Source organism: Podarcis gaigeae, assembly GCF_964106915.1.
Source record: "Podarcis gaigeae genome assembly, chromosome: 3".
Classification (NCBI taxonomy): domain Eukaryota; kingdom Metazoa; phylum Chordata; class Lepidosauria; order Squamata; family Lacertidae; genus Podarcis; species Podarcis gaigeae.
The window spans coordinates 55,637,662-56,791,094 of NC_139680.1; the positions used below are offsets into that span (position 1 = coordinate 55,637,662).

Sequence of the window (1,153,433 nt, forward strand, 5' to 3'; positions counted from 1 at the left end):
GACTCCTCTTCTCATTGGCTTGGGCTCCACTTACTGCTGGTCTCTTAGCTTTCCATCCCCCAGTCCTAATGAGCACAGACTGCCACTGGCAATCTGGAGAAGATTTTGAATTATGAATAGTATCATTATCAGATAAGGATAACTAAAATAAATGGGAAGCGGTGTTGAAATAATCTGCATTTTATTTAGGAGAATAGGTGAGGCCTTCTAAAATATGAATCACTGACACGTTTTATAACATTGGGCAGTTTGACATAAACCAAACAGTGCATTTGTTTGTTAAATGCCTCTTTGGGTAAGTACAACCTCAAGTTTCCAAACAAGCATCTCAAACTAAAGGATGATATGCCCCCTCCCTCGTCGTCCCCCCAAAGTATCACAGAATTAATTACAACATTTAGGAGATGACAAAATATCTGCTATATCAAATATATTTTGAAGAACAAAGATATTAAGGAGACAAACAAAAACAAAACAAAACATTTCCTGTCCTTGGTTAATTTTTCTTTTGAAGAGCCTTTTGGATGCAACCTTCATCACAACAAGAGCCTATTTCTTGCAGCCCACAGATATACAATAGTGAAATGAATTGGGGGTGTGGTGGGCAGGACTGAAATGTTCTTTTGTGTGTGCGGGAGACTATGTTTCTAAATCAGGCACCTGTAATCAACCACTGAGTGCCTACTAGGGCTAAATAATAATGCCCCATTGTCTGTTTAAATTCCATTATCATGAAATTAATCAGAATTTCCAAGAAAATGAAATAGGCATGATAGGCTTGATGTCCTGAGATCTGGAGAAAGCCTTGAATCTAGTTGTGGCTTTGCCTCAGCAGAAAGTTCTGCTCACACAATTTCTGTGTGGAAAACCTCTGGAGAGAATGCGTATGGAGTGATGACCTACAGGACATACAGAGGGCTGGTGGAAACCAATAACTAATAGTGATTTAACACTAAGTGCTAAGGAACATAGCATAAACCCATTGTGGGAGCTGCACAACAGCACTATCAAACCCTGACAGTGTGTCATTGTTTCTCAAAACTCAAGACCAAACATTTCACTTTCTCATCCAGCTTATACTCAGTGTCTGCATGCCCTTCACTTTCCCTGTGCATCTTCTCTGAAATTTTCTCAGCATTCCTCTCCCAACTTCAAAATGGTGATTTGTCCCTGTTTTCCCCCTCTTACAGCCACTTTTTATGCTTTCATCTTATGACTCTGTTCCCCTCCCATTTGTAAAACATGTCCGCTTCTGTTCACTGTGTAATAATTCTCAGATCTTGTGTCCTTTTCACATAGCTTCCTAGCCATATTTATACTCTCCTTATTTACACACAAGTGCCTCTAAATCTACCAATTCCCACCATAGTATTTCTCTTTGCTTATGCTTGAGCTATTCCCAGAGTGACTCATGTAGTGCTGCTACTTGGGCAACTGGGAGATCCATGTGGCACCTCATACACAGAGGAAGTTGTGGAAAACCAGTTTTAGGTCGTATTCAAATGTTTACCTATCAACGTAACATAATTTTCTGTTACCAATAGCTCTATTTTAATTTTATGTGTTCCTCCCCTGACCTTTCTTTCCTTTTCTTGAAGCTCTTAGAGTGCAGTCCTAATCTGTTGATGTTAATAGCTAGAGTAGGGTTAGAACAACACTTTGCTTCCTCTGTGCTAGTAGGGCAAAAATACTGCCGGGCTTCAGGTGATAGGCCACAAAACAGGGTTTTCAAGGATGGGGGCAGCTTTGGATCTGCCGGATCCAGTCCCCCCATGGACTCCCCAAAGGGCTACATCTTTTGAATCCCTCAGGTACACCAGCACATGGCATAGTGAAAAGGTTAGGAAAAAACATCTACCACCCGCTTCTATCCTAGTCATTGTTAGCTAGCAGGACCTGATATGTGATGTCTGCTACTCCTTCCTGAATCTACCTAGGGATGCTATACAAGATGTCTAACAAAGCTTTATGCTTCTAATCCCTGTCAAAAATTTAACCATAACATATTTATCTTAAAACACTGGGACCTATATTTTTGTGATGAAGATTTTGTCTTTTAACACCAGGTCTCGATGCATTCTGGTAAGAATAGTTCTTAGACAACATCTCTTGTAGTCTTTGCTCTCACAAAAAGCATATATTTTTTTAGGAGTAAAGGATTTTGGCTAAAGATGTTGAGTGAATTTGTAACAATGCACACATTGATCATGACCCATGTAGAAAGAGACTCATTATATTTAATTCTTGGTGATAACAATATGAGCATGGACAGGAAATTTGTTTAGAGCTATACATAAACAAAGGTACTTTTAGGTGCCCCCCTCCCAAATTCTCACACTGATAAGAATGTACCACAGCCACTAGGAGACATGCATTTTGTTTTGCAAAGTCCCTAGCAACAAATATACCCATCTTTCAAAGTTAAGTTTCTCTGGATAAAACATGCAATTCAAGTAATGGTATATCAAGGTTTCAGATTAATTGGTTTTATGAAGCAACATTCAACTCATCTGCAAAGCAAAGCAATTAATATTTCTGAGATCAAGGGCCAATGTCTGATTCATACCTCTTTGACATTGTGATTAAGGCTAGCTATTTATTTCCTGGTCTAAGCCCTTCTGGTATTAGAAGGAAAAAAGAAGGAAATCGGTTCTCAAATGCGCTATGGTACTTTCTACAGTTAACACTGAGAAGGTGAAATCTTCAAAAAGCCCAAATTAAAAAGCTAAAAAAAGTTTTAACTGAAACTCGCAATAATGAGCAACAAATGAAATCCTCAGGAAAACTTGTGCTAATTCTTTGGCTTAAAGAAAGCTAAACTGGCAGGTCTTTGGAAAGCCAATTCATCTATACTACACAATAGACAAAGCTAAGAAAAAGAAATGACAGAACCTTAAGGTTCTGTGTGTCATAAGGTTGGAGGTAGATGCTATCCATCTACAAGAAGCCAGATCCTGCATTTAGGGTCTGAAACCTCTGCACTCATTGTTTAGCATAGTTCATTCCTGATCTAGGTGGTCTGGTGACAAATTAATCTGACACCAGCTCCGCAATTTCACATCTTGATCAGGCACTGTTAAAAGTCTTGATGTTTCTTATGAGGTATAAAGTATGAATTATTTCACCAAGCGTGACATGATATCAAAAAGGTCAGTCACTTTTGTATCTATAGATACAGTTGCATTGAGAGATATCAGAAATGCCTTTTGTAGATACACTGAAAAGGCACTAGAGCTGTTGTTTTCGAAAACAACTTTGTTGGTTAAAGTTGTTATCCTTACTCATTTTACTTATCCATGGAAAAGTCTATAGCAAAGGAAGCAGTCCTGCAAGTCTGTACTTCCGATGAGCTATTCTTCTCACTGGACAATTTACCATGTAGTTAAATTACTTGGGTCTCTTTTGATTTAGGCTTCTATCTTATACCCAGTGTCCTGGAAGTAAGCCCCGCTGAACTCAGTGGGACTTACTTTTGAGAAGCCATCCGTAGGATTGCATTACCAGGTACCAGTCCAACACATAGTGGACTTCCTCCCTTCCACTAGTGGCAGTAATTGGACTGTTATGAATTCCAGTCACTTCTAGCTTGACCTAGAGGTGAAAAAAAGAGATGTCCAAACATTGTCGTGAACTGGTCAAGTCTTTTAAGGCACAGTTAATCTGAAGAATTGTACCTTCCTATAAAAATAAATGCCAGTTCTATGGTAATGTTATCTTCCTTCTGGAAACATAGTATACACAATAAAGTTTACATGTGTTAAGTAGATTTGTCTAAAGAAGTATCCTACAAACATTCATGAGGTTTGACATTGTAACTACAAGTGTAAAACAACATAGACAAAACACGACTATATGGAACAACTTGTTTGCAAGGACACATTATTATTTACAGACTTACTGTGACTGGCAATTGGAATAATGATATTCCGACATCCTCATCTAGACCAATATTGTGCATTTCATTTTGATGCTAAGAAATCAGTCTCGAAACATAAAATGAAGATAGATTAGGAGTTAGATGCTCATTTCAAGTCTCCAAACTAAAAGTAATTAAGAGTGTAGTGTTTGTGGAAATGCAGCAAAACTGAGAATAATCTTACTTTGTCTAATTGGGACAGTACAGCACAAAATAAGACATATATAGCTGAGTATATAATTTGCTTCAATAATAGTAGCATAGTTTCCCACTGTATCTCTACAGGGCCAAATAGTTAACTGGTTTTTCCCATTTATACATTGTATGCTAATACTGAATATGATTTGGAATAGTTTGGGGATAATGCATATGAAAAAATTTAAAACACCAAGTCCATGTCTAAAAACCCCTAAACCCTTTATCCTTCATTTAGTTCATCTCTGCTAGCCTGGCATATCCTTGATTTTTTAAAAGAAAACTGGGAAATAATTGAATTTATCTTTACGGATACATAGAAGCAAATATATGGCAGGTTTTCTTTGCATGCCTCCAAAGAGATCATCAGATTGCTATACAGTGTATTCTTTAAGGACAAAAGAAAAGCTCCTGAAACCGAGTTATGATTCAGCAAATAACTTTGGCATTGATCCATTTAAATGAACACAAGCATAGACTGAGAATACTGTCACAAATTTTTCTTCCTATGCCTAAGTATTTTTGAGTGGGACAATTGTAAATTGATACTTGGAAAATGCTTTTTGTTCCAACAAGACTTGAAAAACACAAGACAGAAACATCTGTAAGAACATCCCTCTACACACACACACACACACACACACACACACAACTTTACTTTTTGTCAAGTACTATTTCAGCACCATGCTTCCCTTCAGGAAAGGAGTACTTGGAGATTCTCTAAAATGCTGTTACATCTCCCCTCTTTTTGCCTCTGCTCCTCTGGAGATGAGCAGACAACCTTTCCAAGTGCATGTGACCTATTGGATCACATTTCTATGATCACAGGTGCCAATGGATTTCACGTGGCCCTCTGTAGAGGGCACAAAGTGCAAAATTATCATAATGTCGCAGGTTGCGTGACTCTTATTGTTTTGGTGCCTTGGTCTTTGGCCCAGAAGTCTTTGGCTGTCCAGCCTTCCCTTTGTAGTCTGGAGCTGGAGTAATAGGGTGTTGGGATTTATGCCCATTGTATCCATTTACAAAGACACACTGATAGTAGCGGACAGCAGCTGGTAAGGAAAAGAAAAGAAAAAGAATGGTCATTAACATTTGATTTTGGTCACTATTGCATTAAAATGGCATTACAGTGGTACCTCGGGTTACATACACTTCAGGTTACATACGCTTCAGGTTACAGACTCGGCTAACCCAGAAATAGTGCTTCAGGTTAAGAACTTTGCTTCAGGATGAGAACAGAAATCGTGCTCCGGCAGCGCGGAGGCAGCAGGAGGCCCCATTAGCTAAAGTGGTGCTTCAGGTTAAGAACAGTTTCAGGTTAAGAATGGACCTCCAGAACAAATTAAGTACTTAACCTGAGGTACCACTGTAATTTGAGGAAACGCAAAGTTTACCAAAGTGTAGGCTGGCATTCCTACTTTACTTCTATACTGACTGTTGTTTGACTCTAACTCCCATCATTCCTGACCATTCGCCATGCAGGCTGGGGATCAACCACATCTGGAGGGCCACAGGTTCCCCACACTTGATATATAGTATACTCAGATGGCTCCCATATAAATCTATAATATTGTCAGGATTGACTTTCTTCAACATAGTTAGACCTGGTGCCACCACACCAAGGTGTAAGCTAACCGCTCCCCCCTGCAATCTCATCTCCCCCATGCTTGTTTACCTCTACACAACAAATCCAATATTATGACCTAGAAATGACATGATCTTTCAAATCAAACTGAAATTGAATCTCACATACACCATTCTGATTTTATTAATAGAAATAAGATACAGTAAGTAAACATTCCAGTTACAAACTCACATTTATCTTTCTTTGTTGCACTTAGATCAGTGTGTCCCTCTATAAAAAAAGTAGTAAATACAAGGTTCTTTAGTAAAAAGAAACTTAAAACAATCTCTGTGTTTCTAGGTCAATGATGGAAAAGGGGGAAAATATAAAATCAGCACTATTTGGAAGATAGAATTCAGATATTGCAATAGAAATATAGTTCTTGACGATTTGCATTGATTACTAATTTGCTTCCAGGTATGGCTCAAAGTGCTGACCATACACTGCACACAGGTGATGTAGTGACAATAAAGGATGATGATGATGATGATGATGATGATTATTAAACACAGACACTGCAGCAGGGTGGCTAACCTTCTCCTGAGTCTTACAGTCAGTTCCCAATTCTAGATTCAGATGACAGAATTGGGCTGACAAGAGTCTGAAAAAATCAGGCCTCTAGAAGGAAGGCAGTATGTGACAGGCACAACCCCAAAACTATGTATTTACGAGGAACTCTTCCTTATCAAATATATATATATATATATATACAAATATATATTTTTGCATAATAATTATTTGGACTTTCCATCATCTTCTGAAGCAACAAAGCTAAATGGAGTATACCAGTGACCCTGGTTCCTGCAGCTAAAAGTGTAAGCCCTTAGCTGTATGTGTGTGTGTATGCTGTTCAGTTACCATGTATTATACATGTCCTTTCTCATCTGCTCTTGTTTATCATAGAATTATAGAATTAATTGGAAGGGACCCTGAGGATCATCTAGTCCAACCCCCTGTAATGTAGGAAAATGTAGCTGGCCTATACAGGGATTGAACCTGAAACCTTGGCATTATCAGCACCATGCTCTAACCAACTTACCTATCCAGGCCCTGCGTATCAACACAACCAGTCAAGTTTTCCAAGAAAGCTTTCTTCTTTTCTTAAATCCTTGTGCCATGCATTTGTTTCTTGCATGATACATTTTGAACTTGGGCACATACATCCAAGAAAAGATTCTCCATACAAGGGGGAACCTTTATGTGAGTGAGCCTCTGGTGAGGCTAGCCTTTGCAGCCCCACAATGCCCCTCGTGTTATTTCAGTGTTTGTGGAGGGTCACATGAACCTCCCTAAAGACACATATGCATACATTCTCACTCAGTTAATTATTGAAGACACACCGATGAATAATAGCCACTTTCCCCTACACACAAAAGGAAGCCAGGTAAGAATGAGGCATCTGTACTTGAGCATAAAACATACCATAAGAAGCTGCCCTGTACCTTCACTAAACCAATTAAATCCCTGCTCTGTTATGAAAACGCCATAAACTATTGATGCTGGTCTTCTTCAAAGTTGTTTAAAGACTGTAAAAAAATAAAATCATGCCATGAATCTTGATTTGAATATAAAAAACTGTTATTTTGGCTAATTAGAGGCATCTCTGGGCAATTCCACCATGAGCAAAATATGTAATGAGTTATGTGTGTCAGAAGCAGGTCACCCAGCAGACAGTTTTAATTAAAGCAAAGTAGTTTGGCAGAAATGGCGATGCAGACAGGTTTTGCTTAAGAGACAATGTGAAAAAACAAAATAATTATTCATTTGTATTGACACGTTAATTGAAGACAGGATCAACATTATGGAAGGAAAATTCAACATAGTGCTAAGGATTTATTCAGCACAAGGATTTATTTTTGCACAAAGGTAAATGTCCTCCCTTTCCTCCCCGCCCTGCACCCCTGATTACTGACCCTTTATTTGGGTTAAGTCATTTTCTAATGAAATCAAACAATTTCAGTAAATCTATAGTGATGACAGGGCAGAAAACCTCCCTGGGCCCCTGCCTAGTCTACATAGTACTCAGCCTGGGCATTGGGAGTGTGTTCACCAGCTATTATCCCTTCTTTGAACTCTTCAAATGGTGTGTGAAGGATACCACTGCAGAAGAAATAAGTTGACCAGGAACAAGGGGGTTTAACCAAAAGAAACTGAGCTGTCCAAGAGGTGGGAGCCCCTGAGAAAGAAGAGGAACAAAAACTCTGCCTCCATCACTGGCAAGCAAACAAACCCTGAAGTCAGGACTGGTAGTCAAAAAGCAGATCATGGAAGATGAAGATATGACAAGCACAGGTGACAATAAGGGCAAAATACAGGCAAGAAGTCAAAAGGTGCTAAGACCTAACCACTCTCAGCACTCTTAACAAACTACAACTCCCAGGATTTTTTAAGGGAAGCTGCAACTGTGTAAACTGGTAACATGAGTTGAGTGGAGATTTGGACCTTAGTCTAGTTCTACGTGCTAACCAATATATGGTCCCTAAAACATATGCTGCTCCTTTGACCATATTGCAGGGCTAGAAGGAGTCCTTGACTTTTCTTTACACATTTTGTTTAATAAATTAATGTTTTATCCTTATTTCTGAAAAAAACTGACTCATAAATTAAGGGTATCTTGGGGTGCAGCTAAACCTATTGATTTTGTCTTCATTTGGCAACCATGACAGGTTAATTATGGGGATGGCGGGTCTCAATGAAACATGGTTTTATTTGCTAATCATAACATTTGTTTTGTATTCTCTTTATATCAGGTCAGTTTTTGTTGCAACATCTAATTCATTGTGTAATATTATCCCTTGAGAATGTACTTTATGTGGTAACAGCTGTGAATCCCCCCTTTTTCGCACAACTTTTCCTTTTGTTTTGTTATTTTATTCTATTCTTTATTTCTTACCAGATTTCTTTTTTTTTAAAGGAAGATGGAGGTCCAAAACATCGGGAGGGGAGCCAGTTCGTGTGTCTAGTTTCAGAACTCACAGGGTTAAGGAGTTCTGAGTGACGTCTCTCCATTCCTGAGGCGTGTCTACTAGGTGGGAGTGGCTTTATCTCACTGCCTGTTTGTCTCTGCTTCCGAAAGAGACGGAAGCAAAATGTGTGAGCTGAGTCCAGGAAAGCTCTGTAATTGTTTAACTGCTTGAATAAAAACTGAGTTATAAACACATTGACGCCTAGGTGTGTTTGATCTGCTTAACACCGGGGAGCAACAGCACGCTGCGGGTAAAAGCTCTGCATTTGTGGCTGACGAAGGACGAAGGACCGGGAGCAGAGGCGCCAGACGGAAGTGTGCCGGGCTTCCATTCAAGCAGCTGCGCCTAATTGGGGTCCAATCCAATTAGCCACGGCAATTATTCAACAGTTGGGAAGGCTGGTTTAGATGCTTTATTTATTTATTTATTTATTTATTTACTTTAGATCCACATATACTTCTACAGCCACCCTAGTCTTTATTGTTCACTGGCACTACAGCAGGAAAAAAACCTTCAACCTCTAGGCCACTGTTGGCATATTTCAAGATGCTGGAGGAGATGATGAGCAAGTTCTACCTTACATATAACAAAATGAAAGGTCAAAAATGTTCCAAGACAATTCACCCACCTTTTAAAAATGGCAGTCCCTAGAAATACTAAATGTAACCTATTAGGTAGTGGGTTGGGGAAAGCCACCCGTTTTTGAGGAAACCCCATTATCCTCTTTTCTGTCTGGAATGTGCACTAAAAGAAACCCTCGAAAAACCACACGCATCTCTAATAGAAACTGATGGCTTGTAATTGAAGCACAGTATCGTATGACTTTATGCTGGGAGGTATTTTGCCTAGCTTGGGTTCATGGATGGATGCCTAATGCTGCAGAAGTCTCTCCCCTCCCCTGCCAACAACTGAGGTTAACCAGAGTGTGGTTATATAAGACTCTCTCTGTGTTCTTCTGATGAAAGGCAAACAGCATTAGGCTGTTTTGTGGGGGGTATGATGGAGGGAGGGGTTTTTTTTTTGGGGGGGAGGCTGTTCTTTACATGAGGAACACACACACAGCAAGAGGCAAGCACCTCCCTCCCCGGCTTCACTAATTGTAAAGGGGCTGCCATATTTGTAATCAGGTAGGCCAGTGAGCAATATTTAAAGGGTTTCTACAACGTGGAAGATGTACCTTTTTTAGATGATCAGGAAACAATAACTACCATTCTGCCGGAGTCCAAAAAGGAAACGAGATTGTCACACCCTCCACACAGAGATATCCTCAGATAATTGCACAGGACCTTAATCTAACGTTAATCTCAACCCCTATTTGGAATTGAAAATATGATTCTTGGTTGTGCAGCGTTTATACATGCGCAGTTTTTAAAGAGTGTTATTGTCCTCCATTTTACTCTGCCATAGGTTGGGTATTGAACAGATCACCTATGTTTGGGGTAGATAAGAACATAATAAAAACAAAACCAGGTCTAATCATTTCTTCAACATGCAAAGTTAACTAATTTGTCTTAGAGCCAGTAGAGGATTATATTCAATACTGGTTTGCAAAGTGCAAAAAGATACACACAGATACCCCTCTCTGTGACAATAATCCCCATCCATTTAAAAGAATGAAAATGCCATCACTGGCCTGTGAATTGCATCATTAAGCTGTCATCTGTCAGATCTCTTCTTACAGTTTGTAAGTCTTACATTTGCATTGCCCTGAACCTAAGCACTGGTATCAAAGTGGGTTGGAAATTTGTAGTTTTCTAACCTACTAGCATAAGGGATTTAGTATGCCAAATTATAAGAAAAAAACCAAAATATATTGCAGGATAATGGGATGAAGACTCATGTCTTTAAGGCAATTCAGTCACTGTAACATTCAATTACCTGCATCTTTTATTTGGTAGGGGTGTGCATTTGTTTCTGTGGGCTTACATTTTCTGTTTTAGCTACCTGCAAACTGCCACCAACCTTAGCAGCAAAATTCAGGAATTCTGTCAAAGCAACTGCAGTGTTCCATGCACCAGAAACCATTTAGTCATGCTGGCCACATGATCCAGAAAAGCTGTCTGAGGACAAATGTTGGCTCCCTTGGCCTGAAAGCGGAGATAAGTGCTGCACCCCATAGTCGAATCTGATTGCACTTAACTGTCCAGGGGTCTGTACCTTTATCTTATTGGAAAGCCTGATTGACTGTCTGGTGTGGTCCACATGGAAACCACAGTGTCTAGAATTTCCATTATTTCTCATGTGCAAGTGGCAACAAAACAAAACCCTTCGCTCTTCTGAAAATTGACTTCTTGTTCAAATCCCATAACAGAATAGCAGCATCAGGAGCAGTACATTTATATTTTAGGGTTAAAAATGTATTACATTTCCTGATAGACCTATGAAGTTTTCAAGGGCAAATGACTCATTCTTTCTCAGTCCCTGACAGAATAAATAACAATATTTTTTGATAACCCAAGTTGTGTTTTGTACAATACTGACATGTACTATATGTCACCTGAGAATCAAAGAAGTTTACAGTGTTGTTAACCCTAAGCAGAACTTACTTGCTCTTGCAGCTTTTGAAATCTTGTCTGCAAAGGAAAGAAAGTTGTATGTCAGAGAGACAGAGAGAACTTGAAAGACAATTGAACAACATAACAGCCACCCTCTTTGCTTATTAATACAGGTTTTGATGAAGTTAACTCAGATGAATATATGAAGTTGTCAGGCAGTGATGATGACAATATGCCCTTGAACAAATTCTTTGATAATGTGATTGGAGAATGTTTTTTTGCCCAGGTAAACATCTAAGAAACCCTACTGTTATCTACCACGGTGGGTGCAAAGGGTAAACGTGTTTGAAAAAACAATAAGCTCCAGCAAGAGACACAGCTTCACTTGTCTTCCTACTTGCTACCTAATTCATTCATCTTTCCCTGGGGTGCAACTTTACTTATTAGAATAAAGAGCAAATGTAAAGCTCCAATTTATGCGATCTGCACTCAGACTGCAACTGATTCGTAATACTAATTTAAGAAAACACCTTTAATATGATCTAAACATGCATTAGGCAAGTAAAATGGCACATAGGTTGTTATGTAGGGCAAACAGTTGGCTTCTGCCACTGAAAAATGAAGAGAGCCATTGTTGTGAGTGGTGGGATCCTGGGCATGTACCGCACTTGGGAGTGATTATGGGGCTGGCAGATTGGCAATCCAAACTCAAAGTATACATTCATAAACATGCACTTCATTTTTTATTATAATGGAGTCCAACCTGCTCTGGTTGTAACTCCCAGGTCAGCCAAACAACTAGTGACTACATCTCTTCAAAACCAGTCTATGTTTTATAAACCACATGAACATTTCATTCCTCACAGAATGCTATGGGAGAATCCTGGGTGTGTGTGAATTGCACCAACTCATAATCTATCCCTCTATACTTTGGGAAAAGAAATGTGCAGTTAGGTGGATTTGTATTGTAAACAGTACCACTGAGGATTTCCTTCTTTTTCTCATGTGTTTTTGTAGGGTGGACAAAAGGGGAAAGAGGACACACTTTCTGTATTAATCTGTTTTGCTCACTAAAATCCAGCAGGGATATAAGAAATCTGTTTATCTCCAACTACTTCAATTGACATATGTGGTCAATAATTTCAAGGGAATAAGGCTGATTAGCAAAGATTATAATCCAGTGGGATCATGTGCAGGAACATAGACCATCAGTACAGTGCTGTCAAGTAACATGGGAAATCTTATCTGAGCAAAAAAATCTGGTAAAGTAGGGGAGGGACAGAGTAATCCTCGCCAACACACATGACAGTACAGGTGACCAGCTTGCCAAAGTAAGAAACACTGAAAACAAACATGGGAAATCATCATGTATGATCCTTGTCTCAAACTGAGAGAAAGTTGTTGGTAAGTTCCATTGAATTCAAAAGTAACATTCAATTATGGCATATTATGCCCATTAATAGACAAAACCCATTCATTTTAATTGGATTTAAGAAGGCTTATTTTCTCTGGGTTGGGTAATGTTTATATGTTCATCCTTACTAATATTCAATTTGAGCAGTACACATGTAGCCATTAGAGAACTGGGTGACTTTGGAAACTTAGAGCAAAAAACTGTTGATTACCTGTTGTCACATTGTGATGGTAGTGGGTTTCCTTTACTGCTGGGACTGTTAAGCAAAACAGAAAGATCCAATTCGTTTACATTCCCAAGGTCAATTTAGGCATTAAAGTTCCTCATTAAACCTACTATGTTTTATATATGTTGTAAGACACCCAGAGTGCCTGTGGAAACCCAGCCAGATGGGCGGGTTATAACAACAACAACAACAACAACAACAACAACAACAACAACAACAACAACAACAACAGTTGCATATTACCCCCTTAAGTCACATGCATTGTGCAGGTTAAAACAACAACAGCAATAATATTTCTGATGCTAATATCACATTTTGGTGCCCTGTTAAACACATTTTAATTTCTTAGAAATAACTGGAATTGGGCATTTAAACAAAATGCTCAATTAAAACCAAAACACAAAAAAATAAGGAAAGGGACATTCTTTTGGCAATGTGCTGCAGGATAAGAGGTTCTAATCGGATACTTCACAAGAAACTATCTAAGCAGCATGATCCTATATAGATTTTGGGCCCCAGAGAGATCAGATTGGCTTCGACCAGAGCCAGTGCCTTTATAGCCGTGGCCTCGGTCTCGTGGAACACTCTCTCACAAGAGACTGCGGGATTTGACATCTTTACGCAGGGCCTGCAAGACGGGGCTGTTCCACCAGGCCTTTGGTCTGACTCATTTTCTCCTTGTATAAGAAGAAGCATGATGGAGGTTCCCAGCCCGCTCACAGGTGCTTATAATATCAGTGGAAACAGTTGGTAACAGCCTTCAATTTTAACCTGAAGATTGCCACTTGTCCAGTTTTAATTTTAATTTGTTTGTATTAATTGTGGGATGTTTCTTAATTTATTGATCACTTGTTTTTTATGCATTGTTTTACTTGTATGATGTTAGCTGCTCTGAGCCCAGCTTTGGGTGGGATATAACTAAATTTATTATTATTATTTGTACCAATGTCTCTAAACTAGGGCTGAGCCCAGGTTTCATGTTAATTTTCATGCCAAAATCTGTATTTTAACTAGATCAAATCTTTTGCCAAACATGCCTACAAATTACACAGAATCACAATATGTTTGTTCACCCCCACCCCGACAACACAGAGAAATAGGACTGTAGAGAGGGAGCTTTGTAATGCTACTGTTTAGTTAATGGCAGTAGAAATCTTAAAGCTTCAGTGAGATGAAGGGATACAGCTCAGGGAAGCTCCTGAGCCTTGGTAACTGTGAAGTCCCTGAGCTACTCCAGAAGTTGTAAGTTTCATAAATGCTACTATTAATATCTGACATTGTACCATCTTGTGAACATCCACACTTAACAAAGGAGGTCATCTGCAATTCTTCTACAATCTGGACATATGCAATCATGGTTACAATGTGCAGAATTATGGGGAAGAAAAAGCACATCCTGGTCTCTTGGAGCTATCATTCTTGGGTTAGAGAATCATTTAGAGATTATTACTTAAGAGCAGAAAATGTTTCAATTGGCTGCTGAGAACTGAAAATTAAGAACATTATTTCTCGCCTTTTAAAAAGAAATAAATGAAGGGATGCATCCAATGTTATATTTCCCTAGCTGTCATTTGAAAATACTTATAAGGAATCCACTATTAAATATCACACATTGCTTTCTGTTCTAGTAAAAAAATTATGGGGAGTGCATTTGACAAAGCTCCCAGCAGCACCTCCAAAGTTGCTTCCTCACTAGAATCTTGTAGAATTTCTGAGGTGTTGCACTCCTAGGGTAATTAGCAGAAAGCAGAATTTAAATGGAGCTTTTACAGAAGCTCTTTATACAGCATTATAGCCCATTCCCCCCATGATTAAGAAGTTTCTATAATGTATGTTCAAAGAAAGTCCTGTTGACAGGGCCTACCCACTTAGTGATAAAGAGCCACACTATTGTGTCTCATTCCATTCTCATTGGAACATCACAACAAAGTGTGCCAAAAGCTGGGTTGGTCTGAATTCGGTGTGTGGAGATGGCACGGATTCATTTCTCGAAGCATTGGTTGATATGTAAGGTTTATTTGTGTGTGTTTTTGCTGCCACAGGTTGGCCCAGCACACATTTCCACTATATATATAAGATGTACAGAGAGATATTTTCTTCAACATGGAATGTAAATCAGCTCATCACTTCTGGGCTGCCATACGACCGATACTCATGCTTCATACTTCTTTCTACACAGAGCTGTTCTCCATTCAGGAAAAATAAATAATTGTGTCCAATGTTCCTGATATATCCCGATGATGGAGGGCGGATGGCATATAACAATGTGATGTGCAGGCCAGATAATTCTTTTGAGTATACAGGCATAGAAACATGTGCGTTAGCCATCTCTGTTGGGTGAGTTCTGCAGGAGTTTGATTTAATTGCTTTGTAGGAAAGCTAAGCACACCCTTATTATTTTAGCTGAATTTAATACTCTAGAAATTTGCTGTTCTTCCTGTCACTGTAAAGAAAATCCCATGAAATATAAAACCCCTGATTTAAGGCTTATGAGGTTTTATATGTAGCTCTTTGTATTACCTGTGACCTTTTTTTCTTTAAAATGTGCCTTCTCCACTTTTTTCCCTGTGTAGACAAAGAAGTGAGAAATAAAGTACAGTATAAGAAGCTGAAAATCAAAATACGCAATGCACATTGTTGATTCTTTTTTCGGGAGGGGGGGAGGAATTTGCACATCTGCAATATAACGACCGTTTAAAGAAATCGAGCCCTTACCTTCTTTTTCCTTCAAAGGCGTCTCTTTTTTCTTGGCTGGGGAGATTTCCAAGGCATAATGATTAAACCTTAGTAGCCTTGAATATTTGCACACTTTAGTTTTAAAAGCACCTGAAGGACATGTCTGCTGTGTCGCTCCATCAGCAGTAGCAAGAGCGAATGTGACCAGCAGTGGCCTAGTTACTATATTTGCACCATTCTGTGCCGCTCTATGGACTTCCATTGAGCCATATCTCAAAACCTTCTGGAATACACATATGCTCTTTTTCAGGCTTCTGAGAACAGAGTCAATCATCTGTGTCTTCACACAAGGAGGCAGACTGAAATTAACAAAGGTGCAGTGCTGCAGGCACTTTCGCCATTCCCTGCTGAGAACAGCAGCAATTATCTGGCAGTCTGCCTTGGTTCATCCCCCCCCCCCCACCTGATCTGGCTCACTTTAATACAGATTGGTTGAGTGTCTTCTACAGCACAAACCATCTGCTAAACTTCAAGCTGGGCTGCCAATAATCAGACCAACCCAGATCAAACTCCTAAGGACCTGGCGTGCCCAATCCTATGCAGAAGCAAATCCCACTGATTTCAATAGGACTTGCTCCCAATAAGTCTCGAGTTACAGTTGCAGCAACTGTGAATGAATAAAATAAACTGACAGTTTCAGCCAAATCCTTTGATAAGGCAAGTCTAATCAGTTTTCATGGACCTCAGTGGATATGGCAGTTTTTATGAGCTAAAGATCTAGAAATGCTAGGCTCTGTTAAGTCAAACGGTGAACCTGTTCTTATTGCTCAATATCTAAGGGGGGGGGGGGATGATGTTTACCTGCTACTGTGATTTCAGCTGATGGTTCTTCAAGGAAGGTATGCATGAGTATATGGAAATAAGAATAAAAAATTAGAAAAAGAGGAAGGAAATAAGCGGAAGATCTTGATAATTGGATACGATGACACTTTTGTTAACATGTGCATGAGCTATTAATTTGACACTGGGCACACGACTTTCCTGGGTCCATGCATAAAAATATCACATTTTAAAGGTAAGCACTACAACCCTGTGGGGTGTCGCTACCATGCACAAGCACATGTTTGGATTCAAGTCTATGTAATTTGGGAAATGCAAATCTTTAATAATGGGCCATCACAATCCTTTTCAGACTCAAAACACTTAAGTCAGACGTTATTCTCCCATGATATAATGAAGCATTGTTTCTGCTTTGGTACATATTCTGGTTTCATTGTGAACCTTCCATCTCTATTACCTTTGAGATCACTGGAAAGAAACAAAACCCAGCACTACCTTGTTCAAATACTTCTTCCAAAACAATCTTGGCATCAATAATGACATTTCTATGATAATGAGATAATCACTGTTTCATTAGAAAAACATTGTCTCCTATTTTAGGCATCAAGTCACAACAGAACTTCTTTTAAAGCAATCAGCATGCATTAACAATTATTTTAATGTGAATAAAGCTTCTGATGTTGCAAAATTATCAACTCGTGCCACAGGCAATTAATTAAAGATAAATGGAAATAGGATGAATTAGTAATTATTTTTTTAAAAATACAGTGCTAATTAATTTCCTTGATTGCTATTATTATCTATGTGTAGATAATTTAGGGTTTCCTTTAAGTGCAAATATATTTGCATGATCTAGCACAAAGATTACAAAGAGGTTATAAATCCATAGTTAATTAACTTGATATATTTTGAAATCCTGTGCTACAACAGTCTGTTGTTATACCAAGAGATTTGGAATAGTCACTGCATTGATAGATTTGGTTGTATAAATATTTTTGAAGTTTCACCCTTTCACTTCCCAGTGAGATGCTCAGCAAATCTTTAGTTAGATTGAGCCAGTAAAAAATGTTGGTTGTCATATCAGTAAACTAAAACTACATGAACACACTCTCTGTGTGTTTCCTAGGATAAGGCAGAACAAAGTATGCATTTTGTGGCAATTCTGCTAAAGTCTTTAAAACAAACATTCATAAGGATCGCTGCCACCTGCTGGCTCCATTGGGAATAGCACAGCAAGGCTTTGCCAGAAAATTTTCACCAGTCATTCTGTTTTCTGTTTTTTGTTTTGCAGCAAAGTGCTATCTGACCACAGTAATTCTCTAATGGATACACACTGTTTCTAACCCACTGGGCAGTCTGCATAAATCATAAAAAGGTATACCTACCAAGAACAGCAGCAGCAGCTCATATTCTCTCACGTAATCTATCCAAAACCCCGTTTAATTACATTTAGATTGCAGTGTGGCCAATTCTTCCTATTTTACTTAATATTGCTTTCCGCAAAGCAGTGAATCATTATACATATTTCATGGACTTTCATCGATGGGAATTGAATCAGGAGTTCTAAATCTAATCTAATGCTGTAGGCCGTGTTATTGCATTTAAATCTCACCCTTCCTCCAAGGAGATGGGAAATTTCTCATTTTACCCTCATGTCAAATCTGTGAGGGAGGTTGGGCTGTGAAGTGGTCAGTGCCCAAGGTTAGTGTTCTTCATGGGCAAGTGGGGCTTTAACTCGAGATCTCTTTATTTTTAAAAAGGCATATGTATAAAACACCTCCTTATAAGTGCAAAAAGTGCAAAATATTCTTCTGCATGCAAATTGCATTTACAGCACAATCCTATGCATGCCTGCTCAGAAGCAGAACTCAGTGAGCCTTCCTTCTGAGCAGAAATGCATAGGATGTGCCATAAACTTGGGAGGTTGGATTCTTTTTACTGCTAGTAGCATTTGCTAAGTTAAGTTCTACAATTACTACTACTACTACTACTACTACTACTACTACTACTACTAGCCCACCCTTTACACTATGCTTCCAGGGTGGGTTACAACAACACAATGCTAATATTAAAACACAATTTTAGTATTACACAATATTAAAACCAGTTTTAAGCAACCCAATATTACAGAAATAAGGTGGGTCCTAAAAATATCAAGATGTTCTTGCCAGAGAAATGAGGGTAGGGAGAGGCGTTTTTGCCAAGTTCCCTTTCCTTTTGCAGCTCCTAGTGTCACTCTCCACACTGTCCTGAATAGTAACCCCAGTATCTGGAACAGATGTGGGGGCTGCAGGGGGAGGGAGGTAATCAGTGAAATTGCTCCCCCCCCATTTCACCTGTGGAATCCCTCTGCTAGATCAGAATCTTTTGCACTTATTATTATTATTATTATTATTATTATTATTATTAAATTTGTAAACCACCCAATACCTGCAGGTCTCAGCAGTAGCATAATTAGCACAACTATTTCAGAGGACTGAATGAAGAAAAACAGAGAATGGCTCTGTTACCATGCATGCAAAGTTAGTTTTCTATTGTTATAAATGTACTATGGCACATACTTTTAGTTTCTTTAGGCTTGGCTGGAAAGAAAAAGAAGAAAGAAGCATATGAGAACGGAATGAAGTGAGAGAGCTAATGCTGAGGTATAGGCCTTGGTTTGAACATACCGCACTGTGTATATTCTTGACATACATATTAGAATGTGGCGGTACCCTTTAGAAGCATAATTTTAGTGTGATATTTTAATTATTTATTATTATTATTATTTTTATTATTATTGTTTAAATAATAATTAAAATATCAAACTAAACAGTTCCAATAGCAAAAGGACTTTTAGCTGGGCAACAGAACTTTGTCCTTCCTCACTTGCCACCACATCTGGTCCTCCCTCAAGCCTCCAGAACAGATTTGGTTTTTTTGGGTGGTGGTGGTGTGGCAGCAGCGAGCTTGTGAGGAGAGGAGGGGGTTGGGAAGTTAAAACTCATTGTGCTAGTGGAATTGTTTAGATGGATACCACACATTATATTTATGATGGAAACAATCACTACGGTTGCTCAGATCCCTGTGTAATTCTGTAGCACCCTGCTTGTGGTTAACACTTAGCTGGAATGAAATATTCAACGCAGCAATAGAGAAATTAAAATAGTAATTTATTTGTCAGACAAATAAATGAGAGGCACAGTGGTATATGGTTACCAAGCTCTGGCCTGGCCTCCTGCCATTCTGGCCAGCACTTATATTTCCTTAATCCAGCCCCCTTGCTCCTCCTGTGGCTGCCTCTGTCCAATCAGCCTGGTTGAAATTCCTATTGGCTGTTTGCTAGAACCAATCACAAAAGATACACCCATTTCCCTTCCCTTTTATGGGAAACAAAAAGCTATATATTCTTCTATCTATAAATGACAAATAAGTAGTAATATATCTTACACTTGTCTCAACAAGGAACCTTAATTACCAGCTCACCTCTTGCCCTCCTTGCCCTATTGCCCTCCAAAACAGATGGTTAATCTTAAATTTTTATCTTAAAGAGATGTCAAGGATCTTGAGTTCACATCATCATTGAAAGATCTCCTTCTTTTGGAGGTCTTTAAACAAAGGCCTGACAACCATATGTGTGCTCTAATGATGTTTCCTGCTTGGCAGGGGGGCTGGGCTGATGGCTGACTTAATTTCAGGATAGTTACAACTCTTACAACTATATGAAATAAGAATCCATCATTTCTTAAATCCTTTGCATAATTACATTTAAGCCAATATATTTCATACATTATCATAGGTAGCTTTTTAGAAGAATAAACCTTCTCAAAGTAAAAAGGAAGGTTTACAGCCTCAAAATAAAAATAAAAAGAAGCCTCTTCTTCTGTTTACACCCCTCCTTCTCCAGCCAAGCCAGTTGCTTTTTCCCATTTGCTCTTGACCTTTTAACCTTAGGAAAATATGGCTCAAGTTTAATGGGAGGCACATGATTTTATTTTACTATTTAACCACTCTTACAGCTTAATTGTACTTTGCAACATGCAAGGTCAGTGTCCTCGCTCTCAGGCTGTAATTCCCTTTTTACGACTTTGAGAATTGTTTTCTGCTATAAATCAGGGGGCCCCCTTGTCCAGGAGGATAAACATTGCCAAGGTTCTTAGGCAGCTGGTCTTCTGCCTGGCATAAACATTTGAAAATCTTTAAGCTCATTTTAAAATACAGGCCCTGATCAAAAATATAAGCTTTGATCAAAAATATAAGCTTTGATAAAAATGCAGGCTATGATTAGATGCCTCAATTCACCTGATTTTTCTGTCCCATTGGAGTCCACCTATACAACATTCCAGAGCATCTCTTGAACCCTCCAGAGCATCCTTTGTCTATGTGTGCAAGGGAAGCAGCCAGAAAAGGACTGCTGTGCAAGTAGAGTTCTGCTCAGTATTCTCTGGATCTAACCAGACACATCTTTTGTCACTCAGTGGGGTTAACCCATTCTGCTACAACTAACTAAAGGAGTTGTTGTTGAGAACCTGACCAGAGTAGGGCTGTGACTAGCTGGGCTTCCTCTAGCAGCCACGTATATCCTTTAAGCTCTAACACTTAAAGTTTAAAGGGCCAATGAAGGTTTCTGATCATGTTAAGGCCCTACAAATGGACCCATTATTTTTCCATCACCCCAACTCCTAACTGTAACAGAAAGGAATAGCATGGGGGGGGGGCTATCAAAGCAGTCTGGATGTATTTTAGGTGGGAGCTTGTTTCTAACGAAACTGGAATGTGTCCTGTTTCAGGAGAATACTCTTAATATTTTGCATAGGTCAAATACAATTAGCATTTTTGGTATCGTATATACCACGTGTAATGATATGAGTCAAATGTGTAAGAGGGAATGTTGAATTCGTGGACCGTACTTTCATATGTGGTGAGACTTTGTAAAGGTGTCCAAAAATTGGTCTGAAGTATATATCAGAATATTCAGAATTACTGGGTGGATGATACAGATCTTTTCAAATAATCTGACAATCTTTCCAGGGTGTTACTCAAAGATTTGACTGTGTTTGTGCTCATATCCTCTAGGCTTTGAAACATTGTTTCTTTGGCTGTTCTGAGAACTTCTTGTCTGACAACAGATGATGTATAGAATTGCTGGGAAAACTTACCCATCAGCACTGTCTTTCCAAAAGACTAATCAAGCCAAATGCTTTGTATTCAACATGACACCTCTCTACCTGGTAAAAATCTGCCAATCCTTTTGGAAATACTTGTTTTGCTCACTCCTGTCTGACTTTCATCAGAAGAGTTTTTTCTTTTGATCTCCTAACCAATTTCTGTTGGGTTTAGTATTCTTTCCCTTGTTCCCTTCCCTTGTTTCATTGTTTAATTATGTATCAATCGTTTTAAAGATATATGGTAAAAAGAGTTTAAAAAGAGTTTGAATATAGAATGATCACCAAACAATCTTAGGTAACTGGTAAACATTCTCTATGGAGGTCATTACTGATTTGATTAGAGATGGGAAAGCAGAAGAAGCTGTTTGCTTGCTTGCTTGTTTTTTTGGCATACATTTATGTTGAACAGGAATAATGCCAGGTGCCCAAGGACATATTAGTTTGCTGGATTAGTCAGCTCTCCTTCCTGCTTTGCCAAGTGACTGTGCAACTATTACAATTTTCTTGTTTGTTTCTGTGTATCAAATGGCACTATTTGGAATGGATAGGCACTGAAAATAGACTATACATTAGGTGTGGAGGAGAATTTTGTTTGGTTTGCATTTCAAGCAAACCAATTTAATTCACACCTCCCAGACTAAGGGGACATAATTATCCTTCTGATTTCACACTAGAAAGATTATGGGAATATTTCACTGTTGATCATTCCACCAGCACAAGCATATTTACCCGCCAGATGGAATAATCTACTCCTATCCTCCCCCCATGCACTGTACTGTGAGTCGCCCCCCCCCCTTGAACTGATAGGGACACACACTGTGTGTAGGATAAGAAGAGGGGGAATAAGTCCCATTGCACTAGCAGCACTCATTGTGCTGGCTCCCACTAAACAACTGTTAAGTTGAATCTCTGCCGATGCAGGTAAGGATAAAATACATTTAGTGATGCATAATTTGGGATAAAATACACATTTAAATAAAAATGTCTCCACTTTTTTTTAAAGTAATAGATCAACAGGAGTTACAAATGAGCAGGAATGAAACTGAGATGGAATCTACACACATATATAAAAAGCACTGTGAAAATGCTTTTTTTAAAAAAAGTTTTGAAAAATACATTCAATTTGGCATAGCTCACTGTCACCATCTAGTGTCACATTTGTATATTGCACTTTACAACACATTTAAAATGTTTTATTTGCAGCTGAGACCTAACATGGACTGGAAATCCTTCCGTGCTTATACATACCTGGTTTTACTTGAGGAACTTCTTTTTCATGCTTAAGGCTTTCTTGTTCTACAAGACGGAAGCAGCATAAAATAAACAAGGACCAATTTGTCAAATAACCCCTGTCATGTGTCATGAAGAGGCATCACAGGATAACTGCATGTCCCATCCCCAAATGAGCATGTATTGCTATGCTCATGTATAGAACTTCCCTATGCAGACTGTCCATCCCAATGTGTTGATGTCTAGGGATGAGCCCAGCACCAGGCAAGACACGGCAATCTTAAGATTCATGCAAGAAGGGGGCTTCTTTCTATTCTACTTCCTCTGAAACTAGATAGGACCCATTCAGGCACCAAAAAGACAATATTGTACTGTAGAAAAACACAAATACGAACATTAAGAAATGCTAAAATATTTTCAAATATAAATTTATGTATCCCTACACTACTCCTACCCAAAGTCAGTGGAATAACAGAGGAGGTTACATTACAGAAGGCGGGGGAGGGAAACACAGCATAACTTCTATAATCCAGATGTACATTCCAGAAACAGTTTACTAAAAGAAAAAAGGCAACTACTTCATACAAGAATTAGCGAAAGCTTATTTCTGTAAATGGAGCCCATCTTTCTATCTTAATGGGAGTACAGACTTCAAATACTTCTGTTAATCACCTTAATAGGGTAAAATAAACTTGTTAATTTTCCTTTAAACTCCAAAGCCCCAAGAACTGTAATGCATAAACAGTGGACCCCCAACCATGGTTATGATCCAGAGAACAAGGAATTGTATAATGGAAGCAACTGGGCTTCCATTTGTGTGATAATTAAACTTCACATTACTCAAGGGAGATTTAAAGTGAATTGGTTCTGAGGAATCATAATGGATTGCCAATTAGGAATGGCATAGAAGTACTTTTTTATCAGAATGAATCTAGTTAATAAGGACCAGTGGAAGATAGATAATGCTGCTTAAGTCCAAGCAACCATCAGCTGCTACTATAGAGAGAGCATGTTTATATGGCAAGGCCATAATATCATACAAGAATGGTTTGAAAACACATGTGTTAATAGCAAATAGATTTTTCCTACATACTTGCTTTCAAATACAGGTTTGCTTTCAAATTATCACTCAAATGTATTTGCAATTCTAGTGTTTTCGATATCATTTTAAAAAATGCAGCGATTCAGATTCTGTCATGGTAAGATTTTCAAACAGAAAGAGGAGGGGAGTTATTTGAGCTGCCTTAAGAGAAGGATAAAAAATAGATCGATTTGTCAGCTCCAATTCATGATACAGTGGCAGAAAGACCCTTGTAGCCCTGAGAGAAGAGGAACACCAGGGAGGTGGACAGCGTCATTTCATATTTAGGATTGAATTTTTGAAAAGTGTTGCATGGGTTTTCTGAAAGCACCAAAAAGCTCTTTGTCTATTATTGTGCTGTGGAAACCAGGAAATGTTATTGACGGGAGGCAAAATCTCTATTCCAGCACCAGGACAGCATAGTTCTGGGTCCTTTTCTGGAGCAGGCCAGAGGAAGAAGGGCTTTTTGTATCCTGCAGATTGCAGACCACTCTGCCCCAGGATGCCCCTATTTTTTTATTATTTCATTTTATAAAGTATATAAAACAGAGCACATATAACAATGGATGAAAATTAAAAGTTGAGAAACAAAACTGCAAAACAGGCACATAGAATGCACATGAGTTAATATAACAAAGTCCAAGCAAAAACTATCAGTGTTATCAGATCATCAGGTATGGCTCCAGATTTACCAGGCTTGTGACGAAGACAGTATTGAAAATGATGATTCTGCTGCACATGTCAAATAACACATTCCTTAAAGCTGCTCTGGAGTGCCGGGGGAAACCCAGAGCAATTTTGTGGGGAGAGTACAGGCAATAAAATCCACTGGAATTTGAAAGAAGGCTTGGCATAAGAAAAAACTAACAACCTCTTGCTTTAATATTCAAAGGAAGGGGCTCATCTATATAAAAAACATAAAGCAAGTGCCTTGTTTTAAGGCGCATGACATTAGCACAAATAAACTACAAAAACATACATTGACTTCTCTTTAAACTAAAACTGAAAGTCAATGTGTTGGGGAGAAGGTGTTTTCTATTTCCCCCCAGATTCCTTTCTTTAATTCCTTATTGAGCTCCTTTTGTTCTCTAACACACTTGCCAGCTGATTGTAAGAACTGCATGCTGCAAACTGTGCACTCAGCTCCATTGCACAGCTGCATAACTCCAACTGACAAGGCAGTTTGGATAGAGTCAAAAATATGAGGAAGCCACTGTTTTACATATTGCAGCTCTTGTCACACATCAGCTGAATCCTCAGTGGATTTAGATTTACCTGACAATTTTAATAGTGGATAGAAGAGACAGCACTAGCATATACGGTAATACCAGGGGCAAAATGAGGCAAAGCAGCAGCAGAGGTTCAAAACTATTGCTTAGCACACGAGGAATCTGCAAGGAGTAGCAGCATTTATTTTATTGATTTTATATCCTGCCCACATCACAAGTAATCACAAGTCACAGTGATTATGTTGTTGGACCCAAAGCATGGTGCTAGGGGGAGAACAAGAGGACTAAGAAAATGGACTAAAAATGGCCACAACTGTATTGTTTATAGGTTGTGCATTACTTTGGCCAAGGATCCAGACACTGAACACTCTGATAAGTGAGCCTGAATGCCGGGAAATGCTAGTGGGAGCAAGGTGAGATCATGGCCACTCAAAGGCGGGCAGATACCATGGATATTGCATTCCCAAAACCAGGATTAGGGTTACTAATATGGAACATTTTCATTGACCAAACAATGGCATCTATGACCAGTATGTATAAGCTAAACAAGCTATAAGTTAGGGCCCCACTCTCTTGGCCCCCCAAAAAACAACAACAACAAAAAACAACAACACTGGATGTACATTTCCAAAATATAAGATAAAAAACAAATAAATAAAATAAAACCTACATATAGTAACAGTGTTTTGTGTTGAATAGGCTCCTATGATGTAAGTAATGGGCCCCACCTGCTAGCCTGCTCCCTAACATATCACTGGTTTGCTCATTTATATATATAGAGTGCTTACATAAAATATGTATTTTATGATAAAATACATATTTTGTTATGTGCAAATGGCTTTAGATACCTATTAGGTCAATAAATTACCATATAGCATATATTCAACACAAAAAACTGTGACAATTTGTTGTTGACAAAGGACAGCTGGACATATAAAGGGCCCCATTACCTTCAGTAGCTTAGGGCCTCATCAAACCTAAATCCGGCCCTGTCTATGACAACTGTTCATTCTTTTTTTTTTTTTTTAAATTCTGCTATGCAGTTTAGCAACTTACTTGCTGGTTTGTGTTCCACTTTCTTGCCTAGAAAAATACAAAGACAACAGTGAGCTACATTCATTCATAAAAATAAAGACTGCAGATGAAACTCATTTGAGCTCTGTAGCTTTACACTGCAATAAGAACACACACCAGGGGAGCATTTGGGAGACATGGTATAGCCCTGTTTCCATGGTGCCACATTGCTGTTGGAATTCCTTTCCCTCTCAAGTATGACGGATATTTGGTGCCAGCAAAATACTTCTTTGCCCAGGCCCTGTACAATATGTACAGATATATGTGAAGTGACAATTGTCTGTCTGTTGCATTGTTAATATTATATCTTTTATGCTTTGGTTTTAAATGTTATATTTTAATTTATAGGGTGTTATGCACCCTCCAGACTGTACATAGAAGGGCCTACTTTGGTGATTTTATGGCATGGGCACGTATGTAGCGGCAGAAGTGTGCTTATTAACACAATGCCTTTTTCCTACAATTGTGTGGGACTGACCCATGCCAAATGCATTCTAGAGCTCTAAATCCTATCTCAGTTGATAGAGTGCAAATGGTGTCTCATGCTCTTAGCATATCACTACACAGAAACAGCACAAATGGTTGGTTGTGTGCACAGTTGGACAGATAAGTCTTTGTCAGCTCTGCCTTTGTTCATTCATAAATCCACCACGACTCATTTCTACATTAACCTGCATGGTTTATTTATGTTACAAAGGCACAATAAATAAATAAATACACATGTAGATGTGTATTTTTGATTGTATCTTTTTACAAAGTGCACAGCAACAAACATATTTTCTCTCAATATGGTCTTTTAGCTGACAACTATATCTCAAAATTCTGAAAAGGGCACATTAGCACATTAATCTGGGAGGTGCAGATCAGGCTAGTTCTTATCAGAATTCACAAATAAGTAATTCCCCAAGCATCCCAAGTAAAATGCCAACCACACTGAAATGGTTGGAGAATAAACAGGCATGGCTTAAGGATGAATTGATCCTTTTGCAACATGCAGCATCATCCTATTACTTTATCAGAATGCCAGAAAGATATTAATATAAACAGCACCTTCCCCTCCCACCCATGGACGAATGATTGGGATACAGGATGAAAATCTTTCAGCCAAGTGAACCATAAATTAGTAAGGCTAAAAACAGAACATATTTTTGGTAACTTGTCAGTTACTAAATCTGTCTGTCGTTTAACAGAATGAATGCCTGTGTCTGTTGCACTTGTGTTCATGGCTGATGCATGCAGTGAAAGAAAGGATTTGTTAAGACACAGAATAGCAGCTATTCTAGAATGGGAGTGGGGAACCTCAGGCCCAGTGAGTAATTGTGGCCCTCCAAGCCTCTCCATGGGGGTCATCAGGACGTTTCCCAGGTCACACCACTTTCCCCAGACCTACTTCACACCCTCCTTGAGTGTTTTTGCCTGGCTGTGGTGTGCCCTCAGGTAATGCTTCTTACTTGCCTGAATGGAGGATTGACCGGGCTGTGTGTATAGGAACTAGCCTACAGCACAAAGCTAAAACCCACAAATTAACTGCTCTGCCCATTGTTGCTTCTGGCTCTGCCACTTAATGGTATGTGGCCTCCAGAACATTTTCCATAAGGGTATGCAGGCCTTCAGCTAAAAAGCCTCCCCACCCCTGCTCTAGAACCATTATTTTTATTCATAAGAACCTAAGGAGAAGCTGCAAGATCAGGCCAGATGCCTCTCTAGGCCAGCATCCCATTCTCCCAGTGACCAACCAGAACGTGACATAATGGGCTACACAGCTTTTCAGATATATTTGGTTGCTGGTGCAGTTTAAAGAAAACGGCTTAATTTATTAATAAATTCTTTTTAGTTGTGCAATGCCCTCTGTCAGTTACCATGGCTTCATCAATTCATCATTATTTCTAAACTGAGACAATCAGCCAACATTTCCCCCTCCCTTCATCTTGGCCTTTACAACATGATCCACAAAACCAATTAAGAGCGTGCCAAAATAACTGAAAATGAAGTAAGACACATGTCGGTATACTTTTGAAAAGTATCCATCCAAAACATATAGCTACTAGATGAAGATAACTTTGTTGCAATCATTTCAATGGTCAACAAAAATTAACACAGCTGTTGGTGTCTGGATTATTTATAGCAACAAGGAAAAAGACTTTACAGGGCACGAAAGGGTTTGTCTCTTGATACTACAATAGTTTTACATGCATTATGTCTATAAGTTGTATCTTATTATCGCAATGGCCACTGCTTAAACCAGAGGTAGCCAAATGGTGTGTTCCAAGTATTGTTGGGCTGAAATTCCCATTATACTTGCCCATTGGCCATTTACTGGGGCTGGTGGGAGATAGCAGGCAACATTTGGAGGGTACCACAATAGCTATCCCTGTTTTAAACAATACAGTTGGATTTGGATAAGCTGCATTATTATAATGCAAATATGACTGAATAAAAATATACAACTGAACAAAAGTATTTTGAATGCTGGTGTCGCTCCACTGAAAATGTCAGGCCCAATTACAAACTTGTGAAAAGTTGTATCTATACAAACAACATGCACATCTAATTATAATATTGCTCTTGTTTATGCAAACATTATCATGGATGAGATTCTGTTGAGATACTTTTGCTTTCAAAATTATTCTGCCACTTGGAAAATAAGCTCAATGACCCTACTGGGGGAAAAAACTGCATGGCCAATTTGTGCATTGCACTGATACCACAGTATTTTAAAATGCCATACTGGTTGACAGCTAAGCAAAATGACATGAGTTTGTGAGCTGACATTATGGTAATACATTTGCATGACACACAACATGCAGCAATGCCAGGTCACCCACCGTTACATTTTTATTTTGGATAATAGAGGCTCACAAAATTGCTGCTGAGATGTTGAAGGTCTCCCATTAGAGAAATTAAGAACTGTTAGATATATTGACATTTTCAAATTGAGATTATGCCCTTCAAATTGACCAATGCAATGGTTTATCTAGAGGAATAATTCAGTCTGTAGAAAACACAAATGCTTTCTGTTAAATACAAAAGTATCCCATTACCTGTTTTAGGTAGACTGACTTCCTTTTTTATGCCAGGTTCTGAGGTAAAAGAGAAACAATTTGTTTAAAAGTCATAACTGCTTGCCATAATTCATTTTACTGTGCTCATTATTTCTTGGCTTCCTATATGTGATACTGGTTTTATATTGAGAAATTATCTTTAATTGTTAAGCATATTCAATATAAATGTTGAAACAAGCAGCTCAGCTCATAAATCACACAATGAATTGAATCTTCACCCCCCCCCCCAATTATGGAAAGAGATTTGATAAGGTGAGGAATAAGCACCATAGTATCTATTTTATTGTTGGGTGCCTACATGCTATGTAACATTGCCTTGGATTTCCAGTTGCCCCTCCATTAGCAGAAGTGCTTCTCACATTCACCAGTGAAACCAGGGGGAGGCAATTTTTGCTGTTCTGGAAAGTCCCCCAGCCCTGATTTTTTGGAAGGCACGGGGGGAAAGGGAAGTTAGCAAAAAATATAAGTTGTGTGGGAGGGCAACCCCAACTTTTCCACAAGTTCCGCACTTGGGAAGTTAGGGTTAGGGATGTCAAAGATAGAAATAGGAGCAGGAATCACCAGCCAATGTTCACTTATTCGTCCAATGTCTAGAATTGAAATCAATACATTTGTTATTACCACTTTCAGGCTACAAAGCTTGTTGCTTTCAGTTCACACACATTATGTAACTGATTACTTCTCCCCCCCCCCCCCACTGAAGTTGCACTAGGTTTCCTTTGCATTAAAATGAATGGGATGGAATAACATAATGAGAATGTAGGTAACCCATGGTAGCTACCCCATGTCAACAGAAAGGGAAGCAGTTTTCCCAACCTTACCTTTCTGTAAAAAGGTAAAGGTAAAGGACTCCTGACAATTAAATCCAGTCACAAACGACTCTCGGGTTGTGGTGCTCATCTTGTTTTACTGGCTGAGGGAGCTGACGTTTGTCCACAGACAGTTTTTCTGGGTCATGTGGCCAGCATGACTAAGCTGCTTCTGTTGAACCAGAGCAGCACATGAATCTTTATAGTCACCAGAGCTATTCTTTCTTTTTGCAAGGCCCTTTTTAGACCCTATTTTGTAGGATCTGTGTGGTATGTCACTTATTATTGTTTTTTTTTAAAAGAGAGGTCTAATAAAGCACAGCACTGCACACAAGATGCTTGCAGCCAATTTACACATAGGGGTTATGTTTTTCTGACAAAATGTCAGTGTTCTGTCACAGACATTCAACATCACGGTGCACATTCAGTTTACTCTGGAAAATACTGCGTTCATATTATATAAATTCCAGCAGATAAAAATGACTGAGAGCTGGTTCATTGAAATCCCTTGTGTGGCACAAAATGGTTTGAAAAGATGCTTGCATGTGCCATTGTGTAAACAAGTTCATGTGTGAGTTGGACCTATTTGCTCAGTATCTTTGAATTTCTCCATCCTACAAGGATCACAGATCTTGGACAAATTGTGCATATGTTCATAGGCATGAATGCTTGACTCACAAATGTGACATAATTTGTGAAGTGCCAGGTATAGATATTTCCAAGGCCCAGATATTTCCATCTATTAGTAAGACCTTCCCTTCCCAAGCTAAATGTCTCAACCTAATTCCATTGAACTGAAAAGGGGAAGTCAACAATTCGTCTCCAGATCATATTTCAAACTGAGCCAGAGAAGAATTTGGGGGGCATGTAAACATCACCACTACTTTGGAGTGGGCTATAAGCAGGGGATCTCACCTAATAACATCAGTACTGAAAAGACAATATAATAAGAAGCTAACTTTTTGAACCCTCCTCACCACCATATGCTTACATTCTGGAAGGAAAAGCTTTATTTAAGTTGACAGAAAAGGAGTGTTAAAACATGGATCTGAGTGGGATTTTGCTTAACATATAACATAGCATGATAGTTGCATTTCTGAGAAACTAGGGTCTTCCTTCATTTTTGCTGCCTCTGGAAAAAAAATCCAATTTTCTTAGTTTACAAATATGGAAATGTTATGGTTTAATTAGGTGCACTCTCTGCACCCTGGGAAATAATATACATTCCAGCTTAGCATAAAATGCTTTAGCTGTTGCAGAATGGGTGCAACGGTGCTTCTGCTGGATTAGAATATAGCTAAAGTTGACCATGAAAGTAAAAATTGAAATATACTCCAACATCCACCATTTTTTCAATAATGGAGTCACGGTAGCAGCTCTATAGTCAAAGTGGGTGGGCTTTTCAGTCATTTTGGAACCTGAACATTCTGTTCATCATAAAGTCAAAACAAGTTCATCTTATGATAGATGTTTCGTTTGTGTGCCTTTAGTTTCTACAGCGAAAGCCCATTATGTAGTCCTAAAGTTTGTGGAGAGGAAGACAACTGAGGTTGATGTGTGGCTGAATGGAGTCTAAGTTGTAAGTGAGCATGCCTTGTGTTTAGTGCTTAAAAGACACAGAAAATGTGGCCTGGTGCCCTGTAACCAATAAACACATTCTACAGTTACACATACTGTGCTCACTTACAACTTAGCTGACATGCAGTTCAGTTATACCTTTCCTTCGTTTTTATCGACTAGAGTAAAACATCCTTAAACTTTTGATAATTTCTCTGCTTTCCGTTGTGTGTGAATTTGTATATGTCTTAACTATCAGCAACAAAAGTCATTCTAATCTTAGAATAGTTCTGGTAAATAAATGAATAACACGTTTGCAGCTATCAATTCTCCATGAAAGAACTCATGAACTTAAAAAAGTATGGAACTTTACAAATAGCACCTTTCTCTTTGGCAGCAACTGGAGGCTTCACTTTTTCTTTTGCAGCATCTAGGGGAAAAACAATCATTAATCCTGTGCTTACAAAATGTTTCTGTGAATAGTTCTAAGTGTTCAGTTTTCAAACTTGCATTGTGAAGTTTTACAGCTTCAGAGATCAACAAGCTCAGCTGTACTTATGAGATGATTATAATAACAGTCAATTTGTGTGCCCTGAATATTTCATTTGATGTAGCAAAATAATCTGGCCACATGAAGTGCCAATTTTCAGTAATTCCTCCCACTAATGGCTTTCCAAGCATCATAACTATCCTTGGAGGCTCAGGAAAGAGATTGGGTCGAGGAAGAAGACTTAAGATCTTTAATGTATACCATTTCCCAATTCCCATGGGGTTCTGGAGTTTTCAGGGGGTTTTTTGTTTTACAGCATCTGTGAAGAACTACATTTAGCAAGTGTTAGTCAAACCCAGCCCAATACTGAATCTATGTAAAACAATGTGAAATATTTTGTGATTGAAACAAAAGGACATTGAAGGATCCAGAAGCTCAAAGCGAATGGAAATGGATAAATGAGATACTAAACTGAGTATTTTGAAAATTGTAATCAATTAACTTCGTAGTGTAAAAACTAAACATTATTGGTCCATGAAAGCAAGGAGCTTCCTGTTATGGAAGGAGAATTGCATTTGTGGAAGGGGCCTTTCCATTCAAATCAATTCAATTCTCCTTCCACTTCTGTCTGTCTGTCTGTCTTACCCCATCCTCCACGTGTTGACTTAAGGACTTGCCATAACTGTGCTAATGCAGACTAAATACGTACTGAACACAATTTAAAAATATGGGTCTCCATGCCTTCCTTAAAGTCCATTCATGTCTCTCAGTGTTTTAGGTTGGAATTCTATATTTTGCTTGGTAAAGGCTAGAGTTTTGTATTTTCTACGTAATTACAGGGTGCACCTATTGTATTGTTTTATTTTGCAGCAGCTGTCTTCAATGCAATTTAACCAAAGCTGGCACTGAATTTTGGCATTTAAAAATTGCCATGACCTTGACACTGCAATTATTTTAGCAATTGAATAAATAGCATGTGGTTCAAATCTTGCTAAATGTCATTTCCTGTTGGTGTTGAACCACTGACCTTTCACATGCCGAGATCAGTGATGCTTTGGTAGGAATAGATTGGGACTGATGTGTCGGAAGACGCAAAATCGTTTTGGGACTTCCTGAATATCACTTGGTTGGAGTCAAAGAATGCTGTAGCTTATAGCAGCCCTAATTGCATCCGATTATAATCTGCTTGACCTGATATGGTATTTTAAATGCAAGCCTTCTTAAAGGCAATGAATAGGCAAATGTCAAGACAGATGAGCTTCCCTATATAAACTAAATGTACAAATGATCATATTCCTTGTTATCTCACATCCTATTGATACGTGCAAATACAAGACTAGTTATGCTGGGTCAAGGCCAAATATTTATTTAGTAGCCTTGGCAGCTTTGAATGGGACAAACAAATGAAAAGCTGTAGAAATTTTCTACCCATGAAACTAACTGTAACATGTGTAGAGGGAAGCCACAAATATATCTTAAGGTGAGAAGAACTGATATGACATAAGTTCTACTTATGAGTTGGAATGGAGAAGAAATTTGATTCAGTATACATTTAAAGCAAAATCTATCAAATTCACACTTTCTAAAACACAAACTAAAACACAGCTATCCATTGAAGATCACACTTAACTGAAATTTATGATGCAGCTCTCCAACCAACCAATGTTTACAAAAATACATATATTAGGGGAAAGTGTGCATACAAATGAGGATATTAGTGAAAATAGCATACAAATATACATTATATTAGGGGGAAATCCTTTAAAAAATGAGTACATTAGCCAGAGATGCACATGAAATATGTTTATTGGGAGAAATCCATACCAGTATGCTGATGAATTTTCATGAGGAATTTTTAAATCAAGAAATTGCAGATTGCTACAAAATGTGAAGAACTGAATTTAAGACTGGAAAAATGAGAAACTGAAATAAAGGAAATTGACAGATCCTAATGCATGAGTATAATATAAGATTGGGAGATTGCAAGGTAAGTGTCTCTTAGCGGTGAGCCTGGTGACACAGGGATTTTAGATTAGAATGGGAAAATGGAAGTCAAGGATATCTGGTCTTTTAACAGACTTGGGTATTTAAATGGTTAGAGTGAGTGTTTTTTAGCCTCTGCCTTTATGAAGTCCTGAAGGCATGTCGGTCTCAATCACACCTTCACACCAACCCATATGCTGCTGTTTGACTCCATTTATGTTATATTTGGTTTAAACTGTATTTAGACCTCTCACACATGTGCAGAAATGTGCAGAAATGCTTACACTTAATTTGTGCAGAAATGCTTATATTTAATTTGGCTTAGTCAATTTTGCGTGAGCTATTTTTCAATTATAGTTTTGATTGCAATCATTCTGACTTACATCTTTGTTTTCGATTGCATGGCATTACCTTTGTCTTTCAATGCTGGATGATGCTTTATTTCTTTTTCTTTGGCATCTTCTGAAAAAAACAACCCACCACCAAACAATTTTAAACCAACAATAGACTTGTTAAAATGTGTGTAAATACATACTGACCAAATGACAAGTAATTTAAGTGGGAATGAATCATTATGAGTGGGATCCAAATTGGCTGTTCTGCAAAGAGCTCTTTCTGAAAAGTTCATTCTGTTTACAAAAAGCTCAGAGATCCAGCGGAAGTTCCCTGCTGGTCAAAGGAGGAGAGAATCTTGACAAGTATCTCTTCCTCCTGCTGCCCACTTGCACCACCCCAATGCTGCTCTGAAGAGTACCCCAACCTTCTGGAGTAGCTTTTCAGGGGACAAAGGGGGGTGCAGGGGAAAGGAGGTATCGGTGCAAATTGCCTCCCTAGCCCTTTCCTCCAGTGCAAGTAGACCTTGCTTCTTCATTTAAAAACATAAAAAGGTAATACACCCAGAAGCCCAATAAAACAGTGAAGATGTCCAATTAGGCAGTTTCTGGAGAATTAGGTAGTTTCTGGAGAAGGTTCCATCTTAGGGAAGGTGATTTCTGTTGGATTCTCTGCTGCCCCATCTTGCCACCTCCCATGTTGTTCTGGAAGGGCTACAGGGAAGCAGGAGTCAACAACAACAACAAAAAAAATCACCCTCCCTCTTCAATAGGCACATCCCATGAACAGCATTCCGGTAATGAGAATTCCAGATCCAAGCTAAATATCTTAAGAGGGCCTACTTAATATTGGGTTGTGACCATTAGCAAAGGTGGTACATCTGAATTTTGATTGTAATTTTTTTTAAAAAAATATTCCTATGATTTTCCTTGATGTAAAAAATCCTCAGCTCTCATATACCATGCACACTGATCCTAAACACATCCTCTTCCAAGATTTCAAATGAGCTAGTTTTTACTGAGGGTTTTATGATTTTTCTTCTGTCCTCATGAATAATAACATTTAAGTAGAGCTTCCCAATTTATTTCTGGAAACTGCAATATTAAAAATCATGGACTAACTTAGCTTATCAATTCAGAAATTTTCTTACAACCGCCAACAGGAAATATGCACTGCCATTACTAGGAAAAGCTTTATGGCAATTATTTCAAAGAAAGTCATGCTGATTACTTGATTTTAGGAGATCAAACAATTTTGGAGCCTGACTCATTACTGATGTTACCTTAAATCCCAAGTGATCTGATAAACCAGAAAATCATGCCAGAAATATTTCAGAAGCTAATGTTGTTTGCAGCAGTAATTTAGCATTTGTGATGCTGTCTTACATGTGCAATACAAATGTGGCTGAGGAACTGGAAATAAGTGATTATGGCTAGCTCAAAAAGAGTTTATTTCAGTAATGAAATATATGACTTACTTTTTACATATATATATATATATATATATATGCTTTCGTAGATTTTCACGGGTACAGGAATGCAGGTTTTGGTGTCCTCGGGTGTCTTCCCGTGTAAAAGTTGGGGTGTCTAGGCGACGTTTCGACGAGGTCTCACTCGTCATCTTCAGGCTGGTGCTTTCGGCTTCTTGTTACTAGTAACAAGAAGCCGAAAGCACCAGCCTGAAGATGACGAGTGAGACCTCGTCGAAACGTCGCCTAGACACCCCAACTTTTACACGGGAAGACACCCGAGGACACCAAAACCTGCATATATATATATATATATATAGTCTTTGCTTGATTACATCAGACTACATATATTGCCAGCAAACCTTGCTGAAGCTAACAATTTGAACTATATTTCACTTAAAATTGAAGTACTATGATTTAGGCACAAATCTAAGCACATTTTCTTGGAAGCAAGCACCACTGAAATAATTGTAAATTAGGTAAATCTTTTTAGGACAAGATAAAATAGGAGATACATTTAATCAGTGCTTTTTTCTGAGGGGACACATACCCCTAAATATTTTGTGAATCTAATTTTAGTCTCATTGAGGGGCAGTATTTCAATATGAATAGGAAAACTAGAGTACCCCTAAACATTTTTTTTAGAAAAAAAGCACTGCATTTAATTATCACACATGGAACATCACTCCCCTCATAACTTTTATGGAAAATAAAAATCTAATTATCTGAAGTTTGCTCCTCCTGCAGGACAGGATATAGATATATGTTTATTTATATGCTCCTTTATATGGTGTTTTATATTTTGACTTGTATCTATCTGTCTATCTGAACATACTAGGTGAGATTCACCTAACAAGCCTTGTCACCACAAACCCTGTGCAAGGCCTTCTGCTTGCACAATGGAGTTCCCCTTTCTCCTCCCTCCGTGCCCTTCTCACCCCTGAAATTGGCTCAATGGGGTTGGGAGAATTCCCAGAACATCATGCAGGGGGAGGAGAGGGGGAAGAGTTCCATCTGGCAAGCTGCAACATTTGCAATGATGAGATGTTCACCATAACATGACGTTGAATTATATATTTTTTCCACCTACCAATCTAACCAGCAAATCTATCTATCTACACTAGTACCTCAGGTTAAGTACTTAATTCGTTCCGGAGGTCCGTTCTTAACCTGAAACTGTTCTTAACCTGAAGCACCACTTTAGCTAATGGGGCCTCCTGCTGCTGCTACGCTGCCGGAGCACGATTTCTGTTCTCATCCTGAAGCAAAGTTCTTAACCCGAGGTAATATTTCTGGGTTAGCAGAGTCTGTAACCTGAAGCGTATGTAACCCGAGGTACCACTGTATCTATCATCTATCTATCTATCTATCTATCTATCTATCTATCTACTCATATGAAGTTGTGACCCAGATATTACAAGAGACAAGAAATATGAGATGGTTTTTTCATATTGTGTCTCTTTGCAGACATAAAGCTCCTCGATTCCATGGAAGATTCCATCGGCGGAAAAGGAGGAGGAGAATTTTGATGATTTCCCCTTCTGTCTGCACACACACCCTGCACTCCCAAATCTGTTCAAGAGGTTTGTGGAACAGTGTGGAGATTGCTCAGGAGACGGAAGGAGAATATGTGAATTTGCAAAAGTTACATCCTTACTTTTTGGCATATAGACTGCCTCCCCCATACCAAACAGGAAATTTATGGAATAAAATTAGTGCAATGTGGTTTTTCTAATTGTGATGATTATTATTAAAAATCACAATTACAACTATCACACTGCACTTTTGAAATATTGTTGAATTTACCTCATAATACGTGCTTTTTGTGTTGTGGGTTAGCAAAGTGAGCAATTGTGTTATGAATAACTATGCTTTTCGCAAGGCATACTGCATTTACTTGTTGTGCTTCAATTCATGCCTTATTTCTTGTTTCAGTAATGTTCAAGATGAAACATTTGTTGAAACAAAAGAGTTTTTGAACATAATAATAATCCTGTGTTATTCTGTGGTTCGTTCAAAGAATGTGTTTACGCTGATCTTGCTGTTTCTTAAAAGGTAGAAAATGTGAACAAATAGTATATACAGGAAATGTTATTGCATAAGTGATATACAAGAGTCATAGACAATGTCATATGGCTTACTTGATTCCTTTGGTTTTGGTTTCTCTGCAAAAAGGAAAAAAAAGTAACAATCCCTCAATTCCCTTCAAATTACTAAGGCTTATACGGTAATTTATTGTCAGTTTAGGGTTAAGAATAATCTGTTTAGAAATGTTGCATTTGCAGAATAATTTAGTTGCTTCATACTGTTTACTTGCTCACCAACACATAGCAAAAGCTCTTGAGCTTCTATTTCTTTCAATCAGATCTGACTAATTCCTTAACGCAGTGTCAGCCCCAAGAATCATCATTGGACTGAAACGATGACAGTTGAGTATGATGGATTTCTAACGTTACCCAATGGCATTTCTCTCGGATGAAATGAAAGACCAAATATTTTTCACATAATATTTTATTTCTGTTATTGGTGGTTCATTTCACATAACCAATGTTGAAAGGAAAAGGTCACCATTATGGATGGGACAATTATTTGAATCAGAGACGCTAAACAAGGAGAGAGCCCTGCTCTGCTTGAATGCAGGTGGTCCCCTTTTGAGGCAAACACAGTCCGCCCCCCCACTGAACTTGTCTGGATATAAATTGGGACTTGTGACCTGCTTCAACAAACATTTGCAGCTGAATTATTCAGAAAATAAATTCTACAAATTAGATTAGTTAAAATAACTAGGGCCAGAAATGTGGACCATGTCACAGGTAAATAGAATAGTATGGCCACTTCTCCATGTACAAAAATGTGGACAACAGCACCCACAGGTTTGTATAAAATTTGGAAATGCTGATTTATATGTATAGGTGCACATTTAGAAATAATTACCAGTACATAATGGTAGTTTCATTAGCAGTTTCATAGTGGGGAAGACTGCATAGTGTGGCTGCTTAGCCTGCTGTGCCAACTGCTGGTGAGGCTCTTTAATGATCGCTGTGTCCGCTTCTCAGGAGTGGTGCCCACCCTGTGGAACGCCCTCCCATCAGCCATCAAGGAAATAAAGAACTATCTGACTTTCAGAAGACATCTGAAGACAGCCCTGTTTAGGGAAGTTTTTAACGCTTGATGTTTTATCCTGTTTTAATATTCTGTTGGGAGTCACCCAGAGTGGCTGGAGAAACTCAGTCGGATGGGTGGGGTATAAATAAATTATTATTATTATTATTATTATTATTATTATTATTATTATTATGTGGATTTAGAACAGGCACCCATCAAATAGAGGACTGTCTTCTGTGAGGTAGGACACCCCAAACTGAAGATGCCTGAATGGGTTAATTCCAGTCACTGCAGAAATATGATTAGTGACACAGAAACTGAATTTCATCAGAAACTTGATCCAGAATTATCGGTCAAGAAAGAATACTAATAGCTAGAGAGACAAAATCAAGATGGTCTACTTTTTGAATGTGATTTTATTTTTAATCACTATGGTGCTCTCTTTAGATAACATCAGCTCCACTGAGTTTCTCCTTACCTTTCTCTACCACCTTCAACGGCCTATCTTCTTTCTTTTCATGTACCGCTGCAAAACAAAGATAAGGCTTTTGTAACACTTCCAGTCTCAGGAAGAGTGGCTCATGCAAGCTTTCTCAAAGCACTGAAAACACTGCTGCTTATTTGAAAGCAACTGACATTATCCTGATATTGATCTAATCTACCTTTCTAATAAATGTTATAAAACTGTAGAGTTACTTTTTTTTGCCTTCCGATAAATCTGCAGGAAGAATGAAGCCTTGCACAGTTGCAAAATGAATCATGGAAAAGTCAGCTTCCTATTTTACCATTATAAATGCTGGTATAAAAACATAGGAAGCTGGCTTATGCCGAATGAGACCACAGGCTCACTGGTTCATGAACGTCTACAATGGTTGGCCATAGTTGTCAAGGGTTCCAATCAGCTTTACCTGGCCATGCTAGGGAGAAAAGCCAGGACCCAGCTGCACCCCATACTGGTTGAAGGGAGCAAAGCAGCAATAAATCACAAAGAGTTGAAGTTAACTCTTTGTACTGCGCTGACCTCATCACCATCTTATCCTTGCTCCTCTACCGCCCATACCCTGCTATCTAGTCTGCTACTGATTCATCTGCTTGAGCATGGATTAAGGTTCCAAGATCATTAAATTGCATGGAGGTCCTTCCACAAACCCATCCTATGTTCAGCTTGGCCATGGACTCAGTCCAAACACTATATATTGTGTACATTTAATTTTACTGTAAAATGTAAACAGTACTGACATTTTGGCTTATGAACTTCTGTGGTCACTGTGAAATAAAACAGAAAAAACATTGTGAACATTTAATGGACCTCTAGGATTTATCCAAAACACTCTTGTTAGGGGCAGCTGTGTAAATGGAGAAAATAAATCAATAAAAAGCAACAGCTTCGAGTTGCTGCAACAAAGGTTTCCCTTCAGTTTTAGCAGAGCTTTCAATGCAAATCCTTTCCTGGTTCAGGAAAGGGTTTGCATCAGAATCCCCTGCTAAAATGAAGGTGGTGGTGGGGAAAACATTCATTTTAGCAGCACCATGGGGATCTGGGTTGTGGAGCAAAAAAGCTTGTGCTTTAAGGAAAATGAATATGCTTTAAGGAAAAGGACAATACTTGAAGTAGTAGAGCACCTGCATAGCCAGTAGAATGTCTCTGACACCTCCACTTTTTAAAAAGGAGAACTGGTAGCAAGGCTGGGGAAACCCTTTCCCTAATACAGTGGTACCTCGTGTTACAGATGCTTCAGGTTACAGAGGCTTCAGGATACAGACTCTGCTAACCCAAAAATAGTACCTCGGGTTAAAAACTTTGCTTCAGGATGAGAACAGAAATTGTGCGGTGGCGGCGGCAGCGGGAGGCCCCATTAGCTAAAGTAGTACCACAGGTTAAGAACAGTTTCAGGTTAAGAACAGACCTCCAGAACAAATTAAGTTCTTAACCCAAGGTACCACTGTACCTGATATCACTGCCAGGTTGAGCAGCAGTGGATTAGATGAACCCATTATCTGTCTCAATATAATGAAGCATGTGATAGTACAAGAAGACATAACATTATACTGTACATATATTTGGGATATATATTTAAATTTTAATCTCTCAACTTTTGGTTTATGAGCTTCATGTGTCACTGAAAAATTAAACAAAGAATTTCAGTGTGTTCAAACTACATATATACAGCTCAGGGGGGAAGGGGGATGGCTCAGTGGTAGAAGTACATGCCTTGAATGAAGAAAGTCCCAGGTTCAATTCCTATTATCTCCACAAAGGAGAAGGAAAAGATCCCTGTCTGAAACCTTGGAGAATTACTGCTAGTCATGGTAGACAGTACAGAACTAAATTATAGATCATTTGGTCTGACTCGGTATACAGCGGCTTCTTATGTTCCTATGTGTCATGGCCACCTGAAACAAAGCTGTCGTACCCAAGACCTCAAGCAAAGATGCTTTGAACAAAGGATCCACCAGTAAATCATCCCATTTCAAACTGGCGTATTAATAGTATTGAGGGCCACAATGTATACATTGTCTGTATGAAATTTACATGCCTTAAAAAAAAAAAATGGCCTGCTGGGAACACTGTGATGGGGGAAACCATTGCAATGAACAACAGGTTATGATATTTGCTTTTTGGTTAGTTAGTTAGTTTTAGAAATATTTTTATTGATTTTTAATTTCAAGTAACAAAAGTAACAAAACATATCCACACTCTTGTTGATTTGTTTGCTCACGGAATTTAGATTCTACTTTTTAACATAAAAAGCACAGGGAACCCATGGTGGTTAGAATCTCCTCCAAATTATTTCTAGCCGTGTTCTCCATTTGAATTCACTAGTTAATTGTTGTATGGCATACTGAATTTTATAGCATTTAGTTAATTTAAAATTTTAGCTTAGAGATAAAATAGGAGAGCATTATGTTCTATGATAACGTTTCCCTCATGTCTTACCAGCTGCTTTGACAGGCACATCCTTCTTTGGGAGCTTGGCTGAAACACAAACATAAAAGGAGAAATAGTTGGTTATTGCATATCTGGAACAGGTGTATTATCAGTATGTTTAAAGAAAGCAAAGATTTGAAAATATAAGCATATTTACCTGTTTCTACTGGCTTTTCTTTTTTGTGTGGTTCTACAAAGTTGGAGGAACAAAGCCGGATAAATTATTTCTGCATTTTGAGGTTCACAGTGAATATTAGAACCATTACACAGAATGAGATAGCAGACTGAAATTGCACAACTTTCAAATGCATTACTTTAGCATGCAGGCAGGAGGCCATATTTTGAATGTTCCCCCCATATAACCAACTTCTGCATGTAATAAGTTGGGGCATGAATGAGCAGGCTATGCAAAATATTTTTAATGTACCAGTTTACTAGATGCATGGAGTGGGCAACATTGAGAAATACCTAAACTGAGTTTAATATTGTACTAGCAGTAGTTTGATTATGATCTTGATCTAACATGGTAGAATGCGCTCAAGCACTTTGTTGGATTCCACTCAGAAGTGGGGAAAGGGTTTTTTTTAGCTTGAGGGATGGATAATTGTGGTGGCCATGGCCAGAGACAAACATGGGTGGGGCCTGAGGTAAAATGGGTAGATAAATAGATGTGATGTTTTGGCTCCGGCTACTGAGTGCTGAGACTCTTTTGGTTCCCCCAATGGTTGTTTTTTTAAAAAATGGGCCCGGCCCTCTAAATGTTCAGAGGGCATTCAGCTTCAACCTCTGCGCGATGTCAGGACATTGCAGGATGCCACGCAACATCACGTGCATGACATCAGGACATTATGTCAGGCCCCCTCAATCATGTTGAGAAGATGGCACCTCTGTTACAGCAGGTTACATTCCAAACATACAAAATTCAAAGGTTTCTGCACCCAGCTGTAGAAACATTATCACAGTTCAAGAACACACTGCAGTTAGGTAAAAGGACTTGGGGAACAGCACCAGAGAGGGGTATGGCCTAGGGCAGGCACGTCCAACTCTCAAGTGACAGCAATCTACTCACAGTATTAAAAAAACAGGCAGTGATCTACCTCCATTGTCATTGGAGGATGGACAAGAGTTGTTGAGCTTCTTTTAGGAAGCCAGAGTTGTTTTTGGAGGAATATCACTAAGGGTTCGAAGATCGACCAGGATCAACCAGGGCACCCTGCCATTGACCAGTGGATCGCGATCAACTTGTTGGACATGTCTGGCCTAGGGAAAGCCCTATGTTCCAGATGGAGAGGCCTGGAGGGCCTTATGTAACTGTTTCTGTGTTTATTATTTTGAAATTCCTCATGTCATTGCCTTTGATTAAGATCAAACTACGTGAACACTTCTCTATGAGCAGACTCTTATTCATTGGGCTCACACCCCACCTGCCATCAATGGCCTTCTATCTTCACACTAGGGGAAGGGATAGCAGAAGGAGTATGGGTCATGTGTGTACATGAAAACTGGCAAGAGAAGAGAGGATATTTGGGTGTCTGGTGAAGATATGCTTGCATGATCTTGAGGACTTGCTAAGCCAATTAGGGAGTTGTTTGTCCTTCCCCATGAGAGAAGCCTAAGGTTGTCTACTACGTTCAGGGAAGCTATGAACCAATGACTTTTTAGATCACAGCTCAGATCTTAGCCTGCATGCTAGAGTAATTCACACACAGCAATAGACTAAGTACTTGGTTCTAAATAGTATACCTTGTTTGCAAACCAACCAATTCTCAACAATCTTAATGTATGTTTGGTAGCAGACATGTCCTTTAAATAACCTCTATTGTCAAAAACGCTGATATGTCATTTGAAAATCTCATCAATATAGTTTTGATGTAAATTCATAGTTTGCTGAAATATGCTTCAGATTTTTTCTCACAGCTAGCTTGCTCCCCCTGCCTGATTCATGCAGAAATCTCATTGTTCAAGTAATGTTTTCAGTGTACTCAATATGATTACTGAAAAACATGAATCATGGCATCACATCTGTCAGCTTCTTACAACTGCCCCTGACAACACACACGTATGCTCCCAGTAAAATTATGATAGGAGAAAGATGTTCTGAAGTAAAGCTTTAAATGGAGTTTTGGGCAGATCACTATATATACACCTATGTCCATGTTATTAATAATTAGAGGGAACCAGATTATGTTGCTGAAAGTGCTGGAGAAAATCTATAACACACTCTAGGCACTGAGGTTCCATGATGTCCAAACATGGTTTCTTGGAAACAGAGGCATTGGGATTTAGTGGACTCCACAGAAGGACCTCTGTTAGGCCTCTGCTACTGCCATGAGCCTGCACTGCAGTAGCCAAGGCCATGAGGAACTTGGGGAAACTTTGCAGTACATGTTTCTGTACTGCAGTAGCCAAGATGGTACCCACAAGATGTTACTCAACTCCACCTCCCATTAACCCTACCCAGCATGGCCAATGGTAAATAAGTGGGAAGTGGATTAAGGCATTTCTTTGAAATCCTATCCCCTCTTCTTTATAAGCCTCTTTAGGCCACAAAATATGGGTATTTAAATGTTTTACAGAGTTTATTTTACGTTTTGCAATTTCTTTTAAATCCTGTATCACTCATACAGTTTTAAATTAGATAATCCAAATCTGCAGCTTTGAGTGCCATAACTCTACAAAATTCATCTTTCAGCTTAGACATTTAATTCTTTCAAATTTTCACATTCAAATATCCTCACACATAACTTCATAGTTTCAACACTGAGGAATGAGAGCTTAGGCTGTAATCCAACCCCTTGGCTGGCAGCAACAGGGCTTGATGGAATGGCATCACCCATGGTGAAGAGGGTCATATTGGACATGTTGCCAGATTAGACATCATGTGGCAGAAGCAAGGCTGGCTCAGAATCCAGCAGATCCTATGCTGGCCCAATCCCACCTCCTTCCTTTTTTGTTTTAGGGGGATTTCATAGGCTGTGGGCAGTGGTGATACCACCAGAGGTAGCTTCTGCCTGAGCACTGCTTGGACAGGCAAACTGTGGTGTACTTTTGTTGGTGGGGATTTACCACTAGCAGAGGCTGGTGAAGCCAGGCAAGCCCCACCCCAGGCAGCACAGTTAGCTATTTTATTTTTATTGTTGCATTCTGGCAAATCATCTATCTTAAAGCAGCATGGTCCTAGAAAAAATTCACAAATTCCGGCTTATTCTTTTAGTAGGCAAAATATTAAAAAAACAGAGATTGGTTTGCATAGCCTCTGCAAGCCTACCTGCTATTGACTTCTTGGCAACTGGGGGGGGGTGAATGGAAAAGGGAAATTGTTTATTTTTCTTGTATGTACCACAGTGGAGTTTTGTACAGGAAATAGTAATTGCTTTATAATATAGATATAATTCTGCTGTAGGATGTCTTCGTTCAGCTGAGAAACACTTATACAATTCCCCTGAACATGCTTTAAGTGTTGATTTTATATTTCCAAAGGAAACATATACTTCAGAATGCAAGGTCTTCTTTAAAACAAAGGAATCATATGCTGTCAAGGAAGAGTAGTATTTGGCCCCCAGGAGCCTGCAGTTGTTTCATGCTATGCTATCTAGGGAACAGAACTATTAACCATAACTTGCAGTACATTTGTCAACTGCTATGAAGGCTATCCTGGTCAGTAAGTGGCGTGCTAATGAAGTCCCTTCTGACACACAGTGGTTAGATAAAGTCTGGGATATAGCCTATAATGTGGAATTGACCCATCAAAGGTTAGTAAGCTTAGACAGGTGTTTATGGCTCATTTCTCACACATGGATAGGATTGTGGTTTGCTGTTCCCATTTATGATAGGGGAGGATTAAAGCAGAAATGCACTCACAGCACACATCATTGTGTGCACCATGACATGTGAATGCTGTCAACAAGAAGCTCTCCATATAGTCTTTGTTTTGCGCTTATTGATCACTGACCACTTTGTAATAATTTTTGTTGCCATTAGGCTGACTGCACCCTTTTCAATTTCTGTCTTAAAAGTTTTATAACTGCTGTTGAATCCATCTGTTTGGTAATTAATTAATAACACAAGACTTACTGCTAATGTCTCATCGTGTTGGGTAACACTGTATCCAGTATTTTGAATGAATCTATCACATTATGTGGATTGTGTGATATATATTGCTTGCAAAAACTATAATAAATCAAGTGTGTAAAAAAATTCAATAAAGTTTCTCTTCCTTAACACAGTGGGAGGAAAATAACATTGTTCTGATGTATTTCATTTTGGATTAAAAATAGTTAATTTGAGGACAGATAAGTACAACTCCCTCGAGGGGGGTATCTCAAGAATGATACCTCATTTGAAGCTCCACCCAATTCAGTCTTCTTCATTGTAAAAAATGCTGTCCTGACAACATGCAGGATGGACAAGAGGGGAGGTCTTCACACAACGCATAAACCAGGCATAGGCAAACTCAGCCCTCTAGATGTTTTGGGACTACAACTCCCATCATCCCTAGCTAACAGGACCACTGGTCAGGGATGCTGGGAACTGTAGTCCCCAAACAGCTGGAGGGCCAAGTTTGCCTATGCCTGGCATGAACTGTAGCATTTGCTTCTGCAAAATATTGTGGTGACTACCAATTTGGATAGCTTTAAAACGGGTTTACACAAATCCATGGAGAACAAGGCTATTGATTGCTACTAGCCATCATTGCTGTATGCTACCTGCTGGTATCGGAGGCAGTCTTCTTCTATATATCAATTGCTGAGGAGCACAAGAGGCAAGAGGGTTGTTGTACTGATATCCTGTCTGAAGGCTTGCCATGGGTATCTTGTTGCCCATTGTAAGCCCAGGATACTAGCCTAGATGGGTTCTTCTCTCTGCCTCAACCTTGCCACCAGCCTGCTTCATCCCAGCCCCATTCAGGTAAGGTGCACTGACAGCAGTGTCGAGAGGTCAGCTCCATGGCTCTGCCCCACCACATAGGCTGTTATCATTTAATGGTCAGCAGACCAAGTTGCTAAGTGCCTCTTTTGAAATAGAAAATACAAGGAAATGGCCAGCAGGCGTTTTTTCAGTAGCTGCCAAACAGCTGGAAAGTCTTGGACTGTTCTGCCTCTGTAGCTCAGTATGATGTGGTCTAAGTCTGTGGGTGATATTCAACCACGTTTCATTCACAGTTGGCCCACTGAAGTTAATGAACACGACTACATCATGTCTTCTAATTTCATCATGTCTGCTCTGAGTAGAATACCACCCTGTGTGTCTATGAAAAGGAGTGGGGCGGAGGGGAACTTGAGTGTTGGTGTCAGAACTGAATCAGAAGCAGAAAAATGGCTCTGGCCTCTGGAAGGCACCTTTGGGTGGGGCTTCCTCTCTGGGGATGATGAGGAGCAGTGGGATATACTGCAAATTATACAGTGAGTTGACTTGGGTGCAATACATCTATTATAGAAACATTGTAAGTCTCTGGCGAATTCTTCCTCCAAAGGAAACTAGTCCCTGGTAAGCACTGCTACTGGGGCTTCCACACTTATCAGAAAGCATGTTCTCCTTCATGGAGAGAATGTGTTGCGGTGGGGTCTGCTGAGCCACCCCTCTGTTACCAGGCAGGGTCTCTAAAGATGGCCTGGGGCAGCGATTGGTTCACTGGGTTGCTGGGGTAAAAGTTATGTTGCAGTTTTGGTGGGAGGGGTAAAATGTTTAAATACTCTGCACGCAGCCTGGAGCTTTCTCTTTGCTGCATGCAATGGATCATCCGCCCACCCGCCCTTGAGTAAGGGGTTGTTGCATTGACCTTGCTATGCCTGTCATGGGGTCGTCTGCCGTTGGGGCAGGGGCCTGGTAGGAATTTTGTCCATCTGGCTGATTGGCTGGGCCATTTGGTTTTTGCCTACTGCGTAGCAAATCGTCACAACTTGTAAGGTTGCAGTTAGGCACTGGTTATAAATTGGTGGAAGAGGGGTTAGGATAGGCTGGGCCTGCCCCTCCATGGTTGCTGCGGAAAGGGAATTCCGTTAAAGGAATCCTGGGGCTTGCCATCTTTTCGTCCAATCCCTGGAATGGGACTAGGGCCGGCAAGCCTTCAGGGAGCATGTGGATGAGAATTGAGGGTCTGTGACTCAGCTCCATTTCTCCCCGACTTGCTTTCCCCCACACTGTCTTTCGGTGGTGCCCGGAAGTCAGTTCTGTCCCCAGGCAGGGGGACAGATAGTCTTAACCAATGCCTAAACAACCACTCACGGTTTGGTATTTAAATAAAGTTGTGGCCAAAATTATGCCAAAAACCTTAAACAAAAATTAAGTGTACATTGTGAGTTATTTGGGGGGTGGCTTGGGGACCTCGACACGCATAGGTTGTGTGTACATATATCATCAGTGAAGGATTTTCTTTCTTAACATGCAACACTTGTTATGACACATGTTAGGAACTACCCAACACAAACCAAAAAGAACATTAACTTGCAGAACCCAGCAGATGGTGCTATGATGCAATGAAATGCACCATAACCAGAGCAGTTGATTGAATACATTGAAAATAAAGCAAGAGAAAACAATTTAATCACTTACCTGGTGCTGCTACTTTTACAGAAGCTGGTTGGGCTGCAGGAGCTTTTGCTGGCTCTTAAAATGAGAACAAATTAAAGCAATTACTACAAAGCATTCTACAGCAAAAACACAGGGACATGGGGAAATTTCAGATGAAAAAGATTGCCCTTAGCATCTCTTGCATAGGTGAGCAGAGAAAGAAGATTATTAAAAACAAAGTGCCTATCTGCATTCTACTCAATCAAAGGCATGGAAAAAGTAATGAGCAAAAATGGTTATTTGGAACCACTTGATACTTGCTTTCATTAACAAATATGGTTTTACTATTGTATCACTCTGCGCTGCATCTTAGTACAGTAGTAGTTTTCTTAGTCACATGCAACATTTGCATATATGGCAGAAATAGTTATGGGGAAATGCTCCCCCCCCTCAAGGAAAGTGCAACCTTCTGAAAACACACAGCATTAAGAGTTTCCAGGATTCTTGAGGATTCAGAAAAAAAATAATACTACTACAGGCTGTTTCCTGAATCTCTAGCCTAGATTAGAGTCACCTGTGCTGTGCTAGTGTCAGAAACACATAGAACTGTGAGGGTAATGTCACTGCAGCAGGAAACAGAAGATGTTTCGGTTGCCCTTGTTTTTGTCACAGTTCTCTTTCCCCCTTTTCTTCCGCTGGAATACACGTCTTAAACAATAGGTTAAATAAAAAGAATCCCTTTCGCCAGTCCCAGCCCTACCCTTATGCTGAGCGAGGCAGCTACCTTAGGCAGCTGATTTTGGGTGTCATGAAAGGGAAGCAAATTCTTTGTTGTTTGTTTTATTTTATATTATTTTAATTGCCTGGGAGGTGGAGAGACAATGGCGGGATTTTCTGCCTCTGGTGCCCAAATAACTTGACTGGCCTTGGATATATGCATCCTCATGGCATGGGGTGGGAGTAGCATTGGGTACTCTGCCTCAGGCAGCAGAATGCCTTGGGCCAGCTTGGCCATCCATTTTGTGAGGGTGGAGTTAGTGCTAATAGCACAGTTCTATGCATGTTTTCTCAGAAGCGAGCCCCACTCTGCTCAACAGGGCTTATTCCCAGGTTGCAATAAGAACTGTTATTATACCTCAAGTCAGGTATAGGGAACCTTTGGGCCTACACATGTTGTTGAACTACAACTCCCATCATCCTTGGCCACTGGCCATGCTTACTAGGGCTGATGGGAGTTGTAATTCAGCAACATCTGGAGGTATCTTCACACCATTATATTATACCTGTGTAAATAATACATAGAAAGGACTTTAATGAAGAGTCACTTGTTTCCCACTGAATACAGCTCCACTGAAATGGAGACTGAAGAACAGTCAAGCTTAGGCAAGTGCTTCCTATATGTTTAAGGTCACGTCATACACAGAAAAGCACAGATGCACAAGCTTCCCAGCTTTTCTTTCCAGTTCTTGACCACCAAGAACATGTTCAGCTGAGATCACAGCTGACATTTCATTCCCCATGAAAGCTCTGCTTTTTCGAGACGTTAGATTAAAAAAAAAAATGAGGAAGGGAGGCAATAACTGTCAGTCACAAACAGGAATGCGGAATTGGAAATACAGTGTGAATTGATTTAGAATGGAAGAGGCAGCTGAAGTCTAAACATGTCATTTTAGAATTATAAATGGTGTCACCACCTCCTTATTTGCATCTTCTTGCAATTTCATAGCACTATCCTATGAATGCCTCTTCAGACATATGTCCCATTGAGCACAATGGAACCTGCTGTCAGGTAAGGGAATAAACGAACGAGCTGTTTTTAATTTGAGTACATTGAATCGCTATCATTTGGGTACATTGGAACAGGCTGTTTTAAAACTGAGCTATATAAAAAACAGGAGTACAACCACAACTAAAAACGAGACATACTTTTGAGGTCTTTTGTCAAAACAGCTTCTTTCTTATCTGCAAGAATAAAACACACACAGAGGAATTAGCAGCGGCACTGTACCAAATGCTATCACATATATTTACAAGTGATTCGATAACACAAATGCCCAAAGAACACATTTGGAGTCTTCATCCTTCATTTTGCAACACAGCACAACCTCAGGTAGAAAGACAGCCAATAGGATTTATCTGATCATCACAAAAAGAACCATATTTATTGTTTTATTTTTCGCAGGATTCCTATTAAATGCCCTTTCTTTGATCAAAAGCAATAAAACGCCTAGAAATTTCAAGGGGAAACTCAATTATTCTTGGGTGTACGCACACTGCTCTCTGAACTAAAAATATTCCTGGGTTAATCTGCTGCCTCTACTAGCATGTTTTCTAGGAATCACTTCAAAGCATGCTAATTACCACATTGAGATGAAATTAATCATAAAGCAGCTTTCGGCCATGGGGGTCTGCTGAAGCATTCAAGAAACGCTTTATAGTTGCCAGATATGGAAATTTTAAAAGGTGTCACTTGTAGTTGATATGAATCATTTATCACAATAATCTGCCATTACTGGAAGCTATAAAACCTGAATACACAGGCAGCATTATATGCAATACCAGATGTGAGCTACAATTAAATACCCTGAGCTCACTCAAAAATATTCTGAAATATTGGGATAGTGTGATATATTTTGGATAAAGAATATATTTTAAATACCTTCTTCATAGCTTCATAGTCCATACAAGTGTATTTCATTGTTGGCCTATTTTTCATAGTTAACATCCTGATGCTCCAAAAGAGTCAAATAAGGAGGTGATGGAATACTGCATGAACACTCAGGAGTATTCTCTCTCGCTTTCTTTTTCTCTATCTCTCTACATATATATATGAGGTTTACATAAACACAATAAAATACAATGGCATTTAATAAAATTTCCTTTAAAATAATAAAAATGAGTTTAAAAACAAAATTATGTAGCACAAATAAAATTTAGCAGTGTTTTAATAAATTAAGTCTACATCTCCTTCGAATATCTTAATGGTTATCTTGGACTGTGAGTACTCCTCACTATACATTCATTATATGATCAGTTCCTTATTCAACATGCATTGTATCTATTGGAGAATGAGGATCTTAAGTTTTCAAAACTGACCAGTAGTGAGATACAACTATCTGAGCTGCAACTATGAAAAGAAGTTCAATCGCAAATCAGATGTTTATAATGTTGCCAGGATTTTTAGTATGCTGCATGCATTAGTAAATTACTCATCAGTAAATCTCATTTCTTAATAGTTCACAGGTTTATAAAGTAGCTTCCTCTCGCTCCTGTCCAGTGATGTTGAACAAATACTGGAGAACTTAACTGAATTCCCATTCTGACATGGAAGTAATATAACAATGAAATTATGGCCTGGACAGAGTAGCCACCTTTTGACGAAGGAATCAGCAGGCCACCAGTTCAAGCAGTAAAACTGAAGTCATAGAGGTATATTGTGCCTGACTGACAAAAACAGACCAGGATTTCTTAAAATAAGCAGTACTAGCGAAAGTAGTGAAACTAATTATACTGGCACATTTGAAAAGAAAAGTAATGCTTTATGAGGGGATCATAAAAACTAGGAATAGTAGCAATAATGTGAACGTTTTCAAGAAATGCAAGCCACACATTAATTATAATGGATTAGGAAATATCAATCATTTTAGCAAGTAGGAGGAGGGAATTATATTTTGCAAGGTCAAGTATAGTTTGTCACCTTGCATCCCCCCACCCCAAAATTCTTACATCAAACATGATATTATTATGAACTCTAGAGAAGGGCTTGCCAATATTTTGGGGTCTGTGGACACATTTACAAACTGAATAAACTGCAGTGGGCACCATACACATGCCACAACTCTCTTCTATATCCCCCCAAATCCACCTGACACAATTGGACTTGAAAAAAGCCTTTTGTTGCCTAAGGAAGGCTTCTTTGAAGCATAAATTCAGCTGAGGGACAGGTGGACGATGGGACCCTGCAGGCTCCAAGGCATGGGAGTGAGGGACGGAATATCAGGACGAGGGACGGAAGTACTATCTTCACAGTAGTAATAAAAACAGCTTGACTACTTTTTTCCAGTTGGAGAACAAGTGGTTCTAGAAAAGAAATACTGTACAGGTAAACACTCTGTTTCTTCATTTTAACAAGCAAATATTTTGACAAACATGATCTGTCTATAACCGTGTGTGTGTGAATATATATATATGAAAACAGAAAAGCTCAGTCTCTTTCTTTCGGCACAAGCCACTCAATTTTACCTCAGGCCTTGTTCAACATTCCTTTGAAGTAAACTAGCAGCAATACAGTAGCTGCAAATGACATCTAAACAACACACAGGGTGATAAAAACTAAAGCCCCCCCTTTGTGTCTTTCATACAACTATATCCCTAGGTGGTTTATAATAAACTGCTATGCGATACTGCTATTTTTCAGAAAATAGACACTTGGAACATATTTTTTTTAACTGAATCTTGAGTGAGTGTGAATCCCAGGTTTATGTTGCCAAGCCTTCACAAAAATGTTTTGGAGAGTGTGCAATTTAGGACAATGACAGACCAGCTTAGGCCATCTAAGACAGGGATGAGAAACCTTTGGCCCTTCAAATGTTGCTGGACTACAAATCACATCATCCCTGACTATTGGCAATGCTTGCTAAGGTTGGTGGAAATTGGAGTTCAACCGGATGTGGAAGGCCACAGGTAGATTTCCAACCTCTTGATTTAAGATTTCATAGAAAGGCAACTGTCCAAGTAACTATGATGAGGCTTAAACTCAACACCATTCCATTCCATTTCAGCTACCACTATAATGTTTCTTTTGTTTAGTAAATAGCCATGGCCATGACTCTCTTTCATTATGCAGACTTGGGCCAAAGTGTTGACAGATAAACTAAATTGTTTAATATGTTTCTAGAAGATGAGCAAAAACAGGGAAATGTCTTTCTTCTTCCCTTCCCGGGTTGGAAGTTTGTATCAAGGGGTGTATGCAAGAGGTTAATAGTCTGGCAGTCCTCGAAATGGGTCTGAAAGACACACAGAAGACTTGCTCACTCTATTAAGGCATTAGTGTTTCCCTTGGAAATCTGATGGGGAGCAATATCTGTTGGTGTTCATGCCAAGGACCTTCTGCCATCCAACATATATTGTAAATAAAACCTTGCATGACAGAACTCGTGTCCTATACAACTTGGGATGTAAGTACCTAAAAGGGCACATCCCCCAGTATTGACCATCTCAGGTCCTACAATCAGTAGGTGAGGGCCTGTTGATGGTGGTTCAATTGGCTACTGCCTGGTTGCACTGATGCATGTCAGGACCTTTTTGGTGGTGGTTCCCCATTTGTAGAATGTCTTCCCTGGTAAGGTGCATCTGTCTCTGTCATTAATGTTAAAGTTAAAAACATTTCTGTTTGTGCAAGCATTTGGTAGCTGGAAGAGACATTCCTGACCATATTTTGGGGGGTGGGAACATTCCAGCTGTGAGTGGGACTGAAGTCAGTTGAGGGCTTGGCCAGACCTGAAACTGAACAGTGTGCACTCGGCTTTCTCACTCTCCGTTTCTGTCTCTCTCACTCCTTTTTCTTTCTCTCTTCCCTTGCTCTTGCTTAAAAAAATAAATAACTCTCCTGGCCATTCACACGAAATCAGGCTGAGGGCTGTATGTGCCCCTGGGTCCACAGGACACCCACTGTGCTGTAGAGGCTCAGGTGCTCTAATGGACCGGGAACATAAGAACATAAGAGGAGCCTGGTGGATCAGGCCAATTGCCCATATAGTCCAGCATCCTTTACTCACAGTGGCCAATGAGAAACCCACAAGCATGATCTGAGCACATCAGCACTGCTCCCTTTTGTGCTTTCCAGCCACTGGTATTCAGAAGCCTACTGCCAGAATGCCAGACATGCTAGAAATAAAGAGGTGCCATACAAGATATTTCACTAGGGAAGGAAGGATCATTTCCCCCTTATATTTCGAATCCATACAGTGCAATCCTATGCATACTTACTGAGAAGTTCCATTTTGTCCAGTAGAACTTACTCCACTGGAAGTGTGCTTAGGATTCTGGCCTTACTGCTATTACTGACTTGCTGCAAAAATAAATTACTAATGAAATGACTGAAGTCTTTCCGACTTTCGGCTCACCGTCTATAAACCGATCAGTGGTTCCACTTACATGGTTATATAAATCTAGCATAACCACTTCCAAGTGCTTCCAAGAAACTAGATAAGCAGAAGGTTTCTAGATACAGTATGTCAGCCACATGTGTGAAATCATTTCCTGCACATTTGACACATTAATGGGGGCTTTTAAACCAATACATCATGCATGGATGGTACTTAACGTTCCATTTGCTGCCCTGAGCAAAGTGTCCAAATGTGTTAAAATAAAAGCAGCAGCAGGTGGCATACATTGTCTGAAAAATAGCTTAGCATCTGAACATTTTAGTCAATGAGAGGCCATTCTTCATACAGACCAGTCTTAAATAGCAGATTTGCCTGACTTTATATATTTGTTGCTGAGCAATATATTTTATTTCTATCCAGCGATCTAAAAGCTAGATATCTATCTGGCCAAAGTCAAGAATGAACTAAAATTAAATCAAAGCCATTTCCAAAGCAACTGCTATCAACTATACAGCAAAACTCTACATCCATGTCTGAGTGTATTTGAAAAGCCTGATAAGAAGAACTTGTTTATATTTGAGATTATGTTGTTGGGATGAAATCAGGGTTATCAAACATACATTTAGGGTTATTGTGGTGGTGGTTGGTTGGGAAGAGGCCTGGTTACAGTTATTTTGTTTTCAGCTGGATTTTAATTGAATATTTTTCAGGCAAATCCAATCTAAAACTGTCTGTTTAGAGCTCAAATATACAGCAAGCTATACATTTTAACATATAATTACAAGTGTATATTTTCAATGTGATTGCAGTGATTTGCTGCAATTCACAAGCACTCCTGTATACTTAGGCTATCCTATTCCCTGTAATGGAAGATGTAGCACTAGATGCATCTCTCTTTCTGCACTGGAAACTGCCCTGCAGTTACTGGGAAACCCCACTTGTGCAGAAGCTCCAGAAGTGACCATAAGATGCACCATAAGAAAGGATCTTGATCTAAGCATTTGTTTTCCAATTAGATGCAGATTGACTGGATAAATTGTGATGGAGAAGCTGCTGTTGGCCTGCATTTGTTTGAGGATAGTAGTGGCTTCCTAAGAACTTTCAGTGCCCTTAACAAATAACAGTTCCCAGGATTCTTTGGGGGAAGTCATGGCTGTTTAAACTGGTATAATACCACTCTAAATATACAGTGCAGATGAGGTCTCTGTATTCATTTACAGAACCTCCATTTTTAATCAACAATAAGGATACTCAACACATCATGGCTACGTAAAAATGATTGCCTAGAACATTAGAAAAAAATAAATTAGAAATATATCTGATTACTTTTTAAAATTGTAGTGGGTTACTTTGATTTTTGCCTTGTTAATTTTTGTATTAATTTTATATGTGTTAATTAATAAAACATAGCAACATCCAGAAAGCTATTGCATATGACTCAAAGCAAGATGAGCAAATAGAAAACCATTTCATTCAAATATTTTATGAAAGAAACTATCTGTTATGTGACATTGACCTGTGTTTCTATTTTGCAGTGTTTACTGCTGCTTAGCTTAGAAAATCTTTAACTAAAAAGGAATGAGTATTACTTCCCGTTACTCCAACAGTTACACAAATGGATCCTTGTATACTAGTGTCGCATGTAGAACCCTGAAACTGCACAATCTACAGTCAAGAAGATGAGGACTGAATTCCCATAATGTATTATCTATTCGATGCTGAGCTGGGCAAGTGTATTGGCAAAACAGCAACAGCAATGGCTCACCTCTCTGAAATGGTATGGGAGAATGAGATGCTAATGTTCAATAACAAGACGAAGATCTACCAGGCTGGCATGTTGAGCACACTTTATGGAAGAGATTCGTGGGCAACTTACAAGCGTCAGGAGCGACACCTCAATGCCCGGAAGATTTTAGACAGGATGCTTTTTCAAATAAGGATGTGCTCTCCCAAGCCCACATTCCCAAGATGTTAATACTCCTGTCTTAGCGACGTCTCTGCTGGCTAGGTCATGACCACGATGTCCCAAGATTCCTGAGAATGTGCTCTACAGGGAGCTGGCTTCAGGCACCAGGCCCATAGGCAGACCAACTTTGCATTACAGAGATGTCTGCAAACATGACACGAAGGCTGGAGACATCAGCCCCGCCCTGTGGGAATCTCTTGCAGATGATCGCAGTGCCTGGGACAGACAGGCTGTGTATGTATAGCAGAGATCAGAGGAGGAATGACCATTGGGAGATGAACAGAGACCATTGAAAGAAATGCCATGGTGCTGTAAGAGACTTCAGAATACAGACCAGAATGGAAAAATCCAGGCAGCAATATCTTTACAGAAAAGGTTTTTATTGGCTTTGGTTTATTTGTCAGACAAGCAAAGCAAAGGGGTGCATTCAGCCAAAATGAGAGAATGCCCACCGTCACTCAGATGCAGACAACCTTTATGCTCTAAGGCAAAGCAACAGTTCAGCCCCCCTTTCCACCTCCCAGACATCCTCCTTTATGCATATTCATTGAAGCTCAACCAATTAAAAAATTGATGGTGGCCTTTCGGTTCCAAGCTGCATTCTCCACTAGGTGGTGCTGCGAGCTTATAAACTATTTGATCTTCTTACTAATTCCTAGGAAAACCACTTCTGACCGCATGCATGTAAAGATAGCTACTCACAATTCCCAGTAAAAACCACTTGACCCCCACCTGTGTGTGTGGTTTTAGCAGTTGCTCGGCTTAAGTCTGCTTTTAGAACTTTGTGGTGGGCTAGACATCCTGGGCAAACAGACAGTTTCTCAGAAACAGCTCAGCTACCATCAAAATCCCCTGACCGCATCCTCTTCCAAACTCGCTGTGTTGCAAAAATATTGTCTTTGCAAGCAGGGGCAAGCAGAGGAGAGAGAAATGTCTTTTTAGCTTTTAGTTTGCTTTCTAAGATGGCTTTCAGCTTATAAAATGGCTCCAGCCTGGCTCTCCAAAGTGGACCTCTGGTCTCCACTCCTTCAGTGCATCTGCTGCAGCATAACTGGATGCCTTCATCTGCCGCAGCTGCAACCAAGCATCTTTCTCCCATATCGGTCTCTACAGCCACAGCAGGCGCAGCGACCTTCCAACAGTTTGATCTCACTGCCAGAGGCACACTCCTCCATTGTATCCCAATGCCAACAACAACAACAACAACAGTCTATTTGATATTTGCCACTATTGCTTTGTAAGTTGAAACGAAGGTCTTACCGTCTCCTACCAAGTCATGCACTTGCTTAACAGTTCAAAGCAAGCAGCGGGTTGCTTTATCACCACACGAGCTGAATGTAAGACCTTGCCCCAAGTAACAAAAGGATATAAAGAAGCCACTTGCTCAGGCAAAGTCTCATTAAAGTCAACAGGAGTACATCTGCTGAGGGTCTTCTCTGATATCTGTAAAATTTCAAAACTAAATGAAGGTTTGAGTTTGCAACAGGAGAAAGGATCTGTCTGATATTCTTTTGATCCAAAAGGGAACAAATACCTGCTGATTTTTTTTATATTTGCAGTGGGCATGATTGCTTTCTGCTAGGACATTGCAGCAGAATCGTTAAGAATTCTGTTATAAGTGTAGTGCAGCCTTTGCTGTGCCCATTAACCATCACAGAAGAAGAATATGCAATAATTATGGTTTTCAGTATATTATATCCCAAGCTGTCTCATTAAACCCACAAACATGCTTTGATCAGGGGGGGAAATATTATGAAAGATGTTCATTCTATGCCACAAGACTAGCTCTTCAGATCCTGCCTATCACATATTTCCTGATTGTGTGCATCTCTATGCACAAACAGGGGGGAGTTCAATGCTAATCTAAAATCACTGTTTGTTCATTAGTGCCTATTTAACTCAATTTTGGAGTATACTGTCACATTGTACACAATAATTTGCCAAAATGTGTATTTTATGTGTACTTCAGAACTTTCACACAAGAGCAAGTATGACTAAAATGGTTTCTACTGGCCCATTTTAGAAAGGGGTGTCATACATACCGGTAATTAGAAGTGCACTCTCTTAAGTGCTCAACCACATATATTTACTGCAATTATTTTCAGAACATCTGCACATACCGCTAAGCCAATCATTATACATAGAACTTAATAGAACTTCATAGAACTTAATAGCTCCAAGTCATCAAAAAGAAAAAATGGAGGGTGGCGCTGTATGAAAAGGAAGAGAACTACAATTCCAGCTGCCTAAAACTGGGCACAAATTGAAATAATCACATAATTAAGGATGCAATGGAATACCTTCCATTTATCTCTAACAACTTGTGTTGTTTCCATTGATCTCTCAAAGATGAGACATTATCAAATTCAGCAGTACATGGCTTAACATGCAAGAGCTTCAAAGGGACAAATTTCACATAGGACAAAATGGCGGAACTGTGGTTTGAACCACAAATTCTGCACCTGTGGTTTGGATTAATGCACATTAAAATGCAAAGTAAACATAATTCCTCCCCACTACCTACTTGAAGGTACGCATGAGTAGTTTTTAAGACCTCTCTAGTCCTTTTCAGGCACAGAAAAGCATATGTGGGGGCTCAAACTGGATAGGAATGTGCCCATCCTACTACCCAGTTTGAGTCCATATATGGATGAATAGAGCTTCTGGAAAATTCAAATGTACAGGGACACAGATCTGAGCTATACAGTTCAAAAGGATTGTGTGATTCATCTCTTGCTGAGCAGTAGGGATTCAGGCTGTTGAGGACTGACTTACATGTTTGAAAGTTCCATCAGTACCTACATGCTAACTTGAGGTTTGAAGTGGTACAGTCCAGCAGGACTTGCCAGAGTCTGGAAATGGAATGGTTAACTCTTTGTAGTCCTTGATAAGATTTGGTAGTTTTGTCTGAAGTTAGTAACTTGCTTCTAAATATTTGCACCCAAAAAATTATGTGGGTCATCACTGGGATTTTTAGGTTATCACCTAGGTACCAATTTCCACTGAGAGGTGGTGGGTGTGTATCTGTGTGTGTGTGTGTGTGAGAGAGAGAAAAAACCCCCAAACACTAGTATTTTGTTGTGGTGAGATTATATATATATATATATGTGTGTGTGTGTGTGTGTGTGTGTGTGTGTGTATAGCATTCCTATATCTGAAAGCAGAAAGGAGCAAAAGCTAGACAATGCCAGAAAACATCAAATGAAGAAAGCTTTGCAGGTGCAGGGGAAGAAGTGTGAAGGAATGGAGATGATAATAGTGCTAAGGGCTAGTTGTGAAGTAAGGATGAATCAGTCAGCAGTCCACAAGCTAAAACTCAAAAGGTAAGAGCATCAGTAAACCCAGATAGCCAAAATAAAAAATTATGCCTTTTGTTGTTATTTGTTATCTCAAATCTTCAAATACCGCAGAGGCCTTAACCCAGTCTCCATTTCATGCTGAGCACTATAAGATATCCCTAATCATCAACTGAACTCTTTGATCTCCCTTCCTCATAAACCACTTGCTTTAGAATATAGTGATATTTAATAGGAAGAAAGCAATAGCATAGGCAAATAGAAAAGCCCAAAAGAGAGTAATGGATATTTAGCCACAAGGGGTCACCAACATTTCTTTTGTGAACAAAATCAAATCTATTAACATAACGAAAGTTACATGAGACTTTAAAGAGGTCCTTTCTCCTCAAAACATCAAGAAGTTTAAAAATTGTCACAGGACTTTTTTTAATGTGTCTATAAAGCAGAGTAACAAAGGCCAACTTGCGAGAGAATGGCTTGGCCTTTTCTCCTCATTTCCCATGTATCGGTGCCCTTTTGAAAGCTGCAGAGATTGGCATTTCAACATCACAGTATTGATGACAATATGCCTGCTGTCATGCTATGCAAAAAGGCAGCAGGGAATGCAAACACAGGCTTGTCTCTGAAGCCTGTTCTGTGCTCAGATGGCAATATGGTAGATCCAAATATAGCCAATGATAGCCACGTATCTCCAGGTCGTAGGACTTGTTAGGCCTAAGCTACGTAAACTGTTCACCATGTGATAAAGCCATCCTTGGACTACACCACTTCAGACTACAGCTCATGTTAATGAATGAACCCTAGTTGTGGTTCCAGTTACAGATAGGTAGCCGTGTTGGTCTGCCATAGTCAAAACAAAAAAAATTCCTTCCAGTAGCACCTTAAAGACCAACTGACCTAGAACTGACCTAGTTGTGGTTGTTATTGTTGTTATTTTTAAAAGAGTTTTAAAGTTCAACACTGGGGCTTTAAACCAGTCCCAGAACAAACTGTTATCCATTTGTTTTGGCATTCTCTTCTTGTAATATGACCAGAAAGCATTCACTTAAGAAGATGGAAGGGATCTTTGAGCTCATGTAGTCCAATCCCATGTTCCCAACAGGATTTATAATGCAGGTTGCAACTACTGCATCCCAGACAGACAGCTGTCTAGAGTGAAGGAAAGCCCACTACCTCCCAAGGCAGTATGTTCCACTGTCAGGCAACTCTTACCATTAGAAAGTTTCTTTCAATATTCAGCCCAAATCTGCTTGCCTGTGATTTCCACCTATTGGTTCTAACCCTGCCCTCTGAAGCAACAGAGGACAAGTCTACTCAATCAAAGATTCAGGCTTTTGACAGTCACTTAACACTCCAACAGCTGTGAAACAATCTGCCATCTAGACTTGCCTGTGCAACTATCATGCCATGCCCAGAGCAGTAGAAGGCTGGTCTATGTGGATTTTCAAATAGGGTTGTGCCAGATATTTGTTTTGCCGGTTATGTTTGTTTAAACAAGGCTTCCAAGTCAACAACAGAATTGTCTGGTGTTGTGATCGCTGTGTGTTTCCTCCAGACCAATTAGCACCATGTTTTTGCATTATTGAAGGTCAGAGGATTAATGTGTTTTATCTACACGAACATTTTAAAAAGCTAATTAACAATCCTCGGGTTCATTTTGTGTTGAAGAGTGAAACATTCAGTGTTAGTTTACACTGCAGGAAATGAGAGCGAATAGAACGAAGACTGGAATAGAGTAAATATGAATGCAAATACGTCTCGCATTTAGAGGGATTTGGTTCAGTGATGCACCATGGATGAAAGAGCCCTATTTCTGAATTGGCAGAAATCTAAATATGTATTTGGCAATTAGAGGAACCTTTTAATGAGCCTGCAAAACAGTGACCTTTAAATACAGAAAACCAGAAGGGTTTTCAGAGAGGTTTTGAAAGGGTGTTGGCAAACCATTTTCTTTTCTTAAAAAAAATAATATTTTAGGTGACTGCCTGTCAAAATAGTCTTATATTTTCCAAGGAAAGATGGCTAATGTATGAAATGCAAGAACTCATAGAAGCAACCAGCATATGTGAAATTTGGCAGGGCAGATAGCAGAAGAGGAGCAAGAAAGCTGTTATAATTGACTCCTGTCTTCACATATCTCAACCCTAGGAAAGAAATCAGTATTTTCTAACTGAGCGCCATCTCTTTCGTTTCATAGATTTTCTGTCTGTAGATGTCTCTGCCTTCTCAAAGCTAGTCTGTAACAACTTATGCTTTCCTCCCCTCACTTATATGAAAGCTCTTTCCTGCTTATTTCCCCATCTGTTCCCCCAGCAGAGTCTCCCCACTTCGCTCTTTACCTCCTTTGACCCCTATCTAGTATTCCAAGTCCAACACACTCCTGTGTTTGTGCCCTGGAAATTCAAAACCTCCTCCATTCCTTCCATCACACAGGCTTCGGTTACTGCTAGTTTTTGCTTTGATAATAGTGCACAATCAATATTAAAGAGAACTCCTGCCAAGGAAGGCATTAGGGTAAAAAGTCTTCACAAAGAGACACAGCATCGCCTTCCTTTAGTTTTTTTCTTTAGCACAGATGTTGAACTGAAGGAGGTGCTCCTTTCAGCAAGCTGCATTTTTATTATTTTATTATCAGGTTCTGCCTGCCTGCCTGCAAAATGCTATATGAGGGATTTAAAAAAAAAGAAAACAACTGGGAAATCGGTAGATATTTGTGCATGGAAGTGATATATCTTTCATCAGTTCCATATTCATTCATTCATTCTTTCTCATCCTCCTCACAATAAAGCAAATAGGCTGCACACCTACACACACTTACTCATGAGTAAGCCTCACTGAAATTAGTGGGTGTAACACAGAGAGAATGAACACACTATTTAAAGACTTGAGGCATTACCTATAAAAGTAACTTAAACACATGAGGAAGCCAGTGGAGATGAGCGTGCAAGATCATAGGGATGTAGGACAATTCCAACAAAAATGGAAAATTAAGCAGAAATTCCTGAAGTTTCCAGGTTCATCTGTGATCAGAAATGGGAATCAACTGAGCAAATACAATTGGTGTTTGTTCACATCGCTGGCTTTTAGAAGTTCACAAATGATGCATGGGGGTTTTATACATTTTTTAGACGTTTCCTTTATATTTAATTGTATATTTATATTTTTATTTAAATAAGTGTAAATTATGTAATGTGTGTTGCATAGCCGACAGCATGACAGAAACATAGTATTTGGCAGATTATTATTTGATGTATAATTTGACAGAAACCAAACTGCAAAAGAATGGAAACAGTGCTGACAAATACATGTTGGAACAGAAATCACGGCCTTCTAACACCCCTACTAGCTCCTAGCATCCAGGGAGGCTACCTGAATATTTTAGAACCCTGGAAAACTTACAGGAGCCTCCACAAATGCAATAAGCTCCCTACTTCAGACAGCCACCCTCCAAAAGTTATAATAATAATAATAATAATAATAATAATAATAATAATAATAATAATTGTACCCTGCCCATCTGGCTGGGTCTACTCAGTCACTCTGGGTGGCTTCCAACAAAGAGTAAAAAATATATTAAAATGTCACGCATTAAAAACTTCCCTAAACAGGGCTGCCTTCAGATGATTTCTAAATGTCAGGTAGTTGTTTATCTTTTTTGACATCTGATGGGAGGGCGTTCCACAGGGCGGGCGCCACTACCGAGAAGGCCCTCTGCCTGGTTCCCTGTAGCTTTGCTTCTCGCAGTGAGGGAACTGCCAGAAGGCCCTCGGCGCTGGACCTCAGCGTTCGGGCAGAACGATGGGGGTGGAGATGCTCCTTCAGGTATACTGGGCTGAGGCCATTTAGGGTAACTGAAAGGCAACTGAAATGTTGACAAAAGGGAGAGGAGCTAGTGTGCTTCTCCCCATAGCCTTGCTACTGAGACTGCCTTGATTCAATCTTATTCCCTATGCTACTTAACATCTATATGCTATTTTTGTGCTTTTATATTGTAAACCACCCTGTGATCTTCAGATGAAGGGCAGTATAGAAATTTAAGTGACAATGTTACCGTAATAATAAAAATAAGATGATGAAGAAGAAGAGGATGAAGCCACTGGTTCTGTCACTAAGGGATTTGGGGGCTGAGATATTATTATTATGTGGGCTCTAATTCCCCCCCCATCTGAATCAGATGTAGAAATAGAGTGTAGACAGTATTGGGCAAGGTGGGCCAATGGTCTCATTAGGCTCAGTTTAAAGCAGCTTTCTATGTTCCTATATTCCTAACTCTTCTTTATATAAGTTGTGTGCAGATGACTCAATGGGGACAAATCAATGTGCATGTGTCTGAGACCGTGCCCTTGGCCTCCTCCCCAGCCTCCATAATTAGGTTTGATCTTCTCCACAGACCCCCAAATTGATTTACCAGCATGAGTTGACTGCACCGGATAATATGTGCTGATTTAATGGGCAAAGTTTCTTTCCTTTGGCAAAATCATTTCAACAACCCTTGATAAATAAATAAAAACTGTTAAACACAAGAAATATATATTCCAAAATATGTACCACAGACTCACAACTTTAATTCAGCTTTATGTGCTTGGCTAATAATAAATATAATAATGATAATAATAAGTGGGTTGGCATCTGCAAAGGGTATGCAACCATCCATTGCACGCACCTTGGGAGAGTATCTGGCGGTGCATGGAGAGTATTCAGTGGCACTAGTATGAGCAATCGGAGGTTCCGAGAGAGTCTGTTTTGACTATATACAATTTTGGCTTTAACCCCCATGCAAGTTGAGAGTTGATTGTATATCAGCCATTAAACTTCCGGAGGCGGCGCAAAATAGCAATGGCGGTCCTCTTTACCTGGTGAAGAGGGGCTCCGCGAAAAAGGGTCGTCCGCTACGGCAAAGCGGAGACCCATTAAGAAAAACCGCAGGCAGAGCGAGCCTGCGGCCGTGGGACTCGGCGGGCGCCCAAAGCCCCCCCGGAAACGAAGAAGGGGCTCTGTAAGGGGCTCCGGAACGCGAAAGGGGGAGCGGCGCTGTGAGTTCATCGCTCTTTTCGTGGATGCAAAGCCGCGCTGCTGCTGCTGATGAGCGCCGACCTTTCTTCTTGAAAACATCAAAATTGGCTGCTACATACCCGTGAGTAAGGGGAGCTAAACATCGGAAAATTTGGGAATTTGGTTGAAATTCGGCTGAAAACGGGAGGCGAGTAACAGGAAGTCCGTCTCCCGATCCTGCTAACCAGATTAAAGCAATTGCGCAGAAGAGCGCTGAAGCGCTGAAAAGGGACTGTAAAAATAAAACGAGGGTGTATTTGACAGACTTTGTAGCGAAAAGACAAGCAGGAAATCTTTGTAAAAGTTGTGGATTTTATTTTTGGGACCTTCTTCCTAATTTGGAGCTATGTGGAGTTAAAAGAGACAACCCAGCGATCGGGCTGTCAGCGTGCAAAGGAGAACTGTCAAACTGCTGATACTGTTATTGGAGCTTAACTGATACATAGACTGAGACATTAACGTTTAAACATTGTTGCTGGGACCCTTCTTGACACCTTGTGGCTTTTCTTTAAGACAAAGAAAGCCTGTGGAAACTTCCTTTTGTGCTCTGGAACTATCAAAGACTTAACATAGGGAATATAAGAACTTCAATGGCGGACAAGAGCTCTCTCCTTCCTTGAAACTTTGAAATACCCCCACCTAGAGGATTGTGGAGATATAGAGGCCTGGGAACTGTACTTTATTGTGATTTTCTGTGGTTAAATTGTTTACACTCTGGACTTTGTCTAACTTATGAAACAAAAGAAAATTTGACCTTGAACAGAGGCAGGTGTGGAATGAGTGGCACAGGGAGAACAAGAGCAGCTAAAGCTAAAGAGAAAGAAAAGAAACCAGGGCAACTTGTTCAAACAACCCTATCTCATCAACGAAGATCATCCGTCCCAACTGTGCTGACAGCACAGGAGGTGGAATTTGAAGAGCCTGCTGCAGAGCCCGTTGCAGAAGATATGGCAACTGGAGGATCTGAAATAGTTCTGAAGCAAATCTTGGAACAACTTGGAATTTTAAATCAAAAAGTGGACAACCAATCATCAAAAATTGACCAAGCTACATCCTCTATTACTAAATTATCTGAGCAAGTTTCCCATCATACTCAGGCAATTGAAAAATTACAAGGGGCAACGTCTGAAAATTATAAGCTTGCGGTGGAAGCTTGTCAAAAAGCAGAACAGGCGAACAAAAAGGTTGATGAGATTAGGGGGGAAGTAAGGCCTCTGAAAAGACAGGTAGGGGAACAACAAGCCTACCTGTCATTGGTTGAATTGAAAAGTAAGGAAAATAATCTCAGATTAAGGGCTATCCCAGAATTGGAGGAAGGAAACCTACAGGGATTTTTAACACTTTTGTTCTCCAAATTCTGGGGGATAGAGGAAGATAAGGACTTTAAAATTGTGACTGCCTTTAGACTGGGAAAATTGATAAAGAAGGACAAGTCCAGAGACTGTTTGGTTATTTTGAGATCGAGAGAGGAAAGAGACAAGATACTAGGCCTACACTTCAAAAAATCCTTGGAGATAGAAGGAAAAAAGGCTGAAATTTACAGAGATATACCTAAACACCTTTTGGACCTTAGGACTACTTATACAGATTTGACCAAATTGTTGAGATATAACACAATCCCTTATAGGTGGGAGTTTCCGCAAGGACTATCATTTACCTACAAAGGAAGGAAAGTAAGAATTAAAACACCGGAGGACCAACAGAAGTTCCTACACGACCACGAGGAGGACCTCCAGAAAGGAGCCGCAGCTTCTTGGCCTCCACCACCACCGGGACCATCTCCAAAGCCTACACCGCCTGGATCTGGACCAACATTACCACCTCCGGGATCGGAGGGAAGCCTAGACACCCCATTGTAGACCCACCAATTAGACCAGGATGTCGCTGCAGCTTCTTAGTTGGAATATAAATGGCGGAAATTCTCCGGAAAAAAGAAGAAAAGTATTTCATATTTTGAAAAAGAACAATTGGACATTATTTGCCTGCAAGAAACGCATGTGACAAGGCTCCACAGAAAAGTGCTAATTAACAAAAGATTAGGCCAAGAATTTATTTCTTCGGATAAAGTCAAGAAAAGAGGAGTGGTGATATATGCAAAGGAGAGCCTGTCACCGAAATTTCTATTTAAAGATGAACACGGCAGAATTTTGGCGATTGAAATCCAGACACAAGGAGAAAAATTTTTGATATTAGGAATATATGCTCCAAATGAAGGAAAATCGGAATTTTTCAGGAAGCTGCATGAGATTATGCTGGACTACTTAGATTACAACAACATCATCATGATGGGTGACATGAATGGGGTTGTGTCTGTAAATATGGATAAGTCGCAAAGCGCTAACATAATGAAAGATGGCAGACTACCTAAAACTTTTTTTGAAATGACTGACAATGTGGACTTAATTGACATATGGAGGGTTAAGAACCCCCTAGGAAAAGAAGGGACTTTCTTTTCTGAAGCTCATCTGACATGGACACGAATCGACCAAATATGGATAACTAGAGGACTGGCACCCAAGACTAGAAAGGTGGAAATCTGCCCAAAAACCTGCTCCGACCATAATGCTTTGAAAATGGAATTGAGACTAAATACAACCGGATCCTTCAGATGGAAAATGAATGACACCTTATTAAGGGACGAGAAGATTGTTAAGAAGGCCCAAAAAACTTTAAAGGACTATTTTGAGATAAATTTAAATACCACTGTGGAAAAAAGAATAATCTGGGACGCAAGTAAAGCAGTCATGAGAGGGTTTCTAATACAACAAAATACGATCAAGAAAAAATTCTGGAATGAAAAGAAGGAGAAGATATTGGAAAAAATAAGAGATGGAGAGAAAAAACTAAGATCCAGGCCAAAGTCGAAGGAGGTGCTGAGAGAAGTGAAATTTTTCCAAGCACAATATTTGAAACTGATAAATCAAGAGGTGGAATGGAAAATTAAACAAATGAAACAAAGATCCTTTGAATCAGCAAATAAGTGTGGGAAACTGCTAGCATGGCAGTTGAAAAAGAGACAAAAACTTAATACTGTTACAAATCTAGAGATTGAAGGGAGAATGGTTCAGAAACCCGAGGAAATTAGAAAGTGCTTCCAGAGATATTTCAAAGAACTTTATTCACAAGGGCCACAGAAAGATTCGGAGGTGGACCAATTTCTTAAAACCAACGGATTACAGAAAATACCTCAGGAAATGAGAACAACCCTGAATAGTAATATCACACAGCAAGAAATTGAAAGCGCCATTCAGAACCTCCAATTAGGCAAATCTCCAGGCCCTGACGGACTTACCTCCAAATACTATAAGGTTTTGAAAGACTACTTGATACAACCTTTGTTGGAGGTCTGTAACCAGATTATGGAGGGGAGGAAGGCACCGGAAACGTGGAAAGAAGCCTTCATCACATTGATACCCAAACTAGAAACTGAAAAGACTCAGCTGAAGAACTACCGCCCCATCTCACTCCTAAATGTGGATTACAAAATTTTTGCAGACATTTTGGCAAGTAGGTTTAAAAAAGTGCTTAATGAAGTGATCCATAAAGACCAGGCTGGCTTTCTCCCTGGTAGGCATTTGTTTGGCAACACAAGAAACATTATCGACATTTTGGAACTTTTACAAACAAAACTAAACACTAGAGCGGTGTTAATTTTTATTGATGCGGAGAAAGCCTTTGACAATATTTCCTGGATGTTTATGAAGAAAAACTTGGAAGGGATGGGAGTGGGGCGGGGGGTTGAAAATGGAATAGAAGCAATATATTCAGAACAAAAAGCGAAATTGATAGTAAACAATGTGGTGACAGAGGAGTTTAAAATTGAAAAAGGGACACGGCAGGGGTGCCCCCTATCCCCCCTATTGTTTATTTCAGTTCTGGAGGTGCTATTGAACATGATTAGAAAGGACCGGTTGGTACAGGGAATTGAGGTCGGAGTGAAACAATATAAATTGAAAGCATTTGCAGATGACCTGGTATTAACATTGCAGGAGCCTGTCTCTAGTACTAAAAGAGTGTTAGAATTAATTTCGGACTTTGGTCGGGTGGCGGGATTTAAGCTGAACAAGCAAAAAACTAAGGTTATAGCAAAAAATTTGACAAGTACAGAAACAGATGAGTTTGTGAAAGAAACAGAATTAAATGTGGTTAAAAAAGTAAAATACCTAGGGGTGTATCTGACCTCCAAAAATTTGAATCTGTTTAAGGACAACTACGAGAAATGTTGGTTAGAAATCAAAAGAGATTTGGAAACATGGTCAAGATTGAAACTTTCCTTGTTGGGCCGAATAGCAGCTATAAAGATGAATGTATTGCCAAAAATGCTATTTTTGTTTCAGACCCTACAGGTCGTGGACAAGGTGGAATGCTTTGGAAAGTGGCAGAGGGATATTTCTAAGTTTGTTTGGCAGGGCAAAAAGCCCCGAATAAAGTTTAAGATACTAACTGATGCGAAAGAAAGAGGGGGATTTGCCCTGCCAGACTTGAGGTTATATTACGAAGCTGCAGCCTTCTGCTGGTTGAAAGATTGGATTTTACTGGAAAACACTGATGTCCTAGATCTGGAAGGGTTTGACAATGCTTTTGGGTGGCATGCATATTTGTGGTATGACAAGGTTAAAGTGCACAAATTGTTTAAAAACCACATTGTCAGGAGAGCAATTTTAATGGTCTGGACAAAATATAAAGACTCATTGGAGAGTAAGACTCCGAGGTGGCTCTCACCGGTGGAGGCCAAGGCACGTAAGAGACCTAATATGGAAGCCAATTGGCCTAAATATGGGGAAATTATTGAAAAGATTGGAGACAATTGGAGGTTGCAGAGCTTGGAAAAACTAAAAAACAAGGTGCGAGATTGGTTGCATTATGCACAAATTCAAGAGGTCTTTAAAGTAGATAAGAAGGTTGGATTCCAGGTGGAAAAATCGAAACTAGAGACAGAATTGTTAGAACCAAAAAGTAAACTACTTTCGAGAATGTATAACCTGCTGCTTAAATGGAATACTCAGGATGAGACAGTCAAATCCGCCATGATAAAGTGGGCGCAGGATTTGGGGCATAACATTATGTTTGAAGACTGGGAAAGGTTATGGAACACCGGAATGAAATTTACGGCATGTAGTGCCTTGAAGGAAAACATTATGAAAATGATATACCGGTGGTACATGACCCCAGTCAAGCTTGCTAAGATATATCACCTGTCTGATAATAAATGCTGGAAATGTAAAGAGGCGGAAGGGACATTCTTTCACCTTTGGTGGACCTGCCCGAAAGTGAAGGCCTTCTGGGAAATGATTCATAATGAACTAAAAAAGGTACTGAGATTTACCTTACCTAAGAAACCAGAGGCCTTCCTTCTGGGCATGGTGGACCGGAGAGTGTTTAAGAAGGACAGAACTTTTTTTATGTATGCTACTACAGCAGCAAGGATTTTGATTGCAAAATATTGGAAGACACAAGATTTACCCACACTGGAGGAATGGCACACGCAGTTGATGGACTATATGGAACTGGCCGAAATGACTGGCAGAATCCGAGACTTGGGAGAAGAAACATTCGAGGAGGATTGGAGAAAATTTAAAGACTATTTGGAAAAACATTATAAGTTGTATGAATGTTAAAAAACGCACCTTTTAGGAAATTCTAGCTTCAGTAATGTTAAATTAAAGAAATGGAAATTAAGGTACAAGGAGTCAGAGATAGAATAATGAAACAACTTTATTGTGTTAAAATGAAAATGTACATGATTTGGGTTATAATACATTTGAAATTGGGTAACATGATAAAAAGGAAGATACAATAAGTATTGAAATAAGTTAACAAATTGCAGACGTTATGCATCACAGAGAATGCAGGGTTGGGAGGACGTGGGGAAGTCCAACAGATTTGGAAAAAAGAGTAAGAAAAATTTGTAACCTTTCTTTTTTACTTTTATAATACGTTCTTTATTCTTTTTTCTGTATTTTATAAAACTAATAAAAAATATTATAAAAAAAAAATAAACACATACACACAGTATCAGTCCCAACAAATGCTTTGATTTAGCAACTGTTGCGAAAAGCCACAGGCCACGACACAATTAGAGTGTGGACAATGGCCTAACAAATAGACAAACCTTATTCCAACTAAGATGCTGCACTCTTATTTAATCCTTCCATCTTGACTGGGTCACATATTACCTTCTGATTACCATGTCCCCCACTCTTACGATTAGTAGTTCTTTCATCTCTGTCTGCCTTTCTAATATATACACCAGGAGATGTCAAATTCCCCAGGTCTTAGTCATATAAGCACAACAGAATGTTGGGACAGTGGGGTGAAGTATTGATAACCAATGGGGGAGGGGAGAGAGAGAGAGAGAATATCTTTGTATTCAAATCATTGAGAAAACAATGACCTCTGGTTTTGAACTGGTGCACAACCAAAGGGATGTAAACAAATAATTATTTAGCAGTGTTGCCCTCCGAGGGGCATGCACCAGAATAAGACAAGCACTGAAGAAGTTTTAACGAGCTTCTAAGGTGAAATTCCTGTCAGAAGCAGCGTTTATACTTCTGTGTTTGACAGATTGCGTTCCTTTGTTTTTAGCAAAATGCTGCAAATAAAAACCAACAATTTATCTAAAAGAATCCCACAAACCATCTCAGGAAATGAGACCTAGTTGCTATGACCACACATTAAAAAGTGCAGTTTGTGCTGCATTATCTGAAGGGTAAATGTGGCAAGAATTATTGGTGTATCAAATCAACAAACAGAGAGAATTTATTTAAAGTGTGACATATATGCAGCATGTGTACCTAGAATATATATAGTTTATTAAATTAAGAAAAACACAGATCTGTAGGGGTGGCTTATATCATGTTTTGGCAGATTCTTTTGGAAAGTGAGTCATAAACTGTTAGTAACTAGACAGATGAATACTTTTATTTCGTATTGCATAAATCTCTTCAAGTGGAATATGAAGGGGGAAAACTGCATTCTTACATAATATGCAGTCTGAAATACAATAAATTGTGAAATGTTGATTGTGATGATCCATTTTAAAAAGGCAGTACAGAATTGGAAAGGTACATTTTCTAAGTACTCATTTGAAAAAAAATATTGTGAAGCAGATTAGAGAAACAAACTAATACACCACTTCTACATCTAATTAACTATGAAAACTCATGCCATTATAGGCAAGTAATCCTGAGCACATGTACTAAGGAGTAAGGCTCCATGAGGAAAGTTGTGCCTACTTCCGATTAAAGGTGTCTGGGATTTCTCTGTTGCTGCTTTCACAGAACACACAGAAGTAACTTTTGAATTTTGGGTACCTATTTAATGGTATTTTTATCCCACTACCTTCATTCAGATTTTCCAGTTGCCAATCTGCCACAGCCTCACAGGAGAACCAAGGGAAGGAGCTACACTCAGTTAATTAACATATATTGTTATAACTGAATTAGAAACTTGTGACACCAGATAGCGCTGTGGAGCAGTCAAAAATAGCCTATGGGATTTTACATTATGAGCTTTATGACGTATCTTCCTGTAACATTTTTTTAAAAGACATGTCTAGATCCAGCCAAGGTCTTTGAGCAAGGGCCTATTATTCCTTTTTCAGACTTGTGCCTCTCAGAAGCACATAGATGTGTTCATTGGTTAGATCATGTAGCTGAAACAGCTAGATAGTAGCACTTGCATTTAATATAGCTGTTTTCTGTATTCAATTCATTGACTGCTATTTGTATGGATTACAGTAAAATGCATTCTCCATGTCACTTTTGTTAAGAACTCTTATTATTTATGGCACCACAGTGTTTTGTTTCTTGCTGCTAGACTTACATTATTCCCAGTATAATATTTCTAGTAAGTCTCAATGAAAACATTACTATTTATTGATGTGAGTGTGCATTTAGAAAGGCAATCCAAAGGGATGATTCACAACTAATTCATATGTGGGTACAACTGTTGGAATCAAAAGACCAAGTTGTGGCCTTTGCATGGTTCCCTAGTGAGGCTGTTCCAAAGTCAGCAGTTTGATGAATGCAGCTTAGTACTGTATTTTTCGCCCTATAGGACGCACTTTCCCCCCTCAAAAAATGAAGGGGAAATGTGTGTGCGTCCTATGGGGCGAATGCAGGCTTTCGCTGAAGCCTGGAGAGCGAGAGGGGTCCGTGCGCACAGACCCCTCTCGCTCTCCAGGCTTCGCGGACCTCTCCGCAAGCGGGGGGAGCGCTCCCGCTGCTTGCGGAGAGGTGCCTGCATGCGGAAGCCTGGGCGCACTGAGCTCAGCGCGTCCAAGCTTCGCGCACCTCTCCGCAAGCGGGGGGAGCGCTCCCACCGCTTGCGGAGAGGTGCCTGCATGCGGAAGCCTGGGCGCACTGAGCTCAGCGCGTCCAGGCTTCGCGGACCTCTCCGCAAGCGGGGGGAGCGTTCCCGCCGCTTGCGGAGAGGTGCCTGCATGCGGAAGCCTGGGTGCACTGAGCTCAGCGCGTCCAGGCTTCGCGGACCTCTCCGCAAGCGGGGGGAGCGCTCCCGCTGCTTGCGGAGAGGTGCCTGCATGCGGAAGCCTGCGCGCGCTGAGCTCAGCACGTCCAGGCTTCGCGGACCTCTCCGCAAGCGGCGGGAGCCAGCCCTGGGCTCCCATGGCTTGCAGAGAGCTGCCTGTTTGGGGGCTGGGGTCAGGGGAAGCTCCGGCGGGCCTCCCCTGCCCCAGCCCCGCGCCTGGGGGGGAAATATTTTTTTCCCCTTTATTTCCCCCCCAAAAAACTAGGTGCGCCTTATGGGACGGTGCGTCCTATAGGGCGAAAAATACGGTAAGTAAGCATTATAGACCCTGGTATACTTTTCAAAGATATTTTAATCATTAGGAGGGAGGATCTCTGTACCAAGTGATTTTGCATAGGCCAGACTGAAATGGTTCACTGGAAACTTTTCTAGCAAATTTGGGAGATTCAGTGATGGGTAAAACGTCTGGAAGGAAATGGGATTGTTTTGAAGAACCACTTCAAACTGCTGCAATCGGCAGCCAGGCAGGCTGTCATATTTTCCCAGCAGAGGCAGTTTCAGTGTAGCACAACTGGTTCCGTCGCACTGGGCAATGTGCTGCAAGGGGTGCCACAACAATACTGTAGAACAGAGTGGGGGGGCACCAAATTTTAGCACCATACAGGGTGCTGCTTCCACCACTGCTTCCAGAATGCTTCAGATGCAACAATGCTCTGTCATAATGTGGCATCACTAATTCAGGTACTGTTAGAGAAAATAGATGGTGGCTGTCACTGTTACCCAGGAAGTATTTTTGGACAATTCTGTAAGGTTAGGAGAGAGTTCTGTTTCTAGATTTCAACGACAGCCTTTATGATTTTTAGCTGGATAAGGGTTAAATGGCTGTAGCAATGGTTTCAGTGATCCAGGTAACATATAGCTGCATGGTTTTCAAATACTACATTTTGAGAGGCCTGAGCCTTTGTTGAGTTAAAACTCCAAATAAATGGAAGAACTAACAGCTCACAGTGCTAAACTCCTTTGCATGTAAATAAATATACTTCCCCCGCTTAATGAAACTTAAATCTGGGTAAATCATGTCTAATACTGAAGCTTATTATTGCTTAAGTGCAAGCACACTGTCATTTTTATTTTAGTTTTTTGCTTGTAAATCATAGCCATGGGCTTAGTAGCTATGGAGAGGCTGAATTAATTTGTCACGATTTTGGACTGGTGTGGAAAAAAAGAGCTTCAGTTCCACATAGGCAAACCAATTTTTATATATGCCTAGTAGCCATATTGTTATAAATTATATTATACTATAATATCTACATATGACATTTACATAATGTTACAAAAGCCGTTTCTCAATTAATTTTTTTGCCTTCTGGAATTTAAAATGCACTTTCAATAACATCCTTCTTTGTGCAACGAGCATGAGCTTATATCAACATATTGTAATGACTGGGAATGAATTTGTGTAGACACTCCCCAAATCTCCATAAGAGATCAGCTGCTACAGGTATGAGTGGCTTCCCCATTTATTGCAATAGTGAAGGTAGCTCTGTGCATTTTGGGGGGGATACACATAGGAGGCGGACTCCAATTCTGCATTGAACAAGGAAGTTCTTAAGAATGCAAGAACTCTGCTGGTTCAGACCAGAGGCCTATTTAGTTCATCATCCTGTTACCACAGTGGCCAACCAGTTGTCTATGAGAAGTCCACAATCAGTACATGAACATACTAAAACTGCCCTGCTTGTGTTGCCCAGCAACTGCTTTTCGGAGGCATGCTGCTTCTAATACAGTACTGGAGATTAATAGTAGCTAGTGGCTGTTGATAGCCTTATTCTTCCTGAATGTATCTGAATCTCTTCCACAATCATCCGAGTTGGTGGCCATTACAACATCCGGAGGCAGAAGAAGGACCAACTGATGCAGTGCTGCCTAAGTTTTTATCTTAGCTGGGAACATCTACTTTGGGGAGATTTAGATCCAGTCCTGAGATGACTTTTTACACACATAAATTGAATTAGACTATGAAACCTTTGCTTTGGCAACTCACTCAAGGTAGGTAACACCAGTTTACCTCCAAAAACAACCATACTAGGCTAATACATCCACTGACAAAGTGACATGAAGGCTAGACACCCATTTCACTCACTTAAGACAATGGACCATCAACCTCACTGCCTAACACCAAAATGATATTATTTAAGTATCACAGAACCAAACAGTGTGGTGCTTATGTGGTTTTCGAGTTGACTGCTAAACAGCAAAGGTAAAACTCAAGAGTCATCTTCAATGATAAAAACATTTCAATGGTTCTAAACTACAGCAGTGTCAAAACTAAGAGCAGATGTTTCACATGCAGAACCTGGCAGGGCAGAGAAAGCCTGATGTCTAAAACCCTGGAGAGCCAACACCAGTCAGTATCCCGTAATATTGAGCTAAATGGCTTTACAGTGGTGCCTCTGGTTACGTACTTAATTTGTTCTTCAGGTCATTTCTTAAGCTGAAACTGTTCTTAACCTGAAGCACCACTTTAGCTAATGGGGCTTCCCGTTGCTGCCACGTCGCCGCCGCACGATTTCTGTTCTCATCCTGAAGCAAAGTTCTTAACCCGAGGTACTATTTCTGGGTTAGCGGAGCCAGTAACCTGAAGAGTCTGTAACCTGAAGCATATGTAACCCGAGGTACCACTGTATTCAGTATTTACGGTATCTCCTTGGGCTCTTAATAATAAAATTAAAATGAAATGATCTCCAGGAACTATCAGCACAGCTGGTGGGTAGGATGGAACAATTTAACCAAATGCAAGTATTCTGAGTATATGGGAGGGAGATATAGCCTCTGCTGGTTCCTCCCAGTGCTCCCAAGGCGATCAGCACAGTTGAGACTGGCAGTGCTCAGTACTAAGTGCACAGATCTTAATCACCAGCCCCAGCTGCTGGATCCAGCAATGGGCATTATGCACAGCACCCTTTTATGAATGAAGCTACTGTGCCACAAGAAGATGCACATGCAAAAGCTTGCATCTATATGAAATGTTGTTGCTGGATGTTTGCAGATGTCCTTGTAGCTAAAAAAAGTTTAACATGTTTAAAGCAGCATGAATCTGTGAGCAGCTAAGGTGAGCAAAGGGAGCGGGTGGCGCTGTGGTCTAAACCAATGAGCCTCTTGGGCTTGCTGATTGGAAGATTGGTGGTTCGAATCCGCATAATGGGGTGAATTCCTGTTGCTCTGTCCCAGCTTCTGTCAACCTAGCAGTTCGAAAGCACACCAGTGCAACTAGATAAATAGGTACTGCTGCAGAAGGAAGGTAAACAGCGTTTCTGTCCGCTCTGGCTTGCGTCACGGTGTTCCATTGTGCCAGAAGCATGCTGGCGACAGGACCCAGAAAGCTGTCACACCCCAAAGTTGCCTTTGACTGGAATTAACTGTCCAGGGGTCCTTTACCTTTACCTTTTAAATCTGTGAGCACAAACATTCACATCTATTTCCTTCTGTTCATTAGGTAACTAAGTATGTTGGTTGGTATTGTGCTCATAGTTATTCTTACGTAGGACTTGGCTTTTATGCTCATTATTTCATCTAAAGAACTGCCTGCATATGTCACTCTCCTAATAGAAATCTTCAACTGACACCTAGAAGTTATTTTGTTTTACTGATTGCAAGCCTAAGCAGACCTGCTCTGTAGATGTAGAGGGTGTAGCAATTTTAAAATATTTAATACTATAAAACAAAATAAAGAACATATTAAAATGCAGTTTAGCTATAAAGCAGAAAACTAGATAAAAGTGAGAAGCCTTTCTGTCAAAAACACTGAATTCATAACATTAAAAAAATCAGAATTTAATGAGCTCATAATTTACATACCTACCTAATTTAAACTTTTAATGTCTAAAAATGTACACATATAATAATGGGATTTCAGAGAAGAGAGTGACAGATTGATATTTCTTACCTGCTTTTTTAACTTCGGGGACAGCTGTCTTCTCAGGAGCTTTCTTTCTTTCCTCTTTTTTTTCTAAAAAAATAATTAAAAGGAAGCCATTTTATATGTTAGAAATATGAATCACACACTTCAATGTGCATTCAACCAAGCACAAGGAAGAAAATGTGACATTCTCTGATCTAAATAGCTTCTCCCTGACTATTTTAGTTTCCTAGTCATAGAACAAGTTTCCCAAACCAGATCCCTCTGGGTCAAACTAGGGTCCTATCTGCACTATATATTTAAAGCAGTATCATGCCACTTTAAATAGTCATGGCTTCTGCCAAAGGAGCCCAGGAATTGTAATTTGTTATGGGTGCCCAGAGTCGTTACAATTAGGAGACCCTTCTCCCCTCAGAGCCTCAGTTCTCAGATTTCCCTGGAAAGCGGGGGGGGGGGGGTCAGTTTTTAAACCACTCTGTAAATTGTAGCTCTGTAAGGGGAATAAGGGTCTCCAAACAACTCTCACCGCCCTTAATATACTGTAGTTCCCAGAATTCTTTGGGGAAGCCATGACTTGTGTGGTACTGCCCTAACTGCAGAGTGCTACATGGGGCCTAGATATCACAACACTTGCGGCAGGAGGTGGGCAAACTGGGGAGGCTCTGAAAACAATGCCTTGGTCCTTGGAGGGGCTTACACCCTTTATTCATTTTGGGTGGACCAGAGAATTAAAGTTCTCTCTTAGGTCCCTCTCCATTCCCTCTCTCTTCCACCCTCCCAGTCCTTTTCTGATAGACAGGGAGGAGGGCAAAGAGGCGGTCACCACTATGGGTTAGATGTGCAGCACGTTTTTCGGTCCACCCCCAATACAGGCACAAAGGGCTTGAAACACAATCCGAAACCCAGGCTTGTGCCCTGCTGATGGGAGTATATTCAGTATATTGGGTGGGTACATTAAGCATTGAGAGGATTCGTCTATGCTCATCCAGGCTGCCCTTTGCGCTTTAAAAAATTTCTACCCCCTGCTTTATATACGATTGGGCAGACCCAGCTTAAATAAATTATTCTGCTGCCATCTTGCCTAGTTTGACTTTAAGTCTGTCTCAACACACACATGAAGAAGGTGGGCATCCCTTATGGAAATCCCTCATCCTTAAATTAAGAGGACACTTTATTAATTTGGAATATTGGAATGATAAAATGGAGAGTACAAAGGTGTACAAGGCAAGATATTAGACCAAATGTCATGAAATGGGAACTGAAGAACAGAGGCATGGAGACTCTGAATTTGGGACTGATATCTTTTGTCATTCCTTAAGGGAAAATGAAGGTTATAACATAGCTAGAAACAGTTTAACTAGCAGAGCTACCTTTAGCGGGATCCTGGAATAGTCCCCTGAAAGTAGTATTGTACCTCATTTGATATATGTCTATACCAATATTTGCATGGTAGAGAAGTAAGACCCCCACTATTTTGTCCACAAAAACAGCTGACTGGGCTTCTTCAACAAAAAAGGGGACAGAAATCACCCAAAAAACATGACTTTTCTGTGCAAGCAAGAATATATCGTACAGCAGAGGTCAGCATACTTTTTCAGCAGGGGGCCGGTCCACTGTCCCTTAGACCTTGTGGGGGGCTGGACTATATTTTTTGGGGGAGGGGAATGACCCAAGAGCACCACAAGCCCCAATGGCTGCTTACCTGTGCCTTGCGAGTAGCAGGGGCTGGCGGCAGCGGCGGCGGAAGGATGATGAGCGGCACGCAAAAGGGCTCCGGAGAGGGGCTGCTTAAAATGGCAGCCACTCAAGCGCTGCTGCTGCTGGCACCAACAAAGCACAGCCCCCTTCCTCCTCTAGGCAGGGCGGGGAGAAGCCAGGAGGAGGGAGGGAGGAGGCACTGCCACCACTGCTGAGGGAGGGAGAGGGAAAGAATGTGCAGGCAATTGGGCCTGATCTGGCCCATGGTCCTTAGTTTGCTGACCCATGTCGTACAGTATGCTATTGCTGTTGTGAACACACCCACCCCAACTATAACTGGTTGAATAATATAATATAAAACAAGCACATTCAAATAGCCCACCTTTTGGTTGAATTTCAGAAACAACCTTCTTTTCATGGGTTACCACCTCCTTTTCTTTTTCTGCTTCTAAGAGACAAATAAAAAGATGGCTTTGTGTCATAAGGACCCCATGTACCATTTTTGGTTTCATAACAGTTAGACAAATACGTCATAGGAGCAAATGGGATTTTTTTTTTGTGTGTGTGTGTGTGTGTGTGTGAGAGAGAGAGAGAGAGAGAGAGAGAGAGAAAGAGAGAGAGAGAGAGAGAGTGTCTGTATTCCACCCCAAGGCTCACTGGTGCTCATGCATATGTACTGCTAAACCATAGTTTCTTGTTGCATCTTGGTTCCAATGGATGTGTTTGTTTATTTTGAAATGCATATCCTGCTTTTCTTTATAAAACAAATGCAAAACAGCTTACAAAAAAGTTTGTAGACTACATAAAGCCCAGTAAAACAGTCCAAATCACTCAATATTTAAAGGCCTTAATGCCAGGTAGATGTACAGTAAATTCCCAGGCAAAACTACACAATTAGGTCAGCACTATACCCAAATTGTTTACACATGCTTCGTTCTTTATGGGTGAAATTCAGCTGTGTCAATCTGTCAGCAGAATCAACACCATCATCAGAGCAAATTCCCTCCCCAGCCTCACTGTACACCCCAAAATCTGCCCCAGAGGGTTTGAGGGAGCTATGCAGAAGATTTGGGGCATGGGGCTAGGTGTGGCAAAGTGTGTTCTCCATAGGAGAGAGCACGTGTTGCGGTTGGGGATACAAGCCACCCCATTGTTGCTGGGCAGATTTTGGAGCAGGACCCAGGCAGCAAAATTGTTAAGTTAAGTTACTGGGGAGAATTGAATGTTGCCAAATTTGGAGGTGGGGTCAGAGGTTTTAAATGCTGGACGCCCAACTCTGGGTGTCCTCTTGGCTGTTTGCACCGGATCACCCGCCCACCCTCCCTGTAATGAGGTTTTTTTGTGTGTGCTTGACCTTGCTATGCCTGTCATGGGGTCGTCTGCCTTGGTGCAGGGGCCTGGTAGGAATTTTGCCATCTGGCTGATTGGCTGGTGCCATTTGGTTTTTGCCTACTGCGTAGCAGATCGTCACAACTTGTAAGGTTGGCGGTTAGGCATTGGTTAAATTGGTTGGTGGAGGGGTAAGTGCCTACCCCTCCAATGGTGGTGCGAAAAGGGAATTCCGTTAAAGGAATCCAGGGGCTTACCATTCTTTCCGTCCTTGTCCCTGGCATCGGACTTGGGCCATGCAAGCCCCACAGGAACATGCGGGTGAGAAGTGAGGGACTGATGCCCAGCTTCATTTCTCACCCAATATTTGTTTCCCACGCTGGCTTCCGCTGGAATCCGGAAGTCAGTTCTGTCCCTGGGGCAAGGACAGATAGTCATAACCAATGCCTAAGCAACCACTCACATTTTCTGTATTTGAATAAAGCTGTGGCCAAAATTATGCCGAAAACCTAAACAAAAATTGATGTGTGATGTGTAAATTATTTTGGGGGGTGGCATGGGGACCTCAACACGCAAATACAATAGCTGCCCTCCCAAGACTGGCATTGCTGTCATTTACCTGGATGGTGCAGGAGCAGGTCAGTGGTGAGGCCAGCATTGCACATGTACATTGATGGGAGCACCAGATTGCCTCTGCTAGTCCACCCATAAAGGCTTGACCTCACCACCACACCACCCACCCTATTCAGGTAAGTGGCAGCAATGCTGGGGTCAACAAGGCAGCTCCATTGCACTTCCCCTGCGGGGGGGGGGGAGGAGAGGAAGGGGCTGAAGCGACTGCTTATCTGAATCCATCCAACGAGGCAAGTATCTATCATACAAATTCAGTTCAGCAATGATCTAGCAATGTCATACTTGTGCAGATAGCTTACCTTTCTTTTTAATTTCAGGAATAACTCTCTTTTCATGTGTTACCTTTTTCTTTTCTTCCACTTCTAAAACATGAATCAAAAGGTGATGATTTGGCTTTGTATCTTACGGAATTACAGCTCTTTGAACATCAGGCCAATTAACTGCCACATCTTAAAACCAGAAACACCCTACCTTTTGTTTTAACTTCAGGAATAGCTTTCTTCTGTTGAACCACTTTTTTTGCCTTTTCTTCTTCTAAGGAATAAATGCAAAAGGCACTGTTTCACTATGCATGTCTCACTTAAAATGTATAGATCTTTTATTTTGAGGATCAATTTCCATACTTGAGGAAAAAAATAAGAACTTAACAGGACCCAAACCCAGAAAGAATGCAAAGGTAGAAAATGTTGCCTGGCCAAGTTGACAGCACATATCAACACAAGGGGCGGGATTCAACTAGGTTGTTGCATGTGTGGAATCTGCTTGTGCCATGGAGCTTTTCCCCATTCTATTCCCCGTGTCCCCTGAATCTGCTCTGAAGGGTTGAGGGAAACTCCAGAACAGGCTTAGGGAGCATTTGTGAGGCCTGCAGAGGTGGAAAGGGTGGGAAAGTCTTGTGTATGAGCAGACTTTTATCCCCATGTGCATACCCACTAAGAGCCACATTGAATTCCAACCAATATATGCCAGGGCTGCAATTCAGTGAGGCATTTCCCTATTCATTTTAATGGGGGAAGGAGATGCCTGCAGCCCTTGCATTAGCCAATCTGCTTCTTCCCTTGAATTTAATAGGACAGGGCAAGATGTCCAAATAAGAATACGGTGTGTGCATGGGGAGCTCTGAATAAGGTTGTGTATCTCCGGTGCTTTTTTTTCTGGGAGGACGCAGGGGTATGTATACCCCTAAACATTTTGTGAAGTTTGGCCTCAGTATGAGTAGGAAAATGAGAGTACTGTACCCCTAAGCACTTTTATTCCAATAGGTTTGCTTATTGTTCAGGTAAGCAGTCATTTACCATGTAGTCTTACTGGAGAAACACTAGACTAGCAACACCTGCAACTATTGAAAGTAGAAGATATTTATTTTGCATTATCTCCCTGCTTCCACCCTGGAACAAGTTTGATGAAGAATGTGTGTGAGCTCCTGACTCAAGCTTAGTAAACCGTAGCATCTGGCATGGTCACTGACACATTGCCAATAAATTATAGATAAAAGAGACACAAATTTACATTAAAATAGCTTATGTATATGTATAGGTGTAAATTAGGAAATATTTACTTTCCTTTTCAAGAGAAAAGTATAGTATAGCTCACTGCAGTGAGAAAGATATGGACAGTAACCTGTGTGTCTACTGAGACTGCTGTCTGAATACTAGTGGTCAAAAACCTAAAACACCTCCTCTCCTCCCCTTCTATGGTTCTTTAGCTTTTAAACTGGGCTTGAACTGGCCAGCCCTTAAAGGTAAAGGTAAAGGTACCCCTGCCCGTACGGGCCAGTCTTGACAGACTCTGGGGTTGTGCGCCCATCTCACTTAAGAGGCCAGGGGCCAGCGCTGTCCGGAGACACTTCCGGGTCACGTGGCCAGCGTGACATCGCTGCTCTGGCGAGCCAGAGCCGCACACGGAAACGCCGTTTACCTTCCCGCTGGTAAGCGGTCCCTATTTATCTACTTGCACCCGGAGGTGCTTTCAAACTGCTAGGTTGGCAGGCGCTGGGACCGAGCAGCGGGAGCGCACCCCGCCGCAGGGATTCGAACCGCCGACCTTTCAATCGGCAAGTCCTAGGCGCTGAGGCTTTAACCCACAGCGCCACCTGCGTCCCGGCCAGCCCTTAAAATAGAGTCAAATAAAGGAATGTCTTCATACAGTTTTTCCAGTAGAGAACTATACCCTGTAAAACAGTATACATGCCACCCAGTCTGTGCCAGAGTTTTACACCACTGGGCTGCAGATGGTACGTATATAATTGGATGCTCCCATACCATTTTTTAAATCCCCTACATAGAAAAAAACCTAGGTGTCAAGATATAGTCAAGGCCAGATTCCTTCTCCCGACGCCTGATTTTCTATGTGCATTTGTGTTGGGATAGTGATGGTGTGCAGCCATTGGAGCTGTCATGACTGAAGTAATACACTTTAAGCCCTGTTCATGCAACTGAATATGTGGGAAGAGGAGCATGGGAATGCAAGAGGAAGTCCTGCCCCTGAATCTATTCACATCCATTCAATTAATAATGTGAACAGGCCCAGTGTAGATTAACACAGATAATCAGAAACTCTGTTTTTCTTTTTCTTCTCTCTTTATCTCTCTCTCTCTCTCTTGCCGTGTGCCTACTCAAATGAGGAAGAACATGCACACAAGGTTTTTGCAGGGTTTTTATCTGTATGTGCAATACAATGCAAACCAACATAGAAATACCAACCCAGCAAAAAAAGGGGGGGTTAGATCCATATTTTCATTTTGGGGGGTGATGGCCTGTCTAGAGTAGCATAAGAAGGTGGCACAAGTGGCTGCAGTGAGGAGGTAAGAGAAAGCAGCAAATATTCTCATCCTCCTTCCTCTGCAAGGGAACCTCCACTGGATCGCAGTGCCTTCCATGAATGGAAGAAGCCCTTTGCCAGATGGCCAATTTGGATCCAATCCAGTGTCTCCAATAAAACAAACAGAATCTACATGCTCTCAGTATGCATTAGGATTTCTTCCTGTGAGCAATTAATGATGCACAGGTCAAGAACTGAGCTTGCTGTTGAATTCCTGCTTTATTCATACACACATGTAGTGTATCTAGACTAGTCATATGAAGAGAGCTTCAGTGAGAACAAGGTATCACTGATAACCTAAAAACAAAAGAAAACAACAATTTATATTACTTACTTATTGGCTTTGTAGTTGTCACATTAGGTTTTCCAACTGCATGAGCAAAATAATATAAATATTATTTTTTAAAAATATATAGTTAAACCAAGGAATAGAAATAATAAATTACAAAGGCTGAAAAAGCACAGCGTGTGCTCAGAAGCTCTAGCAAATGTGATTGAGAATATTATAAAACAGATATTTTCTCAAGAGCTAGAAACCACATAGTCATTTTGCATATTGCTTCCATAAATATAAGCAAAAACTAGGGACACGACAGGGCTGCCCGATTTCCCCCTTGCTGTTTATTTCTGTCCTGGAGGTGCTCTTGAACTTGATTAGAGGGGACCGGTTGGTGCAGGGGATTCAGATCGGAGCGAAACAATATAAACTTAAAGCTTTTGCAGATGACCTTGTTTTGACATTGCAAGAGCCAGAATCTAGCACAAAAAGAGTGTTACAATTGATTCAGGACTTTGGTCGGGTAGCGGGCTTTAAACTAAATAAACAGAAAACTAAGGTGTTGGGAAAAAACTTGACAGATGCAGAGTCAGAACGGTTTCAGAGAGAAACAGAACTAACTGTGGTTAAAAAAGTAAAGTACCTAGGGGTAAACATAACAGCAAAAAATCTGAGTCTATTTAAGGACAATTATGAAAAATGTTGGTCTGAAATTAAGAGAGACTTGGACAGTTGGTCAAAATTGAAGCTTTCTTTGTTAGGCCGAATTGCTGCTATTAAGATGAATGTATTGCCTAAGATGTTGTTTTTGTTTCAAACATTGCAAATTGTGGACAAGACGGAGTGTTTCAGGAAGTGGCAGAGAGATATTTCTAAATTTGTCTGGCAGGGCAAAAAGCCCAGAATTAAGTTTAAGATATTAACTGATGCGAAAGAAAGAGGGGGCTTTGCCCTGCCAGACCTAAGGTTGTACTATGAAGCCGCAGCTTTCTGCTGGCTAAAAGACTGGCTACTTCTAGAGGACACCGATGTGTTAGATTTAGAAGGTTTTAACAATGCATTTGGTTGGCATGCATACTTATGGTATGACAAAGTTAAGATCAATAAGGCCTTTAAGAACCATATTGTCAGGAAAGCAGTGTTTAATGTCTGGACAAAATACAAAGACCTATTGGAAAATAAAACTCCAAGATGGCTATCACCTCTGGAGGCTAAGGCCCGAAAAAGACCCAATATGGAGGCCAAATGGCCGAAATATTGGGAAATAATAGAGAAAGAGGGCAATAATTGGAAATTACAGAGTTTGGAAAAAATGAAAGACAAAGTGCGAGACTGGTTACATTACGCTCAGATTCAAGAAATTTTTAAAAAGGATAAAAAGTTAGGATTCCAGGTGGAGAAATCGAAGTTGGAAACAGAATTGTTAGAACCTAAGACTAAAGTACTCTCAAGAATGTATAACTTGCTGTTGAAATGGAATACACAAGATGAAATGGTTAAGTCGGCCATGATAAAGTGGGCACAAGATATTGGGCATAATATTATGTTTGAGGATTGGGAAAGGTTGTGGACCACGGGGATGAACTTCACGGCATGTAATGCTCTGAAGGAAAATGTAATGAAAATGATATATAGGTGGTACATGACCCCAGTTAAACTTGCCAAAATATGCCATGTGCCAGACAATAAATGTTGGAAATGTAAGGAAAATGAAGGAACATTCTTTCACCTCTGGTGGACTTGCCCCAGGGTGAAGGTCTTCTGGGAAATGATATATAATGAGCTGAAAAAGGTATTTAAGTATACCTTCCTTAAGAAACCAGAGGCCTTCCTCCTGGGCATTGTCGGCCAGATGGTGCCAAAGAAGGATCGAACATTCTTTTTGTACGCAACAGCAGCAGCAAGGATACTTATCGCCAAGAAGTGGAAAACTCAAGATCTACCCACTTTGGAAGAATGGCAGATGCAGCTGATGGACTATATGCAACTGGCTGAGATGACTGGCAGAATTCGAGACCTGGGAGAAGAGAGGGTTGAAGAAGATTGGAGGAAATTTAAGACTTATTTACAAAAATATTGTGATTTGGTGGAAGTTAAGTAGGATGTTTGATCATAAATAATCGGCCACCACAAAATCGGATCGGAATGGGATGTAAAGTGAGATTAAGAGAAATTAACTTGCAGAGGATTATATTCAAATAAGTGGTTATAAAATTTGCAAACTAGATGATAAATTGCATGGAAAAAAAAAATTTATGATGATGAAAATGGTAGCGGGAGATGTGAGGAAGTCCAAAGAAGTTATGAAACTCTGTTAAAAGTAAGGTTGTTTATTGTTTTTGTACTTTATTCTGTAAAAACCCCTAATAAAAATTATATTAAAAAAAAAAATAAATATAAGCAAAAACTATAGGGAAGGGTAAGGGAGTGTTTAGAAACTTGACAGAATTTGCACGAAAACCAAATTGAATCTGCCTGTATGACAAACAATACAGTTCGGTGATATCTAAAATGCAATGGTATCTCCATTAAACTGTTTAGTCACATGAGTAACTCCATCTTAGACCATTTTTCTTTTCACAGTGCATGGGCCAACTCAGGTTGATCAGTTCAATCCACCACAAGTATATCTACAAGACAGATATATTCTGCATGTACAAAGGATACTGCTTGGATTCAAAGTCCTCAAATCTAGCACCTTGGTATAAACCCATGGTTTTCAGAAAAAGGCCATCGCTCTGTGGCAGACCAATGCAGAAGGACCTAGGTTTAAACCCTGGCATCTCCAGATACCTCTTGGAAAAGAGTCCTGTCTGAAATGCTGGAGGGCTGCTGTGAGTCAGTATAGACAATACTGAGCTAGGTGGGCAAATGCTCTGAGTATAAGGCAGTTTCTTACATACTGTCAGGGAACTGCCATCGGAGCCAAGAGTGGAGGTGAGGCTCCCGAGCGATGCAGGAGAAGGGCCCAGCCGGGAAAGAGGGAACACTTCATCGGAGGAAGGAGATCAGCGTGACACCAGGAAGAAAAGAGAGCCGGAAGGGACGTCGGAGAGATGGCTCCAAGACTCTTCCACAGAGACCAGCGGGGAGAGCCCAGGACCTCCGCTGGCCACACCCACTCTGCGCAGAAAACTTCCACGCAGGGAGGCTAGGTGGAGACTTGGTGTCAAACAGCTTTTATGTTGGAAGAAGTTCAGGAAACGCCCACTGACGGATTCTGCCAGTGACTGACACAGCCACGGAGAAAGTGCCGTGCAGCCAGGGGAAAGTTTAGCCAGGGAACGTTGCCAAAAGCAGCGGCCACTTACGCACAAGCAACCCCCAATTCCCTTTACACATACACATGCTTGTTAAGGAATGCTTAATATTGTAAGCTCTGACTGTTTATGAACATGTAATGTTTCCCCTTGTACGTCCAACAGCCGATCTGTACTATTAGACTTAACAGCAACTACCATCTGTTCTGTGTATGACTGGATTTTTGCCAAGGCCCACTTCCCCCTGCAGCTCCCATGTTGCCTTCCATCTTGTTCTAGAAGATGCCTCTTCTGAACCATAAGTCCTTCCATGTGTGCAAGGACACCAGCTGGATTCCACCCTGTCTGTATAGTGTCCTTACATAGTTTAGTCACTATATGGAACTGGACTTAAGTTATATCTGGATGGTGTGTCCTGTAAGCTTTCATAGACCGCTCCAAATACATTGGCAGTCCCAGGAACATCTTAAGCTTATTCAAAGAAATATGAAGTTTGGAGTAAGAAATATTATGCAATAGGCACTGATGTGGGAAGATTTAAAAACAAAACATGGAAGTATGATCTTTGGAAGTGTGGGAGAAATGTATTCAGCATCTGATGGGAACAGGGAATTTTAAGAAGGGCACATTGTGTTTTCTTACAAGCAAGTAGGCTGAAAAGAACTCAGTCCAAGGTAAGTGTACATAGGATTTGCAATCCAGGCCTCTTACATGTCTAGCCTCTTTTTGGAATCTTCCATTGCATTAGCCTGTCTCTGTCTCCCAAACATGTCACGACAGCTTCTTCTTTCACTCCAAGCCTGACACCTCAGAGATGCATAAACGGGAAGAATAAAGCATGCTAACAGCCCACATAAAGAATTACTGGATCAAGGAGATTGCACACTCAGTTTGCCACAATATATGCAGCTTATTTAGGCCTTAGCAGCATTTCCAAGGGTGATCTTCTGTGATATCAAAGAACTGTTTTTAAAGTTTCCCAAACCGCATTTTCTCCTGCAAGCCCTATCCTACCTGCTACTGTGCAGAATCCCAGGTTTATGGGGAAGGTTCCTGGGAAATTGCCTGAATCAAAAAGGTGGTTTTCTAAAGTGAAATTTAACTTTTAAAAGTCACTGAGATTTATTTCTGAAGGAGTAAAGGATTGAAAGATGTGATGAGAAAAATAAGAAGGATTTAATGTTAAGCCTAAAAAGGTCAGGCATATTGTGCTGAATGGTCTTTGGTGGCTTCTGCAGCATCTCATGTTTTCCACCTGTGATGTCAAGTATCTTTTAAGAGATGGAGAGGAGGAGGGGAGTAAGAGTGCTGGCTTTCAGCCAAGTGTCCTTCAAAGTTGATTTGAGTGTAACAACAGCCTGTTGATCTGCTGGTGATGGGAAACTCTAAATATAGCAATGCACTTGAGTTACAAGGCATGGTGTTACACAAATGAGACCCTCTTTGGAGAAATGCACTGCAAGGATCTGTATTTTCACACTTAAACTTCAAAGATGATACAGGTAGTAAGTCATATTAATGCTGACTCTGAAAGAGCTTGCCTGCCCATCCATCATCTGCAAGAGGAGGAGGTAAGAAAGGTGCTGAAAAAAAGCTATCCTCAATATGCTGTGTTGCTGGGGTAGGGGTGGGGATAACCAGAAGCAAAAATAAACTACGCAGGAGTGAATGCCAAAAGGGCCTACTAGGTGGTCTGGTTCACTTAAGTCTTTGATGCATCAAATGCTTATCTTTTGCTTCTTATCAAAATCCCTGGAAACCGTTATGGAGAGACTTTTGTGGGAGATATTTTATATATTAGCTCAGCTTTTGATAAAATATTGCTTTGAAGTTAGAAATGAAAAAGTACAGGAATATAGAAATGAAATGTATTACTATTAACAGAGCCTTTCAAAACTAATCAGCAACATGCTTTGTGTTTGAGATAGATGTCTGTCCTTGCACTAATCTATATTCATGCCAACTCCAACAACATTGTGTTTATGTGACACAGAGATATTATTAAGCATTACATAAATCTTTAAAACTCTACATTAAGACTATAATTCATTTTGGCTAGGTCAGGCCTATTTAATGGTGCAGGTACAGGTAGCTATGTGCTACATGTTTTTGAACTTGATTTTGAGGTGAGATTGAATTAAAGCCCTGTGGTTTAGGGGACATTTGTAGGAAAATACCACACATCACAAAGGTGCCCCTGGATAAGTATGATGAAAAATTTCAGAAGGATTGGTGCATGTTTTAAGAGTTATGATGAATAAAAACAATTTTGGGGGGGGGGGTTGTTTTCTATCCAGTAGACAAGACCCTTCCTTCTACATCCGTCCCAATGATTGGAAGTAAAAAGGGGAACCCTGAAAAAGTTATTTTCTAGGTGGACACTAGAACTGACAGAAGACTACACCCCTCATCTCCTTCCCCACTGTCCTTAATTTGAGAACTTGGGGATATGTTAACAATATTAAAGAGGCAGTCTGAATCTAAGTTCTTTGGGAGCTCTGAAGCTCCGAGACAGCCATGGGGCTTTGAGAGCACCCTACTTCCATTTGGCACACCTCAGAGATCATCTGTTTTGCCTCAGAAGAGCTCCCAATTCCTGTGTTGAGCTCTATGCATGCAGACCAGAACTGGGGAACCACTGGCGCATGGGCCCACCAGACTTCCCCATCTGACCCATGAGGCTATTTTGGTCAAGCTATACCCACCTGCCCCTATACCTGGTATCATATATGACATCGTGTAGGGCAAGTAGAGATGAATCAGCTGGCCGCTGGGACTTTGCCTGTACAATTTGATTTTAAACTGCACAGGCCAAAATGGGTCACCTGACTTCACTGTGATGCCAGGTAGACAACCCTACTGACCTGACAAACTTGGCCCAAGTGAGAATGTGAGTGGTAAGTCTCTGGCCTGCCAACCAGACAGACCCTTTTCTCCACCCCTGATGTAGATATTGTTTGCATGTGGACATGCTCCTCACTGAATGTCAGCTCTCTCCGATTTATTATATGTAAAAATAGGGCATAATACACACACGTACTGCTCATGTCACACAAAAATAGTTTACTAGAATCCAAGCTCTGTATGTATCTCTGTACTAGTTTTTTAGAATGAATTGCCCTGTATGATATGCACTATCCTTTCAATTCTTGTTAGCAATGAGGTAAGGGAAATTGCTGCAAATGTGAGCAGTACAATTATCCTGATATTTTACAAATCCAACACTTGCAATACTATGATTATATATGCATTTATCATCTCTCTCTTTTTCTTTTTTAAAAAATCCCCTAAACTTATGAAATAACTATTTTAAAACTACAGAAATATTAAGGCAATCTGCGAGCCTTTTAATGTAATTGTTAATGCTTTGAAATGGAAATTTCCCAATACATGCCATGCTGCCCCTGCCAATCAAAATATAAAATCAATCACTTTGATTTGCAAGAGAGAAAAAACTGTAGAATGACAAATGCTTGAAACAGCTATTGTTTGCTGTCATAGAACAAGTCTTAGAGAATTGTATAAAGAAGCATGTTATATATATAATAAGCTTTGTCACACACATGCATAGACGCACACACACCACACAAATAACTGAAACAGTAAGCGACAAGACTGCTGTTCAGTAATGATACAATAGTTAACATATCATTCAATTTCAGACATTTCATTTGATTTTTATTCTTCAAGGGACTGTAGATTGATTGACTGAGAACATGAACAGCAGAGTTTTTATTCTCCATTCTGTATCACAAATCCACTTTGTGTTAGGCAACTTAGTCCCAGGGAGGTTCAAAAGTGTGCACTAAAAAAATATACTGGCAAACGGAGTGCAAATGTCCTATAAGATGCCAGTTGTCTTAGCTCAGGGATGAGCAAATCTAGGCTCAGGAGTCAAATATACTCCTCCAAACCTCTCTTATTTTTCCTTCAGGGCTTCTGCTAGGGCCACGTTCCTCACCAGCCCAGTTTTGCACCCTCCTTGGATATTTTGCCTGGCTGGAATGTGTCCTTAAACTCAGATAAAACCCCTTACTTGCCAAAATGTGGGATAGAGGGAGCTGTGGGAGTATGTGTAGAAATTGCCTGCTGCATGAAGAGGGGGAAACTTGAATCTTTTCAGTGACAGTCCTGTATTACGTGTGTAGCTCCCACCTCAATGAGCTCAAAGTCAGAAATGCTCTATTTTCCATGAAGAAAACTGTCATTTATCTCTCCTCTATTTTGTTGCTTTTTTTAACCTACAATTTTGTATGTCAGTTCAGCAAACTGTTTCGTTAATGCTCGCTTTCAAAGAAATAATTATCCTCCCATTTTTAATCATTATTTTGTTCATCTTTGCTCGGAGCTTTTCAAATGCAAAGTGTCACTCTTGTTCCAGAGAATACTAAATTTATCTTTCTTGGTCTCTAGAATTATTACTTAGTGCTCCATAATTCCAGACTATGCCCACATAGACTATCCATATGAACCACATTTCTTTCTCAAACTTAAATGCTGGACTACAGCCCCAGACAACCAACTCTACGCAACATGCTGTTTCTTTATGTCAAATTTTGTAAGGAGCTCATTTATTGCCTTCTTTTGGCTCTCCATTCTTGAATAAATCCCAATGACTTCTGATAACTGAGTTCTTGGGAAGAAAATATGGCCTATTTATTTTTCTACAAGGCGCATGGATTCAGCTGTGTATGCCTCATTCACCATTACTACAGTTCATGCATTAAGTAGCTAAAACGATTGCATACAGCCACCACTGATATGAAACATACATTGTTCATTCAATAATGGCTAAAACTCCTCAAGAAGATGCAGAAGTCATAATTCTCAAGAATAGAAACTAAATATTAATTTCATTACTTTTAAAACTTAAAGTAGTGATTACATCTTAAGACAATGTATATTTACTATTATGACAAACAGGTTGAAACAGCAGAATTCAGTTCCTAAAGGATATGGATTTGCTAATAAGCAGAGGAGGAGCAGAACTGTTGCATCCATCAAAAACAATAAGAAAAAAAATCTGCTTAACACCAGACATTGTAAGGTTCAAACTGGGGATCAAGGATTGGTTTTTTCCCTTGCTCTAGCCATAGGACAGTCTGTCAGAGGAACTTGCTTTTTAATTAGATAGCTAGATGATAGCTAGATAGATAGCTAGATAGAGATAGATAGTGTATGTGTATAGATAGATAAATGATCCTTTAAAACATGCTGATCATTACAAGAAAAGCAGTCTGCTTTCATTTTCATTTTTAATGAATATTTTATACTATTACAAAAACCAAGATTATTATTTTTTAATTAAGTGGTATATAAATCTTCCTAAATAATATTTAAAAAATCAGAAGGGGAGATTTTCACAATGCTTCAACAAAACTTTATTACATTTTCCTCTTGCCCATCTTTCAAAGAGCACAGGGTAGAGTATATGATGTGTGTCTCGCACACTCATACCCTGTGGCCATTTTACCCTGAGAGGTTTAGGCATATTGCTGCTGTGTAGGCTGCAAAATGAAGCCTTGAAACATGAAAGAGAATTGAGTAGCTTCACAGATATTACACAAGATTTAAAGGCAAATTGTAGGCAGAGAGTAGGCTGAAAAGATGAGGGAGATAACAGATGGAGTATTGTATTCAGTTCTGAAGAGCACAGTTCAAAAAAGAACATTATTGACAAGTTGGAAGAACTATGAGGATAATAAAAGTTTTAGAAGACAAATCACATCAGGAAACCCTGAAAGAGCTTGGTATGTTAGCTTAGAGAAAAAGAAGATTAAGAGGGAATATGTTAGTAGTTTCAAATTATTGCCAAGAAAGGAGAACTGTTTTTCACTCTACCCAGTGTGGACAGGAGAGCAATGGATTCAAATTAAAATGCGACAGATTCCATTGAAGCATTAGGAAACGTTTCTAGCTACAAGGATGATTCGGCAAAAGAATAAACTTCTTTAAAAGTTGCAGAATCTTTGGGGGGGCAGTTTCAATACAAATTTGAACAGAGTTGTCAGGGCTTGCTATTTAGTTATGGCATGGGACACCTCTATTTCAGAACACATGTTATTATCATCCAGGCAAACCCTATTATTTCTTTCCTGAAAGGGCACACTGAACAACTGCTTTCTGACTCAGGGAAATGGGCCTTTGTACTACATACAAATCCCTTTACTTCACAAAGGGTGACTATACTGTGCTCACAACATTGCCATAGTTATTATGAAGTGTGAAATATGATTGCAAAAAATGCTCTTAAAAAACGCTGCTGTCCTCCCCTCATCAGTAAAAATCTTTGAAGACACCTGCTGTCCAAAGGCCTATGTAGTCCAACATCCTGTTTCTCAAATTAGTCAATCAAGTGCCTCTGGGAATCTCATTAAACAGGACATGTTGACAACAGCCACAACCTAAATGTGGATCCTGGGTGTGAAAAGGTTGAAGACAGGCTGCCTTCATGTAGAAAACAGTTCTATGACAGACCTTCAGTGAGAGAATTGTATAAAGTCAGACACAAGGCCAGCCTGTTTTGCAGTTAACCTATGAAGCAGCATTTGGTGACTGTTTTCAGACTGAATCCAATTGAATCTATGCTGTCCTCCTACTCACAGAAGCCTCTTTGATCCAGCAGAAGCTTCTGTTAATGGAAGGGGGAAATGAGTGGATTTTTGAGAATTCACCCTTTCTCCTGTAGTCCCCTGTTTCCCCTTCCACAGAGAGTTTCCCAACCCTCTTGAACAGATCTGGGGTGGCAGCACAGGGAATTGCAGAAAGAAGAGAGGAATAATCGCCTTCCACAAGGGGTACTGTTGGATACAGCTCCTAAAACTGCCGAGAAAAATAATGTATTGATTGAAAAATATGGATGCTTAGAGTCAAGTGTGATTAAGTGGCGCAAAAACTGCTAAAATAAGTAAATATTCAAGGCTGTTAATCTGCAGCATGCAGTCTAAAGCAATAATCTTAAGAATGCAGTAGCAAAAATGAGTGAGGATCTACTTACCGTATTTTTTGCTCTATAAGACTCTCTTTTTCCCTCCTAAAAAGTAAGGGGAATTGTGTGTGCGTCTTATGGAGCAAATGCAGGCTGTGCAGCTATCCCAGAAGCCAAAACAGCAAGAGGGATTGCTGCTTTCACTGCGCAGCGATCCCTCTTGCTGTTCTGGCTTCTGAGATTCAGAATATTTTTTCCCCTGTTTTCCTCCTCCAAAAACTAGGTGTGTCTTGTGGTCTGGTGCGTCTTATAGAGCGAAAAATACGGTATATAACTTGAACCTGTTTAAAATCCACTAAAGTTATTGGGTTGTTGTCAATACTGTGTGAGCAGAAGGCAGATTGTGCAAGGGTTAAGGCCATTGGAAGAGCCCTGCTGGAGCAGAAGAAGGCCTTTCTAGTCAAGTATTTGCTTCTCAAAGTGGCCAACCTGATGCCTGGGGGAAGCCCACAAGCAGTGGTGTAGCGTGGGTTGTCAGCACCCGGAGCAAGGCAAGTAATTTGTGCCCCCTAACCCGTGGATTTGCGCCCCCTAACCCTAATCCCCAGATGTTGCGCCCAGTGCGGCCGGCCCCCCCTGCACTCCCACGCTACGCCACTGCCCACAAGCAGGGTCCTAGCACAGTAGAACTCTCGTGCTCATGATGCTACTCAAAAGCATGATGTCTTCGATCCTAGACGTAATATAGCCATCATGACTAGCTGCCATTTTCATTCCTGTCTCAGCTCCCTGTACTCCCCATGAAAAGTCATCCCAGAGTGGTGGAGCAGGACAGGCAGGCAAACATTGTGGACTGCGTCATCTGAGGAATCCACCTGAAAGGGGGTGGGAATCCTGCTCTACTTGCTCAAGGTTCATGATTTTGAGGTGATTCCAGTGCAACCTTCAAGACATAGCCCACAATGTTCAGTAGAACCCCTCCCCCTAAACAGCCCTAGAGACTTTATGGGAAAGTCATACATTATGTGAGCTTCATTTTTGCTCACACAACACTGGATACAGTTCATAAGGCTGGCCTCAGTAAAAGCAGGGTTAGGCTTCCCCATAAGAATCTATGAGTAATTTTTTAAGAACAGAAACTGAACTTGCCTTCAACAGCGGGGATTGCAGGTGTCATTGCTGGGGTCTGTGGAAACCAAAGGTGAGGAGGCGGCCCTGCACATAAGACAGGAATGAAAGAGCATTGATAAACAAAAAACAACAACATTATTTTCAATGTAGTGCCTACTTAAGCACACATGGAATGCACTTTCTTTTTAACAGTCTCTGAGCAGCCTGGACTGTCTTCTGAGTTGTTTGTGTTTATTACTAAATACCTATCAGCAATGGAATGGAATGGCAGAACAAACAAAACTCATCGGTTCTGTCTTTTAGATTGCTAAGCAAGAAATTGCAGAAGTTAAGTAAAACAGGAGAAACTTATTTCTTGAATTATTTGCCATTCAATATTTCTTCAGGACTAAAGAACACAAAAGGTCTTTTAAAAAAATAAATAAATTATTAGGTTTTACATTTTAGTATTCAACACATTTATCAAATAAACAAAGAAGATAGAATAGATAGAAGACAGAAATTAAAACAAAACCCCACCCTGTGACTTCCCTCAACACCCCCTTCTGGTTACTTTGTTACTTCTGCTTGATTTCCCCCCTTGTTTTTCATCTTTTAATTGCACACTCTTATATTCTTATTATTTTTAAACCAAATTTTACATCTTACATTTAATTAATTTTCATATTATTATCTCTTAACTTTTACCCTTGTTTTCTTAATTGTAAGTGTTTACTCAAACCCTTCTCTGAGTAAAGAACACAAAAGATCAATATAATAAAAAGCTTTCACATTCATGCCTCCTTTTATGAACGACAGTACACTTTCTTCTGCTTTTAACATAAAGGACCAGTCACATTAACCAATATCCAGTGGATTGTACACTTTTTAAAATGCAATAGTTGTTTCCTATTATGTATACTGTTCCGCCTAGAACTATAGTGCTCTGATGATCTAATGGGCTGCTATGTTATGTTCAGATGGTGTGTTCCTCTCAGGACAGCTTTTTACATCACATAGAAAGAAGAAGGAACATGAATGAGTCTCACTTCCATTTATCACACTTATGAAATAATATGCAATGGAGAAAGCAATGTATTTCCCACAGGTGTCCGTGCATCATTGGATCATTGTACAGCATGGTAGAATCTACACACATATTTTTTTAAAAATGCTGCTAAATGCTTTTTTGAAAAAACGTTTTGAAAAGTATATTGAATTTGGCATAGCTCAGCGTTGCCATCTAGTTTTATTTGTAGCTGTATAGCTGAATCCTATGTCAGCCTGCCCCAATCTAGTGCTTTCAATACGTTATTGGACTCCAGTTCCTATAAGCTCTGACTTTTGGCCCTACTGGTTGGGGATGATGTTCAGGTGTTTGCCCAAACATGTGAACTGTATCTGTGGACTAAGGGTGGGCACCTACACACAAGCCCCATCCTAATGTCCCTGCATGCACCATGCGCTATGCTCAGTTCCCATCCTTCTTGTGCTGAGCATGGGTCTTTTACTTGTGTTTGCTTGAACATGAGTAGAACTCTCCACAAAAGCTGGGTCTCCTGTTGCACAGCATTCTAGTCATGTTCAAGTGAGCTTGAGTAGAAGCCCCCTGTAGACCTTCACTGCTCAACAAGGAGATGGTCAGGGGGTGAAAGGTGTGTCTGATGGGTGTGAGAATTTAGCAATGGAGCTTCAGCATGTGCCCCTCCCTCCTTCCACTGATAACAGTGTTTAGAAGTTCAGGCAATGCCTCAACACACCATATCCTTTGGGGCTTAAATAAAACAAAACTGGAAGTAACAGCTTCTTTCTGAACAGCAATCCATGGGACTAGAATATTCTTGCTCTCTGCTAGTAAACAGCTCCGTCCATGCTTGGAGGGTAATTACAATTAAAAAGTTGATTCTTCACCATCCCACCAGCCCCAATTACATTTAAGATGTGTTGGCAGTCAGTTTGGCAATAAATAGTTCCTGCACCTGTTGGATTTGGTCTCATGCATCTTTCTACGATATGGTACCCCCTTACTCCTTTTGTATTTTCTTTTCGAAACAGATATATTACCCTTTAGCAATATTTTCATAAATATTGAAAACAGGTGCCACTCACAAAAGGAATAGTAATACTTATGACCCAAACACCATGGTGTAATATGGATGCAGAGTTAGGACACTTTTATAGCAGAGATTTCTGCAGGGATTTTTAACAGAGTAGCAAAGTAGAAAGTTTCAGAAGCTTTGCTTCTATCATCACATAACGATATTTTTTAATGCCCACATTTGTGGGAAATTATTTTGCAAATATACATTTTCAACTTTCTTTCTGGTATCCCAGCTTTCAGGGCAGATAATGAATGAACAAAGGTGTTGTTTACATATTTTGAAAATAGATCTGACAGTTGATCTAGCGTTTGAATCTGAAATTCCTAATGCTATCCTGAACACACACCAAGGCAATCCTATACACACTTACCTGAAGAGAAGAGTTTGGATTTGATATACCGCTTTATCACTACCATAAGGAGTCTCAAAGCGGCTAACAATCTCCTTTCCCTTCCTCCCCCACAACAAACACTCTGTGAGATGAGTGAGGCTGAGAGACTTCAGAGAAGTGTGACTAGCCCAAGGTCACCCAGCAGCTGCATGTGGAGGAGCGGAGACACGAACCCGGTTCAACAGATTATGAGTCCACTGCTCTTAACCACTATACCACACTGGGAGTAAGTCCCACTGAACTCAGCAGAGCTTTCATTTGAATAGATATCTATAGGATTGCACTGTTTAATTCAATAGCTCAATCTTTAAGATAAATATGGCAAGGTAACCTATTTTACTTTTTTCCTGGCCTTTTTTCTGCAGAATTTGAGTTGAGAATTGAACTGTAGAATTATATCCTAAAGGTGTATACTAAACTTCACCCTCATTCAAGGCAGATGTTTAATTACAATCGATTTAGCACACAGAAACCCAAAACACAGAGATGGAGGAAGGATGCTTATTTAAACCTGAAATACAGAATTATGAGAATAATTGTAGCCAATATCATTCTAATTTCCTAATGTTCAGCGGAGCTATCACATTATCATCAAACCCAACAGAATGCATATTGGGCCAGTAGTTATAATACCACACTTTGCTTGGTGCATATTCCCCAAACTCATGCAAATTCATGCTTGCATTTGCATAAAACACAAAACATGCAATTCATTTAAAAATGTTATATCCAAATTTATTTTAAAAGAATTTATGTATCTGTTTTGGTGACTAAAGCTCCTACAAAAGTTTTTTGTTTCTGTTAATAACGGGGAAAGGCTGCATAGCTCAAGGGGAGAACACATGCTTTTCATGCAAAAGATCCAAAATTCAATCCCTGCCAGCTCCAGTTGCCGCTAATCAGTGTGGACAGTAGTAATCTAGAGGGACCAATGGCCCTACTAGGTGGAAGGCAGCTTCTTATGTTCCTGTGTAATCAGAATACTATGTTCACTGGAGAATTCTAGAAGCTAATGAACCTCCCACACTTTTATACTTTGGAATATTGCATGGAAGCTTGCAGGCGTTTGCTTGTTAAGACATTGCCACAAACATCACAAACATTACCACTATTTTTTATATATATATATATATATATATATATATATATATATATATATGTGTGTGTGTGTGTGTGTGTGTGTGTTATTTATTAATTTATATACAGCTTACACACCAGAATGGCTTCTAAGTGTTTTACAACTATAAAATCATTTCTAAATACATACATAATTTATATACACAACCAAACAGTTCTATCCAAACAGCAAAACATGATGAATTAAAATACAAACAAAACAAGGCAGTTAAAAACATATAGCAACTAAAATGGTTTAGAACAAACAAACAAAAAATAGCTGGTGGGATGCCAATGCTGATGGCGCCTCTTGTATTTCAGCAGAGAGGTCATTCTGCAATACTGATGCCACCAGTGGAAATCCCACCTCTGTGTTACCAAAAAGCAATCATCATCAGGCCATAGCAAAACTCAGAACTTTGTTGTTGCAGAGTTAAACCAGATGTCATCCAACTTTGCCACGGAGAGCTGCCTAAACCCATTCTAGAGATGCATGTCTCACATTAGAATACTTCTGAATACAATTCATGAGGAATTTTGACCCATGACTTCCCAGCTATTGCCCAAATCTTAAAAACAAGACTGGAAGGCTTTGAAAGCTAATGGTGAGTACATCAGAAGCAATTATTTGCACACATGAATTATTTGCTATAGGGAAGACTAATGATGTTACCAAAACCTAATTACCTGGTTCAGAATACAAACCAAACAGTATTCTTAACCATGCATTCTGCCATCAGCTGATCATACATCCCCCAACTAGCTGCATTTTAGGCCCTTATGCAAAAGCTCTGATGTTTTACTCTGAAACTATCCTAGATTACTGCAACATGAAGTGAAGTAGGTATGTGTAGACTGGTTTTTCTTGCCCAAACTCTTGTTGATTACTGTGAACTGCTTGCCTGGACCACCTGACTAATTCTTATATTCCATGAGTATTTTTCTTTTCAGTCAAATGCATTTAGCTGTTTTCGCTATTTCTATTATTGTTGTACCCAATCCAGATCTAGAACCATCTTTTATTCCTGTTTGTTTTGGGAGTTAGGGTGGTGCTTGAATTGCTAGGCACCATACTTGACAGTGTGCAGAAATGGCACCATCCATGTGTACCAAAAATACACGCTAGGAGAGAACTGTAAGAAAATAGACGAGTTCTCTCATGCCTGCATACCCCAAAAGCTAAATGCTCACTGAGGAAGCCAGTTCCAAAAGGAGTTGATGCATTGCTACATAAAACTCCTCAGACATTTCTTATAATCGGACACCTCATCCAACATGGTTCTTTCAAAGGAGGCAGATTACGTATTCAGCTGCAAATCACTGAATGTTCAGTAATCAAGTGTGAAGATATCAAGTGGACTATGGCCAAGTGTGAACCATTCCGAGGACAGCTGAGGACAGGTGAGCAGAGATCTCTTGTGACTTTCAGGAAAAGTTTTAATAAAGAAATTGAGCTAAAGGTTTTTTTGTGTGTGTTTTTTTTAAAAAATAGTTTGCTAAAAATTATTTAAAGCCCAATTAGTTTGCCCATTGCCATGCAAAGGAAATGTGATAAATTACACAATCAGAATTAATTTTTTTTTATGGAAGATGATAAAGGGCTGATGCTCAGGAGGTTGAGTAAGCCAATAATGAAAAAAGATGACTGATCATTAAACTGCCACAGACTTCCCCAGAAGAGGACATGGTCTAGCACCTACAGGTGTTTGCTTTAGGGCCTGAGTATATAAAAAAATTAAAACAGAAAAAAAACCTTCAACTTGGCAGATGAGAAAAGACCCCTAGGTCAAGATGTTTCTTTTGAAAGGGCCCTCTTCTATCCTGATAAAAGGCCTATCTTATGTTTCCATGTGTTATTAAATGCCTCTCTATTCACTTTGATGAGGAGACACAGAATAGAAGAGCTGAATTAATATTTTATCCATTCTTTTGATTAAATATGTTAAAGGGGGTATCCTAAGTCAATTTGCCCTCCCCTGAATAGGTTCAAAGCACAGTTTTAAATTACCTCATAGCCATACTGAGAACTGAGAAAGTGGAATACAAATATCATTACAGTCCATGTCTAAATGGTCCTTGACATTTATGCCATGCTGTATATAAGAAAAGGCTGACCACCCACCACTAGTAACCCTGCTGTTAATAATATTGCAGTCAATCAGATGTTTATTGGAAAAATAAGTGGTGGTCACTCATATTATAGCAGGACCTTGTGGAAAACATATCCATTTAGAGCCTTTGTAATTTTCAACCACGTTGAAAGATTTGAAACCCTTTGGGTAATATCCCTAAGTCATACTCATAGCAGACCCATTGACTAACCACCTGATAACTCTTGCTAGTTAACTCGGCTAACTTGCTAGTTAACTGAAGCATAATTTTTTTCTGTTATTCCTATCCTGCCTAATTTGCCTTGGATAATTAAAACTTAACAATGACAGCCCATCTTCAAAGCTAATGTCAACAGTGACTGGTCCTAATCTGCTAAATACACCAAGCCTGAACCTACTAGCCATGTTTGTCCAAGACTTGCAAAGCTAAAAAAAATTACTCTAGAGAGAGGCTGTGCCTATGAGGAGTTTCAGAAATCACCCACCTAGGTAAAAGGCTGCTTACCTCTGGGAGTTGTCATTTTTAGGGCCTCCTCAGAAAACTACCTTCCCTTCAGAGAAAGATATTATAATTATAGTAACCTTTTATGTTCATTTCTAAATTGTTTGCACTGATTAATGCCTCTATCTCTCAATAAAAATATCATTTTTGGAATAACTCTGCAAGCTCAAATCTAACCCCACATGGCTACATCTTCAGGTAACGATAATGATCTTCAGAAGACCATATACATTGAGAATGCAGAAAGAAACCCAGCAACCCAAGTACACCTTCTTTAGTGGTCTTTCCAAGATGTCCACCTTGAGGATAGGAAGCAATTTAGGGGTACTAGTTGCAGCTAATTACCTCTTTGGCATAGTTCACAAATCGAGGTCTTAGAACCTACAAAATCCAGTAAAACAGGGGCATTCAAATCCTCCTTCATGGTCAGGTTTATGACAGGAGTAATCAAAGGTAAAGCTAAGGCTTTGTACCCAGCCAAAAGGTGAATGCTGCTGATGTTGACAATGTATACAAAACACACATGGGAGCAGGGGAGGTACTTTGAAGGGAAGATAAGAAACCCATTCTTTGGTGTTGTTTGTTAATGATGAACTAACTATCCAAGCAGAAAGAGCAGACAGGCAGTGCTGAGAAACATAGCTGGGTGGATGGCGTGTAGAAAGAAAAGAGCAGAAGACCAATAATATACTCCTGTTTCATGAATTCCAACAGATGGAAGGCCTATTCCTGAAGAGGATACAATGACTGAAGAGAGGAGCTGGATTAGAACTGATACATGGAAAGTTAAGGCCTGGTAGAAGCCAAACCAAAGAGGGTACTCAAGTTTATCATCATGCTTTCTCAATGCATCATCTCAGTGCAATGGAACGAGGATACATTTGCAGATACTTTCTCCAAGAACATGAAGAATAAATGAATAAAGTTAACAGCCATCCACAATTTTGCTGATACAGGGAAGGCTTTCCTACCAAACTGCTAATACTTCTTAGTCTAGCTTCTCAGCTGACACCACACTTTTATTTAGATAATGGCAAGTCATAAGTTTCTGACTAACTTTGTATCACAAAATCTCAGCTTCTAACTATTACGCAGTGTATTCTCGTGGTTTAAAAGTGGAGTGGTGGGTGAAAAACAAGGAACTCATAATTATGGCTATCTTTAGGAGGCTCAGAGTAGATACAACTCCCATTGCAACCAACTGTTCTGTGCAGCTCAGAACCTTAATTAAAAAGATTATTGCTGATATTACAGTATCGCAACCTCTAATGTTCCATGAGGTCAATGTATCCTGGGGATGCTGTAATAGGACTGGTAAGCTCAGCTATAACAAGCAGCAATGCAATTAATCATTTAAATGTTTATAATCTGGTACACTTGCTATCTACCAGGGAGCACGCAAGCATGCTAATAGGATGACCCCTGCCTCCAGTATGAGGGATTAGATATTGACCATCAAAATATTCAGTATGTTTTGCTTGATTTTTTAAAAAAGAAAATATTTGAGCCACTGGTGGAGGAAGAGGAGTGCAGAGGGAGCTCACTGCCCCCGGCAGCACGATTCTGGCAGGGTGCCATCGTGGCTGCACCCCCCCGCCCGTGCTGGTCGCCCTGCCCCTGCAGGCATCGTTCCCCACCCCCAGGATGTGCGTCAGCCCCGCCCCCACCTGCTCTCCACCCCCCGGTGCCAGAGCATGAAGCTCCACCACTGATTTGAGCCCAACCTTTCAGAAAATTCCAGGCAGATTCTGGGAAAAAAGAATGGAGTACCATCCTCTTCCTAAACAGCAGGAGACAGGGATAAAGCATGATTGTGGACAAGTGAACACACAGATATATTTTAAAAATGCTTTATACCAAAGCAGACCCTTGGCTAATCTAGCTTTCTATTGCCTATTCAGACTGACAGTGGCTATTCAAGGACTCAAACGCCTTTCTTAACCTTGCTATATAAGAGCCTTTAAGCTGAGCCCTGAGCCCTTGGACCTTCTGCATGCAGACTCTATGCCACGTAAACACATTAACATGCTTTATACCAAATCAGACCATTGGTCTATTTAGCCCACTATGATGTACTGGTGCTCTCTAAGGTCTCAGGTAGAAACCTTTTCCAGTCCATTTTTCTTTTAAGTGAAGATCCAGTCACTTTAAAGTGAAGCACCTAGGTCCTTAGTGCAAAACCTGCACTCTTCTCTTGGGCTATTTGCACTGATCTAGAGCTAGATTGGGGCATTTATATTCTGAATAATTATATTAATATATTTTACTATAGGGAAGAAAGTTGTAAAGCATATTTAGAATGAGAAGATGAACATAAATGCATTTCATATACAGTATTGTTCCCAGTTGTGAGCTAATCTCTTCAGATAATGATTGCTGATGGATACATTTTTCAGATGTATTTTCTGAATGGTGCACATAATATGTCATTTATTATTGTGCACTGCAGCCTTCTAGAATTTCTGATTGCAGTTTACAGGATCAATTAGGCACTCCTTGACACAAAGTTTTTGCTCTGGTGTGAACTGTCAGCTTCACTAAGCAAATATAAATGAAGCTACCACGAAAGACCAAACTATTTTAAGTCATAAACCAAAGAGGGCAGGTGTACACAATGAAGACAAACTTTAAAAGAGGAAAGCATTGTTTTGAAGAAGAGACATAAGTTGAGACAATTGCTCGCGACACTATTTCTGGAGCTAATGTGAAGCAGCAGTGGTGAGAATTTCTATATAGCTAGAAAATATTCCATGAATCCTAACAAGATGGATTTAATATGACAAGAAGATGTCATTTGATTCCCTGGGATTCCTTTCTCTTTGTCCCCTCTGCACTCCAGTGGCCTTCTTTGCTGACAGAAGAGCCCTAATATGCAGCACTCTTCATCATGCTCACACTGCTCAAAAACGACAAGAGCCTATGTGCAGTACTGAAAAAAGACAGCATCTTTTTATGCAGTTGCCAATACTAGCTAATGGCAAGTTCACTAAACTGAAAAGAAAACACAGTGAGCAGGACTTCATTTTCAGGACTAAGCTATAAAAGCCAGGGCTGCTTAACTGGGGTACAATTTATAGAGGTCATCATCAGCATCATGATCCCACCCTTCCTTCATTGAGCTCTGCAAGCATGCCTGGATCTTCACCATTCCATTCTCACAGCAGCCCCATGGTGTAGATCAGGTTGAGTGACAGTGGCTAGCCCTTGCCACTCAATGAGAGTCATGGCTGAACAGGGTTTGGATCACAGGCCACTCTAGTTCTAGTCCAGCACTGCAACCACTATACAACACTGGCAAGTGGTAGGAGAAAATCACACCACACTTCTGTTTCGGATCACATATCATTCTATAAGGAGCATATATATCTGTTGACAACTCACTGGTTCTGCAGACTGAGCAACTATTGTTAGAAACATGCATACATTTGGAGCTTGCTTCAGGCAGTCACTTGCAAACTTGTGAAGTAGCTTTGCAGGGAACCTGTGGGACTAGCTCCACTCAGCCAGTGATGCCACACCTGCCAGCAATACTCCTGAGCCAACACGTGATTTTCTGAATCTGAAGGAGAGCACCTTCATTACTTGCAGGGTTTCCAACACTGGGATGGGAAGCTTGTTGGGCAGCCTTGAAAGATGGTGCTGGAGGACATCTATGTGATGCCCTGAACACTGGCCTATGTGGTTCCAAGCGGTTCCAACTTGCCCCCCTGCTATTTAATATGAAGGAGCGTTTCCACCCCCATCGTTCAACCCGGACACTGAGGTCCAGTGCCGATGGCCTTCTGGCAGTTCCCTCCCTGCGAGAAGTGAAGTTACAGAGAACCAGGCAGAGGGCCTTCTTGGTAGTGGTGCCCACCCTGTGGAATGCCCTCCCACAGATGTCAAGGAAATAAACAACTATCTGATGTTTAGAAGACATCTGAAGGCAGCCCTGTTTAGGGAAGTTTTAATGTTTGATATTTTACTGTATTTTTAACCTTCTGTTGGAAGCCGCCCAGAGTGGCTGGAGAAACCTAGCAAGATGGGCGGGGTAGAAATAAATCATCATCATCATCATCATCATCATCATCATCCACATGAAATTACTGGGGAGAATCATTCAGGGATATAGAGTTCAATGCCATCAATATCTGAGTGACATTCTTTGTCTGTCTCTCCTTTTCATCTTTCTCTAGGGAGGCTGCTGAGGTGCCAAACCAACGTCAGACTGAGCAGATACAACAAACTGATGCTTAACCCTGACAAGGAAGCTTATCCTGTTCAATAGAGCTGATCCAGACATGGGGGTTCAATCTGTGTTAGATGGGGTAAGGAAATGTAGGTTCATATTTGGGAGGTTTCTTGGATCCAACCCTGACCCTGGATGATGATGATAATTTATTTATTTTTGTACCCCACTCATCTGACTGGGTTTCCCCAGCCACTCTGGGTGGCTTCCAACAGAAGATACAAAAATGCAACAGAATGTCACACATTAAAAGCTTCCCAAAATACTAATAAAGGAAGAAGGAGAAGAAGAAGAAGAAGAAGAAGAAGAAGAAGAAGAAGAAGAAGAAGAAGAAGAAGAAGAAGGAGAAGGAGAAGAAGAAGAAGAAGAAGAAGAAGAAGAAGAAGAAGAAGAAGAAGAAGAAGAATTTGTTTGTTTCCACAAGATCAGAAGTGCCTTAACCTAAGTGAGGCTAGTATGATAACTGTGACTTTTGAAAACTGCCGTTTTGGCCGGAACAGCATGTGTTACATCACCCTGAACTACTGTAAAAATGGACCCATGTAGGCTACATAGGAAAAGTATTTGGAAATGGCAATTAGTCCAGAACACTGCCTGGGTTGTTATATTTAAAAATAAATAATAGTGGGCCACAGATAGGGTGCACCTAAGCCCTTTATAGAAATAACTGCACTGGGTTCTAGTGGCTTCATTTGCATTTGGAAGCAGAACATTTGAGGAAATCCTATTTCCATACCAGCTCCCCCCCCCCACTATTATATTTATCAGAGTTCCTCTTGTGTGCATCTGCATTCCCAGATGTATGCTTAGCTGAGACCAGAAAGAAGGTCTATTTAGTGACTGCAACCAGACTTTCCACCAGATAACTAAAACCTATGTAGGAGAAACAGCAAAGAGTCTTGTGGCTCCTTAAAACTATTTATTTTTAAAGGCATAAGGTCTTGTTGGTTTCATCCCATGCATGAAGTGAAGTATTAATTGGCAGCTATATTTAGGAAGGCTTTGGGAATGTTAACAGTTTAAGATTCTGAACTGATTTGTGTTTTAACTTGCTACACTGGGGCTGTTTTTATCTCAAGAGGATGTCTATTCACACTAATGGGTACCTTTTATCTTGTTTGTACTCTGCTGCTTTTTGTAATTTTGTTCTTCACTTACTACTGTCAGCAGCCTTGAGAGGTGGGCTATAAATGTTTCAAACAAAGAAATCTTTGACAAAGAAGATCTACAGTGCAGGGCGTAATATACAGAGATGTTTCTTTGCCCAAGCTCCACTGAACTGAACAGGAGCTGGGTGTAGTTCTGCTACATTTCAATGGGGTTTGCGCAGAAGTACTTCCTGACAAATTGTGATCAAAAAAGGGTTGACACAAAGTAAGCCACTTTTTGATATTTTTTTGCATAACTGAATAGAAATATAAAGAAACGTCTCTGGTGCTGGCAATTGTAATTACAGAAAGAATGGTTCGTGATAAATAATACCTGATTAGACTTAAATGATTCAGTGATTAAGTCTTAATTTTCTATGCTTCTCCTAGAATGTGCTTGAAATTATTCTGTATTATGCCTTCCCTTTCAGACAGATTTAAGAATGTGCAGAGAAATGATCTCAGCGTGGTATCAAAGGAGGAAAAGACAAAATGTCAAACCAGCAAATAATCCCCAATTTCTCATTTGGATTGGGGAAACCTGGGTAGAAATCTCAGCTCAGCCATAAAGTGATTTGGGTGGCCTTGGGCAACTCACCATTTCTCTATCTAAACTGTTGTTGTGAACATCAAAAGGAAAAAATAAGGCCACACAAATTACCCTGACCTTCTTGGCAAAACACTGGGATACAAATGTAGTGGCTAAATAAAAAACTAGGGCGTTGCAGTGACCACAAGATGTATCTGTAGCATTTGGAAGCAGCCCAACCTGTTTTAGATCCACAATGTGTCATTCCAATTTTATTTGTTACTTGGGTCTGAATCTGATCTGGTAAATCTGAAGCTTTGTTTCATTCCTGTTACCTATAATGAGGAATCTAAAAGCATCTATAAGCCCTTTTTTTGTTTTCACATAAGTGGATGAAACGTTTAGGCAAAGTCCCCCCCCCCCTTTGCCCCAAGTGAATTCCGGTAAATCCATAGGAAACATCAGTTTTAACTTACAGTCTCTTCACAGATCTCTCACATGCCTTAGAAGCACCTCTTATAACCCATGTCTGAGTCAGGCAGTAGCTTAACATGGAAGAATTTAAGTGCAGCCTTGAGCCTATTCATTTACACTGACTGCAAGTAATCAAAGTCAGCAACACTCTCCCATGGCAGGCAGCAACTCAGATTACTAGGAACTGAATCACCATGGGTATTTTTAAGGTCATATGATAAAAGAATGCTCAATGAAATGTTTCTTTTAGAAGCAAACAAGGGCACATGTAAAATGTACACATATATACATTTGTTGTAAGGGAGCCATATTTTTTTCTTGTTGGATTTGTGTGCATGAGAGGCAGGAATTCAACAAGGCCCTAGGAGCGGGAACGAGACCATGATGTGACTACACAGGAAACCAAACAATGATTACAGGTGAACAATTCTGTTTTCTTTTCTCCATTGTAGCTTTTGTGCAGTCTCAGATATGAGCTATATCAGAGTAGCGTGCTTCCTTACCTGAAAAGGGAAGTAGATAGCTTCCTGAGGAGAAAACATCAACATTCTCTTGTTGCGTAGTTCCTCTCAAAGACAGCAGAAGAGGACCATTGGATGGCATTACTTATATTGAATATTATTTTACTCTCCACAAAGGAGGAATGGTTAGTTAATGGGTATTTGATAAGAGATTCTGAGATGATATTGTAAGACTCGTCTTTAAAACCACCACCACCACTTCCCCCAGTGCTAAATAAGATGCTGAATGTTTTACATAAGTAGGAGGAGAGTAGTCTTCTGAATGCACGTGAGTGAAAGTCTTTGTGTTATTTGGAAGTGTGGTGGTGGGAGAAAATCCTGTATGACAATGTCTTGCAGATAAAAAAAAGTTGTATAGCAAAATAAGATGTCTCAATACCTCCCATGAGAAAACCACTGTAGCCTGACCTTGCAATGCAAGGGCTAATTGAAGTGTTTCAGCATATTTTTAGAGTAATTTATCTGGGCTTGACTGTACTGTTGGGATATTTTGCATTTTCAGAATTCTGTTAATATATTGGTATCCTTTATTATATTTTATTTAGTTATCTATTTGCACTTTTATAAATTTGTTGTATGCTACCTTATACTTTGGGGGGATATAAAAGAACAAGACAGTGGAACACAAAACATTAGGTTGTATCCTTCTGCATGTGCAACAGAACCTCCTCTCCAGCCCCCCCCAACCCCCCCAAATGGATACATAGGGTTAGGGGAGGAAAGGAAATGGAAGTCCTGTTGCATGTGTGCAAATCAGCTTGTGTAGTCTTGGATAAATCACTAGAAGGAATTTATTTAACTTCTCTAAGTTCAGTTTTTACACAGCATGAAGAACTGTGAAATGCCCATAGTACAAAAGCAATATATTTAGGAGGCATTAATTACTGTTAACTTGGTAAGAATAAGCTAGCAAAAATAAATGGAAGCATCTACCATAATGGTGGAAGTAGTAGTATCTGGGTCCTGATATGGTGGAACAAGTCGCTTGTTTTTTGCCAAGATTTAGGAGCCTCACTTTAGACATCTGGCACTGATATTTTTGGCTTCAATCCTATGTGCCTGGGAGCCAGCCCCATGAAACATAATGGGACTTACTTCTGAGCAAGCATGCACAGGATTGTTCAGTTTGGCCAGCTTTCTGTGGAACAGACATTCAAAAGTGCAATTGAAATCAATGAGACAAGTAGCTGTGCTGCTCCTGGATCACGAATAGCAACTGTTTTATATCTAACCACTACATTTATTATATAGAGGATCTGAGTTGTTTTCAAGTTTCTTCCATAATTTTCTTGCAAAATTTTTCATTGAACAGTTTCCTAGAACATATTCAGTGAAGGGGCATACCTTCTTTATAAGTGGTCATGGCTCAAACATCAGAATCTCATAAATGGGTGTTTTGTCTAAAGATTATTTATATTTCACATGGGCAAAAAGGCAGATTCTTTCTTCACCATTCATTCTGGTGGTAAGCTCATCACAGAATACAGTTCATTCATTGATACATACCCTATGCACATGTTCAAAGCTGATGCCTGATGGAACTGATACCCTCAGGTACCATAAGGCTTTAAGTTCACTGACAGCTCCAGCATGCAAAACCATCTTAACCAGCATCCATCACAAATTAACAGCAGTGAACACTGGAATGACATATGATGAATATACTCCTTGTGCTGAAGATCCCATTCTAAATTTTTAACAGATGCGTTTCATATGAACGTTGAACATCTGCATGTAACAAAAGGAGTAAGCTTAAATGTGGTGGGCTTTCTCATTTTCTTTACACTTTTGAAGATGAAGTAAAGAAATTTAAACCAAACCACCGCTTAACTTTACACATCTATCCCATCCTTTCTATGGCATAAATGCATGCAAAAGATCCAATTGATGGTTAAGGCAAATGGTTTAATTCTTTCTTAGGTTTCCACTGGCGTCACCTTTTAAATCACCATTAATCTCAATGCATGCAATTATAGAAAAGAGTATTAGAAGCTTTAATAATATAGCCATTAGTTGATATGCTTTATTTAAACTCTCTTTGCACAGGCTTCATTTCCGCTTTTAACAAATGAAAAAAAGCACACACATTCCAGGAGCACAACAAAGCAGAAGCTCTCCGCGAAACAGAGAGTGCAATGATAGAGTTCAGTTCAAGTACCTGTATACAAATCCCCGTGCGAAAACATGTCAATCATATAACGACAGAATGCATATTGATCTAGCAGAACAGAAAGGGGGGGGAAGAGTAATAAGACACAGTTTACAGGTCTTTTTCAAATCAAGCACTAAAGAGAGAGCTTAGCACTAAAACAAAACCTTTGCCAGTTTTTTTATCTCCTGCTCAAAGTAATCAATAACCAAACAGGTGGTGAAATTCATGTTTCTGTTCCTCTTTTTTTAAAAAAGTGAGCTGCCACAGGAAATGCCTTCTGGCTCTCTGCACAGTGATCCCATGATAGCTCATTGCATCTAATCATGTAGCTGCCAGGACTAGATTTCAGAGGCAAATCTCAAATACAGGCAGATACTCTTACACACTGAGGGTGCTACTAGTTTGGAAGACCCCACCACAGCCAGGCTGTTAAGGCAGGGGACTTCTGGCCCAGGGAACAAATGCTGCTCACTATTTATCTGGCTCTAGGGGTTCTCACCAGGTCACACTCCTTATTGCCCCTGCAGCACACCCTTCTCCAGTTCTCCTGCCTGGCTAGCACATGCCACTGAACTGTCACAATGCATCTTCTGTTTGCCTGGATGGAGAGATGTATGTATGGAACCTCTGACTTTTTATGTGGCTAGGCAATAATCTATGGTACAGAGTCACATCTGTTGCCCCACCCACCAGTGGCATTTGGCCCTCTGAAGATTGCCCAGTATGGAATGCGGCCCTTGGGCTGAGGAAGGCTACCTACCCATGCTCTAAGGGAAATAAAAATGGCCTGTTTTGAAATATTCATGGGGCGGGTTAAGGATTGTTCCTCAAACTTCTTACATTGTGATTTATGTTACTGTAAGCAACTTTTTTATTTCATCAACTAATGACTTTGGCTATGCAAACATATAATATTGTTCTCTCTCTCTCTCTCTCTCTCTCTCTCTCTCTCTTGTCAATGTAGAAAGCCAGAGAGAGCCCTGTGCTGGCATTTGCTCACATTATAAACTGGACCATGACATTCTGTGGACTGTGCCTCTCATGTTTTACATACAGCTTCATATACACAAATGCATGCTCCAATGCAGGACGATGTGTTAAGAATGTCACATTATTGTGTGTTACATGCCATCGTTGCCTGATACTCATACGCTGGGTTATTTTCACTGAGCTGAAGAAGAGCCCTGGCCATTTCCAGTATATATTTTAAATAAGTAAATAAATAAATAAATATGCAGGCCAATGCAGAACGTCGGGCACACCATCATTTTCATTCTACAAAACACACACAGATTCATCAATGAGTATGCATGTATCAAAGAATGAGAAGAACTTACTGATACAGCAGGGAGGTGGGATGGGGGTGGGAAAGGATGCAGTAATCTGAAAGTATTTGTTCAGAAAGCTAGCCAGCCAGCCAGCCTGCCTGCCCTGAAGTCTTAGATGAATTTTGCCCTTGCATCAGTGGACCCAAGGCTTCATGTGTTACCATAACGCTCCTGTCAATGGTCTGATTCATTTATCTAGCAGTGATAGGTGACAGTTTTGGAATCAGTAATGACCATTTGACTGTCAGCAGGGTTTGCAACTGACCATTTCAGAATAGTTTCAGTTTCCTCCTCTGCTAGAGCTAGCAGCTTCCCCTTAGGCAGAATTTGTGATCCAGTTATATATTTTCTAAGCTAAGTTATGCAAGCCACTAAGAATTAAGTGTTCAGAGATGACAGAAAATTAACCGCATGATAAATTCATGTAACAGAAGTGATATATTACTGATTCTAATTCATTTTCATTTTTCATTCAATAAAACAATATGGGTTGGATGCAGATTTAGTTATGGCTGCATCCAGCCTTGTATTTTTTAAAAAATAAAAAATCTGCAGGTGCTACAAAATAAGTAAACAACTGTACTCAAGAGATGGAGAATTCTGGATGCTTAACTAAAGAATTTAGATCAAGTTTATCTTTCTGAGCTATCACAGTTCCAGAAGGAATTTCCATTAAGTACTACTTCTGCACCAATCCCACAACATAGAATTGAGCTTCAGACAGCATAAGTAAAGCTTTGTGGATCAACTCCTGTGATACTAATCTGGAATAGGGATGTGTAAAACCACTGCCTTTAGTATCACTGATTTGTTTGAAGGGGGGGGGGGACTCTGCATGTTCGAATAATAATAAATAAATAAACCAAAGAGAAGTTGCACACATTGTGTCAAAGAGCTGGTACAGGCCTGTTCGTATTTTGCATGCACTAATGCATCTGCAACATTTATTTTATTTAAGATATTTACACTTCTGATGGTTCACATCATGACTGAGATATCCAGCACCAATTTGCAGTACCCCCTCTTCTTCCACAGGATGTAAGGAATAGCAGTAAATCTTATACACTTTACAGTGGGTCCAGAATTGATACTATATCTGTATGTGGAATCTGTTTTGGAAAACTACCACAACATTTGCAATCAGTAAGGATTATTTTGCACTAGCAGTTTTCTGACACAGCATTAAAATGAATGAAAACTGTTAATCAGAAGCATGGGGTGATTTCTAATATTTAAGCACACAATCTAAATGACATGAAAGTGACTGGTGGGGGGGAGCGGGAATCCCAATGTTTTGACAAACATTAAGTCTTAGATTGAAAATACATATACATGCCTTCTATGGAAGCCCCATTAAGTCCAATGGGACTTTCAAGGAACTGTGTGTAGGATTTGCTCATTCCTTCTGAACACAGAAGGAGTGCCAGAGGAGTCAACAGACACCCTCGTATTTAATTAATTTTATAAATAATAATAGATTTGTAGAGTTGGAAAGGATCCTGAGGTTCAGCCGAAATGCAGGAAATCTCAACACGTGGTCCCTTATCCAATTTGAAACCATACTGGCTCCAACTTTGCTTTACAAATATGCTAGAAGTTTTAAATACAGTGGTACCTTGGGTTAAGTACTTAATTCATTCCGGAGGTCCGTTCTTAACCTGAAACTGTTCTTAACCTGAAGCACCACTTTAGCTAATGGGGCCTCCTGCTGCTGCTGCGTCACCGGAGCACGATTTATGTTCTCATACTGAAGCAAAGTTCTTAACCTGAAGCACTATTTCTGGGTTAGCGGAGTCTGTAACCTGAAGTATATGTAACCTGAAGCGTATGTAACCCAAGGTACCACTGTAACACTTAACTGCAATAACCTCTAAGTGGCTTACAAGGATTCAATACAAAAAAAGTAAATATCAGTTAAAACTACAAAAACAAACTTCAGTTAAAATCCTGCTAGATTGTTTTGTTTTTTAAAAGAAGTATTCTGTAGGCACCACAAATTCAGTAGGGAGAGATCCGTTTGACCTCCGGTGGAAATGAGTTCCATAAAATTGGACCCATAATATTAAATGCATGGCTTCTGGTGGGTGAAGACTGTGCATCTGAGCCACAGCATTTTGCACTGGCTGGAGCCTCACACAGAGCACATTGCAATAATCTAGTCTTGAGGTTAACTGAGCCTTGGTATCCTACACCTCTGAAGGCACATTAAGCCATGACAGAGAGCATTAGGCTCAGATGACCTGTTATATTCATAGCCAGTACAAATTACTCAAGCTCAGAGCCCACAACCCTTTTTGGTATGAGCACTGGACTTGTGGCTCCACATTTCTATATGGAGCATCTAAGAAAAAGACAAGCATACTAGTATAGTTCTGGCTGGGGGTGGGATGGGCTATGGAGAGGCAGTAAGAATGTGACCATGTTCTCCTGTTAAATATACTTTCTACAATAGTGCAAAATATTTCAAATAAAACAACATTTTGCAATGTTTGCCTCGTGTGCCACAGCTAAAGATTCATGTTAAACAAATACATCTTGTGGAAGTAAATATCCGTGATTCAATTAAATCCTAGGAAGAAATTTGCAACTGAAAAGCTAAGGGTTTTGGTCTAACAAATGCCCAAACCTCAAACCTGCTGGTATTTGTTTTGTGCTCTACACTACGGTAAACAGAGCAATTTTTATAAGTTCTGTGCAAATTTTCTTCTCATGTATACCTGTTATCTTTTCTCAACTAGTCATGCTGATAAATTTCTAAGGAAAGGACAATTCAAGATTGCAGGAGCCTACACGCCATGCTTTGCCGTTATTTTTGAGCAATTATTTTTCAGTTCTTCAATGACATGGAAACTGCAACAGCTTACAAATCACAGAGGCCAGGATGCCTAGCTGCACATATAAAAGACGTTCACTAAAGACAGATGCTTCAGAAAGACACAAAAAGCACAGACAGAAGCCTAGTGGGGAATTTTCAATGCTTTGAAACATATATTAATCCAATATATTAATAGCACCTCATTCTTTGCATGCCCTATGCAGCCAAAACAGTAATATCCATGCATCAGAGGAAGGATTGAAAATTTGAGGAGATCCTAAAGTCTGCAGAAGCACAAAATATATTTAGGACAAAACTAAGTAGCCGCACCGAAAACTGCTTAATGAGGATTGAACGTTCTCAGTGGGATGACACCAAAACTGGTGGGAAGAGTGAATGGAATGGAGAATCTTGAAAGGGCATGGCTGGCCGGCTGGCATCCTGAACAGGAGTTAAGGAATGGAATGGGTGGTTTGGCTGGAACTGGCCAGTGAAGTTGCATGCGGCTGCAGCTGGCAGGAGAGGCTAACCTGAGAGAGAAGTCACAGTGTACAGAAGAGCAAGGCAGAAAATGGAAGCTGGGAAGCTAGTGGCCCCTCTGTAGGGAAGCTAGTGTACTGCACCCGGCAATCATTCAAAAAATAAAACTTTCTGCACAAGAGGGGAGAATGGCTTGAGCAGGGACTCTTGTCTTTGATGCTGATTTTAGCCCACTCAACAGAGACACATTTTTAAACTTGTTTCATATTAGACCAAAAGTAAAGGAGGCTGGCTTCCTAATTGGTGGTGTCGCAAAGGGACCTAGAACAGCCATGTTCTGTTCCCCTTTTGTTCTGGTTTATGAGGGAGGCCCTCTCTCTGTTGAAAGGTTTCTAATTCCTCCAACTCTCTTGATTACTGTATGGTCTCTCTCTAGCACCTACACAGCAACATGAGAAGAGCCCTCCTGGTTCAGGCCAATGGCCCATCTAGTTTAGCATTCTGTTCTCCCACACACCAGACACCCATGGGGAAATATGCAAGCAGAATACTTGAGTGAAACAGAACTCTCCCCATTTGAGCTTCCCACTGTCTGGCATTCCGAGGCACACACTGCCTCTAACAGCAGAGCTAGAACATAGCCACTGGGACTAGCAGTCACTGATAGCCACATCTCCATGAATTTGTCTAATCCTCTTTTAAAGCCATCCAAGTTAGTGGAGATCACTACCTCTTGTGGGAGCAAATTTCATAGTTCAACTCTATTTTATCCCATCCTGAATCTTTCAATATTCAGCTTCCTTGGATGTCCCTGACTTCTAGTATTAGGAGAGATAGAGAAAAACTTCTTACCCAACTTTCTCTACATCAGTTTTGTTGACCTCTGTCATGTCCCCACTTATTTGCCTTTTCTCTAAGCTAAAAAGTTCCAAATGCCATAACCTTTCCTCACAGGGGAGTCGAGGAGATGTCTGCCACTCATGCTGGCGAAACAGTTCAGGAGGAGCAAGGAGACCCACAGAGCTTAAGAGAGTGGAATATTATATAAATGGACTGATGACATAGCTCCTTCTTTCAGCTAAGACGAAAGCCTTCTTCAGTCTTATATTGGGAAACCCTTAGGAATGGAACATGTGTTCCTTAAAGAAACACGTGGATTGCAGAAAGAATCATTAGTCAGAGGAGCAACACATTAGCCTTCCCAGGCATTTGGGTTTCATTTTCATTTTAGATGTGCTAGAATCCAATGCATTCTTAACATTATTTTCATTCTCATGTGTTAGGGGTAACTCTCTTTTTTAGGAGTATGTGTATGTATCTGGACTACTTTTAATTCGCTGTCTGAATTTCTTTACCCATGCACTTCAGAGGTCCTCTGCTGCCGTCTGCTAGCATTGTTTACCTTTCTTCTCAGACTTTTCTGTAACCACCAGTGCTGTCTCTTCCTTTGCTTTGACTTTGGCAGGCGCAACTACCTCTGCTTTGGTTTCCTTATGCTTCACTCTTTCGGGTGCCTTGGATTCTGGTTTTCTTTCCTTCACATCCTTCTTAGCCTTGTCTTCAACCTTTATGCTCTTCTTGTCTGTAGATTATATATATATATATATGTAAAAAGTCAATATAATTTTTTTGTGCCTGTAGGAAATGTATTTTCAGTAGCTCTTACTGTCCATGCTGCTTCATAGTTTACCGTTGATTTTATGAATTGCATATTGTCATTTGTATTAAAAGAAAAGGAAAATAGTCCCCAAAGAATTTTAATTATTCTCAACAAACTCCTGGACATATTGAAGAATAAGGAAAGGAAATACCTTTCGGAGCAACTTCCCCTCCTTTTTTCTTTTTCAGGTTCCACTTATTCTGTTACTGAATTATTATTTTTAACCCCCCCCCCCAATTGTTATAAAGACTTATATTAACTTACTTTTGAAAGGGAAAAAGTAATTGACACATACTGGGAGACCCATGTCTATAGATATATTGATTTCTTGTTTGTTTTTTGAAAGCTAATTCTATCTAAACTTCATCAGGGATTTTGGTGCACGCAGACTTGTACAGTACACTTATAGAACTGACAATGAATCAGTTCACAATTAGTTTCCTTTTAAATGCAAAAATGATGTCTTATCATTTTTCAAAATTGTGGTGTTAAAATTAAGCCATATTTTATAGGAATCAGATTTAAATGACTGTGGCATAACTTCTGCAATAACAATAGCTTTAAAAAATCCTATTTCCACTAGCAATACCAGGAGCATTACACAGGACATATTTATTTTTCTTATGGGGTTTCAACTACATTATTATCATTTCACATTGCATTATATTCAACAGTAGCTCAGAGCACATGGCAAATGCAAATTAGTGCTGTGCTGAAACCTTTCCACCAATTTCTCAAAACCTTTTTTCCTGTGCCAAAGGAGTTCCCATTTTTCCTGCCTCTTTCTTAGAGCACTTTACAATTTGGGGGCATGTGGGGTTGAGCTCACCTCATTATTGTAAGGTGGCTGTGGGTGGTGTGTGTTTTTCCTCCTGGTCTGAAGAAGCCACATAGGGAAAAATTCTTCTTCAAGCTTTAATCAAAGCATAGGAAGCTGGGGAGATGGCTTCTGAGTGCCTGAGATAAGTGTACCTGCTGATTTCATATTAAAAAAATCTTTCTGCACTGATTTCTTTAAAAGTAAAGAAGACTGCAATTTTTAAAAAATATCAGACACCCAGCTGGCACCCTATCCACCTTCCTTTGCATAATGGAAAGCACAGGATTATCAGGAAATGGGGGCACTCAGGAAGGCTGAACAGTGCAGACCACCAGAGATGATTTGTAGAACTGGAGAAAGGGCACTAAAAACCAACAACATTTGGCCACTCTGCAACTAAGGTAAGTGAAAACACAAACAAACAAGCATCCATCCCACCCATGAGAATTCATCTGAAATTTTCCTGTCCCCTTTAATAAATTTTGATTGCATTTCCCCCCTGATGAATTGCTGGAGAATGGTCAAAAATAGTGGGGAGAAATTTTCAACATAGCACCAGTGCAAATTACAGATGACATGGAGTTCTATTGCATGAGCAAAGGTAAGTTGTTTTCTCATACACTTCATAGAAACGGAACATACATTTAAATTCCATTTAACACTGAGGTCTCTAAGAAGATAGCTTGGGCCCCACCACTATCTGAAAAGGTCAAGGAGATGTAGGCTAGAGAACAAGAGAGAACAAATAGAAAAGACTTTGGAAAATAAATGCTAAGATTTGGCTGAACAGTTTCTCAGAGCTAGGTCAAATAAGCTCACTGACTCCACTGTTTCTCCCTATCCCCATAGGCTCTGGAGTTTTCAGGGCTTTGCCAATAGTCACCAAAAGCCTTAAAAATCTCCCTTTGAGGTATTTGCTTATCCCTCTTTGAGAAGCATTTTGCACCCACAACTTGAACAAAAATGTAATAAAATGTAAAACCATGTCATACAGTGCAGGAAACACCATGAGTCAATAATATTCTATTTTTCAAATATTCTTAAATTGGTGACCCATTTATGAATCAAGCTGAGGGGAATTCACCCATCACTAGAGGGTGGTGGAGCTTTGAAGGAGGCTCGGTATCACCATATCTAATTAACTAAGGATGTTGGAGCTTTTGCCTCTATCCTAAAACCTGTTTGTGGAAATGGTGGTCAAGGGTGCATAGCTGTCAACTTTTCCCTTTTCTTGCAAGGAATCCTATTCAGAATAAGGGAATTTCCCTTAAAAAAGTGGAAACGTTGACAGCTATGCAAGGGTGTGAGGGCGAATAACTTAGAGTTGAATTTAGAGAAAGGAGAAGTAATGCCAGTGGAGAATGCAAAGGCCTTGGAGGGAGTTAGCATGCATGTTCTGGATGAAATGGAAGTATCACCATCAGAACTTATTTAGAATCTAGATGTTCTCTTGGGTCAATCTCTACTCCTGGAAAAGCTGGTTGCTCTGATGGCCAGTGGTAAGTTTTGCAGGCCCTTCTTGGAAAGGGGTACTTTGTTGCATGCTTTTGCAACCTCCAGGACTGATTCTCCAGAACATAATTCTAGACATGTCTACTCAGACTAAGTCTCACTGTTCAGTTGGAACAATTCCCAGGTAGAGATGGACAGTTTCTCTCTCACACACCCATCTTAAGTTCCCTTAAATTTCCACAAAGGTTTGTGCTCCCTATGCTACAAAAACACACCTGTGAAAAGTCCCAAGTAAATTCATCAGAATGGAAAACCATCAGCATTTAGGTGCATAATTCTCCTAATTTTACCGGTATATGCAATTTTCACTCACATGGACATTTTTATGTGCATTTTCTTTTAATATATCCATTTTTCTACAAGAGAACTAGATTGCAAGCAGAAGTTTTGAAGGACAGCTGTATTTCAGTTTGTGTATTGTTTTGGGAAGTGCAAATTAGGTAGGTTCTCATTAAAATGTGAACTCCCCCACCCTTACTTCCAGGAAATTATGAAAAGGGGCTGCAAACTTAAATAAAAATTGTTATCCCATTTGTAAGGGGTTTTTGTCCATCACAAACTTTACCAATCATACATTTAAAGGCTGGAAGAAAATTAGATTGATGAGAAAACCTAAAGCTTTTCTTCTTTCAAAGTAACTTTAAAAATAGAACAGAAAAATGAAGAATAGAAGTCGTCGTCCTCCTCCTCACAGCCCACTACCCTAGAATGTGTGTGGTAATTTTGAGATAGAAGCATCTTATCCAGGCATCTTTCCTCGCCTTGCTGTAGAAAGAAGTGAAACTGTCAGTGACAGAAACACACATAATCTGCTGGAATGAAAAAGTTGGTGCAGTAAATAAAAGAGGGAAAATGAACGCCTATTTTTAGATGCTATGAAAGTCACAAACAAAGAGATGGTAAACAACTCCAAAAACATCTTGATCCTCACTAAATAGAAAACTGATACACAGGTAGAAAAGCTTTGTTAGAAACACATCCCAGAAACCAATTTTGGAGGGGTAAGGTAAGGGAAAGGACAACAACCACCTCTTATACAATACCCACAGGATATTACCAGAAATCTCTGGATATTCCCTGTGTTTCCTAAGAAGAAGCACTTCATGAAATGGATATGCTATGTATTAGTACTGGGTGTGTGGGTGGCTGCCGGTGAGCTATGGACAAATGTCATGCAGCTGCTCTAAAATGAACACAAGCCCAGGGAAGGTTATTGCAAAACAAATTTGTTACGCTTTAAGGTGCCCCCAGGACATTTGATCATAATAGAGAAATGTGAGTAATGAAGGGATTAATAGTTCTTCATCAAAACACAACACCAAGTATACCAAACCAAAAATGTTAAATTCATGATGGGCAGAAAATACAAAATGGCAGCCACTGGTGAACAAAATGACAACACTGGGAAGTTGCACATGAATTGGAAGCTGCTCATGAATTGGGCACCACAGACCAAGCCTCCTTGCCTTCCATTCTGCCACAGTTAATGACACCCAAAATCCGCTGCCTGATGTAGGCCATTTTCACTGTGCCTTATGGTAGAGCGACTTCTCCATGAAATATAATGAGCATTACCTTTTGGGGAAGGCGGTACTTTCTTTTTAGGCTTTTCTTCCTTTGCAGGTTTCTCTTTGGGGGGTTCTAAAAAGGAACAGACACGATACAGCACTTATACAAAAAACAGCAACTGAAATCCATTTGTTTCAGTGGGTCTACTCTAATTTAATTGGGTACAATCCTAGTTACATTTTACATATCACCTATGAAAATCCACGTGTAGTTTGGTCTATGTTATACACTCTATGCAATGGCAAACAGCCAGGGATGCATTAAGCTACTTTTAAAAACAAACTAACTAACTAAATCCCACCAATCAGCTGTTCAGGAGGGCATTGGGGGGTGTGGATTCAGTGATTGCAATCTAACCTGAAATCTCTCCAAAGAGAGAGATTTCAGAATTTAAACTAAGTATATAGGCTCAGCTACAGCTCATCTTTACACCTCCGTTTGACTGCAGTCATACGTTTGAACTTCTTTTCAGCAGAGAGGGTTATTTGAAACAACCAGAAATTAAAGCTCAACACAACATAAATATGGATTATCACATATGCCTGTGCCACACAGACACTGATAATGAGAACTGGAAATCCTTTTAAACCCTGGTTTATCCATTGAAGTTATTTCAGACAATAGCTGTTTTGTCAATCAATAATCTCATTCCCTGCAGTGTATGAACTTTAACCCCCAACTGGCCACTGCAAATACTGAAACATGATTATGCTGGAAGGAAAGTTTAAATTCGATAAGCTAAAATGAAAAATGACCGTAAGTGCTCCTGCAAATACCACATGTCCACTTGCCTTAAGCAAGTCATTTCCTTTTCAGGCAAATACAGTGTAATTAGTTTTTCTTTAATTATCATCCATCAACCTTGGAAGTAGAGCACGAGTGGATTCTGTGCCTGGGAGAACACTGTGTTTTCATGACAGTTTCATGGAATAGTCTTATAACGGGTACCCCATGATTTCTGTGGAATCAGTTAACATAACATTGGACAAGTTACCCCACCTGAATCTTAGAACAGGTATCATTTCCCTGTCCCAGGGAAATCTTGTAAATACTCATGGGAATAACTTCATCATCATTTCCATTTTCCAGATGGAGATCTGAAGCTGAGGAATCAGCTCAGTTCATTCTCTGTCATAGTTCCCATTTATTCCAATGAATGGCACTTGTGCAGGAAGCACTCTTGGTGCATTGGGCCTTTGGTCAATAAGATACAATTCTAGCTATATGTAGATAAAAGTGCTTTTACTTTTCTGAGCCAATGTGAGGTATGCCTGTGAAGCCATGCACCTAAAAATGATTGACAGTGTGCACATGCATTGAAAACTTGTAATTTGTTACTCAAGTCCCTAAAGAATAAGGCAGTTAACATTTTACATAACACTTATCTATAAACAATCCGGCAATCACTAAATTAATTAGCATATCCCCCCTCCCCATCTACTGCCACTGTTGCAACCAGGCTGGCTCATTATCTTATTTAATTAAAACCAGTGTTTCATATATATGTTTTCACCTCACTGGCCTTCCCATAATTTTGAAAGCTTGAAACTAATCAGATAAAGTTTTAGGCTTTGCACATATGAATTTTTAAATCTGAAAACAACTACCAAAAAAGTCTCTACTCTCTTGCAGCTGAAAGTGTTAGCTTCCTACAAAAAGCAGCATTGTGGCTTGATACCCATTTCGAGTAGGGAGCCACCTGAGAAGGTTTGCCACCATCAACAGTCATTCATAACAAATGAGATTTACAGCTACAGCAAATCCTGTTGCCAGCTGATAGGAGGAGTGTCCCTGTTCTGCAGCCTTGTAGCACACTCAGGAGCATGGGTAGGCAAACGAAGGCCCGGGGGCCGGGGCCGGATCCGGCCCAATCACCTTCTAAATCCGGCCTGTGGATGGTCCGGGAATCATCGTGTTTTTACATGAGTAGAATGTGTGCTTTTATTTAAAATGCATCTCTGGCTTATTTGTGGGGCATAGGAATACATTCATTCCCCCCCCAAAAAAAATATAGTCCGCACCCCCCCACAAGGTCCAAGGGACAGTGGACTGGCCCCCTGCTGACAAAGTTTGCTGATCCCTGGAGTATACAGGGTCGGGAGGCCCAGGAGGAAAGGAAGTTTGCATAAAGCTAATGAGGTAGAAATCACAGATCATTCAGTAGGTGTCAGTCAGCAGTCCAGTCAGGTGGGCGGGGTACAAATAATAAAATTATTGTTATTGTTATTATTTTTATTGATTAGAATGTTGGACTAGGATCTGAGAGACCAGGGTTCAAATCCTTGTTCAGCCAAGATGTTCACGGGGTGACCTTGGGCCAGTCATGATCTCTCAGTCTAACCTATCTCACCGGATAGTTGTGAGGATAAAATTGGGAAGGGGAAGAAGCATGCATGCCACGTTGAGCTCCTTCGAGGAAAGGTAAGATGTAAATGTAAAAAATAAATATAGTTCGTGGAACGGGAAGAGGCACCAGCTTACGCTTTTCCCCAGGCAGCAAAATGTCTTGAGTTTTGCCCTGGCTAGAGTGTCACACAATGGCATTGTTTCACTCCTCCCCAATCTCAACAGTGTGAAATTCCAGGGATTCCAGGCACTTACCCAAGGTCTGGTTTCCTCAGAATGAGGGACAGCAAAGACTGTGGTGTCGTCAGGATATGTATTTTTTTACACAGATATACAACCTGAGCCTACTATGGAGGGGCTCGCAGCATTAACACACTAGAAGGTCTTGCTTCTCCCATAGCCATAGCCTTGGATTCCAGCAGAAACCAGGCATGGCTCTCACTCTCTGGCTTCTGCCTGAAGCCTGTTTCTAGATTTAGTTCACACACATGCCTTTTTCCTTCTCACCAACAGCCAGGTGAGGGAGGGGTCTACCCATTTGCCCTCTGGCAAAAAGCCACTTCTGCTGCTACCCTAATGAGCCCTACATAGGGGACTACTACCCCTATGTATGGCCTGGCTATTCCAACAATTGAATCTTTGCTGGATCCAGGAATTAGGTGGGTCTCAGGCAGACATACAGCCTAACTCTCTGACCCTCCAAACTCACAACAGTATTTACCCCCCCCCCCCCATCCCCTGGCAAACGTAGAGCTTCCTCTCAAAGTAGGGCATCATCTCTCCATATCCCTGGTGGTTTATTATATGAGTCAGAACTCTTGAGTTGCTCTTTATAGAATTCATGAAAAGCAGCGATTACCTTTGGCTTTCCCCACTTTTTCAGGTCGTTCAGGTTTGCCGCTCCTGTCAGGCTTTTCTTTCTTTTCGGGCTTTTCATGTCTTTCGGGCTTTTCTTTGTGTACCGCTACAAAAGGACAAGCATATTTAGGTACAAGATATAAAAACAGCATCTTGGTCAAATGGTACCAGAGCACAATGGGACTTTCAGACTAAGCTGAGGACAGATAGCACCCTCCCCCCCCCCCCCCGGGAACTGCTGCCTTTTACCTTCCCTTTATTTCAATGAAACTCTGGCATGCTTGCTGAGGGAATCCCATTTAAATGAATGGCTACGGCACAGCAGCAAAGCATAGGGGAATTTGTTCCTATCTCCCATCTATTACTGGGTTGACCTGCTGTTTGTTTGTTTGTTTAATATGGGAAAAGCTAATTATCATTGCCATTTTTTCACAACGCACTGGCTTCCAGTATCTATTTTCCTGACAAAATTAACTACTGACAGCTAGTTTTAATTTTTTAAGTATATCCACACACACACACATTGCTAAGCTACTAAAACACACACATATAAACCCCATAATATAAAACTGGCAGGTGTGGGTGCTAAGAGTGCCAAGAAAAACTGGCTGAGGGCCCAAACAGATGTAGCGTCATGGTCTTGAGGAATTCACACACACACACACACACACACACACACACACACACACACACACCACTATTTAAGGACAGGAGGAGAGCTCCCATGAGTGCCAACATAAACGTCCCTCCTAGGATTATCAGGAGAGAGTGCTGCGCTCAGGTTCTGCATGCAGCTCCCTATAGGCATCAGGTTGACCATTGTGAGAAGAGGATGCTGGACTAAATAGGCCTTTGGCTCTTCTTATGTCCCTATGTCCTTCAGGGGAAGCATTTTCATCAGGACCATATTGTGGGTGGAAGATTACCCCGCTTCCCTGTGTCCCATGTTCATGGCCCTGCAACCCACCACCACAGTTGTTGTCTTGAAATAAAAAAGCCCACATTAAATTCATTTGCACATTTAGCATCATGTCTATTTCTGCCCCGAACCTCTTGCATAAGAATGTCATTTGAGCTTTTGCTACTATGCAGTAACAATAACAAATCATCTCTAAACATGGCAGAAATGTCCTAAACCCTGGTCCAGTGCTTTCAGGGGAAATGGGCATTTATGTATTTCCCAGTCTGGCTACCTTTAGCAAGTAAAGATCTAGTCCAAATGACCAGTCAGGGAAGATTTTATAAGCTTGAAAAGAATCATAGACTTGTAGTGCTGGAAGAGACCATGGCGGTCATCTAGTCCAACCCTTAGCAATGCAGGAATCTTTTACCCAATGTGAGGCTCAAACTCACAACCCTGAGATCAAAAGTCTCACACATTACCCCAAGAGTTGTTCCCATTTTCATTTTCAATTGTCTAAGCAGGAAAGCAAAAAGGGTTTGTTGGCCAGCAACTTTTGTGGATTAGAATGGGGCTGACCACACTGACATCACTAGGATTTAGGTATCAAGGTCTGCAGCCGATAATTGCAAGAGATGGAGCTTTAGGTAAAAATCTATATTTTGCTTATTTATATATCCCTCCCTACTCACTCCTTCAGAATAAGAGGTTTATTTTGCCTGCTTGCTGTGGAGCGCTGGAAGCCTGGGGTAGATGCTTGAAAAGCAAGTGGAATGAGGGTGGGGGAGGGGGAGCGGCACAGTAGTAGACATAGTCTCAAATGACTTAAATCAATTTCAGTCAGATCCTGATTCAGGGAAGCAGTTCAAAATGTCAATAAGTGTTTTCATTAATGAATGATCCTGTTCACTGCGGCATTATGGTGGTGAAAAATAGCATGCCATTTTCAATGAAAACTATTATCAGTGAGCGGCTTTGCTGGGGTCTAGGACTTTAAGAGAATAGCAAGTTGATACAAAACTGCTTTGTCCAACTAGACCACATTAAAAAAGGCTCGCTTGGGGTGTGCTATTTTCACATCAAAGCAAAAGCGAGAGAGGAGGGCTGACTCCGTCTCTGGCCTTGATTAACAGTATGATTGTTGCAGAGCATGCAGGAATGTGAGTGCTTGTTCAAACCAAGCAAATGACGGATGTTTGTGGAGGCAGTTAATTACCCTCCAATTTTATTCTGGTTATTGTTTTTACACCCGCTTCTTAAGCACTTCACTTGACTGGAAATTAAAACCAGATATTGCTTCCTCTCTGCTGAGTCAAATGAAAGCACACAATACTGTGGCTTTCAGAGAGGAATCTCAGTGGTGCCACTGGCACAGTGAAGAACTGCACTCTCTGGCACATCGGCCGAGAAAGACTAAAACACTTTTTCATTGGCCTGACTTGCAAAGCATGATAAACCAGACCAGGCCATACCAGAGGGGCACACACATGTGGGTGCCCAGAAGGGAGCGCACACCTGCTTTCTCCAGTCTTTTTTTTAATCCTGTGGCATGCTGAGCTAGGCCAAGGCTAGGTCTAGTGTGTTGTCCAAACCTAGGCTCATGCTTAAGCTTGCTAACCACAATCACAGATTCGGTTGACATGCTGAGCTCTTTCCTTGCTAACCACAAGTTGTAGTCAGGAATGAATTTTGGGTGCAGTATGTGATTAGCAAGGAGAGAGTGTAACCACATGCTTAGATTCAGATAACACCCTAAAGTGAACCTTAGCTTAGCTCAACGTGGGAGTAATAAATACCAGGAAGGAGCAAAGCCAGTGGCAGACCTTCATGCTCCAGCACTGGGGGGTGGATAGCAGGCAGAGGCGGGGCTGGCGGGTGTGGCACACAACCTGCGGGGGCATGGCGCCCAGTGTGGGCGGGGGGGGGGGCAGCCCCAATGGCACCCCACCGGGAGCGTGCTGCCGGGGGCGGTGCACTCCCCCCGCACTCCTCTTCCTCTGCCAGTGAGCAAAGCAACTGTGAGCCCTTCTCCAAGAGCCTGCACATTCGCAGAAAGTCATAGTTTGGCTTATCGTGTTGTGTGAACCAGCTCACTGTGTTGGAATTTGGGTCATGGCAATCTTTTATTTATAGCAGCTGTGTTCCTGTGGTTAAGGTCGTCAGGTTATCATCATTGGTGCCCACAGGGCAAGACTCTGGCGCAGGCATCCAGGGCCCCACTCAGCAAAATGAACAGGAGGACCACCAAGCACAGCACACCCACTGTCATCTGAAGAGGGACCATTTTGCTCACTCACAATACTTTCTCCTGTGCAGAAGTACAGGGGCACGTATGCACTACAGCTATGTCCCTCAACTAACCACTTACCTTTGGAGATTTCTCTTTTTTCAGGTTTTTCCACTTTCTCTGGCTTTTCAGATTTCTTAGCTTTCTCAGGTCTCTCAGGCTTCTCTGGCTTTTCAGGTTTTTCTTTGGGAATTGCTAGAAATAATAATACCAATATATTCATGTATCTGAAATATGCATATAATATATTTTATTATATACATTCATGTATATTCATGTATCTGAAATATACATATATCTTAGAGGGGAACACCAAAGAATGGTATCTAACTTGAAAACGTGCACTCATAGGTCCGGTGATGTCTAAGACATTGAGGAATAGTGACTTGCAGTACAATCGTAAGCATTTTTATTCCAGACACTAATGCACATGAACAAGTGCACACCTGCACCCTCCCTCTGCTTTACACACACACAAGCACACACACAAACAGATGGACAGACACACATTCTCATGGGTGTGCAAACAGACACAACTTGCTAACTACAATATTGTAATTTATATTGTAATTTAATGTTGTGAACTGCCCTGAGTTCCACAGATGAAGGATGGTATACAGCTGAATGAGAGGGAAGGCAAGTGAGGGAGTTGTTACTAATTAACAACTCCCTCCCTTGCCTTCCCTCTCATTCAGCTCCCCAATCAGCTGTTGAATGGAAGAAGGCACACAGTGTTAACAAAGAGGGTGAAGATCACCATCGTGCTCTTTGAGTTGTTCCATCGGTTCAAGCCTTGCAGCCAGATGAAACAATTGCCCCTCTCCTTTCCATGCATGCTGTTCCAGGGGTTCTCCTAACTCTCACCCAAGCAAATTTCAAGGGTGCCGGGCATCAGAAGAGGCGGGGGGAGCACTATTGTACAAGTGTAAATCTGTGTGCAGAGCTTCTACTGACAGGAATGGTGAGGTGAATTCCACCTTATGATGCCACCATGTGCCTCTTCAGCCAATTGATGTTGGGAGGAGCTGAAGAGTTCTCTAGTTGGTGTTTGAACACTGACAGTTGTTTGGCTGGCTGAGGAGAATGTGATTGCCATCTTGAGGTGCATGTTGTGGGACATCTGGGCAACCCACAACCAGGCCCCAAAAAAGGTCTGTGAGGGCCACAGGAAGTAGGTTGCCCTCGTGTGTTTTATAAGTCTAACCTATTCTGCATTGGTGGTGGTAGTTGTCATTAGAAATTAGTTTAGCTTCATGATGGTGAATTAGCAACAGTGTTCATGGCCTGCCACACAGAACTAACACCCACAGACAGCTGCCAGCTTACACTGGTTTTGCTGCAGTTCCCCGTTTCTGCAATAAAGACATTTAAAAATCTTCAGAAACTACTTGGGAAAATGTTCCCTCAGTGGGGGAAAGCAAGACTTTCCTGATGAAAATAACTTTCCCTTGAACTTAAGCAATATTCCTTATCACAAGAGAATGACTGGTGAGGGATGAGTCTGATGAATTTAGGATTTTAGGCAGCCCTTTCTCCCTTCTTGCAAAAGCTTCTGGCAGACAGCAGAGGACAGTTGTTGCATTATTCTCACCCTGCCCTGAGAATAAACTCCCAGATCCTAGATTTAGTTCCTCAGAGAATAATAACAACGCACCATCAGTTTATAATGAGACAATAAGAACGTGCATGGAGTTTCCAGAAAGAAAACTATGGAGGGGGCACTGTAATGGCAACAAAGGGAGAAAGGTCCTTAAATAAAAAAGGATGCTTCTTTTTTTGAGAAGCTTTCTTCCTTTGCCTGCAGGAGCTTCCAAAACTCACCCCATCACAATCCATCATTTACATTCTCTGCCGTATCTCCAAGCCATCACCTAAGAACATTTACACCACCACTAACCCAGCATGACACACTCTCCTCCTTTTTGAACCCTTCTCCTGGTTCCATCCTTCAAGCCTGAATACAACCACCACCATAGCAATCCTTCTCCCACTCCAAGCGCTCCTTAACAACTGCCTGTTCTGGGCTCTGAAGTGCCACTTTAACAACCTACTTTTTGTTACTTGTGGCTTCAGGGACACTGAATCTAGTGGGTGGTAGTGGGTGAAAGGTGGAGAACCACCGACTTTCTTTATTTTGAAAGTCATGCTGAAGCCCCGGCATGCCTCCATAGCCTTGCCCCAGAGAATATTCCATGTCACCAATCCAAGCGATGTCAAAATGTTTAATCATCCCTAGAATTTGAAGTCTCCTATTTTGGCAGCACCTGCCATTCTCAGATAAGCGCATAGCCTTCAGACACGGCTCTTTCTGCATCCTTATGAGGAAGTGGTGGTCACTGTTGTCCTACAATCCAAGATTAGCATATTGTGCTGTGAGGATGCTGCCAAGGCTAACCAGGCAGGCCTGGAAAACTAATTAGAGCAATCCCTTATCCTATATTTGGTGGCAGGAAAAGAGATTTGCTCATCATGCCAATACATTCTGCAGTTATCCACATCCCCCTCTGTTTACCTAGCTAATTGGTTGCACCAAGGAGACCTCGATGCTGCGTAATTCTTTTTGAAACATTTTTAACGGCAAACTGTGTAAATGTTACTGGTCAGTATAAGTGCAAAACGAATGCTTTTGGAATTGGTCCTCTGCATCACAGTAAATGTTTCCGTTATGGTTTGCACCATGGTTGATTTTAAGCCAGCCTGATGTTTGTTTATTTATTTTTGCCCATGGCAAGTTTTTAGTTCAGCCTCCGAAAGGCTGCTCAGCAACACAGAGAAAGGTCACTCTGTGTTCTCACTGCAGCTGCTTCTGTCTTCACAGGAGAGTGAAAGAGGCAAGATATTTTATAGTGCTCTCCAATGCCTTATGAACACAGTGTTTGCAATGAAGATTAGCACCTATGCATTTTGCCTCATATATCTGGTTCTACGGGGGCTAAAGACTTGCTTTTTGAGCATAAAAATGAAAGCACAGATTCCTGGCCAGCCAATGAAGCTAACAGGCACTTAATGCTGGGTTAGCAAGTCATATGACTGAGCTGAATGGACTTTGAGTGTAGTCTAATATCCATTAGGGTCAGCTCATCTGGCCAAGCCCCCACTGAACTGGATAACCTATTGATTGGTGGGTAAGGCTTTTCCCTCCCAGAGCAGATATTTGTGTGTTTTCAACTGTTTCTGAGGAGTTCTGCACATTCTTACAAACAGAACACACTTGGAATAAAATACATAAAAATCATCACCTTTGGGTGGAGGCTTCTTTTCAATTTTCTCATGCAAAACACCAATTAGTTCCCGGAAAGCAATTTTAAAAGTACGTTGGAAAAGCAACAGTGCCAGTTAGCTAGTGCACCCAATATTTGAAATTATTACCCTTCTTTTTTTGTTTCAAAAAAGTATACCCTACTTTTTTTCCATCCACAAAGATGCTGCTCAAAGAGGTTTGCAAATATGCAACAATGATCTAATCATTAAAATACAAATCATGAAGATAGTGAAAACGGCCACAAAAAGTAAAACACAGAAAAACACAACCACTAAATGAAGCAGCAGGATAATTCAACAATGCTTTCAACTGTTGGCAGAGCAGAACATAATTAAGGGGGAAGATGTCCCAACAAACTAATAGGGGGACAGACACAAAGGGTGCAACTGCCTATCATAAAGGCTGGGCAGATTCACAGAAGAGGAGGTGGTCCTCCAGGTAGCCTGGTTACTTGAAGCCCAGTTTAGAACTTTATTGGTAATATCCGGCACCTTTAATTGCACGCGGAAATGCACTGGAAACAGAAAAAAGAGAAGAAAACATACCCATAATAATTTAAATAGAAATTATTACCTTTGGGTGGTGGCTTCTTTTCAGTTTTCTCTGGTTTTTCAGGCTTATCTATGTGGATTTCTGGAAGCAAAACATCACTTAGTTATTGACAGAGATACTATTGTCGCAGGAAGGCAGTGGAGAAAATACGTCAAAAACACATCAAAGTAACCTAGCTTAGAAAGGAAACTTTTGAAATATTGAAAAAGAATATATATTGCCTAGACACAACAGTGTTCTTGATAGTATTGCTGTTTTCAAAATCCAGTATTTATTCCATGGGGACGGGAGGGGGGCAACAGTTCACTCTGTAGGGTCAAGCTAACAAGGAAGTGGAAGGGAAAAAGCCACTTACGAGGACAGGGAAGGGAAAGGCAGTAGAAAGGTAGCGGATGCACAGATGCTCCTGAAAGCCAATCCAATGCTCCGACTGGCGCATCCACACACTACAATGCCAGTAGCGGAGACAGGGGGTGCGGTGGGGGTGGGTCGCCCCGGGTGTCATCCTGAGGGGGAGGTGACATTTGGCGCGCCGCTCACCCATGACTCCCAAGCCTATCCCGACTCCTGAGCTGTCCAAAGGAAGGGGGAAGACCTCCAGCAAAACAACACAGCTCCTCTCTTCCCCCAGCAGCTCAGGGTAGAGTCCTGAGCTTTTGGGAGAAGGGTGGAGCTGTGCCGCTTTGCCGGCGCCTTCCCCCTTCGTTCTGACAGCTCAGGAGTCGGGGGGGGGAGTCGGGAGTGGGCAGCTAGCCCCTGTGCACAGCTAGTCCCCCTGGGACACATGCAAGTAGCCCTCCCCCGGGATGCACACAGCTAGCCCCGCCCCCGGGTGCTGGAGATTCTAGCTCTGCCTCTGCACACTGACATCTCACACTCTCACCCAGTAAACAAATAATATATATATTTAAATGAATTTATTGTTTCATTCCTTCCTTTAAATTTTCAAAATGGTGCAAGGATGAAATTGTGTGTTAGTGCAACTGAGCAAGACCTCTTGCCTCATGAGTCTTTAGCAGTGAGTTGCTCTTTGCTCCCCACCAGACATTTTTCAGGTGCAGCCTCTTTTGAGCTCCCTATTGATTTAATATCCAGGGCTATGCATGTAGAACAGACTCCATTGCAAATGACTAGCATTGAGTTTTATGGGGCCATGTTCACAGAGAAGAGACAAATTCCTTCATCGCTCCTAAGAGCCCTGATGTTCTTGGGAAAAGGCACTGATTTAAACCCACTACCACATTTGGGTTCCTGATACAACCTGACTGCTACTCATTGGGGTCAGTTTTATAGCCGAAAAACAGCATCCCTAAAGAACTTGTAACATTTAAGGGGGGGAGAGAAATCACATCCCCCCCCATCAGCTTCCTTTCAGTGCCTTTTTTAAACAGCATCTGCTTTATTCTCTATGACAAATAGCTTTAATTTTCTGCTAATCACATCATATCTTTTTTGCTGAGTTGCCAAAGCAGTTGTATTCTCATAGAAGACTTGCATGGCCAGTTGAAAGGATGCAATTTATCTCCATCAGAGAGGCATATTGTTAATAAATCCTAAATATTATGAATTCATGTTTAGAAAACTGACAGAATCCAGCAGCAGCAATGATAATCTCAGTCACCAAGGCAACCATCCTGATTCTCTATAAGATGACAGTACAGTTTATTAAATTATTGTGAGAGAGTATGTATTTTTAAAGAAGTATTTCATTGCTAAATTTTCATTAGCTACCAAGGAAATCCAGAGGGGGGGGGGGGGATCCACAGCTTTCTTTTTACATTGCTGGTTTCACAGCAGTTTAGAATTTTATTTCTTTGATTGTGAATATCACCTTTTCTGATAATAGAAAGATACACATCACCTGTAGGCAAATAATTATTTTATATTCTCTAAGATGAAAAATCAATAACCTGTTCAACTACAATTTTAAAATATTGAGGAGATATGGTTCTATAAAAGTTTAGCAGATCAGCATAGCCTTGCACTGCTCCATTTGGAATTCCCAAGCCACGGCACAGATTTTACAGATTGTGATATGAAATTGTTTTCCACATATACACTGAGGTATTTAATCAGACGGACTATTCTCCCTGCATTATTGTCCAGGCTTAAACTACAATAGCAAGAAAATGCTTGTGTGCAAACTAGATATATAGATATAGTTTTTGCTTAATTATTATGTTTCATGTATAATAACACAAAAAGTATGGTTCAGCCAAAGTTCAGCACTAATCTCATCCACATGCCACAGTAAGACATAAATTGTGGCTTGCTGTGCATGAGCAAATGGGTCTTACTTCTTTCCATCCTGCTCTCCTGGCCTGCACTTGGGAGAAAACAAACCATGATCCCTGACTCAGCATTACATCTGAACCAGGGTTTGTTTCACTCCCAATAAACAATTATCTATAGCCAATGTTTAGGTTGTTGTTTTTTAGCTTTCTGATCATGATTTGTTGGACTCAAACCAAACATGATCTCAGCTTCAGTTGTAATATGAACATAATGTAGGATCCAAAATTGCACGGGCAAACTTCCACTTGTGCAACAAAACCATACGTTTTTCTCCTTCCCCCTGTAGACCCCATGTGCCACCAGATCTTCTCCAGAGTGCCACCCAATCCTCCAGAACAGCTTTTAATGGCATGTGGTGGATGCAGGGGGCAGAAGGGGAGGAAGGTGAACTTCTGTTGCACAAGAAGTGTGTATCTGAAGAAGTGTGCATGCACATGAAAGCTCATACCAAGAACTGACTTAGTTGGTCTTTAAGGTGCTACTGGAAGGAATTTTTTTGTTTTGACTATGGCAGACCAACACGGCTACCTATCTGTAACAAGAAGTTTGTTTTGCTCACAGATGGGCAGAATTAGATACAATCCATGGTTTGCTTCTTCCCAGCTTGGTGCATTCATGGTAAACCATTAATTAAGTTTCACTGTGTTGCATGAACTGAGCCGCAGTAAAGTTCCTCCATGCGACAGTAGAATTTCAACTACTTAAAAGCACCTGAGATCTATGGCTATAGGGCAGCATGCAAATTCAGGCATTCAATCAGTTAATTAATAACTCTCCCACTGAGATCAATGGAACTCAAAAGCACAAATATTGCTTGGATTATTCCAGTTTTTCAATACAAAATCCTGGAAGATTGATTTCAAATGATGAAATATAATCTTACATTGACCAGCTTCTGCACCAATATAACATGAACTATTTAATTTTGAAGCTCATATTTGAGCATTTGGGGGTGAATTCTGACAGCAATATGTCTGTCTTGATTCTTTCATGTCAAACGCATATACCAATATAGGAAAAGGCAGAAAGAAAAAAGCCTATATTATAGAAGTAGTTTGGCAAACAGTGATCAGAATAATTTTAGCTAACCATTGTTCCTCTCCTCTGACTGCAAAAGTGTTGGGCTCAGTGAGTGGGAAATAATATCTTTAGCAATCTAATTAGCTTGATCTTTTTGTAGTTTTAACCACAGATTAACAAGGGTTTATCTCTATGCTGGCTTGCTGCTTTGAAGTCCTATTTTCTGTCAATTCAGGATGCTAACTGCCCCATACTGATGTCTACCAACCATTCAAATTAGAAAAGGATATCAGATTTTGCCTTCTGACATCCAAGACCCCATTCGCCTGTCCTGTAGACATTTTGCTGCTGCCTTCTGAACCACCTTTGTTGCCATCACTGTTCTTGTCCCCTCGGCCTTCCAGTTTAGTCTTTTCAACATCTTCGGGGTGTTTAACAAATGGATAGTGAATGAACACAAGCTGCAACGCAACACTTGTGTACTTGGCATAAAAAGTCAACTTCTGCTGACTTCTGTATGAAAAATGCATTGGCAATCAGCCAATGTACATTCTAGATTCAGAGCAAGCAAAGAGCAGGAGATAGAGGGCATGTGAACATGCATGTTGACTGGGCACATGAAAAACATGGAGCATCTAGAGGATGAATAAGCATGTCTTTAGAAGATGAAGAAAACTAAAGGATGAGATTGAGAAAGAATGGGTGGAAGAATGGTGGTGGCAAAAATCTTTAAGAAACAGAGAAATACCATAGCTAAAAACAAAGACAAAGTGTATTTGTGTAGGTTAGCAGGGTTAATTTTGTGGTCCCAGTCACAGTGCCACCCTTCCCTAGGTAGTGACTAAAGAAAGGTGCGATAAAATAACCCAATCAGATGATGATCTGGATTAAAATGGCCATTAAAATGTAGGAGGAATTTGGTTCAGGCATTGGGTATATATCCATCCCAGCCTCCTTGATACTTTTTCAGGGCCATGTCAAGGATTATGGTTTCCCCAAAATGCTGATCTATTAAGATGGCTGTCCTAAGATAGCCACTGGAAGCTCTATGGCCTGTCTGCCCCACACTTGGCTTCTGGACATATACTTCCACCAAGACCCCTCTAACAGTGTACCCTGATTACACTTCTGGTTCAGGACAGGGTGATGCACCACTTCACCCAAAAGCAACTGCACTGTGGAAGACACACACAATCAGCTTTTATGTGTTGGCACTGCCCATCCGAGGGGCCTCTGATTGGCCCATTTTGAACTTAAGCTTTTGGCAGGAAGTCATGCCCTGTGACCCTGCAGGCTGGGGAATTCCCAAGCGGCCAGCCCGCCACATGTATTCTGGCTGCCAGGAATGGTAGCTGAGGGTGAGGGACCGCAACTATTGCTCACCCAAGAAAGGGGTGAACGGCCATTTTGGTCTTTTGAAGACACAGAATTACTTTTTTGTGTTTATAGCTATATAAAAGAAGCCCGTCAAATGTGATGTACAGTGGGCAGTTTTGCATTCACGAAATATTTATGTAAATGTCTTTTATGACTCTAAGCTATCCTCTTAAACCATAACAGAGCACCTCAACTTCCTGTAGAAACACACAATGCAATTTCAATACAGGAATTCAAAAAGCAGATAAGTTATTGGTAAAAAAAAAAAAAGGTAAAGGACCCCTGACAGTTAAATCCAGTCGCAAACGACTTTGGGGTTGTGGCACTCATCTTGCTTTACTGGCCGAGGGAGCTGCTTCCGCAGAGAGTTCTTCCAGGTCATGTGGCCAGCATGACTAAGCTGCTTCTGGTGAAACCAGAGCAGTGAATGGAAACACTGTTTACCATCCCGCCGCAGTGGTACCTATTTATCTACTTGCACTTTGATGTGCTTTCTGACTGCTAGGTTGGCAGGAGCTGGGACCAAACAATGGGAGCTTACCCCGTCACAGGGATACGAACTGCCGACCTTCCAAACGGCAAGCCCAAAGCCACACTAGATATTTGAAAGGTCACTTGACATGCAGCTAATCCAGAGTCCCCACTACAAGCTACACTCCTCCATGTGACTCAGTATGATTGATTGGTTCCTTGTGTTCACTATCAGGCCATTTGACTTTCCACAAGATTCCACTGACATGATGGGAAAGCGAGATGAGCTCCACCTTTGACTGGACTTAACCGTCCAGGGGTCCATTACCTTTAGCTTTACATGCAGATGATTAGAGTTTGTGATCAGTATATGCCTTCTTACTGCTGTGCTGGACGTAGTGTGCTAAGATCAAGCTGTTTGCTCTGTGTACCACAGTAAACAAAAATACTATGGCTGAGAATCTTAACTGTTCTAAAATATTTCCATTGCAGTCCTGGAACCTTTATACAGCACATCCTTCCCTCCCCGAATTACTTTACTTGGATCCACTGAGAAGCAAACAACCACTTTCAGGTCTTAGAAAACCCAGCAGCTCTGTGTTTACCAAAGAGATAGTTGAAATAGTCTGACTTTATGATGCATTCAAATACAAGTCTATTTTGTTTTCAGGAAGAGAGCAATACAGATTTATCATGGATTAAGGCTTTACTGCTGAGAATTTTAAGCGATTTCCCCACTGGGGTGTAGCTCTATTGAAGCCCTCAGTGATGAAAATATTAGTGCCAGCAAGTCAAACACATCCCTTCTTCTCCACAGCAGCAGGTGTTTTGATTTGAGAGATAATAGTTTTGATTGTTTCTTTGTTGGGCAATAAGGCAAAAATGGGAGAACTGCATGAAAGTACTTTTGATCCCCCAAAGGGGAACAAATATCACAACTGGAGAGAGACCTGTTGGAATGTAATGTGAAAGTGCTGTCTAAAATGCATAAAATATTATTGGAATGGGAGACAAAGGATGAGCAAGTAAAACCCTCAATGATACACTGGGCAATAGATATTGGTCATAATACAGATAGGGAAGCATGGGAAGGATTGTGGAATATGGATATAAAATTTACAGCATGTTATGATCTAAGAGAAAATTATATGAAAATGATATAGCGATGGTATCCAACACCAAACAAATTGGCAAAAATGTATAAATCTAAATCAAATAAGTTTAGGAAATGTAAAGAGAAAGAAGGTTCTTTTTATCATATGTGGTGGTCTTGAAATGAGGTTAAAGCTTACTGGGAAATGATACATAATGAAATGAAAAGGATGTTTAAAATACTGCTTGTAAAAAACCCAGAAGCTTTTATTTTGGGAATTGTAGGGACCAAACTACCTAAACTGTATAAAAACTTATTCATGTATGCTACTATAGTGGCAATAATGTTAATTCAGAGCTAGCCTAATCATGTGGTGACATAAAACAAATGTTTCAACTGGAGCTGACAATACTGGGCTGTAGTGGCAATTAGTCTCATCAGTAGTAGCAGTCAGTGTGGAAGGGTGGTGGTGTTTTCCTGACCTGTCACTGCCGTTGTATACTTATCAACAAGGGAAAGGGTCAAACATTAAGGAGGTCAGCATGGTGCACCAGCAGTAGTACTGGATTGGCTCTGCTGGTGCACCAACCTCCCTGCCACTGCACCAACCTCCCTGCCACCTCATCCCTCCCTGTTACCCTCCCAGTACAGCGATGCTGGTGGCAGAAGGTCAGGTAAACACCACCGCCCTTCCATGCGGACTGCTACCAAGGCTGCATTTACAGGGCAGTTTATTCCATTTTCATGATGTTTTCCACATTATAGTAGAGCTTCCACACAATGTAAAAGCCTTTTGCTCTTCTGTTTCCTTTCTATTCTCACACCAGAAGCTATATCTCTCTTCCCTGTACCTTCCTTAAATTCCCATCTAATAATTCTGCATAACATAATCTCAGAATGTTGCCTTCTTTTTGCCTAGGGTGCAAAAAGAGAACAGGAATTTAAGCTACACCTCCTGTTTTAATTAAGCATACTGTTTTCTTTGACTGAACATGATAATTTCTTTGCTCAGGTGTGGTCCTTTACTCTAGATGTGCTACTATGGTACAGATGGATCCATGCTGGATTCATTTATGAAGGACATTCATTTTGTGTGTTTTTTTCCTGATGCCTGAAAGGTGGCCACTGATTTCAGGAAGCTTCCCCATGCACAGTTATGCAGTACAAAAACAGTCATGCAGTCCTGCAGTCTTCCAAAATAAAAATGTGTATATTTTAACACAAAGTGCTTTGCAGGAAGATTCACAAAACTGCCTTCCGGTGAGTAGTAGTTAAGAGGCAGCAAGCCCCCATTGCAGTCCACGGTAAAAGCAATTCACATACAAAAAGAAGCACAGTGCCATATGGAGATATAAAGAGAAAATCAGCTAAACTCTGAAAGCACTAAATATGCAAATTGGGATATTCTTTAGAGACGAGTGAATGGAATAACTAATTACCCAAATGGTGCCAACATCAGCCATACTGGCAAACTCTATAAAACCCCACAGGTTTCAGGAGAGCGTTGTGCTATTCTAGTGCTTGTATTTTAAGTGGCTCTGCAGTTTGAAAGAGGGATTTTGGATTTAGATAAGGATTGGTGTTTTTTGTTGGCTGGTTAAACAATTTCCATAAACATGAACATTACCAAAATGTTACTGCCACCCCTGAATATTATTTAAAGATTGTTGAAGTCAAAGGAGAATAAGAATTTTCAGTCCTAAGCAGGTGGACAGAAAGGGGACAGCAGAATGTCAACAAGGTGTTAACATTTACAGGTGTGTGACACATAGGCCCTGGGACAGTGCAGAGGCCGTATAACATTAGATTTTGTTATGAAAGCAAAGCATTCTCAGTAGTCTTAATGGCATATTAATTTTATTTAACATCTCCTGCATTACACACAGAGAAAGACACTTTTTCACAGAGCAACAGATCAGAGGTGTGACTCTAATTCAGGAGTGGGGAACTCGAGAGACATATTTCTTCTTGGGCAGCCTCCTGGATGGCAAAAGTGGGTGTGGCCAGACACACAGCGCTTTCCATCCTCCATCCAGGCAAGCAATGGGTATTATCACAGGACACATTCTAGCCAGGTAAAATCACTAGAGGAGGACACAGACCTAACAAGAAGGGTAGCAGAACAGGCCAGGTAGAGAGGATTGGCAAACCACATTCAACCTCTAGGTCTGGGATTCCCCAACTCTTCTCTAAGCAAGAAAGCAGATTCTCAAGAGATTAACTGGTACTGCATATTCCAGTACATTACAAATCCCCTGATCCTCCCTATTCCCCACCACCCTGCTCTGCATCCCATTGCAGGATTCAGCACACATTACAAATTCACTTGCAAACCCACAAATCTCCAGATTACACTACTATGAAATGGCAGTATTCTGATGTTACAAGTACAGGTGTTAGCATTCTTTACTAAGAAGATCAAAAGCTAGGGAGAGGGCTATCATCATCATCAACAACAACAATTTGGTCCAAAGACCCACAAGGATAGGGCTATCTGCGGACAGTAACCATCTCCAGGAATTACATTTGCTACTTGTTTTGGATGTATGGAAGTGAGAGCTGGACCATAAAGAAGGCTGGTGCTGGAGGAGACTCTCGAGAGTCCCATGGACTGCAAGAAGATCAAACCTATCCATTCTTAAGGAAATCAGCCCTGAGTGCTCACTGGAAGGACAGATCGCGAAGCTGAGGCTCCAGTACTTTGGCCACTTCATGAGAAGAGAAGACTCCGTGGAAAAGACCCTGATGTTGGGAAAGATTGAGGGCAGAAGGAGAAGGGGACAACAGAGGACGAGATGGTTGGGCAGTGTTCTTGAAGCTACCAGCATGAGTTTGACCAAACTGCAAGAGGCAGTGGAAGACAGGAGTTCCTGGCGTGCTCTGATCCATGGGGTCACAAAGAGTCAGACACGACTAAACAACAACAACTTGTTTTGGGAAAGATTTAATTTCCAGGCCTTTGCCTAGGTTTTTTGGTTTATGGAAATGAAAAAAGTTGAAGATACAGAACACCCACTGGAAAAAAGTTATCTGGTCTTGATGTTCTTTTTTATTGAAATTGATATGTTTCCCAAGCAGGAAGCTCCAGATTCACCTCCAAGCATTTTGATGTGTCACAATATGTGGAAATGTTATTATTATAGCTGTGGGCAGGGGTGGGGTGGGTGTGATACCTTAATATTTGGTGGAACTGACTGCCATTCTTCATGCATTTACATCTTAATGATTTCAAAGAGTAATGGTAATGGGGTGATGGATTCCAATGGATAATGGATTTCATGAATCCATAGCACTTAATTTTTAAAAAGGTCTTTGGTCAATATTTATTTTTACTTTGGGACAGCAGTGTCAGAGTCTAAATGGAATCTCCATATTTATAGCACAGCCCTATGCATGTTTACCCAGAAGCAATTCCCACTGAGCTGAGTGAGACTTAGTACCTAGGAAGTTAGGCAGGCTGATACAATAGGTATTAGAACACTGCAATATTTAAAAGAAATTACAATAAATAACTTTTAAGCAGTAGACAAAGCCTGCATGTGGCCATAACTTTATCTATTTCTATGTCTACTTCTTTCTAACATCATTTATTTCCTAAACATTATAACTAGTGAGCCACACACCAAGTGATGGGAATATGTAGGAAAATATGGCTGTATGATGGAGCTTGTGGATGACTGTCAACCCCACAACCTCTCTTCCCATCTGCTTTTGGCCCACTTTTATTTCCCTTGTTCCTCTCCTCTTCCACACTTGCTCTCCATTCTCTGCCTCATCTTGCCTTTTCCCACCTCCACTTCTATTTCAGCTGTGGCCTTTCCGTCTGAAGTCAGCCACCAATGTATATTCAAATATAAGCATAGAGATGAACTGTAGCTGGGTTAGAGGTAGCCCATCAAAATTTGGCTTTGCCTCCTCGCCCATTTTCTTGGCCTCTACATCCTGCAGCTTGTCACTTCCCGCCCCCCTTTTACTGCCTTTTACTGCCCTTGCCACCTGATAGGCCAAATTAAATATCTTATAGCCATTTTGAAATTTACAGAATAGGCCAATTTAGCAATTGCTGTTTAGAATGCTTGGTCATGCAAAAATGGATATACTGGTTGATGATGTCACAACTGCCCTTTAACTCGGCTCCTAACAGTTTTAACAGTTCTCTCAAAGGCAAAATCTCACATGTTATCCAGATATGTTATATCCACTCTACCATTGTTATCTTTCTGAAGGCAGCTCTCTTGCCCATGGCAGTGAAGCATTTCAGCAGGGATAAGGCTGGAAAATAGATCCTCTCATTTTTGAACATCTGAAATCTTATAGTAGAAGATGAAACTAAACTAGCTTTGAAATTTGCTTACCTTTCTTTTTGACCGGTGGTTGGATTCCTTCTAAAAAGAGAGAGAGAAAAAACATAAAGTAAGGTTAGTTTGGAGTTTAGGTATATTTCAATAAACTGTTCTTCTGCGTTCCAGTCATAAGCTGTTCATGTAAAAGTAAGTTATATTGGATCCACTTCTGTATGGATAGAGAATGAGGTTATGCATTAGTGGCTACCTTTTGTATCTGAGACACTATGCTGAGAAACACAAGCAGGAGATGGCTATTGCTCTCATGTTCTCCACAGGCATTTGGTTGGCTACTGTGAGATCAGGATGCTAGACAGGATGAGCCTTTGGTTTCACCTAGAGCGGATCTTCTTATGTAGAGTCAGGGTACTAATTGCCAATGCTTTCTCTTTTACCATTAAGCACTGCTTTAGTATTAGTATCTCTGAGATAGTGAGATAGGAACTGATACCTGGGCACAGAAAAATATACAATAATGTATTAGGAGTTGGCCAGACAATAGAACAGGGATGGGAAACCTGTGTCCCTCCAGCTGTTGTTGAACTCCAACTCCCATCAGCCCCTGCCAGCATGGGCAGTGGTCAAGGATGGGAATTGTAGTCCAGCAACACTTGGGGGCAGGGCACAGGTTCACCACTGCCCCTGCTGTAAATGAAGGCCCTATCCACCTATCTCAGCTCTGCATGGGTCTGGGGGGGGGGGAATGCAGAAATCAGAATGGCTCCCCTTGCGATCACAGCTCTCGTGTCTGAAGTTTTCATGATGGCAGGAGCTGAGCCACCCTAGCTCTGCTACACTCTCACGTGTCACTTGAACTTGAATTCTCATTGTTGGCTGATTCTTCCTACCTCATTCTCACTTCCTCTTAGCTCAACAGATTCAATATATTACATTACTCCTCTTCTGTGCCTTAAATAGTTGTGTAGGAGGGAGATCTTCAGGAAGCGGATATTTTCCTGTCATAGTACTTCAGGAGAAGTGACACTTGTTATGTTATATGATGTGTTATAGGGTTAGATCCAGACATCCATTCACAGAAGAAGGACTGAGATCCAGCAGAGGCTCCTGCTGTTCTTGAGGGTCTCCCAACCCCCCACAAGAGTTTTGTTTGTTTGTTTTGAGGATCCAGTGGGCTGCAGGGGAAAGAGGGGAATTAGTGAATATTCCTCCCTCCTTTTCTTCCAGTAGAGCATGGGTAGAGTTCTGGATCAAGCCCACGGTTTATTTCTTTGCTGACATTCAGCTAAAAAGAATGTGGTATGTATATTCAAAATTCAAATATACAGCAAGCTATACTTGATACTACTTATTTTCCTTCTGTATAACAACAAGAGGAGCAGAAGGCGTGTCCTCTGTTGATTCTGGCAACCATGTTTCCTTTCCATCCCTGCTCAGTACAGTGGTACCTTGGGTTACATACGCTTCAGGTTACAAACTCTGCTAACCCAGAAATAGTACCTCGGGTTAAGAACTTTGCTTCAGGATGAGAACAGAAATTGTGCTCCAGCGGCGTGGTGGCAGCAGGAGGCCCCATTAGCTAAAGTGGTGCTTCAGGTTAAGAACAGTTTCAGGTTAAGAACGGACCTACAGGTGAATTAAGTTCTTAACCCGAGGTACCACTGTATATTGTATTGTGTTCTTCAATCTTGGATCCCCCTGTCTTTTACTGCAACTCACGTAATCCCCAGCCAGTTTAGCCAGTGGTCAGGGGTGGTAGGAGCTCCAGTCCAACTACATCTAGGAACCCAAGGTTGAAGAACACTGGTATATTGCGTTGTCTCAAGGCCAGGTATAAGCTTTGAATGATAGCACAGGTACATTTTTGTGCTAATTTCTATACCATTTAAATTGTCCCTCTTCAGCACTCATTAAGGTGTCCTGTAATATCAGGGACCAAGGCTTTTGGTGCCAATAGGAGGCTGTTCAATCTGATTGAAAACGGATCAGGAACCTTTAAGGGCAGACTTTGCCAAATCAAAATGTGGGTTTGTTTTCATTTCATCTAGTCTCCCCTCTGTTCTGTTAAGATAACAAGTCCTGACTACTTGAGCAATGAGTTCCCAAGTATTTCTGCCATGCTCTTTTGCTTGTCAGCCTGTGTATTTGTTCAAGGGACTTAGGGAAACAATCTCTCATTTTTTCCTGCTTCTTTGGGGCTTATTGCCTATAACAGCTGGAAAATAGGCAGAATCCAATATGCTTTTTCCTAATACACTGAAGGGGGTGGAGGGAATCTGCTCTTGAATTAATAAATGCCAGGCTGCTAAAGATATGGGAACTCTGCCAGAAAAAACAAACAAACAGAGCAGTCTAATTCAGGTGTTGTTATTGCAGGTTAGCATTGCATAGGATGCTCTGAAAATGAACTCTAGTTGCAAACCCTTTGGAGCTTAGTAGCTTGTGCGCATGTATTGTCTCCATTAAGCAGTATCCCTTTGACACTCACATTCAGCAGTCCAGCTTGATACTCCGTGTGTACAGCACAGGAACAAACTATCCAGCATGCCATGCAAATGATTTTAATCTACAGAGAGGATGCTCAATTAGTAGAAAGATGTATGTAATTAGCAATAAGCACTGGCAGCATACAGCTGCCTAATACCCATCTAATCAAACAAAGCATGTGACCTTTTATAAAGATGAGCAAAACCAACCTTTTATTTTCAAGGAAGGCGCCACTTCACCTAAACCAAGAGAGAAAAGAATAACCAGATGAATAGCAGCATAATCATATATTAGCAATATATATATATAAAACTCCATCTGGGTTATCTTCATATTTAAATGCACTCAAGCATTATAAGTTGGACAATGAAAATAGAAAGACTGAGAGATTTTTATTCTGATGCTTCTATTTTCATATGTAGATCAGGGAGTTTGTAGCTTTTTTTGGCTCATGCTTAATGGGAGTTTGAACATTATACCCATGTGGGTCAAGATACATGTGGGTCACATACACTGGAACTGCCTCCCACAATTTCCTATTCCAGTTGCACTCTTTGTGCTCCCCCAAAGATACCACTCCCCGAACTCAGGTGGGGTGAAGGGACTGCAAAATTCCCTACATTTTTGGATCCCAAAGAGAACTTTGATGCCTTGATAACTTGAAATGTGAAACTGCAAGAACTAGTCATCGTGTATTGAGTCATCACATATTTCCTCCTAAATTTAGAATTACCGAAATCCAAACAGACCATCCTTTTTAGAATGTAGAACAAAACCAAAAATAAAATAAAAATGTATTCCATGCTAACTCTTAAAAGGTATAGGATCTCTTTCAGATTCAGGGCTTGATAAAGTTAATCTCCCAATCCAGATTTTCTAGGCAGACTGGTTCATAATGTGAAGTTCTTAAAGTCATAAAAGTAGCCCTGAAGTTATTGTTCTGAGCTGTCTTGGTTTTGATAAATTATGACAGGCTTTCTATAATGTTCACGTTTCCCTTTGCAAGTATGTTAGCATTATTGCATTACCTTTGTGTTTATTTCATGATTTATACATAGTATGCTTTTCCCCAGAAGCAGTTTCTGAGATTAGAGCAGAGCCCCAAAAGCCTATTGTTGATGCATTCAAAACTAAAAAATTAAAAATTCTATTTCAAGTTTGCCAAGGATTATACTGAGGAACTGCAGAAGTACACCACAGAATAGGGTCTAGTGTCAGCAAGACCTGCTAGTTAGTATTCACATGTAATTCTTATTTAAGAGCTTTGTGGTGGGAAAAACTGGGTACTATTTCAAACTGATTAATCTTATTTGGAGGAACCCATTTTTTAATTCCGGCTGGGTCTTTTGAAGAGTGCTTTCTGAAGCTACAAAACAATACAGTCATACATCAAGTTGAATGTGCTTCGGGTTGAGCACGTTCGAGTTGCGCTCCACGGCAACCTGGAAGTAACAGAGCACATTACTTTAGTGGTTTCACCACTCACACATGCACAAATGCTCAAAATGATGTTATGCACATGCGTAGAAGTGGTGAAAAGCGACCCGCGCAATTGCATCTTACATTCGGATCCCGTTTGCGTCCCGAGGTATGACAGTAATGACCAGAATCACAGAATTGTAGAGTTGGAAGGACCCATGAGGGTCATCTAGTCCAACCCCCTGCAATGCAGGAATCTTTTGCCCAATGTGGAGCTCAAACTCATTACCCTGAGATTAAGAATCTTATGTTCTACTGACTGAATAATAGGCATTACATACGTCACCTGTGACCCAAGTACCTATCCACTACAAAACTGATTATCGTTTGATGTTCCATTAACAGAGTCTCACAGTAGACTGCAGTCAGGGGTAATGCATTTTAATTACAATCCTAAAGCAACAGAAACACATGCCTACAGAGGCCTTTGATTATTTTGCCCAAGTTGCTGGCTATGCTTACCTGCATTGCAGGAGTTTTTGAAGTGAAATTAACAAAAGGTTTTAAAAAGTGCTAGTTATGTGCTAAGGAGTTCCATTAGAGTTGCACAGGAAACAACAGATATCAGCTTTTTACTTCTTCTGTTTAAGTAGCCCCTGTCACATTGCAACAAAATAATCAAAAGCCTCTTTGGGCTTTCAGAGTTAGTTGTGCAGTTTCCCTGGATTCCAGCCAGTGTTTTTATTGCCTAGACCACAGGTAGCACATTAGAACTCAACCGCTATTGTCAGTTCCAGCCACAATGCCAACTACTACTCAATATCAAATACGAGGTTGGCCTTTGAATTCTAATGTATCCAGTGCCCATTCATTGCTCAAAGGGTACACAAAATTAAGTAGAGAGCCTTGGGAATAGTTGCTACTGTTCCTTGAAGTTAATTCTTTGGCTCTATGCTTGCATTGTACTTTTCCAGTTTTTGTATAATCTAGCACAACTAGAGTTTTAAGTAAAAATAACGGCAACATTGTAATTCTGGCCTCCTTTCCATAATTGGAGTATTAAATACCATACAAGAGCTGTTCAAATGAGAGGTCAGCTGTGAGGCTATAGTGGTCACTTGATGAATTCTTGCCTCTTAGCTATCTATTTTGCTTGACCCTACTGGACGGCAGGATAAGAATGCAGCTGTACAAAACCAATCACTTGAAAGCATCAGAATACCTCTTTCGCTCTCATCTTCATCTTCAAATATGAGGTCAGTCAATAATGAAAGAAAGCCATACACCCAGTCTGTTGTATCTTCCACTGCACCATGTACAAGTCTCAGTGGATCAGTGGTGAGCTTGTTTACAGATTGCCCTGAATGCAAAATATAAAGAAGAGAAGTTTGGGAAATAAAACACATTAATTTGACTGACTGATTGATAGCCTTTCGATTAAAAAAAGTTGAATTCTCTAAAAAGTTGACTTTGATGAAGCAATCCTAAATGTGTGGGTGCCTTTTCTTTTGTAGACAACAGATGTGATCCACAAAAATGTGAGCATATTTAAGGCACCAATAATTTGCCCCTGGCCAGATATGCTAAATACACAGGCAGATTGTTGCCTACCTGATACCACAGACCCTGTTTTGGATCAGGAAGAGTATCTTTAAAAAGTGGAGTGCCCTAACAAATAATCTAGTTACCATATGACGACTTTACTGCCTCAGCTCAGTTCCTATAACCTCAGGGTAGCTAAGATCAGAAGTTACGTTAGTATAAAGCCAATTGGCTTGTTGCTGAATTAGTGATTCTGCCATCGCAGGTCAACTTCTAACAGATATTCTTCTTCAGTCCTCCAAGAAACAAACTTTCTTGCTTCCCATTCCACAGATGGATACAACCCGAACCAATTTGCTGTTTATTAAAATGCCACATGGATTCTATTTGCACTTCTTCAGAGAACCAAAGCTTTGGCCTAGAGGCAGCCTGTCTATGTATCTAGCATAGACTGGAATAAACCATTGTTATGCTTCCATTATTTGTACAATACTGTATAAAACATATGGAATGAAAAATAAAGTATAATGAAAAAGAAAATCTGATTAAGAGAATTGTAAGTCAGCTGTGATACAACTGTGCAAAGGGAGGAGCCTGTGGAAGGCAGAACTGTGGTAAACAAAAGGGGAATAGCGCTAGGAATGATGTGTGAGATATACGTATGTACATGCATACATACATGCATATATAATCCTGGGTGTTCAGGTTCGTAGGTCATCAATAAAACAATAAATCACCCAAGGCCAGTGAAGTTAACTCTTTATTCAAGGGAACAAATCACAGCTCAGGCCTAATAGTCTCAGCAACTCTTGCCAGGAGGTCTTGCCCCAATGAAGCAGTTGCGAGGACTGAAGGTCCACACCTTTCCTCCGCTCTCTAAGGCTCCTCCCCTGGTTCCTTCCCCAGCAGCCTTAGGCTTTGCCTTCTTGCCTCTTGTTCCTCTGCCCTCTTCGTTTCTCTGTGTGTGCTGCGATACCAGAAGGCAGGAGAGCTGGGTGCAGCAGGATGAAAAGACTTTCTGTTTCCTTCAAAAACAGCTCAGAATTTCTAGTTGGATCAAAATAGGGCTACTGGAGCTGGCTGATGAAAAACATTCAACTAGTACTTTTCCACCTACACCAGACTCATTTCCAGACTCATTTCAAAGTGTTCATGTTGCTCTTTAAACTCCTAAACAGCTTTGTCCAAAGTACCTCAAATACTGTCACCTTCCTGGACTCTTAGGTCATCTGCAGAGGTCCCTCTCAGGCTGTCCTCACCATTTAAAGCCCAGTTTGGTGGCAGTGGCACCTTGTTTCTAGAATGCCTTCCCTAGATAGGTTCCCCTTGCACCTACTTTATGATCCTCCACAGAACAGGTCTTGCTGCTGCTGTTTTTACGCGTTTTAGTTTTGTGTTGTTTTATTCTTGCTTTAATAGTTATGGTTTAATTGTTCTTCTTGTTCACCACCCAAAGAATGTTAGGTATTGGGCAGTATGGAAATATTGTTATTAAATAGTCTTAATACTAGTAGAAATAAGTAATAAATTAAAGATACAAGAGTCTGGTCTTATTTCCAGCAGAGGAGCAATATTAAACTCTGTGATTATGCACATTCCGTTATCATTTTCTTTTTCACAATTGTGATATCTGAGTATTCAGAAAACCACATACAAATCTGTTTTCTTGTTAATTGTATACCTAATGTTCACAACAAATACTAGTACCACCACTTCACCACCTTAAGCTCCTTACGAATTAAAATATATACCACATAATTTGTGAGTTTTTTGAAGAAGACCATAAAAGGTTCTCAGAAAGAGGTAGAAAATGAAGGTTAAAATAAAATGCTGAAAGAAGAAGTAGATAGATAGATAGATAGATAGATAGATAGATAGATAGATAGATAATAGATAGATAGATGATAGAAAGAAAGAAATAATGACATACAAGTACTCTAATAAAATATGGCATAATGAATTTAATAATGTTTTAAGAACAGTGTTTGATATGGGTGCACAGTAATAAATTGGCTTCTTGCTGCCCAACAAATGGCTGATGGAATGGGAGGCGAGCCAGTCCCAACCCCTTCTAAGATAGGTATCTGATGTTGCAAACCTGACACACTAATTCCAAATCCAGTGTCAGGCTTCATTTGCAAATGATCTCAATAGCTATGATTCAACTCCAGAAACCATGTGCATAGCACACCTTTGTGTATATCGTACTTCATCCAACAAGAAAACACACACACAAAACCCTGCCCAGTTCTACACACACATCACCTTTGACAGAATACAGAGATTGTCAACACACTGTGTCAGGTGTGGGGAACCTTTGCCCCCCCCCCGTGCTGTTGCTGAACTACAACTCCCATCAGCCCCAGCAAGCATGACCAGTGGCCCTATGTAGTTTTCAAAGGCATTAAAATGACTTTTCTTTTTTAAAAGAAGAAGAAGATGGCATTTTCGTGCAAATAAACCCTATCTATTAATCATATTTATACCACCCTTTACCCCAAGGAACTGAGAGCAGCTTACGGTACTTGTGATTCCCAGGTGTCTTCGGTTCAGCATTTGAGCTGTATTTTTTCAACCATTCTCAGAGCTCAGTTACAGTGTACTTAAGCCGAAGTATTTAATGTGATTTAATGCCAATTCGCAAATGTACACATAACATTTGTTTTCTCTCCACGACGACTTCCCACTGAGTGTGCAAATTGACTCCATTTACAAGCATTGTGTTTGAAGTGCTATGAAAGTTTGCTTTGTGCTGCTTGACTTGCTATGGTTCATTCATGCATGCAAGCCCCTACTTAATTTTACAGTTATCAAATATAAATAAATGGATGTGTGACCCAGTCCTAATAGCTCCATTCTCTTCAATCCGACTACATTGGCTTAATATTTAAGTCTTAAATCTCCCTCCCGGTCTTCCTTAACTGCTTTGTGGATCGGCACTTGTGTCGGTTTTACTCCTTTTACCTCAGAGCATTTAGTTCCCAACAATGTATACTGAAGGTTTATTATGGAGTGTCTATATATGTCCTGTAATTTGGAAAAACAAAAACCCTTTGCAGCAGTTGTGCAACTCAATACGATCAAAGAGCATGACAGATATGTTTGAAACGTGGAAAAAAAAATAAAATGGGTTCCTTGCCTCTAGGGATCTCAGCTTTCCCCACATCTTTGTCAATATCAAGTTGATGTATTCCTATGAGAACAAAATACACATGAAGTAAGAGTAAGAAGAGGAAAAGTTAAACCTGCCTTCCCAAGCCCCTCCCCTGTTGGCTTCCCACTACCCAGTCCTTCTACTGCCTTCCCAACCCCCCCAGGATTACTGAGCAGTGGGGATGAGGGGCTCACTTGTTATTATTCTTATGGGCATCCAGGGACACTGCAAAGCAAAGTGTCTGCCTGGAGCCATCTACCATCTTTATATCCCAAGGATACCTATGGGGCCCAAAGGCATTCTGGGAAATGAATATGATAGGGGATAGGGACCAGTGCTTCGCTTTGAAATGATCCCAGCTGCCCAGAGGGAGGAAAAAAACCTAAAACTCAAAAGGAGTTTTGCTGGGCAGCAAGGGTGGTATCTGTAGGCGCTGTGGCAGCAACAGCTGCTGCACTGGGAATCCCAGGGTAAGGCTACATACATTTTATATATGCCATTTTATCTATCCCCTAAATTTTCCTGGTGAGTGCTACCCTTCCAATCTACAGAATATTCCAGGTCAATTTTGAAGATACACTGAAGAAATGGGGAATTGAGAAACAGGGCCTGTTACACGTAGGAAAGCAGGGTCATATGTCACTTGGTAATTGGAGTTGTTACATGTTATAAGTGAAGACCAATGGAAACATCTTCCACAATATTTGCACATTTCACCAGAAGACCAACCTCTGGATTTGGGCCAGGGCAATGCTTCCAACAAAGTCCTTAACAGCTTGGGACCACTTGACTTCCAAGGTTGCCTTGTGCACTATGTGTCTACTTGACAGCTTCAGTCTGTGGAACTGGCACTACTACAGGTGCCCCATGATACTCTGTGCACAGTTGTAAGAAATTATTATTTTAGTGTGGCAGCAGCTACACTTTGGATCTCTGTGCCTACTGACATTAGGCAAACACTTTTGCTGTACTCTTTCTAGTACATGCTTAAAACATTTTTGTTGAGGCAAGTCTATCCAGACACATAGATGTTGATGCATTTTAATCTCTTTTACTGTTAATTTTAAAAGCTTAAAATTTTTAAAAATTGATCTAAATGATTAATGTCAATTTAAAGTGTTTTAATTGACCATTTTACAGTTCTTGTAAAACGCTTAGAGGTTTTGTTACAATTAAGCTGCATATAAACTTTGTTATATACAATAAAATAAAATATGATAAAATAAGATAAGATGAAAGGTTATATAGCTGGATCTGCAAATGCAGGTCTATGCAGGGCTTTGTGGATAAAAGTTTATTTGCCTGATTCTCAAGGCTGGCTAGTTCTGCATTCCACATGAGATCCAGCCACCTTGGAAAATAGGCAAAGAACCAAGGAAGAGAATCATTCCACCTGAAGTTCCAGCACCTGAAAGATTCTTAATTGTCAAAATAGCTGGATGGTCCAGCATATAAGCAAGTTTTATCTGTCCCTTTGCCACCTCCAATTATCGATACTAGATTAGGGCTGAAACAAATGCAAATAGACAAATTCACTTTCAAAATGCATTTGAGAGTCACACCACAAAGTTCACAATGCCTGCAGAATCAACAAAGAGTGGCTTTAAAAACAAACCCCCTGTAATGCAGGAATATGCAGTTGTCCCATAATGGGATTGAACCTGCAACTTTGGCATTATCAGTACTAAACTCTAACTAACCGAGCTATCCATGTCTGGTCTTAGTCAGAATTAGATCTGCCAGAGGTTCCATTACTTTCTTTCTTTCTGAATTTAAATCAGACTTCTCCAAATTTTTTTTTTAAAGAAGTAGATACCAACCCCCCCCCTCAATTAATTGCCAGTAAGTCAAGTCAAATGCAAGTTTAACATAGTATTTGAGCCATATCAGGCAAAATTCCAAATTATGCCTTTAGAGAGCTTGTGCTGCCCATTTGCTGCAAGAAAGTTGGGAATTTGTTTTGATTTTCTTTGATAAACACATTCAATATGGGCAAAGGTTTTCTTTATCTTCTAGAAATTGCTGTGAGGATTAAGCAATGCTGAATCTCATGAAACCCCAGATGGATTTGAAAACTAGTTCTCATGCTTATTATATCCAAATTGGATTAATCTGTTTCTTTGTCTGTGGTGTTCCATCACTGTTGCTGCAAAGACTGCGATTTGGTCCAAAACGTGACAGCAAAAATGATGGTATATTCCCAAAGGAAACAGCCACACAAAATACACTTCTCCAACTCTGAATTATTTGTCTCACTTTTTCTTCCTAAGTAGCACAATCTTAAGCAGGTTTACCTGGAATTAAACACCACTGCATTTAGTGGGCGTAGTCCACAGGTAGCCCAAATGATAACCGCCAGACACTGTGGACTACAACTCACATTATCCCTGACCATTGGCTATGTTAGCCGAGACTGATGGGAGCTGTAGTCAAAACATCTTGAGGGCAAAGCACTGGCTTTTCCTGCCCTAGTTGGTGTGCTTAGGATTGCTGCTCAAATTATTTTAAAATAAAATCTTACATGTTTTTAGTTAATGAACTGGTAATGAACTGGTAGAGCCGCACACTGGGGCTTCATAGTTTGAAGTACAACACGCACGTTGCTCAAAATCCATAAGATCTCAACCTGAGCATTTTATATTGCTATTTTGCATTTTGTCACAAAGCAATTTTGTTTTAGATTCTACCACATCACCACTCGATGCAGGTCTAGTCTATTTTGTTCCATTCAAGAATGCACCTCATATGTGTCAAACAGTTTGCCTGAATTCTCCATTTATATCGTATTAATACAAAGCTTTTTAAAAAGCTTCTGCCACCTCCCAATATACTTTTCTCTGTTTCTCTTTCTAGTCCTGGAAACAAAAGCCCCTAAAATCTGATTTATAATGAGAAATTAGAGAAATGTGCAGGCTTGATTTAGCCCACCACAGCACACAGCTCACAGATGTTCCCAAACTTTTGGATGAAGGGATCTGTACAATCCTGGCCTGACAGTGGCTGGAGAAGCTGCCAACATGACTGAGCTAGAGCTAGAAGAAAGTCCTTTTTCTGGCTATGGGGAATCTGATGCAAGCTCCATATCCAGCCATACCTGAAGTCACATGGCCATGGCAGGATGTGGGAGAGGACAGGTGTCTTACACAATGGATATCATTCAGTTGGGTGAAGCTTACAAAACAATCCTCATGAGAGGCTAGAGACAACCTGAATGGCAGAGCCATCATTGCATCTGAAGAACCGCTAAGTTGGGAAGGCAAATTTGAGGGCCCTGTGTGGGATTTGTGGGGGTTTTGATCCCATGAATGCAAAGCCTCTGGTACTCCAGTCTATCTGGCTGAGGGGAGATCTATCTCTCCACCAATGGGAGCATTGCTGGCAGCAACTTCCTATCTACTATGGCAGACTTGGCAGAACCTCCCCCCTCCTTCCATCTTGTTCTTCGGCCATGACTTTTGACTTGGATGTTATTTGTTTAGCTGTTTGAAGAAAGGTCATCCCTTGATGAGTATGCAAATTTCAAAACAAATCTAGAAATTCACAATAGTTCAGCACAGCCCTAATGAGTTCTCACATAGAAGCATGTAAATGACTAACAGATTGGTCTGTGCAAATTATTTTGCTTAATTTTCTAATTTTAATGAGAGCACAGTGGATTAAACCTTGGTCTTCAGTTCATTTCTGTGATTGCTAAATAATTAGAAGAGTCATATTTTAACTGGCTTTGGATGGATTGCAAAGATTTGTTTAATAATTGATTTTTTTTCAATTATATGTGAAGATATCAGTATATTGAGTGCAATTAAAATAACTGTACAAATGAGGGTACTTTATGCAGACAGATTTATTTATTAGATACAATCTAATTCCCTAATAATGGCAAGCTATTGTATGTGTGAATCCTTTTAGACTAATTTCTGTCAGACATGAAAGATATTTAAAGCATTTCAATAGAGTGAGTACTCAGAAGCATTTTAGTAGAGCTTGCCTGCCTGCCTGAAATGAATATACAGTGTTTCACCTAATTAATATTTTGAAAGACTTACATCATTAATGGTATTTAAAAGAAGACCAGTGTATCTTATATGAACCTATTAAATTGAGTAGACCATTAGAGCTATCCCATATCTTGCTTATTAAATTCCATTTAAGTACATGAGGAACACAAACCTTCTACATTTGAAAACCCCCTCAGAAAATCAGAGGGTTTGATCAGATTAACATTTAAGGGAATAATCTGCTGACATCATCTCACAAAGAAAAATAATTCAACACATATGTGTGTGTGTGTGTGTGTGTGTACATACACACATACACAAATTCTTTGAAACAACCTATGAGAAACATATATAGCATAATGTTTTCTGCTCTAGACTGTTTATAACTTATTTCTTATCTCTCTGTCCTGCCTGACACTGTAGTACCCCATCACTGGGAATGCAGAAGCTAACATCTACAGTATTGTACAATAAACTGATGGGAATATTCTAGGGGAAAGCTTGTACCTCCCACTTTCCCCAGGACACCATGTTAACCACTAATCATCTACATTTGCAGGCCTAAAATAACATTCGTGATGTCAATATAATGGCAACCTCTGGATATAAATACCAGCTGACTGTACTGAATCTTTTAAAATTAGACAATATACTATTTTCAATTGTTCACTCCCACACTTAGCTTGGAAATAGCAGTCATTTAGTGGTTCTCAGAAGGACCTTACAAACTGTATCTACTTTGAAAGTGATTACCTTACATTTTGTAAGATATACGAGTCTCACCTGCCAGGGTTTTGTAATCTACCAAGTCGAACATGACAATGGCCACAGCTGACCAGGTAACAATGAGTGCAGCGACAAGTAGCCATGCTGCTGGTGAGCTGAATGTGGTGGCAAAGTCTTCTGAAACTTTCTTGGACACTTTCACATGTGGCATGGGGACTGTTCCATTCTTGTTGTCTATCACTGTAGTGGTGGACACAGGTCCTAAGAAAAAGGTAAAAGAGATGCTATAAATGCACAAGTCTTGACGGTTGCACCTCCCAGCATTAAGGAAACATTTATACATTTGTAGAATTTAAGGCACAATAAAAAAATGAGATTTTGCTCTCAGAGCTCAACAATAACAAAGCTGTGGATGGAATCATGAGAAGAAAATTCAAATTGCATATATCTATAGCAGAGCTTGTTTGAAGGACTGGATCACCATGGCTTAGTTCTTGAAACTGCCTTCAGTTCCAGAACAGGTAGAAGGCTTTTGAGCATGAACACATGTTCTCTGTCTTGCCACAAATTAACAACATCTGCTGTAGTCTCCACATTTAGGACTATTGGGGCTAGGGTTCAAATTAAACCAAAATAAGTCTTATTGTACAAGCCAAAGGCCATGACAAAGCCCTACACACACTGTCAGGAAAAGAAATAACTGTATATAAAAAATAGAGCCACTGCCTGAAGTCTAGGGTTCATAAGCTGTAGGGCATGATTGCCTGACACCTTTCAAGTCCTGGCATTTCTCCAGATTCTACTATAGTTTAAGAAATTAAGCACTGATCAGAAGCAGTAAGTATATAACTTACAAATGGGCAATCTAACAGCATGCTATTATGTACGCAAGTGCAAAGATAACTGAATTCTTATAACACGCTGACACAGCTGCTGTGTTCCATCATATTACTTCCACAGAAAATAAATTTAACATGGGGAAGATGTCTCAGTTGCCCCTTGACCCTTGTATTTAACTAAAATCCTCAACAGAGTTTGATTCCCCCCCAAAAAAGGTCATATAATGTTCATGGTGCAAGTGAAATAATGCCAAATGAAGGCTACACATCAACTTTATTTTTGACTTTTTAAAAATTGGACCCTGCCTTTTCCCTAAGGAGCTCAGTGTATTGTGGACTGCATTACACACTTGTATCTTCACAACAACTCATTGAAGTAAGGTTTGTATGAAAGAGAAAGATTGGCTCAATATCACCCAGCAACCATCATGGCAGTAATTTCTACCCAAGTCTCCCTAGTCCAAGTCCAATGCGTTATTTGCCTCATCACACTATTTCTCTAAATATATGCAGATCTAAAGTTATACATTTAAATGAACCTCCAGACCCTTGGAATAATAATTTTAAAAATCACAACATGTCTATCTAACTGGTAACCCCTGAACGTCTTTCAAAATATGAGAGCTAGCTAAGCTAAAGCTCAAGGCTAGATTTCAGCAAAATATAGTAAGGTAATGCCATATGCCAATTTCAAGAAAGTCATCGCCACCTGTCAGCTGGCTAAGTGATAGCTACATCTTTATGACACACTAGTATTTAGTATACTTCCATTTTAGCAGTTAAGAACACTATATTCTGCACACAGTTCAAGAGAGCGGTAGTCTCTGGTTTCATTATATAATATTCCATAGTGCTAAAATTAAAATACTTAAAAGCAACAAGCAGAAGGGTACTTTCACATGTTTTTCTCTACTCTAACTACCCCAACCCCACCTTTTTGCTTTTTGTAATGGGAGTGGTGATGCCTACATACATCCACATGGTCTGCATCAGTTCTCCATTCAGTTGGCAATGCCAGCAGTCCATTGTGAGCCTCTGTGTAGCTCTGATTGGCTAAATGTTGTCACTGTTGCCAGGATAATGTCCAGGTTGAAGACCAATAAGGCACCAAAGCTGCATCCAATCAGATCCGGCTATGTGACTTGATGGCAAAGCTTCTTAAATAGGCATTGTACTCACTTTAAATGATTTCTTTTGCCCTCTGTGAGCCACAGCTGCGCCATGTATTTAAGGCACGGGACGCAGGTGGCGCTGTGGGTTAAAGCCTCAGCGCCTAGGACTTGCCGATTGAAAGGTCGGCGGTTCGAATCCCTGCGGCGGGGTGCGCTCCCGCTGCTCGGTCCCAGCGCCTGCCAACCTAGCAGTTCGAAAGCACCTCCGGGTGCAAGTAGATAAATAGGAACCGCTTACCAGCGGGAAGGTAAACGGCGTTTCCGTGTGCAGCTCTGGCTCACCAGATGCAGCTTTGTCACGCTGGCCACATGACCTGGAAGTGTCTCCGGACAGCGCTGGCCCCTGGCCTCTTAAGTGAGATGGGCGCACAACCCCAGAGTCTGTCAAGACTGGCCCGTACGGGCAGGGGTACCTTTACCTTTACCTATACCACTTTAGATGATGCCTTCCCCTAAAGGATCCTGGGAGCTGCAGTTTGTTAAGGATGCCGAGATGTTTTAGGACACCCCCTCACAGAGCTACAATTCTCAGAGCAGTTTAACAATCTTCTTCACAGAAAACTCTGGGATTCTTTGGAAAGAGCTGTGGCTATTAATAAAGTGGCATATAAGTGCTTTAAATGTATGGCTGATATGTATGGCTGACAATGATATCAGCGTTACCCAGATAGAGAATTATTTTGGGAGAAGGAGAAGATTTAAAGCAGCAGACATTTGGACTGTGAACCCCAGAGAAGAGATGTGAAAAAGGACCACTTTTGTGGTCTCTCCAAAAATGTTTCGGATTCTTCCAAAGCCTTTATTCCTTGGCTTTAAAAGCTGCCAAGGAAGATTAATTATCTTCATATTGATAAAGAAGTAATCAACCTGACAACAATTGTTTTCAAAGCTACAGAAAGCCCAAGAATTCACACTTTCCTAGTGATCCATTTTAGGAATGTCCTAGTAATTGTATGTTTTTACATTATGTGGATTAATGCACTACCATTTAATAGTCTGCAAAAATATAGCACTAAAACAAATTCCGCATTCAAAAGATTGTAAGGTTGGGTACAGAGGGAAAATGATGAAGATGATGTCCCATTAGAATTCAAGTGCTATTTTCACAGATTGCCTATTACCCTCAGAGCTAAAATCTTGGAAGCACTTGACTTTCTTATATTAGAAGGTGAGATGCTTATGGAATGCTTCACTATCAAATCCCTCCACAATTTTACAGGATAAAATGTGAATTTACTTTTCTGGAAATGTTTGCTATGAGTACTGTTAGAATCCATGGCTCTTCTGGGCTGAATTTTTGAAGTGGGTAGCAGGTTGGAAGTGGAGGAAGAGGTAGTGGTGCTGCAGTTGTAGAAACCTATTTTCACATCTAAGGAAGTATCTCGACCTCTTTGTGTAAATAAAAGAATTTAGCATGCATCCTAGGGTTAAGAAGCCCTAGCAAGGCTCAAGTCCTCATGAAAATAATTTGATTCTCTGTTCAGCTCAGTATTTCAACATGCCTGCTATACTAGGGGGTGGGGAGAGTACAACTTGGTACATATTGGGACAGTAGCACTTCTAATAGGTGCTATAAGGTAGAGTCTATGGGAAAGGTAGGCAAGGTTTCTTGAGATGCCCAAGGGATCATTACAATGTCCTCTACTGGCAGCAGATACCTGCTGGTCTTGCACCAAGCCTAGGCATTCAGTTTTGACTGACTGGTATCCAGGAGGATCAAGACACCTCGAAGGCCCACAGTCATGGACTGGAAGTCAATCTTCACAATTGGAGCTATTGTCCTTACAATCATTTGTGAAGATCACAGACTCCCTCAGTCTCACCACAGAAGATTCTAATGGTTTTCAGAGCTGACAAAAGCTATTCTAATTGGCCTCCTTGTCAGCTCGGCAGTTCTAACCCATTTTGCTTTTGTACACAATTTCCCTTGTTCTTTGTCCTCTTTTCATCTCACATTCCTTTCAAACATCCCAATGCTGATCAAGTGATTTGTTTTACACTCAAGATTTCTAACTTGTGATGTCGTGTAAGCCAAACAAGATTGGCATGCTACATAGCTTTTGCCACTTACATGAAATGTGGTCTTATTTATGAATGATGCATTTGGTTCATGAATACTGTCTCATATACTTAGATACAATCCATATGCTTATTTCTTTTTCATTTTAAATACATCTCATATTCCATGTCCCTAAGCATAATTTTGGTTCAGTCAAATTGCACCAGGAGGGAAAGTCTGCTGAGTAACAAACAGTTATAAAGATCTACTACACAATGCAAAATTACAAATCAGTAACATTACACATTCAAAAGTTGAATGTTGGTGATTATGAGAGGTGAGTGCATAACTAATTCTTCTGCTGCTGCTACAGTGACTGCTACTATATAACAGTTATATAGGTCCATTGGTGCCAATATACGTACAGCATTACCTAAACCAAATAACTAACAGTTTGAAAAATCTACAGGAGCCACATCTTATATTGAACATTAAGAAGCTAAGCATGAAAATCTAGTGTCTGAAACTCTCCTGATCTGATTCACAGCACCACCAAATTTTGGAGTTTCAAGCCCATAGAAAATAAAAGTACAGAAAGGGGCAAATCATTTCATTCCTAAGTAAACTCACCTGACTCCCCATATTTCTCCCATGGAATATCCATATGGTGTCCAGCTTTTTCCAGCTTCACTTCAAGACACAAGAGGTTGAAGAGCAAAGATGCTTGCTAGGCGGAGAGGTGAATCAAGTCTGAATTACATTGCTTGCATGATTGTTCTTCAAACATAAAAAATGGAGTACTGGGGATAATTCAGTTCTTTCCTCCTGTGCCTCAGTCTCAACAAAAAGCTCCCTTCATCCAAACTGTTATTCGGTATGGTAGGATACTCCTGTTGCCCTCATAACAAACAGCATCTTTAGATGAGTATTTTTTATATATATATAAAAAGATGTAACCTTGTGCACAGGGCTACAAATGATTTCTACAACACATATCCTTGTTTATTGGTACCAACTGTTGTGAAGTCATCACACTAAAAGCTATTATTAGTTACTAAAAAGCAGGGTTGGATTAATTGTTCTGCCGATAGCACAGTGCTAGACTTCAGTTGAATTATGAAAGGTGTTATGTATTTATCTGGAGCTCGCAGTGTACTGGCTTGCTCATCACTGCAAGTTTCCCCTTGTGGTCTTCAAATGCAGGGTGTGCTCTGGGGGTTGATTTCAGAGTAAATACAGATGACCATTTACCAAGATGGTAACTTGCTAATGCTGAGGAAGTTATACCATTCACCAGGATGCTAACTTGCTGTGATAAGGATATAATCACTGGGAAAACATGTATCATTTTGTCAGATGGGGAAGTAAATCTCATCCATATGGGGACAGAGCTGATTTGAGTTCTCACAAGGACTCCACTCAGGTCTGTTCCCAGGGAATAAAAGGGAAAACGCACTTCACCTTCCTCCCATACATCCTCCCTGTAGTCAGGCTTGCATGTACCCATCATTGGGGCTAGTGGTTTTGTTTTGTTTTTACCTTGCTACAGATTATAATCAGTTGTGGTTATTTTGGGCCAGAGAAGAATTTTTCCTTCAGGTAAATTGGCCAACATGGGGTTTCTGCCTACCTCATAGCAACTGTCACAACTTTAGTGGGTAAGGCATTGGGTGAAGGGGAGGTTGTAAACCTCTGCCTGCATCTCCAAGGGAATGAGATATTCTGTTAAAGGGATCCTGGAATAAGTGCTCCTCTCCAAATGCCGAGACAGGGACTAGGGTCATAGCATTGCTTCAAAAGGCGAACCACATGGGGTAGTACCTATTTCATGTATGTCTTGGATTTCCTCACCACTGGTTCAACCTCTGAGAAAATCATCCAGCAGGTGGGCTGGTTGATACGGGTTACACCCAACGCCTAAGCCCAAATGCCTTACATCTATAATCAATAAAATTGTGGCCTAATTTGAACCAAAGGATTGTTGTCATGAGCGGTCATTCAGTTACATTGTACAGAGCAGGTCGGCAGGCTCACGTATTCTGGGCATGCAAAAATTACCTCCCTTCCTTTTCCATTGATGGAAGTTTCTGCTGGATCAAAACGTTTTCCATCAGCAGAGAACTATGATGCAGCCAAAGTTTCAGGTCTGGAAATTTAAATGTCATGTTCCAGAATGTGCATTGCCCACTGTACAACAAAACATTAGTGAGATCCTGTGCTGCATGAGGGCCTTTGCGAATGAGGGTATGAGCCATAAGCTCCAAGTACCTATAATTAAAAGGACCTGAGGAAATGCAGTTGAGAAAAACTTTTGGCAACGATTGCCCATTAGAATAAAGTAGACAATACTAGGTTGCATGTTGTATATGGCAGCTTCATGTGGTCATACTAATGCTTGCAGAGGAATATGTATTATGCTTCCGAGATGAGGGGCAATTCAGAATATGGTTTTATCTACTGCAGGATTAAATAGAAAATTGCAGTTAACAAATGAATGTACAAGTTGTCATGTAAAATTATACACAAAACCATCTTTCCTACATAAAGGCCTAATAGGGCTTTGCATAGGAAAATCCTACACAGAAGAAATTTGAGAACTGAGCTTTTAAAGGCAGGGGACTACAGACAACACTCTTTAGAAACAGTTTCTGATCTGCTTATTGCCTCTGCCTTCTTTCTTTTTAAAAGGCATTTGCATGAAAACAAGATCTCTCTTTCTAAAGAGTTCATCAGCTCCCGCTGCTTACATCCACCTGGAGTCATAATCCTGCCTTTGTGATATCATAATCATTTTCACATCAATATATTGTGAGGATTATGGTTACTTTAACTGAGAATGAAGCAGTGGGGACATCTGGTTTTTGTTTTTGTTTAAAAGCAGTATACTATTTTAATGCAAATATGTTTAATAAAAGGCCAAAAATGTAAACTGTGTGAATGTACTTTTCTTTTCTCCTAAACAGAATATTTTTCAATGGCTCCATAGTGCATTCATATCCTTACAAATTAAAAAGCAACAAAAACCAGAGATTTCCAAAACTTGATAGCCATGTCTGCATTATAGCGGGGGCAGGCAGAAAACTGATGAGGCTCTAACGGTAGAACTCAGTATAATGCACAGTAGATCATCATGGATTTCTGATTCCCAAATACGTAACAATAGCAACTACAAAACAATGTTTGTTTGCTTTATTCCTAATTAGTCTGAAGATGAAGAAAGGCAGTAGTGGGGAGACCAATAATGGGTTTTTGTGATAAAATGACTGTGTGCTGATTCTGGTACCAAAAAGAATTTCTGCATGCGTTCAGAGGCATTCTCTGTCTTAATGCTAACTGCACATCCACCCAACACCCCCAACCACTATTTCACACCTGGTTCTGGTTGGTGGACATCAGCACTGTAATAAAAAGCAAAGTAGTTTTCAAAAGCTTAAAATCTGCTCATCCCTGATCTGAGGAGTATAGGAAATATCTAATTCATGTACCTGTTTCCTAGCATGAAATAGAAGCATCCCATATTCAAATATATTTATTTATAGCCAGCAAAATTCTTGCAAGTGCAAGGGGACTTTCCCTCCACTCCTCCCCACACGTGCCCCATAATCAGCTTCAGGTGGTCAAGGGGACCCCCAGAACACTGAGTACTGTATAGAGAGAGCAAAAGTGCAATAAGATAATTTTCAGAGAGGAGAAACACTTGCACTGATGCAACGATCTCCTTAGTGCTATGTTGCACACAATTCTTAGTATGGCATAAGCTTTCATGGACTCAATCCAACTTTGCCAGATACATGGGCTTGAGTCCATAAAAGGTTATGCCTTAATAAATGTGCTAGACTTTAAGGTGCCACAACACCTTTAGATCATTTTTGCTGCAAGAAACTTAACAAACACATCTCTGGAAATTTATTTTAAAGCATTTTAGCCAATAGCTCCTCCAGGAGCTTAAGGCTACATACATGCTACTTCTCCCCCTGTCTAAAAAAAAATAAAATCCTTTGAGGTTGATAAGGCTAAGAAAAAATAACTGGCATTAACTCTCTAATCTATAAGAGCACAGTCACATATTTCTAAACCTCATCTATAACTTCCAGATGGCAAGCATACCACGGAAAAAAGTGATCTGGAAGACTTTTTCCCCTTAAAATGATTGGAGTAGTAATTTTATGGCCCATTCAAAGGAGAATTTTGAAAAGCACGCTCAGTTTATTGTGAATGTATATGAAGATGAATACATTTCCAATGAAGACATTTGGACCCCTCTTTTTATGCAACCGTAGGATTTTATGTAAGGGCTTTTTATGCGCTCCAGCTTTATTCAATCGTTACAACTTGGGAAAGGGGATTAGCATCAAAAAGTCTTCAGACGCTATTGTTGATCCTGTCAAAACACTCTCGCACAATTGTGAGTGTATTGTATAGTCCCACACAATCATTTCTGCTTTAAATGACTATGAAGAGAGCAAAGTCCTAAAGCCTAGGTTTCAAATACTTAAAAGAACATAATAGCAGGTTTTAGGGGGATACTGTGTACACAGTCTATGTCATCTGTAGCTACATCACCTTTGGCAGGTAATCTCTGCAAAGACCACGAGATCAGCAGGATTAACAGTAGCTGGTCCAAGTATTCTTAATAGCACCTTTTCTCTTCAGCAGCATGAAATACTGTGTAGGTTTAAGAGAGCAAAGCATTTTTGAACTTTTGGATGGGTAGAAAGCAGGGCTATACAGGAGGAAGAGAGAAAAAGAAATTCCAGAAGCCTGTGGTAGAATGAAAATAGGCTCATGAATCCAGAAACAGCAGTGTTAAATGGCAGTAGCCACGTTATTCAAACTTCCAACAGACCCAGCCAGCAGGGCCAATGGTAAGGGTTAACAGAAGTTACAGTCCAGTCAAAGTGGAGGGCAGACGATTCCCCATCTCCGATTTAAAGGTAAAGGGACCCCTGTCCATTAGGTCCAGTTGTGACCTACTCTGGGGTTGCGGCGCTCATCTCGCTTTACTGGCCGAGGGAGCCGGTGTACAGCTTCCGGGTCATGTGGCTAGCATGACTAAGCCGCTTCTGGCGAACCAGAGCACCGCATGGAAATGCCGTTTACCTTCCCGCCGGAGTGGTACCTGTTTATCTACTTGCACTTTGATGTGCTTTCGAGCTGCTGGGTTGGCAGGAGCAGGGACCAAGCAATGGGAGCTTCTGATCGACAAGTCCTAGGCTCTGTGGTTTAACCCACAGTGACACCTGCATCCCATCTCCGGTTTAGATGCCAGTATATAGTTGATTATGAAATGAAAAAAAGGAGAGTCAGCATTCTAGTTTGGCTACATGGATGAATCTGTCAGTTTTGGTTTCTCTCCATTTCCTATTTTTTCAGTTCTTCACATATCCGAAGAAATTTGTGGTTTGCTTTTATTTATTAAGTTTTTTAGTACTCATGAAAATTTGTCAGCATTTTTGTGATAATTTCTCCTAATATATACATTTTTGTATGCAGTTTTTACCAACGTACATATTTGTAAGCAACTTTTCCTAACAGAATGCATTTTTGTATGTTACTTTCACTAAAATATGCACTTCTACACATGCTTTCACCCAGATATAAATAGTTTCTTGTTGGAGGACTGTATTGCAAAATTCAGTGCAGATTCTGAGCAATAACTGTTTTCTTTCATGCATTGGTTAAGAAGTAAGCAAATGAAAATTAATTCCTCGCCCCACTCTTCCCCCAACATCCACTCTGTTCTTCAGGGATGAAACAGAACTGATTCATTCTGGAATCCACCAAAACAATTTTGCCTACTCAGTTATAGTGGACAAGACGAAAGTTTCCAAAACTTTGCCTTTTTGAATTTAAAATAACCTGCTGTTATCCTAGCTAAGTTGAAAATAGTCTTCCAAAGTTTCCTTATTACTAGCACAAAACTTTCATAATAATAACTTCACCAGCCTGATGATATTATTCAGATCTTAATCAGTCTGTTTGATATTTATAATAAGAATCAAAAATCTACTTATTTATTCAACGTACACCTCTGCATTTCACAGCCTACTGGATTGTGGTCATTCATCATGTCACCTTTCTTTATTCATTTCCTTTCCTGCTATATAAATAGTGCTGGACTTTGACATTAATTAGATAAGCAATAATCATAAAAAATGTGTACTTCCAGTTTTATTGAAACTGGGTATTCACAATACTGTTTTAGCCTCTCACAACTTACTGTTGCATTACAGCTTTTACCGTTTACTTCTTTCTTTTCTTTCTTATTTCTTCAAAAGTAAAATAATTATGGGATAAATCCAACCCAGATAATTTTGTAGCAAAATGAAGAGCTTTATATGTGTGGTATAAAATAAATTAACAGTAATATGGGCTATCATATCCACAAAGCAAAATAATCAGAGATTCAGTTCACAAGAGTACTCCTGTTTTGCCATAAAATTAACGAGCCATAGTCCTGAAATTACAATGAGCTTCTAAAGATATGGAAAACCATCCACTATCTGCATATTCTCCAGAAATGTCACCTGAATCCAATGGAAAATAAAATATAAAATAATGAAACCTTGATTCTCTAGCCATTTGAGCAAGAGCACTTAAATAGACTCACTTAGCTCCACCCAGGAATGAAGAGGAAGAGGGGTGGCAGACTGAATGTGGACTTTCACAGTTGGATTCCATATTAAGCATGGAAGAAATATAGGGATTGAAAGCCACTTGAGAATAGGGATTACTGGTAAGTAAGAAGACTGAATCATCGCATATTTCCTATAGACCCCCTTGAGTGTTAAGATCAGCAGTGGGGGCCCTTTTAGTAGTTCTACCACTCTCAGACATTTGGGGGGTACAAGCCAAGAAAAAGCATTCTCTATGGTAGCACCTTAGCTGTGGAATTCCTTCTCCGCAAAGCATCTTCACAATGTTCATTTTGTCGGATGCTGAAGACGTACCTCATTATCCTGGCCTTTTACACCTGAGATATATATTTTTGGACCCACCTTATCTTCTTGATTGTAATCAGTTTTGCCCGCTTTGAATGTCTTTTTTAATTGATGTAACGTACCCTGGGACCTCACGGTGAAAGTCAAGTAAGAAATTAATAACAATATTCATTACTCCTATTCTTAGAAGAGAAAATTGTAAAATAAAGTGCAGCTAATCTAAAGAACATAACTTAAATGGATAAAAAGCCAAAGAGAAATATTTGCAAACAGAATGTACAGTGGTACTTCGGGTTACAGACGCTTCAGGTTACAGACTCCACTAACCCAGAAATAGTACCTCAGGTTAAGAACTTTACCTCAGAATGAGAACAGAAATTGCACGTGGCAGCAGCAGCAGGAGGCCCCATTAGCTAAAGTGATACCTCAGGTTAAGAACAGTTTCAGGTTAAGAACAGACCTCCAGAACCAATTAAGTTCTTAATCTGAGGTACCTCTGTTTAAGAAATTGTTCATAAAGACCAGGTCATCTATGTGTAACATGTTATGCAGCGAGTTGTCTTATGTTTACATAAAATACATACATTGGTGGAGACACATTTCATGTTGAAAATAGCCATGATACGTTGCACTCAAAAGGTCTTGCCAGCTCTTGCATACTTAACACAGGTGTAATTAGCTCTTTCAACTTAATTATATGCTCCTCTCATCACAAATTGGGTAACTGTAAATTGCACAACTTATATGTCCTCTTAGAAACCATATACCTATTTCTGTAATGTATGATCTTCAGAAAATTCAGAGCAGTTCATAATGTGTATCCAGATTTCATAGCTTATTATTTAGTTGTTCCTTGATTGAACAATTTAAAGAAAACCACATAATCAGCAGACCATAATAATAATGAACAATTCATTACCAATTTGATTTGCAGATAATGTCTGAGGGGATTACAAAGTCTGGTTTGCAGATTGGCAGAAGATATAAAGGGTTTAGTTGCATATCCATCTTAAAAGAATGAGTAATGTTTGCTCAGTCTTGAAAAATAAGCCGAATGATTTCAAACAATGGGAAGATTGCAACTGTAAGGCATGGGCCCTGATCCAGATCCAGAGCGTGTTCTGGATTAGACCCCTGTGACTTTTTCTTCAAAACAAAAGAAGCATGTCCCCACTTCCCCTCCCCTAGTATTTTTTTTATTGTAAATCGTAATTTGACCCTGTGATGTGACTCCTTTCCTCCACACCCTATGCTCTGCTCTGCTCTCCCTTGCCACTTCCTTATGACATTGTGCTTGTATAGCACTTGTAAAAATTAAAAGATATATTTTAAAATACAGTTGAGTACATAGGAACAAGAACTTACAATTTCCCCATCACTTAGATGTTTATAGGTTTAGATACACATGCTTTTATCACCTCTCACTGCCAAATGCATTAGTTTATTCAAGCTGACAAGCAAAGGTATGGCAAATATAATTTTGCGAGGAACATTTTTTTAATCAGCTTTAATGAGGAAAGAAACCCCAACACATCACTGCCTTGAATAATCACAGAAAGAGTTACCTTAAATAAATTTATGCTAACTAAATATGATTTTGTAAACCCCTAGAAATCAAATCTGCATGTGTTTATGTGTGTGTTTTCCCTTAAGGCAGCTTTCAACATCAAAAGAATTTTTAGTTGATAAAATTGTTGTTGTCACTGTCAGCAGATCCTCTTAAAAATCAAATAAAGTAACACTGTTTTGTTTTGCTCTTTACAAGACAAAGGGAAAAAACAATCAGCAGCAGCAGCACTTTGGTAATGAATTGCTGTTGAGTGGGAGGGGTGAATTGGCCCATGCCTTTTTAATGTCCAGGACAGATCATTACAATGAATGCAGCAGTGGTGGCACTTGGGAAGAGTGGAACAGCAGCCATCTCCCAACACCTGCACCATACTCACTAAGAAAAGCAGTGGTAAGGCTGGGAGAGGTACAAGTCAGTGGCAGCCTCAGAGGTGTGCATTGCCCCAATGCAAAGCTATCTGGACCTTGCCACCACTTGGACCCAACCCATCAGGGCAAGTGCAGCACCGTGGCTGTCCAGAGGGCACTGCTTCTGCTCCACACACACTTATTCACATGCCACTGCTGTTATAATGCATTCTGTATGGGGCTTCCTATGGGGGAAAAAAATGAACTGGTTCAAAATACAGTAGGCAATAGTTAAAAACCTTAATTTGCTACCAGTTCCCCTCTCCTACCCTGGGAATAATTCAAAGAGATAGTTTTAACCTAAAGAGCTCTAAACACACTGGGACCAGAATATCTTAAAGGCAGCCTGCACCAGTCTGAACTTGCTCATTTGCTAAGACCTTCAACTGGGGCATGTCTGTAGGTTTCCCCACCTCCTGGGAATAGTAGATGGGTGCTTACAAGAACAGGGCCTTTCCTGTGGTGGCCCTCAGACTCTTGAACACCATTTCCAAGCACATCCACACAGATACCTGCTTTAATTTCTTCTATAACGAAGAGGAAAACAATGATTTTCTCTCTCAAACCTTTGGCAGGATATATGAAGCTACCTTATATTGAATCAGACCATAGGTCTACCTAGCTCAATACTATCAATACTGACTTGCAGCATCTCACCAGATTTCAGACAGGGTTCTCTCCCAGCTATATCTGGAGAAGCTGGGGACCAAACCTGGGATGTTCAGCATACAAGGCTGATGATCTACTGCTGAGCTACGACACCACTACAGAAATGGCTTGCTTAATTTTATCTGCTGGTATGATTCTTGTTGTTGTTTCTATTCTATTGATTTTAATTTTTCGATTTCTTTGTCCTGTAATGCTTGTATGATGCCTTGAAGACTGGCCACCAGAAAGACTGTATATAGACAGACAAATAAATGCCTAAATCAAACTAAACCAATCTGTCCTATGCCTTAATCCTCTATCTATACCAAGCCAAAGCTTAACTCCCATCACAGATACATTCTGCAATATTTTCCCACCGGGGCAACTGCAGCTGCTGTTGATGTAAAACTGTCTGTGCCCCATGAGAGAGGGGAGCTCCAAAGAATGTGTCAGTCCACAATTTTACAAAACTGGGTGCTGACCCATCCTCATCATGACGATTTCCATGAGCCAAAGACCTCAAATTAGAAGTCGGGTGGACTAAGAAGTCTATTTTAATGACTCCCTCCACTCAACGTGTGACTTCAAGCCAGATTGCTGAGAACTATTAGATTGCATTAAACATCTAAGCATATGTCAGTTACATTTCTGAATACCCCAGAGACTACAGGCAAGATCTAGTGTAAGACTTTACCCGTCTCTTGATTTGTTCTGTTTTATGCCTGTGGCAACACTATTGTGGTATTGCAGCAGCATTAAAATGAACGATGAATTACTTCTATGTATCAGTGACAAAGACATTATATTCCATTTATGTGCCACAATGTATAAAATAAATCGTAGTAGTAGTAGTAATCCAGTGGTACCTCGGGTTACATATGCTTCAGGTTACATACGCTTCAGGTTACAGACTCCGCTAACCCAGAAATAGTGTTTCAGGTTAAGAACTTTGCTTCAGGATGAGAACAGAAATCGTGCTCCGGCGGTGTGGCAGCAGCAGGAGGTCCCTTTAGCTAAAGTGGTGCTTCAGATTAAGAACAGTTTCAGGTTAAGTACGGACCTCCAGAACAAATTAAGTACTTAACCCGAGGTACCACTGTATATTATTTATACTCCGCCCATCTAGCTGGGTTTCCCCAGCCACTCTGGGTGGCTTCCAACAAAAGGTACATTAAAACATCATTCATTAAAAACTTCCCTAAACAGGGCTGCCTTCAGATATCTTCTAAACATCACGTAGTTGTTTATTTCCTTGACATCTGAAGGGAGGATGTTCCACAGGGCGGGCACCACTACCGAGAAGTCCCTCTGCCTGGTTTCCTGTAATCTCATTTCTCACAGGGAGGGAACTGCCAGAAGGCCCTTACCACAGTCCTCACATCAGGTAGACACGTTGTAACATGTGTGTCCCAACATTCTTGTGGTAATGTCACAGAAGCTGTCATCTAGGCATAATATCTTGCTCAATTATTTCTGTTACAGCAATTAGATAAGCACTTCTCAGTTGTGAACTAGGGACCATGGGTGGACCTCAGCCCACTTTCAGGTGGGCATCAGCACTGCAGCCCACCCTCTCTCCTTTCAGCTTTTTGATTACACAGAAACACAAGAGCCAGGCAATAGATCAATCTAACTTAGTACTGTCAACAATGGCTCTTTGGAATTTCAGACAGAAGTCTCTCCCAAACCTACCTGGAAATGCTGGAAACTGAGCCCAGGACCTTCTGCATGTGACGCAGTTGTTCCACCACTGAGTGAAAATCTTCCCCCAGATACAGGAAGCTGCCTTACACTGAACCAGACCATTGCTGTAGCCCAGCAACAGTTCTCCAAGATTTCAGGCTAGGTTTCTCTCCCAGTGATACCTGGAGGGATTGAACTTGGCACATTCTGCATCCAAGGCATGTGACCTACCACTTACCAATGCCAACATCAGCAGTCCCCCTGCCCCCATGTACAGTACGTAGGCATGCATGGGAGTGAATGCTGCGCAGGGGAAATAGTGAAAGAATGGAGAGGAAAGAGAGGAGAGGGGCAGGTGGAGAAGACTAGGAGAAGCCAGGCTGCTACATGTTGTGTCTCTGTTACACACAGACACACCGAAAGCGCTTCTCCTTCCTTCCCACTCAGCTGCCTGCCACCTCAGGAGAAAGGGCCAAAACAGGGCATTGTAGGAAAAGTGAAAGACTTAGTACAGTGGTACCCCGGGTTAAGAACTTAATTCGTTCCAGAGGTTTGTTCTTAACCTGAAATTGTTCTTAACCTGAAGCATCACTTTAGATAATGGGGCCTCCCGCTGCCGCCACGCGATTTCTGTTCTCATCCTGAAGCAAAGTTCTTAATCCGAGGTACTATTTCTGGGTTAGTGGAGTCTGTAACCTGAAGCGTATGTAACCTGAGGTACCACTGTATTTAAAAATAAATAAAGAAGTAAATGTGGAATAGAGAAGAATGGAAGTTGTTGCAGGAAAGAAGTGGATGTAAAAGGAGCAGGGAGGAGGGGTGAAAGAGGGACATGTAAAGAGAAGGGGATAAGAAAAGAAAGGTGAATACCTTGAGAGGTATTTCAGGGAAACGGGAAAGTAGAAAAGAAAATTCTTCATTCAAAACCTCTGCACTGACAAATTCTGCCTAAAATGACGTAGGCTCTGAACATCTGTTCAGAGCAGGTGAGCAGACTGTTGTTATATTCATGACCTGCTTGCAGGCTTTCCATAGGGATCTCTGTGACTACCATGAGCACAGGCTGGTGGACCAGGTGGGACACTGGGCTGTTTCAGCAAGCTCTTATGTTCTTAGGAATCATATCAGCAGAAAACTATTGCTGATACACACCGTTGTGTAACTGGCTCCACTCTGCAGCAGCATTTTGTGACTGGTAGGCCTTAGTTCAGCTTTCTCAAGTGGGCCCTGGTTGTAGAAAGTCTGACACCCCTGGCCTAGATGATACCTGCGCAGCTGTCAGTATATAACGAAGGGATAGACGGATAGATGCATTTAAGAATAAAACAAAAATGCATATCCAGCTTGTGAGGCAGTGCTTCCATCCCCGGTGTCTCCAAGTATGGCTGGGAAAGGCCACTATTTGAAACCCCAAATAGGCTTTAAGTTTCACTGAAGACAAGGGAACTAAATGGACCAGTGGTAGCATCCTACGTTCTAATGGTTCTTAGAGACCTAAATTCAATACACAGCCAGTTTTTAAACCTTAATAGATCTAACTACTTGGAACTTTTTTTAAAAAAAATGGGATCAATATATTTCTTCCCAATAGCTTTGAAAATCTGGTGCAACCTACGTATATGCCAAAATTCACACTTCTCTGAAATGGAAATGTATTTCCACCAAAAGGCCTCCCATACTCTCCATGGTGCAAATTAACAGAAGTTGTAGCAGCAGAATCGAGCCTACAATGCAAAAGATAACTTTCTTTCCCATAATTTATATCCTGCCCATCTTCCAGTACATTCAATCAAAGCTTTAGATTTTAAATTTCTAATTGCAAGACTCAAGCAAAAGCAAATTAACAATGCAGATACTAAAATAACTCACCTTGTACAAATGCCCAACATATTTGTTTTAACAAAAGAAATAATACTTAATTACAATTTGTTTTACTCTAATTAAAGATCACTCAGATATGACACTTTATTACATTTTCCAGAATTCCCCCCCCTTTTTTTAGCAACTGAATGCTTGTGTCCCTCCATGTCAGCTTTATCTAACGTAAACAGCACTCCCATTTTTCCAGACATTTTTGAATTGCTGCTTCTCCCTTGACCCACAAGCAGTTAGAATAGGAATTACAAAGTCAAACTGTCTACAGAGCTGGCACATTGGGAATGCTTTACAGTAGGGATCAGCAAAAGGATGTCTCTGGAGCCAAACAGACACACAGACACCTTTCTGCTCAAATCTATCTTGCCTCTGGCTTAGCAACTCGTGTGTGTGTGTACTTGTCAACCCACAAGCTAGAATTTGGTGAATAGAGAACTTGTTCTGACAATGGGACTTGCCAGCATTCTGCTTTAGGAAGCGGGTTTGCATAGTGGTCCACAATCTTCTATAAACATAGCTACTGGCATAGGAGCCAACTTCTAGAGGCAGAGTTTACTTTGCCCCCCCTAAAATATTTGAGGGGGCCGCCTCTGCCCCCCCCAGTTGATGGGCATTGCCATTCAAATTGTGTGGGTGGGTGTCACGTCTTGTGACTGATTATGTGGGGGCAGGGCTTACCTGCCCCCCCATATTTAATTCAAGTTGTCACTTGAATAAGTTCTTGCCACTTTCTTCCAAATCTATTCATGAATAAAATTAATAGCTTCTTTCTTTCTTTCTTTCTTTCTTTCTTTCTTTCTTTCTTTCTTTCTTTCTTTCTTATTTCAAAATGTCCGTAAACCTAAGCCTCCTTGAGTCAGCAATGCAAAAATAAGCTATTAGAGTGAAATAACTTTAAGTATTTTTTATGAAAATGATCTGTCCTTCTGCTCTCTTGCCACACTCTTACTTTTCATCTGCATTTTCTCCCACAAACACTATGTAGGTCCAGGAGACCTCTGATGAAAATTTATAACTGCATCAGCTTTATTATTATTATGCAATGCTATTAGGAAATGTACTATTGACTATGAATATGAGCAAAGGTTCCTGGGCTCCATTAATTTTGCAATCTTTACAAAGAAACAGATTCAGTCCCTAATAATGCTTAACACAAATCCTCTTACATGAAGCATATTTTGCTTTCATATTTAATTAATAACGGCAGTGACTTGGGGCACAGTGCCTTGGTTTGGTGAATAAAAAGTGCACAGAATATTATCTGAGAGACTTTTCTTTATATAAAAAAAGCACAGTAATGAGCTTGGGGAAAGAAAATGGAATGATCCACAATGGAAAAGGCTAGTGTTATAATTCCATTGTAAAATTGAATATTTGATTTTTAAAAGCCTGCATTTTAAGGGGGGAAAAAGATTCCCCTTTTTCATTCTTTTGGATAAAATGTTATTTGTATATATTAATGGTCAGGACATATTAAAATTATTCATGAACTATTCATATTTCCCAGATAACCATTTCTTTATTTATAGGATCAGATCTCATTCTTTTTACCCGCTGCTTAGGCAAAGTTCTCAAGGGACTCTAAAAGTGTATTAATTGCTTAAGGCTTCCAGGATTAATATTGTGTAGCCTTGTATCAAGAACTGAACTTATTTTCAATTTGATATGACACATTATGGCACAGTCTGCTATCTTTAAGTCTTGATCATATCTTTAAGTTACCGTCTCTCGGTAGTTAGGATCCCAGTGTTTTGCTCAATCTACTTCATCCTGCACTGGATTAAATATGGAGAAATGGGACAGGGGGGAGGTTGTGGGTGCTCCTGTTTTGAGGGACAGTCCTGTCAAGTTCTGCCCTGGAAGGCACATTTTAAAATTAAGGTTTGCAAGCCTATGCACATTAACTGACAGCAAATCCCATTGAACTCAATGTGACTTACTTCTCAGGAGACATGAGTAGGATGGCACTGTAAAAGTGTTCCATAACTGCTAGGCAGTAAGTCAGCCAACACAGATAAGAGAGAAACAGAGAGATAAGGGCCTCTTTACTAGGTATAGGCATATCTGTCCATTTTTGTTTCACTAGGTTTTTCCAGTTCAACTCCCTACATTTCCACATCACATTCTTTAAAAAAGTTCATGAAATTCCATGTGCATTTTAGTGTGATTTCCCCCTAATGTATGCAATTTTGCCCAACATATACAGTGATACCTCGGGTTAAGTATTTAATTCGTTCCGGAGGTCCGTACTTAACCTAAAACTGTTCTTAACCTGAAGCGCCACTTTAGCTAATGGGGCCTCCTGCTGCCGCTGCGCCGCCAGAGCTCGATTTCTGTTCTCATCCTGAAGCAAAGTTCTTAACCTGAAGCAATATTTCTGGGTTAGTGGAGTCTGTAACCTGAAGCTTATGTAACCTGAAGCGTATGTAACCCGAGGTACCACTGTACATTTTTGCAAAGCATTTTCTCCTGATAGAAAGCATTTCTGTATGTTGCTTTCACTAATATATGTATTGCTATGCATGCTTTACCCTACCACGCATTCTGGTACACATTACTTGGCTAGAGAACTGCATTGCCAAATTCAGAAATGTGTGGATCTCAAAAAGTGGCTGTGTTTCAGTTTGCATTTAAAGGGGAACTCGCCTTATTCGCACATTTCAGAAACAATATACTAACTGAAACACAGCCATTCTTTGAGATTCACACATTTCTGAATTTGGCAATGCAGTTTGCATGTTGTTTCTGAAAGTGCAAATAAGGCGAGTTCCCCTTTAAATGCAAACTGAATTCAATTTGTACCTCATCATTTGTCTTCACACTCTACTTTTTTTAAGGTGCACACATCATATTTTATGGAACAGGTTATTTTTAATCACTAACCTAAACATGTAAAGTTATGAGCAGTGCAAAGAGAACCTAAAAACATGTGATCATATAGGAGCCTACTCATCAGAGTATCTCCCAGTGGAAGCATAGAGTTGGAAGGGACCCTGCGCGTCATCTAGTTCAACCCCTTGCAATGCAGGAATCTCAACTAAAGCAGAGTGTGTGCACTGTGGCAAACTCAGCTTTGATGTTCAGCAATGTGTGGAAAGGCAACATTGTCAACTTATAGGTGCAAAATGGAATTTATGAAGCAGGAAAGACAAGGTAATGTGGTCTCTTAAAAAATAAGTTATTCAGCAGGTGAAAGGCAAATTCAAAGAGAAATAAATCTTATTCACAAATGTGTGTGTAGCTCCTACAAAAAGCATGAGCACCAAACAAGAAGCTAACAAGTTATATATACCGTATCTATATCTGCAACGTCCAGTTTTGAGATGCTTTATTTCTCCTTACTTTAATCTCTGCGCTCTCTGCCTAAGCGAGCATTGCTGAGGTTATGTGACCAAGGCTATTTTTAGAGGTGTATGATGATCAAGCTTTACTAACTAGTACAAATTCCAGCTGCCGTAGAAGAGCAGCTTCTTGCCTTGAAACTCGCCCTACAGCAAAAACTGCAATTCCCTAGTAGCCAGAGATCATGCTCACAGGCTGAGTCTATTAAAAAATGTCAAGGCTGAAATCTTTTTTATTTCCAGGCAATTAGAACATCAAGATTGTTACAATACCTTCTGCTGTAATCTCTGTCATAATGGTGACGGCAAGGAACACTCTGGTGAAAAAGGTTAAGTTATACTGGCAGCTGAGAGGATGTGACCAGGGTCAGCGCTGACTTTTGCAGGAGACGGCAAATTGAAGGATGGGAAGTCCTCTACAGTTCTGATTTTTCTTTGGGGGTCTTTTCTTCTTCTTTTGAGCTATCTTCTTAGTGAAGCCCTCCCTCCCCACCTCCCAAGACACTAACCCCTTTCCCAAGGCAATGCCTGCAGCCCAGACTAAAGTATCAGCTCCTTACAAAAATAGCCGTGGCTCTCAGCAAATCTCTAGCGCGGCTTTTTTGGCATCCTAGGCACCACGTTCAGGGACCAACTCTTTCCTTGTTTTCTGTAAGTGTCCAGACCCAAATAAGACAGCAAAGCAGGTCAAAGCAGCAGCAGCAGCAGCACAAAGGAACTGAAAAGAACTGTTTTAAGCCCCTGCAGCTTCTTAAATATTATTACAGTTCTTTTGAGGTCTGGGTCACAAAATATGAAATATAGACTTGACTGTAATCTTATCCAACCAAGCTCAAATGTATTCTTAGCACACTCTTAGCACATTCTTTCCGGGCCTTATTTGGGTTGGGGAGGGTGCTATGAAGGCAGCCACAATGACTAAAGAAGAAAACAAACCTAGGTAAATTTCACCCTGTTAAATTGCCCGTTGACACTTAAAATCACCAAAGTACAACATTTTACCCTCTGCTGCTTCTTTTTTAGTTGTGGCTGTTGCATTAGTTCATAAGAAGAAGCCTGCTGGATGTGACCAAGAGTGCATCTATTCCAGCAACTTAATCCTTAAATCTGTGAGCCTGCATATTTAGAATGACAGAGTATAAGCTTCTAGTATGCATTTTAACAAGCGTTTGAGCAGTCAGAAAAATATTAAGCAGTGACTTCTTTGAGATTCAAGTGCACTTATGCCTAAGGTATTTTGTATTAAAAACATGGAGTTTCAAGGGTGTTAATAGATGCATACAACTCCTTATTAAAATACAGGCTGTCTAGTGTTCAGCTTTTAAGCTCACAGAAGGATCCCAGGTAGCTAATAAGAATTTGCAAGGTATTGTCCCGATACTCTGGAGGGCCACTGTGGTCAATGACCAGGCTGGACTGTATGTACAAATGGGCTGATTCATTATATTGCAACTTCATACGAGTTTTGCAAAATTAGAAAACTTTAGCTGGATCCTCTATCACTATCTCCTTTCTAGCAAGGAAGTCAGAGGTGGCCCAATACGATTATTACCCCAGCGGCATAGTATCTGCTGCAGCACTAGGGTGGCCATGTGTCCTTATTTGCAGAGAACAGTCCTCTGTTTGAGGGGCTTTTAACATGCAGCCCTCAAATGTCCAATCCAAGTTCAGTGTAAAGATAAAGAACCCTACAAAGAGAGGCTTGCAGGGGCCTTGAGTTGCCCATCAGCTGTAAGCACCTAGACAGTAGACTGACGAGGCACGCAGGTAAGTTCGTCACAGTTATCCACTCTATGGGAAGATATTTCTATTTAAATAATAGCAATCATTTCTAAATTTGCACACATTGCATGTGTATTTTTGTGCAAATGTGCATCCTCTTTTCTGTCAATGCACTCTCTCTTTTTAATGTGGTATAAGTAGTTCTTCTGACTGGTGCAGCTCTTTCCTCCAGGCCATCAAGAACCCTGGGCCCTGGACCACACAAAAGAAGCCCATGCTCCAGCATCACTATTATTATTATTATTATTGTTGTTGTTGTTGTTGTTACTACTACTACTACTACTACTACAGCACGATCTCACATACTATAACATACCAGATTTTTCGCTCCATAAGACACACTTTTTTCCTTCTAAAAAGTAAGGGGAAATGTCTGTGTGTCTTATGGAGCTAATGCGTGGTCCCTGGAGCTGAATTGCCCAGGGGCAAAAAGCAGATTGCGCTCTTTTTTTTTAGAAAGAAGGAAGGCAGTGTTGAAACAAAGCTGCTGAGCAGCTGATCAGCAATCGATCGGGAGGAGAGATAAGGGACACTAGAAATAAAGAAGGCTGCCTGGGAAGGGGGAGGTAAAGACAGCGAACTTGCAAGGAGAGGAGACAGGAAGATTAAAGCAATGAGGAGAGAAATTAGAAGAAAAGGAGGAGCAAAAAACTGGTCCAGCTAAGGAAAAGGCAAACAAGAGGGAAGGGGGTGTTGAAACAAAGCTGCTGAGCAGCTGATTAGCAAGGGATTGGGAGGGAGATAAGGCCTCTAGATATAAAGGAGGCTGCCTGGGAGGGGGCAGGTAAAAGCACATGGATCCTCAGGATTTTTGCACTAGATCACCCCAAATTCACTATCAGATCACATATCATGTCCATGGATACAGCCTGCACCAAAAAAACCATGCACCCACTCTTTCATGGGGCCACAATGGCACAAAAATGTGGTCAAAAGCACGGATCCACATGGATTCTCAGGTTTTTTGCATTGGGCTACCTCAAACTCCCTGTCAAATCACATATCATGTCTGTGGCCACAGCATGAACCACTAAAATCATACATCCACTGTTTTGTTCAGAATATTTCTTTTCTTGTTTTCCTCCTCTAAAAACTAGGTGCGTCTTATGGTCAGGTGTGTCTTACGGAGCGAAAAATAAGGTCTTTCTCTCTGTATTTTATTTTATTTTTGTTAACTGCCTTGCTGAAGGGCGACATGTCAATCTTTAAAATAACTCATATACATAAATGAGAGTGCATCATCTGGAAACTGAGTTAACTGCTTCCTCCAACCCAATACAGTACTTCTCTAATAATTCAGTAGCCCTGTAAGGACCAGCACCATTGCAGTCTCTGTTCAACTGGAATAACGTAAGTTGCAGCACATATCAGGGGCACCAGCAGAGAATGCCACCTGTTTCCCTGGCTGGAGCGTTGGAGTACTGCTGCCACTGCAGTGGTAGAGCAGGCTTACAGCATCATTACCCTTGCAGGAAGATAATAGTGACATGCTCTGGCTGCTATGAGTTCTCTCTCTCTTCCATCCACCCGCCCACCTCTCTTCTGGCAGAGAGAGGACTCACGCACAGAAGAAGGCAGAGGGAAGGGGATCAGCTAGCTAAGAGCAAGAAATGGGCAAACACCCAGGAGTTTTTTTTAAAGGCCATGCTATCCTTTCTCCCACCCCCAATCCCTGGCACTACCTGACTGCTTAATGGAACTCTGGGCAGGCATTCGCCTCACTGTAAAGGACCCTACTTCCTCTTTTAGCAGTGTAGCTTGCTGACCTTTCATGCTGTGCAGCCAACATTTTGAGTGACGGAGCCCCACACAAAAATACATATTTAAATATGTATTTTAAATGTGCCTTTAATTATGTATTTAAATTCTTATTTTAAGTACACAGTTAAATGAACACTCTGTTTCAAAATAAGCATCCAAAGACATTATTTTGATACATTAAAAACTGCTGCGAACCGATTTGCAACATCTGAAGAAGTGTGCACATTGGTAGATAGCCTAATTCCATGCTTTAGTCTAGGAGGTACACATCAGGTCATTTTATATATATATATATATATATATATGTATATAGGAGTTTCAGAAAACTAAATTCCTCAATTCCTCAACCACCCTTAAATCAGATTAGATTGGATCCTAGAGGGGTATGATTATATGGCTGGTGGAAGACAGCTAACAATTCAGTCCTAAAAATACAGTACTCCTGTAAATGGGTTGATAAAATAACATTCATGACCTGCTGCATTACACTAGCATCATGAACTGGTTCTGAGTGTTATGCCTGACAGCATCAGTAACAGAAGCAGCAACTTACTATAAAACTAAATTCTTGCAAATCACAGATATGGAATATTATTTAAATATCCAATGAAACCTTTCTACCAGTTGGGTCTCCTGGAGCAGGAACAGCTGGTGGGAGGCTCAGGATCCCAAAGATATTCTGTCCACCACTGGAATCCTCATGTCCCGACCATCCTACACTTGTAGGTCACAGTATGGTACAGGAATTGAATTACGACTGACGTACAGAATGCAGCATGGGTGATGACAAACTCTGTGGCTATTGCCAGCACAGACATTTCAACCCTTGGGTGAATTCTTAACACCCCTGAAGTTATGGACATTTTTAACCATCCCCTTATTAAAACCAAGGATTACACTGCAACTTGGGTCTGTTGGGCTGTTCGGCTGACATAGTGTAAAATTAGTCACATACTTATTTTTAGTTTCTGAGATACAATTAATGCCTCCAGGTTTCACCATCCTGTATTTGTATATTGCAAGTAGAACCGTAAGTAAATGTGTGTGTGTGTGTGTGTGTGTGTGTGTAGGCAAGGCAATATCAGCTTCTCAACATTGCAGTATATCACCAGCCAAACATATATGACACTACACCACAATGTTGATGAAACAAGTTGCATTGGCCTCAACCTACGAGGCGCCGGGTGAAATTGCCACAGCTCTCACCACGGAGCTGAGCCAGTGTGGTGTAGTGGTTAAGAGCGGCAGTCACATAATCTGGGGAATTGGGTTCGCGTCTCCGCTCCTCCACATGCAGCTGTTGGGTGACCTTGGGCCAGTCACACTTCTTTGAAGTCTCTCAGCCCCACTCACCTCACAGAATGTTTGTTGTGGGGGAGGAAGGGAAAGGAGGTTGTTAGCCGCTTTGAGACTCCTGAAGGGGAGTGAAAGGCGGGATATCAAATCCAAACTCTTCTTCTTCTTCTTCTTCTTCTTCTTCACCCCAGTGCCTAGTGGGCTGGGACAAGGCAGCTTCTTTGTACAGCTCAGCTGGGGCATGGGAGGGCTCCCAATCCCCAGCTGAGCCATCCCTGCGCTGCCCCCACTTGCGCGGGAGACAACACCGGGCTGGGGTATCATTTAACTGCTCAGCTGAAGAGAGCTGCAACCGCACACTTCTCAGACGAGCAGTTAAAAGATGCAGAAGGAGGAGCAAGCTGTATTGGTGTCTCGTCGATGCAACTTTTTTCTGCCTCTGCACAATATTAGGGCAGAGTGGAATGGCAATGTTCACAAGAGAAAGTCGCTAGCAGAGGGACTCAGGAGCAGTGACAGTTTCACCAGCGATATGCCACTGAGTGAAGCTGACATTGCGGTCTGCTCCTCATACTGGTCCTGGGTGATATATTGATATATCGCCCAGGCTACACACACACACACACACACACACACACACACACACACACACCTTGCAAGGAGCTTAAGTTAGAGAGAACATGGAGTTATTTCATTTTAATCTCCACTAAAGATCTATTTACATTAGGTGGAGTTATTTGTGCAGTAATCTGATCATTTTTAAAGTGATCAGAGCTGATCATTTTTGCCACATCGGATTCTGTAACCATTACCTGCTAATCACATTTCTGTAACTTCAAATTATACCACCATCCAAAGTTATATAGAACACAGGAATGATCTAGAACTTATGGTACCTGAACGTTTAAATAAACATATACATATTTTCAGAGAAAAGTTATGCTTTTAAGATAGACAGAACTACAAAATTCACAAGAGCAGGAAAGACAGACCTTTGTTATGACCAACCAGTGTTCATTCACTGAAATATGACCGATTTCAGGATACACAGAACTGTTCCTCACAGCAGATATATGCCCACAGAGTGCATTGTAAGCATTGATAAAGGTATTATTTTGCAAATATAAGTTGAGTTGTATTTAAATATATTATTGAAGTGTTATTGTAATATTGTAATTTTATATGCTTATATTTTGTTTACTTTCTTGAGTGGAATTGGTCCTGAAAGATAGTTAATATGTATTTAAATTTAACTGAACTAATCCTGTAGATTCTGTGTTTATGAAGCAACACAGCCCTCTCTTTTAATCTACTGGATGGCATCCAGAAATCATCAGTCAATAGTCTGAAGGCAGAAGATGTGGTTTTGTTCTACTGAAACTAGGCAGGCCTGGCCCTGAAAGTGGCCTTGGACCCATCTGCATCCCTCTGGTGAAAGAGAAGGATCTAAGTGGTGAGGGAATCTGTTAAAGTCATTTTGTTTCAGAAATAGATGCAGGTGACAATGTGAGGTGCTCAAGGTCAAAGCTGAAATTGCCAAAGTCAAGAGTCCACTCTCACTTTTGTATTGAAAACCCTGAATGGAGAGCCTATTTTATTTGGCAAGTTGTGGTCTTTGCAGAGTGTGAATGGGAGTCGTGAATTAGCAGATCCTCAGCGTCTCAAGGCAGCTGCAGCTGTTCTGAAGGAGGACAGTGAATAAAGGGCATTTTAAGAGAGGAAGAGAGAGAAAAAGGAGGGGCTAGTTCCTTAATGGCCCTGTCATTCAGTTTGGCTTATGTATTAGTGTCCCTGAACAATATGTCACCACTTGTGATTGTCAATCAACATAAATTCTTGACCACACTCCAATACAGTCAGCTCTGTAATGCACTTGAGCATTTTATAATATTGTGGTCCAAAGAAACAAATCTTTCTTTTTCTGTTCCTCATGCCCATAAAATTTCATTTGGAAGTGTGATACCAAGATTTCAGAAGGAAGCAAATAAAACCTTAAAAAAAATACCCAGCTTAATCTAGGAACACAGTAAACTAAATTTATGTAATTTTCCAACAGACAGGGTAGTTTAATACTATATCTTAGTTACAGTTACAGTAACCCTATTAAAAAATAGCACTAAACTGCTATTAAGGTGTAAGGAAGAGCCAGGCTGTCCTATTCATCTGAACTTACAAAAATCATTAACATCCACACAAATGCAAAATACGGTAATGTAGACTATTGCCTCAGAGTTGGCTCACTATCTGCCTTGCTGGTGAGGACCAACTTGCATGTATAAGGAGCACTGATTCTACCAAAAAAAAAAAAAAAAACACAAAAAAACCACCACCCATCTGAAGCTCCTTAACTACGTATCAGATAACTGAAGCAAAACTAGTTCAAATTTTAATCAACATTCATCAATGTATTAAATTTTATTAGCATTCAGTTGTATCAATATTCAGTATGCAATAGGCAAACTGAGATTAGACCCACTGAAATTGATGGGCATGACAAACATAGTTTATTAATTTAGCTGTGTCTACTTTGAGTAAAATTTAATTGACTACAGCCCATAATCTTTGATTTCAGACAACCCAAACTGAAAATGTAAGAAATCCATTAAAAGATCCAACCCTATTTTAGTTAGGTTTAAAAATAAAAACAAACATTGTAGCAATATCAATACAAGAGAACAAAAGCTTCATAGTATCTCACAAATAAAGGCTGTATCATTATTGTGTAACAGAGAAACAATACTTTGAGCTCAGGGAGAAGTTCACAGGCAAGATTGTTTCAGAGTCATTATGGTTATGGTTGTGCTTTTTGTGACAATGTCTAGAGTGGCCAGGTATTTGAAAAGTGTAAAGACATTTTTGAGACAAATATTTTCATTTCATTGCAGGTTAACTGCTACAAATCAGGATGTACCAAATGCACAAATATAATGCTTTCAGGGGACATCTGCACCCAAAACTAACTGGTGTTTTTATTCATGACTGTTTACAGTCACTGTGTTTTCCCTCTCGGCTTCTCCTTCAATCCTGTTTTTACTGTTTTTGCTTTACTGCGCTGCCATGTAAGGCTTAGGGAGCTTGCCAGAAACCTTGACAATCACTCTATTATCCCTCCCCAACATGAACAGAACAAGAAACCCCAAGTCGCTGATATGACCATGTAGTCCAATGCCACCTGGTTACTCAACTATATAACAACATTATCCACAAAACACATGATCATCAAGCTAGGGATCACCTACTGAACATGAATTACAGTGGTACCTCGTGTTATGTACTGTCCCCCTTACGAATGCTGCGGGTTACGCACTCTGCTAACCTGGAAGTAGATGCCCTCTGTTGCGACCTTTGCCCCAGGATGCAAACGGAAGTCGCGTTCTGGCAGCGCGGCAGCAGTGGGAGGCGCCATTAGTGAAAGCGCGCCTCATGTTACAAGCGGTTTCCTGTTATGAACAGACCTCCGGAAAGGATTAAGTACGTAACGCGAGGTACCACTGCACCTCAATGCCATGCAACCAGACGGACTTACTACTATGACGACACCACCAAGGAAAAAACAAAGTCCCTTTGTGAAGGCCATGCTTCCAGTATCACAATGCTCTCACTGGCCAGGAGAAGTGTGGTAGAAATAGGGGACATGGAGGAAAGGGGGGCATCAGTAAAAGCTGGACCACTCCAGGCACTGCAGACATTTCATGTCCCACGATGCTGTGATAGCATTTGTAACTGGAAAATCAATGGTTTGGGTGATGCAGGGTAAAGGAACAGGAAAAAGGAACTACCTTTTCATTCCTTTGGAAAACCATGCTTAGGTAACATGCTTATGGAGGAAAATTAAACTATAATGATGGTAAAGAAGAAGAAGAGGAGGAGGAGGAGGAGGAGGAGGAGTTTGGATTTGATATCCCGCCTTTCACTCCCTTTAAGGAGTCTCAAAGCGGCTAACATTCTCCTTTCCCTTCCTCCCCCACAACAAACACTCTGTGAGGTGAGTGGGGCTGAGAGACTTCAGAGAAGTGTGACTGGCCCAAGGTCACCCAGCAGCTGCATGCGGAGGAGCGGAGACGCGAACCCGGTTCCCCAGATTATGAGACTACTTTTTTAAAAAAAAATTTATTAGGGATTTTTTGTTACAATAGAAAGAAAGAAAAAGAAAAAAAAAGAAAGAAAAGAATAACATAACAGAGTACAAACAGTATGCCTTCTGTTCATTATTGGACTCCCTCGCGTCTCACACTCCTACTTTCCAAATTTATAAAACCTTAACCAGCAAATTATCACCTTGTTTCCATTCTTATTGTACACTTTTCCAATATTTTGTCCCTAACTTTGAATAGTTTTATCTAAATCTTAAATCTCTAATCTTACCACAATATTTATTCAAAATCTATTTTTCTCATAAAATTCACTCATTCTCACAATCTTTTCACCAAATCTTATGGTGCCCAGTTGTTTTCAAATCTCTCATCCTTCTCAACTCTCGTACAGTTTACAGTGCTTTTGTAAATAGTCCTTGAATTTCTTCCAGTCCTCTTCCACTGCTTCCTCTCCCAGGTCTCGAATTCTGCCAGTCATTTCTGCTAACTCCATGTAGCCCCAGATTATGAGACTACTGCTCTTAACCACTACACCACACTGGCTCCCAGTGAAGTATTGTCACTCTCTCCTCTCTCCTCATAGCCTTCATTTCTTTTCCTTCCTTGCTTTGCTCTCTTCTCTTTCTTCTTTATTGTTGTGTTTATTGCTTTTTTGTGTATGAGAAAATGAAAATAAATAAAAACAATTATAACAAAATAACTGTTTCAAAAAAATCTCAGCTAAGCACCATTTATAATTTCCACTGTTTATATATAGACTTTGAACAATTATTCAATTTTATTGACCAGCTAATCTATTCTTCCTTCACACCAACTTCCCTTCTCATTTATCAGAACTAGTTATTTTCCTTTACCCTTTGTTCTTTCTGGTTTACATGGGCTATGAGCCTATTCATATGACATCATTCTCCTGTTACTATTCAACTTGATTAAGTTGGAGCAAGGTGATTTTACTAGGTCAATTTCCTATGGTGAGAATTTCATTAGAAAGTGCCCTCATGTGGTGAGCAGTAGTATTTAACACATTATCTTACATCATGAGGTCACAAATCGAGGGTTCTTTTGTTTTGCTTTTTGCTCTTTACTAGATATAATATTATTAGATCTGTTGATTGTTATTCTTTATAAAGTGCATGTACTGCCTAAAGACACTTAGCACATGAGCATAGTAACAAAACAAAAAACGTATTGTCTTCTGCACATACCATATAATAGTCAAACATTAAATTTGATTGTGTTGTCTGATAATCACCATAAGGAATATTATTGCATATATGTTTGTACTACAAGTTGGAAGGACTAAGAGGAACCAAACTGTGAAAAGCATGGCCACCTCAATTGGGGAAATCTTTAAAAGGCAGGCTAGCACTACCTCCAGCAACTGGGGCATTTACTTGGGTATAAGATTGATGGAACTCAATGGAGCTCACTTCTCAGTAGACAATTTCACTGCATCTTCAAGAGCAAATGGAGAGATTTTTGTCAGGAAAATTGCCTGCCTGCCACAATTCTGATCATGAGAGGGGATTATTGCATTGCTATTTCTCAATAAACCAAGCCCAGGAAAGATTGTTTCAAGTAAAACAGCTATTACCCAAGGCAAAATTGTATACCCAATACCAAATTCCCCAGCATGCACCTCTACATTCTTTTAAATCAATGCCAAAATATACAAATTGGAGAAGGCCTTGATCATGCATACTCACATCTGAGTTTGCTAAATCCATGCAGTGGCCTTTCAACCAAAGTGAAGCTGTACTAACAGGCACTTAGGTTAGGATGCCATCACAACCAGTACTAGCTACCTTGGCAGACACTTTGCTCAAATATAATTGCAGCTGGCATGCACAAACCTGCAGTGACTGCTGCAAGGACAAAGCTATAGCTTTGCTGGTGTGAGTTGATGTACAGCAAGTACATATGTGATAAGGTATCCATCATTATCCATGGAATGCAACTCAACTAAATGCAGAGGTATCACTGTTTCCCTCCCCCATCTGTTAAACCTTTTGAAGCATTCCAGACTCTTTATTTAAGTGTTTCCAGGCAGAGGGCCTTCTCGGTAGTCACACCCACTGGGTGGAACACCATCCTATCAGATGTCAAAAAGATAAATGATTATACAACCTTCTGTAGACATCTGAATGTGGCCCTGTATCAGGACACTTTTAATGTGTGATGTTCTGTTCTGTTGTTGTAGTTGTGTTTTTGTATACCCTGTTGGAAGCAGCCGGCAGTGGCTGAGGCAAGCAGGTCAGATAGGCAGGGTACAAAAAATAAATTAGTAGTAACAGTAGGAGCAGAAGTAGTAAAACCACCACTAAGTAAGACTGCTGCTCAACATCAGAATGACATGGAGAAAATTCATCTGCTGCTACTTCATAAAATATATTAAGCTGGAAGCACATTTTAAGAATTCTAAATGCTTTGACAGATTTGTGAGAGGAAAAAAACCCAACTCATACAAACTACTTTTCAAGTTATTAATGTTGATGATTTCACTAGTAAAATGATTATATGTATAATTTTTGAATATATAAATAACCCAGTGATTTGAATGAACACTTTAGCTTTAAAAGAGCTTCTTTTTTTAAAAAAAGCCTTTCAAATCAAGTAGGTTTTTTTTGTTTTTATAACACAGTGGAAAACGAAAATAAATTAGCACTAAGATGCTGTTAGCTGTTATTCCCAACCAAGCCTACACAAGTTGCAATGTAATCAGTATTGAAGATGACAAACAACTATCTCTCACAAGCTATCTGAATCATGAGAGGCAGTTCAAGTGCAGGAATGATAGACGGGAGATGGTAATGGGCTGGATGTGAGTCAATGAAATGAATCCAAAAATGGTGGTGGTGTTGGTGGTGGTGTGTGTTGTGGGCTCTTGGGCCTGGAGAGTAAATAGATGCCTTGCTCTGGAAGGAGGAGCATTCCTTTGGAAAGATCAGGATAACAGTTTAGGGGTACTCCTTGACACAGCACTGTTGCTCAAGGCCAAGGTGGCTTCAGTGGCTAAGAGAGCCTTTTTCTGACTCCAGCTAGTTCATTTACAGAGACAGAGACAGCTTGGCTATAGAGCTCCATTCTCTGGTCACTTCAAGACCAGACTAGTTTTCAAAGAGAATAGACCCTGAGCAAATTTCAGCAAGTTCAGGACACTTTGGTCTAGAGCAGCATTTCCCAACCTTGGGCCTCCAGCTGCTTTTGGACTACAACTCCCATCATCCTTAGCTAGCAAGACCAGTGGTCAGGGATGATGAGAATTGTAGTTCAAAAACAGCTGGAGGCCCAAGGTTGGGAAACACTGGTCTAGAGAACACCTCTAGAGATGTTTTTTGGATGCATGTTTGCTCAGTGTGTCTTGTTTCCTCAGGATTTCACAGAATGTTTAATTTATTTGTTTAAACTATAAAGCTTAATGAGGAAAATGAGAAAGATCATTTGGAGAGGTTTGTTTTTTGTCTGCACCTGTGGAATGCCCTGCAGCAGTTCCATTCTTCTGGCAAAGCAAAAGTGGTCTGAGCTACAAATGCAGCAGAAAAGGGTAGGAATGAGCTCGTAAAGCTCTAAAGTGGAAGAATGGACTATACCATGTCAAACTGCAAGTGGTAGAATCATGTTTATTAATGTCCTTGAAAAAAAAGCCCTAAAAGTGAAAAATGATGACAGTAAGGAACAAGCTGGGATAGCACCTCTATCTTGCTGTGCTAGAGTTTTACTTGCAGGCACATTTTAAAATTAACCCTTTACCTAGAGTCCGATTTGGAATAGCCTTTTCTAACACCTCAGGATTTCCCCCTTTGTTCTGCTGCTTGCGTGGATAGATTAAGTCAGTGTCCAAACACCAGATAAAAATGATAAGAGCTCCAAAGTTAAAGTCTTCACTTGTTTTGGACCACAAATGCAGAAATCTTAAGTACTCTGTTCTTAGTATACCATGAATTGTCTCAAACTAGCTAAGGTTATAAAACAAGGCTGAATAAAATACTTGAATGAAAAGCACGTATGCTCTTCAGAGAAAAGATGAGACTCTAGAATAGTGGAATGAGAATTAGTTATTTGCATCTCTTTCCCGTCATTACTGACCTTGATTTTTAAATTAAAACCACAGTATGTCTTCTGATTAGATCTGTAGATGGTCCAAATACAAATTGCAGGCAAATGGAGTTTAGTTGAAGACTCCTTAGGAGAATCCAGGTCTCTTTGGCAAAAAATGCTGTTGCGCTTTGCCACTCGGATATTTTGTCTGCAGCTGCCCAAAGTGCAATTATCTCTTTGTGCATACTCAGAGACAAGGCTGCTCTGTCGGCTGTGCCACTGCAATCAGGGCAATAGGAGAGCACATACCAGCCAAGCAACAAGGGACTTGCCCTTGATGTGGATCCATGGCAGATGACCTAGCTGCTGGTGTCTGTACCTGCAAGAGGCAGAAATTAGCAGGCATTCACTTCCCAGCAATATTGATCTAAGTATCCCCCATGCCCTCTGGGAAACTCTTTGCTCCTTGAAGTAAGACTGGGCTCCAACTGAGGAGCACAAGCATTAACAACTGTTTGTGTATTGTGCTTTTGGTTTCTGTTTCAGACAACTGTTTGTGTATTATGCTTTCAGACTCACCTCTGCACTGAAAATCAATGGCCGGGTACAAAGAACATCAGGCTGATACACTGAATGCCAAGAGGGTTCTGAATGGCAGTCAGGGATGGCATGACATAAATAAAGAGCAAATTTTTCTCTCTCTTTCTCTGCAACATGCCGGGAGTCTCTAGTGATACTTTCCACCCAGTATGGAATCATGGGTGCTGCAATTTCATCTAGCATAGTACTCCCATGTGCTCATAAGCACCATTCATCCAAGGTTGCAAGACAAATCTTGTGCATCTTTGCAATCTTGTGCATCTTTGCAATTTAGCCACTTCATCATCAGATTCCTCTAGGGCATGTTTGCCTGTCGTACATTTAAAAAATCAGGCCCATGTAGTCCAGTTTGAGGAATGAGTTCAAAATCTTCCCCATAATTTGTAATATCCAGAATTTCTTTTTTAAAACTCCTCTTTCTGTTTGCTAGTGGGGGGGGGGGGAAGGTCTGTAATTGCCTTTTTGTAATTCAAAGGAAGCTCAAAGTTCCCTTATTCCAAGGCTTTCTAAAGAAATCTATTTTTAAATAGCAGCGTATCACCTCTCTTTCCAACTTCAGAAAGACCTACCAGCCTCAGATTTAATCTTTTTTCTCGTTGTCTTCCAGAGCTACATTTTCTTGTGAGCCTTAACAACAAAAGATTGATTCCAGAGAGTCTGACCTTATTCTGCAGTCTATCTACAATATCACCAAATAAGCTATCATGCTCAAAATGTTTTGGGACATTTCATATACACCAGTTGTTGGCATTTGTTTGTAATTAGTGCATTAAAAAAAATAAATCCTTAAAGGCAGTCAGTAGAGACTAACTGGGTGGAACCTAGACTGGGTGGGGTGTCTAGGAGGTCATGTATGGGCAACATCCAGGAGGTCCCCATACTCCTTTCTTGAAAAAGTAGACAAAAAGTAGCATAGCATCAGCTTCCAGCCAGAAATTCTGGGATTAGTAGTCTCAGCCCTAGTCCCTGGTAGAAAAAAAGAATGCTCTACTGGGATCCTGGGAGTGCTCTCTGCAACCTCCACCACTGCCTGTACCTTCCTGGATATGCTCTTGGGTTGGGGAAAAGGGGGAGAGGATTTGCAGGATCCAGGTGAAAAAGGAGAGAGAGAGAGAGAGAGAGAGAGAGAGAGAGAGAGAGAGAGAGAGAGAGAAAGCACATTTGAAAGCCTGCAGCACTATACTTAAATGCAAAGAAAACTGCATTGGCTATCTAGCATCAACAATGTACTTCCCATGCATTTCAAGCCCCCAGAAGCCTCTGTTCTGGCCTGCCCTCATTTGGGAAAACTAGGTTCTTTAAAAAGGCTCAGACTAAGAGAAAGATGACCATGCTGGCTGAGCAGAGACCCTAGATTTCTCTGCCGCAGCCATCTTCCTCTCTACGTTTTTAAATGCTGTCTCCAGTTCCTCAAGAAATGGCCACAAAGGAAGGCAATGCTTTCCCTATGCAGGCAAGTCTCCCCTTTCTCACAACCCATCTTGGCACAAGAGGAAAGATCTGCTGCTTCATGGCCGCCATTTCTCTCACCCACCCTAGTTTTACAATAAAAGCAAAGGGCTTTACAAGAAAGAAAACGTTTTTGCCTTCTTGCCTCAGTGAATAGTTGTCCCCCTGACTGATGCCTTATGGTCAAAAAAAGAAAAATGGAAGCTAATCTCTCTCTTTCTCTCACTGCTACAAGCATATGAAATTAAAATGGGCTCGCATACTATGTGTCTTTCTCCACACATACAGTTTTGAGAAAGAAATGAAGTAAATAAGTTTACTACATCCTGGCTCCAGGTGAATTGTGTATATCCTAAACACTTCTATTCAATTGCAGTTTTCTTTAAAAACAAATTTAGAGTTATAAGCTTTGCTGTTGCTGCTGTTGTTCTAAGTAATTAGCACTCATAATTGTCAAAATAACCCTCAATTGCAGAGTGTCTGGATGTCTGAAAAACCCAAAAGCAAATAAGGCAATTCTGAAATGATCATTCTCATATGTTGTTATTGTAAGCCTTCCAGAGAGCTTTGCTACTGAGTGGCATATAAATGCTGTTAATAGCAAAAGCAAACACACCAATATTTCCCAAGTTCAATTTACCGTTTTGAAGAACAGTTATGGAATGTTTAACATTTAGGCTCAGCCCAGCAGTTTGGAATCTTAAATGGTAAAAGGGGGCTTGTTACATGATGGAACATCTTGCACAGCAGCCATCAATACTATAACATTCTGTAGTCTGCATATGTAACTATGTTTGGACATTGGGGGGAAAGGGTGGGTGTGCATGAAAACAGCTCATGAGACATTTCTTGGATAGCTCAATTCCAAATTATTCCAGCCTGATTCTTCAGTTTCATTTATGAGGCTGAACTTCCTCCTTTGCAGTATGCAGAGTTTTTGCATACTAATTAGACTGCATCCCACCAAAGGGCCCTATTAACCTACTCATGCTGCATTCTAAAGTAAATTGCTTTTAAACTCGTCTTTGCTGTAGATAACAAATGATGATAGCTAGGGGTGTGCTATAGAGACTCCTTTCTTTCCAGATTCCTTCATTTCAGCTCTATGTTTTAAGATATCCACAAAAAACCTATCAATGTCTTGGTTATCCTCTTTTTCTTGAACAACATCTGCACATGTAACAATCCTTGTTATTTTGTAATCACAAAATATCAATTGCAAACATATATTATAGCATAGGGGTGCAAAAACCATGGCTCTCCAACTCTCATTAGCCCCAGTCAGCATGGCCAGTGGTCCAGGGGGATGATGGGAGCTGCAGCCATGTTCCAGCAAGTGGCCAGCCATGAATGTCAGCATTTTACATGTGAAAATGCATGCGCACCATCACCGATTGGTTAGATAATGTTCAGTTAGCACTGAATATATCAGTTACCCTACAACTTTGAAGTGAGTCTGAAACCACTTCACTGCAGTGATGAAAAGAGGCTTTCTAGGGAGAAAATGCCAAGGTGAGAACAAAGCTTTTGATTTTCACCACTGCTCTTTGCAGCCTCTGAAGATAATTATTCAACCTTGTATTAATCATCACTGAATTTCCAACTGCACCTCTTTTCCCCACCTTCTGTGACCAGCATGCATGTGAGGGTTTGTTGTTGTTTTTTGTATTAAATCTCATCAAGGTTTTCAGTATTGCAATACAATACAAAAAAGGAAAACAGATATAACTTAAAACAAAACACACAAATAGCAGGCAGAGGCAACTGACTTGTCTGGATGATATATATAGTGTTACAAGTTTGTGGGTGCTAGACAGCCTACATTCCTGGAACCAGTATGTGTTAGAATTTAATTAAGGCTCAGGGTGTTAAAACGCTGGGTGCAAGATCAATGTGTATTAAGTTGGGTACTAGACACTTATTGTCCTGGAATCACCAGCTAATTAATCCAGGTTAAGGTTTCTGCATGAAGCAATAGCCTGGGGAATGAGCTATTAAGGCTAAAAAGGTAAAGGACCCCTGACAGTTAAGTCCAGTCACAGAGGACTCTGGAGTTGCAGCGCTCATCTCACTTTACAGGCCAAGGGAGCCGGCGTTTTACCGCAGACGGTTTTTCCGGGTCATGTGGCCAGCATGACTAAGCCACTTCTGGCAAACCAGAGCAGCACACGGAAACGCCGTTTACCTTGCCACCAGAGCGGTACCTATTTATCTACTTGCACTTTGGGGTGTGCTTTCAAACTGCTAAGGTTGGCAGGAGCTGGGACCGAGCAACGGGAGCTCACCCCATTGTGGGGATTTGAACCATGACCTTCTGATCGGCAAGCCAAGAGGCTCAGTTGTTTAGACCACAGCACCACCCACGTCCTGTGCCACCCGCATCCTTAAGACTACAAAGGATCAAATGAACTCTGTGTGAGACAGTAAATGGGAGGGGGCCCTCCCTCAACTCAGTTACAAGATAAAGCCAGAACTTAGAGCTTAGAGTTAGGAGTTATGTGACCAGGAGAAGAAAAATAGCAGGCAGAGCACAATGATTAATGGCTGCTTGAATCTAGGGCTGCACATATGGAAGAAGTAAGATCCTCTTGGATTGTTGATGCTGTTAACCTCTGTTGTAGGCTCAGGTTGTAGATATGTATAAATAAACCATATATCATGAAGACACCAAAGTCTCCGCTGTGCCCCATTCCCAAAAAACCCCACGACCCCTGGGTGAACCCCTGGAACCTTGCACCACTGTGAAGATTGGGGTGGCATGCAGCAATATCAATGAATAGAAATGAGAGGGTAAAAATGTGAAGGAAGAAGTCGAAGTGCAGTAAGTCTTTGCTGTCTTGCAGAACAACTCACCCAGAAAAAACTCCCCCACCCAGCCTTGAAAACAGAACGGGATCTGGACTTGCTGGGAACTATCCTGGAAGAAATAGCAATAACTTTCAAAGAACATACCGTGTGGGTCATTGAAAATATGAGTAAAATTATTCCCCAGCCATTTATATTTAAGTTGCCCCTTACTAGATTTTCATTCTGCTTCAAAAAACAAAAACAAAACCCCACCCTGTAAAAGAGTTTATTTTTTATGACTAATAAGGAAGCAGGAATTGGAATTTTTTTCTTTTTTAAAATGATATTTTGCTTTTTCCAGTTGACCATGATAACTTGAGATATTTTCAGCTTCCAAGCAGCAAAAAAATGTATTTGCTATGTTTTCAATGCAAACTGTAATTTGGCGCAAGTGTTTAGAATTCTGTTATAAGCTGCAGCCCATCTCACAGATCTGCAGTTCCTGAGTTAGCCTGGTGAGAATGAATGACTGTTAAACAAGTTAAGTAGAAATCTATGATGTAAATATGACCTAACGCTTCCAATCTTTGTTGCAAAATCAACTTATATAAAAGCTAATGGAAAAAGGAAAGCAGCAAACGAAAGTAATTACAGGTCCCTTTCTCAGCACCGTAGCTTTGCACTGGGTTACACACACAATTTTGCATTTCAGGGCTCAGTGTGAAATTAGGAACAAACTCAGTGCTATAGCTAGTTTCCAGGAGATAACATGCAGTTGCCAATCTTGTTAAGCAAATCCTTCATATCTAGAACAGCAGCTATAAATAGCTTTTGACTATTAGTCATACATTTCCATATAGATTCCCTTTAGAGTTTATATTATTCCAGCTCTATACATTATCTACATTAAAGTTATGGATTTTGCTGTCACCAAAAGATGATATGTAGTAACCACTATTTCAGGAAACCTTCCTGCAAAGTCTGATATGAATCAGGACTAGTAGTAGTTCAGCCTCCAAATCTGGTTTTCAGTGCCAGGAATCGCCTCTTGAACACATGCATTTCAGCAAAATAGTACCCATAATCATGTAAAAACAGCTTTTCAATAGCACCAAGCTAACAATACTCATCCCTTGTATTCCCAGAAGTGGCAAGCCTTTCTTTTTATTCATTCAAATAGTATTCACATTTGAATGTATTAAGTAAAATGATTACTAAATATTACAGAGTGCATCACAAGTCAGTCCTAATATCTTGATTTTAGGTCCAGAATATATGATGGGGAAGTATCCAGAATCTTCCCATATGTTTGCCAGTGGAATCAAGGCATTTATCCTGAATTCCAGACTCCAAAACAAGTGACAGACCTTCATCGAATTACTAGACAATAACCCTGGGTCCACCACACCCTCTAGGATGAAACTAACTGGTTCCTCCCAGCTCTTCCTCCAGCTCTTGGACCACAGTAATCCTAGTTTAGTCTCAAAATGCCCTGAAGCTAATAGAATAACTGATGATACAAAATTATTAACTGATGATACAAAGTTATTTTATATCACAGCTTGATCCTTTAGGCCAGGGGTCTGCAACCCGTGGCTCCGGAGCCGCATGTGGCTCTTTTACATCTTTGCCGCAGCACCGGGGTGGATACTAGCAAGGAGATGAGGCGCATTGTGCGCCCTGACACTCTCCACTGTGGCGGGCGCTGTACTGGCTATGACATAGCATGGGGGTGGTGCGTGTGTTAGCCACACACCGCCCCGACGTCACCTTCCCGCCCGCTGTCAGATCAGAGGGCAGCGGCGCGCATGCTTTAAATGTCGCAATGGTTTTGCGGCTCCCAGGTTTTTTTCTTCGGAAACGGGTCCAAGTGGCTCTTTTTGTCTTAAAGGTTGCAGACCCCTGCTTTAGGCAACTGAACAGGCTATTTTACACTGTGTGAAATGCAAAGTCATGACACCTCTGACTGCTTTGTCAAAGCAGCCAAGTTAGTGCTGTCTAAAGATACAGATTCAGTATAGAAGGCTTGTGCAAAACCACTGGATAGACCAAGTGATAGCTAGGAGGAAGTATAAAAAGAAGTGGGAGGTTTGGGACTAGCTCTCCTAGGTATAATGCTTAACAAACTTTTTAATGATGCCCTTTTGGAGCAACACCTTGGTTTAAAATGTGCTGACAAATTCAACACTGTGGGAAAACAAAAGTTGTGAAACACTAAGTACCACACCCCGCTTATTTTATTTACCATTTCCCCAATTCAAAAGTATGCCACATCCCACTCCAAAGGGCCAAGAATGCTAAAGTTAAAACAGGCAACAAATTCTATTAATATCTAAGGTGGGGGGGGGGGGATAAATGAAGCAACACACAACAACACTGAAAGCCCAACAGACTACTTCCAGTCTACACAATTTGTGACCTGCCAAACAAAGTGTGGCTTACCCACTCTGCACTATATACACAGGGCTTTTAAACAAGTTTTTAACAACAACAAACCCGCCTGACAAGCGAGTAGAATTTTACCTGGCCAGTCATGCAACCTCTGTCCCCAAATTCACTTGGAGACACATTTAAGGGGGGGGGGGAATTGTTCCACAGAGAAATCCCATGGAGCGGGTTGGTGGTGTGCAACCCTTACAGCCTGGTTGAGTCAGAGGAAAGTTCCCATCATGCTTCATCAGCTCCCTGGGTCTTACCTTTATGCAGAAGTCCTCTTAGATCAGGCACCCCCAAACTCAGCCCTCCACCTGTATTGGGACAACTCCCATCGTCCCTGACCACTGGTCCTGTTAGCTAGGGATGATGGGAGTTGTAGTCCCAAAACAGCTAGAGGGCCGAGTTTGGGGATACCTGTCTTAGATCTAGAGGGGAAAGCTCCTCTTTCAGCCCCAAAGAAAAAAAACAAACTGAAATACAAGCTAAAGAAATGCCTTAATTTTCCAGTAGATTTGTACTCCTTCCCCCAGGTGGAGATCTTCCCAGTCATGAAAGAGGCAAGACCACTAATTAGCGAGAGGCGTGAGCTTTCCTTATGGGGCTCTTTAATCCCTTAGTTCTTCCTAAAGGTAAAGGTAAAGGTACCCCTGCCCGTACGGGCCAGTCTTGACAGACTCTGGGGTTGTGCGCCCATCTCACTCAAGAGGCCAGGGGCCAGCGCTGTCCAGAGACACTTCCGGGTCACGTGGCCAGCGTGACATCGCTGCTCTGGCGAGCCAGAGCCACACACGGAAACGCCGTTTACCTTCCCGCTGGTAAGCGGTCCCTATTTATCTACTTGCACCCGGAGGTGCTTTCGAACTGCTAGGTTGGCAGGCGCTGGGACCGAGCAGTGGGAGCGCACCCCGCCGCAGGGATTCGAACCGCCGACCTTTCGATCGGCAAGTCCTAGGCGCTGAGGCTTTAACCCACAGCGCCACCTGCGTCCCTTAGTTCTTCCTACTTAAGGACTAACCATTTCCTGCTAACCTGTCTGCTTCCCCCTTCCCTTTCTCCACACACACACACACACCACTTTTTCCTCCTCCTCCTCCTCCTCCTCCTTGGGAGGGGTTCTACTCTCTGTTAGCTACCCCGCCCCCCTCTGCAGTGGTTCTTCCCTTGGAGTCCTTGCCCCTTCTTTAACCCTCTCTGCTCCTGATTTGGGCAGCTCTGTGTGAACATAGCCACACATCTTTGAAAATTAAGGGCCTCTGCACAGAGCCCTCCAACATGCAGGTATATGAGAATTGAGGATTGCTCAGTGCAGTGCATAATCCAACAGAGTGGGCAGCAGTAAGCTAGCAGTAAATCAGAAGAAGGAATGTGAGCAAGATGATGTGCTTTCCTGCTGTCCCCCCCCCCCAAAAAAAATACTTGTGGTTGTTTTGTTTTCATCTCCCAGCCTCACCCTTTCAGCAGTGCCTAAGAGAAGGGGTTTCCTTTTTCCTAGAACACTGTCACCGATGGCATGGAAAGGGCTGAGTGATGTTGCAGCAGAGCAGGGGCAAAACCCTACAGTTGCTAAAACTGTATTTGCTATAGAGGAGCAGCTGGTGTGCCCTTGATTGCCACTGCCTGAATTCAGTGGGACTTATTTCTGTGTAGACATGGGTAGGATTGTACAGGAAGAGGAGGGGTGCAGGAAAATACCATGAATTAGGTCTCTCCCCAGCATACTTGTACAGGTTCACAAGGGTTCTGAAAGGAGAGAGAAGAGATAAAACTGTGGACATATGGACAGTTCCCCTCTCCCACTTTCTCATCTAGAGGTGCTGGCTCTGCCTTCATCATTATTATACCTGCTCCCCGAAACTTGTAGAGATGTAACAGCCCAAATAGAGGACTCTATTGTACTGGCAGAGACTCCTCACACATCTTTAAAGCATTTTCAGAGCTGTGAAATGTACAGGGAGCGTCCCCCAATACAGAAGTCTCTTCACTTCAGGCTGTTGAACTCTAAATTGTGGAGGTTTGGTAACAATGACAGCAAAGGGGAGCAGAACTAGCACACTTCTGTCCAGATGCCTGCTCATGTGTTTCCTCTACAGTGTATGCTAAGGATGAAGGAGAAAATCCAGGTGAATCTACCTGATTTGCACTTTCCAAAACTATACGAGAACCCAAACATAAGCATCCTTTGACATTTCAATTTCTTTGAATTTTGCAATGCAGTTCTCCAGCCAAAGTAACATGTACAAAAATGTGTATACACACACACACACACACACAGAGAGAGAGAGAGAGAGAGAGAGAGAGAGAGAGAGAGAGAGCGCGCTAGGGTAAAGTGTGTTTAAAAATGCATATATTAGTGAAAATAAAATTAAAAATGCATTCTGTTAGGAGAAATTGCTTTGCAAAAATGTGTATATTAGGCAATAAAACTGACAGATTTACCCATCTCTACTCTATACTGAAAGGCAACACCTGAAGCTGACTTAGGTTAGAAAAGAAAGTGTGCGACAGACACCAACAGGGGCTCATGGATCACTGTGGAAAGATATGGAGGACTGACAGCCTAGGAAAATATGCAATGCTTGATCAACTACTGATTACATAGTTGTATTTACTGTTGTTGTGTTTTATTATTACTGAAATTAAAAATTGGTCATAGAAAATGAAGGGCCTTTGAATGGAGCCCTTTGCTCTCCCCCAATATACGAGAATCAAGTGAAATGTGTTCTTGGGCAGAAAAGTAGCAATTTCTGTAGTTGCCAGTGAATATCAAACAAGAGTAAGTGAGGTTTGTGTGGTGTGCTACAGACTGTAAGCAACATAGAGGACTCAGATTAAAATCATAGACGTGGGCGGTTCAGTATGGATGCAATCTACCTCAAAGGGTTGTTGTGAAAACAAAGGAAATAAACATGCCAAGCACTTTGTTTGTACACTGGAAAGTGCTAGAGAAATGATTTGCAATCATTTAGGCAAGCATGACTAAGCACTCAAGTGCCTCCATTCGGTGCTAATGGCTATTATGTGCGAACTTCCCCTGAGCCTTGGTTAACAATTAAAGTTATGTAGTTATTTATGAATCCTCAAGAGTTTAAGAAGTGGACACTTATGGGTTTAGAAGCAACACAAGAGTAAAGAGGGCTAAGAAATAATTATTTCAGCATATCAGTAATTACAAAATTGGCATTTCACTCTACAGGCACTGTGAAGGAAGGAAGGGGGGAAGCAATTACGAACGTCAAGACAGTTGTTGCTAGAAATAACATTGGAGAGAGGTTAATGAAGGAAATTTCTTAAACTGTAATGCAGGCAGATTGTTGTTGAGAGTGTACTTTTAGAAAACAGTAGGCGGTATCAGTGGAGAATGTGATAACAGGATAGCGGTGGGAATTCAATTTGGAAGGAGCTGCCGCATCCTCCATCTGCACCTCTATTAAAGAAAACCCATTTTAAGATTGTTGACAATGAGAAACTCATAGTTGTGAAATTCAAAAAATACATATGGGCAAGGGGTAGACATCCCATAGGTTGAACCACAAAGGATTTTTCTTCTTCCCATGACAGATGGCGAGAATATCTGCATAGTTTGTCAACGATGGTGAATCCATACATATCAAAAATCAGATCTAAAATAATGTTATGACTCAAAATATTCCGAAGCATTTTGGTAACAAGAAGTATGTTTATTGTTTATGAAGTGAGCAATTAATTTTGCATTTTCTTGTGGCTACCAGATGTTCAGTTGCAGGATCTGAAGGAAGCTGTAGGGGCATGAATAAGGAAGAATGTCACAAACCTTTGCCTTGTTGGTTTCCAGGGTTTCGAAACTCCCTTAGCATTCATTATTTATTTGTATTTTTCCTACATTCTCTGAGGGTAGAGGAGTAGTGTTGGGAAGATAAGAAGGCAGAGCATAAGAGTATCAAATGCTGGGGGGGGGGGTGCCAGAGATTTTGTCACAAAGATCTAGACACACAAGTTGGAAACAACAAACATAAAAGAAACGTTTTCTTCACACAATGCAGGATTTACTTTGAGGTGTAAAAACATGAGCCCTCAACATAGGATAACTGGTGGCCATTTCCTATACCAGAATTGATCCCTTGTAGAAGTGAATACTACCTGCACATCACCCTGACAAATGGGCATATATGTTTCACTTCTACATGAGTGGCACACTACCAACCATCACGGTTTCCTGCTATGTGTACACACAATTAGACTCATTCTGCAGTTATCACACATATTGAGAACAAAGTTTCAATTCTTGGAGAAGACCAAAAAACTGGCATTCCTAGCACTGCAAGCCCAGATCAACTTGAGCTAGGTTCTTGCAGGTTAGGTCTCAAACCCCTTGTTGCCAAGGTGGTGGTGGAAGGCAAGTACCTGAATGGGACTGGAAGAATCATCTCACTACTTTGAATAACTGCTTCACCTCCTTCACTCCACTGGAGCAATGGTCTGCGAGATTGCATATTGTTTAAGCATTGCCCTTCTCCACCAGCTTTTTCACCTTTATGGTAAATCAGGCTATTGGAGAGGTGAGCCCATTTTTTTAATGAATCACAATTAAATCTGCATTCCCTCCCATCCTATTCTCATACATACACCATTGATTAGTATAATACAGAACAAAATACACTGAAACCTGGCAAGTTCTTCCCGCCCCATATTTTAACATTAAAAAAACATTAAAACATAAGCTTCAAAGAAGTCCCTCAATTTAAATATCAGAAAGGAGAAAAAATAATTAAGCAATAAAATACCAGCAAGGCAGCTATTACAACATGATAATAATTCTCCAGGGTGTTTTCAGTGGTCTCTAATCCCAGCTATAAATAGCATAAAAACAAATACTGAAGCTTTCGTTTTGCATTCTTTTTCTGTTTTATAACTCTGCGATGCAGGCAAAAGGATGCAAGATGGTGAACGTTTAGGATGGTCTACAAAATGAGCAGTAATGAAGGTAACAAGGTTCAGCTGGGCTTACTGAAACCCTTAAAATATATTAAATTTTACCATTGTTTATCTTACATTTCAGATCAAAACATACACAAGACTACTGTCTATCTGTATGCATGTTTTTCTTGGAAACAACTCACCCCGTTGCGGGGATTCGAACTGCTGACCCAGCAAATCCTAGGCTCTGTGGTTTAACCCACAGCGCCACCCGCGATACTAAGGATTAAAAGGACTGCTGCTAATATTTTCTGGATGTCTTTGTGGCAACTGTAATAAGAATCTTGATTCATATAGCTGGGCAAAATCGCTATGTAGTTTTCTTATAACCACCAGATCAAAGTAATGGTGGCTTGCTCCTAAGTTCTGTTTAGGACTTGGAAAGGGACCATAGCTATGAAATCTACACTCTTGATTGTCACTATACCTGCATAACAAATCAGTCTTTGGCCCAACTCTTTTTCACATGGAGGGCTCCCATGTGTTGCGGCAGGAGCAGGGCTTGTTCTTATCCATGCCTGATATTGCATCCCTGGGCTAGTCCTGCCCCCCAATGTCTACACATTGAAATGGTGTCTACACATTGATGTCACCTAACGTGTGAGCAGCTGCTGATAAACAAGGGCTCCACATGCTTGGAACACCTACACAATTAGGAAGTGGTTTCCTGCTTACGCAGTCAGGACACCAACATCAAGGTGCCTTTTCAGACATCCATACTCATTGTGAGGCTAGCCAACATTGGTGTTGGGCCAAGAGCACAAGTCCTTTACACATGAGTGCTTTGCACATGTAACATGTAGCCCTAAACAGGGCTACAAACAGTTAAATAAGTGAAGTAGGAATGAAATAATCTCTGTGCACTTAGAAAAGGAGGATTAGACAGGTATTACACCTGCTACCTTTACCTACAAAATTAATTGGCTTAACCTCCTCACCTCAGGCATCCCTACTGCTGCTGAAATTGAGTGATTAACAGAGCCATTATCTAATTAGTGGATGATTTGGCTAAACTATGGCTGCTAGTGGATTTACTTAAAAATAAAGACTGTGACAGTCATATTTGCTCTGATAGGTATTGTTCATAGTCCCATAGAGAAACTTAGTCACCTATGAATGATCTCAGCTACTCAAAATCCCCAGTGTGGGGGACTCATTTTGGTGTAGGCAAACTCCATTTGGATTCGGGGAAAAGCTAAGCCAACATAGCAAGTTTTGAATAGAGAATTGAAAGTAGAGATGTGCTTCAGGAGAAAAAATCCACCTGCTGGACCTCTTGGTGGCTTTTGATACAATCAATCATGGTATCCTTCTGGGCTGTCTGGTCGGGATGGGACTTGAGGGCACTGCTTTACAGTGCCTGTCCACACACATACCTATGAAAACAATTTATCCTACAACCTAAATGACAGCACCAAAAAGAAAGAAAGAAATTCCCTTCAATTTGCACTTACTTCCCTCCTGAGGGAGATTCTTATTTGCCCAAAAGTGACCAGAGGAACTGAATAGCTGTCTTATATGGCCTAGTGGCACAACATTAAATATGTGCTTTTAAAAGTTGGTTTCAGAATGGGTATGGACACTGTGTATTCTACATCTTTAGACATGACATTAATAGTTTTACCAAAGAAAATGAACAAAACAGGCACTTAAAAAAAAACCAACCCAACAAGACTTCCTGCATGATCCTCAAAACAAAGCCAAGCATTGTTTTGTATGGTAGGTGTCATCAGGAGATTGAAATATGTGTCTGTGATTATGATCTCAGAGACTCAGGCTGAGACAGAAAGGCACATTTCAGCTGCAAATATGTAGCAATTACCATGAAATGAAGTTCCTGGCACTTTTTCTTGTTTTTCTTTTTTTCTTTTTGCTAATCACCATGGAAACCTGTATTTGGTGGATTCACCCAGGAAACACTTTAAAGCATTTTAGGTTTTATGACTGAACAGTTTCTTAGAAGTATGATACTGCAGCCTTGCATTTTTGGCCAATAACCTTTGCATATATCTAGTGGAACTAAACAAATAAATATTGTGAATGCCCCCAATTGCTTCATACTTTATTCAGATTACAGAGGGGAGCTTTATCTGAATCAGAATTTCAGAACACTCATGTACTATGCTAATTCCCCCCCCCCCCAATTCTCTTTCTTTTGGGAAAGCTGAAGGTTGTCTCTTTCTCCCATCTATCAATTTTATGCTAAATCTAAATGCACAGTTCTTACTTTTTAATAAAGACAAGAACAAATAGCCTTCTCATCTAGAACATTATTTGGAAAAAGTATTGCAAACCTGGAAATAGAAAGAACTGAATTTGTATTGAATATGGTCTTTCATGTCATTATCAGGAGCTGTGCAAACCACAGAGGTGTCTATGTAGCTATTTCAGTCACAATTTTGGAGGTTTAGCAAGAAAGTCTGTTTGCTTCCACTGTTGGGTGAAATTGAGCAGCATTCATTCTGCTCACATCTGAATCTGTGTTCTTAATCTTTTGTATATATGTATATGCTCATGTATGTAGATGCACATAAATATGTATCTATGCATATCTGACCAGCAACATGGAGAACTCGCCTGGGCAGAATAAAATTGTGAAATGGAAGAACTCAGAGCAAGTAGTGTGATTCTGTTTAACACAGAACTTTATTTGAAATAAAGTTAAAAATACAGACAAGAAAAAAGACAAAGATACTTAATAATACCAATGATTTCTAATAAAGTGGGGGGGGGGAGAGACTCATTGAGTAAGCTTGTACCACAACTGGGGTGATATAACCTAAAGACTATTGCCCATTGAGAGGCTCTGTGTAATTTATATATATATATGGTTGAAAAGTGATCAGAAGCTTAAAAGACTTCTACGTAGGAGAAAAACAGTAACACAACATCTTTGGTTGACATAGATTTTACTTCTTGTTGCGCTTGCTGAATTAAGGAAGTACAGAATCATGATGTCCCATTGCGCTGTTCTTTATAAAATTGCTTGGGAAGTTTCCAAGCGCATGACTTAGCTGCTGTACTGTTGTATACAATTGTTTAAGGAAGTCTTTATGCAGGAATTCAGGATTGTTAAGTTCAAAGTTATGAGAAAGCATAGTTTTAGTAGTTACCTGCAATCTAACGTGGATAACTTTCTAACAATAATTAGTAGCTATGTTCTAGATTCTAGAACATTTGCACTGTTAGACATTCCCACTCAAAATGAAATTATGAACAGACTAATCTACACCTGTTCCAACAATACTAACTATAGGTGCATTAGTTATTCTTTTTAACCATACCCAGTCAGGTCCCAAGTTAAATAGTTGGATGAATATATGACTTCATTACATCACATGAACCTTTAGCATAATCTTTTCAAAGGACTTATACTCTGGCACATGCCACCCAACAAAAATCTAAAACCATTGCTATTCTTTTTACAGTGAAATACAGTGGTGTCTAAATTAAAATTACTACTAGCTAAGCATTTAGTATTGTCAGCCAAATAACAGGTAAAGTGTAGCAGCATCATGATGTCTGAGTGTTCCTAATATGAGAACATTTGCATAGCAAACCAACTGGGATTGCTATACTGTCAATCTATGCACCTAATAAGGGTTTTCTTTTTGTTTCAGAATAATTATGTATATAGAGATTAGTGCTTAAATAAAAAATAAAAAAACAGAGACATGAATTGCCATACTAACACATATTCTCTGAGAGGCACTGGTAATCTAAATTAGGTTCTATAGGGCAAAATCACATTTCCCTGTAGATCCGAATATCAAAGGAAACTGTACTTAGAGGTTGCATAATGTTGACTCTTTTACCCTTGAGACAGATGTGATTGTCTTATCATTAGTGAGGAAAGAGCTAGCCAGTCATTTGGTGTCAATCAAAAGCTACAAGACATTCACAAATTAGTCCTTATTGATATATAATGATATATGAATCAAAAGCAGGAGAAGGAGCAATTTGTCATTCTAACAGCCAGGTTTCCAATTAGCCTTTTTAGCTATTATTTGCTGCAGATGCCATGCATTTTTTAAATAACTCAATGCATTTTAATTGAATATCAAAAATGCTCAGAGGATATGATATTAATCCCTACCAAAATCTTTGTTTTTAATTTAATAAAGGAGAAGCACTTCTTTTGTGTATTAAACAGAATTATAAAAGGGGACAAAACACTCTTTTCTGATGTTATTCTACACCTAACTTCAGGAATTACTTTGAATTGCTGTGATACTGGGGATTGACCCTGGAGATGTTGCCCTGGAGGCAACATTTTAGGACCCAGTTTTGAATGTTGAGTGGCTGCTGGCAGGAGTGTGTTGTGTTCAGGAGTAGAAATCCATTGTTCTCAATGTTACGATCATAGCTTCATTTTTGAGGGTATTATTGTGAATGCTACCCACACAGACTTTTCTTGTAGTTTCTTCTGCTGGCCTCTGGACATGAGGAAGAGTCGATATTGAGACTAGACTTCCTAGCTGCAACAGATCCATTGAAAACGGGAACTGCATATAAGGCACTGATGCTGTGCCTTCTCAATCCCTGTCCACCATGACTGATAAAATCTAGCAGGAGGGCATTGACTGGATGGGCCCAGGGAGTGTTTAACACATGCTGTCAGTTGGGGACATATTTCCAACAAAGAACAAGGAACCAGGGAAGGACACTGACAGTGAGACATGGCAGTGCCAACAAAGCACATCCAATATAATATAGAGAATGATCTGTTACAGTGGAAAATACCCATAATTTTGTTTGCATTTGTGGAGTTTTATCCAAAATACCTAAATCAATATTTGACCAATATGCTTTTCTGTGAAGAGGCCATACAAGAAATCCTTCCTTTCATTCCCAGCAACAAAATAGAAATGGTGTATTCCCAAGAACTAAAAAAACAGGTAAGAAATGAGACAAGACTAATGAGACAAAACTGGAATGACTGGTTCCTTTTTTACTGAGTCCTGAAAGTGCATAAATAATTCTCCCAAAACTGGGTTGAAAGCCACAGAAAGGAGGATAGATAGTTAATGTTTTCTGAAAATGATTCTTCTGTTTAAGCTATACTTTATATGGATTGTGGCTTCAGATCAGCAAACCTTTTGATCCTTTTTATTTTTTAAAAATGCAAACTTTCTGTGTGTATTGCAACAGTCCAGTAATCCTACTTAAATTATCCTGAGCTGGTATTATTGTAAATTCTAGCTTTTAGAGTTTCATGTCTCAGCTTTGCAAAAGCACACAGAGTTGCCATTTCTTCAACAACTAGGACTCACAAACTATGGAAATTTCATTAAGAAATCTTTGGCATGTTTTAAAATCAACGTAATGCTAAAAGAGAATGAGATGCATATATTTTAAATTAAAAGAATCTGACTAAAGCCTAAACTTTTAGCCACTGAAATGCATTAAATAAATGCATGATACCGTTGAATAATCACAAGTGGGGGGGGGGGACACACCAGATAAGATTTGTACAGATGAGGATCTTGCACCTTCCCTCTACACACTGCCATGTCCCCTCAAATTGGCTTGGGGTGGGGAGTTCAGAAAAAAACCCCAGAACAACATGTGTGGGGAGAAGAGTAGGGATTGTTCTGCTTTAGCACAATGACAAATTTCTCCCCTTATTTTCTTCATTTTAATATTTTGGTGGACCTTTTTTGTTATCCCTTCATGTCAGAGTTTTTCAACCTTTTTGAGTCCATGGCTCCCTTGACCTTCTGTGGTTCTGCTGTGAGGAAACAGGCTTTGGGCCTCAGAAGCCCAGTTATGTCACTCCTTGCCTGCAGAGCCAGCAGCCCTTCACCCCTTTTTGAATCCCCTCCCTTGTAGGCTGTTCCCTCAGCCTCCTCTCCCCTCTCCTTGGGAGTCCCCCAGGCAGCCACCACCTCCCCTGGTCTCTGAGCTACCCCCCCCCCAAAGAGAGGTGTCTCCTAGGGGCACTATTTCCTTGCGGAACTTGTAGCCAGGACTGCTGCAACAAACAGCTGTGCAAGCCTTTGGGAGGCAGAGACATGAGAGGGCATCAGAGGAGGGAGAGAAGGAAAGAGGGATAGAGGCCAGAGTTGCCTAAGGCACCCCTGACCATCACTGAAGGCACCCCAGGGTGCCATGGCACACTGGTTGAAAACCACTGCTTTCATGTTAAGGTATGCCAGCACCTTGATACTCATTCAAGTGTCCTCTGCGTCCCCTATTATGTGTGTGTATTTGTTTTAAAATGAGTAGAAAGCTGAACTGAATGGAGATATTCAGTTCAGTTTGCTTTTGTACCAAAACAGATACCACATCTTGTGAATAGATGTGAATGAGGTTCATCACGTTGCCTCATTCACACCAATTTGTCACTTATTAGTGGAGGGTTTCATTGTTCAATGGCAAGAGAGGTCTTTTTGGCAGTTGCCTTCTTGCAGCTGCCATTTTTATTTCCCAGAATGCCCCAGACAGTGTGAATTCTGGCTACATATACCCCCAAGCAATGATGGACTTCTATGGTTATAAGATGAAACCAGAAATTTTAGGGGGAAATAATCACCAAAGCCTGCATGGTCCTATCAATGCGTTTTGACTAACCAGACAAATTGATCTCCCTTCTCCTTTCCTGTGTGTACTGGTGGGGGCATGGAAGAATAGGGGGGGGGGGGAGTCCCATTCTGCTAGTGGGAGACCTTGAACTGTTGGTGGCATAGTCTGTCCACAGTTTCCCATTTCATCCAAACCAGGGAACTATGGTTAGCAACTTCAGAACAAGCTAGGATATTAAGCCAACTTCAAACCCAGTTTAATATCCTGGCTTGTTCTGAAGCTTGTAACCAATTTCCTATTTGGGCAAAAGTGACAGTGAATTAGAGCTTCCTGGTTTATTCATGGTTCATACAAAAGGAAGAGTAAAGGAGCTCAGGACACAAGAAAAAGGCTCATGCACATTTCAGCTTAATAAACCAAGATATGATCATCCAAAGCAGCTATTAGCAACTTCCTCCATTATAGTGATAATGAGTTTTTCTCTTAATTAAAACTGAACTTGATATATGACTTATCTGATATCTTTGACTTTGGGGAATATAAATCTGAAAACTGTGCTTCACATCATCTTTATAACATTTGGTGTCAAAATACAATCACAACCTTTGAAGTAGGGTTGATTAGCAAGGGTCAATCTGTAAATAAAATGACTAGTTAACACACTTTGTACTAACCTTGGTGAAAAGCCACATGTACAAATCTGCAGTTACCAAGTTGTCTGAATCCTGAGAAGAACTGTGAATGGATGGAGCACTAATTTACTGTCTCGTGCAACTTACCTCCTTGTGCATTCAGCATGCTTACCATTATAGCGTAGCAATGGCTCATGCTATTTGATAAATATGAAAGAAGAAAATCTTAGTACTTTGTAGACTGTGGAATGTGCTCACAGCCCAGCAAGGGACTGGTTGCCATGACTCCTGACTATAAAAGCAGCTGATTATAGCAATATACTATCTATATACAAGAAAATAAAAATGAGACAGAGAAATAATCTCCATATGTTTGCCTTCTGATGGCATCAGTCTTTGTGGGATGAGCTCTCGCTTTTTTTAGTCTTGTGTGCCTACTCCCATTTGTGCTACTCACAGACCAGTCACTCTTCCCAATGGGATTGTGAACAATGCAATTCTGACCTTAGGATACACCTACTGGGTGAGGATAGGATCATAAATCCCTTGTACTGGCATCACTCAAAGGTGCACCTGTGAAAACAGGTGTATAATATTTATTTATTTATACATACATATCCCACTTATCTGACTGGGTTACCCCAGCCACTCTGGATGGCTTCCAGCATAAGAAAAGCACAGAGAAATGTCAAACGTTTAAAACATGCCAAGAAAGGGCTGTCTTCAGATGTCTTTGGAGAGTTGTGTAATTGTTTATCTGTTTATCTCTTTCACATCTGATGGAAGGGCGTTCCACAGGGTGGGTGTGGCATAGCAATATTATTCTCCTGGCATAATGCTATCTGATGCTGGCAGGACACTGCTTCCAGAAGGACTGAATTGCATCATGGGATAGTACTTTCGGTCAAGTCAGTCTTGCATTTATAAAACCCCCTCTATGTGTTATACATGTGAAAGGGGATCCACATTATCAAAGAACAATGAAGCCACAGTGCTAGAACTGGGCCTCTCCCAAGTTCCTCTGAGGTCCATACATAGGCATGGTCACCTGCAGGCAGAAAGTGCTTACGGGAGCTGGAATTTGTGATTGCTAATACATGGACATTGGGGGCAGGGGTAGAGGCAGGACAAAACCACATGATTTCAAGGGCAAAGCATGTAGTGTGGCCCCACTGACCCACATGGACAATGGACCCTCCAAGTGTCCCTATTTTCCAGGGGCATTCCTGATTTAGAGAAGCCATCCTAGTTTCTGATTTGTCTCAGAATGTACCACTTTTCCTTAGGCTGTCCCTATTTTCATTGGAAAAATGTTGGAAGGTATGGAGTTATCTGACCTCCGAGCCACCTGAAGGCAATCCTGTATAGGGAAGGGTTTTTTTTAATGTTTAATGTTTTATTATGTTTTTATATATGTTGGAAGCTGCCCAGAGTGGCTGGGGCAAACCAGTCAGAAGGGTGGGGTATAAATAGTAAAAATATCATTACAGAATGGGACATCCCTATTTCCATCGAAAAATGTTGGAGGGTATGGGACAATCCTTTAGTCAAACAGCACATGAAGGGAACTTACGTCCAATTGCAAATGGAAGTCCTAAAATTCTGATTTGAAGTAGAAAAGATATATAGCTCATTCAGTCTTATGTCAGTATGGCTTATGGAAGCTGTTGTGAAAAGTATCCCACGAGGGACCTATGGGCCAAGAAGCCAGGGCAGCATAATGCTTAGATCCTACAAACCTTCTTGTATCTTAAAAAGTTACATGGAAAGGAAAGTTGTGGAAAGCCAGTTGTGGTTCCACCATTGCTACAGCACTGCGAATTTCTAAGACTAAAGGACAGTGTGGCTTAAGAGGTAGCAGGATGGGGTGAAATACCATGTTGCATTTATTGATTTGAACTAACCAGCCTATCCTTGGCCTGAAGCTTTCCAGTCTGTTAAGTACATATTCATGCTTAAAGTGTTATAGTCTCCCTTTTAGTATTCACACACACACAGTTTACAGATATTATTTTTTTTGTAATAAATCTCCTTTTAAATTTCATTTCTAAATACAAATTCATGGAGGTGGCATGCATATTTGTGGTATGACAAGGCCAAAGTGCACAAATTGTTTAAAAACCATATTGTCAGAAGAGCAATTTGGAGGGTCTGGATAAAATACAAAGACTTATTGGAGAGTAAAACTCCGAGGTGGCTCTCACCGGTGGAGGCCAAGGCACGTAAGAGACCCAACATGGAGGCCCACTGGCCTAAATATTGGGAAATAATTGAAAAAACTGGAGACAATTGGAGGTTGCTAAGTTTGGAGAAATTGAAAACTAAGGTACGAGATTGGTTGCACTATGCGCAAATTCAAGAGGTATTTAAAATAGATAAAAAAGTTGGATTCCAGGTGGAAAAATCGAAACTAGAGACTGAATTGTTAGAGCCAAAAAGTAAACTACTTTCGAGAATGTATAACTTGCTGCTTAAGTGGAATACACAGGATGAGACAGTCAAATCCGCTATGATAAAATGGGCTCAGGATGTGGGGCATAACATTATGTTTGCAGACTGGGAAAGGTTATGGAACACCGGTTTGAAATTCACGGCATGTACTGCCTTGAAGGAAAATATTATGAAAATGGTATACCGGTGGTACATGACCCCAGTCAAGTTAGCCAAGATATATCATCTGTCTGACAACAAATGTTGGAAATGTGGAGAGGCGGAAGGGACATTCTTTCATCTCTGGTGGACCTGCCCGAAAGTGAAGGCCTTCTGGGAAATGATCCATAATGAACTAAAAAAGGTATTGAGATTTACCTTACCTAAAAAACCAGAGGCCTTCCTTCTGGGCATGGTGGACCAGAGAGTGCTTAAGAAGGACAGAACCTTTTTTATGTATGCTACCACAGCAGCAAGGATCCTGATTGCAAAATATTGGAAGACACAAGATTTACCCACGCTGGAGGAATGGCAATCGCAGTTGATGGACTATATGGAACTGGCTGAAATGACTGGCAGAATCCGAGACGCGGGAGAAGAAACAACTGAGGAGGATTGGGAAAAGTTTAAGGACTATTTGAAAAAACACTATAAGTTGTATGAATGTTAAAAAAAATAATGCACCTTTCAGGAAATTCTAGCTTCAGCAAATGTAAGTTATTGGAATGAAAATTAAGACACAAGAATTCAGAGGTAAAATAATGAAATAACTTTATTGTGTTTAATATAAAACATATAAGAATTGAGCGACAGTAAAATTGAAAATAGGGAACATGATAAAATGGAAGTTACAATAAGTTTTGAAATAAGTTAACAAATTGCTGATGCTTTATAAGACAGAGAACGCAGGGTTCGGAGGATGTGGGGAAGTCCTATAGGTTAGATGGAAAAAGAATATGGAAATTTGTTATTTATATCTTTCTTTCTTATAACCACTCTTTATTCTTTTTTCTGTATTTCTGTACTTTTAAAAAAAGCAATAAAAAAATGTTTTAAAAAAATAAATAAATACAAATTCATGGAGAATGAGGTTCTCACTGGCTACTAACCCTGATGGTCCTATTCCACCTCCACTGCCAGAGGCAGCATGCCTCTGAATACCACTTTCTGGAATGGATGGGAGGGGAGAATGCTATGGCACTCTGGCCCTGCAAATCTGCCTCCCACGAAATCTGGTTGGTCCCTGTGAATATAGGATGCTGGACTTGCCTCATTGACACACACATTTTTATACAACCAAAGAACTGACGCATCAGAATTGCTTGCAGTTGCTTTTTCTTTCTCATTAAAGAGAAGAAAAAAGAACTCGCCAATTTCCTCTTAGTAATTTCATAGATCGCCAAATTAGTTACAAGAACAGAACAGAAAAGAAAAGTTGTTATCTTCCCTCCACTGTATACCAGCTCTATTCTTTCTTCATTCTCAGAACAAAAGTTCAGAGGATGGTTATTTTTTTGATAGCCCAGTCATTACTGATGCTTGTGTGGTGTCAGTTTGCTACAGGATTACAAGAAATTTCATGTTCAGCTACAATGAGCTTCAGGAAAACCAGTTGTTTTCTGAGCTTTAGCAGCAACCAGGTAAGTTCCAAATCATTACCCAGACTATATTATATTGCCACAAAGGTATAACGGAAGGGTCCCATTCTGCTTTTCCATTTATACCAATGAAGCATCTGTCATTTGCTTTTAGATGGGCTAAATCAGACCCTATTTGCACAGAGATTAGCATCGCAATCTTATGCATTTCTGCTCAGAGGTAAGTCCTTTTAAGTTCAATGGGATGTACTCCCAGGCAGCCTAAAACTTTTTATAGAGGTGCGTCCTTGTATTTCTGTGCTGTGCAGTGTAGATAAGTATTAAATAGCATGAAGCATAAGGAAGACCTTTGTTATAAATGTATTTTATTTTTATTTAACAGAATTTTTATAACATATAATTATATAAACCTCTCAGCAGTTTGCATGAAATATAATATATATATATTAAAATCATCAATAAAAGTCGAGTCAAAAGGAAGTTGACCTAAAAACATTCAAAATATAAATAAAATCAGTAGTTAAAAATCCAGGGTGGAATTCAATACCACACTATATCAATACTTGTCAACTTTATAGCTTCCTATTAAATGGCCTTCAAGGATCTTCCAGCTCTACAATTTTATACTCCAGGAAAGAGCCTCCATGGAAGCAAAGATATTTACGCATAGGGGGATAGTCTGTTCAGGAAAATAGTTAAAATTTAAACACATTTCAGCTTAGAGATCATGATGACTAAGGACTAAGTCTTGCTGAAAGAAATAGGACAAATTAGTAATGAATTGTTTTCAATAGAGCTTGGCCATGACTTAATTTTAGCTGCATCAGGCTATGTTATCTTGATACTGTGTAAAGTGAACACTCTTTGTAGCCCTAGTGGAGATCTCAGAAGGCTACTAATGATCATACCAAACAAATGTAATGCATGTCATGGAGAGCTCAGCAGTTGTGAAGGCTGGGGATTCTTGTTGACCATCCGCTGTCACCAAGATTCTTCTAAGACAGTCCTTATACAAGCAGCAGCAACACTGGCACAGTAAACATTATTTCAGAGTGAAGACTATTATCACAACGATCCTCTTATAAATTCTTCTATGGACAGCTGGTAAAGATGGAGCTTTTCCTTTTGATCTGTATGTGATAAGCATTCATCCCTAAAGCAATAGCCACATGAGGTCACTGTTGTTCATATGAGAATTCCAAGTTGAGACCTTTATAGGCAAGTTGACTTTTCCCAGTATGAAATAAACTAATAAAGTCAAGTAGACCATGTAGCAATAAAGGAGATTTCAACTGCTTAAAGTCTGGTTTGCATCTACAAAGGATTAGAATAGGAAGCCAATGGACTAGAAAACAAATGAGAATGCGCAGTTTAACTCTCTTGAAATTGTTGTATATATTTCAGGAAAATGTTGTAGAAGTATTATATTCGAATTCTGAATTTCAGTGGTCTAGTTCTCCTCATGCTAAAGCAAACCATGGCTTAGCATGAATGCATTAGTGTGTAGGTTCCCAGGAGGATTTCTCTGCTCCCCCCATGCAGTGATTTTGCTGAGCTAACCAAGTTTTGTTCTTAGCTTAAAGCTTGGGATATGTTCAGGACTGCTAAACCACCAGGTCATGTTTAGATGACACACTGAGCCAAGCTATGGATTAGCTGAGTATGGGGCAGAAGCAAAATGACTGAGAAGGAGTGAAGTAGCTGTGATCTCATCTCTGGGAGCCCACACTCTTGCATGTGTGAACCAAGCCAATAAGCAGAAAATGGATTTGCATAAACTGCTGCCTTCACCTTGGGGCTGTTTGTATAGCCATAGTCATTAGTGTTATTGTGTCATTTGTATGTGTCAACACAGTTGCACCACAGAAAGGAGGCTAAAGAATGAGCCAGCAGCACGAGGGCACTCATGACATGGAAAGCTAGGCTAGCTCTCCAACACTGCTGCTACTATTTCTTTCTTGAACCAAACCAATATACCTGCAGATGTTCAAAAAAATGTTTTGTCTAATTATACACCAAGTCTGTTGTCTTATCTCCTTCCTGCCCACTGGAATTCCAGTCCTTTCTAACTGGTATATCACATGAATTAGGAACGTGACATTTTGAGAACACATCGGTTGCCCTTCACTGCCTTTCACATCAGCTTAAGAAGTCAATTCTAACCTGCTTGACATCTAATTAAGGCACTGCTAATGAGGCTGTAAAAAATGGGGTCTCTAGAGAGCAGCTACTGACATCCACTGCTCCCTATATCTGAGCAATATATAGCTGTCTGTTTTTGGTCATTTACAGGGATAACATCCCCTGGTGTAACTTCATTCAGTGGTAAGTTTTCAAGGGTGTAGCTATCTGTTGCAAGGAAAAAAAGAACAAAGTAGCGAAGCCAAACAAACTTGTGTTGGATTTGTGGTGGTCTGCACTTTGTATTCAGGCAGAGAGATAATATTTGTGATGTGACTGTTGTAGTTTCAGCACAGCTTGATAGGACCATATCCAAACAGCGTTCAAAGAAGTGACTATAAACAAATGCATGCTGATGTCATTCTGAAGAATTTCATATGCCTGCAATTTTCTAATTAGGAAAATGAAAGTTATCTAAAAGGCAACATATTGTTCTATGCTAATGGACCATTATGGCATAACTTATTTACTTAACAGAGTTATCTGCTCAAGCTTAAATTCAATTTCAGCAGTTTTGGACACAAAAGCCCCATAGGCTTTTGCAATTTACGTGTCATAAAACCACATCCAAATCCAAGTCACTCTTCGTGTTTTTTTCCACCTCCCTAAATCTTTGCTAGCAAAGCTCACATATAATGCAGTCTTTAGTAATATATTTAGATAATATAATTTTCCACTCTCGAGGCATTACTGTTGTGGCTATCAGCTCAGAAAACTCACAGCACCAAGAGTCATGTGCCCAGGCATACGCTCACATGCAATGATGAAACAAGTCAGAACAATTGGCACCTTATTACTCTTGCCTCTTGTATTCTGCTTACTTTTCTGCTGGTTTATTTCTTTGCATCTTCCCACTTTCTCTTGTTCTCTGACTATTTCAAGTCTCCTTTTTTGTTCTTGTTGTTATCCTGTAAGAGTGATCTTTCCCTCCATCAGGAGCTTGGAAATGACAGGGCTGAGAAGCAGGTGATGCCGTTGGCCACAAGCCAGGTGGGAACTGGACGCAGACAAGAGGTTCCTTAACCCTGATGTAAAGTGTCATTTACACTGATGGGTCTACGTAGGAGTCCTGTTACTCCCACTGCTCTACTACTATTACTAACAGCACAGTTCATATGCATAGCTACTCAGAAGCAAGTCTCCTTGAATTTAATTAGTCCCAGAAAAGTGCATACTGGATTGAAGCCTAAGTAAATAATAAGGCTTGGGGGAAAGTTGAATTAAAAATACATTTCTGCAAATCAAACTGAAAGAAGCAATCAAAGATTTGACTGATCTGCTGACCAGAAGGTATAGTACATTCTTCCATTAATGATCATATCCCTCTGTCCTATCCAGCAGGCATTCCCTTTTGTAAAATGCTGAGCCCAAGGCAATGCACTAATTCAATGTCCTGAGTATAACAGAATATTCATTTCACATGTTTCTTAGGGCAATTTAGTTGGGCACCTGGAAAGCTTGTGTAAGGGCTATCCAGCCTTCCTTCTGTGCCACACTTTCCAGGCAAACGTCCATGCTTTCCATGTACGTGTCTGAGAGGTGTGTTTTTTTATTTTTGGTCCCAGCACTTTTCTCAGGAAACCCACTGTTTACTGCTGAATCAGAACAAACAGCAATTTGTAGGCGCTCACTTTAAGCTCCTGACAGTTCCTTTCTAGTCGCATCCTTACCAGCCCCACAGCTAACATCATATATTATGCTGGGCCAGATCAGGCTCATAGGCCAGCAGTTCTCCACCCCTGATATAATGCATCTGAGGGACCAAGATAGGAAACTGGGAAGATACACCTTTTTCACATTTGCAACAGTGACATCTCATTGCAAGCACTATATGCTACCACTGCCAGAGACTACCTGAGAGCTCTTCAAGGAACAAGGACCCTGCTTTTTATTACACCTCCTAACCCTAGCTGCTATCAGGGCTAGTTGAACACTGCAAATATGAACAGGCAGGCACACAAGTAATTCTGTTCTGCAGTCCCTATTTAGCCAGTGGTTACTCTATGGCAACATCCTGCCATCAAAATCTCTACACAGTTCTGCATCAGTGCAAACCTGACAGTCAGCTGCAAACCTACTCATGCTAGTTTGATCCTATTCCCATAAATATCTGTCAGTCATCCTTCAGTTCAGCAAGAAAAAGCAAGAGGGATGGAGAATGCAGATTGGCCATTAAGAGTTCTTTGAGGTTTCTTTCTGTATACAGTACATGGAATATATATGTTTGGGGTGATGAAGCTGACTGGTTAATGTACATAACTGGCCATTGTTCACATTCCCCATACTTCATGTAGAATTTGCACATGCCATGAACAGTCCACAAAGAGTGAGTTGTGCACATTTCCTGGTCAACATGCATACTCTCCAGCATCTTGACAAATGTGTATACCTCAACAAGTTGTATATTCCCTGAACATTCTGCATAATCTCTAACCGGCCTTTGGACAAAGTGCATATCTGACTGCATTTTGTATATTCTCTGGGCAATGTGCTTACTCTCCAAAAAAATACACCCTGTAATTCAGGTCTAGGGTACCTCATTCTCTAATTTATTGTGGCTTGTGGTACCCTCTTCTGTCGAGTATGGCTTCAGCCTCTTTTCCCTCACTGCCCAGCTATTCCTCAACAATCCATTGAGATTTTGTGGTGGGCAGATGATTGTAAGGTTAAACCTTCCTATACTTCTGAAGATCCCCAGTGCATTTTAGTGGCTGCAGCCCCCTTTTCCTGCTGCATACGTGTTCCCTGCCAATCAGTTGAGCAGCATGGGGAGGGATGCAGGACGAAGGACAGTTAAACCAGGGAAACAAAGAGTTAAAGTTCTACCCATGCTGCTCAACTGAGCAGTGGGAGAAGGGTGACAAAAGGCTGCAGTGATGCCTTCCCCCTGCTGCTTTGTTGGTTGGTGGAAAAGAGACCACGCACTACATAAAATTAGACACTGCCTGCAGGAAATTAGGCTACCCACTTCTGAATGAGTGACAGAAACAAAGGGCATGTTTCTTAGAGAGTATTCATACTGTTTAAAAATATACTGCATGCAGGAGATATGCACATTCCTCAAAGCTTATTGGAGATTATGCATAATGACCAGAAAATGTGCATATTTCCTTCTACACAGATACATTATGTGCACATTCTGCATGAAGTATGGTGAATATGTACAATGACCAGTTGTTAAGCACATTAACTCCTCAAGTCCCATTATCCCTAACGTATATGCAATGAGAAATGCCAGAAGATGGTATGTCATGCCTTAAAAGGTAAAGGGAACCCTGACCATTAGGTCCAGTCGTGACCGACTCTGGGGTTGTAGTGCTCATCTTGCTTTATTGGACAAGGGAGCTGGCGTACAGCTTCCGGGTCATGTGGCCAGCATTACTAAGCTGCTTCTGGCGAACCAGAGCAACGCACGGAAATGCCGTTTACCTTCCCGCTGGAGCGGTATCTATCTACTTGCACTTTGGCGTGCTTTCAAACTGCTAGGTTGGCAGGAGCAGGAACTGAGCAACGGGAGCTCACACCATCGCGGGGATTTGAACCGCCGACCTTCTGATCGGCAACTCCTAGGCTCTGTGGTTTAACCCACAGCGCCACCCGCGTCCCATGTCATGCCTTATCAGAAATATATACCTTATGCACTATGCAGTATGCAACTTTTTTAAATGTTTTAAGTAATTTTTAAAAAGTAGAATAAGTCTGAAGGTGCTCCACCTTCTTTTCCAAATCCCCATTAAAATGTACCCTTCTTATAAGCGCCTTGCAATAAAGGCTTTTCTCTAGATTTCGCCCGCTCCCATTGATTAACATTGTTAAAATAATCCATTGTTGTTTTTTTACCCAGGAGCAACTTGACACTCAGGCTATGAATGCACACCACACTTTAAAAGCACTCCTTTGCCTACAAGAATACTGGGAACTGTAGTTTAGCCATCACACAGCTACTTTCCCCAGCACCCTGAGCACAAATTGGTTTTATCTTTGGGAATTACCACCATTCAACCCAATTGTGGAACAGTCCGCCTCACAAGTTGATCTTACTGCCTCCCACAAGTACGGTTAAACAATCCAATAAACTGCTCAATGACACTGGAGAGTGCAAAAATTAAATGTGGCACTGGGCTGTTTAGGATGAGTAATTTCTTTATACACAACCCAGTGTCTTCTTGAAATCAGTCCTAAGCTATTTTTATTTCATTATAGCCTTTGAGGGAACTGGCTAAGTAACATTTTATTTCTGCTAACTCTCGATGCTTATTAATTTTTGCCCTCCAGTTGTCATTTGTAGTTTTATTGTTTAATTATAACCCCATTTAGAATCTTCTTCAATGGTATTATTACAGGAGCTGCCTTGGGGATGCTCTGTGGGCTGAAACAAAGATTTCAAAAACAAATAAATGACATATTTTAGTATCATATTATAAATTCCGTTTATACCCCACTGTCAGGGTTTGCTAAATACAAATATATTTGCTAGTGAGATGAGAAGCTCCTACACCTGTTGACTTCCTCTTCCATGCGCAAGCTGGCAGGGCAGCCATTCATGCCTATGATGGGATGGCATTAACATTCTTGTGGGCTTCCAACATGATTAGTTGGAATTCTTTGATTAAAGGAGATTATTACGTTTGATCGTTATCCATTTAATTCTGTTAGTGGGGAAGCTGTCCTGTATTATTATTCTGAATTTCTGATTAATGGTCAGTTCTCCAAGAGAAATGTCAATTATGCCAATATTCTAGTTCTCTTGGTGTTTGTCTCTCACCTCTCCTCACTAGTGTATGCAGGCTTAAATTTAGCAAATATTGTGGTTTCATTAGTACCCCAGTCTTCTACTCTCACTTCTATATTGTTAATGAAGGTGTTAAAGAAGATTGACCTATCACTGACTCCAGTGCCACTTCATCATTTTAATTTATCATTACCCTTTGTTTGCAGTAATTTAGCTGGATTTCATGCCATGTGACATATTCATTATTTTCAGATCTACACCAATTTGAATTAACTTGGGCAAGATTTTGTTAAAGGGTTACTCTAATGCATCACATAAATCAAAATATGCATCTATCACATTACTTACACCCAATATTTCTGTAATTATCAGGTTTGTTCAGGAGAGCCACTTTTAAAGTCACACTGTCTGAAAAACAACATACACTATAAATAAACATGTGATCATTTGTGGAAAAATTTATAGGCTCATAAGAACATTAAACAGGACACACCTTCCCATTCATGGAGCTTAGGGTGAGAAAATAAGTTTTTAAAAAATCCAGATAGTTAAATTTTTGAAGAAGTATTGGAATATGAAAACTCTCATTGTATCTGAAATATTAAAATAGAGAAAAACAATTCAAAATATAATTGCCACTTAGATTTGAGGCATTTACTTCTAATTTACAGCATTAGCAAATTTCAAAGTGATTTGGGACTTTATGAAGATTTTAAAATAGTTCCCCAAAAAATTTCTTACATAAAATGAAACTGATGGGGCATAACAATATGTCTGTCTCTGTCCCCAAACATTGAAATGTGTGATTTGGACCATTAAACCCCACCCTCAATGAGCTATTCATGAATTTACCAACAGCATCAAACATATTAAATATAAATAATTAGCACAATGCGAGGCTCTTTGTATGTTCTTATGACTAGCTTAAATTAGGAGTAAAGAATTCATCAGTCCCAAAAGATCAGGAAGGATTCTACCACACAAGCAACAGCTCAGACCTGGGTAGACCACCTCATTTGAGAATTAGAGCTGAGAGTGATATGCCTGAGCCTGTATTCTATACTCACTGGCCTGAGTGTAAGTCCCATTGAAGTAAGAAAATGCTTACAGGATTGCATTGTTAATAGGTCACAAGAATATGAAAGCTTGCTATTAATTTGGCAGGTGCATTGTCTTTTTTGAAATGTCAGAGATGAAATAACGTTGCATCTCTCTCTGCTTTTCCTGAGACACTCTAGATTTTTACATCATGTTAAAATGATGCATGTGTTGTAAGAAATGGGCTTGAAGACAACTAATGACTAAAGGTACTTTCTACGGCAGCTGAAAAAAATGTTCTGCTTTATTGGAAAATAATGATCATGTCTAACAACAAAATATTATACCACTGCATTATTTACAAAGCTTTGAGAAGACATATTAGAATACTCATTACTAAGGAAGCTTCTGTGTCTCTTCTCCCAACACTTTGCAAATTTAAATACTCCATGGGATAAATATATACAGTATTTGTAATACTGTTTTGTCATCTACCCGGCAGGTGGCAAGCTGCAGTATCAGTTTATAAAAAAAACCCTGTTATTTCATAACATAAATCCCACTACTCAATTTTTGATACAGTTTTTCTTTCTAGGACTCGTGTCTGTATTTTGAGATCAATCTAGCCTTGTTTGATTAAACCCTATCCCCACAGTCAGAACAATAACAAATCAGCAAAATGCTCACCAAGTGGTGGGGATGTATATGTAACAGCTACGTAGGTTGTTGGGTACCTCTGCGTTCCCAAATTCATTCTTTGCTCCTTTGCTCCTTTGGTCCCTGTGTTGGTTACTGGACATGCAGATATGTCTGAGGGGATGGATATCACTGATGCCTCCCTAAAGAAGGAGGAAGCAACAATATACCACAGTGCAGGGCCAAGGATTAAGGGACATTGGTGAGCTCTCTCCAGGTTAAAATGTTCAGGTTACCTAACCACATTCCCCCTTCTCTCTCATTGCAGATTGTACTTTTCTGACCTAAGTCAACAAAGACATTCAGTAACAGGAGGAGTGAGTAAAATAGACCTGCATGCAAATAGACCTACAGAAAATTGGAACATGATTTTATTTATAATAACATCAGATGCTGGGAATTTGCATAGCACTTCAGAATATCATTTATTTATTTATTTATTTAAAATATTTTGATACCACTCAGGGTGGTTTACAACACACAACAAAAACACACAATTAAATTTCAGGAAATGCAGTAAAAACACCTGGACACAGTCCATGGTCACTTCTCAATAGAATTTCTATCAATGGCTAGAAATGACCTGAGCAAACAAATATGTTTTCAGGAGGTGCTGAAAACTTAGGAGCTTTGGTGCTTGCCTCAAGCTATGTGCCTCCAGCATATTCAGGAATCCCTCAAATTCCAGTAAGTCCTGGGGGCTAATCATCTTAATGTGGGTCCCACAACTGTACTGGGAAGACTACTGGTAAGACCAAACTTCAGCAGAAAATATTCTGACCATGACAAGCCACTCACTATCTCCATACCATGCTTCTTGCACTCTAAGGGAAGTACTAAACTGAGGTTATGTCCTGTTCTGTGTGTATAGCTGTTGTATAGGCCATGAAGTCTTGAGGTGGCTTTGGTGTGTATGTTGAAATATGTATGTTTCTCCAATACTGCCCACCCACTTGAAAACCACTTCTTTCAACTGAGCTGCAAAGGCTGCTAGGCAGTAGGGTGCGTCTTCCACCAGCAGCATCCCCAATCTGTATTGGTGACCCAACATCTGGTGCCACTGCTTGAAGCATAGAGGTTCACTGCTAAGAGACATAGAACCTTAAATGGACCACTGCAATTTCCTCCAGCCTTCCCAAGCTTAATTGGTGCTGCATGGAGGCACAGCTGCGTTGTATTAACTCCATCCAGCTTGCCATCCAGGTATCCATAATATATGCCAGGTCAGCTACCTCAAATCTTGAATGACTGAGACCTTACTGAAAATTGATTTGGCAAAAAATAACAGTGCCACCAGACTGAAAAACAAAAGAGCAACCCAGCACCTGAAGAATGGAGGAGCACTTCATATTCACTACCTCAATAATTCTGACAACAGCTCTGTGAGATGCTTTTTTTTTTTTTTGCATACAATTGTACTATGCAAAAATATCTCACAAAAGACAAATTAAATGGTTAAGCTACAAAAACAGTCCTTTCATATAAAATTGCCAGCTTCATTCTCCATGTGGTATATTCTTTAAAAGATGAAAAGAAAGAATGCAGAACCAATTGAAAGTGTAAGTATGATATTAAATTTCAACGCATAGCCCAAAGCCCAATAAATGGTGAGTAAACAATGAAGCCTGAGGTCTTTCTTTTCCTCTGAACATTTTTGAGTCACACTGATTCTTTCCATCTGTAGTTTGCATTTTCTGAAATAAAAAGCGTATTTTACTGCTGGGCTCCACCTATATAAACTGTGGTTCCTTCTTCTATCTGTGGTTGCTTAGCTGTCCTAACTAGTGTGTAGTTTAAAGGGTGTGATTATGACTAATAAATTTAGCCTTTGTCCACTTTATACTTCCTCTGCCACTGGGGTGGGGAGAGGGAGACTAGCAGTGCCTGTGTGGCAAATAGTACTGAATTAAATTCACCCAAGAAAGGCATCTCAGAAAATATGCCCACAGTTACAGAAAAACAGATAAATGAAGCATCACAATCTAAAATGTTAAGAATGTATCACGCTCATCTTCTGCTATCCAAGGATGAATTCACACAACAAAGTAATTTATTTTATCCATCAGCTTGCAGAGAGAACATGATTCTGAGGCTTCCTTTTGTATTGAAGCCTGGAAATTCAATAAGATTCAATTGCACTGGCTCTCAACAAAGGACAATGAAAATAAAACATGCTGCAGCAGGGGGAAATGTCATATACCTCTCAGGAATACCTACTCCTCTATAGACCTTCCCATTCCCAGACTAGAAGATAGGTGAATTATCCCTGGCTTCCTCCCCTCAACATTGTGAAATACTTTGGTTTATATCTGAGCCTAACTGAACTCTGGAAACAAGTCATGTCCTCCAGTGAGTCTCACTCCATGAATCACCCCCCTCCCTCATGCCTCCATAGCCCATTTATTTGCTTGTTTGCAAGCATGAATTAAACTGCTTAACATTTTGTACATCTCTTAAGTGGTGCACAGTCTAAAAGCAAGCACTGCCATTAAAACAAGAAATGCAACCTAAAACCAATTAAACAACATCATGAAAGAATATAAAAAGAAACCGGCAATGGACTTGGGTCATTGAAACACATAAAATGGGGTCCAGTCTTGTGGGTGAGGGGAAACCTGGTGGAAATGATAAGTTTTTACAGGGCTAGCTAGCGCAGCAGTGCTCTGGAGCAAGTGGAGACAAAAGCCCCTGGTAGACTTTGGGAAATGGAGTTTTTCCATGGACTACTACACTGACAGTATTGATTGGGGGATCTGCATCTCACTGGGCGAGGGGAGCCTGGTGGCAGAGAGGAGAAATGCCTCCATTCCTCCCCTGCACTGGCTTGCAGCTAGAGTGGCACTGCTACAACCAGAAAGGAAGGTAGTTGAGGCAGTTGCAGAGCTTCATGCTCCGGCACCGGGGGGGGGGGGGGGGAGGAGAGCAGGGGGGCATGGCTGATGCATGGCCCGGGGGTGGGGCACGCCACCTGCGGGGTCAGTGCACCCAGCGCGGGTGGGGGCAACTGCGATGACACCCTACCGGAATTGCACTGCCAGGGGCGCTGCCCCCCCCCCGTACCGCTCTTCCTCCGCTAGTGAGTTGAGGTCCTGGGACTGTAATGTTAACCTCCTTCTAAGGTAAGCAATTGGAGAATCCTGTTTCCAAGCCTAGAGGTTTCACATAACACCCTCGTATATGGGGAGAATGTGCCCACAGGCTAGCCCTGCCCCCCCCCCCCGATAGCTGATGTGCGCAGTGGCTTTGCTTTCCTGCTGCCCGTGCGTTTTGCTGGCATGTGAAAAGGATCCACATCAACTCAAGTGCAGAGCTCTTTCTCAAGTCAGCTGAACATGGGGGCAGGGAGCTGTGCGTGTCAGTCTCCCACTCAGGCATTTTAGTGTTACTGAGTGAGGAGGTCATCTGGACATGCTCCCCCCCCGGGGGGGGCATCAGGTAATCAAGCTAAAACTTCTCTGTGTAAAGTTAAATATGCTTGAAAGCAACTTGGGGTGTTTGAGTAGCAGCATCTAAACCCAAAACAGCCTTTCCAATGACATCTATAAGGCCTATCGGTTAGCTGCCTTCCAACAGCAAGCTATGTTATTTTCATTTTCAAAAGACTGCTTTTTAATTGAATTGATATTTCACATGTTGCCTTTAGATTATGCCATTTTTAGTTATTATTATTTATTTTGTTGGCCAGTATGTGTTATTTTATGGGGAAAGTGATCCGTGGTTGCTGCAAACAAAATAGAAATTGCAGGCACCTTGGTATGCAACTTATAATGGACCAGGCAAACCTTAACAAATAACGATTACTGTAGAGTTGGTTTTCCAACACAGTCTCTGCCTCGAGACCTTCATGTTTGCCAAAAGATTAGGAACAGTCAGACACAAGCAGAGCTATGGAGCCACTGCATGCTAATTGGAAAATGGGCCCTTGATGTTGTGATGACCAGAAGCTGTTGCCAGGGACAGGTGTAGTATCCCAACATGTTGAATGTTGCAAGGAGCCAGAAGCTAGCACAGAGAAAGATGGACCATCTGGTGCTATTTGGTAGCTTATTTCCCACACTGAATTCCATTTATCCATATAAATGCAAGTGATTATATTTTTATTTTCTTTTTAAAAATCTACATATAAAGACACTTAACCAAAGGACACTTAAAGATGCTGGCAATATCAGAACTTTCAGTGGCCAATGCTTCAATCTATGACGTACTTTCCCATGTCATACATTTTATTTGATAATTGGCAAGAATAATAGATAGATAGCCTTTTATATCCCGAAGAGTGCTTCTAATATATCCATTGGCATCCTTTTAAGATGGCTAACTTCCCCTAGAGGGTCAAGATAGATCATCAATTTTTGACAGCAAGATGGTAAAGCTTTTAAGCATTTTCTTTCACAGAGTGCTTAGATCAGGAAAAACTGGGGAACATTTAGCCCTGAGGATGGAAAAGGGAAAATATATGTCAGATTCAAAATGACAAGAAAAATAGAACCACCCAAAATTTATTTATTTTTTCCAGATATATCTGACTGTTAAAATGTTAATAGCAAACTAGCTAATTTGCACTAGGGCTTCATCCCATTTTTAGTGGTCTGGCTCAACCATAGAGTGAGTATAGCAATGCCTCTGGGCTTGTTCAGAATGCCTGCCTCTAACCACACAACTAAAGTTCAGGCAAATGGATTACAGGGCAGGGGTATAATTTTTAATATTAGCCTTTCCAAGCAATGTGCATAATTATTCATTTGTTGCAGGGATACTAGGCATTTTGGGTAGCACTTCTGCTGCAGGGATATCAAATTTTCTAAGCACTGAAGTCACAAAATGTTGCTGCTTGAAAATGCATTCCTTGCCCTAGATTATCAGGTCTGCTGCGATTGGGAGTGATGTGTGGAATGCAGGTGCACAGGTATCACAAGTCCCTAATAAATAGATCTGCAGCATGCTTCAGAGAGAAAAGCAGCAGGCAGCAGGTGTAGCAGGTGTAGGATTGGCCCATTACAGGACCTTGGACAGTTCCTTTATCACACAAAGAGAGCACAAGAGAGTTGTTATATGCATACAGAGAAGTTGTGACTAGATTTCTTCTGGATATGTCACTGTGTGTGCTGGTGTTTGAGTTTTGTTTGGAAAAGAGAGGTAGCAAAAGGCCCCAAAACAGCATGCGTTAAAACGGCTCCAGGGAAATGTGCTGCAGAACCTTGACAGAACCTTGTTCAAAACTCTGACACCCAGGAAACCTGAGGTTATGGTGAGGTAGAATAAAAATTATAAAATAAAACAACCGTCATATGTGCAATTGGCATTAGGCTGCATTTGACACTGTAAAGGAGGATTTGTGTGTGTGTGTGTGTGTGTGTGTGTGTGTGTGTGTGTGTGTTTAAAGCAATATGTCTTCATGGAGTTTTAGCTATTTAGAAGAGAAGCAACAATTGTCATGGCATCATTGCTTTCAAATCACCAGTCATTTAGCTTCAGTACAGGATAATAATTCGCAATACTATTGGACTGTAGGAACAGTCTCAGGATAAAATTCTGTGCACAGTTCCATGGAAATAAGTGACACTGAACATAGCAGGAATTTCTTCTGTGTGAAAATGCACAGGATCGAGTTTTCTCATTTTGCTAGGCTAAACAAGTAATTTGCTAGTTGGTGACAGATTACTTGGCATGTCTAATCAATTTCTCTACTAATTGCCACTACCTTGACCACATGGCATACTTTTTGCTGTTTTTATGACTGCTTTTCCAGCTTCTTCATGTCCCACCTTTCTGCAGGTATCAGCATAGTTCCTCATTACTATTTGTTTTTGCTTCAAGTAAATATATATTTACTAGGCCTTCAGGCTTGTTCTGCCACCCACAGTCTGTGGATTATGTGAATATTCTGCTCCAATATCTCTCAGGCTATTTTACTGTGGGGTTTGCTAGGCACCAACACAACTCTGACAGTTTCTCTTGTAGCACTCAAGTTCCCATCTTTAGTGCTCACCAGTAAATTCAGGCTACTATCTCTATTCAGGACTGAATTAATTTAAAGCCCTCATAATTAAGTTCACTATATCTGCTGAAAACATTTCCCCCATTGCTCATGAGGTGCAGCCTTGCCCTGGCAGGAATCCTGTGTTAAGGAAGTTCAGATTGTGGCCGCAGGAACTGAATGTCTCTTGTCAACACTGTGTATGTGGCCAGTAATCCACCTTAAGCATTCTTCTCTGTTTGTAGCCATCTACTTTTTGAGGAACAATGACAGGAGCCCCACCTGAGTCCCATGGTCCTTTATTTTCCTCCCCAGAGCATAGAGCAGCAGGCAAAAATGTTTCTCTAGAACCAAACCTTTGGCAATTGAACATTCTATGGTCTTTCAAATGGGGTTGCGAGAGGGAGGTTATTGGTTTGTTTCTGTTTTGCTTGTTTAATGACACTGAAATAGCTCAGTCAGTAGTGCATGATACTCTTAAGCATAGGGTAATGGGTTTGAGCCCCATGTTGGGCAAAAGATTCCTGCAATGCGGGGGGGGGGGGAGGAGGTTGGCTTAGATGTTCCTAGTGGTCCCTTCCAACTCTAGCTCCTAGCTCCTAATACTGCACACCTGAGTAATGTTTGGACGGGGATTAAATGTAGGTATGCATCCCAAAGTCACCAATCCAAATGCTTCCCAGAATGGTAATGGATAGATTTGTGTTGATGACATTACTGCAATGGAGATTATCAGTTTCCTTTTCCAGTGTTGGTCCTGCTGCCCCTAGCCTCTTCCCTCTCTCTGCCTGCTCCACCTGTTGCAACTTGGACTGGGCAGGAGGCAGGTAGCCTCCTTCTCAGGAGCTTGTGGTTAGCATGGTTCCTGAACATCACCTTGCCATAGGGCAGGACCAAAAGGGTTGGTTCTTGGTAATCCCTGGCAGTCCGTCAGAAATTCTAACTATGCATAGGATCAGGCTGTTGGACACTACTTGAAATCTAGAACCTTGATGACGTCTAAGATTTACTGTTCACTCAAATAATGGAAACATTATTTTTTTAAAAAAAAATGGGTTACCATCAGGAAAGCAAATTTCCTCCAGTTGATGACTAACTGGTTAAACAATATTCTAAGCTGTAAAGGGAACAGGTAAATTGCTTCATTTTTGTATTGCTGTCATGTCAGAAAATTGTTGGCATGGATGCACTGAATTTGATCACATATATCTTGAGTAATAGGTAGACCCATATTTCAAATTAACAAATAGAATGCCTATTCTGCAAGTATATGCTTTCTAATTTGAAATAATAATATTCATCTATGTTTATGTGGTATATTAAGCCTTTCAAGGAGTAGCCCAGACACATTTCAAGCACTGCATCTCCGTTTCAGAACCTCACCAACCGTTAAGGATTCAGAAGTCATGCCTCCCAATCCTTTGTGCTGCATCAAACCCCAAAAAAGTCTATCAAAGGAAAGGAAAGACAGCGAACACCCACCCTTTGGCTAGAAGATTGAGAAGACAGCACCCTTCTCACCCAGCACAAACTGAATTAGAACTACCAGTTGTCATCTTGATTGCTGCAATCACAATTTCTGGATGTTTGGGAGCTCTTCATAGTTCATTGGTGGGATGCTACTCGAGTTAACAGAGCTCCCTCCGTCCCTCTGTGTGGTTACTGCATGTATTTTCTCCCTCCTAACATTACTACACCTGTGCTAGGTGTAGTTCCTCCCTGATCAATGTGCAGGGGTGGGGTGGGGAGTGGGTTCAGTATCCTGTCTATCAGCAAGACATCTACACTAGCAGGAGTTTTTCTGGATGTAAATGCCATCTGGCTTCCTTTAGTTCTCTATCTGCAACTGTAACTCTCTTTGAATCTTAGGATAGAGTAAACCAAATTTTGAAAAATGATAAAGAAACCCACAATCCACCCACCACCAAACATTTTTGCAATTTATCAGCCAAATATGACCATCTGGATTACTATATCAATCCACTCATGATAAAGAGTCAGTGTTAGAAACTGAGATATGAAAGCTAGGAGCTAAATGGCACCTTAAACCTAGGTTGTGGGTGCAACAACGGAATGTCTAGGCACATTTTTTTATAACAAGAATACAAAGCTGTAAGTGAATGAACTGCAGCTAAAATCTTATATTCATTTTTCACATGGTCTAGTCCTCATCTGAAGACTGCAAAAAACAAAGCCATGCTTCCCCTGCCCACCTCCCTAATATTCTTAAGAAGGTCTCTTCTCCAGTCTTCAGAGAGTGGATGGAAATGGGGAAACAGAAAAAGGTCCTCCTTTCCTTCTACTCTGCAGTTTTAATCTGAAACCTTAGGCGCAGCACTGTGCCCAGAGTTCAGAAACTGCTCGTGCTAATGAAATTCCTTGTCACAAAATGCACCTAGAACAATGGGAGTTTCGAATGCTGAATAGAGGATTTCTGTTGGTGACTGTTTCCCATAGAAGGTAGGTGAACTGAGCAACAAATCTGTTTTCTTTCACATTACTGGCTAAGTAGTTAAGGCATCAATGATGTTGAAGAGCACAAAAGGTCTCCAGCATGTTTGCAGTTGTCAGAACCAAAGAGGTACCATATGTTGATTTAACTGTTGGAATTTTTGTAAGCTGCTTGCTACAAACAGAAGTCAAGAACACTCCACCTTGCAGCTTGTTTTGTCACCAGGTTAAACTCCCTTCATAAGGTTTTTTTTAACTCCCCCCCAACCAATTGATGAGTGATTTAATGAGTAAGCATCACTTAATACATCTTGCTGTTTAGTTAAACAAGGTATTTCATAGGGAACTTCCATATTCATAAAGCCATTTTAATGCACTGAGTATCATCATTATTTTTTCAGCAGGATCTGTTACTTAGTTAAATGGATTTGAGACATCAGACTATTATATGACAGACGATTTTGTCACTATGCAAAATGTGAACCCTGTAATCAACTTGTTATGGCATTTCACAAAAGTATGTGACAGTAAAATAAGTAAACTGTCATTTGGGCAATCAAGCTTTGAAATCCTTCAGGATGAGGAAAAAGGCATTTGACACAGTCTTCATCGTAGCAATGAGGTTCAAAGATAATTTAAGACTATTACAGTCATACATGACTGCATAGCTGAATACAATAATATAACAGAATGTATTGGAATAGTTGCCGGTGACATAAATGTGAATTTCCAGTAATTTTTCATAATATTTTAATCACATTTTCCTCTTGATTTTAACCCACATATAACAGTAACTATAGACAGATAGAAATACAGATATATAATTGCATGCAGAGGGTGTGTTTCATGAATAAAGGCATTATTTTCCTTTCATGGCGGTCACTCAGATTCATGGAGGTTTTTGCTAGAGGAAGCTGGGGAGGGGTTTTTCTCAGTTCCCCTTTAACAACATTCTAAGAGCCTGTTGGATCAGGCCAATTGCCCCTCTTGTTCTCAGAGAGGGCCAACCTGTGGGAAACCCTGAAGTAGGATTCAAGCACAACAGCACTCTCCCCTGCTGTATTCAGAAACATTCCTGACTCCAGCTGTGGAGGCACAGCATAGTTGTCATGGCTTTTGTTGTTTAGTTGTTTAGTCGTGTCCGACTCTTTGTGACCCCATGGACCAGAGCACGCCAGGCACTCCTGTTGTCACGGCTAGTAGCCTTCAATAACCCTCTCCTCCATGAATTTATCTAATTCTCTTTTAGAACAATCTAGGTTGGTGGCCATCACTGCCTCCTATACCACCTCCCATACTGTTCTGGTGGGGTCTTTCAACCCTCTAAAACAGTTTTTGAGGGGACAAAGAAGGCTCTGCAGGGAATTCTTGGAATAGACATGCAATGAACTACCAAACAAGCTATGATTCATACTAAAATTACTTATGTGGGCAAGTATCTATCTTGGAACTGTCTACCCAGGAATCAAGATGCATGAATAGGTGAGAGACATGCCTGAATTACTTGTGTTGATATGCAAAACACCCTCTTGGCCACTGCAGATGCAGTATTCTCCATCTGCAGTCTATAATAGCTAATGCTGCAAAATGTAATTCATTTCAACTGCCTGAATGGTGCTTGCTTTGGGCTGACATCATCTTGGTATGGTCTTTAACCAAAGATGGGGGTTTTTTTGTAAGCTTGCACAGAATTGGTTCTAATCTTCCAAATGAAAATATAAGGAAATATTTCCTATTGTGATTAAGCAGTAGCCCAATGATGTGTTGAATTTCCTCTCGAGTAAGGTGTCATGAATTACTTTCATGCCTTGATGATGCAGGAAAGAAAGGCGATAGCTTCAGTCAAGGGCAGGAAAGACAGAAGAGAGCAGCCTAAAGCAGAGCAGCCTAGAATGAAAAGGCCAGGAGAATATAAGCACAAAAGGAGCACTGACATGTGGAATAAAAGGAGGAAGATGTATGGATGGAATGAATGAATGTGGGGAAGAGAGCTGAAGATTCAAAGGGTAGGAAGTGGAGGGGAGAAGTAGCAGATAGAACAAAGGAAATTGGAAGGCTGACCTGTAACTAAGGATGGATGAATCTGCCCATTTCAGTTTCTCATTTTCCCAATATTAAATTTAGTTTGCCACACTTCTGCATCACTTTGCACATTTTTTTAAAAAAAACTTCTCACACATCACTTTATTTCATGTGTATCCTAATATACACATTTTTGTAATCAGTTTCTGCCTAATGTACATATTTTGCAAGCATTTTGCATAATATAATGCATTTTGTGAATGAAAGTGTTGTTTATGCATGCTTCCCCCTAATATACTTATTTTTAGTTTGGAGAAGTGCATCACAAAATTTGGAGAAGTGCAAGAATCTGGAGAATTTCAAAGATAGCTGTATTTTTTTTGTTCATGTACTGTTTTGCAAAGTTCAGATTAGGTAGGGTCCCACTGAAATGTGAACTAAACCAAATTCCTCCCTTCCATTCTTATCTGCATGAAACAGACAAAAACAAAAATGTTGCTAGAATGATTAAAGATGAGTGAGCTTACCCTGAAAATGTATGAGCACCATTTCAATGCTTCCTCCACTTTCCAAAGAGTCGGGAGAAGGAGAGGTCTGGCAGTCCTCTCCCTTCTTTAAGGGAGCTTTCTTCCACCTGCAACCCATTCCTTGGCTCTAAGATAAGTTTTTGCTCCTTGGGTGTGGAGGACAGGAGCTTGAACAAAGACATCTTAAATTTGAGCAGGGGTGTTTGCATATGCAAAAGCTCTACTGTGCACATGTACCCCATCTCTGTCAGAAAACGAAGGTAAAAAAATGAGTAAACACCATCTAGGTTCTGTGAATATCTTTGCTTTCATTTGACAGCTGAAAATTAATTCAATTTAAAACACATACAACTCTGTTGTGTTGTCTAAATCCTGACCCCGCCCCCTCCAAATTTACTGATTCAGGGTGTGGCTGCAGTAGCTCTCTACTGGTGGAGCTCTGACAACAGGCAATGAAGTACGTAGAGGCCCCCACCACACCCAGAGAAACCTGGCATTAGACCTCCAAATGGAGCATTCCAGGGACACGGTGGATCCAGAGCCCCTCTATTCCCTTGAGAGATGACAGCCTGCTGTTAGTGTGGGTAATCTCCCCTCAACAATCCATTGCAATGTTTACTTTAAAACCCTATCAGGGCTAAAATAAAAAAGCACATTGCTTTCCGCCTCTCACCCTTTCTGGTGTAAGCTGGAAGGTCTTTTGACAAGAAATATCATTAACCACTTCCCTCCCGCTTAGGGTTGCTTAGTAAGACACTTATAAATTCATTTACGTGCCAAAAAGCATGGGAATTATGCCATGTAAGCAGGAAACACAATTCTGCAATCTCTCACAATTGTGCTTGCTTGCTTACAATTTAACATCTACACAAACACACTTGTATAACAATACATGCTATATAACATATTTGGTTGGTTGTTGTTCATCCATTTATTTTTAATAAAATATAATATTAATGGAGTGAGTTGGGACATTATTGTGAGGTAGATATTTTTAACATGTTACTATAGGAAAGGATGATTTTGCCTCAGTAATTTTCTGATAACTCAAGCATCCTTTTTCTTAAAATAGATCCATCTGCAGAGACCTGCTCAGCTGCTGAGGTGGATCGTCCACCTGGAGTCTCAAAGAAGACTGTTAAATGAATGAACAGGCATCTTTTATCTCTGTCAATGCAGAACCATGGGCAGAATTAGAGTGTCCTTAAAAAGCAGTATTGTAATGGCTCCTTTTGTATAAATATAAAAGAGAATGTGTATATATAAAAGGGAGATGCTATATATTTTCCAGTAGCATTTTCATTTGGAATTGAACTCTGTCTCCCACTGACAACAGGCATAACTATATGGGGTTGTCACCCTTTCATTGGGTTTTCATCATCCTTTGACCAGGTGGAGGTTTAACAAATGTAACAGTAAGTCATCACTAACTGTAGTGGCTACTGTTAACGAAAACTGCAAAATTCACTCAGGCAATACTTTCGATGGTGAGGCTGAACAGAATGGAAGAATGCGTAGAAATGCCTGTCCATTCATACAAATCACCAAATAGCTCTAGTTCATGCAACTCCTGGTACTATTTTATGGGTTAGTTTTCTCAAGATACTACATGTGCACTTATGCACAAGTGAACCATGTAATCTGCTCTGTTGTATATCAGTGCATTCAGTGTAAAACCAGTAATCACCACAGAACGATACCTGGGCCTGGGCCAGCTTTGTTGGTTGTTGTGACTCACAAAGGATATTGGTGAGCTGGAAAAGGGCAACCAAAATGGACAAGAGGTTTCAGAAGCTCCCCTCTGGGGAAATGTTGCTTATTTAGGGCTTTTTAGTTTAGAAAAATGGAGTGCAGATTTGTATGAAATTGTGTGGTGTGGAAAAATGGAGAAAGAGATTTCAGAATACTGTAATCTATTATTATTATTATTAGTAGTAGTAGTAGTATTAGTAGTATCCTGTCTTTTCCTGAGACTGGGACTCAAGGCAGCTTACACAAATGATAACATAGATAAAATACAAAATGCTAAAAACATTTAGAAGTTAATAGAGAAAAGGTAATTAAACACTAATAGAATTAAAGCAATTAAAACAAATTTATTAAAATACAGATTAAACGCAGCACTCTCAAAAACCCTTAAAAAACAGTCATAAATCATTTCATTGCTTTTTTTGGCGGCAGCGGGGGTTCCTATGATTTTGTTTCTTGCTTTTCTCTATGCATTAATATGAACATAAGAAAAGGACATCTAGTCCAGGTGCTCTCCAGAAGCTGTTGGATTCCAGTTTCCAAAAACCTCAGTCAATGTGACCAATAATCAGGAATTAACGGAGCTGAAGTCCAAAACCTTCTGCAGGGCACCAGGTTGGCCTCCCCTGATCTAGTCTAACATCCAATTTCCTATGGTAGCAAATCAACTGCCTCCAAGCAGCCTGAAGGAGGGCAAGAAAGAACTAGTCCTCCCATGCTGTCAGTATTTATATTGTACCTGAAAGCTGAGGTTATTGGTGTTATGTAAGCAGCTGCGAGATCCTTTTCAAAAAAAGCAGCTGTAGTATCTTTTTTTGGTGTTGATGGTGTTATTATCATGTCAAGATGTTTCATGGAAACCAATTCATAAATCAAAATATAAATACATAACAGTATCTTCCATTCATCTCCTCTTAAAGCAATTGCAATCAGTTATCGAACTTTGCACTTTACTGTGTAGGTGGAAGAATACCACCTCTGAAATGTAATTGTTTTCTTTTTGTTTTGTTTTTAAACTCAATGTTTGAAGTGGCTTCTTTCAAAGTCCCCACAAAAATGAACCAGGCTAGCCTTCTTTTTCTCCACCTCAGAAAAATAAAAATGACAGCTGTGTCTGTATCCCCTTTGCAGTGTGGGGTGGGAAGGGGGAATTCAGGGGGCCTTGGTAGGTCCAACCTACCTATTCTTTTCTTGAGGTCTTGGTATTTAAACTTTCACTGAGGTTAATAGAAAATGTAGACTTAGAAAGTCAACTCTGTTTGTAAAACTTAATTTCAGTCAGAGTCATATACATAGGGATACACCCTCACACTTCATTAAAAAGACTGCAGCACATTGCAGAACGCCTCGTTTTGGGGTACCTGTATGTCTGTTTGGCTCGCCCCATAGCCTGGGGTCGAGGAGCCCCACAGTTTGACAGGATGTGTTGGGCACCTCATTGTCATCTATGGGGACCTACCTTTTTCTTGAGCCTTTCACAGGTGAAAGGCTTTCACAAGTCCTTACTCAAAACTTAGCCCAGCTTTCCTCCTTCAGGAGGGCAAGAATGACAGAGACGTGCTCAGGCAAAAAAAAAAAAAACACAAAAAACACCGAAAATGGAAAAGTTGGACTCCTCTGCGGCTGCTACTGCTTTCGTGTTTTGTTTTGCTGTGGCCACTGCGGCGGCGGCGGCTGCTTCCTCGCCTAAGGCCCAGCAGGCGGCAGCAGAGAACTCTGCGCTGCTCAGCCAGTTTCTCCGCACCTTCCTCCAGAGGCGCCCCCCCGCCCCCATTTCCCCAAGACAGCGAGAGAACGCTCAGAACCAAAGCAGCGTCCTCACGTGCACCGGGTGGGCGCGCGTAGGCGTGACCGCTGGGCGGGGGCGGGCAGAGTCTCTTCCCGCCAACTCAGTACAGTTGCCGGGGCTGGCGAGCCGAGAACAAGGATGCCACCGGCTGTCTGTGTGGGTCGTCGTCTCTCAAACGTCCTCTCCTCCCGCTGCCCGCCACCTCTTGTGTGAGGGGTGAAAAACACCCTTCCAAAGCGGCAGAACATCAAGTTCGTTGTTTCCTCAGCGACGCTGACGGGGGTGGGAAAGAAAAAACCGGGGCGGAGAGAAAGAAAGAGAGAGGAACGCGAAAGCGTGAGCGGAGGCTGTGTTGGCGCGCGCGCGCGCCTGCCTCTGACAAGGGAGACGACCCCGAAGTCTAGAGCAGAGCCAAAGTCATAAGGGGATTGGGAGGTCCTCCTCCGCTCCTTTCCCGCTCCCCACCCCACCCGCCGCCGCCCCCTCCCCGCGTTCTCCAAGCTGGGCTGGAGCGGCGGCCGCCGTTGCCTTGCTTACATGGAGAGACAGCGCCTGTCATGCTTGTGAGCAGCGGCAGCCGTCGCCAGCTCCCTGTCTCCTCCTCCTTCTGTTGCTGTGCTGCATTGGGAATAACCGCTCTGCCATTGACTGGAGGTGGACTCGAGCCCTCGCGAGGGGAATAATACCTGGCCGAGCGCGGAGCCTCGGAGGCTTCTCGGCCGCCCGTCTGAGGGGGCACGACAACAACAACAGCAGCAGCAGCGAGAAGTGCCCGCGGGAAGAGAGGGGGCTTCCCGGCCGCCGGAATGAGCTGAGTCCACTTTCGCCCGCCTCTCTGCCGGAGTGGGCTGGATGGCTCGCGGGCTGAGCGCAGGCGGCTGGCAAACTTGCAGGGCCCGCCGAATGCCTTCGGGGAGCGCCGCTGCTCCCGCCGGCTTCCGGGACGCCGCCACCGCCGCCGCCCGCGCCGCTCTTGGCGGAGGCATCTTGGCACAAGGGGAGTGAAGGCTGCAAAGGCGGCTGCTGTCCGCGCAGGGGGTGCTGCTCACGCGGTCCTAATGCCTGTCACTTCTCGGGACGCGCTGGTGGCAGCGGCGGCGGCGGCTGCAGGCGGGAGCCCCCCGAGTGCTGCTCCGGCTTGCTTGGCTTCTTCCGGCATCTGATTGGATACGGCCGGGCTCTGCGTGGGACAGCGGAGCTGTGGCGAGGGGCCTCCGAGAAACAGAGAGAGAGGGGAAAAAAACATGGGTTATTGCAGCGGCAGGTGCACGCTGATCTTCATCTGTGGCATGCAACTGGTACGTGAGTCGCTGGTCTCCTTGATTTCCCTTTTTTCCTGTCTGAATCCTCTCTCCAATAAAACAAAAGTATAAACAAACCCCCGAGAAGCAAGAGGCCAAATCCGATGGCTGTTTGTCGTTCGTGAGGGGAGAAGAGGTTAGAGAGGAATGGGCTGCAGGAGTGAGCTCAGGGCATGCCTACTCAGAAGTAAGCATCCTTGTTTTCAATGGAGTTTGCTCCCTGGCATGTGCGTATAGGCATTGCGGCTTGTGTTGTAACAGGGACTCCCTGAGTGACATTCACGTGGGCACGGGGTAAACTTGTTTGAGGGTGCAGTTCTGAGCTGCTTTATTTGAGAATGGAAGCGATTGGGACGTAGTTCTAAGTGAACATGCATAGGATGCGACTGCTAACCTTAAAAATTGACACACACACCCGCCCTTTCTCCTTGAAAGCTCAAGAGATGTCAAAGAGATTTGGGAACTTTGAAAGACTGAGCATGGTTTTTATTTGTTTGTTGAAAGGGAAGGCAGTTCATAGGTAATTACTATGGATGGAGTGGCTGATGAGAAGCATGTAGCTTTGCAGTGAGGGATGAAAAGTTAACTCATCTTAAGAAAGGTATGAGGTAGAGACTAGAGATTTCCTTAATTAAATGGAATGAGCACTGTTTTAGGCATGGTTATGAACTTGAGCCAAGATAATCAGATAAGAGACAAAGGGTGTGTATGAATTCAGCAGGATGATTGTTTTGAAGTATGTGGTAAAAGCTTTCATTGTTTCCAAGCAGGGCTAAAATTATGTTGTTTCCAAACAAACAAAAGAGAGTAAACTGTTCAACTCTACAGTGGCCACATATTGAAGATGAGATACTAACTAGAAAATCTGTTGCAGTGCCTATTTTATGCATGTCTAACTTCACAGATGGAGTTTTTCTGAACACCCTGAATGGATGTTGCTGTTATGCAGTTAGCCTCAGAAGATGCCACATTTCTGAATGTACCTTGAATGAGTTGTCTATGGTAGAACAGGTTTGGAATAGGGCCTTAAGGGTGCAATCCTATACACTCTTGACCTGGAAGCAAATCCCATTGAGCTCAGTGGGACTTACTTCTGAGTAGGCATTCACAGGATTGCAGTGTTAAAGCAGTTAACCTTGAAAAGGGAGAAAACAGTTACAGTACACTCTTCCAACTGGCAGAGTATCACCAGTTTTCCCAAAAGACAGGTGCTTAAGAAGACTGCATGGGAAAATAAAATTACCATTCTGGGAACAAAATCAGTACATGGGAAAGATTCACTGGCCGCCGCAGAGCCTACACATCTGTGATGTTTCAGTGAATCTATCATCTTTGTGTGTAGCAGGAAGCATTCTGCTTGTCTAAACCCTGTTCTTCACATCTGATCCTGTGTGTTTGATTTATTCTTGTGCAAGTTATTTGAAAGAAACCCTCCCCCAACCCTGTTAAATGTAAACAAAATTGTTGGAACGCAAGCTGTTTAACATTATCACTGGAGTTCCTCCCCCAAAGCTAAATGGAACAATAGTTTTAGGCTTTCTATCCCAAAAGTCAGAATACAGAAACTGCCCAGCTGGACCAGACCAAAGATTCACCTGGTCCTGCATCCTGTTTCCAGCAATGGCTAGATAAATGCTTCTGGGAACTTCATAAGCATGATGAGGGCAACAGCTTTCCCTTCCTTGCTGTCCCCAGTGTCTGATATTGAAAGGTTTGTGCCCCTTGTTGACTTGACCCAATACAGCTACAACAATGTAATTAAAGGTAGCCACAAGAGTATTCATTGTATCCTAGAGGTTGATTATAAACTTCTGCATCAACATTAGCTTGGGAGTGAGATGGCAAAAGGCAGATAGATATACATTTACCATTTCTTGGGGTCTGTGAAGGAACATAGATTACAGGACTGAGTGTGAGAATAAAAAATACAACCATCCTAATACTGGAGCTTATGAAATATGCCTTACTGTTATTACTTTAGCTCTGCTGGGCCCTGGAATGAATCAAATGTAAATGTTACATGGCGCTCATCCATAGAGAGAGAGAAAAGATTTGGTATTTTAAATTATAGGACATAATGACAACCTGGATGGTTAGACTGTTTATAATGCAGGATAAGTAAATATCTTACAGATATGTTCAAGTATTGAAGCAGATTTCATGAACAGAGAACAATGATGGAGATATGTTCCTTTCACACTAAATAAAGCTTATCATTGCAATGTTGGATCTGATGGAGTTAGGAACTGCAATTGGCTTTCAGTGACCACCAAATTTTATTCCCCAATTCCTCTCATTATGCATTGGTTTTCAAATGCTCACTCATAAGTAGTCTCAGCACTATGATGGATTTCAGTGTGCAAGATGCCACATGTGAGTTCATATTGGGTTGGGGAATTATGAACAAGGCAAATGCCATGCATACAGCTGTTCTCATATGAAAACCATGACTGGCTGCAGCTTCCTGTTGAATGTACACTTGGTGACAAGCCTGAGATTGATGCCATATAATGTGTGGAATAGCCCTTAAATGGATTGGGTTTGGATAGTGGTCATCTTGTGAGCCTTGTGAGATACTTTGTCTACTATGCTTATCAGGTACTGGACTTGCACAAGAAAAGCTTGAAGAGAGGTGTTAATTTGTAAGAGACTTATTGTGTGGATGTTGTATGTGTAGGTCTATGTCCAGGAGCAGAGATCTTGTCAATATTATCTCTATGTTCCTACCACTATTAATCATTGTTGTACATTCACTTCATACTCAGTTTGTTGGGGAAACAGGTTCATGCTAAAAACAACACCAGGTTTAAATATAAAATTGAAGCAATAGTTTGTTGTTGTTTTTTAAATGCACTTTACAGTTTGATTTGTTGCAGTGATGCACATGGTTGCTCAGAAGTATTACTCACTCAAGACAGTGTGACAAACTTATGAGCAACTCTGTATAGTGGGTTTCAGAAACCTGTCACCTTCCAGGTGTTGCTGGATTCCAACTTCCATCCTTCCTGACCATTGATCATGCTGGCTTTGGCTTATGGGATTCAAAGTCCATAAATATATGAATAATCACAGGTTCCCCACCCTTACTGTATAGGATTACAGTCAATATTATGTATGTATGTATGTATGTATGTATGTATGTATGTTTGCTTGTTTGTTCAGCCTGAAGGCAATGTGTTAATTTCCTCTTTCAAAATATGTAAGTAATTACTGTGTGGGTAAACATCTGATATAATATATAAAGTGGGTTTTTTCTCTCTCTTTCCTTTGTCATGGTAGGATGAGGAACAGTATTATGCACTGTATAATGCTTTAAAATTTGAAGAAGAATCCACATGCTTGTCTTAGTTGCATTCTGTTCTTTCTTCCATTTTCTTGTTAACACATACCCACATGCCAACCAGCTTTCATGTGTGTCATGGAAAACCATTTCTGACAGCTCATTTTCTTCTGAAACCTATATGAGAAATATTAGAAAGTAATAAGCTTAACCTGCTGATATCTAACGCTATTAATTGAATCAGCATATTGAAATTTCCTCCTAATTTCTCAAAGTTGTTAAAGTGAGAGGCTATCTTGAAGAGAGGTGATATTGTGGACCAGAGTGGAATATGAAATGCTGTTGTTTATTTTTTCTTTCAAGACTACAGCAGTGGAACACATTGCCTGAGGCCCCCAGTCTTAACACTTAAAACACACCATAGTGAAATCAGAGCAACTTTAAATTGAATCCAGAAACAAAAAATGAGTAGTGAAGGCTGCTGATACAAAATTAGTAATTGTGACCAGGCTCTTTTTTATCCAGATCTGGTTGCAGTTAGTGAACCAACCTAACCTGGTAAAAGACACACCTACCTACTGTGATTGCCTGTGCCTCCATAGATAACACTGGATCCTAGAGTACCTCTAAACTGCACAATAGTGCATCCAAAACCAATTGCAAATCTCAATCTAGTTCAACTCACAGTATTTCTATCTTATTTTGATTAAGATTTCAGTTTGGCTGCCTATTCTGGAATAGCATCCAGGCACCTGGTTTCTGTTGCATCCCTGTATTTAGTAAATCTGTGTACCATCTGCATACTGCAGATACCTCAGCCTAAACATCTAGATAACCTCTTTGAGTGAAACTCTGTGACACCCCCAATGCTGGTGGCCATGAGTGGACATAGTAGTCCTTCAATGGAGTGTTCTGGACTCATCCAGAAAGGATTGTTGTCACTGTAATTCTGTGCTTCCAGGCTCCACTCTGGCAACACAGTCAGATGGATACTATGGCTGGTGGTTTTGAAAATCACCAAGAGCTCCCGTGGTTGTTCTTCTTTACATCCAGGGGTGCCAACTTGTGAGAGAGATTGGGTAGGGAGCAACATCACACATGTGACATCCCAATGTTGCATCAAGGCATCAGAGGAGCCAGGGGGCAGAGCTGAATGTGGCAGCAGTGCAGCTTCAATGGCAGGTGGCTCTTTCTTCTGCCACCACCACTGGCTTCCCCATTCTTTCCCTTCTGTGGCAGGAGGAGGAGCAGGAGGAGCCAGTCACTGAAGCTGTGTGATGCTCAGATCCATGCTTGTGCCCTGATTTTTTTAAAACATTGCCCCCACCCCTATTGGGGGGATCCAAAAGGGTTGGGCTTCTAGGAGTTGGTGCCCCTGCTTGCATCCATCTCCTGATGAAGGTGATTAAAGAGGGTGACCCAACAATTTTAGCCCCATAGTCAGGGTGAAGCAGACTGTGTCAAAATAATCAGTGCCATTCAAAGCTACCTGGAGTTGAAACATGATAATCTGCTCCCCTATCTTGCCCAAAAGTAATTCTGTTGCTGATAAAAGTTTAAGGGAAAGTAGAGGGATTTAGCTGGGCCATTTTATATTAATGAAGAAAATACAAGTAAAATATAAATGTAAAAGACATAATATGATAGTGTTTACTAATAAGAACATTGTCACTGGCCAAATGTTATGTAGGTGGTGAGTGGTATTTTTAATCGCTATGCACACTGCAAGTTTCTGCAGTTTACTTTGTGTATCCCTCTTTGAATGCAATTTTGTGAAAGCTCTTACGTAAGAGTACTCTTGGAAGTAACAGCCTTTAACAAAATGACTGTGATTACAATGAGTCAGGCACGTAAGTAGCTGCTTGCTTTGTCATCTTTGAAGAAGAAAACGTAGCTCTACATGACTAGGTTCATAAATATTTTACAATTGTTGAAACTGTCTTGCAGTTTTGAAGGGGAGGACCAAAATTATGTGGGCAAGTGGATCAGTAGAAACTTTGTGATATCGTCACTTTCATGAGTCCACTGGCAAAGTTAAAAGGCAGTTAAAAGATCCACACCTATAGTTGTATCTGCAAAACCCCTATTTACTGGCAGGGTTATCATTGTATCTGTGCCTGTGCCACAGCAGCTTGTTATGTAGACATCAAACACAGTAATTGATTCTTGTTATTCAGTTTATACCCCACTCTTCCTTCTGAAAGACCTTAGGGCAGCAAACACAGCATTGGTTACAAATTTTTAGTAAAATTCTAAAAACAGTCAAAAACATTCAAAAATAGTTAAACATTCTCTCAGCCAGTGATCTCATGTTTGCCAGAAACAGTGTCCTTTAGCCATAAAAAGCTCAAGTGAATGCCAGTGTAGTGTCATGGTTGAAGCGTTAGGCTAGAACTTGGGAAACTGCCACTGAAAATACCATATTATGGGTAAACACCAATTGGGCAATCCTCAGGCACCACCAGCAAGGGCTCACCTGCTGATTGTAGAGTCTGAAATGGTGATACTGTTTCTCTGCATACTCTGGAAATCTTCCACTGTTGATTTCTCCAACAGCTGTGCTGTTAAAGGCACAACAGCAGGGCTGGCCAGTTTTCTTCTTCTTCCCTCGATCAATTGGCAGAAATAAAAAAGGGTGTGCTTTGCATGCAGAAGGTCCTGGGTTCAATCCCTGGTACTTCCAGGCAGGGCTGGGACAGATCCCATCTGAAACCCTGTCAGTGTAGACCAGGAAAGAGGAAACTGAAGAGATGGGCCCTTCAGCTGTTGTTGGACTCCAGTTCCCATCTTCCCTGGCCATTGGCCATGTTGGCTAGGGCTGATGGGAAAGCCAGCAACATCTGGTGGGCAAAATATTGCCCATTGCTCATGTAGGCTATACTGAGCTATGAGAGCCATTCGTCTGAAGTATGAGGCAGTTTCCTGTGTTCCTGTGGCAGCACTGTTTACTAGAATTCATTTAGACGCCCACATATAGCGTTATGTAAATATGTCTCTGGCTAATAGGACTTTGGTTTATTTGGGTGCCTGACTATTCCCACACCAAGCATGTCTCCTTCAGACCATTGGAAACTACCATATACTGTAGGTAATTTACCTCATACAAAATGTTCTGGGAAACATTCCCCCCCCCCCATTTTTATTCTCTTTTTCATGGTAACCACAAGATTTTATTTTCAATAGTATGTAGAAATGTAATTTTTAAGGATAAAATTATTTATAGTGTACTGTATAACCCCCCTTTTTTAATGCAACTATAACTCACACTTTCCCAGTCTTTCTTCATGGTGACATATAATCTGAACATTCACTGAAAAACATTTCATATCTGGAAAATGCTTTCATCTGAAAATATTTTAGGGCACATTTCTCTACCTTAGTAACTTAAAAGTTACTTTTAAAACTTTATTTAATTGTCATTGCCTTACACAAGTTCATATACTTGGCTTGCCACAGCTTTCATCCCAGGAACAGCTTTTACAATGGAGCCAAGTTTCCTTTGACATTCCCATGATTCCTAACATGACAACTAACTTGCTTTAAATTCATAATGTCCTAAAGAATTTGAAAACCAATTATTGTTGAAGTTTTCTTGGGTTAAGCAGCAGAGCTGGGACTCGTGAAACCAAAATTGGACATATTTGGTTACTGGTAATTTGTGTGGTGAAAACAGTAATCAATTTTGTTTCATATGGAGTTTCTAAAGTACTTCAGACATCAATACAAGTACAGTTACCAATCTCATGACTAATTGGAATAATTCTACATTGAACTAAAGCCATAGTGTATATGAGTACAGTACTAGCAGTAGATGTATTATTTGTGGTTGCTAAGGTATTATAAACTTGCTTATAAAGGATGGCATATGTATAATATTATGTTTGTGCAATCTAGCAATATCGTCAGAGGCATCTAATCTTCAGAAGAGACAGTACAATTATTCATGTCTTACAGCATTTTTAATTGTCTGTATTGCATAAATGGTAAAACAATGACACATTTAACCACATAGAACAGAACTTGATTCTCTATACAACAAGTATGTCTTAGATACCATTTGTGCAAGGGTTATGACATAACCCATTTTTGGCTTAAAGGGCACAGAATCTCATTGTTCATTTAATGTCTCACAAAGCATAGCACTCAGAGATTCATTATTTCTTTCATATGAGACATTTATGAAATTGTCACAGTTCACATGAGAAATTTTGAGACTGCCCATGCCTCAATGATAGATTCAACCAGCTTCATACTATATCATATATTCATGTAGAGTGGCACAGTTTGGTTAAGATGAGTGGGGCTGTTCAAGAAAAGGCTATGTTTCATTGTCAGATAGTTTATCAGCTACTCTTGAGAGATGGAACTGCCCATGTCACAGGTGATGTTACTTGTGGAGCAATATCAGACACTTTGCAGTTGTATACTTCCCATATAATGTCTGCATGTTCTACAGGATTAAAACTAACCTGTCTCCACATCTTTATAGTTTGGCCATGAAATATTATCATTATCCTTTATTAACATATTTGTAAGCTGCCTTCAATAAGAATTTTCAAAGCAGTGAACATTTTACAACAAAGTACAAAAATAATGCACCAGCAATAAAAACATAATACCATAAGAATTATCAGTTATCGGAATACGTAGTCACAAAGCAACAAACAACTGTGTGCTCATATACTCCCATATACTGAATGAAGCGGACATATTTTTCAATAGGTGAGCAGAAGATACCAATGAGAACTCCAGTAGGAGGGAATTCCACAACTGGGGAGCCATGACTAAGAAAGCCCCTGTCTATGGCCAGAACTGGCTTTGTCATACTGCATACTGCAGTATTTGAAGGGAGGGCCACTCTGTCTTCATGTGACTGAGATAGGAGCTGGCAGCCTATGAGCCAACACCAGCAATACTTACCATTCAAATGGACAATGTAGCCCTATGCATCTTTACACAGGTCCCACTCTGTTCAATGACATTTACTCTGTGGTAGTCAAGGGTTGCAGCCATAATCTTAATTGAGAAATTCAGTTTTAAGGCTCATCTGTGTGCTCTTTCTTGTATTATGAAGCAGTGCTGGGGAAAGGACTATTGTATTATGAAGCAGTGCTGGGGAAAAACTATTGGGGAAAGGACATTTTAGTTTACTTGCTTTTGATATCTCTTGGGTAAGAGGGCAAATCATGCATGTCAAGTTGTCTGCAATGCAAAGGAGAAAATTCAAAGAATTAATATCTGGTAATGAAGGAAATCCTTGGAGGGAGAGAGGAATAAAATTAAGACTGTGTTCTGTTCTCTTCTTGAAATTAAATGCAATGCATTGATAATTATTTACTTCATGAGACTTGGAGGTTGTGCATAGTTCCAAATAAGGAAAGTTTATAAGCTATTTAGGTAGTGCTTTTTTGTATATAGATAGAATGCAAGTCTAACAGTGCAATATTTACAGTTCAAGGGGACTTCATTCCAGATAAGTGTGCATGGGACTGTAGTCTAAGTGACATTTTTGTGTTTTGGTTTTTCCAATACACTCTGCTTATTTAATATGGAGGCATTCACCTTGTGCTCAAAGATTCAGACATTTGTCTAGTACAGCCTAGCGGCACCTGGTGTCCTCCAGCTGCTTTGGATGCAAGTCACATAAACCTTGACCACTGGCTAGGGTTGATGGGTTTTAGACTCAAACACTATCTGGAAGGTGCCACATTGGGGAGCGTTGGGCTACCTTGTAATATTTTCACAGACTTCTATGGAATATTGTTGCAGTGATACTTTTAAAAGACATCTGAAGGCAGCCCTGTTTAGGGAAGTTTTTAATGTTTAATGCTATATTGTGTTTTTAATATTCGATTGGGAGCCACCCAGAGTGGCTGGGGAAACCCAGCCAGATGGGCTGGGTAATAAATAACAACAACAACAACAACATTACAAAGACCATCATTACTTTACCAAGCAGTGCTTCTGTATAGTCAGCCCTCATTCATTTCAATAGGCTATTATTTGTAACAATAACATATTATTGAGTGTTTCCATTAGGTTTCATAAAGCTCATTTCAGGTTTTGGACCTGCAGTCACAGTAATAATAATAATAATAATAATAATAATAATAATAATAATAATAAATTTTATTTATATCCCGCACTCCCCAGCCGAAGCTGGGCTCAGGGTGGCTAACAATAATCAAATAATCAAACAATCAAATAATCACACATTCTAAAAATATTTCATTATAAAAAATAATTAAAATCAAATTAATGGCAACCGATTAAGCAAAATTCTGTGCAGGTTGCCAGAGGAGGGAGTCAGGCTGCGCCCTGACCAAAGGCCTGGTGGAACAACTCTGTCTTGCAGGCCTTGCGGAAAGATGTCAGGTCCCGCAGGGCCCTAGTCTCTTGTGACAAACCGTTCCACCAGATTGGAGCTGCAGCCGAGAAGGCCCTGGCTCTAGTTGAGGCCAGCCTAACCTCTCTGAGGCCTGGGACCTTGAGGATGTTATTATTTGCAGACCGTAGGTTTCTCTGTGGGGCATACCAGGAGAGGCGGTCCCGTAGGTACGAGGGTCCTAGGCCGTATAGGGCTTTAAAGGTTAAAACCAGCACCTTAAACCTGATCCTGTACTCCACCGGGAGCCAGTGCAGCTGGTATAGTACCGGATGAATGTGATCTCGCAGCGAAGACCCCATAAGGAGTCTCGCCGTGGCATTCTGCACCCGCTGGAGTTTCTGGGTCAGTTTCAAGGGCAGCCCCACGTAGAGCGAGTTACAATAATCCAGTCTGGAGGTGACCGTCGCATGGATCACAGTGGCTAGGTCAGGGCGAGAAAGATAAGGGGCCAACTGCTTAGCTTGGCGGAGATGAAAAAATGCCGCCTTTGTTATAGCTGTAATCTGCGCCTCCATAGAGAGGGAGGTATCGAAGATTACACCCAAACTCTTAACGGACGGTGCTGGCACTAATTGCACCCCCGCAAGAGATGGGAGTTGCCCCCTCAATCCCATATCGTCCCGCCCCAGCCAGAGGACCTCTGTCTTTGAAGGATTTAACTTCAACCGGCTCCCACGTAACCATCCAGCCACAGCTTCCAGACATCTCGCCAGTGTGTCTGGGGCCGAGTCAGGATGGCCATCCATCAACAGATAGAGTTGGGTGTCATCAGCATACTGATGGCAACCCAGCCCAAAACTCCGGACAAGCTGGGCGAGGGGGCGCATAAAGATGTTAAAAAGCATCAGGGAGAGAATCGCACCCTGAGGCACTCCACACACCAAGGAGTGGCGCAATGACAATTCCCCCCCAAGCGCCACCCTCTGTCCCCGACCAGAGAGAAACGAGCGCAGCCATTGAAGGACTGTGCCCTGGATCCCCACGTCGGCAAGGCGGTGGTCCAGGAGTTCGTGATCGACCATGTCGAAGGCTGCTGACAGATCTAGAAGAATCAGCAGCCCCGACCCGCCTCGATCCAGCTGCCTACGGAGATCATCTGTTAGGGCGACCAGAGCCGTCTCGGTCCCATGACCAGCGCGGAAGCCGGACTGGAATGGATCCAGAGCAGATGTTTCATCCAGAAACCTACCAACCTAGTAACCTGGTTGATGGAACTGACAAGGCCAGAAAACGCAGACCAGCAGAATGGTTTTCTGGATCTGCAGTCCATGACTGGGCTGTTCATAAGGCTGCATGTTTTTTGGAATTTTATAACTTTTTTTGCTGAAATATTTAGTCCAAGATCCAAGAGCCATGCCAACTGTTTCTATGTGCCCAATGCTATATGTGTCAGGGCTGGTTCAGCTGCAGGTCAGCGGGGAGATTCAGAGACGAGCAGTAAAGTTGATTCTTTATTCAAAAAAACTGAATACAAACAGAGAAACCTATGGTGAGACTGGCCCCAGTAAAGCAGTTGCCATAAGGAAAATCTGGGCCTCCCACTCCCCCCTAAGTCTCCTCTCCATCTGGCTGTTTTCCCTGGAGTCTTAAACTCCATCAGTCAGGAGCCCCCTGTGCTTTTTGTGCTTGTTGCTCCACTACATCCAAAACTCTTCTAGCTCTATATTCAGGAGCTCTATATTCAGGAGAGCTGAATATAGTAAGACTGGCAGGTTCCTGTGAATCTGTTGCAGCCTCAGCTCCCCGCCCCCATCAGCTGCATGTTGTATTTCTGTAATGTTTTTTGCCTCATCTTCCTCTCCATCACTATTTCCTGTTGCATGTTGAGCATCCAACCATTCTGTCCCCATTCCTCCTCTGACCTGTTTTCATTGTCCCATCACCAGTGGTGTGCAGTATTTTTTTTTTTATAGGGGAACTGTTTGGGTCAGAGGTGCCAGCTTGTGATTGGGGGGGGGGGTGCAATGTCATACATGTGACATTGTGACATCCTGATGTCATGCACATGACCATCACGCCTCCCTCCCTAAGCTGGTCAGACGCTTCATGGGCTTTGTGAAGGAGGTGCCAGGGCTCTGACAGCACGCTAGAGCCCTCCTGCCGCCTCCTAAAAGCCGGATGGGTTTTGGGAAGATGGCAGGATGGATCTTGGACCCATCAGAGTCTCAAACTTCCCTCCCTAATCAGAGCAGAAGCTCTCTGGGCTTTGGGGAGGAAGCACCAGGTAACATTTAGGGGACTAGCCTAGTTCTCTTAGTCCAATGACCGCACGCCACTGCCCACTCCTCCTCCCCTGCCTCTGAGCCTTAATCTTCTAATGCTTCCCTATGGGTTCTCCAGCTTGAGCCTCCCACCACTACTTATCTTCCAGCCAGTTCCTGACATGCCTATGTTTAGTAAAATACACAACCCTTTTTGTATTTAGCTAGGTTATCAGTGATAGAATATTAATCACTTTTTCTCATGTTCCTCTGGCTTACTGTTCAATGTATATTAAATCTAACAAATAATAAAACAGATTATTGTACTAAATGCCATAGCTTTATGGAGGAAAATTTAATTGGCACTAGCATAAACAGCCAGCCATTTAACTTTGCTCTGTGTTTAACTCCAAGTAAACATGGATTGGGCAGCTCTTAGTATTAGTTTGCTGGTTCTCAATTTGGATGAAGGAAAGGTACTGTATTCTATAATTGGTTTTGAGCACTCTCTATTCGCAATCTGTGAGATATTATATATATGGATGTGTATATATATATATATATATATATATATGAGAAATACTGGAACAAATTATATATTCTTTGACATTTTGCTGGTGGAAATGATGCTGGGAGAATGAAATTGCCTGTCTTTGTACTTGCTAAAAAGTAAACATGCATAGTGAATAGTTCTATTTCCACATGTATCCCACTTATGCATTTTTAATAATTTCTTGATTTCAGTTCATCCATAACTTATGAGAAATGTTTATCGGTTTACAACTCTGTGAAGGTCCCAGGTAAAATGTGCACACATTTTCTGTATCTCTCAAGTGTCCTTTCTTTTAAAAGCATATTTACTGTTACCATACATTCCCTGTCTTGCATATAAATTGTGGCATAATGCAAATAATTGGGGAGCGGACCATAGCCTAGTGATAAAGAACACAATCTGAATTACAGAAGATCCACATTCATTCCCTGGGGTCTCAGGGGTGGAAAAAAAGGAGGAAATATGTATTTGTGTTCTGAAAGGTCCCTCCCTGTCAGTGGAAGGTGATCTGCTAAGGCTGTTGGGGCACAGCCCTTCCAAGGAGAATGTCAAAGAATAAAAAACGGCCTTCCCCCAAACCCCCTCAAAGCTGAACACCAGTTCCTGTCCCACACACATTCTATATTTCTATTTGAACTTGGAGAAGCTCTGCAAACATTTCTGTCAATCGGTAGCACTCAGCCAAACCTAATCCAAAAGTATAGCTCTGGCAAAGAGATCCTTCCCATGTGCTCTAAGCAGGAAAACAACAACAACAACAGCAACAAGATGTGATTGAACTGCTTGTCAAGGTTGCCCCACCATAAAGGCTTCCATTCCATCTCTGCTTATGAAGGCTAACCAGTACACACAGTATTGGTCTACTAGGGCTGCCTTGAAGGGCAGTCTGAGATTGCTCAGAGCTCTTTTCTTGAAAGCCACTTCTCAAAGCACATTCTTTATAACTAGCCATGAGAACAGTGTGGTTGTTAGTTTGACAAGGTTACTTTTCTATTTTAAAAATTACTATTTCTTAAAACTGAACAATGGTGAACAGAGTGTGTATCATTCTGTAATATCTTTTTTTTATTTAATTAATAATTACATTTCTTATTGTAAATGAGGAGGATTGTGATGAGAAATTGTGGGTGGCTTATGTGTGTGTTGCAACTTTCTACACTTTCAGAATGGTAGGGTTCTTTATACATGGGACTTCTTTTAAAGGACTCACCCTGTACTTGAGAGAAGTACAGTGGTACCTCTGCTTAAGAACTTGATTTGTTCCGGAGATCTGTTCTTAACCTGAAACCGTTCTTAACCTGAGGCACCACTTTAGCTAAAGGGGCCTCCCACTGCTGCAATTTCTGTTCTCATCCTGAGCTAAAGTTCTTAACCCAAGGTACTACTTCCAGGTTAGCGGAGTCTGTAACCTGAAGCGTTTGTAACCCAAGGTACCACTGTATAGAGATTTTTCCTTTATACATAGTTTTCTTTAGGTTTAAAAATGCTGTGTATGTTTGTTTGGCTTCTATGATAACAGGGTGCTGGGCTATATGGATCTTTGGCCTGATCCAGCAGGATCTCTGTTATGCAGAGCAGACCCATTGTAGAATCACCTAATGAAATACAGTCAAAGCTTTCTCATTGATGAGGCAGATGCACTCTGTGCATGCTCATGCCACTTTTTTTCTGAGGTTCATAGTTCCTAATCAGAAGTCTGTAATAGGCAGTGGTTCTTCACAAATAGGACTTGCTAGTACCAATAGTTAAACCTCTTTGGCTGCATCACACTTTGACTGGCTAGAATATTGCCTACACTTTTTCCTTCTCAGTAAACCAATTGTCAAGAGACTCCTTACTTCATACTTAGAAGAAACAAGCACAACAGAGGATCTTCAGATGACTTTAAAACCCTCCTCTCTGTTGCTGGCTCATTCTGTGGTGTTGGGAACATTATCATGGTGTTTTTTTCAATCAAAGGGGTAGCCAACTAGACATGGCTTGTAGCTGAAATTGAGCAATAGTCAATCAACACTTTAGAGGTTAGCTCAGGTTGTATATATGTGTAAATAAACCATATATCACAAAGACACCACAGGCTCCGTTTTGCCCTGTTTTCCAAAAGGCAACATGTACTGTAGGTAAGCACATTTGGAACTTCCTTGAATTTTGCACTGCTCAGAGACTGAGATGGCGTGCAACAGTATTATTCCATAAACCTTCATGGATTACCAAGAATGGTGCATCTGGTGGACTTTAACCCCCAAAACCTCATGCCATTATGAGTTTTGATAGTGTTTAAGGTGCTAGTACTGTTCTTTTTGTTATTTGCTAAACATGCACTATGGTCTATTTTAGAGGGTTGTTCTGGGGATAAAAATACTATAAGACACTCTAGCAAACATAAGATGCTGTTACAAAAAGTATGGTGGTGCAGAGGATGGTTCAATGAGAACAAAGTGTGTAGAGCCTATATGTAGTAAAGAAAATTGGATTGCACCTTGTTGGCACACTCTACCCCGGGAAGTTTGTCCTAGCAGACAAACAGTCCCTTTATTCCAGGGACTTGTGCATACAGTTCAAAGTTTGTGGCCCTGAATATTCTGATTGTGTCCCAGATTCCTTTTTCTTTGATTTTTAGGTAAGGCTCTTTTTTTCATGACTCCAAACTTGCCCCTCTTCCCCAAAAATCAAAATCAGGGGCAGGCAGCCTAGAGGGAATTTATTTTATTTTGTTCCTTATGAAGATTTCATTCACTTTGAAAGCACTTTGCAAATGTTAAATATTATCATTACTTATTGTTACCCAAGTGTGGTATATAAGATAGTTTACTATAAAACTTCATTATAGGAAGTAGCTTTGTTATAAAACTCTTCCTTGGGGCATTTTCTTTTCTTATTTCTTGCAATAGACAATAAGCTTTTGTTTATGCACTAGTTCTCTCTCTGTGTAGCACTGCATCTGTCACTCTTCTATGGAGAATCGCTAAAGCACAAAAAAGTGCTAATGCATTAGCATGTGGTACATCTTATTAAACTATTTACTGTCTTTCGGGGATCTATCAGTTTGATCTGGCATGGACCCCCCCAAGTGCTCTGTATTTATTATGCATTGTGATTGGATCATAATTCTGTATTTTTATTTTATTTTACTGCTAGTGGATTTCTATATTTTTTCAGTTTTATGTTTTGGTTTGTTTTAACTTACTTTCTTTACATTTAGTTGTCATTGCTTCTGCTTTGTCCAATATTTAGATGACATATTCCAGCATTATTATTTTTTAGAATACTGTATCATAACATTGTATAAACTACAGTCACCGTCACCCAAATTAAATGTGGATGTATTAGTCTTAGGGTCTATCAGTAGGCAGGAACTAATGCCAACACACGGAGCACAATATTATTCTAGGACAGTCTTAAGGGGGGAAATTGCATTGACATTTGGCATTGCGTACTTCCTATTTGCAGAGTAGATATAGCCAGAGTGACCCCATGATTCTCTCCCACCCACTGCAGTTGCTCCACTAGGGCTAATGCTGACATAATGTAGTAAAAAGTTTGTGCTCAGCCAGCAGTAAAATCAGAAGCACAACAATATCTGCAGAAACTGAGTGCCAACTGAGCAATGCAGATACATTCTCACTGATTGTCTTGGTAACCCAGCTGCCACCACAAAAATGAGTCCATTCACTGACAACATCCTACGTTAGCCATGCAGGGAAGGTACCAATCAACACACGATGGTGGCTCTCTGACCTCATCCAGTATGCACATAGCTTCCACAAACAATGTGTAATCAGGCAGCTAGAAAGAATCCATGAAGCCTGCTGCTGTTTGGAGATACAAGATTGAATCACTTAGCAGTCCAAACATAAGCAGCTTGCGAAGAGTCACCCTTTTGCTAGAAAAAACAGCCAGGGCCACAGGTCACCCACTGAAGTAAGGCATGCCGTTCCAGTTGCAACATCCAGCCAGTTCCAACAAGTTTGAGACACAAATGGAGTGTTTCCCCAAGAGAATTGTTGCAGCATTGCTAAGCAGTCACAGATGAACACCTAGCAGAACATTGCATGCAACTCAGTTCTATTTTCTGCCTATGTGAAGGGAGCTAGTTCTGTTTTTCAACAGAGAGCTGTGCATCAACTAAGAGCTGAAACTACACCACTAGACTCACAGCAACAAACATGGAAGGCTACTTGATGATTCAGAGCATTGCAGTAGAAACTAGGAGCTATAGGTTGAGTACCACCACAGGAAGACGTTCCAGTAATTGTTAACAAGGCAAAGCTTACTTCTGGGTGTTCTGCTAATTCCCCTTTCCATTCCTGAATCACTGTTGCTGGTAGAAATTGAAACCAAACACCCCACTTTACAGAACAACTCCTTAATCACAGGAAAGGACAGAAGACAGAACCTTTAGGCTTCCTTTGTAGAATGAAGTATGTATATCAGAGGCTCCCTTGAAATATCGCCACTAAATTATAGAATGCCTTCCAAAACATGATTATATTATTCATAGCACCTGTGTAATTTCAGAAATTCATAAAACAGTCAGTTTGGTCAAACTACCATAGTTGCGTAGGACAGAGTCACTCCTATAATGGAGTGATCAATATTTCAATGAAGCTTCTAGCATCCTTGCTTCCTACTATAATCAACCATGTATGTGGTTAATTGCATTTTGAATAGGCATTTACGATATTCCCTACTCCCTGCCCTGATAAGTGTTAGTTTATTCACAGGAGCAGTTTACTCTACATTCATGGAGAAACCTTGAAGTAAATTGTGGCAGGGGCATGTTTTTGGTCTTGAATTTGCAGCTGGCAACAAAGGTGGATTCTTTACTGATTTCAGTAGTTTTTTAGGGGCAAAATTTGGGGTTTGTGTGTTGTGCCATTGCAGCAATGATGGCAGCAGTTATATAAGTGGTCCTGAATAGTGACTACGCTTTTTCAGAATAAATCCTGTAATGTGATGTCATGATATAGGGAGATGTTAAAATAAGTTTTACTCAGATAAGAGCCAATGAAATTAATCACATAACTTATGTTCATTAATTTCAGTGGGTCTACTCTAAATAAAATTACATTGAATACCACCCATAGTGTTTTCTAGAAGGAAATATGGGTTCTTAAAAATATTATTAATTTTATTTATAGGTACCTACTACAAAAATAGTCTGAAGGTGGCTTACAATATACCGGTACATTACAATACAAAATATACAGAAGGTTAAAAAATAGCAAAGCACTATAAATAGTTGGAGATTAACTCTAAAATAATAATGAACTAAACCCTCTCCATCACCAAGAAGGTAGACAGTTAAAACACCTATTGAGATAATAAAGAGGTTAACAGTAAAATGCCTGCTAGAAGAGAAAGGTCTTTGCCAGGCACAGAAAATATGTTAATGTAGGTACCAGGTGAACATCTTGAGGAAAGCATTCTACAAACGGGTGACCACCACTAAAAAGGCCGGAAATGGCCCCTATTAATAGTCTGGCTTCTGACTTCAACACCAGCTGTAGGTTCCATACTCTCCAAAGGCAACCCCTCAAGCACATTGCAATAATTTAATTGTGGGTAGGGATGGCTGAGTCTGTCACTTTCTGTTTCTCTTGATTTCTCAATTTTCCAAACTTCAGTTTGGCTGACTAACAGCCATTGATAGCTTTGCCCTTCATGTATTTGTATAACTCCCCTTTAAAGTCATCTAAGTTTCCCTAGTTTAACTACAAGCTCACAGTGGAGACAAGTTGCTTAGATTGAGGAGAAAGCTCTGAGGCAAAAATTCAGCTGGGAATGATTGATAATGACAGGCCCAAGGAGTCATCTTATAATACCCTGGTAGGCTGGTACTGTATTTCAGTTTAGATGGTGCCCATGAGCCTCAGACCTCAATCTTGCTAGGAGTCCAGAATGCCTGTGGAATACTGCAGGATGCTTATTTCAAGCCCTTTCCCACCCCTGGAGCCCTACAATTCAGCAGTGAGACAACATTAAAACTAAAGAATAAATAAATTTTGTATGTTAAGAATGCATACTCTTTGATTCCTGGAATATTTTTGTTGATCAAGATAAAACATAGTCCACACATATCTTTGAAAGGTCAAGAAATAAAGATGATTTATTTCATTCAATTGAAATTCAACAAGTCTCGTGTGTAGGAAGAAAGAAATCTAAAATGTTAGATGCATTCATATTTTTCAGATTGAGAACCAATACTTGAAAAATGGTTCAGCCACTGCTGCTTTGCAATGAAATAGCAAATGTCCAGAGCTGCATAAATATTTCTCAGTTGTAATATATTTTGCTATAATGAAGTGCTCCAGTTCCTTTCCCCCCTCTTTTTTTGTCTTTGACCATCTTTCTTCCCTGCCCTTCCCTTGTTGATTACTCGCCCACTCTTAAGTAAACCGAATACACTACATGTAAGGATGCCTTCAAAAGAGCAAGATCTGCTTCTGCTCTAGGTGGATGGTAGCAGAAAGGTGGGATGAGTGGGTGTTATAGATTTAGGGTAAAACCTAGAAATTAATACAATCTAGGATTGTATTTGGGGTGGGGTGGGAAGGGAGAAATATCAGTTGCAGAGGAAGGGCCATTAAGGGAACAATGAAGGGCTATTGAGGATAATTGCCAATGCAAGAGAACTCCCCCAATCCCACTCAGCAGAGAGAGGGGCAGGCACCTGGCTTTTGTAACAGGTGAGAAGTGGGCATTTCATTCTTTCCTTACTTACTTATGCTTTGCTTCCATTCTCCCGCAAACAGCTTCCTGCATAAAAGGGTTTTAATGTGTATTTACCACATTTCAACATGTCTATTTTGGGGGAAGGGGCGATTACAGTTTGGAGTGGATATAACCTTTCATGAGGTTGGAGATGTCCAAGTTTTTTTAGTTTTTTTCATATATATATATATATATATATATATATATATATATATATAGTATTTGGCCACTTAGCTACCTAGTGTTTTGTACTTATAATTAAAATTCCTCCTAGATAACACTGCCATTGCCATTGCCATTACGCTTGAAGTGTGATGTGGTTGCATGAGTATTATAGGTTTTATTATTAAGTATTATTATTAAGCAAATAAGCAAATCTTAGTAGTTCCTTAGTAGTGCAGTTAGTAGTACCGTATTTTTCGTCCCATAGGACGCTCCGTCCCATAGGACGCACCTACTTTTTGGGGGGGGAAATAAAGGAAAAATTTTTTTCCTTTATTTCCCCCCCCAAAACCAGGTCGGGGAACAGTGGGATGGCGGTGCTGCGCCTCCCCGCTGTCCCCCGAGCTTGTGGGGCTGGCCCATGTCTGCCTGGCGCGAGGGGCGCTCTGCTTCAGGGTGCCCCGCGCGTTGGGCGGCAGGCTACAGTCCGCAGCATGGGGAACCCTCTGTTTCAGGGCGCCCCACACGCCCCCCGGGTGCGCAAGGCTTGCCAACACCAGCGCGGAGCACGGGGCGTCCTCCGAAGGGCGCCCCGTGCTCCGAGCTGCCAGCTGCCGCCCGCAAGCCTTGCGCTCTCGGGGGGAGATCCCCCGGGTGCGCAAGACTTGCCAACACCAGCGCGGAGCACGGGGTGGCCTCCAAAGGGCGCCCCGTGATCCGTGCTGCCGGCTGCCGCCCGCAAGCCTTGCGCTCTCGGGGGGAGATCCCCCGGGTGCGCAAGGCTGGCCAACACCAGCGCGGAGCACGGGGGGCCTCCGAAGGGCGCCCCGTGCTCCGTGCTGCCGGCTTCCGCCCGCAAGCCTTGCGCTCCTGGGGGGAGATCCCCCGGGTGCGCAAGGCTGGCCAACACCAGCGCGGAGCACGGGGCGGCCTCCGAAGGGCGCCCCGTCCTCCGTGCTGCCGGCTGCCGCCCGCAAGCCTTGCGCTCATGGGGGGGGATCCCCCAGGTGCGCAAGGCTTGCCGACACCAGCGCGGAGCACGGGGCGGCCTCCGAAGGGTGCCCTGTGCTCCGCGCTGCCGCCCGCAAGCCTTCCGCTCCCGGGGGAGATCCCCGGGTGCGCAAGGCTTGCGGGCACCCGGGTGGAGCACAGGGCGTCCTCTGGAGGGCGCCCCGTGCTCCGCGCTGCAGGCTGCCGCACGCAAGCCTTGCGCGCCCGGGGGAACTCCCTCCGGGCGTGCAAGGCTTGCGGATAGCTTCCTGGAGCCTGGAGAGTGAGAGACGTCGGTGCGCACCAACGCCTCTCGCTCTCCAGGCTTCAGCGAAAGCCTGCATTCGCCCCATAGGACGCACACACATTTCCCCTTCATTTTTGGAGGGGAAAAAGTGCGTCTTATAGGGCGAAAAATACGGTAGTTAGTTTCTCCCCTGCATATCTGCATAGATTTCTGGACCTTACATTTTCCCATGTGGCTATAGATCTTAATGGTACATGTGGGCTCTCTCCCACCTCTTTGCTTGTTCAGAGTGAAAATGCACTAACAGCAAGTTTGTAAAAAAGGACAAACAGATTCATAGCCGATGGTGTTAGGCTGTAAGCCAGCCTATCCAAATCTGGTGTCCTCCAGATATTTTGAACATGGACTCCCATCAGTCCCAGCAAACATGGTTAGGGATGGTGTGAGTTGTAGCCCCCAACATCTGAAGGGCACCAGATTGGGGAAAGTTGCTGTAAGCTTTGCTCAGTTCTTACCGTGCCTGAATTATTTAGCACAATCAAGTTCTAACCAAAGGGTGTATAAAGGAACCTGTTATATGTAAATATATCTCTAATTCTATAAAATGAACTGTCAGTAATTAATGATGGGATGCTAAATTTGTACTCTGGTAGCCCACTGGCCTACTTAGTTGTAAACAAATGACTTTTCCCAGTGCAGTCATGAACTGTTATGACTTAAATATACAATAAAAGTATTAGTAATGATTTCACAGCAAAATCTTTAATTGACTCATAACTGGTTGACTTTACTCGTGTGGATTTATGGGCAAGGTTCAATAAAGTTTTATGGCTGGTTTTATATTTAATGCATAAATCAACAATACAAAGGCAACATTTTTCCACCTGCATTTTTTCTGCTTGACTGAATACAGATGTCAATTCCCACCTAATCAGTACTGCTCAGTATTGGATAGAAATCAGAAAACTGAATGTTGGTAGAGTACTGTGAGTGTAACTATTCTATATTAACCGGAGCTGATAATTATGTAACCATTGCAATAAAATATTCAAATCATGCTGAAACTAGGGATTAAGGTTAGAACATGTTACTTGGTTGCTTTGTGATGGGATTTTAAAACAGGGGAAGAGGTCAGCCTAAATACTTGAACTAATGACTTTATTAGATGCTCTGTTAGTAGGGGGGGGGGCCTTCATGGATCACTGCCTTGCCGTGGCGAAGGGGCTTGAAGAAGCACCAACTACTTGTGCTGAAGAAACTGAAATTGACCAATTCTATGAAGACTTACAAGACCTTATAGAAGTGACACCAAAGAAGGATGTTCTTCTCATTATAGGGGATTGGAATGCTAAAGTAGGGAGTCAAGAGATAAAAGGAACAACTGGCAAGTTTGGCCTTGGAGATCAAAACGAAGCAGGGCAAAGGCTAATAGAGTTCTGTCAAGAGAACAAGCTGGTCATCACAAACACGCTTTTCCAGCAACACAAGAGACGACTCTACACATGGACATCACCAGATGGGCAGCATCGAAATCAGATTGATTATATTCTCTGCAGCCAAAGATGGAGAAGCTCTATACAGTCAGCAAAAACAAGACCTGGAGCTGACTGTGGCTCAGATCATCAGCTTCTTATAGCAAAATTCAAGCTTAAAATGAAGAAAGTAGGAAAAACCACTGGGCCGGTAAGATACAATCTAAGTCAAATCCCTTATGAATACACAGTGGAAGTGAGGAACAGGTTTAAGGATTTAGATTTGGTGGACAGAATGCCTGAAGAACTATGGATGGAGGCTCGTAACATTATACAGGAGGCAGCAACGAAAACCATCCCAATGAAAAGGAAATGCAAGAAAGCAAAGTGGCTGTCCAATGAGGCCTTACAAATAGCGGGGGAGAGAAGGCAAGCAAAATGCGAGGGAGATGGTGAAAGATACAGGAAATTGAATGCAGATTTCCAAAGAATAGCAAGGAGAGACAAGAAGACCTTCTTAAACGAGCAATGCAAAGAAATAGAGGAAAGCAATAGAATGGGAAGAACCAGAGATCTGTTCAAGAAAATTGGAGATATGAAAGGAACATTTCGTACAAAGATTTCCATAATAAAGGACAAAAGTGGAAAGGACCTAACAGAAGCAGAAGACATCAAGAAGAGGTGGCAAGAATACACAGAGGAATTATACCAGAAAGATATGGATGTCTCGTACACCCCAGGTAGTGTGGTTGCTGACCTTGAGCCAGACATCCTGGAGAGTGAAGTCAAATGGGCCTTAGAAAGCACTGCAAATAACAAGGCCAGTGGAAGTGATGGTATTCCAGCTGAACTATTTAAAATTTTAAAAGATGATGCTGTTAAGGTGCTACACTCAATATGCCAACAAGTTTGGAAAACTCAGCAGTGGCCAGAAGATTGGAGAAGATCAGTCTACATCCCAATCCCAAAGAAGGGCAGTGCCAAAGAATGCTCCAACTACCGCACAATTGCACTCATTTCACACGCCAGTAAGGTTATGCTTAAGGACAGATTGTGAAGCTGAGGCTCCAGTACTTTGGCCACCTCATGAGAAGAGAAGACTCCCTGGAGAAGACCCTGATGCTGGGAAAGATGGAGGGCACAAGGAGAAGGGGACGGCAGAGGATGAGATGGTTGGATAGTGTTTTCGAGGTTACCAGCATGAGTTTGACCAAACTGCGGGAGGCACACGACTAAACGACTAAACAACAACAACAACAACAACTAGTAGGGGGGGACGACGACACATGATAGAAATCTGAAATTAATAGGAAAAAACAGCATAATCAGATGAATTTGTTTTATCAAACTATTTAGTAGACAGGCATAGCTCCAAGATATTGCAAGTTTGGATTCAGACCACTGCAATAAAGCAAGTCATACAATTGTGTTTTGTTTCCCAGTGCATAAGTTTCCCGGTGCCAAGTTATGCTTTATATGTAGTCTGTTAAGCCCATCCTACCTGGCTGAAGGAGCTGCAGGAGAAAAACCTGTCTCCAACCCTAGCCAGCTCCATTCCCCTGGGCCAGAAGAGGGATGACAATGGTGACTGGGGGTCAGACTGCCTGTATCTGTACCAGTGTCCTCATAAGGAACAATATGTGTGAAGTGCAATAAAGTGAAGCACAATAAAATGAAGTGCATAAATTTTGGACAGCCTCCAGATATGTGCAGATTGACTGCTGCTATTTTTATATCCTTAATAAATTGTGTGATACAATTTGAGAAAAACTCATTTAAGAAATGTTGAAATTAGTATATTAATAACATGTAAGTTTGCAACAATCATATTTTTTTCATGTGTGTGGAATTTTATCATGTACCATCAGTATGCTAATTCCTTAGTGGTAGTCATAAGCCCTTTTATACCAAGAACTGAGGTGTGCGAGTAAAGCATTATACATCATGACTCAGGACTGAAGCCCATGAAGTGGAGGACTGGATGTGTCATCATATAAAATCCCACCAGGAAGAGAAACCCTGAACAAAAACTCGTATCACTGAATTTCTAGTTATAAACATTCTGACAAGATCTTTGTGTATTTTTCCCCAATGAGATTTTTAACACAACCAACCATAAAAAGAGAAATATTCTAGAGAAGTATTCTACCATAGCCCATGTAAGCAGCTCATGCACCCGTCGAGTGAGGCTGTGCAGGTTCTGGACCAGTACCTGGCTCTTATAATAGGTGGCCCAGTGGGATGAAGATGAAAAATTGAAACCGAATCACCATAAGATAGAGATGTCATGATCTGGTGGCTCCCAGGAAAGGGAATGAGGTGAATGGTCTATTCTTGAAAGAGCAGTTGTGTACCGTGGGTATGTACACCTAATTTCTACCCTGTCACTGAACACCTAGGTGTCTTCTGTGACTCAGAGTACCTTTCTCCAGTTCCTGGACAGAGACAGCCTGGCCACATTAATCCATGCTCAGATAATTTCCTGTTTGGACTGATCTATGTAAGGTGGTTCTTGAAGATGTCCTGGAAGCTATTTCTAGTGCAAAAGGTGGTAGCTTGACTTCTGAGCGGAGTTGCTAGTCATAATACCCCTAGTCTCAGAGATGCGAGTTTTCAAAAAATCTTGGATTGGTGGGTTGTTGTTGTTGTTGTTTGCAATTCAAATTGGGGTAACTTCATAGTGTAATTTGCAGGGGATGGGGGGCTTCCATCAGAAAAAGATTCTGTTGGCATTAGAAAATTTTCTGAAGCCCTAGAAAATGGTTTAATTTAGGATACTTGTTTTATTTGTATTTCGTAAGCAAAGCCAAAAACTTTGAAGCTGCCAAGCTTGCCTACTATTTATTTACAATTAGTATCCATCCATTGTTACTAATGGACTGCTAAAATATTTCTCCCCACAGAAGAATAAAACCCAGAAAAATCCTCCCTTAAAGCTTTGGTAACCAAAATTTGTTCCTGCCATTATTCTCCCCTCTACTCCATCTGGGTCACCAATGGCACATTTAAGGAGCAAAGAATTGCAGGTTTCATGTCTTATGGTAAGGAGAACATGCAGTGATTGATAATGCACATGCCAAAGAAGAGAACATTGCATTCTTGGGGATGGGGGTTGTTCATGGAAACTTTCTGCACAGTCTAAGCACTCTTATTATTTAAAATTATTATATAGGAAAGCAATGGAGCACACTATTTTGCCTTTTCTTGAGACTAATAAGTGTGAAAGTAATTTCAGAAACTCAGCCTGATCATTTAAAGTTCTCAGCTGGTTCAAGCCCCTAGTGTATTCACTGAAATGAAATAGTCTAACATGGCCAGAGGGAACCAATATTTGCCAGCCTATCTCACCTATCACATTTTAATCTTTGATTAAGTGAACCTCACAGGATAGTGTGATTCTAATAGCTATATTGGAGTTTTTATCCTCTTAAGTTCTAAAAGATAAACATGACGTATTTAGTACATAAAGGTAAAGGTACCCCTGATTATTAGGTCCAGTCACAGATGACTCTGGGGTTGCGCGCTCATCTCACTCTATAGGCCAAGGGAGCCAGCATTTGTCCGCAGACAGCTTCCGGAGATCATGTGGCCAGCATGACTAAGCCACTTCTGGCAAACCAGAAACTTTCCCCTTAAAAATGGGTTTAGTATTGGAGGTTAATTTAGGAAGTTATTTTGCCCTTATGAATAAATGGTGTCTTGATATTCAACATCTTTGCATGCCTGCAAGGAAAGCGAGTCCTTACATCAATAGCCAGTCCTTGCATTCCAAAAAGGGATCTTTATTATGCTGCTGATCATCTAAAACTAGAGGCTATATACTGGCTAAGATAAAGCTTATGAGAGCTATGCAGTGTGGATGTTTGTCAAATGCAGATGGTCCCACTGTTCCAGGTTTAAAATAAACTGGTAGGAATGTTCATCTTCTCCATAGCAATGGAATCAGAACACTGTTTCTGTAATTATTATTATTATTATTTGCAATTCATAAAATTGAAATCTACATAGTACAGCTGTGACATGCAGTTTAGGAGCCCTGGGCAATCTTTATCAGACTGGTTGGAATAAGTTGGGCCCTGTTTTCCATGGGAGACTGAAATGTAAAAAAGAAAGCCTTAACAAAGCTGTAAGGATACAAATATGAAAGAATGGGTGCTTAAGTACTTGCATTCCACTTTGAACATATGGAATCTCCTCTGTGGCCCCAATGCAAAAACAAAACAAAAATTCCCCCACCAGACAAGCAACTGTTGGAGATAAGCAGTGTCCAGTGCACAGCGGAATGATGAAAAGTACGTGCCAACATGCTCTATATTACTTTATTTACACTTCAAAACTGGTAATTTACAGAAAAACATTTTCCCTCTGCCGGAGCAGAGAAAGGCATCCTCTCTCCTCTAAAGCACGGAGAGAATCACACCACTGAACTGCAAAGAACAGTGAAAAACAGGAAACCAGTGTACGTCACATCCAGTCTCCTTTCCCGTGAGAAAACCCAACAGCACTTGACTGTTGAATGTAAACATTGTCTTGTGACAAGCACTTCGCTGCTCAGTGAAGGAAGCAGAAACCAACATCCTCCCCCTTTCTGTGAACATCACTGGGCAGCGTGTTCGTACAATATTAGTACAAACCCAACTTCTGCACATAGGTACAGTGTTGATCCCTTGATACAATCTTGGACAATACATCAGCAGGAATTTCATTACCTGGCATATAGGACACCGTTACGAGTCCCTTTTGAATACGTTCCCTAGCATGTTGCAACTTCAATTGCAAGTGCTTTGTGCTTTGCTTACAACCTTCAGAATTCAGCAAAGCCAAACATGCTTTGTTGTCCTGGTAAACCTGGATTGGACATTTGACAGGAATTTTCATGTCTTTGCACAATTGTAACAACCATTCACAATCCTTAAGTGAATAAGACAGTGCATTCAGTTCAGCTTCACAAGTACTTAAGCTAACTGTTGTTTGCTTCTTGCATGACCAATCAAATAGACCCTGATTGTACTTATAGCAAACTCCAGACGTACTTTTCCTGTCTGTAGTGTCACTTCCAAAACTTGCATCTGCAAATATCTCAAGACCACCAGACTTCTGATTGTTAAATCTCAGTCTGTAATGCATAGTGCCTTTCAAATACCGCGCTATGCGTTTCAGAGCTTTCCAATCCTTAACAGTAGGATTGTTGACTTGTCTGCTTAGCAAATTACAGCTAACAGCAATGTCAGGTCTTGAACATCTGGCAATGAAGTTTAGCTTGCCTAGCACACTTCTGTACAGTGTAGTATCAGAAAATGCTTCTTCAGTGTCATCTACCTGATAACCTGTTGTCATCGGTGTGTCTACAGGGTTAGCATCCATCAGGTTTAGTTTGCTTAACACATCAGCAATTTTACGTGACTGGTGTATTAGAATGTTACCATCTTGATCTCTCTCTATTTCCAGAGATAGGTAGTTGTTTACCTCACCAAGATCTTTCATGTCAAAGTGCTCTTTCAATTGAGCTAGGGCATTATTGTACATTGTGACATCTTCCCAAAAGAATAAAAGATCATCAACATAAAACAAACAATACAGTTTCTTTTGCCCCTCCTCTTTGACAAATACACATGGATCAGCTTTCCCTTGCTTAAAACCTAGAGAAAACAATACTTCAGTGAGTTTTGTGTGCCAACACCGTGCACTTTGTTTGAGACCATAAAGGGACTTCTTCAGAGCACAAACAAATCCCTGTTTTACCTGTACGCCATCAGGTGGAAGCATATAAAGTGATTCATCTAGAGATCCGTACAGAAAAGCTGTATTCACATCATGGTGACTAATGTGTAGATTTTCTTCTGCAGCTAGCTTGAGCATAAGCCTAATGCTCTCATACCTCACGGTGGGTGAGTAGGTCTCGTGATAGTCTTCACCTGGTACCTGTGCAAAACCTCTGGCTACCAATCTGGCTTTGTGTCTGACTATCTTGCCATTTTGATCTGTCTTCGCTTTGAAGACCCATTTGCTTCCAAGCAGTTTCATTCCTGGAACTACTGGAACAAGGTCCCAAGTTTTGTTCCTTTCCAAGGAATCAAGCTCAGCCTTCATGGCATTTAACCATGGCTCAGCTTCCTTTGAATCCAAATCCTGGATTTCTTGGAAACTTGAAGGTTCAAACACCTTCTTGGAGCTTTTAACAGCTGTTACTGCTATCTTAGCAAACTCATCAGCAAATCTCTTTGGAGGTCTGCCTTTTGTTGCTCTCTGTGACCTGCGAATTAGCCTTAAGTCTTCAACACTCTCCTCTTCCTTCTTAGGAGAAAAGTGACCTATTGTGAACAATGGTTCCTCCAATTCTTGATCAGAGCTTTCAGAGGGTCGCATAGAGGCTTTCGCACTCTTGAAATCCTCTGAATCACCCGATTCAGTTTCAGACTCAGAATCAGAACCTTCATCAGTGGGTGTGGGTTGTTGCGGTTGCTTTTGACTATCCTCAGTTTCATCAGTGTCATCAGGATAACATTGGAAAATTCCCACATTCTCCCCCCACTTGGCATTGTACTCAACACTTCTTGTGAGCTTAATTTCCTTAGAGTCAGTCATCATTATTCTGTAAGACCCTTTCTGATAACCTAGAAAGATACCATGCAATCCACGCTTGTCTAACTTGGAGCTTTGTGGTGAGTGAACCCACATGTCAGAACCAAAAATTTTCATGTGTTTGATGTATGGCTTCTTGCCAAACATCTTCTCATAGGGGGTACAACCAATCGCTGAAGATAACCTGCGATTATAACTGTAAGTGAAACATGAGAGAGCTTCGGCCCAATAACTCTCTGGAAGATTGGCATCATGCAGCAAGGTTTTTAACCCTTGAAGCAATGTCTGATTTGCTCGTTCCGCAAGTCCATTCTGCCATGGCGAGCGAGGACTAGACAAATCGTGTTGAATTCCTTTCTCAGTCAGAAAAGCTTCAAACTGCTGAGAAGTGAATTCTCCCCCGCGATCACTGAAAAGAGTCTTTACCTTCTTACCATGCACATTTCCCAACCAAGCACAGAATTCCTTGAACCTTGGAAAAGCCTCTGATTTCTGCTTGAGATTGTACACATAAATATACCTGGAAAATGCATCAATGAGAACCATGAAGTACCTGTTTCCACCTAAAGAGGGCGCTAGTGGTCCAACCAAATCAGCATGAACAACCTGGTATGGTTCTGTAGCTTGCCTACTAGACACCTTACCTTTCGCAGCCATTTTTACCTTGTTTGCTGCGCATGCCTTGCACTTCATGTGGTACCTGCAGGGTTTAATAGTCATACCTTCAACCAAGGCAGGCATTTTAGATACTGCCTCAAAATGCAAATGACCAAATTTTCGATGAAAATCATGAATACATTCTGCATGCAAACTTTTGTTAGAACCTGCAATGCAACAAGTGTCATCCTGCACAACATCATCAAAATACAAAACATACAAACGATCAACATATTCAGCATGCAATACATAATCATTTTTCTTTGTGATGATGCACCTTTTGTTCTTAAAGGAAACGTCAATTTTCCGCTCATTCAGCTGTCCAACGCTGAGCAGATTATGCTTGGCATCTGGCACATAAAGCACATCCTGTATCGATAAGTCCAAACTGTGAAGAACAACAGTTCCGTAGCCTTTACTGGGAATTGTGTGGTCATCCGCCTGGTGAATCGCACCTTCCTGCGGTGTAAAAGACACGAACAGTCGCTTATCATTGCACATGTGATGCGTTGCAGCCGAATCAACAACGAAGAAAGATCTAGACGTCTTCTGGACCTCTGCAACCTTTGGAGTGAAGCGTGAGACCATTGCCTTGTGCTGCGTTGTCCTGGACACCGGACCTTTGCCTTTGCCTCGGCCTTTTCCACGCGATGAGCTTTCGCTGCGCTGCTCTGTCTTGGCCCTGGGATATCTGCATTCCCTCTTCATATGGCCTAGACGTCCACACGTGTAGCATTTCACTGCCTTCAAAGCTTTGGCGCCATCTGGTGGTTCCACTGCACTCTGGGATGACGTCTGTGAAGACTCCCCCTTGCCCATGCAGCTATCACCCTGGCGGTCTGCTTCATTCTGAATCATGGCAGTATCACAGGCTACTCTGAGTTGAGCATTTGGCTGATTGGCATCAAATTCCCCACTTGCCTCATCCAGCCTTCTGCAGCTAGCCATCATGACTCTGGCATTAGCCTTCTGTTGTCTTTGCTGCTTTAAATCAAGCTGCTTTATACAAGCTGCGTCTGTGTACAGCTGCTTCAATCCAAAAGCAAATTCAAAAGTACTTTCGATTTCCAGCCTCTGCCTGTGAGCCTGTGCCTTTCTGCTTAACTGCTTTGCTTATCTGCAGCTGCTTCAAACCGCATTCCAAAGGCAAGTTCAAAAGTGAAAGTTCTCTCTGCTGTCTTAAATTCATGCTGCGACACTGCTGCAGCTGCTTTACTTTCGATTTCCCCCAGCATAGGAAAAATTTATCCTTCTAGCCTTTTGCCTGTGCCACGGCAAAACCGGCTATAAAAGTTCAAAGTCCAGCCATAAAGCCATTAATTAGAAGCTGGCAGGCTGCCCGGAGCTGTAGCACATACCTCATCAAATCATCTTGACGTGCAGAGCAGATTCCGTTCCGATCTGTCCCTCTGCATTCCGATCCTTTGCCGGCACTCCAATTCTTTGCTCCTTTGTTCCTTTGCCAGGAGCCCGACTTCTGGAGTCCATTCTCAAAACACTGCGTTTTTCTGGGCCCGGAACCAAATGTTGGAGATAAGCAGTGTCCAGTGCACAGCGGAATGATGAAAAGTACGTGCCAACATGCTCTATATTACTTTATTTACACTTCAAAACTGGTAATTTACAGAAAAACATTTTCCCTCTGCCGGAGCAGAGAAAGGCATCCTCTCTCCTCTAAAGCACGGAGAGAATCACACCACTGAACTGCAAAGAACAGTGAAAAACAGGAAACCAGTGTACGTCACATCCAGTCTCCTTTCCCGTGAGAAAACCCAACAGCACTTGACTGTTGAATGTAAACATTGTCTTGTGACAAGCACTTCGCTGCTCAGTGAAGGAAGCAGAAACCAACAGCAACAGGGTGGAAAAGAATCATAGATGGAATCATAGACCGATTGGCTAACAGAAAGAACTGAGATATACTGTAGTCTGACCCCTTTGCAAACTATGTTAAAGTGGATTACTGTAATTAGAATTGTCCTGAATTCCCTCAGTGCAGGCATGTCTAAAGTCCATTTTGGGGGTCTCATCCGGCCCACCGGTCGGTTTAATCCAGCCCCTGTGGCAGTTTATTTCCTGGGGTAAGATCCTCAAAAAAACCTCAACAGCTTCAATCCTAAAAGAAGCTCAACTCCAACCCTAAATAAAGCTCAACAACTTCAATCCTAAAAAAAAGTCAACAACTTTGGTTGGCGCTTTGGTTGGCCCCCATGGCCCTCTTTGAAAAAAGTTTGGACATCACTGCCTCAGTGGAAAAGATGACAGCAAGGTACAGCCAGGTCTTTGGCGAAGGATGGGGTCACTCCTTCCCTGGTTCAGAGTTTTTGGAGGGATTAAATTTCCACCTGGTGCTATAACCCTGCTTTGAATCCTAGTGACCCTGAAATAGACTGAGCAGTACTGACTCACATTGACACCACTTTAACAGTTATGGTTTCCCTTAAATAATTACGGGAACTACAGATTGTTAAGGGTTCAGGGAATTGTAGCTCTGTGAGGGGTACACTGCAGTTCCCAGGATGGGGACATAGCCATCTTCCCAACACTGGTGTGGCTGTAGCTTAACTAGATGAGGCTTGAATGCAGGGCAGGTGAGGTCAGAGCCACATGGTTGGATGATATAAAGTTTTATTGAGTTGCTGGTTGTCCATTTGATTGCACATACAATTTATTATATCTATCTAATGAATAAACAATGTTTTCCCCGGTGTTGTACAAAGACTATATACCAGCAATCTTCAAAACTGACAAAGATTATATTTTGTGACAATTGCAAATTAATATTGACTCATAAATCAAGATTCTAAAATATTCACTGCCACTTTAGCGGAGCAATTCAAAGAGTAATGAAGACTATAATTCATAACAATCAATCTGGATTCATTAGAGGATGACAGGGATCTGATAACATCTGTCGGTTGATTGATCTGATTGCTATCACTAAACACAAGTGAGACCCAACTGCTGTTTTATAGTAGGATGTGCATAAAGCATTTAGACGCATACCAATCTGAATTCAGATTGGAATTAATATTTTTTGTTTGCTCTTCTAAAATATGTCACTTTCCTGAATTTTAACTGGATTGAAATTATTTATAATTCTCTAAAGAATTATCAAATTGATTATATTATGTGGCTTTTCTACTTAAATGTGGTACAAGGCATGGATGCCTCCTCTCCCCTATCTTGTAATCAACATTTTTGCCTGGTCAGTTGAACAAGCAGGTAGTACAGTGGTACCTCAAGCTAAGTAACTCTGAGCTAGGCATTTTTGACCCTTTTTTTTAAGGGCACAAGCATTAGAATAAGTAGCATCCAAGTCATTTCCACAATTGCTGATGCTAGCCTATGGTGTGTAGGGTTGACACTTAAAATCTAATCTCTAACTCTTAGAATCTAATTTAATAGACCAATCCTGACCTGTTGATATGAGGCAAAATATTAGACCACTTGAGAACCTACTATTTTCAGTGAACTAAATGGACCTGGATTTTTTGGGATTTTACTTACATGTGTGTGAGCTTACTGGGATACCCCAAAAGCAGTATATCCCACTTAAACAACTCCCTTACCTCTACATTTGGACCTCATGGTCTTTCTCTTGTTTCCTGCTCTTGAAGTATTGTTCCCAAGCCTACAATATGTATTAATGAGAATTAATGGCATGTTCTAAATTTGACAGAAATAAATGCTGAGCACACTGGGAAGAAGAATTGAGGTCATACATATATATATAAAAGGAAAACAATATTGTTAGCCATAAAACAATTTAGCCTTGATGTTAGATGAAGATTGATCCAGCAGAAATTAATTTGGAGAGGCTATTGGTATGCATAGAACAGGTCCTTGTGCAGCTTTGAGTGAGGCATTTAATCCATATGATCTCATTCTGACAAATAACCCAGCCCCTATGGATGGAAAAACGGGGCCTATGTAGGAGCTTGAACATAATTTTGGAAAATTCACTAACCTTCAAACAGCTGTTCCTGAAACTTTGACTTCTATCTGCATCCTGAACATTAAATGGGAGAAATTTAACTTTGTTAGGGTGTGCTTTGATGGCTACAAGAGACTTCAACTACAGTCTTGGAAGCTTTGAAATTTAACATAGGAAGTAGCCTGATATTTGATAGAACCTAGAGCCGATCTAGTTCAGTGTCCTGTTCTCACAGTGGCCAAACAGATGCCATTGAGAAACTCACAAGCAGGAACTGAGTACAAGAGCACACTCCCCTCCTGTGATTTCCAGCAACTAGTATTCAGAAGCATTACTGCCTTCAGTCTTCTCTTAAATTCTGTTGCTGGATTAAAGAAGTGCCTGCCCTTGATTATACTTGATTAAGTCAAGTATAATCACAAAATGAAACTGGACACTTACCTTTCTATCTGGATATAATAATTAAGACATTAACTTATTAGAAGCACTGAATTATAAACGAATATACATGAGTAGCCAAAGGATGCCGGGAGATAGTCAGGTAGGCCAAAACTCAGAATGAGCTCAGGCTTGCAAGAGAGGTTAAAAATAATGATAAAGGTTTATTCAGCTATTTTTCAAACAAGATGAAGAACAAGCAAATAATAGGTCCTCTGCCTGAAGAAGACAGAGAAAAGGCAGAACTGCTCAATACATACTTTACCTCTGTCGTCACCCAAAAGGAAAGCAATTCCCAAGTTGGTGATAACAGAATGATGCAAGGAGGGAGCTGCAGCAGAAAATAGGAAAAGAGATGGTAAGGGAACACCTAGCTACTGTAGATGAATTCAGATCTCCAGGACCTGATAAAGGTAAAGGTAAAGGTACCCCTGCCCGTACGGGCCAGTCTTGACAGACTCTGGGGTTGTGCGCCCATCTCACTTAAGAGGCCAGGGGCCAGCGCTGTCCGGAGACACTTCCGGTCACGTGGCCAGCGTGACATCGCTGCTCTAGCGAGCCAGAGCCGCACACGGAAACGCCGTTTACCTTCCCGCTGGTAAGCGGTCCCTATTTATCTACTTGCACCCGGAGGTGCTTTCGAACTGCTAGGTTGGCAGGCGCTGGGACCGAGCAACGGGAGCGCACCCCGCTGCAGGGATTCGAACCGCCAACCTTTCGATCGGCAAGTCCTAGGCGCTGAGGCTTTAACCCACAGCGCCACCTGCGTCCCCCAGGACCTGATAAGCTGCACCCAAAGGAACTTGCAGGTGTAATCTCTGATCCTCTGTCTATAATTTTTGATAATTCTTGGAAAACAGGTGAGGTTCCTGCAGACTGGAGGTTGTCTCCATCTTCAAATACGGAAAAAAAGAAGATCCAGGTAACTATTGACTGGTCAGCTTGATAATGATACCAGGAAAGGTCCTAGAACAAATAATTAAACAGTCAATATGTGAACATTTAGAAAAGGATGCTGTGGTTGCTGAGACCCATCATGGGTTTCTCAAAAACAAGTAATGCCAGATGAATCTCATTTCCTTTTTACAAGCTTGGTGGATCAGGGCAATGCTCGGAACGTAGTGTGCCTTGATTTCAGTAAGGCTTTTGACAATGTCCCCTGTGATATTCTTGCAGAGAAGCTGGGGTAACAGTGAGGTAGATTTGTAGCTGGTTGATTGACCAAACCCAAAGAGTGCTCACTAATGGTTCCTTACCAATGAATTTCAATAGGGACAATTGTAAGGTTCTATACTTAGGCAGGAAGAACCAGCTGCATGCATATAAGATGGGGGACACCTGGCTTACTAGTAGTGCATTTGAAAATTATCTAAGTGTCTTAGTAGGCCAGAAGCTTAACATTAGTCAACAGTGTGATGCAGCAGCAATAAAAATGCTATTCTAGGTTGCATCAACAGAAGTATAGTGTCATGATCGAGGGAAGTCATAGCTGTGCTCTAGTCTGCCTTGGTTAACCCCACATGGAGTACTGTGTCCAGTTTTAGGCATGACAATTTAAGAAGGATATTAACAAACTGGAACATGTGCAGATGAGAGCAACCAAGATAAAGGGCCTGAAAATCAAGCCTTATGAGGAATGGTTGAGGGATCTGGGTATGTTAAGCCTGGAAAAGAGGAGACTGAGAAGAGATATGCTAGCCATCTTCTAATTCTAAAGGGCTGTCACATGGAAGATAGAGCAAGCTTTTTCTCTCCTGCTCTGGAGGCTAGGACCCAAATCAATGACTTCAAGTTACAAGAAAGGAGGTTCTGACTAAACATCGGGAAGAAGTTTCTGATAGAGCTGTTTGACAGTGGAACTGACTCCGAAGAGAGGTGGTGGACTCTACTTCTTTAGAGTTTTTAAAGCAGAGGTTGCATGACCATTTATCATGTATAATTTAGTTGAGAATCCTGCATTTCATGGGTTGTATTAAATGATGCCCTGGGTCCCTTCCAACTCTACAATTCTATGATTCTCTAAGGGCAAATAAGGTTCTGAAAGGTCAAGGTCTATCATGCACATGTTGGTTGGAGGAAGAGGAGAAATCTCTTTAGAAATGGTAACAGCAGCAATTCGAACTATGGTTTTTTGACCAGCACCACCAACTGCACTTGTCTGAAAGATGATTAAAGGAGCCGTGACTTTTTTAAAAGGGAGGGAGAATTTTTCTACCAATGTCTCTTAGTGTACTCTCAAGAGACATGGCTCCAGATTTCCTGTTACCCCTATTTCATCTCAGTAGCCCTGGGCATGGGGAAAAAACTCAGAAGAAATGATCCATACATCTGCTCTTCTTAGAGGTAAAGTTGCATCAGTATGATGATATTTATCATTTCCACTTGAAAAGCAAGAGTATAAGAGCTATGAAGAGTACTTGTATTCATGTGTGCTCCTTTAGTGCAAGAAGATCAATGCTTGTTTTTGGTAACTGCATTTAATCTCTGAGATGGTGTTAGCTGCACACTTTTGTCAAAACAAAGTTCTGTCTAGTCAAGTTGAGTGGGATCAATTCCAATCTGTTACCTCCGAGGATGTGGACAGGCTGCTTGGACGAGTGAAACCAACCACCTGTCTCCTGGATCCTTGCCCATCCTGGCTTATAAAAGCTAGCCGGGAAGGACTGGGCGATGGGCTTCGTGGGGTGGTGAATGCTTCCCTCCATGAGGGTGCCTTCCCAGACCCACTGAAAGAGGCAGTTATTAAACTGCTTCTTTAAAAAACATCTTTAGATGCGGCCACTATAGCCAACTATCGCCCAGTCTCAAATCTTCCATTCTTGGGCAAGGTGATTGAGCGAGCGGTTGCCGAACAACTCCAGGCACTCCTGGAAGAAGCGGACCATTTGGATCCCTTCCAGTCGGGGTTCAGGCCTCATCATGGGACTGAAACTACCTTGGTCGCACTGGTTGATGATCTCTGGCGGGCTAGGGACAAAGGTGAGAGCTGTTTCCTAGTTCTGCTGGATCTCTCAGCGGCGTTTGATACCATCGACCATAACATCCTTCTGGACCATCTTGAGGGACTGGGAGCTGGGGGCACTGTCATACAGTGGTTCCGCTCCTTCCTCCTGGGCCATGTTCAGAAAGTGGTGTGGGGGATGAGTGTTCAGACCCCCGGGCTCTCACTTGTGGGGTGCCTCAGGGTTCTGTCCTCTCCCCCATGCTTTTCAACATTTACATGCAGCCGCTGGGAGAGATCATCAGGAGGTTTGGGCTGGGTGTTCATCAGTATGCAGATGATACCCAGCTCTACCTCTCTTTTAAATCAGAACCAGTGAAGGCGGTGAAGGTCCTGTGTGAGTGTCTGGAGGCGGTTGGAGGATGGATGGCGGCTAACAGATTGAGGTTGAATCCTGACAAGACAGAAGTACTGTTTTGGGGGGACAGGAGGCGGGCAGGTGTGGAGGATTCCCTGGTCCTGAATGGGGTAACTGTGCCCCTGAAGGACCAGGTGCGCAGCCTGGGAGTCATTTTGGACTCACAGCTGTCCATGGAGGCACAGGTCAAATCTGTGTCCAGGGCAGATGTTTACCAGCTCCATCTGGTACGTAGGCTGAGACCCTATTTGCCTGCAGACTGTCTCGCCAGAATGGTGCATGCTCTGGTTATCTCCCGCTTGGACTACTGCAGTGCGCTCTACGTGGGGCTACCTTTGAAGGTGACTCGGAAACTACAACTAATCCAGAATGCGGCAGCTAGACTGGTGACTGGGGGCGGCCACCGAGACCATATAACACCGGTCTTGAAAGACCTACATTGGCTCCCAGTACGTTTCCGAGCACAATTCAAAGTGTTGATGCTCACCTTTAAAGCCCTAAACGGCCTCGGTCCAGTATACCTGAAGGAGCGTCTCCACCCCCATCATTCTTCCCGGATGCTGAGGTCCAGCGCCGAGGGCCTTCTGGTGGTTCCCTCATTGCGAGAAGCAAAGCTGCAGGGAACCAGGCAGAGGGCCTTCTTGGTAGTGTCGTCCGCCCTGTGGAACGCCCTTCCAGCAGATGTCAAAGCGATAAACAACTACCTGACATTCAGAAGACATCTTAAGGCAGCCCTGTTCAGGGAAGTTTTTAACATGTGATATTTTACTGTATTTTTGGTTTCTATGGAAGCCGCCCAGAGTGGCTGGGGAGGCCCAGCCAGATGGGCGGGGTATAAATAATAAATAATAAATTATTATTATTATTATTATTATTATTAGTGAAAAGCAAAAGTGACAGAAATTATGGGTGTGACAATGCTAAGTACTTAAAAGCATACATATCTGGTATAACTGATGACTTGGAGATGGATGCGTTGCAGTTTGCTTTTTTTGGCTGCAGTGTTGAGGATATGCAAAGCAGCTCTTCTTATCAAGCAGCTTACCTCTTACAATACCTTCATGACTGGGAGAAACGTAGCAGCTTCAGCATTTTCTGTGCTGGGAAAAGCTCCACCTGTTGTATACAGCTTTTTTAAAGGCGTAGGATTCCTGCCAGGGGCAAATTAGGCAGCAAACCAGGGGATTTGAGCACATGACAAACAATAATTGTTTTATTTCTAACCCACCCCAAGACAATATCCACTTCTCCAACCTTTAACATCAACCTTTAACATAAAGAAATCATGCAGGTGAAGCTTTTCCTAGCATGAGATAAGGTGATTGGGAAAGCTTTACTCCTCTTATGTTTAAAAATAGGCAAAACATTATAGTAGGTAATTGCATAGGCTGGACAGTTTTAGAAAGCAGAGATCCACAGGTTACAAAAGTGTAAGGTGATCATATACTAAATGGAAAAGGTATCTGTGTCTTTAAGTGGTATACAGAAAGTAAAATTCCACCATCTGCAGCTTCACCTGCTTTGATACACCAAAGAGCCACACCTGGTATAATTTTCACTTCTATGCAGTTCTTACCAGTGAAATTTTGGACAGAGAAGCTCATAGAGACAGTGTGGAGGTAAGATAAAAACTGGAAACTGATTTTTTACTAACAGTTTCATTAATCTACAGAGGTAGGACGTCAGGGTGGCATGGTGAGCTCTAGTTCAGGTTACGCCTTTGCCCTGCAGACTGGCTCTATTTGTGGAACACATAAAGGGTCTAGTGGTTAGCTTGTTGAACTAGCACTTGGGAGACAGAGGGCCCTCTGTAAATTAGGATATATAGTTACCCTACCCTGAACTCCTAGGAGGATGGATGGAATAAAAATATGTGTTAGGGACTGCCAGGGCTCTGATGGATGTGTAGCAGAGGCAGAAGAGGGGAATAGTGACTTATGGGGTGAGATGCTGCCTGCAAGGCAGGATACAAGGAAAGTCTGAGCAGACTGAGATGGACAAAGGTGTGCCAGATGTGGTGGAAGAATAAGAGGCTGTTCAGCTGATAGAGGTGTTAGTAGACACACCACCTTCTCCCACCCCACTATCTCCTAGGACAGTGCCTTCTGTGTAGGAGATATCTCAGGTTGCAGGCATGCAACCCATCATGGGACGGTATATCAAAGCTGGCGAAGGGGTGGGACTCCCCTGTTGCTTCAACTGCTCCACTAGGGCCCAGCTGCCTAAAGGCTAGAAGTGTGTATGAATGCATGTATATCTGGAACACCTTATCTGGGATGGGCCGTGACAAATGTATTATTATCATTTATGAGAAACCAACATGACGGGCTTAGTTTGGCTCATTCCCTCTGTATCTGGCAATAGTTTTGCTGCTTGAGATACAAATTATGTTATTTGTTGGAGACTGGCAAGGTGAGTAGGAACCCAGGACTCCTCTTGTCTCCCCTCATGAGCTCAAATCCACAGATGGGCCACAATGGTGGCTCTGGCCTTTTGATGGCATGTATCTAAAGTTAGCTGTTGAAGCATCAATTAGGAGTAACAATTCAGTGTCGTGTTCTGTAGCACTTCATCTTTAATTTTATGATGTAGTATAAGTAATATTTCATTAGCTAGCTCATTTGTCAATTTACTCCAAGATGCAAAGAACCTATTAAAATCACCAATAAAAACCATCCCTATCAATTATGCTCTTTTTTTAAAAAAAAAGTGTCGCCAAGTCAAAAGTGTAGGGCTTCACTCCAATCTCTATAATTGTTATCTCTCTGCTAAATAGCAGAAGTGCCTTGTGTCAGTAAAGAACTAATGTGACTGTATCTTTTTTAGATAGCTTTCCCACTGATCTACTTAGTTATTTTCTACCGAGACAGTATCAAATCAGAACATGCATTCCCCCCCCCTTACAGAATCTGTCTCTTCCTGATTCTTTTTGTATGGCTGGATTATTTGAATACTTTACAATCTAGTCATAAGTCTTGAAGTGTCTTCACATAATTGCATAGCACAGGCTATGCAGATGAATGACAAAAATTCCAGTGCAATATTGGATATTATTACGTTTTGCTGGCATTGCAGCTGAATATGTTGGAATAGGATATATGTGTTAGTACTGTTACCCAGCTCAATCAGCAGCACAAAACCAATTTACAAAATACATTTTCTACATTTTTTCTAGAACGCTGCACATCCCACCATATGAATTCTGCTTATACAAACAACAACCCTCCCAACTTTTATTTTACATATACAGTGCTCTCAAAGAAGGATTTATTTTTAAACCCAGAAATCTGCTATGAATATTTTGAGTGTCCCAATGTATAATGAGCAAGTTTGTGCTGTTCATGACCTCAGTTACTTGTAGTGGAGTGTTGGAGAATATAATGGTGCAGGTGTTTGACTTGGTTTCCACCCACAATCCTAACCTTCATGTTCCAGAGCAGCTGAAATCTCAAGACAGCTGCATCGGCTAATAGTAGGGAAATAGCGTGACAATCACTGTGTGACATTGTTCCACTTCAGGGGTATAGCTGTTGTCAGAGATAAATGAACACTGAGATGATTTTATTTTTGTCTCTTAGGATCAAATGCTTCTCTTTTTGCCAGAGTATTTATAATATATGTTTTCCACATGAGTTGAATAAATAGTGGATTATTCCATTTTTTTGCAGAATATATATATATAACCCTGTTTTTATGGAATCTCTTGAGTCTTCTAGAACCTCCTTAGTGTCTCCTACTTGAGACACACTCCCTTCCACAGACATGGTAGATGCACAATAGTTGCTCTTGTTTTTCACAGTCTGTCAGGAATCAACAACTGAAGGATGGAAAGTGTTTCTGGAATGTACAAAATAACTCTAAAGAAAAGTATTTCTGAGCATGTGTAGACTACCTTGCACTTCAGAAATGCTGTATTTAAATATTTAAAAATCGGCGTTGACAAATCCACAATGGTGGGTAATTATATGCAGCAGCATATAATGCTATATATATTAAAAAATACAAACTAAGAAAAACTATCAGCACAGTTTAGTGAGGTGAGATTTGGTCCTACTCTCCCTGATCCTTCGGTTTGGGTATTTAAGGTGAATCATGAACACTGCTTCTCTGTGTCTCTGGAATGGCAAAGTATTATTCTTTTATTTAATGTAAATCAGTATTCAATACCACAAAAGAGTAATGACGCCAGTATATGGGTTTAGCTTAGGGGGGAAATCCTATATAAAACAACTGATATGATTAAATAACACTATGCTAACTGATTCAGATATTTTTGCATAACAATTACTTTATCACTTTTGGTTTAAGAACAAAACAAGAACTTGTTTCTGCCTTTCAAATATCGTACTTATTAATATGATATTTGGCTGCTTGAAGGTGTGGTGTCCTTGGCCGTGTCCACTGAGGCACCACAAAATGTACTCCGAGCAATGTTTCATATACTTCTTTCTGTACTCTAATTTCTTTTGCCGCTTTGTATTAGTTAGTTTTATTCCCCCATAAGTCATTTTGAATTTCTTAAATTGTAAAGTTTGATGTCATTTTGAAATGCTGCATTTTTAGCAAATTGGGAAACTTTTCCTTTAGGCTTTAAAAATTTGCAGTCTCTCTGGCAGACCACAGTGACAGGTGAGACACCATTTGATACCAACAGTGTAATAAAATAAAATGAAATGAAAACCTGATGCAGTGAAAAAGTACAGAAATTGCTAAGACAGCACAGTAGTTTGAAAAGTACTCTTCTGTAGTCAAGACAAATTCTTGGACCGCAGTAAAGGAAATTAAAAGAGTTTAGAATGAATTTATGAAAAAGCCTGTATACAGGTACAGCTTTTCCTGGAAAGGTGCCAAATTCAGTATGGGTCAGGTCTGTGATTTGTCAATTTGGACATTATGCCAAAATAAAATTGCAGTGAAAAGTGTTTTTAAACCATTTGTTGTTGTTGTTCTGGTTTGTTGTCTGTTTGCAAAGAATGTGCTGCAATATGTTCATCATGCCTAAACTTACCTAAACTTCCTTAAACACAAGCCTCAACTGCGCCTGTGAGGAGTGAAATTAAACCCTCTCTTGAATAGAGGGGGGGAAGGGGGAGGAAGTTGATTTTTATCATGTGATCTCTTAAACAGGTACAATTTTCCTAGAAGGAATCTGGGACATTGCCTTTATCAATGATTTAAAAATGGTAAACAGCCTATTAATTTCTTTTGCCAGAACATACAAACCTGCAAGTGTTGTGAATAATTATTATTATTATTTTATTTTCAACATCTGTTTATATAGCACCAAAAAATATGTGTTTGGTAAGGTACTGTTTTGTGGAGTATTGAGCCAGAATATTGATTTTATAAATCAAAATTGCCATAAATTTCACCACTAAAAAAGAAACTCCTTTCCCCCCCATTCTGCTATCTTTTATTGCATACATCTCTGGCCTTGAGAAAACCACACACTTTTTGCTTGGGAGTCTTCTCATGCCTCTGGAGAATGTTGTATCACAAGTGGTTCACAGTATGCATTATGAGATGTAAGTCAGTCAGTTGAGCTCACAGTTTGGTATTAGGTAAACTGTCACTTCTTCCCCGCCCTTTTGGTAAAATGTGGATAAATAGTGGTTTGTTATTGAGTTAGTATAGGAATTACTGAGGAACACTCCACCACATAAGTTAAGCATTAAGTCCCATCAGTTTCATGGGGTGTTATAGCATGTATTAAACTCTCTCCCTCTTGAAATAAATTAACTGTAAATGATCTTAAATTGATGGGATCCTATACTTAGCATTTATAGAACTGACCTTTTTTTTACAAACCTAGGAATAATGTTGGCCCATCTAACTCAAAGTTGTCTGCACTTGCTGGCAGCAGTTATACAGGTTCTCTCCCAGCCCCATTGGGAAATGTTGGGCATAGAACTAGGGGCCTTCTGTACACAAAGCTGATGCACAACCACTTAACCACAGTCCTTTACTGGGTTGTTTTTCCCCCATATTGCTATGTTGCATTGACTACCCACAAGGTGGCTGGTACTGATAAATCCATTTATTTTCAAATGCTCTGTACTGAGGGAAGAGGGCACTCTGGTGGTGGCACCAAACATTTTGGTTACTTCATTGGTACTGATGCTGCAGATCCAGGTATGAGATAAAGTGCGGTAATTGTGTTTGAACCAGTTTTTCAAAAACAGATGAGAAAGCAGTATTGCAGAATAATCCGGCTGTATACACCACAAGCAAAGTCGACTCCTTCATACCACTTTCTAATGTTTCTCCAGCCATAACCAGCTACGCTGTCTCTTATTTCTCCCTTCCTAAGAAACCACCCCAGCAGTTTGGATTGACTGGCTTGGGTTATTTTATTTAATCTTGTTTCCTAGCCTTCTCTATTTAGTTATTTAAATTCCTTACTCTTTTTTTAATATAAAAAGGGCATGGATGCTTATTCCACACCTTATGTGTATTTTTAGCTGAACAAACTGATAACAAAACCTCCTGACAATTGTTGATACCAGTGGCAGATAGTAATTTCCATTGTTGCCTATGATTTGAACATTTTTGTTCTTTCATGACTTAGATCTCTAGCCCTTTAAAATGGTTCAGAATTTGACAAAGAAAACTACTCAGAGGAAAAACACCCTTTTAACTGTTTTTGCTGTCATAAAGCATGACAAGAAGGTTCCATTAAACTGACCTGAATTTGTTCTAAAATAGACTTCAATTGACCCTACTTATTTGAAGACATTCATATATTTAATGGATGGGGGGGGGGGAGAACAGTTTGCTTTCACTTTGATTACTGCAGTCGCTCCCCTCCCAACCTCTTGAAATATGTTGATGATTTTATTTATTTTTTGTCCTCTTATGCTGCCAGTGATGACCACAGAGGCCTTCTTTCTACAACTTTAATTCCATCTGATTGTCACAGGATGTAAAAGCTAAATTTTATTGCCAGCTGTATTCAAATAACATTTAAGGTTTAGAACTATTTTATCCAAAAGTTAAATCTAAAGACCTAGATTGCATCCTATGTATGATTTACAGATTATGCATTTTTGTCCTGAAATTTTCAGTGATGCCCCACCTTCTAAATTATTTCAGTATATTGTGAATCTTTTCTGTTTGGTGAATATGTTGTGTATCTCTCTCTCTCTCTCTCTCTCTCTCTCTCTCTCATTCTCTCTGTTTTTACACAGTTATGCATTTGCACTGAAAACTACTTATTGCGGCTAATAATTCTACAGCCATAGGCTACTGCACTTAATCCTTCCAGATGGTACTGACCAATCCAGTTTTAGACCCTATGGACTAATTCTGATGGCTGGGTTCAGACAGTGGTTAACAAGATATTTTATACCACCCTTCAGACAAATTCTATGTCACTGTACATCAAAAGAAAATATACAGCAAAACAGTTAAAACAGCATATTAAAAATACAAAACAAGCACACACACACACCTAAAAATGCATCACTTGACTCAGTTAGATCTGAGGAGAAGCCCCCCCTTTTGTGGTAGCCACTGACTTGGCTTCTTCTCAGTCACAAAGGTAATGGCCTTTTTATTCATTCAGGGTTTTACTTAGTAAAAAAATAAACCTATTTTGTAGATGCTTGGGGTGGTGCCAAAGGTTGTAATTCTTTGGCAACCCAACAACTTAAAATTTGTAATGATTTTAAGAGGGCTACTTAGTCTAGATTAAATTGCATGTAGGAAAAAGTTGGATCCAAAGCACATTTATTTGGAAGTAAATCTCATTTGTTTAAAGTGATGGTTATTCCTACATCCCTCACATAAATGTGGCATTAAATAGTTCTGACATACTACTGCTCAGGTTATTGGCATTGGATATTGCTTAGTACCATCCAGAAGCTGACTGGGGCTTATTGGAGTTGTAGTCCAGATGTTGTTGGACTTCAACTCCCATCATTCCCAATTACCAGAGATCCTGGCTTGGACTGTTGAGGGCTGGAGTACAACATCTGGAGGGCCACAGGTTCTCGCATCACTGCTTTGTAACAACAAACCCATTATCTCTATATAATTATTCATCAGCACCTGTAGGATGCATAGTAGAAAAACAGTCTAACTGAAAATGCTCACAATGCTTTGGAGTTTTCTTCCTTCTTAAGTCCTGTGAGTAGTCTAAAGCAGTCCAGGCCTGCCTACTGAGCAGGCTTCAATAGCTAGCTCCAGGAACGGAAGAGTAAATGCCACACGTTATGATGGTAAATACAGACGTGCTGGGTTTCTGGTTAGTATTGCTACTAACACAAACACTTTGTTATTATTTATACCCCACCCATCTGGCTGGGTTTCTCCAGCCACTCTGGGCGGCTTCCAACAAAATATTAAAAATACAATACAACATCAAACATTAAAAACTTCCCTAAACAGGGCCGCTTTCAGATGTCTTCTAAAAGTCAGATAGTTGTTTATTTCCTTGACATCTGATGGGAGGGTGTTTGACAGGGCGTGCACCACTACCGAGAAGGCCCTCTGCCTGGTTCCCTGTAACTTCACTAATAATAATAATAATAATAATAATAATAATAATAATAATAATAATAAATAGCATGGGTTATAGTATGTTTACAAATTAAATGTGAACAACCTGCCTGAAAGCTAATTAGAAGGGGTAATAACATTAGATTTTGCTGGTATGCACGTCTGTGATTTAAATGGCAAAGCTGGTTTGAAGAGCACTGAGGAATTTACAGAGAGTTACTTTAGTGTTATGTCTGTGTTCAACCATTCTCAGTATTGTAAATGTCCTAAGCTCTCTTGCCCAATTATGGATTTTCTCTTTGCTTATCTTCACACAACATACTGAAGCCTTAGCCTGAGCTGGCAAGTTATTGGATTTTTCATTGTATGCCTTTTTATCTAAAAGTGGTGGTGTTCAACTATATTTTGATGGAAATAAACTGTTACTACAATTGTGATTAATCTGTTAGTTTGTTCTTTAAAGGTTTACATTTTCCCCCTGTACTTTTCTTTCTTTGGGATCCAGCTTAGAAAAATTCGTTTTTGGAAATCCTTCTTAATGCTGTTTAAACAGGAGGTGTTTGATGACAGGCCAATGCAATTTCAAACCAGAAAGTTTATCACTAATATCTGTCAGAGGGTTAAATGGACAAGAGTCAAGTCCTGCCATTCGAATGATGGTGCCCTAAGGATTGTTCCAGGTTCATGCTAATAAGCTGGAACTAATTTGACTTGGCGTCAGATAAGTTAGAAAAAGAGTTTTTCATTTCCCTTTCAATTCCAAAAATGTTAAAAGACAATTTAACTAGCTTATATCAATGTCACACACAGCCCTTTTCCTACTGTGTGAAGCTGAAGGCTAAGAATTAAGTATTCATTCCTTGCTCCTGTGGGTTAGGGCAGTTCGAGATCAACTTGGAAAATGCCAGTTGAATTCCTTTCTTCCATGTTAGTTTGATTTTCAAATCAGGTTGTAATGTGTTAGCTACAACTATGTTGATTAAGTGGTCTACAAATTGTATGTTGTGTAGAAGAAAATAATCACTTTTCTAGTCTTCCAAAGACTGTATAGTTGAGAAGTTTTTTACATGGACTAATTTGATTACAGTTTATAGCACAACCTCTAGAGCAGAGATTGGGAACTTGTGGCCCTCCATATATTGTTGAAATCAAACTCCATCTAGTCCTAGCCAGTATGGCCTTGGGCTAGGGACAATAGGGGTTACATACTAACAACTTGGGGGGGGCACAGGAAGTTATGATAGTGGGTTTCCATATTTGAGGATACTTGGCAGTCACTCCAATCTGAATGGCTTTTTGTTGATAACTACTTAGATTGCGGAATCTGGATGGCTTTTAAAATGTTGTAAGTGTCAAGAGTTTATGACTGTATTTGATTATGTGAATAGCTTCAATGTATGGATGAACCATCTCACTTATTTGATGCCTGATTTGAGCTTTTTTTCCCTGCCCCCCATTTCTATATGCAGTTAAAATATTATTTGCTTATGATAACTTGTCCCAAGATATATTCAAAGTTCCTTAGTCTTAATCACTTATCATCATCAACAAAATCATTCACCTTTTATAACTTTAGATGGAAATTGTGATTGCTTTTAATAAAAAAAAAAGGAATTCGAATTACGGAACAAAAAGCACTTACTAAAGCAGAGCATTGTAAAAATCAATAAGCTTGCTAAATGGCTATGTGAGGTTGGGTGGGAAAAGGCTTGAGAAAGTGTCCAGGGCCTTTGGGGATTTAAAGGCATGGACTAATCCTAGTTTGAGTTCAGTACTCCGTGTGTGCAGCTGAACTCCTGCCTTGTTCATTCTTAATTTGGCTGGGACAGGATTGAGCCAAGCCCTTTTAAGACCCATTTATTTCTTTTTTTTTTTTTTAATAAATTTTTATTAGGGGTTTTTACAAAATAAAGTACAAAAATAAACAACCTTTCTTTTATCTCAACAGAGTTTCATGACTTCTTTGGACTTCCTCACATCTCCCGCTGCCATTTTCATCATCATAAATTTTTCCCAGCAATTTATCATCTAATTTGCAAATTTTATAACCACTTATTTAAATATAATCCTCTGTAAATTAATTTCCCTTAATCTCACTTTACATCCCATTTCGATCCGATTTTGTGGTGGCCAATTATTTATGATCAAACATCCTACTTAACTTTCCACCAAATCACAATATTTTTGTAAATAAATCTTAAATTTCCTCCAATCTTCTTCAACCCTCTCTTCTCCCAGGTCTCGAATTCTGCCAGTCATCTCAGCCAGTTGCATATAGTCCATCAGCTGCATCTGCCATTCTTCCAGAGTGGGTAGATCTTGAGTTTTCCACTTCTTGGCGATAAGTATCCTTGCTGCTGCTGTTGCGTACAAAAAGAATGTTCGGTCCTTCTTTGGCACCATCTGGCCGACAATGCCCAGGAGGAAGGCCTCTGGTTTCTTAAGGAAGGTATACTTAAATACCTTTTTCAGCTCATTATATATCATTTCCCAGAAGACCTTCACCCTGGGACAAGTCCACCAGAGGTGAAAGAATGTTCCTTCATTTTCCTTACATTTCCAACATTTGTTGTCTGGCACATGGCATATTTTGGCTAGTTTAACTGGGGTCATGTACCACCTATATATCATTTTCATTACATTTTCCTTCAGAGCATTACATGCCGTGAAGTTCATCCCCGTGGTCCACAACCTTTCCCAATCCTCAAACATAATATTATGCCCAATATCCTGTGCCCACTTTATCATGGCCGACTTAACCATTTCATCTTGTGTATTCCATTTCAACAGCAAGTTATACATTCTTGAAAGTACTTTAGTCTTAGGTTCTAACAATTCTGTTTCCAACTTCGATTTCTCCACCTGGAATCCTAACTTTTTATCCTTTTTAAAAATTTCTTGAATCTGAGCGTAATGTAACCAGTCTCGCACTTTGTCTTTCATTTTTTCCAAACTCTGCAATTTCCAATTGTTGCCCTCTTTCTCTATTATTTCCCAATATTTCGGCCATTTGGCCTCCATATTGGGTCTTTTTCGGGCCTTAGCCTCCAAAGGTGATAGCCATCTTGGAGTTTTATTTTCCAATAGGTCTTTGTATTTTGTCCAGACATTAAACACTGCTTTCCTGACAATATGGTTCTTAAAGGCCTTATTGATCTTAACTTTGTCATACCATAAGTATGCATGCCAGCCAAATGCATTGTTAAAACCTTCTAAATCTAACACATCAGTGTCCTCTAGAAGTAGCCAGTCTTTTAGCCAGCAGAAAGCTGCGGCTTCGTAGTACAACCTTAAGTCTGGCAGGGCAAAGCCCCCTCTTTCTTTCGCATCAGTTAATATCTTAAACTTAATTCTGGGCTTTTTGCCCTGCCAGACAAATTTAGAAATATCTCTCTGCCACTTCCTGAAGCACTCCGTCTTATCCACAATTTGCAATGTTTGAAATAAAAACAACATCTTAGGCAATACATTCATCTTAATAGCAGCAATTCGGCCTAACAAAGAAAGCTTCAATTTTGACCAACTGTCCAAGTCTCTCTTAATTTCAGACCAACATTTTTCATAATTATCCTTAAATAGACTCAGATTTTTTGCTGTTATGTTTACCCCTAGGTACTTTACTTTTTTAACCACAGCTAGTTCTGTTTCTCTCTGAAGCCGTTCTGACTCTGCATCTGTCAAATTTTTTCCCAACACCTTAGTTTTCTGTTTGTTTAATTTAAAGCCCGCTACCCGACCAAAGTCCTGAATCAATTGTAACACTCTTTTTGTACTAGATTCTGGCTCTTGCAATGTCAAAACAAGGTCATCTGCAAAAGCTTTATAAGACCCATTTATTTCATTGGTAGGGTTCAGCAAATGCTCACATCTTTCCTATTGAAACAAAAATGCTTAACTTTGGCTAAATCATGCTCTAGAACATGCTTCTTCAAAGAAGCATAATTTTCCAAAGCACCCTCACCTCCAGTGATGACTGATCCTGCAAATTTTATTTTTAACATGCTGTAGCTTGAAGATTTCTCCTTCAGAGTATAATGCACTCCTCTGCCTTTTTTCACTTCAGTCACTACCTTGATATGAAGGTATCTTCATCCTCTGCCCTTTTGCCAGGGGTGAATTTGCCTCACACCCTTTCTTGGGATAAGACACAATTCAGTCTATGTAATGTAGAGTTGTTCTTGGGGACCACATGGCAGCAGTGTCCAATAGGTGGGGAATGATCAGACTCCCATGTAAGACTGCTCTGCCTTCACCCCTTCCTTCTTCTATTTTGTAGTGTTCTCCTACACTCTACAATTTGAGGGTGGTTTGTTTTTTTCCTAGTAGCCTTTTCTGGGGACTGAGTACGAAGGTGGTAGCCCCTGATTGGACCTTGGGACTTTTTGGGGGGTTTTGCCTACTGTTGCCTACTGAATAGTACTGTTCTTTGATTTGCTTTTGATATATATATGGTCTGTTTTGCATTCAGGGCAGGTAAGTAAGGGAACTTAAGAACTTAATTGGCAGGCATGCTGAGGCATTAGGGAGTTTAAGATAACTCTTGAGTCACCTTCCACAGCCTTGGGCTTGGCAAGCCCTTAGGACTGCCCTTTAGGCCTAGCATGTGCACTGTGAACATGTTGGGTTCACATAGGTCCACTTAGGAAGCAGGGAGAATCTTCTCCCAATCCCTTATTGGGGATCCAGGGAATGCCTGGTGGAGTGGAGGGATGCTGCTGTCATATATGAATGTCAGTTCAAACCCAGCTGCCCATGCTAGGTAATTTGGGTATTGTTTGGCAGATCTTCTGTTGTTATAGTTGACTAAATATGACATTTTCCACCATTACTCTGTCTCTCAAATCTTCTTAGATGTTGTGTTGGCAAAGCTTCCTGGGCTGCTTTTGAAAACTATTATTTTTCTTCTCACTCGAAAACTGTTGCTTCCTTGTTAATTTAATCCCAAACTGATTTAATCGCACACTGGTCTATTGAGGCCTTTGCTACATGATAGTGTTGCAGTTCAACTTCCTATTTACCTCCTCTCTTTGGTAAACTAAATGCCTAGAAACCAGCAGTGACTATCTAGTGTCAGATCAAGTTAGGCATAAAGGTGTCAGCTTTAAAAAAATATTACCTTGTGCTCCAAAAGTCTGCCATTTTTGCTCTGTTATGTTTAAAATTGCTGAATAAATTCTGTAATGATTTTGAGGGGAAAAAGATAAAATGTTGGAACCAATGTCACATGGGCGGATGGCTGCTACACAGTAGATCATTCCCTTCTCCCCTCCACACACCCTGTGCCTCCACTGGGAAAGTATGGGAAGTGGATTGAACAGCACAGACAGTGGAGTGAGGGTCTGCAGTGGCAGTAGAAAATTGTCCACATGCCCAAGTTGTATTTGCATGTGCTGTTCTGGTGAAGCATTTCAAGGGGTGCAAGGGACTGCCTGGGGAAAGGCAGGGAAAATCTATTTTATGAGTGGTCCTGCACTTGTTAAGTTCTGGATGCAGTCCACTGCTTCATTTTGTTTTGCCTAACTTTGATAATTTCTTCAGCTCTGTTTTCTATGAGGAGCTGCAGTGTGCTCTTTTGAACTGAAGGCCTGAAAGGTAGAATTTCCTTTTGGTAATAAATTTCTTTTTTTTAAAAAGAAACAACCCAAAAAATTGACTGTAGTTTTCAGACTACCTTTAATGACTATAAATGAGATTTGCATATTTCATTTTTAAATAATAACATTTCTATTGCTTCCCCCTCATTAAGACATTATTATTAATCCATTCTTAATAGAATGCTAAGAGCTAGCACTAAAAATAGCATCCTAGATGCCTTCCCACCTAAGGTTAAAGAACCGAGCAGTCTAAATCTGAACACTTTAAGCTATATAAGATAATATCAGCTCTGTCTTTATTATTTGCCCTCATTTGATATTTCCTATTGGACCTGGTCTTGTCTTGTAGGCAGCACGGCTTGGTCAATAGAATTCTGAATCGCACCCCTTTTGTTCTGCAGGCGAACATCCGATTGTGCTGCACCAAAAAATGTATATGTCATAAAAGCAAGACAGCAATGCAACAATATATTTTTGTGCAGTTATGATACCAAGTAAAAAAAATAAACACATGGTGCTTCAAGTCTGAACTGCTTGTGTATTTATTTTCAGCTTGTCTTTTTGTAATACATATGGTTCACTTATCACTTACGTGGCTAAAAATACAAATGTGTGGTTCAGTTATGATGCATGGAATGCAAATGTTCAAGGATACACATTAAATTCAAAGTGTCTCCAAGGGCTATGAGTCATAGAGTTTATGGCTCAATATCCCCACCCCACCCCATTGTCACAATTTTCCATTTATTTTTCCTAAAATATGGTTCTCATTATCACACCTATATTGTTTTCTTTCATTTTCATGAGTTTTGAAATGCTGATTCATTTGTGCAATATAAGGTGTACGGCATCTGCTATGTAGTTCTGAAGCTTTAGGCTCATTGTGTTAATTTGGGAGTAGAAATTATCTTCATTTCCTGAGACCTACATGAGTGACATATGCTTGGTAGGATAATTGAGGGGAATAGAGAGCAAAGAAATTTATTTACCTAAATCTTAGAAGTTCAGATAAGACATTCACAGAGAAGATGTAGAAATTGCTTTCAACATTACTTGTAGGATAAGATTGCATGCCTCACTGCATAGAATAATTTCCTGTGCCAATTGGATGCTGCATTTGCAAGTCCAAGTTATTTCTCAAATAGTGCTTGTTCAACCTCTCTTTAAACGTAGTAGATCTTCCTCATCCTTCACTGCCTACTTAAGTATAGAAATCTCTTTGGTTAAATCTGTCTAGCTCATAAAACTATCCCCTGGGCCAAATCAGTCACTCTTGCCTATAATCACTTATTCTTGCAACCTTCACAGTTTGAAGTGGTGTGTGATATGCTATCCTGTTTCTTTTTAATGGATGTAAAACAATATCAGGACCCTATGTAGAGCCACCCAAGGTCTAGGCTTAGGTTTTGGCTGAAACAGCAGCTGTCTATCCAAGTGCCTGCCTGCTGACTCCACAAACAGCTGCAGTCTAGGCAAACCTAGAAGATGGAAGTGGGACCTGATGAATGCTAAATGTGATAATATTCGAAAGGACCTTCAACCACTTAGAAACAGCTGATAATACTTCAGTCATGTTAATGACACATTTTTAATGTGCATTCAGTACTATATTATCTCTCTAATATGAAAACATTTTTTCTAAAAATAGCATTCAGTCTGATGCGTATCAGCTTGGCCTTCCACTACAATCATTTTATGCCTGAAGCTTATGTAAAATGTTTGGAAAATGGACAGTATCATGCTGAGTCTACTTTTTTTCTGAAATGAGGGAGTGAGCACTATGGATGCTATCCGGTGAATTGCCTACCCAAAATATCCTCTAGAGGATTAGGAAAGCCGCATAACAGATTTAGGGAGCATGGGGGAGAGAAGAAGGTGGGGAAGTTTCATTGTGATGCCAGAGGTCCTTGCACTAACAACAGCACTTTGCTGGATATTGCCAAAGGAGAATATTTGGAAACTTTTTTGAAGGCATGTTGTATCTAATATTTAGACACATCCATTAGTGTGTTTGACTTCTTATATAGTGACTCTGTTCATTCTTTGGAATAACAATTGACTACAACTATTTCAAAGCATTAGGAAAAGGGTATGTAATTATAAATATGGTAAGTGGACCATTGCCTAAACCGAGTCTCCCGAGTTTTACATGGAACCATCTCACTCCCTTCCCTCTTGGCTGAGCACTCTCCACATTCCTTTGCCACCTCACTTTATCATTTTCCACAATTAACTGAGACTGCAGTATGAACTCCTCATTCCTTTCTGAAATCCTAGTGGATTTGCAGGCTGCATGTTTGAAATCCTTAGCTGTGACAGTTTAAATCATAATGTTTGTGCTGTGCTGCCCTTCTTCCCCAAATACTTCAGAAATATATTCAATAATATTATAGGTTTGTTTTCTGGCCCAATTTAAAGTGCTTTAAAGCCCTGCAGCTTTGGACCTGGTTAACTGAAAGACTGCCTCATTCCATATCTATCTTCCTAAACCTGAAAATCCTCTTTGGAGTCTCTATTTTGGCTGCCTCTGCCAAGTGAAGTGAGGAAGGTAACTACTAAAGAGAAGTTCCTTTTGGTGGTGGCACCCTGCCTGTGGAATAACTTCCACAGAAAGGTTCACCTGGCACCTTTTATATTATATTCGTATTTATTTAACATGTTTTATATACCACTTAATTAGCAAGAACAAGTAAGTGGTGTGTGTGTTAAAAATGTGAACTATATATAAGAACAATACCAACAAAATCAAACTTAAAAAACATATTTTTTAAAATCAAAGATTAGATAAAACCTTATTTGGCACCTTTTAATTCACCTAGGCTTTTATATTGTATTTTAAAACTAGCCTTGGGCTGCTGTAGCTTAATGTGATTTTAATTTGAGTAGTAAACTGTGTTGTCTCCGTTACAAGTATTATTATTTTTGCTGCACAATATTGCTTATTGATGATTTTTAATTATTGAAAACAGTGTATTTTTAATACTTTATTGTTTGTAAGCTGCTCGGTGAATATTTATTGATGGGTTGTGATGTAAATTTAATAAATAAGTGAGAATGGGTATAAAATGCCAAATAGATTTGAGTTGGGCCACATGTAATTAATGAAAACGTTTTCTTCATTTATTGCTAAAAAATTTTTTGTTGAAGTGGTGGAGCTAACTTAATGTCACCCTGTGCAAGTAAAGAGATTGTGTGCTTTAACTGGCAGAAGCAAAGCTTCCTTTCTGGGAGGTGGGAGGATGCCTGGCTCTGATGTGTAACTGTTTCAGCAAGGAGACAAACAAAATACCTAGCAGGAGATCATTAAAAAGTACCCTGTCACTTCAGGGAGACCATGTATTGTAATGCAGATTATATTGATTTTCTGCAGATTCATGTGTGAAACTAAAGGCTCCTCCAAGTGAGCATAGGTACTAAATCTCTTTGAGTTACACAATGGGAAGCGGCAGGATGGTTGATGTGGTGCTTCTCTTATCCAAAAGTTGAGATCAGGAGGTTAATAGTGGGAAGCTTCTGGACTTCCTCTTGAAGGCTTAATAAATTATTGCATTCACACTTGGTGGATTGCTAAAATGAAGAGATTTGGGCACCAGGGTATTGAGCTTTTTAGCTGGAAGTATACAGTACATTATTATTCTTCCTGCCTCCGCGCCCCGCTTTTGTGCACATTAAGTCCCTTTATCTGGGGAGGAAGAACATTATCCTAGATATAAATTCAGAGCTTGTTTTCAATCTGTCTCTATAATTACCAATGCTGATTTACCTCTGTCCCCCACCCAAAAAGTATACTCATTTTTTAATTTGAGCTGTGCATTTCCAGCTCTCATTACAATTAGGCATATGGAACTAGAGATCATTTTACTAAGAAAAGCTATTGGACAACAGTAGAAAAAGCAGAATGAAGGAATCTTACACTAATAAAAGTGGGAAATTATTTATTTTATTTCATAAAATTTATACGCCGCTTCAATGTAAAAAACCACACACCTTGAAGTGGTTTACAAAAAGGTTAATACAATAAAATAAAAAATTACAGCCCTACTTTAAAACATACAAGATTTAAAATACTAAAACAAGTTAAAAATGCCTCAACTTTCTAAGCATCTGGATAGGCATGTCCAAACAAGAATGTTCTTTGTTGTTGTTTAGTTGTTTAGTCGTGTCCGACTCTTCATGACCCCATGGACCAGAGCACGCCAGGCACTTCTGTCTTCCACTGCCTCCTGCAGTTTGGTCAGACTCATGTTTGTAGCTTCGAGAACACTGTCCAACCATCTCGTCCTCAGCCGTCTCCTTCTCCTTGTGCCCTCTATCTTTCCCAACATCAGGGTCTTCTCCAGGGAGTCTTCTCTTCTCATGAGGTGGCCAAAGTACTGGAGCCTCAGCTTCAGGATCTGTCCTTCCAGTGAGCACTCAGGGCTGATTTCCTTCAGAATGGAGAAGTTTGATCTTCTTGCAGTCCATGGGACTCTCAAGAGTCTCCTCCAGCACCATAATTCAAAAGCATCAATTCTTCGGCGATCAGCCTTCTTTATGGTCCAGCTCTCACTTCCATACATCACTACTGGGAAAACCATAGCTTTAACTATACGGACCTTTGTTGGCAAGGTGATGTCTCTGCTTTTTAAGATACTGTCTAGGTTTGGCATCGCCTTTCTCCCAAGGAGCAGGTGTCTTTTAATTTCATGACTGCTGTCACCATCTGCAGTGATCATGGAGCCCAGGAAAGTAAAATCTCTCACTGCCTCCTTTTCTTCCCCTTCTATTTGCCAGGAGGTGATGGGACCAGTGGCCATGATCTTCGTTTTTTTGATGTTGGCAGTACATGCACTTTGGAACTTTAATGTTCTTAGCAGGTGCCAAAAAGAGTAAAGTGGAGGTGCCTGCTTGATCTCAATAGGCAGGGAGTTCCAAAGTGTATGTACTGCCACATTAAACAACCGAGTTCTTACAAATGCAGAATAGGTATTGTTATGTGCCGGCGTGGTTGCTTGAGAGCAAACAGGCAAGACTCCCACTGGTCTTTTCCAGGCTTTATTATCTGTACAAAAACATTTACAGTGCAGAGCGTCTCAAGTCCATGTCTGCTCAGTCGCTAGCAGAATCTGGGAGTGGGCGGTCCTTAAACCTTCCCCAGCATAACAGTCTTTTGACCCCCACTCTTCTCCTCCCCTCTCTGTGCGCAAACCTACTGCGCAGAGAGGGCGTTGGCAAAGGGGGACTTGCCTCCCCTCCGCTTTGCTCAGGCTTGGTGTTGCGGCTCTCCCTAGCATCTTCTGATCTCTGCATCCCTTCCCCACTGGAGGCGGGGCTTCCCTCCTCGCCAGAGGAAGAACTGCTTTGCAAGATCTCCGGAGGCTCCCTGTAACACAACTGCTCTTCCACCTCTTGCCTTTGAAGTGATGGCAGTTCCCTGACAGGTATTATGTGACACATGTAGTAGTGCCAATTCCGCTGATCAGAGCAGCTAAGTGGACATATGTGGGGTAAGGTGATATCATAAGTAAACTGGTCCCAAGTTGTTAATGGCTTTATATACTATTAGTAACACTTTGAATTTTGCCCAGTAGATTTCTATGTAATTTGCAGTAAATTGGCAAGGATATCAGATACCAAATAGTTTTAGTACTGGGCCATATTATTCAGTCCAGACTAGTTTTTAGCATTTTGTGGGTAGGGAGTGGATTGAAAACTTTCAGCTGGAGTTAGGTTAACTTTTTAAAGATGAAGTGGCTGAGGGTCTTAACCTTCCTGGGGGGTGACTTTAGCACCCCCCTACCATCCTGCTAGCCAGCCGCTATCCTGTACCTGATTTGGGTTGGTCAAGCTTGGGGTTTAATTGAAAACGGATCAGCTGTTATTTTATTTACTTGCTGCCATTGTCTTAATTTGTACAGTAAAACTTTAAGGTATAAAAACCTTGCAGATGCATTGCTAGATGGCAAAATAATTTAATCATTCACCTGCACACAGTTTTGGACAGTTGTGGCATGTTAACAAGATGAAAGAAAAATACAGTGCCAATTATCTTCCAGTTTACAACAAAATCTATGCATGGTTGGCTGGCAGTGATAATTACTTTCCACAGGTCACACCAAAGCTAAATGGAGCTGGCCAGACCATGTTTTCTGCATTTCGTCAAATGTTGAGATGGATTGATGGAAGGAAATGATAAAATAAAGCATGACTCTGTAAGGCAAAGGGGGAGAGTGCCATGAAACTGCTGGCGAACACAAACCCCTGTGTTGCAAAATCTACAAAAATGGAAATGTAACACGTTGGCTAATAACTGTTAGTGAACATATACTTGATTATGATGTCATTCAAAATATACAAATATTGTATTTTTGTGAGATGTGTTGTATGATATATACATCATTTTGAAGTGGCTTACTCATATATTTTGAATGACATCATAATCAATTATATATTCACTAACAGTTATTAGCCAGCATGTTGCGTTTGCATTTTTGTAGATGAAACTGCTGGCGGGCACGTGAAATATGTTTTGGCTTTTCCTTGCTTGTTTGCTCCCAGTTTAGTGGCTAACTTTTGTACCAGGACAAGTAGTCATTGACTGGAGACTCTGCCCATCTTCTGGCTAGGTAAAGGGCCAGTGCAGCTGTGGACTCATTCTGGGTGATGGGGTTTCCAGTTACTGAGATCTTTTCTTGGGGCTCTCTTTATCCCCCAAGGAACCAGCCATCTGATTCTACTGACAGAGGTGTCTTCTCAGGCCTCAGGGGATCAAAAGTAATGCAAATGCTAGTTTGGTTGTATGAAATACCTAAAAATGCCCTACGTATCTTTTGTATAAACAATGGCATTATGGTTCTGTTGGAAAAGAAACACACACCAGCAAATAAAAAAGAGGACACAGAGTTATTATGCTAACTACATTTTTCATAGTTCTCTACTCTAATTTGCTCTTCTTGCACATACTTGGTGTGTTTGTGGATTGTGTTGTTATTTTCGCTACAGGGTAGCACTGGACTTCGTTGTATCTGGGTGGAGTGAGGAATTACCTGCTGCTGTTGTGTTCTTGTTTAATGGACATACTAAGGTTCTTATCTGGCTTTCTGACTAGTGTGTCCTCCAAGTCTTCCACCCTTTAATTTAGTACCAGAATTTAGTTTTAATGAGCTCAGTTTTGTCTTGGAATGCAAATGCAAATAGCAAACTGTGCAATTTCTAGAGATGTCTTGAGGCATGAGGAGAAATTTTTTAGCTGTCACTTTGAACTGCTTCACTTTTATGTAATGGGTCTGCTATAAAAGAGGTAACAAATACTACAATTGGTGTATTCAGAGGGGATTATCTGCTTCATATGCAGTCTTTGTGGGATTTAGAAAACAGCTGTCAGACAAAATAAAAATACATGATTTTTTTTGGACTCATCTCTTTAATTGATTTTAATCTATTTGCATCCGGCCATAAAAAGTTCCTTGTTGATGATATGGCAAATAGTGTGAATGTAATTAGTTAGGAATTCAGTAAGCCTTCCGGGGGAGGGGGGGAGACCTTTCAAGCCTCTAAAAACAGCTATTGTGAGTTCAATCCTGAGAAAGTAAGCATTTCTAGGCCTTACAGAAATCAATATTTGCATCCACAGTGAGGCACTTACTCTGTCTTTTGCTCGTAGTTCAGTTTTCTGAGTAGCTTCTGCCCTGTTCAAATGTTCTGTTGAACACACAGAAGGTGTGAAATCGCACATACACTGTCCTGACTCCCAATCCTGTAGTATTAAGCATTCATCTTAATGTTTGTAAGAACCTGCATGTGTATAAACTGTACATATATCATGCAGATCATGCAGATGTTGAGTATACGAAAGTCAGAAGTAGAGACAGACTGTGCTTTTCTCCTAGAAAAAAAGGTGCCTGTAATGTGTGCCCCAAAAAAAATCACTGGAGAGAGACAGCACATGAAATCCCACTTCATATGTTAAATGTAAATAGGCCGAACATTTTAGAGTAGAAGAATATAATGAGATATAATAATAATTGAGTTAGAACTAGCATAGCAATTACTAATTTCTGTACAGCTGGGGTACCAAGAGAGACAATGGAGACAGCCAGTAACATAGCAAGCCGGGGGGGGGGGGGTTACTCCTCACCGGATGGGAGGTGTGTAGGGTGTCATGGGGGTCTGTAAGCAGCATTGGGGTCTGTAGTGTGGCATATTGGCTGCTGTGCATCTGAGGGTGGGATTCTGGGTGACAGGAGCTTGAGGGTGGCACATTGGTAGCTGTGTGTTTCAGGCACTGCGCGGGGGGGGGGGGGGTGCGGAGTCACTTCCTGTCCCTGAAATGGGCAGCTACAGAATTCTTGTGTCTGCCTTGGAAAAAGCTCAACAACAACTTTTATTTTCTAAGAAAAGCTCAACAACTTTGGTCTGCTCCAGGTGCTGGTGGGTTTGCTATGCCGCTAGATACAGCCATGTAGTCAGAAGTGTACTAGGGGCTGGTCAGGTTGGCCCCTGCTAAGTGCAAGGAACAGAAAAACTGTGCATCTCCTGGTGCTTGGGAAGATAAATCTGGATGCTGGCATGGGCCGTTGCAGCAGCCCTGTGGAGTCCCCTTCCCAGTTGGCCCTGGCCTCTGCTCCCCCAACTTGCCTTGCTGTGGTGATGTGGTGACTGATAAATGTCACGTCAGGCTATTAATTTACCACAGCTGAGTTGCTTTTCCCTGGTGTTTTTCCTGCATGTGCCACTGCATGCTTATCTCAAAGAGGAGGGGCCATTTATTTAAGCATGGTTTACTTCCAAGTAAAGTGTGCACTGTGGCACATCCTCCCATTTAGTTCTTTTCTGCTGGTGCCTTGTTGGAAGTAACAGGAAAGGCATGCAATATATTGTTAGAAGTTCCTGCCTACGGCTTGCTAGATTTAGGCTGCAGTCCTGTACCCACCTTTTTGGGAGTACGCCCCATTGAGCTTGGTGGGATTTACTGTACTTTTGAATAGACATTTGTAGGATCGTGCTGTTAAACACCAGTTTAAGAGTAATTTTAGACGATTTAATTATGTCATTTTTTTCTGGACATGGTGGGGAGAGTGTTGATACATCTCCTTACCAGGAGCGCAAGGGAGCCCAGGTACACCTCTGCATGTAGTTGAGTGCATTTTTCTCTGGAATCGCATTACTTTCCTTATCTGCAACTTTCCAGGTTCCTTTAGTGTAAACAATGAGCCAAGCTGTCTGAAGATTGATAGTACTTAGTGAAGTTTAACAGACAAGCAAAGTGAATTCCTATCTCAGATTATTGGATCCAGGAAATCGTACTAACATACCAGAAATTCATTCCTGTGGTGCTTTAGGTTATTTTTCTCTCACACACTTTTGTGATCTTATTATTTGAAACAGACAGTCATTATTTCGACTGGAGTGTTCTATGGTAGGTATAGATTTTTGCTCTAGATTCATGGTGCTACTGTAGTACCTTAGCCTTGAGCTCATTTAAGGGCAGAGGCAAAAAGAGTGGTATACTGCTGCATTATTCCAGCATTGAACCACTAGGATTATGAGAGTATGTATCATCAGTGAGTCTCTTCTTTGGTTCACTGACTTGAGTGCTTGCAGGAATAAATCATGTTTTGTTTCTACCCCAATTAAAATGATGGATGTTTGAAACCACTTGTACAGGTTCTACATCCTCTAATCTAATGAAGCCTGTATAAATGAATAGGTGGTCTAAGGATGAGTTTGTGGGGGAACAAAACTTTACTCAACATTGCTGTCTACTGGTAAGTATGTTCCACAATTAAATGAATTAGCAACAGCAAACAGATTACTGCCAGTGTTTTTATAACCCTCTTTAAAAAGTTTTGGGGAAAATGCCAATGGAAACAAGAAGTTACCTGTGTGTTGTATTCTATAATGCTCAACATAGTGAATGAAGGTTAGGTCCTGCATTCAAAGATGTTGGCCTGTTCCAGTTCCCAGGTTGCTTTTTTGTTGAGTTCTACAATGATGCAAAACATATCATGGATTGTCATGTTGAATAGCGTTCATCTGCTTTAATTTTTTTTAAAAAGCATAGTCAGATAATAAGTATCTCAAAGATATTATTACTTCTGCCATCATGAGCAGACCATGTGGAGTTAACACTGTTACGCAGAGACAATTGAGTGTTTTTGAGTCCCATTGAAATCCACTGAAGCACAGTTCTACTGCAAGCACCACTCATTTCAATTGGTTTTAAGCCCCCTTCCCTTTCTCTAGATTAGATGTTGCCAGTGCAGTGCCCCCCCACCAGATGATCTCCCATCACCCCTGGTTGTTGTTGGCTTATGCTGGCTGCAACCAATAGGAGCTGGGAGACAATATGTGAAAGGCACCAGATTGGTTTTCCTCACTCTAGATCAGGGCTGCCCAATCACAATCTACTGGTCGATCGCAGGATGTACGTGGTCGATCCTGGTCAATCGTGCCCCCCCCCCAAGCTCTACTGCCAGTTTTTTTAATAGTGGAAGTAGATCACAGTCTATTGGAAGTTGGACAGCCGTGCTCTAGATTGTGCTCATAGGTTTCAGATGCAAATAAAAATAAGAGACTAGCATTGGGAAAGGAATTATACAAAATCAAATTTGCATGTGAATTCACTACACCATCCTAACCAATTTGTGGATTTGATGTCTGTTGGATGTCAGCTTTCCAGATCACCTAGTTGCACATCTTGTATGAAGTGGGCCAAGGGCTGACTTGCTTGTGCTTAAAGAGGAATTATAGCAGCCTACAAGTGGCTAACTAGCACGTAGGGATGCTGTCACATATTGAAAGCATGGCAGCAAATTCCCCTGGCAGTGACACATCATTACTGCCATGTGTTTTCTATACAATTTCTCCAGAGAGTGAGTGACAACATGTCATAAAGTCCTGGGGGGTGGGGGCCTTGCGGCTATGTTTTCATTGCTTTCAAAGTATACAGTGGCAAGAGCCCCACATTTGTACACAACTGTAATAACATTTTAAACACAAGTGAGAGAAGGCAGACCAGCTCAAAAGCATGTTACTAGATTCCTGTAAACTAAAAACATTCTCAGGTGGTGGTGTTTTCTTCAATAAATAATTTGTGCAAATTCCTTTTAAAATATCTAAATATCTGCAGGGAATCAGGACAAGGCAGGCATTACACCAGTCGCATGAGGAACTAGGACCATCTAGAATTTGCTCTTGGTCCCATCCATACTTACATCAGAGTATGGATCTTCCTTGAAAATGCTCACTTCCAAACTTTGTCTATATATGTGACACCAAAAGGCAGAGGTGCCAAGGAAAACTCTTCATCTTCTTTATCTGTGCTTGACATTGACACTAACTCTCTGTGTGGCTCCCCTGTAACTAAGCACCCATTAAGATTTCAGGACTGTAGTTTTGTCAGGATTATCTCACTGGTCAGAATTTCAAATAACAAAGTAGGTGCTTCCCAAAAGCCATTCCTTTGTTCAGAAACTTCCATATGCAGATATACACAAACTAGGAACTGATTCAGCTTGACATACTTATATCTACTATGCAAACAAGTGTGTTGGCATGTAGTAGTAAACCTTCCTCTGTTACAGTACGGTAATTTGTTGACTGAAAATGGCAAGACAAGAAATGGCTTTGGAAAGATGGCTACATGTATTTAGCTTTTTTCTTCCAGGCTTGTTTACACAACCATTTGACATCATTTAATAGGAATATCTGGCTTAAATGTGAATAAATGAGCCAGAAATTCCATTAAGGAATAGCTTCCATACTTCCCATGAGGTTTGCGAGAAGAATTGTCTTAGGTGATCATCATTGGTATAGTCTCACCCAACTAACACAAAAGAGTCACGTTTGATTTTGCCAGATAAAAATCTCATACTATGTAACCTTTCTTTGTTCCATTGAAAAATGAGCCGCCAGCAATAAAAAGATCTAGAGTTATTTTGATTTAATTTCTTCATTCTGGTCCTGAAACAAAGGTAAATGTAGGGGGGAAGGTAAAGGACCCCTGGGTGGTTAAGTCCAGTCAAAGGCGACTGTGGGGTGTGGTGCTCATCTTGCTTTTTAGGCCTAGCGCAAACAAAATTAGGCGGTGAATTGGATGAATTCCTTTAATCTCTTTGAGTACCAGAGACCAGAATGCTTGTATTGCTTGAGTTTTCTGCATTCTAATCTTGACTATTATGGGTTTTGATGCAGTGGGATATTCTCAGTGTAAAAACAGCTGGTCACAGACAGGAGTTGAAGGCTCCTCCCCCCACATACTGAATTCTGTCTCTGAAATCTTTATAAAGTATGGGTATCCAGCTCATCTTACTTTATTTATTGGGATGAGTGTACTGAAAAAAGGGTGTGTGTTTGTGCTTCCATAGTGATTGCTTGAGAATACATTGAGTAAATTCCGTTTAAATAAAAACAAGGCTCCCAAGCCAGCAACTGCAGCATTCTTTGAGCTCAAAATTTCATGGCAAAAGTAAAAAATCCTTCCTTTTAAAGTCTTGTTTTAAAGTGAAGCCTTGCTCTAGGTGCATGTCACTGATGCTTATTTCACTGGAGGGTCTACATTTTGTAATGCCAGAGCAGTAAATCAAATTCCAGAAGATAAATTAACATGGAGCAAATTTGTACTGGCTCTGTTAATAACTAATCTGGCATTAGGTTTTTATTACATGCACAATAGGAGCTTTGAGAAGCAAAGAGGATGACAAACAGGCTCATACTTTGGTATTTTATTTAAAAGTTAAAACTCTACTTGCACAAGCACACTTGTTGCTGTTGTTGTTGTTGTTGTTGTTTTCAAAGTGCTGATGTCTGCTTATTTCTCAAAGCATATATTATTGATTGTCCCCCCTACCCGCATTGACAGACTTTACAACTATTGTTGGGTCTGCCATATATTTCCAATTTTTCCTCTTTTGGAAAATGAAAAATAGCAACTGAGTGAACATCATGGTATTTCATGACATTTTCAAATCTGAACATCTGGGAAGTTGAGAGTGACACTGACAACAAAGCTGACAATAAGGTTGATTGTTTTACAGCATGTGTATATAGCTGTGTCATTGGTGCCTGCTTTTTTAAAAAAAACACCAGCTAACTACAGCCTTTCTGTTTTTGCCTTGAATATAAAATAATATACCACATTCATTTTCAGGCTTTACATAGAAGTTTGTGTGTCATGTGGTTCAAAAAGAAAGCAATGCAGATATTCACTAGGGGGAGGGTTAGGCATTATTTTATATTGAACGAGGGGAAACTCAGCTGCAGAATTCAGTATAAGTGATGACATTGGGAGGATTTTGACAATCAGACATTTTTCTGCCTAAAATGAAAATGAAGCAGCTAAACATTAATTACTCGTACTATGACTATTATATGTTGTGATATAGAAGAAGATAAAATCAGAGATGGGGAAGGTTTCCCCCCACCCCTGTTATGTTTTGGAAGTCTGGATTGGTTAGTGGGTTGAATAAGTAAGAGGTTTAATAACAATCAAAAAAAATATTTGATAGGATGCAACGTTTTGTAAACTGCTTTGACAATTTTACAATTTTATTACAATTAAGTGGTATATAAATGTGAAATCAAACAAACTGGTAGAGAGGGTTGAAATGGTTAAATAAAAGAACTGATTTGTCTTTTTCTGCTGTATCTTATGTTAAATATGATTTTTAGTGCTCTTTTGTTGTTTTGTATGTGTGTAAAAAAATACTTTTTTCATTATTATTATATTTAATAAAAATTTAAAAACAATCTTGAAAGGAAGGGAAAGTGAAGGCTGGGGAATTAAATGAGAATAAAAACACTTATGTAATTTTACTAGTTGCTATATTTGCATCAATTGTAATATGATTTGTTGAAAGCTCTAGATCAGGCTTCCTCAACCTTGGCCCTCCAGATGTTTTTGACCTACAACTCCCATGATCCCTAGCTAGCAGGACCGGTGGTCAAGGATACTGGGAATTGTAGTCCCAAAACATCTGGAGGGCCGAGGTTGAGGAAACCTGCTCTAGAGTTATATGGCATGTATATGTAACCTTACTCAGGCTGGGCACCCCATAACCTGCCTCACAGATATAAGAAAAGTGTTTACGTTCCTGGATATGAGCATCACATTTTGCTGGAAGATCATCATTCTCTAGTGTTAGCCCTTCTCTCCCTTTGGACAAGGATCATTGCTCAATAAGAGGGCATCTGCTTTACACACAGACAATATTGGGTCCCTGGCAACTGCATCCAAAGACCCCTATCTGAAACTCTGTGATCAGTGTGAATGATACTAAGCTAGATGGACCCAATGGTCATGAAGCAAGTTCCCATGTCATACAAGCAGGAACAAAATGGCTCCTCCATAGCTCAAACAAAATGGCATACCAGTTTATTAGCTCTGTTAAAATTAGCAACTGGTACTGTGGTACCTCAGGTTACCAACACTTCAGGTTACAGACTCCACTAACCCAGAAATAGTACCTTGGGTTAAGAACTTTGCTTCAGGATGAGAACAGAAATTGTGTGGCGGCAGCGGGAGGCCCCATTAGCTAAAGTGGTACCTCAGGTTAAGAACAGTTTCAGGTTAAGAACGGACCTCCAGAACAAATTAAGTTCTTAACCCAAGGTACCACTGTACTGTAATTGGAAGGTCGGTCACATCATACATGACATGCAGATAGGGTGACCTGGTGTCGCATGTTGAAAATATGGTCCTCTGTTTGAATGGCTGTTAAATCCAATGTTGGTATAGTGATAATCATTAGATGGGAAAGCAGGGATACTGAAGCTGCCCATCAGTAATTAGAACATGGATATTAGAATAAGCAAGCACACAGGTCACCAACTCATACCCTTCCCAATTATGGTGAGATTGTTTTTTTTAAAAAATTATAGTAATTATTTCTAAATTTTCAGCTATGCATATAAATTAGGATATAGATTTAAAAATAAATAAATGTAGAGGTTGCTTTCTTCCCAGGAAGGCATTTTTTTTCCTTAAAAAAAAAAGAAGAATGGGCTTACTGGTCATGGATACACAATCTTATGTAACAAAATCAGTTGCAAAATATGTATTCCATGCTATAAAGGTTCGTAAGCAACTTCTACAGAATTGATAGGGGTACTGGCTTTGAGTTTGCCCTAATTTTTTTTTAGTGCTACATGGAATCAACTTTATTTTGAAGGTCTGCGGACTATTAATACATTTTAATACCAAATTCCTTGGAGGCTTTCTGATTTAGTCTTCTGTGAGTTTTGTCACCCTAATCGTATGGTTTTACAGAATTGCATGCATATGAATTATTAGTCAGCAGCAACAGAACTTTGCATAAGAACATGTCTTGTTTTAAATGTAGCTACTCTGCCATTATACAAGGATGACTCAGTGGAGAGGGTGGTTGTATGTTGGTGAGTAGCAGCTAATGGATGAGTTGATTTCTGAAAATGATAAGCTCTAAAAGGTGTTACACAAGTGGTTGGATTTTAAAAAGTGCATTGCCTACTTGCCTTAGCACTTATATAAGTCTTAAAACATTTATTGCAGTAAAAAAAGTATTTATAAAATTGCATGGAAGGAGGAAGTGTGTGTGGTTAATTCTTTAAAAATGTACAGTACTTCAAACCTCATTGATTTTAATATTCATAATTTTGAAGGTAACTTGCATTATGATATTGCCAAAACAAAACCAAGCTACTGATATTTGAAGTGCTAGGGTGGTATTTGACTAAGTCATACTTGGAGAAGTCCTATTTCAATCAACTGAGTTAGTTCATACACAAGCATAGTCTATGACTTTGTTGGGTACCATCCTAGGCAGCCTAATATATTGAGTTTAGAGAGGCTTTGTCCTTGTTTTCTGTATTAAAAATGCTCCCACAATTCCTATTTTTTTGGGGGGGGGATCCACAACAAGAAAACCAGTTTGCTGTAGTTATCATCAATAATTTTCAGCAAACAGGGTGCTTCCAAGAACCATCTATGGGTCCCTAGACATTAGGATTAATTCTGTTAGGGCTGGGAAAGGCTCTTGTCTGGAATCCAGGAAAGCTACTGAGTCAGTATGGGGCAGGTTTGTCCAGTGTGGAATCTCCAGATCTTGTTAGACACAGGCTCCCTTCGGCACCAGCCAGTATAGCCAGTGGCCAAGGAAGTGGGCTAGCCTTGGTTTAGACAGTACTGAGCTAGATGTACAAATGATCTGATTGAGGAGCATAGAGCATAAAGCAGCTTGCTATGATATTGTTAGGGTAACTGCTGTTCTAGCTTTGCTTACCAACAAGCATAACAATGCAACATATTACATCTATCAGTGACAAATTCCTGCTGTACACTGAGGTACAGTTATAGGTTATTTATTTTTATAATACACTTTTTTGTTTTTGGGGGGGAGTTTTTCCAACTCTTTTAAGCTTCCTTTGAAAACAAATCCTACTTACTGAACTTTCTAGTTTCTCTATGCTTAGTCATTTTAACTGGGAAGAGTTTGCAAAAATTATTATTCAGCCACCCACATCATGTTTTGCACTTTCTAGCACCATTTTGGATACATTGTCTGCTGTCTTATTTTTACCAAGTATGTTATGATGGTTTGAGTCATGGGTTTTTCAAGGTGTTTCTTTTTTAAACAAATATGTGAAAGCTTGTGTGGAAAACACATTGCAGTATGTATGATCTGTTTTAAGGGCTTACAGCCTAATCCATATCTTGATTTAGCCAAACTGCTTGGGTTTATGTGAATTTTTGACCATTAGTGGAGCCAGCAGTTAAAGTTTTTGTCCTACAATACTGACCTAATGTAATGGATCAGGATAAAAAGAATTTGAATTTCCTCTGGGCTGGCATGTGTTTTCCTTACAATTATAGCTCCCTATACCACACTAGAGACCACTTCCAAAGTTCTATTAAAAGAAGAATATAAGAACCTTTTTGGTTCAGGCCTATCTATGGTCAAGACGGCCAACCCAGTCAGTTGTGTGAAATGCTCAACAATATTCTCCTGCCCATGATGCCCAGAAATTATTATTCAGTGGTAATATAGCTTTCATAACTAGTGGCCATTCTTTGCATTATTTTCTATTGATTTGTCTATTCTGCTTCCAAAGCCATACAACTGGGTGACCATCACTACATCATGTGGAAGTGCATTCCATAGTCTACCTGTTACCTATGTCCTGTTTAAAGACCTACTTCCTCCTGCCTCTCCAGAATCCTCCAACGTTTTGCTTAGTTGAACAATATCCAGGTTCTAGTATTGTCAGAAAGGGAGAACATTCTCACCATCTACTTTTCTTACACTATACACACTTTTATACACTTCTGTCATGCCCCCACCATTACTCACATATATTTTTTCTAAATTAAAAAGCCTCAAGTATTCTAGCTTGACCTAAAATGACAGTTGCTGATTATTTTTATTTGCCATTTTCTGAATCTTTCCCAGTCCTACAATATCCTTATCTTGAGATGTGGTGACCAGAACTGGTGGCCAGAACTGTACATAGTTTTCCAAGCATGGTCGGAATATAAATTTGTATAATGGCATTATGAAATGGACAGCTTTGTTTTCAGTCTCTCTTCCCAATGATCCCCAACATGGGCTTCACCTTTTTCACAGCAGCTGGGCCAACATTTTAATTGAACTATGCACTATGGCCCAAAAATCTCTTTCCTGATTGGTCAGTGTGGATTTATATCCCGTTAATATGTAAGTGAAGTTTGGGGGGGGGGGAATTTGCCCCAATGTGCATCACTTTACACTTACTGATATTGAGTGATTTCCAATTTTATTGCCCATTCTCCCAGTTTGGGGAGTCCCTCACAACCCCTTTCAGTTATGAACAAGTTAAAAAGCACCAGTCCTTGAGGCACCATACTTCTTACATTTCTCCATTGTGAGAAATGTCTATATATTCCTGCTGTTTGCTTCCTTTATTTTTAGCCTGTTACTGAACCATAGGAAGATCTGTCCTCTTATCCCATGACTGTTAGCTTTATTTGGAAGTGTTTCATGTGGAACTTTATCATGAGGTATTTGAAATTCCAAATATAGAACATCTACTGCAGCCTGCCCCAATGTTGTGGACTCCAGAGGTTTCAGACTATGAGTTCTGTTCTGGCTGTTCTGTTCTGGCTGGGGCTGATATATGTGGCTTGAGGTTATCCTTGGGGAAGGCTGGTGTCCTGGATCATCCCTATCCACATGCTCTGAAAGGTTAAAAGAATGAAGAGTTTTGATGTGACACCTTAAATGCATAAGCTTTCATGGAGTAGACTCCATAAAATATCTAACATATTACCCTGAGTTACAGGTGCATATACATGTGGATGATGGTGGTGGAAGGGAACTTAAATGCCTAATTGCACAGATGGTAAATTGCATAAGTAACAGTGATAATTCATAGCTTGAGATGTTTACTCAGAAGTATGCAGCAAGGCTTATTTCCATGTAAGCATGTACAAAACTCAAGTCTTAAAGCTCATGTTAATCTGGAGTTGAAATCTTAACGTTCAGGCACTGTTTACGGCATACTGCCTAAACTTCCTACATACCTCCCTGCCCCCCTATAAGTGCTCATGTAAAAATATCCCTGGAGCAAAACTAGCACATGTAGCACTATAAATACTGTGAATTTAGTTGTCAAAAAATGCTTGTGGATCTTTTAAACCTCTGAAGCAAGTTGGAATGAATAGGCTATAAAAGTGACATAAAGTTGTGTTTTGCTTTCCATCCTTCGGCTACTAGTTGTCATCTGCCCAGTGAAAATGGTATATAATGAGACCAGCCTTGGTTTAGATTGAAGTTGCAGCTTTCCTTTCCTTGTACTTGCATGTTTTACAGCCACTGTGCAACAAACTGAATTTCTCTCCACTCAAGCTGGTGTCTTGATAGTAGGTTACTTTATAAGTCATTGGACCTAATGCACAGTTCTCTGTCAACATAAAATAGAATCTGAATGGTAACTCTTAAGATAAATTCTCTTGTATCCATTATCAAAAAAGACTATTTCCATATGAGGATAGAAGTTTTAAAATATTGCTATTTAACCTAACACTGTGTCATTGAGTGGCTGGCAATTCCTGATAGAATTGCTTGTGACCAATAGTAGTCCAATCCAAACTTTTTATTTGTTATCTTATAATTGTATACATAAAATCAACATAAAATAAGATAACAAATTATAAAACTGTCATAAATATGGGAAACCATGAGTAAATGACAGCTCTGTCTATATGTTCTACCTTTATAGCTATTCAAGCATGTGTGTGTGCGCACACACGCACACACACAAATATTCAGGCGTGAGCAGATTTTCTTTATTATTCTTTTGGATTGCTCACATCTGCATCTCACATTCTCTAAAAATTAGTTAATATACATGGATTTGTAAAAATCAATCCCAGAATTTGCTTGAAGAAATTGCACCGGTTTTCTCTATTATGTGTATAGGTGCATTCATAAAACAATGCTCCTGTTTTGTTATTCTTGGCATGCTTACATGTATGCATGAATACAAGGTCCTTTTGTGAGGTGTTTTAGTGATACACGTGCTGCTGCTGCTCAGTGGTTTAAACATTTGTGTGTGTGTGACAAGTTAAAGGCCAAACTAGATAGTATGGTAGCTTGATGCCCTTTTAGGGCATTTTCTGAGTCTCTGCTCTTCATTCTGTGGGAGCTGCCCATGGACTACTGCAACATCTGTGCTGCTGTTGCAATATTGCCTGGGGTTCTGTGAACCCATCTATCTCTGCTGCAGGGCTGCACAACATAAATTCCTAAACTTTTATTTTCTGTCGGAATAGAAGCAACCCTGAAAACCTTATCACAAAGTTAGATTGCTGTGAACCATTCCTGTTCATGCTGTGAATTGCTCTGTCTCTAGGTTTAGCTGCCTGCAGTGGCAAGATCAGTGTTTTCCTTTTTAAGTTGCAAGTTTAAATAATAGGTATAAAAAGATACATTACAATAGATCCAAAGCCTTTATTAATTCTACACTTCAGTGAAAGTCAATACCAGCAGGATAACAATGGCACAGCAGAAATTTATTCAAACTGTGTTAGTGTGCCTAATGACAATGCTCTATGGAACATGTATGCCCCCCTTTTTAATATATATTACTTATTTAACCAACAGGTACAGATTGTTGTACACACACACACACACACACGGTTCTCCCCCACCCCCGTCTATAACATATAATGTACCTTGTAACCAAATACTGTGGCATAGCAGTATGTTAAAACCGGTATTCCTCACTTTTTGAACCAGGGTCCACCTTCTGAGCTTATTCTACCCTGTGTCCCACCCTACATCAACACCCAAAATATATTTTCAACAAATTTTGAACTAAAATTTCCACATTGTTTGATTATAGCTGCCATCTGAGAGGTAACAAAGGTGACTCCTCTCTCTCTCTCACCCACAAAATATTTCTACTACTGCTGAAGCATGTGCAACATGATCCTTTTCCCTCTCCTGCAAGCACTTGGAGTGCCTGGGTTGCTCTGGTCCATGGGGTCATGAAGAGTCGGACACGACTAAGCGACTAAACAACAACAACAATCTCTTAAGATGAGAGCTGGTCCTGCTCCTAGGCATGAGGCAACAATCTCAGGCAGTGGATGTGGAGGACAGGGTGGGAGGGAACGGCAGCAATGTGTTGGAGGACAAAGTGGTATGTTTCTGCCATGTGCCTCCTAAGCTAGTTTGCTTCTTTATGTACAATGGAGGAAGCTGTCCCGTTGCCAATATTGAAGTAAACTCCAACTACCCATCCAGTTGATGTTTTAATCAGGAAATGTAAGGTGATGTAGAATTGAATAAATAAATAAAATTATTAATAGTGCCTCGGTGGTTAAAGAAGCATTTGCAGAAGTCTGGTGAAGAAATTTATATCTGTCTTCCCTGCATATGTTACATTGGCTGTGAATGTACAATGAGGGAACCAAGATTTTTTTTTTTAAGCATTGAGATAAATATAATTAGACAGACAATAGCTTCTGTTCCAGCAAGAGACCTCTTCTCTGCTTGATGGTGAATGGCACCATCTTCAAACCCATAGCAACCTTCCTTCCATTCCATGAGTAAGATATGACTAGCCAAATCGGACACATGCCGAACAAAAATTTGGTGTCATGTTAATGTGCAGTGAAACTAAGTTTTACAAGATGGACCACAGAGAGGTTTGTTAACTTAAGAAGTACATCATAAGTACCTTCTTGCAGAAACAGACAGCTAATTCCAAGAGAGAGGCTATGCTGTAAAGCAGAACTTGGAACCAGAACGCTTAGAAACTGGCAGTTCATATGCAATACCTGCTTCCACAGGAACATAATGTCAAGTTCATTTGGAACTGAGTGAGAAATGATGGTTCATATTTTTCTTCCTTAAAAAAGGGTATGTAGAAAAGTGAATGGAGAACCATAACATGATGGAGGCACCTTTTCTCCACCGCACAATTGCGTTTAAAGGCTCAGGGACTGATATCAGAAGAGGTGTAAATCCTAGATGTACTGGAGTTTCTTTTCTCTGAGTTCTATAGCTTGAGATTGCAGCTATCACTCTCAGCACTCAGAAATGCACGCCAGTGGTTGTAAATATGGAATCGACTTTCAAGTGAGATGGAGCAGTAAAAATGTAAAGCCATAATCATGCCTGTTTCTCTCCAGTGCCCAAATTTTGGCTTCAAAGAGGAACATATATTAGAAACACACACAAACTCTTTCTCTGTCATGTTTTACTATTTCTGCTTGTGAATGATTAAATACTTCCAGGTATGGAATAATATTTGTTGAGAAATGGCAATAGAATAAAGGCAAAGGAAACAATAACAGAATAATGTGTGCATTTTAATTCTATCAATCTGTTTTATGGGTTTTCTACATAATTATTGTAAAGTCGTATTACATGTGTGCAATTCAAAGTTCTTGTTTAAAATAGAGTAATCAATAAAATGCACACAGAGGTTATATTGCCCACATACCTCGATTATCACATTCCCTGTAACCTCAGTCCACCCCACAGCATTAAACGTCATCTTCTGGAATTCCCAAAAACATTTCTTTAAAAATTCCATTTTAAATAGGTATTTAAATTACATACAGAGTACTGATACTGTAATAAATTGGTCGTAGAACAAAGTATCAAATGGTATTTTGAAGAACTAAATCCACTTGACAAAGCATTGTGGATTAACAGGATCAGTAACCTGATTCACAGAGCATGCTGAGGACGCATTTGGTTCATCCTTAAGCTACACAGGTTGAAAAAGTGAGACCAAAGAAATTATAAATCTTAGAAAATGTGAACACAGCAACTCAAAGTTCAGCATCCCTTATTGCATTGCTAGCAGTTCTCACCTCACTAATGAATTACACTTTGCATAATTTATTATATTTCTGCCCTTGTATCTCAGTAACAGGAAAGTAACATAGCCATGGAAAACTCTGCGCTGAAGAAGCCATTCTGTTTTAACCCACTGTGTAGCCCAAGGAAAGCCAACCTGGTGTCCTTCAGCTGGTGTTAAATTCTACCTCCCATCTTCTACAGTCAATATGGGCAATAGCTGAGGATTATGGGAGCTGAATCCCAACATCTGAAGGGCTGCATGTTGGCTATCCCCATTCAAGCCTAATGTTCTTGAATGACTTGAGCTCAGAGGTTGAGGAAAAGTTCCAAGGTTCAATCCCTCGCACTTCGAGGTAGGTTTGAGAGACCAACCCTCTCTGAAATCCTGGAGAGCCACTGTCAGATAGTGTACTGTAGACAATACTGAGCTAGTGGAAGGATCAATGACCTGACTCATTATAAGACTGCTTCCTATGATTATGATTCAGTTTAGATAATAATTAATCATATTGCAAATAAGCAGCACTTTCTTAGAAGGAATTTTCCTTTCAGTGCAAGATTAGTGTCCTTCTCACACTCTTTGCAAAACACTTGCCAAGGGGATTCTTCTGAGCATTACACTGAAGATTGCTTCTTAAGTGGCTACAACAACTACTTTAAAGAAACTGATCCGTAGTACAGTGGTACCTCTGGTTACGAACTCAATTCATTCTGGAGGTCTGTTCTTAACCTGAAACCATTGTTAACCTGAGGTACCACTTTAGCTAATGGGGCCTCCCGTTGCCACCATGCCGCCAGCACAAGATATCTGCTCTCATCCTGGGGCAAAGTTCTTAACCTGAGGTACTACTTCCGGGTTAGCGGAGTCTGTAACCTGAAGTGTTTGTAACCTGAGGTACCACTGTAATATAAAGGGCTGGATTCTTCCCAGTCTTGTCAAGAGAGGAGAGCAGATGCTGCTGCAGATCATACTGCAGATGTGGAGAACATTTTCACCCCTGTTCTCAAAAAAGGGATGATGTCCCTTTTTTTGGTAAGGTTTATCTTATGATGTTTTTCTTACATTCCCCTTGAGTCTGAACTCCATGATGTTTGGGAATATATCTAACTATATGCTCATCTACATTAAAACCTATTGTAGTTATTTAGGATAGACAGCTGGCAGCCTAGGGACTCATGCTGGTAACCACGGTTTCCCCATGTGGCTCCCAATACAGCCTCAATCATCCAGGCTCCCCTGATTAAAATGTTCACACATCCCTATCTCATGTGTTGTAGGTCAAGTCACAAAGTTCTCTAACCCCCTCTCACTGTGAACCATCAATGAGATCTTTGGCAGAATCCTTCTCTTAATATACTCCTCTGCTTTCTGGATCCAAAGGGCTCCTTAATCCTGTGTGAAGAGCACTTTTTTTTCCAGAATATAAACTAAGGTACTTAAAGAGATAAGGGATGTGTGCAATGATAAAACACAAAGCACCATTAAAAACAATATAAGTAAGCATTAAAGTGACTGACTAATAAAATAATATTAAAAAAAATAAGCAATAAACCTGTTTGCATAAAAAAATTCTTCCAGAGATGCCTGAAGTTCAAAAGGGAATCTCCACAGCATGAAATTGGCAACACTAAGTGTCCAAACTCTGGTTGAGGCCAGTCAGACCGATGTAACATGGGGGATAACCAACAACATTCCTAATGAACTCAGTCACTGAGCTGGGATGTAAGAGCTTAGGTGGTCCTTAAGGTATTTGATGTGTTTGGGAATAAAGTTATATATGAGTGAGGCAAGAAAATAGTAAACCACAAAAAGCTAGATTGTTTCCTGTTGCATATTCGTAAGTAACCTTACAGATATAGACATACTGTATCTGTAAAAGTGATGCTTGTTGGGGACATATGGGGTGTTAGAGGAGGGGAAGTACTTCTGCTGGGGGACACAGCATGCTCCTTCTAGGGTAGTTTGTTCATCTTTGGTCCCCACCCTGCAGTCAGCTCCTAGAAGCTGTCAGCTTGCAACAGCCACCAGACACAGGGAGCAGCTTCAACTGATTGGCTAAACCAGGTGAGGGTAGCCAACGGGTCTCAAACCCATGGTGAGCCAAGGACTCCCCCTGCATGTGAAGCCAGTCTCCATGGATTGAGCAGATGAGACTAGTAGTGGGTTCAGCAGTCAAGAAGATGGATTCTGCACATGCTGTAGAGGGAAGTGAGGGGCAGATGAGGCTTGTCAACCTGGAATGTAGCCCATCTAGGAGAAGGAAAACTCTGATCCTAAGCCTCTGCGGCCTTACAGGATATCTTCAGGAGGATAAAAGACTAAGGAGCAAATCCTACACAGATCCAGAGTGGAGTCCCTAAGCTGATTGGATGGCACCTGTATGCCTCATTCTGGCAACTCCTGCAGCCAAGCTGGTGCCAAATGCATTGCTGTGCTTTCCTTTGGGCCACATTAGTGGGGCCAAGAGGGGGGCATGGGCATCCCAGACTTCCATATACACTGCTCAGGCTTGTACTCCAGAGAGGTCGCTTGGGTGCTGCTAACACAGCGATTTGACTTCATCCCTGGAGATGCATTCCATTGTCTCTCAAGACAGATGGATGCCAACAATTATGCTTGTTGAATGATATGTGCTGTCTTCTCTTCTCTTCTTTTCTTTCTAATATAAGCTTTTAAAAACTGACCTGGAATTTCTTATTTTTGCATCTATTTATAACTGGTATTGATTCCAAAAGCATGAAATGATGACATCTTATATTCATTTCTGCTTAAGTCATTTTAAAATGACCCATGCTTACTTGGTGTATCAGCGTTTTACTGTGCTGCAAATAATATGAAATTATGCTCACAAATTTTACTCAATGAAATTTGGGTCTGAATGCTTTAGTGGTTGGCAGGAATATTATCACAGAACATGCAGAAAAGCTTGAAATTGCTGGTATTAATTTATTTCACAACAATGTATTTTAGCCAGTAAAAGTGATGGGAAAACATAAAATATTTCCAATCTAACCACAGCTGAATATTTTTTATTGCTTTATTGAATATAATTATATATTGTACAGGGATGTATATAATCCAAAAATGGAATCATGCCTAGGTATGAAAACTTAACTGCTAAATTTCCTATCTTTTGAGTAGGAAGCCATACAATTTTATCATTCTTTTGAAAGAAACCATTTGTATTGCATTCTAAAGTATCTGGAGGATTATGAAAACTAAATCCCTTCAGAAATAGGTTACGCTATACTGGATATGACATCAGACGGAAAACCCAAATCAAACTCTTTCTAATCCAGACTACTTGCCATATCCATCACGCTAATGGGTAGGGTAAGAAATCAGCCCAATTAACAGTTTCGTTAGACAATTAGACAATATATTTCTGACTACTACACTACTTTAGATTTCTTCAAAGGCAGATTCACTGGGGTCTTTTTAATGATGATAATGTCTTCTGAAGTCTTAAAGAAAATGGAATTGTATAGTCTTATTTAAGACTCCATTTGGTTATTAGATTTCATTTCTGAGCAAATGATCGCTAATTAATTAAGAGATGGTTTCTAATGCTAGAACTTCCTTCTTGTTCAGGTTCATTTAGATCGGTTATCAAGTTATGAATTTCCACCAATATAGTATAGGAGGAGTGTACGGAATGTTAAGTCAGCTTCATCATGCTAATGTCTTGGCCTCTTCTCTTGGTGTAGTAGGAATTAGTTTCATAGTCAGCACATGCCTCTTGACACCTATAAAAAAACAGAAATGTGTGAATACTTAATTCCAGAAGCTGTGATTCATTTAGAAGAAAGTGGCATGGAAAGTCAGAAATGACATTGTCATGTTCTGTCATTTCTTCTGTGCGTGTCTCAACATCAAACCCAACCAAATCCTTATTCTTCCCTAGCAAGAGAGCTAATACCTATCCCAGGAGTTAATTCCCAGTCAATTATTTTAAGTTGGATTTAAGTGAATTCACAGTATTTTTTCCAGTTTGACAACATGGTTAGTTGTTCTGCAGCTGCTGGTTTCCTTGCAGCTAACTAAACAAAATGTACCTTACTGTACATTTTCTACTATTTTCTACTATTCAGCTCTACTATTTTCTACTATTCAGTTCTACACACAGATTTGAAGTTAATTCTCCTAATTTCCTTTTGATTTATAGTGTGGCTTAAATTTGTGTTAACATTAAAAAAGGAAAATTATTTTTAGTTTCTTTGTTTCTTAAGTTAGATTAGCCAGAAATCTCATCTGTAATGACATAATTTTTGTATAAGATAATGTTACTCCTGGAAATATGGTATATAGGAAAATAAAATAAATACAGTGCTGTGAGTAGGGACACAAGAAGGCATCATTTTTTCTCATTTCACCTTGTATTTGTCACATGCAGGACTGTTTTCATTCTGCTGCAATTCATCTTTCACCAAAAACTTTGTTGTCTCAATGTTCACTGTGTAGAAATTAGGTATTAATTACCTAAGTTATGTTGCCATAATATTCTTCCACCCTATTCAGATCAATGCAGAGGAAGTGCAATACAAATGGGGGGGGGGCATAATCTATTTTGATTATGTGAACTCACAAGAAATTCCTGAACCATATAAGGATAACAGAATGTCTGGCTATGTCATCTTATGCTTATGTTAATTCAGAGTACTTGTATTTGTAATTTTCGAGTTAGAATGATTGTGGCTATGTTTGTATCATAGCAATTATATTGACCCTCAGCTTAGTTTCTAATTGAACATGATAGATTTTAGATCTTAAAAAACAAACAAACAAACAAACAAACCAGAAAATGTTCCCCTCAGTATATAAACATGCATCTTCTGAGGCTAAACATAACCCATGAATTTAGAGACACACAAGAGAATTGATATGCTAAGTTTCAATAGCTTTGAAGATTATATGAAGAGAATGTGGAAGCCAGTGAGATTAATCATAAACATAGAGAGTGGATATGTTTGGCCAACAATACAGATAAATAAATTAAGTGAAATTGTCAGACTGAAAGATCTGGAACAGCAGAAAGTGAAATTTAGAATCAAGTGGCAACTTTATTATTATCAATAATAGTTTTGTTGAAAATTTACACATTTATATTAATATCTAACAATTCCTTTAAAAATTTTCACCTCTATGCCTCATAAATAATTAAAATAACTATATTTTAATGTGTGTTATTCTTTTTATTTTATTAATCTATGAATTACTTTATGAATTTGTTGTTGTTGTTTAGTCGTTCAGTCGTGTCCAACTCTTTGTGACCCCATGGACCAGAGCACGCCATTTAGACAACCTATTATAAATAGTTTTGGAAGACTGGATATAATATTATTTGGTTTCTAATTAATTGAATATTAACAGTTCATTATCATTTAAAACATTGACATTTTGATTAAATGGATTAAACTTATTTATAATGTTTATCAATCGTGTTATGTGATCATAATATTCAGGGTGAGCAGTATGAATTAGGTCTTGAAACGAATTGAAGTGTGTGGACTAAGAAAGAACAATGGCAAAACAATGCAAGAAATAATAGCAATCTGAGGATAGGAAAAATAATAGATTTTGAAAATATGAAGATGGAGGTGCTGAGAGGGGAAAATAAAGAAATAAGCCAGTGCCAACATCAATATTGGGAGCTTGTAAAATGAAAAAGGCAATAGTGATACTGAGAAAATGAGAAAGGAAAGATATGTTAAAGGCGGTGGGGGGGGGGGACTGTATGATTTTAGAAAAGTTAAACTGAAGGGAAGGTAGGATTAAAACATTGTGGCTGAAAGTTGTTAGCATAAAGGTAATGCAGAATACCTCTATTGGTAGAGTAAAAAGGTAAAGGTAAAGGGACCCCTGACCGTTAAGTCCAGTTGCGGATGACTCTGGGGTTGCGGCGCTCATCTCGTTATACTGGCTGAGGGAGCCGGCGTACGGCTTCCGGGTCATGTGGCCAGGATGACTAAGCTGCTTCTGGCAAACTAGAGCAGTGCATGGGAACACCGTTTACCTTCCCGCCGGAGCGGTACCTATTTATCTACTTGCACTTTTGGCGTGCTTTCGAACTGCTAGGTTGGAAGGAGCAGGGGCCGAACAATGGGAGCTCACCCCATCATGGGGATTTGAACCGCCAACCTTCTGATCAGCAAGCCCTAGGCTCTGTGGTTTAGACCACAGTGCCACCTGTGTCCCATGTTGGTGGAGTATGAGGCTCTTAATCTCAGGGTCATGGCTTCGAGCCCCACCTTGGGCAAAATATCCCTGCATTGTAGAGGGATGAACTAGATGACCCCTGTGGTCCCTTTGGACTCTACAGTTTATGATTCCATGAAATGGTACAGCTAAGGAAAAACCATGGTAGAGAAGACCCCAAATGGAGTGTTGAGGCTCATATAAGGGCAAGAGGAAGGAAGAGGCCAAGTAAAAGAATCTACAGAACTGCCTGCGTTAGGTACTAATACATAGTATTAGTAGTATAGTAATAGAGTGGCAGGTGAGTTAAGCTTGAAACCACGAGAAAACCGAACTTTTGAAGAATATGACTGACAATGTCAAAAGCAGAAGACATTTTGAGGAGGAGCAGAACAGAGATGTCTTGAAATTCGTCCTGAAGAAGATTATTTGAAATTCAAGCCAGACTGCTTTTTAGTTGAATATACAGAGCAAAGCTCTGATTGAAAAGGATTGAAAAGGATTGAAAAGAGAGTGACAGAAAAATCTGAGTGAGAGAGAGACTGGAAATAACATGTTCTTTGAACTCAGGAAGAAAAGGAAGGACAAATGGGCGAGAAATAAATGTGAATACCTGCTCTGCCATTGAAACATCATTCTAGTACAGATATAACATCAGATTTTGTTGTTTTTAGTATGATTTGGTTATAGTTAAGGGGGGGAATGGGTAAATCTTTCTTATTTGAATCAATGGGACTTAAATTCTTAAATTTCACAAATCCCAGTGTATTTGGAGTTTGTCTTAACTTTATTTCGAAAATGCTCTTATTTTTAGGATGGGGGTGGGATGCCTTGCTGGATCAGGCCAATGGCCCATCTAGTTGAACATCCTGTCCTCATGAAGGAGTGAGGACCAGGGGTCCACCTGGGTCCACTTTGGAGAGCCAGACTGAAGCCATTTTATAAGAAGCAAGCTAAAAGCTAAAAGCTATTTCTCTCCTCTGCCTGCACACAGCATTTTTGTAAATGCAGCAAATGTGGTCAGAGCACTTCACACCTGCTCTAGCCGTTGACCCAATTCCAGTAAACACACCGAGAATAGAGCGAACAACAGGAAGATGTAGCCCACCACAAAAATAAGGTGAGAACACAGATGGTCAATGTGGTTTTACAAGGAATTGCAAATAGGTTAAGAGGTTTATAAGCTCGCAGCGCCACCTAGTGGATAATGCAGCTTGGAACCGAAGGGCCACCATCAATTCTTTAATTGGTTGAGCTTCAATGAATATGCATAAAGGGGAATGTTTAAGGGGGGTGGGTGAAGGGGCTGAACTTTGCTTTGCCTAAGGGGATAAAAACTGTCTGCCCCTGGTGTTCGGGGGCATTCTCTCATTTTTGCTGAATGTACCCACTTTGTTTTGCTTGTCTGACAAATAAACCAAAGTCAAGAAAACTTCTTTTAAAAATATTGCTGCTTGGATTTTTTTCCATTCTGGTCTGGATTCTGAAGTCTCCAATACTCACAGTGGCCAACTTAACATATATAGGAAGCCCACAAGCAGAAAATGAATGCAAAAGGGCTCTCTCTATTTGTGCTCTCCAGCAACTGTTATTCAGGCTTACACCACCTCCAATACTGGAGGGAGTACATAGCCATTATGACTAGTAGGCCCTGATGGCCTTATTTTCCAAGAATTTGTCTAATCCCTTTTTAAACTGGGTGGCCAGGATTGCATCTTGTGGGAGAAGTGGAATTACATAGTTAAATATGTGCTGTGTGAAAAATGTTTCCTTTTGCCTGTCTTTATGTATTCCAACATCCATTTTCATTAATGGTCCCAGGTTCTGGTATTTTGAAAGAGAAGATTTTCTCTTTCCATTTTTTTTAATACATTATGTGTAATGCTGTGCACAGTCGCATCACCCAACTTCCCTGCTCAGAGGGCAGTTGCTCCAAGCTTTTGATCAGTTTGGTTGCACTTTCTGCAACTTTACCATCCCTATCATACCTTTTGGAGGTGTGATGGACACAAGAATATAATGGTTTCCTCTCCTAATTATTCCTGACACAGAGTTCACTTATTCTACAGCTGCCGCACACTAGGTCAATATTTCATCAAGCTATTCATGACAGCCCCATTATCTCCTTCCTGGTCAGTCACTGCCAATTCAGATTTTTTATTATTTATTTATTTATTTATTTATTTATTTATTTATTTATTTATACCTTTCAGTAGCAGGAGTCAGGGAAGGGTACGGCAATATAAAATTCAGAATTATAAACAGTTAAAATAAACTGCAGTCACAGGAACATGGAGCACCCTGAGCACACATATTTCAAGTTTCGAAGTCCAGGATAAAGAGGTACATCTTTAGCATGCATTAAAAACTGTACAGTGAAGATTCCAGGCGCATCGTTGTGGGGGGTGCCACAGAAAATGTTCTAGGTTACATTCTAGGTGCCCAACTTCTGAAGTGGTGGAACTACCAAGAGCTCCCCCCCATGGTAATCTTAACACCCAAAGGGTCTGTAGGGAAGTTAATATTTACTTGCCCCTGTGTGCATCAATTTACACTTGCACTTGAACCATATTTGCTGCTTTAATGCCATTAAACCCAGTTTGGAGAAATTCTTTTTTTGGTTTTACTACCACAATTTTGTGTGTGCCTTCGGTGTTTGGCTACCTTGCTGTTTATCCCAACTCCAGATAATCTGTGAACAAATTAAAAAAAAACAAAACATTGGGCTTAATACTTACCCTTAGAGTTTCATTCCCATTTTAGAAATGATGAAGGAATCATAAGCTCCCAATGGGTATCAGGGTATCACACTCCCATCATTTACTATGAAGATGTAGCATATGCCGTATATATTTGTTCTTTCGAAGTTAACTTTTTCGATATCCTTCTTTCATGTCTTTATTCAGATTTGATGCCTGTAGGTGCCAAGAATGGTGTGTAAAACCATTCTGAATACGTAAGTGTTGAAGCACCAAAACATAGCATTGTGAAAATTAGGGAATACCAAATGTGATCTTTAAATAGACAGCCACTCTACTGAAAAGAGAACATTCAGAAGTCAGCAGGTCAAGGAAATCAGGTGGCTAGGCCATTTTCAGAAACCATTTCTATTCATTATACCAGGTGGAAATTTACAAATCCTCTTGTTCTCAAGGTCCACTTTAAATAATTGCAAAGTTTAGAAACGGAATGAATGAATCCCAGAACAGATGTAAGGCTGTTCATTCAATCCAAGGGAAGGTCAAAAGAATCTCAAAGCACAAAAGTATATCTGAAAGTACATATCTTTATTTAGCTATAATGGTTTATTAGAAGAGGAATAGGCAGATCAAAGGAAAAAATGAAGATAAAATTGTCACTTCATATTTTTACATTTACAATATGCTCAGAGCAAGGAAGAACTATTTGTCAGTAATGTCATTTGTCTGGGATTCTGTAATGAAGAGTGTAAATAGGAACATTTCATTTTCCTCTGTGCAAGTTATTTTTCATCAGTGGACACAAACAGAAATATGCTTGTGCAGAGACTAGAATGTTTATTGGTCAGAATATTCTAAGCCTACTTTACCATTTATATTCCATAATAATTAACATGCTGAACATTTCCATGCCAGTACCATATATTTTAAATATCTTGCACTAGAACAGATACCGTCACATGCAGTTCATGTGGTGAGAACCTTGTATAATTTTATATGGTCGTCACTTACCCACATGGTAAGAAGTTTCAAAAGCATAATTACAGGGCATATTTTCACTGGATGAACCTACCTGGGTTATGCAGTTTCTGCAATATTTGCTTTATTTACAAATACATGAACAGCAAATAACTTTTTTTGGAAGCGAGTAGGCACTGCTGCTGCAGCCAGCAAATCTGAATTCCAGAAATACCCTCTACACAGCAAAAATTATACCATGTCAGCCATCCCATAGCTCATGTGTCCCGTCCCTGTCCCCCACTGTGTGTGAACTAAACCTGCAGTCTGTTGCTCCCTCTCTCTAGTTGGAGGGTGTAACTTTTTGAACTTTGGTGAGTCTTACATTCAAAGACTGGGTAAGGATTCTGAGATACTCTTCTGTTAAATCCCTTGCTCCCATCAGGCAACAATTTGTGCAAAATCATAGTGGTAGATTGACATAGTAATCAAAAAGGCCCAAATAATCATATTACAGTGAAATATGCCGTCCTTACAGTGTTGTTTTTTAACTGCAGCTTCCAGTGCTTGCTTTGTTATCTTTATTCATGTGTAGAAAGTGGCAACATTCATACATCATGTTAAACAATAGTGCTTGGTTAATGAGTCGTTTATGGTTTACCATGAACATTGAGATCACTCATGCTTTTCTCCAATAAACAATGGTTGGGAAGCCAAGAACAAACATTGGCTTCATATTGTGATTTGTTTGGAGCACAGGAAACACAATTCCAGGTTCAGAGATAATACTAAGCCAGGGATCATGGTTTGTTGCTCCTGCTTATATGGGGGCGGGGCAGAGGGACTAACCAGGAACTGCTAAGAAGAAGCCATCTGAACATCACAAACCATAGTTAATGCACAAATGCAGTAATGAAGAACTCAATTATCTGTATAAGCATACCTTAAAAAGTATTTGACGTGGGACAACAGCATTAAGAAGGGATTTTCCTGTTGTTCTTTTCTTTTTACTGACATACCCTAGCAGTCACCAAACATTCATTGTTGTTGTTTTTAAAATGCCTACTTGCAATAATATTAAGTTAGTTCTCAGAGACTATGGGGAGTGGGCACAAGTTATTTCCAAGGATGTGAAGACAAATATTCAGCCAGGGATTTTATAAAGCAGTAATTAATACAAAGTGACAGCCCTTCATTTTCGTTGTCCTCTTTAGAGCTAAAGTTGGAGTGTAAATGCAACCTCTGAACAGCAAACAAACAACCCACCCCAAACATGATACAAAAAATAGGAGTTCTTTGAACATTCACCTCACTTCTGCTTCAGGACTGGCATCTACTTCTCATTGCTACCTACTTTTCAACATGATGTGCTATGATGCTGTCCACTTGTGCTATGCAACAAAGCCAGGTGGTCACATTTCTTCACATTACACCAAAAGATAGCCAACAATGCTAACTGTATATTGCTAGTATCAACTTCATCCATTTCTTGCTGCATATCAGATCCAATTCAAAATAACTGTTGGGTGGTGTGGCCCCCCCCCCCAAGTGCTCGAAAATGGATGAACTTTCTTATCTTAGTGCAAACCTCACCTCAGGCAGAGACCAAGCTTGGAAAATGTCACTATGAAATATGACTGCTTCAGAAAATGATGAGTGACAGAAATCATAGAAATGCAGTTTTGTGCGTCAGTAAAATATAATAAAAGCAACCTACACTTTTTATTCTGGGTCTTGTGTGCAATGTTTTACATACATTATCATGCAACACTTGGATAACACAGGGTGACTGTTTCTGTCATTTCTCATCAGCGCCAGAAAACAGCTTTATATTATGCAATCATGAAACCAAACACTAGCTGTATTTTTTAAAAAATGTTTTAATTATAGTGCTATTATGCTCTGGAAAATATTTAGTTATAAATGCACTTCACTGATCATTTAAATTCTAATGCTATTTAAATATCTGGGCACTGGATTTACTTAGTTACCTCTGCCTTAGCAAAGTTTCCCTTGATCATATAAAAGAAGCATGATTGGAGAGAACAACAGAAAATTGTAAGTTTTCAGAATACTGGCAACATCTGTTAGCAGAACACTGCAGCTGTGCTATGAAAAGACAATCGGAACCTCGTTGTTAGTGCTTCTCAAAATAAAACTATTTCACAAAGTGTTTCAGCACATACTGTTGATGGAAATGTGCTATTGTGAAATGAAAATATTGTGATGCCACCAAATACCAGAAAGCAAGCTGCTTAGAAGATTTTCTGGCCCAGGGGGGAAAAGAGGTGCACAAAATTCCAAGCAGTAGTTCCTCAACTCACCCCGCTCCACGTACCACGTGAAAATTGCTTGAGGGTCTTGGCAGACGACTTTGTGATTTTTCTGCCTTTTGTAACAATTGCAATGCACTGTTGTTAGATGTGGTATGATTTTTAATTGTATTTTTATTGCTTCTTCTCTTTCTTATCTATTGTATTTTCTTATGTTAGAATCCAAATTACAATAGAAAAACAACATAAGAAACAATAGAAGCAATAAAAAAAACAAAATAAATATTTAATTTGATAGGTGTGCCAACTCCCATCTTCAACTACAAATTCACAGACAATGTGCAGACCACCTGAATGAAGCTTCCAGGCCACTGGTTGTTTGTGGACCACAGTTTAGGAACCCCAGTCTAAAGCATTAAAAATATAAATAGCTGCATCATACCTGGGTAAAGCCAACAGAGAGTATCTACTAAAACAACCCATTTCATTCCATTCTGAACTGAGACTGTATATATCTTGAGCTCAGGAACAACAGATTCTGTGCTACATTTGAGGCCTTTCTCTGCTGGCAGATGAGGAAGAGAGAAAAAACCTAATGTAGAGCAGTGCTTTACTTTTTTATTCACTGCAGTTGCCCATGCAATGACCTTGCCAGGCTGCATGGGAGCCTCACTACACTGAATTCAAGCCCAGGAAAAGCTTCAAGTGCTGGCCTGTTCTTGAGGACTTTCCTGCACAATCAAACTCATATAATAACTGATAAGCTCTATCAGCTTTGACAGTGCTAGGGATGCTGTCAGTGCTGGCCCTGCCATGAGCAGTGCCTCAGGTGGCAGGCGCTAAGGGCTGGAGAGCAGACAGATTTGTGTGAACCATGCAGCCTGCCCTGCACCCCTGGATGCAGAGGAGGACTCTTTCCCATTGTCACTGTTAAATCATTGGTGTTGCTCATGATTGACTGCCCTGGAAAAGCAACAGGTTTGCAAAATGTTTTTCTCAAGAAAAAGCAATGACTTGATGGTGTTATAATTAAGCCATTTGTGTTTTGATTTGGTTTTTTTAAAATCAGATTGGGAGTTTGCTGTGTGTGTTTTTCCTAGGGAGTAAGGTGCAAAATCTAAGTCTGCACATTTCAATAGGAACCATGCACAGCCGGGGGGGGGGGGGCGCACTGGTATGTACTGGGACCATGGTGTGGAAAGAACAGATCTTAACTTCTCCCTACTGCTTTCCTGCTGAAAATCCCCCCTCCCAAATGCTACTATTTGCTTGCATTGCAGGTGCAGAAACAAACAGGGTGTTCAATATGGTTTCAAAAGTTAAAGGGGTATGCAGTGCAGTTCAAGGAGGATATATAGATACTCAAACATGTCCAGAGAACGACAAGTCCTGTGAGGAAAGGCTGAAGGAATATAGAATTAATGGGATGGTGATTCAGTGAAGAAGGGTCTCCTGTGCTCTTTAATACTGAACTGCCATTAATGATTTATAATGTGCCATTCCTATCAGATCAACTTCAACATAAAAGCCAAAATACTGCCAGTAAAAAAAAAAAAAGGAATTGTACAGCATGGCATTTGGGGGACAGTGAGTGTGCCGAGCAGTTAATGAGACGTAATAGCTTCCTTTTGAAATGGAGACAAGTTGTTTTAATCAAAAAGGTCATGCATGTCAGATAACATTATTGTTTTCGATGTTAGCTTGACTTAACCTCAATCTGTGGGAATTAGTTTTCAGCGTACATTACTAATAGAAAATAAATTTGTCTGGAGATGTTGGTAGAAGTGATTTTGCTGAAGCTGTGATGTCAATAAATAATAAAGTATTGGCATCAAATTTTAAATTAATAGAAAATTTTGTCCATTGCTAAAGTTCCCAGAGACAAGCAAGTATTAAAAATGCAACATGGAAATGACTACGCACCCACCCAAACCCACACACAGCAGAGATGAATGGCATGAAGTTTCAAGGCAGCCCCCTTGGAGTCAAGTTCCTTTATGTTCCAATAACTTTCTGTTGTTCTCCATATTATTATTTGTTCATGTCTTTTATACATGTTGAATGGGTTACCTCCCCACTATACACTTAAAGCACATTCAGTGCACATTTAAAGCACATGACTTCCCCCAAAGACTCCTCGGAACTGCAATTTGTTAGGGTACTGAGAATTGCATCAAGCTACAATACCCAGGGTTCTTTGGGGGAAGCCATGTGCTTGAAATGTACTTTAAATGCACAGTGCTGAAGTGGCCCTAGTCTTTATATGTCCCCAAACGCATCTGTCCCCAGAAGCAACAGCAGCCTCAAAGGTAGTCTTCTCATAAAGTCATTAAAAGTTCAGGTTTGAACACTAGAATTATTTTCTTAGTCCCTACCCATGGAGAGGATACAAATTCTAGGAATTGAAATAGCTAATTAAGCCTATTAAGCAAATCATGCAAATTAAGCCAGCATGCAAAGTAAGGGAATGACTATATTTTGGATTTTGTATAGCTTGATCAAGCCATATCAAGCTATACAAAATCCAAAAGAAAGTCATTTTGCATGATGAGATATTATGTTCCATAATAGCATACACACTTTTGAATGTGAAGCAGAAGCCAGTTGCTTTATCCATCATGTGACCTGACATATTTGTTAACGATAGTGATAAATATTTAGAAATGAGTGGAGATTCTTTGGAATACATTTTCCAAAGGAAATTTCTGAGGTTTTTCTTTTTCCACCCACACAGAAAATTTCCTCAAATATTGTCCACCATTTTGTGGGTGAGTGTGGCAGTATCAGTCACCTCTCATGGTGACCTAGAACAACTCTAGACCGGGTGCATTGTGGGGGATACGAAATGATGGCCAAGCCACCAGTTCACTTGTGGTGGTCATGGTAAAACACTGAAGGGGGGGGGAGAAGTTGTGCAATTGCTACTGCAAAAGCTGAGCCCCACCCTCAAATAAATGTTGAAGAATTTCTCATTCCCTGGATAAATTTGGTGAAATGATTCCCCACCTCTGCTACCTCAGTTTCTCTGCCAGCAAACAGAGTGGAGAACACTGAGATGCTATTCATACACAGCTCTTTATATCCTTCCCTTTAAATAAACCCCCAAATTCCAGTTCCAATACAAAATCAAATACATAAGAAAAAAATAATTACAGACAACACAAAACTGGCTTACGGATGGCTAAGGGGACTAAAAGTGTTTTGTGAGCTCTCCACCCGCTCTCCCAGCAGTTGCTTTTTGGCAGTTGCCTGAATTGGTTTTTGAGGACAGAAGAGAGAAGTGGGAAGCTAAAACATGACTAAAATTCACAGGTTCATTAGCATCGAGGATCCATCTATTCACATCCCTCTAAGATTTGAAGTGAGGTCAGCATCATGCTTGGTGGCGGTAAAGAAAGATGATAAAGTATAAGATGGCAAACTGTTGCCTCCAAAAACTGATGCACTGATTCTTATCATTACTTAGGAAAGATTGTGGATGTATGTTCCATTCTATAGTCTCCTTTGCTGATGCTTTAATCTTTGCCACCCCCTACCTGTTATAGTTCACTCAAGTGAAAACTGGCAGGTTCTTTCCAATTTTATTCCTCTCCTTCTTTTATCTAGAGTTTTTCTCCCCACTTGGAAAGGAAATTGAATCCAGATATTTTTGGCTATAAGGAATGTAATCCAGTTTACAAAATGAAGCCTAGTTAAAGTATTGGGAACTAGAAATGAATGCCCATATTGAAGAAAGTCAGGCATAGGTCACATTGGCTTATAAAAAAGATATGAGTATACTGGATACAGTATTGCATTTTTTAAAATGAAAACGTAAATACAGTATGATAAATGAATGTGAACAGTACCTTTGACTGTAATGCTGGCTTTGGGTGGCAACGGGGATCAGAAGAGTGGGACAGCTGTATCTCTTTTCTAAAAAACTGGGGAACTTAAAAAATCTTTCCCTGTATTATTTTTTGAGGATGGAATTTGTCATTTTACAGTGTACAGAGGTTAATGCACAAAAAAGGTTGTGAATGTTGCTGAGTTATTAAGTGGCGGCATGGTAAATGTGAGTTTAATTGCAAACTGGGTGCCACACTCTGTATAGGCTTATTCTACTTTCACTCAATACACCAGTTTAGCAGTTTAATTTGCTCCTGAACTGACAGCTGAACAGTAATACAAACACCTTGGACGATCCTGATCAAACACAGATCAATGCCAGGTCACATATTCCAAGGTAATAAATGTGGATTGTAGTGCTTTACTCAGCTATTTATGAGGGGAGGGGAAAGAACTTTAAAGGGGAATTATACAAATCAATTGTAAATAGTAGAGAAAATGGCCAAATGGCTCTTGACACAGAATCAGTGGCTTCAGACCAACTAGGCAATCGGTACTGAATTATATTAAGATGAAGTTTTGTTCTGATACTAGTAATTGGATACCCAGGATTCATCTCCCACCCATGCCTGCTGATAATATGGAAGCTATGTAATGTGAGGTGTTATACACACACACACACACACACACACACAATCACTGCATACATGAATATATCCTGGTTTTGTTATCCCAGCACCCCCTCAAAGTAGTAACAATAATGTAATAAGAGTGTATGTCTGAAATCCCAGACTTCTCCTTTGTGCTTGAGAATATCAGGAAATAGTTTTTAAATGTCCTCACGTTGAAATGTTATTCCCTGGGGGTTAAGAAGACAGAGACAGAGAGCAGGCCGCAACTGATAACCTGATGTCTCAAATGAGCATAGGGACATGCTGCTGAATCCTAACTTGGCTGCAAGTGATGGAATAGCACTGTAGGATGCCTAGTTAAAAGCAAGTTCAGTAATGAGTCTTATGATTCTGTGGTCATGCTTGGTCTTAGAAGGTTGTTAGCGAGGCATCCTGGGGCTTAGAAGGAGTTAGCTGGTGCACAGTTTTTTACTTTTAAAAAGCCAATGTGTCTATAAAAGTGCACAGAAGGATGGCACCCATTTCATACGTTCAAAAAATGGGTGAGGAGCATTACACTGGGGAGCAGATACACTGGCAACACAGGATTCCAGATTGCAGGAAAGCTTATATGCACATTCATTCAATCAACCCCTTCTCAGACCTTTCAACTCAACATGGGATGCTCAGGGCTGGAGTAGGCTTCCTCAGCTATCACGCCTGTGTTTAAAGCCTTACTCATTTTTTTGAATGCATAAGTAGAGCCATGGGCACATGTTGATGTAATTCTACTCGACCAGTGTTATGTTTGCTTAAAGTGTTTGTCAATCCAGATTATTCACACAGGCTATCTAATTTAGGGCTTATCCACACTCCCCCCCCCCCCACTTTCCAGGCACTGGTCCACACTTTCAAGCTCAGTGCACTCCCCACCATACCCCCCCCCCCCCGCTGGAGCTGTCCCCTCAAAAGCCCACTCTTTAAAGCTGAAGTGCAACAAACTATAATTGGGGTTTTCTGCTGCTTGCCATTTGCTCCAGTTTAGCGGAAAAGAGCAGGTTTTCATGGGGAAAGCTCCAGAGCAAAAAAATAGAATTAAAAGTCACTCAGACACAGAGCTTTAAAGTGTGGACCATGACTGGAAAGCACGAAAGAAAGGTACGCGTGGATAATATGTAAACCATATAATGTGGGTAGTGACAATGCTGCTAATTCTTGTTGAAGGAAATGGCACACTTGCTAAGCATGTAACATAATTGTTGTTGTTAATGTTATTGTTAGGACTACTATTACTACTTTTTAAAAAAACAAGTTTGAATAATACTTCCTGGAGAAAAGTTATGGGTTATTAGGTAGCCTGCTTTCAGCATTTTAGATGTTAGTCCACTCAATAAAGTTATTGGTTCACATGCTTTGAATAATATCTGCATTCAGTTTCTCTACTTTCCCCTAATGCTGGTCCAGTTATATTATTTTTTACTTATTTCTCACTTGCTCCCACATATGTCAGCTCGCCTTTCTGTATCGCAACAGTGTGCTTCAACTAAGAAGGCAGCCATCCATACTTCATACAGTCAAGGGCCCATTTGTAATTAGGATCAAAGTCCTGCTTACAAGAACGGCAGTCAGCGATGCTTCAATTCTAATAGAAAGAGCATATAAATCCATAGGATTCATTAGCCTTTAAGGCATCTGAAATTAATTGGCTACCATACTGGAGATGCAGATTATCTGTTGCTTTAAAATGGCTGAAGCATTCTTTAGAGTGATCTAATTATCCAAGATGTTCAGATAAGTTCTAAACATGACACGGAGCATATGGCCATCCCTGTGGGAGTTCTCTATGGCCCTCATAATCTCTTTCCATATGACATGTGTCAGTTTAAGTAAGATGCCATCTGTATATTGGATAGCAGAGAAGTATACTATTTACATAGCTATACCATTTTCTTATACAAATGAAAGCCCACATGCAGGTTGGTGCTCGCCTGGTGTAAGTAGCATTTGCAACCACCTTAGAAGAATGGGAATGACATCCACCCCACCTCCCCTCAAGTTTCCCCTTTTATAGTGGACTTTCTGCCGCCTGAAAAAAGAAGAGGAAAACTGTTCTAAATGAAAATTTCTAGCCACTGTTGCAGCAATGTAGCACATATAATAGTCTGGATCCTAAATCACTTGCTGTAAGGGGCTTGTAATTTTCATCCCACCTTCCAGCTGCACCCCCCATTCCATATCCTGTACCATTCACATGGGTCTCCAAACTCCCCAAATATATATATTGTTTCCATGCAGGCAAAAGGGTCTGCAGAGAAAAAGAGGAAAAGTTAAAGTCCTCTTCAGTGAGCATGAACACTGTTCTGTTCATTGAAATATAGGATTCATAACAATATGGATTCAGTGCTTGCCCACACCAGGGTTTACTGGTTTTTTGGCAGCTGTTTGCATTTCCATTTAATTTGCACAATCCACATGATGTTTCAGACAAAACCAGTTTAAATGTAGGTTTACACGATATGGCGATAATCCCAAAAAGGGGGCAGGACATCAAGCTCCAAACTGCTCCACTAAGTGTTGCAGACGATGTGTTTTAGGATGGTGGATTACTCATCACTTTCTGCTATTTTTCTTTTCACATCCACTAGTTCCTCAGGGTTTCCATTTCTTTTCTGGCATACTCATCACTATTTCTGATGCAATCTGGGGGGAAATATTTTGAAATATTATGCAAATATAATATTTTCCATTATAGGTGGGGGGTGTGTGTGTGTGTACATATGCACATACTTGGCGAATGATGCTTGTTTTTGTGCAGCTGAAGGCTCTCCACATTTACTTATGTTTACTAAGTTCCATGGAGTTTGATAGTAGTTACTTCCAGCTGTGCATAGAATGGCAGCCTTAATAATTATTAGCCCCCTATACATCTCTTTTAAAATGTTTAGTAGTATTTTTGGAGTTTTGGGGTTAAATATATAATATTGTAATTTAAAAGAAACCCCACTTTCCAAATTAAAAGCTTCTGTGACATTAGCAGCATTAATTACCGTATTTTTCGTCCCATAGGACGCACCTACTTTTTTTGGGGGGAAATAAAGGGGAAAAAAATTCCTTTATTTTCCCCCCCAAAACCAGGTCGGGGAACAGTGGGATGGCGGTGCTGCGCCTCCCCGCTGTCCCCCGAGCTTGTGGGGCTGGCCCATGTCTGCCTGGCGCGAGGGGCGCTCTGCTTCAGGGCGCCCCGCGCGTCGGGCGGCAGGCTACAGTCCGCAGAATGGGGAGCCCTCTGTTTCAGGGCGGCCCACGCGCCCCCCGGGTGCGCAAGGCTTGCCAACACCAGCGCGGAGCACGGGGCGTCCTCCGAAGGGCGCCCCGTGCTCTGCGCTGCCAGCTGCCGCCCGCAAGCCTTGCGCTCTCAGGGGTAGATCCCCCGGGTGCGCAAGGCTGGCCAACACCAGCGCGGAGCACGGGGCATCCTCTGAAGGGCGCCCCGTGATCCGTGCTGCCGGCTGCCGCCCGCAAGCCTTGCGCTCCCGGGGGGGGATCCCCCGGGTGCGCAAGGCTTGCCGACACCAGCACGGAGCACGGGGCATCCTCTGAAGGGCGCCCCGTGCTGCGTGCTCTGCGCTGCCAGCTGCTGCCCGCAAGCCTTGTGCTCTCGGGGGGAGATCCCCCGGGTGCGCAAGGCTGGCCAACACCAGCGCGGAGCACGGGGCGGCCTCCAAAGGGTGCCCCGTGATCTGTGCTGCCAGCTGCCGCCCGCAAGCCTTGCGCTCCCGGGGGGAGATCCCCCGGGTGCGCAAGGCTTGCCGACACCAGCGCGGAGCACGGGGCGGCCTCCGAAGGGCGCCCCGTGCTCCGTGCTGCCAGCTGCCGCCCGCAAGCCTTGCGCTCTCGGGGGGAGATCCCCCGGGTGCGCAAGGCTGGCCGACACCAGCGCGGAGCATGGGGCGGCCTCCAAAGGGTGCCCCGTGCTCCGCGCTGCCGCCCGCAAGCCTTCGGCTCCCGGGGGAGATCCCCGGGTGCGCAAGGCTAGCGGACACCTGCGCGAAGCACTGGGCGTCCTCCGGAGGGCGCCCCGTGCTCCGCGCTGCAGGCTGCCGCCCGCAAGCCTTGTGCGCCTGGGGGAACTCCCTCCGGGCGTGCAAGGCTTGCGGATAGCTTCCTGGAGCCTGGAGAGCGAGAGACGTCGGTGCGCACCGACGCCTCTCGCTCTCCAGGCTTCAGCGAAAGCCTGCATTCGCCCCATAAGACGCACACACATTTCCCCTTCATTTTTGGAGGGGAAAAAGTGCGTCTTATAGGGCGAAAAATACGGTAAATTAGATTCTGCTAGTCTACATTTGTAACTGGATGAGATTTGATTTCATGTCTGTGAAGTTCTTCAGGAAAACCTGAAGAATGATAAATGGCAGCATTATGCCATTATGATAAAATATATCAGACGTGAAGAAAACCCTACAGAAAGCCTAGAATTCATTAATGGAGTCGTCCCCCCCCCCCCCTTCCATATAATACAGTTGCCAAAACAGCTAGCCGCAACAGCTGCTAATGGATTTAATAGGATTGACCACTGGGTTTGAATACTTGAGCATGCAGTGCCTTAAAATGAAAACTGTGTTACTACCTCAGGACAAACTGTATGAATTTTTAGTGTTCCATTATGGGACTCTCCACAGCATGGATATAATCTCTAATTCCTTGAAGATTCCATGCTGCTTTTAAGAAGCGTAGAAGTCTGTTTTGGTGCAAATAAAACTCCAGTGACCTTTTCATGCAAAAGGGAGGCTTTCCATTTAGATAAGCCCTTAAAACCTGAAAAGGTTGTGGAAACTAAGGGGAATAAAAATAATGAATTCTTCGAGTGCTCAGACAAGGGATGTTTTAAGGAGCCAGCCTGTCCAAAGCTTTCACTGTGTGGTATGTGTATTTCTGCCCAGTAATATCCTTTCCACAGATAAGGATATTGAGTACAACTCATGTTTAACTTTAAAACAACTTGCCCCATTTTAAGCCACTTTTGGGGGCACTCACAGTCTCCATAGGGGCATAGGCTTATTTTGTACTAATTGTTATTTACCAGTATTTGAATAGGCTTAATGGTAGGCAACTCAATGTAGTTATCTGTGGTGACAGGTTTTTTTTGGGGGGGGGGATTTATGCTCCATCAACAGCTAGAGGCCACCTTTCTTTGCTGTAGCTGCATAGGAAGAGGACTAGAGCCCTATTCTTTATCTTGTCCACTTCTGTGTAATATAACTATGTAGAAAGCTTACTATGGTTTTAATGCAGACTCAGTGAGAGGTCAGACTACAGGGAAAGGCCCTTTTTGGTAGATATACATAGTAGGTGGGTTCAGGTTTGGGGTAGAGGCTGGATGGTTGAGCTACAGAAGCTTATCAAGACCAATAGAGGCACTTACTGAAAATTGTGGTAGTCATATTGGTTGATATCAGCTATTTTCTATGTGTTTATTTTTCCTAACACAGTTCTATAATTTGAAAACTGTGTCATGATCTTGATTACATAAACAGGAATGTGCTGGAAGTGAATATTGCTTGCCTTACTTCCTCCTTGCTTTCTTCAAAATCTTATTTGGCCATGGTGGCAGCATTCTGAGCAGTGCCTGAATAATGCTCCAAGAGCCAGGGCCCCTGAGATGTGTTACACACATCATGTGTAACAGGGATTTCAGATGTTCTAGAAGCCACGCGTCCCAGATCTCCTTGTTCCTTGTTCCTGGTGTTCTGCTAAGAAACTCAGAACAAAAGGATAAAGAGCTGTGTGCCATGCAAGGTGCCTAAATCCCTACTGGAAAGCTACACATTTTCAGATTCCTTGTTGACTTGTATATACTCTGTATCTCAGTTTACATTCACAGAGGGAGCAGAAATTTTCAAGGAAATTGTGTTCCCTTTGTAGGAGAACAATATGCCATGGACAAAATTGTACCCTTAACAAGGTAAACCTGAACTTCAGTGACCTATCAAACTCTGATACAGATAGGAAATGCCACAAAGAGGATGCTTATAGAAATGAATAAATCTTTTTATTTTGGGAATTGATTGGAAATACGGCTAGGACTATGGCAGGACTATAATTTAAATAGCTCCAGAGCGCCAAATTGCATGAGTGTTACTGTATCTTTGACCAAAGCCAGAAATTCAGGAGAAAAATTTGCAGCAGGATTATTTTGGGATTTCACCGTTGCTTATTCTGGATGCTGTACACCTTCAAAGATCTGACCCAAAGGGCATATCATTTGAATATGACTGTGAGGACTGATTAGTTGAGGAGGAGGGTGGGGAGTGGAACCAGGGATTTGTCCATGAGCTAGAATTTGCAATTGTATGATAAGAATCATCAACAACATGTAGTGCTCAACATCATTTTTAATTAACATTGCTACCTTTGTCCTCTGAAACTCAGGAGATTAAAAGTCTGTTCTACTAGGAAAGATGACTTTCCCAATCAGCATCTTGATTCGTAGTTAATCAAGACTGTTGGAAAATGGCAATGGCAAATAATATATCTACAGCAGGGACAGTGGCAGAGAATATATATAGCATGGATCTTTCAATAAGATTTCTAATGTATACAAATATTTATAAACTGACCATGTATAAAATACCAAGGTGCTGTACAGCAAGGTAAGCATGAAAACAGTACAAAATAATAGAATTATAATGGGCTCCTCTTAAGAAAAGTTAAGGAACTGAATAGGCCTCCTGGCACAAAAAGGCAATCAAGAGATGCCTGAAAATTAGCAGTGAGAATGCCTGTCAAATATTTGCTAGTAGAGTAACTCACACCATGGGATGCCTAATTTCTAGTTTAAGCTCAATTGGTCATCTGAAACACAGTAGACAACTAACAGCACTCTTCTGGATGATCTCAGTGATAAAGCTGGGATATAAGGGCTCAGGCATTCCTTAAGGTATCCTGGTCTCAAGTTGTTCAGGGCTTTTTATATTGATACTATAAATTTGAACCTGGCCTGATACCATATGAACAGCCAATTGAGATGTTTTAGCAGAGGTGTTACATGCTGTCAGCTGTCTGCCCCCACCAACAGTTTAGCTGCTGCATTCAGCACTAGCTGGAACTTCTGGGCCAGGCCCAAGGCACTGCAGTACTCTGGTCTTCAGGTTACTAATGCATGGACTCCAGTGGCCAGGCTATTCTAAGCTAAATGCAGCCATAACACATACCAGATAAAGTTGGGGCATCTGAAGCAAATATGTTTCTAGTAGTACCCAACATACATGGTCTTTCATAGGGTGTGTACCCCCATCCAGAGCAGGCAGTTGACCTGTCTTTCAGACATGGGAACCACCTACTGCTGGAGCTTCTCAAGATTCAACTCACTTTATTGGCCTTAATCCAGTCCACCACTGTATTCTGGCACTTGTCCAAGCCTTGAAGAGCCTTTGCTGATTCAGATATTATGGAGAAACAGAGATACATGCCAGCAGCATACTGATGACACTGTGCTAGAAAACCCCTAAGGACCACTCTCAGTGACTTCATGCACATCTACTAAGAAAACAACCATCTTCACTCCCTCCAAAGCCTCTCTGGAGGGTCAGAGGGCCTCTAGCCAATTTGGGTGATTCTTTTCTAGTCCAGCATCACTCCCAATATCATCCTATAATATTTAGAAGGCCCTCAACCTTGGTAAAGGTTTTCAGAAAGTTACACTTCCTTGGGTAAATATAAACATGCCTGTGTATCTAATTACTCTGATGCTTCCTGAACTAGACATGCATTAATGATGTTTTGGTGGTTTTGAGGAGGAAATGTGTTGGGGGGCGGTTATGCCATCAGAATAGAATTAACCTATGTGAATAATTGGCATAACCATCAGCATGAACTGAGAACCCAAGAAGGCTTGTGCTATGCATTTATAAGCACACCATAGGTGAAAACTGAGTACACTTACATTATGACCAGGCCATTAGTGAGCTTTGGACTGATTGCATTCTACTCCAAGTTTCCAGCAATATGAGGAGATTTGAGGTCCCAGCTGAGAGCTTTAAAGTGGGTTAAGGTAATCAAATTATAGTACTGTAGTTCTATTTGAAGCTACAAGAGAGAGGGAACAACACTTCATTCTGCTGAAAGTGAAGGATTGCACTGGAAGCATACTTAGCTCAAACAAAGTCCTCATTCTGTCCTGTATAAGAAGTAAAACATAGAAAATCTTTTTTCCCCCAATCCTGTTCCCCAGATAATTTATTTGTATTCATAGTTTTGTTTTGTTTTTACTTGGTGCTATTTGTTCAGTTAAGAAGACATTCAGAAGAGGGGGGGGGGGGAATAGCACCAGGTTGCATCTTGTATTGCTCTTCCAGGGCATTTGATTCAACAGAAATCTCAAGTAATGGGAGGGGGAAGATGATTCTCACAAATTATTCTGGTACTGCCTCTTACATTGTACTGCTTGTTCTGCCAACCATCCAGAGCAGAAGAGGAGCTAGAGATGGGAGGGGAGGAATCTGTTAGCATTGGTCTTCACTTGATCAAAAGTCCTTCCACAAGTGGAAGGACATTACTGACTACAACTCTTAGTGCACAGGTTGCCAACGCAGGACCCATGAGTGTCAGTGCACCTGCTGAAGACTTGTATGATTTTTCTGAAAGTTTTCAGGAAAATCCCCCCCCCCCAAAACCCCCAAATCAATTCACAAGACACTGTTTTACTGTTTGCTAGATTTCCTCCCAGATTGAGCATACACTCTTAAATATAATTGGATGGCAGGATTGGACTCCCTTCCTCCTGTATGTTCAGAACTTTTGAGTGCTGTGGTGGTTGAGTAGCTTCATTTCCTTTGATGGTGGTAGTAGTTGATGAAAGAGCCTGATGGAGGCAGTTGACATTGCTTGACTGATTTAGGTGGCAATTGGCGACAGGTTGGGTTATTTCCCATTATCCTAGCCTTGCTATGTGCTCAGTGGATCCCCACATCATAGCCAAGTTATGATAGGCCACTTCTTGCAATAGCCATTGTGAGGGTCGTGTCCACAGTATTCTCTCAAATATCCAAATGTGTGCCTAGGCTCCAAAAGGTTGGCAACCAGAGCCTTAGTATTCCCTCCTCCTCGTGTTTTATTACAGTCTTGCATTGTGTTAATAATTGAAGCTATAGAGGAATACAGTACTATATAACCTTTCAGTGCTTGTTTCTGCACTGACCTTTTACATCAGTTAACACTAATCTCTGTTTGTCACACATCTAGAAAAGCTTTCCCCAGCTAGGATCTATTGCAAATAGTAGAGTCAGAACAAATCCTCATCAATTTCTAAGCAGAGAAACATTGTTTCCCTTATGCCATCAGAGAAAGCAGCAAGGAAGCTTCAGAGGGAATGGCCTTTTAAAGGCCTCTTTGCTCTGCCTTTGTCTGAAGCAAAACTGACTTCCCATTTAAAGTGTCAAGGTGCTCATTCTTGTGCAGTCTTTTCCTGAAACTGAAAAAAGCAAATATATAGTTGCTTTTTACACAGGTATTTCTATGTATATATTTGCTTCTGTCTTTGTCCCGTTCAGCCTGTAAGTGTACTACGGCTCCTAAATTTTAAAGCAGTTGGTTTACAAAAGTGGTAGCAGACATTATAACACTAGTGTTAGTGAACTTTATAGCACTACTTCAAGGAATAGAGTGGGATATTTGTGATCATCCTGTATTAGGCATGTTTTCCGCTGACACGACTATTGAATTTGGGCTCCACACAGGTATTGGCAACTAAACAAATTTATTAACAGTGTCCACCTTGCCAACAAAGGTCCGTATAGTAAAAGCTATGGTTTTCCCAGAAGTAATGTATGGAAGTGAGAGCTGGACCATAAAGAAGGCTGATCGCCGAAGAATTGATGCTTTTGAATTATGGTGCTGGAGGAGACTCTTGAAAGTCCCATGGACTGCAAGAAGATCAAACGTATCCATTCTTAAGGAAATCAGCCCTGAGTGCTCACTGGAAGGACAGATCCTGAAGCTGAGGCTCCAATACTTTGGCCACCTCATGAGAAGAGAAGACTCCCTGGAAAAGACCCTGCTGTTGAGAAATATGGAGGGCACAAGGAGAAGGGGAAGACAGAGGGCAAGATGGCTGGATAGTGTTCTTGAAGCTACCAGCATGAGTTTGACCAAACTGCGGGAGGCAGTGGAAGACAGGAGTGCCTGGTGTGCTCTGGTCCATGGGGTCAGAAAGAGTTGGACACAACTAAACAACTAAACAACAACATCATCCATGATCTCACTACAGACCTGTAGTAGTATTCCTCTTAGTCCATGTAAAGAGTGGAGGGGTGAGGGGATACATCTATCTTGGATTTAGGGGGATGGTGCACAGTTCATTCAGGGTGCCTGAACTAGGGATGAATGAATCTGCCAAGGTTTATTTTCCTGTTTCTCATTTTTCCACACTTAGGTTCAGTTCACCACATTTCCACATCAGTTTCTGATTTTTTTAAGACATTATTTTGCAAAATTGAGAACATGTAGTGTGCATTTCTCCTAAAACAACATCTTTTACTAGCAAATTTCTCTAGGATAATGAGCCCTTGTATGCCTGCCAGGACTTGCTTGTTGTTGCAGCCAATCACGGGTGAGCAAGGGTATGTGGCTTGGGAGTGAACCAGAGGATGCAAAATGGTAATATCTCTTTATTGATATTAGATCCAATTGGCTCTTATCAGGAAAGTAATACTAAACATACAAACCCAATAATGATAGAATTCTATTTGAAATTCTTTTCAGCACATATTAACTACAGCCTGCTTTCTGGCTTTCAGGCAGGCTTGAATCCCATTTCGTTTCATTAAAAATTATTCTCAGATGCCCTGGTGACTGTTGTAGGATGAAACTAAGGGGACATGGCTACAGCCATCTTCTCTGTTGTTACTGTAGAGAGGTTGGGTGTGTATCAAAGATTTGCTTTACAGTTCCAAACCTCTCTAGTATTTTATATAAAATTTAAATTATAATATATACTAATTTACTGCTGTGAATTTCAAGGAGATTCCCACTGAGACAATTCAAAGTCTCTCAATATGAGAGCCCTAGAGAAACTGAGAATAGTTCCTCAATACCACTTTGAAGTGCCATCTAATTCAGAAGTCCCTCAAAAATCCAAAATCCTATTTTGCAAGATTCATAGATCTTCCTTCTCAAAATTACCCTGAACAGCACAAACAGAAGTATGTTGTAGCTATACCATTATAATATATGTTCCTTACATAGTCCCTTTCATATACCATATAGATGACTTTGTGGGATAATAAGCCTTCTGTATACACTTATGTGAACCAGGTGCTTAGTGTTGCTCTCTCTCTCATTTCTTAAGACCTGGTTTAAATGGAAAGTGAAAAGACTCAGAGCAAATGGCAATGAATTTCCATACCTGCTCTTCACTGTGAGGTCATCAGGCTGGGTTGCAATAATTTAAAAATGTAATATTAAAAATGCAATATGGCCAAGAGAACAGGGTAGTCCTAACATGTGTGTGTGTGAGAGAGAGGGGGGGGCATCTTAAACACATAATAAAAGTGACATAATTAAAATGCCTGGTGAACCTCTACAGCTTTGGGGCTGCCATTGAGAATGCCCTTTGGTGCACTGTCCCAACACCCAAATTTCTGAGGGCAGTGGACCTGTCACTTCCAGGGGAGTGCAACCCTGTCCAGAATATCCATCAGGTTATCTCTCCATTTCCTGGATTCTAGAACTTGGAACACAAAACACCTCTATCTTTATAGGATTCAGCTTAAATATATTGGCCCACATCACCACCCCTATGCATGATTTAACACTTCAGCTGCCTCGCCTGTGTCAGATGGAACAGAGACATGAAGCTAGATCCACTGTGAGTAGAGCTTCTGCTAGAAAAGCGTGTTAAGGATTTCAGTTACACAAAACAAAGTGCAAAGGGATTGAACTCATGGTGGATACTTTAGACTTTTCAAAATAAGAAAACTTTTCTGGGGACAGTAGGAGATAATTGTTCGGGAACCATTCTTAGTGTGGCTAGGGTTGTGAAAAACTTTGGACTAAGCTGTTTAGAACAACAACCAATTCTTTAGGTCTGCATCCTCAGATGGTTCCCTGATAAAAAATTATAAAAAGTAAATAGATCAGAAATTGGTATTAAGTGATTGACACTATTCCATGTGGGTACAATGTTATTTTATTTATTTATACTTGTTATGAATAGCCAGTTATGAATAGCCAGGCAAGACAAAAAATGAGGGGCAAGAGTTGATGCCCAGAAGACAGACAGATGACAAAAATATACATCTCAAGTTAAATAAACTTGTTTTGCTGTCTCCCAAAAGAGGGGTTTGACACTGTAAATATCAGTAATGTAATCAAAAGGATCACAGGAGAATCACCTAAGAGCCTCACCAAGTTTTTCATGGCAATTGGAAAACAGCCTCTTTAAATGAGCATAAGAACTCTTTCTTATGTTCCGTTATGTTCTCTTCCCATGTAGCTAGTAGAGGCCCCTTGCTGAATCCTGATGAGAAGCTTTCTTTAATTTGACTTTCCAGTCACTGCTGGGATCACTCAACATTCTGTTCCCTGCAGGAAGTCAATGTCACCAACCACTGCCTTGGGGAGGGTACTCAGCAGCCGTTTCAGCTAGAGTGTGAAACCTGCTAACCCTTCCTTGCTTTTTCCCTACATGATATTCTTTTGATATCATTAAGTGAGCTGTGGACAACCCACAGTATACTTGTATCCCTGAGGTTCTCTTTCAAGAATAATAAAAAATGACTGAAGAAGTATGGAGTCTCTCAAATATTTTAAGAGGTTTTCCAGACCTGAACAGCCATAGAGTTCTTAAACCAGTCTGCCCCTATAAGTCTTAAGATTTGGGAAATCAGAGTAAACTCCACAGATAGAATGCATGTGGGGGGATTGTTTTAAAAAAGGAAATAAGATCTAGTATTTAGTCTATGCTGTTTCATACTGGCCTAGTTTGCACATAATGCTAAGCCAAACCCCAGTTATATGTGAACACAGAAGACTACAGGTACTCTCAGCAAAAATTGTGGTCACTTACCGCAATTTCCTCCCTGATCTTTCTGCTATCACTGTGCTATCCAGAACTAAGTCCTGGTTTGGCTTTGAATTACATCTGAATCCAGGCTCATGTTTTGTCTCACTTCAGACAAGCACAAGCTGTAACCAAAGTTTGTTTTTGGTTTACCACTTATAGTTTGTCTAGGGGAGATAAACTAGAAACCTGGCTTAAAATGTAACACTAAACCATACCAGGGTTTAACTCTGACAGCAAGAGAAATTGATGAGGAGTGACGGAACCGTGATTTTTGCCATGAGTACCCACACACTTGTGTATTTGTACTTAGCCATGTTATGATCTAACTGGTCCACTGTGTCAAATGATTGGTCCAGAAGCATTGAGTGAATGTTATATTCCCTAAATTATGTCAGATCAGCATTAATTCACCCCATCCCAAACACTTATTTGCTAGCATAGCAAGTAAGAGATTGCTTTGTTTGTCTAGGGATGGGTTGATCTGTAAATTTCAAATTTCTTTCAGTTTTTTCATTATTCCAGTCTTAAGTTTAGTCCCCAACATTTCTGCATCAGTGTGCAAGTAAACAAGTGTCCTTGGATACCACACTTCTGAAAATACTTGAAAGGGGTAGAAGGAAATGGACAACATTACAGGCTTATCTGAATCTAGTGGTTTGCTATTTAAAGCCCATTAGGAAACTGCTAGACAGGAAGGAAGCAATATCTATAATTTATCACAGTAATTTATCTCTGTGTTAGAACTATATTTGCTATTGATATGCTACGCCAGTTTCACCCACAAGGTCAGAAAAACAGAGTGAGGTGATAAGTCAGTGTTAAAATGAAATGAAAGGGTTGGGTTGAAGTTGACAAGAAATTTTGTAATGGGCACAAGGGCAAATAGGACTATGCACATAGGTTCTGGAAAGACCCAGTTCATGAAGCCTTTTTGCAAATCAGGTTCAGGGATTGTAGTCCCAGTCAGCTGTTTTGCTCCCATATTCCGGGTATTTTCTGGCCATTATTGTGTTGTGTAGGTGCCATAGTTGCCATATTGGACACAAATAGGGACCTCAGGTCCCCAAACCAAGTGTGGCCCTCCAGGCTTCTCTATGTGGCCCTCAGCACTTTCTGTAGGCTACATCCCTCACTGGCCCCGCATGGAGGATGGAGGGGTGTATGCAGTGCTTTTTTCCTGGGGGGATGCATGGGTATGCATACCCCTAAACATTTTGTGAATCTAAGTTTGGCCCCATAGCGGGGCAGTATTTCAATATGAGTAGAAAAATGAGAGGACCCCTAAACACTTTTTTAAAGAAAAAAAGCACTGGGTACATGTGTGCATGTGAATCTGTATGGCTATATGTATATGTATGTACCTCTGACTTTTGCATGGATTGAATGTATTCAACTAAATCTAACAGACATCTTAACACACACGGGCCTAGCAACCGGTTTTATCACACCAGCCTTAATGATATCCTAACACTAAGTTGATCTGGAGTATAGGGTGCCCTGCACCCACAGATTCAAAACACTATGAACTAAACCATATTTCTCCTCAGTCTCTTTTGCTACACACACATTCTTCTAGGTTGAAAGGAGAGGATAAAAACAGTAAAAAAAAGTTTGCAATTGTTTCAGGTGTAAAAAAAACACCAAAAGATGAAATGGGGCTTAGGGAGCAGAGACTGGTTAAAACATTGGCCTGCAGAATTGGACACGAGTAATGATTTGGAATCAATACAAAAGGTTGACTGATGCCAATAAGTGGTTTATGGAAGCAATTTATTTTAAAATTAGAATGAGAAAAATTGCACAGTCTAAAGAAACTGCAGCAGATTTTCTTCAAAGCAAAATGAAAGAATAGGGAGCAGTTACATGATTTAGAAAAGAGCAGGGCAGACTCAGCATAGCAAAATGCCAGACCACTGCCATCAGTTAGATATTTGTGTTATAAGTGTTAAGAGTAGTATTTTGTACTTGAACGTATGCCATTTGTTCTGCAGGATTGTAATACTATGTGATTATGAATTTATCTGGAACTTGAGGGAATACCATAAATCTACTTGACTTAGTTAACATGACTGAAAGATGTGGCAAAGGAAGGTGCCCTCTCTCTCTCTCTTTGGCCTCGGTGTTAAGAATGTCTCGTGAAGATGCTACCATTCCCTTCACAAGTGTCTCCATTTTGCAACTCCATGTTGTTGAAGTCTCAGACAAAGAGTTTAGTATTCCTACTTTTATGCATATCCAGCACCAGCTGTACAACTGAAGGAATACAACAAGTAAATGGTAGCTGTCAAAAGGAAAATTATAATTAGCAGCATTTTTACATATTTGGCTATGTTTCTACTCTAGGCTTGGTACTTTTTCCTACTGATAAAAGAGTAATTTAAATGGAAAACAGATTTAAAATTTAACTGTTTTTAAATAAATCTCAGTTAGTTTCAAGTTGTCTGCAAGATATGTAGCACACAGAAAATAACAACTTCTTTAAAGAATACCCAATGAAACTGTAGTTATTCTGTGGCCCCGTGGGAGTGTAACTTGCCTGTGCTTTAGAGTTCTTCCAAAACTTCCAAAACTTTTTATGTCATTCTGTGGGCCATATACCTGCCTAAAAGAGATAAAACACCTCTTCTTAGGATCAAAGCTAACTTCAAAATGAATATGATCACCACGGCTTATTTCATTGTGCTTTAAGCTTATTTGTTTCCCCTTCTTTTAGTACCACAATTTTTCTTATTAACGTTTTTTCCCTGGAGTGGAGCCACACCTCCTATTTAAAAATAATTTCATTTCTGCTTCCAGCTCAGTGGTGCAAGTTGATTCTCATTCATCAACAAGAACCAAATTTCAAAGCAAATCTCTCCCCTACTGAACTTAGTAAAATGACCCCCACTAATATCTAGTTTCTTAAACAAAGGAGGGGAAGTATCAGACTAATGACTGCCCACTGCATAATATTTTATATGATTCACATTTTCTCCAGGTTCCCAGATTTTGTGGAAACACTGGAGTGCCGGTGTGGAATCTTATTTGGACTGTGTCTCCTATTTCCCACTTTCTCTCTACACATCTTCTTCTGTAGGTACTCATAAGGAGGATACATTAGCCACTTTCTCTTTGCGATAATCTTTAAATTTGAGGGACTTTCCCCCTTCTAAACAATGGAGTAGTATATGAAAGCAAGGGGAATTCATTGAGCTGTTGTAGGAATTTGGGTTTGTTGCTAAATCTAGAATCGTGAGAATTAAAGCAGTGTAAATATCACTGCTGATACTATGGTTCCTTAAAAGTCATTTAGAGCCAAAAGATCCTTACATAACATGCATGTATCCTATCTGCATTTGTGAATCAGACCCAAGCACATTCACTGAAAAGAGCAGAACATAGGACTTTACATACATAGCAGGAATAGGAATGGTTTTACAGTTCTTGTTGTCTCCTGTCTAAGGATATGATTTTGTCCATTAGATTGCTGACATGTCAGGATCCACTGATTAACACTAACCTATTAACTTGGTGAAATCCACTTTCATTTCAGCTAGACCAAAACAAACTGAAAAGCAGGGGTTGGGAAATGTAGACTCTGTGGCTGTCACTCTCCTGTTAGACTCTTCATCCTATTTAGCCTTAGAAAGTCATAAATTGCTTAGGAGATTAGAAGTGCCTATTGGTAGAGTTGCCTTGACACATGAAGTGGGACACACAAAGGCCATTGGCATAAAAGCATCCTTCTGGGAGTATGGGAATAGTCAAGTCCTCTCCCCATTGAAAAACAATTTGGGGAAAGTGGCACAGGGAAAACACAGGCTCTGTTTGAAATGCCAGGACCCTGGAGGTTCTGTGGTACTTTCTTCTCCTATCCTGAGCTGAGCTTCCTTGATCCAGGTTTGGTTAACTGTCTGTAAGTGTTGATGACAGTTTTTCTAAACATCAGACACACACACAGAAAAAGGGTTGTGTGTATCTGTTCTGGATGAAGATACAGTAGGAACTGGAGAAGTGGCAAAATTTGTCCTACGCTCCAGCGATAATAAATCTAAAATATATTATTCTATGGTAAAATATTTTTTCCAGTATAAACTGTTCACATAATATTTTTTATAGGATACTAACTAACTAACTAACTAACTAACTAACTAACTAACTAACTAACTTCATTTTAGCTCTTAAGGATTTTGATAGGTATTGTGCAGACTCCTGTATTTTTAAATGAGGTAGCATGCAGTGAGATGAGAGATAGGCAGAGCGCTGGTGAGCAGAAAATTCCTATGCAGCAGTATGATAGTATGTGACCTCTGGAATATTCCTAGAGTAGCACTGGCAGACTAATGGAATAAGCCATACATGTGTGCCTTGGTCAGGTATTTTCAGCTTTAGCATGGCATGATACAATTTTAAATAACTAACAGAATCTAACTGGCTTCTGCATATAATAAACTATTCCATGTGTACCTACTAATAAAGCATTCTATTTGTAACTTATATCATTTTTCTTTCACTTTTCTTTCAGAACTCATTTCTGAAAAACAGTTTCGGGGTGTGTATGTGTTTTGGTTGTTTTAAAAAGCATGAGAAATAATAGCCAAGGTACTGCGGGAAAGAAATAGCTCTTTGTGTAAGTGATGTGTTCTATCCTTTGTTCTCAATGTTATTTGATTGAAAGGCATCTGAGGTGATTTAGTTAATTTAACAAAGCTGACATCACATCACACTTGGCACATTAAGATAGAGGACAGAGAGCTGTTTGCTGGTGGTTCACTCATTAGTGACAAATGCCATTCCACCCAAAGAGGGAAACAGACCTCTGAATTATTAAACATCTGGATCAGCAGCTCAGTTGGGAATTTTCTTGGGTCATGAATGTTGGCAGGTTGTCAAGGAAACGGGAATAATGCAACTACATGCTTAGGTTTATTGTGAAATGGCTTCATCTTTCATTTTTTGCTTTTGATTACTAATACTGTCTGCTAGACGAGCTTAGTTAACGGCAAGAAAATAAAACTAATGTGCTTTTTATTTGCTATCAACACCTGCTATGCAATAACATTCATGGGCTTTTTTCTGTTTGTTTTCTTAAACTTTTACTAAATACTTCATTTTAATGTGGCTCTGAATGGCTAATATTCTCCTGTATTTTAATGGCGGTGTAATGAATTAAATGAAATCCTGCAGATTGGGGGCAGGATTCAACAAATTAGTCCCATCAGTGGAAGCCCTGCACAAGGACTTATTGCATCATGGAGCTTTTTCTCTTCCTCCTACATGTCCCCTGTGCCACCCAAAATTGGCTCGGGAGGTTAGGAGATTCCCCCAGAACAGTGCACATGGGGAAGAGAGGGGAGATCATTCCATTTGGCAAGTTAATATGCTTGCTCTGGCACAATGATTGCCTTAGCACAATGTTAAGCTCTTCCATTATTTTTTTGCTTTGCGCAATATTAAGACTCAGCTACATTGGCAAAGAAAAAGCACTTTATATGCGTTGTATACAATATGTGATATAACACTGTGATACCAGATGGCACTGTGGAGTCCTGTCTTTCCCTAACAGATTTTTCTGTATGAGTTTAAAACACATTTAACCGAATTGCTTCTTTGACATGTCTAGATCCAGCCTTAGAACACCAATTCATTCAAGACATCCACTCAAGACAGCTATCCTGTAGTATCAGTACAGTGGTACCTCTGGATGCAAACGGGATCCATTCCGGAGCCCTGTTCGCATCCAGAAGTGAATGCAACCCGCGTCTGCGGGTCATGATTCGCCACTTCCACGCATGCACGTGATGTCATTTTGACCATCTGCGCATGCGCTAGCGGCGAAACCCGGAAGTAACATGCTCCGTTACTTCCGGGTCGCAACCCTAAAATACTTATCCTGAAGCTACTTCAACCCGAGGTATGACTGTAATAGATTTATAGCAGAGAAAAAATGTCCTTTAAAGGAAAGGGATCACATTTGATTCTCAGTTTTTGTTTAAGTGAAAACAGAAGGGGAAAATGTGCTTAGATGATTTTAAAAGGGAATTTAAAGAAATGTATGACATTTAATTACAGTATTTAGTATCAAGTGCAGCAGAATGTGAATTTGTTACTAAAACACCAGAGGTAGTGCAGATGAAGCAGAAATGCCTTATAAATTGCAGCTACTATTTGCAGGGTTACCAACCTTTGGGGGCCAGTGGGCTCTTTTGGGATTTAGAGAAAGTGCTTTGGGTGTGAATCAAAAAGCATCTGTCTTGAAGGCATGGTACAACACAAAATAGCTGCCATGAGTCATAACATAACACAGGTGCAACGAACCTGTGGCTCCTACAGATGTTATGGTCCCCATTATTCCTGACCATTGCGTCATGCTTGTTGGGGCTGATGCAAGTTGCGGTTCAGCATCACCTGTCATTACACAAAATGACTGTGGCATCTAAAAGAGCAGAGAAACAGAAAGGGCCACATTGGTATGCACATGCTCCCCTCCCAGAAACCCCTCCATCAATGGGAAAAAGCACCAGCACCAGCCACTGCTATAGTCCTTCACAGAAAATAATATCTTTGCACATCTCCTGTGATCAGAACAGAAGGGAGAGAGGGAGAGTGTCTAGTCCTGGCACCCAAAGAAATACAGGCATGCTTAAGAGGTTGTGCTTGATACAGGAGAGGCTGAGTTGTTGCAAAGAGGCACCAAGCAGGAGGAGCAAGCAGTCCCTCATGTGTTGTGGATTTTTGAAAGGTTATTTACTGAGACCTTTCACAGACACCATCTATGTGTATCTGGTGGTCCTGTACTGTTGACATCAACATTTGCGTTGTGTTGTCAAGACATGGACTGGATTTCCTTTGCTGGGAACTGGTTGAAAAGAGGTTAACATATATCACCTCTATTTATTGCACAATAAAATATGTGTGGGTAGAAATCTCAATTTGTAGACCATTGTAGTTGTCAAGTCGTATGGCCGGTGTTGCTGTCATAAAATCAGTGGCGTAACAGTTTATCACTGAGATGACAGACTGTGGTGCTGTTAATAATAATAAAAATACTAATTCTATGCTTGGAACTCCCCCACAGAACAAGGGACCTCCTCTACCTTCTGTCAAACTTCTTCTTAAAACTCTTTACAGGAAGGCTTTGGCTTATCCCCTTAATCTTCTTCCCTAAATGAAATAGACTCTTGAGTCCATTTAAATACAGTCATCCCTTTGCCTTCTCCACTTCTCTCCTCCCATCTGTGATTCAGGATTGTAACTGTTGGATCAGGAATCTGTTTTTGTTGTTACTTTATAAAGTGCCAATTATGTTGATGGCCCTGTATTAGAAGAAGAATAAACAGTCTTAAGTCCAGGACAATATTGCTTTTCACTGGCAGGTTTTGCAACGAAAATCACTAAAAATAGCTCTAGCATCCCCATTTTTATGTTCACTTTTCAATGCCCCAGTTCCTCTATTTAATTCCTGTGTGAATTGTAGCTTTTGTACATCAGACTTCTCTGGCAGTGATTTCACACCCCAACCTGTGTTTTTGAGATGTGTGTTACCCTTAAGTAATGCTGTTTTCATCTCAACAATTCAATTGCACCAAAAACTAAGAAAATGTCATCTTTTAGAAACCAACCCTTTTATCTCATTTTGTGTCTACATTTGAAAGATCCTTGTACTTTCATTTGACAAGCTATATTATCAATTTCTCTGATAATCTGTTCTACATTACCATATACTGTTTAGTTCTTTACAAGCAAACCTTTTTACAACTATAACAACAGCAAATTTAATTCCCTGTGTTGCCTGTTCATAAAAACTGGGATACAATCTGTACCCCATAGCAATCGGTATCATCAAGCCCATTTCTTATCTGTTTCAAAGGAGTTTCTTTAATGGCTAATGAAAGCTTTGGAAAGATTAGCTTTTGAAGAGGAGAGAAGCTTTCGTTTATATTTCTTCTTGTATTCCCCTTTTGCCATCAGCTAAATTTTATAAACCATTTTGCTACTCAGTATTAAATTCAACTGATGCACTATCAAAGGGTATCTTGGTGATCAAAGTTTCATTTCTGTTGTTATCAAATGGCATTCCCAGGCGGAAACTGGTCAGCCCAGATCTCATAGATAGCCAGTTTCAGTATAAGCGTCAAAGGCTATAGCAGTGAATAACACAACTAAAATTACTGTGGTTATAGTTGTGGAAAATTTCATATGCACAGGCACTGAAGAATAGTTTCACTGCTTCCATTAGCGAATGGAATGGAATTCACTAGTCGGAGAGTCATGCTTCTCCATGTAATTTTCATGTAAACAATCACAGTGAATAAAACTTACATTATAAGTAATGTTCATTATGCTCTTTATGGCGTTGATGGCATTGCATATACAGGTTCAAAGAAGACAAGTAATAAATAAATGTTTTTGTTTCCCAGTACAATGCTATGAGGAGCTGCCTTCCCTTTTATATTTCAAAAATAGTAATTGGTCCCAACACTCACAGTTACTAAGAACACCACCCCCTGGTCAAAGCTAACACCCAAGAGTGCCTTTAGAGAAGGAAGCATTCTTCTAGGTGCACCCTGGGACTTTAAACACCAAATGAACATTTTTAATTGGGTCCAGAAACAAACTGGCAATCAGGGCAGCTGCTTTAACGCAGGAGTTATAGGAGTTCTAAATCCACAAACTTCATTTTGGAACAGTGAAGTTTCTGAGTCGTCTTCAAGAGCAACTGTATGTAGAGCATGTTGCAATAATAAAATCTGGACATAACCATGGCACGACCAAGTGATCTCTGTTCAGTAGGATCCAAAATGATATCTCCAGGTTGGATGAATAAGAGAATGTGAGTTGATGTAAGCAAATGTAAAGTGATGCACAGATTTATTGTTGAGGTCTGAACTGGCAATGAAACCAGCAAGGGAAGGAATTGAAAACTGCCAATATCATAATGCCATTTATACAAATCTATGGTGAGACCTCACTTAGAACACTGTGTACAGTTCTGGTTGCTATACCTCAAAAGTAAAATTGTAGCTGGGAAGGCAGTGTTGCCTGTTGGAAAGTCCTGTAGGCCACACAGAGAGCCATACTCATCTCTCAGGCCTGAGATCCCCCACCACTGCTTTAGATCTTAGGCACCTCCAATGACTAGCCCTTATTTTCTTTTCTTTCCTGAAAACATCTAACTGCAGCTAATCTTGTCCCAGTTTGCCTGTATGGTTCAGGGAATGAACTTAAGGCACACTCAACTTTCAGAGTTCAAAAATGCTGACTGACTGTAATTTCGGAAGAACCTGAGGTAGATAAAGAACAATTCAGCAAGTATTGACTAGGACTGACCTGAAATTGATAGATAGATGATGATAGATAGATAGATAGATAGATAGATAGATAGATAGATAGATAGATAGATGATAGATAGATATAGATAGATAGATAGATAGATATAGATAGATAGATAGATATAGATATAGATAGATATAGATAGATGATAGATAGATAGATGACAGATAGATTCTAGATAGATTCTAGATAGATATAGACAGACAGATACATACATACATACATACATACATACATGCTGCTCCAAATGGCTCCCCACTCATTCTTGACATTTATTTGTTACCGTACTCTTTTTGAAATGTTTGCCTACATTTTTCTGTATTTTGAAGTGCACATGTTTCCTTTTCATTGACAAATTGTATAACACTGCTACAACATGTATGTTTGTGTGGTATGTCATTTAGTTCTTTTGTTATACAGTACATGACTTCTGTACTACACTGGCATAGGAATACTGTAGTCATGTAATGTTATGTCATTTCCAAGTGGACTACGTAGACTGATATGATCTGTTTTGAAAGTAAGCCAGCAACATGTTGTAGGAGGAAAAATGATTTAAATTATTAGAAAAACTGATACTGTGTAATTGAAAAGTTAAGTATGGGGAATACTGCACTCAAAAGTGCAGTAACATAGTATTATAATAAAAGAAGATGTTTTGAAATGGTTTTGCATATTAAGAAAAAATTGTGCCCTTTTGAAAAAGCAGGCTAAAAATCAGCATGGGAAAAGTAGTACTGTCCCTGAGAAAAACAATATTTATTTCAATTGGGACTGCATAGAAGGAGTGCTGCTGAGTGAATTAAGGCATTAGTGTCATCATTTACATGCTGAAAATAACAAAGACGTTTGTACATTAAAAGGACTCAATACACAAGAGATCCAAAAAGACTGGGCACCTTCAGGTGGGTGATAGATTTTGTGTTAACTTCAAAGACTTAGCAGCAGAAAGGTGTTTCATTTACTTTCATTGGTTTCTTGGGCCATCTACAAAAGCTGTTAAAACACACTTTTCTCCTTCTTTCACAATTCAGAATGGAAATGGAATTTTTTGTAAGAGTTTTATAAATAGTAATTTGCATATTTATTAATTAAACTGAACAATTATACAGTTTAGCCATCTATGGTTATTTATTCCTGTTGCATAGTGTTGAAAAATGTTCACACACCATATATTTCACATATTTTAAGATATATGACTAGTTAGTAAACTGGCAGCGCTTACTATTTAAAATTACATCTGCATGGAATTATATTATGAAATGTGACTATTGGTCAATATTATGTATAGCTTCATCAGATGTATGGATCAGTTTATATAATCCTTCTCAATTATGTCACAGAGGGTACTAATAAGTTACTGTACATAGGCAGATAAATTTTAAGGCCTTTATTCACGTGCTTTTCATCTGCTTTCTTTCCATAGTGCATATTTCAATTTGTAGCCTCTTAAGTTTACTTCATCACAAAAAGTATCTTAGTATCTCATTAAAGTAGTAGGTGCATGGACTTTATAAGGCATTAATAAATGGGAAAAGGAAATAAAGAAGACAGTCAATAACACTGTGCATAGATGCCAACTCACTGGGGCCACTCACAAATTTTGGTGCTAGGGCCATGCATGCTGCATGGCCCCCATGGCCCCAGGCGCCCATGATCATGGAGCCTAGCTGACATTCCTGACACAGTGAAAGCTCAGTGAGCCTCAAACCTGGAATAAAAAGCCAGAATGTGAGTGATGGGTGAACTAACTTTATTTAATTTTAACACAACTTTATTTAATTTTCACAATGTAAATCTGCAGCAAAGGCATAACTACCTGTGCAGTAATTGGCTAAGACATTGGTCACCTTGCTGCCTCCTCCTTACCTGCATTTTGTGAGCAATGCTAAGCCTGACTAGGCTAATATTGCCTTAAGCATAAGCAGTAGATACCCCCAGTTCTGTCTGACAAGCCACCCTCTCATATGAGTGGGGCTGGCAAATACAGTTCATTGTGAACAAGTGTAAAGTGATGCATAAAGTGGGGGTGAGGAGGGCATCTTAATTTCATATATACGTTTATGGGGTCTGAACTGATGGTGACTGACCAGAATGAGACCTTGGGATCATAGCTGAAAGTTTAATGAAGATGTTAACCCAGAGCATGGCAGCTGTGAAAAAGGCAAATTCCATGCTGGGATCATGAAGAAAGGAATTGAAAATAAAACTGAGATAAGGCCATTATATAAATTTAGAATGCGACTGCATTTGGAATGCTGTGTACATTTGTGGCTGCCTCACCACAGAAACAATCTTGAAAAGGTTCAGATAAGGGTGACCAAAATGATCAAGGACATGGAACAGGTTGAAGGATTTGAATCTTTTTAGTTTAGAGTAAAGGCAAAGAAGATTCGACATGATAGAACTTTATTAAATAATGCATGGCATGAAGAAAGTGGTTAGAGAAAAGTTTTCTCGCTCTCTGTGTGCAGGATAGCAACCTATGAATTACTGGATGTAAATTATGTTTCATCTGCTTACCCATTGAAGACTTTCTTCATGCCCCCTTCCTTCAATCTGATTGATGTGCAATTATAAGATAGAGGACATTTTCAGTAGTGCCAACTTGTATGTGGAATTCTGTCTCCAGGGGAATTTGCCTTGCACTAGTGCTGATGTATGTGAGATAATGTTGCGAAGCACATTACAGCAAAATCACAAGCTGATGTGGAAATGTGGAGAACTGTATTTAACACTGGAAAAAATTGAAACTGAGAGAGAACAAAATTGGCAGATTCATCCAGCCCTTCTGGTACTCACGTCCTTCCATTCTGTTTGGTTATAGTTTTTTAGCTACTAAAGCAATACATGCTGCTGAAATTTAGGGAGAGGAGGAAGAAAGGGAGAGGTGAAGGAAAACAGGCCAGATATTATAATCGCAGCACCTCCATACCCCCCAACATTGTGAAGCCCAAATGCAGGATGCCATCTTCCCAGATGCCATCTTCCTGGACTCCCTTTTCTCATTTTTTTATCATGAGATCCCGACATCCATTTGGGTTGCTCTGATCTTGCACAATTTCACACTGTGGTCCCCCCCCCACCCGAAAGCCAGTGTGATGTAGTGGTTAAGAGCGGTAGATTCATAATCTGGGGAACCGGGTTTGCGACTCTGCTCCTCCACATGCAGCTGCTGGGTGACCTTGGGCCAGTCACACTTCTCTGAAGTCTCTCAGCCCCACTCATCTCACAGAGTGTTTGTTGTGGGGGAGGAAGGGAAAAGAGAATGTTAGGCGCTTTGAGACTCCTTAGGGCAGTGATAAAGCAGGATAGCAAATCCAAAACTCTTCTTCTTCTTCTCTTCTCTTTGGGGCATGGTGCCCCAAAAACACACATTTTGGAGCACCATAGCAGATCTCAACACTGGAAAGGGTTTTTTCCCCCCGCAGGGGGGAAATGCACCTTGAAATCGTATTTGGTCTTGACAACCAAAATGGCTGCTGTTCTCTCACGATAAAATATGGGATGCCCTTTTTTTCTGGGACACATGCAGGGTATGTACCACTGGTTTCAAACTTCTAGGAGCCATGCTGCTGTTAGTTGTGCTTTCAACAAATCTGCCTAAAAGACTGGCTGGCACAAACAAGCTTTATGTATTCCAGGGATATAAGCACTCTCACAGTATTTCAACAGTAAATCGTTCATATTCCCACAAGGCCTGATGACAACCATCTTCACCTGTAACAGTTGCAAAGCATGCTGCCTTAGGGTTACAAAGCCTTGATGTGATGCAACCATGAATGAAGTGTATGAGCTCAAAAGCATCCAATATATTAAGTGAAGAAGGAAAAATGCAAATAGAAACCATGTGAAATTGAAATAGGCAGCTTTTATTTTTTATTTTTTTCCCCTTGCATAAGAGGCCTGCTCAGGGACAGGAAAAGGGAATTAGAAATATAATTCTACCTATAGGCTTCAGGCATAATTACTTAATAGTGCAGTCTCATGCATGCTTACTCAGAAGCAAGCCCCACAGTTTTTCCTTAGGTTTCCCCCCAAGCAAATGCCCATAGTAGGACTGCTGCTTAAAAGCAGTATGTTGCAAAGATTTTGGCCAAAAGGTATGTATATGAGTTGCTAACTGTAATAACCATAGGGAGCAAGCAGGAGACTAGTGGCTCATCTGAAAGATGTGTTGGCACAAACAGTTATTGTGCCATCACTTTTATTTCCATGAAAATGTAGGGACTAGCAGCTGCTATGCATAATACTCACATTTTCAGCAGATTTTATTCATGTCTGCCCTTGTCTGAACAATCACTGCAAGCATCATGAATAACAGCTTAATACTTAACAGAGGGGGGGGCAGGGATGGTAACCTAGTAACCTTTGTGTAGTTGAAGGCTTAAAAATGAGGCTAAGTGGTTCTTTCATGGCAAGAGTGATTATAGTGTTGCAGCTTATTTCACTGTGTTACATTTTACCCACATTTTTAAACAAAGTCGATGCATGGTTTTCAGAACCTAATTCACTAGTATAACTTACTGTACTAGTAAAGTTACAATACGACTCAACATAAAAATGGCTGAGGTTACCATGTGGATGGCTACTTTGATCTGCCTGCGTCATCCTCAACCACTAATAATAATACTGTACTTTTCTGTGTATAAGATGCACCCTATTTTTTCGAATCCCAAATTAAGAAATCAGGCCAGACCCTGAACCCGAGCCCAGGCCATCCACACCAGAGGCCAAACCTGAACACCTGTGCATTCACTATTCATGTACAGTGGTACCTTGGGATGCGAACGGGATCCATTCCGGAGTCCCGTTCGCATCCTGAACAGAATGTAAGATGCGACAGCGCGTCTGCGCATGCGCAGGTCTTGTTTTGCCACTTCTGAACATGCGTATGACGTCATTTTGAGCGTCTGTGCATGTGCAAGAGGTGAAATCCGGAAGTAATGCGCTCTGTTACTTCCGGGTCGCCGCAGAGTGCAACCCGAAGGTGCTCAACCTGAAGCGTATTTATCCTGAGGTATGACTGTATAAGATGACCCCTAATTTTTTCCTATTATTTTTTTAGCAAAAAACATTGTCTTATACATGGAAAAATACGATATATTATTAATCAGACTAAATTATACGTGTTAAACAAACAATGCCAAAACACAGTCCATCCAAAGCAGGATCTAATAGTCTCTTCTTCACCTGCCTCCTTCCCTTTCCTGCTTGGCCTTTGATGCCCCTGTGGTAGGGGACAACCTAACTGGAAGTGTCTGATCAGAGTACCTTTCACATGAAGGGGTCAATGTTGCTAGGGACAATGGAACTTGTTGGAGAAAAGCAAATACATTTTCTTCTGAACTTCTAGTTATTGCATGTGCAAGTTTAAATCACACAAGGGCACTGTTTGTGTAGCAATATAGCCAGCATTTGTTTGTAAGTCTCTATGTTTATGTTAACCCCACCTCTAAAAAGCTGAGATTGTTTGTTCTTCTCTCCAGATAAGATATCTGCTATTTATTCTCTCTTATCTCCGCTCATACTGTAAATGGTTTCTGCACGAATAAAGTTTTTGAATTCCAGAAACAGTGAGTGGTTATTTCGGTCTAATTTAACCCAAGGTCTGCAGTGCTAACAGAACTTGCCGTTGGTCCTACTCCTGATATTACATAGCCCCCTGCCCTCTGGCATCCATTTACTAACTGTGGACAGCTGAGTTGATAGGCTGCATGCATAGGCAGTTTGTATGGTAACTGGAATCCTGTGCAATCGTGGTTCCACCTTCCACAGTCTATGTAATAAGCTTCTCCAGCTCAAGATGCCCATGAACATTAGAGGGTGGGGCCAGGGAGCTTTGCAACCTCAAAGACAGGTCCAGCATCAGGACCAAGATGCTAGACACAGCTCTGCCATGGTTTGTTTAGCCAGGGTGTGGTGTGTTTGGAATATTCCATGGTTCATTTTCTGACTTATGGTTGTTGTTAGCTTATAAACCATGGCCTGCTTTTAACGATAGTTTGCTATTGTGCCTGAACCCATTGCCTTGTTTAATCATGGTTTATTTGGCCATGCCACCCCAGACAAGCTCCAGAGATGCAAGAGCATCTGGAAAAGAAGCCGAGCTTTGGAGACAGCTTGTGGTTTGTTGAATAAACTGTGGGTTGTTGTTTTTTAAAAAAAATATCTTAACAATGACACAACCATTGTCTGGAATAAGTCTACCAGGAAACCAGCTTGAAAATTTTGAATGAGAAAAGTTGCTTTTCATTTTTGCTTCTTATGTTTCAGTACTAACCCATAGCACATAAAGTAGGTAGCTGCAAAATGAGGTGATGATTTTTATCATAACCTTTCGAATTATGAGCAGTGTGTTCCTCTCAGACCTCTTGCTGTGCAGTCCAAAAATGATTTCAGTGGCACAGACAAAATGATTTACTACCACCCAAATAATGAATTAAAGAACATAAGCAATGAAATGAATGTGTTGAGGTATAACAGTAGGTCGTCTTTACTTAAGAGTTGTATTTATGAGGGAAGGAACCATAAGTAAAGCAAATAGGTGATTATACAGAATAATCACATCATAAATTGAATATAATCTGTTTTTTATAAGACAGATTTTGGGTCTCTTCTACAGAATCCATCTTATTTAGAAAAGTTTATGGTTTTATTACTTCCTAAGGTAAAAAGTGATACATTTTTAATGTTGGAAAGACCATGAGATGAATAGATTTTCATTAGAATATATTTCTAACTGTGATTAGGGATCTCCAAGGAAATTTCCTCACAGGCTCAGAACACTAACTCTTGATCACATGTATGCAAATAAACTTGAAGAAAGGAGTCTTTGCTCTCATCTAAATAATTCACCTTCAGCTGGAAAGAATAATGGAAGCTGCTAAGGAAGTGCATAAAATTAAATGCAGAGTTTGCTACCATATTTCAGCCACTGAGCATGAACAATTCATCCCTACCATCCCTACCATACAGTATACAAAAGTAGTTGTAGAGAATAGTAGGGATGCTAGATTTCATTTGCAAGGAGACAAGTTGTCTCGTAAAACCCAGCCATGCTTAAGGACGAGGACATGGGGAGACATGAGGAGCATTCAGGCAACAATGGTGTCACCTAATTTGTGGGTAATACAAGTTACTTGAGACAGACCTTGCTGGTTTTCTCAAATATATATATTTTAAAAAAGGATTGTGGAATGAAAATAAAGCAGTATTGCTGAAAACCTTTATCTGAACCATTCAATAGGAAGGGATTGGTATCTTGGTTTGATGAATTAGAATTTGTCTGTGTGTCAGTTTTTATCTTGTTTAATAAAATGTGTATTTTGCAGAACAATTCTTATTTTTTGTGAATTAGAAAATTGTGGGGGAAGCCATAGATCACTGAATTTTTAGAACAGAAAACTGATATTTGGCAGTCATCAATAAATCCTATGTTTGTTGCAATGGAAATACTTTCATTTTATTTGAGTAGGACAAAACTTTCTTCTGTAATATAAATGAGATTGATGATCAACAGTGATCTGTGTTAACTTTTAATAGGTATGGGCAATGCCCTTCCAAATTGCTTTGTTTCTCCATTTGTTTCCATTATATTACAAAAGCTTTGGTTTTATCGCAGACATTTGCTTCCCTCCCCCTCCATTCCCATTTATTTTTGTTACCATTTATTTCAATGTGAAAGCCAGATGTTCTGCTGGTGCCTTTATATTCGGTGTTTTTCATACTATTGACACATATTTTCAGGCATGCTACTTCCTATCCCCCCCCCCAAAAAACCCCCAAGGGATCAAACCTGCAAAATTTCAGAGAGGGGGAATCCCAACTTATAAGCAATTAAAATGGCACACTATCTGGGTACCAGGCTTAAGATGGCAGATTTTACAAGAAAATGGGCACAAATAGGCAGACATGGGGAGCAGACTTGACAAAGCAGAGGACAGAGACAGATTTAGGGGAGTGCAACTGGTTCAGTCGTACTGGGTGTGGAGCCATGCGGCCTCTGCAGGAGTTGTTGCAGCTATGCAGTAGAATGGAAGGCAAGGTGGGGAGTGCTGAATATTGGCGTCGCACAGGCACTGCACAGACACACATAAGCAGAAGACAGCATGATAGTAAAGCAGCATTCTTACAATGGCACAGAAGCTAATATAGAGGCAGGCCTAGAAAGCAAGCTAAAAAAGCATAGTCTGCAGGTGCACGAGAGCAAAGGCACTGTGAGAGAATGCTTCTCAGATCATCATAACTATACACAGAGGAAAGATAAATATGTGTGTAGGGTGGTTGTGGATGCAAGCACTTCCCTTTCAATTTCCAGAAGTAACTTATCCCCGCAGCAGAATGATAACAAGAACTTTCACGCCAGACTATTTCAGCCAGGCAGCGTTGCCGTCACACACACTTCTTGGAGCAGCTTGGGATCAATGTGACAAGTTGCATTGCTCCAAAGCCACTCTAGGAAACTCAGCTAGCAGGAAGCAACCAATCCACTTAGTGGAATGGTATGGAAGCAATACATTGTGACATTTCATTGAGCTACTCTAGGAAGTGCAGGAAGTGAGATGAGAGAAAGAGGGCCCCTTACCACTGTGAGCAACATGGGACCCTTTTTAAAATGAAAGAAAAACACCCCTGCCTTGTCACATGGTTAAGGGAAGGGCATCTCCCTCCACTCTCTAACTACTTAACAGATAATTATCCCATGCCATATAGTCTTCTGTTTGATTAAACACACACTTAAAATGTTGACCCAACCCACGTTGTGGGTTGTTGTTGTTTACCATACAATGCAATAAACATCCCCTATATACCTATCATCATCATCATCAGTATACAAGATCACAGGGTGGTTCACAAAATAAAAATACAAAATGAGAACACAAAATAAATAATAAATACATAATAAGACAAGGACAAAAACAAACCAAAAATCCCCTCCCACAAAAACATTTAAAAGGCCATGGAATGTTCTGTCAGCCAAAGGCCTGGTTTTTGCCTGCCACTTAAAGATATGTAATTATGGAGTACAAAGACAATTTAAAAATAAATAATTTCACAGAGCAATCAGGTGTTTTCGTCAATACTAAATTAAAAACTACTGCCTGGCCACAACTTTTCACTTTCTCTGGCAAAATGTGTATTTTATTTTCTCATTTTCTCATCACCTCAAAACAATTTTTAAGATTAGTTTATCTTCTCTGAAAAATACCTAGTATGTCTTTATCTTTAAAACATGATTTTATAATGCAGGAGTATTATAATGCATTGTGTTAAACCACCTGTTGTTGATGCAGATTTCCTGCCAGATCAATCACCTTTCTACTTTCATATACATTTTTGCCTCTGGCCACAAGTGATTGAAACCAGTGTCTATCTTTGTTTAATTTTCATTGAATGATAAAACATCCATGTCACTCAATACTCTGCATATTTACTTGGAAGTAAGTCTGCTGAGTTTAATGAAGCTGGCTGCCATGTAAGAGTGCATAGGATTTACAGTGATTTGATTTGATTTATTATATTTCTATGCTGCTTTTCAGTCAAATGAATCACAAAGCTGCTTATGAACAATAAATAACAATAACGTAACAATAACATAATAGACTATCACAAATACAACATAAATCACATAGAATAATTAACAAATCATCAGTGAAACAATTAAACAGTCTATAAAACATTATTAATAAAACAATTGCATACATGTCATCCCCCCACCCCCCAATGGAGGACCTACTGTGTTCACTCGGACTTAATTCAAAGTGCCTCTCCCCCTATGGGTGCCATGGGTAAACTTACTCAGGTTTCCATGTTCCAATAGGTTCTGCATTCCAGTATGCACTCAGCAAAAATGTCATGTACGTTTACAAAACAGCTTCCTTAACTTGAAGCACAAAAAGACAATAACTTTCCTGTAGATAAACCAAGCAGGTCATGCTATCCACTTACACCAACATTCAAAGGAGAGTCCACTACTTTCTAAGACAGACTGCTCCACTGTTAAACACCTTATACAGTGGTACCTCAGGTTACATACGCTTCAGGTTACATGCACTTCAGGTTACAGACTCTGCTAATCCAGAAAGAGTACCTCGGGTTAAGTACTTTGCTTCTGGATGAGAACAGAAATTGTGCTCCAACGGCGTGGCGGCAGCAGGAGGCCCCATCAGCTAAAGTGGTGCTTCAGGTTAAGAACAGTTTCAGGTTAAGAACGGACCTCTGGAACATGTAAAGCCTATGTAATTAGTACTTCCATTTATGTGAATTTAGATCACCTGAATGTTCTGGATGTCATCCAATATATAAAGAAAAATGAAGTGATCCAGCAATGCCTCTAGGCTCCCATCCATCATGGTCCATAGTAGTCTCATTGCAGCCAGTATTGGGATCTCCATTTTGTTACACAGCATTCAGATTCACATGAAGATAGGGGCCACATTCAGTAAAAGGCTTTTTGGGAATTCCCTTTCTAGCTAGCAGCAGAGAAGTCCAGTACATTGGTCATGTGAAATCTCTTTTATATTCTAAAGGCCCTTGATGAACTGTGACCCTTCTCTTGGCTGTGGTGACTTTTGGGGGGGGGGGGTTGAAGGTTTCCTATGTTTAAAGAGCAGTTTGCAAGCCAAAATCTCCTGATTATCCTCTCCCCCAAATTCCTATGCTACATAGCAAATCCAGTTTTTAGTTTTGCCCATCTGTTGTTTCACTGCCACACCATTATTCTCCAAATATTGGAGATGAAAACAAGTCTTACATATGAGGTAGTTACTCGTACAGCTCAATCTCATTTGTGTTTACTCAAAAATAAATCCCACTTCATTTAATGGAGGTGACCTCTAGGTAAGTGTGCACAGCCCAAATTGTTATGCTGTGTTGTTCTAGTAGACCTGTGTAATCTTTTACTTTTATGAGGTAACCTGAATCATTACTCAGTTAATATTCAGGGAGGGGGGATATCAAAGGTAGTCAGATAACAGCTTGAATGTAGAACATCTCTTTACTGCATTTTTTTTAAAATGCTTTCTTCTGTAGACTTAAGTTCAATTAAAAATATGTCTAGATATAATAATAAAATATAATTCATGCATATGTGTGTTTGTGTGTGTGCAGTCGCTCTGCACACACTTTCCCCCTTAACCCAGGGGTTGACCACCTGGTCGCTACCGCCCACTAAAGGGTGTTTCAGGATTCTAGGTGGGCAGTAGGGGGTTCTACGACACAAGCTGAATCCTCCTTCCATTGAGCACTGGTGGGCGGTAAGGAAAGTTTACCATCAAGAAAGTTGCATTAGTGGGCAGTGGGTATAAAAAGGTTGACTACCCCTTCCTTAACCTGTGTTTTATCTTGTGAGCCACATTGTATAAAACAAGGCTGTGTTTCCACCTTCATTATAATAGGGTTGATACCTTTCCCCCTTTTGACCAAAGTGGATGCAATTTACATGTACTGGTACTTCTCCAGATTTGCTTGCCAATTGAAGAAAAATAGGTCAAGGGATAATCCCTTATGCAGGGAAGTGGGTTATCTATTTCTTCTTTTAAAATAAGAGCTGGTGAAGGTGTGTGCATTCCTGCTTGTACATTTTAAAAAATATGTTGCAGCTTTATACTGGCCTATTTTCTAGTGGTTTCTTTGTGCCCTCCAATAGGCTTTGCAGCTCTTTGATAGGCCTTGCAATGTGAAACTTTCCAGAATGCTGCCTGCAGCGTTCTGAAGAACTCTCTTTATTGTTCCTGTTAAAGCAGAACAGTGTAGGATTCTTTAAAAAGTTAGATGAAACTTCTAATTTCAGCTTTAAAAAACCTTCCAGTGCTGTGCTACAACAACAAAACAACAAAAATCAGGAGCTCTTTGGTGCTCCACAGGGAACATTTTCAACAGTGTCACTTCTTGCAAAGCCCATGATTCTAAACAGAGATACTGCGTGGAAAATCATAGTGCTGTATATGCTCAGAAACTATGCTTTTGTAGAGCTGTACAATCTAATTTAGGGGGCAGTTAATGGCATTGCACTTAAACTAGGGAGTGGCCTCGTTCAGTATTCTAAACTTTCTGTGCAGTCACCCAAGTTCTTTACACAACTACACTCTGTTTGCATCAACAACAAAGGCTATAAAGGTATGTCCTTGTACCACTTAAATATGTTGACGTTAAGGAGGGTGTTGGAAAGGCAGCGGTGCTTTTTTCATGTGGAACACACAGTGTCTAAATATAGGCAAATAATAAATCTGTATCATTAATCATTAATGGGTTAGTAACAAAATACAGGCTCAGCATAATCCCTTTGGACATTGACAAGTGCATGCTGCCACCTTAAATAATGGCATAAAAAGGCTGCACAGCTACCCAATATAGATTTACCATAGCAAATGAGTTTGCGTTACTGTATATATTTTGTTGTACATCCCTCTATTATCAATAACATTCTTTATGCCTCATAAAGGGCAGCCCAAGCAGGAAAAGAATAATTGCCATTCTGCATGGAGTCGGTTTATTGATGAGGTGGACAGAAGTAATATTTTTAGCCTGCTGGCTGTCCATCTGTAAGCAGTTTCCTGGAGCTGCCACTTCTCCTTTCTCAGGAAACTGTTATGGCTTTGTCTACCCAAGGAAAATAATGAGACCCATCTATCAAATGGCAAGCAAACAATAAACTCTATACCTTCCAATTAATTTGTTTTTTCACCTCTGTTTACCAATGTGCATGCAGTTAACTATCCATCATATTATAAGCATTTAAAGAAGTACATTTTTCAAAGGCTGAATCCATTAACCCCTTTGCTAGCAAATATGTCTGAATGCCCTCCAGCTAAAGAGGGTATTTTACAAAATCAGTCATTTTAGAGAGGCAGCAACTTAACCATACAAAGTGCCTAGTGAAGCATACTGAAATGGTCTCAATCAAACCCATGGGGTGGCCAGGTCTTTATTTTCAGTGAACGTTGGTTTTAAAATGCAACACATGCTAGATGAGTAAATAATACCTACTTCCTTTTCTTATTTTGTACAATGACACCTTTGGATGATGCTAATACTAGAATTGGGGGCATTTGGGGATTGGTACACACAGATCTACTGGTACACACAGATCTACAGAAACGAATAGTAGAGGACTGTTTCTTAGCAGAAAATGTCCCGTCCCCCCCAGATTCAAAGTGCCATTTCAGTTTACTTTTGCTACCACCTCTTTAAGTCCTTAATAGACTTCACATGCCAGCAATAAGTTCTTGGAAGGTAGTGTGCAAGCCACCTGTGCAACATTGCTAAAGGCAGCATCATGTTGCAGGCAGCTGGTGCAAGTGTTTGATTGTGGCCTGGTAAAATGCTTGATTTACTCTTCATTCCTAAAATACTCATGCCAACAAATAAGTGCTTAGCCTAAGTAGCAGCTGCTACACCCCCACAAGGTCAAAATTTATGACTTGCACCTTGAAAAATACAAATAAACAGCTAAAAATTTCCTTGGTGGCCTTGAACACTGATGAACATTCCTCACATAGAAAACCCCAATGGTCCCCACACACCCATCTTCTCTGTCTGTTGCAGATTGCAAGCCCTCCTTTTCTGCATCCACTAGAGCATATAGAGCACTGTACGCCAAACAAATATTGACAGAGTAGCAGAAGCTGAAATATACATGAAATCTGGTCCACCTAAATGGGGCTGCTTAGATTTTGTCATTATTAGATTTGGGGGGGGGGGGGCATTGTGAAATAAGCCAATCAACAGAGGTACTGTTGAACATAATTGCCCGGATCAGAAAACTTATTGTAGGTACCCCATGGTATTGTAGGTAGACCATGTCCCCTACAAAATATATAGTGAATTATTTTTATTTACATATTCCATATATAGTAAAAGATTTGCCGTGCCATTGGGATAAGGGAGGAGCTGCTATTTGCGAAATTCAAGCCTAAGTGTGCAGTTCTTTGGAACGCAGACAGTGGTATGAACAATGGCAGATGCAGCTTATCACAGTATACAGTAGTAACAAAGGAAAGGAGGACTTATAACATCTAGCAGTATTTGCAATTTACAGTCTTAGGGTGAAACCATGTATGAGAGTGAGTGTTGTCCAGGCATGAGTAGAACAGACTTCTGCCCACACAATGGAACTGCATCTTCATCTCCTCCTTTCTGTAGCTCCCACCCACCCCCCAAAAAAAATTTGTTCCGGGGATCAGAGCATTGGATTGTGCCCTTGGTTCATTTTTCATTGTGCCTAAGATTGGGAATGTTTCCTCTTGAGGTGCAGTGGTAAAACTGAAGTACACAATGTCATGGTGATAGCCCCTATAAGCTATGTCCTCAAGGTGAGACAAGCCCACAAAGAGATTTCAGGCGACTGTGTTGATGCAATATGTGAAACACATACCAAAGAACAACCTGACATACTATAATGCCTCAGTGCAATTCCGCACATAGCTTCCTGGGAGTAAGCTTCACTGTACTCACCGGTGCTTACTTCTGACTGCACAGGTTTAGCTGCATACATAAAACATACTGCATTTTAGCAAAAGACCTGAAATGCATCCTTTTCCATTTAATTTGAAATGCAATTAATATTGCAAAGTAGTACTATTTAAGCATAGCACGTAGTAAGAATGCCATCAAAGGAAAAGTATCTAGCCTTTGCTTCCTCTGTGCTAATATTTCAGAAATAGCCTTGAAAGCCTCATTATCACCTTGTTCACTTGCTGGAGCAAGGAAGCTCTATCACATGGGTAGGCAAACTAAGGCCCGGGGGACAGATCTGGCCCAATCACCTTCTAAATCCGGCCCACGGACGGTCCCAGAATCAGTGTGTTTTTACATGAGTAGAATGTGTCCTTGTATTTAAACTGCATCTCTGGGTTATTTGTGGGGCATAGGAATTCATTCATTCCCCCCCCCCCAAATATAGTCTGGCCCCCCACAAGGTCTGAGGGACAGTGGACCGGCCCCCTGCTGAAAAAGTTTGCTGACCCCTGCTCTATCAGTTACCAAGTACTCTCTGGCAGATGATATCATCACTCCTGCTCTGAAGAAAATTGTGAAGCTGTATTCTCTAAATATCTAAATGATATTCTTCCCACATGTGGTGAATGAGAAAGATTGATATTTCACATGCCAGACAACCATACAAAGCTGTAATATTTAAGTAGCACATACATGCGCCCAGCTGAAAAGCACAGTTCATTTCCCTCATAAAGCCAAATCTTGGCATAGATGTATTGTTGTAAAGAGAGTATTGCATATTTGGTTGTTGCTTTATTTTTGTAAGAGTTTGCAATGGTTTGAAAACTATTATATTACTGATTTTGTTGTTGTTGACAGAAATACACTTGCAGAAAAAGTCAGATAGAGGTCAGCTCAGTATACGTTAGTTAATTAATGGGGCAGATGTATGACCTGGGAAGACATCCAGATCCATCTTTTTAAAAAATGAAACTGTTCAATATTGGCTTCACTGAACAGTTTCCCCTCTATTGCTATGCCACTGCAAGTGTAACTAATGGTGTTCAAGCCCTTTGACAATAATCAGCAGTAAAAATATTCTGTCTTTATTTGCAGGTTATGTGCATGTGTGCTTTCTTTTTATTTAAATATGCATTATAAACAATAGCTTCCACTTGTCAAAATTCACATTACTGGATTCCAATCATTTAATGTATGTGTGAGGCATAAGTAGTTTAATCCTGCTGCCTTTGTTGGTGGGCACACATTTTCTGTTGCTGCCATGTCTGGAATTACAAAGGTTAATATGGATTACCCATAATGGGAGCAGCAGTTCACACAAAGGGATGCAGGTGGCACTGTGGGTTAAAGCCTCAGCGCCTAGGACTTGCCGATCGAAAGGTCGGCGGTTCGAATCCCTGTGGCGGGGTGCGCTCCCGCTGCTCGGTCCCAGCGCCTGCCAACCTAGCAGTTCGAAAGCACCTCCGGGTGCAAGTAGATAAATAGGGACATCGCCAGAGCAGCGATGTCACGCTGGCCACGTGACCCGGAAGTGTCTCCGGACAGCGCTGGCCCCTGGCCTCTTGAGTGAGATGGCCTCTTGAGTGAGATGGGCGCACAACCCCAGAGTCTGTCAAGACTGGCCCGTACGGGCAGGGGTACCTTTACCTTTACCTTTACCTAGTTCACACAAGCATTGGGACAGTTTTTGGGCGGGGAGTGGGGTGGGTGGGTGTGAAAAGAGCTCTGAAATGAACTCTCCAAACTGTCTGAAGGGAAACAAAATGGCAAAAAAGATTCAATGTAACTTCTTTTGTTCCAGATTGATTAACAGTATCAGCTATTAGCCCTGGAGGAATACTTAGAAGGCAAGAATAAGATTTCATAAGAAAAGACCACAAACCCTGTTGTATTCATATTATGTTTAAAGCAATATAATCCGTTGTGATCAATTGCAGATTTTTTTTTTCTTAAAAAGCTCAAAGGCTGGGAAGTATTTTGTGAGAAAAAAAATGCAGTGTGTCTTCTGCTATTAAATAAATAATTAAATAAATGGCACAGGAAATCAGTGAAGAATGAGCTCTGTTTAAGAACAAACCTTCCAGGCAGCTGACGTAGATTGAATCCATGTTATGCTGATAACTACCAATTGATGTAGGGTCATTTTTGAATGAGACACACATTTAACCCCACAACACAAGAATAAATCTCAGTAAATGCTCAGTACAGATGGATCACACATTTGTTGGATTGCTGTAGGCACTTCCCATGCTAGTTTATCTATTTTTCTCTCACAGGCCCTATATTGGCCATGATTATTGCTGTTTTGAGTTGTGTAGATGGTTGGTTCACAAACCGTGCCTAATATTTTGGCAATATTTAGGTGCTTCGGTGGTTGTGGAGCTGGGGTAATGCAGATCTACTGGGTGGTATTAAAATGCTATTAAAAGTGGACAAATCTCTGAAACAGATTCTGGACAAGGTGTCAGCCTGTTGTTCTTGCCGCTTAGACTATTCTCCTTCCAGTGATTATATTTTTGCCTGCTTTGACTACTTGATTGTGATAAATAGGTTTATCTGACCCTTTCACAATGAGAAAAGGCTGCAGTTTTGTATGCCAGCTTTCAGTCAACATTGGATTGCAGTGGAAAAGCTGAAGGTTCTCTTTTCAGTAAATAAGTCAGATGGATCCATTTGCCACTAGCAGCGAGCAGACCAAATCTAAACTGATTTCAATATTTGACAGAAAACTGGTAAGGAAGCCACTCATCTCTTACAAAGTTACACATCTTCAGCAGCTTTCCAGTTGAATCACCTGGTGGATTTTACTTTTAAGTAATACAGTAACATAAAAATTGGCCACCAGTAGACCACCTACCCACCCTGAACCTATTAGTCTGAATTTTGGCATGTTTTATCTACTTTTTGAAATTTGCATGCAGGGTAATTCCATCAGTTTATGTAAAAATGTGCTGGTGCTGGTAGGAGCTAAAACCATGCTTTTGACTTCCCAGTACTGCACAGATCCAAAGTTGAATCGAGTAGTCCTTTAAGCACTTTGGATTCAGGTGGTCTGTTTTCCAAAGTGCAAAACTAGGTATTAAACCAATTTGTTTGATCAGTTGAACCCTAGTATAAAGTTTTGTGTGAAATATGCATGTATAAACAGATAGATAGAACTTAGCTTCTCAGAGATCAGCTTAATATGTGCTGGCATATGTGAGGGGGGGTGTGTGTGTGTTGTGTGTGTGTTAGGGTAAGAAGTTTGAAAATAGTAGCTGTATGTAAGAACAGCCTTGGGTGAAAGGGGTCTGTCTCAAACATTTGTGAGGTCAAACTCTTGATCTTCACAGCTGGCTTTAAGGAATCATTGTAATAGCTTCCCATCAGCCAATTAACCTAAGTCCAGGAAGAATCCCCTTTCTTCATTGCCAAGTAATCTACCTTTAGTACTGCCTGCTGGCTGGTGACTGTGGAAGGATTTTTGAAAAGCTCCTTCCAGGTTTAAAGGATTGGATTCTCTGTTACTGTAGATAATACTTAACACATATAAGAAGATAATGTTTGTAAACATCAAGGCCTGTGCTGCCTGATAAATAATTCTACTGAAATAGTAAAGGACTGTTCAAGGATTGCTGTAAATGTCAGCATCTTTCCTCTCACGACATTCCTCAAATTGACTTTTGTTCACAGGAGAAATCACAAATGCCACTATATTTAAAGATGGTATGAACCATTTTAATAATAATAATTGAAAATTCATTCCATCAGAAAAAAATAAACAGAATTTTGTAAGTAAGCAAACAAACAAACAAACAAAGTATATAGGAAGTAGATCATTTCATTCATATAAAATTCAAGGTCATATGTTTCAAAACACACTCACTGTTAAACCTGCAAAGTTTACAGCCCTTGTAGCTTTGTGTTGTTGGTCAAACTGAAACTATAAACTAAATATGAAAAATACACAGTTGTCTAGGTCATTTCACTTGCCAGGATTTAGAGAAAGTATAAAGGAAGCAATAAACACAAGCTCTTATTCTTTCTAAATCATGGTTTTTATAGCCTGCCAGCATTTGGCCACTTACAGAGTAAGTTTATTTGGGGTGATGTCTGCAGCCTTTGCTTCTGTCATATTCCTATCTCAATAAATACATGCATTCTTAAATTAATATATGGCTCCCCTTAAACTCTTTGTAACACTATATCCATCAAATAGATTGAATAAGTAAGTTAAATGACACAAACTCTTAGCGCTTTCCCCCCTTTTTTTGTTCTAGGTACAAACATAATTTTCTGTAGCCTTAGATTACATTCATACAACCTTTTAAACATATTTCCTGCCTCTACTTCTCTGGGCAGTGAAGCTTAGCTATCTTTTCAAGGCACAATGAGTTAAAAGGTCATGTGAATGCACCTGTTGAGCATAATTGTGTGCGCACAAGTGTATGTGGTTCTTAATAGTACAAAATCTGCCAAAATCAATTCATTCTAAATTTGGGGGTGATAAAGCCTATTGTTTAGAGGAAACATTCAAGACACATCACCAGACACCAGATGGTAGCACAGCCTGCTGTCAGTTTCAAAATTCCTAGCCAGCACTTGACACAAAGTAGCATGGTGAGATTAGCATGCCTTATTCATTGGGTAGGAATACTGACAACTTTTTTTTAAAGTAGTTTTTAAATGCTGTTTTAATTTAAAATGCAAATAAATGTCATCGTCCCCCCAAATTGTAAAATAAAGTTTTCCCAACATCAACACCTTTTGAAAAGTTGCAAATTTAGTTGTTAACAGACAGATCTTAAACTTGGAGGCATCATAGGGATATGCAAAACTTTCACTTTCATAGATTTATTTCCAGTTACCCACATGCTGATGGAGCAACTATAGCAATTAAACTCTGCCAAAGTTTAAATCCGTGTGCATATCTGAATCATTATTGTACATACATGCTTTGTGGGGAATTCTTTGTAGCAATTGGATGTGGTTAATATTTCAGTATGTCCAGTTGAGAAAGAAACAAGCACAGAAAATTTCACTATTGCATGAGAACTTGTTCATCCAGTTATCACACTGGCAGAGCCAAGCTGCCCTCCTGCCAGTACATTCACACAACTCTGACCTCCCCCAACATCTCCTCCTCCCCTCCCCCTCAGAAGTTGTAGTACTTCTGATTATAGGAGGCTACTGCAGCAGCTCCCCCTCAATCAGCAAGCCACTCCTGGTAACCACCAGGACCTTCAGTGATTAATGCTTCAGGATTAGAAGTGGAATTGAAACACCTCCTCTCTGAAGCCCACAGGCGGATGCAAAGGGTCACATGTTACTTAAGAAGTTTGAATAACACTGCTTCCCTCAAATTTCTATTGTAAATTCTGGTTATTTGGGGTTTAAACATTTCGCTTAGTATAATACGGCATGTTGTTGTTGTTATTGTTTAGTCATTTAGTCGTGTCCAACTCTTCGTGACCCCATGGGCCAGAGCATGCCAGGCACTCCTGTCTTCCACTGCCTCGCGCAGTTTGGTCAAACTCATGTTGGTAGCTTCAAGAACACTGTCCAACCATCTCGTCCTCTGTCGTCCCCTTCTCCTTGTGCCCTCCATCTTTCCCAACATCAGGGTCTTTTCTCTTCTCATGAAGTGGCCAAAGTATTGGAGCCTCAGCTTCAGGATCTGTTCTTCCAGTGAGCACTCAGGGCTGATTTCCTTAAGAATGGATAGGTTTGATCGTCTAGCAGTCCATGGGACTCTCAAGAGTCTCCTCCAGCACCATAATTCAAAAGCATCAATTCTTTGGCAATCAGTCTTCTTTATGGTCCAGCTCTCACTTCCATACATCACTACTGGGAAAACCATAGCTTTTACTATACGGACCTTTGTCGGCAAGGTGATGTCAGCACAATACATTTCAAATTCAGACCAAGAATATGGCATTGTATTATCATTAGCATTGTAAAACAACTTACTTTAAGAAGATGCTTTTCATTAAATTAAATAGGTTCATTAATGTAAACTAATTCATTGGAATGCAATTTTGCACTGGCAATTTTGCTAGTGTGTTTTTGTGTAAACTTCTATGGGACCAGAAAAGCAGCAGATTTTGTAGTGAAAAGATAGTCATCTCTAGAAATACTATGTTAGGTCTTAGTATTATTTAATAGTATAATTTTGCAATAATGAAAGGAAAGTAAGACAAAATATCTTTTTTTCTAGAATATCATGTAGGCAAAATGGTAGAAATGCATGTTTCTGTATACAAGAGATCTAAATTAATCCTGGATGGTAGCTGTGTGTGTGTGTGTGTGTGTGTGTGTGTGTGTGTGTGTGTGTGTTTAACTCTGCTGCTTGTTAAAATGTCATATGTTTTCCTTGGGGAAAGAAAGAAAAAAGCCTTCCAGGGATAAATATATTAGCAACCTTGAAGTAATTGTGTGCATGGACAAGTTAGATGGCTCATCTGAGTTTGGTTTAAAAAGGAAACAATATATTAAAGTAATGTAATATGGAGGTGGCAAGTAACAGGTTTGCAAAAGTGCATTTATTTTATTTTTATTTTGCTTTGAGATGGCATAGACTGTATGAAAGAAAGAAAAAAGTACTCTCAACCCTTTCCCATCTTGGCTTATAAGATCAATGGATGGGCCCAATTGGTGGTGCAGATGCTTCCATGTGGCAGGGAGTTGTGCTGTCTGCCTTGAAGGGGAGAGTGGTACATCTTCTCAAGAAGACCTCCCTATCACTCAGAAGTGTGACAACTACTCTCTGGAATTGTACTGCTGATCCTGCCAGATGTTGCATAAACCCACCCCAAACATCCAAACACTAAGTATGAACATCTGTAAAAGGAACTCAAAATGCACAGATCCTCTACAGCAGGGGTAGTCAACATGTTGCCTTTTGATAGACTACAACTCTCATCACCCCTGACCATTAGCCATGCTGACTGCAGCTGGTGGGACTTGTAATCCAACATCTGGAGGGCAGGATGTTGCTTTCCCTGCTTTACAAGACCTGAAATCCTGCACAGTCTCATTTGACATTTTGAACTAGAAACAACTTCTAGAGGAAATAGCACTAAGTTTGTATTCCAGCAGAGCATTATGAACTGCACAGATTCATACACCAAACTAGGTAATTACAGTTTCTGGTGTCATCATTGTCTACAAGTTAAGGACTGAGGTACTAATGTTTCAGCAATCAAGATACTCTCATACATTCTGTGAACATGTTATAAACCAGTCTTTTCTTAGCAGTGCTACATAGAGTTATATTGTGCTATTTCAAACTTGCAGATTGTTGCATTTTACAGGGATATCACATTTACGTCTAAGTGCTCTCTCTCTCTCTCTCTCTCTTTGAAGGCGTTTATCAGTAATATTGTAAACAGCTCTCTGGGGACTTCATTTTTATTTTCCTCCTTTAGAAAATAATAGGAAGCAATCATCTTTTTCCACCAAGCGGCACTGTATTAAGCATCAAGTTCAGCAGTCCCCTTGGGGAACTGTTGAATGTGTTGCCTTTATGGCTGGTTTAGAGATTGAAAAAAACCATTTGCCAAAATTAGTGTGTATTGGCATGTGGTTACACGTAGTTATGGTGAAATGCATCCAAGGCTCCTTGGATGCAATTGCTTTCATGGGATAGTTTATGGACCCAGCAGCAAGGTCATTTAAAAAGAATCAGCAGCACTTAGTGCTGAATGCCAAAAGAAAATAAAACCTTGAATACACCAAGCATTTATCTAATGAAGTAAATAAGCGTGTTTGCATGAATAAGTTATTGCTCTGTCTCCTTGTTAATCTGTTTGACAGCAGGAAACCAAGGTGATGTATTAGTGCTGTAGTTCTCCTTCTGTTTTAATGTCATGTACTAATCCCCTTTGTATCAGATCAGAAACGTTTGACACAGTATTTTCTGATAACTTCATTTCTCTTATGGTCACTAGTAAATTTGTATGAAAGGCTGTAATAATTTAATTGAACACAGGTGCTTATAGAAAGTGATGAATAACCCCAGGTGGAGACTTTTGATTTATTTATTTTTTTAACCAAAAGCTTCATTAGAGAAATAAACAATGGAATCTAAAATTTCATTCAGTTTATCTATGGCAAGAAGTATGAGGGTCTAAGATCTGTTCAGATGTGTTTACCACAAAGTATTTGGCAAGCATTTCCCCCTCACACTTTTGTGGTCAATTTTTGTGGTCTTTTTGGCAAACAATTTCTTTCAGACCTTGTGGTCAGTTACCTTAAATATTTATTTGAATACTGGACAAGATCAAAGTCTAGCTGGATCTCATTAGAATGTGTTTTTAAATAATTGACTCAATGAATTTTCCCAAGACAGGGATGTGGCACTTGCAGCCTTTAGGCCAAAATAGCCCTTGTGGGGGTCTTAATTTGGCCTGTGAGGCTGTTTTCCTGAGCCACCAATATCACATGTAGACTATATAAAGTGTGGAGTGGGACAGGTAAAGGACTGATTGGAGGCCTGATTCTTCCAGTTATTCATCTGCAAATAGGGTTTGCATTTGACACTTTGAAAATCTGGTGCCAAACAGAAGCACTCCTGTGATCAGCTCCACTCAGGAGGAATGATTAGAGGTCCCAAGTGGAGCCAAATTGCACAACAGATGTTTTGGGGTTTTTTTCCTTTTAAGACTGACTTGAATTCAGGCCAACCTGCAAAAGGAAACACTTTACATGATGTCATATTGTCAACATGTGATTGGCAGGTGGGTGGTGTTAAACCATCACAGGACCTTCTTGGTAGTGCCCTGTTTGTGGAATGCTCTCCCTGATGAAGTGTTATCTGTCTTCCTCATACAACATCTCTGTTTACCTGGGCATTTGATGATTGAAACACTGTTCCTGACAACCTTGAAATCATTAATTGTTAGGGTATGTGACTGTTTTACATAGTTTTATGAATTCCTAATGTTTTCAAAGGTTTTATTTATTTATTTAAAACAGTTTTGCTTTATATTTAATAGTATTTTAATCGGTTTGGTGTCTGTTGGCCTGGGTATCTTTGGGAGAAAGGGTAGGATATAAATTTAAATAAATAAATATCCCAGGCTGTTTTGGTGCAGGTTTCCTCTGCATCTGAGGATCCGCTTCCTAAGTCCCTTACCGACCCACTTCATAGACCCGCAAAGGTTGTCCCTCTGATGCTCATACAGTGCTGAGGCTGACCTTATATTCTCTGTTCAGCAGGATTCTCTAGTCAGTCAACATATTTCTGCAGGAATGTGACCTATAATTATGGTCCAGTAGGTTTGAATGGATTGTCAACTCAATGACCAATCATAAGCTGGCCACTTTGGATCCTACTGCTAAATACATAAAAATGGAAGTCTTGCATGGTGCATCACTATCTCTTACACAATGGTAGGGAACTCTGGCAGGCTATAACCTCAACAAAGGAAACTAGCTTATATTTTAATATTAGTTGGATCCAGAGGTTAGAAGGATTTCACACGCAGCCTACTCCCATACCCCCCCCCCAAAAAAAACCACCCTTCATAACAGTAAGGCTCCACATAATTGTAATGAAGCATAACTATATAGGAAAAACACCACAGATCTGATGAAGATACACAGAATGTATTTCCCATTCGGGCTGAAAATGAATAAATGAATGTCATTAGGATGGTACACATTATACCAGGGTTTCTACTCAGTAGTTTCTAAAAGTAAATAGATATTTCACATAGGTATCAGGGGAAATCCCAACGGTCTGTAAAAAGGTGAGTTTGGAAAAGTATTAACTGCATTGTCTCAAAACTTTGCAGCTGCTTATTTTTGTGCAAAGGAAGGCATCCCACAGGAACTGCTCTTCAGATTGAAGACAATAATTATATGTTTAGGACCTCAGTAGTGACGGAGCTGTGAAAGAGTGTTGGCCCTGGGGAATGTGTGCTTCGTACTCTCAAACTTCAGAGACCACAGTAACTTTTAAATTGCATCCTATTTTTTATTTGTACACTGCAAACTGATATGTGTGTTTCAAAGTAATGGTAATTTGCTCATTCTTAGCAAGTGTTGATCTTTTGAATTGTAATAATATTTATTTATTTATTGATAGATTTGATTTCTTACCTGCCCTTCACCATGAAATCCTAGGGCAGGTAACAACAATATGTACAATTATAAAACAAATACAACTGTTAAACTATAACACACGAAAAGTGTAAAAACAATTAAAAACAGTTTTATATGTAAAATAACACCAAATCCACACACACACACACACACACACACACAATGCGAAGAAAATGATTCCATATATGATTCCAAATGAATAAAAAATAATTCCAATACAGAAGCAGACTGGGGTCTCCACTTAAAATCCTTATTGAAAGAACGAAGGGGAAAAACACAACAGAGAAGGAAAACACAATTACAGAATGCAAGGACTTTCCTAAGGGTAGGTGCTAGCACACTAACACCCCAGTTCTTAAATAATAAAGAACAGACCTCCCATACATCTTCTGCAGAGCATAGTAATTGATTAGGTATCTAAGGGTATATAATGATCCTTTAGATATCAAAGTCCAAAGCTGTGCTTGTCTCAGTGGCTAATTGGCAGTCAGCTCAATTCTTTCTGCAGTGGTGTAACATGATGATGATCAGTGCTTTTTTCTAGAAAAAGAGGTGCAGGAACTCCCACCCTAAGTTGTTGAGCTTTTTTAACATCTGATGCTGCAGCGACTGCGGCACTGCCAAAAGCCTCCTCCTATGAGCACCGTTCCAGCAGCAACATTAAAAGATGCTAGAACGCACCAAGAAGGTGCTGGAACTCACCATGGAGGTGCCGGAGCTTAGTTTCAGTGAGTTCCAGCTGAAAAAAAAAAAGCCTTAGTGGTGATAGTCTGCTCTGGTGAGATTACCCACACATGGATGACAGTGGTCAGGCAATCTTGGTCCAGAAACAGCTGTAGATGTCCAACTAAGACACTCCTAGCTGCTGAGGTCACCGGGCCTTTAGTGACTGAGATGGATCTAGACTATGAACATGGTCCCTTAGAGGGAATATGATCCTGCTGAAAGCGACATGTTATTTTCACACATCAAGCTAAAGGTTGTTTTGCCATTCCACACAAAAGTGTGTAATGCCTACGTTGTGTAGAAAGTATGTTTAATATGAAATATACTCCCTTCCCTTTTTTGTCCTGTGTTAACAACTTTCACACAGGGACACAAATAGTTCCAGGGATATTTTGAGGATTTCTTAGTGGCAAGTGATGGAGTGTCATTAAATTGTTACTGTTCCTTCTTATAGCAAACTCACATAGTGAGTGTCAGTAGGGTTTTAGCCAAACTGGGATCACAGAGAAACTAGAGGGAGGTATCAGCATGCTTGGGGAAACTTCGAGGTGCACAATTTATACTTTTCTTTCTTTCTTAAAAAAAAACACCAGTCTTTATAACACCTAACAAGAGTCCAAAGAGGACCAAGCATTCTCAATAGCCATAGAAGTCATAGAAACACAGAACTGGATGAAGCAAGGAAGAGTGGCAGACACTGGTTAGAGGACAGATGCAGGTCCCACTTTCACTGATTGTTTTAGCATAGAATATGTTCTCTGCAAGCATAATTTGCTTGATTATTGTGTGTTTAGAGGTGTTGTTTGGTCGACATATTGCTTGAAGTGCTGTTGGCAAGATCAGAAGATGGCTTTTTCAGTTTTGTTATCCTCTCTTTGGAATTCCTTGCAACGTGAGATCTGTTTGACCACTGCTCCTCTGGTGGCATTTTGGTGTCTCTTGAAATCTTCTTTATCCAGGCAGGCCTTTGATTTGAATGTTGATTGATTTTCCTGGTTATCTTCAGTTTCTAGATCTTGTTGCCATTTTATTTGCATTTGTTTGCTTATATCTTGGTATGTTTTATGATTTTAATTTTAATATTCTTTGTTAGGTAGGGTTTATTTTTTTTTGTTTGGTTGTAAGTCGCTTTGGGTTGCCCATGCCCTTGGCAAGATAAAGTGACTCACAAATTTAATAAATAAAATAAAATAATGCTGAATGTGTCTGGTTTAAGGATCAGCCTTTCTGTTCATAAAGGTAAAGGTAAAGGGACCCCTCACCGTTAGGTACAGTCATGGATGACTCTGGGGTTGCGGCACTCATCTCAATTTATTGGCCAAGGGAGCCAGCGTACAGCTTCCAGGTCAGCTTTCTGTTCATACCTGAGCATAAATCTGAAACCAGATTTTTCAAATTCAGATTCCGCAATCTTGTGTCTCATCCTCCAAGGGAGGAAAGCTAAAGTCAAAACATGGAAACTTCATTATTATCTGTTAATTTCTGACTGGTTTCACATGACTTTATTCATGGAATAAATACACTCTGTCTACAATAGACCACAAGGGCCATCGAGTCCAACCCCCTGCCAAGCAGGAAACACCATCAGAGCACTCCTGACATATGGTTGTCAAGCTTCTGCTTAAAGACCTCCAAAGAAGGAGACTCCACCACACTCCTTGGCAGCAAATTCCACTGTCGAACAGCTCTTACTGTCAGGAAGTTCTTCCTAATGTTTAGGTGGAATCTTCTTTCTTGTAGTTTGAATCCATTGCTCCATGTCCGCTTCTCTGGAGCAGCAGAAAACAACCTTTCTCCCTCCTCTATGTGACATCCTTTTATATATTTGAACATGGCTATCATATCACCCCTTAACCTCCTCTTCTCCAGGCTAAACATGCCCAGCTCCCTTAGCCGTTCCTCATAAGGCATCGTTTCCAGGCCTTTGACCATTTTGGTTGCCCTCCTCTGGACACGTTCCAGTTTGTCAGTGTCCTTCTTGAACTGTGGTGCCCAGAACTGGACACAGTACTCCAGGTGAGGTCTGACCAGAGCAGAATACAGTGTCACTATTACTTCCCTTGATCTAGATGCTATACTCCTATTGATGCAGCCCAGAATTCATTGGCTTTTTTAGCTGCCGCGTCACACTGTTGGCTCATGTCAAGTTTGTGGTCAACTAAGACTCCTAGATCCTTTTCACATGTACTGCTCTCAAGCCAGGTGTCACCCATCTTGTATTTGTGCCTCTCATTTTTTTTGCCCAAGTGCAATACTTTACATTTCTCCCTGTTAAAATTCATCTTGTTTGTTTTGGCCCAGTTCTCTAATCTGTCAAGGTCATTTTGAAGTGTGATCCTGTTCTCTGGGGTGTTAGCCACCCCTCCCAGTTTGGTGTCATCTGCAAATTTTATCAGGATGCCCTTGAGTCCATCATCCAAGTTGTTGATAAATATGTTGAATAAGACCGGGCCCAAGACAGAACCCTGTGGCACCCCACTAGTCACTCTTCTCCAGGATGAAGAGGAACCATTGATGAGCACCCTTTGGGTTCGGTCAGTCAGCCAGTTACAAATCCACTGAGTGGTAGCATAGTCAAGACCGCATTTTACCAGCTTCTTTACAAGAATATCATGGGGCACCTTGTCAAATGCCTTGCTGAAATCAAGGTAGGCTACATCCACTGTGTTCCCTTCATCTACCAGGCTTGTAATTCTGTCAAAAAACGAGATCAGGTTAGTCTGACATGACTTATTTTTCAGAAATCCATGCTGACTATTGGTGATCACAGCATTCCTTTCTAGGTGCTCACAGACTGTTTGCTTAATGATCTGCTCCAGAATCTTCCCTGGTATTGATGTCAGACTGACTGGGCGGTAATTATTTGGGTCCTCTCTTTTCCCCTTTTTGAAACTAACTTACCGTATTTTTCGCTCTATAACACGCACCTGACCATAACACGCACATCGGTTTTAGAGGAGGAAAACAAGGGAAAAAACATTCTGAATGAAACAGTGGGTGTATCATTTTTGTGCTTCATACTGTGGCCACAGACGTGTGATCTGATGGTGAATTTGGGGTGACCCAGTGCAAAGATCCTGAGAATCCCTGTAGATCCATGCTTTGTAACCACATTTTTGCACCATTGCAGCCCCAGGCAAAGTGAGTGCGTGATTTTTCTGGTGCAGGCTGTAGCCATGGACATGCTATGTGATCTGATGGTGAATTTGGGGTGACCCAATGCAAAGATCCTGAGAATCCCTGTGGATCCATGCTTGGTAACCACATTTTTGCACCATTGCAGCCCCAGGCAACAGTGGGTGCGTGATTTTTTTGGTGCAGGCTGTAGCCATGGACATGCTATGTGATCTGATGGTGAATTTGGGGTGACCCAATGCAAAGATCCTGAGGATCCATGTGGATCTATGCTTTGTAACCACATTTTTGCACCATTGCAGCCCCAGGCAACAGTGGGTGCGTGATTTTTTTGGTGCAGGCTGTAGCCATGGACATGCTATGTGATCTGATGGTGAATTTGGGGTGACCCAATGCAAAGATCCTGAGGATCCATGTGGATCTATGCTTTGTAACCACATTTTAAGTGGGGTGCGAAGGAAAAACAAAGAAGGGACATGAGAGGGGTGTGCAGAGAAGCAGCTGGCTAAGAATGCAGGAGAGGGATTTAACGGGAGGGAGGAAAGAAAGGCAAAAGTTTCCCTCCACCCAAGCCAGCCATCTCTCTCTCCCTCCCCCCTCTCTCTCCCTCCCCCCTCTCTCTCCCTCTCCCCCAGCAGCACCGGAGCACAGAGAGGAATTAGAATGAACGACACTCTGCTTTCCCCTCTGCATGTCTGGAGGGGAGGGGCTTTCCCTGCTCTTTGTTCTCTTTGAGCAAACACAGCAAGGAAACAGAGGTGGGTGGGCAGTAAGACCCTGAGGCAGAATGCAGGAAAGCAGCCGCTTCCTCTTTTCAGGTTTCCCTTCTCTGTGAAGCGCGATTTGATTTTTGCCTGATTTTTCGGCTCCAGGGACCACACATTCGCTCAATAACATGCACAGACATTTCCCCTTCCTTTTTAGGAGAAAAAAATCTGCATGTTATAGAGGGGAAAATACGGTAGTTGGTCTCTAAGGTGCTACTGGAAGGATTTTTTTTATTATTTTATTTTATTTTATTTATTTTGTTTTGTTTCGACTATAGCAAACCTACCTGTAATTAGAGCTTTTTTGAATATATAGCATTAGCATACTTGGGGCTGCTGTTGATAAACACACTTAATCCCTCATTATTGCCACTTCTCTAAAACAATTTGCTGCCACAAAAACATACTCCATAACTGAAGGAATGCTTTTATCTGTAAATTCTGGATTTATGGAAGGAGGAAATGTTTTGGCAGGAAAAGCTGGTAAACAGGCTGTGAAAGCCTCCCTTGCTCATTTTTGGTTCCCAATGCTGCTGCTCCTGTCATCTCCTCTGAAGGTGGAGGAATTTGCGCTGATTGAAACCCTGTTGTAGCATGGAAGATGCTTTCACAATCTGTAAGTCTAATTTGCCTGATTCCGGCACCTGGCATTTTTAAATTCCACTGAGAAGATTGCAGCTTGTTTTCCTCCAGCTGGTTATGTGTGCCCCCTCCCCCTTCTCAAGTTTTCATAATGGTTCAGTTTTCTATATTAATAAATGATTAAAATTCAAATAAATTCATATTATAAAATGCAGCCAATGGCCACTAATATTTCAGTGTCTGCTAGAGGAAACAATACCTTAATTTTAAACAATACGCACAGGTTTACTTGTAGCAATACCAGAGCTCTAAATTTAGCATTCACAATTTATGACAGCTATTGTCAATATAGCCAAAATATGTATATTCAAAGTTCCCTCTCCTCTCAGTTTCACTCATTTGTATCTGCCCTCCACAGTAATATATATTTATTACCTTATTTATTACATCTATATCCCACCTTTTCTTCAAGGTCACATACAAATTTCTCCCCTCTCCATTTTTATCTTCAAAAGTACCATGTGAGGTAAGTTAGCTGATAGAGGGTGACTGGCCCATGGTCACCCAGTGAGCTTCATGACCAAGTAGGGATTTGAACCCTGGTCTCCCAGGTCCCAGTTTAGCACTCTAACCACTATACCACACTGCTTTTCAACTACCATTGATTATTGTAGAGGAGCCTCTTAATTAGACTGTGCTACTGACAGGAGTGCCAGCTTGGCCCCGCGACTGTGAGTGCCCGGGGACGTGGGTGCCATGCAGCATGCATGGCCCTAGCACTGCTTGTGGGTGCCTGGTCCCTTCATGGGGAATTTTGTGGGTGTTCAGGCCCCAGGGAGGTGGCACATATGTCTACTGAGCTGTCTTTTCTTCATACTAGAGAGCATCAGCACCCCAAAATGTTCTTGTTTCTCCCACTGCTGCAGCCTTGGATTCAAACAGAAACCAAACATTGTACTCTGCCTCCCTGGCTTTCTAGCTTTGCTATTTTACTTCTAGGTTACATCACAGCCGAGCTCAACTCTCAAACTCTGGCTTTGTCATTCTAACTACCTAAGAGTTCAAGGAGGGGCCCCACTTATTTGCCATCTGGTCCAAAGACCCCTTGATTATCTTAATGGCCCAAGCATTTCCTCACCAGGAAGCTGGTCTGACTTATATTTTAACACTTGCAGGATCCAGGGATTCAGGAAGCTTGCTTAAATCCTAACACTTGCTGAATCCAGGAATGAGAAAGATCTGGCACCCAGAAACTCATAATAATACATTTTAACTGTGCCAAGTCTCTGGGAAAAGAAATACCCTCCTAACCTGAGAGCTCAGTTGGCAGAAGTATTAGAGTTACTTCCTCTGGGAGTGTACACGGAATATGAACTATAGTTCCATATGGTCAGAGTGCTGTACAGACAAAGAAAAAGTGTAAATGCCACTAAAGTAGAACAGAAAATGTTTTTTGGCAGGTGAATAAATGCTGAAGCCACAAGCTGAAGCATGAGACATTTTGGAATGAACAGCACTGATCCAGTGATAACACTTTCTCAGTGTGATTTCTGTAAAAGGATTTGATTGGCATAAATGCAATGTCTTCATCAGATATTTTCTAGTGGAACCAAATGGTATTTGCACACAGTGAGTCTAATCCTAGTGGAGCAGATAGGATGTCCATCAGCATCATTAAGGATGTTGAGTAGGAAGGTCTGTTGAAATATCTTTTTTTAATAAGATGTATTGCCTTATCAAAAAAATAAAAATACCACTCAGAATTTAAACACCCTTGGAGATGGGAACAAGCATTTAGCATCAAAAACCCCAGGAAGCTATCAAGCTAATTATAATTTCTTAGCTCTAATCCATCTGGCTAGCATTTAGACCATAGTGTTCTGTGAGATGTGTGCTATAGCTGCTGTTCATGCAATTATGTAAGCCATTTTTGGTTGTTAGCTTGCACTGATTGTGTGTGTGTGTGTGTGTAGCTCGCCAACACAATAAGCTTCATCACAGTACAGGGATGAGGAACCTTTGCTCCTCTGGATGTTGCTGGACTTCCATCAGCGCCAGCTGGCATGGCCAGGTGTCAGGGATGATAGGAGCTATCATCCAACAACATCTGCAAGGCACAGGCTTCTCATCTCTGACACAGGATGTCATCTTGCATTGTGGTCAGTTATTCAGAAGGTCTTTGTCCATGGAGTTTTCTTGACAGGGATACTGGGGTGGCTTGCCGGTTCCTCCTCCATGTGGCTCACATTTAGTCTAAACTCTCCACTATGACCTGTCCCACTCCTGTGAAATGGCAGCTCCTGCCGTGTCCACTTTGACTGACCAACTATTTCAGAGTCAAGTTGTTGCTCAGCCTCTGTACCAAGTCGTATGCCTTTCTTCATGACTATTAAAGTGATGGAATACTCCATTAAATGTGTAGTGTGGATGGGGCCTTAGGCTTCAGTTTGCTTATAGCAGTGTCCCATGGAGAGTGAAGCCATGGAATATCCACACTTCACATCTTCCTCAGTGCACATGAGGTGTAGAGCACAAAACATCATTGGTGGGGAATTACCCCACTCAATAAGAAACACAATAAGAAATTGTTACAGGGGAGAGACAATGAGGAACATCATAGAAGGGGATATTTCTAGGATCAAGGTGAAACTTTCATACTCCTTTGTTATTTTTTACCATTGACAGATGTTTTTACACTTGAAATATTGAAATGCTATTTTGTATGTTGTTATTAATTGTTTTTATTATTTCTCTTATTATGAAATTGTTCTTTAACTTGTTGATTTTGTTACAATAGTGCTTTGTTGTAAGCTGCTCTGAGTTCAAGTGTGTGTGTGTGTGGACAGGCAACATACCAATATAATGAAAAGGTGAGTTTGCCATGCTCTCACCCCAAATTCAGGAGAAGAAGAGAAAACCAGAAATCTGTGGCTAATACTACAATGGCTGGGACCAACCCTGTTGGCAAGCTAAAGGTAGCAGGGTTATTGCGGGCCAAGTACCATCTGCTGTGTAAACTGGGGGGATTGAGTGGTACTAAATGAGTGCTTCCAATTACTTGAAAAAATAACCAGTACAGATATACCTCTGTCTTACCCCAAGCCACATCCATCGATCATTTAGGTGAACATCCAGACTCAAATTCTCAGTGTCTTAATTTCCTTCTGAAATGAAAAGTATGCTTGCTTTACCCAGTTGTTGAGGATTTATTAGCAAAATGCCCATGAACAGATGAAAATCTTTGTAAAAGGTTTATTCCCATTCTTGCTCCTAACAAAGCAATAGATGGATAGAATCAGCTAGTGGCCTGGCATATTGAAAGTTTTCATGATGCTTTCTTTCACTTGGGGAAAACTGAATTTTATTTACAACCTGTTTTGTTTTCTTCCATTCTGCTCTGATCGTTTTGTGGAATGTTCCCTCCATCCCAACTTCCATTTATGTTCAAGCAGGTATATTACAGAGGCTTATGGCTAGCAATCTGTGATAGGAATTAAATATTCATGGGAATGAAAGATTAACAGCACTGACTAGAGGCAGGTACAGAAAAGGGATGGCACTATTCAGTCTCGCTCAGCTGGGTCAGCAAGCACAATCCTCCTCATTTCTGACCCACAATAACCCTGATATGCCAGCCAGAGGCCTCTCTTGAGCAAGTCTGGGAAATTATATTACAAGAGAGGAGTGCAGCTAGAAAAAAATCACGTATTAGCCTCTCAGAAATGACATCAAAAACCTTGTTGACACTGAGGGCGAAGCGAAGCCATGACTCATCTTCACCAGAGATATATGAAATAACTTTCCCTGAATGCATTTCTATTTCTTGCCCAAATCTGTACTTCCTGTAAAATGGATCTCAAGAATTACAGCGCAATAGAAGGGTGGGGAGGATTGTCAACTTTTCTCGGTAAAGTTTAAAATAAAGTCTTCCCTTTGTTTTCAATTGTCATATTGATTTGAAGAACTCTAGAGGGGGCACAGATTCCCCACCTCTGGCATGGACCATCATTTGTTCCACGGCCACTTGACTGTCAGCTAGTTATCGGGTGATCCCATTCTTTCATTTTAAATGGTCATATTGATTTGAACTACTTTTCTTGTTGCTAGTATTCAGCTAGACTCACTGTAGCTCCATTAACCTTATTTACAGTTTGCTCAGTATTTTGTCATGAAGTTGTCTACACATCACCTGCCTCTCTTTTTTATTTCTGGTCTCAGAGCACTTGTTTACTTTACACATAAATCAAACCCCATAGAGTATGATTGCTGTTAAACGCATCGGCGTACACTTGTGACTTGTTTTCTAGGAATCAATTATTTCCCTTCCAATGGGTGTATTTGCAACCAAATATAACCATTTATTTATGACAGTGCTTCATACACTGCTTCATACACAGTTTGAGAATTTGCATGTTAAAGATGAGTAATGGAACCCACTCCCAGGTAAGAGAACATAGGACTGCAGCCCATGAACGCTTATCTGGGAATAAGTCCCCAGCACTCAGTGTGAGCTACTTTTCAGTAGACATGCACAGGGTTGTGATGTTAGGCACTTGAATGCAGATTAAAGACAGACGTGAATGCAGAATAATGGCAGCATTCCATACATATCCAAGAGTTGGAAAGGTTGCCTGTTCTTGATGGAGTTACATTCCACCTGAAGGAACAGGTGGCAAGGAATACCTATCCCAGCTTCTGCTGTTCATTAACCAGGATAGTTGAGACACACTAGTACATGCCCTGGTATCCTCATGCTTAGAGTTTTGCAATGTGCTCTCTGTGGGACTCCACTTGAAGCCAGACTGGAAGCTGCAGCTAGTGCAAATTGAGGCTGTCAGGTTACTTACTGGTGTCACAAAATAGGGTCGCATTTCCATAACTCCTAAGGAGCCCAACCAGAATCCTGTTTGTTAAGAGGCCCTATTTAAAGTGCTGACCTTGATGTATAAAGCTGTATATGGTTTAGGACCCAAATAACTGAAGGATTGTTTTTCCCATTATCTGTGGAGGGCCCCTGCTTATGGCTCCGTCAATGATTGTGATTCATTGTGTGGTAATGTGGAACACGGCCTTCTCAGTTGTGGCCCCCTGGTTGTGGACCTCCCTCATTGCAGATATAGCTGTTTCCCACAATTCCTACACCAAGTAAAGTTTGTGGGTTTTTTATTTAGACTTTTAAAATGGCTGAAGTAAAGAACTGGTTTTTCCCCCTGTTGCTGGATTGTTCTTTATGATAGCTATTAGTTTTGTGATCTTTCTATATGGCTATATTGTATATTATCTATCTACCGTACTGGGTACCTTTAGGCTGAAGGATGAGATGCAAATTAATTAATTAATAATAATCAGAAATAAAGTGCATTGAGTTCAGACAAACTAACTCCCAGGTAAGTAAGTGTAGTTGGGATTGTAGCCTAAATTTGCACATAGGATTTGTATCATAGCCATTTGCTTCCATCTAGCATATTTAGTATTTAAATGAAAATGCAATTCTCACAGATTTTGCTGCATCCATAGTGCATTAATTGGCAGTGCACCTTCTTGACCTGAAAGGAACACAAAGTGTTCTGCCTTAGGCAGGCAAATTATACAGTCAGGTTTTGCAGCGACATGGAGCTGATGAGCAGCTCTTTCAAATGAGTTCAGTAGAAAGTCATTGAATTACAATATGCTTAACTAATAAAGTCCACATTAGTTAGTGTAGTATTCGTATGCCCTTAAAAATGCAGAGCTAATCCCATCATTAAACTCCTTGTTGGACAGTATTTCTCTATTATATGCATGTTCAGGTTTAAACCTTTCCACATCACTTCTAAGACACTGTAATTTGAGGAATCATTATTAATCTACTATTTTAATTAGCTAAATGGAGGCTTCAACAAATTAAGGAAATTAGAGATAAAACACAAGGTTTTGGGGTTTTTTGTTTTTGTTTAAAAAAACCTGTAGGAGCAGAGATAATTTGGTCATGACCCACAACAGTATAAAAACTTTCAGGGTGCCAATGAATGTAGTTTCTTGGCTAAAAATATAAGTTTATCTGAAAACCCTACTAATGGCCACTAGTTTCAACCCTATTCCTTGCTCTCTAGCAGCCCATTACAAATGGAAACAGTGGACACCTGGCACCACCTTAGATTTGATCTTCTTTATTTGTACAGTGCAGAATAAGCAGGTTGTTGAAAAGAAGGTTGTCTGAATCCTCCTTTGAGGAATAGTTTAGACAACCATCCAAAGGTGATGATATTGGTCGGATAAAATTTTTTTTTACCTGAAGTGAAGTACTCAGGTAAATTAGTTCGGAGCTCAGTATCCAAACTGGTTTCTGAGTTTTTGGTTGGAATTGAGTCTGCTGAAACCATAACTGTTTAGGGAAGTACAAAGGCTATAGTCTGCAAATTACTGACTTTGTTACATTTTTCCACAATATGGCTAGCCTCCTGCTGCGCTAATTACATATTTTAGCCAGAATGGCTGTTAAATTTATCTGTGCAAAGAAGATAGGTGGAAATGAGTTTTCTTTTGCTACCTGTGATTTATATTTCTAGTTGCTATGGTGTCCGGGAATACCTGAATATTTTTGAAGAGGCTATCCCTTTGTAAGCCTTGATGGGTATTTTCCTTTCATACTATTTATTTTAAACATGATTTGGCACAATGTTGCTTTGGGATGAGGGAGTTCTGAGTATGTAGGAGGGATTATTTTTAAGCTATTATTTTTATTACCTTCACCCAGCCTTGAAAGTATTGAGAAAATTAAAGATAAAACTAGAATTTTAATAAATATACCACCCAAAATAATTTCTGAAAAGAACCAAGCAAAAGGATGGAGCAGTTTAAAGTTGTTTTGGCAATTATTTATTTCATATTTAAACATGAAAGCTATGAGAACTTTGTAGACTGAGTAACAATACAGAATAAGGCTGTTGTCCTAACTCTGCTACTTGGGGGTAAGCCCCATTCAGTTGAATGTGTCTGCGTGTGTGCGCGTTTGTGTGTGCGCGCATGTGTGTGTGTGTATATATATCTTTAGGCACTATGCAAAAAACTTTCCTCTATAACCATTCCTTTGGCCTTTAACTATCTGTGGCCTTTGAGAAGTAAGTGGGGTGTTTTTAGTTATTTCTTTTTCCTCTTTGTTTTAATATATCTTTGTGTGTTTTGTCCGTTTGTTTGTAAGTTGCTTTGGTTCCCTTGGGCGGCATAAAGTGACTAACAAACAACAACAACAACAACTACAACATTCTTAGTAAGGGATAAGGATTAATAGGAGGGATAAGGATTAATAGGAGGGTAAATGGCAATAAATGCTAGGAGCAATATAAATGTACAAAAAGAAAGGTGCTAGCTTTTCAAGAAACAGTAAGGGCAACATCCACCCAATGAAGTGGAGAAAAGGCAAGAAAGGGTAAGAACCACAACCAGTACAAATTATTACTATATATATATAGTAATAATTATATATAGTATATTATATATATATATAATTATATATAGTATATTACTATATATAGTAATATATATATATATGAAATGCTATAATTTGTAATGAAATTGAATAAAATATTCATGCCTAAAAGCCCCTCCAGGGTGAATAAAGACTGCCAAATTACAGGTATATAGGTTCTATGTGTGTGTTGGATACCTTTTAAGGTTAAATGTATAACATTTCTAGGTATTGTAGCCCCCTTTGAGGGGATGAATCTTGGCAGATTTAGAAAGGATAGCTGTTTTCCTGTAAAGGCAGCCTTTACAGTTTTGTGGCAATTAAAAAATGAATCGTGCCCCATGGTAATTACCCTGCATAATTTCTATGTAGGGGCTAAATAGTTATGATAAATGGGGTGGGAAGAGAGTTTCAGACGTGTTCTGTTAAATTACCACTAAAATTCACAGTAACGAAGTGCAAAGTTGACGACATGAATGGATGTGTAGGCCACTGAGGGTGGGACAGAGGGCTACTAATGTATTGGGCCTACAGCAAGCAGGGGGCCCAGACTCTGGGTTTTATTTTTTATTATATTTTAAGTAAGCTTCTAGCCTCTTGAACACAAATGTTTTTAACCAAAATGTGCAGGTATCATTCAGAGTAATTACTTTGTGAGAAATAAGCCTGTCATTTGTCAGTGTTTTTAGCAAATGAGTGAAGTCAGAGCCTGATTGATGAGTAGGGTCACAGAGAAGGGACTTCCTTGCCCATTTTGAAGCTGTTTTGACATCTTTCTTGGGGTTGATTTTTCACTTTAGGTTCAGGAAACGGAAGACTGCCTGGTTAATTTTGAAGGGACTGCCTTGTTCTTTTCATCTTCCATGCTAGAGAAGTAATTGTTGCCCAGAAAATATAGCTGAAAAATCCAGATTTTTAGTGCAGCTCTCACTGGGCAGTAGTAGCAGATCCATCCCAAAGCAAGAGGTAGCAGCAAAATATGTTCTCTGTTAACTCTGGTATAATTTCACACACACACACACACACACACACACACACACACACACACACACAAATACACCATTTTTTCCTGGGCATATAAACATTAAAAACATTACCAAGCTAATTCAAATAAAATTCATCTTTAGTATATTCATATTCCAGGAAGCGCAGGATTTTGGTTGAGAAAGGATGGGTTACAGCAGTCCTGTAAAGTAGTGTTGTTTTACAAATATTGCTGAGGGGAGTCTAAGAAAAACTGGTGTATTACAACCCAGCACAGTAGTCCAATGTTGTTACCCAGTCTCTGGGAGCAGCAGTATCTGTGTTGGAGGGGCATGTCATGCTCCTTCTGGGGTAGTCCGTCCAACTTTGGTCCCCACCCAGCAGCATTTTCCAAGCAAGCAACTCTAGCAGAACCAGCAAAGAGCATTATGTCTTTTCCCATGGATATCAATACTGATTTAAGTGTATGGGAACAGGTTTAGAAAAAAATATTCACAATGGGAACAAACAAGGCAAAATTGAATTGGTCTCAGTCCAAAGTTATTTGGAATTCTATATCAGCTGAGCATGATCGTTGATCAGTGGATCATTGATCTTCCTTTCCCTGGAGTCAATTCCACTGGGCATTTTGAAAGTCACTGCTTAAAGGGAGACCCACAAACACCTTGTCTCAACTAGTAAGCCCTCTCTCTCTTTCCAAAATTGTTACGGTTTGTCCTTACCATCTCAGGAAAAGTCATTGAATATCATCCCAACTTTTGCAAGGGACAGATGATTGGCCCAGCTTTATTCCATGCCTGCTATTCCTGGTGCCCTTTAATGCTTTCTCTTTCTTCAGTCAGATAAGGAAGAACAGAGGGAACAGAGACTGGCTTATGGTTTCAAAAGCTTTGTAAATTTAAGTTGCTTAAAAGGGTGTGTTTATTTTTATTTTTTTAAAGACACAATACTGCCTCAGTGTTCTAGCTCTAACATGCTTATATTCTCAGGAAAATGGTTTGGGGAGTGGGGAGGTTAAATATAGTGACTCTACCTGGCACAGCAAGGAATTTTGTAAAACTGGGGTGGAGGTAATATAGTCCCCCTCATTTTCAAAGCAGTGATGTCCTCCTACGCATTAGACAACCTGTTCACAGTCTGCAAATTGCCAGGTGCACAGCTGTGCAATGTAGTTTGTGCCTTTCATAACTCTGCAGCATTTTGTAGAGAGAATGCAGGGTTGCATACTTAGCCATTTTTGCTGCTTCACTTGCACGACTTTACATCCTCCTTTTTTCTGGATTATTGTATTCATAGAAATAAATAAATAAAAATGCTACGTTGGTGACCTAAAGTAAATACCATCATTCACTTAGCTCCCCTTTCTCTACTGTTATCTAAAATAAGTATGAGGCAATGTTGTGCTTAATTTTAGCTACAGAATTCGCTCTGAAGTAACAAGGGGTAGGAAGTTTTGTATCTTTTCTAACCTTCATAAAAAGAACCCACTGGGGGCAATTGCTTTGTGGGGAAGGACTCAAAAAGCACGAAAACACTTGCATGAAAAGGAAGGCATCCCCATCACCAACACATATGAGGTTGAGTTACAGATAGGTAGCCGTGTTGGTCTGCCATAGTCAAAACAAAAAAAATTCCTTCCAGTATAGCACCTTAAAGACCAACTAAGTTAGTTCTTGGTATGAGCTTTCGTGTGCATGCATATGAGGTTGGTTCAGCAGCAAGGCATTCCCCATGCTCTCCGCACCAGGTTAAAATAAGGACCAAGCATTGGCTTCATTTGCCCTCAGTGATGTTTGTAAAGCAAAGGCTTCCATGCTTGTTTCAACAAGCTTCCCTTTAGAAGTGCAGGGTGTACTTCTTGCTTCCTCTCTCCAGTTGCTTTCAGAATGGAAGAGTGGAGTCAAGTATTATTTGCACAGCCTGCTTTATTTTAAGGTGTGGAGGCAGGGGACTCGCCTTAAAATATAGTGTAACAGTTCTACAAGATCTCTTGATATGCATCAATATACACTTTTTCTTCCTTTATGCATCAAGTGTGAACAAGGTTTTTTGTATAGTATGAGAATCAGGTATGTGGCTTGAATATCTGCATTTGTTGGTTTATAATGATAGTGCAGCGGGTGTGTATTTGTGAAAGATAGACTCGGATGTCTTCATGTTCCACATTTCAGTTAAGACTATTGTCCTAGAATTATCTTCTCTAAAAAAAATAAATCAGAAGACTATGCTTTAGTCTTTCATGTGGTGTTGCAATTTGGTCAAAACGAATTCAGCAACTGGCAAAGCTGTTCTACTTGTATTTGCTTAGTGCTTCATTATAGATTCATTTATGTTTTATTTAATTAGCAGGGCTCTAGTAATCATCCCCCTCAAACACTGCAGTCTAATGTTTATGGAAGTGCATGTGACCTTGGAGACAAACGCATAGCCATTGCTTTTCCCTGTCTTCTGAGAATACAAAACCCATATGGTGCACTCCAAAATGGGCAGCATTTATGCTGCATTGATGCCAAATTAACTGTCATTACATTTGAATAAAAGGTGAACAGTGTAAGGCAGAAATCCAATAGTCATCTAGTGCTGCTTAGATTGTTTGTACAAATTGAACATCTACATTTTTAATAACAATGCAGAAGACCAAAGTATATCTTTGTTAGGCTGAATATGTGAAATAAAGATATGAGGCCACAAATGAGGTTAAGTGCCACAGCTTTATTGACTATTAGCACAAGGATCTGCAATGGGAAAGGATTTACTAACTGAATCTGTGCAGGAATCCTAACTGGAAGAGACAGATAGACATATGTCCCACTCTCTCCCGTGAGCTTCATGGCTAAGTGGGGATTTGAACTCTGATCTCCTAGTCCCTAGTCCCTCCTCCCATTGTAACCACAACACAAAACTGGATCTTCAGCAATTGGTTGTGCTGGCAAGGGGCTGATGGGATTTGGAGTCTACTGGCATCTGGATGGCCACAGGTTTCCCATCCTAGTGGATCGTGCAGTGCATTGGGACACATGGTGAGATAACAAATTCATTTTTGGGATCAGCAGCTGTTCACATGCCTAGCAAAAATTAGGGCCTCATGGACAGGGGCAGTCTATCCATAAATCTTGTTTGGCCACTGAGACACTTCTTGTTGTTCTCTGTGCCGGCTCCAGAATTTGGGGTGGGGCTCTTGCACAGCACCCTACTGAACATTCTCAAGAATTAAACACAGCAGTTACAAATTTGATTTCAGTTTTTCAACAGGCAGTGTTTTTCTTTTTGTTGCAGAACATTGTTGATTCCTGCTGCTTAACTTTCTAAAATGTGCCTCTTTCTCTCTTATGATAAATAGAAAAATCTTTAGTCACTCTCACTTGGAATACTGTAATTTCTTCAAATATTTTTGAATATACCTTTTTCATGTTTATCTGTTTCTCACTTGAAACCTCTCTCTCTTGCTTTGAATCCAGTTGCTTATATTTCTTATGCTTGTTGCTTTTTGACCATGCTCCCTTTTTTTGTTTGCTGTGTGACTTTGGCTTTCTTTTATATTCCCTTTGAGATGCATTTAAGCATCTGTACTCTGTTACACTCTTTCCTGGCTTTTCATGGCACTCTTTCAATATTCTCTCATACTCTTCAAAACTTATGTTATCCTTTGTGTTTCTCACCTATATGGGTTTTCTCTCTGGACCTTAGTTTTTGGAATGCTATTCATATATCCTCTTCAATTATAAAATGCCATCTGAAAACCCATTTTCTATCTCAGTTATTTGGTTTTAATAGAGCAGCTTAGTAAAAAAAAAAAAGCAACAGTAGCAGCAGTATGCACATATTTTTCAGTATAACCTCAGCTCTGATCAATCATAACATGTGTTCTCCTTGAGGTTTTGATCTTTTCATTTATTTATTTATTTAAATTAATTATTCATTGTAAATATTTTAAATATGTATATGTGCCTCTGGACTTAAGGTGCATTGTAAAATCTAATTTATTATTTTCATTATTTATTAATAGCAGAAGCCACTTTTTGAGTGGCATTTAGTATATGGTTTGCATTTTCACATGAGGTTTGCAAAGGACTTGATGACCAGAATTTAGTGTGTGTGTTTGTGTCTGAATTTGTGTGTGTGTGTATAAACAATATTTTTTTAAAATGGAACAGAGCATAGACAAGAGAAGTTAAGCTATCCTTGTCCAGAAAGGGGTGCAGCTGCCTTCACTGTCACTTAATAGGCTCGGTAATGAACCCTCACCACTGTTCTATTTCATTCAGCTGGAGTTTTCCTCCACATGAGTTCACGTTGTCTTCCAACTTGTCTCATTGCCCTAAATTCTGGAGTATACCAAGGAACCAAATGGGCTCTATGAGTGGGAGATGGTGCTCAGGGATCAATGGCCTCAAAGATTCACATGTTCCAGAGGTTGGCCAAGGCTTTGCAAGAGTGCCAGTCATATCAGCTGGAAAATCCATGAGAGCTATCTGGAAATTTAATGGATCCATCAACCTCCAAAGGCAGACCATACTAATAGGTCCCCCACCTCTGCAGAGGTGGAAAGGTGCTGAAAGCCTACATCTCAACAGGAAATGATCTGACCATGACAAGGGACTGATGTCAATATCCCCCACTTTCAGATCACCTTCTTCCTGCTCAGTTGAACAAACAAGATCCAGAGTGTGGACTGCCACATGCGTTGGGCCAATGACGTGATAAAACAGCTCCATGGTTGTCATGGCAGTCACAGTCCTGAGCCACCCTAGAGCCAGTCATGCTAGAGCCAGTTTGGGAGGCTTCAACACCACCTCCAGGAGCAGCTCTGTCAGCTCAGGCAGGGAGACTGCTGGGCAGCAAGGTGGGCAGTAAACCATCAGAATCCCTATTCTGTCTTGATTGCCCAACTCCACGAACACACACTCTAGATCTCTCCTCAACTGGACAGAGAGCCTGGAGAGAATGAGATGGCATTTCTATAGACTGCAGCAACCCTCCCCAACCCTCAAAGTCTGCTCTGATGCTGCACCAAGTACCCAGGTTGGCACAGCAGTGTGAAACCAACTCTACCCTGCTCACTCACCCAGGTCTCAGTGATACAGACCAGCCTCCTCATTCACAATCAGATCATGGGTGAGGGATATCTTATTCAGACCCGACCTGGCATTCAACAGCAGCAGCCACAAACCCAAGGGCTAGCTAATAGGACAACCAGAGTTCCCCAGGTTGGAGGAAGGGCTGGCATGTGGCACAGTCACTAGCCGCCTTGCTATGTATCCATTACCTGGCCTGCCCCTTCCCCACCCTGGTGTACAGCACAAAGTGACTCTCTCAAAGCAAGCAAGGATTCAACCAGCTATGCCCCAAACAGCCCACAATACTGGTGTGAATGCCAATTGTCACTCTTTAAGCTTGTCGGTACTACTGTCATTAAATGCAGTGTGTAAGCATGTAGCGGTAATTCCTGGAAAGTATTGTGACAGTTTCTGTTTAGACCTTTTGTGTGACAAGGCTGAGAGACTACTGCTATCCAGCTATCTAACAAAGAAAGGAATATATGATGGGGGAAATGGAAGACATTGAAGTGCATGAAATAACAAACATCCTTTCACAATAGTATCGTGGTTCATCTTTTTATATTTTCCTCACCAACAGTAGCTGAGAAGCAAGATTTGGCTCCCTGACAACTTTTGCATTGTGAAAGTTCAAGGCATGCTGATTTGATTATTTATTCACAAGATGTGTACTGTATTAAATGTAAATTCTATAAAATCCCCTTATTGCCAACTATGTATTATGATAGTACAAAAAAAACTGAAAAATATCCAGCAGATGAACAATATATCACACACACTTAAGGACCTTAAAAGCACAGGTTGTCCCTTGAAATTAGATTTGGATGGTATAATTGAAGTGCAGTGTGAGTGCATTAGCATCGTATTCAAATAGTACCTTGTAATGGTATCATGGAAAGGTTTTGCTTCTCATCCAGTCACTCTATCTCTGCACCCGTAAATCTTTTGTAGAGCTAAATTGACTTCATTGGTAAATGATTATTGCCTTCCAGAATGGGAGCTTCTCTGCCTCTAAAAATAAAGCATTACAGCTCTCTTCTAACTATGCAAATAGGCCTGCTGCTTGCAGATGTGATCTATAGTCCCTTTTTTGTCAGTGGAAAAATGGCCACAATAAGGGTGCATTTCCTGTATCTTAAAGTATTGCACATTAAATTCCAGAAATCATGAATTCTAATGGAAAAAATATCAGCCTTAATAAATTAACTTTGTACTGTACAATCAGGTAAAGGAACCATCCTAATTCTGACAGAGGATGTCCCTGGACTGTGCACTTCAACAAAATGAGGAAAGATGGTGCGTGTTACTTGCTTCACCTTTCCAGCAAACACTGAAGTGAGCTGGCCTTGAGGGGAAAGTCGCAGGTACACTGTTTACACAGAACGTCCCTAGATTGTGACAGCACTGCTTTTAATAATGACAGCTACATTAGTTTGTTCTAGAGTGGTAAAAAAACAACCCTTTTTATCAGTAATCAGAAAGGTTCCTATAATTTTAAAAGCAGGATAAAAGGTAAAGGTAAAGGACCCCTGACAGTTAAGTCCTGTTGCGAACGACTCTGGAGTTGTGGCGCTCATCTGGCTTTACCAGCCGAGGGAGCCGACGTTTGTCCACAGTTAGTTTTTCCAGGTCAGGTGGCCAGCACGACAAAGCCGCTTCTGCTGAAACCAGAGCAGCGCACGGAAACGCCGTTTACCTTCCTGCCAGAGCGGTACCTATTTACTTGCACTTTGACATGTTTTTGAACTGCTAGGTTGGCAGGAGCTGGGACCAAACAATGGGAGCTCACCCCGTCACGGGGATTTGAACCGCCGACCTTCTGATCGACAAGCCCAAGGCTTAGTGGTTTATGGCATAAGTTACTTGAGCCCCAGATGCCCTTGAAGATTGCCTGTTTCAATCATACCCCCCATTGCAATCATTAAGATTTTTTATTTTTTTAAAAAAAAAAAACATCATTTGCTGAACCTGGCACCTTGCTGCCCATGGGCATCACGGCATGCTCAGACACACACACCCTTAGTGCCCATCAAGGCCTACTGCCACTTCCAATTTTAATTCTTTGAAATTCTTACCATGGGTGGCGCTTGGTCGGCAGAAACTAAAGTGCAGGCATCCACTCAGCAAATTCCCTTTACCCTGAATGCTGGGGAGAGACATTTGCTTGCTTTACTGTTTTTGGTTGTATGGAGTGTATTTTGCCTGCTTTTTCTTTTGTTTGGTTGAGTGGAGGTTAGTTTAGGGAGGGGTGTTTCCTGCTTTTTGCTCTGTGTTTTGCTTGATTTAAGGGGGGGGAGGGGGTGTCTGTTGTTTTGAGGGTGTTTCTAGGGATCACAAAATCTGTAAAATAGGTATTTTTATGTGCACACTACATTTTCTTAGATTTCCATTTATGTCCAAGGTCCATATTGTTTCAGTTCCAGTACCTATGCAACTAGTTTAAATATCAAGACACATAAATATTTTTTCTCATTAGCTGACTTGAATTTAGTTTGCTTCACTTGAGGATTTACCATAATCCTAGCCTAAATTTATTTTGAAAAATTGTGGGCTACTGTAAAGCACTCTGTGTGGGGCTGCCTAGAAGGCAGGTCTTGAAGCTGCAGCTAGTGAAGAACACAGTGACTAGATCCACTGACTGGGGCAGTTTACCATGAGCCACTTTTACAAGAATTGCCCTGGCTGCCAGTATGCTACCAATTCAGGTTTAAAGTTTTGTTGCGGAGTCATTAACATCTTCAAACAAGGCCCTGGTCATCCTGCATCAGGAGTCTGCATCAATAGGTCAATCTTTCAAGAATCAGGATGAGAGTCTTTTTGTTATGGTTTTCACCCCATGGAACAACCTCCCCTAAGAGATCAGTTTGTGGGTTTTGGTGCTTCATAAAAACTTGCAACTTCTACCAGGCCTTTGCTGTCTATTAATATTAATGAGCTGACTCTACTTGGAACATTATCATTAAACTGGAAATAAGAGAAGCATCCCTCAAAATGTTTTAACTATTAATGGTTAGAGTGAGAGTTCTGTCATATTCAGTTTCAGATTTGTACTCTCCAAAAGCTAGTACTTAAAAATGTTGGCAGTATTTCCTTTTAGTTCCTGGAAGTGACTCTTGACACACTGAATTTTATGTGAGGCTAAAGAAGTCAATAGTGGCGATTTCGTCTTTATTACAAAAGACAGAGACTAAGGGACTAAGGGAGTCAGGGACAGAAGAGGTTGTATTTAAAGGTTTACTTCTCTAGCTTGCTGGTCCAAATATAATCCAAGTCAGAAGCAACAAGATCTTATCACTTTCTAACGGCTGATTTATGGCTTTAGTCCATTCCCAGTGACAACCTATGAAAGCATGCCTGTTGGTATCTAATACAAATAACTGGGGTCAGTGTGGACTATTGACTGAAATCACCTAATGAAACTTTTTGCCCTCCAATTTCAGATGTTTCCTGTTGGTGGAGTGATGACAGAAACGGGCACTGTGGTTTATTGTGTCACAGATGCCTAGTGCACTTGTGTGGAATGTATCCTACTAGCATCTTTCTGCAAGTCCAAGGATTACATTCTTTTATATTGCTTCAGCATGGGCCCCACCCATAATATAACCACATTGTAGTACATCATCAACAAATTTTTAAAGGGCTTTGGTGGCATGCAGCTCAAAAAACATATTTTCAGAGGAAGGAAGAACAAAAACTTAAGCCCCAGAAACTGTGCCTCGTTGTCTCAAAATGGATGTGCAAAACCATTTACTTGAGCAATATTATCTTGCGATTCCTTCTGCCATTTGCTTCACATTTCACCAGTACTGCATATGTTTAGTATTATAGCAACCCTGCAGCACTATAGAAAAATATTTTTCACTATCACTTTTAATAGTAGTAGGACTCATAATAGTAATAATCACTATCCTTTTCCTAAATGTGAAAAGCTAGCGCTTACAATAACATTACCAGTATTATTCCCATATCACAGATGTGTGGCTGAAAGACAGCCCTTTCCATAAAGTTATCCATGTCCAGGGAGCTATTGGCTGTGTTGAGATTTGAACCAATGTCCATCTCTATTGCTTACACTCTTAGCCACCATTCTATACCAACTCAGCACTGTTTGCTTATGGAGAAGACTGAATTAGCACAGAAGCTGAAGCAGTGGAAACAATGTCAGTGTGTGTTCTCACCAAATCCAGAGATGTGCAAATAGATTGGACCTGTTCTATAAATAAATACTGGGATGTAGATTATTCTGTTTTGTTGGTTGTCTAGCACCTTTTCAAAGCTCCTGAGGCTTATTTCAAGCATTGTCATGTGCGGGCAGCAGAAATAAAACACTCTAGTCAAATCCTTGACTAATTTTCTTGATTCTGTTCTTTGTGGAATGCAGAGTTTATTCTTTTCTAATTAAATACAGAAAAAGGGAATGGTGTTTTTTAAAAAAGTGATAGTAGTTTTATTACACATTTCTGGGCCGTTGACCTGTAACATAAATTGGGTTGCTTTTATTTCAGTTGTTGTCCCAACCTGAATTACTTTTTCATAGCATGTTGCTTTTCTCAGCTTTCAGGCACTCAAATCTGTTTTATTACTTTCATGCCCTTTTCTCAGTAGAATCAATCGATAGAAAGTGTTTTTAGCAGTGACACATGACACCAGTTTACTGCAGTGTAGGTGCTGGATGGTATTAACCCTGTTGACCTCCTTTTACACTGTGTTTTGAGTTAAATAGTAGGTATCATTTGTTGATTCTTTAATATATGTCCTCAAGGTGCTTGAACATGCCTAGAATTAGGCTTGAGTAATATACATGCCTTCTTGAATTCTGAAGGGACTCTTCTTCCACTTCACAATTGCTTCAGATTACGTTTAAAGAACAATACACTCCTGTGTCTAAAAGTCCTTTATTCCAAAGGAATAGCCTCCCTCCCCATTCCCAGAACTGCAGTTCTCCACAAAATAATTTGTTGTTGTTATTGTTGTTGCCAAATTTGTGGATTCACATCATAGTCATCCCAGGCTGGTTTTCATCATGCTACAAAAGGTACAGTCACATATACATTTATTTAAAACAGGCTACTAAAAAGCTATTCAGGAAAACACACCAGGACAGATATATATGTGAACTCGGTAAACTTTGCCCCAAATGCCTGGGAGAATAAAAATGTCTTCACTTGCTGACTGAAACTGACCAGAGTTTATCTCATCCATACCTCCAGCAGGAGGGAGTTTCACAGTCATGGGACCCCTTCAGGGCAATACCAGTAGATACAGTGGATATTATACTGCTCTAGAGTGATTATTTGCCGGACATGAGAGAAATAGTTATGATATATGTATCTTGCAGGTGATTTCTGCAGTACCTGAAAGGGACTTTTCTGTTAGCCTTAATCCTCAGCTATTGTTTCTTACTATCACACAAATATTCGTTGATGCCCATTAGAACTTCAACAATAGTTGTTGGTGTGGTGGGACAGAGCTGCAGAGACACCCTCCTGACACTGCCATCACTACAGTTTACCTAGATGGGCAATGTCAGGGGCTGGCAATGTCAGGGGCTATGTGGATGCATTAGCAGGTGTGCCAGATTGGTTATTCCAGTGCATCTGGGCAGCCCTAATCTTGGCACCATCTTGCCCCACCCAGTTCTCATCTAGGGAAGATATAATAGTGGTTGGAGGGCAATTCTGCAGCTCTGTCCCACCACCCTAGCTACTACTAATCTTAAATAATTTTGTTTCTTCTGTGTAAGTGGACTGTCAAAAGCTTCTGTTTGCTGGAATTTAACTAGATAAAAAATATACATTTCTTTGTGTAGAAAAGTGGTTCTTAACCTATGATCCATGATGCGATTCAGGTCTGTGGACTAGGTACACTTACACGTACACACACACACACACCTTTTCCAGATTCCTTCCTGTTACTTTGAAAACTGTCTTGGGGGGGGGGACTGGGGAGGGGATCAATAGGTTTCATCAAATGCTCAAAGGGGTCCACAAGTCAAAAAATGGTTAAGAACAAGTGGCCTAGAGTGTATATGTCTTGTCCTGTTTCTACATAAACAAATACAGTGGTACCTCGGGTTACATACGCTTCAGGTTACATATGCTTCAGGTTACAGACTCCGCTAACTCAGAAATATTACCTTGGGTTAAGAACTTTGCTTCAGGATGAGAACAGAAATCGTGCAGCGGCAGCAGGAGGCCCCATTAGCTAAAGTGGTGCTTCAGGTTAAGAACAGACCTCTGGAACGAATTAAGTTCTTCACCCGAGGTACCACTGTACTGAACTGATTTGTAAGAAAAACTCAAGGATGTGCTAGTATGAACAGTGGGCATACAAAGGAACATTAAATGCATGGAATATAAATTCTTTTCATTCAGGTTTAATACGGCATTAATTCTCTTTTAAAGTATTTGCTGTACATATCCCATGGAATGATCCATAAATAACAGGGAAAATAATTATCATATGAATATAGCTTCTGAAAATATTTTCTGTAACTTCTAAGCCCTGAGTTTAGTGACCCTCCTCAGCAGACACTAATTTCCCATAGTATATGCAGTTTCTCCTTCACTTCCCTTTTCTTACGCCCTTATGAACTTTCATTTATACGATTTGTAAGCCTTTTGTTAAACTGATTGTATTGGCTGGGTTGTGAAGTATAAATTTTCATCTGTCTCAAATCAGCACTTCCTCCCTATTTCAACTTTACAATTCAGAAAAATAATGCAGATACACCACATTAATCAGAAACAATCTCTTCCCTTCTCTCCTCCCCCATCCCAAGCTAGGAAAATGCAGTTGATCAAAAATCCATATTAAGACCTCCTCATCTTGGAACTTTTTAATGAGTTTTTATCCTCCTCTGATGGGGGTTGCCAGAGGCTTTTACTGGTGCCCTCAGTGTCCCCTCTCCCCACTAATATTAGCCTTGAAGGAAGCATTATGTTGTAAAGCTGATGTCACCTGTTCCCTGGGCTGTTTATGGATGTGTGTTGAAAGCTAGAAATAAATTTCTACGGTTAGACCAAATGTGTATCAATTAGCCTGGAACAGTGGAACCCCATCTCTTGGGAGGTGGGGCAGCAGCAAGCTGTTTAGGAATAAGTTCACTGATTGGGGTTCATTTTGATCACCACCCCACCTCCCATGAACAGAGGAAAATGATTGACAAAGAAGAAGATGACTACTGTACTTGAGAAAAGAAATAAGGACGTTACCTAATCCCGAGGAAGGTTTCTGATCTGACTGCCTTGAGAGCCAGAAATAAAGGCTATCTCTGAGTGAAACTCCAGGGCTATGTTTGGTTCCTAAACTATGCATCGTATTTTCTGTTCTGACGGCTACTTGCTATCAGTTCAACCATAACTGCTGAAAGTATAAAAAGATGTTTTCACACAGAAGCTCTGAAAGCCCAGTATGCTCTCCCATGGAGAAGAAAATAGCCATGAAATGTTCTTTTAAACTCACTTCCACTGGGGAATCGGGAGCAAAACAGTATCTCCCACAAGAAGATCAACAGTACCTTATGTCTTTCCCCATTGCTATGCAATGGCAGAGGTAGACAGAAGGGTGGTTTTGTTTGTTTGTTTGTTTGTTTGTTTGTTTGTTTGTTTGTTTGTTTGTTTGTTTTGCAAAAGCCAGCTCCCTTGGCCTGAAAGCCGAGTCGCCTTTGACCGGACTTAACCATCCAAGGGTCCTTTACTGTTTTACTTTTATGGACTGGAGGCATCAGTCTGGAGGCAAATCAAAACAGATGTAGTTTGATAAAGGTTATTGGAGATTCTTAATGAAATTCATTTTTCACATTAGAACAAAACAACTAAACCTGCTGCATTCATCAGTCTCTTTCATGATGTAAATAAGGTTCTTTGTTTAATACTAAATTATTCCCCCACCCACACCATTTTTAGATAGATTTTGCATCTGAGCAAAATTGGTTTAAGGTCTGAACATCAGGCCTTCAGATTCTGACTTTGCTTCTGTATAACACAGAAAACAAAAGTAATTGGCTGAGGTTATACAGGAACAATTACTTTTCACCATGTTTACATAACCATGTTCTAACTGATATACAAACACTCATGCACTTTAGATCCAAAAGAGGTATGTTTGCCTCTCTGATGTTACAGGGTTTTCCTTGTGCATACAAATGTGTATATTCTAAGATATGCCAGGTTATCAGAGGTAGCCCTTTAACATAGTTGCATATCATCACTGAATGGTGCTGGCATGACAATTTTGAGAATCTGGAATTTGGTCCTCTTTATGAGCGTCTGCATTTTATCTTAAATCCTGCATGCTACAGTTGCTCTTTTACTTGATGGTAGTAGTCTGCTGTTTGCGTGTGTATATACTAATAACAGTCTCCACAAAGGAGGCTATTTCCTTGTTAACAGATTCTAGCAGAACAGAAAATGTGTGTGTAACAATTTCCTACTTTGAAACTCTCGTCAAATTATCCTGTAATGGTGCCTGATGTCCATACCTACTCCACAAACTGAACCAAATTAAACCAGATCATACCAAACCAAAGTTCTAAAATAGGCTGACTTATGCAGAATATGTCAAGCACTAATCTCTTACCACACTGTCACAGGTTCTGCTTAAAGTAATGTTTGTTTCAGCCACATTTATGATGTAAATATAAAGCCTGCATTGGCTGGAGAGATCATTCTCATTACTAACACCTCTCATCCACATTAGCAGCAACTAAAATATCACTATAATGGCTAGAAAGGTCTCTTTAGTTTCTGTTCCTGCTTTCTCCCTGTCTTTTCTTCTGCACTGCATATCTTTGATCTTGCTGCCATAGCTTGGGAAGTCCCAGGGTTGATTGGATTGACACAGTTATATCAGCTGCTATAGGATCTCTCTGTGAGTTCTCTGCATTGAAGTGACTCATTGAGCAGGGTAGTGGAGGCATGGAGATGATAGATAGATGATAGATAGATAGATAGATAGATAGATAGATAGATAGATAGATAGATGATAGATAGATAGATAGATAGATAGATAGATAGATAGATGATAGATAGATGATGATGATAGATAGATGATAGATAGATAGATAGATAGATAGATAGATAGATAGATAGATAGATAAATAGATAGTACAACAGCATGCTGGGCTGCTGGGCATGTCTACTGATCACTTTAACTGTATGGAAATTTGTATCATGGGCCTGTGTCCAGAGTCTTTCACATACTAAGCAACACCTGTGGGTCCGTCCTGTGCAGATTTAAGTATTGCTCTAGTTTGTACATATCCCGGAGGGCACCAGATTGGTGAAGGCAGAACTAGGGTTACAGAATAGTGTCAGGAGGCACCAGGTCTTGATCTGGAAACCTTCAGACGTGTGTGCCTGCTGCATGTTGTAGCTGCTGATAGCATCTGCCTAGGCAGTTAAGATCCCTCAGGCCTGGCACTGCCCACTCAGGCCAGCTACTGGAGACTTCTAGACATGTCCTGCTCAATTCTATGCACTCGGCTCAGACCACAGTGTTGATTCAAATGAATAAAACTGAGGTAATGGATGGTAAAAGCAAATATGTGCCAGTAGCAAGGCCCTTGGGATACAGCCAAGATATAAAACCGAGTGCTGAGTCATGATTTTCCAGTTCATATGCTTAGCAAAGAAAACACTTTATAGAAGGACTGATAAAGTGTTTTGCAGCTTAATGCCTCTTTTTTCATGCTGCTTGCACTAATTGCAGTTATAGCTAAACAATGGAGTACAATCTCTATAATTATTCAAATAAGCATATTTGCTTTTGTGAAGCAGCTGTTAAAAAGGAGGCGAAAAAAATATTAGCTTTCCATGCAGTTTATTTATTTATTTTAAGATGGAAAACATCAGACTACTCATCATTGTCAAGAGATCTTAGGCTTCTTACTATTATTTGTACTTGGGCTAATTTGATTGTTCAAAGTCCAAATTAGTTTCAGAGTGTTTGAAAGAAGACGGATTACATGAAAGTTATTTATATATTGCAATAATAGCAATATGGGTGACTGTTGTTGCTGTCATTGTTTTTAAAAATAAAGTTATTCTGGCAATCAAAAGATCTTTAAAACTATTCATTAATGTTGACTAAAACCATTCTAAATGAACTGATCCATCTTGGGATGATACATACATGGAAGCAAGGTTCTCCATGCATCTTCCTAGCATAACAATGGGTGTTGGCTCCTAATTCCACAGACAGTCCAGCAAACAAAGATGTGCTCTCCTAAACCCACATTCCCAGCATGTTCACAGTCTCAGTGACGTCTATGCTGGCTGGCCATGTGGAACTGGGAGATAAATGCAGTCAGCGCTATTCCCTTTTCCTTTTCAAACAGTTGATTGGTGGATTTGGGATTCATTTGATCAAGAGCTTTTTGTTCTGTTTCTGCAATAATAATAATAATAATAATATCTTTATTGTCATTGCCCCCTCTCAGGGACAAAGAAATTACTTGGCTGCTCCATCCACCCAGGTAGGGCACTCCACACAAAATCAAAACAACTATAAAAACACTAATTAAAACAATACAGTATAATACAGCAAGGAAGATTAGATGACTTTCAAAGTCCAGGCTTCCCATTCAGGGCCGAGATCGCTCTGGAGAAGAAGCTGTTCTTGAGACGACTCGTTCTTGTCATCATCGTCCTGTATCTCCGTCCCGACGGCAGGAGCTCGAAGAGACAGTGACCAGGATGCGATGGATCTTTTACTATGTCCAGTGCCTTACTATGGCACCTTGTGGCATAAATCTGCTCTACGGTGGAGAGTGGGCAGCCAACAATGCTCTCTGCTGCCTTAACAACTCTGCACAACCCCATCCTGTCCTGGGTAGTACAGCTTCCGTACCACACACATAAGCCATAAGTGAGCACGCTCTCAATGGCACAGTGATAGAAGGCAAGCAGCAGTTTCTGCAGAAGATGGTTTTTCCTTAGAATTCTCAAAAAATACAGTCTCTGCTGCGCCTTCTTCACAAGCCCCCTTGTGTTGACACTCCAGGACAGATCCTCTTGTAATTCAATAGTGTCAGGTGCAGTACAATGACCTCAAAATAAGGGCTTTTCAGGGACAGCATGCTTTAAAATAAGAGATAGTAGAAGAAGAATAGCAAAGCTTTATGAAACATTAGGCAAAAATAGAACCTGAATATTTTGAAATGGTGTAGAATTAAGTTTTGTTTGTATCCCTTTGACATTTCCTCTCTTTGGTCTGGAGAAGGGCTATGAATCAGGGGTAGTGAATGTGCTTTGCTTGCAAAAGGCTACATTCTCTAGCTTCTTTGGCAGGCCCTTTTCTGAAACCCTGGGGAGCTGATGCCCATCAGTGTACTGCAGACAATATTGAGATAGATGGACCAATAGTCTGGATATAGTTTTTCCCCCGAGTTAGTTTCTTTAAAGCAGGGATGTGGTACCTGTGACCCTCCAAATTTTGCACTACAATTTCTCCGCAGCCCCAGCCAGCATGGCTAGTGTTCAGGAATGATGGGAGTTGTAGCCCAACAACATCCGAGAGGGTCCAGATTCCCCATCCCTGTTTTATGTAATGAGAAACTTTAGTTAAGCCAATAAACAAACATGTAAGCAATGCAAATCCAAAGCCTCTAGCCCATCCCACAGACAGTAGTCTAGCAGTGGCATGGCCATCACTGAGGGAGAGATGAGGTAGACGTTGCATATGTATTTCCAGCCTTAGATATTGATCACTTACAGCTTTTTCTCAATTGCTTACATCTCATTTCCTAGCTAGATATTGGTGCCAAATGTTTGAGCCTCTTAAATCACAATATCTCTGTCAGGGAAGTTATAAAAATAATTACTCTAAAATGGAAAATACACAATTCACTTAGACATTCCTAACTGTTAAGCACTTTACTGAGAGAAGAAAGAGAGGTTCTGATATTGAAAGAACCTGAAACGTATCAGATAAAGGTCTGCTGCACTTTGTACATTTTGGATGGCTGAAGGAACTGAACAAGGCAGTGCCTTAATCTTTTGAACATTGACTCTTAACTGCCCTTATGAACATAACATGAAGAGAAAATGGATTTTGTTGTCAGAAGTCAGTAATGTTTTTCAGTCGTAGGCCAAATTGATCTCACATTATCAGACAAAAGCCAGTTTGAAAGCTATTTGTCCTAGATATCTTTTAAGACATGGGTGTCTAACCTGTGTTCCTTCATATATTTTTAGACTCCAACTCCCATCAGCTTTGGCCACTAAGGCCAAAGGTTAGAAATGAGGGCCACAGATTGCCAACCCCTGCACTAATTTGTAACATTTATCTTTAGATGTGCTATTAACTGCCCTGAGATCTTATGATGAAGGGTAGTATATAAAGTTAATTAATAACAACAATAAATAAAACAATCTGCAACGTCAAAGAAAGCTGTGGCTTAGAAATCAATTCATCACTCTCTCAGCTTCCCTAATGTGATATTAATTTGTACAAGTCTTCTGACAGTCTTCAGCCATGGCCAAGATTCACCTGGGAGCATCCCAACTAGCCATTCACTTAAGAACGCTCTGGTTGCCGGAGATATAGCAACACTGTATGCACCAAGTTCTGAACCTGATTTGTGAGCAACTTTGTGAGGACATAAACAGACTGGTTTCATTTTTATTTTTTTTAGGTTAGGGATGGAGAACCTGTGGCTTTCTAGATATTATTGGACTACAGGTCCCATCATTTATGACTATCAACCATGTTGGCTGAGGCTGATGGTAACTGGAGGCCAATAGTATCTGGAAGGTAGTCCTTGACAGTTACAGTATTTTGTTTTGTGGGATTGACCTCTTTTGCTGAATCTACTACCAGAAACCCCCACTCCCCTAATACAGAGGGATAAGGCGAGGATGTTCTGTGGCAAGTATATATTTTGCATGTAGCAACATGAACACATATAGAAAACTCTGGAATTCCATAACTTAAAAAGAAAAAAAAACCCGGACACATTTTCACCACATGATAGAATATTTATCTGCCTAAATAAATGCAAGTTTCCCTATTGAGTCATTTAAGGCTTTAAAAAAGTGTTTAACATGTCTATTATATATGTTAGAACTTCAGCATAATAATGCAGAATTATCGAGCAGTCCCACAAATTCAATAAGGGAACACGCAGACCAGCCTTGTCAGAAACAATAATGATGTAGACTCGTGCAAAATCAATGATCCAGCAAGAGTTTTGATTTTCAGTTAAACGGTTTCCCTGAATTATTGTAAATCCTTCAAGAGTGGCATTTTTCAATAGGCAGCTTGAACTCACTGTAACTATTACTCTGGTTGGCAAGTCGCTGGGAACACTAAACTGAAGCACAAGGTCTATTGATCCTGGCAAGGCTTGAAATGTTAGGTCTTGCAAATCCAAACAATAAAAAGAATATATTTGGGGTGGGAGATATGCACAAAAGCCACTCTCCTAACATTTCCATAATTTGAGGTCAGATTTTGATATTGGGATCCTAGGAGGAACAGATTTCCTCATAATCATGTAGTTTATGACCCCATGAAAATAATCTAAAACACCACCACTGTTACGGCTCTAAGAGAAACCAACAGTGAATATAGCCTTTGAGCTAGTGATTTACTGAAACTTTTTGAAGGACTCTTCTGAGCTGCTGTTTGTAGTGCTGGGCTGCCAGATGTGTGGTCTACGACAGATTCTGAATCTGGGACCTGAGAGATGCCAGGAGCAGTGAGTCAGACTGACTGGCAGTCTCTAGATATGGCTAAAGAGGGAAAGTAAAAGGAGATAACCTAGGCCAGCAGTAACATGCCAGAACACCTATAGGCCAGTCACCTATTAAAAGTATTCAGGTGAGCCTTGCTCATTAGTATCAGCAACAAGGGCAGGGATGTGCAGAAAGCAGCTTGGAGTCTACGGACAGGTCTCTGTGTGATTTGCAGTAGATCAACAAGGGTTTCTGACTCCCAATTTGTTTAAAAATAGCAGCAAAAACAACTTGTTCCACTTAAATTAGGCTGCTGAAATGAAGAAAGCAAAACAGAAGTGGATTTTGTGTGAAAGGAGTGTTTAGCTCTGATGTTGAAAGCAATCCCTAGGCTCTAAAGAATGTGCACTTTTAGATTAATTATGACAAACCTGAAGTCTGTCCATCCCTGACTTGCTCCTGTAGTTCCTTGTGCTGGCCACACTTGGTCCTTTCCCTGCCTTGCCATTGCCTCTGTCTCTTCCATCCCAGCCCTGATACGAACTGGGCCTGGCACAACACAAGCACTATAACAGCATACTGAACTTCTAATAACATTATTTGGGTTAAAACAAACAAACAAAAATCCTTCCAGTAGCACCTTAAAGACCAACTAAGTCAGTTCTTGGTATGAGCTTTCGTGTGCATGCACACTTCTTCAGATACACTGAAACAGAAGTTTCCAGACCCTTCTATATAGTGAGAAGGTGGGGAGGGGTATTACTCAGAAGGGTGGAGGGAATGGGTGATTGGCCAATCCCTCCACCCTTCTGAGTAATACCCCTCCCCACCTTCTCACTATATAGAAGGGTCTGGAAACTTCTGTTTCAGTGTATCTGAAGAAGTGTGCATGCACACGAAAGCTCATACCAAGAACTGACTTAGTTGGTCTTTAAGGTGCTACTGGAAGGATTTTTTTTTTTTTTTTGACTATGGCAGACCAACACGGCTACCTATCTGTAACTGGAATTATTTGGGTTAGTAATACTTATGAACTATTCCTGATACAATACTGACTCTCACTCAAACACAATACTCGGACTTTCCACTCAAGGAAACCCAGAAACATTAGTCAAGAAGTCAGCACACAGTGAAAGTATCAGCCCAGATGCTGGAGGCTCCTTGATGATAAGACCAGAATCCTATCTTCTTGACTCTCCCATCACCTCTACTTTGGCAAACCTTGAGAGTTCACCAACCATCTCCTCAGTTGCCCTGGGAACCTTGCATTCAGGGGGCAGAGTGGTGACTTTCTCAGGTGGCTCCCCCTCCCCTTCTGTGTTGTTCAGCAACAATGTGGCAGAACCCTCTCCCAAGTCACTGCTCAACCTCTGGTTCCTCTTCCTTTGACATATCTTCCCATCTCATTCCAGGAGGCACTGTGGTAGCCAGAACATAATCTAGTGATTTTCCTTTATTTGGAACTAGCAGTCTTGCACCTGGCCTTGCTTGGGAAATCTAAGAAAAATTAAACCAGTGAAGTTTTGAAAGTTTCCATCCGCCATCTTTATTCAAAATGGCATCTAGTTTTATCTATACATAAATGAATGCATGCTCCTTGATCTCAGGAACCATCATTCAGATTTGGTTATGATACTTTAAAGAGTGTCCAAATGCAAAGAAACAAACAAACAGCTTTCCAAAATATATGGTACATGAATGGAGAGTCAGAAAGTCAAGAAAGTAAAGTAAATGCTAGCTGCTGCATGTGAGGATCATTTTGTACATTTCTCTGTATTGGTCATGGTGAGCACAATGCACATACAACTTATTCAGGTTAATCATATTTAAGTATGGCTTGAGAAGTGATGCTCAGTACCTGCATGTACAATATCAGTAATATTTAACCAGTAAGTATATAAATACAGTATCGCTTCTCAGCTCATTGAAATCTTTATTTTTAAGCCTGCTGCTTCACCATATGAACCTTTAAGGAGCTCTTCAATAATTGCATGTGGTTTCACAATAGTCGTGAAAAGAGTACTGGTAATCATTTTGTGTGAGTCTATGTGTGTGTGTGTTTAATCCTTAATACTTTCACTGTGCCTTTGAAATGAAAACATGGAAAGCAGCAAGTGTCTCATTAGCTGTTATTATTTTTCCCCATATTTATTATTTATTTTGATTTATAATACATGAAAAGCTTTCTGTGCTCTTATGCCATGAATGAAAAATGCAGCCATAAAAAGATCAAATCAGCTGCTACTGTTAATGTCTGAAATAGAAAGTAAATTCAGGCAAAATTCATGGGAAAACTTGTGGGAGTGCAAAAGAAATTGAATTTTCATTCAGCAGTTCAAGCTGTCTCTTATATAAATGTCACAAGATGACAAGGGATTGAAAGAACAAGCAAACTATGATAGTTGCACACAATACAACTAAAATTAAAAATTGTTTGAATATAGCTTTTCCTTAAATATGAAAAATTGCATGTCAAGATTGCTCCAGTCCTCCCTTAAAGTCCCAAGGATCTTCAGAACCCCACAGTGTCTCTTATTTTCAGAGACCACCTGGTGAGCCCATTGCTCTCAGAAACCTGAATGCTCTTGCCATCATTAATACTGTTTGTTTCACGTTTTATTTCCTCAGCTAAATAGTCCTGATTACAGTCACACAGGGTAGGCTTCCTACCTCACAGAATTCCTTCTCAACTCCCTTAATCTTGCCATTGGATGTTTCCTGGTCCCCTGATCTTCCTTCCTTTCTAATGTAGCCCTGTGGCAATAGTTGCCAGCTGTTCCTCCACATCTCTCTATTCTCTTCTCCCTTAACCTTCTCCTTCTCTTCAGTTCTCCTTTCCTGCACTCTTTGTTTATATATCCCTAAATGCTACCTTTTCATTCTCAGGACCTGCAGAGGATGTGCAGCCAGTGACTCTTGTATCCCCTAGCTCTGGGTGGCCATTTGGCTCCTGCTGTGTTACTGGCCCACATCTCCACTTCTGGTCTACCCTGGCCAGCTCCCAGTTGGGATACAAGATTAAAGGAGGAACAGGAAGGTTGCTGTGATGCTCCCTACATGACTGATCAGTCACAAGGTAGAGAATCAAGTTACCATGTGGAGTCTAGCGCTGGCCACGTGCTAGCTGAACACTTTTACAGAGTGCCAGAACAAGCAGGAGCCCTTGAATTCCATGGCAACACCACACTGCTCTCCCCCATGCTTTTATTTTCTGCAAATCCATATATTGTTGGGGATATATCTACTTAAGCTGGGGTATATCTATTTGGCATAGGATGCTTCTCTTGGTAATGGAGCATCTGGCAACTCCACTGGTGTCACTTAGCAGTCCTTTTCTTCCAATCAAGTCTTGGCCTGCATCTGACTTACTGAAGCCAAATGAAGGAGGGAACATAAGGCAATGAGCCAGCTCTCCACTGCCTCCTCCCACAGTTGAGTTACAGCAAATGCTATGGCTACAGTTCTCTTTCAGTCCTGCTGGAGACATAGTGATCTTCTCACATTAAAGCTATGGAAGACAACAATTAAAAGCAGATTGTCACTATGTTTTGAATTCAGATAGCAGGAGCAAAAAGTAAAATAAACAAAAACCACAATTAGTATGGTGTCTGGGGTTATTTATTTAATTTATTTATTTCCCACCTGCTACTTCAAGAAGCTCAAGGTTGTCCACATGGTTTGCCCTCCCCTCAGTTAAATCCCACAACAACCCTGTGAGGTAAGTACTGTAAAAGGTAAAGTAAAGGTAAAGGTACCCCTGCCCGTATGGACCAGTCGTGTCCAACTCTGGGGTTGCGTGCTCATCTTGCTTAAGAGGCCGGGAGCCAGTGCTGTCCGAAGACACTTCCGGGTCACATGGCCAGTGTGACGAAGCTGCTCTGGCGAGCCAGCACCAGCACAACACACAGAAACGCAGTTACTTTCCTGCTATAAAGCGGTACCTATTTATCTACTTGCACTTAGGGGTGCTTTCAAACTGCTAGGTGGGCAGGAGCTGGGACCGAACGATGGGAGCTCACCCTGCTGCGGGGATTCGAACCGCCGACCATACAATTGGCAAGTCCTAGGCACTGAGGTTTTACCCACAGCGCCACCTGCGTCCCTACCCTGTGAGGTAGGTTAGACTAAGAGGCAATGACTGGCCAGGGGCACTGAGTGAGCTTCATAGCTCAGTGGGGATTTGAACCCTGGTTTCTCCCAGATGATCTTGTGAACTGGGACCTTTCCACAAAGCATCCATCGTGACATCTGGGGTTTCTCAGTTGTTGCCACCCAGTTGAGAGGACTGACCTGGTTCAGTACACCCAGTGTGAAAGCCAGGCTGATTGCCAAGGCTAGAAGAGGAAAGGCTCCATACTTTTAAAATTCAGAATTATACAGCCTTTCATCAGAAGTCTAGGGTAGGAATGGAAAATGTATATAGTAAGCTTCCGTGGCCCACAGCCCTAAGGGACAAAAGACCCTGGACTGAAAGAAAAATGCAGGGCTCCATGCTCCCACCCCTTATTTTTCACTTTTGTTTTGAAGTGCCCTTTCCTTTCATATTAATCAGGAGAGATGTTGCAGCCGTCACATCTCTGCTACTTGTGTCTTTACAAGTAGGGCTCTATAGCTGTTCCCCCCACAGAATAGTCACACAGGTACTTCCTCCATGATTGCATCTATCCTTTGGGATCTAAGTCACAGATGTCTTGCAACACATTTGAATCAATCTGTCTCCAGAAGTGAGCGGTGGCCTCTTTCTTTCCATGTCTCCTTGGGTAGTAAGGGAGCACTCTCATTGATCTTCCCTTTGTCCTTATTTTTCTTCTGTTTGCTTTGTTCTCCTTGAATGATGATGTCAGTAAGTATTAGCTTCTTTTGAGGGAACTGGTATGCAGGTCCTGGCTAATGGTGCTATTAATATTGTCATCCCCACTGGCTAGCAAAGGTGAAACACTGCTGTACTTGTACTTTCTTGTATAGGAAGGTCGCAGAGCAGTCTATTATTCAACGTCCTTGATCCTGAGGAAAGTCCTCTACTTGATTTATTTGAAAAGGGGCAAAGGGTACCTCTGAGCTACCAACATCAGGTCCAGATCAATCCCAATGTGAAATTTCTTAGGAACCAAATCCCGTGCGGGCTATATTGTCAGGAAATGCACAGCAAACCACTTTGAAATTTTCATGTTGTAAGCCACCTTGAGCATGGTTTGAACTGTGGAAAGGCGGCATACAAATAATATTATGTATGTATGTATGTATGTATGTATGTATGTAGTGAATGATGTGGGCAATCAATCCACTCAAGGAGATATTGAGAATTCAGTCTGTTTCAGGGACCTAAATGGCTGAAGAAAAGACTCAAAAATAAATCTTATAAAGATGGGGTCATTTTGAAGTAATTCAATTTTTTGCTCCTTCTTAAGTTCTAAAAGGGAAGCAGTGTGCCTTGTGCCACACAACAAAAATTGAGTATGTAACTTAACCTATTAAGCCACACACACCCCAATCCCATTACAGTCGTACCTCATTTTGTGGCTGCTAGCTGAAAAGGACACAGGGCAAACCTGTTCCAGTATTTCCGGGTTTGCCTTGGACGTTCGTCGGAATGGATGCTAGACAAGGCAGATGTTCGCGGAGGTATTACTGTAGTGCCATCAGAGCTTAGAAATGTTTTTACTCCTCTGCATATTCTTATAACCCTCAGATAGCTTTGTTTAATGTTGTCAAATATACATTCTTGTCCAAAAACACAGAGATGCACCAGAACTACCACTGAATTACCACAGACTACCTTCTGTTAGTCTATAGTCATACAACATATGCCAGTGTGAAATCTTTTTCATTCATATATACAAGAATGATTTTATATTGGCTTGTATCAGGAGTTTAGCACCTTGAGACCAAGAACCAAATACTTCTCTATTGATCTCTAAGGTTCTCCTGAAGGCTGTATCACTTCCTTCCAGTCCATACCCCTTCCCAGTGTTCTTATGCATCCTCATGTGCTTTTACTTGGACAGAAGGTAAGAGTCTGATCTGCTGCCTCACCAATATTTTGCCCTAGGTTCTGTCCACTTTTTCCTTCTATCTCCTGCCACCATCAGCAAATAACATGTGGAAGCTTCTCTATAAGGGAATATGATCCTAACCCCTGCCATGTATGTCATTTTTTAAAAAAAGTATATAAAATGAGTTTATAATATAATTGTGTTATTTAAAAGATGGCACTTGTGTTTGCAAAACCTAGTCAGACTTCCAGTGACAGGTGCAGTTTTATAAACTAAAGGTGTTTGGAGAGGAGACAAATTAAAGAAACATTTTAGCCAATACATGATTGTCTTCTGAAACCAGTGCTTGGACTTTTAAAGCAATTAGGTTTAGGCTTTATTAATGATTCCTACAAAGAATAGTTGTCCTATGCATCCTCATCACTTACGCTTTGTGAATATGAAGGCACAACTTTTCCAAATCTTTTCTGTCACAATACTGTCTGGCCTGTCCACACTATATTTCAGCCTCCAGATTGCAAAAAGGACTGGCTGTATCTATTATGGCTTTAGTTCTCCTTAGTAACACGACGACTGCTTTCAGACAATTGGTTCATAGAGCTCAGTATTGCTGTCAATGACTAGCTGGAGTTTGCCATGGTTTCAGACAATTTCTTGCATATTCTTATAGTTTTAAAATATCTTTCATTCTCTTCCTATTAATGCCACCAAGCTGTGCTAGCTGGGTTTGGTGGGAATTATAGTCCAAAACATTTCAAGGGCACTGTATTGAGGAAAGCTGCCTAGACTGAGTCTATTGAGAATATAACATGACATCCACTCTTATAACATGGAACCTGCTGTGAGCATATAGATTTGTATGTGTGTGAGAGAGAGATAAAAGCTGTTGACATAACATCTGCATCTTTATTGACTTCTCCAAATATTCTGAATTGCAGAATATCAGACATTAAAAATCAGATATTTAATGTTTCCTTCTGTGAATAGAAATAGAGAGAACTTTAGAAGAAAAATGGTGGCTAGAGCAATAATTTGTAAGAAATAAAAGATGCCTAAGAATCGATAGGAGCTGCATCAAGCTTGCTTGGCAGCCATATCATTCATATGATCCCTGAGAAAGTTGTAATTGACCTACATCAATGAATGAAGTTTTTCAATCAAAGTATTGCTATAAAGATTAACCATCTGGGGAAGCTTCTAGAATTACATTTGGACAAAACTAAATGGAGTATGGATTTCTGAAAGTTGAGAAGAAACAAAAGACGTCCCGTCCCCCCCCCCCCCGGTATATAAATACTAAGATGATATATTTGTCCTTTCAGAGCTTTGTTAGAAATGCAACATGCTATGGCTTCCTTCCCAGTCCATGGCCATATAGAATCAGAGGACACAGAGTATGGTAGAGTCTCAGTCTTAAGTTTAGCACATCTACACTCTCCAGAAACAACCCTTTTCAAAAATTGTATGTTGAAAATGGGCCAAAATCGCCCATGTAACACACATTGAGTAAATACTTTTTCAATAGGTGGTGATGTTTCGCGTCCTTCAACATCACTCCTTCACTCAAGATGGGTATTAAATTCCTCTAGTCTCTCCTATCTATTCAGTCATGGTAAGCAAGAATGGAGAACACAGATGCTCACCTGTCACTGAGATGGTAAACTTCTATTTCAGCTCTACAATTTCAGACTCCAGCTGATTGCACAGATAACTGATTCTCCTCTATATGGAAAACACCCACACATATACAAACACCCTATACATAGAAAATTAGATTTCAAGGAGAAGGATTCTTGCTAAGCCTTCTTCCTAACATGCTAGATTTCTGCAAAGGAACATTCCTTTATCTCAGTTTTCATTTGCAGGCTGAAGTGGTACATCAGGACCCAAGCTTACTAACTCAGTGACAGGTAGGCTTCAATCCATGGTCACTGCTACAAAAGCATAGGGCCATATACAAAATCTGTTATATATTCCCAAAATAAAGGGTTTGAGCTAAGCAGAATTCACTCCCCATGAATGATAATTTGACTTTCAGCAATTTATTTTTGTGTTCATCATTACGTGAATGGCATGGTTATTTTTTGTTGTTATGTGAATTTTGTGGATAAATGCTTTTAGTGTATTTGCTTCATTCTGAAGGATTTTTATTGTATATTTTGTCTATTGTCCTTGAAAAACACTCCAGGAGTCCTGCTGGCAGCATGAAGCTGTAGTAATAGGAAATTATAGTGCTAAACATTGTCTCCAGTTATTATAGGTTGGAGTTTTTTAGCTTATTCTTGTAGGTACTTTCATTTTCCTATGCAGATGGGTATTTATTGATGAACAGGTTAACAGCCTCTTTTTCTGGGCCTACAAAGTGAGCAACCCTGCTGTATCTTTCTATATTATATTTGCAGTAGTCCATCATTGCACTGTTTTCATTCACTGTTTTTCAGGGTTCCAAAAGCAAGAAGGGGGAGGAGGGGGCAGTGAAAAGCAGGTGTTCATGTCTGTAGTAAATGACCAGGAGTTCAAGGGAAGATCTGGGTGAGGAAAAGCAGGATCTGTCTGGCAGTCGTAGCCCTCCAGTGACATAGGGGGACAGAGGATAAGGATGAATTAGGGAAGGGGGCAGTGGAATTGAGTGGGGTAAAGGTAGCATTTGGAGGACTGAAGGGGTATATAGGAGAGGGGGAGGGAGCTTTAGAGCTTTGGTGACAAATGTAAAGAAGAAGAGAAGGAAGGGGAAGATTGAAGTGGATGGGGTTAATGAGGGCACTTGCAAGAGGGTGCATTGAGAGAAATGAAGGAGATCCATTTTTGATAGACTCAAACTTATCTCTCTTCCTTTCCTCAGCTGTGTCGTGCAAGAAAAAGAAATGATGTAGAGCCCTCAAATATTCCATATCACTTCGCATAGTGTATTTCACCCCTGGTACCACGGGCTGTCTTCAACATGAAGTTCCAGACTCAGTGTACTAATTTGGAACAGATACCACACTGTGTGCAAGATGGATTTGAGAAAAAGGAGGAGGGAGGAAAAAGGGTGGATGCCAAAGGTGGATGCCAAAAAGGGAGTAGGAGGGATTAGTAATGGGAGTGAAAGTAGGAGTACAAAAGGGGCTGCAGAATAGGAGGGGATGGTGATTTCATTATTCAGCCAAAAGTGAAATGGGTGTTTAGATGCAATGTGTGGAAGGAGGAAAATGCAGGCGGTTGCCATGGGATGGTCTGTATGTAAGAGGGGGTTGCAGAAAAGGAGGGGGAGGGAAGGCATGGATGTGGGGATAACACGAAAACAGGTGCACAGCAGGGCTGCAGAACAGAAGAGAAATGTGGCTTCAAAAATAGGGTTGGAAAGGTGTAGCTCTATGGAGTGGGAAGGGGAAGCTCTAGAGGGTTAATGTGGAGAGGGCTGGCGAGCAGAGCTGGCAGGGAAAACACACACATACCCCAGTATTTAAGAACTTAACAAAAGCAATACTGCATTGTTTATGAAATAACTGTGAAAAGCGAACATTGTTGGTTGGAAATTCAGTTCATTGGGTATCCAGATTCTCTTATCTGTCATGCTAAAATAAATCTCATATGCTGAGAACAAATAGGATAAGACTGATAAAGCACATTTATGTGCTTAAAAATAACCATAATTACTGTGATGTTAAACCAAAGGGTTTAGGACAAAACAGAAAATGAAGTAGAAACAACTTGGATGAGGAGGAGATGATTATTGAAAGGTTCAGGGAAGAGTTTTAGATTCATATAAGTATTTTCTCCACTGCCTCTGAAGGAGTGAAATTGTAACAATATTAACCTCTGGTCTTGACATACTTTAACAAATGAGCAGTGATAAAGAGGGAGAGAATAAAAGAACTTAAGCAAACAATGCTGCCAAGCTCTGCTGGTTTCATTATAGACAATCAATTTTCTACTGTCCTGCTAGCCTAACATATTATTTAATGCTTCTGATACTTTAGAAAACAAATCACTTTTTTCTTCTTAGAATTATTTCATATGCATTCTCAAACTCTGGGTGAGATTCAGAATGTTGCACAACACAGAGAAGTGCTGTGGATTGTTTATCTACTGATCTCCAAGCTCTGATTTCCAGGTGTTAGAAACAAACAAGAAAGGGTAGCTATCACCCATTTCCCCCAGCTTCTGATCTTCTGAGGGCATCTGGCATGGAAGACAAGGTTAACTTTTCTCAGGGTGCATTCAGACCTAGGAGGGTTGTGTGTGTACAGATGAGTGAGTACACAGCCATTGTTTGTTTTTCATTTCACCATAATCCACATTAAGATGGGTTGCAACTGCATACATACAGTACACTAGCTATATGAATCAGGCCTGAAATGGAACAGTGAGGACAACTCTTCTCATGCAAATTAATAGACACCAACAAGAGCTGTTAATTACCTAATTATTGCCGTCTCTTTCTTCTTTCCCCTCTGACCTCATTGTATAATCCACTCCTCTTGAAACCGTGTTTGTGTTTGTATATGTGTGTGTGTACCTGCAACTACATGGACAGAGCAACCTAGTTCCATTCAGTGTAATTTTCACTGGTGCTCAGTCATAGATCCATTCTGGTGTGTAGCTGTGCATGCTTGGTTTTTCTGAAAATTTCAAAATAACACACAAAAAATCTGCATGTAAATTAATAATAATAATAATAATAATTTGTGGTTCGAGGACCTGATCCCCGCAAAGTGGAATGAATACACAAGGACACGTGATATAAGGTTAATGGGCAAGAAAAGGCCACAACTTTATTGATTACAGCAAGTGAAAAGGTATTGGCTTAGGCATTGGATTACGTCAGCTGACTCCACCCGCTCAGAGAGGGGTGAGTCTAAAACAAGGGGGGTTTATTCACCAGTAGGTGGAGCCTGTTGATGCTAATCCAGCTATAGGCTCTCCCCTGATGTCACTGAGGGTCGTGCCATGGCCTCCCGCCAATCAGGCATCGGACAGAATACACGACCGCCAGATTCCTTTAACGGAATACCCAAAAATTGAAGGCATAGGCGATGGCCACACCTAGCCCTTCGACACACCACAACACATTACTCCAATGCCTAACCTACCCACCAATACCACGAAAGTTGTGACGATTGCTACGAGGTAGGCGAAAAAACTAAAAAGCCTAAATGCCAAATGGAAAAATTCCTACCAGGCCCCCCGGACAACCAGAGCGACCAACCTAAGGTCCATAGCAAGGCCAAAGAAAACTAAGACCCTGAGCTCAAAGGGAGTGGAGGGTGGGTGACTCGCGACGGGACGACGAAGAGTGAGGCCGAGGAGGGGCTGGCGCCACAGCATTTAGGCTGCTGTACATGCCCCCTCGGAGGCACCTGGTTGGGTGCCTGCCGATGGGCGTGGGCGCCAGCCAGGTGAGTGGGAGGCAGGGGGCAATGCCCCCTGCTGGAGGCAGAGCTCGGCTCCCGCCCACAACCACTCCCCGCTCTTCCAGGAGGAGAGTCTTTCCCAGCCACTCTGGGCGGCTTCCAACAAAATATTAAAATACAGTAATGCATCAAACATTAAAATGTTCCCTAAACAGGGCTGCCTTCAAATGTCTCCTAAAAGTCTGGTAGTTGTTGTTCTCTTTGACATCTGGTGGGAAGGGATTCCACAGGGCAGGCACCACTACTGAGAAGGCCTTCTGCCTGGTTCCCTGTAACTTGGCTTCTCGCAGTGAGGGAACCGCCAGAAGGCCCTTGGCGCTGGACCTCAGTGTCTGGGGAGAATGATGGGGGTGGAGACGCGCCTTCAGATATACTGGACCAAGGCCATTTAGGGCTTTAAAGGTCAGCACCAACACCAATTGTGCTCGGAAACGTACATATTTTGTACGTATTTTGTACACAGTCTCCCCCTAACATTCAACTTATGATGTATTTCAGTGCTTTTCAATGCATTTTCATCCGAGGTATGCATTTTTAATGCAGTTCTTACTTAAAATGCATATTTATGTGTACACTTGTTGGTAGTGAAATAGCAAAATCTGGAGAAGGGAATAATCCAACTGGCATTTGCTCTGCAAGCGAGGTTGATATGCTGAATTGGGTTGGTCCACTGTGAAAAGCGTCCTGAATAAATTTCTCTTTTATTCCTACTTTCAACTCAGGATAATGCTTCATGCATCTGGTGAAGTCAACTATAGTCCATGAAAATATATGCCATACTATATGTGTTAGTCTAAGGTACCACAAGATTTGTTGTTTTTGCAGCAGAATAGGATGGCTACCTACCCATCTGGAACTAGAAAAGGATTCGTGTTTCTAATATATGTTGTACCCTGAGAAAGATAGAGACAAAATTGCCCTTAATTGAAATATATAGCTTTAATCAGTAAAACTTCCAAGCCCATTCTGTGTTTGTTTTCATCAGTCTTAAAATAGCACACCCCATTTTCTTACTTATTGAAAACAAAACAGCATTACTTTTTCTGCACATTTTTGCTTCTTCATCTCTTAGGATAGGCAGCAGCAACCCACATGGTTTCTGTTGCTGTTTCTGTGCATCAGATACTATAACAGCATGGGTGCCCATAGTGAAGAAAATATAGGGGTTGCTGCAACAAGGTGAGCAAATTAGCCCAAGGTCAGTGGGGCAAAGAATAAGAACATGATAGGAGAAAACAAAAGGAAGGACACCAAAAAGACACAGTGGTACTTAAAATGCATGACTACCTGTTGGTGAATCTGGGTTTGGTGTTGTCCTTTAGCTGAAGCCCTGCACCTAAAAACCAAATGAATATCTGGCTTTTGTTACAGCAAAATCTCTCTCCTTCTCCCTCCTTTGTGAACTGCTCTGTCTCTCTCCCCCCCTTCCACCCCTTGTGAACTGTTCTTTTAAAGATAAATAATACATGCTTTTGTATTGTGAAGAACTGCAGTTCTAAGTTAACTGATATTGAAGGTGTACTGTTGCAAGGCAGATTTAAAAATTCAGGCCAAAAAAATGTTAGTATAATAATAACTCTTAATAAGGATCATTGCAGTGAAAAGCAGTTAAAGGAAATTAGGTATCTTTTGTTGGAGGTGTAATTTAGGAACTACAGACACTTTACTTAACTTGCAGCCTACCTAATGGCATCTACATCTTCTGGTTCTATTCATGGCAGCTGCTAATTTCTGAGAAAAAGAAAAATGTAGCACATTCATTGAAGGTACTGCTGTTCATCTTGAGCTTTGCACAAATTTGTAAAATAGCTTTTCAGTGAAAGATCTCTCTATTTTGCTGTAAGCAACAAATCTAGGAGTGCCCTCCTTTCTGTGGTTGGTGCATAGAATGATTCTGAACAAGGACACATTAGATACCCAAGCATTAGAGTTAAACTATACAGCAATTGTGTCATGAACTGGCAGGCCTATGGGGAGGAGGAGGAGGAGGATCCCAGTGAGGGCTGTAGCCGGGACAGGGACACACTGGGACAAGCTGGGGATGAGGAAGGAGAGGTGTAGGAAGTACTTATAGAGTGATGATGAGGGGATGGAGGTCAGTGCACAGGAAGCGGAGCAGCAGGACCCATCACCAGAGTCAGTGGAGCCCCTGTCTCCGCGAACACGGTGGGCTCTGAGGTGTAGGGAGCAGTGGGTGGGGTGCTCCAGGAGGCAGAGGCAGGCAAGGGCCCACAGCCTGCTTCACTAGCTGGCCAAGTGAGGCTTGCTAGCTCTGGGAGGAGGCATGGGATTCTTCAGCTGGAGTAGGCTTGGAGCAGGTGAGGGTCACATGCCTCATCAAGCCCAGATGCTGCAATCAGCAGGCATAGTAAAAAGGACAGCAGAGCTCAGGTGCTGTGTCTGCTCATGTTGAAGGACCATAGCTTGGCTGCTTCAGGATCTCTGCGGAATTGTGCTTCAGTTTGGACATGTAGATTGACCCTGGACGGGGGACTTGGCATACTGACTTGCTGCCAGGTAGGCCAGGGGTTCAGGACATATTGTTTATGAAAGAGGGTGAACTGTGGGAGCAATTGTGATTGACACATTATGGCCTAGTCCAAATCAGTGCCCCCAGTCTCCCAACCACTGTTATTGTTAACCATGGCTAGGTAAGAACCAGCATTTACCATTAGAGTTAGAAATAGGATATCCTTAATGTTGCTGAATTATAAACTCTGAACTATGGTGACTATCTTTGAAGAAGAATGGTGTAAGGTAAATTTGTATGCAAGAGGGAAGGGTACACTACTACACCACAACTGACAGATGAGCCTGTGATTGCACTGGACACTTGAACAAATGCAATAAACTGGAGGGAAGTACTTGGAAGTTCATAACGTGTACAAATTACAGCCCCAGAATGCATACATTGAGAAATTAAAATGGGATTTATTTATGAAGATGAGCACTGTTTGGGCAGATGTGTGGCAAATTAAGGGTGATAGTGAATCAACTTCAGCATAAGTAGTCAGATTCTAACATTCAACCAATTTAATTAGTTAACTAAAGTCTGGAATCCTACACAAATCTTTCTGGGGGTAAGGTCCGTTCAGCTCAATGGAGCTTACTTCTGAGTAGACAAATATAGGACTACAATCTAAATAAATAAATCTGGAAACCTATATCAATGGGGATGAGAATAGACATTTTCTTCTGTGTGTTTTTTACCCTGTGTTACTGTAGTCAGGAATGAAAAAGACAATGTTTTAGCTGTTTCCTTCTACCTCATTTTATTTTGTGTGAACACCCTTATATATTGAGATTTTAGGTGATGTGCACCATTATTTAAAATGAATTGAGTAACTGGTTAAAAGGCAGATGATTAATCAACTAAAATGTTTTAATTGATTGTCAACCTTAGTTTCCTGATATTTATTTAGTGATTGCATTGCACTGATACAGTATGCTTTTAGAAACTAAATTGAATTAATGAAGCAATTTGTGAATACAGTTCATGTTCTATAAACCTTTATTTACCCATGCCTCTCTTTAATTTATACAAAAGAGATTTCCCTAGGAAAACAGGCATTATTCCACAGAAAAATGGTTGTCGTGTTTCTTTTACTTTGTTTATTTAAAATATTTATAGCCTGCTTTTCTTTACCAAACATGCATCCCAACATGGATAAATTCTTAAAATGCAAACATAAAATAACCTAAAAATAAACATCAGGAAAATCAGGAAAGTTTCATAACAGCAAATCAGCAGCAATAATTTCCCAAGTTCTGGAAGTTTCTGCCAAAAAACAGATCATAATGTCAACCTTATTTGATATGGGAAAGAATTCCTTAATCAGGGTGCTTGTATTGGCTTGTGGGTTGAGCATGCTGCTTTATGGGAGGGTGTTGTGGGCAACCTACAACTACCCTGAGCAATGCCTCAACACTTTCCACATGGGTTGTGTCAAGAAGATTTTGAGTGGCAGAACAGATGCAGGAAATGTGGGTTGGGAGAGCGTATGTTCACACACCAGTTCAATGGCATCTGTGCTGACATGGTCACGTCCACAGAATGGAATATGACAACATCCCCAAGGATGTGCTCTATGGGGATCTGGCTTCAGGCACCAGGCCCGTTGGCAGACCAACTCCGCATTACAAAGATGCCTGCAAATGTGACATGAAGGCTGCCAAGATCAAACCTGTCTTGTGGGAATTCCTTGCAGACAACTGCTGTACCTGGAGATAGTCAGGTCATGTATCCAGGGCAGCAAACATATAAGCAATAAAACAATACAACTGAATACATCTAAATTATGTTTAGGGAGGTTTTTAATCTTTGATGTTTTATCATGTTTTTAATATTCTGTTGGGAGCTGCCCAGAATGGCTGGGGAAACCCAGCCAGATGGGTGGGATATAAATAATAAATTATTACACACACACACACACACCCCCCACATATTTTGCAGGACTGTACCATGTTGGTGAAGACCGCTATCAATAAAGCACAAATAGAACAGTTATTCCCAGTTCTGACAGTAAGTTGAGCAGCAAGAACTCATCCAATTAGGCTGAACAAGGAAAAAAGAGCAAAACCATTCAATTAAGCCAATTGTCTGCAGGTAGGGAGGAAATATATGCTGAGCTAATTAGGCTGCAGACCTCTGGCGAACTCTGAAGTCAAGTATCACCCATTCTGGTCTGGGATATAATGAAAACTGAGAAAAGTAGCTACCGTAATTAACTCAACTGTAATAAGAACAGTTATCTCAAGATAGGGCTATTATATATATGTATTTGTTTTATTGACCTCAGAGGCCTATGTAGCTTTTTCTCTGGAGATCAAGACAATATCTATCTTCTCTGAAAACTCAAGACACTATTGACAGGGGTTTTTTTTTTTAATGTAACAGGAGCCAAACAGCACTTGTTAAACCCTTTTTATGAAGGATGGTATACTAATAAAAATAATAATTTATGGGAGGGGAGTGGCACTAGCAAGAAATATGTTGCTATTCAGGATTCAAGCCTTCCAGCTATGATATATCTTAGACTACATTCTGTAGTATACAGAGCTAAAAATGAACTAACTGCAGCTAAAACACTATGTTCATGTTTCACATGATCTAGTCCTTCCCAACTACCTAATATTCTTAAAATGGTCTTTTCTCCAGTCTTCAGAGAGTAGCTGGAAGTGGCAGAAAAAGGTCCTTCTTTCCTTCCACTCTGCAGTTTTAATTTGAAATCTTAGGCACAGTACTGCACCCAGAACTCAAACTGCTCGTGCTAATGAAATTCTCGGTTGCAAAATGTGCCTAGAACAATGGGAGTTTCGAACATTGTCTGCTATCTCTTTTTTAAAAAAAATAATTTTTATTAACCAGCCAATCAAATCAAATCAAATCAAATCACATAAATTCCGAATTACAAAGCCGAATTTTAAATTTTGTTGAGGGAACCCATATTTCAGGATCCGAAGGGGGATTCTGATCATCTTCTTGCCACTGCATTAATGTCCAAATCAGTCCAAACAAAATTCATAATTCTATCCAGTCTTATCTTACTGTTTCCACATCACATCTTGTTCATATATTTTCTCTTTTTTCTTTATGATCTCTTCTGATAGTCTCCTTAAGCCGATAAACACCAATAATAAACCTGTGTGAATTTTTCCGTTCTTCCAATCCTCAAATCGAGATGGTTTCCATATATCATCGCCTTCATAGATAACAGCGCTCTTTCCATCATTAATTACAGAACTGTCGTTCTTAAGTCCCACTGAGGAGTTTCACCCACAATATAAAAACAGCTCAATTTCTCTTTTTCTCCTCTCAGACTTAAGTCCTCCGACAGAACTTCCCAATATGGCGATGGAATTTTTAACTGCGTCATTCCAAAGCCCTTATACATTCCACGCTCTTCTTAAAACATGCTTTGGTTCGAAAGTTTATCTCCACACAGCGTTAAATCCACAGCTTAGGTCCTTAAAACGACATTTCTGACTTGTGAGGGGGGGAGGATTCTTGTTTAATCACATAAGGCAGTGTTTCCCAACCTTGTGCCTCCAGATGTTTTTGGCCTACAACTCCCATCATCCCTGACCACTGGTCTTGCTAGCTAGGGATGATGGGAGTTGTAGGCCAAAAACATCTGGAGGCACAAGGTTGGGAAACACTGACATAAGGGAAAGAAAGTTTTTTCCCCTCCCCCATCAGTCCCTTTGCCATACCGAGTCTTGGCGTATCTTCTCATCATTTATACTTGTTCCTCTGACTTGTCTTGTTTTATCAGAGATCTCTTCTGTTAGCAGTCTTTACTCCCCCTTCTTCCTTGAGATATGCACATTCGCTTCATCTACATTGTTTCTTTTGAAGCTCTTGCAGCTAGTGGCACGGATCAGAGACGGCGTCCAGGAGCACCGAAATCCCACAGGAGGGCATTGTGCCTAGTGTCCCCATCCCCACAAATTCGGGGATGGTATAGGGCACAGCAGGCAAGGACAGTCCCCCACTACAATCCTGGGGGGGGGGGGTAGGGAGGCTATTTACTCCCATCACAGCCTCCAATTTACCTCGTGTGGGTCGGAGAGATGTTATTGTCAGCCATCTTCTGATGCGCCCCTAGTGGTCCCCCCATTGTCTGCTATCTCATCCATCTCCATTTTATGGTTCTAGAACAGATAATTAAGCAGTCAAACTGTGACCACTTAGAAAGGATGCTGTGATTACCAAAACCCAGCATGGTTTTCTCAAAATTAAGAAATGCCAGATGAATCACATTTCTTTTTTTGTTAGAGTTACATGCTTGTTGGATCAGGGGAATGCTGTGGACATAGTGTATCTTGATTTCACCATTATATTTTTGTGCAGAAGCTGGTAAAATGTGGACAGGATAAGGTAACTGTTAGGTGGATTTGTATTTGTTTGGCTGACCAAACCCAAAGGGTACTCACTAATGGTTCGTCACCATCCTAGAAAAAAGTGGTAAGTGGATGCTGCAGGGTTCTGCCTGGGCCTGTTGTTCAACATCTTCATAAGTGACTTTGATGAATATATTGAGGGGGTGCTCATTAAATTTGCAGATGACACCAAACCAGAAAGGTAACCAATGCCGCTGAAGGATGACCTTAACAGATTGAGGAATTGGGCCAAAATTAACAAAATGAATTCCAGTAGGGAAAAATGTAAGATTCTACACAGGCAGGAAGAGCCAGTTCCACAGATACAAGGGGGAGATACCTGTATTGCAAATAGTAAATGTGAAAAGGATCTTGGGGTCTTAGTAGACCACAAGCTTAACACGAGTTAACAGTGTGGTGGAGCAGCAAAAATGCTAATGCTAATCTAGGCTGCATCAACAAAAGTATAGTGTCCCGATCAAGGGAAGTAACAGTACTTTTCTTGAACACTACCTTGCACACCTGAAGTACTATGCCCAATTATGAGCACCACAATTTAAGAAGGATATTCACAAGCTGAAATGTGTGCAGAGGAGGGCAACAAAGATGATCACAGTTCTGGAAACTAAGTCTTATGAGGAACGGTTGAGGGAGTTGGAAAAGAGGAGTCTGAGAGGGAGATATGATTGCCATCTTCAAATATCTCAAGGGCTGTCACAAAGAAGATGAAACAAACTTGTTTTCTCCTGTTCCAGAGGGTAGGACCTGAACCAATGGCTTCAAGTTACAAGAAAGGAGATTCCAACTAAACATTAGGAAGACCTTTCTGACAGTAAGGGCTGTTGGACAGTGGAACAGTCTCCCTCAAGAGGTGGTAGACTCTCCTTCGTTGGATGGTTTTCAAGCAGAGATTGGATGGCCATCTGTCATGGATGTTTTAGTTGAGATTCCTGCATTGTAGGGGATTGGACTAGATGACCCTATGGGTCCCTTCCAGCTCTACAATTCTATGATTCTAAGCATACATTTGTTTTCAGGTACTACTCACTCTTTCCCTCCCTGTCTCAAGTTTAAAGGATTTAGAATGGTGGTAGAAAATAGAGAGTTGAGAAGAAACTAAAAGCAAATCAGCAGTAATATCTTATAGTTAATTTCATAGGTTTAAGATAGGTCTGTGCCTTTAACAATGTTTTATGAATTAACCGAGCACTGAAGTATCTTGACGTGAATTAATAAGCTATTCTATTTGTGTCTCTGTTCTTAAGTGGAGTTTCTTGAATGGTGTGTGTGAGAGAGAGAGAGTGGGGGGGATAATTGAAAATACATGTCTTGAAAATACCTATGAAGCCATGTTTATACTAACATTGCTCAGTTGGTAGAGCATGGGATTCTTAATTTCAGGGTCATGGGTTGGAAACATGGGAATCTCAGAGAAATAAAAAATGACAGATTCATCCCTAAGAGCAAAAGTGAGGAAGCATTGGCCACCCAGATGTGGATTTTTAGTTCAACAGAAACATCTGGAGGGCCAAATGTTCCTCACCCCACGTCAAGGACATGAACAGAATCAAGTTATTAAAAACTCTTCTCCCCATGCTGTACACGGAGGTATATCAACACCAAGCAGATATTCTGTGTGAATGGGTAGTACAGTATTTGAATATTTTAAATAAACAAATTGACATTAATCATCCTGGAGCAAAAATATCAGTTCTAAGAGAGAGTATTCTATATAAACTTTATACATTGCCTAGAAGTAGAAATATTTTGTTCAAATGCTTTGATTTTCAGTTGAAATTGCTAGAACCTGTAGCCCATTCTAAGTGTTGTTCCATTGTAAAGGTAAGTAATTCAATGCTATACGGGCTACTTCACTCATCCATTCCTTTCACTCCTCACTGCTTTCCTGTCACTCACCATCCACTCCACATACATCTGGACCCTTATCCTGAACAAATAATAAATGTGGCTTCAGGCACTGACCTTGTTTGTTGCTATTTGTTCCCGTGGTTTTATGATTGATAGTACTGCTGTAGATTTGAGAAATTCCTTAAGTGACAGTCCTGAAACCCATTCTCCGGTGGCCAGTTGTGATTTCTTATTGTTTAGTGGAACAACTCTGAAGCATGTCCCTTCAGGAAGGTACTCACCTGTGTCAGTATTATAGTTATATGACTGCAGTTGGACTTGCATTAAATTTGCAGAACATTAATGATGCAGAGAATATAGAGAAATAATCAAAACAAAACAAAATAAATAAAAAAAATAAAAAAATCCTTCCAGTAGCACCTTAGAAACCAACTAAGTTAGTTATTTGTATGAGCTTTCGTGTGCATGCACGCTTCTTCAGATACACTGAAACAGAAGTCACCAGACCCTTATATATATAGTGAGAGGGTGAGGAGGGGTATTTACTCAGAAGGGTGGTGGGAATGGGTGATTGCCTGACAGGTGTGGTAAACCTGTTGACCGACTGCAATTGGTCTTACAGGAAAAAATATGTACAAATACAGATACGTAGTATCAATATAACTAAGATACATAACATAGAATATAAAAAATACGTATGAGTTAGACCTCCAACCACTTCAGCTTAGGGTTACATAATCCTATACAATTTCTGCAGTTGTTATAGTAATTACTCAGAATGCCGTAAGTGTTAACTCATATCTACTGCTATATTGTTAATTCCCAGATTAGTCTTAATATAATTTAAGAATTTATTCCAGTCACTTTTAACTTTAGCCATATTATGATGCCTAATTCTTTGAGTTAAATTTGCTAATTCTATATATTGAAACAGTTTCACTTGCCAGTCTCTGACCGAAGGTATTTCAGGAGATTTCCACTTCTGAGCAATTAAGATCCTTGCCGCTGTAATGGCATATTGAAAGAAGGTTTGGTCTGCGTTTTTTATTTCCTCCTCAATCATACCCAACAGGAACACCTCGGGGGATTTAGGAAAGTTATATTTCAAGATCTTCTTCAACTCGTCATAAATTTGCCCCCAAAATCTCTCAACCACATCACAAGTCCACCAAACATGAAAAAAAGTTCCCACCTTATCCCTACATCTCCAACATAGATTATCAGCATTCCTGTACATCTTTCCTAACTTAGCCGGAGTCAAATACCAGCGATATATCATTTTTTCTAAATTTTCTCGGAGGGTTGCACAGGCCGTGAATTTCACACCCTTTTTCCACAGTGTCTGCCATTTATTATAATCCACCTTGTGCCCAAGATCCCTATCCCATTTTACCATCGCACCTTTCACTACGTCCCCTTTAGTGTCCCATTCTAGTAATTGTTTGTACATTTTAGAGAGGAGTTTATTGTTGCCTTCCAGAATTTCCACTTGATATTTCGATTTTTTTTCACTCATCCCTAATTTTTTGTGATCTCCCCACAACGCATTGATTTGATGAAAGTGTAACCACTCCTTAATTTTATCCTTTAACTCCTCATAAGGCTTAATTTTCCATCCCTCTTCCGATTTAACTAATAAATCCTCATATGTCCACCTTTCATCTGTCATATTTAATTTTTTAATCTTAACAATGTCAGACGGGGAGAGCCACCAGGGTGTGCCCCTTTCAATCACATTCTTATATCTATTCCAGACTTCAAGTAGCGGACCTCTGATAATGTGGTTGGAAAAGCCCCTGTGCACCTTCCCTTTCTCCTGCCACAAGTAGGCATGCCAACCAAATCTTATATCGAAGCCCTCTAAATCCAGCAAATCTGCATTCTTCAAAATGGCCCACTCCTTTATCCAACAAAGGCAGACTGCCTCATAATAAAGCTTTATATTCGGAACTGCAAATCCGCCTCTATCTCTCGAGTCCGTAAGATATTTAAACTTCACTCTGGCTCTTTTCCCCTGCCATATAAACTTAGCCAAGATTTTTTGCCAACTCTTAAAGCAGGTGGTACCCTTAATTACTGGGATATTCTGAAATAGGAACAATAACTTCGGGAGAACACACATCTTTATCGCAGCCATCCTTCCTGTCCATGATAGCTTCAGCCTGTGCCAAGTATCTAAATCCTTCTTAATTTCCTGCCATATCTTATTATAGTTATCTTCCACTAAGTTTATATTTTTCGGTGATAACCAGATTCCCAAGTATTTTACCCTATTCACGACCTGGATTCCTGTCTTTTGCTCCAACCCAATTTTTGCCTGTGCGTCCAAATTTTTTGTTAAGATTTTAGTTTTTTTCTTGTTAAGTTTAAATCCAGACAGCTTGCCAAAATCCTCTAACAAGTCTATTGCACAACTAGCACTGTCCAGGGGATTCTCTATCGACAAGACCAGATCATCGGCATACGCCTTTAACTTAAATTCCTTTTGCCCAATTCTTATCCCTCTTACATTTAACGTTTCCCTCAATTTATTTGCTATAACCTCCAAGACCATAATAAATAACAGGGGTGACAGGGGACAACCCTGTCTTGTCCCCTTCATAATCGGGAAGGGCTTAGATAGATTACTATTAATAATCAGCCTGGCCCGTTGCCCTGAATATATGGCCTTGATGCCTTCCATATAAGGACCTTCTATTCCCGCTGTTTTCATACATTGTAATAAAAATTCCCACGAAACGTTATCGAAGGCCTTCTCGGCGTCAATAAACATCAAGGCTGCAGGGATGTCTGTCCTCATATCTAGATATTCAATTATATTCAATATATGGCGGACATTATCTTTCTGCTGCCTATTTGGTAAAAATCCCGCTTGATCTTTATGAATGTATTTCTTTAGATGTTTCTTTAATCTATTAGCCATGATATCAGCGAAGATCTTATAATCACTATTGAGCAGTGAGATTGGCCTATAATTTCTTATATCTGCTTTTTCCTTTTCCGTTTTTGGTATTAAAGTAATGAATGCCTCCTTCCAGGAATCAGGGGCCCTTCCTCCTTGAAGGATGTTATTAATAACGTCCGTAAGCACCGGCGCTAGATATTCCCCTAACGTTTTATAATACTTCGATGACAAGCCGTCCGGCCCCGGAGCCTTACCGGGCTTCATCCTATTAATAGCCTCCTTCACCTCCTCTATTGTAATATTCTTATTAAGTTGCAGACTATCATCTTCTGTTAGGTATCTACCCCCACCTTGGTCCAAATAATTTCTTATTTCAATACTGGCTTCCTCTCCTTTTTCGTACAGCTTCTCGAAATATTGGATAAACCTTCTTTCTATCTCATCTGGGTCTTCGGTCGTATTATCCTCCGTTGTAAGCTTATTAATCACCTTTTGTTTATTCCTTTTTCTTAACTGCCATGCTAGTAATTTTCCCATCTTATTTGCCGACTCAAAATATTTCTGCCTCGTATATTTGATTTTCCGTTCTACCTCCTGATTTAATATGGCCGAGTATTGAGACTGTAGTACTTTAGACACTTGAATACTCACTTCATCTCCCGGATTTATAATTAATTTCCTCTCACAGTCTCTTAATTGGGTGAGGATTTGTTCTTTCTTTTGTTCCCTGAGTTTCCTTCTATAGCTATTTTGTTGTATTAAAAAGCCCCTTAGGACCGCCTTCCCAGCGTCCCAAGCTATATCTATAGGGGTGTCTCCGTTCAAATTTAAGTCAAAATAATCTTTCAGGGTACTTTTAGCCTTCTCCGTTACCTCGTCAATTTCAAATAAATAATCATTCATCCTCCACCTATACTGTCCTTTTACTACATTTTTTATTTCCAAGGCCAAGGGGCAGTGATCTGAAAGGGTCCTAGGTTGAATTTCACATTTTATTGCATTCAACGAAATTGCGGTTGATGCCCAAATCTGATCAATTCTGCCCCAGCTCTTGTGGGGCTCAGAGTAGTGGGTAAACTGCTTACTATTCGGGTTTTTATACCTCCATATATCAATTAATGCTAAATTCTCCACCATATCACTGAAAGATTTCGGAAGTTTCCCTCGGTCTGACCTCCCCTTCTTTTCGCTTCTATCCATTTCTGGTACCGGTACCCCGTTCATGTCCCCCAACAAAATTAATTTATGGTCTTCCAATTCTAATAAGATACGTTCTAATTTCTCAAAAAACTCCATTCTATTTGTGTTCGGTGCATAAACCGTTACAACATTAATCTTTTCCCCCCGATAATTTAATTGAATTCCCAGTATTCTTCCTTCATCATCTTTACAAATTAATACTGGGGCCCACTTTTCTTTAACATATATCACCACCCCTTTTTTTTTATTTATCTCCGAGTTAACAAATTCTACTCCCAATCTTTTATTCACCAGAATATGCTTATGCTTCTTAGCAATATGGGTTTCCTGAAAACAAATCACATCATATTTCTTATTTTTCAAAGCTTTCTCAATTTTATTCCTCTTAACCTTTTCATTCAGCCCATTCACATTCCAAGACAAAAATTTTAATGTGTCAGCTATAATCTACCTTTAACTATTAAAAACCCTCTGGTCAAGCTCACAAATTATAAGCTAGCGCCTTTGTTTCCTGGAGACTCCTCCTCTCCTGCCGCCTCTTCTCCCACCACGGCCTCATCTTCATCTTCTCCTGATTCTTCCCCCTTCTCCTCTTTCCCCTGCCCTCTCTCCTGGCCTCTCTCTCTCTCTTCCTCCTCTCCGACCTCTCTAACCCTCATTCTGTTCTCTACCTTTCCAAGATCTTTCTCGTACCTTCTCATAAACTTCTCCACCTCCTGTAAGTCCATCAATCTAAATTTTTTATCTTTGTAGAAAAAGGTGATCCCCTCTGGGAATTCCCATCTAAATTGGATACCATTCCTCTTCAAGACTGCCACCAACCGTTTGTACCCTTCTCTTTTACGTAACAGCCTAACTGGTATTTCTTTGTAAATAACAATAGGCCTGCCGTCAATTCTTAATTTATTATGGTAGCTCGTTCTTAAAATCAGATTTTTCATCTCCAATGAGTTAAGGATCACTAAGCAATCCCCCAGGAATCTATTAACTTTTAAGTGTGGGGGTTTTGTCAGTCTAAATATATTCTCTACCGCCAGGGCCACCTCTTCCTCTTTTAAACCCAACCACCTGGATAGTTCCTTAATCATTTTCCCTTTAATATCCTCATTTCTTTCCTCGGCTACCCCCCTAAATTTGAGGTGGAGCTGTTTTTGTCGCATTTCTGCCATGGCCAGGTTGTCCCAAATCTTATCTTGTGATATATTTATTTCTCTTAGCTCCTCTTTCATCCTAACCGATTCCTTTTTCTGTTCTCTCACCTCTTTCTGCAATCTTTTGTTAGATTCCTCAACTATTTTGGATTTAGCAGATAACTCTTGAATCTTGGTTGAGAGTTCTCCAACCACACCTTCGATCTTCTTATCAATCATCTCCTGCATTTCTCCCAATTTGTTTTCCATATATAACTCATTTTGCTTAAATTCCTCCTTTATTCTTGCCCATAAGTTATCTAAGTCTTTAATTTCTTCCTGGCGGGATGATTTCCTATCCCCTGGAGTGCCACCTCCTCTTTTCACTTCTCTCCCGTCCTTCCACATCCTTACTAACTCTCTCCCTCAGCTAATTCACGGGTTTCACAGACTTCTCCCCCCTCCCCAAGCCCCTGATCTTAAGAAAAAAAAAAAAAAAAAAAAAAAAAAAAAAAAGAGATTCGGGCGTCCCCAGGTAGTCCCTGAGAAAGATTCCAGAGGAGGAGTGCCGATTAATTTTACCCTGAGTCCTGAGGGACTCTCACACACTTTCCCCTCCTCAAGCCAAAATCAAACCAAAATAGTGGTGCTGGAGAGTATTATTGATCCCGGATCAGACCTTAATGGGGTATTGTCCTGTATAGTCCAAATCAGCCCTCCAGTAATCTCGCCAATAGACTCCGTTCAATAGTTCAATAGTTCACTCACAAAAGTCCATGGAGACGTGTAAGGGTAGTTGGGAAGCCCCCGCTATATCCCTCCGTCCTTAATCCTTAGTCGAACCTTAGAGTCCTTACAGTCCTTGCAACATAAAGTTTTCCACATCAATCTTCTCTCCTTCTCCCCTTGCAGCTCCTCTTTCCGCCTCCTCCGGCCAATCCTCTCCACTTATAGCCTTTATTCCCGGGCAGGGTAAGAGGGGGAGAGCTGCGAACGCCTCAGATCGTCTCAAAGAAGTAGCGTATAAACACAAAAATGGGGTGGGCGGCATAAACACGAACGTAGGCGTTGAAAACCCTGCGGGCAGGGTCCATTTTAGCTTGGTTAGACAACAGTAATAAAATAAACCCTGCTAGCGACCTTATTGTTAATTATGGCTAAAACAAGATCTTTACAGTCCCCTCAACGAGATTATCGTGAGTTCTCAGTTCTAACTCAGTCCGTACTCACTCAGTCAGATTGGTAAACAAAAACTTCCTCATTCTTACGACTTCTCATCTGCGCCATCTTAACTCCACCACCAAGTGGACTCCGCAATATAATCCTTAAGCATCCAGGTAACCCTCAGCTTTAAATCAAAGTTCTCACCAAAAATAACGCTTATCAAGCGCTAAAACAAAACCGCCGAACACTGAGGCTCCCATTCAAACTTTAAGGAGGCTCGTCGCGTACCCAGCGGAAGCTCGAGGCATCGCGCTGTAGAGTCGGTGTTTCCTCGTTTGCGCTCGCGGTCCCTTCTCGCGGTCACTCTCGCGTCCAGACGGTCTGGAGAAAACGAAGGAACCACTCCCACGCTGCCGAAGCCTTATCCCCCAAGGGTCCCCCCCTTGGAGTTTCGGGGGTGCGCTGAGCCTTTTGCGCGTTCCCCCAATCTCTACAACGCACAGAAAGCCAAGACGGAGCTTTCTGCGCTCCCTCACTGTCAGCGTCCGGAACCGGAAGTCCGGCGAACTCTGAAGTCAAGTATCACCCATTCTGGTCTGGGATATAATGAAAACTGAGAAAAGTAGCTACCGTAATTAACTCAACTGTAATAAGAACAGTTATCTCAAGATAGGGCTATTATATATATGTATTTGTTTTATTGACCTCAGAGGCCTATGTAGCTTTTTCTCTGGAGATCAAGACAATATCTATCTTCTCTGAAAACTCAAGACACTATTGACAGGGGTTTTTTTTTTTAATGTAACAGGAGCCAAACAGCACTTGTTAAACCCTTTTTATGAAGGATGGTATACTAATAAAAATAATAATTTATGGGAGGGGAGTGGCACTAGCAAGAAATATGTTGCTATTCAGGATTCAAGCCTTCCAGCTATGATATATCTTAGACTACATTCTGTAGTATACAGAGCTAAAAATGAACTAACTGCAGCTAAAACACTATGTTCATGTTTCACATGATCTAGTCCTTCCCAACTACCTAATATTCTTAAAATGGTCTTTTCTCCAGTCTTCAGAGAGTAGCTGGAAGTGGCAGAAAAAGGTCCTTCTTTCCTTCCACTCTGCAGTTTTAATTTGAAATCTTAGGCACAGTACTGCACCCAGAACTCAAACTGCTCGTGCTAATGAAATTCTCGGTTGCAAAATGTGCCTAGAACAATGGGAGTTTCGAACATTGTCTGCTATCTCTTTTTTAAAAAAAATAATTTTTATTAACCAGCCAATCAAATCAAATCAAATCAAATCACATAAATTCCGAATTACAAAGCCGAATTTTAAATTTTGTTGAGGGAACCCATATTTCAGGATCCGAAGGGGGATTCTGATCATCTTCTTGCCACTGCATTAATGTCCAAATCAGTCCAAACAAAATTCATAATTCTATCCAGTCTTATCTTACTGTTTCCACATCACATCTTGTTCATATATTTTCTCTTTTTTCTTTATGATCTCTTCTGATAGTCTCCTTAAGCCGATAAACACCAATAATAAACCTGTGTGAATTTTTCCGTTCTTCCAATCCTCAAATCGAGATGGTTTCCATATATCATCGCCTTCATAGATAACAGCGCTCTTTCCATCATTAATTACAGAACTGTCGTTCTTAAGTCCCACTGAGGAGTTTCACCCACAATATAAAAACAGCTCAATTTCTCTTTTTCTCCTCTCAGACTTAAGTCCTCCGACAGAACTTCCCAATATGGCGATGGAATTTTTAACTGCGTCATTCCAAAGCCCTTATACATTCCACGCTCTTCTTAAAACATGCTTTGGTTCGAAAGTTTATCTCCACACAGCGTTAAATCCACAGCTTAGGTCCTTAAAACGACATTTCTGACTTGTGAGGGGGGGAGGATTCTTGTTTAATCACATAAGGCAGTGTTTCCCAACCTTGTGCCTCCAGATGTTTTTGGCCTACAACTCCCATCATCCCTGACCACTGGTCTTGCTAGCTAGGGATGATGGGAGTTGTAGGCCAAAAACATCTGGAGGCACAAGGTTGGGAAACACTGACATAAGGGAAAGAAAGTTTTTTCCCCTCCCCCATCAGTCCCTTTGCCATACCGAGTCTTGGCGTATCTTCTCATCATTTATACTTGTTCCTCTGACTTGTCTTGTTTTATCAGAGATCTCTTCTGTTAGCAGTCTTTACTCCCCCTTCTTCCTTGAGATATGCACATTCGCTTCATCTACATTGTTTCTTTTGAAGCTCTTGCAGCTAGTGGCACGGATCAGAGACGGCGTCCAGGAGCACCGAAATCCCACAGGAGGGCATTGTGCCTAGTGTCCCCATCCCCACAAATTCGGGGATGGTATAGGGCACAGCAGGCAAGGACAGTCCCCCACTACAATCCTGGGGGGGGGGGTAGGGAGGCTATTTACTCCCATCACAGCCTCCAATTTACCTCGTGTGGGTCGGAGAGATGTTATTGTCAGCCATCTTCTGATGCGCCCCTAGTGGTCCCCCCATTGTCTGCTATCTCATCCATCTCCATTTTATGGTTCTAGAACAGATAATTAAGCAGTCAAACTGTGACCACTTAGAAAGGATGCTGTGATTACCAAAACCCAGCATGGTTTTCTCAAAATTAAGAAATGCCAGATGAATCACATTTCTTTTTTTGTTAGAGTTACATGCTTGTTGGATCAGGGGAATGCTGTGGACATAGTGTATCTTGATTTCACCATTATATTTTTGTGCAGAAGCTGGTAAAATGTGGACAGGATAAGGTAACTGTTAGGTGGATTTGTATTTGTTTGGCTGACCAAACCCAAAGGGTACTCACTAATGGTTCGTCACCATCCTAGAAAAAAGTGGTAAGTGGATGCTGCAGGGTTCTGCCTGGGCCTGTTGTTCAACATCTTCATAAGTGACTTTGATGAATATATTGAGGGGGTGCTCATTAAATTTGCAGATGACACCAAACCAGAAAGGTAACCAATGCCGCTGAAGGATGACCTTAACAGATTGAGGAATTGGGCCAAAATTAACAAAATGAATTCCAGTAGGGAAAAATGTAAGATTCTACACAGGCAGGAAGAGCCAGTTCCACAGATACAAGGGGGAGATACCTGTATTGCAAATAGTAAATGTGAAAAGGATCTTGGGGTCTTAGTAGACCACAAGCTTAACACGAGTTAACAGTGTGGTGGAGCAGCAAAAATGCTAATGCTAATCTAGGCTGCATCAACAAAAGTATAGTGTCCCGATCAAGGGAAGTAACAGTACTTTTCTTGAACACTACCTTGCACACCTGAAGTACTATGCCCAATTATGAGCACCACAATTTAAGAAGGATATTCACAAGCTGAAATGTGTGCAGAGGAGGGCAACAAAGATGATCACAGTTCTGGAAACTAAGTCTTATGAGGAACGGTTGAGGGAGTTGGAAAAGAGGAGTCTGAGAGGGAGATATGATTGCCATCTTCAAATATCTCAAGGGCTGTCACAAAGAAGATGAAACAAACTTGTTTTCTCCTGTTCCAGAGGGTAGGACCTGAACCAATGGCTTCAAGTTACAAGAAAGGAGATTCCAACTAAACATTAGGAAGACCTTTCTGACAGTAAGGGCTGTTGGACAGTGGAACAGTCTCCCTCAAGAGGTGGTAGACTCTCCTTCGTTGGATGGTTTTCAAGCAGAGATTGGATGGCCATCTGTCATGGATGTTTTAGTTGAGATTCCTGCATTGTAGGGGATTGGACTAGATGACCCTATGGGTCCCTTCCAGCTCTACAATTCTATGATTCTAAGCATACATTTGTTTTCAGGTACTACTCACTCTTTCCCTCCCTGTCTCAAGTTTAAAGGATTTAGAATGGTGGTAGAAAATAGAGAGTTGAGAAGAAACTAAAAGCAAATCAGCAGTAATATCTTATAGTTAATTTCATAGGTTTAAGATAGGTCTGTGCCTTTAACAATGTTTTATGAATTAACCGAGCACTGAAGTATCTTGACGTGAATTAATAAGCTATTCTATTTGTGTCTCTGTTCTTAAGTGGAGTTTCTTGAATGGTGTGTGTGAGAGAGAGAGAGTGGGGGGGATAATTGAAAATACATGTCTTGAAAATACCTATGAAGCCATGTTTATACTAACATTGCTCAGTTGGTAGAGCATGGGATTCTTAATTTCAGGGTCATGGGTTGGAAACATGGGAATCTCAGAGAAATAAAAAATGACAGATTCATCCCTAAGAGCAAAAGTGAGGAAGCATTGGCCACCCAGATGTGGATTTTTAGTTCAACAGAAACATCTGGAGGGCCAAATGTTCCTCACCCCACGTCAAGGACATGAACAGAATCAAGTTATTAAAAACTCTTCTCCCCATGCTGTACACGGAGGTATATCAACACCAAGCAGATATTCTGTGTGAATGGGTAGTACAGTATTTGAATATTTTAAATAAACAAATTGACATTAATCATCCTGGAGCAAAAATATCAGTTCTAAGAGAGAGTATTCTATATAAACTTTATACATTGCCTAGAAGTAGAAATATTTTGTTCAAATGCTTTGATTTTCAGTTGAAATTGCTAGAACCTGTAGCCCATTCTAAGTGTTGTTCCATTGTAAAGGTAAGTAATTCAATGCTATACGGGCTACTTCACTCATCCATTCCTTTCACTCCTCACTGCTTTCCTGTCACTCACCATCCACTCCACATACATCTGGACCCTTATCCTGAACAAATAATAAATGTGGCTTCAGGCACTGACCTTGTTTGTTGCTATTTGTTCCCGTGGTTTTATGATTGATAGTACTGCTGTAGATTTGAGAAATTCCTTAAGTGACAGTCCTGAAACCCATTCTCCGGTGGCCAGTTGTGATTTCTTATTGTTTAGTGGAACAACTCTGAAGCATGTCCCTTCAGGAAGGTACTCACCTGTGTCAGTATTATAGTTATATGACTGCAGTTGGACTTGCATTAAATTTGCAGAACATTAATGATGCAGAGAATATAGAGAAATAATCAAAACAAAACAAAATAAATAAAAAAAATAAAAAAATCCTTCCAGTAGCACCTTAGAAACCAACTAAGTTAGTTATTTGTATGAGCTTTCGTGTGCATGCACGCTTCTTCAGATACACTGAAACAGAAGTCACCAGACCCTTATATATATAGTGAGAGGGTGAGGAGGGGTATTTACTCAGAAGGGTGGTGGGAATGGGTGATTGCCTGACAGGTGTGGTAAACCTGTTGACCGACTGCAATTGGTCTTACAGGAAAAAGCAAGGGGTGAGATGGCTAAAAATAGCTTTATCATGTATAGTGAGATAAGAATCCAATGTCTCTATTCAGACCAGGTCTCTCCATGGTTTTAAGTTTGGTAATAAGTTGCAAGCTTCTCTTTCCAGTCTATTTCTGAAATTCTTTTGTAATAAGACAGCTACTGGTTTCTCTGTCTTGTGATTCCTGATACCAGTAGGATCAGGACATTCTATACAAGATCTCAAAGTAGCTGTCTTATTACAAAAGAATTTCAGATATACTTGCCCTCTCATTACAAGGAACCACAGTGAATTCTGCTGGCTGTTAATATAATTGTTGCACTCACTTTTATATTGCGCTTGAAGAATACACACACACACACACACACACACACCGCTATATCCAATATTATACCTCTACTTCATCTCTTACAAATGGATCTATTGGGGATCATTATAGTAAGAATCACAAAACACAAACATGGTCTCTGGTTATAATGGAAGATTCTTTGTCAAACTTAACTAATGAAAATTGTAATCAAGGGAATTTCAGCTTGTTTAATGACTGTGGGACATACTTTCTGTGCAGGGAGATTAATTTTTTCCATAAAATTAATTGACAACCTACTGAACCTATATAGTAGCACATCAACTTTCCTTTTGTTTTCATTTCCACCCTTGCAGTTCAAGCAATATAAGGGAAATGTATGCTATTGAGTTGAATATTTAATAAGTTGTTATTCCAATGTATATCTGGCCCTTGTGCCCATAGGCAACTGATGATACACTGAAAATGCAATAAAAGTAAAAGAACATGAATAGGTAAAAAACAATGTGAAGGCCAAATCAGGATACAAGAGTTGCGTATCCAGCTCTGCTCATCTTAAGGTTTTGCATGCCAGAGTTTAAGTCCTTTTCTGTACTAGCTCTGAAAAGAATGATCACTGCAATACAGAAGTTGTTTATTATTATTATTATTATTATTCCTATATAATTATCGTTAAATATTTATACCATGCCTTTTCCCTGACAGGAACTCAAGGCAGCTTACTAATAATAATAATAATAAAATTTATTTATATCCCGCCCTCCCCAGCCGAAGCCGGGCTCAGGGCGGCTAACAACAATCAAATAATCCAACATTCTAAAAACATTTCATTATAAAAATTAATTAAAATGAAATTGATGGCAACCATTAAGCAAAATTCTGTGCAGATTGCCAGAGGAGGGAGTCAGGCTGTGCCCTGACCAAAGGCCTGGTGGAACAACTCTGTCTTGCAGGACCTGCAGAAAGATGTCAGGTCCCGCAAGGCCCTAGTCTCTTATAACAGAACATTCCACCAGATTGGAGCCGCAGCCGAGAAAGCCCTGGCTCTAGTTGAGGCCAGCCTAACCTCTCTGTGGCCTGGGACCTTCAGGATGTTTTTATTTGCAGACCGTAAGTTCCTCTGTGGGACATACCAGGAGAGGTGGTCCCATAGGTACAAGGGTCCTAGGCCGTATAGGGCTTTAAAGGTTAAAACCAGCACCTTAAACCTGATCCTGTACTCCACCGGGAGCCAGTGCAGCTGGTATAGTATCGGATGAATGTGATCTCGCAGCGAAGACCGCATAAGGAGTCTCGCCGCAGCATTCTGCGCCCGCTGTAGTTTCTGGGTCAGTCTCAAGGGCTGCCCCACGTAGAGCGAGTTACAATAATCCAGTCTGGAGGTGACCGTCACATGGATCACAATGGCTAGGTCAGGGCAAAAGAGATAAGGAGCCAACTGCTTAGCTTAGAGATAAAAAAATGCCGCCTTTGTTATAGCTGTAATCTGCGCCTCAATAGAGAGGGAGGTATCGACGATTACACCCAAACTCTTAACGGACCGTGCTGGCACTAATTGCACCCCCGCAAGAGATGGGAGTTGCCCCCTCAATCCCATATCGTCCCGTCTCAGCCAGAGGACCTCTGTCTTCGAAGAATTTAACTTCAACTGGCTCCCACGTAACCATCCAGCCACAGCTTCCAGACATCTGGTCAGTGTGTCTGGGGCCGAGTCAGGATGGCCATCCATCAACAGATAGAGTTGGGTGTCATCGGCATACTGATGGCAACCCAGCCCAAAACTCCGGACAAGCTGGGCGAGGGGGTGCATAAAGATGTTAAAAAGCATCGGGGAGAGTATCGCACCCTGAGGCACTCCACACACCAAGGAGTGGCACGATGACAATTCCCCCCCAAGCGCCACCCTCTGTCCCCGACCAGAGAGAAATGAGCGCAGCCATTGAAGGACTGTGCCATGGATCCTCACGTCGGCAAGGCGGTGGTCCAGGAGTTCATGATCGACCATGTCGAAGGCTGCTGACAGGTCTAGAAGAATCAGCAGCCCTGACCCGCCTCGATCCAGCTGCCTGCGGAGATCATCTGTTAGGGCGACCAGAGCCGTCTTGGTCCCCTGACCAGCGCGGAAGCCGGACTGGAATGGATCCAGAGCCGACTTCTCATAAAAATAAGAACAACTAAAACATAAGTGGAAAACCCCAATCATTAATTCTGTCTATAATCTATTAATTCTGTCTATAATCTATTAAACCGTACAGTCAGTTCCCAAAAGTCTGTGAAACAAGAAAGTCTTCACCTACCAACACAGGTGGGCTACATTTATCCTGTAGTCCAAAAAGAGCTACCAAGATACTTATTCTAAAAAATGCTAGTTTCAAACTTCTTTTTAACTCTCTCAAAAAATAAAAGTTAAATTTATTTCTGTTGCTCACAGCTTTGGCATTCCACATTTATACATTTAGAATTTTGTGTGGAGATAGATTCTGATTCAGATTCATGGGCAATGGCAATTTCAGGACGCTTCATCACCCCAGCTCACTATTAGACTGAGGACATTTTAAACCACATACTTGAGGCAGAATATATTGCAAGGCAGGGAAAGCCTATGGTACTGTATGCAGTCTATTGAGAGGAGGTGGAGTCCATCTACTGTATACAGTCGACTGAAGGAAGGTGGAGGTATTGCTAACTTAGGGAGACAGCGTGCGGGGGAAATGGCACAGTTCCCCAAGAGGAGTGAGGCTTGGCATACCAAAGACAGCCTTGAATCAGGCTATATGTTTCTGCCAGGAAAGTGACCTTTTGCATGAAGCTTACTGATATTACAAAAGTAACTGAAATTTAAGGCATCACTGAAATGCTGACCACATGTGTCTTGCTGGATATGTTATCATAACTGACAGTGCTTTTAAAAATATAGTAGTTTTAAGAATGTGTCTTTTGAGTACGTCAGTCAATACAGATTAAGCAAAAGGGACTGTGCAGTAAATAAAGTAGGCTATTAGTAGGTCTTAAAGTCCAACCTCCCTCCTCATAACATTTTATATAATTTTATATAATTGCCAGCCATTTTTTTTTACAGGGACAAGAAGACTCTGAGGTTTGCTTGTGACTCAGTGTGTGTATGTGTGTACACACACACACACACACACACACGACTATAAATAAATAGCATTTTTCTTTTATGTTCTATTTTCAACTTTCACAGAAGAGTGCTGAAACAGCAATAGCCACACACAAACAGGATATACTTGGAAGCTTTGGAAAACAACAAGGTTTCCAAGAAGTACAAAACAATTATAGGAAGAAACAGCCCAGTAAGGACTGAGCACACTCGATGAGCATGGAATACTTACTGGCTATTGTGGGTTGGGGTACACAGTCAGAAAACAGGATGGGAGGAGGAATAGAATGGAGTGCTTGGAAAACAGACATAGATATAATATATAATACAGCCATCTCATTGGACAGGTCAGCCTGTGGTTCACGTTGAGAAACTATTGTTAAATGAGAGCTTCCTATAGAATTCGGTTGAGAAATCCAAGATTTTAATAAAGCCATGAATAGGAACAAGTAGGTACGCTCCACTCCCCACCCACCCCCCACCCCATCCTCAAGCTAGCACAAAATAAAGCTCTTGGTGTAAAATGTTTTAGAAAAATAAATGGCCCTGCTAATGCAAATTCCAAAGCAAATGCAATTAACTGTCTCAAGTTGGAAAGGTTTGTGGTTGTAAGAGAGAATGATTTAGAACAGTCGTGCAATGTGGTTTACAATATCGCAGATCAAGTTCTGAGGGTTTTACAACAATCCTGCAGTTTTGTCTGGATGTTTGGACTAAAGCTGAGAGAGCAGCTGGATTTTATCCCCACATTGTGGGTTAGATTGAGAGTAGTAGGCAAGAATCCTGGAGGTCATACTATGGCTATACCTCATTGCAGTTTGGAAGATTGGGATTGAGAAAGGGGAAGTGGGAGAGGGAGCACTGCAATGTAGTCCATTATCAATACTGTAATAGGTCTCAGATCAGTTAGGATTTCCAGTCAAAACCCCTCCATACCCTTTAGGTTGCACCAAAGGTCAGTCTACTTAAATTGCCTCCTCAGACCTCCCACCCAGGCCAAAACAAACATGCAGTTGCATGCAGAAACTTCATGCTACATTTGTTTGCATGCAGACTTGTTTCACTTTTGAATGTTCAAAAGCTTTTGTTGTTGTTTAGTCATTTAGTCATGTCCGACTTTTCGTGACCCCATGGACCAGAGCACGCCAACCACTCCTGTCTTCCACTGCCTCCCGCAGCTAAATAAATAAATAAATAAATAAGCATGAGAAAAGACCCAAGCTACATCAGGGACAACTGTTTTTGATAGTGCTAACATCTGTTTTCAATCCTTTTACATGTATTTAAAACACACAAATGCACATACATGTACAAGGATACCCTGCAACTTTTTATTATGGGGGCCTACTTGTTAAAATTAGGGATGCGGGTGGCGCTGTGGGTTAAACCACAGAGCCTAGGGCTGGCCGATCACAAGGTCAGCGGTTCGAATCCCCGTGACAGGGTGAGCTCCCGTTGCTCAGTCCCTGCTCCTGCCAACCTAGCAGTTCGAAAGCACGTCAAAGTGTAAGTAGATAAATAAGTACCGCTTCGGCGGGAAGGTAAACGGCGTTTCCGTGCGCTGTTCTGGTTCGCCAGAAGCGGCTTAGTCATGCTGGCCACTTGACCCGGAAGCTGAACGCCGGCTCCCTCGGCCAATAAAGCAAGATGAGCGCCGCAACCCCAGAGTCGGTCACAACTGGATCTAATGGTCAGGGGTCCCTTTACCTTTACCTTTACTTGTTAAAATAATGTGGCATTGTACAACCACTAGTGTGATGGTATTAGGGGCAATGCCCCAGATCACATTGCAGCTTCTGGGTGAAACCAGAACAGCATTCCTGTACCATGAATCAAATGTCTGTGGCTTTTGCCACCTATGCATGTAAAGCTGCATCTGCCAAGAAACACTCTCCTGAAAAGCTGCTAGTGATATAGCTTCAAAGGAGGATGTGAGTTCATTGATAAGGCTCTTAATACAACCAATGTTTTTATCAGAGTTTTAAAATATTGGCTTTGTATTGCAGATTGCATGTGGTACAATATTATTTCTACCTCTCTTACATTCGTCTTGCTTCTCCATTCACAATTGTTTTACTAGGGCTGCTGTTTTCCATTCAATGTAATGAAAAGAAAGTGCATGCATACAAGCATGAAGTGCATAGAGCTAAAGGAGGTGCTCTTCTAGACTCCTGTAAAGTGTAGATCAAGCACCTCACAGATAAGTACTGGCCACTGTTCCAATAAGTGCTACTTGTTAGAATGAGAGCAAACAGAAGCATTTGTGAAAAAGCATAACATGTTTAGACATGTTCACTCTTTGAGATTCAGTTCCTTTCGACCAAGAGGGAAGAATAGTAAATGCACATAAAAGTTAAAGCGCATTCATTTTTCTCTATACACTATACACTGCATGCAGCATAATTGTAGGGGACATTCTACAAGAGGTTTCTGAAAAGGCTTTCAATGCTTATTCTTTAAAATTCTCCAAGGCACTAGTTTTCCATTGCCTGTCTGAGAATCTTTGATTAAAGAATTGCATTTTTTGATGTTAATATTTATTTTATCAGGTGGTGGATTTATGGCACTGAGAATAGAGCAGGGAAAACCTGTCTTTGTTTGGTTTCTAGAAAACAGTAACACAAGTGAAAGTTCATGTAGATGAACAAAGTGATTCTATTTGTTACACCATCAACAACTTCATTTCTATACTTAGCTCTTGCTTGGTGGCAACACTTACTCAACCTTTGAACTTTTTACTTAGTGCTGCATGGACAATTTATTTAGATTGCTCAGTAACAAAATACTTAACAAATACTTAACAAAGTGTAATTAAATATATTGTCTTGAACACATTTACTCTTTAAAGCCTTTTTTTTATGTGTTGGAATCCAGCAGAATTCTTTGAGCTAATTTCCATAAAGTTTGTGGCCTGTATTATTGTTCCTGTTTGTCTAGAATTGGCAAACTATCTTGGTCTGCAAGTGTTTCTCATATATTCAGACTCTTTTGCAAAACGAGTGCCCATAGGTTGGGGGTGGCTGCCCCTGTAATATGCATGTTTATCTGCACGTCTGCAATGTGGCTGTGTGCATGCACATATGTTGGGGGGTCAGAGCCTGCAGCCCTCACTCTTCACACATATACTGAACACATGGAGGAGAGCCTTCATGTGTGAACACAGCCTGTTTTGTTGGGGTTTGAAGCTTGCAGGGGAAGTGGGCAGTAACTCCTGTTGCAAGAAATATACAAAGCAGGGATTGTTATAGTAATTAGAACTAAGTCAGATGCTAGCACTGAGGCAAAATTCTAAAGAAAGTAGCCTTTCCCAAGTGCATTGATTAAGGCTAATCAATGTTTTAAAATGGTATCAGTTAGACAAAGCTCAGACCCAGCCTTTCTACATTACAGTAAAAAGCACTGGATACAGAAACTATCTTCAGATATGCTTTCTCTGTCCCAAAGGCCTGCATATGCTTTAGACCATTCATGGCTAACACATGGCTCTCCAGCTGTTGTTGGACTCCAGTCCCAGCAGTCTGTCAGTATGGCCAATGGTCAAGGATAATGGGAGGTGTAATCCAGAAACACCTGGAGAGCTAGTCTAGCCACTCCGGCTACGCATGTGTCCACATAACTGTTCTCAATTCTCTGTTCGAGGCCAGGGATAGCTATATGGTTGTAAGGCATTCAGGCACACAACTGTCAAAGAAATAGGAGTCCCTCTTCCCCATGCTCTTTGCCAAGTGTAGCCTGAAACATTATCCTTTTCAGAATAGATAGGCAAGAAAGTGTTTTAAGCTATGAGAAAGTAAATCTGAAATAAACATGAAGAAGATTGAAAGGCAAATTCCCCCAATTAAACAGCAACATCTTACGAGAAGACTTTCAAGGAGAGTGTTCAGAGCATTTCTGCTAAATGTTTTAGGTTATGAGTTCTCCCTACAGTGCATAGATTAGGGTGAAATGGTCTTCTGGAGTCACAGTTGTGTGATTCTAGCAAAGAATTTAGTAAATTTTGTTTTGAAGTCCTCTTTTTACACACACCTTGTTTGGATTGCATCATTTCCCTCCCCACTCCTCCTTGGCAATAATTATGGTTTATCATAACTGTTGCAGACATAAGCACAGTTACTGCTGATCATAGTTTGCACTCATTTTCTTCTCTGATTTGATAGGAAACCAGGGTTAATGGTAACCATAGTTACACTGTTCAGATATCATGGTGAACCATATGATTGCTAACAAGAAATGGGAGAGTGGAGAAAAGACGTCTGGGAGCCACCAGGGCGCTGCCAATTGCCAATCTAAAGGTTAGCAATAGCTGAGCACAATGTCTGAACCATGACACGATAGTTAACACATTCAAACCTTTATGGAAAGTAAACTCCACATGGGTTAGCAAATGACATTTATCCCAGAAGCATACAGAAAGAATATCCAGTACAACAGGACTGCGCTTTTCTGTACTAAATAACAATAAACTGCATCATAGTAAAAGACCTTTTCATTAGCATTGTTTTCATTCCTTTCATGTAATGCATAATGAAAGTGTTGCTATTCATAATAACTCCTTAGGAAAATGAGCAAATTATTCAATGAATTCAGCTTCATTTTTAAGTTATCCATGCAAAGCTTTGCTACTATTTGTGAATTTGTTAGTAATCTAATATTGTTCAACAAATGCATACTGGAAATAGATTTGAGCATGTGAAATCTTTCTTTTTTTTATAAAAAAAGTCTCTAGTGGCCCTGGCTTTAAGTATCTATTATTTCCACCTTGTAATTAGTGCTCTATAGCTTGGTCCTAAGCAGGGCTTTTTTTTCCAGCCAGAACTCACTGGATCTCAGTTCTGGCACCTCTCAGGTGGGCGTCATTGCCATTCTAAGAGAACATGGGAAGCTTTCAAGGTGAGTTCCGGCACCTCTTTTTCTAGAAAAACAGCACTGATCCCAAGATTAACTGAGCTAGGAAAGACATTTGTAGGATAATGAAGACCAGGTTGGTATGCTGTTATGAAGGGTAGTATTACACCAGTATAATATCATTACGCCAGTATTTCAAGCAAATATGTTAACATGCATAGCTAAGATAGTTGTGTATTCTCATAGTATTGAGAATAACGTAAGAACTGTCAAGTACAGTCAGAGCACTGATCATAGCTGTCAACTTTCAGATTTGAAAATAAGGGATCAGCAGCCTCGAAAATAAGGGATCAGCAGCCTCACCTATCCCAGGGACAGTCTACGGGATATCTAACAACAATCTGGGATAGCAGTGGGAAACAGCGCTGGAATAAGGGAATTTCCCGCAAAAAAAAGGAAGGCTGACAGCTATGGCACTGATCCCTCTAGTTCATCATTCCATCATCCAGCAGGAATCAGTCACGTGCCATAGGGAAGATTGCAACATGAACAAAGCATGATGGTGATGTTACAGATAGGTAGCCGTGTTGGTCTGCCATAGTCAAAACAAAAAAAATTCCTTCCAGTAGCACCTTAAAGACCAACTAAGTCAGTTCTTGGTATGAGCTTTCGTGTGCATGCACACTTCTTCAGATACTTCAGGTATCTGAAGAAGTGTGCATGCACACGAAAGCTCATACCAAGAACTGACTTAGTTGGTCTTTAAGGTGCTACTGGAAGGAATTTTTTTTGTTTTCATGATGGTGATGTTTGCTGCCAAGTCCCAAGCTGTCCATGAACAGTTTTTTCTTCTTCTTGCTTGGTTGGTTATTTTCACAATATCTATCCTAACTCTGTATTATCATATTCTTTTAAAAGACCTTATATATTAGTGGCCATTCCAATCTTCTATGGCAATTAATTGCATTGGTTAATTATATGTACCAGCAGTGTGCACTGACTGCAATATTTGACTTGTATCTGCATGTGCAGCTTTGGGAGAGTAGTCCACTCTGTTTTGGACTTGTTCTGTCTTTCCAGTTTGACTCATTATCTGTGACTGAATTAGCTCTATTAAAAATGAAGCTGTGTCCCCACCCACCCCATCTAGTGTATATTTTGGAGGGTGGTTTTTCTGTCTGTCTGTTTCTTGAGATATCATCACCAAACTCAGCATGAGGTTTCCCAAGGTCAGATTGATAGTTTCCATCAACATTTGGATGCCAGACAAACTTTACTGTGACTGTGCCCATTTTTTTTATCTGTTTGGCCACCACTAAGATATTGCCAAGCTTGGCACTAAGATTCCCAAGGTGGGGGGTCTTGTCAACGTTTGAACAATAGGCTCCATTTTGAATCAAGATGGTAGACCAAAACATTTACTTTGGGGTAACTTCGCACAAATTTTAGCGTGACAGTTCCAAACTCATAAATTATACTATCCATTTAAAAATCATAAAAGGTTTTTGGTTTCTAAAAATTCCTGGGCAGTGCTGGGCACTTCCTACTATTTAAGTTTAATAGGGACTCTAAAAAGGCTATCTCATTTCCCCGTTTTCACAGAAGTGGGTGAATGTTGGAGGCAATCGTCCGCTACGAGTGGATTAATTCTGCAAATTTGTAGGCAGATCTATCTTCCACTCACACAGGCTGCTTTAATGCAGGTGGGAGAGACTGACTCTGAGAGAAAACTGGCCTTGATGCCTGCTTTGCTGACATACAACTGGATTTCTCCCCCCTCTTCCTTTTCGAAAATGCACAGGGAAATTATTTGAGAGAAGAATGAAATTGGGGTAAATAAATTGAAGGGGAATTTGAGTGGTATCTATGGGAGAAATTCTTGCAGATGGCTTTAAAAGGGGATACAAATCCTTGGAGGATAAGGCTATCAACATGTAACAACTTATGGCTATGTGCTACCTCCAGTTACTAGGAAACAACAACAGTGGGAGATAACTATTGCCCTCTTCCCCTGCTTGTTAGCTTCCAAGAGGCACTTGACTGACCCCTGTGGGAAACAGGATATTGAACTAGATAATCTTTTGCTCTAATCCAAAAGGGCTCTTACATTCTAAATCAGGAGCGGGAATCCATTTGGTAGGCCTCATCCTTAACTTTCTCACCCCCTGCACACCAACTTTGACAGGTTGGTGTGCCATCCACCTGTCAATCACCTAATGTCACAGTGATGTCAGGTGACCTTCTTTGCATGGCAATGCACAGGAAAGCTCCAGTGATCAGCTGATCATCATAGTTGGCAAAACTTCAAGCACAACAGTATGCAAGCCCTGCTGATCAACTGATTGTGAACACTTAGAATTCCTTAAGGTATCTGCTCTGCATGTAGGTTATATCATTCTTTCTGAAGCACTGTAGTTTCAGTCTGGATTGTATCGATTGTATGGGGGTGGCAATATCATGTATAGCTGACATTGTGTTTCAACAGTGGACTTGTAAGTATACACAACAGCTGTAGATAGTTGACCAGAGTGTTTTCTATAGGCTGCAACTCTTGACCCATCAGACTTCATCACGTGACGTGCCAGGCTTTTCTCCTTGACCCAACCAGCCTTTGCTGGTGGGAGATTTGAAGTGATTCAACTTTTGGCACCCAGTGTTTTGGAGATGCAAAATTTCAACACCAAAATACACATTAAGGCAGCCTTTCTCAACCTGTGGGTCCCCAGATGTTGTTGAACTACAACTCTCATCACCCCTAGCTAGCAAGGTCAAAGCTCAGGGATGATGGGAGTTGTAGTCCAACAACATCTGGGGACCCACAGGTTGAGAACCACTACATTATGGCAATATGCTTAATAGGCCAACCAAAATGGTGCAGAAGAGTGTGCAATGTATAGGCTTTCAGGTTCTCTAGAACTCTTTATCAGGCTTGATGGGTGATGCTGGAGGCATGGATCGAATCTGCATGGAGTCAGTTTCAAGATGGAATGTGGGATGAGGCAACAGACATTCCAAGGCAGCACACTGAAGTGCTCTGCAGGTTTCAGTTTGAACCTATGGCTGATGGGAGGAAGAAACATGCAATATTTGATCCCCCACTTTTGAAAATATAAAATCCAGTTTTTGTGTAGATGGGTGGGCTTTAAATGCCAAGGAGAAAATGTTCTAACAAGAGTAGCAGATTTTATTCGCTGTCTTGGGTCTGCAGTCCCATCAATAGTGTTGCTGATGTTTTTAATTTAGATAGATTAGGGAAGTAGCTAGGAAACACATTCAGTTGCTGTTCTCACAGTTAAGTAATTTTCTAGTTCATTTTTTAAAATTTTTAATTATAACAGCCAGTGGTCCATAAATTACAAGTGCCCTTGGATTGTTAAGGTTGGATTTAATTTTCTGGTTGAACATTTTGTTGAATATTCATTTTGATTGAATATTTGACTCCAAGAAAATAAGTAATACTGGAAACTAATAGGAATAGTTTTAAAATTACAGTTGGAAAAGAGCAGCTCTAAAAAAACATGTTTTTTTTAAAAGATAATGATCCAATTGGCAAAGTTATATGTAAAAAGTAGACACAATTAACTCTTATTCGTAATACTATTTTCCCTTCTTTTGCAACACAGATAAATGTGAGTTGTTGCTGTTTTAAATACTTCATTTCAGGTGGCAAAACCTGAAGGCGTACCAAGTAATATAGTGAATGCAGCAACTTACAGATATATCTCTAAGATTTGTTGCCTGACTGGGTCTGTAAAATACAGTTGATGGGGACTGACAGTTTGTGGGCTGTATTTGGCTGGGTGAAGTTCCCAGCTTAGCTGGTTTCAGAGGAGATGAATGGGTGATCCCTAAGATGGAGGGAGCAGTTGTGTGAAACATGAACTCCCACCAAGTGTCCTTTTGTCTTCCCAACCCCAAATCATGACCTTTGAAAAGAAGGAGGGGAAACTGGTGGCATTGTGGGCTCTCTAGCAACAGCAGAAACCTTCCTAGCAGCTCCTTAATTAGAATCAGTGCTACTGAACTTCCACAGTTGTGTTAGTGCTTGCCAGTGAGCATGCAATTTCTTGTCTTCCAAACTAAATCAGGAAAAATTCCTGATTTTTTTTCAGCCAGAACTCATGGGAACTCAGTTCTGGCCCCTCTCAGGTGGATGCCACTGCCATTCTAAGGTAACAAGGGAGAAAATCATGGTGAGCTCCTGCACCTCTTTTTCTAGAAAAATAGCACTGCTAATACTTTGGTATGAAAGGGGAGAAAGCCCTGTCTATATGACATACTCTGCAGCGGGAGTCAAGAACCCCTGACCCTCACTTTGACTCCATTCTCCATCCAGCAATTTCTGTGGCAGGAGGTTCTGCTCACATGAATTTAACTGATTATTACTTTAAATCTAAACAGGACAAGTGCCACACAAATTATGTGCTAGTTTTTCACATATAACGTGTAAAAGATATATGAACTTCCAACATTCATGAAAGCATTGTGTGCCAAGATCTACAGGCAGTTTGTGGAGATTAGAGATGGCTGGGTGCATGAGGCAAAGCTGAGAGTTGAAAATCTTGATGTTATAATAATAAAACAAACATTATACTGTACCCATTTGGTGGCTTAGTAGGGGCATTTCTGTGGTAGCCCCTAAGTTATGGAATTCCTTACCCACAGAGGTATGTCTGTCACCTTCATTGTATAGCAAATGCTGAAGACACACCTTGTGCCCTGGGTTATGACACTTGATATGTGCCTTTTTAGAACCCACTTTATTTCTTTGATTGTAAACTGTTCTAAGCTGTTTTAAAATGATCTTTAATTTTATATTTTAATCCTTGCCCTGGGATCTTAGGTTGAAGGCTGGGTAATTTTTATTAGTATTAGTATTAGTATTAGTACAGTGAATCACTCCAATTTTCAGTCACTGCCATAAATCTCAAATCCTTACCAGTCTTAACATTTACCCTAGAGTAGCACTGCCAAAGTCAATGGGATTGCTTTAGAATTATGTGTGGCAAATTGAGCAGCAATAGCAACTGTAGTCTCTCTGTTAGTATGTATTTAAATCTTCCTTTCTTCTCCATAGAAAAATATTCAGTCCTTTGCCAAGCTGTATTAATGTAATAGTTATGAGATAATATTTATCATCGGCGGTATGAATCTTTTGTACATCTATTTTAAACTCTCATTTTCTTTTTGAAATATGTATCTAATAAAATTACTTTCTGGTAAGATAAAATATCATAAATATGTGTACCACTGATGCACTTACTATGTGGCATATTCTTTAGCTTTCATTACTCTTTGATTGATGAAACCTGCTTGGTATCTTAGCCTTTGTACTGAATTAATGTTGGACCCCTTGGCACAGATATCAGTAGCTAAAAAATAATAGCTGGGTAATATTATTCATTCTGGCTCACTGCAGTGCCATTTATTCCATCATTCCTACAAAGACCTAAGTTGCACTTTGCTTGAATATCTGCAAATATACCTCTGGGGCAGTGTTTTCTGGAAAACCACCACTTATTTTTGAGAACTCCTCCCTCCATAGTCATACATTTTCTTAGGCGGCTGACGAGTTTAGTCTAAAATTACTATCATCAGTGTATATATAAAGTAGCAGTGGGTATCTTTCTCAAATATTATAAATGTAACCAATTCAAACACATACAGTTTATCTTACAAAAAACTTCAATTGAGACAGTAAATAACAGGAGGCTAAAGTTGTTTGGATCAGAAGAGCTTCATTGTAGAATTGTGTCTTTGCAGTTCCTTTCAGGAAAACACATTCAAACAGACAATTTGGACCAATGGCGATATTCCGCAATGGGACTTTCCTCCCTCTCTTTCACCTCAAGCACCCTCAAAATTACCTCCAGGTGGGCAAGAGTGTGGCAAGTGGAAGAGACAAGAGTGGATTGTTCTGCATGACATGTTTGGAGTTTGGAGCTTTGGGAAAGTAAATCCAGTGTTCCCCCTCTCTCCCCCCACTACCCCCACCCCAAAGTATTGAAGGGAGGTGTCCTGGGCAATCTTCCAGAGCCTTGTGAACTATCTCTAGAACACAAGAGTGTAGCTTAGTTATGCAGTCTCAAAAACACACACAGGGAAGTTTATAGTGAATAAATGAATAAAATTGATAATCTTTCTTCAATTAAAAAGGATTGTGACAGCTATGCTTGGCTGCAGTAGGAAGTCACAGCCATGTAAGTGTATGAGCATATTCATTAACAGTAACTGAGGCCCCACTTACCTGAAACAATATGGTTTGCACTGAGCTGTAGTTACTTCCACATTCTTAGTCTCCAACATTGTAGATTGCATAGTTACCGGGGATAAATAGTTTTTCTGCCAAATTCCATAATTCAGCAGGGAAATTTAAGACGGCCTCACCAGATTCCATGATGATTTCTGGCTTGCTCATCCAAGTGTGATCAAACATTTCCAGATGATGAAACATCAACGCAAAAATGGCTAGCAGGGGTTTTTGGTGAGCCCTGTGACCTTGTTTATCTGCTGTAACATAGCTGCCAGCCTTATTTTTATTTATTCTGTTCAAAAAAAAATTAAAGCTAGGTATAATCTAATATGACTTGCACCACTTGCATTTTTACATTTCTACATATGGAGCAGCTTTAGAAAAGGATTTTCTCCAGAAGCAACCAGAACATTTTCAAATATTAAAAGTCACCCTTTGGGTGTGCAAGTAAAGGGAGGAAAACGATCAATTTTCTTAGGAAAGCATTTTAAGAAATAAGCCTTTATCTATAACAGAACATCTTTTCTAATCTTACCAGAACAAATGTGCAGTTAGTTATGGATCTGTTGGCCTCTCTGAAATGTGAGTACATTTCAAAATTTCCTACAGCTGTTGGTTTTATACTTGGGGGGGGGGGGCAACTGAGTGGCACACCTAATAGCAGACCTTGAGTATTGCGTCACAGTAATCACTGGTGGATTTTCTGATTGCAAATTGAAGGCTGCTTTACATTTACCTGATATCCAGAAGGGTTTTCTTTCTTTTCGTTTTAGCTCTGATTTGAAGCTTTAGGAAATAGCACAGCATCTTGTTTTCAAATGTATAAAAAATGATTTCTTAAAATACAAAAACAGGATTTCAAAAAATGAAGTACAACAACCAATTAAATGTTACTTGGTTTCATTTTCAGGTTGGGGCATTGTTTTCCAGATACCCATGATACCTGTGAGAAGGAGGTAGAATTCTGTCACATTGTCCAGGAAATCCTTATCAAAACACAGCTTGGTTCTCTGGTGGCCTGAGGTGTAAGGCTTGATAAGTGAGTTCTATTTTGTTGCCTGAACACCGGTTCTTTGTTGCAGAGGGCATTTATTAAGGAAACAGATGGAGAGACATCAGTTATCTTTTGTGCCTTCTGTTTTCTACAAAGGCCAGGAATCACAGTCAGAATAATTGAAGGCGTCATAGAATAAGTCAGGTATGTCAGGAGAGAGCAGCTTTACTAAACCTTCAAGTCTTGGTGTGGTTCCCAGCAAAGGAAAGCATTTTAATCTTTATGTTTGTGTTTGTGAAGGATGTTGAAGAAACTCAAAAGGATGAAAAGGTTTTTTGTTTCTTCGTTTTTCATTGATGAATATAGAAAGGCAAATGGGTCTTTAGAACCAACAGTCGGTGTTCAAAAAGCCCTTGTTGCATGCCTAAAGTACTTTATCTAGAATGTGTGCTCCCCCTGCCCCACATTAAAATTCCTTGTATACTTTAAGATATCACTTTAGAGGTTGCCAGACTTTCAAGGGTGACATTTATGGGCGAATAAGGAAAGGAGCATCTGAATTGCCCTTGTGCACATCTGGGCCCTATCCAATAAGTTTATATCACCTGAATAATTTCTATAGTGCTCCTCCCCCTCCCCCATATTTACTTACTGGTTGCATCAATTATCCTGGAACTTGACAAACTATAATGTCCAAAGACCAAACATTTTTTGCCTTTAGTGCATAGTTAGTGAAGGGAGTGGGGAAGAGATAACATGTCTCAACCATTTCTTGCCACTCTACATTGTGGTTCGAGGGCCTGGCCCCCGCAAAGTGAAATGAAGACACAAGGACACGTGATATAAGGTTAATGGGCTAGAAAAGGCCACAACTTTATTGATTACAGCAATGAAAAGGTATTGGCTTAGGCATTGGATCGAAACAAGTGGGTTTATTCACCAGGGGTTCATCACCTGTTGATGCTAATCCAACTATAGGCTCATCCCTGCTGTCACCGCGGGTCGTGCCATGGCCTCCCGCCAAGCAGGCATCGGACAGAATACACGACCGCCAGATTCCTTTAACAGAATACCCCTAAAAATTGAAGGCATAGGCGATGGCCACACCTAGCACTTCGACACACCACAACACATTATTCCAATGCCTAACCTACCCACCAATACCACAAAAGTTGTGACGATTGCTACGAGGTAGGCGAAAAAACCAAAAAGCCTAATGCCAAATGGAAAAACTCCTACCAGGCCCCCCGGGCAACCAGGGCGACCAACCTAAGGTCCATAGCAAGGCCAATGACCTAAGCCCTAACTAAAAGGGAGTGGAGGGTGGGTGACTCGTGACGGGACGACGATGAGGAATGAGGCCAGGGAAAGGCTGGCACTGCAGCAAAAGGCTGCTGAACACGCCCCCACCGCGGCACCTGGTTGGGTGGCCACAGGGGGGGGCGTGAGTGCCAGCCAGGTGAGCTGGAGGCAGGGGGCAACGCCCCCTGCTGGGCGGTGCTCGGGCTCCCGCCCACAACCACTCCCCTCTCTTTCAGGGAGGAGAGTCTTTCTAATGTCACAAGTGAGGGGGCAGGAGGACTGGCCATGTTTACTCATGGACAAGCAAGAGGGGGAGAAAAATGTTTAAGAGTTAATTTACTACCTCACATGTTTCTATTCTAGAATGAATTAGAATTTGTTCAGCTTCAGGATGTCATTTCACCCTCCATGATAATGAATAATTGAATTTGGCAGTTATTTGGGGATAAGATTTTTAAGTGTAGATAATAGAGAATATTACTTCTTTATATGGGAGTACATACTATCTCCTTTGAGAGGTTTAAATTGAATGGGGCAGCAGACTCTAGATTATTAATAGATTATTAATTTTTATTATTTAGGGTGTTTCTTAATCCACCAAAAGGCCCTGGGAGACGTTAGAGCATATAAAACACAATACAATGAAAACAATGAAAAACAACTCCTCACACATAACCCCAAAACAATGATTCCACACAACCTATTACAGGGAGGACACCAAAATCCATTCTACAAATTTCAAATGCAAGGATAAAATATGCATTCATAACAGCACGCAATGCTAAGCTGTTAAAGCCCTGTACATCCATTCTGGACTGGGCTACCATAGCAACACTTCACAGCTAAAGGATATATGGGTGAGGTATTCTCTGACAATAATGTATTTGTGGTGTTTTCCAGAATTAGTATGACATTTCTATGGCAATTTTATAATTCCATACTTTGTGTGTCACATGTGCAGTATGGAATTTGAAGTGCCTCTATAAGCATATATAACTTAGTTCTAATAGTCCATTCTGCTTTGTTTTAATTTCAGCATGTACACCTCTCCCCCCACCCCCATTTCCTTAGGCCGAGTGTGTTCCCCAAATACAAAACCTCAGGAGTAAACAAACTGACAGTTTAAGGCTTGGGAGCAGGGAATCACAGATTGCTTGAAGGCTGCCTTAATTTCAGATGTCCTTGCAACTTGGAAACAGTGTTGGCCGGTGTGGTGATATAAAGGAAATGTAGACTACAGAATAGTTAATATATGGATGCTCTCACTCAGTTGCTATGCTGCAGCGTTCTTAACATAAAAGCTAACTGATGATGAGTTGATTTAGTACAGTATGATGAAGCTTTCTAAAAATGCTGTCTGTGACTCTACTGTATCACACCCACTGCATATGCATCATTACCCTAAAGCAGCCTGCTCACCCACCAGTCTTTCACCCTGAAACTTAATAAGCAGTGGGTTCATTACTGACCACTTTTAGAGGATGGCAGGTGGCCGATAAAGCACTCCATGGAATTTTCCATCTGGCTTTCCACATTTGTTCCTATCCAGGATTTGCTAAAAGATACCCTTTCTCCTCAAACTGCACACTTCAAAATGCCAAAAATCATTTCTCTTCTGGTGCTCTGACTTCCATAATGCTTCATCAATCTGACATGACTTTGTGATGACACACATTTTTGATTTATTTTCTAGAGTGACATTGTATCCTAGGTATACACTCTTCATGGTGCCTTGGCATTTAGTGCTCAGCAGCTGAAAAGCCCTATTAAAACAGAATAAATTCACACTAGGGGCATTTTAAAAACACACACAAAAATCATATTAATTTCGATGGTGTACAGGAAATTCAGCAATCAACCTTTGCCATAGTTAATGCTAACCAAGGTTCCCCATTTAACTGTACTCTGTGGTTCCCTAAAATATAAGAAAAGCAGCATTCCCCCCTCTCCACAATAGCCTAGTAATAAGGTTTGAAGGGCCCACATAGCTTGATTCATCAATGTGTCACCAGAACTGGGAAATAAAACCATAAAAGGAGTCCACAAAATTGACTATGATATCTAAAGGATTTCTGAAATGATCTTTAAATCATAATAGGAAACAGGAACTTTGATAGGAAATGGGAATGGTTAGCAGTAAGCATGATTAAAAATGGTGCTGATATTTCCAATAACTCTGGGAGAGGGGGGTGAAAGGAGCGGGGGAAGTTATCATGACAGGCTCTCAATCTTTTAACCGTGGTGAAGGAGGAGGCATTGAACTGCTTTGTACTAGACACTAAATCTGACTATGGTTTAGCACAAATGTGTGGTTGGTTTGGCTTAGCATGTCATCTAAATCCAGGCTCAGGGTTTGTAGAGCTGTGGCCAAGGGTTTTTGTTTGTTTGTTTGTTTGTTTGTTTGTTTTGTTTTGTTTTGTTTTGTTTTTGAGGTATACAAATTTATTATTTGGCTTCTCAAGACAAACCATGAGCCAGGTACAGATGACATACTAAGCCAAACCATGGTTTAGCTCACTATAGCACAGCAGGAAGAGGACTAGGAGAGAAGCACAGCAGCTATGATATCCTCTAGAAAGTAACGCTCTCACTCATGCATTCATGCTGAGCTATGGTTTGGCTTAATGTTATGTGTGAAGCAGTTCAACATGTCTGCACTGCCCCTGCGTGTGGTTTCACTTCTATGCTGCTTACATGTCAACAATTTGTGATGGCATGATATCTTAGACTTTCTGCAAACATGACATGCAAAAAATGAGATTAATACACTGAGAAAACTGTTTCCTGGAGTAGCCTGAATGACACTGACTTAGAAAATAAAGTACTTTCATAGGTGAATAAACTGGGTTTTATTTCACAGAAAGCCATGCCATTGCATTTTTTTTTACAGATAAGTCTTAGAAAGAGGTTTTTCCCCAGGCTCTACCACTCAGTTACTTGGGTGACCTGATTCAATTAACTTAATTGATTCTTGGTTAGATTGTCAATGGCAAACACACAGTGCTTCAGTGCCTAAAACCTATTAAAAATCAATAGGGATAACTAGACCTGCTAGGAAGCCGAACACTGTCAATCCATGCATGAATCTGTATTCCACTTAATTTAAGAACTGGACAAATAGCAAAGCCCTGAGTATTAGGGGGCAACCCTGAAATGGGCAAATCCAAGAATACTCCTGTAGTGCAAATGGTTTAATTACTGCTCATATCCATTATAGCCTCAAACATTTTGTCAGTGTTGGGACATGAGCAGCCAGGAAGGTAAAGTTGTGGGAAGCTGCAGGGAGTGGGCTGAGGCACAGTGAAGTGCTATAAGCACAGGACAGCCACTTGGGGTTTAAACAAGCCAAAGCTTTATTGATTACAGATGTCAGCAGATTTTGGCACAAGCATTGGGTGTGTATTCTGAATCAACCATCTTGTCTCTTGGTAGATCATTTCATAGAATCATAGAATCATAGAGTTGGAAGAGACCACAAGGGCCATCGAGTCCAACCCCCTGCCAAGCAGGAAACACCATCAGAGCACTCCTGACATATGGTTGTCAAGCCTCTGCTTAAAGACCTCCAAAGAAGGAGACTCCACCACACTCTTTGGCAGCAAATTCCACTGTCGAACAGCTCTTACTGTCAGGAAGTTCTTCCTAATGTTTAGGTGGAATCTTCTTTCTTGTAGTTTGGAACCATTGCTCCGTGTCCGCTTCTCTGGAGCAGCAGAAAACAACCTTTCTCCCTCCTCTATGTGACATCCTTTTATATATTTGAACATGGCTATCATATCACCCCTTAACCTCCTCTTCTCCAGGCTAAACATGCCCAGCTCCCTTAGCCGTTCCTCATAAGGCATCGTTTCCAGGCCTTTGACCATTTTGGTTGCCCTCCTCTGGACACGTTCCAGTTTGTCAGTGTCCTTCTTGAACTGTGGTGCCCAGAACTAGACACAGTACTCCAGGTGAGGTCTGACCAGAGCAGAATACAGTGGCACTATTACTTCCCTTGATCTAGATGCTATACTTCTATTGATGCAGCCCAGAATTGCATTGGCTTTTTTAGCTGCCACGTCACACTGTTGGCTCATGTCAAGTTTGTGGTCAACCAAGACTCCTAGATCCTTTTCACATGTACTGCTCTCAAGCCATGTGTCACCCATCTTGTATTTGTGCCTCTCATTTTTTTTGCCCAAGTGCAATACTTTACATTTCTCCCTGTTAAAATTCATCTTGTTTGTTTTGGCCCAGTTCTCTAATCTGTCAAGGTCGTTTTGAAGTGTGATCCTGTCCTCTGGGGTGTTAGCCACCCCTCCCAGTTTGGTGTCATCTGCAAATTTGATCAGGATGCCCTTGAGTCCATCATCCAAGTCGATAAAGATGTTGAATAAGACCGGGCCCTTTGGTAGGATTAACCAAGGTTCTGGATAGCCCTATGACGTACAACAAATTGGAAGACCATTGAGGGGGGCCATCAGCCCCTGTCTGGGTGTCTGGACAGCACCTCCCTGTGGATCCCTTTAATGGGATACCTTGATTCCTTGGACTGGAGAGGTGTCCTGACCCCTCCTCGCCATCCACCTAGATTAAGAATCTAACCCAATGCCTCTAGTGCCAACTGAGGCCGAGGGCTATGCATGGCTGGCTTTTATGGCCAGGGAGTGGACCAGAAGGAAGACATTCCTCCTCTGGTCCACTCCCTAAACTGCACTATCAAGCTCGTCCACATTTGGCCGCAACCACAGGTAAGCCTCAGGAGCCAGCACAGCCAGCAGAAGAGCAAGTGAGAACCTCCCCTGACTGCGCTGAAGCCAGAAGATCATGTCACTGCTGCACCAGGCTGTAACCTCCACTCTCTATTAACCGGCAGGCAAGCTGCCATTCTCAGCAGACAGAGATGAGATTAGAGCCAAATGCAGTGGCGGGGCTGGACAGCAGGTAGAGAGAGACTAGAGCACTAGGCAGGGAAACTGGGAAAGGTAGCAACTTAGAAAGCACCTATAGATTCATAAATTGTGGCTGATAATGGTCTTCCCAGTGCAAAGAATCAGAGTTACCTGAAACCAATTACGGCAAGGCCAGAGTGAAGCAGGCAATGCTTGGATAGATGAAGCTATGCTAGAACCTGAGGTATAATAGCATTCTGCAACCTTTAATGTTCTGCTCCAATTTGAAGCCACCTGGTTCTAGTTCTGGTTGTCTCTGATACATGATATTTAGATCTTTGAGCTCTGCATCTTTCAGAATAATTATCATTTATCCAAGGGTATGTGGAATCTGGTTTATTGAAATCTGGCACAGAATACTGAATTGCATATTTTCTCATTTAGGTCATTAAAGGCTGAAGAATTACCTTTTTATTGGTACATTTTGTTTTTAATTAGCAATATTGTCATGAAGAATGTATGTTAGAAATATGTTCAAATTGGCTAGGACACCTAATTTAGCGTTTTCATTGATATGGTCATCTAAGCAAAAAAGCAGCAACTCAATGGCATTAAGGGTATTTTTATATTGCTACCAACTGCTGAGAATTTCTGTTGCTTACGAACTTAAATGGAACATTAGATTTCCCTCATAGCTTTCTTCTCCTAGACTAATCCATGTTAAATGGGTCAAAAACAATTGTAAACACCTAGCTTTTTGCAGGTCATGATTGCATAGATAATTGCTTCTTACCATTCAAAGAGGGTCATTAGCTAACAAGCCAGAGTACTCAAAATGGACAAATTTAAGTGGCTAACCTGAAATTTTCAGCTCACTTTTTTCCTGATAGGCACTGCAGAATAGTCAGACGCAGACAGTTTAATTTGCCTTTCATAGCCTGTGACAAGGCTCATGATTATTGCATACAACAAATATTCAGTGCAACAAATTAGCAGATTCTGCTGTTTTCGACAGGCAGCATTAAAAACCCTGCCACTGAATTGTTGACAGCATCCCACATTGCCAGCATAATAATTACTGCTGAGTTTCTGGACCTCATCAAGTCAGCAAGGTGATAACCCTATTGGATCAGATAGGGATATGAGATATGGCCAACAGAAAAAAGGACAGAGTACTGAAATGGCAACATCTCTGCGTTAGAACCCTGGCAAGTGCCACTTGAATTATGGCAGTTGTTTGGCAGGGGCAGGACTGTTCTGGAGAATAGCTTGCAGCAACACTTGATTACAGCATTTGTTGCTTCCAAGGGGAATTGCTGTGAGCACTGAAGCAAAGAAACCAAATCGGAGGGTGGGGAAAGAGAGGATTAGAAGGCAAATGTAGTATGGAAAACTGTGATTTGTGACAGTGTTACAAGCTCTTGTTTCACTGGACTTGCTTGCATTTTCTGCCAAGGAACAAAGTCCATGGTATAAGCTAAAGAGGAATTATATTCTCCTCTATTTTCTCTTATAGTTTAGCAGGATGTGGTTGGAAAATGATTGACAGTGTATAAATTTAATGCTGTTCTTCTAGCCTTATCCAATGGACACTGGTTTAAAAAAAGTGCAGCAGCAAGCAGGATATATAATATCAACTGAACAGATGATTGCGCATAGCCTGGCTAGACACTGTAGATGACCTATGGGGGTGTCTGTCTAACTTCTCTCTCTCATACACACACCAGGTGATCATCATTGTCAGAGCTGGCTATTCATATTATTGTTTAGGAGAATCCTGCGCAAAATCAGTCCAGCACAGATCACTGCATATGATACCCTCTGTCAGGTTTTTACCCTTTACCCATACAGCATCCTTTGTTAAATGCATGACAAAATCCAGCAGCACATTGTGCTAGCAGGAGTACTTATACAGGACTTTCACTTATGCAGCAGGTTAGGTGAATCCCACCCATGGTCAATTTTATAATAAATGTTTAATATATACAACAATATACCTTTTCGCATACAAATCTCTACATTTAATTTGGTTAAAGGGCATCCTGTTTGACATATACAACATGTATATATGTTTGTTTTTATATAATCTCTTTCCTTTAGGGTTAAATTTACCTCCATTTAATTTTTTCATGAATGAAAAATATTTTACCAAAAATAAATACTAGAGGTGTGAGCAGGACATTTCATATTATAAAAATAATAAGTAACATCATATCTTGATAGAATTTCATATTTTTTATATTTGTCAGTTGCAGTAACTTTAAAGATTCAATCTGTTTCCTAGGATGTGTAGAATGCAACAGTGTCTCATTAGATTTGTGCTTGGCTTGTTATTGCAGTTGTTAATGAACAGGAAATCAAATATGGTATGGAGACTACTAGTTCACTGCATCTCAAAAATTATATTACGCACTGCAAGTTTGTAGCATGGAAATTGCAAATAAGCAATATTGAACATCTAACACAGAACAGTTTTCACATGGCTAGCTTTCTCAAGATGCTTTTTTTAAAATAGATTGATATAAATCTTGTTACTCTGTGTCAGCGAATGCTAGATAGTATGCAGTTCAGACTGTCTTCTAAAACACATTGATATTAATCTTGTCCCTGCATATCAAGTTGGTAACTCAAGTATCCATACATACTAAATGTAGCCTGAATAGACTCTCTTCATTTGCAGGACCACTTGTCCCTCACTAAAGGGGTATTCAGAAACTTTCAGGATGTGGGTAAAGTTTTAAAGAATTCTCAGAGGATGGTGGTCTTACGCTTTTCACACCTGTGGAACATCAATATGTCACATCCTACCATTCAGAATCAAAGATCACAAGTTTCCCAAAAATCTACCCCAGGTTCTTCTGGCAGCCTAATTTAACAGCTTTAATGCAGCCTCCCTGGGCCTCCAAAAAAATTTCTAAATCATAGTCTTTCTTGCATTCTCTCTCTCTCTCTTAAATATAATTTGTATTGATTTTGAAAATGTGTGTGTGTGTGTGTGTGTGTGTGTGTGTGTGAACCAACATTACAAAATATTCAAAACAAATTAGCCACCCAATACTTTACAGTCCAAACAAGAAAAAGAAAAGAAGGAAAGGAAAGGAAAACAAATTACAGATTAAGCATCAGAGTTCTTTTTAACTGCTTCATCTTCTTTACAGGGTTTAGCAAATGTAGTTAAGGCATAGAAAGTCTATTTCAGCTATAAACCATTCCATATACCCAAATATTAAGGGACGGTTACTGGAACCTCCATTTTTCATTAATAAATTTGATAAAATGACACCACATCAAAAAGTACCTTTTTTGTTATTCCTTTATGTAAATGTATGTTTTGGGTTAGTTTTTCAGATAAAGCCCCAAACCAGACTTTATCATGCCAATATTCTAAAGGGGCATTTTCCTAATATTTCAGAATCTTGTAATGGTTAATCTAGGCACCAGTAAGAGGAAGTGGATTACGCCTTTATTCTTACAATCAAGATTTTGCCCATCTCTGATATTTAAAAGTGCAATGGATGGAATCACAAGAACATTTAGGTGATAAATCAAGCACCTGGCACCAGAATCTTTCCACCTTATGTAAATTTATCACGTGTAAATAAGTCGGTTTTGAGATGTATGTGTGACAGGTGTCAAGTGCCATCCAAAAAACAATGTTAAGGTTTGTTTCCTTATCAAACGCTGAAATTGAATGCATAGTAACCCAGATTATTATTATTATTTTTTTTGTCAAGCATCTACCTTGAGTTGAAAGCTAAAGCATTATTTCCAGCATTCTTTTAGTGCCTGAAGGGAACCCATATTGATTCCAATCAGTTGATAAGTCCAGCCCTTGCTATAATTTTTTTCAGAAAGAACCACATTTCATATGCATTCAAGTTTCTGGTGGCACCTAGTGAGTGGTTTTTGCTGTAGGGGATATTGAGGAGCTGTTCATAAACTTCGCTAAGCATCTGTAGTACTGGACAAGCTGTTCTGTAGTTACAGTTGCTGATATCTGATTGGTGCCAGTCTTTCCCACTGCCAATAAGCTAATTATACAAATAAAGATTATTGGCAATGTTTCAGTGTTAAAACCTTCTGTAGTGATTGCCCCCTTTCCTTGTATTTATGGTTATATCTCTCAGCATTTTTTTCTTTCTTGTTCAATATTGCACATTTGGTTATATTTGGTTTTTTTCTTCATATAGTGAATTCTGATTGGACTTAAATACTTTGTTCCTGAAACAGATCTTTCCTGCCTGTCCATATAATATATCTTACATTTTCTTGAAGCAGTTCTCAATTTCTTGAAGCAACCTCTTGTCCTTGCGGTGATCTAATTTTCAACCCTTTCATTGCATTTCAGTTAACAGTTTGGGTCCCCCACCAACCTTCTAGAGCAATTTGGGATTGGTGTAAGGCACATGTGGGGAGCAGAGGTGGGAAATCCTGTTGCACAAGAGGAGGTCATTCTGCTTCCACAATTATTTAGTTGAACACAGCACATTGTTACCTGCTTCTTAACTTTCTGCCCTAGACTTTATAACTCTCAGTAAGTTGTCAGAACCCATGTATTATACAGATGTCCCATTATTCCTTTCCTTTGGCAAAGTTGTTTTATATTCCTCCAACAGTGCAACTGAAAAACAACTTAGTGTGATTCTGTGCATGTCTCCTTAGAAATAAGTCCCATTGAGTTGAATGGGATTTACTGCCAGGTAGAAAGGTATAGGATTGCAGCTATAATTGTCTGTTGAGTACTATTTTAGTACTCTCCATTTCTGAAGTGAAAACTGTTGTTTTGCCTTTAAGGGTCATGTGATTACAGAGATTAGTCATCCTTGGAATAGTACTTTTAAAAACATTGCCTCATACCTAAACATACAACCCATTCCCAAAATCATGGCTAATCATACTCTGCTAGGTTCACCAGAAAGATGGGATAAATACAAATAGCAACTTAAAAACAAATCCAATAGTATATGATAGTCCAAACAGAGCAATCCAAAGAGAGATCAACAAGTGATGCAAGATACAGAAAAGTTCAGCATGTGAAGTTTCCATCAATGACAACACTGCACATTGTGACCGGATAAACCTTAACTTCAGAAATCCCTAGTACCCACATTTATTGTAGTATATTTTAAAAAGGAAAGTGTATTTTGGGCAGTAATTGGCAGCCACTAGGAAAACCACTTTCCTCTCAGTACACATACCATCTAGCCAGTTTACTCTTATGGAATTGTCATCTTGAAAACTTAAGTCAGTGGATACATTTTTAATTTAATAACTCTATGCATTATTTACTTACCCATGTTGTTTTCCTATTAGGTTTCTACCTCACAACCTTGGTAATAAAATAGATACAATATGCACATTATTGGTCTATAAAATTCTGGGGGTGGGGGTGGGGGTGCAAAAAATTAGGAGAGCAAACTGAGCAAACAGAATGAAATACAGAGATTTGAACAATATGTTGCTCTGGAGAAATGTGTTTAGAAGTCATCACAAAAAGGCCCAGTTATCTGTATGGTGCAGGGCTTAACCCCCATCAACCCCACCCAATAATTTTCTACATTATTATCATTATTATTATTATTAATATTAATTTACTGTGAAAGGGAGGGGGAAAATGTGCTGTCTCATTCAAGAATGCGAAGAAAGCTGTATACCTACTATAGAAAGATATGACTGAACCATAAAAGATACATAGAAGGACCATCAAAATAATTGGAAGCATGAAAAAAAATATTTGGAAGGAAATTCTAGCATGTTCAGGGCTTTTCAGCTTAGAAGAAAAGGCATCTCTGAGAGCAGGAGGGTGGAAAAATAGATGTGTCATAAGTAGTGTGGGAAAAGTGAATAAGGTACTATTACCTCCTCTCTTCATCCACACCAGTTGTGACAGGCTTATCTCCCCACCCTGTCATAACACACTGTTGAAATAAGCAGTTATTTCTAAGTTGATTATTATAACTCTTTTAATAAATGTCTTCAGTAAAGTACATCTCTGGGATGGGAATGTGAACCACAAATGTAAACATTTTGATCAATGGTCACTGTATTTTTTTTCTGCATTAATTGTGTTTAAGAAGTGAAACACATGATCAGCAAGTTCACATGATGATCAGCAGTTAGACAACACATCAGACTATAGTTGGAGAACTGAAGACTTGGTTGCTCCCTGATACAAAATAGTAATAATAAACATCCTTTCACATAACTACTGTGTTTTGGAGAAGACTAGGCTAAAGCTCTTCTCATTGCTATACTGGATTTTTGCATATGCTGTAAGTTTGCTCTCAAACCTCTGAAGTTATATACAGTACAGATCTATTCATGTCTACTCAGAAGTAAACCCTATTGAGTTCAATGGAATATAGTTCAGGTAACCATGTATAGGAATGTAGTCATAGTCAAGCAACAGACATCAAGTGGAATTGCTGATCATGTCGTTTGACTATAAATTCAGAGCACAAAAACTTCAAAGAAAGAAGATGGGGAAGATGTTCCTTCTAAAAAGTAAGGGGGGGAGCAAAAAAAAAAAAAAGCCCAGAAATACACTGTGAATATATCTACCTTGCTCATAAGAGACAATGGATCAATTGAATTAGGCATTTATGTCATGCGGGTACCTTAGTTAATTTAAAAGTTAATATTGGGGCCTGAGATTAAGTATCACCAGAATAATTAATTTTGTTTACTGATTTTATTTTAATTTAGAAAGGCATTCAAGGACATAACCAATCAAACTCTCCGGAGAAAACTAATTCTTATCAGTCTGCTGCTGAATATTTGCCCTCAAAAGCCAAAATTGATTCTCATGTAATCCATTCAGAAATGGTGATGTTTGTGTTTATTCTGCACTCTGCAGTTGGGTCCAAAAGTACCACATGAAGATGTTTTTATACAGTCTGAAGCAAGAGCCCCTCTTTAGGAGCACTCCACCACTGCATTTTCTCAAGATTATTAGGGAATCATCACCTCTCTCTCTCTTATCAGTTCAGAGAATCCACAGGATCCACTACAGTGCCCCATGTATTTGGTGATAATTGCTGCTAAAAACAGGGCCTCAATGAATGATTTGTTCCAATATGTGTTGGACCTGGAATAAATTTCATTTCAAGCACCCTCCTACTCAGTAGGGATAAGAGGTTCCTTCTATACAGAGCAGCTGAAAATAAGACAGAAGGTAGAATGTTGGTGAATGTCCATTGTGATGTCCATTCATAGCTAAACTGTAGCTCCCACTGATGGATTGATGCTGTCTGTTATGGAGTTGGGACTTGATGTATACATCCAGATGTATGACAAACAGTGTTTGATTGGTCAAAATCAGTGCATTGAGCATTGCTTGACATTTTGCAGAAAAGCAGTTTCTGGAGTCTTCCAGAGTTTGGTGCCGTTTCAAGGATGAATGTATTAAGCACACTTTTTGAACTTAGAGATGGGCAAATTTGTCAGATTTGGTTTTCTCGGGTTCTCATTTCCCCCAAACCTTGAGTTCTCCACATTTCCATCAGTCTGCAATTAATTTATTTTTAAAGAGAGTCTCTGTGCATTTTAGTGCAAATTTCTCCTAATAAGCACATGTTTTTATTCACTTTTGTCTAATATGCAGTATTGCAAAGCAATATTCCCTAAAACATTATTTTCACTATCATATGCATACTTTTACCTTAGTACAGGGAGGCACAACCTGCGAACCTCCAGATGGTTGTTGGACTACAACTCCCATCATCCGTGATCACTGGCTATGCTGGCTGGGAGTTGTAGTCCAGAAACATCTGGAGGGCCACAGATTGTGCACACCTGCCTTAATAGATACATTTTTGTATACACTGGTTGGTTGGCGAAATCCATTGCAAAATTCAGAAAAGTGTGAATTTCAAGGGATGTCTGTTTATTGTTTGCCTGTTGTTTCAGAAAGTGCAGATGAAGGAGGTTCACCTTTAAATATGAACTGAATGGAATTTCTCCCCAATCACCTTTTCTATCATGCAGCAGTTACATCAGCTGTGATTTGATCTGCACAAGAAAAGTGTTAAATCTGGCAGCATATTTTAAAAAGAGCATTTATTTTTGTCTTATTGATGCACCATTGCTCTTAAGGGGAACTGGACATATTTTACTTTTTTTTAATTTAATGCCCCCTCCCCCAAGACTCAAGGAGAGAATTCAATGTAAAACAGTAAAATGTGTGTAAAAAGATGTATGTCCTTTACACACATTTTAAGCATTTTACGATTCCCCCTGAGAGCGATGGCAAGTGATCAAATTCTGTAACTTCCAGCAGGCCTTACTACGGTGATTTCAATCTGCATGGCAACAAACCACTTTTTAGGCTAACTGCATACAGCTGGATGAAATTGCTTTTTAAAAACAACATGATTAGGCAGACAGCCCCCAGATCACCTTGTGAGAGCTCACAACTTAGACCACCTCATAAGTGGTGTGAGGGTTGTTATTGTTTTACAACCAAGCAGGATATAAATTTTATAAAACAAATGTCCCCCCCCCTTTTGTTTTTTTCATTTAAAAAACTTCTGTGCAGTTTTTAAAGGATATATACTTTGGAAACCTGTCCTGAACAACCCACATGGAAACAGGATGGAATGGAATTTTGTCCTGTCCCATGATGACATTGATTTATTCCCTGGTTCTATCTCTAGTTTTTAATAACCCAAGTAGGTGAAAAGTGTGATGGAAAGTAGCTCCAAAAGGGTAGATTTAGATTTGTATGTGATGTGATATAGATAGATATATAGAGAGAGATATAGAGAGAGATATAGAGATATAGATAGATAGCTGGAGATTAGATAGATGATAGATAGATAGATAGATAGATAGATAGATAGATAGATAGATAGATGATAGATAGATGATAGATAGATAGATAGATAGATAGATAGATAGATGATAGATAGATAGATAGATAGATAGATAGATAGATAGATAGATAGATAAATGATAGATGATACATAGATGATAGATAGATAGATAGATAGATAGATAGATAGATAGATAGATAGATAGATGATAGATAGATAGATAGATAGATAGATAGATATAGATAGATGATAGAGATAGAGATACACACACATGTTTAAACAATACACACATATCTCTTGGTTATAAGAAATTTATAAGAAATGTATCTGAAGCAAAGGCTAAGAGAAAGGATGAGTTGGTGCAAATAGAGGGGAACAATGGGGTAGCTGTGTCTTTAACTTGGCTTGGACTTCCAAACCAGCTGGTGATAGAGAGCCTGTCAGTAATAATAGTAATAAATGACAGATGTAGTCATGCTGTACCTGCTTCAACTAAAGCATCTCCTTGAATGGGAATAATATCTTGGCAAAATTGTCCTTGTGAATATTTTTGCTATCGGATTATAACTCAATGGACTGTCACAGAAATGCTGTTTTCAGTAAAACAAAAGGAGTGAATTGTTGCAAAGTCATTACAACTCCCCCCCCCCTGCTTCCTGAACCATATATATAGTGAGGCAATGTTTCTAGTGGTGGTAAGTGAAGAGGGAAATGCTTTCCAAAGCCTCTGACTATTTTTTCTCATGAGCTATTCTAATCAAATCATTGTTGCTGTTTAATCCTAGGTATGTGTGCTGGAGAGACAGATATTTGATTTCCTTGGTTATCAGTGGGCACCAATCCTGGCAAATTTTGTACACATTATTATAGTCATACTTGGCTTATTTGGAACCATCCAGTATAGACCTCGCTACATAACAGGAGTAAGTACCATTCACCTTGTATCCTTCACTCTGTATTTGCCATGTATGGTACAAAACAAACAAACCTGGAGTTGGGAAGAAATTTTATTTGGAGATTTGAAGTAATATGCCCAGTATATCTAGGTAATTGTTTTCAACACATTCAAATGTACAGTGTTTTATTTTTTTAAAAAAAGGGGGTGGGAGTATATATTCTTTTTAAATCCTACAGGAATATATTGCTACATTATTTATTGCTACATTATTGCTATACAATAATGCTATTGTTTCTATAGAGAAAGCAGGAATACAATCTGGCTCTCTTCTCTTTGCTTCCAAAATGGTTTAAACTTGAAAACCACCAAACAGCAGAGGAATCCTGCAGAAAATGGCCATAGTAAATACTGAAAGCCAAGGAATAGATGGAGAGAAAAGAAGATTTGCAGCCTGATATTGCACATGTTTGATGGGTTTCAAATTAGATCACAGCCTTAGAACAGTAGGCTAGTAACAAATCTAAGTGTGTGTTGAAAGTCAGGTTGGAGTTAAGGTTGAAGGGTGATCCAAAGAAGACAAAACTGATGAGCTGTAGTGAAGCATGGTAAAAAGAAATCTGTTAACAACCCTACAAAAATACTACATCACAATTAGGCTATTAAAAGGGGATGCAATGCAATACAGTTAGAGCTTGGATCAGTGGTCCCCAACCTTTCTGGTCCTATGGACATGTCTGCAAACTACAGCAACTGTTATGAACACCACACACACTCCGGCTGCAACTTCACAAAATACCCCATACCACAACTAGGCTTGAAGAAAAAGCTTTCTGATGACGAAGAAAGGCTTCTTTCAAGGCTAATTTCAGTGTGAGACGGAAGACTGTGGGCCCTGGAAAGGCCTCTCTGGGCATATGTGTGCCTGCAGTTGGCGCATTGGCAAACCATGAACTAAACCTGTGGCCAGAGATAACATGGATATAATCCTCATAAGAGGGAACTTCTAGATATACCACAGATTTTTGAATTTGGCAAATGATACTGAATGAGCAAAATAAAAGTGAACCTGAGATTCCCCTGCAGCAAACTCATTCCCACTTTCCTACATTGCAAACTTATTATCCATCTCTGACCTTTTCCCCAATTTATGACATGCCTTTTTAATATCAATTTGCAAGCCCTCAAGTCAAGGACTATCCTTAGGCTTGGTTTGCATGTATTTATCAGCTACAGATAAAGGGGATGTGGTACCCTGCCCACTAGTCTGGGGGTGCCTGTCTTCTACTGGGGGTGCCTGGTCTTCTACCAGGCTTCTCCTTGTAGGTATCCTTGTTAGCACAGAGGCTACATGTGAAAAATCCAACAAGTGTAGGCTCAATTGATAAAATCAACAACCCACATATATTTTGGAAATTGGCTACATGATTCAGACCTTGGTGCATCAGCTGTATTCAAATATTATGCCATTTGTGGATGTCCTTTGGGCCCATAGGCATGGATGCTGTCCAAGGGCAAGGCAGAACAGTATAATCCCTTTGCGCCTGTTGCACATGGCTGGTATGTTTGTCCAAACTAGCTTACTTAGTGCAGATTAAAATATTGGCAATCTTTAAAAGCATAATAAAACCCCATTCCTTTAAAAAAAACCACCTCATTCCTTTCTTTATGATCTTAGAACTTTTATTGCTCAAAAACATTAATAAGACACACTATTCATGATGCCCCTACCTCCTAACCTTTATGAAGATCCCTCTTTCCTTATTTCTTTAGAATAAGTCCTGTGAAATAACATCAGAGTGACTTGTGGGTTCTTGACATTTTTACAAGCAATCTCCTTCTGTACTAAATATATAGCACTTTGTACTGGATAAAGCACAGATCAATGAACTATGTGGGTGCTTCACAGATTACAAGCATTGTCACTCAAGGATAAAGAAATCTTTCTTCTGGCTTGGAATGGCTCACTTTGGTGGTCTTCCTGTAACCAATATAATGAAAAGGAAGTTTCTATTTTTTGCACAGCAAGTCAAGTCCCCTTAATTTTTGGTAATGAACCTTGAAAATGTGGAGTCTCTGTTTGCATCTTCAGGTTGTTTACACCCCAGTCTTTCATACAGCAGCCCATTTCATATTTTCATGTGAAATCAAATGAATACATGCCAGGGAAGTGGCACAGTGTAAGTAGGTTCCATACCTGACCTACATACATTCATTAGAATGCATCTGTAGAGAGCCCACAATGCATATGAACACTGTTGTGTTGGTGTATGCATGGCCACACTTAGTAGGACAAATTGGCAGTTCACGTTTTCTGCCAGAAGCTTTTCCTGTCAGTGGCACAAATTCCATTCAAAGTAGCACAGAAGTGGAGAACAGATGCAGTACCATCAAGAGAAGAATGGTACCTTAAAATATTAGAATATATAGAACTTGCCAGCATGACAAACAGATTAAGAAATAAAGATGATAAAAATTTAAAAGAGGACTAGACATCATATATAGAGAATATATACAAAAAAATAGTATAACAAGAAATGAAGTGTAACAGACTGAAAAAAATATTCAGCAGTAGATGTGACAAAGTGGGACAGTGTAAGGTAATGAAAATAATTTAGTAGAATAAGAAAATGCAGTCAAAAGACAACAGATAGGATACCAGAGAAAGAATAGAAGAGAGTTAAAATTAAGGCTCATAGGAGTCAATTAAATTGGAGGAATAAGCTATGTTACTATTATTATTTACAGATATATGTCTTATGTTATTTCCCCCTCTTCTTACTATTATGTGTTAGACTGCAACATACTATGCATTGATAATATGATAAAAAAGTTTTTTTAAAAAAATCAATTCAAAGTCTTTTACCTGGTAAAACAGTTCATTATCACCAGTTTGAAGTGAGTAAAACACAATCTCAAACTATTTGATGGATATTAGGGGTTATGGAACTCACCTATGAGAGCAGAACTTCAGTTTATTTGCAGTCTGGTTCTACAAGTCATGGTACTGTTAAGAACAGCAGTCTATCTATCTCATTGAATCCTATCCTTGGTATAAGGATGGATCCTTCATTTGGAATGACACTTGAATGGCACTTCTGGAGCACCTGTAGTGCCATTTAAGGTTCCAGACTTCCTTTACTGTGGAAACTTCCCTCCCCTTTTAAAATAGCAATACGTTCCATTATGTAAAATCATAGTTTCTTGTTAATATTAATAAAGACTCAAAGAGCATTATTACAGCAGGTAACATTTAGTAATGGACCTTTCAAGCCTCTCGGATGGGAAAAGTAAGTAAACAAATCCTCAGTCTTAAACTGGAGATTAGCAGTTAAAACTAGTCCACCTTTCTATTTTTACAGTGCAAGATGGTGCTTTAACTACTTCTATGTAATCCTCTGCTTGAGTTTCAAGAGCTAATATGGATTTATAGGATAAGGTTGCAAACTGTCATTTATTAGCCTTAAGCTGCAATCCTAAACACAGATATTTGGAATTAATTTTGGTGAGATCAGTGAGATTTTCTTCCAAGTAAATTCGGATTTTTTTGTTTGTTTCATTTGTCAGTTTTATGGATTAGGTGTGTTGATGAGAGGAGAAGTGATGGTGGGGAAATGGTTGGGAGGATGCTTACCATTGGGTGCACATCCCCCTCTGCCAGAATCCTTTAAGCTGTGAGGAGGACTGCCACCTGATCATTTAAAGATGGGGTGTAGGGTGTGGGGTAGGAGTTGTTTTGCTGGGACTTGTTTCCCACTGGATTCACAGATTTACTAGGCAGCTAACAGCTGTATCTCAAACTCTTCTTGCTTCCTAGCTTTGTAGTTTTTTCTAGGTAAATTATTCTAATGTCCTGTCACTATGAGGAGGCAACAGTGCGAAAGAGATGGCAGAAGCATTCTCTGAGCTTCCGAAGCCATCCTTGTGCTAGAGGAAGGTCAGGACCTTGGACAGGACCCTGGACCTGAGTGCTAGACCACAATGCAATAACAATAGTTTCAGGACCATGGTTAGCAGTCTGAGAGCAGGAGGGAACAAATTCCCTTGTTACAACTATCCAAGCTTTATAGCCATATCTCGAGGATATAGACAAAAACTCTACTCCCAATTTGCTTCAGCCTGCTAGTTAAAGGGCCTGTGACCATTAATGCAGCCCCTCTAGGTGGCAATGCTTTGAGATGTGGGGCCTTAGTTCATGTATTCTCTGCAGCACTTCCATGATCCTTAAAGGAATCATTTGTTGATTCTTCAGAGTCCCGAGACAAAGATACATCTTTGGTGTTTGGGTGGCTAGGTGTAGAATCTGATGCTGGTGGGTCTACTCAGAATGAGCAGGGGAGTGGATCCATTTCTTCTCTGGAGCTATTACTTCTCTAGTACTCAAGGTCTGAGGACTCTGGATTTAGAGCCATGGCACTAAGGTGACAGCTGCAACCAAGATATTGGGGCATCACTACCACATGGTTCCACTTGTATACCAACTTAGAGCTGTTAAGAAAGATGGGATTCTGTGGGGTGGGAGCTATGCTTGAGCTCCAAGAGCATGGCTACTATTTGGATCCACTATTTTGGCCAGTTCCATAGAGCTGTTATGCAAGTGCAGAGCTATTAGCAAAGCGACATAACTTAGTGTGAGAGCACACAATTTGCATGAAAATGGTCCCAGGCTCAACCCCTGGCATCTCCTGGTAGTGCTGAAAAAGACCCCTACCTCAAAGTTCAGACAGCCATTGCCAATCTATGCAGACAACACTGAACTAAATGACACAAGGTATCACCTTATTTTCCTAGATCTCACAAGACATCAAACATAGAAGAGGGAAAGAGAAGAGGCAGGGGGGTTGTGAAAGAGAATATGAGATGAAAATGATGGAGAGTAATGACTGAAGGGAGGTACAAAGGTGAGGGAAAGACATAAACAGGGACAGGCAAGGTAGTAGGAGTGTCGGCAGAGGGAGAGAATGTTAAAGAATTATCAGTCTATCATCTATATCTATCATCTATCTATCTATCATCTATCTACCTATATCTATCTATCTATCATTTATATGTACCACTCATACAGCATAGCTTTCTCAATTATAAGCCAAAATTTTAATGAATTTCTTGCTGCCTTTGCCTTTCATTCCTCACCGCAAGGATCCGTTAATCAGTGATAGGATTTCTGCCTTGCAGCATAGAGCGTGGCCTAGAGTTTACATCAGCAAAAACCATCCCAGAAAACAGTCCCCCCACAGTTCCCCATTTTGCAGTTCATTCAAAGATGTGTGTGCAACAGGGAGAGACTGTATGTTTGAGAAATGCAGTCCTTGTCAATTATGGTAGGGACTGGCCTGATCTGCACTTCCCAGCCTAATATGTGGACTGAAATGTAATGTATTCATTGGATTTTGCACTTCTCTGAAGGTTGCAACAGGGTTCACAACTCAACATTATTATCTGTGCTCCACTTGGAGGAGAATGAGCAGCCTGGGGGGGGGGGGGATAGCATTCAACACACCAATCCAGTAGTGGGTTAAATATGCCCACCACTGTAATACTTCCAGCATGTCAGAGCTTGGTGTGGCACAGGGCAAGGAGCCCTACCATCAGGCAGCCCACCTGCTGCCCAGCTTTTCCTTCTCACTGGGGAGAAAGGAGGGATTGGCCATGCCCTTAAGTCCACCATGTTGTGTAGCATTCTGGTGATCCTGCCCACAACTTGCTTGTTTGGCAACCAGCCTTAATGCTGTAAACTGGAGCTGCGACTGTCAGGTGGTTCCAGTTAAAACTTTTCATGAAGCTCCTTTTAGTAGGCTGTTGATCCTGCCCAATCTCTCCTGCCATATCAATTTGTGATTAAAAAATAGCATAAGAACAAGAAATTCTTTATTTCTATGGGAGTGGTGAACTCTTCATTGCTTTATTGAGGCAAGGTGAGGTGACTGTCTCAGGTGGCAGGATCCACCAGGGCAGCAGATCCCAGTGTTGATATTTCTTCCCCACTTGTTCCTGATGTAGATCTTCCCTTGCTCCTTGTTCCTTGGTGTGGAGGGGGAAGCCCCATCAACCAGTGTGGCTGGCCACAGTCCACAAGCATTCTCTACTTTTTAGGAAGGGTGGTTAAGTTGGGAGCAGGGAATCCTGGCACCCATGGCATCAATTTATAACCTAGGAGTGGGCCAAAGTTCATTCCATTGAATCCTCTGATTGGCACTCTCTGTGTGTCAGGGTTTGTCCTGGGCTCCAGCACCATGGTGCTGTTCCTGCTTGAGTGCTTCCCTGCTGGCTGCAGAGGCAGCACAAAGGAAGTCCCCCATGGAGATAGTGGCGAGCCAACAATTATTTTTTTGTAAATATTTATGCTCCATCCTTCTAGGGCCTATGCAGCATTCAGTGCATAGTTTGAGATCAAATACATTTAGGAAAGTGTGTTTCTAGAGGAACATATAATTTTTGAGCAAAACTGTGGCAGTACATGTGAAAATCACATTAATCCAAAATAAAATTGCCCATCTATCCCTAGTATATCCATTACAATCCTTCCCTGATATTTGTTGTTTGAGCAGACATTTTCTTCACAATGTGACTGTATCTGCTGGGTGTCCAAGGCAGGTGGGGAAGGGGATGTTCCATTGTTGCCCTGAAGTCATACTGTGAGACACTCACTGTACCTTTCACTTTTTAGCCACAATGCTGGCACTGGCTGGCTTTAGCTTTGTTTTAAAAGCTGTTTCATGATGTTTGCCTTTCTTCCATGAACTTATGCACTGAGCCCCCTGTAAATCTTGTTGTTATGATCACTTTAAGTGCTTATTGTTTCAACATGTTCTTCACTTTCTTGGTGGTCTGCAGGAAAATAGCGAATTACTTTTTCAAACCATCCCTGTTGTCATGAGTGCTATTACCAAGAAAGAAACATTTTACAGCTGACACTGAAAAGCAAGATAAACAACATGCATGGTTGTAAAATGCAGCAGTAAAGAGGTTTCAAAACTTCAATTCCTCACCATTTCCATAGTTTGCCTGTCAATTGTGCTGTTTATTTTGAGATTTGCTTTATTGTCTATGCACAGGCCCAAATGATAAGGCTACACATATTCTTGTCAGATAAGCTCAACTGCAGATAATAAATTTGAAACTTAAAGTAATAAGGATCTTAGTGAAGATGCATCTCATGTTATGTGAGTTCAGCAGATACTGTGTGCATTATAAATGCCGACCAAGGAGGCACTTTATATAGTCTTTGACACAGAAATAATTCCACCCCTAAACATTTCTACTGTAGCCTCGTTTTTATCTTTGCGAGTTCCATGATTTGTTAAAAAGAAAAACAGTGTGAAGAGATAAAGAGGAGCTACTACTAAAATAGGTTCTTGTCACTCCCTTGTTCAAATCCAGTGAAAAGTCAGCCAATTACGTATCTCAAAACTCTTTATAGCATTTTGCATCCATTGCAGTATTCACTGTTTCTTTGTTTGAACACAGAGCTAAACAATTTCAAGCTTGAAAATCCTCTTCATATATTATTTAAGAAATTAATATCTGCTCTGTAACCAAATTAGAGCACCATTTGTTTATCTGTAAGGTTCAGTGCATGGCATGAGTTGCATAGCTCATCAGTCTGATGAGTTAACAACAGAGATTACTTTGGGTATAATCTTAACATTAGTCAAAGGAGAGGGTATATTTAGATTTAGTCTGGCCAAAGTTTGCATATGGAAATAACATATTTTCTTTCCCAGTAATTGTTTATTTGTATCAGTTTGCTGGAATGTATATTTTAATTATTATATAAAAGTAAGTTTGAGAAACTTACTTAGGTGCAAGAAAATTTTGAACAAAAATCATATGTTATTTTCATAATTCTGGACATTTCTCAGCATATCCTGGTAAATTTGCTGCAGCATGATGGAAATCAGGAGGAAATTGGATCACTTGTTGAAGACAAATGTCAGGTCTATTTTGAACACTTACCAATCAGCAGTTGTATATGTCATCCTTCACTGCTAAATGAGGGAAATGAGAATGAAATTTGGCTATTAGCCAAAGGCACTTGGCTGACACTGAAATTTACTGGTAATCAGAATGTAGCACTGGTTTTCTATTTTGCTAAAAAATATATTGGTAAATGTCAACATTCTTCATAACATTTATTCTTAATGCATTCTTGGTGTTCTTTATGCATCTGATGAAGTAACCTGTTACCTACAAGAAGTCATATCAAATAAAGTGCCTGTCTGAGTGCTACAACAGCTTTTGCAACCAGACCCAGGCATAAAGAGGTGAAATACAAGTGCTGTGTCAAACTAGGGTTATATTTTGTTAATAACATCTGCAATGTTATTAACAATAATGAGAAGGCCAGGAAGCTAACTTCAAGCTTTGATGATATTACTGAAGGGAAATTATGGGATGATATCAAAAGTTAGTCATACTCAAAACAGCCCTATTGGAATCAATGGACATACATTACCTATGACTTAGTTTGATATCAACGCCAATGTGCTAGATGCCCTTTAGATCTGCAGCTGCAATAACTTGCTCTCGGTGAATGTGAATGTCATGTGGCAAGGCAGTTTTAAATCAACTCTCTGACCTACTGAGTGAACTCTATTGTTTGTTCTTTTTCTAGAAACTGCTTTGTGATCATTTTTCAAAATGAAAAGTGACATACAAACGTACGTGTGTGTGTGTGTGTGTAGTAAATATAGAATAATTGCCCTCCCTTTAAGAATTAAGCATTTTTTCATTTTTCACATTTTCAACAATACTGTTGATAAGCATGAAAATGTGATTTCTTGCACTAGAACAGATAGTGGCTACTTGAAATGACATCAGATGGATGCACATAGAACATATTTCAGAAGTCAAAACAGCAAATAATCTTGTGGCACCTTAAAGACTAATAGATTTATTGTGTCATAAGTTTTCACGGTCCACAGCACACTGTCAGATGCACCAAGTGTTGTCTTCTCTTGGCAGATATATATACACACATGAGTACAGAGGGGAAAAAGAATTCAACAGTAGAGTCAAAAGGCCATGAAATGTAAGAAAGGTTCAGTATACTATGCCAAAGCCCAAATGCTTCTATGATAAGAACCGAGTAACTCATTTCCAGCAGCGATCACAGGGAATAATACTTTCTAGCTATCTGGTAGTTTGTTTCTCATTTGCAAGGATATCATCACCAGCGACTGTAGAATGAGAAACCTTTCCTTTGTGTGGCTACATATCAAATAGCTTTAATTTAGCCTCACATTTTAAAACGATTCATCCTTAACCAATGTGCAACTGCAAAACCTGTTGCTGCTGTAGATACCAGCTGAGGTCAAGAAGGTTCCCCAGCAACTTCCTTTAATTTTCAGTAATTTTTCTTTCCTTTCTCTGAAGTAGCAGGGATTGTCATGTGCTGCTAATGTGTAGCATGAGATTATATAAGCTGATGCCTAGGAACGCTTTTGTTAAGGTCTTTTGTTAAGGTACAGAATGCATACATACAAAATGAGATACAGGAGTGCCAATATTTCAGCTATGATTTAATTTTCCATTTATATTAGAGCTGCCATCAAAATTTGACAATAAAGGAATTTTTGTTATCTCTAAATATTACTCAGAAAATTTATAACAAGCCTAATAAAACCTGCATTCTCATCCATAAAGTTCTATTGGTCAACCCCCCCTCCCCCCCCGCATGCCAACATTATGCAGTAATAATTGCTATATATTATTGAATTATTTAACCCTTCTTCAGAAAACCATCTCCTGTAGTTGCATTAAATCCCATGCTATCAGTGAAATGCATAACGTTTAACAATGCATTCCTATACGTATTAACTCATAAATAAGTTTCACTGGTTGTTTGAAACAAGTGCTCCCATATGGGATGGAAGCACAACTACCACATCGGCTCTCAAAAGAATTGATGATCACAAAAGTGTGTGTCCTGTATGCATATTTCCCCATACTCTCAACCTCCTATGAGAGCAACAGGAAGCTTTGGTAGCACAATAATAGCTCAGCCCATCAAGGAGATGAAAGTGTCAACAAAGGCATAAGACAGACCTCACCAGGGAGAGCATTCCACAGATAGGGAGCCCCAACTGAAAAGGCCCTCTTCTTTGTCATCACCCTTCAGAGGGGGTTCCAGGGAAGGGCTTCCAGAGAAGAAGATATGTGTGTCCAGGTAGGTTCATATCAGAAGAGGCATCCCAGAAGCTATTGGGACCTGAGCCGTAAAGAGTCCTATAGGTCAAAATCAGCCTTTTGAATTGGTGTTATAAGATCTGTTCTCCTTGAAGAGTTGGGGATCTGCATTCTGTACTAACTGAAGCTTCTGAAAAGCAACCCCATGTGAAGTGCATTGCAATAGTCCACTCTTGATGTTACCATAGCATAGCTAACTGTAGCATATTCCTTTGAATACCTTACTATACATGGAACATGTCCTAAGAAATGTCACAGTCCTGCTGGGTCAAGTCTGAGGCTTCCATGACTATTAGTTTCAATGAACAATGAACTCCATAACTGTCATTGTATATAATAGCTTAGTTGAATAGTATCAGGACAGAGCGAGGTCTTCAATATTCAAATACTGTGAACTTTTGTCAGAATTGTAAAGGCTCTATGCTATGGCTTGTACTGTGGTTTGGACTTCATTCTCAGGCTTCATTAAAGTCCATAAAAAGACTTTCTGGGACTAAATTACCAGTAGTCATTGAAAATTGTAGCTTGCTGTGTTCCATCAGAGTTACTGGTACAAATTTGTGCTAATGTGTGTAGCCGGGACTCTGCATCTGAGTTTTTCCCTGTTTTTAATCTCTTTTATTTCTTTAGTTGTGAATTAATTGAACATTATCAATATTTTAATTATGTGCATGTGCCTGGAAGGCCTTTGGCTACTGGGCAAACATTTAATTACTGTTAATAATGTTATTGCTGTTGCTACTGTGACTGCTATTATTACTAGACTATAATAATATAAGAAATAACATAAATGGAGATTAAATGAAGTTAAAGAAAGAAGAAAGGGCCTGAATAGGTCTCATGAGGTTACAAATACAAGACATAATCTGTACAAGTAATTTTCTGTTACATCAATACTTCAGTGCCTGCTATATTTAATCCAAAGCAAGTTTTGAGCTTTGACTTTTTTTCACTAGGGAGCTTCTATAATATGGATCATATCATGTATTGGTCACATAAATAGCCCTATTGCTTGCTGTCCAATTTTGATTACTGTTCCATAGTTTCATGCCCTAGGTGCTTCCCCCATCGTACCTTAAGAGGACCATTGCAATATTGTTTATCATCTAGGATGGGCAACTGTTACTTGTTCTGTTCCCACTCCCATGGCTACTGCAATAAACTGGAATATTCTCCATATGACATGCAGAAGCCCAAGTTCTCCTGTTTCCTCTTCCCCACACGCTCCCATTCACTTGCTTTCTTCTAGGCAACAGCAACAAGCAACAAACCCTTAGTTTTCTTCCCAGAAAATTGTTTCTGTCTGGGCAATAAAAAATATCAATTTTACAGAAGGTTTAATGGAACTTCTAACTTGGCTCTGCCTGGCATGGTAGGGGCACTTAATGAAATCTGGGGTAGCCATATTTTGATTCTCAGCTTCAGTGAGTTCCACTTACACCCAGGGTAACACTGAATAATAATTAAATTTGAGGGCATCTTGACCGAAAACTGGGGACATAGAGGACAGAACCATTCAAACCCAAATGCTTCCAGTCATTTTTCAGTGAATATCAAATGCATTTCATAAGTAGTCTGTCCCTTCCCTTCTTGCACTACATTGAAAGGATATAGAAAGGATATAGTAAGCTGCCTTAACCAGGTCAAATTATTTGCCATTCTACCCTAATATTATCTGCCCTAACTAGGAAGGACTCAACACTGCTTCAGGCAGAAGTTTGTCAAATCTCTTGCTATCTAATCTTGCCAGAGATTGGATATTGGAGAGATATTTTGCATGCAATGCATGTACTCTGCCACTGAGTTATGGTTCCTCCCTGTGTCACGGGACTATTTCCACACATCACTTGTCAACAAACTGGCTTTGCCACAAGTGTCTGTTTGACAGTGGCCTGCAAAGAATTGTGGCTCACTGATTAGTCTATCTGTATGATGGTTACATTGTGCTGGAACGTCACTTACTTTTATTTCTCTACATTTTTATACCACTTGTTTGTAATAAAATGCCAAAGGCACTTTACAAAATGAATAAAACAATAACATTGGTCAATTAAAAAAACTGTTTAAAATCAAGTATTTGAATCAAGCAGTAAGCTAATACCAGATGAAAACACACAACAACTTCTAAACTATGGAAAACAATGTGCGAGGCAGCATTTTATATTGAAACTCATATTTTCTCATTTCTGCAAGCCTCTTACCCTGGCACAAGAAACAGGAGGATGAAATGAGAGTTCACCAGGATATTGATCATATTTTAACTGTTAATGAGGTATAGATGAAATATTCATATATACAGTAGAAACCTCTATTATTCTATCTGCCTAAAATAGCCTGCTCCTGACAGCTGTGTAGGTTTTGGGGCTGTCAGTGAGGAAATGTTAACATTTGGAATTGAAATTCTGTTCTTTGTGATACTCAAGGAAAGTATAATTAAACCAATATATGTGCAAGTAACAGAGACAGCTTATGATCAGCTTAACAACATTCACCAGATTTCAATTTAATGTCTTATTGGTTTATCTTATGCCACATTCTATCAGGAAATAATGAGCGTTGGTGAAAAGTTTTGCATAATTCTTCACCAAATAAGAAAAGTTTGGCTATGTATGGTTATAAGTTTATTATTGTTAAATTACCAGGGTTCAGGGTCTAGTCACGTGACTACAGATTCAAGTTTGTAAATCTGTTTAACTTTCCTTGAATGAGTCCCAAAAGAAGGTACCAATTAGGTTAATAAAGAAATCCTTTTAGCTTTAAGCCCTGTTACTAAACATGTAAAAAGGGAACAGAATTGCATCCACTGTGTCAGCCCCCCATTTTATATGTGTTAGTCATCCCCCCCCCATTTCTTATTGAAGCAACTTTGGTGGAGAAGGACATTGGTCAAGATCCATAGGGGAGTTGGGAGTGGCACCTCAAGGTCTTGAAGCACCTGCCCACATAACTGAACTGGCTGGCAGAACCCACAGGAGCAGCTTGCACCATGGTGGGCCTTAAGAGCTTGGCAAATCCCACATTGTGTCCCCATCAGACAGGCTGAGTGACTAAGCAGCCAGAAGACAGGCTGCCTGATAATTTTTGCCCTATGCCAGATCAGACTCTGGTAACCAATCAAGCTGTGGCCTTTTCTGACCCATAATGGCCTTTCTGTGCTCAATCATTGCTCCCTTGGATTATTCCTAGCTGTGCATGCATGGTGACCAGAATACTAACAATCTGGAGATGACCTAAACCACAGGTCCTGAGATCCTTCCTTGGATGTTTACAATGTTTAAATGTATGTTCACATCTGAGGATGAAGGCCTAGTTTTAAAAACTTGGTCCCTGTATTTTTATAATTTGCATGTGAATTTTTTTAACACAGTCACCTCTACAAGTAGGTGATAAATTACACATACAGACACCATTTGGAGGATTGCCGACTAATTTCACACCTTTTAACTGCAATTAAGTGCTTGCTTCCAGCATGCTGAAAACGGAAATATCTTCCTGATAGCAATTCATATTTTAAAGGCTGTTGGCTGGCGCTACAGTGGGACAGTCCACCAGTTATGTTAAAAATAAGATCTTAATTCTGGGAAGCACTACAAGGTCTACATAATCAAGTGCCCTGCCCTGTGGCAAGATCTTTCCAGCATTGGCACCTATAGGCTCTCTGTATTATATAAATTGCCTGAGTTGCAGTTCTTATTCCAGCTGCCCTTCCAATTAAATCTAATTGGAATAACTCATGATTAGTTCATCCAGGTTTATTCTCAGAACAATTTTGCAGAGCATATATTTACTTATTGCCAGAACAAAACCCCACACAAAACTTCCTCTTTTGAAAGACAACATGGTAAAGAACTGCGTAGAACTGACTCAAACGTTTGTGAGATTCAGCTTTTGTTTCAAGACTTGCATAACTGATGAGGAAGAACCTTTTATCAAACTGCCAAGAAAATGGCCTTTAAAAAACTTGTGATTCTGGGTATTCCAGCCTGGAATGATGATAATGATGATGATGGTGATAATGATAATATAATTGTTTTCCCACCCTTGCCCTAAGGTTCCAGGGTGGGTTACAACATTAAAACATTAATCACAGCTTAATGATACAGTGAACTGTACAGTGTTTATTATCACTGAGTTATCACAATGGGGCATAGCTCAGAGAAGCTCTGAACCTAGGAAACAAGAGATCTGTAAGTTGCTGGGGGGCAATGTTCTGACATACACTTGTATAAAGGGAGTCTATTTGTCATGGCTTCCAAACCTGGCCTCTTACAGTACACTGAGGAAGATACCAGTAGGGAGGACACATAGACTGCTCCACTTGATGATCATCCTCAACAACGCCTTCCTTGGGGCCCTCTCAGCAGGAGAGGACCTAACTCTTGAACTTTCCTAGGACTCATAGAATGAAGCTCAAATAGTATTCCCATGCCTTGCACAATCTAGAAGTCAGTGTCTCCATACTTACGCAAGAGCCCTTTAAGTCAGCACAACCAGCTCCTTACGGAAGCAGGGTAACTGCAGTACAGGCCATGCTACCCTCCATAAGGCTACAAATGGGTCCAGCTCTTGATTTAGATACCACCTTTGAAAACTCCAAAGCTCAAGTAGCAGGGCCCACTGGGAGCTGCCCAGGGTCCTGACCTATTAAGAAAGTCATGCTTCAAACTGCTTGCCTCGCCAGACTTGTTTCTTGCTTCCACTTGCCCATAAGGTCCACAGAGCAGAAACTCTGGCTCTTTGGAGAACTTGGTCAGATAATTATGGGATTGTCCTGTTTCAATTTTAGAAATTTGTCATCTGACATATTCAGAAGTGATTACAATTAATTTATTTTCCACTCCTAAGTAGAGAGATTGCAGTTCCTTTGTAGCCAGATCATTATATCCATCTATTGCATTTTTAAAAATTACTTGTTAAACTGAGTCTGAAAGTTTAAAAGCAACATTCTATTATGAACCCATTTTACCCCTAAATTATTTCTACCTACGTGAATTCTCTTCTATCCACCAAAGCTTCATTGGTTTTCTTACTCCCAGCTGTATTTATTTCTCACCTTTTATAATTGCTTCTCTTCCCCCACCCCCTTCTTTCTACTAATCAGTACACACAGTACCAGTATGGCTCTAGCTTTCAAGTATCAATACACAATCAGATTTCTATTTATTGTATCCACAAGCTGCTTGCATTAGTAGAAGGATATGATGTTTTATTAGTATTCCAAGAAAGATTGGGAAGTGAGTTAATTACTGGGAAAATCCTTAAGATGTGTACTCAGGAGCATCCATTGCATCTCTGTCTGAAGAGGAGAAACCATCCTTTGCTATGGCTAAAGGAAATAGGGGAGTGGGGCTTCCCTAGCATTGGACTTGATTGTTCCAGCCCCGTGTGCGTAGGAGGGATCACTTTAAATGCTTCTGAGCATACCCCTTCCCCCCATATAAGCGAATGGCTACAATTTGCTCCTGGGACACTATTTCAGAGGTAGCCAAACCTCTTCTATCTCCACTGACACTGGATATCTGACTCCCGCTGGCAGAGATTCCATTGGGGGCAAAGCATTTGTGGCTTTAGAAATGCATTGTGTCTCCCCCTCTCCCAGTGGATCTTTACTGTAAAGCTTTTTAGGTCTGTGTTGTGTTTATAAATTTATGCAGTGACTGACACCAATCCAATTCCTAAATGGCAGGAATCTTGCTGAACACTCCAGGAATACAGATGTATGCTAATCATAATGATGAATGCAACTGTCTTTTCCTGCAACACAGGCCACTTTAAATGCTCATAGCCCTGTAAGTCTACACGTGCATTTACTATGGTCCTGTTCAATGTATGCCTCATCCTAGGATTCCAGCTTTAGATTTGCACATTATAATAGGAAGCATTTAAGATTTTGTTGTTACCTAGTCAAATTCATCTTGGCTCTAAAGTAGGCCACAGTAATATGAATGTCTCATATCATGTATGAATAAATGGTGGCTAAAGTACAGCTAATGTTTTGTTTATCCAGCATCAAATTACTGGTGTCCTAGGACTGTGTGACCCTGTGAGTGCAGAACTGATGTGATAAATGCATTTGCTGCTTCCTTCAAGTGAAATTAGTTTTCATGAAAGAAGCCAGTTTGGGGGCATTAGAAAATGAATCATGGTTTTATCTCCTGAATATTAGCACAGCATGTCCCGCCTCCCTTGCTCTCCAGCATATGTATCAAAACCTTGGCAAAGGAGGAGGCACACCAGTTCAGCCTTCCTTCCTAGTGTTCATTTATGCAAATTCGCCATGACCAAATATTTCAATCTTTGGCCTGTCTGCCACATCCAATCTAATCACAGCAGTTTCTGCTACAGAACTCATTACACTGGTGCAAGTACTTTATAAAATTACAAGTCAGCAAAATGTGAAAGTGATTTGGCTTATAGCAACATCTTCCTTTTTTCAACTGCATCCATTATATTACCAATTATAATTTATTTACATATTTGCTTTTCTGTTACCTGTTTCCTATTGTTGCCCTTTTCATTTCTAATACCTTCCTTTGTGGACAACTGATCATCATTAAAACCACCCAAACTTTTTTTCTCAATGTGATGGTTGTTGATTTAATAACAAGACACAGTATTTAGTTTGTTTGCCATGTTGTTGTTGTTGTTGTTGTTGTTGTTGTTGTATTGTTTAAACACACACATATATATGTTGTTGTTGTTGTTCAGTCGTTTAGTCATGTCCGACTCTTCGTGACCCCATGGACCAGAGCATGCCAGGCACTCCTGTCTTCCACTGCCTCCTGTAGTTTGGTCAAACTCATGGTGGTAGCTTCGAGAATATTGTCCAACCATCTCATCCTTTGTTGTCCCCTTCTCCTGTGCCCTCAATCTTGTTTGCCATAAAAAGGTAAAGGTAAAGTACCCCTGACCATTAGGTCCAGTTGCGGACGACTCTGGGGTTGCACGCTAATCTCGCTCTATAGGCCAAGGAAGCTGGCGTTTTTCCACAGACAGCTTCTGGGTCATGTGGCCAGCATGACTAAGCCGCTTCTGGTGAACCAGAGCAGCGCACAGAAATGCCATCTACCTTTCCGCCAGAGCGGAACCTATTTATCTACTTGCACTTTGACATGCTTTCAAACTGCTAGGTGGGCAGGAACTGGGACCGAACAACGGGAGCTCACCCCGTCGCGGGGATTCAAACTGCCAGCCTTCCGATCGGCAAGCCCTAGGCTCTGTGGTTTAGACCACAGCACCACCCGCGTCCCTGTTTGCCATAAGGTGTTCTAATTGTGGCCTTTCACTATAGTAGGGTAAAAGAGCATATTGTTTCAGGTTTAGCCTAAAGCACAAGAATTGTGGAATCATACTGCTAAAGAATATATTGTGCCAAACAACCCTGTCTAATCACACATAGCTTTAATTTTTTCCCCAGCATTTTATCAATACTTCATTGTGAGTTTTTCTCACTTGCAAATAGCAAGTGCAGGTGTCTTGATCCAGATCAGGGCCACAGTGAGGAACAAATAATTAAAGATCCCTCACCCCTCTCATGCCAGGGCTGCCTATGCCAGCTAAAGTAAAAGGAGCTACACAACAGAAAATTATATTCAAAAGTCACATTTTAAAAAGTATGTTCGACTCTTACTAATCATGGGAAACAATTCTCAGGTTCTTACCAGACATATTATAGATATGCAAACTTGTGGCCAGTTTGGTTAATTTCATTCTCATATATGTGTGTGTGTGTGTGTGTGTGTGTGTGTATGATATATATTTCCTAAATATATTTCTAATATTGACATGGAAAATACAGTACTAAAATGCTTTCCAGCTTTCCATTTTAATTATTGAAAGACATGTGGGTAAATTAGGTGAGTTGCATTTTACTGAAGTAGTAAGAATGCTTGAGTCAGGACTTTGAATTTATGGATTCATTGTTGAATTTTTTTTTTTAAGTCACATTTTTCTCTTTGAGATCTAAAGCACTTAAGCATGTTTAAGTGTGAAATAATGTTATTTTTCCTAAACTGAGTCTGAACTTTTGGCTGTTTTGTTTGACAAAGAAGAGACAAATACATATTGAAACACTTTGCATATTGATATCATTAAATCAATGGGGTCCATTTGAAGAGCAATTAATATTTGCCCAAAAAACAAATGCAAAAATCAGCCTTCATCTCAAAATGGGTTGACTATTAAGTCACAAGGGAATTCCTTATAACCTTTGTTAGGAATTCTGACAAGGGAAGGCAACCACACTAATTTGTGCTGCTAAATTGCTGTGGAAAAAAACTGCCCTGTTTGTATGATTGTGGTGCTTGCAAATGAATCAATAAAGCCATCAAAACTGCTCAGGCATTTGGCCACAAAGCAACAGGAGTTTAAAGATAAGGCTATAGATTTTCTTTCAAAAGGACATTACAAGAATATAAGAAGGTTTTTTTTAAAAAAATGAAAAATGAGCAAGAGAAAATAAAGGATACATAGCTGATTTCTCTCTTCCAGCCCCTTGTCCTCAAGTGTAAGCACATGCTGCCATTGCCATACACAAATGGGGTTGTATCCAACAGTTGCTCAGTTGATGCTAAGGCTTCCATCAGTGGAACAGGAAGGGAATCAAATATGATGCAGGGGGACCTTCCAGATTTAAAGGGGCACAGAAACTGCAGGGGGAGGGAAAGTTTTTGAAAACTGCTTTTCTCCCCATTTTGCTGATGGAAGCCTTACTCTCAGCTGAATTACACCATTGAATACAACACAGTTTGTATAAAAAGGTTCAAGGTGCAGTCACTAGTATACAAAGCCTTTGCCACCAATGGCTCTGATGTATGCACTTAGTTGTCAGGGAAGAATCTCATTCATTAAGCAGAGAGTCAGCTTCTTACATGTAGGAATCAGGAGATCCATTTTTAGAAGGGAGAAGATCTGGCATTCTGTCCTAGCAACCTTAGCACAATTTGGTATGAAGTAGTTTGCAGACCAGTATTACCCATCAGAACAAAAGCTGGAAATGGGTCATTTTTAAAAAGCGAATCTTTGCCATTGAAGTCAGTGACAGCCAGCCAATCCATTTTTGCTCCAACATTAGCCTTTAATTCTATCAAGATGCTTGAAGAAGTGACCCCTTCCATTTGAATTTTACCCGTTTGATGTTTAAAATATGGGTACATTCAAAACTGCTGTGAAAATTGTAACTTAAATTTTCATATGTATAATGTACATTTTTTCCATACATTATCATTTATACTATTTATTATTATATATTTCATTTATGAAGCAGTTCCTATGAAGCCTCTCATGGTGAGTTCACAGTACAATAAAAACTTATCTAAAACAATTGCATATATAAAAACAATTTGAAATTCAATGCAAATACCCACTGGAATAGAAATGGCCACTTCTTGAAAGAAGAAGGTCTTCAGCGGGCATTGAAAAGAACATAGAGGTATGGTGCCTGTCTGAAATGTTACAGGACAGAATTCCTAAAGATAGATGATGCCACACTGAAAGCTTGATTCTGACATTGTGTGTCATGGACCTCCTGATACGATGGTATCTGCAGGATCTCCTCTCCTGCTGAGCACAGGGATCCGTTGGGTATATTATTAAAGGGATGGGATTCTTAGCAGTTGTAAGTACCAGCACCTGGAGCCTAGCTCACCAAGTTGTAGCTTCCATTAATATTTTTATACAAATTTACTTTTCTCCAGTTCAGCAGGTAGCAATGGACAGGAAAGAAGTTTTCAGCAATTTCCCCTCCCTCTGCAGGAACAGAAAAGTGTGATTGGTTGAAATAGTAGAGCCATGAAACCAGATCCTCAGATACTCAAAAGAGTCAGCATGTGCTAGTCTATGGCCATCAGTGGTCCAGGAATGTTTTCCTTGGCATTTCTTTTTGAAAAATTCATAACCTTTGATTTTCATCATTAATTGTTTGAAATTCATTTCTACAATAATATGCAAATCCAAGTAGTAATCTAGTTATCAGTGGTCTGACTGGTTGAAACAGCGGGCTATTTAAACAGCCAGCATTATTTATTACTACGTCCCTAATGCAGTTTACAGAGTCAATAAAACAATCCATCAATTAAAAGGAGAAACCAAATACCAGTAAAACCACCATAAAATAGATCATTGCAGTAATTTTTCCACCCAGTGCTTCAGGATTTGCATAAGCCTTTACCCATCACCATTTTTCCTATTGCTGTTGAAATCCCCATGAGAACCAGTGATGGGTCTCCATCACTGAGCAATTCCTTTGTTACCAGTAGTCTTGCACACCTGTAAAAGACCCAGACAATTAACTGATAGTATGATGCACAGATGTGGAATGTGCTGTAACATGTATCCTAATGTTGTTGTTTTTTACTTATGCAAAAGTCTCATAGAGTGGAGGTTATCCCAAAATAAGTGAACATAGGTTTTGCAGCCAAACTCATTCTGCAACCTATTGCAGTGTCAAACAAAGCTTCCTTTCCCATTTCAGCACCTTATTCATAAGTTTTTCTTCTGTTATTTGTCTTTGGTTTGTTCTGCCTTCAGTTCTTTTTTCTTATGCATGTAGGTGCTTCAGCAGCATTCTATTGTTCTTCTGTTCAATAGCATCTTCATTTTATGTTGCTATAATAAATTAGTGCATGCAGTTTCACAAAAGTGGTTGAGAAATGCAAAGGGACGTTGTACACCAGTGTTTTGAGCTTGTCGGGGGGAAACCTACTTTGTGCAAAAGAACTGGCAAGGTTATGGATGCTGCCTGTCAAAGGCCATTACTTGGCGCTAAGACCCAGTCAAACACTCCAACTGACTGATGAGTGGGCACCAGGCCATCAAAGCAGATGGACATGAGTGTGCAGAGCCAAAAGACAATGTATGTGCATCAAGTGTAAATGTTGATGGCAGGTTTCCCAGCCAGTGTCTAAGCTTATGCATCTGTAGTTACAGAAATGCCAGGCTTGTTCTGGATTAAATTTTCAAACAATTAAAAGGAATGAGGGCAGGGGAGGAAATGTTTTTTAAAGCCGGCCTGGGTAGAGAAGTGAAAATAGAGAAGGTTTAATGTTGGGGATCTCATCTGCTAAATTCTCTCAGAGACACTTCCGCAGGTTGAGCCACAACCAAAATTACTATTGACTGGATATTATTCAATCAATAGTAAATTGACAGAATAATTGACTGAGCCTAGTCTTAAAATCTTTTTAAGCTTCCTGCTGAGCTGTGTTGATATGCCAAATCCCTAGTATAGAAGCTCATTGGGTCTGATGGCCTCATCTTCATAGCACAGTGAAGATTTTTCTGGTTGGCTTTTGCAGACTGTTGGCTTTAAAGTATTTCTCAATGCAGAGCCCTTTTAATGATAGACATTCACATTTTGCAAAACCACAGGTAGACTTTCTCTCCATTGTCATGGGGAATGGAATGCAGGATTCATTTCAAACATGTTATTTTCAAACGGGTTGGCTTCCTCTCCTATCAGGGTTGCCAGCCCAGGCTTTGAAACTGTTTCTTTAAAAGCAGTGAACCCTAAAAAGTAATATCTAGAAAGAAAACTGCCTAGCCAACTCCTATTGTTTACAGAAATTGTGGTGTTTCAAACATTTTACTTTGGGCTGAGAATGTTAAAACTAGTTTCTCTTTATGAGTGCTATCTTGTTCCTATGGATCTTTTTAAAGCACAGTGGTGCGGCATAAGACTGGCATACTCAATACTTTATATTTGCACAATCTCTTTTTAATGAATAATTAGCTTATATTTCTGTCCTTTGCAGAAATAACGTAAGAGCTGCATTGCTGGCTCATATAGTCCAGCATTGTCTCTCTCAGTTGACAGTCTATGTCCTGGTTTCATTCATTCATCCATGTATCATTTCTATGTGTTCAGCTCTTCAAACTACTTTCTAGTTTCCCAATTCATTATTGCAATAATGCCCACAGTTTGTACCCTCGTTACTTTTATACCCTCTTCCCTTTTCATTCCACTATCTACACTTGCATCATTTCCTCTCAGTGTTGCTCGTACCTTTTATAATCTGTGGCATACCTTTGCTTTTATTTTATAATAACATCACATCTCATACCAAGTGAGTTGCAGGGTCCTAGAAAACACAAGAGAAGACTGAGCTGGTGATGGCAAAAGCAGGAATGTTCAATGAGCTGGTGACTAGGAGGCAAACAGACGGTTCATCAGGCAGTACAACAGCTGGGTGGGAGCCTGTTGACACCTCCTGTCACCTGATCCTTGCTGGGCTGACAGCTATGATCTGCCAAGGTGGCTCAGGGATAACTATCTTCCAGAGCTGCCTGAGTCACTAGTTTGAGACTTCTGGTCCCTTAACAAATAAACAGGAAATGAGAGGGGGGGGGGGAGAGAGAGAGAGAGAGAGAGAGAGAGAGAGAGAGAGAGAGAGATATGAGCCTAAGGAAGGGAACAGCAGCAAGCTGAATCCTGCAAAAGATTCCATGAACACTACAGAGGTTCAAGCAGTCTTTTGTAAATCTTGCTAGTCATATTTTATCTCATCATGCTGAATGCTGGCAAGCCTGCTGAATCCCTGCCTAATTTTCCCAAAGTTCAAGACCCTCTGCAGTCTCTCTAGTCTTGAGACTTCAAAGCTTACTTTCAACCTCTCCTTTCTGAGACAGTTTCTCATTTCATTTGGAAAATGACAGTGTTGGGTTTTCTCAACCACTGTCCGCATGTGTGCATGATGAACTTGATAGTATTGTGGTTACTTCCCCCCCCCCCCCGTTGGTGCTGTAGCTCTTGTATCATTCCCTGCCTTGCGCTCTTGAGCATTTGGCTTGAGAATTCTGTTTATGAGGATCCAACACAGTAGCTGAGCTATAGCGATTAAAACAGTAAAAAGATATGGGACAAAAATATGTCTGGTATTATGTATTATAGCAATCACTTCTCATGCAGTGATACAATACTGCAACCATCATTGCATGTTTTCTTCCAGACTGAAGGGATTTGTAAGTGTTTACTGTACTTCTAAGAAAGCAACTTGTTGGGGTACCTAAAGCACTCCTGTCTAATGTTGCTAACTTTCACTTAAGCATAATGGACCTAGCCTGAGCATTTAAAAAATACAGACACAAAGAGTATTTGATGGAGACATTGTTGATATAATTGCAGTTATCTCATGATAACTTGAGTGTGCAACAAGCTATTATCCATTATGACACAATCAGTCAATGATGGATTGTTGCTTTGTATTAAACAATTTGCCCAAGAACAAGAGCCATACTAGGGGACAATAAGCTTTTTAGAGCTAGGCTATTACCTATTGCATGATGAGTATCACACACTCCAAATATCTTTAATAACCATGGCAGCCTGTGTTTTCTGTTCCATAGTAGAACTCCTATTTTTGCCTTTAGAAATGTTAGTTACTGTTTACACATGTGCTTGGCAATTATTCACATTTCAGCTATCTCACACACAGCCGTTCAGGTGTGTCAGAGATGTTTGAATTCTAGAGCATGGGCCTAAGAATGAATATCCATTGAACTGCTTCATTTTCATCCTCTCCTTCATAAGAACATAACAGTCCTGCTGGATCACACAGAAATAGGATCTTGGCCTTATGCCATAATAATAATAATAATAATAATAATAATAATAATAATAATAATAATTTATTATTTATACCCCGCCCATCTGGCTGAGTTTTCCCCAGCCACTCTGGGCGGCTCCCAATCAGTACAGCATTACATATTAAAAACTTCCCTGAACAGGGCTGCCTTAAGATGTCTTCTGAACGTCAGGTAATTCTTTATCTCTTTGACATCTGATGGGAGGGCGTTCCACAGGGCGGGCGCCGCTACCGAGAAGGCCCTCTGTCTGGTTCCCTGTAGCCTCACTTCTCGCAATGAGGGAACCGCCAGAAGGCCCTCGGCGCTGGATCTCAGAGTCCGGGCTGAACGATGGGGGTGGAGACGCTCCTTCAGGTATACAGGACCGAGGCCGTTTAGGGCTTTAAAGGTCAGCACCAACACTTTGAATCGTGCTCGGAAACGTACTGGGAGCCAATGCAGATCTCTCAGAACCGGTGTTATGTGGTCCCGGCGGCCACTCCCAGTCACCAGTCTCGCTGCCGCATTCTGGATTAATTGCAGTTTCCGGGTCACCTTCAAAGGTAACCCCACGTAGAGCACGTTGCAGTAGTCCAAGCGTGAGATAACTAGAGCATGCACCACTCTGGCGAGACAGTCCGCGGGGAGGTAGGGTCTTAGCCTGCGTACCAGGTGGAGCTGGTAGACAGCTGCCCTGGACACAGAGTTAATCTGCGCCTCCATGGACAGCTGTGAGTCCAAAATGACTCCCAGGCTGCGCACCTGGTCCTTCAGGGGCACAGTTACCCCATTCAGGACCAGGGAATCCTCCACACCTGCCCGCCTCCTGTCCCCCAAAAACAGTACTTCTGTCTTGTCAGGATTCAACCTCAATCTGTTAGCCGCCATCCAACCTCCAACTGCCTCCAGGCACTCACACAGGACCTTCACCGCCTTCACTGGTTCTGATTTAAAGGAGAGGTAGAGCTGGGTGTCATCTGCATACTGATGAACACCCAGTCCAAACCCCCTGATGATCTCTCCCAGCGGCTTCATATAGATATTAAAAAGCATGGGGGAGAAGACAGAACCCTGAGGCACCCCACAAGTGAGAGCCCAGGGGTCTGAACACTCACCCCCCACCACCACTTTCTGGACACGGCCCAGGAGGAAGGAGCGGAACCACTGTATGACAGTGCCCCCAGCTCCCAGCCCCTGTAGACGGTCCAGAAGGATGTTATGGTCGATGGTGTCGAAGGCCGCTGAGAGATCCAGCAGAACTAGGAAACAGCTCTCACCTTTGTCCCTAGCCCGCCGGAGATCATCAACCAGCGCGACCAAGGCAGTTTCAGTCCCATGGTGAGGCCTGAATCCCGATTGGAAGGGATCCAAATGGTCCGTTTCCTCCAGGCGTGCTTGGAGTTGTTCAGCAACCACCCGCTCAATCACCCGCTCAATGGCAGATTTGAGATTGGGCGATAGTTGGCCAAATTGGCCGGGTCTAAAGATGTTTTTTTAAGAAGCGGTTTAATGACCGCCTCTTTCAGCGGGTCTGGGAAGGCTCCCTCACAGAGGGAAGCATTCACCACCCCGCAGAGCCCATCGCCCAGCCCTTCCCGGCTCGCTTTTATCAGCCAGGATGGGCAAGGATCAAGGAGACAGGTGGTCGGTTTCACTCGTCCAAGCAGCCTGTCCACATCCTCGGAGGTAACAGATTGGAATTGATCCCATGTAACAGGACCAGACAGAACTCTAGCACTCTCCCGCCCTGGCCCTGCTCCCTGCTTCTGAATCTGAGCGATTTTATCTGCAAAAAACTTTGCAAAAGCATTGCAGGAGATCTTGGGGTCCCTACCAGGCCCCGGTGGTACAGGTGGTTCTGATAGATTGTGAACCACCTGAAAAAGTCTCCTGCTGCTGTTTTCTGCAGATGCAATGGAGGCGGCGAAGAAGGCCCTCTTCGCCGTCGCCATTGCCACTTGGTAGGCTCGACGTTGAGCTCTAACCCGTGTCTGGTCTGATTTAGAATGAGTTTTCCGCCACCGGCGCTCTAGCCGTCTCAACGATTGTTTCATCACCCTCAGCTCCGGGGAAAACCACGGGGCTGTCCGGGCTCCATGCAATCGGAGAGGGCGCTTCGGAGCCAGACAGTCAATAGCCCTGGTTAACTCCGCATTCCAGCGGGCCACCAGGGAATCAGCTGAAAGGCCATCAACTTGGGATAAAACATCCCCTACCACTCTCTGGAAGCCAATTGGATCCATTAAGTGGCGGGGGCGGACCATCCGAATCGGTCCCACCTCCCTGCGGAGGGGAAGGGTTGCGGAGAAGTCCAGTTGCACCAGGAAGTGATCTGACCATGGCACTTCTTTTGTTTCGCTTTTAGTTAATGTCAGATCACCAACATCCGTAGAGGTAAACACCAAGTCTAAGGCGTGTCCGTGGCTATGAGTTGGGCCAGACTTATTCAGGGACAGCCCCATGGAGGCCATGCTTTCCACGAAGTCCCGAGCGGCCCCTTGTAAGGTCGTGTCGGCATGGATGTTAAAATCCCCCAGGACAACCAAGCTAGGTGTCTCCAGGAACATATCCGCCACGACCTGAAGCAGCTCGGGCAGGGAATCCTTGGTGCAGCGGGGAGGTCAGTACACCAGTAGGAATCCTGTACTGCCCCTATTGCCCAACTTCCAGAACATGCACTCAGAAAACTGGGTCTTCCCAATAGGACGCCTGGTGCAGACTAATGACTTCCTAAAAATCACTGCAACCCCCCCTCCCCGCCCACATGACCTGGGTTGCTGTGCGTAAGAGAAACCTGGTGGGCAAGCAGCGGCAAGGACAGGCCCATCTGCTTCATCCAACCAGGTCTCTGTCACACATGCCAGATCAAATCCTCCATCCACAATCAGGTCGTGGATGGCAGTGGTTTTATTAATCATTGACCTGACATTGCACAGCAACACTTTCAGGTCATGTGGGTTTCCCTTGCTGATTACTGTATCCTTTCGGTCAGGACCAGACCTGGAGGCAGGGATAGTCCTCAAACAACGACTAAACCTGCCTCCTCGGTAATGAACATGGTCTGGTCTTAGCATAACTCCTCCTCCTGCCCGTGATCACTGAGATCGGGTGTCCCAATACATCTCCCCCTGTGGAACCTGCCCCACCCAATCTATTGGCTGAGGCCCACTCCCAGGCAGCCATGACCCTTCCCCTTAAAAGGCAAAATACAAACTATATAATAATTTAACAGAATAATAATAATAATAAAACAAAACAGAACAAAACAAAACAAAACAAAGCAAGAAGCAATAGCCCTGACTAAATGCTTATCCCACCCCAAGCAAAAATAAAATAATGAAATAATATAATATTATAAAAAACAACAACCACCATTTAAAGTGCTGCAAATTAAAAGCGATTAAAACATTTAAAACCATTGTGTCCATTGCTGCCGGTAGCTGCTCAGGCCTCTAAACTGTAGTGGTAGTGCAGGCCCCGCCCCCTAGGCCGGATGGAGTTGGCAGGAGAGGGAGCGGTCTTCCCACACTCACGCAAGCAGCAGCAGCAGCAGCCGTGTCCCGGAGGCCTCTCTCAGGCCTCTTATGCTGTGGCAGTGAGCGCAGGCCCCGCCCCCTAGGCCGGATGGAGTTGGCAGGAGAGGGAGCGGTCTTCCCACACTCACGCAAGCAGCAGCAACAGCAGCCATGCCATTTTCCTCTGTGAAGCTATAGCTAATAAAATGTTACAGTCATCATACCTTCTGGGTTGGTGACCCTGCTTCAACTATGCTCTTCTGGTTACAGCAATATGTGCAATTGATGAAAATGCAATGCTTTTGTGTAACATGGGGCCACCATGTTCTGCCATGATGGGAATGGGTTTTGGAATCAGGCATTTTCCCCTATTTTCTCCGATGTCTCTACACTGAGGAGATTTGAAGCTTTTGCTTTGGTTTTTGATTAGCTACACTTTAATAACAGTTTGAGGTCTGGACATAATTCTAATCTTAACTGTGCTTTGTTGAACAAGCCTGCTACATGTTTTGAAGTTGGCTTGTTTCAACAAACCATAGTTAAGATTAATCACAATTTGTTTGGTTCAAACAAAATAGCAAACTATGGTGAATCAAAAACTGTGACCAAAGTGGAACGAAATGATTTTCATTGAATTGTAGAACAAGAACTACTATTCTTATCAAAACACAATGGGTTGGGGTCAGACTTGCCTGAGATCCAATGGAAACTTCCACTGCAGGAAGAGGGAGGTTATCTTTACAAATACCAACTTTCTCCTATAGCCCCTACAGCTTCAACCCCCCCCCCCCCTCAGTTGTTCCAATTTTGGAGACTTCTGGAGCATCATTTTAGTGGTGAGGAGGTACAGGCAGAATGCAAAATAACTTTCCCCTTCCTCCACAATGAAGCTGCTATGCTGGTCTGAATTCTGTTATTCCGCCCGCCCACACACCCACACACAAACACACTTTTATGCAAAGATTGCATTTGAAATATAACATATGGTACACTCAACAATTTATTATTATGAAAAAGGATGTCAAAATGTGGAAGGTGGTCAAAAACAAAAGCACTGTAATGACCACAGAAATATGAGCTATCAAACTAATAAAAAGAATTTAATGATGACAGTGTGTAAAATTAAACTTAAATGGAATATAATAGCATTGAATAACTAAAACACAGCTACAGTGTTTAACATGGATAGAACAACAAAGAACATTTACTAAATAACAAAATGAGGATGCATAGCCTTATGGCTGTGTTTATAGTAGCTTGGAAAACAATTTTCCACATAAGTGATATAATGGGCCTGTATAATCAATTTAATTATTGTGAAAATGAGGCACATTAGCATAAAGCCCCCCCCCCCTTAATTTAGTCTTGTAGAAATATCAGAGGTTGTTTTGGAATTTTTGTTTGTTTGTTTGTTTTGGCAAAGGCTCTAGCAAAGAAATAAAAAGGGGTGCATAGAAGGTTGGTCCATGAATGCAGATGCAATGGAGAGAAGAAGGAGGGTTACAAGGAGTAACAGAAAGCTGTGCTAAATATGGAAGTCCTGCCCCTGTCCTCCTTACACTATTAGAAACTCTCCATTGACCTAGTTTCTGAATTTCTACACCTGTATCAGGCAGTTTTAGAATTTCAAATCTTCGTCTGCAGCTACGGCACTTAGAAATATAGAACTTCTTTGTCATAAATACTGAGATCCTTAGCTTTATATTACACTAACGTCTTGCCACAAGCTGCAGTTCTATGTAACATGGCATAGTAATACCCCTACAAGTTTTCTAAAACCAGCAGCTATAACTAGTTTGTTCCAAGTGGAATGGAAATATTTTCTTTTATGAATGAAACTCCACATAGCTTTAATGCATCGACAATACTAGGGTGTTGTTGTCATTTGAGATTTGTAGTTTAAGCTTAATTTAAACACCGCTGATTTTGGGATTCATGATGCATTATTCCTTTTTTCCTTTTTTTTACAGTACGCTGTCTGGTTAGTCCTCTGGGTTACATGGAATGTATTTGTTATCTGCTTCTACTTGGAGGCTGGGGACCTATCAAAGGTAATTTGCCATCTGATATATCTAAGCCAACTGATGTTAACACCACCCGAATTCTGAGGATGTTGCTTTGTATCTATTTAAACTCCTTCCATTTTTTTTAAATGAAGAAATCACCTTGGGAACAATGAATAAGTTGCATGCCTTTTGCTGTGCATGTCCTAAATTGTTGCAGAAATCATGTAGGTCTACAAGCTACCTATGTGATTTTGTGCAATTTAGGGTGTGTGTGTGTGTGACTTCAGATGTGAGAAATTTCATAGATCTCATACTTTCATTTAATGAGAACTTCATATCTGTAGTTATCAAAGCTGATAGTTAAGCAAAGGATAAATACATTTGTATTATGTAGCTTACTGCTTTCTGGTTCCTTTATAGAGTTGTGAACCTAATGTGAAAACATAAAATAGTTTTGCGAGAACTGAGGCACGATAGTGAGCCAAAGCATTGGAGTGTTACGTTCTCTACTCCTTGACCCCTTGTTAAGATTATTGTGATGGGTTGATTAGTCTGTGATATAAAGGACATTTAAAGGAGCGAAAGTTTTGGTTGTATCTTATATTGTATGTGATGTCAGAGGACTTCCTTTCACAAATGTAGAAGACACCTGTGGCTGAGCAAGAAGTACTGTTTCCCTTTGGTGCTCTTCTGCCTTGAGTTTTATTAGAGAACATTAAGTATATATTCTACTGCATCTCAATTTACTTGATGCTCCATCATTTCCATGCTGGCTTGTGTAGTCTGAAGCCATAGCTTCTTTCTCTCCAAACAAGCCACTAGCAAAAGTTAAGGTTTGTTCTTAGCTACAGAAAACAATGGGATCTACCGTAAATCTGGATGCTGGTGGCTTACTGCATTTTGTTACCATTATCACAAAAGTAATGTAAAGTTAGTGCATATGTTTCTTTCCTGGGAGTAGAGACACCTGAGGACATTGATCTTTGCAAATTCCAGTATAAACCAACCTGATCCACATGTCCTGGACTAATTTCAAGATTGGTTTAACAACCAAACCCTCTTCCCAAGGAACTCTGGGAATTGTCGCTCTGCGAGGGGATAGGTGTCTCCTGACAACCCTCAATGCCCTTAGCAAACTACAGTTCCCAAGATTCTTTGGAGGAAGCTACAGCTGTTTAAAATGGTTTGATATTGCCATAAATGTAAAGTGCAGATGGGGCCTAGGTTGTTGAGTTCAATAGCTTCTCCTTTGTCACATATCTTTACATATTTCTGAAACTCCCTGGTAACAGCTGTATCACTGGATGCTGACCTATTCCTGATGTCCTCAATCACCAATCCATCACAGGCCTGCAGAGATTAGAATGTTAATATAAAATGTCAGTACAGTATAAGATGGTGATAGAAATAATCTAAAAATGTAGGAAATGATTTGACCTAGCTGTAAACCAGCAACCATCTTGGCTATGAAACTCTAGTGTGCACATTGCAGAAAATATTCAGGCTAGTAATGAGGTAAACTGTGAATTTCATCTAGAAGAGCATCTGTTAGATTGTCTCATAGATATCTCATTGAATTCTTTGCATTACTTGAATTTGCAGCTGAGAATAAATATGACATCAAATGTGTAATGGCACTCCTGAGCATTTCCTCCTGCTGGGAAAGGAAGATTGAATCTTTAAAAAAGAAAGATATTGCACTGAATTAGCTCTAAATAGAGAATAAAAAGTAACCTTTAGGGAAGCATAGGGCTAAGCATTATCTTACACGAGGGACATGGCTGAGGTTGTAAACCATGAGAGATAATCTTGCACAAGATGGTTTTAGGAATTGCTAAGTAAAAATTACAGTCTAATAATTGCCCAGCTGGGTATACTTTGTTGTATATGGGTATGATTTATGGCTCTCTGCCACATAAAATATTTGTGGGGGTGGGAAGAGGTAGGTTTTGAGGCTTACTTCTCTTGCCTATGTTTTCTGTCATTACTCAGTAATATCAAGATGCCAACAACACATTTCAAGCTACTGGCATATCTTCTGTGGAGAAGTTTACTAATGGCTGCTTCCTTCGCCCCCCTTCCCCTTGTCACAGAGGTCATGTCATTTTTTACAGCTGCTCTTTATTGAAGTGAAAAGAGCCCTGATAACGATAATGGGCTATTCAGAACGATGAGATTACCACCTCCTCATAAGATTGAAGCAGTTAAAGAACTGCCAGTGAGGAGCCTAGCAGAGCTGTTCACATCACATTATAGCCTGGGACAGATACATAGTTTGAAGTTTGGCAGTGGACTCAGAACACTTCATGTCATTGTGTCACTGTTAATGTCTTACCTATGACAGCATGGCTTTCACAGCCTGTCAAAATTATTATGATCATGTAGCCTGGTGACAAAGAGAAGGACAAAAGATATGTTTTAGAAAGCCGCTCTATACACATAAAATTTGCTGTCAGGAATTCGTATCACCCAGAGCATATCCTGTTACACAAGTACTGTTAAGTCACTAGTCACCATGTTGCCACCACCTCAGTCATATATCTGCCTTACTTAGTAGAAACAGACTAATTTACTATTTTTTATGTTATTTTTTAAGACAGAATTTATTTCTAATTCACAAACTGGATTCAATGGAGGTGCATCTGGTGCACTTATTTCAAAGAACTACAAAGCAACACTGGGTGTTTGCATCACATTTTCATTTTCCTCTTATTACCTTTAAAGAAGGTAACTTGAAAGTATTGGCATGGAAAGAATTTGCAATGTTATACTGAACGCAGGATTAACTGAAAATATTTCTTTATTTCTACTTGCGGAGTCAAACTTGCCATGGCATCAAGCGTAACTTGGCATTAAGAAAGATACATCTAGTGACACTCCAAAATCTTCTAAATCTGGAGACAACACAGTACTATACAGGTCCACCCCAAAGCAAGTCCCACAAAGTTCAGTGAGGCAGTAATTGATGACATAGTGGGGTGGTAGTACTTACCACACCTCAGATTTGTCATGTTGTTGCTGCTTTCCAGGAGATGGAGGGGCAAGCCAGTGATGGCAAGGCCAGCATCCTGCAAGCACACTGGCAAAAGCACCAGATTGGATCTGCCCATACAGACTTTACTGCCACCCCCTACCTCTTACTTAGCAGCAACATGACTGATGGTTGGTCAAATGAGTGCCCTACTACACCATCCACTGTTCCTCCAGGGCCAGTGTTGACTGTTAATATGGCACAACCATTTGTCCCACTGCCCTCCTACTTCCAGTCCTCCCCTGTAAGCCCATTTCTTCTATTATGCATCAGTGTGAACTGCAACATTCAGTATTAACTGAGCTGAAGTTTCTCAGAAAAGGCTTTGCTGAGAATTTTCTCTTCCTTCTCAACACTGACTATTGTAGAAAATATCCACCATCCTCTTTGATGATATTCAGCTTAATGCCCTACTACTTTCATCCCCATCGAATGGGACAGACTACTTTTGTTCAGCCTTCCTTTAAAGCCTGACTCTTTGGGAAGACTTTTGTGGCTAGTTGATTAAATATATTTAGTTTCCAATGGTTTGTTTTTAGTCCTGTTTTGATTTATGAGTTTCAGCTGCACTGTAGTTTTGATAATTTTTTACTATGGTATTATTTTTCTGTGTTTTTGTTGGTTTTGTTTTTTTGTAATATTTCTAAATTACTTAGACAAAGAAAACTCAAAGTGGTATTCAACAGTAAAAACACATGTTGTAACAATTTAAAACTAAGAAACTAAAAACTAAGAAACAGATAATAGTGCAGAAGTTTCTAGTTCAATTGGTCAGAGAAAGCCCAAGCAACCAGATGGGATTTTACTACATAAATTCTGCACCAGCTGCAGCTTCCAGACCATTCTCATGGTAGCCCTGTATAGAGTTCAGCAATTCAAATAGAACATCAGCAATGAATTAATTTTATTGTTTAAATGTTTTGATATCAGTTCCTTGATGTCAGCGCCCTACACATGTAGGTTTTACCTTTTCACACATGTTCAACTCATGGACATCAAGGGGGCTATTGGGATGGGGCTACCTAGATCTGACCAGCTCATATGTTGATTTTAACATGTGAGCTAGCTTCTGAAAAGGACTTTATTCCTAGACTGCTTTAAAGACTGCTTTCAACACCAGGTGATTTTGAGCTCAGCCTAGAAAGAAACTGGTGGCCAGTGAAGGCGACTTAATGCATACATAATATGCTCTGGTTTGCAAACACCATCCTCCCTCCCACTCCAGATAGCAGTCATGCAAACACAGGCTGAACTAGGTGAAGCTTCCTAACTAGCTTCAAAGGTATAGTTTGGATTTAAAGATATTAGCTTCTTTCAACGATATTTTACATTGCCTTAATTTTATGGTACATATTTATCTCTCACTGTCCCTGTGCTAAAGATATGTAGGCAGAACGATTGTCTGAAGCACTAGTAGCAAGTCACTGAGGATAAACTGTCGCACATTAAAATAAACAATTACTCCAAAGAGACAAATAATTGGAGATACTAAATATCAAGCCACGGATTATAGTAGCAGAGAATGCTTACATTTGTTGAAAAGGGAGTTATAAACGGAGACATTCCCTTTGCTTGTTTCCCCTTTCTAAATCTTTTTGAATGGGTTTGGGGAGAGCTGTGCTTTCTACTTGAGATAGTATTGAAACTGAACATGGGAAACCCAACCAACTATGAACATATTAGATGGTAGTGGGCAAACTGCATTGCGACCTGATAGCCGGATAAAGAAGACACATGGGGTGGGTTGAACTAGGACTGCTTTATTTAAGATTAAAACCCATTAAAAAAAACCCTGCTGAGGGAAACACTATTGGTGCAGGAGCAAGCATGAATCTGAAATAAATTGCAGCCTTTAGGGCAACCAAAAGTCCTGCCTGCAGGACCTGGATGCACAGCTGTCTAGCCTACCTCCCATTCCCAAGACCCACCATGAAGGTGAGTAGGAAGGCCTATGCTCTTCCACCCCACACACCCTGAGGACCCATAGCTTTGGTTCAATGAAGCGGTTTAGCCTCAAGGGCAGCCCCAGAGCCCAGAGAGTAAGCCTCAGGATGAGTCCCTCACCCAAAAAGGTGCATAAAGGGGGTCACTACTCCCCTTCCCTCACCTGAACCACCAGAGGTAATGGGATTAAAGAGCAGTTTAACCTAATTAACAACATAGGAGTCCTTCTAGTGCCCACCACCCAGTCAGTAGGGCAGGGATTTTCAACCAGTGTGCTGTGGCACCCTGGGGTGTCTTGAACGATGGACAGGAGTGCTGTGGGCAACGCTGGCCTCTGTCCCTCTTTCTTTCCCTCCTTCCTCTGATGCCCTCTCATGTCTCTGCCTCCCAAAGACTTGCACACATGTTTATTGCGGTAGCCCTGGCTATAAGCTCCCCAGGCGAACGGTGCCTCTGGGAAACACCTCTCTTTGGGGCAGAGGGGGCAGCTCAGAGACCTGAGGGGGGCAGTGGCTGCCTAGAGGACTCCCAAGTAGAGGGGAGAGAAGAGGAGTTGAGTGAACACTCCACAAGGGAGGCTGTTCAAAAAGGGGTAAGGGGCTGCCAGTTCTGCAGGCAAGGGGTGACATAACTGGGCTCCTGAGCCCCACAGGGGCGCCTCAGAAAGAATGTAGTTGGTCAAGGGAGCCGTGGACTCAAAAAGGTTGAAAACCTCTGCAGTAAGGAGCAGGACAGCCCTTCAAATAGAGAATTGTCCTCTGTAAAGTAAGACACGTGGCCACCCTATGTGTGCTAGGGCAAAGCTCTGGAATATATGAAAGAATAATATGCCACACATCTATAATTGGAAAGATTTTGTGAGATGTTGATGAAGCATGTTCCTGGCTGTAGCATAAAATGACGGGTTCACTGAGATATCCACATGCATGGGAAAATCACTGGTGCAGTGCCCAACAGAGCAAAAGCCTGCCTTCCCTAGCTGTGATTCAGCCTTATTGATCCAGAGACACCTGCTGCAGCAGCAGTCTACCTTGACATGCTGCTGCTGCAGAAGCAGCTGCTGGGATTTATGGAGTGCAGAAGACTATCTGTAAGGCTAGATCAGCGACAGGGGCTGGATCTCTAGACACATAAAAAAAAGTGTTTCAGGAAAACACATTGTAAACTTCATAATGAGAAATCACGTTGGCAAAAGACGGGACTCCACATCGCCATCTGGTGTCACAGTGCTATAGTGCATATAAAACACTAATAATAATAACAATTTTTTTATTTATACTCCGCCCTTCCCGGTTCAGAAAACCGGGCTCAGGGTGGCTAACAACAAAATTAAAACACTTAATTGTAAAAGCAGCATAAAATACAGTATAAAAACATGAATAACAATAAAATTCAAAAATCAAAAATCTATTTGGGGGAAATCCATCTAATAAGCATTAGATAGTCACTAGGGCTAGCTGGCTGAATTAGTCCCACTAGAGAGCCCTGTAGCAGTAAGAGCATAATGAAATGGACTGTTGAGGTTCTCATACATGGCATGCATTGAGGACCTAAGGTAGCACTTCCAGCTTCCTGGTATTAAATTTTCAGTAATGAGTCAGTTAAATGTGACATTTCAAAAGGATGTTTAACACACCAGTTAAAAATACTAAGTGTTTTGTAATGTTTAAAAGGTAGGAAATTAATTTTTTAACATGACAATGTGGTGATTTGTTCATTGTATTAATCCTTCCATATTAGCTGCAAGAGTGATTTGGCACTAGAGATGCATTGGTGCCTTATTAGTTTATAACCATCAAAGAAATAATTAAATTGTTGTGGTTCACATTTATAATGAAGTGGTTAGCAGTTAAATTTCAGTGTTGCGTGTATTCTAATAAGGCTACCTGCAGGATATTTAATTTTGAACACATTACCTTCTTTGGATATTGGTTTAACAGATGTTCTGTTAAGATAACGGTGAAATTAAATTAGTTTTCTTCTCAAAGCATCTGGTTAACTTTGTAGGTAAATGCCTTTGAGCACAAAATCTGACCAGGATTTTTTGGACAAATAGCTATCAAAATGTTTTAAGTAAATGACTTCATTTTATTTTTCCAACTTCTATTACTCAGGGCAGATTTGACATGGTTGATCATATATCTAACAATTGAAAATTGAAAATAGTGCTGGGATCCAACAGTGTAGGGTTATATTGAAGGTAGTTTCATGGGCAGATACTATTAAGCATGCTTGTGGTTCCAGTTAAATTGGTTTGCAGCATATTTTTTTTAACCTCAGCATCTCTACCAGTTAGAATGGAACTGATTACAAAATTAAATTCCCCATTACTGTAGATACAGCACATTTGGGCAAGCTTTCATGAACACTTCCATTTTTGTACTCTCAACTAATAATTCATATGGTAATGAGAAGTTAAAGGTGATAGAATAGAGGGGAAATTGTATTTATGGTCTGTTAGAAATGGTTGGATACACAGCAGCCTGCACTGGAGGTTTTGGGCTAGTTTTTTATTATTTAAATGTAAAGATGCCCAACCTTGAAATCATAGGGTGGATAACAATAAGATAAAAAAGAGGAAACTAGCCCTTCTTGAATTTCATATTTGAAATACTATTATTAAAACAGCCAAAAACATATTGCTGCTGAAACTTCCAATACAGTTTAACCACAGTTCCCAAACTTCAAAAAAAGGGGGTTACACCAGTAGTAGTTTTTAAGTAGTTTATATGAGAAGGAGTTACACACTTGTAAAACAGCTGTTGAAAATGCTTTTCTATATGACCTAATAAAGTGCCAGACTCTGTTCGTTAGTTGTCTTCCTGCCTTCCCTTTGTATAATCTACATGCTAATTCATTGGTCAATGGAAAACTTTAAACAGATTGCTAGTGCTTGGTTAAAAAGAAAAAGAAAATCCATGAAACATCAGGCCTGACAGCCTATCTGTACTCCACATCAGTAGAGCCCCTCCTCTGAATAAGAGATCAGGTTGCTATCTGTTTGGTATACTTGATCGATTTTGCTGTCCATGTGGCATACATCTATGTAGAATTGCTTCCTAGAATTGGTGCAGAGACAATAATTTGCTCCAGACTGCATACCCTCCAACATTTCTCTGAAGAAAATCGGGACGTCCTATTCCATAATGATGATGAGGAGGATAATACTCTGGGTGGCTTCCAACACATATAAAACATAAAACTATATAGGACTGCCTTCAGATGTCTTCTAAAAGTTGTATAGTTACTTATCTCCTTGGCTCTGGGGTCACATAACTCTATATCCTCCAACAATTCTCCAATGAAAATAGGGACATCCTAAGGAAAAGCGGGACCTTCTGGGGTCAAATAAAAAAACTGGGGTGGCTTCTGTAAATTCAGGATGTCCCTGGAAAATAGGGGCAGTTGGACTGTCTGAGACTGGTGTAGCTGAGGGTCCCAATCCTCATATTACACAGAGGCTCAATGGAGTTTTGCAAACATAGGATCCAAAGCCACCAACAACCCTATGTGTCAAGCTCCATTTTGATATTATCTGCTGGCAATAGCTTCCTACTCAACTTGGTGAAGCTCAGGTGGCCACTGTGGTGGAGCTCTGACAACAAGCAGCATGGTGGAGGCCAGGATAATGTCCTAGCAGCCACCCCCACCCCCACTGACACACACATCATCCACAAAGGAGTTAGGAGTGCACTGAACATCAGCTAAGTCTAATAAAGCTACCTAGTACACAGCATGCTTTTTATATGCCTGAACTACCTTTTTTTCTAAATAAATTTAATTTTGTTGTGATTATTATTTATTTTGCCAAGGTTATTCGGCAGTTCTTGACTAAATCTGATATTTAAAAGTGCATCACTCTGTGTGTAGTAGGGGGAAAAGAAAACAGATATTTGGGAGACCATCCATTAAATACAAAAGGTGTGCATGAACTATATTAGGTCTCCCTTAATAATTTCTGAGTTTCCAGCTCTACAATTCTATGATTCTGTGATCTTGGGAGAGATTGCCAATCTCAATTCATTAAGCACATCAACTTCACTCCTGGTTGTTATATCTTTTAGAGCTCCCATCAGCCTAGGTATTTAAAAAATGGTATCAGTATTTGATAACTTGAACTTAGCTTAAAAACAGAAAAAAACAGAGGGGGGGGGGAGAGAGAGATTTTGAGAATAAGAAGCATATGTCTCATCCAGAACAAACTTCTGGGCTTTTAGGAGACACACCAGAAGGACAAGTTAATGCACCTTAAAATAGAAAAATGGAACTCTACTTTAATATTTGGAAAATAATAATAATAGAGCAGTTACTTAATACATTAAGATGTACAATTACTTTAAATAAAAACAAGTGCTTAATTCATTAAAATAATTACCTAACACATTGTTAAAGAGGTGTCATTCTGATAAAGTTCATGTGCAATTAATCAGCATCACTATCTTTGTGTTATATTGTAGAGCAGCTGCCTGGCCGATACCAGTGACTTTCACCACTCAGGGTAAAGTGTTTCATAAACATGCCACAGCTTGCTCAGCTCAACCTGTGAATTTAAAATTGTTTATCTGCACAATACCCCAATTTATTGTGATGTGTTTTTTCATGCAAACCTACTGAAAATTTGTGATGGGCTTAAGATGCAGTCCAACACCCATTTGCCTCATTGTTGAACTCAATAAGACTTTCATTTGAGTAGGCATGTAGAGGATTGTACTTTACATTTCTTTAAACTTCCAGAATTACCAAGAACTTACCAAGAACAAGATATGTTTTGCTGCCAAATGAAGGTGGGGTAGGAAATGGACAAAATCATACTCAGGTGCTCTTTTCCTCAAATGTTTCTTACTATGCTATTTTATAATGGAAAATCAGGTAAAATACACCTTATTCCATTTTGTCATATAATGTCATACATTTGTGAATTCAGTCCTAGAGAGTCCAGGTCGAGCTTAATGCATCTCCTTTCAACATCTGCAGCAACAATTTCAATGGGATTAATTTAAGGTGTATGCTATCTATTCAAGAGTCGATTGCAGTAGTATAGCATTATATTCCACTTATCAAGCTACTGCAAACACCTATTTGGAAAGAAATTGGATTCTGTGTTTTGAAGGTAGGACTTCATTGATTAAGTAACCTTATGAACTGAACAGAAGTGCACTTGATTGTTGGTTTCATACTAAGAGCGTGTTCTTCAACAAGCAACAAAATAACAAAGCCCCTTTCTCCCAAAACAGCTGACTAATCCAGCAATTCTGAGGTGATCAGAACTTTATTAATCTGATTTTTCTTAGTGGTAAATTTGGTCTCACATGCTGCTGATACCAATGGCACAGGCTGTGGGACAGAGGTGTCTAATTAGCCCCTAGCTGTAATTCCTCCAGATGATCCATTAAAGAAGCTTTCAGACCAATTGATAAGTACAGTTTCAATAAGTTAGAAAAGCAATACTGTAACTGAAAATCCAAAAGTGGAAGAATTTGCAAATAGTCAAGCTATCATTGGCTGTTCCTGTTTCCTGTATCATTCCTGTATCTTAGTTCCTCCCCTAAGTGTACAGCCAAAGGGGGGGGGCCTACTATTAATAACTACTTGATGCTGGTCAACATGGCATTGGTGTAAAGGAAGACATTTCTCTAGTGGGAAAAGGAATTCCCCCCCTCCACTGTTTCGATGGGGGTTAACAATGGAAGCTAGGTCATCAGGGCAAATGGGGCACTGCTCCCCCAACCTCAGTTTGTGCTCTGTCTGCCACCATCTGTCTGCCTTCTTACTTGCAACTATTTCAGGGGGTGGCAATGTTTGTCAACTTCTTCCTTAGTCTCAGTGCTGCCCTGGTGCAACTCCAGAGGGAAAAGGATAGGAACAATAATAGGATTAGCTGGCACTACCTGCCATTAACTCTGGTCCCATCTGCTGTTGGTCTCTCTGCCTTTTGCCCTACCAGCCCCAGTGAGCCCCAGCCACAACTGGGACTCGTTTGCTAGGATGAGCCCAATATATTTTGTGACCTACACTGGCCAGGGAAGAAGGAATGAGCGAATATCTACATCAGGAACAAAGGTGGGAGGAGATCAGTGGTGCCTCCTATTTGCCAAGAGGCCACTGCAGAGGAAGCATTGAGGGCAAACAGGGTCAGCATTGACAGCCAGCATGGCAACAGCAGTGGACAATACATACTTTGGAGGCTGGATTTGCTGCTCCTATTGATTCTGCCACCTGAGGCAGTCACCAATTTGCCTCATGGGTGGGCCAGCACTGACCTTGGCAATAGCATATCTTATTTCTTTTTCCTACGGGATTCCCCCCCCCCCCCCCCGATTCTGCTACTTCAGCTGACAACAGAAACTGTATTGGCAACCTGGTCATAATTTTGTACCCACCACAATCTAGAGTTGTTATGGGAAGAAAATGATGGGAATATTTTGGGAAAATTCTGCAAAGTGGCCTTCTTTTAGTAGTTTGTGCGAAGTTAGCAAGTGGGGGGAGCTCAGATTTCCTCAGACAAATGACTTCTGATCATTTTTTGGCTTAGCTCTACTACTTACTATCAACAGTCTCTACCATTTGGCCTTCCACAAATCCATGCAGGGACACAGCTGAGAACTGATGGATGCTCAGCTGATTCCCCTTCTCAAAGTAAACATTATGGGTATGTGCGTGTGTATGCTTCGATTTCTCAGTGTGCTAAATTCGTGCTGATCTCTTTTAACCCAAGAAGAGCACATGGAAAGTTCACTGAAAGTAGTTTCATGAAATTAAAGACAGAGAGTTGAGTGAAACTGCTGGGCATTGATCAAAGATGATCAAAGTTCTAATAGCTGGTAAAACTCGACTATTGTTCTTTTAGCTACTTCCTGGGTCATTATGTGTATGGTTTTTTCATTTTTAATAAGGGGAAATGTGATGGGCTCTGATGTAATCAGGCATTTGTTTGGAAGGGAGGCTTGGGAAAAGGCTTGCTAGGTAACTGATTACAACTACTATGTAATTAGTTTTTCTTCATTAGCACATATAACCTGTTACAGGAATAAGAATATAATGATAATTGCACGACTCTTGGGTTTTGCTCTCTGAAATACCATAAGGAATGGAACTGGAGTAATTGGGAACTGTTACAAGAAATGTTTCCTTCTCACATATTTAAAGTAGACTTGCTTCCCTGGCTACTGAAATATCTCTTTAATTTTGTATTGACTTTTAAGAATTAAGAACACAATCCACTGATAAATTCTCCTCTGCAGACCCTTCTGAAATTCATGGGAGTTGCACATGAGCACAATAGGATGGATATATATAGATATATATATATATATATATATATAGTGTTTGTGTGTTAAATTTGTATACTATACTACCCTTCATCCAAAGATCACAGGGCAGTTCACAACATAAAAATACAAAATAAGAACACAAAATACAAAAACAAGCCAATAATCCTCCTCCCATAAACACATTTAAAAGGCCATATAACATTAATCAGCCAAAGGTTTGGTTGAAGAGAAACGTTTTCACCTGGTGCCTAAAGATATGTAATGAAGGTTACTGGATGCAGAGTAAACAGTAATATGTACACAGTTTTAACTGGTCAACAGAAAAGGAAGCCACTGCTTCATTGGCTTGTGTTTTGAACTATGGCAATTCTTTTTTTAAAAAAATAATAATAATAATTCCAGTTATACCGCAACAGAGCTCCCAGATTTGACTGGGGCCACACAGCACAAAAGTGAATCCTAATCTGACTTTACTCTGCCAGATCTTTGTTTCTTTCCACTCAACGTTCCCACAATTGCATAAATGTTCATTCACCATATACTGTGCTTATTTCTACAGAAATTTATTTTAGTTCTCTTCTTCTAGATTTTTTTTAAAGTAGGATTGGGGAAGTGTAAGGATTTGCACAATTGTGTTTTGCTTGGCATTTAAAGTAAAATGTTGCAATTGTTGAGAAGTACATCCTTCTGTACTTCCAGAGGCATAAAACAACATGGTGCTAGTTTCAGCAGACAATTTCAGTCAGCTTTAATTAGGGCTTTAGAAGTGTTTACAAGCCAGTTACATATTCATATGTCATTGACAAATAATTGGGACTATAGCTAATAGTTCAAACTCTCATACAGTTTTTGCACCTGTGTTTGGATTCTTGCTAAACTGTTATTAAAAAGCCTGATTGTGAGATTGACTTTGTTCATATTTGGATATTTAATCATAGCTGTCTCTTTCTGGAACATTTGAATATTGCTTGGCAAAGCAGGAATAAATCTTAAGAAATATTAGATGTCCAAAATATATTGAATATAATCCATTTGGAAACTGGTTTTTTCACCTAAATCATGTATTTAGAATTGGAGTGTTTAATGGCTTACTACCTCAAGATGTTAACACCAAATGTTTGCTCCAGTATCTATACCTGTGACATTATCACAGTCCTGAAATATAAGTGTAAATAGGATATAGAATTGGCAATTATGATAGCACTGCTTCAGCAGCCTTGAGGGTCGGGCAGTGAATCTCCTTAAAGCCTATAATTTTAGCTGTGCTGGGTTGTGGATTGGGCTGCTTGTGATGAACATTATGTTTCCAGGGATACTGATATAAAAGCTTTTCTAACTTTGCCAGCAAAGTTCATGTGCTTCTGTAATATTCTGAAAGCTGAGCCCTGTGAATTTTGGGTGAGGGAAAATAAGCATCTGGCACTGTGTTCTAGTTTTATGCACATGAGTATCTTGTGTATACAGTATTTTCTTCAGTTTTTAATAACTTCAGGATTTCATAATATTCCCGTTCGTATGAAAAAATACAACCATGTGAGCTTTGTAACATAAACACAAAGTAAAACACTAATGAATCATTTTACCAACAACTATTCCATGTTCACACCTCGGTCAAGGAAAACAGATTTACAATGGAATCACACAGCCACTGCTTTGAACTTAAAAATGTTTTATTCTTACAAAAGCTTTGAAAGGTGGGTTAGGCTGAAAAGGAGAGGGAGACTGAATTAGGCCAAGGTAATCTAGCTTTTGTGGGAGCCAGGTGGCGCTGGACTTGCCAATCGTCAGGTCGGCGGTTCGAATCCCTGCGGCGGGGTGCGCTCCCGCTGCTCGGTCCCAGCGCCTGCCAACCTAGCAGTTCAAAAGCACCCCCGGGTGCAAGTAGATAAATAGGGACCACTTACTAGCGGGAAGGTAAACAGCGTTCCGTGTGCTGCTCTGGCTCGCCAGATGCAGCTTGTCACACTGGCCACGTGACCCAGAAGTGTCTGCGGACAGCGCTGGCTCCCGGCCTCTAGAGTGAGATGAGCACACAACCCTAGAGTCTGGCAAGACTGGCCCGTACGGGCAGGGGTACCTTTACCTTTGATCTAGCTTTGTGTTTGAGCAATCCCCAGTCCCCTGGTACCTCAGTTCATTACTTGAGATTTTATGAGGTTGTTTTGATTATGTTTGTTTTAAAAGAGTATACATAGTTGTATGCTAATGTAAATCAACACAAGTCAGAAGTATTGTGCATGCAATATTAAAGTCACCATCTCTCATACAATTCCATCCTCAAAAGCTGAACATGAGTTGCTAACATTTCAGCACCCTTTTTTGGCCACCGTTTTTATCAGTTGGAAAAATTTGGCATGGAGGAAAGGGTTATTTTCCATCATAATTGTAAATCATCCCATGGATGGGATAAGCCAACAAGTGCATGGTCAGCCAAGCCAGTTGCTATGGTAATGGCCCAGTGCATGTCAGCTCAGTGTCCAGGGTCTTGTGTTGTTGTGTCAGTCGGAGTAATGAGTAGGAGTCTGTTATATCCTGAATTGCTGGAGCAATAGAAATACTTCCTATTTGTATATATCTGCATCTGTATCTGCAAAGCCTGCAAGTTGTATATATCAATGTCCAGAACTGTATTACTGAAGCCTTATCCTCTGTAGCAGTAAACTACTTTGGACCTTAAGCAGCCTGCGTGGTGCTGGAACTGAGGGCAACTTCCACTGCGTGAGTAGCTCACCTCAGATTATATCATCTTAGGGAGACTCGTGACATACTCAGAAAATTAATTATCTGTAAATGATAACAGATACCTCCCATCCTTCTCCAACTCAATTCATCCTTGAACCATTGGACCATGCTGACTGGCCCAAAACATCTAGATGGCACCTGGTTAATAAAGTCTGCATTACACATTGACTTCTGTGAAGGGAGCTGTCCAGGTGTTGGTTTAATTTTCTTCCTCTCATGTATGGCTTTAGCTATGTTTATGGTTTTCTATTCAGTTGTGCAGGCAGTGCAACATAGTCAACAGTATGCCTTTTCTGACATAATCTATGCTCTTTGTATTGGACAGCAAACCAGGTTTTGTTCTGTTTTCTAAGTCTAAGTTTCTCAATTCATGGGAAACAATCCAACCAGTCTGCTTATTGGTCTGATATGAGCTATGGTTTTCTACCCCTTCTAAAAAAAATGCTGTGGTCCCTAACCAATATTTTACAAACAGAACAAAAGATTTAAAGCACAGTATCACCTAATAGGTATATACTGAGCATAGGAAGCTAGCTGGAATGCATTTTACAGTACTGTATAAAGCATAGGAATATTCTACACTTTTCCAAGAGGGAATTTGGTTAGGTTGGCCAGGGCACTGCAGTCCAGCCCAGGGTATTGTGATTTTTGGCAATTTCTTCACTGCAGATTGTCTTGCTTCAGTATCACTTAGTAGTGTTTCTAACATTTTCAAGTGCATATTAGAAATGCATTTAATCTTGTTTCCCTAGTTTTCATTGAAGGCTTAAAGTGATACCTTTTTAAAAAAAATTAATTAGAGAAACTTACAATACTTCATCTAAAGAGAAGAAAAGAAAGTTGACAATTGACAATAGGTAGCATCAACAAAATAGTATTTTATGCAAATGGAAGTTAAATAAAAGCATTTCGCCCCATTTACCCCCAAAAAATGATCCCTAAGGGACTCTCCAGAATGGGATGGGGCATGGGTGGAGGCTTCCATTTGCACAAATGGGCTATATTTTTATTGCATCATAAGATGCAATTTGAAAGATTGTCCTTTTAAAGGAGATGCAAATGTATTTCAACAGTATACCTGCACAGACTTCCTTCTCTCTCTTTCTCTCACTTGCACACACACACACACACACACACACACACACACCATATATGTGCCTCAAGTCAGCATTGTTTTGAAAATTTATGCAGCCTTCAAATGGTAACATGAAATGCAGAAATATCAGTTGTAAATATGTGCCTTGTGGGATGTGTATCATCTCTACTCCCCTCAATGGCTTTTGTCTGCAACTTGTATCTGACCCTCCTGGCATTTGTAATGCTCCCCTATAAATGGTTCAAGTACTGTAAAATGAAGAAGAATAAAATGCCTATCACATAATGTTGAGATAGTAAATGTTAGTCAATGGCACTTTTAAAATATATGCCATCTTGGCTGTCAATGGCTACTTTTTAAATGTTATTCATGTTCCATTTAATGGGCTTATGTAAGCTATCTATCACTGATTTAAAACTGTGTGTAATAACTCCAGATTTCTGAAGACAAATGTTCTGGCGTAAGTAACTGCGGTTGCTACTGCAGTGGAATTAAATGCCGAGATGCTTGTGGAATGGATAACGATAGTACTATGAAATATGTCCTTTAGAAGAAGTGGCAGGGCAAGAGTATTTATGAAGCAAAAACTTGCTGTATTTGAACTTAAATACATTTGCACTTTTTTTACAACTTTAGATATGTTGTAATAAGATTAGGATTAAAAAAATCAATTCAATCAAAGTGTTCAAATGTCTGCACTCATTAACAAATTGTGAGGTTTAAATCCTATTTAAGTATGCTTGATTTTTCTTACTTTAATTAATCTCCAGATTAAGATTGGTTTGCTTTTGTGCCCTTTATCCCATTCTTAGTTTCTACCCACAAAACTTTCAATAGAACTTGTTGTGATACATGATTTGGATGCTCATCCACTGCACTTAGAAGGCCGCCTACTGTTACATTTTGGCTGCTAGAGGCCACATAACAGTTTAGAGAACATTTCTTACAAGGAGTGCAGTGGGTTTTTGTTTTGTTTTTTTGCAAATATTTAACTCACTCCTTACGTAGCTATATTTTTTATTAGCAGAAATGCTATGTATCACTGCAGACTTAATTCATACTGCGGAGCTCTCCTTGATCCTCCTCTTTTCTCTAGCCTGACACAATCTCAGAGAGGGGAAGCACTCCTGAGGGTCAAGGCACTCTCTGGTATGGGGGATTGGGACTGCAGCAACAGGGAAGATTCAATGAAATTTCAGGTGGCTGCCTTGCATAAGCCAAAATGCCTTGTTCAAGGTAGGTTTGGATTGATGCCCACATATCCAGTAGCCTTTGAAAGGCTTCGGCAGGTAGAAATATTGTCATTCAATTCAAAGGTGAGCCTTCTGCTCACCTATTGCTCTAGACGAGTCTTGAGGGTGCTGAGATATACTGCCGCCACTGCCATGTGGTAAGAACAGCCTCTATTGGTCAGATTTGTGGGACTTGCACTACCTGCACACTAGCCAATGTCTGGCCTGCTTCATGGATCAGCTGTTTTGAATAATTTGATATATCATATTTGCTTAATTATTATTCTTTTGTAAATCACATATGACAAATGCAATATGGCTACATAGAGGCATACAAATGAATACATGCTGTACCATGCTGTACCATACTGTACTTTATTCAGCAATGAAGAATATTTAGTATCATAGGTCTTGAATACAATGAACACACATTCAAATAAATGTAGAGTATATAGAACAGCACTGTACTGCAAAGAGAGGGAGAGGGAGAGGTACATGGATTAAACAGGATGTAAGTAACTTTGTCATTCCATGCCAGATAGTTTTGCTGGCAAAGATCTGAACAGCCACGCTGAACAAAGGAAACATCTATATGTAATGTGTCCAAAATAGCAGTATGATTTTGACTACTTAGTCATTCCACCTTTTTATTTACCTGACTCAACATAATGTGATTAAAATGGCATGCATGCAATTAGAAGCAATCATGGGTGATTGCAGACCACTTTAATTATTTATAATTTGCTCTCCATCTCCTTCCAACTCACTAGTTTTATGATCAACCTAATGTAGTATGCCTAACTCTTTCCCAGGCTACTCAAGACTAGGAAAAGTAAATGTCTTGCAGTTCTGTCCCAAATCAATATGTGATTTTCCAAATGCCATGGAAAGGCTTTGCTGTCTAGTTCTTTTATATTGGCACTTAAACTAATCAGAAAGCTAGTGAGGAAAATTAATTTAGGGGCAACTCATATTTTCTCAACGACATTTCTGATCTTCAGGGAAGAAGTCATGCTGGAAATGCGCACACAAACAAATAGTCTGTGGACTACTAAACAGTCCTAAGGGTGACTGGCTCATTTCTATACACTTGGCATTCCAGTGTGCAACACAACACAGGGCTACACTTTTTCTTGGTATAGGTTGTTCCATGCTTTTGCTCTGGCTGGACAGAACAAAAGATGTTTAATGATGGTAGGAATAAAATGGCACATTCTCTGCTGATTTACAACATTTAAAGACTGCTGCGCTTGGAAGAAAATGCCAGCTTCTTGGCTATAATTGTTGGTAATTTGTTGGAAGGCTTGAAATCTAGTTGACACATGCAAAAGAAGGATAAAGCATCTGCACTGAATCTCTTTTTTTCTCTTGTGGCATGGAAGTCCCTTTGTATGAGAAATAATGCACACGGCACTAGGAAATGCACAGCAGTTCAAAAGTCCATTACTGCTCAGTTCCTGAATACATTTCCATGTAGATCAAAGGTTATGTGACTTTTCACTCATAGATTAGCACTTCGAAAAGTGCGGTGAAACTTTTACCGTGGATAATAATATGCCATAGTTGAGCGTGTACTCTAATCAACAACTTCTGAATACCTCCAGGGCCTCCAGAATAATTGTATCCAGTCATTTCATAGAATATATCTCTAATAGGGAAAGCTCCCCCCCCCCCATAGTTGCTAGAGACAGGTTCCCTAGCAGTGCACATAATATTTATAAGAAATGTTCAGTCCTCATTGGAAAAAAGAGGCAGGGGATCTGGTAAATATGTAGCAGGTATTTAGTATGTCAGTGTGAACCAGATGAAATGTAGAGAAAATGAAGATTGCACCCACTATTTAAATCTCACCTGTGCTGCCTTTTAGCTGCCTGGGCAGAGCAATCCAGTGAGAAGGGGCTGAAGTGAATGAATCACCCAATCCCATCCTGCTGGGCTCATGCTAGCTGAAAGCAGGTGGAAATAATGAGATAGGAAATCAGTACATTAACTCCAGGTGGCGCTGTGGGTGCCGATCAGAAGGTCGGCGGTTCGAATCCTCGCGACGGGGTGAGCTCCCGTTGCTCGGTCCCTGCTCCTGCCAACCTAGCAGTTCAAAAGCACATCAAAAAGTGCAAGTAGATAAATAGGTACTGCTCCGGCAGGAAGGTAAACGGCGTTTCTGTGTGTTGCTCTGGTTCGCCATGCTGGCCACATGACCTGGAAGCTGTCTACGGACAAACACCGGCTCCCTCGGCCAATAAAGCGAGATGAGCACCGCAACCCCAGAGTCGGCCACGACTGGACCTAATGGTCAGGGGTCCCTTTACCTTACATTAACTCCAGAGCTGGCATTTCCCTCTTGTTCAGGAAATGTGCCAGGATAACATGAGAGCTGTGGATCCAGAGCCTCTCCTGATCATAAGAACGTAAGAAGAGGCCTGCTGAATCAAGCCAAAGACCTATGTAGTCCAGTATTATTATGGGAAGGTTGATGAATATATAATACATTGTGTTTTAGGATGCTGCTTACTTATAATGAGGTTGTGATCCTATTCCATTAAAATCACTGGAAGTCTTGCCTGTAATTTCAGTTGGATACGGCTTGCATATGATATTCACTTTGGGGCTTTCATTTGCCTTTATCGTGGTATTAGCCATTATATCCCATGATACCCTGAACTTATGTATTTCCATAATCACCCATTGAATCAAAATTTTATTATGGTGTGAATGTGACACTGAGGCCCACTTTTATAACTTTGGGGAAAATATCTGTTTTCTGAGTCAGTTATGCATATAACCTGATAGTTGGGGACATCACTAGCATGATGTGGTGTCTTTCCTGAACTGGAATTTAGAACTACGAATTTCTGAAATGAAACATACATGCTAGTGTAGCAATACATTATTGCTTTCCATGCAAATCTTGCAAATAAATTACCCATTCTTCCAGAGAACTCTCAATATGCTATCAAAAATTGTTTCTGTTGTAAGCAAGAAATTTATTACCACTGCTCACTTAGTTAGCGATGATTCCCTCCCTGTTAAAGATTACATTAAGGTGTCTAATTTTAATGCAGCAGAAAGCGCTACAGTAATTGCATGGCATCCTCCCAAATGTTTCTGCTATCTTAAAGTTTAGTGTTTGCTCTAGGCCTGGAGAGCTTCCAACTTACTGTAGATGAATGTATCAAGAAGTGTGCCCTGTACCAAATGCCTGGAAGGGGAAATGCAAGGAAAATCAACAACCAAAATGTCATGCTTATCCTATCAGCGGCACCTTCAAGAACGCATTCCTTGAAGTCATTAATTTAGCTGTCTTTCATGTGGTGAATGGTGAAGAGATAAAAAGGGTATCTCATTTTGGTTTTCCCCTTTCAGTCAGTACAAATTATAAATGTCTAATTCATAATAAGTTACTATCTCAATTTTGGCAACCCCTGATAAAGTGATTTGCTTTATAGATCTTGTCAAGAATGTGAAAATGGAGAAAGCGTGGTCATATAGAGCACTCAGGAAAACCTAGCGTTTTGGATACAGTCTAGTCTAGATGCAGGTGAGAAAAGATCAAGTGGACTTGCATCAGTTCTGGAATAGGATGGCTGTGAGATATTACCAGGTTCAATCCCCAACATCTCCAGGTAGGGCAAGCAAAAATCCCTGCCTTGAAACCCTGGACAGCTGCTGCCAGTCAGTGTAGACAATACTAAACTAGACTAACCAATTAGTGTGGTGTGGTATAAGGCAGCTTCCTATGTTCCTAAATATTAGCATATGCTCTTAGGAATTTTAATATACTGAATGCTGATTTGTATTGTTTTGAAACATAGAGAATGCTAAAAATATTTCATAGCAAACATGCTACCTGTTCAAATGGGAAAAGCGTCACCTAACCTCTTACCACCATAAATTATTCTACCATTAGCAGCTTTGGTTTAAGCAGTGCTCAGAGCCAGTACATAGAAACAGACCATAGATAAAATATTAAGTATCTAGAATGGAAAGAGACAGCAGCATCCCTTGGGTTTTAAGAACTGGTCCGTTGTTAAACTAGTGAAAGGGAGTGTGAATTAATTTGTGACTGAAATGGATGATGGAGAAATGCATTAGCGAAATGAACTATTACTTAGAAGATTCTCTCTGTGGAAGGACTGAGTCAAAGAAATAGTTTAATAGTAACCAAATGTGTTTCATGGGCAGGAATGCCACAAAAGTAGGGCATTCATTTCCATTTTTGAGGCTTAAACCTGTAGTGTTAGTAGGGAGTAAGAGCCATTGAATATTGTGGGACTTAAATCTAAGTAGACATGCATAGCATTGCACTGTAAAGCGTGTTCTCACTAAAAGGAGAGCACGGGTTGCGGATGGGGCTATACAAGGCACCCCATGATTGCTAGGCAAGTTAAAGCCAGGGCTTGTTTAGATGGGAGGATCTGGTTATCTGGGGAAAGTTGATGTTGCAAACTTAGGGGTGGGGTCAGTGGCTATTTAAGCAAGGTCCACAGCTTTCTCTTTCTCTTTTGCTGTGGACATCGGATCTCCCGCCCGCCCTCCCTTGTTGGGCTTCGCTTGACCTTGCTATGCCTGTCATGGGGTCGTTCGCCTTGGTGCGGGGGCCCAGTAGGAATTTACCTCTTGGCTGATTAGTGTGTGCCAATTGGGTTTTGCCTACTGCGTAGCAAATCGTCACAACTTGTAAGGTTGGCGGTTAGGCATTGGTTAAAATTGGTTGGTGGAGGGGTATGGATAGGCTGGGCCTGCCCCTCCAATGCTGCACGGGTATTCCGTTAAAGGAATTCTGGAACTTACCATCCCCTTCGTCCAAACCCTTGGTGCAGGGTGCGGGCCGTGTAAGTTCCAAGGAGCATGCGGGGATTAGCTGAGGGTCTGTTTCGCAGCTCCAGTTGACCCTGATCTTGCTCTTCCGCACTGACTACGGAGTCAGGGCTGTCCCCAAGGCGGGGAGGACAGATAGTCTAACCAATGCCTAAGCAACCACTCACAATTTGTATTGATAATAAAGTTGTGGCCAAAATTATGCCAAAAACCTTAAACAAAAATAATGTGTGAAGTTTGAGTTATTGGGTTTGGGGTGTCTTGGGGACCTCAGCACGCAAATGTCAAACCACAGAAAAACTGATTTATGGTTGTTCCGATTCAGAGGTAAACAGCAGGTTTTCCTGGGGGAAAGTAGCTGGACAATTGGAAGTGTGGATGAGTCCTTAATGATGGAGCAAAGGACAAATAAGAGCCTCAGATTAATATTGTGCCAAAATCTGTCCTCCAGTTTCTCAAAAGATTTCTTCCCTTGCAAAATTGGCTTCTATTTTTCTTCCTTGTTTTCAGCATACTTTAAATTTCCTTAGCATTTGTTTCTGAATTTTGGTGATTGTGAGGTTAGGCTTATTTTATTGTTGTGAGCAATGTGTAGCCTCTGATCCAAAAAAGCTGCACTCTCTTCCTCTGAGCTTTAACTAAGGTGCAGGAAGCTAGGGAGGTGCTGTTCCTGTTTTTGTTTTTAAGGGAACTTATTCCTTTCAGCTTTGAAACAAATCTTTCCACACTGATTTCTTTAAAAGTCTAAAGGCTTCACTTTAGAAAAATAACTATTAACAACTACCAGATGCACAGTAGGCAGCCTCCCCCGCCTTACCATGCTGACAGGAAAGCCCAGCTAAAGATGTCATGGGCTTTTCAGAAAGCAGCCAGGAAGGCTGCAAAATGCAGGCCACTGGAGAGCTTATTTGTTGAATGAAAGAACACTCACAAACAACTCTTGGCCAAGCACAATAAACCACTGCAACCCATCCATCAGAATTTCCCTGATTTTTTCTCTTCTCTTTGATGCTTTTAAAAAGCAATTTCTTTTCCAATTAACTGGTGGAGAACATTTAAAAATGCAGGATTTGGGGGGGGGGGAGTGGAGTATCACACTAGAAAGTAGCAGCCTGCAGGGTGCTATTGCTTTGGTCTTCTGGCTTCTGAATGCTGCATGTCACTGCCAGTTATCAAGTGGGCTGCAGAGGCAAGGAAGTGGGGAGCTTTGTGCATTGCAAGCACAGTGGTACAGCCAATCCAGTGTTCCCAAAGCTGCTCTGTGCTGAGCTCACTGTCTCCCTCTCAAATACCAGCAATGATGCACATCATTGGGAAGCCAAAATAGCAAGGTAGCCGTGACCCACCAGTTTTTACTGGCACTATACCAAATATCCATAAATTCTGTCAACTATTACATCCATCCAATGATGTTTTCTGAGTTCTCCTGTCCTGGTCCATCTCATACACATAACAGTTTTGTCGTTCATTTAAACTGAAATAGCTGATCCATATGTATGTAACTCTGTGCATTCAAATCAGCATCCACAACTTACATGAATAGGGAACTTTGTATATCAGGTTTGGGGAACCTCCACCCCCGTCTGTTTGTTGAACTATAATTTATATACTGCTATATCATAACAAAAAAATCAAAGCAGTTTGTAATAGTATTCATATAATATTAAAAAAAACAATTTAAAATCAGAGACCATAGACTGTTTTGGAAAATTATTGTTGCAGGGACACATGAGATATGACTACAATATTTGTTTACCGAATGAATTGGGAAGGATTAGGGGCATAGTGTAGTTCTTTGTTACTTATATGGGAAACCTTGACAGTAAGAGGTAGAATTATTCATTATTTAGAGGCCAAATCCAATCAATGTTACATTTTTCAAGTCTTTTGAACTGCATGATAAAGCAACATGTTGAATTTCTATGAGTAGATTCACAACTAACACATTTTTTTAACTATGTATATAATTTGCCTTCTGTTACAGCTATTGGCCGAAATCCTAAAATGATCTGAGAAGCAGCTATTGTTAAGAACCTAAGACCCTGTGAATTTCTAAAACCCTCACTCAGCTATAGTGACATTTCAATCCATCTCTTCTTGTAATTGCCAAATATATCTTACTGCATTATTGAAAACGCACAGAAGAAACACATTTATACATTTCCGCATAGAGTACCTCAAAGAGTCTTTAGTAGGTAAAGTCTACACACCTTGGTCCCCCTAACTGTCTGGGAACCAAACTGGGCAAGACACTAGACATGCTGGTTAGCAGCAGGGAAGGAAAAGGGGGAAGAAACCCCCTCTTTACCCTTTGCTGCTTGACTGATGCACCAGCATAGGGCACATGTAGCTCATTTCCCCAGACTGCTGTGGCAAGATGTACGATTTCTAGGAGACTCCACAGACTAACTTGAGAGCGACTGACTGTGTCTACTTATCTCAAATCAATATGTGAAATTTAGTCCCTTCTCCCCTTGCCCCTCTGATATACTCTGTTTCTCTTCCTCTTTTATGCTTAGCCTTTTGTATCACTAAAATCCCAATTCTGTCTTTCCTTCAACTCCCTGCCTCTTCTTTAGTATTCCCCACTGCAAATCCTATGGGTCCTTCTGCCCTCCTTCCGCCTGCTTCTCAGGTCACTGCACATGTGTTCTCCTTTCTCCTTTTCATTCTTTGTTATCTCCTGGGCCCTCTTCCTATTCAGCTTCCCCCAGCATCCTCCATTTCGGAGGACCCTTCTTTCAGTCCTCTACCTTTGTCTTCTGCCAACAGCACACCAACTCTTTTCCTGTAGGGCAAGAGGCAGGTTATCTGATCATGCTAAATGAATAGAGAACCAAAGCCACAAAAATTATAGTTTATTCAGAAACAGATTTAAAACATTTTGAAAATGGGTTAATCATCTAAATTTTCATGTACAGATAGAAGGAGTGTACCGTTCTTCGGTCAAGGGTATACGATAGCTGCGCGCCCCTGCTAGAACCGCCAAACCAGCTAAATTTTCATGTATGATTCAGCGTTGTTAGGGTTTAATTTTCTCCCTATTATTTAGATATTCAACCTGTGACTTTAAAGGGTTAAAAAAGTAATGTAGCCATTCCTTTTCAAACTACTTTTCGTTTTTCCTTCTTGTCTGTGGCTTCGTAAATGTGCCCCAATGTTGCCCCTACTTTATTATTATTTGCATATTTATATTCCATTGGCACAGAATGACTAGTCTAGATTACTGCCCCAGTGCTGTTGACCTTTTTCAGTAATCTGATCTGCATACTGTTAATTGTGTAGGGAAGGAAAGATGCAGGCACAATGCCCTTTCCGCTTCTGTCTCCAGCATTATTGTGAAATGGCAAGATAAGCACAGATATTAACTCTTTTCTGTTACATAGAACTGAGAAAATAAAGACAACCTTTATATATAATCTCTGTCCCCATTAGGGTTTCAATGAATTAAAGCAGTTTAGATGACTAATTGCCTTTTTATTTTATTAGGAAAATGCAAATAGGCAAGTACAAAAAGTCATTCTAACATATAATGATCCTTTAATTAAGTCAAAATATAATACTATTTTTTACTAAAATAAACAAAATCAGTGTAAATCAGACTGTATCAGTGAAGATAATATCTATAGTTGAATATTATATTTATCTTTTGTATTCCAGTGATTTGTAAATAAGCTCCACTTTTCAATAAAGTAGCTTTCTTGTAATTTTTAATTGTTGGTTTTTTTAAAAAAAAAATTGCCAAAACCTCACTCATATGAGGATGATCTTGAGGTTTTCCAAAGCTATCTGGGTTTTTTTACCTGTTAATCAATTACATAATAAATTTGAATAGTAAAGGTAAAGGTAAAGGCACCCCTGCCCGTATGGGCCAGTCTTGACAGACTCTGGGGTTGTGCGCCCATCTCACTTAAGAGGCCAGGGGCCAGCGCTGTCCGGAGACACTTCCGGGTCACGTGGCCAGCGTGACATCGCTGCTCTCGCGAGCCAGAGCTGCACACGGAAACGCCGTTTACCTTCCCGCTAGTAAGCGGTCCCTATTTATCTACTTGCACCTTGACGTGCTTTCGAACTGCTAGGTTGGCAGGCGCTGGGACCGAGCAAGGGGAGCGCACCCCGCCGCGGGGATTCGAACCGCCGACCTTTCGATCGGCAAGCCCTAGGTGCTGAGGCTTTTACCCACAGCGCCACCCGCGTCCCTAAATTTGAATAGTACCCAGATATTATTAAAGTTGTTGACGATAGGCTATTTGCAGGACTGTAGGTGGTCATATGAATCTATCCATGCCTCAAGGCATCAAAAGTTATTTTTATTGACCCACCTTTAAGATAATTTAATTTTTTTTTACTGCTTTGGGTTTATACTGCGGTCATTTATTAGTAGTAAGGTAAAGGTATAGGGACCCCTGACCATTAGGTTCAGTCATGACCGACTCTGGGGTTGTAGCGCTCATCTCACTTTATTGGCCAAGGGAGCCGACGTACAGCTTCTGGGTCATGTGGACAGCATGACTAAGCCACTTCTGGTGAACCAGAGCAGCGCACGAAAATGACGTTTACCTTCCCGTCGGAGCAGTACCTATTTATCTACTTGCACTTTGACGTGCTTTCGAACTGCTAGGTTGGCAGGAGCAGAGACCGAGCAATGGGAGCTCACCCCGTCACAGCGATTCGGAATGCCGACCTTCTGATTGGCAAGTCTTAGGCTCTGTGGTTTAACACACAGCGCCACCCGCGTCCCTTCTTATTAGTAGCAGTAGCATTCATTTTTATTTGGGTTCTTTCTCAATTTAAATTTTATCAGATAATATGCTTTTTGTCCCACAGTGGAGTGGCAAAGATGAACCCTGTTAACATTGTTTTTTTAATATAATAATAATAATAATAATAATAATAATAATAATAATAATAAACATAACAGGAGCCTGCTGGAGTGGGCCAATGGCCCATTTAGTCCAATATCCTGTTCTCTCAGTGGCCAACCAGATGACAGTGGCAAGCAGGATTATGTGAGCACGAATGCATTCTGCCAACCTGGGATTCCCAGTAACTAGTATTCAGAAGCATGTTGCCTTTGGACAGTGGAAGTGGAGCATAGCCATTGTGGCTAACAGTCATTGACAGTCATGTCCTTCATGAATTTGTCCAATCCTTCTTTAAAACTCATCCTCCTGCAGGAGCAAGTTCCATAGTTTATGTGCTGCATGATGAACAACTTTATTTTATCTGTCCTAAATCTTCCAACATTCAGCTTCTTTGGATGTCTATGATTTCTAGTGTTATGAGAGAGTGGGAAAATTAGCACTAGCACTTTATGTTAGTGGAGAGGGGGTAGAATATACAAACGCTAAGCTGGTGCCAAACGTATTGCTCTGCTTTCTTTTGGACCACATCAGCAAGGCTGAGAAGAGGGTCTTGTCGTCTGGGCAGCCCAGGACCTCCATACACACTGCCCAGTCTTGCACCCCAAGGAGATCACTTCAGTGCTGCTAACACAATGGTTTGATTTCACTCCCAGAGGTGTACTCCATTCTATTTCGAAACAGATGGATGCCAACAGCAACAACAACTAGATGTAAATACTTTGCTTTAAAGACTTTAGCTAAACTATCCAATACCCAATTCTGAGTTCATTGATCCTGTCACACTGTTGATGATGAAATTGGGTGTGCAAAGGGGCCTCTGAACACTTCTCTTCCCATGAACTCTTAAACTCTGCCACACCACCCTTTCCTCCTCCATATCACAAGTACTAAGAATCATGGGAAACTACACTTCTCAGGCTCCTTGGCACCTAGAATGCTGCAACAGTAGCACCCCAGACACCAGGAACCTCAATTTTATCACAAAAGTTCAAAATGCAGTGGTACCTTGGTTTGCAAAAGTCTTGGTTTGCATACGTTTTGGATTACAAACATGTCAAACCCGGAAGTGCTTGTCCCGGTTTGCAACCTTTTCTTTTTTCTTTCTTTCTTTTTTTTTTTTGATTACTACCCAAAAAATTTTGGAGGCTCCATTAGCGAAAGTGCGCCTTGGGTTACAACCTGTTTTGGTTTACAAACGGACCTCTGGAACAGATTATGGTTGAAAACCAAGGTACCACTGTACTTTAGAAGCCTTTCTTTCTTTGAAATATATTATTTTCCTTTTCACATATCGCAGTCTAATTTCTCCCCTCCTCAGATTGCCTTCTACCTGCAATAGAATTTCAGTACTTTGGTACAGATACTTTATATTCAGCTTCATTGATCCCAATCTGTGATAGTCACAAAGCATCAACAGTACATCTACAAGCTGCAAAAACAACTCTGCCTTGATCCCATTCAGCTGTCATCTGCTTTATGATATCTTTTTCGGCCTTTGGGGTCTCTCTTTCACAAGCAGTGGAACTACACTAACTGCTCTCACACTTCTATAAAAAACAGAGATAAAAGACACAGTAGAAAATCAGGTTGTTTAAGTTATGACTGGAAATATAATTCTGCTTGCCTCAATGTGCACTGCAGGGTGAACCCTGCACAGGCAAGATACAGAGAGAGAAAGAAGACACTTTAGGTGTTTTGTATCCCATAAATACATTTAGCAACATATATTTATCTTTTCTGGGGGAAGCTCCTTGACAGCATCCACAACTTCAAATGCAGGGCTATTTGTACACAGCATGTGGCACAGGTGCACATCTTTATAGTTTTATTGAGAATTCTATCTTAGCCAGCCCCTGCACATTTTGCTGGATTGTTATGTATGCCGATTTGAAGTGCCTGCAGGGCTGCATTGCACATTGCTCCCCAAGGGCCCAACAGCCAACTGGTTTAAGATGTTTGGGAAGCACTGAGCCTGCAAAGCACTTCCTGCAGCATTTCCCAAATGCCTGGCAGCAGCGCTTCTGAAGTTGGTTGTCCAGTGTTTGGGAAGCACTGCGCAAGGGACTTAGTATCTGGCCTACTGAGACCAAAATTTTCCCACTCCTGCTATGTATCATGGAATAATATTTGTGGGACTATATGCTATTGCATGGTATCCATAGGAATGTCACCAAAACTGGCATACCTGCAGTAAGTTCCCTTTACAGATGTACTGTTTATCACTATTGGTTGATGGGAGTGTTGTGGGGTTTTGCCTTGGGTTTTGTTTTTTTACTGTGTCTGTTCCCACCTTTCTAAAAACAGATGTTTTCTCTCATAGCCAAAATACAGCTACCCGGTGACTGCCACTGCAATCATTGTTCCATTTTAGTTTACAGAGATTCATCAACTAGCTTCTCTAAATGGACCTAGTTTACAACTGAACATTTGGTTCTAATTTGTCCCAATTTTTATTTTATGAAAATCCACTTTGATAATGCATTGCTTCCAGGTATGGCAAACTTACATAAGCACCTAAAAACTCCTGAAGCGCAGAAGAAAATGCACAGCATGTAAGGTTACTAGGCTGGGATTTCTGGTGGCTTCAACAATTCTTCAGATTATCCATATCGAACACCAATAAGCTTCAGGACAGTGTCTTTATGGCCATTGGTTCTTTAGACATTATTTTGTCTCGTGAACACAGAACATAGGAAGCTGCCTTATACTGAGTAAGAGCATTGATCCATCTAGTTCAAGACAGTCTACACCAGGGGTCAGCAAACCTTTTCAGCAGGGGGATGGTCCACTGTCTATCAGACCTTGTGGGGGGCCGGACTATATTTTGGGAAAAGTAATGAACAAATTCCTATGCCCCACAAATAACCCAGAGATGCATTTTAAATAAAAGCACACATTCTACTCATGTAAAAACATGCTGATTCCTGGACCATCCACGGGCTGGATTTAGAAGATGATTGGGCCAGATCCGGCCCCCGGGCCTTAGTTTGCCTACCCATGGTCTATACTGTCTGGCAGCAGCTTTTTCATTTTATGGTGGGGGTCTCTCTTAGCCCTACCGGGAGATGCCAGGAATTGCACATGGAACCTTCTGCCTGCAAAGAATATGCTCTACCCACTGATCTGCCACCCTTCCCCCAAATACCTAAGGGTATTGTTCAATTCAAGCATATCTGCATTAACATAAATAAATATATATTTGAAAACACCTCTGACATTCTATCAGAGTTGGCTTTTTAATGCCAATTGGTTAAAGCAAGTTATTATTTTTATGCTTGTATGTAAAATCAGCATAGGCAAATTATTTTGCTTTGACAATACTGTGAACTCTTAAGAATACATGACATGTAGTAAAAGAGTAAAGTAAATCAAGTATCTTTATCCATAGCAGCTATAACCCACACTGTTATTTCCTTTAAGTGGGTAGTGTAGCCTCTCTTCCAAAGCTGTTTCTTTTTGTTGCTGCTAAGTCAGCCTCTTTCATATATGAAACACTATTTATTCACAGAAATGTCACCATGATTTTGTCAGGTTTAGTGCCTAGCATTTCATTGGTTGATGATCCCCCTCATCTTCTGTTACCCAAAAAGTTTCCACCAGAGATTTTACATAGCTCAGGATCAAAAGGGACCACACAATCATCTATTTCTAGCATCTACAGTATTGCATAGATTTCTGCCCCCCAAAATAAGATTCCGAAACCCACAAATGGATTATGATAATATGATGTTTCACAATATTATAAACCTTACAATTAGATTGCAAACTCTTTGGGGACACAGCGCCTTCTCCTTTAATTTTCTAATATCAAATTGTAAAGATCATGCAATCCATTTTCAGCTATGGCTTTAGCATGTGCTGCGAAGTGTTTTTCAAAGCCTTCCCTGGACTTCCAGAGCCTCACAACTTAACCCTCCTCTACCCAATCTTCAGTACTCCCTTGTCAAGCCCTACACCCTCACTTCACCTTTGTTCTGCCAATCTCAGATTGTATGCCCTGTAGGCAAGAACTGTGTCAACTTCTGTGTTTTATGCTACCTCTCAGAGCTCCATGAGTGCTTTGATGCCAAAGAGACAGTGTCTTCACCCCAGGCTCTCTTGGATAATTACTCAGCATTTGGGTCCCAGCTTTGAATCAGGTTTGATACTTAATTGAGCCCTGAATCTCTTGCATGATGACATTCTGTGTTTGAAGCTTCCCATGGCATGTGATTCATTTTTCATGCATTGCACAGGGTTGGCATTGCAGAGTCACCTTTTCATGTGCTGTGCCTTCTCTTTCCAAGTCACTTCTTGCTGCTGCTGCTACTGATGTAGTTGTGTCTGCAGATTCCGTCTTTACTCGAGTACTTCAAATGTGTTCCTTGGTAGTGTTTTTAATTAAACATCTTCTTGCAAAAACCTGTAAACACAGGCTCGGCACTAGCTATTGTCTGAAAGAGGATAAACTTCACATATGCAGATGCACATACACTCAGGTGCACATACAGGCGCTCTAGCAGCTTGATAGCATTCCTATAAATTACCATAACCATAAACAAATCACAAACGAAGGTGACAGGGTTATGTAGGATTTGTAACATGCTTCTGCCCTAACTCCTAGAAATAGAAAGGCTTTATTTTTCCTCACTGTATACTATTCTATAGATGGCTAGTACTAGAAATGAATTATTACTTAATAATGCAAGGCATATGCCACAACGTGTGAGAGCCAGTGTGGAATAGTTGTTAGAGTGTTGGATTAGGACGTGGGAGACCAGGGTTCAAATCCCCACTCAGTCATGATGTGCACAGGGTGACTTTGGTCCAGTCACTATCTCTCAGCCCCAACCACCTCACAGGGTTCTTGTGATGATAAAATGGAGAGGGGGAGAAGTGTGCAAGCTACTTTGACTTCTTTGGATCAAAGGTGTAATATAAATGCAATAATATATAAATATATAATAAACTATAGGTGGGGAGGGAATAAAAGAGCCAAGAGGGAAATTCTGGCTACCAGTACTTAGAGGGTTGAAGTATGCTTTCTGAAGCTTTGCTTGTGCAGGCACATATAAACACATGGTACAGAGAACAGTTTTTATGAGGTCTCTCAAGGTTTTATGGGCAGGGGCCGCACTCCTGGAATATGGGATTGCATGTAAGTCATCTTCTGCATCGACACCCTCTATGACTTTATATAAAATTCCAGAATTCTGATAAACTGTCACAAAGAAAAATGATAAAGGGGTTTATGCTCAATTTTGCTGGAAGGGAGAAATGCGAGGGCTGTCAGTCTGGGTCTTTAGAACAAATGAGTCACAGTTCGTAAGGCAGCTCAATAAGGCTATCATTTCCCATCAGCTCCCATCCCCTGACAGTCACAAATTTATTGTCTGGGGAAAGCGAAAAACGGCTAGGTTTTGGTGCCAGGTGAGTCCGACACTATTACTCCATCAAACCAGACTTGTATAGACAAGAGCCTACCATGAATATTTGATATAACCTTCTTCCCAGAAAGAACACAGTGAAAGTGTTCTCTCATTTGCTGAGAAATATTTCCTTTGTGTCAGCTTGAATCTCTTTGAAAAAAGGCCATTTGTAAACCACAAAGCTTTCTCTGGTGTTTTCACTTTTTGCTTGGATTGTTTGGCAGTGCATTTGTGGCATGCTTCTTATTTATAGCTGCAGAGAAATGAAACAAAAGAATCCTCAGCCTGCTAGATCTTTCTCTTTTTTTTTCCTTTTATCCAGTGCATTTGTCATTATCCTTCTCACATGGTAGCATTATGCATATTGCAACGCAGCCACCTGTGTACCCAAAGAAAATAGACTTTGCCATGCTTAATACTTGTGTTTAAAATGTGCTGCTTTCTCAAGCAGAAAAATAAGGCTCTGGATAAAAATAAAGCATGGTATTTTTATCTTCTTACTAAAGGTAAGCATTAAGTCATAACTTTCAGTTTACTTTCCACTTACAACTGGTGGTGATCAAAGTCTTCTGCTGGAGATAAACTGTAGGCTCTTATTGAAAAGCTCTACATTATTGGGGTTTCTTAACTGAAATCTGTATCTCCTTCCTCTCTGAAGGTGTGATTTATGTTTTGAAGTTGAATGAAGTTTTATGTATATATTTTGTTTAATATATAACTTACATTAGTCCTACTTTAGTTGTATTTCTCTACTCTGTCTAATTTAAGCTCTTCAGAGTCATTGACCAAAGTCTTTAATACTTGATCCTTAAAAAAAATTATAGAGTTACTAGGGAGTGGACCTGAGACCTTCCACATGTAAATCTTATGCTCTAACACTGGTTGGTGATTCCTCCCTATTGCCAAGTTCTGCTGTGAACTGAAATAAATAATTACAGCATCTGTATTTAGCAGGTTACCAACATCACTAATGTATGCTGCACCAGAGAAGCAGGAGCTCAGTGAAAAACCACAGCATCTTTATGGGCTCATATGCAAGTACATTTGATATGGTCAGAGTATAACGCAATTCAAGAGATCGTAAAATGCTTTCAAATTATCACTCAGCATACCTTAAGGGGAAAGAAAATCACCCATATGAGCCAGGTCTTTTATAGGTTTTTAATAACCCAAATATTTTCCAATCAAGCTGCTTATTAAATTATATCTGTATAACTAGTCTTCAAATCACATTTTTTCCTGAGTGCTTATGTTCATCGTTTTCATTTCAAAAAAAGAGTCCACAGTCAATTTACAGACTTCAGCCTTATAAAACTTTGTATCAATGTATTCTGCCTTTTTTTTTTTTTACTAGCAACAATGAATAATATGGCATACATTTCAGGCCACTACAAGCTAGAGCAAAATAGTGTACAATCACAAGAACATAAGTAAAGGTGAAGGGACCCCTGACCATTAGGTCCAGTCGTGGCCGACTCTGGGGTTGCGGCGCTCATCTCGCTTTATTGGCTGAGGGAGCCGGCATACAGCTTCTGGGTCATGTGGCCAGCATGACGAAGCCGCTTCTGGCGAACCAGAGCAGTGCACGGAAACGTCATTTACCTTCCCGCTGGAGCAGTACCTATTTATCTGCTTGCACATTTTGATGTGCTTTCGAACTGCTAGGTTGGCAGGAGCCGGGACCAAGCAACTGGAGCTCACCTCGTCGCGGGGATTCGAACCGCCAACCTTCTGATCGGCTAAACATAAAGTCAGATCATTGACCTAACTAGCTCAATACTGTCAACACTGACAGGCAGCAGTTTTACAGGTTTTAGACAGGAGTCTTTTTTCCAGCCCTATCTAGAAATGCCAGGGGTAGAATTGGATACTTTTTTAATATGCAAAGCATGCGCCGTACCAATGAGCTATCCCCGCCTTCCCCACATGATGGCTAGTGTATTTAAAATGACAAAGGAGGGAAACTGAGTCTTATCATTCACCATTAGTAATATATACCAGTATTTATAAGAGCTTTTTTTAGCTCTGATGCAGTCCTTATCAAACCATGGTTTGAATGGTGTTGATGGTGTCTCCATTATAATCTGTTACTATTGCTAAGATGCTGGTATAATTCTCAGGTCAGGTCTTTCTAGGGTCTCTGGGGATTCAGCTGATATCAGGGTAGCTTGGATACACTGTAAACTTTCTGAGTTCAGCATCTTGGTTACTTTTGATTTAATAGAGAGGTCCATTTGGCTCGGCAATGTGTTTCACCTGCGGGCATTATGATGGACTGAGAATTGTCCTGCATGTGATTTCCATTAGGTGGAGTGAAACTGGGAAATGGTCACTCTATATTCTTTACATGTGGAAGAAGGTCTTCAGAGACAATAATGTAATCAATAGCACTCATCCTGATTCCAGACAGAAAAGTGAACTCAGCTGGATGGTCCTTTCCAAGAGCACCATTTATAATGTAGAGGCTTAGTTTGAAAGACATTTGCGCTGGGCAGAGACCCACAAAGCTCGGCATTTGGTCTTTTGAGGCTCAAGTTGTAAGTGGGCCTTCAACCTCCAATCTGGTGGAGTATGGTGAAACTGTGTGTATAAGGTCTGGTTGTTTGGCCCTAGTCTGGAATTTAGGTCCCCTCCCAATATCACCATTGTGTTTGAATTTTGCAGTTTAAGGTCTGCAACATATACTTTCAGATCACCCCACTGGGCTCTGATCTCTGATTTCTGATGCATTGGGAGCATGTAGGCATTTATAATTAACAAAGCCTTCTCAAGATGGAGCAGAGTAGCCATGGTGTATGTCTTAAGTGAAGGCCTTGGTGTGGAACCAATGTTGGTAGAAATAAGGATCCCCAATCCCCCTTATGCTCTGCCATGCCTCTTCCCTGGTACAGCTCCCAATATAAAGGAGAGGAATCCATTTAATGATATGTCATCCCTGGTCCAGGTTTCCTGTATCAGTAAGATGTGATGTTGTGGTAGAAAATCAGTTAAACAGGTGTTCCTGGTATATGCAGACCATCTGATTACATTCCATATTACGAGGGTAACTCTATGTTGGCCTGTTCCCTGTCAATCCCTTTTCCCCTCACAGGGTTGTTGGGGGGCTGTTAATTCCACCTGTGCCTTTGGAAATATTAAAGAGTCAAAGTGGGGGTCACTGGCCAGCAAGGAGCCAGCTTTGTAAGCAGGGACATCATTTGTCCTGTTCTGCCAGAGCTGTAATGGGGATAACTGATCCTCTTGTGTCTGTGCCTCAATAGGTTCCTGAGTCGTGGAGGTGTTGGTCAGAAGTCGGTATGTAGCCTGGATACTGTTATGTTGCTTCAGCTATCTGTCAGCAGCATGGGATTTCTTGGTTTCCTTAAAGATTATTAGCATAAGGGTAGCAGGGTTGCCAAGCCAGCCAGGGGAGGGTCTGCCAGACTTCTGCTGTCATGTCAAGAACAAGACTCCACCCTGGGCCTCAGACAATCTCTGCATGGGCCTGCCACACCCATGTGTGTGACCCCCTTTGGGCACCTGGCCCATGACTTACTCTCTGGGCTGTCCTTGAGGATAAACTGCTTTATCAGCCTGGAGCGATGGGGCCTTGAAGGGGGAGCAACATAGGCCTTCCTACCATCTTCATGGTGTGGCCTGGAAATTGGGGTGTAGGCTGGAAGACTGGAGGCAGTGGGTTTCAATCCCCTAGAGCAGTGGTTCCCAAACTTTTTTCTCTGAGCCACACTTTCAGAATAAAAATTTGCTCGCACACCAAATTTTTTATTGCCAAGAAATACATTGGAGAACAAAAAGAAACAACTTGATAGAAAACAACTGCTTTATAAGATGATAATGGGACATATAGAAAGCCTAAAACAATGCAGCTACATAATAACATGAATCCTTCGCAGCACTCTATTTTAACTGCGATTCTGGATCACAACTAGGATTGCCCTCAGTATCACTTGATACTCTGGCTCTCATTTTCAAAATATATTTATCCACATTCTGCAAATAAATTTTTTTTTTTTGATACAGTGGTACTTTGGGTTAAGAACTTAATTCGTTCCAGAGGTCCGTTCTTAACCTGAAACTGTTCTTAATCTGAGGTACCACTTTAGCTAATGGGGCCTCCTGCTGCCACCGCCACACGATTTCTGTACTCATCCTGAAGCAAAGTTCTTAACCCGAGGTACTATATCTGGGTTAGCGGAGTCTGTAACCTGAAGCGTCTGTAACCTGAGGTACCACTGTACTTTACTTTACTATGCTATACTGCAGGCATAGGCAAACTCGGCCCTCCAGATGTTTTGGGGCTATAGCTCCCATCATCCCTAGCTAATAGGACCAGTGGTCAGGGATGATGGGAGTTGTAGTCCCAAAACATCTGGACGGCCGAGTTTGCCTATGCCTGCTATCCTGCATGTAAATTTTAAAATGTTTTTTCATCGTCCTTGAATCTTCCTGCCACATTTGCCATCCTCTCTTGCCATACCCTTTGAGAACCACTGCCCTAGAGGCTGCCGTTTCCTCCATTTGAAGTTTCCTCTCACACCAATAGTGTTCCTTCTGCAGGGTTTTTTGTTACCAGTTTAATCTTAAATAAAGTGGCCCTTTTTCAATCCAACCTCTGTGTGTCTCTTTATTCGGTCATCAGGTCACAATGTGTGAAGTGGGTCAGTGTCAGCTCTGTGAAACGTTTTTTATTCTCATGCACATTAAAGGGGTTTGGCTTTCTTTCGTTCATTATCAGCTTAATTTTCTCCGTGCTTTCTCCAAAGTGCCACTGAGTTCAGCATGCCTCACTCCCAAGTAAGAGTACAGAGAATTTCAGTTTTAGCCTAGAGTTTTAATCAAAATCTATGCACACTCCCAATGTCCCTTTATATCTGCATTATATTGCTCTTCTGCTTCTCAGAGTTGGAGAATTTCAGCCATACATGTTTCAGATTGCTCAAGGCTTGTAAATCTGCCTTCTAGGAAGACAATGGAAGAGCCAGTAATGATGCATAAAATATAGACTTTGCCCAACTGTGCAGCAGAATAGAGGTTAGGTAAAATAATATGCATCACTGGATGGGGGGGGGGACTGACATAAAATAATGGCCTTTCTCTATGCAACTCTCTCTGTAGCAATTTAAGCATGAATGCACAAGGCCCCTCTCTATGAATCACTCATCTGTATTCATAGACAGGTGATCCAGGAAACCATAAGTAGCGCCCAGGTGGTTCAAAATCTTGGATATAATATTTCAGAAAATCTTTCTATTAACACATATTCAACACAAAGGTAATTGGCCTTGGAGAGCTAGAATCTATCTCTAGACTTCTCATTGATTAACAAAATAGCCTCATTAGGTTTACATTGCCTCTGTTTAAAGTTTGTAAATTTTTCAGATGATTTCAAAATCCATGTTTTGCCTGTCAATATAAGCACTATGATAATCTGTGCTAAAGTGTTGCCAGAGACCATTTCTTTAACACATCAACCATGAACATTCTGATCCTTTTTTATATAGGCTTCGGTCACAATCCTAAATGTATGTAAATAAAAGTAGGTTCTTACTACAGTTTCCTAGCTGATGAAGTCTGATCTGCACTCTGTTCAGAATGGTTTGCTTGCAACACTGAACCACAGCTTGGTGTTCTCTGAATGAGCTTATCAAGTCTCTGGCCACCTTCCCTTTTCTTCAACAGTCACTAGAGCACTAGAAGCATCTGCTTTCTGTTTTTGAATAGCCACACTTTGCTGTTATGTTCTGACTGGATGTGAGTTAGTTTAAATGTTAATATATGGTTTATTGGAACAAGCTGGTAACTGGAACTAACTTTAAACTCAGCACAGGACATGCCAAACTGATTAGTCTAAACCTGGAAGTGAAAACTTCAGATCTCTTCCTCTAGCACAAGAAGAAAGGGGAAACTTGAACAGTATCTATTGCATTCAGTATCACTGAACTATGCTTTAGTAGTGCACCCAATACAAGGTTTTGCTTCCAAAATACAATACAATTTTGCTTCCAGAGCCTGTCCTTGCACAGAGTATAGGTGATTCTTGGGCTTCCATACTCTCTTTTTGCCTCCTCACTGTGCATAGGTGGTACCAGGCAACCTGGAAGAACAGAATTCTTTAACAAGGGCTTTCCTAGACTCTGTTTGAAAGCAAGCCTGGAGTCACAGGGCCAGAAAGAGATCTTTTTATGATTTATAGAACCTTTGGCCTCTAGTTATTATATTCAAGATTTAGGGATGGGGGCAGCCGCATGTGATAGCTAGCTACAAGTACAAGTTCCAGGGTGACTAGCCCTTGAATCAGCAGCTGGTCTTTTGGAGTGTTTGTGAAATTCCACAGGAACTGAAGTGTGTCTTCTGTGCAATACACAGATGATATAAAGCTGATCTTTAGCTAAAATGGTTCTGTTCAAAGATGAAAGAAGTACCTCCAGTTTCATGTTATCTGGTATCTACTTCCATGCTCCGTAAAACATCTCTGTGAATTCTGACATTTTTCAGTGCCTGTTTCCCCAGACAGAATTGGTTTGTCCTGTCTCACATGGCTATTGAGAAGAAAACTGCAGTCAGTATAATAAACTGCTGAGATGGGATCAAAAGAAACCCTAGTTGTATAAGAGCATGTGCCAAATTGTGAAAAGGCCTGTTATAAGCATTATAATTTTCAAGTGTGTCAGGCACTTAACAGATACTACCTCCATCTTTGGTTAAACAAGGTTCAGCTTCTCCACCACACTCTATTGCCTCAGAGTACATCAGTAGGAACAGTTGCCAGGCAGTTGACAACTACCAGAAAGAGACGTTTTACCTCCTCTATGGGTTGAGTGAGTTCTACTGCTCACCTCTGTTCTATGCCTTAGAAGCATCAGTAGACTCTGCTGCCTCATAGGCAGAGGCCAAAGGGCAACGCTAAGGAGAACCAGCGATGAGGGCAGGAAATGGTTCCTGATTAATCCTCATGCTTTTTCAGTTCCTAATAGCAGATTTGGAAGATAGTGATGATTTAATTGCCTTCCAGATATATGTCTCAATGTGATGTACAGAATATAATTAAAAATAGTTAAAAACAGCATAGAACAACAGAAGAGGAATAAAATATAATACAGTTGTCATAAACCCTGCAGCATTTTCAGGGTTGATTGAGCTTGAGTTGGCAGAGGGAGAGGAGGAAGAGGAGGAAACTGGGGTGGAGGAGACTTGATAGGTGGAAACTAGGATCAGAGGAGGGGGACTGTCCCTAGTGGGTCTTGTCTTTAAGAGATTGGTGGGCAGGGTGTGGTAACTGTTGAGACATCTTAGTTGCTTCCATCCAAGCCTAATTCCAGAACTTCTGAATTGTGATTCTTGATTCTGTGCCTGTTGCTTATACCATTACTTGCATGAACAAATATTTCTTTCTTGCTTGCACTGAAGAGTCTCTGTCTGCATATGTTAGGATGGATGCAAGTGAGTTATCTTTATTACGAGATTTATTTATTTTCTGTACGCCACTTTTATAGCTTCTCAGGGCTATAAAGTGGGATATCATTATTCCAAATAAAGAAATAAATATTGCTGACCATCGTCAATTTTATACAGAGGGACAATGTTTACATAAGCTGGTTATTTGCCAAGCTCCTATAACAACAACAACATCCCTATACTGAACAAAATACAGTGGTACCTCAGGTTAAGTACTTAATTTGTTCCGGAGGTCTGTACTTATCCTGAAACTGTTCTTAACCTGAAGCACCACTTTAGCTAATGGGGCCTCCTGCTGCCGCCGCACCGCCGGAACACAATTTCTGTTCTTATCTTGAAGCAAAGTTCTTAACCTGAAGCACTATTTCTGGGTTAGCGGAGTCTGTAACCTGAAGCTTATGTAACCTGAAGCGTATGTAACCTGAGGTACCACTGTACAGAGTTAAAATTGATAATACAGCAAAATGACAAGACTTGTTAGCCATATTAATATTAATACTTTCATACTCTGCCACAAAATTAATTGTGTATGTAAATGTGAATGATTTAATAAAGGTGCAATGGAAGGAAAACCAGCCTGTCATATGTAGGGTCACTTTAAATTTCACCCGAAGTTTTAACCACAATTAGCTCAGCAGTTTGGGGTTATTACCTGATAGGCAGCAGGGGCCTATTAGAATTAACAAGCAGCTCATAATCTATTACAATTAGGCTTAATTGGCCTTCTCAGTCTCTGTTCAACAATGACAATCATTTCAAAATCTTAAAAGGTGGTTTTTCCCCTTTGGCCACTGCCAAGATCAGTGAAAGATATTGTAAGAATCAATTGCTAAGGAATGTAGGATTTTAATCTAGACGTCTGAAATTCTAAAGTTTACTCTTTCATGCTTTTCAAAATTACGATGCAATTAATTCTCAATACATGTCAACAGAGCCAAGGTAAATATATGGGATTAATAAAAGCTGTTTGCGCAACACCATATTTATATGCCCCCCCCCCCCCCGTTGAGCAGTTGCACTTGATGGAACCTGTATACGATGATCATTAGAGCTGGCCTCTGAAATTTTAAGCATCCGCAAGTATAGTAGTAATAGGCTATGTGGCATGTTTATAAGGTATTTGTTAAAGCTCCTGGCTTCAGCTGGTGCAGTTGCTTTGTGGAGGTTCCTGAATAATAGACATGGAGAGTGTTGAATGGCTCTAGGAACACGGACGTTGCCTGTGAATGCCTTCATGTGGAACATGACACAGATTTCACTGTGGATACATTAAAAATAAAAGCATAGGTGGTTTTAGCATGTTGAACACATTAGGTGTAAATAAATTAGCCTATTATGAACTGCTTTCATTCAAAGCATGCTAAGGCAATCACTCTGTCAGCACAAGCATTTCTGCTTGCCTGGCGGAATGATCTGTTCTCCCTCAGCACATTGTTCTATGGGTTCTCTCTACCCACCCCCAGGCAATCAGAGGACACTGGGGCATGCGGGGGGGGGGAGAGAAGAGAAAGCCCTATTGCACTGGCTCCCAATAGGGCGCACTGTTTGGCTGAATTCAGACCATTGTATTCAGAAATGATTGTTTCTAATACTGACCATTCCTATTAATCCAGCATCAAAGTGATTGTTGTGATGTTAAAGCCAATCTGAAATGGACATAGTTTTATGTAAGCTTAGCAATGACAAGAGGAGAGGCCCCTTTGTGGACTAGGAACTGGTTACCTAACAGGAACCAGAGTAAGACTAAATGGACAGTTCTCGCAATATCCAGTTTGGGGACCAGCACTTACATAGTTCTTTGGATTGGTTTTCTGGTTTTCTTCACGTCAACAAAAAGCAAAACAGACTGGCGATAAAAATGATCCTTTCAATATTTCAGATTCTGTCTTAACTGTACACACACACACACACACAAACAAACACACAATTATGCAGGATCTTCTTAGTTTTGTTCCAGTATAAATTATTGATCAATTTGGTTTATTGTTAAATGTATGTAGTGTGTGTCCCTGTGCTGAGTGCTCCCTCTTCTGAAAGAAATGTTCTTCATTCACTGTGAAGAACATTTCACTGTGAAGAATACCTCTAGGTATTGTCCCTGGTCAATCACTGCCAGATCAGACCATGTGAGCATGTATCTGAAATTTATTTATTGCCATGGCATGCACCACTTTATACTTGTTTATGTTGAGTTAAACAGGTCCTTCTGGAGCTCTTCGCAATCCTTTTTTGGTTTAATAACCCTGAACAATTTAGTATCATCAGCAAACTTGGCTGCCTTATGGTTCACCCCAAACTCTAAACCATTTATGAACAAGTTAAAAAGCATATGTCGTAGGGATATGTTACCATTTTTGTTAGAAGATCAGCAATTTCACACAGAGTTCATTGAGAATTCTCAGGTGGATGCCATCTGGGTCCAGTGAATTGTCAGTTTTTATTTTGTCTGTTAGGCATAGAACTTCATCTCTCATCACCACTGTTTACCTCAGTTCTTGTGATGGGAATGGCGGAAGATTAAATAAGCATGCTGGTGTACAGCCTATGCTACAGGAATAAACTAAGGACAGTGGTTGAAGTTTTCCACTGCTGCAAATTATGTTGAAATTGGACCCAAATTCACCATCTGAACAGCATGGTATAAATACAACATAGTGTACTTGCCATGTAACCTGCTGCATGTTTCACTGCACATGGCACTTTTGAGTCTAGATTAGGTTAACCCCACCAGACTCCATCTGTCCACCAGACTCTGCACTGAACCTCAAGCTATCATGCCTGGAAGTGTCCCTGTTTTAAAACAATTGATTCTAACTGTGGTCAGTGAATGCATTGTCATACCTATTTTTTTCACTAAGCTTTTTCTGAAATAGTTGGTCTGCATCATTATTTTTTTGTGTGGGACTACCAGATTCCTTTTCTTTTAGTTCAGTTTCCTCCCAGAGATTTATTCATCGGTGCTTGATACAGCTTTCTAGCTTTTATTTGGTTTTTATTTCATGGGGTGAAATTGTTCTCCTGGTATTGTAGCAGTTACTTTTAAATATGAATAACTTCAAGCATCAGCATTAAATGGCTGTGTGCCTAGTTTCTTCCTTCAAAAAAAAAAAAACACACGAAAAAAAGCCCCTGTTGCCTCCAAGGATGAGATCTGCTCTGTAAGAGAAATTTATGGATGAGGTCTTGAACAATTCCTTTAACAGTGGCATGCACAGCTTCCTCCTGAAGCTTTGAGCCAGAAATGTGAGAAAATGAAGGTGACTGAAGCCTGCCTGATAGGGAAAGAAATGCCCGAAGAGTGATTATATGGATCCACAGATAGCAAAACTGAATCTGCTGCCTTCACTGCATTTATTATTCAACTGGATGAAAACCTTTATTGAAACCATGAGAGGTTGGAAATGCACAATTTTAAAAACTGTCCATCCAAGAATAATTGTGAAGCCCTGAATTAAGCAGCTAATTTCTTGTGTCATGGTGAAATCTCATCATTCAAGTAGCTTTTGCATTTATTGGATTTCTTCCTCATATATTAGCAGAGAACTACTCTCTTTCCATGGCTTCATTAGGTATGCAATCCAATGTGAATTTAGAACTCCACTGTTCAGTGATGAGTATTACTCCACATGCACTGTCTCTCAATATGCATAAGGCATCCCATGACATCAAGCTCTCCAGCACTTACTCACTACATGTGCACACCAGAGTCCTGTGAAGTTTTGAGCTGTGGTCAATAAAGTAGTATTCTTTTCTCATGGTGGAAAACTGAGCCAAAGATAAGACTTTATGAGGGTACCAGAAGAGATGGTTAGAAGGTGACTCGTGGGAAATAAAGTTTGTTCCTTGAGATCTGAGAACAAACATAACCTCATGGCCACAGTATTATAATTCACCTAGCACAATATGATTCTGGGCCACCCCCCTGGTAGATCAACATGGCTGTAGACTTTTTGCAGAGAATGAATTCAAAGCATTCTCTCTGGCAGCAACTTTGGGAGAGAGCTACTTCTTACATTTGGCTTCCTATGAGAAAATCAGATGATAAAGACGGTGCCAGCCCAAAACATTTTGCTCCCTACTTCCTGCCTTCCTCTATTTCCCAATCTTCTGCCATCTGAAGCTGGTTGCTGCACCCTGCTGCAGCCATGGGAAAATCCATCATATGAAGGCTTTCTACTACCGCAAAAACATGACGCCGACCCTTGAGGGAGATGCCTTTATAAATTGATATTTAAATTTTGGACAGGGTTTTCCTCTGTATTCCTGCATAGGGTGATTTCTAATTTATCCCCCTTGTTTTTCTACCCCAGCTATCAAATCAATTCTGCAATAAAAGCACCTCAAGTGCCAAAATCCTTCCCTTTAGGCAGTGCTTTTTTGGTAAAAAGAAAACAGTGAAATGCTGATACTCATATATCAATAAAAGTGTTGCGGGTGCCAGCACCAAATAACTACTATGCCAATACTCTGTTCCATTTAGTACTATCATAAAAGGTCCTGTCTTTAGTTCTGTTGCACCAGTAGAGGTTTTCTTGTGTCCCCGCACCCCGATCATGGTAGAACTGGATATTGTGCTAGTAACTTTTGTGAACCACTCACCTGTTATTTTCCAATGGCCTTTGGGGAATGTCAAAGGAAAAGATTGGCTAGTAATTCCCTATGTGCCATTCTGATCTGCTTTAAGAGGCAGGGTGGAAACATAAGAAATCAAAGTAAAGTTGAGGGTTTTTTGCTCACGAACTTAACAACTGAGCATGAGCAATGCTAATAAATCTGCAATTCGCCTCTTTCAAATACAAGCTTCTATATAGCTTCTAATTGCATGCAGTTCTTGAAGCATAACACCTTTTTTCAGCTGTGTAGATAGGCTGAAGACATTTCTTTCTCCTGTTCCAGAATTAATAATGAGAAATGAGGTTAAAGATCATTTTAACCAGATTAGGGCAAACTGCAGTTACAACTCAAAGCTTTTTTTAAAAAAAAGTTTAATCTTATATAGCAAGGGACTGAACACAAACACAGTTCTTAAAAAGAAATGCAACAGCATGTATAAGCCGATGGTGAGGTTCTCTCTCTCTCTCTCTCTCTCTCTCTCTCTCTCTCTCTCTCTTTCGTGTGTGTGTGTGTGTGTGTGTTTATGAAGGAAAGTTGTTCAAATCTTGTTGGATGTGAAAGTATCTGTTTTTATATGAAAATGCTTGTCAGTTTCCAGAATATGTATCACCACCAGCATTCAGTTTCAGGTTATCTTGAGAGGAGGATAATATTGTAATTTCTTTTCATTTTATAACAATTTCTAGAAATTCTAGAGTATTGATACACACACACAAACACCAAAAAAGAACCTATGTAGGTGTGAATTGATTTACCTCAGATGTATTGCCAAGGTTTGTTCAAAGACTGTAAATTTGCAGGTTCTTTTCTTCAGAGTTAGAAACCCCACCCATGTGTGAACAAACAATGTAGGCAGGACATTAACAGCTAGATACACAAAGACAAGAGGTAGAGTTCTGTTGAGCTCAAAGTGCTGAATACTTTGCTGATATTATTTTGCTAGGAAATACTAGTCTCTGTTCCTTATAAAGATTTAAAAGAACACATCATTGCTCAGCAGATCATGCATCTATCAAAATGAGCTGTGCAAACATTGCATTCATGCCCCCCCTAAATACTCCATGTACACAATTTGTACAATTAAACCTTAACCCACCTTTTAATGAATTTACCATGTCTAATGCTTTTTGTTTCAGATATGTCAACATCTATCATGTTAAATGTATTGGTTTTAGCCTGCTGCAGAAAAATAGCAACAAATCCTAGAAAGTAAGGAATGCCAATCTATGACTGGCAGATGGTAAATGGATGTTGACACTGTGATTTATCAGTCTAGGTGATGGCAAGGACATAAGTCACTAGAAGTGTGTGTCAAAAGGCAAACAAACAGTAACAGTGATCATAAAAAGTGTGTTACCAGTACCCTTACCAAAGCCTTATGACATAAATTGGATCACTGCAGTGTATTAGGGATGGGGCTGCCTTGAAGATTGTTTGGAAACTTCACTTGGTACAGAATAACATGGCACTATCTCTGGGCACTATTCAAAAGGCTCATTCTGGCCTAATAACATTCTTAGTGGCCTGTGACATAAGAGTGTCTGAAACACCTCACATATTTAATGTAGTAAGATTTTAATTGCTTCTTCTGATATCCTCCTTCAGTTGCTTCCATCTTTGTATTCATTTTTTTTGTTAACAGGAAAAATGCTAGTATAATGAATAGAGAATTGCCTGTCTGACTAAGATCCAGGTTTGGAACAACTATACTTTGGTGAGAGAACCCCAGCAGAGATTTAAAATCACAAAACATGCAGCAAAGTAAAGCATGGAAACATAGGCTGTTACATCTTTAAAACATCCCTTTCTTGCTTCCAAAGTTCCCTTGTTCCCTTAGCATAGAAAGAGACCACAAGTTTGGTAAGTTAAAATGGTTTACTTACAAACTTTTCAAAGGTCAGATTCTGGGGGTTTTTTCATACAGTAGTAAGAAAACACAGACAGTAGAACTTAGGTGCCAAAGTGATAAATGTTTCTGTATAGAAACAGAAAGATGGCTTGCTTAAGCCATGCAGACTGAGCATGGAGCAACCAGCCCAGACTGGTGGGGTTCACATAGTGGAAGTGGAAAAACATAGGCTTGATAACCCTTCCTCCCAAGGTGGGGGGCGGGTGATCTAGCAAAACCTTGCAGAACAGCTTACTCTATGGTCCTTACCCCTTCATGCATTAATTAAATAAGCATTTTGGTTATATGAGGCTGCTTATCCCATCCTTTGGAGTTTAAGCCAGTGGAAATCAGGGGGAAAATATTTTTATGGTGATGTCTTATTGTGGACCGTCCTCCCCATATATGTTTGCCAGGGACCATCATTGTCAATTTTCAGGCTTCAGATCTGAACCATCCATTTTGCCTGAGTTTTAAAGAATAATTTATTATATCGTTTTTGTTTTCTGGGCATCAGTTAATATTTTTATCTGCTGCTTCTGCCATTTCTTGTGCTGCCTGACTTTGTTGCTATTACTGTTTCCTGTTATGTGATTTTGTAAACTGTATTTATTATTTAGTTTTATTGTTACATGCTTTAAGCTGCCCTGGGAGGCAAATGCTGAAAGCTGGAATACAAATACTGTAGGCAGGCAAGCAAACAAACACATATTAAACACTTCCCAGTGACTGAAAATAAAGTGTTATAGAATTCAATTCAAAGCAAGAGTTGGCAGTGGAATTTTGGTTCTGCAAGTCCTGAGCCAGAACACTGGAGCAACCTCAGCAAGGATCATGAAGTAACCCAGAGCTATCGTTATTGGTTCCTCTGTCACCACATCTGAGACTGACGATGCCAGTTTGATCAAAGAAGCCACTGAGCAACAGGGTGAACCAGCCACAGCCCTCATTTGAGGGCTCCTTGGCTCAATATCAGGCATAGACCCTCACAGCCAGTTCTAGGATGGAGGGGTTTCCTGGTGATGGAGATGCGTCTTGGATACCACAACCCCCTCCATCCATCCATCCATCCATCCATCCATCCATCCCTAAAGCCTATGTTGATGCTGCACCAGGTACCCCAGCTGGGTGCAGCTGAGTCAAGTCTACTCCCAGCCTGCCCATCCAGGTCTTGGTAATGCATGCCAGATCATTCATGATTTAGTCATGGGTGTGTAAGCTCTACAGGTTGAATTAGTGCAATGTGCTCTTTGTAGAGCTGCCCCTGAGATTGGCCTAGAACTTGCATCTAATGCAAAACATTGTTCCTGCTGAAAGGATTAAAGTGACTACCACCAGTTAGCTACCATGCTACTTTCAAAGCCTTATAAAGCTCAGAACCAGGATGCCAAAAAGTTCATCTCACTTCTTATATCCCCAATTGATCACTGTACTCTGCAGAAGAGGTCCGTCTGCAGACAATGTAGGAATCAGACTTATGGGGGGTAGTGGAACTCACTCCTGTTATATATCACACTGGCACCATCTTGATTGTCTTTTTGGTGCCTATTGAGGACCTTCCTCTTCCAGCAAGCCTTATAAGTGCATTTTAAAATCACAATCTTTATCTGCATTAGAAATTATATTTGTATATATTTTAATATTGATAGTTTTTATTGTTTAATAATGCTTTAGGATGTTTAATGCAAAGTGATCCATAAATGAACTAATAATAATAAAACCAAGTGATCTCTTAAGATTTCAGGAAATGCTTTGGATGGAGTAAACTCTGCTGGGATGTGCCTCAAAATAAGCACATACACTAGACTGAGTATGAATTGAGATTCCGAACTCATTGTCAGTAGATTAATCAACAAGCCTCCAAACCATGAATTAGCTAAAAACAACAACCCAAAGCTGTATACTTTACAAAGTATGTTATTGTACTTCACTAAATCTTAACCTATTACAATATTTGTAGGAATGGATTCCAAATATCATTGAACTTGTCCATGACAAGTCTATATGCAAGTCTATATGTTTATATGCAAGTTGTTCATATGTTACGAGTTTGTATAAGTCTTCAATCCAATCACAGAAGGAAGCCATATTTTTATTTTTTCAATTCATCAGTATCAGTCTTTTTGCTGTGGTAAGGACATAGAGAGTCCACTCATATTGTCCTTTTGTAATGTGCTGGGCATATAATTCAAAAGGATATTTTGCTCAGTAAATGTAAGGTTTTTCCGTACAGTACTGTTCATAGTTTCAGTGCACACGAAAGCTCATACCAAGAACTGACTTAGTTGGTCTTTAAGGTGCTACTGGAAGGAATTTTTTTTGTTTCTGCCAAAAGATTTTCAATATAGGACAATGAAAAAATGCTTTAGAGAAGCATTATTGCTCTTGCATCTCCCGTGGTTAGATACTTTAGATAGCCCTTTTTTAAACAAACTTAATGGGGTCCAGTATATTCTAAACATTATTTTTTGTTGTATGAACCTCAATTTAAGGTCCAGACACACCCTTGTCATAGCACTTAAAACAGTCTCCTACTGTGTAGTCAAAATTGAGATCTCTAATTCTTTATTCCATTACAGTACTCCCTCAATACTTGTATATAAAATTGGTTTGCTAGTAACAAACGTTCCATGTTGCAATAGCTTATGACTAACGTTGTGAGGTTGGGTAAAATGATGTCATGGGACTGAACAATATAACATAAGAAGTACTGGGAGTGTGAAATGGTCTGTGAAGTAACTTATCCTGAAGGGTTTGTGCAACTAAGTGAAAACTAGGAAAAAACAAATTTTACTCATTTTGCATTATTTTTTCTCTCAATCTGTATTTTTGAATGGGCAGTACTACAGCTGGTAGTTAATGTAGAATTTGATCTGCTCTTACATTAGTTATGCTACTAGGGTATATAAAATGTTGCCAGAATGGGGTTATTTAAAAATAAATAAGTAGCAGCTTGAATACAGATAAAGGTAGCAAATCCAATTAGAAAGTACATTTTGAAAAAATATGAAAGCCAGCTTTATCCTCCTTTGCTAGAGAAACACAGCTGTGTGGAGTTGTGCTACTAATACAGCCTGTATTAAGCAGATTGCAGAGGAAAACAGATATCCTTATTTTGGACACAATTCAAATCATCTTCTGAGGTCACTTGCTCTACTTCATTATCATGCATAGAACTTGTTCATACCTTGTTATACACCTATCAACTCTAAGTGAGATATTTTCATGCTGCTTCTGTATTGAGAGGCATTGCATTTTGCAATTTACAATATTTAGTGTCCAAGTGGATAACTGCCAACCACAATTTACCACATAGCTACACATTTTGCAGAGCAAAAGCCTCTGTAAAAGTTGTTCATTATGCTGGACAGGCAACGTGCAGATGTTCCATGTAGGGCTACAACACTTAATTGATTAATGAGTCAAATCAAGGGAGGGGATGATCCAGTCCACAGGCCTAATTAGGCTTAATATGAGTCCCAGTTTGGCCCACAGGCCTGGTTTCCCCAAACATTCACCTGCCCCACAGCCAATGTCATGTCTGCAAAAGAAAGATGTTCATTTACAGGCATATCTTGATTCCAAATTGCCTGCATGCAGACTTTAAAAGGCCTCCCTGGAACAGCTGACTGGCACCGACAGTGCATCTTCAGAGAGGTTTGCTGTAATGGTTGATCAGCTGACTGTCAGATACAACAAGCCCCTTTGAACTTTGACACTGGTATTCTGGGGACAGAGAAGGGGTGTGCCGCCCTGGGTCCACTCCTGTCGCTTGTCAGCACTGGGCCCAATTCAGGCCCAATCAATGCACCATCTCCAGGGTTGAGTGGTAATTTATGTACTTGTCCCCCAGCTTCTGCCCAGGTTAGCATGAACAGCAGGGCTGCAGATGCAGCCATTGTTTGGCCGCTCTGTTGAACCCTACTGCTCCACAGGTGGGGTTTGGATTGCACCGCTAAGCACAATTCTCAGTAGGAAGTCCCGCTGCATTCAACTGTAGTTACTTTAAGGTAAGTGGTACTGGATTTCAGCCTAAAACATGTACAATTAATTGACTAGAGTGCTTTAATCAGGTGAGAGCCATAATTTCAACCATTGTTAATTTGGTTCTAATTTGCTGTAGCGAGGAGCAGAATTTATGCTGATGATACTGTGAAAATGGTTGCTCTAACTTGGACTGAACACTTGGCTTAACACTTTAAATAAGACGGTAGAATGCAGTCATTACCAGCCCAGAAGAAGTGCAAGGTGGTTTCACCAGCTGGTTTCTTGATGATAATAGAAATAAGAGTGTTTCAGTTTCCCAAATCTGATACCTGAAGTTTAGATAATCAACCACAATACATCTCCGTACAACATATTTCTTCCAACGTTATCAAAGGAATGGATACTGGATTTAAGAGAAAAATGTAATTTATTTCTGTAAACTTATCCTACAGCTGTTTCTGTCAGCTTAAGGCCTGTAGGCCTTATCAGGCCAACTACCACTTTTCACCTCTGAGTAACTTGCTATTGGTTGTGCTGCCATGCAAAGCTAAGGGATAATCCTGTTTAAACTAATCAGCTTGTTAACTGCTTATTGCAGAAGCTGAGTTTGAATAAATCTAAGCCCCTATAAATGAATGCCCCTTACACCCGTCTACTTATATTTGATTCCTGATCACTAAACAGCTGCTAGTTGTAAGGGAGTTACTAAAGCTGCCATTGTAGTAACCTCTCTCTTTGTAGCTACCAGGAAGCTGTCCCATGAACATCTGTGACCAAATATCAAGTGCAAGACCTCTTAACTAGATCAGTGCTTGCATGTAACTAAGCCAGCTACTAAAGTTCTGGAATCAAACTCACAAGATGCTCATTGGTTGGGTATATTAGGTTTTAAATTCCTGTCATTACTAGCTGTATGTTTGGAACTACATTGCGTGTTCACCCAATGCACACTCCCAAGAGGGTTAGGATCTTAGAGTGAAGTTAAAATGTGTATCTGTTATTCATATGTGTTTACCCTTAGCCTTAAGCCCAGAAGTTCACACACCAGAGGAATGAAGAAAGAATGGTGTATGGTTTGAAATAAAAGTGGCAAAGTATATGGATGTTGCTTTCAGACAGAAAAGTTGCAATATAAGCAAGCAGCAAATCACACAGCATGCACACCTCGAACTCAAGAGGAAAAAAGGGATCCCTGTCAAAAGCCTAGTGAGAGCACGATCATTTGCCATGGTACCAACACACTAAAAATAAAATGAGAAAGGGAAGGGAAGGATACCCCTGTCTTGAAGCAAGCATGAAGTTGGCTCATTGTGAATGTAGAGTAAAAAGGGTTCCCTTGTTAGAGCTTGTAAGCTACCCAGCCATCAAGAATCTGGGACTTGAGTATTATTCTGGACCAGTGTTACATTATAGAGGGAAGAGGGTTTATATTGGATATATTTGTCGTACTGAGTAGAATAAAAAGGGGGTGTTTGAATACAACTATCAGTTCTTGGCTGTGGTCAGCAATCTAAGGTGAGTCAGCAGCCCAGCAGCCAGGGGACAAGCAAGGGCCATAGGATCTGTAAGAACCAAAGGCAGAATCAAGGAGCAAGCCAGATCAGGGCCAAAGTGTTAGGCAGGAGGCAGGACCAAGGAGCAAAGCAGAAGCTGGGACAAAAGAATAACCAAGAGTGCCAGAACAAAGGAGGATCTAGTTGTTCAAGGAAGAGCCAGCTGGACACAGGAAGTCCCAAATGCTCCTCTGGCCAGACTGGATGGGTTGAGTCAGTCCATAAGTTTTATTTGAGAAGGCTAGTAGCCTCAGTTCATGAATTCACCACATTTTTATTTCAATGTCCTTCCCCCAGTCTGGGGTGCAGGGAAGCTAAAAAGAGGGATAAGCAAAGCAACTGTACAGAAATGAAATATTTTAAAACCACAGGATCATAATAGCATCGGTAGAACCCTGCCTTTGTGGGGCAGCTTTTCCTGACAGCAACTGAGGGGAACAGCTCTTTCTTTTGAGACTTAGTTGAACAATAGATGAAGACAATTTGTAAATGAAGTTCAAGGCCTTTGGACAGTGGGTTGGGGGTGGGGAACTTGAAAGCCTGTGAGTTCTAAAACTGTGATTAGATGGTGATTACAGCATAACTTGGATGTAAAGATGTGCTGAACAAGCGGGGGGGGGGGGGAGAGAGAGAAAGGGCTTGAAATAACCAAGACTAAGCTGGATTGCTTTCAAAAATAGTATGGGACAGAATTTTCTTTGTTATTGACTGTTCTCTTTTACCTAATAACAGATATAAACAGAAAACATACTTCTTTCTTAGTTATGAGCCACTCAAGCCCAACTTCCAGACATCTTGCCTGCCTCTGAGAGGGTATGCATTGTTAGGTATAATGTGCTGGGGGAAGAAAATAATTGCCCCCTGTTACTATCTCTTCCACTCAAATACAATGTCCCTGGAAAGTAAAGCGTATCATCTTGTCCCATGACTTCCAGGGGCATTTGTGGTCACTTGATAAAATACTTTTTTCAGTACAGAAAAATACAGAATAAGGGTACAATCCTATAATGGAGTGGTGTGCCCTGTTTTGGGCAGTATCACCAGTGGTAGAGGTAGCGCAGCAGGACTTTCCACCAGCATACCATTCACTCCTCCGGCTGCTTGTCGTTCCTCTCGACTGGAAGAGCAGATTTGACGCTGCTTCCAACTGCTTTCCATGTAGCCCATGGCCATCTTTTAGATTGCTCTGCCAATGAACACATCCATCTCAAGTTGCTCTTTCCTAAACAGTTCCTTCTGTGGGAGGATGGGTCATGCCTTTAACAAAGACAGTGCTGGATTTACGTATAAGCTAAACAAGCTATATAGCTTAGGACCCCACTCTCTTGGGCCCCCCAAAAAAATTAAAGGGAAAAAAACTAGATGTACATTTCTAAAATGTAAGATAAAAAAATAAAACAAAACCTACATACAGCAACAGTGTTTTGTGTTGTGTAGGCTCCTATTTTGTTATGTGCAAATGGCTTTAGATACCTTTTAGGTCCATAAATTACCATATAGCTTATATTCAACACAAAAACAGTGACAATTTGTTGTTGACAAAGGACAGCTGGACATATAAAGGGCCCCATCACCTTCAGTAGCTTAGGGCCTCATCAAACCTAAATACGGCCCTGAACAAAGTTCATAATATTAATATATTTTCTTAAGCATAACCTGTAGTTTTTATCTCTACAAATATTTATTCTGGTGATGATTTCATTGTTTGGAATGCAACAAATCTGTCTGTCTTCTTCAGGAAACAGATGTTTTCAGTGCTGGGAGAGTCCTATGTTAGGATGTCTAGTCTTACATAGATTAGCCCTCTCTCTGTATTCTCAGCTGATTGGTCTAAGGTTCTCTGAAACTTAGTCATTACATATTAGAAAATACATTATCTATTGAAAAAAACAATACAGTGAGGAAAAAATGCAGTGACCTTTTTCTGCACAGATTTGAAACATTTTAAGTGGTTAATTATCTGCTGTAGATTTTTTTAAAGGAAAATAAAAAGGTTATTCACATCAAAACCTTTATCATTCCTCCCCCAATTATTTTGAATTGTGAGAGCCATCCCATGTAGTGGTGGTGCATATTTGTATTCCTGGGTTACTTACAAGAAGCAATGGTAAAGTATTTTCCTAAAATGAAATTGCTGCCAAAGAGCTTATGTTGTTTATCATTTATGTTTATATAAAATTATGAGTAGTGCCATACACATAAAAATAAACTCTCTCCTGATTCCAAAGCTTGAGGGAGAAAAGATGTGAAGCTGCAATAACAGACTCCTAACATTTAATGATTCAATGATAAAAAAATAGATTTAATTTAGTTAAAATGTTCACTGCCAGTCTGTCAGCCAAAAGACTCCAGCAGTGTCTCCTTGTTTCTACTTCTCTCTTGTTTAGCAAGCATATGCAACAAATCCATACATCAGCATAGTTCAGTTTGAAAAGAACCTTAACTGGGCAATATGGGTCTTTTGACTTTTCTGCCATAGTTATGTTCACTATTTTACAGAGAAATGGTAAGTTGTGAAAACAATCACCTAGTTATTGTCTATATCGTGAAATTAGGTGGTAAAACAACAAACACAGACCAAAACCTACAGACGTGGAAGTATATACGGTAGTTAAAAAGTGAGGGCTGTTCATAGCTAAATATTCCTTAGCTTTTTATTCATCCATAGGCTCTGATTGTTCTATTAGTGACCTTCCACTGTCTAACATTCAAGATACTAACACATGTTAGTAATTATACTGTAGATAGTTATAGATATTCAGGGTGCTTTTTATTCCCCAAATAATGAATCCAATTGATTCGAGACATTTCTAAATCAGACAGTACAGTACCAAGATGCCTTGAGGTGGACTATTTTTTCCCTAAAAGTTAAAATGCATGAACTCCCTGCCTTCAACCATTGTCTTTTCTGAGAAATCAAGCTGTCTGGGGAAACACCCAGAGCTTGAGAGCGGAAGGTGGATAGGAAAGGAGAAGAGAGAGTGTGTGAGAGAGAGGTGGGGGTATATTACATTTGGACAGACAGGACTACTTTTCATCACAGCAAATTATTTTTCGGTATCACTCCAATCAGAGTGATCTGAAGAAGAGATACTGAAGGAGAGAGAATGAAGAACCCAGGTTGTTCCGCATGTGGGTTGTCATTCTCCTTTGTGGTTTGGCTGTGAGAGCATAAGCAGTGGAGTTAGACTATTGAGGTGGCCTGCTTTTTCCCCATTTGTCCTTTTTACTGACAAACAAAAAGAAATAAAAAAATCTTTCTTTTATTTTCATCATGAAGGGTACTTCCAGGAACAAGGGGTGGTGGAAAAACCCTGTGCCTCCCCCCCTTTAAAAACAAAGCTAAAATTCACCTAGCAAAATAGCCACTGAGCCCATTTGTCTGAACTTCTTACTTGGGGTACCTCCCTGATGTTCCCACATTTGGAAATTGATGTACCATCAAAAATTATGGGATGAAATATATCCGATGCCCGCCCTTGCAAGAGAACCACCTAATTTGGCAGGTTCAATATCCTCAAAGGGGCAAGAATGCCAGCAATTTGCATCTAGTTCAGGCAGAAAATACTAATTTAAAAGGTTGGGTACTTTTTCTTACAAAAAAGTAAAGCATTTGTACAAGAAAACTCCTGTCTGTGTCTGACTGAAACATGGCAGATTTAATCCTCAGGAGGGGTACATTTGCCTACAAATTTCATCCACGTGCACGAAAAGGAATAAAGTTACAGTTTCAGATTTAACAGATGAGATCCGGACCCAATAACTAATGTAATTGGGATGGCACAGAACAGATTCAAAACAGATCAGGCTGCTTTCAAATGTTGCAAATAAAGATAAAAAGCAAATCTTGTGGTGGATTCACATAATTTACATGTCCATCTGTTAGTAAAAAGGAAGAAAGGAAACAACATAAATGTTGAACCACTTAGTTGGGTATGAAGTTAGCCAAAATTTGTGGACCCCTGGAGATCCACCTTATTAAAATACCCACATTTTAGAATTGTTTAAAGTCATTTAACTGGCATTGTTGTTAACATTTCCCATCCACCGTTAACAGTCAAATTTTTGGTAAACCAGCTGGCATTTTGACTGGGATGAGTTAACTGCACCAATAATTTATATGTTTTGGCCATTAGTTATATTTTGAGCAATTTTTAAGTCAGGAAAAGAATGAAAGATTATTCTCATTTTTGCCTCAGCTATCTTGTACTAATATGGGAACTGTGGGCCAATAAAAATATCAATATTTTTTACCATCCTGAACTTTTCCTCTCTTTCTCTATGTGAAGCTATTACTGTCAGACCTATACATTTAAATCTGTCTCTAGAGACACATATGCAGAGTGAAGGTTGAAGTTCCAGCTTTCAATTTTATTTTGTATTTATTTTGGTACTACATTAACGATGTTGTTGACGTAAACGTTCCTAATAACCTCGAGATTTCGCCTTTCAGTTGTTTTTTATGTCATCATCACAGATTGATATTGGCCATTTGGTGATACTGAAAATGGAAAAAAAGAAGATTGCTCTTCACTGGAGCAGATGTAGAATTGCTGTTGGAAGGTCTTGAACGAAAATATCTTATATACTGCCTATAATTCAGGGCTCGAGACAGCTAGTCTTGAGGAGTATCAAAATCAGTGAGATGGCATTGTTTTCCTCCTCAGCAAAACAAAGTTTCAGGGCCAGTTCATAGGAAGACATTTTTTTATATAACTGTAACTATCCCATTATACTTTGGTTGTGCCAAATGCCTATTAAAGGTAAAGTCTTAGGTGAAAGAAAGGGCTTTATGTGTCTTATTCTGGGACTTGGGTAATAATATATTACTTGTACCCTGCCCATCATACATTAAAATCTTCACGATACAGCTCTGCCTTCAGAGGTCTATGGAATGTTGTATAATCGTTTTTCTCTTTGACATCTGAAGGGAGGGCATTCCACAGGGCAGGCACCACTACCGAGAAGGCCCTCCGCCTGGCTCCCTGTAACTTCACTTTGCACAGAAAGGGAAGTGCCAGAAAGCCCTCAGAGATGGACCTCATTATTATGCCTTCCAGTGCGCAAACACATATGTTATGTAGTGGGGAGGGGCATGGAACTGGAAAAGGGACAGAGAGCTTGTTCTTCTACACAGCATGCTAACTTCACACATGTATACACACCCTTACTTACCTAGTTCTACATGTGCGCATGCAAAGGTTTTTGTGCATCTTATTATGTAGAGCAATTCTGAGCATTTAGCTGAGCATGCTTAGGATTGTAGTCTTAGCTTTGTAGACACAGGCTATCCACAAGTGTGAGTGGTAAAGTGAAGAACATAGCAGGTTGACCCTGCCAGGGTCCTTCCCATAGCTTTCCTGGTGCATTTTAAGGGTGTTTAGGCTGTTCCATCATTCTAATCTCCAGTAATAGCTAATCTTTTTTGCCATAGATTTGCAAACAGTCTGGGGATTGATATGCTTAGCACTCTCAGTGGACTCATTTAAATATAATTATATATGCTTTCTTACAGAAGTTTTCTGGAACTGTTGGAACAGTTCCACAGAAATGAACACTCGGGGGGGAAATCTCTCTAATTGTATGTATGTTCATTTACAAAGTATTCTTTTTAGTGAAAATAGTGGCAGATGGAGCTTCTTTTCAGGGAGAAAGGGCTTGAGAGGGCAAGTGGACTGAAGGGGTCTCCATAGGCGCCGACTCCATGGGGCCTGAGGGGGCCCGAGCCCCCTCAAAAATTTGTTTGGGGGGGCTCCGCCCCCAAATCATTTAAGAAAATTATTAGTTATATTATGCTTTGTAAAATCACAAAATTATGTTGGTATTTTTTATTTTCCTTGTTTGACGATAGTTACCTTTTAAAATACATTCAGTAATGAGTTAAAACAAATAATTATTACGGTAGTAAAAGAGGCGGCGCGAGTAGTTTTGCTCGGTGCGTGCGACTGGCCCAGCCCCTCTTTCCTTTTCCTCTCTTCTGCTCTCCCGCCGGGCGCCTGAGGGAGAGTTACTTAGCGGTTCTGAGGAGCTGCTGTTGTTTCGGCAGGGGAAAAACCGCCGCCCGCGAACCGCCGAGCTCCCTCTCTCTTTCCAGCCTCTCTCTCTCTCTCTCTCTCTCTCTCTCTCTCTCTCTCTGGCCAAGGAGGAGAAGTCTATGGCCGAGTGGTGGAGGTTCATCTACAACCCCAACAGCGGCGAGTTCCTGGGGCGAACGGCCAAGAGCTGGGGTGAGGAGGGCGAGCGAGCGAGCGCGCGCGGGGAAGGGAGGGGAGGGGGCGGCCGGCACGAGGGGCGGTGGGAGGCATTTGCCTTGCCCACCACGCATCTCTCTCCTTCTCGGTCTCTCTCCCTCCCTCAGCTGGCGAGGGGGCCACGAGGCGGGCGGCAGCAGCAGCAACGGGCCGGGAGCATCTCTTAGAAAACTTCCCGGGGCAGGACCCCGGTATGGGCCCCCCCAATATTTTTTACAAGTCGGCGCCCCTGGGGGTCTCTCCTATGGCTGTGTCACTTGACTGTTTCATAAATAACCTTGAAAAATAGTTAGCACTAGAGGAATGAAGAGTGATATATCCCTGCCCTGTCTTAGGACACGTTTCACAACTAAGATCAAGCTTGTGCTGCCTTTTAGTTCCAAGGCCTGGTATTCATGTTGCCCTGGCAGTGTGGCAGCTACCAGAATAGTGTGAAATGCCCCATATAAGCAGGAAGAGTTCAGTTTGTGGCTTGCCTCCACACTATCATTTAGCCCTGGGCAACTAGCTTTAACTCTGGCATTGAATGGACTCCTGCCATGTATGTGTTCTTGAGCTTCTCCTGTTACCCAAGTGCCATAGGAAGGAGCAATCCTGGTGTGATTCCTACATTTGTTGCCAGAATAGCATAATGGCCCAACCTAACCATCTATGTGCGTGTCCCGATCAATATTAAACATGCTTACATTACACTGATTCTATACTTTGAAGATTGTACTGTCTGATGCATATCTTGAATTTCAATTTGTATTCTGTGTAAACTTGAATTTACAAGAGGTTCTTTTTCTTATGATGTCCCCTTTTCAGGGTTAGGAAAATAGTTTGCTTGCCTGCTGCTCTTGAAGTTAGTTTGTATTTTTTAAATTCAATGGAAAAGTAACCACAACCATTGAATTAATGAGCTTATATTTTCTTTTTTTAAAAAAGTTGCATAGCAATAGAATGTCAGCAGTACTAAACTGACTTTCTGATCCAAGAACATTAAATTATTTTAATTACATTTTTAATTATGTTTATTTTTTTAAAATGCCATTATCCACAACACTGCACCTATTCCACTTGAGGGAATTTCATGATTCTTCTATTTTTCAGTCAAAAAGTTTTCTAGTCTGAACTTTCAGTGATGCTTTTGAAACTATCTAATACAGTGGTACCTCAGGTTAAGTACTTAATTCGTTCCGCAGGTCCGTACTTAACCTGAAACTGTTCTTAACCTGAAGCACAACTTTAGCTAATGGGGCCCCCTGCTGCTGCCGTGCCGCCGGAGCCTGATTTTTGTTCTTATCCTGAAGCAAAGTTTTTAACCTGAAGCACTATTTCTAGGTTAGTGGAGTGTATAATCTGAACCCCTAAAAAGTATCCACTGGCCCAGTACTGGTTCTGTAGATGTTTGTGATGTCCATATTCTTTAAGTGACACTTCCTGATGGGGCGGCATTACTTGTTCTTTATTGATCAATGTGATTGATATATATATATATATATATATATATATGCTTTCGTAGATTTTCACGGGTACAGGAATGCAGGTTTTGGTGTCCTCGGGTGTCTTCCCGTGTAAAAGTTGGGGTGTCTAGGCGACGTTTCGACGAGGTCTCACTCGTCATCTTCAGGCTGGTGCTTTCGGCTTCTTGTTACTGGAACAGAGCGGGATCTCAATGTTTGAGTTCCTATAAATACTGTAGAGGGGGTGTGGTGTCTAGCCTCCAATGTTCTGGGCAGAGAGGAAGTTCCCAGGCTAGTGTGCCTTTTCTTCTTTTGTTCCTTAATTACTTGAGAGATACCTTGAGTGATTTCTTGAGTGATATCCTGAGTACCACTTAGGTGGGTCATTAGGTGTGGATTAGTTGCTAAAGTCTTTGTGTCTTGACCTCTTGAACTTTGTGAAGAGTTTTCCTGAGAAGATGGCTGTATTGCACTTAGTTGTGCTTTGACTTTGGCTCAGATATGTTGACGACACCTTTGTAATTTGGCCACACGGGAAGGAAAAACTGGATAGCTTCCTCACACATCTCAACAACTTACACCCCAAAATACAATTCACTATGGAAATAGAAGCCAACAACCAACTTCCCTTCCTTGACGTCCTAATCTACAAAAAACCTGATGGCTCCCTAGGACACACTATCTACCGGAAAAAAACACACACCAACCGCTACTTACATGCACAATCACACCACCACCCTGCACAAATAAACTCCGTAGCCAAGACTCTCATCTCCAGAACCAAACGCCTGGCTGACAAAGACCACTTGACAACTGAGTTTCAGAATCTCTCAAATGTGTTAATTGCCAATGGATACCAGCAAAACAGGATTACGAAGCTAATCCAAAAGGAAACACCCCCCAAAAACCAAGACACAGAAGAAAACAATGGCATGGCCCTCCTTCCTTATATCAAGGGCACTACAGATAAAATTAGCAAAATCCTCCATAAACACAATATCAAAACAGCCTTTTGCACCAACCAAAAAATAGCCAATATCCTCAGAAACCCCAAGGATAAAATCCAGTTGGAAAACCAAGGGATCTATGAAATACCCTGCAAAGTCTGCCCAGCCACGTACATTGGACAAACAAACAGACGAATAAATGCACGTATCGCAGAACACAAGAATGCCGTCAAAAAAGAAGAAAAAACTTCCTCTCTTTTCCAACACATGAAAGAAACAGGACACGAAATTAATTTTGCAGATTCCAAATTGCTCTTTAACACGGAACATCACCACAAGAGAATAATCATGGAAGCCATCGAGATAGAGAAACACCCTCACAACATGAACAAGCGTGACGACACATCCCGCTTGCCAGACATCTGGAAATTAGCCCTCCCCACAAAAACTGACACCAGATCCAGAGGCACACAGAACGCCAACACCAATCAACCACACCAGACCCAAACCCAGACCCTCTCCACAGATGAATTACTGACACCATCCAGTAGCCAATCCATGGTGGCACCTCCGGATGCTGCACCCCCCTGCAATCCCTACACAGATCTGGCTGACACAAGCCACAAAAGCACAGCTCGCCCCTATACACGAAGCCAAGCCAAAGCACAACTAAGTGCAATACAGCCATCTTCTCAGGAAAACTCTTCACAAAGTTCAAGAGGTCAAGACACAAAGACTTTAGCAACTAATCCACACCTAATGACCCACCTAAGTGGTACTCAGGATATCACTCAAGAAATCACTCAAGGTATCTCTCAAGTAATTAAGGAACAAAAGAAGAAAAGGCACACTAGCCTGGGAACTTCCTCTCTGCCCAGAACATTGGAGGCTAGACACCACACCCCCTCTACAGTATTTATAGGAACTCAAACATTGAGATCCCGCTCTGTTCCAGTAACAAGAAGCCGAAAGCACCAGCCTGAAGATGACGAGTGAGACCTCGTCGAAACGTCGCCTAGACACCCCAACTTTTACACGGGAAGACACCCGAGGACACCAAAACCTGCATATATATATATATATATATATAAAACTTCATCCTTGACAGAGTATCATTTCTGAGAAAGTATTGTGCCCCTCTTTTGGTATCTACATATTTTTGTACCTTTTCACTCCTTGGCGCACAGCCTTACTTCAATGCCAGCTGCTGACCATTGACCCAGAAGAGCTCGGTGAGAAGGTCTCTTGTCCCCAACTCTTTCATTTCCCTAGGTAGACATGAGTTAGAACTGTTAGGTTCTTCTTCCTCTGATGTGATTGAGTAAGAGTCAAATGTCCTTGTTGTCTATCTTTGGTCTGTGCTGCCGCATTGTCTGGCTGATTGATTTGCAGGGCACTGTTTAACGGAGCACTGGCTATTTGTACTGTGGAGGGCACAGTGTGTGTGTCATTTGTCTCATTTTTGCCTTAGTGGATGGAGGCTTTGTTTATCTGAAAGTAGCATTGTCTAGGGACAGAGGAAAAGCAGCTAGTGCTAATTTAAGGAAGCCAAGAGGGACTGCTGTGGGCTCTAGTGGTAACTAATGAAGATGTAGAAAGCCAAATAAAAAAATCTGCTTCCTCGGCCAGCAAGAACAGGAAATATGTTTTTAGGTTGCTGTGAAGCCAAGTAGCTAATGAAGCTTCTGAGGGCAAATGCTCAACAGAAGGCCAAATGCCAGAAAGATTAAAAGTCACAGTGTGATTCTAAGAGATGGAACACAGTCTCAAGAAATCAAATCACCATCTGCTGATACCCCCCCCCCCCCGGTGAGCATTACCTCTGCTACAGAATTCCCTCCAGAAAGAAGTTAAGTTAGCCCTAACCATGGTGGTTTCTAGGCTGAAATAAACCCCTTTTTATTTTGCCTGGCTTTCTTTTTTTAAAATAATATTTATTAAGTTTTCCAATTTAACAATCCAGTGAAAACCACATTAAAACATTCCACATTATAATACAATCAAAAAAGCCAAATTCATGCCAAATTATATGTCTTTGGGCGACTTCCATTTATTTTGCCTGGCTTTCAGTCATGTTAGAATTCCGACTTTTTTCCATTTCTCTGCTCTCTCAAGCTTTTAACAAACTTTTAAGTCTGATTGATTTCACTGGATCTGCTCTAAACAGAACTAAATCTGAATCCACCCAATGTTTTAAACTGTCAACGAGCCTATTGTTTTAGGGCAGTGGTTTTCAACCAGTGTGGCGTGGCACCCTGGAGTACCTTGAATGATGGTCAGGAATGCCACAGGCAACACTGGCCTCTGTCCCTCTTTCCTTCCTGCCTTCCTCTGGTGCCCTCTCGCCTATCTGCCTCCCAGAGGCTTGCAAAGCTGTTTGTTGCAGTGGCCCTGGCTACAAGCTCTCCAGGCAAATTGTGCCTTACCATCTAATAAAAGAAATCTGATTTAAATATTTCTAAAATTAAGGCATCATTATTTCTACTATATTTCTCTCCTGCACATAAGTGCCACCTTACTAAAGCATTCTAGCAACCTGTAAATACTATCTTTAATTTCTTTCTTTCTTGGGGGAAAACACCAGTACTTTAGTACATAAAGAGGTTGCTTATATACCTTGCTTTGAATTAAGTGTAATTTTGTTCTCTGAAAGCAGCTTTCCTAACAGCTTCTCACACTTGTGCAACTTCTCTCTAGTATAAATTGACATTGATTATCTAAGTGACTCTGGACAGGACATGCTTGCCGACAGAAATAATAAGAGGCTCTACTAATGCTTCTTAAGACTGAATGCCAAAGCATGCCCTTGAGGGACTTAAACAAGGGAGTTCAAAATTAGCTGGAGCACTGAGTTGGTCACTTGTTAAATAATTATCATTTACTTATCCTGCTGAATCTCCCCTATGCTAGGCTCCCCATTGGGCACATAAATTCTTTCCCATAGCTCAAATACAAATTATACGTATGTGCTTAGCAGCTTAAGCCATCATGCACAGAAGCATGCTAGCAAAACTTTTATGATGTTCTTAAAATATTTATGCAACTGGATTCAGCGAGAGGTAGTGCTTCACCCTCTTAAGATAACGTGCTTCTATCAGCTATTGGCTCACATTAAAAAATAAAAGACATGTACCTTTGGGCAAAGCTTTTCACATTTATGGTGTCCAAGCATACCAGAGTGTGCAATTCATTTAAAATGCAGCACATTCTCATGGTATTTGAAAAATGTATCAGAAATCAAAGGAGTTTTTATAAGACTGGTTTCCAAAGGAGCCCTGGGATTCCTGAACAATATCAGTAGTGGTTGACACATTTAAGTGAAAGACAGTTAGTGGACCACCACCCAGCCTTTCCTGTCAGATGTACAACTGCAGAGAGCTGGCCACATTCTAGACTTGGAACGACAGCTAGGCCTGAACAGTAGCCCCACTGAAATGAATATGCCCCATAGAATAGTTTGTAAAGTGTTATGTGTGTAGGTGATGCTGCATAAACACCTAAATCAATAATACAAGTCGGTACGGAAAGATTTCTCTGAAGGCAGGTTTGAAAACCACTGCCATGGTAATATTGGTATTGATGTTCATATGTCTTTTTGTGTCTAGACCAGGAGTTCCCAAACTTAGGTCCATTGACCACCAGTGGGCTGTGAGCTTCAATCAGATATCCACCATGTGTCTGTGTATTTATGGTTGTAGATGGGAGAAAGCATAGCCATTGCACTGAATATTCATGTAGATTTTAAATTGTGTATTTATTTTATTCGTGTGTGTGTGTGTGTGTGTGTGTGTGTGTGTAGTATTGTTTTACTGTCAATTTGGGCTGGTGGCCCAGCTACACCTCTATCTGGACTGGGATAGCCTAACGTTTGTCACCTACGTTCTGGTAACCTCTAGGTTGGATCAGTGCAATGCATTATATGTGGGGCTGCATCTGAAGACAGTTCAGTAAGTGCTGCAAAATTTTGCAGCTAGACTGCTCACCTGTACAAGACAATTTGAGAATATAATGCTGATCCTGGCCTGACTGCACTGGCTCCCAATTCAAAGTGCTGGTGCTGACCAAAAAGCCTTACAGGGCTCAGGGCCTCAATACCTTAAGGACTGCCTCTCTTCATTCCAACTAGCCCAGATCACATGTCATCCAAAGCCCTTTTCTCTGTCTCCCACCCCAGAGGGGTTCAGAGGGTGCCAGCATGAGAGCAGGCCTTTTCTGTGGTGGCTCCTCATCTGTGGAATGCTCTTCCTAGAGAGGCTCGCCTCGTACCATCATTACGTGTCTTCAGGCACCAGGCGAAAACATTCCTCTTTATCCAGGCCTTTTGTCATTAAATAATATATGGCCTGTTAAATTATGATTTTTATTTTTTTATTATCCTGTGTGTTATTATGCTGTGTGCTGTGTTTTTTTTTATTATGCTGTGTAAAATATGTTCTTAATGTTGTACGCCATCCTGGGATCTTTGGATAAAGGGCAGTCTACCAACTGAATAAATAATAATAGAATCTGTATGCTCTCAGCCTTTGAAATTCATAGTCTTCGACCTTGTGGCTTTGGGATTTTTCATGTTATTTTTCTTTTAATTTACAAACTTGCATTTCTGCATACCTAAAAACATCCCCTGAGTATTTAGAAACCAGGCTCTTATTTTTTTGAATGATACACAAAGGGCATTAAATAAGTGAAAATTTCTAGCTAGACTAACAGGATCAGTTGCAGGGCAGTGCACTTGACTGGCAGCTTGCTCTTCATAGTATAGATGCCCTTGTCCTATAAAACCCTTGAACTATTATTGCTTGTTTGAATCTTGCTGATATTTTTAGAAATACAGCACTATAGTAGAGTTACAAATAAAATGCTCTGCCCATGTACACTAGGTTCTGGTTTGTGGCCATATTTCTACTCATACAGGAAATAATTGCATTTACATATGCAAACCCAATCATCTCCAGTAACCTAGGACTCTGGAAGCAAGGTTGTTTCATCGTAATAATTATGTTTGTAAAGCTATCCTTAGCACAAATGAAAGGACAGACTACTGAAGGTGTCATTGGCCTTTGTGGCAACCTTTAGTGTAAAATTATAATTGCCTTGAAGGGAAGCTGAGTTCTGATCAATTGTTTTTATTTCCATGGGACAACTCAATGACTGTGGGAGATTAATGAGACAAGAAAAATAGAAATGAAAGTTTTAGTGTTTTAGTTATACTCAATGCACCCATGGATATTAATGGACATGAACACGAGGTTGTAGGTTAGCTCCCCGTATGGGACAGCTGTATATTCCTGTATTGCAGGGAGCTGGACTAGATGATCCTCAGGGTCCCTTCCAGCTCTACAATTCTATGATTCTATGACCAAGTTAGGCTCATAATTTCAATGAATCTATGTGTTTGTTTTTACATTTGTACAACACTTGTCCAGCAAGAAACTGGAGAGAGCACTGAAGCATTGGGTGACATGAGCTCAGAGTCCAGCAGTGATCAGGACACTGAGTTAGAAGCTCAGAGACAGTTCTGTTAGTGACCAGGAGCCCCCTGAATCTGAGGCTGGAGCTCACTAAAGCAGACCCTACAGCACCATGGGCACCTTCCTCTAGTCCTGAGGAGCTGAATGCCTGCAACCCTACCTTAATTCAGATTCAGGGCCAACATCCCAGGCTTTTTCTCCAGAGTTATATATCTAGAGGTCTGAAGCACAATGTACTGTTGCTTTTAACAGCTAACTGGTGTAGCTGGGAAATGACTGTAGAGTGGAAAATTGGCTTTCTGTTTACTAGAAAGTAGAGCTTATTGGGCTTGAGAAGGGGAAAACAAGCAGAGGGGAAGAATGCATATATTAATAAGACTTATTTGTCTTTTCATTAAAAATTGTTTTGATCTCTTTGAGTATAAAGAATATTGAATCTAAATCTTTGATCTGAGACCTTTAGCACAGCAGACATTTATGCTTTGTGACATTTTCCCTCGCATTTAATTGATAAAAGGAGTGGTATAAAACGTCAGATATGCATTTCATCACAAATGTTAAGAGCTTGATTTTAATAAATATTATACAGCTTTCAATTATGCTGTTTTTTATGCCTTTAAGGATTTTCTTAGCACTAAAAGGCCCACTACTTTCAGCAATCTGGTTCACAGCAAGGTGTTGAACTTGACATTTTATACAGCATAGATATTTGCATCCTTTGCCTTTTCAATTCCAAGCATGCTAATTGTGCATTTGCAGATGTGTGTGCATTTTTTTCACTGATCTTACTTCTACTTTACTTCTACTTCTTACTGCTCTTCTGATATGATGAAGAAAGAGGATAGGATAAATGTAAGCTGCTGTTATACATTTCAGTGGCCTCTTCTTCCCCAAGATCCTCCATGAGCTACCAGGTGAATAAGGAATCTGCTTTAAATTGCTATCAAGACATCAAATAATGTATGATGTCTTGATAGCAATTTAAAGCAGATTCCTTATTCACCTGGTAGCTCATGGAGGATCTTGGGGAAGAAGAGGCCACTGAAATGTAGAGCCCAAGACATTCACAAGTTTGTAGATCAAAAACAGCATCTTACATTGGAAGACCATAAAAAGCAAGACTTTACAGTATTCTGTTTTAAATGCTCCCTACCATAGGACTGCATCGTGGGAAAGCTAGGGTTCCAGGTGGAGAAATCGAAGCTGGAAACTGAACTGTTAGAACCTAAGACTAAGGTACTTTCAAGAATGTATAACTTGCTGTTGAAATGGAACACACAAGACGAAATGGTTAAATCGGCTATGATAAAGTGGGCACAGGACATTGGGCATAACATTATGTTTGAGGAATGGGAAAGGTTGTGGACCACTGGGCTAAACTTTACTGCATGTAATGCTTTGAAAGAAAATATAATGAAAATGATATACAGATGGTACATGACCCCAGTTAAGCTTGCCAAAATATACCACTCGTCTGACAATAAATGTTGGAAATGTAAAGAAAATGAAGGAACATTCTTTCACCTCTGGTGGACTTGCCCTAAAGTGAAGGCCTTCTGGGAAATGATATATAATGAACTGAAAAAGGTATTTAAGTATACTTTCACTAAGAAACCAGAGGCCTTCCTTCTGGGTATTGTCGGCCAGAAGGTGTCAAAGAAGGACAGAACTTTCTTTATGTATGCAACAACGGCAGCAAGGATACTCATCGCAAAGAACTGGAAAACTCAAGATCTACCCACGCTGGAAGAATGGCAGATGCAGCTGATGGACTATATGCAGCTGGCGGAAATGACTGGCAGAATTCGAGACCTGGGAGAAGAAAGGATTGAAGAAGACTGGAAGAAATTTAAGATTTATTTACAAAATTATTGTAATTGGATGGAATGCTAAGAAGGATGCTTGATTATAAACAATTGGCCATCACTAAATTAGATGAGCATTATTAGACTATATTGTAATGATTGGTTATAAGATTACAAATAAGATGGTAATTTGCTTGAAAAATTTTATGAACAATGTAAGTGCGAGCGGATGACGCGAGGAAGTCCAAAGATGCTATGAAATTTTGTAAAGACACAAACAATGCTGTTTTTTATTTTTGTATCTCTTTTATTAAAAAAACCTAATAAAAATTTTGGGGAAAAAAAAAAGGACTGCATCGTGGGATGCAGGTGGCGCTGTGGGTTAAACCATAGAGCCTAGGACTTGCTGATCAGAAGGTCGGTGGTTTGAATCCCTGCGACGGGGTGAGCTCCCATTGTTCAGTCCCAGCTCCTGCCAATCTAGCATTTTGAAAGCACAAAGTGCAAGTAGATGAATAGGTACCACTCCAGCGGGAAGGTAAACGGCATTTCCGTGTGCTGCTCTGGTTCGCCAGAAGCGGCTTAGTCATGCTGGCCACATGACCCGGAAGCTGTCTGCGGACAAACGCCGGCTCCCTCGGCCAATAAAGCGAGATGAGCGCCGCAACCCCAGAGTCGGTCACAACTGGTCCTAATGGTCAGGGGTCCCTTTACCTTTACCTTTTTACCATAGGACTAATCTCCTATGGTCTTCTGCTGCTGCAGATGCCAATCAGCCTTCAAACATTGAAGACTGTAATTGAGTCTCAAGGTTACATCTGATGAAGTGAACCTTAGTCCATGAGAGCTTATGCTAAGGTGAAGAAAGACCCTGTTGTTGCTACTGCTGCGGCAGACTAACACGGTTATAGCTCTGCAAAGTCACAAGGGAACTTGTGTTTAACTAGCATGGCTATGAGTTTCTGGGCCCTAGTTTTAGTTTTCCAAAGTTGTTGAACTTTATTTAGCAAAACCTCAAAAAATGGCTTGCTATATGTCCGGATTTTCCCAGACATTTGGCCGATTTCCACCCAGATACTGCTTGTGACAACAGTTTTCTGGTTATGTCCAGCCAATTCCAGACGTATAGCAACCCTAATCTATGCACAAATTTTGGGTGCGGTAGTACCCTGAGCTCTACCCTGGAACTATTTCCCATTCATCTCATATGCTTTGTCATTTTTCATTCTGCAAAAAAAGACTTCCAGACTGTCACAATATTGGGATAGGATTCAGTCACATGCTGGGAAATTCTGGTTGTGCAGTGGTAGGTGATTGGGAGCTCTTGCACAACAACAACACACACACCCCGTTGGAATTTTTTACAATGGCAGAAAACACACTGGAAAGTACGTAACACTTGTTTTGATGAAACATCATCTAGCTCCCTGCAAACAAATCAGAATGAGGGCTTATTAAAGAGCCAGCATCATGTAATCTCCCCACAGACAAATCGAGAACAATGCTCAATAAAATATATTGTATGGAAGTACCCATAGTTTATATTTTGCTAAGTTTACTACTTCCAAACAACTTTCTAAGCATTAGCTACTTTGACAACAAATTGCCTGACATTGGTCATCTCTTTAGTTCTGCTAAGACCCATTTCCCCAACAAAAGAAAATGTGCCAGACTATCTACTTAACAAAAGGAACTGCTCTGAACATGTTTTGCAATCCTCCTTGTCTGAGGATTCAAATCTTACAGCTAACAAATCACAGGGCTGGATGGTGTTGTTCATTTTTTAAAAAAAAAAATTTAAAGGGGGTTCACAACTGTCAAATGACATCTCTGACCATTAACTACTATGGCAACAAATAACCCATGCTTGGCCAACTCTTTATACAAAGTCCCATTCTCCAAACAAAATGGAAATGTGCGGAATGGCTCTATTCAGTAGGCAAGAAGATTGTGTTTATGAGTGAGAGAAGGAAAGGTTTGTACTGCAGAAATTTGTTTTATAATCCTAAACTGATAGTTCGCCATAATTGATTCAATGTTTGGGTTTAGATGATTCCCTGCTCTGTATCAAATATTCAGAAACACAAGATGGAGCCAAGCAGTCACAGTATTTGGAAACGAATTGGCTCAAATTGGGTCTTTGTCAGTTTCTTCATTCCCTTTTCTGAAATATCATTGAAAAGTCTCCTTGTCTCACCTTTGGAAATGACTGGACAGTTCCTGCAAAGCATCAGGCACACTAGTTGATTGGAAATGTAAGCGAACTCCCTTGCGGTATGGAAAGAGGTTGTTTCTGACAAATGGAAATGTCTGCCAGCAGATACATAAAATACCTAGAGAGCACCTGATGGGCATCCATCGATGTCATCTTGTCTATTGCAGGAGAAATTACATTGTGGGAGGCAAAATATCTGCAACCCTATTGTCCTTTGAAACAGGTTTTGTTACCAAGACAGAGTGAATCCTTCTGGTCAGGAAAACAAAGAAATGAAATCTAAAGTTAATAATTAACATCTCTCTTTCTCTCCCTTGTGTTATTTTTATGTGTCAGTATGTACATGTACATTTATTTCATCAGTAAAAACAAGCCACCATATTTCACCTATGATGTTACTTTATATAGCTGTAACTTTCCCCTGCCTCGTTTCTTCCTGTCTTTTGCTGTGTTCCCATAGCTGGGGGAAATTCATGAAGAAGGTTGGGTTCTCTGCAACACGTTACAGCTGATGTTCCCAAAGCATACCATTACCTTTGGTGATAACAAAATGCATTTATCTTCTATGGCATTTTAGATAGTTTCACAGCCTGCTGTGTATTCTAATGAAACCTGTATCGCTACCAATTAGACACCTGCAGTAGAAGTGGGCTATGCAAATGCAATGTCCCAAATGCTATTTTCCATCTCGCATTAAGGTTTCAAACTAAATTTCATTGCAGATAATGGCTAAAGGCCTTCTCCCCCAAATTTCAGAGTGCTACATGGAATGTTGCCAAATATCTCCTACTGATTTTAATGGAGGTGGTGTGTTCGCATGTCTTTGAAAGTGCATTTGCATTGCCTCCTACATTAATAAACTTCCCCCTTTCAGGGAAAAAAAACCCCTACACTTTGATAGGCTTGGCAGAACTGTAGGTTATTGCTTCAAGCTTTTCATCTTCAGAGGCATGGAGTTCAAATGTGACTTAATATAAGTCACAGAAGACGTGAACAAACGCTCCCTAGTAATATAAATATGGTGCAAAATAAACAGCAGGTAACTGATTTATGGAACTGCATTTCTATCTAGGGGTTCAGGTGATAAAATAAACGATGAGAATTCAGCACACTTGATTTATGCTACATCCAGAATACCAAAATAAAATTATAGCTTAATAATTCAAAGTTACTTGCTTCGTTCTTCCCAGACATAGGTCTGAGCCTAAAGTCACAAGACACAACCTGTTTTTTGCTATCTTCATCTTTCACCCTGTCACTGCTGCTGGCCTTCTCCCAAGCTGTACTAGTCATTTTTAATTGCTGTCCCCCCCACCCCACGCCCTGGAAAATTTAAATTACCTTCATCATTGGCAAACAGCAGAAGCCCTCTCCTGCCTCCCAATTTGTTTTGGGTTTTTGGTTGGGGGTTTTTATTAGACAATTGCCATTTTCTCATAGACGCTGTGTTGAAGTCAATAGGAGCTCATGAAGAACGGCAGACGGGCTGAACTCTTACCTACCTTCCCAATGCCAGCTTTGCTGTCAGCTACTGAGAGGGGAGCAGCAAGACAGCAAAGGCTGTCACAGTGTGGGCACAGTGGAAGGAGCATAGGGTTGACTCTACTGTTGTGTGATAACACCGCAGCTAACCAACTAACCAACAGTGACTCCAGCATTGGGAAGCCTGGTAAGTAGCTGCAACCACGACCCTGCCCTGCCAGATGCTACTGAATGAAGTATAGTCTCTAACAGGATTTGCTTTGTAACCACAGAAACACAAGCAATGCAAGCAATGTGGAGACTTCCAGAAAGTCATCAATGTGGGCCACCAACCTTTTCAGGCCCATGCACACATTGCAATTTGTGCTGGGCACTATGGAATGTGAGCCTTGGAAAGTATATAGAGCTAAAACAGGAAGCGGGAAAGGCAAAACAACATACGTATTTGCATGGTCCTAAGAAAAGGGAAGTCTATCCAAGTAAGTCGCACTCAGAGCAGACCCATTGAGCTGAAATAATTTTACAGTAGAGCAGGGGACATTGGTGACTGCATGCTTATGAACGTTTGAGGAGTAAAATAGTGGCATGTAGTTTTATAAAGCATTGTGTCAATATACCCCATTGAAAGCAAGGTAATAGCTTCACAGCTATTTAGATGTTCATTCCAATCCATGTCCACTTGCCAATCATTCCTAAAAGTAGAATGAGACATATGGCAATATCTCCACAAGTAGCTGAGATCAGCTGGGGTAGAAAAGCAGGGGGGAGGGGGGAAATGTACCAAGAAAGTAGATACTGATACCCAGAAGCATATACAGTGGTACATTGGGTTACATACGCTTCAGGTTACAGACTCCGCTAACCCAGAAATAGTGCTTCAGGTTAAGAACTTTGCTTCAAGATGAGAACAGAAATCATGCTCCGGTGGCACGGCGGCAGCAGGAGGCCCCATTAGCTAAAGTGGTGCTTCAGGTTAAGAACAGTTTCAGGTTAAGTATGGACCTCCGGAACGAATAAAGTATTTAACCCGAGGTACCACTGTACTGTATAGATTTGAGAAATGTCCAGCTGCTTTAATATATTTGGTAACAACTGTATTTGGGAAGAGAGTAAATCATTTTGCTATGTACTTTCAGTTACATAAATAATTCTCAGGTTAAAGAGCACTGCAACATGTGTTGGCCAAGAATATACAGTCTTGATTATGGTATTTTGCAGTTGCTGCTTGCAGAATAGAAGAGGGAAGATTGGTTATTTTTTAATGAAAACTTGTATCAGTTTTCTTTTCTTTTGGGAAGAGCCTGGGAGTATGACAACTTTGTCTTATTGGACCAAAACTGCTTTGCATAGGGGTCCAGTTGGGACAGCAGATAGACCAAAGGGACTGAAGGGACTATGTTTCATTCCCCTGGCATGGATAATTGTGGTATAACAGGAGAAGCAGCATCTGAGCCAGCATTTATCCTTGCTTAATGTATGCGTTATCAGTGTGATTGCATTAGCATCCCCCTTCATGGGTTTTGAAACTGAGCCCCAGCATTTAAAAGATACGCTGGAAGGAAGGAAGCCTCTCCATACCAAGTTGGACCACGGTCTGCACCACCTGGCTGGGGCTCTCCAGGGCTTCAGACAGGATCTATTTCCATTCCTAACCAGGAGGTGCTAGAGATTGAATCTGGGGGCTTTCATTGAAGCATTCACCTTTTAAGACTTGCTAGATATGGCCAGATCACCTTTTATGTCACAGAGCTCAGTTAATAAGAAAAAACTGCATTTGGACAATATTTCGCAACTGTTACAGATGCAAGATTTTCAAAACCGGACTTTTTAACCCTTAGCTATGAATGTATCGAGCACATGCCATTTGGGCCTTTTAGCTATTTTTGTCCATTATTTTGTCCGTTATTTTTGTCCAGTTGGAAGGCATGTCTTCTATAGCCTTTTCAATATTGCAGCCTTTTATTTATGCATACAACATGGAAAGGAATGTTTTTCACAAAATAATACCTACTTTCACTTCACCACTTTAGGTTTTATCTCATTATAGGAGCAAAAAATCAAAATAAAATAAGAATTAATGCATTATTGGGGAAATAAATCAGATGCAAGCAGAGAGAGAGAGATCAGAGTGGCCTGTGTAATATATTCATAAGCACCACAATAATAAGGGGGAAGTGGTGGAGGGAACCCCATAGCCTGCTTGTACACTCTATAGTCACTGGGCAGTATTGGGTTTATCTGGGTGGAGTCAGGAGTTTCCTGCTGCTGCTCTGTTCTTGTTTAAGAGACAAAAGAAGCTCTTGGCTAGCTCAGTGATATATGTTTCATAAGCAAGCATACTTGTGAGCTCATCCTACTGCTGCTAGGAGCCAGTTTGATATTTCCTAGCAATTTCGCACCTTGTGCTTTACAGAAGTCCTTTGGCTGAAGTACATCTTCTTCCCAACAGATGGTTCTGAGGTTTCAAGCATAACTGCCTCAAAAGTATTTTAATCTGAGGCACAATGGGGGCAATACAGCAGATGCCCTGTAGCAAACCTTGTGAATTTCAGCTTCCTAGTGTGGCTTTGCTTCCTCAAAGCAAATGGGCAATCTATACGTGAAGGAGATTATTTATCACTGTTTGTGCATACAATAAAAGGAACAATGCCGTGCTAGAAATCTGTTAGGCTGGAAAGGCTAGAACCTATTTGTGTCCACTTGCTGAGCTGGGTCAATGAACAAGTCCTGAGGGATTTTATCTTACAGTGGAGTGCTGTAATGTAACACTGGAACTCCTAAAGTACCAACTGAAAAGCTTCCTCTTGAGCTAGAAATTGCTCGATGCAGTAAACTTTCTTCTTCAATATTACTCCAAAGCATTCTCTGGAATAATAGAGCCAGCAGAGATTTTCATTTCACAACATTTTTAATTTCTTTTAGCTTTTAGCTTGTTTTTAAGTTTTTATGGTGTTTTTGTTTGGTTTTATGTTTCCATATGGTTGTAACCCACAGATTGATACAGCAATCTATACATATTTTAAATAAATAATGAACATAGATAGGAAATGTAGTCTTATCTAACAGTGTTCTAAAAGCCAAAGCAAGAGGTGCTTACTGGTTTACTCTTGCCAGCCTTGGAGAGGGTCCTTCCTCTCTTCCAAACCATCATCACTAGTTGCAACTACTTGTCATTTGGACCACCACAATTAGGTACTGTCGGAAGGCATGATGAACAGGTTTTCTACAAAGCAGTTGTCAGGGACAGCATAATGATGGGTAAGCAGTGGTGATGTCACTCTTTCATCCTCAAGAAAATGTTGACAACTGGTCAGTACAGTTCCCCATCAGCTGTTCTTAGTATTCCGAAGGAGTACTGCTGTACAGATGGTGGGATGGAAATGTCTGAATATCATCTAGGAACATATGCTGATGCCTTATACTCACATAAGCCTAATTGTCCATTCCCCTTCAGCTGGTTTATATAATACTAGTCTGTGCTCTTGGTAACAGAATATGCAAAATCCCTGTTAGCATTCAACTACTGTGCCATTCCCAGTGGATTGTTTTGACAGAACTCCTGTCTGGAGTGGACAGACTGACCACCTCATCAAGCTTTCCACCTTTCATACATTGACGAATCAGACCTTGTATTAGGTTACATAGGTCTTCTAAACACATCAGAAACATACTTGGGGACAGATCTTCATTCTTAATATGAACATTTTCAAAAACTTTAGAAATACTTCAGAGTTTGTTCTAAAGAATATATAGTAAGTTGATTATTGTGAAATCAAACTGTCTTTCTAAAGCAATAATAGTGGGCAAGAAGGGCATATGAGCTTCCTCTAATATATGATGCACCCCCCCAAAAAAAATAATCCTTACACTGTAGCATGCCAAGAAACATTCCCGTTCAACACCACGAACCATGATGTTACTTTAGCTTTTTGAAAGCATTGCATTGGCTCTGCAGGAACAAATAGTGGGAAATGTTTCTCATGGGCAGACCAGACATCTCAATAGATACTTTGCAATAATAATAAAGAATCACTCAGACAAATGGCTCTTTCCCCATATCTACTTTGCATATTTTAAAAAGAAACCTTGGGTTAAATAAACAGTACATTCTCATCAGAGTACATGTATTTTAAAAAGTCAATGCCAAAAGTCTTCGTCTTACTTGAATAGATTGTCACATATTTAGAGCCCAGACACTAGCATACCTTTATTTTCAGGGTCACAATCCATTTATAAATATTTAGGATGCTGTATACCAGGACAAGCACCAGTGCTACAGTTGGATGTTTCCTATTTTCAGTATCAAACATTAAATCAAACAATTAACAGGAACATGGTGAATTTAAAAAAAAGTTTATATTCTCTTGCTTTTTTGAAGTGTGGGAGCAACTTTTTACTTGCACTAACATATTTTCTGTGCTTCTGAGCTAAATGCCATTAAGTAAGGCTATTGTCCTCCCAGGGGACACCCGGTTGTTGAAGTCTCCATCAAAAAGGGGGCTTCTTAGAGTATGACAATAGCTGTCTGTGCACAGGCCCAGTTTTCATGATTCCTCTTTAAAGAAGAAGGGAACGATGGTGCAGTATTAATAGTGGTGTGCCCACTTCTCTGTGTTATGATGCAGCCAGGGCTCATAGTGAGGCAAATATGTGAATCTCCAGCTCATTGTATTAGGTGGGTTTACTGACCCAATCACAGAACAGCTAGGGTAAGCCCTGAAAGAAGTAGGTTTGCCAGGAGGACTGAAATGTGCTGCCATGTTATGATGACCTTGTTTGGGTCCTAGTGGTTGTCTGAACTGACAAGCTATCTTCTCATGCTGGTGCTGGGACACCTTACGCTGGTTCATGGGAACTGCTGCCTCATGACTGGGATGCAAGATACAAATTCAGCTTCTGACTGCAACATTCAGGCTTGTGGTTATATATGGCTCATAAATAACCTGATTTTATTTTGTGCTAATGACTCATTGAACTTATGAGTGCTTCCTGGAAATTGGGGACTGTTACTGGAATCCATTAATGCATCAGAAGACTCATTAAGTCCCTGCATGACTACAAAAAATAAAAAAAATGCTCATCTTCCTGTACCTAGGGCAAAACATTGTTTTCTGGGCTTTGGTTGTCTGCATATTAAATATAAAAATGTCTCTATATATGGTATTGTAGGAAATCTTCCAAGGGGAATGGCAGAGGTGTTCCTGAGCTCCGAGGCCTGGCAATTAAAATCTGGGCTCATGATACTTGCTTCAGTTACTGAATAAGTATTAACTCGTATCACTTTCCCACGTCCATTTTATATATATTCCTCTCCAGCTGTAGCAACGGTGTGGTGGTGAAGCAGTGGTTCTGACCGGCCCTCCTAATGGCTGAGTTACTACTGCTTACTGTGTGGGAGGAACAGAGGGGCAAGGTTGTGGGGAGGTCAGCACAGTACAGATGCCTTTGATTTCCCTTCCTGCCCAGCCTCTTTCCTTTAAATCCCACTGCTGGCAGAGCCAAGTAGCCACAGGGAGAGGGAAGAAGAAGGTAGTTCTCTCTCTACCATCTCTGGTGCCTGGCACATTGCACAACAGCACACCAAGAGTTAAGGCCCCAGTATGCCCCTTGGGAACCATGGCATAGTCATTGAGAAAACAATACATCCAAGGGGCACTGATGCCTTGTGTCTGCTATGCATCATTCCAGGAACCCAAGAGAGAAGGGAGGGGTCCTCTCTTTTTCCTCCTGCTGTGGCTGCTCACAATCCAAGAAGTGCTGCCAGCAACACCAGCCAGTAAGTGGAGTTTGAGGAAAAGGTGGGTCTGGGCCTGAAAGTGAAAGAGTCAGGCAGGGAGTGAATATTGGAGCCTCACATTGGCTCAGAAATTAGCAAAGCTGCATCCTGATTTGTTTGGAACTAGCTCAGCTTAATTCCAACCCAATGCAAACTGGGCAGAAGGAAGAGGAGCTGCCCACTTCTAATCTTTTATGGATGATGGTTGCAGAAAGATACTAAGTTTCATCAAAGATGCTAAGTAAATATTACCTACCTAAGTTCAGCTTTCTTTCAGGCTGTCAATATAATAGACCAGAACATCTGGAATCTGGCACCAGATCAGGTCCTTATTATCAGATGGCACACAGTGTTTTCAGGCTTCATTTTGGAGGAAAGGGGGGAATTCCTGTCTATGCACTACAATCGGGAGCCAGGAACTAGTTTTTATGAAATTTCGCATGAACCTGTTTAATTATTACACTGCTTCTAGAGAAGAAATTAAGCTGAATGGCCATAAAATGCACTTAAATCATATTCTAATCAACCTTAAGGATTCTGTTTACACTGTGAAGCTTTAAAATGTTCATTAAATATGCACAGCATTTTGCAAAAGCAGTATGAATTGCAACTTTTGATTTCTGAGGAAACAGTCTATTAAAAAGTATAGAATATTACAGTACAGGGCTTCTGTGGAAACCCACTGAGGCAATTTGTACTGGTGCTTAAACATTTTGTGAGACACATTTCAGATAACTTCCAGGAAACAAAGTCTACACATACTTAAAAGAGCTGAATATATCTTTCCCTGATTGGTTTTGCTGAGATATCTTCATTTTCTTTGTGAAGGCAAATATAAAATTAGAAGCAATCCTAATCTTTTGAAACATCGATAGAAAGTTGATTTCATGGCATGTGGATAATGTCTGCAAGAATGAAGCATCATTCTTGCATTCCATACAATAACTGAGAAGGAAAAGCTCTCTATATAAGAGTTGGTACATTAATTTGCTTATTTTCTTCTTTCCTACCTGTTACTTTTAACCTTTAGTGTAATGTCTTTTAAATTACTAGCGGGCCTCATTCCTTGCATGTATTTATTTGAATGCAGACAGAGTACAATGAGTGATATACGGCAGAATACCTCAAAATTGGGTCTATAATCTAGCACTTGTGTTCTTTATCACCAGTATGAGGGTTATGCTTTTTTACCTAATGCTCCTGTTTTGTTTTGTTTTTTTAATTGTGTTTTGTTTTTTGTTTTGTTTTGTTTTGTTTTGGATTTATGTTTACTAAATCCACACATGTTCCAGTTATGTTTGCTTGCTTGCTTTGTTCTGTAAGAATAGCATGTGCAAGAAATGCTACTTTATTTGTAGACAGTAAACAGGTAGTTTAAAGATGAGGCAGTACTAGAACCGCAACAATCAATCGTCAAGCTTAAGTGCTCCTGGCTTGCAAAAGCCTCTCCAAAACAGCCCAAAGGAAAGCCACACTACATAATTAAAGCATATGATTTGTGATTACTAAAATGCAGCTGTGACGGTTCAAGGAGAAGCTTGACCTGGTTGAATGTTGTGCTTGCTAAGCATGGCAAGTTTACTTTAGCATGCTGCTTGTCAGTCGCTCCTGGTACTAGGTGTCTGTTTCCTACTGTCTTTTGGAAGATAGCAAGAGATTTTGGCCAAAATCTATTGGGAACTACTTAGAATGTGCTTCACTGAGCAACTTATCTCCATTCTGCTACTAAGCCAGCCCCGTCCTCTGGATCTGACCTCAAATAAGGGAGTTCTCTCCTAGCGGTGCAGACCTCAGCTAGTGATGTGTGAAACAATGCTAATCATGCCTCAAAAACCATTTGTGGTTTTCACATCTCCTTTTAAATGCTGAGAGGGGCGACGATGACTCAAAAGGGTTTTTGCACAGCCTTCTCTCATGCAAGCTCCCACCTGCCCCCATTTGCCAGAAAAGACCTTCCCTCAGCAGAGGAAGAACTGGTAGCAAGATTGTGAGTTCCTGTTTTTGCTGCTAGTTTTTGTTCTTAATTTGACAGGATTTACCCCAATGACAAATACACTAATATTCTGGATACTTGAATTGTTTCATCTGGAGCAGCAATCACAAGCAGAAAAGGTTTAAGAACAAACCAGTAATATCCTTCTCTAGATTCTAGATTGGAAGTGACTAACTGCTTTTCAAGGGCCCAAGCATATCCTCTCTGCAGCATCATGATGCAGTTTCCCTCCCTGATCATCAGATTGATCATGTACAAATCAGCTGAGAAGGTGGTCCTGGGTGCACAATTGAGAAAGTAGAAACCCACTTTTGACCAAGGTCAAGGGTAAATGTGACCCATAGGCAGTAAAGTTTACACGCCTCTGATCTAAACAATGAGTGTTTCACTCTAGCCTTCTCTTTGTCTAATTGGCAAGACCTGTTTTCCTAAATCTCAGTTATTGCTGTGATTTTATTCATTGGATAAAAACACAGAAAGGCAGGAACAGACTTATTTCTCACAAAACATGATCGTAAGAGGATAGTGGCTGTACCTTTTGCCTCCTATCTTTGGTTGAAGATAGGAGAACTTGTTTTAAAAAATAAAGAAAGCTGGGCATCAGGGGAATGCAGGCCCAGGTGCAGCGAGGCTGTGGGAAGCCTGCAACTAACATGGGAAGATGAAAAAAAATCACAGGACAATCACTTTGGGATAAAATAGACCACAACTTTATTGATTACAGGTGAACATAGATCTTGGCATAAGCGCAGTACCTTGGCATAGCACCTACCCCCGCTACTGGTTGATTTCTGAGCAGGGTTAAACCCAGATCACCCCTTGACATCCATCATATTGGGGTGATTTCTCTGAGATCACAATTGGGGGGGGGCTGTCATGGCTCATCAGCCCCCATCTGGGCATCAGAATGGAAACACATCCCCTAGACCCATTTAAAGGAGTACACCAATGGAGTACACCAATCCCTCTGAATGAGAGGGGGTCCCAACCCCCTTTGTCTTATTTCCTCATCCTCTTCTTTGGAAGTCAAGTGCCAACTGGACCTTGGGCAGAAGGTGCAACCTCGCTTTGTAGCCAGGGAGAAGACCTGAAGGATAAGGTTCCTACTCTGGTCTGCCCCCACTGACCCACCCATTATTGGTCAAAATCACGGGTGAGCCACTATAAGCCCCTGCTCAGTGAGGAAACTGGTGTCCCCACCACCACCGTTGTTGCTGCACCAGCCCACAATCACTGCAGTTCTTACAGCTCATATTGGGAAGAAATAGCTTTCTTCTTCCTTGCAGACAAGCCATTCTTGTTCAATTGATAACTCCTGCAATGTCATGACATGCAGGGTTACAGCAGCATTATGGGATAACTTTGGGCATTAAGGTTGGCACTGCTATGGCAGGAACAACCATTATTTTATTGGCATGCCCTCACCACATTACTTTTTAAACACTTTAGCACCCAGTTGTTTATATAATACATCTGGAATCAGTAGTGGTTTCAGTGCCTATCCCAAGCTTTGGTTTGGATGCTATGCCTAGGTTTATCCTATATATAATAATAATAATAATTTATTATTTATACCCCGCCCATCTGGCTGAGTTTCCCCAGCCACTCTGGGCGGCTCCCAATCAGTGTTAAAAACAGTACAGCATTACATATTAAAAACTTCCCTGAACAGGGCTGCCTTAAGATGTCTTCTGAATGTCAGGTAATTCTTTATCTCTTTGATATCTGATGGGAGGGCGTTCCACAGGGCGGGCGCCGCTACCGAGAAGGCCCTCTGTCTGGTTCCCTGTAGCCTCACTTCTCGCAATGAGGGAACCGCCAGAAGGCCCTCGGCGCTGGATCTCAGTGTCCGGGCTGAACGATGGGGGTGGAGACGCTCCTTCAGGTTTACAGGACCGAGGCCGTTTAGGGCTTTAAAGGTCAGCACCAACACTTTGAATCGTGCTCGGAAACGTACTGGGAGCCAGTGCAGATCTCTCAGAACCGGTGTTATGTGGTCCCGGCGGCCACTCCCAGTCACCAGTCTAGCTGCCGCATTCTGGATTAATTGCAGTTTCCGGGTCACCTTCAAAGGTAGCCCCACATAGAGCGCGTTGCAGTAGTCCAAGCGTGAGATAACCAGAGCATGCACCACTCTGGCGAGACAGTCCGCGGGGAGGTAGGGTCTTAGCCTGCGTACCAGGTGGAGCTGGTAGACAGCTGCCCTGGACACAGAGTTAACCTGCGCCTCCATGGACAGCTGTGAGTCCAAAATGACTCCAGGCTGCGCACCTGGTCCTTCAGGGGCACAGTTACCCCATTCAGGACCAGGGAATCCTCCACACCTGCCCGCCTCCTGTCCCCCAAAAACAGTACTTCTGTCTTGTCAGGATTCAACCTCAATCTGTTAGCCGCCATCCAACCTCCAACCGCCTCCAGGCACTCACACAGGACCTTCACCGCCTTCACTGGTTCTGATTTAAAGGAGAGGTAGAGCTGGGTGTCATCTGCATACTGATGAACACCCAGTCCAAACCCCCTGATGATCTCTCCCAGCGGCTTCATATAGATATTAAAAAGCATGGGGGAGAGGACAGAACCCTGAGGCACCCCACAAGTGAGAGCCCAGGGGTCTGAACACTCACCCCCCACCACCACTTTCTGGACACGGCCCAGGAGGAAGGAGCGGAACCACTGTATGACAGTGCCCCCAGCTCCCAGCCCCTCTAGACGGTCCAGAAGGATGTTATGGTCGATGGTGTCGAAGGCCGCTGAGAGATCCAGCAGAACTAGGAAACAGCTCTCACCTTTGTCCCTAGCCCGCCGGAGATCATCAACCAGCGCAACCAAGGCAGTTTCAGTCCCATGGTGAGGCCTGAATCCCGATTGGAAGGGATCCAAATGGTCCGTTTCCTCCAGGCGTGCTTGGAGTTGTTCAGCAACCACCCGCTCAATCACCTTGCCCAAGAATGGCAGATTTGAGACTGGGCGATAGTTGGCCAAATTATGCTTATGAAATGCTTTGGGTCATAATGTCTGTTTGCAACGTCAGTGGTTCATACCATTGGGCTATAAATTGTATTATCTCTTATTTGTACAATATAATTTCCAGAGTCCTCCTGTGTAAATATGAAATAATCCATTCTATAGAAAGAGGTAAAAATTAAACACTTTTCTTCAAATGAATGGGGTAGTCTTTTGTTTTGTTTTGTTTGTTTGTTTGTTTGTTTAATATCTTGGCACAATATTGAAGGTATCAATTTCTATAGTGTTATTTTGCTAAAATAAATTTCCTTCAAAATAATACAGGAATGTTCTGGGTTCCCCACACACAAATGTATTTTGAACCATCTTTGCTTTGGAAAGAAAAGACTCCAATTTCTTCACATAAAAGCTATTTTTCCAATAGTGTCATCTGTTTCCTAGGAGACTCGATCACACTTGTGTTAACCTCTTTCAAGTTCCCCCTGGATGGATCTGTCATGCAATTAGGTTACTGAGGGGCTTCCATGACAAATAGGATTCTGTTTGCTTTTGATATACTTACGATCTGGAAGCTTTACTTAAGCTTTTCTGCTGGTAGATGGTATCTTAGGAGTGCTGCATGCTGTTTTAACTGACAAACAAGCAAGCAAACACATAAAAATCTACCCCATTAACTCTCCAGCAACTTTGTTTCATTATTTTTCATTTATTTTTTCATTTATGGTTTTTTAGACATTCTGTCCATCTTTTCCCTCCACTGGAGTCACTCAAAGTGGCTAACAGAAGATTAAGAAGCAAAGAATAAAAACAGCAATAATTGTATCCAGTTCATTAACAGAATCTAAATACTGCTTAATCATCAAAGCCTCTAAGCAGTTTATATAATATGGCCAATAATCCAGCCATTCACACAAATGAAATGCAAACACAACATATCTCAATACTAGAAGCAGCATTTTATTTTTATTTTTTCACGGAACCAAGAGAACCAGAACTCACAATATCTGAAATACAAACAGTGTTTGATGAAGGGGTGGGGTGGGGAGACAGGCCGCCTGATGCCGGCAACAGAAACAAAGATACAGATGTTCTAGCTTCTTGTGAAAGTGAGTTCCACATACTGGGTGCTGCCACTGAAAAGGTCCTCTCACACATTGCAACAACACATACCTCAGATGTCAGTGGCCTGCAGGGCCACATCAGCAGATATCAAATGATGCACTCAGGGAGAGGTGTTTTTTTTAAGGACTTTGGTTCTAAACTATTTAAGGCTTTAACGGTAATAACCAGCACTTTGAACTGCACTCTGTCATGAGCTGGCTGCCAATGAAATTGATGCCATAAAGGGCTTACATTATCTCAGCTGGTCAAGATTTCAGCAGCATTTGGCTCCGACTGAAATGTCCAAGTGGTTTTTGAGGACCGCTCCTCACAGTGTGTGTTAATGTATGTCCAGCTGAGCTGTAACTAGTACGTATGGCAATGAAGCCAGGGGCAAATGTGGGTGAAGCAATAGATGTAGCTGTTGTCTTTGTATAGGATGTGGCTTCCAGCCACAAAAAGTTAGAGATTTCTACACACACAGATCCATATGCATTGCTCCAAGCAAGCAGAAGTCTGTACCAGTTGCAGTTCCCAGACTATTTTCAAAAACAGCCCCAAGTTTACCAAAGCATGGGACACTGTGGCCAGGCCCTCTGTGGCCAGGAATGACTACAGATGGCAAATCAGCCAAAGCTGAGAATAAGCAATGCAATGATACCATGTGGGCTTCCAGGGACAAAGCTGAATCAGTGAATACCCTCAGACAATACACCTTATTCCTTCAGAGGTCGTACAACTCTGTCCAGAATAGGAGACCTTCTAATTCACAGACCCTAAGACCCACCAACACAGCACTTCCACTTTGTTGGGGATTCAAACACAGTATATTGAAATCCAGTTCATTATTGCTCTTGTTCAAAATGCATACTGTTAACCTATTCTGCACCAGCTCTGTCATTTATTTATTCATCATTTAGCATATACAGTGGTACCTTGGGTTACGAACACCTCGGGTTACAGACTCCGCTAACTGGAAGTAGTACCTTGGGTTAAGAACTTTACCTCAGGATGAGAACAGAAATCGCACGGTGGCAGCGGGAGGCCCCATTAGCTAAAGTGGTGCCTCAGGTTAAGAACAGTTCCAGGTTAAGAACGGACCTCCAGAACGAATTAAGTTCGTAACCAGAGGTACCACTGTACTCAGATACACTCGGAAGGCACTTTTGTTAGTAGCTGCAAAGAAAAAAAAATACTTTGTTGGGGATCTGCTGTTAGGTCTGCTAATGTGGACTCCACCACAACATTAATCACATAATGCCCCCACACAAATTCCAACTGACTAATGGTATTATGGGTTAGCTATGAGGAAATACAAAAACTGTTTGTCTCATGCCAAATTGTAATTCTTCTTAGAAAATTATGCTGCGCAGATGCTGCATTGATCTTGGGAAAATATAACAGTAATAATATCTAGGGGGTTAATATTCTAATGATGTACGTTCAGTAATATTTTTCACAATTAGTATTTCATGATGGATGTCAGTGGTATTAATTTTTTTCACTTTAGCAAGCAAGGGATTAGCTGTAAATAGCCTGAGAAAGGACTGTAGAACTTTCTTATGAATAAATTAAGTGTGAATATTCATCAAAATAATAAATGTAACTTCTAATACCAGCTTGCATTGTTTTATGAACTACTCAAGTATATATACCGTATTTTTCTCTCTATAACACGCAGATTTTTTCTCCTAAAAAGGAAGGGGAAATGTCTGTGCGTGTTATAGAGCGAATGTGTGGTCCCTGGAGCCGAAAAATCAAGCAAAAATCAAATCGCCAGGCAAAAATCAAATTGCGGCGCTTCACGGAGAAGAGAAAACTGAAAAGAGGAAGCGGTTGCTTTCCTGCATTCTGCCTCAGGGTCTTACTGCCCACCCTCCTCTGTTTCGTTGCTGTGTTTGCTGAAACGGAACAAAGAGCAGGGAAAGCCCCTCCCCTCCAGGCAAGCTCCGTTGCTGCTGGGGGAGAGGGAGAGAGAGGGGGGAAGGGAGAGAGAGAGGGGGGAGGGAGAGAGAGAGGGGGAGGGAGGGAGGGAGGGAGGGAGGGAGAGAGGGGGGAGGGAGGGAGGGAGGGAGGGAGGGAGGGAGAGAGAGAGAGAGAGAGAGAGAGAGAGAGAGAGAGAGAGAGAGATGGCTGGCTGGCTGGCTTGGGTGGGGGAAAACTTTTGCCTTTCTTTTCTCCAACCCGTTAAATCCCTCTCCTGCATTCTTAGCCAGCTGCTTCTCTGCACACCCCTCTAATATCCCTTCTTTGTTTTTCCTTCGCTCCCCACTTAAAATGTGGTTACAAAGCATAGATCCACATAGATCCTCAGGATCTTTGCATTGGGTCACCCCAAATTCACCATCAGATCACATAGCATGTCCATGGCTACAGCCTGCACCAAAAAAATAACGCACCCACTGTTGCCTGGGGCTGCAATGGTGCAAAAATGTGGTTAAAAAGCATGGATCCACAGGGATTCTCAGGATCTTTGCATTGGGTCACCCCAAATTCACCATCAGATCACATAGCATGTCCATGGCTACAGCCTGCACCAAAAAAAATCACACACCCACTGTTGCCTGGGGCTGCAATGGTGCAAAAACGTGGTTACAAAGCATGGATCCACAGGAATTCTCAGGATTTTGGCATTGGATCACCCCAAATTCACCATCAGATCACATGTCTGTGGCCACAGCATGAAGCCCAAAAATGATACATCCACTGTTTCATTCAGAATGTTTTTTTCCCTTGTTTTCCTCCTCTAAAAACAATGTGCGTGTTATGGTCAGGTGCGTGTTATAGAGCGAAAAATACGGTATATATATAATTCAAACACATAAAAATGTAGCACTGAAAGTAATTGTAATAATTAAGTTTTAAGACTTTTTATTTTTTCAGAGAAATGTGATAAAGAATCTGGATATTGTTCGTTTTTTGTAAATAAATAAATCACAACTTGTTACATAGTTTTATAAGCCATTTAACTTATATAAAGCTCTACAATATACTTGAGACAAGAGCTGCCGAAAGTGGAAGGTCACTTCCTAAGTGGTAACAACACAGGTGCTGATGTTTAATGCATCAATGTGGTGTGTGTGCCAATTTGCTGCATATTAGAAGTTTACTGTGTGAGTTAAACAAACAAAAAAAAACCCTTCTCATTTGACAGGTTTTCTTTCCGGGGCACCCTTTTCTGAGGAGCATAGTGTAGCCAGTTGCCAACCCTACAACCTTAATTACTTCCAAACTGGATGATTTTAATGAGTTCTGCATTTGGCTGCCTTTGAAACATCTCTGGAAACTTTGCTTGATCCCAGTATACAGCAGTGATGATGTTAGTGGGTGTACACCTGTGGGAGACTACTGTATTTTGCAATAGCTGCACTGGTTGCTGGTATGTTTCTGGGCACAACTGAAAGGACTGGAGATTACTTTTGGAAAAAGAAATGATTTGAGCCTACTTAGGATACTTAGGATCCATCTTTTCCCAAACCAGCCTATCCACTCCCTAAGATCTGTGAGGGTGGGATTCTTTTTTGTGTCCCAGTAATGGCTGTTGGTTTGCAAGCCCCCTCTCACTGTCCTCGGAGCTTGCTTACCGGTAACCTCCTCTGGCTGATATCCAGACAGACCAGGGAGATTTTGATAGGCGACATTTTCCCAAGCGTGGGTAAAATGCACAACCCCTCCCTTCTGCTTCCGCAGGGGAAAGAAAAGTAGTCAGAAATCTATTTACATGATGTTTATTTCTGACATTACAGCACTAAAGGAAAACACGTCCTTTCAGTTCAGTTCTTCCAGCACATCTGACAAACTTCCTGAACATGTGCAGTCGGAAGGTTTCAAGTTACACTCTTCACAAAGACTTATCCAGCCTGTGAACGTCCTGGGAAATTCTTCTTTCCCACAGATAGGCGCATCATGTGATGTCAACAATCTGGCTGTCTGCAGCTGTGATGTTTCCATATACTGACAATGGCTGAGGGAAGGCGGCTCAGGAAATAGTAGGGGCCTTTCCTGTGGCCATGCCTAAACTGTGGGTCTTCCTGCCTCACAGGTCTTTTGGGCCTCTTTCCTTATTATTTGCTGCCTGGCCAAGTCATTTATTGCTATTACCGTTATCATTCGTATTCTGCCAGGCTTTTGACCTGCTAGATTTACTTCTGTTTTATTATTGCTTATTGCTTGATTTTCATTGTACTTGATTGGGGGGGGGGGGTATTAACAAATGATGTAAGCTGTTCTGAGTGTTGCAGACATAGTAGAAAAGCTAAGAAGAATTCATTGTGTCCAGTCCGTTAGACTAACAAAAGCTGCAGTGAAATGTTAGTCATTCCATGTACCCTTCTTTTTCCATTTGAGGATAAAATGATTTCTCCCCACCCCATAAAAATAAAAATTGACACACAAAAAGGGTACTGGCGTACCAATGCTAACATTTCCCAATATTTTTAAAATAATGTGGCAGCCATCAATAAGACTGCATTGAATTTTGCAAAACAGAACCCTGAGCTCCCTAGTGCTATTCAAGAAACATGCTCCTCTGCCCTAACAAGATACACTGACAAGTACAGAAAGACCTCTGACAATGCTTGGATGAACTGAAGATTTAACAATATACTGGAAGAGCTCTCCTGATGAGAGGACTATTTTATTTTATTTTTACTATCTAGTATGGGAAGAACCTACTCTACTGTAAAACACTGGGATATTCTGAATCTAAAGCTGCAATCTTGTATCCACTTACCTGGATACAAGGTTTCCAGGTAATGCAATGGCTGAGTAGGTATGTGTGGGATTGTACTGTAACACATTGCACATGTCTTCACAAAATAAGCTAAGTTATGCTCATGAAAAAAAAATGACCCCCTGTGGATCTGGTGTGCTTGGAAGGAATTGTAGTGTGTGCAGGGGGTGGGGAATTCCCCTGCCAACATAAGCCCCACAAAATCCTTTGCATGCATCCATGTCCCATGGGGGAGGGGTAATCCTTAATAATTGATGGATTTCCTGTGTTAACAGCTGAGGCCACAGGCGCCAGCTCTTAGGGGTCAAGCCCTTTTGGTCCCCACCTATTTTGGGGGGTAGGGGCCAGATCTCCTCCCCCCAATGTCCCAAAAGCATGGAGCTGAAGTGCAGAGCTGATTGTGGTGTGCCTCCAACGGACATCTCCTTCTCCTTCTCCTCCTCCTTCTCCTTCTCCTTCTCCTTGTCCTTCTCCTTCCCCTCCTCCTCCTCCTCCTCCTCCTCCTTCTGCAGAGGGGAAGAAGGGTCAAAGCAGCCTTCCACCAGTGGTGGTGCCAAGAGCAGGAGGAGCCTTTGGCCACTAAGCCATGTGGTGACTACGTTCAGCTCTACCCCCAGCTCCTCCCAATGTCCTGACATCACACACGTGACTTTGCCTCTCCCCCGTCCCCAAGCTGGCACCTTTGACAGAGGCTGAAAAGCCTCATAATTAGTTTATGATGACAGAATGGCTGTAAAAACTCTTGCTGCTGGATTTTATCATGCATTGAAGCAGATTGTGGTACCTTTTCCCATTATGAGTAGTACCTTCACTTTGTAAGGGCAATTAATGATAAAATAGTCTTATTCAAGAGAATGAGACACTGGAAAATCTGCCTAGTTCCAAAAGCTTTTTTCATCATTTGCAGCATATGTATTGTTTTAATGGTCAAAAAGACTATCTATTTTTGTTTAAGCATAATGAAAGAAAGAAAGAAATCTTTACAGAGCAAACTGCTTAGAGCCTGCTGCTGCTTGGTGACCACTAGTCTCATAAAATGCAGAGACATCCATGGTAAAATCCATGTGGAACCTTGTGAAAGACCCAATGCACATTCAGCTCAGCTTTGTGGTTCATGTGGCAAAAACACAAAATCCGTCTTAAAGGAAATTTGAAAACGCCAAGCCGACTCTTTGTTGTGCTGGTCAGAGTGGGGAAATCATCAAGGGTTTAAAATATGCAGAAGCCTCAAGAGTCAGCAACTAAATAATTCTAGATGTTGTTCAGCATGGCCCTAAGGAAAACACTGCTGACAGTGAGGACTGGAATGGTATGATGTGAACAGTGAATATATGAGCTGGAATTATCTGATCAACATGTCTCAAATAAAGGGCATATAGGAGCTGTGTGTAGAGCAGGGATGGCTAACCTGTGGCCCTCTGGATGTTATTGGACTCCAACCCCCAACTGCCCTAGCAAGCATGGCCAATGGTGAGGGGTGAGGGGAGCCCAGCAACATGTGGAGGCACACAGATTAGACACCTCTGGGGTAGATGGTATACAGAATGCAATATGGAATGCATGTTAGCAGACCTTGGAACTTAGTTGAATTAGACTGGAATAATCACTTACAGCTTTCAGAGTTCAAAGGCTCATCTCCTTCAGCATTCTGTTCTCACAATAGCCAACCAGATGTCTATGGAAAGCCTGCAAGTAGGCCATGAGTCCAAGAGCTTTGAAAGCTAGCGCCATGCCAAGTCCTTCCCAATTTATTGCAGGGAAGTTGTGGGATTTGAACCCATGTCTCCAAGATTAAGACCTAAATCCCACACATTCTGTACTGCAAAATACTGGCTTATTTCCCCCTTTCTTCTCCTATACTCTGGGGAATAGATTAGATTGCTTTTATTTTATTAAACTGACTCCTGGAAATGTTTTCCTTAATGCATGTAACTGTAGAAATTCAGTTCAAAGAGATGCTCTTTAACTCTTCCCTACTGTTATAAAGGTTCTGATTGCTCTGTGTCCCCATTGGGTATCTGCAGAAATAAAAAATGTGAGGCAGGAATCAGATGTATGCTTCTCTTTCATGATGAAGGGAGAATAACGTACTCTATGAAGTAGAGAAACATTAATAAAACCGTTCAAGAGTGGTGGGATGCATAACAGGATTCATCCAGGACTAAGATTTTTATTGCATGTTTAGAGAAAACATTATTTGCAAGAGAATTGCACTGCTTTGCATCAGCGGCAAAGAACATTTTTCAAACAGAGAGTTGCATTCCCATCTGGGCAACCTTCCAGGACCATATGTCAGTGGTGGATGGGTCTAGTAGCAAAAGAACAATTGCTTTGTATAGTAAGCCTGTTTGGCTTTGTATAGTAAGCCTGTTTCTGCATATACACACCCTTCTCTGTCTGTCATCCAGGCCACCAGGAGGCATCTTCAGAGATCAAAGACACATTGCAGCCAAGCAAACACTCAAGGAAGGTGAGAAATAGGGATAGAGATGAGTGTGAACTGGAGAGAAAGGGATGTGGCTTTGGGAGAATGCTAAGGGCCAAGTAAAGAGGTCTAGAGAGTCACATTTGGCCCTCACATCTGGGATTCCCCACCCCTGCTTACAATATTAAAACCTGGGTGCTATGATCACGTTCCTCCTATGTTTCACCAACTGCTTGGCTTCCAGTTCATTTCTGTACCCCATTCAGTAAAAACCTGGTTGCCTCCACTATCAAAGCTGCCTTGCCGCTTCTGCTGTTGTGTTTATTTATCTACTGTCTTGTTGATGGCTAGGTAGTGAATTGGCAGAGTTGTAGATGAAAGCCTGTTTCTGAAATTGGATTAATATTGGTTTCCGTCCCCACTTTCAGGCAACCTTGCAATTTGTAAAATTGAGTCCTTGATCATGTTCTTTAGAGCACAGCCTGGAGATAGCAAGCACTCCTCCCCATGTCAGCCTTTCTGTCATCGCAACATTTTATAGAAGTTTCCTCTGTTGGGGAGAAAAGATCAATTTACAGTGCAATCCTATGTATGTTTACTCAAACATATGTGCAACTGAGTTCAATAGCAAGTAAGTGGGTACAGGATTGCATATATATTAGGAATGTGCACAAACCACAAGATTTCCTATTTCAGTGCTTTGGGAAAGAGCAAGGTTCAATCCAAAGCTGTTCCAATTTGACCCAATGTCTGATTCTGACTCCAATATGGAATAAGAAAGCTATGTGCTGCTCCTATTCACTATTATGGGGGAATAAAAAATGGCTATAGCCTTTTCCCCTTTTGACAGAATTGAATGTAATTTGCAAGCATATTTCTCCTTTTTTAAAAGGGGCCATCTGTAACTTTGGAAAGGATTGTTTTTGGCAGAATATGATTAAATTTGCAAGTCCATTCTGAGGGGATGAATATTGTCAGATTTCAGAAGGATGTATGCAGCAGTTTATGTGCAGGGATAAACTTTGCAGTTTGGAGTGGTCAAAAAAAGACTCACTTAATCTCTCCTGTTGTTTTATAGGCAATTTGTATGAAAGTAGCATACATTAGACATGTGCTCCTGTGTGAGAAACCTGCCAAATTGAAGACAAATCAGTCCAGGAGTTTTGTTCTGGGTATCTCCAAACATTGATTTGGCTGAAAACTAAAAGGGTTTTGCTTCCCGGTTTGTGTTTTATGGCTATGACTGGCAACCACGGCATAGGTTTCCTTAAAAAATAAATAAATACCCGGCACAAAGATGGAGGATTATGCTCAGGAACCCTCAGGAATCCAAGGGAGGGTACACCTTGCACCCCCATCTGTAATATCATTAAAAATAACCCCTCCCTCTGCTGCAATTAGTATTTGGTGGGAAACTTTCATTGGTGCCAACTGGAGGTTTTTTCCTATTGCTAACTGCCACATGGGAGAAGGCCACTCCCCCCCCCACCAAATATTGCAGCTGTAGATCTACCATCCCAATGCACTGCATTTCTGAGAACAATACACACATACACACAGAGAGAGAGTGCTTGGTATTTAATTTTTTAAGACCTTCTGTGATTGCTAAAAGCTTTGTGGCCATAATTGTCTAAATGATTTAGATGCAACATACAATATAAAAAGGCACAGTACTTACAAAATCATACTGAATCCTTATTCTGTCTTCAGCAGATTGACTACCCCTTCCAGTTTGGTGTCATCTGCAAATTTGATGAGCATCCCAATACCTTCATCCAAGTCATTTATAAAGACTTTGAACAACAAAGGGCCCAGGACAGAACCCTGCGGCACTCTACTTGTCACTTTTTCCCAGGATGACAAGGAACCATTAGTGAGCACTCTTTGCATTCAATCAGCCAGCTACAAATCCACCTAAAAGTAACCTTGCCCAGCCCACATTTTACCAGCTTCTCCACATATAGGGGACTTTGTCACGAGCCTTGCTGAAATCAAGATACACTATGACCACAGCATTGATGTCAAGCTGACTGGCCAGTAGTTACCTGGATATTCTTTTCCCCTCTTTTTGAAGATGGAGACAACATTTGCTTCTCTCCAGTCCACAGGGACCTCACCTGTTCTCCAGGAATTCTCAAAGATTATAGACAAAGTCTCTAATATTACATTCACAAGCTCCTTCAGTACCCTTAGGTGCAGCTCATCAGGACCTGGAAATCTAAATTCATTTAAAGTAGCTAGGTGCTCCCTTACCACCTCTTTGCCTATCTTGGGCTGTAGCTCCCTCCTTGCATCATTTATTCTGTTATTAGGTTGGGCACTGCTTTTGCGTGAAGAGGCTAAGTGGATGTTGCGCAATTTTGCCCTGTCCTTATCACCCAATAGCGTTTCTCCATGCTAGGGACCTACTCCTTGCTTGTTCTTCTTGCTTTGAACATAACCAAAGAAACCTTTATTGTTACATTTAAACTCTCTTGCAAGCCTGAGTTTATTCGGAACTTTGCTCACCTGACCTCCTTGCAAGTGTTAGCTACTTGTGTATGCTCTTCTTTCATGATTTCTCCTTTCTTCCATTTCTTATACATGCCATTCTTAAATCTCAGCTTATCTGTAAACTCCTTATGCAGCCACACTGGTTTCTTTAGGTTCCCCCCACTTTTCTTTGTTGTTAGAATTGTCTGCCTTTGTGCCTTCAATATTTCGCCTTTAAGAAACTTCCATCCACCCTGTACTTCCTTCTCTTTAAGCATTTGTGATCATGGGATTTCACCCAGTAGTTCCTTTAGCTTTTTGAAATCGGCCTTAAAGTCCAGAGAGTACATGTCTGACTACACGAAGTTTCCCCTTGCCTTTGTATAATGAGAATAGATTAAAAACTGTTTCATTTATGTGGTACAGTTCTCACATGGGGACTTTGAAGAAGCCCATATGTGAAAATTTCACTCGCTATGAAATATCTGCCACAACAAACAGGTAGACTGAGCTTACTCAAACATAGGTTTGATGGGGAAGCTGGTAAACAAAAAAAACATGAACTGCAGGTTGCTCTGAAACAAATATTTATGAAAATGTCATGATGTTTGTAATCCCACTTGAAGTTTACACAAGGCTTTTGTTCTTCCTTGTGACTCCCTGGTTTGTAGAATCATAAAATCCTAGGGCCATAATCTAGAGAACTTCTCAAATCCACATCATAGTGTTACGTTTATTAGGCCAAGTAAATGTAATAAAAGTGTGCAAGCTTTCAAGTTCTTTGTTTGAAAGAGGGTCTGACTATTGGTGCACCCAAAGCCTTGTGCATGCACAGCAAGACTTCAGTTTTTGCCTTTGATGAACCAGATGTTGGCACTCTTATTCCCCTGCTATCTCAGAAACTGGCCCCGAAACCCCCCTTTTGTAATTGTGAACATTATCACTCTACAGCAGGGGTAAACAGAGTAGTACCCTCCAAATCAATTCAACCATTGGTCTTGCTGGCTGTGGGGGATGGGAGTTGGATTAAAAAAATATCTGGAGAATACGATATTGGCTACCAGTGCTCTACATAAATTATTTTAGCAGGTTCTTATGAACAGTTGAGATTATGAATCAGATACACATTCATTATTATACTATATTATGCATTGTGATGATTTTGTGAATGCTCTGGCATGATTCAGATGCTCAGTTACACACACACACACACACACACACACACACACACACAAACACACATTACAGCATTCTTTCTAAAGATGTTTGATTTCAGACTTCAAAGCATAGTTCATTGTTATTCAAAGTGTTTTATTTTAACTGTACTATCTGACATCCCCAAATCTACACAAATCTACACATCTTCAGCTGAAATGAGTCCATTATAAAATAGTCTCAAATTCAAAGTGTCAAAATAGCGACTCATGGGCATTGGTAGATCAGGGTGGGGGGATTAGAAATGTCATCAAGGTCAAAATCAAAATTGATTTAATCTTCAGCATTCTTGTGCCTAGTGTCACACTAATATTTGCAAGTTTTATAGAGTAAAAGGCCACATGAAATAAAATTTTCCTGAGGAGAAGAAGAGACTCTCTCAGTAGTTTCTTAAACCCGTTTGTCAGGTTTAAAAAGCTACCAGGGACTCTGGACATGGACCTGCTGCTAGAGAAAGTGAGTTCAGGGATAAACAGAGATCATACCAATTTGGGACTATAATGGACCTCTTTGATTCTATTACATGCATGACAGGCTTCCTGGTGTACCCCAGCAGAAATCTTCTTTGAAATGAGCGTCAAGGACTATGGAGAGATTGATCATTTATCTGAAATAATGTTATTTCTCTGGTTTATTCTGTTTGTGCAACCACTGGAAAAATATTTCCTTTCTTGACAAAAGCATCTAACAGAGCTTATCAACTTTGGGGGGTGGGGATTCTTCTGCCACAATAAATGGGTTCCTTATTAAATATTTTTTTCTGTTATGTTAATACTAACATTGCAAATTAAGTACCTTCTAAAACATCTCCTTGTTATAAGTTGTATAACTTGTTTCTTTGTTCGTCAAGGCTGAAGGCTTCAGCGTTTTGATTTGTTTTTGAGCAAGGAAACAGAAAGGTTGTGCTATTGGCATAGAAAAAGTGGAATATTAACCCATTGTGAACTATATCATAGAGCAGTAGGTTCATGTCGTGCTTGGCAGCCTTTCATAGGAAACTACGAACTGTTCCCAGGAGAAGGGTCAGTTCTTTCCTAGCCCTTCCAAATGGATGCTTTGCTTTGCTTTTGAAAAAGCAACCTCAACCTACTGCTAGACACTTCCAATCAATGTCTATTCCGTGCTCATTTATATTTCTTTATTGACAAGGACATGCCAGTTTCATTTGTGAAGAGCAGATGGGACAGCTCTCCATAACCAGCTTATTCTTGTTTGTGTGTAGTGAATATATGCACAAGAATGCTGGTGAGCACACCTAGCAATCGTCTCCTAGGATAATTTAACCAACAGTGCTAGAGGAGGAAAGAGGTGGATGGTGCATTATGCAATTCTCTTCCCACCTCCAACCCCTGCTAGTTGCTTCTGATCTGTTTACATGCCTAAAGGGAAGAATCCTCCCTTTCAGCATTTTCACCAGGATGCATACATTTTGTCCCCTAACCCTATTTTAGGTATTTCTTTGGGACACTAAGGCAGTAGCTGTTCTTCATCTTCTACAAAGGCAGTTAAAAAAAGTTGTTATCATCTGACGTGCAGCTGAACAGCTAGTGTTAACAATTAAAGCAACCCTTTTTTATTTTTATTGTCTGGAAACACACACCAGGCAACCAAATTCCACATGGCAGTAAAGAGCATGTTCAATAAAATCTCTTGCAGGGTGGTGCATATGTAGGCAAGGAAATTCAGTGCTCCTGCAGTGCACATGCTAGCAGAGAGACTAAACATTTGGATCCAGAAAAACTATAGTGTACCGTTGTACAGCCATTGCACAAGAATATGCCCTAGGTTTGGCACAGAGACACACAATTACATGTGACCTGGATTTATTTTTCCTTCTGTAACAGAATGGCAAAGCGCCCTTATTTATATAACGGACTGATGGGAAAGAACCAAGCTGCTATTCAATTGCATAGGCAAGAAGGGCTAGTCTAACCTTATGCACAGTAGTAGAAAGAGGGTTTGCCGGAATTGCAGACCCTTATTCTGCCAAAGTTAACTTCCCTAGCAAATCTAGTAATTAGGATCACCTCAGTTCAGAAAGGCACCTAAGCATTAAAGAAGATTTAAGCACATGCCTAAAAGTTCAAGCATGCCCTTAAGTATGCTAATGATTGAGTTGTGCATGTGATTAACTCATTTCATGAGTTTAGACTGTGGTAAATTGAAAGGCAGGCTAGGCAGAGAGATTACGATAGAGAGAGAGAAGTTTAGGCATATCTGTGTGGGGTCATGAATATTAATAGTTTTGTCTCTCTCCATCTTTCAGCAAGCAGTTGTGATTTTACTTATCAGCCAAACACCTACGTGATTGTGCCTTGTCTTAATCAAGTAATAGGCACTATTATGAATCACATAACTCATCAACATACCACCCACCACTCCCATCCCATATTCACCTTAGGAGCCCACCCTAGGACTACTAACCTTAAGCATCCAAAATCATAAAATGGCTTTCGAAATGATGAGCTTTGAAGACATGTAGGTTCATTGATTTATAGTTCCTGCACATTTTCAGAATTCCACCACCATTTGTTGGAATACACCTTCCCACCTCATAATATCAGCTAGTTGGAGAAAGAAGTGGGGGTTCAGCAGTCTAATAAGGCCATTTGACTGCTTCAGGGGCTTGAAGTTATGACAATATTTTGCTACCAGGTATTACTTAGAAGTAGAGGACATGAAAGGATTCATATTTATACAATGAAATTGAGGTAGCCACATTTCCCTAAACTTTAAAAATGTTTTGAGTTGAGAGGTTTTTGTGGAATATGTTTTATCAGCATCAGTTGGTGGGAACTTTGGGGAGCTGCACATATTCAAAACAGAGGTTTTACTAGGGTAGATAACTTACATAAATTACGAAATGCAGCTAAGAATTGACAAAATAGCAAGGCAACATACTTGTGACTCTTCATGGCAGAGTGGAAGGTAATAAAATAGAGAAAACATCTCTAATTTGTTGTATACATATAGCAGGAAGATGTTAACAGTGTAAGAGAGACTTCTTTTCAGTCACTTAAAAGTTTACAGTGGTAGCTTGGGTTACAGACGCTTCAAGTTACAGACTCCGCTAACCCAGAAATAGTACCCTGGATTAAGAACTTTGTTTCAGTATGAGAACAGAAATTGTGCGGCGGCGGCACGGCAGCAGCAGGAGGCCCCATTAGCTAAAGTGGTACCTGAGGTTAAGAACAGTTTCAGGTTAAGAACGAACCTCCAGAACGAATTAAGTTCTTAACCCGAGGTACTACTGTACTATATTGCTTCAGCACAGATACACATCCCGCCATCTATCCTGGAGACCCATTTTTACACCTGAGGTGAAACAGGAAGGTGCTTCCCACCTGCTGCCCCCATCCCATCCCACCCTGGCCAAAGCTGGGTGTTGCACAACAGTGGCTTCTGGAGAGATCCATACCCATCAACATTTAAAAAACCCCAACAATTTCCCTATACAGTATTGCTTTCAGACAGATTGGGGGATGGATAACTCCATACCCTCCGACATTTCTCCAATGAAATAGGGACCTCCTAAGGAAAAGTGGGACATTCTGGGATCAAATCAGAAACTGGAATGGCTTCTCTAAATCAGGGGTGTCCCTGGAAAATAGACACACTTGGACGGTCTAGAGATCTCTCTGGAAGCCACCACCACCTTTACAGCAGTGGCAGGGGTAGATGGGGTGCCATGTGGGTGCTGCCTCACAGGATTCTGCCACCTGAAGTGGCTGCCTCAGTCTGCCTCATGGGTGGGGCAGGGCAGCCCTGCTGAAGAGTTATAGGACACTTTTGCAACCTGGGTGCAGAAGAGATGGTTGCCTGGCATGTGATGTCAAGGCACATCTGTCGGATATGCTGGGGGACAGAGCCAGGACTTGTGCTTTTTTTTACCATTTTCTTTTTCTTTTTCTCTTTCTTTCTTTCTTTTTGCAAGTTATGCCCCATCTCTGATATTATGAGATGGACATTAAGAATGAGGGGAATCCGTAAACTTCTATCCTAGAAAACCAAATCCTTCAAGATTTTAACATGGGATTATTGAAGTATCAGATTAGAAGGCATTGAATATTACATCTCAAATTAAATTAAATTAAATTGCCTCCTTCTGTGACTTTTTCATTAGCTTAATCATAGCCTTTGTCCTGGAAAATGATTTTAGCATTCTTTCTTACAGAGTTTTACTTTTCTGATGAGTAGAAAATAATCTGATTTCTAGCCTCAATGTATTCATGGTCATGTTTGTATCCTTGATACTTGCAAAACATATTTCCCCCCTCTACATTCTCCTTTTGCTTCACATTCTTTCAACGATTGTGTTCTAATTGGAAGTGAATTTTTAAAAAAGAAAAGCCCTGCTACTCACAGGGGGGAAATTAGGTACAGTAATTACTAATAGCAGTCCTGACAATAAAAACACACCATCTGCATCTGTCATGGGGCACACTTTTTTTTCCCTTTGAAGCTTTAAGCTGCAATTCATGAAATTTGTTGCATTCATTGATTGGCTTAAGAGGAGTTTGGCAATAGCTTTAAACTCCAAAAACCTGCTTTGAAGCCAAAATGTAGCTGTCAGTGAATTGAATTTGATGTTCTAGCTTCCTTGAGAACAATGCCTTGCCTTTCAGAAGAGTTTCATGAAATTTAATATAATTGTCAATCTGATCAAGGGAGACAGAGAGAGCAGTTTATTAACATACTGTAGAAACCAGAGCCTCTTGTCAATCTACAAAGAGTAGGACATGTTGAGAACAGTATGGTGCATAGTTTAGTGTGAAACCACTGAACACACATACAAACTTCTCTCTCTCTCTCTCTCTCTCTCTATATGATTCATATTCAGTGATCCCCAATAAAACGTATAATCTTTAGTGAAAATCATGTTTGAACCCGTGTAACTTTTTTCATCATGTTCTTATTTCCTTTAGTAACAATTTAAAAGCAATTATGAATGATTTGTTTAAAAATATATTTGAAGAGTGCAGCAATTCAGGGGGAAATGTTAGCATACTTTGAATTGCCCTACTACACATGATCCAGTGGTAACTATGCAGAGATCTATCACCACATATTTCGCTGCTGAACTGAGCAGGGAAACCCACTTGTGTAAGTACTATGTTGCTGTATTGCAATGACTGTAGGATTCTGGACTAGGCTACAGTTCTGAAATTCTTAGATTGTGCATTGTGTGTCATTAGATCTATTCACGCCTTCAATATTCATGAATACTACAGTGGTACCTCGGATTAAGAACAGCCCTGTTTACGAACTATTCGGTTTAAGAACTCCGCAAAACCGGAAGTAGTGCCCCGGTTTGCGAACTTTACCTCGGTCTAAGAAGAGAAGCTGAACAGTGGAAGGGCACCGGCGGCAGGAGGCTCATTAGGGAAAGTGCTCCTCAGTTTAAAAATGGTTTCAGTTTAAGAGCGGACTTCTAGAATGGATTAAGTTCATAAACCAAGGTACCACTAAAATTGCATAAAGAGGTTCTCAATAATGAGCCTCTTCCCCTACACCAGTCATGCCCCCTGCCAGGTAATGGGCATTCAGAATCAGTCTGAAGGGGGCCTATTCACATAGGGTTTATTCACAGGAATGGTAACTTGGGTTGACAGGTTACCATTTCTTTAGAGGAAGCCCTTTGCACATACATCTGCCTACCTTCAGATTAATGCTCATGGCATTAGGTCATAAAGTAGATTGTTAACATGCCTGGTCCTTGTTTTAAAGATAATACTGTTAATGCTGTTCCATCAGCATTGGGACCATGCCACACAATGAGGGTTTTTTTAAAAAACCCTTTCCTTCCATTTCAGTGAAATTTTCCCTGCAAGTTGCTAAGCTGTTATATGTTCTAGTTGCAGCTTCTCCCCCACTGATAATAGTAGCTTCAGGGAAAATAGTTTTCAATAGGACTGTGGCACATAAGGAAAGGGTTGCTGTCCATACACTGCAGCCACAATCCTGATTGGACGCCGCCACACACACCCAGCTGCTGTTTTTATAAGTTGAAAATAAGGCATGTTTAATGCATGCACACATTCAATATATTGTCTGCTATGGTTCTTTCATTCTTGTCATGCAGAATTTAATGGTGAGATTTATAGTACCTACTGCAAAATAGGACCTATTTATGGCAAAATAAATAGGGACGCAGGTGGCGCTGTGGGTTAAAGCCTCAGCGCCTAGGACTTGCCGATCGAAAGGTCGGCGGTTCGAATCCCTGCGGCGGGGTGCGCTCCCGCTGCTCGGTCCCAGCCCCTGCCAACCTAGCAGTTCGAAAGCACCTCTGGGTGCAAGTAGATAAATAGGGACCGCGTACCAGCGGGAAGGTAAACGGCGTTTCCGTGTGCGGCTCTGGCTCGCCAGAGCAGCGATGTCACGCTGGCCACGTGACCCGGAAGTGTCTCCGGACAGCGCTGGCCCCTGGCCTCTTAAGTGAGATGGGCGCACAACCCCAGAGTCTGTCAAGACTGGCCCGTATGGGCAGGGGTACCTTTACCTTTATGGCAAAATAATGCAGAGTGTAGTGCATAGGTTTCAGAAACCAGGATGAGTCAGAGAAATAAAATAATCAGCAGAAAATGATGGTGTTGAATGTCTCATATTGTCCTTCCACTGTGTATATTTGGGGGTGGCCATCAAGACATCTCATAAACTTCTCTTAGTTTTCCCCTTCTGTAGCGTTTGCTGTGTTTATGAATAGCAATCATACCTCAGGGCAGCAATTAATTCAAAAAGCTAAGTGCAGTTATTAAATCACTAAGCAAAAGAATCTGTCTAAATAAATTTTAAAAGAATAATTACCAGTTAAGCAGGATGCGGTCTTTGCCATGAGATTAAGAACCAGAGAATTCTATTTGAATACAACAGTAAGCAGGAATGGTGACTGATTTCCATAAAAATTTGAGCCATATTTCCATATCTGTTTATTAAAACATAGAGATAGCTCATTTTTCAATGAGCATTCATTCACCTAAATTATGGAATTAATATCTACTGCTGCCCTTGTCTGAAGGGCTTACGGTAATTTCTCACCACGCTTAAAGACCAGTCCTGTTTTCAATACCGCAGCTCAACACAGAAAGTCACAATAAATGTGAAAAGATAATTGGAATGATATCCATTTCCTTTTTGTTCCTTTTTGTACTGTTTTGTTTTTCTGCAGCTGCCCTTTGTATATTAAAACATTGGACTATGAATGAAGGAATGTTCTAAAATAAAATATTGTTCAGTTAAAGAGAACTAAGAAGCTAGTGGGAATCCCACTGATGAACAGTCACAAAGGTTACCAGAAGATGTGACTTCCAGACAAAATTGAGAAAATTTAAAAATGGAGGTGTGATTTTCTAAGGAAAACTGTATTTAAACTAATAATTATACATGGAAATTAGTGACAATGTAAAAGCTATAAGGAAAATCTATGTGCTATTTCATTTTCCAATTATGCATTTTTAAAAACAATGTCATTTTGGATTTTTATCAGACTTTTTTTAGGGGGGGAAACCCCACTTCTGTCTTTTAGGAAGTATGTATCCCTTTCCCAGCTTCGTAAAGTGTGAATTTCTAAAAGTAATCACTATCTTAAAGTGTGATAACTAGCGACAGCCTTTCAAGGGGAGTTTCACCTAATAACTTTCCTAATGTTTTTATGATCAAAGAGTTCATTCAAAGTTCAAAACAGTAGCGTGTAAGAGAAAAGAGTCCCTGAATAATTAGTGGTTCACAACACTTGTTTCTCTTTATATTAAGTGATAGAGTAAAGGAGTAGAGCTAAAAATCACAGGAAGCATACGATCTCTAGGATAAAAGAGAGGGGGGCACGCGACACCTCGGCTTCCTCAAACAGAAGTGGATTTGGAATATTTCATCATCTGCAGACACAGCAGGTAAACTAGACCAATTAGCTTCTGAAAAATATGCTCCACATTCCCACTTTCCAGCTCTCTTTCGGTCACTGTAACCCTCCCACTGATTTTTGGGTACATGCACGCATATGTGAAAACATGCGCACATACATACAACAGACACTTGTGAGCATACTGGTCCCAACAAAACACTGGCATTCTGAATAGTGTGTGCTGGTAGGCATGGCTTGGCAGTCATCATTTTGCGCCACTTCCCTCTGTCAGTTTCATGAGGAAATGGCATAAAGCAGTGGGAGTTCCAGGACCAGCCATACCTCAGGCAGCCACAGGTAGTTCCTCTCATCTAGACTCTTCTATTTCCTATACACCCACAACATTAGAATTCTAGACTATACCCCCATTACAGTGGTACCTCGGGTTACATATGCTTCGGGTTACATACGCTTCAGGTTACAGACTCTGCTAACCCAGAAATAGTACTTCGGGTTAAGAACTTTGTTTCAGGATGAGAACAGAAATTGTGCTCTGGCGGCACGGCAGCAGCAGGAGGCCCCATTAGCTAAAGTGGTGCTTCAGGTTAAGAACAGTTTCAGATTAAGATCGGACCTCCGGAATGAATTAAGTACTTAACCCGAGGTAGAAGAAGAAGAGTTTGGATTTGATATCCCGCTTTATCACTACCCGAAGGAGTCTCAAAGCAGCTAACATTCTCCTTTCCCTTCCTCCCCTACAACAAACACTCTGTGAGGTGAGTGGGGCTGAGAGACTTCAGAGAAGTGTGACTGGCCCAAGATCACCCAGCAGCTGCATGTGGAGGAGCATAGACGCGGACCCGGTTCCCCAGATTACGAGTCTACCGCTCTTAACCACTACACCACACTGGCTCTCACTGTACCACTGTATATATACATTCCTGTGCACATGCTCATAATTCTGACATTTACTGGCTGGAGGAACACAAGGTTATGTAAGGGGTGTGACTACAGGAATGGAACTCTTCCCAATTCAAGCACAGTGTTCCATTAATGTGGAAGGGAAAAACCACACTCACTCTCTATTAACAGTGATATGTGACCAGCAGTGCAAAGAATTAGTGCCAAATTCACTCTTAAAAGCAGCCATACCATTATAAAAGAGAAGTGCAGAAAGGCCTAAAGACAGTGGCTACATCCTATAATGGAATCATGTGTGCATCATTATAAGCCATGAATCATGGCTTACTACCAAGGAGCAGTGTGCTAATGCATGCTGGTCAATTGCTCTGTCCTGCCTGGCCTGGGAGAAATAAACCATGAGGCACAGCTTAGCACTGCATGTGATCTCTGGCTTTGCTTCTCCACCCTCCGCCCCCCAAAAAACCCATAACTGCAAGGAAAGTTTTGTTCTTGGCTTACTGGAGCCAGGCAACAAACAGCAAAGCAGCAGCAACTTAACAGCATTCATGGCAAACATTGGTTTATTAGTATAATTATTATTTTTTTATACCTTGCCTTTTTCCCAGACCAGGACTCACGGCGGCCAACACAAATTAAAACAACACAGATAAAATACAAAAAGCTAGGAACAGATAAAAGACAATTGTTTTAAAGTAATTAAAGTCTAATAGGATTAAAATAATATAAAAGAAACCTTATTAGAATACCGATTATTAAAATATAGATATTTATTAGAATACAGATAGGTTTATTTGCCTCGGCTTACTACAACATTTGAAGAAACCCACTTATTCAGAGAGCTATAGAGAAATGATGACCTTGTTGGTAATGCCTGTTCCTCCTGTTGTTCTGGTTCAGCCCCTGCTTGGCTTTGGCGTAGCAGGAGTAGGCACTTCTGGCTCATGGACCTGCAAGGAGGTGTGGCTTGGGAGTGGACCTGAGGAGAACCTCTTCCCTCTGGCCCACTCTCCGGCCATATAAAGCCAGCCATGCTGGGGCTTTGGGTTGAATCCTTAGTCCCTGCTCTTCTGTCTTGGGGTAATAATAATAATAATAATAAATTTTATTTATATCCCGCCCTCCCCAGCCGAAGCCGGGCTCAGGGCGGCTAACAACACTAAAACAGTACAACATTATAAAACATTATAAAAATGAATTAAAATCAAAATTGATGGCAACCATAAACTAAAGTCTTGTAAAGATTGCCAAAGGAGGGAGTCAGGCTGCGCCCTGACCAAAGGCCAGGTGGAACAGCTCTGTCTTGCAGGCCCTGAGGAAAGATGTCAAGTCCTGCAGGGCCCTTGTCTCTTGTGACAGAGCGTTCCACCAGGTTGGAGCCGCAGCCGAAAACGCCCTGGCTCTAGTTGAGGCCAGCCTAACCTCTCTGTGGCTTGGGACCTTCAAGGTGTTTTTATTTGAAGATCGTAAGTTCCTCTGTGGGGCATACCAGGAGAGGGTATCCCCTTATGGGAGCCTGAAGAGGTGCTTCATGTCCAGATTCCCTGCCCAGGTGTTGATGAGCCCTATCACCTCCACTTGCGGTAATATTGGCCAGTCACTGGGATGTGATGTATTTTGCAGGGTCAACCCTGTTTAACCATCAACCAGCCAATGGTTGGATAAACACCCATTGGATACACACCCAATGGGCCAGACCATCAAACATCTGTAATCAATAAAGATTTGGTCTTATTTTATTCCAATACTGTTGTCCTGTCTGTTTTGTTGTGCAATAGTATGTCCCCCTCACTCCACCACTGCCTCTACCATGCCTGGGCCCACAATAGGCCTCTTTGCATTTCTAGAATGTGCAAACTAGGCCAACAATATCTAGAGTTACACTTGCACTCTCCTACAGAAAAGTAATAGGCCCTGTTCCACTACATATGCTGTGTTTGTTAATAATTCCTTTCCCTATAATTTGCCTTTCACTTTTGTGCACACATCTGCTAGATCCTAAGATTTACATTTTTTTGTAAAAGATAAATGATCAAATATAACTAAATATGCTCTCTATTTTTTGAAAGAACCTAACTCTGCAAGGACAAGACAAAATGCTGGGAATGCCAGAGATATTGTTGAATTGTATATCTGTTGAAGGCAGTCTCTAAAAAAATCATTAGAACAAAGCGCATTTGAGATGAAATCAGCATGGTGACATCAGAAGTGATAATGCTATATGAATCACAAAAAGGAATGATTAATGGTATAAAGGAGTCACAGTTCCTCATACTGCATCCACCTTTTGGGCTGACTTATTATGAGTAAGAAGAGCAAACAGTGAGAAACATTAAAGGGTAAATAGAGAGAAAACCCATTTGGTGCCTTATTGGCCACCTCCTGTTTTTGAATAATATTCAGTAACAAAGGAGAATAGATCTTTCTCTCTCTTCTCCATGAGATCCATTATCTCTGATTAATTTCACATGTTTTATAAAACTGAGTCTCAAAAAAACCCCAACTATTCCATTATGTTCTGAGCAGAATACTGATGGGGCATTATCAGCCTTTTCCAAATAAAAGCTTAATGGTTTGGATGGCAAGGTTAGTTAGGCCAGGTCAGAGCACACTAAGCCTTTTAGCATTGTGTACGGACAATTCAAATTTATTCATATCTAATGAAATAACTGGCTAAGAAGCTTGGAAAGCTTTAAGTACTGAAGAAAAGTGTAAACTCTCAAAGCTGGAGAGCTTCAGTTTAAAATCTTGAAGAATAAAATCTTCTAGAAGCAGTCTGGCAGTGAGATCAAAGGTTCATAGGCAAGTTTAAACATAGTAGAGATGAACTTGATGGTATTGTATCAAAGAATACATATGAACAGTTTATGTAGTCACCCATAAGTGGCATCATAAGAAACATGGATGGTGGGTGTTTTAGGTAACATAATCAACAGTTGTGTCATCAGCCAGTTATACATTTGCACAATAGGTGCAAGAATTGTGCATAGAATAATGTATAACATTTCCAGCAATTAAGGACACTGTAAGGTTATATCCATTAGGGTTAGACAGTTTGCATACATTTTATATATAAATGATCACCTGATGTACATGATAGTCCATTAAGAATAATCTTTGGTGAACTTTATCTTATTTTTCCTATGTAAAGGGATTGATGATGATATTAGTTGCTTTATTTTACAAACAGTAATTCAAAGTGACTTACAATGACAATTACAGCAAAAAGGATTCTAAGGATTTTATTTCTCACGCCTTTGGAAAAGCAGACCCCTGTAAGGTCATCAGTATCTGCTTGTGCGTTTTATTGGGTCTAGACTTCAAATCCCATTCAGAGGTTCCCTGGAGCTGTCTACTGAGCACAAATTCCCCTCCAGGTATTCTAAGGTCCAAAAAGGGATCCCAGCTGTGTATCCTAATCTTCCCATTATCTCACCCTGAGGACCCCTCAGAAATGACTCCACATCCCCTTAACTGTCTTTGTGACAGAGATCCTTGTAGTGACAGAGATCCTTGTGTGACAGAGATCCTTGTAGTTGTGACCTCTCCAGGTGCCTTTCTGAGGTAACATTTTGGCTGCCCTCATTCTCTCTTGGAGAGTGGAATCCACTTGAAGGCAGTAAACTAGCTTCACACTTCTAATTGCACATATTCAGCCCTGTATTGGGAAAATTTTAATGTCTGATGTTTTCCAGTCTTTTATATATGCTGTAAGCCTCCCAGAGTGCCTGGGAAAACCCAGTCAGATGGATGGGGTATAAATAAGCATATTATTATTATTATTATTATTATTATTATTATTAGCCTTGCCTCCTTCCTCTTGACAATAGGTCTTATACAGCACGTACTTAGGAAAGTGTGCCACTGTTTTCTCACTAAAAAAAAGTCAATTATTCCTTGGATAGAGGAAGAGCTTTCATGTAAGAGGACCCAAGTATGAATTTCAGATAAAATTGACTCCATACCTTATATTTAAAAATTAAGCCGTGCCACAGGGCGTACATTTTTGAATTCATGTATTAGTTATACTTGCATATCCATTGCCAAAAAACAATTAAAAAACCACTGTGTGCTATGAAACACTGCCTAAGAAAGGTGCCTAACTATGTAAGGGAACTTTGGCTCTGTAGGAATAACAAACAACAAACAAGAAGGATTGCCAGACAGCTTCCTAGCAAAGATCAGGTGATTTGAAGGGAGATGAAGGTACAGATATTGCCCATACATTGTGATGAAAACAGCAAGGTTAAAAATTGCAGCCCTGCCAAGTCAAAATGTCACCAGCTTCCGCTGCTGCTAAGAAGACCCACCAACCTAATTGCTGTCACTGGTGAACACACAAATCGGGCTTCTAAAGCGGGTGTGCTGATATGAGTGAAGTCAGTCCTTTGGTAACCCAGTCCCAAATCATCTAGTGTTTTAAAAGTCAATACCAGCACTATAACTTGGATCCCAAAACACACTCGCAACCAGCGCAACTGGTGCAAGACAGGTGTCACATGTTTCAAGCACCTAGGCTGAGCAGCCACATTTTGCACCAGTTAAAGATTCTAAATCATCTCTAAAGGAGCCTGTGCAGAGTTCCTATGTTATAGCAGTCCAGTCTGGTATGACAAGTTGCTGAGAGGTCTGGGAGAGCCAATAGTATTCCAGTGCCATTTACCATTGCTCCATCCATTCCCTGGTATAAGGCATTCACCAGGGCAACCAAAGCTAGTTCCTTCCTGAAACCAGGTTTGAAATTAGCCTGGACTGGACTGGATTGGATCCAAACAAGGTACATGTCACTGCAGGAGCCAATTCATTAGCAATATCATATACAATTCAGTGCAAGGAAATTAACATTCTATCACTTATTCTCAGTAATTTAATAGTTATGGTGCTTGGGCATTGTTTGTTGGAATGTTGCATTTATTGGATAGATTTCATTTTCATGAAATCTATATTTCACCACATTCTGTTAAACTACCAGCAGTATACTATTAATTCTGCTACTTTGAGTTCACATTTCCTAATGTTTTACAAGATTCTGAATTCTCTGAAGAAAGGGAGGAAGGAAGCTCTCAATATCATTTTCCCCAGCCAGAGTCCTATTGAATAAGACCAGCTTTCCAATTCAGAGTAATAAAAGCATCGATCTTCTAGCTCTCTGACACAGTAGTCCCTCTAATTCTGCATTAGCACTAAACACAAACAAAAAAATTAGTATAAGAAGCCCCAGGAGACAGTTCAACCACATTTCTGCATTTCCCAAGGCCAAATCAGCTACGGAAAACCTAATTTAAGAAACTGACACAGACACCACAGTTAGAATGGTAAATCTGCCGTCTGCCAGATACCGAAATAAAGTTTTCAATCACTGATTCAGCCTTCAGAAATAGGGAGTTTGGTTTCTAGCTGCCTCTCCAGGAAGTCATTCTTAATTAAAGTTCATTGCTTTTAGTGCTGAAAGGTATCTATCTGGAAGGACTTCGGGGAGTGAGGGCTGGTGGCTGAACAGCTTTTTCTTTCATGGACTCAGTTGATTAAAAAACTGGGATGCAGAAAACGCTGCTTTAGAAGCTTCATTGTAAAGATAATGGAAGCCCTTCTGCACCATGGGGTGTGCCATTTAGTGGGGAGAAGCTGTGTAGAAGGAGGCTGCTGGGCCGCTATAGCAAGGAAGGTGAGAGGACTTCCAAAACTTGTTCCGCAAGCTGTGTGACCTATCAAGATGCCTTTGCACACTTGTTTCTGGATGTTCCGTTTTATGGATAGAGAGGACGGAAGCAAAGTTCATTGACTTTCTCCCTTTCCTAGGGATGGGGGAGAAATTCAATTCAGTTTGCATTTAAAAGTGATCTTGCTTAACTGGCACTTTTCAAAACAATGCATGAAAGGAAATACAGCAATTATTCAAAATATGAACTTTTGCAATGCAGTTCTCCAGCCAAGTAATTTGTAAAAAAATAAAAAATAAACGTATGTAGAAATGAATTTAATGGAAAATGAGAAACTGAAATAAGCAAAATTGACATATTCTCCCAATGTTACCCTATGCTTACATAGCTGCAAGTTTGAATGGACTTCTAAGTATTCATCTAAGAGAGTTTCCAAGCAAGAACACATAAAGAGCTGAAACAGTCCAGGTTTGTGGCTTCATTCTAGTTGAGCTACATTTTCACTTCCTACAGGAGTGGCTGAAAGGGCTGTATCTGTAACTGGACAAGTCAGAGAGCAAATTTATTCTCACATCACAGGATGACTGGATGTACTTGGCAGCTTTCTGTATTTCCCAGTACTGCCAGATTTGGGGGGGCATGTCTCTGTTTTATAACAACTTGCAGAACTAAGCAATGAATCCATGGTTCTGCATCATTCATGTTTGTGCTATGTTGCTTGATTTATCTATATTTGATAACTGTACTCTTGACCCAATGGAAGCAGAATGTGTGAACTTCATCCACTGAAAAGGCCTTGGCTTATGGCTACGGGAGGTAATATGAAAAATCTGTCTGTGGTGATAGAGTCTTCAAAGAATATAGCAAATTCCCAGTAGATTCCAGTCTCTAATGGCTGTAGAACGCCTTGAGTGATGAACATGCATGTGTGAATCACACCAAGAAATTTGCAGAGTAGTGACGGACTGTGGGAAGGTCGAAACCACGACAATCAAAGATCTACTGTTTTCAGTGAGACTTTAAACATCAGGACATATCAAGAGACTTCTGAGTGCTTGCCAGCAGGGCCTCAGAATTGTAGTTGTGCTGGAAAGTCCTGTCAAGTTCTTGCTGGGATTACAGTGCTGACCAGGACTATCTTTTCTCTAATGCAGAGCCCTGAGTCTACAGTGGAGTACTTTTGCACATTGACTACTCCTTTGCATCAACATCCTCCATTGAAGTTCATAGGGCTGCACATTTGAAAATTGGCCATCTGTGGCAGTAATAAATCATAATAACATACAGCCTGTTAGACCAGCCGATAGCTCATCTAGTCCAGCATCCTGTTCCAACAGTGGCCAACCAGATGCCTGTTGGAATTCTTCTGAGCACAAGGGCACTCTCATTTCCTCTGGTTTCCAGCAACTGGCATTCAGACGCATACTGCCTCTGACCATGGAGACAGAGCATTTCATGGCTAGTAGTCACTGATAAGACTTATCACTGGATTGAACAAAGGGTTTGTAACCTTGAAAGACCTCAGTCTCAGAGTCATGTGTTCAGAATTGTTTAAATTAATGGACCTTCAACAGAGCTAGAGTTTATATCATACAGTGATGATTAGATTTCAGTTGTGTAGGAGAAGAGGTGAATAGCACATAAATTGCGGTCCCCTGGTGGAGCCCCTAGGGCCTGCTGGTATACATGCAAAGAATTCTAAAATATTAGGTGGGCCTTGATCTATTCACCAATACATTTCTCATGTTCTTAAAAAGATCCTGGGCGCTTATGCCTTAACTTTTAAGAGATTATATGTATGCATTCTTGGTTTGTGAATTTAAAACACATTGGCAAATCACATTGATCCTAATAAAGAAGAAAAAATGGGGACCATAAAAGACTGAAGCCAGTTCACATGTTCATTCCAGGCCACGTCTTCCCCCTTCTATTTTTTTCACGGCCAAAGCTGCCAGCAGGCTATGCACAAATGAAGATTTATGGATCAAGGCCAGTTATGTGGGTTCAACAGTACCGAACCCTGTAACAAAAGTGTTTATCCAAACATCTGCTTTTCTGAATGTTTAGAATCTACATTTTCTCCAATCGCACAAATGAAAATAAACAGCATCCAGACCTATGCTAGGAAACGTGGCACATTTGAATGTGTCCTTTTAATTTTAATGACACATTAAAAATTTAAATAGTTACATTCTTTGTCTCTGCCCTTGAATTTATCACATCCAGGTGGAAGCTCAAGATTATTATTATTTTCTTAAATGGCCATAAATATTTAGGTGGCTTTTGCCATTCTTCAGCAGCAGCACAGAGGATGATTGTGACATGTTCGCAATGTTAGCTTTTTGGTGCTGCATTTTTAAGCCTCCATTGACCTTTTATTTTCTACAGTAATTGCAATATTTCTGCAGACTGTTTGGATAATGCCCAGAGGATAGGAAGAATCACAGATCCACGGTTTTTCGGAAGAGCGGGTGGATGGGCTTGCAAAGTTTCTGTTTATAATTAGCAAGTCATGGGTAGAGACAGAGAGCATCTTCTTTAAAAAAAATCCACTTAGTTGATTACTACTTTCTGCAACATGCACAGTATTTAGGAATGCCAATACCTAAAACTCCACCTATCCAGATAGGAGACCCCACAATAACTCACAGTGCCATGCTATTCTGGCTTAGTGTGGTTACAGTGGAGACAGAACTGGCAATAGACATTCAGATGGTTCAGAGAGGATGGGAGCATCAAGTGGAGCACCCACCTCAAATAAACCAAGGCTCTGCTCTTACAGGCTTCATAGTTCAACTCTGAAGACTTGTTGTTGTTTAGTCATGTCCGACTCTTCGTGACCCCATGGACCAGAGCACGCCAGGCTCTCCTGTCTTCCACTGCCTCCCACAGTTTGGTCAGACTCATGCTGGTAGCTTCAAGAACACCATCCAACCACCTCATCCTCTGTTGTCCCCTTCTCCTTGTGCCCTCCATCTTTCCCAACATCAGGGTCTTTTCCAGGGAGTCTTCTCTTCTCATGAGGTGGCCAAAGTATTGGAGCCTCAGCTTCACGATCTGGCCTTCCCCTTCTAGTGAGCACTCAGGGCTGATTTCCTTAAGAATGGATACGTTTGATCTTCTTGCAGTCCATGGGACTCTCAAGAGTCTCCTCCAGCACCATAATTCAAAAGCATCAATTCTTCGGCGATCAGCCTTCTTTATGGTCCAGCTCTCACTTCCATACATCACTACTGGGAATACCATAGCTTTAACTATATGGATCTTTGTTGGCAAGGTGATGTCTCTGCTTTTTAGGATGTTGTCTAGGTTCGCCATTGCTTTTCTGAAGACCTAAAGAAAGGGAAAACCTGACCTCCTTTGGGACCAAAGTAGCAACAGCCTCTGTATTTAAAGCAGGAGGCTGGAGCTGAGGAAGGCTGTCTGGATCGAAACCCCTCCTGCTACACTCTTAATAACCTGCAGCCCATCCTAAAGTACATTGAGGGCAGCAGTGTGAAGCCCCTGCCCCTCTTAACAAGCACCAACAAGGAGAAAGAAGTTCCCTGACGCCCTGAAAAAATCTCAATTGCCTCACAACCTTGCTAACTCTAAGGCGCTCCTATTAAACTGCCATGAAGATGGGGTTTTATTCCCACCACTCCCTGTTTTCCCTTAGGGAAACTGGTTTCTTCTCTTTTGTGGGCCATTGGAGTCAAGGCCCTAATGTCACCTGGGTCCCAGCCACAATCTGCCTTCAGCCCCACAGTACCTGAAAGGAGGAACCAGATCAACAAATCCCTTCCAGTCCCATGAAGTAAATCCTTGCTACTCTGCTATATGTTGGGGTGCTGGTTCAGTTTCAATAGAAATGACACTCCTGTATGGAAGGGGAGATCAAATACTTGCCAACAGGTCTTGGCACAAAGAATGTCAAGGTATGTGCAGTTTTGAAACCAGAAGTCAGGAGTCAAGTCCCTCTTCTCTCAGTGGAAAAACCTCAGCTCTAAGGCATTTATAGTAACATAACTAATAAATTGTGTGTTAATAATTGAAGTGAGTGGCCATGAGAGAGTATTTGCAGATCAGCTTTATCACATCAACTAAAAATAAAGGTCTTAGAGACTTGACTGCTGGGCAGGCAGTGCCTAGAATCTTTCCATTTATACATCAGTAAATACAAAATTTGAATAGTGTGCTTGCAAAGTTCACTCTCAATCATGGCCGGCATATAATGACTTTGTTTCACCTAACTGCCATTCTGAAGCTGGTAAGATTTTCCTAGAAAGGTATATGCTGTGACTCACTGTGAAGCATACGATCCCTCTCCTTTAGATTAATGTAGTTTCAACCTTGAAATAGGATGAAAATAATGTGCTGAAGTCCCACTGTTCTCACCATGGGCTATACTCCTGCACTGGTTTTCTCCCTGGCCTCTTGCCATAGTGGATGTTTCAGTGGCCAGTAAACCCACCAACCTATTTTTATGGAGGTTTCCTGGGACTCTTCTTTTTTATACACTTGCTTCTTGCCCACCCAGAATGCACTTTAAGTCAGAGTTGGAGAACTCACATGCTTGAGTATTCTATAGTGCACATTTTTATCTTTAATACAGTTGTAACCTCTTTCAATTATTTATTAACTCTTTATAAAATATTGATGAAATGGAGCCTTGCCACAAAGCAATTTGCCATCTTGGCTGTTGTTAAGATATTTCACATATTAACTGAAGCAAATGTCAAGTGCAGGGAGCCAAGCAACCACTGCACACACTTTATTTTAAATTCACTTAACAACTAACTGTAGATTTATTTATTTATTTGTATTTTATCCTTCTCCGCTCTTCTGTTGGCTAACCACATTGCTTATAACAAAACTAAAGCCTTTGAAAGTGCACCAAATCAGAGATTCGTACCTGAGTTGGAGTAAACAGGCTGTGGGTGAACCTTATATTGAACTGTATTCTAGGGCACATCACCTTTTTCCTAGCTATCACACAGCAACCACTTTCGTGTGTCTATTTCTAAAGATATGTGCAGTGGCAAGAGCTGTGTTCTGCCACTCCCTTCTAGCAGACACATGTCATAGCATGGCCCAGGGGCCAAAGCCATCACTCTGGATCCCTGGACCAGGCCACACCCCGCACTGGCCCTGCTTTGAACACTCCTTGAGTGTTATTTATGGGCTAGAAAATACTTTTCACTTGCTGCTTTATAGTATTTTGAAATCACTTCAAATGTTTCATAGGAACTGATTTCATAATACTAATACTAATACTAATAAATACAAACAAGCCTACTGCACAAAGGTGTCCTTAACCCCTGGCCTACCTGGCAACTAGTCAGTATGCCAAGTCCAAAGTCTGAGGTTCAATCCACACAAGCAAAGTCCAAAGACACAGTCCAGGGTCAATCCAAGAAGCCAGGTCTGAAGTCCAACAGTCAAGATACAACCCAGAGTCAAACCCAAAGGACAGTTTCTGTAGAAATCCATGAACATCCAAGTCAAAGTCTATCAACATGGGCAGTTGAGCAGACATCTGGGTTTGACCCTCACCTGTTCCAAGTCTGCTCCAGCTGAGGAATCACACAATTCCTCCCAGGGCTAGCGAACCCCACCTAGCTAGCTAGGACCTGGGCTGTGGTCCCTTGCCTTGCCTCAGCCTCCTAGAGCGCCCGTCCTGCTGCTCCCTATGCCTCAGAGCCCGCCTTGTTTGTGGAGACAGGGGCCTCTCTGGCTCTGGATCCTGTGCACTGACCCCCATTGCCTTGTCATCCTCTGTCACCCCATGAGCACTTCCTTCCCCATCCCCTGCTTGCCCAGTGTTCCAGTCCCAGCTAAACCCCTCACCAGGTTCCTCTTCCTCCTCTCCATTGTCCTGCAAGATCATGGCAAAAGGTGTCTTGTTGCTTCTGGTCCTGTCCGCCACTGGGATACTGGCCTCAGAAGGTTACCTAGAAAGAAATGCCGCCTTCATGTTGAAAAATGCCCCTTGCCCCTATGTTTTAATGTAGGAAATGTGGTGGTGCAATTCCATATGCTAGGCAGTTAACTGGCATTTTACATTTTCATTTTAAGTAGAGTATGAAAGCTGTTCTCCTTTCATATGGTAAGGGACCAGCTGCCATGTTCCATGCTGCTAGAGATTTTAAGGGAGTTCAATGCAACATATCAAGGGATATTCTCTCCACTAAGAGATGTTCCTCATAGCAACATGTCGATTCATGCCCTAGTCGGGCTCAGCTAGTATTCAATTGCCCAATGGTTAATCTAGTCTTGAATGAAAGAGCAGAATTCACGTTGTTAAATTTATTGTGGCATGTAGAGCGAAATGAGATGACATATCATGGCAGAAAATTAGAGCTGAGTTGATGTAGTTTTCTTAGTTTCACGTTTGCTTTTATTGTTGAGAAGCACATCTGTTTTCCAGGGTGTTTTCAGCAGTTCCCAGAAATTAAATCTAGTTTTTATTTAATTTGTGGACACTAGAAGGAAATGTACAAAAACTCCTCAATACCGTTTTTAAGAATTGTGCTGTCTTTGAACTAGCTCACAGGGAAGTTGTACAATCTCTTAGGCTGTCAGACCAAGTCTAAGGAAGCATAGTTCTAAGGAATTTAAGCAAAATCCTTTTTTATACTCCCTGTACCGCCTTCTCTGAATAGCCGCTGCCCCCAGCCCTAAGAACAATATCACAATCAATATAAAGGGTGTTTTCATTTAGGTCAGGGAACTTCATCAGGTTTGGCCAGACATACTCAGGAATTGTACAGTTCCCTTACTCCAAAGATCCACGAGCTTTCCTGAATTGTGGGTAAAATTAGAAGCAGCACAGTACTTGGAGCTTTAAAAATAAGCTTTTGTGGCTTTTTTCCAGTGCTTTTGTGAATGACTCTTACAAAAATCGGAGAAACAGTTCCATTTTCTTAATATTTGCCTAGCTGTTCAAAACTGCTTCCCATCATTGACTAAGCAAATTCCATCTTGAAACTCGGCAAACAATTCAGTTCAGCTCTACTAGACTTGCATTTTTGTGTTTGATACAAGTTGAAATCACTAAGGGCAGGAACGAATTGTTTTGGTGAGGGACTTAATAGTGTGAGGGAAATACAGTGTTTACTGGATCAACTTACCCACTTGCCTGTTGACACTATCAAAGATTTCTGAAGAGTTACTATCTAGTTTCAACTGTTCCAACATCAACTGTTCATCTGACATGAACTTGTCTCATCTAATATGTGATTCTTCTTGGTTGTGACTATGTTTGAGCCTGAGGGGTGTGTGTGTGTGTGTGTGTGTGTGTGTGTGTGTGTGTGTGTAACCAGCAGTCATCTCTGCAGGATGATTTTTCAATAGAATGATTGGCAAACACCCTATGCTGCTCTACCAGTATCTCTTACAGAAAATCAAGGGCACTATTTCTATATGGATTGCTTTTCAACTGGGCTGGGGAAGAAAGTCAGTTCAGGTTACACCGAAAGGCTAGCCTACCTAATTTGAACCATCCAAAACAACACATGAACCAAAACAGAGCCATCCATTGAAAGGCACACTTTTCCAGCTGTTGCAAAGCATTTCTCCAGCCAGGTAACTTATTTTTAAGAATCATATACTTGGGTTAAGTGTACATGCATCTGTTCGTGAAAATAGCATACAATAATGCATTATACGTGAGGAAACTGATTAGCAAAACTTGTGTAGTAGGCAAAAAATGCAGACAAAATGTGGCTCTTAAGATACGTTTGCACTAAAATGCTGGTTTGTTTTCCTGTAGACTTTTTAAAAAATCACAAACTGATGAGGAAATGTGGAAAACAGAACCAGAGACTGGAAACCGAGAGAAACCAAAACTGACAGATTTGACCATGTCTACTTCCAGAGGGTGGGTGGGGAATCAGATCACAGGTGTTTAAAATTATAGTTTCTAGGCTAGAATTCATGAGAGGAGGCATGCCTAGATAAATTCTTTCTTTTAAAAAAATATGTTACATTCTCACAGGCAGGCCACTTGTGAAATTGTCTAAGCAAACCATGTTTCTAAGACTCCAGCTTGTGCCTTTCCATTGAAATAAACCCATACCTAACCCATTTAGAATCATCTTTTGCCACCTTAAGAATGCCAGGCAAGACACATTTTTGTATATCACCCCCACTCCTGTTTCTCACTTGGACAGAATGCTAAATCTACTTTAATTCACTCATTTTCATTAGCAGGGCTTTCAAATATCATCAGGATTTACAAAAGATTGACTATATTCATAGGCAATAAATAAAACTTGCACAGATGTAGCTCTGTGTCCTGAAGAGGAAGCAACTGTTTGTTGAACTGGGATTATAAATTCATCCTCAACATGAATGCTAGTAAGAATACAATATTGACATGCCAAATGTGTATCAACACTTCCTGTTAAGTTCTACGGCTTCAAGGCAGCTGTTTCCCTGGCAGTCTTTGAAACACAGATGTTAAACAGAAAACATACGGCAACTACTCAAGGCAGGGTGGGAGAGGTCCCTTGCTATTATTGCAGACATTTTTAGAGTCCACTCAAAATTCATTCAGCCTGTGGTATGCACAGCCGTGTTTTAAGCAACACCTATATTAATAGTGTGTTCAACAGTGCTATACACAGCACAGTTGTAATAATGGTGTTTCATCTTGAATTTTGATGCTCCAGAATAATAGATGTGAACAATAATAAATTAATCCACTGATTTTTGTGCTTTAGTACCAGTTGTTTTCTTTAGTTACTAATAAATTGAGCCTCAGCATACTTGTACTACCTAAAAGCGATCTGCACTGTTAGAATTGACAGCATCAATTGCTTGTTGGGTGTCGCAGGGAGTGAAAGCTGGTTTCAGTGATCAGTGGAATCTGAGGAGACAGCACTGATCTCTTGGGGCTGTGAAGAGCAGGAGCAGAGATGCTGCCTTCTGCTGTATTGAAGTTCCCTTGATCAGTGCTCCCCTCCCCCCCAAAAAAATCTTAACTTGATTTGCAAAATGTTAATGATAGAAATAGTGGGATTGTCTGCATGATATGTGGGATTGATTGGGTTCAGAGAGGGCATTTGTGACGTGAGGCTTTGCCTTTCCTCTGCATAACTGAGCACATGTGCTGGTTCTCTTTCTCTGGATATTCCTTCCTACTGAATGTGCCAGCTGGTGGCAGACTTTCTTTTCACTGAAAATACATGAGACAGCCACGGTGCCTTGGGAAATAGCTTTCAGCAATAAGTGTTGCCTTGTGAAGGGTTAGGAAAATAATAAAATGGAGCTGTGTATAAACATTTTTATGGAAGCAGAAGGGGAAAAGACAAGAGCTTGGTGTGATTACAATGTCACATGTATTATACATACATTTTAAGGACATCATAAGAACCCTGTTGGATCAAGCCAAAAACGCACCTAGTCCAGCTTCATGTTCTCATAGTGGCCAAAGAAATACCTATGAGATGCATAGCACATGACATGACATGAGCACAACAGCACTCTCCCCTCTTGTAATTCTCAGAAACTGACATTCAGAGGCACACCTGCCAGTGGACACATTTATCAATGTGCCATCCTCTTTGGAACATAAATGGAATGGAAACGATTCAAATTCCAAATTCAGATTCAATTTTTATTTGAGTGTCATGAGTGAATGAGACTTTGAACCCCATACTTCATTCAACTCTCATGCGTCTTCATAATGGATCTATGTAGATGCCTGTTCTTTCTAATGATAACAGAAAATTGGACCTTGATCCATAATACTACTGCTTCTTCTTTTATCCTCTTGACAGGAAACAGATCTTATACTGACCTTCAATATCTCAATGCACCGTTCTTGGTGGATGGAGAATGGGCCGGGCTGCACAGTGACATCTGTGACCCCAGCCCCAGACTGGGCACCGGAGGACCATCGCTACATCACTGTCTCAGGTTGTGTTCTTGAATACCAATATATAGAAGTGGCTCACAGTTCCCTACAGATCTTTCTTGCAGTAAGTATCCAATTATCTCCTCTTTCAGACCCTTTTGTGTAGTATATCCCAACAGAGTACAATGTAACTATATAGCTAGATAGGCATGGTTTAAGCAGTCATTAAGTTTTAAGCATCCGTTTTCAGTATGAATCGCATTCTTAAAGGATTACTGGTTAGTTGGCATCCGTCTGTCTCAGGAGGTGAAGTAAAATTCTTGGAAAGTTACAGCATCTGCTGTAATGTAGAGACTGATATGGGAAAAACATGTTTTGTTGCAGCTGTGGATGCGCCAAGGCGTTTCTTCTCTCTGCACTCCTCCCAGTGGTCATTTGTCCTCTGGTCACTGCTATGGATTCACAACCTTACTTCCTGTCTTCAGGCACTACATTCTAATATTAATAGAGGGTGAAAAGTCAACTACAAAATTATCACCAAAATGAATGCAACCCACTAGACAGTTAATTGACACCTGCCAAGTATGTGAGAAGCTCTCTCCTGCCAAGCTTTGTGGTCTATCTGTGCAATCCTATGTTGGTTTATTCAGTTTTACTTGAGTTCATGAACTTGGTGCCTAGTAAATGTGTATATAATGTAGCATGGATGGCATAGCAGTTGTGTGCCCAACAATGATGGCAAATAGCAACTGAGGGAGGGGTTACACTGGAATCCAAGGAGGAGCTTGTCTCTGCCTTGCTATTCATATGTGGACCAAGTAGAATCAGTGTGTTGGAAAGATTTCCTGCAGTCTTTTTTATATGCATCTAGTGTTTCTATCATGGGACGCATGTGGCGCTGTGGGTTAAACCACAGAGCCTAGGACTTGCCAATCAGAAGGTCGCGGTTCGAATCCCCGAGTTGGGGTGAGCTCCTGTTGCTCGGTCCCTGCTCCTGCCAACCTAGCAGTTTGAAAGCACGTCAAAGCGCAAGTAGATAAATAGGTACCGCTCCAGCGGGAAGGTAAACGGCGTTTCCATGCGCTGCTCTGGTTCGCCAGAAGCAGCTTAGTCATGCTGGCCACATGACCCGGAAGCTGTACACCAGCTCCCTCGGCCAATAAAGCGAGATGAGCGCCGCAACCCCAGAGTCCTAGACCTAATGGTCAGGGGTCCCTTTACCTTTACTAGTGTTTCTATCATCTCTGTTTCTGCAGATAGGAGATACCTAAATGAAGTAATCCACATATATGTTCTTCAGTTCTAATATACCAAATTTCCCCTAGTTACTTTCTTTGATTTAGAATGACCACAAATAATTCTCGGTTTCGTGGTACACTTCACTTGGTTCAAAATGATGGATTCTTCTTTCTTTCTTTGGCTCCTCTGTTTGACCAAAACAAATGTCTGAGGTATGAGCTGGTTTGGTGATAAAAGTATATTAACTCATGTTGCTCTATACATTAAAATGTCCTCATTCACTTAATGGCTATTGATTTTGCCCGCTTGTTTCAAAGTCACCATTTCATTTTCAAATCCCTTGAGTTAACAAATATAATTTCATCAAAATAAAATAATCTTAGTTGAGATATCTTCACTACACATTTCAAGTCCTGATAAAATGTCCTTATAAAATGTTGACAAAGCAAAAAATTATTTTAAAAACCATCATTGTATGACATTTTCTTGTTGGCATCTACCTGTCTTGGGAGACAATGAAGGAGTGTGCCTTTGGGGGGTGAAGTCAAGCTGTTGGAAGGTTACAGCGCCTGCTGTGACTGTAGAGACTTGATGCAGGAGAGACATGTTTTGTTGCAGCTGGGGCAAATGAAGGCATCCGGTTGTGGTGGTGCAGATGCACCATGGCATTTCTTTCCCCAGTGGTCATTCCTCCTCTGGTCACTGTTATGGGTTCATGACCTGTCTGTCTCCAGGCACTGCGGTCATCTGCAAGCAGTTGAAGTTGCCAGCCTTTATGTCACGTTTGCAGAGAATGCCTGTGTTTTGGTTTGCATATTGTTTCTTAAACTGCAAATTAGGTAGGTTTGTCTGCAAATGCAAACCAAATTGAATTCCCCCCACACACACACACACACTACTATCTATATCCTTACAATAGCATGCAGCAGTTGTAGGATGAGCAAGTAGAGGATTAAAACATTTACTCACTTTGTCCATGTTTGTTTGCCTGTTGTGTGATTTGTGCTATTTTTTCACATTCTTACCAATAATTTCTGGACCAAACAGCAAGAATTTTCATCCACTCTTGGGTTACCACTCTCCTGCACTGCAACAGTAGTGTTTTGGCTGGGTGGATTATACAAATATATGGAAGATGAGCATAGGTCACAAACATATAATTTTGTATCGTTCACTCCAAGTGATTTATTTTATGTTAAAATAAGACAAGCCACCTAATATTTGCAATGCGCAATCTATTGTCGTTATAAATCAGAGATTTATCATTGACTCTAGTAGGAAGAAAATCACACCTACAAACTGTTTTTACACAGAAATTATTATTATTATTATTATTACTATTATTACTGCCCTTCATCTGAGGATCACAGGGCAGCTTACAGTGTGTGTGTGTGTGTGTGTGTGTGTGTGTGTGTTTCTATATTTTGTATATGTTTCAACGTTATCCTTTTGTAGGAAAACGAAAATCATTTTTGTGGGAATTATTTCCAGTTTACCATTCACTTCTACCAGACTAAAGGGATGAAGGTGAATGAAAACTGCAAAGGGAGGGCCCAGTGGCTGTGTGTAGGGATGGATGGATCTGTCAATTCCAGTTTCTCTCATTGTTCCCGCCTTGATTTTAGTTTGCCACATGGCTGCCTTGGAGGCATGGCATAACACAAAGTGGCTGCCGGATCTAAAAGGGCAGAAAAGGAAACAGGACCTCAAAATGGAGCAGATATGCCCCTCATCAACTCCATCCCACCACCAGTGGGGGGGGAAGGGCACTTATATCAGGTGCCGCCACTGTTGCTCACAGTTGAAAAGCACTTTACACCTCTGTTCAGTTCTTGGTGTCCAGTCCTGCCATCCAATGAAATGTGGGCATTTCTAAAGGTGTGTGTTTAATGTAGGAAACACTGAGCCACTGCAAATAGGAACTGAGCAGGAAGAGTGAACATTCTCTTGTACACTGTGAATTTTGGAGAGGATATTTATTGAGACCTTTCACGGGTGCCATAGTAGGTTCTCCTGGGCACACTGGCACCCATGGGCACTGTGTTGGAAACCTTGTCCTAATATGTGTATTTTTGTACACATTGTTTGGATTGAGAACTGCATCACAAAATTCACAGAATTTGAATTCTGAAGGATGGCTGCATTTCTGTTTGTATATTGTTTCAGGGAGCGTGAAAATTAAAATGCAAACCAAATCAAATTCCCGATCCACCCGTAGCTGTGACAGATGGATGTTATGTGTAGCTTGTGTACTGAACTCCACTGGCTCCCTTTTCGTGCTACAGGTCTCTGTCATACTAGGCATCCAGTGTGTACACACACTCCCTACAGGGGATAAAATAAGCAAAAGATAATTCATTCAGTAGAGCATGAGACTTTTAATCTCAAGGTCATGAATTCGAGCCCCACATTGGGGAAAAGATTCCTGCAATGCAGGAGGTTGGACCCTTGTGGGTCCCTTCCAGTTCCATGATTCTATTTGCGAACAACAGTCCTAAGTTGCACTAATTGAATCAAAGAAAAATTATTTATCAGCTCCCTCTTCTCTAAATGCAAATGTAAATAAATGTGCTACATATGCTACTAAGCATAATTCAACAGCACTATAACAGAAAAAATGAGCAAAAGTCCTTCCTTCATATACTGTAAATACATCATCACTAACAACTTAAATACAACCAACTACAATAATTTATATAAAGGCTGGCTATTTCCATATTGATCCTGCTGAGTGCCTTCCTATATAACATGCTATGTATTGACCACAATTTCTCTTTGCTTGCACTGAAACTAACGTAATACACTGCAAGAATTATCATGGTACCATTACTAACTTTCCTTTCTGTTTAAAAAACAAATCCCGTAATCAAGTTAGCTATTCTAGAGCTTTACAGTAAGTGCTTGCCTTTCGGGACAGCATAATTAATTTTAGGGTTGAGATGAGTATTTGGGACCTTGTAGTTTCGGTGTGCAAAGGGGGCCTAATATGTTTCTCCAAAGTCCTGCAAAAATTCACATTGTTACTGTAAAAGGATCAAGCATCTGCAACCTCAGGGCCATTTTTGCTCTTATTGTGAATTATCTTTGTTTGCCTTTGAATATTACCACCAAGCAAAATCTTATTGTGATGACATTACCATAACTAGAAGGACTGTTTTCAAACAAAAAGCAGCAGCTGATTGGAGCTGCAAAGAGGTCAGCCATTGAGATGGTGCTGGTTGAATGCAAGCGCTGCAGCAGTGTGGGCTGCATAGGTTATGTGCTGAAGATACACTTTTTCACCACCTTTTGTACTTCTCCTCATGAAAAGTCATTCAAACGTACCCACACTATGCATTTAAGGTGCACTTATGGCACATTCAAAGCACATGGCTTCACCCCAAGAATTCTGGGAAGCGGGGCGTGTTAAAGGTGCTGGGAATTGTAGCCCTGTGAGGCATTAACCAGCACCATGACCAGGCCCAAAGGCAGACTGCAGTGGAGCCAAGTAATATCTTCAGAAGGACACGGATTCTCAGTTCAGAATCATTACCTTATGTTCACACATACAGAGAAATTTCTAGAAGACCTAGTGGTTTCTAAGAATCCTAGTTTCAAATCAAGTAGTTTTTAAAATGCAGGTTATGCAACTCTAAGATCAGCAAGACAGATCAGCCAAATAAAACAGGGCAAGCAATGTGACATTGAATGTACTTTAACAAACAGCTGCTTACTGATTGTGGCAGATGTTATGGCATTGTCATATGGATCCATTTGTTATAGGCTAAATGGTCAGTGTTTCCTTGTAGTGGTGGGATCCTATTTAGATCTAGGTCCCTTCCAGCTCTTTGATTCTAGGACTTTGAGCACTGCTGGCACTTCTGAGCACTGGTTCAGATCAGAACAAAAAGCAATGGCTACAGTTTTAAGCAAGGGCACAATTTCCCCCACAAACTAAGGAGCCAATTCGGTTTTGTAGAACCAGTGGGAAAAGAAGAAGAAATGTGACCTGAAGTCAAATGCAGCTTGCCAGTAAAATGAGAGATATCCTATTCTTTTTTTCTCAGGTCTAAACAAGAAGTTCCAAGGCTCAGATTTATTAGTCCCTAACTTTGGGACCTTTCCTCCAATCTCTGGTTGGAATTAGGCACTAAAGTAGAAGTGAAGACAGCCACATATGGCTGGCTGGAAGACAAACTTGCTTCCTTCCCTCTTTAGTGTCCCAGCCACGAAGGGCATGCTCTTAGTTATGAAAAGTGCCTAGGTTTGGTTTGGTTTTTGCAACCGTGTTTGACTAGGTATTGCTTCCATTTCATTGCATTGTGCCTTTTGTTCTGAATATTTTGCTGTATGCAAATGAGAAAAGAGTCAGATTTGTCAGAACTTCAGCTCCAGTGCCTGAACCACTTAAAATCAAGTTTATGATGAATGTCAGTATGGTTACTTTCTGTTAACCCTTCTCAGAACAGCCAAAGACCTCTAGCATCCAGATGGTGAAAGTGGGGGCAGGGTGGGTGTGACAATTGTAGATTTCTCTTTCGCTAGAAGAAATTTTCATTATACTTCTGTCAATCAAACACTGCAAGAGGTTTTCAAATAGCAGGTGCTATCTATATATCCTTGGCTCACATCCTGCTGAAATGAGTGGCTTTCATATCAACTTTTATAAGGAACATGTACATATTACATATCTGCAACTTACAAGTGAATGTTCATCTTGAAGAATTTTCTTACAATGTATTGAAGAGAACCCACCAAGACTTTCTGTGAATCAACAGACTGGCAATAATTTGTCATGTTAAATGAACCAAGATCTTTTGTAATCAAGTTTGGGCTCACTGGGCATGGTGGAGAAAAAGAACTTTATTTGATTAAGATGGAGCTCTTAGCTAGGTCAATACAATTCTTTTGCGTGCTGAGGTCCCCAAGACACCCCAAACCCAATAACTCAAACTTCACACATTATTTTTGTTTAAGGTTTTGGCATAATTTTGGCCACAACTTTATTATCAATACAAATTGTGAGTGGTTGCTTAGGCATTGGTTAGACTATCTGTCCTCCCCGCCTTGGGGACAGCCCTGACTCCGTAGTCAGTGCGGAAGAGCAAGATCAGGGTCAACTGGAGCTGCGAAACAGACCCTCAGCTAATCCCCGCATGCTCCTTGGAACTTACACGGCCCGCACCCTGCACCAAGGGTTTGGACGAAGGGGATGGTAAGTTCCAGAATTCCTTTAACGGAATACCCGTGCAGCATTGGAGGGGCAGGCCCAGCCTATCCATACCCCTCCACCAACCAATTTTAACCAATGCCTAACCGCCAACCTTACAAGTTGTGACGATTTGCTACGCAGTAGGCAAAACCCAATTGGCACACACTAATCAGCCAAGAGGTAAATTCCTACTGGGCCCCCGCACCAAGGCGAACGACCCCATGACAGGCATAGCAAGGTCAAGCGAAGCCCAACAAGGGAGGGCGGGCGGGAGATCCGATGTCCACAGCAAAAGAGAAAGAGAAAGCTGTGGACCTTGCTTAAATAGCCACTGACCCCACCCCTAAGTTTGCAACATCAACTTTCCCCAGATAACCAGATCCTCCCATCTAAACAAGCCCTGGCTTTAACTTGCCTAGCAATCATGGGGTGCCTTGTATAGCCCCATCCGCAACCCGTGCTCTCCTTTTAGTGAGAACACGCTTTGCGTGCTGAGGTCCCCAAGACACCCCAAACCCAATAACTCAAACTTCACACATTATTTTTGTTTAAGGTTTTTGGCATAATTTTGGCCACAACTTTATTATCAATACAAATTGTGAGTGGTTGCTTAGGCATTGGTTAGACTATCTGTCCTCCCCGCCTTGGGGACAGCCCTGACTCCGTAGTCAGTGCGGAAGAGCAAGATCAGGGTCAACTGGAGCTGCGAAACAGACCCTCAGCTAATCCCCGCATGCTCCTTGGAACTTACACGGCCCGCACCCTGCACCAAGGGTTTGGACGAAGGGGATGGTAAGTTCCAGAATTCCTTTAACGGAATACCCGTGCAGCATTGGAGGGGCAGGCCCAGCCTATCCATACCCCTCCACCAACCAATTTTAACCAATGCCTAACCGCCACCCGAGCCCTTTACGCTCGCCGCCAACCACTCACAGACTAAACCACACCCTCAACTTGGACACCACTGCATCCAACCAGACATCATTCCCCATCGGGGAAAGATGCACCCCATCATCCCTGAATAATTCAGAGGCCTTGAACGAAATCAGAGGGTGAGGAATCACAAATCCGCCCAAACCAACCACCAATTTGCTTGCCGCGGAATTAATCCGCTTCCTAACTCTTTCGGTGGCCGCCGGGCAAGGGCTACCCCTCCAAATGCGGCGTTTCAGCAGCTGCGACCAAATTAGTGTGGTTGAAGGCACCAAGGCCGCCAAATCCCTCAAGTCCAGTAATATGGCAGCACGCAGCCCAAAGCAGGAAGAGGAAACCATATCATTCTCCCCCAGCTGCACCACTATCGCTGTAGGGGGGCCAGCGTGGAGGACCCGTCTGTGCATGAGAGGCAATAATTCTCTCCACTGCATCCCTCGTCTGGAAATCCAGGACACCTGCACGTGCTGCGGAAGGCCCAAGCCAGCTCCCAGACCAGATTGACGAGCTCTGACAGCGGCCCAGTGCACAATGCTGTGTCCCACTATCCAAATACGGATAGCGGCCAGACCTAGGGTTAAAACACAAAAATGTCAGTACACACACCACCATTATTTCCTCACATATACTTTGAATGCATCCGATCTCCAACGACCCAGGTCCTTTATCCTCCTTGCAGACAAACCCCAATGGGCAGCTGTCGTTGCGGCACCAATACGGAAGGAGTGAGGAGCAAATTCCGATGCTTTGCGGCCGCAGGCCACTACCACCTTGCGCATCACCTTAGTGAACTGATGCCGGACTAAAGGGTGCCCATTTTCATGAATAAACAAAGGCCCCTCGCCTGCCGGCCGCAAGGACAAGTATCTCTTAAGATCCTTTACGGGGCAAGGACCCTTCTCTCCCGTTGCCGAGAGCCGAATGACGGCTCCCCTACCCACCTGGTCGGTCTTCGAATTCCTGATATGCACCCTCAGGTCCGACTGTGACATGCTCACGTCCTGCAACAGCAAACCCCTGGAACCTCCATCCCGTTTTTGCTCCAGGACCACCTCGCCTACCCTCAGTGCCCCAAAGAATGCCAAGGAAAAGGCTGCTGAAAATAGACGGGCCTCAAACTTGGACCAACAGATGCTCCGCAGTTTACTGCGCATCTGTATCAGCAACTCAAAAGTGATGGGACTTCTGGGAACAGTCCTCGATGGGGTGAGCCGTCCCCATCCCTCCAATGCCCGGCGCACCACAAACTTCCTACATGGGTCCTTGTCAAAAGTGGCCCTGCTAAAGAAAGAAATTGCTGCCGAGTGAAGTCGCAGGGTCCTAGCCGCCCGGCGCATCTGGAACAAATGTGCCAGATACTTAAGCACCTGGGCAGTAGAATGAGGGGTGATGACCGCCCCCGCCGATTGGCCATTAAAGGACAGAAAATCAGCCCAGGCCTTCTTATAGGACCTTAGCGTGGAAGGGGCGACTGATGCTGCTACTCCCTGTGAAACTAAGTGTTGCCAAGGTTCCAGAGATGATCCGGGAAAATCTCCGGACGGTCTCGAGCCTCTGGCGCCAATGACCTGAATCGTTCCATCTGAAAACGGGACAGAGCATCAGCAATCTCGTTAGAAATACCCGGAACGAAGCGAGCAGAAAATACAATATTAAAACGCAGACAGTGCAAAACAAACACCCGAAGCAAGGCCGAAACCCTAGACGACCGGGATGACTGCTTAGCTAAAACAGTCACTACTGCCTGGTTATCGGACCAAAAACAAACCCGATGGTCCTTAAAATGCTCGACCCACAAGTGTACCGCAACAACTATGGGGAAAAACTCAAGAAATGTCAGGTCTCGAGTTATCGCTTCCCCACACCAAGCCTGGGGCCAAGGTTCAGCACACCACCTGCCGTCCCAAAACAAACCAAACCCCAGTGACCCTGCCGCGTCCGAATGCACTTGAAAATCATTGTGGAGGTTCAAAGTGTCCTGCCACAGTGATACGCCATTAAATTCTTCCAGGAATTCCAGCCACACACGGAGGTCGGCTTGCACTTGGGCGGACAAACGAACCCTATGATGCGGTGCCTGCAGCCCCGAGGTAAGTTTGGCCAGGCGAGAGCAGAACGGGCGCCCCGGCGCCACCACCCTGCAAGCAAAGTTTAATGACCTAGCAACGACTGAAGCTGTCGCAAGGTAACCTTCCTCAATGGGAGCAGTTCTTCAATGACCTTCCTTAAAGCAACTAACTTATCTGGCGGCAAACTAGAGGTTTGGGCCACGGTATCCAACAAGATACCCAAATAGGTAAGTTGCGTAGTGGGACCCTCAGTTTTCTCTGCCGCTAATGGAACCCCCAGGTCTTCAGCCAGGGACGCAAAGGCACGCAGCAGAACCACGCAATTCCCCGTGTCCCTCGCGGAGGCCAGTAAAAAGTCATCCAAATAATGCGTAACCCCGCCCAAACCGGTTCTGTCGCGCAAGGCCCATTCCAGGAATGAGCTGAAACACTCAAAAGCCGCACAAGCTACCGAGCAGCCCATGGGCATAGCCTTATCAAAATAGAATCCCCCGTCAAACTGAAAACCCAGCAGCCAGAAATCCTCAGGATGAATTGGCAACAAACGAAAAGCCGACTCAATGTCGCACTTGGCCAATAGGGCACCAGGCCCAAACTTCCTTATCATCTTGATCGCATGATCAAGAGAGGCATACTTCACCGAACAGAGCTCCGGGGGAATTACGTCGTTAACCGACGTACCATTAGGATGAGAGAGGTTATGAATTAGGCGAAACTCCCCCGGGGCCTTCTTGGGAACTATTCCCAAGGGTGAAATGTGCAAATTAGGAAAGGGGGGGGTGGCGAAAGGACCAGCCATACGACGTAAAGCCAGCTCCTTTTCAATTTTCTTACGCGCCACACCAGGCATGTCCTTAACGGATTTCTGGTTCCTAGGATTCTGGGCTACAGGGGCCACGACCACTGGGATCCTAAATCCCAGCGAAAAACCATTACTCAAATACGACGCTGACTCTCTGTCTGGGTAAGATTCCAGTAACGCCAGTAACGGCTGTAGCCGAACCGGAGTATAGGCCAAAGAAAAGATATCACTTTCCTGCTCCGGGAACAGGAGGCTGGGCAGGGACCTTGGGGGGCTGCTGGGAGCCCCCTCCCCTGCGAAAGGGCCGCCTGGCCGCGGAGCAAGCAGAAGCCGAGTGGCTCCCAGAGCATTTGTCACAAAGGTGTGCGAATTTACAGGCTTGACGTTGGCAAATGCCCTTATTAAAGTCCCAGCAGAACCACTTGCGCCCAACTTTTTGGGTGGCAGGCTTGAATTTTTGCAACTCAGAAGCCTTCTTCTCAATACGTGGTGCCACATAAGTGGTCCACACATCCAAGTCCTTCCTGTCCCAGCGGGCCGTCGGTATCTTGGCCGCCCTACGCCTAAAGTTCTGGTCATATGATAATGCAGCAGTCTCGCCAGCCATCGTAAAAGCTGAACGGACAATAGACAGATAAACCCAGAGGTGCAGAGACCTCTTGGGATACGCTGCAGAAATCACACCAGCAAAAACCTGGAAACTATCCATCCAACGTTCAAAAGTCCTGTCAGCCTTTGCTACAATTGTCCGTCTTTTGGGAACGGAAAGGCCCTTGTCCAGCGGCTCCCCCGTAGCCCCAGTAAAGCTTAAGGGGGGCCCCCTCATCACTGCTAGAGCTGATGGAGGAAGTACCTGAAGTGGAGGACGATGTGTCCCTCCGTCTCTTCTTAGAGTGCCTCCTGGAGCCCCTTTTTCGGCGACGATGCCCACCGGAAGAGGACCTTGGAGGAAGAGGAAGACTGTCTTCAATCGAAGAATCTGACGCTTCACCCTGTTGCACTGCACCTGGGGCTGACTGAACAGAGACAACTTGTGAATGAACTGGATTAGAATGCCCCAGCGCTGGGGGCCGTACAGGTGAGCCCCGTACAGCGCGGCCCCGGGTCGATGCGCTTCTTCTGGCGCCGACCCTGGCACGACCACGGCCCCTAGGCACTGCATCCTGCGATACAGGCAGCACCGAAGGTTGGACCTGCGGAGCATCAGGTAAGCCAACTCCGGCTAACAGTGGCTCCCCTTCTTCACTAGATGATGATGCAGGAGAGGAAACATCCACCGGGGGAGGCGGGAATGCTGATGACGTTGACGGGGTCGAGCAACGGTGTAGCAGGCCATCCATCTCCGCCTCTACCCTTGCCAGTGTCACCGGGTCGCCAGACAAACTTGAAACCATAGCCTGGATGCGTTTCAAGGACTGACCAGGCTGCGGAGATCGCAAGGCCTGGGATGGGCCTTTTATAGGCCGCTTCGAGGAGCGGGCTGGAACAGGCCTTCCTGCTGCCTTCTTAGGAGCCATTCCTACTACTGGTGAGAAAAGAAAAGAAAATAAAATTAAGTAGAGGAGAAAAAAAAAAAAAAAAAAACCAACTAAGTTCTTTAAGACGCTAGAATCTGCAAGAAAATGAAGCAGAATGAATTAAATAGTTAATTAAAACTAAGACCTAGACTATAAAATGATGCACCAGTAGACAGGAGGCAACCACTTGCTTACAGATTATGCAACAGATCGGTAACCCAGGAGCAGCTGGGAAGAGCACCAGCCACCAAATCAGAAGCTGTCCAATACGGAAACAAACCACAACCTTGTGCTCTTTACCAGCACACACACCTACACTAGCCGTCCAGGCTGCGTGCAATTGAAGAAATTAATTGCCTGCAAACATATCAACTGCCACAAGAGGTCGCAGTAGTACCAATTATACTCAGCCTAGGATAAAGCAACCACCAGGCCCTGCAATTACTAGGCCTGAACGCTAGAGGCCGCCACGTGGCCGAGAGGAATCAAAATGGCGCTCCCGCCTAATGAGGCTGCAAAATGGAGGCCTCACAGCTCTCCGCTCAAATCAATGCACCTCTGGGGACAACCAGCGGCACCCAGCCCCCCAGCAACACCAGGCCGGCCTCCCAGGGCCTGCTACAGGGCAAGGTAAGCCACCCCTAGCCAGGCAGCCAGCCGCAGGGAAGCTACCAACAGAAGCCTGTGGGGAAGGGAGAAGCAAGGACAAACTGAGAAGAAATGTTCCCTTGACTGGGGATCGACCCTGCAAGAGGGCAGGGGAATTGAGGGAAGCCCTCCCCACACGGCCCCTGGGCCCAGGCCGAGCACCCCCCCCCCGACTAAATTAAAGGGAATCAAAACAAACAGGAAAATTAAATAAAGTGGGGAAGGATCTTTCAGCAACAAATTAAAGAAAGAGGAGAAAATGGAGGAAGAAAAACAAAGGGAAAGGGTATACGACCCAAACTTCTGCTGTAGTCACTCAGAGATCCGATGAGATCCGATGTCCACAAGATCCGATGTCCACAGCAAAAGAGAAAGAGAAAGCTGTGGACCTTGCTTAAATAGCCACTGACCCCACCCCTAAGTTTGCAACATCAACTTTCCCCAGATAACCAGATCCTCCCATCTAAACAAGCCCTGGCTTTAACTTGCCTAGCAATCATGGGGTGCCTTGTATAGCCCCATCCGCAACCCGTGCTCTCCTTTTAGTGAGAACACGCTTTATTATTATTATTTTTTAAAAAAGCAGAACTATTGATTCTAACTGATACAGATAGGTGCCATAGAAACACTAGTCCTTAAGTCACGAATGAGTGAAATTAGTAGAAGGGAAGAAGGATTTGAGCCACCCCCCAATGATAATGTAATAACACCATCATGTCTTATTAGCAAAGAAGTGACCAGCTTTAGGCTGCTGTGACATTGCCTCAGAGCATGGTATATTCCTGAGAGTCTGCTTCACAGTAATATTAAGGAACACCTCATTAGGGGTGGAAGTACTGAAAAAGAAGCTTCTTTTTTACCTAGCCGCATTAATGTATTGTTTATCAGGTCTGATTTACCTAGTCACCACAAGCCCTTCCTTTTTAAAGGGAATTTCATATACAAAACCTGCCTTTGATCTTTTACAAAGAATTTTTATTTTAAATTGGGTTTGATGGAAACTATATGGAATAATTCAACACTTTTGTCAGCTTCGCAATGAATTCCATGCCTTGGGCTCAGGAAGACTAATCCTGGACTGTTATCATTTTATCTTGCAGTTCATCATTACTATAATGCACTTGCCAAATGACTTTCATGATGATGGATTGGCTGTATTAGGAAGGAGGGCATTTATATTGCAAGGGCCCTTGGGAAAGTACAGAATGGTGCCTTGCACCCACCTATAGAAACTCAGAGAGTGCTTCACTTCACTTAGTTGTGCTTCCCATGTACTTCCCATTACCTCCAGCAACCAGAGAAGGAACCTGGCATCTTTAAACAGTTCAATAAAAGTATAGTAGTAGTAGTAGTAGTAGTAGTAGTAGTAGTAGTAATTGTGCAAGTTCACCTGCTTTTTGTGCTTCTTGGAAAATATATGAATAGTGAAATCACACTTATTGAGATGTGCTAGTTCCCCATCCACTCATTACTATGAATGTCTCCAAATGTGGGTGCACAAATCACTGGGATATCAATTTTGCATACTTCCGGTGTAATGTGCAAATCTGTCCCTTGCTGTGCGTGTTTATGAATGAAAACGCTGCATGTATTATATAGAGGCAGGTTTGGGGGTAGAGTGAATGGTAGAGAGCAAAAATAATTATGGTTCTCATATTACTTTCTCTGAGAGATGCCTTTATTAAGCCCAAGTGCAGATTCTGTGGATAGCAGCTAATGGATTAAAAATTGTGGAAGTTTAAGATGCAATTAGAAAACCACTTACTATGGAGCAGTCCCAAAGGCATTCCACAATAAGTAGTTTTGGTAATGGTGAGAGTAAATAATCAGCTCCTGACTATGTGGTTTCAGGACTGCAGTGTAAGTGGGATTAAGAATTGCAAAGCTGGAGCCTCTAACATAATGAAATACCTTGTGGAAGTATTAACCACAAAAGATGCAGTCTTTACTTTCCCTTTTGGCTTCTGACCAAATAATATGGGCCACTCCTTTGTAGATATGTGTACATAAAAGATAGGATGTTGGACCAGGGTTCAAATCCCAACTCAAGCCATGAAGTTCACTAGATAACTTTGGGCCATTTCACTGTCTCTCAGCCCTACCTGCTTCACAGGGTTAGTGTGATAGTAAAAGTAGCATAGGGGCAAGGAAGCTCATACTTTTTTATTCTCTCTTTCCCAATCCAGTTCCCCTGGGGGGTGGGGAATCTCAGGGGGGTCAATACTGAAGCATTAGGTAGGAAAGCTTCTGAGGGAAAAGGAAATTGCCCTAAATGGTACAGAAATACCTTGCACAGGCAGAACTTGCCTCTTCTCCAGCAGTCTCCCCTTTTCTCAAGAGAATTCCCCAAATGCCCAGAGAGCTTTTTCAGAGGATAAAAGGTAAAGGTAAAGGTACCCCTGCCCGTATGGGCCAGTTGTGTCCGACTCTGGGGTTGCGTGCTCATCTCGCTTAAGAGGCCGGGAGCCAGCGCTGTCCGAAGACACTTCCGGGTCACGTGGCCAGCGTGACGAAGCTGCAGCACCAGCGCAGCACACGGAAATGCCGTTTACCTTCCCGCTATAAAGCAGTCCCAATTTATCTACTTGCACTTAAGAGTGCTTTCGAACTGCTAGGTGGGCAGTTCAGAGGATAAATATAGCTAAAGGCAGGAGTGGGTGAGAAAGTCTCCTTGCATGATCTTCCTTCCAGTTGCACTACTTGGGATGCAAACTTTATGGGGCATAGAGTATGTCGCGCCCTTTGGACATGATTTTGATTTCTCTCTCCCTGATAAGTAAGAAAAATAATAACTTAGTGGTGCAGTCAGACGTGGCTAGCCTGGGGGGACGGAACTGCAACACTAGCTTCCCAGCATCAGGGTTATTATTAAATCTCTATAGCTCCCTTCATACAGGGCATTTTATAAAATAAGAGTTTCTGCAGCTTACTAGGTGAAGACGTTGGGACACTATGGGCACAACAGCAGAAACAGTCTTGCACTGTACCACATCACCCTTCCTGCTTCCTCAACCCTCTACCAGGAAGTGGCAGTTCCATTGCTGCCAGGAAGCTAGTCTTGCCCCTCTGCTGTAACAGGTTAGCCATTTCTGAATGTAGTGATTAGAGACACAGGGAGAACAAGATCAAATACCCATACTGCAACGAAGTCACTGGTGACCTTAGGCAAGTCCCTCTTTCAGCCTAATCTACATCCCAGGGCCATCTTGAGGCCCTTGGGGGGAAGGCATGATATAAATATTAATTATTTAATTAATAACAGAGAGCTGTACCTTACAGTCACCAGAATATGCTGCTGAAAAGGGGGGGGGGGTCCATGGTGCGATTTGCTTTGACACCTAGGAGCAATCATCACATGAAACCATGTAACGATAAAACAGTACCATGAGTTGCGGTACACCCATCACCGCAATGGGTGGTGGTGAGAATGAACTCACAGTGTGTTGCTGATCAATGCAATGCACAGTCCTGAATGTTATGGCAGGATGGCAGTAAATTCATGGGATTGCTGATGGCTTTGCATGAGGGTGATGTCTCATTTCTACAAAAGGGGTTAGTTGGACTAACATCTATGAGAACCTTTGTCGTTTTTGTTATAGGCCCTTGGGACTTGTCTTAAAAAGATATTTTTTAAAATGTTCTGCAGGCTTCAGTGAATTATCATCAGCTAGTTACTAGATTTTCATCTGGTCTGCACTGTAGCACTGGAGTCTGCCTTTCCTCATGTCACTCACTGTGCCTTCTCAAGCAGGCATTCCTTCATTCTGCCTCTGCTGCTAGAAAGAGGCAGCGGCAGGCAGCTTGAAGTGAGCAGCTGTCCCCAAACAAAGAAGGTAGAAATGGAGGAAGGGCTGTCGAATCCATAACAATAAGCACATCATGACATAATTACAGTAAATCTCCAGAGTGATCTTTATGCACATAATGCCATATGTTTTCAGAAGAGGAGATGTGCCAGTGTGTGTATTATAGTGGAATGTAAGCATCTTTTAACAATATTCCTGGTAGTGCTGAATTGATTTTTTTTTTTTAATCCAGGAAAGTAGTTTATATGTGATGAGAGAACAAATCAGTTAAGTAAGCTGTAGGTAAAATTTTAATAATGATTTTGTTTTAAGGCTGAAGGGCATAAAAAGACAAGAGGAAATGATTGACAGACATAATAAATATTGTCCTGTACAGATCATCAATTTAACCCTTCTGAGCACTCATAAGTAATCATTTTTCTGGTACTTGTGTAATATCCTTTCATTAGGTTATGCCACTATGCTATAACAACAGTTATGGGAACAATTCTTTATCACTGGTGTTTTCATTTCACAGATCAAGAACTTATCGTCACTCATCCAGATACTCTCAGTTCTTGTTTTTATTTGCATGTGGTATATTTACTCCAAAAGGCAGCACAAATTGGGTCCACTTTATTCTCATCAACACTGTGTGTGAGAGTGACTCAAAATGTTTTATCAGAATCTGAAGCTAGTTCACCCTGGTCCGAGGCCACTGTGTCGCAAATGCTTTGTCACAGAAAAGCTCAAAGTTTTCAGGCACGCAACAACTTTTGCAGCACAAATTCATCGGGTAGAAAGCATCCTTTATTGACAGAAAACTGTCAAGGTTCTTCACATACAAAAACTGGATTGGGAGGAAACAAGGAATTTGTGCCAACTTTGGGGGAGAACCACCCCATATTCTAAGTCATGGAACCTGCTCAAAGCCATTCAGTGAATTCCTAATTGAAGGGGCATTTGGATCTTCTATACCAGAGTGGGGAAACATTTTTTCTTGCCAAAAGCCACATTTCCTTGGAGGTAATTTGTTTGGGGCTGTATGCTATTGGAGGCATTAATTTTAAAAGGGCATTGTTGTTCAGCATCTTTGGGGTTTATTCTCTGTTTTTATCATTTCCACTGGATGCTTCAAGGTGGAAGGGGGCTGCATGCCAGAAGGAAGTGGACCCAAAAGTGGGTAGGAACCCCCTCTTTTCAGTCTCTTACTGCCACCCCATTCTCTCTCACTCTGTCACTTTCTCTCCCACTTCTTCCTACCTGGCATGCTGGGGGCGGGTGAATGTTCTTCCCAGAGGTCTGACTCATCGCATCCAGAGGGCTTTTACTTTTTCCTTCATCTATTTCAGATTTCCCATTTTCCCTCTTTCCTTCCCTCTTCCACTCTCCAAGCTTCCCATCTCCCTGTGTGAAATTAGGTCAAGGGCTACATGTTGCCCTCAGTTCACTGGTTGGTCACCCATGCTTTATACATTGTATGACCCAGGTTACAAATGCCAATTCAATGTCCTTCTAACAATGCATATAATAGATGTTTCACTGTTCGTTTTTTTCAATGTCTTTGTTTGACTTTGAGTCGGTTAACAGCATTTAATGCTCCTACATACAAAGCACTTGTCAATATATGCAATAGCTTGTGGTCCGTCAAAGATTAATAAACTGCACTCTCCATGCCTGCTTCAGGAAATAACTTAGTCTTCTGAAGATTCAAACAGGATGGTATTTTGTTTTAAATATGGGTGGAACAGCTTAAAAGCCAATTGATATTTTCAGTATTAGCTGGTTAGACTACCCTGTTTTTCAGAAGATAAACAGCCTAATGTCCATTAGAAAGAAGCTGGCAGTGGACCTAAGTGGTAACAAATCAAAAGATCAGCCAGCTAAAGTTCAGTGACTCCAAAGGTTTACAAACTTCAGTTTTCAGGAATCAATGTTCTTTTTAGTTGGAGTGTTTATATTTGATATAGAGCTGTCCTAAATCAAGAGACAACATCATTCCATCTCTTTTCCCTTATTCCAGAATTTTTAAAATCATGCTAGTCTGAAATGAAAACATACAGTATTTGTTATACTGAACCATCACAATGTGAATGTATTTTTCTTATTTAAAACCAAGATGCCTGACTTGATGCTGGGTAGTATAAATCCTAAATGCTACAAGAGCCTATGATCCTAGATTTCCTACTCCCATTCTTCTTTGCCAATCTTTTTGCTTTCTTAAAATTCATGTTTCAGATTTCCTTGAATAATCATTTCCTGAAAAGCTGGGCATAGCTGTCTTTCCCAGTTGTCTATGATAGCACATTAATTATTCTCACAAGAAAAAGTGTTTAGGCTTAACACAACTATTCCTATGTTTTCATCATGACGAAATGAAATAAATCCTGAGACTGAATCTGACATGACATTTTAAAGGCACGGAGTTTGCTCCATTATCTGTAAAACAGTGAATGCAGGTGTCACCCAGTGTCTATAAATGTAACCCGAAAAGCAGCACTTTAGTCTATTCAAGCCATATACTGCAGTTCTAGAAGGAAGTTACCAGGAATAGTGAAACTATACCCATCAATATCAATATGAAGGACAAAGTTGCAACTTAAGTTCTGTTTTTTCCTGGGCACTTTGCTAATCAAAAGGTCCACCACCAGGTTCAGAATGCTTGAGAACAAAAACCCACATTTGATCTTAATGTCCTTTGTGGTTGCATAATAAGAACAGGTGTAGGAGTGGATTAAGATGGGTTTTTCTTGGGGGGCAGGTTAGAAGCAATTTCAACTTTTAGCTGTATCTTATGATGATTTAAGAGAACTTTTGAAGTCAGGTTATACAGTCTGAGAAATCACTCTTTCAAAAGTTTTGTAATTCCTACTTGAGCTAAGAAGCAGCTCTATCAAAGGTTTAAACCATGCTTATTGAAACCAAAGGCATTGCTGGCATGCATTGAACTACTACCATGTGACAAGCTGTGTTTAACCAAAAGGACACACTACGGAGCAACTTTTTCATCTTAATGAGGAAGCTAATGTATCCAGCATGACATGACAGTAGAAGATGGACGAGAGAAATCAGTCTTCTAGAGTGAGCAACAACAAATAGCAGGGCAGAAAGGGGAATACCAGGATGAATGATGTTGCACTAAGTAAATGCAGTTACACATGCGCTGGATTAATTACCAAGTTCTGCAAACATAAGCAGGAAAATAGTCTTATTTAGGAATCACTACCAGGGATCAAAAGGGACGCAGGTGGCGCTGTGGGTTAAAGCCTCAGCGCCTAGGACTTGCCGATCGAAAGGTCGGCGGTTCGAATCCCTGCGGCGGGGTGCGCTCCCGCTGCTCGGTCCCAGCGCCTGCCAACCTAGCAGTTCGAAAGCACCTCCGGGTGCAAGTAGATAAATAGGGACCGCTTACCAGCGGGAAGGTAAACGGCGTTTCTGTGTGCGGCTCTGGCTCGCCAGAGCAGCGATGTCACGCTGGCCACGTGACCCGGAAGTGTCTCCGGACAGCGCTGGCCCCTGGCCTCTTGAGTGAGATGGGCGCACAACCCCAGAGTCTGTCAAGACTGGCCCGTACGGGCAGGGGTACCTTTACCTTTACCTTACCAGGGATCAAAAGATGTGCTGTGGCAAATCAAGCAAAACCAACATTATGAATCCCTGGAAAGTCCAATGGTGCAAATTCATCACAAGCAGAATAACTGTATGCAAATTGCACCAATTAAGCAAGCAGTAGTACTTTGATCTATTTGATCTAATAAATCAGTAAGAGTTAATCTATTAGACATTAGCAGATGATGCTAACAATTTATTTGAGATGCATTATTCTCGGGTCTCTGTCATAATAGAAAAAATATTACAATAGTAATATTATGAGATACAGGCACACAGGAAAAAATAAATTGGAATTAGAAAGCATGGAGTGGTTTTACATCCCAGGCCTATGACTGTTTACTTGCAGGTAAGTTTTACTTTGCTAGTGGGGTTCACTCCTGCATTAAGTGTACATAGGACTGCAGCCCTGAAGAAAGCTGGCAGCTCCAGATCATGTCTGCTCTAAGTGTCTTCAGTGGATATGGCCCTCATTAAATCACACTCCACAAAAAAAGGGTTTTCCAATACCGAGCTGCCAGGTTTATCTAAGTACACCTCACACTGAGTACAGCAAAAGGGAAGTGGGGAAGGTACAGGCCAAAGCCAATGAGCAGCAGTTCTGTGCATTCAAAAGCTCCTCAGTGATAAGGCAGCCCTCCTGGAGATACTGCTGGGACAAAGAAGAGGGTAGAGGAAGAAACCAATCAAGCACTGGCTGGAGGAGCATTATTCGTGGACCCCTTGGGACGACTCCACAGCCCCCCACAGATCCACAGGCCACACAGGTTGGGAACCACTGGTTTAAGAAGCATTATATTGATGTATCATTTATTTATTTGGAGCATTTATGTCGTGCTCTTTAGCCAAAAGGCTCCCAGAGTGGCTTACATATAATCAAAAACAAGACAGTCCCTACCTACAGGCTCACAATCTTATAAACCATGGCACACAAGGGAAAGAGGACAAGGAGGGAAGAGGAAAGTCAAAATCAAAACTCATTACCTCCATGTGTGTGAGAGAAGTATAGACCAGCAGGTAGAGGTGATGCTTAACCATTTATCTCCTGGTGTGTGTTTTTTCTGAGTAAAATCCATTCCCAAAGTTCTTTTTCATTCTGCCCCCTGCAAAGTGTCTGGTTTGGTCTGAAGGTATTTACAGTCCAATTTCACATAACATCATTATGGAGACTCCAGCCTTTGTATTTGTGAAGAATGATTTGTCTGTTTGTTTATTGTTCTAAGTAGCTTTGAATTACTTTGGTTTTAAAAAAAGTAAAGTTTAATAAATAAAATAAATAAATTGTCCCTGCTCTCATTATCAGGCAGTTTTATCAGTTTCCATCAGTTACTACTATTCAATATGACAAGTACATGTAGGCACAATTTAAATATTTTATTTGCAATCTGTATAATTTTTACCACATAAATGACATATCTCACATTGGCAAATCAAAACTTGAAACGTAAAGTAAGGTGAAATTAATGTGTGCATGTGTGTGTTTAAAAAATGCAAATTGCTATATTAGCAATGGTAAAATCACTTTTTCAGGCAGGGAAATGTGATGCTTGTATATTGATGTGTTGTGCTATTCACTATGAACTAATGCTTTCCCCAGAAGTTAATTAACAAACTGCAGGCTTGCATTGTTGCATTACCTTTATTTAAAATGTGATGCATAATGCAAAATTGGCTCCTGGAAGCAAACCTAGATATCATTCAGCAAGTTCCCTATACAATGCAGAACTAGAGATGTGCTACAAGGCAATATATGACCTTAATTTATTTTGTTTACTGACAAATAAATGCCTCTAAAGCTGTAGAGATAAGCAAGCTGAGATGCTGTGGTATCTTGCTATTTGGAATGTTTGTTCAGTAAGGAATTTTTCATCTCCTGTCACAGAATAATGCACCTGTGACCATAGCAGCTGATTGGAACTGGAGTGGATGCACAGAGGCAGATGGATTAAAACTGTCATAATTGTGGGGTTTCCTGCACCCCTTTCCTGGATTATAATTTTAACAGGCTCCAGGTGATTTCTATTTCTTTGTAGCATCACTCATCTCAAATAAGTCCCGGCAGGCTTGGAAAGAGAAGATAGATGCATTTGGATTCCCACCCACCCCCCATATGAACCCATTTGCATTGTGAGCACTTAAGAGAGTTGTGCTGTGAAAAAAGCAATTAGCTGCTTTAGTCTAGGGTGCCATTTAGAATATCCAGGTCTGTGCGCTTCATCATAAAATTGACCTTTTAAATTTTTTATGTCTAAGATTCTCCATATATATATATATATATATATATATATTGTGTGTGTGTGTGTGTGTGTGTATAATAGAGCCTAGAGGGCAGGAAAAAGAACTGGTTGCACATATAGATTTTATTAAAAGAAGTCTAGCCCTAAAGTACTGCTGCAGCTTTCTTCCTATTACTATGAATACCAAGCATATGGTATTGCAGCCTTAATGTTTAAATAACTGATGTAATTATGTAACATAATGACACCCATTATAGATAGATGATAGATGATAGATAGATAGATGATAGATAGATAGATGATAGATAGATAGATGATAGATAGATAGATAGATAGATAGATAGATAGATGATAGATAGATGATAGATTGATAGATGATAGATAGATTAGATAGATAGATAGATAGATAGATAGATAGATAGATAGATGATAGATAGATAGATAGATAGATAGATAGATAGATAGATAGATGATAGATTAGATAGATAGATAGATAGATAGATAGATGATAGATAGATAGATAGATAGATGATAGATGATAGATTAGATAGATAGATAGATAGATATAGATAGATAGATAGATAGATGATAGATAGATAGATGATAGATGATAGATAGATTAGATAGATAGATAGATAGATAGATAGATAGATAGATGATAGATGATAGATAGATTAGATAGATAGATAGATAGATAGATAGATAGATAGATAGATAGATAGATGATAGATAGATAGATAGATAGATAGATAGATAATAGATAGATAGATGATAGATAACATAGTCAAGCTATGCTCAAGGGAGTTAACAGTAATTTTTTTACCACCAACACCACCATAGACACACACACACACACACACACACACACACACACACATTTGCTTTGTGATCATTGAAAGATGTCCTCTAAGACCTGCTCTATATTGCCACAGTCATGTGGCTGGTGCTGAGAAATCCTTCCATGTGGCATGAACAGAATGTGCAGGGGGCGGGGTGTGCTGTGTTGTATGTAAATGTCTTTGCCAAATGGATGTATCCACTGCTGTTGTCATGGCAACCCAGTAGGACCAATCCACACAACAAGCATCTTATGTTTGGCAGGACCAATTTAAGAGGATTGCTACGTGGATTGGCCCCTGATGTGCTTTCACACCACTGGACATTCAGTTGCGAATGCTCGCAATCCCAGGTGGCTTTTTTTCAAATGTCTTAAAATAGTTTCCCTCACATTTCATATATTAAACATTAATGAGGGCTGAGCTTCAATTTGAGGGTGGTTTCACACAGGGCATTTTTAAGGTGGCACTGGTAATGTACGGTATGCATTCAGCAAATTTTTCAACCACAGTGGGTTACAACATATCAGAAAACCCAGGATTGGCTTGGGCTTGTTGCTACATAACATTCAGTTGATCCAGAACAAACACCTATTTTCTGCCATGGGGCATGTGAAGTATCCCTTAATCAGAGTGTGTCTAGTGTGGAAATGGATTGGTTGGTATAAGAGCTACAGAGTCATCAACCTGGAGCAGGCACCTTCTTGCAGAATGCATATGTTTAGGTTAGCTGCTTTTGCAGCACATTTGTGTACATATTGCTTTAAGAAGTATGGCAAGATTATATTTCTGCACATGCTCAATAGGAAGCTGAAGTGTAGAGCAGCTACCTTTTTCTTTATCTTTTTAGAATTATACCCTGCTTTTCACTATCCGGGTCTCCTTGGGCCACAGGGAGAAACAAATATGATTTCATTTGCCATGCAGTTAGGAGCTGGTGTTTAGATAAGGAACAGTTGGTCACCTCCTTACTGTAAAGCCCACAGGAGCAGGCCCTTTTCCTATACAGAGCTTGTTTTAAGAAGCCTGCTTTGAAACAGCAGAGAGTGAAGAATAAGGTTTCCTTTTTGTGAACAGCTGGACTAGGCTGCAAAAGTAAACTTATGGAACTGTTAGGGAACCTAATAAAAGAGATTTCTTGGCATTATTCTGGAAGAGAGAACTTTAAGTCATCTAATGCATGTTTTATTGTGCCTTTTACATAGAATCCAGACATGCATATATGTTCAAGACAGTATATTGCTTTATTTATGAATGTTGCATCCAGTGCTTTTTTCCTTAAAAAAATGTTTAGGGGTACTCTCATTTTCCTACTCATATTGAAATACTGCCCCTTAATGAGGCCAAACTTAGACTCACAAAATGTTTAGGGGTATGTGTACCCCTGCGTACCCCTAGAAAAAAGCACTGGTTACATCATGTTTGGCTTTGCATCATTGTAAGTCCCTCCAGAGACCCTGAATTGGTTGAAATTAAATAAAAGCAGAACAGAATTTGGGAAAGAGTCACACTTTCACCATGTTTGCTATGACTAGGGGTATCAGATGCAAATAAAGGAAGTGAAAGCTTTATGTAGAAGAGAATTTCGGGAGAAGCATTTTTTCACTTCCTCTGTAAGACAGACTGCACCTGCCTGAGTTCTGTCTTTTATAGATTAATTAAAGGTAATAGAGCTCTATGTCCCTTTTGTATATGGCCAGCCTATCTGCAGCCATTTTAATTTTCCCAGCTCAATTGCTTTAGCTGCAAACTTCAAGACAAGATTTAGGTTGGTGTGATGGTATCAGGTAGCAGTAATATTTGACTATTCTCTCTCTCAAATGAAGGTGATATTTCTTTTCACTTCTCTGAGCTAGTGGTGAACAGATGGGAAGGAGGGGACCATAACAAAGAATCATACTTTATTATGTGGTGGATGTGTGTGTTCCATTTAGAATATTGTTGCAGCTGAAAACATTAAAAACTGTTTAGCAGAGCACCTTAAAATATGAGAAGGAAAATGGTGGCATAAATATCTCCATGACATAAAAATGACCACGTGAAATATTTTTTTTATCTAGGCCACCAGTTCAAATCTAGCATGATTACAATCAATATAACTGTGTGCAACAGTTATATTCCTACTCTGGTGATTAATTGCTGAAAATCCAAACAATAGTTTATGCAGTTACATTAAAAGCAAAAGAGGAGTCACGTGTAAGCCAGCAGTCAATAAATGTGAACAAGATGAAAGGCTTGTTCTCACTAGTTATACCCTAGGCATGGAACACAGCCAGGAGAACAGTGAGAATTGGAAGTGTGAACATCAGTCTGTCGTGGAGTGTAGGAATAAAAAATAGACCAGGATCTTCCTTTGAGGAAACATAAGCCATAAACCAAAAGCACTTTCAAAAAGCCAAGGTACACTGTAAGTGCTCCCACTGGAGTTTCAAAGGTATGGCAAGGAAGAATCAAACAGAGGGATGTAAGATGCTTATAAAACTCCGTTTCCAAGCAGAAGAAGTGCCAGAGAAAGAGCTTGACCTGGATCATATTCTGGACACAAAAGAAGATCAGAACCCCTGACAGAAAACCAGGACCCATGAAATACTTCTGGAAGCAAGAGAGCAGGAGCTCTGAGAGCAGAAGAGAGAAAACAACAGTACTGTTGCTCAGTTTGGGAAGCCTGTATGTTTTTCAAGCCTAAATGAAGAGGAGATTCCCTCAAAGACTCAGCTGTATCACTCAAATATTCAAGGCATTATAGGATATTGGCAGGATAAGAATGGAGTAAAGTGTCACTGAAATGTCCAGATGTAAGGTGTTAGCCATGAAATGCTCCAGTTCGCTAGCAGACCTGAGAAACAGTACTCTTTATCCTCTAGTTCAGTAGTGGAGAAACTGGTGCACAGGCCTGATCTCTCCCCTCCCCTCAGTATTTTTATGATTTCCCCAAGCAGCAGAAACAAAAATTATATTGTATGGACTGCATTGGTTGACATTTTGCTTGGACAGAGCTGCATGGAGTCTAAGCTGTACCTAACTAGACCAGGAATAGTGCTCTGGACTCATCCCATGTATTATAAGCAGATGTATTGTAAGCTGAATTTTAAAATAACTCCATAAAGATGCTATTAATTTCCCTGCCCCGTGCCTTTAATGAAGTACTTACCTCAAGTGCTCTTCCACCTTCCTGGAAAATGTCTAAAATGATGGTGATACCTAAACCAAATGGAGGGGAAATCATATATTTAGAAAGTTCTGTTTAACTTGCTATGATACCTAAATATTCACAGCTTCTTTAGCAAGGAACTTGAATACAATAATTAATCATGCCACAGTGAAAGATCAATGTTGTTTTGACCTTACAAGACAATTAATGGACAATGTCAGAAATACTTTAAATGTACTACATCAGGCAGAGCGAACAAAAAAACTGACCTATTTGTAGTCTTGTTCGGTGATGTAGACAACAGACATGATAGCAAACAGCTTGGGCAGCATTTTGGAAGTAACCTTCAAAATTTCTTACAGTTTGGGTCTATATTCTTGAGGACATGAACTTGGTACACAGTTAGTTAAAAGCCACACTAAAGAAAACTGTCGCAAAGCTCATTTGGGTGGGGTGGGCGGGTGGACAATAGTTCTGCTCTGTCCAGCTTAAAAGCACACACACACTTTCCTCAGGTAGAGAGCACAAAGGAACCTGCAGCTTCCATTCACAAAGTTAAGCTAAACAGGTTGGTTGATGCTGCATCACTGAGGTTTTCCAAATGTTCCAAGTGTTGAAGTGTCTCCTGGTGTCTTCAAGCCTTCCCTCATAGAAGCTTCTGGCCCTTGGAGCTTCAACCTGGACAACCCCTCTGCAGTGCAACATGGAAGAAAGAGTGCTCAGGCAGAAATCTTTTTATTCTGGAAGCCTAAAGCTCAGGGACAGATTGGCTACTTCCATCCATGCTGGTCAGGACAGGCCCTGACTCCCTCTCACCAGGGCTTTGTAGTGACTTTAGGGCTCAGCAGGTGATAGCCTAGCTACAGTGTATATATGTCCCCTGTGTTTTCCCAGTACATTTATAACAATAGGTTGGATCCAGACTTAGTCATATTTGGAGCAGATGCATTGAAATGAATGGGACATAAGTAATGTAATGACCAACTGTTTTCATTGAGTCCCACTGATTTCACTGAGTAACTAAACCTGTATCCAACACATTAAGAGTCCTTAAGAGGCATGTACAATTTGTCACCCAACAAACCCAAAAGCAGGCAGCAGAAGCAGAAGCAGGCAGCAGAAGCAGGCAGCAGAAGCACGTGGCTGGTAGCTTGCATCTTATGAAGTGTGCCAAAAGCTTTATAGGCCTATCTCTGTGTCAAACTTTTGGGACAAAAGTTTCTTCTTTCCTGTGCTATGATGCAATAGTTTCAGACTCCGGAGTCAGCCTAGCTCTCTTCTGTGAGTCAGGAAATGCTGTCCATGCATAATGAAGGTTTCCTATTGTGAAGGTAGACTAGCATGGGTGGAAACATATTCTGAACATGTGCCCATCAAAACTATGCAGAACTTGGGTTTGTGCGTCTAGCCTCCTTAGACTTTCTTCTTTCCAGATGGACAGCCTTTAATCCCTGTTATTTTAGTGCCCTCCTTAGTATTTTTACCCCTGTTTTATTTTATCCTTCTGGAGGTGAGATGATCTGAATTAGTTAATTCAAATTGTACAAGCACTTCAGACTGGCTGTGTTGTCCTTGAGCTCTGAAGGAAACCAGTGCCCCTTGCATTAATTTAAATAGCACAGCACTGAAGATATAAAATGGAATTTTACTCAGGGCTGTTGTGGCAGCTCTCCAAATGGTTCCTTTTACTTTTAAAATATAAATGATTGTATAAGACTTGATCTGCTCTACTGCTTCACATGTATTACATTTAACAACAGATAAGGAAAGAAAAGCTACTTCAGTCGCAGCTCCAGCAGCTGATCTGCAATGGAATGCAACCATATCAGAAGCCATTCTAATTGCTTATGTCATTTTAATGGGTTGTGTGAATATTTATCATGCACTTTGTGTGCTTCTGTCAACATCCCACAGCTGCCTTCCTTTAAGGGCATAGATCTGATATTTCAGATACATCCAAGGGTCAGTCTTTCCCCAATACTCTGACTCTGAAGGTAGCCAGTGCAGATTATTTTGGAGGCTTCATTCTTTGATAGGGTTGCCATATGCCTGGGATTTGGCTGTTGGGAATTGCATCTGGGTGGCAAGCCATGTCAGCAGTCTCGAACTCCACAAGAATAGCTCAACAACTTATTGGGTTTTCTTGAGATTTTTCAACAACAAAGCTGAACAACTTTTTCTTAAAATCGCAATAAATAACTTTTGTGTCTGGATTTTCACTTTCTGAAATATGGCACCTTATTCTTTAGTAAATGTTATTTCACCTGAGATGTTCCAAATGTAGTAATAACAATTTATTTCACTAGATAATCAGGCTGCAATCCTGTGCCATGGCAGGCTGCTTAATTCCCACTCACTTTGGGATTTAAGCAGTCCGTGTACAGGATTGCAGCTAGTTATACTGAGTCAGCTTTGGTCAGTGATATGTCACACATCACTTTTATCATTTTTACATTAGAGAAATGTGATAAATGCATTTGATAAACTGGATGAGAATTTTGTACTGTAGGTTGTCTAAATTTTCTGGTTTTTAACTGATTGTCACTTTGAGACTTCTTTTGTAAAAAGCAACTAATAAATGTATGTTACTTATTCTTCTACTACTACTACTAGTACTCCACACAATACGTAAAATCCACTACTAAACACCTTTATTTGGAAGTTGTAATGATTTCAGTAGGCCTTGCTTTCAGACAAATATGCTTAGCAGCCCAATCTACATACATATTTACTCTCAACACAAACTGAGTTCAACTAGAGTGAAAAGGTTGAGATTGGGGAAGAGTGTGCAACCATGCTATCTCTTTCCATGCCATGGAAATAACCTGGATATAAATTGTTGAAGAGGACTATTGTTTTCATTAAATTATTAGTGTTGTTTTGATGTTTACTTTCTTTAAAAATGCTGTAATGAGGTTGTCCACGATACTTCCACAATTCAGCCTAAATGATGAAGAACTTACTACTGAAGTACAGTGGTACCTTGGTTTACAACCATAATCCGGAGGTCCATTTGCAAACCAAAACAGGTTGCAACACAAGGCGCGCTTTTGCTAATGGGGCCTCCCATAAAAAATTATTTGTAATTTAAAAAAAATGGGTTGTAACCCAAAAAAAAGGTTGCAAACCGGGACACGCACTTCCGGATTTGACGTGTTTATAATCCAAAACGTATGCAAACCACAGTACCACTGTATTAAAACTGGAAGTGCCCAAGCTTATTTTTGAAGGATGGATTGATTTAACATTTAAGAGCTATCTCATCAATATGAAGCTCACAGTGGTTGGCTACTCTGTTTCCATTCCAATATTTTACAACGTTGCTGAAATGTTTTGCATGTATTCTTATTTCCCTCTAGTCAAACTCCAGTCTATCATTCTCTTAGTTTACAGTGGTACCTCTACTTACAAGCACCTCTGGTTACGTATCCTTCAGGATACGCATGCAGCAAATGCGGAAGTATTTTTCCAGGTTTCACGGCATGTGCATGTGCAGAACAGGCAGCTCCTGCACACATGCGCAGAAATGCTCTACCATGCCACGTGCATGCGTAGAACAGGCACCTCCTGTTGCTAAAACCTCGGGATTCAACTGGAGCTCCAGAATGGATCCCGTCCACAAATGGAGGCACCCCTGTATTTCAAAAATGTTCATTCTGCTTCCCAATCAGTGGAAGTCTTATAAAGAGGCGGCCCCTGCCATAAAAAATATGGTATATGGATTTATAAATCCATTCCATAAAACTAAAAGATGTATCTGAAGAAGTGTGCATGCACACGAAAGCTCATACCAAGAACTGACTTAGTTGGTCTTTAAGGTGCTACTGGAAGGAATTTTTTTTGTTTTGACTATGGCAGACCAACACGGCTACCTATCTGTAACTGGAACTAAAAGATGGATAGACATAAAACCACAAGATACACTGGTAATCATAAAAATATAATTATCCTCTGATTCCACTGTCCTATGATTCCACTGTTCCCTCATCTTCACTTGTGGCTTCCCAGGCCTATCTGATTGGCCATTGTGGGAAGAGGATGCTGGACTAGATGGGATTTGGGATGATCCAGTAGTGCTATTGTTAGAATTTGCCATTTTTTATTCTGTGGTAAAACTTGTTACTCACGTGATAATAACTCAAGAGTCTAGGAATAGTGCCATGCTGAAACAATATAAGAGCCCAGCAGGAAGTGGCTGGAGGAAGCCAAGGACAGTCAGCCAGCATAACTGGTACAGCCTTGCACAGGATAAAGGTTCATGGACCAAAAGAGATGCCTAGGCAACTGCAAGCTTGAATCAACAAATTAAAGTTCTACTCTATTTTTAAAGCACAGTGCAGGTTTATGCCATTGGATAATTGTATTAAACTTGGGGTAAAGACATAGTTGCTTGATTGATAAACCAATCAGAAGGAATGCTTTGTGTGATTAATGACTATGCCATATCTAATGGGGCACATGTTTAATAGTCTCCAAGGTTCTGACAAGTAAAATAGCAACTAATTGTGGTGCCTAAGAATTATTCAATCCTCAAGGCCTAAACAAAAGTTTTCCTTTGGGTTGAGGAAGGGTGGAGGTGTTGAGAAAGTTTACTTATCTTCTTTTCTTCAAACCACACCAGCTGTCATAATACATATTTATTTTCTGAATTTTGCTTATTAATGGCTTATTTCACTTTAAGCTCTTTCAACCTACGCAGCAAGAAGCAGGCAAACACGGAGGTTTTTGCAAGCAGACAACAAAGGAAAGCGCTGTACTTACAAATCTAATTTTCATCTAAGTACTGTAGATTGCAGCTCCCTGAGGCAAAGTCCTTGATATCAGAAAACCAATTTCTGGCAGATTGGAGGGGTTATTCCCCTTTGGTTTTCCAGCATCAGCGAGGAGATGGGAACAGAGGACCCATTCTCAGGAGGCTGGCAACTTCACAAAAGAAAAAACAGATGGGACCTGACAGGCTATTTCCAGGAGATGGAGTCTCTGAAGCAGGAAGCAGCGATGCCTGAGTGACTACTGGGAGGCCCTTGCTTTTAAACTGGGAGAGTCAAGGACTCTGATGAGATGACAGCAGGCAGCATGCATTGTCAGGCTTCCACCTGTCCCATCAACATTCACACTCCCCACCCCCTTCCTAATATATAATTTGCAGATTGTCTTGTGAGTGCTATGTTGTTTAACCCTATATAACACCCTTAGCTGTACTCTGTGAATATTTTTTATTTATTTGTTTTTGCAGTTTTGCAGAATTTGAGGCTGCACTATGTAGGCATAGAACCTTCAGCCATTTCTATTCTATCTCTGATTTCCTATCCTTTCCCTATCTTTTTCCAATGAAAGAACATGTAAGGATAAGAACACTGGGGTGAATTCTGTGTTCAGAGTCCACCTCAGAATATCCTACATTCTGAGAGAAAATAATATTAGGCAGCTGTTTTCCCTGCTCTCTAAATCCTTCTGAAGCAAGCACTGTTTCCCACTTCCTCTTGGTATTTGAAATCAGGTTTTGTTTTCCTCTTCAAAGTCATATGTCATCAACTTTCCTGAGCCAATCATGAAAATCATCTGCTGGCATGATTTGTGGAGTGAAAACACTTTATCTACAGTTAAAGTTTGTATTTTGAAATAATTTTGGAATTTTGTACATGATTACCATTAGCTCTCAACAAGTTGTTTAGAGTCCATTTGACCCAAGCTTGTTCAGTTATCTTCTCCCAGAGACCAATGAGGGGGAAATTATGCCCAGTTGTGAAGATACTTGATTTCAGCCCTTTATATTGTTGACTATGAGCTCCTGCTGTTGCTGCTGCATCTAAGGAAACTGATAAGCAAATTCTTGGCTGTGATTAAGTCTAAGCTGGTGAGGGAGTGGGCAGGGTTGGGTCACTTTTAGGTGATTACCAGTTTCCCATGACATAAATGCACGAAGACTTTCCAACCATTTCAGAATCTGATAGCATGAGAGACTGGGTACTCCGCTTCCCAGTCATCTTCTAAGTAGGATCCAGTTTTGGCTGGTAAAGGTAGTCCAGTTAAGTCCAGTCAAAGGCAACTATGGGGTGCGGCACTCATCTCGCTTCAGGCTGAGGGAGCAGGCGCTTGTCCACAAACAGCTTTCCAGGTCATGTGGCCAGCATGACTAAATCGCTTCTGGTGCAATGGAACACTGTGACAGAAACCAGAGCACACGGAAATGCCGTTTGCCTTCCCACCACAGTGGTACCTATTTATCTACTTGCACTGGCGTGCTTTCGAACTGCTAGGTTGACAGGAGCTGGGACAGAGCAACAGGAGCTCACCCCATTGTGCAGATTCAAACCACCAACCTTCTGATTTGCAAGTCCAAGAGGCTCAGTGATTTAGACCACAGTGCCACCTGCACCCCTGTTTTGGCTGTACATCCTTTGAGAACCACCTTTTTCTTGTGGTAAGTTTTTTAACAGACATTGTTCCCTAGACTAACACTGCATAGCAAGATCACAATTTGATAGCTGACCCCAAACTGTGGAACTCCATTCCCCTAATGATATCTGAGCCTGTACAACTTCAGTAGCTCTGCAGGGCCTTCTTGTTTGGTACTGCTCATATACAGTATTTTATGGATTACAAGAACAGTAGACTGCAGACACTGCAATTTTACACTTTATGCACTGTTATTCATCATCGGGCAATATTTCCGAATTCACTCTCTCTGAATCAGTAACCCCCAGTTTACACACATCCTCCTGTAAAGCCTTTTCATCTTCAATCGTAACAGTCATGTCTTTCTCAACAGTAGATGCTACCACTACATCAGGAGTCTCTGCTTTGGCAGCCGTTCTGCATATCATGAGAAAACAAACATTAGCAGTGTAATAAGCAATAGTGCTCCACACATTGACGTCTCAATGGCAACCAGTCAACAGGGCAGAAATTAACAGCTTCAGCTGATTTGAAACCTTGGTTAAAGCTACTATGAGAGGCTCTTGGAAACGTAATCACAAATTTACCAGCACACCATGAGACATTAATGTGTTGGGATTCATAATTGTAACCAGCTGATGTAAAAGCTCAGCTGAGATTCAAATAGCTCAGGAGCTTCTTCATTACATCTTCTGGTTGTTCAGCTGCATATCCTGGGGCTCCATACCAGATAGATGATGGAATAGCTCCAGTGATCCTCAATACGCCAGTGAAATGAGGAAAAACAAATCCCTACATGTAGCCAAGGCGACTTCCTTCCACATATATCTGCAGTGATGTGAGCAAGTACAGATTGTTCCATCACAGGCATATTCAAATTCCATCCACTATCAATATACTCCTCTGCTTCTGGTTTTAATTTGATTTTACCATCTCTCCAGGAAACTCACTGCCAAACTCCTTTGAAGCAATATCAGCACCATATTCTACTGTAACATCTTCTTCAATTGTGCTAACAAGATGCCAGAACTATTTCTTAGCCAATTCTGTAGGAACCATATGCACTGGCATATTAAAATAATCTGACTTGCAGGCATCTGCCATTTCTCCAAATGTGCAAAGTGTGTAGTCTCGTGCTGCCTGTTCAAAACCAAATGCTTTTTGTGGTTTATTGCACTCCTGAGCTAGGCCTCAGGGGCGTCTCCAGTCCCCCTCAGGGAACATAACAAAGAGGTGGTATTAAGCAAAAGGTATGGTAACTGTCATCACAGCCATCACATAGGAGCAGACTATCCTCATCATTACCACTGCCGCACAACAGACAAACATACAAATCCATGGCATTAAAGCTTTTCTTAGAACTTCCCTTTGGTTGTTCTCTTTCTGTTTCCCAGATGGCTTGCCTGTTTTCAACCATTTCCCATTTTACTAGGCCATGAGACTCTTTAACACTGTCAGGCTCAAGCTTTGGAGGGGTGGTTCCCATTCTATGTCTCAGATTGTGAGTTTTTGTTTCTGTAAAGGTAAAGGGACCCCTGACCATTAGGTCCAGTTGCAGACAGCTCTGGGGTTGTGGCACCCATCTTGCTTTATTGGCCGAGGGAGCCGGCGTACAGCTTCCGGGTCATGTGGCCAGCATGACTAAGCCGCTTCTGGCAAACAAGAGCAGTGCATGGAAATGCCATTTACCTTCCGCGAGAGTAGTACCTATTTATCTACTTGCACTTTGACGTGCTTTCAAACTGCTAGCTTGGCAGGAGCAGGGACCGAGCAACGGGAGTTCACCCCATCGCAGGGATTCGAACCGCCAACCTTCTGATCGGCAAGCCCTAAGCTCTGTGGTTTAGACCACAACGCCACCCACGTCCCCTTTTTGTTTCTGTAGCATCCTCCAAATCAGTTTTAATATTAGTAGCCTCTGCTCTCATGCACTTTGCTCAATGAGCAGGCGAACAAGTTTCAGACAGCTGAAAAGGCTTGTCTTTGAGGAATATAATGGGGTTTATATTCCTTGTCCTTTGTGCTGCTGGTGATATCTGGCTTCTGAAGACACTTTTCCAGAACTGCATCATCCACTAAACACATCAATTTGGAACAAATGTCTGGCACCAGCAGACTAACTCAGTCTGAAATAAGTTATATGGGTAAAGAATGTGCTAATAATGAGCACAAATACGTGAGCCCAAGCTTTGCCAGGAACAAACCCCATCTTGGTAGCTATATTAGTCCATTTTCTGTCCTCACACACCAAGTCAAATCCACCTTCTTCTGCAACTAGTCTATTAAACTGGAATAAATCCAAGATCTTTCTTTCTACATGTGGAATTTTCATTGTGCATCCCTGAAGTTCCCAAAACTTTGCAGTCTGGTATTTTACGTTTCCAAGTGTCTTGTACTACTTCTTTTATTATTGTCCTCTCATTTGTGTTATTACCTGGGTAAGAAGCTGCTGGAATGTAATAAATAAGAAAAATGTGTGGGCAGCTTCTTGAGAGTGGAGAGCACAAACTGTTTGACCTTTGCTTGTAACATTGATTGATAGGCTGGAAGCAATTGAACCAACTTGCTATTTTTCATCGCACCTTTTTTCCCCACTTCAGCTGCCCATCTTTATTTCGTCTTCATTAGTCTTAGAGTGGCTTGTGCAACTGGCTCTTGATTTAGACATGCTCACTAGCACAAAGTTTGCAAACGTCTGAAACAAGTGATTGTAACCAAGCTAGACATATCAGCAGTGAAGCTAGTGTAAGGTTCTAAATCAAGACTTTTTAATGTGCTTTTCTGGCAAGAGATTTTCCTTTTCCTACATTGAGCAAATTTTAATCCCTTGACACTTAATCCCTTAAATTTGGCTCTGTGTTATACTCACATAAGGCAAAAGAGCAAGGTGGAAGACTGATGGAACGTAAGTGGATAAAAACTCCAAATGACTATAGTGAAACACTGGGTGAGTGTGCATTTTCAAGCATACTTATTGGCAGTGAAAGCAGCAAAGAAGGCATATTTACTACCTCCATTGCATCCTCAGTATGCCATCCTGCACAACTTTACTGGGTAGCAGGGCCTTTTGCATATTGGCCTGAAAGAGGTGGTAGAACAGACAGAAGTTTGCTGTGACTTGTTTGCTAAGCATTTTGAGGATAAAATTGCTTGCATACATGGGACCTTGCCACTGTTGCTATATCAGTTGAATCTTGAGAGCTGTCCAGAGCACTGTCTAACTCTGCTTTGTTGGATGGATTTCAGCTGATGAGACTCGGAGGTGTGGACGAGGTGCTTGGACCCTTGCCCCTCCTTGACTCATGAAATCCAGCAGGGAAGAGACAGCTGTCTAGGCCAGGGAGGTGGTCAGTGCCTCTTTACAAGAGGGGATCGCTCCTGCCTGTTTGAAGGTGGCAGTAATAAGACTGCTTCTTAAGAAACCATCCCTAGATTCTGAGAACCTAAGTAATTCCCAGCCAGTTACACTGTTAGGGGGTGGTTCTCTAGACTGGATGGATGGGAGACTGCCTGCTCTTGAAGGAGTTACACTACCTTTTAAGGGGGTGCTCTTGGATCCGTCACTGTCACTTGAGGTACACGTGTCTCAGGGTGGCTCAGGGTGTCTTTTGTCAGCTTCGGTTGGTGGCCCAGCTATGTCCCTATCTGGACAGGGATAGTGTAACTTCTGTGGCTTACACTCTGGTAACATCTAGGTTGTATTTATTCAATGCATTATGCATGTGGCTGCCTCTGAAGATGGTTTGGAAACTTCAGCTGGCCAGACTGCTCACCAGAACAAAATGATTTGAGCATATAAAACCAATTCTGGCCCAACTGCACTGGCTGCCATTAACATTCCGGGCCCAATTCAAAGTGTTGGTGTTGACCTATAAAGCCTTAAATAGCTCAGGACCCCAATGCCTTAAGGACCACCTCTCTCCATACAAACCAACCTGAACCCTGCACTTGTCATTCAAGGCCCTTTTCAATGTCCCTACTCAGAGAAGTTCAGAGGGTGGCAACATGAGAATAGGACTTCTCTATGGTGGCTCCCCATCTGTGGAATGTTCTCCCCAGAGAGGCTGGCACCTTCATTTGATGTCTTTAGGCACCAAGCAAAAACATTATTCTTTACCAAGGCCCTCAGCCATTAAATAATCTATGGCCTGTTAAATGTCGGGGGGACTGCAATTATGATTATTTTATTATTATTATGTTGTCTATTATTATTCTGTCTGTTATGTCTTAATTATTATGCTCCATAGAATGTTCTTAATGCTGTAAACTTCCCTGGGATCATATGATAAGGGGTGGGATATTCATCAAATAAGTTGTTAATAACAATAAGAGAGAAAGAGTATATACACACTAGGGATGGGGAAGAAATTCAATTCGCATTTAAATAGAAATCTAAATAATTCTCACTTTCAAAATAGCAGGAAGATTAAAAGACAACCATTCTTCAACATTCACACTTTTTGAATTTTGCAGTGCAGTTCTCCAGTCAAGCAATGTTTTCAAAAAAGCATATACTGGAGTAAAGTGTCCATGAAAGTGTGTATAGTAGTTAAAATAACACAAAAATATATTACTTTATGGGGAATTGCTTTGCAAAAATCTGTATATTAGGCAAAATTGTATGCAAGCATGTTTATATTAGGAGAAATTCACATTAAAATGCTTGTAGTTTAATGAGGATTTAAAAAAAAAAAATATGACAAGCTGATCTGAAAATTTGGAGGGCTAAATTTATGTTTGAAAAAAAATGACAAACTGAGAGAAACTAAGATTGACAAATTCACCCATCCCTAAAACACACACACATTTCAACACTGCTCAAAGTCTTGCCTTATATGGAACCAACTGTAAAGTTTTGTGTTGTAATGCTTAAATAATTTTTTCACATCTTCAGATTCAGATGGTTCTCCAAAGAACTAGCCCATATCTTCATTTTAAAAAAAAAACCCACCTGCATTTCTATAGTGCTCTCAGGCTTTCAGAAGAAAATTAATTGTGTAAAAAATATGAAAATGGAGCCAGTCACAGCCTGTCTCCTTCCAGGGTCCATCATCAGCCAGCACAATTTCACTGCCAGGGAGGGTGAGACACATTCTGTCGGCCAGCTGAAACCAATTTTATTATATCATGTTAGCCAACTTCAGTTTTTCTTTCAAAAAGGGCAGGATATAAAAATGAAAAATATGAATTAAACGTGGTGATTTAAAGATGGAGTCAGATATGCTTCCTGTCCAAGTAGCTGCCTGTAGGGATGCAACTACATCATCTAGAAAGAAGAATGCAGACCCAGACATGGCCTTATGAATCACAGCATCTTTTGCCAAATGATCTTGTCATCTTGATCAAATCATTTAACTCTCCCTTGTCCCCAGTTTTATATGCACTTCAGTAGGCCCATCAACTGGTATACTTTTAATGTTGAGAATTTGCCTGTTGGGTTGAAGAGGTGAAGCTGAAGTGAATCCTTTATCCCATTTGCTGCCCTCCTAGAGCCACTGTTAGCAACCCAATGACTCACCAGATTTATACCGATATTTTAGGTCTTAATTAACTTATGTAGAACTTACAGGCAGTTAGATTGTCAAGGAATATGAAAGCAGTGCGGATTCAAAAGGGCAAGTATTATATATTGTAATGTGAGGAACATATGTTCAGACGTCTAGTTCCTTCTGTTATCAAGACCATGGTGGTTTAGATAAGCTGTAAGCCAGAAGCAGGTCATTAACTACCAGGTTGAAATTCTGTGGACAAGGATTTTCTCATGTTCTTCCTTAGATACTGACAAGCCAGGCAATGTGCTATTTCACTGCAATAACACTGATCATGTGAAAAAGAAATATATGCTTGTGTGCATTCAGTTATAATTAGTATACCCTTTACCAAATGACTCTTTGGATGCCTGGTATCAAGTTCTTCGGGGTTTGTTCCTTAATGTTTGCTCCATTTATCACTTTTTTAAAAAAAAATACCAATTTAGTGTCATAATTTGAATGTATAATTGAATTTGCCAGCCTGACAGATGAATGAAACTGCTGCAAAACTCAAGTAACTTTTTTCAGTAGGGTTATGGAGGCAGCCAATCTGCCATCAGCGGCAAGCCACGGCTATCTCTTGGATTTGTACTGTTTAAATATTCGTGCCTTGCAAATAATAGAATAAACACTCCTTCCACCACCACCCCTTTATTCCCCTCCAAGCCCTCAAGATAAATATTAATAATACAAGAGATTGTGGGAAGATGAATAAAGCATAATTTGAGCTAAAAGCCTACAGATGGCAAAGAAATGAAAAAAGCTAAGTGAGGTGGAAGAGAAATGTGTAATTGAGCAACACCAGCGCCATATGTCAGATGCTGCCATAAAACAAGACAGCAAAAGGAAACCTTTGCCTTTGCTCTGTGGAAAACACCAAAATGAGTGCTTGGGTGAATGTCTTTCTAACTCTGATGCATTAAGCTCATCAGGGAGATCTTACCTGATCTTGCATTTGACAAGTTAGTATCTCTTTTTATATAGAGAGTGACAGTACGTTGGTCTTCTTTTCCTTTCTTGATAAGGCGAGAGAGCCATTCAAATTTAGCTGTAGCCAAAGTGATGAAAGTGAATTAGGCTGAAAGCACACACATCTCCTGTTAGATATCCTGGAGAGCTGCTTCCTTCAAAGCCCCCTCAAAATGTTTGAATTGTTTCCTCTTGCATATTTCTAAGCTGTGTGTCAGAGAGGATTTCAAAAGACAGGGAATGATCTGCCAGTCTGTCTGTCTAGTCTGTGATTGTGTGCATTGCTTCCCAAGGAAGATCAAAGAAAACGCTAGCTTTTCTGGAAAATATCACTTTGAAAAATAAATAAATAGAAGAATGTGATACTGTGGCCTTAGTTCTGCATGTATGAATAGGGAGATTTCTCATGGGCAACCACACAGCTGAAGTTTCATTATAAAACTCTGGTGCTGAAGTTTTGCTCACATACAATATTTCTATTATCAAATGGATAAAATCACTAGTGTTGCTTGAATTAAGATCAGATAATTTATGGAGTCATTCCACTTGACACAGATGAAGCACAAAGAAAGAGAAAGAGAATGGTAAGTACATGTAATGATTATTGCTTATGATTGTTTCAGGGCATGAACCTTTGCCTGGCCCTCATTTTCTCAATAAGAAACTAATGTGATGCTAAATATTGGTCAGAGGCATCAATGCATCAAATTAACTCCAAGTTCCTGTTCCTGTTTGGCATGCAAGTTTGTCCCTTGAAAGTTTCTGTAGGCTGACTACAGATTTCTTGTTTACTTCAGAGATGGGGTGGATGAAAGTCAATGCTCAATCAATGCTTGGTGGCGGTCTGTGTTGAAGTGAATTTGGAAAGCCACTCACAGCAAAGCTTTGGAATGGACCATGGCTTGCACCATTAGTCTGGCACAGTGGTGGATGCTTAGCATCCTGTGGAGTATGGCTTCCTACTGGATTTGTTTGAGCATCATCACAAAGAAGCCTCCATTCTCATTAGGATGTTTGCATATTATGATGCCACCATCCAGCAATGTAGTACCTGAAGCATCTATTATGCCTGCATCTCCATACCAGCTCACCATGATTAAAGTATAACAGTGCAAGGACTGTGTCCCTGCAATCCTCCTTCTCTCCTTGCAGGGTTCCCAGCGTCCACTGCTGCTGAAATTTTAAATGCAGGCTTCTAGCTCATGCTCCCCGCAGCAGCAGGGCGGGAGAGGAAAGAGGAAAATAAGCTTCTTTCTCCCCTTTGTTTCCCCCACTTCCATCACTGCTGCAGGAAGGGAGACAAGAAACTTTTAACGTGCAGGCTTTTTCTCTCCCTACAGCAACAGTTGGGGCAGCAGCAAGGAGGGTAAGGTAACACAATAAGGAAAATAGCAGCGCGGGGAGTGCAGGAAGGCTTGCAAAGCCTGTCCCACAGCAGTCTTTTCAACAATGAAGGTTGAAAAGAACAGCACAGGGGGGCTTAGACCTTCTTCTTTCCATCTCATACCATTGCCCCTGCTGCAGATCATGAAGCCTGCCAGCTGGCACTTCAGGGTGCCTTCCTCCTCCCTCATCGCTCCTCCTTCTGTTCTTTATGATGATCGGTAGTGGTGGTAGCAGGGGATTCTGAGGCCAGCTATAGAGGAGGAAAGTGAACAACAGCAGCACCAGCTGGCTTAAAGATCTGGATCTGACAGTCGAGGGCTCCAAGTCTGACAGGCAGAAGAGCCAGAGGAACTGACCACAGTTCATTCTGACTGTTCCTCTGCAGCAAGCCTGGCTGCCACCTCTCATCATGCTGTAGTTCACAGCACCACCTATTGGCAAGCATGCAAACTACTGCATGACAACAGTGCAATGCAAATGTGTATTATATAGTGTATTTTATAACTAAACTAAATTAAAGTAAGGAATAGTCACCAGCTAATTAAGCATATATTCACAGTATCTCTGAATGTGTCACACATAATAAAGACAGTATGCCTTACACATTCCACTAAATGCTTCAACACTGTAATATTTTTTTCTCTTTTATATCCATTAAGCAATTAAAAAGAGAGATTGCATTTTAATTCCTTTATGTTTATTTAATGGTTCTTTCGGAATAATTGGTGCAGTTGGTACTGCAGATTAATGGAAAAGCAGGAGGGAATGAAAAAGGATGGCATATTTTCAAGTTTATTTTCAATGGAAAAAAAGTCTAGGAAGAAATTAAGGTCTCCCAAAAGCATACAAGCAGTCTTTTTACTGTTTACTTTTGGAACTTTTTGTCCTAAATTACAAACTCTATGGAAGTGAACCATTATTATATTTCACCAGGTTTAAAGTAACAGTGTGGGGAAAATGACAGTGTGGGGGAGGGGAGAGAGAGGGAGAGAGAGAGAGAGAGAGAGAGAGAGAGAGAGAGAGAGAGAGACCAAGTTCATTTTATGAGTAAGTGAAGCTGTACTTAGTGTCAGAGCTTCAATTAACAAGATCTGGGAAATAACCACTTCAAGTTAAGATCTAAAATGCATGGCTCAGGCTGATTTTGCTTCAATGAAATTACTTTTAAAAGTGTGTATGATCAGACTTTTAACAGGCAGGGAACTGGGCTTATTTCCAAATTGCAACTTTAAGATTTATTGTATTTTCACCCTCCTCTCTTTAGCCCAAGCCTTTCTGGCTGGCTGCAATTAATACAGATGTTATGGTTTTTGATTTGCATTGCTACAGCATATGAACTCAATTACTTTTCATTTGTAGCCCTGAAAATGGCATAAACCCCCTTTGTGATGAAGTTTTTCACTTCATTGGTAGAAGTTACTGAACCATGGAAGCAGGCAGATATCAAGTGAGCCACAGAGAGTGCCTTCCTTTTGTTTCTGTTTAATATACTTCACTTTCCTTATGTGTTCTGCTATGGCAAGAGGTCATTGAGGCAAGTGCTGCAGCTGATTTTTAAATGGCTCGTTATAAGATTTTCTCATGGGGAAAAATAAGAGGATGTCTAATTTTTGAATGCTATGACAAGGATAACTAAATCCATGCATAAAAATGCACAGGTCAAGATTTTCTTCCCACATTATCTACATATCGTTAAGAAAGCTTTGCTAATGAGTGGCAATTTTTACCAGCCTGCTTTCCCTCCTCCTGTTCTGCAGCTCTAATAAGCCCCTTTTTCAAATGCTATGGCAATCCCCTCAGATTACTTGGTTTCTGAGCTGTAGTCCTAGTAATCAGTAGTAGTCAGTGAGGAGGGCTGGCACCACCCATGTGGCCTCACGGTTTACCATAAGAGAGCGAGAAAGGTGGCAAGGAGGTTGGGACTGTGTTGGCATATTGTGGAAACTAATCCATCATTAGTTTCTAATGTACAGTGGTACCTTGGGATGCGAACGAGATCCATTCCGGAGCCCTGTTTGCATCCAGAAGCAAATGTAACTAGCGACAGCATGTCTGCGCGCGCACGCGTCGCTTTTCGCTGCTTCTGCACATGCGTGTGATGTCATTTTTGAGCATCTGTGCATGCGCGAGCGGCGAAACCCGGAAGTAACACGCTCCGTTACTTCCAGGTTGCCGCAGAGCGCAACTCGAACATGCTCAACATGAAGCATATTCAACCCGAGGTATGACTGTACCTGCATAGAGCTAACCTCCCTGCCTCCTCATTTCTTTACCTCTTGGTACATCTCAGCAACTCTACTTCTGAGAAGCTAGGTGTGTGGAGGTAGCTGTCCTTACCTACCACTCCTACCAGTAACCTCCAGGAACAAAAACAGTTTCAAGTAGTGCTATGGCAGCTCAGGACTTCATGGCCTCCATGACAACCATGGGGTTCACTTAAAGCAGTGATGGCCAAACTTGGCCCTCCAGCTGTTTTTGGACTACAACTCCCATCATCCTAGCTAACAGGACCAGTGGTCAGGGATGATGGGAATTGTAGTCCCAAAACAGCTGGACTTTGGCCATCACTGACTTAAAGCATCAAAAGTCCTGGCTTTAAATAGTTTTGAATGCCATTTTCCTTTTTTTTCCAGGCTTGTGGCTGGTGGCTTAAGTCATTTTTATTATGCTCTAACTGTTATGTATGTAAATTATGACAATGATTTCTAATAATTTTGCTTATGGGGTACTTTATTTTATTTTATTCATGAACTGTCCTATGACCATTTTGGTGAAGAGAGAAATATTTTTAAATTATAGAAACCTGCAATTCCCAACAACCCCAACCTGCATGGTCAACAATTAGGTCAGGAATAATAGCAGTCGGGAGTCTAACAACGGATGCTTCCAGAATATCACTGTTTTCAAGGAGGATTCAGTAGCATGCTAGGAAATTCAGACTGAATGATTAAAGCTGATCTGGAGCTCTTGTGAAACAAAACTGCTTCCCCAAACTTCAGACTTTTGTGATACGGAAAGTAATGGGGAAATGCACTGGAAAGGATGTGATAACACCTGCCTGATTCAATGGCACCTGATCTCTCTGCAAAGAAATAATAGTGAATGTTCATTAAATAGTCAGTGCTGTCTAATTCCCCCTGCAAACAAATCAGGATGGATGCTCATTGAACAGGTCATCTGGAAGTGACCAACATCTGGACAGAGACACGTTCCCCATCATCCCCAAAGTGACAAAATCTCTTCTGTTTTGAGCCTAATCAGTGTCCTTTTTGTGTTCAGAATGATACATTTGACTGAGATTCATCCAAAGATAATTATTGTAAAATATCCTGGTTTGTAACTTTCTGCAAATCCTTTGACATTATTTAATCTCTGGATGGGTTGAAACATATCATCAGTTTCTAACACAGTCTCCTTTCCCCTCTAATACAAGGTTATTTTCTTTCTTTTCTTTTAGTTAGGGCAGAGGTCAATTATCATTCAGTCCAACTATAAATGGACTTCTGTCTCATTCTCATTGGCGAAAGTGAAGCCTAGCAAAGCATCCACCACAGTTCAGATGCAGTTCAAATCATGACCTACAGAAGGCTCATTTTTAACCACCCAGCTATAATTTCTCCTGTCATTCAAATTGCTCAAACTATAAAGCACATGAATTGTAGGAACTTAAAGTCACAATAACCCTGTTATACTTAACGTTTATCTAATAATAGTGCCATTTTTTTTGTTGCTGGGGAAAATGGTTTAGGAGGAAATAAAGCTGGACAACAGCCTGTGAACACAGCTGCCAAGCAAAGAAGCAAATCAACTAATCACATCAACACTTAAACCAATGATAGCTGTTTTACAATAGAGGGAAATTGAATCAGACACATCAAACACCTGGCACAGTAGGGCACTTGCTAGCCCCATAGAGATTTGTGTTCATGGTGGAATAAATTTCACCATCATTACTGGCAAGGATTTATGATCATAGGATTTAATTGCTGTTGCTAGGATTAACATGGTCTGTACTGACAGAACATACATTAGTGGTCTTCTCAACTATAAGCAACCAGATCTGCTAGGTAGAATCACATGCATGAGAGTCTTCAGAACATTTCACAAGAATTACCTCAGCAGTTCTTACAACAGGCCTGATGATGTGTGGCATTCCAGGCCAGATACAGCTCACTACCATACATGGCTGCTCACATAGAGCTCAAGGACCCACCTGATGTTCCTGCCTGTTTTGGACAGTAAAAGCGGCAGTGGGCTGTCAAATGCTTGGTAGGCCACAATACCAAACAAAGGCATCCTTTAGCTGTGTGTCTTACAAGCTGTGCAGCCTGCCTTACAACATCTCCATAAGGGAGTGCAGTATTATTGCCTCTTTGTTACAGATATCAAGGACTGGAGAGTGAGAGATAAACCACCATGTGGGATTGTGCCAAGGAAATATTTGGACAAAGGCTCCCATACGGACAAAAGCATTAGGAGTTGTGCTGGCCAAGCTACCTCCTCACACACCATAGTCTGTGATTTTGCCACATCCACCCATTTACAAGGAGGTGGCTCAGGACGGGACAGATTTTCATGAGACTAACATTTTTAATTTCATTTTTTGTTCTCAAAATAGTATATAATGAAATAGAAGAAATGGCAAAGGAGCCCAAGGAAACATATGAAGCAATTAATGAAGCAATTCATGTTGTATATTATAAAAGGAAAATTATCAGCATTAAACTCTAGAACTAAGGACTTTCATCCACATTCTGCAGGAAAGAACCATGGCCCCATTTTATTTGTGGAGGCTCCGTAGTACCTCCCTGCTGCACAAAATGCACCCAGGGACAACTCTGGCATTCAAGACAGGCACTTGGGCAAAGATCTGATGTTCCCTGGTACGTATTAAAGCTTACAAGGCAGTAATTGTGTTGATACAACTGCCTGTAATGTCAAAGAACCATGTGTGCAGTGCCAAACATCACATTTATGATATTTCTGTGGTGCATTGACTAGGGCTTGTCTTCTGGAATGCACCGAAAGTGTGGGATCAGTATGCAACTTTGTTCAATTACAACCCTGTTCAACTATGCTCTGAATAGATCAATGACATGATTTATGAATGTTACAAAAGCATGACATGAACTTATGGTATATTATTATTGCATTATATCAATAAGACTGTTCCTGCAAGCTCAACTAGGTGAAGAACCAGACCTTGTCTCATTTTAACAATGGCATGAACCTTGTGGGAATTCTCAATTATGTATAGCAGGCATCCCCAAACTCGGCCCACCAGATGTTTTGGGACTACAACTCCCATCATCCCTAGCTAACAGGACCAGTGGTCAGGGATGATGGGAACTGTAGTCCCAAAACATATGGAGGGCCGACTTTGGGGATGCCTGATGTATAGGCTATATTTCTCAAAATACTGTGCATGACAGCCTAACAGCGCAATCTTAAAATTCACAATACCAGCAAATAAATGCAGGAGACTGTGTTGAGGGTGAGTTTAGTACTGAGCTACATTAAATGTGAACCATAGGAGGTCAGGTATAAAGCTGAAGCACTGCTGATGTTTCTTTTGGGTTTGCAAAACAAAATGCACAAGTTTATAGGTGCAAGCCTCTGGGAATTTTCACTCCAAATGTTAATCTCCAAACTGCCTTGATCCATTTGAAAGAGTAATAGTGAGAAGGCAAATGAAATTCAATATAAAGTAATGTGTATTGGAGCAAAACACCCCAAATTCACAGACACATTGATAGGATATGAGCTGGCTGATGCTCTCCAGGAAAGAGATATTGGAGTTGTGGTAATGATCAATGAAATCCCCAACTGAATGAGTAGTGACAGTGGAAAATGCAAATTCCATATTAGGAATTATATTGGGGGGGGGGGAGGATTGAAAGTAAAATGACCAGAATCAAAATGTAGAGGTGTACATTGGTTCCGTGTGCAGCTCAAATTACAAAGCAAGTAGAAACAATCTGGGTAAGGTTTTCAAATACCCAAGTCAGACTGTGTCATTAACAAGTCAAATCAACAACTCCCTAAAGTCCCAAGTTACTCTGTAGACGCAGGTGTCCAAAAACACTGCATTTCCTTTTTTTAAGTGAAACCAAACTGACTAAGGAAATGACCTGAATTTCAACGGGGAGAGGTAGAGAGGTTGGGTTGGATCTTTCATTTGATGGACAGACCTAAAGTAGGTTTTAATTGCAGTGAATTACCTTTTCCAGGATGCTCCAATCACATTGATTTAGGGGAGAAAAGTTGAAGAAAACAAAAGTGTTTGCTTTTCACTTGGCTGTCGTTTTGCCTGGGACAGTAGGGTGTTTAGAAAGGCAGCAGATTATTAGTGTCCTTCCCAGTCACCTGGTTCCTAACAAGCAATTAAAATACCTCCATTGATTTGTGTTCATTCCACTCTATTTCTTTCTCCTCCCACCCTGTATCCTGGTTTGTGTTGGTTTGGCTACTAGTGTTTAGACTTTTGGAGAGCTCAGTATAGGGTAATTCTATTTTCCTGTCCCTCAGATCCATTATTGGGCTTTGCCTGTGATTTATTTTTCTTCCCAGTTTTAGTTCGCTTGCTAGAAGTTTCATTCTCCTCCTTTCATGTTTTAGAGTACCTGTGATTTCAGTGAATTTTGTTTTTGCTCTCCAATAATACAAATATTTTTATTACAGTTTTCTCCCTTCCACCTCTGGGCCTGGTACTTTCCCACCACTCAACTGAACCGGCTTGCCCCTTAAGTTAGTGCCCAGGGGCTCTATGTCACCAGTTTTTAGACTGATTGTCCAGAAAACACTAGCAAAGGTTAATTGAGTTCACTTCCACCCACCCCAAAATGGCGAAGTTTGCCCTTGTGAGAGAACCACTGCACCTATCATTCCAAATTTGGCAGGCTCCATCCCCAGAAGGGGTGACCAATGCATGCAAATTACATCCAATTCTGGCAGAAAAATGAAAGCTAGCGACTTTTTTCTTTTAAAAAATAAAATAAAGGTTTCCCGTGCAAACTCTCCTGATTGGATCTGTCTGCAATTTGGCAGGCTTAGTACACACCGGAGGGGCTCTTTTGGCTGAAATTTTCATCTACTTCTGTAGGGGGCAAACAATTCTTAAGGTTATAGCTGTTTTCAGATTGCCCACTACAGTCAATGAGGGAAAACAGAGCTTCAGGTTCAACTGGTCTGATTTGGAGCAGATGAACATGTGGAATCAGAAAGAGCCTGAGTGGACTGGAAACAGTTTGGGTTGCTTCCCAGTGCTGCAGATGCTGGGGCAAAACAACATGCCCTATGTCTGAGCTTCTCAGAGGCATCTGGCTAGCAAGATCCTTGAAGTTAAGGCGCTAGATGCCTTTTGTTTTAGCTTGGATTCACAGGATACATGGAGGCAAGTAGGTGTGCAAATGGCTTGTTGAACACACAAAGTGTTGTTTAGCATGTAACAGCAGAACAGATGGGTGTAACTTGCGAGGCAGCATGCCAAATAGTGATTTATGCCCGCGACAAGTATTTCAAATGAGCTGGTGATATGGTGTGGATGGGAGAGAGAGAGGATGGCTTTTGCATATCCAGGAAGCAGATATGTGATTTTAAACAAAGATTGGGAGGGATCTGGTTGCTAGTTTATGCACAGAATATCTGTGAGTAGTGATATCGGATCTAATTCAAATGTCAGAAAAGTGCATCTTCTTGCAAATAAAGCTCATATTAAAAATGTACCACAGAGTTATGCAAAACTTTTGTTGTGTTTGAACTGGCCACAAGTCCTCATCATAGATGTATGATAGTCAATGGTGACAGATTATTGTTCTATTCTAGAATGAGTATTTTCTGTAGCCTTAAGTAGTATTCATCATTCTAACTGTATATTGCTATTATTGCAGTATTCCCAAGAAAATAAAAACCCACAGCTCTTTGTATTTAGGGCTAAAAAACCTTGGCTAGAGGCCACACTTTCAGCTACCATGGAAGTTCTCCCACTTGAGATGAACTCAGATATACCAAATGGCTAGAGAAATTTGTTCAGTCTAAGCAAGTTGTGTTAAGAATGAATATTAGAAAGGAGGGATATTGCAGGCTGTCTTCTAAAGCTTTTCAGTAGATACAGCCGAGAAATGAATTTTTGGACAGATATCAGCTTCCGATAAATCCATAATGTACTTTTTTATATATAATGCTCTCAAGACTAAGCAATAGCACAATGCACAATGACTAGTAATCATAACTTTTCCTCTCTCTCTCTCTCTCTCTCTCTCTCTCTCTCTCTCTGCATGAGAATGAATTCAATAGCTGCATTAAAGTCTCCTCCTGCTACCTTTTAGAAACTGATGCATAGATCTTTTCCACACTGTCCTTATAAAATAAAAAGGTTGAGGGCCGAGTCTCTTGAGTAGCTTTATGGCTTGGCTTGGCATTTTAGTCTTATCATGCAGCTGCACAGATCATCTGTCCTCAAAGATGGTTACATGACTTGGACACTACTGTGTGATGTCCTATTCCATTCTCTTATGTTCTGCCAATTAGATTATCCTGTTTCTCCTTTGATTTTGCTAAGGCAATGAATCCCTGTAATAAGGTCATACTTTCACTTTAGCTTAGACATTTTAAAATATATTCACACACATACATAAGGCAGTGCTCAGCAGAGCCATCTTCCATTTACTCAGTCTTAGAATGCACCTATGATAGCACCTTCTCTGGCCATAACATTTCTTAATCATTTCTTTCTTGCCGTTTTGTTTTCCATCAATGACTTATTGTCTACAGTGTCTAGCATATTCTCAGTCAGTGGCGTAGCGTGGGTTGTCAGCACCCAGGGCAAGGCAAGTAATTTGCGCCCCCTAACCCGTGGATTTGCGCCCTCTAACCCGTGGATTTGCGCCCCCTAACCCGTGGGTTTCCGCCCCTAACCCTAACCCCCAGATGTTGCGCCTGATGCGGCCGGCCCCCCCCTGCACCCCCCACGCTACGCCACTGTTCTCAGTCTAATGATTGATAGGCCATTTAGAGATGGTAGGTTATTATTATTATTATTGTTATTATTATTATTTGTTTCAAACAGGGAGGAATGAAGGGTGCAGGGTGGTGGAACCTGGGGTCCTTGATTGAAGAGTTTTCCTTTGTTTAGTAAAAGACCCAAGTGTACAAAGAAAGCTGTAAATAGTAAAATTCTAGCTGCACAGAATATTTTGTTGTGGTTTTTTTAAAACAGAAAGTAAGAATTTGGAGTAGAGTTTGTTTGTTTGTTTGTTTTAAAAAAGCGTATTTGTGAATTTTCACTTTTTTCTATTATGTCTGCTGCCTCTTCTGAGATTCCCCACCCCACCCCTTGTTTTACTACATATTCCTGGCTCCTAGTTCCTTCCTGGATTAGTAGTGTGCATGATTGCATGCAATCAGAGTTATTCAGTAAACAAGATAATATTGTGTCATGCTTTTCTGAACTATATCACTGAAATAAATGTTAGGGCGATCCTAAGGATGTTTAAAAGGTAAAGGGTAAAGGAACCCCTGACCATTAGGTCCAGTAGTGACCAACTCTGGGGTTGCGCGCTCATCTCGCTTTACTGGCCGAGGGAGCCAGCGTACAGCTTCCGGGTCATGTGGCCAGCGTGACTAAGCCGCTTCTGGCGAACCAGAGCAGCGCACAGAAACGCCGTTTACCTTCCCGCCGGAGCGGTACCTATTTATCTAATTGCACTTTGACGTGCTTTCGAACTGCTAGGATGTTTACTCAGAAGTAAAACCAACTGAATCAGCTGGATGCAAGGAAATTATGCAGTGGCAGCCTCAGACAACAGATTTTGTGTGTCGTATGAGGGCAGCAAGTTGCTGGTTAAAAAATTTATTGTTATTGTATTTTTAGTCCTAAAGAGAGCCTAGAGGTGCACTTTCTCAGATGCCAGAATAACTTGGCTGGCCTTAGGTACCTTGACTTGGTGGGATTTGGACATTAGCTGGCTCTGCCTTAGGCCAGCTGTGGTTGAATGAGACATGGGCTGCTTGCACGCCACACATTTAAGGTACTTTTAAGTCACATAACTTTTCTCAAAGAATCCTGGGAACTGTAGTTTGCTAAGCATGCTGGCAATTGTAGCAATTGTGGGGGAATCCACGTGCTTGGAATGTATTGTGTGGAATGCATGCTGCCTTACTCCTTTGTAGCAGTGCTTACGATTACAGCCTAGGCTAATACTTTCACAAGGAGTACTCAAGGAGAAGCATTTTTTCAACACTGCTAAAAACGCTCAGTAAAAATGGAACGGCTTTGGCTCAGCTGTATGTAACATTATTAACCTTGCTGGGCTTTCTACATTTAAAACATAAATAAGGGCAGGAACATCTCTATAAAAGGGAGGGAGGGAACAAAGTGGACATAGAAGCCTAAGTGGATGTCTGGGCAGATTAATTTTTTTATTAAAATAGAGGAAGACACCAGTAAATTTGGAGGAAGAGAATTGAGATAATGAATTGGATTAAATCCAATAGCTATCCAAAGATAAGGAAGGGAGGGTGTTACATTACTCCCCCTTTTGTAGACACCCACCTTTTTGGAGATAAGATAGTGCTCTGCAACACCCCATAATATAACCACCAGAGGGCCAAAAACCCTAATGCTACTTTCCAGACTCACTCCCAGATGTAAGATTGTAACCACTGTAACCCAGGGCCCCCAATTCCCATTCCCTGGAGCTGGTCCTGGAGGATACCATGGTCAGTGATATCAAAAACCAACAAGAGATTAAGAAGCAGGAGCAAGGTCACACTCCCCTTGTCCTGCTCTACAGAGCAACCAAGGCCAACTCCACCCCATCACCAGGCCTTGAGATTGGAATGGATCTATGTAATCAGCGCCAGCAAATAATGCTTGCAGTTGCCCACACACACCCCTTTAAAGAAACATTTTTTCCATTACAAAAAAATAAAATGCAGCTTAAAATCCCCCTCTCTGAAAGAGACAATGCCAACCACTGTAGGCACTTCTGAGAAACATGAGCCCTTACCTTTCCCACCCCGCCCTGGCCACAGTGATCCATGCGACGGTCATCTCCAGGCTTGACTACTGTAATTCGCTCTACGCGGGGCTGCCCTTGAAGCTGACCCAGAAACTCCAGCGGGTACAGAATGCTGCAGCGAGGCTCCTCACGGGGTCTCTGCCATGGGAGCATATTCACCCAGTGCTTTTCAAACTGCACTGGCTCCCGGTGGAGTACAGGGTCAGATTTAAGGTGCTGCTTTTGACCTTTAAAGCCCTTCAAGGCATAGGACCCTCGTACCTACGGGACCGCCTCACCCGGTATGCCGCATGGAGAGCCTCAAGGTCCATAAATAGCAACACCCTAGTGGTCCCGGGCCCTAAGGAAGTTAGATTGGCTTCAACCAGAGCCAGGGCCTTTTCAACTCTGGCTCCAGCCTGGTGGAACGCTCTGCCTCATGAGACCAGGGCCCTGCAGGATCTGATTTCTTTCCGCAGGGCCTGTAAGACAGAGTTGTTCCGCCTGGCCTTTGGCTTGGAGCCAATTTGATTCCCTCCCTCTCTTTCTTTTTTCCTTTCTTTCTCCTCCTGCGATGAGGCTATATTTTAATATTTTAATATTTCAATATTTTAATGTTGTATTTTAATGTTGTTTTTAAGTTGTAATCATTCAACTTGTTTTTATTATTGCTTGTAAGCTGCTCTGAGCCCGGCCTAGGCTGAGGAGGGCGGGGTATAAATAAAAATTATTATTATTATTATTATTGGTCTGGCATGAAGTAAGGGGCATTCTGTAGCTCCCATAAAATCTCATTATAGCTCAGCGCAGTCAGCCGTTCTAAGACTTTTTTTTTTTGCATGCAAGCCTGTTAGCAATTATTTAGAAGATAATTGCAGAGTAATTAATATGTAAAGGTATTTGAGGTTGTTAGAAGTTATTCTGAGTTGCTTTAATGTGGGTGCCATTAGTGCAAGTTCCTTCCGTCCTGAGATCGTTCAGGATAAGAGAACAGTATCAACCACTTTCCTAATATATTCGCTTATCATAGTTCCCTAATATCAAACTCAGATGGTAGAGTGCCCAACAGGACCGTAACCAAAATAGCACACAACCACACCCATGAAACAAGGGGGAAGTATCAGCATGCTCGAGTAACAAAAAGTCAAAGGGGAGGGGCGTTAAAGTTCAACAGAGACCGAGCATGCTCAGTTGCCTCAAGAAGTCAGCAATAATTCCATAGGGTCAATGGAAAAGAGCAAGCTGATATCTGATTATGTTTATCTCCAATCCCATGGAATATCTCCTTTACCCCACCTCCCATACCATTTTTATACTAGAAATGAAAAGTAAGGGGCTGTGGAAAAAATAGAAGAAAGTGTGCTAAGGGGGAATTTGAAGGAGGTGAGAGAAGGGGGGACCATACATGTGTACAGGGAGGGAGCTGTATGTAGAACTCAAACCTTATTTCTCTTGTTGTTGTATCCATCTGTGTCAGGAACAGAGTGTATTTGGGGGTCACATAGTCACCAACACAAACTCCACATGTTAACTTTGTGTTGTGCAATTATTTCGTTTTAAAACAAAGCAAAAGAATGGCCAAAAGCAGTAAGGCTGAGTAAGTCTCAGCAGAGCATGACTGGTAACAACTATAGGATAGGATTTACAGAACCTTAACTTCAGAACACAAATGCTAGCCTGATTCCGCAAAACTCCCATATTCAGTATCCAAAGTATACCTTTAAATATAACAAATCCTCCTATGCTAATTTTAACGTAACCCCATACCAAATACATGTTTATGTTGCAGACTGTTCCTTGATCCATATTTATGTTTAGTTAAATACTTCTGCATTTCTGAGTCATGAATGTGTAAACAAACAATTCCCATCTACCTGCAATTTCACAAGACAAAATCAACTGCAGGGGGGTTGGACTAGACAACCCATTGTGTCTCCTCCAACTTGGTGCCCTCCAGATGTTTTGGGACTACAGCTCCCATCATTCCTGGCCTTGGTCATTCTGACTGTTGCTGAAGGAAGTTTCAGTCCAGAACATCTGTAGAACATCAAGTTGGGGAAGGCTGCCCAAAATAAATATGATACATAGTGACCATGCCCACTGCAAACCAGCTTTTTCATCATTGACCTTGCACAACAATATGTTTAAAATCATTTGAAGCCAATATTTTCAATTAAAAGAAGACCATAGGGGAAGTCAAGAGTAGATTCTCTAAATGTCCCTGGATTATTGTTTTTTTCAGAAAACTGAGACCCACAAATTATTATGCCTACAAACCCAAGAGTTTCAGGCTGAATATTACTGATTTAGTCAGCAGCAGAAGAGACTGTCTCAGCTGAAGCAGTTGGTGTTAAATAGGTCTCTGATGTCTGACAGGCTGGGGTCTAATTTTGACTTCCCTGGATCCTCCTAGCTGGCACCTTCCCAGACATCACATTATATTAACAAGGCTCATAAACTGTCAGAAATAACTCGTCCACTTAACTGGCTGGAATGATGCAGATTTTAAGGACATGGCCTTTCCGAGAATTGTCTGTCTTTATAATTTGTCATCTCCACAGCCAGAAATATAGTGTTGCTGGATTCCTCAGCTAAAAGTCTTTGCCACATTAATTTCTCAGGAGACTATGGCCTCTTTTGACCATTTACCCTTAGGGTGTCCTCTCACACCAGACTCTGAGGGTGATGCCCTCCAACAGAACGATTCCACATTATACTTCCTGACAAACAAATTACTGTCTTGTCAGGTATAGTAAGTACCAATGTGATTCTCCATTACATCTTTATAAGTGTCAGAGGCTGTAGATTTCTAAAATAGCTCTTTCTCAAAAGGGCTAACTACACATTGCATGGAAAACAGACCCCATTGGGTTTTTTGTTTTTTATTTTTTTTTAATTTTTTATTAAGAATTTTTTAATACAATAGAAAAGAGACAGAATAAACAGATAATAGACAGAAAACAAAAAAAGCAAACAAAAAATTTAACATCTTGTAGTATCCATCTTTTCTTCATCCTTTGGACTTCCTCACATCTCCCGCTCTTACGTTCCACATTTATAAAACTTTAGCCAGCAATTTATCCCCTTGTTTCAACTCTTATTATACACATTTCCAATATTTTGTCCCTAACTTTGAATATTTTTATCTAGATCCTAAAACCTAATTTTAACACAATATTTATTCAAAATTTATTTTTCTCATAAAATTCACTCATTCTCATAATCTTATCAACTAACTTTATGGTTCCTGTTATTTTCAAATCTCTCATCCTTCCTAGCACTCATATAGCTTACAATGTTTTTGTAAATAGTCCTTAAATTTCTTCCAGTCCTCTTCCACTTCTTGCTCTCCCAGGTCTTGGATTCTGCCAGTCATTTCTGCAAGTTCCATATAGTCCATCAGTTGCATCTGCCATTCTTCCAGCGTGGGCAAATCTTGAGTTTTCCAATACTTAGCAACGAGTATCCTTGCTGCTGTTGTTGCATACATAAATAATGTTCGATCATTCTTTAACACCCTCTGGTCAACAATGCCCAAAAGGAAGGCCTCTGGTTTCTTGGGAAAGGTATACCTAAATACCTTTTTCAGCTCATTATATATCGTTTCCCAGAAGGCCTTAACCTTAGGGCAGGTCCACCAGAGGTGAAAGAACGTTCCTTTAGTTTCCTTACATTTCCAACACTTATTGTCTGACCGGTGATATATTTTTGCTAGCTTGACTGGGGTCATGTACCACCTATATATCATTTTCATAATATTTTCTTTCAAGGCATTGCATGCCGTAAACTTCATACCGGTGGTCCATAACTTTTCCCAGTCAGCAAACAATATTATACCCAATGTCCTGTGCCCACTTTATCATAGCTGATTTAACCGTTTCATCCTGCGTATTCCACCTCAGCAGCAAGTTATACATTCTTGAAAGTAATTTAGTCTTAGGTTCTAACAGTTCTGTTTCCAATTTCGATTTTTCCACCTGGAATCCTAACTTTTTCTCCAATTTAAAAACCTCTTTAATCTGAGCATAGTGTAGCCAATCTCGCACTTTATCTTTTAGTCTCTTCAAACTCTGCAATCTCCAGTTTTCTCCATCTCTTTCTAATATTTCCCAATACTTTGGCCATCTGACCTCCATATTGGGTCTTTTCACTGCTTTCGCTTTCATAGGTGATAACTACCTCGGGGTCTTATTTTCTAATAAGTCTTTATATTTTGTCCAGACATTAAACACTGCTTTCCTGACAATATGGTTCTTGAAGTTCTTATGGATCTTAACCTTGTCATACCACAGATATGCATGCCAACCAAAAGCATTATTAAATCCTTCCAAATCTAAAACATCGGCGTTTTCAAGAAGTAGCCAATCTTTCAGCCAGCAGAAAGCTGCTGATTCATAATACAACCTTAAATCTGGCAGGGCAAAGCCCCCTCTTTCTTTGGCATCAGTTAGTATTTTAAACTTAATTCTGGGCTTTTTGCCCTGCCAGACAAATTTAGAAATATCTCTTTGCCACTTCCCGAAACACTCCATTTTGTCCACAATCTGTAAAGTCTGAAAAAGAAACAACATCCTTGGCAATACATTCATTTTTATAGCAGCAATTCGGCCCAACAAGGAAAGTTTCAATCTTGACCAACTTTCTAAGTCTCTCTTAATTTCTAACCAACACTTTTCATAATTATCCTTAAATAGACTCAGATTTTTCGCTGTTATGTTCACCCCTAGGTATTTAACTTTTTTCACCACATTTAACTCTGTCTCTTTCTGAAACCTCTCTGACTCTAAAATCGTCAAATTTTTTCCCAATACTTTCGTTTTTTGTTTGTTTAATTTGAATCCCGCCACCCGACCAAACTCTTGAATCAGTTGTAATGCCCTTTTCGTACTGGATTCTGGCTCCTGTAGGGTCAAAACTAGGTCATCTGCAAAGGCTTTAAGTTTGTACTGTTTCGCTCTGACCTGAATTCCTTCCACCAACCGGTCCCCTCAAATCATATTTAGGAGCACCTCCATGACCGAAATAAATAACATAGGGGAAATAGGGCAACCTTGTCGTGTTCCTTTTTCAATTTTAAACTCTTCTGTCACCACATTGTTAACTATCAATTTAGCCTTTTGATCTGAATAAATTGCGTCAATCCCATTTTCAAACCCCCGTCCCACTCCCATCCCTTCCAGGTTTTTCTTCATAAACTTCCAAGAAATGTTGTCAAAGGCCTTCTCCGCATCTATAAATATTAGCACTGCTCTTGTGTTGATATTTGTTTGCAGAAGTTCCAAAATGTCAATAATGTTCCTTGTGTTAGCAAACAAATGTCTTCCTGGGAGAAAGCCTGCCTGATCTTTATGAATCACATCATTTAAAACCTTTTTAAACCTATTTGCTAAAATGTCTGCAAAAATTTTGTAATCCACATTGAGAAGGGAAAGGGGCGGTAGTTCTTAAGTTGTGTCTTTTCCAGTTCTGATTTAGGTATCAATGTGATGAAAGCTTCTTTCCACGTTTCCGGTGCCCTCTTCCCCTCCATAATCTCATTGCAAACCTCCATTAATGGGTGTATCAAGTGATCTTTCAGTGTCTTATAATATTTGGAGGTAAGCCCATCAGGCCCTGGGGATTTGCCTAATTGCATGTTCTGAATGGCAACTTCAATCTCTTGTAGTGTTATTTTATAGTTCAGGATTGATCTGTTTTCTTGAGACAATCTTGGTAATCCATTCTTTATCAAAAATTGTTCTATCTCAGCCTCATTTTGCGGCCCCTGAGTATATAATTGTTTGAAATATCTCTGGAAGCACTTCCTTATCTCCACAGGGTTCTGAACATTTCTTCCTTCAATCTCTAAGTTGGTGATCGTTTTTAATTTTTGCCTCTTTTTCAACTGCCATGCTAGCAGTTTTCCACATTTATTTGCCGAATCAAATGATCTTTGTTTCATTAACTTAACTTTCCACTCCACCTCCTGATTTATCAATTTGGAATATTGTGCTTGATGAAATTTAATTTCTTTCAAAATCTCTTTTGACTTCGGTTTCGATCTTAACTTCTTCTCACATTCTTTAATTTTCTCCAAAATCTTATCTTTTTTCTCATTTTGTGATCTTTTCTTTATGGTGTTCTGTTGTATCAGAAACCCCCTCTTAACCGCTTTACTTGCGTCCCAGACGGTTCTTTTTTCCACCGTAGTGTTCAAATTTATCTCAAAATAGTCCTTCAAAACTTTTTGGGCCTTTTTGATAATCTCCTGATCTCTACCCATTGGGTTTTTTAAATGAAAAGCAACTTGGCGAACAGAGAGTGACAGGGAGGGGAGCTTAATCCTTCTTTGCCCACTCTTCAGAATAATGCCCAGGATATCTTAGGAATATCCTTACCTAAAGACCTACCTGAGAATTGGTGTCTCCCATTTTTTCTTCAAGTTTAGAAGAATGCTGGAGATGCCATGCTGGTTTTGGTGGCAATTCTTGAAGGATAGCCTCTAAATGTGCCTTGCCTTGTGGCTGACTTAATTTTGTTTCAGACTACAATGTTCTATGTTCTTTCCTCCTTCTCCCTGAACCTTTCATATACCATGTGTCCATTGCCCTTGTCATACCACCATCACAAGCCAATCACAGTAGTACTCTTATTAGAATCACATCAGGATCTTAGACTAAAGCCATCCACCATGGAGGTAGTGTAATGGTAAGTCTGTCATGCAGCTCTAGGTTTCTAAAACTATTAACTGTCACAAGAGCTTTGAAGTGCACTGCTTTTCATCATACTAAAAGGGAATCAGTAAAGGAATCAATCATTGCCAAAAAGTCTTCTTCATTTCATTTCATATGTTAGGATTCATAGTGCTTATTTGGTCACATTTGTTCAGCTGACGATGAGTTCAACCACAACCATGTGGATATCCAAGAGGGCTTTTTGAGCATTCTGTGGGGCAGCCTACCATTGGTAGAGACTCTAGAAATGGTAGAGGAACAACCCAACCACCACCAGTCAGTGGCAATGACTGAAGCCCTGCGTATGTCACAGTGACCTTGCTTCAAAAATAGCCCCATTTTTGTGTTACTCTCAGAAAGCAGCAAATTAAGTCAAAGGGGGCTGTATGTCCGCATATTTGTTGCTCATCCCATCCCTGCTGTCCACGTGTTAACACATTTATCAAACCCTAATTAACATTATTCCCTCATTAACATCTTTCTCATAAAAATTCTTATTACAAAATAACAGGCCTACAATGCACATGACACTATATTAAAGGCATGTAATGAATTTGAATGGATTTGTATGTTTGGTTGGTATGGGTTAAATTGGTCTTTTGAATAACTGAAAATCACAGCTTAGCATATCATACTTCAAAAAACTTTCCTGAAGCAATTTCAGGACACATGAAGTCACAGTCACAACACTACTGAGTCATCTCAGCATATGTCAATTCACTGATTCAAAAGTCAATTTATGTTGATTTCCAAAAAGAAGAAGAAGAAAATAATGACAAGAGTACAATGGATTTTTTTTTAAATGTAGACCATTGAGGTGTTGCCATTTTCAGTAATGCTTTTTCTGGGGGTTTTAAGCCATCTTTTAAAAATATACCACTGAAACTTGAATCAGGAGAAGAGCTTGTAGGTAACAATGTGCAAACAATTCTTTCTTTCCCTACTCCTGTGGCCACAATGCTAGGCTGTTGTGATTTTAAGATGAAAGAATGCTCAAATCTAGGCACCCATCATTCCTATGCAAATCTCTCACCATATGCGTTTCCTGCAAGTGAAGGAGTTTGTACTCAGCAGAGAGGAGCTTGTCAGAGCTTGTCTTTGTTTACCAGAAAGCTTTGGGGTGTTCTTTTTTTTTTTTTTTTTTTTTTTGCTGCCATCAGAAATACATCTCTGCAAACAATCACCACTGTCCTCAGAATATGCAGATGATCTTCTATATCCACAGGCCCTCAAATAAGTACCTAGCATTTATAATCATCAATTTCATCTAATCCAGGTGGTTGCTGGGTGTTTTTTCCTCCTAACGCTAGGCATTTATTTGGAGGGCTGTGAGCAGTAGGTGGTTTTGTCAGATCTGCAGTAGCATAAAGAACCAATTTTTCTTATCCTAATCCTATAGCTGTCTGGAAAAGGTGACACACAGTGAGACATAATGATAAGAAAAGCTCAAGCTGCCCAAGGCGGTCAGATACCAAAGCCGGATGATTAAACTATTCTGTAACATTCCCAGAGTCCCCGGTGGGGGAGGGAGATGTGAATGGTTACTTCTCCAAAACCACCAGAGAAGAATGGACAGAGACAGGCAATGTTCTCCTTGCCTTCATATTCCTCCATACATAGAAAGTGGAGCCGGGTGGGTGGAGGAGAACCACCACACTTCTCTGTAATGTGTTTGGAGAGCTAAAGGGCACACAGCGCCTACCTGCTCCATTTAGCTAAGCTGGGAATGTGTCAGTATTAAGCACTGACAGCTCTTACACTCAGCCAGTGCTGGGTAGGGAGAGGAAGGGACAGATGAGAAAGGAAGAGAAGGAATGGCAGCAGTTTCAGCAACTTCCCTTCTCAAGCAGCATCTCAAACACAGGCCCCAAAATAAGAGGGAAAGATGTTCTGTCCACATGTAGGGGCAGGATGTAAGCCCTTCTGGCTCTACCCTTGACTTCACACATTTCCAGCTGCCCTGTTTGGATACAGCAACACTTATCAAGCCAGGCAGGTCAGAGGTTTCAGCACCATGGAAAGCTCCAGTAAAGCCTGGATGTGAATGGAGGCCATTTGAATCCCTTCACACAGTCTACCTCTCTCAAGCTCCACACACAGTCCCACCTGAAGAGTGTGAATCATTAAATGGCCAACTCCCTGGCCCTAACATGAGTGCTTCTCCTCTATTCTGTGACCTCCCACCTAACCTGCTCCCATGGTTGGGCAGGGAGTGGGTGGTATTTGACTCCTCGTGTCTCAATTAAGGCATCCCCAAGGGCCCTGGCTCGGGTTCCACAGTATCCAGAATCTGTTCCAGTTTTCCAGCCAGTAGTACAGCAGTCCCAGACCTGCTCAGCTTATTCTGAGATTGATGCTGATGCCACTCCCCAAATATCCATGTGTTGATATGGATATCTTCAAAGAAGCTGCTTTTGTGCAGGGTACTGGTTAAATTGAATCATGCATGCAGACAGCTATACACACAAAGCCTTTCCATTTGCAGATATCTGCATCAACCCATGAGCATCAGGTGCAGGACCAAGACCTGTGGTTTAGACCTAAGCTTGGATGCTGGAGGCAACATCCAAATAGGATAACATGGCCAGCTGTAGTATTGCCAGTGACTTCAGGGAAGAGGGCAAGTGCAGACTCCTCTGTAGGTTTTAAATACAAACATAAATGAAATTGTTTCAGCAGAGGATACCTCTAACATCCTGAAGACTGAGTACCATTACCTCATCTAACAGTGATCTGTGACATTAACTCTGTTCTCACATTTGAAAGTCACATTGAAAATGTTGAGGAGGAAGCAGGGCTATTGTCCCTGACCTCCATTCATTCAGCTGAATATGAGAATGTTGTTGTATGCATGCTTGGGATCTTTGACCTTGTGCACACTCAACTGTATTTCATAACTTCCACTTAACATTCAGGGGACAGAGTCACTAGACGCAATCCCCCTCACCCATCCATGTGCTGAGGGTGGGTTTGAAGCTCTAGGATAATGATAGAAAACAATCATTATTGCATTGTGACTTCCAAATCCCCTTAACACTGATCTAATTCTACTCATATTAATAGAATAATATCTTGTCTCTTTTGTTCTAGTCCTGAAAAAAAATCAGTATAGTGTGTTTTCTCCATGGTAACCCATCAGTCCCAAAAATGAAAAGTTTGCATAATTCAGAATTCAGCATATTTCCATCATTATAAACTCTGCTTTTGAGTAAAGGATTTGATCTTACCCCTACATGACAAAGCTTGCCTTTTTTATTTGAAAAAAATTATGTATGAATGAATGAAGTTGATTTAAAATTTGCTAAATTTTATTGAAACTCGTTTATCAGGTATTGTCATATACTACATGTCAGCTGTCAAATAATTACTCTGCATGTCAAATACAGTCAAGCACTGACTGCTACCTGGCAGATACTGTCAAAACTACTGCTTCATGCTGGTTGTCCAATACTGTTAAATGTTCATTGCTCTGTGTCAGAGTACCAACAGTAGCTGTGTATTAGATACTGTAACATGTTGGCATAAGAACATAAGAGGCCTGCTGGGTCAGGCCACAATGGCCCATCTAGTAAAGCTTCCTGTTCTCACAGTTGCAAACCAGGTGGACACGTGGGAAGTCCTATATCATGTTGCAAATACAGATACAGAATAATGAATGTTCAAGCAATATTTGGAAACTGTCTGCCAACATTTTCAAAGGACTCATTTCAATTCTGATTTCTCATAGAACAGGGAGTGTCCTGAGGAATAGCTCAGATGGTAAGAGCATGGGACTCTTAATCTCTGGGTCATTGGTTTGAGCTGGTTGTAGTGTTGGGCACTGCCTGTAGTGCCCAACACTACAACCAGCTCAAACCAATGACCCAGAGACTAGGTGATCCATTCCAACTCTACAGTTCTTTAAGTCTATATATTTAATGGTTTTAAGGATGCGTTGATTTATGTTTTATTGTGTCTTGCGTTGTTGTAAGCTCACTTGTGGGCCCTTCGAGGCAGGGTATAAACATTATTGCAAACCACACATTTTATAAAGATGGAAGAGTAGTGCTGAGGTGACTGCTTGCAGAGATTGTTGTGCTCTTCCATGTCTTCTCAAGCATGTTATTATGTGAGTTTTCAAAAGAAGCAGCATCACTATGCTTTTGCTAGACTAACAAGCAGATGATGAGAAACAGAAAAACTATCACCATGCCCTGCCTTACTGTACACTTCAATACAAAACCATAGAATAGTTTTGTGGTGCTTTTTAGTTTGGTGTTTTATTTTTGGTTGGGCTTCTTTTTTCCTTGAAGTGGAATCAAAGAATGGTTATTAAAGGAGATAAACATTATTCATCTTCACAGAAAGCAAAAGCCTGTTTCTGCTTCCAGATTCTCCAAGTCATTCATCTTCATTTTCACAGCTTCCTCTTCCTCGCCTCCTTCATCTAACCTCCGTGGTCTGTTCAGCTTCTCTTTTCTTCCTTGCCCCAATACTTTGGGCTTGACTGTCTGGCTTAATAAAGTTACTTCCTTTTGATGATCAATCTACTGTTTGAGTATTAAAAGGAAATAAGAGCATATATAAGAATTATGTGCTTTCATAGAGAGTCTCTCCCTAAATCCAACGGTGTTCTCAGTGTATGAAAACAATTTGTCTCCATAAAGAGGGTCAGGGGAAGTAGTGAGACAGTATTTTGATAAATATTGATTTTGCTTTAGTATGATCACAGCATTTGATGACCTTGGGACTCCAGAAGTAGACTCAGACTAGAGTCAAGAAAACTTTTAGCTTCCAAAACACTGTAAGATTAGATTGCTTAAGAAACATTATTTGAGATTTTCATAATCCTCTACTAGTTTATTGTGTAATGTTTATATGACAGAAATCTAAGTGGGACAGAATATCAAGTTCTAGTTATTGCATTTGCTTTTTGCTTTGGGTGTTCCCTCCACACAATTGTAATCATATGGAGAGGAAGGAGCTGTGACAACTGGCCCCACCTTTACTGTCACATCCCAATGTGTCTCACTCTTCATGTGTTTGAGGGGGAATGTCTTGAATATACATAGGCTCCCCCACTATATGGTCTAGAACTCTACAATTATGTGGAATGAGTGCCATTTCGTGAAAATGGCCCATCCCCATCAAACCCTTGCCATTTGAATACTGAACACTGTCCATCTATATTGGGCGGGGGGGGAGCATGCATACTCATAGTGGGTCAATGTGTTAATTGCAAAGTGGGCTCTAGTCCATGAAAGTTTATGCCAGAAAGCATTATCCTTTTGGGCCCATGGATCTTCTTAGTGAGTGCTGTACCTGCCACCAGCACCCCTCTGATCACTCCTCTCCTGCCTCACCCAGATCAGAGACAAAAAGGGGAAAAGTACACACACAAAGTTTGTTTTCCAGAGGATCTGGATAGGAGTTGAATCCAGCAGAATGAAGATGAGCCTTGAAAAGCAGATCGGTTGTAAAGGGGAAGGGGAAAGGAGTCTCATTCTTCCCATTTTATCCTTGTATCCTTATCAATGTACTTTCAAAGGGCATAAAAGATAATCACCCTTATCACCTTGCATGGGGAAGTGGCAGAAATTGGGAGAAGGAGCTCAGAGGCTTTGTGGACACCAAGGAAAACCTCAAGGGCGCCATTGCACCCACAGATACCACATTGGCAACTACTGGCTTATTCCACAATAAATGTGTTACACTTTAGTGTCACAAAACTGTTGTTTTTTCTACCATTGACTAAAGCTGCATACATTCTTTCCCTCAATGAACTCTAGACATTGTAGTTCACCCCTCACGGAATTACAATTTCCAGTAACCCTTAATAAACTACAGTGTCCAGAATTGTGGGGGTTTTTGGAGGGAGGTGCGTCAAATGTGTTTTAAAGGTAGAGTGTTTACACAGCATAAACATGCTATCCTCTTGAGTTTCTGTTGAGTAGTTTGAGAAGTAACAGTAGGGGAAGGGATGCTTAACCATTAGGACTTCACTATCAGTGGCATATGCACTCTGGTTCATAGTCTGAGTTGTTTCAAGGGAAGGGATGCCATAGGGCACTTCTTGAACTGTTTCTGGGAGACTTTTCACACAATTTAAGGTGTGCATCCAGTATACAAGTATACAGTAAACCTATAAATGATCCACAAATGGGGCAACAATCATGTGTTTGCAAAGAGATGTATCATACATCATATTATATCATACAAGTACCCCCATCAAGTAGCTAAGATTAGCTAAAACTCTTTGTAAAGTGTGTGCGCATGTATGTATGTATTAGAAAATGAGAAATTGTTCAGTGCCTCTGAATGGTTTGTGATACCTCTGGACCAGGCTGCAATCCTGACCACAACTCATCTGGAAGAAAGCCCCACTGGATTCAATAAGACTTGTATTTGAGTACACATTGTTAGGTTTTTATTTTACTTGATCTCCATAACATCTGAATTCTCTCAAAGCTGGGGAGCTATGGATTGACTCTAGGCAGTATGCCTTCTTCCAGCTCTTCTAATCATTGCATTCTCCACAAAAGGAGCAGAGGTTTCAGAAAAGTACTCAAAGGGCTGAAGTGTTTCCATGGCAGCATTTCTATCTTTAGGGTAATTCTCTTAAGGCAGAGATAGGGTCCTTCTCTCCATCAACCCCCAAAGACTCATTATCTCCTTTCTAATGGCGACTTAAAAAAAAATCAGACTCAGAACCTAAAAGGTAACTCAAGGCTGGTGGCATAATACACATACACACAAAAGTTGAGGTCTGTTTTCCTGAAATACACTTCCTCATTGAAAACACTATAAATCTGGTTGTATCAGATTCACACACACACAGCTGACCTGTCATTGCTTCTCCTTTCTATGCATAAACACTATTGGGAAGCAACTGAATACCTATCCCTATGTGTGAACTAATAACCAATTATTAGAGAAAACAGAGTTGCAGGTGTGAACTTTAACCAAAACTTGATTTAAAAATCAAGTTTAAATACTGGGGACACCTGTACAGAAGTGGTTTGCTAGGTGGGGCAGAACCCCTATGCTAGCTCCTAGCAGGTGGTTCAGTGTTGCTTACCAGGAGGGAGGGACAATAAAGCAAGGAGGTCCGTGTGGTGCAAATGCACCAGCAGAGCCAACCCAGCACACCTGTCATGCACTTGAACCAGGCTAATCTCCCTGCTACTTTGTGTCTCCCAATCAACAATGGTGATGCACCTGCCATGAAGCTAGTGGAGTCACTCCACCTCACGCAGGAAGCCACTTCTGGGTTTGTTCTGCGTATCCAAGCAGAAGCCAGCGTCCATGTGAACATATGAGAATGTTCACTGGTAAAAAAATGTAAGAGTGAAAATATAATGAAAATTCTCTTAATCTTTCACTTGCTGCTTACCACTTGTTTGGAGCTGCTTCTTCCTTTGAACTGCAACTTCAATATGATTTTTGCTTAAATGGGTTCTTTGTAAGACAGGAGTTACTAAATATTTGGGCTTGGTTGCCTAAATAATGAGAAACTGTAGTCAGCATGACACATACACCACAACCCTAGACACACTGCAACCACACACGCATGCATGTACACATGGCAACCACACATACATGCACGCACTCACTTTCCCCCTTCTTCTTGAAAAATGTGTGTTTGCTACCTGCCCCCAGGTTGATCTTCTTGGAGACTGCAGCTGGGGAGACAAGAGTTAACCTGTGCTCAGCAACTGCAAGGAAGATCACACACAGCCTATGCAACAACTACATCATTAGAGAACTTTCCAGAGAGGGGTGGGGTCACAGCCAGAAAGATAAAAGTCAAGCCTTATTCCCCAGTTGCAACCCTCAAAATTGTTATTAGGCTTCATTTTTAGTTTTAGTTTGTAATAAAAAACCTCCCATCTTACATTAGCCCTAATATTTAGAGAAGAGAATGCATTCTAGTTGAAAAAGGTATGTCGTTAATCAGTAAGATTGCCTCCTGAAATTTATTTAATGAGTTTTTGCAATACTTAAGGGGATGCAACTGGAAACAATTAAAAGATCAGTGGTATGTACAATTTGTGCTACAGTACATTTGCTATGCGGTATGTGGGCGAAGGTTAGTTAAGAAGATATTAACTTTTGACATTTTAGCAACAGGCGTGTGGCAAACTCTGTTAATAAGAACATCCTCATCCCTGTAATTTTAGACCACTTTGGGGACTGTTGAGCTGTAAGTGTGATCCATTGATTTGCAAAAATAAATCAAAGAGCCAGGACTTGCACATGTGTGGGTTAAACAGCCCTTCAACTTTTGGTCACGTTAAGTAAAGGCTATAATAGCTCAATGAGGCAAAGACAGCCTGCTGACAATCACACAAGGTTTCACTGTTCTTTGCTACAGTGCATGTTAGCTCCTGCAGTGAATTATCATCCCTGCTAGTGTGAAAACCTCCCAGCAGAGCCTCATGACAGATGTGAAATAAATGTGGGATTTAGCTCTGATGTAACGTAGAATTGTTGGTAAGAAACAACCAAGACTATAAATGCTATTTTTTAAGGACAATGTCCTACATATCAGCAGGTCTGTGTTTTTGGACTTGTGTAAATGAGATGGGCACTACCTGAAAGGGAAGATTATAGTATAGTGCCATTTTCTTTTTTTCTTTTTTTTTTCTTTTTTTGAGGGATTCATTTAGGTCTTTACAAAGAGTAGCACCTGTGGGAAGATTTGGATTGCAGCCAAGGGGATCAAAACTCTGGCTATATTCCTTGGGAGAGGGTGAGTCTGCAGTAGGAAACAGAACAGGGGAAGTGTGTGTGATTTTTTAAAAAAATACTTGCCTGCTATCCATGTTTATTATTTACTTTCAATGTCAGGAATCCAAACATATCACAGAGCCTTGTGCATTCCCTTTAAGCCACCCTGCCAATATCATCATGCTGCTATACAAATACATGGTGCAACCACATTAGGAATACTGTGTACAGTTCTGGCTGCCTCGCCTCAAAAGTGATACTATAGAGTTGTAAAAAGTTTAGACAAGGGTAACCAGAATGCTCAAGGGGGTTGAGCAACTCCCACAAGGTGAAGCCACTTCTGCTATTGAAGCTCATCTAAGGAGCATTGTGAGATAAGCTGCAGGCAGGAAGAGTTGGGATTCCCATCCATGCGCCCCTTTTGTTCTAAAAATTGTCCCCTGACATATACATGATTGGACAGAGCTGGGCAGGAACAAAGGGGTTTGCTGTCTTCACATCTAAACTGGCCCTCAGTTTTGACCTATTTTTAAAGCCATATTTCCATACCTGTTCCCACCATCTGGTGGGCATATTGATAGTGAACAATAATTACTTAATGGCAATGTTGTGTCTGTAATCAGATTGGCATGAAGAGATCTCTGAAAGTAGGTTTTATCTTAGCAAGACAACCTGCTGTAACACAAATGTACTATTGCATTTCATGCCTCAGAAGTGATTGAATCAATAACTGCATCATCCAAGAACTGGAATAAATTATTCATGCTAGCCATTTTGGATATTAACATACAAGGCAGGTGGAGACCTTGTGTAATCCTGATCCTCGTTTAGATGCGTATTATCTTAAAGTTGTGTACTCTGGCTATTAATGAACTAACATACTGTACAGAGTTTGTGAAAATGTGACTCATCATTTTAGTTTTTTACTATATTTCCTTCCCATTCTGTTCTTTACTATTGCCTGATATCTTTACCTGTCAGATACACCTTTTAACACACCTTTATTCACATAGTGTTTAGTGTGGGAATTGTGGTAAATTTCAGGTCTGCTAAGTGCTCACTGTATTAGCTGAAGCCAGGTAATATAATAAATAAATGATTCCTAAAACTGTACAGCAGAATTTCTCAGCCTAGTGAGCTTGGGGATGTCTCCCACCACTTTTCACTGCACAACTGTGCTAATTTAGCACTCTTGCCAATGGCTATGTTAGAAAGATGTGAACATTTTCCGCGCAATGGCCAAAAGGTCAGAAAGTGCCATTGCTGTGCCGACCAGCCTCTATACACCCATCTAGGGCTGATCACCAGCTGAGAAATGGCAATGAAGAGGATGCTTCAGTGAGCAATTATAATTGGATCTATTTTGAGGCATGCTTGACAAGCTGTGCTGAGCCACAGCAGTGAGTCTCCTTATGCTGGTTGGGAAGTACTGTTCTACAGAACTCAGCTGGTGACTATGTTCAAAATGTGACTCTGCTATCATACACCATTAAAATGATCAGCCCTATCTAGTAGCTGCAATATCCATGCAGGGCTCCAAAAGAGCAGGGATGTCCCATCCTGATGTGAGGAACAGCTTGGTCTGCACATCCACCTTGCTCATATGAAGTCTTCCGAGCATCAAAGAGAATAGAAGCTCTGTTTGTAGAGCACGCCATTTTAACACTTAGGTCCTATAGAGCTTTGAAACGTTGTCAGCATTATAAAGTGTTGAAGAAAACATATCCTGTAGTACTAGTTTTAGTAGAAATAAATGCAGGTGCAGAGAATCAAGTGATAGGAAGTTCTTCTGATCTCAGTAATATCAAAGAAAAGATCAAAATGGGCCATTGATTTATAAGGAACAATTTTCCCTGATGCAATATGTGAAGCAGAATCATATAATTCTACCAAATTTTGTTGGGTGAGAAAACAGCAGCTCTTAATTTCACCCCTTATTTTTTACCAGCACTTGGGAAATGTTTGCACATAGCCTTGGTTGTCCATCTACACAAGGAACCTAGGAGTGAACCCTGCGGTAGTGCATCTCCCACTCTGTGTATACCCTGTAAGAACAAGGAAAGGTTATGTGACACTGCAAACAGGGCCTGTGCACGTAGGCCTAGTATCATGACGTTGTATACACTGGGGAGGAGATTGTGAGCCTGAAGGTTTTTCTCACACTCCACTGCATTGATAGCCTACAATAATAATCATAATAATCATAATAATTTATACCCCGCCCATCTGGCTGGGTCAAATCATGTGCAAAACAGCCAACATGGTGCTCTCCAGAAGCTTTGGGCTCCAGCTCCCATCATCTCCAGCCTATAGTCAGGAATGATGGGGACTGGAGTCCCCAGCAACTGGAAGACGCCAGGTTGACTACCTCCCTTTGGCATGATTCGCAAAGGGAATGTGCTGGAGCAACTGTCACAGACTTCGATTTGAAATTCCTTGCAATATTACTAATGATGAGCCACACAGCCCAATTTCTTCACCGTTTGGAGAACTTCCAGATTTTAGATGTTGCTTTTTTATTCTTCAGTGAACATATATTCCTCCACTATAGAACCTAATGAATATGTATGTTACACCTCTGCTCAATAATCTGCAGTGACTGCTAATTTGTTTCTGGGCAATTTCAAAGTTTTACTGTTAGTATATCCAGCTTAAGACAAGCTTACTTGCCCCATACATGCCTAGCCAACTGCTTCTAACTGTGGATCTTGCATTTGGTAAAGTGCCATATGATGTTTGTTCTGCATCTGTTAGTAATTTATTGTGGCAGCATCTTCTTTGTTTCAGCTAGCCTATTCATGCACAAAATTTTGTTATGTATACTTGTTTTTAATGTCTGCCGATTTTATGTTTACTGTTGATAATTGTTGTATGTATACTTCTTAGAGGGTTCTTTTAATTGTGGTTTATAGTTCTTTCTTAAACAAACATTTTTAAGTATTCAAAGCAATTCACACTCTTCATTTCGGTAACCCTATTATCAGCATTTTACAAATGGCAGAGGGGCTGACACTGCTGAGTTGGATGGCTGGCCCAAGACTTTGTTCATTCAGCAGTATTGTTTTTCCTTTGCCACTTTAATGTTTTGTTGCGGGGGTTTTTTTTAAGATTCTTTGGCAGGTTGGCATTTCCTCCACCCCTCTTCTTTTCTGGAATATGCAGCCATGCAGATATTTTTAAAAAGATGGGGCAGATCTCAATACAACAAGGCCATTCACTCATTCATTATATGCACGTGGCTATGATGCTATTGTCTCCGGATTCAGGCTCACAGGAGTGTCGTGGATAGTATAATAATGTTAGGGTGCATTTTTTACAATGTGAAAAAGCCTTCACTGGGAAAGTGGGTGGTATTATTGTATACTGATTTTCTATATGAATTTCATTTCTGAGTGAAAGGGAAAAAATGAGTGAATTCTTAAAAGAATTTTCCAGCATCGCAGTACACCAATGCAGCCATTATGGATATTTATCACTGCGGCAAACGTATAATTATGTTAAAGTATTGCAATTTTCATAGCAAAAATAAATAAATGCAGGGAAGATTGTTTTTGTCTTATAAGCGCACACCATTGTTGAGAATTCCAGCCACTTTTACTGTATATCTAATTCTGTTCCCTTTTGTTTAAGCTGGCAGGATTCATCTACGCCTGTTATGTCGTGAAATGTATCACCGAAGAAGAGGACAGCTGTAAGTAATAAAGGTTTATTACATGCCAGTTGAAACTATTTTTTATATCATCCATCTCACTCATCCATCCCACTCCAATATCATTCTGAATACTTTGTCATACTGTAAAATGAGAAATGGGTTGGGGGCAGGGGGTAGAATATTTGAACTGAGGCCATGACAGTTCGGAGCAAATGGTGGAAATGGTAAAATGCAGCAACAGAAAATAATTACTTTTTGAAGTGAAACACTACAAAACAAAACTTCCTCTAAAAATACTTCACAAAGATCATGTTTCTTGCTTCTCACCCATCTTAATTCTTGCCCTACTAATGTGTGGGTAAAAGTTCTTGTAAGGTGACTATTCAGATTTGTTGTAGCAGTTTTGGCAAGAATAGAATGCAACAGTTTCATTTCAAACTTGTTAGTTCATGTTTCTTCCAATCAAAAATAGTCAAGGAAAGGGGTTAAATGCTTGGTGTTTCTCCTGGTTTGTTGTGTCTGAAAAACCCTGTTGAGTGGAATGAAGTGCATAAACATAATGCAGTAACTTTAGCTTATATTCCTATAATCTTGCTTTTTACCTAATCACTTCTATTGCTTTGGTTCAGTTTGCTATCAATATCAATCAATTAATCTTTATTTGCATTTTCACTGGCCAGTTTCTCCTGTATATATGAGCATATATCAATAGACAAACTTTATAAATAAATGTAAATATCATAGCAAGACGAAAACATAGCCGCCACAGAAATCAAAAATACACTTCCTATTAAGAACAGTTTACTCACTCCTTTCTGATAATATTTGTGTCAGTCTAGCAAACGCATGCTGGGGAGGAACAAACTGCAACCTCTGGCTTATGTCTGAACCAGAGATTATGATTCATTTAGCTCAAACACATGATGATCAGTAACTCCCAAGCAAACCTTGGCTTATCTCTGTGGAGTGAAACAAAGCACATCCCCTCTTTCAGACACAACACCAAGCCAGTGATTATGGTTTATTTCTCTGCAGCACAAATGGGGTGCAGTGAAGAGGGTACAGTTGGCTTGTGTATGGTATACCAGGAGTGGAGAACCTTTGGCCCTCTAGATGTTCCTGAACTACAACTCCCATCAGCCCTAGTAAGCATACCCAATGATCATGGATGATAGGAGTTGTAGTTCAGCAACTTCATGAGCTGGTTTACTGTGATCTCCAAATGTGGCCAATCACACAGGGGGCAAGAAAGAGGAAGTTCCATGTTCTCTCCCCCTCCCCAATATTTATACACACCTTTACCTGTGTTGTTTCCCAACCTCTGCCAGAAGCAGCCATGTAGGTGGAGCACAGTGTAATGATGTCATGATACAGATAAGTATTCCTAAATGTTGTAGGAAAGTGCAGGGGTGAAACTGCCATGGAACTGCCATTTTCAGCAGCAGTCTGCTGAAGAGGTCATCTAGCTATATCCTGAATACATACAAATTCAGTTTAGACTATTTCGGTAACCACACACATAGTTCAACACTCTGAAATTGCACTAATTTCAGCAGGAGAAATTTAAGAACTAGCTGGATTTAACCACATGTGGTTTTCTCATTATCAAACCAAAATTCTTTCCCCGTTGTCATTAAAATAAAAAAGGGAGATTAAAGGAAAATGCATGAAATTTGGGAACAGAATACATGCATATCTTATGGCCAGAGGAGTGGTAGAAAAACAATGCAGAAGGGTGTCTAGATGTGTTGGCATCATCTGCCAGAGCACTATGGTAATCCATGGGTCCTACTTGCTCTGGAGTCAGTGAGGTAATAATGGGACTTTCAGGTTTGTTTGCGATAAATTAGAGTAGAGGAAGCCAGAGAATAAAGAAAATGGACAAGCCAAGTCTGGGTGCCTCTTTCTTTTTGATGGGAACCCTACTTCATGCTAGCAGTTTAAACAGCAGCACTTCTTTACAAGATTGTTTGGATTTCAAATTAAAATTTAAAAGGTTGCATTTTAGCTGACTGAAGATGTTTTGTTGAAGTTCAATGCATTGTGCAAGTTGAACCTATGCAGTCAGAAGTAAGCATCACTGGATTCAGTTGAGCTTATTAAAAAAAAAAAACCCCAATACATAGGATTGCAGAAATCTCATCCCAATAAATTAGATATTGTGTTATGTACTGTAGCTGCTTTCTCTGTGTATGATAAGGGAATAACACATCCAACTTCATTTTTAGACTTTCCTTGGAATATGGCTATAAGGAGAAGCTTTCATGATGTATTCTTGAACTTCAAAATTTATCACTACACCACTGCTTAAGGCTGCTCTTTTCCTCTCTCACATTTTACATGCAGCCTAGGGTTTGCTATGAGGAAATTCACTCTCAACAGTAGTTCAGGGTCTGACATAAAACATCATGTTTTAATGATCAGAGAATGTGCCAGTGTGTGCAGTCTGAATTGATTTGCCTGTCTGTTCAGTTGTTTACGTCCTGACCTGTCTTAAAGGTATAGGGCAAGTAATCAACATGCTTTCAATTATTGCTATCCATATGGATAATATTTCAATAGATCTACTCATCAGGGATATGACTTGTCTGGGCACCATCCTGCATGTCTGCCATGAGAATGATGTTTGCCAGTTTCAATCTCTTGGTTACCTTCATTTTCCTATAAAAATTAGATGATGTGGAGCTCCTGGTGTCCAGAACATACCCAAATAGTACATTAAATACAGTGGTCTGTGCTTGTTCAAAAAGTTTATATGCCATGGCTAATTTGTGGCCCTCCAGATATTGTTGGGCTATATCTCCCATCATCACTGACCACCTTGTCTGGGTCTGACCACTGAGAATTAGAAGCCAACAACAGGATTACAGGTTAGCCACACCTGCTATAGAACTTCTAAGGGAACTTTTTATTTATTTTACATAGCAGGTTAGGGAAATTCCTATTCTCACCTGGTAATCACAAATTCTGTAACATCAATATACGGGTCTAGCACTTAAATTATCACTTTAAGGGCTAATCTTTCCAAGCAATCCCCTGAATCTCACTAGGAAGTGTTTGTGGAAACCTGAGATTCTTGGGTGAACACTTGAGTAGAACAAAAGCTACATGAGCCAAAACTAAAAAATGCAACAGCAACTGTACATTTTAAGGCAGCAGTGGGAAATTTGATCCAGCTAGTGGGCTGGATCCATAACTCCCCACCCTCCATGGCCCACTTTGACAGGGCCATGGAAAAGGCTGCCAAATTCAAAAAGTGCTGGATCAACTGGAAATACTCAGGAGTGGACTGAGAGCGCACCCCCACTTACTCCTTTTTGCATGGTCCTGTGGGCTGAGCCATCCCAATCCCAATCAGATGATGTCACGAGATGGACAGGCAGGCATGTTTTGGGCCAAAACATGCCTTGGCTCAAATGTGGAGGCCTGGAAGCCACAGGACACAGGTTCCCCGGTGCTATTTTAAGGGTTAGGGTTAGGATTCAACTGAGTAGATGCACAGAAGGGTCATGGAAAGTGGATGGAAAATAGCAAAGGTGAGCCAAGGTATCAAAATAGGATATAAATCTCTATGAGAAATTCTGTGGAAGTAATTATAGGGTAGAGATAAGAGACCCATTAAGGGAATAGGAAACCCAAGATCTGTGTTGCCCCAGTCCCTTTCTCTCTGCATCACTCTCTGCAGATATTCATATCTTAAAGCATTTGTCTTCCTAAAGTCATTGGCATTATTAGCTGCAGCAATTTAAAACCACTAAAATGTCAACACCTATCTTTCCTGGGTGGGATATAATCTTTCCCAAGCATCTTGTTTGTGTGTGTGTGTTTTTGGAAATCTTATTAGAGCTACATTTTCTTAAAATTGCACAGTAATTCTATTACTTTGAAATATTCATTTAATCAGTTTAAACTCTCTAGCAATTTGACTCCTCTAGTACAAGCTTTATGTCAGGAATTTCCAACAATTCAATATTTTTTTTGAAAACATCATTAAATATTTAGTTACTTAGTGAAAAGCTCTCGAGGGTCATCAATAAAACAGCAGCCTTGTGGGATTTGTAGGTTACATGAAATTAAAAGAAGAGACTTACTATTTCACTGAATTCTTTCCCTCCGGGCTCTACTCTGCCTAAGGAAGAAGGGCTGATGCAAACCGTGCATTCAGAAGACACTGCCATGACTGTCTAGAGCAGCACAGTGTGTTTGGCCATGCAGATGCCATCTTAGCTCACAAGAGCAATGTCTTCTTTCAATGTTCACGACTCCATCTTTGGATGTACACACTGGCTTCCCCCAAGCAGCAATATTTGGCTTAAAGCAGGGGTCAGGAAGGGAGAATCCAATGCAGAGTTTTTGTTGCATTTCAGTATTTTGCATTACTGCTTGTTACTCTGCATCACCTCCCTTGCTTTCTTCCCCTTGTTTTATTTGAAGCAAACACCAAAAATGGCTAAACTATTAATGCCACAATTACTATTAGAAAACATGATCTGCGCTTTGTGTGACTTCTATCCTCCTTTTCTACTATGAAATCAGATCTTGAGGAATACTTCACCTTGTGACTGTTGTGTTGAAGCACCTTAATAAAAGTAGTCAATAACCAAATTATTAATTTAATAATAAATTAATATATTTATAAAGAAAAGTCTATCCTCTGAGTTCAGTTGGGCTTATTCCCAGGTAAGTGTTTGCATCTCGAGGCCCCAGGACCCACCCCCAAAATAAATACACACAGACACTTATATTAGTTTATGTTTTTGGGCAAATTTTGGCCACAACTTTATTGAAATACAATCACTTAAGCGGCATTGGCTTAGGCATTGACTTCCCCACTATAACTGACTCCACCTCTCAGGGTGATCGTCCAATGGAGTAAACCAAATGAGGGAGCTAGGTCAGTGAGGACAAACCTAAGCTCACCCCGGGGTTCCTGTGGTCCTGCCATGGCTCTAGCCCCTCAAGCAGACTTCAGATGAGATCCAGGACCCCCAGATAACTTTAGCGGACTACCCAGTTCCTGGAGGGGCAGGTGATGGCTGCACCTACCCTCCCCACAATCCAACTGAGCCAATGCCTAACCGCCACCTTACAAGTTGTGACGATTTGCTAAGGGGTAGGCAAAAACCAAATGGCTAAAGCCATTCTGCCAAATGGAAAAATTCCTACCCAGCCCCTGTTCCAAAACAGGCGACCCAACCAAAGCAAGGTCAAGTGACTCTACCTAAGCTAGGGAGGGTGGGCAGGTGTTCAACAGTGCAAAGCAAGTGCCCCTCCTTGCGTCACACTGCTGTTTTTAAAGCCCCTGGGATCAGGCCGCCCACTGGCTATTGGCTAAAATCGTCTGGCATGATCCCAGGGGAATGGCCAGGACACCTTGCTTCCCCCCCCCCCCATTTTAACCCTGCCAGGTGAGTTCTTGGGTCCTGTGCACAATCAGAACCCTCTGTTATGAGGATCTCATTTGTAGGAGTATGCCTCAATTCTATATATATATTCTTGGAAATAAATCTTATTAGAACCAGGCAGAGGTCCTTCTCAGTAGTGGCACCCACCCTGTAGAAAACCCTCCCATCAGATGTCAAGGAAATAAACAACTATCTGACTTTTAGAAGACATTTGAAGGCAGCCCTGTATAGGGAAGTTTTTAATGTTTGATGTTTTATCATCTTTTTTACTATTCTGCTGTGAACCGCCCAGAGTGGCTAGGGAAACCCAGCCAGATGGGTGTGGTATAAATAATAAAAGTAGTAGTAATAGTAGTAGTATTTCAGAGTAACGTGATTAGGAGCTGGTTGAACACTGCCAGCCTAAATTCACTTACTGGAGAGGAAGTCCCGTGGAAATCAGTGGGACTTGCTTCAGATGTAGTAAATCAGACAGAAAGGTATATAACATTAAATCTTCTGATTTGTTTAGTTCATACTTGCTTATCCATGCCTTGTTGATTTCTTGCTGAACATGTTCCAGGACACTAAATACCAATATCTGTTAATGTGGATGCTCAATATTTCTTGGGAATCCATACTAGATTGGGTTAAAGTGTTGTTAGAATGTGGATTTCTTCCAGCCATTTAAGCCACACCTTATAGTGAAGCATGCATTTTAATCCATGTCAGTGACTTTTAGTGCAGACCTAGGAATGTCGTTTATTCCGCATTAATGCATGTTGCACATCTGACATCAGAATTTAACAAGTATCTTTTTTAACTTACTGAAGATTGCAATATTATGCTACTCATGTTCTGGTGCATTCTAATGTTGCACTAAAGATGCAAAGATGCTATATTTTCTGTCTTTAAATTTCAGTAACTGATAGCTATACATCACACCCCCTTCAGACAACTGATCCAGGGACAGTGATTGCATTTGGCAGCAGGCTCTGTTCTGAATTTATGCATGTTCAGTGGAACAGGAACACTCACCTATTCAAAATGCTGAGTTTGCTATTTAAAGCCCTTCATGAGGCACGACTGTGGCTCCAGGGGAAAGGGGCTTCTCAGTAGTGGCACCCCAGCTGTGGAATGATGGCATTGCGGCACCTAAGACCTTTGTATTTTTTCCAGGCTTTTAAAGAGCTTCCAGGTGGCAGTTTAGGATTATAAACATTGAGCTATCATAAACTAGTCATTGACAACAGGCTTTATTATTACAGGTTTTTACCTGGAAAGGGTTAATCTTGATTAAACAGGGGGAAATACAGGATGACATTTTAATAATGACACTATGTAGATTAAATAAATTGCATGCGTGAGGAGCACCTTTCTGAAAAGCACCCTTAATTTCTATCCTTTGTTTTTATGCTGTTTGTTTTTGGGGGAGGGGTTGTTTGTGCTTTGTTTGTTTGTTTTTTGCAGACTGCTGTTTTATGTTGTGGTATTTTTACATTCTTGTTTTAATTTGTTTGATTGTGATTTAAACTTTTTGTATGCTGCCCTGAAAGCTGGTTGAAGGGGAGTACATGAAAATAATAATAATATGCCCACACAAATTATATGAGAGATTGGGTATATAGCAGGGTCCCCAGTGATAGGAGACAAGCTCATGCGCAGCTGATTTGTCTGTACACTGCCTGTGTGTTCTCACATTCTTCTGAACCCAAGTAAAGTAAGAGATGGAGCTTGCTGCTTTGAGCCTGCTCCTTTCTCCCAGACTCTGGATCAGTTGTCTCTATAGGGCTGCTTGTGTTTATACAATGGTGTATATACATTTACTCAGGCTTTTCCCTTCACACTTCTTCTGAGTCTTTGATCTACTCCATAGTTGGTATTCCAGACTTTTATACAATGTCAGTGCTAAATGCCCCACTCAGTCAGTCAGTAGGACATAGCTGAAAAATAAACAGTTGAACACTGGACTCTTTCTTTAAAAGCTGTAAAACTAGGATGCAAAAGAGAGATACAGAAATAGACAGCAAACATTGCATTGTCAGGGGAGTAGTTTGTTATATGGATCCATGTTCCTGTTTTGTATGCATTTCCTCCCTCCCTTCTCCTCAGGGATCCTTTTATGTGGCCAGAATAATTCAAGATCATGCAGAATTTGCAGCCTAACAAACTAGAATGCTCTGAGATTACTATCGCTTACATTGTTTTGGTCCTATAAATGGTTCCTTGAGGCACAGAAAAACCAAACCAAATGTATGCATGTATTTGAAGCTCTAACACAATTTCAAAAGCTTGAATATTTTCCCCAGCAGTTCAGCAAGCCTTTAATAAGAAATCATGATGTTGGGGAGAAATGAGAAAGGTTATCGGAGCAATCCTATACTCACATAACCTCAGGTCTGGAGATATACTGCTGCTACAGCCAACATATCTCATGTTTACTAAGTCCAGGTGGGGAGGGGAGGGTAAGAAACCCACAACTGGAAAATTCAAAACAGCATAAAAATGACAGATATAACCCCAGTGTCCAAAACAACACTGCCAAAGCCCTCCAGTTGGAAATGGTGTCATCTATAGCACCCACATGCTACCCACACGTGGCAGGAGCCAGCAAACTGTTGGCAATGGGGGAAAACACACTGCAGTTCATTGCATCACTATACAGCATACAAGATGATGCTGAAGCAACCATCAGCCCCAGTGGCTTAGCCAGCAATGACCCTGCTACTGCTAGACAATCTTCCATCTCTATAGACAAGGGTTCAAATCAACTTATGTTCCTCTCATTTACTTTTTTTTATGAGCACAACACACACAGCCTTCAGTGGCTCACTCTATAGGTCCCAGGCTTGGGAAGCAGGAAAGTTCAAGCCCCAGCAAGGGAGAAGGGAAAATATGGCTCAAGTCTTCTTTTGCATGCCTGGCTTTAAAAAAATGTCATGGTGCCTCAAACTTACACTGCAGGCTCCACAGAACAGCTCCCTAACAACTCAGCCACAGCAGCAGGCATCAGACACCTCCTAGAGTATCCTATCTTTCTGCTGCCCTCAGCCTCAACCCCAGGAGTGCAGAAGCTGCAAGATGAGCCCTGGTTGGGTAGAATAGGCCATGGTTTCAATGCAGGGAATACATGGTTCAAAGCCAAGGTATAACACCAAACCCCAGACACACCTGAGCCCATTGGAACACCACATAGACCAATGCCCACCCCTTTTGGTCCATTCCTGGTAGCCCATGTGACCAATGGAAACCTGCCCTGATATCTTGCCTAATAGGCTGACACAACTAGGTAGGACCCCAGCAGGTAACATAACCCATCTCCATTTTCTCCCACATCCTCAACTCATAGCACCCTCGCAGCAGCCTTCATTCCACTTGTGCTCCCTGATATGCCTACTCCCTCGCTGTCCATGTGTCTGACTGAGCAAAGACGGAAGAGAGTCATTGTCCCTAGCCCATCAAGCCTTACAGTCCCATGCCAGTCTGCCATAGGGGTGCCTAGTAACAGAAGGCGGGAGAGAGAGTAGCAGCTTCATTGTGCTCAGATGGAGGATCCAGAAAGCGGAAAGCATATATGTGGAGTTAGCACTCCCACAGGTCCCCTATGTCTTGGACTGTGCCTCAACAAACAGCAAGGGTAGCAAGTTTCATGTCCCCTATGGCATCTACAAGAATACAGGAACCTGACTAAAACAAGTAGGTTAACAACCCCATGGAGAAGCATTCAGGAGCATCCCAGTCACCGCTGCTAGTTATGGGGTAGGTCTCATCTGCATGGAATGGGGGTGGGAGTAAGGGCGCTTCCAGATAAGCTATTTATCGAGCATTCGTTCTGATTTGCTTGCAGGTAGATTAGGTAGCTTTTGGTGTTCACAAATGCTCATAAATCTTTGCAGGGTGGATTAGATGACATTGTGTGAAAGCAAGTGTTATGCCACACTGCCCAGTATATGATATCACTTTCCTTATTGCAAAAAGCCATCATTTGGGTAAGCGGGTTCATTGCACAAGACCTCCCAATCAGCTCAAGTTGTGCAGCCTGAATTCGCTGGCATGTGTTTGCATGCCACCTGAAAATGGTGACTGTCTGGAAGTGCCAGGAGAGCAAGGAGAAGCAGGAAGCAGCTGGACCCTATGGTCCCTGAACCTGAGTACACAGTAGATGCTTGTGAGGGAAGCAGAGATCTAGTGGATCCAGGGCTACCTCTACCTCATCCCCCTGCCTCAGCTCAGAGTGCTCTGTTTCAGGAGTGCTGAATGCCAACTGCTGTCAGTGGTAGATATTTGCCTATGGAGCTTTCCATGGGCACAGCAGAGGCTTCCTCTGCTTCCATAGCAAGTGTGGGTGTTACACCTGCAGACCTTTCTGCCAGCAGAGGCACCCACCTAGCCTGTGAATTAAGATTGCTCTGTCCATCCTAATGTTTGCAGAGCCACAAATAGACCAGCCTGGTCACAGACAGAAGCACACACCTTGATTTGTTGACAAGGTGTAACTGTGAGAAACCTAAACTTAAAGCTCAGCTGAGGTGCAGCTGGTTTAAATAATAGCAAGCAATTAGGCTGAAGACAAAATCAGCGGTGGCATTTTATAATTACAATTAATTTAAAGGTTAATTTCCTTTGGTGCTAAAATCTTATTTAAAACATTTACCAGGAAAGGAAATTAGGATGTTACTATTAAGATGCATGGAGTGCTTCTGGGAATCCATGCCTATTATCAGTAGAAAATTAGGTTAGGCTCAAAGTGGGAATTTCAATTCATTTTAGTGTATAATAGGTGGCGATCAGGGCCTTGAGTTGGTGGGTTTTGGTTAGGGAGACTGTAAGATTTGCATTTCTTTTGTTTGAGGGATTAATTGCAAATGTTTTTAACAAAGGGGCTGGTTTAATACGTGAACAAGCACAACATGAAAAGAAAATTGGTTATGGATTGCTGCCTTCCTAACTAATGAAGTTGATGTTAAGGAAATCCCTGAGAGACATAGATGTGCTATGAAAAAATATTAATAAATAGATTCACACACTGAAAGTGGTGCTGTCACTACCTTCCTATATGTTAATTTTCCTTTTCCCTTATTACCTGGTCCATCCCTCCCCGAACATCCATCACCATCTCCTAAGGGAGCTGCCAAGCCTGTGTTTCAAATATGTCTAAATAATAGTGGTGCTTTGATGGAAGAAACGTTTGCATTGGTTTCTCATCATCATAACAGAATACTGTTTAATAAAATCAATTCCTGATCACTATAAGCGAAGAGGGATTGTGATCACCATGAATTTTATTATGTTTTATGTTTTTCTTCTTCATCTGTCATATAGTCTTATTACATGAAATAATTTTTAAAATGACTATCTTTTAATGGCAGGGGAATCTTCAGTAGAAATAAACCGCAGCCTTGAATGGTTGGCAAATGTCACGAGCAGTTATAAAAAAAACACCTTTTAGAAAGAAATAAATGTTACAAGCTAACTCTTTAAAATTAAAAATTGTAGATTCAGCTAATAACATAATAATTGTTTTAGGATTGTAGTAACTGGGAGATTTCTTTAACCTGATTAATTTGCCTCAGTCATTTCTGCTGTTATTCCTCATACTGTTCCTAGCTGGTACTGTCATAACAATAACTAAATGCAAACCAGGATTTAAAGGCTGGGAGTGTATTGGAGATTCCAAACCAGGGTTTCAAAGAAACCTTAGCCATGGCCAGCAAAGGTCAGATGTAATGCCAAACCAGGGTTTAGGCAGGCAAAAAGAATTCATACGGCCTAAAAGAAGAGAGCTGGGGGGGTGCAGTACCATAACCTGCTCCTGACTGCTAAACCGTGACTAACCTTTGGGTAGCATTACATTGCAGCTGCCCTAGGCAGCAAATCTAGGATTCCAGTCTTCTGGGTGATATAAGTCCACATCCCCATGGCCACAAAAAGTTATGCATCTCCCACTACATAATGTTTTGTTTCTCATACCCTTCATCCACCCCCCAAAAATAACTTTTGAAAACTTAATGGGCTAATGCAGCTAAAGTAGCATCCAAGTCTTTAATAAATATTTCTTTAAAAATGCACTGCCTAGCAAAATTCTATTTCTCTCAAACTCTCATCTGAGTTTTGGCCTGCTAAAATTTACAGCTGAATACCCGATGATGGGAGGAAGAATGGCCTACTGGCTCCCTGGAGCAAACCAGAGTATGTATTCCTTTAAAAATTTAAATGTTTTCTTAGAGTCTCCTTTGTTCAGGAGGTTTGGTTGGGGGGGGGGAACCCTTGCAGGGCCTTTTCTCTAGTGCTTCTTACCCTGTGGAATCAACTCACCTCTGATATTTGCCTTAGTTTGACCCTTCTAGTACTTCACAGGCACTAGGAGACATGCTTGTTCGGCGTGTTTTTGAAGGGATTTTATGTCTTCTGTTTGCGGGGAATTTTTAAATGTTTGACCTGTATGTGTATTTTTATTGTCTTTGATGTTGTTCTGTTGCCTTTGTATCAGCTGATTCTTTGGTAGACAGAACAGGATAAAATGCTTGCATAGACTACATGTTTGCATGTATATATTGTTGTCTGCCACCCCAATCTCCAAGTGGTGTGCAATTCCAGGGGTTCCAGGTGCTTACACCAGGGTTCAGTGTCCTTGTAATGAGGGGCAGTGGAGACTGTGATGTCTTTATAATACATGGCTTATTTACACATACATATAACCTGAGGCTACAATGGAGGGTCTCACAGCATTAACACCACAGAAGGTCTTGCTTCTCCCAACATCACAGCAGAAATCCAGCATTACTCTCCCTCTCAGGCTTCTGCCTGCAGCCTGCTTCTTACCAGCTCTCACAAACACAAGACTGGCTATTGTCCTTCTCACTACCAGCCAAGAGAGGGAAGGAGCCCATCCATTTGCCCTCCAGCACAAAGATTCGTACTTGGGGTCATTACCAAAATATTGCACGGAGGTATTACGTAACTTGTCTATGCCTCAAAGTGACCAGCCTCTCTTTTACACAATCTCTCTCTCTCTCTCCCTCTCCCTCTCCCTCTCTCTCTCTCTCTGCTATCCTTTGAAATGTGCACTTATCTGAATTGTGTAATACAGTTCTCCAATCAATTACAAAACTCTATTCCAGTATTTCTACAGCGATTTGATTTGTACTAAAAAAATTGATCAATTGCTTAATTTTATTGCAGGAATTGTAATTATGAAAATAGGTATCCCTTTGACCATAATATCTTCAACTTTTTCATACATTTGATTTTAATTTTGCTTTTATTTGATGGGCTGCTTTATTTTTGTTTGCTTTTTTTCATGAGACTCTGGGGCTTCTTGAAAGTGTATCTAGGGTTCCTCAGTGAAATCAGTAATAGTGTAGACAAGCCTCCCTGAAGGACAGCTGGCTCTGTTCACAACTTATCTTGCCCTGTAATCTGAGAAGTTAGGGGGATGGTTGGTGTCTTCTAGAGCACTTGTAGTTTATATGAGCAACACTGAAGTTCAACAGAGCTTACCAGTGCCCTGCAGGAATTGAGTGTGTACCCTAGGACAAAGCCCAGGGTTCTCTGTGGCACACAACAACTTCATGGGAGATTGTCAAGGGCTCCTCTACAGCCAAGTCAATAGGGAAATTGCTTTAGATTCTGTCTCACTTTTGGTCTTCAGAATTCTCCTTCTCCTGCTGGAGTTTTCCTCCATTTATAGCAGTTGTAGCTCTCTCTTGCCTCCAACCCCCTTCTTTATCTCTTTACTTGTCCAGTAATAAGCTAGCCTGCAGCAATCTCCTGCTAACAATTTGTTCCATTAGGGACACAATGATCCTACCATGCTTGCATTTCCTCTAGATGACACTGATTGGGAACAACCTGCAGATTTTTCCAGGCTATTTGAAGCATCTTGGCAGTTTGAAAGTCCTTCAGGGGCAGTTTTAGAATGCCCCATGTGTAAAATGGTGCATTATAGTGGAAATTGTCCTAGAAATATCCTAGCTCAACTGAAACTTGATTCAGGAAGGGAAAAGAATATATATATTTGCATGTATCATATTTCCTCACGGAGTACTTTATTACAGGCTGTTAACAATACTTTGCATTTATAAAAAGTTTCATGTTCATAGACCAGTAGATTCTGCATGCATTTGTGTGTTGGGGGAAATTTGTATAGACTTTTGCATCACTAAGCGTACCTGTAGGAAGGAAAAATAGAGACCCAAAAGGCATTGTTTGCTGTGGGTTTTGGGGCATGCTGGTGGTAATCCCCAAAATAGGTACTATGTCGATGAGCTCTAAGGCAAAAAACAACCAACAGACTCTCCAAACCAAAATGTGCAGTTGCTTATTAATTGCTGTAAATATTTTTTCCCACATGTAACATTTCTTTGGTCAGGAAATTACCGTAAGTTTTGAGTTACAGGCCAATGTATGCTACTGGAAAGATTTGTTTCCCAATTCTTTTGAGACCCAGTAAAGCCCAGTTTATTTTAAATATTTGTGGGATTTTTTTCCTCTCTTGATGTCAAGTGAAACTTCAACAACAACATCAACATATTTACTAAGTCAAAAGTAAGAATAAGTGTGCAAGAAAAGAAAGTTTACATGGTGTGCAGCCCATTCCTGTGCATGTTTATTTGGAAATAGGTCCCAGGGTTCAATGGGATTTACTCCAAGTAAGTGTGCTGGGGGGGGGGGGGGCAACTATTCCAAAGATGTGTATGTGAATAAAGGTTTAGTTTGGTTTTAGATTGTAAAATGGTTGCTTTTTGCTTTAGAGATTCTTCTACATAGGAGAGTCAAAAGTTCACAGGAGAAAGAAAAAACTTCTGAAATCAGGTTCAGTGAAGATGCTTAAATTACTACAGTATTTCATGTATTGTCAAAAGTTTACTATATACTGATAGATTCTTGTTTTTTCTTTGTTTTCATTAACTCCTTTTCAGTTAAAATTTGTACACTAATTTTGCAGACATTTCATGACTCTGATTTGGCAAATGTTCAATCTAAACATTTAAGACTTCCCTTTTTCTTTTTTTAAATTCTAATTATAAGTATTGTTGTGTAGTTTTAATAGAAACAAAAAATGAAAGTTCACAAGAGACTAATGTGCACAGGAGAGTCAGAGTATCAGCCTATGAATCTGGCAATTAGGGAGAAATAGAAACATAATCAAGACTTGATTCTCCTCCTGTTGGCTAAAAGGTTGAGAGCAAAAATACTGTAAAGCTAGTAAGTTAAAGAATGGAAGAGTTGCAGGAGAGAGAAAGGACCAAAACATTAAGATGAAGGATCAGAGAACCCAATTGGGACATTATAGCAGAAAGGAGCCAGGAAAAGACCACAAAGGGATCCAAAAGCTGAACCCATAAGAAACAGTGTAGAACAGTTTTGTATGTGTTTCTCTGTTTATTTATATTCTAAAAGCATTTTTTCTGAAACTGCCTCTAAGTGTTGCCTCACTAAGACACTAAGTAAAAGCATATCTTCAGGGAGGGGTCCCTGAAGCCTTCACACCTGTGTGCCTGTGCCATATTACTCCACCCGGTATTGATAGACAGAGTCTGCTTCGTGGATGTAAAGAGGGAGAATACATCAAATTTGTGAGGATGATGGGTTGGTTTGGCTATTTTTGCTTTCTTCCCTTCCCTCTCATAGTGTAGACCACAACAGCCCATGGTGCCACTATGTCTGAAGTGTGACTTCTGGGCCACTATATGACTAGGGAAGGAAGACTCAAGAATTGAATCTACATCTGTGAAACAAGTCTTCCATTGTCCCTCTTCTCTGATCTGAGCTTTTTAATAGCTGTGTGTGTTCACATTTGATATCTGGAAATGGAGAAATGGGCAGGACACTCCTCACTGTATTCTGCAGGGCTGTAAGTGTTGAATATATCACCAGTTTGGAAACAGTCCAAAGCTCAGGGAAATCTTGGAGAAGGGGAGGGCCTTTATGATACGGATGTTATTTTATTTACATTTTATTGATCCAGAGTTTCTGAAGGAAAATTAAATGAAACTGCCCTCAGTCACAGTCTGTTAAACATATCAAAGTTTTACTAGAAAATCATTTATATGACTATTCCCATGATAATCCTGATCATACAACCTTGCCCTCATCACTGCAACATTTTAATCATTTTAGAATACACGCCTATGCATGTCTAGTCAGAAGTAAGTCCCATTGCATTCAAGTAGGTTTCCTCCCAGGTTACTGGATATGGGATTGCCACAACAACCAAATTATTTTGTAGAGATGGATATTTAAGGCCAAGTCATATGTTACTTTCCCCCATGCGGAGGTTGATAAATATAGTTCCCGCCTGGTGGCCTCTACACAATTGGGACTTATTTGAACTTGGACTTACAGCAGCGATAAGCCAAGCACAGAAATGCTACATGTCTATGTTGGTGGGACTCCCACACTAAACTCAACACATAAATGTTGTATTCCACTATATATAGTGCTGTCATGAGGAAGCAGTGATTAGCAGCCTCCACACTGAATGGGTGATGTATGATTCAAGTCATCTGATTTCTTACAATTCTGTTAACATTTGCTACTAGGCTACTTGGTTGAAAATGAGATGGATGATTGTGTTGTTTTACACCATATTGCTTTCCTTCTGTCTGCCCATCTGCTTTTTTCCAGCTGACTCACTGCTGCCCTTTGTGAGGCCTGTAAAAACCCCACATCTATAAGCTGTGCTAATGAAAGCCCTTCTTTTCTGGGGAGTTGCTATTCCTTGTGAAAAAAGCTTTTGCAAACATTCCTACAGATAGCAAAACCCAATTTAGGGTATGTTTTAGTGAAGTAGCATAGGTCTGATCCATGTCTTTAGTGGAGGATTTGCTGAGCAGTTGCTGCCACTGCACGCTATTTCTAAAAATTTGCAAAGGTTAGAAGGTGGTTTTGTTTGTTCCAAGAAAGCTATTACCAGGGGGGAGGGAACAGCTTAGCAACCTCAGTGTGTGTGTGTGTGTGTGTGTGTGTGTGTGTGTTCCCATTTGCATGAATGCAAACCATTTGTTGAGGGTTTGCTCAGTAAGTGCAGTGGTTTTGAAAGTGAGCAGTGGCAACTGCATTAGGTGACTTCAAGACATTTGTATTGGAGTTGCCAACCTTTTGAGACATGTGGGAGCAATTGGAAGTGTGCCATGCAGTGCCATGCAGTAAAGTTTTTTGTAGGGGAACAGTTAGGGCCAAAGATATCAACTTATGAGGGCGATTGGGAAGAGTGATGTTGTATGTGTGAACATCGTGCCTCCCTTTCTAAGTCAGGCAGAAGCTCCTTGGGCTTTGGGAAGAAGGTGCCAGCTTTAATAATTTGATACTCTAATTTACCAGGAACATTTAGTCCCCCTAGTCCACTGACCACATGTCACCAACTCCTCTGGTTACTTCCCTCTCTTCCATTCCTGGGTCACTCTCCCCCAGGCAGACATAAAGAGGGAAAGCGCATGCACACACACACACCCTATATCATTTGCTTTTCAAAAAGGTTTGAGTAAAAAGACCGATCCAGTGGAATTAAAATAGATCCTCTTGCTTTTGCATGATTTTACATTGAGTCAACCTCCCCACCCTAACACCATCAAATAAATGCTTAAATTAATAGACTGCACAGTAAAAATCACAGTGTTTTCCAGGGTTGCTATGGCACAAATGCATCTATCCAAGGCACAGATCCTCCTTAATTATCCAGGGCTCTTAAACAGGATGACAACAAAACCGCCACTAAATGACAGGACACATGAATGGACACAGATTTAAAGATGGTTCTGAGAGGATCAGTCTTAAAAATTATGGTGATCTGCATGGATTTTTTTGCTTTGGATCCATTTTTTGTTACCATGGCAGTGTTGGAAAGCACCAGATGCATTATTTTTATGGTTCAGCCAATGAGATAAGTGGTTTGCATGGTGGCAACCCCAAGAGGAGGGAATCTGTTTTGATGAATCTCTGTGTGTGTGTGTGTGTGTGTGTGTGTGTGAGAGAGAGAGAGAGAGAGAGAGAGAGAGAGAGAGACCATGACTGATCACTTTTCCCTGCCATTCTCTCTTCCCTGACTCCTGCAGCATGTCACTTTATCCCCCTGCCACTGCCTGTCTCCCCACAGTCTCCCAGATCAGTTACCTTTTCCTCCTACAACCTTGGTCATTCCAATCAGAGCTGAAAGAGGAAGTGGGGAGTAGCTTTTCACTTCCAGTCTCCCTCCCTTAGCACTACGTGCTTTGGGGGGGGGGTGGGAAATAAGGGCACAGTGAGTGGAGGCAGCACTAACTTTCACAGGTGATGTATTGTGCTTACAGGCGCCACATTGGTGATCCCAGCTTTAAAAGCACCAGTTGAAGGATTATGATCTAGAGCCCTATTTTAGCATTCGAATTTAGGGCCAACAAAATAGTATGGTAGATTTTTGCAACAATGTTTTTAATGCAACAGTCCCAACATGAGATAATGGTTGATTATCTGAGACTTACATCAAGGCTCAGCTAACAAGGCCTTTTCATCGGACCCAGGCAGTATTTGTCACAAGATAAGTCGCAAGTGCTACATGATGGTTGTGCAAATCTACCCTTGTCTCCATCAGGATACAAAAGAAATCCTGATTCCCAACATAACATGTTGCCCATTGCAAAGTACAGATAAAGACCACAAAGATTCATTTTGTCTTTCTTTAGTAGTAAAGTACATTAACTAAGGCCCATTTGGCAAATATCCAAAATAAAACCTGTGACACAGTCATTTATAGCATGTGTGGGTACATCTCAAAAACCAGCCTCCTCAACAATAAACTCAGTGTTTTCACCATTGTCACCATCTGTCTCAGGACTGGGTGGCAAATATGCAGCCTTGTAAAGAAATGAATCTGTTTTCCCAGCCTTTTGAGGAAGCAGGATTATGATTTCTCTAAAGACACTGTGGATGCATTAATATTTATTACAACAAATAAATTACCATTGCAATCTAATAATATTTTATCCCTTTCTACTGGACTTGGAAGGAACAGATGTGAATTATTTATCCCCCAACTAGAAGGTTGCAGTTGACACTTGCCAGCCCATTCTGCTTTATCTGCCGTCTGCGAAAGATACTAATGTGATGTCAGAACAGGCACTTTGACCACTGCTGCCATCTCCAGAGGAGGAATAAATACAGATATACACAGAGGCAACTTATTTAGGCATTAGCATGCCTGAATAATCTACATGTTTTCTGATAAACTAATTGTGCAATCTTGTAAACAGAGGAGTAAATCACATTGGAAACTACCAGTGTGACTTCCAGATAAACATGCATATGACGGGTCTGTAAGAAATTTTAAAATCGTGCCTCCATGAAAGAAGTGACTGTAAGCTTTTGATGTTTCACATCAATGGGATTATGCCTCTGCACTTTCAGATTTGCTCCTGAAGAAACATAGTTAAGAACCCTAACTGGTGGTGATGTTCTTAAAAGATCAAAAGCAACTTTTCAGTGTGTTTGATGAATCAGTTTAGGATTAGAACATCTGTGGTCATTCAGTCAATAAGGTTTATTTATTCAATCCCATGCCAATACTATCAGACATTAGAAGCTGCACGACACTTTTAGTGACCTTTTAGGTTCTGCCAAAATAAAATGCCCAGTAGAAAGGACATCAATTGGCATGGGGTTTGGAGACTATGATAAACCCACAAGCAACTTTTAGATCAATCTGGTCACCACCACAGATTCAGCAAAGCTAAGTAGCAGTGTGTCATGAATAAGGGGGACAAGATTGCATTGTACTGCTAGTTTGCATACATTGTGAACCGTCCTTCTGGAACCTCTCTTCTGTGCTCAAGTCTTTATGGACTTAAAGGTAAAGGTAAAGGTACCCCTGCCCGTACGGGCCAGTCTTGCCAGACTCTGGGGTTGGTGCGCCCATCTCACTCAAGAGGCCGGGGGCCAGTGCTGTCCGGAGACACTTCCGGGTCACGTGGCCAGCGTGACATCGCTGCTCTGGCCAGAGCCAGAGCCAGAGCCGCACACGGAAACGCCGTTTACCTTCCCGCTAGTAAGCGGTCCCTATTTATCTACTTGCACCCAGGGGTGCTTTCGAACTGCTAGGTTGGCAGGCGCTGGGACCGAACAACGGGAGCGCACCCCGCCGCAGGGATTCGAACCGCCGACCTTTCGATCGGCAAGCCCTAGGCGCTGAGGCTTTTACCCACAGCGCCACCTGCGTCTCCTTTATGGACTTACAACATCCTAAAACAGATGCCCACCTCCAGGCTTCTTTTGTGATGGTACTCACCTATACAGAGTACCAAACCACTTTTCTTGCTGCCCATAGCATCAATTTTATGCTGGCACCCATGGAATGTTTGTCAATATATAAGAACCATCATGCCATTTTTTATGCCCCCCCCCCAAAGCACTGCACACCCCTTTCCCCATATGAACCTGCCTGGACCCAGAGATTGACTTTTGATGCCCTTCTCTGCATGCTGCCTTCAAGGGGGGGTCTGGAGGGTGGCGGTAAGAGAACGCATATTTTCAGTGGTAACTTCATAATTATGAAATGCTTTCCCAAGGGAGACCCACCAGGTCCCAACTTGGTCATTGTTTCAGTGCCAGACATTTTTTTGTTTGCTTGTTTTCCTGGGCCCTTGATGGGATGCTTTTATTCTCACTATGTTTTTCATATGTTTATGCTTTTATATTATTGCTATGTTGCTGTATTTTATTCATCTTGTAAATCTTTTGGGGATCTTGTTGTGGCGTAATTCACAAATTTAGTAACTTAACCATTCTGCTGAAGAATCTCCCAGAATTCTAGTACTCAGGCCATCCAAAGCAACTAACTAGAAGCAAAAAAAGAATCATTTTATGCTATGAAATTCATTGCCACAGAACATTAAAACTAACAAGTAGTTAGTAGTGATAGTTTCCTTGAGTACCTGACAGAATAAATTAGGAAGATGGCATATGAATTCACTGATTCCAAAGCAGTCTACTGGAACAAAGAAACAATGCAATTGCTCCCTTGGAAAATACAAGTCTGACCATGTCCATCTAGGCTGTCTTTAGCACTTACTGGAATTCACAGGTTCCTTGTAAAACCTGGGATAATTTTTCAAAGAGCATAGATCCATTTCCTTTCATCTGTTGCTCACAGAACCAGTGTGGCAGCCTGATGTGACACAATAATCACAACCAGTTAAAACATGGAGGCTGCAAATTATTGGTTTACAGCCTCCAACAAATGTGTAATTTATACATTCCAGTCAGGTGGGCTGCTCATAAACAAGAAGAGCAATGGTATATAGATAAATTGTTATAATCTGTGACTGGCATGCTGATAAAAACTTGCTCTCTATATAGTCATTACCCTGTAGATTCTGTACTTTGTTTGCATTCTCCAGAATCAATCACTTCCATTTTAATAAACTATTAAGGGCGGGGGAGCCAATGTAATATGCATGAAAGCTTGTTTTAAAAGGAAAATGCCTATCACTTCTGAGAATGTCAGCAATGAATGCAATTTCCTCCTTTTCAGTTGACTTCATAGGTGGATTTGACTCTTACGGCTATCAAGGCCCACAGAAGACATCTCATTTACAGCTACAGCCCATGTATATGTGAGTACCTAACTTTCAAGTTACTCTATCAACTGCTAGATGTGTATTAATGATTAAAAAGTAGCACTTTTTAGGGAATATCCAAGCACTCCTTTAAAAGTACATCTGCTTGATATGCATTACTTACATTACAATGCTGTTGTATGAGTAGGGAATCTCAGGTTTGCATTTTTACCACATGGATTGCACTGAATGCCATTTCCAGCAACAGCCAAGCATATTCACCGCTTGCATGGAGAGTCCATGAAATTTTACCATCTACATCATCTTTCAAACAACTATTCCTGTGGATCTTTCTCTCCCAGCAGCTTCTTTGTTGATGAATGTACATTAGCCCTAATTTACCTCTGGGTGAACGCCACAAATAGTGATCCTATTATTATGCTCAGCTGTCAGACTATTTGTGAAACATGGCAGCTTTCTCAAAATACAGTTTCTCATCTGTGTGTGCCCAAAGAAATGCTTTTTCACTTTTGTCACAGTGTTCTACACTTACAAAATGTTATTTCTTCCTGTCACTGTTTGTGGCTCCCAGGTACTCAGAACAATTCAAATCCCATTTCTTCCTTCATATAGTATACCTTGCCATCAACATATGGAGCCTTCTAGCTGAGATATTATCCCATTCTCTTTATGTCCTCTGCTTTGAGAGTAGCTGATTGCATTTACAGAGTTTACAAACACTGGCTGGGAAAAACGCTGAAGCTGTAGGGCAAAGAAGTCAATATAAATTTTGAAGCTTGTAGTTGAGAACAAGGAAACACAGGAGGAACATCTGAAACTCAGTGCAGGTTTGTTGCCATTTTGCTCCAGTACTGCTCACTGACATGTAGGAGATATTGGCTATATGCAGAAGACAACAGAGCTGTTGATATTTCTAGTAAAGTGACAAAGGACACAATGGCTGCATTTGGACGTCATGATAAATTTGTCCAAATTTATCATATTAGGCATGAGAGTTGTCCATGTTGGGAAAGAGAATAGGAGAGACTTGCATTTGCTTGCTCTCCTTTCCCCTAACCCACATCAGTAAGACTGCAAGGAGTTCAGAAGCTGTTGTGCTTCTGTCCTGCTTGCAGGCTTCCCATAGGGATCTGGCTGGCAAATGTGAGAACAGGATGCTGGACTAGAGACCAGCAGAACCTTTCTTCCACTCATAAGCTTTTGCTGCTTCTTTTTTATTATTAAGTGCAGCTTGTCACATGATCCAAACCCAATAAACTGTGGTTAACAGTAACTGGTATGTCTTTTGAAACAAGCCAACATCAAACTATGTTTTATGAAGCTGACTTATTTTCAACAGGCCACAGCTAAGATGAACCACAGTTTGGACTGTGTCGTGCTAAAGCTTCCAATCTCCTTCTCATGGCCATGTCAGCGAACATGTAAGCCCAAGGTTCACCTAGACTCACAATAGTCTGTGATAGCCACTGTCATAATCCAATAAAACCCTTAAGACCAAATTTATACAGATATTTGCATTTAAATATATAAAATACTAATTAAATGTTTTGTGTTGAAATATTTATTTAAATACATTTTATTCTAGCTCAAGATATGCAGTTCTACACATATTTTATCCTAAAGCACATTTTATGCATTTTGGTACAATTTTTTAATTATTATTTTTTTTGAGCCAAAGGCCACATAGCAAAACTGAAAAAAGTACTAAATTGAAAGTATAATTATAGGCTTGTTCATGTGCTACCCTGAGAGGTGCGAATTAGGTCACTTTGCTTTAAAATGCAGAGCAAACAAAGTTCTCCTTGTAGGGGATATAGTAGGAAAGCAGTAAGCATTTTAAAGATCATTTCTGAAGGGCTTGGGAGTTGTTTTCTACCCTTCTTGGGGATTTTCAGGATTCTGAACCAGCTGTCATAATCAGCCAAATTTCAAGCAAAATTATGTATGTGTTGATGCATGATCAACTAGCATTCTTGCTTATGCCCAATGCATTGCTCCGTGGCATTCTACCATGATAGAGCCTGCTTTCATCTAATTGCACTGAAATACTCTTGACTTGTCAATGAGAGCAACATTATGGAACCACTAGTGCAAAGGATAACTGAACCCCCCGTAGAAACTTTGCAACGTTGGATTATTAAAAATGCATGCCGCCAAATATTTGAATTGTAGAATAAGCAAGTACATGACGTCAATATTTTTGGTAGTCTAGGAAATAATTTGAAGGAGAGAGACGCTCAAATAGACAATAGAAAGCCAGACTCCTTCACTGCTTCAGTATAGAAACATTGGTTTAAAGAGAGAGAGGGCTGATCACAGTATGTAATATCAAATGCATAATGTGTTGGAAAAAATTGCTCAAGAAGAGCTCGCCATTACAGAAGAATTTTTCTGTCATTCTCTGAGGACTTTCAGCCATGAAATGATCTGCCTTCTATACAGAGCCAGTGTCAGGAAGACATGCAGTTTGCTTTATGAAGCAGAATTCCTGCAACTAGTGAGATTCTCAGATCTTATGGCATGATTAAAACTCATTAGGATTTACTCATTAGGGTCATTTTCCCCCTTCATGTCATTGCTATAATCTGGACATTTACATTAAATCCAATGTTTCTCTTGATGTATTTGTTTCCTAAACAAAAGAACTCCTCTACATCTGAGGCCTGCTGCAGGGCATGGCATCCTTCCTTAATTATGTCATTTGCATTTTCCTCTTCTTCCAGAGGAGAAATGCCAGGGTGCCATGCTGTTGTTTCATTTATAGTACACCAAATCCTTTGGCAACCCCAATGCTGTCATATTTACCTTCGCATAGCTCCATTTAAATGGATAGCCATTCTGATCCAGGCAATGAACAGGGCTAATCTGACAGGGTGATGGGGAGAAGGTAGACCTGAAGCAACACTCACACTGATCACCTGTGAGGAAGAAAAATGCTATAGTGAGGGGGGCTGCTACAGCCCAGCTCTTCTCTCCTCACACTTGACAGATGTGTGAGGCTGTCAACCTCCCTGTGATCTTCAGATGAAGGCCAGTATATATTATTATTATTATTATTATTATTATTATTATTATTATTATTATTATTATCATGGCTAGTCACCTATTAAGATAGGAGTGTGGAAGGGAAAGGTGGGGCCCAGACTCATACTTGGCATTCTCTCTCTGCTCTCTAACCTGTGATTGTTGGTGCCATTGTCTGAAGGAGATTAGGTGTTTTCTTAGAGTATACACATGATTTCCATGAACATCACCTTAAAAGTGTTTGATGAGTTGTGAACTATATATGCCAGTGGGCAATGACAACTAAATCTCTCCTGTATGTATATTATTTTGAAAATTCAACAAAAAATAATCCCCTCAAAAAAGTGCTTGATGGGTATACAAACCTTTGTGCTGATTATATATATATATTTCTGTTTCTTTCTTTTAGGTCAAAGTAGACAAAACAAAGTCTGTGGTTGGGGTCGAAGGACTAGTCAAATAACTTATTCCAGCACGGCCTCCTGTGGGTGCAAAAGAAGGAAGAAGTCTTAACTTTTCTGTTTCAAAATATAATACTAGAAGAATGCTGGGACACGGAGACCTCACTTTCTCACAAGTACAGACTGCAATGCACAAGATCCTTTCTCTCCCATCTTGGATTTTCCAAATTCTTATACAGAAAGTTCAGAAGGAGAAGCAGTGGCACCATCTTCTGGTCACTGCCTGCCTTCTCTTCCCTTTGCTCCTGCCTCTGAATTATGAAACATATCTCATCCATTTTGGTTCTGTCTGGAGCCGTGTCCTCTTAGTCAATAAACACTAACGATACCATGATGACCTTGAAACAGAAGTCAATAGACAGCAAGTTGTTTGCCCTAAAGGCTGTATAATACATACTTGCCTTAACCTATCCTAAGTTACACATCAGAGAAATTCGGTGTGGACTTTCTGAAGTAACTTCCTTTAGGCTCAACCATGCTGTTCATTAATTGTTAAAGATTTCTAAGGCTGTGTCAGGTAATAGACTCTGCTCCCCAGTAGTTCCAGAGTTGGCTGTGTAAGAAAACCACCCGCTGGCAGACAGAAGAGGTGCTTTAAGTCTCCAGAAGGGCTGGGATGCAAATACACTTTAAAATACTTCTAACAGAACTGGGCTCTTTGGGGAGCTGGAAAATGCTGAGGGGAAAAGGAACATTTACTAAAGTAATAACTGTAAAGAAACAACAAAAACAGTGCTCCTTAACCCCACTGTTTTTATTTACTGCACTCTAGGTGCTTTTATAAATGACTCTAAATATGTCTTTTACTAATGACAGAGACGTCTGCATTATTTCTATCAGCAGAGGCCAACTGAATATGTATTAACTATGTTTACTCTTTTATAACTTAATTCCAGTTGAAAATCCTATGTAGGTGAGCTTTTTTAAAAAAAGAAAAACCTGCAGCATATAAGATATTTCTTTCTGGGTTTTGTTTTGTTTTTTTAGTTGGGGTGGGAGTAGTTGCATTGGTAACATTTTTTAAGACCTTTTTGTGATATTTGGGGGATCTGTTGTGTGTTAGAAATATGTATCTTAACTTTCTGTATTATCGTGGCTGAAAAAAAAAGCTGTGCTGTTATGTAGTTGGCAACAAGATGCCTTTGGAAACTTTGCTAGTAGATCAATGTCTTTATGAAATACTCTTGGAGTCCTAGAAACGTCTGTTTGTTCTGAATTTGAGCTGTATATTCAGCCACTTCATTGGCTTTTCAATGGGAAGAGATATTTTGCTCAGGATTTTTTGGAACCAGAATTGCCCTCATTTCTTTATTTAAAGCTTACATGGGTATTCCAGCTGTAGGCACTTGATGGGGGAGAGGTTCTTCTACAAATTAGCAAATTGCCCATCAAGTCGTCTTCAGGCAACTTTTTTCTACACTTGCCAAATGTTTGCATTCTGTGTGGCCTATAAAAACCATCATTCCCCATGACAACTTTCAAAGTCTGTTCCTATAGAAACACCAGTCCAGCTCACTCCACCTCACATTTTTGTATCTTTCAGTGGATGTAACATGTCACAGACAAAAATAAATCTGGATGCGTCCAGGACAGACATGCACTATAAACATAATCAGATTCCAGCAACTAAAGTGGAATGGGTGTAACCAAACTGTACTATGAGGAAATCTGCATATTTTAGTGGATAATACATGTAAATTTCAAAACTGTATTCCTGCAAGATCAAGCATCCTACTCTTAAGCAGTTGCATAATTGTATCTACACTGCACTGGTGCAGATTTTCAAGGTGCTCTATAATTCTTGTTGGCTTGTTCGCCATTTTAGGCTCGGACCAGAAGTCACTGTAAACCTAACATTCACTCACTATCAGTGGAATTAGTCTGGGATATGATGCATGAAGTATTGCATCCTTAACCTTACTTTTCACATAGATGAACATGGACCATGTTACATAGTGAAGCAGCAGCACTGACCAAGCAGCAACTCACTGACATTCTATCTCCACTTATGGGGATAAACACAGCATATCAGCAAACTTATATATGTATTCTGGCTCTGGAGTAGAGTTTTGATCTCCTGAATGCATATCCATAGCTCAGACTCCTGGTCTATTAAAGAATGATGACTATACTTAACTACACAATTTCTGGATAATCCATTGCTTTATATGGGTTCAATCTTGCTAAACACCATAAAGACCTAATTACTTTAAAAATAATTGTGTTTATTTTTACTGTTTGTATAATCATATATATATATATGGGAGTGTACCAACACCAAGCTTCCTCAAATTCCCTATCAGGAAATATTTGTGAAGTTTGTGGTTCAGTTCAGTGTTAGCAAATATGAGCAAGCTAGCCAGCCAATGCTATTTCATTGGCCTATAGAATGAAGGCACTTCTCTACCTTTGCTTCCCATGCCTGCACCAGTATCTACTAGAAAACAGCCATCTTGCTGCAAATAAATGGTATACTTTCCTAGAACACCCTGCTACCCCTGCTGCCAAATATTGCTGTATGTTTTTAAAAACAACTGCATCCACTGTACAACAAAGCTGAATGAGAAGAGGGAAGTATGTTCCCTTATTTCCTGTGGGCTGTATCACCCCTAGTGCAAAAGCCTCCATGGAAGATATAGAGTTTCTCGAGCTCGTGTGCAGGTTTACAAGGATCCAGACTTGCCCTTATAGCAGCACTAACACCGAGTGCCAGCTGCTTTTCAAAGTGCAGCGCAATAGTATGACTAGTGAGTGTCCAGAAAGGAGAAGTGCTTGGAGGAGAGGGGATGTTGGGTAAGGGAACCACTTTCTCTGCTTTACTGTGGGCACTGTCCCAACAAGAGATGTGTTTTCACTATAAAAGGGACTCCCAACTGAGTTCTCCTCCAAATATATTTGGCTAGAACGTCTTTCCCTGAATTTGTCTAGGTGTATTGCAGGCATCTTCCCTCTAGCAATGCCCCTGGGGAAATGGAGTTCAAGAATGACAGTGAGGTGTTTTATTTCGGTTTGGTTTTTTTTGCAAGAGATCAGAGAAAAGAAAAAGCTACTCACATTTAAAATGGATTGGCATGCAGAGGAGCAGAGGCGCCTGGGGTTGCTACTGCCTGGAGCTAAGACGAGAAAGTCGCTGAAGACCATGGTCTTCGAGAAGTGAGATGGTTCTGCTATGACTGTAAGAGGAGAAAGAAAGTTAGAGTGCCTCTTCTCCTAGTGCAAGAGTAAGCAAAAACAGAGAATTTTGAGGCATTGCGATGAAAATTCTACACTTTCGATGCTGCCATACAAACACACACACACACACACACACACACACAGGCCTTCATACTTGCTTACATTGCAGCTAAATCACTACCACCAAAACAATTTCAAGACTGTTGACTACTACAGTGGATAAACTAATGGACACATCTGCTATGGAAAGAGTTTTAGAGCACAGTAGTGTGAGAATATCTGAAATGCTGTTGTTGAATTGTACAGCTGTATCCTCCTCAAAAATCCAGTGAAGAATGTTATTTTTCTAGACTGGACTTTTTGTTGTTGTTATAAATCCAAATATTTAGAAGGCAAGTGTTAACAATCCAAATGTCCTTTTTTTCTTATAGTCATTTGTTAATTCTGAATGTATTTTTAACAGAAGGTGGATTTTTTTTTGACTAACTAGTGTAATTTGCATTTTAAAAAAATAAATGGAAAAATATAGGTTTCCAAGTGTTTCATGGACTCCTGCTGCTTTTCACAAGTTTCATAGATTGCAGTAGATTCTCAGAAGAGCAAAAATACAAAAAGGAACAATCCTATTATATTTACATGAAGGCAATTTTGAGCTGTGCTCCACACAGATGTGTCAGCACTGAACAGAAATTGCCAGGTCATGACATCATTTTAACTCAGTCATAGGTAACTGGTATTTTCATTATCTACTGACACTAAAAGGCTACTTTTACAAGGCTGACTGTAATAGACTCTCTGTCATTTAGAATATGCCTTTTTATTTTGTTCTCTCATCAGTGAATGTAAGCATGTGATAGGTTTACAGCAGCCAACAATGTTAACTACTGCATTAAGTAATCCCTGTTAAGAGGGAGTAATATTCTATTTTAGTACTGAATCCTCATTCAGGTTTTAAAATACTCATCCCTTGCACAGTCCAAGGGGGGAATAGTAGAAAGTAGTTAAGAGATAGGCAAAAACCTAACCTAAGAAGTTTAATGATGGGACCACAAACTACCCTTGGACTAATATCCCAATTTATGCCAGTAAGTCTGAGGTCCAGAAGGAGGCGTGGTCAGATGGACATCCTTGATCTCTTGACAAAGTAGCAGTGCATCCTGCCAGCATAGTAATACAAAGCTACCCAAGTACTTATGGCCTAAATATGTCAATACATGGGCAGGCGGTAGGAAAAGCTGGCAAATATACCATATGTTCCAACTGCCCCTGTTTACCATATGTTCTGGTTCCTTTCTCTGGAAAAATCACTCTATTTTTTCCCTATGTTTTATCTTTTTGTGCATTGCTATCATTGCCATTCTTCTCAAGGTCTCTAGAAGGTAAATTGTGAAGGAATGGATGCTTCTTGTCCCTAGCAAATATGCATGTCTGTGAGCAATAAGGCAGCATGAAGTGCACAGCCTCCCATTTCACACACTGCACCTGTTGGGATCAATTTTAAACCACTGATGATATATTGTGGGACTTTTCTGTTTTCCTAGTATATATTTAATCCCAAGGATGACCACCCTCCTGATTTTAAATCAGACACTGCAAAATAAATAAATATTGTGTGCAACAGATGGATTAAAAAGCATTATATGATGGAGGGATCTCACGCTTCAGTGTGATAACAGGGATGCTAAAAAACAATTTCCTGCCTCCATCCACAATATGTTCCATACACACTTTGTCTACACAGGAGGTTCTCTTATCTTGGCTGCCTGTTGACAGCCTCAGAGCAAGCAAGCAAGCAGGCAGGCAGGCAATGGAGTCCAGCCAGCCAGTCCTTGCTGTTGGGAATGGACAGACAAGTGGGAGGCCAGGTGGGCAGGCAGGCAGGCACTATGAGCCTTACTGCCATGCAGGCCCAGCAGCACCTGCTGCTGCCACTGCTGCCTCCCAAGGTAAGGTGCTGGCCTCACATTCACCTTGGGCCACTAAGGCTGGGGGCATCCTCATTCCAGGCCCCTGTGGGGCAGTGTGAGGAGGCACTTCTCTTTGGGGCAGGAGGAGAGGCAGCTCATAGACCAGGGGTAGCAGCAGCTGCCCGGAGGACTCCCAAGGAGAGAAGAGAGGGAAGAGGAGGCTGAGGGTGTTCGAAAAAGGGCGAGGGGCTTCCTGAGCCACAGTGGCACCACAGGAATAATATAGTTGGTCAAGGGAGCCATGGACTCAAAAAGGTTGAAAAGCTCTGTCCTAAGACTTCCAAACTGGATCTCATCACTTAATCTGAAACTCCTGTTTTTAAATCTTACTACAAACCAAAGCCCCTTCCTTCTTATTCATGTGGGTATCAACAATACTGCCAGACACTGTCTTGAATGTACAACAAGGGACCATGAGACTCCGAGTAGAAAGTTGGGGCACAGGTGGTTTTTTTCATCACTCTTTCCTGTTGAAGGTCATGGCCCCGGAAGTATTGTCAGGAAGGTGTTGTCAGGAATGATTTGGCTATAGTGGTTGGCAGGAACGTGTTAAGAGTCTTGCAAAGCTGGGAGAGGTAGTGAATGCAGAAGACAGAGGTAGTCAATGCAGAAGACAGGATTCAAGATGACCTTAAGTGACTGTTAAACTAACAAACTGACTGTTAAACTAACAAAATTATTTTCAATAGGGACAAATATAAGATTCTACACTTAGGTGGGAAGAACCAACTGCACAAATATAAGATGGAGGATACCTGGTTTGTTAGTAGTACAGCATGTAGAAGTTTTGGTAGACCACAAACTTAACATGAGTCAACAGTGTGATGCAGCAGCAAAAAAGCTAATGTTATTCTAGGCTGCATCAACAAAAGTATAGTGTCATGGGAAGTTATAGTACTGCTCTATTCTGCTTCTGACAGACCGCACTCAAGAGTACTATGTCCAAGCTGGAATATGTGCAGAGGGGGGCAACCAAGATATTCAAGGGTCTGGAAACCAAGGGAGAGAATTATGTTGTTTAATCTGGTAAAGAGGAGACTGAGAAGAGATATGATAGGCTAGCCATCTTCAAATATCTAAAGGACTGTCTTATGGAAGATGCAGACAGCTTGTTTTCTCCTGCTCCAGAGGGTAGGACCCAAACCAATGGCTTTAAGCTACAAGAAAGGAGATGCCAACTTTCTGATGGCAAGAGCTGTTTGACAGTGAAGGACTCCCTTCAATGGAGGTTTATAAGCAAAGGTTAGATGGCTGTCATGGATGCTTTTACTGAGCTTCCTGCATGGCAGGAGGTTGGGCTAAATGACTCTCAGCACCCCTTCCAACTCTATGATTCCATGATTTTAGTAGCTGAATTCAAATTATAAAAATCATTCTAAATCCTAACCTCTACAATCAAGCAAACCTCCACCTAATTTTTCCATTAAAACTAGACAATGCTGACCTTCAGTACAACATCAAAACAGAGAAAGCAAATGTAGATTTAATACACTGCAGAATTTATCATAGCTGCAATAAAAGCCTTCAGTGCCAGTTGACTAAACTGATTTGACGTTTTGGAATTTCAAGCAAAACTCAGTCCTGCACAGCTTGTGACTTTTCCAATTGAATGGTACTCACCTGCCATGTTTGGTGGCTTTCAAGGTGCTTGAGAAAGCAGCTTTTCTTGCCAAAATATGGCAGTTGTAAAGCACTTGGTCTTGGACTGAAGCCCACATGAAGCTTAAAGACAGGAGGAGCTGTGGGGCAGCAGACCTGAAATACTGAGTTGAAAAAGGATCCAGGTAACAGGGAAATTAACAGGAAGCCTGGAGGCAGGGTGTCTCAGGAAGTGAGCCAAGGCAGTGATGAACTTCAGGTTCCAGTTGCTAAGAAACAGGAATCTGAGGGCTAAACTTCACGCCTCCCTGGCTGCTATCTGCAGTAAACAGTACCTTTTGGAGGCAAATAACAAAGGAGGGTGGAATAAAAATAGGCGACTTAAGCACACTATTCTAGAAACATGAGCAACATCACACGCAGCTGGGCCATTTGAGAGAGCAAGGTGGAAGAGGTTGAGACCTAAGAAAACACTACCATGATATTTGTTTCTTTATGAGTTGACAGATTTCAAATACTCTTATAGATAAATTAAAGACAGGAATGGAAAAGACGATGAACTGAGGAAAGAAGGGCCAATCAGGGGGAAGTGTAGAAAAAAACTCACAAGAGATCTAAGGTCAGGGGAAGTGGTACATTTTAGGCAGGCAGAGAAATGTGGCAGATAACTAGAGTCCTGGGTAATAAAGGATGGTAGCCTAGACATTTCTCTGATAACTAGTCTTCCATGTTCATAATTTCGTTGTTGCATGACAGAGCATTTAGCCATGTGGACCCTTCTCAGCCCAAAGTGGTGTTCATAAAAACCAGGTTTATGGCCTTAGTGAAAACTAGGCATCAAGGTCTGTATTGAGAAAGTATAATCTTTATAATAACGTAGGGGTTGACAACCTTTCTGGGGCTGTGTGCACATTTGCTAACTGGAGAAACTGTCATGGGTATAACCAATGTCAATGGCAACAATAGAAGGCTTCTTTTGAGCCTTATTACAGCAGGCAGAAAGGGCGAATCCTGCCATAAAGAAACATTTATATCAAAAAGGGAAGAAGCAGGGAGATCAATTTCCCAAACTGAATAACACAATTCATAATCATGGGAAGCAAAATAAACCTCAGACTTGGCTGCTAGGCTCTTTCTGTAGGTTAGGAAAACAACAATCTTTCTACATCATTCTGTCTGCACGCTCTTGCTAAATTCCAACTTATTAGGGGCCAGGAAAAAATGTTGGCAGCCTGATTTCTGACTCTTAACCCAGGAGTGCACTTCCTTCTGTCAGCTCACTTCAGAATCCTAAACACTAAAAACTGGGGGAAACGGCAATATAGCCAACAGTGCTTTTTAGTTACATAATTGAATCCCACACTATCTGACATAAAAGAAATTATACACATGTGTACTTTCAGATTAATGCATTCCATACTTCATTTTACCCTGATGTGCTTTTATACTGGTAACTCTGACGGTGCCGCACACACCAAAAAGTCTGCAAATTGATGCTGTCACCAAAAGATGATAGACTGATTCAATTAACCAATAAGTCATTTTAAGAGTGCTGCTGGGAGTTACTTACTAAGGCCATACACAGCTTAGTCTCTCTTCAAGAGTTTGCATTCTGTCATTCTGCTTCATTATTCTTACAGTTTCATTAATAAACCTTTGGAAAACATCCTCTTCTCAGAGGATAGCAGAGTCTGCGCAAATCTGCTTCTCATTTGCTACAGTGTTGTTTTGCACCTTGCACGAAGCAGAGGTTCGAGAAGAATATGCCCACTTCTGAGAACTTCCTCAGAATCTGACGCAACTTGAATCCAAGGCAAAACAAGCTAGTTCCCAAACTCCAGAACCACCTCAGAAGGTTTTTTTTTATGGCCCAATTTCATACATTTTTGTACCTCTCTCAAGCTATCTATGTGATTACATTTACTCCTTCATACTAATATATAAGATCTCTTTGTATAACGCAGTAGGAAAGAGTGTGAAATATAAACACCATGGAGGTATGGGTAGGAAGTCAATCTCTAAGGATATATTAAACTGGAAATTAATTTGAAATTTTTAAATTGCTAATCTGAGATTTCTTAAATTTGTTCATTTGTTTTTTTAAATTGAAAACTTAATAAAAATTAATTGGCAAAATAAATAAATATTACTCCTTCATACATATGCTAAAGATTGTGCATTTCAGGCCAAAAGGAGGAGAAAGAGGCCACAGAGAGTGGATGCTGCTTTGTGATTGACAATTCTAGGGAATGCCCTTACCAGGTTCTCTATTTTACTCTCAATAGCATTGCTTTTAGGAGGGATGTAGAAGGAACATATCAGAAACTCCTCTCTGCAGGCTGACTGCGTCTGTCTGGCATTGGGGCAGCACTCTGTGGCTTCCAAGTACAGTTTGAGAACTGCAACTAACTTGGGAGACCAGAAAGCAGTTCGGCTGAAGCCAAACTGCACAATCCAGACTACCTTGCAAATGGTTCCCTATTTTTCAGCCAGCCCCTCTGCTGCCAGACAAAGGTTATTATTTATTTTATATATCTATTAACGTTATATCCTACCCTTCCTCCCAAGGAAGTCTAAATAAACATTTTCAAGTTATCTGCAATATATCCCCTGGCGGCTACAGGCTTGATGGTGGTTGTAACATGCCCATGTTTATAAGAATATAAAAAGCAGCACTTACAAAGGCCTTATTGCTTCCTCTGGGCGTGACTCTGACAGCTTCTAGTTGTATGTTCAGAAAACTGCTTCCAGTGGATTCAGTGCACTTCTGACCCATGTAATGGCTCTGGGTACACAAGACAAAACAAGAGGAAGGGCTTGAAACAGTTGTGCTCTCCAGAGCCTCCAAGACAAACTTGTGCTTCAGTTTCTAGGTCTTGATCTTGTGACCTTAGGGCAAGTCCTCAAATTACCAGCTTCTTAATACTAAGGCCACATTCACACCACACATTTAAAACACGAGGGTACCACTTTGAACAGTCACGGCTTCCTCCAAAGTACAGTCATACCTCATGTTACGTTTGCTTCATGTTATGTTTGCTTCATGTTACGTTCTTTCAGGTTATGTCCCGCGGTGACCCGGAAGTACCGGAAAGGGTTACTTCCGGGTTTCGCCACTCACGCATGCGCAGAAGCGCAAAATGATGTCACACGCATGCACAGAAGCACCGAAGTGCAACCCGTGCGTGCACAGACGTGCCGCTGCAGGTTGCGCTCTTTTCATGTTGCAAACGGGCCTCCGGAACGGATTCCATTTGCAACCAGAGGTACCACTGTATAGGGACCATAAACACCAGGATTTTTCTGCATCAAAGTTAGCAAAACAATAGATGGTGGCATTCCTCTTGTACTAGGGTCAGGATCAGGATCTTGCATTAAACAGATAAATGTCAGGACTTTAAAACTGGATCACCGGCTCCCTTTCTGGTCCAGGCCCAGCAAATTATTTATTTATTATTTGGTTTTAAAGGGTTTGCATTCACTTTCAATAAAATTTGCAGTTTACAAAAATTCCAAACAAGCTGACAACAAATTAGAAGCATACAAAAATATATTAAAACCATAAAATTCAATTGGAGTGTCATACAAACAAGCCTAGCTTGTGGGGGTGGGGGTAGGATCAAATTGAATTTAAATATTATGGCTATTTTTAAAGCCTCATTTCCCAGGATCTGTAACCGATATATGAACTTGTTCCTTACTTCATAATTATAAAAAAAAAAATGATACAGATGACAAGTAGAAGGACTCTTTTAGTTGTGTGTTCCTCATTTGAGTAGCAAAATGTTAGACTGTTAACATGTAAGCTGATAGATGAACAGACTGTTATTACAAGGCAGAAATGGTTCTATGAGGAGTAAACTGGAACAATGTGATTCAGAGTATCTGAAGTCAGGCTTTTTGGGCCAGACAAAATACATCTGGAATACAATCAATACAATTTATATCATATTTTCCTAGTACAGCAGCTAATAGCAGCATTGTAGAATAATCTTGATTAGGGAAATGACTTAGTGGGAAACAGTTGAGCCCAAAGAGATTAGCAGCCCTGCAACTGTTCTGAACTATAAATGGATCTTCCATATATAGATTAGCCTACCCCTGTGTTAGAACAGAGTTGTCACTGAATTCTAATAAAGTGAGGGAATGAGGCAGTTTAAAGCATAACATGGGCATAGCAGGAGAGAGTACTAAAACACGCATACATTCCTCCCTCCTGTTATCTCCAACCATTTTTTTTCCTGGTGGGCCTCCCTCCAAGACTGGAGGTAACTCTGAACTTCTTTGGGAGGTCCCCCCCCCCCCCGAATTAATAGCCATTAATTTGTGAAGCTTAAAGAACTCCCGGCAAATACATTAATAAGGCAGTTGCCATCAGCAAGAAATTAAAAATTCCCTTTCAAGCACACCAACATCAACTGCAAGCTTAGTGTTGTATCAAAACACATGAGCGTATTGCTGAAATGCCAGAAAGTGGGGGGGGGGGGAGCCTCCACATGGGATATATGTCACAGACCAGCGGCTGTCTAGTTGCAGGCACATTCGCATCAGGATAATAATGCTACTGCTGACAGATTTTTTGACATATTTGGAGCAAGTGAAAGGTTTTAGACAATGGGAGAAGAAACTGCTCTCTATTCATTTGGGTTCTTTCGCTTGGGGAATGAGTATAAAACAATTCCCTCATCGTATGCAATGGGAAAGTGTTTTAATGTCAATTAGATCCCAAGAAAGTCCCAAACAAATCCAAGTTCTTTCTGATTCCCGCCCCCCCCCTTCTTTTCCTTTTTTTCTCTTTCCTTTTTACCTCCAGACTGGTCTACCTAAGGGAGAGACTGATGTGCTACTCTGTTATTTGCAAGAGAACTTATTGAGCTCGTTAGTCTTCATCCAAGGTATTATGCATTCACATACTGGCTCAAAACTTCCACTACTTCCTTGGCATCAGTTAAATGGGAAAGTTAGAACTGCATACCATCCATATTTTGAAGACAGCTAACACCCAAATCCCAGTATACCGGTAAATTCTCCTAGCAGTGTGTTTTTATGTTAAACAGCATGAGGAACAAGGTAGTATACTGAGTGTCACTCTGGATCACCAGAAGTCCCCTGGCAGCATCTTTTGGAATCAACTAGAGCAGGGGGTCAGCAAACCTTTTCAGCAGGGGGCTGGTCCACTATCCCTCAGACCGTGTGGGGGCCGGACTATACTTTGGGGGAAAAATGAATGAATTCCTATGCCCCACAAATAACCCAGAGATGCATTTTAAATAAAAGGACACATTCTACTCATGTAAAAACATACTGATTCTGGGACTGTCTGCGGGCTGGATTTAGAAGGTGATTGGGCCAGATTCGGCCCCCGGGCCTTAGTTTGCGTACCCATGAACTAGAGATATAGGATGAGTGCCCCCCCCACCCCCAACTGGCCCTGTATTTCATCTTGCTCACTGCAGCACCAGTGCTATGGAACTCCCTCCCTAGAAAGGTTTGGTTGACCCTCATCATTTTAATGTTTGAGCGGCTAATACCACCCAGCTTTAGTGTTGTTTAACCTTTTGTCTCCTTGTTTTTATGCTTACTTGTTTTACCTTGCTCTTGGTTTTAATTTAAGAAATCGATTTTAGCAAATTATTTTAAACTTCTTTATATACTATGTCGAGTATACCACATTTATAAAGAAAACTGGGTATACAGTACTTTTATAAGATAAATAAAATATATCCAGTTCCTCTTGTCTCTGCACTGTTTTAGCTCCTTAATAACTGGGAGAAACAAAGCAAAGGAGAAGCATAAAGCAATAATGAAATTTACAAACTAGCTGAATCAATGTTCATTTTACTTAAACAATAGATTGAAAATGTGGGTTAGCAAGGAGTGGGTAGTAGGTGTGAAATCAGCTTGTGTATTTATTTCATAAGGAATTAAAACTTGAAACCAATGGGTCCCATTCAGTTCATTTTCTATTCATTACTCAATTAATTGTATCAATAACAAATGGGCACCAGTGCTGTTTGTTTTCGTTACAGTGCTTATTTCAAGCTGGGGTCTCTGCTTTGTTTTAGTTGTAGTGGAGCTAATTTCAGTGGTAGCTCCCTGACAGCAGCCATGTTATTTTTCCAGATGCCCTAGACATTGCACTTGCTCTGGTATATTAACACTAGAAAAAGAAAACTAGGAAAGAAAAAAAGAAACAAATGGAACAAAAGTGAATGTATGTAGTGAAATGAATGTACGGTAACTTTAATGTATAAGGAACCAAAATGAAGCCCCCTTACAAATGAGCAATGAAATGAATGAAGTTTTTAATAATAATAAGGAATGAAATAATCTTGTATATCACTACTTCTCCCTAGGCCTTAACAGGTGCCAGCAAAGTTAATTGAACAAGCTGCAAAATGTTGATCAGCTTCAGTTGAAATTATTTCTTTACAGACATTAATGGCATCTTCAACAGTAATGACTATATATCAGAGGAATTGCAACCTGCCTTAGCTGGCAAGTTCTTCTATTTAACCTGTAAATTGATGCATAAACAGGTTTATGGAAAAGCCCAAGTGTCCAATTCTTGTCCCACAAAAGAGAGCCGAGTCTTCAGAAGGCTTCTAAATCTTTCTACCACTTGGGGAAAAGGCAACCTTACCACAGAAGCAAAGGTAACTGAGATTAATGGGAAGGGAAGAAAAGGGGGGGGAGCAAGCCCATTTTAACAAAAGAAAAGAAACTGAGAAGAAGCTAACAGTTGTATTTTAATGTTTGTGCAGTGCCATAACTAGCCAGTTCTTCACACCTATATTGGCTCATAATTCAACTGCCCTCCCGTTCTGTTTCCATCTGGGAATCAGCATTGTGTGGCCATTTGAGGATGGCTGTGGAAATATTCCTGCTGAAATTCTAAGTTCTCAGGTCATTCAGCTCATAGCTCTTGCAAACACACATAGACACACACCAGCTGGCATGTTTGTCTCCTTCCCTGCCAACAGTGTTCAACAGCTGAGTGTACTTTACTCTCAGTTGATGCTTATGCACTGAGGCTGCAGGGACACAGTGCTCCCATGGAAAGTGCCAGGAGTTTTGTTAAAAAATATATTTTAAAATCCCCCAAAATCTCAAAGCTGCCTACTCTTTCCTGTCCCCACCCCCATTTAATACCTCTTTTTGAACTGAGAGAAAAACTCCTGGAGACATTTATCCCAATCGTCTGTTCTCTGGATAATCAGCTCCCTGTACCAGTCAGCTGATCCTAATCCAAAAGTATTACTATGGTAACAAGGTCCTTCCCATGTGACTCTCTGGGCAGAAAAGCCATGTGAAATTTGAATATTAGGATGGCTGCCTATTCTGCCCATATTCTGCAGTTTCCCACTTCTCCCTGTTGTTATAACGGCCAACCAGCCAGCAAGCCCATGCACGAGGTGGGGCAGCCAAGGACACTTGCCCTGGGTCACAGAGGGCTAAACTGGCTGGGGGACCTGCCAGGGACCAGCTGCTTTTTTGTTTGAGTACATAACTTTATTTTTTTAAAAAATTCCCAATCTGGTCCTCAGACAAGCTCTGCATAGACCTGCCATCCACAACATCAGACTAGGTAGGACCGCTTGAAGAATAGCCCTACTGGTCTCTAATAGGGTCTATCTGAATCATACATCTGTTCTGAGCATGCTCAGAGTTCTTTCCTTGAAGTCCACATCTCATGTTCTGGTAATCAGAGAAGCAACAGGGCATGTTTCTTACTTTGAGGAGCTTTTGTTGTTTTGTTGTATTTGTTTTGTGACCAAGAGAGAGAGATTGCACACAAGCAGCAATGGACACTGTGTGAATCTCTTTCTGTAATAAATATCTACTTTTATTTAATAGTTTTGCCTTTATTTTCTTCTGAATAGGGGAATTAGGAAGAGAAATGGTGGACCTTGTGTATGTGTTGCAACAAATTCTGTACTGTACTATGTTAACCACTTCCCTGCATTCACTCATTAAAAGCTACAGCAGCAGCTGGTTTGGGCAGGACAGGTACATTTTCCATGCAAACCATGTGCTCTACAACTGAGCTACAGCTCCTCTCCAAGTGTAAAAAGGAGATTATGGGGGGAAATGACAGTATACTAGGCCTGCATATCATGGTAATGTTCAAAAGATGCCAAGCAGGAGACTCGTATGTGGTGCCAATTTCATCAATATAACACTTAAGGTTCATGTTCCTCAATTAAGCCTGTATCTTTATCAAACCTTCCCTACTGACTCGCAGCCACTTTGACCATAAAAAAGTGAAGAGAAAGTGAAGCCAATGTACCACAACTAATAGCAGCACATGGAAGTACAGGCAATTGCATTTTTCATTATTACTTTTGGGTCACCTCCAACTTAAAAGATTCCCAGTGAATATCCTTTGCCAAGTCTGGAATGAATGGATCATTCCACAAACATAACGAGAGAGAGAACCAGTGAATGACAATCAGAGCCCTCAAACTGCTTAGAAAACAAATATGTGGGTCGCTGTTGGGAAGATTTAATGGCAAAGAACTAACACCGATTCTTCTTCCCCTCTCACCATCGTAACTGCTCTCATGCAGCATGTATGGCTGATTACCACGTTGTCATTTTAAATGAAGTTGAAAACATGCTGACAACTCAGTAATGTTTTCCTTTCAGCTCTACAAATGCTGCAGCAACTGATTACAACTGGATTGTAAGTACCTAACAAGAGCATTACAAAAAGAAAAAGACTAATGAGGAGAGAGGAAGTGGGGGAAATGGGGTGGGGGGAGAATTGCAACACAAAAATAAATTAAATTAATGAAAAGAGAAGAGGAAAAAGAAGCCATTTAAGTAGTGTTCATTATGCTATAATTTAGAGCTACAATGGCAGTAAAAAAAACAATTCTGTAATGTATTCTCTTTATGGTTTCATGTCCCAATTTGTAAATTGTCTTTCTGCCTCCATTCTTCTCTCTCTGGGGGCAAAATGGATGCCTGAACTACTCCAAGCCATGATTACAATGTGAAACAGAAGCAGCCACAAACACTCTCCCTCCTGCCCCATCAAAAGAAGAGGTCTTGCTCACATGTGGGAATATTTGACATTATTTTGAATGTGCCCCTTAGAAGGTGGTGAAAAGGAGATGTGCAAATGACTTCTGCTTCTACTGCCATTCTTCTAGTATAAAGTGGAAATGAGGAATTTGTGCATGTTTCACCACTCCTTGTAATGCATAAAGTGGGCTTCAGCAAACATTTTGCAGACCTTCAAATGTAAAAATTAGATGATACCAGTGTCTGCTATGACTTGCAGTTAAAAATGAAAAACAAAATCTAAATTAAACCCATCTGTGATGCCATGAAGGTATTTCCGGCACAAATGGCTGATTAGAGGAGTTAAGTGCAGGAATGCCAATTAACTGGCATAATTACATCTCTTGTTTTTAAAGGGAAACGGTGGTGCTTTTGTGAGAGCAAATTGTGCTTTAATTATGGTAGAATCCTATTTGCAAAAAGTGAGAGTTATTCTCCACACCTCAGGGGTTCTCAAACTAATATATCAGTTCTGTTTGGGCCTCCCTAATTGTAATTAAAGGCTTGTCCAGACAATCCCGATTGTTGAGCTCCGGCGCATCAGCTTCCTGTAGTTTAGGTATGTGGCGCTTGTCTCACAGCCCCCAGTGGTTTCCTGCTGGTCTGCCTCCTGCTGTTTTATTCAGTTTGCAAGCCTAGATGTGATCCTTGCCCATGAGCTGGCTTCCCATGCTCCTAATTCATGCTACAGTTGCCTGCATGTACCCAAGCAAAACAATGACAGACACTTTATTTGATGGTGCTTGTCTCATCTCAGTCCCAGGAGGAACAGATCAAAGGAGCAAGGAAGCAAGGTCACATATGCTGCTTGCATGTTTAAGAATCCCACAGGAGAAATGCTACAGAAAGAGACAAATGCCCATTGGTCTAGTGCAAGAACAGCCAACTGGCTGCCTTCAGGCATCATTCAATCTGCAAGATGAAGGCTGCCATTTTTGCCCTTTCAAATGATGATTTCACTCCCCACCCCTCACCCCATGTTTTAAAAATGTGTTTGGTAGCTCCTGAATAGAGAAATAAATGGCGACACTAATATATTTCTATATCCACAACACACTTTTCACAAACCCTACAAAAATGTTGGGGTATAAACAAGTAAAGAAAATGGCAGCCTCGTGGTGTTGCTGTTGCACCAGAACCAACAGCCAGGGCTTTCTCAGTTATTACAGTTTGCAAGCACGGATTCAGAGCTTCTATAACTGATACGCGTTCCTATTCCACATTGAACTTGCTGCTCTAGAGTCGGTAGCTAATTTCTTAGAGAACTGCAGAAAAGGATGAAAATACAAGAATGACCTGATTAATGTCATTTGTTCAAAAGTGGGGTGGGGGAGAAACCCACATTGCTGAGTTTTAAATATTCAGACTGATCCTTGGGAAGTGTAGTTACATCAGAAAGCTAAATGTTTTCCTACAGCTGAAGCAATCTAATTGGGGAATTAGAATTCAGAGTATGTGCAAAGTCCTATTACGTTGCTATTTGCAATATAAATCTTAACACAATTTTTACTACCCTACTCAAAGCCCTGTAAATAACCACTTTAAAACCTGCATCTCAGGTAAATGCCATTAATTCCCCAGAGACACAATACAGTCACATTATTTCAGTTTTTATTGTGTCTTTATTATTCAGCTGTGTGGAGCTTGATCCTTGTGTAAACATTAGATTTCATTGTCTATAGTTGTCCTCAGCAAAAGCAGTTTTAGCTACAAATAACCCAAAGTATCTATTCTGCTCAAACACTTTCCTGCAGCCTCGATGGCTATTTCTTAGGTTCTATAGAGGGGAAAACAGAAGCACTAAGAATTCTGTATAGGAAGGAATCCTCATAGGGTGTAGAGGGTTCATTTTCCACATCCTCTCCAGCCATTGTATGCAGACACTCGACCAGGACTATGCCCTTAAACACTGTAGGTGCCAAGCACACACTGCTAATATCTGCACCTAGCTTGCTCCATCTATTCAATGAGCTGCCACTCAAGAGTTCATGTTCCTTGACTGATCAGAATGCAGAAGCTTCGACAGGTTAAGGAAAGTACGTACAGACCTGTCATTGCCCATGAGGAGCGGGTGCACTGACATTGGTCCATCAAGCCAAGTACATGTTAGGATTTTACGTAAGCCGATGCTGGCTAGTGTGATTAGTATAAATCACATGAGATGGCTGAGAAGAGTGTGGGAACGGAAGACTGTCTTATCTCTTCCGTCTGAGAATGTTATTGGACTGTACTTTCGCTTTTGCTGTATTTTTTTTCCCTGCCAGAGTTTGGAGAACACAGACATGATTATGGAGTCTCTGTATATATTGTGAATAAAATGTAGTCTAGATCTACAGATGTTTCTATCTTCTTGCTGTGTGGTGTCAGAAGACTTGTGTGCACTTTCCATATGAGAAGTGTTGCAGAGGGGCACTCTGGAGTGAAGGGACATGCCATAGTGTATCTTTCATCTTTGTTGGAAGCTGCCCAGAGTGGCTGGGGAAACCCAGCCAGAGGGGCGGGGTACAAATAATAAATTATTATTATTATTCCAGAGACGTGCCTACTGGGAGACGCTCGGAGGTACTGGGGGTCTGCCGTCCCCCCAGGAGCGTTAACCCTCAACAGTACAGTCTAGTGCAATTCTCCAAATTTCAGGATGGAATGTTTCCTAGTCTTGCCACAAGAGATTCCAAGGATTGTATCTGGGACCTTCTGCATGTGGAGCATTAAGGTTACTGCCCATCAAGAAAACCATTTGCACCTGCAGCAGTTGCACCTTTTACTTGCCTAATGGGGTGGAGTTTCTTCATGAGCTTCCTGACAGGTTGGCCGCTGTGGCTTATCAGGATGGAGAGAGACAAGATGGTGAAGGAGATGGCGCCAGGAGAGCCAATCTGGCACTGCTGCCAGTGTGTTTCTAGTGTGCCAGCTGCCCTCCTGCCACCTTACCCTTCCTCCTCTCGGTATGCAACGGCGCCCCACCTTCCAGTGAGCTAGCATAGCAGCTCTGCTCCACTGGCCAGCTTCTCCTGCTGTAGGTTCCAGTATCGTTCTTTGGCAAATGCTTCCGAATGTGGTATACTGTGTGGTGTCTATGTGGCGCAGTGGTAAGTGTGTTGGACTAGGACAGGGGAGTGCAAACCCCTGTTTAGCCTGACCGTAGGTCAGGAATCAGCTTTCAGCCTAACCTATCTCACAAGGTTATTTTGAGGATAAAATTGTTGGAGATGAGCAGTGTCCAGTGCACAGCGGAATGATGAAAAGTACGTGCCAACATGCTCTACATTACTTTATTTACACTTCAAAGCTGGTAATTTACAGAAAAACATTTTCCCTCTGCCGGAGCAGAGAAAGGCATCCTCTCTCCTCTAAAGCACGGAGAGAATCAACACTGAACTGCAAAGAACAGTGAAAAACAGGAAACCAGTGTACGTCACATCCAGTCTCCTTTCCCGTGAGAAAACCCAATAGCATTTGACTGTGGAATGTAAACATTGTCTTGTGACAAGCACTTCGCTGCTCAGTGAAGGAAGCAGAAACCAACATCCTCCCCCTTTCTGTGAACATCACTGGGCAGCGTGTTCGTACAATATTAGTACAAACCCAACTTCTGCACATAGGTACAGTGTTGATCCCTTGATATAATCTTGGACAATACATCAGCAGGAATTTCATTACCTGGCATATAGGACACCGTTACGAGTCCCTTTTGAATACGTTCCCTAGCATGTTGCAACTTCAATTGCAAGTGCTTCGTGCTTTGCTTACAACCTTCAGAATTCAGCAAAGCCAAACATGCTTTGTTGTCCTGGTAAACCTGGATTGGACATTTGACAGGAATTTTCATGTCTTTGCACAATTGTAACAACCATTCACAATCCTTAAGTGAATAAGACAGTGCATTCAGTTCAGCTTCACAAGTACTTAAGCTAACTGTTGTTTGCTTCTTGCATGACCAATCAAATAGACCCTGATTGTACTTATAGCAAACTCCAGACGTACTTTTCCTGTCTGTAGTGTCACTTCCAAAACTTGCATCTGCAAATATCTCAAGACCACCAGACTTCTGATTGTTAAATCTCAGTCTGTAATGCATAGTGCCTTTCAAATACCGCGCTATGCGTTTCAGAGCTTTCCAATCCTTAACAGTAGGATTGTTGACTTGTCTGCTTAGCAAATTACAGCTAACAGCAATGTCAGGTCTTGAACATCTGGCAATGAAGTTTAGCTTGCCTAGCACACTTCTGTACAGTGTAGTGTCAGAAAATGCTTCTTCAGTGTCATCTACCTGATAACCTGTTGTCATCGGTGTGTCCACAGGGTTAGCATCCATCAGGTTTAGTTTGCTTAACACATCAGCAATTTTACGTGACTGGTGTACTAGAATGTTACCATCTTGATCTCTCTCTATTTCCAGAGATAGGTAGTTGTTTACCTCACCAAGATCTTTCATGTCAAAGTGCTCTTTCAGTTGAGCTAGGGCATTATTGTACATTGTGACATCCTTCCAAAAGAATAAAAGATCATCAACATAAAACAAACAATACAGTTTCTTTTGCCCCTCCTCTTTGACAAATACACATGGATCAGCTTTCCCTTGCTTAAAACCTAGAGAAAACAATACTTCAGTGAGTTTTGTGTGCCAACACCGTGCACTTTGTTTGAGACCATAAAGGGACTTCTTCAGAGCACAAACAAATCCCTGTTTTACCTGTACGCCATCAGGTGGAAGCATATAAAGTGATTCATCTAGAGATCCGTACAGAAAAGCTGTATTCACATCATGGTGACTAATGTGTAGATTCTCCTCTGCAGCTAGCTTGAGCATAAGCCTAATGCTCTCATACCTCACGGTGGGTGAGTAGGTCTCGTGATAGTCTTCACCTGGTACCTGTGCAAAACCTCTGGCTACCAATCTGGCTTTGTGTCTGACTATCTTGCCATTTTGATCAGTCTTCGCTTTGAAGACCCATTTGCTTCCAAGCAGTTTCATTCCTGGAACTACTGGAACTAGCTCCCAAGTTTTGTTCCTTTCTAAGGAATCAAGCTCAGCCTTCATGGCATTTAACCATGGCTCAGCTTCCTTTGAATCCAAATCCTGGATTTCTTGGAAACTTGAAGGTTCAAACACCTTCTTGGAGCATTTAACAGCTGTTACTGCTATCTTAGCAAACTCATCAGCAAATCTCTTTGGAGGTCTGCCTTTTGTTGCTCTCTGTGACCTGCGAATTAGCCTTAAGTCTTCAACACTCTCCTCTTCCTTCTTAGGAGAAAAGTGACCTATTGTGAACAATGGTTCCTCTAATTCTTGATCAGAGCTTTCAGAGGGTCGCATAGAGGCTTTCGCACTCTTGAAATCCTCTGAATCACCCGATTCAGTTTCAGACTCAGAATCAGAACCTTCATCAGTGGGTGTGGGTTGTTGCGGTTGCTTTTGACTATCCTCAGTTTCATTACTGTCATCAGGATAACATTGGAAAATTCCCACATTCTCCCCCCACTTGGCATTGTACTCAACACTTCTTGTGAGCTTAATTTCCTTAGAGTCAGTCATCATTATTCTGTAAGACCCTTTCTGATAACCTAGAAAGATACCATGCAATCCACGCTTGTCTAACTTGGAGTTTTGTGGTGAGTGAACCCACATGTCAGAACCAAAAATTTTCATGTGTTTGATGTATGGCTTCTTGCCAAACATCTTCTCATAGGGGGTACAACCAATCGCTGAAGATAACCTGCGATTATAACTGTAAGTGAAACATGAGAGAGCTTCGGCCCAATAACTCTCTGGAAGATTGGCATCATGCAGCAAGGTTTTTAACCCTTGAAGCAATGTCTGATTTGCTCGTTCCGCAAGTCCATTCTGCCATGGCGAGCGAGGACTAGACAAATCGTGTTGAATTCCTTTCTCAGTCAGAAAAGCTTCAAACTGCTGAGAAGTGAATTCTCCCCCGCGATCACTGAAAAGAGTCTTTACCTTCTTACCATGCACATTTCCCAACCAAGCACAGAATTCCTTGAACCTTGGAAAAGCCTCTGATTTCTGCTTGAGATTGTACACATAAATATACCTGGAAAATGCATCAATGAGAACCATGAAGTACCTGTTTCCACCCAAAGAGGGCGCTAGTGGTCCAACCAAATCAGCATGAACCTGGTATGGTTCTGTAGCTTGCCTACTAGACACCTTACCTTTCGCAGCCATTTTCACTTTGTTTGCTGCGCATGCCTTGCACTTCATGTGGTACCTGCAGGGTTTAATAGTCATACCTTCAACCAAGGCAGGCATTTTAGATACTGCCTCAAAATGCAAATGACCAAATTTTCGATGAAAATCGTGAATACATTCTGCATGCAAACTTTTGTTAGAACCTGCAATGCAACAAGTGTCATCCTGCACAACATCATCAAAATACAAAACATACAAACGATCAACATATTCAGCATGCAATACATAATCATTTTTCTTTGTGATGATGCACCTTTTGTTCTTAAAGGAAACGTCAATTTTCCGCTCATTCAGCTGTCCAACGCTGAGCAGATTATGCTTGGTATCTGGCACATAAAGCACATCCTGTATCGATAAGTCCAAACTGTGAAGAACAACAGTTCCGTAGCCTTTACTGGGAATTGTGTGGTCATCCGCCTGGTGAATCGCACCTTCCTGCGGTGTAAAAGACACGAACAGTCGCTTATCGTTGCACATGTGGTGGGTCGCCGCTGAATCAACAACGAAGAAAGATCTAGACGTCTTCTGGACCTCTGCAACCTTTGGAGTGAAGCGTGAGACCATTGCCTTGTGCTGCGTTGTCCTGGACACCGGACCTTTGCCTTTGCCTCGGCCTTTTCCACGCGATGAGCTTTCGCTGCGCTGCTCTGTCTTGGCCCTGGGATTTCTGCATTCCCTCTTCATATGGCCTAGACGTCCACACGAGTAGCATTTCACTGCCTTCAAAGCTTTGGCGCCATCTGGTGGTTCCACTGCACTATGGGATGACGTCTGTGAAGTCTCCCCCTTGTTGATGCAGCTAGCACCCCGGCGATCCGCTTCATTCAATATCACGGCAGTAACATAGTCCACTGTTAGCTGAGCAGTTGGCTGTACAGCAATCTGAGTCGCAACAGACTCCCAACCTGAACCCAAAGATTGTAGTATCATAAAGGAATACACTTCCTCTGGAAAGTTGAGTCCTCTCTGTTGCAGCTCATGTCTCAGATTCTGCATCTCCATCAGATGTATACGCACATCTCCACCTTCAGCAAGAGCCATATTATGCAGCTTGTTAAAGTAAAACATTGTGGACCCAGCTTCTGTCCTCAAGTGAGCCTCTCTCAAAGCGTCCCAAATTTCTCTGGCTGAGGTCTTATCACGCAACAGACAGAGCTCTTCTGGGGATACTATCAACGTAAGAGTTCCCCTTGCCTTGGAATCCATAGCTTTCCATTCATCTGTAACTGGAGCTGGGGGGGTCTCTGTAATAACTTTAAACAGACCCTCTTTCCGCAGAATAGCCTCTGCATAGAGAACCCAGTCCGCATAGTTCTTCCTATTGAGCTTAGGAATCCCACAAGCATCCTGAAGGGCCATCATGACTTTGGCATTAGCCTTTTGCGTCATCTCTACTGCTTTAAATCAAGCTGCTTTATACAAGCTGCGTCTGTGTACAGCTGCTTCAATCCAAAAGCAAATTCAAAAGTACTTTCGATTTCCAGCCTCTGCCTGTGAACCTGTGCCTTTCTGCTTAACTGCTTTGCTTATCTGCAGCTGCTTCAAACCGCATTCCAAAGGCAAGTTCAAAAGTGAAAGTTCTCTCAGCTGTCTTAAATTCATGCTGCGACACTGCTGCAGCTGCTTTACTTTCGATTTCCCCCAGCATAGGAAAAATTTATCCTCCTAGCCTTTTGCCTGTGCCACGGCAAAACCGGCTATAAAAGTTCAAAGTCCAGCCATAAAGCCATTAATTAGAAGCTGGCAGGCTGCCCGGAGCAGTAGCACATACCTCATCAAATCATCTTGACGCGCAGAGATATCGTCCGATCCGGCCCTCTGCATTCCGATCCTTTGCCGGCACTCCAATTCTTTGCTCCTTTGTTCCTTTGCCAGGAGCCCGACTTCTGGAGTCCATTCTCAAAACACTGCGTTTTTCTGGGCCCGGAACCAAATGTTGGAGATGAGCAGTGTCCAGTGCACAGCGGAATGATGAAAAGTACGTGCCAACATGCTCTACATTACTTTATTTACACTTCAAAGCTGGTAATTTACAGAAAAACATTTTCCCTCTGCCGGAGCAGAGAAAGGCATCCTCTCTCCTCTAAAGCACGGAGAGAATCAACACTGAACTGCAAAGAACAGTGAAAAACAGGAAACCAGTGTACGTCACATCCAGTCTCCTTTCCCGTGAGAAAACCCAATAGCATTTGACTGTGGAATGTAAACATTGTCTTGTGACAAGCACTTCGCTGCTCAGTGAAGGAAGCAGAAACCAACAAAAATGTGGAATAGGACCATGTCTGTTGCCTTGAGTTCTTCAAAAGAAGGGGAGGGTATGATATAAATATATATAAATCAATTCCCTCCTCGGCCTTCCACCTCCTGGCTTGCTGTGGAAATTCTGTGCATGTGACAGTGTTTTTGGCCTTTGGTGGGGATTAAAATCCCCTTGAAATACTACAAGTGCTTTGCAGAAGCATTCTTTGAATCAGCCACCCCACTTCTCCTTTAAACATCAGAGCAAGCAGACAGATGGCACCAGGGAGAGAGGGGACTCCCCCATCCTCTTGCCCCCTCTTTCTCCCCAAGTTTTAAAAAATAAAGTGGGTGGCTGCTTCAAATAGAAGTTTTGCAAAGGACCTTAAAACAGCCTGCCAGAGGCCCGAAGAAGAGCAAGGGGACTGCCTTGAAGCCTTTGCAAGTCTCCCCAGTCTCCCCTTTTAATCCACCAAGATGGTAAATTTAAAGCCATGCAAGGGGTTTTGGCAAGTGAGTGACCCTACCCACCTGCCAATCATGTGGCACCATAGTGACACCATGTAATTGACAGCCCCACCTACTTGTCAAATTTGGCCTCCAAGGCCACAATCCCATGGAGCCAAAAAGGTTCCCCATGCCTGTATTAAAGCAATAAGCAAGTGTTCTGGCCTGAGCAAGAAGGAAATATCTTTGCCACTAGCATTCAATAAAAACCCTGAAAAGACTGGAAGACGCTAGAATAAGTAATTTAAAAGTTGTCTTGTCCATTACTATAGGCTGCCTATGTCACCAGTGGGCTCTTTCAAACACTGGGAAATGATCATATTGTGCTTTATTGTGTCAACATCAACAATTGTGTCCACACTTAAGAGACATATTTCACTTTATATCACAGAAGACTGAAAATCTGTTTCTATCAGTACCTGTGTACACTGTCTGAATTTTTTGATGAATTCCTATCTTGATCCCATCAAAAGACCTTAATCCTGGTCTACAGAGGGTTTGCATAAAAGCTAGAAGTACCTTATCTGTCTTCCTTCTGCCTTTCTTCAGCTCACACAGGTAGCACAAGAGTGAAAAACGCACACTGTGGAAGAGCAATAAAGGATTGCTTTGCCACAGTACCGGAAATCAGAAGATGAAACATTTTAACTCATAAATGAAGCATCCCCGCCACCAAAGAACAGCTCTGGATTATTCAAATCTTGTGACACAGAACTCAAGCCCTGCTTGAACTATTTCATAATCTGTTCAGCAGATCTTTTTCCCCCACAAACAAATGCTATTCAAATGGGAGCCTAAGAGCACACCCATTTATGGGATTAAAGCAAGGGTGCTGGCCCATCACCCTACATTGTCCAAAATTTCTTCTCAGGAAAACTAGTTGCTGACCAAGACTTTATACATTCATGATTATCCATATAAAACAGGAGTAGCCAACCAGATGTGATTGGACCACATCCCTCATCAGCCCCAGCCAAAATGGTCAATGGTCATTAGCCTTTCCCCAAAAAAATCAATTACAGCACAGTTTGAACTGAGGCTGGTGCCCCCATGGTGATGCTTTCCTGGGAAGAGAGTGTCTAGGCATCCATGTTTGGGTAACCTCCAGCTTAGGTTACTGCCGTGTGTTATATGTAGGACTGTCTTTGAAGACTACTCCAAAGGTTCAGTTAATCCAAAATACAGCAGCAAGCTAGCTAACTATCTGGGAGCAGTTCAACGGAACACCTCTTCCTAGTCTTGGAGCAACTTCACAGGCCATCATTAACTGCCTCACATTGGAAGCCTTTCTGGAGATGATCTCAGCTTCAGAGGTTAGACTGGCAGCAACAAAGCAAAGGTGTTCTTGACTGCGATGCCACATTTGCAAAGCACTGTCTCTTCAAAGAGAATCACAGAATCATAGAGTTGGAAGGAGCTCCGAGGGTCATCTAGACCAAACTCCTGACGTGCAGGAATTTCAACCAAATCATACATGACTATTTGGGTAGCTCAGTTGGTTAGAGTGTGGTGCTGATAATACCAAGGTTGCAGGTTTGATCCCCATATGGGAAAACTGCACATTCCTAGATGATCCTCAGGTTCCCTTCCAACTCTACCATTGTATAACAGATGGCCATTCAGCTCTGCTTAGAAACAACCAAGGAAGGAGAATCCGCCAACTCTCAAGGGAATCCATTCCACTGTCAAACAGGTCTTACTGCCAGAAGGTTCTTACTAATGTTTAGTCAGAATCTCCTTTCTTGTAACTTGAAGCCATTGGTTCAGATCCTAGCCTACAGAGCAGGGGGGAAACAAGCTTGCTCCATTCTCCATGTGACAACCCTTCAGATATTTGAAGATGGCTATCATATCTCCTCTCAGTCTCCTCTTTTCCAGACTAAACATACCCAATTCCCTCAACCATTCCTCGTAAGGTTTGGTTTCCAGACCCTTGATCATCTTGATTTCCCCCCTCAGCATGTGTTCCAGCTTATCAATAGCCTTCTTAAATTGTGGTGCCCAGAATTGGACTCTGTACTCCAGATGTGGTTTTATCGAGGCAGACTAGAGGACGACTATGATTTCCATTGATCTGGATACTATACTTCTGTTGGTGCAGCCTAGAATAGCATTAGCTTTTTTACTGCTGCATCACACTGTTGACTCATGTTAAGCTTGTGATTTACTAAGACCCCAAGATCCTTTTCACATATACTACTAGCAAACCACATGTCCCCTGTCTTATAATTGTGCAGCTGGCTTTTCCTGCCTAAGTGAATAACCTTACATTTGTCTCTATTGAAATTCATTCTGTTAGTTTGAGCCCAGTTCTATATTAATGTTAAGGTCATATTGAATTCTGATTATGCCTTCAGTGGCATTGACTACCCCTCCCCGTCTGGTGTCATTTGCAAATCTGATGAACATCCCCTCAATTCCTTCATACAAGTTGTTTATAAAGACAATGAACAACAATGGGCTCAGGAAAGAACCCTGGAGCACCCCACCTGTCACTTTTTTCCAGGATGACAAGGAACCGTTAGTAAGCACTCTTTGGGTTCGGTCAGCCAACCAGCTACAAATCCACCTAGCCATTACCTCACCCCTCCCACTTTTTAACCAGCTTCTCCACAAGAATATCATGGGGGACTTTGTCAAAAGCCTTACTGAAATCAATACACCCACAGCATTCCCCTGATCCACCAAGCTTGTAACTATCAAAAAAAGACATGAGATTCATCTGGCATGACTTGTTTTTAAGAAACCCATGCTGGATCACAGCATCCTAAACGCTCACAGACCGACTGTTCATCAGGTGCCAAATCTAATCTGAGAGTATGTAAGGGCAATTGAAAAGTAGGACCTACATTTTAGAAATAAATGCCCTTTCAGTACTAGCTGAATGCATTTTTATGTTCCCAGGCCATTTTAAATGTCATATAATTGTTTTTATTCTTCTGCTGTGGTGTTTTTATGCTCTTGCTTCTGCTGCTTTTATATATTTTGCTATTTTTTGGAGGTATTGTTCTAATTGTTGTTGTTTTTATTGGCTCTTCTCTACCCTGAGAGCATTGTTGCTGAAAATTTGTATACACATTTTAATAAATTACAAAATACACAGTCAGGACTGGGTAAAAGAGTGTGCATATTAACAACTCCAATTTTGATGGATTAATAATTTCATATACATATATCCCCTAAGAGAAGGCACACAAGCCTTTTTATTAGTGATGGTCTGCTACAAAGTATACCTGCAAACAAGGAAATATGCTAGAAGGCATCAACACTATTAATTTTAGTAGAATTCAAAGCACCTGGATGTTACTGAGGTAGCTCAGTACCTTCTGAAATAAATAAAATGGAGCACATAACTCTTTGTGATTTACCAGCACCACCTATTGGCAAAATATAACATTAAAAAGGGAGTTCCTCTTAAGAGTTTCCTTACCAAAGTGTATCTGTACAGGTTACAGAGTTTATCCAGATTCACACTGTTGGTCCTTGTTCTATACCAGATCTGTTCAGCCAGTCCTTTTAGAATGGCCCCGAAAACCTCCCCACTCTCCAAGAGGCCTTTGAAATGTATTTAAAAGCCATTGCTTTGAATCAACCACACTTTGCTTGCCTCTTTAGGCAGCCCCCCTCCCCTTCCTTCTCCCTTTCTATCACTTGGCTGTGTCAAACTATAGATTATGGGTGCCTCAGAACAGGGGGCCCATCCCCTTGTACTCTGTAAAGAGCCAGTCTGATGGCACTCTGTAATATAATTTCTATACATATGTTAATAATAAAACAATAATATTTAAAGTAAGTATTTTTAAAATTAAAAAAATCATTGGGATGAGGATGACCACAGCCAGAATGATGAGTAATGGGGGGACGGGACATGATAGAGATATAAATTTCTCATGGTGGAGAGAAAGTGAATAGAAATTCATTTTCCTCATTCTCTCCTTAGGCCACCCATGAAGATGAGTGTTAGAACACCCAGGACGGACAAAATAACATGTTTTTTTTGCACAGTACAGAGTTAAACTATGGAATTCGCTCCCAACTTGGATAGCTTTAGAAAAGGGTTAGGGAAATTCCTGAAGGGTAAGGCTCCTAGCCATGATGACTATGTTCTGCCTTCAGTGTTGGAGACAGTGTGCCAATTACTGGGAATCACAAGTGGGGAGAGTGTGTGGGGTTGTGTTTGGGTCCTGCTCATGGGCTTCCCATAGGCAACTGGTTGACCACTGTGGGAACAGAATGAGCTTTTGGTCTGATCTAACAGGGCTTTCTTATGTACTAAATATGCTCATGTCTCATTGGGAGTGAGAGCGGTGGATTGGCACATCCGGATTGTTATCACTGTTGTTTTGTTGGCCACTGTGAGAACAGGATGCTGGCCTAGATGGCCCACAGGCTGCATCCAGCACGCTCTGCTTACGTTCCTACTTCTGCAGAACTCACGCTCCCTGCAACATGCCACTACTTCCCTCTTTGTTTTCAGTGGTCCCATTTCAGTCCCATTTCTGTTGGCGCTCAGCACTTGAGTTCTCTCTTAGAGTGACAGTTCATGTGTTAAAAAAAAAGAGTCAAGCAGGTGCATTTATGAAATAAGCTAATGTTATGGAGGTGACTTCATTACTGTAGCATTTCTTATACTAACAAGCATACACAAGAGGGAGCTCCAGGTCTGATGAGAACTTCACTGTATCAAACTGGATTTTAAATCCGAACAAAATAACCCGCACTTCATTTTTCCCCACCTGGAAAACGATAAGGGCAATACAAAATACATGGAATGAGAATGGGTAGGGAAAGGCAGATTGAGGATTATATCACTGATTGGTTTGATGAAAGGCCAACCTTTGCAACTGTCTTTGAAACATATTTGTAACTTTCTTATGACTGTGTCTTTGTTTCATAGGCCTACACGGTTGAAGTAAGCTGGAGTAAAACTGATAATAAAAATGCTTATTAACTAGCCTTTGTTTAAAGAAATTGTAAGAGAAAGCAACTGTGTTTATTCCAAGCCTAACTATTTAGCCAAATTGTTTAGTTGATGGCTTGATTCAGGAAATAAAAAGAACATTTGGGCGCATCTCTTAGGTGTAGGAAATAATACATTTCAGAAGGGCAAGGGCACATATTTTCAACTTAGTTGTAATTCTAAGTGGTACAGGGTTGCATTAACAGGATTTCCAGGTGCTGATATATCCTTGTTATTTCATTTTTTATTTTGTTATTTATCTATCACCATGGGAACACTACAGAAATGTTACTCAGGAAAGCAAAGCAGATATAGTCGTTAAAATGACATGCAAGATTATTTTGACCAGGATGCTCTTGTCTAGATGCTTTCCAAAAATTTACAGCTATATTTGAGCCTGGTTTATCATCTTTTTTTTAGTCATCTTTTTCCTTGTTTTGCATTCAGGAACATTTAACCAACTTATCAGAAAGGAAATTAAATATTGACATATTTCTGGTTTCTTTTTTTTTTCCCACCCAGGAATTCTTGTGCCAGCAGTTCTCATTGGCTATAAGCAAGTTCATGTTCTGTTATGGAAACTTAGAGAACATATACTCTGCTTACATTCCGGCTTTCTGCAGCCATATACCTACATAACAAAAAACCAGATCCCAACATTCCATCACACTCCAGCATGACCAAGTCCACACATGTCTATGCAGATATGAGCAGATTTATGTCTTAACAGATGAGGTCACATGGGACAGAGGGGGATTAAGCACCCACCCCAATGGTTTGTCTGAGTATGCCCTTTATGTAAAAACCTATATGTTGTTTACCATAGAGAATAAAGAAAATGACTCTTTATAAATGTTTCATAAGCTTCTGAACCGTACAAGAATCTTCACCAAGCATGGGCATTCAGATCAAAGCGATCTTTATTTTCACCTATTCATGCTCCCAGGCTGGCCACCTGGTTTGGTTGCTCTGAGAACAAAGAAGGTCTATGGTGGGCCATTAGGTTAACTAGATTAAAGTTAATGTTGGCTAGCCCAGCAATGTCATGATGATTCTGGCTTCTAACAAATTTAAGATTGTTTGTAAGTGTGGCTTAGTGGTTAGAGTGTCAGGCTAGGAACTTTTGAGATAAAAGTTCAAATCTCTGCTCAGTTACTGAATGACTTAGGGCTGGTTGCCACCTCCTAGTCACAGGGTTGCTTTTTTGTAAGGGTAAAAGAGATGGGAAGGAGCCCACTTTTATACACGCTCTATACAGCTGACTGTGCCCCCAAATACCCCAGTAATAAGATCATTTAGTTCGCAGATGATACAACGGTGGTTGGTTTAATTACGCCTGGACAGGGGGAGACAGCCTATAGGAAGGAAGCTGAGCAGTTGGGAGAGTGGTGCAGGAAAAACAGCTTACTCCTTAACTTAAAGAAAACAAAAGAGATCATTGTGGACTTTAGGAAATGTAAATTGAATATTCAGCCACTTATTATTGTGGGGAAGTGCTTGGAACAGGTCTCAGTTTTTCGATTTCTGGGAATGGAGTTGAGAGACGACCTAACCTGGGGAGAGAACAGCAAAGACCTGGTGAAGAGAGCACAGCAGAGGCTATATTTTCTGAGAATCCTCCGGAAAAACAATCTCTCAAAGGACCTGTTGATGGCATTCTACCATTGCACTGTGGAGAGCGTACTAACTTATGGTCTGTGCGTGTGGTTTGGGAGCTGCACGGCCAGGGAAAAAACAATGCTATCCAGGGTTGTAAAGACTGCAGAGAGAAATATTGGGTGCACTCTTCCCACCTTAGATCAAATCTATGCTGCCAGGTGCCATAAGAAAGCAGCAGAGATAGCACATGATAGTACGCACCCCGGAAATGATCTCTTTCAGCTTCTGCCTTCTGGAAGAAGGTATAGGGTTATAAAGGCCAGGACTCACTGCCTGAAAAACAGTTTCTATGCTAATGCAATTCTGGTTCTAAACGCAGCATAAGGGGTCTTTGTAGTATAGTGTATTTTAAAATGGGGTTTTAGAGTTTTGTAGGGGGTTTTGAATGTTTTATGTAGTTTTATGTAGTTTTGTGGTAGTTTTATGTAGTTTTGTGGTAGTTTTATGTAGTTTTGTGGTAGTTTTATGTAGTTTTTCAATTTCATTGTTCCACAAGGGACAATGACAATAAAGATATCGTATCGTATAAAGATATCGTATCGTATGCCTCAGACTTACAAATAAACCAAACTTGCAAATAAAATAGCATAATAAAAACCATGTGGACATTATTGTGGTGTTGTGGTGTGCAAATAAATTTGTATGTGCAAGAATGTCAAAGATTAAACTAACACATCCTTACAGGAACAAAACCAACTATTTGAAGGTTATTTAATAGTTAGAACTCACTCTTGTGCCCTTGCGCTAAATTTCTGATGATGAAGAGACAATGAGAAGGTTCTCAGAAACAGAGTGCAGATCTTGAAGCAGCTTCGTATGGGCTATTTTCTCTTGTGTACCCTGCAGTTTTCTCATTGCATGCTGTGACTAGCTAGAATAATAAATTGACATAACCTTTGCTTGCTATTAAAATATATCTTGCTGCACACACACACACTCCCCAGGAGATTCCATAACATTAATGGAACTTTTAAAGGTTTACAGTAGTGTGTTGCAATGCTTCCCCCCCCCCCACTAGCGGACATTTCTTTATGAGATACGCAGAGGAGATAAAGGAGAAGTAAGTGGCACATTGCGTGCCATGAAAGTTCCAGTGCTAACCTGAATTTGGAAGTCAAAACCAGGAAGCACCTTCAGCACCCTTTCATTTTAAGGGTTCACTGAACATCTTCTTAGATACTGGGTTTCCCTTCCCTTTGCTACTTCCCACGCTGTTCTTACACTATAGCGAACGCCACTCAATATATGGTTAAAGGGAGCCGCTCGTAGCCTGGTGTAGTTGTCACTAGGGTAGCCTGCTTCAGGATGGTGCCTTCCAGATGTTGTGGGCTGCGACTCCCATCAATGCCAGGCAGCATGGGCTGTAGGTCAGGGCTCATGAAAGCAGTAGGCCATCTGCAGGGCACCATGCTTGCGAAATTGTCTCCAGGGAGAACAATAACTCCACAGGAACTGATGGGATTCTCCCCCCCCCCCGCCACTGGCCCCATCTCCAACATCTGTAAATTCAGCTGAACTCTGTACAGAACTTATGGAAGCTCTACACATGTGTAGAGCTTGCTGAACTCTGTACAGAACTTATGGAAGCTCTACACATGTGTAGAGCTGCCCATGGAGCCTTTATCCATGTGGTGTGTATCCCACAAATAGAAGTCTATGCAAATAAAATTTGTGTGAAAATAGAAATTCCTCTGAACTTCTGTTTGTTCAGAGGAACTTCTTTGCTGCAATCACTGCTGCCCAGTCACTTGTCCTCAGTGCACCCTTCTGCTCAGAGGGAGAGAGCAAGGTGGACAGAAGATGTTCTTCCTTCTTGCTCCTATCAATACTCACTCATTGCTTAGGTAGAGGGGACAAGTGAAGATGCAATGACTGCAAGGAGAAGGAAACGCAGGGGCAGGACCCCTGTTAGGGGGTGGTCCTTGGCAGGTGCCCAACAATTCAGGCTCTGTGCTAGTACTGTCTACGTTCACTTCTCCCCCTTCAGTTGCTTTTTCACTCTGTGTGGTTGCTGGCTCAGGGCGTCCAATTTAGATGGTCTTGGAAAAGCCAATAAAAGGCTCCCCCTAAGCCAGTGGTTCCCAATTGAGAGTCTACAGACTCAACCAGGGGGTACATGGCACCATTCACATAACAAAAACTACCATAGAGAAATCAAAATTTTAAAAAGTAGGGGGTCCATGGCTTGGCTTTTGAAAGGCACGGGGTCTGGATTACTTAGCTAATTGGGAACCACTGCCCTAGGCAACTCTTTCAGAACAGCATAGATTAGTGACCCTCCCAAACTGAAAAAGACTTATCTGAGAGCTTTAAAAAGCCACATAGGTTTATAAGCTGTTGTGCAGGATTGTGTGTTTGTGACAATCTGTGTGACAAGCAGTTTGTAAATGTCTAGTCTGAGAAGGAAGAAATGGGGTCAGTTATTGCAACAGGCAGTACCAGCCCCAAGGTGGCATCAGGATGAGCCCCTAGCCCAGAACACAAGCTCAGAGTGAAGCAAGATGCTAGGTCAAGCATGCACTGCCACAACCTGCGGCCACCGGTTGAATCAAAACTAGCAACTTCCTTCAGGGAAGGGCTGCAGAGCACATACTTGGCATTCAGAAGGTCTCAGGTCCGTTACTGACCTCTTCAGGTAAGGCTGGGGGAAATCCCTGTCTGAAGTTCTGGAGAGCTGCTACCAGCCAGTGGAGGCAATACTGAGCCAGATGGAACAGTGTTCTGACTCACTTTAAAGGCAGCTTCTAGTGTCCCACCCCACCCCAACCTGCACCTGCAGTGTCTGCGACTGATGTCACCAGTAACCACATTCCATGCAGCTGGCCAACCAAAGCAAGTTTAGAGGAAAGTGACTATTTAATTCCTCAGAACTGTTTCCTTTAATCAGTGAAAGAATCTGAACAGCCTGGAGCATCATGACAGAGGTGATGGAACTAGACTTGCCGCAAGAGTAAACGTTGCGGTTTCTGCATATTTCATACTTTGTGTAATATTATTTTGACTAAGTAGTATAGCAGCAGGGAGGGTGCTTAAGGGGTGCTTAGTGTATGATCCCCACGTCAAGCAATTTCACCTATGCGCAGGGAGCGGAGCATAACCCACCACATAAGTGGGGGGATGCATGTACTGGCTAAAGTTATTGCATAATTGTAGGGACAGCCCAATGGCTGCAGCTTTCAAACTTTTCATACTGACTTATCTGCTTAGGAACCACCACTGTGCATTTACGAGGACTCTAGCACCATGTTCTAGGGTTGCCAAGTCTGTCTTCAACCTGAAGTGTTAGCAGTTTAGCTGCCTTCTCAGGTTCTTCTGGGGAAGGACTAAAAATCTCAGGCTGAGTGCACAGAATCAAGGGAATGGACTTGAGGGCATATTGCTTTTAATTTTGTCCTTTTTACATCAAGATCTGCCTTAGCAGTCAGGCTATGTTCCCTTTCTCCTATGAACATGCCCTGCCCTCTCATGAGGCAAGGAGATGAGGCATCAGATCTAGCCTCCTCCACAGCTACCCACCAGTGTAGCCACCGTCTCCACACCCACCTGCTGCTGCTGCCTCCCTTAAGCCCAGCTGCCACCTATGTCTTCACTCCCGGATGAGTCTCAGGATGTGGGTCCTGTCTGACAACTCACTGAAGCCACATGTAAACAAGTGCAACCTAGTACATATCCAAAACTACTATGTGTTTGTGCACTGATTAGTGTAGGTGGTTAGGTTGTCTATCAGGGAAGCTTATCTGCTATTCTTGGTCATCTCCTTGAGGAATCTCTCAGAACTCCCCAGATGCATTTTTTAAACCGTCGATTAAGTATTCTGAACCAGAAATGGTTAATCCAGAGCCAAATTGAAATCAACTCAATTTCTATTGCCTGAATAAGGCCCTTTGCCAAACAGGGCGGTCCTGAGAGTCAGCATACTGCTTCCTTCAAAACTGGCTCTTTAGATAATGTAGCAACAAAATCTAAACACTGTCAACAGTCCTGTGCATTCCAAGCATGTAAACCCTATACTCTCCTAGATTTGGTTTCCCTAAGGCAGCAGCTGAAACTGCTCAAATTTCTCTAGACTCCACAATAACAATGCCCTCCTGTCTACAGCAAAGCTTTCTTTTCTGAACGGGGATCAAAGAGACTATGTCAATTCTTTCTGTTGATACACAGATTAAATAAGATCAGCAGCAGGGTAAGCTTAATGTGTGGGCCACCACAAGTAAATTCAGGAAACGAGGAATGTGCAGCAGACCACAACTTAGTGAACTAATGTATTGCATGGGTTCAGGAGTGAGAATAATAGAGAGTCTCTGGTTTCAAGAGGAAATCCCGCAGCCAAATACATCTGTATTGACACCTACCTCAAGAGAAATAGCATTTCAGGAAATGGGCTTGTTAGGGGTGGGCATCTAGAAAAATGAGTAAATAGCCACATTCTTATTTTCCTTCTTCATGCTTCTCAACAGGATTTCCTTCTTCCATCACAAGGAACTCTTTGGTTCAGTAGCAGGAATAATTTCCTCTTTCTTTCTTGAAAGAGAAGCCAAAACAGAGATCAGGAGCTTGGGACAGAGACAGCACTTTAGTCAGGAAGAGGAGGAAGATTACTAATGACAAGCTACTGTTATTTATTTGCACTCCTCTTATCTATGAATAGTATTGGAGAACATAGCTTCCAGAATTACATACACATGTTAGCACATTAGCATCTGCAATTCCTTACGTCTGAACCTATACTAGTCGAGACAATTGTGGTCATTTCCAAAGGAGCCACAGGCGCCCTATGTCACATTCAGAATTCTCTCATTTTGCCAGATGGAATATACCCATTTACTTATTTTTAAAAAGATTGATAAACCACTTAATATTCACCAAAGCACTTATGCTAGAGCCAGTGTGGTGCACTGTGGAGATTACAGTGCTGGGCTGAGACCTGAGAGAGCAGGGTTCAAATTCCCTACTCAGCCATGAAGCTCACTGGATGACCTTGGGCCAGCCACCACCTCTCAGCTTCACCTAACACACAGGGTTGTTTGTGAGCATAAAATGGCGGGCGGGGGGGGGGGAGAGAGAGAGACAGGGAGAACTGTGCAACCCACCTTGAGCTCTTTGAAGGAAAGGTGGGCTATAAATGTAATATTGTTGCACACCACCCCAACGTCCAAGTAGTATGAGATTCCTGGAGTTCCAGGCACTTACCTGTCATGAACTGGCACGATGACGGGGACAAGGAAGAGGAAACTGGTGAGGGGTGTAGCCGGGACTGGGGCACACGGAGGCAAGCAGGGGATGGGGAAGGAAGTATTCACAGGGTGATGGAGGATGGCAAGGGATGGGGTCGGTGCACAGAAACCAGGGCAGCAGGACCCAGAGCCAGAGGGGCCCCTGTCTCCACAAACACAGCACTCTGTGAGGCATAGGGAGCAGCAGGAGTGGTGCTTTAGGAGGCTGAGGCAGCTCCCTGGCTGGCCAGGTGGGGCTCATTAGCCCTGGGAGGAAGTGTGTGATTCCTCAGCTGGAGTGGGCTTGGAGCAGGTGAAGGTCACATGCCTCATCAAGCCCAGATGCTGCAGTCAGCATGCAAAGTACAGAAAGGAAGCAGAGCTGAGGGTGCTGTGTCTGCTCAACTGCCCATGTTGATGGACCTTGCCTTGGATGCTCCTGCACCTCCACAGAACTGCTTTGGGTTTGACTCTGGATTGTATCCTGACTGCTGGACTTCAGACCTGGCTACTTAGATTGACCCTGGACTGTGTGTCTTTGGACTTTGCTTGTGTGGATTGAACCTCAGACTTTGGACTTGGCATACTGACTTGCTGCCAGGTAGGCCAGGGGTCATATTTCCATTTGGATTGTGGTTGTGTCTTTATGATATATGATTTATTCATACGTATATACAACCTAAGCCTATGCTGGAGAGGTTCACAGCATTAACACCCCAAAGAGTCTTTTTTTCTCCCATAGTCATAGCCTTGGGATTCAAACATAAATAAAATGTTGCTCTCAAATGTTGCTCTGACACTCTCTCTTCCCCTTCCTCCTTCCTTCTCCATCTTGCTGATTTACCTTTAGGTCACTACCACTTTTCAACTCTAAACTTGGGCTTTGTCCTTCTAACTTTCTCCCCTTTCCTTTGTTCTCTTAACGGTCCATCACCCAGGTGATCACCGCAACACAGGAAGCTAGCCTGCCTTACATTTTAACATGCAGGATACAGGGGTTAGGAAGATTTCACATACAGCCTACTTCTTCCCCTGCAAACTCAGAACTGTATGTATGTATGTATGTATGTATGTATAAAGTGGTGCTGTATGATCTAAAAAACAAAGAATAGATTTGAAAGATGCAACAATGCAACCTGTGCACCAATTTAAAACAACTGGGTTTTTTCATGTTTAGATTTATTTTCCTGGTTGCTACTGCAGAGCCCCCTCCTCCAAAGGGGGGGTGTGTGGAGATTATTCCAGTGTATGAAGGGGGAATTAATACAGCCCAAAGACACTTTGTCCCCTCTGTCCCGTCAGTTGCTCCTTGATGAAAGCTGTAACAAGGGTCACAATGATGCTTCTGAAGCCTGAAGCAGAGCTCAGAATATTGGGTTTTAAAGTTGTAAGGTTTTTTTTTTCAGTGCTTGAAACATTTCAACATAACACTTCTATCTTGAGTTATTGTTGTCAGAAACAGTAGAAATTGGAATATCTGGCAAACCTTCTGGAGAATATGCCATTTGTCAGCCGGATTTGGGTCAGAGATGGGCGAGGATAAAGGGAAACACATACAGAAGCTAACCAACACTGTGGCTATAAATAAAGTCTGGATAACAAGAGAGACTTTTGGATAAGGGAAGTTTCACCCAGCTGGTTGACTAGAAATCAGATTATGCAAGTGAATGCAGGGCCATGATTTCTCATAAAGAGAGAAATGTTTTGTCCCTATAATGGTCTATTATTGATACCTGACATTTATCTTATCTATCTAATATAAAAACAAAACACTCTGAAAAACATTTTTCACTCTGAAACAACATCTGGCTCTTTTGGCAGGCTGTGTAAGGCTAAGCAGCTTAAATCTGGGAGGGAAAATGTTTCTCTAATAATCCTCTTATTTGCAAGTGGCCTAAAGAACCAGACAAATGCTGGCCTTATTGATTAACCTGTCTGATTTTAATTATTTATATTGCTTTTCACAGACCCAATTGCATTTTTAGTGATGTGATAAAACTGCATCTCTCATCAACTACCCATACATTTCAATTTTAAACAAATACTGTAGTTGTAAACATGTTTGAGACAGACTGCAAAAATCCCACTAAAATCTCTGGGGATTTAAGTAGCCTAACTGTATGCAGGGCTGTGGTAAATATATTTTACAGGTGCTCTTAATCAAAACCAGTGTTTGGCAACCCCAAATGTTTCCCAGGATCCGAGGATCGGGATCACGCTTACCCTCCTGGGTTGGGTGGTTTAGACTAGCCAGTAAACCAGGGGTCGGCAAACTAAGGCCCAGGGGCCGGATCAGGCCAAATTCAGGATCCGGCCCACAGACTGTCAGTGGATCTGCGTGGGGATTCTGTTCATTCGGGCTGCACCTTTCCCCTACACACACACACACACACACCGTGGCGACACCTCCTCCCTCCCTCCCTCCCTGCTTCTCACCATCCTGCCTAGAGGAGGAAGGGGGCTGGGCTGAGCTGGCTGAGCACAATTTTAAACAGCCCCTCCCTGGAGCCAGCCCTTTCATGCCACTCATCTTCCTCCTCCCCCCCACCGCCCTGGTGCTCCTGTGGGCCAGAGAGCAGAGCGGACGAGCTCCCTCTGCCTGCCTACGAGAAGCAGTGGTGGCGGCAGCCCCTGGGAAGGTAAATGCCGCAGCTGTGGCTGGGGGCCGGGAAAGGACTACTTGCCCCCCCGCCTCTTCTTTCAGCTCCCCCCCCCCCCGGTGCCGCTTCTCCGGCCCACCACAAGGTCTGATGGACAGTGGACCGGCCTGCGGCTAAAATATTTTGCCGACCCCTGCAGTAAACCATTCAGTTTCAAGCATAGCTCAGTTGGTTAGGGCATGGTGCTGATAATGCTAAGGTTGCAGGTTCAATCCCTGTATGGGACAGTTGCATATTCCTGCTGGACCAGATTATCCTAAGGCTTCCTTCCAACTCCACAATTCTATGAGTCTAAATCCTATGGTGGGAGGGGGAACAGGAGGTCCATTTGGCTCATAGTCCCAACATTTAGCCACTTGATTTTTTGTGTGTGTTTGGAAAGTTTTGCAAATTCTTTTCTAAAAGATGTTCTTTGGTTAAAAAAAGGGGGGGGGATGTTTGTTGATAGTTGGCCGTATTAAAGAGTTAAAATGTTAATAGCTTGGTATAAGGCCCAGCCCCTTCCACTCTGAGTGGTTGTGAAGTAAACCCCTTCCATTCTCTTTGGCAGGAACTCCATGCGGAAGTAGTCTGTGGATGAAAAAGATATCTTGGCGTCAAAAGCAGGCCTATACACCACTTGCTCTTATTATTATTATTTATTGAAATTATATACCACCCCATACCCGGAGGTCTCGGGGTGGTTCACAAAAAAAAAAAATCACAATATATAAAATCAAAAATTGGAAGAGTGTGCAGCTTTCCTTCTCCCCTCTGCTTATTGTGATCTGCTGCTTCTGCTAGGGGGGCCTTGGAGAAGGGGAGAAGGAAGGAAGAGGGGCAGCTTTGTCATCACCTCATGTCCCGAGCCTATCCTTGGGTACTTGAGTACATATTGCCCTGGTGGATCATAAGAGCAGACCTGCTGGATCACACCAAAGGCTCATCTTCATCCAAGATCCTGTGGCCAACTAGATGACTATGGGAAGCCTACAAGCAGAACCTAAATACAACAACACTTTCCACGCTTGTGAAACAGCTGGCATTCAAGAAAGTAGAGGCAGAACACAGCCATCATGGCTAGCAGCCATAGATCATAAAGTGTTATATTTTATAGTAGGATCATAAATGGATGGCATCTTAACATACCATAGTAGGGCCTTCCATACTCAGTCTACATCCGTAACAGAATGCTGAAGTGCAGTTCATACATAATTAACTTGCATCTGTTATACATTTGAATTTCACAAGTAATTCACAAGCGTTCTGTATTGCCAAGTCTGTACCATTGGGGCTCTATCCATAATTTGCTTTGTTAATTGACAATAAATTCCCCATCTATATGGCCATATGCACAGAATACTTGATAATGAAAGAGTGGTTTCTTCATCGATGGGCGATGTATAATAACAAATTTCCTGAAGAGTGATGCCTGCATAAAACCGCCAGCCGTTTTAGGTAGTTTATCAGTAGTCTGACAACTGCAGAATTTAAGAGAGCAAAGCTGCTGCCTGCAACCCTTGCTACATCCTAATGCCAGGGACAGCTGTGCATGCCAAAATTCCTGCATGTTGGGGATGCAGAAGAGAGACAGATAAAAAGCTGACAACCCCTACAGTTAGAGTTTGTCCATATTTGAGCATTAATTTAGCTGTTAATCCACCCCACCACATTCAGATTAGACAGGATACTCCATTCCACACACAACATAGTTTCCCATTTCTCATTTTCAACTGGCTGGCAACACTCTTGAGGCTACTGAGCATAATCAGTTCTCATTTGGCCATGCAGTTTTTGTTTGCTTGTCTCCTTACAGCACAGGTGGGAATCTTACAGCCCTAGGGCCACATGTAGTTCTTTGCTTAATTCTGGTGGCTCTTGATAGCAAGAAGGGGGAAATGAGGGAAGGCAGGGGGGGCAGACAGACACAGTGAAAGGAAAACATGCACCCTACCCCTGACTTAGGGGTGTTGTTTAATTGTTATTTTGTGTCCCAAACCTCTCACTTCTTCATGTCCTCTACGCTCACCTGTGCTTCTACCTTTCCCCCTTGTCAATTCTCACTCCATTTTCTGCTTTCTTCCTTCTCCTTCCTTTTTTTCTCTTCTTCCACTAAGTAACACATGCATTTCCTCTCATTTGGTTCAAATCTGACTCATGCTCTGGAAAGGTGGCTTCATTCATCAAAACTTCCAAATCTGCTCTCCACACCCCCTACTCCTACCCCTTTTCTTCTGTGTAGTCACACATACATTGACAGTCTTGTTGTTTTCTTGTCTCGAAGAGTTTTTGCTTCCCGAGAGTTGACCTTGTCAATTTTGGGTTTTGGGGTTTTTTGTTGTTTTTTTTTGTTCTGCAGACATCATGTTTCTCTCGAGCATGGCACAATACTTTCCTCCTCCTTCTTCATGGCAGCTTAGGCTACCTAATGATTGGCAAACATCCCCACATTTTGCTGCTGCTTGGAACAATTGGTATAGCCATTACCACCAACTAGTGGAAAAATGAAGGAGGAGAACGCAAAGGTGCTGCACAGATGGCATCATTTCGCTCAATGAATTTCAAATTAAAATGTGCCTTGGGGCAAGATATATGTACAACTGAATAAAATTCATCTCTTGAAAAGTTATGGTAAACATAGAAATGAATACATATATAGAATACCACATCATATGCTAGCTATTCCTTAAAAATCAATTAACCAATAACATGAATTGGTTGCAACTTAAAATGAGCCCTTTTCCAAGCTTTTCTTTTTCTGATAAGCAAACACAACAGTGTGGTACTTGGGTGTGTGGGAAGGAATCACAGATCAGTGCTGGAGCATATGCTTTATATGCTCCGTCCAGGTGAAAGGTGGTCGAGCAACAGGGTTGGGGCAGACCTCCACTTGAGACTTTGGAACATTGCTGCCTGCCAAAGGAGATATAAATGTTACCTGAAAACATAACTTGCAGTTATGAGTTGGTGCTGTTTGACAACAAGCAAGGTGGATGGGTTCATCTATTATAAAGGCCCCTACACTCTGGTGGACCACCTGTGGTCCACAAGCTTCCTTCAGGTGATCCGTGGTGTGTCTGTAGGTTTGTGCTTGAAGATGGCAGACAGCATATCCCTTGCATTAATGCTCATATGGATTTTAACTGTATTTTAATTGCTTCTTCTATTTCTTCTACTGCATTTTATTACTCTGAGTTACAAAGATGTCTGAAAATGATACATGAAGGTTGGCAACATCAACCCCGCCATGAGGGAATCCCTTGCAGACGACCACAGTGTCTGGAGACAGACAGTAATGTATCCAGAGGAGGAATGACTGCTGGGAGGAACGCAGAGAGAATAAACGTCATAGTGCATCTGCAGCAGCACAACGTGCCTTCATCTTCCCCAGCTGCAAAAAAACATGTCTCTCCCACATTAGTCTCTACAGCCACCGCAGCCACTGTAATTCAACAGTTTGACTTCACTCCCAATGGCACACTCCTCCATTGTCTCCCAAGACAGAGGGGTACGTACCAACAATTTTGTTACAGTTTGAATTCTATTGAATACAAGTTGTAAGATAATAAATGCAATTTATAAGAAAGAAAATAAGCAAATAATAATAATGATCATACTGCATCTAACACAGTGCATTATACTTGTTCATGGAGGAGAGGGCTATTAGCAGCTACTAACCATTACGGCTATGCTCTACCTCAACAATTGGAGACAGCAATATTTCTGAATGCCAGTTGCTGGAAACCAAAGGAGGAGAGAGTGCTCTTGTGCTCATGTTCTATTTGCTCGTTTCCCATAAGCAACTGGTTAACTACTGTGAGAACAGGATGCTAGACTAGATAGACCATTGGCCTGATCCAACGTTATGTTCTCAATTACAATAGGCAGAAAAATCATTAAGTGGTCCACCAAGCCCCTCGTAATTTTCAAGTGGCCAGTATGGAAAACGTTTGGGAACCACTGATCTATTACAGTGGTACCTCGGGTTACATACGCTTCAGGTTACAAACGCTTCAGGTTACAGACTCCGCTAACCCAGAAATAGTACCTCAGGTTAAGAACTTTGCTTCAGGATGAGAACAGAAATTGTGCTCCAACGGCGCGGCAGCAGCAGGAGGCCCCATTAGCTAAAATGGTGTTTCAGATTAAGAACAGTTTCAGGTTAAGAACAGACCATCAGAACGAATTAAGTTCTTAACCCGAGGTACCACCGTATTTAATCAATGTCCAAATTCTCCACCCATCTATATAGTGCTATTGTCCAGCAATGTGGCCTAGGAATGCTTTACATTTGAAGGGTGGGATACAAAGACATAAATATTAAAAATCAATTAACCAATAACATGAATTGGTTGCGACTTAAAATGAGCTCTTTTCCAAGCTTTTCTGATAAGCAAACACAACATGTGGTACTTGACTGTGCACACACAAAGGAAATCAATTTTATTTCTGCAGAGAATGTCGAGGGGAGGGAGCATTACTGCTGTTACCTGTGGGGAACCTGTCATCAGTCCCAGATACCATGATCTTTGTGATGGGGGCTGTAAGTAAAGGAGAAAAGGAAGAAGAGAAGTGAAGGAACTCATCCCCCCCCCCACCTATTGTTTTTAAACGTAAATCAGCTCTATAATTAAGAGAATTATATAACTTACAAATATCACAGTTTAGGATTTCAGATTCATGCTCTAGTTAGAAATCTGTAAAAGGAAGACGCTAACAGTTATTTCAGATTTACGAAATGAGTAACTGGGCGTGACCTTGGGTGTGCGAGAAGGGACATTAAGGCTTTAATCCTAAACAAAGTAAGTTCAGATCGAACCCCTCTGAACTCCATAACCATGCACAGATCAGATTACGCATTACGCGTTAAGGAGAAGGGGAGACACCCTATGTTAATTTTTTAAAAAAATAAAAATCGTAACGCTTTAGAAGAAAGTGGGGGGTGGGGAATTTATATGAGAGATATAATTATCGTAAAATGTAATAATAATGTAAAGGGCTGGTGGGGGGGAAGCGACGAGAAGGGAGTTGGTCGGTGGGAGAGGGCGGCGCGCGCGCGCCGGAGGCGCTAGGTAGCGCCGAGAGGTGTGCGCGGCTCCGGGAGGGGCTGGTCCTCCTCTTTGAACTCGGCTCGCCTGGCAGGATGAGGCGGTCCCTGTCGGGGCGGCGGGCCCTACGTGCGCGGGGCTGGCGAGGCGGCGAGCGAGCGCTCCCTTAGCTGGCTCCGGCGGGCGCAGGAGGGATCCCCGCGGGGGGACAGAGCCAGGTGGCTGCGGCGGCGGCGCTGCTGTACGCCGTGCGGATCCGGCTGGGGCGCCACACGTCCGGGGAGGCGGCTGGATGGGAAGCGGCGGCCGCGTCGGCGAGGGCGGCTGCAGCGGCGGCGGCGGGCATGGGGGAGCAGCTGAGCACGGCCAGCGCCCCGCGGGAGTCAGCCGCCGCCACAGCCAGCGCCCCCGGGCCGCCTCTCTCGGCCGCGGGGAGCGGGAGGGCAGCGGCGCCCCGTCCAGAGGGCGACCCGGGGCCGCCGCCTCCTGCTGAACCGCTGGGCCGGGAGGCGGAGGACGGTAGCGCCGTCGCTCGCCCGGAGGAGGGCTCCGGCTCGGAAGCGGGAAGCAGCCCCAGCCGCCGGCTTCCTCTGAGGCCCGTCTACTGCACCGTCTACTGCGTGGAGAGCGACCGGCGGCCCAGCGCCCCACCGGCGTCTCCGCGCCCAGGAGGGGACCCTGGCCCCGGCCTCTCGCCGCCGCCGCCGCCGCCTTCCCTGCCAGGAGGAGGAGGAGGGAAAGGCGGCGGGGACGGCAGCCTCGAGGTGGACTTGTACCTGCTGCCCGAGCCGTTCTCCGGGCTCATCTCCGGGGACTTCGGGCCCTTGCTGGTGCTGACTTGCCGCGTGTGTCTGGAGGAGAAGCCCCTCAAGCCCTTGCCCTGCTGCAAGAAGCCCGTCTGCGAGGAGTGCCTCAAGTTCTATCTCAGCTCGCAAGTAAGCATGGCGCGCTCCCACCTCGCCCGCTTTCTGCCGTGGCTCTGCCTTTCCCCCTTCAGCTCCTTTCGCCTGCAGGCCTGCGGTCTTCCCGCCTTGCTCCAAGGATACTAGGTCAACGCCACTGTTCTCCTGCCGTGGCAACTTCCAAGGTTATGCCCTAGTCTGGCCTCTCCCCACCTCAGATAGGAGCAAGCGAGCTCTGCTTTAGAACAGCTGTTAGGGCTCTGAACATGTGCAGAGTGCCTTTCCTAAGCCTTGCCTGCTTGCCATTCCCCAAGGGGGGGGGGGCACAAGACCTCCAAGAAGCAAGTTGCCACTTCCAAGATTGTGTGAATGGCTTTTCCCATGGAGGCTGCAATGCTTAACCCCACACTCGCCCTGGGACCCAGCTCCTTTGAGTAGGTCTCATGAGTAGACATGGTTAAGATGGTGCTGTAAATCACTATTGTGATTTGTTGTTGTGTGTGTGGGGGGGGGGGTAAATCTTCTGCTTCTTTCCTATATGTCAGTGTTTGGCCTGTTCAGTTGTGAGGACAAACCCATCTCCATTTCCCTGTAAGGAGGAAAAAGCCATCCACTGTGTAGGTTTGTTCCCTTCACCCACCCCAGGAGATACAAACACAATAGCCTGGCCTCAGATCCTAATGTCTCCTTTGTGGGGGAGTGTGTTGATTTAATATCAGCTGGTTCCTTATCGCTGAGGAAGGTCATATGGGCCATTGAATGCAGTACAAAGACTAGATAATGCAACTGTTATTCAGGAGGTTAACTGCCTTCTGTCTGTTGCGACTTTACTCACTGCTGTAGGAAATCTTAGCTGGCGTTTGTGTTTTTGTACATGTACACAAGCTCTGTACATATTTCCATGCCAGAGTTGCTGTTTGCATTTCTGCTTCTGCAAAAAACCAATTCAAGAAGACATGGATTACCATACTGATCATTAGGGGGGTGGTGGATTAAAAATCACAGTAGGGTAATACCTTACTAAGATCAACTGCAATTCTATAAAGTAATGAGATGTATTTCAGAAAGAAGAACAGCTGTTTCCAATATGCTGTTGATCATTTTTATGTTAGTCATACAGAATGTTTAATGAATGGAGTGAATTTGGAGTCTTCATCTTGTCTATACTGATAAACCACCAATGTGGTGTTGTGTGTGTGGTTAGAGTGTTTTCGAAATTTTTTGTGGGTCTTCTCTGACTAGAATAGAATTAGTTGAGCAGCATCCATAGGAAATTCCCATGCTCAGTTCTGGGGCTAAATTATTTCTGTTTGAACCCCACCCCTTTGAGCTTGATCTTGTGATTTTTCAGCTTCATAACAAATTCAGGTCTTTCAAGACTGTCGGAATGTGGACTTGCTGATAGTGTCTACTGATATGTGCACTTCCTCGTTGTGTTGTATAAAATTTCCCATTCCTTGCAGGGATTTGACCCTTTCTAAGTGTCACAGAGGCAAAGGTAAAACTTAGAGAGGCCTGTAGCTTTGAGAGACTTGTGTCACTTTTCCAAGTATTTAATCAGAAGAAAGGAGTACTTTTATCTAGAGGTTTTTTTAAAAAAAATCCAACTCTGCATCTGTCTTCCTGTTTAAAATGACAGGTTCTCGACAGATTTGTTAAATGTGTTGCTGCAAATTCTTAGTGGTATTTCTGACTGATGACAGCGAAACAATAGGAGCAAGTGATCACATACCTATATAAGCAAGCTGGTTATTTAATTGTAAGGTACTGGTATTTAATTTGTTCAAGTTGTATGTCATAAGCAATAATAGTGCTGAGTATGTTGCAATTTCAGAAGTATTTCATATTTGATCTCTCAATAATCCCGCCCTGCAACGATGATGTGTTACATCAGTGTTGCACTGCACACCACTTGCAACTTTGAGCATTCCATGCTTTATTTGACCAAGAGAGGGCGCAGTATAAATAGTCTGTTCTCTGGGTATTTGTGGCAGTTTTTAGAGGAAGCATCAAGGTGAGGGAGGAAGAATCTGCATACATGGCTAGGAAGCTGATCCTATCTTTCAAAGCCCACCTTCAAGAAACCATCAAATGAAAGAAAGAGTAGGAAGTGCTCTCCCAGGCTCTCTGGAGCATCACTATTCTTGTTCCCACAGCCCTCCATGTGTTGGGAGCTGAACCTCTGAAGTGGGGAGCCTTTTCTACACCTGAAGAGGGTTTAAGCAACTTGTCCAAAGGAACTTATTTGAAGGGGAAAGTAGTGTTGTTGTTATTTTAAAAAACACACCCCACAAACCTGTTTTTTTCTTCCACAAAGTTTCACATCTGTACCTGTACATGGTGCTAGGGAAGATAGGCAGTGATGTTTTAGTTAAATTTAAATTTAGCAGTATAGACCCAGGGTCCAGCAAAACTCTTTCTGCTTTTGTAAGACTTTTCCAGGATTGAAAGTTCTGAATCTTCAACTTTATGCCTCTGTCCTAAAATGGGTGTAATTTTTTTTTTACCTGATCCACAGTTCATTTCTTCCAAATAACCAAAATGGAAAACCAAAATACCTCTTTGTTTCTATTCCTTGTTTAATTGTAGACAGGTCATTTCCCTTTTCCACCTTTACTGAGGAAGGAGGAACTTAACTGAACAGAATGGGAACTTCTCCTGGATTTCTGATTTTCACTGCTTTAGAAACATTTTCTTTTCAGAGGGTCTGGTAGAAGTCAGCATCAGTGTGTGTGCATGGAACAAAATGCTGATTAGAGCCAAACATCTTTTTCCCAGTGTAAGGCTCAAAGTGAGTAAGGAATCCTTTATAGCCCAAGGACCACATACTCTAATGGGAAACCTTCAATGGACCACATACCAGTGGCAGGTGGGGTCAGAGGCAAAGGTGGGCATAGATTTGATGATTTCCTTTGTACTGGAGGCTACATTTCAGCCATGCAGAAGATGAGAGTCTCTGCATCACACACAAATCTCCATCTAGACAAGCTAGAGGTCACAGTTCATGGACATGTGTTAGCCCGGCAGAAGCCATTGAGACACAGAGCAGTCCTAGTAAAGAAGTGTGACCTGGAAATAGATGTGGTCTAGTGAGAATCCCAAGAGCCAGATAGAAAGGCCTGACAGACCACATTTTGGTCCCTCATCCCAAGGTTCTTCACCTCTGCTCTAATGAATCAGTTTGCATCTCATTCCCCAGATGCATGGAAATGAACTGAATGGTATTTCAGATGTTTGACCTGCTGGAGAACTTGTACTCTGTGGACTGGTGCTGGCAAGCAGGGCTGATGCATGGAGGTCAAAGTGACCCACATCAACACAGAATCTTTTGCACAGCTAAGTCCATAGGTCCAAGTCTTGCAAAGACTTGAGCAAATATTTAGCTGAGAATATGCTGTGCATCTAAATGAAGGCAAGGGTGGGGGTAGTTGGTTGGAAAGGTGAGTATTTGTTAAGAGCACCTGCTTCACTTTTCATAAACCCTATTTTGGTTAGTGTTATTCCATAGACTATGGCATGTGCTTTGTGTGGCTGGTGAAAGGCAGGAGTAATATCACTTTACGAAATGAGATGAGCTTGCAGGAATGAAGGAAGTGGGTGCCCTTTCGATTCATACCAAAAGCACAGAATTGTGGCAGCTTCACTACACAACCATGTGCTCACTAAGCAGAATCGCTTGGTGAGGAAGCAGGGAAAATATTCTGCATGATATCATTCTATAAGTGTCATACTTGAAAACATGTGTTGGTCATGTGCTGGCTTGAAGCAGGTGGTAGGAAAAGACTGGTTGTTCAGGCCAGGAATGGCAAAGGGATTGTTTTTACAGTGCTAGTAAAGGACTAGTACATTCTGGGGACTTGAAAATTAGAAACTGTTCATGTGTTTACTGTAGAGCTTGGCACATCATCACCAAGATATAAAGTTTGAATAAGGATAAATGCCTGGTATTCCTCGTGGAGGGAGCATACTTGGATTCACTCTAGCCCTTTTTGGATGTTCTGTAGCTTCATTTAGTAAACACACAAGGGGGAAGTGAGATAAGCATGCTAGCTCTACCTATTTGTTCTTGTCACCTTCCAACTCCCTGAGGCTGTCTGAAGCTGGGAGCCTTATGTACTCAGGCAGGCTCTCTGTATATTTTAGAACCTTAGAAATTCAGGACTCTGAGTACAGGAGGCTCCCAGCTTCAGACTGTCGCCATTAAACTCATAGAATCAGGGCCAGCTCTACCATGAGTCAGAGTGAGGCAACAACCTCGGGTGGCAAATGCAGAAGAGCAAGGAGTGGACAGAGATGGGTGTGCCATATGATCTGCTCTGCATCCCACAGTTGCAGCCTTTGAGTGCAGTGGAGGTCTCACCGCCAGTGTCAAAGTAAGATTTGCCAACCAATCTGGTCAGCTTTCATTTGCAAAATGGGGGAGTACAGTATTGTCCTCCCCCTGAGGAAGCAAAGTGTATTTGGTGGGCCCTGCATGAGGGCCAATGAAAATGTTGATGAGGGAAATGGAACTAGCATTCTCATCCCCACTGCCTTCCATTGTGTGGTCACCACACACAGTTACAGCATGCCTCACAGAGGGGGCTTGTGTGCCAGCCCCTTCCTTTGCATTCTGCCTCTCAGGCCTAAATAGCTTGCATAAAGTTAACACATGAGTTCAAGATCCAAATCAGGAGTGACATTTACAGCAACTTGAAATGGCAACGTAATGTTTAAAGGACAGGGAGAGAGCGGTTTGCACAATAAAAAGTGGATCCGAGTACTATGATAAATTGTTTCAAACCAAATTTTAATTGACTGTTAAGGTAATTTAAAAGTTGCTTTTAAAATTCCTTTTTAGGGAACTTTTTAAATGTTTGATGTTTTATTGTTTTCAGTATTGGGTTGGGAGCTGCCCAGAGTGGGTGGGGAAACCCAGCCAGATGGGCGGGGAATAAATAAATAAATTTTATAATACGTTAAATGTCTTTTAATTTCGTGTTGCGATTTAAAAACAACCAGCCACATAGGTATGTGTGCCTGATGCTTTATTTTATATAAATGGTGTTATTTATACTAAGGTTATTCTTCAGTATGGACTACTGAGAATAGGTGTATTTTTAGTCACTTATAAGGCTTCACAGTTGCTTTAAAAACAGTCATGTTTGTGCCACTCAAGTTCAGCACTGGAAGAAAGAAGGAAAGCTTCTGGCAGGACTGAAAAACGTAGTTGTAAGCTTATTGAATCAAGATCACGAATGCAGTTATTAAGAGTAGAAACTTCATGGATGTATGTACAGAATGAATTGATGGGCAAACAAACAGGATTTCTATGTTCTCTTTAGTTTCATATCCCAGAATGTACAACTCTCTTAAATTTATACCCTTGCTCTCTGTAGTTTGAACACAAGCAGGAATTTGTGAGTTGATCCTTGGGCCATCAGAACACTACCTAACCCAGGGGTAGGCAACCTAAGGCCCGGGGGCCGGATGCAGCCCAATCGCCTTCTCAATCCGGCCCGTGGACAGTCCGGGAATCAGCGTGTTTTTACATGAGTAGAATGTGCCCTTTTATTTAAAATGCATCTCTGGGTTATTTGTGGAGCATAGGAATTCGTTCATCCCCCCCCCCCCAATATATATATATATATATATATATATATATATATATATATATATATATATATGCAGGTTTTGGTGTCCTCGGGTGTCTTCCCGTGTAAAAGTTGGGGTGTCTAGGCGACGTTTCGACGAGGTCTCACTCGTCATCTTCAGGCTGGTGCTTTCGGCTTCTTGTTACCGAAAGCACCAGCCTGAAGATGACGAGTGAGACCTCGTCGAAACGTCGCCTAGACACCCCAACTTTTACACGGGAAGACACCCGAGGACACCAAAACCTGCATTCCTGTACCCGTGAAAATCTACGAAAGCATATATATATATATATATATATATACACACACTCTCTCACTCTCTCTCTCTCTCTCTCTCTCTCTCTCTCTCTCTCTCTCTCTGGCCCACCACATGGTCTGAGGAATGGTGGACCGGCCCACGGCTGAAAAAGGTTGCTGACCCCTGGCCTAATCAGTGCATGGTTAGTAGCTCCCTTCAGATGGATGCTGATCACACAGTGACTGGGGAGTGTGGCTGGTGCAGGCAGCAGCAATGCGGGAGTGGGACTTGCCTATGTATTACTGATTGCCCCTTTCCGCATTCAGACTGAATGCCTGAGGGAAGCTGCTTTCACTCTAAAATAGACACAATTTATTCTGACGATGCATATTCTTCAGTATCCTTTATCATGATGTTCTGCAGTGCTAGCACAAGTGTAAATATTTACACTGCAAAACTTTATATACCAGAGCGCTGCACATTATTTTTATTATTATTTATATAATGCCTTCAGTATGCAGCACAAAGCTTTGCAGAGTAAGAGACGGATCCCTTCTTGAGGAGCTTACAATCCAAAATAGATAAAAAGATTAGCAAGGTATTGTTTTAGAGGTCTTTTTGTTTGAGTAAGTGGTATATAAATGTTGTTAAATGAATAAAAATAAAGACCCAGTCTTAATGCAAGTTTATTCATGCATTAACATAACCTGAAATTGTTTTACATCCCTGGTTGATGAATAAATATATGATACATTGTTTTTTCATAGAATAGAATAATAGAATTGTAAAGTTGGAAGCAACCCTGAGGATTATCTAGTCCAACCTCCTGCCATGCAGGAATTTCAACCAAATCATACATGACAGGTGGCCATCCAACCTTTGCTTAAGAACAGTCAAGGAAAGATAGTTCACCACCTCTCAAGGGAGTCTGTTCCATTGTCAAAGTTCTTACTGATGCTTAGTTGGAATCTGCCTTCTTGTAACTTGAAGCCATTGGTTCAGGTTCTAGCCTCCGGAGTAGAAAAAAACAGGTTTGCTCCACCTTTCATGTGACAGCCCTTTAGACATTTGAAGATGGTTATCATTTTTCCTCTCAGTTTCCACTGTACCAGATGAAAGATACCCAACTCCTTCAACTGTTCCTCATAAGACTTGGTTTCCAGATCCTTTATAATCTTGGTCACCCTCGTCTGAATGCATTCCAGTTTGTCAATATCCTAATATCTTAAATTGTGGTGCCCAGAACTGGACATGGTACTGCAGGTGTGGTCTGACCAATGCAGAATAGAGTGGTACTTTTACTTCCCTTGATTGGGACACTATACTTTTGTTGTTGACACATAGAATAGCATTAGCTTTTTCTGCTGCTGCATCACACTGTGGACTCATGTTAAGCTTGTGTTCCTTTACCACATTGTTTCCTATATTGGGCTGCACTTTCCTCCTTGCATCATTTATTCTGTTATCAGCCGGTTGGGCACTGCTTTCCTTTTGGGTGAAAACACAGGCAAAGTAGGTGTTGAGCAGTTCTGCCTTCGCTCTGTCCTCAATAACATTTCTCCATGCAAGGGACCCACTACTTGCTTCTTCTTCCTTTTGCTTTGAACATAGCCAAAGAACCCTTTTTCATTATTTATAACCTCTCTTGGAAGCCTGAGTTCATTCTGAGCTTTGGCTCACCTGACCTCCCTGCAACTGTTGGCTACTCATGTATACTTTTTCTTCATGATTTTTCCTGCCTTCCATTTCATAATGGAAAGTAAGCTCCCTATGCAGCCTCACTAGTTTTCTTTAGATGCCTCCCACTTTCCTTTTTCTCCCCCCTCCCATATCTGTCCAAAGATATACGAAAAGCTCTTACCCAATACAAAATACCTTTTTATAATACACCAGAAACACCCCATCCCCGCAATATATCTATTTTTATTGATATGTGTGCATGGCTCTTGGGCTGTAGACTGTGTTCCTGGTGGTGGCATATAGTGTTGGCAGAGAGCTGAGTTGGCTGTGCTGCATGGAATTTTGTTGGATTGGATTGTTTTTATTGCATATAGGATAGTTTTGGAATTCCTGTTTTATATTGACAGTATCCTCTGCCTCGGTATGATTTTAATGAGAGGCAATAGATCAACATTTGAAATAAATAGTCTGCAGGGAGGAATTCAATGTAGTGCTCAGCAGATTGTTCCATCAGTGCAAGCATTTCAGCTTGCCAGACATTCAGTCTCCCCTCTCCGCAGCCCCTGCCACATGAGCTGTTCTGGGGTTCCCCCAACACACATACATCAGAGCCAATTTGGGGACTCCCAGAAGGAAAGGAGGGGGTGGAAAAAAAACCTGTTGTATTAGGGGAAGGCCTTGCATTGGCTTCCACTATTGCGACTTGCTAGTTAAATCTGGCCATATTTGTTGACATACTAAAATGCTACTAGGCGATACTTGATTCATGGTGCAGAGAGAGACAGGCAGCATCACAGAGAAAATTCATAGGAAAAACAGACATGGGCTGGGGATAGAGGCACACGTCTTCATCAAGTACAGCTGGGCATGGTTCTGAGCACCGAGCAAATAACAAGCTGAGTCACTGCTTCAGCAGAGCCTCTTTAGCCAGACCTGTTTTCCTACCCGCATGCACATTGGGCTCAGTAGGTGGGAGAGAATATGCCCAGCAGCTAATTAGTGGAAGGCTTTTGCAGTTTTCATCTGCAGATAAGAAGCTTTGCTATTGTGCCATCTTGCTGCTTTTAGCTTCCTTTGTTGTTGTTGTTGTTGTTTAGTCGTGTCCGACTCTTCGTGACCCCATGGACCAGAGAACGCCAGGCACCCCTGTCCTCCACTGCCTCCCGCAGTTTGGTCAAACTCATGCTGGTAACCTCGAAAACACTATCCAACCATCTCGTCCTCTGCCGTCCCCTTCTCCTTGTGCCCTCCATCTTTCCCAACATCAGGGTCTTCTCCAGGGAGTCTTCTCTTCTCATGAGGTGGCCAAAGTACTGGAGCCTCAGCTTCACAATCTGTCCTTCCAGTGAGCACTCAGGGTTGATTTCCTTCAGTATGGAGAGGTTTGATCTTATTGCAGTCCATGGGACTCTCAAGAGGTCTTCTCCAGGGACCATAATTCAAAAGCATCAATTCTTCGGCGATCAGCCTTCTTTATGGTCCAGCTCTCACTTCCATACATCACTACTGGGAAAACCATAGCTTTAACTATACGAACCTTTGTTGGCAAGGTGATGTCTCTACTTCTCAAGATGCTGTCTAGGCCTGTCATTGCCCTTCTCCCAAGAAGCAGGCGTCTTTTAATTTCGTGGCTGCTGTCACCATCTGCAGTGATCATTGAGTCCAAGAAAGTAAAATCTCTCACTACCTCCATTTCTTCCCCTTCTATTTGCCAGGAGGTGATGGGCCCAGTGGCCATGATCTTCGTTTTTTTGATGTTGAGCTTCAGACCATATTTTGCGCTCTCCTCTTTCACCCTCATTAAAAGGTTCTTTAATTCCTCCTCACTTTCTGCCATCAAGGTTGTGTCATCTGCATATCTGAGGTTGTTGATATTTCTTCCGGCAATCTTAATTCTGGCTTCCTACCCCCTATCAAAACTAGAACCCCATAGGTAACATGACTGAATTGACTCTGGTTTGACCACCTTATGTGTTTCATCGATGTAATGCTGCTCTGTGACATAGCATGGTATTTTACTATTATCTCCAATTGCTTCTGTATTGAAACTTGTGCCACCCCAAGGCTAGACAAAGGACATGTTAGAGTTTATTACACTAGGGCTGTCTAATAATTGACACAGTTATTACCCCACACTTCTTTAAGGAGTTCATGGCTGAGTGAATTTGAACCTGGGCCTTCCCTGTGCACTCCAGCCACTACGCTAAACCAGCTCTTATTAATTATACCATCTAGTTTATAATTAATTACATAAACATGCATAATGCAGCAGCAACAACATAAAGTGTTTTTAAAGGATCTTGTAGAACAGGAAAGGTTTCTCAGGCATTAGAATTCAAAAGTACATGAGCAAATTAATTGAAACAAAGCATGTTTTCTATCTTACTCGTAATCCTGTACTCAACACAAACACGAAAAGTCAGTTGATCATTATGGTGTCGGAAGCCTGCAGCCAATAGAAGGAATGATGTGCTCGTCACGATATATTGAGGTTCTATGAACGAGAGTTACTCCAGAGCTGGAAAAGAGTATCCTGACAGTACTGGGATATTGCAGCAGGACCTTGCCTCCTGTCACACATCGAAAGTGGTGAAGAAATTCATGACAGAGCAGCAAATACAGGTACTTGATTGGCCAGGGAATTCCCTGGACATAAATCCCATTGAGAATTTGTGGGCTATATGCAAAAGTCGCCTCTGTGCTGTAGACTGTACAGCTATGGAGAAGCTCATTCAGGGACTGATTCAAGTGTCGTACTGTACATTGCTTCATTTTGACAGTGGATGTGTAGTGCAGATTGTGCAATTGCTGAGGTCTCTTGGGTCAGGAAATGAATGCATGTGGCATCCTGCTTGCCTCCAAAACCTCATGTTCCCTATTGCTCACAATGGGAAGTCCATCCCCCGCCACTTTAATATAAGAAGAGAAAAACCCCAAACCCAAAACTAAACCTTCATGAAAGGCACAGTTTGATAGCAAGCCTCATGATACCATAGGAAAGTCTTCTTGAACTACATTTGTGTTCATGCAGATTATGCAAGTGAATTCCATGTCAGTTATACGTCGTGTGAAGTACGGTAATTCCTACTCCCCATCTCATTCTCATTGTATGAGGAATCTGATGTAAGGTTTTTCTTACAGATTGACTGATGACCACGAGGAAATTGTTAGTAAACTGAACTAATTGTGTTTTAGCTGTGGTTGAAAGTGGAGCTGGGAGATACTTTAGTATAGGGTTGGGGAACCTGTGGCCTTCCAGATTTTGATGGTCTATAACTCTCATCATCCCTGACCATTGGCCATGCTAGCTGAGTACCAGAAGTTGCCCACCCCTGATTTAATATCTGCCTATCCTCTGGCGTGGGTGGCGCTGTGGGTTAAGCCACAGAGCCTAGGACTTGCCAATCAGAAGGTCGGCGGTTCGAATCCCCGTGATGCGGTGACCTCCCGTTGCTCGGTCCCTGCTTCTGCCAACTTAGCAGTTCGAAAGCATGTCCAAGTGCAAGTAGATAAATAGGTACCGCTCCTGCGGAAAGGTAAATGGCGTTTCCGTGCTTCTCTGGTTCGCCAGAAGCGGCTTAGTCATGCTGGCCACATGACCCGGAAGCTGTACGCCGGCTCCCTCGGCCAATAAAGCGAGATGAGTGCCGCAACCCCCGACTGGACCTAATGGTCAGGGGTCCCTTTACCTTTACTATTCTCTGTGTACATTCTCCCCTTTCAGCCGATATGGCTGGCCTGCTTCTCTTCCTCCGTTCCTTTGCAGGATGTGATATAGTATCTTTCATCTCAGGCAGGCGTTGGAAAGAAAAACTGTGTGGAGGACACAGATATTATTTTAAGACAACAGCTTTCCTTTCCTGGATGGTACAACATTCCTACAATTCCATCAACAGAATGTTTTGTAATGTCCATATGTGTCATCCTTCTAGTGGCCTAGGAAATGTCAATGAACGCAGATAAATCCTATTTATCAGAACACCCAAACTGCAGGAAACATTTCTCCAACATCAGATACATTGTTTTGGCATTCAGAAAGAACTGTTTTCCAGTTGAACATCTGGAGGAATTGTTTGCTTGCCCAGGAATCTTCAGGTCTAGTATCCATGTGACGGGGGATGGAAAACAAATAATCTTATCAGCCTCTCCAGACAAAACTTCTGTATGTCATCTCAACTTGTCAAGAATTAGTTGCCTCTGTGTATACGAACAGATGCCTAAAGAGTGCACTTAGCAATATGGTTTTATGTGCCTAAGGAGTACATTGTTTTTCCAATAACAAAAAAATGAACATTGTATGTAGTCTGTATATTCTGTTTCCTCCCTGACACCTCTTATTTTTTACACGTTCTTGGGCAATTACTTAAACCAAATAAGGCATAAGTGCTGTTTTGGAAGTGTGTGAGGTTTTTTGTTTGTTTTTAATCCAGGCTCACAGCTTGGGACTTTACTGGATTCAGGATTGTTTTTCCAGAGCTCAGTCTAGTGCACTAAATTCACTTGTTCCTGTAGAGAGAAGATCTGGATACTATTTCATATGCCTTGGTCACATCCAGGTGGTATTTGCAATGTGTACTTTTCAAGGATTACTATTAACAGAAATCTAACTTGCTGGGGTTTTCCTGCTACATGCACAACCAATTTTCATAATATTTTAATATGGAGTTTGATGACCGAAATAGCGCAAGGATGTATCCTAGAATAGTATTGCATTATCTTGTCTGCTTTCATGCTGTTAGCAGCCCTGTTCGTTTCAGAACTTGGGAGCAAAGTTACCTTAGAAACTCTCCAGGAAGGAAGGTACTGTGTAGTGAGAAGGGGTTTCGACACGTATGAGGATTTAGGTGGAATCATAGAATTGGGTCATCTCATCCAACTCCCAGCAATGCAGGAATCTCAAAAGATGACCATGGATATGGGTTTCTTTCCCTTGGTGATGGTAATCCTACCCCACTAGAGAGAACTCCTTCCACAGAAAAAGGTGTCTGATTTCCCTATGAAAGTGGTTTGATGAAAGGAGTTCACCCCTCCCCTTTCCCTTTCGGGGAAGGGCAATAGCTCAGTGGTATAGCATCTGCTTTGCATTCAGAAGGTTCCAGGTTCAATCCCTGTCATATCAGGGTAGGACTGGGAGACAACCCATCCCAAAATCCTGGTGAGATGGGCCAATAGCCTGACTATGTAAAAGTTAGCATCCTATGCTTCTATGTTTTCAGTTTTCCTGGTGGCAGTCTTCCACATACAGCTACACATTAAGGGTCTCTCTCTCTCTCTCTTCTGTTTATCTACAGTGGTACCTCTGGTTACGTACTTAATTCGATCCGGAGGTCCGTTCTTAACCTGAAACTGTTCTTAACCTGAAGCACCACTTTAGCTAATGGGGCCTCCTGCTGCCGCCGTGCCGCCAGAGCACGATTTCTGTTCTCATCCTGAAGCAAAGTTCTTAATCCAAGGTACTATTTTTGGGGTGGTGGAGTCTGTAACCTGAAGTGTATGTAACCTGAGGTACCACTCTATCTATCTATCTATCTATCTATCTATCTATCTATCATCTATCATCTATCTATCTATATCTTATCTTTCTTTTAAAAGTCCATGATGCTGACAAATCAAGAAAAGCTAAAAGGTATAATAAAAACCATCATATTAGTTTGTTGATGTTAACAACAGTAGCAACTAGTGACAGCAATAACAAAAACCTCAAAAGCTTTCAGTCAAACAAAGTGCTCAGCCAGAGGCCTTCTTAACTAACCAAAGAAGTAGCCAACTCAATCCCACTTAGAGTAGACTCACTGAAATTAAGAGGGTGATGTTTTTACTGGTCTCCTGAAACAATAAAGAGGGTCTAGTGAATATGAGCTGGTAGAACAATAGATAGGCACCACAACAGAAAAACTGGTAGAGCTCCTCTGACCACGAGGGTCAAGGTACTGTCGTTGCTTAATAGTCACTTTAATTTCTACCATATGATTTCATGCTAGCTAGGGGAAAAACCTGCGGTGTAAATAGTATTTACACTTAATTTATGGTTGTGCCCATCTACTACACATTAATGTTAAATCATCCTAAGCTATTATGCTATTTGCCCGTGTTGCTCTTCCCCACTGTCATCTGCTTTCATTCCTTAACATGTTAGTCTTCCAACATCTCCATACAGACTCCCCATATATAACCAGAGTTCCATGTTACAGATGTTATTCTTTTGTGTTGGAATATTTTGGCTAAATCTTGTCAATTTATTAGCTAGACATCTGGCAATATGCAATTGCAGTCTAGCTGAAAAAGGACCTACACTGACTGTCTATTTCAAAGATAATATCTGGTGTTATAATAGAAAATAAGCTACTTTTAAATTTCATGAAGTTCTGAGACCATGACAGTCTTAGGTGCTAACAGAGTGCCGTGCGGTTTGGTGTATTGGTACACTACTAAATTTAGAAACACTTCAGGGGCATTATGTGACTGCTGCCTTAAATAAGCTGTTTCGTGATTTTCATGTTGGTCTTGTTCTCCATGTTTGAGAGAGGTTGGGTGCTAGTTCCCACTGGCACTGAGTGCCATATTCAAGGATTCGTGTTCAAAATCACTGGCTTTGAGTATAAAAAAAAAACAGGAGCAAACTATTTCAGGATTGAAGTTAGTCATTTATTTGGGCAGGATAGCAACTCCTAGGCAACTAGCTTACTAAGCCCAACACTCAAGGTGTACAGTGATACACAGGGGAGTGTTTTGTGCATTAGTTATAGTTATGATTAAGAATTAATTAATTTTTAGGGAGCTAAAAAGTTCATTCTGAGATCATTTAAGATAAAGCGCTTGAACTACAGAGAGGCTTCCTTCTCTTGGATCTTAATCAGATGATAACCTAAAAGGTGTTTTTGAAGATGTGCTGTTATAGGTTGAAAATGCCGGTAACCATTGATGAGAGAACATTTGCTCTGAACCAGTATTAACTTTAAATCCCTTGAAAACAGATGAATTATAAGAACATCCGTTTCTTTCTTCAAAATAAAAATAGTTTGTTATTTGGGTTTTCGTATTACCTGTAAAAGTTAAAAATGAAGTAATTTCACAACTGCATTGTGTGCATCTAAGTGTAAAGCCATGCTATATTCATGTTTGTTATATATTTACAAGTTAAGTACTGGAACCTGGTGTGGAATTGGGTGTCCAGTTACTCTTTGTGTGTCCACACCTGTTTGATCACAGCTCTTGTGTTTATTTGCAGGTGCAGGTGGGGCAAGCAGACATCCAATGTCCCATAACAGAGTGTAGCGAACACCTGGATGAAACAACTGTCCTCTACAACTTGCCACATGATGACATCATCAAATATAAGTACTTCCTGGAACTTGGCCGTCTTGGCTCGAGCACCAAGCCATGCCCTCAATGCAAGCACTTTACAACCTTCAGGAGGAGAGGCCACATTCCAACCCCTACCAAAATGGAGAACAAGTACAAAGTGAGCATGCTCACCAAAGCTATGGATTAGATGGCACAGCTGTGAGCTGCAAAAGTAGGCCAGGATATGGTGGGCATTAAATGGGCTTTCTTCTCTTACTGGAACCTAATGTAAGATGTGCTTTTAGAATACAAATCTATAGTTCCATACCCCTTACTAGCTAATTAATGTCAGCTTTCCAGAGTAGCTGGCCAGTTAACCTATTAGTTCCTTTCTTTATTGTACTGCATTGTTGTTTATTTTGAATTAACCATGCTGCCTGAAATATTTCATGAAGTCTGGCAGTTCCTACATTCCACCAAGCATTAGGTGAATACCACCATACTTTTCAGTAAGTATTAAGTTACATGTATCCATGGTTGAACTTTCTGTAGGTTTTAGCTATGCCGTTTGATAACTGCAGTGGAAGCTAACTTAGAAATTCTTAAGGCCAAGCACTTGTTGATTGACTCTTAATTATGGGCCACCTTCTCTCATGTGCCCTGGTTCTCAGTAATTAAATAGGAGTACTGAAATAAGCCTGTGTTGACGGACCCTGTCTGTGTAAATACAGTCTTCCAGACTTGTAAAACTATTTTGTAGACAGACCAAAAGTCTCTTGTATTTGTTGAGATCCAATGTCATGCCATCTACTTCTTGTTGTAGTTCCCTAGGCCCCCATTTTTTTCCAGAGGGTTCCTTACGCCTTCAGAGAAAATTTGGGGGGCACAGTAAGGATAAGCCCCATTAGTGTAAGTGCAAGTCTACTGTGCAGGTTCCACAATGAAATATGACCTGTTATTACTGTTTACATAGCTAGTCTGTATTCCCATCTTTCTCCCGTTAATATGTAGACATTGGGGTAGAACAGGGATTCTCAAAGGTGGAATCTACAAACATATAAAAACTGTGAAAATGCTTTTTTAAAAAAAAGTTTTGAAAAATACATCGAATTTGGCATAGCTCACTGTCGCCATATAGTGTCATATATTTATATTGCACTTTACAACACATTTAAAACTTTTTATTTGCAGCTTCAGATAGGTAGCCGTGTTGGTCTGACGCAGTCGAAACAAATAAAAAAATAAAATGAAAGCTAATACCCAGAACAAATTTACTTGGTCTCTAAGGTGCTACTGGACAATTTTTTTATTATTTGCAGCTGTAAAACTGAGTTCAGATTATGGCCCATAGACCATCAGTGGTTGGTGAGCTTCATTTAGGTGGTTTGTGGCATGTCTGTCAATTTGTGTTTGAAGATGGGAGATGGCATATCCATCACATTAAATATTCATATTGATTTTTGATTGTATTTTTATTGCTATGAATTCCAATTGCAATATAATAAAATATAATATATAAGAAATGAAAGAAGCAATTAAAATGCAATTAAAAACCATACTGCATCTACCAAAGTGTATTACAATGGCTACAACAGGTAGAAAAACTAGTGAGTCTCTTGGGCTTATTGGGTTAAATACCTGTGACAGGGTGAGCTCCCGTTCCCTAGCAGTTTGAAAGCATGCCAGTGCAAGTAGATAAATAGGTACTGCTGTGGCAGAAAGGTAAATGGTGTTTCCGTGGTGCCCTGGCACTTCTCACAGTGTTCCGTCTTGCCAGAAGTAGTTTGGTCATGTTGGCCACATGACCCGGAAAGTTGTCTGTGGACAAACACTGGCTCCCTCGGCCTGAAAGCAAGATGAGCGCCACAACCCCATAGTCGCTTTTGACTGGACTTAACCGTCCAGGGGTCCTTTACCTTTCTTTTTGTTGTTGTTGTTGTTGTTGTTGTTGTTGTTGTATGGTGCCCATAAAAAACACTTGGTGTTCATTATTCATTAATGGAAGGTAAGTTGTTCTCCTTATCATTTGCAAATAGGGAACTGAGGCTGCAGTAAGTGACCCAACCAATTCATGGCTGAGCAGATTTGAGTGCTGCATTTCCATATTGATTTGGTGAATGACAGTGATTCTATTCTAACTCCTTTTGAATTTTCGCTCCTGGTCCCTTTTCCAAATTACATTCTGCTGCTTTACTTGTTCATTTAAGTTATGTCAGTGTAAGGAGCAGCATAATGCGAGATTGGGGACTGGTGTAATAAGATTAAAGTGCATTATATAACTGGATAGCTTAAAGGTAAATGCATTCCAGTGTTTATTGCTGCCATCTTCCATGGGTTGAATCCAGATTTGATCATGATTAGAGCAGAGCCATTGATACCAATGTGACTTAGTACTGTTTAACATGTGTCCCATTGATTTTAACTCCAGTTGATTTCAATGGAAAACATAACTAAGCCTGGATCCAGCCCTTTCTTTACTTTTGAATGGTTTAAACCAGAAACAATGTGCGAGTCCTTCTTTCCATTTATTTATTTGACTTACACTCCACCCTTTCAGGCACAGACTGGAGATGGCATACATAATCTTAAAAGTTAGAATCTGCATTCTGTACACACCTGCACATAGAATAAATACCTAGAATGCTTGGAGTGTACTTAGCCTTGCCAGATCTTGCATAGCAGCAATGTGCCTGTGTGTCTGGAGCAGACATCCCCAACCTGCGGCCCTCCAGATGTTTTGGCCTACAATTCCCATGAGCCCTACTTAACAGGACCAGTGGTCAAGGATGATGGGAATTGTAGTCCAAAACATCTGGAGGGCCGAAGGTTGGGGATGCCTGGTCTGGATCTTTCAGGTGTGACTGGTAGGAAACATTGCCGCCCAACCTTGCAGGTTGTGTTTGGGTCTTGGGTTCATATCTCTTTGTGGATATTAATGAAGTCAATTGCTGTGTTAGAACTATTTATAGCTTTGAAAATGATAGGCCTATCATTTACAAATATTTGATTGGGTGATTGCCAGGGACTGGACTTCTAGTGAGAGACAGTACAGCTGTGGAATTTTCTCCCCAGGGAGCTCTCTTGCTCTCTTTCCATTTCTCATGGGGGGTGTTGCATACATTTTTTGACTCCTGAAGGCATTTTATGACAATTTTGTGCCATTTCAAAAGACTGCTTTTAAGGCTGCTGTGTTTTATAATTGTTTTATGTTCTGTCTATCTTTGTGCTTTATTACTGTAATTTATTATCTGGAGACTGCTGTGCAAATTGAAAAGGGGGATCTGAATAAAGTAATTAAATATAAAGTAGCAGGTCTTCCCTCAAACCTGGAGAGTTAATTAAATTTAGGAACTTGGAAGTGTGCCAAAGGTTTGTGTGCTTTCTCCTCCCCCTCCCAGCTTACGGTTCTCTTCTCTATATCCTGACTTTCTCTAGCCACAGATTGTCATGACATACACATTTACAAGCTAGAGTTTGCCAATTTGGACATTATGACTAACTGTGTTTTAAGAAAACCAGGAAGTAGAGAACAGAACACTCAAACAAAAGTGGAAGAGAGAGCACATTGAGCCACATTATGTACCTGAGCCTTGAAACCATCTTTCAGAGGATTGTTTTATAAAGTCTGAACTATGCAACTGTCTTTAGGTAGGATATATGTTACGGTTTTCTTTTTCGTTATATATAAATATAATTGTAACATTAAATAATGTATGCACTATCTGTATCCTTTGGGAGACAGTGGAGGTGCTGTGTCAGAATCCAGATAATGCTTTTTCAAATTGCTCTCCGTCCACAATCAGAATTTCATGCTTTTTGTGACTCCCATGTCCTCTGGTGAGCTGTGATGAGGTGTGATGAGAGAGGTGTGATGAGAAAGTTAGAATAAATGTCTGCTGTAGTAAGATCACTGTTCATATTTATTTCTAAAATAAGATTCAGAAGTGGTAAATGTCCTGGCTTGCTTTTGATCCAGTTTTGCCTTGGAGAATTCCCTGTATTTACTATGGTGAGCATTTTTCTTAGTCATAACTCAAGTGAAACCCTCTTTGTCCCACAGTGCATGAGAGCTGCTGGTAGCAACTAGAAGACAAAAAGTCCCCAGACAGCAGGAGTGTAGGACATGTGCCCATCATCCCTGGCCATTGGTCATGCTGGAGGGCTGCATGTACCCTTTACCTGCCATATATAAAACCAGCAGAACAACAGTGGGAGTCTAAACAACAATCGCCTTCCATATTTCATTATACTGCACAAACTAAAAATGGACTTGTATTGCAGTAATTTCTTGTGTAGGCAGATTTGGGGGGGGGGGGTATTCCATTTCTGCCTAGCCCAGAAGTTTGTTTCATTTTCATTTTTCATTTGTATTCTTTCTTTGTACATTTCTGCCTTTTTGCAACCTATAGCACAAAGGCAGGTGACAGATGAAGTGAAGGCTTGGTGTGCTTGCATGCTTTTAGAAATAGAACACCAAGGATGCCTACTGAAGTATCCAGCAGACAGTCTCTGTTATGAACTCTGTGGGATTCTCTTTCGTCAGAGGAAAAGTCAATATAGAAGGGCAGGGAGAACTTTCTCATTGTACTTGGTAGATGCTGAACAATGGAAGCTCGGATTCCTTCTTTTCTTGAAGCCTGCCACTGAATTATTGTAGGAAGTATGAGAAATGAAAAAATTATCTGCTTCTCATTAGCTACAGAGGCTCAAATAAATAATATTAGTGGGAAGGAGATGTATGGAATCAGATATATTCAGTACTTTTATAATACTTATTAGAGGTTGGCAAATCATCTCTAGTCATCCAAATAATCTTATTTATTTATTTATTTATTCATTCTGTTTTGGAAATGTATAAACTATTTGCTTTTTTTAAAAAAAGTTCTCCTAGTGGCATCCAGTTATATTTAAAAATAGACTAAATGCACAAATTGGTTAAAAACAAATATGCATAAATATAATTTGAAAACATACATAAATGTCAGTAACATATTTGCAACAAACGTAACCAACTCATGTGTCTTGATAAGTCCACTCAAACAGAAAGAGTGTCTAAAACAGTGTTGTGAAGGCGCCTCACCTGGTGTCAATAGGCAAGGCGTTCCAGAGCCCAGGGGCTGCCACGCTAAAGGAGCGATTCCTTGCAAATGTTCAACAAACATCGTGTAGCACTTATAAGAATGCAAGCTCTACAGACTGTGGTGGTTGAATAGGCACATACAGGATGAGGTAGTTCCATAAGCAAACTGATCCTAAGTCATTAAGGACTTTATATACCAATAGTAACAGCTTGTGCTTTGCCCGGTAATGAATCAGCAGCCAGTGCACATTTTTTAGCACAGATGTAATATGCCGACAGACTTCTGCTCCTATTAGCAATCACGTTGTAGCATTCTGCACTACCTGGAGTTTCAGGACCAAGTGCAAGGGAAGCCCCAGATAAGAGTGTGTTGAAGTAATTCAGTCTTCAGGTTACAAATGCTTGGGAGTTCTGGGCTCATGCTATTCCAATCCAGGAACAGTCACAGCTGTTGTAGCAGCCAAAGCTGGTGAAAGGTGATCCTAGCTACCAAAAGCCACTTGGACCTTCAGTGACAAAGCTGGATCCAGGAGCACCCCAGTTGTCATAGCGGCTCTTGGAGAGGGAGCACAGCCACATCTACAGTAGCAATCATTCAGTTTCCCAGACATGAGAACCACTCACCCACAGAGCCTCTGTTTTGACAAGATTCAAGCTCAGTTCGTTTCCCCTCATTTATCCCAATACTGCATCCAGGCTCTAGTCCAGGAGCAGTACAGCTTCTCCCAGTTCAGATATTATGGAGAAATAGAGCTAAATCTCAATAGTGTCCCTTTCCCCATTTTACAGCTTTTAATGTGCAATACAGTACCATATAGCACAGCATGGGAAGGCCTCATTCAGGTGGGAAAAAATGTTCCTCCTGTCCTTCCGCTGCTCCTAAAACTCTTCTCTCCATCCATGAAGCCTCAACAGAACTACAAGGCTCCTGTTTCAGGATGGAGCCTTGAAAAGGATATTTTTCCTCTCATGAGGTGAGGAGAATCTGCAATGTCTTGTTATTGCCCTTAATCTTAAATTCAGAGCTTCATGATAATGCCCAGTGTAAGGAATGTTGAAAATGCTGCCTTCCCAATAAGCAGCTGGGGATTTTAGCTTATTTATTTTTTTAATGTGGCACTGTTATTTAAACACAGCTTCCATCTTACATTTGTATTAGGCCAGATTTCCTGAGCTAGGTGCCTTAAAGTTGCCTTACTGTTGTTTAGAGACATTTCAAAGAAAGTAAAAGGGATATAGCAGGATTATTGGGGGGGGGGGCGCTAAATCATCCATATTGGAAAATTAACATGCAGTGCCCACACCCTGGTTTCCAAACCTTTTCTGCAGACTGGCCTGCCAATAAGTTCAGTAACCAGCAAACAGTTTGCTAACAGTTGAGGCCTCTTACGCTTCATTTCTCTATGAATGCACTGCTGGTTTGGCTAAGAAGCTGCAAAATTATCAAAGCCATTAGTGTGGCATTCTTCGCCATCCCCCATAACATAGTCAACTAACATAGGTTATTTTGGGGAAATGCTTGTGCAATCTGAATTGTGGCTTCCTTAATCACATTTATCGGGCAATCTTCAAAACTGTTTTGTTGCTTTGTGCTCTTATTTCTACAGATACAGTGCCCAACCTGCCAATTGGTGTGGTGTTTTAAGTGCCACTCTCCATGGCATGAAGGTGTCAACTGCAAAGAGTATAAAAAGGGAGACAAGCTGTTACGTCACTGGGCCAATGAAATTGAACATGGGCAAAGAAATGCTCAGAAGTGTCCAAAGTGCAAGGTAAGAGAGCACATACTAAGTTACATTTTTGTTTGATGCACAAATATTCTGTGAAGTTTTCCAAACTGAGATGCCTTAGTGAAATTCATGCTCGTCAAGTTAAGTGTCATCAGTTCTGTTAGATTCAGAATAACTTGATCCCTGTCATCTGCTGACATTGCTGCTCTTTTACAAAAGTGCTTATCTGTCACCCTATTTATGTTTGTGGTAGCTGAACTGCTGAGTTTCGGAGCGCTTAACATTGCTGGTCTGCAGAAAAAGAAAGAAAGAACTCAAGCCTTTCAATACAAGTTAAAGAATGTGTTTGATATTTATGGAATGGCACTTTCACAAGAAGCAAGATTCCAGGGAATCCTGTTGCACCATTCTGCACAAGGAACTAATAGTGCAGAATTGGAGAAAAGGAACAAGTGAACATGATGCTGATGCAGTTTAACCTGGCAATGACTGACCTGGAAAGGGAACCTGGGGATGTGGGGGATAGCTCAATGAAAATGTCAACCTGGTATGAAGCTGTTATTGGGATTGTTAGGAAAGGTATTAAAAATAAAACTGCCAATATAATAATACATTTGTAGTACAGTTCTGGTCATGGCACCAAAAAAGAAGGAAAGAAAGAAAGAAAGAAAGAAAGAAAGAAAGAAAGAAAGAAAGAATATTTTTCAGCTGCAAAAGGTGCAGGAAAAGACAACCAAAGTGATCAAGGAACAGCTCTTCTTTGAGAAAAGATTACATTGTGAGGCTTTTTAATGAGTCAAGGGGTAGGCATGTAAGTAAGGGGAGACATGATAGAGGTATGTCACATTATGCAGTGTGGAGAAAGGGTGAAATCTCTCTCTTCTATATAACACTGAAAGCTGGAGTGTTGTGAGTAGACTCTTAAATCCCATTTCTAACATACCCGTATTTTTCGCCCCATAGGGCACACCTAGTTTTTTGGGGGGGGGGAATAAAGAAAAAAAATTATTCCCCCCCCCCCGACGCGGGGCCGCTGCGCTCCCCGGGTTTCGGGCTGCAGGCTGCTGTCCGCAAGCCTTGGGAGCCCGGCGGAAACTCCCGCGGGCTCCCAAGGCTTGCGGATAGCTTCCTGAAGCCTGGAGAGCGAAAGAGGTCGGTGCGCACCGACCCCTCTCGCTCTCCAGGCTTCAGCGAAAGCCTGCATTCGCCCCATAGGATGCACACACATTTCCCCTTCATTTTTGGAGGGGGAAAAGTGCATCATATAGGGCGAAAAATACGGTAAAACCTGGTCTAATATATAATGCCAATATATATATACCTTAAAAATATGAAATCAATAAAGTTTGTATCTTTCTTTCATAGTAGCCTGTTCGATATAGTGCAGGTGTGAGATTGACCTACAATTGAGACAACACTTTGAAAACATAACATAATAACATAATAATATTTATTATAGGAATTAATATGTGTACAAATTAGATTAATTTAAACATCACAATATAATGTGAGGTTACAAGTATGAATGTTATTTCTGCCATAAAGTTGATATTGATGATATTGTTACTAAGGAATGCAGGATTCACTTTTGTCAAAATAAATCCCTTCTTAAATCCAGGGTCTAGTTATCTCTGACATTTAAAAGTGTTGTTTTTTGGATTGAAGTCTTCACACAGATCCAGCCCTCACTCTTCTACTTATTGACTTGATTGATTTTCAGCTGCAATAAGGATTTATTTATGGGCTAGGAACACCACTGTGGCTTTAGGTTGCCAGTTGCTTGCTGAAGTCCTTCACATTCCTTAAGCACAAAACTTCTCAAACAGTCTATCACCAGCTGCTGTCTTCTGTTACTTCCCCTTCAAGAGTTTCTTCAGGCTATGAATCTTCCTCTCAGGCGTAGCCTTTTCCCCTTCGACATTTATTCTTCTCTGCCTGCTCTCCCTGCATTCTTTAGTTTGCGCTTCCTTTCTCAGGCTCTTTTCTGCCTGATTTGAGCTCCAATTGAGCCTCTTGATAGTTCTTTGCCTGGCGTTTTGGTCTTCTTCTGGTCACAGATACTCCCTTCTATTATGTTTTTAGAGTGACCCTCAGATTACCATTCTAATGCTCCTGATCAGTATAGATACCAATTACTTCTAGTTCTAGGGGACGCAGGTGGCGCTGTGGGTTAAAGCCTCAGCACCTAGGACTTGCCGATCGAAAGGTCGGCGGTTCGAATCCCTGCGGTGGGGTGCGCTCCCGCTGCTCGGTCCCAGCGCCTGCCAACCTAGCAGTTCGAAAGTACCTCCGGGTGCAAGTAGATAAATAGGGACCGCTTACCAGCGGGAAGGTAAACGGCGTTTCCGTGTGCGGCTCTGGCTCGCCAGAGCAGCGATGTCACGCTGGCCACGTGACCCGGAAGTGTCTCCGGACAGCGCTGGCCCCCGGCCTCTTGAGTGAGATGGGCGCACAACCCCAGAGTCTGTCAAGACTGGCCCGTACGGGCAGGGGTACCTTTACCTTTACCTTACTTCTAGTTCTGCTAACTGCCAAATATGCATCTACCCTTAGCAAATATAACCAAGGCTTTTGTTAGCTGCCAGGCCTCCATTTGCAGAGGTTTAAGCCAGGCCTGATCAGATACAGCTTTACCTCATGTTTCATTTCAGGCTGAAGTATTTAATCATAGTACAACTCTTAACTCTAAACATCTATCATTTTACCTTAAGCAATAATAAATAGTTAATAGTGTTTTGTTTTCTTTTTTCAAAATGGCTCATCCAATGAAGGTGAATGATAGGATACACAAAAGGAAGTACTTCTTCAAGCAGCAGCTTGAATTCACTACCACAGGATGTAGTGATGTCCAACCCTTCAGGCCACTTTAAAAGAGGGCAAGACAATAAAAAGGCCATTAGTGGCTACTACTCATAATGGTTATATTGCCTCAGGTATTGGAGGCAATATGTCTCTGTGTTCCAGTTGCTGGGGAGCACAGCCTGGAGTACACTTAGACCTGTGTCCTGTTGGTGGTTTTTCCATAGGCATCTAGCTGGCCAGTGTGGGAACCAAATATTGAACTAGCTAGGCCTTTAGTCTGATCCAGCAGGGCTGCCCTTGTGTTACTATGGGCTTCAGCTGATGCTGAATGGTTGTGACCGCAGCCTTCATCCCAAGCTTCTTGTTGGGGAAGGGTCAGGGATCACTGCCAGTTTGATTCCCACACATCTCTTCAGCTTTAAAGTTTGGAGAAAAGCTTAATATGCCTGCCAGAGGGGAATGCTACACTTTTGATAGCGTGCATGGTGTGCAAGATGGATAAAGCCTTTCGCTTAGTCATTACTCTAAACCAGATCTCATTTACCTTTGACACATTTCAGATAAGAATTTATTTGACAGATTGACATACAGGATGTAACTGGTTTTGGGTTGGTTTTTGTTTGTTTCTCTTGGTGCGCATGTTTTTAAGTAATACAGATTTCTTTTACCTCCTTGCCCTTACTTGGCTGAACTTTTCTATATATAGGAGAAAGCAAAAAGACCAAATTGGCTTGCCCCTTGAAGGTATGGGGCAGGATGAGATCTAGAAGTTGTCTTGTGTAAGCCCTCTTGAAATGAATGGAAACTGCACAAGGGTGCTTGGATGGATTATGCCTGTAGTAGATAGAAAGGCTTTTGGTCCCTTGCAGTTCTGATTCTGTGGTAGATGAAGCTATATGAACAATGCGGAATACGCATAGAAAGGAATGACAGCTGCTGTGGACAAATGCCAACTTTTGTTTTATGTTAATGCTACAGCTTTAACTCTTCCTTTGTACTATGTGATTCCTATTAGACAGGTTGCATAGCTCAGCAGTGGCATTATGGCAAATGATGTGACATAACAGCTGAAACAGTATTATTGTATTTTTCTAAAAGGATAGCCTGCAAAGATCTTGAAGTACCGTACCTTTTTCATATCGGTGTTCACAAATCTCTTTCATGTGCTGATGCCTGCGTGTTGTTTTTACAACTTTATTTTTTTCTGCCTCTTAGTAAATAGTAAACTTGTGACACCTTACACAGAAAAGAATAATGGTTTACAGTGAGACATTTTCCAGTTCATTTCTCGTGTTTAAAATCTTGTGGCAAATATCTGATTAAGAGAGCTTGATAGCAAGCCTGAGAAAAATCTGCACTGAGGACTTTCAAAGTGCTAGTCAATAATGGTCAATGGAATTTTTGTTTGATCACAGCTTTATCTACATTGCTGTCAAATTCTCTTTGGATGAGATCTAAGATCATGCCAGCAGCTGAAGTAGGAATTCTCCCTCCATCTCCTCTGCTCTGCAGCTCCCTGTTTGCCCCAGTTTTCTCCAGAGGACCCTCCAACCCGAAAGAGCAGGTGCAGAGGCTGCATGGGAAAGAAAGCAGGATCATGCCCTATTTCCACAAGAGGAATTGTGTTGCATCTCATTAACTATGTTTCTAAACTAGTCAACTGAAACAATTGTACCGTGGTACCTCAGGTTAAGTACTTAATTCGTTCCGGAGGTCCGTTCTTAACCTGAAACTGTTCTTAACCTGAAGCACCACTTTAGCTAATGGAGCCTCCTGCTGCTGCCGCGCCGCTGGAGCCCGATTTCTGTTCTCATCCTGAAGCAAAGTTCTTAACCTGAAGCGCTATTTCTGGGTTAGCGGAGTCTGAAACCTGAAGCGTATGTAACCTTAGGTACCACTGTATTATTTTCATGCTGATAGATCAACCACTCCACATTTTTGTTTCTGGATACTTTACATAAAAAAATAAAATGAGTTAATTACTCATACCACCCCCTCCATAGCTTTGCATATGTGCTAGTAGTTTTATTGCTGCACTTCTAGTTTGTTTTGAGGAATTTGTGCAAATCCCTGAAGCTAAGAGGTTTATTAAATTAATGTTGTTAAAGTTAAGGTAGATAATTTTGATAAGGAGGTGGCTATGTGGATAGTATTTGGAGCAGCTAATTGAGAGAATAGAGTTACATGTCTGCTTAATCAAATAATAGCACTAAAATGGAGAGCACCTGATTGCTCTGCACTCTGAAGAAGCAAGAAAGGAGTCAAATGGCTTTTGATAGTCACTTTGAATGGAGTTCAGAATCCCTCTGGAGGAACGAGGAATATTTTATATAATAACACTGTAAATTGCATTAAATAATTGAGCTTTATGTGCAGTACATGAATTTATGTCAGACTTGTACACTAAGGGTTATAAAATGCTAGGGTAGTCAGGAATGGTGAATATTTCTACTAACTGGTTCTGCTTGTTTTCACAAAACTGCATTCTCACTGTTCAAAAAGGAAGTAGGGTATGTTTTGGAACACTTTGTTCTGATATGAAACTGACGTTTTGGATTTGCAGCATTGCTTTCATGTACATTCCTTGTGTTTACTGTGAGTATGCAAATCTTCAAGGCTATTGTGATTCCCAAAGATGAGAGATTACAAATCTCTCTTTGGGAACAGCTGTCCTAAATTACTATACCACTTCTATTTACTTAGCTAACTACTTGCCTAGTGCTTGTATAATACCAAGGGAACATATTTTTTTATTTGCAAGGCAACCTTGGTGCAGTTTTCCCCTCTCTCAGGGCCTGGCTTCATACTTCTGAACTGTAGGATATTAAATGGGAGGCAAAGGAAGTTCAGGATGATTTATGGTAGACGATTATCTAGTTCGTTAATACAAACTGTAAATCTTGTCCTCATTATATTAGCCTTGGCTGATTTGCTTTTTACTGTTCATTCTGCTCATACAGTTCTGTGAGTCTCAAGTGCAATTTTACCTTTTTATTACCAAGATGCTCTTCTACCATAACACACACCATGTAAAGCAGTGCAGGGGGCAAAACGAATTCCGTGTCTGTTTTTATGTGGTTTCTTCATTTGAGATCTGACAAATAAGTATCTGTACTACACCCTGCTGTTCAGTGGATTGCTCAACTCTGCTTCAAATTTTATACCAGATTCTGACAAAGCACTTTTGAGATCTTAAGATTTTGTGGCTATCCCAAGGGAAGGAAGGATCTGTTAACTTGAGCAGAAAGAGATGGTTGTTATGTTTCTGGATCAGGCTGTTAATTGTATCATCTAAACGGACTATGATTACTTGCTTCTTTGGAGTCATGATTTCTCGTTGCCAATGAACTTTATTAGGCCAGTGTGAGAAGCTGAGATAAGTGGCAGCTGCCTCCCCTTACTCAAATTTCCAGCAAGTTCCTTATTGTCCAAATCTGTTCTTTCCACATGCACCTTTTATCTCTTAGTAGCAACTGGAAGTGGGCTGCAAATAACATGCCTAAGCTTTGGATTTGGCCTAGGAACTGACAGTTGCTCTCTTTGTGCTCCTATCTTTTAAATTTTTGGCATATTTTAAACTATCTTTCCCCCACTTCTATGTCACGTCCAGCTCTTTCACATTAAGGAGGGGGATATCGAAGCTTATACAGGCCACTCCAAATTTACATGGGGGTTACATTCTAAGGCACCACACATTTCAGTGATATAGCATATATTTGAAACACAATTGAAAAAGCCTGCAAATACCCCATTCCACCCCTAGCCCCATTCTGCCCCTTTTTGTGATGTTTTTGGGTCACTTCTGGATCTGGCGTGATGTGCACTGTCGCGATCATGCATGCATCAGATGTGACCAACGATCACTGCCTGTATAAATACTTAAGTGATCTTCTGATCTCCTGCTCTAAACCTCAGGCAGTTCTTCTGGGGCTTTTCTCTAGAGTCTTAAAGTAGGTTCATGAACATGAAGGGAATTAAAGCTGTAGAATGCTACTCATTTTCTGCTGCAATCCTACACTTATCAGAGAGTAGATCCTACTGAACTTGAAGGGACTTAATTTTGAACAGCAATGCAAAAGACTGCAGTATACAAACAAGGAATTTGTAAAATGTACCCTTAATTCCTGCAGCCTGAAGCCAGATCCTGCCAATGTGAAGTCTCATCAATTTCTTGCTCATAATATCTAACCCCCTGCAAAATTCACACAAATTTCTCTCCTGTTGTCTCTGTCTGCCCTCACATCTCCTTTGTCTCCCATTCTGTTCAAATTTGGGGAACAGATCATCTTTTTGTTGTTATGTTGTAAAATAAATCAGTGGTGTTATACAAATATACACAAAGATTACTTCTACTGAGCCAATGGTCCATCTTGAGCAGTCTTGTCTACTCCTACTGGCAGTGACTCTCCAAGGAAGTAGGCACATGCTATCAGATCTGCTAACAGATCTTCTTAACTGGAGATGCTTTGGACTGAACCAGGCTCTCCGGTGAGCTGCGTCCCTCTCTTGAAAAATGGTGCAGCTACCCTGTTCACTCGGGTAGGGTTTGTCTGGGAAATAATAGAACTGCTGAAGAATCCCAACAACTCTTAAATTATGGAAGCAAACATTAACAGTACCAAAAGCAGTCTCAGGTAATTTAGTTTCTTTTAAATTGTTGTATTTGTTTGTGTATTAAAAGCAGATTACTCGAGCTTCTTAAATGCCACTGTCACAGTTTCTGAAAATCAGGCTGTTTTGCAATTTGAAGAGGTTCTACTAAGTCCGTTAACAATAAGGCAGTAAACTTTTTTTCAGAGTTCCACCTTGTATGATTCTTTGTAAGACAATTGTATTGACTAAGAACCAACTTGTTTAATTTTTTTTAAAATAACTTTTCTCTCTTTCTTTTCTGTAAAGATCCATATCCAGAGAACAGAAGGGTGTGACCATATGACTTGTTCACAGTGTAACACTAATTTCTGTTACCGCTGCGGGGAGAGATACCGCCAACTCCGTTTCTTTGGAGACCATACATCAAACCTCAGTATATTTGGATGCAAATACCGCTACCTCCCCGAGCGACCACATTTAAGGAGATTAGTGAGAGGCTCTGTCTGTGGTGAGTGGATGATGACACTTTGCAAAGAAATGCTTGATGAACACATATGGCTAAACCAGTAAGAAATCCTTTTTAAAAAATAAACATGTAACAAATGAAGTCTAGTGAGCCGTGTAGCTTCTTGGGATGAAATTGAGTTGTTAGAGAAAACAAAATAGAAAAATAGAAAACAATATTGTATATTGTGGCAGACAGCATGTGGAATCTGTAACAGTGTAAATTACATACCAAAATGTATTTGTTGTTCACAGACTTCATAATTTTCTGTACCTAGAGCACACACAGTCAATTGTGTAACGATGATTTGTACTTTGTATCTAGAATTTGCTTCAAAGCCTCTTAGCTTATAATGGGAGCAAACAGGAGCAAACCACGTGTCCATTATTATTGAAGTAGACTATTACATTGAGTTGTCCTGCTTATGTGTAACAGGAAGTTTAACAAACTGAAGGACATCATCCTCTTTCTATGCTCCTCCCGATGGAAGCATGCAGATGGGGACAGATATACCCCCGTTTTAAGTTATTTACAGACTGTCTTCTCTTGTATATCACTTACTACAAAGCTCAATGACTAAGCTCTTTAGTGACAAAACGTCTGATTACCGGAATGAGGTCCGAGCACTGAACCACTGGTAAAGCACAAGTGGACTATTTATTACTGCATTTGCAATTGTTCAGATAAAATCTATTTTGGAAAGAGAAGAAATGAGCACTGAACCACTGATATATTACAAGTGAACTCTTTATGTACTGCGTTTGCAGTTGTTTAAGATAAAACCTATTGGGGGGGAACTACTTTGGCCATTTTTATGGCCATTTATTGTTTTATTACAGATAGTTACCATGGTGATATTATCTTGTGTCGACTGCAGTAGCCATTGTATCACCACCCTGTTTATTGTTTTATGTGTAGCATTAGCAGCCCAGTGACTGGTGCTGCAGTGGTTGCACTACTGTAATGCTAACTCTACATGCAAATGGACTGATTCGATATAGTGTGTTCATACATGACAGGCAGTGTACATGGAATGATTTCAAGGAAATGTGCTTTGCTAATAACTGCAATCAAGTCTGTTTTGGATCTGATTTTTCTGTGCAAGTATATTACATCAAAAAAGAAACATCAGAACTGAGCATGCTCAATTAAGATCACTGTAAGCACTACAGTGGTGCCTCGCAAGACGAAATTAATTCGTTCCGCAAGTTTTTTCGTCTTGCGAGTTTTTCGTCTTGCGAAGCACGGTTTCCCGTAGGAATGCATTGAAAATCAATCAATGCGTTCCTATGGAAACCGCCTTCAGACCAGGTCCGGGGACAGTCTGTCCTCCGACCTCTTCTGAAGGCTGGGGGGGGGGGACAAGGGCTTTTCTTCCCACCCCCAGCATTTTAAAAAACCCCGGGACAGCGGAGGACAGGAAGGCAGGCAGGGGGGAGCAAAGACTTTTGCCCCCCGCCGGCCTTCAAAAGCCGTCCGGGATAGCGGGAAGCGCTTCCCTGCTATCCCGGACTGCTTTTAAAATGCTGGCGGTGGGGAGCAAAGCCTTTTGGCCCCCGCCGGCCTTCCTGGACCTCTTCTGAAGGCCGGAGGGGGGAGAAAGGCTTTGCTCCCCACCGCCAGCATTTAAAAGAGGTCCCCGGAGATTTCCCTATGGGCTTGCTTCTTGCAAAGCAAGCCCATAGGGAAATTCGTCTTGCGAAGCAACTCGCAAACGGAAAACCCTTTCGTCTTGCGGGTTTTCCGTCTTGCGAGGCATTCATCTTGCGGGGCACCACTGTACATAGTTTCCTTATTGAGTGGGAAAATCTCGATATTGTTTCTCAGATTCGAATTGTGCCTAATCTAAATGGAATCACAAGTTAGCTAGCTTGCCACCCTTTGAGCTTTGTGACTTCTTGTATCTCTCAACTGCATTTCTTATCTGGATAAGGCTGTGACACTGCTTTTTAGTTAAACTCTCAATATTTAGAAAGTGATTTTTAAAATAAGCAAAACCTCCCACCGATTTGCAGAATTATGTGGATTGGTTAGGATTACTTTGTGATGTGTGAAGAGTGTCCTGCATATTTTCGTGGACTTGTGCTTGGTTCCTAAAAGTTGCTGACCTGACTGGCTGCCATCTGTCCTGCTAACCCCGATCCTTAGCTCTGTTCTGTTGGCAATGCTCTCTGCACAAGTTCTAAAAATACCTTTCTTTACATAGTTCTAGTACTGAAAACAGACTGTATCCTGGCACAAATTAAGTCCTCGACCAAAAACATAGTTATGGAAAAATATGTGGGAAAGTATAGAATGTTTAATTATATTAAAAATATTATCAGATAATTTTTTTTAAAAAAAAAGATCTTTAACATGCCAAATTATTGCAATATATTACAACATATCCTAAATGCATTTTGACACAGATATATTTAATAGTGGCATAATACAATGGGGGGGGGGGGACTAAGCATAACTGTCCAGTAGACCTTGGCTCTTGCATATGAGACTTCAAAGGAGGAGGACAGAGATAATTAACTTCAAATTGAGTTTATCAGCAATCAACCTGGACAAACAATTATTCATCAGAATAGTCATTAATGTTTCCAGGCCAAGAAATATAACCATATTTCTACAGTATCAAAGCTTAGGATAAGCATGAATAAGCTCTGTGTCAGAATGTGTTTGGCTTATGTTGCAATATATTGCAGTTATTTGACTTACTAGGGATTTATTGTTGAAGTATTTATGTGATAGTTAATTTACTGTAATAAAAATTCTGTACCTTTTTAAAAACACATTTTCCTGGACAATGTTTTTGGGTGACTAAGTTTTGTGTTAAGGATTATTTTTATCTTCATTTGTCTGCAATTTAAGCCATGTCAAAGTCACTCTGTTACTTGATACTAAATACTGATTTCGATCTCTGCAAGATAAGAGGATATGGGTACCTGGAAATGTCAGTTCTGTAAAACCTTACTTTCAACACTTACTGTAAATAGGGGTTAGTTTGTCGTAAGTGATGGGGGAGGAAAACCTATTGGGAGGGAGGGAAAAGGAAGACACTGCTCCTTTGATATTATTAACAAAATATTTTTCTCTTGTCAGTCCTACGGAGTGCCAGAAAAAAAAATTGTTCATGGTTGCTAAAATTCTGAGATTATAAGCTTTTTTTTAAACAGCCTTAAATTCTTTCTTGGGTTTTTTGCGTTACCCTTTCACAGTAATCTCAGCTGTTTGAAGCCATATTGCAAAACAACATTTTTCCCTTCTGGATGCTAGAAAACAATTTAATAGGTGTTGTCATGGGTGTCCGCTGTCGGGGAGGTTCTCCCTCCCCATGCACTACAATCCACATATTCCAAGGTTTCATTTTTTAAAAAACAGTAAGTTTCTAGAATTTGTAGCTCCTGAGATATGAAGCAAAATGTGCAGGTGCTCTTCTTCGGGGTAGATGGGGGTGACAAACTATCCTTTCATTGTTTTACTTCCTTCTCCCTCCACCCACCTAAAAAATTCAGATGGATGCCATCCTTGCTCTGGATAACTCAGGTGTGGAGAAATGCTGTGTATATTTCTGTCTGTATTTTTGCTTTGAAAATTTATGTAAGCTCTGCTGATGCCAGAGTGTAACTGTCAAGATTCAAAGGCCTTGTGCTGCAGGCTTGTACAGACGGCGAACATATTGTGTGGGGTTTACGTTCCTGGCCCCCACGTGTGTTCCTGCTCCACCCTGTTCCACCCCCATTCTGCCCTCTTCCAGATCCCAAAGGACCCATAAGCAGTCGCACATCCATTGGATGTGCACAAAATAGTCCCCGCCTGTTGCTGCTTGGTGAGAGGTGCAGAAAATGGAGGGAGAAACTATTGAGTTTAATATTTATAAACAGGATGTGAATCAGGTAAATTCATTGTGATTGGTCACAGAAAGAAAAAGACTGATTGACTTGAGATCTAAGTCAGTGGAGAATGGGCAGTTTAAAATAGCTGGATGAGGAAGGTATGAGGCAAAGACCAGAGAAAGCTGAAGACAAATGAACAGTTGAGGCCTGAATATTAATTTATTCACTCTGGCATTTTAACTTTGCTGGTGCAGGTCAGAAGAAGGGAGTTCGTGGCTGCATTAGGCTAAGAGGCTGCCCTGTGTAAAGGGTTTATCAGAGGAAGGTGTATGCCATGAAGTGTGTACATGTGCACAGGAAAGTGAGTGAGTTGTGTATTGTGAAAATGTTATAATGACTTTCCTTTTTTAAAAAAGCATATATGTTGTTTTGTGGCCACCATATATGTTTTTCCTGGTACCCGGGAATGCTCCCTGTCATTATGAGACAGCAAGAGCATCATTGTATGTAGTCGGCAAGCTTTTTAGGGCGCAGTGTGTAGAGGTTGGATTATCTTTGCAAATAACAATACTAGTAGCTGCAGCAATGGTAATTGCATTGGCTTTTCAATAAGCTGACACAGCAGCTCTTGGAAATTTTAACTCAATAAAATATATAATGAGTGTACTGACTGCTGCATTACACAATTACTGATAGGTTAACAAAATTACTGATGGAGGCTACCATTCATGGACACAACACTACTCCTTTTTGAAAATTGTAGGAATAGAGTTTATTGGAAGGTTATCAAACAAAAAAAATATTTTTACTCTGTGGTCCCTCTTCTGTAAACTATGATCCCCTGTCACCAGTGAACACAACACAGGAAAACTGTGTTTTCAAAAGGCATCATACAAATAGTGGGGCAAAACTCTTAATTTAGCCAGCATCTACCCAGCTGCTTGGGGAGGTAAGGGGCTGTTCCAAATTTGGACATTTTGGCAGAGATTGCAAATCCCATAGATTCCCTGGAAACAGGCAAAATACAGCTCTTTTAAATGCATTAAGTTGTTAAAGCAGCATCTGAATCCAATTAAGTGAATTAAGTAATCACTCACATGCTGCATTACTAATTGTGTACTTCATAACAAGCCATGGAATACATTTTCCCATATTTATAGGGATTTTTTCTCCCTTGGCTTATAACTAATTTAACTGTTGCTTTCACTGCTAAGAGATTTAGCATGGCTAGAGTTGTAATGTATTATTATTTATTAGATTCACAAAGGTGCCCAGCGATGAAAGATTTCCTGGGTAGATTACAAAAAAAAAAATTGAAAACACAATATGCAATAATAATTAAAAATAGACAATTGCATAGAAGCAGCAATCCAGATTTTTTTAAAACAACAACACCCAGCTATAAAGATTGGATGGATATAAAGGTTTTAACAGGGCACCAAAAAGATCATAAAGAAGGTACCAGGTGAGTCTTTATGGAGAGACTGATTCATAGGTGTTTGTATATCACTATATATTTAGTGAGCAAAGAGATGCCTTCAATATCTATGCTGAAGCTGCCTCAGATGGGTCAGTTTGGGACTTCATGGCATTCGTGAGATGGTCTCAGTACAACACATGTAAGTGGCTAAGTAAACCCCTCTAAAGAACCAATATCCTTGCTCCTAAACTGCAAGCAGTTATAAACATCAGCATATTGTCATAAATGGAAATTTTAAATTGTTCTCTGTCATTTGGGGGGTTGGGGACACTTATAGATGGCCAAAACCAAACATTTAGCATTAGTAACCAATGTAGGTAAGTAACCAACCAACCAAAGTGCTCATAATATGCTATCAGAGGCTGTATACATTGGTTTTGTGCCTATAGGGGACAGTGATGTTACTTGAAATCTCATGTTAACAATTTTTTTTCTTTCCTTTTTAGGTGGGAAGTTGCTTATTGCACCACTGATACTGGTTTTGGGACTGGTAATAGGAGCCATAGCTGTTATCATCGGTAAGAACAAAATGCTATAAATAGTATGAGGTAACATTTTGAAGTAAGGAACATATCCATTTCAATGATGACTGTTGCCAGAGGGGCAATGAACAGAAATGGGGCAGTTTGTGGGAAATTGTTTGGCGGTAACTTGTGTATGTGGAGCTCCCACTCATAGAATTCAATTTTCTATTCTTCTTCTTACCTCAGCATCCCCACCATAGCTCACCTCATTAAATAGTGTCCTCTAAACCTCTGATCCTTTTTGGAGAGACAAGACCAGGGAGACAAGAGGGTGAGGAAGCCACCCTCCACCCAACACCTTCTGCAGGCAGATCTCTGGTTCCATCACAGTTAATACATTATGCATAACGAAACCACCAGCAGTGGTTAAAACAATTAAACAACAATCCAAACTAAAAATTTCAGAAGAGCATAATGTTTAAAATAAATTTCCACACCACAGATAACAAGAGTTTTAAAAGCTGGTAGGAATTTTAGAAGATATTTATTAAATGTCCATAGCACCCTCCATCCAAAGATAACAGAGCAGTTCACAACATAAAAAATACATGCCATAATTACATACAAAAACAAGCATTATTATTATTTACTATGCATCTGAAAACCAGAAGACATCTGGCTGATCTGCAGAAGGCCCTGTTTTGTGCTTGCCTGCCTCATGTATGGATAGAACAGTAAGCAGGCCCTGAAGGGTCAGCTGGGCAGATTTGTGTGAGAACAGATGGTTCCGTACATTTAACTGAGTATAGACAGATGGGTGAGGTTTTGCTGATTAGATACCTTAATATGCCTGAAATGTGCGCACTGCTCCCACATCTCTAGTCAATGCCTTACAATTATGGTTACAACAATCCACTTCAGAAGTGGAATTCCCTAAATAACTGTGGTGCAGATGTGCCCCCAAAACATCCAATCCTACTTCCTTCCAGGTACCTTTGCCAGTGATTGGCGTTACATAACGTAGACATGTATGATATCAGAGGCAGATTTGGTCCTTCAAATTTTGACCTTTTTGAGGCCGAAATTCAGCAGCCTCTCATTTTTGGTTCTGCTCAATTCAATGCATCATAGTTGTGACCCAGTGTGGCAGAACTGGTTGTGCTGCCCTAAACACACCTCTGATGATATGCCTCTGAAAACATAAAATTATATTAAGCCTCTTGGTTTCCTGGTGGTCTAGTGAAAAGAATTCATTGCTCTCACAGCTGCAGCCCATGTTCAGTTCCCAGTCAGAGGGAAGTAGTGCTTTAGGACAAGTTATCTAGTCAGGGAGCATCTGTTTTTCATGTAAAACATCCCAGATTCAGTCCCCAGCATCTTGAGATAGGGGTGGAAAATCTTCTTTCAGAGAGCCTGGAGACCTGTGGCCAATAAACGTAGATACCAACGTAGAGCCAAATAATCTGAGTCAGCATAAGGTAGCTTCCTGTGTCCTTATGTTTTGTGTTTGTAGAGTTTCATATATGCTGGAATTAAAAAATCAGCTAGGTTTTTAAAATTGCTTTGAGTTAGGCTTGCAAGAAAAGGGCAAGTACTATGTGAGATGCAGGAACATCCAGACAGCTTAGAACATTAAAGTTCTAGCTTACATTCACAAACTCTTTTGTTTTAAAATATTTTTCAGAACTGCATTTTCACATTTTTTTGTGTAACAAAGCTAATTCAAGTAAACTGATTTTTGTTATTATTGATAAACCAACTAAAATCTCAACTACTTCAAATTACCGTATTTTTTGCTCTATAAGACGCACCAGACCACAAGACGCACCTAGTTTTTGGAGGAGGAAAACAAGAAAAAAAATATTCTGAATCTCAGAAGCCAGAACAGCAAGAGGGATCGCTGCGCAGTGAAAGCAGCAATCCCCCTTGCTTTTCTGGCTTCTGGGATAGCTGTGCAGCCTGCATTCACTCCATAAGACGCACACACATTTCCCCTTACTTTTTAGGAGGGAAAAAGTGAATCTTATAGAGCAAAAAATACGGTATATGGCTGCTTTTGATGCAGAGTGACTGCTTCTTATATCCAATTTGAATGGGCATTCTGAAAAAAAGTTAGCACTAACAATATCATTGGAAATAAGGCAAATTCTATGTTTGCTACCTTACTGTAGGCTTCTTCTCTTCACTTGGCTGATAGAAACCCAGGATGCATTTGTTTCTATTCAGTGAACTGTGTGCAGTTGATATATATATATATTAACATTCTATATTTTCCTTTGGTTTTGGCAGGTTTATTTGTGTTCCCTATCTATTGCCTTTGTAAAAAGAAGAGGAAAAGGCCACGAACAGAAATGCCCTGGTATGAGTGAGCCATTATATATCTGAAAGGAGCCAGTCCTGCAAGAATTGTGGAAAATACGTGCAGCACGCTGTGCTAGTTAACTATCCTGGCAGAAAATTCAGGGGCAACTGCCATATTTTGTCTGCACTGTACACTACTAAAGACAGACCAGATTGCTTCGCTGCTCTGCTACTTCAGACAAAATGGAGGCCTCTCAATTTTTAAAGGTTTTTTTAATCCCTCTCCCAAAAAAATCAAGTTTACTTTGTTGGACAGCCTACATCTGCACTGTAGCTACACATCTACTGATTGGCCCACGAAAAGAGTATTTAATTTGGCAACCTCTTCCCCACCCCAAGTCACTGGCGTAACTCTCAGGTGGCCTTCCAGATGGTGTTTTCAGTGGACTTGTTTGTTTCAGAGGCTGGCTTCATCCGTAGAAGTGGTTATTCTGTCTAACATCATTGGCATAATGGCAGGTGCTGAATTCAGTAGCTCCTTATTTTGTATATGCAACTTTGCCCTAAATACTGAATCATGTGTGTGCTAATAGCTACTGTAGAACCTTATAGGGAATTTGGTGGGGAATGATTGGAACAGTATCTAGTCCAATTAAAGCAACGGAGAGATTTGTCTTGGTTATTTGGGAGAGCATTGTGTCATTTTCAGTGTTTTTGACCTGTGCAAGCTGTTTAGCAAGGCTTAAAATGTTCACGCCATTAACTTCCATCAAATACACTGAATTAAGTTAGGTGTCAAAGCCTGCCTTTTATGGTTGTTTTTGGAGTCTGACTAAAGGCATTGTGGCACATATACACACTACAGACCAGAAGCATATTCAGATCTGAATATGCAACCCGGGCAAATGCAAGAAAAGAAACAAAAAATGTAACTACTGTAGCATATTTCAGAATGTTTAGCACTATCTAGCTGTGGAAATAGCAATTTGTTCTGAAGCAGCCCAGAAGTGCACTGTTTTTCTAGCCTGCACCAATACATGCCTAAAGTGAGTAGGCATTTCTAGGTTTTTCCTAGGAAGATACATTCAGGACAGCTTCATAACACAAGGTCACTTAAGACACAGGATCTGTTTGTGTCCTTCTTACTGTTAGGCTCAGGTCTGGAGCAGAACGCCAATGTAAATTATATGTCTGTCCTGGTTTGCCTGATTTCCATAGTTCTTCCCCAAAGGTTTGGGAGTATTATCAATATTAGGTGAATCACACACCAATTTGTAGGTGTATTAATCTAACCCACACATTAAATCATTTGTGTGGAGTTCGACATGTATATTTCCAAAGGTCCAGGCCTTCTTGCCTACTAAGAGAAAGGACATTACTGAATTTATGAATTGTCCCATTTGTATTGCACATTAGCAGTTAAATTAAAATGTCACCTGTGAAGTGTTATGCGTTTTAAACAATGAATAAATTCAGTAAAAACTAGTGCTATTTTTTATTTTTTTTAGTTCAGGATCAGGTACCTGGCAGTCTTATTTATATGTTCTTTTTTTTTTTAAAACTTGATACTTTTTGTTGAACTCAACATGTGAGGGACGTGCAGCCCATTGATTTTAAAGTTAAGAATAAGGATAATTAAGGAAGGGCTTAAAGAAATTATACTCTTCTGTTACGTTAGCAAAAGAGAATATCAGAGAAAGGAAAACCATACAAACAATCCATTATATAACGATGGACTGTATCGTAAGGTGCCTTTCTAAGCTCAGAAGAAGTCCTTTGGAGAATGGAAGGGCATTTTGATCCAGCAAAAGTTTCCATTAACAGGAGGGAGAAAGTGAATTTTGCTTTTACCTTCCTGTCTCTGCAGTCTCTCTCACTATCTGCCATGCTATTGTGGAGGCTGCTTATAGAATCCTAGGATCCAACCTAGACACAGAATTATAATCTGCTGAAGTTTCTTGTTATCTTCAATGTTCTGTTACTCAACAGAGTAGTAAAGTATTTGAAAGTCCTATGTTCTGTTGTAAGGGCAATAGACTCTACAATATATTTAAAAAGGCTACATACAGTTATTTGGAGCCCATTGTACATTAAAATATTACAGCACTTCATTGCTGTAGGAGTTTGCTGATAGTACAAAATGCAACCCAATGAATATGTATTAATTGCTGGACCATAAAGCCTCATCTGAAATTGGTAGTAGATGCTACTTATCTGGCAATATGTCTCTGCCTTATGTTTCATTTTCATGTGCTAGCATCAGTCATCTTGCAGCTGAAAGTCTTTAACAATATCCAAATTTACCACCTTTTCATCCACTAAAATTAGATTGATTTTAGTGGATTATGAAACCTGGCTTACTAGAGAAATGAATTAGAATGCAAACATTTCAAAGATAAATTATTTTTGGTATATTAATATACACTATGCTGTTTCAAATATTTTGAGCTTGCTTAATGATTCTCCTTTTTTGTGTTGTCTCAGAGTTGACTGCTGCCTTAAACTTTTTAAAAGATTGTATATGTTTACCTAGCCCCAAATTGCATTTTCTCAGGCCAAACTTGTGCATTTTCTTTGGTTTACTCAGGGATTTCAGTCCTTCATTAAAATGTCAAATACTCTTATGAAAAAAAGCTTTTCTAATATTTAGAAAACATTCAAACATATTAATTATATAATGAGATTTGGTGTTTGTAGTACAGGATGCATTAAAGCAATCTTGAGGCCTCTGTTTGATTTTAACGTAATTCATGTACTACTTGAGCTTTCTTCTATGTTTGATTTTTGTTCTCTACTCATTTGAAATATAGCCCTTACATAATCCAGGAATTTTCATGTGCAGCAGCAACTTCTGTGCAAGAATCTTTCTGCTACAACTATTGGCTCTAGAGACAGGAAGTGCTCTCAAGTCTTGACAGAGATGGTCACTTGCTTGGAAATGACTGGTCTCTCTCACACACATACATACACGTGATCAGCAGGGGATTTGAACCATCATGGCCAACTATTATTTCAGTAGCTTGTGAAAGATACAGGAATGCCACATGATATTTCTGGGTGGGTGCTTGTCTTGTCTAAACAATACTTTTGTGTCCACATGGGACCACATTCTGAAGCACTCTTGCTCATGAAAGCTTACTTTTGTAAGTGGGTGTAATCCCATAGGTGTTGCTCCATTGACAGAAGGCACCCTTCATCAGAATGGGGAGGGAGGCTATTCCTTCTCCACTGCTGAAATCTCTTGTCTTGAAATGGTTTATAATACTAAGATAAGTGAAAGTGAAAGGCATGTGTATATGTTATCTATATAAGGGTAATTTAAAGTTATTTATAGAAGCAACTCTTTCCCACGAAGATACAAAAATAGCTTCACTATTTTAATGACATTTTAATACTTAGATGAAATGTGTATCAATAAAACCCTATGGTTATGCAGATTTAGTTCACTGAGTATTTAAGTGTAACTTCAAGATGTAGATTTTATATTCAGTTTTATATTAACTTGCCTTTTCCAAAAATGGAGCATTAGCAGTTATCATACAAGAACGGAAGAGGTGCATTAGAATACTGGTTTGCTGACCCCTTTTGTAAGGCTATTTTCTTGAATAATTATCCCAAAGGGTTATTTTTTAATTTCCTTTAACAATACATAAACAAACACACTAATTTAGCAACCATTGGAATGACTGCTGATTCACTATGTCGTAAAACTTGGGTGAAATCATATTGTTTAAAAATCTGTTTTGCTGAACAGTTTCAGAAAGACTGTTCTGTGGTAAAACTGTTCAAGACATTCTTTGATTTGTTTTATGCAATTGGTATCCTGCTCTGTGATTATTATCTGTTGCTTTTAAATTGGAGTAACTTGATCTCAGTTACAGTGAAATATGTCCCTATGCCTCTGGCCATAGCTCACTCACAGTAAGGGAATAGTGCCTATTTTCTCTCTCTCCAATGCTTTAAAAGAAAAAAAGTATAATATACCTTATCAGAATGAAAAAGAATTGAAATTGTCTATTTAGGGGACAGAACCTCCATTGCTTTTATTAGTTTAACAGTAAATACAAGACTGGATGATTTGTTCTAAAGTAGAGCATCTATAAAGTATTTTATTATCCAGATTGCTACATATTCCAGTTTCAGAAGGTTGACAATTTTTCAATGTATTCAGACATTGCCAAGTAAAGATAGTTGTATTTGCAATGCAAGTAGGTGTAAACTCTAGGTTGCAATAGATTGCCATTTTGATCTTGACTACTGACATTCAGCCTGGAATTAATTTCAGTAAATAGGTAGCTGTTCTTTGGTTGTAAGAAATTCGTACAATCCTTTTGGAAATGGGCACAGGAAAAATGCTTAGATATTGATTCTTACTATTAGCGCAATTTTTCTAAATCCTTTCAGGGTAATATTTTTTCATGCATTGGCTGCTTTAAAAATAGGTGGTTGTAATCACTTTAAGAATGCTGTTTCTCACTGTGGTCAAATCTCTGCCAAGACATGCCATGAATTTATTTATAAGAAATATAATACAATATCTATCCCAGGGCAAAAGAAAACTCATCTTAGCTGAGCCAATATTTCTCATCTTCTTTTTTAAAAGAACAATTTTTACACAAAGCTGCCCCAAAATTGTTAAAGTAATTCTGTGAGTACAAGTGAGGTAACCTTCTGTTTTAAATGATATACTTTTATGTTGGCCACTTTTCCTCGCATCCCAGACATTCCAGTCTAGCAAGGAAGATTCATGCCTGAAATAATGCTTCTATTTATGGCTGGATGGGACCCCATACTGTCAAAAAGTGCTGTGTGTGGAGACAAAGTTCTGGATTGAACCACACATGTGCACTCTGGCAGGTTAGCCAATACTGTTTAAGTTTTTGTATGTATTTAATTCTGGACACCCTTTCTTAACAACAGGTGATTAGAAGCTGTCATTGCTAACCATATGTCTCTGGGAAGATCTTGAAGGACACCTTTTTGTGTTGCAGTGAGATCTTTGGTTCAGGGCTAGAGCTAGGGCTAGAGTTTCATAAAGTGTAGGATACTTAATATTTACTGAAAATCTTGAATGCTCACCTGCAATTGCAGTCATAGCCAGAAGTTTCGAGAACAAAGAAGTGAACTTGTGTGCTATTTTGTGTGCCATCCTTCATAAAATGATTTAATGCATTGCCAATTGTATGTGGTGCCCTCACAATCTCAGTTTTCTGTTTCTGTAAAGTTTTTAAAGAAATTGTACATAACCCTTGATTATGTGTGAAGGATTTTTTTAAAATTAAAATATATTGGGACATAGTAAAACTTCAGCTGCAACTGTTGTACTTTTGAGTTTTCCATGGGATTTATTGGATTATATAATAGAATAAGGACAATAGAAGTTACTTCTGAGAGACTGGTCTTTCAGTTTGGTAGACTGATTGATGCAAAATGAAGATCAAATGGTCTAATTCCTGTGGTAAAAGCTAAATAAATAAAAAACACTTGCTTTTCTTTGTTTTGGCATCAATGCCTTCATTTTTCTTGTGCTGTCACCTAAATCAGCTTGTATTACAGCTGTGGTTCCCAAACATTTTCCACCATTTGAAAATTTAATTTTCTGCACGTGCACTGTGCTAGATGCTGTATGGTTTTTATTTGTATTCCCATTATTTTCATTCCTTGTGCATTGTATTTACAATTTGAATTCCACAGAATTGTAATACAGTGAAATACAGTATACAAAACAAAAGAAGCAATAAAATGCAGTTAGAAATCAATAGGAATATTTAATGTGATGGGTGTACCATCTCCCATATTCAACCACAAATTCACAGGCATGCCCTGGACCACCTGTGGGTGGCAGACCAGTTTGGAAATTCTGTGTTACAGAATTAATTTCAGTGACTTGAATCCAAAGTGCTCAATGCACAGAAACCAGTGGAGGCTGACTGTAGCCTGTCCTTTCCCTGCAACAGTGCAGCACCCTGTATTACCTTAAAAGCTCTCCTGCAGTGTTCCCAAACTCAGGAGTAGCTTATTCTGAGGTATGAAGGCAGGAAAACCCTGATGCACTTCAGCCAGTGACCTGTTGGGGGGGCATAATGTAAATATTCTTCTTAAAATAAACACAAAACTTGGATTTAGATTTGCAGAAAAGCCATCCACAAATACAGAACTCTGCTAGAGTACATGTAAAGTTATGAATGGAAGAATCATGTTAGTTAAATAATAAAGTTCATTAGAATTCAAATTTAAGCCCACTGAAAAATATTTTTCTCTTACATGTGAGTAGTCATCTTCTGACATGCGTATGCCTGTGTTTATGTATGTAAATGGCATATATGAACTGATTAATATGTGGAAACATCGTATGTGAATGTCAGGTTTGCCATTATAGCTGTTTCACACATTAGCATTTTGGTTTTCAAGAATGGTAGGCAGCGACAGTTTTTAGTGTAGAGGAGATGTGAGCCAGCCATATAGTAAAAAGAGAAGTTGCTAAATGATTATGCCAGTAGCTATTACTTGAAAACACTCCACAAAAAGCCAAATAAGTGGGTACGCCTTCTTAGTCAGTGTTCCTACATCAATTAAATGTTTTACAGCATGACACAAATACATTAAAAAATATATGTTCATGCCTTGCAGATCAACTCAATTGAACATCTGTGTAGAATTTTGTATTAACTTGACTTTTCCATCCATCCTGGTAAAGAACCAAAACTAAATATGTGAAAATAAGTTTTGCTCATTTAAATAGGAAGCAATTATTTGCTCAGAAAGGGGAAGAGTAAAATAAGGTATGGCGTCGGGATGGTTGTGATAAATAAAATATTAATTCCCCTCCTTTCCAGAGATACATTTCATTTCCAATGTGAATATGATACTAAGTTTTAAAATGTAGCTTTTAAATTGAAAAGTACATTTTCAGATTAAACAGTCAATTAAATGGATTTAAAACTGCTTTTTACTGCGCTGCTTTAGTCTTGTTATCTTTTTACTTTTATACAATTGATCTATAATTCTTGTAGCACTATGACACTTCATAACATAAAGCTGTTATGCAAAGTCATTCCCTCTACCTAAATAACCATTTCAATATTCCAAACTATTTTTTCCCCTCTATATGAGACTTCAAGCAAACAGATCTACAACTTAGTATTCGATATCTAATTTTTTTAGTACAAAATATACCCCAGTCCTCTCACCAAGCTTTCACTGAGGCAATTGTTCATACAATCCAAAGTGAGGATTCTGGCATTACAAAACACAAACTGCTCCTTGTAGCAATGGTGTGGCCATGGACCATTGTACTAGCAGTCTTCTTCCTACAGTGGTACCTTGGGTTACATACGCTTCATGTTACATACACTTCAGGTTACAGACTCCGCTAAGCCAGAAATATTACCTCGGGTTAAGAACTTTGCTTCAGGATGAGAACAGAAATCGTGCTCCAGCGGCAGCAGGAGGCCCCATTGTGCCAGTGGTCTTCAGGTTAAGAACAGTTTCAGGTTAAGAACGGACCTCGGGAACGAATTAAGTACGTAACCAGAGGTACCACTGTATATAATAATACACGGCTCAGTTTAAAAAAATATTCGGTTCCTCTCCATTTTCATAAGAAATACCTTTCTGGATTGCATGATAGGTCCATCTAGTCTGGTCTCCAACAGCATTTAGCTCTGCAAGCTCACAGGCAGGGCTTGAACATGGTCATTTCTTGTTGGTTGTCCCAGGTAATAAAACATTTGTAAATGGAGGTTCCATTTACCTATTTACGGTTGATATCAGTGGAACAGCCATTTGATCTTGAAAACAATGTTTTGTTTGTGGTGTTTTAGATTAAAGTTTCAACGTACTTAAGTAGCAATACGTTTCTTATAGACGTTATATCTGTGTAGGAGCTTGGCAAACAACAACAAAAAATCCAGTAGCATACTCAAGGCAATATTTTCCCAGCACCTTCCTAAACAACTAGGCTACTAATGTTCTTTTTGTACATCATGTTGGCTTTAACTTGCATCAAAAACACTTTGTAACATATGCCTGGCCTTGTTAAGCGAGTGCCTTTTGTTTCAAGATGGCCTAAACACTGTCTTTTATTGTCTTTTGTTGGTGCAGAATGTACTAGTACTGTTTAAATATGTCCTGGCACATAGATCTAATATCGTCATTAGATAATACACGGGTTGTATGTGCACATGTATACAAAACTTAGAACACAAGGAATAGCATTCTCTTGCTGTATGTCCTGCTGGACAGGACCTTTTGAAATTAAATGAAGTTTCAACTGTTTTGAAAATTGGTTACCTTGCTGCTGATAATTTATGATTGTTATGTACTGCATTTCCACTCTGAAAACCTCTTTATGATGAGCAGTTTCAGAATAAAGTGTTGCCACATGAAGATCAGAAGCTGCTGGTAAAATTGATAATCCAATGCTTGAGAATGCATTCCATTTAATGTTTTTATTAACGGTGGTTTGTGATAAAGATGAAAGGAAATGGGACCATAATGACACTAGAAATTGTGTAAAAAAAATAAAATATGAATTTGACCTAAAAACTGTAATCTTCCGGGTGTTTAGTGTCTAGAGTTTGCAAATATATTTATAGTGGATTTTTTTTTTATTTGCACGCTATTGGATTAAGGTATCTCCTAGAAAACATTGAGCTAATAAAGTTTTGAAGAAAAAAAAGATATTGCCTTGATTTTTCATTGGGTTAATTTTATTATAGCAGTATTACTCTATATATTGTAAGCCACCTGATGGACTTGCCTGGAAAAAAACAGCATATAAATATGAGCCTGGCTGTAGAATTATAATGTCCTTAAAGCTAAGTAGAGCTCGGAGGCAGGTATAAATATTCCCAGGTTTGCTTAGATCTCCTGTCCTAAACCAAGCACTTCTGATCCCTTTTTCTGCAGCACCTAGTAAGCATCGCCTACGGGTTAATCATAATTCTTAGTTATTTTCCATCCCGCCAGGAGACCCCCCAGGGCACGTTGCAATCTGCACTTGTCCACCTATAGGAGGAATGACTGGGTAAGATGTGCAGCCCTCGCTTTTCCGCGGCCAGCTTCCCATACAAGAATTTGCCGAGAGAGCTTTAACTTTTCCTAAGAAATCTTTTCGTTGGGAGAATTTCCACGTTTGCTCTGAAAAGTGAAAGCTTGGGACTCGGAGCAGGGCTTCGCTTAAGCCAGGGCTGGGCGTTGGAAAGCCCTGCCCGATGATCCAGATGGAAGGGAGCGGTTTCCAGACAGGCTCGGAGCGAACCCACCAGCTGGCCTTTCGCCTGCAAGAAGCGAAAGGGAAAAGACTCGCAGCTGGCGTTCCCATGGCTCGCAGCTGCTCAGAGCAAGACGCGCCAATCCGGTGCGTCGTATTCCTCCAATCTGCGCCGCTGCTTCCCAAATGCGAGCCCGCCCCTAGGAAGCGCCGCTTGGCGGAGCTGTTTCCGGAGCTTGGGTCGCCATGGCTACCGGGACCGCCGCTCCGGCGAGGTGGTTCCTCCTGGGGCGCTTTCCTATTTGGGGAGCCCTCGGCTAAAGGGAAGGAAAAGATCTTCGCTGTTTGATAGGCAGCCGGTGGGGGCGGGGGCAGATCCTACTCTCCCTTGAAGCCCGGAATTTGGAGCGCCGAGGGAAGTTTTTGGTTTAGTTCTTGTTTCACGTTGCAACCTTTGCAAACCGCTTTTGCACAAACTCTTGTTACTCGCTTGTTACTCTTCTTGCAGTGCTGGAATAAGCAGCTGCTCCGTGAACTCCCTGATGCCCGCCTGCCTGAAAAGGGTAACGGATTTTTAGGACATGAATCGCCATGGTAAAATACAACCGTGCTTCTAACGGTTATAAAACTGTTCGGTTATATTAGCAATCTTAATATTTTCCTCTGTGTTTTTTTAATTACACCCCCAGTAAATACATCCTTGTGATTATCCTTGCTGTAATTATGATTAAAATATAAGTGTTTTAAAAAGCATTTCCGTGCGCGCATGTGAGAGTGTGTGTGTGTATATATATATATATATGCTTTCGTAGATTTTCACGGGTACAGGAATGCAGGTTTTGGTGTCCTCGGGTGTCTTCCCGTGTAAAAGTTGGGGTGTCTAGGCGACGTTACCAGCAAAACAGGATTACGAAGCTAATCCAAAAGGAAACACCCCCCAAAAACCAAGACACAGAAGAAAACAATGGCATGGCCCTCCTTCCTTATATCAAGGGCACTACAGATAAAATTAGCAAAATCCTCCATAAACACAATATCAAAACAGCCTTTTGCACCAACCAAAAAAATAGCCAATATCCTCAGAAACCCCAAGGATAAAATCCAGTTGGAAAACCAAGGGATCTATGAAATACCCTGCAAAGTCTGCCCAGCCACGTACATTGGACAAACAAACAGACGAATAAATGCACGTATCGCAGAACACAAGAATGCCGTCAAAAAAGAAGAAAAAACTTCCTCTCTTTTCCAACACATGAAAGAAACAGGACACGAAATTAATTTTGCAGATTCCAAATTGCTCTTTAACACGGAACATCACCACAAGAGAATAATCATGGAAGCCATCGAGATAGAGAAACACCCTCACAACATGAACAAGCGTGACGACACATCCCGCTTGCCAGACATCTGGAAATTAGCCCTCCCCACAAAAACTGACACCAGATCCAGAGGCACACAGAACGCCAACACCAATCAACCACACCAGACCCAAACCCAGACCCTCTCCACAGATGAATTACTGACACCATCCAGTAGCCAATCCATGGTGGCACCTCCGGATGCTGCACCCCCCTGCAATCCCTACACAGATCTGGCTGACACAAGCCACAAAACCACAGCTCGCCCCTATACACGAAGCCAAGCCAAAGCACAACTAAGTGCAATACAGCCATCTTCTCAGGAAAACTCTTCACAAAGTTCAAGAGGTCAAGACACAAAGACTTTAGCAACTAATCCACACCTAATGACCCACCTAAGTGGTACTCAGGATATCACTCAAGAAATCACTCAAGGTATCTCTCAAGTAATTAAGGAACAAAAGAAGAAAAGGCACACTAGCCTGGGAACTTCCTCTCTGCCCAGAACATTGGAGGCTAGACACCACACCCCCTCTACAGTATTTATAGGAACTCAAACATTGAGATCCCGCTCTGTTCCAGTAACAAGAAGCCGAAAGCACCAGCCTGAAGATGACGAGTGAGACCTCGTCGAAACGTCGCCTAGACACCCCAACTTTTACACGGGAAGACACCCGAGGACACCAAAACCTGCATATATATATCTACGAAATCAAATATATATATATATATATATATATGTATGTATATACATATATATATACGTTAGTTTTTTAAAATGTAGAATGGGAAAGAAAGCAATTTTCAGTGATTATCCCTCCCCACTGTATCTCCGGCTGCACCCCCGTCCCACTTTGCTCTGGAGGGAATCTTAACCCTCTAGACAAGATGAGGACTTCAAGGGGTGACTCTCAAAAAATCACTGCCTTTCCGGCTCCACTAATGGAAGACTTGCTGTGAGTTGAACACTTGGAGACATACCAATAGATGGATGGATAGAAAGATAGATAGAAAAACTTTTATCCAATCAGCAGCACTTTGGGACCTGGGATCGAATAAATACAGCCTTCCAGATCTCTTTATCTGGTCCCTGGGACTCTTCCCAAGCCACACGCCTTCTCAGACCACAGCTCCCACAAGGGCAGTTTTATCACTAGCATTGGGCCCCCAGAACGTTGCCTATGAAGAAATGTGGCCTCTAGGTCGAGTCGTTTCCCCACCCTGGACTTGACCAATGGAAAACTATGTACTGCGCAATTCTGTTATCAGTTTTCTGGGTGTAAGCCAGTGGAACTTGCTCAGTAGCCTTGTACAGGATTGCACTTGTAGGTCTTTTAGTGTTGCAATTTTTATTTTTTTATTTGCTGAAATTTTATCCTGCTTTTCAGACCATTATTGCCTCCCATAGTGGCTTACATCAATACAAAGGAGAAACAGACCCTGTCATCAGACTTACAATTTAAAAAGTCAAGACACCGAAGGAAAGAGGAGTGGTGGAAAAAGGAAGACAAGGGACAAAGCAGTGAGCTACAATCATTTATATTCAGTTCATGCCAGGCTGATCTCCCCTTGCTTGTGTACTTGCCTGAACAGCTGGTGAAATTCATCATCATGCAAGCATTTCCCCTTCCCCCTTGTGCTGTTCTGGGGGTTCTCCTGAGCAGATATGGACAAGGTGTGGGAGTCAGGGTGCACTTGGGGGACTGGCTTCCACTAGCTCAACAACTTGGGTGAATCTGGCCCATTGACTCTTGTTCCTTGGCCAATGGTTGGAGTCAAAGTGTCATTTCCTTTGCTTCTGCCATCCCAGGGCAACTGTCAGCTGAAGCAAAGCGCTTGCTTGCTTCCTACATTCCTTCCTTCCTGAAAGAGCAATCTTCCTTCAGCTGCTCCTTCTCTGGCAAATAGATGGGACTAGGCTGATCTTCCCCTTGCCTTGGTGCAACTTTCCAGTGGCTCTATGTCCATTGGCTGGTGGCAGAAGCCAGAGAGTATTTCCCTTCTACTTTCAGATAATTTGAGATAATGTGGAAGGTGTTTCACTCTTTCTTCAGTTTTTTATTATTATTAAAATGATTTGGGGGGGTGGTTGGCTTCACACTAATTTCAGCTTGCCTTTATGAGGTGAGAGGATCTGTAGTAATAAAGAGGCCAGGTGGCACTGGAAACTGCTTTCTGAAACAACCACTAATTCAGTGCAGCTTTCCAATAAGGCCAACTGTCTAATGTATTAAAGTATTTCTGTTGTTCCCTTTCCCTCCCTCCCCTCCAGTTCTGTAATAACCTGAACAAAGAGTACCTTATATACCCATAGAACAGCTATGCTTTTATAGACTCCCTCCGTAACACTTTGTTTTTTAATACTCTGCATTGACTTTATTCTGACTTAACCCCTAATGTGCTGTTCTGCTTCATTTCCAGCTTTGAGGTAAGAAGAACTATGGAAGGATAGCTATCAGCATACATATTTATGCACATATATGCCAGTGTCTTTGAGCCTATAAACACTACATTGGTGTAAAGCTTATTGATTATATTATTTTTTCATGTAGAAGTGAAATATAAGGAGGATTATCATACGCTTTTAGATCACTCAGGGTCTTATGTCTAGATATGCAGTAGTGCACATTCTCAGTTTGTAGCTAGGTTCCTTTAAAACCTGTTTGTGAAATATTTAGATGATTTATATTCAAAGCAATAAAATCAGATTACATCTAAATACTTGAACCTAATTTAGTTGGGCTTTGTTAGTATATTCATTGTAGAACACTACAGGATATTTGGAGAATAGTTCAAATGTTTTCTTGAAATACTGACACTAGAACCTGTTTAGTTAATCTGTCAGGTATCATTTATATCCTTTACATACAGTGCACAGTGTTTTTGAACAATAAGGACTTATCTCTCAGTCTTGATAACGTGAACTGCAATGGTATGAGATGGAGTTGGAAAAGTGGATCAGTTAATTTCTTGAGGCAGCGTGTGCTCTGATGTGCACAAAGTTCTCCTCTTTGTGAGAATTTTCTCATTGATTTAAACAGAGGTCAAAGGAAATGAAAGGGAAACTTAGCAGAATGCATCATAGGTCATGTTCGTCATTTCATCAAAGTAGCTGTTGGAGAAGTCAGGCATAAAATGTTAAATATGACTGTTGAAAGTAGATTGTTTCATAATAATATTTTTTTTAAAAAATATGCATAATAATGATTTTATTCTGCTTGATAATTAAATATTCTATGAAATGAAAATTATTTTGTTTGGTTTTAGAAATGGAGAATTCATCTTCAAGCATAGAATCTGAATACATCAAGAACCTCCAACAGCAAATTTACTTCCTTGAACTGGAAGCTAATTTTCTATATCCTGTACTATTAACTAAAAGCCAGTCTATTAAATAATCACAGGAATGGAATACAGGAGTCCCCCACCACCACCACCACCACAACACACACAAGGGTTACATTCCTGGACTCCGCATGAATACGTTAAATCACGTAAAATGGGTAGGGCACTATTGAGAGAGGCTGGAAAGCGGCTCTCCCTCAGCAGGTTCCCACATGCCTTCCCCAGGCGGTGATGTGCCTTTGCGCATGCATGCCCAGCCTGCTTCTGGTGACCAGAAAGTTGAGCTGGGGATCAGTGGCTGGGTGGCTCCAAGTGCCCAGAGCCACCGTGGGGCCTGTTGGTGCTCTCCCTGTTAGTCTTGAAAGCTGCTGGAGATGGTTTCTTTCTATCTTGTTTCTCCCCCATCCCCAAGAAATAATGTTGCTGCCTGCTTGTGGGGTGGTGAGGGAGACGGCGATGGTGATTGGAGGGCAGGCAACTCTTGGATCCTGCCCAAGGAACAAAACTGACACGAACAAGGGAGAGAGGGAAGGGCAGGTGGGTAGAGGTACAGAGTTGTGCTGGCCCAGAGGAAGAAAGCTAAGGAGCGTATGTGAGTCGGGGCAGCGAGACACTTGAAGTGGCCATGCAAACTGTATTTGCCCACTCTTCAGTTCGCTCACTTTTTCTGTGCCATTTTTGCCTATTTGCTGCTTCAAATCATTTATTTGTTTGTTTTGTAGTGACACACACAAACCCAGTTGCGGGTGTATAGAATTCATATAAGTCGTGGAAGGGTGCCTGTATTGAAAATAAATACTTGAAAAGGAACATTGAAATAAATTTATTTTATTTCTATGGTAGCTGAATGAAAGCAGCTTGACAATTTTCTATTTTAAAATTTGACAGTTTTCTTTTTTAACATTAATTTCAAATTGCATTTTATCCTTAACTTGCTGTCATCACTCGTGATCAGGCTAAAAAACAAATCAAACTGCAACCTCTCATTGCATCAGAAACAGAACAAATGCTGCAAAAGCTACAGGTGTTTTTCTTTACTATCTCTCTAATGGCATAACCAGTATTTTCCAGTTGAACATCTAAATCTTGCTCCCTTAGTTAGGCTATCAATGTACTGTAGTAGTAGTAATAATAAATATCGTTCACAGGAATTACAGTCTTATTCTGATGGCCTTCAGCTGGAGCTAAAGAGAAAAGAAAGTGGTTTGAACATACTGAAGACAGAGAGGGAACAACTTAGTAACCAGATCAACATGGCTGATGGTAATATTTAATTTTATGTTATTCCTGTGACCAGAGCTATTTTGGGTGGGGGGGTGGGGGGTTGTTACTCAAGGCTACACAGTACCAACACTCTTTTTTTCTAGAAAAAAAACACTGGTTAAAAGTGTGGCACTTACTGTAAGAACTTCATGGTGAGTACTGGCACCCTTTTATCTAGAAAAAAAGCACTGCCTGTGACTGACATGCAGTCCTGGTGTCTTCTTTCACCACGTCCCTCAAAAAATTTATTTTTTATACAGTAAACAGTGGGAAATCTGGAGGCTTTTAGCTTCTGAACACTATGAGTAAGGAAAGCCCTTGGCTTAATGAGTTGGCAATTGTGGGAGAAAGGACTTTTGGTAGACATAACACCTAGATACATATTCTATAAACAGAGCAAGCCTAAATTCATTTTCCAGAGACCAAGTGCATCTCCCAGTGCGTTTCTGAACACAATTCAAAGTGTTGGTGCTGACCAAGTCTTAAATGGCCTTGATCCAGTATACCTGAAGGAACGTCTCCACCCCCATTGCTCAGCCCAGACACTGAGGTCCTCCTCTGAGGGTCTTCCGCTGGTTCCCTCACTGCAAGAAGCGACGACATCTGAAGGCAGCCCTGTATCAGATATTTTATATATTCTGAAAGCCACCCAGAGTGGCTAGGGAAACCCAGCCAGATGAGTGGGGTATAAATAATAAAATTATTGGTGGTATTATTTATTTAGGTAACATTTAAGATAAAAGGGAAATATTATGTTAAAAAGTAAATAATCCAAATAGCCAATATCATTGAAGAAAGGCTGCAATTTTGATGAAGACAAACTGGTACTTTTTCCTATTTAAATGACTGAATATTACCTTGGCAGAGGAAGAATGGAACATGGGCATCTCATATATAAACACAAAGCCGACTGGGTTTCGAGTAATCTGGAACTATGCTGGATACATAATTTCCTTGCTTGATATTGATAAATCATTACACAGAAGGTGAAAGAAGCAAGATGTTTAATAGGGATTGTGTGTAAATATAGATAGAAATGTTGCATTTTTGAAGAGTGAGGTTCAGGGTTCAGACTCCCTCCCATCCCGTGCCATTCTTTTAAAAAAGAATACCACCACCATGTGGTGAAAGTGTATTACTACTTCAAATTATGCCTTCAGGATAAGTATAGGTTGTTTCCAGTGATGGAGTTTATTGATTATCCTTTCTGTAATGTAATTGTATTTTTGCATTCTTTAATTCTGTATTGCTGCCAATGGAAGCCTGTTTTCATGCCTAATTGTAGCTTGGGGGGCGGGATCTTTGTAAAGAATGCAGCTGGAGAGGGAAGAGGTAGCCTTTCCTTCCCTAGCTACAATTTCCATGAAGATTACCTTCCCTTTGACAATTTTGCTTTCTCAAGTTCACTGAGATAGCAAAGTTTATTTATTTATAAAACATATTTATATACGGCTATACAGTGTGTGTGTGTGTAATCAGAGTGGTTTACGACAATTATACATGAAATCATACAGTAAAAAAATGTAAATTTCCAAAATTCGAAATCAACTATTGCAGAAGAGTATTTTCTTAATTGTCAGCATAAGCTTGGCAGCATAGAAAAGCACAACATTGGTCCCTGCAGAAGGGTTGTAGGCCACTCCATAAGCATACAGCATCATGACTTATAATGAGCATGCTTTGACTACTGTTAAACTATATTTCAAGCCTTGATTGAAAAACAAGTCGTCTCCACAAACACAAGCATTTCATGAACTAGGTGATGTTTGCATTCTTGAATTTAATGTGTAATTCTGAATTTATCTGCCCTTTAAATACTATCTTTGTTTTTTATTTCTCTTTCTAAAAAGCAGCATGTATCTTTACTTTTGCTCAAGAAGTCTTGGGATTTCTTCTTGTTTTCCATTTTTAATACTACTGTTTAATATTCTAGTTTTAATATCATCTTACTGCTTGTTCAAATATCTTTTTACACACTCAAAACTAGTGTTTTTCTTTAAAAATGGTTAGGGGTACTCTCATTTTCCTATTCCTATTGAAATACTGCCCCTCAATGAGGCCAAACAAAATGTTTAGGGGTAGGCGTACCACTGCATCCCCCCAGAAAAAAAGCACTGCTCAAAACCATAGTTTTATTTATTACATTTTCCTTTTGGTTTACATTCCCTTCTCCCCACCTTCTGCACTATTAACTTTGATACATGTTTGAGTGGTTCCTGCAGCCCCTCCTGCCTAAGGCACTTCTTTTGACCTTTTCACTTTACATCCATTATCCAGTTGAGCACATCAGTTTGTATGATTTTAAGTGTCACACTATTTTGGTGATGTATACATTTCTTCATTGTATCTCCTTTCTTGAAATCATCTCTATCCAAAGGCAGTTTCGGATAAATGGCTTTTCTTTCTGAAGCCTGAAATTTAGAATATGAATGCAAAATGCTGTGTTCTAACTGTCCAGTAATTCAATTCAGCCCTTAGTTTGAATATCAACCTTGAAATTCCTCTGCTTTTGAGATTTAGATCTTTGCGCTGAAAAAGTAGGTCTCTAGCTCAAAAATGTCATGACTGATGTTGACTATAATGCAAATTATCGTCCCCCTGGAAACACAAAAGTAACACAGAAGAATGGTGTAGTTTTTTAACTTCTTTCTACGATCTATAATATTATATGCGGTTGATATTCTGTATTATTATTTACAATCCTCCACCACTGGTCTCCTGCTTCCAAGCAGCCCCCTTGTTGGCACTGTTTTCTTTTTTTGCCTGCAGGGCAGACACCTAAACAAGCAACTTAATTTTTTCCCCAGCTTAGCTTTTTCTCCTATGACAAAACTACTAGCCCCGTGCATTGCTGATACACCATCTACCCCTTCACTTAATCCCTTAACTGTTGTTTTATTTACCTGAGTTTGGATCATTTCTGTGAAATATATTTTATTAAACTGTGTCAGTGGCTGCCTTTAGCTGGCTGCCTTTGCTCTTCTGTTCTGTTTTTTTTTTTTGTAATACTGATCACACCTGTATGCATTCAGCCTTTCTTTAACAAGGAATATCTGTATGATAATGGTTCAATGATGAAGACTTTTATGAGAAGTAGGCCAATAAAAAGGGGAGCAGGAATAGAGTGGTGTGATTTTTTTCAATGATGTGGGCTTTGGGAACAGTATCTCGAGAATTATACAAGTTACGATTCATGAAAATATAGTTATTGACTGCAAGCTTTGTATCACGCTTTGAACTTCAATTTGTGCAAGCATGCAAGCTTCGACAGATGTCACTTTTTTGCTCACTTTTAATGAATTTCATAACCATCTCCACCCTGGACATTATAGTAATGTAGATCTGCATTCTGTGACAGAAAGAGAAGCTTTTAAGGTCTCCCTAAGGAGCACATATGGTAACGTGCAATACATTTAATGAATGTTTGCCATGAGTAGATCAGGCAGACTATTCACACACAAAGAACAAAAACAAAAAAAGAGAGAAAGCCATTTCCCGTTCCTGGGGAAATGACGTTGAGGGCTGGGAGCATGTGCACAGGGCCATTGAGGGGTCCTCGGACATGTCATCCCTTGCTGACCAATCTGGATGGTCCGGGGGCATGGTGCGGGCTATTTAAACTGCCCGCCACTGAGGACTCTTGTCCTTTTCTTCCTGCTTGCTCAGTTCTCCCTCCCTAAGGTTAGGCTCGTTATCTCTTGACTTTACTATGGACCTCAGTTGGTTGCCTGTCAGAGCGGCCTGGTAGGAATTTTTTCCACTTGGCAAATTGGAACCGGCCATTTGGTTTTTCGCCTACCTCGTAGCAAATTGTCACAACTTTGTAAAGTTTGGCGGCTAGGCATTGGAGTATTTGGTTGAAGGGGAGGGGAGGTAGTGGCCATCACCTACCCCTCCTAATTCAAGGGTATTCCGTTAAAGGAATCCGAGGGGCATGGTCTCTGTCCAAAGCCCCAGACGGGGGGCTAGGGCCATGGCACGACCCCTAGCAGTGATCCTGAGGGAGTTTGTAGTTCATGTGCATCAGCAGGGCTCCCCCTACTGGTGGTTAACCCTTCCAAGACTTCCTGTGAACGGGCAGGAGTCAGATATAGTCGTGTGGTTTCCAATGCTTAAGCCAATACCACTCATATTCTGTAACCAATAAAGTTGTGGCCTTTTTCACCCATTAACCCAAAATACTGTTTCATGTGTCTTTATTCCAACATCCCGGGAGGATTTGTGACCTTGCCATGGAAAGAAATTGGGGGTCCCCGCTTCTCATTCTGAGCTCTTCTAAATCCAGCTCTAATGATATGCTTAAAAGAAAGCAGCATAAAACTTTTGGATTTGGTTTCATTTCAGTTAGCGCTTCCTCAAATGGTGTGTCAATTAATTTGACTATGGAACAATAGTTGGGCTTCTTTTTTTAAGTGTTCTATTTTAGGCTTTAGAAATAAATTCCTATTTATGCTAGCAATTGGAACTGGAATTTTACATTCTCCTCCCTTTCTCCTTTAGAGCGTCATTCAAAAGAGAAACAGGCTTTGGTAGAAGAAATCATAGCACCAAAGAGAAAGAAGGAACAAAATGACAGAGAGATCTCTGCAAAAGAGGTAGAGATACTGCATGCTCAACAGGAACTGGAGCAGCAACAGATGAACCTGAGTAACACAGAACATACTATCCTTGTACTACAAGCAAAGGTAGTCTGATTGCTTTGTTTTTAGCAATTACTGCAAATACCAATACAGTGGTACCTCAGGTTAAGTACTTAATTCGTTCCAGAGGTCCGTGCTTAACCTGAAACTGTTCTTTAGCTGAAGCACCACTTTAGCTAATGGGGCCTCCTGCTGCTGCCACGCTGCCGGAGCACGATTTCTGTTCTCATCCTGAAGCAAAGTTCTTAACCTGAAGCAATATTTCTGGGTTAGCAGAGTCTGTAACCTGAAGCGTATGTCACCCGAGGTACCACTGTATGATTATCATTGTAGTCTGGCAGAGGAGGACAGCAGTTAGATATCTCACACCAGAGGTGCCTGTATGATTCAGACAACAGTTTAGGAAAAGTGACCCAAAATGTCTTAAATGAGTCAACCAAGCAACCTGCTACAAGGGGAGGTCAAAGCCTCAAGACTATTACCCAGTCTGGTTTGGGGGATATTACACCACAGTTACGGTGATACTATTTCAGTCTCGTTGCTGAAAAGGCGGCCAGCTTAGGCATCTTATGATGTTGTTGGTGCCTAGAATTAGTCATCACCATATAAAAACAGATAACTGGTGTTGATAGAGCAGGCCATCTGTTTGGCTGTGTTCATACAAACTCAATAAAGCAAGAAGCCCCCTGTATAAAGCCTTCAGTTGCTTGTGTGTGTATTTTACTCATGCTATATCTTTTGGACTCTTTTTGGTGAAAGGATCCAGAAACTTCATCTGCATACATGATGTTGCTATCTGGGAAACTGCAGAATGGCAACCATTTGTAAGCCCCAAATATTGACACATATTCATGCAACCGGGTTTGAGCTGTGATAAACTATACTTACCTTCTTTCACCTGTTGAAATTAAATCAAGGTTAAGCAACGGTCAGAACAGCAGAAGGCGGTGGAGTTGCAGCTTTCTGAAAAGAGGCAGGAGTTATTGAAAGTTCAATCTGCTGTGAATGAAATGGAAGATAAGATCTTTAAGAAAACAGCAGCGATGCAAGAACAAATCACTCACGAACTACGGTATCAACAAATGAATCTGGCAGATTGTGAAGACTAGTTGAGGTTGTATTGTTTTGAATTCAGCAAATATCCACAAAGTTACAAGACCATATGCCCACTCATGCCTTTATTCATAATTGATTGCATCCAAGTAGCCTAAAAGAAATAAGAGCCAATTCACTTCCAGCTCTTGACCCAGTCATGAAACATATTGTCTCCCATATGGAGGACCTGCCTTACAGTTTTGAAAACTGCTGTGATTTAGTAATACAGTTTCTGCTGCAGGAAAGAGAAAGTTGTGTCCTTGTAGAACTTCATTTCGTAGCCTGGAATTGGGTACCCCAGCACACAAGGGGCCAGGCTTCATCCATGTGTTTGGAGAGCATGCTTATTAGTTGATTATTGCTCTTCTATTATAACCCATTCCTTTATCTGTTCAAGTTTTTCTTTGATTTGATTTGATTATTAAGTTTTATTGTGGCGACTTATTTTACTGTGGATTTTAATTGTTGTGAAGCTGTCTTAGGAAGTTAGGTGTTCTGTGAATCAAAAAGCAGGATATAAATGATTGGATAAATAAAATGTGCATACATTTTCTGGTTAGGAATGAGATATCTCTCCTTCATCAACAAATACGTGAGAGAGAGCTACTAGCAGAACAGGATCGTTTCTTAAGAAGTAAAATGGTGGGTGATTATACAGCACTGAACAAGGAAAATTCTGCACTGCGGTCCAGGCTCTTGGAACTTACCAGGCAAATAAACATTGTAAGAAAAGAAACAATCTAACCAATTGATATAAACTATTTGCAGAAGATTGTACATAGGAGAGTTCCTGTTTTTCAACAGATTTGTGCGTAGAAGTTGCCAAATAATTATTTTTTATAGTTTATTTGCATAAACCAGTAAATAGTTGACGGATAAAGAATCTGTAAATTCCTGAAAGCCACTGATAGAAGTAGGCCAACTGAATATTCATTCTTCCTCTATCTCTCAAGGGGTGAAAATGTTACTACTTTTAAAATACATCTATGTCATGCAAATTAGATTGTGAGATCTGGGTATAAATAATTTCCTTCAGTGTTTAAATAACACTTTGGGAAAAAAAATAATTATATAATATCCCTTGAGTGTTGAGCAAAAGCATATTGTTAGGACAATTCAGACACCAAGAAACAAGGAAAAGAAAATCTGAGTGACCTGAGTGTGTTTTCAAGGGTATTACATAGGAAGAGCTGGATACATTTATTCACTGCACCTGATTCTCCTGATTCCAAACAGATTAAAGACACACAGAACTTGTTTGGATTTGAAACTGATTCTTCATTTATCTTCATAGTAGACAAATATGGATGTGTATCCATTGTGAGTTATGCTGGCCAAAAAACAGTCATGTAGCAGACTTGTGCTCTATATTTTTCCTATTACCTGCTTTAACCAATTTCATTTGTACAACTGGTTAGGCACTAAAAGCATGTGCCTCCTGAGTTGTCCTTTGTTATAAGTGCATGCTTTTCCAAACCTTTTGCTGGGAGCTTTCATTAAGGAAGCCAATTAACTAGGAGCTGTAGGAAGTTAAAGCCTGTGTAGGCAGACATAGGAAAGGGTCCAGCTACACAACTAAATTATTTGAAGGTTATTACTCCAAATGCCATTGATCAACTGCTGTGCTTTCAAGAACTGTACAAGATATGTAATTTCATGCTTAGTTCACCCTTGCTTGTATAACTTGCTACAGGAGAAAGCACTCAAGGAGGAGAGCTATACATCACACTCTGCCAGCATTGCTCAGTTTCTTACTTTGAAAGATCGTGAAGAACATCTGCAACAAGAGATCAAGAGGCACCAAGAACTCCTGAAACAGGAAAATAACATCTTCCAGGATCTTGAGGATAAGGTTGTATGATGCTAGAGATTCTCTTAGTGCTTTATAATTCTGAAAATGAGCAATAGAACTCATTTCTTAGCAGGTTCAGAGATCAGAACACTAATCTAGGCATAAAGGGATACTGAAGGATTTTTCTTGACTGGGTCAAACTGTCTTCTTTCTTTCTTTCTTTGGCAACCACTTGTGGCCAAGTAAGATTGTCTTCCATAAACATGGTCTTAACGGTGTGTCCTTAAGTGACTGTGGTGGCCAATTCTGGATCCACACATTCTTTCAGTGCGGATATAGGTTTCTGGGCGGGAGTTGATCACGGTGAGGATTTGCCAAATGTGCCTTCCTCTTAGCTCATTTTGTCCTATGTTCATGCTTCTTCAATTCTATTGGTAAAAGATAAAGGTAAAGGTACCCCTGCCCGTACGGGCCAGTCTTGCCAGACTCTGGGGTTGTGCGCCCATTTCACTCAAGAGGCCAGGGGCCAGCGCTGTCCGAAGACACTTCCGGGTCACGTGGCCAGTGTGACATCGCTGCTCTGGCGAGCCAGAGCTGCACACGGAAACGCCGTTTACCTTCCCGCCAGTAAGCGGTCCCTATTTATCTACTTGCACCCGAGGGTGCTTTCGAACTGCTAGGTTGGCAGGCGCTGGGACCGAGCAACGGGAGCGCACCCCACCGCGGGGATTTGAACCGCCGACCTTTCGATCGGCAAGCCCTAGGCGCTGAGGCTTTTACCCACAGCGCCACCCGCTTTGGTAAAGGCTATTATCCAACTGGAGTACTCGCAGGCCAGTGTTTCCCAATTATCTATGCTCATACTGCATTTTAAAGATTTTCCTCAAGAGCATCTTTAAACCTCTTTTACGGTGGTGCTGGTGGTGCTGGGTCTAAACCACAGAGCCTACAGCTTGCCAATCAGAAGGTCGGCAGTTCGAATCCCTGCGACGGGGTGAGCTCCCGTTGCTTGGTCCCTGCTCCTGCCAACCTAGCAGTTCAAAAGCACGTCAAAGTGCAAGTAGATAAATAGGTACCGCTCCGGCAGGAAGGTAAATGGCATTTCCGTGCACTGCTCTGGTTCGCCAGAAGCAACTTAGTCATGCTGGCCACATGACCCGGAAGCTGTCTGCAGACAAACGCCAACTCCCTTGGCCAATAAAGCGAGATGAGTGCCGCAACCTGAGTCCTCCGCGACTGGACCTAACAGTCAGGGGCCCCTTTACCTACTGTCCACCAGTATTTCGCTTTCAATTCTTAAGTTGGGAATAGAGTAGTTGCTTTGGCAGACATCCGAACCACATGACCAGTCCAGCCAAGTTGATGTTGAAGAATCATTGCTTCAACACTGGTGATATTTTCTTTTTCCAGTACACTGACATTAGTTTCAGAGACAAAACATTTCTGAAACATTTTTATTTTGATACTTTAGTCTTTTATTATCTCTCTTTCTGGTTTATTTATTGTTTGTGGTTTCTAACAGATTAGAATTTTGGAAAAAGGAAACACATCTTTTAAGTTAAGCATTGCAACAATGAGCAGTCGAGTAACTGAAGCAAGAGCCTTGTTGGACAGAGAGGAGCAGGACAATGTTGAACTAAAAAGAGACAAAGTTATGCTGGTTGATCTTGCATCTAATCTACAGAACCAGGTAAACTCTTTTATCCAGTCTATAAAGAAGTTGCGGGTCTGCAAACAAAGCCATTTTGGGCTCAGTTGGAGCCCAAATAGATAATTGCTATGTATATATAAGAACATAAGAAAAGCAGATACCTCTGTGAATCCCACAAACAGGACATGAACATATTAACACTTGCTTGACATCCCCAGCAATTAGTATTCAGAAGTGTACTGCTTGTTACCAGAAGTAATATAGTCATGATGACAAATATGTAAATCATGTTATTTATTGATAATTTGGGGACATTTGCCATCATGAGCTTCCCTTGACAAACCCTACTTTATTTGATGATGTATGTGGTAGACAATGCATCATCGTTATTTATATAGCACTATCATTGTGTATGGTGCTTTACAGAGTACCAAAGGACCGTACCGCCAAGGTGGCTTGGAATGTAATACTTGACATAAATGAAATAACAAAGGGAAGGGAAGGAAGTGAAAGCAGGTGTAAGTGAGGGAAATATGCATTTCTATCATTTGTACACACTTTATGAAGTCTGAGTAATCCTTACATTGTACACTTATCTGTGTTTATTTGGAAGTAAATCCTATTGAATTCTGTGGAAGTATTCCCAAGAAAGCATGCATAGGTTTGCAGTCTTACTATAAAGCACAAATATAACTGCAAACCTAATTTGCTTTTTGCTTGTAAGCCTAGGGCCAAACTATGTATTATGCTTATGCATAACATGATGCTTAAAAATGTGATTAGCACCAGTCTTTCCTCTTTTAAAAAAAGCAGCTGCAGGGAACCCAGTCTGGATTGCGACCACAACGTGAGGAAATTAACATTTTCCCAATGTACTTAACTAACCTTGCTAGCCATTTGTTTCATCCATTTGTAGACCTCTTACTTTTTTCTTTGTAAGTAGGTCTCTTACTATTAATGAATTTCTAAGCAGTTTACAATAAGGAAAACCAAGATACATGATTAAAATATACAGATGTACCATAAGCCCAATTTCAGATGATTTACATTGAAAAACCCAAATGCATAGATACAATATCCATATCTATAATAACTATATCTATATAACTAAAATTGGAGAAAATTTCTAGGCAGCATGGTACAAATTCCCAATCAACATAAAGCACACTACTCACAAGCCTTTCCCACAATATTAGTTGCACCATCCATTCGAAAAACCACAGCAGCCATTCACCACCTGATACAGTATGTCCGCTTGCAGCACCTTTTGGGCAAAAGGTTGCTTGAGAGGTGATTTTCAGGAAAGAGGAATGGGTTAAGCATCCTCCAACTGTTGCAGCCCAGATCCACTGTACCATTTCCCAAGCACTTCCTTTTTCTTGTTGGGAAAGAGAAGAAACAGGTATTCAGTGTATTTTTTTAAAAATGTTTGCTTAATATTTGTTCCTAAGGAACATCTTTTCTTTCACAATTTTCTTTCTTTAGCTCATTGATAAAGAAAGCAGTCTTCTACAGACTTCCAATAAGATGCTGCAGCTGGATGAAGCAATATCAGCGTTAAAAACAAGGCATGTGTTACATCAGTCTCTTGAATCAGAAAAATGGGATAAAATCTCCAAAATGGCAAATTCCATGAAGAAACTCAACAAGTCAATGACAGATGTTGTCGTCAAAATGGGAAAATAGGAATCTGGTATTGTAGATGGGTTTTGATGTCTTAGAATTTTGAACATGATGAATTTTAAACAACATTTATATGGTGTAATGTGACCTAGACAATTAATAGTAGAAATTGACTCCCCTACATTTCTACTGTTAAAGGTGTCTGCTGGATCAAAAGGGCTTTCCACAAGCAGAGTGGCACACTTGGTTTTCACCTACAATGTTTAGGGTTTTTAATCTGTTTTTGTAGACCATCATATAATTGAACATTTTGTATGTCCTCTTATATGTATAGTGTGTGTGTGTGTGTTACTTTTATAGTTGTCTGTGACTTGCTCTTCAGTGCATCATATTAGAGCACCTTCCGATGGTAGTCTTAGCATATCTTAGTCGATATGGTCATTTAAGCATTTCCTTGGCTGGTTGTTTTATATGGTAATACATTGATCTTTATAATTTACATATAAAGTTTAAGCACTGATACCTTGCCAGCAAAAAGTTTTGGTAATCTGTAGATGAAAATCCACTGGCTTCTATGACCCTTCTATGTTTATGTTTAAATGTGTCTGTTTAAAAATATGTTTAAAAAAAACCCCAAACCCCACATCTATGGTTCTCAAATGCATCTTCATATTCCCACATAAATAACAAATCTCTTCTTTATCCCAAGTAGAAATGCAAATTGCAAAGGAGCCAACTTGCCCAAGAAAGAATTAATAATTTATATTCCACAATAATTCTGATTCAAAATCAGTTCACAGGCAGATTTCAGGAAGATCATTACACATGTATAAATTGAAGGATGCCCTAGGCAGCTATATGATCTTTCACACTTTTATCTGTAAGAAACAAAATTAAGATGCAATATGAAGTTTGCAATGTGCAGTGTTACAGACTGCTTTAGGCAGTTGCTCATTTTAGACCCCCCCACCTAAGTAATGGTATGCCTTTCCCCTCCTTTAAATCAAGAAAACTCATATCACTCTAAACCAAGCGTCAGCAAACTTTTTCAGCAAGAGGCCAGTCCACTGTCCCTCAGACCTTGTGGGGGCCAAACTATATTTTGAAAAAAATAAATAAATGAACGAATTAATATGCCCCACAAATAACCCAGAGATGCATTTTAAATAAAAGGATACATTCTACTCACATAAAAACACGCTGATTCCCGGACCATCCACGGGCCAGATTTAGAAGGTGACTGGGCTGGATCCGGCCCCCGGGCCTTAGTTTGCCTACCCATGTCTAAACCCTTTCAAGGAAAAGGTCTTAACTATTTGTTCCAAGAGGAATCTGCAGTTATGCTATTGATATTCATTCTCTTAAGTGTATGTCCATGTATATGCCACAATCCAGACAGTGACTTGACATGAACCTAAGTAGGACATATGGCTTTTTTCCCTTGGGAAAAAACAGACATACACAATACAAAACATTTTTTTTAAATGCCACTATCGCAAGTGGAGATTCCAGCTTTACATGTGAAATTAGTTGTGAGCCTTTGGGGATATAATACTAGTTTTCTGTGCTTTTCTTCATAGCAGGTTCATTGTTATTATGTTCTGAGCTTCATTGTTATTTTTCCCATTTCATCATATATGAGAAATTACAGATGGAATGTGCTTGCTCAAAGTTATTCAGTTCGCCTGAAGCTGATTTAGGATTTGGTTGAGTCCTTTAACAGATAGGAAAAAATGGATATTACATGTTCATATGTTTGCTTTACACATGGCTAAGGGTTGGTTAGGCCTTGGGAAATTTACAGAAATAATCGGAGAATGAGAAAAGTTGTGTGCTATCCTTTACTGATTTACTACATGGATTATTACTACTATTATTAATTAAATTAGTATACTGTCCTTCATCTGTAGATCTCAGGGCACTTCACAGCATAAAAATACAAGGAACACAAAGCAGTAGTTATCCTTACAATGAGATAGAGTGGTTAAAGGGATAGTTGCTCATGCAGGTGAGGATCACAGCTGAGCTTGGATCTGAACCTGTCCCAGATTCAAATCTGGCTCTCTGGCCACACCACCACCAATAATAAAAAACTAACAAACAAATAATTTGTACCCTGCCCATCTGGTTTCCCCAGCCACTCTGGGCGGCTCACAACAGAAAATTAAAAACATGTTAAACATTAAAAACTTCCCTAAACAGGCCAATCACTGAAGTTTCCTCATCTGTGCACATATGTATTTGCATTAAACTAACACAGCCACCTTTCAGTCATAGCAGTAACAACATCGTTATAAAGACATACTGAAGCAGCAGCAGAAAACAGAAGAAACTGCTCAGCCGATTCCAGACATAAGCAGCAACAATGACTCTCGGAACTAATCAAGAAGGAAGATCTACTGGGGCAAAATTGCCTTCACTAACTTTCTAAAAGTAAAAACCGAGGGGATTTGGTGTGCCTCTTCAGAAAAGGAACTGCAGCTCCTTGCTAGCATGGACTCCCTCAGAGAACTTGAGGCGGGGAGGGGAGTATGAAGTGCAGGACCAAAAACAATCCCTTAACCTGGGTTTTAAAAAAACATTCTTAGAAAAAATAGCGTGGTGCTTTCACTTTAACTAGAAAAATGGGGAACCTATGAGCCAGGCTGTTGAGTCATTTTTCACATTTCAGTAGTAGGTACTACATGCAAAACTATTAGGCGATAGTACATCTGAGGCATTTTAAACGTACGTTTTCCAGCTGAAGGTCGTGCGCGCCTCCACGCCACCTGCCCGCCCCGGCGGAGAGAAACGTGTTGACCACCGCGCAGCTTGTCACGTGTATAAAAAGCGGCCCCGAGGGCGGGCGGGCGCGTGAGTGCTGGGCGGGAAGCGGGCCTGAAGGTGGCGCTGTATCGAAGCGCCTCCCTGTGCGCGAGCGAGAGGGAAGGGAGCCGAGCGAGCGCGAGCCGGTAGCGGCTGGCGATTAGCCGGAGCAACAGTCGCGAAGCGCGGGAAGCGGCGCAGCGCTCGAGGGGCCGCAGCGAGTCTCTCCCCAGCCGAAGAAGCGGATCCCAGAGGGCCCTGAAGGGGGAAATGGAAGCGCAGGCGGAGGAAGGTCAGTTCCTTCGGCGGCCAAGCGGTTCGGAAAGGCGCGCACGCCGCTCTCCTTTCCCCTCTCAGCTTCGCGCTCGGTGATGTATTTATACTGTATCTATATCTATATATTGGAGTGGGGGGGAATGTTTTAGTATCCACACCCCACGCTCATTCTGCATGATAGGAGGTAGAAAAAGTTTTGAAGAGACCCGCATGGCAAAATTTGATGAATTTTCTGTGGAAAGTGTGAGTCCCACTGTTAATTCTTTCCTGTGGATCGGTAGAGTTATGGATGCTATATATATATCTTCTCAAGGTACATTTTTGAGTGCTTCGAGCAAAGGTGTCTTGCTCTGCTGTGATTCGCTGCAGTCGGAGCTGTTTCCTGAGAATCAAAACACAGCTGACCAACTTGAATGGCCAGTTCTCTTTTTGTCCCTTAACAAACTGCCACTTTTGAACCCTAAGAGAAACCAGTAAAATCGCCCGCCCGCCCCCCTCCACTCCACTTCTTTCTCATAAAGTGCACTCTGATAAGCCAAATAACTGGACTGTTTTAGTGTGTGACATGCTTGCATGTTGTGTGCATAGTAACAGCTGTGGAGCACAATCCTGAAGTTGAGTCCCATTGTGTTCAGTAGAATACATTCCCATGTAAGCATGCATTGTTTAAGCTGCCATCCCAGTTACTTTCCAAGCAAGATCCATTCGCCACCACCCTGAGTCAGGAATAATTCTATTGTCATTCTTTATCCTCCTCCTTGCACTTAGTGTAAAATGTTTCAGTAATGTGTTTTTAAAACGCACCCTTTTTGTACACTAAAACAGCAACAGCAGCAACAACAACACACTTGCATTTTCCACTAACATTTTTGGTCCTCTTCCTGGGATAGGAGTGCTGGTTACCTGTCGCTCACAGAACGAAAGTTTCTTTGTTGACTCCAAATGTAGTGAAAGCAATAAATTTAATTAATTAAATTTAATTAAAGGCTCTCATGGGCTTTGAGGATGAAACAGCTTTCACAATACCTTCTGAAGTTTTATTTTGCTAATGATCATCTGGTTGATATATAAACCATCTTTCCATGAGGGTTATTGCAGTATTATCTCCCTAGGGCTTTGCTTGGATTGCAGCATAACAAGCTTGGCAATTCAAAGCAAATATACTGTTGTAATACTGCCTAAAAATCTACTGCTCCATAAACCTTATTCCTAACCAATAGTTTTCTCTGTTTGCTGTGTCTATGTACACATCAGATTTATGGCAGATTTTATGCATTTCAGCTCGATATGGGTAGCATTAAAATGTTTGCTATTAAAGGAATATCTAGTAAAATTAGAGCTTTTCCATGCAGCATTTGCTTCTTAATGACCTCTGTCCTCACAGTGGAAAGTATAATCCTCTTCTTATGACTCGGTCAGTCGCATGCACACTGCTGAGTTGTTTCTAGGCCTAGTAATCACAGCGGAATGTTCTCCACCTTGTATTTTTAAGTGAAAAGCAGCACTCTTCTATCTCATTAACATATCTGAAAATGTTTGATTTCATTTTCTTGAGGGAGAAATGTGCATAAACTTCTTCCAACAGCCTTATCACAAGAATAAAATTTTAGAGCCTCCTTGTTGATTAAATATATATGCTAGTAATTTGTCTCAAGGACAATGCAAGTGGTGTTCTTTAAAACTGATCATTACTTGTCTTTGTTAATCATCTGAATCAGTGTTAGAAACTGAGACATGAAAGCTAGGAGCTAAATGGCACCTTAAGCCATTTATGGGCACATAATAACCCATTTAAAATTATGGGTGCAACAATGCCCATATATCTAGGTACACATTTTTATAAAAAGCATACAAAAGCTGGAAATGAATGAACTGCAACTAAAATATTATGTTTATTTTTCACATGGTCTAGTCCTTCCCCTAATATTCTTAAGAAGGTCTCTTCTCCAGTCTTCAGAGTAGCTGGAATTGGGGTGGCAGAAAAAGGTCCTACTTTCCTTCCACTCTGCAGTTTTAATCTGAAATTAAAGTACAGTGGTACCTCGGGTTACAGACGCTTCAGGTTACAGACTCCGCTAACCCTCGGGTTAAGAACTTTGCTTCAGGATGAGAGCAGAAATCGTGCGGTGGCAGCGGGAGGCCCCATTAGCTAAAGTAGTACCTCGGGTTAAGAACAGTTTCAGGTTAAGAACAGACCTCCAGAATGAATTAAGTTCTTAACCCGAGGTACCACTGTATTGCTCCCAGAACTCAGAAACTGCCTGCACTAATGACATTCCCCGTCACAAAATGCGCCTAGAACAATGGGAGTTTCAAACGCTGATCTGAATGTAATTGGGCTCTGTTCCACACCTCAATTCTATGTTTATTTATCTAGGAGTATTGATGGAATCTTAACTACCAGATAGGCCAGTTGGGATAGGTTAGGTCAGGATGTGACAAATCCTCACCACCCCACAGCTGAGCTGGCCTGAACCCAGTATAAATGACTTTAAAACAGTGTGGAGGTGGGGCTGCCTTGGCATCTCTCGCCCTGTGCTCACAGCAGCCTGGGCAGAAGGGGAGGGACAGACAGATGGTTGCACTAGCTTGCAGCTGGTTCAGCCAACAGGCCTGGCTCAGATACCAGGCTAGCTTAGCTCTGTCCCTTCACTGCCCCCCCCCCCATTTTTGGCCTCTGCTTGTGGGCAGAAGGGTAAGGATGTGTGCCAGCAGGGTGATGCTTGCATCATTCTGTTGTTGTTTTTTTTTAAAAAAAATTATTAAAGGTTTTCTTAATACAACATAAAAAAGCAAACAAAATAACATATAACATATATCCACATTTTCTTCACTTCTTTGGAATTCCTCACATCTCTCGTTCCTGCGTTCTAAGTTTTTCGAACTTTACCCAGCAATTTATCACCTTGTTTCAATTCTTATATTATAATTTCCAATATTGTGTCCCTAATTTTAGATAATTTTACCCAAACCTTAAAAGCTTAATTTTAGCATAATATTTATCCAAAATTTGTCTTTTCTTATATTTTCATTTATCTTCATATTCCTTTTAACTATCTTAATGGTGCCATATTATTAATAATCTTACATCTTTCTTAACACTCATACAATTTACAATATTTTTGTAAATAGTCCTTAAATTTCTTCCAGTCCTCCTCCACAGCCTCTTCTCCCAGGTCTCGGATTCTGCCAGTCATTTCTGCTAACTCCATATAGTCTATCAGTTGCATCTGCCATTCTTCCAGTGTGGGCAAATCTTGGGTTTTCCAGTGCTTGGCGAGAAGTATCCTTGCTGCTGTTGTTGCATACATAAAAAATGTCCGATCCTTCTTTAACACCCTCTGGCCGACGATGCCTAAAAGAAAGGCCTCTGGTTTCTTAGGGAAGGTATACTTAAATACCTTTTTCAACTCATTATATATCATTTCCCAGAAAGCCTTAACTCTAGGGCAGGTCCACCAGAGGTGAAAGAACGTTCCTTCAGTTTCTTTACATTTCCAACATTTATTATCAGACAAATGGTATATTTTTGCAAGCTTGACTGGGGTCATGTACCACCTATATATCATTTTCTTTCATATTGTCCTGTGCCCATTTTATCATAGCCGATTTAACCGTTTCATCTTGTGTATTCCATTTTAGCAGCAAGTTATACATTCTTGAAAGTACCTTAGTCTTAGGTTCTAACAATTCCGTTTCCAACTTTGATTTTTCCACCTGGAATCCTATCTTTTTATCCATCTTGAAAACCTCTTTGATCTGAACGTAATGTAACCAATCTCGCACTTTATCTTTTAGTTTCTCCAAACTCTGCAACCTCCAATTATCTCCATCTTTTTCTATTATTTCCCAATATTTCGGCCATTTGGCCTCCATATTGAGTCTTTTCCGGGCCTTAGCTTCCATTGGTGATAACCACCTTGGGGTCTTATTTTCCAATAAGTCTTTATATTTTATCCAGACATTAAACATTGCTTTCCTGACAATATGGTTCTTGAAAGCCTTATGAATTTTAACCTTGTCATACCACAAATATGCATGCCATCCAAAAACATTGTTAAATCCTTCCAGATCTAAAACATCAGTGTTTTCAAGAAGCAGCCAATCTTTCAACCAGCAGAAAGCTGCTGATTCATAGTACAGCTTCAGGTCTGGCAGGGCAAAGCCCCCTCTTTCTTTAGCATCAGTTAGTATCTTGAACTTGATTCTGGGCTTTTTGCCCTACCAGACAAATTTGGAGATATCTCTTTGCCACCTCCCAAAACACTCCATTTTATCCACAATCTGTAAAGTCTGGAACAAAAACAGCATCTTTGGCAATACATTCATCTTTATAACAGCAATTCGTCCTGACAAGAAAAGTTTCAATCTTGACCAAACTTCTAAATCCCTTTTAATTTCAGACCAGCACTTTTCATAGTTATCCTTAAATAGACTCATATTCTTCACTGTTATATTTACCCCTAGGTATCTTACTTTTTTAACCACATTTAACTCTGTCTCTTTCTGAAACCTTTCTGATTCTAAAGGTGTCAAATTTTTTTCCAAAACCTTGGTTTTCTGCTTGTTAAGTTTAAATCCCGCCACCCAACCAAACTCCTGAATCAATTGTAATACCCTTTTCGTACTAGACGCTGGCTCCTGTAGGGTCAAAACTAGGTCATCTGCAAATGCTTTAAGTTTATACTGTTTCGCTCCGACCTGAATTCCTTCCACCAACCGGTCTCCTCTAATCATATTCAAGAGCACCTCCAGGACCGAAATAAATAGCAAAGGGGAGATAGGGCAACCTTGTCGTGTTCCTTTTTCAATTTTGAACTCTTCCGTCACCACATCGTTCACTATCAATTTAGCCTTTTGTTCCGAATAAATTGCCTCTATCCCATTCTCAAACCCCCGTCCCACTCCCATCCCTTCCAAATTTTTCTTCATAAACTTCCATGAGATGTTATCAAAGGCCTTCTCCGCATCTATAAATATTAACACTGCTTTTGTATTGATATTTGTTTGCAAAAGTTCCAAAATGTCAATAATATTCCTTGTATTAGCAAACAAATGTCTACCTGGGAGAAAGCCTGCTTGGTCCTTGTGAATTACTTCATTTAACACTTTTTTAAATCTGCTTGCTAAAATGTCTGCAAATATTTTGTAATCCACATTTAGGAGGGAGATGGGGCGGTAATTCTTAAGTTGTGTCTTTTCAGTTTCTAGTTTGGGTATCAATGTGATGAAAGCTTCTTTCCACGACTCCGGTGCCTTCTTCCCCTCCATAATTTCATTGCAAACCTCCATTAATGGATGTATCAAATAGTCTTTCAATGTCTTATAATATTTGGAGGTAAGCCCATCTGGCCCTGGAGATTTGCCCAGTTGCATGTTCTGAATGGCTTCTTCAATCTCTTGTTGTGTTATTTTATAGTTCAGGATTGTTCTATTTTCCTGAGACAGCCTTGGTAGACCATTCTTTATGAAAAATTGTTCTATCTCCACCTCGTTTTGCGGCCCTTGTGTATATAGTTGTTTAAAGTATCTCTGGAAACACTTTCTGATCTCCACTGGGTTCTGAATATTTCTTCCTTCAATCTCTAAATTTGTGACCGTGTTCAGTTTTTGTCTCTTTTTCAGCTGCCATACTAACAGCTTTCCACATTTATTTGCCGATTCAAAAGATCTTTGTTTCATTAACTTAACTTTCCATTCCACTTCCTGATTTATCAATTTAGAATATTGTGCATGGTAAAGTTTAATTTCTCTTAGAATCTCCTTTGACTTTGGTCTCGATCTTAACTTCTTCTCACATTATTTAATTTTCTCCAGGATCTTATCCTTTTTCTCATTCTGTGCTCTTTTCTTTATAGTGTTCTGTTGTATCAGAAACCCCCTCATAACCGCTTTACTTGCGTCCCAGACGGTTCTTTTTTCCACCGTAGTGTTCAAATTTATCTCAAAGTAGTCCTTCAAAGCTTTTTGGGCCTTTTTGATAATCTCCTGATCTCTAAACAAATTGTCATTCATCTTCCATCTGAAGGAGCCGGTTGGAGTTAGTCTCATATCCATCTTTACGGCATTATGGTCGGAGCAGGTCTTTGGGCAGATTTCCACTTTTTTTGTCTTGGGTGCCAGACCTCTAGTTATCCATATTTGGTTGATTCTTGTCCATGTCAGTTGGGCTTCAGAAAAGAATGTTCCTTCTCTTCCCAGGGGGTTCTTTGTTCTCCAAATGTCAATCAAATCCATATTGTCAGTCAGTTCAAAAAATGTTTTAGGTAGTCTGCCATCTTTTGTCACATTTTGGCTATGTGACTTATCCATGTTGGTCGATGCCACCCCATTCATGTCTCCCATCATGATGATGTTGTCATAGTTCAGATAGTCCAGCATTATCTCATGCAGCTTCTTGTAAAATTCCGATTTCCCCTCATTTGGCGCGTAGATTCCTAATATCAAAAACTTTTCTCCTTGATTTTGTATCTCAATTGCCAAGATTCTTCCTTGCTCATCTTTAAATAAAAATTTTGGTGACAGGCTCTCTTTTCCATATATCACCACACCTCTTTTCTTGACTCGGTCCGAAGAGATAAATTCTTGGCCTAATCTTTTGTTTATTAACACTTTTCTGTGGAGCCTGGTCACATGTGTTTCTTGCAGGCAAATAATGTCCAATTGTTCTTTTTTCAATATGTGAAATATTCTTCTCCTTTTTTCCGGAGAGTTGGCGCCATTGATGCTCCAACTCAGAAGTTGCAGAGACATCCTGGACAAATCTGTTATTGCTCTAGTGGTGGTATCTTTTTCTCCTGGTCTTCAGACCCCGAAGGTGTAGGTGCAGGCGATGGTCCAGCCCCTGAAGGTCTTTCGATCCCTTTCTGAAGGTCCTCTCCGTAGGTACTCAAAATTTTTTCTTTATCCTCAGCTGTTTTAATTTTCACTTTCTTCCCTCTGAATGTAAAAGATAATCCTTGGGGAAATTCCCACCTAAAAACAATTGAATTGCTCCTCAGCAATCTTACTAACTCAGTGTAGGTGGATCTAAGGTCCAGAAGTTGTTTTGGGATATCTTTGTAGATCTCTGCTCTTTTATCAAAAATTTCAAGTGACTTTCCATAATGTAGGCCTAGTATTTTGTCCCTTTCCTCCTTGGATCTCAAAGTAATCAAACAGTCTCTGGGCCTGTCTTTCCTTGTTAATTTTCCAAGTCTAAAAGCAATCACAATTTTAAAGTCCTTTTCTTCCTCCAAAGGCCAAAACTTGGAAAATTCCTTTGTCAGAAACTCAATTAAGTTCCCTTGTTCAAGTTCAAGTTCTGGTATAGACCTCAATCTCAAGTTATTTTCCCGAGCCCATAGTTCAATCATAGACAGATAGGCCTGTTGTTCTCCAACCTGCTTGTGCAATGGTCTTACCTCCTGCTTCAGTTCAGTTTTTTGAATAGCTTCCTCTGCCAATTTCCAATTTTCTGCGGTGGCTTCAAATAATTTGCCAATTGATTGTGCATTCAAAGTAACTTGTTCAGTTAATTTGTTAACACTGGCTGTATTTTGATCAATCTTTGCCGTTTGCTCATCCGCTTTTTTGTCTAAAGCTTCCAATTTTTCAAATATTTTATCTAATACTGAAGCAGATCCTCCTGCTGCCATATCCTCTAACAAAGGTTGCTCAATTCCTTCTTCTACTTCCAAAACAGCAGGGACAGATGAGGAGCTTGTGGTGGACTTCAGGAGACAGAAGAGCAATGTCCAGCCACTTCTGATTGATGGGGTCTGTGTGGAGAGGGTAACAACGTTCAGATTTTTGGGTATTGAATTACAAGAGGATCTGTCCTGGAGTGTCAACACAAGGGGGCTTGTGAAGAAGGCGCAGCAGAGACTGTACTTTTTAAGAATCCTAAGGAAAAACCATCTTCCGCAGAAACTGCTGCTTGCCTTCTATCACTGTGCCATTGAGAGCGTGCTCACTTATGGCTTATGTGTGTGGTACGGAAGCTGTACTACCCAGGACAGGATGGTGTTGTGCAGAGTTGTTAAGGCAGCAGAGAGCATTGTTGGCTGCCCACTCTCCACCTTAGAGCAGATTTATGCCACAAGGTGCCATAGGAAGGCACTGGACATAGTAAAAGATCCATCGCATCCTGGTCACTGTCTCTTCGAGCTCCTGCCGTCGGGACGGAGATACAGGACGATGATGACAAGAACGAGCCGTCTCAAGAACAGCTTCTTCTCCAGAGCGATCTCGGCCCTGAATGGGAAACCTGGACTTTGAAGTCATCTAATCTTCCTTACTATATTATATTATATTGTTTTAATTAGTGTTTTTATAGTTGTTCTGATTTTAAGTGGAGTGCCCTATCTGGGTGGATGGAGCAGCCAAGTAATTTCGTTGTCCCTGAGAGGGGGCAATGACAATAAAGATATTATTATTATTATTATTATTATCTACGCGGCTGTGAAGTTAAAGTCAGAGTTGTTTGTTTTGCTTTCGCTTTAGCCGCTCTTGTTGATCTCCCAGTGCCACTCATTCCAGTTCTGTCTACTGGTCAAGGTCAGACTGAGTATGTTCCCATGGGAAACCACCAGCCCAGAGGGTAAACAACCAAATAGAAGGAAAAGAAAAAGAAAGCAAAGTCACATGCAGTTGTAAATCCAAAATCCTCTAGAGGGAGCCCAATTATGTTTTGAGGGAGGAAATCAAGTTATTAAAGTCAATTATTTAGAACTCCAAACTTTTCCAAGTTCCAATACTTCTAAAACAATGTCCATACAGCCTTTAGTTTCCAAAGAACCTTCAGTTTCCCTGTATTTAGCAGAGTTGGTCTCAAAAACATAACAATGTCTCAGCAAGTGACAGATAAAATGATTCAATATAACAGTTCCAATAGCACTCAGCTTGTAACAGCACAAAGCAACAAAGTGTCAAAATTTGCAATCTGACAGTTCTGTTAAATAGGCAGTCCGACTGCCTGGGTTTCTCTGTAGATTTGTAATTCCAGCAGAAAAGGTAAAGCACAGTTCGTATTAAGAAGTGAATCACTTAAAGAGTTAAGTCCTAAACACAGCTCCAATAGATGTAAAGATTGATTGCCTTTTAGCGCCTCTTCAAAGGCTCCAAGCTTCAAAGTCCTTTGCTTTGAATCTTAAGCAGAGACGAGAGACGGACTTCCTGGTTGCGTCTCCCGCTTTTAGCCGAATTAGCAGTAATTTAGCCTCCAAATCTTTCCTTCTTTTCTTACTCACGGGTTGTTGTTTTCAAATCGGATGTTCCCAGGAAAAGAGGTCAGCGCTCACCGACAGCAGCTACGCGGCTTCACTCCACAGAAAGAGCGGTCGACTCACAGCAGCGCGCCAACCCTTCCACGTTCCGAGACCCCTTACGGGGTCTCTTCTGCGTTTCGGGGGGCGTTTCTGGTGCCCGCCGAGTCCCACGGCCACAGGCTTTCGCTGCCTGTGGTTTTCCGACGTGGGTCTCTGCTTCGCCGTAGCGGACGACCCGTTTCTGCGGAGCTCCCCCTTCACAATTAGAAGAGGGCAGCCATTGTCGTTAGCGCCGCCTCCGGAAGTCCGATGCTTGCATCATTCTGGAGGCAGTGGGGGGCCAGCAGGGCTGGGCATCAGTACAGCTTTGGCCATTCTAACACATACCCCTGCCAGCTCAGGTCTGATTTGCCTTGCCACCCTGGAATATCTGTTCCTGCTGGATAGGGGGCAACTCTCCAGTGCAAGTTATGCTGGTATAGAGGGCAAACTGTATCCTAACTCTGTTCATTTGTGAGTTTCATCCACAGATCTTGGTGTAATGCCTAAGGAAGACTTCTTTGTATTTCAGCAGGCATTTTATGGTTTTTGTTTTTAACTGATTTTTGTTGTCATTTTAATGTTACTGTGCACCACTTAGAGACTAAGGTGTTAAGTAATACATCTACGAATACATGCAGGTGTAACGAAATTCATCTCATAGGACAGGCAGCAAATGAATTATATTGCCACTCCTCCACCCCCACCCCCCGCTAGATGCAGTTAGGCTGCAACTTGTCTTACACAGGAGAGTTGTCCCTTCATATCTTCACTGGTTAGGATTGCTCTCTAAGCTTCATTGCACTCAGCTGAGTACAATGAATTGAGCAATAATCTGTACATGGTGTATAGATGTATGTATAGTTGAAGAAATGGTCAGCATGTAGAGCCACTGTCAATTGTAAATCCCAGTTACGTGCATCTACACAAGCACAATGTTGCCCCAGCACCTTCCTGTGTGTAGTGAGTTTTATGTACATATGATTGTAGCCGAAGCACACACACTTTCATACCATAAGATGGAATTCAAATGTAAGAAAAATGGCAGATGGGCAGCAACTTACGGATGATCGCTACAAAAACGTAACTGCGTGCACCAGTTCAAACCCTTTAGCCCCTAGCCCCAAGAGCCATTTTCTACATTCCTGCCCTGTGATAGCTTCATGCACAGCCTTCTCTCAAATATTGTCAGATTAGTGTATAAATGCTGTACTATAACTTGCTTTCCTATTTAACAGATGTGAGCCTGGGAGAAGCTTTTGACTGACCGCACAGCACACTCTTATCTGCAGTTTTACTCAGTGTGTGGCATTTAATTATTAATTGTAGATCTAAATGGGCATCAAAGGCCAGAGCACTCTCTGTTCACCTCCCTTATAGTGTTGGCAAAATGACTTAGCAGTTAAACCTTATTTTGAGGGATTACCCAGAATACATGAAGTGCCTGTACTGCTTACATGCTTTCTACATATTATTATTTATTCTGCGGGGCCTGTAAAGGGGTATTTAATTTTTTGTTGTTGTGAAAAGGTTATGAGGGGAGGAAAAGGTTGGTGTATTGTTTGGTACCCACACAGGGAACAAGCATTTTCAAGTAACAGGCATGCTCCTTGAACCCTTTGTTTAGTGGTTTAAAGAAGCTGATTAAACAAAATGAAAGGGTTTGAACTGCAGTTCTTGGCTTGTCTAATAATTCTAGCTTGGATTGCAGCATAATGCGTTTCCCCCCATTTTTGGCTTGCTTCCCATTTTGCAAATGGAATTCATCAATAATATTCTGAAGAATTAAATTCTTCACCACAAAAGACAACTGGGAATATATTAAGAGCTGATGAGCTGCAGCATGTAATTTGAATTCGTTCATATCTCAATCTCACAAATATCCTAGTTATCGCCATGTCAGATTTGATAGGCCTGTTGTACTTGGAGCCAAACTAGAACAATCTGCATCTGTGGCCATACTGTCTAGCTCTAGAGTCTGAGGGAGGCTCCCTCCATTGACTTGGCTGGACTAACTGTCATTTGGCTCCTCCCCCCCCCCAAAAAATACTATATCCCCTGATGATTATTTTTAACATGGTCATTAACCATTTATGTAACCGGTGCTTAATTTGTAAACTTATATATTTTTACAGTGCCGAGAATGCTTCTGTTTGTTATTACTATACAGTGGTACCTGAGTTACAGACGCTTCAGGTTACGCGTTTTCGAGTTGTGCACCACGCCAAACACAGAAGTACCAGAACAGGTTACTTCCGGGTTTCAATACTTTTGCATACACGCCAAATCGTGACCCGCGTGTGCGCATACGCGGTGCTGTGCGTTGCGAACATGCCTCCCATATGGATCACATTCGCAACCCGAGGTTCCACTGTATAATATTTTTGCCTCAGAGGCTAGTCCTACTCAGAGTAGACTCACTGAAATGAAAATCCAAACATTAATTTCAAAGGGTCTGCCCTAAGTAGGTTTTAGCTGGATGTAGCCTGTTATTATGACTGAAGCATCTTACTCAAAAAGATCTGCACAAACCAGTTTATCTGAGTGCATTATTTTCAGGGTTGGGGGACACTTTTATTTTTAATTGCTTAATCATATGGGACTAAATGCATTATGTTGTAAGGACCTTTTATTAGAATTATAAAGTTGGAAGGGACCCAAGGGTCATCTAGTCCAGCCCACTGCAATGATCAAAGAGTCAACAACTCTGGGGAACCTTCCCTAAAAAAGGTCAAGGACTTTGGGGTCCTACCCCTAAAAAAAGGTCGACAGCTCCTGGAAACGGGGGGTGGGGTGGGGTGCCGGAGAGATCTTTGCATCACGGTGCCGGATATGCCCGATATGATTCCCTGCCAGGAATCATCAATCCAAACAAGTTAAAATCAGAAGCCAACTTTAAGGCTTGTTTGGAAGCTGTTAATTGTAGTTCACAGTTTGGACATGAACGGGAAGCTCTGTTTAATTGGTACTTGCAAGTTTATTTTGTCACTTGCATGAAAAAAAGAAGTGAAGGATAAAGGAGCATGCAGAGTGAAGTGGTGCGGGTGTATGCGGCTTGGGCACTTCCTAGTTTATTCAGCCAAAATTTGATTGTCCCAGATCAAACAGTCATTTTGCGGAAGAAATGTTGAACAACTTTGTGCATTATTAATTATGTCAGCATATACTTTACTTAAAAATCAGTTTGAACCAAGAGTTTTGTTCCACATTTTCTATAAAATAGAGAATAGAAATATTTCCCAGGCATTCTGATATGCCAGCAAATATAGGACAAAACCTTGAGGGTTTAGATATTTGCTTTCTTGTATTTGTTGTTATGCAGCTTATATTTAAAGCACTTTGTGAGTCTCATTTATCAAGTAGTAAGGTTTTAGCTGGAGCTTTCCCTCTATCTCCATTCCTTTTCTCAACTTGGAGAGTTTACTTTTCCCTTGGTTGACAGGGTAGTCTATGACTAGCTGCTCTTTTTTAATTTTTAGAGTAGAGTTAATTGTAATGGTTGTTAATATTTATATGCTGCTTTTGCAACGGCCAAGTTCAGCTCAAAGTGGCTCAACAATAAGTATTAACAAATACAAACAGCACTTCCTAATACAAAAGAATTATATAAAAAGGTATAATAAAACACAATAACTCAACCAAAACAATATAGAATAGCAAAACCACAAAATATGAATCACACACACTGGATAAGTATTAGGAATGCCAGTTAACCCTGCAACCAAAAAGGGAAAGGACCAGAATTGAACAAGTGTTTTGACAAATCCAAAAGGAGAAGATTGTTTTACTTTATTGAGAATCATAAAGATTGTCATTCTCTGCCATCGGCCTTTCTTTCCTCTTTTTATAGAGTTGATGTGAAGATTCCAGTATCTGTGTTATATGAATAACTTTCTTGTTTCCTCTTATCTGTGGGTTTGGGTAAGAGTTCTTCCACTGTCAGGGAGAATGTCACATTTGCTAACATTTTATTGGCCCTATCCTAGAAGTGAGAGCCGAAGCAGCCTAATACAAAGTGTCCTCAATCTCTGAAAAAGTGTGAATTATGACAATGAGTCCAGTTTCCTTTCTAAGTTCATCTGTTCCTCTTAACGTCTGTTAACTACGGTACAGTTAACATCTCTAGGCCTAATGGAACCATTGCTCAGACTAGAACCTCTGTATCATTCAGGGCCCTGGATTAATGGCGTTGTCCTGAATTAGAATATTTTCAGTAGCATTACTTCCCCCAATTTGCACAACATCACTCTAGCAGTTAATCAACAAAGCAATGGCAATTTGCTTTTAAAGAACTATTGACTTCAAATATTAGTTTAAGCAGCAGGAAAGAAGTATAATAAGTCTATCCACTGCCTGTAAAGAAATGATATTGTTCAGTTGGTTGAGTACATATTGCTGAAGGGTGGCATTTTAACTAAAATAATTAAGCAAATGTGAGAGCATTTGGCAACTACCCATAATCAAGCAGCTGTTTGGGAGGAAGCAGAGAACTCCTGTAATTTCCAAAGTTTCTTTATGTGTTGTTTCTTTTGAATGCACTTGATGTGCCATTTAAGTTGTCATAAGGTCTGAATTAATTAGGTGCACAAGCTGATGATAAAGAAGGTTGTACATGTGATGGAGAGAAATAGAAATGTAGATCAGGCAGCAACAGAGAAACATATGTTAGCTGGGTCAGCATGTGCTGTACTTCATGGATAATTTGAACCTGACATTTTACAGTATGTCTCTAATTGAGCTACCCCATGCACCACAGAACTTCTCACTGTATTTTCTAAAATATATACAACATGTCTATTAAAATCCTTTATGTTTGTGACATAGTTGGGCAATGCCTGTAAGCACCAGTTAAGATCATTGGACCAGTTGTTTTTTATGACTACATTCAAGAGAAGGAAATTTCTAGCGTAACTAATTAATTGTGCAAATATCTTTCCATAGTTTCATCAGTCTAAAGTAATATGAGTTAATGTGAGTTGAAAGCCAGTGTGGTGCTTAGCTGTAGAAATCCCAGGGCTAAATATGCACTCAGCCACACCTGTCTCACAGGGTTGGTGTGAAGATAAAAATTACCTTAGATCTATGCAAACTTTAACTCTTTGGAGAACAACAGAATACAAATGTCAAGGTAAAAGGCTAGATGACAGTCCTTTTCCCCTCAGTTACAGCTAAATAGGAGAGCAAGAAATAAGTTCAAAGATAAAGGATTTCCTAGCAAACAGTTTCTTTTCTGTAATCAGGAGGGTCACAATCCATAAATCACTGATTCCACACATGTGCAATTTCTTTTCCTGGGAGGTGGGCTTGCATTCTTGATGGTGCTTCCAAGGCTGATGCACTGAAATTTATTTTCTATTTTTGCTTATCACATCTTCCAGTTATGATGGTGGTTAGTGAAAAGGCATACCAAAGAAGGAATCTATTCCACTTGCTTATTTTCCTATATGTGATTAAGGGGGGATAGGAGGATCTTTTTTACATCTCTACACTCTCCAAAAGTTAGCTTGCTGCTGAGAAAGGAGGAGCCTGCCTGTTTCGTTGCTTCGTTTACCTTCCCAAATAGTCCAGATAAAAAGACTGACATGTGGTGGTATGAATTGAGTTTCTTCAGACTGGGATCAAGTATGAGGCCTTCAAGTTGCGGCTGGTGCAGGCATGATTATTGGGAGGCACAGAATTATTTATGGGCTTGAAAATACTGGATAATGAAAAGTGGCAGCACAGTACTTGTGCTTGACATATTGTTTCAAATCTAGACAGGTTTTCTTGCTGGCATTTTTGGAGCTCTGGAGAGATATCCCCCCCCCCCATCACATTGTCACAGTGATGGGTAAACTCTGTTGTCATGCTTCAAGGTATTTAAAAGGATTGAAGTCTTGTGCCATTTAGAATATGGTCATCTGTTAAGAGGAATATTAGCAGCACCATTGAAACAATGCTGTAACTGTACTGATACCCTCTTGGAAGGATCGTGCCACTCAGAGATCCATTCCACCTGATGGGAGCCATGTTAGCTTTAGAAGTACTGTGTGATCTGCTGTGATCGGCAAGGGTATTGATTCTATTTTGCCCCTCACAGGGTTTGCCCCTCACAGGAGTTTTGTTGTCATCATAGGGATGATGATGATGTTGATGATGATCTGTTATACTCTGTCCAGGCATCCCCTTTCCTTCTGTGGCAGCTATGTTCTTTAGAATCAACACTGCAGCAGATCTAGAGGATCTAGGCTGTTGACGCAACCACAGTGCAGATCAGTTTAGTACAATAGAATCAAATAGTTCAAGTGACTTGGGTGTGCTGATTTCAATTCCACACCTTTTGAATTTCTGTTCAGGTTTCCTGGTGGCTAGATGTCTTAAAAGTGGATGTGTGGAGTGGGGGAAAGGCTAGTGGCAGCCAGACTGAAAGTGGCTGGCTTTGAATAGTGACAATTTGGTTATCCATATGTCATCATTGTATTAAAATACATTAATGAAGTAATATCATAACAGTAGAACTTGAAAAATCTTGAGCCCTCAATTGATCAGGTGCATAGATATCTGGGCCTAGCATCTAGGCTTTGAAACATGTTGCCAGTCCTAGATCCTAGAAATACTGTATTTACTCGAGTCTAATGCACCATCAAATCTAATGCACACCTCAATTTTCAGAACCTTGAAACCAAAAAAAGTATTTGCTGAGAATGCACTGTAAATTTGCCATTGAATCTAATGCACACCTTAATTTTCGCAACATATTTTGGCCAAAAAAGGTGAGCATTAGATTCCAGTAAATACCATATGTCTTAGTAAGTGTGAAATGAATGTAGTGTTTTGTATTAAGTGCTTCCTGTTTGCCATCCATTTACATATTGTACTTCCTACTGGAATCTAATCATTATGAAATAAATAGCTGCATAAAAAGCTATTTAGGCATAATGTCATGCATTTCAAAGAATGTTTGAATAGTATTCTGATCTGTTGCTTGCAAGAGGAAGGTTAGAAAGGTTTGCCCTGTGACATATGGATGCCTTTTATTATTAAGTTTTCTGAAACTGAGCAACAGAAAAGCTGCCTTGGTATAAAGCTGCAGAGAAGCATGTTTACCGTATTTTTTGCTCTATAAGACTCACTTTTTCCCTCCTAAAAAGTAAGGGGAAATGTGTGTGCGTCCTATGCAGCGAATGCAGGCTGTGCAGCTATCCCAGAAGCCAGAACGGTAAGAGGGATCGCTGTGCAGCGATTCCTCTTGCTGTTCTGGCTTCTGAGATTCAGAATATTTTTTTTCTTGTTTTCCTCCTCCAAAAACTAGGTGCGTCATATGGTCTGGTGCGTCTTATAGAGCGAAAAATACGGTATGTTATACTGAAGACAATTCTGGGGATTTGGGGGACAAAAGATGACTTCACAAAAGAAGATTTTTCAAATTCGGGGAATACTGTATTATGGCTCATTTGATTTCTGGGAGCTATCAAGGGTATATCTAGAGTGTTGCTCTTGATGGGACAACTCCCTCTGAAGAAGCCAGTACATAGCTTGGGAGTACTTCTGGATCCTTTGTTGTCACTTGAGGCTCCATGGCCTTCCATCAGCTGTGCCCATATCTGGACAGGGACAGCATAACTTCTGTCATGTAGTTTCTGGTAACCTCTAGGTTAGATTGCTATAATGCACTGTGCTTGGGGCTCCCTTTGAAGCCAGTTCGGAAACTTCAGCTGGTGCAGAATTTGGTGGCCAGGTTGCTCATCGGGGCAAGACGGTTTCACTGATCCTGACCCGACTGCACTGGCTGCCAATTAGTTTCTGGGCCCAGTTCAAAGTGCTGGTTTTGACCATTAAGCCCTAAATGACTCAGGGCCACAATACCTCAAGGACTGTCTTTCATCATATGAATTGATTCGGACCCTGTGATCAGCATCTGATGCCCTTCCTCATGTGCCTCTCCTATGAGAGATCCGGGGGTGGCAACATGAGAATCAGTGTTTTCCGCAGTAGCTCCCCATTTGTGGAATGCCCCCAAGGAGACTTATCTGGTGTCTTCATTACATATATTTTGGTACCAGGCAAAAATGTTTCTCTATAACCAGGCCTTTGACTAATTTGCATTCTGTGGCCTTTTAAATGTGTTTGTGGGAAGGCGGTTATTGTTTTTTTGTTTTTATTATGTATTCTGTATGTTTTATCTTGCATTTTTATGTTGTGAACTGCCCTAAGACCTATGGATGAAGGGCGGTACACAAATAATAATAATAATAATAATAATAATAATACACCTTCATTGGGTTTGAACAAATGTCATCTGCAGTTTTCGAGGGTTTATATAGGAATGTCTAGAGATTATTTATTTGTAGGGGTGAATCAGTTGGGGACACACCTCATCTGTCTTATTGGTTCATTTTTACAAGGAACAAATAACTAAAAATATTTGGCTCAGTTTCCAGCTGGACATGATCATTGGTCCATTTGACAGAAAATGGATTTCAGCTTGCTGGTACTGATAGAATAACAACAGGGAAAAGTGGCTGTATTTACTTTCAAGGTGGTGAAATTGCAGAAATCTTAAATGGAAATAGAAGCTATAGATTGCTACAAGGATAAAAAGAATCATATTTTGTGTGTTAGAACTGCATTTTGTGGATATTAGGAATACCAATACATCCAAATTGGTGCTATGGTGTCCTTATGACATTCTTATTTCTGTTAGGTCAAGACAAGAAATATACACGCAGATGGCAACATTTGGGAACTGGGCTGCTTGTTGCTTAGCAGCATATTTTAAAGGGAGAGTAAGAATATGAGTATAGAACAAATTCTATGTTCAGTTTACACAGGTCTGTTTAAAGAGAATATTCCTTCTTTTGACAAGTTGTAAATGGAAATGTCATGTGAAGCTAAGAGGCTAGGTACATCATTCAAGTATATTTTATGTACAAAATAAAATAGATTGCAACTTTTAGGTCTTGTCTATGGAGCGTGGAGGACAGGGTGCAGATGATATTTGTGCATGTAAAAAGATCCCAGATTCAGTTATTCTGTGTTGCGTTTAAATCATTTTTTACAGAAAGACTCATTCTTGCTGGTATCATCTTAATATTTACAACCAGATGAAGGTTTCATTTTTGGAATAATACATTTTCAGAGTAGTTTTTACAGTTATATCAAAAATTACTGATTTGGTTATACTATTAGAAATACATAGACTGATAATTATGAAATTATGGTGAGGTTTCATAATTTAACTGTTTATATTTGGACAACTTTTCTGCTGTACTTTATTGGAAGGAGAAAAATAATCATTTCCTTAATAACAATTTAAACAATTTACTTAACTAAAACAATAACATTATAGCATATGTATCCATATTTGTTAACTGATGTAGTTAAACAATTTTTTAAAAAAGTTTTAGCACACATGAAAAACTTAAACTAATCCTTATTTCCTGATGTTAATAGCCTTTGGACTATAATGTAACGTAAATCGAAAACCATCTTTAGAAAGATTTTTCCTCCAAAAGCATTTTATTTTAAAAATCCAATTTAAATAAAAAAAATTATTTAAATAAAAAAACTGATTTAAATTTTTTTTAAAAAAATGATTTTTATCCAGCCTGGTTCCCACTAATTTTTTGTGACAAAACTTGTGTTATAACATCTCCTAGCAGAAGAGTGGATGCTCTCAATAAAATAATTTTATTTTCAACAATGTGTTTCTCTTTTCCATGTATATAAGTGGTAATTAAAAGGTATATATTTCATTATTCAAATCACCACATTTTCCAGCAAGGTAACATTGTGGTTATATTCTGGGTGACTGTACAATGTAGATTGTACACTGGTGCTTCGGTAGCTCTTTCATATGGATTTTTATTTCTCCTGTACCAATTGATTGTGTTTTGACTTGAAATGGCCTTTCTGGAAACAAAAGACTGGTGTGCACATGCTGTGAGCTATGTGTGATAATCCACTTGGCTCAAAAGAAGAGCCCTGCTGGATTTAGGCCCATCTAGTCCAGCATTCTGTTCTTACAGTGCCCAAACAGATGCCTAGCAGAAGCCTGCAAGTGGGACAGGAGGGCAATTGCACTCTCATATTCTGCAAGTTGGGATTTGGTATTCATCTGATGTACATAACTGTTTTCCCTTGTACATATTCTAAAGTGGGAATAAAGAGTCATTGTGGATCAAATAAAGAAGTCCCCAAAGATATTTTGATAATCAGACCTAATTTTACATCTTTCCAGTACAATTGACATAAACTGATGTTTTTGTTGCTGTTTGTTTGAGTGTGTGTGTGTGTGTGTGTGTGTGTATCTCATATACATTATTTCAGCTTGTTAAATATTTAGACGTTGGCTGCTCTGGGTTTTTTGTTTGCTTTGCTTCTGTTCTTTTGCTTTGTTTTATGATTTGGTGCTGAGTCGCTTGCTGAAAATGGCAGTAGCAGTGCTGAAGTTAGCAATGGATTTCCAAATTGTCAAGCAGAGGTCTTTTCCACCTCTGGAACCTAATCGCCTGTTAATTAGATATCATCTGACTCATTCTGCACACAAAGCATTTGCTATTCTTCTACATGATGGACCCTCCTTGTTAAGATCCTTACTAATTCAGAAAAAGAGATTTAAAGGAGATTTGAACAAGCATAAGGCATTTTGTTTTGTTTTGTTTTGTTTTGTTTTGTTTTGTTTTGTTTTGTTTTGTTTTGTTTTGTTTTGTTTTGTTTTGTTTTGTTTTAACAAGTTTGCATTTCCTATCTAGGAAAAAAAAATCCCTGAAACTTGTCATCTTACTTTCAAAGGTCTGTTGGAAAGGCAAGTATTACATGAAGTAGATGAAGACATGGTCACTGATGTTGATTTTACCAACATGATTTCTGAAGAAGAGCAAGAAGAATTAAAAGCTGAACTTGTCAAGGTAACTTTCTTTGTCTCCTGAATCTGTCATCTCAAACTAAGGGCTGGTTTTGGAAATCACAGCTGATGCCAATCTTTCCCCATGCAATTCTCCTTGGGCACATTGCTATAAAAGCAATTGCATGAATACCAATACCATGACTGTATGCCTTACCACCATATGCGTGAAGTGGTTCCTGCATGGATTGAGCAGAGTTCAACCTTTTTCCAATAAAACGTAATTGGAGGCAGGGCAATAACTATCCAGGTAGTTTTTTACCTTAAACAAGAGCATTCTTGCATATGGATTCATTGAGAACGTAACCAATGCACTAGAATGGATAGTGTGCCAAAATTTGGGGTGCCCTGTCCAGCCATGAAGTGCTTTGGGCAACTTTCATGTATCAGTTTTTTCTGCCGTACAGTTTGTTTAATAGAATAAAATGGAGTGATTCCGTGTTTCCACGTATGTCACTCTTGAGTTATTTGAAGAAAGAGCTTGGATATAAATGTGATCAATAAACTCATCAGTTCAAAATATACAAATGAGGTTTCTTTGATTAATATACAGTAATACTTTGAAAATACTGTATTTGTTCTTTCATTTTTATGTCTCCACCACCCCTTTTCGAGTCATAAAAGCAGGCATAAATTATTTTGTGTTTCACTTTTGTAAGTCTTTGTCCCCCAGTCTTTCCTTTTCAGTGATGTGAGCAGAGGTTAAGGCCTTCATCCTCCAGGCATATCCCACAATACGTATTGTTTGTAGTCACAGCAGTTAATGGAATCTAGGTCAGCTCAGATCACAAGACTGTCCTAAATTGTTCACAGCATTCAAATGGTATATAATTACATTGTTCAAAGGAAATGCATTGGGGATTTGCATTTTGAAATGCTTGGAATTTTTCAGAATTTACTAAGTTTCTGGAGCTCTAATGAATTCATTCTATTTGGAGTGGCTGCTGTACTTCCAATGGGAGTAGTTTGCCTACTGGTTTTCAGTGCCTTTGAAAATATTTCCATGTATCATTGCCTTAAAAGCCTTAGAACTGTCACATTCCCATCTTAAGATTTCCCCCAAAGCCATGATTCCCCACTTCCCAATTGTATTGCAGTTCCCAACTGCATTCTCCCAATTGTATTGTTTCTTGAATAATCCACAAAGAGTACAGTGAATGTGAAGATTTTCATGGATGTTAAGGAACATAATTCAACATATAATTCAAAATGTAGTAGCTTCTGAGGGGAGATAATTTATAACTTATTGCTGTGTATATAGCTGATACCTTCTGTGCAGTTAGTTCTCCATGAAAACGTAGGTTCTGCAACTTAATATTCATATGTATAAATTGCACTCAATGCCCAAATGACAGCAAAGTTGCTCATCTTAATTCTGTTAAAAATAGCCCAGTCCAGAAAGGCCTATCTGTGTATGGAATTAACATTTTTCACATCATAAGATAAATATGTCTCTGAAGAGATTACCTTGGAGAATTACAGTTTGAAAATGAAACTAAATGTTGTATAATCCACCGCAATGTTTCATTTACCGTAATGAGACATTTGCAATAATAGAAAAGTAACTGAAGATGTTTATTTCTTTAAACTGGGACTAATCAGTTTTTCCAAGTCCAGTAAAAACAACGTGAAGTGACTGTTGTACCCACCCAAGCCCTTCTGTGTTGTACTCCTCCCAATTTACAACCTGACTATTCTGCTTTACATAATCAGATGAAATGTAAGGCTATACTTAATTGGTTTTATTATAATAACACAAAGAAAATAGCTTTCTCTTTGCCAGCATGTTTTTTAACTAGGCTGCTTTTTCTGTCTCTTCTGGGTTATACTGATGGGAGCCATTTTTATTTTACATACACTGCCTCTCCTTAAAGGCACAAATTACTTCCTAACCATCTGTTCAGTACATATGTACATACAGATCCTTGCGCATGACATTACGCAGCTCATTGCCTGACAAACTTTGAGCCATTATGGCTAATAAATCCAGAAATGAGCAGGAAAACACATTGCTCCTAACTTGTTTGCTAGCCTGGCCATTTCTGTCTTTTATAATTGTAGATTTTGGTAGTCCATAGGTCAATGAGAAAAGCAATGAAATACATGTGAGATTATTTTGACGCTACTTTATTAGGTTTAAAGATTCAAATACCATGGCATTTTTGTACTTGAAGACATTGCGTCACCTAAAACCATTTTACGTTTATCATGAAGAGGAATAATGCAGACTTTTCTTCTGCTAATTCTATTCAGCTTGAAGATGAAATTGCAACTTTGCGACAAGTGTTGGCAGCAAAAGAGAAGCATCTTGTGGAAATAAAACAAAAGCTTGGCATCAACCTGATGAATGAACTGAAACAGAACTTCAGCAAGGGCTGGCATGATTTGCAAACTACAACTGCGTAAGTAAAAACCTGCACACCCTTTTCCTTTGTACTCCTCTCATTATGAAAGCAGCATGGTGCAATGGCTAATGTATTGGACTTTGTTTAAAGTGACCTAGGTTCCAAGTCCCATTGGGCTTTGAAGCTCACTGCATTGCCTTCGTCCCCATCCTTGCTGAAGATAAAACTGAAAGCCAGTTAATGTGCCACCCTGAACTCTTTGGAGATGATATGGGATACACATGTGGCAAAAAAATCGGTACATTTAGTCAAAAGCCATTTTGTTGTTGCCATTGCTATCTCCAGTAATTTGAAATCTATTTAAATACACCTTCAAGGGGTCACCTTGCATGCTTTATTCTACAGGTAGCATACATGAATTTTATTTTATTGCCATCTGACTTCCTTTGCTTTTTTATGAATGGTTCAGATGCCCCCCCCCCTTTTTTTTGCAGTCAGCACAGAGAAGTGGGCTGGCTGAAAGTATCCTGATCTGCAATGGACTCTGCAGCCACCATGCTTTGTATGCTTACTACAAGTGGCTCTTTTCTAATATAACTGCTGTAGCAGCATGTAAACAGTAGGACACTGCCATGCTAACATGGTGGCCATTGTTGTTGAACTACTTTGTGTGGATGATGGCAGGGGAAGACTTTGCTAATATGGCGCCCTGAGTAAGGACAAAATTTGGTGCACACACACACACACAGTATAAATGATCAAAACAAAAAAAATTCCTTCCAGTAGCACCTTAAAGACCAACTAAGTTAGTTCTTGGTATGAGCTTTCGTGTGCATGCACACTTCTTCAGATACACTATTTAAGGTGCCACTGGAAGGAATTTTTTTTTGTTTTGACTATGGCAGACCAACACGGCTACCTATCTGTAACTGGAACGTATAAATGATGTTGTTGTTGTTACTATAACAATTAGTGTCTCCTCAGTTGGGTGCTCTATGCAGAGGAACTGCCCATGCTACCATAAATCCAGCGTTAATGATGGTCACTGCTGACATGATGGAGCTGGCATTCTTTCTATTCACAACAGACATAAAGATATATTGGTCACAGCACACTGGAGCCCTTCCAAGGATGGAAACAATGCATGGTACAGCATGCAACTAAGTTTTATGCAGTGTGGACCCATGGGAATTAAAGAACACAATTATGTCCATTGATTTCATTGCATCTAACCTGAATAAAATTCAGCTGACTATTTTGCACAAGAAAAAGAACTCAACAGAGAGAGAACTTTAGTTGCAGTCATCTTCATTCTAATAATAGAAAAAATTCCTGAACTGGCTTAAAGAAAACAAGCAGTAACGTTTGTTCATTGGTTTCTACTGTGATGGTTGTACCAGCTGCATGTGCAAATCTGAATAGTTATTTTTTGAATGCCATTCTTTTCATTTATTATTTCATAGTAGTAATGAAAATATGAACAATATATTATTAATGGCATTTTTTAAAGGCTAGTACCTTAAATATATATCTCCAGGCAGAAGAGAAGGTGAACTGTGAAAATGCACACTCAGCAAATAGATTAGTAGCTGAATAGGTAGCCTCTGAATTTTAAAAAGCTTAGCAACCCTGATGAAGAATGCAAGCATAGCAAGTCAAAGCATGTTGCATAAATCAGCCATGTGCATATTTAAGAGGATTGTGGCTGAAGCATTCTTTGCATTATCTGACTCTTAGGAGAAGCAGCAAAACTGTTTCAGATACGCACCTGTGGTCTAGATACTATTGTAGCACCCTGCTTGTGGTTAACGCTTAGCTGGAATGAAATATTCAACGCAGCAATAGAGAAATTAAAATAATAATTTATTTGTCAGACAAATAAGAGGCTCAGTGGTATATGGTTACCAAGCTCTGGCCTGGCCTCCTGCCATCCTGGCCAGCACTTATATTCCCTTAATCCAGCCCCCTTTGCTCCTCCTGTGGCTGCCTCTGTCCAATCAGCCTGGTTGAAATTCCTATTGGCTGTTTGGTAGAACCAATCACAAAAGATACACCCACAAAAGATACACCCACTTCCTTGCCCTTATAAGGGAGACAAAGAGCTATATATGTGACAAATAAGTAATAATATATCTTACATGGAATCTTAATTACCAGCTCACCTCTTGCCCTCCTTGCCCTATTGCCTTCTAAAACAAATGTTTAATCTTACATTTTTATGTTCAACAGATGTCAAGGATCTTGAGTTTCACATCAATATTGAAAGATTTCCTTCATTTGAAAGTTTCTAAACAAATGCCTGACAACTATATATCAAGAGTGCTTGGATGGCGTCTTCTGTCTGGCAGGGGGGCTAGGCTGGTGGCTGACTTAATTTCAGGATAAATACAACTCTTACAACCATATGAAATAAGAATCTAGCATTCCTTAAATCCTTTGCATAATTACATTTAAGCCAATATATTTAAGCTAATATATTTCATTCACTTATCATAGGTAGCCTTTTAAAAGAATAAAGCCTTTGTAAAGTAAAAAGGAACTCAGTAAAAAACAGCTTTAAAAGATTTCCCAAAAATGCTCTCTTTTCTTCTAGCCAAGCCAGTTGCCTTATCCACTGCTCTTGGCCTTTCAACCTTAGAAAGAAGATCTGGCTCATTTTACTGGGAGGCACATTGGTATTATTTTACTATTTACCCTTGCCTTTAATTGTGTTTTTTCAGTCTGCAAGGGCAGCATATGTAATTCTCCCTTTTTATGACTTTGAGAATTGTTTTTCTACTATAAATCAATGGGGCCCCCTTGTCTTAGGAGAAAAACCTCTTGCCAAGGTTCTTTCTGCCTGGCATGAAACATTTGAAAATCCTTTTTTTTTTTAAGCTCATTTTTAAATACAAGCCTTGATTGCAATATATAAGCTCTGATAAAAAATGCAGGCTTATGACTAGATGCCTCACTATCAAGGAACCCTAGAATAATAATTGCAGTGTTGCAAAATTACTGAAATGGCTTATCATTATTTGCCTACATATTACAGTTGTGTCCCCACCTTCCTCCAAGGGGTACATTTTATCCCTGCAACTCTGAAGTAGGTAAGGCTGTGAGATAGCAGTTTACCAGTCACCATCCATTGAGTGTAATGGCTTTGTGAGGATTTGAACTGGGTTTCCTTGATCAGAATTCCAACACTCTGCACAGCTTGTGATCCATCAGGCTCAATGCCTCCCACCAGCCAGCACTGGTGGTCTGCCATTGGCTTGACTATGCCTATGGTGGTGTGCTTTGCAGTTCTAAGCAGGAAGAAAAAACATGAAATTTTGTGACCAAGGACTCTGTCCCAGTTATGCACCTTGCTATTCACTTCTGTTTCGTGTATCTTGGAGCCATCCTAAATATTATGCAAAATGCAGTAGTAGAATTTTTCTCAATATTCTCGCTCATCAGACTGTAGAAGGGCAAAAATATTTTGAATGCTTCTTCACATACAGGTTTAATAGTAGTAGTAGCGATTATGATTATTATTTATTGCCTGCCCTTTACCGTAAGGTCCCAGGGTGGCTTACAGTATAAAAATGTATTAACTAGAATAGGAACAAACTTTAGAGAGAAATATGCAGCAAAGTACTTTTAATGTTGGAGACTTGTCTTTTCCTGTTGTATATGCCCTGGCAATTCTGGGTACATCCTGATATTATTATTTTATTTCTACCAATTTCTCTATGGGTAAAGTAGCTTATGTTTGGGCCATATAAAATACAGTTAACTCCCATATATGAATATTAGCATTTGGTAAGCTATTTTAAAACCACCGCCTTCTCTTGTGCTGTTCCTGCAGATGATATTAATGTACAGCAGTCACAGTTCTGATGGATTTCTGATTTGAACAGTATGAGAAGCAAATGCCTTGAACTTAAAGGGTACTTGCTTACACTGTAATAATTGTTAATTCTTAGATACAAGAAGACACAAGAGACTCTGAGTCAAGCAGGTCAAAAGGCAACAGCAGCTTTCAGCAATGTCGGAACAGTCATCAGCAAGAAGTTTGGGGATATGAGGTACAGACGTTTTGATTTAATTTCTGGGAGAAAATTAAATCCAACCCTCCCACAGTTCTTTAATTCCCAGCATTGCAAGATTTACATTGAATCCTGGCTAAGGCGACTTTTTCCTGTTTATCACAAAGGAACTAAATGATAGCTTATTAAGCTGTATTCCTAATTTAAATCCTGGCACATTACCAGAGAAACCAGGGAGATTACACGTTGGAATTCCATCTTCTAAATAATGCCATAAAATACATCAGCAGGGATACAACAATTGCACCCCCCTAATTCTTTTCATGAACGGGGATTTTGGAGAGAGAAATGTTTTGAAGAGTGAAGCGTGTCTCGAAGCTATTCTTGAAACACAAAAAAAATGAGCTTTACTGTTCTATCAATTTCCCAAGGAACGTTAATAAAGACTTTTGTCAAACCATCCATATCTCCCTTCATTGACTCAACAGAATGCTCTACACAAGGAAAGGTAGATTAGTTCAGAGATTCAAAGTATTCATTCCCAAAATGTAATCTGGAGGAAGAAGCAATTGCTGATTATTCCCTTTGTAGGGTAGCAAGGATCTCCCTGCTTTCAGGGGAGCAAGGCAACTGTGTCTGCTTCCTCACTTGCTGGAACTAACAGCAAATTTGTGGTATAGAGGGATTTACATTGGGAAAGAGGGTAGGAGGGTACAGGATAAAAGGTTAAACACATTCTTCCACAGAACCACCAATCTTCTGAATGCCTTGGGGTCATTAGCTAAGAAACGAAAAAAGAGCAAATTCTAATCCTGATTTAAGTTACACCTAGTTTGGCCTCTTTTCACTGACTTCATTGGAAAGCCTCGTTGTGACTTTAAAGGAATTGGGAGAGCATTCCTAGGGTTTCTGTAATTACAAGTGCAAATGACTGAGTGTTCTATTTAATTGAATAGCGTGTTACCATTTTAACACCTTCATCCTCAACTGAAGGAAAACCAGTTATGAACTACATTTGCTCGTGCTGTCCCTTGCTGACCTTGTCCTAGCCATGTCCCCTCTTTTCCTCCTTTCTCTTTCGACTGCTTGCTCTTTGGGGTGTAGATAATTTATCTGTCTATACTCTTCTTCGACATAGGGTCCCTAGATGTTATTGGACTTACTCCCATCATCCCCAATAGACCAGCTTAGCCCGTGGTCGGAGATGATGGGAGTTGTATTCCAAACTCATTTGAGGACCCAAGGTTGAAGAATACTGCTGTAATGCATAATAATGTGTACTGATGGTGCCATATAAATAATGAGTGAAAAAGATGCTGAGATGCTGTTTGTACACAGTGTGTACATTGACAAATTACCCTTTGCTTCCATGTCATTTTAAGGTTTACTTTGGTTAGCACAAATCTTTGGTACTTGGTAGGTACTACAGAGAATCTTTTGTCTATTCACTACCATCACAAACACACACCCATGCACATAAGCAAAAAAAACCAGGAATGTGATGTTAGAATATTTATTTTTCCCTGTAGACTAAAAGCTAGAGTGTAACATTTTTATAGGAATAATTTTTCTCTTGTACAAATAGTTTAAAATGCTTATTTCATGTTTGAATACCCCTTGCAGTAATAAAATAGGAAGAAATTGCAAACAGGGCTAGATCAGAAATGTTGTATTGTCTAAGCGCACTGCATTAATAAGTTGCTTGATCACTGAAGAGCTGCTTGACAATAACAGTTGCTGATTTAGGCATAACACTTGCTTTATTAAAGGGGATTATTTTCTGTTTCCTGTAAGGGAAATGTCCACAGTAGTTTGGAAGGAATTTGTGTGCCAGCCTCATTCTGCAGGAAAGCTGGAGGGCTGATTGCAGCTTGGTTATCAGCCTGGGAATTAAAAGATAAATTCAGGGCAGAAGCTATTTCTTATTATGTTGAATTGATTAGTGTTTCTTAACTTTCTTAACTTCGTTAAGTGTTTAGATGCTGTGGTCCTACAGAGCAATGCTGTGTCTTTAAGTTTGGGCTGTGCCACACGTACAAACATTCAGATAATTGCTCACCATTATTTGAAGTAAAAGGAGGTGCTAAATGCTATCTATAGTACTTAAAATGTAGAAGCAAACAATTGCTTAATATTCTGTAGTGCAGTGCTCTGCATGTTAACTCAGTTCAGTGGGGCTTACTGCCAAGCAAATGTGCACAGAATTGCAGTTATGTGTATGTGAATTATACAGGGTGTACATTTTATTTCATGCCAAGCCCTCAGGCTGGGGTCTTCATCCATTGGAGCATCTTGTTATAAAACCTGATGAAGAGTGCTAATCAGGCCTGGGACATGGCAACTCATAGATCTGAATGCTCAGGAAGTACATATATTATTAAAACCAAAACAGCCGCCTTCTCTTCGCAATAATCGGTATCTAGAATTTTATAAAATCAGTATATGGAATAGCATATACAACTATGAGTGCTAGATGTGGAGCTCCAGCACTGGGAATTACACAGTCCCTCTTTGCATGTGTAGTTCCCACTACAGCTGAAAAATGGGAGTGCAGAATTCATTGGGTGGTTATAGTTTATATTTTTACTATGACCCTGATGTGTGGTAGAATTCTAATCACTAGACAGGTTAATGAAGACCAACCAGTTTTCTGCTCGCCATGGTAAGCTGCCACTTGCCAAATCTCATCTGTACCTTCCATGTCTCTCTGTTTCATTACAGTACTGAATAAGGGTATCAAGAGAACAGCTCTATAAAGTTGTAGTCTGTCTAGAAAAGGAATATGCTTTTTAGTGACATATAAAAAATCAACAGTAAAAGTGGAAGACAATTTACAAGATTTTATGGCACAATATTTAAGTAGCAACCAAGTTCAGGACTTGACCAAGCTTGCATCATCAGAGAATTCAGTTGATCTAATTTAAATTAGCAAGGTTTTGCCTTTTGGGTTGTGTTTCTCCAGTTAGCACATTCAGTTGTATTACATTTGCCAGGCTTGTGGTCCACCAGGGGCTGCTACTGTACTTCCGTTCATTAAAATGGAGTTTGCTTGAGATTCTCTTACCTTAATTGGAGGATTTTATTGAAAATTAATAAAAAATTATTTACAAAAAAAGAGAGATTCTCTTATCTGTTTCACAGCAGCAGTACTTGATCAATTGCTCTTCATACAATAAACAATTCCCAGTGTTTCTTTCTGACCCTTGTGTTTAATTTTGCTCTGTAATCCGATTTTATCAGCTGCAAGTAACTGGTCCCACTACCATCAAGTTGCATCTGTTGCAAATGATTTGATAGAGCTGAAACGCAGAAGTCTAGGGGTTGTAATTATTTGAAGCTTCTACTCCCTCTTCCCACTTGCGTTATTTATTTAAAAAGAAATTATCATTATTTGGCCTTCTGGCCACTCTTCTTTTGGTATTAATTTAGTTTTAATGGATAATACATATATGTTCTATCCAGTTCTCTTAAGGCAGTCGTGAGTCAGGGCTATTCGTGTTATGTTGTTCTGCCTGAATGCCATTGTGCCTGAAACGAAGGCTTCAGTAACAAACACAGATTGCTTAGAATCTCATGCTTAATTGACACAGCTCTTTGGTGGGCTAGTTTTCAAACTGGATTATGTGCTTATCTTCAAACCAATTTGAAATTGCAGCTGGTGACTTGTTGTGGAAGCAAGCTCAACATTTACAAACTTCACAGGTTTCCAAAGAGAGCATGAACAGTTAGCAACTTAGCTAAATTTAAACATTTAAAATGTGCTTCATGTTGAGTGTTCCATGTTCAGGATTTTAGGGGTTGGGGTGAGATCTGTAATTATACCAGTGCTTAACTCTTCTTAATTTTTTCCTTATGCTGCTGTTCCAGGTCACATTCACTTGGGTAAGATAAATGCATGTTGCTGCTGCATTTGGCATAGTCTGTTTTATGGAAAAGGACACAGCATGATTTCCTCCATTTGTGGTCCAAGATTAGAAACTTGAATTATTTCAACCGGGACATCTTGATTTTATAGTTTAATTAGGCAGTGGAGAAATTGCTGAAGACCCTGAAGAAAACCTTGGATAGAATTCAGAATGTTGTTAATGCACTCCTCATTAGATTAGACCAAATTTCCCATAATGGAGGCTTTCAAAATGCATTTCTACCAAACAATCCTCCTTTCACCACTCAAGATTGAAACATAAGGACTAAACATTCAGTAAAATTGTTTTTTGATTGTTTCTCCGAGAGTGGGTATTATCATAGAACAATAATTAATTTCATCAATTGTTTGAATCCCAAAGTTTGATCTGTGAACCGCCCTGAGACCCCTGGGTATAGGGCGGTATATAAATTCAATAAATAATAATAATATCCACAATCTTTTATTATTTATCCTATGGAAGATTCTTATGTCTACACATCAACCCATTGCCATCGCCTTTCTTAGTGCACTGTGATTAAATCTGGAAATCTTCAATAAATCCCACTGCATCCAAACTGGAACAAGCCAAGATTTTTAAAACAACTTCAAAGTGTGGTTGAAGATTCTAGTTTGTTCCAAACAAAATAGGAAACTATGATTAATTGAAGACTTCCAGGTTTAATCACTGGGAAGTACAAGTTCCACAATAAATACTGATCTGCAAGTACCTACACTCTTCCACTACTGGAAATATTGCCATCTGTGCCTTACCTTCTCACCCACCCACACTCTTGCATTCTCAGTTTGTTGACTGGTGATGTCTAGACATCTCATGTTAGGAACAGTCCATTAGGTGAGTAGGTGAGATGGCTACTCAAGTTATAGCCATCAGATGGAAACAATTTTCAGTTGCAACTGTGCCTCCCATGTACAAAGTAGGCTGATTGTTCATTTGAGTCTTGATTCAGGCTTTTTAACAGATGCACGTCTTAATTTAGTAAGTTTCAGGATTGCTTTTTTCCAGGACGTAAGAGTGCCAGAAATTCTTACTTAAAAACTAAATTAGCCAGCAATTGTGATTTTATTTGTATTTGTCATATTATAAAGTTTTATGTTTTCTCTCTTCCATGTTTTTCAATTCAGTTACTCTATTCGCCATTCCATAAGTATGCCTGCTATGAGGTAAAAGTTCCACATCACCTTCTTATTCTGACCTTTGAATGTGTGTTTTCAGGCTTCACACTATTACTGTGACAGTAATTTGTTTTTAGTACTGAATTTTAAATTGTCATAACCCTTTGGGATCAGCCTTCTAGTTCAAGTGTTCTTCATAGAGAAAGTAGGAAATTCAAATGTGGCACCATTGACCATTCTCTGTTGTCCACGTGTGAGTAGTCAGATTCCCGATCCACATTCTCATAGATTTCACTGAAATATATTTCCAAATAAGCTTTGCCACCATTTTCATTTGTGAATTGCCTCAGCTGGCAGACAGTTATGGCTATGAGCCACTTTGCTTGGATGGTAGGAAATGGAGGGCCAGGTCTACCTTCTCCTTCCTAACCAGAGTCCTTTCTCCTTGGCTGGGAGGCAAGTTGGAGTAATTGTTGTGCTCCCTAGAAAGCCCTGTCACAGAAAGGACGTTGTAGCTTATCAGAAAGGTAAACAGGTGTCACGTTAATGTGAAGTAATATGAAGGGCATATGATCCATTCCCACATGTCTGTAGTTTTAAAAAACACCTCCTTAGTTAGGGCCAAATGTCACATGACCTTGTATGGTGACTGTTTAAGGCCTCCCATGCTGGCTGTTTTTTAACCAGATTAAGACCATGGGTTGCTTTAACCCTTTTCCCCAAGGCATCCTAATCAGGATCAAGCCTTCTTGTACCTGATTTCCATTGGATCATAGCATGACCTAAGACTTGAAGCTTAAACTGTGATCCCAATATGGCTCGGGTATCCACACACTGGCTATTCATTAAACACACACATGGCCAAATAATGTTGCAGCTGGTTTGACCCTTAGCTTGGTGGTAATTAGAAGCCAGAGATGGCGTCACAAGCCATTGTTATCAGAACCCAATCCTGCAAACATTCAGAAGCATTTAAGGACATGAACAAGCGTAAGACTATCATGTTATTCTTTGTTATACCTTATTCTAGGAATTCTCCTACATTCAAATCCTTTGAAGAAAAGGTTGAGACCACTGTCACAAGCCTTAAGGTATGGATTAGAATTGAGGGAAGGGTTATGACCGGACTAGCTAATTTTTGTGGTGTGTCACTGAAAATAACTGAAGCCAGGGTAGTCCAAACCTTATCCTAAGATGAACCCGTGATTGTTCCTACACTTCCAGGGAATTTTCTGTGCATATTTGTACATCATCAGTGCAGCAGAAACCAATGTTCCCTTTAAGCTCTGTGTACCTAAGAAATAACTTCCTATTCTTTGTTCCATCATGAGCTTTAAGATCAGTAGAGCAGCTTCATGATTGTACCACGGCAACACGGTCAAAACCTATCATTGGTAGCTGTGTCACATTGTGAAGCCCTCTTCTCCTGAAGGGTCAAGCCAAAACTCATTCTAGAAACACTAAGACTTTCCTGTTTGGGCTCATGTTTATCAGTCAAGGCTAACAAGGCATAGATTAATCTAATTTCTATGAGTATATATACTTGTGCCTCCCACACTTCTCAAAATAGCTTGTTCACGTATAATATGAGCATTGGCTTGGTAGTGCATGTTTGTTCTTTGTCAGTTGTGATTATTTATCTGTAAAAAGGTGTAAAACCAAACAATGATAAGACCACCAAGGAAGATGAAGGAATTTCCACAGCAGCCGCCATTTGGTAATAACCCACATTTTATGCTTACTAAAAATAAAGATTCTACTCAGGAAATATTTTTCCTAATTGAAAAGATTATTTTAAACAAAATAACTTTTAAAAATTAAGCAGTGTTATAAAAGATACTGGCCTGAGTTGAGAAGTTAAACATATTTAAGAGTAAGTAAATGTCTGTGATCATGAAATGTCGTCTGGGAGACAGGGGGACAAGATTAAATCTGATTAAATGTGACAAATATGGTGCAGCCTAAGAGAATAAAAAAAATAATTGCCAGCTTGGTCACCACTAGCACTTGTGCCAAAGGCAAGATGGACTGCACTAAGTTCATGCTCTGAAATCCCCTTGCTTTTTCAATACAACTCATCAAGCTGTTAAGAGTTCATCCTGCCTTTATCAGAATCAAATACTTAAATAGTGCAAAGCACCACAGCATCATATACCAACTTTTATTTTATCTGAGCACCTAACCAACTAGCTTTGCTGTCTTCTCCCATGTTACTGATAACCAGCTAAATTCCAAGCTGGCATGGCATTTAGTTTACTCATAAACTGAGTGATTTCCCACATGTAAAGAACAATATAGATTTATTATGGTTTGAGTCAAATTACACAGAACAGAATGTATATTTGGAAGTTAACCTTGGGCAAATTGCTGCTGTTTCATATTCAACATTTTATTTTAAGCTTGCCTCTTACCTTTTTTGTGGAAGTCAGTACATATCAATACATTATTCTCAATCTGGCACTGACTTCTAGCATCTAGTACAAAGGGAACCATTTTAAGCATTCATTACCACCCTTGCCTTTGGTTAACACTATAGTTATAATCTGCTACCTTGAGAGCTGAGGAAACAAAAGACAACATGGAATTAACATGCTTCGCAACTGAGGTTACAGAGCCCCTTGAGTTATAATAGTCCTAAGCGTTTATTTGGCTTGAGAATGAAAAAGAAAATTGAGGCAAATTGTTTAGCAGAATGTTAGTTACTGACTGCCCTTGCTCATTCCCTTTCAGACAAAAGTTGGAGGTGCGAGCCATACCGGAGGAAGTTTTGAGGAGGTTCTCAATTCTGCTGCCCATGCCAGTGCTCAGAGTTCCACTGTGAGCACTCGACTCCCAGAAACAGAAGAGGAGCTTCAATGCTAGACTGAAGGGATGCTAATCATTCTCTCCATCCCATGTCTCGGGTCCAATTCACACATGAAGCCCTGTTTATTTTTGCTTCAGGATTGAGTATGACTGTATGCTGAAACATTAGCGTAAAGCAGGCAGTACCCAGAGTGAACCACAGTGATTTTTGTGATAAGCCAGAAATGATCGCTATCTGTTGCCATATACTATCCAGTTAACTCTTTAAGTATTTCTTTATGTGGTCACTTGCCTACATACATGATTGCATGGAAAAAAATAAGCGAGTCCTATTCTGGGGGAACAAGCTTGGAGTCTTAACTTCATAAATGCTTTCACACATCCAGCTTCTATAAGAAAGTTCGTCACTTTTGAAAATGGCTTTACCAATGTTGTACGCTTAGAGATTTGTCCATATGTGTATATATGTTATATACTGAAATTTTGAACATTCTGTTCAAATAATATATTGCTTAAATACTCACTTTTCAAATCTTTTGGTTTCGCTTCCTTCTCCTACCTGCTTCTGTCTTCAGCTAGTTTTATTTTAAAGGTCAGCTATTTCACAAGACATGCCATTTTGTCCTGAGGCACCAGCCTACCCACCCACCACTGTTCCACAGAGACTGTTCTTCCCTTTCTATCTGTTTTCACTGCCACAGTAAAAGTACTTATGTTTCTAATAAACAGTTTGCTTTTCCTCTAGTTAAGGAGTCTGTAAACTTGATTTTTCAGCATCAAAAAGCATATATGGGTGTGAAAGAGTTGGAGGATTTATATATTAAGCAGCTCTTAGCTACTGTCTACAAAAAGTACAATGACACTTTTTGCTGCCTTCCACAATAACAGGACAGCTGCATCCTTGAGGACTGTGTATGTGGGAAAAAACAGTGGCTGTGAGTGGAATGCCATTCACAGGATACCACTCTTGGAGGAACAGATGAAGAGGCAAAAATTACCCTTTTCCTGCTCTTTTAGGGGATTGGAAGACTTTCTGGAGCAGAGTGGGAGGTGGTGCTGGAAATCTCCCCACTACTTGGTGCAAGAAACCTTGCATGCACCTCAGGCCCATGCACAAACAAGAGCCTAAGAGGAAAAAGTAAGCTAAATCATCTGGTTTATTTGAACTACAGCATAAGTTAACTTGGTTCTTGACTTTCAAATTTTTGACAACTTTCAAATTTTACCCTAATTCTAGAATATCATGTAAGCTATATATTCTTGAAACTGCCACAATAGCTAAGCCTCTAGTATTATTTAAATTTGTATACCACCCTTCATCCAAAGATCTCAGGGCAGTTTGCAGCATAGTGAAAGGTAATGCTTAAACCAAATTCAGTGATTTCTGGTCTGAACTCTTGGGGCTTTTACTGGCTTTCACACCCATGAACTGGACATTGGGGGAGGGGACGTCTAGTATTGGTTTGCCTCATTTACTAAAACCTCCTCCTTTTATTCTAGATTTGCTGTGTTTGGTTCAATGGAGGGTGGACATTGCTGTAGGCTTTTTTGATTTGTACATGTTTCAATAAAGTAGACCCCATGAACAGCTTCATCAGATCTTGATATTTTGGGTTTTCATGTCCAAGCTTGCAAGGCAGCACTGTCTTCTCACAAGGAGCTCTCTTTTAGCATGTACACTGAGCCTATCTCAGAAGCAACCATAGAAACCTTTTTGTATCCAATTTACACATATGACTATGTTAAAAAATTGTCTAGTAGCACATTAGAGACCAACTAAGTTTGCTTCTTCTTCAGATATGCACACGAAAGCTCATACCAAGAACAAACTTGGTGCAACTAGACAATTCTTTAAAAAATAATAATAATAAATTCTTATATATTTCTACTGTGTCAGACCAACACGGCTTCTTACCTGAATTTACACATGTTACTGAACAGTGTGAAGGGCCCAGCTGACTCCTATAAAACTACTATCAACACCATATAGCCCTACTTTTTATTATTTTTCTATACAGTAATGTATTTAGTAAACGAATAGTATTCCAGTGGTAGTATACTGCAAAACCAAACACGCAGTAGAGATTTTAAAATAATTTATTATAGATACAGCTGAAAACATTTGAAAGGTGACTCAAGATGGACGATCTTTGTTTGCTGCATCTATGTTTGTATTTCTTTCTGTATTTATGGAAGACACAAGCTGGACTATTTCAGGGTGACTAAATTTTCCTGTAGATCAAGAGATCACCGTTAACATGTTTTCTCATTCTGCTGTGTACCAAGAATATAGCAGTGAGATAAAAGCACCTTCCTCAACAAGAAATGCTTGTTCTTGTTATGTTGGATAGGCTCTCATGTTTTATACTGAGCTGCTCTTACCCTATTATAGTTTTAGGAAGGGACATTTCAAAGTATGGAAACTTCCTGATGCTCATGCCCTGTGATTTCCTTAATCCTTGAAGCATCAGGGCATCACCAGGTGGCAGCATGAAGCAGCAGTGTGTAACATTCTTCCTGCCTTTCAAAGCAGGATTTGGGGACCATCAATGGTTCAGGAAACTTGGGGGGTGTCATGTGAAAGTGTTAGGTAGGCTGAGCATTACCAAAAACCAACAAGAGAATCAAAAGCAGTTAGTGATTCTAATGTGGACCTGCACTCCAACTGAGAAGGGGCAAGCTCACTATCTAAATGGACTCACCCCAAGTTTCATTCTATAGCAATTTCTATCTAATCTGCTTTTTGATGGAGGACTTCCCCAGGAGTCATAACTGGGGGGAAATAATGGAACTTCCTAGTCATTGTTCTGGCTCACAGACACTTTCTGAGTTCATTGTGTTGATAACGTCCCAAGGTGGTTCAGATGCTCAAATTATTCCTGCCTCTCCTGTAACACAAGTCTCGAAGCAGCTCAAATAAAACAATGGAATGCATCCAACTGCCATCATAGAAGTGGCACCTGCCAGTTCCCTGTGTGAGAGCGTCCATCACAAGGAGGAATTTCATCATTCCCAGAAGGACAAGGTGTAATTCAACCATAGCTGAAGTATACGTGCTTAACCCACTTGCCCACCAAGTGAATAGGCCGGTGAAGCCAATACTAGTCAAAACCATATTATATTGGGGTGCTTTGCATGATTGTGATCTTCAAAGCAAGTGGCAAATGAAAGGGTGTTTGAGACCAAGGGCTTAGTATTATTTTATACTGGATCTCTCTTCAAAACTTTTCTACCATTATAGTTATATACCATTATATATGTTAGGAGTGTGCACTGGCCTCTAAAATTTGCACTGCATCTCTATCTTTTTAAAAATTCCAGTCTGTTAACTCAGTCACTCTATGCTCTAAAAAGGACTCTTAACTCCCCCGTCTCGAAAAAAGCAGTTGAAATGTACAGACAACAGGCAAGCCTCCAGAATAGACTATGTTTGCCACATTGCAGACAAAAAGGTATAGAGGCTTTTCATTGGGGAAGCAAAAGGGATTTTATTTCCTCCACTGAACTGCAATTCTTCCCACAAAAAAACAACCCCGAGGTGCTCATCAGAATTAAAGAAAACCTTTACTAGGCCAGATAAAAGCCCAAAATTCCTAAGTAGAAAAATTTTGAGAGACGTAAGTAAGAGGAGGGCAACTGGCATGTGTTCTTCCTTGTATATTCTGTTTGTTAAGAACTCCACACCTTCCTTTCTGGTGCTTGTTTATGTCCTCCATTAAGGCCCTGCAATATGAGGCGGTTTAATGTATGATTAAAAAAAAAAAAAGCTTCTAACTTGTTTCTAAGAATCCTCCACTGCTGTGCTTTAATAGAAATAAAGTAAAACGTGGCGTTTTTCAGTGCTCTACAGGCAACATTTTGGCCGAGAGAAACAGAGCTGCAGGAAAACACAGAGCTGCAATACTCAAAAACAAGGGTCCCCTTGAGGGAACCCTGATCCAACTTTGGGGGGGGGGGGGGAGCAGTTACTAGCATTGTGCTTCAATGCAGGGAGCGGAAAAGCATCCCAAATCACCCCACTTTGCCTCATTATTCAGCCCTCGATACAGAGTCACTGCACACCCCTAATATATATTAATAGCAAACTTGGGTGCTGACTTCAGGCAGCTATGTAGCCAAAACAGTGCTACTAGAAAAAAAGAGCACCAAGGTTGAAAAGATTAGCGTGGGGGTGGGGTGGGGGAATTAAGATGGCATGTCTGGCTGTTTGGAACACCATTTTCCATTTACTCTGCAAATGTTTGTTGCAGGTTCCATTATAAAAATAATACCAAGCTACACAATGAGTGTTTAGAAAAAAAGGAGGGGGATGTCTTACCTGCCGTTGTATCATAGAAGTCCTGAAGTCTTCCAGGTTTTTTCTCTAACTCTTCATACTCCAAGGCTTGAAGTATCATCTCACATTGGTCCAGCTCTTTTACAAATTTTGCTTCTGCAGTTGACTGGTGTTCATATTCCTAATAGGGGTGTGCAAGGTGGTAACCCACTTTACTGAGAAGGAAAAAATCACAGAAAATGCAACTGTATGCACTGCTGTACAAGGGAAGCAGTTCATTTCTGAGCCCCCTGGTCTAACCCATGTGAAGGATTTCTAGCCAAATATTGAGAACTATCACTACGTGTTCATGAGTCCAGAAGCAATTCTCATTAGCTGCTGCTGAAGAGAGCATCAGCCAAACCAATACCTTCCCAACAGGTTTCTCGTAACACCTGAATAATGAAATGCATTCACTGCAGAACACAGGAATTTCCTACTGGTTAGACATGCTTGTCAAATACTTTCTTTTTCAAACCGGTTCTTGCTTTCTAATATGCCAGTTTCCTGTGGAGATCCATCCGCTTCCACTTTTGAGTTTTTACTGTTAAGCACACACCAGCTTCTACTTTGAAATCAAAACTACATGGTTACAACCATTTTTTTCTAACAACTGACACCCTGGATAGCTCAGTTGGTTAGAGTTTATCCTATGGCAGAAGTCACTGCAATAGTACAAAATATGTTAAGTCTCCTCAGGCAAACCTTACTCCAAACCACTCCCAAGTCCAATGCAGCTCGCCATGGCGTTCAGTTGCATGACAGCCCCACTGGATTTTATAAAAACAGGCAGGCAGCAAACTCAGAAAGCTGATTGTCTCCCTAGTGCCCCCTGTAACATATCCATATTTAGCTTGGTAGCCTGCTTTACACCAAGAATGCTTCCAAAAAACAGTAATTATTTAGATCTACAGTTGATGTTTAGTAGAGAGAAATACCTATTTAGGGGGGAAATGAATTTTAATATTTAAGCAATTTTAGATGTTTAAAACTTACTTCCCAGAGTTCATAAATTTCTTTTCTCAGCTCCTCAGACAGCACCTGGGTCAAATGTTTCATAGCTTCCTAGAAAAATAGAATCCTGCATTTTATTTGGTGTCACTCCAATATTGTTTCCCTGCTTTTGGCAGAGATGAGCTGCATTCTCTTGCTCTCACACACCTTGGCAGTGAAAACCTGCAAGGATTGGCCTTGGTGAATGTAAAAAGAATGTATCACACGCACACACCTCCCTCCATAATGGAGTTCATCCCTCATCATCTTAAGTACTAACCAAAAGAAGAAAATTATGCAAGCTATTAAGCAATCTGGTGCTTCTCACAACAAAGCAAGTGAGATGTGTTTCAGAGCAATAATCTGGAAATCCAAGCACTATGCAGGATACCCTCTTGCCAGCTTCTTCCTGTGCAACTAAAGGAACATCAAAAGCTTCAGTTCTGTGGAAGAAGTTCCCACAGCACTGCCTTTCCTGGAAACTGATGTAACTTATCACTGGTAGATGCATAAGCTACACAATGGAGCCCTCCCTTCCCACATAGACTCATGCTGCCTCAGCTCCTACGCAACAACAAAGGTGATATGGGAATAGCAGCATCAGATTTAGGGCGGTGCAGGTGGTTTCCCTGTACAGGAAGCCGAGCCGAGAGGGCACAAAATTGAGAAGATCCATTTATGGGTGCCAAATTCTGGCCTCACTCAGGAAGCCATATTACGAAAGATTTCCAAAGATCACCCCTGGGAAAGAGTTCATAAGGCTGTTGGTTGCTAACCTGGACATCCTGACTGTCCCCTTTTCAGCCCAGGCTGGACACTCTTATGAAAGCCACATGCCGGTGGTGTGTAGGGCCAAAGCCAAATGTGAATTTTATTTCTGCACAGTAGGCTGGTTTCTACACCCATTCGCACACCCCTCCCTACGCACCATCTAGGCAAATAATAGGCATGATCAGAATTCAAGGGCACATTGCAGCCAGGTAAAAACACTCAAGTGTTTGGGGGAGAGGAAGCACGGCCAGGTAGGGGTGCCCTTGGGGCGAGGGCCAGTCAGGGAGGCCGGAAGAACTGCATTTGCCCCCTTCCCAGCCTGAATTTCCCCACCCCTGCTTTAAAAGCCCTGAAGCAGTGGGAGAGGAGGCAGCTACTACAGGCCTCCTTGTCCCTTCTCCAATGCTCATTGCTCCCTATAGCAAGCAGGAACACAGTCTTGCCCAGCAGACAGCTTGTTTTCAACCTGTGTATAATTTATAAAGGGGTAAAGGAAGGAGCAAAGGATGACCTCTGGAGGTCATCAAAAAGCACCAATGCATATGAATGAGAGGGATCCACTATGCAAATGATTGAAACACCTGCCATTTTCACAGAATTGCACTGCCACAGATGGTGTGTGGTGCCCCTTACTTTAAATATTTCACATATAACAAGTTTATATCCCAGAGCCTTCTAGTCTTTACTGTCCTTTGACAAGTCAGCTACTGGCACAGAATGCCAATCAGTTTTCATGAGAGGTAGGAAGTTTTCAAACAAGTCACTTTCCATCTACTTTTCTCCTGACAGACAACTGAATGTCAGCTGATGACAGAGCCTATATGTTTGAAGCTTCCCTTCTAGAAAGAAAGGCACTATGGAATCCCACAAACTAGACTGCTTTTCCTGTAAGAAATATTTTCTTGTAAAATACAAGATTGTGCCCTCTAGTGACCGGTATTTTACACTACTCACCCTGAATCTGTTCAATGTCATTATTAGAGCCACTTCACAGAAACAAATTTGTCTTCAACTGGGTTGACAGAAAACATCAATGAAGTTTTAAAAGGTGCAAATTCAAACAACAGAAATCCTATGGAAGCTTTGTATCATGAGGCTGAGCCCTGCGTGTCTTTCCAACTGCATTCTACACAGGAAAAAAAAAGCCAGCCTCTTTTCAAGAGAACAAACGCCACAATGCAGATTACAGAAATGGCAGTATCCAAGTGTTAGCGGGGGACATTTTAACCTCCCTGGATGTGCCATTACTGACCTTAAGGTGGTCATACTGGAACAAAGGAACTTCAAAAGGAAACAGCAAACTGAAACTGCCAAATTACCATTATGAAGCAGTTCACTTGTGGACTGAACTGGGACAATAGATTTTTACAACACTACGTGTGCTGACTAACTTACCAGTTATGTGTGTTTTTTGTGACTGGCTTCTGTTAATAATGAAACTGACGTCTGTACTTTTCTGTATTTCCTTTCCTTCTGATCTCACTGCTAACAATCTCTTGCCTGTATAGATATTCCTGCAACGCAGGATAACACTTCATACATTTGATGAAGTGGGCTGTAAACTATCCATGGAAGTTTACGGCTTAATATTTTTGTTAGTCTTTAACTTTCTGCAAGACTCTTTTGTTCTGAGGATCTTTCAGACTTTACAGACTAATCTTGGTCCTTTCTTTTTTAGAAGTAGACCATCAAGCTACATGTGCCACCATACTGACCTCCTCTCGTCTGTGTTTCTCCTCTTTGGAAACATTGTCAGCAGGAGCAATGTCACCAACTATGCATTCAGCCATATCGTGAACCAGAGCTAACCGGATGCACCTGGGAAGCAGAAAATATTTAAAGACATGATTATTAAAAGGCAACTACGAAAGATAGTATTGTATAACAATCTCTGCATCCTGTCAACTTATTCTGCAATTCATTTTGGTTAGTGCAATTATATTTATTTCCTTAAATATCTATGTTAACCTTAAGTTTGGTTCCAATAAAAATCAAAAATAACAGCAGTGTAACATCCTATTAGGACCAAATATCAATTAAAATGTCACTTTCAGATAATAATAATAATAATAATAATAATAATAATAATAATAAAAAATTTATTTATATCCCGCCCTCCCCAGCCGAAGCTGGGTTCAGGGTGGCTAACAACAATAAAATAATACAACATTCTAAAATCATTTCATTATAAAATTAATTCAAATCAAATTGATGGCAACCATTGGACAAAGCTTCCAAATACTGTCAGAGGTCCCTTTATCTTTACCTCTTCAAGCTAGATGTAGTTCAAAATAAAGAGGAAAAGATGTTTTAGAGCTACAAATGTTTTAATCAGGTTCAGGTTCTGAAACATTTTTATTGGCTTCCTTCAACAGCAACAATAAGAAAATGTCTAGCCTGAAGAAGAGTTCTCTGAATCAAAAGCTTGCTCACTACTTTCTGAAGTTTTAATAGGTCATGATAAAAAGGTATTCGATGTAAGTAATATACCAACCTGACAATTTCAGTACTAAGCCTGGCAAAATAATTGCTATCACCAGTTAAATCGAGATTTAACTTTTGATTTTATTCTGCTTTTAAACCTGCCTGGATTTAGTTATTAGATGTTATAATCACAATATTGCACAGCTTTACATTACATATTAATTTACCCAGCAGAAGTTCTTCAATCATATTGGTGAATGTGAATTCCACTTTCCACCAAGAAAGAAACACATATTGGAAAGTTGACAATGAGAGGGGAGAGGAATACACCCTTGGGCTTAGACCTGGGCTACAGCTCTCCTTTATCTTGGGCAAGGCACTCTCTCAAATTCACACACACTCATTTTCGAAAATTAAGGAATGGCCTAAATTTCACATTATGGTATTTTAATATTGGCCTGAATTCAGCTAGCTGGTCCAGCTAGCAGAAGCCCACACAAGGACTTCTGCTAGTGTTTCTTCCCTCTTCTCCCTGTGCTGCCCTCAGATTGGCTCAAGGTGTGTGGATCTGCAGAACCCCCAGAATGGGGGAAGGGGGTTGTCAGGGAGAAGAGATTGTTCCATCAAGCAATCAGATATACTTGTGATGATGGAGCATTTTTAACAGCACAATTAAGCCACGATTATCAAATATTGTCAACCCTTTTTGACCCACCTAAATAATAGTTGCAGGAGTTGATGCAATCAAGCAGTATTAAAACAGCACTTCTATTTGTCTATTAATTGTGTGGTTTGGCAGTGTACAATACTGATGGTTCAGTGCTGCAAATAAACAAACAAACCTGGATCCAATGAGAAGTAAAATAAGACAGTTGCAACTAACTTGATCCCATCAAGAATGGAACTTCAGTGCAGCTACTTTTCACTAAACTGAAGCCACAATGTGCAGTCCCCCATATCCATTAAAGATACCCACTGCAATCAGTATACATACCTGTCTTTATTAAGTGCTTTATCTTCAGTTACCATAGCCATGATTGCCATCCTGTACATATGGTCTGAAACGCTCTCTGGATTTGCTACATTTCTGTATACCCAGCCAGTCCGTGGGACTCTCTAGTCAAAAAGAGTTTAAGCAATACTGTCAGGGGGGGGGGCTTGCATGCATCTTCTTTTTTTTATACCCAACTGCCATTTAGAAACGCAAGCTGCCACATTTAACAGACTGTTTGTTAGTCATGCTTACTGATTATAAATATTGTTAAAAGACAAAAAAAAAATCATTCCAAGGCACCTGTGCCCCTGTGCCCGGAAATAAAATATTTACTTCCTAGTTCCCCAGGTGGATACTTTTGTATACTGGGTGTGAAATGTTGAACTTTGAGAGATCCTGCCTGTATCCTATTAACGACTATCTTACTAAGCTTACTGCAAAGCTGAACTACTACCGGTAACTGCAGTCTTTAGGTTCTTCAAGGCAACAGAGGCAATTTATTAGGAAATCCACCAACTGCCATTTCCCCTTGCTTCTTTAATAAGCCCTCTCTGCTCTTCGGCCTTCTATTACTTGTAAACTACCTCACTGTCATTGCCGGCCAACTTTTCCTCCAGTGTCCCTTGGATTTACCACCATCCCCTTTTGCAACAGATTCCTTATTATTTCTATGCTATCCAGTCTCCAGGTTCCTAAACCAGAGTCAGAACACAGAAGTACTTCAGCCGGCTAAGAAGGTGACCAGGCGCAAGCATCGTATGCACCTTTGTACTAAGCAAGTCTAATCTAAGCAGAAGTGCGTGTTTAGGATTGCAGCCTTATCCTACGCAGGTCTAATTGTACATCCCACTGAGTTCAACAGGATTTGCTGCAGGAAAAATCTGCAAACTGCAGTCCTAACCCTGCCTCGGCCCAGTATACCTGAAGGTGCGTCTCCACCCCCATCATTCAGCCTGGACACTGAGGTCCAGCGCTGAGGGCCTTCTGCCTGGCTCCCTCGCTGCGAGAAGCAAGTTACAGGGAACCAGGCAGAGGGCTTTCTCGGTGGTGGCGCCTGCCCTGTGGAATGCCCTCCCATCAGATGTCAAGGCAATAAACAACTACCCGACTTTTAGAAGACATCTGAAGGCAGCCCTGTTTAGGGAAGGTTTTAATGTTTGATATTCTACTGCATTTTTAATATTTTGTTGGAAGCAGCCCAGAGTGGCTGGGGAGACCCAGCCTAATGGGCGGGGTATAAAGAAATAATTCATTATTATTATGCTTACTCAGAGGTACGTCCCACCGCATTCAATGGGACTCACTCCCAGGTAAGTGGGGTTTGGACTGCAGTCTTAATCGACGCTTAAATAAGGGGGTAAGGAGATGCGTGGGGGTTTTCTGCAGCAGCCCCTTTGGGGAACGATACCGCGAAGATGGGCAAAACTGGTGCATTGACGCCCCCCACCCCCGCATTTGCTCTCGACCACCCAGTCGGGGTCTCTGCTCACCTTCAGTTGCCCCACCAACTTCAGAAACTGCAGCAAGCTGCCCATGGTGCTGACTGCCAGTGCAGGAGCCTCGAGGCGGCAGGAGCTGCAGCCTCCCGCCTGCCTACCCAAGAGCGGGTGGGGAGGAAGTGACGACACCACAGGCTCGGCCCTTAGGTTCCTGCGCCACTCGGCTGCTCATTGGCCAGCTGCGCAGGTCGGCGACGCGTCACGGCCTCGAACGCCGGCTAGCCTATGGACACGCACGCGTGAAAGCCTTGGTCGTGGGGATGCGCGCGAGGCGTCCTCTGCACCGGTTCTGCCAGCCCGAGCCCTTCGGAGGTCTCTTTGGCTTCTCCTCTCTAAGGATATAGGACGTTGTTTTCAAAAGCAGGAGTTTCGCTTCCCCTCCTCCCTCTCGAGGGTGGGAAGCAAAGCGGAGTCTGAGGCAGCCGCCCCCACTTTCCTTCCTTCCTCCTCCTCCTGGTTTCTGTAGATATTTCGTAGCATGTGGTTAAACCCTTGCGAGTCCACAGCAAAAACACCCAATGAAGTAAAGCATGTGCATAATTTTGCTGAAGTTCCAGGTGTGCTCGAGGTGAAGCTGCTGGGGGGAGAATCGTGTTCTTGGCGCGTATAACCTAAGGTTACCAGACTTTTTTCAATGACTTCGAGAACGCATTAATTAATTAATTAATTAATTAATTAATTGCTACACATTTGGGACCTTGATTCTTCAGCGATGGCAGTGGCAGAGGGGTGGCTGCAGCCTCGACCTCAAAGCAACTCGTTTTCCCTTCCTCCGAGGCGTCTATCTCCAGTCTCCATGAGGCTGGGCAGCCCCTGAGTTGTGGTTCTTTGGTGATGGTGGTGGGGAAGCGGTGCGGTGGGTCAGGCATGGAAGGCAGAGAAGAAGGGCCGAGAGTGGGCGGTGGATGCCTCCCTTCCCATCGGAACACCGCCAATCCCATTCCTACTTGCCTGCAAGCAGGAGGGGGCGGGCATCCCTCAGCTGGGAAAGGAGGCTTCACTCTAACAACATACAAAAAGGACTGTTTTACCGTTAATTATTTCTTACATTGGCACAGCGCCTCCTACTGTGATAAAAAAGGAACTGCCCGAACGCACCCCATTACACTCTCGGTAAAAAGAGAAAAAAGTATTTTAATTTTTGCATTTTAGCCTGATATAAATATTGGATTCCCAGCGCTGTGTTTAAAACGCCAATTGTATAAAGTAGACAGAAGAGGAAGAAAAAGTTGCCGCAAAAGGGAGAATATTTATGCAGCACATTGCACTCCCATGTAGGCACCCATCCAAATACAGACCGGGACTGTTTCTGCTTAGCAAATGGACGACTACATGCGCACTGCAACGAAGCCACAGTGTTTTACGCGAGAGAAGTTTGTTCTGTGGCATATTTAAGTCCTTTTGTCTTCAGCGAGTTTTCCCACCAAGTTCTTAACAAAGTAATGTTAATAGCACGCCAAGTATAAGAACATTTAATTAGGAAACAAGCTCCGCCACAATTCAAGCCCCTTAAAAAAACACACCCACCCGTGTTGTAAGTCAACACACGCTTGGAAGACCATATAAAATATGCAAAGGGTTTGGATAGATGGATTTTATTTCTATGCGACTTTTCATTCAACAGATCCCAAAGCGACTTACAAACAAATAACAGCAACATGGCAAAATACAATCTTACTGTAATCTTACTGTGCGTTTAAATACCCATACAAATAATGCATGTAGCATTACGTGAATTGGGAATTACCTGAGCGCACAACACTCTTAGTACTTTTTTTTTTTTGCATTTTAGCCTGATGAACAAAATCGAATATGCAGAGAGTTAGGGTGCAGCAAAAGCAGGGGTGGGTGTGTGGAGGATGGCCTTAGCACTTGTGCATGTGGGGCTCGTGATCTGCCCAGAAGTTTGCGGTTCTTACAGCAAAACCGGACTGCCATGCAACCGACATCAGTTGCTGAAAAGAATAATTAACTACGAACACGCCCCTCAAAAAATTGGGTTCCCCTCCAAACCTGTGCAAGCCTTGCTGAAAGGCAGGAAAGCTCCTTAACCCACCCATCGCCCAGCCCCGGGGGGGGGGGGGTTAGCTGCCAGTCCTTCCTGCTGCCGCCGCCTAGTGAAGCAACTGAGTCATTTTTTTACTCTGTGGCTTTTTTCCGCCGATGTCCACGGGGGGGGGGGCGGGCAGTCAGCTGTGCTGCGCTGCCTTGGAGCCCTGTTTCCTCCGGTTTTGTTCCCTGGAGCCCCCCCCCCCCAAAAAAAACACACCTCCCTGGAGGCCCTACTGGGCTGCCTCAGCTGCCTGTTCCCCTCTGTCTCTCCTGCTGCTGGACAGCAGCAGAGCCCAAGGCAGGGCCTTGCACGGTGGGGTGGGGAGGGTGTGGGGTGGCAGCCAGCAGTTAGGGCTGTCAAGGGTGATGCTTGGCTTTCCCAGAGAATTCTTCCCTTTGTGTTATTCCCCGCCCCTCTGATTATTATTTATTGCATACATATCCCACCTTCATCTCCAAGGAGCTCAAGGTGGCTCCATGATCCTCTCCTCCTTCAATCCCCACAACAGCCCTGTGAGGTGGGCATAGGCTGAGAGGCAGTTCCCGGCCCAAGGTCACCCCAGTGAGCTTCATAGCCCAGAGGGGATTTGAACCCTGGTCTCTCTCATGTCCTGGAGACCCACACTCTAACCACTACATCACACTGTTGTGTCTTCCTCGGGCTTCTTCTCTCTACCGTCTGGGCCCAAACCTCACCTAGAGGCAGGAGGTGATGAAGTAAAAGTGGCTCGGCCTCCTTCTCTCACACACTCTGGGGTAGTAGCTGCTGCTCTTCCTCCTTCTCCCGTTTGCCGCTGGCGCAGATGCCCACAAGGAGGCAGAGGACAGTGGCGCTGAGCAGTAGGGGAAAGGGGACGGCTGCCCAGCAGTAGGTGGGGGACTGTGAACAAGTGTATGCAGTGCCAGTTTTACTGTAAGGACTGGTCAACTTCTGCCAGGTCATCGTCCCACATGGAAGCGCTCCTGTAGATGCTGAGGTCCTTCACAGAGCCTCTTTGCTGCTGTAACCACTGCTCTGTAACCACCGCCTTGTCCATTCCCATTTGCACCCCTGCTCAGCTCACCCAGAGGGATTTTGCATGTTTGGGAGAAGGAGAGTGAACAGGCAGCAACCAGGAGGAGGAGGAAGAAGAGGACCTGCTCTGTGCAGGGGTATGGCAGCCTGATGATGAAAATGGCCTATCACCAGGGCCAGCCCAAGACATTTTGGCACATGAGGTGAACCACAAAATGGAACTTCCCTTCCCTGCCAGAGAAGAAGGGGTGGCTTAAGATCTACATCAAAAACAGGGGAGGGGGGATTGCCTGCTGATCAAGATGACCAAGGTGGATCTCCACAGTCTGCACAGCTATGAGAGTGACATCCCATAAAGACTTATATGGGGATTTGCTGCCCCTGTGGATGCTGTTGTACAAAGCAGTCACCTTACCATGCCTTACAGGTGGACCAGCCCCATCTATGACACTGCACTAGGTCCTGCTTTCTCTCAGAGATGCAGCTCTTTGAAATGAGGCCCTTCTTCGTGTGCCTCCTCCGTGAGAAGTAGGTGGGTGGGTGGTGACAATAAGAGAACGGCCCTTTTCTGTGGTGGCTCCCCGTTTGTGGAACGTTCTCCCCAGGGAAGCTGGCCTGGCAGGCAAAAACATTTCTCTTCTCCTACCTAGGCCTTTTCCTAATTAAGTAATCTATGGCCTTTCAAACTGTGAAGGGGTATTGCTTTTATTTGTTACTATGGGGTTTTTTATTTTAAAAAATGTAAACTACCCTGTGCTCCTTGGATAAAGAGCTGTATAGAAATTTAATAAATTATAATAAATAAATTAACCACCTGCTATGACAGACATTCATAGGTAAGAAAGCAGTTATCTCTCACAGTGGTTGTGAACAGGAGTCAAAGCCTGGGACCACAAAGCAGCAGGGTTGAAATCTTGGTTGTCACAAGATGAGACTAGTGCCCGTCAGTAAATAGGAAATGCAGTCCTGGCTGTACCATACAGCTGTTGCATCTAAGCCCTGACCAGTGTCTTATGAGCCTTGTACACAAGCACTCTGCACTCAGGAGGGTGAATTGTGGGTGAGGAAGAGTAAGTTCTTAACAGCTGGAACACAGGTGTAAATAAATAAATGAAACTTTGCTTCTGTGAATCCAAAAGAGGGCTAACTCTTTGCGCTTTGGAGGGCTGAAGTTCTCCTTGCGGTGGAGACAAAAGATGATGAAATACCACATATAGCCAGCAGGAGTCAGTGATTGCCATGTAGTCTCCCATCCAACATTTTTGCTATTGTTGATTCTGCTTAGCTGAAAAAAGCACCACTGGGTCACTGCCACCAGAGCTATACGTGGAACCCCGAGCGAAGCTTGTCTTATTTTGTATTTGATTGCTTTTCTCTGTATACTAGGTCACCTTCTGTCTGCAACGTTGCCAAAACAATACTGAAATAATAATAATGATTTTATTATCTATACCCAGCCACTGTGTCTCCAGCCGAGTCCGTTTCCTTGAATAGCAGCGTGGGTTTCCATTCGATTTAATTAACGAGCCTTGTTTGCTAGCGTGAGCACCTTGATCCCCAGGCACACCGACTCAGAAGTTAGCCCCCCACCCCACCCCCAGGTCCTGTGCACCCCCGTCCCCAAGGAAGCCGGAGGTCCGCCCCCCCCCCGGGAACAATCAAAGGGGGGTGGACGGTGCAAATGAAGCCCAGTAATAATACATTTTGCTCATCGGGCATTGGCCTGGAAGGTGCATGAATGCTGTGGATGATTCATGGAAGGAGGCTTGCTCCCCTCAACCGTTCAACCATTTAGCACAAAAGCAAAACAAAAGGGGATTGTGGTCTTTTAATACTTCTCATTTGATGTGCGGAACAGAGTTTCTGCTGGGTGTTTATGGGTTCGGGCCATTCTCCTTGGCGACGGCAGGTGGCGCTCTTTGCCCACAGGCTGCTGCCTCGAAGCCGCTGGAGCTGGAGACGCCAAAGGGGTCCAGCGCTGTCCCTGCGGACCGGATTGGCGCAGCTGCATGTCAGCACCTCTGTCTTTTTCTCTTTCTTTTTTTGTAAATCGACAATGTTAAAAACATAATTATCACCGTCTGTAATTTTCTGTGTTTTATTTCCTTCCGACCTCACTGTTTACAATTCTTTCTTCCTCCAACCGTGCTTAGGGTTGCCTTTGGTCACAGTTGACTGTATTCTTGGCAGATATTTTATTTTGTATTTTTGCTGCCATTTCTTTTGTGATCAAAGCCTTCTGAATTTAAAGGAAAGGCGGTGTATAAATATTTTAGATAAATAAATAAATGTGCCTGCAGCAGAGGATAGCATTTTATGCATCTGATGTTGTCCACAAAATCTTACGCCACAATAAATTTCAGAGTCTTTAAGGTGCCACAAAACTCTCTTTTCTTTTTGCCAACAGAACAATTCATTATCATGATGAATTCTGTCATGGATTGCTGCCTGCTTAAAAAGTATCACGACCTTCCGCTGTGAGACAGAAGGAATATGACTTTTTTGTCTGGTTTCATGGGAGCATCAGCTAGATTCTAGTATATGTCAATTCATTTTACATTAGATTACCTATCAAGGAGCTAGGAACAGTTTGTGCCTGCTTTATGTCTGCTCTTTTTGTAAAAAAACCAAACCCACACCATTGGCAATATAAAATACAATGAATATGTATATATAATAAACGCACACAAACACATTCTGGTCTGCTTTGCATGCCATGGTGGCATTGCTTTCAAAATAGATATACTGTTAAGCACTGGATTTCTGCAGGATAAATTTAATTTAATTACAGTGATCTGCTGAATAATTGCTTCTAATATGGATCCTCAAATATGATATCCATGTCTTAGGTTTGCTGAGCAAGAGAAAAAGATTTTGGGGTGAGCAAGTCAGTGAAACTTTTTAAGTTCACAGTATCTAGTACAGTACACTTCTGGAACAACTAGTCAATATTTTTTCCTGTTAATGTTCCTTGTGCCCAAATTGAAAACCCTCAATAGAAGCTGATTTTTCAGTGACGAGTAAAACCAAAATAATGCTCCACAGAATGTTGTTTTATAATTTAAAGAATACATTTGTTCTATTTCTTTGGTTGGTGGGGGAAAACTGGACAATGAGATCCAGAACTCAGGTGACAAATCATTAGAATCTCAAATGTATATGCATATTTTCTAAAATGTTTTTGTATTTTCAAACACTTTTCAAGGTCAGTGGGGGGAAGGGGAACTTAATGACACTGCTTCTCTGCAAGAGCAGTTTGTAGCAAAACAAGTCTGTTATCCACTGGTTCAAACTGGGCCTGATATTTGACATTCTCTGTTCTGACTTAAATAAAAATCTCTTGACCAGTTCATCATAAATACTCAAGTATAGCCACATGAATGCACAGCAGTTTCTTTAAAAGGTGGTTTTGCTTATGGTTTATAGTGCTGCTATCCTTTCAGAAGTCTGGATGTTTTGAAATGCAAAGAACCCCTTTTTTTTCATAGCAGAAGATCAAATAATGCTAAGCAGGCAGTGCTATAATCCATCTATTCAACTTGTCTCTTCTCATTTGGAAGGTCCTTCTCATGCAGGATTCCCTGGATTTTAAGCTGTTTTTTCTTAAAACTGCATCAGGTCCCTTCCCATCTCACCTAGAAATTGTATAAAGAGGAGGGTACATTTTCTTCCTTCTGCTGGTCATTACAAATTGCACCCTCTTTGTATAATGAAACAATGTAAACTCCACCTAGTCCCTAGAGTACCAAAAAAATCAAAAATTAGAAACACCACTCAAGCGATTTGCTTGTTGCTCGAAGGACTAGATGTCACTCTCTGTGGAATAGCAGCCGTTTTGCATTTCTTTTTTCCAGGACTTGCTGTAAAATTGCAGCTGTAACACATTTCTGGAGACCCTTTGCTCCTTCCCCAATATTGCCACACAGTGACGGTTTGGAATGCTTCCTTTCCTCAGCCTCTTTGAGCTTTTAACCTTCATTCTTCAGCATTCTCCACCAGCAGTATATTTTTCATTGGCAATGTGAGGGTTACTAATGATCCCATGCAACATACAGACCGATAGCATCTTTGCACAAACCTGAAACTTGTTAGGGTAGCACAAACTTTCAGCCACAAGAAATGGGACAATTTTCACTTTGATGGCTTACTTTAAAACAGTAGGGTTGCCATCATTTATTTCTATATTGGCCTTGTTCCAGGGCTTTTATCAGCAAGCAGTCACTTGGAGCGACTTCTGTGTGGCTCAGCTCAGGGACCGTAGTGCTCCCTTGCTTCCAAAGCTCAGGAGGTTTTCTTGACTATGACCTCTGGGATAGTTAAGGAACTGGACAGTTCCTTAAGAAGCAGCTTTTTGAGGCTTTTGCACAGATCTCTCTAGGGTGTGATTATCCTTTGGGCTTTTGAAGGGAAGGCTGTTTTACAAATCTGCTCAACACAATTCAACATGAACCCTGAAGCTTGTGAAAATGGACTCTGCGCTTATGTCAATACTTGCCTTTCTCATGAAGTTGCTATAGGAACAAGTAGAACTGTCATAGCATTTTGGGGCAATGCTGGCATCACCCTGAGCGAGAAATGGGCCTTGGCTTTTCTGTCCAAAAAAAAGCTTTCCGCTGACATAAACTCAAGAGGCACAATTCTACTTTTTGATCCTCATTTGTTTGCAGGGAGATTAGACAATGTCGTCTGTTTATTGAGCATTCATTCTTATTTGTCTGTGGGGAGGTTAGAAGATGGTGAATCAAAGCAGGTCAGATCCCACACTTTCCAGGAGATTTTCTTGTCACTTTCCATATTACAAAAAGTCTGAACTTTGGGGGAAGTAAGTTTGTTGTGCAAGAGCTTCAAATCAACTATAGGTGCACAACTTGAATTGAATCCCATCCAAAAAAATTGGCAGTCTGGAAATGCCCATAATGAGATAAACACTTTTAAAACAATAGATTTTTTTTCTTCATCTTTTCCCAATTAAAATTTTAAAAAGTACATTTTGAAAGCAAATTTTGAAAGCAAATAGTACCTTTTTTAAAGGGTGTGGCTAGAGGGTCATACTGGATCATCTGAATATGGGGGTATGGAGTAAAACCAATGAAAGCTCTAAACCAAAATGAGCGAGGACAATGTTTGTTGGAACTGTTGGGTTGCAAGTGGCTGACTAGATTAAAATCCTAGAAAGAAGTAAAAATTCCTGAATGAGGAGGCAATCATGTCTGGCTGCTGCCTGGTGGAGGCTGTTGACCTAGTCTTGTAAATTGTACTTGTAAGGTCATTTCCTTCCCCGATTAGATTTTTTTTTAAAGCCGCCAATGTGAGTATGTCAACATGGAGATTTCCTACTGTGCTGATTTTTCCTTTTAATGATAAATGAAAAGCTGAGCTTATACACAGATGCAGACATATCTCAACCTCAGTAAAATATGTGGACCCTAGAATCAAGGTTATTTAAAGTATTCCTTGTGTAATCTGCTCTGCCCTTCTGTTCAATGAAGGGTTTTTGATGCAGTGGATGCCTCCACTAATGGAAGAAGAGGGGAGGCTGTTTCTGTGTATTCTAGAGTTGCCATATTTCAAGAAGTAAAAATCCATTGCAGCTCCCAGCACACACCCTGGAAAATTGGCTTCAAAGGGTTGGGGGCCCCTCCAGAGCAATGCGAAAGGTGGCATGGAGAAGAGAGAATTGGCAAAAATGGGTTCCTCCTCCTTTTCAGTTAGTGGGGGCTTCCAGTGGATGAAAGGCCCTTTTGGGAGCTCACAGACACCAGCTGGGTCCTACCTTGGCATCTGCATACCCTGCACATTTCTCTGATGAAAATAGGGATGTCCTAAGGAAAAGTGGGAAATTCTGGGATCAAATAAGAAACTGGAACAGCTTCTGTAAATCTGGGTCTGTTCCTGGAGAACAGGGACACTTGGAGGGTCTGCAACTGATGAGCAAAGGGAACTTTCAGCGACCTCCTAAAGAATCAACTAGTAAAGGTAAAGGGACCCCGACCATTAGGTCCAGTCGTGGCTGACTCTGGGGTTGTGGTGCTCATCTTGCTTTATTGGCCGAGGGAGCCATCGCACAGTCCTAGGATCTGTGGTTTAACCCACAGCGCCACCCGCATCCCTAAAGAATCAACTACATGGGCCTAAATCCATATCTGGAGAATTAACTGCATTTGGGAAAGGGGCAGTTGTGCCACACATTACAGTACTACTGCCCATGGCACTTACACATTCCCATTCCGTACAGCAAGCCCCATGGTAAAGCATATGTTGCTTAGGAGATGTGTTATCTCTGTGAGATGTGGCAGGGGAGGAAAGGGAGGGGAGGGGGATGCCTAGATTGCCAGACAGTGTTTTGTGAGCATCTGTTACTTATAAAAACAAAACATTGTGTCCAGTTTGTAGAGAGCACTGCAGAACGTACTGTAATTCCCCGTGCACAGAAAGCATATCTGCTTTTATTTCATGTGAGAATAATTCAGAACAACACTTTTATCAGCATTCATCAGCAATAAAACAGCAGTGCTTATGTGGCTTACTGTCAAGTACATGGTGTTATGATATATGCTCCCAGCAGCCAGCAGTGAATTGCCCGGAAATGTACCTCATTGAATGTGTAAAAATCCGTTCTAACTAAATATCAAACTGAATATGATGGAAATAAATCAAGGACATGTGAATGGGCACCTTTGGTCATGAGCTGCTCTTCTTCTTTTCTAAATTTGAGATTCTTGGCTGTCACTTTTGTGAAGGAAAACCCTCTCATTCCAGAATGTGAAGAATATCACATGCTAAACTTATCATAGTAACGCTTAAAAAAACCCCAAAAACTTAACTTCTACAATGTTCTTTAGAGCAACCAAGAGGAAGACTTAATAAGATTTTTGTCAAGTGTATTCACAATGGCCAAACAGGATGTATTAAAGGCTGGTTATTAAATATGAATATATGGATGACTTTGAACATTGTTGTATGTAATATATATAATCGTAACCTTCATACTTGGGCCCTAGGTCCTGGCTGTTTTACGCTTATTGTAGCAATCCTTGTCAAAGTTTGGTTGGAACAGCAATCTTACAAATGAGGATTATTAGGTTGGGTATTAAGCACCCATTAACTTCCAGACAACCCTCTTACGAAACTTCAGAGCGGTGGTAGCCAATATGGTTCACTCCAGTCTCCAGATGTTGTGAGCTACAACTTCCATCATCTCTCACTGTTGACCATGATGGTTGGTGCTGGTGGGAATTGTAGTCTATAATGTGGGGAGAATATCACATTAGTTGCCTCTGCTTTAGAGTCTTTGGGTGTTCAAAGCAATCCCAAGAATGGTAAACAACTGTGGCACACACACATATACACAAAGGATAGCAACAGCAGTTGACTGTGCTTGCCATGGTTTGAAGAAACCACGTTCCAATTATCAATCATCAAGCAGTGGGTGCTTAGCTTTTGAACGGCTAGACTGTTTTCAAGCATTTCAAGAGAGCTGTGCCCTGTTTTCGCCTAGCTCTGTCTGCTATCTCTCCTCTCTTCCCAACTACTCCAACCGGTGGGCATAACACATTTGGTAAGTGGCCATTAAAAAAAAAAAAGTTTCCTCAGTGTACCAAATTTTTCTTCCTATACACAAAGATCCCAGAATATATTTCAAGGCTCTTGGCAGACAAATGATTCCGCCAGAAGGAATTTATATTTTGATAAACTGGCACGTAGATGTCTTGCATTACAGCGTACCTCATGTACTGACAAGTCACAGTGGTGACATTCAGAAGATTATGGCAATGCTTTAAGAATGATTCAACATGAATCATATCCATTGCTTGCACTTAACTTAACCAGGCAAATGCAAGCAGTGACACAAAGCTCAAGCTGAAAAGCATTTGGTGGCATTCATAATTGCTTAAGATAATAGGAATTGGCTGACCTTTAGGCTAACTAGTGACCAACAATCCAAGACATTATAAAATCTTCTCCATCTGACTTTGAGTAACCCAGCCTGTTTTTAAGCAGGACTGGCTTTCTACAAATCATGTCAGTACAATTCCTCCTTCCTCAAAGCATCTTCTGGAACTTTTGTAAAAATTGCCAAACCAGACCTGACAGCTTAATGACAAGAGGCTGATGAGAGATGATGAGCATGTTGGTTAGATTATCTTAAATTAAAATAATTTCTGGGGTATCTTCTGACTCTATGGTCCCCTTCTAACTTGCTTTACTTGTTCCTTTGTAAAGAAATGGCTTATTTTGACAACAATCCTAATGGAGTTCCATCAGTGTTCCATAGCAGTAATACTCCGTAATTTAGGTTAACAAATGTGTTAATTCTATTTTGTTGTTGTTTAGTCGTTTACTCGTGTCTGACTCTTCATGACCCCATGGACCAGAGCACGCCAGGCACCCCTGTCCTCCACTGCCTCCCACAGTTTAGTCAAACTCGTGCTGGTAGCTTCGAGAACACTATCCAACCATCTCGTCCTCTGTCGTCCCCTTCTCCTTGTGTCCTCCATCTTTCCCAACATCAGGGTCTTTTCCAGGGAGTCTTCTCTTCTCATGAGTATTGAAGTCTCAGCTTCACGATCTGTCCTTCCAGTGAGCAGTCAGGGCTGATTTTCTTAAGAATAGATAGGCTTGATCTTCTTGCAGTCCATGGGACTCTCAAGTGTCTCCTCCAGCACCATAATTCAAAAGCATCAATTCTTCAGTGATGAGCCTTCTTTATAGTCCAGCTCTCACTTCCATACATCACTACTGGGAAAACCATAGCTTTTACTGTACTGACCTTTGTTGGCAAGGTGATGTCTCTGCTTTTTAAGATGCTGTCTAGGTTTGTCATTGCTATTTTACTGACTGCCAAACAAGATGTGATCAAATCTCCCACTGTCCTTTGCTTTGCTTCAGAGCAGCTGTGGGGAGCAGGGGGTTGGGGTGTTAATTTGGTCAAAGAAGTGCTTGGGAAGGAGGGTCCAACTTGATCCACTTGTACCATTTACCCAATTTACTGTGCTTCTGGATAGTTGTTTATAGCTAAATATCAGTCTTCTGCGAGGCCTATGAATTAAACAAAACAAAACAACCTGCCACCCCCCAATGAAAATGGATGCTGCCTCACCCACCACCAAAAAGCATGCCTCCATTTTCCCCATAGAAACCAGGGGCTGCTAATGGTATCTCTTGTGCACTTCCTGTGCATTATGCAAGGCTACAAAAATGGCTGCATGCATACGCAGAACAAGAAAGGGGTAGTGAAGGGTGAAGGAACTGGGATTGAGCAAAGGGCCAGAGAACACAGCTCATAAATAGTCCATCAAAGTGCAGTCAGGAAACAGTGGGATACATATGAAAAACCTAAGACTAAGAAGCCACCCCCAACATGGGTGGTTGTGCACCAAAGATACAGATTTAAACCCCCCTTTTGTGACATAACCCCTATCTGGAAGCACTCCAAACCAGGCCCCCAAACTGGGACTCATTCCAAGAGGGAGGACAGACAGGTATCCGTTTTCTTCAATAGCAGTCTGACTATTACTTAGTTATATTTACAAGCACTTATTCTTATGGGCTACAGTAAGATTGCATCCTCTTGTTCCTTTCCGTTTTACTTTGCTTTAGGGCACTGTTGGGAATTCCATTCCACCCTTGCTGCAGATATGTGGGGTTGTTACATGTCACATGTCTGTTTACATTCCAGCACAGATTGCTGGAGTCCCGTGAATGGAACATCCGCTCTGTATTGCTTTTGTTTTCTCTCTCTCCGAGAAGAACAACAAGGAGAGAAGCCATCTTTTCTTTGTCCTGATTTATGTACAATAAACGTAGTCCAGTATCCATGCCTTGAGCCAGATTTGTTGTGTATTTACTCTGCTGAGTAATGTGTGCTCATGCATGTACAGCAGTGTGAGTCGCGGACGCACGTCGGAGGATGACTGATGGATCTCCGCAGCGGCAAGGCTAAGAAGGGAGATGCTCCGGCTGGGGCCAAGCCAGCTGGCTTTCCATCCCATGGTTCCGACAGGCACATGGGTAGTGCTGCCGATCAGAAGGTCAGCAGTTTGAATCCCCACGACAGGGTGAGCTCCCGTTGCTCTGTCCCAGTTCCTGCCAACCTAGCAGTTCGAAAGCACGCCAGTGCAAGTAGATAAATAGGTACTGCTGGGGTGGAAAGGTAAATGGTGTTTCTATGTGCTCTGGCTTCCGTCATCGTGCCAGAAGCGGCTTAGTCATGCTGGCCACATGACCCAGAAAGCGGTCTGCCAACAAACACTGGCTCCCTTGGCCTGAAAGCAAGATGAGCGCCGCAACCCCATAATCGCCTTTGACTGGACTTAACTGTCCAGGGGTCCTTTACCTTTTACCATTACTTTAGCATATAGCATTACTTGCAAAACCTCCTCCATCAAATTAACGGTAACATGAAATGATTGTACTGTTGTATATGGAAAGGGTAGAAGAATCCAAGGTTCAGATCCCTCTTCCACCGTGAAGCACAGTGAGCAGCCTTGGACAAGTCATTCTCACCCTTCCTGAAACTCTCTGCCAGTCAGTGTTGACGATACTGAGTTAGATAGACCAATGGTCTGTCTAAAGACAGCCTCTGGTGTTTATGTTTCTTACCAACCTCATACCATTGCTGTAAAGGAAAAAAGGTTTCTTTGAAGTCCTTGGAAGAACGAGTGAAGAAAACAAATGCTGCCCATTCTATTATTTTTACCACAAGAATGATCCACAAAGCAGTTAAGTGGCTTGTGTGGATCAGTTTTATTCTTTTCATGCCAGTTTTCAGTGGTTAAAAAATAATATCAACATAAATGATAAGATAAAAATGTTCTGCTTTTTAGATGAAGCTGCCTAATGATTTACTTGGGAGGATAGTTCAGTACAGCTGCTAATGTGAATACAGCTGTGTGTTATTATTTATTTCCCCCAGACATTTAAGTGTTGGGAGCGTTATTTTTAAAAAGACAAAACATTGCACAATGCCAGGTGAGGCAAAAGAAGAAGAAGAAGAAAGCAGCAGAGTCCACAGACGTGTGCTCAGGTAACTAGGTTTGCTCTTATGACTGAAGGGGGAAAATGTGATCAAAGTGAATGTAAACTAGGAAATGCATTGGAATATGTAACATGATTGCATTAGAAGTGGCACAGAGGTGCAAACATATCCTGTGACCTTGCTATCTGCGGGAGACTGGGATGCGGTCCAGCATCTTTTATCCCTGTAGAAAAGAGGGAATGTGGCATCGTGTTCAGCTAATTTAGTAGAGTTCAACTAGAGTACAACTTAAAAGTCCTAAAATGAGGCACATAATCCTGTAGGCCATGTGAGAGGGATGGACTGGAGCTGTTCATATTCCTCCTGTGTTCCTCTCTTAGGCACAAAATTACTGCTAAGAATGGCTTTTTAATATAAAAATAAAAAGCATGGGGGGGAGGGGAAGAGAAAAGAAAGCCCAACCTCCTTAACACAATAATGGATATATTTGGAAATATTTTCATCCTTCTTTTGGAGCCAGTGTATGTCTCCAGCTCTTTATTACTTCGACTTGTAAGTATGGAACATATTACCGTCCTAAGGAAAAGCCCGACATGTCACTACTTTGGCACCTTCTGAGTGGTCTCTTTGCACTGTATCTCAAAGTTCAGCACGATAAATTACATTACCAATAGTCATTATGACCTCAGTAAGATCCATGGGCAGCCAAGAACAGCTCCACTGTTACCATCAGTTAATTAGTCGTGCTATTCATTAAACAAGGGAGTGTGAGCCAGGAAGCTATCCATTACTGTTTGCTAAACTGAACAGTGTCCTAGAATGGCAAAAGAAGGAGAGAGAAAACCAGCCACATAAAGAGCCACCGTGAAAAGGAAGCTGGAAATCAAAGGCAATATGCCTTGGACATACATGCCTACAGCACATTTGGGTGGCACAACCAAATATTTAGGAGAACACATAACAGGCAAAAATGTCTCTTTTTGGTTACAAAAGTAGCTCTCGGATTTTATATTAGCTGCTCTAGCAGAACTCTGAAATGAGATTTGAGTTAAGACTCCTGGTCAGCCATGGCATTAGAAACAGGGATGTCCAGATCTCACATCAGTCTACTCACTGGATCACTATGGCTTTCCTTTAGCCATTGAGTTTATATGTCTTTAGACCCAAGCCTATGATTAAACAAAGGGACATGATCATTTTGAGAGTGAAAACTCCCTCTAGGTATAAGAGTCAAATATTTTGTCTTCTGATGTTCTTAAGCCTTAAAAACAGCTTTTTCAAAAAGATAATGAAAGCTGCAAGACTCTCCACAACAAACATGGACAGATGGCAGTAGAGTTCTCCATCCCCCAATTTTTTAGTTATATTTTATATCAAGACTATGACCAAAATGTAATCAAAATATTTGCTCATGATATTGAGGCTGCACAAGCTCTACCTGCCTGCTCCTGTCTCTCTCCATCTTTACTGCTTGCAAGAAAACTTACCTTTATTTTGTTAAACAAATATTTTATGTACCAGCTCAATTTTCATTTATTTTAAATATTTATAGGTCACATTTCTGGACAAAGTCCTATCAAGGCAGCCTTGCTTAACTGAAGGCTTTTGTGGAGTGAGGTAATTTTGCCTTGAGATCTGCATTTAATTTATTTGTTTTTAGTATAATGATGGGGGGGGGGAGCCTCACAGAAGCATTTTATACCCTTCATATTTCACACTGGAGAACTCAGGATTGCATCTTGCACAACTGATGTCAAGCTGTCATTCCTTTTCTCTTTCCAAAAAGATTCCTAGCTGGGTTTCTTGAGTGAGGCAGGACCTCAATCCCAGCCTTCGTCGAGACCAAATCATTGCTGAAGCATCAGCAAGCCTTTATGTTGTCAAAACAAGACTGGTTGTAATTTTCTCTTTCTGTATTTACAGAAAACAAGGTCTTCCTTCCTGCCCTCTTTCTGTCTCTTTCTGGAGTACAGACAATATGCTACTAGTCTAGAAAGCTGATATTCTTTTGTTAGCTTGTGTTATAGTGCCTCTTCATATCCTGCCACATTCTCTCTTGCCTGGATTTTGTGTGTGTTTGTTTGCAACTCTTTCCTGCTCCTGTGAGACGTGTGAACTATATATGGCCTGGGAAATCTGTGGCACTGTTGGTATTTTTAAACTGTCTTGGCCTCCGGTTTGAACACTGCTGTGACGCAGATAACAAAATTTGCAGTTTCTCATGGGAACCCAGGGATACCCCAACAACTGCTTTTAGTACCTTAATGTGTGTGCATTTATTTGTCCTCAATAATACAAACCACACCGACCCTCCTAATAAAAAACACTGGCCTGGTGACATCTTTAAAATCAACTATCTTTGCATCTGAACAGTCCAAGACTGGCTGATATCAAGATGCTTCTTGGTCATGAGCATGTGAAAAGCTGCAGTTATCCCATTTCGTCCCACCATTTTTTACACTTCTAAATTGGCAGGCTCTTTCTCCAAATGCAGTTTGGTCCAAATGGTGTAGCACTGACATCCAAAGGAAAGGTTCTGCTGTCTGCAGTGTCTAAAAGATTTGAAAAGCAATTTTTTTTAGTGGCAATTTTCTATTTGTATATATGTTTGTATGTGTGTTGGTATTAATGTAATGTAATAAACCCCCCCCCATGCCACTAGTATATCCGTGGGCAAACAATCTTGATTACACATTTATTTAAAAGACCAAACAAAACATTATAGCATAATGGGAGAGGCTGAGAATGGATTGCAAAGAAAGAAGCCCTTTATCCTTATGCCCTGTATGAAATGCAGCATTTCTGAAGAACGTGGCAACTATCAGAGAAGATGCTGAGCTGGATAAACAAGAGCATGGTTCAATGTGGATTATTTTAAGACTGCTTCCATATGTAAGATTTTGCATTGGTTTCAAAATGCCATCCCATACAATGCCCCACTTTAATCAGAATTTGCACACAAAAATTCACCAAGCGTGTGTATTTGAAAAAACAGGGGGTGCTATTTGGTTTTTTTGGGGGGAGGGGTGTTGCCAGCAGCCCCCTTTTCATATTAGGATTATGTTCTCTTCAAATGGCAGCAGAAAATGTCATCTCTTGTCACAAACCATTTTTTGAAACTCAGCTCAGTTTCAGAAGTAGTTTGCCACAAGGCAGGTGGGAAGTAGCTGGTGTTTGAGAAACAGATGTCCAAACCTTCTCTGCTTTTGAAAAAATGGCCGTGCCATTCTTTAAATCTTGAACATCTCCTGTAGTAATCTAGAGTGGTTGCTTTCCTTGTTTGCTGTGGGAACAAATACAATATTTTAATATTGTTTCCCAGTCCCCTTTTAATTTATTTTCTCAAGCTTAAGCTGACTAATGCAGTTCTATGCAGATTTATTCAGAAGTAAGTACCTGTGCTTAATGTGGCATACTCTGTGTTAAGTACATTTAGATTGCTGTTGGGCAACTTCAGCTGTTGGGAAACCTGTGCCCCTCCAGATGTTGTCCCATCAGTCCCAGTCACCATGGCAACAAGCAACATCTGGAAGGCCACAAGTTCCACACCTGTGTTTAGAAACAGAGATGGTAAATTAAATGACCCAAATTTATATTTATTCATTTATTTATTTGGTGTGTGTATGCTTACTTGTTTTTCTTCATTTTGCAAGGTATTGCATTACATGTTAATAATAATAATAATAATAATAATAATAATAATAATAATAATAATTAAATGTTCTTGATTAAATAAAAAAAATATATATTTAAAATAATTTTTCAAGTAATATATTGTCCGTGTAGCTCTTCCTTCCACTGCTGGTCTTCATTCTTGAACAAAGCATCACTGCAAAGAGGTTACTGTTTGAATTTTATTTGTGCTTTTTAGTATTATTCTTTAAAAAAAGAAAGAAAGAAAAAGAAAAAACTGTGAACATATTGTTTGGAGACAGCATCTGCTGGAAACACCCATACCCAAGAGCATTTTAAAACCTTTCTGCTCAGCGTACCGAGAGCCGTGGAAGGAAACTCCTGCATTGTTTGTAACAGGAGCATCATGAGAACCACTTTTCTTATGATACTTCAGTGTATTAAGAATTTTCCAAAAGTCTATGAAATGTCTTGAGTTTCTTAAGCCCATTTAATGTGCATCTCTTCTCCTTTTATTTCAAAATATTGGAAGATGTATTTAGCAATAAAACCAAGAAACCCCCTTACATTAAGGGTACTGTGCAATGTCTGGTTATTAAAAAGCTTACCGTACTTTCCTTTAGCTACGGATATGAATAATGGGTATGGTTCAGTTGGTGCTTCTAATAACTGTTTGCACCACACTCTAAGCCAGACCTTGGCTTAGCAAGACCACACAATCGTGTGGGCTCCTTTAGAGGAGCTTGCAGCTGCTTTGCTCTTCCACAGTCGTTTTGGAGGTGTGTGGATAGTAACTTCTGACTTTCGGATGGCTGGCATGTCACCTAGTGTGCAAAGGCATGAATCACATTTGTTGACCCACCTACATGTGCCCCTCAGACGGTTGTTTGTGAGGAAATGTGGCCCTCAAGATGAAAAGCCCTGAAAGAAACACCAGGTGCTTCAAAAATGCACCATCCAGCTATGTCCAGATACCATCACTGAGCAGCAACTGAAGAAAGTGAGATCTGCTGACCACGACTACCGGGCATCATGGTAGAGCAAGCTTGTGCAGTATAAGCAACTTGCAGTGGTATGAACTGGTTATGTAACTCAAAAGTGCAGGCTGCTAAGAAATTCTGGGCAAACACAAGACAATACAAACACAGGATTTAGTACTGCAGCCTTCTAAACTGGTTTTGTGTATAGATGTTTCTTACTGGGGCTCAAGGAGGTTAGCAACTAAACGCCTAAGCTACCTTCCTGGGATCTCAGTGGAATAAGTTTGCAGGATAGACCTCTGGTAAAGAAATACTATTTAACACTAATGGTTAATATTAAGAGAGCTTAAACATAAGTTGGCTTGGCTTGGCTTTGTGTGATGTGGCGCCGAAAAGGATCAAGGATTCCAGAGCTGAGGTTCTCTACCTCTGCATTATTTGAAGCATCATTCCATCAAGGACCACTGGTGGTACTACCTGTGATAAATCCAGCGATCGGGAAAATAGGCAAGAATATTACATGGTCGTTGGATGAGTCCTCAAGTCATTATTATTATTCAAGTGAAGGAGATCAGAGCTCTAGCAGATGTTTAGCTTCACCCTAGGACTTCAGGGTATTGTGAGAACCAACATACACACCATATGTTTAAAGCCCATTTTAAGCACATGGCTCCCTCCGAAGAATCCTGTGAACTGTAGTTTGCAGTTCCTGCACTCAACAAACAAGATTATTTGGGAGGTCATGTGCTTTAAATGTGTGGTGGGCATGTGGTACTTGATGCATCATAACATCATGGAAATAATGAAAACAAAACCAAAAACCTTGAGTTGTATCACCCTTCATTTCAACAGATGAAATTTGTCACTACTCTGCACATGTGGGGTGCTAGAAGGGCCTTTCTAAATTGAATCCTGTACAATTCTACATGGCAGCAGCCATCATTGGTCATTTTTGGGTCATCCTGAAGGCAGTGTGTTCTGTCTGACTTAAAATAAAGCCAGATCAGTTGCAGATCCCATAATGATCATGCATCACATAGAGAAGTGCCACACTTCTATAGTTACCCACAGTTGGAGAACTGCTGTACAAAATTATCTCCCATTCTGCTGCCTAAATTCCTTCATTTTTGTATCCATAAGTTATCCATCTCTTATGCAGACCTCTGTCCTGTGTAACATTCCCATGGAATCTCAACTAGGAGCTGTCCTTTCATTTTCTTTTAAACTAAAGCTCTGCCCTGCCTCAAATAAGAGAAAACAGATACATCTTCGCTCGTGGAACACATGCTGCTTGGAACATGACAGTCATTGCCCAATATTTGCAGTTGGAAGTTGACAGCCAGTAATTTAACCCAGAAGTGACACTTAATTTTTGAATTTGCCGCTTAGTTGTTGATATTCTATTTAAAATAAAATAAAAGATCTACGTATTCTTAAAGGGTTTAGAAAACGACACAGCTCTCTACCCAGTAAATACAGCACATATTGCACATTGGTTTCTATGGCAACAGGTAAGGGATATCAAGTACTGGCATCTTCCCAGCTTTCTGTGCTTGGTTGTAGTCGCATGCTGCTAGCCTGAGGGAACTGGTGGGAAGCTGTCCGTCAGCCTCAGTGGTGGGGAAATGGTGCCGCACACACAAAAAGGTACTGCCTCTGCTCCCATGTCAACCCATTGTGTGAGGCTTGCCTTTCAGACAGAGGAGTCCCCCTTTCCTGTTTGTTCAATGAACGGAGGAAGGCTAGTACTAGCAAACGTGAAAGATGAATGAGGCAAAGGCCGAGCTAGGAGAAAACTCAGTAGCTGAATCACGGTTGAACAACATGACTTGAGATAAATGACTTCCTCCACCAATGATGAGACGACAAGGCTGAACAGGAAGAGTGACAACATCATCCGTTCAGGAAAGAGCAAGCATTTATAGTGGTCATTTTCTTTTACCAAAATAGATGAAAGGAAGTAGATTGTGTTTTGGTGGGGTTTTAGAAGTCATTCGTAGTTCATCATAGTTCACTTGGGTGTCCAGGTTGAAATCCCTGGCTTCAAATACCACTTCAATCAATGAAGCAAATGGAAGATCTTTGGACAGTAACTCCAATGTACTTTACAAGGTGGTTGTGAAGATAAAATAGGGGAAGCATGAACAAAATACGAATGGAATAAATAAATACAAATTTATACATTCTGATGTCCCACCTACAGAGCCAGGCAAAATGTAATTATGTGAAGAGTTGGAACTTGTTAACAAAACCAAATGATTTTCTTTTTAAGGGATTGAAATTCCCTTATTCTTATATCATCAAAATTAAATTACCATTTTTTTATAGTGTTTTGCATTCTAGTAGTAAGGCTATATGTTGAATTGCTGTCAGCTGTAAATCTGTTTTGTTAATCTGAGACCTAGCCCTTCACTGCAAAGAGCGCACAACTTCTGTATATTCCTTAACCATCCATCTGCCCTCTCTATTGGTTTCCAGGGTGAATAAGAGGTTCATTCAGATGCAGACATTATTGTATTAGTTTGTTTGGTTCTAATGTTAGTGCTTTTGTCCCACTTCCTAATGTTCATTTTATACTGCATTCCCTGTATTGTTATAGAACTGTGTTCTTTTGATCAATATACTGTCATGTTGTGCTAAATTACATTCGCACCAGTGGGCAGGGTAGGACACAGCAGCATAGCTATATGTCAGAATACTGTCCCCAATTTCATCACATGGTGTGATCCATGAAAATGGCAAGAAAACTGCAGCACAAAACTCACACAACTTTGCTAACAGGGTTGCAAAATGATGTATTTCTGGAAGCAATTTGTTCTTGTCTCAGAATATCCTGCATCCAAGTTTCTACTTATACAAATATCTTGTGAACATGATGGACAAAAGTCTTTTTGGGTAATGATTAGCCAAGATATTCAAACCCAGCCACTTTTTTTAAAAGACAAGTACAACAATTTCCTAGGTTCACACATCAAGGATTTATAAAAGTAAAGAGTATTGTCTGATGACTGAAGAAAATGATAGGTGTTATTGGAAGTTGGAGTTGTGATGACGGCAGCATAATTTCCTGTTCTGTACACACTTTTTTGTGGTCCCACTATAATCTTCAGTTGAACAGGGTCTTCAAGTGTTTGAAACACAACAAAAACCTGTTAACAGAGGATAGTGAGATGAGTGTGCGTACTATGGACAATGATGCCTCTGTCATTCCACCTGCAACTGCCTGAAACAAGGGCTGTCTGTTTGTGCGTCGAGGTCCCCAAGACACCCCCCCAAAGAAAAACACAATTGAAACTTTGGAGGGGCAGGCACAGCCAATCCATACCCCTCCACCACCAGCAGCATTTTGGAGGGGCAGGCACAGCCAATCCATACCCCTCCAACAACCAATTCCAAGACCAATGCCTTACAAGTTGTGACGATTTGCTACGCAGTAGGCAAAAACCAAGCGGCACACACTAATCAGCCAAATGGACAAAATTCCTACCAGGCCCCTGCCCCAAAGCAGACGACCCCATGACAGGCATAGGAAGGTCAAGCAAACAGCCTAAAATTAGGGAAGGGAGGGCGGGTGATCCAAAGTAAGCAGCAAAAAGAGGAAGTTCCTCGCTGCGAGCATTGTATTTAACAAATAGGGCTGTCACTCAACAAATGGCAACATCTAGATTTCCCCGCCCCTATTTAAAGGATGGCCAAACCATTTGCCTAGTAACAGTGAGGTGTCTTGTTAGCCCTGCCCGCAACCTGTGCTCTCCATGAGGGAGAACACACTTTCCAGTGTTCCTTTGCTTTTTGCTTTTGATTTTTGCGGCATGCACGGTTTAAGCAGTCATCAAGGAGAAAAGCAAGACAGAGTCGGGGAAGCTGAGTAAAAGGAGAAAACAGTCCACCCCCTGCCTCCGCATTTGTTTGTACTCTCTTCTGAAATAAGAGAAAGGCAAAACTTATGGCAACTGAGCCTGGAGTCTGTCTAGGAAGAAGTGGTTTGATTGGTGTGGTTTCTCTTCAGCCACAATGATTTAGTGCGATGTACAGGCTGGCTGGACTCCTGAACATTTTGGGCCTCTGGGCCTTCTGTAGAGGAGTGGAAAGTGTTGTACAAATTTTAGAATAAATCAAGCGAATGTACTCTGTGTAACTGTCAATGCAGAAATATTACAGTATATGTGTGGTGATGTTTTTGCTGGGTGCTGTCTATTGCCACACCTTCTACTTTCACTGTGTTTCAATCAGGCCAAAGGCAAGGATGCAGCCCGACTTTTCCCACTGGTTGTTGCTGAAGAATTTCTCTCTTTAACAAAACAGCTGTGTTTCAAAATAAAAATAAATTTTGCCCTTTCAGATACAGGAAGTGGTAAAGGAAAAGGGAAGCAGCAGCAGCCTTTTATGCCAGCAACTCCAAATCCTTGCCTGGCTTGGCCTCTCTCTCTCTCTAAAATTGACTGCTCTTTTGTGCAAATCTGGTACATGAAAAAACTAATAATAATAAAATAGCATAGGTAAAGAAATACTTGGGTTCATACCCACAATGGATTTTAGCTTTCATGGCTCAAAGCAACATACACAGATGATGATTTTACCGCTCTTATTTTCAAATCACACACACACACACACACACACACACACATACACGATTTGTGTTTCCATTCAAAAAATAATAATAAAAGGTACATGCACTTAGGTAAACAAATACCTCTGCATGCCTGCAACAGATTTCAGGTTACTTGGTTTGGAACGATGTAGAGACACATATTTTTTTATTATTTTTGACTGCTCTTTTATGCAAATCTGATCTAATGAAAAGCTAGCATATTTAAACACTTTTAAAACATTTAATAAATACCCGCATGCATGCACACAGCAGACCACAAGATTCCAGAACTTATGGTGGGTGGGAAAGTAGTGTTTGAGGGGAGGGGACCACAACTCACCATGTGGCTATATCCCATCAAACACCAGCCACCAGCATAGATGGGTAACATTGAGCTGGATTTCAGGGCCTTAATATTGACATATCTCATGTGTAAATGAAGGTGTAAAATGTGTGCTGGAAACAGTGACTCACAACATCAAAGCCAGGTTGCACAACAAAATGCACATCTAGCTCAAGAATTCTGCATGGACAATAGAACACCTTTCAATAAAACAGAAGCTGGTCAGCTCTGCAAGTCATTAATGGGAGGATGATAAAAATTAATCCCTCGAATACATTGTCTTTTCACTTTCATCTCCTTCTCTTGGGGTGAACTGTTCACTTTTTATTATACAACTGACAAAAATTGAGAGTGTTCAAGAATAAAGCAGCATTTACACATGCACACATAGAAACAAAAGCCATATGGCTGCAATTAGATCTATTGCTATGATATGTACACATTTGAGCAAATCACAGATCCCCCTCTCACATGAGCATCTTGTTATGCGGTAAATCACAGTCATTTATTGGAAGAGTTTAGAGAGCGAAGGACATATTAAACCAAATTTAGTCTAGATAAATCTCTGCTCTAATTAATGCCACCTGGGCAAAATGATTTCCATACTTAATCAATAATGGCACAGTAGTTAAGCAGGGACAGATAACATTATACATTAGAATGAAACATCTCTCCCTAGTGTTCTGGGATGATGATTCTTCTCCTTCCCCTCCTCCTATTGAAGTTTTTGATAGGCACATGCTAGATTTTACCTCTGGGATTGGAAAAAGCAAATTGAGAATATCGTCATACACCAAAGCACAGCAGGGTTTGTATATTATCAGCATGTGCTAATCTGTATGTAGAGATACCTTCAGTTTAAACAGAAGTATAGTACATTCAATCATGGAGAGGAAGACTTTGATCAGGTTAATGATGGGCCTGCTTAGTCTGCTGACCAGGAGCCAAGTGTTGATGGTCATCTGCAAGGCCCCTGCTCTCCCTTCTTATGGTTCTTCATCTACTAGACTTGGGATTGGACAGCCCTTCAAATAGAGGATGCCTTCAAACAGAAGGCTGTCATCTGTATAGTAGGATACATGGCCAGTTATTAGTAATGACAACTGCATGTTTGCAGACAGTGTAGGCCACTGAATGCAGGTGGAATAGACGGTTTCTTTCAAGCCCTGATTTGAGGCTTCTTCTTATGTTCTTATGGTGAGCAAGACTTTAGCCCAAATGTACACACAACCACACAGCAAAGGCTGTCAATAAGCAGTGCTCCCTTTTCAAAGCAGAAGAAATGTTGGAGGCAGGGCAGGGAAGGTATCTCCCTCCCCCTCCCCGCAAATACTTTGGAAGCAACCTCGAAGGAAAGACGAAGGTGCTTGAGTGAAAATTGAAAACAGACAACAAAATTTGGCATAGTTGGTGGGGCGGAGGTGGGAGTTGACAACACAATGGTATGTGAGAGATGATATGAGCAGGGAGCAGCCCTTGAAGAACTTCAAAATGAAAGCAAGTAATTTGTAAGTGGGTATTGTGTGTAGAATCAAGGGTGACAAATGAAGAGATGACAAGACCAAGGTACTTTACTTAGAGCTCAAGGGGGGGAAATGCCTGGCAGAAGATTTGTATTTTATTCTAATTTAAATCAGGGGTGAGATTGCATTCTCCAGGCTACAGAAAAAATATGCTTTATCAAAAAGGAATATGATGATCTTGCTGGGAATCCTAGCCAGGTCTAGTTGTGGGTTTTGGTTCCTCCTAACACTTGTAATGAACCTTTAACTCCCCAGTGAGAGATCTGCCCTTCCCCCAGAGAGAATATTATCTTGATCAAGGGCCAGTCCTACCATTAGGCAAAGTGAGGCAGTTGCCAAAGATAGCAGATGCTGGTGGGGTGGAGAGAGGGGAAGCAGCATCGAGGTGATGAAGACCAGAGATTTGTGTGTCACACACTGAGCCCTTTAAGCTAGTTTGTTTTCTTCAGGTGCAGCGCTGGGCTATGTACACATTAGTAGCTTAAAACTCAGGCATGAAGTCTGACTTTGGATTGGTTTCAATGTCTCAGCTTAGTCTGCCTCACAGAATTGTTATGAAGAAGGTGAAGGAGCTATGTACATCACAATGAGCTCATTGGGTACGTAAAACCTAAAAGATAAATAACCCTATGGGATGAGTCCTTATTATTTCCATTTTACAGATATCTATGCAAGTAATATAAGAGTTGATGAAGATTAGTTAGAATGCATGTGCATTTAAAGCTACCTCCAATTTACTTGTAAATATTATTTTGTAGTGCTTTCTGGATCATAAGCACTAAAGCTACCATGCAAGAGATTTTAAAATGTGCCTATGCAGTAAGTGGCACCCTGAAACCAGTTACAAGTTGGATTTTAGAAAGGAATTAAGAGGTTCCAGAGGGAAGTGCTGAGCAGGACACATGCTTCAGTTTGCCAGCCCTGACTGACTGAAAGGTTGCAACTTCGTGCTGCTTTCTGGTGCCATTTAAAACAGCAGCTGCAACAACAATTTTTTCCTGCACATCTCAGAAGTCCACTTGGTGTGCAAAGCCCCTGAGTTTGGTTTTCCCTCTTATTTTCCCATTCGATCTGCACTCACACAGGGAGGACCCACTTTGGGCACAGAGCTATGGTAGTGTTAGCCCCAATACAGATATTTTTTTTACACACTGGATTGTATCTGATTAAGTCATACTCAAAGGAGAGCTATTGAAATCAATGGACTTCATTAAATCATTACTAACTGAAGTCCATTGATTTCAATGGATCAACTCTGAATATGACTTTGTCTAATACAACCCATGGTATTTCTCTCCATTATGAAAATTTTCAATTTTTTCAAACCCTTGCCTTCCTGTTCTTTAGCTAGACTTGTTACAAATATTCATTATCCCACTGTCATGCGACTGTATGTCCCCCATGACAGTGGGAGGAGGAAAATCAATAATTTCATTGTGTTCAATTTTTTCCCCATCTTATAAAGAGGCAGATGGGTTTCCTTTCTTTCCTTTCTTTCACTGGCAGCAGATACCTTTTCCCCATAATAATATATCTAGCAATGACATAATGCAGGGCTACATCATTATTTACCATTGTTCCAATATCCTTTCTAGGAAGACAAATTAAATAAGGTCTACCAGATCACTCTTACCTACATGTGTTTGTTGACTTGCTTAAAGTGTTCATAAAGGGTTGGTGATATTGTGACTTGCTTTGCAGAAGCCATGCTGATTCTTCCACAGAAACGCTTATTCTTCATGTTAATCATTCTAGCTTGATTAACCTGGGGCAGAAGTTAGGCTAATGAGTCTGTAACATTTTTGTCTCCATGTGGATACCTTTTAAAAATTGGCTTCTGTCCAATTCTCTGGTACAATGCAAGTATTGCATTGCAATTTAGCAATTTAGCAATGCATGTGTTCAACTTAGTTCTTCCAAAGTCCTCCCTGAAAAACCAGGTTTTTGATTGACATTTTTTCCAGTGTGAAAACTTGTGTAAAGGAAAGAGCTTGAAAAAGTCCTAGCAAATTCAGTGCTATTGTTGACTAAGATAAGTTCTCTTCAAGTTGGTGTTGTCTTGCTCCTTCTCCTCTCACTGTGTAATTTAAATGTTGTTGAGGCAGGCAATCGGAATAGGACTCCCACTGGTCATAAGAGGGAGACATTTCACAATGGCTAGTGGCGCACAAAAAAGCATAGCAAAAGAATCTTTCTGGTTCTTTCAGGATTATGGAGTTCGTTGTGCAGTATGAAAAAAAAAAAAAGGTCTAGAAATGTTCTAATGAATCATCCTGTTTAAAGAGCCTGACTGGTCACTCTGTTTCCTAGTCTGTATGTATTCAGACAGAAGAGGCATCACCCATGACGTTTTGCAACATTTAAAAACAAAATATCATTCAGTAGAAAAGCTGGGGAGAACTTTTTTTAAGGCAATCTGTAGTGCTTTAAGGAAACTCCAGTAAACAAATAAATAAAATGTAAAAGTGGGGGGGGGGGCGGCGGGAAGCATGCACAGACAGCTGAACATTTTTACAGGAAAATATCATCCTGACCTTCCCTAGGTTAAAAGCTATCAATCAAGTTTAAATTTAGCTCCCACGCAGTCCCAGATGAACAGGAGGCAGTCAGGGCAAGGAAAGCTTAACGCCTGAGAATGTTTGTACTGTGTGGCAAGGAAAAAAAATTAAAAAGAGCCACCCAGGCTTAAAGTCAACAAAGGGCAGCCTGTAAAAACAAATGGGGCTGATGAGAATGGGGCTGCCACCAGAAAGCTCATTAGAGGCCAGATGCAGCCACTGGGGCCGTCTCTCGGCAGTTTCCTCATAGACAATTCCCCAGCTCCATTGATACCGCAGACCTTCTGACTCAACAGCTCTCCCCCCCCCCCAGCCCCACAACCCGCCAGTATAACGAAAGAGCCCAGTCACCAGTGCAGATACAATGCGCAGCCTCAGCATGAGATCTCTCCCTTTCCTGAACTCCTCATGTGGCACACTAGGCTGCGGCTGAAGGCAAGAGGGATGAGAAAACAGGAAATGTCAATGTAATTGTCCAGGAAAGAAAGTGGCTGGGCAGAGTGGCAGGGAGGAAAGTCATTGGCCAGGTCACTCATCAAGCTTGGACACAATTGGTTCTGGACTTAGGAGCTCAGAACCATAAAAACGCATTGGGCATCTGTGCGCATGCATTCTAAGTCAGTGGTAGCAGTCAGCCCTAGGGTGTGCGCTAAGTGCTTTACATTTCATTCCTCAGTTTGCTCACCTTATTAAAAACCTAGTTCGCTGCATGATTCATTCAGAAAAAATGCTTTTCATTCATTCATCACATTTGTTTAGTTTCATTTGCTTCACTCTTATTTCTCATTTTCCCTACTTCCTTTTTTTTTTTTTTTTTTTTTGGCCACTGCAAAGCTGATTTCAGTAGTCATTCCCACTGGTCACTGCTTTCTTTTTTTCTAGGATACTCTGCATGTTGCAATGTCTCAAGGTGCTGCAAAGGGTGGCAGCTCCCACTGGTGGCCACCGTTTCCCCCCTGGGATGTCTGGAAGTGATCCTAACATCCAAGACATTAAGGGGAGGTGACTGATCTTCTCTATAAAAAGAGCCACTGCACTGAGCTCTGCTGCCCCCGCTGGCATGGTGCTGCATCCTTGAACTATTGTTTGCACATGAATCTGGAATGGCTACTGAATTTTTTTTCTATTTGTTGTTTGATATATTGCTATTTTCGACATTGTTGAGTTGTTTAGTTTTTTGGTGAGCTCATATTATAAAGCAAGTTACAATAATTGTGTGTGTCTGTGTGTAAAAATGAATTATCCAAAATGTAAAAAAGGAAAGGTTAAAATTTTCCTGCATTGTTACTCTAACAAATGTGGGGAAATCCTAGTCAGCATTATTCTTTTCTTTTTCTTTTTTCATACTTTTCCAGATGTATTTAAATAATAATAATTATAGTTGAATGCTTGTGATGAAAAGCTGCATTGTTCTGGAATGTAGGGGCAATTTTCTCAGAGAAACAATGCCAGAGAAAATCTTTGAAATGACTCAGTGATGCTTATTAATAATGGTGAAGTAATGAGAGGTAACATGATTTCAGGGATGCAGTGGAATATTGTGTATCTTTTTGTGGCCTGCCTGAAAGCAGGGGGTGAGCAAGCCTTTTTCTCTGAAGGGCTCAGGGATAATATGGGCTACATAATCTGAGTGGCAGGAGGCAGGGAAGCTGAAGCCAGTGGCGGATGGACTCAAAGCAAAAAGCAGCATGGCCAGTGTGCTGTAGTGGTTAAGAGCGGTGGACTCGTAATCTGGCGAACCGGGTTTGATTCCCCGCTCCTCCACATGCAGCTGCTGGGTGACCTTGGGCCAGTCACACTTCTCTGAAGTCTCTCAGCCCCACTCACCTCACAGAGTGTTTGTTGTGGGGGAGGAAGGGAAAGGAGATTGTAAGCCGCTTTGAGACTCCTTGGGGCAGTGATAAAGCGGGATATCAAATCCAAACTCTTCTTCTTCTTCTTCCTGCCTGTCTGTCTCTTCCCACTCAATAGGCTGCCAAGAGAAGGACAGATCACTCTTGCCAGAAGCTTTAATTGATGGTTTTCAGAGGGCTTTTGCAATTAGAGCCACAGGTTAGCTTCTAATGCTTGTAGGCCTAGGTAATATTATCAGAGTATTTCATTCAACATGTTCCTAGCCCTCACAGGTGAAAACAAACTCATGGAAATCTGGACGGTCATACCAAAGCTTAGAAATCAGAAAGAAGTCTGGCCTGAGTTTCAGGCTGCCAAGTTATAGGGGTTTGTTTCTTCACTCAGTGCATATTCCAGGGCTTCTCAGCTTCCCATGGAGACCCCTACCAAATGATTCAACCAGACCAGAGCATGCATTTATGTGACTGAAGCTATCACAATTTATTCAAATCACAAGGCTTACGTTTGGTAGGCTTTTTGTACAGCAGACATCTATACCACATAATAATCATATTTTGCACTATTTGATCTTAAACAATTTGTTGTTGCTAGACTGATCCCTTACTATATAAAAGTAAACAAATTAATGTTCAATGAGGCTATAGCAAGTGCCGATTCACAGAATGTTGTTTGAAGTGACAAGTCACCATGCAGTACTTTTCCTTTTTATGTTTTTTTAATTTTGCAAATATGGGCTCATGCACATGTGGATAGATGGAGTACCCCTGCACATTAATGCATTCTGGCTGTGGGGGGGATGGGGAACTAGGTACACTGGCATTTAGGACTGAGGTCAACCAGTGTGATCCGATTTCTGCCTTGCACATTAGGTGAATGTGTGTAGACTGAACACCCCTTTTGATGTCCTGTCAGATATATGAACTCCGAGCACAGGGTCACTGGTGTGCTCATGTTTCACACCACCACAGCCCCACATAACAGTATTACATAAGCTTTGAACAGTCCTCTGTGCAAACAGAAAAACACCACTTGCCTTTGCTGATGTAGTACTTTCCTTAGGAAGCAAGCAATACTTTAACACACATCTACGTAAACTGGGCCTAGTTTATCATGCTCCTGAATCTTCTGGTGCCCATTCTAGCCTGTGCAGTAACTGAATGCCCATTTGTCTTGAGATGGCCTACGGTTAGCTGGAAGCACAAAGGGGCAGGAACAGCCCTGAAAGCCTCACACTGGCTGGGAATGTCACCTGCTGCCTGGAGAAGGGCAGACCCCGCAGGCAGCAGAGGTCAGCTTCTCAAGTGGGATCAAACAAAAAATGACAGGCGTAGGCCTTGCCCATAAAAGGACCTCTTTGAGGTCAATAAAAAAGCAATTCATTTCCCCCCTGTCCCCGTTTAGACCCTTTGGAACAGGCAAGTATGAGAAAAGGCCTGTGAACGGTTCTTGTTTGGAGGCTGGCCAACCAACCGAAGGACGCCCAGGCTTTTTTCACAGGACCTTTAGCTGCCACAGCTAACCCACAGGCAGCTTCAGCTGCAAATTCGTCTTCTGTGCTGCCTTCCAGGCTTTCGTCCGATCCACCTAACCCCCCACCCTCCCCTGCAACTCCTACCTCCCCCAGAGTTGTCTGCTCACCACATTGCATGCCTGTGCCAAAGCAGCTGTCTCTTTGCAGGCTAAAATAGTGAGAATCCAGGACAGGAAATGCACAAGACCCTCGCAGACAGGCAAGATGAAAAACTGACATTTTGTCACACGTCGCCTTCTTCCTGTAATTCACCCTCTCCTCCCTCCCTTCCTCCCTCCCTTGCTTTTTAAGGAAAACTGTTTGCATCACATTTTGGTTAACCTTCATATTAACTTTTTAAATATGTGTGTGTGTGTGTGTGTGTGTGTGTGTGTGTGTGTGTGTCTGCGTGGGTGAGAGAGCGATAGATCTCTATCTGACAGAAGAAGCATTGCTCTCCCTTTTCCAGTTCCCACGAAAAGCCTTCCATTGCAGCGAATGTATGACCATCCAACCAAACGAATGGCTGTGCTGAAAAGCGTAGCATATGAAAAATAATCAGGAAAGGTCAGGCTGTGGACAACATACGCTTATGACTGTGGGAAGCAGCAGAGGCTGTTTTCTTAATAATAATAAAAAAATCCAGCAGACACTATATATCTGTGCTTCTGTTCAACGGGTCTGTATATCTTTGTTACACCCATGAAAACAGATATCTTGGTTTTTCTCCCCTGCAGCACTTAATGCGGTGTAACACTAAGTTAATTGATGTGACAAAATCCCTAAGGTAAAGGGACACAGGTGGCACTGTGGTCTAAATCACTAAGCCTCTTGGGCTTGCTGATCAGAAGGTTGGCAGTTCGAATCCTCATGATGGGGTGAGCTCCCATTGCTCTGTCCCAGCTCCTGTCAACCTAGCAGTTTGAAAGCACACCAGTACAAGTAGATAAATAGGTCCCGCTGCAGCAGGAAGGTAAACAGTATTTCTGTGCAATCTGGCTTCCGTCACAGTGTTCCATTGCACCATAGTGATGATGGGCAACAGCACTCTGAATTAGCAACAGGTAACCGTACTAGAATACAGACCCAGCTCTGTATTCTAGTACAGAAAGAGGAATTTGGATCTGCAAAGCCAATTAATATCCACACTGGAACAGTCAGTAAAGCCAGCTTTTACTCTCGTCATTATACAACAGCTATGTCCCTTGCTACACCTAGGATTCAGTCCTACAGTGAGATTACGCACTGGTTCCTCCTTCCTTAGCCCTGTCTCTGGAGTCTTTCAGAGCACTGGCATTTTATGAATGAAAAGCTCACTAGTGAAAAGCAATTTTTGCATGCCTGTGTCATGCAATCCTGGGGTTTCTTATGGGCACAGGAGTTCTGACACACTCATGAAGCATCCCCACTGCAAGTGCTGTCCTGGTTTGTTTCTTTCCATATGATTATGTTCATATGTAAGAACATGAGAAGAGCCCTGTTGAGCCACACCAAAGGCTTACCTCATCCAGCATCCTGTTCCCACAGTGGCCAGTCAGGAGCCTTTTGGCAAGTCCACAAGCTGGACATGAAGACAAAAGCTCTCTCCTAATCTTGTTACCCAGTGCGAGCAGAGATCTGGTGCTTCCACTGAATGCGCAGAAGGCTCTAGATTAGGACGGTTCCCCCCTGTCTATCCTGACATTATATCTGTTTCAGTATCTCTACAGCAATCTGTACAACTGCTGTAATAAGAAAACAACAAAACACCCAAGCACAACTGGAGCCTTAATCCGAAACATCTGCACTAGTGTAAAGCACCAGTGACGCTGCATGACATTTCTAGAATACCAACATAAATCCTTATTCCGTGATGTTGTTCTGGTGTGGCTTTGGGGCGAGCTGCACAGTTACTGCTTAATTGCTGGTGATGCACGAAATTTGCATCAAGTGTCTCCACAAGCCAAGTTCTCCCTTCCTCATCAACTCTTTACTGAAAAACTAGCTCTGAGCAAACCGGATGCTGTTCTCACTCTCTGTCTGGCATTATAATCCAGATGGGAAAAACAGTGAAAATCTGCTGAACGGGCCCCAAAATATATTCAGGAGGTACATATTACAGGAAACCATGATAAGGATGCCGACATCTCATGAGTCCTGTATTTTGTCCTGCAAATGTTGACACACTTCTTTGGAACTTCATAGTCAGCTAAAGCAAGCTTTTACACTCTGCCTCCCAGCTAGGATCGCAACAAGCTCTATTTTTAAATTGTATTTTATAGGTTTTATATTAAAGTAATGAGCATGATCCAGGGAAAAGTAAGTGCATTGAAATTACATGAATCTCACTAGGAGTACTGAACATGGGCTTAAAATAGCCCCCATTGGAATGTATGGGAATGAACATTAACTCTGGCTGGATGGTGCCCCATCTTTGATAGCCAACAAAATGGCATTGCTGGATGTTTTGTTAGACTCAGATTTTTGCTGTTTCAAAAGGTATGTATTTTGGTTCGCAATGAAAAGTCTTTTTATAAAAAAGTGGTGATCTCTCATCCTATATACAGTATATCCAACCCTTACCAGCAGGGCAGGTAAAAATAACATATACTTCTAAGCTAAATATGCAGTCTTAAAACAGTTAAACTGATCCCTTCCCAAAATATGATAATTTAAAAGTGTCTATGCAGGTAATCAATGTTTAAAACATATTAGATTGTCTTAGACTGTCCTTTTTTTAAACGTATGTAAACTCATTGCCATTTTTTTGGTCTCTGCAGATATTTATCATTCCGCATAAGACATAATATGATGTGAGGTGCCAGTACGGCTGCTGAAATTCTCTGATGCTGGAAGCATGGGATCTATGAAGAATACTTAAGGGGCTAAAACATCAGTGTTTACAGTTTCCATCTGGGTTGATGGAAATAATTCTAGAAGAGTTGAAAGTGGTTTGGGGATATAATACACGTGAGAGTATGGATTAGAGTAAATATATTCCAGCTATTGCATCTTGCAGGGCACATATTAAAATGGGAATGATGTGGGGAGACATTGTTGAATGACAGAAGATGAAAATGCGCCTACATCAAAGGGGCAATTATTTATTGGGGGTGTTTTCACACCTATGGCTACAATAAGGTCAAATTATTCCCAGGTGTAATTTGACTCTAAACTGCTTGGATATCTTCTCATATGGTGCTCTGTTCATGTCAACTGGCAGTGCTGACACAATATGCACATTTCCTTAGGCCTGGGACCACCATAATCCAGTCAACGACTAGGATACACATGGAATGAGTCTAAAATTGATTAAATTGTGGTGTAGTGGCTAATGCTGAAATTCCTATTTAGCCATGAGCTCAGTGGATGACTCTGGTCCTGTCTCTATCTCCCTTACCTACCTCACAGGGTTGTTGTGAGGATAAATGTATGATACATTTTAGATGTCCGGACTTATGGAATGCAATAATTTGCATCACTGAATCTCTTAGACTTTTAGACTTGTGTTTTTATGATTGTATCCTTGCTTTGATTTATATATATATTAAGTAGGAACTGAACTGTTTACAAAGAAATAAAAATCCTATATAGGAGTCGGGAATTAATGGGGCTTATTTGCTTCCTTTTCTGGCAGATAAACACTTCAGGAGGTGTTGAAATTAATGAGGTACAGTGTGGATTGCAGGCAGTCTGGTCTGTAGAAGGGATGAGGACAGTAGCAAATGTTTTTTGGTGTTTGTTTTGTTTGTGGGTTGAGATTTATTTCAGAAAGGTAGCCCTAGGCTATAGATAAGGAGCTGCTTACAGAGACACACACTGGAAGATCTGAAGAATTCAAGTTTGGTGCAGGAGGAAGAAAGAAGGGCTGCTTCCTGTCATAAAATCCTAAGAACTCTAAGAGAAAGAGCCTTGCTTCAGAGAATTTTAGCAAGTAGGGAAGAATCTAGATAGGACCAGTGGGATGAGTTTATCCTGCTTTATTTTCATTACCTCTTTTGCTCTTTGGGGATTGTTTTGTGTGCATTCAGATGTTCAAACCGTTTTTCCCTAAGAATAATCTCTCTCCCTTTGGAGGGGCAAACTTTCCAATTCAAGCCTTGTAGTCTCATTGTAGTTTTATCTTAAGAGCCAATCCCCACACTGGGGAGACCTGGGGAGTTTAGGATGTTTGATGGAAGACTGGGTAAAATAAGGCTTTCCACCTGGTGGGTGTGGAAAATACCCAGGAAGGGAAGGGCAAACAAGAGAAAAACTCTCTTTGGTCTGCCTTCCTAACACGGATCAGGGTGTAGCTGGGGACCCATGATAAGCAGTACAGTGGTAAAGTAAAGGTAAAGGTACCCCTGCCCGTACGGGCCAGTCTTGACAGACTCTGGGGTTGTGCGCCCATCTCACTTAAGAGGCCAGGGGCCAGCGCTGTCCGGAGACACTTCCGGGTCACGTGGCCAGCGTGACATCGCTGCTCTGGCGAGCCAGAGCCGCACACGGAAACGCCGTTTACCTTCCCGCTGGTAAGCGGTCCCTATTTATCTACTTGCACCCGGAGGTGCTTTCGAACTGCTAGGTTGGCAGGCGCTGGGACCGAGCAGCGGGAGCGCACCCCGCCGCAGGGATTCGAACCGCCAACCTTTCGATCGGCAAGTCCTAGGCGCTGAGGCTTTAACCCACAGCGCCACCTGCGTCCCATAGTACAGTGGTACCTCAGGTTAAGTACTTAATTCGTTCCAGAGGTCTGTACTTAACCTGAAGCACCACTTTAGCTAATGGGGCCTCCTGCTGCTGCCGCGCTGCCAGAGCACGATTTCTGTTTTCATCCTGAAGCAAAGTTCTTAACCTGAAGCACTATTTCTGGATTAGCAAAGTCATAGAATCATAGAGTTGGAAGAGACCACAAGGGCCATCGAGTCCAACCCCCTGCCAAGCAGGAAACACCATCAGAGCACTCCTGACGTATGGCTGTCAAGCCTCTGCTTAAAGACCTCCAAAGAAGGAGACTCCACCACACTCCTTGGCAGCAAATTCCACTGTCGAACAGCTCTGTGTCCGCTTCTCTGGAGCAGCAGAAAACAACCTTTCTCCCTCCTCTATGTGACATCCTTTTATATATTTGAACATGGCTATCATATCACCCCTTAACCTCCTCTTCTCCAGGCTAAACATGCCCAGCTCCCTTAGCCGTTCCTCATAAGGCATCGTTTCCAGGCCTTTGACCATTTTGGTTGCCCTCCTCTGGACACGTTCCAGAGTCTGTAACCTGAAGCGTATGTAACCTGAAGCGTATGTAACCCGAGGTACCACTGTATATGCAATTTACAAGTAAGTAAGTAAGTAAGTAAGTCAATATTGTTGGAGCGGCTTCCATTTTTCTGTGAAACAAAGAAACAGAATATGGTTAGAGCTATCCAAATATACTTTAAATATCAAAATCAATGCAATATATCCTTCAACTCTGGCAATGTTTCTTGGCTGCCTGGATGGAGGGTAGGATAGCCTACTAGACAAAGGTCAAGTTCACATTTGCTGCCCCACCCACTTTTGCTGCTGGCCCCTCCCTAGCACTGGAATAGGGTCCCTTGAAGGCTTTCCATAATGGAATGTGGCCTGTAGACTGAAAACAGTTCTTCACGCTTGACTTACAATGTTCACATACCTTTCCCCAGTAAACTTTGCAACTATTCTGGAGTGTCACGATGGCAATTGTTCCCATACCGCGGATGAAAGGAGCGTTAAAATTTCTGCCAGATTCCACTAGCTTTCCAGAAAGGACTTTCACCTCATGTGAAAGATCACACAAAACATGAAAATTATCAGATAAGGAAACAATGGTGAAATGAACTAAAGTGCCATCTGTATGTAGCCTTGGAGTTGTGCTGTCACCTATTTGACCTATCCACAGGAGGCTTCAGCTCTGACACAGCATCCTGGATTGGTGGTCAATGTCAGGGTAATCCCACATATTTTTGCACCATCCTGCCAGTCTTCTACTTTGAACAACGAGCCACAAAAGGCAGAAAGTGCTAAATTATTGCACTTTAGTCCTTTCCCCCCTCCCAGTAAAGTAGATAATACGCGACTGGTTGAGTTTGAAAGCAAACTTCAGAAGATGGGATTGAAATAAATAAATAAATGCCCCCCCCGCACCCCCCCAAACCCATTCCTTTTGCCTCTCAAAAATGCAGTCTTTAATTCATTCAGATAGAAATGGAATGCTCATGCTAAGCCATCAAAATGTTCATAATTTCTTAAAGATGTTCTTTCATATGATGCAGAATCATCCAACCCAATAAGCCATTAACTTGTGCTTGTATGCTTTAAAAAGAAAAGAAAAAATCAGAGCCAAACAAACGTCCCACTTCCTTTCCATTTGGTTTCTCTATGAATGAATCCTTTTCAGGGGAAATGTTAGAAAGATATTTTCAGATCCCTAGACAATATAGGATCAGACCACAGAATTAAAGTGTTTTCTTTGTCTTATGATAGCTTTCTTGTGTAGGTATTAAAACATGCTTGGATCAGATCAATAGTTTCCTTTGAATGCAGCTAGAGAGAATCAAATGCTTAAGCCAGCAATGCACTGCCATTATGATCATTTTTAGAAAGGAATTTAGATACTTCAGTGTTTGAAAAAGAATGTCCTGCAGTTTATTTAACAAACAAATGCAAAACAATCAGGTCTGCATCAGGAGGAGTTAGATGCTGCTTGCCATTATTGGTGTACATAAAGGTAAAATAGCATCGTTTTAAACTGGCCATTGCTTGATTTAAGTAGATTAGCTTGAGAGGACTTTGAAAGCAACAATTCAATTTTGCATTTACCTTGCAGTGGAGTTGCATGTGGAACTGGGTTATGGGGAAAGTAAAGCTAGAATTGGGACCATGTGTCAACATGAGGTCAGCAGTCCCAAGAGCTTTGTTATTAGGCTGTAAAAGACAGCTGCCTATGAATGTCATATTATAGTGTGCCACAAACGGAAGATACTAAAGTGACAAGGACTGAAGAGCTCATAAAAATACTTTTAATAAACCAAATCCACTTGGCTCACACAGTTCGAGACATACTAGCATGAAGCTGGACTGTGGAGGAAAATTATGTCCCGATCTCAAAATACATAGACAGCACAGCATAACATTTAGATATTCCATCAGGTTAAATTGTTTGGCATGAGTTAAAGCTACGTAGGTTCTTGCACTCAAAACAGATGTCATTCACAAGTTGAATGGCAGTCAATAGTCAGCTTGCTTTCTGGGTAATAGAAATGCCCGTGCTTATACTCTGACAAAGGGCTGCTCACTCCAATCACCAGCCTCCCTGGCACCCCCCCCCCCAACACACACATTAACCCCCTAGAGCAGCCTTTCGTTAACCCTTTCAATTCCATAGCCTTTCTTTGCACCCCTGTTTTCACCTTCAACCCCAGGTCCATTCCTCCTCTCCCCTCCTTTCCTGTACACACCACCACCATGGTAAACGTCTACATTTTCTTCTTCCCATATTGCAACAACTAGGCACCCATTTCACCTTCTGCCCAGTTATGAGGCCACCATCCCCTTCTATTCTACAGACCCTTTCATGCCTCTGCTTTCATCCTGAACCCGATTCCCATGCCTTTTGCTCCCTCCATTTTTGCAACCCCGTTTGCACACCCACTTCACCTTGGCTGCTACCTTTTCCCTCCAGCCCTCTCCTTACCTTTCTGCCATTTTCCTCTCAGTTCTTTCCACCTTTCTGCTGTTGTTTGAAGCCACCCACTTTCCCGCTCTCGGGGTCTCTCATTTCTTGCTCCCATGCCCTGTCCCCTGTGGTTGTGCCTTCTCATCTGCTCCCCTGCCCCAACCTGACTTCATGCAAATCCACTACAAATCCTCCAGTGGAGGCTGCACAATGACAGACTTCGATTTTTTTTATCTATATAGGAAGATAAAGCAGCAGCCATGCTCTGTATGCCAACAGAATTGTGGGGCTGGTGGTGCAAGTCAAAGAAGCGTAACAACTCGATTGCTAACTTCCTCTCCATAAAAAAAAACATTGTTTCAAGCAAGCTGGCCTAATGATCAAGTTTACCACAGGAATGTGTTGGCAATTATAGCAATCAATGCAGAGCTTTTTTGTTTTGCTTTTTAAAAAATCCCCTCCCCTCCCCTCCCCTCCCTCCCAGTTTGACTTATCTGATATCTACTTAGTGCTGAGGGGGACGCCGTTCCTGGGTTATTGCTGTTTTGGATATGGAAGAGGCAGTACTGGAAGCTTCTTTTTAATTATTAAAGGAATGGACTGCATTGCCTTTCACTGCCATATGCAACAAAAACACCCGTTTGCAAGATGCAGAGCTGGTGTGCTCACAAAGTGCATTGCAACAGCATTACAGTAGCATTGCTCCAAGGTATCTTGCATTTCTGTGCATACTTCCTATATTGCAGTAGTGATGTGGCTATTGCCTAAAACTTGCCTAGTAGATGCTCCATCCAGCCATTATAGAATTGGTTAGGCAACTTCCCATGAGGCTCAAGGGCCAATCCAGCACGATGCTGCCCTCAAGAAGCTGAGCCTCTTGATTTAAACATGGGTCTCATGCTCCTTCTTCAGCATTCATAAAAACACTTTGCCTCACATCAGGTCTGTTCCTGTCATCACACTGCATGGCAGGGACTAGCACACCCATTCCTGCGCAGAGCATCCAGGAAAACATTTAGGGATGGCGGAGTTCTGAACAACTCACATTAAAAAAATATATTGTCTAGTGCAGGTTTTGCTCCAATATTTCTTTCCCGGTGTAGGAATGTTAGGACCAGGCAGCTGATGACCAGTGTTCACCCTTTTCACTCAGCGCTGTTCATTCTGTAGATTAGAGATGGGAGAGCCTGTGGCTTTTGAGTCCAGATGTTTATGAACTGCAACTCCCATCATCACCTCACTAATAATAATAATAATAATAATAATAATAATAATTTATTACTTATACCCCGCCCATCTGGCTAGGTCTCCCCAGCCACTCTGGGCGGCTCCCAATTGAATATTAAAAACACGATAAAAAATCAAACATTAAACATTTCCCTAAACAGGCCTGCCTTCAGGTGTTTACTAAAAGTCAGGTAGTTGTTTATTTCCTTGACATCTGATGGGAGGGCGTTCCACAGGGTGGGCGCCACTACCGAGAAGTCCCTCTCTAACCACTAGTCATGCTTTCTGAGGCTGATGAGAGTTGCAGCTCAGAAAATCTGGAGAGCCACACGTTCCCCATCCCTGGTACAAATAATATTAATGCCTTCTTCTTCGTTCATTTGTGCATGTCGTTATAATCAATACATACCAGTCATCTGGTGCCAATAAGAACCATGCATAATGGCCCTATCCTTAAACGGCCTGAAAGACACTCAATAATGAATTTCTTTCTGTAAATTACTGGACACTTTGATGAACTTCAGTCACAGTGACTTGCAGGCTTCTTTCATGAAGGAGTACTTATGAAACGAGAACAAAGCATTGTAACCCATGAATCTGTACAGGTCACGCTTCCAAATTTTGGTTAGAATAACATTTCCAGAATTACAGAGGATTAACTGGAACTACACACAAAGGTCAGCTGATTTGCAGGCAACCTGAATTTGCCATTCTTCTCACCAGTAATGATACTGCATGTTGTGCCAAAAGATGGTGCCACCCCCTGTCTCTGCCGGGCAGTTGCAAGATTCCTGGGGGTTCCAGGCACTCACCCAGGGTATGTGCTCCTTTGGAAAACTGAGACACAGCAGAGACTGTCATAGCTGTAGACATATTTATTATGTTTTATATATTCTGTAAGCCACTGAGAGTGGCTGGAGAAACACAGCCAGATGGGTGGGGAAAATAATAATAATAATAATAATAATAATGTTTATTCACCTATTTACACCTTCAATTTGCATGGAGGAAGTCCAGCTCTTACAGCATGGTCATTTCAAGAGCTTGTCCCCCACAGCAGTGCAGCCCTGGAGCCAAAGGCATCTCTCCCATCCAGACTTCAGCCAGCCTGCCCAAGATGGATCCAAGTCTTTGTCCTCCCCCTCCTCTTCCCAGCACGCCTTGCTCTCAAGACTCTCTTTTCCTGTCATTTCAAACCCACATCCCATCACTTCTGTAGGCCCAGGATCTCAGATGTGCCATCAACACCTTTTGACATGTTAATGCCTCTAACCCAGGTGAGGCCTTGGCTTGGAAAGAAATCTTAGCCTGTACTTTTCCACTGGCTTCCAGTTTTCCCTTCAATACTCCAAATAATCAAAAGCCTACCATTTATTAATTTCTAGGGTTTAGGGAGTACCTGCCAAATCCATAACAATACATTTGCAAAATCTAACATACTTGAAGGGTATCATTTGCGGCTCATCTCACTCGTTTCTAAACATTTACTGCTCAGAAGTTCGTTGTCCCTGGTAATAAAAGGACCCAGCAAGGTATTCTTGGAAGTTGCATAGGGCATTTAAATGTGGAGCTAGCAAGCAATTGCTTCTTGTCGGTACAACGTACCTCTTGTCCTTTCTGGGCATACAGAAGTGAGCAACAGCCAACATTACTACTGTGTACCAAAAAAAAAAGGAAGTAAATAAACGCGACACTGTGGAAATACAATGGAGTGACAGTGCTGGATCTGTGGGGGTGAGGAAGGATAGGCAGGAGGTCTCCCAGAGGCAAGAGATCTCGTCAGGTGTTATTTGCATGTGTAGAGAGATGAAATCCTGAGGAGGGGAGAGGAAGAGAAATACCTGATTGTGTGGAAAGAACAGAAATGTCCCCAGGATTGAGAAGGCCCTCAACAATGAGTCTGATGTGGGGCCACTCCTGTGTTAGTGGGCCTTCTTGGTGGTAGCAGCTGTGGTGAGCTGCAGTGGCAGCATTCCATTGAGTGCTTCCAGTGGGAGGAGAGGGAGGGTCTGGGAGCTGCCATTTTCATTTCCCACAATACCCTCGTGACACTACATCAGAGACATTGAAGGGAAACAAAATGGTGGATCTCAGATCGTACACAGGATTGTCCAAATGGCACTTGCCACAATGCTTGAAAGATATTGCTTGAGGGTGGACCCCAGGAAAATACATGAGGAACTTCCACAAGTACAGAAAGCTTCTGTCTTCACAAGGTCATCTGAAGAGGGCATAATTATTTCTCCAATTCCTCCAATTCCAGAGCCTGACTGGTGGAAGGAGAATAAAAATTACCTGGGGTGCATAACGGGCAAGGGAAGCATTAAGCACCAACCTCTAGCCCGCTGATTCTTCCCGGCAAATGCAGGGAAAGAAGAAGGGAAATTGGTTGGGGTTCCAGCCAAACATATTTTGCTGCCTGAAGTGGAGCCCAATAGTAGGGCCAACTGTTTTTAAAAAATACAGGGGATGGCACAGAAAGGCCAAAGTGAATTTTCTGGGCGTGGGAAGCTTTGTCCCACATGATCTACTTCTGAAAGAGAAATATCCGTGTATTTTGCAATAATGCTCCCACCTGAAACATTCTTTGTCTGAACTAAGATCTATTGATCTTGTTGAGTAAGCTTCTTTTAGGTGGCAGCCTCACTTTTCATTTCCAGTTTATGATTCAATTACCATTTGTATTCAGAAAACAATTCTTTTCAATCAAGTAAACACAAGGACCCATCAACTGGTGGTGGCGGGACTGAGATACTTGTCTGGGGAAAGTGTCGTCCCCCCTTTCCCCCCCAACACTTTTAAACACTGAACTACTTACATAGGGAACTGAAAACTGCATCCTAGGTTTTCTGTTTGTAACAGCCATACCATTCTCCATATTCATATATAGTTGTCAAGAGCTCATAATTAAATATTTTTGCCATGAATCTAAAATGGCCAGGCCTCTTTTTAGGTTCAAGGGGGCTGCCTTCCTCTTTAATCTGCAGGAAGTTGGAAATCCCTTTCCCTTAAACAAGTGCAGTTGACAGCATTTACCCAAGAAGGCATGCTAAGTCCAATAAGCTTTCTGTCTTCTTTAGTACCATCGTTACTGATATCAGTCCTATTTGGACAAGGACCTTCCAGATTTGTCTGAGAAAGATCACAGAGAGAAACACTAGAGATTACTTCCTCCCCCTATCTAGATGGTCTTATCCGGAAATTTTTTGAACACTACTGAATCTTTAATTAACTTCAAAAAGAGCTCAAGGTCTTTTGACTCAGGTATGTAAACATGAAATCCACAGATTTGTCACTGTTTGGTACGGCGAAGCTTCAAACCGTCAATTAGGAGAAGGAGGTTTGATAGAAGAATGCCCATCTTGACAACAGGAAAGAATGTTTTGCTAATTATAAACACACTGTGTAGAACTGTTTCCTTGATTTCTCCATTCCCAATTATATATTACATATCCGATGACTTGATAAAATAGCCCCTATTCATCCTTTAATGTTAGCCTAATCCTGCACTTTGCAAATTATTTACTATGCCAATGAAATTCAGTAAGACATTTCTCTGTGTATTTTTGAACAGCTCCAAATTTGCATCTTTGGTCCAAATCTTCTTTAAGGTCTAGGCTATGCTAATCCATTCAGTCGCCTCCCCCCCCCCCCCACTACTGACCCCACAGTCCAGGGGTGGGCCACTGAAGCCCTGGAGCCACAAGCTGCCCTCAGTCTCATTTCATGTAGGTGGGGAGAATGGGATGAAAGAGAATGGTAGAAAGCGAGAGAAAAAGGAATGACAGAAAGAGAAATAGACAGTGGTTGGTCCTGCTCACCATTGGTTCTAGCCATACCCATGTTTAGCTCCACCCCTGTCCACTTTTGGCTCTGGCCCACCCACCACCATTATTTGGCCCCTTGACAGAAAAAAGGCCCCCCAAAGCAATTTCACCTTACTTCTGAAGTATTGCCAAAAACAAAACACTCCTAAAATGGGTGAAATGGCTGAGAAATGGACAGCATAAAGCAACTTCCTATGACTGTGTGCTCTCCAGTCTACGGATTCTGCCACTGGTATTCACCTCCAAGACATCATAGTCATATCAGAAACAGCTAAAAATATTAATCTTGTATTTTTATTTTTAAAGTCCACAGTTTAGATTCTAGAGAGTCTTACTATTTAGTTGCTAGGTGGTGCCCTATTATTCAGTGTTGTGAAAATATCCAATTCCATACAGGAACATAATTGGACTATCTGAAGGGATTGATGTTTCTTAGAAGACAATGCAAGTCTGAGGCTGCAAATATATATCCTTCTTTCTTACCACCCCTGTTTCTCTCTGTTACCCCACCAGCCCTACCTTCTTTGTAAAAGTGGTTAACAAAAGTATAGCTTTCCATTTTGATCTAGAGCCTGGGATTCTGTGCCTCTTGCGCGCAACCTTTTGCCTTATCTAAAGCTTTCAGTGGTGGCCACTTGGGAGAAGACATGCAATGCCACAATGACTCCCAGACAGGAAAAAGCGGCCCTGGAGGAAAAGAGCATGCAGGTCTCGGCTTAAATGGATCTGACAGCTCTGCTCAGAGAAAGATGTTTATCCCTGTTTATGGGCGTGTCCTTTCCCCCCTTTTATAATTCTCATGGCTGGTGTTACTTTTTACAGCATGCCTGACTGTCTGGGAAGGGAGCAAACTGGTCACATGCCTTTGAAAGCAATTGGGATGGGTGAGAAACAATCCCACCAAAGCTGTTCGTTTGCAGTGGGCTTGATTCCTTGCCATAACATTTCCATTATCCCCTGTAAAGCATAATGCCCTGCGTCAGTGTTTATTGAAATCACTGTGTGCTTTTCCATTGGCTTCACTGGGAGCTGAACCAAGCGCTAATTGAGTGTGTGTGTGTGTGTGTGTGTGTGTTGTGTGTGCATGCAAGTACCGGTATATTAAACATACACATGCATTTTTAGACATATAGCGGATAAAGATAAGAATGAAGGCAGTGATGTATTAGGTTAGCCAAAATAATAATAATCAAATGTTATCCATCTCAATATAATTAGTCAAAAAGTTTATGGATCATTTATATTTATTGTCTTTCGGAGGCACAAAGGGTATGTGCAGCCACTATATTCCTTTAGTGTTAAATACACGTAAATGCATTTTAGCATTTTAAAATGTATAAAATGCATTTTATATCCTAAAATGTATCATATGGTAAGGGACTGAAACTCTGTATTGGTGTTTCTTCCCTTTTTAGTGAATCACCAATTAACGTTTTAGAAATCCATATTAAGATTGTGATGTATTGTCCCATTTTATTACTCAGATTTAATAATACTAAGGGCAGTCTCCAACTTCAGTGTAAGGGTTTCTGCTTGTGCATCAAGACTCTATTTTCTCTTGTTCCTGCACCCGTGCTCTGCATTGCCTCCCAAATCTACTCCAGAGGGTTGTGAGAACCACTAGGACAGATTAGAACAGATTGGAATGCAGGTGGAGGAAAGGGAGTTCTTTCAGGGTTCTAAAATACACAAGGATGTTTTTTCCAATATATGTAGAAATTCAGCCCCCAACCTGTGGAGAGGCGGTGCAGGAAGAGTACTGAAGATATGCTGGAGGCAGTGTGACCAACACGCTTATCTCCACTTTCTCCTTTGCACCATTGTAGCCACAGGGGGAGAGAGGAAGGCAGCTGAACAGGTGTTGGTATCTGAATTCCTTGAGAGATAGTGGAGTGCACCTCTGGGGGTAAAGTCAAACCTCTGTGTTAGCAGCACCAAAGTGACCTCTCTGGGCTACAAGCCTGGCCAGTGTGTGTGTGGAGGTCCTGGGCTGTCCAGACAACAGAAACCCCCTCTTGGCCTTGCTGATGTGGGCCAAAAGAAAGCAGTCTACAGGAGTTGCCAGAAGGAGGCATACAAGGTGCTACCCAACCATCTTAGGAAAGCTACTCTGGATTTGTGTAAGGTTTACTCCTTAACCTTTTCTTCCCCTGAAGATATCCCACAAGGCAGTGGAGGTTTAGGAGCAGAGTTTTCCTTCTCCTCGATGGGCTACCCTCCCAGGTTGGCAAGTCCCATCCTCCCCTCACTTCCCTCTACAACATGTGCAGAAACTGCATTCTTGACCCTTGGACCCACTATGGGTCTCATCCACTCAATCCTCCAGAGCCTCTCTTCACATGCAGGGGAAGTCCCTAACTCATGGAGGGCTTGAGATCCATCGCTTGGTTTAGCCAGCCAGTTGAAACCGTTCCCAGGGTGTGGTCGTTATCACATGATGACAGCTTCTAGCAGAGCCATAGCTATGGGGATGCTAGCTGGGGGTTTTGCCCTAGGTGAAGCCTCCAGAGGGGCACCATTGAAGCTCCCAGCCTGTGTGCATTTGTCTTCAAATGCTAAACTGGGTCTTTGACCCGGGTGAAATAAAGGCTAGTTTCACCCCTGCTTCTAGCAGCCACAGGTGAGACCTAAGTTCAGGGTGGGGACCGAAAGGTGGACAAACTACCCTAGAAGGAGCACAATGTGTCCCACACCAGAGGTACTACCCCCACACCCCACAGAGATAGTAACTGCAGCCAACTGGTAGTGTAAAGAATGAACATACAGTATATATCAGGCAACCAAAGCCATAGCTTAATGTAGGCTGAAGCATATGCTGGGAAGAGATGCACAAATGCATTCTGTATCTCTCACATACTTACTTTATTTTCACTGTGCACCATGTTGCTGTTGTTTTTTCTCTAAAGTGCAACATAATATTTTACATCTTTTATCTACATCTTTGGTGATGTTGATAGAAGAGTGAAATTTCTAGCTCAGCTTAATCGCAGAGAAGACACATGGGGTCTTCCAAAATATTCTTTATCATTGTTTTTAAAGGTCTAACCTTCAATCCTCGCCACGAGGGCTGGGTTTTAATATCTCATCAGAAGGAATCAGCATGTGATGGGATTTTCTGGAAACCAGAAATGATTCCAAGTATCATGTTTACTAAAGCCATTTTTATTAACAATTACCTTCACTTCCTGTATACAATGAAGTTTTCTCCGAGAGCCAAGTAAGTATCTTATCAGATACATATATAAAGTTTTGTATCAGAATGAAATCAGTGATGAACTGAGCTTGTGCTTACATCTTGAAAACAGTATGCATAGATTTATTTTGCATACACAAAAACTATTGTTCCGTTCAAACAAAGGAAGACGCCCAAACTGGCACCTGCATCTTTTTTCCCAGGGAGATCTAAGGGAAAGAATAATGATGCTCACTTTTTGGAAAGGAAAGAGTTTGTTTTTATTTTCCCATTCTCAGAAGCTGGATTGAAGCTGACACGGTGATTCATATTGTCTTAAATCTTTCATTGGCTTCAGCCTTGAACTTCTTCCCATTCATTTCCCCCCCAAAGCTCAGAACAGCATTGCAGGAGCCTGTCACCAAACTAATTAGCAGCGTTCTAGTTATTTGTGTGCTGGGGTTGATTATACTGGATTGAATGCTATGCTTTGAAGGATTCAGATACTGTGGTGACAAAGAGATAAGAAGTCTATATTTTGAGAAAAAGCAGAGTTGAGTCTACATCTTAGGCAGCAAGAGCAGCAGCAACTCTAGTGCCAAAAAGAAGTCCAGCATAGACTTCATAATGAGCCTTCTCTGCACTTCTTCCATGTTAGGCTTCAGGAAATTTCCCAGGCCAAGGAGCAAATAGAGTAAACCAGAGAAACCACTGAATAGCATATACTTCCCAGCTAATTATAACTTTAGCACTATCTCTTTGCAGCAATAAACTAAGATCCATCTAGCTCCATACTGTCAACACTGTCTGGCAGCTACTCTCCAGGATTGCAGCATGCAGTCTTTCCCAACCTTAGCTGAGGATGCCAGGGGTTGATCATTCTGCATGCAGCACATGTGCTCTGTCACTGAACTGCACCCCTTCCTGATACAGTGACATCATAAATATTCTAAATGAGAGAAGCCAGGTTGGAAGAGGAGTCAATGGCCCGCCTGAAACTTATTACCTCTGACTTATGGGAAGCTGTTGGAGGTGTTGAACATAACCTTTGGAGCTAGGAGATCTCCAGATTTGGCTGTTGAGAGACAATGCCATTTATGCAGACTCTTCAAGCATCTGGTATATCACAGAAGGAATGGCACAGTCCATTTTGGTGCCTGCATCTGTAGTGAGGATACAATTCATTGAAGATTTCCATACAAGCAACCCCCAGTTCAGTGCACTGTTAATCTAATGGCACAGAGTCCCATAATCTCATACAGATCAAAGCCTGTGGGAGCAGTCCCTGTTAGCCAAACTGCAGCTGCACTCAGATCCTGTCCACACCCTTCCTGCTTCTTGTAGTGGCATTACCTCTGGCCTATTATGTTCCCAGCAGGGTGATGATTAGCGCTCCTCCATTCCCGCCATTCTCTGGGGAAGGAGTTGCACTAGCGCTTGCCTTGCTGTCTGCCTCGGCTGCTCATTGTTTCTTTTCGCAAGGTGTAGATAGTAGGCTAGACACTTCTTTGCTGCTTGTTAAGATAAGGCTCCGGAGTGGGTATATTTTGTTGCACACATATTCTGAAAATAGGGCTGATATTTGAACATATCAAAAGTTTACTTAGAGAAAAAAGCTTTTTCCTTTCTGGGTCTTGAAAATGCAAAAGGTTACGATCTCAATTACACTGCTGTAAAGTAAACTTCAAATATCATAGATTTGTTGCCATTTTTACAAAGACTGGGTTTTTGCTTATTACTCAAGTTACAGCCGGCATGGAGGATACTGATTATCTGAAACCATTTCAAGCTGGTTCAGGCCTAGCTTTGGCATGGAAATGACTTGATTTATGATCTCTGTTGGGAGAAAGGCGACAGCAGTCCAGCATATTTTACCATTGGCTGTGGTAGCATCCTGCGGCAGCTTGGCAGCTTGTGGGCACTCTGCAGCTTCTGGTTCTGCTCCTGTTTCCATTTCCAGAGAGTAGCACTGGTCCTTGTGCTGGTCCTACCTATGGAAGGCCCCACCTATGGAAGGAGATACATTTGATGGTGGCATGGGATGGAGCTTTCTCAGCAGTGGACTCCCAGCTATGGAAGATTGTCGCTTTGGAAGTCTGATCCTCCACCCCTCACTGATTACCTTTCGTTATCAACTGAAGGCATTTTTATATATCCAGGCTTCTGAGGAATAATAATGAGAGCCATACCAGACATCAGAATGCTGTAAAATTAAAGAGTTGTTTGTTGTTTGTTATGTTTTAACTCTAGCCTAATTTTTTTATTGCTGTTGATTTAAAGTTGTAAACTGTCCATGGTTTGTTGACAAAAGGCAAGAGAGAAATTAAACAAATTAATGAACAAACAAACAAATTATACACCATTTTTACCAGCATAAGATCTCACTTAAAGAAACAGAAGACTGTGGTTTTCTGCTGGTTAACCACCAGAATGTTCTGGTACATATTTAACCTGCAGAGTTTCTAGATTGCTATGAATCCATAGCACATCAGAGGCACACAATCATTATCTACTGCAAATGGAGATCATCGTGGGTGCGATAACACCATTTGTGCCCTCGCTGTATCAGAGGAGGGTGTGGGGACAGAGCTCAACGGCTGCATGCAATGGCCCAGATTCCCTCCCAGGTTAAAAGATCTCATGGAGCCAATCTAGGAAAGATCTCTTCTTGAAGGCCATGCTAGACACAATACTGACTGAAATGGCCTATTAGTCTGACACAGTAAATGGTCATTCCTGATATCTTAGTAAAATTTGGTGTAGAATTTCCTGCATAAGGTCAGAACCATAGAACTGGAAGGGACCCTAGCCCAGTTGCCTGCTAATGACATCCCTGGTAGGTAGCTATCCAGGCTCCACATAAAGACCTCTGATGAATGATAGTCCACCATCTGTCTTAGCACCATCCAAAGTAACTGCAGCTCACCAGTCATATACTGTTTGATCATTTCCCCATTTTTCCATTCCTATGCAGGCAGCGAAGTGAGAGGTTTTTTAAGCTTCTTGTTGACTGCCTTACTTGCTGGGCTGCATTTGGCTGGGAGGGTCACCAGTAGTGTGCAGGCCTGCTCAATGCCTCTCCCTTCTATCCCGTATTGGACAGGAGGACCTCATATGCTATGCAAAAGAGAAATACAAGGTGCCCTGGAAGTTGATGAAGTTGGACATCCAACATGCAGAGTATGCCTAGTCAGTATGGTCAGCTGTGCAGTCCATTGATGGGGAACTCACATGGGGGCATCTGTGTGGGCATCCTACAGAAGAGGCATCCAAATATATATTAAAGAACTAGGGAATTGTAGCCTAAGGAAGGACCATAGCTTTGCATGCAGAAGGTCCCAGGTTCAATCACCAGCATCTCTAGGAAGGGCTGGGAGAGAACCCAGCCTGAAACCATGGAGAGGTATTGCCAGTTTGCAGTGGCGTAGTGTGGGTTGTCAGCACCCGGGGCAAGGCAAGTAATTTGCGCCCCCTAACCCATGGATTTGCGCCCCCTAACCCGTGGATTTGCGCCCCCTAACCCTACCCCCCAGATGTTGCGCCCAGTGCGGCCAGCCCCCCCCCCTGCACCCCCCACGCTATGCCACTGCCAGTTTGTGTAGGCAGTACTGACTGAGATGGACTAACAGTCTGACTCAATATAAAGCAGTGTCCTATATTACTAGTATTCATTTATCTGCTTATTTATTAAAAATTGCTTGCTTGCATGCAGAGGTCTCAAGTTCAATTCGTGGCACCTCCAGCTAAGGAGATCAGGTAGTGTGGGCTGAGACATAGGTTACGGCTGGTTAACATGTGGCACTCCAGACTACAAATTCCATCACACATATCCCAGCCAATTGATAGGAGCTGTAGTCCAACACCATTTGGAGAGCCACAGGGTAGCTAAGAGAACTGCTGACCCTCAGAATGGGCAATAATGGTTTGGTGGACACATAGTAGAAGGCAGCTGATGCAAGTAAAGCAGCTTTCTAGGTTCCTAACCTGAAATACTTTCATATACGAAATACCAGACTCAGCCCTCTATTTTCTCTAGCTTTGTTTGTTGTTTGTTCAGTCAGTTTATTTGTTTGCCTTATTCGACCACCTTCCAGTTTGTGCACGCATATAATTGTCCTTTCCCATTTCCTCTGTCTCTCCCATTTCCTCCTGTTTCCTCTCTCACCACCAATCTATACGGTGCAACATCTGTGGGCTCGTGGCTCCCCGCTTCCCGCCCTGTATTCTTGTAACTCAAAAATGGAACCACCAACAAGGTATGCAACAATGAGTAGGAAGGAGAATCTGTCTGATATTGTGTCCTGTGCAGGACAGCACATTGTTCAGCTGTACGCTGTCTGGAATAAAGCTTGCCGTCAGGTGTTGGGAGTTGAGGCCTGTGGTGGGAAGGGAGAACAGTTTTTTTGCTGTTAATAAAGGAAATCAGCTTGTGTTCCCAAGAAAATAGTAATTGAAAAGTTTGAAAGGCACAAGAGATAAGTCAGGACACTTCCGTCCTACTCACCCCTTTGCTTATTCCACTTAGTTGAAGTATAAAAGGAAACAGAAAGATGGAGTAAGTAAATTAAATGGCCAGACCACCCCAGAGTTTGTAAAGGACTCTGAATGGAAAAGATTATCCATTGTCTTCCAGCTCTTTGGACAGTCTAATGTTGATATTGTGAAAGCATGGATAACTGGTCAAATCAGTTTCATATGATAGTATAAAGATGGTAAAATCAGTTTCATAAATGATACTATAAATGATCTCTCAAAATGGGAGCAGCCACGGGAGATCAGGGGCAGCATTTCACACACAGAGAGAGACACACACACACCAAGTAAATAAATAAAAATACTTGACTAACTGACCAATTGTGTCACAGATAACTCAGTTCTGCCCCCCCTAACATAAAGCTTGCACCCCCTAAAATAAATCCTGGCTAAGCCCATGTCTCTCAAGGATCACCCTTCAACCCTGGTTGTTTGCTCAATAGGTCCAACTGGTTGGACAAACTTAGGACTCAGCTATACAGCTGCAAATAAAACGTTTTAAGTGTGTTTTAAGTGCTATATACAATGTGACACTACTTGGCGATGACGAACCTTATAGAAAATTCAATGTATTTTTAAAAACACTTTAAAATTCTTTTTATATGTTTGTGGATTCCACCTTAGTCTGGGGCCATAGTATCTTCTGTGGGGAGGCATTTCTAAGTTCCACTGAATTTATTTCATAGAACTGAAGCCTAAATACAGCACTTGTTCATCCCTGCTATCTTATGTTCCGAAAGCTCAAGTTGAAATCCAAAGGGAACTTTTCACTGCTGACACCAGGGTGAAACAGAGATGATTAAGCTCTAGCATTTTGTCTTAGACACATAAGCAGGCACTGCGAAGCGCTCACTCTCTTTATCTCAAATCTTGACCCTGTTCTTCACCTTTGGATCGGCATGCCTGCGATTGCTGGAAAGTTATCTGTCACGGTAGGAATTTGCCCTCTGCCTCACATGCACCCATTTTACCAGCCACTTGCACACCGGACTGCGAGGCTAACACTTCAACACTCCCAAGTGGAGAACCTGAAAGGAGTTCAGTGTCTCCATCTCAGGCGAGGTGTAGCAGAGTCAAGTGGGAGGTCAAGAAGAACAAACTAGGTAAGGACCTCAGCAGGCATTTTGGCTCTGGCCAGCTCACAGGAGGCATGCTGTTAGCAATGCAAAAAATAAACTATCCCTTGGAAAAAAGTGAAATTCAATGCTAGGAAATAGCCTTCAAGCATGGGCACACAAAAGTAATTGTCATTTGGCAACAGCCTCAAAGGCTTTGTCATCTTCAGCCCCACAAACGCTATCACCTGTAATGCACAATTGCCCATGGTTTATGTAAAGCATTGACATATACACTTTGTAAAAAGAAATGCCAAGGGCACAGACAAAATGCCCACCAAAGAGACCAAAATGTTCACCTACTGATAATGGAGGTGGAACATAGTCGTTGGGCCTAGTAGGCCTAGTGGACATTGGAGGAAAGAGAGAGGGAAATAATTCTCTTATGCAATGAGAAATCCTTGTGCTATGGAACATTCTGTTTAGTGCTATGTTGAATATCACCATATGTCTTCATTCTTTCCTCTCATCCTTTCCGAGTCCCTCATATCTTCATTGCTGGAATCTTAGTTTAATTAAAAAACAAAACGTATAGTATTATTCAGATCTACAAGTGCCATAAAATGTATCCACTTTCTGCCGCCTGGAGCTGTTGGGAGTTGTTCAAAGCATCTGGAGCGCAATGGTTTGGGGAAGGTTGCTCTATATATATAATTCGTGCAAGTGGATCAATTCTGCACTTACAAGGGATACAACGGTTGGTTCCAATTGCCAGTTAAAAACAACAAAGCAGAAAATTCCTTCTTTTTTCCTTTCCATTTTGTGATGATCATTCAGTCCAACGGTAGTTAAAACTCACCAGCCAAGGACTCCAGATAACATTGTCTCTCACATTTGCCAACAAACCCACCCTGACAGACATCTCCATTTACATACTGCTGTAGATAATGGATTTTTGTTTGTTTGTCTGTAAAAAAGAAAAAGCGGGGAGGGGGGATCCCCTCCACATTGTACCATGATTTCACCAGTGCAGCCAATTAGAACATTACATTGGTCTTTAATTAATTTGTATAGGGTGTCTGGGAGTCCTGAACAAAATTAATATAGCTATATCTGGAACACATTGATTTTGTGTTTTTATGTCTTATTCAATATGATGATGCTGATAAATTAAATTTGTATTCCATCCTTCAACCCTTGGTTCCCAGGGCAGTACAGAGCAATCTGAATTGTGGCTTGTAACTGTTTATGATGCATCTAAATTTTTTTTTAAAAAGAATTATTGTTATTTGCCAAAATGAAATCCAAAAGAGCATTCTCACTCTTGGATGGGTGTCAGTGGATGAATACATTGTCTATTAAATCTGTAAAACAACAACAATAACAATAATCAGTACTGGAAAAATCAACTTCTCCCATAATAACACAATATATAGTTACAGTATAGAAAACATTGAATTTTTATTCTGTGCCAAGTTCAACTTTTACCATGCTTTGGGGACCAAGGATGAGGAGAGTTATTAGTATGTAGAGTATTTTTCCTGTACTTTTATTTTAGGGATGTTTTCCAGTTTCCCAAGGAGGACACAGCTAGGTAGGAAAGAAGAGGAACTCAATTTATTTGATATGCTGCTTTCAAATAGTGTAGTGAAGTGCATGCAAAAAACTCCTAAGTAATGGGAGAGAAAAAAAGATATCATTATGGAAAAGCTGTTGGAAATTACCAGTGGCTCTAATAAACACCTTTCCCCATCTTTAAAAAAATATTATCTCTTCATTGTTGCTGCACTTGAGCCAGAAAATATTGTACATTTTCCTTTCTAGTTCATACTTTCTACAGCCTAAAACTCACTGCCAGAAGTCTGATCAAAGTCCTAAGATCTTTACAACACATTGATGGGCTTCATCTGCAGTTGAGAAGTAATCAACATACATAATTTATGTTGAAGTGTCATTGGCTATAAGATCTTCATGGCAAATGCAACACTTGTACAGTGGTACCTCGGGTTACATACGCTTCAGGTTACATATGCTTCAGGTTACAGACTCCGCTAACCCAGAAATAGTACCTCGGGTTAAGAACTTTGCTTCAGGATGAGAACAGAAATTGCGCAGTGGCAGCGGGAGGTCCCATTAGCTAAAGCGGTACCTCAGGTTAAGAAAAGTTTCAGGTTAAGAACGGACCTCCAGAATGAATTAAGTTCTTAACCCGAGGTACCACTGTATCTTAATTCTGGAATGACAATGGCAATGCTTTGTTTTCTTGTTCTTGCCTACGTCTGGAAATATCAGTATTCTAACATTGTTTTTGAGGTAGCCTAATGCTTACCATTTTTCCTTCAGCAGCAATATACAGTAATGTAAACCAGGATGCCGAAAAACTGAACTCACACATATTAACGGTAAACAGAAGAAGCTGCCATATACTACCAGACCATTGTTTCATCGAGCTCGGTATTGCCTACATTAATACTTCCTCAACCTGGTGTCTTCTAGATGTTTTGGACCCATTAGCTCCAGCCAACATGGCCAATGGTTAGGGATGATGGATGTTGTGTTCCAAAATCCCAGGTTAGGATACACTAGCAACAGCTCTCCTGGGTTTCAGATGGGGGAGAGCTGGATTTCTAGCCAGTGATTGTACTTTGTACCTACTGCATGTGAAGCATGTATTCTGCCACTGAACTACAACCTGTCACTGGATCTGGTCCTAGCTCTACTCAGAGTAGACCCATTGAAATTGGTCCTAAATTGGTCATGTTTATTCATTTGAATGGGACTAACACTGGATGCAACCCATTATCTATACTTATTCAAATAAAATTTTGTCTACTCCCGTTCTGTTGACTTTTAATTTTTTAATTCATAAGGTTCTTTTAAAAAATGAATGAACTTGGACATTTGCCCTATAAATATCTATAAAATCTAGACTTTTACCTTATTTTTCATATTTCTGACCTTTTTAAGGTGCTTGGCCATATTTCCTGAAATATGCACGCTTTAAGGCATTTCCCACATATTTTTGTACATCAGGAAATACTGCATTGCAAAATTCAGAGGCTGATGTTTGCGCTAGGTTCTGCACGTTAGTTTAGGGTGTGTAGGTCATTTGGTTCACTTTGACATGCAGACTAAACAAAATCCTTGAATGCCCTAGCAGAATGATTTCTGACTTTGAATTATGCTTTCTGAGTGGGACAGGAACATTATAAAACTTCCTTGCACACTGGTAACAAGGCAGCCGTGTGCCAGTGGGAAGAAGTTACACTAAGGAAGGAATACCTTTGGGCCAGCAGAAGACAACTGCTGGGTGTACCTGAGGATGCAGCAGGTGAAGGAAGTTAGAATGCTTTGCTGACAGCAGCATAATATGATGCCTGCAAATGAGGTATTATAAGTTAATACATTTGCAGCAGAGTTACTGGACATGACTTCCTCCATCTCCTTCTCTACCCCCACATATGCATTGGAGAACAGGATCCCAATGAATACTGCAGCCACTCAGGGCCCATCACCCGAAGACTCAGCAAGAGAACACAGGTCTCATGTATCAAAATGGATAGCATGCGGGTTACCTAACTCATTTTGTCTCCATCAAATTCAAGTTCAATGTGCTCAGAGTCAGCAGTAGTCTGGATGAGGGATAATGAACTGAAGTCAATTCAGACAAAACAGAATTTACTGAGGATAGCTAGGTGGTGTTTACATATTGATGACCCGCACTCTAAAAAATTTATTTATTTATTTAGATTTACTAATACCCCCACCTTTCATATACATTACCAGGGCATCATACAAAAAATATTGAGGGCAGCATAAAATAATTAGTACATTAAAATCAGCTAAAACCACAAACTCTATAAAAGCAGTATCCAAATATAAATACCGGTAGATGGAGGAAAGTGAAAAAGCCTGTTATGGAGTCATTCAGACACAGCCATGCGTTGACTGCTACTTCCATGCACAGCTATGTGGGAGCATGATCAGTGTGCAATGCTGCTTTGGATGCAGAAGTTTAGCTTTCAGAGATGTTGTGATTTTGCATATCAGCATTGCTATGTTAGCTTTTTCGTTTCTTCATCTATATTTGTGTTGTTGACTCTGCGGCTGCATGGGCACGGGATTGTAAATATGTGACAGGAGGGAGCCAGCAGTATATAACACTGAGCAAAAACAGGATTTTCACAAGAGTGTCTAGCCTAATGAGCACAACAACTCCAATCTGGCAGGTCTTCCCCACGTGAAGCAGTTGCTGAGACTGAAGGTCTCCACTGCCCTACAGCTGCCCAAGTCCCTTCCTCTCTAGGGTTTCACCCTCAAGCAATCTGAGACTGTGCCTGCATGAAGCTAACTTCTCCTTTGCCCTCTTCATGCCTCTCCTGGTGCTGAGAGACCAGGGGTGAGCTTGTTGCAGCAGGAGGGGGAGACACATGTGCCTCTTCATCAGCTAGACTCATCTCTGCCTTTTGGGCTCCCTCCTCTCCTGCTTCTGCCTCCGAGTCTAGACTACTCTGCCACAGACTCTCTCCGCTCAGTTACCTCTTCGGCTTCCAACACCTTCTCCAGTGTGGTGTCGTGGTTAAGAGTGGCGGACTCGTAATCTGGTGAGTTCCATTCCCCGCTCCTCCACATGCAGCTGCTGGGTGACCTTGGGCCAGTCACACTTCTCTGAAGTCTCTCAGCCCCACTCATCTCACAGAGTGTTTGTTGTGGGGGAGGAAGGGAAAGGAGAATGTTAGCCGCTTTGAGATTCCTTAGGGCAGTGATAAAGCAGGATAGCAAATCCAAACTCCTCTTCTTCTTCCTTATTTTCTCCCTCTTCTCCTTCTGACCACTCGTCGTTGTCCCACCGCCAATCCCCTGGCTCTGAATCTTCTTCCCTTGCAGGTTCCCCAGCTGGTTCCTCCCACCATTCTTCTGCATCCAGCCAATATGCTTGCACTGATATGCTTACCCATGTAGAGCAGCCACTCAGCGTACCAGCCCCTAAGATTGCCTTGCCCACCTGATTTGCTTTAAAAATGACAGCTCGAGGTGGCTCACAGAAACGGAATGTATGCTGGTGCGGTGTGAAGACCCATTAATTTTAATAGTACTTTGGGAGACTTGGGTTCTTTCAGATCCTCAGTAGCAGAAGCCACAGGAGACTGCTGTTCTGGAATTCTTCGAAAAACAAGCCCCAGTAGCCATTTGGAATTGTTTGTTTTCAATTCAAAACACAAACATTTGAGAAGAACTTGTGCCAGATACGTGCCCTGCTCCCACTTTTTCTCATCCCTGCTCTTCATTCAGAATAGATTCCAGCATGCCTTTTTTTTCCCTTCACACAAAAATATCTGGTTTGAATTGGGAATAGAATTTTGCACAATAACCACTGGGCCTTGTTGTGGCTCAAGAATAAAGCTCAAACAGAGACTGCAGCTGTCTCAGTACGGTCTGCTCAATGTAAAGAAGAATGAAAGGGGTTCAAAGTTAGGGGTTGAGCTGCCCAGCACATTACTCTTGTAGTGGGCAACTTCTTCCCTACATGGATTTCATTATCCTTGTGGTGAACGGTCATCTGCATCGTCTGAAACTAGCTCATATTTGCAAACCACCTTGGGTGGCCACTTATGTATCACTAAAAAGAAGAGGATTTGCACCATTGGGTTTACTATCACTTCCCTTTCCAGGGATGTTGCATGGAAAAAGAAATGACTGACTGTATGGACTCCTTGGCAGCCATTGGTTTCCCCATACCATGCAGAGCCAGAACGAGGTGTCTTAGGGCTCCAGGAAACACAACACAAAACATAACCCACTCCCCCCGCCCCCCACATACCCTGAGCCAACCTGGTTTTTTAATGGAAAATAGCACAATGGTTGTAATAAAATGTTCATAGCATTTCAATTGTGGTAACATTATGATAGCAATTAAATCAGAATAAAAGGAAAAGCAATACCCAAATCAAGCTCATGTGCCTATGTAAATTTACTAAAAACAACCCATGTATATGAAGCTTGCTTCTGTTGCTGTTTCTGAACACATTTACCTTGAGAATGAGTAAGAATAATGCATTTTTAATTAAGAATAACAAAATGAGCATCTGAAACAAACTGCCTGTGTAGATGGCTGTCTCCTGACTAAAGGTAAAGGTAAAGGGACCCCTGACCATTAGGTCTAGTCGTAACCTACTCTGGGGTTGCGGCGCTCATCTCGCTTTATTGGCCGAGGGAGCCGGCATACAACTTCCGGGTCATGTGGCCAGCATGACTAAGCCGCTTCTGACGAACCAGAGCAGCGCACGGAAACGCCGTTTACCTTCCCGCTGGAGCGGTACCTATTTATCTACTTGCACTTTGACGTGCTTTTGAACTGCTAGGTTGGCAGGAGCAGGGACCAAGCAACGGGAGCTCACCCCGTTGCAGGGATCTGAACCGCCGACCTTCTGATCGGCAAGTCCTAGGCTCTGTGGTTTAACCCACAGCGCCACCCGCGTCTGAATAAGGAAGGAAAGATGCTGCAGTGACCACCATTAGCTCTGTTGTGTCCAGGCCTGCCTAAGCTGATGCAGGTGCTGATTTCGGCATGCTTATGGAAGTTGGAAGAAGAGTCCATTGAGGAGCAACATAGGAAGCTCCCTTATAGCACGTCAGATCCCTGGTCCATTTAGCACAGGGCTGTCTATACTGCCTGGCAGCAGGACTTCAGGCAGGGGACAGTCCTACATGGAGATGCTGGAGACTGAACCTGGGAACTTCTACATGCTCAGCCTATGAAAGGAGGTAGTCCACAATATCCTAGGGTTCCTGGGACTCTCTGCCAGGGACCACAGGACTTCACCCTAAGTGAAGGTAAGCTAAGATGAAGCAGAAAAGTAGTCCTAGATATGCTTTCAAATGTAGGCGTGCTGGCAATTTCAATGCCGGCACACATTTATTAAGTTAATAGTTAACTAGGTTTACTACTTTTGTAACATTCAATTAAGCTTACAGGAGGAAATGTATAGCAATGTGCTAATATCATGTTCTCTAATGACAGGCTTACTGTTGGAGACATGTGTCTATTATTCTTATTCTTCCAGCATGCAGCTTTAGGAAGGAGGTGGGTTGGACCTACATTGTAAATAAAAGCCATCTGCTTGTTTTGTGTATGCCTGGCACACGGTCAAAAACAAGCTATAATTTGGACCAGGAAGAAGCTGGAAGCAAAAGCAACTTATTACCTGGAAGTTAAGTAAGCCCTGGTTGTGCATAGGGCAGTGGGTCTTTCATCTTCCAATCTGGTACAATTATGGCACAAGCCTGATGCTCAAAAGCTATATCCCCTAATCAAGGGGAAAGCAAGGTTTAGTCAATGAAGCCTAATTCCACCCCCCGCCCACCAAACATTGTTTGATGAATGTCTTCACAACATCTTCACAATGAATAATTTCCTCAGCAGTAATGATGCATGCAAGTTGGTGCCAGGAAAGTCACTGTTGTTTCCCTAGAGGCCAATAGAAGAACAAGGGGGAAAGGTTAATCAGATATAAGATGTGATTTTTTTAACACTTTTTTTTACATTGACATCCTTATAGCCTTAGCATCCTTGAGTGTTACTCAAAGCACTATTTATGAGGAGAATCAGATCCATCTTCTTGTTCCTCCACCCACATTTTTTTGGAGAGACTAAAGCTCACCATACCCAGATGACTCGAGTTAGTGTTCTGGCCTGAACGGCGGCAAAACTACCACAAACACCACTTAACTATGCCAAAGAAATTATATTAGGGCCAACTGGCATTTAAAATAGCTTAAGTTTACTTGTTTTCAGTAATTACTTCAAGGTTTCTCAAAACCATGTTAAAGGTGCTGGACAAATTAAAAATACTGTTGGATTAACATCTCTAAAATTGCAAATGTAAAAAGATAGAAAATCAACTTGGCATCTAGACTCAGCTTGGCACTTGTAGCCACACAGGACCCATATTTTCCATGGAAGAAAGAGAAAATGTTTGCGGGTGAAAACAAAGAGATGGTGGGTGAAATTATAAAAGGTTCTGTCAAAACCGTTCTTACTGTTTCATTCCACACCCACCCACCCCTGCCGGGCCGATGTTGGAATATCTTTAAAACTTGCAGTTCTCTCAGTTTCCCAAGTGTGTCATATTTTTCTTTAAATTAAGCCCTTTTCAAGCACACAATGCCTGAAATGGCATCAGATGATTGATTGAAAGGGAATGGAGAGTTTTTTAATTTTAATATTTTAGAATTTTAAAACCACTCTACATTCCATGAATACCTGAATTATGGACAGAAATAAAACATAAACAAAACCAATCATAAAACAGTATTAAAAATAAAAACCAGCAATAATTAAAAATAGCAGGTATAAAAAAGGCTGATTTTGGAAGGCTTGTGAGAAAAGATTTCAACAAACAATGAAAACATACCGATGACAGGATATGTTTCTTCATTCCTATGGGAAGAGACTACTGGAGAACTGGTGCAACAACACCCAATACACATGCATGAATCACAGCATAATTTACCATAGGGGTATGTGCCACCACCAACAGATCTTCATCCACTGATCTAAGTGAGGAAGTGGATGGGATGTAGGAGCAAGAGACAGATTCGCAGATACTGTGGTCCAGAACTATGTAGGGTTTTATAAACCATCAAGTCAAAATGGGGCTTAGTAGCTGCATGAGGTGGGAATGGGAAGGTCTAAGGGGGTTACCATGAAGGGAGGGGCTGAGAAATGAGAGGAAGAAGCAGGATACCAGAGCCTCCCTAGTATGAAGTAAGTTAAAAGGGGGAACAGGTTCCTAAATGAATAAAATACACCAAAATCTCTGCTCCACCCACAACACTCTTTGTGTTCAGAAAGCTTATACAAGGCAATGTCTAAGTACAATTTTTCAACAATGTTCTAGAACAGGCTTGGGGAGCCTATGACCTTCCGGATCTTGCTGGACTACAACTCCCATCATTCATGACCATTCACTCTTGGTGGCAAATGGGAGTTCAGAAACATCGGGTGGACCTCAGGTTTCCTATCACTCTTATAGAAGGACACAGATGTAGCTGGAGGGTAATCAGAGATGGGTTCTTTGTAACACGGGAAATGCTTGTCATATTTTGCTCACAAAGAAAATTGTATGACATTCTAAAGTTATAATGAAATAACTTTTATAATTATTGACTGAACCACAGAACGAAATATTGAATTTTTCCTAGCAAACTCTTTAAAAGAAGCCAAGTTTAAATTTAGCCTGGTGGTATGTGAACTTGAAGCACAGAATAGTTTTTACCCGCTGGGTTTAGTGACACCCACTTCACAGATGTAAAGAACTTGACATAAGGCGAGTCCAAAGCAGCCAAGACCACTGATCACTGAAGTCTAGAGAAAGGTTTCTTGCCTGGACTTCCTTAGAGGGCAAATGGGAGAGAAGTAAAAATGTCACTAGTGTTGTAACACTCAAGCAACCATTAGATGTTGTAGTGGTTCTAGGGGTTGCTCGTGCGTAAGCCGGTGCAAACACCTGGCTGGGTTGCCTGAGTGAACCTTTTCTGTCCGGACAGCCACTCACCGGTGGCTGTCTCAATCGCTGGCAGAATCCGTCAGTGGGCGTTTCTTAAACTTCTTCCAGCAAAGAAGCTCTTTGACGCCTAGTCTCATCCTACTCTCTCTACGCGAAAGCCTTCTGTGCAAGGAGGGCGTAGGCAGCGGAGGACCCCTACTCTCCCCGCTGGTCCCTGGCAAGGAGTTATGGGGAAGCCTCGCCGCTTCCCCCATCTGCCCCCCTTCTCCACTGGTGCTACGCTGATTCTCTTCCCCAGAAGATGGGCTGCCTCTCCCAATCCCGGGACGCTCTCTGGAATCCCTCTGGATTTTGCTCTCTCCCTCCGGCACTGATGGCAGTTCCCTGACAGATGTTTTTGCCAGGAAAGAGAGAGAACATGAAGTGATGTGCTGAAATGTGGTTCTGAACCTGCATTATTTTTATTGTGTTCTTGGACAGAATGCTTTGAGGAGAGGAGAGTGAGAGAAACAAAGTGTAGAGGTAAGGGGAGAAAAATCAGAACAGCAGGCTTTTGCTACCCCGTGAACTGAAATTTATAGTTTGCATGCCCCAAGTTATTTGGCTTTCCTGAAAATATGTTGCATCACCAGAAAGCTTTATTACAAAGCAAAAAGGAACCCAACTTTAAAGGTCAAAACACCCAAATCTACATCCAACCTTGCTATTTATCAAATTCTCATTGTAAGAGGTGGGTTGTTGTTGTTTTTTGCTAACATTCAACTTCCACACAACCATGAAGTTAATGTGAATCATTAAAAGTCTGTGCCGTGCCATTTGTTTCCTTTGATAAAGTATCTTGCTCACATCTTTCAGCTAAACAGCCTTTGCCCAGTTCCTGTGGGCAAGTGCAAATGTCAGCGACCGACAGAGATAGGGCTTGAACAGCTTTCCTGGGCTTTGGGGGTAGACACAGAGGCGGACAGAAATGGCAGGCTGCCGTCAGCCATTAGTGGACGAGTTCGAGATCAATAGGCCGTGGTAGTAAAAGCGATTTCCATGTCTTCTGATGCAGGGGCTTACAATATCATACGCTCCAACATTTTTCAGGTGCAAAATAGGGATGTATTATATCAAGAAGCTTTTCCCACATTTAATCTCACTGCACACATAGATGTTATATACACATCTACATCAGTCCGCTTGAGCCAATTACAACCTCCCACCCCCACCTTTGTCTGCCAGTGGTGGGGCTTACTTCTGAGTAGACAGTGCAAGGCTCCATTTACAATAAAGGAATAAATACTCCACGCATTTCCTAAGAAATGGATGGCTGCTGAAGCACTTAAATAATTTAAAGTGGATTGGTTACATTTCCCTTCAAAATTATAGGAAGAGCTTCAAATTCCAGTTTCACCATTTCCTTCATTTGGTGCAGGTACAGTGGTACCTCAGGTTACATACGTTTCAGGTTACAGACTCCGCTAACCCAGAAATAGTACCTCAGGTTAAGAACTTTGCTTCAAGATAAGAACAGAAATCGTGCTCCAGCGACGTGGCGGCAGCAGGAAGCCTCATTAGTTAAAGTGGTGCTTCAGGTTAACAACAGTTTCAGGTTAAGAACGGACCTCTGGAACGAATTAAGTACTTAACCCGAGGTACCACTGTATCGTATTTTCAGTATAAACAGGACTCCGTTTTTGCACCCACCCCACTTTTAATTGTTCTTTGAGATGTGGAAGAGATGAAAAAGGAAAACGGGGACTTTCTGGATATTTAAATCAGATACCAGGATGGCTTCTGTGATTCTCTGGGAAATTGGGAGGGTATGCAATATCCTAACTTGTAATACTATCGAAACAAAATATGTGATACAGAAACTTTCCACACGTAAAATGGGAACAGGGTGGTATGTGGGGCTACCCTTGTGCCTTGTTTTGAAACTGTGGCTTAGTGCACAAAGCCCAGCTTTCAGTAGCTGCCGGTGGAGCGGTACAGGCAGGGTTGTGTAGCTCATAAGCCTTCAACCAATGGTGGGTTACAACAACTCTACAGCCGCCACATTGGACTCCAGCTAATGTTGCCCATTGTAACTCTACACACAATGCCTTGGCTAGGACACTTTCTTGTGATCAGATTCTCAAATGTGGTCAGAGAAATATGAGCCTTTTTCAATAAGATACGTATTTGGAGCCAACCATATGCCACACCTTCCTATAACTAGGCCTCTAGTGAGGGAGCTCTACATAGAGCAGGGACACCCTGTTCACGCTCCAGTCTATTTCTATGGCTTTCTAGATTTCTCTTTAAGTGGAAATATGCTGGGGACTAGAATGCATAAGTGTCAGCTGCAGTGTGGCAGATCAGTTGCTGTCATAGCAGCATTTGGGGTCCCAGGAAGTGACAGGAGGAACCTGGTGCCTGCAGGTGGCGAGAGTTGGAGACAGAATAAATGGCAAATCATCCTGATTCCTCTCCCTACAACCTGGAATAGGACTGAGTTGGGTCAAAGTTCCTTGCTGGGGATCCATTTGCAGGTCTCTTTGTACAGCTGCCAAGTTCCTAATGCCTCAGGAGGCCTTGCTTCCATTTCCTTCCTCCCTGCTTTCACATACTATTCCCTTCTCCCATTTTAGGGTATCTGTTCAGGTCGCATGCTCAGTCAGCTGAACAATGGCACTTTGCTTTTTAGCTCAAGTTTGGGTGAGCACATGCAAAATCTCAACACATGTAATGTAAATTCTGTATGTTATAGCCAGAATCACGAGAGCGCCATTTTGAGCAAGATCCAGTTGCCAGCTGTGAGGTATCCCAGCTCACAGTGACTGCTGCAGAAATGAACAACTATTTTCTCCTACAGACTTTCCAATCCACTTAGAACAGCCTTTCTCAACCTCTGGGTTCCCAGATGTTGCTGGACTACAACTCCCATCATCCCTGAGCTCTGCCTTGCTAGCTACAGGTGATGGGAGTTGTAGTTCAACAACATCTGGGGACCCACGGGTTGAGAAAGGCTGACTTAGAACATTTTCAGGACACTTAACAAGGCACTTCTTCTTTGGCCCAGTTTCCACTGGTGAAATTAAGGTGCCTTGCAGTAATTTTATTATCTACAGCAATGCAATTTTACTAGGTTTTATTTTTAAATGCTGTTGCACTAGTCCTTCAGATTGGGTGGAGCTGCGATCCAGATTCATGAATGAAAGTGATGAAATCATATCATTAAGGTATCCATGTACAACAATGAGCCATCCAAATGAAGATACAGTGGTACCTCGGGTTACAGACGCTTCAGGTTACAGACGCTTCAGGTTACAGACTCCGCTAACCCAGAAATAGTACCTCGGGTTAAGAACTTTGCTTCAGGATAAGAACAGAAATCGCATGGTGGCGGCACGGCAGCAGCAGGAGGCCCCATTAGCTAAAGTGGTGCTTCAGGTTAAGAACAGTTTCAGGTTAAGAATGGACATCCGGAACAAATTAAGTTCTTAACCCGAGGTACCACTGTACTCTTTTGCATTGGGATGTATAGGCTTTGATATGCCTTCTCCATTATTTTCTTTAAGAATTTTTTTATATAGAAAATATTAAGTCATTTGGTGGCACTGCAGGGGTGGGGTCTGCTATTCTGTGACCGAACGCCTAAGTATATGAATAAAAATCATACAAGCTTGCCAAGTCTAGCCACAGTCCAACACCAGCAAGAAAGCCAATAAATCTCCTCTACGGCCACCCAGAGACACACAGTCTAGCACTCACCTACTGAACGGGTACACTGCACGCTTCTAATCTGCCTTCCTGCAGGAACAGTCCCCTGGTGCCAATATGAAATCATACTGTGTCATGTTCCAGGGCTACGTAGCAGCCTTTCTGGGAGCACTTTCTCTTGAATTACAACCTGCGGTCAGTGGGACATAATGGAGAATAGCTTGTAGAAGCTGAATGGGAAAGTCTGACAGAAATAAAACATAGTCCTGAGAATGGCAGGAAAAGCCTCTATTATTCCGCTTCATTCTATCTGCTGTGAGGCCATGCGGCGCCTGGAGCCTGTCTGCCTTTAACTCGCTTCCCTGGATTTCCGAGTCATAGCCACAGCTCCTGCTCAACGCCAGATATTTCACTCTGGAGACGTGCTACACTTCCTGATATAGGATGCACTTGCATGTATCCCAGTGACCTTAAACACTAATAAAGGAGTCATAATATGACCTAGACAGGCCTTGAAAGCCAATTGTAATGTGAGTGATTGATGGCATCGAAGCGGTGGGGAGGGGACGTTGGCGGAAGTATTCAGTTGCCTAAATTTGTACTGTGATCTTTTTATTATTGTGGGCAAGAGATTTCAAAACACACTTGGAACGTCTCTTTCGCCAATAGCAATAGCTAATCGTAGAACATTAGGGGATTGAACAAAGCAAACGCAAAGAAATAGTGGCAAGCGTTTGGTCCAAGCGAACTGGTTCTGGGTCTCTTCTCCTATGCATGTGGGGAAATTCGGAATGGCTTTTTAAAATGCCTTTCATAACAAGACATTGTGCACTTTACAGCTAGGAAATCCCTTCCTGTTCTTCATCTATATTCCTCAACTACAATATAAAACAAGCACATCAGAAATGAGGACGCTATGTTAAAAAAAAAAGCTATTGTAAAAAAATAAAATAGTTCTACTCTGTTCTGGACTGGTCAAGCTGCAGTAGTGTGTCCAGTTCTGGGTGCCGCATTTTAAGAAGGTGATCAACAAAGGCATGTCCGGAGGAGGGTGGCCAGGTTAGTGAGGGATTTGGACACTCGAGTCCTATGAGAAATGGCTGAAACAGCTGTTGGGTATGTCCAGCCTGCAGAAGAGAAGATTAAGACCACATTTACACCCTCCGTTTAAAACACTATGGTACCACTTTAAACAGCCATGGCTTCCCCCAAAGAACCCTGGGAGCTGTGGTTTGTTAAAGAAGAGAAGAAGAAGAGGAGTTTGGATTTGATATCCCGCCTTTCACTCCCCTTCAGGAGTCTCAAAGCGGCTAACATTCTCCTTTCCCTTCCTCCCCCACAACAAACACTCTGTGAGGTGAGTGGGGCTGAGAGACTTCAGAGAAGTGTGACTGGCCCAAGGTCACCCAGCAGCTGCATGTGGAGGAGCGGAGACGCGAACCCAGTTCCCCAGATTATGAGACTACCGCTCTTAACCACTACACCACACTGGCTCTCTCTTTGAGCACTAAAGGTGGTTTAACAGCCCATCCCTCTTCCCCAGAAGCTCTGAGAATTGTAACTCTGTTAGAGAAAAGTGAAGGATAATCCAAATGATTTTTTCCTAAAAGTTAATGTAGTGGGCAGAGAGCTCATAACTGAACTAGGTACTATGAACACAGTACACCAATTAATCCTGAACTCAGTGTTAGATTTACATACAAGCAGAGTAAGATAGTTTAGGACCTCGAGTTATGGGGGGGTCTCTTAACTACAAAAGGAAACACAACTACATTTCACGTTTTACATAGTTACATAATAGTATACTTTTCTTGTTTGTTAACACTATGGGGTTTCTTGAACTTGACATCACTTAGGGCCTCCGTATTTCTTAACCCATCCCTGCATGAACACAAAGCTATATGGGATTGATGTAGGGACATGCTCTGGTCCTTACTAGCAGAATAGCGCCACTTGAAATCTATTCCCAGCAAAGTTCCATACTATGTGCAAATTTTAGCCAATCTCTGAGATTGGTTTACCATTTGATTCATGGGGTTTGTCTGCAAAGAAGAACACAGCTACATCAGTATCCAGCAGATGCCCAACAGACCTAGAGATTGGTCCCATGGCAGACCTTGTCTTTTGAAAACATTTCGATGTGGCTCAATGAATGTTGTTAAGACTCGGATCAGGAAAGATGGAATTTTAATTCTCCTAGTGTTTCCCAAGTGCATATTCTTGGGCAAATCACTTGTACCGTCCCGGTTTCCTCTAGTGATATAAAACAAGCTTCAAAGGTTATTCATCCAAAAAACGGTTAATATGTTTACAAGGAGAAATGCAGAAAATGAATGGAAAGAAAGAGTTGCCTTGTGGGTCAATGAAATAAAGACCCCAGAGTACTTTGTACAGAAAATACCCCGTTGCAATTAGCAATGATGTGGCTGGGATAAAAGCCTTGTTTTTGTTTAATGCAGGTATATCTGGTCTCTGCCATTTTCAGCGGGCCTTTGTAAGTCTGCCCTAATTTGGGCTTTCTGTCACTGTTCTAGTCCCCAGTTGCTAATAAAATTGGCAGCAAGACTGAAGCACCCTCTAGAAAAATATCATCACACCAGTCCAAACGCCTGAGATTCACATAGCACGGAAAGGGTTAGTTTTTATGAAGACTCATAGAAAGAAAAACAGACAGCCTAAGAACAGCCTTGCGTTGGGAGGAGGGTTAGAAAACGAGGCTGTTGCTGTTGTTTTCATTGTGTGCACTCTAATCAGGGAGAGTAAGAACAATAGTGCATGTAATGCTGATTTTGGAACGGGTCCATGCAGCTTTTCCCAGGCTAGACAGCCTTGGGAACCACTGATAGTGTGGCACACCAGGGGCACAGCCTTCACCACCAAGCACAGGGCAGGGCAGCCTTTTCTGTGGATAAAATATGTGAGGGATGACAAGAATCTTCCCACCATGGGAAGTGGCGAGGATGTCGAAAAAATGATTTAAAAAAAAATAGAAAAGAAAAAGAAAAAAAGCCAAGAACAGTGCGAAACTGCAGGACACTTCAAACCTGACCTTTTCCCTACATGGAGAGTTCTTCAGCATTAGAAGCAGCACACAGCAGCATGTGACCATCACACATGTTTATAGCTGCATGCGCACGTTCTGGGGGACCCACCAGCTCTCCTGTGCATGGACAGGCGGTGAAATCACAGGCATGACCCACCGCTGACGAAGAGGAGGAAAACACCGTGTGCACAACACACCATTTTCCTACACAGAAGGAGGCAAAAAAACCCCAACAGTCAAGTTAGAACCAAGCACAGTTTTGTGTTTGCCTGCGTAATTTTCCACCGGCCAACAATTCCTGACAGGGTGGGAAATATTTATTTACTGGACTTCCCTCCCTCTTTTTTCTCCCCCCCCTCTTTTTCATTTGTTTGTTTGCTTCCCTTTCTTATATGCCCCGTCCCCTCCCCCTCCACACTTTGAAGGCAAGATGAAAGGACCCTTGTGGCTGTTGCTGGCAGAGAGAGCAGTGCGGGGTGGGGGGAGCCTGACTGAAGTGTGCTTTAGTTTAAGATGCCATATTTTTCTCCTAAGGGAGGGAGGAAGCAGCAACAACACACAAAAAAGGAGTTAGTCAGCTAAACATACACACGCACATGTACACCCCAATGCATTACTCTCCACTGGGAAACGTACTGTATAAATAGCCAGGGATGAAACATGTTCCTAATTTTTCAAAGCTTTTGTTTTCAAGGACAGAGGGCTTACGGGTAGCTAAGATGTGGGGTCCTCCCATGAAGTGGTAGCTGATGGGGAGGTTTTCATGATTTATAAAACAGGAAAACCTGTCACAAAAGATTATGATGAGATCTGACAGAAGCTGCAATGCAGGAGTGGGAAATCACAGAATTGTAGAGTTGGAAGGCTTTCTATCTGTGGATCATCTAGTCCAAACCACTGCAATGCAGGAATATGCAGCTGTCCCATACGGGAATTGAACCTGCAACCTTGGCATGATCAGCACCATGCTCTGGCCAACTGAGCTATGCAGGCTCTCAGGCTTGGGGAGCACATGTGGCCCTTGAAGCCTCTTTATGTGGCCCTTAGGACACTTCCCGAGCCATACCTTTTCCCAGCCCTGCTGCACACGCTCTTTGAGTTCTCTTTTCCTCTCTGGATTGGGTCCTTGTGGTCTGTGATAAAGAATGCCTGTTGCTTATCTGGAAGGAAGATGGTGAGAAAGGTGCAGGTAGAGATCAGTTTGCATTTAAAGACTAAACTACATAATCTGTATTCTAAACCAATACACAGGCCGAAACACAGCCATCGTCTGAAAATTCCTTCATCTTTGAATTTTGCAAGGCAGATCACCAGCCAAAGAAAATGTTCAAGAATGCATATTAATGAAAATGGCATACAAAAATGCATTGCATATGGGGAAATTGCTTTGCAAAAATGAGCATATTCAGCAAAATTGCATACAACAATGTGTATAGTAGAAGAAAATCACAATAAAATGTTGATAAATTTTGCTAATGTGGGAATGTGGAGAGCTCAATATAGGAGTGAAAAAGTGGTCAAACTACTGGCTTTTATGTAGCTGGAATGTAGCACACTGTACAAAAGTCAAAGTAGCATCCATTGCTCTGGCTAGTTTTGCATCTGGTCACACCTACCACTGGCCCCCAGACAGTTGCCTGTGATAGAATGTGGCCCCTGGACAGAAAGAGGTTCCCTTGCCCCTGCTGTAACATGACGGTCTCCTTTGGGCAAATTAGCTTGGTCCAGCTAAGCCATAAATTCCTTCCTTCCTTCCTTCCTTCCTTCCTTCCTTCCTTCCTCCCTCCCTCCCTCCCTCCCTCCCTCCCTTCCTTCCTTCCTTCCTTCCTTCCTTCCTTCCTCAGGGCAGCATCCACTGTGCTACTCCATTTTATTCTCACAACCACCCAGGTGGTAAGTAGTCTTAGCTCTAAGTGATAGTGATTGCCCCAATGTGAACTTTATGCCTGAGAACAGATTCAAATTTGGGTTTCTAATCCAACTCTGGTCATGATAGTGGCACACTGTTGTGGGAAAGATGCAAATGAATGTGTGCAGTGCAATCCTATGCCTGTTTACTCAGAAGTAAGTACAACTGTATTTACACCCTAATAAGTGGGTTTAGGACTGCAGGCTTACAGTATATAATTTTAAATAGGTACTGTAAGCTACAATCTAGAACACACTTGTTGACTAAATGCCACCATTTCCCCAAATTCATCTTGATAAAATTTATTATCAAATAGAAAATGCATAGACATGCATTCATATCCCAGAAAACAATTCCCTGCATTATGGCTTGTCCATTAATTTTAGAGATTTATCCTATCTCAAAATGCAAAGATCTGTTGTTTCACCTTTTAAAATATGTCTGCACTGCAAGTTACCACATTGCTATTTGATGTGTGGTGCTGATTCACACTTTAGGATAGCATGCTGAACACATTAATCTGCTCATCTGTTCCTTAACTAGGCTCCTATATCCTAATCTCTTCCTGTTTCCAAACACGGTTAGTTTATTCTGGGTCAACTAAACTGTCCCACGGGATGCACAGCCAGAGTTTCTGGTTTTTATTATCTGCCTAGGTCCCCAATTTACTTTTTAAATCTCTCATGGGAATTTTGCAGCAACACATTCCAAGCCCTGATTTTACTTGCTTATTTTTGTAGCGTATCCCGCTGCTCGGCAAGACCTAAATTTGTGCAAAGTATAATCAAGAAAAGGAAAATAAGCATAGCATGAGAGTGCAACAGCTATACTTTCTGGGAAATGACTGCACCTGCTCTGTTCTACAGTCTATATTAGTATTATTATTTCTGATCATGGAGATGACTGATGCTCTACTTGTGGCAGCCTGCAGTCCCACTGCCATTAGGTGCCCACTTAGCATTGCTGCCAGTGTCTGCCATCATTTGGACCCTCCAGTGGTGCTACAACCATGAAGCCACCAGCCCTTCACTCTATCCTAGCAGATGTGCTAGTGCTGTTGGATGAGAACATCTGCAGAGATGAAAAGCAAGATTGTCATTTCTGCAGCACTGGGGCGGAGTTCTAGCTGTCACTGGTGGTAATGTCAAACAAGTCCGCTCACCCCTTTTGGTGCAGAGGCGTTGCAGGATAGCAGAGGCTTCACAAGGGAGCAGGAACAATGGTGCCCGTCCTGACAGGCGGTGGAGGCCTCAGTTTAAGCTGATGTCAGTGATTTTGCTGTAGCTTTGGTGGCCGTCGTTCTTTAAGGGGCCGGGTAGGAATTTGCCCACTGGACTAATTGGCACTGACCCAATGGTTTTGCCTACCTCATAGTTGTGACCTGTTTTGACCCCAAAACCAGCCTCACTGGTCTCTTATTTGCATGGGTAGGGGTATGGGAACCCAATGCCTGGTCCTACAAGGGCTAAAGGCAGTACTGTGGGGAGGCAAGAGTCCACCAGCCAGCCCTGTTATGACTACGAGGACCCTCTTAAGCCCTTTTGCAGTGCTGTAGGTTGTAAGATTTGCTTCTTTTGTAACCAAGTAAAATGGTCAGTGATGCTATGCTGCATTAATTTATATGAAAATATTTATAAGCCACACTTTTGCAAAACTACAAGTCGGTGTACACCATTAAAAACCCAACAATAATAAAACATCAGCAAAAAAACCCTCCTCAGTCATAACCTCAGTAAAAACATCCATACTGTAAATACTGGTTGGTGAAAGCAAGTTCTCATTTCAAAGACCTGTCTAAATAATACAGTTCTGAGGCGATATCTAATAGAAGGCAGTAATTATTCCTGCTGAATTTCTATTGGCAGGGAGTTCCCTGGGCAGCAGCAGGCCATACTAAAGGCTAAGTCCTTTGAAAAGCCTGATTGAATCTTAGGGGCATGGGAAGCCACAGGAAGTGCCCTATCACAGGATCTCAGTTATTGAGGTGGAGAATGAGGGATCAGGTGATGGACCTTAAGGTACATTGAGCCAAACTTGTTTAGGGCTCTGTGAATTAATGCAAGGTCTTTAAACCTGGCATAAAAGGAAATTGGCAACCAGTGCAATTCTCTCAGCAGAGGAGCAGCATATTGCTGATATGCATATTGCAGTCTGGCCACTTAATTGTGCACTAGCTGCAGTTTCTGAACCAGATAAAAGGGAAGCCCCATATACACTACATTGTGGGAATCAAGCCTTGAGGGTACCAGTGCATGGACCATGGTGGCCAGGCGATTGCAGTCTAGGAATGGTTGCAGCTATCTTACCAGCCAGAACTGGTAGGCTTGGGTATTTCATCCAGTTTAGCTCTTAAAAAAAACCTGGAGTATAAAACTTTGCAAGTGGCATAAACTCAGTACTGTATCCTCCGGCCTGTGCCTAAATATGGAACTGCAAGCTAGGAATTCCTTGTCTACTGAATCTGATCACTTTGCCAAATACCGCTTTTATACCCAGTGAAATGTTTTAGCATCACATCACATGTGTTCTCTGAAACTTCCATCTTCTATGTTCCCTCTCCAAACTTGAGTAGCTCCTTTTCTAGCTCAGAAAAATTCAACATCACTTTTCTATTTTTAGATGGAAAAAAACAAAGCTTTCCCCCCCGCAAATGGTATTTCTCAACATTTTGCAGTGGGCTAACCCTCTGTAAACAACAAGAATGAATGAAAATTGCAAAACGATTCTGGAGTGTTTGCTTGTGAGAGACGGTTGCATTGTTATTGTTGCTAGTACTGTATAGATTTGATAGCTGTTCTTGCAACATGCGAGGCATGAACAGATTATGGATCATTCCTTCATTGCTAATTTATTGATTTGTGTTTGTCTCTGGTTAGGTCGCTTGTAAGTATAGCTGACGTACAGAAATGATTGGCTGAAAGGCTGTAGTTAAAAAGAAAAGAGGTTTGCCTAACTGTGTGTTTCTATCACTCCCTTCATCTCAGGCTATCACACGGTGATTGAGTTACAGTTCAGTGAAAGAGGCTGTGGGAATGAATCTGCCAAACAGGAAACCATCTTAGCAGCAGCCTCTACAGGAGCTTCAGTGTCAAATACTTATATTTCTAAAGTTCCCTATTCTATAAACTGAGAACAGGTACAAATATAAAAAATCAGTAGGAAACTGACTATAAAATCACCATAAAAAGGCAATGGAAATGCTAAGAGAGGGAATAGTATCTAAAAGCAATTACACTTCATTGATTTAACCGTTTCTTCATTTCCGTTTTAAATCAGTGGGATTTAAAAGAGGAAAACCTTGGCTTAATTGAGCCCACAGGCAGCTGAATTTTATTCAGGACAATTCAGGATGCTTCATTAGTGATCACAGGAATTTATCCAACATGAATTTATCTAATCCCTTTTTACAGCTGTCCAAGTTGGTGGCCATTACTACTTCTTGTGGTAACAAATTGTATAGTTTAACTATGCACAGTTTGAAGAAGTACCAGCATACTACTTTGACATGCTGAAGATCAGATTGAAGAGATATACAGATCCTTTCTTTCTGGGCAGAAGTGGGTAAGTGAACTCAGTTATCTGACTTCTCCTTGGTGTGCTGAGAATGCAAATTAATCTATCTGTTTATATAGATTCTACTAAAGGATAAACAAGATGATTAAAAAGAGGCCTTCTCCAAGAGGTCATAAACTTGGATGGAATGGGCAAGGCATTCTCTGAGGACCCAAGACATGTAGGCTTCCAAAACAAAACAAAACTAGGCACCTAAAATTATGCCTGGAGGACCATAACAACTTCGGAAGCATTCATGTAATGTGTGAGTGGAAGGGCTGAAAGATGGTTTCTTGACCCTCAATGTCATAGAAATCATTGGGTGGATAATTCTATTCTCTGTTCTTGTCTCTCTCTCCCCCCCCCCCCTTTTGCTTGTGTTAAAAATTTGAGGAGAGCAAAAAAGTGGAAAGGAAGGAAGAAAGAAATAAAAAATGTTTCAAATGCAGCCAGTTCCTTCCTACACTCGTTCTACAGCCTTCCCCAATGAAGGAGAAATGCCTGAATACTAAACTGAGCTCATACTTCTTTTTAAAAGGTTGACTGCCTTGATGAAGTTCTAGTTACACTTAGAAAATATGTGAAATTAAGTTGTACAAAAATGTGGATGGTTATAAGAGGCACATCCCACTAAAAGCAATGCAGTATGAACAGATACTTCTAGATGCATATCTTATTAATCCCCACAAGAAATCTGGGTTGGGGTGGATGTCCAGGGAAGCCTAGAACCAAATGTAGCAATCCTAAGCAGTAGGTACGGTTGTTAAAGTGGAAACTGCAAAATGACTCACCTTGACTTGAGTACTCAAAACCATGCAGCAACAGGTCAGCTATGGTAACCACAGCTAATGCACTGCTTTTTTAAAATAAAGTTTGATCTTCAATAAAGAAAAGTGTATCCAAATATAGACAACATATTTGCTTCTTGTTCCAACACCTGAGCCCCCAGAACCAGGAAAAGCGACTTCCTATGGTCTCATTTGTTTCAGTTTAATGTGAACTAAAGGCTCCCTCTCACAATTTCTACTTTTCACCTACCATGTATTGCATTTGTGTCTCTGTCTTCTTCATGCTTACTCTTTCTCAACTGAACTCTCTCACTGCTACCAAGAAGCTCCATGCATACCAGACTGACCATGTGCCTGTAGTTTGCAGTAGCAGAAGTAAATGACAAGGGGTTGCATGTTTGGCCTAAAACATCCCTTCACATTATGCTGCCTTTTGGAACGAGCCTTTAAAAACAAATAGAAGAATGAATGAATAAAACACCTCCTCCACATTTCCTGGTTTTTCTTAAACAAAGCACATTTGCCAGAATCTGCTTAGTGCTGTTGGTGCACATACTTTCAGAGGAAAATGTTCTTCTGCTTAACTTTGATGTAATGAAAAGAAAGACAGCGGCCACAGTGGGGGTGGATGGTTGGGTGAGGGGGGAGACCAGCAACAACTGTGGTGTAATCCTCCAGGGAGAATCATGAGTAAGATTCTTAAGGCTAATCTTTCCATATGTCCTCAGTCACAAGCAAACACAGTAAGACATAATTACAACCATTCCTGTTGAGCTATAAAGCCCTGGAAAATATTAATTCACCAAAACAAAAAAACAAAAAAAGGCCTGGTAAATTGACAGTGGTTGTCTTTACTGGATTTCAGTTTGGGATTCTCTGTCAAGTGCTCCACCCTTTGTGTAGGAGATTGCTCATGCCCCAATAAACCAGCTGGACTCCAAGGTGCCATGGCACATTTTGTCTTCTTGCTGTGAATGTACTGCCAGCAGAAAACTCACTTTTCTCAGGCTGGAGATACAGGAAGTATATTTCAAGAGTTTGATAGGGGCTCAGTTCACATATACAAGCCTGGTGGACAAAACCAGCACATAGGTTGGCAAACTATAGGTGGCCCCTTACAAACACACCCCATCCCAATAGGAAATGCTTTTAAGAAAGACTAAAAAGAAGAAGAGGGCAAAAGAGCACAGAGTTTTTCAAAATGAGGCTAGGCCAGAATCCTCATCTCTGACATTTAGTTTTCTGCTTGCAGGAAGTCTTGAGGTGGTAGAGTCCATAGCCATTTTGCCACCAATCAAGTGGGAAAGTTTCCCCTGTGGCTTCAACCTGCGCACTTTAGGGGGTATTTTATACACATTTATTTTCAACAACATACAGTAGCTGGATGAAACCCTAATGTCCACCCTAATTTTCATAGGATAGGTTGATATTATATACTTCTGTGTACCCAATCAGCCATCTAGAATGTATGTACAGCTTTAGTGCTTCATTAAGCAGTTTTGTGAACACCAGATAGTGGGATTCAGGACCACAGATATTGAGTACAATTCCCAGTGCAGTTTCTTTGAGATAAAAAATATGTGGCACAGCAATTTACGGCAACAGAGGAGGTAGGGAGTATGGAGAGGGGTATCAAAGAACAGGAGACAAGAGTTGTGCAAAGGTCTGATCCTGAATGTTCCTGTGCACAATACACTTGCCATGCTGGGGATTAAAATATTGGAGTCTCTGGGAAGATTTGTTTATTATTATATTTATTAAATACACACACACACGCACACACATATATATATACATACATACATACACACACACACACACACACACACACACACACCATGGTTTAGCAAACCATGAGTGGAAAACCAAAAATAAGCCTTGCTTTCCACTCGTGCTTTGTTTGGAGAGAAACAAAATTAGTACAGGACTGGTCCAAGAGGTTTTACTGCCTGAAGCAAAGGACAAGATGGCACCCCCTCCCAGCTCAAAAAGATTGTGAATGCAAGCAGAGCAGTAGACATAGTGGGGACTGAGAAAAAGGAATCCAAAGAACAGAAGGTCAGTGACATCAAGCCTTACAGATAGAGTAACATTATTTTGCACAATGTGAAAGCAACTGGAAATGATGGAATTGCAAGCAGGTTCGTCTTAGAAGAATAGCAGAAGATACTAGTTTCATAGATGGTAGTTTTGTGCAGCCAGGAGTCATCATCTTGCTAAAGCAGCTGTCCTATGTCTCTTCCTACCACCCTGGTCTGCTCTTCCGGGAACATATTAATCTCCTCGCCTGTCACTTTCTGGTGACTCACATTCAACTCCTCATACCCCAATCACATGCTTACTCAAAAGTAAGCTCCACTGTATTAAATGGGGCTTACTTCCAGGTAAGCGTGCAGAGGGTTGCAACCTCAGTCTTACCAGTTCTACGATATCCAGCTTTACTTAATAAAACGTAGTGGGATTAAGATCAAACATTTCGTGGTCCTTCTGTACCATCCTGTTTCAAAGGGAAACAGAGAAGCGAAATGAAAAAGGCACTACTTTGACATCAGTCCTTGGCATGCAAGGGTACGCTTTGCTCTACAGTTATATATATATATATATATGAATATGACAGCATATTTTCAATTCTTCATAAAAAGCACAAAAGCAAAAACAGATGACAGAGAACCATCGTCACTGAGATACTACAAATAAGTAAACAAGCTCTGTACCGTTGCTATTTTCTTTTAATGAGAGCAGTGCTGGGAGGCCCTGGCGCCTCTTTGGTGCTCATAGCTAGGGCTTGTAAGAGAGAGAGAGAGAGAGAGAGAAAGAGAGAGAAGGACAGGGAGGGAGGGTTCTCCCTTCCACTTCTCAAGCCTAATTACATGGCAAGGCTGGCCCCCTCCTAGAGGAATCTAGTCCATGGTGGGGGTCTTGCCTTTGAAAATGCCTATGGTTGTCACCACTACAAAATATGAAAACCCTTTATTATATGGAGCCTGGTATTAGGCTCCCAAGCAGTCTGCTGTCAGAAGAAGCATGGCAATTTTCCAGCAGCGTATGTAGTTGCAATGACAAGGCAGAAGGGCACACAGCCCCTTCCAGAATCAATAAATATTTCTCAATATTATTAATGTACTGTACTACTTCATTAAAGGTGTTTAGCCCAAGAGTGACAGATCGGCATTGGTAGGAAATTGTTCAAGAGAAGAGGAGGGTCAATCTACATACACTTGTTCTTTTGGCCACCCCAACCCTCTACGTCTACACATTTGTCAGAGACTGCCCAGAACCAAATGGATATGGTGTCTACTATATGATACACACACAGGGATGGGGCAAAATTGCATTCTGGCATTCTGTTGTTTTTTTTTAAATAATATTTATTAAGAGCATTCTGGCATTCTGAAAGTTTTGGCTGTGGCAAGCTTGAAACTAAGTAAACACACAACACAACAACAATACTTCGTCAAGAGAAACATCAAAATTGCAATACGGAACAGTATTCGTCATATCCGTGCCCAGAGAATTTATTCCAGACCTGTTAACTTTCACTGCTAACATTTTAGGATAGTCATGTGTTGATGAGTGGTTAGTTATGTGTGAGCAAACCATGACGTTATGGGGAATGCTGAATACCAGATGCCTGCACGAGATGCTTAATGCAACAAATCATTTACAAAGCATTTGGAAAACAAACACAAACTCATTTTCGAAAACAAGAGCATGTTGCCTCCAGTACATGAGAAAGTGATCACAGCAGCCTCCTTCACCACCACCACCCATGTCACTTACCACCATCACCAAGTTGGGATGACTGCAAACACACACAAGGGGGTGGGGGGAACCAGCCTTGTGTTTTGTCATCATATATTCTGTGGTTAGCAGGTGTAAACTAAGTTGTGGGTGGGTGGAGGGAATCTTTTTAAGCAGAAGCTTCTGTTACAGCAAATGTTCAAATGTTGAGGTGGATATCCAACAATACAGAGATTGTCCACAAGAAATCATTTCTCATCAGTGCTGACCACTACCAACGTCCACCACCACTACTCAGTTGACCAGATGTATGATAAATTGTCAACATAGTAAAGGTAGTTTGGGACTTTGACTGTAAAATATCTGCATAACTAGCCCTATTCGTTTCTCTTACATTTTAACAACTGGGGGGAGGGGGCTGCTTCTGACAAGCTCTGCCCTCCTCCAGCGCATCACAGTCCCATTTTCACAGCTGTCCACAGACTGAAGGGCATTATTCTGAACCTCTACTCATGCTTTAGCACCATGATAATGCAGAATTCTAAATCCCAAGGTACAGGGAGGGTGCCTCTATGAGTCGACAAAGCTTCAGCAGAATTCCCTTTGACTAAATCTCTGACACACCAGAGGGGACAAGGCTTGCCAGCATATCCCTGCTGTTCCTCATGATTGTGGTCAAGCCTGAATTGGGAAGCTAGACAGGTAGATAGACAGACAGACTTTGCCTGAATAGAGACCTTTCGGTGACAACTGTAGTTGAAGCTTACTTTCTTAGGGCTACCAACTGTTTAAAGTACATTTTGACAGACGTGTTTAGAAAATATTCTAAATAAGGAGTTGGATTCTAGTATATGTATGTATGTATGTATGTATGTATGTATGTACATGCTGCTTTTCCTCAACGACTGCTTCTGTGCAATCTTTGTTAATTTTGCACACATCATTTCCAGGCAAGCTCTCTTGACAAGAATGGGGACTGTGCTAAAGGAGTGCTTGGTGGACTGTGTTTATGGGCTGCAGGATTAAACCAGTACGTTTCACAAGACAGAAAGGGAAGACTGAAGAAGACCATACCCTTACCAGAGTCATATTCATCGGAGCTGGACTTTTGAAAATGCTCCACTTCAGTAAGAGGCACAGGGAAACAATTATCCAACTGCCTCATATTCAACAGAAGAAAAGAGGAAAAGGCAAACATTAAGAACAGATTGTGTCTTCTTTTTGCCTCAAGAATGCACTGCTTCAAATATAAATATTTTTGGTCATATCATGGTTTGTGGCATTTCATCCATAGTGTTTAAAGGGAGCTTATTTCAAATATATATACAAATACACAAAGGTTAACTTCCTGTCCGTAAAATAAGAATTTTACATTAGTTGTATTCGGAACACCAAAGTTAACAAAAAAAACCAGTCCCAAAAATATAGCAGGCTCTTGGGTTTTTGGAGACTAAAGCTTTACTGCAATAAACACAAAAGGGGCATTCATAAGATCATTTGAGGCCTGATCTGAAACCTGCAGAAAGTTAACAACTGAATGACAAAGCACAATGGACAGTGCCCCAGCTCAGCATCACAACCTGTTGCATTGTGCCTTTGTCAGAAATTAATCCAAGATGTTGTGAGGCAGCTCTGCTGAACTCCTCATGGGCAACAGCACCAGGAATAGGTTCTACCATCATGACATAAGAACATAGGAAGAGACATGTTGCAGATGATCAAAGTTCTATCTAACCTAGTACTGTGCTTATGGAAGCAAATTCCATGGTTTAAATATGCACTATATGAAGAACTGCATCCCTTTGTTTGTCCCAAATCTCACACTCTTCAGCTTCCTTGAATGACCCCAGATTCTAGGATCATGAAAAAGGAGAAAAATATATTCCTGCCTACTTTCTCCATGCTGTGTATAATTTTATAACCCTATAGCATGTTCCTTCCCTTGCCTTTCCCCCTAAGCTGAAAAGCCCCAAATGTAGCAACCATTCCATAACATTGGGATAGGCATCACGGCACGGGCAGGGTTTGCTAAGATGGAGCAGGAATGGCACAACTCATTTGTACCCTAAAAGTGAACAACATTCATATGTATCATATGTATACCACATGTGTTTCCAGTGTTCACAGTTGTGTTGCAACTGACATGCAGCATAACAAGATAAGCTTGCTAGACTTGTCTTTCACAGGAAACTGCCACAGCAATATTGCTGACTACAAAATTCACCGGACATTTATAGGTAGCGTCTTTAAGCTGGATGAAGAGCTGATTTTTTTTACTTGTAAAGAACATTATTCGTAAGTATTCCTCCACAGATAATCTGCTAGACTCACCCATACTGTTACTTTATCTATACATTACCAGAAAAAACAACATGGGGATGACACAGGAAAAGCACTCCGCATGCACCTTCAATAATGTATAGATCAGGCGAAGGAAGGGAAAAAACAGAGTAATGAAAGCTTAAAGGCTGATAAGAGGCAGCTTCAGATATAAAGCACTAGTAATTATGTAGTCCTACTGAACCTTCTCTTCACTCTGCTTCTATTTGCACTTTGCCTTCCAACACTCCAATCTTTTAAGACTGTTTAAATATTCTGGACTCAAACCAGTTCTAACTGTGTTTGACTTCACAGCTCCTGTGAAAGCCTGCAGATCTCCTATTAACAATTCTCACTACATTCACAAACAAAAGTACAGTACAGTTTGCCAGGATTGTAAGAGATGCCATGACAATTAAACAGGTTTCAATGATGTTTACCTTTCTCAGGCAGTACAGATGATGTTGTGGAAAATAAAATGTACTTTCGCTGTAATATGAAGTGTCTTTATTCCCGATTTGTCCCTTTTCATTGCTCATCAAGCCTTTTACTTATTTTTGAAAGCTATAATGATGCCACTCAAATTCCATTTTTCCTCATCTGTGCCCTTCTCATATTTCCCCTGTCTCTTCTCTTCCCTGGAACTGAAGATAAGATGGCCAAATATGGTGGCCAGATCAAACATGCTTCTTGTCTATGGACTTCATCATACAATTTCAGGCAACGCATTAAGGGTAGTGTGGCATTTCAACAAACAAACAAATAAACAAACAGTCAAATCCAAAGAGACTGACACAAGATAACTAGTTGAATTTTATTTGTAGGAGTGAGTCAGATCCTATAGTCCATATTATAGAAAGATATCCATGGCTGTCTAATTCATCCAATGCGCCTTAAAAGAGCTTTCTGTTAAATCAATGGAGGTTTCAACTTTCTGCTGGAAGCCGGTTAACCTGTGAGGAGTTTGAGGGGAAAGAGAAGAAGGAATGAAGAAGTTCCCAAATTGTACCCTTAGGAGCAGCAGTACAGTAAGCAAGGACTGCAGGCGTTCCCTGAAAGTCCCAAAAGACAGGGAATTTGAGGTGGTTTAAAAATTATTAAGGGGTTGGGGGCTGAATAGCCATTTTGAAAGACTGGAATGGCCATTTTGGAAGACATTTCTTTCAATGCAGTGATTATTCCTACCATTTTACAGTGAAGAAGTTAGGCCTCCTCCTAGAAACACAGAAGAAACTGTTCATGAAAATGTTAACTTTGTTGAAAACCCATGAAAAAGCCATTGTTCTTATGGGCTATAACTAAGTGCCTCTTAACAATGTCACTACAGTATTGCTCATTTTCAGCTTCTGATGTTGACAAGGCCATGGTGACCTAGGGTCATCTGCTGAGTACACATCGGTCATGCATGTTCAAGCAAGATGCCTACAGGCTGTTTTGAATAATTCAGGTTTCCCTATCATTCCCCCCCACCTCCCAGTGCTTTACCCTTCTCATTCCACTGAGCCTCAAAGGCACAAGCCATCTCCTGAGTCACAATTGATAATCTACATCAGGGCTTCCCTGAGATTAGAAAATTGCTACTGGAGTCCCCAGGCCAAATCTTACTCCCTAAAATGTACAAACCCCAAATGATAGATGCCTTACCAGATGCAAGAGACAAATATGGAAGGAGGAACTATGTGGTCACAAATCCAGTGTCCTGTTGTGGATCTTGCCTACAAAATTCACATCACTCTTATATTCTGTCAAATGTACTTTTTAAACGTTTCTTTTCTTCATAGTTTAAGGGGAAATGTTGTTAGACTCAGATGCCAAAAATAGCCAAGAGACTAGATTTATGTTTGTGAGATCTTCAGTTGCATCAGATCCCAGCAGAGGAGAGGAGCGACGAAGCAGATACTGCCTCCCCTCCTCTCTGCCACTTCCACCCCCAAGTAAAGCCTGACCCAGGAGTGCAGCAGCGGCCAGCTGGTGGCTGTGCCCTCCCCCTCCCTCTTGGCCAACCCAGGAGTGGCCCCAAGGAGAAAGAAATGCGGCAGCTGCTGCCCCAGCCCCAGCTGAGTTGGGTGTGGCTTCCCTCAATGAAGGAACCTGTCATGGGCATGCCTGGCTGCACCCCTTCAAAAAGAATGTGCCCACGGCTAAAGTCCCCCCAGCACCCCCCCCCACTACACCACTGGTTTGACTTCACCTCTGAAGGAGCAGTCTTCCATTGTCTCCCAAAACAGAGGACAGCCTTTCTTGTAAACAAGTTATACTATACTATCTGAAGAAGTGTGCATGCACATGAAAACTCATACCAAGAACTAACTTAGTTGGTCTTTAAGGTGCTACTGGAAGGAAATTTTTTTTGTTTTGACTATGGCAGACCAACACGGCTACCTATCTGCAACTATACTGTATAAGTTATACTATATATACTATATAAACCGAGACAGTATTTTTTGAGTGTAATAAATGACAAATAGTTCGCTCAGCCTATGAAACTAGTTACTAGACTATGTTCTGTAAAGGTGAGGAGCTCTGGAAGTTCCACTGAAAGGCAATATACAAATCTTTAAATAAATAAATAAATAAATAAATAAATAAATAAATAAATAAATAAATAAATAAGCAAGCTTACCCAAATGAAAGTGAGGGATGATATATCAAGAGTATAATATGCTACATATGGGTTGTACATTTGGCACACAGTATTTGATGTTGCTCCAGAGGGCAGGGCCCAATGCAATGTGTTCATTTAAAAGAAAATTGGTTACATACAGCTCAATACAATTAGAACTATGTAATATGTGAGCATTAAATTGGAGGGATATTCTGAGATCACCCTATACACCCCCAAGGCCTGTGTAAAAGGATACATCTTGACCTGACATCAAAATGCGTACAAGCTTGATGTCAGGTCAAGATGCACCTTTTATTCAGTCCTTTGGGGCCATAGGATGATATTAGAACATTTCTCCCATTTAATGTTAATGCATTACATAGCTCAATTGTATTGAGCTGTATGTAACCCACCCTGGGACTGCATGATACACAACAAATGCTTATAAATTTAAGGAAAGCATTCATACCACACTAGATCACAAGTCACCTTGTGTGAAGAAGTTCTGACTGACACATAGAGAGTTGCACAACCAATGTGGCTTGATTCCAGGACAATTGTTTCAAGAATGAAACGATAATGTGATTGTGTTATCACATACTGAATTCAGTAAAGGTCCACCCAGTGCTATTTTGCTAGAAAAAGAGGTGCTGCAACTCATTCTCTTAGAATGGCAACGGTGCCCACCTGAGAGGTTCTGGAACTGAGTTCGGGCGAGTTTCAGCTGAAACAAAGCCCTGGGTTCACCCAAACCATGTTTACAATTTGTGTGTGTGTTGTGCAAATACCACTCACTCAAGCATCACTGGAACAGATTAAAGCAAAATAATATATGTGTTTCTATGCTGGCTGCTTTTCATAACATATGACCCAAACTGTTAGGAAAACATAAATTATTACAATGTCATGCAAGGAAAGTATTCGGGTCAAATCTTTATTGGTCTTTATTGACCTAAGTCCTAAGCAAATAAGCCATTCCAAAAAAGAAAGAAAGAAAAGAAAGGTGTGAAATACATAAAATGAACCAATAAAAATGTTCCATACACAAATACTGTACTGAACCAAAGCATCCAGATTAAATATATGGATACAAAAATCTAACAACTCTAAAAACCCTTTCAAACAAATCAAATTTGCTCGGCCCTCCAGAATCACCCCAGCAGCAAACCACATTAAAATGGTATTCTTCTGGTCAATATATTAAAATGTCAGCAACATCCCTAGAGGGCTAATGGAGAGGGTTGGTATTACATGCAACATACATTCCAGAATTGTTACATTAATCCTTCATTACAGTCGTCCACATCAGATTTTAGGAGTCTGCTGGTGGTTTCAAAACATATGGATTGTACACTGCAGGTACTGTAGGCCTGCAATATTTTAGAGCTAAATTTTGGCAGGAACAGGGCTGCTGGGACTTCCCTAAAAAAGCCGTAGGAAATCCATACTGGTCCTGTGGTTGATTTAGCAAAGCTCTTGGTATTGTTGTTATTTTACATAAAAGTAGTTAAAACAAACATATTTCTGGCAGTTAAAACCCAAGTAAAATCCCAGGTTCTTAAGCGACCAATGTGGATGTTTGCTGTTTATATACATATCTCTGCATAAAAGTACCATAACATATAAAAATGGGGATTTTTAGCATGTTGAAGACATTTGGAAACCAGTATGAAAGTTGACAGTCATAAGTGCTGTCAGAAATGTATTTTCCAGATATGTGGAGTTTTCATATCGCTGGTAGCAGAACAATGATAATGATTAATATAGTATATGAGTGGGAGGAATATAAACATGGTAACTAAAGACTTTAAAACTAAGCATTCAGAAGTAAAATCCAATCTAAAGTAAGGATGCCTGGGCAATATTAATTGTCTCTGGACCCAACTCCCATCCAACAGTTCATCACAAAAGGCTGCAATGCTACTGTAATTTACCTGGGAATAAGCCCTACTGAATCCATAAGGAGTTATTCTAGGGCAGTACAACAGTCAGCCTAAGTGAGAAATCTCCATTGAAGGAGCATAAAAGTTTCACACACACAAACACACTCCTCTTCCACAGTCCTTCCCAAACCCTCCAAAATGTCTCCGATGAAAATAGGGATGTCCTATTCAATAATAGTAGTATTAGTAGTAGTAGTAGTAGTAGTAGTAATTTTATTTATACCCTGCCCTTCTGACTGGGTTTCCCCAGCCACTCTGGGCAGCTTCCAACAGATATAAAAACATAATAAAACATCAAACATTAAAAAAAAACTTCCCTAAACAGGACTTCCTTCAGATGTCTTCTAAAGGCTGCATAGTTACTTATCTCCTTTGCTTGGTGAGTCGCAAAACTCCATACTCTCCAACGAAAATAGGGACATCCTAAGGAAAAGTGGGACATTCCAGGATCAAATCATAAACTGGGATAGCTTCTGTAAATCTGGGACTGTCCCTGGAAAATAGGGACACTTGGAGGGTCTTTAACCTTCTATCAGCCAATTAACAAGATGTGACTCACCACCCGAACCTCCCTCCCTCTGACCCAGTTTCCCCTTCCTTCTTCCTAATGCCCCTCACGCTTCTTCACAGTACTGCAAATGCCCTTTAACCTCAGCCTCTTCCACCTCCTCTCCAGCCTTCTCCCTGACCCCCACCATTACTGCAGGCCTAAAACTGTCACACGCACATGCTTCCCTCCCTCTAATTCCTCCCCTTTACTCCAAGTCAGTTCCACCCTGCCCCTCCCCAGTTTATTCTCTTTCCTTCTCACCAAAGAACTAAAACTGTCACATTAACCTACCCACGTTTGTTTCTCTCCCCATTATCCAATGGTTTCCTTAGAGCGGCTTCATGCCACCCCTGCTTTTAGAACCTTTGAAAACAGCCAATTAAAACAGAGCGACGACGCTGTTATATTATTATTATATGTGATACAGATACATGTTCCTGATCTCAAAGGACAAACTACTGAAAATATGGATCATGCATGTGCTGAAATATTGTCCGAGTTGGTCACTAGATTAGAGAAAACACAGAAATATGTAGGCAAATGCAAAAATAAAAGCAGCAGCTTTTTATTTGTAATGCTTGAAGCAAAGAGCCTGTGGATGGGGGGGGGGGTGGAGAGAGAAGGGTCTCTGAAAACCAGATCCTTCAGAATTGTCCCACAGAACCTGCTCATCCTTCTTGCCTATTTCCACCATATTCCTTTCATGTCATTTCTGTCTAATACAAGTGGAGAGACTGATCAAACACATTCTGCTCATACCACTGAAGCCACAGACTCAGCATCCCAGCTGTATTCCTAACCTCACAAATTCACAGCGAAACCATCTCCAATGTTTCAAAAGCATTACTACTTTCATGCAGAAGACAAAGAGAGGCAGTGGGAGCTCCTTAATTAACTTGACTTATTTCTGCACATTTTCTTTTACTAGACATGTCTCCTTCTTTGTTAGCCGTCTGGCGTTTAATATGAGAATAGAAAAGAAACAGTTTCCCCATATAGTGGAAATTCAGTACATTATTTTATTGCTTATTTTTCCTGTCAAAGTTTTGGCAGTTGTGGAAGAAGTCTGAGCTCAACTACTCAAATGGAGAGAAGGGAATTTAATGTGAAGTTTTGTCAAAATTTTTAAATCTGAAGCATTCATTTTCTATGCTGAATGCACAATAGGTTGCACCCTACTAGGTAGAGGGTACAACAATAAAGGCATGTGTGGCAGATTTTTTTTTTAAAAACCCACTCCATCTTCAACAATCTTATTTAAGGCAATGCAGCAAAAGTCCACCAATTTAGAAAGTTCTTCAATGACTGCTTGAAAATGGCAGAATAAGCTGCCATTTGAGCTTCAAAGGGCAAGGCAATCTAGGTTTGGCCACTGAAAAGGTCCTGTTAGGGTGCTTCCAGACTGTCACCATTTTCAGGTGTAATCCAGTTACATACCAGCAAATTCAAGTTGCACAGTTTGAGTTGATTTGGTGTTCATGTACAACAAATCCACTACTTCTCCCAAAACTGGGCTTTTTGAGATAAGGAAAGTGACAAGGAAACACACTGGGAAGTGTCGGATAATGATTGCTTGATCCAACGACCAATATACCCAAAAGAATGCTCAACAGCCCACATTGCTTAACCTCCCACAAACTTTGTGCCAATGGATCAGGATGAATGCACAATAAGCAGGTCATCTGGAAGTGATCTTGCAGTGTCCCATCTACTAAGAGCCTGAACTTCCATGTAAGAAAAAAGTGTGCTCTGACCCTCTACCCTTACTGAAGTGATAGGAAGCACTTGTGCAACACAGGGGTACAGCTTTTGAAGAACCTGGGAGAAAACAAAGTCACTACTAGTCTCTTGTACCTCATCTTAAATGTCTGCAGAGCATGTGGCTTCTAGCACAAGAGCAGCCTAGTAACTGCTGAGTGCTGTAGAGGCAAGGGGGTTGGAGCTGTTCAGCTCTGCCTTGCTGACACACAAACAAAATGCTCCATGAGTGCTATTTAATTGGCCATAGTTGTTACAAATGGAGAGATGTGCCGCCAGTGGCATAGTACAACTCACAGCAATTGTGTTAGGGGTTTCCCTCCCCCACCCACCCACATGTCCAGATCTTCCTTTCTAAAGCAGGAAGACAGCCCTTGTGTAGAATTTGTTGAATTAACTGATGTCTCTCAGCCAGCATGATTCTTTTTTCATCCTTAATTCTAAGTGATATCCAGTTCATGTGGTTTGTGTTGCTGAGAGATTTGTTCTGATGGAAGTTACACGAATCAAAGGGAAATTCCAGGGGATTATCTATGCAGCACAGTTCAGTCCATAAATTACTCCTTATTGGATTCTGCTGCTCATGATAACTTTACTTGGGCCTAAGCCCTACTTCTCAATCATTCAGTTGAACAAAGATCACAGATTCTACCCACAGAAAGTGACTGGCCCAAGTGCCTTTTTTGACTAACTAATTACCCTTATTGATTTTCATTGTGGAATTCATCATGTTCATGCCATTGACTGTGGTTTTTTTAATGCATTTCTGCCTTAGAATAACATTGTGTTAATTCTAACATGGTCATTAATGATCCAATTCAGTTTTCCAGAAATAAAGAGAGAGAAATTGTATCATTTTCATATATGTGCTCTTTTATGGGCAAAATCTACACTGAAATGTTGATGAACTTCATTGAAGATTTTAAAAAGCAAACTTCACACATTGCTGCAGAAATGTGGAGAACTTAATTGAAGACTGGAAAAACAAGAAACTAGGAGAACTGAAACTATCAGATTTGCCCATCCCTACTCAAGAGCAAGCACTTCATGTCCTAATAAAAGCTGGAAGCAGGACAAATAGCCTTTGCATTCCCCCCCCCCATCACTGCAACACTAGGCTTATCCACACTTCCTCTTGTCCAGCTGCTTCCCCCCAGGGGAAACTGCTCTTTAACACTTAATCGGAGCAAACAGCAATACAGATTTTCCTGCAGATTGCTATTTGTTCCAATCTATCGCTAAGGAGCAGGTTTTCCTATGGAAAGGAGTGGGGCAAGGGGAAGATCACTTGCACCTGTGCTTTCTAGGCACGACACAAACAGAAGTGTGGAAGAGCCCATTATGGAGAAACTGCACTACGTGTGAAACTTGTGTTTCTTTTGCGCTCTGCCTCTGACCAAAGATCTGTTCTTGCTGAAATGTGGTCAACCAAACATGGGTCTTACTTACACTTCACTACTTCCCTTCCCAGATTGTGTGACTACATACAGTTCCAGCTTAGAATAGGGATTAGCGAGAAATTTGATTCAGCTTGCATTTAAAGGTGACCCTACTTAATCAACGCTTTCTGAAATAATACGCAACAGCCACCCTCCAAAGCAAGCCACCCTCAACCCTTAATTCATGAAGCTGGCTTGTTTTCACTAATGGTGTTTAAGATCAACTTGTTTCAAGCTCAGTAGACTAGTAAAAGGTAAAGGGACCCCTGAACATTAGGTCCAGTCGTGGCCAACTCTGGGGTTGCGGTGCTCATCTCGCTTTATTGGCCGAGGGAGCCGGCGTACAGCTTCCGAGTCATGCAGCCAGCATGACTAAGCCGCTTCTGGCAAACCAGAGCAGCGCACGGAAATGCCGTTTACCTTCCCGCTGGAGCGGTACCTATTTATCTCCTTGCTCTTTGACGAGCTTTCAAACTGCTAGGTTGGCAGGAGCAGGGACCGAGCAACAGGAGCTCACCCCGTTGCGGGGATTCGAACCGCCGACCTTCTGATTGGCAAGTCCTAGCCTCTGTGGTTTAACCCACAGCGCCACCCACGTCCCTTTCAGTAGACTATGGTCCATCTAAAACTCATGTGACAGTTTATGATCTCCTTACAGCCATACCGCGGGGGGGGGGGGGGAGAGCATACAATCCTGGTGGAGAGGCTAGGCTCCTCCTTGTGGCACTAAACTGTTGTTTGCTATTATGTCTGAACACACTCATTGTGAGCAGTTAATTGACACGTAGCTCTTTTAAATTGTGCTACGAAGAGGTTTATAGTGGATTCCTGGTCTCCCCTTGTTTCAGTTAATTGTTGGTGTATCCACAGTGACCTGTAACACTTCAACAACTGTGAGAACATCTTTTGTTTTTCGTCTCCAGCCGAGTCTAGGCAATCAAACAGCAGGTTGGGTCCTACATACAAAGGCACCTCCATATATGCCAGTGACCCTTCCCCTCACTCCTTCACTCGCTCTTTGACCCAGGCCCTCAGACTGTTTAACACACATCACTGCATTGTAGGAGGTGAAGACAGGCATCACTCATTCTTTATTATACTGAATAATGAAGGAGGTCACAAAAGAAGCTGTGGCAAACTCCTCTTTCAGGACACTTAAGCAAGCACCCCAGGGTCTATATGTGTTTTCCTCTGCAGCAAGCAGATAACTTTTATTATTTTGCAGCATTACACAGTCTTAAGCATGCTTACTCACATACTCAGATGTTAAGCCCAATTCAGTTCAATGGGACTTACTTCCTAGTGAGTGTAGTCAGGACTGCAGCCTTAGCAGACTTTTAAAGGCAGTCATATTCTTTTTTTAAAAAAAAATTACCCTTCATTCTTTTCTGCATTCTTTGTAATATACAGACTGTATTATTAACAGACTTGAAACAGGTCTGACTTTTGCAACCAATGAATTTAAAGAAAAACTAACAAAAAAGGCATCCCATCCTGATGACATCGTCCCGCTGGCCATTTGAATGCAGCACTAAAAAGATACTGCCATAGGAACAAGACCTGCTGGGTCAGTTGCAGCAGCTGCAGCCAAGGAGGACCATCAGCAAAGAAAGATCAGCTGGCCTCATCTTTTGAAATCTGATGTTCTGAAATCACAGGGTATTGCTGCTGGAGAGAAGGGGCAGCCTTATTTGGTTTCACTGCTTTTTATGCCATATATATATATGCTGTATATAATACACTCACACATGTCTGTATTCTGTGAACACGGTGATATTTATTGAAATTGCCGATACCACCATATTAGTATTCAATAGTAGTATTCTACATAAATCACACAACTGCACTCTGAGCTGTATTGAAGGAACATAATAGGCATAAGTCCACAAAATTCATATGAAATGTCTTTTGCAGACATGTCCTCGTAGATAGTCCCTTATATCTGCAACTTCACATCTCTATATATCTTATTGGGTGATTGTACACTCCTTGAAGCAAGATTTCTTTTAAATAATTATAAAAATGCTTAGGCTCCCCTCACTCCTGAGGTACGCACTTCTACATGAATGCATTTGAAAGGAAAGAATCCCAAGCACATTCTTCAGCCATCGAACGAACCTGGCTTTCTCCCAGCTTTGGAACTAAAATTCCAAACAGTGGTATATCAGCAGTGGGGTAGATTTAGACTCTGGAGTTAGTCGTCTTACACACACACACACACACACACACACACACACACAGTCTAGAAGGCCATGTATATTGCTTCATCTGTGAAGCACCCACAGTTAAGCACCACTGCATGCTGTACAACTGCTTCTACAATTCAGATATGTTCAAGCAAAAGTACAAAAAAAAGTGTCAGTTAAAAAAAGTTATGCACAAAAAGGTGTTAAACCCTGATTAAAACCAAGAAAGAAATGCTCTGGGCATGTTCAGCTTCCCATTTTAAACACGCTGACACCACAACTCCATCATAACTATGGGAATAAAAATGAGTTTGCTCCTGCTACCCTGATGCTAAACACATTTACTTGGAAATAAGCAACATTTAGTCATAGAATTATATATATATATGAGAGAGAGAGTAAAAATAACAAAAAGACCATCTGTAACCATTTACATGCCTGGCTGGCTCCCCCTATGTTGAAGAAGAAGAAGAAGAAGAAGAAGAAGAAGAAGAAGAAGAAGAAGAAGAAGAAGAAGAAGAAGAAGAAGAAGAAAGGATGCTGTGATGTGGTGACCAGAGCGAAGCTTGGTGGGCCCTGGAATACCCATTCCAGCCTAAGAGCTGATGCTGGGCCTGTTTGCTGCCGCCTCAATAACCTGCTGCTCTCCGGGTGGTCACTTGCAAGGGGAGCGGGAATTGAGCTGCTGGCAACCCTGGTGACAAATGTGCACCAATGGTGGCTTGTAATTGGGGGGTGGGGTCTATGGTGTTCTCCTGGCAGCAGCACTACTGTGCTTGTCAGCATGGGAATGGAGCATGGTGAGGTTGGTGGGTTTCCAAGTGGTCTCTTTCTTTTTTGGCAAACACTCATAGCCGAGGAAGATTGTCTTCCATGAAAACGGTCTTAGCAGTCTTACAGATACCTGTGGACACCTGTGGGATTGCCCCAGCCAACCTGGTGTTTCCCCAACCTTGCTGTTGCCCCCTTGCCGCCTCCCAAGAAGCAGAGTTTCAGCAATGCTAAGAGGATGCCAGTCTCCACTCACCCCGACCTAAGTCATGAGCAACCAATGATAGGTACATAGATACATACACAGATATCAATGGACAGACAAGTAGGTACTCACTGTCAATCTTATCCTCCTCTATGTTTTTGGTGGACTGTTTGCCTTTTTACTCCTATTTATGTAAGCACTACATGAGGGTTCTGTGTATCTATCCATTCATTTGTCACTTCGTTAATTCAGCGACAGCAACCTTTTAAGAGCAAAGCTCCTCTGGCATCAAGGTAAAGCAGGTTTTTTGGGTGCCATGATGGTGTGGGGATGGCTCCCACAACAAACTGTTTTCTTCAGGATCTGACCCTGCAGAGGTGGCAGATAAATTTGGACTGAACACAGTGAGGGCACTTGAAGGGCAGCCCCAGGACTCTGAACACATTGTATGGGTTGTTAGCCTTAAAAAAAACAGTTGCAAATATTTATTGCGACTTGCAAACTGATGGCAAGAAAAGCTACAAATGGTAAGATTTTTACCTAACGCCAGTCTCTTAAGTGGGTTTTTCAAAGTGTATTCCAGTATGGGAAAGGTACTTCCACACAACTTGGAAAGTTGTCTTTTTGGTACTTGGGTAGCCTAAGACAGCTAGTTGCTAGAAAACTCTGAAAATGTTTGTTTGTTTGTTTGTTTATTATTGCATATGGCAGTCAAAACTCAGGTCATGAAATTTCCATCTTAATAGAAAGTAGCATAAAAGCTCCAGTCTAAAACAAGCAATTTTTCTCTCCAGGTATAAATCAATCATATTCAATGATATACGGAGCCTTTAAAAAAGGAAAGAAAATAGGTTAATGTTGCAGCCAGGATTAACTCTTATAATGTGGCACCATCACATTGTTTGTAAATAGTGGCTTGCATTGCAGATTGGGGATTTTTACCATGGTACCAAAGTAGATTTTTTTTAATATTTGCAATGGCAGGAACAATGACAAACATACCCAAATTTGGAGCGTAAGAGGATAGCAGTGCCATCTGCATATAATAGAAGCGGGGTGCTTCTTGCCCCCAGCTTAGGGTGGTGTCCATCTGGGCCCATTAGTACTTCCTCAGTTTTAAAAAGATTAAACAATAGGGGGGCAAGAATACAACCCTGTCTGACCCCTCTTGACATTGTGGTCAGACAGTTGCCCCAGCAGACCGTATCTTACCTCGCTTTACTGGCCGAAGGAGCCGGCGTACAACTTCCGGGTCATGTGGCCAGCATGACTAAGCCACTTCTGGTGAACCAGAAACTCCGTTTACCTTCCCGCCAGAGCGGTACCTATTTATCTACTTACACTTTGACATGCTTTTGAACTGCTAGGTTGGCAGGAGCAGGGACCGAGCAACGGGAGCTCACCCCATCATGGGGATTCGAACTGCTGACCTTCTGATCGGCAAGTCCTAGGCTCTGTGATTTAACCCACAGCGCCACCCGCATCTCTTGAAATCTGATCATAGAATCATATAATTATAGAGTTGGAAGGAACCCAAGGCTCATCTAGTCCAACCTCCTACAATGCAGGAATCTCAACTAGGTCATACTTGACAGATGGCCATCTGTCTGTTTAAAACCTCCCATGAAGGAGAGTCCATCGCCTTCCAAAGGACTCCATTGCACAGATGAACAGCTCTTACCATCAAAGAGTTCTTTCTGATGTTTAGTTAGAATCTCCGTTCTTATAACTTTAAGCTATTGGTTTGGATCCTACTCTACAAAGCAGGAGAAAACAAGCTTGTTTATCTTCCATGTGACAGCCCTTTAGATATTTGAAGATGGTTATCATATTTCCTCTCAGTTTCCTCCTATCCAGTCTAAACATACCCAGTTCCTTCAACCGTTCCTCATAAGGCTTGGTTTCCAGATCCTTGATTCATCTTGGTAGCCCTCCTCTGCACACGTTCCAGCTTGTCAATATCCTTCTTAAATTGTGGTTCCCAGGTACTCCAGGTGTGGTCTGACCAAGGCAGAATAGAGTGGTACTATTACATCCCTTGATCTGAATAGTATACTTCAGGCCTAGAGTAGCATTAGCTTTCTTTGCTGCTGCATCACTGTTGATTCATGCTAAGCTTGTGGTCTGCCAAAACCCCTAGATTCTTTTCACATGTACTACTGGCAAGCCAGGTGTTCCCCATCTTATATGTGTGCAGCTGGTTATTCCTGCCTGCCAATGTTCTTTGCTGTTGTTGTATACATTCATAAAACAAGCTTTTTTGTTTTGTTCTTGGAAGGACAAGAAAGCATTTTGTAAAACCTCCAGTATTATCATCAAAGCTTCACTCCTTCAGCCCATGAACCATCTTTATGTGCCAATTAAAAAAGCAGAAAGAAGAATACTAGAACTGGCCTAACCTCTCCTCCTATCAGCAACAGAAGGACTACTGTTAAAGGATAGTAACAGCCAAGCTACTGTAAACTGTTCCTCTCACCCTTTGGGTGTCAAAATCAAAAGAGCTTTGTCTAATGCTTGGAATCCACCTATCAAGAAAACAAAATCCCCACTGATTGTGTGTGTGCAGTTGTTTGGGTTTTTTTAAAACTCACCGGCAAGAAGCCGATCAACTAAGAAGCACTTCAATAAAATGTCACACCCCAAATCTGGCACCCTGCATTAACTCTGTTGCACACTCACAAACTGAAATGTTGCATGCCTGTGTGGGGTTGGTGGAGATTTTTTTAAAAGGTGACTCTGAGGCGAAAGGTCACTGAGGAAACACTCATGAGCTCGTTTACTAATAAAGCTAGGAGCATTCTGAACTGCGCTCAAGCCTGCATGCAAAACTCCGTAATTAGATATTTTGCTTTAGGACAGAGCTTTCCAAACTGTGTGTCGTGACACGTTAGTGCGTCGGCTGCAGTGTGTAGGTGTGTCACACAAACTCTCCCTGTGCTCCTCCCGGGGATGGAAAGGGGTTAGTTTAATCTCCAGTTTTCTAGTAAAACAAAATTGCTGTGTCTTGCAATGATGCATGTCTAAAAAGTGTGCCACCAACACGAAAAGTTTGGAAAGCTCTGCTTTAGGAGGACTGGACTACTAAGTGGGTGAACTAGCCTAAGCAGGATACTAGTTCTACAAATCCATGCAAATGCCAGAGAATTCAGTTTTGGCTGCAAATGTCAACATTCTGGCAACTTCATTTAAAAACAGTATACATCCAAAAAAGTGTATATAGTTCTAGAAGCAAGGCCACTTTAAAAGTGCGTTGGAAATGACTGATGAAACATTTGGTGAACAAGATTTCATAGCTCCTTCCTTCTTTCTACAGTGAGGAGAAGTAGAAAAAAGTATACAGTCTAAGGAAATGCATAGACATGCGCTTAGTTTGCAAAATTTGTATGTAACAGAATTATGCATTTCCAGTCACAGAATATAAGGTAATGGTGCAGATTTAAAACAAAACAAAACATAGAAACAGCAGATTACTGTATACATAGCCTTTCTATGTGCCAAATGTTGTTCTGCTCCATTCTTTCATGCATCCTATTGTTGTGTTCAGACGCCTGGGACTCTTAGAAATTAGAATCTGGACTCAGGCAATGCTTATAAGATGAACAGGCTCATTTTAGAGCCCCTTCTTTGCTCAGTTACTGAAAGACTGTTGTTCTTCCATCCATAATTCCCCGTTTTCCTGTCTGCTGCCCTACTGTATCTCCTGCGGTGGACACTTATCCCAGAGCATTCTGGAATCATGGTTTGGATCAATAAATTGATCTGCCATAAACACTACAACCATCTCAGCCTGTCACCGTTTGTATTACTTCCTGGGCACATCATTGCAGAGATAAGTCAGTGATTTAAAGGGACTGAGGAACCATTGACCTGTCAAGTGAAATGCAAACTACCAAATATCTATCTGTAGCAACACTTTGGGGACTTGATAAACTCCTTGGTTTTGCTGCCTGCCTGGGACAGCAGAAACCAGAAGCGGTCAAGTGTTTGGCTGCTGCTTCTTCTTCTTCTTCTTCTTCTTATTATTATTATTATTATTATTATTATTATTAACCTATACCTAGCCTATTTTACTGGGCTGCCGCAGCCAGTCTCGATGGCTTCCAACATAATAAAAATGCAGCAAGACACCAAACATTAAAAACTTCCCAATACAGGGCTGCCTTCAAATGTCTTCAGAAAGTTGTGCAGCTGTTTATCTGTTTGAAATCTGATGGGAGGGCACTCTACAGGGTGGGTGCCACTACCAAGAAAGCCCTCTGCCTGGTTCCCTGTAACTTCATTTCTCACATTGGGGTTGGTGGACTGCATTTGGACTGGCAGGTCACACGTTGCTCAGATCAGGCTTAGGAGGAAAAGAATAACATCAATTTAGGATAGATCAAGCCAACAGAATGTGTCGTGAAAAGACAAATGCCATGTTGAAATGATGAGGAGCTATTCTAGTTAGCTTCACCAGGACTGGAGCACAACGGCCTTAAATGCTGTTTCCATCGAAGTTGGAAAAGCTATGTCATTTGGAATATATCCCCCATTTTAGATTTTTTAAATACCCAACATTAAAAAAAATACTGGATATTATGAAAGGGCATTAAAGGCTATTTGTTTATGATGCAACTGAATCCTCAAATAGTCAGTCCTCTGATACAAATGGTAAGACAGCACAAGGTGATGGCCATCTGTATGTTAACTATGGCTTGAATACTCTTAGCAGAAGCATAAATAACAGGCCATTTGTCATCTGGACCATGGAGGAGTAAAATCCATAATTCTCACGAACAAAATGACTGACTATAAACATCTATGAGAAGGGACAAGTAATGTAAAATATTATCATTGGTGTGGTCTTAATACTGGATTAATCAAGGCCATATGCAATTACCAAGCTCACTTTTCCTGAAGAGTACAGCAAATCACTGCCTCATGACAATACAGACAATACAGATATTGTGGCATCCTAGAGATGGAAGATGTGGCCTGTGAAATGATCCTGAGCCTCTCTGCAAAGGTATAACAATGCTATTATTCTCTGATGGGTGAGGAAAGCATAAGAGAAGGTTCAAAGGGATCCTGAATTTGGTGCAGGAGGATAGGATAAAAAGTTAGAGGACCTCTGGGCAGGAATATTGTGCAATAAACTGATTTAACATGGATGACAGTAAATCATCAAACAATAAGCGGAGAGGAAGGAGGCTGAAGTAAACCTGGAGATTTTCATGACATGCAAATTTATCATGGTACATCAAACAACTTAATACAAAATGTGATGGTCAATTTGAAGTAGCATAAAATATGTATCCCTCAGAAACTGACAGATTGCTCATGTCTTACTGTACATATTGTGCAAACATGCTTTTTTATGTATTATACAGCAAGGGTCGGAAAACTTCATGTTAAGGAGAATCAGTGATTTCAATGTGGCCCCCAACCATTTGAGCCTGCTTATTTGATTTCCAGTAAACCTTTCATTTTGCTGTGATTAACCAGGTATGAGAAGCTTCCTTGCTTCAGTGAAATGCCCACCTAATTTACTTCAATGTACAATTGACATTTATCATATAACTGATTTGCTCCAAGGGAGGAAAGTGTAACCCTTGCCAAAACACTTTGTTTCATGACTAGTCTGGTTCTGTTAGCTACTAGTATCCCTGTTTGGATAGGGATATAAAAAACTGTTTGGATAGTGAAAATTCAAGATTAACTGATGCATTGTCTTATTTACACTAAACTGTATATCTGATAAATATATAATGATAAGTAAGTTGAGCAATGTGTGGATGTAAACTAGCACTTTCATAGTATATATTTAGGTAACAGAATATCAAATTTTGTATTTCAACTATTTTTAACCTCACCAACCCCCATAGTTGTGGGGTAAAGTGTGCCATAATTTATCCTGGCTTTTTCCTTTGTTAATTCACAAGATCATGAGTCTTACTTCTTGTGACTGCACAGGGTCCCACAATCATTCCAGCATTTCTTTTGAAATGAGAAAGTAAATAAAAATATACAGGATCCGTCATGAACTACAGTGTGACTATTTACATTATAGGGCCTGACCGACAGCTATTGTGAATGTTCTAACAGTATTTTCAGAAAAGGTGATGTGATTCATTGATATGAACTACACACAGATTATTGAGCTCATAGTGATGAACACCTCCTTAAGAATAAGAATTGCCAATATAATTTTGATATAAAAGACATATGCATCCCACCCACCGCCCACCCCCAAAAGCAAAGGCAGTACTGTTAGCTATCAAACAAACATAGTTTTAGTGAGTCTGGGCTGTGGGGAGAAGAGATAGACAGAAAAATGTATTTAAAGTGACTTGGGAGAGCAGTATTTAAACTTCAGTTTAGGGATCTGATTTTGATTCAGAACTGTGACACTCTTCATTTCCATGCTGTTTTGTTTTATTATATTTAAAGAAGGAAAGGCTTGGGGGGAGGGAATTGGTTCATTTTTCTGGCAGAACTCCACAAAAGCTTGTTTTTCATCCTAATTATTTCACCGGAGTTTTGTTTATTTGCTTGTTTGGGAATAGTCAGTGGTACAGATACTAATATAACCACCGCTGTGTTGGTATTTGAAATAATTAAGTATGAAGGACACATTCTAAATCAATGCTGTCATCTCCCCGCTAGCTTTCCATCCTCATTCAACATATTTAAGTGAAGTATCCAATGTGGCTATACAAAGTAATCAAAGAAGAAAGGGATTTCCATTTTTGTCTAACCAGGGGGACTTTGTATACTAAATAAATACAATTAACTATTGCAACAGCTGCAATTCAAAACACTACCCCCAGTACATATTTAAAGCCTAATTCAAAACTGAGCTAAGACATAATCATACTGAATTTTTTAAAAAGCCAACTGGTACCTGAATCCTCACCATATTTCCTCCTATCCTGTAGTTCCAATGCACACAATCCTCCAGGATCTGTTAAATATTTTCCCATTCCCTTCAGATGTTTGATTTCAGAGCCATAAATGGAAAGGGACATACTTTTAAAAATCTGCCAACTCAGGGACAAACTAGGCTTGGTAACTGCAATTATGTGTGATCGAATGCTTTATTTTTCCTTTACTAAATAGCAGGCACAGATGTGTGATAAGAAATAGGTATGTGCTGTGCAGGAAGAGATTTTGCAACACTTTGCATCCCCAAACTGCACCTTCCAATGAGAATCTCTAAGCTGCTATTTGTCCCAGGACAAAAAAAAACTTTTAAAAAAGTTAATTTTTAAAAGCAGTTGTGTTAAGTGGACAGCAGGTCAATTTTTTAAGCACCATTGTAGTCATATCTTCATCTGATAGTGTTTGATATTGGTCAATTAAGCATCATGCCAACTGCTACTTTATCGGTTTTTCACATGACTATCATCTTCAGTTCACCTCCTTGGCACTTCTTCCTCTGTGGGGTTTTTGTTAATCTAAAACTTCCTTGTCAATTACAGATTTGAGACCTCCAGGTATAGGGTGGTATACAAATTCTAATAATAATAATAATAATAATAATAATAATAATAATAATAATAATATATGCATGAATAATATGCATGAAGGTTTGTTTTACTTTCTGAGGGCTGTATCAAACTAAGTTATATTCACTGACCCATTGAAATTGACAGACCTAATGCCTATCAATTTCCACTGACTTGGTTGTGGAAGCAGACAATGAAGGTTTTAAAAATTCTATTTGCAAAATGGAATGTCGGTTATTCCCAGTGTTGTGCTGGTTCCTATCTCCTTGAAGCCGCAGATCAACTGTAGATACCATGCCAATGTTCACTGTACAAAATGTCAGGCTCTACCAGTACTCGTATCTCAATCAGACCCAATTAAATCCTCAAGGAGGAGATGTAGGATCCTTGGAGTCTCCCTACATACTGAGGCAGAGCCTGACACTTCTTATTCAGATGACACCTGTCCCAAGCAGAGACTCCACTACCCCTTGATGGAACCCATAGTGCTAGATCTTTTATCAACTCAGGATATGCATATATGTGTAACACACGGTTATGAACTGCCTTTTTCTTATTTAATAATTTTGTGCATAGCTTTTTAAAGTAAAGGTAAAGGGACCCCTGACCATTAGGTCCAGTTGCGGGACCTCTGGGGTTGTGGCGCTCATCTTGCATTACTGGCTGAGCGAGCCGGCGTACGGCTTCCGGGTCATGTGGCCAGCATGACTAAGCCGCTTCTGGCGAACCAGAGCAGTGCACGGAAATGCCGTTTACCTTCCCGCCGGAGCGGTACCTATTTATCTACTTGCACTTTGATGTGCTCTCAGACTGCTAGGTTGGCAGGAGCAGGGACCGAGCAACGGGAGCTCAACGTGTAGCTTCTTAGTCAAGCAATTAAACAAGGCTCAGGTTTTGTTCCGACTGAGGTACTAAACTTGTGTTTGGGCTTTATGTATCACTTCAGAATGACTTTTCCATAAAAGATAATAATAATTTCTCTACATAGCTAACTACAATTGCTCAGAAATTCTGGTGATTAAGCAGTATATAAATGGATGAAATGAATAAATTAATAACAGATAATCCCTAAGAGGGATTCTGGACTTGCCCTCAAAGTTTACTACTTCAACAACAGCTGAAGTATAACTTTAGATGGCATAACTCAGTGGTATAACACATATCCAAAAATATATATTTTAAAGAAGTTAACTCCTTCAATTATTTAATAAAATATTGTAGGAGAAATGATTTAGAAAATTAATCGAGGCAACAGTACTTGATTAAATAAGTTTCAGAAATTAGACCTGCCATGAACATTTTTTGCCTTTATCTGGAATTCAGTACAATAGTTCAGTCACATTTATAACTGAATATGAACTGTGGCCAAACAAGAAAGTGTAATGGTTTGACTCCCTGTTTAAAGAAAGCTCACACATGTCAAACTGGCTTACCCCTTCAAAAGCTTGCCATTACCCCTCCCCTCCCCACTCCACGTCATCTCCCACCTTGAATTCTACCCATGTAAGTGTTTAAAATATGGATGTAACGTGGCTTAAATCCAAGTATTTTGGTTTCTGGACAAGTTATGAAATTTGGCGGCCACTCTAATCCTAAGCACACGTAGTTTCCATTAATTTTCTTGGAATCTAAAGCCAAATATAGCTATTTGGAAGCAGTTGTTGTTTATCCCAGCTTCCAAGCAGATATGTTTAGGCTACAACAATCTTACATGGGTCATAACTCAGTCCTAGCAATATTTGTTCAGAAACAATCCCCATTTATTTCAATTCCAAGTAAGAAGTATTTTATTCCAACTAAGAATGCTTAGGATTTCAGCCTTAGATTAACTGTGCATAACTCCTGAACTCATCAGACTATGCTAGGAAAAAGTGAGGAACCCTTGAATCATAAACAAATTGATAAAATCTAGTGCTGAAATGTTTGGTGGAGTTTGTAAATTCAAGACAGTTTGCTTCTCAACAAATACAATCAAATATTCAGGGACATTACTGTTACATACCACAATCCTATACACGTCTTCTTAGAACTATATAATAAGTGTAACGTAAATTCCGATCTCCCCCTCCCCCGATATACCATGGGCATCGTTAGATCTAAAAGAGGCAACTAACAGTAGACTTCATGTGCTGGAGTTAGGATAGCTGCAATTGTATCATATTTATTTATTAATCAATAAGCAACAGAAGCAGCAATATGGAAATAATAAAATCTAATATAGTTAAGATTTAATACTTAATTTAAATAACCATTAGAATCATGCCTAATGTTACTTTCTAAAAAAAACCCCAAACCATTTTAATATATATACTGAGAAACAAAAGTGAAATGGTGACCATTTACATTTTGATTTTTTTTTTTTTAATTCCAGAATTCTGGACTGCTTTCTAACTAAAGTACAGCTCCCACAACATACTCCCTTCAGGAGAGAGAGAGAGAGAGGTTTTTTTGTGCGCGCGGGTGTCTAGTTCTTAAATCAGTCCATTGTGGGGAATGTGTTTTTAAAAAAACAAATCCCTGAGAACTCCTGCTTGTTTTTGCTGAGGGGGGAAGGAGAGCTGTTGCTTTTGTTGTGTCTGAGTAGCCGTGCAGTTTTTAGTAACTCTGCAAACATGGGCATGAGAAGGATGTCCCTGTAGAGGCAATGAGGCATGAAATCCCCCAGTTCCTTTACGCAGTAACAACAGCCACATGAAAGAGCAACATGCAACATGTCACTATATATAATTACACAGCCCCGGGCGTTGGTGAAAACAAGGGACTGGTAAGGCTGTGTTTTGTAACCTATTTGATGCACATACCCACCGTCTCTCGCTTTTAATTTATTGCACTCGATTTTTAGGAACTTTTAATTCATTTCACACACTGTATTTTCCCAGTAACAACTTGCACGCGCAACCAACCGCGCACGCACACACCACTTTCCAATTTGCACGTCCAATCCTCCTCCACTTTCCCTAACCATACACCATAGTGCCTGGCGTTTAACACACACATTTGCCGTGGGGAGTTTCTCCCTTTACAATTTTTCACCTCTGTGTACACGATAGAGCACGGTGAGCATATACCCTTTCCTTTTAAGCCTATGGCATATTATGTTAAGTTCTCGCGCCTCCACGCCAGCACCTCTGGTAAGAGAAACCAGAACGCGACAGGAAAGCTCTGCAAAGGCGCGCGCCGCATTGCAAAGGGGCCGAACGTGGAACCAACCGAGGCGCTTCTTTTGCCTCAGCGGGCGCCAAAAGAGCAGGCGGTCGGCGCGCGCGCTCTGCCTACCGGGCGCTCTCTGTTGATTGGCAGGAAATGGCCACCGCTAACCTATCCGAAAAGCCCTTCGAAAAGTCGCCCCCGTGGTTTTAAAGGTCTGTACTGCACGTAAACATACCGGACCCACACGCCCCGGGGCGCCCAAGGCGAAGCGTCTTAAGTCTGCAGCAATTCTCTGCACGCTTGCCTGAGAGGGCCAGTGAACGTAGGGCTTACTTCTAAGTAGACCCGCAGGAGGCCAGAGTGCTGTTGCGCGCCTCACATCCTGCTTCCCGGCCTTCCCACTGGCATCAGGTTGGTCACCGTGACAACAGGATGCTGGACTAGATGGGTCAGTGGCCTGAGCAGGCGCTTCTTACGTTCTTGGATCGCTTGGAGGCATTGCAGCTTCGGTCAGGCTACGCCCATAAGTCACCATTACGATTCTTTAAAGACCCCGCATTTAATATGGAGCAGGAGAGGCGGAATATTTGCGTCCGATTTTCCAAAGCCGAACATTTATGATATACCGTGCTATTATTTATTGGTTGCATAATTTTTTATTCCCCCCGCCCCGCATCCTCCAAGGGGCCCGGGAAGGCGCGTGTGCGGTTACCCCGCATTCTCTCCCGTCCCTGAAAGGCCAAAGCAGGGCCCAATAAGCTTCGCGAGACTGATTTGAACGTCGCCTCGTGGCGCGGCCTAAAGGCGCGCTAGGCTCAAGGGGCCGCCCTGCTGGAGATCAGCAGGTCTGAGATCGGTCAGTTCGCGGACGGGTCACCGCCCGGGAGCCCCAAATACGCTGCCTTGGGTCCCGTGTTGGAAGGGAGGGGAGACGTTAAATGCAGGAAAATAAATAAACAAGCTGCCCCCCAGATGCTTGCTTAGAAAACACGAACATGAGCGCTCGGCCTTGAGCCTGAAAGTGCCTTCGCAAAAAGTTCTCATTGCTATACTTCTGTCGGGAAGAAGCACAAACTTCAGAGTTCGTGACAAACCTAGGTATTTCATATTGCTGCAAAAAACGGAGATGTGTCCTAATTTCCTTCTAAAAGGAACGGTAAGAAACGCTTTATCTGTATTTAATTCTGGGGACTTTTGAAGAGGGGCCAAGAATTATCTTGGCACTGAAGGGGAAGGGAAGAGAGAAAAATAGAAAAGGAGCAGAAAAAAAGAAGGCCCGACCCTTTTCCTCTCCCAAGTGGCTTCTGTCTATGACTAGGTGTTCAGAGAGTGAAGGGCACGAACAGTAGCTTGGTTTTACATCCGCTGGTCTGCAAGCGCTCGTTTGTCGTCGCGGGACGCATTTCCATTTAGGATGGTAGCCAAAATCCAGTTGCTACTTTTCCTCCTCGCCCTTCGCGCTCCCAACTATAACACCCTGTTGTTGCTCAGGTCTGCGGGCTTCTTGTTATGTCGCTCCGCGTGGCCGGGCAGCGCCTCCGAGAGCCCCCAGCGTCCATTGCCCGGGGCGGATGCAGGCAACGAAGCGGCCTGGTCGGGCGCGCAGGAGACCGTGGGGGAAAGGGCACCGCCCTTGCGGGGAGAGGCCTGGCGGATGACAGACAGGCCGGGGGACAGCGCGAGGCAGGTTGCATTTCAAAAGCCATCCGAGCTGAAACGGGTCGGGTTTCTGTTCACACGGGGAGGCCGCCCCGCCGCCGCCAGCAGCACGGGCGGGCGACCAAAGGCAGTCCTTGCCCTCCACCCGCTCCTCTTTCGCCTCTGTGCCCGCCTGCCTCCTCTTTTCTCCTCGAGTCTCTGCGTTTGACATTCATTGTAAAGTCCCGTCCCCCCTCCATTCTGTGTCCATCGCCCGGCCTTTCCCCTCTCTCCCTTCTCCCGTCATTCCCGCCTCTTCTTGCACTTTTCTGCCTCTGTTTTTTTTCACACTCCCCACTTCACTGCCTTTTTCTTTAACGTTTGCCTTCCCCCGCTTCTCTCTCTTATGTCATCTTATTATATTCTATCAGGCCATGTCAATGAGTTAGGCACAAAGGAGCCAGAAGTCTAAAAATCTCTAATCCACGAAATGCTCCTATAATGTCTATGTGAAGAGTTGAGAGCAGTGGCGTAGCGTGGGTTGTCAGCACCCGGGGCAAGGCAAGTAATTTGCACCCTCTAACCTGTGGATTTGCGCCCCCTAACCTGTGGATTTGCGCACCCTAACCCCCAGATGTTGCGCCCAGTGCGGCCGGCCCCCCCTGCACCCCCCACGCTACGCCACTGGTTGAGAGTGCACTGAAGCCTTAATGTGCTGGAATAAATCCCTTTGGGTTTATTTATTTGAGTCTGAAATAAGGCCCACTGAATTCCATCATGTATAGGACTACACTGTGTTAGTTGACCTGTATTGATGTTGCTATTATTTAAAGCTGTAAATGCAACAAGATGTAAATATAGTGATAATCCAATATTTCCCACCCTCTTCCATTCCAATCCTGCCTCCAATCCATGGTCGGCCCAATCATGAGACAAGGCGAGGTGACTGCCTCAGGTGGCAGAATCCACAAGGCCAATGGATCCCAATGTAGATCTTGATTCTGCCAGTGCCTTTGTTTCTGGCATCGATCTTCACTCCTCCACTTCTTCCATGACGGGGAAGGGAGGTGCCATTTTGTCTTGTGCTCCAACCACATTTCACTCAGTTGCATTGTGAACTGGAAGACAGAACAGGTTCCCATAAGAAACTGCCAACAGAGATACAGTGAGAGGCCATGAACCCTAATCCCAAGGATCCCAGCTTTCTTTTCTTTTTAAAAGGAAGGTTCGGGCATTTGTAGAACCTGAGGTAGGAAGCCAAGAGTACAGTCACTAATTTATTTATTATTGTGGAGGGAGGTAAGAAACCAACTTTTCCTTTCCCCTGAAAAATTCCTGCAGGCTGTAGACGTTCATGGCCAGAGGACACACTCAAAATCACATACGCCAACAAATAGGAGGGGGAGCCCTGGTTTAAATACTCTGTCAAACTAAAGCAAACGCTGCCTGCCAAGTTTGTTGTGGCTCCCTCCTTTTAATAGGCCACAAGCATCTTTGTAAGCAGAATGCGGCCTCTGATGCTGTGCAAGGGTTTTTCTTCTAAAGTGTGTCTTTATGGTGTTACGTGTTATATCTCAAGCTGCAAGAAAATTTCCAGATGTTCAATCTGCTCAGCTATTTTTGATTCCTACCTTCTAGAACTATTCCAAAAGAGCCCAGGATGGCAAACAAGTGATAAAGCGATAAAGACATCCTAAAAAATATTTGAAACATTTTTTTAAAAGAACCCTGTAAGTGTCACTGTTAATTATTCCTAAAGTGACCTCTCTTCCCACTCTCCACTTTCTGTCTGCAAAGGAGAAAGAGGCGTCCGTGTGCGTGGTTCTCATTGCAGAAGTGCAGGAAGAGAGTTAAACCTAAGGGGGAAATCCTACGCCTGTTGACAAAAATCCTTCTTCCTCATCCGTAGACGGTACGGTACCCAAAGACGACCAAAGAGTTGCCTCTCCTACAAGCAGTCCTTCTTCACAATTTCTGCCTTTGACAAAGCTCGCCCCCTCCACCCGGATCTTTCCCTAAAGCTCTCTTGTGTTCTCCTGCAATATACGGTATATGTCGGTGCAAATTATTTCCACCCGTCAAACTTTTTTTCTCTCTGGAACTTTTTCCAGTGTTGGGTCAGATTTGAGAAGTGTAAACGCTGCGTGCCCGGACTGACATTATTCACGCATGCATCTGCGCTTGCTTATGTGGGTTTTATGAATCCCTTTTGCAGTCTGGCTGCGAAGCCACCTAGCAGAAACACACGCTTTGATCAGTTCCTGCCCGAGCTATCCTCGTGCTGCAGCCCAGCTCCGCAGAGCTGAAGGTGTCTCCCGGCCAGCTCCAGCCACCCGCCCGCCCTCTTTCCTCCCCGTCTCCCTTGCGCGCTCGAGGTGCTCCGGGCTTTCCCACGCTTCCAAGACGCCCAGGAGTGTTTGGCGCCGGGACCGCTGCCGCGCTTCAGCCAATGAAGAAGCGGGCAGAAGCGCCGGGGAAGGAGGCCTGTCACTCACTCCTCCGTTGCCCCAATCCAGAGGGCTCAGCCGGAGGAGGAGGGGCGTGGCTTCGCCCCTCCTGTGGGCGGGCTCTTGTGCTCGAGGCTGAGCTGCAGCGTGGGAAAGAGCTTCAGAAATCCATTCAGTTCGTTGGCGCCGGCTGGGGAGGGATAGGCGGGCTTTAATCCGGAGTCACTGTCCAAAAAGGGAAACCGCAGACCTGAGTTCTCGTTGTTTATCTCCTGATTTGGAAGCTGGACTCTTTCCTTGGGCCACAATGAAGCGGCCTTGTGAGGAAACTACCTCAGACAGCGATATGGACGAGACTATAGACGTGGGGAGTGAAAATAATTACTCTGGGTAAGGACAAAGTTTGTTCGTTCCGGGGTTTTTTTTATTTTATTTGCAACAAGAACAAAAAATCTGGACCGTGCCTCCTCTTTTTCTGTGGGAGGGGGTGGAAGAGGAGGATGGGGAGCCAGATGAAAGGCACCCCCACCCGTGTGGGACCATTGTTTCTTGGCGCCCCTTTTTGACTTCTGTGCAGTGTTGGATACTCTGGCATCAGAGGGGCAGTTAAGCAATTTTAGATTTGGACTTGATGGTTTTGTGGAAGGGAGCGGGGTAAGAGTGCTATTTCACTGTTAATATGTATTAGACAATTTGCTTCAAAAACGTGGCAAGGCAGCCCTATTAAGCTTTGTGGCCCTGCTACTTACTCATTTTGCTGACGGGCTTCTGAAGTCCTGCCCTGATGAATGCCACCCCATTTTGTTAGCTTCTAGTAGAAAGTAGGGGGTCTATTTTCTACCCTACTCGGACGTCACACTTCTTTCACCCAGCTATCTACTTTTCCCTTCACTAACTGGCATCCTCAGTTGTAAAAATTTATCTTGGGGATATGTGTAAGAGCATAAGATTGTCTGGGCAGGAAAAAAAAAACATAGCAACAGTAGCAGAGTACAGTGGTACCTCAGATTAAGTACTTAATTCGTTCTGGAGGTCCATTCTTAACCTGAAACTGTTCTTAACCTGAAGCACCACTTTAGCTAATGGGGCCTCCTGCTGCCACCGCTGCACCGTCGCAGCACGATTTCTGTTCTCATCCTGAAGCAAAGTTCTTAACCTGCAGCACTATTTTTGGGTTAGCGGAGTCTGTAACCTGAAGCATATGTAACCTGAAGCGTATGTAACCCAAGGTACCACTGTACTGTACTTTTATCACAGTCAGCCATATAGTCTTGGTCAATATACATCTTTTGGAACTGTTCTTTAGTGCTAGATGTTAAACAAAAAGGGGAGGGTGGGGGATGGAGTATCACATTTTGTGTCCTGTAGGCTGTTGACAATTAGCATGTGTTGAGTAGTAGCAGTACTGAACTAGTAGATTCTGTGTAAATTGGAGCTGCAGCTGCTTGCAAGACTAGAACTAGGGTGGGAGGCATCCCTTGAAATACTTGAACCAGTTTTATAATACTAATCTAATCCTGTGTTACTAGAATCTTTCTAGGTGTGTACTGTTGTAGGTCATTGTCAGAAAAGAAGGCAAATCCAGTATAACTCACCTCCCAGCAAATAACCTGGGTTTGCCTGCTAGGAAGGATGGGGTGGAAAGGAGTTAAGGTCTCAGCCGTACCTACTGTTGTTTAATATGGACACTAAGTTTCCTATACCTCCATAAATTCTTCAGTTCTGCAGATCACTGCCTTCCCACACTTTCTTCCCCATCAATCTGGATTTTCTCATAACAAGGGAGACTTCAAACATCTGGATTAATAGAGGAGAAAGTGTGGGTGGCATTGATTTAGAAGAGATTTTCTTATGGACAAGGAATAATTAATGGAGCTACCGGGCTATTCACATTAAGCAGCAGTATGGATGAAACCTAGAAAAGAAGAGAGATTGATTAGAATGCTATAGAAATCAAATGGTTGCTTCAGAATAATAGGTGGAGCTGGAGCATTGTTGAGATAAGTAGAGCAAGGTATGCTTCATTACGTCTGCTTGTGTAACAATCCTCAAGGCCTTAAGATGTTTGTGGTGAGAGTGTTTGAAGAAAGGGTGCTTGCTATCAAAGCAAAATAAGATATTTTCACAAGAGGGCTGTCAACCAACTGAATTATATTAGTTGATTAATCAGCTAAATAAATTTGAATTTTACCGTCTCAATATAGAGTCATTGGGGTTGGTTTGTGATTCTGAAGAAAGTAGAAAACAACTGAATAAGTAACACTGCAATTCTAGCTCTACTTACCTCGCACTTAGTGGCACCTACTCAGTAGAGGACTTACTTTCTAAGTAGACATGGCTTGGCTTGCACTGTTAATAAACAAAAATCTTGCCTAATTTTTAGGCTGCCTTTAATAATTAATTTCATGAAAATGCAGAGGCAAAGCTAAAACAAAGTTCAGCCAGAGTTAGACATGTTTAACTCCCAATTATATCAGAGGCATGCTTAAATCTCTCATTGAAAACTTGGTAGTATCCAGTCCTAGTCTTACTCAGTAACATGTCTATTGATTTTAATGGGTTCCCTCAGAATATGACTTCCTTGGATATTGCCCAGTGGGACTAAAATAAGGGGGGGGGATTGATTGCCTGCACACTGCGGTAGTTTTTGATAGAATTTTGTTAACAGAGATGCTGTAAAAAGATAGCAGTAAAATTACTGTTTCAGTCATTGATTCCCTTTGTCTTTTAAAATGCTGTTCTCCTGGGTTTGCTCAGACATGTCATGATTTGGGAGTTTAAAGAGGCATTATCCACATGATGCAATAAATCCAATTGCTTTTTATCATCCATTTTAAATTAACCTGTTTCAGGGTATCTACACAGTAGTAGTGTTTAATGTTAGCCAGTTGGATTTATATAGGCTGTACACAGTGCATTTTTTTTCTAGCAAAAGAAATACTGCAGCTCACCATGAACTTCCACCGTGTTCACCTGAGAGATGCTAGAACTGAGCTCCTGTGAGCTTCAGCTGAAAAAAAACAACGCCCTGGCTGTAGTAGTTCGGTCTCAATCCCAATCAAGATGGTTAGTGTAGATTAGCTGGACAATTACATCTGAATTTCATGGAAATATTGTGTAAGTTTTGAACCTTAAATCCAATTACAGTAGTGTTATGCCACAAGTCACTTACTCTGGATAGTATCGTAGAAGTCAACAGAGAAAAAATTTAATTCCAATTAATGTCGTTATCTGAGTGAAGCCAAAAAATGCAGAGGAGGAAATACTAACAGGTGTTTGCATGCTAAATTTAGGTTCTAGGGCCTGTAGTATGTCAGAAATGATCACTTAAATATATGGGCTGTCAGTAAAAAAAAAGTTTCCTCTTCGTTGAGGTCCAGATGATATATATGGAATATGCAATTGCAATTGGTTGTTATAAAAGAAAAGGAAACAATCTATTCAGAATGAAGTAAAAAAATGGCTTACATAGTAATCAGTGGGACATACAACTATTTAACTCTGACTGGATTGTCTCAAGAATTTTAAAATATTTAATCTGGAATTATCTAAAGCAATGTGATTGACAGATGAGGATAATTGATGGACTGCCTTAGATTCAAAGCAGTCTAGTGCAGGCATAGGCAAACTCAGCCCTCCAGATGTTTTGGGACTACAACTCCCATCATCCCTAGCAAACAGGACCAGTGGTCAGGGATGATGGGAGTTGTAGTCCCAAAACATCTGGAGGGCCGAGTTTGCCTATGCCTGGTCTAGTGGTTCAAGTGACTGTCAACTAAAAGGGGCTGTAATTGAGGTTATCCTTCTGAGATGAATGGAGATTGCACAACAGAAGTGCCTGATAATTTTGTTGAAGGCTGGGCACTCTGCTTTTTAGAAAAACCCAAGCACCCTAATCAAGTTTGTTAGAATATGAAGCATTTTACAATCCAACATGCGTAGTTAGAAAATCTCATTGATATCGGTGGAATATTTGTATTTCCAAGTGATGACCATTTTTTGGTTAATGTTTTTTGTACACAGATGTGAGTTTAGTCAAAATACATGTGCCTTGCATCAGCTGTGAATATTTCTTGTGTGTGTGCTCGGCAAAATACATGGAAGTGAGCCTAATCCTTTTCAGACCGCTGCTTCTATATCTTTTGATTGATAAAATGATTTCTGCCAAACATAGGCAAGTCAGAGGCATGTCCTTTTTGTATCAAGTATCTATTTCTGCTGTATTGGAAGCAGTAGGCTTGAGTGTGCTCAATATTAGACACTTAATCAGTAGTTCTTTTGAGTACATGGTTAATACATTTGAACTCATATATAATGAATATTTTACATATTTGCCGGTACTGAGGTCACCCAGTCAGGGTGAACTCAGGACCGTGGAATATTTTGGGAGGATTCTTTTTATTTTTTAAATGAACTTCTTGGTGAGCAAAACTAAAGGAGATGGTGTGATGGGGCTGAAGAGTGGTAGTGAAAGTTTTCTTCTGCCTGCTTCCATATTTTACGGAGCACTTGAAAGAGGAATGGGGAACCCGTGCCTTTTTTAATGTTGTTGGACCCACCATCTCTTAACCATTGGCCATCCTGACTGGGGCCAATGAGAGTTGGGTGTCCAACAGTATATAGAGAACCTCAAGTTATTATAATTACTATTTTTAAAATTTCTATACTGTCCTTCATCTGAGGACCACAGGGTGGTTTATGATATAAATTACATAGCCCTCGGGTTGGTGGGAGGAGGGAGGCATTAGATCCAGGGCTGGCCCTATGATGAGGCAAAGTGAGGCAGCTGCCTCAGGTGGCAGATGCTGAGGTACAGGGAGGAGACAGCTGTGAGTTCCATGTGGCTTGCCCTGACACCCGTACAGCTGAAAACAAAAAAGTTGTACAAAACAGGACAGAGTAAAACAATACTTGTTTAGGAATAATTGTCCTTCATTTTCAACATTTGTAAAGTAAGATTTTGTAATTGGAGTAAAATTCAACTTCCAGTCGAATTGGCTTCTGTGTGTGTGTTGGCAGAAGACACCACCTTTTCCTTCGCCTCGGGCGGAAAAATATCTTGAGCTGGCTCTGTTTAGACCTCTGCAACAAACAACACAATAGGATGCTGTACCTGACATGCCTTTTCAACTGTTCCCCAGGCACAGTGCCAGTTCAGTGATCCGATCAAATTCGCCTACGACAACATCTCAGATCATGGCCAGGAAAAAACGAAGAGGGGTAAGGGTTTCCTTTATATTTTTAATGTAACAATTGCATTTGTTTCTGCTGTTTTTACCTTCTATGCACCTTAACCTTTATATCAATTTATTGCTTTGTTTTGGCAATAGATCATAGAAAAAAGGCGCCGTGATCGCATAAATAACAGTTTATCTGAACTGAGGCGGCTTGTGCCAACAGCATTTGAAAAACAAGTAAGCATAAATATTCTGTATCTCAACTCATCTGGTCATGTTGGGTCTTTCATAAAGCTCATTAAAAATAAGGCTGGATGTGTTCTGATCTGGCACAGAGCAGGCACTTCAATAAAATGCTTTGTTGTGGCAAAACTATTAAAAGCAAAATTCTCCACAAGGCTGAAAAACATTTCTATTCTCTGGTTTGCTGTTCCCTTAAGGGCAATAGTGTTCGTGTTGTCTCTGTTCTTTCTATGCATTCCAGTAGTGGTTTTGTTTTGCTGTTTTTAAAAGTGCTTTATTCCTTACAGGTTTTTTTTTAAAAAAACCACACATGTCAAATACCCTCCTGCATAAATCTTTTAACAGCATTGTATTCTCATCCCTCTCCTTTCTGATACTTTTTTTTATTTAATTCTAAATTTAATTAGTAAAATAATCTGATTGTTTCAGATCCTTAATAAGCTGGCTATTTAATAAACTCTCTCAAATAAATATTTAAATTCTTAAAAAGAAGCTGTTCAGATATAACAATTGTTGCTAGTGCTGCAGCTCTTTAAAATGGTCCAAGTTGGAATACAGTTTTTTAAATGTAAGTTTTTGCAGGGTGATCACATGAGGAAGGGTGAATAAAAATTATTTCCTATATATAAAAAAGTTATTTATTCCATTCTTAAGCTGCCCAACATCTATGAAGATCCCAGGCTGGTTTATACAATCAATCTATTAAAAAATAAAATTAGCATTCTTCTTGCAGAATTGTCCCAGCCAAAACTTTGTGTTGGACATGTTCTGATGTAATGTGTCGGCACACTCATTATAATTACTGATCTTTCTGTATAGTGTTTTATTTATTTTGGATATTTTTATCTTGCTTTCGCAAAAAAAGTGAAACATGTTGTGCAGAACCCCTTTTTTAAATGTAAATTTGTGATTCCTGAGAACAGCACAAATAGGTTTCGTCAATATTGCTAAGCGTAACGTACTTCAAAAGATTTCCACTGACTTTGTAGAATCATAGAACTATATGGGATGAAAGGAACCTTACTCTTCTGTGGAATTATTCAAGGTGATGTGAAGTTGTGTTGCATGCACAGGAGAAAAATTAAATCACTTCAGTCACCAGCTTATAAGAGTTATAATACATATAATACATTTTATGTTCCTTAGGTAACAAAGTGACTTTCAAACTGTAAATGGTTGAAAGCGTGCGCACACACACACACACACCCCATATATATATATATATTCCTAAAATATTCCACACACATATATATTTACCCAAACTGGGGGAAAACCTCTTCCCCGTGCCTTCAAATTTTCTGGAAATATTGCACCTCCAATTTTGATTCCCAACACTACTCCCCACCCCCCACCTCAAATGGTCATGAAATGTTCTATTAAGGGAGCTATCCCACATTGGAAGAAAACAAGCACTTTTATTTTAGGCCATATGTAGATCTCCCTATTCTTGCAACTCCTTCTCATATCTCAGTGTAGGGAAAGTTGGTGTGTTTTATATATGGTGGAGTAGATGGTATATACTATGCACAGACTAGGCCTTTAATGCAGATACAAGCAGATGGGGCGGGAGGGGGGAGATGACTATGAGCAGGTAAAACACCATTCCTGCTACCCACACTATACCTTCAGCAACTTGCAAAGCTCAGCAGACTTTGGCAGCATGGGAACATGGAGTTGTCCTGAGCTAGTCAGAGAAAGTGGGACAAGGGACAACAGTTGATTGTCCCATTGCATTGTTTGCTTCTTGAAAACCACAAACATTATAAAGGCTTCTAAAGCTCCTGGAAATTACCCAGCATTGGGCAGCTATTACTCAGCTCTTGCTAAAAATGTTTGTGTTGGGTCAATGGAAAAGATTAGCACTGAGGAAAGTACAAGTTGTAATACAGGGGAAAGATAAGGACGGGGGAAGGAAAAGCAAAGCAAAGCAATCTAAGATATCCCGGGTCATATAAAATCTAAAAATGCCAAGGCTTACTGTGCTTATTACATTTATAAAAATAATAAATAATACGGTGAAAGGGCCATCGGAATAAACTTTCATACAGTCTCCCAGGCCACGTGTTCTCATTGCTGTCTAGTCTTGATCAAATGGCTTTTTTAAAAAAAGAAAGAAAGAAAATAGTATTAGTATTCAGGTTTGTTGTATTCCAAGTCATTCTGAGAAAAGCTACACATCCATTCTCTTTACTGGTGCAACTGAAGATACCGTTGAATATTCTTCAGCCGACTTCTATGACTGCTATATATAGATACATTCAGTTGGCTCTTCAAAGGGAAAGGTGATCATTTCTGCTTAAACTTTTTTTTTTTTAAAGACATACCCCAGTCTTTCAGTTGACTGATTGTGTTACAATACAACACTTGCGTGCACACAAGCTTGTACCCTGGGCCAGCGCATGTTTCTCTTTGGTTCCCCTGTTGGATCAGAGGGTTCTTCCTCATAGGGAAGCAATCTCTTTGCAATTTCTCCTTCAATGGAGAATGGATTGGGCTATGCTGCTCTTCCCTTTGCCATGATGCCCTTCCTGGGAGGCCAAGAGTGCCGCCTTCCATTGGCCCTTGGTCCCTTGGCTGATGGCAGAAACCAGAGGGTGCTTCCAACAAAAATAAATAAATCATTGAGTCGCTAAGAAGAAATCACAAGCTTTTCATTTGAAGGCATATAGCAGTCTTAGAAGGGACGCAGGTGGCGCTGTGGGAAAAAGCCTCAGTGCCTAGGGCTTGCCGATCGAAAGGTCGGCGGTTCGAATCCCTGCGGCGGGGTGCGCTCCCGTCGTTCGGTCCCAGCGCCTGCCAACCTAGCAGTTCGAAAGCACCCCCTGGTGCAAGTAGATAAATAGGGACCGCTTACTAGCGGGAAGGTAAACGGCATTTCCGTGTGCGGCTCTGGCTCTGGCCAGAGCAGCGATGTCACGCTGGCCACGTGACCCGGAAGTGTCTCCGGACAGCGCTGGCCCCCGGCCTCTTGAGTGAGATGGGCGCACCAACCCCAGAGTCTGGCAAGACTGGCCCTTACGGGCAGGGGTACCTTTACCTTTACTAGCAGTCTTAGAAATTTACTGAAGAATATTTAAATTTTGTATGGAGTTCCAGCAATAAAGATAATTGACTTTTAGGGATCAGAATGTTGTGGAGCCTGAGCAATTTTGAGGGCACAAATTGCTTGACAGTTCTTTTTTCATTTATTCTGAGGACTATCCTGGGAGTTAGGCTGAGAGAGAAAGTGACTTTTAGAAGTTGGTTGCTCAGTAAGATGCAGAGACTTGGACTTCTCATGTTCAAGCGCAGCACTCGATGGCTTGACTCGCAGCTGAATGCGTAAATATGTGCTATTGAAAAGCAATGTGCTTTGAGGTAATGCAGGATGAAACGTAGGTTGTCTTTGCCTTGATAGAACTGGGATGGCCATAGCAAGTCTTGCATGGAGCTCTGAACATAACTGCACACTGTAGGGGTAGACCCGTGATTTTACACCTAATCACATGGGAGAGTAAAAGGGACATATGAGTAGGGGGTGCTGAACCCCCATCCCTCCCACAATTACCCCTCCCTTTCCAAGGTTACTTTCCTGCCAGCTGGCTTCATATGTCAGAAATGAGCTCAAGATGGATAAAGTGACTTTGGGGGGGGGGGGAGAGGCTGTGGGGAGATAAACAGCAGGCCCTGGAATAGTTCAAGTCCCTTCCACTGATCCACTGACCCTTTTTACTATATAAATTGGGCTGCCCCACTCCTTTGCTTTTTATGTGATTGAGGCAGACTGGAGTCTAAACAAGCTGGCCTCTGCCAGCATTGGATGTAGCTTGGTGCTTTGTTATATAACTCAAGTGTTTCGTTTTGGTGGCACTGGAAAATAACAGGTGGAAATCAGTGTTGCTCTAAGTGGGGAATGAGCATGAGAACAAGCTCATGCAATGGGACTTCACCCCTCCCCCATATGTGCCCCTAAACCGATTCTGGGATTTTCCCAAGATTTAGGGGGTACAGGAAAGAGGAGATAGGAGAAAGTTCCACCATGGGAGTGGATCTTGTTTCACACATGCAACAACTTACTTGAATCCCACCCAAAGCTTCCGAAAGGGAAAGGGCAGATAAGGGCAGTTCTGAAGGTTTTTGGTTTGGTTCCTGTTGAAATGGAGAAAGGGTTTTTCTTCCGTGAGAGTAAAATTAAAAAATGATTTTATGACCCCAGAGGATGGGCATCTTATCTGGCATCATTCATAACATGATGTCATCAACATCCCTACTGCAACTTAACCCTTAGAGCAGCTTGCCATTTTAAAAAAAAAGTTTTGATATTTTTTGCAAGATGAATATTGAAGTATATGTATTGCTAAAACATGTTCTTCCTCCTCTTTGATTTAAATATTATCAAAGAGTCTTGTGACACATTTAAAGACTAACATGCTCCAATAAGCTTTAATGATGAAGGACACTTTGCTGGATGCATGGGGGGGGGGGGCTCCTGTTCATGTGGACCATGTGTGTTTCACTTTTCCATTTTAAAGATGAACAAAGTCTCATAGGTTGTTTTTGGGAATCCATTCCACAGAATTGGGTTTAGATTTTCAATGAGAAGCTATACTCTTCTTTATCCAAGTGAAGACTAAGAATAGGTTTGAACAAGAATGTCTAGTTTCGCTAAGTTATGGGTCAATGTGGGTAGCCTTTTAGCAAGTACAGGGATAAAGACACCATCCCTCTCCTGAATTCCTGATTTGTAAACAAATGCTTTTTAAAAATAAAAATATATAATTAACTAAACAAAATTTGTATTAAAACCAAGTATATTTTTCCTTAGCTACAGAGCATAAACTTGTTAGGCATTACTGCTGACCCATTCATTAGGCACAATTCACTGGGACATTGTCCTGCACAAAACTCATTGCAGAAATAAATACCTTGCTGTCCTATAACTCCTGTTTATTTTATTGGGGCTTGCAAATAAGATTGTGCAACTTTGAGATTTTCTTTGCCTTGAAGACCTGGTGTGGATCTTGGCACCTTTTCTTACTGAGACAGATTATCTAGGTCCATTTCAATCTGGTTTCATGTCTGGTTGACAAAGATACCGTCTTTGTCATCTTGGTGGGTGGCTTATGCTGGGAATTGGACAGGGGGAGTGTGTCCCTTTTGTTGGCTTTGCTGGTCCTTTCAGCAGCTTAACCATGGTATCCTTCTGGGCCCCCTTGCTGGGATGGTACTTGGAGGCACTGTTTTACAGGGGCTCCATTACTGGTAGTTTGGTAAAGAAAAAGTGTGTTATATGCGTTGTATATGCAATATAACACTGTGACACAAGGTGGCACTGTGGAGACCCATCTTTCCCTACCAGATTTCCCTGTGTGAGTTTACAACGCGTTTAACTGAATTGCTTCTTTGACATGTCTAGATCCAGCCCCAGAAGGTGGTGCTGGGGGGCTCTTGTTTGATGCCTTGCCCATTTGCCTGTGGAGTGCCTCAGGGTTCTGTTCTGTCCCCCATGCTATTCAACATTTACAATGAAACCTCTGGGAGAGGTCATCCAGAGTTTTTTGGGGTTTTGTGGCACCAGTGTGCTGACGAAACCTAGTTTTGTTCCTCCTTTCCACCTAAATCCAAGGAAGCTGTATCAGTTCTAAGCCAGTGTCTGCCATCACTAATGAACTAGATGGATGAGGGTGAACAAATTGAAATGCAATCCAGACAACACAGAGGTGCTCTTGGCCATTTGGAAGGCAGAACAGGGAACTGGGTTTCAGCCTGTGCTGGATGAGTAACACTCCCCTTGAAGATGCCGTTTCGCAGTTTGGGTGTGTTCCTGGATTCAGCTCTGACTGCAGCCAAGCTGTTGGCCAGAGCTGCTTATAGGAAGCATACAACTTCCTTGTTCCAACAGCTCCACTGGTCTGTTCCAGACACAATTCAAAGTGCTGGTTATAAGCCCTATGTGTCTTATTCCCAGGCTACCTGAAGAACTGTATTTTCCCATACAAACCTGCCTCAGCTCCAAAATCTTCAGAGCAGGCCCTTCTCTCAGTCCTACCACCCTCACAGGCACATCTATGGAGACATAGGAGAGGGCCTTCTTCGTGGTAGCTCCCAGACTTTGGCACTCAATCTCTAGTGGGATTAGACTGGCTCCCTCCTTGTTTTCCTTTTGTCAGCAGGTTAAGACCATTTTATTCCAGTAGGCCTTTTGGGAACTGACTGCTTTTATGGAAAGGGTTTTTAACAGTGCTGCAATGTTTTTAGTATCTGTATTTTAATAGGGTTTTTTTTTACATTGTTTTGATTTGATTATTAAAGTTCAATTACCTTTTAACTATTTTTTAAGCTTTTATCTTTCTATGTTTTATTCAAGCTTCTTTTATTTTGTGTAAGCTGACTTGAGTCCCAGTTCTGGTGGGGAAAGGCAATGTGTAAAATAAATAAATAAATAATAATATTGATTTTTTTAAAAATGCTACTTTGAAAGTTGTGAATGTGTATATCTACTATACATGTTTTCCTTGTTTGCACTACTCTGTGCTTCATAGAAAATGTGTGCTCAGTTTATGCCACGCTAGAAACTGTGATATAGTACTTGTGTGCAAAAATAAAGTGTGGGATACAGATGCTGGGTAGAAGAATTAAACTGAGAATGCTCTAATGGTTGGGAAAATTGAAACCATAAGATGGAGCTCAAAAGAGGGTATACCAAATCAAAGCATGCAATACTTTTAAGCCTTTATTGTTTGTGCCTCTTATCTCAAAGGGATCTGCCAAATTAGAAAAAGCAGAAATCCTGCAAATGACAGTGGATCATTTGAAGATGCTCCAGGCGACAGGCGGGAAAGGTAAGGAATTGATTTTTGTACTGTTTCTAATATTAGCAGGGGGAAATCTCAGCAAACGCTCCCTTTGACAAGCTGGGATAGGCAGTTCTGGATTAAAGGACTGGAAATCAATGCTAAAGGCAGGGTTGAACTCGTGGGAAAGAACTACGGGGACAAAAGAACCACTTGACCCTGGGCTTGTGTTTGCTTTCATAACACTGTGGGAGAGTAAAGGCTTCATTCACAGGCAGCCCAGTCAGAGATTTGTTTGGGGTTTCCAAAGAGCACTGAAATCGGCACAAGGGAGACAAAACAAATACCCCAAACATCCAAACATAAACAAGGAGGGCTGCGGCAACAATTGTGCTGCATGAAAAACCAAAGTTAAAATTCATTATGCAGCTGCTATACCACGGGAAGTGGAACCAGAGGAAACTTTCCTTATTGTTTATGTATTGCCCTTTGTTCTAGAAAGAATGTTTTCCATGCAAAATTAGGCTGTGCCATTCATTCACCAGGACAGCATCTAAGCTTGGATCTTCTGTTGGATTGTTAAGAGGAAACCCAATACCACTAGAAAAAGAGCTATCCACAATCAGTGCTTATTTTGTGTGCCTGCATGTTTGCGATGTGGAATTGGGAATGTGGCTTTCGAAGAGAATAATGTCTCTTTTCTTATCTCGTTTTTTGAAAAGAAAAAAAGAAAAGCAAGCTGCTTTGGTTTAGAGAATTTTTGAAAATCTAGTTGCACTGCACACTAGAAATTCAGAAGCCAAACATCTGGAAGCCTAGAAAGTTAACTTAATATATTTTAGTGGGTTACTTTATTTTTGTTGTTTTGTAAATGGAAATTGATAAAGTGAATAGGAAGTTTTGAACACTGGTAAATATGTCACCATTGGGACTTTAGTGCTGGAAATTGTGTAGCTCAGATCTTTCCACAGTATTTCCCATTCACTGGTGGCCTTACCCAAGCCACTGTGTCTCATATTCAGTCCCATTCTCCAGTCGGAAGTATACCTTACATTATGACTGTCTGAGTTCCTGTGCAAATGTATGTGAAGGGTTTTGAGCATCCTCAAACTCCATATAAATTGGAGATGAATAACTTGCGGCCCTCTAGATATTGTTGGATATCAGCTCTGTTCAGTATGGTTCATGGCCGGGGTGATAGGACTTGCACTACATCCACAACTGGAAGGCCGCCACCATCATCTTCTTCTTCTTCTTCTTCTTCTTCTTCTTCTTCTTCTTCTTCTTCTTCTTCTTCTTCTTCATAGTAGCAGTTGTTGTTTTATTTATTCCCCATTCCTGTAATAAATCAAGGTTAGGGAACCCCATTATCCCTGACAATTGGCCATCCCGGCTGGGGCTGATGAGAGTTGGGAGTCCAGCATGGTTTCCCTTCCCTGGTATAAACACATTTGCATTAGCATTAACATGAGCATTAGTATTAAGATGGGAATGATCGCTCCCCACATTAAATGGCGTGTTTTGCGTGGTTGCGCGCAGCTCACCCCCCCCCCCCGATCCTACGCGGCTCCTTAAAATACAACCTGGCTTTGCCCCCTCCCATGCTGGATACCTGGAGGGTCCCGCCTAACCTCAGACAGTTAACTAATCCTGGCAAGGGGGGGCATTGCCAGGGGAGTTGGCCAGGTAGGGTGGGACCGCCCTGCCACACAATAGAGGGTGGAACTTACCTGGGAGTCCTCATTCGGCTCCAGAGCATCTCCCACCCTGCCTTCCCTCAGTTATGCCTTCTTTTGGAGGTTAACCTCGTCTCCACAGGTATGTGGGCGCTGCTGCGTCATTGGTTGCTGTTAAAGGACTGAGAAGGAAGGAATTTCCCTGCATTGGCAGGTTGTGCCTTTCCCGTAGCAAAACGTCAGTTTCAGGCCTTGGGCAGAATCCTTTAGTCTTATCTTCTTCCCTAAATGGGGGGGGGGGGCATGAAGCGGTGACCCATGCCCCCACTGCGGCGGTGATCTCAGGATTCCCCGTTAAAGGGGTTGTTTTGAGGGGAGTCAGTGGCCATACACTGATAGGTTGTCAGTGGTCTCCCCTGCGTTGCGGCAAAATGGGGGGCGGGCTCTCTGCTTAAACATACGTTTTCCAGGGCCAGCCCAATCCGCACACATTTTGGATAACCCTGATGTTCCCCAGATCCCCGGCTGGGGACTGGGAGGGATAAATGCCCAATTCCTAAGCCAAGGTCTCCCTATATCTGAATCTTTATAATAAAGTTGTGGCCAATTTTAATCCCATAACATGTTGTCATGAGTCATTATTCCACTAGGGAGTCGCCTGGGGTTGGGGGGATGTCTCTGCCTGTCTGCGCAATTCTTTATTAGGGGAATGGGCCAGGCAGAAGTCACGTTCTCCCAGTTGAGGCACCATTTGCATGCCCACCCACCCACCAACCTACAGTCGTACCTCAGAAGTCAAACACCTTTAAACTTGAATGTTTCAGTCCCAAACAATCAAAAACCAAAAGTGATTGTTCCAGTTTTCGAACGTTTTTCGGAAGCTGAATGTCTGGTGTGGCTTCCGATTGGCAGCAGGAAACCACGCCTTGGTTCTTGAACTGTTTCGGAAGTCGAACGGACTCCTGGAATGGATTAAATTTGAGAACCAAGGTACAACTGTATTTCACATGGAGGTTGTTGGAACATTAACAACTGTCCCCCTCCTTTCTTGCCAGTTCCCCCTGCTACACTATTTCAGATTGTCTCTGGAGACCAAAGTACTGCACATCAAATAAAAGATACATTCTTAGTATCCTTGTAACAATTTGCACGATTTAATATGTGTGCAAAACAAACTCCTTCTGTGCTGTACTTAATTTTAAAAAGAATTTGGGAGGTTGCTGAACCTTAAGAACTGGTATTTTCAAAAATGATGCTGGGAATGTTTGTTTGAAGGGGGAATATTCGTGAATTTGATCTGTGTGGACAACAGCCACTTTTTCCTTTGGAAAGATAAATGGTTATCTTTGGTTAACTACTGGTAATGTGTCTTCCTGTTCCTACTAACACACACATGGTCTTAAATATTCACATTACTAGTAGTCCTTCACCATGATTGACATTTCCAAGCCTCACTCCTCTAAAATACAAAGCAGTTGTGTCATGGGCCTCAAAAGCTTTACAATATCCTTTTTGAGACTCTCTGACCAGAGTTGTACATTTTATTTCAAATTTGGTCTTGCAAAATAATTTGGTATAAAGGCATTATAATATGGACATTTTTCTTATCTGTCCCTTTCCTAATGATTCCTAATGCAGGATTCACCCCTTTATAAAGCTGCTGCATTCTGGGTCCTCGACAGCTTTAATAGAATGAGATGCTCTTTGTTTCACCCACCCAGAGAAGACCTTGTTGTTTTTGTTAAAATAATAATAATGGCAAGCACCAGTTATATGGAGGAGCAAATCCACAATATTGAAATATTGCAAATATTGTATTTAAATATCACTGTAAAAGGAACAGGATTTCAAAGGCTAATTATTATGTGCCCATGTATGTGACATACACAGGCATTGTTCAGCAATATGGTGGAAAATCTTGCATTGGAAGTTTAGTCTTTTTAATCCTTTTCCTATTGTTCAAAATGTGTGTGTGTGTGTGTGTGTGTGTGTGTGTGTGTGTGTGTGTTTGAAGAGTCTCAGACACTGATGGTCTTAATTCTTTCTCACTGTAATGTCTGGTTGCAAGTTGACTTTAGCCCATTTCAGTTCCATCAGTGAGCATATGCATAATACAAAAGCCGTTTGAAAAAAATGTTCTGGGAGCCTTAATGAGAAAGAGCTAGAACATGGGTAGGCAAACTAAGGCCTGGGGGCCGGATCTGGCCCAATCACCTTCTAAATCCGGCCTGCGGACAGTCCAGGAATCAGCGTGTTTTTACATGAGTAGAATGTGTCTTTTTATTTAAAATGCATCTCTGGGTTATTTGTAGAGCATAGAAATTTGTTCATTTCCCCCCCAAAAATATAGTCTGGCCCCCCACAAGGTCTGAGGGATAGTGGACTGGCCCCCAGATGAAAAGGTTGGTTGACCCCTGAGCTGCCATTTCAAGAAAGACCAAAAGAAAAGAAAAAAACAAAGAAATCCCATTTGGTCGCTAAATTCATTTCTTGCTTTCTGTGTTCCAGGTTACTTTGACGCTCATGCTCTCGCCATGGATTTCATTAGCATTGGGTTTCGAGAATGCTTAACTGAAGTTGCGAGATACCTGAGTTCAGTGGAAGGTCTAGACACATCTGACCCTCTAAGAGTTAGACTAGTCTCTCATCTCAGTTCCTGTGCTTCTCAGAGGGAAGCTGCAGCAATGACCTCAACCATGGCACATCACCACCACCCTTTGCATCCTCACCACTGGGCGGCAGCTTTCCACCATCTCCCTGCAGCTTTACTCCAGCAGAATGGACTCCACACTTCTGACATCTCCCCATGCAGACTCTCGACAGCATCAGAAGTGCCTCCCCATGGATCTGCTCTGCTCACGGCCACTTTTGCCCATGCCGATTCTACGCTTAGAGTGCCCTCTGCCGGCAGCGTTGCTCCCTGCGTCCCGCCACTTTCTACCTCTCTCCTCTCGCTCTCGGCCACCGTACATGCCGCAGCGGCAGCGGCAGCTCAGAGCTTTCCGCTCTCTTTTGCTGGGGCATTCCCAATGCTGCCACCTAGTGCAGCGGCCGCAGTGGCAGCTGCAACAGCAATCAGCCCACCGCTGTCCGTATCAGCATCTGCCAGCCCGCAGCAAGCCAGTGGGAACGGAAGCAGTAAACCCTACCGACCCTGGGGGACTGAAGTTGGAGCTTTCTAAAAAAAAAATCTACGCAAGCCTTCCTGGGGCATTTTACAGTTGCAATAGAAAGTCTTTCACACAAAGACTGTTAACAGGTCAAGTAGCCCTTTGGATTCCCAGAAGACGGGAGGGAAATAGTAAGACATATTCTGCCTTAATATTGGTCAAAACTAACAGGAGGTGTTTCTTGTTCACCAGATTGGACCACAGTGATCTTCAAGAACAATGACTCCCCTGTAGGCGTTTCCTGAGAAATGTATAGAGTGTAGAATTAATCCTCTTGCCATGCATTTTTATTTGTTAAAGGGGCGCTGGATTTATAGCTAAAGAAGCCTACCTGAAAGATGAACGCTAAGTTTAAAATGCGCAAGTGCCTGACCTCTTCCAAATGTGTGCGGGGTGTGTGTGTGTGTGTGTGCACGTGTATGTGTTTTTCTTTACAAGGCAAATAATAAAAGTCCAAGTATGAAAATAATACTGGAGAGAAGAGTACAGAGATCCAGGACAGAGATACCATTCTTGAACAAAATGTATACCCTAAGGCTGTATTCCCTTGACATGAGTGGGATCTAAGCAACCTAACTGTGCAAGATTACAAACTATGGAATAGCCAAGCAGATAATTGAGGGTGTATACGCTAAATTTAATCTAATTCACTTTCTTTGTGCAGACTTGTCAGATGGTGACATGCATGATATTGACAGAAGCACTGATTTTTCCAGTGCTTGGTCTTACAAGACTTCAAGCATCCTGGCACTAGATGGCATAAAATTATAGCCAAGTGTGTTACATGTACATGCGTGAACACCAGGATAAATCTGACTTATTTGATTCCCTTTGCAAGTGAAAATACCGCATCCTCCAGATGGGATGCAAGTCCTCTTCATAGTCAGCTGTTGGGAATTGGCATGAATGAGTAGCTGTAATGCAGGCAACAGGATCCTTTGGGTTGTCTTTCTCCGTTGCCAGTGTTTTTGTATCGGTTCAGTTCTCAACCCAAACAAAAGTGTTGGGAGTTAAAGTTATGTTCTTACTACCCAGACAAGCAGTGCTACAAAAATGCTTTGCTTTTTTTTATTTTATTGCAGCAACATGACATAGCAAGTATTTTAATTCATTGACTCAAGAGCTAGAAAGTTTGTTGTTGGGGGTGGGTCGGGGAAGCAAGTTAAATAAAAGCACAGCATGTATTATTATGCACTTCATTTCTCTGCTGTGTGGAGAAAGCAATAAGCAGTGAGAATGTTAAACATTATGCAAAATATACTTTTAAAATATTTGTTTTAAAAATACTGTTCCTAGTCAGGGGTGGGGTGGGAAAATTGTGCATTATTTTGTTAACCTTTTTTTTCTATGCAAAAGTCTTTTAAGTATCACTAATTAAATGAAGTCTTTTTTTGACTGACTTCTGGTTTGTTTTGGTGTGCGCGCTGGAAGTGAAAGGTCTGACTGTGAGGTAGAAGTTCAGATCAGCCCAGATGGAGAAACTTCCTGCACTTTCTGGTACTAACCTATTCTACAACTTTTGAGTGTGCAATGTGGTCTCTCAGTTTCTGCATAACTTGATTGTACCCCATATCTGGGGACATCATGCTCCTGAAAACGTCTACAGTTGAATGTCCAAACCAAAGAGTGACTTTGGAAGGCCGATCTAGACACAATGTTCTGCACATGACTGGTCCTTTGTATGCTTAGCTTTTGTTGGTTAAATAGCAGTTGCAGGGGAGCTGATCCAGAATGAGGGCTGCAGGATGGAGAGGGCATCAAGCTGGTTAATCCTACTACAGTGCTGACTGTGCCCCATGCTTCCCCAATGATTTCTACTTGCCCCCAGGACAGAAGCTACCAATGTTACTAATGTTAGTTTTCCTCCAGGGAGAAATCTTCTCTCCTTCATGCTCTGCCCCCATGGCTGCTATTTACCGTATTTTTCGCTCTAAGACGCACCAGTCCACAAGATGCACCTAGTTTTTGGAGGAGGAAAACAAGAAAAAAAAATATTCTGAATCTCAGCAGCCAGAAGAGCAAGAGGGATCGCTGCACAGTGAAAGCAGCGATCCCTCTTGCTGTTCTGGCTTCTGGGATAGCTGTGCAGCCTGCATTCGCTCCATAAGACGCACACACATTTCCCCTTACTTTTTAGGAGGGAAAAGGTGAGTCTTATAGAGCAAAAAATACGGTAATTAATGAAAACCAAGCATATGAGGTACAACCACACACGTAACATCTAGGCTGGCCTTATATTGGTTCAAAGTGTTTGGTGATACACGATAAATAAGAAAGATAGATAACTGCAGCCATTCTCCCCGGTCCTCAATGGTTTTAGTTCCCAAAAGGGGAACCTAGGGCAAAACAAAAAAGATGGCTAGCAGTTAGGAATGGCTTTTCTCATTTTCCCTGTCTTAGGTTTTTTACATACATTTCCATGCATTTTTTTTTTAAGTCCTCATGAAAATTCATCAGTGCCTCAGTGCAAATTTCTCCTACTATATGCATTTTTGAATGGATTTCTGAAAAGCTGTTTCCCCTAGTATGATACATTTTTGTACGTTATTTTCATGAATGCATGCATTTTTATGCACAATATTTGGTTGGAGAACTGCATTGCAAAGTGTGAATTTTGATCGACGGCTGTGTCTTGGGTTCAGCTATTTCAGAAAGTGAGGCTTGTCTTTAAATGCAAACTTTAAATCCAATTTCTCTCTGCCTCCCACCTCCCAATCCCTACTTGAAATATTCACATTTTATATTAACACGGGAACAAGCAGATTAAAAGGTATTGTCTGTGTTGCAGTTCTAAGGACCCTCCTTAGAGGATCCCTGCTGTCTCCTTGGCAATTTGCAAAGACACAGAAAACAAAAATAGTTGTCCCATTGGCCCCAACATGAACAATCCACAACAAAGTGAGCACACAGTTCCTGTCGTAGATTGGCACTCTGCTTCTTATCTCAGTTAATAAATTATCTGGGAGGGGCCAAGAACATCAGCTCTGCACTTCTCCTAGATGGCCTACACATAACAGAACAGGGTTTTTTTTAAAGTAAAACTAGGCACTATATTTTGTGTTTGTCTCACACAGTATTTCATTTATTCCATCTTTTATATTTTACTTTGAAAACAGCAACAAAGTTTAAGCTGTAACTTCACATATACACTTCTGAACTATGGCTCAGGTTCTGCCCCATTCAAAGGTACTCAGGCTGAAGCCTGTACAGTGGTACCTCGGGTTAAGAACTTAATTCATTCTGGAGGTCCATTTTTAACCTGAAACTGTTCTTAATCTAAGGTACCACTTTAGCTAATGGGGCCTCCTGCTGCTGCTGTGCCGCCGGAGCACGATATGTGTTCTCATCCTGAAGCAAAGTTCTTAACCCGAGATACTATTTCTGGGTTAGCGGAGTCTGTAACCTGAAGCATCTGTAATCCGAGGTACCACTGTAGACCAGAGTTGGGGAACCTGTGGCCCTGCTGATGTCACTTGATTTCATTTCCCATCAGCCCCAGCCAGCATGGCCAGTGGGCAAGGATTATGGGAGTTGTGGTCCAATATCTAGAGGATATTGCCTGAACTGAAAGTAAGCGTATGTCAGCAGAGAATGAAGTGTGTACATGTCAGCTAGAAAATGCTAGAGAAAAGCTTTGCTTGCATGCTATGGCTGGATAGGACTTGTACTGTAATAAGATGCTGCATTAACAAAGCAGGAATGAGTTGAGCCCTTTCAAATAAAACCTGCTTTTCCTACAGCTTGTGCCCATGTTGCTGTCAGGGAGCAAAGCAATGAGGTTCACATGGGAGTGACAATCTAGTTGCTCAAAGGGACATAAGTGTTATTCCAGTGTTGTGCTCTGTCATTACAGAACTGGTTTGGCTGTTGTGATATGCTGTGTAGAAAAAAATTATCAAAACTATAAATATATTTCTGTACAGCACTATCATAATAAAAGAGAAAGGGATAAAATCCAGAAATGTTCTAAACCTTTTAGATCCTGTTTAAACCATGTAATGTTTTGCAAATAATTTATTTCAAATGCTAAGCTTAGTGTCTGTATTAAGACACTGAGAAACAATTCAGCATCATGATGCTTTTAAAAATAGATGCAAAATATTCCCTTTACCTAGCTTCTTTTAAGAAGGAGGGGCAAAGAAATTACAAGGCTCTTGAGCAAATCAGATGCAAATATATTTATTGGATTAAGCCACAAACACTGATCTGCACAGATAAAATACTATGGCCAGTAATAATGAAGGAAAAACATATTTGGCTACTCCTTTAAGTGCCACTTTGTCTCCCTTCAGGACCTGGTAAACCTGGAAGAATGAGTCACATTAGTAAATCACTATTCAACCACAATGTGCTTTTCTAAGAGAATGAGGATTACGACAGTCAGTGCCTGCTGCCCACTGACAATCATGGGAACCGACCTCAGTAATAAATCCAGGCATTATCTGGCTCAATACTGACCAGTTCTCACGCCACAACAACTCTTTTGATGTGACCGTCAAAAGCCAAGGATGCCCAAAAGCAGTAGCAGAATTATAAGCAAAAGCCACATGCACACACACACAAACAGAAATAATTTAGCAGAAATATGTAAAGCCTGCTTCCCAGGCAGTCTTTCTCACTGTGTGGACCATTCTGCTCTGTGCCAAAGACTTCCCAGATGTAAAGAGAATGAAAAGGTTGCCGTATTTGTGCACATAATATTTACTAATACTGAGTATGATCCAACCAGAAGTTAAGCGCTGTTATGTCTCATTGATTCTAGGAGGAGAGATTTAAACCTAAGTGGGGGAAAACCGAAAAACACACAATGGGACTTACGAAACTTAATGCCAGCTGGATCTTGCCCAATGTTTGCCCATAATATACAGAATACAGTATTATTGATTTTCAGCTCCACCTTTCATGTGCACACACAGCCAGAGAAAAAGCTTAGCACATGAAGCAATCCTTATCCTTGATACAGGGCTGTAGCATAGCTACCATGCTGAGAACCCATATTCCTTGCCAGATGTTCTAGAAACATGGGAGATAGTGGCTTCCTAGAAGCTCAGGAGGCAAATTCTTGCCAGCTAGCCTTTTGCATAGGCACTCTCCTGTACAACACGTGTTTTACATACTACAGTGCCCTCACACAATGGGGAAATAGCAAGGTTACATGTGCAAGTCATGCCAGTGCACCAATTGGAGTTGCCCCCAGCAGATGTGCATTCAGTATCAGTGCAGAGAGAGGCCGACGCATGTAGCCATCGTTCCTTCATAGACCAAGAGGAGACAGGATATATTTTTTTTTTTAAAAAAAAAATATTAACTGGCCAATCACATCAAATTAAATCACATCGCATAAATTCCAAATTACAAAGCCAAATTTTTAAATTTTGTTGGGGGAACCCATACTTCAAGATCCAAAGGGGGATTCAGATCATCTTCTTATTACTGCGTTAATGTCCAAATCAGTCCCAATCAGTCCAGACAAAGTTCATAATTCTATCCAGTCTTATCTTGGTGTTTCCACATCATATCTTGTTCATATAATTTCTATTTTTCCTTTACGATCTCTTCTGTTAGTCTCCTTAAGCCGATAAGCAAATATAATAATCCTGTATGGATTTCCCGTTCCTCCACTAAGCCCAGATGGTTTCCATATATCTCCTTCGTAGATAACATCGCTCTTTCCATCATAAATTTGGCATTTGTCGCTCTTAAGTCCCACCGAGGAGTTGATCCACGATATGTAAACAACTCTATTTCTCTCTTTCTCCTCCCAGACCCAAGAGCTCCAACAATGCCTCCCAAAATGGCGACGGCATTTTTAACTGCGTCATTCCAAAACTCTTAGCTTTCCAGCTTCATCTTGAAACATTGCTTTGGTTCGAAAGTTTATCTCCACACAGCCTTAAATCCACAGTTTAAGTCCTTAATTTCTGACTCATTAGGGGAGGGGATTCTTGTTAAAAAGGGAAGGCAGGTTTTCCCCCCCTCCCCCCTCAGTCATTTGTCGTACCGTACCTTGACGTATCTTCTCATATTTTATTCTTGTCTTGTTATCAGAGATCTCTTCTGTCAGCAGTCTTTACTCCCCCTTTTTCCTTGAAGCATGTGCAATTTATCTCGTCCAAATTGTTTCTTTTGAAGATACTTGCAACTAGCAGCGTGGATCAGGGACAGCGTCCAGGAGTGCCGGAATCCCACAGGAGGGCTTTGTGCCTAGTGCCCCCACCCCCACAAATTCGGGGGTGGTATAGGGCACAGCAGGCAAGGGCCGTCCCCCCCACAATCCTGGGGGGGGGGTTAAGGAGGCTAATTACCCCCATCATAGCCTCCAAAATACCTCCTGTACGTCGGAGAGATGTTATTGTCAGCCATCTTCCGATTCGCCCCCTAGTGGTCCCCCAAGAGGAGACAGGTTATATGGGGCAAACACACTACTTTTCACAGTAGTGCTTGCTTGTGGGCGAGGGCCCTCTAAGACGCTGAATTAACATGAGAGTGTTCATTGCAAACAGCCTACAGATCTAAGTGGACATATTAGCTGTACAGAACATTTTGTTTTTTTCTTGCATTGATGAATTGCTTTCCCTGAGGCATCCCAAAGCGATTTATAATATATGAGATGTGTAAAACAGTTACCTGATATTTTCCCTGCACGTGGCTACAAGCTATTAGAACTCCAAACTGTTTCAGTGGGAGCTGGAGGAAAACATTTTTTGATTCAGAATTCTGTTAACAAAGTGACAACACAGAAGGCTTGAGTTTCTGCAAGGGATGGATGAACCTTCAGTTTCTCATTTTTTACAGTCTTAAGTTCCATTTCCCCACTTTTTTTTAAAGATGTGTACAAATTTTCTGGCAATTTCCCCTCAATACATGCATTTCTGTACAAAGTTGTTGAATATTTTTGCAATTTTTGCACATTATTTTCATTAACATGAATACTTTTGCCTAACATATGTATTTCTTTGGTTAGAGAACAGCATCTCAACATTTGAACAAGTGTGAAATTTCCGCTTGTTCTGTGTTCAAGAAAGCATGAGTCCGAGCCACTTTCTAAGGCTTCTGATCATTTTAATTGGGGATCTTCATGTAACACATGGACCACACAATGGAGCTACGAGTCCTCCCGTCTATTATTTATAAAAAGGATGGTTTCGTTTAAAAGTAGAGTCTTGTTCAGCTAGGAGGAAGGCACCTCAGGACCACTTCATTCAACCAAAAACATTCCTGGTACGGAAGAATTATTAACCAAAAGCGTGCACACACATGACGCGTAGGAGTCTCGCAATTTCCTACAAAGAAATAGCTTGGACAGCTGCTTTTTCATTTGTGCACACAGGTCTTATGTACTACTGTAAGTCGCATCACTACATTTAAAACAAACACAGAAATTTCTTTTAGGCCCAAATGGAAGTTTGGTTATGGGACTAGAATGCCCCCTTGTGGGATACTTCTGTATTTATTCTAAGCAACAGTAGAGCAAGTGGCTTTTGGAATGCTGCAAAATATTTTAAAGAATGGAAAAGAAGCCTGGGGAACCACTAAGAGTCAGAGTAGACAGTATTTATTAGTAGTAGTATTATTAGTATTAGTATTATCATTACTACGACATTTGCATCCTACCCTTTCTTTAAAGAGCTCAGGTCAGGAAATATAACAAGCAACTAGAAAGAGAACCTACCCAAGTGACTCTGATACTAAAGCCCACATTGACACTAAGTACATAAAAGAATGTACCCACCCCTCTTCCCCCTCTTTTTCTTCCCAGAATTTTACTGCATGTAACACCAATGTCTCACAACAAATGCAACTGATCTGTAGAAATCACAACCTGAAAAAAGAGATAATGCTTGTACTTTTGTAAAACTATGAAAATCTTTAATAAAAATTATTTTAAAAAACAAAAGCATAATAATTACAACTACTACTGGTAAAAACATAGAAGTTGTTGAGGCTTTGGAGTACTGCATTTCTGTTACTCCGTAGAAATAGGGATGCAAGCTATGAAGCTGAATAGTACTTTAAGTGGAAAGTTCACCCACAGATTGAATGCAAAAAAATTGCAAATATACGGAGTGAAAGAACATTTGCTTCCATCTCGGATCCTCGTTGAACAACATGGCATCGAAACTACCGTAACGACAATAAAAGCAACTTCCCTGACCGGGAATCGAACCCGGGCCGCGGCGGTGAGAGCGCCGAATCCTAACCACTAGACCACCAGGGAGGTTGTCTGCTTCTTTATGAGAAAGTATTCCATTGGTTTACCTTCCCTTAATCTGAATAAATTCCGCCTATAAATGTCATCCCGCCTCTTGATGTTAAATGACCTATCAGCATGGCTTTTTGCTCCCGCACCTTAAAACCGTTCCGATTTAGTGCCCTGCTTTGCAACTGAACGTTGACGCTGGCTCCGCCTCCTCAGCGCAGCAGGCTAGGCTGCTTTTGTCAGCAGCTGACAAAGAATAGGTCGCTCTTCTAGCCAGTCTGCCAAGTTCTCGGCTATCGCGAGAATGGGCGTAAATGCGTTCTCTTTGTCCGGCCCGTGTTTTCAACACAGAGATAGAAGTGTAGAGTAACGTATTCGTTGTCTGCGCGGTATACTTCCGGATTCACCATGAAGTATATTTTTCAAAATATCCTACAGGGCAGAGCGACGCCTCATAGCAATAAGGAGAAATTCAAATTTTCAAAGAGCAATGACTGTTCACCCCTCGCCCTCCAAAAAAACCACATGTTTTTGTTTATTCTTTAAACATTCTCAACACGTGTCAAACCTACATAACTCCAGCATGAGTTTGTAATTAACTGCAAAAGAAAAAAAAAATCATAAAAAGCAGCTGATTGTGGCAACGCAAAACCAAAAATATTTAGTACGTTATCGATAAAATTATGCGGCCGTAATAAAATCTGCCAAACCTGATGCTCATAAAGGCTCCCAACCCACAAATACAATCTAGATTTGCAGATAAGGTGATGTGCGAGAGAGAGGACAGCTCTGAAACAGTGACATCGCTGCAGATCAAAGCTGAGGCTGGACTGGATTCCTAGTGTAAAATGTCCACACACAGAACATCCCTCGGAAGCAGGCAATCCCCACACCCTCCTGGCCCAAACCCAGTTCTCAGTTGTACGCAGCCACTTGTGCGCCGCCACGAACTTGCACACAGGGCAGGCTGCGCAGGGATGCCGTCGAACCCCCCCCCCCCCAGCCCCTCTGCTGCTTTTGCGGCTCTTCCCTTCTTCGCCTCTGCGGTTTCCCAGCGCAGGAGGACGAGAGCCTTCCTTCGCAGAGCCTCCACTTCTTTCTGTTTGAGCGCCTCCTCGTGCCCGGTGGATGGAGCCCGAGAAACGGGCTTCTCCAGTCCCCGGGATGCCCATCGCTCTTTCTTCCTTGCATCTATTGAAAAACCTGCAATTTTAGGAATCGGGCGCGCTGCTGCAGTTGCGTTAAGTTCTTTAGCAACCGGCTCCTGGATCTCAATCTTTCTCTGGAATAAAGGAATCCTTTAAAGGATAGAATTGAAGAGAAGGCTGTAATAAACAAAGACCGTCTCTATCTTTGTCGTTACCAGTATAACCACGATCAGCAAGACATATATGCGAAATATATTTTGAAGATTTTTTCCTTCGCGTTCCCTTTGCTTGTTTCTTTGCATCACGGTAGATCATCAGGACATCTTTCTCCACCAGTTCGATTCGATTCCTCTATTCAGGCCGATCTGCTGGATTTCGATGCATTTTGGGGGGGTGGGGGTGGGGAGAGTAATTACACAAAGTCCTCTCTCTTTTTGCTTTTATAAAGAGCTGCGGCGCTGCAGACTGGGGCTGGGACACACACTGAATTGCACAGCACTGTCTGAATGCTCGTATCGCCGTGTCGTTGAACCTTCGAGACAAGGATCTCGAACAATAAATCGTGAAGGTGAGGAGCTGAATGCGTTATTTCTGTAGCATAACAGAGCAGGGTCCAAGGGATCTCTGAGCTCACTTTGCACTGCACAGTTACAGCTGCTTTAAAAAAAAAAAAGGTCACCATCACCTAGCAGTACTTCTGACAGATGAACCCAGCAGATGGAGCTTGCCTTCATCTAAGCACCCCTATTTGGGTGTGAAGGATGTTTTAGCCTGTACTTCCCGTATTTAGGATTAAGTGTCATTGATGAACTCAGTGGGATGTTGTTGTTTACGGTGAGTGGGCACGTGCCAGGAGTGGAGTTAACCTGCTCGATTTCTGCCTATCATGCAGCTATACGAGAACGTAGGATCCCAACTTTAGGATTATAGAGGTTTAATACGCGCAAGAAGGTAGTTACGACTAAAGATAGTTTCTCCTGCACCCGATCAATGGCATCTGAACCCAGAAAATCCACAACAGATCAACCTGTACTACCTGACAGGTCAACATTTTGTCACAGCCCAGCTTTCTTCTCACAGATATACCTCTGTGTGTCACTCATTTGATAAAGCAGGCGATTATCAAGCCCTGTGCAAGAACGTTCACTTTCACACACTTCTACTTTCTTTCTTTCTTCTACACAACTAGATTACTGGGTGGGACGAGAATTAACTATTCTTAAAATTAACAGGTCCCAAGGAAGAGGATTCATTCGCACATTATATAAAAGTTTTCTAACCCGCGAGACTATTGACAAGACAACTCTAAAGCAATATACAGTACTACAAATCTGAGGGGGTTTTGTGGTCGTTAAAATTTGCACGCTGAGTTTTAGCAGAACCGTGTTCTCAAAACTGTTTGCAATGATAGGTCATAACGGAATCAATTAAGACTGCAATCTTAACCCCGTTCACCTGGGAATATGCTCGACTGACATCAATAGAATTTATGAAAAAGCATGGACAGCATAGCAGCCTGAAATTAAAACAGTAAAGCACCAAATCATAAAACCCTAAAATACTGAAATCACAGGACCCATACTGCAGGTGTGAGTTCTGCTCAGAGTGGGTGAAACCACTGTGGGAACTAATTAAGAAGAAAACCTCAAAGTAATACGGGAAGCGAAATGACAACTTTTGAAAAAACACAACTTCCCTGACCGGGAATCGAACCCGGGCCGCGGCGGTGAGAGCGCCGAATCCTAACCACTAGACCACCAGGGATCTGAAAAGCTGTGTCTTCGTCTGATTTATGTAAGACGCTTTGTTATTTTTGGTGCCACATGACATTTTTTAAAAAGGAATTTAAATTTAGACCAATTCAATTGTTCCCTGGCTGGGAATCAAACCCAGGCTGCAGAATGAGAGGACCAAATCCTAACCACTAGACCTTGGACCAAAGTCAATAGCTAAATTATACATTCCATAGAAATAATGAGCATGGTAATTGCAATTTATACCAAACAAGAGTGGCTCTTTCATATCAGTGAAATCTCTTATTGGAACTTATTTCACATTTATCCAAGTGCAGCTACTGTAACATGTCCACTCCTATCTCATTTATGAAGTTGTACAAATTCAGTTTTCCAATTTATTTACTGAATTATTGTGATGATGTGAGTATCCTATATAATGGAGAGGTAATGGGACTGTTAATAACAGCCATGCTGACCTATTTGTGAATCAGACAAATGATTATATCAAAATAATAGAAGGATCACTATAAAAGCTGTGACATAAATACTTCAGGAAGTGAAATTAAATGTAAATACATGATTGCTTTTACTTACATCAGTTATTGGTTTATAGTATCAAAGCAATAACATAGCAAAGTACATTTTAGATTAGAATTGATTTATGGCATTTATGGCAAACAAAAACTAAACTATGAATTAATTAAATGTAAACATGCAAGCATCACCTCTACTAGCATTTCTAGTTCTGAAAGAACATCCTTTGCACTAGTGTGCCCAGCTCACTGCTTTACCCCTAACCACAGAATTCCTTCATTAAAGTTACAGTGCAAATTTGCAAAACTATATAAAATGCAATCCTAACCTCACTTAACTAGGAATAAGCCCGACTGGACTCAGTAGAACTTACTTTTGATAGACACAGTTAAGATCGGGTTGTTAGTCCAAGGTATCATCCACTTACCTGGGAGTAGGCCCCCTTGAATATATATCAGAGTAGACATGATTAGAATTGCAGTAGCTCTGTAACAAGTCAGCAGGGTATATATGGGTTCATAAAGAAGCAAAAATGATCCAAAGCCAAATTGTAGCTCTTTGGGTTATTGATGCTACTGAACAGTTTCATACACTTTGACAGCCACAATGTTAAGGTAGGCTTCTTTTAGGTGCCCCAAACTGGAAGAAAAATGCAGCAAAATCACGGCCTAATCCCATATGCATGTTTACTCCCACTGAATTCTAAAGCAAATGCAGATATGTGTGTCTCCCTCGGTTTTCTTAAAAACAACTTGAGGCCTTACCCCTCTGGATTTGGTTTGCCATATTGTTAATATTGCTTGTTCTCGTGCCTTTAAGGGCAACCTGGAAAATAAAAATTGAGCAGATAAAGTTTCTTCTGGCTGCTGGATATATGTAGTAAGGCAATGTGAGCAAAGGAGGAATAGGAAAAGCTGACATCCAACTGAGAAATATGGATCTCTGACATACAACACAACTAAGGCTTGTAAAGTACTAACAATGTTTTCATAAGGAGGCCCAGCGTTGAGGTGCACAAAACTTCTGGACTTATCACAGGTATGCAGAAGGCACAATATCAGCAGGCGCAGCCTTTTTACCCATGAATGACAAACTGCACCTGCCCAAATTTAAAATGTTCTCTACTGTTAAAGGTACAGGGACACTGTTTGCATCTGATCACCTTGTTCTTCCACCAGTGCCTGCTTTGTAGTTTGTCCTTTTTTTGAGATATGATCTAACATGAGGAGTGTAATAAATGGCTGAGATGCTGAGGGCAGATAGGAGGCATGTTCTGGGAAATCTTCCTGTTTTCCCTGCCTGCCTTTTCAAAATCTCTCATAAACAGGCCAACACCATGCCCCTTCTGACTACTGAAACACTAACCATCATCTTGGCTGAGTTGTGAAGCAGGGGGAGCTGTGTGTTGCAGTTGCAACAGAACCCAAAGTGCATTGTCAAGAAGAAAATGAGAAGTCACAACCCATGATGGGAAAATCCACTTTTCAGGGCAATATCTCAGTTCTCAAAAAAATGCTTTTAAATGATTTCCCTTACATTTTTTTCTGCTTGAAGCTCTTGTGCCTTCAATAGCTGAACAGGTAGAAGTGCAAGCTAATGATGCAGTTATGCAAAAAGCTACACACTGAACTCTTGCACTGGAACGAAACGTATGGAGTCTGTCAGGAAAAATGCAGATAATACCCTTCTTATTCACAACTGAGCAAGCACAAGCATATTATGGAATATTTGCAAGGAGGGGCAAAGAGCTTCTTAGTTTTGGGATATGACACTTTGGTGGGTTTAGGCCTGGCCCTTGAAGCAAAGAGTCAGAAGGTTAGCCCTCTTCCTCTCTTATTTGTTTAAACTAAGGATGGGGAAACCAAGGTCCTCCAGATGTTGCCCAACAGCCATCAAGCCCAGCCAGCATGGACAATAGTCATGAGCATTTTCTGGGTGGGTGGGGAACTGCTTCCTTGCTCCTGGTGCTCAAAAACACAAGTTGTTGAAGGCAGGTAAATGGCAGCATATGAGCTGGCTCTACCATTTGACAGAGGAAGCTGTCTAAAAGTGGCTGCTTTTAGGTGTTAAACTACTTGATTATTGTGGTATTTTTACTCACAAGGAGAGGCATTTGTGGCAAATTGTATCTCAAATGCCAACATAATGTGGGTATTACACACCTTGCCTCTGGGAGAAGGCATTTTCCCCCAGCCTGCCCTCAGGAAGCAAAAGGCACACACATTTCAAACAAGGCCATGTTGGGGGGCCACTGGCCAAGAGCTCCCCGGTGGGACAGGTCATGATTTGAGTAGAACTTTTTGCTTGGAGAAGCACTGGAGGGAAAACGACCCCAAACCCGCTTTAATAAGAGGTGGACGCTCCACGCATGCTCACAGACTTGTGTGTACATGGCACCGTCCAGAGAATGACAGATTAATAAATATCATTAGCAATGGACGTGTTTTTGCCAGATACGGTATTGGGGAGGAGGAGGAACTGATTCTGGGTGAGAAGGGAGAGTGGAGCACGTCACGAGGAAATGACTGCACCCTCTGCCTCCCCTTTCCCCGCTTCTTGTGGGATTCTACGCATTTCCCCGCGGGGTCGCCCCGCTCCGACGTGGGCGGAGCCGGGGCCCGGCTGCGAGGAAGGAAGGGAGAGGCCGAGGGAGCCGCTCTGGCGAGGCGGGCTCTGAGGAGATTTGCCGGGCTCAGCTGGCGGTGGGGAGAGGAGCGAGCGAGCGAGCGAGGGAGGGAGGGGGGTGCGTCGCCGTGCGGGTGCGCGCAGGGCACAGAGGGGCGGCGGCTTGTGCCTGTTTCTGCCGGGGGAACCATGCTGCTGTTGCCGCTACCGCCGTTGCGGCGACTGCTGCTGCAGCCCTTGCAAGGCCGGCGGGCGGCCTCAGGCAGCTGCGCGCCCCGGACGGCCGGCTGAGCCGCAGCGGCGCGTGAGGGTGGATCTTGGCAAGCGCGGCTTTCTTCTTTCGGCGGCTGTCGCTGCAGCAGCAGCTGCTGAAGCTCCTTCCCTCCGCCAGCCAGCCAGCCAGTCTCCTGATGCTTTTGGTCTACTACGCGCCCCTTCCTAGGTAGAAGAATGAGGGGATCTCAGCTGGGCATCCTCGAGGGAGAACCTGCCTAGGGGGCCCGAGGAGACTGCCGCACACCTTCCGGAGGGGGACATCGGAGAAGCGACAACCTCTGCCGCCGCAGCGCCCAGCTGTGCGCCTTTTGGAAAACATCAAATGCTGGTGCGCATCAAGGGGATGGGGATGTTGATGGGGAGGTGGGGGAGGAGAGAAACAGGCTCCCTCTTTGCAAGAAAAAAAAATGTTTGTGTGTGTGTGTTTTTGAACCTCCCACCAGCTCTCTGATCAGCATTTGAGGAGGCGGGCGGATGAGGCGGGGGGGGGGGGAGGAAACGCCTGCGCTTGGCTGCCTCCCGCTGCAAAAGCTTGTTTTTCTCCGCCTTGCCCGGCAGGCGCTTGCCAAAAAGGGAGCTTCAGGGCTGCCCGGCTCGGAGATGCAGGTCCAGGAGGTGGGTGTGGCTCCGGCGCTCACTTCCTCGCTTTTCCCCTCCCGAAATCGCTTGTCAAGCGACGAATCCTGTCTCCGCGGGGGGGTTGAAAGGGTTAGGATGATGGATTCCCTTGCTTTCCAAATAGTGCCTGCCTCAAACAGCAACGTGCGAAATTGAAAAGGTTTGTTGCAGGCGCCCACCCACGTTGCTGTTGTTGTTGTTGCAAGTCGGTGATCTTAAATATATCATGCAGTTGCCTTCCCTCCCGACTTTATTGCGGTTTCTCACATGGAAGAGTATGTTTCTTTAGCTACATAGCCAGCCAGAATGTCTCTCTCTTGGTGAACTGAGGTGGAGGTCTAGGAGTGATGTTTGTGACCCTGGTTCACATACACTTGGACGAATTGTTTATGAAAATGGCCTTTAAAAAATATGCTCAGCAATGTGGGTAAGAATCTACTGCAGTGATGCGTTCATGCCTGAAGGTACAGAGAGAGGTGTATAGCTAATATTTAAGCTTGTTCAGCAGAACTTCAAATCACCTGTAATTTGCAAGGGGAAACAATTCTCTTAGCTAGCCACTTACAGATAAAAAATACTTTGAAAGAAGGAAATGGACTATTTTTGGAGTTCTCATAATCAGGTTGTTTACGATTTCCTGACTTCCAAAGATTTATTATATTAAAAAATGGGAGGGGATATTAGCATACAGTGCATCATAGGCCTTGGACATACTGGACAAAAACAAGGTGCAGCTTTGAGATGTGTTGTGTTGAGATATTAAGCATGTAAATAAAAAAAGTTTTGTTTCGCTTTGTTCATTTAAATAACACCAACTATGCCCATGGCACTTTACACAAAACAGATATGACAGGTTGCTACCTCAGGGGTAGACACTTAAAATCTATGAGTAGACACACTTCAGTACAAGAAAGGAAGGAATTTTAAAAATATTCTTCTAACTTTACTGGTAGCAAGGGGCATAGGAAGGGGGGGTGCAGTTCACTCCGAGTGTCATCCCTGAGGGGGTGACAAAATGGAACACCGCGGGGGGGGGCACTTACCATGGGGCCTGGCCTGCAGCGCACCTGAGCCATGCGTCTCTCCTGGGAGTGACATGGTAGCTTGGGGCCCCACGCTGCCTGAAATGGCAGCGTGGGTTTTGGGTCTGCCAGGCGGACTCCGTGGGCAGCTCACCGCCCTGCCCCCCCCGGGCAGATTGTTGTGGCCCCCATGTGGTGCCCTTGTGGGCGGATCGCCGCACCACCCCTGTGGGCAGTTTGTCCCACCCCTGCCACTCTGGGTGCTGGAGCATCTAGCTACGCCCCTGCTGGTAGCATTTATTTTGCATTTATTTAAGTGGAAGAAGAAAATAGAGGAATTGAGAATAAGAAATGCCTAATACTAGTTTAAAATTTTGATTACTTCTTTCTTTATCCCAGCTATTTCAGAACTGATAAACCCTGTTTGCAGGTTGATCTATGCAGCTGTGTTTGTATGTTTGCTTGCTTGGTAGTCAGGACTTACTCTGTGGTAAAGGTGCATAAGAACTGCTTTGTTGATAACACATGTAATGTTTAGGCTAGGATAATACCTTCTTGTTACCTGAATTTGAAAACAGGATGGTATGAGTTGTTACATAACCTTTATCATGATATATGTTAATAGATAAGCAAGGGAAAAGGAACACAGTGGAAGTTAATTGACATACAGTTTAGTTCTGATCTAGTAAAGAGTACTTAAGTTTTTTTTCCAAGAAAGGTAAAATAAAACATACATTTGCTTTCATTAGTTGTAATAATATGTTATGACAGTAAAGTTTGATATCCAGTTACAGAGTTTGTAATGATGGCCTACTAGAATTAAAAAAGAAAATAGATTCTCTGGTACCCTTTGGCATAGCATTTTGTTATTTAAATTGGACTTCATTTGATTTTGACAACCATTACATTTTGAGTAAACATACACAATTACATATGTATGTTGTGGGTGTTATTTTTGTACTGCATTTACTGTGTCTTTGTTACACTAGCTTTTGTAATGAACAACAAATTTTAATTTAAAATGGTAAATATCTGATAGCTAATTGATTCTGAAACAGTGCTTGAAATAGTGTGTGTATATGCTTGAACAACCCTTAACAGCCGTTTTTGAAGAGGGTCTTCCTAGTGTAATGCATGAACAAATATTTGCAGCTTTCTAAATCAATGTTTGTAGAAAGGATGACACCAGGTCAGGTTACAAACTGAACTGTCAAAAGTCATTTAAGGAAGCACACAAATGTGAGCATAGAAGTCTAAATGGAAACTTTACCCAAAGCTTTGAATGTGGAAGACCTCCGTAAAGTTTCAGCAAAGAATTAAGTATGTGTTTGACATGGTAAATTCTATACCCACTTACCTGGGAGTAAGACCCATTGAATGCCATCACTTATTTCTAAATAGACTTGTACAGGATTGCATCCTCACTTTTGATTTTGAAGCATCTCTTGAAGACCTTTTTATGCCAACAGGCCTCTGTAGCAGATTAATTTTTTTTTATTAGTATGTCATTTTAATGCTTATCTGTATTGTTTTTCAGGGTGCTTTATGTTTTAATGTTGTACACCACCCTGCTATTTTATGAAAATGGCAGTATGGAATTACTTTTATAAATAAGTAAGTAAAAGCAATCCCAGTTAGTTTTAACCATAGTTTGTCTTGATGATCCCAGTTATGGTCCAAAATATAGTGAAACAACATTTTAATTGGCTGGGTGGCATATAAACACCAGTGGGCGCTTTATAAAGTGGTGGGAGAGAGACAAATTAAACACCTTCCAGCAGACAGGCTAAAGAGGCCAGAGAATAACCCTCACTGTGGTTTGCTTGGTGCATATGGGTTGCTTAAACATGTTTTGCAAACTCAATTGAAACTTTGATTTCACACCCTGGTCTGCAGTCTGGTCAATACATGATATAGGGATTAATAAATAACTATATTATGTTTTAAATGTATTTCCCTCACTGATTTTAATGTCTCTATACAGTGGTACCTTGGTTTAAGAACAGCTTAGTTTATCAACAACTTGGATTAAGAACGCTGCAAACCCGGAAGTAGCTGTTTTGGTTTGTGAACTTTGCCTTGGAAGCAGAACATGTTTCACTTCCTGTTGAGTGTGTTCCATTTGTAAATTGAGCCCCCCGCTGCTATGGGAAAGCACGCCTTGGTTTAAGAACGGACTTCCGGAATGGATTAAGTTCGTAAACCAGGGTACCACCCTGTGGGGTTTGCTTGTTTGCTTTTAAGTCTTATTGAGTTGCCTAGGGCAAGATAAATTGACCCAAAAAATTAATAAATAACAATAATAAAAGGACTAGGAAAGACAGAGTAGGAAGAAGAAAAGTAAGAAGGAGGGTGGAAAAAGATCTAATCTCAAAAGATCTGTGATTTTAAACTTGTTCATTTATGGTTAGGGTGAGCAGTGTGGTGGCCAGGTTTGTACATGACATCAAATTAGTGTGGGTAGTGAAAACCAAGCAGATTGTGCAGTTTCAGAAGGAGAATGGCAAACTAACTCAATGGGCGTATAGAGTGCAGTGTAAATAAGAATAATGTAATGCATGTTTGTGCTGCATAAACCTAACCTCACATGTACATTGAAAGGTCTGAAACCGATGGTGACGTGTCAGGAAAGAGAGCTTGGGATTGTGGAGGATAGCTCATTGAAATCATTGACCTAGTGTGTGGCAGGTTTGTGAGGGTGATTAGGAAAGGGATCAAATAGAAAAACTACCAGTCAGTATGGCACTCCCCTTAAATCTCTGGTCTGGCTACACTTGAAATGCTGTGTTTAGTTTTGGTTTGCCCATTTCAAAAACAGGAACAGAAAAGGGTACCCAGGATGAATCAGGGGCACTTTGACTATGAGGTAAGGTTGCAGTGGCTGGGTTTTTTTAGTTGAGAAAAATGTGACTGGGGGAAGAACCTAATAGTTATTTTAAACTTGTGTAGTGTGTGGGGAAGGGGCATTGAGAAGGTTCTCTCTCAGGCAATAGTAGAACTCAGATTCAACCGATAAAACTGATTGGCAGAAATTTCAGGGCAGACAAAAGGAAGCAGTTCTTGGATGGCTTTAAAAGACCTTGGACACATTTGTAGAGGGTGGGTCTGTCAGTGGCTCTTAGTCATGGTGGCAATAGGGGATTTCCAGGTTCATAGGCAGTATCGGTACCAGTTACTGGGGAGCAATAACGCTTACTGCCTTGTGAGTGTCTCATAGGCCTCTGGCTGGCCAACACCACTGTTGGGAAAAGAATGCTAGACTCTGTGAATTGATCCAACAGGGCTGCTTTCACATTCTTCGGCGGCAGCTTTGATCATGCCATATATTCTTATTCTAAAAGCTGCTTGAATGCTTTATGTAGTAGAAGTGCTAAACCTAGAAGGTACTTAACAAAAAATTGAAAGCTAATTAAACCTTTTTTTTTTTTAAAAAAGGGACAATGCAGTGTGGTTTAAGGCAGTGATTGAATGCATTGCCATTAGCGATACCATTTTTTTCTTCTTATGTTGAATTTTGTCCCATTCTTATCTGTTTGGCAGCCAAATAGGGCTGTCTAGATACAAAGTACAGTAATGGCTTCTGTGTGCTCAAGGAACTTTCTAGATATGCTGAGCAAAAAGAATAATAGCTTGTATATAAAAATAAAGAGAATATCCTGTTCAAACCCATGGCCCCTTACACCTGACTTAGAGCTAAGACATATGTTCAGCATAAGGTTAATCTGCTGGGGTGGCTAATCTCTGGCCTTCCAGACATTCTTTGATTACAACTTCCATTGGTTGTTCTAGCTGGGGTTGAGAGGATCCATTCCTACTATGTACTTAGTTTAATGCCTCTTGAAGTCAGTTAACATTTGGATTTTCTACCACAAGATGTGATGGTTACCAACTTGGACAGCTTTAAAGGGACTAGACATATGTATGAATGATAAAGCTATTGGTGGCTACATAATTATATATTAACTCCAATATGTCTATTGTTTTACCCCCAATACAGTTTTAGCTTTTGTGGTAACAATTGAAGCAAGCAGCGATAGGTTTATCTGTACCAAAAGCCACCTCAGATCTGCCCATCCTTGACTCATTAGACAACAATGTTTTTATGTTTTTAAAGCAGTGCCATTTAATTTTTGTAGTCACTGACATTCTGCTTCTGTCCCACACATCATCTGTTGTATTTTATGTTTGTGTTGCAATCGTCAAAAATGGTAGTATGGTGGGCAAACTAATATCCTGGTTTGTTTTTCTTGAAATGAATTCACCTCATACATTTGAAGTGCATTCATTCCCACCTCACCCTGGGAAGCGTAGTTTGTTAAGGGTGCTGGGGATTGCAGCTCTGTGAGGAGTAAACTGCCATTCCCAGGGCCCATGTTGAGATTGTAATGAAGGACTGACTTCCCACATGGCCATCATAAGAGGGTCATTGCATGAGCCTCCATGCTGTCATCATACGAGAGTCTGCCTCCATGCTTGTGCAATGTCCTTTGATGATATGTGGAAGTAGTGTAGAGATGCTATGCCAGGCATCCCCAAACTCGGCCCTCCAGCTGTTTTGGGACTACAACTCCCAACATCCCTAGCTAACAGGACCAGTGGTCAGGGATGATGGGAATTTTAGTCCCAAAACAGCTGGAGGGCTGAGTTTGGGGATGCCTGTGCTATGCAATGCCAGCATTCATGAGAATAAGCTGCTCTAGACGCTGCTGCTGTGTAGAGCTATGGTGGTGCTTTCAAATGGTCCCTACGTGGTGAGCGTGAGGCGTACACTGTCACCAAGTCCTTGGTTTGTACTTGCTTGTTTCTGGCTTATCCTGATGGAAAACTGGGCCAAGATGGATTTCTGCCAAACAAGCTGCATTGCAACAGCAATGTGTGGTGCAAGGAACAGCAAGATCAAGTTGTGTCTGTCCTTTACAATAATTGCCTTCATGGACGGAATAAGCTGAACAAAACAGCATTCTCCCTCTTGGGACCCAATTAATGCCAAAATAGGCCCTGTGTATTCCCTGCATGTGCTGGTAAAGTTGCCCTAACAAACACAGAAGTGACTGGATGCTACTGTGTACTAACCAACCTTATCTCTGAAGGTGTTGGGTTGCAGATGCTGAATGCAGCTGGAGAAGCATATGGGAGAAAACCATATTTTAGATATCCTGGCCGTATACCACTTAGTTCTTTGGAGGCCAGAATGTGCATTTGCAACTGACGATGACCTTGAAACAAGTGTTGCTAGAACTTAGGGGCTCCAGAGGTCCATCTAGCCACCAGCTGACATTTATGATGCTTTTTTTTAAAAAAGTAGCTTCAAGAAGACTGTGATCTAGTAATTGAATGTGGCCAACTCATCCAGGAAGGGGTGCAACAGCACTAAGCCCAGGCTTGTGGTTTGTTGCTCCTGGTTTCAGAGACAGGAGCTTTCATTATTAGCATTTTGCACCTATAAAGTTCATGCCTTCTCATAAAGAGTGCAGGGAACTGTAGTTTGTTAAGAGTATTGAGAATTGTAATGTGAGGGGAAAGCTACAGTTACCATGATTTTTTTTTGGGGGGGGGGCGAGGTGGCTCATGTGCTTTAAATGTATGGTGTGGGTCTTTCCACAGTAAGACTTAAAAACCACCGTCTGTTGTAACGTGCGAACCAGTTCCATGCATAGATGGCATGCCTTCTGATAGGATGTAGTGCAGATAGGAATGCATATAGCCTGCAGACTGAGACCACTTGCATGTTGCTGTTACTCACACATTACTAGTCACGCATAACACTTCATTGGGTACGGCTATCTCTGGCTTAAAGCCAACGTGATTTAAGTTGGAAATGCTGGCATCTATTGTTCGCAACTGCTTGCTTGATGCTTCATTACTGTGGGCAGTTTTTAAAGTGCTTTCTGTAGTTGAAATGAATCATGCTAATGGCTTGAGTGCCTGGAAGCTAAAGTACTAGCTACTGTACAAATGCCAATCGGGCCCCCTTTTCCATTACTCTCCTTGGCTGCTGATTTCAGAAGTGCAGATGATTAAAGTGAGTGTGATCATTACAGCTTCTTGAGAACTAAAACATTAACTTACTAGAGTCACATCCTGTAAGCTTCTCTTTGAAATCCCATGGGCTAGGGGCAAAAGCACATTGGAAATATTTTTTTCTTACTATTTTCAAAAGCTGAGGTTTTAAAAGCATAACAAGAAAAACGCCCCTTCCTTTCCAACTATTAAATAGCTTGGTGTATGCGATATGTGAGTTTTGTCTGTTTCTGGGGGGAAATTTTGGGGATGTGTCTAGGCAATGAATACATCACTCTGACACTGCTTGGTGGCCAGTGACTATATGCTTGCTGGTGAGTTCAATGAAGAAAGACTGGTGATGAGTCAAATGGAGTTCATTTAACTGGTCAATAAAGTTGTTCCTGCTATAGGAAACAAGGTTAGTCTACAATGCTATCTGTTGTGGAATTCAATTGTACTTTGATTAATCTGGAAGGTAACCAAGGCCTTGTTTACATGCTGAAGATAGAGACTCGTGGCCTGCAAGGTGCTGTTGCTACAAGGAACTCAAAGAATTTTGTGATATCCATTTGTTATAACAGGTGGCAAAGGGGCAAGTTTTTTTCAAGGCCTTCTCTTTATTCTACACGAACAATTCCAGATTTATGGAATTCCCATGTGCTAGAAAGATAGTAGGTGCTGCAGGCTGAGGGCATTTGTGACTACCAGACAGCTGATAGATTTTAATAAATGTGGCAGTGCGTGGGGAGTCTCTTCCTACATGTGTTATAAACTTAAGTTCCTCACTTACGATTATGTAATAAGAAATGAGTGCTGCTCTTCTGGTTTATGTTGAATCTCCTTAATTAACTGATCCTTTGCCAGTTTGATTTATAATATTTACTTGAATCATGGAATTGCATACAAATCCTCATAAGTTGAAATGCCCCCTGGATTTTGCTTTGGAAGTTTACCTGTGTATTCCTTTTGCTCATGAAAAATGTGTCTTTTGGACTGATAACAGAATAATTTATGGGGTCCATAGGCTCAATGGACTGAAAGGAGTGCACAGGGACCTAACTTGGACAGTAAACTTAAGCATGGCTTAGATGTTTGGAAACGAGTTGCATTGATTAAGGGGCTCTGCTTCTCCCTTCTCTCTTCCATCATGCACATAAAGAGGAGAGTGAACATGTCACCTTTCACTTTGCAACAAAGTAAAGGTCCCTGTTATGGGCAAACTTGGTGAACCATGGTGTGTTATAATTGCTTAGTTAAAACCTGGAACAAACTATGGTTTGATATCCTGGTGAGATTGGCAGGGATAGGGAACCTATGGCCTTCCGGATATTGCTGGACTACAATTCCCATCATCCCTGACCATTGGCCATGCTAGATGGGGCTGAAGGCAGTGGCGTAGCGTGGGGGGTGCAGGGGGGCCCGGCTGCACCGGGCGCAACATCTGGGGGTTAGGGTTAGGGGGCGCAAATCCACGGGTTAGGGGGTGCAAATTACTTGCCTTGCTGACAACCCACGCTACGCCACTGGCTGAAGGGAACTGTAATCCAGCAGCAGGCTCACCATCCTGATTTCGTGTGAAAACAGAAGCTTGTTAAGCTTCCTTGTGCCTGAAAGAGAAAGAGGGAAGGGGATTGCTTGTGGTCTGAAAAAAGTTAATTCCTGTGTTTCCAACTAATATAAGGAACAAAATCCTAGATGTGGGAGCATATGCAGCATGCATAAAATCATGCTTTCTCTAATAAATGATTAATTGTTTTAGATAGAATAACTGTTACTTCTGTACTAAAAAATCCTCTAAGGGGATTAGAATCTGAAATTTACATATACTGTAATATGTATTAGAAGAGTGAAAAATTCTACCCTTTTATCATTGTGGAATCACTTTGATTGTGAATATATCATGATGGTTAGGTGATTACCAGAAGTAACCAATGCATATTAAACAATATTGAGGGTCCACTCATGGAACAGAAGGAAAATAATTGCCGGCAGCCTCCGATTAGTACAGTGATTCTGCATGAACTCAGAAAATGAAAACTGAATGTTGATGTAGATATCTTGAATTTTCTTAAGTTGTGCGTGTATATATATATATATATGCAGGTTTTGGTGTCCTCGGGTGTCTTCCCGTGTAAAAGTGGACACCAAAACCTGCATTCCTGTACCCGTGAAAATCTACGAAAGCAAATTATATATATATATATATATATATATATATGGAGGTTTTGGTGTCCTCGGGTGTCTTCCCGTGTAAAAGTTGGGGTGTCTAGGCGACGTTTCGACGAGGTCTCACTCGTCATCTTCAGGCTGGTGCTTTCGGCTTCTTGTTACTGGAACAGAGCGGGATCTCAATGTTTGAGTTCCTATAAATACTGTAGAGGGGGTGTGGTGTCTAGCCTCCAATGTTCTGGGCAGAGAGGAAGTTCCCAGGCTAGTGTGCCTTTTCTTCTTTTGTTCCTTAATTACTTGAGAGATACCTTGAGTGATTTCTTGAGTGATATCCTGAGTACCACTTAGGTGGGTCATTAGGTGTGGATTAGTTGCTAAAGTCTTTGTGTCTTGACCTCTTGAACTTTGTGAAGAGTTTTCCTGAGAAGATGGCTGTATTGCACTTAGTTGTGCTTTGGCTTGGCTTCGTGTATAGGGGCGAGCTGTGGTTTTGTGGCTTGTGTCAGCCAGATCTGTGTAGGGATTGCAGGGGGGTGCAGCATCCGGAGGTGCCACCATGGATTGGCTACTGGATGGTGTCAGTAATTCATCTGTGGAGAGGGTCTGGGTTTGGGTCTGGTGTGGTTGATTGGTGTTGGCGTTCTGTGTGCCTCTGGATCTGGTGTCAGTTTTTGTGGAGAGGGCTAATTTCCAGATGTCTGGCAAGCGGGATGTGTCGTCACGCTTGTTCATGTTGTGAGGGTGTTTCTCTATCTCGATGGCTTCCATGATTATTCTCTTGTGGTGATGTTCCGTGTTAAAGAGCAATTTGGAATCTGCAAAATTAATTTCGTGTCCTGTTTCTTTCATGTGTTGGAAAAGAGAGGAAGTTTTTTCTTCTTCCTCTCTTTTCCAACACATGAAAGAAACAGGACACGAAATTAATTTTGCAGATTCCAAATTGCTCTTTAACACGGAACATCACCACAAGAGAATAATCATGGAAGCCATCGAGATAGAGAAACACCCTCACAACATGAACAAGCGTGACGACACATCCCGCTTGCCAGACATCTGGAAATTAGCCCTCTCCACAAAAACTGACACCAGATCCAGAGGCACACAGAACGCCAACACCAATCAACCACACCAGACCCAAACCCAGACCCTCTCCACAGATGAATTACTGACACCATCCAGTAGCCAATCCATGGTGGCACCTCCGGATGCTGCACCCCCCTGCAATCCCTACACAGATCTGGCTGACACAAGCCACAAAACCACAGCTCGCCCCTATACACGAAGCCAAGCCAAAGCACAACTAAGTGCAATACAGCCATCTTCTCAGGAAAACTCTTCACAAAGTTCAAGAGGTCAAGACACAAAGACTTTAGCAACTAATCCACACCTAATGACCCACCTAAGTGGTACTCAGGATATCACTCAAGAAATCACTCAAGGTATCTCTCAAGTAATTAAGGAACAAAAGAAGAAAAGGCACACTAGCCTGGGAACTTCCTCTCTGCCCAGAACATTGGAGGCTAGACACCACACCCCCTCTACAGTATTTATAGGAACTCAAACATTGAGATCCCGCTCTGTTCCAGTAACAAGAAGCCGAAAGCACCAGCCTGAAGATGACGAGTGAGACCTCGTCGAAACGTCGCCTAGACACCCCAACTTTTACACGGGAAGACACCCGAGGACACCAAAACCTGCATTCCTGTACCCGTGAAAATCTACGAAAGCAAATATATATATATATATATATATATATATATATATATATATATGTTTTACCCTTCATGCTGTGCATTAGTACACTGTGCGCAGTGTGTTGGAATTAAAGTTGCTATAGAAACCTTAACTTTGGCTTTATAATGTGGATAATCTGTGGAGGGTTTAGCTGCCTGTCTCTGTACAAAAAATAGCATTCTCTGCATTGCTAAGTTACCATAGTAGTTGTTTCCAGGTTCTCTTCGCCCTCTTTTTGGCACGCATAATAATACATTGCAACATATGGTGGCTACCTTTTTTGACTCTCCCCCCCCCCCCCCGGCTTTCTCTCAAATGTTTTTAAATTAGTTTTCAAGCATCCGTAATTTTGAAGACTATGATGGCTAAAAATAGCTGAAAAATAGCTCTCTTCTGTTGACCTGAAAAATAGCTCTCTTCTGTTTTCTGTCCACATTCATGGCATTTACAAGTCATGCAGTGATGCATCTCCTCTTAAAAGGTTTTCTTCCCCATCCATCATATATGTGCTTACTCAGAGGTAAGTTTTGCTGAGTTCAGTAGGGGTTTGTTGCAAGCAAATACCATTTAAATCAGGGGTCAGCAACCTTTTTCAGCCATGGGTCGGTCCATCGTCCCTCAGACCATGTGGTGGGCTGGATTATATTTTGAAGAAAGAAAATGAACGAATTCCTATTCCCCACAAATAACCCAGAGATGCATTTTAGATAAAAGCACACATTCTACTCATGTAAAAACACGCTGATTCCCGGACCGTCCATGGGCCAGATTGAGAAGGCGATTGGGTCGCATCTGGCACCCAGGTCTTAGGTTGCCTACCCCTGATTTAAATCCTAGCATCATGTGCAAAAATTCCACTGAGTACAGGGGATCAAAATTTCTTGTTTTAAGAAATCCTGTACTTATTTTTGACTGTATATAATCTGGGATGTCCACATTCTTAGCCATCCTTTGTGTGTGGGAGAAACATGACAGAGGTGACTTGAAAGGGACTCTTACACCCACTGGATCCAGTAATTTTACCAAAATCAGGGTGAACTTTTTAGAAACATTTACATCCTTTATGTTTTACTTTCTTTAACGTTAAAACCATCATGTGGACTTGCAATGGATCCACAAGAGGGTGCTGCTCAGTCTCTTAAATTGACTAGAAGGCTACAAAACCAGTCTTGGAAATACTTGCTGCCTGCATCTTATTAGTTTCATATTAGTATCTTATGAGTTTCTATTTGAATAGCCCACCCCTTCTTTTCCGGCTTGTGTGTGTATAATAAACATAATGTGCAAATGTGTTTTTAAAATAACATTACAGTAGGTCTGAGGTCAGTCAGTGAAGATAACAGCAGGATTTTTTTCTTTACTCATTTACATACAGACTTAAAAAGTGTTTCCCAAACCTTTAATACTTGGTTCCACTTTTTAAAGCTATCTTTCTTTCTTCCCTACTTACTATTTCAATGTATCGAGCCAGAACTGTACATCTGCATCTAGTGTGTGGCTGCTTTCAAAAGCTTGGGTTCAATATTTTCTTCTATCCTTATTTATATATTTATTTCATATATTTATGACCTGCCCTTAAGCAAAAGGGGCCCTAGGTGGATTAAAAAATAAGTGAGCCAGAATGCATAATTCGACATGTTTCAAATTTCCTCATCCTATTCCTCTTATTTCTGAAATGTGGGAAATGAAAAAAAAAAGTCATTGGCTGCTGCAGGTATGGAAACAGTGTAGTGATGGCATTCCTTGCTGGAACGAACCCTTTCTGAACATTACTGGGGACAGAGATAGCCACAAGTTGGCTGTGACATTTAGCTGTGGTCATAGTCACCCAGTTCAGATCACCTTTCCTTGGTTCACAAACCATTAAAGCCAGAATCTTCCCACCAAAACATGGCAAGACTAGGAGGGAGACGGGATAACACTATGAGTCTAGGAGCAAGTGTTATCCCATCTCTATCCTCCTCTTGTGATATTTTGGTGGAAAATTCTGGCTTCAATTAAGCCAGAGTTCCCTGCTGCATCCAGACTTGGGAATTGTGGCTTAACATTTTATATTCTGTTCAGCTGCTTGTGCAAAGGGTGGAGAGATGTGGCTGTGAAGGGGCTGTGTACTGGTTCATGCGTACTTTGCCTTAGAAGCCAGGGTTTTTGGCAGTGCATAACCTTCATACCTTCATGTGTTCCTCTGGAGGTAAAATGTATGTGCTTCCATTATCTTGAAAAGAAGACAATATGGTTGGATGCTTCTTCCATTCCTTTCCAGGTGTCTTAGTATTCAACGAGTTCTTAATGAAATTGCACTTTCCCTGAAAAACCAGCTTCAGGGTTATTCCATATCCAGCTTTGGCAATAGAAGCCCATGTGGCATTTTGTGGCCTCGAGTGTTGTTTACCAATTATGACTGATTTGTTGAAGGCAGCTGCTCCTGGACCTGGGATAATTGGCTATCCCTTCTATGGTAACCTGCTTAGATTGCTGCAGTGTGTTAAATTGCGGGTCTACCTTTGAAGATGGTTCACAAGCTTCATGAGGAAAGAATACATGTGCCAGTGACCTTCAATGCATTCTTTTCTTCTCTGAGGTGACATGGACGTCAATAATATGGTATTGTTTTTCCTTTTACTTTGACAGGCCTCTTGTGAAATGTCCTTCCCACGGAAGCTTATCTGGTACCTACAGACAGCAGGCAAAAATGGTTTGATTTATCCAGGCATTTAAAATTTTGCCACTATTTTCTGTCTTTCTTTTTAGGACCAATAGCAGTGGGCAATGGATGGTGGCAGGGTGGAGGGTGATTTGCATCTCAAGGGAAGCTTCTATTGGTACCAATGGGAGCTTCCCTTGGCATGCAAACAGCACCTTTTAGTAATAGTAAAGAAATCCTGTATACCAGAAGGTAAATAAGGCTAGTAATCCTATACCCAATGACATGGGAGTAAGCTCTATTGAACCCTGTGGGACTTGCTTCTGATTAGATATGTATAGAATTGTGAGGTAAATAGAAGCAAGCATGCTGATTTCTACATTGATATAATCTCTTAAATTTGAATCCATGACCCACCTAAAGCTATCTGTTTCCCTTTTAATTCAGCCTTGAGAGTAGGCAAGGATTGTGTACCTGAAATGTGCGCACATACTGAAGTAAATTAGTATATGCAAAATAAGGCTTCCTCCTTCTCCACTCATCTTGCAGAAGATATGATTTCTTGACCTCTGTAGCTTGTTTTTGAGGTTAAAGCCATTGGAGAAGCCATTGAGCTGGCATACTTGAAGAATTTCTCTTTAGTTGTGAGTAAAAAGAAGCATTCAACAATTCCTCTTGTTGCCTATGACAGCCTTAGATTGTGGTTTGCCTTCCCAGAGCATCCCTTAACTTCATGGATGAATTACCTCAAGTATGTCACTGTGGCCAACACTTTCCCTGTCTTTTCTTCAGGTTGCTTTCTTGTGAACTCTCCATATATGGCCCATGGTACATCCATTTTATTTTAACTTTGCGCTCACTAATTAGGCAGGCAGTTTCTTATGAACTTTCAGTCTTATTTGTGGTGACTGCATTTTGCCTGAAGAAACAACAAAGTAAGTGGTGGCTTACTGGTTATAGCGTTTCTGCTGCTGTTTCAGTCTGTCACAACTGTTCTTAAATTGCAGACTCTGATTAAAGCTAGTGAGGTGGCATTGTTAGCTGGAAACTGATGTTATGCCTAAACTGATTGGGCAAAATACTGTGGGTGGTATGTATTAATGCTATTCAGTGCATCCTGCTATTGAATTTGCAGAAATGGAATTGAAAGGTTAAACTGCTAGTAAAAGCATTTATATTTATTCATTCCATTTATTTCCACACTTTTCCATATTCATGGTTTTTGTATTGTGGTATGTGAAGCCCTAGTTTTCCTCAGGTTCTTTTCGTTGAGAAGGTCAATAATGGCAGACAGGCAGCGGCGGAGCAAGCCGATTGGGTGCCTGGGGTGGCCCACATGCCCTGCGCCCAGGGGCCGGGCCAGCTGGGCCAGGACGCTCTGCGGGGCCTCCAAGGAGTCTGCCTGCCTCCTCCCACTCAGCTGCCCTACAACTGAGGGATAGGCGGTGGACGGACCGTTTGGGGCAGTGTGGAGCCTGCGGGAGCCCAAGCCACTGCATCACTCCCGGTGAGTGCTGCCCGCCATTTTGTCACCCCCTCAGTGGTGACTCCCAGGGCATCTGCTCCCACTGCACCCCCCCTTCCTCCGTCCCTGCAGACAGGATGCCCTTGTGCCACTATTAATGATCTTTTCATGGTCATCCACATGGGCTCATTCTTGTGTGTGCTCTCAGTTTGTGTCAGGCAGGTGTGGCTAACCTGTGGCCTTCCAAGTAGTTTTGGACTCCCATCAGCCCTGGCCAGCATGAGTAATCATTAGGACTGATGGGAGCTCCTGTGTAGGAACATAGAGGGCCTCAGGATAGCCACCTTTGCTGAAGATAACATTTCCCCAAGGCTAGACCATGTACCAGAATCCTCATTGGTGAACAGATATTTTGTGGCCAATGTGTTGGATTCCCTGAGAACAAATAGTTTGAATACAGCTTCTGGCAGATGTTCCTACAGTTTATTAACTAACTGACTTTTGTTTACAACATCTACATATATTCAAAACCAGGGGTCGGCAAGGTTAACCAGCCATGGGCTGGATCACTCCTACAGAGATCGTCCGTGGGCTGGACTGGTGAAGCGTGGCCCCGGAAATCGCGTCTGTGCATGTCTGCAGTGCTGGAAATTGCTTCTGCGCATGCCCAGACGCCGAAAATCACACCTGCACAGAAGCAATTTTCAGCGTCTGGACATGCGCAGATGCGATTTTTGGCGCCGCTTGGTGAATCTCCGCGTTGTGCCTGTTTAGTGCAGCGCGCGTGGGACTCACTGAGCAGGCAGCTTAGTTCGGGGGCAGCTTGTGGGGCGGTAAAATGGGCTTCGTGGGCCGCACGCTGCCGACCCCTGCTCAAAACTGTATAGTCATCACCCTGAACCACATTAGTTCTAAAGAGTATGCAGGAAACCTTGTCAATCATGCAGCAGTGGTATGCTGTTGAGGAAAAGCTGTCTCTAGGTTGAATACAGCGAAGAGGTTGAGAATCCTGGCCTGTTTTGGCACAAAGGCAGTTCTTGATTCTGAAGTAAATGTTGACCAATTAGTTTCAGCGGTAGTAATACAGCAATTGTGGAAAGTGATGTGTATTTTATTACCATATATCTATCTTAAGAGTTCGGTAGTCATCCCTTTGACTCCTACTTGTTCTTTTCAGAGAGCAGACTAGGAAATAAAAAAAAGAAGTGGGGAAAGAAAAGGGGAACACTAGATATGGTAAACTTAATTTATGGTTGCAGGGAGATTACTAATGCCTTCTCCAAAAGGTCTCCTCCCACCTTTGATTATTGTTTCTTTTTCTTAAGAGCACATGGGAGTGATCTGACTTCCTTCCAGTGAATCTTTGAAGATATACTTAGTGCTTTTGTTTATTAGAACAATTCTCCAGTTTTGAAGAGCTTAGCCCTTTTAGGACATTATTTTTATTCTACAGAGAGTTCTAATGGGACTGTATTATTTTTCTAAATTGGTTTTTATTTATTTTACCCACTTTTCAGATTAATCTTCCAAACCACTAAAAATAAAGGCACTACAGTCATACCTTGGGTTGAAGTAGCTTTGGGTTGAGCATTTTTGGGTTGCGCTCCGCAGCGACCCGGAAGTAACGGAACGTGTTACTTCCGGGTTTCACTGCATGCTCAGACGCTCAAAATGACACCACGCGCATGTGCAGAAGCGGTGAATCGTGACCCGCGCACATTCAGACACGGGTTGCGTTCGCTTCAGGATGCGAACGGGGCTCCGGAACGGATCCCATTCACACCCAGAGGTACCACTGTATAATGATTAAAAACACAGTACACAGTATAATTGGGAGTGGGTGGTGCTGTGGTCTAAAAGACTGAGCCTTTTTGGCTTGCTGACCAGAGGTCGGCAGTTCGAATCTGTACGATGGTGTAAGCTCCTGTTGCTCTGTCCCAGCTTCTGCCAACTTAGCAGTTTGAAAGCACACCAGTGCAAGTAGATAAATAGGTACCTGTGTGGCAGGAATGTAAATGGTGTTTCCGTGTGCTCTGGCTTCCATCACACCAGAAGCAGTTTAGCTGTATGTGAACAAACGCCAGCTCCCTCAGCCTGAAGCGAGATGAGCGCTGCAACCCCATAGTCACCTTTGACTGACGTTAATGTCCAGGGGTCCTTTACCTTCTACTTTTTTATACACAGCTGTAATGGCATAAGGGGTTGCTTGTGCGTAAGCGCTAAAACGCTCCCAGTTTTGTGGTTAGTTTTAAACTCTCTCTAGCCGGACAGCCATGAGTGCGTGGCTGCCTTAATCACTGGCAGAATCCGTCAGTGGGCGTTTCCTGAATTTCTTCCAACATAAAAGTACTTTGACAGAAAGTCTCCTCCTTGATTCTCTGCGCGACAGCTTTCTGCGCAGAGTGGGCGTCCCAAGGGGAGGCCCCGAGCTCTCACCACTGGTCTCACTTGAAGCGTCTCTGTGCCTCACCTCCAACACTGTCTCCTCCTCCCCTCCTTCTTCAGCGGAAACTCTCCCTCTCCCCCTGCTGGTTCCCTCCTCAGCATCCGAGGGTCTCCCAGCATCCGAGAGCCTCTCCACCACCCTGCGCTCCGATGGCAGTTCCCTGACAACAGCGTAAGAATATTGAGGAGAGTATTGGAATATCCACAGTTATAATTATACTGGCTACTATTCTAAGTGAAAGTTAAGAAATATATATTATGTGGCCCACAATAAAAAACAGAAGGCTCAATTGTAAAATGCTTTCTGGAACTAAAAAAGAAAAGAATAAGCAATGTAGTGATTGTATTGGACAACCTTGGTTTGGCTGGTTCCAGGGCCATGCAAATGGCATCAAGGACCAAATGCAGCCTTGGGGTTGTGTGTTGGACCCCTGTGATTTAGACAGACTGCAGATAATTTGCACTAACAGTGCTATGTGGGAAAATGGTGCACGCTCTGTGAAACGAAGATGCAAAATGCCAGATTTCTAACACAAATGAACCCCCCTCAAATTTGTGTTTTGTTTTGGTTCAGATGCCTTGAATGTTCTGTCTTTGTGTGTGTGTGTATGTTTCTTTCTTTCTGAGCATTAAAACAACAACAACAGAAGCAAACAAACAGCACTCAGGTTGTTCATTCTTTCCAGGTTTCTTGTCTTTTGTGGAGATATGGACAGAGATGTTTAACCTGTTGATAGAACCGCAGCACAGTGCATTAAAATAATTGCAGTTAGATGGTGAATGAATTCTTTGTAAAGTGGTTTTAAAGGCAGTTCATTAACATTGATGTCAGACTTCTGTTTTTATTTGACACATATATACACACACATAAAATCCCATGTGCAACTTGTGTTTCCCTATTTGTGTTTCTATTTTAAGGAACCTTGTGTTCCCCATGCAGTGAATTGAGCCATGACTATTGTTTTTCTTTTCTTTTGTTTTTGGTACAATAAGCTTTGTCATGTGACAGTGCTTTCACTGGTTTAATTTACCATGCTGTGGGACTATGCACTGTAACACTTCAAAAAAAATGAAGCAGCAGCAGCAGCAGCAGCAAATCAGGTGTTGTCGACATGTTAATTTCTGAGCTTCCTCTTTTCCCCTTCCTCAGTGATAACTGCATGGATCGTGTGTGAACATGAGACGCTAACTGGAAGTTCAGAAGCTCAGCCAATTCACCTTACACTTTTTACTATTTGTTTACAATGGAAATCAAGGAAGAGAAAAAAGAACGAAGACAAGGCTATTTTGCCCGGTAAGCTACTTGCTGCTCTTTCCGTTGTTTCAAAATGCAACTGTGGACTTTCCCCTCTGTCGGTTGTAACGTTTTAATCCAGGGCAAATACTCTGACTACATTTTCCTGCTTGCTATGTGAGTTACGCTTTGCTTTCTTTTTCTTTGTTGTCTCTGAGTATCCACACTTCCGTGACACGTACAGGTTAGAGCCCCCAGAGTGTAACTAATTTCGAGCTGCTTTGAATCTTTTTATTTTATTGCTACTGTATGTTGAATCTGGACATTAGGGATCTGCTTCCTGTCTAACCTGTTTAACCCTGGTGGAACCAAGCTGCAAGTCACAAGTCTTTTCCACCAAGAATGGAGTGCAAGGGTGGGGAATCTGTGGCCCTCCAGAGGTTGCTGGATTACTACTCCCATCATCCCTGGCTGCAGCTGATGGGACTTGTAGTACCACAACATCTGAAAGCCTGGGGGTCCTTGACCCCTAATGCTGTACGGAAGGTTTTTGAGTGCAGCACACGTCAGTGTTCATAAAAGAAAGAATATTAACTTGAAACAGAAATGACTAACAACTCTGGTATTTCATGCACCTCTGCAGACTACTAAAATAAAATATCTAGGAATTAAAATTAGTAATTAGACTTAGTTATCTACAGCTTACTGGCTAATATCCAGTTCATCGGTACTTGGGAATAAATTATATTGCAGTCAATGTAGTTTTCTTAGTAAATATGCTTAGGATTGTGCTGCATGTGTGGAAGGCAACATTTCATTATTATTTTTTACCATGGTATATAAAAATAAATATTTTTATTAACTTTAACACAGGTTTGTTATACTTGAGCCATGACTTTTGAATTTTACTTCCCATCAAAGCCTAAAGTCTTTTGTTAGGAAGTTGACCTTCATTTTAAATAATAGGTATATTTAACTTGCTATGATCAAATTATACAGCTTTCTTGGTTGAAAAATGAAAGAGGAGGGGAAATCTGTTTTTGTTCCTTTAAACATACAGTTTTGTTTTTGTTTTAAATCTGCTGTAGCATCAGCAAAAAAGAGCTGCTGTGGTAGTTCTGTGCCATCTCTGCTCTTCATTCTGTGTTTATTGTAGGTGAATTATAAACACAATCCTTGATGTAACAAAACCAGATCTCCACGGTGGAATGTAAACTGTAGTTAAAGTGCGGTATATCTTTTAAGGATTATTTAACTGTGCAAACATGCTGTTATGACAACTTTTTGGAAGAAAAAGAAGTGCATCTCAAGGTCATGAAATAATTTGTGAATTGAAAGGCAGCAAAGTTGTTAAGATTTCTAGGGTTTCTTTGTTTAGGTGTAGGTGAGTTGTGTTAGGTTTTCCCCTCTAAGCTAGTTTCAGACTTATTTTTATGCCCCAATGACAGATTTTTTGCTCCCTGCTCATGGAAGCTGTTTCCTATTTTGGAAACCTTGGTTTCGAAACAGCTAGTTTTTTAAATAAATATGAAGTGTGCATGGAAAGCTGCCCAATAACACAGCACAATTCCCTACACAAAAGCACAACCAAAATTTTTGATTCCTACCATTTCCTGTAACAACCTTAGGCATGGCTCAGAAAAAGTCACCAGTCGGTACAAGCACACCACATATTTTGATGTGAAAAATGTACCCACAAATCTGCTCTGGGTCTAAAATGCATTATTATGTGTTTCCTGTGTTTGAGAGTATATCTTTTGACATTATATGCACCTCATTTCTAATTTGAAAAATTGGAGTCGTTTTTTGTTTAAAAAGAGAGTATCTTTTCTAGACAAACAGAACCCTTCTCTCTCTGGAATGTTTTTATTGTTGCCCCCGCAAGGTATTTGTGTGCTTTAGTTTTGTTCATAATTGGGTGTCCCCTCCCTTTCCCCTGTTTTCTTTTTTGCCTTTGCTGTAGACTGAAATAATAATTTGTTTTGTAAGCACAATGTCTGCATACTGTAAATAGTTTTATCTGCCAGACACTCTTGTTTTCCCCCTCCTGTTGAAATTTCACATCATGGTTAAAACTGTGGGATAATTGATCTGTTTGGAAAGAGCCTGTGGCAAGGATTCTGAGGCTGTGGCCTAGTCTAGTGAGCAAGCAAGGACTCAGAACTGTTGTCATGGGGGGGTGCAGGTTTGTAGGCCATTAACCCAGACTCTAGCTCACTGCAGGATATTTAGAGATAGAGATCACAACCAAGAGATAGAAGTCTAGCTTCTGCTTGAAGATCTCCAGCAAGGGAGAGCCTCCCACCCTTACTGAATTCTTGGTTCCATTGTCAAGTTACTCTTAGCACTGAGAAGTTTCTTCTAATGCTCAGTCAAAATCTCTGCTCTTCTGTAACTTAGATCTAGCTGTGTTCAGAGGCAGTAGATAACGAGCATTATTTGCCCTCTTCTGTGTCCCTCAGGTATTTGAAGACTGCTGTCAAGTCCCCCCTCAGTCTTCTCTTATCCAGGCTAAGCATGCCCAGTTCCTGCAACCTTTCCTTCTTCATTTTCATACCCCTGACCATCTTAATTGTCCTCCTTTGAACTTGTTCCAGTTTGTATTTCCTTCTTAAAGTGTGGCATTTAGAACTGGAAATTGTTCTACGAATGAATAAGGGGAAATAATGGGGAACTATTACTTCTCCTGACTTAGAAACTATAGACTATCCAATGAAGTTGTCCCATTAGTACAAGGACTTCAATTTGTGCAGAGGAACTTCTCCTCCTTCCCAGCGCCCCCCCCCCCAATCTGCTCTGAGTTTGTAAGGAAAAGTGGGGCAGATCCCAAAAGCTAAACCACAACAATGATTATTCCAATTTCTCCCTTTGAGTTCAGTAAACAAATAACAGGATAATCTCTACTAGGTACTTGAAATAAACAGTATCATAAATGGGAGGGAAACCCTGTCTGCTTTGTCTGTGCTCTCTTTCTGTGTAGTGTTGATTTTCTCTTGTAGGGGAAAGCCAGTTTCTTGGTAGAAATGTTGTATTAAAATGAAAGGGAAAGAAAAAAACATTTTGAAAACATGTTGCATAGCAAGGATCCACTGGCTCTGGCCTTCAAAAGCAGGATACTAAGCATATGGTTTAAAAACATTTGTTCCTTTTGTGTGTGCATGAAACGGGTTTGACTTACCTGTTCTCATTCTGCAAGGTGCCCTATTTTGGGACAAGGGACTTCAGTGGGCAATTATGGATGAGAATAGCAAGGTAGTTCCTCTTAGTGGTATACTATAAAACTCTTTTCTCCCCTTCAAGCTTTGTTGTTTACTCGTTTAGTCGTGTCCGACTCATCGTGACCCCATGGACCAGAGCACGCCAGGCCCTTCTGTCTTCCACTGCCTCCCGCAGTTTGGTCAAACTCATGCTGGTAGCTTCGAGAACACTATCTAACCATCTCGTCCTCTGTCGTCCCCTTCTCCTTGTGCCCTCAATCTTTCCCAACATCAGAGTCTTTTCCAGGGAGTCTTCTCTTCTCATGAGGTGGCCAAAGTATTGGAGCCTCAGCTTCACGATCTGTCCTTCCAGTGAGCACTCAGGGCTGATTTCCTTAAGAATGGAGAGGTTTGATCTTCTTGCAGTCCATGGGACTCTCAAGAGTCTCCTCCAGCACCATAATTCAAAAGCATCAATTATTCGGCGATCAGCCTTCTTTATGGTCCAGCTTTCACTTCCATACATCACTACTGGGAAAACCTTCAAGCTTACTTCCTAATAAATTTTATAGAACATCTGGCATATTTGGCGGCCAGCTTTTGCAATTTTTGCAACGTTAAAATCACTTTACAGCGTTTTGTTGTCGCCAGGTTGAATAACCTAGGAAGGAGTTATACATATTTAGAGCAAAGGAGCCTACCTTAAACTGAGTCAGACATACATCCATCTAGCTCAGTAATTCCTGGCAATGGCTCTCCAACTCTTCAGACAGGGCTCTCACCCAGCCCTGTTTGGAGATGACAGGGATTGAGCCTGAGACCATCTGCATGGATAGCAGATGTTGTACTCCTGAGCTGCAGTTGGAGTAGGTGGCCTCGATTCTTTATCCTGTTAAGGATTGCTAGCTCCTGACAGTGTCTAGTAATGGCAGGGTTCCTGAAGGTGTGTCTGTATTCCCAAAGTTGTACCATATGTTGTGTCCGGGTCTGATGCTGGATCCCACACAGAAAAGTGGCAAGGGGGGGGTCTGGTCAGAAGTTGCAGGACCATGGACAGCTCTTATTCAGTTACTCTGAGGGCCCCAACCTTTTTGCAAACTTGGGGTTCCACCAAGCCTACTGAAACCTCTGTCTTGTGCATGGATGGAGGGGCAAGGCAACATTCTTGGATTGTAGAGGTCCCAGCACACCAGGCTGCTCTTGTGTTGATAGTAGTTAGTAGTGTCATCTGCGGCTGGCCCAGAGAGCAATTTCACTCTGCATCCTTAGCCTCTTTCCCTGGTGATAGGCCATTACAGCAGCATATATACCTTTGGGTCCCTTCCACCTCTACAGTTCTAAGAAAGTAGAATTAGTTGGCTCTACTCATTGCTGACCTGATTTGAGTCTCCAAATTTCTTCTTCCCTTCCTCTACCCAATATAGTTACTACACTGACCAGCAGGGTAGCTATCCAGAAACTCAAAACAGGACCCTTTTTCAGCCTTTTCCAGAGATATGTGGGCTTGAACCTGAGTCCTTTGGGCATTCAAAGCATGTACTGTGCCATTCCACTACAGCCCTTCCATTTCCTACTTTCTCTTTGGCTCAAGGTGACTTACCACTATAATTAAAAACAGTAACAAAATTAATGAAGATGTAGTACAGAAATAGGGGGAAATATTAAATCTCACTTTGGAAAGAAAAGGTTATTCTTCATACATCAATGGAGTCGTTCAGATCTCTCTTTTTTTGTAGATGTTTATAAGAGCCTCAGAACAAACATGTATTAGAGGGCACTGATTTAGATAACCTTGAATGAATGACATGTTTATGTGAAAACAAAGCTAATAATAAAGCCTGGGCAGCTGACTGAAATTATAAGTTTAGACGATGACATAACGAATAGATGCTGGCCAAATATATTAATCAGTGTAGTATTGTTTGAGATGGGGATTAACATAGAATGTTATTTAGGCTCATATGGGCTGGAGCTGGCTTTGCTTCCATCAGAAACTGGTCCCGTGTTGCTCCAGTAACATCAGACATCCAAGCTCACGTGGGAGGAGTCACCTTGCCACTGCTCCTCCTATCCCAGCAGTTTCTCAGTTTCTTGGTCAAGTGATGTTGGCATGGGAAGGACATGCCAGATCCTCACACTTGTACGCCAGCTCCTGATGTTACCCGAGCAGCATGATAAGATGACATGTTGCAGCAGCACATAACCTGCTGAAATGAAGACTACTTTGCCATGTAAAGTACGTTCAAAAAGCGAGAGAGATAAAACCTCAAGTTTAGCCACAATTGGGATTTTATTTGTAAAAAGAAAAAGCCCAATGTGTTTTGGCCTGTGAATATTTTAGGCCTTCGTTATTTTAGGAACAAGGCACCACGTGCATTTTTATCAATTAAAAACCAGTTTAAGTATATTTACGTTATTTATATGCTAATATATATTTACTCAATGTAAGATGTAGAAGTAGCTTGCAGAAATCTAGGTTAATAAAGTCACACCGTCACTTTCACTGAATATTTACCGTATTTTTCACCCAATAGGACATACCGGCCCATAGGACGCACCTAGTTTTTTGGGGGGGAAATAAAGAAAAAAAATTATTCCCCCCCCCCAGGTGTGGGGCTGGGGCGGGGGAAGTGCCCCACGGCTAGCGGAGCGCTGCACAAAGCCCGAAAATTGGGGCGTGCTGAGCTCATCGTGCCCCAAGCTTCTAGGTGCCGGCAAGTTCTCAGCTAGCCGTGAGAGAGCCGCGCGACTTTGCCCAGCTCTCCCACAACTAGCGGATAGCTTCCTGAAGCCTGCATTCGCCCCATAGGACGCACACACATTTCCCCTTCATTTTTGGAGGGGAAAAAGTGCGTCCTATAGGGCGAAAAATACGGTATGTGATGTAGTCAATCAATGGATCAATCAGTCATTCTATTATGGTCAAAGATCAGGCAACAGAACAAAACATTAATAACACACACAACAACATCAGCACCAAGGGGCAGAAGCAATAGACAAAATTGAAAATGTCATATGTATTGTTCCTTTTACAGTTCTGGTGCAAGCCTAAGATAATCACAGGTAAAAATGTGTTGGCTTTTTTACAAATAAAATTTGTGCCATCTTAAGATTCTATCTATCTCATTTTTTGTGTGTCAGTTTGGATGCTTATAGGTCTTTAATAAAAAAATAAGTTGTCATGCGTGACATCAGGTATGAAGCAGATGGAGGTTTGCTTTGTATTGGCTGCACCACTGCAGCCAGTGGGGCTGCTCTCAGCTCCAGTTACTTGATAGGCCCTAAGAGGGATCCCTTTTGAAGTAATCACCTGACTGTTTAATGTTTTATTATATTCTTAAATATGTGGAAGCTGCCTAGAGTGGCTGGGGCAACCCAGTAAGATGTGTGGGGTATAAATAGTAAAATTATCATTATGGAATTTCGTCAGAGAAATGTTGGAGGGTATGCTAAGTTAGATAAACAAAGAATTGTTATTCTGATCATTGCAATTTAGCAGGATGAAGGTACATAAAATTATAGTGATCAATGGTTAGCCAATGAAATTTCTGCAAATTAGTTTATTGTCTATATTGTTTTATTGTGTTTCTTTTTTTCTAGTTTGAAGAAGAAGAGGCTAGCTAAGCAAAATTCAGAGGCAGCCTCCTCGAATGCTTGTGGGATCCCCACAGGTAGAACTCAGGCTGGAAGAGATGATGGAAGTAAAGCTGTTCTGGTGCAGACCAATGGCTCTCAAGAAAACGGCAAAAAGTCTGGGGAAAAGGAGGACTTGGAGAAAAAGAAGAAGAAAAGCAGTCAGCCAAAGGATATTAGGCGCACAGATCTTAAGCGATACTATAGTATTGGTGAGTTTATTTTTTTAAAAAAAGATTTTTATTAAGGTTTCAACAGATTTATAATAACAAACATGACAAAATAACACAACTACAAACAATAAACAATAAAAACACATAAACCAAACAAAAATATATACGTTCAAATCTTAATTTCATATAGCTTACTTTTCTGACTTCCTCACATCTCCCTTTCCTGTATTCAAATTTCCAATTTAGTTTCAGCAAATTCTTCCTCTATTTTGACTGATATTAATATTTCTTAATTTCTTTTAAATTAACCATTCCCACTGCTGTCCACTTATCTTCTAATCCCACATCATTTGATTAATTTAACTGTGTTTCTTTACTTGTTGTTCATAAAACATCTTTGCACATTTCTTTCAGCTTTTGCCACTAATGCCACATTGTCTCACTATCCTGCATCACTTTAACATTCAAATAATTTACAATGTTTTTGCAGATAATCTTTAAATTTCTTCCATTCTTCTTCTGTTTGTTCTTCTCCCATGTCTCGGATTCTGCCAGTCATTTCTGCCAATTCCATGTAGTCTATCAATTGCATCTGCCATTCTTCCAAGGTGGGCAAGTCTTGTGTCTTCCAATAATTTGCGATAAGTATTCTTGCTGCTGTTGTTGCATACATAAAAAAGGTTCTATCCTTCTTTAACACCTTCTGGCCAACAATGCCCAAAAGGAAGGCCTCTGGTTTCTTAAGGAAGGTATACTTAAATACCTTTTTCAGTTCATTATAGATCATTTCCCAGAAAGCCTTTACCTTTGGGCACATAGTATTGGTGAGTTTAAGGCAAATACTGTATTACCTCTTTGAAATCTTTTAAGTATTTTTAAAGTGTGTTGTGTTTTTTCTTCTCATTATATTGCTGCTATGCTTTCAGTAACCTTCTGTAAGTCAATATGGAATATATAAACACGTTTTAGTTTTATAAGCTCCCATTTGGATTCTGTAACATTGCTGAGTCTTGGCAGGACTGGTTAAGTGTGCGAAGTCCATCTGCAAGTACAGATTCTATGTATTAGAAATGACAGAAGTTTCTTAGCATCAAAATAAAATATCTTTTTACGTATTTGAATGTAGTGGATGAATGGGTTGGCTTTTACCTTCAGAATGGGCACCTGTCTCCAATCTGGCACCTTGTAAGTGGAGGTTGGATCCAGCTAGGCTGGGGAAGGTAAAGCGTAGTGGAATGAGTGTAACTGTTTGAAAGGATTCCTAGCCACAAGGCTCTTATATTTCTTATATTCACCTAATCTCTCTGCTTCTTAGCAATTTTTCATTTTGTTGAAAACATTCTATTTTTAGTATAAAATATCTTTTAACCAAGTGAAACATAACACTATTGAAAGAGTTAGTTAACAGTGTGGAGGTTTTTGAATGTGCACACTCACACACACCTCTTTTAAGACTTAAGAACATAATAATAATCCCACTAAAATCATATCTTATCCTTCTTCCTACAATGGTCAACTAGATTCCCTGGGAAGATCACTAAGTAAGCAGGTCATGGAGAAATGTCTTTCTTCTGCTGTTGCCTCTTTAACCAGTTGTATTCAGTTCTATATTGTCTCTGAACACATAAGATCATATAGCCACCATGACTAATTAACCATTGACGGACCATAATCTTGTCTAATTCCTCTCTGAAGCATTTAAAGTTGATAGCAATCGCCAAATCCTGCAGCTGTGAATTCCATGATTTAACTGTGCATTCTGTGAAAAAGCACTTACTTTTGTCTATCCCAATCTACTGCTAAACAGTTTTAGTGAAAGACTATTGAGTAGCAAGTAAATGTCTCAGTCTTCATTATACAGTTTATTATTCCTCTCCCCCCCAAGGTAAAAATGCCCCACTGCTCTAGCTTTTCCTTGTTGGGAAGAATATGAAGAACGGCATGTGTTGCCCAACCCAAGTAACTTTTATGATGGCCCATTAACCGTCTAAAGAGTAAACGGAATCTGCAAAAATGACTCCATCATTTGGCAGGACACTACAAGGATAATGTCTGCCTGTGGAGTTGGGAAAGATTCCAAATAACTAGAGTGGAGCTTGTAAGACAGCTATCCAGCAGAGCCATAAAACATTTTGCTAGTGTAATGAACCTGTTTAGCATTTACATGGCAACAGTGCAATTTCAGCCTTCTTAGCAACCTTGAAAAGGGACCATTAGCTTCTTCCATTGCCAGAGATCCCATGGTTGTGCCTTTCTCCAGCAGTCTGATAATGAAGGTTCTGATGCCACTTTAATTTTGAATTGGAACATCAGAGAAATAATAGATATCTGTGTGTGCATTTTTACAAAATCACCTGTTTCGTTTTTGTAACTAAAGCAACACAAAATACCTGTTGAAATAGGGGGGGAAAACAAATATTGTTTGATGGTATACCCCAGAGCAGGGGTAGCTAATGTGATGCCCTCCAGAAATTTTGAATTGCAGCTCCCATTCTCCCCAACCTGGGGAGCTATAGTCCATAACATTTGATGGGTGCAATGTTGTTTGTCCCTGCTCCAGATTTGGTGCTGGTTGATACGGGTTTTAACCAGTCTCTGAGTTGCATCCTGTAGTGGCTTTATGCAAGCAGAAAGTGTTTCTCTTTTCACAAGGTGGTGCCAACACCACATTTTTCTCAATTCTCCATTATGCACTGCCGTACTCCATGGTTGCCCCAAATATGCTTCTCAGAGTTGGGGAGCCCTCTGGGGCAATAGGTAATACAGGACTGAAGGCTGTATTGGGGATGGGGGAAGGTATGTGAAAAACATAGTGTGTTTACTTTTACCTATACATCTATGTAGAGTTACAGACATACTTGGTAAGAGTTAAGGCTTCCATCAAATGGTAGTATGATGCCAGGTTTTAAAACGTAATATTCCTATTGCGCCCTGCAACCTGAAATTTGCTCCCTGAAGCAGATTTGGGCCATGTGTAGTGGGAGGAGACAGAGGGGCAGTTCTGTTGTGTTTACGGAAGCTGTTCCAATTGCCAGTGACGTAGCTGGATACAGAAGGTCTGGTTATATTGCTTCTCATTAGGAACCAATAGCTTCAAACACTGGGTACAGAACAAGTGCACCACGATTTGAACTTGGCTGAAATGTCTGATTTGTGGCCATCTTCTGAGGGCACACTGGTGGGTTTATTCCTTTGCTATTATTTTTTATGATGGTCCATTTTAGAACCTCAAATGGCTGGGCTGGCAAACCAAAAACCTAAGTTGGATTCAGCTTTTCTAGTTAACAATTATGTTGTAGCTTCCTTCAATGTCATCTTTACAAGCTATTGCCTTGTTTCCTCACACGGTTCTTTCCACCGAAGGGGCAAAGTTTAAGGCGTAACATTGTAAATCAGTAACCACAAGCCTGCTGCTCTAACAAGTAAAAACAAATAAATGCAAAGCTAGCATTGTAGTGGGATTCAAATCTTTCCCCCTCTAGTCATCCTTGTGGTGATTGGGGCTGTGTTGTTTTTTGGGATGAGATCAAAATTTTCAACCTATTTCCAAGTTGTAAATACACTTCCTGACTATCCGAATAAATAACACTTGTCTTTTCAATATTTGTTAACAAATATGCTAGGTTGTATGTAAAAGTCAAAAAGCTGGTAACTGATGTTTAGGAGGAACTGTAGCTCTGTGGTGGAGCCCAAAGTTTTGATGGTATGAGGTCATGATTCAGTCCCAAAACATCTCAATTAATAGATCTTGTGATGATTTTTGCCTGAGAATCCTGAAGAGCCAGTGCTCACCAGGGCAATGAAGAAAGTTCTGGATTTGATGGACTATTGGTATAACTTGTTATATATTGTGTGTGAACATAAAGATATTCTCATGACCATCCTGGAGGAGGAGAAAGGAAAAGTGTGTGAGTCTGAGACTCACTGTGGCTTATCTTCATAACACTAAACCAGGGGTGGGGGGTGGGGCTAGACTGTTTTGGCCAAAGAGACAGTGGTGGATGTGACTCCACACATAAACCTTACTCAGCTGATCCATGTTGGAGAGGATATTTCTATCTCTACACTCATCAGATGATTGTTAAGATTTCTGGGGAGGGGGTGATTTGCATCCTCAACAGAGCATTCGACACCACCCAGCAACACCCAGTGCTGTGCCTGCTTCACTTCACTTCACTTTCACCACCACTGTCAAAATTGATGGGATCTTATCGAGAGGCCAGGGAAATTTGCTGGGTGGGGGAGGGCACTGGATCAGGCCTCCAAACTGGAAATTTGCCACCCCTATGTTAAACAACCCCCAACATTCCATGCCCATCTTCCCAATGTGTTAGCTAGTCCTCTGTACATGTTTTACATTTGCATTACATACAGTGGGAATGCAAAAGCGCTTGTAAAGTTACCAGCTGTGGAAATTTCTATATAAATCTCATTACGATCGAGTTGTGAGAGATACCAAAATTAGCGTAAGCCCTGCTTGTGAAAACTCAGCACACTACGTGCCCTCTCTGTGCCTTGGGATCCTCCTGTTCCCTTTGCTACAAGGGGACTGTGCTCATATTTCAGCTGAGGGGTGGAGTATGCAGAATTACACTAATCTGCTTCACTTTCCTCAGAGCTGGATTCCACAGACTTGGACAAGCCCCTTCCTCAGCCACTTCCTTAGCAGAGGCTTTGAAAAAGATGGGGATTTTGCGTGTGTGTGTGTGTGTGTGTGCACACGCACAAGCACACACAAGTAATGGCACTATTCGATTCTAATTTTCTCTGAGTGGGGGAAAATTGGCCAATTTGTATTCTGAGTGATTTTGCTGTGGCTTATTTTCCGTTCTCTGTCAGCCTTGCTTGCTTTCAAGTCCAGCGAGGCTGATTTAGCAGAGGCGTGGCAAAGAACCTTTCCCTTGCTTTTTTTTTAAAAAAAGAAAGTTGTAAAAGGGGAAACTCAGGACTTTTGGACACATGATTTAGGTTACTTGTTGGCATTCCTGCGCTCGAAGATGTTTGCGGCCGAGTGTTGCTGTGCCCACCATCCAGGAGGATTCTGCAAGAGCTGTTTGCCGGAAGTGCCCGGGAAGGCCTGCCAAGCTGCTGCTGTCGCTGCCGCCTGTAAACTCCCGGGGAGAACAATCAACGTGGAATGGGAGGAGGGCTTGCCATCTTCAGGCTACAGTTCTGCAACCGGGGACAGCTGTGAGTCTCTGCCAGAAGCTGTGGCCATTGATCATAGTGAGATGGCAAAGAAGAAATTCCTAAAGGTTATGCACAGCTTTTCAGCCCCAAAGCATTTTTCCTGGTGTGTGGATTACAGGCAGCCTTACCTGTTGTTAGGTATGCAAACCACTGATTCCTGTCTGCTGATGGTTATCACACATGGAGGAGGAGTGGGGCTCAGGGAGACTAGATCTTGGGAAACTAGACAAGGTGAATGGGCTTTCAGAGCTATCTGAGGATACCTAACCATATTTTTCATTAAAGCTTTTTACATCTACAGCTCTCCCACTGAAAACATGACACATCTGCTACTGTGTGTGCACATGTGATAATGACAATCACCTAGAAATGTTTATTATTTTTTTAAAGTGTTTTAAGACATTAAGCAGCCATCATTGGGCAGCTAGCTTGAGTCTCAACTCCCATGGTAAATATAATGCTGAAGCAAATCTTATGGAAGAAAATGGGACCTCAATGCTTTATTGTTAAAAATTCATATAGTAATTCTGATGGATTGCACATTAAACACAGGCACATGTATCTTCTCTCTGATGTTTTCTTTATAATATATATATATATATATAATATGAAAAAATTGTCTCTGAAGTTGATTTTAGTTGGAGGTGTGTGTCCGTGGAGAAAGAAAGATACATTGACCCTCATACCTTTCCCTTCTAGCAGGTTTTTCACTTCAAATCTCCCATCTCATGCTTGTTTGTTTGTTTGTTTCCACCAAGGAATAAAAAATACAGCCCTGTATTTCCCCTCTACAAAGTAAAAAGCAAGTTGGGCAGGAAGAATCTGAGCTTCAAAATGGTTGGAAGAGAAAGAGTTAAACAGCTGCTTTCTTCCTGCCTGGCCCCCTTTATCTGCTCCTTTTCAACTGAAATTTCTAACCTCAGAGGCTGGTGTTGGTTAAAAAGAAAGAAAGAAACTTCAAAGAAATGCTTGCTTCTTTGCTTAAGACATTTATATACTGCTCTTCATAATGTTTATCCCGGGATAGACATTTTTAAAAATAATTTATTTGGCCCTTAAGTAGGTTCTTGTAGCAGATATATATAGCAGATCCTGTGTGGGATATTCAAAGTGGAAGAAGCAGCCATAGTTTTGTGTGTTCAATCCTTGGCATCTCCAGTTTAACAGATGCTGGATGTCTGGAAAAGGCCCAAGAAGACCCTCAAAAGCTGCTGCCATTCAGAGGAGTTGTAGGCTAGATGGACCCATCATTCCCCATTTTGTTTTCCTGACCCCCTCACTATTTTCTTTTTGCCTCCCATCTAAAGATGCACTGGTTCAGTCATTTAGCATTTGGAAGAAGCAGAGATAACAAGGGTCTATCTGACACTTAGAACTTTGGAGGTGATATTAATATATTTTATGATGTTTCAAGGCTGCATTTGGTTTCATTTGTGTTTCTTTTAATGGAAGATTTTGTGTATTGCTGTGCTGCCCACAACCATCAGCTGAAGGGTGGTTCTAGAAATAAAAATAATAAGGCTATTCTGATGTACAACTTTGTTTAATGCGGGCAATGTTAGAATGTTTTAGTTCTGTTAGCAGCAGAGGTACCTTTACTGCTTATGTGTGAATACGGCCTGACAGTTTCAAGCTTCAGTATTGTACAATTAACCGCTTAATGTGTGTCCTCAACAAAAGCATCTAGCAGAACACAAAGGATATCCTTTCGAAATAAGTTTTGTTTTCTGATCTTGCAAAAGACTAATGCCCATACAAGGTCTTCTGCGGAGTCCTGCTGAACCCAGGAGCCCCAACCAAGACCATAAAAATCTTGGATGACTGGAAAGAGCGCACATAGGCAGTTGTGACATCAGCAGAACGCACAATTCTTGTTGATACTGCAAATGCCTGAGTGATTTGTCCTGTCATGATCTCAGCTTTGTCCAGGCCCTTAGGCACGCTGTGTACACCTCAGGTAGATAGTGGCGGGGTTTTTTGCCGTTAACATTTGTCACAGTGTATTTCAACTTTTCCTGATGTAACACCCACATTTAGCCTCAACTTGCAACCGTTGACCCACTTTTAATTCTTTACCATATACAGCATGCCTGTTTTTCTTCCTCTTTCTCCTTGCTAAAAACACAAACAGATAAGAAAATGTTGGTGACCCACCTTAGCTTGGGGCATAACTCACTTGTGGCTACCAGCCTACCAATAAAAGATCAGTGATACTTCCCTTACTTAATGCAACACTCAAGCATTACTGTTAAAAATATTGTCAATAATAGCTTTTCTGTGACAGGCAGCCCTGTATCGAAAAGTTTTTAATATTTGAGGTTTTATAATGTTTTTATATATGTTGTAAGCCAGCCAGATGGGTGTGGTATAAATAATAAAATTATTATTTATGATTTGTTAATCACCAGTTTTCATGTTTGGCCAAGACAAACCTGGTTTAATATTATTTTGCTTATTTTACCAATTAGTGATTTGAAAGTTGTTCACATTTTAGGTAATCGGTCTCGGGCTTTCTCTTTCAGAGGACAATCAAACCAAAACCAATGAGAAGAAAGAAAAGAAAATGGTCTCTCAGAAGCCACATGGTACAATAGAATACACGGTAAGAGTAGCTGCTCAGAATCTATTGCATGAATATTTTTGAAAGTGGTATGCCCATTCTATTCCCCCATGCTATGCAATTCCTCTACATCCTGGTTTGTTGTTTTTATCCTATTCACAAGAGGAAGTGATCCTTTTCCTGAGTATAACCAGGCAGGAGCCATCTGTGTCTCCACTAGTACCACCAATGGTCTATCCACTAAAGGTCTCACTAAATATCCACAATATACAAGAGGTTGTTTCCTCTTCCTGCCTGGTTCCTGCATGCACTAGCTCAGTCTTACCTATACTGTGTACCCCCTCTTAAACATAACCACATTTCAAGTAACTGTTCTCAAGAACAAAATGTGAGAGGAGTGCCTCTCAAATCAAGCAATAGGGCAGGGGATGGATGCGGGCCCAGCAGCAGGGGTTAGAATCACTGGGCATCTTCCAAGGCCCATGCCCAGGTAGGGGACCCAGTCCCAGTGCCAACCCCTGAAGCCACCTGCCCAACACAGGGTTGTCCTTGCTGCTGCAGCTACCCACCTCACTGAGCATGCAAGCAACGGCAGGCACTATTTCATTTCAAAGTGATATGCAATAGTACTCGCTTCGGCAGCACATATATTAAAATTCAAAGTGATATGCAATAGTAATTTTGCAATAATAAGAGCGAAGATGGGGCACCCCATGCACATTCTCAGAATTCCCGGTGTGCTCACTGGTCCAGAAAGTTGGGTGACCCCTGAAATAGAGGACTGTGTCACTTATAACATGGCATATGTCTTTTCCTAGATGTGAACCAGAAACCCACTTTTCATAAAGTTGCTTGTTCTGCTCCAACGTTCCTGATTGGCTCATGGAAATCTCACTAAATCTGTACAATAGGTATATAAATACAGGGAAATAAGTTTCATAAATATCCTTAAAGCAGAATCTGTAGCCTAGCGTCAGTTTCCCCACTCATAATAATGCAGTCGCCCTACATACTTTGGCCTTTGAAAGCTGCTGTTGTGTGCTGCATCTTAGAGTGAAGTTATTTCTCTTCTTCGGGAGAAATAGTAGTAGTAGTAGTAGTAATAATAATAATGCATATCTTGAATTCAACAGCCTCTCTGGTAATTGGTATGCTATTTCTGAATCCTAGAGGTTCCTTTTAGCTATTGTGAGCCATAGCTATCAACAAATCGCACGGCAGCAGATTCACATACAGTGTGTGTCTACTCAGAAGTAAGCTGCATTAAGTACAATATGGGTTACTCCCAGATAATTGTGTCTGTGATTGCAGCCTTAATAACATAATTATGCAGGGATATTTTTTTCCTGCCTTGAATTTATTGCCAGTTTAACTGTGTGACCCCACCATAGCCTTGCAAAAGGTAAAGGGCTAAAGGGACCCCTGACCAGTCCAGTCGTGGCCGACTCTGGGGTTGCGGCGCTCATCTCACTTTATTGGCTGAGGGAGCTGGCGTACAGCTTCTGGGTCATGTGGCCAGCCTGACTAAGCCGCTTTTGGCGAACCAGAGCAGTGCACGGAAATGCCGTTTACCTTCCTGCTGGAGAGGTACCTATTTATCTACTTGCACTTTGATGTGCTTTCAAACTGCTAGGTTGGCAGGAGCAGGGACCAAGCAATGGGAGCTTCACCCTGTTGTGGGGATTCGAACCGCTGACCTTCCGATTGGCAAGTCCTAGGCTCTGTGGTTTAACCCACAGCGCCATCAGCGTACATTTTTTTCTACCCTGCTTCAAGTAATTTCCATGTTGCCTGTGGAAGATGGGGAAGTCCCTTATCTTTGCCCAATATGGAATCCTTTCCCTTTGCAGTCCAGTGAAAAAAAAGGGGGGATTCCTTCTACCAAGTGGGCTAGTGGAGGAGAAAGTGCCCTGGTTTGTGCATCATGCTAAACTAGTTCCATATGCTTCATTTTGGTCTTGGTCTTTTTCGGTTGCCATTTTCCATGCTTGCTTTTTCTTTTCTTTTCATTGTTAAGCTGTGATGGCCAGAACTGAACACAGTAATTCAAATATGACTTCCATATACATTTGTTAGGATTCTGGCTGGTTTTATTTTCAGTCTCTTTCCTAATGATAGAAGAGTTCTAACAGTCCTCACCCCAAACATGTTAAAGGAACCTGTGAAGGTGTTGTGGAACTATTCAGGCTAATCCAACATCCCGTGTGCTTGATGGTGGCACACCCATCTGCCTGCACATTCATCACATGCTCAAAGTGGTTCTGTGTGTGTACAGTGGTACCTCGCAAGACGAATGCCTCGTAAGACGAAAAACTCGCAAGACGAAAGAGTTTTTCGTTTTTTGAGTTGCTTCGCAAGACGAATTTCCCTATGGGCTTGCTTCGCAAGACGAAAACGTCTTGCAAGTTTCATTTTCAATGCATTCCTATGGGAATCCATGCTTCGCAAGACGAAAAATTCGCAAGACGAAAAAACTCACAGAACGAATTAATTTCGTCTTGCGAGGTACCACTGTACCGTCCTTCTACATGAGTACTTGGCCTTTGAGAATCTCCCTTCATGTCAAGGATTTCTACACATATAAACTTGGCTACAGAGTCATGGAGTGTAGGGAAGGTGGGAATTGTGCCTACTGGCCTCCTTGTGGGGTAGGTCTAGCCTTGACTGTATGCGTAGGTGGTGGCTGTTGGAGCCTTTCTGATCTCTAGCAATCAGATTTGTCTTTTTAATAAAAAATCACCACTGCACCTAGAATTGATGTTTTCATTGTCCACAAAGCTCCGGGGTCTGTTCTAAAGAAGCTTCTAAATTAATAGATTAGCAAGAAGAAGGAATGGGGTGAAAAGTACAAGACGCTGTTACATGCTCAAGCTCTAGTACACATGCTGTGGTTCAGTGGATTATGTTCAATGGTTAGAAAACAAGTTTGCTCTGGATACAACTTCCTCTTATCTTGTAAAGCAGATAAAGGATTGACTTAACTAGCTATAAACAGAGACCCAAGTGGGCCAATCCTATTGATCTGTTGTATATGAGTGTTTGTTTTCACTTAGGTTCCTTCAATTAAATCCTCCCTCCAGTCCAGATTCAAAAGATGGGAGTATTTTCCACAAGCCCTCATGTGTATTGCAAAGATAAGATACTTTTATGTGCCGGCAGGCTTGATTGATCTTGGCTGCTCCCAGAGGTCAAATGCAAGCACCAGAGAATGCATACAAGAAAAGTTAGGGCTCTGGGTTTGAATGGGAGTTAGATTAACAACAACTTTGAATCCACTTTAAGCCATGAACATTCTCATGTAAGAGAGACTGGGTAATTTGTAGCTAATAAATCCAATTTATTCTGTAGTGTTGCACACATTCTTCCAAAATACATTTCCAGAGGCATTGCCATGTTAATCAGTTGCAGCAAAAAATAACTGTATTTTTTAAACTAATATTTTTTATTGATTTTCCATTTTTAACATTGATATTTACAAATTTCAAGCTCCACTGAGCTAATCGACTTCCCTCCATCTCGTCATCTGGTTTTTATATAACTACCTCATATTTCCACATATTTATATCATCACGATTCTACATTTTTCTTAATATTATATTAGTTTTTAAGCATATTTATAGAAAAGTTCCTCTTAATAAACATTGCAAGATTTAATGCAGCCCGGCTAGTGTCTTTATGTGTTTACAATGATTGTCTATATATTGAATAAATTTACTCCACTCTCTCTGGAACGCTTGTTCACTCTGCTTTTGGATTTTCCCCATCAGCTTTGCTAATTCTGCATAGTCCATCATCTTTGTCGGCCATTCCTCTACCGTCAGTAATTCTTGCAGCAAAAAATAAGTGCACATCCCATTGCATTTTAAAGGCTAATAATTTATTACAGCAAAAGCTTTTGTGCACCAGAATCTACTTTGTTTTGTGACTAGAGCCTACTTAGAAATGTGTGGTGGTTTTTGAAGTGCTACATACTTTGGTTATTTCCCCCTGCATCGAGGAAATGGTCTTCTTAAATTTAGGTTTTATATTTGTTGTTTTTAAACAGGCATGATCGAGGACAGTGCAATAATATTTTAATCTTTCTATCTTCCCTCCCTCAGGCTGGAAGCCAAGATACTCTGAACAGCATAGCTCTGAAGTTTAACATCACTCCAAATAAACTTGTGGAACTCAACAGGCTCTTCACACACACAATTGTTCCGGGCCAGGTAACCGGGTTGTGATTAAATCCAATTTTCTGAAAGATGTGATCTGTACTAGTTAAAGAAGGCTCTTCTAGTATCATTTTGAAATAACTAGAACAGTGGAAATGACACCATGCCCTAATAAGTGATCGTAGGCATGCAGTGGCTTCAGAGCCACATGCACCCGGCACAGTGGTGGATAGCATGGTGGAGCTGTGCTGCTGCTGCATAAAGTGACACAGCAATAAAGGAAGGGGTGACGCAGCAATAAAGTTGACACAGTGCAGACACGCTGGTGGAGCCAATCTGTTGCACCTGCTGGTGAGTTTGCACCACACCAACCTTGCTGCTGCCTCCTGGAATGCAGCCGTTATGCAGCCAGTGAGAAGTCAGGTGAGTGGCACAGCCCCTCCCTGCTGTCTGCATGCAAAATAACACTGGTTTTATAAGAACACGACTTTATATGCTCAGATCATATGTCCAACAAGCAGAGCATTTCCTATACTGCTTGGAAGCAGCTGACTGGGGTTTCAGGTAAGAGTGTTTCCCAGACACATCTGGGGATGCCTGGAACTGAACCTGGGACCCTTTGCATGTATCGGTGCAGGCAGACCTGTGATAACTTCTGCACTGGGCTGAAATCCTGTACCAGTTATATGTGCTTAAGGCTGCAATCCTATACCCCTTTACCTGGGAGTTAACTGCATTGAATTAACAGTGTTTACTTCTGAGAGGGTATGTATAGGATTGCACTGTAAATATTGTTATATATAAAAAAAATATTAAGGTGATTTTAAACACATTTATAGGTGCATAATCACTTCACTAGTTGGTTGTGTTAAGTCAGGATTGTCACTATCCTGCAATGAGAGAGGGGCAAAATTCAAGAAGCTAATAGGTGTGTGTGTGTGTGTGTGTGTGTGTGTGTAGATAGATGATAGATAGATAGATAGATAGATAGATAGATAGATAGATGATAGATAGATAGATAGATAGATAGATAGATAGATAGATACATAGATAGATAGATACATACCTTGGTGCTTTAAAATAATGCTCTGTGAATTGCTTGTCTTCACCGTGTATGTTATTGTAATAATCTTGTTTCTTTTATGGGGGGGTTGGCTTAGGTTCTGTATGTACCAGATAGTGAGCCTCTTTCTGCTGCTGCGAAACTAGCTTCTTCAAGCCCTGGCGCTACTGTTTCACCTTCCTCATCAGATGCAGAGTATGATAAACTTCCGGTAAGACTTTCATGTTAGAGTCAGTTTTAGCCAAGAAGCATCTTAATCCTTTTTTTCTGGCAGAGCCTTTCAGGGAGTGGGCTCTGGTCCACAAAAACTTATGCCACAATAAATTAGTTAGAGTTCAAGGTTGCACAAGATTTTTTACTTTTCCAGTAAGACATTATACAGACTCTGATGTTTAGAAAGTACTGTCTAGTCAGTTAAGCATATAAACTATCTTTTGATATTACGGTTCTTGATTTCCTTGAAAAGTGTAGAATTGCTTATCATATTTGCAATAGACATGGGAACACTTTGCATGTCATAAGGGTCACTTGATAGTAGTTCCACGGCTATTTGCCACATATTCCATTGTTTGCTTGCCGTGGCTCTCTGCTTGAACTGCTGGGTTTCTTCATGCCACAAGAAACAATGGGGAATCTGTGGTGGCCTCGCCCACCTGCACAAGGAACTGTGGCACACAAATGTCTGCTGGTTTTTTATTTTTTAAAAAAACCTTTATCATTCAAGGATGCTGACTTAGCAAGAAGGGTTTGCAAACCAATCCAAAGAGTCCTGTCTTCCACCTCAGAGGAAGATGAGCCAGTTGTTGTCAAGTTTTTGAAAATGAACTGTCGATACTTCACAGATGGCAAGGTAGAAGGCTTTGGTGATTTATTTTGCAACAGGTGTGTGTGTGTGTGTGTGAGAGAGAGAGATAGGCAAATAACAATTAGAGTATCATAAGGTGTGCAGATGTTGGAACTGTTAATCTTTATTGTCTACAAATCTATTTGCATTTGAAAATTAGCTTTACTAAGTAGGCTGACCACAGTCTAAAATGGGCTGTTTTGTAGATGGTTCCTGTGTGTGTGCTTGGGGTTCTGGGCACATAAGATTCAATAGCAAACTACACATTATGCACATAGAAACATAGCTAGGGTCTAGCAGCAGCTTTTACTAGGTAACAGCAGCTGCAAGAGGAGGTAATTTGGAACAGAGAAGGCTCATAGGAAGGGAAGGAGTACTACACTGTCTTTCTACCAATTGTGTGCCTGCTGCAAATTCACCCCCTTCCTCCTTCAGTGTTCCAAAACTTTTATTTCATGAGTATGCATATTACATGTACCTAAGCTCTAAGGCAGAGCCATTTGCCATTTTGCCTTCAGTGTGCTATAGCCATCCGAGTCTCCTGTTGGGAATTATCAGCATAAGAAATGAAGTCATGCTAACATGCGAAAGGAGGCCTGCTAGCTTTGATAGGTGTCATGGAAGCAGGCAAGATCAGAGAAGAATGGTTTTTGCTTGACTCGTGAATTCTAATATTTTGACTCTAGTTAATTAACAAGCTGTCGCTCCCATTTCATTGCAGCTAAGGATAAAATTTAAATACCTTGATCCCCTTTTATAGCCCTGGCCTTGTCTGCTGAAGATAGATGTGTTTTGAGCACTTGGAATCCTTATCACTGCTTGGTATCAGTAGGGTATTGACCTGTTGTCTGTTCAGAGTGAGCACTTTGGTAGAAAACATGATTGCAAGGGCGGGGTGGGGGAACGACAATGAGGGGTGTATAAAGAATTTGGGAGAGGGAACATAAGGGACAACATGTCTTGAAAATCTGATGTGCTAATTCATTTATTTTTATTTTAAGGGTGTGGTAGGAGGGGTCATGATAGTCACTCCCAACACCATCATGTTTGATCCTCACAAATCAGACCCTCTGGTAATTGAGAATGGCTGTGAAGAGTATGGGCTCATTTGCCCCATGGATGAGGTTGTTTCGATTGCACTCTACAACGATATCTCTCACATGAAGATTAAAGATGCCCTGCCATCGTAAGAAGTATTCTTTGTTGACCATGTTTGAATGTAACCAGTGGGATGTGAAGGACAACCAGTGGGAAGTGAAAGGAGAACTTTGAAGAAATTGAGGAGCAAAACAGCTAATGAGGGTGCGAGGGAAGGGAGATGCAGAATAGTTCTGCATTCATTAGGAATGGTGATACAGGCTAGGCCCAGGTCACACATTTTTTCAAGTGGTGAGGTTGTATACAGTGACCTTCTTTGTGGAGGGAGGAAAGCCCTCCACAACTTGTTTATACATTGCTGCCCAGAAAATACCACATGCAAGCAAGCATGGGTAGTGTGTATGGAGGTCCTGGGTTGTCCAGGTGACAGGACCGCCTTCTTGTTCTTGACATGTAAACTGGCCTTAAATCTTAATTTTTGAATTAAGAAGCACAGATTCAGTGAAAAGGGGGGTGGGGAAAGGAACTGGGAAATGAAATAAAGTGTCAAGGATCTAGTAAGGCTAGTTCCTTTACTTGAATGGGTTTTTCTCACTGCTGTGAGCTCCAAATTATTGGCATATTAAATGATGTAGACTGATCTGTATAGGAGTAGATATATGTAGGATCTTCCTCTGAAGACAGACTGTTAGTACTAACATCCTTGAATCTCTTCCTATGATTGTATGAATGGTAATAATGCTATACAGCTACTTTACAGGTACAGCTGCAATTGCATAATTCATATCATCACATATAATGACCACATAGGTAATGAGAGGGATCTTCATGTCTTAACTGAACATTAACTCCAGTAGTGAGAAGCACTGGAGTTGTGAAATCACTTTGCAAATACAGGGATTCTTCCAGTGGCTTGAAGTTATTCGTTATTAATCTCTATATACTGGATGAGAAAATGAGAGCTTATACGTATGCACAGGCTTCAGTTTATTTATTTGAAGCAAAGTTAGGCAGTTTGCTGAACTGTTTAAAAATTTCTCTTTTTAAAAAAGGTATTTGTGATTGCTGAGAGCATGAATCTTGGCTCATTCAAAGGCTTATGCTGTCAGCTGAGAGAAGGAAAATTTCAAGACCCTTGAAAATAATAGAATTGTAGATCTTGTGATTTCTGAGGCCTCATGTTTTTGAGCTTGGATCTCTTAAGTCTGCTTCTAGTCTTTTGTATCAGTCTCATCAGCTGATGAGATGGGATTTGTTTGCTATCAGTGGCCTGAAAACCATCACAGAAAAGAAATTATACAGTTTATAGTCATTCTGTTGCTCCTTTTGTAGTAACTTGAAGACTCAAGCTGGGTCTTGTCTTTTGTCCCCTCGGTCTTAAAAATACCTGCAGAGTACCTAATCCATCTCTCCACTTTCACACCATGAACTTCAAAATACAAATATTTTGTTATACCAATTCTTTCAACTCCATAATTACTTATTTCAGTTGGCTTGCATTTTATTTTGTGAGAAGCAAAATTGGTTTATTTCAAATTATTTCAATGTTGCTTTGGTGTATTTTAGTTGAAAGTTCCTTTTTGCCATTTGTTTTGTTTATTTATTTTAGTATTTATTGAGTTTTCATTTTGTTATCATTTTGTTCTCCATTTTAACATTCCATATGCATCCACCATCTTTCCTGACAGCGACATTCCAAAGGATCTTTGTCCTTTGTACAGGCCTGGTGAGTGGGAAGACCTTGCTTCTGAGAAGGATATCAACCCTTTCAGCAAATTTAAATCCATAAACAAGGAGAAGAAGAAGCCCAAAGCGGACAACTTTGTCACCCTGAATTCCACACCAATCAAGCCCACGGAGGAGGAGAAGTCTACAGATCTTGAACTTAAACCTCCTGAAAGTTCTTCCTTGGTGGCCTCCAAGTCGGAGGAAACACAAAGGGACTCCAACACTCCTGAGCCTTCCAAAAGGGTGGCTTTGGAATGTACCACGGAACATTCTGTAGAGAGTGTTAGTCTGGATCTATCCAAAGATAATTCCCTTCTGGAAGAAGATGGTTTTATTGAATTGGAAGAGACTTCATCACAGACTGATAGCAAAGTAAAGAGCACAGATGTTGGAACAGTTGGTGTTCCCAATGACTCTAAAATGAGAAAGGAAGTTTGGTTGCAAGCAACAAATAAAGAAAATTGTGACCAATCAGGGACAAAGCATGAAGTTCTTAAAGATGTCCTTGATTTAGAGTCCTGTGAGAAGCTAGATGTGGTGCCTGAAATAAACAAGGGGGGTAGTTCACCAACAAATAAGGTGGAAACAACTCTGGATGCAAATAAGGAGCTGAATAAAGACAAACTTATTGAATTTTACCTCAGTAAAGATAAGGATGAGCCACAGACTACTGATGACTTATGTAAGGCTAACGTCAAGGAAGAGGGGAACAGTATACCAGGAGGCATAGACCTCACCCTTAGCTCTTCACATTCCCAAGCCAATAAATTTGTGAAAGGCAAAAGAGAAGGGCCAGATTTGTGTTCTAATGGAAGGAAAGAGGCATCGCCAGAAGCTGGCGCAACAGCAGAGAAAAAGGACCATGAAGGATCAATAGCCTCTTCATTGCCATCTCCGCTAGATAATAAGTCTGAAATCAGACTCTGGCTGCTGCAGAGAATCCAAGTGCCCATTGAAGGTAGGCCTTCTTGCCATAGTGTTACTGTAGCACCCTATGTTAATGAAGGACAGAAATTCTCTTTCGGTTTCCAATAGTTCTCTTCAACCTTGTTTTTTTTTTTTTTTTTACAGATTGCTTAACAGCACAGTTATGTCCTACAAAAAATTAACGAGCCTGTTCTTGATTCTAATCTTTTTCTGCAGTTGTTTCTAGAGAGGTGGAATACTCTTGGGGTTTTTTCTTTCTTATGACTTGAATATAGTTGAGAAGTGGGAATGTGTCAAAAAATTGAATTTTCCTAATTGTAGGGGCTACATTAAAACCCGTTTGAACTTCTTTTTCTGTAGGTCAAAGTATCGAAGTTATTTCATAAGGTTTTTTTTTCTTTTCTTTCTGCAAAGTATTTTTGTTGATTTCCTTAAATTAGTCTTGGAGGAAAACCGGCTGCAATTTATATATATTTTTATGTAAGCTGAGAATAATAAGCCTAATAATTTCCTACCAGACCTTCACCATGATGTTGCAGGGTACGTTGCAATAATTTTAAAATATAGTATTAAAAGCAGTTGAAATACACTGAAGGGCAGTCAGTACAGAATGTTCACAGAATATACATTTAAATATAATAAATTCAAAACCATATTCTGCATTTCTTAAGTCACTCCATGATAAAGGCTAAATTGTGCTGCAGGCCTGGCCAGTGTGCTCCATTTGCTATGTTATAACTCTGTGGTCTTTTGGATTCAGATATGCTTCCTTCAAAGGAAGAGAAAAGCAAGTCCCCTCCGATGTTTCTGTGCATCAAAGTGGGCAAGCCTATGAGGAAGTCCTTTACTTCTCAAAGCTCCACAATGGCTCAGCAATATAATAAAAGAAGAAAGCAACCAGAGTACTGGTTTGCTGTTCCACGAGAAAGGTAAGCTGTCACTTTTCAGGACCATTCCGGAGTTTATAAGAACTACATTTCTTGCCCACCAGCTGTGTGATTAGTGCTTCTGTTAGAGAAGCCTTTCATTCTCGAGACATCCTTGTTATTGTTTTGTTGCCAACATCATGCAAATGGAACCGAACAGGGTGGTTTGTCCCTGCAGATATGTGGTGTTTCCTTCTGTCCAAGGCACATTCAGCTTATTCTTATTTGTTTTGTGGAATGTGATAACACAGCCTGGCTGGTAACTGTGTGATGTGATTAGTGATAAGTATCACAAACCCCATTACAAACTCTGTAGCTCTTGCTGGCTGACCTGGTGTAAGCCTGACAGAGGGAAAACAAACCTTTAAAAGGTTTGCCAGCATAATTACGCCTATCCTAGCAGATCTGGGGTTTGGATTTCTCGCTTAAAAATTGCGTTAAAAGCAACAACTGATGTTCACAGAATTTCAAGTAACAGAGGCCAAACTAGGTTCAAAGCTACATGTGTCACTTGCAATGATGTCAGCTGAACTTCTTTTTTATATGTATACAAGAAACCCCAAGGTGCACATGGAGAAGACCTAATGGAAGTTTCTCTCCAGAACAGCTTTGTGGGCTAGTGGGGGAGGAGGGTGGTTTTTATCACAACAGTCATGGTAGAGGAAATGATGGTATTTCCTGTCTCTTTGCACAATGGTCCTGATAAAAAAAATCCCCTCCCTGGCAGCCACTATATATATAAAAAACTCCCTTTTTCTCCCCTGCCTTCAAACAGCTTCATCAAGAATGAATGGGGGAAAGCCTAAAATAAATGGGTGGCAAAAATAGTTTAAGGGGAATAATAGTCCAGAAAATACTTGGCGGAAAGCAGATTAAGTCTGAGGAAGGAAGCACTCTAGACTTTTTCCGAAGATGAAGAGTGAACTAATGGAGTGACTCTATTAGTAGCAAGAGTATTTAAAATGAAACCCAGCTGCAGCTCCTCTGTGTGTGTGTCAGATATTTCATTTGAGTTCTTAGAATTGTTCCAAGGTGATGTTTTATTATTAAGAGCTGTGTTGCATTTTATTAAGTTGCAACACATCTCTTGATATTGAAGCATGACCCATAACAGCATTCTTAAAAGTTCCAAGAACAAAATGAAACCATTTGATGAAATGATGGATCAGTTCCTTACAGGTTTATATATAGATGTGTTTAAAGTACTTCAAGACTCTTGGCTGTTCTTACCACAACAGACTAGCATCCTGGAAACGAGGTCATGTAGCTGATAAGCTTGTTGATGGATCATGCAGCCCATCTGCATGACTGCCTTTGCAATAAGGTACAATGTGCCACAGCTGCAGTTCTTGGCGTCTTCTGCTGGACACGTCTGTCTTCTGTGTGACTTTGGACATGTAGCAAGCGCTCTCTCCCAAAGCATATCTTACTTTGTCAACGTAGACAATGAAACTGGTTAATCAGTGACTTTGACCACTGTTGCCTTTGTGATTGTGAAATAGGAGGAGCCCTTATCTTTGGCACGAAACTCTAGAAGCAATAATCATTAGGGAGGTATGCTTTATAAGGGTCCTCCTTTGCTCTGCGTGAATCTTTATGTTGACCCAGTTGTACCACTGCATCTAGTCAGCTTACTGAAAGTCCTTCATTGTGTATCTTGCAATGGGGAATTTCAACAGTTCTAGAGGGTAAGTATATTATTTATTTATTTATTGAATTTATGTGCCTCCCTCAGGTCTCAGGGCGGTTCACAGAATAAAATCAAAATATAAAACCACAAAATACATTATCAGATTAAAAACAACCCAATAACCCCCCCAAAAAACCCCACATTTTAAAAGGGCATAGGATGTATAAGTATAAATAGGCTGTGTTACTTTTTTATGTGCTTGTTATGATTGAAGATTAATAGGCTAGTAGTTTGTATCTATAAACCTCTGCAGTAGTGCCTGCTTTCCATTTGCCAGTGAGTTAAAAGCAGTGATGACTAGAGAGAGTTACCAGTGCTTATAAAGCACTGGCAAATTGCAAAGCAGCCCCTGCTGCAGAATTTTATGGTTCAGGTAATATTGTTGTTGTTGTTTAGTCGTTTAGTCATGTCCGACTCTTCGTGACCCCATGGACCAGAGCATGCCAAGCACTCCTGTCTTCCACTGCCTCCTGCAGTTTGGTCAGACTCATGCTGGTAGATTCAAGAATACTGTCCAACCATCGCTTCCTTTGTCGTCCCCTTCTCCTTGTGCCCTTCATCTTTCCCAACATCGGGGTCTTTTCCAGGGAGTCTTCTCTTCTCATGAGGTGGCTAAAGTATTGGAGCCTCAGCTTCACAATATGTCCTTTCAATGAGCACTCAGGGCTGATTTCCTTAAGAATGGAGAGGTTTGATCTTCTTGCAGTCCATGGGACTCTCAAGAGTCTCGTCCAGTACCATAATTCAAAAGCATCAATCATTCGGCGATCAGCCTTCTTGATGGTCCAGCTCTCACTTCCATACATCACTACTGGGAAAACCATAGCTTTTACTGTACTGGCCTTTGTTGGCAAGGTGATGTCTCTACTTTTTAAGATGATGTCTAGGTAATATTAGAGAGGGGGTAATGAGTAATGGTACATGGTCTTAATGGCATAGCGCTTGCTTCAGAGATCAGTTGACTTGGTGAAATGCATCTTTACATGCACACACACATACTTTTCTGTTTTACAATTTAAATTACTCGTTTTTACATCCTTTAAAATATCAGTGGTGAAGCACATCTAATCCCCTCTGTCTGTATCCTGTGCTATGCATTTAATACATGTGTGAAAAGATGCTGTGAAAACAAAGCAGCCTTTCACTAGAGTCCTTTGCTTCCTTCTGCTTGTGCACCAAAACACTGAGCCAATAACGTGGTGAGTGATTTGAGTTGAAGAATAAAGGTAAAGGTACCCCTGCCCGTACGGGCCAGTCGTGTCCGACTCTAGGGTTGTGCGCCCATCTCACTTAAGAGGCCGGGGGCCAGCGCTGTCCGGAGACACTTCCGGGTCACGTGGCCAGCGTGATGAAGCTGCTCTGGCAAGCCAGCACCAGCGCAGCACACAGAAACGCCGTTTACCTTCCCACTATAAAGCGGTACCTATTTATCTACTTGCACTTTGACATGCTTTCAAACTGCTAGGTGGGCAGGAGCTGGGACTGAAAGACGGGAGCTCACCCCGCCGCGGGGATTCGAACCGCTGACCATATGATCGGCAAGTCCTAGGCACTGAGGTTTTACCCACAGCGCCACCCGCGTCCCTTGAGTCAAAGAATACATAGCAGTAATTATGCAAGTCTGCATATGTGTTTCATTTACTCAGGAGTAAGGATGAGCCCTGATCTGGATCAGGACTGCAGCATGAAGGAAGGAGAGATTGAATTCTTCTCTTTCCAGCCACGATTAAAGTTGCCCACTCCCACCAGAGAGGACCCCCCCCCCGGTACAATATTGGAATGAAACAATGTAGGGAAGAGGTGTTGTTGTTTAGTCGTTTAGTCGTGTCTTCGTGACCCCATGGACCAGAGCACGCCGGGCACTTCTGTCTTCCATTGCCTCCCACAGTCTGCTCAAACTCATGCTGGTAGCCTCAAGGACACTATCCAACCATCTCGTCCTCTGTCGTCCCCTTCTCCTTGTGTCCTCCATCTTTCCCAACATCAGCGTCTTTTCCAGGGAGTCTTCTCTTCTCATGAGGTGGCCAAAGTATTGGAGCCTCAGCTTCACGATCAGTCCTTCCAGTGAGCACTCAGGGCTGATTTCCTTCAGAATGGAGAGGTTTGATCTTCTTGCAGTCCATGGGACTCTCAAGAGTCTCCTCCGGCACCATAATTCAAAAGCATCAATTCTTCGGCGATCAGCCTTCTTGATGGTCCAGCTCTCACTTCCATACATCACTACTGGGAAAACCATAGCTTTGACTATACAGACCTTTGTTGGCAAGGTGATGTCTCTGCTTTTTAATATGTTGTCTAGGTTTGCCATCGCCTTTCTCCCAAGGAGCAGGCGTCTTTTAATTTCGTGGCTGCTGTCACCATCTGCAGTGATCATGGAGCCCAAGAAAGAAGAAGAGTAGGGAAGAGTACATGGTTCCTATTAGAAATGTGCCTTCTTTCAGGCATTTCAGTTTGCCAGATGGAATGGCCATTTTGTCCTGCTTCATGCTGTTCTGGAGGTTCTGAGCCAATTTTGAGAGACACAGAGAGGTCCATTGGGCAAGTGGAAGTTCATTAGGTGAATCCTATTTTATACACTGCTCTGTAAGGCTTGATACAGATGGGAACGCGTTGGAATCAAGGACTACGGGTCATAGCATGGCATGGTGTTTCTTTTTCAAAAGGAAGTTTGTGTGCACACACAAAACAGGGGTTTTTTTGTGTTTTTTTGCAAAGGTGGGGAACTTGTATTCTTTCAGAAGTAGCTGGGCAACAACTTCCATCATCCTGATCCCTGGCAATTCCTGGCTGTGAATGATGGCAGTTCAACTCCAACAACATTTGAATAGTACCAGCCTTGGTTTTAAAGTTATTTCTGATATTTTGGCAGTGCAGGAGTGGTAGTAATTCAAAATCCTTTATTAGGCATAGCACACCACACATAAATAACATAATACAATATAATACAAAATAATAATACAACGCAACATCATCACCTACCATTAACAACCACTAAGTCTCCTTATCATGGCCCATTCTTTCTTCATGGACAGCTCTTAAAAATTCGGCCGCTATTAAAGTAATTTGATCATCGCTGTCCGCCAGCATGTCCTGAACAGTTGGTTGAGTAAAAGTCTGTTTATTGAATTTTAGGGCCTCATACAATTGTATTCTGGCATAACTGCCAAAATCACAGGAGAAGAATATATGTTCTAGAGTATCTAGTTAGGGGGACGCAGGTGGCGCTGTGGGTTAAAGCCTCAGCGCCTAGGACTTGCCGATTGAAAGGTCGGCGGTTCGAATCCCTGCGGCGGGGTGCGCTCCCGCTGCTTGGTCCCAGCGCCTGCCAACCTAGCAGTTCGAAAGCACCTCTGGGTGCAAGTAGATAAATAGGGACCGCTTACCAGCGGGAAGGTAAACGGCGTTTCCGTGTGCAGCTCTGGCTCGCCAGATGCAGCTTTGTCACGCTGGCCACGTGACCCGGAAGTGTCTCCGGACAGCGCTGGCCCCTGGCCTCTTAAGTGAGATGGGCGCACAACCCCAGAGTCTGTCAAGACTGGCCCGTACGGGCAGGGGTACCTTTACCTTTTTTTATCTAGTTAGGAGTGGTAGTATAATGCAGAGAAGAACAAAATAACTTTTTCCTTGAACGATAAAGCAGTGTGTTAGCTCTTCTTCCACCTATCCAGTGCAGGATTTATGTATAAGCTGAACAAGCTATAGCTTAGGACCCCACTCTCTTGGGAACCCCCAAAAAATTTAAAGGGAAAAAATTGGATGTACATTTCCAAAATACAAGATAAAAAACAAATAAAACCTACATATAGCAACAGTGTTTTGTCTTGTGTTGGCTATTTGTTATGTGCAAATGGCTTTAGATGCCTATTAGGTCCATAAATTACCATATAGCATATATTCAACACAAAAAAACAGTGACAATTTGTTGTTGACAAAGGATAGCTGGACATATAAAGGGCCTCATTACCTTCAGTAGCTTAGGGCTTCATCAGACCTAAATCTGGCCCTGCACCTACCCTTCTGCAGCCAGTAACTGTATAAATCATGCTAATTATTGCTTGTTAATTATACGACAGTCCCCCAGTCCTGACATTGCTCCGTGCAACTGTTATGCTGCATTTCCAACAACCACCTTCTAGGTGCAGTGGTGGCCAAAACAGAGTTTTTGATTCTCTGAGCAGGGACTGCGTCCTTTGTAAGTTACCCATAAAACCACCTGGTCAAACTTATTTGTGTACAAATAAAGCTTTGTTTTAGAAGAGTTGGAGTGACTGTGAAAGGCTGGCAAATAAGGTCACTCGCTTGTTTTGACTGGCAGGGCTTTACGTGTTTAGCATTTCAGACCTTAAAGCCTTTGATCAAGATAACATGATTACCGTAAGTTAAGCTTTGGTAATAAAGAGTGAGAGCCACAGCTCATGCTCGCCTGCTGGTGTGACTTGTAGAATGATGCCATTCAGTAAGATTATTTGGAATGAGGAGAACTGGGCATTTAAGTTTGCACTTAACACATCTACAGCACTCACAGCTGTAGGTGGAAGCACCACAGGTAGAGAATTTTCTACACCCAGTGCAAAATTTGTACAAAATATATTCTTGACCAGTTCCCTACCTTCTTCCCGCTCTCTTCCAGAAACTCAGCACTCTCAGGTTCTCCACTAGTTTCTTTGTGTATTCCCTGTCTGCAAATTTGGCATTTAGCCTTTGTCTACAAGTAAAAATGCTTTAAGCTGGGGGTGGGGAACTACTTGTGGGGACAGGGCCAGATCCAAAATCAGTCAATCTTCTGCAGGCTACATTGACAGGTGGCTGGGTCCACCCACCTGTCAATCACCTGGCACCAAATGACTAATTAGACCCACTTATTAGGCTGGAACGTATTCATGGTTGCTTTAATTAGAGCTTGGATTTGATATCCCGCTTTATCACTACCCGAAGGAGTCTCAAAGCTGCTAAAATTCTCATTTCCCTTCCTCCCCCACAACAAACACTCTGTGAGGTGATTGGGGCTGAGAAGTGTGACTAGCCCAAGGTCACCCAGCAGCTGCATGTGGAGGAGCGGAGATGCGAACCCAGTTCCCCAGATTACGAGTCTACCGCTCTTAACCACTACTCCACACTGGCATAGCCAGTTGGCATAGCCAGCTCTGAAGTGACTTTCAGAATTAAAATCTCCCGTTTTTTTGGGGGGGGGGCGGGTCAGCTCTGAGGAGTTGATCTTTTTTAGGAAACAGAAAAGCTGTTTTTGGGTGGGTTAAAGGCAAGGGACAAAGGGGTGAAGTCACTCACAAAAAGAGATCTCTATGGATGAAAACAGCAGCACAGGGAAAGCTCAGTCTTCCCTTCCATAGATCAAACAACAATGGAGGTTGAGGGAAGGGAGCCAGAGATCTACCACGATCTACCAAAACCTCATGGTGATCTACCAGTAGATCATGATCAACCTGTTGGACATCCCTGCTTTAATCAGTTGACAAGCTTGACTCGAAGAAAGTGAGCTGAGAATCCCTGAAATTAAGACAGCAGTGATGTTTTCACGTGGGCTATCAGCAGGGAAGGTCCTGTTGGTGGTGATGCAACTGAGTGCTACCGGGCTTCCTCAGACCCATGATAGGGCCTTCTGTGCAGTAATTCCCTGTTTATGGAATGCCTTCCCTGGTACACAGTGTAGGTGTCTCCCTTCTTCATTCTTATCATTCAGGAGGAATTGAAAAATCTTTATGTTGACTCAGGCATGTGGTTGCAGAAGTATGTTGGTTCCTGGAACCTTGAAATTATTTAGTTGTGAGGATATTTGAGGAAACAACAATAACTGTATCATTTTTCTTGTTTTTGTTGTTTGCTGTCCTGGGTTCCTTTGGGAAGAAGGCTGGGATAGAATAATGGTAATATACTGTTTGCTCCAAATTGGTATCTTGCAGAAATATATCAATGCTGTATATGTGTTTCTTGAAATTGTCATATGCTTGATTCCCAAAACAATTGCTTGAAAATGCCAGAAGGATTTGCTTCCAAGGGCTTGAGACTCATTGCCTTAAATGTGTATATGAGAGTGATTTATATGGTTTATATTTTTATCTAAGAACCGTGAGGAGATTAATAGTTGGCTACCAGAATTCACATGCAGTAAAATGTTTACGATTTGATAGTCTTTAACTAAGTGATTGCCTTTCCCTCAGCAGGTTTATGTTTCTGTCTGGTTTTCTAGAAATTAGTTACTTGATATATCACTTTGGAAATAGGCAAGTTGATCTGTTATGAAAACAGGTACTTAGAAAGTTGAGATAATTTTAATCTGTTTTAGTATTTAAACCTTTGTATATTTTAAAGTGCTTTTGTAGTTTTTGCTTGATTTTCTTGTTTTATCCTATTTGTAAACCGCTTTGAGATTTTTTGGGGGGTGTCCCCCCCAGAAAAAATCAAGTGATATATACATTTTGTGAACAGTATTCCCCAATCTGCTGCCCTCCAGTTGTTTGGGGCTACAGGTTCCAAGAATCACTGACCCTTGGCAGTGTTGGCTGGGACTGATGGAAATTGTAGTCCCAACTGTTTGGCGCTCACCAGGCTGGGAAAGGCTGCAGTGACACAAAACGAAACAGTGAAACATCATGTGGAAAGACATTAAGTGAGTCACTTGCATTTCTAGAGGGATTCCCCCCACCCCAGTGGAATAACTCAATCATGTGGATTGGTAGGAAGTGGTTGCAGAAAGATTAGATAAAATTGCACCTGCCTTCTCTCTGTTTCCCATGGAAAACCAAAACTCAGACTGCGGATCACAAGCTGAAAGAACAAAATACTGGATGAGCTGGGCCTTTGGTCTCAGCCAGAGTGGCCCATTATCTCTTTATGAGTTTTTATTTTCATATATGTTTCTCACTTGATAGTTGCAGCTTCAAAGGATGGTTTGTTTCCTATGCTCTCTGAATGCAGGAATACCCTTGAATCCGTATACTGAATGCAAAGCTGCTTCAAAATTGAGGGATAAGAGAGATTCAACGTTGAATAACTGCAGTATTCTGCAGTTTGGGTGTTCTGTGAGGTAGGAGTAGGGAGAAAGTGTAAGCCTGAGGTTCAGTCCAGCTCTCACCAAATATTTGGTCAAAATCAAGAGCTGCTGCTACCACATTCACTGAACATGTTCAAAAAAGCTTCATTTAGGTAGTTGGCAAGTGGTATTAGTATTTTACACTTGCCTAGGAGTAAGTTCTACTTAACTGATTTGGGCTTACCTTTGAGAAGATGTGCTCAGAGTTTTACGGTTAGTGAATCTGCCTCCCACAAAGGGTTTTGGAGTGCTCAGCCCCTATCTTTTTGCTTTCACTTCACAGGGTCGATCACCTGTATACCTTCTTTGTACAGTGGTCACCAGATGTGTATGGCAAAGATGCTAAAGAACAGGGCTTTGTTGTGGTGGAAAAGGAGGAGCTTGACATGATAGACAACTTCTTCAGTGAACCCTCAACAAAAAGCTGGGAGGTGAGTGGTATCTGTTTTCAAATCAGAAGTATTTGAAACTCCATGGCAGGATTGATCTATAACAACACATTTGGCTGCCAAGGAGATTTATTCCTACTGATTGTAACCTGTCGTTGGCCTCTTCTAAAGTAAGTTCATAGTCCTCATGGTTGCATGCATGGTTGGACCATGTGTTACAAAGTACAAATTCTGCTTTTCATGGACTCGGCTACAATGAATAAATGGATAATACAGTCCTATGTTAGTTTTATACTGAATATTGCAGGTTAACTGTAGAGTTCAAATAAAGAACTACATGCATTTGTGACAAGAAAAATGTATTTATTATTTATTCAACTTAATAATTCCAAAATCAACAAATAAATACATCAACAAATACGTAAACATATTATTACAATTTTAAAAAAATACTCCAAATATAATAAAATGAATTACTGTCTTTTGTACGTTTGGTTTCCTGTATAATATGAAAATACTCCATTTTTCTGTAGAATATTTTTCTTTTGTAGTACTAATAAATTCGTTATATACATATACACTCCACTCTGATTTTTCAGTAGCCATTTTGAGGCCTGTTTCCTCTCATATTTCCTGGTAAGTGAGTGCTCCTGAAACCAGACATAAATTCCCTGTTATTACTATTATTAATAATTTATACCTCGCCTTTTCCCCTAATGGGACTGAAGGCAGTTTACAGACAAAAACCAGAATGGCTAAAAACTGGAAAATACCATTAAACATTGATAGATTTAAAACTTTATACTTATATAAAATATGCTACAAGGGAAAGAGATACAACTGGATACAACACAAAGACTATGAATTCTAGCAAAATATATTTCAGTCAAATATATTCAGGTTCACTTGTGCAAAATAAATCCTAAACATTTAATCAGTCCCATGTCTTATCTTATCCCTATTCCTAGGAGCTCAGGGCATGCAGTTTTATCTTCACAGCAACCTTGTGAGGCTCATTCATGGTCAAATAATGTGTCCACTACAGAAACAATCTTTCTATGAGTTGTTAGTATAATTTCTTCTTGTTCTTGTTGGCATCCCTGCAAAACTCTTCATTTTGTTTGTGTATTAAATTTATATCTTGCCCTTTCTCCCAAAGGAGCCCAGAGCAACAGTTACATAATTATATGGTTAAATATTTATTATTTAATCTTGAAGCAAAGTTTCTTGTGTTTAACAAAATTGTCTAGATCAGATACACACTTTATTACTGCCATTAATTTTTGTAGACAGATACTTTAAATTTACACAAATCAAAGGATTTGTAGGGTGAGTTAAAGATTTGTGTCATCAACAGGACAAAAAAACAACAATACAGGTTATGTAGTTGAGGATCAGATGTTAACTTGCAACATCTGCCTGTAAGATAAATTGTTAGAATCTTTGATCCAGAGGCATACACACATTCAGGGTTTTTTAAAAAAAAGAGGGGGAGAGAGATGCAGCTCTATCGAAGCAATTTTTTATGCAAAGATTTTGGAGGGATTTGTTGGATAAAATTGAGGAAACAATGGGATATGATATTCCTTCAGGTCTAAAACATAGGCTCCTTAAAAGGAAATAGAGTTTTATTTTATTTTAGAATTATTGTTCAATTTACTTGCCATCAAATGAGTTTCTTTTGCAGTGGGAATTTATTGAAAAAAACCCCACATACAAATCCCTGTAATTTCAAAATGACTTTATGACCACCTTCCAGGCAGCAATGAAACTGATCGGTGTACAACATAAAATCACAACACCTGTTTTATTATGACACAGAACAAATTTTTTCAGAACACATTAGCTCATGAAGGACAAGAAGTAGTGGACAATAATAAAAGAATGACATGTATCTTAATGCACAGTTGGGCAACTGCAACCTCATTTTGTGCAGCCCCTGCTGCCTCTTGAATTTTCCCCATCAAAGCTCCTTTCTTCCTTGTTCATTTCCTCGTTTTTCCTGACCTTTTAAGTGACCCCCTGTCCCACATTCTGTGTAGTTTTGGAACAACTGGTTTGGACAGTTGATAAAAACTAACAACCCTTTTCCCGTCTATTTCTTCCCAGTAGTATTTATATATTTGATTTATAAAAACAATTAAAGCATTGTTACATTAAAGCAAATCAGAACATTCAGAAAGTAATCACATGTAGCTTGAGGAACGTAATCCCTGCTAACCCAAATAACTCTTCTGGACGGTGGCTCCTATACTAAATGTACCAAAAAGCATAAAGTTAGAAAGCTAGTGGATTATACCCGTTAGGAGTATGACATATGGGCAGAAAATTCCTATTCAACTCTCAGCTCAGGCAGGAATCCCTGAAGTGGCCAATCTCACAGCAAACATCACTGCCTAAAACATCACTCTCTAAAACTGCTATGTGCCCTGATTTTTGTGGTGGTAGTGGTGAAGTTGGGGGAAAATTTTGGCAGGAAAACAATATGAAGTTAGATCCTGATCCGGACTGAGGCATTTTGTGAATAAAATAAAATTTGATTTTTAAAAAAATCGTCTTTGGGGAGATAAATTTGTCCTGTTTGAGTCTAAGCTTCACTGATCCTGCAGCTACTCACTACACTATGGAAGGAAGGAATGGGAGATGCTCTTTGAGGCAAGAGAACTACTGGTTCTACTACGTTGTTTGCATGTGGTGGCAGTGAGAATGTGTCCCGTCCCTAGACCTGTGTGTGTGTGTGTGTGTGTGTGTGAGAGAGAGAGAGAGAGAGAGAGAGAGAAAGAGAGAGAGAGAATATGAGTATACATATGAGATGAACAGGAAGGTACCATTAGGAGTCGTTTCTGTTTTCCCTACAGAAGTCTAAAGTTGGCACAATTGCTATCTCAATCATTCAGTTATTTTCTTTGTAAGATATATATATATCACACACACATACACACTCTTTACAGGGCTGCTTAAAAAAATTCAAAGAACCTTATTATTTCCTTTAATTTCATTTATATAAATGTTTTTATATTCCTCTGACTGGAAGCTGAGGGTGGCTATTGATATAAAGGTGTGTGATAATTACATTTTTTAAAAAAGTCAATAGGTCCAGACTTGCTGTTTTAGCCTAAACTGCCAGAAGCGGCTTAGCTGTTGCCAAATAATGGGAGGGACAAGCTTTGTCTAGGAATACCTAGGAAAGTGTTAATTGTTCCAGGATATGAATCAAGGCTGGAAAGCAAAAAGCAGGATAAAGGCCATTCAAGTTGCCACAGGTAGGCAGGTATCCATCCCGCTGTTGATTTCCTGGCAGTGGGGCACTAAGATGTGTTGGTGTCCTTCCTTTCCTCTGACTTAGAGCAGAAAATTAAACTGATTTGGATGATATAAAACTATAAGATAACAGCCATAAACATTAGTTTAAAATAAGTAAAATCTACAACAGGCTATCCGTTTATCCAGTGTGTGTGCTCCTCTGACATGCTGTTTTAGCCTAAACTCCGGAAAGCAGTTTACCCATTTCCAAAAAATGGGAGGGGCTAGCTTTGTCTGGGCATACCTGGAAAAGTGTTAATTGTTACAGGGAATTAATCAAGCACTGGAAACTGTGAAAGGCAGCAATGCATGACGTATTGGTTGGGCCATTCAAGTTGTCGCATGCGAAGGATATAGAGACTTAGCAATGAGAGCACACAGATGTTTACCATGTGCCCTTCCACTTTCTGAGCTCAGTGCTGACGTTGGTTACCAATTTCAAGTTCTTCCTTGTGTTGAAAAGTCACAACTCAGTCAGAAAGCATAAAAAGGAACAAGAGTTTATATACCCCTGAACTCCAAAATAAGCTTGGTCTTCTACATACAATAGGTTTTAATGATTTTACTGTATACCACCTTGATATTTTTATGAGTTGGCAGTTTATATTCTTATAAGTATAACACCTCTATGACTAGGAGACTATCTCTTTTGAGATGCACAGTAATTTTCTAAATCACTGCAATACTCATAAATGAGGTAATGGAAAATTTGGGCTACTCCAAATTGTGACCCAGGACAGGGAGCCTAAATGATTACATTATATATGCTGATTTAATAACAATTGCACAGTGATAAGTTTAAAGAAAGATGGGTTTAACCTGTTTTAATTTGTTTTAATTGGATTTGATTTCATTCATCTTAAATCAGTTTTGAACTTTAAAATCATGTTTTTTTAAAAAAAAATCTTCACTTGCATTTTTAAAAAAATCTCTCTGATAAAAAAGAGAACAAGCTAGTTAAAGAAACTGCAAGTGGCATAGGGATGTGTTCAGCGTAGCACTAAGTGGAACAGTCAGGGTAAGAATTCTTCCTTGCACAATAGAACATTTGCCCCCTCCCCTCCCCCAATGAAATCTATTCTGAGAATTCCCCCATCCCTTCAGAGCAGATTGGGGATAGTGCAGAAAACATGTGGGAGGAAAAGAGGGAAGAAATTCCATCACGCTAGCGGTAATCAGTGCACTAGTGAAACTATTTAGTTGAATTCCTTCCAGTAGCACCTTAGAGACCAACTATATATATAGTGAGAGGTTGGGGAGGGGTATCTACTCAGAAGGGTGGTGGGAATGGTTGACGACTGTTAACAACTGCAGTTGGTCTTACAGGAAAAAACAAGCAAAAGCTCATACCAATAACAAACGTACGGTAGTTGGTCTCTAAGGTGCTACTGGAAGGAATTTTTTTATTTTGTTTCGACTACGGCAAACCAATACGGCTACCTACCTGTATTTAGTTGAATGCCACCCACTTTTCTCAGGTTGTGGGTACATATGACCTGTGGTGGCATGGTAGAGGGAGGCTTGACTGCATATTGAGACCAAACAGAGAAATCAGTTTAAGCAATTATGGTTATTTGCCATCACACAGAAGACAGGATCCTAGATATGTGGGTGGCCTGAAGCTTATTTTGGGAAGACCCCCATATTCTATTCTACATATTCTGGCCATTATTAGCACTGTCCCTTGATAGACATATAGTTTCCTGAACCCAGGAATTCGTTCCTGAGGTCCGTACTTAACCTGAAACTGTTCTTAACCTGAAGCACCACTTTAGCTAATGGGGCCTCCCACTGCTGCTGCGCTGCCAGAGCACGATTTCTGTTCTCATCCTGAAGTAAAGTTTTTAACCTGAGGTACTATTTCTGGGTTAGCGGAGTCTGTAACCTGAAACGTATGTAACCTGAAGCATATGTAACCTGAGGTACCACTGTAGCTAAATAGGTAACGCTCCGGCAGGAAGGTAAACAGTGTTTCCATGTGCTGCTCTGGTTTCGGTGTTGCATTGCGCCAGAAGCGGCTTAGTCATGCTGGCCACATGACCCAGAAAAACTGTCTGCGGACAAATGGCTCCTTCGGCCTGTAAAGCGAGATGAGCGCCGCAGCCCCAGAGTCGTCTGCGACTGGACTTAAATGTTGGGGGCCCTTTACCTTTTAAAAATGTTATTATGACAGCCTTACTTAAGAGAGCAGCATTCCTTGTGATGGCTGGAGATAAGTGAAATCAAGAAAGGACACTGCAGCTATTAGGAAGTGATGTCCCTTATCTAATGCTGATCAGTGGATGTTTGATCAGTTGGGTTTAGAGGAAAAGTGCATTGACAGGTGATAAAGAGTGTACAAGAGAATCCTGGGATTCCTGCAATTTTTTGGGAATAGGTAAGAGAGCCTGCTCTTGTGAAATCTTGGAGCCACTGTAAATTTATGTTTAGGTAGTGCATGGAAATGGCAATAAAAGTAAAAGGTGTTGCAAAACCTAATCTGAAAATGGACTGCTGCTGCTATCTGACTCATACCCTATTTACAATAAAGTCTTTTTGCGTTGAATCTGTTGCCAGGCTGCCCTTGGGCTCGTTCTAGAGAAAACGAAAGTAAGTTTGGTATGTAAGGCAGTTTAGAAAGCAGCTTGTTTCAGAGGTAGCTGTAGAGACAGGAGCTTCACTTGTGGTGAGAAATCAGAAGGTAATAAAAAAATGAAAATCATAAGAGACAGACAAAAGGAAACGGCTGTGAATTTTCAAATAATATTCTGTGCCAAGCCTGACCAGGAGCCCTTCGTGAAGGTAGGTTAAAATGAAAGTTGTCTTTTAGTTCTTTTGTTTGCCAATTCTCAACATAGAACATTCAGAATGGGAGTGCTGTTTCCTGGTTAATAAAACTGTTCTCATCATAGACCATATTGAAATGTAGTTGCAATTAAGATACGTTGCATATCATTTTTTATATGCATGACAAATGCAGTGCTGCACATGGTGTGAGATCATGTTGTTGCCCTTGTTGTAGAATGCATTTCTGTTGAAATTGTGATTTCTCATCTTGGTACATATGCCTACTCTGAAGTACGTACTATTGAGTTGCACGTATTCTCTGTGTATAGGATTACGGCACTAAAAGAGCTGTAAAAGGAGTTTCTGCTGTTGCTGTTTGTTTTTAATCCTGTCCTTCAGTGTGTATGCAACGGCCTCTTCACATGCAAATAAAATGCATATTTTGCATCTCAATTGCAGGTGCACATAGTCAACATTTTGTTCCCAACTGGGGAAACACACTGGCTCTTCTATCTTCTGTTTTTCTGTTCATTGTTTTTATCTTGTTTTCATTATTGTACCTTGAGATTTTAATTAATCAGTTCAAGTATTTCCATAAGCCGTCCCTGAGCACTTCCTTCCTGGACTTGAAAAAGGCAGGCACACTCCTCTGAAGGACAAGTAGCATATATGAGGTGTTAAATCACATTAAGTTGTTTATTAGGTTTAATTTAGATTGGGGTATGTGTTTTGCAGTTGTTTTAATGTTTAATGCTTTTATGACTGAACTACCTCGAGCAGGCTTTTATTCTGACAAAAAATTAATGAAATAAAATAAATAAAAGTATATTACAGGTTTCCATCAAACAAAAATCTATCTAAATAGTAAATCCTTTAAAAACATTTTCCTCGTTTTTACAATGGTAGTAGAAGTTGGAGGGTCACGGCATAGGAGCTGTAATGGAAAACATTTCAAATACGATGACCTAATTTGACCATAAGCCAATAAATGTCCATGTTTATTTTACACTGTCCTCTCCCTTTGACAGTCAAATATAATGTAGCGAACAAATTAGATCAATATATATAGATGTCCATTACCATAAAACAACCCCTTTAGCTATTAGATTAGTCATATCTGATGTGATTCTATGAGAGGCCATGTCGTTGGAATAATGTGGTGGCATGGATAAAAGCCAGAGAGCAAACTCCTCCGCATTATAATATCATCCCCTCTATGAACTCTCTGCCCGTTACAGAACAGTTCCTTAGCATACATGTTAAATAAGGCAACTTCTTCCTTTGCTGAATGAATATTACAGTTTAGGGTCAAAGGAGTCCTCTAGGCTTAGTTATAAGGCCAGTCAGTTGCCATCCAGTTGACAATATTTGACCATTGTTGGCTAGATAATCTGGAAGAAAGGAGTCCCCTTGTACAGATCACAGCAAACAGATCACAGAGTTCCTTGGTTTGTGAGCCCTTCAGGGTGCCTGGATTGGGGGCATAGGATAAATCATTTGTTCCATCAGCACAAGGATTTCTCCTTGCGCAGCAGAATATTCTCCCCCTCTCCTCCCCCTCTGCAGGTTCCCAGATTTGAGAAATCACATTCCCTAGTGCTGTTAGTGGAATGCCAGCCACACATTCTTATTTTAGGCCTCCCCTTTTATCCTCCCATTTTAAAATGTAAGAGCACAATCCCAGCCAAAGTTAAGTATTTTAATTCTTGCAGATTTTAGTAAGAGATATTTAGTTTGTGGTACTGTTTACAAACTCAGTTGCTCCAAAGAAGGGGGGGGAGGAATAGCTGATGCTAAAAGCAGCCCTTTACCATGTTTCCCTCACAATTTAGTTTGCCTAATTTTCGCCCGTGACTAGGTAAACCTGTTCTGAATGAGATAGAGCTATGCCATTGTTACCTGGGCATTAGTTTGCTCTTTTATAGAGCATTTCTTTTCACACATTGTGTACTGCATCAATCAAATAAGTAAATTTCAAGATGCACATGGCACACCCCCCAAAGGTATGAATAGATGATTTTGCTTCCCTGTGCTGGGTCACTTTCTCTCTTATAAAAACATTTGAGTACCACTGATCTAGCATTATGGAATAAAACTATTGTCAGACTTTTTTTTTAAAAGTATTTCTTTTTTAAACCCTTTTTAGATTATTACTGTAGAAGAGGCAAAACGGCGAAAGAGCATTTGCAGCTATTGTGAAGAAGATGATCGATGCAGTGAAGAAGATGAAGATGCTTTGCCTGTCTTAAAAAACCAGAGTGTGCTCTTAGAAAATATGCATATAGAACAGGTAAAGTTTATAAAGGGGAGAATGTGTGTGTGTGTGTGTGTGTGTGTGTGTAAGTATATATGTATATATGTGTGTGTGTTTATATAAAATCAGAACATGTTTTGTGTGATGTAGTGGTTAAGAGCGGTAGTCTCGTGATCTGGTGAACCAGGTTCGTGTCTCCGCTCCTCCACATGCAGCTGCTGGGTGACCTTGGGCTAGTCGCACTTCTTTGAGGTCTCTCAGCCCCACTCACCTCACAGTTTGTTGTGGGGGAGGAAGGGAAAGGAGAATGTTAGCCGCTTTGAGACTCCTTCTGATCGTGATAAAGTGGGATATCAAATCCAAACTCTTCTTAAAATCCAAACTCTTCTTAATTGTGTGCAATGCATATTAATTTTTGATGCTTTATAAATGGCAACCAGGGAGCCCCGTCCTGTGGAGCTTGTTCATGCACCTCATTGTACAGAGGTACAGCTCTGATTATAGGTTGAACTGTTCAGTTCTCATACAGGACGGAATGAAATTTCTAGTGCCACATCAGTTGCATTTTACACTAACTACAGTGCTGTCTTTTATCTTCTAGCTCGCCCAGTGCCTGCCAGCAAGGGTTCAGGGATATCCCTGGAGGCTAGTCTACAGCACACAAGAACATGGAACCAGCTTGAAAACACTGTATCGTAAATCGGCATCTCTTGATAGCCCTGTCCTGCTTGTCATCAAAGACATGGACAATCAGGTTAGGCACCACAACAAATCCTGTTTAATTGTGTTTTGTTTTCCCTCTTGTTTCCAAGTATTTCAGTAGGAGCGTAGCTTAAAATAAGTCTTGTATTAACAAAAAGCACAATTGATCTCTGTCTTGTGGCTTCAAGTTACTTGAGTGCTTCATAGTGTGAAAAGTACTTTTGCTTCGTGTTCGTTTCTAGATTACATTGGCATAAAAAAAGCACAAGCTTATGGATGCCATTGTTCTGTCTTAAAATGGTTGAGATCTAATTATGTCTGCCTGCTTGTGCCCCACTTTTCAATGGGACTTCTGGTTTCTTATCCTCCAGCCTGCACCCCAGAAACTGCTCTGGAAGGTTCTCCAGCTCTCAAGAGCAATTTTGGGGCATGCAGGGGCTGGAATGGAAACCCTGTTGCCCTAGTGGACATCTGCTCATGCTGCATTGGATTTTGCTAGGGGTTTAGATGGAGGAGCAACTTAGAATACTTGTAACTTTTGCAAAGGAAGAGAAATAATAACAACAACAACAACTTTATTGTCAATGTACAACCTGTGTACAATGAAATTAACCAAGCCTCCCCCCCCCCCCATACACTCAATCTCATTGCACTTTGTGTGCTTATTGCACAACAGACCAACCCTGAAAGTCAGTTGCACTATATTATTTTCCGTTCAGCAGCCTTACAGCCCACAGATAGAAACTGTTTTTTAGCCTGTTGGTACGACTGATTACTGGACATGGGTGGCACTGTGGGTTAAACCACAGAGCCTAGGACTTGCTGATCAGAAGGTCGGCGGTTCGAATCCCTGCGATGGGGTGAACTCCCGTTGCTCGGTCCCTGCTCCTGCCAACCTATTAGTTCGAAAGCATGTCAAAGTGCAAGTAGATAAATAGGCATCGCTCCTGCAGGAAGGTAAACTGTGTTTCTGTGCACTGCTCTGCTTCGCCAGAAGCGGCTTAGTCATGCTGGCCACATGACCCAGAAGCTGTACGCTGGCTCCCTCGGCCAATAAAATGAAATGAGCGCCGCAACCCCAGAGTCGGTCACGACTGGACCTAATGGTCAGGGGTCCCTTTACCTTTACTTACGACTGATTATACTTCTATATCTCCTGCCTGAGTGTAGACGATGAAAGAGGTGCTGGCCAGGGTGTGAATCGTCCCTGAGAATTTTTCTCGCTCTCCTAAGGCATGGATCCCTTGTGATGTCACCTAGTGGGCTCAGGGGACTGCCCATGATATCATGGGCTGTGTTCACCCCCCTCTGTAAAGACTTTCTGTCCGTGGCTGTCAAGCCAACGTACCACCCTGTGATACAATATGAGAGGACACTTTCTATTGTGAACCAGTAGAAGGAGGTCATCAATTGTTGTTTAACATTGTTCTTTCGCAAAACCCTAAGGAAATTGAGTCTCTGTTGGGCCTTCCTAACCACCTGATTTATATTGTTTTTCCAAGTGAGGTCTTCACTAAGGTAAACTCCCAGGAATTTAAAGGAAGAGTCTCTCTCCACACAACCCCCCTGATATACAACGGGGCTAGTTCCCCTCTCTTCCTCTGAAAGTCCAACACCATCTCCTTTGTCTTGCTAATATTTAGGTGCAAGTTATTCTCTAGACACCATGTAGATACTTTTTGAACCTCCCCTCTGTACGCGGATTCATCTCCACCTGCAATTAGACCATTATGGTAGTATCATCTGCAAACTTAATAACTGCAGTAGCTGGATCAGATGAGATACAGTCATATGTATAGAGCGAGTACAGGTAGGGACTCAGCACACATCCCTGTGGGGTGCCAGTGCTGAGCTTCAGGGAGGGAGATGTATCAGGCCCAATCCTCACTGTTTGTGTCCGATCCCTCAGAAAGTCTTTAATCCAGTCACAGATGGTAGAAGAAAGGTCTAGTTCCATCAGCTTTTTGATAAGAATGTCTGGAAGGATGGTATTAAAAGCCGATCTGTGTATTGAAAACTTACACTAAGATAGATGTGAGAGGACTGATAGAACCTCTCTGTGCCTTTTATTGGGGCTATTTCTATGTGTGCATGCTGCAGATGTTTGAGCTTTCAGCTCCTGATAATTCAGCAGAATGAAGGCATCTATGTCTCCTTATCCATTTCTGAACTGCAGTCATATTTATTTACGAATATTTATAAACCAGCAACTCATTACAAACCATTGTGCATGCAATGAAATCATTGAAACATATTATACATTTTTTAAAATCATAAAGTACAGAATAAATGACCAACGCTTAAGGGATATGAAAATTTTCATCTATGTTTGCTTTTCATAGATTGGTTAAGTAAGTAAAAACAACAGTAACCTTGTTTGAAATGTTTTTGAATGTTTATGCCTTTAAACGTGGAAGTATCTTCCAATGTAATCGTAATTTTGTTTTGGCAGGTTTTTGGGGCTTATGCAACGCATCCTTTCCACTTCAGTGATCACTATTATGGCACTGGAGAAACTTTCCTATACACATTTGATCCTCTTTTCAAGGTAAGGTGCGCTGAGGAAAGTCCTAACACTTTACTTACACCATATGCTTGTTTATGTGAAATGATGCTGAGACTTCTACAAAAGCTCGAAGGTGCATTTCTGAATACATTATTAAGCACACCAATGAAAGGGCTTAAATATACTGATGCTGTTGTATTGGCACAGCTGAACAAGCTTCAGCTTTGTTGGTGTCTGGATGTGAGCGGATCCTGTGTAAGTCTGGGCTTCTTGAAGGAAGACCCGCATAAAATAAAGAGGAAAGGTTGCATTTTCTGACAGAGGCCACATTTTTTAAACATGGCTGTTCAGGTGGAAATTGTACAAATCTTCTGTGAGTTGCAGGGAATGTAAAAGAGGACATACAAGACTGTAGGAGCTACAGTAACTTGTCAATACTGTGAATAGCTGACTTAATTTTTGCAATAGGAAAACAGAAAAATGAGGAAGGCGAAAGCAGCCACATTGTAACATTGCAAAATTTTCTGCTTTTAATAAGATTCACACCTAGGAGCATGAATTGACACACAAATAGAGAGGATCAAAAACAACTCAAGAAAAAAGAAGACTATATCAGAATCACCATAGGGAATGTTTAATGCTTCTTGTTAAAACAAGCTTGGGACAACTTTTTTTTTTTTACTTAAGATCAGGGCTTTTTTTCCAGCCAGAGCTCACCGGAACTTAGTTCTGGCACCTCTCAGGGGGGCCATTGTAAGGGAAAGTTGAATGCTTCTCAAGGAATGAAAATGTTTCTAGCTAAAAAGTCTTGAGCAGTGTTGTTTTTCTAGAAGAAGAGGTGCCAGAACTCACTATGAACGCTTCCCTTGTTCTCTTATTCTGAGCAGGAGCAGGCCCTTATTCCATCAAAGGCAAAGATGGTGAATTTTTGACACAAACCATGTAACTCTCTTGCACTTCTCCCCCCTAACCATTGCTTACTGTCATTCTGCCACAGCTGCAACCAACTGTGTTGAATAACTATGATATTATACTCTTCTCGCTTAGGTCTTTAAGTGGAGTGGAGAAAACACCTACTTTATCAACGGAGATGTAACTTCCTTAGAACTTGGTGGTGGAGAGTAAGTTGAATAAGTTTCTTTATTAATCATATTGTTGAAAACCCTCTATGGGCAACCTCTTCCTTTGGGCTTAATCTCTTCAACCATCAGAACTTGATGTGAACAAAAGCTCTGAATGCGTGCATGGCTCTTCCGCACATAGCTGCACTGACTTGTGGGCATAAGAATATAGGAGGCTGCCTTATGCATAGTTAAGACACTTTGTTCTGGTTCAGTATTGTTCTGGTTCAGTATTGTCTGGTTCAGTATTGTCTGCACAGATTGGCAGCAGCTCTCCAGGGTTTCAGGTGGGTCTCTCCCAGCTTCACCAAGAGGTGCCGGGGGTTGAACCCAGAACTTTCTGCATTCAAAGTAGGTGCTCTGTCACTGAATTGCAGCCTTTAATTGCTTATTTCAGTTAAATAATCCAGGACAGTAAATAAAGGAACCACATGAGTTTTTGCCCCAGTCCATTGAGGTCAGGAGAACCATGCACACAACATGTGCAGAAACCTATATCCAGGTTCCATATATAGTCATGCTTCAGGTTGCGAACGCTGCTGGTTGTGTGTTTTTGGGGTTACGGACCGCACCGAACCTGGTAGTACCGGAACGGGTTACTTCCGGGTTTTGGCGCATGTGCAGAAGCACTAAATCTCACTTTACGCATGCGGAGAAGCACCGAATTGTCACAGACGTGGCGCTGCGGGTTGTGAACACTGTGGGTTGTGAACGTGCTTCCTGCATGGATCACGTTCGCAACCTGAGATATGACTGTATCTGGAAAAAGGCCATGTTGACATGTTCCTTTTTTAAACAGCAACAATCCTCTCCTGTCTACTTTGGGGCAAAAACCAACAGACAGGATTCAACCAAAGGTTTTTAAGTCTTGTTGACTTCATGGGAAGAAGGCTAAGCAAATGTTTAACCCTCTAGCTGAAAGAAACAGAAAGTTAAATTGGGCAATTGTGTCACCATTTTTAATAAATCAAAACGGAATAAATCAAAGTTTTCAGCTAGTTTTCTTCTCCTTGCAGTGGCAGATTTGGTTTATGGCTAGATGCTGATTTATATCATGGTCGGAGCAATTGTTGCAGCACATTCAATAATGATATCTTATCCAAAAAAGAAGACTTTGTCATACAAGATGTGGAAGTATGGACATTTGAGTGATGTACATGCTGCCTTAAAAAGTTTACTGAGCACTCAGTGGATGTTGAATATTGGAATGTAGACTGCCTCACAATAGAACATGCTTCTCCTGCCCGTGAAATCTGGTCACAGCCTGGCTGCACAAGAAGATTTTAGGTCAAAAAGTGGAAAGACTTGATTGCATTTTAAAAAATGACCTCATTTATGTCGTATTTCTGCCCTGCCGGTGATCTTACAGCATGGATGCAAGATGTTTATGGAAGGCATTTGCGATATACAAGTTTGTTTAAAGCAGTCTCATTATTTTTTGTAACTGTGAAAGAATACTGGTGGAAAAACATAGACCTGTATAGTACATTCCATGTGTATTTTTATTCTGCTTACATGAAAACCAAAAAGAAGTAAAAGTTGGGTTAGCAAATTCTACTGCGTATAGTGATGGTTTCCATGAGAAAGGGGGTTAGTCTTTCAAATCAGTATACAGCACTTAAAGGGAGCATTTTTAAAGGAATGTATTTATTGTTTGTATAGTACATTTTTATGAAATGTAGTAGGCATGTCTTTTCTTTTAATATTTTAATTTCAAAATTTGTTAGGAAGATTTATTGACTGAAGTAAATGTCTTAAGCGGTGGTGATGAATCATTTCATTCCTTAGGTATTTTTTTATACTTTGCTGGTTTTTTTAATTTTTGTAAAAGACTTCGTTGTTGCTTTGTTCTTATTATTTTAGGAATCTTGTTTTTGGGCAGAACACATTACTTTGGATTGTTGGAAAGCGGTGCATTCTCAGTTTCCATTATCAAACACAGCTGTCTGGTTGCGTGCTGGAGACAGATCCTCTTTTTAAGAGGCTTAACAATAAAGAAATGCCTTTTGAAACAGTGGCATTGTTATGGGGCAAAAAACAGATTCTTAAACTGTGCCCTATAAATTATTTGAAATTCTTTGTTAGAGAAAACTGTGTCATGCCAGACTAGCTTTGCCCTTCTTCTTTTTTCTTGTAAAATGTTCTCTTTCTTGAATAAGAGTTGAACCCTGTGGTTGCATTCTGCTTTTTAAGCAGTCACTTTTCTTTCTGCTTATTTTTTTTTAATGGCGTAATGAAGCAGTACTTGAGAGCACTGGGTCCAAATTCAGTAAGAAAGACTAAGTGCTGCCAGTTAATTGAAACTAGAAACCATTTTTGGTTATTTGCCACTTCTAAAAAATATTTTGTTAGGAAGAGGAAGATATGAAAAGACAGTGCTATTCCTTCCTGAAATGCTGACATTCTCCTAACTTTTGGGAGCCCTTGATAAGCCTTTTAAAAAAAGCAAATAAAGTCAACATGAGAGAAGGGTATTCTTTAAAAAAACAAACTGTACTTCCTATGCTCATGCAAAAAGCCCTTTGGGATGCCTTCACAAGGCCACCTGTGTCAACCTAGGCTGCATCCTTACATATTAACCAGGTCTTCCCCTCCTCATGATGGCATTGCTTCCAAATGACTTGGAAATAACTGGGACCATCCATCTTGTGCTATATGACCTGGTCAACCAGATCCAGATTACAAAGAGTAATTTCCTTCACATATATATTGCTTCTGTGTAGGAAACTCTGTACACAAGTGACATGGGGCAGACACACACATGTCTGCTTTGGAGTGCATAGTGCTGCACACTAACAGTTTGGGCTTGTTGCAGATAGAAAACATCACATGTGGTAGGCATATAATTCTCTACACAGGAGCAATAGCCTTCGTGTACAAAACCGCTTTAGGGCATTTTGTTAACACCTGCAGCCTACACTTTTCACTCTTCTTACCATCGGTTCTACTCTGACAGATTTTCACCATTACATATTAGCATAATATTTGGAGACATTCCAGGGAACCTTGAAAGACAGCTTTAACAAGGATGAGACACTTGCAGGTTGTAAGCGAAAGGTTTTTTTTTTAAAAAAAATAATGGACGTATCTCACTACTGTTATACACAGTTCATTTCATTATATTGTACTTGTCAGAACATATCTAAAGTTTGTGTTCTATATTCGAAACAGTGTTGTCCTCTCAAGATTCTGTGACCCTTCAGAAAACTATGGATATTTAATATATGTAATGCAGTGCTATCACAACATTTTCAATAAAGGAATTTATGCATTCATATGTTTGACGTGAAATTTCTCTCCCCACCCCAGACTTAATAGTCAAAGGTGACAGAGCTGGGAGCACTAAAGGCTAGCTTGCCATATTTGATACTTCAGAGGGATAATTATTGACGTTTCCACTCAAACTTCTAAATGTTGGATTTCCCCAGAAATTGCCTTTATCAAACTGCTAGTGACACAGTGGGCATTTGCTACATCTGGAACAAGAAGGCACTAGTTCTGGGATTTGGCGATGTGTAATAGTAGGCAAGAGAGTAGCTGGTACAAATGACAAAGGGATTACACATTCCTCACGCTGAACTCTGAACCACTTTGAAACTCTCTTCGGAAAAACATTGTAGCTTGGATGCTGTGTGTCCAAGTGGCAGTGCTCCATATCACATCCAACCCATCTGCATATATGATTATTTTCACCCTGTCTCCTGTGTGTCTGCCCTACTCACTAGTGAAGATGCTTAATGAATCAAAAGCCATTGGAAATGAAGGAATCCACACATAGGATTTGTATTCAACATCTTGCAAGGTAAGCAGCCCTTGCACATTGTGCAGTGCAGTCCTACGACCCATTTATTCAGAAACGAATTCAACTGAGTTTAATGGGATTTATTTCCATGTAGGCAGGCGAACTAAGGGACACGGGTGGCACTGTGGGTTAAACCACAGAGCCTAGGGCTTGCCGATCAGAAGGTCGGCGGTTAAATCCCCGCCACGGGATGTTCGAAAGCACATCAAAGTGCAAGTAGATAAATAGGTACTCCTCCTGCGGGAAGGTAAACAGCGTTTCCGTGCGCTGCTCTGGTTTGCCAGAAGCGGCTTAGTCATGCTGGCCACATGATCCGGAAGCTGTACGCTGGCTCCCTTGGCCAATAAAGCGAGATGATTTAATTTTGGTGAAGAAGAAAGAGAACGGGATAGAAATGCAACAGTAAACAAAGAGAGCTTGCCTTTTGTTCGTTCCCTTTTTGCTCATTTGCCTAATCCATGGCAATGTTACCTGCTCATTCTGTTGGGCAGGCACAGGGTTTCGCCCCTCTCGCATCCAGTCCCTAGACATGTTACTTTCCCCTTTACAGTACTGCAGGATTATGGCCCTTCCTCTCTGTGCACTAGGCAAAAACTCTGGTCCACTACACCTGACTACCTCTTGCTTAGACTACTGAAACATTCCGTTCTCTGGTCTCCCGTTGCTTCCCGTCTAGCCAATCTGCTGATGCCCAAATCATCCCCCTCTCTAGTTGCTCTGATCATGCGGCACCACTCCTTCCACTGCTGCACCTGGTTTCTTGCGCACTCCTTGATCAAGCGCAAACCCCTTGCCCTCGCCTTCCAAGCCCGCCCCGGTGATCATCTTTGCGTCGCGGCGGCGTCCCGGAGCCCGGGGCGGGGCCAAGGCGAGCGGACCGCCCGCCGCGCCGCAGCCTGCGCTCCGCCTACGCGCACCCGGGGTCGGCAAAGGGCGGAGTCCCCGGAACGCCTGTGCCGCTGGGCCGGCCCGTCTCCCGAGGACCGCTCCGCCCCGTTTCCCCGGCCAAAGGCCGCCTGAGAGAAGGATCCCGATGGCCGGCGAGGAAGGAGGCAGCTCGGGCTCGTCTCCGGCGGCGGAGCCCAGTCCCGGCGGCGGAGAGGCTGGCGCGGCTGGCGGAGAGGGCGCTGGAGGCGGCGGCGGCAGCGGCGCTGCCTACGACGGCAAGTGCGTTTTCTGCCGGATCACGCACGGAGAGGAGGCGGGCACGGAGCTGCTGCCTTGCGAGGTGAGGCGCAGCGAGCAGAAGGGCGTCGGGCGGGTGCTTCCCATCCTCACGTCCAAAGGCTGCAGCCAAGCCACGAAGTAGAGCTCAGGCTCGGGCTGGAGGCGCATTCAGTACTAGGGATGGGCGAATGGACTCCAACTCCCATCAGCCCCTGCCAGCGTGGCCAGTAGCCAGGGACGATGGGAGTTGTAGTCCGGCAACAGCTGCAAGGCCGCTTGCTCGCCCCCGCCCTCCCTTCAAATTCTAGCCCCGCTCAGCCCGTTTCCCACGGTGGGCAACCAACCCCCTCTTTTCCCTTGCAGGGCATGGAAGCGAGGAGCCCCCACTCGCTCCTTACCCTCCTCTTCCTTGGCAACTGCCACTGGAGCTGGAGGTTCCATTGAGGTTTTATGGCTAATAGACTTTGATAGACTTAGGTGAGAAACCTTTAAAGCCGGTGTCCATCACCAGGTCTTGTGTGCTTACTCTTTGATATAAAATAAAATAAGTTATGAATTTGAAGCTTTTAAGGTTGCACCATTTCTGGTGCTGTTTGTTCTATGGGTTTTAGGCTGTTCCTCGTTTTATATTGTGCTAGGTTTTATGGCTGCATGATTTCTCTTGGGAAACTGCCCAGGAAGCCTTTTCTACAAAAGCTTATTAATACACAAATAAATAAACTGGGATAGTGAAAAGAAGCATGGCCACTGGTTTTCAGCCCCAGCCCACATTCAGTAGTGGATTTATTCTTAATGTTCTCACACCACTTCTCATCATAAATACCAGGATCAGTAACCTTAAAATAACATAATTATTGTTTATATAATGACATCAATAGAATATATGTGCTTCTTAAGCAAAAAGAGCGTTCTAACCCCCAATGTGCTAGATAGAAATTTGGGGGTGAAAACATGATTCATTGATCTCAGTCCTTTAAGTGCTAACACACTTCTGCTTCTCTCCCATTATCTCATCCTTTCACCCTTTGCTTTTCACACATCATCCTAATGGTGTTTCCCTCATACATACATCTCCTGTTGCAGCTATATGCTAGTCAGGTCCCCCCCCCCCAACTTTTCTCCCTGCCTACTTAACCAGGGTTAATGGATAGTGGCATTTTATGGAAAGAAAAATAAATGAGTGGGATTGGCTGATACTGCTGGAACATGGCTCTGATGGGACTAAAAAGATAGCCTTCAAAATGTTGTTAGGTGTTGCTGCATGGTTTACAAATATTGGCCTACAAAGTGGTCTAACAAATGAGGGCTGCAGTGTTACTTAAGTTATATCCATCAGTCTGTATGAGAACTCATTAACATTACATAGGTGTCGGAAATTGGGGACTGGGACAAATGTTCTTTGTATGCTTAAGGGGATGATACATCTGAATTCTACTGTTATCTCATAGTTCAGACTGATCATCTGAAAGGCTGAAGCCACTTGCACAATTAATATTGTTGGTTGGTACTAGCTTGCTAGCTTTACTTACTGACATGCATGGCTATTTCAGATTGGGTACCTGCAAAACTGTTTCTTACACGACCTGCTATTATCAAGCTTTTCTTCTCTTTATTTTTTAGCATGAAGACTTGGTGTGCTTCAGAGATATCAGGCCTGGAGCGCCACATCATTATTTAGTGGTGCCAAAAAACCATATAGGAAATTGCAAGACTCTAAAGAGTGAGCATATACCATTAGGTAAGTCTGGACCGAGCACTCAGAATACTGGAACTGAAAGTAAATGAATAAAACATAACAACAACAGTGCGTTATTGTTGAATGCAATTAGCTGCAGAACAAGGGTCTATATAATTAGCAGTTAGAAGGGATCTCAACAACTGGAGCCCTTGGAGCCCATCTGTACTGCAAGTAATAATAATAATAATATATTATTTATACCCTGCCCATCTGGCTGGGTTTCCCAGCACACACATATACCCGCCCCACCCTGTTGCTTACCAAGAGGTAGAAGGCGGTAGCTGTGGCAACTTGCTAGCAATCACTTTGGGGGATTGACAAGGAGACATGTCTGCCATCTTCCATCCCATTTTCAAAGTGTCTCTTCCATGAAACTACTTCTAGGGTGGCCACCGACAAAGCATTGGACTGGATCCTGTCAGATATGGGTCTGAACCAGAGTTTCTGTCATAGATTCTCTGGGTAGCCTTGACCCACCCACGTGCCATTTCAACTCTATATATTTGATGTCCCACTCCCTGATGACTCCTGACTGATACCCTGTACCACCCACCCACACCCATTGCTGTGGAGATTTCACAGGACACAGACCACCCACATTTAAGTCTTGCAGGGTATAAAATGACCATGTGTGGTTTTTAATGGAAGCTGAGATCTTTTTTGGATGCTAAGTTCTGTCTGAATGCTTACTCAACTTGCATGGTTTGGCACTGGGGATCCAGCATATTTGCAGCTCCGCTTGGATTGAACTTAATCTGGGAGCCGTTACTCTTCCTTACCTGCCAGCAGCATACGGCTATGTGGAGCCGAAGTCTTCTGTTTTCCCCCCATCAATATGTTCTTACAGTTTTCTTGGTATAAGCAAATCCTAGGCATAGTATATTAGAACTAGTCAGAAAGGATGCCTGAAGACTGGCTGTCCATCACACTTGCTGTGTGTTGCATAGCACCAGTAGTGAACCAAGTGGTATACAAAACACAGAAAATTACCGTCCTTAAACCTGCATTGGGCAAATTTGTGAACAGTCTTCATTGTCAGTCAGGTTAGACCTGGGTAGAAAAGCAAGAAAAGGTGAAGGTTGAGAAGGGAAAGAGGAGCTGCTTCAACTTGCATAACCTGTTGTGGGTATTTTCACCATGTGGTTATCTGCCCTTTACAGATCCCTTGTGGTTCAGGTTGCTTTGGCCTATGTTTTTGTAAGTTACATTATCACTAAGAATAAATGTTAAAATTTGTACATAATAATATGTATGCTTCTTTATAGTTAAAAAGAGAGGCCCATTATTAAGTTAGCCAGGCTTACTTTGGAATAAATTCTATTGAAATCAACAGAGTTTGCATTAGTTTCAGTTTAGGACTAAGCTGGTAAGACTATAATGCATCAGAAATCTAATGAGCTTTGAATCTGATTTTATTCTTTTCTCCCCGATCTGACAGTGGAAAGAATGATGGCAGTTGGAGAGACTGTCCTTCAGCGGAATAAATTTAATGACTTGAATGATATAAGGTATGTTTCTAGAAAGGGAAGTATATGGTAATGTTCATTATAATAGAGTTGCATAATACATAAGGAAAGTGCATGCAATTTGGTTATGTTGTATGAAATAATAGCTGGAGGTCTTAGAATTTTGCATTAGTGCAATGCACAGACCTGCTTACTGTTTTAAGTCCTTAAGAGCTTTCACATACTTCACTCAAAAAAACACTAAGTAGTTGATAACTGATTCTTTTTCTCCTCCGTTTCTCAAGGATGGGTTTTCACTGGCCTCCGTTCTGCTCAATAGCCCATTTACATCTTCATGTCCTGGCTCCAGCTAGTCAGTTGGGATTCTTGTCCCGAATGGTTTACAGAATCAATTCCTATTGGTTTATAACAGTAAGTATTTCAGTTAGTTTGGTGATCCCCATTTCCCTTCCGCTGCAAAGAAAGAACCGGACACCACCAGTGTAAAACTTTGAGGCTCCCTTTTCTACTTCTTGTGCCAGTGAATTAAGATGTTACCATTTTGCAGTCAAAAGGCATTGAGGTGCTGCCATTATTCCATTTCCAAGGCACTGTGCCTGACCCCCAACTACTCCTTTTGAAAAAGTTGCACTGTTTCTCCTCTTTTTGCAACTCTCAGCCTTACTGTTTACTGTCTGATATTGAATTAAGTCAGTTTGAAATAGTCCTGTCAACTTCTTAATAACTGTTAATGATGTCTAGTTTTTAACTAACTTCATTTAAAGTGTTAGAAGCCATCTTTCATATTTTCTTCATTATAACAGAAGACACCACAGGAAAATGGTCTTGCATGGACCCTTTGCATGCTTCATGCCCCCCCCCCTTCTAAAATGGCCTTCCTGAAAGTTGTCACCACCGATGCTTTTGCGTCTAGGCTGGCAATGAGGGAATGGTACTATTGCTCAGTGGTTTCTGTTACTTATCTCCCCAGTTTCAAGGGGGCAGCAAGTAATCTCTGGGAAATATTAACATGCAACATAAACATCTCTTTAACAGGCTGAGCAACTCTTGGAACGGCTGAAGGCTGAAAGTGCTACTATCTGAAAAAACACTTGTTCCAGATCACACATCTCTGTGAACTGTGACCACTGATTATAGGGTTGGATGTAATTGTTAATATGCCAGGTGTGTGAAAAATGGCACTTGAATCTGCTGCTATACAATGGTTGAACTCATCGTTAAAGAATGTTGTACAATACATGTCTCAGGCAAATACCTGAAAAAACTGAGCACTTTCGAGAACATCCATATCTACCAATCGGAAAGTAAAAATACCTATACTCTGAAAGAAAATACTGATCTTGTAAAAAAAGATATAATTAAAGTTTAATATATGCCTCTGGGTTTGACTGTTCTTTGTCTAAACAATGCAAGAGGTTTGTGCCTATACAACACATTAGTGACATTTTTGGCATTGCAATGCTAGTGATAGCTATGATGTCTTGGTGCTAAATCACTCATCGCACACATGTACATGACTGTATGCACAGCAAGAGCTCTTAACAAGCCATTGTGACCAGAGTATGTCTTCCATCTGTACTTACAATGTGAGACATCACACCATTAGTATGTTGGTCTAGGATAAGATTGTTTGAATGTGTACCACTGTAAACAATTGTAACCAGTTAAATGCATGTAATTAAGAATAGGTAGAAGGTGAATTGCAGTGCAAGTTTACATAGAGCAATGGTTTCTTTTTACTTTTTTACTAGTGAAAGGTATCCGATGTATGAAGTATAAGAGGCTTATGCTGAAACTAAACTTGTAACTATAGCTTTGGATATTTGGGAAATCTTAAGCATGTTGGGAGGCATTGCCTACTGTGGGAAACTACCACTATGCAGACAGACTTTGGAATGATTATTTATTAGTATTTATACAATAGTTAAGTACCCAGAACATCTTACAACAAAGAGTTTGTTAGTATGTGAATTCATGAATGTCGCCTGGTTCTGTTTTCTTTAAAATCAAACATAAAACACTAAACCCATTCTTAAGGGTAGATTATCCAGATCTTTTTATCAAATTTTAGAGGGATATACATTATTCACAGATGTCCCATTTTGACTACCTAAAGCCTTCATCCAAGTGCTCATCAGTAGAGGCATCAGAGTTGCTTATATAGCATACTGCTTGTCCACCTTACATGGCCACAACATTAGCGAAGTAGTCTCTTCCAACAAAAATTATCTTGTTCTTAGTCTACCTCCACAGCCTTAATGTCAAGATTGCAGATGCTTTTAAGACTTGGCATGAAATGGCTTCTAGAGCACATTTCAAATCTAATTGAATTTCTTACTGAAAAATTAACTTGAACAAGCGCTTGCTGAAATTGTGCATTCTGCATTACTAAAGCAACATCCAATTATTTAGCACAGTTTTACATCGTTGTGTTCAAAGTATGCCAAAATACAATAACCCTTTATGTTCCTTTATGGCTTTAGCATTTTAATCCTCGTCTTTGTTGGCGTGTATTCGTTTTGATACTTGAGTCTGGATTCTAACTACTGTTGGTTAAGATAATCAACAAATGTCTTCCTTTAGTTGAGTAGTAGTTGTATTTATACCATGTTGAAATGTGTTATATATGAAAAGCAGTTGTGATTGTGAGTTTATGTACCATTGGAAACATAACAGCAACCTTAATACTGTTTGAAAAAGAAGCTAATAAAAATCAACGTGTAGAGATGAACCTCTTGAAGGTTATTGTATCTGAATTTGAGAATATTGTTTGTGAACTGGTACCTTTATATTTCAACATCTCGGGAACTCTATGTATGATAAGCCTGCCATCTAGTCAAACAACGTAATGTTAGTTATAATCTGAAAACATTTTGCCAAATTCATTTGAATGTTTATACACTATTTCCAAAAATCAAACTTTTAAGAATTAGCTTTTCTGCATGAATTTGAAACTAGCTACTCTTAAAATAGTTACTATCTACTTTTCCAAAGTTTGTAATGTTAAAAACATCCATTTTGGAGTGGAAAATGTTGCTAATTGCAAAGTAAGAAATACTTTTAGAATATCAGTGGTGGTACAACAACACTTACCTCAAGAAAATGCTACATATTTTTAATGTGTTCACATCACTTCCATTTTTTAGCATCTACATTTCCAGTGCCATGACTCATGTGAAATACATCCACTTTGCAGCCAAACAGATTTCCAGTTCATGTACACTCAAGAGTTATCACTCTGCTGTCTTATAATAAGCCCTTATCACTTACAATGTATAGGCAATGACGATGGAGGGGAAAAACATGACAGGTACCGTAAGCCCGCAACTTGCACAGGGATCGCACCTAAAGCCAAAATCGTGTATGTTCAAAATACTGGATTCACTGGTGGGTGGAATTGCTGAAGACATTTCTCCCATAACCCTACCTCCTTTCCATTTTCTTTTTTAATTTTCACACATGTAAAAGTGAATGGACACAAGTAAAATATGCATAACTTCTACTTCATTTTTGTTTCCACCAGAGAGCATTTTCATCATCACATCCTGGCCAGCCGACATTGTTGATTAAGGCTTTTAAAGGAGTTGCCAAATGCAATCATGCAATCGTGCTTATCCAACCATCTCATTCAAGTAAAGTGATAACTACATCATCATCTTTTCCTTGCCAAAGCATTTCGCCTTCAAAATCGACGAGGCCGTGCTTCCTTGCCCTCAGTAGGACACCTACTACTTTGTTGGATATAGTTACATATCTGTCAAAGAGCTGTTTAAATGTTATTCGTACTTGTCCATCTTGCCCTCTCTCTCCAACATTACTTATGACCAAGCATAATTCTTCCACTTCCTTGCCTATGTGTGTGTGAGCATCCTTTCCTCTTTGTTCTGTTTTGGAGCCTTCGGGGGGCCTCCCATAGGTGGGATCTCCTCTCTCAGTACGCCGAGTTACTGGCTTGTTGCTGCTGAAGGGGTTCCGTCTCTGATAATCAGCATGAACCTCTGACCAGCTCTGCCAGCCTCTTGTCAGTTCTCCCACAGAGCTAAGATCAGTTCTTACAGCTTTGGTACTCTGCATTTTGCTTCCATGTATTGAGGCTGCGACATAACAAAAAGCAGAGCTCTGAAATTGCAGCTGTGGAGAACAAAAAACACACACATTTCCAAAAAACACACACATTTATTTTAGCCAATTCGTATACAGTAGTACCTTGGTTTAAGAACAGCTTGGATTAAGAATGTTGCAAACCTGGAAGTAGGTGTTTTGGTTTCTGAACTTTGCCTTAGGAGCAGAACGTGTTCCACTTCCTGTTGACTCCATTTGTAAATTGAGTCCCTGCTGCTATGGGAAAGCACACCTTGGTTTAAGAACGCTTGGGTTTAAGAACGGACTTCCATAACGGATTACGTTTGTAAACCAAGGTACCACTGTACTGTATCAATATTTTTGGTCGTATATAAAAGCATCAATTAATATTGGTAGTAAAACAGCACATATATATTCAAAGGAGTAGGCATGACAGTTAAGATGGCGGCGCGCAGAGACGCTGCGGCTCAGTGCCATGACTTGGAGCGCAAATACTACTGCTCTGGTGAAGAAGGCCCAGCAGAGAATTTATTTCCTCAGACTTTTAAAGAAGAACAATCTGAGTGAGAGACTGCTGGTGTCCTTCTACCGAGGCTCCATAGAGAGCATTCTCACATACTGTATTTGTGCCTGGTTCTCCAGCTGTACAGCTAGGAAGAGGAAGGTGCTCCAGAAGGTCATAACCACAGCCCAAAGGATTATTGGTCATCCCCTCCCATCTTTGGAAGAACTGTACGGTTCCCGCTGTCTTAGGAAAGCAAACAATATCCTGCAGGATGCATCTCACCCGGGACACAGTCTGTTTGTACTACTGCCTTCTGGCAGGAGATACAGAAACATCAAGTCAAGGACAAATAGACTGAAAAATAGTTTCTATCCAAGAGCTGTGGCCTTCTTAAATGCAGTAACTCGATAGTGTGACCTGGGAGTTTGATGGGTGTGGGTGTGGGTGTGGCTGGAATGTGGTTTGTTTGGTTGTTGTTGTTGTGTTGCTTTTGTTGTTTTTAAGGGATGGCATCCAATTTCGTTGCACTTGTGCAATGTTGCACTTGTGTAATGACAATAAAGAATCTATCTATCTATCTATCTATCTATCTGTCTATCTATCTATCTATCTATCTATGTTAGTCTGAAACAACAAAAAACAAGCCTTAGAGCATCTTAAAGAGTAGTTTTTACACATTAAGTCTAAGGTACCACAAGACATCTGCTTGTCATAAATAGTGCTCTAAAGGTAAAGATAAAGGGACCCCTGACCATTAGGTCCAGTCGTGGCCGACTCTGAGGTTGCGGCACTCATCTCACTTTATTGGCCAAGAGAGCCAGTGTACAGCTTCCGAGTCATGTGGCCAGCATGACTAAGCCTCTTCTGGCGAACCAGCGCAGCGCAAGGAAACACCGTTTACCTTCCCGCTGGAGCGGTACCTGTTTATCTACTTGCACTTTGAGGTGCTTTCAAACTGCTAGGTGGGCAGGAGCAGGGACCGAGCAACGGGAGCTTACCCCGTCGTGGGGAGTCGAACCGCCAACCTTCTGATCGGCAATTCCTAGGCTCTGTGGTTTAACTCACAGCACCACCCATGTCACTTAATAGTGCTCTACTTGCCTTCTATTTGTAATAGCAATTCAGATCATACCCAGCCTGTTGCACCTGTTTTCACTGTATAGTTGCTTGACCTGAAAGATAAAACAGTAGGCCAACCCTGTACTATCCTTTAGACAAGTTTGGTTACTTAAGACATAATTCTATGCATGCTTATACTGAAATTCACCTAGTTCAATAGAGCTTGGGTCCAGTGGGGTAGGATATGGTGGGTGCCATTCCACTTTTCAGACAGACCTATAACCAGCCCACATTTAAGGTGGGCATAACTCAGTTTGGCCTAACCATCCCACTTCTGCTTTTCTCCTCACTCCCAAGTTTATATACACATAGGTTATAGGCTCAATACATGTCATTTGGAAGCAGGTCCCTTTATAGTCAATGGTGTTACCAGTGTGCACAGGATTGCACCAACTTTCTTACGTGCTAGATATATTCAAGTGAAAGAATTATGAGCATTTGCTCAAGGTAACACCAAAGGTACTGATTGCTTGGTCTGGATCAATGTGCCCTTGGAAAAGCTAACATTATATTTAAATATATGTTTATCTTATAGAGTTCTTCTTTTATGTGAGTGAAATTTGAATTGCTACCTCTGCAGCATGCCAATAATTACGATGCATGGCCTTGTCGACCTCTTTGTAGCACCTTCCTTGATAGAAGTCACAGTTAACCAGAGTACAGTCACCTTATTAACTGTCACAAAGGGGTGGTGATTCCTTCTACAGCTGTACATTTTTTAAGATGGAAAGTACATACAAGATTCTATTTGAGGTTTCTGTAGGTTTTTAACTACAGAAAATATTCCATTTGATATAAGATAGCACCAGGTACTGTATATAAAAACAATTTCCGTAAAGGCTTGTGGGTGCAGTCTTCAATACTTTAATAGGTAGAAAATGGAAACAGTCCACCGTCAGCTTAACTATTCGTGTTTCTATAACAGTAGTAAAAAGCTTCCAGCACTCCTGCAGTGCAAATTCATTGTACATGAACAGCAGCAAACAATTTCTAATGGGTGCAAGTCCTCAGATTTCTAGAAAATTAGCATGTAGCTAAATGCATGTTCACCAGGTAACTAGTTTATGATAAGCCTGTGTAAAACAGCAGGCGCTCACTTTGTAAGCTGGATTCTTAGCTTTCGCCTTGATCCACACGTATTGAGTGTGCGCCACTGACAGCGGCTGTATTAAGTTTTCAGGCTTTGCAGCCGCTTGCCTATTTGTGCCTCCAAACCATCTGCCTCAGCAGCATATTTATCATAAGAAGTCGCACTGATTTCTATGGGCCGATTCCTAGATGCGAACTAAATGCACGTTGCTTGGAATCGCATTTCGAAGCGCTGTGTGCAGCTGATGACAAGGATGCACGTCGAGTAGCGGAATGCTACACATTCTCTTCCACTCCGAAGTGGAAAAAAACAAACGAGTGTTATAGAAAGGAATGTTTATTGCAAACATCCTCACCTTAATCCCGTGGCGCAGGCTGCGGTCGCTTTTTTTACCACGTGTATATAATTGACGGGATCTCCTTAAGGACAAGAAAGGAAGGAGACACTTCCTGGGGGGGTCTAAGCGCTGCAGCCCCCTGTCCCGGGCTTCCTCCTCCCGCCCGCCATTCCTTCCCCGGCTTCCCTTCTCCTCCCCTCGCCCTCAAGCGCCGCCTTCCCGCCGTGATGCTGCTCTTCTTCCTCCGCGCGCATGCGGGCTTCGGGAGGAGGAGGCGGCGGTGCGATGGCGCTGCCCAGCGCGGGTCTCCCGCGCTACCTGCTGCTGCTGGCGCAAGAGAACCTGGAATTCCGGCTGCCGGTGAGTCCTGAGCGCGAGCGCCGCAGCGACGCCCGGAAAGCAGAGCGCGCGCGCGGAGCCGCTGCTGTTTCTCCCCCACCCCAAGCACAGGACAAGCGAAGGAAGGAAGGAGCCTTCGCTTTCCGGGCTGCTGACAAAATGCATTGTTTACGAACGAGCCCCGGGCTGGGCTTTTCAAAGGCCCTCCTTCCGTGTACAAATCACACCCCAGGGGGGCTGCTGCAAACCCCCGTTTCTTTGACATGGCGGAAGAGCCCGTTAGTTTCATTGTGGTAGCGGGGTGCCAATGAAATGTTGATTCATACATTGGATTTCTATGTACAGTATAGAAACACAGATACGTGTGCTATAGCAGCGCCGGATTTACGTACTGTATAAGCTGAACAAGCTGTAGCTTAGGGCCCCACTCTCTTGGGGCCCCCCAAAAAAATTAAAGGGAAAAAACTGGATGTACATTTCCAAAATATAAAATAAAACAAAACCTACATATAGCAACAGTGTTTTGTGTTGTGTAGGTTCCTATGATGTAAGTAATGGGCAGTGCCGGATTTACGTATAAGCTAAACAAGCTATAGCTTAGGGCCCCACTCTCTTGGGGGCTCCCAAAAAAATTAAAGAGAAAAAAAACTGGCTGTACTTTGATACAATACATATTTTGTTATGTGCAAATGGCTTTAGATACCTATTAGGTTCATAAACTTTGTTGTTGTTGTTTAGTTGTTTAGTTGTGTGCGACTCTTCGTGACCCCATGGACCAGAGCACGCCAGGCACACCTGTCTTCCACTGCCTCCCACAGTTTAGTCAAACTCATGCTGGTAGCTTCGAGAACACTATCCAGCCATCTTGTCCTCTGTCGTCCCCTTCTCCTTGTGCCTTCCATCTTTCCCAACATCAGGGTCTTTTCCAGGGAGTCTTCTCTTCTCAAGTCCATAAACTACCATACTGTATAGCATATATTAAACACAAAAAACAGCGACAATTTGTTGTTGACAAAGGAAAGCTGGACATATACCTTCAGTTTCGTAGGGCCTCATCAAACTTAAATCTGGCCCTGTGCCACAGTAACAACCAAAAGCAATACCCCCACCACACATACTGCATTGGCCTGAATATAAGCCTCAGTCCCCCCCAATTCCAACCGTGAAAAGTTTAAGGGCGGCTTACATTCGTTGGTTACAATTCCAACTGTGATAAGCTTAAGTGCGGCTTACATTCGCGACCTTACAGTATGCAGCGAGGAGCGTGGGGCAAACAGTGCCAGGAGCGTGGCAAAGCAGTGCCCTCCCCGTGCGTAGTCCCCTGTTCTCTCACCCAAGGCCGGGAAGGGAGACAGCGAGGAAGGGGAAACGCAGCACGGATCTCCTCCCCTCCCCCAGTATGCAGCCAGTAACAGCGAGGAAGGGAGCGGCTTATATTCGGGTATTTCCCCCTTTTTTCTCCCCTCCTTTCAGTTTTAAAGTTGCAGCTTAAGCTTATATTCAGGCCAATACGATAGATTGTGGCGGGGGCGTAAATTGTTTAATTAGCCAAAGGCCTGGGAGAAGAGAAATGTTTTTGCCTAAAGATATGTAAGGAAGGCGCCCGGCGAGCCTCCTTGGGGAGAGCATTCCACAAATGGGGAGCCACCACAGAAAAGGCCCGTTCTCATGTTGCCACCCTCTGGATCTTTCATGGAGGAGGCACACGAAGAAGGGCATCGGATGAGGACTGCAGGATCTGGGTCAGATAAGATGAGGAGAGGCGGTACTTGAGGTATGGGCACCCGTTGGTTCACAATCTGCAGATCTGATAGCCCATTTGAGCTTGGGGGAAAAAGGAAGAACTCATGCCTGATAGCTTAGAAAGGGAGAAGGTATTTCCCACTCTGACATCTGAACATTGAAACATGATATGACAGGATTTGGAACTGCATCCTCTTGACAAGATGTGCTGCAGTGAATAAATTCAGCGAAGAAAGCTCCCTAGATGCCTGTAAGAAAGAGAACAGAGGAATGTTTTCTAATGGTCTTCACTGGACTAAAAAGATCAACTTCTCCAGCTTTACCTTTCACTGTTTTGTGTAAAGATAGCCTCATCAATAGGGTGTCTCTGCTTTTTTCATAGGTTTGATTTTTAGGAGGTACCTTTAATGTACATACTGAAAATGTGAGCCTTTTATTCCTGCCAAAGCTGAGCATCTTTCTTACTGCAATCCTATTTGCATTCACCTAGGAAAAAATCTGTTGAACAGAATGAGTTTACTTCCAAGTAACAATTGCATAGGATTGCCCATCTCATTGAAATTGCATGCTCTTACTTTATCTCTTACGATTCAAAGTGTTGGTGCTGACCTTTAAAGCCCTAAACGGCCTCGGTCCTGTATACCTGAAGGAGCGTCTCCACCCCCATCGTTCAGCCCGGACACTGAGATCCAGCGCCGAGGGCCTTCTGGCGGTTCCCTCATTGCGAGAAGTGAGGCTACAGGGAACCAGACAGAGGGCCTTCTCGGTAGTGGCGCCCGCCCTGTGGAACGCCCTCCCATCAGATGTCAAAGAGATAAATAATTACCTGACATTCAGAAGACATCTTAAGGCAGCCCTGTTCAGGGAAGTTTTTAATATGTAATGCTGTACTGTTTTTAACACTGATTGGGAGCCGCCCAGAGTGGCTGGGGAAACTCAGCCAGATGGGTGGGGTATAAATAATAAATTATTATTATTATTATTATTATTATTATTGTTGTTGTTGTTGTTGTTGTTGTTGTTGTTGTTGTTGTTGTTATTTAGATTGTGTGTTGAGTGTTTATATAGACCAAGTGTATATGGACACTGATTTTTGGATGTTTTCTGTTGTATGCAGTTCTCTGTGATTCTCAGAGCTGTACTCTCGTACTTGCAGACCTTGGAGTAAGTGCCACTAAGTCCCACTGAATTTACGTAGGGAGAGAGCGCTCTCAATGGTCATAGCCTATGTGGAATGCTCTCCTCAGAAATGGTTGCCTGATGACTTTCCTATGTTCTTTAAAAATATTTGTTTTGTAATCTTTTCTCCAAGGAAATAAAGTCTCTGTTTTCCCTCTGTGGCGGACGATTCAGCGATCAACAGGAATTGAGATTAAATGTAAGTATTAGATTGTGAATAAGTCTGTGAATCTTCAGCTCCTGTGTGGTTTATTATTTCCCCAAAATTAGGAAGAAAAGGGGGAATGAGGTGGATGGGGCCATGGTGAGTGGGGGTGGGGCTAGGTGGCAATTCTACTATTCTACTTAATGTGTTTGGGGGGGGTTGTGTCAGTATCACTTGTTCAGGTTCTCATTACTATCCGCTTGTGTTCCTTTGGTGGTGAGAGAGGTTGGGGTTGGCCTAGGGTGTGATTGTTTGTTTGTGATTGGCTGTCAGACACTGGAGAGATCTGTCAGGAATAAGGATGGATCAGTGGACAGTGCTTTCTCTGGTTTGCGTTATGATCTTTGCTTAGTGGGTTGTATTCAGTTTTTAAAATTCATAGTGCCATCTGCTGGAAAACTCGCTTCCTGACTAACAATGAAATCAAACAAAGCACATGCAGCAACCAAGTTCATGCAACCCACAGAATGAGCTTGAGTATCATTCCACTGAGTGTAGTTCTGTGTCCTAGCTGTAGTTTTTGCTAGGGGTTACTCTTGTTAGACTATCACTGCTGCCTGTTCATTCCCACTGTGCTCCCTAGGATGCAAGGATTATGCCTCTCTATGCATGGACCTCTGCAAAATTCTTATTCCCTTTATGGTTATATAAGAGCCAATGAAGGAATTAATGTGCTATTTTATCTCTTTTAGCACTTGGCAATCTGTGTAAATAATAGGCCACTATAGATTTACTATTTATTTTGCAGCCAAGCAAGAATGGGTTTGCAAAGCCAAACAGTAAATCTACAGTGGTCCATCATTTACACCGATTTTTGTTTCAAAGTGCTTGTGGCCTCTTTTAGTGGGGTTTTTATTTGTAAAGATAAGTTTTTGGGTTTTTATTGGTTGCGTTTGTTGCAATTGGTTTTACTGTTTATATTGTGTTGCTTTGGGTCACTTGCATGAGGAAGGCAACTAACAAATATGAATAATAATTTTCAGATGTGGATCAAAGGGCTTGTACACACACCGTGAGTCTGCTGAAGAATCTAGTACCTAGCACAATATTTTGTTACCTTGCTATTGTTGTGCTGAGTAGATGATTCATTTTTCAGTGGCTGCGTTTCCACATAACACTTAGCCAAAGCATGGTTTAGTGTGAACTTGCAGGCTCCATATCCTGAACTTGCACTTTGCTCCTCCCTTAGTTCCAGTTACAGATAGGTAGCCGTGTTGGTCTGCCATAGTCAAAACAAAAAAAATCCTTCCAGTAGCACCTTAAAGACCAACTAAGTTAGTTCTTGGTATGAGCTTTCGTGTGCATGCAACCTCTCCTGGACAATGACAGTTCTCTTTCTCAAGCTCTGGGAGGAAGACCTTTCATTGCCTACAGACAGCCACCCAATCTTAAACAACTCCTAACCCACAATAATACTACAACCAGACTTAACACGGACACTGGCACCAGAGCCTGCAATAAACCCAGATGCCAACTTTGCTGCCACATACACCCGGACAACACCATTACTGGCCCCAACAACATCACACATACCATCTCGGGACTATTTAATTGCTCATCGTCTAACATTGTGTATGCCATCAAATGACAACAGTGTCCTTCATCTCTCTATATTGGACAAACAGGCCAAACCTTACGCCAGAGAATAAACGGACATAAATCTGACATCAGAAATCACAAGACAGAGAAACCAGTAGGAGAACACTTCAATCTCCCAGGACATTCTATACAAGATCTCAAAGTAGCTGTTTTACTACAAAGGAATTTCAGAAATAGACTGGAAAGAGAAGCTGCTGAATTGCAACTTATTACCAGACTTAAAACCATGGAGAGACCTGGTCTGAACAAAGACATTGGATTCTTATCTCATTATACATGACAAAGCCATTTTTCACCTTCTCACTCCTTGCTTTTTCCTGTAAGACCTATTGCAGTCGTTAAGAGTCGTCAATCACTTCTACCATCACAGCTATCTGCCAATCACCCATTCCCACCACCCTTCTGAGTAATACCCCTCCCCACCTTCTCACTATATAGAAGGGTCTGGTAACTTCTGTTTCAGTGTATCTGAAGAAGTGTGCATGCACACGAAAGCTCATACCAAGAACTGACTTAGTTGGTCTTTAAGGTGCTACTGGAAGGATTTTTTTTTGTTTTGCTCCTCCCTGGTATTTTTAGCTCTGTGTTGCATAGGAGCCAAACTAAAGTTTGACATAGTGTGTTATCTAGACATGGAATCACTCTCCCCTCCTTAACCACGATCTACATATAGTCAAGGTTTGTTAGAGGAAACCAAATTTCCTAAACTCAACTTTTGCTGCATGCTGCCAGCATACCTTGCAATGGTGTCAGAACAGAATCATCTTGTGAAGGATGCATTGATACATACATTAAAGGACCTTCTATATAGAGGTTGACGAATTCTATCCTAGGGTCCTGCTCTCTTTTTGTAACATTGATTCAGGCCTGAAGTGACAGAGTAGGTAAACAACCAGAAGGAGCACAACCGCAAACGAGGTGTAGGTGGTGATAGAGCCGTCTGTGTAAGAAGCCGGACATAAAATATAGAAACTTATAGCGTGTTCATGCAATACGGAACACCTCTTCACAAACTGAGATGAAAGCCAAGTATTCAAAGCTGTTAGTCTTAGCTCGCCCCGCCCCGTCAAACACCACTTCTTGCTTGGGCTGGACACAGATATCTGAGATAGAAAGATTATTGCACTTGGTTACCTTTCTGCAGGAGAAAGTGGTAGAAGTGATTGTTGGTTTCTGTTTCCCTCACTGAGCAGCTGCTGGTAGTCACAGGACTATGTTTTCATTCCACAGTCCAGATACTGTTGGATTCCCACGGGAAAGGGAGACGGGATGTGACGTTTACTGGTTTACTGTTTCCTTTGTACTGTCGTTTCTTTGTTACAGTTGCTCTCTGCTTCTCACAGAGACAAGATGTATATTTGTATGCTCTCAGCATAGCTTAGTAATAAAGCATAGCAATGTAGCCATACCTGCCTCATCCTTTCGTTGCGGACTCTGAGTGTTTTATACTCTGCTGGGCTCAAGCGAAGATGAGCCGTATCAGCTCGGAGGACCGGAGCTGAATTTATCTAACAGTGATGACAACAATAAGGAAGGCAGAAGCTGAAGAGAGGTTCAAGGAACATTGGATTAGTTGGCATGCTTGTCTCTCAATTCTGTGACAACTGAAGAATACACGTTTTTAGCTTTCCTCTTGTAGTTCCATTTGTCTTCTCCCTATGTCAGTGGATTTTGCTGGACAGCAGTTCGCATCCCCCCTGACCATTGGGCATGCTGGCTGGTGCTGGTGGGAGTTGGGAGTCCGACGACGTCTGGAGGGCCACAGGATGCACATCCTTGCCCTACTGCGGCACAAGCAGTCCGGTTGTCATTCTTCACAGGGCCTTTTCCTTAGCATTATTGATTTTTTCTCTTTCTTTCTTTGCAGTCTCCATTTTGGATTCTTAGCATGCCTTCAGAAGAGATGGCAAGAGGACTGATGAAGCGAACAGTGTGTGCAAAGTAAGGGCTATGCTTTTGGAAAAAAGAAACGGCCTGCGTATTAAGTTTCCATCTAAGTTTTGCCATCTCATTATTATTTGGGATGTAGCTCTGCTTCTGTGCTGAAGCAGAAATTGTTTCCGGAGCTTTAACTCTTGAAAAGCCCATTTGCTGTACAAGTTAATAAACCAAATATAAGGACTACGTGGGTGTTTTTTTTTGGTGTGTGGCAACATTTTGTTCAGTTTTGTTACCTGACAATATTTCAAAGTTACACATGCATATGGCCCATTGATTGTTTTCAGTAGAACTTGAAAGTAAATCATGAAAAGTAAAATTGTGGAGTTCATGAGCATGTTGAATCAGAAGATTTATAAGTGAACTAGAAAAAGCATTTATGAATCTTTTCCCTCCTTTGCTGAATGTAACCTGTTACAATACTTTCAGATCTATATTTGAACTGTGGGGACATGGAAAATCTGCAGAAGAACTGTACTCTTCACTGAAGAACTATCCAGCAGAGAAAATGGTTTGTATAAGAGAAGCTGGTTTGGATTTTGTTCTGTCTTTTTGGAGCCTGTTTGTTACACAGTTGTACGCAATGGTGTATTGCTGCTTGTTCTAATCAAATCTTGTTTTGCTTTGTTTTAGGCCCCATTTTTACAGTCCAATCTAAGTTACAAAATAAATGTTCACACTTTTAACAAAACACTAACACAAGAAGAGAAGATTCAGAAGATAGATGTAAGTAGACTGTAATTTATTGAAATCATTTCTTATATTTGTGCTCTTCCTTAAAAACGAGTGATAGTGTTTTTGATTTTCACACCTTCTTTGGTAACTTGTTGGAAAGGCACCATATACATATTTAAAACTATAATCTGAATACTTTTAATAATTATTTGGGTTTAGTAAGCCAGGACTCATTGTATGTTTCAGTAATAGTTACTTATATTTATGTATTTCTCCCTTCCCTCTCCCCCTCCTTAATACAGTCTTTAGATTTTTTACCATTTGAAGGAAAAGTAAATTTAAAGAAACCAGATCACATATTTTGGCTTCTGGAAGATTATGGAATGGATCCAAACAATATCCCAGAACAGCCCCTTGATTTATATTTTGGGAGATGGGTGAGTACAGTCATTTTATTAATAATTAAAGAATTGTTACAGCATGAAAGAGAAATGATAGCTGAAAATAAGTTGATAGTGGGGTATGATTTCTTCATATTTTGATCATGGATCTTTTTAATACCATAAGCAGGTGGTAGGCAAAGTCAGACTGGGACTTACTCAAAGATCTGAATGATTTGGAGTAGCTCAGCAAGGATTTCTAACTCCCAATTGTTTGAACCATGGCAGCAACAAAATGAGTCTTTCCCTTCCCCCCAACCCCCACTCCAAATTATATTACCAAAATAAAACTGATTGGAGGACAGGCTTAACCAGGAGTGTATTTTTGTGTGGAAGGACTGCAAGCTCATTTCAGATAACACAAAACAAATTCCTAGGCTTTCATAATTGTTTTGTACCCAGTCCCTGTCGGTGGATCTTAGGGTTCGGGGGAGGGGGGCGGAATCCAAAGAGATCCTGCCTGAAATCTTGCCATCCCAATTATCAGCATCTTTGATGACATATTAATATTTCTGACACAACATTTTTCATTTACGGCACAAAATAGCAGTGATGGGCATATTTCCAACCTTAATCGGCTGTCGATCAAAGATAGTTGAACTATGTGACTTTGGCCTAATTCAGATAGTCAGTTCTTACGTTCTTAAACAGTTGCTCCAGATGAGATTTAAGTAATCTCAGCTGGAGCAACTGTTTAAGAACGTAAGAACTGACTATCTGAATTAGGCCAAAGTCACATAGTTCAACTATCTTCTTAAACAGTTGCTTAAATCAGTTAAAAGACATAGTGTGGCCATACTGGCTGGGGCTGATGGGAAGTGGAATCCAGCAAGATCTGGAGGGTCACAGCCCACCTGCCCCAGGTTAAGAGATGCCTAGCATGCTTTGTAAAATTTAGACCTATTGGCTGAACTCTAGGATTTTAGGGCTTTTTGTTTTGTTTTGTTTTGAAGTTTAGTTTTGGACAAGAAAGGGTATTAGAGTGCTAGTCAGTCAGTGTTATGAGCCGGCATAGCATATGTGTTTGCTTTTGGAAACCAAGGTACCAGTACAGTTCTGACTATTTTGGGTAGTTATTGGTTACCAAAGTTAATGGTTCCTTTCTCTCTCCACCTTGCCACAGATTGCTGATGGACAAAGGGACCTTATTGAGTCATACAGTGTAAAAAGGAGACATTTTATAGGGAACACAAGCATGGATGCCTGCTTGGCTTTTCTTATGGCAAACCATGGGAGAGTGAAACCAAATGATGTTGTTTTTGATCCATTTGTGGGAACAGGTATTTTTTCCCCTCCTCCAATTAATTTGTATACAGCCTGCACCATGTGTAAAGTTGCCTGTCAAATTTGTATATGTTAAGTTATCTCCCTGGGTTCTATCTTTTCTCTTAACATGTTAGAAGAATTTGTTTTTCTTAAGTGTACCTCATCCATGACAACACTGGTTCCATATTACTGCTTGGCCATTTGTGATCTGTCCTTATCCTGTGACAGTTCATGTTAGCAATCTCTGATGTTGAAAGAACAATAGAGCCCTTTGTTATCCTCACTTGCCTGCTCAGGGAGTGGTACTCTTAATACATCTACTTCAGCTCTAAGAAGTGGCGCATTGGAAGTCAAGGAACAGAGAGTGAATGTTCAACAGAGCTTTCTCTGGAGACTGGGAGTGTCGGTAGCACACATAGGAATAAACACTGCAATCATGTTTCCAGGTTTGTAGGTAGGAAATACTCCTTCACATTCTGTAGGCTTGTTAGAAAACCTATTTTCTTCCTTTGATGACCTTTTTCTGATATACCAGCAGGGGGCGAGTTTATCCCATTTATATTGTTCATTTAGAAGCAGCTCTGTGAAGTGTGTGTGTGTGTGTGTGTGTGTGTGTGTGTGTATTCAAGACAAGATAAACCGCAAGTAGCAATGGGCATAAAGGGAGTTTAAAAGCAATTGCAATAATATGAGAAGAGAAGGCTTTCTGGCAGAAGACATAAGACGTTCAAGGGATTAAAGGCAAATGGTGCTGTATCAAGTTTGGGGCTGATGTCAAGTATGAAGAAGAAGAAGAAGAAGAAGAGTTTGGATTTGATATCCCGCCTTTCACTCCCCTTCAGGAGTCTCAAAGCGGCTAACAACCTCCTTTCCCTTCCTCCCCCACAACAAACACTCTGTGAGGTGAGTGGGGCTGAGAGACTTCAAGGAAGTGTGACTGGCCCAAGGTCACCCAGCAGCTGCATGTGGAGGAGCGGAGACACGAACCCGGTTCCCCAGATTATGTGACTGCCGCTCTTAACCACTACACCACACAATGAGATTTGTTTTAGATTCAGAAATAGGCTCTTGCCTTTGTCCTTCTAGCCGGCAATGCTTCACACCCTTCTTAAATAATATGTGTGTATGCCAGTCGTGTATGCCAGGCAACATGTGGCATTGAGGGGCGTTACTTGTTTTGGCACACATCTATTTGCTTCTCTGCTATATTTCTGCAATATGAAATACATGTATCAAATACCTTTTGCTGTTGTATTCCCAAATAGTTGCATTGTCAGCACCAAGTGGTTTTTTTCTTTGTTTTGCAGGTGGACTTCTTATCGCTTCAGCACACTTTGGAGCATACGTATGTGGGACAGATATAGATTATAATACCGTACATGGACTGGGTATGTTGCCTTCAGTTCTTAGCAGTGAAAATGTAATTATTTGGTTTATTACACAAGTTTAGCAACTGCTTGATCTTGGAAAAGAATCAGAGATCTTCCTGTTCAAGCTTGGTCAGAGACGGGCGCATTCACTTAAACCTACCCTCTATACCTATGCGCTCCTGGGCATAGTGGATCATGCACAACAGGCAAGTTGACTGCAGAAAGGTTTTTTTTTTATGGAACTGCAGTGGATGATGCAAATGAGAGTGCAAGTTTTCTTTTGTTTGCTTTTGATTCACGTTTATGTCAGGTAACTACCTACACCCAAACCCAAGACTGTCAAAAGGTAACTGTCAAAAACCCTACTAAAGTTTTTCCTAAAATGCTTTGATTTTGAGTAGTGCTTTTCACAAGAGAACACACCATATTGCATTCACAATGTAGAGGTTTCCCTGTGGATTTTGCAGTCACAATGTACAGATCTCTACACGTGATTGCCCTAGGAGCTGCCTGCCCATGTTGGAGTTTCCTTTTTTACGTGATCCCTGTGCATCTGCTGCACGATGAGATGTATGACCTCCAAGCAGATATAGAACTCATGCTTAGGTTGTGCAAAAGACACACAAATTACAGATATGTGTTGAGCTCACATATCACAGCAGAGAAAGGGATGGATGAGTTCCAGTTTTTCATGTTACCGCATTCAAAGAAGAAGTCACTTCTACCTTTGCCAATGTTTCTTTGATGCAGGTGGCACTGTGGTCTAAACCACTGAGCCTCTTGGGCTTGTTGATCAGAAGGTTGATCAGTTCAAATCCTCACAATGGGGTGAGGTTCTGTTGCTCTGTCCCAGCTCCTGCCTACCTAGCAGTTTGAAAGCAAGTAGATAAATAGGTACCACTGTGGTGGGAAGGTAAATGGCATTTCCATGCGCTCAGGTTTCTGTCACAGTGTTCCGTTGCACCAGAAGTGGTTTAGTCATGCTGGCCTCATGACCCAGAAAGCTATCTGTGGGAAAACGCCAGCTCCCTCAGCCTGAAAGTGAAATGAGCGCCGCAACCCCATAGTCACCTTTGACTGGACTTAACCATCCAGAGGTCCTTTACCTTTACCTTTTTTGAAGTTACAAAGCCACTTGATAAATAAAGCTGCAGCTCTAAGGGTTAAATGGCATCCAAACTAGGTCCATGACATTTGCTTCATTTTCTTACACTATTAGAATAACTTTTAAGTTTCTTGTACTTATTATGGATGATGTGGGATGTGTTCAGTAGTTGTGCTTGTTATAGATTTAAAATTGGAAATGTTTGCCAGAGATACCTTATGTGAGCGGAACTGAAATAAATTGCGGCAGGAATTGAAGGCCACAGGATAATCATTTGAATCCAATATGGCATGAAATTGAATTGGCGTTATTTACTCCCCACTGCTCCCAGGCAAAGCTAGCAGGAAGAACCAGAAGTGGAGAGGACCTGATGAAAATATCAGAGCGAACCTCCGTCAGTATGGTTTGGAGAAGCACTACCTTGACGTATTAGTTTCTGATGCATCAAAAGCCATATGGAGGAAGGGGGTGAAGTTTGATGCAGTAATTACAGACCGTAAGTTAATGCACAGCCTAAAATATGTATGATTCATAAATTCAGTCTGTAGTGATAATGGAAACATCTGCAAGCTTGTCATACAGTTTGCTCTTCCAAAGAGAATGCTAGAGCAATAACATCCAGGCTGAATGAAATTTGCTGACTTGTTTGCAAGGAGGTAGTGAGCCAATTGCTTCTCAGTTCATGCATCTTTTATTTTATGAAGAACGAAGTCTTGCAGGAGCAGTTCCCGGTAACTTGGGACTAGTAGTGCTAAAATAGCTTTTTTCCCTGAGAGTAAGCATATTTTCCCTGATTGCATCTCAACCTCATAATGGATATAAACATGCTTCTGTGTAGCCTTAAACACAAATCTCATGCTGACATCTAGACCCCGTATATTGAAGCTGGCAGCTTTCAAGTTCGCATTGTAAAAACAGATTGTGGTCTGTAGTTTGACCACCTGCAAGTATCCACTGAATAATTTTTTATGTACCGGTAAATGTAAATTTCTTTACATTGAATGTGTATATTATTAGGAGTTGTATTTTTTTGGGGAAACACTCAATTTTTCTCTTTTTTGTTTCTGAGATTAGCACTTTGAAGACATTTTGAATGTGGCAGTGATCTTAATAGACAGTTGCTTACTGGAGTGTTTCCATACTGAAAATTCTTGGTTTCCAGTTTGGTTATACATTAGCTTGCCAGTAATTTGTTAAAGAATTTAAATGTTCTTTCATGCCTATTCATAAACAGGAAGCTTAGGAAAACAAAACATAACCATCTCTCACTATGTATTTTTTATGTATTGATTGTTGAAGCTGTTCGTGAAAAAGATACGCCATTTCTTATTAAACAGGAGAATTCACTCTTCGATCTCCTTCTTTTGAATACACAGCCTTTACAAGGCAATGCTTGTAGGTGTTGGCAATATTTGGGAAGCAGAGAAATGTTCTTCAGATGCAAAACTGGAAATTAACTCCATAATGTTAATTGCAAGTCAGTGTGAATTAAACACCCATATCTAATTAGTGACTACAAAAATATTCCCCCCCCCCAAGTGTCTTTGAAAAGTCTTAAGCAGCTTTTAAGACTGTGAATAATGTTCAACTAGCACTTTGACACCATGCAGTTATATCTGAACATGGAATATATAATATATGAAGCTTATTACTAAGAAAATATGTACCAAGTTCCTAAATTCTACAGTTTCCACATACAAGTACGAAAGGCATTTATTTTCTTAATAAAACAGTGCACTAGCTATGGGTGGAGAAAAACATACAAATAGCTTAGAAAATGCATGGATGGTTTTCCAACAGTAGGAAGTGTGATCTGTTAAAAATACACATTTTAATCATTGCATCAAGTATAAGTTTAAGAGGCATGGTCTACAGCTGCTGAAGTGTTAATAATTCATTTGATGTAAAAGCAATCTAATACTGTAATAAATTTTTATAATTTATTAATAAGCACAACTTATTAAGATTTACCAAAAGAAAGAAAAAACATCAAATTTATGAGACCTTGTGCTTTAAGGGTGAATAAATTATGATAATTATTTTATTTGTATCTTAGTTTGCCAGATCATTTGAGCTGCCCGAAGCTCAAACACAATGATGAAATATGAATGGCAGGCAAAATATCACATACAATAGTCTGAAAAACAAAGGAAGAAACCAAGTACCAGCAGTGAAATAAAAACATAGTCTGCTGAAAAAATTGAAAAGAAATAAAAAGGCTACAGGGTGGTGTTGGTGCCCTGTCTATCTAGAAGCCAAGCAGATTTTTCTGCGACAGACTTCCATGCTACTATAGAGAAAGCTGCCTCTCTCCCATCACCATTAGTCATGTCTCTGATGGCTGCAAGATGTGGAGATTTGCCTATTCCTGAGTGGATGTGCCTATTCAAGTGTGGGAGGAGGCATGGAGGGCTTTGAAAGTGTCTTGAATTGGGCTGAAATGAATCTGAAACCTCTATAGATAGCATAGTTTCAGGCTTCAGGGATCAGGCTTTGTCTTGAATGCTCACTGTTGCCTTCAGCCCCAGCTAGAGTTTCTGAACAGGTTGTACTGATGGATACATGTCATACATTCTTGATCTGCGCAGCTCCATACGGCATACGAGAAGCCACCAGAAGAACCGGTTCGCAGAAGGAAATGGCAAAGATGGCAGAAAGAGGGTAGGTAAACGGTGGGTTGAGAAAGCAGGTGTCTGAATAGAAAAACAGCTGTGGCTTCAGAAGCATTTTTGCATATTGCTAAACATCCCAGCCTTCTGCCAAACCAGCGACAAATCCGACAGGGCTGTTTTTAATTACGTTGCTTGTATGTACGTAGCAACCACTCTGTCAGTGTGTCTCTCATGTTTTTAAAACACAGGGATTAGGAATCTGACTACTACATGTTTCCCATATGGAAAATGGGGAGCCTCTTTCATTCTGATTTTGACATCAGAGTCTGGCACCTAGTGTGCATCTTGATGCAGTTACACAGTAGCAGGTAGAAAACTGGTGGGGAAAGTTGTTCAGTAATGTCAGTGGAGGTTTCCTTCTGAACCTTAACCCCATGCCTCGCCACTATGATGTGATAACTTTTCGGACTTGGGATAGCAGGTAGCAACCCTTTTAGTGTCTGAAATCCCAAATATTTTAGTCTGTCTCTATTGTTGTGATGGATATATCATTATATTCTTGTACAGTTGTACCCTGGTTTTCAAACGGCTTAGTTCCTGAATGTTTTGGCTCCCAAACATCACAAACCCGGAAGTGACTGTTCCGGTTTGTGAACTATTTTTGGAAGCTGAACGTCAAATGGGGCTTCCACAGCTTCTGATTGGCTGCTGGAGCTTCCTGCAGCCAATCAGAAGCTGCTATTTGGTTTGTGAACGTTTTGGAAGTCGAACGGACTTCCGGAACGGATTCCGTTCGACTTCCATGGTACGACTGTATTTCATTATTTTTGTATGTTGCTTTATGACTCCTTCAGGCTGTGTGAAGCAATAAATGTAATTAATTAATTAACTAAACTAATACAATGTTCAGTAAGTTATGAGGACAGTGCCTGCTGCCTGCTGCCAAATCAGGGTTTGTTATGGCCCAGTTCTATATTTCACATTATAATCTGCATCCTATTGTGATGGTGCATTGCATTAAACTTGGACAGAAAGGCAGTTTTCCTGAAATTGAAACGAAGTGGTACTGTATTGTCATTTCTCAACACAGCCTTATTTTAATATGCACTGCCTCTTCCCTTTCTACCACACAACCACCCACACATACAATTATGTTGCCTTTAGCTTACTTTTAACTCAGATTTGGAACCCATGGGAATTTGTCAGGCTTCAACTCTGATAATCCCTGCTTTCACTATATTTTGTTTTCCCCTCCAGAACTGCTTTCTGTGGCCAGCATAAATCTAGGTCATACTTCAATGTATTTTTTTTAACCTTCGCAAAATTGGGAGAGAGACCTGACAAACCTGTGATGAATGCTATACGCCAGGTTCTGTTCTTATTGTGAAATCAGCATGCTATGTTTAAATAGTACAAAATAACAATGAAGCTGCTACCAAATAGTTATTTTTTCAAAATTTTACCCAGCGCAGAAAACCACATCTCAATTTCTTCCAATTATCATCTGAGTGACATCCTTTTCGACCTGTTAAAGTTTGCAGCTGAATACTTGGTACTTGGAGGAAGACTGGTCTACTGGCTTCCTGTGTATAAACCAGAGTATGTATATATTCAGATGCACTGAATGTCTTTAATATGTTACATGGTAACTTATGCAGACTTTAAGGGTGGGCGTGGTCTAGGGGAACCCTGGGGCAGACTTATCCTTAAGTGAGCACCTTCTCTTGGTCTCACCAGCATCAGAGGCACAGTTGTTGGTGACACGAGGGAGAGCCAAGGGCCTTTTCTGTGGCTGCTCCCATACTGTGGAATTCCCTCCCAAGAGAGGTGAGCTTGCCTCGCTCCTTGTTATCTTTCCACCAGCAGGCTAAGACCTTCCTATTCTGACAGCCCTTTGAAAACCAGCTGCAGATTATATTGGCCACTGAACTGATATCAGGGCAATTGCTATCTTAATACTGGCTTTAGATACATTTTGTTATTATTTTGACTATTGTTTTTAACTAGTTTGTTTTCATTATGTTGGATTTTATAAGAATGTTTTAAACATGTTGTGAGCCTCCTTGAGTCCCAATGTGGGAGAAAGGTGGGATTTAAAGACATCAAACAAACAAACAAACAAACAAACAAACAAACAGTTAGTGTCTGCAGGGTACCATAACATATCTAAAAATAATACATGGTAAATGCATAAGCTAGTTTAGCATGTAGCATTTATCTCCCATTAGCTCCAGCCAGCATGACCAGTTATCATGGAGTTACGATCCAACATCTCGAGGGCCCCAGGTTAGGAAAGGGTGTCCTAGACAGCGGTTGGGAAGCAGTAAGAATGGGGTCGTTCTCAATTAACTCTGCTGATGACATGGAATTATAGAATCATAGCATTGGAAGGGACCCCAAGGGTCATCTAGTCCAACCCCCTGCAAATGCAGGAATCTCCACACATGGTCCCCCATCCAATTTTAAACCATTCTGGACCCTTCTTAGCTTTGCAGAGGTACTAGCGGTTTTACGCTGCACCGAATACTAGCTATTATCAGAACAAGTGACAAACATTTATACTGCATATTGCTGTACTGCTTGCTCTTGAATTGAGGATATATTGCTGACTGCTAGGGAATTTAGGTGTGGCTAGATTTAATTGCAGCTGAAATAATTTCTGGTGGTCATTTTTTGGGGGTGGGGGTAGTTTGGGAAGGAATTTACCAACTGAGCAGTCTGTCTTTTATCTCATTTATATCCTGCCTTTCCTCCAAAGAGCTCAGGATGGCAGTAGTATATTTGCTGGATGGATGTAGAGCTGAAAAGCAGCTAAGCAGTGTATTAAGGACAGTTCTTATTGGAATGCTTGCTGGCAGACATCTTTTCATAATCTCTTTAAATGGTTTGGGTGCTGAAGCGCAAAGAGAAACCCACATGAAACGTTCTTTTCCTGTTTGCAGCCAAACTTTCACCTGCATCCTGCCTTTTGTTTTGTTCTCTCTTTGTGCTGCACATGTGGCTGTGGATTCTGAAAGCAATTAGCATACATTGTTTCTGGGAAATTTAATAAGGCCGTGAACCATGTGGAAGTGTACAGTTTAACTCGGTTTGAATCAGCCCTCTGGCTGTTCTGTTTCAGATTCACTTATTGCAGTTCCTAAGCTCTTGTAGCCCTTTGACTGTTTATTTCTTCCAGATATACAGAAGAGATTATACCCCGACACCCATGCCTGAAACTTATTAGCAACTGTGAACAGACGCTTTCCAGCCACACGTCGAGACACCTGATAACCATGGAAAAAGTGAAAGATTTTGAGGTAATTGTTTTGATGGCTTTCTCGCAAAATAGCAGTTGTCAGATTCGGAACAGGTTTTTCTACTGTGGAAACGGAGGGAATTCACGGTACCAGACTCAGCGTGCCGTAAAGCGCTTTTATAAGTTGGTTTTAGAAGGTTTGTAAAAGAGTCATAAATGTCAAAACAGGAAGCCAAAGTACTTGTTGCGCTGATGTACATGGGCGGCAGTGATTGAAGGGCGCTTGTCTTACTTGTATGTGTGCGTTAAGTAAACTTTTTAATACTGAGGCAGGGTATTTCTTGTTCCATTTTTATTGTTTCGGTTTTGAGGTGCTGTCCGGTTAGAACTGAAGTAACGAGTACGGTTAATTTTGCTGTTTCTATTATACTATGTTGCAAGATGTAGTTGCAAGCCCCTCTGAAATAGGTAAAACTTGTGTATAGAAATATTTTTGTAAATACCTGCTAGGGGTGTAGAAGAGAGTTCGTTGTTTTTAACATTGTGTTTTCATTGTCGTAACCTGCCCTGGAACCTTAGGGTAAGGGTAGGTAATCAATCATCGTCATTATCATATGCAGAAAACCATGTGTGCTACTTGGCTCTAAGTTCCCAAATAGGACCTGCTGCTTAGTCAGTATGCATAATTGATCATGCTATGTATTTTTCTGTGCCCCAGTTTAAAAGAAAAAAATACATACCTGAGCATTACTTTGCAATGCAGCATAAGGAAATAAATGTTTTCGTCTTCTAAAAGGAGCACAGTTTTCAAGCATTTTTTAGTCAAAGATGAACAACAGCTTCCAGTCCATTCCTGGCTGGATTTTAAAGTTCAGTTAGGAGGATACTCCTGCATTTTGTCTGGATTTTAGCCCTACATTCCTTGGAGCCTCTGTTCTCCCCTCAACAACTTTTATTATGTTTTGGGGTCGTCTTAATGCAGCATTAAGATAGGGCTTTGTACATGGTGAAGGGTCTGATTATCAGCTTTGAAGTTCCCTTTAAAAATAAATAAATAATAACAGACCACTTAAAAAGTGAATAAATTCATCAGGATAAAAAAACAATTAAGATCTCAGTAAACACAAATGGAGAGAATATATCAGTAGGAATCCTCGGAGGTAGATTCTTCTTCTGACAGCAGCCCCCAAAAGAGGATGCATTCACTCCCTGGTCCATGCCAGGTGTATTTGCATGCCCCAGACGCCACATCTCCTCCCTCTGCTGCTAGACACCCAATGATTGGTCCACATCCCAAATACATTGGGCCCCATTGACAAAAAGATTCTTTAGATTTAGATCGATATTTTATTACATTTTTAGCAACAAGCCATTATTCAATTTCCCTAGGAGGGGGGAAAAAAAGATCTTACAGCCATTTAGTTTCATATGGATCATTATAACCCAAAGAATAAATTCATGCATACTAAAAGAGAAATAAAATACAAATGAACATAATGAACAAATAGACACTTCCTACAGCTGTGTTCATAAAATACAGATGGAAAACCCTAACCAGAAATTTCACTTGCACACCATTTTCTAGATCTGTTAAAATTTGAATGCTTTTTCTAGAGCTATTGCAATTGATTTTGCAGTTCTGAACATGTCTTACCCATTTAGTCAGTAAATGTATTAATTTCTCACGGCTGGCATTCCTTCTAAACTTTAACAATAATGATTGGAATAGAATTGCCTTGTAGTCTCATATCTGATTCACACCCTGTGAAGAGATACACCAACTTCTACACCACTATTAAATTACACAAACCCATAGTAATACTTCAAGAAAAGTTTCCTGTATGTCCAGTGTTGTCGGCCTTCAAGAAGCACACTTAACAGAACGTGAATTATATGACAGAGCGTCAGCTGTTTCCAACTTTTTCTGGAAATAAGTGGCCTCCCTCTAAACTACCACACTGCTCAGATATCAAGTAAAAATGCATCCTTGCTGTGTTCTGTTTGTGACTGGGATTTTATCTGATAGTTGACCGTCAGTTCCTACCTTCATCTACAAGGGCATACCAGCACATCAATTCCTAATGCAGTTTATTAAGAGATTTTATTAAGAGATTTGTGCACTCTCAGATGTATGCATGTTCCTTTGCAGATGTGGTGACAATATTTTCTTTAAAATGGAAATATAAAACCTTGCATTATCTTATTTTGCCTTCTTTATCCAACTTTAATACATGGAAATACCTGGTTTTTATACGTGGAAATGCATGGTAGGGACAACAAGAACAGAATCCTAAATGTCACACTCCAAAACTTTCTCATTCCAGCACAGTAGCTCGTAAACCCCCCCCCCCCAAAAAGACATTTTAGATGGTCGTCTGCTACATCACGAGAAGCTGTATTTGGAAGGGAAAATATTGCAACAAATGCACAGGGGTCTGTTTGATAATGTCCAAAACATGACATATTTAGCAGTAAACTATTTACATATACTAGGGATGTGGGTGGCGCTGTGTGTTAAACCACAGAGCCTAGGGCTTGCTGATCAGAAAGTTGGCAGTTTGAATCCCCGCGACGTTGCTCAGTCCCAGTTTCTGCCCACCTAGCAGTTCGAAAGCACGAAGTGCAAGTAGATAAATAAGTACTGCTCTGGCGGGAAGGTAAACGGTGTTTCCATGCGCTGCTCTGGTTCACCAGAAGCGGCTTGGTCAGTAAAGCGAGATGAGTGCCGCAACCCCAGAGTCGTCCGTGACTGGACCTAACGGTCAGGGGTCCCTTTACCTTACCTATACTGTTAGTAGAATAACTTCTGCCTTTGCTTCGTTTTATGGAACATTCCAATTCTTTGCTGAACATAGTGCAGAGATTAATATTGCTCGCCTTCCCATGGTCAGAAATTGCACTGAACTCAGCAGAGAGAACTCTTAGCACTCTGAGCACAAGGAATGAGTATTGCTGTCTTAACTTACTGTTTATTTGACAACTATGATACCACGGAAACAGTTTCCATATATTTAGGCACACATACCTATGCCGATTATACACTTCTGAACTGAGCCGGCTCCCTGTGACTTTGTCCTAGTGTAGTACTTGGTGAACGCTATGCTAAGGTTGCTGAGGAGGTATTACGCCACTACACCAGCTAGTTTCATCTTGGGCTGTAAATACAGTTTTGAAAGAGATTGTTTTAAAAAGTAGACTGGCTCCTTATTTCACTTGAAAATTGTATCTGTGTTGATTGATCAAATTCTGAGATCTCAGCACAGCTCAGCACAAGAGAGCCTGCTATTAGGGCAGCAAACACATAATAATCTTCCCTTGAGAATGTTTGACTGGCAGGTTGAGTTTCCTTTATATTCTGCATTCTCTCAAGGATTTAGCCGCATAATCTTTTTTCTGCTGACTCTAACCTCTCTCAACATATGAGTTGTTTCAGAAATCAGACTCAGAAGCATGTGGGATGTAGTGCCTGGAGAGATGTGAGCGTTTGCAGATTTTATTCCCTTAAGTGAAATTTGCGTTTGTCTGCAGTTTAAGCTCAGGAATAATTAAAGAAGGAAACATTTAAAAATTTAAAGGAATAAAACTGATTTATTACTACTGTAACTCAGGAATGAATGCAATGTGCATACACACCTGACTAGCAGATTGTAAATATTTATTTAAATAAGAACCTTTATTTTTTACATCAATAACCTATTCTAAGCACTTGTATTTGAATATACATACTGCAAAACCAGGAAAACTGAGATAGAGGGCGAAAAACTGGCTTTTGTATTGCTTCTTCTTCTTCTGTTTTGTTTTAATACATTTGTGTTTCACTATTCAGTCTCTCTTTTAAAAAACCCACTTTGCATTGCTTTGAGCAAATAAACCTGTGTAACTGCAGCAGTACATCTCTTAGAGGTACATGTATGTATCCGAAATTCTGGTGAAATTAAATAAATAGAAATCATTGCCAAATTCTTCATCTTTTTTTTAAAGCAGCAGGGTTGTTTTTTGAAATAACAAAGCTAGGTTCTAAACTGCTCTTTTCAAGGCATTTTGTTTTAATTTTAGAGTTTGCTAAAAAGCAAAAGGCAAAGGATAAAGAGGCAAACACTTCTGGGCTTTCCCTATTAACTCCCCACTCCGCTGTAGCCCTTGAGTATAAAATCCACATATGTTAAGTTTTAGTGCATAGACATAGAATCATAGAACCATAGAGTTGGAAGAGACCACAAGGGCCATCGAGTCCAACCCCCTGCCAAGCAGGAAACACCATCAGAGCACTCCTGACATATGGTTGTCAAGCCTCTGCTTAAAGACCTCCAAAGAAGGAGACCCACCATACTCCTTGGCAGCAAATTCCACTGTCGAACAGCTCTTACTGTCAGGAAGTTCTTCCTAATGTTTAGGTGGAATCTTCTTTCTTGTAGCTTGGAACCATTGCTCCGTGTCCGCTTCTCTGGAGCAGCAGAAAACAACCTTTCTCCCTCCTCTATGTGACATCCTTTTATAGATTTGAACATGGCTATCATATCACCCCTTAACCTCCTCTTCTCCAGGCTAAACATGCCCAGCTCCCTTAGCCGTTCCTCATAAGGCATCGTTTCCAGGCATTTGACCATTTTGGTTGCCCTCCTCTGGACACGTTCCAGTTTGTCAGTGTCCTTCTTGAACTGTGGTGCCCAGAACTGGACACAGTACTCCAGGTGAGGTCTGACCAGAGCAGAATACAGTGGCACTATTACTTCCCTTGATCTAGATGCTATACTCCTATTGATGCAGCCCAGAATTGCATTGGCTTTTTTAGCTGCCGCGTCACACTGTTGGCTCATGTCAAGTTTGTGGTCAACCAAGCTCCTAGATCCTTTTCACATGTACTGCTCTCAAGCCAGGTGTCACCCATCTTGAATTTGTGCCTCTCATTTTTTTTGCCCAAGTGCAATACTTTACATTTCTCTCTGTTAAAATTAATCTTGTTTGTAACATAAAGCTACAGTGTTAGTTAGACTGTTGTACTAGTACCCCAGAGACCAGGGTTCAAATCCCCAGTCCACTGAGCGGCAGACCTTGAGCTTGCTACTGCCTCTCAGCCTAACCTACCTCTCAAGGTTGTTGTGGAGATTAAATGAGGTTGGGGAAGAACCATGTACACTACTACCATGAGCTCCTTGGAGAAGAGTTGGAATATAAAGGCAATAAGTAAACAAAGCAGTTCTGTTTATGCAGATTATAAGTTGTTTTGGGGTGTGTTTCATCAAACTCCAACAATGTTTTTCAACCAGACCTAAAATTAATGGCTACATTTGGACACAGCAATGAATTGTCGTTAATCTTTATAGGTCATTGAAATATGCCAGGTTAATAAGCCAAGGTTTGAAGTTGGCTTGTTTTAGTAAACCAGGGTAGTCTGTGTGGTGTTCTCCAGACGTTGATGAAAGGATTGTAAATCTATCATGCTCAAGAGCTATCAACTGATTTATTTAAGAGTATGTATGTTGGAAGGGACACGGGTGGCGCTGTGGGTTAAACCACAGAGCCTAGGGCTTGCCGATCAGAAGGTTGGCGGTTCGAATCCCTGTGATGGGGTGACCTCCCGTTGCTCGGTCCCTGCTCCTGCCAACCTAGCAGTTCGAAAGCACGTCAGAGTGCAAGTAGATAAATAGGTACCGCTCCGGCGGGAAGGTAAACGGCGTTTCGCGCACTGCTCTGCTTTGCCAGAAGCGGCTTAGTCATGCTGGCCACATGACCCGGAAGCTGTACGCCGGCTCCCTTGGCCAATAAAGCGAGATGAGCGTCGCAACCCCAGAGTCGGTCACGACTGGACCTAATGGTCAGGGGTCCCTTTACCTTTTTATGTATGTTGGAAGCCCTTGCCTACTGATAAAGTCGAAAGACTGGAAAATAACTTGGCAGTTAAGCTTTCAAAAGATAAAGTAATGCCACTGAACACCACTGAGGAGTGGTGGATCACTGCAGTCTTTCCAAACTGCACATAAACAAATAACCTTCCTACTTTTTTGGTCAGGGAAGTAAATTGGTGGGCTTAAAAGCACCTGAGGCTTAATTTGCCATGATGAACAGACTTCAGTTGAAGACCCAGACATGTTGCAGGAAGAAGTCACATAGCTAGACCAATCAAGGAGGATGGTCTTATTGCTTTTATTATTGTTGTTCGCTCTGAGCCCGGCTTCGGCTGGGAAGGGCGGATATAAATAATTTTATTATTATTATTATTATTTATTGGAGTGGAATAAGATTCAAACCTTCAAAATCTCAGTCTAAAATAGCATAGTGTCTGAGCCAAACTTTTAGAAGACATCTAAAGGCAGCCCTGTTTAGGGAAGCTTTTAATGTTTAATAGGTTATTGTATTTTAGTATTTTGTTGGAAGCTACCCAGAGTGGCTGGGGGGACCCAGCCAGATGGGCGGGGTATAAATAAATTATTATTATTATTATTATTATTATTATTATTATTATTATTAGCAACTGGGTTGGGTTTGAATCTAGTCTCTGCTGTGAACTCATTAGGTGGGTTTAGGCAAGCATTATTAGCAGGCTACATCACCTGCAGTGTATGGTATATAATACTGACCTACCTGCATGATTTTTGCAAGGATTGCTGAGATAATATATGTGAAACATTTGATGATAATGATGATTCCCATATCTGATGACAAAAGTATCCCACTGATTCACAGAAAATGCATGGCAAAGCTGTCATTGTGCCTTTAGAACAACAGGTTTTGTCCCTGATCCAACTACAGGTGCATTTGACTACAGCATGGGGTGGAGACTTGCAAAATTTTTGACAGTACTGATCATATAATGGTATACATTCCATCCAAAATTACTATTTGCCATTACAACAGTTTCTAGGACCAAGCTACAAGCTTGTTTTTAATAGTTCCTTTGAGATCTTGTAGATAAATTCTGAGTCACACTGATGTAATATATACTGTATGTCTAAACAATGTATTTTAACACCAGGATGAAGACCGTGATTCTTACATATTGGACAGCCAGTACCTGCCATACAAAAGTCACAATAGCTTTCGTGAGAAATATTTCAGTGGAGTGACAAAGAGGATTGCCAAGGAAGAAAAAGACAGCCAAAAATAATTATATATATGACTAAAAGCAAAGAACGCACATCTGGACCTCAACATTATATGGATACTTCAGAGAACAAATACTGTTTTGAATTTTTTAAAAACTCAAAGCAAAAACCACAAGTTAAGAACAGTTCTTTTTCATTAACTTTGTTTATACCAGATTATTGCACAAGGTTTTTTGACCCTTATTTAATTTATTTTTGTATTTAAAGTTCAAATGATAATTGACTACATTTTTTATCACAATTTTTTTTAACCCATTACCTTTAGAAAAAACTAATAGTATTGTTTGGCTTCTTAAACTGTGAACATCTGGAAGTCGTAAATAGACATAATACAATGATTAAGATTTTTTTATTATTAGGAAGATTGATTTCATTTGTTTTCTTTTTTGTATCTGATATGCAATAAAGTCAGTAAGAATTGTTGTGCATTTTAAAAATTGAGTTGCATACAGCAGCCGTTTATCATTTCTTACCAACATTTCTGGGACCATAAACCCGCTCCCTCCCCGCACCCAGGTCTAGGATCCAGAGGCTATTAAACCTTTTCAATCCATTATACATCTGAAGCTCATCTGTCTACTTTTGCATTTGGAATTGGAAGCTGATAAATTAGTAAGTATAAATGCGGCCGGTGGATGCTTACTAATAGTTCCTCAAATCAGGAATAAGGAATCCATAGCAACATCTTACTTTTGAAAACCATGAAACCTGTGTTCTGCTTTTTGTGCCTATCTCCCCATGGGATATTGGAAAAATACATTACTTCCAGTTTCCTTTACATCACTGTCATTTAAATTTAGTGGCTCATAACAATTCTGTATTGTTCTATGTATTGCAGGACCCCATGCAAGTTTATTGCTATATAGATCAGTGCACATTCATGTGAGTTTGCTGGCTTAATTCAGCATCATGATGGTCAACACAACAGCAAGAAGATTTTGCTTTTCAGTGAAAATTATCTGATACTCACAATTTATGGTGTCTGGAAAGCATTAAACATTGTGTTTACGACTTTTTATGTATTCAACACTCAATCTAACCTTAGTGCAAGCTAGTTGCCCTTAGTTGCCAAACATGGAATAAGATTCTCAGGCAGCAGTGATGTGATCAGATAAGAATAAGTTCTGGCAATGATGAAAATTTAAGCCACACATTATTATTTCACTTTAAATTTATATACCACTCTTCATCCGTGCTTTTACAGTATTATATCAATGCTGGGTACCTATGACTCCCTGGACCTTTAAAAAAAATTTTTTTTTACAGTTTTGGCTGTAAGACAAGAAATCATGCACAATACATAGAACATGGATATTTGGTCTCTGTATCATTCATTACAGATGGACAGCTTCTCTGCCTGCCAGAAACTAGTTACTTGTATAAGAGTTTATGTCTCCTAGCTGAATTGGCTCCAGCCTGCATTGTAAATATTTACTCTTGTTTCTAACCATTTTCCATGTCTCACTAGGTGCTAGCTGTACCTTTTATGTTATCACAGTTTGAAAATCCATTTCCAGTAGTAACTTGCTTATGCAAAACTTAATCATCACCACCTTTTGTCTGGCAACTGGAAAAGCTACCATCCCCTCAGCTATGTTCATTTAGGGGCAGTTGTAATGCGGTTTTCATGGCCACGGGCAGTTATAACCTTAATTTCTGACTTGAGGAAAGCATAAATTAACGTAATATAATCAGTACTAAGGATCCTAGGCAGAAGTTCCATTTCCACTGTTGCAGAGTAACCCCCAAGGCAAATCACCGTTATCAAAGAATAAATATTTTGGCAATACAATTAATATTTTAACTTGGAATTTTTTGAGGTAAGGTGGACAATGGAATGAATATGTGTTTGTCTCCTAGTGCTAATATGTGGCGGACTTTTCAGGGAAGGAAGAATAGGTTGGCATGAGAGAAATGGAAGGTAGGCCCTGCCTCATTTTAGTTGATTTGTTTGCTTCTCTTAAACAGGACATGATAGATACAAGTCACATTTACACCACTTCTAAAATCATAGCTTCCCCCATGACAGCTATAATCCCATCACCCTTAGCAACTACATTTCCCAGGAGTCTTTGGGGCAGGGAAACCATGTGCTTTAAATGCGTAGTGTTGGTGTAACCAAAATAAGATCCCCCATACAGTAAGCATATCTGAAGGCAGCCATCAGCAGTGATGGAGAGAGAGAGAAGATATTAGCACTACAGAGAAAAGGACCTTAACCTGTTTGCTGAAATTACTGGTAATAAGGTTTTAGTGGCACTCTTAAAACAAAGCAATAAGGTGGGCTCCCTTGAGAGGCTTTTCCAAAACAGCAGTGCCACTGCAGAGAAAGCATTGCCTTGGGCAGCGGTAGATTTATTTTGCTCAAAAATAAAGTGCCTGAATCAGGGCCTCTTATTCATATCCTTGCAAGTTCTCTGTGACCTCTTGCCTCCATGAGAGATGGATAGATGCTTTCCCTTGCCAGAAACTGGTCATTTGCAGCAACCTCCTAGCCAAACTGACTCCAGCCTGTGTTAAATTCCAGCCTCTTACCCCTGGCGGAGACGCTCTGTTCAGAAGCCTGCTCTGAAATCATTGTCTTTGACAGTTCTTTGGGGTGCTTTGAAGATTTTTCCAGTGTTTTAAAAATATTGTTTTTGGACCACTTTTTTCTCTCTTTTCTTACTGCTCTTTTATTGCTGCGGTATGCAAGGAAAGAAAAGAGATTTGGCCCTCTTGTTGCAGAGAATGACAAATATCAGTAAGGTTTTTTGCCCTCTTATCAAGAGAGCAAGGTATGTCCAATTTCTGCCAAGCTTTCAAAAAAAAATCTTATCTGGTAAAACCATTACTCTGTAGTTGCTTTGAGACTTCAATCGCTTCCTCATCTCTAGCCACTAGGGATGAAAAACTAGCATTTTTAGGTTGACGAGGCCACTCTTCCAAGAGTCCTCGTTGTGTTCACTGGACTCTTACTTTTCCAAGATGGAGCTTTAGGTGGGTGTGAGGGTTCTGAAAAGACCACAAAGTATGGTGCTGCAGTCCCACCATCATTTTGTGTGTCCTGTTAATGGTGCCTTGGCTCAAGAAGTTCTATTTTGCCATAGCTTACCAGGGCAAATGGAGCTTTAAGTTTCCCACTGAAAATCCTGTTTTGACATGGACAAGGGAGTGTAAGAAAATACAGGGAGTGTCCTTCCTAACTGCTAAAGCGGTAGTGTATCTAATCAAACTGCAGTGTGCTGCTATAGACATGGCCACAGAGAGCAATGGTATGCTGCAAGTCCAAATGCCTTGCTTGCCATCTCTTTTGAGACACACCTGGGTCTACTGCCAACCTAGTAGTTTGAAAGCACACCAGTGCAAGTAGATAAATAGGTACCACTGCAGAGGGAAGGTCAATGGCATTCTGTGCGCTCTGGTTTTTATCATGGTGTTCGGTTGCGCCAGAAGCAGTTTAGGCATGCTGGCCACATGACCCAGAAAGCTGTCTGTAGACAAACGCCGGCTCCCTCAGCCTGAAAGTGAGATGAGCGCCACAACCCCATAGTAGCCTTTGACTGGACCGTCCAGGGGGTCCTTTACCTTTTACTTTTTTTACCTACACACACATGCCAAAAGTGAGGGTAAAGAGTTTCTTCAGCACACCATAGAAAGTACATAAGGAAGATGTGAGGCACACCTCTGTGGGGAGACAATTGCATGACATAGGGGGCCACCCATGAAAATGAAGAGTTGGAGAAATGATCCAGGTCAGGGGTAGGCAACCTAAGGTCCGTGGGCCGGATGCGGCCCAATTGCTTCTCAATCCGGCCCGCGGACGGTCCGGGAATCAGTGTGTTTTTCCATCAGTAGAATGTGTCCTTTTATTTAAAATGCATCCCTGGGTTATTTGTGGGGCCTGCCTGGTGTTTTTACATGAGTAGAATGTGTGCTTTTATTTAAAATGCGTCTTTGGGTTATTTGTGGGGCACAGGTATTCATTCGTTCATTCCCCCCTCCCCCACCAAAAAAAAAATAGTCTGGCCCACCACATGGTCTGAGGAAGGGTGGACCAGCCTATGGCTGAAAAAGGTTGCTGACCCTGATCCAGGTTATGACAGGTCTATAATGACAGAAAGAGTTTAAGTCATAACTGTGGAATGTGGTCCTAAGTATAGTGACAACTTCGCTTGTTTCCATATGTGATTTTGCTCTTCTGATGTGACTGGAATAGAGTGAGGAAAAGCTCATTCCACTGAGGTAAAATCAGGGAACTGCATTACATAGCTTGAGATGGACCCAAAACCACCTCAAGAGGATCTGACACTAACCGCTGGTGGAGGAAGAGAATCTTACACAGTACTGTATAGGAAGCGAAGGCCTACTTTGTTAATTGTGCTGGATCTCAGAAATTTTCATCAGTACCTGCTATTAACTGAGATTGCTTGCAGGTAATGCTAAGTAATGCATTTAGATTGCCCTACAGTTTTACCAGTGGTTTCTCATGAAAGTACATGTCTGCCCATCAAATTGAATTCCAGGTTTGACACAGTGAGGGTGGAAAATTAAGTTAACCATACAAGTTTTGTCCAAGGAACAACCTTTCAGAAATGAAAAGGTGTGTGAAAGAGGTTGGATTTATGAATTGCTATTACACAATACAAAGATAACTATTACTATTTCTAAAAAGAGAGAAGCTTTCTTAACAGCCTCTTCACCAATGCATGAAAATTATGGAGTGAACAAAATTATGGAATGTTTCATAATTAAACCTGATTTTAAAATTATATTAAAAAGTAAAAAGAATGCCAGTGCCAAGAGTTTCCTTTCTGCCTCCTTTTTAACGCCTGTTTTTCTTACATTTGGCAAAATCAATGACAAAAATCCTTCCAGCTACGACCTTGCCAAAGTGCTTTTCTGAAGCTCCTACTAATTTGGATTAAAGTATATGTTTGGAAGCCTCAAATTGAAAATCCTGGCAAAAGAAATGCTGAGGCCCCACAGCATCTAGTATTCTTACAGCTCTTATCTGCTGAGGCAATATAAATAAACACAGGATAATTTGGTAATCTCAGTTGTTAGCTATATCTCTTCCTTGGGCTTTGGAATTCTAACTGCATGAAAGAATACTCCATTTTTAATATTCAAAAAATCCCATTTTCAGGAGGCTCTGTTTAAAAAATAAATAAAACATGCATACTAACATAATTAATTGTAGAGGATATAGGTAGGTAGGTAAATGTTACATATGTAAATGTCATATACATAACAACATACAATTAATTTTATTTTACGGTGACTGAAATCTGCTCAGAATGAAGTCCCATTGAGTCCATTGGGGCTTGCTCTCAGGTAAATGGATATACAGTTGTAGTCTCAGTGTGACCTTTGCTTAAGTAAAGCACCATCCTACGATACTTGTTAACGTTACGACACTCAGTCTTTGTGAATTCTGATCAATCAAACTAACCTGATCTGCACATTTCACCAGATGCCACACTTCCCTTGTGTTTCAGCTCTTTAAAAATGTATATTTTGAGAGAAACAAGCTTTTTAGATCTTAAGCCAGTAGCTGTCTCTCAGTCTAGCCTACCTGACAGGGTTGTTTTGAGGATAAACCATAAGTGCCTCATTGAGCTCCTTGGAGGAAAGGCACAATGTAAGTGTCATAATAAATAAAAATAAAATAGTTTATGCAACAATAAATCTACTGATCTACCTTATGGCCCTTGCAGGGAACTTTTTAACATAGGCTCTTTTCACCTGCCTTTGCAGCTCTTCAGATTATTAAGCATAATGATATTCTGAGAGATTTTACATTGCTTGTTTGCTTTTTTTGATAGGCTTTACTTGGTGAGTGACCCAAGAATTGAACCTTAATTCTCTTCTGCATTGCTTTCAGCTATACTTGACCAAATCTGAAATCTAGAGCAGTGATGACACTTCCTTTATGGAAGAGAGGCCCTTCAGAACCAGTTCTGTCACTCAGCAAAACAGTGACAAGGTGTGGAAAAAAAGTGCCACAACATCTCAGTGGGTCTGAGTTAGTCTTCTTCAGAGGGTGCAGCACATAGCATGAGATGGGTAGCGGCGGGGGTGGGGTGGGGATAGAGTCACTGCAGCATACGCAGAGCAGATTATTTTTCAAAGTTTCTCTATTTGTTCTCCTAGAAAATAATTCCCTCTGTGATGAGTGACACTGTTGGTTAAAGGTGAGAGGTAAGACAACACCATGTCTCTGACCTATCCTGTTAGCTGTCATGACAGCCTGCATTTTTGTTTCCAGGATGGAGTAGAATTTCTTGACTACTGTGCCCCTATACCCACAACGAATCCTTGAAAAAAAGATGGATATGAAAAATGTATTTCTATTGCACTTGTTAATTTATAGTGAAATAACCCAAGTAAAACTTAAATACATAATTTATTACAAAGCTACATTTATTACAAAATTATCCCACACACAAAGGATGCATAGGGAACAGGACAATTGATATTTTGGCTTCCTAGTTTGTTGCTTCCCTTTTTACCAGATTTTTTTGGGGGGCGGGGGAGCACGGAGCGAGGCTGATATGTAGAATAGAAAGAATCATAGAGTTGGAAGGGACCCAAGGGGCCATCTAGTCCAACCCCCTACAATGAATGAATCTCAGCTAAAGCATCCATGACAGTTGGCCATCCAACCTCTGCTTGAAAACCTCCAAGGAAGGAAAGTACAAAACCTCTCGAGGGAGATTGTTCCACTGTCAAAACAGCTGTTACTGCCAGAAAGTTTTCCTACATGTTTTGTCAGAATCTCCTTTCTTGTAACTTGAAGCCATTGGTTCAAGTCCTTCCTTCCAGAGCAGGAGAAAACAAGCTTGCTCTATCTTCCATGTGACAGCCCTTAAGATATTTGAAGATGGCTATCATATTGCCTCTCAGTCTCCTCTTTTCCAGGCTAAACATACCCAGCTCCTTCAACCATTCCTCATAAGGATTGGTTTCCAGACCCTTGATCATCTTGATTGCCCTCCTTTGCACACTTTCCAGCTTGTCAACATTCTTCTTAAATTGTGGTGCCCAGAACTGGACACAGTATTCCAGGTGTAGTCTGACCAAGGCAGAATAGAGTGGTACTATTACTTCCCTTGATCTGAACTCTATACTTCTGTTGAGGCAGTCTAGAATAGCATTTCTTTTCTTTTCTTTTTTTGCTGTTGCATCATACTGTTGACTCATGTTAGGTTTGTGGTCCATCAAGACTCCAAGATCCTTTTCACATGTACTGCTAGTAAGCCAGATGTCCCCCATCTTATATGTGTGCAGCTGGTTCTTCCTGCCTAAGTATAGAATCTTACATTTGTCCCTATTGAAATTCATTTTGTTAGCTTGTGCCCAGTTCTCCAATCTGTTAAGCTCATTTTGAATTTTGAATCTGTCTTCTGAGGCATTAGCCACCATTCCCAGTTTCATGTCGTCTGCAAATTTGATGAGCACCCCTCAATTCCTTCATCCAAGTTGTCTATAAAGACATTGAACAACAATGGGCCCAGGATAGAATCCTGCAGCACCCTACTAAAATGCATTACACTAAAATAGTTTTGCAATGTGTTGCTGGATATCCACATTTGTTAACAAATATGATACTACAGTCTATAAAAGCAAAGTATTATTAGGGCTTCTGGGAGACCATCATTGGTTAAACTGATAGTTAATTCAGAGGAATCAATCCCTAATATTTCCTCAAGTGCTACTGGTATGACAATTCCCCCCCCCCCCGAAGTAATAATCAATATTCTTGGTAGATTCTGAGACTAATGTCCTGCTGGATTGTATGTGAGAAATGAAAACATTTTGAGACATTTATATGCACAGACAGAAAGATTCGTCATTAGCTATGATGGAGGAATGGTTGTTAAAATTATTGGTAAAATGATTGGACTTAGCTGAGATGGCAAAGTTGACATGTTTTTTTAAAAAAATCATTGTTAATATTTACTAAAGAATGGAAACTCCTTATAGAATTTGTATGAAAAAGAAAATGAATTTATGATATCTGGATTTGAGGACTGAATTCCACTGGGTTTATAGAAAGTGGAAATGTTGGGTGTTATCTTGGAGTAGATGTTTTGAATATTCTTCTGTATATAGATGACAAAGAATGAGATATTTTCTATTTACTTTTTTATTCTTTTCTCTCACCCCCCCTTTTCTTTTTTCTTTTCCTCCTTTTGATTTGTGTTTGTATTTAGATTAGTTTTTTTAATCTTTGACTAAAAATGCATATTTTATATTAACCTTTGTATATTTTATTTCAAATATTTTTATTGGAAAAAAGAAAATAAAACATTTGGCAATTTTGATTTACACTGACTGAGACAGAGAGAACTTGTGAGTTTAGATGGGAGATTCAGATTCCCAGTCTGAGGTATCTGAAGTTGGATTAGCAGTAGTTCTGCCTGATTTTGGAGTTCATCTCCTTCCACTATGTAAAGTTGTCAATAAAACAGACCTGTTCTCTTGTCCAAAGGAAACAGCGCAAACTGCACATTGGGAAGTTTAATGGGTCTTACTCTCATATAAGTCAGTATAGGATTGCAGCCCAAGCCCTATAGCACTATTGCTGGACTTTTCAGGATTTGGGTAATTGTTTAACAACACAGTCGTTCTGAATCTGCATGGATGTGTGTTCCCCCTCTTCAGAAGAACTATATTCATGATTATAACAGCATGAAGACTATGTGGGGAGATGAGGGGGGAGTCCATCTGACTTGATTTATACTTTAATGTGTTTTCACAGTTGCTGGATCTCTTGTGGCCTAAGACTACTTCGTTTTAGCTGGCTGCTTAGCCAGGTAATTTCAGATCCAGAAACTTTATTTTCCATCGTGTGTCCATCACTAATTTCAGAAATGCAAGTACCATATTGATAAGAAAAAAACATCATCATTTATATTCGTAGCATATTTCTGAAAGCTGCAGGAAGAGACACTTTTATGCCTTGTGACTTTATAGGAATAGGAAGAGATTTTGAAATGCCAAATCCCCATCTTGGTTTAGCTCTTTTGTGGTTTAACATCTTAACGTTTCTAAATATCTTTAAGATGCACCCCCCCCTTTGTCCCGATTCTAATCCCAGAAGTCACATTTCGGAGGGATACAGTATAAGATGGGCAAACACCTGCTTTTTCACTGCCTCTACACAGACAAGTGTGTAGGGGGACAATACTGTATTTAGAATAACAGTAGCCTGGATTAATAAAGCATAAAAAGGGTTCTGGGTTTCTTTTAAAGTTTTATTTGTCATGCTTAAGAATTTTGCAAGTTTGGCATGGTTTGTGCTTTTATGAACTAATTAATCATTTGATTGACCAACTGTTTTCTGATTATATGCTTTCCTGTTTCCTAAATTTATGAACTGGGACCATTAATGGCATATAAGAATCTTGTGGGTTGATTTTGTGCCCTCCAATGGTATACTTTTGGCTAGGTAAAAACAACCAGTGCCCCCTTTTTGTTATTGCTTCCCCACACAAAGAAAAAGCAATGTGGAGAAGTCAGAGGGCCATGTTGAGGTAAGAAGACCCAGAGGGACCACTTTCCATTGACCTTTTATTCAGATGTAATCTGCCCCACAGCTTTAGGTTTTGGAAAAAGAAAAGAAAATTGTAATGGGACTCCATTACTGCAGTGTAATGTAATTTATGCCTATGTACTATTTTTAATGTTCTTTGTCCTTTTTTCATCCCCCCCCCCCCAAAAAAAGAAAATGACCTGTGTGGCTAATATAAACGCCAACATAAATGTTGGTTGTTTCTGCAGCAGCTTAACACGGCTATTCTCCTGAGACTGGACTGAAACAAGTGGTTGTGAGCTCTCATAGAAAGATCAGCAACCTCTTCTTTAAAAGCGTCATCAGGCTGTTAATCGTAGTAGTAAAAGTTTCACTGGAATTATAATAGAGCATATTTTTCAAAGAACATTGGAACTAAAGCAACCAAAAGGCTTACTACTTCCTCTTCTATTGTTTTCATACTATGAAAGTTTCTGATGCAAAATCTTTACGTTTCTCTTTTTCCTGTTTGAAATTCCTATCCTAAAAATGTTTAAAATAATAATCAGGGAACAGAGGGCAGGGCTGGCCCTACTGTGGGGCAGCTGCCTCAGACGGCAAATTATGAGGGATGAAAAGTAGAATGACTGCTGGGAGGAGCACAGAAAGTAGAAACATGATGGTGCACCTGCATCACCACAACCAGTTGTATTGGTCTCTATAGGCATAGTAGGCGCTGTAACTCCCCAATGGTTTGACTTCACCCCAAAGGCGAACTCCTCCATTGTCCCCTGAGACAAACGCATGCCAACAAAGAAAGTGGCTAGAAAAGCCTGCCACGTCACAATATCCAAGTTTCATCTTGGGGGAAATTATGGAAGGAAGATTTAAAATTTACAGCGTGCTGTGCGTTGAAGGAGAACTGTATGAAAATCATGTATCTGTGGTATTTAGCACCTGTAAAATGAGCAAAGATGTATAGAACTGCTTCCAATGTTTGTTGCAAATGCAAGGATAAGGAAGGCACATTCTACCATACGTGGTGGATGTGCAAGATAACAAAAGCATTCTGGGAAATAATTTACAATGAGTTGAAAAAAATGATTAAAATAACGTTTGTGAAAAAACCAGAGGCTTTTTTACTAGGTATTTAGGGTACAGAAATTCTGAAGGAACAGAAATGACTATTTATGTATGCAACGGATATTACTGGCCCAGAGATGGAAAGAAGATAAAGTCCCAACCAGAGACGAATGGTTGATGAAGATGATGGACTACACCGAAATGGCAAAATTCACTAGGAAAATCAGAAACCAGGAAGAGAAGAATTTTAAGAAAGAATGGGAAAAAAACTGTAAAGTATTTAAGAGAACATTGTAAACAACTAAAAACTTTGGCAGGATTTGAGTAACGCTTTAATGTACCAAAAACTGTGATAAAAATAGATTATTTTTCTCTTAAAAATAGAGAAAATAAGGGAAGCAGTTGGAAGAAAAGATTGATAATGGTAACCATGGAAGGGTGGAGGGGAGTCAAAGGATTCAGGGAATCCTCAATGATGATGTGGATATTTAATGCTTGAATTTAAATTTGTTATGTAAAATTTAATTAAAAAATATTTTTTTAAAATAGAAATGTGTGCCACGTAGTCTGCCCTGCAGCCTTTAAGCTAACTTGCTGCCCTAGCATGGCTGGCACACCAAGGAGGTGACTTGAGGCGACCTGCCTTGGGCAGCATTTTTCTTTCACCCCCTGGCACATGGGCCCAGATCTGTGGGGGAGGGGGAGCCTCAGTGGCACTTTGCCTCAGGCACTAAAAGGTCTTGGGCCAGCCAGGACAGAGGGCAAGAGTGACGTGTCCAACACCACTTAAAGCCAAACTAAACTTGATGAGGCACAAACGATTGTGACTGGATCTCCTATCATTCTTTTCAGAGCTGAAAAGTATTCATGACCCTCCAATTTGCTTGGAACACACAGCTGGGAGAAGCACAATTAACTCTTTCAGATTGCCTGTTGCCACATTTGAAGTTCACCTTCCAACAGTATCAGTATTGTACCTGTCTCCCTAGAGCGAGGAGATCTTCATCTCAAGGGAAGGAGGGAAATTCCAAGCAGATAAATGGTGTGGAGTAGACGATACCTTTTCCTTGCCCAGTGCTGATCCAACTTGCCTCATTGAAAAGCAGGTGAAGACAGTCAAGTACAAGAGATTGAGTTATGATTAAAGAATATTGTCTCTTCCATGGACTGATTAGATGGTATTGGGCAAGGCACTCTCAACCTCAGATCCATACAATCTACCATACAAGATTATTACGCCAAGGTACTGCATGCAAAGTCCTTAACACTCTAACACTAATAATAATAATAATAATAATAATAATAATAATAATAATAATGCAGTAATAGGAATTATAGGAAAGGGCATAACATGCTGCTGAACTTCTTCCTGGTCATTACTGAAGAGCAAATGCTAAGTTAATGGACTGTTGTTCAATCTAGCCCCAAACTGTAATCATTACCTTCTATAAAGCACAAAGTTTCTATCCTAGTTTAAAGAAAAATCATACTAATCTGTGACCCCAGACTCTGCACTGTAGTTTAGTAAGCTTGACTAACAGCATTACAGTCGGCCAACAAAAAGTAAAACCATTTCAGTTCCTGTAATGTATGTGATTTGGAACTAATTGTGATGAATTCACTGCATAAAAAGACCTGATGTTCCTTTGGATCAAGCTGTTTACAACACACAAGGTTCATGTTTCTTGAATGCTGACATTAGTAATAAAATAAGCCTTTTGAACAACTTGGTCTTGTGGAGCTGACAGTTTGCTGGCCCATGATGGAGCTTCTGGATCATTTTAAAGGATATCAACATGCACAGCATGTTCTGTATCGCTATATATTCTTTTTGTTGCTATCAACAATCCCCCCCTCACTTTTGTTGGAGCTCAGTGAATATATTGCAGCAGTGAGCAGAAAGAAAAAGAATGGTGGGACTGCTGGTTGAAGGGATAAAGAAAACATGAGGTTTACAGCTTATGGCAAACAAAGTCATTCCAAGGATAGGTTTTATGTATGGCCAAGTGAAGCCAAGCAGTTAAAACTAGCTCATACTACAACTGGCTTGAACTAACTCATTTGCAGAAGAAGGAAGTATAGCCTGATTCCCTTATGCGCGTTGCCCCAGGGTGGGAAGACAGAGGAGTCAATGGACACCAGGGTGTGGTTCACGGAGAAAGAGTTTATTCAGTTCTGCGCAGAGGCGGCCAGCGGAATCGCTTCCAAAGGCTGGCGGCGTTTACAGCAAATAGGCAAGCACTTTTATACCTTTCCCTATCGTCTCATCCCTTGACATCCTTCCCTTATCTAATCATGATACATTCTCTCCATTCATTCCATTCCCTTATATGGCTCGTTCAATGCCTTGCTGGCATTTCCTCATTGGTCCCTGACAGTCCTCCCCCTGGGCATGCGCCCTAAGCCTTGCCTATGCAGTTTACTCATATAACTTGTTTTACTCCGGCACCACCCTTGCATGTTTCCGCCCTACCTTATCTCTCTCTGCACATTCCAGGGCCCTGCCTTATCTTCATTTTACATTCTTGTGTCCTTCAGAAGGAAGGAAATAAAAGCCTGAAAGGAAGTGATCTACTTTACCAGCAGCAAGTAGTTACTAAAAGAGAAGAAATCAGTGAGAAGGAAGAACAGTTTGTCATTGTTATATTTGTATCCCACTTTTCCCAAGGACGCTTACAGATAAAACAGAAATGCTAAAAACATAGAAAAGGCTACCATTGAACTGTAACTAAGCACTTATAAAATCAAAACAATACGAAAATACAAATTTATTAAAAATACAAATGGCAACAACAATCAAAACATCACAGGAGCAGACCTTTCCTTAAAAACAGTCAGTTTCTATTGGTATACCCCACCAGCCAGAGGAAGAATAGCAAGTTTTTGCAGAAACGCTGCTTGCAGGGGTTTTATTGTATGAATTTCCAGAGCAACTGAAAAGTTTCAGAAGTCCTCAAATTTGTTTCAGGATGCTTTGGAGATGCCCCACTTCAGTTTGTAAAAGCCACAAATCTGCCCCAAAATGCCAAGTTTGGTTAGGAGTCATCTGACATAAACCCCCCACTTTTAACCATTAGGTGAGCACATTTCATTTTTGCATGCTTTTAAATTATGGCCAAAGTATAATAGCAGTGTGAGGACAGGGATTCTCACTGGAACCAGGACTCTGGAAACAGGTTTAAACCTGTCCCTGTGCACAATGGCCCTGGTTCTAATTCTTCCAGATGCAAATGTGTTTAAAAACACATTAAATGCAATCTAGCATTTAAAGTAATGTGCAAATTGTTGCTGAGTAATCTGTCCTTCCTGCCTTTAACTGATCATTCTGTTTGACCTATTGGTTTTAATCCGTCCCTTCCCATCCCTGCTGGCCATGTAGGGTGATTATTATTATTATTATTATTAGTCAAGTTTCTGTAAGTTTCTTTTCAAAACAGAAGAATGACACATAAATATTTTAAAATAATCAGTCCTCACCACATCATAATGTTCATCTGAACCCCATCAAAGCGACTGGAGACATATTTTGTTGTACATCTGAATCTACTAGTTTATTACCTGCAATTACCTACCTGCAGCTACAGTTGGATCAAAGCCAATGCAGTTAGTCTTAAACCAGAAATACCTGATAAAGAAACAAGTGGGACATGGGTAACTTATGGAGTGCTACAGTTCTATTTTGTATGAAGTCATTTTCTAAGGTGTAGCAATACACTTTCCTTGCTCTCTAGCCCACACAGTGAGTCAATGTTGGAACCCAAGAAAGTCTGGCTCCCAGTAGCCTTATTCATTCTGCTAAACCACACTGGGATTAAACTAGCTGAAGCCCAGTGGGATGTAGATTTGAGAAAGAACCTGCTCTGCCTCTTATTAATGGAAACTCTTTAAAACAGACAGCAGTAGTAATTTGTTAATTTCTTTCTTATGCAAAAGCAATTTGGAGTACAACAGAGTCATCCACTGGAAAACATGTCTTTAATTTATCTTCTTTAATTATCACTCATATTTTTTTTTGCAACATCTGGTTCCAATTTTTTATTAGAAAGTTTGCATGTTTGAATCATTTCTGGCTGGTGTTTCATTTGTTCTTGTTTTCATTTTCTACTGAGCTGGTTTATCCCCATGGTGGAAAAGGGTGAGCATTGCTTTCTTTCACACAAAGCATAATAAATCAAGCAAGTGTTCTGCTGTCAGATCATTATTAGCATGTAGGCACACCCAGTCAAAATCCTACAGACTGCTTTGGTAAGGTTTAGGAAGCCAAACATTGCAAAGAGAAAGCTGGTTTCCTGTTTTCTTTTGTGTTTTCTTTTGTTTTTTGAGGAGACAGAAAATCTTTATGGGAAGATGGGGAGCAAAACTTCACCATAATTCCTGGGTAAGGGTGCTCAGCTAAGACCATGTTACAAAAGGGTGGTATTGGAACAAAAAATTCCAGTATACAGGGCGGGTCCTACCATTAGCCAGAATGAGGGAATAGCTGTAGCCCCAAATCCCACAATTATTTCTGAGCCCCACAGTTATTTCTCTCTCCCTTGAAGGACAGAGCCGTCTGTGGGTAAAGGGTCCCATAAACTAGTCAGGTTGCCTCAGGTGCAGTGGAAGAAGCAAGACTCAATTACCAGTCTGGCTGGTGTGTGTAGAAGCACCATCTTTTAGGCCTCAAAATGTTTTGGGCTGGCCCTGCCTGGGCAATCTCCACTGCTACTAAATCTTTATGATGAGATGAAATAGATACCATATTTTCCCATGTATAAGACACCCCTATTTTGGGGGACTCCAATTTAAGAAAATGGGGGGAGATACTATCCATGTATCCAGATTTTGAACATTATTTTAGAGTAAAAAAAATAAAATATATATATTAGAGTCTTATACATGGAAAAGTACGATAAGTTCTTGGGGCCAACTTTGGAAGCATGCTCACCCTTCTCAAAATACCTGGAACCCCTCGTTGCTAACTGTTTGATAGAATCCATGCTTAAGCACAATTTTCAAGTTTTACCAATGAATGAATGGAGTGTACAAGGATGGTGGCTGATAGGTTGACTTAACAAGAGGTATGTCCATGCACCTCTTAATTGATTTTTTTTTTGGGGGGGGGGGTAATTTGTGTTGTACCCTGCCTTGAGATTCATTGTGATAATGAGTGGCCTAATACAATACATTGAGTATTATAGGAGTTTGGTCTAGTCTAGTTTCGTCTGGCAGCCCCCCCCCAAGTATTCACTGTTTTGTTACTTGAAAACTCATTTTCACTGAATATTCCCCAGCCCTGTTTTAAAGCAGATTTGTCACTTATCAGCTAACACTTGGTATCCAACCTAGGCCCGAAAAAACACTTTTTAAATTAGTTGGCTACTATGAGGTGGGTGGGTGGGTGGGGGTACACACATTCCCTTCCCCCACATGCTCCCTGTCATGTAAACAAAATACACTACTACATCTCCACTCTGATTGTTTAAAATAATAATAATATAGAATAATATAGAACTCTATATGTGAAACTCTATATGTCCCCACTGTATATGTGAAAGAGGCAAATGTGTACACAAATGTCCCATCATAGCTATTATAGTTGGGATCTGAGCCACATAGAAAGCCTCACATTGACTTACCGAATTATAATGGTCCAAGGGACCTTTACAGGAAGCTCACTTAGAATTCTACCTTAGGGGAAGAGTGTTATAGATTGCACAAGGCCACCATGTCAACTGGCTCTGAGGTCTTATTAGTAGCGTTTTTAGCAGAATGTGACCACAATCTTCTGTCTCATATCTCTGGATGTCATCCAAAGAGATGTAATTACAACCTCAGTAATGCGTTTTGAGAGCAGAGGCCAGCAAAAACATAAATGGAGCCCACAAGTTGAGGTAAATGTTACAGATAAACTGTTCTCAATTAAACCGATGGATTGGCAGAAGCAGTTAATCATGGGCAGCTCCCTAGACTGGGCTTGTGAGGTATTCTTTAAAGTAATGAAGAGCTTCAGCCTGCCTTTGACAACTATATAGTCCTAAGTCCTTTTACTAAGAGAGGGGGAAAATCATTTTTGGTAAGTAAAAAATGCAACAAAAACAACAAAAACCATTAGGTTAAAGCATGTGTTGAACTAAATCGAGGTTGATTAACCTACAGCCCAACATAGGTTGTTAAACTACAGCTCCCATGATCCATGGTAACTGGTCTTTAGCAACTCCTGAATGATGGCATTGAAAATGGCAACTCCTGCAGCCAAGATGATGCCAAATGTATTGCATCAGTGAGGCTGAGAACAGGGTCTTGTTGTTTGGGCAGCCCAGGACCTCCATACACACTGCCCAGGCTTGCACCCCAAGGAGGTCACTTCAGTGCTGCTGACTCAGTGGTTTAACTTCACCCCCAGAGGCTCACTCCTTTGTATTTCGAGACAGACAGAAGCCAACAACAACAACAAAGGTAGTCAGCTTCATAGGCTCCTGTCACCTCATGGGAGAATAAAAAGAATTGTTTATAGAATACCAGGAAACCACATAAAATTATACAGAAGCAGAGGTTCCAAAAACTTATTTAAATTGGTGGGCCCTATGTTTGAAAAGTTGTGACAGCTATATGTTAAAATGCCTTTTTCCCCACTCCAGGATTGAACTGGCTTGCCTTGAGCATAGCTGACATCAAGAACAAAGGACAGATCCAAAGCCTTGCTTCCGATTAAACCCACGACACTGAAATTCATTTTGATCTGGTTACGATTAAGCAAATGTCTTTTTTCAGGTGTCTTTGTCATTTCAAAACTTCTTATAATTTGGAAAATTATTTCCCCTTATTACTCATTTAGCTTGAGGACAGCTTGCACAGCACTTTATCTCCAAATTATGCCTTCTAGTGTTCTGGAAAGACATTATGATCACAGTTTGGATTGGACTGTAAGGTTCTGCACTCGTAAGCAGCAGCAAGAGTAGTTGAGATTAGGTTCAGTATCTTTTCCATTGCCTGCTACATCAGAAGGGAATGGAAGATAGGAATATAGGAAGCTGTCTTATGTGGAAGTCTATTCCATGGTATATAAGTATGGAGAGCTCCAGATGAACTTAGTCATCCCCAGACATGCAGTTTCTCCCCAGAGTTTCAGGCAGGCGTCTTTTCCAGTCTTACCAGGAGGTACTGGGAACTGAACAATTACATGTTTACAGTCCTTTTGCTAAAAGTTCACTCCTGGTTAGCTTAATCTGGTTAGCTTCCATTTCTGGTTAGTTTTCTTCATTTCAGCAGCATAATGTAGGAGCAATCCTGAGTTCAAAGTTAAGTATTGACAGGATACAGTGGCCTGAGGTTGAACACAGTGGGAGCATTCTGCCTCGGCCGACACCTGGTAGCCGACTTAGACCTGATGAGATCAGGGGAATCTGACTGATGCATTAAAACAAAGCACCGCTAAGTTCTGCAGTGGATGCAGTAGATGTTGATACGATGTGATTTCTGCCCAGTGCCAAGATTTTCAAGTAAACATTCATAGGTGAAATATACTAGGAGTCACGTAGTGATTTCATGCTCTTTATTGCAGCTTGTAAAACAGTGAATGAATCCGCCCCCCCAAAAAACCTCAGGCTTTATATACATTATTTACGCAATGAGTCCCATCTGATTGGCTGATTCTGCTTCCCTCCTGGTGTCTGATTGGGCTGCTCCTGCAGGCCAATCAGGTTGTTGCATTCTAGGATCCTACCTGCCTATTGTTCTAGGACCCAAGCTTAGTACATAACAATAGGATTAGGCTTCATGCTTATGATCCTATGCATCCTTATATGAGGGAGAAAACCATTGAGCAAAGTGGGCCTATTGAGTAAAAGTGGAGATTAACCTACCAATTACAACAGGCATAGGCAAACACCAGCCCTCCAGATGTTTTGATTCCCATCATCCCTGACCACTGGTCCTGTTAGTTAGCGATCGTGGGAATTGTAGTTCCAAAACATCTGGAGGGCTGGAGTTTGCCTATGCCTGAATTACAACATGCACTGAATACTGAATATATCAGGCTATGATTATGCATAGGTCTCCACTGGGGTGTAAGCAATGAATGAGAATATAGATGTCAGCACTTTGGCTATATGTACTACAGAAATATGCCTGAATTTGCCTGGATTCCTGGTACACCAGAGAGCCAGGAGAGACCATGAAAAACAAATTCTGAAGGAGTTGGGCTGAACTCTTAACTCCTTTTCAGTTGCTGCTGTCATCACATCAAGATCTCGTGGCAAAGGGCTCTTCCTCTGAGAATAGCAGTCAGCGTAAGTTGGAGGGGCTATTTTCTTTGTAGGGAAGATAGGAGTGGTCCAAGACAGAGAATTAATGTATGATCCTACTCCTCTTTTATAGGCTATAATTTCTGTGGCAGTGATAATGCATAAGAATGTTTGAAGGCTCAGAACTCATAAAGTACAGAATTTATCTTTAATAACCATAAACATTCCAAAAAGCACACACAGTTCTCATTTGGTCTTGTACATCTTGTCTGCCTGTAATAAGCTCATTAATTAAAGAGTTTGAGAGTATTCTTCTAATAATGCTTGCTCTTTGTCCTAGGTTCAATTAGTGCTTGAACAGATGATCAGTCAACACATCCTTCTATTGCATTTTAGTATTAGTACTTAATATAATAAAAGTCTCTAAGTGGTTTATGTAAAAACAATAAATACAAGAATGACATTCAGTAAAAATTTCATTAAAACTAGATAAAACAAACAAAATAAAAGCAAAACAGAGCTATATATCACAAATAAAACTAATCAAAGTACAAAGAATTAAAAATTAGGAACCGGAATCTAGGCAAACTTGGGTAACCATATACATTTTAAAGAGATGTTTAAAGGTCATTATTGTTTCTGCCTTGCAAATTACTGGAGGAAAGGGATTCATGAGAGCGAGTGCTATCACTGGGAAGGTCTACTTCTGTATTCTCACCAGGTGAAAATTTGCTGACCATGTAATAGCCAAGGGTCTTCTCAGATGGTCTTAGAGATCAACTCAGTCTGTACTGGGGGAGACATTCTGTTAGGTATCCTGGTCCCAAACAAAAACTTGAACTTGTATCAGTAGTACCAACTTGTATCAACAATGGTTGTAATATATGTGAAGGATAGTCCTACAAGTCTACTTTCAAAGGCAACACATCTGTGGTCATGCCCAATAAAATTAATGTACTTAAGCATGTCTAATTTTTTGCTGGTTTTTGGATGGTAGTAGAACTCCTACAGAGTTGTTAGACACGCTGTGTTGGGAATCATTTGATTTTCTTTGTTTAAAAAAACAAAAACCTGACAACAAACGAGGGATCCTTCAGTTAGAAACAGAGAGTACACATCCTTCAAAGAACTATGTGTAAAATAGATGACTGCATATTGCTTCAGAAAGCGCAGCTTAAGTAGGTTCACCTTTAAATATGAACTGAATCAAAATTATCCACTACCTTTATTACAACCACATCTGGAATATGGTGTACAGTACTGGTTCCATATAGTGTGATCTTTTTATGTGAACCACCCTGAGACTTCCGGATATAAGGTGGTATATAAATTCAATCATCATCATTATCATCATTATCTCAAGAAGGCTATCATAAAACTGGAAGAAGGTCAAAATTTATGTGTAAGACAGCACTGTAAGAATGCAAAAATGCTGCATCATGTGTGCTAACAAAGCATTTTCTCTTCTGCCAATACAGAGGTGCTTGCTGTTCACAAAAAGCTATTTCTGCCTGTCTTCTGCAAAAATGGAGTGGTCCTTTGACTTTCTGCTTTGGTATGAATTCAGCTTTCTAGTCAATACATTTATTAAGATTCAAAGACATACATAAGAATAGCTGCAAAACATACTTTCTAAGTGGAAGATGAATGAATTTAAGATGGTAATGGACATTTTCTCAGCAAGGTTTAAGGTTGGTATTCAGATCTTCCATGATTAGTTTTGGAACAGGAATTCATAGTGATAGGCTTTGGAGTTACTATGGTTCTGTCTGAATTGACTCTCACTTGTATCTCTTACTTCTTTCCATTTTCAAATGATATTCCATTCAAAGATCCCTGCTGATCTTTTTATTGCAAAGAATTAAGGATAATAAAAAGGCTCCTTGAAAGCTGTAAATTCAATACAATTGAAACATTCCATGGACAGAGCTTGGCTCTTCAATGAAATCGCATAATTTATGAACATTTTTGGCATGGGGAGGATTTATGACTCTAAACTGCACACCAGGGTTTTAGCAAGTACAATTTGCTAGCAAATTTATATGAGCCAAATACATTTCATTTTCAGTGCAATTATGAGTAGTAAAGTTGATGAGGCTTTACGTTTCAATTTTCTTTTGTTAAGTAGAGGAAACACGAGCTTATTCTAAATTTGGAGTCTAATTTCCTAGGAGGAAACACATTCCATCTGCATTCAGCAAGAACACCAATGGAGAAATGATATAAGTATAAAGTATTAAAAATATGTGCCATATTGGAAAATAACTGCAGGCTTGGTTATGATTATCCTCTTTTCAAAGGGCCAGTAACTATTGTTTAGGCTGGCTCTTGGGGGCATCCATTTAAGTTGGCGACGAGTTTAAATATGTACTAGCATCACTCCATGAGTGGAAGATGGAAGAGACCAGCAGGGCTGGGTGAAGGAACATCTCCATCCAATCCACCACCAGCCATGCAAAGGGAGTTTGAATTGTGCCCTAATTCATGAAGGCTTGGTGAAAAAGAAAAGTTTCCAGCAAACACAGAAAACATACGAGTGTTGGTGCTTGCTTCACTTTTCCAGGGAAGAGAATTTCAGAGAATTGGTGCCACAAAGCTAAAAGCATGTGCTCTGGTGACAGTTGAGGCTGGCTCTTGGTGGACCCATCTTGTTGCTAAGTTGTCCCAGGGAGCAACCATGCAATAGTGCTTCGCCCTGGCTGCAGCTTCCAGATCAAAGGCAAGGGCAGCCCCAGGTAAAGTGCATTACAGGGATCAAGTTTGGAGATTACCAATGCATGCACCACTTTTACCAAGCTTTCCTTGTCTAGGGTTGGTTGTATTTGGCATACCAGCTGATGCTGACAAAAGACACTCCTAGACACTGAAGACACATGGGTCTCCAGTGAAAATGCTTGATAAAAAGTATGGCCCAAACTCTGCACCTGTTTTGTCGGAGGGAGTACAAGATAGTCAAGAACAGACAACATTAACCCACAGGACCACCATCATGCTGAGATTCATCTTCAGTTTATTGATTCTTATCCAGGTTATTATTGAGTTCAGGCACTGGTTCACAAATTTCACAGCATCTCCTGATTCTTATGTTACAGAGAAATAGAGTTGGATGTCATTAGCATACCGGAGCCACGCATATATAAAGCAGAAAACACAGGTTATTCTGAGTCGGACCATTAGATCACCTAAAACTACAGTTTATCTTGGCTGGGATAGTAACCAGCCTCCTGAAGACCAATGCCCATAGTACAGTATGGAAGATGGTATTTTGGGAAGCTCAGGATAATGTTTGGTCCATATTTTTAAGCAAAACAACTTGATTTGCACTCCCTGGATTAATTCATGGATTGGAATATTATCCTTTAGGTGCATTTTTAAATACAGAAGGAAGCTGGAACAGATTGATGAATGAATACATGTGAAACTGTCATGGCACCAAAATATACTGATTCATCCACACTCAGTGATAGCCTCTTTTCTAATGAATCAGAGAACAAGAAAAGTGTTTTGGCCTGGATGCTTGAGCCATCATTAATTCCCAAAATAGGTCTTATTGGCAATCTTGGTGGCTTCGTTTTCACGGAATTGATGAACTGGTGATGAACAAGCACAACATTGTAAAATACTCTATATGTTGAAAAACAGTAAGAGCATGAGTGTAAGTGGACCTCTCAAGGTATTGACAGTTGGACACACAATACTGAAACACTAGGGACAAACAGTGAGAGGTGTCTGCTTAGGTTGTGCTGGTGTGGTGTAGTGGTTAAGAGTGGTAGACTCGTGATCTGGTGAACCGGGTTCGCGTCTCCGCTCCTCCACATGCAGCTGCTGGGTGACCTTGGGCAAGTCACACTTCTCTGAAGTCTCTCAGCCCCACTCACCTCACAGAGTGTTTGTTGTGGGGGAGGAAGGAAAAGGAGAATGTTAGCTGCTTTGAGACTCCTTTGGGTAGTGATAAAACGGGATATCAAATCCAAACGACTACTACTACTATTCTTCTTCTTCTTCTTCTTCTTCTTCTTCTTCTTCTTCTTCTTCTTCTTCTTCTTCTTCTTCTTGAGTATCTAAGAAGCATCTGGCTAAGGGCTGTTGGAAACAGAATGCTGGACTACATGGATCTTTGGTGTGATCTACCAAGCAAATATTTATCTTCTTACTAAGTATCTCTTGTACCTAACCAGCCCTGGCACCAAGAAGAAACACTGAGACTTTGCCAGGACAATTTTTATATTAAAGGCCTATTATTTTAAGTGGCTGTATCAAAAGGAAATTCAGACTTAAGCTCAATATGCTTCTTTCAACCACCGTAGAAAAGATTGTTTTAGGATGCAGTGGGAGCATTAATATTAATCTTTCTGATTGGCTTGCAGCCAGCTTTTTGATTCTGTTGCATGTTATTAAGCTATTCTGTATGGATCCCCACCCTCCACCCCATTGACCATTTGCAATATGAGTGGTGCTCAGTGAGCCTATAATTGTGAAATATTACTTTCTTAATGAAATTTCCTTCCTGGCTCTTTGTTTTCCTGCTGAAATGGAGGTGACTACAAATAAAAACTTTCTGTAGTCATGTAAATAACCACATTATATTAAATACCACCAACAAGGGTTCAAATGCAGTATATTATTCTTGGTGGTCTACCCCTCCACCCACCTTCCCAGCAAATCCTCTCTTTTTCTTTGGAGTCAGAATCCCACTGACAGAAAACAAATCTTCCTCCAGGTTGGAGAGCTTCATCAGATTTATCTGCAAAAGTTGGATCAGTGTGAGGAAAGTGAACACCACTGGCTTCTCATAAACCTTACTGGTGTTTGGCCCTGGCAGATAAGTACCAAGGACCCACAAATAATATGTCAAAGCACATTTACATCTGCTCAGCTTCTCATTATATGTCCCAAACACAGCTTAAATAATGCAAATTATGTCTTCATCATGAAAAGGTTGCCTCTTGCATGCTTTGTCAGTTGATCAAATATTATTTTCTAAGACTGGATGGCGTTTAAGGTTGGATGGCGTTTTTTATTTATTTTAAATTCATGCTTGCAGTTTCTACTTATTTTTCCTTGCATAAATCCTTAAAATAGAATCAGACCACATGATAGCTACCCAATTCCCACCCACTTCTTCCCCAAAACATTGATATGGTATGTCAACACCTTTCCTACTTAATAGAAAGCGCAACAGTGGGATATATAGGATACATGTCCATGCAGGCTTTGATGCTTTCTTGAAGCTCTGTACATGGACATTCACTCAAATTAGCAATGCTGTAGATAAGAACTGAATCAGACAACCAGGGGCTATAAACAATTATTTTTAATTATTATACTCATTAATATCTGTCACTGCTACAGTTTGCTTTTATTTGTTCTCAGCTTTTGGCTGCCACCTTTTAGGGCTAACACTCCCAAGGACAGACAGGAATACAAAGTTAACAATACTGGCAATTAAATTAAAGGTAAAGGTAAAGGTACCCCTGCCCGTACGGGCCAGTCTTGACAGACTCTGGGGTTGTGCGCCCATCTCACTTAAGAGGCCAGGGGCCAGCGCTGTCCGGAGACACTTCCGGGTCACGTGGCCAGCGTGACATTGCTGCTCTGGCGAGCCAGAGCCGCACACGGAAACGCCGTTTACCTTCCCGCTGGTAAGCGGTCCCTATTTATCTACTTGCACCCAGAGGTGCTTTCGAACTGCTAGGTTGGCAGGCGCTGGGACTGAGCAGCGGGAGCGCACCCCGCCGCAGGGATTCGAACCGCCGACCTTTCGATCGGCAAGTCCTAGGCGCTGAGGCTTTAACCCACAGCGCCACCTGCATCCCTGGCAATTAAATTAGAGGACATTAAATTATCAGTCAAAAGCATCTTGGAACAAACAAGTCTTCAAAGCTGGTTAAAAAGCTGCCAACCTCGGGACAGCCTTTCTTAGGTCCATTTCATATTTTTTCCTAGGTACTTTTCTCTTTGCAATACTGTCGGCCACCTTATTTCCTGTCTAATCGCTATCCCAACAGTCTAATCCATTTCTTTGAATCTGAGCTCTGACATTGGTATGCTTAAGATATAGAAACGGTTATGAATGTTTTGGGAAGGGATGACCCATTCTGTCTTAGCTTTCTTTGCATTAGCGTTAGACCAGCAGTAGACAATGCATCTGAAATGGAACTTCTCTGCTGGAAGCATATTCACATTGTGAGTTCCCTTCATTCCTGCAAGTGATTGGCAACGATGGAGGAACTCCACAGCACATGTTGACATGGCACACTTGTCACACTACTGATCATTCCAAGGAAGAGAACACAATGACAGATTGGACACTGCTTTCTCTATAAGCCATGTCACCTCCAAATTCTTGTCTAGCTTCAATCATCAGTATTTCATCTCTTGAATAATGAGAGACTTTTCTAAATGTAGCCTCAGGGACAAACTTGACACTGTTCTGTTTTGCGTTTGTTATGTACTGAGTTGAATATGATCCAAAATCAGCAGTCTGATTGGTCCTAGAACAATAGGATTCAGAATGCAGCAGTCTGATTGGTCCTAGAACAATACAGCAGTATGATTGGTCTGCAGGAGCCACCCAATCCAGCTCCAGATGGAAGTGAATCCACAACCTGATTGGCCTACAGGAGAATTCCGTAATTAACCAATCATGTGCAGCCCATTGTGTAAATAATGTATATAAAGCAGATACTTTGGGGGAACTTCCATTTTTCCTCCTCACAACTATGAGCTGAATAAAGAGCATGAAATCCACTCTCGACTCCAAGTATATTTCAGTGTTGTTTATATTTATTCAACAGATAGTTGGTGTAGCAGGACCAATTTGTGGAGAGGAGGACAAATGGAGCACTGCCGCATCGACCCCAGTCTGCCTTCAGCCAGCCTCCACCTGCCTGCCTTTTTTCTAACAACCCGCCCAGGGGATAGCACTGCCTGCCAGCTTTCTCCCTCACCTTAGTTTCTGTGCTGCCCTTTTACAACTCAACAGAGGAGGTTGGAGACAAAACTACAGTCAGTTGGCGCTGCCTATCATTAGCTGAGACATCACCTACTGTTGACCTCAGGCGTTCTGTCCCATCAGGCCCAATGAGCAAGACCATGGTATTTTAACTATTTCCCCTTCACCCTTACAGTACCAGTCAGAGTCAGGCACTCTACTGACAATGTGCAGGAAACCTGCCACTGGCACCAATGGAAATTTTCACCCCCTTTCAGATAAGAGGCATGGAGAAGGAATTCCAAGTGGGACCATGGCAGAGGCCAAAGGGTTATTATAGCCCACCTCCTCCAAGCCATGGGCCTGATCTGGTTTGCACCCTCTCCTGGAAAAATTTACTAAACAAAAATCAGCTATATAAAGCCAAACTACATTAGAAATACTGCATCTAGTTTGGCTTGCAGAGCAGACAATACTCTAGACAATATTTTGTTTAATTACACGAGTCTCTAAATTGTGCATACTTAGTTCCATTGTGAAAGCTTTTTGGACTAAATCATTGCCAGCAGGCCCACAAATAGCAGGGTTCTTTTTGTACTGTTGCTTTGTTCTTTTGATAGTTTCTGCAAGTGGAATATGTGGACATCTCAACTCATATGGAACCGCCTCCTCTCTGAAATAAAGAAAGCACTGACTTTGATGTGCTTTCAATGCTTGCTAAAAGACCCATCTGCTCACCCAGGCATTTGTGTGTTGTTAATACTGAGTCTGGGTGGCATCTGGCTGGTCTAATGTGGATTGCAATGTATTTTATTGTCTTTTAATTGTGTGGCTGTGAACCACCCTGGTAATATTGACAAAGCGCAGTATAGAAATGTTTTAAATTATAGTTCTAAAAGTATGAATGACAAATTATCATTTTCAATACTAACAGATAATATTTCTAGCGCTCAAGACCAGACCTACAAAGGGAGTCTCTTCTAAGATGCTATAAAGCCTGCTGCCTCTTTCGTTTCTCTCCACTTCTTTTCAGTCCCAAACCTATTCAAGAGATGATGTCTGCACATTCCTAGAGTCTATCTCATTACAATAATTTTGATAGCACAGATAATAAAGGGGCAGGGAAATGGAACTCTTGAAATAAGGGAGACGAAGTGGTCAGTTGAACTTGCATTGAGGAAAGGCTACAGAGAAGAAGAAAAGAAGACTTTTAATTATATGCAGTTCAGCAGTCCCTCTTTAATTGTGTTGTGATGGTAGGTGATGTCCTTCTGCTATGGACCTTTATTTTTCACAGTTCAGATGTTATTGCCATGAACGTTTTCCTCAGAGCTAAAATTTGGCACAAGATCTCAGAAAAGGGGTGTTGTTAAATCTGAATGTCAGCATATTTCATGCTTATGAAATGTTCTTTTATATTACCGTTTCTTCTACCCACTCTGAAAAACGATGGTGTCTATTTACAAAATGGGTGCATTATTAGTCCTTAATGGAGCATGGTAGCTTTAGATCAAAATTGTTATGTGGTTTTCAAGGAGACGTTATTGTTCCCATGTGTGATGACTTTTTTATATGGCCAATGGATTTTGTTGTGATGTTTTCAACATATGGCATGAGTATCACACTTGACAGTTGACTTTAATTTTAGTCCAAACCAGTCAATCGACATGACTTAAACAAAAGGACTTCAATCCGGGAATAAGAAACTCCTAAATTTAATGTGACTTGCTACAAAGCTTTAAGCAAGTCTTCTGACCACTAACATGGCTCCGCCAATTTGGATTGCTGGAATAATTGAATTGCCCACTTTATGATGCCTTAAGTTTTGTAAGATCTAATCAAACACAAGGCCAACTGATTCAGTAAAAATACTTCTCATTTCTGCATGATTATGGAGAGGTAGCGTATGAAGGACCATGTGAGTTAGAAAGTCCAACCCCTCTCTAGAAGCAGGGGATCTATTTACATATTCCATTTTCAAAAATCTGTAAACCCTTATTTCTATTATGACTGCTCACATTTAAGACTGGAATAAGACTTTAAGGAAGGTATAGGGAATCACTTTCAAAAATCTAAGCTCTGATGAATACACAGAAATGCTCCCCTCCCTGGACAGCTTTCCCTGTTATTTCAATGGTAAGCTACAAGCCACACATTCATTTATTTGAGGATGTCTAAATTAGTGTTACCAGACGTCCTCATTTCCCGGGGACAGTCCCTGGATTTGCAAACAAGTTCCCGGACAAATTCCATCCCCAGAATGTCCCCAGATTTCAACTAATGTCCCCAGGAAACGCAGTCTCAGGAGCCTGGAGCAGTTGGCTCTGGCTGGCTTCAGGAGCTGCTTGGAAGTCCCCATATGATGGTGGTGCAGGGGCTCTAAGATGCAGCTTCCGGGCTGCCTCCACCTTCCCTGACCCCAGCAACTAAGCTGTGAAGAGGGGCTTCACGCTGCCTATCAGAGCTTGCGTGCAAGCAGGAGGGGGCAGGGATCTCTCAGTTAGGCAACGGGAAGCCTCCCTTCCCAGCTGAGGGATCCCCACCCCCTCCTGCTTGCAAGCAAGTAGGAATGGGATTGGGGCTGCCCCAATGGGAAGGGAGGCCATTGCGCTGCCTGAGCTTCGCTGCCACTGCCGCTCTTGGCCCTCCTTCTCTGTCTTCCATGCCTGACCCACCACACACCGCTTCCCCACCACCACCAAAGAACCAACAACTCAGGGGCTGCCCAGGCTCATGGAGAAAGGAGATAGAAGCCTCGGAGGAAGGGAAAACGTGGAGGTTGAGGTCAAGGCACTGGCCGCCCCTCTGCCACCACCATCTTTGCAGCATCAATGTCCCGAACGTGTAGTGTTTGTTTCTTTGTTTGTTTGTTTGTTGTGTCCCCGGATTCATTGAAAGAAATCTGGTAACCTTAGTCTAAATGCACAAGAGATATGCGTGCTTACAGTTGCATACACACATGTTTAAAACATTGTATGTTGTTTGGAAAGTCTATTATGTCTCTTATAAGCGGCCAGCAATGGCAGAACCCTCAAATAAGCACATATTTATGTTAAATAATATTTCAAACTAACTGTTCAGCACCCAATGGGGACTGGGGAGACTTGCTTTTTCTATGTAGTTCACGCACAATCCAGTTCCATTGCACATGTTTTGCCCCTGAGAAGTGCTTCTTGAGAAACTGGATGCATTCAAAACATAAAAGCTAATTCTCAAATCAATTTTGATTGAAGGCAGCATGTTGAGGGTGAGCAGGAAGATTCTGGATTGACAAAAACTACACTTTTGTGTTACAAATGGGTTAGTGTGTATGCAGTCTCTACCTTATTTGCACAAATTAGTGTTTTCATCATGAGGTTGCTCCATCTACATAATTCCAAAAAAGTTTCTCTCTGCTATTGCATGTTATGGTAACTCCTGAGAGTTTTTCTAATTCCTACTCCCCTTAATTTTGGTGAGTTGTTTTTTTAAAATTGTTATCGCTGGACCACTACTTTGTTTTTAATTTTCTGTCACGACAGGGGTTAGGGATGGGGATAAAGTAGTTGTGAAGGGTATTGTTGCACTCTTGTTATTCTTAAAAAAAAGCTGCTGCTATGCAGAATTAGATTACTTAATCTCCTTTTAGCTGAGTAATAATAGGGTACTGTGCTGGGGGTGGGCATGTAATCATACCTCACCAGGGAATCCATTCATTATTTCATTGATAAGTGAAATGCTGTTGCCTGCAGCTAGAGTGGATCTTCCAAGTTAATCCTCCCCTCTCATTTCACAGAGAAGATAACAAAGAAGTACCTGAGAATACCAGGGGACTTGTTGCTCAGAAATATACTAGAATGCTTAGCCAGTATCAAGGAGATGAGCCAGGAAGAACTATTCATGAGCCATGAAGCACTATTCCAGTGCAATTAAAATGTATATTTGAACTAGTTGAGTCTAGAAAACAAATCCAGGCATTAATGTTGGAAATATAACCCTCCTTTTTGTTACTGAAGCAAAATGATTTTTACAATTAATTTCATATAGTCATAAAATCATAATGGCACTGTATATTGTGTTTGTTCATTTCCCCATTTGTTACACACTGGGTGCATAAAAGGAAACTAAAGCCATTCTTTATAGTGGAAGAAAATATAAATTGGGTTATGAAATTATCAAGCTGTGTCTAAATGGAACCATATTGCAGAATGGAAATGTGAAAAGAAACCAGAGTAGGGATATAGGGTGGAATCTCTAAGGAATAGCAGTGCAGTTCATGGAATCTATAGAACACAAAAGGAAATTAACTTAATTTCTGTGTATTTAGGAGGAAATACTTTATTCTGTAATTCAATAATTTGCTAAAAGTCTAGCAAGAGAAAACTTCAGAATATTATAATTGATTTTGAAGATAGTTTGCTCAGAACTCCAGCTCTGAGTGAGCCAAAAATGCAATGTGGTACAATTTATTACCAATGTAGACATGACTTGTATAAACTTATGAAACCATTCAGAATCATCAATATTAATTTGGTAGCATGCTTTCTCTGTCTTACTGAAAACCACTAGAAGAAAAGATTTTGGATGTATTGTCTACCAACAGCCACTGTTTTGCTGTCCATATATCACCCAGTTTATACAATAATTTCTGCATGTGTTCATAGATGCCTTGGCAGAATAACGTGTTGGCATATTGGTGCAAGCACTTGAGAAATACAAAATAGACCAGATGCTACTTTGTCTAGCTTCTATTAATGGAGGTCTATTCAAATGGAATCTGCAGAAATTTTAATTGAGTAGAACCTTGCTATGTGGAAACTATATAATTTCAAATACATTCCTACGCTGCTGTTATACACAGTGCTGTACTACACAGAAGGCTCACATGCAGATAGACTTTTGGACTGAGATTTATCTCTTCCTGTCCAGAATTGCCTAAATAATCAGTCCTGCCACCATAGTTGTTCTTGGTTGCTGTGGTCATATAAATGTTTCATTGCCATGCTGGATAGAGCCCTAAATTAAATCATGAGTTCTGGTGCTTTTAAAATTTGGTTTCTTTCATTGTAAAGAAATGTTATGCTATTAATCTGCTATCTAATTTAAAGGTGGGGGCCTGACTAGATGTCTTATCCAACCATTCTCTTCCTTTCCCAAATCCCACCTCCTCAGTTTATTGATCTGGATAAAACGGAACAAGATCCAAACCATTATGAACATGTTTTTGCTTTTCCAGAGCCAAACCTGAATGATGAGGTTTGGCAGATCTGAAACCCCAAATAGCTCCATTAACTGTGTCTATTAAAATGATGTAACTGAGCACCAAACCTTTTATCTCAGACCTCTATCCTCTGCTGGACATTTGTGGTTGGAAACTGGAGGGAAACCATGCCTGATAATGGGTTTTTTAAAATCGCAACCTGACTGCTGTAGGCCTCCAAACCAAAACTATAATATGTTTTCTTCTGGTTCTGTCTCAGCAAGTTCAGGATGTTGGGGATGAAGCACTTACTGTGCCATCCTGTGCATATTTACTCAGAAATAAGTCCCATTCTGTTCTGAGAAGATTCTTCTCAGATCAGTGTGCACTGAGTTGCAGGCTTACAATCCAAAATCTGCCATCAGATTATGATAAAGTTTAATGCCTCTGGGCATATTTACTTTTGAACAGATGCGTCTTCTACTGAGATCCTGTTAGTATTACTAAAAGAGAAACACAGAGTTGCCTTCAAGTTAAACTAAAATGTGGTTTGCATATCTTTGAAATTTTCCAGACATTAAATAAATAAATTTTCTCCATTCCTGCTTTCCTTTTGTCCCAAACTCTTTATCTCATGTATTTCCTCATCAAAAATCTCTTTTTATGGTAGGTTCCCACAAATCCAAAGTTAATACATACAGTTTCAAGAAAGACAGATACTTCTTAATGAGGCATTCATCCTGGATGCAGAACAACCTTTCCCATGTGATATTATTGTTAGTCTGTGGCTATGACAAAGAATATTGTTGTGCCTGCCTGTTATAGTTCTGAATTTAGCAATGGTTGGCAAGAATTGAACATACTTTTCAGCTAACAAGGAAGCATCTGTTGCAGTCAGAACTTTTTAAACAATAGATTGAAATTTATTATTGTTTCATTGTTGCTTTTATTGATTTGTTGTTTTTAGTGTGATTTTTAACATTAGTACAGTGTTGTCTAAATGTCTAATTAGTAAGTTTCTGTGGTCACGATCCAACAGAGTTAGGTGTACTATTTCTGTATGAGTTGTGGACCTTGAATGTTTTCTGGAAAGGTGAAAGGCAGATACATAAAGTTTTATTTTGTATATTATTTTACCATATAAACTGCATTGAGAGAGCTCTTGTCCTTAAAGGAGGCCTAAAGAGATTTGAAATAAATAAAATAAACAAGATAAGGATTGTACAGGACAAAAGTACAATTCCTAGCATGGGAATCATTAGATGTTCTAGCTCATACATTAGCAATTGCCATTCATCCCCAGACTAGAGAAGCATTACATTTCCCATTCTATGGAAAGTTTGTAATACGTATCAATCACTGTCCCATTTTCTTGCCCAGTCTAGTAGAGTTGGAATAGGTCTGTATTCTGTGGGCCCAAAAATTGTTTTCAAATATTTCTCTGAACTCCTGTGAACCAAATTCCTTGCTTCCACCTTCATTATATCCATAACTTTCCTTGTGTGTATGGTAACTTTTGTCAGAGCAAGATTGGAACATTCTTTGAAAATGATGGATGCTTGACATTATTTTGGGTCTCTGGTCTATAATTCACCATGTGAGCTGCAACTATGATGGGCTGAATATCAAATAGGTTTTATATTGTTATTGAGCCTTGAAGTCCTCCTCCAAAGCTGGCAGTATATCAGGGTGACGGGTGTTCAAACGACTACTGGTAAGTTACTTAGCATGGTGTACCAATTCAGGTCAATTTCAGTGCTGCCTAAATTGTACAGTTGGATCGCATTATACCATTTATTTCTACAATGCATTCTGTTTGAGAGCAGATAGCTGCATTTCTGCTCCATAACTTGGAAGAACAAGTATCTTGTCTAAAGCAGAAGGTTCAGGCGGAACCCGTATGACCTATAAAGTTACTAACATGTCCATAAATAAGCAGATTATCATCAAACATGGCTCTCTCAAGATATTTATTGTTAGAGGCCAGGCTGAAGTTGTGTAATGGCTTTTCCTTTACAACTAAACTTTTAGGGGGCCAACAAAATGAGCAACATGAAAGCTGGTTACCAGATGTTCAGCATCTTGGAGAGATAAAAGGTGATCCCTCCCATTGCCCTCCTCCCCTCGAAAAGCTTAACTGGATGATATAGTAGCTTGTCCTGTATAAGACCACTTGCACTTTTATGAAGTCATTTTCTACTTAGCCAGTAATAACCCATATTTCCCCTATCATCGTATAACCTGTTCCTTTATCCAAGCTGAATTTATTGCCAGTCATTTCTAAATAAAAAATAAAAATGGGCTTTCTTCTGAAATCTCTTTCATTGTATTGTCTTAAACATCTAAAACGGCATCACCTGTTGTAAATCTAGATAACCTTAGTAAAGCTGATCTCAAAAGCAGAGCATTAAAAATGTTGAAGGTATTTTTAGAAAGGGAAATGAATTTAGTGCGTGAATCTCCTTTCTTGCAGGCAAAACTTGATGCTGTGGTGGAGATTAATCCATTCCAATGTATTATTTGGATGTATACAGGCTGCTCATGAGAGAGCAGTAACTGAAATATGAAAACAGGAGCCTGCTTGTTAAGAGCAGAAAGGATAGCTATAACCTACAAATGTGGAGAAATTATTGTTTATTAAGAGTTTGGGAAATGGCATGTACTCTTAAATATTGTTACAGTCAAATAATACAGATGGATAGTAATTTTATTGAAAAATTTTGTATTTAGTTTATATATTTGTATATCAAGGTCCAAGTTACAGAATTTCATATGTTAAGAATTATATAAGAAACAACAAATAGTTTATGCTGTAATTGGAAGTATTTTGTTTTGTTTTGAAATAAGCCTTGGATATGTATGATACTCCATTCTACTTCATATTTTTTGTGTGCCCCCTGTGTCACCAGGCTGCTTAGAAAAGAAAGTTGATGTTGAAACCTTTTGTGTGGTAATTTTTTTAAAAAAATACATCCCATAACGAAACCCTCATCTACATCATGTTTAAGATAAGCTTTCTCACACCTAAAAGTTCTTTGATTCTGCAACCCTGAAAGTCAATCAAATTTTGCGGCATGTTTTTGCCCTCCCTCATAAGGAACAGCATCAAAATTGTGGCCTGAATACTTTGGTCCAGTGCTGTTCTATTCTGAAGTCACTTCAGAATGTTGTTGAGAGGAAGTGGCTTTCAAATAATTATTGCAGATTCCATGGCCAAATGGCTTTTCATCATCTCTGGAATTTACCGTTCATTTACCGTATTTTTCGCCCCATAAGATGCACTTTTCCCCCTCCAAAAATGAAGGGGAAATGTGTGTGTGTCCTATGGGGCGAGTGCAGGCTTTTGCTGAAGCCTGGAGAGCGAGGGGAGTCAGTGTGCACCACTTGCTCTCCAGGCTTCAGGAAGATATCCGCTAGCCGTGGGAGAGCTGCGCGGAGAGCTTGCCTGCACCCAGAAGCTTGGGGCGCACTGAGCTCAGCACGCCCCAGGCTTCCGGCTTCGTGCAGCTCTCCGCTAGCCGTGGCTTGCGGATAGCAGCCTGTTCTGGGGTCGGGGGAAGCTCGGGCTTCCCCCGCCCTAGCCCCGCGCCTGGGGGGAAAATAAGTTTTTTTCTTTATTTCCCCCCAAAAAAACTAGGTGCGTCCTATGGGCCAGTGCGTCCTATGGGGCGAAAAATACGGCACTTGCTTGGCAGTGAGTAACAAGTACTGCCAGGTGAATAAATGGGTGGCAAAGTGCCGCTGAGCTACGCAACTCTTACATGGTCGCTGGCATTCTGATGACTGTGTTCATGGCTCTCAAACTACTGGCCTTTCACATTTTAAAGACTATAATACTAAGAGAGATCCATAAGCACAACTCCCAGTGTGTGGCACTGTGATTTCCTGCCTCAGAAAAAGGTAGCAGTACTATGATCCCTCTCTACAGTGGTACCTTGGTTTACGAACTTAATCCACTCCAGAAGTCCGTTCTTAAACCAAAACCATTCTTAAACCGAGGCACGCTTTCCCTAATGAGGCCTCCTGCCGCCGGTGCACTTCCACTGTTCGGATTCTGTTCTTAGACCAAGGTAAAGTTCTAAAACCAAGACACTATTTCTGGTTTTGCTGAGTTTGTAAACCAAATCGTTCTTAAACTGGACTGTTCTTAAACTGAGGTACCACTGTACTATCTTTATTTCTATTAGTCCCCAACAGCTCTTGAATCAGATCTTTGTCTACTTGTCAATATAATGAAAGGCCACAAATGGACATAGTTGGACTCCTTGCAACTTCTCTGCTGTTCTAGCTCTGACCTTCAGAAGTTCTGTTTGATCATGACCCGTTAGAACTTGAAGCAGAAGCTTTCAAATGTTTACTCCATATCCAAAGCGGCTAAGAACCTGGAAATTATACAACCACACACAACCCCCCAGGCTAGGAGTCTTACAGGGGTATGCAATCCATGGTACATGGACTTGTGGAAACAGAGTGTCTGTGTATGGTGTGGTGACTATTCATAACAGATACCCAGTTTGGCCAGAAGATGAAAAGCTATTATTCACTATTAAAACTATATCCACATCTTGCTGTTCTTGGCTGACTCCCACCCACCCCTTCCTCCACCTCCTGGTCTCATACTGCTTAGCAGTTCTCTGATCTTTTACTGCTTCCATTTAGTAACCCAGCAACATTCCAAGGTGGATGAAGGCCACAATATTCATCTAAACTAGCGTTTATTTACCCTGTAATAATTTTTCCTGCCTGGTTGCAGTTACAACTAGTTCTGCTCATTAATTATTATAAAAAGAAAGGCATGGGATGCAAACCACATCCTATTAAGATCAATGGCAAAGCTCCCATTGAGTTTAAGACAACAGGATTGTACTAATCAATTCTAATTTTTCATAAAGCCCTTTTAAAAAACAGGTTTTTTTCCAAAGAAGCAGCAGCAACAGCAGCTCATTTTTTTCAAAAATATTTTTATATCTTCAGGCTTTGCATGCAAACATGGTAGATAATATCAGGTAGCTTTAAAAACAAACACTTGAGTGATGCTTTCCTCTTTCTAATAAAATTATATCATCTACCACATGCTTGTTATATGGAAGACTTGGTTCTATAAGCTCATTGGCAGTATTCTCGTATAGGAGTGGACAAGCATGTCAATTTCAGTTTCTCTAGTGGCATGTTCACATTAGTGGCTTAAGATGCAGCAATGTAATTTTTCACTGCTGTGTTTCAAGCCACATTTGCACAGCATTGTTCACATCAGAGAGGAGGTGAAAATGTCTTCACCCAACATGCACAAGGAGGGATGTGGAAGCCCCATTACAGTAGTGAAAGACCTTGCATGGGCTTTTGCTGGAGTGACTGGTCAGTTGAATCCCACTCATGGTCTGCAACAAATCTGCACTGCATAATTGACATGTCTCATGAATCTTTGCAGATATTAGTTACAAAGAATTTCTGATTTCTGTATGTTTACTAGCTAGTAAAATATCTGACATGTGCCATATTTGCTCCATGGACTCCTTTCTAGCAAGTTGGCATTTATACAGCAGGCAAAACAGATAAGCAAAATCTCATAAAATGAAGTCTGAAAGACACCCATAATCACTGGAAGCCATTAGAAAATAAAATAGAAATGATTGTGGCATATCTCATTGCAGAGACTCTGGAAACTAGGCAACCAAATTTTAAAATTTGGAATTCTCCATCTGTTTCTCTAACCTCTTTGCACTCTTACCTACAAAGCAGCATCAGCATCACACAACACACAACCCTGCTCTTAGAGATGTAAAAACCAAGTACAAAATGGTAAAGTTTGTCTTCTTTGGATTTCCATATGTTCAAATTCATTAAAAGTATATTTGCTTACACACATCCCAAGCATTAATCTTTACAGCATCTTGCTCCATTCTAATTTACTTATGCTATTTTAAAACAAGCCCCTCTCCAAGGAACACAAAGTAACATAATATATCCCCCTCAACCTTTTTATTATCACAGCTACCCTGTGAGGAAAGCCTTAAGTCCCACGTAAGCTTCGTAACTGAGAATTTGAACTCAATTTCCTCACTTTGAGGTCTAGTGCTAACAATTTACATAAAAAAGAACAGTTATACAAATGTATAACAATTATACAAATTATACAAATGTTCAGTTTATTTCTTGGTAGATTATTTTCCAGGCAGAGATGTTCTGTATTAATATCTTTCCATGCGTAACTATTAGAAGTCTTAATTAATAAGATGTGGAGATTCACTGGTTCCTAAAGAATATTGACATAATCAACATAAGTATCATTTGTAGATATTATGTAATGATAGCTGTGAATGTCCACTGGTAATGCCTGCATTCCACATTAAGTGATAACAAAAATAGCTGTATGTAGCATGTTAGGAATAGTGAGCATGGATTTAAGGGGTGAGCATTGGTTTTCAAGGGTATGAACTATGTGCAGATAAACCCTGTGATTATCCCTAGAATAATGGAGGAGTGCAAATGTATGAAAGCATAACATTATTTAAGGGGAAGAGTTGTAAGTCAGTGGTAAAGCATCTGTTTTTCATGCAGAAAGTTTCAGATCCAATCTCTGGCATCTCCAGGTGGAGCTGGAAGAGACCATTGTCTGAAACCCTGGGGAGCTACTGAGTTTGATGGACCAGTGGTCTCAAGACCAGCCCAAGACATTTTGGTGCCTGAGGCGAGCCACAGAAAGTTAGCTCTGCACCAGGGAACAGGGGATGAGTGAAGCTCTACACTGGAAACAATGGGTGTGTGTCAGATCAACCTTACCTGACAGTTGAAGTGAAAATCAAAGGCATAGTCTGGGGATAGTTCTCATCATTTCTTCTCTAGGGGTTCAAGGAGACCAGCAGTGCCTCCTATTTGCTGAGAGGACGCTGGAGGGTGGGCTCCCAAAGTGGTGGGAGATCTGGCTTTCAAGGAGCACACCACACCTGTCGCTGCCACCATGACATTGGGTGGTGATTTCCATGGAAAGTGGAACTGCTGCCCCTGAGGATCCTGTGAATTCTGCCACTTGAGGTAGTTGCCTCACCTTGCCAAATGGGTGGGTCGGCCCTGAATGGTCTTACTCAATATAAGGCAGCTTCCTATGTTCCTGTTTGAATATTATCATGGAAAGTTAATGATAACAGAAACAATAAAGAGGACTGTTCAAAATGTGAATGGATTCCTTTTCAAATGTCTTCCAACAGTTTGAGGAGCCGCTTAAAGATTTTTTACTGAGACGCCCTTTCCTTTAATCAGAACACTAGGCAATTGTCTTCTTCCTTTTAATAAGGAAACCTGCAGGAATGGAAACTTTGAAAGCCAACTTCAGTCACAGAAAAGATTAAACTTTTGTGGGTGGGCAAAGGAAAATATGTTCAACTTTATGTGTTTTTTTTATTTAAAAGGAACAGTCTTCTTGGGCTGGTTCCTGAACTCTGCTCCACGTAGTATCAAAGGATTATGTGCATCATAGGGAAAGATTAGGGATTATTGGGTTTAAATGTAAAGATTACTTAGAGACACATGCTGCAGACATTAGGAGGACCTTAAAGATTAAAAGCTTTACCATGAGTAAGTACCATTTTAGTTTTTTCTGTGTGGCTGGCTGTTTTCACAAAGGAAAGAAAAACAAGTCGTTCCTTACAAAACTAGGTATTTGTACAGCTTCAGGTAGCAACACCTCCATTCACCTTTTATTAGTTCAGCTTTGGGTCAGTGAGTTTCTCTTGCGACGGAGGATAGAAGGTGGCTTTCATTCTGACAAGGAGGGAGAGCTACACTCAGTATCCTCATCAATTTGCTGTGGTTTGACAAGGTTACTGGTGTACCATGACACAGACACTGTGAGGAAAGCTGAATGTTTATTTGAGGGTCTTATCTTTGAGGAAGCAGGGAGGGGAAAGAAACCAACAGCAATCTTCCAGTACTGTTTGACTGAAAACAATCTAACCTATGCTGACAGGACTATGCAGCTATTTAAAGCCTTTTGACTTGCTGTTCGTCGTTAATGATTACATTTTTCTGTTTTTAAGTTTTATTGCATACATATTGTTGTACGCTGCCCTGATAGTTTTATGAGACAGCAGAATATAAATATATTGATAAATATTTTGAGGCTGACTCACAATTTAATTACAGTGGTACCTTGGTTTAAGAATAGCTTAGTTTATGAACAATTTGGATTAAGAACGCTGCAAACCCGGAAGTAGGTGTTTTGGTTTGTGAACTTTGCCTTGGAATAAGAACATGTTTTGCTTCCTCTTGAGTGTTCAATTCGTAAATTGAGTCCCTCGCTGCTATGGGAAAGCACACCTTGGTTTAAGAACGCTTTGGTTTAAGAACAGACTTCCGGAATGGATTAAGTTCGTAAACCAAGGTACCACTGTACTCTCTTCTCTCTAACCTGAAAGCATATATAAAAGGTAAAGGTAAAGGTAACCCTGACCGTTAGGTCCAGTCGTGGACAACTCTGGGGTTGCGGTGCTCATCTTGCTTTATTGGCTGAGGGAGCTGGCGTACAGCTTCCGGGTCATGTGGCCAGCATGACTAAGCCGCTTCTGATGAAGCAGAGCAGCGCAGGGAAACGTTGTTTACCTTCCCGCCGGAGCGGTACCTATTTATCTACTTGCACTTTGACGTGCTTTCGAACTGCTAGGTTGGCAG

General features: G+C 41.0%; 10 protein-coding genes and 8 long non-coding RNA genes across 37 annotated transcripts; 9 read left to right on the top strand and 9 right to left on the bottom strand.

The window, feature by feature from the left end:
• Positions 1 to 621: 621 nt before the first annotated feature.
• TRDN (triadin) lies at positions 622 to 176,054 on the bottom strand. Its single transcript, XM_083731766.1, has 42 exons — positions 175,540 to 176,054; positions 154,849 to 155,052; positions 150,053 to 150,106; positions 146,594 to 146,731; positions 144,162 to 144,191; positions 141,520 to 141,549; positions 130,930 to 130,989; positions 130,773 to 130,870; positions 130,334 to 130,361; positions 127,176 to 127,289; positions 123,908 to 124,012; positions 120,709 to 120,774; positions 116,544 to 116,723; positions 110,525 to 110,584; positions 95,284 to 95,349; positions 84,004 to 84,039; positions 81,321 to 81,383; positions 81,149 to 81,211; positions 79,270 to 79,335; positions 77,217 to 77,279; positions 50,286 to 50,321; positions 48,402 to 48,455; positions 45,118 to 45,138; positions 42,007 to 42,039; positions 41,859 to 41,897; positions 41,013 to 41,040; positions 40,160 to 40,185; positions 39,399 to 39,446; positions 37,957 to 37,980; positions 34,426 to 34,476; positions 31,924 to 31,971; positions 29,155 to 29,193; positions 26,096 to 26,122; positions 22,748 to 22,795; positions 18,914 to 18,934; positions 16,374 to 16,400; positions 15,552 to 15,587; positions 15,357 to 15,401; positions 12,822 to 12,866; positions 11,248 to 11,274; positions 5,928 to 5,966; positions 622 to 5,163 (listed from the first exon to the last, which is right to left on the bottom strand). Exons 1-42 carry the CDS (start codon positions 175,559 to 175,561, stop codon positions 5,018 to 5,020), a joined length of 2,454 nt encoding a protein of 817 aa, XP_083587892.1. The 5' UTR covers positions 175,562 to 176,054; the 3' UTR covers positions 622 to 5,017.
• Positions 92,570 to 94,084, bottom strand: LOC310841049. Its single transcript, XR_014562298.1, has 2 exons — positions 93,566 to 94,084; positions 92,570 to 93,520 (listed from the first exon to the last, which is right to left on the bottom strand). It is a non-coding gene; the product is annotated as an uncharacterized lncRNA (long non-coding RNA).
• LOC310841038 lies at positions 98,927 to 106,426 on the top strand. Its single transcript, XR_014562284.1, has 3 exons — positions 98,927 to 99,458; positions 102,181 to 102,503; positions 105,646 to 106,426. It is a non-coding gene; the product is annotated as an uncharacterized lncRNA (long non-coding RNA).
• Positions 176,055 to 235,078: 59,024 nt separating the features above from the next.
• NKAIN2 (sodium/potassium transporting ATPase interacting 2) lies at positions 235,079 to 714,816 on the top strand (the record flags this gene model as incomplete). Of its 5 annotated transcripts, XM_083731508.1 has the most annotated exons (8): positions 235,094 to 236,107; positions 468,472 to 468,609; positions 497,815 to 497,895; positions 616,228 to 616,428; positions 686,659 to 686,719; positions 698,197 to 698,253; positions 707,570 to 707,651; positions 711,049 to 714,816. In XM_083731508.1, the coding sequence occupies exons 1-8, from the start codon at positions 236,054 to 236,056 to the stop codon at positions 711,056 to 711,058; spliced, it is 684 nt and encodes a 227-aa protein (XP_083587634.1). In that variant the 5' UTR covers positions 235,094 to 236,053. The 5 variants fall into 5 exon arrangements, with proteins under 5 accessions (XP_083587636.1, XP_083587634.1, XP_083587638.1 ...); XM_083731510.1 differs by lacking the exon at positions 698,197 to 698,253 and having other exon boundaries at positions 235,079 to 236,107; XM_083731512.1 differs by lacking the exon at positions 468,472 to 468,609.
• Positions 640,697 to 711,121, bottom strand: LOC310841029. Of its 2 annotated transcripts, none has more exons than XR_014562269.1 (3): positions 711,005 to 711,121; positions 642,322 to 642,371; positions 640,697 to 641,785 (listed from the first exon to the last, which is right to left on the bottom strand). It is a non-coding gene; the product is annotated as an uncharacterized lncRNA (long non-coding RNA). The 2 variants fall into 2 exon arrangements; XR_014562270.1 differs by lacking the exons at positions 640,697 to 641,785; positions 642,322 to 642,371 and adding exons at positions 678,193 to 678,848; positions 681,692 to 681,797.
• Positions 714,817 to 716,951: 2,135 nt separating the features above from the next.
• On the bottom strand, positions 716,952 to 747,926 carry LOC310841048. The gene is made up of 4 exons (XR_014562297.1): positions 747,675 to 747,926; positions 746,837 to 747,005; positions 720,521 to 720,625; positions 716,952 to 718,004 (listed from the first exon to the last, which is right to left on the bottom strand). It is a non-coding gene; the product is annotated as an uncharacterized lncRNA (long non-coding RNA).
• A 7,787-nt stretch (positions 747,927 to 755,713) lies between these two features.
• On the top strand, positions 755,714 to 799,204 carry RNF217 (ring finger protein 217). Its single transcript, XM_083731403.1, has 6 exons — positions 755,714 to 756,319; positions 771,066 to 771,299; positions 777,809 to 777,973; positions 785,633 to 785,834; positions 791,582 to 791,653; positions 793,889 to 799,204. The coding sequence occupies exons 1-6, from the start codon at positions 755,729 to 755,731 to the stop codon at positions 793,966 to 793,968; spliced, it is 1,344 nt and encodes a 447-aa protein (XP_083587529.1). The 5' UTR covers positions 755,714 to 755,728; the 3' UTR covers positions 793,969 to 799,204.
• A 4,098-nt stretch (positions 799,205 to 803,302) lies between these two features.
• LOC310840955 (uncharacterized protein) lies at positions 803,303 to 820,521 on the top strand. Of its 4 annotated transcripts, none has more exons than XM_083731409.1 (12): positions 803,303 to 803,389; positions 803,623 to 803,708; positions 805,861 to 805,994; positions 807,740 to 807,830; positions 808,763 to 808,841; positions 808,966 to 809,080; positions 813,581 to 813,765; positions 814,638 to 814,792; positions 815,376 to 815,538; positions 816,509 to 816,667; positions 818,130 to 818,297; positions 819,744 to 820,521. In XM_083731409.1, exons 4-12 carry the CDS (start codon positions 807,742 to 807,744, stop codon positions 819,942 to 819,944), a joined length of 1,314 nt encoding a protein of 437 aa, XP_083587535.1. In that variant the 5' UTR covers positions 803,303 to 803,389; positions 803,623 to 803,708; positions 805,861 to 805,994; positions 807,740 to 807,741; the 3' UTR covers positions 819,945 to 820,521. The 4 variants fall into 4 exon arrangements, with proteins under 4 accessions (XP_083587535.1, XP_083587537.1, XP_083587536.1 ...); XM_083731411.1 differs by having other exon boundaries at positions 803,330 to 803,389; positions 803,623 to 803,677; XM_083731410.1 differs by lacking the exon at positions 803,303 to 803,389 and having other exon boundaries at positions 803,396 to 803,677.
• LOC310841030 lies at positions 810,042 to 822,732 on the bottom strand. Its single transcript, XR_014562271.1, has 3 exons — positions 822,613 to 822,732; positions 814,609 to 814,719; positions 810,042 to 811,678 (listed from the first exon to the last, which is right to left on the bottom strand). It is a non-coding gene; the product is annotated as an uncharacterized lncRNA (long non-coding RNA).
• Positions 822,733 to 822,787: 55 nt separating this feature from the next.
• Positions 822,788 to 858,082, top strand: TPD52L1 (TPD52 like 1). 4 transcript variants are annotated; one of them, XM_083731519.1, is made up of 8 exons: positions 822,798 to 822,978; positions 843,023 to 843,138; positions 845,388 to 845,536; positions 849,430 to 849,531; positions 853,360 to 853,374; positions 854,543 to 854,581; positions 855,564 to 855,624; positions 857,264 to 858,082. In XM_083731519.1, the coding sequence occupies exons 1-8, from the start codon at positions 822,957 to 822,959 to the stop codon at positions 857,393 to 857,395; spliced, it is 636 nt and encodes a 211-aa protein (XP_083587645.1). In that variant the 5' UTR covers positions 822,798 to 822,956; the 3' UTR covers positions 857,396 to 858,082. The 4 variants fall into 4 exon arrangements, with proteins under 4 accessions (XP_083587646.1, XP_083587645.1, XP_083587647.1 ...); XM_083731521.1 differs by having other exon boundaries at positions 822,954 to 823,054; XM_083731522.1 differs by lacking the exon at positions 822,798 to 822,978 and adding an exon at positions 823,038 to 823,059.
• On the bottom strand, positions 824,960 to 868,478 carry HDDC2 (HD domain containing 2). Of its 4 annotated transcripts, none has more exons than XM_083731532.1 (6): positions 868,326 to 868,478; positions 866,836 to 866,957; positions 865,133 to 865,235; positions 862,650 to 862,718; positions 861,657 to 861,795; positions 824,960 to 824,980 (listed from the first exon to the last, which is right to left on the bottom strand). In XM_083731532.1, exons 1-6 carry the CDS (start codon positions 868,368 to 868,370, stop codon positions 824,976 to 824,978), a joined length of 483 nt encoding a protein of 160 aa, XP_083587658.1. In that variant the 5' UTR covers positions 868,371 to 868,478; the 3' UTR covers positions 824,960 to 824,975. The 4 variants fall into 4 exon arrangements, with proteins under 4 accessions (XP_083587658.1, XP_083587656.1, XP_083587655.1 ...); XM_083731530.1 differs by lacking the exon at positions 824,960 to 824,980 and adding an exon at positions 856,817 to 857,091; XM_083731529.1 differs by lacking the exon at positions 824,960 to 824,980 and adding an exon at positions 859,420 to 859,570.
• Positions 868,479 to 971,743: 103,265 nt separating this feature from the next.
• Positions 971,744 to 994,004, top strand: HEY2 (hes related family bHLH transcription factor with YRPW motif 2). 4 transcript variants are annotated; one of them, XM_083729574.1, is made up of 5 exons: positions 971,744 to 971,929; positions 980,708 to 980,786; positions 980,897 to 980,980; positions 987,726 to 987,807; positions 991,944 to 994,004. In XM_083729574.1, exons 2-5 carry the CDS (start codon positions 980,763 to 980,765, stop codon positions 992,615 to 992,617), a joined length of 864 nt encoding a protein of 287 aa, XP_083585700.1. In that variant the 5' UTR covers positions 971,744 to 971,929; positions 980,708 to 980,762; the 3' UTR covers positions 992,618 to 994,004. The 4 variants fall into 4 exon arrangements, with proteins under 4 accessions (XP_083585700.1, XP_083585702.1, XP_083585699.1 ...); XM_083729576.1 differs by lacking the exon at positions 971,744 to 971,929 and adding an exon at positions 972,453 to 972,579; XM_083729573.1 differs by lacking the exon at positions 971,744 to 971,929 and adding an exon at positions 975,572 to 975,956.
• A 2,764-nt stretch (positions 994,005 to 996,768) lies between these two features.
• LOC310841202 lies at positions 996,769 to 1,001,321 on the bottom strand. Its single transcript, XR_014562401.1, has 3 exons — positions 1,000,338 to 1,001,321; positions 999,233 to 999,322; positions 996,769 to 996,909 (listed from the first exon to the last, which is right to left on the bottom strand). It is a non-coding gene; the product is annotated as an uncharacterized lncRNA (long non-coding RNA).
• A 5,337-nt stretch (positions 1,001,322 to 1,006,658) lies between these two features.
• NCOA7 (nuclear receptor coactivator 7) lies at positions 1,006,659 to 1,077,005 on the top strand. 3 transcript variants are annotated; one of them, XM_083731111.1, is made up of 16 exons: positions 1,006,659 to 1,007,452; positions 1,026,375 to 1,026,518; positions 1,033,256 to 1,033,500; positions 1,041,174 to 1,041,253; positions 1,045,312 to 1,045,419; positions 1,046,526 to 1,046,639; positions 1,047,153 to 1,047,278; positions 1,048,274 to 1,048,458; positions 1,050,059 to 1,051,056; positions 1,051,786 to 1,051,954; positions 1,060,973 to 1,061,120; positions 1,069,294 to 1,069,437; positions 1,070,003 to 1,070,155; positions 1,072,556 to 1,072,651; positions 1,073,657 to 1,073,730; positions 1,074,747 to 1,077,005. In XM_083731111.1, exons 2-16 carry the CDS (start codon positions 1,026,469 to 1,026,471, stop codon positions 1,074,880 to 1,074,882), a joined length of 2,826 nt encoding a protein of 941 aa, XP_083587237.1. In that variant the 5' UTR covers positions 1,006,659 to 1,007,452; positions 1,026,375 to 1,026,468; the 3' UTR covers positions 1,074,883 to 1,077,005. The 3 variants fall into 3 exon arrangements, with proteins under 3 accessions (XP_083587237.1, XP_083587238.1, XP_083587239.1); XM_083731112.1 differs by having other exon boundaries at positions 1,050,092 to 1,051,056; XM_083731113.1 differs by lacking the exons at positions 1,006,659 to 1,007,452; positions 1,026,375 to 1,026,518; positions 1,033,256 to 1,033,500; ... (6 more) ...; positions 1,051,786 to 1,051,954; positions 1,060,973 to 1,061,120 and adding an exon at positions 1,066,624 to 1,067,162.
• On the bottom strand, positions 1,034,287 to 1,036,334 carry LOC310841069. The gene is made up of 3 exons (XR_014562319.1): positions 1,036,320 to 1,036,334; positions 1,034,611 to 1,034,667; positions 1,034,287 to 1,034,503 (listed from the first exon to the last, which is right to left on the bottom strand). It is a non-coding gene; the product is annotated as an uncharacterized lncRNA (long non-coding RNA).
• An 891-nt stretch (positions 1,077,006 to 1,077,896) lies between the features above and the next one.
• Positions 1,077,897 to 1,084,634, top strand: HINT3 (histidine triad nucleotide binding protein 3). Its single transcript, XM_083731535.1, has 5 exons — positions 1,077,897 to 1,078,760; positions 1,080,320 to 1,080,437; positions 1,081,876 to 1,081,945; positions 1,082,188 to 1,082,314; positions 1,082,939 to 1,084,634. The coding sequence occupies exons 1-5, from the start codon at positions 1,078,566 to 1,078,568 to the stop codon at positions 1,082,984 to 1,082,986; spliced, it is 558 nt and encodes a 185-aa protein (XP_083587661.1). The 5' UTR covers positions 1,077,897 to 1,078,565; the 3' UTR covers positions 1,082,987 to 1,084,634.
• Positions 1,084,635 to 1,084,997: 363 nt separating this feature from the next.
• On the bottom strand, positions 1,084,998 to 1,089,196 carry LOC310841033. The gene is made up of 2 exons (XR_014562275.1): positions 1,089,056 to 1,089,196; positions 1,084,998 to 1,086,034 (listed from the first exon to the last, which is right to left on the bottom strand). It is a non-coding gene; the product is annotated as an uncharacterized lncRNA (long non-coding RNA).
• Positions 1,089,197 to 1,089,289: 93 nt separating this feature from the next.
• On the top strand, positions 1,089,290 to 1,114,286 carry TRMT11 (tRNA methyltransferase 11 homolog; the record flags this gene model as incomplete). Its single annotated transcript, XM_083731382.1, has 13 exons — positions 1,089,290 to 1,089,397; positions 1,092,432 to 1,092,497; positions 1,095,970 to 1,096,043; positions 1,096,470 to 1,096,551; positions 1,096,674 to 1,096,766; positions 1,097,018 to 1,097,152; positions 1,098,279 to 1,098,435; positions 1,099,729 to 1,099,809; positions 1,101,228 to 1,101,392; positions 1,103,485 to 1,103,557; positions 1,104,976 to 1,105,107; positions 1,106,687 to 1,106,807; positions 1,113,720 to 1,114,286. The coding sequence occupies 13 exons, from the start codon at positions 1,089,290 to 1,089,292 to the stop codon at positions 1,113,849 to 1,113,851; spliced, it is 1,419 nt and encodes a 472-aa protein (XP_083587508.1). The 3' UTR covers positions 1,113,852 to 1,114,286.
• Between the last annotated feature and the right edge of the window lie 39,147 nt (positions 1,114,287 to 1,153,433).

Excerpts from the sequence above, each read along its gene's own strand:
- TRDN (XM_083731766.1), bottom strand. The coding sequence starts at position 175,561 with ATGACAGAGATTACAGCAGAAG. Across the intron at positions 150,107-154,848 it reads AGATTACAAAACCCTGGCAG|GAATACATCAACTTGATATT; the intron begins GTGAGACTCGTA and ends TTGTTCTCATAG. Across the intron at positions 26,123-29,154 it reads AGTCAGTCTACCTAAAACAG|GCAAGAAAGTGGAACACAAA; the intron begins GTAATGGGATAC and ends GTATTTTTCTAG.
- RNF217 (XM_083731403.1), top strand. The coding sequence starts at position 755,729 with ATGGGGGAGCAGCTGAGCACGGCCAGCGCCCCGCGGGAGTCAGCCGCC. Across the intron at positions 756,320-771,065 it reads AGTTCTATCTCAGCTCGCAA|GTGCAGGTGGGGCAAGCAGA; the intron begins GTAAGCATGGCG and ends GTTTATTTGCAG. Across the intron at positions 777,974-785,632 it reads AGAAGTGTCCAAAGTGCAAG|ATCCATATCCAGAGAACAGA; the intron begins GTAAGAGAGCAC and ends TTTTCTGTAAAG.
- LOC310840955 (XM_083731409.1), top strand. The coding sequence starts at position 807,742 with ATGGAGAATTCATCTTCAAGCATAGAATCTGAATACATCAAGAACCTC. Across the intron at positions 807,831-808,762 it reads GAACTGGAAGCTAATTTTCT|TCGTGATCAGGCTAAAAAAC; the intron begins ATATCCTGTACT and ends TGCTGTCATCAC. Across the intron at positions 809,081-813,580 it reads CCAGATCAACATGGCTGATG|AGCGTCATTCAAAAGAGAAA; the intron begins GTAATATTTAAT and ends TTTCTCCTTTAG.
- TPD52L1 (XM_083731519.1), top strand. The coding sequence starts at position 822,957 with ATGGAAGCGCAGGCGGAGGAAG. Across the intron at positions 843,139-845,387 it reads TAAAAGCTGAACTTGTCAAG|CTTGAAGATGAAATTGCAAC; the intron begins GTAACTTTCTTT and ends AATTCTATTCAG. Across the intron at positions 845,537-849,429 it reads GATTTGCAAACTACAACTGC|ATACAAGAAGACACAAGAGA; the intron begins GTAAGTAAAAAC and ends GTTAATTCTTAG.
- HDDC2 (XM_083731529.1), bottom strand. The coding sequence starts at position 868,370 with ATGGGCAGCTTGCTGCAGTTTCTGAAGTTGGTGGGGCAACTGAAG. Across the intron at positions 865,236-866,835 it reads AAAGCACTTAATAAAGACAG|GTGCATCCGGTTAGCTCTGG; the intron begins GTATGTATACTG and ends TCTGCTTCCCAG. Across the intron at positions 862,719-865,132 it reads AGAAACACAGACGAGAGGAG|GAAGCTATGAAACATTTGAC; the intron begins GTCAGTATGGTG and ends CTATTTTTCTAG.
- HEY2 (XM_083729573.1), top strand. The coding sequence starts at position 975,874 with ATGAAGCGGCCTTGTGAGGAAACTACCTCAGACAGCGATATGGACGAG. Across the intron at positions 980,787-980,896 it reads CCAGGAAAAAACGAAGAGGG|ATCATAGAAAAAAGGCGCCG; the intron begins GTAAGGGTTTCC and ends TTTTGGCAATAG. Across the intron at positions 980,981-987,725 it reads CAACAGCATTTGAAAAACAA|GGATCTGCCAAATTAGAAAA; the intron begins GTAAGCATAAAT and ends CTTATCTCAAAG.
- NCOA7 (XM_083731111.1), top strand. The coding sequence starts at position 1,026,469 with ATGGAAATCAAGGAAGAGAAAAAAGAACGAAGACAAGGCTATTTTGCC. Across the intron at positions 1,033,501-1,041,173 it reads TAAGCGATACTATAGTATTG|AGGACAATCAAACCAAAACC; the intron begins GTGAGTTTATTT and ends TTTCTCTTTCAG. Across the intron at positions 1,041,254-1,045,311 it reads ATGGTACAATAGAATACACG|GCTGGAAGCCAAGATACTCT; the intron begins GTAAGAGTAGCT and ends TCCCTCCCTCAG.
- HINT3 (XM_083731535.1), top strand. The coding sequence starts at position 1,078,566 with ATGGCCGGCGAGGAAGGAGGCAGCTCGGGCTCGTCTCCGGCGGCGGAG. Across the intron at positions 1,078,761-1,080,319 it reads CGGAGCTGCTGCCTTGCGAG|CATGAAGACTTGGTGTGCTT; the intron begins GTGAGGCGCAGC and ends TTTATTTTTTAG. Across the intron at positions 1,080,438-1,081,875 it reads GAGTGAGCATATACCATTAG|TGGAAAGAATGATGGCAGTT; the intron begins GTAAGTCTGGAC and ends CCGATCTGACAG.